This window comes from Tympanuchus pallidicinctus, unplaced genomic scaffold (genome assembly GCF_026119805.1).
Source record: "Tympanuchus pallidicinctus isolate F22 unplaced genomic scaffold, pur_lepc_1.0 scaffold26, whole genome shotgun sequence".
Lineage (NCBI taxonomy): Eukaryota > Metazoa > Chordata > Aves > Galliformes > Phasianidae > Tympanuchus > Tympanuchus pallidicinctus.
This window is the reverse complement of record NW_026294743.1, coordinates 1,468,936-2,622,368: the sequence shown is the minus strand read 5'-3', so window position 1 is coordinate 2,622,368 and position 1,153,433 is coordinate 1,468,936. Positions and strand designations below refer to the sequence as shown.

Here is a 1,153,433-nt window from a genome sequence, read left to right as displayed (position 1 = left end):
ATTTTCACCTCTGTGCGCAGCATATGACCCACACTTGAAACAAGATGTCTCCATTTTTCTGCATGGAGGCAGAGAGATGCCTACTCTAAGTGATCAGAATGACCTCCACAGTGGTGACAGAACACAAGGTAAAACAAAAGCCTAAAGCCAGTTTGAGAGAGGCAGTGCCATTTCTTACATCTCTAATTGCTAGGAAAGTATGAAACAGGAAAGAAATAGTTTTAGTGTGCCTTTCTGGTGTGGAATTCTGCATAGCCAAATCAGAACATAGTTTATGACACTGTAACGTGAGACAGAGACAACAAAAATGAAACATGAACCCACATCTTATTAACACTGCTGATACAGCTGCAATAGTGCAAGATTTTAATGCTGAAAGATAAAAGAAAATGATCAAGGTATCAATCAGCATAAACACACACCCATCCCAAATTAATCAAACTCCTTGAATATTAACAAAAGAAGACTGTATGCTGATTTTTGTATTTTGCAAACATAGAAGAGCTACATCATTTAAAAGTCAAGGGGATGAGTCACATTGCTTTAGAATGCCAGTATTCCTATTGTTTAACAAAAAAGTTACAGTATGAAGACATACCTTAGCTTTGCTTTCTCACAGTCTAAACGCAGAATACCAGTGATGAAATTAAGTTGCACTTACTAGCTCTTATTGTCTTACGTGTCTGAATATCCCAAAGCATTTTCTATACTGTAAGGGTCAGAAAGTTTGGGGACACCAGCAAGAGTCAATGTGAAGCTGCATGATCCGATGCTAAGCTGCTCAGGACAAGCAGCAAGAATGCCATAGCCAACTGACACTGAAATTTATGCAGACAGAATTTAATTATCTAAAAAGGCCTGGGAAGGGGCAGTACTGCTACTCTTATGAAGAACCTGACCTGCCCCATACCACTTTCAGCACAGCACACTTGACAGCTAGATACTTGTTAACTTCTTTTTATCTGTTGTGCTTCTGTGCGTATGATAGATCATCACAATAGAACTTCTTCAGTGTAAAGAAGCCCAGATTAGTCATAGAATCAAGGTGGTACCAGCTGATAAATATGCTTTTCTTTAAGCGCATTTTAATTCATCTTTTCATTAATTAATAATTTCTAAATTACATACTTCCTGGTTCAAGTAGTGGATAGACTGAGCAGAGGGGAACTGTTGCTGGATCTAGCGCTCACCAAGGCAGAGGACATCATTAAAGGTGTTAAGATCGCAGGCAGCCTAGGCTGCAGCAATCACATCCTGGTTGAGTCTGCAATCCTGATGAACATGGGTCTAACAAAGATTGGGGTCAGGGCCCTGAACTTCAGCCTAAGGAACTGTTGGAGGCAATCTCCTGGGAAGCTGTCCTTACAGACAAAGGAGTGGAAGAAAGCCGGCTGCTCTTTAAGGATGCCTTTCTGAAAACGTAAGGGCTCTCTGTCCCTCAGAATAAGAAAGCAGGCAGAGGAGGCAGGAAGCCCACATGGCTTGGCAAGGACCTGCTCTAAGAGACTGTACCAGCTGTGGAAACAAAGTCATGTCACCTGGGGAAAATACAGGGATGCTGTCAGGACTTGCAGAGAGGACATTAGGAAAGCCAAGGCGCAGGTAGAACTGAATTGGGCAAGGGATGTTAAAAACAACAAGAAAGGATTCTATAGGTATGGGCCCAGAACAGGCAGGCCAAAGAGATCGTACCTCCTTTGGTAAATGAGAAAGAAGAACTGGTTAGAGCAGATTTGGAGAAGGCTGTGGTACTAAAGGAGTTGGTTTTTTTTTTTCCCCCTCAGTCTTCACTGACAGCCAGGATTCTTGTATTTCGCTCATCCAGAGGAGGGCCACAGAGATGATCGAAGGGCTGAAGCACCTCCCCTATAGGGACAGGCTGAGGGATCTGGGCTTGTTCAGCCTGGAGGAGAGAAGGCTCTGAGCAGACCTCATTCCACCTTTCAGTATTTAAAGGGGATTATAAAAAGGACGGGAATCAACTTTTTACTCAAGTAGAGAGTGACAGGACAGAGGCAAATGACTTTAAGCTCAAGGAGAGAAGGTTTAAACTGGATGTCAGAGTGAAGTTCTTCAGAGGGAGAGTGAGGTGCTAGAACAGGCTGCCCAGATTTGTGGATGCTCTGTCCCTAGAGATGTTTAAGGCCCCCATCCAAACAGGTTGGATGGGGCCCTGGGCAACCTGGTCTACCACCAAACCTGGAGGTTGGTGGCCGTGCCTGTGGCATGGGCATTGGAACTTGATGATCCTTGGAGTTCCTTCCAACCCAAGCCATTCTGTAACTATCAACAGAAGTACAGGATGAAAGAAGACAGAAATGGGGAGAATTAATGGGGGAGAAGGAACTGCAAAAAGAAGATAAATCAATTTTAATAATAGCTTGACAACTACAATTAAACAATCCAAAGCTCAAGCTGAGCATTTTTGTTACACCCTGCATGAATGATGTTTGTACTTTGGAACCTTTAAAATATTTAAGCAGAGAAGAAATGAAATGAACTGCAACCAGTTAAGGTCATCCATTTAGGATAAAATTGATAAAATATTAAAATGAAAGAAATAAATTTTCAAACAGATACTAAGGCTTCGTACAGATTTATTATTCAAAGCAGAGGAACACGCATGACCTCTAGGCCATTACATAATGGAGAAAGTGGATAGAGAAGTTCAAACGAGCAGGAACGGCAGGCTGCAAAGGCAAAAAGGGAAGATGGATTGAATATTCTGCAAGCCAGGGCTTTGCTTCCTGGGTACTCTGGCTGGGTCCCAGAATTAAAGCACGGCATTCTCACAGCTAGCTATCAGACCCAACTACTACATTGGGCTTGAAAACTTTGGAGCAATCACGTATTTTTAATCACAAGGCTGATTTTGTGTCTAGCTGAGTTTGTTTGTTCCCAGTGGCTAGCGTTTAAAACAGGGGTGCTCTCAGACTGCTGTGTTCCAGAGCAGGGCCTTCTTTGGAATAGTGACTTCACCCTCACATTTTGTGGAACGGCCTGAGGTCAGGACAGCACAGGCTGGCCAAGGCACAACGCATTATACTTCTCTCTTCCAGTGGGCAGCTCTGCTGGCTGACAGCCAGTCTCCTCCTTGCTCACCTCTGCCTTACCAGAGCTTGAAGACGCCCAGTTCAGACTTCGGGCACCTGCAATGGAAATGGTCTTAACTCTCACAATTTTTCTTAAAAGAGTTCAGACCAGAGTTGGTATTTATTACACAGGGTTTACTATACAATGCTGTTCTACAGAGTTCTCAGCTTTTCTGCGTATGAAGTATTTGGGATCAATCTTCCCTAGATGAAGAAGCAGCTCCCTGAAACAAGGATTATCTTCAAATATTTTTCAAATCTATTGAAGAGTACAGATTTTGTTCCTTGGAAAAACTGATATCCAACCTGAAGGCCCTTGCCTCTGAACCCAGAGTTCCGATGCAACTCCATCACTCTCCTGATGGCAAAAGACACTCAAAATTCATATATCCAGAAGTGCTGCACCTAATATTAGTCTCTGAGAGGGATAGGCATTACAAAGGTGCCTATCACTTGCTACCATTAGGTGACATGATAGCAAAGCTTTTTCTGTGGATTAGCCTCCCTAAAGGATATGCAGAAGCACCTAAAATATCAAGAAAATAAGTGTCACTGTTTGTGACCTTAAGTCCTCCTCTAATGTATTTGATCATCTTCCCATTCCTACTCAGCTGTAATTACTCCACATGGAAAATATATCTTTGCATTTGCAGAGCAAGCACTTGTTTCAAAACCTCTAAGCTCCTTCCAAAATTAAGTATAAACATTATTAGCTTCATTTTACAGATTGTCCAAGTGGAAAGACAGGGACAGTTTAAAAATGAGGTAGAATCAAGGATGTCGACAGAAACTGTGGTGCTGCTCCTCTGTTCGTGGCACTGCAGCAGGCTTCTCTAATGACTTCTGGCAAGATGCTTACTTACCTCAGTGGAAAATGGGGATAATGAAATGGGTCTGACCTTTTGGAAACGGTACGAACGCAGTCTTCATACAGCCTACTGAGGATGGAGATTTCACTGGAAGAACTGCGACAAGTTCTCAGCCGGGGCCTGTATCTCAGGAGACAATGGATCCTAGAGGTCTCTCTCAATTTTCACAGGAACTAAGACGATTCTTTGGGGGAAAAGGGATCAACTGAGTTCAAAATCTCAATTAAAAGAAACCTACCTTATCCCCCCCCCCGATTAGCTTGCACAACTGAAAGAATCGCTACAAATAACCACAATTTCTTTAAATAACTGCTACTCTTGCCCTTCATAGACGGCTTACATTTAACATTTTAGTAGTATAACTCATTTTCAGGAATACAAAGAAATATGAGGCACTTAGGAAAAAGTAGTACAATAATGTTCTTCAGGCTCTTAATCTTACTCCCTCTAATAACATGCAAGTTTCTCAATGCATTCTAGTTTTCAGTTCTGTCAGAACAGAACTGTTCTGTGTCCTGAACTAAAAAAGACAGACTGCATTTCTAGTCCAGCTGATAAGAAACCTGTTATTCTAGTTCTAAAATAATGCTTCTTCACTTGAGTAAAAATGAATTTTTGCTGACACAGCTACGCTAGCCATGCTGATTAAAACACGGGGGTCTACGTTACCAAGTACCTTTCCTCCAGAATAAGCCAGCAGCAAATGCCTAAAGCAGTGAATAACAAGGGGAAATGTAAGGTAACACATTCTCAGTACAGCCCTGTAGTTTCTAGCGATTCAGGAATTTTCTTGAGATAGAAACAGTAGCTGCATACTTGAAAGTCTCCAGCAGGTTTCCCTTTCTTAAGTTGTTAAATTACATTTTTGCTATACTAACAAGTGACATTCAGAAAATCTGAACATTTATCTTCCTCAAAAGTCTGGGAAAAGAGTTTTACATGGTAAGGCTGAAAAAGCAGCAAGCTACCCTTTTCAAGTAAGGCAGTAAGAAAACCCAACTAGCCTAGAACCAGATAATCTGAAAAACTTGCACTAAATTCCTTGAAATTCTGCAGAAGCAATCTGCTATGCCTTCAGTGCAGACAAAGATATGTTATAGCCAACATCATTTTGAAAAAATGAGATAAGTGTGTGTGTGTTGGGAAAGGGGATAATAGAGCTTTCTATTAATGGAAGGCAGTCTGGCTGCAGTCTGAACTGTGGTGTCTTCCCTCCCCATAATCATGGCATTAATTACTTCATAGGTCAAATTATGTTTCTGTTTGAAGAGTTTGGCCGTCTACGTGAACCAGGGCACGCATACTTAGACCGCTATATCCTCCAGCGAGGGCTTTTATTCTTGCTTGATGCATGTGGGCTAACAACTCAGATTTTCAGCAAAGACTAGCCTCTTTTCTCTCTCCTGCACAACGACCGTCTGCTTCCATAATACACAGAACAAGCATACATTAATTGAATCTGAGGGCAAGTACACTTCCTTCTCCAACCATATGGACAGGATTTTTCTTTAAAATAAAAAGGCCAAAAAGGGACTGGAACAATGCCCGAAGGGGAGAATAAAGACAGACATTTAATGGTGAGCTCACTAGATTTATAATAGCAGGGGACACTATCATCCTTTCCAGCCAGCTATCCAGTTAGCAGTAATGCTTATATCACAGGAAAGGCCCAGGAGATTCTTCTTCAGAAAATAATGGATACAGCTATTAATATACTGGGGTTGCCGCAGCCATCCACTCCAGATATTGATCATAAATTATATTGTTCAGATACAAAATTACATAATCCAGGCAGGCAATCAGAAAGGCTTTTTGTGTGTGCATCTACCGCTGTTATTCAGAAAAGTTGCACGGCAAAGTCTGAACAAATTAGTCTCCAAACAGCCATGAGATTTGAATAAAAATATTAATTACTTAAGCATAAGAAGAGCCTGCTTGAGAGAGAGGCTAAGGGCTCGTCACGAGAAACACGCTGGTTCTTCCATTGATCCAACCCTACAGTTTCCAGAAACAGCTCGTGAAATAATGATGATTGTAATGGAAGACTTGTAAATTGGGAAGAAGCAGAGAACATCAACACGTGGTAGCAAACAGCAAGGTGAAAGCCCTTTCACAGTAAGTCCAGCAGCCTAGAAGCAAACTATTTTAAGATGAACAGTCTTGGTCTCGAATATTTACAGCCTTAACTTATTACTGTGCACGTAGATGTAGGAATTTGGTTCTCCAAAGCTTAACACGGGAAACACGACAGGGGAACAGAAAAGAAACCTGAAAATATCTAAGCTGCTAACTCTAAATGCATTACAAATACCGCAAAGTTGTCTTAATGATTATAGCACTTCAGAGACTAGTGATACTGCAGTCATCCCATTTGCCTGCTGGTGTTGAGACAAACAGTTCTAACGCTATTACATTTTTATCAATCACAAAGGTTAGGAATTTTTTTGTAAAATGACAACTAATACCCTCGTATGGGCACCGCTAAGGGAGCCGAGTTGCAGAAGGCCTTAAAATCAGGCCTTGTGATAAGGTTGTGACTGAACTCCAGCAACATTCCTGAACCCTCTATAAGCTCCTGTCTTATGATCTCTAAATGAGCACATAGCACAAGAATCCCCACTGAAGTTAAGAGTCCTTTACCACAGGTGCCTGGTGCTCTGGAGGATCAGACCATAAGCAAAGCTTACATATTAATAGAATAAGAACACTGTACCCTTTTAACCGTATAAGAATCTTTAACACCACCTGTTAAAAAAAGAAGTCAAAGAGGATAAACATAATACAGCAACTTTGAAAAATTCCCTTACTTTCTGGCACACAGATTCGAGTCGCAGGGTCACCAAACCCTTTCACCTTTCTCAGATAGAGAAGATGACTACTGCAATATTTAACACAAGATAAGCCACACAAGCATTTGACTGGATTTGACCTCTTGGACCGCTTACAAATCCAAGAGCTTGCGTAACCTCAACCGCTGCAGAGAAAAGGATATTTTTGCATTATCCCTAACTGCAAGAACCAGAACTTCACAATCAAATACCACAAAGTGTTCTAAAACCGCTAGCCAGTGATCCTCCTGAAAACATTTCTTTAGCTTTAGCTTCTAGTGCCAATGGCTAAATGGCAAATGGCGCAAATGCCAGTCTGAGCATCAAGCATCCACGCGTGCGCAGAACTCCATCTCCACATTACATACCAGAGAACACATCAGAATGCCCAATAGTTCTGCTAGGTCACACCAAGGCACATCTAGCCCAGATTCCTGTCTGCCACAGTAGCCAACAGCAGATGCTCATTGAAGAGCAGTAACAGAACCAAGCCGTACTTGCTGCAGCCACATGTACTAACAGGAGCTGCTGTACCCTGTGATGAACCACTCTCACAGAGCCCAGTGTGGTTTCTGGGTGTTTAGTAACACTAGTCACTCTCCTGAGCAATTTTGAACTTCCTTTACCCACCACAGCTGTGCCACCTGGTGCTGCAGAACTTGTATTGGAGGATGAATTGATGCCCACCACGTTCCTTTCCTCAGATAGACAGCTCTTCTCTATCACGTCTTACATTTGATGCCACCTCGGTTGCTCAGGTGCCTCCGCAGGAAGGAGTCAGCAGACAGCACTCAGGTCACTGGCACTCGGTTGGCACCAGGGTGACCAACCAGCCCTCCAGCAGCCGTAATGGCTGGGTAGCCACACCTCACACAGCCCTCCCACACAGCAGCACGCGCTCCCCACAGCCAATAGGAGAGGCTACGCTGGAGACGGGGGCCAATCCTGGCACAGAAGGAGCTGCTGCAGCCAATGGGAGGCCAGAGCAGCAACGCCAGGCAAGGCAGCAAGGTAGAGCAGTGGCGAGACGGCGGCCCTGATCTCCCAGTTGCAGTGGGCAGCCACGCAGCAGGAGCGTGTAGGCTACTGCTAAGGGCAATGAGGAATGCAGTTGAGTATCAAGCATTTTTACTGCTAGGGGTATGCCATCAGAAAGAGTCTGTAAACCACTGCTGTAAGGATCAGTACCTAAACAACCAAAGTGCAACTTCCATTAACTGATTATTTTTCTATGAAAAAACACAACTGGCAAATGCCTCTCAGGGCTCTGTGCAAAGACCACTGAACTAAGTGACAGCCTCCTCTACAATGTCAAGCGTGCTTGCATCAGGCCCAGAGTGGGCACGAGGCCTTCCTGGCACTGTGCAAAGAAGCATCATGCAGCTAAAGACCGTCCCGTGGTGATCACACAGTTGAACGTACAAATCAAGTATTAGCGCCGAGCAAGATGAACACTCTCCAGACCACAGTAAAAGAGTTCGTAAAGTCTAAATTTAACTGTCAGCAAGGTACATTTCCCAGTGTCATACAGCACAATTATTAGAGCACAACACTTGACACCGCTCTTTTAAAATAACCAAATGCACAAAACACAAGTTTTAACAAATAACTGCCTTCTCTTACCCTAACAATGCATACCACCTTATTGCCCACTGAGACATCCACTCAGGAGGAGCGCAGCATCGCTGCTAACAAGAGGCACTTTGTGGTATGAGACAACAACCTTTTCCTGTCGTGGATTTCTTCTATTATTGATGGTTGTGCTTGGGTGGCATTGATCAGAACTAGTTTCTCACTGACCACAGGGGCTCTGCTAGCAGGAGCCCTGCTTATATCGATGCCAGTCACGCCATCTCTCAACAGGTTCAAAGGCACAGTCTTTCCTTAGATCTGAATGATTAAGAAGGGCACCTGAAATATTGCTATCATTGCCACTGCACTCCAGAGGTGTTTCAGTGTAACGCAACACTTTTATGCACCAGAAACTATTGCAATAAAAAAGGTAAGTGCATTTATTCAAACACCTAAAAATCAATCATCAGCTACTAGAAATAGATCATGTCTGAAAAGCCATTGCTTAGCCTGCTCAGCTCCAACAGTAACTTCACTGTCATTCTGTCTCTAACTGTACCACAAACAGGAGGGTCAAAGAAGAAAGCTTAGAGCATCAACATAGATTTTCTTGATGCTGGACCCCCCTCCTCCACTCAGTGGAACTTGAAAATCTCTCATCTGGCTTCCTGTGCTCTTTGTGGAGCTACTGCAGCACTTCCCAAACAAAATTTGGTAGATGCAAAAAGATGCCTGATGCTTCCAGAATGCCTTTAATTGAATAAAACACATGATTATTAATGATATTTAATTATAGAGGATATCACTGAAATTACATTAACTCTAGAAGAACGTACAAATATAAAACCAGGGCTGCATTTCAGCACTGACACACTACTACACCACTTTTGTTAATATGATCAATAGGACACTGATGGATGGGTCAGCACTGGACCGTACTCTAGGTACTGGCACACTTGTGTTGCAGTGGCTGCTGCTGTCATTTCTATCTGTACACAAGGGAGGGACTTGGATCATTTCAGAGGGTACAGAGGGGCTCATTCATTAGCCCGGTCTCACAAAAGCTTACTCTACTGCAAAATGGAACTGGCTACACCTACCCTAACATAATCAGAAGACTCTATCAACCAAAGTCACAACAAGTAACATCTTCCAGATACCCAAAAATCATCTTAGACCTTAGGAAAAAATCTTTCTTTAGTGTAAGGTCACAACAGCTGGTTAGCCTTCCAGCACTGCAGGCAGCACGAGCAACAGCCAGGATGGTTTAGTGGCTGGAAGGGCACTCTGGCACCACCAAGCTCCTGGCTGCTGCTCAGACTTGCTCTTCTCTGCGCTCCTGGCAGAACAGGCAATGCTCATGTACCTGCACCTCTCTGCTGTCCTGCCTCAAAGACCACTGCTATCCTTAGCACAAAGAGTCTCTCTCACTGCCTCCAGGCGCTGCACAATGACAATATATTTTCTTAGAGTAAGTACCACGATGCCCTTTTTAGAAAAGGGGATAACTGACTCACAACTGTATAGGTGGCTTACCCAACACTACAAAGCTACATCAAAGTGGTAATTCTTATGTAACTCCTGGGGAGAGCAGCATATTTCACTGAATCATACTGCTTCCCAACCATAAATAATGATACTTGGATTCGGCACATTCAGATCTGAGCTATTTTGTCCCAGACTGATGGCTAATGAAATCAACTGTTTCTGTCCTCAAAAACCTGCAGAAAAATAGGGTGTACTTCAAGCTTATTTTATGAGAGAGAACATTGTGAAACAGAATACAAGGTGGTGGTTCCCAGGAAACTGTTCATTACATACTTAAATTGGTAAGAATAGGCAAGAATAAAATCACTTAAAGCCTAATTTTACTGAAGGCATGCTTACAATATTTAAAAATAGAAATTCCAAGGAAGCACAGACTGGCAAAAGCACACCATGTGCTAGGTAGGTCAAAGTCGCATATCCCCATTCACAAGCAACACCCCCCAAAAGCCTAGGGCCGGCACACCAGGAGGTGCACTGCTGCAGAGGCTTTTGGAGGTGTTCTGTCAGACTCAGGGCCCCAAAGCACGACACACTCTGTACCAAGGTCCAGCTACTGTTTCTTCACCTCCAGCACTCCTTACTGCCATTCACACAGGTGAAAAAAGGGGAAGGGCACAAAGCCTGCCGCACACCTTCAGAAGGCTTTTATCTCAACATTTTTATTATTACTATTGTGTTACAGCCTGGAACACGTCAACAAGAGACAAAGAGGAAAGATGGCCGAGGAATTAAATTATATAGAGTGCTGAACAAGCCTATTTCAGTCCACTGTGATTTAAATTTGCCACCTGACATGGTAAGTTAAGAAAGGTTATGTTACTCTTCAGCTCAAAACGCACCTGTCCAGGAAGCCCTAACATCCCTCATTAAAAAGGATAGTGCATGACCTAGCATTGAGGTTAATACTAATATGTTCCCCTGGAGCCATGACTGTGGTCCCTCATTACCGTTACCCTCTGAATGTTGATCTAAATGCTGGCACCCTAATAGATAAACAGAATCTGCCAGTTTTCATACCTTGGAGACAAGAGGCTAGAATTTAAGATGGCTATCCTTTGAATCAGGCGAGAAGAGTTCTGTTGTGTTCTGTTTTGGTTTTAAGTGTCTACAGATCTTGAATTAGTCTTCACATGATGCCAGCAACTCACAGATAAAGCTGCAGTGCTCAAAGGAAATCGGTTATCTTCTCCCACTGTAAGCTTCTATTTCCAAGAAGTCCTCTGAAGTAACCATGCAGTTTGAATTTGAAAGAGCCATTAACCAGGAAATATTAACAAAACAAAGAGAAATGACTGAGCTCACGTGACCAGTTTTCCAGCTATGACCTTAAATTCACCATAAGGAGAAGGTGTTTTAACAACTCAGATATTGCAGTTAAGAGTCACCAATGTAGTTACTTGAACTGAATAATGAGCGATGCTGCTTCAGTGGAAAGAACCCAAGAGCAGGCACACAGATACGCAATAAGAACCCAGCCTTATTTCAAGAAAAAATTTTAATATTCAAGCACGTGGTGCTTCTGCTATTTTGTGATTCGTATAGTGTGAGACCAGGGTAAATAAGCAATAGTTCAATAGCTCTAAGCACGTAACTTAATACAAAGAAACTATGAATGAAATCTATTGTTATCAAAACACATTTGACAGAATACTCAACAATCACATGTGCGCGTATTTTTAGGGACAGAGTGTAAGCATCAAGTATGATCTCAAAGAACGTGTAAGACATACTAGAAGACTTACAGGAGACTCAAACATTTAAAGCTCCACTGAATTCTGACCTTTCTGTTACTGATGCATGAAGTCCTAACTGGTTAGTTCACTTCAGACTCCTGAACTAGGGACACGCATGCTCACAGAATGCATGCTCACTGACACTGAATGTTTGCCTGAATCATGGCCAGAGTGAACAGATGAGCTGAACGTCATGCCCCAAATAGCAATGAACCAGTACTTCAATTCATAGATAAATACAATCCAGCCAAACAGCAAATGGTTATTAAATGCACAGAGACATCATACTCATTTAAGGGTTCAGAACTCATTCTCATAAAGCCATTGCATGTCTGCTTAACAGGTGAGCAACAAAACCTTATGAGTTTACTGAAAAAGGAAGCCAATATCAGCAAAGTTACAGAAGACTCAGACACAGATTTAAGCTCAAAGCTTTCGAAAGCAGGTGTATATGAGTTCCTAGTTCAACACGCATTTATTTGAACATTGCATTACCATAGCACCTAATGAACCCAGTCATAGGCCATGATACTCTTGCATTTTGCATGCATACTCAGAAGAAAAGCACATTCCCCAGATAGTTTCCAATTCAGTTAAAAACAAAAGATTCAATAGGGGAATACAACATAATAAGTACAAGCAATGAAATGGGTTGATGTAACGCACTAGCTTAAAAAATGCTGATGTGATAGAGCTCTTCTTTCTTATTTCTACCTTCCAATTGCCATTAAAAATAGCTATGGAGTCCCTTCATTTTTGCCCGACAATACTTCCCAGGTAACTATATACCATGGGGATGCTGCACTGTAGAGTCAATAAATATAAAGATGTTATAATTACAAAATAAACAAGAGAGTTTGGCAAAGCAGATTACAACAACCAGAAAAGAACAGATAAAAAACTCACCCACACCCTGGGCTCACAACAAAACTCCAGAAAAGGGATCTCCAGAAGAGCTCCTTCCCCACTGGCAGTCAGCCCTTAAATGGCTCTAGGAGAGGTGCAGCCAGGCTCCACCCCTTGCAGCACACAGGTGAATTGCCTTCACCTGTGCTCCCAGGGCTGACTCAGTGCTCGCCTCAGGTGATCAATCAAAGGTTCAGGCCGTGATGCATGCATGATCACAAACAGGAAAACTACCAAAGATCAGAAGGAAATGAGGCATGAAATGGTAAAGCACGGTCTAGAAATATTTACAAGTTCTTTTGTTAGCAAAGGAAGGGGCTTTTGCAAATGACCCTTCTGTAGCAACAGGATTCTCTGTGGGTACAACAACACGGGACTTAACAACTGGTAAGCTTTCCATGTAACACCAATTTTCAAAGAGCTTATCAATGTCTCTCTCCTGAATGTCTTCCTTATTTTTTGTTTAAACTATCCTAGTTTTACATATGGAGAAAGAACAAGCTTAATCGGGGCAAATATAATAAGCCTTTCATCAATTCAATTATCCATTTAAGCACTCACTCATTGAACTTAGCCATAAAATGTTAGTTGCAGTGCTGCTCCTGTCTATCAGCATGTGTCCCTGCATCCTTTGTACCCTCAGGGATGTTTTATCTTTTGAGCGGTGTGACAGTAAGCCTTTGGAGACTGGCCTTGGCAGAACTGTGTAACCAATATATTGACAAATAGAAGATAGCATGGAAAGTGAAGCCGTTCACAACTTACTTAGGTCTGTCAAGCAGCTTTTCATCACCAGACACAGGATCCCTTAAAGCTATTAGGGGATGTTTCAAGTCACTAGCTTACATTAACTGCATCTGAATTTTTTCCCCCAGGAATCCATGGATCCGCAGCAAAATCACTTCCTATATCATTTGCCGATGTTTTTACTTTTTGGAAAATACAATTATCATATCTCTGAGCGCACGCAGGGCTGGCCAAAATGATACAGGGTTAGCTGTGGAATATCACAGGGATCTCCAAGATCCCAGCCAACCATCATTTCAGATTGTGTAGAGAGCAGATGCACGGCTACATTGACATCAGTGCCTTCTTTTGGGGACAGTACTACACAGATTGGCCAAGGCTGGTTTCCTCCTTGTTTTGCCTTGCCTGAATATTACTGTTTCAGTGCCCCAGTACCTCAGCTAGGAGAACAAGAGGGTTCTGATTCCTGCTGAGAAGCAGGAATTAAAATTACAATTTCTGCAAGAAATCTCGAGCTACTTTTTATGTTGTCAGCATTCTTCTCATCCTTCAGTATGCTTTTCCGGAACAAACTGCCAAAATACCAAATTACTCAAAGTTGATTTTCTCAAATCTTAGTTTAAAGGAACCGACTCTCTTGAGGGTATGTATGTATGCCCACATACCTTACTTTCCTGTCTTCAACTGCATTCACCACACAAATGCTAACACAAGATACTAACACAGCTGCTAACACTGGACCTTAAGACTTCTTGCATTGTTATGGTCTTTTCAGCATATATTCTTGCATACATGGTTTAAGAACAGCACAGCTTCTGAATTCCAAAATCTTTCACTTAGGAGCCGGAAGCATATTTAAGAAGGGACTTAAGAACATTTTAAATTAGCCTTCAAACTCACTGCCAAATATTTCCTAGACAAAGCATTGTGTTTGTTGGTCTAATGTAGAATAGAAGAGTAAGTTTTGAAACTGGAGTGCTGTGCTATGCTAGTGGAACAATCGTGTGCCCAGCTAATGGCAGGCTACATGGCTGTCAATATCACTTTCAAGTTATTAGGTCCAATCAATGTTAAATAAAAGGAAAAAAGGTGGTCAACAGGCAATCTAGCTTTCAGCTTAACACTCCCTGGAGGATTTTCATTATCCTTTCCTTTGCTGCTCTCAAGGTTAGCTCTAGCCAGACTATTTCTAGCTTCAACTTCCTGGAGATAATGCACGCTCACAATAGCCCTGCTCCTCCGTCAGTGTGCCCTTCCACCTGAGGAAGCAGAGTCCCTTCTCTTTTCTATTATTTGTGACCTTTTCCTGGGTTAAAAGGTCACTCCTGAAGCAGACAGGTTTCACTTCTTATGGTGATTGCAGTGCAAAAAGCAGGCTTCTACCTTGTTAGAAGTGACATCACTGTACATTAAAGACATCATATCTCCTTTCATATTAAAATGCCTGTCAGTTCTGCTGCTCACAGGCTGTAAATCTGCCACAGTGTCTTGTGCTTGGGAGCTTTCATTATGAAAATATGAAGATAAGCACTCTGCTTTACAGTCAGAAGGAAAAAATAGTCTGGGAGTAATAAGGTTGCTTTAAAAATAAATATACCATTTCTTAAACATGGATTATTAAACATAGGGCAATTTTAAAAAGGAATCCTTTCTATTTCAAATCCTCAAGAATTTCAAGCTCAAAAACTGGCACGAGTAAATTCCTGCAGAATTTATTAATGCATGGGCTGTGCACTTGCTCATGCAGTAAATCATTAGATTTTCCCTTTGACTTTGGCCCTCCAGCCTTGAGAGAAATTACATATCGGAATCTAACCTGTTTTTCATCTTCATATCATATAAGCACCAAAAGATCTGTATGTTCTGCACGAAAGTAACAACATCCCGCTGTTACATTTAAACTTCAGAAATACGTAGCAAAGAAATACCTCACAAACAGCAAAGAAAAACATAAGTAGTTGCTGATCATTTTCTCTCTTGGTGTCATTAGGATATTATTAATAGCTTGCCATTCGGTAATGTTTTCATCCATTGATCTGAAAGCACTTTAGAGATATCATTCTTGTTTTACAGAGGGGAAACTGAGTCACAAAGAGGTGAGATGACTTGTCTTTGAGAGAAGCTCAGCAACAGAAGTGAGAAGAGACCCTACACCTCTAAACTCGCCTGCCCAATACTCAACTTGCTTATTTCACACTGGCAGTTTGTATCGTTTGCGGTCGTATCCCTGAATTGTTCACACAGATTGTGACTCTTCATTTGCTATTCACTAATGGAACCAAATTACCAGATATTTTCTTATTATATAAGAAGCTACTCTGACTTCTTGGAGAATACTAAGCAACTGCTATTCTCCATTTGCTTGTTCCTGAAATATTTAGAATTACCTCCAACTGAGGAAACACGGGAGCATAGCATACGCATTTTCAAATCTCATCTTCCAGTTCACATACTCAGTTGCTGATTCTCCATTTGGGGAGCTGAAACGAATGGCTCAGGAGTTATTTATAGACAGTGAAACCTTCCAAGTCGGAAGCATTGATTTTAATGTCTGAACCCCACATACATGTATTTAGACGGTGCTGTGTGCATTATGTGAAATCAATTGGCAGTGTCAGTTCTGAGCAGACAACAGGTGAAAAACATGAAGAAAAAAAAAAATTGCTTGAGGAAAGAGAACACATAAGATAAGAAGAATTTAGTAGCTGAGGAGATGACGTGCTTGGGCCTTGGTCTCAAGAGACAAGACCAGAGTATTCCACATGTGTGTTGGAGGAAGCCAGAGCATGTGTCAAGTCGGTGGAGCTGGAAGTGAAATGAAACAAGAAACCAAAGAACACAGCAAAAACACAGTTTGCTTCTTCACCTCCCAATTTCTCCTGAATGCAGAGGGGATTTTCTTCCTCCTCTTTGTAGAGGTCCTCAGTTCATGTAGAGCAAATCAAAATAGCGAGAGATACAGTTCTTTAATGACCCAAGTCATAAGGATTTATAACCCTTTTTAGAGCAATACTGCCAACACCTTCCCAGCCACAAAAGCCTGCAAGGACTACTGATCAGTCTTTCATGTCATCTCCTCTCCTCAGAAGAACTTTTCAAATGTTTTCAACTCCACAGTTCCAAGCCATGCCTACGCTGAGTGGTTTCTCAGCATTCCCTGCATTCCCAACCCCTATGTAGGTCTCCTGGCAGCGGTCAGGGTGCTAATGTTAATACCTGGTGGTCTGGATGGCTACAGGGACCTGACGCTACTACCATCTACGTTACAATTAGGAAAGTGGGAAAACATGGGTGTTATTTTCATCCTAACTATTTTCCTACAGTTCCTAGGACTGGCGGAGTATCACAGAAGGCAGTTTTTGCTGAGAGATAAAAATGCACCACAGAGGAGCGTGTTGATTTCCTTGTATCAGCCACCTCTCCTCAAGGGTAACACTCAGAAGTGTTATCACACATTTGGAAGACTTAACACGTAACCTTCCATGTTGCTTTTATATAATTTTCCCCTTTTTATCAAAATAGTCACGAGTAAAATACATAGGACTATTTTCTTGCATCTATGTGAACACCATGCAGTCAGATCTGAAGATAGTTTTTGAGGATTTTGCTACCTCAGCAGTTGCACCACATTGGCAGATCCGTATTTATAGACAGCATCCTTATTTTCAGTACTGCACGCAGAACAGGAAAATAAACATTAAAAAGACAAGAGATACATGAAGTACTCAGTTAAAAAATTAACTTTTGACTTAATACGAAACTATATGCCTTTGTTGTACTCAGAACACAGTTGTTTATCTTGCATATTTACTGAGTTTCTAGTCCTCCCTTTTGCTTTTACTTCTTTTTGTTCTTGTTACATTGCAAAGTTTTACAAAATTTTACATCAATTTTGTTATGGAAGTGGTGACTTCGTACTCAGTGGTCAGGAATTAAGGGCACTGGCAAATATCAGCTCACAAATGCCCTAGGAGCAACCTAACACTGATATTAAATCACATTTTATTTCTAAAGAAAATGCGCTCTCCAGCTCTGCAGCTACTAAAGATACAGAACAGAGTGATTATACCACAGTCTCCATTATTTTAAATACTTAAATGTTTGGTTTCCTGAATTAACAGTAGACTAAATATTTATTTTTAAAATCATTGAAACCAGAAATAGTTCAGATTTTTTGTATATCTCTTTCCTATTTTCCCTCCACTTCAAAAAGTATTTATACTAATAAAAATAGCTTCTCACATCTATCTAATCAAGCTTCTGTTAATTAAACGAATGTGGCCACTGAGGAGGTAAGTGATTCACCCAAGGTCACCTTGGAAGCCTCAGGCAGAGGCACATGTGAACCCAGGCAGTCTGAACACCATCATTTTTGCTTCTTTCCAGCGCTCTCACAAGAGGAATCCGTATCTGCACTGAACACCAACTCTGTAGCTCCACTTGTGGCTTTCAGTCTGGATAATATTCAGTAAGACATTCCTCGCATTGACAAACCAAATAATCTTTGTATACTTACTTTCTAACATTTGATTAATCTTCTTGCATTTCAGTAATATCTAATGAGTTCTGCATACTGTACAAGCAACTAAGACAAAAGCTTTACAGCTCCAGAGCTTGAAACCAAACCTCCCTTTTCTCTGCAGGGTAAATGCTTCAGATTTCTCAGTTACCTACACTTTTTTTTTATTTTTTTAAATATGTAATGTTGTGGTCTGTGTCAATAAAACCCAATTTACTACTATTACAACGATTAAATAAATTGTGCTAGCTGCCCCCTCCCATGAAGTAGCACTTCTGGGCTCAAGATTATGTCTCATATTTTCTGTGTTGATAGAAAAACAAAATAAAACAAAAAACCTCTCAACTTATTTTGGGCTCAATCCACCGCTTGCTAAAATGCACAGAAAATCTTAAAGGATCTCTCTGAGGAGAGGTCAACACATATTTTCCTTCTATATGAAATACCTGAGAAGGTTCAGATAAGTGGAAAAATTGCACTGGGAGGCTGGAAGAAGTCAGGGAATGGCAGATACAGACAGCTCCCCAAAGAGACTCAGTCTTCCCAATTTGTGTCCTAGAGCATCAGCTGAATCCTCAGGTACAAAGGATCAGGGGGGCAGCAAGGTGGCTGAACACTTGCCAGTCTTCCTGCTACACTGAATTTTGAGACGAGGTCTTTACCAGGCTACCAATTAGAGCAGCCCCATGTTTACTTCATATTCTCAGGTGGGTGTCAGAAGCAGTTTTGGGGAGCTGGGCACTAATGATGCTTTACGCTAGCAGGTCAATTTAAAGCATTCACTTTAGCCTGTGTCTGGGCTTCAATTTGACACCAGGATTATCAACCTGAAATGATGAATTGCACCATCAAACCAGCTTTGGGCAAATTTACACTGAAATATCATCTGGAATTGATAATGTACAATGGGAAAAAAAAAGAAAAAAAAAAAGAGAGAACTTGTATTTCTTTAGTGTCAATATTTTACCAAGCTTAAATGTAGAAGGCTGGCTCCACTAGGATCATAATTTGGATACAGCCTAGCTAACTGCCCTCCCCCAAAGAAACAAATCAACAAAAGCAAGTGTAGCTTCTAGCCTTTACTGAGTGCAACAGAGAGCATCGTTTTCATGTGATCTGTTAAACTGTGCTTGAACCAAATAGAAAGCTGGAGACAAAAACATACGACAAAAGGTAATCGTGTCACTTAATACATATTGGATGACATGAACATCCTGGAGCGGGAGCACAAAGTAAGGAACTGAAGACAATAGAATTTTATTAGGCTCTTTGACTTAAATCTGTAGCACAGAACCAATATGTTTTGAGTAAGTTCCAATTTTAAAATACATTAACTTTTTAATGGAGAATATAGCTGGGAATCTGCGGTTCTGATGTTCCTGGAAATAATGCTGGATATGTAAGCCTCCTTTTAAGGAAAAAAAAACCCAAAACTTTGATCTTTCATTGTATGAGCAAAGATACAGCATCATTCACATGCTGAAAGGCTTGAATTCTCCCATCAAAACGCATGCAAAGAGAATTGAAAACCTCTCAAGGCTCATGAAAATTCTCATCCCTTAGGGGAAGCCAAGAACACTGCTAGGTACTCTGACGGAGGTGAGCTCTGAAAGCTTCTGGAGATCCTCTCTTTCCAACAGACCTGAAATTCTGGGAAGGGAGAGAGAAAGCCTTGGGATGCGTTCTCACATTGTTAATCCCAACACCCACAAGACCTGTGAACAGCTGTCTGCTTACCAGAAAGTTTACTGAAAGGGTGAGCAGTCCTTACGTTTCCTTTCTGTTGCCTTTTCCTGCATTCTCCAATTCTTTAATGCCCCATTTCTCACCCCCCCAGGATATCGGAAGAATACTTGCAAGAAGCACAAATTATGGCAAAGAACATGGCTCCAGAAGGAATAAGACAGGGATGAAGAGCAAGGATGTCATGCCAACTTCAAGAGAGTGGCCTGCCAGGAAGTGCAGTGTAGTAAGGTCAGCTTCAGTGGTCCTCCGCCTCAAATCTGGCACCAAGTCATATTTGTGCAATCTGGCACCAATTTATCTTTGTGTGCAGCTTCTTAACAGAGCCAAGAGCGAATCTGACCCATGAGCTTGCTATCAGACAACAGCCTGGGCATCCACAGCAATGAGAGAAAAGCCAAGCCCCATTCTTTAGGCAGAGGAGTTATGTCAGGACTTAAAAGCAGACATGCCACTTGGGTTGAAATAGCTTTCATATCATGATGATGAGCAGCACACGGTATCCTGTGGGATAGCTTTGGAGAAAGCAAGGAGTGTGGAAAGGATCTGAACTAGAACCCACTGCAGGAGTTTTGGATCAGGCCAGCGGACAAAGGGATTTTTCAGCAGCCAGGATACGCTGCTGAAACTTCAGTTTCTACCAACAAGCCATGACAACTGTAAGCCAAGGTACCTTTTTGGTACCTGCTCTTTGAGATGGATTCGTTTTGAAATTTCCTGTGTATTTCAAAGATTTTTTTGTGAGGTCCTGAGTACTGAGAAACCACTGCCTTCAGCGGGAGCAGAATTTCCCCTTGCTTCTCTCAGACTCCGAAAATGTCATACAGTGTTTAATTCAGGAAAGCATGCACTTAACAGTGTTAATCCTGAACTGCAAAGCTTCTCCGCTTTCACGTTATTTCATGGAGGTTAACTTCTGCCCCATGCTCTCAGAGGCTCTGAAAAAGAAGCTCCCTTGCATTTGGAACTAGTACTCAAGCCCTTTAATTTACTGCACATTTTTCAGATGCTTTTTTGCTTTCTAATCCAAGTAGGCACCAAAGTTGATTGTTAAAATCATGAGGTATGCTATGATTTTGGCCCAAATAAGGCTCAGCCTCCACGATACAATTTTCTGGTGAGGACTGCTGGACAAATCCTTTTCCATCCATCGATTGTGGCCAGGGATTACTTAGGCTGAATTCAAAGTCTTTCCATAGACATTCCTTTGTCATCCGGCTTGATGTTCTCCTGCACTTACCTTATGTAAACAGTATTCTTTTCAGAAGAGCTGGAGGAATTGAAGAATCTTTTTTAACACATTCTGGGTTACACAGCCATCTCGCTTTATGGAAATGCCTTTATTTCGAGTGGCTGGGAAAGAAAAACCTTTCTAACTTTAAAGAGATTTTTAGTGTATTAAATTAAAAAAAAAAAAAAAAAGAGAGAGACTGTCAAATCTCATCTCAGTTTCTTAAAGTTAACTGCAAATTGTAATGAGGTCCTCTGAACAAAGATTCTGAGATGCTTCATATTTAAGACTTAGTACACGAGCTACCAACTTCCATCATTAAGTTCAGCTGGCAAAGGCCAAGGCAACTCTTCTCGTTAGAACTTTGTTACCATTTATGTTTGAGGTGAAGAAGCTATTATGGAAATTATGTGAGCTGGGGAGGACTGAAAACTACCATTGTAATTTATGACCTTTCATCTGAGGCCAAATGTAAAGGCAATCACAACTGTTCTATATCTCAAGGCCAGCACATAGCAGATGTATGAAATTTGGAAGTGTTAGACATAAACTTTTATTACCAAATTATAAATAATTTCTACCACTTACAATGTTCACCTTTCAAGTTCATCTTGATTAAAACACACGGGCAGAATCTCCCTGATTTCAATGAGTTGTACACTGGAAAATGCACAGGTACAGTTGGAAAAATTCTGCTTCATGGAACGATAAAGCAACACCATATTTTAAAGAATGCAGTAACAGCAATGCATGCAAAGTTTTAGACCAAAATCCTATATCACCTGGATGACTGAATCAAAAAGAATCATCATTAAACAGCGTGTCTCATTTTTTCATACCCGAAGCTTTGAAACCTGCAAGGAGTCTACCGAATGGATTACACAGTTCCTTTGACAACCACTTACCTGAGCACTGGGATTTAGTGACACGGGAAATAACACATTCTTTAGGCTGTGTATTTACAGTTGTGATTACATTACATAATCTTTCTGAATGAGCAAGAGAGAAATTTTCTTTCCAGGTGCAAAACCCACTAAACCAGAGTGTTCATCAATGTGCGTCTTATTGCACGCATGCTAACTTATTCCAAACAGCACAGAAAATTGTTTCAAGGTTTATAGCAAACCAGGAAAAATTTACTAAGATGTGGGTTCATAACTCGGCCTCAAACCATAGAAGAGGCGAGCTAAGGATACAGAACTGTTGTTCATCTCTGTCTTTCAGAATGCACACGTTCGTAAGCTTAGCATTAAAAAGGAAATTAGAAGGATTTTGTTGACTGGCATCAATGAACCAAGAGACCAACAGCAGCAAACTGAGACACAGCCAGGACAGGCACCACGTGCTGCTCTGTGCCGCTCCCTGCAAGAACCGCCTCAGCTGCCCACTGCTCTGCATGCTGCGACCAGGCTTCCCTGGCCATGCAGCCTTTAAAGCCTTCGACGTTCAGCTTTTGGGGAAAAAAGTGCCACTGAAGTAGTGTTTGGGAAGGTAAACGCCTCGGCATGGAAGAGCGAACGCGAACCCACACGCTGTGCATTTTCCCCGTGTTACAAAGACGAATACCAAGGTACAAAACCGATCATGGAAATACAGAAAGAAAAATACATCCAGTCCAGAAGATTTCACAGATTATCAACGCTCGTCAAGGTACTACGTCCCTAAAAGACAAGTTCAAAACCGACACACACATGCGTTTTCCAGACGGCAGGCCGCAGCAGGGTGCGGACGCAGAACGCCGAGGCCCCGTCCTTTCGGAGCACGTGACCCCAGCCCGCTACCCGCGCACGGCGGCTCCTCCCCGAAGCGCGAAGGCGGCGCGGCTCGGGGCGACCGGAACCCGCTGCGCTTTAACGAGCGCGCCCTGCGCGCCGTGTCCCTGCCGCCGTGCCGTAGCGGCCGCCGCTGATTGGCCGCCTGCGCAGGGCCGGGCGCGCGTAGCGGCGGGTGAGTGCGAGCGGCGGCGGGCGTCGGCCGGGCAGCGATGGGGCGCCGAGCCGCCGAGAGCGGGCCGGGCGATGCACCGGGTGGGGGGCGCGGTGCGGCGGGAGCTGGGGTCGATCGCTTGTCCGCACCGGGCACCGCTTCTGCCCGGCGGGAGCTGACGGCCGCGTGGGCGCCGGGGCGCCTGCGTGGGACGGGGCCGTAGGGACAGGTTTTGTGCCGCTTTGGAGCGCGGAGCGTTACGAGTGCAATGCTGAGCGCTGAGTCTTGTCCCGCATTTACCCATAAGGGTTTGTTTTCGTCCCATTCAGATTTTCTCATGCCTTAACCGGGGCCCTGTCTGTACTGAGTGTCTGAAAGTCCGTGTTTGCGTGTTATAAAATCACAGAATGGTTTGGGTTGGAAGGGACCTATAAGACCACGTAGTTCCAACCCCTGCCCTAGGCAGGGACACCTCCCTCTGGGCCAGGCTGCTCGCAGCCCCATCCAGCCTGGCCTTGGATGCCTCCAGGTGGGGCACTTCCTTATCCAAATGTCTAATTTCACTGCTCTTCCCAGCTTACCAAGAAAAACCAAGATGAGTCTACGAAAACAAACTCCTAGTGACTTCCTGAAACAGATCATTGGAAGGCCAGTTGTTGTAAAATTGAATTCCGGTGTCGATTACCGAGGTAAGATCTCCACATGTCTGTGATTTCCTTGTTTGGAGAGGCTGGCACAGATGCACTGCTCTTAAAAAGCAAAACAGTGTGATCTGGCAGCTTGGAGTATGTGAATATAGACCTGAAAATGGTGACACTAAGGAAAAACCAAAACAACTGGAGAGGCTGATGAAGAAGAGCTAACAGATGTAGAGATTAAGGTTACCGAGACCACTGCTGTCTCCAGTCACAGTGATTAGAGTGGAAGCTCAGTTTTCTAACTGGAGGTTTGTAAAGCCAGGCTTGGATCACGCCTCCCAAAACGGCCAGGCAGTCCCCTTTTCAGTGCGCCGATAGAACACCTCATTTAAAGCTGTTCCTTTTTTGTCTTCTTCCTATTTTCCAACTCCTGGCACAGACCTCAGTCCGGTACAGCTTCAGACAATGACCTGTGCTGCCAGCAATAAGCCCACTCTTACAAGAGAGAAGAAACAGTGGTTTGTGTTCTTGGTTAAACAATTGCCTAGCCTTCTGTTGGATCAAGATTCATAGGGATACAGGAGAAAGCTCTGTGTGGTTTTTGCTCCTCTATGCCCAGCGTTGGGTTGTTTGTTTGTTTGTTTGTTTTTGTCTAGTTCTGAACACAGACCATCAGTTTTATTGTGGAACTGATCTGTTTATCTTCATGCAGTGTATGCAGGATTGTAGGGTGTTTTGGGAGCAATAAATGAAACTTGTCTGTTCAGTGAGATGTCCTTCTCCTACTCCATTTAGAGTAAGAGTATCAGCCTATACAGTTTTTTCTTTTAGTTAAGTTTGGATGCTCTTATCACACATCTCCTGTGAGCACAAACTGGGTGTTTTACTGTGGAATGATTTAAGCATTCCAACCATGCCAGAGATTGCTTCAGATAAGTTTAATTCAGCTGGCTCATCTTAGTGCTTCTTTATCCTTTGACAAGGAATCCTGGCGTTTTGACACCAGCCCAATGTGGTACAGGAGTTTTTTTCCTTTCTTTATTTCCTTCTGTTCTCTCTTCTTCCCTCGCTTGATGATGGTCCTGCAACTGGAAACCTCCACAGTGATTCCATTTGGGAAATGCACACTTCCTTTCTGTACAGAAATTTGATCATCTGTACAAACCAAACATCAGAAAACCCAGCATCTCAGGCTTTTGTTGCAGATCTATCTAGATTCTGCCTGTAGGCTACACTGCTCATCCCATGCCTGCCCCTCCACCCTCCCAGGCACTGTGCACACAGCAGTTGCCTGGTACACATGTTGGTGTGCTGTTGTAAGATGTCTTGGTTCACTGCCAAGTGCTGTATGCATCTAAGGGAAGAAATCCTGGGAAAGCACACGTGCGATCAGTTGCACACATGGATATGAACGTACAACATTGCTACATACAGATGAAAAGAACAGGTAAAATATGAGCCAGGCTGGGCAGCAACAGCGCGTAATGCTACAAGTGTCCTGAGTGTAAATACAAAGAAAAGGAAGACTTGTTTCCACAAGTGAAAATGCACCCCAGGCAGTTGAATGATAGCTTACAAAAAACCCTCAGCCCAATTTTTGTTTTGGACAGACATTTGTTTTCTATCCATCTTGAAGCACTCAGCCTTACTGGAAAGAAATGTTGTCACTTACTTGGTTTGGAAGTTCTGGTGCATTTAAAACACTTCGTTACCAGTCAGATTTTCCCCATTTATGTGGAAACGGGGGGATGAAAAACACATAGAGGAAAATAACAATCCTCCAGCCATTACAAGTTGGCAAGAAAACTTAAATTCCTCATTATTTAGTGGAAGATATTACAGTAATACTTCTGGAAAATGAGAACATACCCTAGAGGAAGATTCTCAGACTGGAGTTCTCCCCCTCCTCAAATGCAGCCAATGTAATGCACTTCTTCAGTTTTAATGCCAATTAGATTGTAAATTAGATTGTTTTTCATTTTAGTAGTTGTATTTTTAGTAGCGGTGTCTGTGTGCAAGGAAGAAGTCAGGAAAACACAGGCAAGATGGAGATGAGCAGCTTGTTAGAGATTGTTTTATATACACAACTGGCAAAACACATCGCATCTTCTGAGCAGTTCCTTACGTCCATTAATCCCCACGTTTAGTTCACTACGCGCATGTTCTGTTTGCTCATTAGTTGGAAAAAATGTGGCTGAAGATTTCAGTGTCATTTGAAAACTCTTTCCCTGTTGAAGACGATGCAGAATTTTATTTCCACAAAAATCGTACTGGCAGCCCATGTTACTCTGAGTCCATAAGAATGAAAAAAAAAACCACCAAAACAGCAGAAAAAGGTGTGTGGTGTCCTGTATCAGAAGGGTTATTTCTCACACGTCCTTGATGAGCTTTGGTCAGAATTCAACTTGTAGCCTTGTTCTTAGGTTGCCCAGTTACACTTTATGTCACAGGTTTTTCTCAGGAGCAGGGCATAAAGCAAAAGCAAGAAGGAACAACTGAACTCTCAGAATGGAAGACGTCATCTTTCAGAAGTCACGTCTCAGTGAGTTCTCCCCATCCAGTCATACGTAGAACCTGAGGTTCCCTACTCTCAGTTTAATTCTTTTAGTGCTCTCTGGGCCACCGACTGACTCACCTGACCACACTGGGGACTTTTGTTGGTTATGAATACATTTTTTTTTCTTGCACTTGCAAAGCCTTTTTGTTTAATTTAAAGATAAGCCGAAGTTGATTCACTTTTCAACTGTCACTCTCTTCAGGTGTCCTGGCTTGCCTGGATGGGTATATGAACATAGCTCTGGAACAGACAGAAGAATACGTAAATGGACAATTAAAGAACAAGTATGGGGATGCGTTTATCCGAGGAAATAATGGTAACTCCTCCTTCCTGTGCTGTGTTTACTTTTTACAACACTTCTTTTCAGTGCCTGTGCTTTTCCTCAGACCTGGATGAATGCTGTTCATTAATGAGGGAGGTTACTTTTTACTAAAGATTCTACTAGCAAAAATCACTTGCGCTTCACTGTTGAGCCTTGGAACATCCCAGTGCAGCAGGTGGACTGCAGCACACTATAAAGACGATGAGCATCCTTCCCCACCACAAGAGAGACTTGCTTTTATCCATAGGCTGATGAATATCCCAGGCTCCTGAAATGCTGCTGCGGTATCAGTTAAGTTAGGTTAAAACAGTGGGACATGCCAGGGAGAAGAATATCTAAGCATGGAAAAGGTTCACAAGTCAGATGTGAGGAGGCTTGTAGAGAAGGTAAAGGAAGCAGAGTTTGACAAAGTTACTAGGAAAGAGGGAACAAAAAGAAACAAGACCTGAACCCCATGTTACGTAGTCATGTTTTGTTCTGGAGAGAAACAATCCTCGAATGAGTTCAACTTGTTGTTTTTTCTGAAAAGTTTAGCTTGGTCCGGTAAGGTGCACCTTGCAGCCAGGCTGTCGATTCTGGGAATTAGGATTTGTTACAAAAGTTAAAAACAAATGGATGAGAGGCATGAGAACGAAGCACAGGCTAAGCGAAGAACTTAAGACATTCCACATCTAGGAGCATGATGCAATTTCAAAATATGGGCACTCAGAACACAGTCTGCACAGTTCCACTGCAAGGCAAAAGCGTTCCTACAAAGTGCATGGGAAGCACTGCATGACGTGATGTTCTGCTAGCAGCAGCCAAGTAGGTGAAAGATGTCTGCTGATTCATAGGTGCTTGTTAGCGTTGTAGGGAGTGCTTGGGATTTCCAGCTTTTGTTGACAGATCATAATGTGGATGTCCAACACCCTTGATTTCACTGCTTGAAAGGGAAATCATGCTCTCCTTGTTAATGCTGCAGGGTAGCTAGGTTTATTCTCCATCTGTGCAGTCTGCATCACCTGGAGCATACTGTTTGACTATGGATGCAATACTGAATCAAGTTAGTACGTAACATCTAAATCTGATAGCATTTCTTGGAGCCTGGACTGAAACGTTTTTGACTTTACTCACACTAAAAGGGATTAATTTCACTTATTTTTAAAAGCCGCGGAAGTAATAAGTTTTAAATAAACAGGCTTTGCACATTACTTACTGAAACTTTAACTGTACTGCTTTCTTCTTTTCACAGTATTGTACATAAGCACACAGAAAAGAAGGATGTGAAGATGCCAGAAGGAGGCTCTTCTGTATTTGTGACTCTCTCCAAATGGATGAGACCTATTTCATTTGTAGTTTATCATTCACAGGTGGCATATTCAAGTGCTTATTTTTTTTTTTTAAATAAATGTAAACCAATGTAAGCTTCCTGAATATTTTTGTTTGAAAATATGGTTTTGTTCCGCTGCACAGAAATAAAAATGAAGCATGCAAGAACGTCACAAGACTAATTCAAAGCACCAGCTCGTTTGGTGACACTAACAGTCACAGCAAAACTAATCGGTAGGTAAGCAGGTGTACAAGAACTGCATGCTGCAGCTGTGTAGCCGTGGCAAAAGAAGGGTTTAAGTAATGCTGGGAAGGGAGAAGCATTTGGTGACAGTGACCTGGCCCTGTCAGAAAACACAGTTAGTTTCAAATACCAAACTGCAGTAAGAGTCACTGGGAAGAAAAGTCAGCTGCTGCCTGTTGAATTACCCAAAACGTCTTGAACGGTGGGACTGCCATGAAGGGATGGAACAGTGACACTTCAACAGTGAGGGGTGGGGAATGAAATGGAAGAAAAGCCCTGAGGGGCAGCACTGCCTCGCTGTGGAAGTCAGTCACCAGTGAAAAGCTCTCCGCCGGTGCCCCGGCACAGCTTGCAGCCGCATCAGCACCTGCCTCAGTTCCCCACCCCTGCTTGCAGTACCTTTGTTTCTACATCTCTTCTCCACGCACAAAGGATTTATTCAATATAAAAACATTTTAACTCATACCTAAAGCTACTCTTTAAAACAGACCGGAAATCCAAAAGCTTTGATAAACGTGTATCCTCCTCAAACTGCTCACTCCTGTTCCCCTATCTGCTTACCCCCAGCCTGGTACCATCCGTATTTGTTCATTTTTAGCCAAAAAAGTGGAAGAAAAAAAAAGTCGAGTTCATAGAGTGGGGTATGTGTGAGAGGAAGGGAAATCTCTTGTAGGCAGTCAAGTTGGAACTTGTTTACATTCTGCAGCAACGCTCCCAGTTAATCAAAGAGCAGTGAGAAAAGCCAGCTCAGTTTTAGATGGATACTTGCATCAGTTTATAAAATAGCTTCTCATTTTATTTGCAGTCAGCCAAGAAATAAACCATGAGTGTTCAGGTAGTCTGATGTTACTGCACATAACACACAGATTTTTCAGGATGTTTTCTTGTTCCTCAAGACAAGGATAAAGTTTGTGATAAGGCTGTTTAGGTTTTTTTGTTTTTAAACGAGTTTTTTGAAGCTCTGCTTTATTCTGTGAGCCATCAATAGTGCCCTCTTGAATAAAGGAAATGAAATACTTCTAGTTGTGGGTGGATAAACAAGACAGCACTTATTCCCAAGTACCAGTAGCTCCAGTGCAAGTAGGGAACAGCAACTTTTCAATTATCCATGGGAGAGAATGTGGATTGCTTTTTTTTGGTGAAAAATGATTAGGGAATAATTCCAAATCATTTTGCAATTAATAGTTAACCTTTAACATTAAACACTTCAGAAGCCACTAAAGGACACATAAATAGAGATGATACTTTATAATACCCTGCAGTAATTTATCATTCTTTGACAAGGGCTTGAAAAGGGTCCAGAATGCAAGTACAAATCACCAACTTGCTCTTTTGTAAGGGACTTCTTAAAAAAGAAAGCTGTGGCTCCAAGTAAAGTGTGCAGTTTCTCATTTACTTTGTCATTTAGATACAGCTGTCAGGTTACTGCGTTCTTCCAGTCAGGGACTTTTTTTTTTTAATTTTAATGTTTATTTTTCATTTCTCTTCCTCCTGCACCTACCCACCTGTAACAACAAATTCAGCACAGCCTTTGCTTTGTCCACAAGAGATTGCATCTCTAACTTTCTAACTGCATCTCTGTTTCTACAAGGCTAGTTATGGAACAACTTCCAGTTGGGATCTGCTACTTCAAAAATCAGAGCATGGTCTAATCACATATTAAACACGAACTTGGAAAATATTGTTTGGTTTAAAATGCTGAGATTTTTGTTAATGTATTCCAGATCACGAGGTCACTATTTGCTATGCAAGGTAGGTAAGAAAATTTGCATTAAAGAAGAGCTGTTGCAATCTGTATTCGAGTTTCAAAAGTAACTAAAATTACATGTTTAATTCCCACAGTCACTGACCTTCACGTACACTTTGTAAGACTTTTGCTCTTAATGCAGACTTCAGCCCTCATGTTCAAGACAGTTCAACATTGAAGCCTTACTTCAATAGGCATTCCAACATTTGGATTGTCTGAGTTGGATACAACATCCACCTTGGATTTACTTATCGTTTAGTAGCTGTTTTAACTTACTGTGTTGTGTGTGACATAGCAATCAGGAATAAATCAGCCCACTTTCAGAGCAGCGTATGGAATGCTACTCAAAGTTGAACGCACTCTATCCCATCACCAATGCGTATGAACATCAAAGTGTGTATTTCACAAACCCCTGATGCTTACAAATCACTCAACCAAATTTAGCTCCTTATCTCATAGGGAGAATGGCTACCAATGGCAATACCATACATTTTTCTTTCTCTTACAATGCATCTTCACACAAAGACTGTATCAGATACTAACACTTATGTCCTTCATTTATTTCTTCTCCCATGTCCTAATGCTCTCTGCCCAATAGCTGTGCTTTTACCTGTAGATCAAGCACATCTAGGTCAGGACTGAAAGTAAAGTTTCCCTTAAGCAGCTTACATATGCCGGTCCATAACAGCAACTACTTCTTTAGAAGAATGCATCCGCAATTAAACAATAAAAATTAACCAACAAATGAATTGAATTTCGAAGGACAAAGATGCATTTGTGTATATGCATACTGTCTTAATGTGAAGAGATCACTTCAAGAAACTACGGCCATCCAGTCTCTGCCCCTTTCCACACTCTCAGTTCCCAAGCAGAGCAGAAACTCCAAAGTGTCTCATTGAAATGCAGTACTACAGCACATCCCCTTGCACGGCATCCTGACCAGATGTAGCAAGGCCTCACGCTCCGTGGGAGCAAAAGAAAGCATGACAGGAAGAAGGAGCCATATACTCACCATCAACAATGGAACAGCCAGAGACAAGGCTAACACTCAGGCCCCCTGTACCCTGCAGTGCCCCCATATAAAGCAAGCAAGGAATGCTGGGAGAGGATTCCTTTAAAGGTGGGTGAGCTGGGTATGGCAGGCTTTCAATTTTTCTTCTGACTTCTCATCTCAAAGGAAATCTAACGCAAAAGCATTCTGAACATTATTTATTTGAGCTATGACCATCTTTTTCGTATCATTTCAGTGACAAAACAGCCACCCAGAATCCTTCTGGGCACTACTTGCCCATTAGATCACAAGGTTCGCGCCCTTAAGCGGGGATTAAACAGTGCTGCTGTAGGTTTCAGCTGCATTGTTCATGGGAATCAAGAATGTGTGGAAGTGTTTGCAAAGCGACTCCTTAGAGCATCTGACTGATGGTACCAACGCCTGAGCTTTAATATGCCAACCCACGCCTGCAGCCAGCTCCAGCTCATTGTCATTTTTGAAAGCAAACAAACAGTAGAACCAGTGCTGTGAGTCTGAGGTTCCTGTGCCAACCTTCTCCAAAGCAGAGAAGGGGCACAGCAGCCAGCTCTCCCTGAGAGGTACCGATCTCACCCGAGGGGCTGCTGCACACAGGGTTCAGTGGTGCCAAGCGGCTGCCTGGGGCGCAGCTCTCAAGGACGGCGGAGGCTGCTTGCTGTGGGATCACCAGAGCCAGTTCTGTGTAACAGGAGCCCACGGGCAGCTCCCGCTGCCTGCGCCACCTGCCTGGCCTTGCCCTCATTGTGCAGCACGGCAAGGTGCTCTTATGAGAGCAGCCTCCAGGAGCAGAGATGTTTTCTTGTAAGAAAATCGCGCAATAGTTCAAGTGGCCAAAAGAGAGAGCTTCTCTCCTCAGGCAGGGTCAGATCTGCTTTGTGCAGCAGAACGTGGGAAAAATCCATCCAGGCTCTAATGCTATCTGAACATGTTGTACACAGCATCTGAAGGGAGACGCTATTTACTCACTGTCTGTATCCCTCTTCTTTTTCTGCCTAAAGCAGCTACCCATTTGCTGTCAGGCCTTTCTTACTGGGAGCCAGAAAAAACCCTGAATCACCCTTCTCCTCATCCCCACCCACACCCCACACACCCTCAAGTAGTTACCAAGTAAAGTGCCGGGGCAAGGGTAAGCAGAACAACGACACACAGGAGGCCAAGCCTTATCCTGTACTTGTGTTATATTAGTTCGTTCCCAACAACACCTGAACGCACCACCAAACCTCACTAAGTTTGACAGAGGAACAGCAAAAACAGCTGACTAGGGAGAAGCAGGAGGTCCTGCTAGAACTTCTACTGACCCTCCTTCCAACTACATGTCAGAGAAGTATCCCCTTTTCCCCGATCTCCCCAAACACAGAGCCACACATGTGCACAGGTCAACCCTGAGATGCAAGTTCGTAAGCACTGTTGTTCATTCTACCCAACGGAGGATTTTTCTTTTCTAGAAATCTGCGACAGAACTGTCGCTGAGAAAACAATGATCAGGGAGTAAGTTGCCATACATCCCCTTCTCCGTGTCAGCTTCCTAACAACAAAGAAATTTATGACAGGAAAAAGCCCACACTCTCTCCAGTGACAGCAGTGCCAATTGTCTGTGTCTGGGCCCCGTCATGAGAGACATGTGCAGAGCATGGCTGAGCAAAAACGACTCCAGGTCACAGCTCTGGCCAGAAAAGACTGAGGCAATGCTGTCCTGTTGGGTGATGCAACCAAAGGCTACGGGGAGGACTGTATTTCTTACTGGGAGCAAATGCCTGTCACTTGGCGTTAGAACTTGCAGCTGGGGGCTGCTGGTAGGTGCTCATGTCGTGGTGGTGACTATGATGGGATTTTTCCATCTCTAAGCAGGAAGCGATGCTGACATTTGGTTTGACTGCCACTGTGAAGCCCTTGAGTTCTCTGCTTGAGTGCAGACAGCAAGGATGAACTCAGTGTAAGGCTGTATTTCAGCCTCACTGAAATAAGTCCTGAATACCTCCTGCCTAGTCCGTGCAGTTCTCTGACTTGCTACTGAGCTGAGCAGGGCTACCTGCAGGCCTGCAGCCTGCAACCCCATGGTGCTTCTGACAGCCATGTGAGCCCTGGAGCTTGCTGGAGTGCACAATGAAGTGCGTGCCTAAGGCACAGCAGCAGCTGAAGAAGGCTGCGTGATGCTTCAGTACCACACTATAACTCGAAGACGCACATTTACCTGCAATGCTGCTTTTGAGTCTTGTCACTCCATGTCAGAATGGCTCCAATGCATTTGGTGGGTTTAGATGTTTCCCTCTGGATTGGCAGAGGTCTGGATCTGGAATTACAGGAGAGGAATTGTTAAAGTAGAGAACATGCAGGTGAGGAACATGCGAAAGAGACTGGCTCATTTCAAGAAAGGATTAGGTACTAAAATAGAATGACTTAAATATACTCTTTCTAAACACATGTAAACATGGGCGATTGCAAACTGAAATAGAAGCACTAATACAAAGTCTTTCTCTCATTCTTTGAATTATTACACCTAAAACTCACTTCTTCCACTGACAGAAAGAAGGAAAACCGAAAGCCTTGTGTCATATACTGCAATCCAGTGAATTTAAGGCCTTTTTCGGATACAGAGGAGAGCAGTCTGCTAACAGTCCAGCACCACCAGTTTCCACACTTTCAGAACAGTTAAACAGATGTTTTAACTTCACCAAAGCATGCACCAGTCTCCTCCAGAGCAGAGTGTTGCAGTGTCCTGCAGAGGCCACACCACCAGCAAGAACTCGTTCCATCTCCAGACACATTTGTCAGCAGAGAAGGACTTGAAGGCACCAAGCCTTCCACCATCACCCCTCCTATCCATAAGTGATGGAGCTGGGTGCATTCACTGCTAGAAGGCCTAGCCTCAGCCCTGAGGCAGCTCCAGCTCCAGCAAGAACCCTGACCCACTGGCCTGGTGCTGGTGGCCAGGGCTGGCCTAGGGTCTGGGCCACCAGAACAGCCTGAAGGGACAGGGGCCAGGACCAGCTCCAATAGCTCAGGCAGGGGCCAGGAGTGTCCGAGGACCTGCTGAGGGATACTCCTACAGCTGGAACCGCTTTGCCAGAACCTGCCACGCAACCTCCTGAAGTACAGCAAAGCCCATTACAGGCAAGGTGACAATGGGCATTAGCAGCGTTTTTACGGCTACGTCAATTTTGTGCTGGCATGTAGATGGGTTGTTTACGAAAACCTGTACATGACTCATGCACACCAAAGCCCATTTTGCTTTCTGCCACCCCCCGTCCTCCTTTGCTATTTGCTTTGTTTTCATTGCCAAAGCATGGAGATTTAAATGAATTTAAAAAAAAAAAAAAAAGAGGTGACTGGGATGTGAAGACGAAAACTAATGTGATTACGGCTGAATTTGGGCACTGCCAGCACGTTCCCGTGGTCAGCGGGTGCTAGCAGTAACAGCTGCTGCGCTTCCCATTAGAGGAGAAAGTAAAGAAAGACCTTCCCTGATGGGATGCATTGCCGGCAGGCTGGGGACACAGCAGCAGCAGGCGGCAGGGAGGTAAGTGAGGGGCCAGCACTGACACGGGCCCAAACCCGCACCCACTCCCAATCGTGGGTGGCTGCAGCCCTGGGGGTGACATTCCCACTGCTTGTGAGTGCGTGGGGAAGGGCACGGGAGGCAGCGTGGGCAGGACGGGAAGGGGGAAACTGTAGCCTGGGAACCTCGGGAGGAGCAGAGCTGCTGCTCAGAAGTACTTGTGTGAGCTGCCACGAGAAACCTCATCTGGCAAAGATTTGGATGTCTCTGCAGCTGGCTCCACCAGCACGAGGGCATCCCACCACTAGAGCAGGGGCAGGGGGTCTGGCCAAGGCTCCTGCGAACCCCAGAACATCTCTGGCACGCAGCTGATGGGAGCGTGAAGGTGCCCTGCTGCAGAAGGTTGAACTGCATCCTTCTGCTCCTGGCTTCAGGCTGGGCACGAGGTGTTTCGTGGGAGAGGTTTTAATCAGCCGGCAAGTTTGAAAGTGATGTAAACGGAGGTGTGCACTGGATCTCTGATTCTCTTTCATGTCTTTACATCTATTTACTGACTGAACATAACAAAATCTCAGCCAGGAAAAGCTGCACGTTGAAAAGATTAGGAAGAGCTACATTAAAAGCCGGACAGTAGGCATCAAATGTAATGCGCTCACTCTTCATCCTCATTTTCAAAAGGGTATTTTCAAAACCGGAATAAGAAAATACCCTGTCTAATCTGGAGATGTGCTTTTTGCCAGCCACCCAGCCTGGGTGATAACCAGCAGCACAGAGCGCCAAGCACAGAACTTGTGGAGTTCAGCAAGGGTAGAAGGAGTTGAGCTGAGTCATCAGCATGCCCACACAGGGCCTTATCCTCCTGCTAAATATGAATTACTGGAGCAAGCCTCTGCCAGACATTTACCCCTTCGGATGACTTCACTAGAAACATGTCCTCTGGCAGTGTCTTTTCCTTCCCAACCTCAACAATGAGCATCCAAATGTGGAAACCTGTGGATTCCCAAAAAGGATCCACGTGCCATGGGGACCATTTATTCCTCTTCTTTTAGAGGCTGTGGGAAAGGTCGCTCAGCTGACTGGGAGCGACGGACACCGTTCTGCAGTGGGTGCACCGGCCACGTCCCCGCGCATCATGGAGGAGAGGCAGAAGATCTGCCCGGCGGTGGCTGCCTGTGTGAGCACCGTGCTCTGCCTGGTCTCGTCCACATCTGCCTTCTCGCACGGCGCCGGCCCCTCTGCCTGCACTGACATGATGCCCAGGCACCTGCGGGCTCAGCTGCACAGCCCCACCAACAACTACGTTACCGTCCACACCAACGTGTCCTTCTACGTCCCGGGAGACAAAGTCCCAGGTGAGGACAGCTGCTGGCTCTGTCTCGGCCCAGTCCCACAGAAATCCCTAAAGCAGTTATTGGTCTTTGCTGGTGGCAGTTTCGCAGGCAGTCTTTCAAATCATATCCGTTTGTGACTCAAAACCCAGTGTACTGAGCAGAGCAGCTTTCTGCTCCATGCTCCTGACTCGGAGGAGCAATTATTTAAGAAACATCCGTGAATCTGAAAAATCCACACTATCTAATCGTGAGTGATGACATTAATCTTAGAGAGGGATGGGAAGAGGGACACCATCCTCACGGCACAGCTCCAGGTGCGTTATGCCATATCTCATCACTAGAAAATGAATGTATTCACAGAGAGATCCCGTCTGCAGTGCTTTGCCTCAAGCTTTCTCAGGTGGTGCCTGGCCCCAGATCCCCACCGTGCTACACATCAGAGACAGCTGGCAGGTTCGTGTGCTTTGGGTGGGATTTATCTATGTGCCTCTCACCCGTACAGAACCCCCATGCAGTGGCACGTGAGGCGCCTGCAGAGGGCGAGCCACCCCCTCTGCTGTCACCCTGTGAGCGATGGGCTCTCCTGAGGGCACGAGGGCTGATTGCCTAGGCTGCAGACAGAGCTGAGAGGCACCATCCTCCAGCCCAGCCAATTTCCCTTTCCATCCCCATCCAAAATAACTCTCCTTCAAGGGCAGCATGCAATCATCTGTGTGTGTGCAGTGTGGTACCCAAATCTCTCCTTAAAGGTGGCTGCATACTGCCTAGTGCAACGTGGTTAGCATTACAATCTAGGAGGAAGAAGTCTCAAACCAACTGCCTGTGCAATTTCATACTACAAAGCGATAGTCTGGCACCCCGTATCCAGCACATCCAACACAGATTGTAAGGGCAAAGGTTGTAGGATGCTGTGGTTTTGGGTTTTTTTGTGACAAGGTTTTCTTTTGATTTCACAAGTGCCGATGGGAATTCCATCACAAAAAGTTCACCTGAGAACTGCAACACAAATCCCTTTGTGTCCCATGTTCTGCCTTGCAGTGACAGTGAGGAGCAGCCGGGATTTCATGGGCTTTTTGCTTCAAGCTCGCAAAGTGTCTAACGATGAAACTGCTGGCACATTTGTCTTCATTCCTCCTGGCTCCAAGCTGCTGTCTTGCTTTGAAGACGGTGATACTGTCACCCACTCGGACAAGTCCCTGAAGAGAAACCTGTCCTTTGTATGGAAAGCGCCGGACCAACCCATTGGAGACATCAGATTTTTGTAAGAACACGTCAGTCCCTGACAGAGTTGCTGTCCTCGCACTTTCAGTCTTTCTCGTCTTTCAGCTTTCACAAATTTGGTTGCATTTTTCCATTGTACTTTCCTAGCATGGTGGTGGGAAGTCTCTTGAATCCTCTAGAGCTGAACGCTTATGAAATCCTGCAACAGCATCCCAGCTGATATATAAATCTCCTTTTGTATCTGCTGGGCACTTTTTTTTATTTACACTGTTTGCTCAGAATAAACGCGCTGGGAGATGACAGCCTAAGCAGTTAGGAAACAGAAACATTAAGGCCTAAGGAGAGAACCGTGATCAGTCTGCCTGCTTTTCTAAATAACGCGCCCTGTAGGACTTCCCTGCCTACAGGACAATGTCACGTGCCATTGCTGTGTTGAACTTTTTTTTTTTTAGCTTACTGTTTGTTTGTTTTTCACGTTAAAGGTAAAGAGAGTTATTCCCAGGAGGACTAGGTGGGGAGCACTGGGTCAAAACCTTACATCGCTGACTTGCACCAAAGTCCAAGTGTTTTGGTTCTGATCCGGAATTAAAAACAAATAAATACATAAATCTAACTGGCTGCCTTAGAGGGAGTACAGGGATTTTTTCATTTTGGAATAGATTAAATGGTTTTGACTTTACAAAATTGCTTAGAAGCTCCTTGGCCAGATCTCTGGCTGCTCCCCTAAACGCAAGCCTCCTGCTGAGTGCTGTGGCTCGCACATCTCATCGTGATTCAACACAAAGTAATTGAAACAAAAATATTTCTGCTCAGCATTTCCATTTTGCCCACTGTTACAGACTGGGAAACACTATTAAAAACATGTGAAAAGCAAACAGATAAAAATAGCCCAAATGCTGCCATGCTCGTTCCTAGCCGCCCACTCTGAATCCCCCTGCACCCTGCAGCTGCTGCCCTCCAAGCCAGCCCCACAGCCCTTCTCTTCTCTCCCCAAGGCCGTGCCGTGCCACCAGCCACAGGCCATGTCTCCAGAAGAAACTCCGACTGCTCCCTCCTCCCTGTCCTCTCCTTGTTTCCCACGTCTGCCGCTGCTTCTGCTCACGGATTCCCACCCCTCCCGCCCCCAAATTACTTATAAATCAGTAAGCCTTGCCATAAACTTTGGGCAGATTTAACGCAGAAAGCAAACAGCGTGCGCTGTAAAGGTGATCCCCAGCCGTGTTGTAAATCCACGTTTCATAACTTGTGTTACAACATCCGAGAAAGGTACTTGTTCCATTTAAAAGTGTCTCACAAGAACCATTCAGCACACGAAAGGCAAGGTCGTTCCCCCTTTATCTCATCTTCGCAGGCATCTGAGTGATGTGAGCTGAAATCCTCCCCCAGGACGAAGTTTCCCCACGCTTGGGGACGTGCCTAAAGGTTGGCACCTGATGAAAAGCAGAGTGTGAGGCAGGTGCAAATATTGAAGGGCTCAGAAGAAACTGCCTGTGGCTTTTTCTACCTATTCTGCTGTTTGTACAAGTTACACTGACCTGTTTTAATTAGTAAATACCTCTGTTGTCTCCCTGCCTACGGAAGATTATACGCAGAGCTATTCAAAGTTTTCCAAATCTACTTCTACCAACACGGTGAATATAATAGCTTTTTTTTTCTTCATTCCAGCTCCCACACATTTTTGACTGATTGTAATTATGAGTGATCCTTCACTCACTATCTTTCATGTGGGACCTGGTATCTTTTATTTGTAATATGAAAACGTGTGACGGGCTAATCCTTTAAAATATTTTCACGCTGCCTTTGGATTAAAGCACTCCTTCTGATTAGCTGAGCATTCTGATCTTTTATTAATAACTCTGAGAGAGTAAATTCCTGCATAATTATCTTTTAACAGCATCTCTGTAGTCCAGTCATACTTTGTTTACTGGGCAAGGATCGAATCGGCCACCGTGGCTCAGCGAGGGCACAACGACACGTCTGCTGGAGGCGGCAGGAAGGCCGGCCCTGCAGCACCTGCACCCACGCAGGAACCTGCAGGCCCCCACGTAGCTGGCACAGCAAGCACAGGTACGTGGTTTGTTGCTGACAGTTTCCAGCTGGGTGTTTTTACGGCTAATTCCTTGTAACCGTTGAAGACAGAAGAGATAAACGAGCTAAAGAGGCTCATTTAACTTTTTCAGCTGCTGGTGAGATCAGTGATGGCCACGAAGAACTCCCTGATGAGAAGGCACAAATGGGCATCCTAGGTAACAGTCAGACCAAGGAGGGTACCAACAGGATAAACACTGTTGCCGGATCCTACGATTTGAATGAAAACCCGACAACGCTGCTGAAAATCCCCACATATATTTAACCTAAAATCCTAGGTCCTAAAGACAGGCAAATGCAGTTGGCAAAGCTGCCCACATACTCCAGTCATACTTTTGTCTCTAAATGTGACTGCTACCCTTCAGGCATGTAGTTGTCTGTATTTATGCTGCCTCTGGTTTGTAAAAGGCTCAAAGAATTTACTTACATTTCAGTCCGATCTGTTTCTCAGCCTTTATGGCATAGCATCAAGTCTGAGCTTTAATCATTTTACCCAAACGCCATCAGGCAGCAGGCTTTGCTTCTTTACTCCCTGTCTGGGTTCCTACTTAAAACCAAGCGCCTTAAAAATAAAATCACTGCTGTGATCCTTACTGGTAAATGCTAGCACCAAGTGCCATTTGAAAGAAACAAAGCTAAGGAAGTCGACTTCCGCTCCTCTCTTGCTTTTTGCTCTCTCTGTCTCTTTGTCTCTCTGTCTTGCTAGGCTCTGGCTCGTCTACTGCCATCCCCAGCTCTCTCCAGTACACCAGCCCAGCTCTGGTCAGCCTGACCGGCATCCCTCCAACACCAGCACAGGGTTCAAGCATTGCTGTCCACTCAGATACGCAGCCCACCACAGAGCCAACGCTGTGGTCCCAAACCTTGAGGGGTGCCTCCAGCAGGAATGGAGGGAGCAGCCCCACGAGCAGCTCAAGGCTGGAGCCATCGCTTGCCTTCCAAGAGCCAGGCCTGGCTGATGATCTGCAAAGCTTCCTCTTCCAGGACTACGCCTCCAGGCAGAGCCTCTCTGGCAGGTACTGCACCACGTGATAGCCAGGTAGTGGGAACGACTGTTTCTCCAGCAGTCCAGGGGAAGGAAATCAATGCTGGTTTTACTGCGGATAAATAAGGGTGTTTGTAAGGTGTGTGTGGCTGCGGGGGCAGGTGGGAGGATGCTTGCTTGCTGAATTTTTGAAAAATAATCCTTCAGTGACAGACGGTGGCAGTGAGACAGTCAGAGCGCAGGCCTTGCGCTGATCAGCCCAGCAGAGCTGCCCAGCCAGGTGATTGAAAAATGTGATAAAAGCTATTGACCAGGGTTGATTGCTGCAATATTTTTCTACAAGCGTGTGCAAATATCCAAAGAAATGGCGAGCTTAACAGAGCTATTTCTCCACCTGCAGGGAAAAGGAAGAAAGGATTTAAAGCAATTATGACATGTTGCCTTGAGGAGGTCTGCTCATGAAAGGCCACAGGATCTTTAATGCAACGTATTACACTGTGGTGTAAATGATGAGGCTATGACTAAATGATCAGACGTTATGGAACGCCTGGCCTACATGGCCTGTGCTGACTGTGTGTACCACGAGGCTGCTCCAGCAAGTGGCACTCTTCACAAATCATGCACACTGCAGAGCTCAGGAGTTCTGTGTTCTGAAATGGCAGGTATCGCATATTAATTCTGTCTCTTCTGTTTCAGAGCACAAAGTAGTGCCAGCACTACCAACCCACACCTGTGTGTGACGTGTAAAGATGAGCAGGTAAGCAATGAGGATGGGGAAGATTCTTTTCTGCTTTCTCCAAAAACACCAACTGCTAGAAGCTGGTGAAAATTCTTACAGAAGACGAGGATAAAACCTCTCTGCTGCTTCACAGCACCAAGAAGCAAGTGCATGTCTCATGAGTGACTAAAATTACTTTGAGGTTATTGAGCTGTTTGTTGTTGGGTTTTTTTTTAACCTTAACTGGGAATTGGTTTTTATCTCTCTCTCTTCTCTTTTCTTCTTTCCTGACGCCTGGGTTGCTAAGAGTTCCACTGCAAAAACAACCCAAAGTAACTTTTTCTGTATGCAGCCACGGCCACGGCTTCATGCTGCTGGATGTTACTGGGCTGGAAATATGCATTTTAGTCCAGTGGAAGGCTGAGACGCTCCTTTCTAGATGTGCCTGGCAGGTATTGCTCTTCACATTCACTTGGGTGAAATACTTATCCATTTTGGTGCAGGCCAAGGACGCTGTGTGCTTTTGGAGGGCAGATCCACACCACTCTGTGGACACAATAATACCAAATCCTCCTCAGCATCCTAGAAGTGGGAAGAAATTGGAAGCCTCTGTTTCTTTGCTTTTTTACAGAGCTGAGCTTTACTTCCTAATACTACTTCTTGGAGCGGCATCCAAACTTAGTCCATTTCCCCATCAGGAGTTGGCATCTCTCTCTGCCCAAAGCTCCTTGACGTCACCACCTCCTTGTGGTGTCACCGAAGGCCTGCTCTGTATATCCAACATAAACACATAGAGCTTCTATGGCACCTCTGTATTTCTCTGAGCGCTGACATGCATACAAAGAAAACAAGGTCCCTCATGTGCTCACACAAGCACACATCAGGTGAAAACAAAAGAGGAAGGGCCCATTCAACAGATAACGAAACATATTTAGAAAGGGCATAGAACAAATTAAGGAGAGACATGTAATGCGAGCATCTGGCATAGCAGTAGGGAGAAGAGAGGAAATGGCTGAAGATGGGAACTAATGGAAAGGAAGACTGATCGTGCAAGGCAAGACCAGAGAGCGTAATGAAATAAAAATACGGAAAAATTAAGCAAGAAAGGACAGAAGCAGTACAGAGAGGAGAAAAAAGGTGAGGCAGAGCAAGTTCTCTTTCTACAGCAATGCCCCAAATTCTGCACTGTATCCCTACATGTGATTACATGATGAGGTCCAGCGAGCCACACACACGCAATATTAATCTTGCCAGTCAGCTACAGTTCGCAGTTCAGTTACAGAATTTTTTTTAATCTACTACCTGTCTTTTACTAGCATCTTTCTTTCTTTGGACATTGTCTCATCCTCTGCAAAGGATGCTCTGTGACTCCCCCTTACTTTTGTTCACAGCTTGCCAGGGTTCCTACCGCAGCTTTGTGGTCCTGTCACACTGTCTTTCCAGCAAGCTTTCAAATTCACTAGTGAAAGCAGAGGGTGAGATTTTCTCTGGTGTAATTAACTGATGTGTGGAAGAGCCTGCTGGGCTGGACAGGCTGGAGAGTAGCCAGCCACTAAGGGTCAGATCCAAATCTCAGCAAAGCCAAAGAAAAGACTCCAGTACATTTCTCAGGGTTTGGATTGGGCCTCAGGTGAACAGTGGGAATAGAAAAATTCTGTGGGGGCCTCCTAAATTGTAGGATTGTTTCACAGTTAGTCTTGGATGGTATCTGCAGAAAAACCTGGACTGCAGACCTGGCTGTCATTTTGTGACTGATAAAATAAAGTGCTTGGCACTAAGGAGAGCCCCTAGAAAAGCACAGGAGCAAGCAAGAACAGTAATGTGAGCTATCACGTGTGGCTAAACAACAATGAGAGGTAGCAGATTTCAAATGGGCTGTGGAGACTGAGAAGACAAGACAGACTCTAGGGAGAAACTGTAGGTTTTATGTGACTGGTCCAAAAATGCTGATGCCAAAATGGCCTTCTGGGTCCTTCAGTTCCAAGTTTGACCCACGGCCTTTGAAGGGCTATGCTGAATTTCAGTGGACCCAGTGCGAACTTAAAGACAAATCATGGCTGGGAAGATACATCCATCCATTCAGAACGACGCTGGCACCACTAAAGGCAGGAACTGTTCATTAAGTGGTTCTTCTGTTATAGCAATGACTGTGCAAAATACCACAGCAACAGTGAGAGTCGCAGACTTGTGCAAAGCAGTGAGTGACCCGCTGCTCCTTCCTCTCTGCTCCTTCACACGCTCCCCTTTGCCCCACGGCACCAACTGCCTCATCTCCCCCAACAACTGTGATACAGACAGAGCAGTGCTGAATCTAGCTCATATCCCAAATGCTACTGAGTAACCAGAGGATGAAATAGGGTTATTCTAAGGCTGAGGGACACTTTAATCAGAAACAGAGCTGAATGACAGAGTGAAGTCAGCAGCGGATGAGAGCCTAATCAACCTCCTTTCTATTCCCTCACTGGATTTCTTGTCACGTTTTTGCTTTCAAAGGCAAGTACTGAGAACGGGGCCGCCCTGGAAACTTCCCTGCCTGCAGCAGCCTCTTGGTCTGCCCTACACGTAAGTGCTCACCTGAGTGAAGCTGCCGTGACAACAGCCTGGTTTGGCAATGAGGACACCGTCAGCAATTTGTCATCGGCCTGGAGGCAAATGGCAGAAAGCAAACCATCCCAGTGGCCAGAGGAGGGCGAGGAGGAGGTCAGTGAGGAGGTGGGTGGGCACACGCTGCCGTGGGTGACCAGAGCAGGTCCCAAACCCGCCGTCCCAGGGAGGGGGGACGGCTCTCGCAGAGGGACACGTCTGATAGCGGCCCAACTTGGCATCCTCCTCGTCTGCACGGCGGTGCTGGGGCTGGCCGCGGCGGCTGGCCTGCGCTACGTCTGTGCCCGGTACTGCCACAAGAGGACAGAAGTGTCCTTCAGCGAGCCAGGCAACAACGTCATCGCTGTGAAGGAAAGCGGGGAGATGATGCACTTCCGCAAGATCCGCGAGAACAGCTTTGTGCTGGTTCAAGCTGAGTACAACTGGATCGGCCCATCAAGCAGCGGCACGAGGAGACTAACGTAAACAGGGGCAGTACCCACAATCGTGCCACGGGGGTGAGCCAGCCACCCCGTAGATGCAGACGGCTGAGATACACGTAACACAGCCTCTAGAAAGCAGTAGTGTCCTTGCTGCCTATAGGCAGACAGACAGGTGTACAAACTCGATGCAGCTGGCTCAGCTATATGTGTTAGCCCAAGTATCCGAGCTACGGCTGCTAAGAGAACTAAAGTAACGACTGTTCTGCGTGTTACACCTACCACAACTGATATTGTACATCTGCTCATTAACTGTCACTGCAACCATTACTCTTCCTCTGTTGCTTTAAGGCTGTAGCAAAAACCTCTGAAATTCTTCCTCTGCACTGTGCTGTTGTCTCCTCTTTTATCTCTGAAAAAGCTTGTAGAGTTAAAATCCCCTTTCCTTACTAGGAGCTAGAAACCCTTGGTTTAAACCCCCATTCCCATTTAGAAGCTTACAGGTTCAGGTCTGTGCACTTGCTATGCTTCAGATGACAAAATACTTGCCAGTAGATTCAAAGTTTCAACGGGAAAATAAAACGCAGTAACTGACGAGTACAGAACATCGATCCACAGAATGCTGAATTGATCTAAGGGAAAGAAACACAAGGTGGTAGAAACCAGTTTTTGGGGAAGAAACATGCCTCCTCATCAGGTGCAAATGGAATAAAACCTTTCGTATCCATTTGCACCTGATGAAGAAGCTTGTTTAAGCCTGACAGCCAACATTTACTTTGTCTTTTACTTTGAGTCAGGCCAGTTGACACTCAAGTGTGGAAACACACACTGAGAAACACCCTTCCCAGGTCACTTTGGAGGTCCCCGGCAAAGGCCGCCTGGTAAGTTAACAGCATCCTTGTGCTCTGACTTTGTGCAAACTCTCCTCCAACTGCATGGTTTTCAGCAGGAGGCCACAAAAACAGCCCTTGGAAAACATGAAAACCTTGATGCATTCTAAGAAGGGAAGGTGATGAAAGCAAGGGCAAAGGTTTGTTTTACTGAAACTTCGAAAGAGCAAGAAATAGTTCTGACGATGATGCTCCTGAGCTGTAAACTTAAGAGTCTTTCAGAAAGCAGTGATTCCCCTCTCTGCTATCCTTTCCTATGGCGAAGGGGCTCACGTTGTCTTCCGCGCAGCCACGTGCAGAACAGACTTAAACTCTGGTGCTGCAACTTATTCCACAGGCCACAGTGCTCCCATCCCGCCAAGCTAAGCGCACACCTGCACGTGGAACAGGATCCCACTTCCTTCCTGGTGATGGGGACACCAGGCAACTCCCTGCTCTGGCAGCAGGGCTCTGCAGTTATCCCCAGCCAGCTGGCCATCTCCATGCTTCATAATCAGAGAAAGCCCCGCTCTCACCTCCTCCCTTACATTGCCATGACTTCAGTGGATACACGAGATGCTATTCTCCTGTTCAGCTTCCTGCAGTGTGAGTAGCATAGCATGCCCTTTGCTAAAAGAGTCTTCCACACTCAGAGTTCATTTCTGGCCACGCTACTGTACAGAGACTGGCGACATGAAACCTTGTAGTCCACACAGCCAATTTTCTATCAAGTAATAATAAAATAAACAAGTAAAAAAAATAAGCGTACTCACAAATGCAGACTGCAGAAATGAGGCAGTTTTAACCATTGCATTTGCTGAGAAGAGCAGCTGCACCAGGGCCCTTCCACTGCAGGGTGGCCAGGGTTTGGCGTGCTGTAATAGAAAATTTGCTTCAGGACTCAAGGGACTTAAAGTTTTCCTAGTCAGTAAGTTGAGCTAAAACATTACCTGCTAGGAAGTCTGTAGGTTTTAAGCACAGGTCCGGATGCACGCAATGGAGTTCCCCTTTTAATGTCCCTTGTAGAAAAAAGAATGCTTCCCTAACTCAGTGTAGCTGAACCTTCTAGTGACTCAAGTAGACCGCATTTAATTCATTGTTAATGCAGCCCCGAAATTCCTAATTAACTGAGAAAATAGGTCAACAAACTCTGAAATATTTAAAGAACTATCACATATTATTTCAGAAAACTTCTCATGATGGCATAATTGTTTATGAATAAATTACAAATACCTATGTCCTTTTCCACCCTCTCTCCAGCTTTAATCTTATCAGAATGGCACAGCTTGAAAAAATGCCCCTCTCCTCTCCCCAGCACTTTCCCCATTGCCCAGTACTGTTCTTGCCAGGCTGGCTGCAGAAAACAAAGGCTCTGGTGTAAAAGAAGATGTCTGATCAGGAGAGGAGCACTTCAGTGGTACTCTTGCCTTCTGCCAAACTTTACCTTCTGTTAAATTCATGCAGCTCTGGTCTTATTAGTAGGAAAAACAGTAATGGTGAGCTCCAAGGGACTCTCTCCTCTGAATTAGTAATGAGTGCTGCTACTTTGTGGACTTGGCTGAGACCGAAAGTGCTTGTGTTTCTCTCTTGCCTTCTGCATGATGCTTCGTTTATTGTCATTGCCACGACAAGAAGGATTGGGGTTTTCTCTCTTCTTAATGCTGTGAAAAACCCAAGCACTGATTAATTCATTAAGAGGCAAATCATTCAAGTGCCCCACGTTCTCGAGTGACCTGCCTTTTATTGAAATTAATCTCTGCTCGCGTTTGTAGCACATTTAGAAGAAAAAATGACAGAGCACAAAAAGAAAAGACACAAACCATTCCAAGAGAAATCAGAGCGAGAAGGGCAAGAACTTCCCTTGCAGGGTGGATGACTGTGTTGGTCACAAACGTAGACAGTGGGGGATCTTAGTTCCTCCATGCAGGTCGGCCTGGAGCAGTCTGCACCCACGTGAGGCTGCCATCCCTCAGCCAAGTGCTTGGTGCCTGAGCTGCTGGCAGAAGGTACCAAAAGGAGCTCCCACCTATCCCTAATTCACACCCATCTATGTCTGCCTCCCACCAGTCAAACAGGCGTCAGGTACAGCTTTGGCAGTGCAAACTCCTATGGCTGCAATTCTTTGGTGACGTTATGATGCTTGAGGTTCCTAACTTAAAAAAAAAACAACAAACAGCCATAATTTAGAAGCAACTAACTACTGCACGGAAATGCTCACTTATCTCTCCTTTACCTGCACGCTCATTTTCCCATCTCACGTAACTGTGATTGCTACTTTCCTCCCCTCCATATAAAGAAAAACCCACTGCCCTCATATCGTCAATCCTGGGTGCCAAACGTCTACTTCCATCACCGATTCTATCTGCTTTTCCACGGTATCAACAACAGCTTGGTTTTGCCTTTCCTTAGTGTGTCCCCTCTGACTGGGAGCTGATGCTTCCTCATACTATGCTGCAGATGCCTTATTAAAAGATTCCTAACCCAACTCCAGTTAACAGAGGATGGCAGCCCTCTGCGCTATCAGTGGCATTAAATGTAAGGCAGAGGGGTTGCATTAAGCAAAGCATTTGGCCCAAAGCTCGCTTAAATCATCATGGACATTTCCCATATTGGCTGAATTGTCACTATCAAGCAAATATCAAACACGCACTGATTTTGCCTGCTTCAAAATGTGTGACAAGACTCACAGGAGAAGTCCAAAGCTGGAAGCTTTCACCGCTGAGGTCACGAGGAACATTTCCATTGATTTCTGAAGGCCAGGATCACATCCCTGCCCCACGCGTGTAACCTAACGCCAGCTGGAGCGGTTGCCCAGGATGCGCAGAGTGGGGCAAACCCCGGCCAGCTTTGTTCTCAGCACTCCTCTCCGAGCAGAGCTGGACGAGATCCTGGGCAGCACGGGGATCTGTCACGACGGCTCGGCCAGATCTTTGGCATAGTTTCTGCAGCTACTGGAGACGACACAAACCAAGGGAAGCAAAGCAGCTGCGCCAGACTGAAACGCTCACCAAGGCCCTGCAACAAACTGAGCACTGGAGAGGCCGTGTGGGCCGTCCTGCTGAGGAGTGAGGTTCGGTCCTCTCCCTCGCCCCTGCTGACCCACTTGTGCCTCAGCCAGCTCCTTACTGTGCCGATGTACGCACTGTTTCGTAAACTAGCCATGAAAAATGCCTGTGAAGAGGAGATGCTAAAACGATTCCTGCAGTGTTCAGCTGCAGAAAGACAACTGTTTGCCAGCCAAAACCAACAGCAAAGTAATGACCTGACCCGCTCAGCAGGTGAACAGCAGAGCAGCCCTTTCATTCCTCCTGATAAGCCAGAGCCTCTCCACTGCCTCTGCCACAGTCTCAAGGCTGAGAATGAAAGCCAGCAGGTCTGGGCAGCTCAGCAGTGCCTCCTTCCTACCTTCTCCCTCCCCTTTCCCTGCCGTTTCCCCCAAGACACCACACTGTGTACAGCAGGGAAACGAAGCACCTTCCCATCAGCTATCCAGCAGGATTTGGGGGTCGCAACCACCCTGGGACCGTGCACTTATCTGTAGCCTCTCCTTAGCCTCCCTCTCACCACAGATCCATTTTCCCCCCTTCACGTCTCATTGCAGAAGCACTCTTCTCTCATTAGCATGTCTCTCATTAGCGTGACTCTCCCAGTAAGGCATTTTGTTATATGATGTATGAAGGATCATGTCTCACACCACATTTTACTGTATATTTAAGTGCATGTTTTGCTGATTTACTGCTGTTCTAGGGAACGTCTCCTTCTCTTAGCAGGGCAGGTCCTCAACGGATGTACCAGCTCTGACTAATGATTATTAGCACATCCCAAGGTTATGTACTACAATCAAATAATGTGCAGGAGGGAAAAGAGACTCCAGCTTACTGGGCTAAGGACAAAGATCACAGCTAGTCTCTGAATCTTCAGATTGCAATATCCATTACAGATTGCCACCTTCTAATGTCAAAGAATAATTTGCTGTTCAGAAAATGTGTTGCTATTTCAAAGGCAAGTCAAAGATCAGACTCGCTGTATATCAGTGTGCCGATGTACATTAGGAAGTGATGTCCAGGTACCAAGGACATTATGCTGTTGGTATAGAGGAAAAGACAGAAGACGTGACTCGCTGATCTACATTATGCAAACACATGGCCCAAAGTGGAGAAGTATTTAACCCAGTCAAGTAAAATGTCACCAGTAATTCCCAGTGCTTAATGTCACACAAACACTACATGTCAGATAATGTGGTCCACTACATGTGGTCCTCTGTGCTAGCCGCAGACAGGAAGCAGATCAACCCTCCATGCTGGAAATTGATGGGAAGAGTTAAAGCTCCAGTAACCACAAGCAAGAGAAACTCCCCTATGGGAATGCAAAGCACATTTCTCTCACAATCCTGGACAGGTAAGCGGGCAGTGCTGCACGTGGGAACTCTGCCACAACACTCCAGCTATCGGCCAAGTGAGGAGCAGGCTTTTTCCTCACAGCCTTTACCTAGATGCAGTTGGCTGCAAGTCAAAGGTGTCCAGAGCACTAAAGGAACAAAAGACGCTCACAAGTTAATTTCTAGCCTTTCATAAACTGTTTTACGAAAGCTTCTTGTTCATGCCTTCCCAAATTAGAAAGAAACTAAAATAAAATGGTGATTACCACCTGAAATGTTTCCTATTTATTTCCGACAGAGATAAAAGCGACCCAGACCAATGCTTTTGCAGGTTTTCACATTGATACCATTTTACCACCTCTAGCACCTCACCAGCAGGGCCCTGGTCTCATCCTAACTCCTAACCGTAACTAATGTAACAAACATGCAGAAGCCTATTTGACTTTTGCTATATTCAGACATTGGATCCAGTCTGAATAAAGGCAAGTCACAGCCTTTCTGTCACCCGAAACAAACCTGAAACTAGATGCTTGTATCCGAATGAGGGATGAACCCTAATGAACTGCCAAAAGAATTAAAGGACAACAGAATCATAAAGGTTGGAAAAGATCTCTATGATTATGAAGTCCAGTCACCAACCCGTCCCCATCATGCCCGCTAACCACGTCCTTCAGAGCCACATCCGCACACTTCTTGAGCACCTGCAGGGACGGTGACTCCACCACCTCCCCGGGCAGCCTGTGCCAATGCTTGACCACCCTTTCGGATAAGAAATGTTTCCTAATATCCAACCTGAACCTCTGAATCGGCAAATTAAGGCCATTTCCTCTCTCCCAATCGCTATTAAGCGGGAGAAGAGGCCAAGCCCCACCTCGGCACCTCAGGTCACTGCCGAGGGCAATGAGATCCCCCCTGAGCTTCCTCTTCTCCAGACTGAACCCCATCAGCTTTCGTCAGCCCTCCTCACCAGCTTTGTGCTCCACTGCCCTCCTCCGGAGGCGCTCCAGGACCTCAATGTTTCTCACGCTGAGGGGCCCAAAATGGACGCGGTACTCGAGGTGCGGCCTCACCAGAGCCGATCACCTCAGCCGCGGCGGCCTCGCAGAACACCTGTGCACGCTGCTGCTTCTCGTCCAGCCGAGCGCTGCCCCAAGCCGCCAGACCCTTTTCCACACAGAAAAGCACACGCAGAGCGTATCTTACCCCGCCGCACGCCTTTCTGCCGATGTTTAGGGACTTATCGCAACGCAGAGTGCGAAACTTCCTTACGCCAGCCCACCCGCGGCGGCTGAGGGCCACGCGGTGCCCGCTCAAGGCCCGAGTCGCGGTCCCGCTCCCGCCCCGCCGCAGGGCCCGGCCTGCACGGCCTCGCGGCGCCGCCAGAGGGCAGCGTTGCTCCTGCAGCTCCGCAGCCCGGCGGGACGGTGCTGGGAGAGGCGCCGCGCGCGCGGCGGAACCGAGGCAGCGCGAAGCAAAGCGGGGACGCGGGAAACGGAACCGCTCTGCAACGCCGGGCTGTGCGGGCTGCTCCCGGCACCGAGCTTCGCTCTTTAACACGGGGATCGGGAAAGGGCTGATGTGCTGGCTAGCGTTCACCGGCTCCTTCCAGTCTGCATGAGAGGTTCAGCTGCAGAATCCCCCTTAAAATAACGCAGAGAGAACAAGGAGTGGAAGGAAGAAATTAGTTTCTGCAAACAAAGAGTGCACGCTGAAACTCCCTCCGTAATTTCCTGTACTGCAGCCCCAGGACGACCATCAGTCCCCATCCATCAGCTCAGCGTCCCGATTCGACTTCTGATAGCACAACTGTCCCAGTTCCTAAGCACAGAAGGGATGAACAGAACCGCACACGCGGTCATCTGCACGATTTATCTGGCAAAGCCCATTACTTCTGTCTGGAAGCAAATTAATAATAATTCCCATCTCTTTTGTCAGTGTGAACTTAATGTAGGCCAAAAAGTCATGGGAAGTTTTCTTCAGAGGGAAGTCCATTCAAAACGGAACAAGAAAAAAGCTTAATTAAATCTTTTTTAAATGAAAACCACTCAAGGCTTGACTGTTAATCAAAAGAACATTACTTACCTTACTCAGCATAGCTGGAACCAGGAGCTGGCAGCGGCTCTTAAAAAGGATCTCTTTTGTCTTTCTTCGGTCAGCACGTACAAAAGCCTCCAGCTGAACTTTGGCTCTAAATGCTCCTTTCCCTCTGCTAGCACATTGTGCTTCTGGGATTTTGTTCAGAGCAAACATTTTGTTACTGAGACAGTGTACTCCAAAATTTGGGCTTCTGAAAAAGCTGCAAATGAGCTCCAAGCAGCGGCTCTTCCAACAATACTGTTATGCCGTCTTAAGAAACCATATAGTTGGGATTGTTTCCACTAATGCTGGAAATCGAATTGAAATTTCTCACCAAATTTAATTTTCACACATAGAAGAGTACTGCTTGCTGCACACCGGAGCATATTTATGTATAAACCAAAGCTAAAAATGCAAATGGGGTGAATTAGCAGGGAGACGGCTGTGGAAAATGAATAGCCAGACCAGCAAAGCAACCTATTAAATACACGTGAGATCTTAAACCACAGAACACAGAAGATAACTCAACGCAAACACTGTTACTCAAGGAGAGCATTTTTTCCATGTGTAATACGCACCTTACTTAAAAACAAAAATAAACAAACAAAAAAAAAAACAGCTACCTAAAAATCTGCCCCCCCAAACCGTAAGATCTTACTGTTTTTGAACACTGCCCTGAAAGACACTGTAGCTGAGATTTGGGCACACGTTCATGTGATTGCATGTAACATTATGCAGCTCCTTAGTGCCTTTACAATTAGACAGGCCCTGTGTTAGCCATGTTACCAGAGGAACTACCAGACCCCACAGGCTGCAGCACCTTTACTCTGTTGCCAACTCACAGAACCTCACACTTCTCAACCCAGCAGTCCTTTTTTTTTCCATTTGGAGGGACCAGAAAGAGAGGAATTTGTAAGCAGCCGAGGCACAAATACAGGCACGCTGGGGAGGCTCTGCTCCCGCGCTCCGTTAATGGGCTGTGGGATTTGAGTCGGGTGAGGAGAGCTGTGCCTGGTGCTCACAGCAGGCTGAGCTGGAAAGACGGGGCTCCCCACATTAACACTCCGTGAGCTGCATCAAATGGAGTTATCATATTAGCTGCCTGAAACTGTGTCACAGCTTTATTTTTAGTACACGTCTGTGCCCCTGGGATGTATTTTATTTACCAAGGAATTGGACCTAAACAGAGATGTTAACATCAGCGCACTAAAGGGCACTTCAGACAACTCTTTTTGAGGGCTGTACGTGCATTTGGGGAAGGAAAGGCAGAGCGAGTGGACGAGCCAAATGCCGTGCACGCATCTTCCTGCGCCACTCATTGGAATCACAGTTTGTTGTTCAGTTGCTCTGAAAAAGAACTGTAATAAAAATATCTCACTGAAAAGAAAAAAAGATGTAATTTTAATAAAGAACAACATTAAGAATATGGAAGAACCTTATTTAAAGCAATACTGCAGAACAGAGCAGGCAAGAACTTGCTGAAGATCTTGGCAAAAGATATCACACAATTATTGCTCCATATGTTTCACAGGCTGCCACTGGCACCAACAGCGGGTGCAAGCATTGGCTCAGGGCTGCTGATCCCGACTCGAATGTTGCTCATTGTGCAGCAGCGCTGCTTTGCACTGTTTGGCTAAGGACAGTTAAGATTCTGCTCTTTCAAAGGTGTTATCCTGACTCCAGCTTTACTTCCTCGAGAATCCTTTGATCCTCAACTGACAGCCACAACAGTGACCTATGGGCCCACGTGAGAGCTGGCAGCGCACACAGGGAGGCTCGAGTCCCAGTGAAGCATGTGTCAGGTTGAAGATAGGGGGGGGAAAAAAGACATTTTATAGCAGATTTCATCAAAAGTTCCAGGTGAAAACTGGCGGAACTGCATAGAGAAGACACCAAAAAATGGGATACAATTTTCTAACTTCTCAAGCATGAGCTGTGCAGCAGACAAAGGACACTGATCGGGAAGGACTGCTGTTCTGATGCTAAGAAATAGAGCACAGAATTGTAAAACGCTTTTGTCAATAGAATTTCATACCCAATTATTGTCACAGGACTCTCAAATTTTATTTTCCGCAATTCCTCTGGCAAAAGGCCAGATCTCACATGACCTCCATAATTTTCTTAATCGCATCAATGAAATCATCTTTCCTTCAAGGCAACCCTTTTTTTTTTTTTTTCCCCTGTTAAGAGACCTGATTCCTCTTAGAATGTGGAACCATTTCATAACTGAACAGTAATTTTTCTCTTACGGAGAGGAACATCAGCAAACCTTTGGTTTTATTACAGTCATACTTGACGGTACCCACCCACACGGGACGCTCCAGAGAGGGCTTTTTCTTGTTCATTTCATGGAAAATGCATATGTCAAGTGGCAACTCTGAACACAAGTAAGGAGTGGACAATACACACCCGCACAGGATCATCAGGAGATGGCCTCTTCTGCATGCTGCAGCGTTGAAGGATTGGCTGCCTCGCTGAGCAGGGATCGCAGCCTGTTCCTAGTCTCATTCCTGCGTTCAGTCTGGGCGCGCAACACAGAGCCAGAGCTGGTCTGGACCTACCAGGTACACTAACAATTAACATGTTATTCTAGGAGCTCTGTAGTTCTTCATTATTCCCCTTTTCAGTAAAAGCTTGCACTGATCTTCTTTGTATTTTTTTTTCCTTAGGTGATCCGAGCCCCAGCTTCAGGAAAAATACTGAAACCTAAGAAAAGTGATTAACTGAGCAAATGCTGGTGATGGGATCAACTCAGCAGAGTACTTTCCTGCAGGACACCAGTCTACCTGCCTTCTCTGCCCAAACTGTGCTCAGTAAGGCAGGCGGCAGAGAGCACTGCAATTCAAGAGCGACTGCTCACTTCTTTGTCGCTCTATAGGTCACTGGCTACAAATCTCTGCAGAAATGCATCTGAAGATATTTTGAAAATTGGGCCTCCACTGATGAGAAAATTAAGTGGTGACTCATGCTCCCATCAGCTCCACGCTTGATTACTGCAATTTGATGGCCTGAGAAGCTGATATTCCACCGAGATGGCAATTTGCTTAGGGGAGCAGCTGAGAGGCCTCATTGGCACCAATTGCTTCCAACACATCTCTCTTATCCTTTTAATCACTAGGAAATTTAATTTCACTTCTCACTGAAGATCTCACTCTCTGCTTTTCCAGCAAGAGAACAATTCAGAGGCTGATTTTGTTACCTCTGCTACAGCTCTAGATTCCAGCATGAAGCAAGCTTGCTTGTACCAGTATCTCAGAACTGTATTTTTCCTGGCATTTGATTTTCTGGTCCCTCCAATCTAAAGCACCACTACTCATGATTAGTTACCATCCTGCTGGGTGTTCTCTATTGAATGAGAATGGTAGAGGAACTGTGCACACAAGCTTCAAATAACTGAATTCAAAATGCCTCCTTATACAAGAGCTCACAATCTAACAACCACAAGTGATATATAGATATGGTTCACAAAAGCAAACTGCAAAGAGACAATTTTCTTCAGACACTGCTCCAAACGGGTGTTGTAATTCTAATCTGAGAGACCGGGGCTACCACTGGAAACAGGGGCAAGAGAGATTTGGTTCTTACATGCCAGAAAGGGCTAGCCATCTGAAATGAAGTATAGAATACTCTTCATTTGCTCTCTTCAGATGCAACATTATCATGGAGTGTTGTTAGAACAACTGCAGAGCTTTTCAAACAGATTCCTTTGGGAAAGTGCTCCGCAGCTTATCAGCCTTTTCACTGGAGATACACACGTGTAGCCCAGGGCAGAATTCAGTCTCCCATCTACTTCAGGTGTCTGAAAAGGATGGTATGCATTTCTGGCAACCTCATAATAATAATAATAGTAATACAAATGCTTTTGGATTATAACAAAATGGAGAAAGTGTCATTTAGCTCTGACTGTGTTGCAATTCCCAAATGCATCAACATCTACTTAAGTGCAAAATAACCTACAGTTTACAAATACAATGCTGCAATAGTCTGCTATAAAGGCTCTGTATGAGATCACGACTCAATGCAAAACACAATTCAGTGACTGTAATTTCATTTTTAATGTCAGAATAACATAAAAAAGTAGCTCTTTCTCCATATAAAGACCTGCAAAAAACGTATACGAGAGGCTTGGTCCTTCCTAGCATTTCTACACGTGTAACTGCTCATATCTTACGCACATACGTACACACACATAGATAAATGTGCTTGCAGACAGACAGTATTTCATCTTAACTTCTGACCTCCTGCTGGCAAGGTATTTTCACAGAAAACCGTACACAGAACTAAAAGCTGCTCTCTCTCTGACTGCCAGAGTAATTGAGAGGACTACAGTAAAACCAAATTAGCAGATTACTCCTCTTTGGTCTGTGAACAAACACAACTGCCCAGCTCCTGCTGAGACTGCGGTCCTTGTGTTGCACAACCCATTCACACTAGCTAGAAGTTACACGAGAAAAAAATGCAACCACAAAATAAAGATCCACATTTTTAAATACATAAAAAATTATTTTCTTGGACCTTACTGGCACCATCATAAGCTTCTCAAGTACTGGAAAAAAGGGGAAATGCCATTTTTGAGAGACTCAACACAACTTACAAAGACTCCCTGTGAGCTCTCAAGTATCGCTTTATTGTCTTGGTGGGTTTTTTTCCCTCTGATATAATTAAATGGGATTATAGATATGTGGAAGCTAAGAAACATCTACGATTAAGAAAATCCTAATGTTTTATATACAGAGTTCTCACTTGCCATCAGTTCTGCCTGACAACATTAATCACCAACTCTCAGTTAAATCTAAGGCTAAAAAAAACTACTTTAAACCTCTACTGAAGCATTGTTGTATTGAATGAATTAACTTCCATTTGATTATAATTTGCAGTATTCCTTATTTCTCCAAATTTAGTTCATTAGATATTTTTAAACAGCTCAGATTGTTTTTTAAAAAAAGGACAAGCAAAAAATTTTAAAAACTTGCAAAAGAACAAGAAGTAGGTAATGGGTAAAAAGTTGATCCAAAGGATGAGTCATCTTGTTTTCCTGTTAGCCAAATGAAATTCAGAACCATCCTGTTTATTAAGGGCATTAAGCACAACAAAAAGCCATAAAACAAACAACAGACTTTAAACCAAACAGGATAGATATGCACAATTAAGTTTCATGAAGTATGGTTTTAAAAAGCGCACTGCAGTTTTGCTTTGTGTTCCCTTTAGATGAACATCTCCAATGCTGATACACAATATTATGCTGCCCCAAGCAATCAACAGTGACAGGAAAAAAAGGATGTTCTCAGTGGAATCCAAGCAAGTCGTCGGTTGTACTGAAGATAGGAGACTCAGTACAGAGGTAGCTCAGTAAGGGTAGCTGCAGTGTTCTACATAGCATCAACACAACCGTGCTCATCGTATGCTTGAACCCTTCCTTCAGATTACAACAATAACAACAAGACTATCACTTGTTGGAAATGTTGTTTTGCCATTCAAAACTAACAGAAGGAGACACTGACGCTTAATTCCTTACATATTCTGGAAGTTTGGGTTGATAGAAATAGAATAAAAAGAAGCCATCCTGAGTCTGGACTCTGCTGCAAGCACAGACAAAGGGAATTTTAGTGCTCAAGGAGCCCATTTCTGATTAGCGTGTTAAAGAAATGGCCCAAGAACACGCATGTTACTCTCTCCAGTTAAGCACCCAGGTTGGCCTGTTGGTGGATCAGACTATGGCATCAAGAGATTCAATGATCACAGCTGTGAGCTCGCTGGCCTTTGTATCTCTGGCTACGGAGAAGAGAGCACAGCCCTGGAGGATGCTGGGAGCGGACAGAGGGCAGAGTTTGACTCCTGTCCAAGGAATGAAAAGAAATCAGCTTGTGACCACATCACATACCTTCGTTATGTGGTTTCTTTATTGCTGACAACAACTTTGAATGAAGGTGACGCTGCCGGCTCCTAACAGTTTCTCAGAGAAACGGTAACAGAACAGTCTTGCACTAACTGACCGTCAGGAAAAGCACCCAGGACGGGTGTCCGATTGCTTTCCTGCTGTTCACAGCAGTGACAGGCTGGATAAAACAGTAGATAGATCAACCACTTCTTTTTCCACTAAGGAAAAAAGGTACGTATTTAACGTACCTATCCTAATAAAAAAAGACCTTTCGCTTGTGCAAATGTCTACAGCCTTATCAGAGCTACATCTGCTCAAGATCTGCTCAGCTGCACCATTAACTGCGATGTTAACCCTGACACACGTGACGCTTCTGCACTCACATCGATCTCCGTTTGACCTATTTCTTCCCTTCCTTTTAATGTTGTAATGTACAATTGCCAGCACAGTTTTTGCAGATGGGTACCCCTCAGAGCCCAGTGTAGACAGTCTTCTGAAATCTTAATCTCCCAGACAAGATGCAGAGCTGGCCAGGTGCTTAAAATACATGCCCACGTTCCTTTCTCTTCAATTTTCCTCTTAGAAGTGATATTTAGTATGCGTTTTAAGCAGCTTTTTTAATAAAGTAACATTTTATTCTGAAAAAACTTGTGATGGATTGTCAAATTAGCTACGATCCTGTTCCTGTTACAGTAAGGATTCTTCTGATTAGAAAAAAAAAAAGTAATTGTCAACTCTTGTCCTCACAAGCTATTGTTCATTACCTATGCAGCAAAGAAGAAAACAAAGCTCAGCTTACTACAATAGAGACTCTGCTTCAATATTAGCATCCTAAATTCTGTCACTGCAGATCCCCGTGCATTGCACCAAGGGAAGGAAAAAAAAAATAGAAAAAGAAAAATCTGCGTTCTTTAGGGCTAAATTATAGAAAAAAAATCTAGCTGCAAGCACAAATACTTCACTCATAACCCAAGCACCAGATCAGTTCTTTGAAGAAGCTTATGAGGCATTTAAGATATACAATGGCACAATATCATACAATGGAATTGAAAGAATTTTCTTGAGAAACCATTAACTTTGAAGGAATGTCTAGACAACTGTGTCAACAAATGCAAATAATTCATGCTTCTCAGCTTCTATCCAATGGATGGCCCCATGCTGAGTATACACAAACTCAGAAGAAAAAGGCATGTCACAGTCATATGACTAGAGAGTGTAACAGAATCACACAGAAATTCAAGTCAGCCTTGAAAAAACCCTTCAGAAAGCTCTTCTCCAGGCTAAGCCAGCAGTGGGATAGGCTACCGGTCATTTTGGCTACTTACAGCTGGTGCACCCTGGCTTCAAAGCAGGGGCAATGGAAAAAACACAGCTGTTATTCATGACCTCTTCATTTCATTCTATTAGAAAAATAAAAACTAAAGGACTTCAAAATACTGTACAAACCTTTTGCAGTAGCCAACAAAGGGGCTTCTGGAATCAATGCTTTTGCCAAAAATGCATTGTAAGGCACTTAAAGGGTATCTTTTTTTTTTTTATATATATATGTATATATAAAAATAAAATATGCACTGTTGCAACATTCACAAATACCCAGTTGTCTCAATCATCTGTGTGTACAGTATGGTACATATATACATTCACTGTGACACCGGCCGTCTCCATCTCCATCATTATACTTTCACGGGTACTTTGGGTTGCCTGGTTAACTTCAGTGCCTGTGAACACAAAAAACAAAAGCAGTCACTTTCTTACATTCTCAAAAGACTGACAGCACAAGACAAACTTTTTATTAAGGGGTGACAAAATGCTCTGGGTTCTTCTGGGATGCTGAGTGAGGTATCAGCACGCAACTGACAAGCCACTGGCTTTCATGTTATCTTCGCATCTCTGGTAGCCCATCACAACAGACAGCCTTAAGAAAGGAAACGACAGAATCCGGCCAGACAGCCAGCAAAGGAAGCTGGCATGGATTTCAGATGTCTTTTACAAAGCAACTGCTGGGGTCGCATTGAAGAAATCACCCGTGGCACAGATTAAAAAATGCTTCTGAGTTACTCAGGGAAAGACAGTGAAGAAAACTTCTGCAAACACCTTTGTATTCTCAGGTCTTCTTTTCACATGGCTCAAAGCACACCCATAGCCTAGTCACTGCTGCAGTGATGGATGTCACGCATTTTGGACGTTACCTTCACTTATGAGGAAAGGTAACAACAAGCCATGCCCATCCTCCCAGAGATGGAGACCTTATCCCAAGTGATACCTGACATCACATTTGTTTGCAGTGGCTGCAGCATTAGTGTGCTTTTACCAAACATCTTTACAAGGAGAGAAAATCCACGGAGAAACCTTTAAGCGCAGAAGGGTCAGTCAGTTTCAGCAGGTAAACTATGCAGGGTGAGGTTCAACTGGAATGACAGGTGGTCATCCTCCCACTGTGGCAGGATGCCCCCCCACTGACTTAGAAGGTAAGTGTGACAGGCTTAAAAGACATGAGGTTTTCAGCTGCTCCTGTATACACTTGTGGGCACAGTGAAGGATACGCCTGCTTTTGGTGTGCTGCACAATAAAATAAAGCTCGGTGCTTTTCTGTGGCCTGAGCAAGAAGGAAGTTCATGAAATTTGGAACCAGTGTTTTCCGTGCCCTCCTGGGGGAAGTGCCCTGACAGACTGGCATTTGCTTGAAAGACTTACCATTTCTGAGAGCTGGCTAAACAAGCAAAATTCAGTCTGAGAGATAAGTGTGACGGGTCTTCCTATTGCAAATATTAACCTTTAATATTGTACATTTAAAGCTTGTTTGCACTGCTCAAAAATCATTCTAGCACAAATATAAACCCTTCAAAAAAACCCAATCCTTTAAAAATGAATAGGCTTTATTCCCCTCAGAAACACCAGCTTTCAGGAACACCAGCATTTAACTATTGTTAAATCTAGCCATTTGAGATTAGTGTTTTGGATATTACTCATCAAGAGACTCGGGAGAGATATCAGTTCACATTTTCTTTGGGAAAACAATTTTAAACTTTGTAGTTTGGCAGATTCTGCTGCCATATTTACAAACTAGAAATACTTCAGTGTAGATGAACCTCTAAATATTTAAATTCAATTTCATACAACCAGATCACATGTACTATCATAATTAAGTAAGAATGTCACTGCAGTTGAGTACTGTGACTGGATAACCACCTCCCCCTGCAAGAGATGCCAAAATGAAGCCAAGGTGTTTATAGAAAATAAACATCAAGGGTGATGATGACATGTTTATTTTCAAAGCAGAAGACCATTATCCAGTCACAATATTCGCTTCTATTATTGCACCCGTACCAGACCCAAACCTCATTGATTTTCTTATGAGAGTAATTAAAATAACATTTGTGAATAATAGAGAAGGCCAACTGAAGGAACTGCTGCAAGAGAACAACAATTCCCCAAAGTGGTTCTATGGTAGCATTGCAGTCTGATTAGCACAGAAGGTTTATTTGAAGCTTAATGAATAAGAAACTAGTGCTGGTGAACTGTAAATCTCGGCTGTACTGGTTGACTTTTCTGATGCCCTGTTTAAAGGCTGTGTTAACTTGCAACAACTGACAGCAGCCCCTACAGGCCCTCACCACCCCGAGTGTCGGGGAGGTCTGGATGAGCTCCAGCCAACTGCAGGTCTTGGCAGCAGGGAGCAGTCAGACAACGAAGAGAAACCTGCATTGCAGGGATTGTTTCCGTCACTGGCAGTGTGTGACTATCAGTTCTAACAGGCTATCGTTCTTCAGGTGAGGCACACTGTTTTCTTTATGCAATCTGACCCATGATTATTTCTGATAATTAAAAACGAATATCATTGCTGTAGACAGCTGGAATTTCTGAAATTATGTATGATTTGCAAATTTCCATTTGTGAACGCTAAGGTAAATGCAGCTTCATGAGACCTGATTTCTGGACTCACTGCTGGAGAACTGGGAGCTTTCCTTCTTTTTATAGTTCAGATAATCATAAACGGAGCAACACGAAGTGACTACGTTAGTATCTAGCATGCAAATTATCAAAGTAATTTTGCTGAAGTAGTAAAAAGCTGGTCTGTTGAATTGTGCTGAAAATTGGTAACACTGAAGATAAAAATAACCTCCACTGCAGAAGTGAAGAATGAGGAGTACTGGTGGAGCTGAGCCTTGGACAGTATGACTCAACCTTCACCTAGCACGACCCTCTAAAACTACTTCAGTTGTCACAGCTTCTTGATCCTTATCATCTCGGAACATTAGAGACAGAACTACAATCAGTGGCAAAGAATAGCCAGCTGTGCGGTGGTTATTACTGTTCTGAGAACATGACCGAAACCACTGCAATTCCATGTACGTCACAGAACGGCTCTCATATGTGAACAGCTTCAATCAGCACTGAAATAAATGCAACTCGAATCGCAGAATCATAGAATTGTTCTGGTTGGAGAAGATCTTAAAGATCATCAAGTCCAACCACAACCTAACCATACTACCCTAACTCTAACAACCCTCTGCTAAGTCGTGTCCTCAAGCACGACATCCAAACGGCTTTTCAGCACATTCGGGGATGGTGGCTCAGTGATGCCAATCCAAAAATGTCTAGGTTAGTCTACAATCCTGTGGCTATTCCACATTTTTTACATGAAACGCAATGCACCAAACTTCTGTAGACTTCTGTCTACTATAAAGAGTGACCTAGGTAAAAAACTACACAAACAACACAAAGAAACAACCTGCCCCCCCAAAAAACCCACAACCAATACAAAACATTTTCATGTTTTTTCAACACAGTTCCCAAAGGGCCTTCATTTCAGCTGATTCCTGAAGCTCTCATGCCAGTAGAGTTCACACCTCCACAAGAGGGATGCAAGGCAGTCATTACTATCCAAAGACTAAACCATTTTTACTGGCTGAAATTTCAGTTCATAGTTTGAATTCTCACTGCAGTGAAATGTACAAGCTGTGGAGGTCTAACTTCTGCATTCGGACTTTTATGAAGATAAGGAGCATCAAGTTCAACCTTTTTAACATGTTCCTAATGTGACTATCACTGTCGAAAATCCCTTCCATGAGATCCACAAGAATGAACCCGAGAAGTTTAAGACTTGCGTTCAGGTATTTTTTCCTCATAGCTGACTTTCCCTTATAAATTTGAAGGGAAAAAAAAAAAAAAAAAAAAAAAGGGGCAATTCTTACCTTTTGCCTAGAAACCATCCAAGATTTTATTGTTGGTACCAAAAGACTGCCAAGAAGAATCTGAGCAGGATGATAGATGAGTAAGGGGACAGAAATTAAGGATAAGTGCTCATAACCTGCAAATACTATCTTCAGCATTGGAATTCCTGCAAGCAGAAAAACAGGAGATGGACTCTTAAAAGAATCAAAGAGAAAAGCAAAGGATTTTATGTTGCACTGTAACTTAACTCCCCCTCCCCCCCAAAAGAAAAAAAATACATAAAAGAACCCCAAAGCCAAAATGAAGTTTTACATAGAAAATTAAAAACAAAAACAAAAAACAAAAAAAAGAACCATTGAAAACGAACCTGGAAGAAAATGAACAACACCACCACATAAATGGCTGCATAAGTTCTGTGCCAGAAAGGAAGTAGGGGAATGCCACAAAATATTTTCCCTAATGATGCTGACAGCTGCAAACTCCTGCTGATGTGAAATATTTGTGTCACAGTGTGAACGTTCAGTTCCTGGGCATATCTCCGCACTGTTTATTTACTCCTTCCCCTTGCTATGCTGTTTTACATTTTTGTGATTGTCCCCCATCCAGAGGATCGCCCAGCTCCTGCTTCTTCACTCCACTCACTACCAGAGGAGGGATTCCTGGTATAGTCTTCGCCATTAAGTGCTCAAATTACTGACTTCCTTGCTTAAACTGATTTTCACAAAGTGGAGTCAGGAACCGTGCAGGTAAGTGCTCACGTGTTAGAGAACAAACCTCTGCTCTAAGCTTATGTTTCAGAAAAGAGAGCGCGAGAAAGAAAAGATTCAGTGAACTGAGTGAGCAATATGAATAGTCATTCCTACGAGCAATCAGGGAGCAGGTGGAGTTACAGAAGTTGTTAGCTGCTGGAGGAGGTGAGTTTTAAGAGCTAGACATCGGCCATTTTCCCAAAGAGATTGAATTTGTACTCAATTGCGCTAATTCTATGAGACATCCACATGTAACCTTCCCACTTGATGAATTAATATGTAAGATTACATTTGATTTAGTTTTGTGGTAATGAAACTGATTATACTGACTTTGAACATGTTATTATTGAAAACGATCTGCTGAAATCCTGCGGTTTTGTTACCATGCTCCAGAAAGCATGGGTGCAGGCAATACTTGCAGCCATCTCATCTCATTTGACCAGACATTCAGATAGATGCAGGCAAGATCGGCTGCTATTCCTTGGGAACCCCCTTTCTCCCTGGTTAAAAACGTCACTCTAGGAATCTTCTACCAGCATCAACTTTGCAACAAACAAGTCTAAGCAAGAGTTTTGACAGAGCTTACTTAAGAGTCCTCTTTCTTAGCAGTGACAACAAGCTGAGCTTTGTGGCGCATGCCCCTCCATTCCCTCACTAGTAGAAGACTTCTATCAACCACAGTTGCCATATTTACATACATCTCTACCTATCTTGAACAAATTCTTGTTTTCAAGACCCTTCCAGACTTCCCTTAATAAAAGCAGGCTCCTTCCTCTATGAGCAAACATAGTTTGTTGATAATGAGCCACCAGTGGCCCATTACTGTTCACATACATCTAGGCTTGCTCAAACCTGCACAGTTTCCACAGCACAATTTCTTGTATATATTTTAACTAGTTCCATCATATTAAGCTATTAACAACTTCATCCCCATACTAGTAGATTTGTCCTAGGGGGCTATTTCCAGCAAAAGACTGAATCAAATTAAGGCTTGCACGCTTAACTCAGTATTAATAAGTTATTACCCTTAAAACAGTATTGTGGACCTACCACCAACGCAACAGAACTGCTTAGTATTAACACTGATCTCTAGTGTTTGGGATTAGACAGTATTTGGACAGAAACTAAATGGGCATTTGCACTGTATTATGGAGCGTAATTTGCTTCAAATGCCCACCACAGTGTTTTTGTAAACAGATAATGATTTTATTACATGTTTCCAAGTCTCTATTACACCTTCGTGGCTCTTTTTCTCTTCTCTAACAGCAGAAAAAAATAAACTATGTTGCTATATTTATGTTCATATGACAGCACCTGGTGTTTTGGTAGTGCAGTTTCATCCGCGGATCTCACAACACTTCAGTAAGCTGAACAGGACTCCTACAGAGAATCTGAGAGCTCGAAGATGACTAACCTGGGATTGCACAGAAAACTAACGGTGGAGACACGAACAGAATGGGTCCAAAGTGACTGAGATTCTTTATATTACTGTATGCTTTCTGAATGGAAAATAAGAGAAATTCTAGACCAAAAGGTAAACTCTCTACAGGAAAGCTGTTTCAGTAAACTATGAAAAGAAAATTGAAGCAATCAAATAGAGATACAAGATACCGTAGTTAGCGTGACAATGTAATTAGACTGCAGGGTGGAAAGAGATGCTTAATTCACAGCTCATTTCAATACACGTCAAAACAATAGCCTCATGCAAGCCAGTAACGTGCAATTAAAGTTCCTGCTATTTACTAGGAAAAACTAACAGGTGAAAAGAGAAAGCAATTACTTTCACACGCACACCCTTGTTTAAAACAAAGAAAAAGCCCTGCTGCCTTTTTACAAACTTCCTGACTTTCGCAATTCCAACCATGCCAGTATGCAGCTCTCTCCAAAAGTGTTTGATGACAGAGATCCATAGACTACAGTCACAGATGATTACATCAGGAGCAGTGCCACAAAGCTAGACAAAACAGCACGGGATTTTACTTGTTTTTAAAAATGTTCTTTAAACTTCTGTATCCCACTGCATAGCAACGGCAAGCATCGGTACGACAGCTGTTTCCCAAAGGCATAAAACTGATACAAGGCTCTACATAAGAAAATATATTTTACAAGCTATTACTCCCTCTCTTAAGAAGAGAAGAAATTGGGTGTGGGAGTTTGTTTTTCTAAAATAAACCATCTGCTCCCCAAAACAAAAGCAACAACAAAATGAAAAACAAATCTCAGCCGAAGGAAAAAAAGAGACATTGCAATAACCGGGCTGATGCTGTATGCTAAATCCCTGCACAGAATGCTTTTTCAAGATGAGGTTATGAACTAGTGTTAAGAGAAGCTATAACAGAAACACTGAAACAGTAGTGACATAAACAGATGCTGCTATAAGAAAACTAATAAAATGAGTTTAAATCTTTCAGATGGATAGCAAGGAATAAAGGTGCTAAGCAAAATAAAACTTCTATTTATTTTGTCCATTCTTCTTTTCCTCACCATTTATAGCCTATTGTTCCTAATGTTAATGAAGTATGATGGCTCTGCTTAGTAGACCATATGAAAATTTTGCACAGGATCAAATCACTTGTAGTAATGAAGCCACTAGCACAGTTGTAATTCTCTTCAGTTTCCTCAAAGAACACAGCAGCTGCACCCTGTGAGCCCCTAACGTTACCGGGGCATTTTTTCACAGAATTGATTGCTAAGGCTACATTCAGTTGTGTGAAGAACGATATGTGAAAGGATTTGTTGTTCTGCTTTCACAGAGCCATTACAATCACGCTTACCAGCAGTTCAAGACTGGCTTCGATTCAAGTGCAAAGTCTTCCACCTGGGTTGTGACAACCCCTGCTATCAGAATAAACTGGGGGACGTAAGAATAGAGCAAAGCCCTGCTGAAAAAGATCTGGGGATACTGGTGGATGGCAAGCCGGACTTGACCAACAACGTGCCCTTACAGCCCAGAAAGCCAACTGTACCTTGGGCTGCATCAAAAGCAGCATGGCCAGTAGGTGGAGGGAAGGTGATCCTGCCCCTCTACGTTGTGCTGGTGAGGCTGCACCTGGAGCACTGCATCCAGACGTGGAGTCCTCAGCACAGGAGAGACGTGGACCTGTTTGAGTGCGTCCAGAGGAGAACCACAAAAATGATGCAAGGGGTGAACCACCCTCCCTACGAGGACAGACCGAGACAGCTGGGGCTGTTCAGCCTGGAGAAGAGAAAGCTTAGGAAAGACCTGAGAGAGGCCCGTTATTATCTGAAGAGGAGCTACAAAATGGAAAGGTACAAATTATTTAGCAGGGTGTTGTGACAGGACAACGGGAAAGGGTTTCGAAGCAAAAGAGGGTCGATTTAGGCTGGACATAAGACTTTTTCTTTACTACAAGGGCAATGAAGCACTAAAACAGGTTTTCCAGAGACGTGGTGGAACCCCTGTCCTCGGAGACATTCTAGGTAAGGCTGGATGGGGCTCTAAGCAACCTGGTCTAGATGCAAATACCTCTGTTCATTGCAGGGGAGCTGGACTAAATGGCCTTCAACGGTCTCTTCCAACTCAAAAGAGAGTATGATTCATCCTGACTGACAATGAAGGAAGAACATGGGAATTGACAGAAAGATTCTATTACAAGCTGAGAAATTTTTAAATTGCTGTGGCAGTCCGAAGGTTCTGACATAAACATCAACTCACGTCGCTGCAGTTTATGATGTTTCAGGCTCCTAGCAGCTAGGTTCGGCTCCTCAGCTAAAGATCAACACTCACTACAGATGACACAAGGAAAAAGTGGAAATATGGTACTCAGCTGAGTGCGGAAACAGTACTTCACCTGACCAGGAGCACAAAGAGGAACAGCAGCAGTGGAATGCACTGAGATCATTCCATAGACATCCCTTACAAGTAAGATGACAAATATTCTTAGCATTTTATTCTGAACTTGCCTCTTCTCCTTCGCTCAGCTTTGTTCTCCTATCACTCAATGTTCTCCCATCTTCCTCCTTGCTTTTGGGGTTCCAGTACTCAAAGGATACACTTTTTCTTCTCCATGCTAATTTTTTTCTTCTCTTCTTACTTCTCCACTTCCATGCTTCTGGGCATTTTTTGTTTGCTTCCCAATGCCTTCAATACTGCTCTCACTTGCAGCACCACAAAATGTGCCACAAAACGTACATCCGCTCATATCATTGAACTGCCAGCAGGGCCACAGCGACAAAGAGAAGGAAATCTGCCTGAGGTACGGAGTGCTATTCACTTCTCTTCCTGTTTGCACCCTCATCCAGCCCATTCCACGCAAGAACTACACGTGAACCTGAAGAACTGCTAACAAAGAGAAGCTGCTGAACTTTCATCTATGACCTTCCACAGCAACAAGGAGTGAGAAAACCACTCTGGTCTTCCGGTATGGGAAAGCCCTGGTTGCTCTCCATTGCTCTAGGGTATTCCAGTCTTGCTCCAAGGCTGTGGTTTATCAGCCCCAGCTTAAGGCCCCTGTTTCTCTAGCAGCCTACACAGCCGAAAGCTATTTAGCCTTCCTCCAGCTCTGTACCCAACATAACCTCCCACATGCTCCCCTTTCCCCACTTTCAAAGTCAGTCACCACCTCCGTAAAAGCTCCGTGAAAATGGTTTCCTGCACCTCTCTGTGTTCAGTTAACTGTAAAATAACAATAATAAAAATCCTAAAAGATCTGAAAATATTTTTAAGAGAATTTAAACATGGCACTCTTTTCATCTAGCTATCACAGCAGTAATATAAATGAAGCAAATTAATTTTAATGCTCCAAGGTACTGATTCTGTGTCACTGTCACTGATGGGATCCAGCCAGATTTTATGAGATGGCATTTGACTTTATGGAAGTGAGCACTATGCACGCATTTACAATTTTACAGGGACTTTAAGCTGTCATGCTGAAAAATGTTTATAAAACATTAATCAAAAAATGCCTCTTTAATACAATGCATTGTCTGAAAGATGTTAGGAGGCACACATTGTAAATGGATTCTTTTTCTGACTAAAGTAATTTCTACCAAAAGCCTTTCCCCGCTGCTATACAAGTACACAGTGTGGAAAGATAAAGAGCACTTTCTCAGCACATTACTACCTGATTCAAACACTTGGGAAATCACTAATGTACAGCATGCCATATTTCCATGTCACACATGACACATTTGTCTAAAATTACCCAACAGAGTTTGACATTGCAGCATATTCCATAGCAGAGCTTTCAACTGACATCTGCCAAGTAAGAACTTCAAGTAAGAGCTTTCTTCTTCCAACAAGCAAGTAAGAGTTTTCTTTTATCGCATACCCATGATGGAAGTGATAAAACAATAAGTACTGAAAATCAGGGTTTTTTTTCTGTATTAATATGTTTATTTTATGCTCACTAAACGTGAAAGCTCCCCTCAAAAGCAGTGTTTCATCATTTGTTTTCTATCTCATTGCAGTGGGTTCAGAGAACTTAATAGAACATTTTTATTACCACCGAAGCGTAGGCCATTATCTCTCACACCCAGAGCAGAATTATTGCTACATGCTCTACTTACAAACTTCACTGTATGGATTTTTTCTCTTAAACGTCCTCACAACAAACAATTTTTCCTAAAACTTTATTGCTTATATTACTGAAGCACATTGCAAATCACAAAACACTCCAGCATTTCTTCTTAGGAAAAGAGGTTTGGTGCCAAACAAAGAAGTCACCACCAAGGCTATGGAAGCACAAGAAATCAGAGCATCAAATAACTGTTATAGAGAAATAGTGGAAGTACTTAGAAGAAAATTCTTAATCTTTAGATTTACAATTCTCTTTTCTACTCATTTCAGAATTCTCAGTTGCCGTAACGGTTCAATTGCAATACACAAAGTGAAGCAGCTGTATAATGGCAGCTTCTCTGACACTCTCTGTGCTCTGATATCTTTCTCAAGAACCTTTTCAGGGGTTGATATGAAGGGAGCATCTCTAGGCCAAGTAATATCCTTTTTTTTTTTTTTTTTTTAAATCAAGAAAAAGCCTTCAAAGAGAAGCACATACTGCATTTAAGCTCTCTTCAAGTACCAAAGCAGGGATTTTCTAAGCTTAGTCTTGCAAAGACAGCGACAAATGAGCACCTGAAATTTTAGTACATAGTTTCAGAATAGCATCACATGTGGCCCAGTGACTGCATAACGGGGATGCGTGGTGAGATCAGGATTATAAAGAGGTCGTGCATGCACATAGCTACCAGAACACAGCAAGAACAAAGATACCAGATTGGCAATATATACCATTAATCTCTCATCAGCCAACTTCCTTGTGGATTTCCCTTCTTTTTTTTCCAGGCAAATCACATTGCAATGGTTAGTTTTGAGGAGACAGAGGTTTATACGCTGTGCCTGTCCTCAGCGAAGGCTAGACAGGAGTAGAAGTTCACTGGGCTTGCTGAGATTCTGCTATTATATGCTGATATCAAAATAGGAGAAGATGTTTCTGACAAAATAACCACTTAGGGATGATATCTACTTAACCCCATCTTTTCCACAACATGCACTGAACTGAAATTTAATGCTCTTCCCCTAAAACAAGCTTCTTTCAGGTGTGGAAATAGGTGAATGACAGACATCTGAATTCCAATAACCATACAAATACTTGGTCACTCTCAAACGTAGCCATTTTAGCTGAAGAACGAACCAATGTAATAGAAAAATCACATTAAGTTGGAGGGAGAGTAAATTAATGGAAGATGAACCTAAAACAGGCGGCCAAACTCTTCCACAGGTGAAGACTTCTTCAGAGTACAGTCCGGTCATTATTTTCCAGCACAACTCCACCTGCAACTCTAGGATTGCTTTTTTGCTCTTAGCTCACCAAGAGGTTGTGGAGCTTAGCATTCTGTACTCTGCAGAAGGATCGAGACTGAGGAGATAATACATGACATTCACTACTCTCTTGTCTAGAAGGAAATAACCTTACCAAAGTCAGATCCAAATCCACTACGGCGAGACAGGCCTGCACAATGGTTTGCAGCACTTTTGGTAAATTACACTTGGATGATGCAATCTAACACTCTCACAGAAAACTAACTTGTGCTGGAAGGGATAAGGACACCATCCCTCAGCACAACCACAACTGCCAGCAGATATGACACGCAGTATCTGAGTAGGAAGAACCTGCAATGGAAGTAGTATTTGAGACCATACTCCCCTTGCCTTTCTACGCACAACTACGTATGCTCTACACAGAACTGTGCTTAAAATATTATCAGGTGAAAAAAAAGTTACCTTTATCTGCACATTTTCATATTTCAGCTCAGAGAGGAGTGTAACGGGGAGCAAAAACAAACAAAAAACAAAACGAAACAACAGCCAGACTCGTGAAGAGGTAAAAACAAACATCTGTTCAGGAGCTTTTACAAGGGACTGGTGAGATTAGAGGAGTCTGGAATGGCTGCAAATGAAAACTGCAATATGAGTGGACCCAGTTCAGTTGAAGGTGTACAGACCCCAATCTTCAAACACTTTCACTTTTACCCTCCTCCCTGCGAAAGAAATGTATTACCAAAATATTCAATAGGTCATAGCACTACACTACATGATTCACTTCTTCTGGAGGACTAGAATTACTGGGAAGGCTCTGTAGTGAATCAGAGTGCTGTGGTCACACAGTGCAACCCATACCACTGTGCTAGGACGCAAGAATTTCACTGACAAGCATGCTATGTTGTAGGAGACTGGGCCAACCTAACACTCAGATAAAGGAGAAAAAATATGGAATCAGGTATTTCTTTTCTCAAAGCTAGAAAAGATTAAAAAAAAAAAAAGAAAAGAAAATCTGGCATGCCTTGAATGCTCTTAATAATTATTAGTCGTCAGTGAAGTGGATCACTACACTCATCATACAGCAGCAACTTGAGTTATATGTAAGTACGGTTAGCAGGGAGCAGCACATTTTGATCCAGTTAAGCTTTTAAGTAAATAAATGTAAAGGATAGAAGAGAGTTTGTCTATTTCTGGGGTTTCAACATGTGTTCAGATTGGAAGTGATGTTTAATGAACAACATAGGCAATCTTACCAGCTGCTTACAATGAAACATTTAACACCAACAACAGCAGACTAGATCCTCAGGCTCCAAAACATCTCCACCCACCTGACAGCATGGTAGTAATCATTAGTTAGCAGGGAACACAAGAAGGAATTGAAGCATCACAAGTCATACTTTAGATGTGTCTTATCTTTAATTTGGGACCACAGTGCAGTCACTTCAATGTTGTAAGCTGATCCTAGCTCTTCAGTGCTTTTCATTACTTCAATTTCAATTCACTCTTCATATACAAGGCACAGGGTAAAATTTTCCTTGCAATTCACTGAAAATACCTAAGGTACGAAGTTTAAATAAACAGAATTTAAGCAGTTCCTTCCTTTCTCTACAATTCTTCTGATCAATAGCTTTTGAAGCTTAAACATGTTAGATCCACTAACGAAACAGTTTCTGGACAGCGTTTGACAGCTGAGGCTAATTTCTGTCTGAGCACTGAAGCTCTGATTACATGGATTCTGTTCACATATTTAAAAAAAAAAACTATTATTGCCACTGCTACAATTCCATTAAGACCTATAAAATATCCCTGATTAATTGCTCTCAGTTTACTTCTTCAAGTGAGTGGTGTTTTATAGCCACTGCTATTATTTTTGTCAATGTAAGAAGGAAAGGATTACACTCCAAACTATCTTCTAACTAGTTTGGGTTTTTTTTGTTTGTTTGTTTGTTTTTAAAAAAGTCTTTTTCTCCAGCAGCCTTGATGCAAAGAAAAATACGACGCCACAAATTCATTATAGACCGTAAAAGAAAGCATTTCTTTCAATACAGAGAAAAATATTTCTTAGGAATACTAGCATGATTTTTCCTTCCATTTTCTCTTTACTTGATTTCTGTAGCCAAAAAGAGATGCTGTGACATGAGACCAGAAAAGCTTTCATGTTCCAGACATCGCAGAAGACTTCTGGAGAAGACAGCACAGTACCTAGAAATACTGAGGGATGCTATTTCTCATCCTAAAATGGCAGCATTTAGGGTTGCGTCCCTGCAGTGGTCAAAGCAGTTTTCAGAGGATAACCCCTCTTCTATATAGTATATACCTTCTACTTCTATATAATATATACTATACCATACTAAGAATGCAAAATTCCTAAGTTGCGCTGCTGTTGTTGTGACTTTTTTTTTTTAAATAGATCTTCGCACCCACCGATTCCTAAATGTCTCAAGTCAACAGCTCAGACTGGCTGCCAGGTACACAGAGAGTGGCAAATGGAGATGCAAGTCTCTCAGGGAGACTCAACATCAGCTTCAATACTTGGCAGTTTTAGTGTGGGTGACACTTGTAGCCTCTGCCAGCTTGAGGTAAAAAAAAAAAAAAAAGAAAAAAGAAAAAAAGAAAAAAAATATCTTGAGTCATGTCCAAACGTGGATCTTCCCAGGGGTAACCTGTCAGCTGTCTGCATGGTATAATGTAGTTTTTAAAAGTAGATAAATTAACTGTTTTTGGTGGGGAGGGAGGGTTGAGAGGGCTCCAGTGTCATTACCATTTTACAGATGGGTATGTGCTTCTATTTTTTTTTATTATTATTATAAAGAGGTACGAAGTATGCTGTCATTAAAAACCTGCAATCTGGTTTTTAGTGTCTGATCCAATTATGTGCACATCTGGGAAGACACACAACCAAATAAATAATTGGAGAGGTGCAACTCTGAAACGACAATTGTTATTCATCGATCTTTTTCTGTAAGTCAAGATTGAGAGATGTAAACTTCAAGTGAATGAGATCTCCTGGGTGAGATTCTGCAGTTCAAACACAGTAAACAACTGTTGTCCTCTGATGCACATTTTAGTACTGCTGGAGGCAAACTTTCTAAATATTAATAAAAAACCTACTACTGGCAGAGTACACAGATGAAAAGGAAGCCTGGGAGCCAGCGCAGAATTTCTGGCCACATCTGAAGTCTCATCAAAGAAACATACATTTCAGGTCAGAACAGAAAGGAGATTCCCTAATTTTCGCCAGTATTTCCCCTTCTGAAATCTCAGAGAGAAAAATCGAGTAAACTGCAAAATATTAAACATGCTATATTGCAAGTCTGGTGAAAAAAAAGGAACAGAATCAGCTACTCTGTGTCCAAAAGCCACTAGAAGTCATCGGACTAAACCATTTCTGACACTAACGTTGGCCTGCTTGGCATTTTCTTCCTGAAAGCGTAGCTTTGGGATGCCCTGGAACGAAGGAGACAAGCAGCACGTACTTGCCCAGCTGTGCACACAAGCAGCAAGGGAACGCGCAAGAGCTGCTCTGATGCAGGCTATCCGAGCAACCACATGCTGCTCAGAACTGTCACTTTGACTTGTCACGGAGAGACTCTTCAAGTGAGTGGTGGGCTCTGGGTTAGGGAAATGCTTGCACGTGAAAATGACATCCCACCTCGGGTGGATTAGGCAGCGTGTGCTAGCAGAAAACATTTATACTGTTCTGATTTCATAAATCTCAGAGACGAGAACAACTTCTCAGTTTGGCCCGAGGAGTCGCAGTACCAAAAACTGTGGGAGCTTCTAGCAATCACCAAATCTCCCGAGATCTCAGGAGTAGGTTTGGGATCAACAGGGCCCTCCTGTTTCTAATTCTCTGACAAAAGTAAAGGGTACGTACTGGCCCAGACACGGCCTGCACAAAGCACTCACTCTTTCCACCAGTATTCCCCCCATTGACATCCCTTCATCTGCAGGGGTCAGCATCCCACCAATTACAGGCAGATCCGTAGGCAGACCATTTTCATTTACAACACTCTATTAGATCCCTGGGTAAAAAATCTGGCACAGGTAAGCAAACGTGCCCTAACAACACAAAGAATTGTGGTAGGCTACCAGCAGAAATGCCTCTTGTTCAACACTCAAACAAAAATAATCTAAGTCAAAAAGACAGCATCACAAGTCTTACTCTTGAAAACTTCCCGAGAGCACTTAATCAGGAGTATTCTGTAGATCTCTCTGGAATTATTGCTATACTTAAAGCTAGTCACACTTGGTACCCTGCATGAATAGAGGACAACTCTCAGCCAAGAGCAGATAAAAGCCAATCCGTTTCAAGAATATCACAGAGTTTGGTTTGAATATTCACATAAGGCAACGCATCTGATATCATCATCTCACTGTCCTTTTACAGCACGCCTATAATCTCCGCTGAATTTCATGCTGGTAGTAATTGGCTGCTGCTTATAGGCAATTGAACGGCCTGTGAATCAACCTGTGCACCACACAGTGCCATTAAGAGTTGTTCAGGGATAGACTATCAATGCTTCACTCACGGAGAAATAAGCTGAGTACTTCCAAAGCAAATTTGATTGAAATTAAAACATGCCAAGTAAAGTCAAGGCTTTACCTTTTATTTCCAAAATTAATTCTATTATTTCCTGGAAGCATTAGGTACTCTAGAAACTCTGACTGCATTACTTTAAGAATTCCACGACAAAAGAACTGGTATATTGAGAAATACAGATGAGGGAAAAATGCTCTACGCATCACAACCAATACCCCAGTTTCATTTTAAGGGATACTTTAAAAAAAAAAACAACAACAAAATCAATCTGTTGTTCATCATACGTACCACACTGACATTTACACTTGTGGTTGCCTGAAAATGTAGCAGCATTACACGTCCTGCTCATAAAACAATTTTACAGAGTAAATGGAAGTATTAAACAAAAATATTTATTGACAATTTCAGTTCTTAATTTTGGAGTTGAAACTTCTGTCTAGCACTTAATTGTGAAAAAAACAAAGTTCTGTACTCAGTTGCAACTTCTGTGCAAGTCCAAGCAACAACTGCAGTATTTTTTAGATGAGCCTCACTGATAGCTTTTCACTTCCTTGAGGCCTCTTCTCTTCTTACTGAATGAACTCCAGGGAATGGCATTATGTCGGGCTCTCCAGATGGATTATGTGAAGCCATAGCTCAATGTCATTTTCAATAGCAAGGCTCATAATTAAAGGTCAAATAGTCACTTCATCTGCAATCAATCAATAGAAGAAGTACTAATAGTAAGTACTAATCAATCAATGGCAAATGCACTAATAAAAGCCATGCATCAAATGTCTGCGTATGCGTGCACTCACATGTACTGTGCATATATGTGAGCAGGGAGAAGGAGAGAGAGAGAACAAAGTGCGGGTGAATGTGCCAGAAGGCACTGTGAGGACTGTGTTTATCTTCACTACTTTTAAGTTCCTATCTTGTTTCACTCACTACATGACATCTTTTTTCTCTGCACATAACGCACTATATAAAAAAAAATAACATGCCAAAGCACCCACCGCAATTCAGAAAAATCATCTCGTGCTTCTAACTACGAAACACAAAGGCACCTACCCTGCGTAATTTGTCCTTACACAAACATGCCACGCACTCTGATCCTTGAGACAAAAAGTGTGTCAGCTGTTCTGTCTACAAAATAAAACCCAGCATATGGGAACAGCACTCATCTCTGTGCAAAGCGAGCACTTACTCGTGGATTCAACAGCAGAAGTGGCAGTTGGCCTCATGAACACGCGCTGCATGGGAATTTGTTGGTTTCATAATATGGTGTGGGAGAAAGTGACTTAGAAAAGTCTTCTCATGCCTTTCCCATTACCACTTCTAAAGCTTTAAAGCTGTCAGCTCTTCTCCCACTTTTGTTGGTACCACTGGAAACTCCCCAGGGAAGGGACCACACATACCTATCTGGAACTTCACCTGCCAAGCTGAGAGAAATCACTTTCAAAGTGAAAGAACAAGTCTTGGGGGGCCATTTATACACTACCACTGGAATCTCGAAGACAAACAAAGCAGCGTTCCGCAATGGATGGGAAACCAGACCCTGAGATGCAGTTGTACTTTCAGGTACTGTAATGAAAAGGAGAGGGAAAAACTCTTCCTGCCACAGAAGAACAGAAGGTTCCTCACTCAGTGGTCTATAATAAACACCTCTGGACACCGAGAACGTGACAGAACAGCAAAGCAAAAAAGCTATGTCTGATCTTGTTTCTGTAAAGATCAGGGCAGACAAGGCTGTGCTATAGATTTTACTGTCACTCACATACTGCTGATCCTGAAGAACAAACTATATCCTCTCTGCTGTCACCTTCACTGAAGGAAAAAATGCTAGTTGCTCTGGTTAACAAATCTAGTTTACAGCATCAGCACAGAACCGTACCTCATCTTATTACAGCTTTATAGAACCTGATCCTTTTTATTCACACAGAAATGCATATTTAAACAGCTCTGTCTTACCAGGACCTGGTACTAGTAACAAACAAAGTAGGATACCAGTCGTCTCAGAGCCAGCCAGCTTCTGCACAGTATGCAGGCCTATGTCATGAGAACGCTGTGCAAAGTACACAGGAGAGTGACGGAGCCTTTGGCCTTACCAGAGATGGGCTCTCAGAGACTACCAGGGCTCGTGCTCGGTTCAGCACTGAAGTAATACTAACAAAACAATTTGCAGTTATTCTCTTAGAGACATGGCAAGCAGCAGCAGTATTGACAGAATGCATACAAAACTGATTTCACTGGGAAGGAAAGGACGGAATTACACATTTGTGCTATCAAATACAATCAACTTCTCCTGTGTATTATCACAGCCGTGTCCTAAGTTCGTATGCATCTCTATGTAACAGCCAGAACAGCAGGGCGTTAGGATTTTGGTGTGGGGTTGTTTTCTCTAAGTGCAGTTATAACTGTCCTGCCCATTGCAGTCTCATTTGCAAGTTGAAGCTTCAGTTTCACAGGACATTTGGCTGGAAAGAACCTCAAATGTCATTTATCTTCTGCTTTCAGTCAGAATCAGCTCCAGTTTATCTAGTTCCCAACTGAGGCTTGCCTACAATGATAAGGGATTCCAAGACATCAACAGGTAATACATCCCATGGTTAAAAAGCTTTTACATTAGAGTGGTTTCCTTGACTGTTACCTTAAATCTTCTTCACTGTAACAAAGCTTTTTTCCTTTTGTAAGTCCACTGTGAAAGAGGAGCTTCTTTTTCCTACTTGGCATCAACCATTCACACATTTCAAGACCACTACTTTACTTCCGTTGTCACCTCTAAAGAATTTTGGTTATTTCAACCTTCCTGAAGGGTCGTGTTTACGAGACCTAGGATCACTTATGGTAAGCTCCTCCCATCTCTTTTCAGTTGGTTCACATCATGTTTGAATCCCAAAGACCGCACCATCCTGTCAGAAGCCATAACACTCTCAACCCTTGTAACTTTTTCTACCACTCTGCAATGCATAGCACCAAGGAAATTTATTTTGTTTGATCTGGTATGCACTGGACAAAATCTATGGGGCTGCTACTCATATTCTAGTTTCCTCCTAGGCTGTTAGAATTATTTAAACATTTCAGTAGTTTTCTATGAAGTTTAACTCACTGTAAGTCCTCAGCCCCTCCCCAGTTCCCTTTTGAAAGGAGGCATTATATTTGCCTTTTTCTTGTCTTCTAGGAACTCACCTCCCACAGCCTACCAAGGACCCTTGCTAACCACTCTGCAGCATAAGTCTGGCTGAAGCAAAGAATCCAGAGCTTACTTTGTCACATCAAACTGAACTGAGAAGACCTCAGCTCTCTAAGTCCAAACTTGTTCTTTCCTTACTCCAGGCTTAACTCTTCTCTTTCATATTCACATGAGCTGCCTTTATCTTTGAAAGACAGAACTCAGTCGCATACACATCTTCACGTTTTATATTTTCAAAAACAGTACAAATATATTCAAGTACTAGCCATTTCACTGCCTGAATGTAATGGATGAAGCAGTGTCAGGAAGCTTTAAGTGGGACTCCAATTTAGCAGTATTTTCTGATTTACACCAGAACATCTTATCATCACAAAGGGATTTTAAATGACAAATATCTGAGTCGTCTTTCGATAAATTAATTCTAATAATTAAAACAATGTCACACAAAAAAAAAAATCTGCAGACTTAAAATCCCTATTTTTTGCTCATGTTAAACAGAAGACAGATATCCTCTACTTGTGATTTCTGAATGCACTCCATGCTTTGATTTTTCACTTACGCATCCTAGTTTTGAAGTAAATGATCTTTACTGTGAGGCTGGGAAGATATATCTTAGAATGTTTTCTGAAACAAAGTTGAAATGTTATCAAAACTGGCAACAGAACAGCAGCACAAGAAAAGAGAAATCCAACTTTCTGGAAATGAGAAGGTCTTACCGTACAGCCACTGAAATCTCAGAAAACTCCGTTTCCTGCCCTGTAGTAAGCATGTATCATACCTGCACAAAACTATTATCCTACTATTAACACCGTACAGACAGCATTACTTTTCACAATAAAAACAAAACCTTTAAGCAGAGAAGTCAGTAATCAACAACAACTTCTTTTCCTTCAAGAAAGCAAGGCACGAACATTACTGCTGTTTTGCTTAGAAGCTTATCTCCTGACTTACCCAGGGTGAGAGATTTGTGTGTGGAACAGAAAACGATAGCCACTGTGTCTGCTGGGGTGAAACCAGAGTCATCCCTAGAAAAAGAAGTTTTAAAAACCTCCATTAGAAAAAAAAACCTCTTAAAACGTCATTGATCAAACGCATTACTTTGAGGATCCGTATGCATATTCACATCCTTTTGATCAGTACTAGTGACAAATAATTCACAAAGCAGAACTGTTTCTCAGTTGTGGCAAACTCTCTAATGGATATAGTCTCTTGTGAAGGGAAAGAGTTCTGAAAGCACAGTATATAGGACAACTTAATTCCAGCTGGGGCTACTTTTGCAAACATGCTATACCACAGCAGTGGCCAGTTCACCTCTGTAAAGAAAGAGAATTAAGTAGGACTTCTTTTCCTAGCCTGTAAGGATAATAAAACAGTCAGTTTAGATAGTTTATTGATGCCACGCTATAAGCATTGCTTAGAATATGTAGTTTTCTTCCACTTCACAGAAAAACTCTGTCTGAGGGTTTAGGCATCGTAAGAAATTTCAGTAAGGGTGAAAAAATGACACGCAGAGGTATACGATTGGCTCACAGCTTTCATCTGAATTTGGAACCATCTTCTGAGCTTTTAAATACGTATCATAGCGTCCAAGCTGGTTACAACTTAAAACATTTTAGATTTCAGGGACAGATTTCTGCTGGGACAGATTTTTTTCCCCAGCTCAGATACAGCCATCCAAAAGTTATTTAGAATTGCCTTCCAAGGTCAGAGTATGACCTTGTCACAGAATTTTCTCGTGGCACTAAAAAAAAAAAAATATATATAAGTAGCTGTAAGACATGGCACCTTTCTTTATGATTTTCCCTTACAGATATTGTGTGATTAATATAAAGCATATGTCTGTTGTCTGCTGTATTATGGCCCTTTGCATTCAGCAGAGTGCTGCTAAGGAAAATGCTCCAGAAAGCACCAAAGGACAACGGTGGACATTCTAACTAGCTCAAGTAAAGCCTTTGGATCACTGAGCCCCTTGATAACACCATTCTGACTGTTCTATTTTTGAGAAGTGAACGTACAACTTTTCTTCCTAGTCGATATTTCAAAAGAAAAGAAAAATATCTCTACCAAACGTCAGTTGAGGACAACTGTCTGTTAAGAATCTCCGTATAAATGTAACACATTTGACAAGTACAAAGAAGACGGGACTGCCAGCCCAGCAAATGTGTCTTGAGATGTAAGAAGTCAAACCGAGTTCTCTCTCTCATATGTCATCAGCATGTCTGCAGGGCAAATTATACCTTCAGTGACATCTGTGCAAATCCATTTTTTTTCAGTGGATGAGGTATAGCAGTGATTGATTGAGATTTAACAACTCTGTAATTAACACACAAGAAAGGACTGAATTCAGGTCCCGTTCTCTTAGCTTAGGAAATCCTAACAGAGAAAACGCAGCAAGGACAATATGAGATAACAAAACGAGGTCACCCCTATTCAGAAATCTGCTCTTCAGACATTTCTGTATCACTAAAAACCAGAGCCATCACACACGCTTCTGTTTCCGGACACTCAATTACCTTGTAGAGAAGAGGAAAGTCAAAAACATGAAGCTCATCTGCACAGAAAATACTGAAAGAGAAACAGGTTCAAATTAGACTTACATCACAGCAGTAAACGTCCCCTAAATCTCTGGGAGTGCTGTGCACCTGCCTTTTGTACCTACACAAGAAGCCAGGCTGGACCAAGGCAATCCAGGGAAACCCAGCAACAGACAACCCTTAAAGCTGATGATTAGGAAAACCATGTCTGGAACAACAACAGGCATCAACACATCTGAGAAAGCTAGCGCTAGTGTTCTGCCTACACGGGTTCTTCTTGAGGTCGTGTCTGAATCAAGTATTTATTCAAACAATTCATGACAGAGGGTCACTGTTGCATGCTGCTCATCTGTTTTCACTACTTTTACTTATTGGGTCAACAACATGAGATTTGTTGGATGGGCTCTGATTGCCAAGTACTTAAACGAAGTCCCATTCTATTTAACAGAAAAAAGTACAATGTGTAAGCACAATTGCAATTAAGTATTCTCACACATTACTCTCCAGATGAATGATAATAATTAACAGAAGATAATTACACACGTTTAATTCCCTGTGAGACAAAGGCTAATTCCTGAACTGGGCAGTGCACATCAGACAAAGCAGCTGTTCATTCAAGCTCAGTCAACTTTGCAAGCGTGGCTGTTTTGCACACGCTGAGGGGAGATCTCCTCTCTGCCAGCTCACACGATACCTGCAGGGGTTCTGGGCCATGCAGAGCCCACACTCGATCTGTGGCGATGTCGGGAATGAGCTCAGGGAAGCAGTCTGCTCCCCAGCTGTGCCACGAGTAGCTGCTGGGGCTGCAGAGACCAGCTCTGCACCGGAGGGCGGGAACTCCCTGCAGAGCTGGAGGAGAAGCCCTATGACCTATACAGACCTTTTCGGGGCCTGGGTGCGCTATGGAGGGAGGGCTTTTACTTTCAGCAGAACCTAGGGCGAGTTCTCTCCCTTTTCCTTGCAAAACTTGTGAGTGCAATAAGGCTAATGTGCCCCTGAGGGTACTGCAAGCCAAGACAATGCATCCGATTGCAACCTGAGATTATAACTGGGCAGCGTGGCAGGGATATTAGCTATTATCAGTGACATTTTCCATTCTCTTACGTACATTTCCTAGGATATTTAAATGTCACCTCAGCATGCACTTAATACTTCTTCATGAACTACAGAATCAATCCATTGTTCCTGAACTACAGTTTTCCTGCAACTAAGTACATTAATTTAATATGCGCAGAAAAAAAATCACTTAACACGTATGATTCTGTATTGCAATATGCAGGTGCTGCTACCAATTATCCCTTGTGCACGGTTTGCTGTGGCTGGAATATTAACATAAAAACTACATGAAAACATTAATCAGCAGAATAATAAATATGGTTTCATCTCAGAATCTTTGTGCTAATTTCCCTCTGCGGTATAGCAACACAGACATCCAGCCAACACACCCAATGAAGGTACAGAAACTTTTATCTGAATTACAACGTACATATATTCACTCCAGAATTCCTTACTCTTCAGCTTCATAAATATTTTACAAAAAACAGACATCTAGTATCTTCGCAGCAGCTTCAAGGCTTATAGTTAATATTTGTCTGAAGTAACTCCAATTGCACACGCTGGAAATTAAAAGCACAGGTCGTGTATATAATTACACACAGCACAAGAGCCAAGCACTCTCTGCAAAAAGAAATTTTAAGAAAGGCAATGGAAGCAACCACTTCACAACTGATCAAGAAAGCGCCTTCTTAGAATCATAGAATCACCAAGGTTGGAAAAGACCTAAAAGATCACCCAGTCCAACCGTTCACCTATTCCCAATAGCTCCTACTAAACCATGTCCCTCAACACAACATCCAGTCTTTCCTTGAACACCCCCAGGGTCGGTGACTCCACCACCTCCCTGGGCAGTCCGTTCCAGTGCCTGACCGCCCTTTCAGAAAAGTAATACTTCCTCATGTCCAGCCTGAATCTCCCCTGCCGGAGCTTGAAACCATTCCCTCTGGTCCTATCACTAATGACACGAGAGAAGAGGCCGACCCCCAGCTCACTGCAACCTCCCTTCAGGAAGTTACAGAGAGCAATGAGAGCAATGAGGTCTCCCCTGAGCCTCCTCTTCTCCAGGCTGAACGTTCCCAGCTCCTTCAGCCTCTCCTCATACGGCCTGTGTTCCAGACCCCTCAGCAGCTTTGTTGCCCTCCTTTGAACACGTTCCAGGGCCTCAATATCTTTCTTGCAGTGAGGGGCTCAAAACTGGACACAGTACTCGAGGTGCGGCCTCACCAGTGCTGAATACAGGGGAACGATCACCTCTCTGCTCCTGCTTGCAACGCTGTTTCTGATGCAAGCCAGGATGCCATTGGCCTTCTTGGCCACCTGGGCACACTGCCGGCTCATGTTCAGCCGAGCATCAATCAATACCCCCAGGTCCATTTCCTTTACGCAGTCTTTCAGCCACTCTGCCCCAAGCCTGTAGCGTCACCTGGGGTTGTTGCGGCCGAAGTGCAGGACCCGGCATTTGGCCTTGTTGAAACTCATCCTATTGGCTTCAGCCCAGCTCTCCAGCCTGTCCAGATCCCTCTGTAGGGCCTCACTACCCCCAGGCAGATCCACACTTCCAGCCAATTTGGTGTCATCTGCGAATTTACTGAGGGTGCACTCGATGCCCTCATCGAGGTCATCAATAAAGATATTGAAGAGGACAGGCCCCAGCACCGACCCCTGGGGAACACCACTCACGACCGGTCGCCAGCTGGATTTGACTCCGTTCACCACCACTCTCTGTGCCCGGCCCTCCAACCAGCTCCTTACCCAGCCAAGAGTGCACCCATCCAAGCCTCGGGCTGCCAGCTTCTGCAGGAGAATGCTGTGGGAGACAGTGTCAAAGGCTTTGCTGAAGTCTAGGTAGACCACATCAACAGCCTTTCCCTCATCCACCAGATGGGTCACTAGATCATAGAAGGAGATCAGGTTGGTCAAACAGGACCTGCCCTTCATGAACCCATGCTGGCTAGGCCTGATCCCCCACTCACCCTGCACATGCCGCATGATCTCCCTCAAGACAATCTGCTCCATAACCTTCCCTGGGACCGAGGTCAGGCTAACAGGCCTGTAGTTCCCCAGATCCTCCTTACGACCTTTCTTATAAATGGGAGTCACACTGGCAAGCCTCCAGTCTTCTGGGACCTCACCAGTCAACAAGGAGCGCTGACAGATGATGGAAAGCGGCTTGGCTCTCGCCTCCGCCAGTTCCCTCAGCACTCTCGGGTGGATCCCATCTGGCCCCATCGACTTGAGGCAGTCCAGTTGGAGCAGTAGGTCTCTGACTGTTTCCTCCAGAATCACGGGGGGGTTAGTGTGCTCCCCAGCCGAGATTACCAGGTCAGAGAGAGGAGTGTCCTGAGGATAACTGGTCTGACTTTTAAAGACAGATGTAAAGAAGGCATTCAGAACCTCTGCCTCTTCCTTATCCTCAGTGGTCACATTCCCAGCCTCACCCAGCAAAGAGTGGATATTCTCCTTGTATTTATCTACTTTGTATCTAAGTATGTATCTTTATTTTATGTACTTTGTATCTAAGTATTGTATCCACTTTGTTTTTAGCAGAAAGGCAACTTCTTCTGAAGTGGTCATCACAGTAACTAAATTACTTCTCAGTTTTTCTGTAAGTTAAGGCAGAGATAGAGATTTCTATATGCTTCTTCCCCTGGCAACTCCACTCTTACACTCTCAGGTGCCTGCGCCAATAACTATTTAGTCCGTTCTGAAAAAGCTCATTAGAATGGCTTCTTTCACTCGTCTCAGAGTAAAGTATTTGCACAGTACCGATTATTGTTTCATGTGATATTTTATACACACATACTGTTTCACAACCCCCCAAAAGCTGCCACAATTAGAACGTGTGAGACAGAAAAACTGACCCACAAAGGACGGGGCAAATTTCCCGGTAACTTCAGTGACAGTTGAATTTGTACAGGATACATTATTTGTGTTAGACAGAAACATGCACATACACATATTTGAGGAAGGTGATGCACTGATTTCTTAAAATAACAGTTTCAGGGAATTTGAGATGTGTTTTGCACTGCAATACGCTGCAGTTACTTCGCCTCTAAGTGAACTGAAACTGCCTCTGCACAGCCTGAAACGAGACAAGAATTACCTACTGGGAGAAGAGACAGCGCCTGTACACCACTGCCCTTCCCTGGGAGGTAGTGATCTGCAAGTGTATTTTTAACTGATGGCAAAGATACCAGCAGTCTATTCTCATGTGTGCATTACTTAAGGCTGAATGAATAGAGTGCTTCTAAAACAAACTCTGTACCAAATGCGTTCATCCACAGGAATGTATTAACACCTTCAAACTCCCAACTACTTCTTAGGTTTCCACAACAGTAAGGAACTATTTAAAAGCAAAGCAATATTTTGAGTAACAGCTCAATTGCAAATATTTTCTTTTTGTTCGGAACACTCCTATGCAAACATGGCTGTTAAATAATCAAGCAGCCAAAATCTGAAGTCATGAACACTTGGCAAGTGAAATCACACCCCGTTAGAAAGGATCACCAAGCTATCTCAGGGCTCACCCCTCTCAAAACGCTTACTCAACCTCCTAAAAGCATCCAGTGCCTGAGAAGTAGTCTATTTAGTTTACTGGATACATTCCAAGTGCAAGCTCTAAACCCATGCCAGTATTCCCTCAGCCCCACTCCTTCCAGTATGTATAAGCTCACTGCACACAAGAATTGCTGGTGAATTAGATGTTTTAAGGTTATACTTACTTATAAACACTATTACAATCAAGCTGAACTTATCAAGGTCAATATTTGGATTGGCAAAAGTATCACAGAACGTAGTGTAGATGATCATCAGGAGCACGCAGCTGCTGATAGTGCCAAATGGAGGCTTCTTCCTTTCAAGCCAGTCCTTGATGTATCTTCGGACAATCTGAAACACAGAAATCAACAGGTTGCCTCTTTTCAAAGATGCAGGGAGCCAACTTGGGCATCACAAAGTGAATCTGACAGCAGAAAGACACAAAGAGAAGAGAGTAATTTGGATGACGGCCACAGTGGATTTCAAAGCTTCCCTGCCACACAACTCTTCTTCTGGGGAATTTAACATTTGTAGTGCAACTTCCACTGGGCGTCCATAATGAGAGTATATTTTCAAGTACATTCAAATCCATCCTTAATCATGCCAAATGTTCTTTGCTAGCTGTCACTGAGACATGCCCATTAAGCCTCCCCAAAGTTTATCTCCTCTGCTGATACTAATGGAGGTATGTAATTATCACAGTCCCCTTTGCATCAACAGACAATTCCAAGCGCAACTCTGGGAATCTTAAAAATCTGACATCTTCAGGAATTTTAGGACAGTAGATAATCGAAAGTGATCCATGGAACATTTTAATATTTAAACAGCCAGCGATGCACCAGAAGTTTTTAATTAAATTATAACTCAAGCTTGAAAAGCAAAAGTGCATGTGTTGTGGGAGCTTAAATAATTCAAACTCCGAATATCTAGAGTTTTTGTAAATCCAGAGACAAATGCCATTTGCACGCTTTCAGAATAGCAGAATTAACACATGAAAACAAGCAAACCGACTGTACTTAGCCCAACTTCCACACTTTCAGAAAATTGAATCCGAAATTGTTTCTTAATGTATTTTTTTCCTCTTTCACAAACACCTAAAATTTTTTTAAGTAAATTCTACTTACAAATTATGCCAAGTACTACAGAACAGTGCATCACCAGATACAATATGTCTACTTCAGCCTTGCCTAGGGAATTGCTTTTAGTTTTTCCTCTTCATTTTATATGGTTTGAAAAACCTTTTTAAAGTTTTTCCTCATACAGCTGTGATTTGTGTTAATTCTGAAGTGATCACATCATCTTGCCTAATTTTTCCTGAGGCTCTGAACATTCTCTGTTACCTTATTCTTTCAGAAATAATAGCATAAGACCCAAAAACAATTATAGCAGAATGCTCCAAAGGAGTTTCATTACCCTCTACAGTAATACCATTAATAAATACCACCATTATCGGTTTGTATTTTACAAGTATTTGAGATTAACATTAACATTAACATCACCATCACAGAACATTTTCGCACACCAACTGCCCAAGCCGCTGGATTGACCTCAGAGCTGTCGGCTTCCTCACTCCCTTCCCTGCCTGTTTGCAGAAGTCTCGAGAGGAAAGTATTCCAAGTAGCTATCCCACTAACCAAAGAAAATAGACCTGACAAACCACAGAGCAGGTCTTCTGCTAACAACCCTGCACGTGGAGTTAGAGGGCACCTGAGGAGTGGCTGAGGTCCCTCGGTTTGTTCAGCCCCGAGCAGAGGAGGCTGAAGGGTGGCCTGAGGGCAGACTGCAGCTCCTCACGGGGAGCGGAAGGGCAGCGCTGAGCTCTGCTCTCTGGTGACAGCGACAGGGCTCAAGGGAACAGCACGGAGCTGTGCCAGGGGAGTATTAGGAAAAGGTTCTCCACCACGGCGTGGTCAGCACTGGAACATCCTCCCCAGGTAGTGGTCACAGCCCCAAGCTGATGGAGTTCAAGTCGCATTTGGACAATACGGTTTCAATCTCAGGTGGTTCCTTGTGGATCCAGGAGTTGGACTCAAAGATCTACATGGGTCTTTCCCAGCTGAGGATGCTCCATCATTCCATGGGGTTCACAAAAACCTCAGCAGGCTGAAGACCGTTGCTCACCCGACAGTACTTCTAAGCTTCCCACTGCTGAAGAACAACAGGTTTACAGGAAACCACAATAGGAAACATTGAATGTTTCCTCTGGAGCACTGAACTTTAACCTTCCATACTTGCCAGATGTTAAAGAGAGAACACACAGCCTGTAACACCACGGAAAGCATGGCAAAGACAACAGAGTAGCCAAGTCCTAAGCTGCAACAAGTCAGGACTTGCTCAAATGCAACTGCTGTGAGCACAGAAACAAAGGAAAGAAACCTCTTACTTTAAGGCCTCGGGTACACAGGGATCTCCAGAGAGATACCCTCACCTCGACTGCCAAGCCTTACATGAGCTCTGGGAAGGGGTGGATCCTGGCTTCCTTCCTTCTCCTCACTCAGGAACATTGCACGCACCTGAGCTCCCCTGGGTTGGCCCTGCCATCCCACCAGGTGCTCCATCACTGCTTCAGGCCATGACTTAGCATTTCTACTACACCAACGCAGCTGCAAGCAAGAGTTCAGAGTGCAGCATGACAGAGACGGAAAGCCAAGTTAGCTTAAACTGAGCAGATCTGGGACTTGGTAAGCAAAAAGCAAAAAAATTTCACCAGTACAGTAACTGTTTTCTAAGGAAGTTAAAAAACAAAAACCCAAAACCCTAATATTCCCTAAATTGAGGATACACTGGGAGAAAGGAAAAGCTACTGACAAAGAAAAGTCCACTCATGCACGGCCCTTTTGCAAGGCTCGTACTAAAAGTAACCTGACACTGAAAATCCAAAGTTACAGATAATTATGCCACAGTGCAATTTAAATGGTGCAATAAGTGCAATCTGAATGTGTCTGTACAAGGCATAACTATAACACGTATGACAATACTGACTCTGTACATGTATTCAACACACACTGATGCTTAAGGGAAAACATTTTAAAGCTGAAAGAAGTATTTAATTGAAACCTTCAATCAGCTGGTACCTTCTTTAGATATCCGTCTCTACTGAGTCTGCAATTATTGTGAATAAGTGTGCACAAACGTCAGCTTCCTACTGCACTTACTATAACAAAAAGGGAAATAACAAGACGTAATCAGACCATGTAGAACTAAACTGTGGCTTTAGAAATTCATCAGCTTAACTCCGTGTCACGTGACATATATACTGTAAAAGCACAGATGAGTACGTCCTCTGTAACACAGAATCTGATATATTTTGATCTTCTCTCAAGGCTCAAAAATATGTAAAATTTCAGAGACCAATTTAGCATATAATCACTGATTTCAAGCAAACCGAATTCTTACATAATTTCAGAGAGGAAAAAGCCAACCCAACAGGTATTCATAACATTTTTCACAAGGAAGATCACATCAGCTGATTATTTTGACTGACAAACAATCTATTTGTTACTTATTCATGCTCTGCAGAGTTGTTTCAGGACTAGGATGCTTTGAGAGCCTTTTAATTCTTAACCCAATTTTATAACTTTGCAGTGTTTAAGAAAAAAAGAAAAAGAAAAGAAAAAAATCACAGCTTGCCAAGTTCCATAGTGAAATAATGATAAATCCCACAAATACAATAGAGTCAACACATGCGAGAGGTACAGAATTAGGCAGCGAACCTGCTGGTTCTGTGGTGATGGCAGACTCTGACAGCCAGCCCAACAGAGGTTGAAAAGCCACAAGCAGCACAGACTGAAATGATTAAATAAAGAATCCACTAGGAAAAATCAGAGCCCGAAGAGGGACATTAAGCTTCATTTGTCTACAAATACAGAGAGCTAACACAATGATTTTTGTGTGTTATGCGCTGAACCAAAGATGCCAGACTCAAGCACTGTACTGATGTGCTGCTTCTTTGTCCATTATCTCCAGCCTGGTATTTTCAAGTACACACCACTACGAGGGGGCACAAGCACCAGAGAGACAAGCAGTTGCAAAAATGTCCAAGTTGATATTTCTGTGAACAGATGAACTCACAGCCTGGAGCAGAAACATGAAGAACTGACATCCAAAAGAGATGCACTGCTCTGACACACTGATGAAAAAGAGCAAAAAGGACAACGCTCTTTAGATGCAATAATTCCACAGACCCCAGTGAAAGGGAATTCCTTATGTTTAAAAACAAAAAACAAAAAACAAAAAACAAACAAACAAAAAAAACAATTATAAATAACACTTCTAAAGTAGGGGAAAAAAAGGCAGAGATATAGAAATAACCAGAGTGAACCTTAAAAGCAGTTAAAAGCATACCTTACACGAGGAAACACTGCAGGATGCTACCTCATCACGGAGAAACCACACACAATTTAAGGCACAAAGGCCTTGCAACCCCTAGCCCTGCCGAGACCTCCTGCAGAATTACATCTACAAGGAGAGCTTGTGGCCTGTGGTAGTGATCCCATCAAGCACAAAGAACCGCAAGGTTTTTCGTGCAGATACAAATGCCAGCCGAAGTGCGGGGGAATTCCTGACAGCTTACCTGAGGTTGCACATATAACAACAAGGCTCAAACTGGCTTAGTGGAGAAAACCAAGCAGAAGTAAAAATTTGCATAAGATGATATTTTTAACTAAACTGTGTGATGAGAAATGCCGAATAAAAGGAAGACAAGTTAAGTGTTAACCAAACAAAAACACGTCCTTCAGGCAGCTACCATCTAGCGCCTAGGACCTGGCCACATCCAAAGGCACTTCTCCAAAATCACTTCAAAAACATTTCCAGGCTCAAACTTCCTTCTAGGCCAGAATTTAACGTTTAGCAACGGTGCAATGTAATCACATATCAATTAACAGAATTGAGCCCATTTCAAATTAGTTCTTCTGCCAGAATAGTTACATGCCATGTACTTATCCTCCAGTCTGCTCAGCATCCTGCTGTAACCTTCTTGTTGACACAACAGTTTCCCCAAGCAAATGGGCTGTTTATCTTCTTAATTCACTTAGCATGCCCTGTGCAAAGAAACACGACCCGCTCTTCCAGGAAAGCAGGTAAATACTGCTCATCTGTTATAAGATCATACATGAAAATAGTAGGAGATGCATTATAGAAAAACAATTATCTTATTATACCTTCATAACAGTCAAACTATATATCCAGAGAAATCCATCAGTAAAATACAGTTAGACTGTTTCCACCTGCCTGCTCAAGTGCTGGACACACATGATAAAAAATGCAATAAACAACGTGATTCATTAATGATCATTATTATTTGATCTAAATAGGACAAGGAGCTTTTTTTTCCTCCTTGTGTACATGGAATGGAGCCATCTCTGACATACGTAATAAACTACACCTTTTAAAAATTACCACAATTTTTAACTTAAATTATTTTAAGCTCTTGAAGTTAAAAACAGGAGGAAATGGTTGTGAAGCCATTTTTCTCTTTCCACAAGAATATCTGCTGGTATTTGCATCATTATGCAAAGTAGATTTTTTTCTAAATCTATCAAAGTTTTGGGAGTGATGTAAACATTTAAGGGAATTGAGGCTTTTACTGCACTTTTGCTCCTGTTGCTTTTTAGCTGTTGTTATGGATTTCAAAACACCCAGACAAAACACCTGAGCTTTAACATTTCAACGAAGAAATACAAGCTACTTTTAACTTGAGTTCAAACACATGAGGAAGCAAGCTGAAACAAGGCTGCATTTGCCATTACCCCTAAATGCAGTAGTTATCTTACTTTGCACCTTAAGGTAGGATTCCTAGCTATTTCTTTACTACTATTTTCACTACCGTATCTTTGCAACACAAAATTTTCTTTTGAAAAGCTATCAGCCAGGCTAGAAAGATATCTGGAGTAGTTCAATGACTTCTCAATATCCCTTCCTATACAGTGACAAACCAACAAGGAAGTCTGCATGGAATACAGGGTACAATTATCAGTGAAACTTGGAAAACAGGACAGGAGAGAATATACTAAAAAAACAAAAACAAAACAAAAAAAAAAACCATAATGAAAGTGAACTAAGAAAATCACTAGAAAGAAGGAGATATCAGGAAGGAAGGGAGGTTACATCGGTTGCAGTTTTTAACATATGATGCAGATAAGACACAACTTCTTTCTCAGATCTGTGTAACACCACAACCCTCCACACAACCAGGGTCCATAGTGCAGTTCAGACGCACTGACCTTTCCAGAGAGGAGCTTCTACCACTGCACCAGACCCTGTCCTGATCACCTGACAGGGACAGCATCCATTCTTACTCACTCCTGGATGCTGTCATAGAGACCCAGATACTTTCCAGGTTTCCGGGACATCAACAAACATCAAATCTGTCCTTATTCTACAATCTAATTAACTAGTTCTGAAGATGGGACTGGGGAGAAAAAAAAAAACACACAACTGTTTCTGAAATCTGGGGAAAAAAAAAGATTTATAAGCCACTTGTTTCTTTTCCTCAGTTTACCAAAATCCTCTAAAAGCTGCTTTACTTCATTCTTTCCATCAATTCGCTCCTAGGCGATAGCTCCTGACACACACGTCTTCAAACCAAACGTAACCAAGTCCATGTAAGGCCACTTTGAAAATTCATTTTCACATCTTGGAGCAATTTACAACTGTTGCTTTAAAATACTACAAACAGGTGCAACATGGCAAAGACTGTCAAGTCACTCTGTGACAGCAGTACAAATATTTTCTTTATATTTTATCTTTCTTCGGGGACAAAGTTTTGTTTCCTGTTGAGTCAAGTGCTAGGAGGGAGCGAACCGTGGTCCAAGTGATGATCTGACAACTCAGTTTTCTGCAACAAGGTTCTAGAAGCACTCCTGTCTCAGGACAGCACTCTTCCTGCTCCCTGCAGCTCCGTGGAGCCTGAAGAGGCAGGACTGCTTCTGCGTGGGTTTCGGTTACAAGACGGAAAGCGTTTGACACCGCTCCCTTTTTATAGCAGTTGCTTTGAGCATCGTTCCCAACCCCCTCCCCACAACAAATGAGCACTACGTTAAGACAAACCGTTCCTTCTGCTCATTAGCAACTGCCACGTATCTTTTCCTTCCAATTTCTTACTCTTCCAAAATAAATACATCGCTAAGCCTTTTAGCTTCAGTTTCACTGACAACTTGTATTGCAACACAGCGCTCCTTTTAAGTTGTGTTTATAAACACACCTCCAAAGTGCTGATGAGGTTCCTCTGGAACATTTTGGGCAACGATGCAGAAGGCACTTAAAATCCTTTACCTGTAGAACACCGAGATTTTTGGTGTGACTACGTTCTGTTCAACGACCTTCATTTTATAGATTAGGGAAGAACCACCACTGGAATGATAACATTAATTTTAGCTTTAGTTAAGGTCTGTTTAATATGAAGTGCCCACTTTACACTGGCAGACAAATTACCAATGGGGCAACTAGAGAATGCATGAATGATAATGTACAGACAAGCTTTTTATTATTTATTCATAGAAAACAGTGGGTTTTGGTGTGCTGCTTTGAAAAATGTTCAAACTAGTAGAATAGAATGAAAGCACAGTGAAAATTCTATTTCATTAACATTTAATCATAAATTGCTCTTTAATATAAAACATAAAATAAAAGTCTGTCATAAGCACTTAGGTGCAGAGAATAGAGAAAGTCTTCAAAATGAGAAAGGAACTGCTGCAGTGGCTTTCACTAGTCCTGTTATCTGCCACTTCAGAAGAGAAAAAATAAGTACAGAAACAACAGTCTTCAGCCAAATGCTCAAGAGCTGGTCAGGAAGAAGCCATTTAGATTTTTCTACTATTTAGACATTGCTAACGCCTACAAACAATTAGTTTAGCAAAATGACAACAGCTCAGGAGCAGCAGTCTTCCTCAGACGTTATCGAACTCTGCCACCCAATAAAAAAGCTATCAGAAGTTCAAGGTGTCAGAACCATTTGCAAAAATATTTCCTATGACATATCTGTTACCATGTTTACTGTGTAACAAGTATTCTCAAATTCCCCCTAGAGGTGTACAAGAGCGATGTACAAATAAGCTGTTACAATCTACAGACCATCAAGCCTAATAGAAAAACTTATCTTTATAAAACACTATAGATTCTACCTCCCCAAGACCACTTGTCAGAGAAACGTTAACTTTTGCTCTTTAAATACAAGCGCACTATCATAGTATTCACATCGATTTGAATGGTATCGTGCTATCGATTAGCAAAATGCATCTACAGCCATGGAGGATGCAGGCCACTGCAGACAGCCAAAACATCTGTGACAAAGAAAAGAGTAATTATCCTTATTGAAGGTCATCCATCAGCAACTGCTATCTGTAAGCCTCAGTGGCTCCCAGATAACAGAACGTCTTACCTCCTCCTTTACCGGTTATTTCTTTAACAACTGACAGCCACCACCTGAGCAGAGGACATAGATGCAGCCTTTTTGACTTTTCATTGCCTGTGACTAAAAAACTATCTTCACATCAACAGCAGTCTAGGCACACACTAGAAAATTCTTTAATGAAGTTCTTTAGGCAAGAATAGAAAATAAATATCAGTGACACTATTGTGAAGTCCTTCTACCAGTTACCCTTAAAAAAAAAAAAAACAAATCTAACATGTCATCCAACCAACTCAAACACTGCCATAAAGCAAGAAACAGCACAAAACAAAAAATGTCATCTGCTTTGCTCTTTTTCCCAAAGGCTACTGAAGCAGCCAGCTTTGCAGCCTGCTCAGGAAACCAGCATCTAGGCAGCAAAGGTTTTCTCAGGCGAGATTTTTTTTCAAAGGAATATAACCCCCTTAGAGAATGCTTCCTTAAAGCAGCCTCCTCCGTTTTACACGGATGAGGTTCAAACACAAAACCTGTGTTGATCACAGATGAATTAAGAAGACGAGCAACTCTCCAAGCAAACAGTTTCCAAGGGCAGTTTTTCCCAATCAAGCTTTTTGCTACCAGGGAACCTTAACAGGCGTTCTTGCACCGACTGTGCGTAGTAAGGAATTGACATTGCAGGCAGGAAATGATAAATTAGAAGTAATTGCTGAGGCTGTCATTCATGAATTGTGGGCCATTATCTGTTAATGCATCTGGAATCTCAGAGTGAGCAGCTTGCAATTCACAAAGCACTGCTACGTTGCTGCGCCACACATTGGGCAGCAGTCCAGTAATGAGTCGATAGAGGTCCACAAATGAAACGCACAGCTTCCCATTTAACTCAAAGATGAACCAAGCCACCTCTGGCTGAGGCACAGTAAGACGTGTCACTGCATCTCCTGATGTCACCGCTTTTCTTGCTTAATGTTTTTCCTTGAGTTACTTGCTTTTTACGTTTGGACACCTGCCTTCCAAAAAATGGCTTTTATTCCTCCCTAAGCAAGTCGGTTTATCTTGGTATACAGTTCTACTTAATCACAACAATGAATGTAAATCATCCTTGCGATTTGTGATCTGAAGCTATCTTTAGCAATTCCTCTCTTCCATAACCTCTGAACAGATAGTACAGTATCTCTAGAAATAAAGCCTTTACACTTACAGGAAACAAGAGCTACTCCATTTGGTCATTCACTTCCAGCCATCACTTTAAACATTTCTAAAGGAGAGAATCATCCTTTGTATTCATGCAAAACAAACTCTTACGTAAATTCAGGATCGAGTTACACAAACTTGCTATTGACTTTTCCTTCAGCTCCTAAATCACATCTGTTGTCACTTAAATCTCATCACATTTTTCATTTGTACTTATTCAGAGCACTTATTATGCACGCTCACTGCTCAGTCCCCATTAATTAGCCTTGCTATTTGTTGTAGTCAATAAAAAGCCACGGTCACTCACCTCACATAATTTCTTATAGCAATTTTCCAAGGCAGATGAAAACCCTATTGGAATTTTGTACGTATCTGCTATCATCAGACTGACCATACCGCGGTACATACTGTTGCTACTCCACCTATCACTGTAAGTTACTTTATTTCTAGATCTGCTGTCACACTGTTTTTTTTCCTAGAAATTTGCAAATAAGGCAAGAACTTCAACTTTTGGGACCTCCTAGGACTAGAGGACTCAAGATACTCCTTAAGTCAAGGACTCTTTGATTGTTAATCTCTGGATTCCAGAGACAGAAACATTTCTCCTCTGAAGTGAGGGGGAACCCACCTGCCGATATTCCCTCAATGCATTATTTATGCCTGAGAAAAACTGCTGCTAAGAAGTATAAAAGAATTAGGCTCCAGGTGCTCTGGTGTACAAAACAAAAAAAAAAAGCGGGCATCGTGAAGCAAAGAAAAAAACAGTATTTGTGAAAAACAGATACCACAGGCACAAGTGTCAGAGGAAATATTTCAGCGAAATATTTCAATGATACTCTGTGGAAAAAAAAGGCCTCGTGTTTCAGTGTGAACAATGAGTATAAGATGAAATAAGGACCGACTGCTTATTCCATGAATCCCTCCCATCCAACATTACAGATGATGGAGGAGTCACAAAGAAAAAGAACTGTAACTGCATGATTGCAGTTGTATGCAAAATTGATCAAGCATGTTAACTTCACTATTTCTTAACTTGTGAGCGCTCAGCCTTCACATATCTTTCAGGACAGAATTCTTTAATTTCGTAATTAGAAGCAGATACGACACAAGAACTTCCTTCATCATCTGGGCAAAGGACACGTGACAAAAGGCCAGCATAGTGTTCTCAAAGCTCATTTGTATGGAGCTGCAATTTCTCACAGGCTGGGCTGCCATTTTTCCCACTTCATGCTCACCAACTCCCTTCTCGATATGCAATAACGTATGTTTGCGGTAGGGAGGGACAGATGCTCCATCTCAACAAAGATCAATGTGGCTCCAGGGAGCACTGTAGCATCCTTTCTCTGATATTAGACTTCACTATCCTGAGGCTGTTTCCTATGCGGTAGCTTGACACGTTGCTGGTCTGTCTTTGAGATAGCTGTCTTTAACTTATTTCTTTTTAAAATGAGGATGTATATATAAAAGACATACCTGTCCAATAATAAGGGGGACTACAACAGTCATAAACAGCTGCGAGAATATAGACGTAAAAGGCACAGACGAGGATGATCCAAGCTGCAAAATAAAAATATGCCATTAATATTCAACTTTCTCTTAGCATCTGCAAATATATAGTTACCGCGCATTCATATACTTTTATTATATGCATAAAAACTTGGAAGCATGTGCATGCATACTTAATTATCAAGTCCTACTAAGGCATTTGGTATTCCACAGTAACAAAAGTAAAACAATCCCCGGTTGATCATGTGGCAACGTAAAAAAAAAAAAAAATAGTCCCATCAATATTCATTTTATTGAAACCCCAGTACATGCATCTGCAACATAAATCATATTAGCGTTTGTACAATGGCAGTCTAAAAAGACAGAGAGTGAACATCTTCCTAACCAAGCCGTTAGCTCAGCAAACCTTACTATTTTTATACACGTAGCAAGCAACAAAAAGATAGCGGTTATTTTTTATTGCTACTATTTCTATTCTGAACACAACAGTAAAGAAATTTAGCCTTTACTTCAATAACATTACCAATGAGCTATCTACTGAAAGCATATAGCTATCCTTTCACCACAACAGGCTTTCTCTTCAAATACGTGATCTCTTCATTACTATTTTATTCTTTAAGATGCAAACAGAGAAGGTGAACCAAACGAAGTTCAACCAATTTCTACATCTGCAGAACACTTAGGAAAATATTCTCTCCTTTTTCTCTCATTTCATACTACGTCATTTAAAAGTTTCAAGCAACTTAATTTAACATTCTTTTAACAGAAATGGAATATACATTAAGAAAGACATGGTAAGACAACCGAAAATAGCATTGTCAGAGTTTCCACAGGCAACTGTTTGCTTCAGAAGTAGAGCAAATGACATCGAACAGTGGATTTCACAGACTCACATCATTCTGTATCTCGCACATCACTTTAACAAACGTCAAAATTATGGCAGAATTCAGATTTTTTTCTAAATGATGTTGACCTCCTAAAACATTCTCACATACGTCACTCTTATAAACTGCATTCTGACTGCATTACACTTTTCACACATCCACCATTGAAAGCTACCTGCAGGCAAGATAGACAAGGTGATCGTAGAGAGGGACCAAATGAAGTCTACTGTAAGCATATTACATCACTTTCTTTCGTATGTCCCTTTCTGAATATACTTCAGGTAGAGAACTTTGGACAAAGCATAGGTGATACAGCTACATGTTTCCTATGTGTTACTTTAACAGGCAACATCAGGTGAGATTCAGTTTGGCCATTTAATAAATGAGAGCATCTCACTTACTTTGTTTGCAACCTCATCATCTCCAATTCTAACAACAGGTCTGCAAGCAGAGTGGCAAGCGAGATCACTGAAGATTACAGTCCGAATTTCCCACGGTGGCAAGAGGGAGAAATGAGTGCCTACTGGAGAGGATTCCACACAGGTACCTAAATCTATACAGCATGGTTATCCCGTCCCCAAAGGAAACGCGGGGCTTTCTGCATGAACCTTTGCAGAGAGCAGGGCTTCAAAACAGCATCACACCACACTTAGGGTCGTCTCCTTGTTTTAATCCTTGTAAGGAGCTTCTGAAATTTTAAAAGGTTGATAGTTTTTCAAACTGTAGACTTTCACTTTCTTGCTATGAGCTGAGGAGTTAAAAGCATTACTTACTCTGTATTCAAAGAAGCTTTTTCAAGTGAAAGTGAAGATTTTTAAACTTGAAAATCTGCCTGAGTCACAGAGGAGAGAATCTATCTAAGCCATCCACATGCCAGGCCCGTCTGCACAGCTTCATGAAACCGTGATGCTTTGACAGTGGCTCTTCTGTATTTCTATCAAAACACAGATTGCACTCCTCTGACTGTTTTAAAGTTTTATGCTCCGTGGGTGTATAGTCAAGAAAGAAAAGCTGTTTAACAATACAACACATTGCTGAAAAAGGTAACTAGCCAAACCACAATGGCCTCGCCAATTACTATTTTTAATATTACTTCAAATACAGCATTTTCAAGTCGTTGTAGATTCACAAGCACTTAATGCATAGAGGGATTTACTCAGTTATTTTCCTTACAGCTAGAAATTGAACTACAGATACTGAAGTGGGATACTGGAGGAAATCACTCACATTACAGCAGATCAATTTTTCTAGGAGAAATACAATTATTCAGAGAAACAATCTTCTACATCAAGGTGTGATTTAGCACCTTCTCAACTTCAGCCCACCAACTTGGGCTCATCTTGCTGTCACCTGGACAAGCAAAAGATTGCCACAGATATTTCAGCTAACTGTCGTGTCTTCACTACATTTTAAATAACGCAAATATTCACCAATCGGTCCATAACGTCAAAGCAAATAAGTGATTCATTAATTCTTGTTTCTCCCAGAGGAGGTGAGTTCCTCAGGCACACCTGGTTTGTAGGAACAACTCCCCTCCTCAAGAAAAAGCCAAATTTTTTTGCTTCTAACGTGACTGCTTCCTCTCCAGGACAATCCTACGACCATATTATTTTTGATCCTACTTCAAGCAAATAACTGAGAATCACGTTACTCTGCATCTCCAACTCCTTCATGAGTTTCTATAGAACTGAACGGAGTACCTCCTTTCCCGGGTCCTTCAGAGGTTCTGATACTCAGAAGAAAAAGACTTCATTACTCAGACTCCAGGCAAACAGAAGATAACCACAAGGAACCACACACACACAGGGATCTGCAGGTAACGGATGCATAACTTGAGCGCAACTGCCTCAACGTCTGCAGTAAGCAGACTCCTCAGCTCACCTATGTGAATGTCCCACAAATTCATGCACTGCTCATGTTTCAAACTAACCTCAAACCCAGCCAGTTAGGAATTCAGCATTTCAGGAATAGAGGAAACAAAAAAGTTCATAATTATTCTGATCCAACCAGAAAGGTTTGATCCACAAGCGTACATACATACAGCCACAAGTGTAAATATTCTGTCTGAATAACTCTATTTTACTTACGCTTTGGTCGGATCAAGGTAAATTCTGTAGTCTGTCTGCCATCATGAAACAAGTACAAAAAAAACCACCAACCTTAAACATATAGATCTGCACTGCACTAAGATCAGCACTTGGTTAGAGATCTGACTTGGTTGCCCTCCTTCTTACAGTGACATCCATGTCTAAATATCAAATTGTCTTCATACAGAAAAAAAAATATGGAAGCCCTGTAGGAACAGATGTAGAAGCAGCATAGATTCAAGCTGCTGATTTATAGCTCTACAGAGAAGAATCTGCTTGCAATCTTCTCTCAAGGAAATAAAATGTATTATCTTATCAAAAAATGATCAAAAATTTTCATGCCAGCACGTTGTAAAAAGCGCTTCTCTATGTTTAAATGTTTTATGTTTTATGTTGCAAAAACATTTTTCAAAAGAAGTCTGATGCTGTAAAGCAAAGGTCACGTTCTATACCGCACAGCAGCATGTCAGTGAAAGGTTTATTAATGAATGAGGGCTGACTGAATAAATACTCAAAAACGTTAAAAAAAATTCACTGAAAATTCCTTCTTAAGGAAAGGAACAGGTGCTTTTCCCTCTAATCATCTCAGTGATTTCAGAAGGCTAACTCACATGAGCAGGGACTGCACCTTCTGCAAGAGTTTGCTGGATATGGCTGTAATAAGAGACTTCCAGGCAGATCCTTCTAAACAATTCTGTCACCATGCAGCATGTCAAATCTGACCTGCAGCGTTCTCACTAATTCAGTCCTAGACCTCTCTTCTCAAGAGACCGTCTGTTTAAAAAAAAAAAAAAAACAAATTATTTAGTGGATTTGTTTATGAGTTTGCAGTAGAAACACTGGCTTATCCTTAATTGATAGGATGTACTTCACTGGTTGCAGTAAAAACAAAACAAGCAAAACAAACAAACTAAAACCTTGGTTACATAACACTAATACAATTAATTCCACTCTCAGGCCTAGCCTGCTCCACAAGCCAGATGCTCCCTCCAACCAGCCTTCTGGCTGACCGGGGAGGGATCACAGTGGGTGTTCCCAGACCTACAACTGCCACTGATTGAGAAGACACACTCCTCCTACCAGACATACTAAATTACAATCCGGTGTCACATGTGTTGCACATATTGAGTCCACTGCAGAGGCAGCTGTCCTTTGGGACCTTGCTTTTCCAATGTTCTCCTCCAATTGGCACGTTTCCTCAGGTTGGGTCATCATACTCTATCATACCACATCACCAGCCAACTTCAGCCTTGCCATTTGTTAAGCACAGACAAGGGAGAGAGGTGAAGTGAAAACAGGAAAGAACCGAGGGGAGGCTCACGGCCTGCTCTCTTACATGAGACGTTTAATTTAAGCTTCTCGTTTCCACCTTCAGTTCAGGCTACTCTGATACCTGTCTTTTTAAATTGCCTTCAGCACTGTGACGCCACTGCTTCTAGCCACTCTCATCCAGGCCAGACCCAGCTGCCCCTGGACCATGCTCCAGCCCCTTCATGGCCTGCTGCTGAAAGGAGGCGTTAGGTGATATGATTTCAGGAGAACTTGGATGGGATACTCTTCAGTAACAAAGAGCAGCAAACAGGAGTGACCAACTGAATGTCTGAAGATGCTTCAGCAAGGCAAGCTATTTACATTACCTTCCAAACAGACAAAAAAAAAAAAAAAAAAAAAAGCATAGGTCATCTTTCTACCATCCTGTGAATATAACCTTGCCCAGCTGCCAGATTCCAATTTACTCAAATCACAGGAACTGCAGAAGCTAAAAGAGATGAAATGGCCCTTTTTGCCTAACATCTCACAGTAGTCTAAACAGAGCTGCCTGGTCACTAGGATGTTTTTTTTGTTTGTTTGTTTGTTTTAAACTCTGTTGCTTTAAGAGCATTCCCAAGCAGTGGTTAAAACAGAATCCTTCAAGTTGGAAGGGACTTCTGAAGGCCACCTAGTCCAACTCCTCTGCAACGAACAGGGGCATTCACAGCTAGATCAGGTTGCCCAAGGCTTGATCCAGTCTCCAGAAACAGTGCATCAACCACATCACTGGTTCCAGTAACTCTGTTCCAGTAATTCACCACTGTCACTGTAAAAGATCTTTTTGCTTACATCTAACCTAAATCTACCCTCTTTGAGCTTGAAACCATTTCCCCTTGTTCTACCACCACAGACCCCACTAAAGAGTCACTTCCCTTCTGTCCTGTAGCTCCCCTTTAGATACTGAAAGGCCACAATAAGGTCACCTTACAGCCTTCTCTTCTCCAGGATGAGCAGCCCCAGCTCCCAGCCTGTCCCATAGGAGAGGTGTTCCGTTCCATGGATGATTTCCTCAGCCTTCCTCTGTACACACTCCAACAGATTGATTTCTCTCCTGTACTGAGGACTCCAGGTGAGGTCTCAGCAGGGCAGAGCAAGGGGGGGAAGGATCACCTCCCTCACCCTGCTGGCCATGCTTCTTTTGATGCAGCCTAGTTGATTCAATTGACTTTCTAGGCTGCAAAGGCACACTGCTGACTCACGTCCAGCTTCCCATCCACCAGTACTCTCAGGTCTTTTTTGGCAGTGTTGCACTCAATCCTTTCACCCCTCAGCTTTTATTGGTAACGGGGGCTGCCTCAACCCAGGTGCAAGATCCTGCATTTGAATTTGATGAACCTCATAAGATTCACCTGGGCCCACTGCTCAAGCCTGTGGAGGTCCCTCCCTGTAGAGACCTAGATACCTCCAAGTGGGGTAGAGCAGCTGTGTGAGGGACACCAGCTGCCAGAGACAGACCAAATGCCATCGGTTCTGAACCCGTCTGCTTCCAGAGGGAGCTGACAGTGGGAGAGATTTGCCACTGAGGATGGAGCTTCTATATCAAAAAAAGAAACAAGAATGTGACATTCAAAGCAAATAAATTCCAGTTTCCTAGCATTAGAAGAATAACAAGCATCAGAAATAACAGATTGAAATTTTAAAATAAAGCTTTTAATTCTGCCTATCAAACCCAGCAAATTAGAGAAAGGTACTAGATGTACAGCAGAGCTCATGTTCAGTGGTTTGGCAATCACGTATTTTAACAAATATATCTTTTATTGTTACCCTTAAACATTAAATACGAACATAGATCTCTCCAGTTCTCCTAAGGAAAAGAAAAAATATGTTCTGGTCTCTGGAATCTTGGAATCTCTGCAAGTTGATTTGGCACAAGCAGGGAAGACCCCACAAGCCTAACTGTTGGCACATCTCCTGTGCTGTTAAAAAAAAGTTCAAGTTTCATAATCAGGTATGCAGAACAAGAGAAGTTGACAAACTCAACTTTAAAAATAGGGTTTTTTTTGTTTTGATTTTTTTTTTTTGTCTTTCTTGATTGGAGGAAGAGCCTGGATATACTGAGTATCTCTTTGTTGAAGTAGTTTCTAATGTTATGCTGGGTTTCTCTAAGGCACATGAAATATTATACCAAGCCAAATGCAGTTGTCAATCTCGAAGCCTTTCATGCAGCTCTAACAGTAACTGTAGGTATTATCTCACTGTATCGGGGCTCTCCCACTTACAAACAGGACAGTGATCTTCAGGACCCGTGTAACAACATGAGATCAAACCTATAGAGACACCTAAGCGGGAGGAAGATGGTTAATACCCCAGCAGAGCTGCGACTTCAGGACTAGCACCCAAAGATTCTGCTACGAGCATGGGGTAACTAACTGGAAACAAGTGGATCAGTACAATTTAGAATCTGTAGTATTATGCTCCCATGGAAAAGGCAGTGGTGACATACCAGAAGAAATAAATCGTTTGAAGTAGTTTGTACAAGACCTGGATAAGCCCTTGTGAAGAACACCGTGCAACTGTGCACAATTGGTTTTACTTGAGTTGAAGAAAGAATTTCAAGTGGAACAGATGCAGGAAACATCTGAGAACGATGGGTCTACTTGATGAGCAATGCCTACTTGATGTTAGAAGTGTGTGGTTTGTTTAGCCTAGCTGAACGAAGTCTGGGAAAGCAGATAGGATGCACATCCAGTCTGAGTCAGAAAGATAAATCTCACAGATGTACTGTTCAACTGTGCGTTAACTCTGACAACAAAGACAAATGGGTAAAAAAAAAAACCTGTAACAGTAACAACTTGAAATAAAAAGGCTTCTACTTATCAGACAGTGCAAAGAGCAAAAATCTTCACTTTCAATATGCTCCATGTTGACAAACTGCACAGCATGGAAACGAAGAGGACCGGTCCCGTCCAGCTCCCTGGTTCTATGCATCCTATGTGTGTTCAGAGCCTGCTGTGTGGAACCAGGATGCACACATAAGATTCCCTTAGCACTGTATACGTGTGAAACTCAAAGAGCAAACAGAAGCCCAAAAGAAAGTTCTCTACAGAAGTGTCACACACTTTAGAGCCTTCTGCCTATACAAATTCACAATAATTTGTACATATATGCAAGGAGAAGGACCCTCTATTATTCTCTGACTGTTATGTGTATACAACTTCACGTTATAATGAAGTCTTAAAAGCTGAATTTTAAAAAGAAATCCAGTGTTTGTGCTAGTGTGTCACAACAGTCATAAAAAAGATCTTGTTACACATAATGGGTCTGGATCAGATCAGAGTATTTTGTCCTGTCAATGATTAAAAAGATAGCAAATAGCCAGGTAAATAACCAGGTGGAAACAACGATGCACTTCAAATCTTTCACATGAATGACCTGATCTGTTAACAGCTAATGCACAGTGCTGCTTCTCCCCCACTGCTGTAATCAGCCTTTTGTCACAGTGAAATCCATTATCCACAATCTCCTTATCAACTTCCAACACTTTCCAGCTATTAAATATTTGCATTTTTAACAATGCATTTGACTGGCATCTACTCTCATTTACAAAGTGTGTGAGAGAAAAAACAGAGTGATGTGTAGAATTCCTGGGTTGGCCCTTTTTTTTTTTTTTTTTTTTAAAAGAAATGACAGCTACTTTTAATAAAAAGATTGATCTGAAATACCGTAGCATTTGGTGAAAGCTTGAGAATCACCAACAACTTCCAAGAATGTCTTTTAATTCAAGGATGGTGAACACAGAGGAACACTTGAAAAACTGCAATATTTCAATCAACGAGTTTCACCGGTGTCATTATTAACCAGTCATTTTGTTTTTTATCCAATACTTGCTCAGGATTTTCTTCACTGACTACTTGCTCCTGAATTTCTAGTACTTACAGCTTAACCACTGCAATGCATCATAAAAATAACTACTATAAAATCCAGACACTTAAGAAATTACCAGAAAACAAAACATCGCTGAATAAATCCAGTAACGAAGCAAGATGATAAAGCCTCAGGAAGATTGCATCTTGACACAGATGTCACAGCAACCCCCTTTGGTGAAATAGCAGACATGGGAGCAGTGTATGACAGTTACATGGAGGTTTTTGCCAAACCTATTTTTGAAAACATGCATGAATTTTGCATTGGCTTTTTAACATTCCACGCTAACTGGTTTGCAGGCACACTTCTGAAGTGCCTAAGATGCATAAACATCTATAACACATATTTTCTTTCATGGCTTTCAATAACAATTCACAGATTCACACACCTGACTTTGGTTACTTGGATAGATTTCTGACCGTGCTTCCAGAAGCTGAAGAAATCATTTCTGTCAAGGCACCGAATCTCAATAGCAACAGTGACAAGACAACAGCAGAGCTGAAATCCCATGCCACAAAATGCACAGCGTCACATTTGGCTCCAACACACGTGCAGATTTTCTTTTACATACTTTGACAGAAAATACAATCAGTGAAGTCATAACACTTGGTAGAGTTGCAAGCCCATGTGCTCAACCACGTCTCAGGACAGAGAGGAGAACCCTGTTTCAGAGCAACTGGAAAGAACTGGACCGATGCTCAGAAGAGAATTATCACTACATTCACTACAGTATCTATGTTCACTCTGATTCCAGGGCAAATCCAATAAACACAGACCTTTGTGAGGAATTAGGGCTGCCCTCGACCTGCATAAATCAAAAACATGGAACCTCTGAATGAAAATAAACGTGCTTTTATACCTATTTCTTCATGTCTAAAGTTACCATCTAAGGACATGCGTGGGTGTGATGATCGCTACAACTGCTGCAGAGTGCAGTGCTTCTAAAATTCTATTATTACAATTATACATTACAACGAAGTTTTGACAGCTTGAGGTTATCAGAGAGATCACAGCAGTATTACCTCCACAGCATGATGACATCTCTCATTTAACTGTTTTTTAGTAATGCAAATGTGCCCAAACGCAGTATACTTATGCATTCAAGTCACAAATGCTCGCAGGTGGATAGGAGTCAGTCTGTCTCAATCGTGCTTCAGCGTGGATTGCAATTTCTTTAACCTGTATTCATGTAGGGTTAAGTCAGTAAGTCTGAGTGAAGAAATGCAGTGTTGAGAAGTGAAAGCTGGAGTGTAAGATTCAGGTGAGGTTCTCTTAGCTCAACTTGCTGCCACGCTCTGCTTAGTTTTTCACCTCCTAGAACAAACACTGCTCTCAACATTCACATAGAGATGTGTCACGACAGGTGGCTGTTTAAGCCACAGTCCCATTAAGGTTCCAAGCCAATGAGTAAACATTTTTTCTTGAGATTACATGAAAAGGGAGAATGTTATTACACTCACAAAAAGACAGAACAAGTCATATACTAACTGAAGATGGACATTCCTGTTCATGTCCAAATGATTACATTCCTCAGGAATTCCTTGATCAAATCACAAGCATCATTTATTGATTTATTTATTTCCAAAAGCAAAACTTCTCCTGCATTACCATTCTACTTTTCCAGGGGTGCTTGTTGTCTGTCCGTCTGTCTCCAGAACATTCAATTCTGTTACCTCTGGTTTCTGCAGAAGATCTAAGCTGGACAAGAGGAAGCAACCTTCCCTCAGTGCTTTGTTACACAGACTCCTAACCATCACTAACGAAACACTGCAGAACATTGCAAAGAAAAGCGAACAGCGTAAACCTATGTAAACTTGAAACTGATGTACCTTACAGTAGTTGGTTTCAGCACTTCTCACCGTATATAGGAACCTTATCCAATTATATATCGTTTGTGGGACGCTGTCCATTCATAACACCACTACTGAGAACGTAATATATTAATTGTTAGTAATAAGAGTTAATGTGAAGATGATGATATTGCAGATTAATGCATCTCCATGCTGAGATTCAACAGCTCATTAGGCGAAATGTGAATCAGAGGTACCCATGGAGAACGCCATGATTCTTTCAAGTCCAGCTAAGCATTCTCAAAAGGATAATTGTCTGATAATTGCATGCACAACACTTAAGGTTTCATTAAATCAATCATCACCTCTTAGAACGCTTTGTTTGAGAAAGCTTTCTAACCAAAGTTCACAGCAGACAGTACACTTTTCAGTAACGTAACTGACAACCTTACGTTTGACGCCATTCGTTTCAGATAAATTATTTGCATTTAATGCATTATTTACGGTAAGTCTCAGGCCTTTATCAATGCTATTTGGACAACTTATATTTTCATTACCAGGCAATTAGGAACTGAAACGGCGGTGCAGATCAATATATTGTCTGATGCACAAGGCAAAATTTAAATCATTATCATGACCAGAGCTTAAGCTATATAAATAATAACAAACTAATGGTCAACAATTTATTTTATTTCTGGCAACACGGAGCGCATTCGAGGCACTACATATGGGGAGCCTTAGAAATAGAACCACTAATTCAATTACAGCATTCAGATTATCATAGTATGACTCTATGGAAGAATTTGTGCCAAACAGCACCAGATTCATGAATCATCTCTCGCTGAAGGCACTGAGTTCAAAGAACCCTCAGAGTTATTCACCAGAAGCCCAATTCAGTTACCTTGGAGGTAAACAGGAGTTCTGTTCTGAAATTTGAAAATTCCACTCTGTATTAACTAAGCACTAAAACTTTGTTGTTTCTGACTGCATGTGAAATGACAGGCTCGAAACATACAAACTATGTGCGTGATGCCACTACACATTAAGATCACATGTACCAAGGAAATTCAAAGGACAACTGGAGCAGTTCACAACAGCTAAAGGGTTTGACAGTCCAAACCACAGGGTGCCAAGGCACAGGAAGAGTATAGCGGGGCATGCGCATGCCGGCCCCGGCACCTGCCGCTGGATGACTGAACACTCACAGAGAACCTCATCTCGGCAAGGTACGCACACAGTGGGACCCGGATGGCTGCTCTTCACGGGTCAATTCCTCAGCAAAGACATCGAGGAGTCTTAAGTGTTTACACACTCTAAAAAGAGTCCTTAAGTTTTGGCCTTTCTGACAAAAAGGCTGCAGCTTCTGCAGCTCTCCCATCCCCAGACTAGTTCACTACTCTGACAAAAAAGTAATTGATGTATTTTACCTTCCCCAAAAAGAACAGATCCAAGTTCTGTTACGAACAGCAGAAAAATTAACGTGCATTTTACAAACTTCTTATACAGTCATCCGCAGGGCTAGTGGGAAGAACAGAAGCATATGCTTTGCCTTCTGGTCCTTGCACACACCCAGATTTTTATTACCTCTACTAGAAGTATCAGTGACACCTGCAAGTTATGGGACAGAATGTTTTGCTATCTGTCCATAAAGTCACAGAAGAAAAAATTTTGTCTTGCTTGAAAAGTTAGGCAGATCACTCATTAACATTTCCATTTCCACAAGAAATATAGCCCAAGGTTAGGCTACATGGAGTACCATAACTCCGGGGGGTACACCAGGGGGAAAGCTGAAGAAAAAAAAAAAAGCTGAAATCTCAGTCACTTAGAAACTAAGTCATAGGTTTCCACGACTGTGCTTGCCTAGCAATTACACATTCCATTCAGGAGGGAAGAAGAGAGGAAAATATGAGAGGTAGTTAGTCTGAAATCAATTTACTTGGAGCAAGAACAAAGCAGCCATTTTTCTTGGAACAATTATATTTCTCAATGTAAAGTAAGTATATGGTTGTACGTGTGAGGAAAGCTCTGCTAGCACATAATATTGATACACAGCACATTGATATACATGATACAGACAAAGCTGTCCTCATATAACCATAGCTATGCCAGTTAAATGACCATTTACTACAGTAAATTTAACTACTGTACAATAGCAATCTTCCTGTGCAGCTTTACTGAGACAGTAGCTGATGTTGCTATAAGCACTCACACACTACTAGTTATTCCAGTCCAGTATTACACACTACCACAAATGCATATGATACATCAGCAGCTTAAGCATCCCTACTAAAAACAATATGCTGTTTACAAATTGGTTCAGACTATGTCCACACTTAGTCCTCTTTCCAGAGTGCCGCGTTACACATTGTATCATTAGTAACATAAACTGAAAAGACAAGTTCTACTTCTGAAATCCTTGAATTGCTGCAGGCTGTTTCCCTGCTCTTCACAAAGCCAAAACTAGCACCAAAATAGCAAGTTCTCCACAAGCTCCAGGACTTAGGGATATGGGTGTCACCGAAGAACCCTCACCTGCCTGTTCAAGTTCCTTTGTTCTGTTCTTACGAATCCCATTACCGTTCTGAAGATAAAACTTCATCTTCACCCTTTTCTTCAGCTACACACTGTGAAGAACCAAGGCCCTGACTGAAGACAACTAACAACTGAGAAGGCCTTAAACTAACAAGAATGAAGTGGCATCGCCTTACCAACGTACAGAGACTCCGGTCATTTATCTTTCTGATTTTGACATCATTTACATTTACCACAAAAACGCCCATGAGCACAGTTGCCCAAGAGCACAGCTTCACCTCAACAGTGCTCTCTGCAATGGGCCTGTCATCCACTCTGTACCATTACAAGGTTTTCCAGCTTCTGCACGTGAAAGCTCTCCAAGCGATTTCCTAGCTGGATGACCACCTTATGCAGGCAGCCTTTACTCAAGACTCAGCTTGACCAGAAACGTATGATTTTGCGATGCTGCAACAACAACACGTTTTGTTCCCTCCAGAATGAAGTGCAACAAGGACTTGCACTCATTGTGACACTTCTACAGTCCTAATGAAAGCCAGTTCATTTCAAACATCAACCAGAATAATCTCCAGTTATTTAAGCACTGTTATGTATCACTCAAGTTTTTACCTTAAGTATACGGATTATACGTTAAAATAACATCTTAAGATCAAAATACTTACAAAAAGCAGAAGCAGAAGTGGAGTTATAACAATGCCCTGGAAGAAAAAGAATAGATTTGTTTATTAGTCAGGGAAGCAGAATACACGTCGTACTTTGATACATGGAAGTGCATAATTGTCATTCAGCATCATAGAAATTACGTGACAATGAATTTAACTTCACCCTTCAGAGACCTTTTTTTTAAGAACTGTACATCAACCATTTCGGGAACCACGCTCATTACAAAGTCATTAATTTTATTTTTTTATGTCTAGCCTTCCCCGTTTTGGACCTAAGCCCCTCCAATCCAGGAAGCCTGATAGATAAAAAAAAAAAAAATACAACTATCTCTATAACTTCATATCTTCCTAACAAATACCGTTCTGTACAAATAAAGTTACCTTCAAAAACATAATAAAGCCCTCCCCTGACTGTACTGCATCTTGACTCCAGTTCGCCACCCGTCCTTGTGATCGATTCCCATGCTACCCAATCGCAGGTCTTCATCTGAGCAGAAGCCACAAATCAACCGTGATGAGTTTGGTGTCGTGACTGCATAATGTAAGCTGATATTCCCCACGGAAATTAGCTGAGATCTCAAAACTCACTTCACTTGATTAGACTTCATGTATCACTGGTAGAAGACAAGTCTTTCATCTAATTTAATCACACAGGACCACCTCAGCTTTCCACAGCCCCCTGGCAGATGCAAGCAAAAGGATTTTTTGTCTTCACTGACAAGGAACAAGTTTAAAGCTGATGATTGGACAAAACAGAGGGTTTTAAGTTTCATGAGACCAATTCTTAAAGTGAGTTGTTTGGGTTGGGAGTTAACATGACATGCTTCAGTTTCATGGCTGCAAAAAGCAATTCCCCATCATCCTTCCATCTCACTTCAATATTTTATTATTGCTCAATAAAATTATTTTATCATTTAATGCATGCTAATTCGCAGAGGTTGCTCAGAACTTCTCTAAGACAAGAGTGTTCTTCATCCTAACATTTCTCAAGAATAATTCCTTCAGCTATCCACAAACTTGACAGTTTCAAGTCCAAAACTTTCATACGCGCATCTACAGGGATGCTTATTTTCTGTTTTGTTGTTTGCTTTTTCTTGCCCCATATTAAGAACAATCAAACAAAAAGGCACTTTTTCATCTGTAACAGCCCTCTACTTAAATATTTTCGAAGCTAATGTAAAGGAAAACCTCACACGATTAGCATTCTATTTGTTTTTTGAAAGCTTGTCAAGACACTGCTCCAAAAAAAAAAAACCACAGAAAATACACACCACAAGGATAGAGCAGGCAACAGGTAAGCTGCGCAACTTGAAAGCACAGCAGAATTTTAGAGTGTATTTTGAAATAAATACTATATGCCACATCTGGCTGCCCCACAGTCCAGCGATCCATAATCATTTACCTTTTTGCAAGTGTCACAGCTGAGACGGATCACAAAAGACAAGATAGATCAAGAAAGACAAGCAGCAGTAAGAATTGCTTTAGGGAGTCACTTACTGCCTACAGGGAGACCTATGCTAACATACAGATACAGTTATAAATAAACATAGGTGTTCAAGCACATTACTTGAAAACGGGGAAAAATATTGAGATAAGGGTGGAGGCAGTAAGAGTTGAATTTGTGCACAGCATCATCTGCAACACTAAGATGAAAGAAAGGATAGCAAAATTCGTACGAAGTGGATGCGGCTGTCACTCCATAGAATGAGCAGTTACTATGAAGAACTGCTCAGAACACCAGAGCCAGACCTCCCTTTTCTTCCTCTTTTCCCCACGGGCAATTATATTGCATAGCTCAGAAAGTACCAAGTGTCTGAGTAGTTCCTAAGCACCCTGAAATTTTGGGATAACGGAACACCATAACAACAGGTTTCCAAGTTCAGACACTTCTGGGCATGTGCAAAAAGAAGCACAAATCATAGAACATAGAATCACTAAGGTTGGAAAAGACTTCCAAGATCATCTAGTCCAACCACCCACCTATCACCAATATTTCCCACTAAACCACGTCCCTCAGTACAACACCTAAACTTTTTTTGAACACCTCCGGGGACAGGGACTTTCCGGGCAGCCCATTCCAGCACCCGACCACCCTTTCAGAGAAAAAGTTCTTGTTAACTTCCAACCAGAATCTTCCCTGATGCAAATTGAGGCCATTCCCTCCAGTATTCTCACGAGTTGAACTGGAGAAGATAACCACTTCACCCAAAGCTTCCTTCAGGCAGCTGAAAAGAGCAATAAGGTCTCCCCTGAGCCTCCTCTTCTCCAGACTAAATAGTCCCAGCTCCCTCAGTCACTTCTCATAAGGCTTGTGTTGCAGACCCCCCACCAGTCTCGTTGCCTTTCTCTGAACACGCTTCAGGGACTCAAGGTCTGTCTTTTCTAAATCTGATGGAACCTCACTGATGCAGCACAATCAGCCACTGCATGCTTCGTGCCTCAGCACATCGCAGAAAAACGCAGAGGTAAAAGCAAAACAAGCTTTTTGTTTTCTGTTTTAAAGCTCCACTTTATCCATCTGACTGACAAAGACAGCATCCTTTCTCCTTTAGATGGGATCTGTGACTTGGTATTTATTGAGGTTTGAGATATTTGCACAACGGACAACAACCACTGCAAGTTCAAAGTCTGTAATGTCATAAACAAAACGTTACCTCTGAGAGAGCAATGCTTCCTCATAACTCTGTAAGTGGAGAGGAAGAGAATATCTATCCATATTTACTGCACTTGTTGAGAATTCAGCCTTCAAAAAGTCAGTTCTTGCAATGTTTGGCAAAGTTCTGCTAATGAAACCTGGAGTTCTGAACAAGCAGGAGCAAGTTTCCTGTTGTCTCATCACAGAAAGGGTGTACAATTTGAACTTGTCCATTTGCAACACACGCAATTCTCTGAACAAAAAAGATGAACAATTGCATGGCAGAGGAGACACATTCTTTTTTAAAAATAGATGCTGTTGTTGAATCAAATTAATTTTACGTTGATGTTTCATTTTGATATGGAGAGCTAGTTGGAAAAAACAAGGACTACATTAACACCAAGGATTTTTTCCACTCAGCAGCACTGCATTGACTGTGATGGCTTCTGGGTGCGAGACTCGTTAGCGAAGCAAGGGCTTCCAGACTGACCAGGAGATAGAAGAGAACAGACTAACTTTGTGTACATAGAGCTCCTCAAGGTGGGCTATGAAAACATTTGATGCACTTCTATGTGCAAAAGCCAGCCTCTTCAGGTTTCTATTCCGGATTTGAAGGAGGGTTTACACGACTAAGGCATATCTAACAGATGATATTACCTTACCCTGCGCACAATGCCTCACTCCAACTCACTGCCTTTCCATCAGAAGTGCCCGTGTACATACGGAGTAAATTCACCTTAAAGCCAACCAACACAAGTTAATGATGACTACTTTCATTTCTAAGGCAAAAACAAACAGTAATTCCCTATGAAAGAACAGAGGATCGCGGTTATCTGATCCCTTTCTGCTCGTGGGAGCAAACAAGGACAATGCGTTCTGCAGCGTGTGCTGCAATTACCTGCGAAGGAAAAAAAGGAAAACAAAAAAAGAGGCAAAAAAGAAACTGAAAAAGGGAAAATAAATCTAGGGCTTTTAAAATATTTTGACTGTTAACACCATCAGAGAGAAAAGGTATCTGAACTGGACTACTACTTTCCCTGATTTGATTTCCAGGCAAGTGCTGTCAGATAGCGTATAAACAGATTGGAGATTAGCACTTCCAGCAGACGCTGAGCATCTGCCCTTGAGAATGAAAGGTCATTGCACAGTTTTAGCATCTTCAGAGTTCGGGTGGAGCGTTAAGTTTTCTGACTGCTGCCCACAATGGAGTCGAAGTTGTAAAGTGACTGCTGTTTGCTATCAGCAGAAAACTTTCAAGAAATCCATTTACACCTCTGATGTGAAAGACTGACTGAATGTATTTCAACGACTTCAGTGGAAGAGAAAAAAAAAAATAAATCTCAACCTGACCAGAGACACTGATACAAAATAGGAGTCGGAACAGCCATAGTAGATACCTGTAAATACACTTTATAGCACGTATCATGAAACACGTCTTGATGTTGAACTCTCTTAAGAGACTTTGAATACACACGTGTCTGTGTGCGTGCACGTGTCCTTTAACAGAAAAGAGAGACCCAGAGATGCGTTTAATCACTATTTGCCCTATATAGATAAAACATGCTAAGAAGTTGCTTAGAGGTTTCATTCACTACAGAACTGCTACAGAATAGATACTAAGAAGTGCTCTCTTTCTCCCAGAGAATATGTAGAATCGATAGATGTAATCGGCTGCCTAATGGGAAAGCAAAAGGAAATAACATGATGGATTGGCATCTATGATGGCAAATCATTGAAAAAGAAATTATGCAAATAATAAGACCAAGGTGGGCATAGGTCCAACGGGACACATGGCAGAAGACGAGCAAGGATTACTGTAATGAGGCATAAAATAAACGTCAACTTTCCTTCCTCTCCTTTACTCACACGCTTCCGTGCAATTTTTCTTCATTCTCCCAGGTCAGCAGTGTGACACATGTGGCAATTAGGAAGTCAGAAAACAAACAGAAAAGCAACTTCTAACCAAAGCAGCCTCTGACTCGTCTTAAGAAATACAACTAGAAAGCACAGAAATGTCTATTTTCAGAAATCAAGTTCCATATCCTAAAAGGCACCTCAGAGCCGGGCACAAAAGGAGCAGAAGTGTAAGCAGCATCCAGTTATAAGCTGAATAAAGGCTAGTAAAAACCGTCTGCACAGCACTTGGATTACTACTGATTAAGTAACACGAGCCAACTGGCTATGAACTCTGAAAATTTCTTCATAGAACAGGAATAAATGACAACTGAAACTACCTACATCTGCGTACAACAGTTTCTTGTTTGTTCCACTCCCACCCCAAGTCAGCAGCAATTTTTGGAAAAGAAAGATGAGGACCCGCCTACCTGCTGCCCAACAGTAGACCATCTTTGTAGCTTTGCTGTTCACAGAATGAAATACAGGCTTTACCCTGAAATATCATTTCCGTTATTCCTGTTTCTTGTTGTCCCATTTGCTCTCTCTGTTCTGTGCTTGAAAATGGCACTCCAAGCCAATTCCATCGATCCGAACGAAGCAGCGCACGCCTTCCCTTCCCCGCACCGCTTACGGAAGGCACAGCTCCACAGTCCCACATTGTGAGCCCAAGTCCACTTAAGACACCACTCATTGGACAGGATATTATGTTGTGTACCCTCTGCACTCTACTGTTTTAAAACGTAGCTGATCTATTCTGCACTCATCACAGTTTCAGACCTTATATAAATGTTGACTCCTACTGCTGGAACAGGGCTTTCACATACCTGGATAAGCAGCAAAAAGTTTCAGGAAGAATTTGCCCTTACCAAACTCCCACTTAGATGGAATGACACAGAGCCTCTACACAAACACCACAGAATAAGTTCAAAACCTTCCTGCTGAATAAAATTCCTTGGTTGCAAATCAGAAGAGCAACAACAGCAGCAGCTAGAAGTCAGGTCGAGATGGCCAGTACAAGTCCTCGTGAAACAACCATTTTGTGCTGAATGGAGCTGCAACAGCAAGATGCTGCGCGGGCAACCGTGTATTTTGCACATCAATTTCTGAGTATTAAACCGTTTTAATATGATTTCAATCCTGTTACTGAAGTAAATTGGAAAATATTTCAGTGCGTTATTACACGAATCAAGTGACTGCAAGAGCCTACACAAGATAATCTTTTTCCGGGTTCTTGAAACAGCTTTTAATATTTATCTAAGCACGGCCATAAAAAAAAACTATGCCGCTCGTTTGTTTTTACTTGAAGACAATATTGAAGATGACAAATTTTTGTTGAATTAGACGTTGAGCTAGGACTCTTAATTTCCATGCTAACACACACTTCCCCCCTTTTCAAACTAAACGTCCACATAAATGACATACTTATTAGTTTTTATCTCTTGCCGTTTCAGAGCTCGAGTTAGAACCGCACTATCTGCGGTGCTTACCATTTCAGTCACTGTCCTCCCATGCAACTCCAATGCTCTCGCGCTCATCCCCCACGGGCATCACAGAGGCTTCTGATGCCAAATAATCAGTTGTCTTACATTCTCTAACTTTATTATTATCAAAGTTAAGTTGCAGAAAGCAGTCTTTTAGAAGTCCCCTACTGCACATCCCTTCCTTTGTCAGCTACTCCGAGGATATTGGATCTGAGAAGGCTTATAAAATAACAGGACTTTGGAGTGAATTTTTTAATTTAGTTCTTTATTGTACTGTTTTATAAGAAATGATTGATCTGAATGCAGGGTGGGAAGAACAAAGGCTTTATGAATTGATGTTTTTTAGGACACAGATACACTCATTGTCCTCACAATGAATAATACGAAAATAAAGAAGCATATTGAAACAAAGCATGAAGCATAAAAAAAAAGCATCAAGTCAAACTCACACATTTTGTTAATTCCACACACTATAGCACTAAGGCAGTGGATTTTAAGACAGAATTAAAAATAGTTTCGCACAATCCTAATCCAAGCATAATTACGAAAATGTACCTCAACAATAGCTGCAGCTCATTCAATCAGCATATTATGGACTTCAAGAACAAAACCGTAACGTTACAAATGCTGTGTCAAATGGCTTTTCTTTTATCGAGGCGACAAAATAAACCGCATTTCATATCACATGAGATTATGCACAGCGCTTTGTGAATTGTTTCAAACGTTGCACCATCACTGTTCTGCTGTGACAGTACTGAAAAGCACACCAACAACGGTCAATGCAGAATATAAAAGCACTTTCACAATTAATGCAATTACTAATTGCAAATATTCCCTTTACACACATTTTACGCAAGTAGAAAATCTAAATGGAATCAAAAGGCATTAAAGCAGCAAGAGCTCAGTACTTCCAGAGCAATAAAACCTGGAAAGAAACAGTGATCCCAAATACCAGCATAGCATCACTACAGCTGGCGCAAATTAAGTTTAATGAATAAAATCAAAAGGAAAAGTTTTTCTTTTTTCTCCAGTAAGTTCGAAGGGACGGGTTCCAGTACAGGGTTAAGAGTTAAGCAAAAAGTATGAGGAATATTTCACAAAGGTAAAACTCCACACAGTTATAGTTTGCCTGGCTTCCCAGCAGAGGGCATCTTCAACACGTGAGAAATTTTCTTCTTAGCCAGCAGTAATTCAGTAAAGACCTTCCAAAGTAAATATGAAAACTTCCTTGGGCTTTAAAAGCATTACTGGAATAGAATCCAGAATGATGCACAAAACACAAAGACATTCGAACTCGGGCTGGAACTGAGTGCTTCCATAAAATACCATTACGTCTCACAGCCTATGCTACAACAGCAACGCTGCAACAGTAACAGAATAGAACTGAGTTAGGCAGGAGCTGTCTAGCAAGCTGCATCTGTAGCTGGGAAAACTGCTCCTGCCTGCACTTGCCTTCAGCTGTAGCATTCCCCCTGCTGCTGCACGTGACCAAGGGAGGTTGTGGAGGGCCACCGAGAAGAGAGCCAGTTGCCTGCTCAAACAGCTAGCACCTTCCCTCAAGCTCCCTGCTGGTGCTCTCCTGCACGAGGCATCAAGGCAGGCGTCCCGCTGACATCTTCAATACATTCAGTGACACTGCCAAGCCTGCAGCTCCAGCTGCTTCCCACTGCCTCTTCACTCACTCTAGCTAACTGTCAACCTTGGCCTCAACACTTCCTCCCTCTCCTTTTACATCCCACCCACCAAGATTCTCTCCTCACATGGACAATACTTTTCCCTAATTCCATCTCAGTAGCTGCTATCTGTTCCTACTCACACATTTCTTACGCAATGTCACCGCTTAGTGAAGACCACTAATCCTATACATTAGCATGGGAACTGAACTCATGTTTTCACTAAGTAGGCCTTCCCTAGAGGAGTCATGAGAGAACGAAAAGGGGCTCTTCCCAGCCAGCCACACCTGTGCATTTTCTGACCTACCTCCTTGCCTTTGCAAAAATCATTTTGACACTGCTCTGCTCTCTCTCCTATGCAAGAAGGTTCTCAGCTCCCCTAGCACAGTCTCGGCGGGACTGAGGAAGAACGCAACACAGTCCGGAGAATTCAGGTGCCTGGATGTATAAGCATGCAAAGTGAAGACAGAAGAAACTTAACTTTTCTTCTGCACTACATGCAGTGTACACTTGTGCCATGTTGAGGTCATGTCACAATTTCTCTTTTGCTTTGTGCATAGAAAACAAACGCACTAACACACACATTTGTAACGAAACCTATTTTTCCATTTAATTTTAAGGTACGTTTTCTGAAAGATGACAGACGACCCAGATTTCTCCTGCATTTGGATCTATCTAGATTAAGCATCAGATCTTAATTTTAGTTAATAAGACAACATTAACAGCAAAACACGCCAGACAGCATCCAACCCTCTTCCACCAAACCATTTAACAACATAAAGGAAGGCACGCTAGATGGTGCTGTGGGACCTTCCAGAGAAAAGAACTTCCTCCTCACAGAGAAGTTACACTATCAAATCAGCCATCTAATCGATTCCATGTTTTGAAACACATTGAGGAGTATTAAGCGACAACCACGCGAAAAAACAGATCTGCAGAAAGCAAAGGAACATGCTACCTAAACCTTGTTCTGGTTGATATTACTTTTTGGAATAGTGAAGTGTCCCTCCGCCACTGCAAAGATTTTTCACCTGTTTCCAAAACAAGAGAAAGCAGGTTTATTATGTTCTGCACCAGGGGTAGTTACAGAAACCTGTAAGGTAAGCTGTGACAGAAGCTGACAAGTACCACAGAAAGAAGCACTCATCCACGATTCTATTTCTTTTCTCCCGTAGCCTCTCTTGTAACCGAAAGCTATTTAAACAGCACAGTGCCTGCACGAACACCACTGATACTCGAACTGGAGCGCACTTTATGATAGCTGACATACATGCTTTGTTGAAATAAACTCCTATCTCCCTAATTTTTCTTAAAGCCAAGAACCTCAAACAGTGCAAGTATAGAACACTGAACAACTCCTCTATATGACATCCAGAAGAAAAACTTGATATAACGAATAGGAACATCATGCCAATAAAAGCCTATAAGCATTCACTCACTAATCAGTCGCAGTGAAACAACTGGAATTGTAAAGGTCTCTTAGGAACTTGAAATTCAGAAATACCTCTTAAAAACCTACAGATGAAGCGCTGGATTAATACTTGCTCACCCACACGGTGGGTTTGTTCTGTGGTAGCAAACAAGCAAGACATCAGTCCTCCTCCACAATCCAGCCAACAGTACAGTTTGTCTGGAAATACAGATAAATTAGACAGCTCATTTTTGCTTTGTCAGGAAAATTTCCCATCAGCAAAGGCACTACATTCTAAGATGAGAAACGCACTCCGAATTCCCTTGGGATAGATGTGCATGGGACCCTGTAGGGTCCTTTCCAAGTCTGCTGCAAAGTTCAGCTAATAATAATTAGCGCATGACCAAGCTCACTCATGTATTCTTCTTGTTTTTTTCTTTAGTACCCCAAATTGTTTTATTAAAATATACAACGAAGCTCATTCAATCTCTTTTCTCTTATCATTCCTGGATACGATTCCCTTTCAGAACAGAACATTTCGAAAGCATTAAGCCAAAGCTAAGAAAAACACAAACACGTGTGCATGCGCACACGTATACACAAACACAAAAACCCAGCCCCCAATATGGTAATCTGTATCGCTTGTGTTCTTGTGCTGCCTGCCTGGCCCCAAGTCATCAATAATGAATAGAAATGTACAGCTACAGCAGTAGCCTGTGTCATGGGCTTGTCAAGGATTTTTGAAAAGGAACAAAAACACAGGTTTGCCATCTGATTGCATCTTCTTTTGCAAACACGGGACAGCGAAAAAGGGCTATTTCAAAAAGGGGGGTGTGATTAAGCCTTTACATTGTAATTGGTTTATTCTACCGTACAGAACTGAAAATGATTTCTTTGTAATGCAACCAGTAGTCTTCCAGGCCTGTTAATTCAATAATTATGTTCATTTTGAGCACAGGGAGGAGAGTTTCTTCCTATTTTAAGGTAACGAATAGCACTGCAGAGGAGTAAAATAGCACGGTTTGCATTGAGGGCGGCTTTATTTTCCAAGAGCCCGGCAAGTTCAGCCTCAGATGAAATCCTTACTGAAGGAAGTTAATACACATAAACACATACCCACAGAGTCACTAAGAGCAACAGCCTTACTGAAGACATGCAGATCTTAAAGAATTAATTAGATCAAACTTAAAAAGGATATGGTTGCTTTATCTACTAGTTCTTTTATATTCTCACATACATTTCTACAGACAGTGCAAGCGTAGTCTTGCAGACATGGTTATGGGACCGTGCACGACCACTGCCATGGGCTGGGTGCACGGCACACAATAAATGGCTTTAGGACACGCACAAAGCAAACCCAGTAGCAACCCCAAATCTTTCTTGCTTTCTACACCCGCACTGTATTTTCAAACACTGACTTCCATAGTAACTTCCATAGCAGGTGAGTCATTAGTCTGCACTAGAAGAAGAGACCGAGGATGCTTTTTTTCAAGAAGCCTAGAGCTAAATTATTTGTATAAGAAATGGAAGTATATAAGCACGTGCTTTCACGTGCCGACCAACACCAAGACAACTCAATTCAAATAATGCTGTCATGCCAAAGCTAACAGCAAACAAAAGCACGACTTAAAAACAAGCAAAGATTTGCAAAGCAGCCATCAGTAAAGCACTGCTCCACAAACTGACCCAGCGTTACACTGTGACAACTGTTTTTAATGCATAGAACGGGCTACTATAGTATTCAGCAGAACTGTGCATAAATTGCTTAACATGCAAGGGTTGAATATGTTATCAGTGACTGAGTATGAAAAAAGGAACATAAAGTACCTTTTTGGCAGATAATAAAATAACTGCCTCGAACATCACAAACCGCTGAAGCATGCTAAGGATAAAAAGCCACAAACTACAGAGAAATGGTTGCTCAGGTTAACTGAGTGCAAGCAAAGACTATTTAGTTGCAAACAAAATTTCATTCTGTCTCAACAGTTACCAAACTATTTCATAGCGGTTGTTTCTCAGTTTTAAATCTAAACGTGCCTCAGCACGACTAGATGGATTATCTTCCATTTCACCAACTCCATACAAGCTTTAAAAAAAAAAAAAAAAAAAAAAAATACTGTTCTCCTGGTGACAGGTTTGTATAATTCTTCATATGCTCAGCTCCTCTCAACCAAGGCTCATGAAACTTCTGTTCTCTTGCATCCCTCGTGCAGAGTTTTGGACATCCTCAGAGAGGTGACAATCTACGTAATCTGCATTTTTAAATGCTCAATATGCACACTGGCAACTAGAAAACAGCTTTTTGCTCATCTGCAGTAGGGCGAGTCAAAATCCACACTTGTTATTAGTGCCACATGGCCTCAGGATATCTCACATTGTTATTTTCAACCGATTGCTCCAAAGATGTCTAGTTCTTGAATCTATTCACCGGATACGGATCTCCCGGTCAAGTCAAAAATCAAAGGATTTGTTTGTTCAATTACACGCTACCTCAGAAGTCACAGATGACCCATTTGGATGAGGTGTTGCTCACAGCAGCCTGCCCCTCAACCCAACACTCCAAATTTCTCATCTCACTTCCTTAAAAAGCGACACTGCTTTGAAGCACGCAGGAAAACGGTTGAACGTACAGCTCCATCGCTTTCAAAGAGCCCTGTCTACAGTGACCTCGCCTTGACAGGACCCGAGCAAATTCATCTCCCCAGGTCCATATAGGGTGGCTCTGGTGCCATCTCCCTTACAAGCACAGAGGAGCGCCGCACAGGCAGGCTCCAGGCTGCCCAGTGCCCACCTCACGCTAGTTCAGACTGAGTACCAGTGTGAGGCTGAGCAAGGCAACAAGCAAGAGGCCCACACATGTGCAACGAGGGTTTTGTGGGTGTCCTTAGCCAAAGGTGGCACATCACTGTTCACCTAGGAATGGTGACATCTGCATACACTGAGTGTATGGGAACAGGTAAGATGTAGAAAGCTAAGAACTCAGGCACAGGCAGCCCAAAGAACTGAAACACAGGAAAAATGACAGGAGAGGAAGATAGAAACGGGGGGTGGGGGGTAAGGGGCACTGTATTTCCAATTCCTCTATGGGTTCCACTGCTGAAACTTGCCGTTAGAAGGAGCCTGCTTTTCCCATCCGACAAAAACACTGGCTTTGCATTTAAATCATCTGCGCTGAAATGAAGATCTTTGATAACGTAACATAACAGTACTTCCAGAGGGGAAAAATTGTTTCTGAAAACAAAAAAATCCTCATCTAGCAGAGGCTGCACAGGCAGGGAACGGAGATGGCATGGGAGAGCTGAACCAAATAAAGACAAACTATTTCCTTCACAGCCCCCACAAAGAAGGATTTTTGATTTGTGCTCCCAAGGGCTCAAATGGCAAGACACTACAAACTGGGAAGGTGTTTATTGCGTTAGAAGAGGTAAAATGAGGGAAAAGTGGAAAGAAGTTATCGAAGAGCTCTACTTTCTCCTTCTAAGGGCAAGAATCCTCAGCCTACATTGTCGTTCTCTGCTCTTTGCCAGAGGCTTTGCCCAGACTCTTCCCAAAGCATGACTGCAAGGCTGGAAATTCACGCTATGGGGTTAGATCACCTGTGGAGTTGAACTTCCAAAGACCTCAGTTCTCTGTATCCAGGATAATTCTCCTTCTGCAAGCAGAATGCATGCCCTGAAAGAGTGAAATCCCTTACAACGTGCCACACACATTCAGAGAACCTCATTAGCTGGAGGGACAACACACGTCCTCAAGGCTTTCAATTTTTTACTGAGCATTTCCTGTCTTTTCTAAGCAACTAGAGATTCGCTTTTGCCTACTCTCGTGATTAACAGCTTTCATCAAGTGCCTCATCTTGCAGACGCTCCTTGCCACAGAGTTCATGGAATGTGTAATTCCCCACTATCTGCGCCCCAAATAAGTTAATTTGAATATGTGAATTACTGAGAGTTGCAACTCTTAACACATCCTAAGGCTTGCATAGTCCCACAGTAGAAAATTAAGGTCCTGTTACTAAAAAGCAGCAGTGCTGACAGCATTCTCATTTCCAGATCCAACACCAAGGAAACTACCCTCTCATCCCAACAACAAGAACAACCATCCTGTAGGTTCGAAGCAGCAATAAGTTGCCCTGGGTGTTCCAGTACCAGTGCTGTAAATGAGCTGCCAGCCGTCCAACATCTCCAGAAGTTTTTAACCTCCCTGTTCTGCAAAGGTACAGCAAGGGAAGAGCTTCAGGATTCCCAAATGCTCAAGCATTCCCAGGGAGCAGCTTGCCAGATCCTTGACAGCGCATTCTACACACACACACACACACACACACACACAGTACGCAACAAAACTGCTGAGTTACTTTTGATGCACCTTCTACAGGAGAGTTTTTTAAAACTAAATATTATATTTAAATTAGCATTTCTGCATTGCTACAATCAAAAGCCTCCGACATCACAAACCACAGCAACCAGGTGGCCTAGCAACCTAGACAGACAGAGGGAGTTCAGTCAGTCAGTAATAAAAAGCTGTGGCTGTCTGGCTTCAGGGAGAAAAAAAATTGCTTGGATGATCACTTCAGCACTCTAGTAGGTGATGCACTATTTTATTCTTTCTGATAGTTGCAGTTTAAAAGAAGTCAAAACAGGAAAACATACATGTAAAGGCTGAGCAAAGATGTGGACTGAAGCTTGATTTTGTTTGGTTTCAAATTCACACTTTTGATAGAGCCTAGGGAGCCAGAGACAGAAAAAAGGAAACTGTCCCCGAGGGCCTGACAGTATCAAAAGTGAAAATAGTTACCTGCTACTCATAGAGTGGGTTTCAGAGCAAAGCCCTATGCTGCGGGGGGTGGCCTTGGTAATAGAAGCAGGTGTCACTGCAGCGTACCTGCCAGCAAAGCAAGACCTGTTTATTAACTGCAACACATGGTCACAATTAAGCTTAAGGTGATTCACCACTAAACAGGAAAACACAGTTTCATTCTCATCGCCTGCAACTTCACAGCAATCTTACTTGCCTGCTTACTATAGACTCAAGCCTAAAGGCGCCGAGCATTTAGAGCTGCTCTGGAAAAAGAGACATTCTGCTTTTTGCTCTCAAGGGAAAAAAAAAAAATAATAATTTAAGGGACTTTTTTCCCTTCTTAAAATTAGGCAGCACGGGGGCTGATAATTCCCCACACTTTTCTTTTTTATATTTAAGCAGTTACAGTGCTAAATTCCACGCTATTGAAAAGTTTCAAATTTTGCTGTCAATGTGACCGTCCTTCCTCTTCCCCTAGCTCTCTCCTTACCATCCCTTACTTTCATCTTTTTTGTCTCCAAATCATGTCCAAAAAGACTAATTATAACCCTCCAGAGTGCTTACTTCCTAGCACACCTCACCATGGTATCTATAGCCAGCAGGAAGCTGAGGTCTCCCCCCCTTTTTTTTTTTTGTCATAGGTATTTCTTCACATAAAATTCTTCTTATTACTGATAAGATCAGGCAATGCCTTCTAGCTTCCTTACCAGTTGAAAGAACTCCCAGTGTTATCCTGCCTTCAGTTTCTGGCAACTCCAGACTACTTACTCAGACCCTGAGCTGGGATGGCAATCAGTAAATAAATCTGATTTGGTGATTTATCCGGAGAGCACAGAGCATCGAGAGGAACACTTCCAGATTTGACAAGTAATTGCTGTCTTCAATAGTGCACATGCACATTCCTCTGAAGTTGATGGCCCATCAGTAGAATACTTATGACTAGCAGCAATAACCACTCTGGCTAAGTGACTATTCTCTTCCCAGGGTAATCGCTTACATAAAGGGATATTTTTGGCACAGCCTCAAGGTCTTCCTTGTTCTGCCATGCCGCCAGAACTCTGATCAGGTATGCAGGGCACCTACAGCACTCCCGCACAGTCCAGGTCATTAGCCCTTCCACTGGAAGGAGAGCATCTCGCCGAGCTGCAGATGGACAGGGTGCTGCTCCTTCCTCAACCCTCTGGTTTCCTTTGCACGTCTCTTAAGAAATTGACTCACCTTAAACTACTCTTTCAATGCGCACCATTTAGAGCTTTCTAAACAAAATCATTTCTGAGCATTTTGCTGGGAGCTGAGTTTAAAGCCATGAATTATCGATGTTTCAGCTAAAACGTATCCCTGATATTTCCTTCTTCTTCCAGCAGTTAAGAAAATAAAACATTCCTAAAGTGTTTCCCTGTGACCATCTTCACACGCCTCTCTGCTTGATAAATTGATCACCTCAGATAAAAACTAATTTACGCCCATGGTTTATTAAGACAAGAAACTCTGGTTTGAAGAGAAAAAAGCTGCAGCGAGTGTCTATGCTCTGACAAATGGCAAAAAGCACAGCTGATTTAACAAATGAGTGCTCAATCAATGGTGCACTGAGGCACATGACAAAGGGAAGTCAAAACCCATTACATTCAAGAACCTCCTTTAAATTCCACTTCAGTGCACTGACCCTGTTGCTCAATGCTAAAGACTTTACAAGGTTTGCGGAAACATTTAGAAGAGCTTTTGTTTTGGCATTCACTCAGCTGCACCTCACAATTAACACTGCCAGACTCCTTTCTAATCAATTATTCATTACGATTACTAGCATATCTTTTGAGCGCCTTAACTTCACATCAGAAGTGTGCGAGGGATGACACATGCATGTGTACTTTACAGAATAAAAGGCAGACTCTAAGCAGGCTTTAACGCTAAATGAGTACAAGGCTAAAAGAAGCGAAATCAACACTTTTAGTCAAAGTTGAGCTTCAGGCGAGCTGCAGGCAGTGCACAGCATGAGAGAATTTGGCTCCAGAAAGTGCCCATGTGTTGACAGCTGAATAAGAGTTTGAAGGCTTAATGGTAAGAAATGTTCCGTCAACGATAATGTTACACGTTACTTACTCACTTAGCTACTCATCTTCTGCTGCCTTGACAGCTAATGACGCAAAGCCCATTCCACAGAAGTTCTGCTACTACCTATACTAGCATGCTTTATTGCGGTAACCAAGGCTAATACTTTTCCCAGTCCAACAAAACAGAAGAAAATTTTCCAAGAATAACCGTAAGACACAACAGTACTGAGAAATTAAGGCAGAAAAATCCGGAAACCTGCTCAAACTGAAGCAAAAAGTACAAATGAACTCGAGCTTATTTCCACAAATCTGTTAGTACACACGCAGGATAAATTTATGTCACAGTACAACCTTCTCTATTCAATACCGCGCGTTCACAGGGGAAGGATATCTGTACCATTTAGTATTAAGCACGTAACTCAATCACATAGGCTAAGATCCTGGGCCTTCCATTAAAGCTCCATCAGAAATCTAACGCGGGCAAAAGTGAAAGAGTTGAAATGCTTCTCCCGGCACTCTACTGATGATCTCTATTACGAAGGTTGCAATCCTAGTTTCTATACAGCTGTTTTACCTGGGTCGTAACAAGCAGTCAAGCAGAACCCTAAACAGTAGTTGGAAGGAACTAGAGAGCAGCTTACAGGAGCACCAATTCTGCAAGACCTAGATACTGCCGGCTGGGACTCACGCATGGTCAGTGGCATCACTGGCAGCTTTATGCAACATACACACACGCACAGACCTTGGGAGAAATATCTATCTGGTCTAACTGCTTATTATTTCTGCTTTTTCTTATCACAGCATGGGAAACATCCAACGAAAATACAAAAGAAAAGGAGAAAGAATAAAGTTACCTGAAGGAATCCAAAGGTAGAGCCATCACTATTCAAGTACCAACAATACAATTTGAGTAGAACTCAGGTGCCTGAATCTAAATGAACGCTATAAAAACCTCGAAGCCTCTAGGTGCAAGCAAGTCTGTGGCAACCTAACCATGTGTTAGTAGAATGAAAGAGGTGGCCAATGTCCTCCTGTTCTGCATGCCCTCAGCTGTTGCCACCTGAGTTCAGATGAGCACCTTCATGTTTATTTTCCACGCACAGAGATGAGCAATTTCTGATCAGGACATTTACCAAAGGATGGATACTGTGTTCTGGTACCTGTTTAAACAAGACAGAACCAATAAATACACTTCTGCAGCTGCTGAAGCAAGAGCCAGGAACGCCTGGGAACAGCAGCCACAGGTCCAAGCACTCCGAAGTTCAGTGAAGTGATACCCAACACATCCAGCTGCTACTACTTCGATTATCAAGGATTATCAAACCACTCAGATTTCGCGTGTAAAAACTGTTAGTCGGTGCGCTACAGGACAGAGAGAGGTGCCCAGAAGCATTTAGAAAGGAAAAAATTAAGTGGCTTCGGAGTGAAACTCCCATTGAAACTACATTAGGGATCTTTACATGTTTTGCTTGCAGCAACTTCGTAAAGCATACAGAAAGTTACTAATGGTTGCTTGAAGTGACAACTATATTTCAAAGCTACTATTCATTATTTCACAGGCTGTAAGTACAAAAAGCATTTCAATTCTGGTATATGCTCAAGTACGCTCAAAATCTTGGGAGCTAAAGAACACAGAGTTATCAGAGCAGTATTACTGCCCTCATACCAACCAGGAAGGGATTTAAATAACCCCTGTGAAAGCCAAAACACAAAAGAATCATTAACCTGTTTGATAGGTCAGAAACAGAGGTAAACAATTAAAAGACAAAGCCAACCCTTGAATTACCACTCAGGACTCTCATCATTCACATACAGCTACGGGCAAAGCAAACTAACACACGTCACCACTGGGATGCTTCAGTCTTGAATTATTATTCTAAGGACCGCGGTTTAGCGGGCAACATTGGTGGTAGGTGAATGGTTTACTAGATGATCTCAGAGGTCTTTTCCAACATTAATGATTCCACGATTTTAAATCTACAGATTCCAGTTGATTCAGAATGGGCCAAAACGTGAAGACAGAGTGATGAGATGAGCCCCGTCAGATTGTTTTCAGTCACCAACCGCATCGTGACTGGAGCAGTTCTTAAGACATCCCTTGTTGCTGTTAAACTTGCAATGATTTCATAGGGTTTGATTACGGAGAAATGACTATTTCAAGCAGGAACAGAATATTTGGCTATATCCCAGCAAACAGGCTGCCACTGCAGCCAAAGTACAGTCTGCATCCAGAGGGCACTTCCTTTACTATCCAGATTTGTTCAAATCACTCAGAAGTAACGCTGAGCAATAGCATTACCTTTGTGTGAATTGGCTCACTTTTTACCCCAAGAGACTTACATGCAAATTCCACATTCCTTTACAAATCTTCACAGCAATACATGAAATCACAGGTAACTTACACGTAACTTACTGCACTGCAATTAACATATGTTATTGCAGGTGAGTATATGATGACTTAGAGAATAAAAGAGAACAAGACAAAAATCCTTATCCAAGCACTACCTATACTCTCTGCAGTGTCCAAGGCCTGAACACAAACCCAGCCTCTGCAACCGTGAGCAGCAAACCGAAAGCAATTCTGAACTGCAGTGAACCACTTTTTACTGCTGGAACACACTGGTCTGTTCCAATTACCAGTTGTACAAATTTTCATTGCCAAGTTCAACATCATCTGTGAAACAGATCAAGTGACACCAACTCAACACACAGCCCTGAGTTTATAGCTGTGTGTAGCCCTGTCCTCGGGGTGCATACAAGCAACGGGCAAAAAAAAACAATAAGCACAGCTGATCAGACCAGCAGCTGATCAGTATTTAATCACCAAATCCAATAAGGAAACAAATGAGGCAGAACACAGAGGTGGAAAACAAAGATAGGTGGAAGACATTAAACGAGCCTCCAATTTATGAAAGATAAAAACACTCTCGGAAACAATTTACAAAACAATTTTCTTTTTACACATCTAATAAACATTCTGTCAGAGTAAACGAAATCTCGGAAGCTGGAAGTTGAAAAAAATCAATTAAAATGAAGTCACTGGAAATGGTGGGGAATTGTTTCTGGCAGTTATTTGATATAGTATAGTTAATATTCCTAGTCAGGCAAATTAACAGTTTGGCTGCTGTAGACTCGTACTCACACGACGCATAACCTCACAGGGTTTGTTCCTGAAGTTAAAGAAATCTATGCATAAGTATTTTTAGATAGTTACATTTTATACATACAGCAACCCACATTAACTTACATACTGAGGAATTCTACACTGCTAAACAAAGCTGAAAAGAACACCCGCATCGAAAAAGTAACAGAGCACGCAATTCCACGGGGTCCCATTCCACTTAAAGTGTAACCTGAAAGCTCTTCGATAAAAAAAACCTACTTCTCTATCCATCTGTATCAATGGATGAGCTTTTCTTAAATACGATTCTACTGTATAATTTGTACTGTGCCACACTCGTATTGATTCACGAAAATTCAAGCAAGGCAGTGTCAGCTTCTATTTCTACAGGGAAACCACTGAGCTGAACAGCCAGGCAGTAAGGTCAAATCAGGATCCAACCTGCTGGGTTACCTTAAAATTATACAGCAGACAGGATGAAAATATTGGTATGTTTTGCCAATACACAAACACCAGGAGTTCGGCTTTTTCTTTTCGTTATCCAATACCTGTATTTTGTATAAAATTACTTAATTGATTTGGTTTTTTTTGCTTTGGGGGGTTTTTTGTTGTTTTTTTTTGTTTGTTTTGGTTTGGTTTTTGTTTTTTACTTTCTTCACCCTTTTGATGGATTAAGTCATTTAAATTTGCAAGCAGAAGCTGTACATTCGTACATTTCAAACCTTTCTTTCTTCTCTGTGCTGCCTAATGTGGCAGAAATCAGTTCACGTTCGGTCAGTTTACCATCTTACCTGCAGATCTCGCTTAAGAGGAGCTGCTGCTCCTCAACTGAAGCAGCTCCTGCTTTCGTTACAGACTGACCCACAAGGATTTCACAAGCAAGAAAGAAGCAGCACATCTTTATCGTGGTACAGTTACACAAAGACATACGGATGGCGACAGTAAGAGTAGGTGAACTGATCCAACCTTTCTTTGTTCAGAGGAACGCTCAGGGAGCAAAATGCAGGGCTGCACATACAGAGTTCACTTTCATGTACATCCGACCTGTTTAAGCTGAACAACTCATTGCGGGCTGCCACGGTGCTCCCCCTGCAGCCACCGCAGAGTGTGAAACAAAGTACCCTACAGCATTCGGGTACCGACACCTGAATCACTCAGCCAAACCACAAGACTTCTAGCCTTGCTCAAGATTCAGAAAACCAGGCTTCCCCTGCGGTGAATCCAAGGCCCATAACACTGCAGCTCTGCTTTAATAACCTGACATCCCTCCAGCCCAGCTCTTTGCCTAACTGGACACGTGCCACTTATGGACACACCCTGATAAAAATGCTGTGATAATACCATAATGTAGCGTCGCATATTTCCTGAGCTTATCCTGCCTATCAGTAGCAGTAGTCCCCAAATCTGCCACAAATCGCGGCGTTGGACAAGTTCATTAGTGCACAACTCAGAGTCAATCCAAACTGCAAGCAGTGCACCAGCTTCCTTTCTCAGTGCATCAGAAGTAGCAGCAGAACTGTTCACTTACACTCAGGCATTCAAGCTCCAATGCAACGTCACCAATACTGAGCTGACAACACAACAATACGAGGGAAACATATCGATGAGGAGAGCGGCATCCGAACCAAGGAACACGCAAACTAAAGGCAGGCTTTGATAGCAGTTCTAAGTATTTCCTGGAAGCCAGCCCCCTGTTGTCCTGTACAGATCACACAAGCTATTGGTCCAAGCTGTGAGTAATGCACACGTGCTCGGAACAGCGACCATATATTGAAAGGATCACCAATATTTTGTAGTGAGCACTGTGCTTTATTATTTTTTTTTCAGTGACCACAAGAAAACTATTGTCTCAGCTTCCTTACGCTGTTCACGAAAGAACAAATGACCATCCAACAGACCTCTCTCACACCGACATCAGCAAGAAGCGGATCAGAAGCAAGGCAACTAAGAGAGGATCTATGGAATTAATACCACAGAATCACAGAATCTTTTGAGTTGGAAGGGACCCGTAAAGGACACCTACTCCATCTCTCCTGCAAGGAACAGGGACATACGCAGCTAGATCCTGCATATATATAATCCAGTCCAGCCTGACCTTTAATACCTCCAAGGACAGAGTACACACCACCTCTCTGGGCTATCTGTTCTACTGCCTCACCACCTAAGTATTAAAAAAAAAAAAAAAGCCAAAAAAACTCTTGAAATTGAGTTCAGATTTCCCCTCTTTTGGCTTTTAACCATTTCTCCTTATCCTATCAAAACAGACCCAGCTAAAGATTTGCCCCCTTCTTTCTTATAACTCCCCCCTTTAGATACTGAAAGGCTGCTCTCTCAGGCCTCCTTTTCTCATCTTCCTCAAGGCTGAACAGTCCCAGCTCTCTCAGCCTGTACTCACAGAGAAGGTGCTCCATATCCCTTGGATCATTTTTGTGGCCCTCCAATAGACGAGCTCTAACAGGTCCATGTCTGCTCTTCTCAGAGCTCCTCATCTGGACACAGTACTCCAGGTGAGGTCACAGCAGAGCAGGATCTCAGAGGGGCAGGATCATTTCCTTTGACTTGCTGGTCATGCTTCTTTTGAAGCAGCCCAAGATACGGTTGGCCGAAAGGGGACAAGGCTGGCATACATTTAGTTTACCATCCACCAAAACCTCCACAAGCTTTTCAGCAGGGCTGTGTTCCATCCTTACATCTCCCAACTTACAATGGTAATGGGGGTTGCCACGACCCAGCTGCATAACCTCACACTGGGACTTGTTCTATCTCACGAGGCTCTCCTGGGCCCACTGCTCAAGCCTGTCTAGGTCTCTCTGGACAGCATACTGCCCCTTGGGTGTCATCAACTCCACCACAGAGCTTGGTGTCTTCTGCAAATTTGCTGAGCATGCACTCAATCCTGCTGTTGACGTCACTGATGCAGATGTTAAAAAGCACTGGCCCCCATTACTAAACCCTGAGGAGCACCATTTATCACTGATTTCCATACAGACGTTGAGCCATTGAGCATCACCCTCCATCACACCTGGCTGGTTAACTGTTTCAAAAGAGCCATATGATATAGTAGAGAAGAATGTACACTTGCTCAGATTTCATGCCATGTTAACACCTGGCAGTGCTACTTTCTTTTTTTTTTACATGAAATTCAAAGAGTTCATTCATTTATTTTTTGTTACATTTGTTTCTTTCTCTTCCATCAATAGCTACATCGGGAAGCAAAAGAAACCCTCCGCACATATATTCCTAATTTCATGAGAGAAGCCTGTCAACTAGCACATACAGGCATCTCTGCAAGGGCACACTCGGAACTTTATTTGAAGCTGTAATTCTAACTACAAGCATTTGACTGCTAAAATAGACTATTTTGCACAGAAGCTTTGTCTGCAGAATCAAGATACACAGCTGCAATTATGAAATCAGATGAAAATAAAAACACGAGGTTAATTTGAGCTAATACCACATCCTAAAATCCTCAAAGCTCATCCCCAACCATGCAAAGACTCATTTGTAAGAGGCTGGGAGCAGCTCTTGTTCCCCCATGCAACACCACGCACCACAACGCCGTTGCGCTTGCTGATGCTGCAACCACCAGGTTGCATCTTTCACTCTCATTATCGTCACCCATGTCACACGTCTGCCAGGAGCATCTCCTCTAGCTGCTCCGAGGTACTAAGCAGTTAGGCACATTTACATCTACATTTGTTTCCGCAAAGCAAGACAACACTGATTCAGAATGCCAAACATAACCCGGAAATGAGCTCAACTCTTTGTAATGTGTTACTAACAGTGAAAAAACTCCCTGCGAGTTTGCACAAAAATGGTTCTCAAGTTACATCATCAAAACCAAAACTGAAAAAAAAGCAGAGGGAATGGTCGCAGATAGACATCTCCGCCCTAACAGTTGCACTCTGTTCCTTACCCCAGAAATTACGTGGCAGACAAGTCTAGTGAAGAAAAGAATCTCCTTCGCAAAAGACAGTCCTAACCAAGCTGCAAAGAGGAGTCTGTTTTTCTGATGCCCATAACCAAGGTGTTAAATCTCTGCCTTGTCCTGCAGGTTGTTGCTCCCCCCCCCAAGGGTTGCATTCAAAAGAGTATCTGGTTTTGTTCAGTGTGTCAGCTACTGAGATAACAATGCCTTTATTTCAATAAAAAAGATGAAGTAACAGCAAGTAAGAGCCAACAACATAAGGATAAATGGCAGAACCTTCTGTTTCAACCTATGGGACAAACACTGACTGTTCCACTTATTACTTCCTTCAAACTGTTCATCTTTTACAACCAGATACATGCACATGGGCTGAAGAGGAAATAGAACAAGTCCATAGACAGTAAACCTGCTGAAAAGTACTGAACGTGCAGAAACTGTAACTAACTTGGGATACGTATCAGAGAGCTGGAGAGTATAAGAATCATGCTTTCATTCTGAATTTTACATGAAGCATTCCTTAGGTATCTGTTTTTGGGAAAAGAAGGAATATATACCTTTGGTCAGACCTAGAATGGATAGTTTCAGGTTTCCTGCAATATAGCTTCCACAATCCACGTATAAACTTTCTTCCACGTGTGTCCATGCACGTACAAACCATCAGAAAACTATTTTCTTCACTTCCGCCCAGAGTCACTGTACCACCTAGCGACCACATGTCTCACTGTTATTACCTACACACTAGATCAACTTCAGAAATTAAGATGATAGTTAAATTACACCATGTAATTAATCTAAGTAAGCCACTGATGAATAATGGATCCAACAGAAAGCTCCTTGATAATCTGCAGGTAGAACTATGAAAGAACAGAGTTTAAACAACAGGCGAAGCGATCAAAAAGACACAAGAACTCCTTTTTCAGTAAAGGTAGCTTTTGTGCAGTGCAGGCGAAGACGCTAGAAACAAGTACTCAACAGCACAAGATCAGTGATCGCATCTGCACCCAAAACCCCCCCCACTGCTTGGTCAGCCTTCGTCCAGAAATGCCACTTCTGCCAGCAATTAGACACTCCGCCAATCAGCTGCCTGAGCGCAGGGCACGTGCCTCACATACTTGTAGCTTCAAATTCCTAACAGAGGACACTTACTTTTGATTGAACACTTCTTGGCTACAGAGGAAACAAAGCCTACCCACTCACATTCTTCTCATGAATCATGACGTACTGCTGGTGGCTGAGGGATGCAAAATGTCCAAGAGCTAGGAGGATAGCCTCAAGCTCTTCCCAAATTATGCATTTCAGTATTACAGACCTATTAGCAAAATGTATTTGGTATGATATGTATTAGCATGATATTTATTTCTTTGGACAAAGAAGACAGATAAAAATAAATTGTTCAACAAGATCTGACGCCTGATGAAGAACAGCATGCAAGAGAGAGAGGTTTCAAGCACAACTGAATACAGGACAATCTCAGATGACCAGGACAAGCTCTACACAAATGTACTCACAAACATAAAGAACTACAGAAAACTCAGAGAAATAAAGTTCATTCAAATGAACAAGATTTAATACTATTAGCGAGTCTGCCTGCAAAGCTAACCATTCAGCTAACGGGCATATAGATAAGACAAAAAAAAAACAAACAACTGCCACCATTTTTAAGAATATGCATGGTGACTCAGTGAACATGATTAGAAGAGAATTATCTTAGTGAACTTGTGCAGTCACCAAAATACAGCACAGTCATCTATATACTCGTTTAACTCCGTTTGGGATATGCTCCATCTTAAAAAGACGAACAACAACAACTGGCAAAAAAACAACAATGGCAATAAATAAATAAATCAGCACCCAATACATGAACTGCCCTGCCAGCCAGCTCAACCTCAGTGTGTGTGCACGAGGGAAAATTTCCCAGATACGTGGTTGCGCATCTGAGTTACAAACATCAACGCATTTCCATCCAAGAACAGGATTTCAGTACTCACATACTTGCAATTTGAAGGAAAAAACTGCAATCTGACTAGTCCTCTCTCACCAATACAGCGAAAGTAGCAGTACTGCTTTCAGCCTCGTGAACAAAGTACATTAAAAAGGTTTGATTAAGTCCTCTTTATTCAACACGTCACAGTCAGTGAAAACAAATCGATGACCCTGCCCTTTGCCCTGGCAAACTGTCTTTGTCTTCCTTTCATGAAACGGCATCTCTGAACACAGTGATTTTCTTTTTAAATGTTGCCTTGAGTGCATACAGAGAGAACAGAGGCAGGTAAACGTGAATTAGAAGACTAAACAGGGTTTCTGAAATGTTTCTGTGCACAGTGCTAACACCCCATTTCACACCATCATGAATATTATTTGTTTCATTCAAACATAATATATAGTATATCTGCATAGGTTAAAAAGAAGTTACATAACCTCAAATTATTTAATAGCATACTACAAACATAAATGTTCCTTTTTGTACCGGAACACCAAAATATTACCTTTAAAGGGAATATCAAGAAGTCTTCAAAATAATTTAATAATTCACATGCTATAGAGAAGTCATCAGAATGCTGGGACTGAAACATACTGAAAAGCCACATTCCTGTGTGCTCACCTTACCGGGCAAGTGGTTGCCAAACAGCCAAAGAGCCGCTTTCACTGATCCTTCTGCACTGCCAGTTACTCATTTTCTTATTTCACCTGTACACAACTTTCATTCACTATCAGTAGAGAAATAAAAACATAAAAAGGAAAACACCAGTACTTACCTATAAATTATCAGGGGAACTTGAGCATTGAGTTACTTGCATTGTTTGTTTTACAGCAGCATTAACTGGTTAGATAACACAAGGTGTAAAAAAATAAAAACCAACAAAAACAAACTGTGAGTTAAATTTATTAGGCAGTCTTATTCCTCCCAAGTATACAACCGGGCTTATGAAACACACATTAGAAAAATCCCAGAGGACAGAACAAAAGACGAAGAGAGCTAGATATTTAGATATTTGAGGGGCTTTGCTTGTTTGTTCTGCTCTTTTTTGCCTTTCTTTTAACTGGATTTTTAACTGAAATCCCTGAAGAGTGGAGGAAGTTAGCAGTAATGGCAAGAAGTGAACAAGCACGCCTATCAGTTTACGTGCTGCAAAATGGAAAGGATTCCGTAGATACATACGGTGAGCTCAAGAACAAGGCACTGAGATACGGCACAAGATGAGACCTAGCTATGTGCACACCCAGAGCCCCCAAAGCATGTAAAAGTTGAAACTGTTCCTAAACAAAAAAAAAACAAAAAAACAAGATAGGTGCAAGTGCTAACTGCACGTTATTTTTGTCCTTACTGCTCTTGCTTGCACTAGGAAACTAAGAGTTAGTATTTAATAAAGGTCTGGACACCAGCAGAAGCAAAGAACGCTGTGCCAACACGGATCGCACAATATTAACAATGAACAGTACAAAAATGAGATTCTTTTAGGATATGGGGAAAAGCAGATCTAACCATATATAAATCAAGACTGAAAACTCTACTGCTTTGCTTCACCAAGCTGTAGATAAGACTGCTAAGAGGATCGCTCCGGAACAGCACGGTTCACACCCCGCTGATACAATACTGGTGCTCACAAAGGGCATTTCTCCTGATTTCTTGCACAAAAGCCAGACGAGTCCAGGCTCCATCAGACTTCCGTACTCCTTACAGGTACCTCTGGACTCTCTCCTGCAATATCCAAGCCTCCCAAAATCACTACACCTTGTGATACACCACTAGTGATGTCTGAACATCACTACTCAATGGCATCATTTGGGCACAATCTCCATCTCAGAGATGCTCAAAAAAGCAACTGGACGATCTGAGACGTCTAAATAAAAAGTACTTGTAACATATTAGAAATGTTTTTTGCATTTACATACCCATCTTGTACTACTTCATATCTCAGCTCTTAATAGTAGTATAAGAAATCCAAGCCATTTCACACAGCATTATCCTTTATTTGCTGGCGTTCTATTCCAAAGGAGTTCGAGTACCAGTTCTCTAGCTGGGAAGACATTCAGCCTCGTTAAGGAAAGAAAGAATGCTCCATGCACGACTTGTCATGTAATCCAGGGAGGGGATGCAGTAGAGCCACGATAAGGACACTGCCAGAAAGGCTGCGAAAAAGGTATCTATATGGGCGTACAGTAAACATCAAGTAGAGTTCCTTCCTGGAAGTAATTAGGAGCTCTGCAACACTTGACAAAAGTAACTTCAAATTCACTACAAAAACAACAATATCTAACCTTCCTGTCTCTTAGCAAAACATTTAATTAAAGGAACCCTGCACGTCTACACCAGAACAGATTTTTCCATTGATCTTTTAACAGGGCAGAAATTCTACCTCTTAAGTTTACACGAGGAACTGCTTCACATCAGTTTTCTCTAGCAAAACTGACTAATGAATTGTTATCCTGAGCCTCCTTTCCTTTGCCCACAGTTAACCAGCTCCTCTTACTCAGGCCATTTTCAAAATGGTTACAGACACATTCCAAGCAGGGGGAAATCAAAAAAACAGAGGTTTGTTGATTTCACTGTGCTGGCTTGAAACACAAACCAGAAAACCAATGTATTATCACCTCCTGAACTAGCTTTGTCACCAGAGAAGTCAATGAGAAATCGCACCTCAGATTGAAATTTGTATTAAATAAAATCTTATTAAATATATATTAAATATATATATATATGTATATAGATATATCTCCCATTTTACTTGACCACACTTCTCTCTTGAAGGTGCTAAGGTTGGCTTGTTAAAAAAAGAAAAAAGCCTCTGACATATTGCTAGATAGGAGCATTTGGCATTGGGAGCACCTGCAGAGCAAAACAGGGTAACTCGAAATAAACGCACAAATAAATTTCGAAAAAGCTATCCCTTATTTCAAGAAAGCATTATGACCTCACATGCCTGCAGCATCTGAAGCTCCTTGCTCGCTGTGCTGCTTTGATACAGCAAGCAAGCAAGTTTCACACACTTCAAAGTTGCCAGGTATTGGCAATGAACTGTGAACAGCTGCGATGCCATCACTGAAGTACTGAAGCCTCCCTCGTGCCCGTTTTAAATCTCTTCGGAATCCATTTTCCAGCCCCTATTTTTTTTTTTTTTTTTTCCCCAAACCAGATCAGTGCAGTATTTCTTTTAAAAGGCCATTTTCAGTTGTTCTGATAGCTTTCCTAGTTTCATGCACCTAGGCAGCCTGTTTAAACTAAGGAATTGCTAATGATCCCTAATTGGTGGCAAAGCGACTGCTGTGACTTACTGCATAAACTCTGCCCATAGCATCCCATAAAATGCCTTTTAGCCAGCCATTTCAATTGCACCGTTGTTTAGGGCTTTTTTTAAAAAAAAAAAAAAAAAAGCCATCAAGACTTGAAGTCCTCTGCAGGACCCCACATAAACATCTCACTGAGGCAGCTACCACCACCACAAAAAAAAAAAAACAAAAAAAAAACCACACAACAAAAACACACAACAATTCCTGACCGAAAGGTTTGGGTTTTTTCACACTGCTAAGTTTGGGAAAATGATATCGCTTCCTACCTGATCACCAACTTGTTTCCCAAAAAGGCCATCATATCTTTGTTAGATTGAAGCAACTCTTTAAGACTCCACGGTTGCAGTGAAAGACTTGACAGTTCAACTAAAGAGGACACGAGATAGCCCAGATGCCATTTCCAGCACCCCAGTTTACTAATCTCATTTGTGACTTACTTGGAGATGCTTCTCTCTAAGCTCCTGCCTGCTTTTCACACTTAACTCTGCCCTTTCAGACACATTTTAATTTCTCATTAAAAAGAAAACATACCTGTTAACTCAGAATAATTCAAGAACATAAATCTCCAGAATACAATTTCTTCCAAAGGCATTCCTGCATAGATTCATAGGATTGCTCAGGTTGGAGAAGACCTCAAAGATCATCGAGACCAACCACAACCTGAGCATGCTACCCTAACTCTGATAACCCACCACTAAATCCTGTCCCTGATCCACATCCACACAGCACCACATTCAAATGGTTTTTAAACACATGCAAGGATGGTGACTCAACCACCTCCCCGGGGAGCCTATTCCAGTTCTTCACAACCCTTTCTGTAAACACGTGTTTCCCAATATCCAACCTAAACCTCCCTCGGTGCAACTTAAGGCCATTTCCTCACTGGTGATAGGTGACAGGATGAAGGAAGAGACCAACCTCACTCTCACTGCAAACACCCTTCAGGTATTTGAAGAGATCGATAAGGTCTGCCCTCAGCCTCCTTTTCCCCAGACTAAACAGCCCCACTTCCTTCAGCCTCTCCTCACAGGCCATATTTTGCAAGTCCTTCCCAAGCCTCGTTGCCCTTCTTTGGTCCTGCTCCAGCACTTCTGCGTCTTTTTTGTACTGAGGTGCCCGAAACTGAACACAGTAAAGAGTATGCAATGACTTGCACTGGTTTCTGTAGCCCTTGCGAGGATTTTTTTTTTTGGCCTGTACATCAAGGATGAATATTAAGAGAATTTCAGCTCTTAAACCACAGTGCTACCACAACTATGCTGGCCAACAAAACTAGAACCCTCAGTGAAGCCCCAGAACGGGTCACGCCAGTGGAGAAGAGCCCCTCTCCAGTGTCACAGTCTATTTTCTACTCATTTTGGCACGGACCTGGAACGGTTCCGGAGAGAAGGCCAGAAATTAAGACATGGGCTAGGACCTGAAGGCACCCCCCAATCTGCAGCACCGGGAGAGACTTGGGAAACAGCCAGCTTTGAAAGAGCTTCTGTAAGCCAAAAAAAATTTTTTTTTTAAATGCAAAAAAAAAAAAAAAAAAAAAAAAAAAAAAGTCCACTTGTGAATAAGAATCTTGTTCTCTCAAGTCCATCATTCTTTCCTTTTCTGGCAAGCAGTTCCTGCTAGGAGTAATAAGAAAATTAAAGCCTCAACTCATCGCTAGATGACACAGTTTGTATAAGGTAGACTAGAAGTAATCAACAGAAAGAACAGGTTGGCAAAGACTAGGATAAAACCCATCTAACAGTGTTCTCTCAGGCTGTATTTCTGCTTCTCAAACGGAGACTAAGCCTACCTGTGGAGATGCAAGCCTGTTCAGCAACTCAGCAGCTCAGACCTGATGCTTTCCAAAATGAACACATACTGTCTCTGTGTGAGGTTTCTACTCATGGCAGAGCCGTACTAAAACACAGAAACTGAGTCACCATTTTCCACAGACAGCTGTTAAGGTGCTGTGCCCCCCAGTACCTGCCCTTGCACGTGTCACTACTGCTCTTCTTTGTCACCTTCCTCAGCACCGTGGCACGTGTTGCTGATCTCTGATCTAAGATCCTGGAATTCTGTTTCCAAGGCGTGCGGGCCACATTTCCTCTGCTGAAGAAGAAGATCGAGCATAACTTAACGTAAAACTTAGAAATCCCCTGTGGGGTGTGCGAGCCTGTGGCATTAGGAGAATGAATCCAATCAAGTCAGGCCGGTATCTGTGACCGCAAACCAGACAGCTCTGTTTGAGTAACAGAAGCGGCTCAATCAGCCTGTACAGCGAGACACAACGCACGCAGCGTGCCAGTCACACAAATATTTGGGATCCAGTGCCAGAAGAGTTAAGCATGCCAGAGCAAATGAGACCCTTGCTTTCTGTTACCGATTGTAGGCGCAGACTGTTGTCTTGCATTCCACAGCTAACTGCATTAGAACAGCAGACCGCATGGCAAGCTGGAAGGTATGAGTGAGAACACACTGCTGTGTGGCTCGCTCAGGAGAAGAGGAAATCTTCATGTTCTGTTCTTTTGCTTCCCTAGAATCAATCGTAAGGCTACAGCTGCAGTACCAACACAAGGCTGCCAGCAGCAGGAACCAAAGCAACGTAAGATACCTTAGCCCAGCCCTCCGCTGCAGCCCACTTCCCCAAACTGTGGGTGAAAGCCAAGAAACAAAATCTTTGAAACTGTCTCTTCTTCACAAGGGTTAAGCTGATCCTTCCATTATTGACAGCTCACTTTCTCAAGTGACCTCTAAACTGGAAGCTGTCCAAATCCGGATTTATATCAACAGATAGCGGTCAATGAGAAGTACACTGACAGCCATATTAAAAAAGAGACACGAAAAGGATGCAAAGAATCTCCGCAATCTAGAAGCGTACTCATTGCTTTCTGCTATGACTATTCTAATTGCAAACTGCAAAGATTATATCGACTTCTATTTAAAAACTGAAACCTTGTCTTAAGTTGTCCTTTATACCAATATATTAAGACTGAAAATGAAGCTTTCGCTTAACGTGGCAGTGACATACTCAATGTAAATTTGAGTTTTAACCTGCCGTACGAAATGATTGACGCTTGTACAACACTACTCGTTATCCTGCTAACAAAAATAACACATGCATGCACAGGTTTGAAATCAGACATTTTAAGAAGTAAAAAAACTATGTCAAATTAACAGAAGGACAATTCTCTGTGGCAACTCGTTAATCAGTTTCACCACTCAGCCTCCTGCTTGCGAATGCAAGGAGGGGAAAGGAGAGATACTGCATGAAGCAAAAAGAAGAGTCTTCTCTTGTGATAGCCAATACATCTTCTTAAGACAGAAAAAATGGTCCCATAACATCCGTAACAGCAATCAGTAATTGTCATTAAAAGCTCTCATTATATAGAGCAAGCGTCATTAGAGCATCTTGCCTGCACAGGATGCAGCACACAGAGAATGCTAGAAGGATTCATAAATTAGCGCCAAATCAGTCTCACTCCCATCTCCTACGTAATCTGCGGCAAGAGAAAAATTGTATTTACACGCATTAAGGCAAAGCCCACCGCCCTCTACAGAATTAGCCTAAACATGAAATGCAGTTATTTGAGGGACTCCCTATTTCATTACGTGTCTGAGAAATAAAGGGATAAAGTTTGCCATCAATAACACTGAACATATCTGCTGAACCCCGCAGATTCCAGGGCATTAATAATTTAAACTCTTATGGGAATTTTGTCATGGTGGAGATAGGACTTGTCTGCAAACGGAGCTCAGGGGATGTTCAATATGATCTATTCTTGTATACACACACAATTGCTACATTTATCATGATGCAGAGGAAAACAACGGTTCCCTCTTAAGCACTTCAGAAGCGTTGTTTTTCTGTCATTTACACAATAAAACCTTCTAAGAAAAATTCAAAGAAAAAAAAAAACCAGCTTCTAAGATGATTCTCTGAAAAATTATTATACCGAGAACGTTTCTTCTCACTCCAATCTCTATCGCTCAAGCACATTCAGTGATGTTCAATACATTATAAAATGGGATGGAAAGGCAGCAATCCAGCTGCCTGACAATAGCACTGCCATGTCACTGTAAGATGCTACTGCAAGCACAGATACCCTTTGAAATTTCAGCCCAAGCTACAACGTAAATCAAGCTTCATGTTTGACCTAAATATTTATCCTTTAAAATGCAAATCTAAGGGCTAGGTACGTAACGTCACGTATGGGCACAGCCGTGAGACCTCTGTGCAAAAACCCTTTCTGCACAGGCCAATAGAAAGCGCAGCAAGTACAGACCCTTTGCAGACACTTGCACTGCTTTCGTAAAACACACTGAACTCAGGCTTTTGTGCCACAGCTGGCAACTCCAGATACAGACACATCCATGCTGGAACAAACGCTTTTGTGTTCTAATCCAGCATATTTTTCAGATTTCTGATCTGCGACGGGCGTACGCTCAGAGCTTAAAACAATCAGGTAAGGAAAAATCTTCCTTGTACAAACAACCCCTAATGCTTACAGTAATTTCTTCAGGAAAAAAAAAGTATAAAACTTCAGAACCAATTGTGTCCACACGCTTCAAACACCCTCACTGCACCTTTGCCATGCCAGACACGCGTAACTCAGTGCACACCGCAGCAGTTGCACGGCAGAGGACTGACATACTCTCACAAAGCTCGAGCACTAGAGAAGCTAACGCGGCACACATAAATCCTGGAAGTACATCAAAATATTTAATTCACCCGATGTCCATTTAAACATTTTAGTCAATAGCTTTATAAGCCATACGAAAGAACCTTAACAGCACAAAGCAAGCATCTCAGTCCCGCCGATCGGCTTCCCACCGTGACTTCAAGTAATCCCTACAAACCTGGAGAACAGTATCCCAAGGCTTTCCAAGACTACTGCATGATAACCTATAAACAGCAATCGCTGTGAGTTCAGTGTAAGAACCTGATCCCGTAATTTCGTAAAGCAATGATTTTTCCATCGGGATATTTTTCTAGGAGAATCTGTCTGAAAAAATCTAATTCAAAAGTTTATCGCTATAGCAGCTAGTTGATGCCAGCACCCTGAAGAGCCACGTTCTCATCTCAGCTGGAACACATTATGTTTGTGCAGGCTCTCAAATGATAACAGGAACGAGGCCTGCGTACGTCTGGCAAGGAGAAGCTGCAGGAGCAAGAACAACAGACAGGCAGAGGCTGTGCGGCAACCAGGTAGAGGGAAGGAGCTGGAAAGGGGCTGCTGATACAAGGTGACCCCCACCCATCGGTATCACACTGAGTTAGAGGGCTCGAGCAGCTGTTGTGAATCCCGATGCTAAGTCTGTAAGTGTTCCCATCCCATAGTCACGATGGCCTCTTCTGCCTCTAAAAGAAAGCACAGTAATTATTCGGAAGAGACGGTAGAGGATCTTTAAGGTCAGTTAAAATAATTTCAACAGAAAAGAACACATTTCATCATTTTCCATGTATTACAGACGACAAATTTTCTAACAATCGGTTGAAAAGACTGCCTTGAAGTCCTCCCAGACAAGTTCAGCTGGCAGGGGAACTGCGCTGCTGTCTGCGTTAGCATAGTAATTTTTATTCCAACGGTTAAAAGGCACGAGACGCAAAAGAAAAAAGCCAACATAATACCTTGTAAGCATTTACGGTGCAGTAATTATAGCCCAGTTTGACATAAGTAGGACTTTGATAATTTATTTTTCCCAACGTCTTCGCAGTGACATATCCCATTTTGACAGTCCTTTACGAATGAGGGAAGCATCAGTGTGCCATTAACTCTTTGCTTCCGGGTAAGCAAACAGAGAAAGCAATGATGAAATTCTGCTTTCATTCCCTGGCTTGAATACATAAACCAACAGATGAGATTTTAGAACTGGAATACAGAACAGCTGGGACCCAGAGCACGCAGGCTGGGAAGCCCGCATTGGAACCAGAAGGGGAGCAAAAGAACAACAAAAAAGCAGCAGTAAAACCATCCTCGTGCTCTGATCCAGCGAGCAAAGCACTAAAACTGTACTGCATATTAAGCTGCAACTATATTTTATTATTTTGCAAACGGCTCACGTTGCAGCGTTTCTCTTAGATTGTCTTTTACTTACCCTCCAAAAATACGAAAATGAATAGTAGAAATACATTTTACATCATTTCACATCAAATTTCTTCATTGGGGATCAACAGCCTAAAAAACAAAGTGTTTTGCTCTGCTTTAATTGGCCTGCAAAATAGGAATGAACGATTGATAGAAGCTGTTTCTCAAAGAGAACAACCAGAAAGTGTTGACGGAACGCCCCACACGAACCAAGGCTAAAATAAAGTTTGCATCATTACTCTGCCAGTTGCTTCGTTACGGAGCATTACGCCGATTAGCAAAGCAATCCTTCCGAGGACTCCATGTAATTTCACACCCATTTCAGGGAGCTCGTTTCTGTACTTCATGCAGAGATGCAAGTATCACTGATGGAACAGAAATTCATGCCTCGGAGCACCAGTTAAGAGAAACAGGAGGAACAAAGTTTAGGTGCCTATGGGCTTAGGTGCATGAAAAACAGTGAAAAGGACTGAACATTCTGGATTTATTCTTTGTTCCTACGGGGAAAAAAAGATGATCAACGCAAAACGCTTATAACTATTTAAAGCATTCTCTAATTTCAAATGACTGGTTCGCCCACCGGATGCTATCAATCCAAAACGAGGTACTGGAGAGACACTCGGACAGCAGTTCCTCCCATCAGAAGCAAGTTCTCAGCTACTGACAAGATATTTACAGACACGGAGCAGCTCCTGTAGCCTGAATAGAACCGCTGCCAGTCCAATTGCCACACTCCGTGAGCTGGCAGACGAAACAATGCTGCCTATTTAAAAATAAAACATCAACTCTTTAGTGACAACTTAATTGTATAACTAGCAGATCTAGTAACGACATAGCAGCAACGAACACTGCACAAGCTGCCTGTTTCTTGCAGCCATTCGAAGCGACAGAGGCCTGCTCTGTAGCCTCCCCTGCCAGCCAAACGTTGCTCAGGCTGACCGACGCCAGGATCCTGCCTCTCGCTTCTCCCCTGACAGTCAAGAGCGAGCAGAAAATAGACTGTCCCCTGTGAGCTGATGTGCGAGGACCTCAGCACTTTTCCTCTTCCTTTAGGAGGTACTCTCTCTCAATCCACTTGCAATTCCCGAGAACTGGGCCTCCTACGGATGGATTACTAGCTCCAGGCACCTGATAACAGCACAATAAAATTAAATTCACAGGCTAGTACAGTTTATTAGCAGGTCACTGAGTTCCTAGAAGAAAGCACGCTCATCCCCTTCCCAGTGCCCTCCTATCCAAACACTAAGCAGCTTCACACCACTAGGGCACCAACAGGGCCACGCTGTCCACACAAAGCCTGTGAAGTCCATGAAGAACGACTCCCGCATTAACACCTCGCACCACTCTCACAGAAGCACACTTAAGAATCACGTGTTTTTGTATTTCCTCTCGCTGTGGATTTGTTCACCACTGACACCGTCTCCTTCACTCACAGAGTCTTTATCCATCGTGGTTCACATGCGTTACAGGTTCCTGTAAAACACCCAGTCGGCAAATAAGCTAGCATTACAAACATGTCTAGCTGCATTATATACTCCCTTCCTACAGGGAAACTTAAACAACGAAGCAAATTCTCTTAGCTGCTCATCACGGACTGTTAAAAGAAGACAGGAAAAAAAAGAAGCACATCTGAAACGCACAAGGACCTTCTCCCTAAGAGCTGCACTGTTTCACACAATAAGATGAATAATTTAACTACCTGCAACTTCGCATGTGCAGGGCACTGCAAGCAGACCAGCGGCATTTTCACTTCAAATTTATATAGCCTTTAGTCAGTACACTTCATCTGCATTTCTAACACCTGCTTCAGTCAGCTGTGAAGCGCTCTGTTATCTGTAAAACCTTCTTTCATCTTTGTACTGTGCATCTAACAAAAAATTAAATGATGCTGGATAATTATATGACTTTAAAAAGGATACGAAACTTTTCACGTTTTTGATCATCTCTTGAAAGACGTGCTCATATATTTGACATTCCATTTTATTAAAAGGTAGAGGTTTTTTCAAAATGGTTTTCACATTATTTATGTTACCTAATGCTACGTAATACACGTCTCCTTTGAATAGCTAACATTCACCCTCCGTGCAGTGGTAAAAACGCAGGATATTAACCACACAACAAGGAAGCACAAGGCACGATAAGGCATGCATCTTCGAGGCATTAGCACACGCCTGAGAGACACCGGGAGGAAGAAGTCGCAGCGAATTTTCCACTCAGGTGGGCATCAAGGCCAGCACCTTGAAGCACAGCACATCGCAGTACAAAGAAATGAATAGAGGATACAGGCAGGGTGAAACCACAGGCAGAATTCGTCCAGCGGGTTTACGTTGGGCACAACAAGAGGTTCCTAGTCAAGCAGACACACACCATCTCAGTCAGGTTCAGTACTAGCAGAACAAAGCTATCTAATGAAAGCATTCATTGCTGGGCTTCATTGCTAATTGAGAAATAGAAGATAGTATGGAATACGGTTTACAAATATAAGCTTCCACCTTCACAGACACAGAAAATTAACACTGAATGTAAAAAACAAAAAGCAAATTTTCAAATGCTTAACATAGTCAGAACTTGCATACCATTGTCTTTTGGTGGTTTCTTTTTTTCCAGTACAATCCTCTTTTGGAGTGAAGTTTCAGAGATAAATTTATATTATTTTCTAGCCTCCGGGAAGATCACCACATAACCATTTAGCAACAGGCCCTCAAGTTGAAATTGACCAAGAAAATAACTTCCAAAAAGCTTTTTAGAAAAGGAGCTTTACGGTAGTGTCTTGTTTTTGTTTGTTTGTTTGTTTTGTTTTGGTACAAATGAACCATTTGCTTCTCATTACTCCGAGGGTGGTGACGCAGTGGAACGGGTTGCCCAAGGAGGTTGCAGATGCCCCATCCCTGAAGGCGCTCAAGGCCAGGCTGATTGCGGCTCTGGGCAGGCTGGTGTGCTGGTTTGCGACCCTGCACATCGCAGGGGGTTGAAACTAGATGATCACTGCGATCCTTCTCAACTCTGACCACTCCGTGACTCTCTGATTACAGGAAAGCAACCAGAGAGCGGGTAGGACAGAGTACTGGTATAAAAGAAGAGGCATGAGGATGGTAGAACACAGAAAGGGGGCAGATCTGCGTACATCTCATCCCAGAGAGGTGATACACTCCACGAGCAAGCCTGAGTCTCAGAAGGGGTGGAGAATGAATCCGCAGGACAGCACGTACTTTCATTTGAAAACTCAAAATCAAAACTGTGTTCTACCCACAGACCAATGGTAAAAGATAACAGATAATGACAGAACTTGAATTAAAATATTTTTCTCCTTTCGTCATAGTAACTGACATTCCCAAACACACACCGTCAAGAAGAGATGCTATAGGTTGTTCTGACAGTTCGAAAGACCTTTAGGAGAAATAACAGCCAAAGAAGCTTCCCAGCAAGGCAAGCGGAGCCCTACAAGAAAAAGAATCATGAACTACTGCTGTCTCATACTGAAGGGTCAGAATAGTTTCCCCAAACAGATTTCAAAAAGGTCGGCAATAGAAAATAAGCAAGCACATATTTCCAAGAGAAGCTCCAGTTTTACAATAAATGCGCCTGCCTCGCTTAAAGGCTTCGTGAAAGCTGTCGACCTGACCTCCAGCAGTTCCAGTAAGACAGCGTTTGCACCCTGGTGGCAAGGAGAACAGTTTCCACCCAGCCAGAGGTTGGCTCACAGCAGCAACGGCGTCCCTCTTGTATGCACTCCAAGAGACTGAGGATTGGCAACACATGGACTGCAGAGCTTTGAAGAGACACTGTTTGGTCAAATAAAGAACCACCATAGGAAAAAGAAATTGAAAAACCTGGCAGAGCTCTAACTTGTTCTAGGTCAAAATCGATAGGTTTAATAAATAAATCCATTAGGGAATTTTTTCCCTCCCCAAAGGCTTAACTTAGGGGAAGAGAAGGTACACATCCAATGACACAGCACTAGCATGGCTCTTCATAAGTGGATGTCATGAAACATGCCTACCGCTTCCTAAGATTTAACTCTAGCTAACTGCTGAATGCCTATTTGAAGAATACAGCAGGGTAAAGAGCTCCGTGCACCATTACCGGTTAGTGCACCCACACAGGTGACTCTCCAAAATAACACACCGTATTTTAGAATAAAAACGAACTCAAGAAACGCTTCCTCTACGCGGCGTCATCAGTTCTATGTGCTGACGGATTAGCAAAAGACAAGCTTTTAAATACCTCTGCCCCAAATTAAGGGGCCACGTCTCTCCATCTCCCCGCAACCCCAACTCACTCCTCGCTTGCGCAAGAGACTAAATGCTGCAGGACAGCGGAAGGTTCATTTTTCCTTTTCAACCAGAAGCTAAAACTTTCAGGGAAAAACATGAACTGCAGATTCTCACGAGATTTTCATTTCCTTTTAATAAATCTTTTAAAAGGGGGTGGCAAATCACACATTTTGTGTATTTCCAGATCTTCCTGCAGGGAACGTTTAGCCTTACATCAGGCCAAATGCTCGTGAACAAGCACAGTCCTAGAGGAACAGAGCTCGTGCATCGTCTAGTACAGAAAGATACTAGAGAAAGGGCCAAAGTGAGAAACTAATTGTCCTTAACACAACTTCTCAGTTTCTCCCTTGTACACCAACCTAAAGCAAAGAGACCCGGTTGTCAAAAACGCAGCCAACCTTAGCAAGAATTTAACATCCTGTTTTACAAACAAACCGTTCAAAATCTTCCAGAGTAAATTCTCACCTTATTAAACAAAGCACGCAAACAGAGCAGCAAATGCTTGTTGGAAACCTCGTAAGGAAATCTATCAACACAATCTTCTTTTGCAAACCAGTTCTGAACACGTGATACGAATGACATCGCCCCACGACTCAAACTCTAGTCAGCCCCGTGACACCCACTTGACTAAAAGCTGAACACCTTCATCATAATTCCTAACAGAACTGCTGATATTTCTTCCCGACAGTTTTATTTTCTTTGTCTCGGAGGAAAGAGACAAGAAACCCTACCAAAAGAGAAGGCAAGAAAACATCGCCAGAAGTACCAGGGCCTTTTCAGCATTGTGATCCACACAGAAGATACACTGCAGCGCAACAGCGTAGCTTCTTCGAGTCCTGGCCGTTAAGGAAAAGCGAGCAGAACCAGGAAAAAAACAAACAAGAATTCTTCCATGAAAACACTTGCTTTTGTTTTTATTTTACCCTGAAGACGGCATTGCCGGATTCCACAAATTGTGAGAGAAGTAACGTTAGACAACAAACTGATGTTACGCTAAAATACTGCCTAGGCACAGATGCGATTTACATACTAATCCAACAAACTGGCTGATTACATAATAATATTAAACACATACACTTCCTCCTCCAGATGTTCCCCAAATGACAGTTACCAAAGACACCTATTCTTACGACTGTGACTCATTAGCATTCATTTAAAATGGAACGAAGCTTTTTATGTTTTCAGTATTCGGCTTCCATTAACAAGACAGAGAACTGCACCACCGTGAGTCCGAGGGCACTTTCATCTCCAGTTTGCACGTACTACGTGATCAGAAGAAATACGCCCGATCATGAGATTTAAGGTACTTTGAATGGCCTGTTTGAGCTCCTGAAACCTCACACTCTCTACTTTGTAATTCATAAATGACATTTGGACGGGAAGAATAAAGCAGCTCCGACTCTCACGCTATCTTTCTGATTTACAACAAACACACGGAGCACTCTCGAGCAACTCCCACTTTTACTGCTTCTTCACTAAGTCAGAAAATGCTACTACACAAATATTCCCAGAACTTTCCCTGAAAGTCTGTTTAGCAATGCGCCTAGCAAAGGCGGTGGGGAAGAGGCAGGGAAATCATTGCGCGGTCTCAAAAAAGGCCACAAATTACCACGGCAAGCAAGAGCACTACATGGTGACGCTGATCAAAACAGTAGGTACAAGAAGAAAATCCCGTCCACTGTTAGGCATTGTGAGGAAGCAGAAAAAGGAGATCGCACAAACGTGTTTACCTTCCAAGTGACAGCGGTTAATGACCTCAGGCTACAAACAACACTGAGAGATTTAATGGTCTTGTTCTTGCTACCTCTAAATAATTTTTGAGGGGAAAAAAACCTGCCTGCTTGAAACCCGTAAGACCAAGGGAGATAAATTAATTAAATATTCAGTACCTAAACCTAATGGGAAAACTAGGAAAGCAGACAGACCAGCTACAGCCCATACCCTTCGTAAACAGTTGACAGCTAATAAATTCATTTTTTCTTCCTACTTAAGATTTCAACGTGCTGTCCTCTAGGCAGATGAAATAAACACAGGAACTGATCATCTGTATCATATAAGATACCCTTTTCTCCAGACTGGATAGCGTATCATCTTTCCTCTTGGTTACTGATATCTGTTCCTTCTCTTCAAGACTTAGAAAGGCAACTCAAAGCAAGATTGCTATCTGAGAACTGGTTCTCAGACAGTCAGTGCCTCTCAGCTGTGCAAATCCCAACTGACTTGAGGGGTCTTTTCAGATCGATCAAACAGACCACACAGCATCTAGGTATTAATACTCCGATTTCCAGTTATTCCCCCTCCAGGGTTGCTCGCAGTCCCTCTGCAGCAGGATCTTATCTGCTTATTCTTATCTTCCTGAACCTCAGACCTTCGTACTCATTCCTTTCCTATTTTAAAGGAGTCCAGCACCGCTCACAGAAGAGCAGACTTCTTTGTAAACAATTCTGCGCCTGTTCCCACCGCTCCCATTCCGCCAGAGCACACAAGGATCAGTGCCCTCGCCCAGCCAGCCCCGGCATTAGGTACGTGCGTCAAGGACTCTTTTCTTCAGCCCACGCTAGCAGGTTCACGGGTCACTATCACAGCAAGCTTTGCGACTCTGTATCTATGGCCCGAAAATAGCATATGCTAACTCAAGCAGGAGTATAAGACTAATCGTGCTATACACAGAAAGTACAAATACACAGCAAGAGTGGAGACCTATAGACTTAAAAGCTGCTTGGAAGGCCTGCAAATAGCCGACGATGCCCAACTTGCACCTAGACTGTAGATCAACCTAGCAGAAATCAAAACAAGGATGTCAAATAGCAGTAAGGAATTGAAGCAGTAACCGAAAATAAGGGAAGCCGTAAGTAAGGCAATATAAGCGACTCGCAGGACAATTCGAATTCCCAGCTCTTCCTGTCTGGTTCAGCGTACGTGGCACAAAGACTCACTGCAGCTGGGGTCTGCCACCACCTTCCACTCAAGTAAAAACCCATCCTTCAAGGCTGAGGTGGCTTCGCAAGCGGCCGATTAACAGGTGAAAGTTGCTCAGGGTTTGCAAGAACAACGTGAGACAAATTCAGAGCGCAGCCTAGCAGCGTCACCGCAGCGCTTCAGAGAGGAAGAGGAGACAAGTGCAAGCAAGGCAGTGGCACGAGGCCGCTCCGCTTTGAAATTTAACAGGACCGAATCCTGCACCTCTTGTGAACAGGCTTCTTTGGAAAGTTTTTCTCGTCAATGACTAATGCAGTAAAAAGGGAACCTCGGGATACTGCTCTGCCCCTTTTCATGTTGCGAAGACCCAATTAGAAAGGAACAAACGGGCACGTACATCGGCCCAATTTAAGAAAATACCTACAGTTTGATAGAAATGATTCAGATAGAGCAGGTCATTCATGCCAGAAATTTCATGCCAGAAATAACGAAGATAAAACAGCAACAACAAAACAACAACAAAACCAAACCAAAACGTTCAACTCCCAGGAAGGTAAAATAAAGCAAATAAATTCAGCCAATTGGTTATTTCCATAAGAGTGGATTTCTTTAAATAGTAATGAAATCATTGCAAAAAAATCCATTGTTATTAAAATAAAAAAAGTTAGCTCAGCCTACCAAAATTAGATTTGTAAGTTGCCGGTCATTCCCATAATTAAATCTGTGTCACAAATTTGCAAGAAAAATGGACACTATGACTAATGCATTTACTGGCTGCACTAGCGCTGTCAGGCTGCGTAAATCATTATGCCTGCTAAAACAGAGCAGATAAGAATTCCATACATTTTCATTAACTGACCGGGCTTTGCGTGTGTGTGAGAAGCCAACTTCCACACTCCCTTATTGATTTAGGTGCGGTTTGGAAGACAAAGTAAATAAAAACAGTAGCCTTGTTTTGGTTAGCTAAGCGTCTGCTCCAAGAAGTGGAACATTAATCTTTTGGAACAGTCCGAACCAGCTCTGTCACGTTAGAAAGGCATCAGAGGAAACAACAAAGCTGTATCCACACACACACCTAATTTGGACAAAGAAGATTATTGAAATGATGCATACCTTGAAAGGGTTCCTTCCTTCGGGAGGACATACACATGCCGGACACTGACCTCGTGTCATTACGTAGGTTTCGATACAGAAGGCCAAGCTAACCTACGTCAGCGTCGCAAGAAGCCTCCACCAGCACTTGCATTTTCTGGTGCCCTTGGCTTTTTTTCTTTCAGGAGTGCAACAGTTACCAGAGCACCGCTCTCTGAATTCTCTCTTCTCTACTTGACTTCTTATCATTACAGACCTTGAGATTTTGGTTACAATTCCCCATTTAAGGTGAAGCCGATGGCTGTCGCGAGGACATCCTCAAGGTTTTCAGCCTTCTTCTTCCACACATACGGCATTATAGCGCGATCGGAAACCAACTCAGCAGGCATCCTGCCACTGGGAAGGCAAGGACTACCCAAGCCAACTCAGGTGAATGCAACGTACGTGAGCGACCAGAAGGGGAGGAGCCAGGATCCACCCCTTCGCAGACCTAATTTAAGGGTTGGCAGCTGAGGCGAGGGTCTCTCTTCGGAGATCTGCGCATACCTGAGGCCTCCCGAAGGAGAGCAGCTTCTTTCTCTTGTTTCTGTGCCCGCTGCCGTTGAGTTTGAGTAAATACTCACTCACTGTAGCCTGGGATCTTACGACTCCGCTACCATTGCTATGCTTCGCATCGTGTTACAGTTCAGCACAGGAATGCATACGACGTCAAGATCCTCGGCAGACCCCTACGTAACGTTTCAGTCAATTTCTTCAAGCTTTAGGGATAAATCTACTCTCTTTCGCAAGGGAAAGCAGCTTCTCCTCAGTGCTTTTCAACCCAGCAGATCCCGTCACACATTTGAACGCTCTCCATCTACAGCAGCAACCTTACCGATAACCAACCGATCGCCCAGTATTTGTCAACCACTATCCGATTTTATTAAAATCTCATTAAGAGGAAAAACTGAAGTCACTTATTAAGTTCCACAATTATTGTAAACCGAACTGCTTAAGTGAAGGGAGGAGATAATAATATGAACTACCCAACTCCAAGCAATCCTCTGTGGTATGATTTTAAATATTCTCTTGGCTGAAATTTATGTAAATTGAATTCATCTATCATTAGTTATTACCAACCCAGCGACATAAAAACACTTTTCTTTAACAATTAGTTCTTTAAAATACCGTGTTTTAATTAGATCTGGGACATAATTAAGCCAAATGTAAATATGTGCAATATCATTCCATGCATTTTTTTGACTGCGTATTTACAGGAAAGCAGGTTTCAGATTTGTTCAACGGGAATTACTTCGCTGTAGTTTGGTACTTGCTTTCACGCCTCCTTACCAGTGACAACACCTCCAGCTCCTTAATCTCAGACTATTTCTGCCCATCAAGACCCGTTCTGATATGCAAGATGCGGAACTGCCAAACGTGTTCTTTTACATCCACATAGGCTCACCTTGGAATCACATTAAGCTGAGACTTTTCCTGGCGACATTGCGATTCACCGTTTATTTTAACCTCACTTCTCAAGGATCATTTACTAGTTCAAAAGAAAGCACAGCCCATCTTCCAGCCCGTTGAAATCAGCTCACTGTACACCATCATACCTTGGCTCTGAGCCCACAGGGCGTAGTCTGAGGACAGGAAACAACACACCATCCTCCCGACTTTCTCAGAGCTACATGCAAGCCATCTGCCAAGGTGCTACAGACAGCAACAGTAACGAGGGACAGGAGGAGAAAAAAAAAAAAAAAAAAAAAAAAAAAGCAATCTTGCTAGCAGTCAGGCACTTCAAAACCACCTCTGGGACCTGTGGTTACGGTCACATCAAGGTATTTAAAGGCAGTTATCTATGCACATGATGTGAAGAACGCAAATCACAGATCACAGATCACAGAATCACAGAATCACCTGGGTTGGAAGGGACCTCAAGGATCATGTAGTTCCAACCCCCCTGCCTAGCAGGGCCACCAAACATCCACATTCAGATCAGGTTGCCCAGGACCCCGTCCAACCTGGCCTTGAACACGTCCAAGGACGGGGCATCCACAACCTCCCTGGGCAGCCCGTTCCAGGGCCTAACCACTCTCCTTGTGAAGAACTTCCCCCTAACATCCAACCTAAATCTTTCCTCCTTCAACTTGGATCCATTTCCCCTAGTCCTGCTGTCGTCAGCCCTTCTGAAGAGTTTACTCCCCTCCTGGGTGTAGGTTCCCTTCAGGTATTGATAGGCTGCAATGAGGTCACCCCGCAGCCTTCTCTTCTCCAGGCTGAACAAGCCCAACTCCCTCAGCCTGTCCTCATAGGGGAGGTGCTCCAGCCCCCTGATCATCTTAGTCGCCCTCCTCTGGACCCTTTCCAAGATCTCTCTGTCTTTCTTGTACTGAGGGCTCCACACCTGGACACAAATAATGTACATCTTTGCTTCATAATGCATGTGAATTGCGAGAGAGGATCTCCACTTACAGGCACGCCCAACAGATAGGCACCGATATCAACTGGGCGATTTCCAAATAATTCTACCGCGAGCTTCCGCCATCTTCTCAGAAACACGCCGCTTGCTTTCATGACTGACACCAGAGTTTCCACTTCAGAAAATAGTTCCACATTCAATGAATCTCAGGTGGTTCATACTTACCAAGAAAGTATTTAATTACACCTGCTGACATTCAGGAGCCACTCAATTAAAGGCCAAGTAGACTCCAGCACTGTGAAAACAGTGAGCAACTCTGGCATACTATAACAGTCCGATTAGCACTCCTGTATTTTCAGTCGCAAGTGTCATCCTATCACTGTCGGGGAAAAGTTAGTCAGACCAAAGCGATTTGTTTTCTCTCCTTTATATACACACATGTATGACCTTACATAATTGTTATTTACAGTAACTACCTAAAGGTAGGTATTTGTGACTTAGTAGTGGCCCCTTCCTTTAACGTTACTTAACGTAATTTTAAAGATGAGCGAGCAAAAAACAAAGCTAGCTGGTACTGAGGCTCGATTCTTGCTCATCTTTACTGTTTGCGCAAAAGCCTTTCCAGGGAGTATTTCAAATAAAGTTACCACGCGTACACGCAACGTCTGAAGCGAGTAAAATTGACAAATACAGGTATTACGTAGAGGTAAAAACAACTTCCTAGAGACGAGTTTACAGGACTAAGCTCAAAATCAGGATATCACACGAACGCCTCAACTAGCCACGCTTCTTTAAGGCGCGTCTCTTCTAAGAGCGACAAGCCGAATTTCTAGAAATTAAAATACACATATGTTGCTGCACTAAGATCCAGCATCACAGTCAGATGCTCTGAGGCCTAAATTCTTATTTGAAGTCAAAAGCCATTCTCTTAATGACAGCTGAACCGATGCCTTCGGGTATTCTAGGAAACCTCCTGAACTGAAGCCCAGGGATAGCGAAGAAAGTGGAGCTCGTGCCAAGCCACTAGAGAAGATGCCAGGTGCACACAAAGACTTGAAACACCAGGACTCCGCAATCTGAGGCAGAAAGTACTTTCTTGTCATTAGACGAAGACATGACAGGAAAAACAATTATTTGGGAACTGCCAACCCACCCACCCACAACCCCCAGCAAAAAAAAAAAAACACAAAAAAACCAGCAACCAGGAGCACAGCTTCCTCTGTCGGCAGTATTTCTTTGCACATCTGAACTCCTTAACTCTGGCCTTCCAGAATAAAGATCCGCACTAAGCGAATTATTTTGTTCCAGAAGCTTTGACTTTCATTTTCTAATTTGAACTGAATCCTCTTTCTCGTAACAGAAAATTGTAAATGCTATCACTCGCTTCAAACGCGCACAAGTGTTCGTAAAAAGGAACCAATTCCAGTACAAGCTGCCCAAATCAACGAAGCAGCTATAGTAGCTGTTCTACACGTAAAATCGTTTCCAGTTACTATTCTTTAATGTCTGCTAAGCAACATATCCATAAAAGAAATCTATTATTCTTGTCTTCATAATCACGCCCATGTAGAGCTCTTCACAGGGTTGCCCGAACCTTGGCAGACCATCGCGCCCACAAATCCCGCTTTGGCTTTGTACAGAAACGACCGTATTTCCAGCGGGACCAACTGATCGCTTTTCCAAAGCTAGCTATTTTAGCGTGCTCCTCAGAGACACAGAGCAGCTTCACTGACAGTGAAATATGCTAAACAAATGACATGTCACAGAGTAAATTAGCATCCACTTTCTGATCAGCTGGGTCATGTTTTCTTTTCAAAATCCATGGTCTCTCGATAGAAAATAATGAGTATTTGATGGGTCTTATTAGAAAAATCAATATATTGACGCCCACGTGCAAAACATCCGCATAATTATAGATTCAGTTAAGGCATTAAGCAGAAAATTAAGATGTGTTTACACATTATTAATTTACCACAAATAGAGATAACTTAGCCACTCCTTTTCTCGAGAGTTTAACAAGACTAAAAGAAATTGTAGTATTCGTATGGAATAACGTGAAGAACCAAAGTGAGTTATTGCATTTTTTCCTACACAAAGCACACGGTACCATCAGCGCTAACGTGACAATGCAATTTAACAATGCATTTAACAGCGCAAACACTTCACCGGCATTGTTAAAAAGAAGATGAGTCAAGCAGTTATCAATGCCGCGTTACTTACCAAAAAGCTTCCGAAAGCAGAATTAAATATAGCAGCTGCCTGAAAAGAGAAAAAAAAAAAATATATCACCAATGGTAAAGCAACCGTAGTACAGGAATGAGGTGTTTTTCCCTCTCAATCAGCAGTTTGATTCTCCAAGCAACTACCGAGAGACCACGAAGTGCATAACCACCACCTCAAATAAGCCAATGGCCTACAACTTTTCAAGTCTGAAAAGGTTCTAGTCCACACATTCATAAAAATGCGTCACGATGACAAAAGTAGGAGGAGAATAAAAAATAATCTTTGCAGGTCAACTTACGTGGAATATCCGTAAGAACTAAGGATGTCACACAGAAGATTAGCATTACCGATTTGGCACCGATTTGCCAGGCATATTTTTGCATATTGACCTGTTACTTAAGATAAATATAATCCGTTTCACCTTCAAGGCTACTTACATAGACATTTAACAGTTTTTAAAGTAGAACATTAATGAGGTAATTGCTCATCCTAATAAAGTATTGACAGATGTTGATCAAACTACAGAAACAGCCTTCAAATAGGAACGACAACAACAAAAAGCAAACCAAAGGAGGAAATAAAAAAAAAAAAAAAACCAAGAAAATCAAAACCACCCCCTATACCTGAGGCCAAACCATCAAACCATTCCTTTTTACTCCGCACCCTCTGGAATGAAAAGAAGCTATTTTGAGATGACTTTTGAAGCCTTTGTGCTTACCAAAAGATCCAGGAAACGTAAGGTAGCAGTGTTATTTCTTAACATTAACTCAAAAAATTCCAGGAAGTTCAAAGTTGAATCTTGAAAAGGTTCCCCCAGTTACCAAGAAAGAACAAACTCCCGTATGGCAGCCAGTCCGACGACGAAAAGCCACACAGCAAAGTTACGAGGCAAAGGAGGAGGGAAACGTACCGTTTACACAAAGATTTAGAGCAGAGTCAAATTAATCAGCCTGGACGTTGTCAGACAAAGATTAATCACAAGGGCACGCTAGTGAGTTTAGCGAGTTTGAATAAAGTCCAAATTCAGGGTAGGAGCTGTAGCCGAACCTGCCTTCTGCTCCATAAGAGGATGCAATGAAAACGAATGGGTAATGAGATCCCTGGCTCTAGAGAGCTCAGCTTTCTTATTCAAGTTCATAATTAATTCAAAGCTTTGATAATTTCATTAGATTCCTCCTCTGCCGGCCCTATCAATAAAAGATGGCACTGGACCGCAGCTCCTCAGCGGCCCGAACACAAAAACAAACGCAGCCTGGGAAACCTTCGCCGACTCGCTTACTAACGGGGACAACGGCATACGGCACCTCGTGCTGCGCAGGGAGCACCTGAATAGATCCAGCTAAATAAAACATTAAAGTTGACAGTCGTAAACTACGCTAACATATTTTAACACCTTGTCCTCATCAGCATTCCTTTTTTTTTGAACGTAAAAAAGAGGCACAAGTCCAAACGGCTTCTGTTGCCGGAGATGGCGGCTGAAAGCGGGACTATTACTTAAAACAGTTCTTCAACAAGTGCGAATTAAACCCGGAGTATCACCTCGCATTTGAAGCCGTACAGCTGATGTTTTCAACTGGCAAGAGGGAACTGTCACACCTTGCACACGACCCCATCACACGGCATCATTTTCAGTATCTCAGACGTCTGCGGTAATACACTGAACATAGGAACAGCAAGAGGGCTGTGATTGATAACAAAAGAAATCCAGTCTGATAAAACCCAGCTGTATAAAGCTACATTAAAATCAACCGCCGCATCTGAAAGAGGAGCATCCGGGCTCCCGGTCAGCAGCAGAAAGCTGGGAGGAAACGCGCCGATCCCCACCTCCGCACGAGCACAAGGAGCGCAGAGCAGCAGCTACCTTGCCGCTGAGCACAAAGAGCTGCATCAGTCACCCTCTGCGAGACACCCGGAGAAGTCCACCTAACACTGACGGAGACCCAGGAAAGTAGTCCTTCCTCTCTACTTCGCTAAGTTCAGCTTTGCATCTCAGCCTAACCAGTAAGACCTAACCAGTAACCTCTCGCTACTCTCAAGCATGTCAGAGGTATCGAGGCAACAATCTTAGGCATATGTAACGCTTCAAGTATTCACCCGGTCATATGCAGAAGTCATAATTTGCGACTCGCCCAGGGCGAGTCGATTTTTAATTTTTAATTCCTTTCTCTAAAGCGTCAGGAGCCGTCCACAGCCGATGATTAAACACTCATCACAGGCAAATGGAAGAAAACAAAAAAAAAAAACCACACAGTAAGAGCACAAATGAAGCTACGTTCAGATGAGTCGCCTCAGGGAGCCAGGGCTTGCAAATGCCAACTACTATATTTGCCATTCTCTTTCGAAACTTTTTTCTTGCAGATTAAACACAGAAGTAGATTTTTCTCATACCCACAAACCCAGGGTTCATATTTGCTATTCCAGTTTAGCATTAAGCCAACTGCTAGTACACCCAATCAGCGCTCCAATTTGTAATTAAGCGTACCAAGCAGCACAACCGTGTAGAATTTAAACACGCTTGCGCTTCCAACTCCTTCCTATCAATAGGGATAATATTGCCTACATACCTCACAGGGCATTGTCAAAATTAATTCACTCCTTAAAAAGCACTCTGAGATCCTTAGAGGCACGGTACAAACAAACATCAGCGCTGATACATGATACCGAGTGTCTTCATTTTTTATTCAGAACATTTATTAGTCACTATCACCGCACTTTTTTTTTTTTTTTTTTTATACTTGCTCCTCATGTGCCGTAACAAATACCAGGTAACAGTCAGCTCAAATGAGACAATAATACAGAGAAACTTCTAGACGCCCTTATAACACTCCAAGTTCAGATCCGCACGTGTTTGCAGACCATACGCTGCACGCACCTATAACAGGAGGTCAGAGACGCGTATAAAATCCACGTTAAGATCCTTTCAAGAGGTAAAGCCATAGCCACAGAATTGAAACGCAAGGTCCGATCACAGTCAAAGGCCCGGTAAGAACCAGACCAGTTAGTCAAGCTTACGCCAACTCGGAAACCGCAGGTTGAAAGTCACCGTCGGTGCCTTTAAAACCGGTACAGAAGAATACGTTTAAAACAGTAAACCCTAGCCCCGCTCAACAACAAATTCACGTAACATGTAACAGGCGCAATTGCAGGCAACAGTACGGCACCAGGCTGGAGGGAACGCTCCGGGGAACGGCTCGCATTTCCAGCCAAGGTGACCGGCCAGCAGCATTTCCAAAGAAGACGGAACTAGCCTGCCTCTGAAGGACAACCGTTAACACTCTTTGGCAGAAGCTTCCTTCTCCCCGTTTGCGACTGCAGCGCAAAGCGTCACCCCTTCAACTCCCACCGCATCCTGAAACTTACGTACGGAAAACACCAAAGTTTGTAACAGTGAGAGACAACACAGTCCACGCAGCTACAAAGGTTAGGGAAAAAAACAAATGAAACGGTTATGCACAACTCAACCATGAGGTTTTTTTTTTTTGGGAACTGAATGCACACAAATACGTGCATTTGAGTCCCGAGCGTCGTCTAACAGCTTTCAGGGACGTGACCTTCCCAACCGGTTTTGACTGGAAGGCAGCGCCCAGGCGGCCCAAGGCGCACGGCAGGCACGCCAGGACCGGCGTGGCCCCAAACCGTCTCCTGTCGATGGAGAGGTCACTTCAGGGCACACGCAAAGGAGCGAAACTGAAAGGCCTCAAAATATCTCCGTAGGAAATAGTCCGGCCATCCTACGGCACAGCTCCACGCAGGTCAGCAGTTACCCGTACCTAAAGCTTATTTTTTCAGCCCCGCACTAAAGAGATATACAGTTCAAGTACCGAGCGTAAGGCTCAGTATCTTACGTAACAGGCACGGCACAATGAAAGCACAAAAAAGCACGAGAGCAGAAAAGGTTTGGAGAAGAAAAAAGCGAAGAATTGAGTAGCGCTACTGCAGGATTACCAAGTGGAAGGCAGAAAGCGTGTCATGTTAGCGTAACACAGTGCCAAGGGTATTAACGCCAAACGTAATAGATCCACGTCTCGTATTTGGTAGAGGAAAGCAATAAGGAAAAAAAGGGTTGAAGACAGTCACGGAAATTATTTGAGCAAACGGGAGACAAAAGGAAATGGCATCTACCCAAAGAGATCAGTATAGTTCGAGAAGGCGGAGGAAGAAGGCAGCACATCCGAGGTAGCTTGAATGAGACGGCAGAGTCCCTTTAAACGACTCCTTCAATCTCCTCTTTAAAAATAACATCTCACGTGAGCGTTACCGCAGTTCACCTCTTAACTGCTGTTCCCATCAATAAGATGCTACAGCTCTGCAGGAAGGTATTCGCCACAACGCTGTTACCGCAAACGGAATATAAATAGACCTAATAAGGTTTAATCTGCGTTGCCGTTCATAACTATTCATCTGAGCTCAGATGGGAAAAAATACATATATTCAAGTTTGCGATTTTGAGCACTAAATTGAATCAGGTGTCCTCTTCTCTTAAGAAAATTAAGTTGCTTTTGTGCACGAGTGTTTTAATGAGAGCAGAGCCTGCCGACAGTGATAAATGGGAACGACACCAGAGAGAGCACGTAAGCAGGACAATACGCGCATGTTACAGTCTTACAGGCTATTTTTCACTGACTATCCTGAATGACTTTGCTGTTTCTTAAGGGGCCTATTAATCTCAAATTTAGTTATTACACAACGTTTATTCGAACATATATTCTGCGGATGATGACAGTTAATAAAGGAAATCTTTTACAAGCGGTATTTTTACATGTTGTTCCGACCGCAGCTCCCAGTCATTCTACCGCATTGACGGAATAACCTCGTTACGATGCAGCTTTACAAAAGGCACATATATTCAGATTCTTTTCTAAGCACGCGGGGACTTTAAATAACTGTTAAAACGCGTATAAAAATCCTACCAGCGGCAGGCAAAAATACGAGAGGTAGCGTTAACCGTCCAACCAGATCTCCGCCCGCACAGCTGCCCGCTCGCAGGCAAGGCGCGAGCCTTTCTAACAATGCCGCATAACCTTCCGGAAGCATACGGAGCCCTGGAGACGTACGCGCGCTTCACGTTGAACTCAACAGAAGCGTCAGCACGCACGTCACACGTGAGTTTGGTTCGTGTGCCGTACGCACAGCACACGGTGCGACCGCACCGAGGGGGGGAAAAAGCAATACAGGCAATGATAACTAAATCACAAAAACACGAACTCAGGTTTGAGAAGCGTCTCTGAAAGCACCGCATTACCTGCGTATTCCGGTGGAGGAGTGGAACCGCCCAGACAACGCGATCCCCTAGAGGCAGAAACGCCCAACCAAAAAATACTCCAAACAAATAACAAAAACTGAGAGAAACCCACAAAGATGAGGAGGGCATTATGTTTTTTTCCCCCCGCCACGTTCCCTACGGTCCAAAGCATTTCTTTTCTGTGAAGATATCCCCTATTCCCACGCTGCCTTTAGAGCCGCGCTGACTATATGAATGCATTTCTCTATTTCCACAGTATTCGATAACCATCAGTGTTACAGAAACGATGCTGCGACGGCACCCGAAAATGAATAAGAATGACCAGCGTGCTGTTTGTTCTCTTTTCAGCAGGGAAATACCATCCAGAGGTCGACAGCCCCTAAAATACCTCGCTGAGCTTCGGACAAGAAGCCGCGCCCTCTGCCGGATTGCTCCGTGCTGGCAGAGGTTGTCACCACCCGAACGCGAGTTCGTGCTGCTCCAGCCAGGCTCACGCAGCACCAGGAAACCAAACGGGGGCCGTGCCGGCCGGGCCTTATTGCCTGCCGCCTGCTCCTAGTCCAGTTCTTTCTGTCCAAAATCCGCCTTTCGTTCCCTCGCTCCTGCAGTCCCTCATAGCCATCACAGCCTGCTGGTAATAATACTTATAAATACAAAGCCATCCATCAAAAGGATGTCAAAAGGCCAGCCCTTAGACACACTCGGCAGCGTATCTCCCGCTCCACTGAAGATTTCTGTTTCACCGATAGCTTCAGCAATACGGACAGAATGAAAGAAAGCCGCCCCGCATTGTTTTTTTACACCAACAAACGGTAACTTCTCTCTCTCGCGAGCTACTTGCACACCACGAGGGAGCTCCAGACAAGCCGTGCGCTATTTATTGTTTGGAGGTAACAACTGAGCATTCAGACCGCAGGAACACTCACACGTCGGTCTCCAAATTTCCATCGATACCTAACACCGTCCATAGATTCGCAACAGGAAATCCACGTTGAGCAACAGTTAGAAAGCAATGCTGCCCTAAATGGCCAGATCATTTTGCTTCCGCTGGTTCAAGTATTCCAAATAAAATTAACGTGACGGCCTTCAGAATCAGCACGAGATAGATCCCGCAGGCAAAGGCAGGAGAGCAACCCCGTCACAAGTCAGAACGTCCGCCTGCCAGGTGAAAGGACCAAGCCACGGTCTCCTCAGGTACAGAAGAGACGCATCCAAAGCAAGAATCGCACTCCGCCCGACCAGCCCACGCTACCTGCCATACAGCACCGCACTTCGTCCCACGGTCTCCGCATTCTTCTCCTACGCCACAGCTCCATTCGCACCAGATGCTTAGACGGCCGCGCAGCACCCCAAACCGGCACGCTGTTTACAACATCTGCCAGGAAAACAGGTCTCTCCAGGCCCTATTTCTGGATATACAGCCCTTTTCACGCACGTTCATTAAGGAGGTGAAGGCAGATTTCATCTACCAACCACGGCCATTTCCTTTTGGCAACGAGAAGGCCCGCCAGCAGAGACCACCGCCGGTACTCTTCCTTTGCTGTTGTCTAAGAGCGTCTTCGACCGGCAGTCCAGCCCTTCAAGCTACCCAGCAGCTCAGCCTTCTCCCCAGCCGCAGCACGCTCCGCATCAACACGCTCATAAGATAGAGCACCTCCCACTACGGAGACCTACATTCCTAGCACCTCAACATGAAGCGAGATGAATATCTACAGGGAATGAATAAACAGAGGAGGTTTTGTGGCTTTTTTCCTCCCGTACTTTAGAAATGTCAAGGCAAATACTAGGTTTGTCGCCCAGCGCCAAAATAAACATTTACACGAGCAGTAGTTTAAAGCCGTCGACCATTAACAACGCACGCTTTCTCACCCCAAATCTCCACGTAGCTACGTGCAACCTCCACGCTCCAGCGTCCGACTTCCTCCCCCGTCAACTTCACGCAGGCCTGCCACGACAGTCAGATAGCCAAGCCTGTCGCACTAATCTGTACCCAAACGGAAAGCCCACTTCCACGATTCTCTTCGACACCAAGACACAGAAGGCAGCTTCTTCTTTCCACCAAGGTACCATAAAGTACTAGCCTTAGCAGCCGCACATTTGACGTCTGAGCGAGGACCAGAACGTACCACACCAGACACTTCGGCACAAAAAGCTATCCGTAAACCTTATTAACACCCTGAATTTGTAGCGACTGGAGGCATACTATCTTAGCAGCACACAGAGCAAACGGTCTGCTCAACAACGATTTAATATCGGAAGCTCAGATCAACCATGGCTTACGGCTAACTCCGCCAATCTGATCCTTTCTTCTGGTCAAGCCTTCCATAACTGTAAGCATCCCTAAGATAAAAAGGAATACTGCACAAGGTATCCTCAAAAGGATACAGAGCAATAACAACCTCCCAAACATACTTCTATTTAAGTTCACGTGTTCCGAGATCCCGAGCCGTGATAAAAACACTTCAAGGTCCTGTCCCCCGACTCTCCTAGAGACACGTCATCCTTAACACGATCAGAGGTCTAGTTAAACAACGCACCCCGCAACTCCACGGAGCGTTACTTCCCTGTGGAAGCGAAATGAAAGCACAAGGCCACTTTTTAAAAGGTGCCCTTTGCATTAACTGCAAGGCCGTGCCTGCGCCAGTCGCTTTCTATAAATATCCCACTGTCATACTGCTTTCCGGGCAGTTCGAAACAGAACCAGTCGTTTTAACCGTTCCGCCACGCAAACCACCTCAGAAAGGCATCATTATTCCAATCCGCGCCACCGCAGCCACCGGAGCAGCTTCGCAATTACTGGCGCAACGCCAGGGGCTGGGAAATAAAGCACTGAACTACAGAAGGTACACCGCGTCAGGCGGCCCAGTTAAAAGATTCACAGATTTTCATCTCAGCGACGCAGATCTGGCCATATCACAAGGAAGTTTATTTATTTAAGGTTAGCGCAAGGTTAGGCTTTCCTGCAAACTAGTATTACGCGGCGTAGGAAATTCCCCTTCTCTGAGGCCAGCCAAAGCCACACGTCCAACAATATTGCCGCAGAGGTTAAAGAGATGGGGAAAAAAAAGCGGAACGCAGTGCAAAAGAAATCAGCTACTACCTATAGGTCACAACCAAAAAAAAAAAAAAACGTCCGTACAAAGGCAACAGCACTGTTCAAAAGGGTGCGGAGATACATCCGTCATGTAAATACACAGATCACACAAATCTAACCAGAAACAGTTCTACGCTGCAGATACGCCGAACGACCAATGAGGGGAGAAGCGTATCTATAGCAGTTGTTTATCTCACAATATCGCCCAAAGAGTTCAGCAGTACATCAGCACTAACCGAAGCTCCAAAGCTGTTTTCCGTGAAAAAAAGCTAACTGCACTATGGCTATTTACCACTGCTCTCCTTTTGAAGCACACCCAAAACTATATTCTAATCAGCGAGTCGGTCCCATTTTCCACAAGACTGGCTAACGCCCTTTAATCCAAAGGGCCAGGGGGGCAGTCGGTCTTCTCGAAGGGCAAGGAAAAACACTCCGGCATCCATCAAGTCTCTGGGTCACGGGCTCGATTTCACAACCGCTCAGCCAGCAGCGGCAGTACGTCATGAGCTACAAAAACACAATTTTTATTCTCATTTCTATAACGTACATATTTTTATTGTGCATTAAACAAATAAGATACGTGGCGACTCGGCTAAATTTTTACAGCTTCCTGTAACTTCGGAACCCTAGCCCTACCATTAACTTGATTCTCTGAGAGGACAGAGGATTCACAGACAGAATTTCATTCACAGTCCGCAAAGAGCAGAGGCTCACCTAGAGCTGTGCCGGGTGCTACCGAAAGAAAAGCAAAGGCCGGTCTTACCGCAAGAGGTCACAAAGCTGCCAGGCGCGCTAAAGGCGCTCTTAGCCGCAGCGCTCACTGAACTTCCACATCCCACACTTACATCCCGAAGTCGGCTTACAACCGGACTATCGCCGCTAGGGATATTCCAGCCGTTAAGCCTTTTCTTTAAGCTCAAGCTCACCTCTCTTCAATCACCAGGGCCCACGCAACGTTCGGAGAAAAACAAACAAAACCCCTAGCACTTGAACTACTTCTTTATTTCATTCCGGTATTCTACCGCTTCCGGATCAAACGCTCAGGTAGCCAATAGAAGACGGCCTTCACCCCTATTTGTCTTCGCACAAAGCTTTTACGGTAGACCGCATCCCTCCGAATGCTCTTACTAAATGCTTACGGGGCACTATAAAGGCGCAGCCGAGCAGATCAGCTTCTCACCAGAAGCGTAGGCCCAAAGTATCCGAATCAGAGTGAGAAACGCCAAAGAATTGACACCATTTGCAGAACCGTATGATCGACTTCCGACCTGAAACAGAACTGCACACGCATTTTCCTGAAAGAGGACACACTTTTCACAGTCTGAATCAGACACGCTCACATGGAAAACAAGATAAAAACGGGTAAGTTCTTACTGAACGTGGCTCGCATTCAGCGCTAGGGCTCCAGGAGCACGCAAGCACCGCTTCTATCCGCTCGGCGGCAGTTATTCATCATAGGCGCTGACCGAGGCGAAGGGCAAGGAAGCAAAACGGCATTCCATCACGGCATTTAAGGCCAGAACATAACGCATCCGCAAAGTCAGACCAAAGATTCTTTGCAGAAGCAGTCTAGAGTTAGATCGCTTTCGCACCTTTTAGCGCTTCAGTAACATGACACACCTCTGCGACACGTAAACAGATGATATTGGGCCAAAAACACAGTCAAGACCACCAGATCGTAAGCGCAAGAGCTGCTCACTCCCCCGTACGGCAGGAGGCCCAGCTTCCAAGACAGTCAGACCGCCCTCATAGCAACTTACACATCGCTTCCTTACAGCAACACAGCTTGTCAACATACGTGAGCACAGAACCGAGTAACACAAATCGCACAAACCAACGTAAGCAGTGGAAAAAGTCACCTTCTATGCCCCACGCAATGGAAAACGGCACGGCACGCAAACACCGAACACCAGCCAAAGACAGCAGGTCACTCGGCCAACAGCTTCGTATCCGGCGAAGCGGCAGTACAGGAAACACTGCTAGAAAGTTTAATTTAGGTTAAGAGCTATTTCTTGGAGTAGCCTATCATCAGCCCGTTTGAGGTGAAGCAGACAATTAAAGGCTTTAAAAAGGCGACCCGAGAGTATTCCGGGTCACGCGTCGCCACTAAGAGAAGCTTGTTCACAGGCAGAGAAAGCCTCCGCATACCAGGCGATATCATCAAAGCGGGGTGGGAGAGGGAAAGGGGAAAAGAAGCTGCTCTCACAAACCACCTTTTTGTCACGAACATTCATTCTGAATCCGAGTCGCAGCTTCGTCGAGTCGATGGGAAAAGAGGTCTCAGAGAAACATTACAGCACAGACGTCATCCAGTCTATTTCAAGCTCAATTTGCTCGGGTGCAACGACAAATGTATTTCTACAATCTGTGTGGATATACTTATCTATAATATATAAAAGAATCAAATCAATCCCGTAAGCCACGGCGTCGTAATATAGTTGCAGATCATGAAACGGTAATCAAAGCCCTGAAAAATACACCACTGTCAGCATTGCGCACCGGCACCATCGCGTTCCAGCACCTCAGCTTTAAATAAATCAACCTAAGCGCCTGCTTTGGTAAGCACTTCAAATTCAGTGTACATCAGCACCGGGGGAGGGGTAACGCGCAGAGAAACAAATCAGAAACCGGGACTCGTAAATAACCATTCAATTAGCGGATTTATATTACTCATTCCCCGGCAAACTTCCTCTCCTCACCTACCTACAGGAAGCCCTCCTCCAGGCTTCCCCCCTCATTTGCACGGCCGCACAAGCCCGCTCTTTCTGCAGCGCGCCCCTTTGCCCTTTCAATCACGAAGTATATTACTCCGCTGTCAGAGCAAAGCAGTTCCTAACAACGGGGAACCCAGCTGGGATAGGCAGAGGGCAGCAGGCTCACGCATTACCATAATAATCCAACTCCGCTCCCCGGGCCCTCGGGGCAGACAGCATATTAGGCAGGCCTCCTGCCCAGGCCGCATCACCTGCCCGTCAACCTGCGGCAGCCACCTCGAGGGCCCGCTGCCCGACGCCTGGCTCCGCGGCTGCTCACCGCAGCTAGCTCGCATCCTCGCCCACTGCTCGGCTGTCCTCTTCCAAGGGGCGACCACCGAGACGTCAGGCGTTCACAAGGACCCAGCAGGGAGCGAGATGGCTCCGCCGCTTCCTGACCGCGAAGCGCTGCTCTACGGATGGGGCTGGGCCGCCCTGTCGCACGGAACCAGAGCATGGAGAAGCCAAACGGCAAAAGCAGGCCGCCGGTATTTGAGCGCCTTGCCACCCACCGACCGCCGGTTCGGGGCCAGCTCCGTTGACCTTTTTGGTTTTGGCAACACCCGAGAGCGATGAGCAGCGAAGCCACCTCTCAGATTCTGGCGCAAGGCTCACCACCTTAAGGACGGAGCTCCTGCGTTTGCCCGCAGCTGTGCAGATCCGCATGCCTCACGCTACTAAGCCCTTTACGGAAAGGAAGTATTTTCATTTACTACGCAGCGTGTTTCAATACCGACCTGTCCCAAACCACTTGATTTATGGTCTGCACGCAGCTTCCGCGTAGCACAAGTTCAGGTACCCAATGCACGTCCCAGTAAGAGATGCAGTTTTCTTATATTACGGAACAATCCCAAAGAACACTAGGAAAAAAAGACCCGGGCTCTAATAGAAACTCGAATTTCATTTGGAAACACGCAGGCTATTCCCCTTATCAGAGGAAGGCACAACAGAAACGTAATAGTCTTATTAAAATAACGTTTCACAGAGCTTGCAAAGCCAGATTTACACGATCGCTTGCGAAGCAAAATTCCCCTAACGTCATTAATTTTCATTTCTCTCGCCCTCTCAAAGAAGGAAATATTCAGAAGCAATTTTGTCATTGATTTTAATTGCCGGGTTGTTACATTATCAGTGCAAAGAACTGTAATACGCAGTAATGCACATCCCTGCCCTCTGCCAGAGCGAGACCGTAGAACTGTCGCCAACGTCAGTTAAATATTTCCGAAAGCACCCGTTACTGAAGTTCTGCCTCCTACTATTCCTCTGCTCCGTAAAGGCAACAAAACCTACACATCATCCTAACCGCAAGCCCTTATGACAACGCTCCGCTTTACAAGCAACTCATTGCCATAACACAGCCATTCACGCTCCTCAGCACAGCCGGGACGACTCGTCAGCAGCATTTTTCCCGTCCGGTAGGGGGGCAGCTGTAGCGAGCTGTCTGCATTGCATTTATTCTAGGTGACAAGGGTCACAGATAAAACACCAGGAAAACGTAAGGGTTTCTAATGTACTTTCATACAGTCAAGAGACTTTTCTTATACAGTCACCGACTCACACGCCTACCGCAGTTAGTTTCAGACTGTCAGCGCTTGCAATCTGGGGAAGAAAGGCCTCGCCAAACCGCGTCCCTCGCCTCAGGGAGGAATTCCCATCACAGCGACGGTATAAAAGTTAACAACACCGGGAAGATTAACTACAGGCCTTGTCCTTCACCACTCCCAGCTCTCGGCGGCTCGGGTTAGCTGCGAACCGAACACGGAACTGATGTTTTTTTAATTACAAGACGGGAGAAAAAGCTTCCCTTCCACACACGTTGCTTTGTAGAGCTTCGCTTTAATTAGCTCCCTTCTTCCTTCTCCAGGACACAGGTCAAAAACTCCGTAAACCAAACATTAAAGTAACATTCAGTGGTACACGATGTGCCAGAAAACTAGAAATTCAACAGCAAGAATTCTGTCGCACGACTCCGAGCACGATCTCGTCCTCAAGCAGCTTCTGCTGTTCGCGCCGAGCGTCCCACGGTTACAGACGCCGGACCAGCGCCAACTCCAAAGCATATATTTCTCGCCGTTTACGCGTACTGCAGTGCTGTGAACGGAACCTGTCACCGGATGTACATTTGCCAATGGAAAGGCAGGTCTTCCATTTATATCGTGCCTGTACAGGTCAGACTCGTACCTCAAGGAAGGTCGTCGGAGATTAGTTATTAGATGGTACAGAGCCGAGGGTCAGAACACATCAACGGCTGAGAAATAAACAGGGGAAGTTTCTGATACAGGATAATACGTTTGCACCAGGACGGAGTATTTGAAATGGTAAACGAACTAGAAACTACTTGATGTACAAGTTGCAGTACAGAGAAAAATATACATACGTTCCATTTACGTCAATAATTCCCACGCCAATACCGCTATAAAACCCACATTTCCCCGCAGCGTCAAACGATTAGCTAAGAGCTTTATTTTCTTGCACAATTTATACCTGACTTCAGGCACGCTTCTTTCCATCTGTCCGACCGAGCAACTGGCACAACCCCTGCTCTCTCTACCCACTGTGCCGGGGTTTGACTCTTACATAGCAGCTGATGACATTAACCCAACAGACAGACGTTTTTTTCCACGCATAGCTCTGCCAGCAGAACAAATACCACTCTCTAGCCCAACGGCTCCAACAGATACGCAGAGGTCAGCCTCTTCGGTTTCTACTTTTTCTCTTAACAAAATCTACTTCCAATTCATAAAGACAGTCTCGCAATGGAAGCGTCCGGAAGCAAGCAGCATTCGTAAGGCACTAGGAGACGTTACACAAACACGACGTGAATCAGCTCGTACAAGGTATGTACACCTAATTCTCAGTCTACTCAAGCTACCGAAGACTACAAGACTAGCCTTCGTCTTTAGAAGACCGAAGCCTCTTTTTCTCAAGCGCAAATGTAAAATTGCTTTACAGTACCGAGACATTTCTTCACGCGTACGTAGCTGAAGCACGCTACCCGAGCAAGAAAGCGGGTCTTTCTTGAATCTAACTGTAGAAAATAGGAACAGCTGCACCAGTCGCACACTCCAATTCCCAGTGGAAGAGCCACTAGCCCGTCACCACCTCACTCTCCGCTTAAGTAGGCAGCGAAAAAAATAAAAATGGAAAAATTGAGATCAGGAAACGAAAGGTGTTTTTGTCTCGGGCACGCTGCAAATCCACTCAGTAGCACTTTGCCAAAATCTCAGCAACAAAAGCAACGCTGCCACCCGCATAAAAAGATAGCAGCGCACCTTCAGGCAAGCCAGCTTTTGGGGCTTCATGCTTGAGTAACACGTTTTCTAAAAAAAAAAAAAATTTTTAAACTGAAATACACCAGCCAATTCAATGCTTTAAATCACACCGAGGTTCTTTTCTCACTCGCGACTCATTCAAAAATGCCTTCCGGAACCGTGAGGCACACGCAACACCGGCAACAAGCTGCCAACCCGCCATCACCGGGTTGATTAGAAACTCATACCCTCTGACTCAAGTGTGTACGTATACACATACACAGTATTTACCACACGCGAACATCACGTGCGTAGATATAGCAGTCACAACACCGACGTCAGATCATACCTGATCAGTGCAGCTTGTTACGCAAAAGCTAACAGAGGACGTTCCAAGCCTTCGAACCTACTAAAGGCATCGATGCTGCTTAGCTAAACAGCCATTCCATTCGTTACATCCATAATTTGCTCTGGAGGATGAGAAACAAAGAAGGCCGCAATCAAATTTCTCCCCCTCTCACTCCGGTAGCCACACATTCCAAAAGCATTCCAAGCTTTCAGAGAGCGCTTACAACGTTAGCCCATTGTTTTAGAGTACACAGCACAAACAGCACCAAAGTTATTGAATAGCATCAATTTGGGCTAAACACAGCAATGCGCACACAAGCTGCCTCTGGGATTAGATTTGAATTCATTTCAGGGGAGGAGGCAACGATCTGAAACCTTAGCGTTAGACAAGTTAACTCTCTTTACTGAGACGACCCTGGATGGGAATAACATCAGCCCAAAGTACGGCACAGTAAGCCGTCACGGTTCTATGTTTTTTTGTTTTTTGTTTTGTGTGGTTTCGGTTTTCAGTATTCCACATCAAAACATCATGTAGCGTACGGGGCATTAAAGCGTCACCGCCCCAGTTCCAAGTACCTATCCCTGTACAGTACAGAAGTCACGGGATCTGGCCCTTCCGGGTGGGGGGGCCGGAAGGGGGCGCTCTCTTGCTGCCTTGCAGGGGGTGCCGGAGGGTGCTTTCCTAGCCGTTCCAAGCTTTTCAGGTTTGACTCGGTCCCGGGAACTCTCTCTCTCATCTCGTCTGTTTTATTCATCTCAATTTCAATTACATTGTATATAGATCGCGTTATCTTGTATTCCAATATTATAGTAAAGTAAGTTTTCCTCTGTAGATTGTTGCCGCTGCTCTTTTTCCTCCCTTCCTTCCTTCCCATTTTTTGCGGGACTGGGGTGGGGGGTAGGGGGGGAGGGCAGAGGCCTGTCGCCTCTGTCACGGACATAGATTGATCTGGTCAACTCCGTGACATTAGCACAAAGAAATCACGCTAACTTTCAGCAATCAGAAACGTGTTCGGAACGGGCAACTCAAATTCGTTTCTATAAGATCCTCCCAATTTCTAGCGGTTTTGTTTTCAAACCAGCATCGACTTACGTGACAGTATCAGAACGAGCGCATAGTTGTCACAGGCAGAACCGCACCAGCAATGAAATTTAACCAACAAAAGGGTTAATTAGGGATACAAATTTTCGCAGACTGTTAATAATGGGAAGAACACATAGTACGGGCCCATAAGTAATTCTCAGGTATCTTTGATCTCCGGCCCCAAGCGATCGCCGGCGCCTACCACAGCCCGGCCTCCGGGACGCTCTCAGAACCAGACATCTGGCTACTTTGTTGTTTTAGACTAATCTCATCCCTGGGGAGCTCAAGAAACGACGCCAGGCAAGGAGGGTCCTGGCAAGGGAAAAGACATCGCAGTATCAGCCGATTTCTAAGCGAACCCGAGCATCAAAACAGTCTTCAAATTTCTACGGGGAACCTCTCGCCTCCGCGCTCTCCTGCTCAGCTCTCACGCAGCACACATGATCCCATTTTAAGGAACCGCTAATCTCTTTAAGGAAGGTAATGAATGATAATCCTGGAGCGAATACGCCACAAAGGCAATCCTAAGTACTAAACCGCAAGGAAAGGGGGGGATTTAAAATAAAGATTTTATTGACAGGTCAACACACCGCATAATCAAATCACATTTCCAAAGCCCCACAAAAATAACTCCGGCACCCAAACACCCTTCGTGACAAATTCACCGTCAAAGATTCGAGCCGCCAGCAACGTTATCGGTCAAGTACGACCCCGCAATAACCGCAGCAGCATCCACGCCTGACCGGCTGTTCCGGGCTCAGGAAAAGTACGGCTCTCGGAGAGCAAAGCCCGCAGGAGTAACGTCACCTGCTGACGTGAAGGAATAAAGGTTCCATTTTAAGTCTAGAGATACTATTGCTATCATCAGAGACTAACGGGGATCCTTCTGTCAGGTCTCATCCTCCGCAAAGCACCGGTGACATTAGACGCGACACTCGGAGCAGCTGGACAAGAACTGCCGTAGGCACCACGCCGAGCCCTCCGCACTAACGCCCCGTGCCCCGGGAACACCCAGGGCACGCTGACAGCTCGCGTCTGGCAAGAGAAGGAACCAAGGCGCTTAGAGCCAGCAGAAAGAATACCCTCCCACACCTTCTCCTAAGGCAGAAACGCTACGAACATCACTCCAGCTGCATACTTCCAAAAGGTGCCATTTTTTTAACACAGGGGCGGTACGTCACGGTAATAAGCAAGGGACGAGTTCCTCGTCAGCGTCTCCCGCTTCAAAAGCGCCGCTCTTTCCTCTTCTTCCATTCCGTCGGCAAGCACAAGTTTAAAGGAAGGGACGCCAGACGCAGACCACAATCTCCTCCTAAGAACAGGTCTGCGCGAAATAACTTTGCCTCGTTTCAGGGTGTTTTTTCAAAGCATTCAGAACCGAGCTTTGCAGAAAACTCCAAATAATCTGTCGTACTGCATCAGCTTTCAAAGCAGAGAAACCGCTGTCCGAGCCTCAACTGAGCGCTACGTCCAGAAGTAGCTTGAAAATCGTGCGCTAAGCTTGACTAGGGCTGACGTTCTCATAGAGCAGCCTCCCTTTCTTTTCTCCTCGTATTCTCAGAACGCAGACGCCCACTTCCCTTCAGCTCCAACATCCCCCTCCGCAGGAAAACAATACTAAAAAGTCACCGTAATACAATTGCGGTTTCTTCATGCACTCCAACATTCGGCTCAGAGATAAAACCCGAGCTTCACTAGCTGTAGTTACACAGCGTGAACAGCTAGAAACCAAACCCAGAAAGCCACCGAACACCTGAACAGGGATATCTACTGCAGTACGTCATTTGTTTTTCTGAAATACTGCCAAAGCAAATCCCTCATCGCTTCCCGTCATCCAACAACCACGCCGTTGAAGCGAACCCAGGTTAGCCGAAGCAATGTCATTTTCAGAAAGGAGCAGCAGCAAGACACCTGCTTTGCATGCCCCGTACGCGTAACGCTCGCTCAAGAAAGGCATCTCCTGAAAACTCGGCTCAGTCAGCCTGCCCCAGTGTCATCGATAACTTCCACCACCCCTGTAGCTCGCAGGTAGCCGCGCAGCTCTTCGCAACGGACGCCAGGTAGAAATCGTCACAAACCGACCCCCGCTACCACACTCATGCCTCATCCCGCATTCAGTAGTACATTACCTACTGCTGAAAAATCAGGAGTACAGTATCATGAGATAAGCCTCGAGGTAAGAACTGGTTAAACTTACTCATTTGAAATGTAGCACCAGACCACGTCAACAGGAAAATCAAGTAGTAAACGCTACGTGGAAAGTTAGTACTTCATCCTCTGTAATCGCTGACCCACCGGCTGCGTTCACGTGCCACAAAGCCCTTAAAGACGCGCCCCACACGCTTACCTTCTCCGACACCTTTTATCAAGCCAAACTCTGCACACGCATACCATCTACTTCACAGAGCACATAGACAGTCAGTAAGGCAAAAGAGCCCCTCGCTAATCCTATACATTAAACACAGATCAATACAGAGAACGGAGGTGCAGCTCCTCAAAATGACGCCTCAGCGTCTAAAAGAACTCCACGTGCCTTTTACAGGCTCGCTTTCGAAGCTACGCACCAACAGCGCGACGCTAACAGCAAACGACAAACCGCCTCAGACAGTCAACGCTCTCAGCTCTTACGTACGCTTCAAGGGTAACCAAACGCCGGGAACTAATGCTGCCTCCCACTATCTATTAGGGAACCGCAGTCAACCACTAGTAAATAAAAATCCCCAGAGCTTTTCTCAAAAAAAGTCAGCATTTGGAACAAACGCGCACCGTGGGACGATAGAAATGCCAAGTCATCCATACAACAGCAAATCAAACCAAAAAGACGACTCCAGAGAGAAGAAAAAAAGCTTGAAACAAAAACCATTTTGACACTTTTTCTAGAGACAGAACCGGAGAGAAACATCTTCCTCCTGTCGGATGTCGCAGCCAAACAGAGAGAGGAGAAAACAATCCGGACATTCGCAGCACCTGGAAAACATGACCAACTGCAACAGACCAGCCAGTTTCTGTAAAAACAGAGAACAAACAGTATTTTAAAGAGCTTACCACTCTAGAAACTATTACACTACAGAACCAAATCCCAATTTCTAACCCGGCGTCCTGCTTTCAACATACACATGAAAGAGCACACATTTTACTGCAACAGTCAGTTGCAGTAAAATTGTCAGACTATCTTAAGTGGAACACGTTACCTTCTTCGCTTTAAAGTTCACCGCTCATCACGCAGACGCCGCATCACATTTCTTGACTTAAACGTGTCTTTTTCAGTATCCCCTATAAACAGATAGGAGTAACTTCACATCCAAAAAACACCAATCCCTGCGGGGACTTCAACCACCGCAACACCCATCGAAGGGACAACACTGCAAGCTTCTAGCACTCATTGAGAATACTAGAACACGCTGACATTTTCTTCAGTAACTGAGTACAAGAAGAGTCCATGTAAAAAGGTAAAAAAGTACTATTCGGGACCTCACCTTCGCCAGTCAGAAGAAGCAGGTGAGTAGCAAAACACCTAAGAGCAGCCTTACCTGCAGAGACCACAAACAGGCAAAGCCGAAGATCCTAAAAATGTCACAGAGCACGCCAAGCAAGCTCGATACACCGGACTTCGAGAAAGCACATCACTAACTTCTCTGGAAAGCCCAAGAGAACCTAGAGAAAGATAGCAAAGGACCATCTTCTCCAAGTCCAGAAGCAGTACACACGAAGCAAGCAGAAGCAAGCAGAAGCAAGCAGAAGCAAGCAGAAGCAAGCAGAAGCAAGCAGAAGCAAGCAGAAGCAAGCAGAAGCAAGCAGAAGCAAGCAGAAGCAAGCAGAAGCAAGCAGAAGCAAGCAGAAGCAAGCAGAAGCAAGCAGAAGCAAGCAGAAGCAAGCAGAAGCAAGCAGAAGCAAGCAGAAGCAAGCAGAAGCAAGCAGAAGCAAGCAGAAGCAAGCAGAAGCAAGCAGAAGCAAGCAGAAGCAAGCAGAAGCAAGCAGAAGCAAGCAGAAGCAAGCAGAAGCAAGCAGAAGCAAGCAGAAGCAAGCAGAAGCAAGCAGAAGCAAGCAGAAGCAAGCAGAAGCAAGCAACCACCAGCTAAACTCCCAGAACAGGAAAAAAAGCCCACCCAAAGGCTGGGAAGGGCCTTTTTATAAGAGCAGGTGTAGCAGAAAGGCGGAGTCACCGCCCGAAGCAATGATTGAGCACCTGGCGGGAAGGCAGGGCCAATTCAGGGCAGCTCAGGTGCACGCAATGTTCCTGAGCGAGCAGAAAGGGTGCAGCCAGGATCCACCCCTTCTCCGATCTCATTTAAAGGTTGGCAGAGGAGGGAAAGGTATCGTGTTGCTTATACCTGAGTTTTTGAGGTCTTGTTATGGTAAGGTTTTTGGTTGTTTTTTTTTTTTTTTTTTTTTTTTTTTTTGTTTGCTATTTTTATATTTGACTATGTTCTGAGGTGTTCTCGGTCAGGATTGTTGTTGTAATTGCTGTATGTTTTGTCTCATTGTGTTTTAACAGTCCTATTTTATCCTTTGGCTTTTTCATTCAGAGTTTGTACAGGCGTCAATGAAACAGATGCCTAGCAGTTTAATCCTCTCTAGCATTGTATTGTGAGAAATCGGTTGCTAGCCTAATGTTTTTTTCTCTTTTAGGTGTGGAGGCAGTCGGAGGAAAATCAAATTGTCTCAAAGAAAGCAAGGAAGGGAGCAAATCTCAGGTAACAAAAGGTGAGCGATGAGAATCTGGGAAGCTTACTCTAGCAGACCCCTTGGTTTAAGTTTAGCTAGGGAAGCAGGGTAAAGAGGTTGATTTTGCGGCAGACGGAGGCGCTCGTTACTCCACGGTACGTCAAGAGTCGTTTTCTGTAGGTAACGACTTCCTGTCGTTAGGAGCCAACAGTAAAGAAGCTGATTGTTATGGAAGACCCATGAAAACAGTCTCCTGCAAACGCAGGTTAGGAGAACAAGTAGGAACGTGCACCTTCTTGAATGAGCTGGGTTCTTCAAAGCCGTTACTCCGGTTACAGTTACGAATGCAATTGGATGCAGAGAATTGAAGCGAACGATGAAAAACAGGGATAGGTCCAGCGAGACCAACGGATGGGAAGCATCGCTTCAATGTAAACTGGAGTACGACTACATTGTATCCCCTGAAGTTTCAGAAATCCTGACTGGGGTGTACTCAGGCGTGCGAGCATCGGGTGTGCCAGGCAGGACCACAGTCGCAACCCCGATAGGCGTTGAAAGCAGGAGCCAGCCGAGTCGGGGTAAAACCGTGGCTTCTGAGCGTACGAGATCGTAGAAGATAAAAAGAAGTATCAGCTGACTTCCTGGAGTTCACGTGACTGACTGCATGCGACTACGATATCACGATATTGCTGGCGACAAATCGGACGGCGAGAGCTACTGTTAGGTACAAGAGTTGATGATAAATAGCCTTCTTGAAGTTTTACACCTATGGGTGGCAAATAGATTCGCTTGATAAAGCAAGGTAAGGAATGAGTAGGCGGGGTTTATTGCTGTGGATTTTAAGGAGGCGCTTTCTGTCCGGTTTTGCCAAAAACAAGTCGGAAGTTAATTCCTTTTGAGTAGGAAAATAAAAACCTCAGTGCAGGGGGGGAAGACCCAGTTAACTTCGACAGCGTTACCTGGGGTTGCGAGTACTGCCCAATTCCCTCTGGGAAATGGTCAGCTAGGGAGCCTGAGACCGGAGCCCTCCATCCTCGGGGGGAACTTTTCTGCAGCGTGCGAACGCCGCAGTAACAGTAGAGAACTGTGTAATGCAGTACGTGTCTGCTGTATTTTCTCGGTTTAAGTGACTGTCAAGTTTATCGACAGAAAGTGTACCTGACTCAAGAGAAAGAAGGAAGCAATTTTCCAGACGGCGAACGCGGACGGAGAACGACCTCCGTGCTAGCGGCGCCCGACTGCAGGCCGGTCTTCCAGGAGCGAGCACCGGACGGTGCCGAGGCTTCCTGCGCTCACGACAGAAGCAGGCTTTTGAGTCAAAGAAACAGCGAGGTAGGCTACGCTGTAACTGCTACCGACTCGGTGTTCAAAGCAAAACCATTACTTTTGGGGGGGACTTCTCTGAAGGCCAAAATATTGTCCTTGACAAAAGCTTTAAATGCAGGGACGGATAGCTTTCTTATGTTTTGGGGTGACAGACGCTCACGGTACCGTTCGGAAAGACCGAGGGTCGCTGTCGAGAGCATCGCCGTTACCCACGGTAAAGGGCACGAGAGAAGTAGCACTGCACAGGAAATCGGCAAGGAGAGGGTGGATCTGGAGGCCGAACGCGCAGCCGAAAGCGAAGAAATTGGCGATCTGGCTTTCTTCTCAGAGGATAACTGTGAAGTATTCGAACCGGAGGTAGAACCTGTGAAGTATTCCAGAGAGGAGAGGAGTCTAAGGAACGATGCAGATAGGGTGAGAGCACGCTGACCGACGTTGTGCTGCCCCTTCTTATGTTATTGAAACCGGTTCTAAGGGTACATAATGAAAGCTAACGGAGGGGAAAGACGCAGTATGTATTTGAAGATAAGGAACGTACTATCCTAGTACCGGGATCGGGGTACAAGCGGAGCCGATTAGAATACTGAACTTTCCAGGACAACATTGTTAAATAAAGTTTTTTTGAGCTGACTGGAGAAGGGGGTTTCTGTCACATGTTAGTTGTACCCCACACCTTTTCAGGGCGGCCGGAACCAATCCCTTGCAGGACCGATAAAGCCGCAGAAGCGGTCTCGGTATTGCCGCAGGAAGTATGTCTGAGGTTTCGGGGTCCTGTGACAGCGTTCTCTGGCCAGGGAACTCGTTTGATTGTGAAGTAGGTCCAACAGGTCAGCAAGCTATTGGGGATACGCTGGCATTGCACGCATCACACGGAGCACGGGCGTGCGGTCAGGTAGAGAAGACGAATCGCTTAAAGATCAGATTGTATATCGGGGCTAGGAAGCTGGACCGTCCCGGCCACGGTCATTGCCTTTGGCGCTTCTGAGGACGAGGACAGAACTTAGAGCCAAAGAGGGGTTAAGCCCTGTCCAAATATTGTAGGAAAGGCCTTCCGTACCGCTTAGGGGACGAGGAGCGAAATACTAACTCGGCGTGTAATAAGCCTACGGTAGCAGCTTTGGGAAATACGAAATCCAGTTTTTGGATCTAGGGTCCGAGGCCTCGATGGACTCGTAGGCGATATTTAACCGGGACGTTGTGTGTTTCAGGCCTGTTTCAGATCTGCCCGGGGGCCCGAGCGGGAAGGACCGTTCCGAGTACTTCTAACGCGGCGATCGGAAAGAAGGAGGCGTCTTTGTGGATTCATCGCTGCAGGGCGAAGAAAGCTCCCCGCCCCGGCGGACCGCCGCCTTAACGGACCTCTGAAACTTGCGATGCAAAAATGATGTTTAAGAACTATGTAACCTGTACAATGTTACCTCTCGTTTCTGCTTGATTAGAAAATTCTCAGATAAAGCTTTCCGAAGGTTTGAGCGTTTCAGAGTCGTTGCTATGCGCAATCTTTTCCAGAGGTGAAGGAAGAGGTGCTAGCGTACGTAGCGCTCGCACTGAATAGATTAATATGAGATTGTCAGCCTCACCACATTTGTGGAACGTGTAGTCAAGAGGGTGGGATGGCGTGCTAAGTCTTTATTGCAATTCTGCTGTGTTTTTATTTTCTCGGAGTGTAATAAACATATGTACTTACGTCTGTAACCGTGTCATCGCCGCTTTTGTGAGCGAGCGAGGGGGAGCACCTGCACGCCTGTATGCAGGTACACTAATAAACATACCTGTTTCCCAACCTTAATCGGATTGCGGAGTCTGATTCCGCACGTCACGTACCGCTGGGAAGAACCCAGCCTCATCCGTTTGCCTCTCAGTTCCCTGTAGGTTTTTGTGAACAGTGATCAGATCCTTTCTCAAATTTGTTTTTCGCCGGCTGAGCAGACCGGAGTTTCTGAGGCGTTCCTCGAGCAGGAGCCGCTCCGGGCCCTTAATGGTCTCAGCAGCACTCCGTTAGACTCTCGCAACGCGAGGGGTACCTGCTGATATCCCCCCATTGTTTAGGAGCAGCTGCACAGCAATGCTTAATGAGACTAGCTTGACCCAATCTTGCTTGCCGGAATCCACCGTCCGGGAATCGTACGGACCCAATTTTCGTTTGAGACTCTGTCCCTGGCTTATGCAGCGCCTCGCTTTGATTTGAGCAGACGTCAAGCTGATTTACACGAGGATGACAGAGAAGAATCAGGCCCGACTTTGTAGGTACCCTAGTAGCAGCACAGGTGTTCTTTGGCCGGTAGCAGCCGGCGCACGCTAATTGGCAGGAACGCCAAATTCGAGTCGCAAATAGCCTCTAAGAAGGGAGACGGCTCAAAATGAAGTCTCAGCATATTACAATGTGCTCCACGGGCACGACGAACCTGACAAGATTTAATTTTTCGTTACCTTGCGCCGTGCGATTCAGGAGCTTGAAGTCTGAAAGGCGGGAGACGGCCTCAAAATACGCTTGTACGACAGATCTGCATTAGTTTGCAGAGAAATTATTAGGGAATGTGAAAAGTCTCGCTCGCTCCCTCCCGCTCTGAAAGCAGCCGAAAGAGACAACCTAACAGCAAGCCACCGCAATAATTAATAAGTAAGCTCCACGCACTGCGCCCTGAAAAGGTTGCTAAAGGAGCCATCTACTACATAGGATCGCAGCATCACAGAATCGGGAGGTTGGAAACGACCTGCAAGATCATGCAGTCCAATCACCCTCTCATTCCTGTCATTACCTGTCACGGTTCTATGTGGTTTTGTTTTTGGGTTTCTGTATTCCACAGCAAAACATCACGTAGCGTACGGGGTATTAAAGCGTTAATGCCCCGATTCCAGGTACCTATCCCTGTACGTTACAGAAGGAACGGGATCTGGCGCTCCGGCCCTTCCGGGTGGAGGCGGCGCTCTCTTGCCGCCCTCCCCGGCCAGGGGAGGGGGGGGGGGATTGAGGATGGGGGAGGATGGAGGGGAGGGGATCCGAGGGGGTCTTGTCTGGGTGCCGGAGGGTGCTTTCCTAGCCGTTCCAAGCTTTTCAGGTTTGGCTCGGTCCCGGGAACTCTCTCTCTCATCTCGTCTGATGTATTCATCTCAACGTCATTTGAATTGTATATGTATTGTGCGTGTTATCTTGCATTCCGATATTCTAGTAAAATAAGTTGTCTTCCTGAGATTGCTGCCGCTGTTCTTTTCCTCCCTTCCTTCCTTCCCATGTTTGGGGGACTGGGGGGGGGGGGGAGGGCAGAGGTCTGTCGCCCCTGTCACGGACATAGGTCGATCCAGTCCAGTCTGCGACAGTACCGCAAGCTACTAACACACTCCTACGTACGATGCTGTACGATAAGGTACCGTAACAAGCAATTTGCCCCAGGAAAATAGTCTCTGGAAGCAACCGCTGACTGCTACTCCGACCGAATGATCTGGGCAGCCGGGAAATAGTCGGCTGCCGGTCTCGGTGCGGTCGCGTATTAGTCGGGAAAAAGGCAAACCGCACGATGGAGCTGACCGGTGACGTGAAAGGGGAGGGATGTGACAGTCGACAGTCGGCTAAAGACGTAAGGAAAGGCTTCTGTGGGGTACGGTGCCTCATAGCGGGAGAAAGTGTTGAGGCAGGGGAGATTTGGGAGACCGTTCAGCGTAAGTAGACGGACCAAGACAATGTGAAAGAAAGGTTCTGCGCTTAAAGAAAGAATACGCGAGTACATGTCGGAGCCCTGTTTACGGCAGGAGAGTTCAGCTCTCGGACTCGTCCGTGTCAAGAACAGAATGGCAAAATACATCCGCAGACCGAGATATCCCGTTCTGATCTAGCTGTAACGCTGACTTTTCTGGAATGCCAGGTGACCTATCTATGTGGCGTGCGCTTCCCCTTCTCCGAGGATTTATGGGAAATCATCTGTACTGAACCTATGAAAAGTTGTCCTAAGAGCACAGTACTTTTGAACCCAAGTGCTGCGGTTGAGCCAAATGAACCCTGACAGCCTCGCCTGTTTCAAGCGGACTGGGTGTCGTTCCAGTTATAAGAGCTTCTTCCCGTAGCACGAGTTTACATTTCCAGGTGCCATTGACATGTCACTGGCCATAGATTTTGCTACATGTCATTTACGGTTGTAAATCAGGGTACAAACAAAGCGTTGTACGATCACCTCTTCTTACGTAGCCGAAAGGATGTGCAAAGTGGAATACTGAACTCTGTCATTTTACCCGGCAGTAAAATGGCACGGGAACCGCAGACAGTTCCGAATGACATTGCCGCAGGCGAAGCCTCGCTGGAATTTCAGCAGCTCCAGGACAACGAGCGTATAGGGGGGGCACGGTTTTGAATACGGCGCAAGCGGCGCAACACGGACGAATTCCGACACTGTCGCGAGCAGACGCACGGAGGCCCGCGGACTCCAGGCACAAGCCACGTTGTCGCTGTCGGGAACATTTGCTCCGCGGTTCCGGACACGTGGAAGCATAGCTTCCGAGGAGATCGCTATCGCTCACCGCTCTCACAGGAAAACGTGCGTGCACACATGCGCTGTCTAGAAATACGGTGAAAGTCTGCTGAGGAAACCGGCCCATGAGTACCTCTTCCCTGTGACGAGACGGCAGTCCGAATCGCGGTTATCCTTAGCCTCGCTCGCCTTGCTTTTCTGTCCTGGTTTACTTCAAAGCGTCTCTTTTTAGGAGGACTATCAGCTGCTTCGGACCGGGCTACCCTATCGGCGCGCGCAAGAGCGTTCCGATTCATTCCTTGGCGACTGATCGTTGCTCATCTTTACTTTGTTCTATCTGTTCGGAAGGAAAGAATTACTGTTGGGAAGTAACGAAAGTATTTGCCTCGACGCCGTCACAAAGATGAACGTAGCTCAAAAGCAACGAAACCTTCCTCGAGTCTGTGTAACACAGCAACAAACAGCAGCGTTGGTTTTTTTTTCCCCCGCGTTTAAAAAGGTGGGAACGTAATCAGAATGGGAAGCAAAGAATTGAACTGCTTGGGATCTGCGGCGTCTGGATTAGACGCCGTCCATTCCCCTGAGAAAACGTGTCCGACTCTGAGCGTCTCACGCACCGGCATTATATCTCATAAGGATCTGTTCAAGCTGCGCAAAGTCCGAACGGTCCGGCTATGCGAAGCCTCACATAGGTTTGGGGTAGCTGTCAGGGCTCCGGGAGGGCCATCAGGCGGCCCAGCCGCGCTCAGGAACCCATCACCTCCACCTGCCGCAGGGCTGCCGGGCACAGCTGCGCCCACTTAGGAGCCCAGGGCAGGGCCCTCCCTCCAAGCCTCTTAAACCCTGTCGGAGGCCACCGGGAGCTACAGGGGGTTCTTCCTGCTCCCTGTACCAGGAGGCTGCCTCGCTCGCACGCTGCCTTTTTGGAAGGCTGCTCCTGGCCTGCTCTTTTTTTTTGGGGGGGTCTCCCTGCTCTTTTTTTTTGGAGCTGCTCTAGGGCTCCTTCGCCCTGCTCTTTTTTTTGGAGCTGCTGTAGGGCTCCTTCGCCCTGCTCTTTTTTTTGGAGCTGCTCTAGGGCTCCTTCGCCCTGCTCTTTTTTTTTGGAGGTGCTCTAGGGCTCCTTCGCCCTGCTCTTTTTTTTGGAGCTGCTGCTGAGGGCTCCTTTGCCCTGTTTTGTTTTTTTTTTTTTTTTTGGAGCTGCTGCTGAGGGCTCCTTTGCCCTGTTTTTTTTTTTTTTTTTTTTTTTGGAGCTGCTGCTGAGGGCTCCTTTGCCCTGCTTTTTTTTTTTTTTTTTTTTTTGGAGCTGCTGCTGAGGGCTCCTTTGCCCTGTTTTTTTTTTTTTTTTTTTTTGGAGCTGCTGCTGAGGGCTCCTGCTTTTAGGCTCGGGTCTTTTTTGTTCTTTTTGGGGCTAGTGTGAGTTTGCCGGGCTCCCCTTTTTTTACAGCCAGTCCAGGGTGCCTACTGCCAGGCTCTCGCCGCCTGCTTTGGGGCAGCACCTGCCTGGCTTTTTTGCACCCACGTGGTGCTTTTTTTAGTCTGGTTCTCGCTCTACCTTCTTTGCGAGGCTTTTTGGTTTGGGGGTGCTGCTGGCGCTCGAGTAAGTATGTGGAGACCGTGGTCCTTAGTCTGGTGCTGCTGGGTGTGAGAAACAGCACGAGGCTTTTTTTTTTTTTTTTTTTTCCTTAAGGTCAAAATATGGTTGACTTGTTTAACTTGGTGTTTTCTCTTGTGTTTCAGACTGAGGACAACAGCGGGGCCTCCTGCAGCGAGGATTGTTTCTGGCACCGACCGCGGGAGTACGCAGGCTGTGCTCCCTGGGGCCCATCCCGTGGCGTGAGGACTACCGCCCGGGGGGGTCGCTAGGGGCTCCCTGCCCGCGGCACGAGACTGCTGAGCTCCCATTCCGGTTCTGAAGAGGGCTTTGGGTGCTTTCTGCCCCTCTCGCTGCCACGGCAGCGAGCGGGGCGGATTTGTTGGTCCTGCCCCTCTGTGACCTACTGCTGCTGCGGGGGTTAATAAACAAAGCCTGAGATCAAGAGTTCCTTTTTTTGTTGTTAGTTTGTTTTTTTTTTTTTTTTTTTTCTCCTGCAGTGGAGTGAGCGAGAGCCGCTTCGATGAGGTGTTGAGGATCAAGGCTCAGCTTAAACAGGTGAGCAGTTCTGGCACTGGTGAGATGGAGGAGGTGGGGAGTACAAGGAAGGGGCACCGGTGGCAGGTAGCTTCTGGATTCTCTCCCAGCTCTTTGCGGAGCCGGTACAGGGCTGCTGCCGGGCTCCCCTTGCCGTTAGGGAACGTCGCGGTGCCGTTTTGGAGCTCGCTAGGCTCCCGAGGGCTTTTTTGTTTTTCCTCGCGGTGGGGGGTTGGCGCTCAGCTCCCTGAGCGGCTATCGGCTCACCCGTGGTTGTTTTGCAGGCGCTGCGGTTGCCGGGATGAGTAGAAGGCGGCGACGCCCTGTGCTCCCCCGGGTGCCCTACTGCCCCTGTTGCTGTGGGTGAGAAGCAGATTGAAGGGCTTAAAATGGAAGCGACGGCAGGTTTTTTTTTTTTTTTTTTTTTGTCGTCTTCTCTATTGTTTTTTTCCTTCTAGGTGAACTGCTGAATCGCAGCCTGAGCCTCTGATTGACCACCTGAGGAGGTGAGGAATGGGTGAGCTCTGGGAGCACAGGTGAAGGCGATTCACGTAAGCTGCCGCAAAGGGCGGAGCTCGGCTCCGTGTCTCCCGGACTCCATTTAAGAGCTGAATCCTGGTGGGGATGAATCTCTTCCCTGGGATTGCTTCTCTTGGAGTTTGACGGTGAGCCTGGGTCGAGGGTAAGTCCTGTATGCATTTTGTGCTGTTGTAATAACCTGCTTAGGCAAAAAGTTCAGACCTTAGTGTAATATCTGTGTATTCACAGGTGCGGCAGTTCTGGTGCAGGGTAATGGCCTCAGCGGTGCGTTTTTCCTGCGAGGACGAGCCTGAGCGGTGCTGCGAGTCGGTAACGGGAGAAGAGGCGAGTGCCGGCGGGCCGGGGATCTGACCGCTTTTCTGTGCTTTTTTGTCTCTCTGCAGGAGCTCTTCTTCCTGCGTGTCCAGGCCGAGGATCCTGCCGCTGCGCAGTTGTCGGCGGTCCTTCAGACAGAGGTGAGCTGTGTTCTTGCGTCTCTCTGTCGGAATGGGGCTTACGGCTCTAGCAGGGTGCCGGGAATCGAAGCGCCGCGGTTTGGGGGGGTGCCTGGGCTTTTTCTGGAGGCCGGGCTCCATCCTGCCTCGTTTTGCTTCCATTTCAGCCTTGAAGGTGCGTGGCGGCTGAATAGGGTTAGTTCAAGCAGAGGTAAGTGATGCGCAAGTGCTTGGTGTGGGGTTACAAGGGTGTATTAATGTTTTTTTTTCTTTTTTTGCAGTCCACCTCCCGGAGGAAGGCTTCGAATCCTGCCATCTTCTTTGTCTTGTTGGGGGAGCTGCGCCGAAGGATACATTGCGAGCCGAGGGAAGCTCAGATGAGCCGAGGTGCAGGCTTTTTCGTTTTCTGGTGAGTGGTGCACAACGGCGGTGTTTTGGTTGCGTCGGAATGTTGAGCGCTCTATAGTTTTTTGGTTTTTTTTTCCTTTGCTGTCGGTGTTTTGGTTGCGTCGGAATGTTGAGCGCTCTATAGTTTTTTGGTTTTTTTTTCCTTTGCTGTCGGTGTTTTGGTTGCGTCGGAATGTTGAGCGCTCTATAGTTTTTTGGTTTTTTTTTCCTTTGCTGTCGGTGTTTTGGTTGCGTCGGAATGTTGAGCGCTCTATAGTTTTTTGGGTTTTTTTTCCTTTGCTGTCGGTGTTTTGGTTGCGTCGGAATGTTGAGCACTCTGTAGTTTTTTGGTTTTTTTTTCCTTTGCTGTCGGTGTTTTGGTTGCGTCGGAATGTTGAGCGCTCTATAGTTTTTTGGTTTTTTTTTTCCTTTGCTGTCGGTGTTTTGGTTGCGTCGGAATGTTGAGCGCTCTATAGTTTTTTGGTTTTTTTTTTCCTTTGCTGTCGGTGTTTTGGTTGCGTCGGAATGTTGAGCGCTCTATAGTTTTTTGGTTTTTTTTTTCCTTTGCTGTCGGTGTTTTGGTTGCGTCGGAATGTTGAGCGCTCTATAGTTTTTTGGTTTTTTTTTCCTTTGCTGTCGGTGTTTTGGTTGCGTCGGAATGTTGAGCGCTCTATAGTTTTTTGGTTTTTTTTTCCTTTGCTGTCGGTGTTTTGGTTGCGTCGGAATGTTGAGCGCTCTATAGTTTTTTGGTTTTTTTTTTCCTTTGCTGTCGGTGTTTTGGGTGCGGCAGAATCTTGTCTTTAGCTTTTGAGCTGTTGGTGTTTTGGGTGCGGCAGAGCTTTTAGCACTTTATTGTCTCTTTGTGTTTTTTTACTTAGCTGTCGGTGTTTTGGTTGTCAGAATGTGGAGCACTCTAGTTTCTTTGTTGCTTTTCTTTGTTCAGCTGTTGGTGGTTTCCCATGGTGGCTGTAGAAGCACGTTTTCGACTTGGTGAGTTTCTCTTTTTTTTTTTTTTAGCTTATTTAATATTGTTCGGACTTATATAATATTATATTAACAAGGGGGGCGGGGGGGGGTTTTTTTTTTTAATTTTTTGAATGCTAGACCGCGAAATGTGCACTATCTCTAAAGAGATATTTTTTTTTTTTTTGGAGGGTGGGTGGGTTCGGCTTCGTGAGCGTCTCGGCTTCGTGAGCGTCTCGCCTTGGGGCCCCTCCTGTACGGAGGGGGCCTGAGGGATGAGAGCTCACGCACTCGGGTAGTGGGGTTAGCCCGGTGCTGGGGATTGGTGCTGGGCCTCTCCTCGGTGGTGGGGGCTTTTCGGTGGTGATCCTATTGCCCAGACCGGGGTTGAGGAGGCAAGGCTGGAAGGGTGTGTGATGTGAGTAGTGCCTGATGGCAAGGTTGCACTTGGAAGCTTTGCAATATGCTTGGAAATAGGTACTGCCTGTTACAAGCCGGGTCTTGCACTACAAGCTGCTAGTGGGTACTAACTCTGCCCCGAGAGGTGAGTCAAGATTTCCTTTGGAAGGACTTAAGGGAATGCAGTCGAAGACGGAACTTCATACGCGTACTACGCTGGATGGTCTGGAAAGCCCGTAACAGTTTAGGTGACTGCAACAAGAAAAGAGTCGGGCCGAAGGATCCACCCTCAAGCTGCAGTGGACTAGGACTTTGACTGTCGGAGTAGATGATAAGAGTTACAGCAAGAAGACTGACTTCACACGAGTGAGAAGGAAACTTGCACACTTTATTAGCTTCGGGTTGCTTTGGTTGATAAGTACAATGCTGTCTTTGCAGATCGGCTTCTTGCGCGTGCACGACCATTTCCAGAAAGGCCCCAACTCTGCACGAGGGCTCCCCGTGCAAGAGCAGGAGCGTGCGCTTCGGCAGCAGTTGCTCTCCCAGTACCTGAACAGGAAAGCGCCTGGCTCCGGGGGCCTGAGCTGTGGAAAAAGAATGCCGAGGAGGCGAGTAGCTTTGCGAAAAGCTGGCAGCTTGCTGTCTTCAGATTCCTAAGAAAGCCAAGATGTTCCACCCGGTTATGCCTGAAGAAATGCTTCCGAATGACAGGACGCCGGCTGCTCTGTCGCTCTCCGTGCTCTTCGGCCAAAGAGTCCTTCTAAGACAAAAGCCCCGAGATGACAAAAACCCTCTGGAAAAGAAGATGAGAAAAAACCTTGCCGAGGATCCTGTCTTCAGGGTGGAGTTCCATTAACAGTAAGTTGGTCTGCTCTGCTTTTGTAAGTCAAGACGAAGATATTACCTGCTGATATCCTTACATAGATAAGGTTGTTCTCCTACCATTTCGGTTACTGAATTTTTAAATATTCTGGAAAAGGATAGGACTGTATACGCTCCAAAGGAATATGTTGCTATGAGAGAAGCAAGACCTTCGCTGTCACTAAAGGGACGTTACATTTACCTGATTGGAAAAATACATAGACATATCGAAGACAACAACTATTTGGATAACATCTTGCTTAACTTTCTGTTGCTGTGATTGAATACAAGAAAGCAATAAAGTCGTACGTCGGACCAGGAAGCTGAAAAAGGTAAATACCTGAAAAGCTCAGTGGGCGAGCTTGAACGCAGCTGAAGTACTTTCTTCTCCGTAGGTTGGAGCGAGTCACTGCGTGACATAGACTAATCCTAGATGAAAATACTTGCGCGACAGAAAAATAGCCGGAAGCTTTTTGACTTTTGGCTGAGCAAGTGACAAATAGAAGACGGGAGAAGCAATGTTATCTCAACAGATGTCTTAGAATTATACTGATCTGCAGTGAGCTGCCGATGATCTCTAAATGAGAGGAATTTCTCAAAGCCTTATACTTAGCAATCTTCGACGGGATTTCTAATGCTCTTTTTAGAGAGACTTAGAAAATGCCCTTTCTGACAACTGAAGCTGCAGTGCATTAGCATTGCGGATTTTCAATTAGAAACACAAAGACCTTTTTTTATTCAGTGACAGACACAGGGATACTGCCGGCTAAGCTCGCGAGGAAGACCAGCGCCCCCCCCCCCCCCCCCCCCCGAGGCAAGCAGCCGCGTGCATCTATGAAAGTCACAGTAAATATTTTCTGCCGTGAGCGATTGACACAAACTGCCTAGGGAAGAAACAGCACTAACAGGTTTTTCTTCCACTGTATAGCTAAATGAACAGCACTGTTAATATATGGGATGAAAACACTTATTCACCTACTGCTAAACACAAGCTAACGTTGATCTTTTGTGGTTTGTCTTCTAAGGCAGCCGGCGAAGGACAGCAGAACCGAAATGGGCCTTGCACTGCAGCTCGGGTCGCAGTCACCTGCTGTACGCGACTTCAAGGTAACTGTCGGAAAATGACCCCTGTGCTACACCCGCGGACGTTGTGCAAAGACATCTGTGTGAGAAGCCACTGCCACAAAGAAATCACTCTTACTTTCTGATGGCTGTCACCTTTGGCATATGCCGCAAGATCGCACAACTGCACGGCTCGGAAGGGACCCCCACAGATCGTAGAGTCCTACCCCCCTGGTCTTTGCTGCTCTTTTAGTCTTTTGCTTCAAGCTCTGTGGAAAGTCCAGTGACGTTCTTATACCTCACAGGAAACAGACTTAAAATTTCATCCGACAGCCACGACTAACAAACGGCTAAGGGTACAGAAGCGTGCTTTGAGCGGGCAGCAGACCTCAGTCACAAAGTATTTCAATACAAGTTTTGCCGATTGAATCACATAACACCTATGCTTGCTTTCTCTAGGCGATGCGTTTCATGGCGCGCGCTCCGTGCTCGAAAAGGTAAGCTTTTGCACTCTCTCACAAGTCTGTCTCTCGAGTAACCCACAGGGTGATATGGAAGATTTTTGGTTTTTTTGGTTTGTTTTTTTTTTTTTTTTTTTAGCAAGCGTGAGAACAAGTCCCCTTTCCTGTCCCGATTTCCTTATGTCACAAGCGCCTTCCTGCTTTGCAGCTTGTTGCAGAACAGACAGATTTAAAAAAAACCTTAATTCTGGCCGTGCCCTGCGACAGAGTGAGGGCGAGGCCTCTGAAAACACTTACCTAGTCAGACTTAGGGTGGTTGGCTGTGCCAGTATAATCCCGAACAGATGAGGCTGGGATGGCTCAAAAAGGTTGCCGGACGGGGCCCGGGTGCTCGGCTGTCATTCCAAGGACTCGAGATTTCGCGACTGCGAAAAACTGTCCTGCACGCTTTCAGGTGAGCGGGAGACGATATTTTACCACGAGATGCTTTAGGAGCTGTGAGAAGAGAACCTGAGCTAAAAGCTTTAGTAACCAGACGCAAGTTAAAGCCTTGTGTCATAAAACTACTTTGCTGGCTATGTTACTGTGAAAAGTCAGCTGCTCTGCCAATGCCTTGGGAGAACCTGAAGCTTGAAAAACATGCCAGCCAAGAATTAGAGAAGAAATGCTCCGTCGCAGGGATTTCAAAAATCCCTCCGTAAACCTGAGCTCGTTTCTGGTACACTGTGAGCAGGGATGAATGCTCTCACAAACTGCTGCTTTCAAATGTAAATCTGTTTCAGAGCTACGGCTGACAAATGAGGGCTGAGGAAAAACAACAGCTCGGGGTTCCTGAGGACCTGAGAAGACGAGGAAGAACTCCACAGATTTCTACACAGATTTCTACCGGAGGCGTGTTACCGAAGCTCGTAGCGATGACGACTGCTTTGTAAGTAATAATCCGGACTTTTCCCAGGCGCTGATGGATACTAAATGCCCTCCCTGTTCACGGAAGAATGTGAAGTGACGACAGAAGGTCAAATGAAAACCGTCTGCTCGCAGCACGGTTACGACACAAAGAAAACTCTCAGGATAAATAGAAGATTAGACGAATGACAATGAGACGGGCTTAATTGCATAGCGAAACGGCTCCAACGTGCGTAAAATGGTTATGCTTGTATAGTTAGGTCTGCATAATGGAACATGTGCAGTAAAGATACTTTAGCTTAAACAGTCCTCTGACACCTATGTAAGTTTATTGGAGACGTGCGTTTATATCTGACGGCAGACTTAATTATGCTTTCAGCTAGAAGTATTCGGGCTGTGAGTAGGCGATTTAGACCTTGGAAAACCATTTTTAAAGCTCACGTTACAGTTTAAGGCAAGTAACGGAGTCAATTTAAAAAGGAGAGGGAAAGAGGACACTTGTTAAACAAACAGATAGTGCTGGATACTTTTAGGTGAAGCACCGTGTGAGAATGACACTTGATATACTGTGACAGGGAGTACTGATGTATTTTAACAAGAACGCAGATCTTCAAAGACACCTAAACCCCAACCCACGGCTGATTTGAATATCTTGAGCGTTCCGAAACGACTGCTTTGTGTTACCTTCCACAGGCGACCTCTCTACAAGGATCTACGAGGATGCGCCGGTGTGTGACTCCGACTGCCGCAGCTTGAACGACTGATTTTCTTCCTTCGCTTTGAAAAGGTTACTGTGCACAAAGACACAGTTCAAAGAGCTTAAGCTATTTTTAGAGAACTCAGTCTTTGCCGTGACTTTGCACAAAAGGCTTGCCTTTCGGTGACGTATTTCACTTAAAGAGGTGGAAAAAGCCGCTCCCAAGAATGGTGTTTTTCCAGGGCTTACTTTCCAGTAATACTACTGTGTGCTTAATTTTAAACCCTTAAATTTCTGTTTTGGACAACGAGAAGTAAGCAGAAATAGTGACGTGCTCCTATTCTCCCCCGGTCTGTTGCAGGAAACTTTGCTCGGGGCTTGTCCACGCTTGCCGACAGTTGTAGCTGCTCTATTGTCTTTAAACGCCATCCAAATGACACGGACAATAAAATTTTTTTTTCCTACTGCTATTTTTTCACTTATATTCCTGAGCAACGCAGCCATCACGTGGAAAAAATCAGAGAGCGAGTCAAGAGGACGCGTACCTGGAAGACTTTTCCCGTGTATCAGGCGTCGGAGGGATCGGAGAGACAAATACCAGTAACCCGCATCGCTGCCCCTATTCTGAGATACAACGTGCCACTTGATTCAAGCACGGCCAACGACAATCTCGGAGCTGTACCTTCTGCAACAGTAACAATATAGAGTGATAAACTTAAGAGACAGCTCTGCTCGCTGGACCTATTTTAGCCAGTAAAACTGCAGCAATTTATTTTGTACTGTCAAATGAAATAAACGGATCTTGAAACATTAGCGATCTAATTGTCTGCCTACAGTACAATCTCACTATAAAGAAACCACATAGATACTTCTTAAGCACTCAAACAAATACCCTATCACCCTGCCCCCAAAAGTCACTGCAGCTTGCATAATGCTTTTCAGTCCCGAACTTCTAAAGCTGCAGAAATAACCGGCCTCGATCTGTCCCAGCTAAACCCACTGATGTGCTCCTCGACTCCGTTTTTCCCAAAGAGTGAGTGACAGAGGAAGCCGTAAAACGCAGACCAGCCCCCCCGAGTGCGACTCCTACCGTGGCACGGGCGCTTGGACAGTCCCGGGCTTGATACTTTCCTCAGAATTTCCAAGCATCCACACGAACAAACAGCAGTCGCTGCGACCGAAAAACAGCCTACGAGCGTCGGTGCTGCTGTAGCAGTCAACCGGCATCGCTCCCACCCACTGCATTTCAATAAGTCTGTTGAGCCGTTAACGTGTCGGTACTCTGCGAGGGTGGGACGGCTGACAAAGTAACTAGCTCAAAAGATGCTTCTTCATTACGCTGATTGTGAGCTAACCTTCTGTCTTCGCTTAACATTACACACCGTTAGGAAAGTCAATCTGCAGGTAAAGGGAACGCCTGATGAAGCAAAAGCAGTTTGAAAGACGTTGTCGTGAACGATCATTCGGACAGCCCGATCGCCTCTTTCTGTAGTTGACTCCCACACTTAAATTCCGGTTCATCTCTACAAACAAATTGGAATCTGAAAAACAAACAAAAAACCAGCGCCATTCTGCTCACATCAGCATAAGAAAGACGGCAGCGAAGGCTAAGGCGAGAACTGGCAAAGAACGTTAACGGGCTCTCCTCGCTTAGTACAAAGAAGAAAACGGACGATCGCCCTATTTCCTAAATCGGCTAGCACTGGAAAGCCCCTCCGCTTCAGAAAAAACTGGCCTCAGACTTCACGTACAAGAAGCGCATTTCCAAGCTGTTTCTCTTCCACATACCTCGATCTCATAACCCGAGAAGGAAAAGACACGCCAAGATGGGAGTCCGTTTAATGTCCTGTATCCCTAGAGGCTGACTGAGAACTCCCGGTTCCCGAGGCCCAGCTTCTGATTCACTCTCTTGTTCACAACTACCTGTAAAAACTTAACAAGTAAGTATGGTTTTTTTTAAATTTAAGAAACACCAGTTTAGCACAGAACTACAGGTTGGAGCTTACTCCGGCAGTCACATACACAAATACTACCCAAACGTCACATGACATCACCGGACAGCTGGGCTGAAGCCAATGGGATGAGTTTCAACAAGGCCAAATGCCCGGTCCTGCACTTCGGCCGCAACAACCCCAGGCGACGCTACAGGCTTGGGCCGCTGTGCCTGGAGGACTGCGTACAGGAAATGGACCTGGGAGTATCGATCGATGCCCGGCTGAACATGAGCCGGCAGTGTGCCCAGGTGGCCAAGAAGGCCAACGGCTTCCTGGCTTGCATCAGAAACAGTGTAGCAAGCAGGAGCAGAGAGGTGATCGTTCCCCCGTAGTCAGCGCTGGTGAGGCCGCACCTCCAGTACTGTGTCCGGTTTTGGGCCCCTCACTGCAAAAAAGATATTGAGGCCCTGGAACGTGTTCAAAGGAGGGCGACAAAGCTGGAGAGGGGTCCGGAACGCAGGCCGAATGAGGAGAGGCTGAAGGAGCTGGGAACGTTCAGCCTGGAGAAGAGGAGGCTCAGGGGAGACCTCATTGCTCTCATTGCTCTCTGTAACTTCCTGAAGGGAGGTTGTAGGGAGCTGGGGGTCGCCCTCTTCTCTCGTGTCATTAGTGATAGCACCAGGGGGAATGGTTTCGAGCTCCGGCAGGGGAGATTCAGGCTGGACTTGAACAAGTATTACTTGTCTGAAAGGGTGGTCAGGCACGGCAATGGATGCCCAGGGAGGTGGAGGAGTCACCGAGCCTGGGGGTGTTCGAGGAAAGAGACTGGATGTTGTGTTGAGGGACATAGTTTATTGGGAGTTATTGGGAATAGGTGAACGGTTGGACTGGGTGAGCTTTTAGGTCTTTTCCAACCTTGGAGATTCTATGATTCTATGACATAATGTCCAGTTTGCAGCTGCTGAAAATTAGGCACGTGTACCCCACACCAAAAGAATACTACGGCATCACAGCAAACGCTAATCACCCAGACGTTACTTCCCTCACCCCCGCACACAGATGCTTTTTCAGATTGCCTCCTACCGACACATCGCTCCTTCTTTTTCCCCCCAGAGCACTTCCTCTTTGTTGCAAGGACAGAAAAGACGCCGCTAACGCTGCACCGCAGCTCGTTCCGTAGCTCGTTCCATCCACGCCGGTCGCTCAGTAGCATTTCGGTACCGCCTACGGCACAATCCATCTAGAATCATAACTAAGCAACACTTACTTCTCTTTGGCTCAAACATTACTATTTCCCTGTTGTCCAATAACATTTCCGTACGCTAACTGATCCGCTCGATAACATCTACATCAGGATTTCTTACCGCACGGGATATCAGGTAGCACGCGCACAGCGCTATGCATCAGGGTACCCGGAATTAGAGATGCTTGAGTCTCTCTTCAGAGAACAGATGAATTACGCAGCGCTTCGTCAGTACAAAATACAACTTCGATCTATTTCAGTCCTATCGTGTGTTTTCAAAGCTGACGTCCATCGGTCCCGAGTGCCTGAACTCAAAAAATGATACCCGTGCAACCAATGGCCGTAATTTCAACATGTGATTCACCCGACCTCGTGCAGAGGAACTAACTCCCTAGCTGAATCGAAAATCAGCTCTCGTTGCCTAGGAGAGCACCTCGAAACGCTCGGTGTTACGATCAGCCACCCGAGTGCTGTACTCCCCCTTGCTCACCCGTTACCTTTCGGCCGGCTTCTGCAGGTATCAGGACGCAGAGCTAAAAAGGAAGAACCACGTTAAGACACCTGTGGTTGTTTCCTACACCTTAACCGCCTGGTGCTCCTCAGAATGGCGTGCTGTAGAGTAAGACAAAGCTTTGCACAGACAACCACGATATCGGCGTTTCCGTCCCGCTGACGTCTCTGTCCTACAACACTGACCAAAACTCACAGTTCCCAAGCTTTATTATCACGCTCTCTAACAACGTGTTAAGACCTCATTAACTTCAGGTGTCTCTCATCATGCTACATTTGTGCCTCGAGAAACTTTTGCGATAGGACCCCTGAATCGGAACCACCGTTCAGACAACCCCCACGAGGGTAGCTCTTACCCACTAAATTCACAGTCCGTGAAAGAACCGATACATAGCACTGAATTATTAGACGAGTAGGAAATAGAGTGCGGTAACAAGCACGAAGACTCCAATCGGTTGTAAAAGCTAACGAAACCCTTTCGGTCATCTCAGCTAGCTGAGTTTTTCACAACGAATCGCTTGTGTGACACAAACGTGAAACGATACCCGAGCTTCATTTTCAGAGGTTTTACGTTCGGCTTTCTGCCCCGCAATTTCATTGGAAAAAAACACTTCCTTGAACTTCTGTGCTTCGCCGGTGTTTTCTTATTTGGAGAAAGAAAACATTTCAGAAATGAAAACAGAAAACGCTCACCTCATTTCCACCGACAGCTTTGGTTAAAATGACTGCGGATGACACAGGAGGTGGCATACAGCCTACTGTCTGCAACCTGAAAACAAGAAAAAAAAATATATTATATTCCTTACAAGACAAGCAGAAACACAAAGTCGCAAACAGAGACTGAGTACCTGCTGGAAAGGCAAGGCTGACCTACAGGAGCTCAGCTGCATGCGATGTATTTAAGTGATCGGAAGGGGCGGAGCCAGAACCCACCCCTTCCCACATCGCATAAAAAGGGGCAGCAGGGGAGGCGAGAGCATTTCTCTCAAGACCTCTACGTGCCTGAGATCTTTGCGAGGTAAGTGGATTTCCTCTTTCTATATCTATGGTTATTGTGTTTGAATGAGTTCTTTTGTGCTCCGGCCTAGGAGTTTGCTACGCTCCCGTTATTGCTGTGCTTTGAAAAGCGTACGGTGTATTGACGGCATAATGTTAGGTAAGCTAGGTGGGTGGGGCAGCAATACACTTGTTTAAGAAGGATTTTCTTAGAAAGCTGGTGTGTTCGATGATTACGGGGCTCCTCGTGGTTATGAGCTACGCAAAAAGATTGAAAAAGAGGAACCTGGAAGAAACAATGATTCCGTTATTAGAAGCCCCTCGACAAAGGCTGACTACTTGCATAATTGAAATCGAACATTTTTGACAGCTGAGAAAAGAGTAACAACAACGCCTGCTGTAGCGTAGCAGCCACCACCAACTTTTAATGTGTACTACTGCTTCCAAAAAGATGTAAATCAGATTTGCCATGGCTCATAACAGACAACTGGAAAATGAAACTATGTCTCTGATGGGGGAAACTGCCTTATCCTCAAATGGCACTTTCTCTCCAAAATTAAGATAATGAAGAAGATATCATTAGAAGGGAAACAAGAGTTAGATCCAGGGAATCCACAGATCTCGGTTCAATCGAGAATAAGAAGAAAGTCGAGCAGATTGAAATTCAACTGGAGGATTTGGAAGCCTCGGATCCTGGTTTTTTTTTGTTTGTTTTTTTTTTTTTTGTGACTTACTGTATGATTCACAGGGGAAGTCCAATACGCACCAGCAGACTTGTTCCCTAAGGAGTGGCGCCCTGCCCGCAGCACGTTACGTGTGACGACGGGCCTATACGCGGCTGCCGAACTCGTGGATTGCTGAAATGCAAAGGGCTTACCGGTACTGCACTCAATCGCTGCTTCGTGCCGCGAAGGGGTGCGGTGCAGCAAAAATGCAAGTCACGGCCTGAACCGGTGACGGAGCGTCTGGTGTGAAGGCAGGGCAGACACGGGGGAGCTCAGGTGCGTGCGACGTACCTGACTGAGTGGAAGGGGTGAAACCTGGATCCGCCCCCTCCCAGACCTCGCGTGAGGGCAGGCGGCAGAACCGAGGGTATCTCACTGCAGGCCCCTGTGTATGTGAGGAGTTATGCAGCTAAGTTGACTGTTCCCTTTATTTCTGCGGCTGCTGCACTTGAACGTGTCCTCACCTGTTGCTGCCTAGGATGTCGCTACGCTGCTTTCATTGCAAGGTTTTCCCCTGCACTATAGCATCGCCGCTGCTAAAATACTATGCAAACTTCGAGTAATACATAGACGGCCGGTTTGCATTGCGGTTACTGCCCTGTACGAGCCACCGGAATGTCCGCGCTGTTTCTTCGAGACCCTGACGCTCCGTGGTTCTGCGAACACCGCATTGAATAGTCACTGTTGAATAGTCACATTGAATAGTAGCTGTTTACCAAAAACTTTAAGTTGTCTGTGACTCTGTTTCCCCATCTGCAACACAGTATCTAGCATTAACCAAGATAGCTACGCGCCTGACTCAAAGACAATTATTACATTGTGAGTCCTGATGGACATAGCTCGATAGCATCCTGACACGTGGGCGTTGGAAAAATAAAAAAATAATAATAAAAAAAAAAATGAAAGAAATGATGACAATGCTGCATTTCTTTAGAAACACAGCTCGCCAATGCAAACGCTGACTGCTAAGAGAGGTGCGAAGAACTGTGCCTTTCTAGGTTCCTGGCACCTTGTTTTCCATCAGCTACTACAAAAAGAAGAAATAAGCAAATAAAGACATTTAGACTTCCCGTATTCCTACTTTCACCCACATGACTGCTCTGTACGTGCGCGCTAGCTCATGTTTAAAAAACTAAGAGTCCAAAAACAATGGCAAACACAAGTGTTAAATCCAGGGAGAAACAAAGAACGACTGACGGGGCAATGCATATGCTGTGAATACACGAACAGCTTACATAGAAGAAAGAAGTAAATGACCACGAAAGGGTTCGGTTGCTCAGTTAGACACTGTGGAAAAGAAAGGCAACGGTGTAACCGTTACGTGCATCCGATGCCATGAAGCACCTAGCATCGCCTCGGTAATACTTGGCACGTTGAGCTTTGCGTGAAGCCTAAAGAAACAGGGAGTGGTCAATGCTTAGGCGGGGTAACTTCCCACTGCACGGGAGAGAAACACGGGAAAAAAAAATGGTCTGCGAAGTTTAATGTGTCTCTCCGAGTATAACTAGGCAAATGGCGATTCCTGCAGCCACCCCTTATACTGCCTGCGATAACAAAATCTCTCTTCTATGTGGTCATTTGGCAGTCGGCTCCTTGAACTTTTCACCTGCGCTAATAAGGACAGATAAAGTTCAAAGTTACTCAGAGAGATATGAAAGGGGTGCAAGTGTATTCGAGTCAGCTGATGGGAATTTTCCACACTGAAAGAGGAGAAAGTTTGAATAGCGCAAACAGCTGTAAATGCTCTCACGCTAGAAAAAATGCATTAAGACATTTATTAAAAAAAAAAAAAACAAAACAAAAAAAAAACACCAAAAAACCAGCATCAGCAAGCTATGATTCCAAATGTGTTTTAAAAAAAAAAAAAAAAAAAAAAAAAAAAAAAAAAAAAAAATTTGGTCCAGCAGCCCAGTAAATGGCAATGTTTTTAATTGCACGCATAAAATAAATGTGCAAATAGCCTGACTGTTTTTTTTCCTTGCTTTACAACAACTAAATGCAATGCCAGCAACACATAAACGCTGCTAATGGCCACTCCGTGAGGAAATGTTGCAAGCTCTAACATCAGGGGCGTAAGCCCTTGTTAAAGGGTCATAAAAAATAACTTTTACAGAATCGCAGAGTCACCGAATCACAGAATCACAGAATTGTAGGGGTTGGAAGGGACCTCCGGAGATCATCGAGTCCAACCCCCCTGCCAAAGCAGGTTCCCTGCAGCAGGACTCACGGGTAGGCATCCAGACAGGTCTTGAACATCTCCAGAGAAGGAGACTCCACCACCTCCCCGGGCAGCCTGTTCCAGTGCTCCGTCACCTCGCTGCAAAGAAGTTCTTGCGCGCGTTTGTGCGGCACTTCCTATGCTGCAGTTTCCTGCCGTTTCTCCTTGTCCTGTCTCCACTCACCGCTGAAAACAGTCTGGCTTCGCCATTCTGCCCCCCGCACCTTAGATATTTATAGACCTGGATCAGGTCTCCTCTCGGTCTCCTTTTCTCAAGGCTGAACAGACCCGGTTTGCTCAGCCTTTCCTCGTAGCAGAGATGCTCCAGGCCCTTCACCATCTTCGTGGCCCTCCGCTGGACTCTTACCGAGAGATCCTTGTCTTTTTTGTACTGGGGTGCCCAGAACTGGACGCAGTGCTCCAGATGAGGTCTTACCAGGGCAGAGTAGAGGGGGAAGATCACCTCCTTCGACCTGCTGGACACGCTCCTTATAATGCACCCCAGTAAGCCATTGGCCTTTTCGGCCACGAGGGCGCACTGCTGGCTCGTGGCCGACCTGTCGTCCGCCAGGACGCCCAGGTCCCTTGCCGCAGGGCTCCCCTCCGGCAGGTCATCCCCCAGCCTGTACTGGTGCCTGGAATTATTCCTCCCCGGATGCAAGACTCTACGCTTGCTTCTGTTAAACTTCATCTGGTTTTTTCCTGCCCAGCTCTCCACGCTGGGCAGACAACTGAGTGGTGAACTCCAAGTTCCCCTATTTCAGATGTGCGCCTACCAAATTGAATCCCGTATGAGATTCTTGCGTCTCCTGCCTTAAGTGCTATACGCTAAGAACGACGACGAGAGGTGAACCTGCGCGACCGTTAATAAGCTGCATCGCATTTTTTTCCAAAGAGATCCTGTCGATGCAAAATCCAGACTGTTTACAAAGTGAACGGCAAAGATGTGCGCAGCGATGTCGGTTCCTATTCTTTTGAATATTTTTAAAGGTAACCGCAGAACTGACCTTCTAATATCACCCCACGTGTAGAGAAAAGGAAAAAGAACAGTAGAAACAGAGAAGAAAAGCTGTTAACTCCAAAGTGGCCTCTCAACAAGCACTGCAAACAGACTGCCGGGAAGGATGAAAGAATCTACCGTACGCGCTGAATTCGGACAGGGAACAAAGTAGCTGCGGCCTTGACTGCGCCGGCCTGCCAAAAGGGAGCTGAACGCCTTAAGGAGCGTACGTCTGATTTTCCAGGCCTCTGGGAGACGATCGGCCGCTACCCGCTACGGAATGCGATACGCGTATGCGGTGAGGACGTACCTTTGCCAAAATGCCTGTCTTTGTTTGGACTCTGCAATATTTGTAGGGAGTAAAAACTGCAGCTGTGCACTGTTAGGACCAAGATAATGCTACATGGAATTTCACAAGCGCCCGTCTATCCCCGTACGGACATAGTCGCGCACGTGAAAGAACGCATCCCTAAAACATTAGAAACAAAAGTGAGGAAAGAGATACAGGACAGACAGAATAAGAAGGAGCGCGCAGAAGAAAAAGCACGAGAACTTCTGGTAGCTCACACTTCGGCAATTGAAGCCGGTGCTCTGCAAATTCCTGCCTTCATTCTACCTGAGCAAGATCCACGATTGTTCTTTAAACAATAATCTTTAGTTACCGAAAGAAAAGGATCTTTAATGCGCTACCTTGTTATAACCCTAATGCAGTAATGCTGTTAAGCAGGCTGGTACTAACTCGAAAAACAATTGCTCTCAGATTTGGCCTCCTCAGCGCACGTGGTTTACACGCCAAAGTAGCGTCTCCTACAGCTACTGGATTCCATCTGTCTTCCCCTGTTACGAGGCTGTAGGCTGTTAACGAGCCCAAAATCGGCCCGGGTACGAGAGCTGCTCGACGCAGACTATGTAGAAACACCACAGAACACCTATTTTTCATCAGCTTTTTTTCCTCTCTTTCTCTCCTGGTCTTTCTTGAGACCCGGTACAGCGCTTCAAACGTGTTTTGTGACGACCTAACTCGGTGCAAGGTCCCTACGCACAAATTCTAAAAATGAGTCCTGGTTCCTGAAAGGGCAGTCTTCTGCACGCTCCGTTTTCAAGAGGAAAGCGCTGAAGCACAGAACGAACGGCGTGATCGGCTCACAGAATTTCTTCAAACGCTCCCTGCAGGATAAGCAGCCTTTGAAGAAGAGAGCTAAGAATATATTTCGCTCTATTATGCTTAAACATACCCTTTTAAAAGCCATTCATTTATAGGTGTGATTGATAATAGCTGAAGAAAGAGCCATATTGCTGTTGGGAAGAACACAAGTGTAAAAATCTGGACAAAAAGGTGGAGTTTCACGTGCATCAAAGCACTTGTCAGCTCCTGCAAAAGAAAAAGAAGAGAGCAAGTTGCAGTCACAACAGCCGAAGTAAAACCACATTCATGCTTTTAAAACTAGCGAGATCTTTAGAACACAAAGGCAGCGCATGTCAAAAAGGCTCCTTTAGGGATCATCCCATCGCCACTTTAACAACAAACTGCACCCAGACAACATAAAAGCTCTGTCTGCTGCTGGGCGTTTCTCCGGAAGAACCGTCCAGCACTTCGGTAACAGCGTAGCTCGTAACCGCAGCTTTTACAGCAGGCCCTTAGCGCCGGGCTTCAAAAACCCACGTTAACTACACCGATGGCCTGTTTGCGTCATTGACTGCAGACCTCGAGAGGAAAGGGGACCTTGCAGCGCTGAGTGATTTCGAGCTTCCCTGGCCTAAAGAGAGCCCCGGAGAAAGGGATCGTGACATTAAAAGGATTCATCATTCGTACGTGGGGGAAGGCTTTCAAAGGAAAAGCAAACAAACGTAAACGGCAAATGATTGTTCCGTGGCATATTCGGATGATCTGGTAGATCGTAGGTAGGAAACGCGCAAGCGGAATTAGGCTGAGGAAGAAAAGCAAAGAGAATACCAAGACCGTAAAACGTTGACAACAGCGAAGACAAAAAGAAAAGCTGCAAAAGGCATGACAAGACAGACAAAATAAATACATTTGGGCCGTTACGCGGCGTCGTTCTTAGCACGAAGAGCGCTCCGGAGAGAAGATCAAGGACCCTTGCACGATAGGCTCTTCTGTCGGTGACGTCTCTGTTACTGTCTTCTGGGACAGCCCGGGAGCCTTCTATATAGTTTTCCTAGGGAAAAATCTTCCCCGTTTCAACTCTCGTAGTACTAGAAGAAAAATTGCTTTTCTTCTGCCTTAAGCTACCTCGTACCTTTCATTAAGCGATGCAACTCTAAAGAACCGAAAGCGTTTCTATTCAAAACCTTATTTTCTAGGATTCTCCGTCTACCTTGCGGTCTGATAGTCGAGATGCACTGATAAATAAACAAAAGGTTGCAGGGTAATACAGCAACTGATATGCACGTGCCACCTCTCAGCTTCCGGACAGATGAATTTTGGTAACAGGCAAACAAGCTTTGGGATCCGAAACCTGCGTACTGATGTCATTACACATCTGGAAGTATCGGCACTTCACGCCGCATCCTTCTCACCGTTTCCTTCTACCTTTTTAAAATAAATCCACTACTCTTCCAAATTTGGATGTGAGAGAAAACAACCTCCTGCTACAAACTGCACGTCTGTTCAGACCCCGAAGTTATATCCGGTACCGACTCAAAATGCACGTCTTGATGCAGTTTTAGCACTGACAAATGACTGCATTTGGCGCTTGGTTCAGTGAGTGACACAACTACTGCTTTTCTATAATTAATAAAGCTCTCGGGCAGTATCGCTCCGAGAGAAGACACTGGGCCTTCTTCCCTCAGCCATCGCAGCGCTTACTGTACTACAGACGGCTTCACTGTAGCTCCAGTTCATCTTTTCTCAACAAGAAAGCAAAAATCAAACATCTACTTTTCTCCCTTACGCGAGATGAAAAGATACCTAGAAATGTCAACACTAAAGTGCATCTTCAAGTGTAAATAATACCGTGGAGAAAAATAAAATCCGGTGTCTTATTTCAGCAAAGGTGCTTATTTCTCCCCCTTTCCTGCCACGACGCTGCCAGCCCCCAACTTCCTAGCGCATGAATCTCTGCTGGTAAACGCAGCACAGTCACGTCACAGGCGCAGAACTGCAACGCCGGAACCCGAGGCATCATGCAAAATACTCCGCTCTTTCACCGCTGCACAAGTGCTGCTGCCTTTCCCTTCTTACTACTCTTACAACTGAAAAATGCCTTAAGAACACCAGATCTGCAGAAAATCGTGCGAGGCTTTCCAAAGCAAAGGCTAAGACAAAACGAGAAAGGCAACTGCAATGCAGCCAGCCTACTACCTGAAGAAATGCTGTGCTGGCAGAACAGGCGCTTGGGAATCCAAATGCGATCAAAACGTCTCTAGTAGTCTCATTTGATCCTCGGATCGCAGCGCCATAGAACAAGCACCCTTCCTCCTCTTAATCTATAAGGGCTTGTCCCAAATACCTCCGTCGCTGCACTCGTCGTCTCTCAGAAAAGCAGAAATCTCCGCCGTGGCACGAGGAGCTGTCAGTGATGGCTCCGTTCTTGAACGACAGGAAGAAGTTCCTTTCCCACTAGTTGCGACCTTCAGAGAGCTTCCCCAGGCTTTCCTCCGGTCGGTGCCCGTTGCCACCTAGTCACGCTAAAGCGCTCTGGGCGAACTCTTCCGGGCGAGCGATCAAAGCGAATGCTGTTTCCAGTGGCCTTTCAAGCTCCTCGTTGTAACGGATAACTCGAGTATGCGATGTAACGTGTGGGGCCCCACGGGAGGCACTCTCAAGCACTAACTATCCAGTCGCTGAAAAGTGAAACGGCGTTAGAGGAAGGTGTTTTTGTCACTGGTGGACGGAAAGTACATCCGTACACCTGACAGAACACCTCCGCATTTGAAAAAGTAACGAGGCCATGCACAAACAGGCTCTCTCTGCCGCTGGCAATTACTTTCTAAACTGCTTTCTGAATCCGAGCTAACAATTACATTATAATTGCTACTTTAACCTTAACAGCAGATAAAACCAGAAATGCAACCTTAGAAGAGTGTCGGTTAGTACTAATTCCTTTAGATTTATCAGGAGGCCTCAGTTAAAACACGCACAGCTCTACATCATTTCAGAATGCACACGGAATGCTGTTTCGTTCTCACTGACGTACTATCTGAGGAGAAACAGCCAGAGTACAAGGCGAACGGTTAAACGGGACGGAAACAAAACCAGCTTCTTTGCCCAACGCAAAGGCACATTAACAGACTAGTACTAACTTTCGGACACGCCATTAAAGCTTAACACATGCCCCAAAGTATTTTAGAAATGCAATGATTTGGCCTCAGTAGCAAAAGGTAAAGCGAGCAAACCGGTTTTCTTCCTCTTTTTCTTCTACCTCCGTGACAGAAACTCAAGCAGGCTTAGGGTCAGGAATGCGGTGCGAGACAGTATTGAGACTGGAACGCAGCGGGACGCTGGTTGAGGACCACCCCTAACTGATGGCTCTAAAACAACTGATTGGGGATGCGCTACCTGGACGTAAGCACCAGCTTCGCTGCCATCGACGTATTAGTCCGACAACCACGGACTGAAGAAAGTAACGCAAGTGCAGAGTGGGTCGTGATACGTCGCCAAGGGACCCGCCAGTTCACATCACGTACCTGGAGAAACTTTGTGAAGTATAGCAGCACGCTGAATCGAACCGAGGCTGCCTATGCTATCGATCCCGCTCCTATTCGCAAATACAACTTCCCAAATAGCTGCTTCACAGAGAGAAAGAATCCAAGCATTCAAGTTACTGAAACAGAAATAAGTTTCACGTTTGCTTGTTTCTTTTTTTCTTCTGCATGCAAGGATTCCTAAGCCCGGAAGCAAAACAATTCACTGAGCTTCTGTACCTTTCGGTCTTGTCTGCGACAGAAAGTACCTCTCTGCAGTATGTTTACATTAGGATGAATTACTGTTCCGGGCAAATAGATCACGTGGCTCTGTCTGCTTCCACGTAAGACTAAAAGGCTCTAAACAGCCGCTACAGAATGGACTAAAGTTATTTGCTTCACTTCTGCTGTATCCAGGCCGAACGCAAAATCTTTTCATTGTAAGCATGAAATAGGGACAGATACGTATTTTTCCTGCTTTACGTATGCCGTTCGACCAAACCCCACGTTGCCCAGAAAACAACGCAACAGCAGACGGTACAGCCACGTTTCCGGACTCACTGATATCACGCAACATCTGAACGGCATCACCAATTACATCAGCACAGCCAAAGCAGTGAAAGGAACCGGGAAACCGCACTAACAGAAACGTGCCGCTGCCGTTCAGCCCTGCTTACTCCTCTTCTTGGCGCGCAGCCGTCGTTTCCCTCCTCCTTCCCCCCTTTACACGTCACTAAGAGGTTTTCCCCTCCATCTTCCTTTTGAAAAATGAGCAACATAAATATTGAAACGAGTCTCAGTGCTCGTGATACACGGCAGAGCCCGGGCATTTCAAGGTTCCCTGTCCAGAGATAAACCCCAAAGGAAAACGTTGCCGAGGCCTCGAACCCGTACGCCAGCCTCGCATCTGCAGAGGAGCACTTGCTATCGATACCAGCCGTCGCCCTGTTGTTACACGGCGGGGGTAGCCTACAGCCCCTGTATCCTCGCTTGCGTCAATCCCGTAGTAACTAGCCACCTCCGGTCCGACTCTGAGAACGCGCTGACAGATGAGGTGGACAAGAAAGGCAGAGAGCTCATACCTCTTCTTCACATCTAGAGGCACGGAGACTTCGCAAAGGCCCTCTCTACCCCGATCCCTATAAATCTACTCCGGCATTCACATCGTTCTCTGGGTCGTATCTAAACTGAGCGATGAGAAAACAGATGCAGAGTGAGACCGAAAAGCCTGATGTCGGTGTGCCTCCGGGTCTCGCCCCGATATGAGTTGACACGTGCGCGGGATGCAGGTCCGGTCTTCTGCACTCAAAATCTCTCAGCGCTTCGATTTAGTCAAAGCTCTGCAAAATTAAGCCAAGCCTCTACGGATGGATGGAGTTCACTCATGCTCACTACCGTGTGAAGACTCTTCCAAAATCCAGGAATCGTTTTAGAAAGGTCTAATTTTGATCTCCTCTGGTTGGCCCTTCACACAGCATTGACAAAAACAGCACAGAAAGTAATTAAGCGTTTCAATTACGTTCAAACATGAGCAAAAGCAACACGGAACTTTGAAAGCGAAACAAAGATGAAGCAATGAGAAATTACAATACCTCTGTTTTTAATGAGAGTCCGCTGTTAAAGAATATAGCTGAAACAGCAATGTAAGTAACGGTAATTTCGGGTTTCAAGGGTCCTAAAAAATACAGAGAGAGAACAGAGTGAACCGCGGTCAAAAAGACAACGAGACGCATATAAGTACGTCAATGTAAACAAGAATCTTTAGAAAAATATCTGCAAAACAATGTCGTAAGTTTCTTTGTCGTAAGAGCGATGTTTCTCTTAAGTTATAGAAAGGGTGCTGTTCGATCAGTGAGTGAAAAGCGAGGTACGATGTCACACGCATTTGGCTTCCTCGATCGCAGGCCCCTGGGAACTAATGGGCAAACTCGGAAAATGTGGAAAAGAAGGGGGCAGTTTTCACGCTTTGTCTTTCTCGTCGGACCTCACCCATAGCATCACAAAATATACACGTTGCACTCAAATGCAAACATCAGCTGCCTCCCCCGCAGGAACGTATCGTTCGCAAATCTGCCTTTCGCTTCTTCTCCCGTGACACACGCATCTGGGCAGCGGTCTGCGCGAAGGAAACCGAGCCTGACCGGCGATGAGCTCCTTGGGGCAAAGCAATTCCACGTGACTCCCTCGCAACAAGTGGAAAAAAAAACTATTTCAGACACGCCGCTGCAGTGAGATCAGCCAGGACAGGTGCCTACGCCTCTGAGGGCTCTGCGACTTTTGCATATGTATATATATACAATTCTTTTCCTGGGAAATAAAAATACTTTTTGCGCTCCCATAAAAATGATGAATTACCTTAAAATACCCTTTGCCTTTGGATGCCACCGAGAGCAAAAAGCATACGCTCTTTTTCCACAAGCATTCGTGCGGACGTTTCAATACAAATAAGATACGAGCAGTCTACTAAAGACCGAACTCACGTCCTAACTCTGCACGAGACGGTAAGTCATCGTGAGCAAAACCGCAGCGGCAAACAAGCAAGCCTTGACTCCACGCACCAAATAAGATCTTTTCTGCTCTCTTGCATGAATGATCCATTGACGTGAGCGACGTCAGCAGCCCTCCAAATAGAGGGTTCTGATGGAACGCTGAGCCGACTCACGTGTGCATCTCAAGTCATTAAAACCCAAATCCTGCTCTCGGACGGACCTCTGTGGAAGAGACACTTGAAGTATGTGTGTTACATTTAAAAATAATCGACACTAAAAATTAAAACACCTATATTAAGTGCAACGTAAAAATGAGCTGGGAAATGCAAAAGCTAAAGACGCAGCTAAGCACGTGGCTAGTGACAAAATTAAGGCAAGATAACTGAATAGCCAGAAAAAAAAAATATACATATATATATATTTCCACATGACCGTAGATATCATTTATACCCTTACGCACAACGATATAAATGCTCTAACCCTGTAAAAGGCTAGAGTACAATACATGTGTACGCATACACACCGGGCAGACAGACAGACAGCTGCTCTGGCTAAGAGAAAAATTGCTCCAGGACCCAGTTTTTCTTTCGTGGGACTTTTCATGGCACTACACGCATGCCATTACACAGGAGCAGTTTGTACCCCTAGACAACACGCAGCACAGCACAGCCATCCCACAGCACAGCTAACTGATCAGAACAGCTCCTCTTTATCTTGCATGCGGTACACTGATCGGAAAAGCCCTTTTCGTGGAAAAAAAAAATAAAATAAAATAAAATAAACAAGCACATTCACTCAGTAGGAAATCGTAGTGAAAAGGGCTCGCTTTATGCCCTGAAGGTGAGAACAACGTCCCACTGGCACGCGTGCCGGATCGCCCGTATTACTGAGTCAGGCAGAGCACGGTTTTGTCACCTGAAAGATGCTAAACAAAGTTTTTTTTTTCCACACGCTGATATTTTGCACCGCTTTTTTTTTTCTCCAGGTTTTGAAATGACCACTGAGACACCCAGGCTTTAGAAAATGTATATATACTGCTACTGAGAACAGGTCTGATGGTTTCTACTAATGCTTAAAAGTTTTATTTTTAAAGCTATTTGTCCCAGAAGCGATACCTTGCGAATGTTTTTACAGTAGAAAAAAAGGACACTGAAGTCCTCCGGCCGAAAATACGGGAAGTAAACGGAGGAAAAATCACCTCGCGTTCTAGTTTAAAGGCTCGCCCGCGTGGCTGCGAGGAAGCAGTGTGACAGCCACACCAGAAAGGCACGAACCACCTGACGCTACAAATCCCAATTTGTCTTTAATACCGGCTGAGGACACAGCGCGGATCCTGCCAGAAGCTCCACGTGGGCCCCGGCCAGCTGCGCAGAACAGCAGCCGACGGCGGGAAGGCTCCGTGCACAGCAGGCAGTGCCCGCGCTCAACTCCGCGCATTGCCGGAGCTTCGGCCGGCACGGCAACAGCTCGGAGCCCTTTTTAAATCGCTTCCAATCACCGCGCCGGCTCCTCAGTGAGAAAGCCGTGCGTCTTCAAACTTCAGATCTACTTAGGAAAAATAGAATCCAAGCAGAGCTAGACTCTCGCCACGCGGAACTGCTGCCGGAATCCCGACGAAATATTCTACTTTCCTACAGGCTTTGCAAACCCGCTGGGGGAACGGGACGTATAATCGAGCGGGCCCCTCCGCCAACTCGCCGCCCGAGTTCCCCCGCCCCGGGGCCGCCCGCCTCCTCCCGCCCGCGGACGCAGCCGGCCTCCCCCGCCCCACCGGCAGCACCCCCACCCGGGGCCGCGGGCGAACTCACCGCCTTTCACGCCGACGGCGGGCTCCAGCCTGGCGGCCGCGATGACCAACGCTATCCCCGCGATGAACCACTCCTTTCTCAGCCGCTCCAAGAGACCCATGGCGTCCGTGCGGCGGCCCGGCCGGCGCGCCTCAGCGCAGCGCCGGGGCGGGGTGCGACCCGCCGCCCGCCCGCCGGCAGGGCCAGCCGGATCCGCCGACAGGAAAAGTCTCACCCACCGCCGCCATCGCTACCACGCACCTCCGAGTAGATCCGCCGCGCCGCGCGGCGCCGCGAGCAGAGAGCGGACGTGGCTGAGCGGAGCCCTCCCCGCGAGCGTCCGCGAGGGCGAGGGGCGGGTGGCGCGTCCCCGCAGACGCGAGGCCGGGAGGCTGGGGGCGGCGGGCGAGGCCGTGCGCGCTCTTTCGGAACATTACAACGGCCGCGTGACGCCCGGCCGCTGACGCGCGGGAGGGCGGGCGCGAGGCGGCGGGCGCGGCCGTTGGGCGCCTTCGGGGTCGGGCCGCGGCTGGCGGCGCGGTGCCGGCCGCTTCGCAGCGCCTGCGGGTGGTCGCGTCGCGTGGGCGCCGTGCTCCCGAGCGCGCACGCCGGAGCTCACGCGTCTCCACGTGCGTCCTGTGAGCCTGTCGCTGCGTTACCCCGACACTCGGCCCCCTGCCCCGTCTCCCGGGGGGAAACGCCTCTCGTAATAACGCGCGGACAGCTTGTTCATCTCCCATTATCCCCCTGCGTTATACACGAGTCCAAAGTAACCGGCTCAGGTTATTCAGGAAATTCCTGATGCGAAAAACGTCGGGTTTATTTCAAAGCCGAGTACCTCGACCTCACACCGCAGCACGGTAACGATCCAATTCCAGTGCTCAGCCTACGCTTCTGACGTGCCGTTCCTCTCTTGTCCGGCGTCCCTAACGGATTCATTAGCCCGGGCTCTGCCCTACCCTGACCCTTCGCTCTAAATCACATTAACAAGAAAATGATAACGTATAAAACATTCCATCATCGCGGATCCTCACGCCGGCACTGCCGCAGCTCCCTTGTTTCCAGGCGCCTCAAGCGCACCTCGGTCCTATCAGGCCATTTCGAAGCATTTTGTTCGTACCTCCCTGTCTCCATACACACACACACACACACACACTTGGATTTCAAAGAACAACCGTGCAGCCACGCCAGATTTTTGGACGAAATAAATGCATAATGGCTGTTTTTTCCACACAAAGCTGGGGTTACAATGAGCTTAGGACTCAACTGCTGCACAAGAAGAATAAGGTGAATTGGCTAAGTTGTAAAGCCAAGGTGTGTTATTTAAATTGGATGAAACCTTTGTGCAGCCACTCAGTCTCAGGTGAGGTGGCTCTTCCTGCCCAGCCCATATGCTGCACAAAGGCCTTAGCTCTACAGCCAGGGGGCACAAAGGGGCACAAAGGGGCACAAAGGGGCACAAAGGGGCACAAAGGGGCACAAAGGGGCACAAAGGGGCACAAAGGGGCACAAAGGGGCACAAAGGGGCACAAAAGAACGTCAGGGTGACTCAGGAAAGAATTGTAACTGTCTATCGAGCCTAAAAAGTTTGAAGCGGCCATGTTTTGGAATGGGTAAAGCCACTGCAACACCGCTTGCTGCAGGCTGATGTACAGGGCGAGTGGGCACTGGAAGCTCTCAGACTGTCAATGAAATCCTACGCTTTGGAAAAGATAGCAAGTCTCTCTACATGGTTTTTGCACGGTCCTTATCCCGCTTCCCGCTTTGTATACAAATGCCAATTGCGAGTTTCTGATCTTGCCTACCTCCCAAGTTGACATGAGGTTCTTTCCGGAATGAAACGCTGGATTCCTACTTGTAGCTGAAACTAGTCGGAACCAGGACTTGAATACGAGGGCTAAAGCTGCTGAGAACTCTGAACAATCATTTTTACCTACCTCAGGATTGGCATCCCAGTTAAAAAGGTATCCTTCACTTTTTCTCTTTTTGAAGTGTATCTCCACACACTAAGGAGAACGTCCTTTAGATCCAGCTTAGCTCTTGGTTCACGCCTTGTCCAATTGGTAAAAGTGTGGAACCTCGGATTCTTCTCACTTCCATCTGCAAAGATTGCTCCTTCCCTAGAAAAGAATGAACTGCGTCATTGAGGTCCAGAGTTAGAACAGTAAAGAATAAAAAAGCTACCGGGCTGCTGACAGCCACCAGAAATCGTGGGAAAAGGTTCGGTTTTGCTTACAATTGCTGAAGAAAAAGATTTAGCGCTGCTCCATAGCTTTCAGCACATTCTTTACCTAGAAATTTTTCCAAGAGATCGGAGGTTCGTAATGATCACCTTTCTCCAACCGATCTGAAAAATTCATGGATTCGCAGGGTCGTCATCTTTTATAATCTTTAAGGTCCTCTGCGGGTATTACAAGCTGCATATTATTTTTTTTTAACAGAGGTAGCTTAGACGTTTTGGATTAAAAGCTGTTCTTCAGTTTTCTTGATAGGCACATATATATATATATATATATATATATATATATATATTTAACTTAATGGAAATTGTGACCTCTTTTAATAGTGAGGCTCTGTAAGCCCTGTCCTAACCCACCACCACCAAACAGGAAGGAAGAAACCGCCACGGACATATGTGCAACTGACAGGACTCACGTGTGTTTGCCAGACAGTGTTGCTGTTTTTATAAGCAATTTGTCATCCGTACTGAGGATCTGTTTAGTGTCTACCACCTAAAAACACATCGTGTAACGTGGCGCTTTCCTCATCAAGTTCCCATACAGATACTGTACCTATCCTGCTTAACCACTGGGACGCCGTCGGGTCCCACTGTCATCTGGCACCTGTATGAGTGCCTTCCCCATTGAGCTATAAAAAACAATTTCAGGATGCGTTTTGCTGTGACTTCAACAATATAAAAGGACAAATTCAATGGACAAAATTTCCATTTTTGATCGATAGATTTCATGAACAGAATGCAAACATACCTCAGGGCTTCCAGATGCTGTCTTGCCTCTGAAGGCCCCGCTGCTTCCTTTTGCATAAAAAATAAAAGCGCTGTATGACACCAAATCTTCCTCGCTCACGGATGAACTGCTAAAACCGGCAGGACTCTGTGTGTGAGCAGCGATCAGCTGTCACATTTCCCAAGTTGCAGAAATGGGCTGCGCTTTTCCGGACTTCACCTTAGGAAGGATCAGCCCAGTGTAGTTTCAAACTCGTGTCGAGATGTTGGCTTTCGTTTGTGCCGCGTGCAGCCTGTTTCTAATGTGTCCTCAGCCTCTTTTCTGCCCAACGTACTTGGCTGCCTAATTACTACGCAATTTTATTTTAGGGAACGTGGTGGAATTAAAAAGTTCTTCAGTAGAAGGTGTCGTTGTGTTATGCATTTAGACAGGAGAGATTTCAGTATAAAGGAGAGGGGATCGTGAGATAAAGGGCGCTTAAACGAATGGGAGAGTTAGTATTAAATAATTCAACTTGAAAAGAACAAAGATATTCAGACTGAACAAGATAAAGAGAAATGTTAATTATAAATAGGAAAGCTGAAGAGAAAAAGTGAAAATGTACGGAAAACAGTTTACGACACATTTACATTTCTCACAGGCACTTAGTCACGTCACCTCAGCTTTTCACAACAGCCACGAGAGACGGCTCTGCTGATCCCATTAGCTGCTTTCTCTCGTGGAAATGGAACTCGCAACGATTACTCTGTCCTGGTCTGGGTGCTTGTGCTTTTATCGGTAAGGAATCTTTTGCTTGCTGCTACTGAAAATGATACACAGTGAGTGCCTACCTGTTGCCAGTGCAGGACGGACTGCCGTGAGCACGAAGCTGCAGTAAGAATGACGTGAAAGTTCAACTTAGAACAGCGCTTAATGGGACTTAAACACATAAATAGGCATGCTTTTCTAAATAAAAACTAGGAGACTATAAAAGCTCCTTATTTCTACAACTGTATGACTTCTCAGCCCTCCCTCCCTCCCGAAGCCATACATGTATAACGCTTTTTGTCTAGGGTTCACTATTCAGATGATGTTTGGCATAGATAACGTAAATACTTGCTGCAGTAAATCAAACGGCATGACGAAGCTGTGTTTGAAACCCCTCATCGGCTTCTTTAACTGCAATGTTCAGAACAAAATTTTCAGTTTACTTTCATTGCTAGTGTGAAACCTGAGAAATGAAAAAAAAAAAAGAAAAAAAAAAAGAAAACATAGCTTCTCTGTATTATTTCACAGTTAGCAACAATTGCATTACACTTGCCAAACAAGACACTTGAGACTGAGCGCTGCAGCACTTCTGTACCTTCTTCTCCTTGAACTTGCCAAAGTTACTTTTTAGCATTGCAGTAATACGGAACCTCCTGAAACGTGACCAGTTTCGGCATAAAAACCTTTACTATCTTTACTTAGGAAAGAAGCAGATGATCTGTTTCTGGGTGTGTGCACATGTGTGCAGATGCCAGCTTTTTACTACAGTAACAGTGCAATTAGCTGCTCCCGGAGTGGGCAGAGCATACGAGTGACAGGAAGAGAGAGCGATCGTCCCAGCCTGCAGTACTTGTCACAAAGGTCAGGTTTGGAAAGAGCAACCCTCAGAGAAACCGCAAACGCGTGGGACAGCTGCTAGAGGAGCAGTTTGAATTACAGTTGCTGAAAAGAGGCTTTTAGAAATTTAAGGCTTATTCTCGGTGAACGAATGTCCATGAGGAGGGCTCGTCCACGAAGTAGGCCAGCCCGTGCTCGAAACTTTCAGATGGAGCCACTTTGGATTGTGCCCATCCCTCCGGATTTTAACAGGTTCAAAGAGTTAAATGGTTCAGATTAATGGGACAGATTCTCTAGTTTCCCCGAGAGGAGATGTCACGGAGCCTCCTTAGTTTTTCCCAGATCTACCGGTCTGACTTCAGACTAAGGCACCTGTTCCTTCATGTTTCTTTGATCCGCGCTTGTCGCTGCCGTACCCTGCCTAGCCCTCCATTGGCCCGGATAAGAGCCAAGTGCAGGGCTGTGCTGAGCTCTGATCACAACCGTTTTGGATATTTGAGAAAATAAAGTCTCAAGACCAATGTGATATATAATAAAAAAATGCAGGTATAGCCACATCCTTTGTGCTTAGCAAATTCACTTCTGTTGACCTACTTTTAACATCAAATCGCATTGGCAAACTACAGATTGACCGTTCACTCCGTGCCAACCAGCGTGAATTTCCCTCTGCAGGACAGAAACCAATAACTTCATAATAGATTTGAAGGTATAGATTAACAAAAGAGTGTTTTACCTGCCTTCCTCTTAATCAAGCGAGCTGTTCCAAGTGCCGGGAAACACGGGAGCTTGTGGTCATCCGCCCTGATCGTGCAGCTATTTCCCTACACCAAAGTAAATTCAACAAGGACTGTGAGAAAAAGAAAAAAATAAAAAGTCTGATAAGCACCCCCACGGGAAGATCTGTACGTGTGCCACGTCATTCCTGAGAGCCGTTGTTCCCTCTCATCCCTGTGGCACCGGGCTCCTCTGAGGCGGTGCAGCTGAGAAACTCCTTCCTTTTTTTCTAAACTTGTGCGTATACCAAGGTGGAGAACTCTGACTGCAAGGCTTTTTCACACCGTCAGCTGTGCAAGCATAAACCCAAACGCGCTTGCCCTGCAAACAAGCAACTGCGGTACGTGCGCAAAGAAAGGGCCTCGCTTCAGTAGAGCGTCCATGAGAGGCCAGCGGATTCATACCACTGAAAATTCAGACTTCAGTACACATGAGGACAACTGGGCACAAGCTGTCAGGTGTTTGTCCCTTGGCAGCGCACCGAATCGAATCAAAACCCTAACTCCTCTGCCGCTTCCAGCAGACATCGTCACCAGCCCTGTCATAGACGTACACGAGAGACCGCCTGGATGTACCAGACCGGGATGATCCAGGGGGATCAGGTCCGCTCCTGCATCGCCCTTGAAAGTTTCCGACTTAAGCGGAAAACTTATCTCAAACAGAAGAGCAGGTCGAAAAAAAAACAAGTAACAAGTGAAGTCAGGAAGGGAAATTAATACGCTAATTAATGAGGAAAAAAATATAAACAGAAAGGAGGAGATTCTTTACAAATTATTTAATAACAAACCAGCTTCTGTGCAGACACTGTATGCCCCAATACAACAACAACAAAAAAACCACAATGCTGACAACCCTTCATCCCACAATCTGCGGCATTAATAAATGATGAAGCGTTAAAAAACTGGGACGCTTTGTGCCTATAACAATATCGCATAAGGACAAGGGAATCAAGCTGAAACAAAACAAAGGGCATGATGGTGTGTTGCTGGCAAATAATTATATAAATGAAAAACAAAACCTCAGAAACAAATACGATATGCCCCCCCAGTCGTCAAACGGAAGAAAAACGTGACTGCCTCTTCTTCTTCTTAACCGCAATCGGATCCGGATTGAAAAGTCAGCAGTGTGTGATGAAAGTCTTGGGTGCAGTCATTATTCCAGCAGCGTCCAGCCCAAGCTGCTGATTTAAACGAAGACGGAGGGGAGATGGGATGGAAGTGGAGACTTCAGGTAAAGTTGAGGTAGAGTTTTAGGGAACACCGAAGACGCAACCTGAAGGGAAAGCCTTTTAAATCTCTAATTCCTGCTGTGTTGCAACGTGGCGGTCAGATTTCACGAAGGTTTCGGAGCAGCGTCCCTGCTGCTGGCCATCTATGAAGCTTGTGCCACGCGAGTCATCCGAGGGGAATTTCAAGTTGCTCTTCCAATGCCTCTCATCCAAGCTCCCCGGTTTTGTACCACGCGAGCAGCTTAAATGCCAAAGCCTCGTGCTGTAGCAACACGGGAAGGGACTCTTCTTTCTAAGTGCAAGCAAGTCATAAAAGACATAAAAGAAATTAGAAAGGAGAAGAGCAGATCAACGCGGGGAGGGATCCTCTTGTTATGTAGGCTGGGCCGAAAAATTGAAGCCTGAGGAGGTTGTATTAGGTAGGCCCTCCGTTTCTTTTATAGAACGTGCATTAAGAAGAGTTCTGCCTTGATCCCTTTAGGAAGCGGGAGAGTTACAACAGTGCTTTTTCCCTGGGAGCGTTTCTTAGCTTTCCTCACAGGAAGCTTTCCTTGTGAATTCTCAAGTAGATCAAATGTAAAGGCAAATCCCAAGTCAGAATTAATTGGCACTTTTTTTTTTTTCTTTCTCCAGGAGCAGGAGGGATATCAAATTCCTTCTGTGTAGATGAACTCACGCCGTTCTTGCAAACTCAAATTTGAGGAACCTGTACCTGACTTCGGAAGAACGTGCAAGAATGCAAGCGCTAAGCCTGAAGCAAAACACACCTTCCTGGTTTTGCCGCTCCGCTCTGCTATTCAGATGCTTTCCAGTCTGGTGCCCGCAACCCCCATTTACTCCAGAATTTTCCTGCGGCCTCAGCTTCCTTCGGCTTTGTCGTAGTTGTGGGTGCGGTGCCACGGAGCAAGCTGTGCCCGGCGTTAAGCGGTCCCTATACCCCTGCGTACTCAGAGCCAGATGATCAACGATGTAACGAACCTCGCTGTTCTAGAAGTCAAGAGTAACACCTCACTTGGGAGCACTTAGCACATTTAGCCCCGAGTTCATCAACACCTCATTCTCATCTTACATTACTTTATGAAATAAAGTGAAAGTGTTCCTCCTGTGGCCGACCACCACCCCCTCATGCCACGATTCTGCTCTGACAAAGGGACTTCTTGTAAGAATGGAGGGGGGGGGAAGGGGGAAAGAAAAAAAAAAAAAAAAAAAGCATTGCAGCACATCCGCTGTGTGAGTACCAGCGCTTACTTATCCAGACAGGTATTCACTTCTCATCTGCCATCCAGCAGCTATCTATGCATATAGCAAGCTTCATCTGAGTCACACAGTAATAATCACCGCTTATATACAGGATCCCTTGTGTACGGTATATTAATGTCTGGCTGGTAATTTAATGGCACCTCTAGGCATAAACAAAAGTTTATTAAAACAGTAAGTAAAATGTTCCCGAAGACTGGCCTGCGTTTCTAATTTTGTACTCGGCATTCCTAAGTACAGAGCAGCCTTGTTTAGCAAAGAAAAGGCTACTGAGTTAACACCGAGTAGCAGCATTTTGCACAAGTTAGACGCAGCATGGCCCAGAGCAATAGCTTCCTTCATTTATATTAACAACCCTTTCTTTCCTTATCATCTTAAACAACCACCACCAAACAAAACCTTGGATTACTAGAAAACACGCGCAACGCAAGAAAGAAGCAGCAAGTCGATTACCGCGCAGAACCCAGGCGCTTGGCAGTCCTTGGCCAGGCGGCTGAGGCCTGGAGTCCCTGCCGGCATCTGGCAGTGCCCTCTGTAGTTAAGAGCAGGCTGTGCTTGGAGCGTGGTATCTGAACGCACTGCAGAGCCTTCTGCACGCACACCTCCTCTTTCACACGAGATGCGCCTGCCACAGATTTCATTGTTTCAAAGACCAGGAAGTTTTCGGCTTTGTTAATGATGAAAGCTTGAGCTCGATAAAAGGCACATATCACGCGCTTCAGCTTTACTGCACGATGACGTGCTAATCTGAAACTGCTCGTGCTAAGGCTACAGCGCTGCTCTGCTCCCAGATGCTGACACGTCCCATTCCCACACCAAAATACCACGCACTGGTGCTCCATCTCCCTGAACGCTTCGCTTTCTACAGGCCTCAGCCGCCTGGCCGAGGACCGCCGAGTCCTTGCAAGGAATCTCAAACGCTCGAGCAACACAGAAGGCAGCCAGATGTGCTCCCATGCCCTTCACCTACAGGACCAGGGCACATACAGATGTTGCCAAGTCATTGCTTAGAACCCCGAAGCATTTGGCATAACCTAGATCACTCGCCTGCTTCTCAAACCGAGTCACACAGGCATCTGAGAAGTTTCTTGCAAACAGCACCAAAGTAAGAGAGACACTGGAGGTACTGCAGAGGAAAATCTCCTATATAAGTCATTTAACGCCTGTGTAGTATAGAAATCTGCTTTTTTGTTGTTGATGGTGCACTCCTCTGCACTGAGCACAAACCCGCTTTTTATCTTTAAAACACGATATCCTCATTCTTGAGAAATCGTAATGAAAACATTTGCTACTGCCCCGCTAGCTATAACCTGCACAGCTTGGCGTCCCAGTTTATTTGCAATGCTTTAACTCGTAACAGATAGATTCTTGCACCTTTCACCATCTTCTTAAAGATTAGATGACGAAGCACACAACGCTATGCGTAGCAACATAAAGTGCAGACACGTACCTGATTTCTTCTGTTTGTCATAAACCGCTGGCGCCTCTCGTGCAAAAGGAGGCAGAAGACCAGATGCCAGTGATCATCATAGCCCAGGTGCACGTTCTCCGCTATTTCACACTTCCCGTTAAAGACCAGGCAATATATCAGTCTTCCTTAAAATGGCTGGCTGATATTGACCTAAGATAAAACAACGCCACAAAACGTTCAGGCACGATGGAGTACTAGTAGGAATAGGAGGATCTAGCCCAGAAAAGAACGCAAGGCAAATTCATGCTGCTGTCAGTGGCGTCAGACTCGCCATGGCAGCACGTCCCCCAAATCCTCAAAGAGATCGAGCAGCCTTCTGCGCAGGAGCAGAATTGGCATTCAAACTGTTCCTTCGTGAAGGATATTGAGCTCTACTTTCTAGGTCTTATATCTCCTACAGAGGAGGACGGCAGCTTAGGACCCTCACCCTTCAAGGGGAGTCTTCCTGACCCCTTTAGTCTCCTTAGTGTGATTTAATGCCTCAGTTCCACGCTACGCTTGGACGCATTTTTAAGGTGCTGTGGCTTACCCTGACTTGGAAGACCTATGACCTTAAATCGAGTGTGACAGCCTCATATGAATAGCAGATAAACAAACCGTGCCGTGGCAGCAACCCACTGGCTGCTTCTGTTCTGTTCCTCGAGTGAAGAAGAACGATGTTGGTCAGAGCCTGGAAGCTTTGCATATTCATACTTACCACAGTTGTTAAATGTTTGAAAATTCAGGTAATGAGCAGGCAATACTCCTGCTGCCTTTGTACTGCTTGGGGGTTTGCTATTCTCATAATATCTCTACAGAAACCATTCTATCAAGTCAGGGTTTTTTTTCCCCCTCAAATTGAATTAACACTTGTACATTGAAGTTTTCAACATCACCCATAAGATTTTTCTACTTGTCAAAAGAATCTGCACGGTCTCTAACCATGAATAAAAATGATTTTAGATATCATCTTCATTTCAAGTTTTACTTCTTGGGATTAATTTAATTGATTGTGCTGGTGGCTTGTTAAGCAGCTGCTGAATAAACAGGCCGTTCGTCTTTCTGTGTAAACATATCCTATCCTTGATTTTCCTTCTATGTATCTATTGAACTTTTTTTCTGCGTGCATCCAGAGGAAAAAGACGTTCGTGTTTTATCCTTTCCCGACATAACTCTGAGTAGCCCCATCAATCTCTCCTTCAATACAATTCTCATTTTATGCTGTGCAGACCTAATCTCGATTTGTGTCTATTAAAACCACATTAACCTTGTTTTATGGCTGTATAACAGATCAGTCTAACCTGAGAACTTCAGATGAAATCAAAGGAGGTGGATTTTGCTGGATTTTAAACACGTTTTTCCTTTTCCCACATGATTCTAATGAAGAAAATTGCCAACATGAAAAATATTCATTTAAAAATCAACAAACCCATGGTTGCAAATAATTCTTTCTATACTCTTTTCTTTCTTGCAAGGGTTATTTAGTTTCTTAAAAATCTTTAGACATCCAGATTTTCTTAGTGATACACGTTCTGCAAGCAGTAACTCACGGACTAAAGTGAGATGAGAAAAGGAGAAGTGATTGGAGACCGCAGCGCTGAAGATAAAGCGGGCAAGAAAAAGTCGCCGCTGTAATAAGACACAGGAAATGCAGAGACCCATAAAATCAGTTATCGGTAACATTTTAATGCTCAGGTAAGCGCCATCCGTAGCAGTAAACAATTGCGATGCAAATGAAAAAGTAATAAACAGCACATAGCTTCGTTTGAACACTGGGAGTCTACATCAACAAGACCTACGGTACCCACGGCCTCCGCTTTTTCCTCTACGCTTTCCCTCTCTGACCAGTCCATTACAGCAGATTTCTGTCACAAGCTATACAAGTACCAACGGCAGGGGGTGTCAGCAGAGGTCAAGGTAAGAAGGCTCCTGGACTGGTTCATTCGGAGGCCAACGGAAGACAGTGGAAAGAGAAGAATAAGCTTTATTTCACAGGAAACGTTTGGCCACAGGCAGCCACCGCGAGCTTGAACCTAACCGATACTCCCTTATTCCCCCATCTCTTGATGCACCATTGCTTCTAAAAACCAAGGTGTGCCACAGCAGCCATACAGCTGTGTACCTGCCTAAACACGTGCGGGTGACCAGACTTCAACGTTCCTAAGTGAGCTTGGACTCTGGTCCTCCGAAGGGCTGCAGGGCAGGATAGCCACACGTTCTACTTCTCTGCTGCCCAGTGACACGCCAGGTTTGGAAGACAAACCGAAGGTCTCCTTTTAAACGGTATATGGCTGAAAACCCTACTTTGAGTAAATAGAATTTGACATTAGTTAATTTGTCACTAAACTGCTAAAAATTCAGATAAACAACTAAGATGAGACGGTAACCCCACCATTGGCGCAGCTTGCTGAAGGCAGCTATTCATCTAATAGCACACAAACTACTCTGATTTTCTCGTGTCGGTTCATAATTTGGGGGCTATCTTGGGATATCCTATTTTTACTCTTCACGAAGGAACGTACGAATTCTAATCAGTCTGGAAATCTCCAGAGTCCGAAGGGAATTTGCATTTCTGCATAAAGAATGGCTAGATACAGAGGAATAAGATGGGGACGGTTCGGATTGTACAGAAACAGGCGGGATACGCCGTGGTCAGTCGCGCCACAAGATTTAGCCCACTTACCTTTTCCTCCTCTTCCGGAACAAGGCCAGTCATAATTAGACGTTACAATGAGCAAGCGAGCAAGATGTTTGAATCCACGGCAGAGCGGTGGACTTGTTTTTCCTCACCTTCAGTGGCATATTTCTGCCCTCCTTCTTCATCATTTAGCTGTTTTGTAGTTTGTGTCAAACGAGCCTCGTTCTCCTCGTTACAGACAAAGATCTTTGCTTGTCAAAGTGCTGAGAGAGCTAATTCTCATGGTTCTCACTTGTTACAGAGGCCTCCTGCCAAAGAAGCCGTTTGGCTTAAAACACAGCAAACAGCCTCTCCTCCTCTCTCCCACAGCTCACTTCAAGAAGCCTGTTTTCATAAACACTGCATCTTGTCGGCGCTGAACAGCGCAACTTGAAGTTGCCATATCAAATACACTTATGGAAGGCAGCAACAAAGAGATACCTCGACAGACTAATGATGACCTCCCACAAGCAAGGCACTTAGGAGGCTCACTCGCTTCCCTGCTTTGCATCTTAAAAAGTAGCAGCTGAGTGATGCACTTGCCAGGCATACCTGTCCTGCTCGTCACAATGGAAATAAAAAATCAGATGCCATGGGCAGTACAAACGGAGATGTCATCGACAAACTGTGAACCAGGCAGCTTGGGGACAAATACAACTTACAGGCAGCTAAGAAATAGCCTCTTAACAAGTTCAAGCGAGCAAGGGAGCTATTCAGAAATAACTAATGCCTATTTTGTAGGTCCCTACAATTCTTAGTGCAAGAAGAGGGGGCAGAAAATGCCTCGTGGCAGTACCTCAGAAGTTCACAGGCATGTTTTCTTGCAGCGAGGTCATCAGGATCATCACTGCTCAGCCCAAACGCTAGGCAAAGTGAAGATCCCTCATTGAATTTGATCTGTTCTTACAAGCCCTGAATCTGAGCACAAAGCCCCAGTAGGAAAAGTGAGGAGTGAAGTGTAGGCTCTGTTCAAGTTCACAGGTAAAAAAAAAAACCACAAAGTCCTGACCTTGAGGAAATCCCACTAACACCTCTGGAAGTAGCAAAGCCCAACACATCTCTGCAGAGGAACCTCTGTGTTTGAATGACGGAATGTCCCACGGTTACGCACCCCCACTGAACGAACAACTGATGGTTCCTTCTGTCCAGGCAAAAATGCGCCGTTGGATGAAACTGATGCTGACACCCCTTGGGCTCCTCCACAGCCAGGGAATGAGCAAAGACATTCAAAACAGATGCAAATCAGGCTTTTGCTCAGAGATCAGGATTCACGCTTAGAAAAGGAAGACGGTAAGGATCACCCTAAACACCAAACAGCCACCCTGCATTAACAAGGAACAAAACAAGCAGAATGCTGCTGAACCAAGCCATGATTTAAAACAGCTGTGTTCCCAGTAACCAAGGCATTTTTAATAACAGAAAATATATCTGGAAGCCAACGTTAGGAAGATTTTAGTAGGTGCCTGTTAACAAACCAAACTTCAACACTTTCTTTGGAGCTGATTACAGGGATATGCCCTTGCGTCTTCTCACTGGGGTCTTCCAAAAGTCCAAGCTTTGGGTTTTTTTTGTTTGTTTTTTTTTTTTTTTTTTGTTTGTTTTTTTAAGTTATTATTTTTAATTTTCCCTGCCTAGATTTCCCTCTACCTTACAAAGCAGCATAGACCGCTACTTACTCATTGCTTCGCTTTATTAAGATGCAGTTCATGTTTTCACCTGTGTTGTATGGTTTGCAACCATAAAATATGGATCTAAAATCCAGAAGACATGAGAGCGTAAGGAGTCTTTCAGACGCGCATGCTTTTGGAGAAAAACACACCGGGCGTGCGAGCAGAGCCGCACTGTTGTCTGTGACCTACAATAGCTTCTCATATAACAAATTGTTTCAGGAGTTACGTTAGAACGAGTAGAGAGCTCTTTCAGCATTTTCATCGCGTTCGGCTAAAATCCCAGGTCTGACAGTGTATCTTGACAAGCGAGTCCACATGAAATATGTTGCTAATTATTTATACACCTCTTCAAAGGCTCGGCGCTTCTACTTGCACTTCTTGCTACTCCTACCTACCCAGGCCCTACAGCTGTTTTTCCCATCACTGAGCTGAAACCCCTTAGAGTAACAAGTCCATAATGGAGGTTCATAAACTCGGCAGTGATTAACAGCATGGGTTAATCAAATGAGTGTAGAACAGGCTTTCCCCCCTTTTCTTTAAAGAGAACTGGCCCCAAGTGTTTTTTCGCTTATTACCACACAGAAATAATTTTGCAATTAACTTTTACTTACTGGTGTCACAGCAGGCTCTGCAGAGCTCCGGCAGAAGCAAGAGCCGCTGTGCTTGGCGGCCCCTGGGCACGCAGGAGCCATCTCCCTGCAGAGGTGACCCTACAGCACAGCCGTGGCAGTTCAGTGATGGCCAGGCATCGCTGGGCATTACTTGGTTCCTTATGAGAATCAGCGGTGCCGGGCTTGCCCGCAGCCAAACCTGCTATGACAAACCTCCAGCGAGCTCTGCTCAGCAGTTGTGACTGAGTTCAGCTACTTAGGAGAAGTGCCCTGCTACCTCTATGGCAGACACCCCTAACTCTCAAAAGCTTGGAGCCAGGAAAACATCGCAACCATAAAACTGTCTTTTAATGGCTCTTTCCTAGACCCTGAGTATACCTTGCTTGTCTGCCACTAACCACGGCACTTCTGTTGAAAGCTTTCTGCATGGGGATGTTGAAACGAATCAGCCTGAAATTGCAATGCAATTCAGTTCTGATGAAGAAAAAAAGAGCAGAAAAAATGAGTTCAGTTAAGAACAGGGATACACAAGACTTAACTTCTGAGCCAGAAATGAAATGCTTGCCATTTTGTCTCACCCAGTCAGCAGTGTTTTCTTGCAATACTCGCTCCTGGAAATAACTAGCAGCTGTCAACCGATTCAGTCAGTTTTTCTTGCTGCAATCCTTATCGCTGCACACACCTGCTTTTTGCTGTTATTTAGGCAAATCTACAGGTTCTTCTCAGAAGCACATACTTTCTGCTAGCATCCTGCAATGTGATACCACCTTCTTTCACCCACTACTGTTCTACACAGATTATGATAACGTAGGGGTAGGAAAACAAGCTCATTTGCACATAGACTGTGAGTAGACCTTAAGCATGTTCTGAACAGTAGAGTTTTGGCATTCTGAAGTAGACGTAGACAATTCAGGCCAAAAACTCTTCTCCTTCGGAGAATCTTCATGCTTGGACACATTTCAGAAACATAGTGTGAAAACAACTAAGTGAGAGAAGACAGACTAAATTTCTCATTTTTGTCCTCTCCAGAACTGGGGGGGTGGTTCACTCACAAACTGGTGCTTCCCCTTCCCTGCTTGCACTTGTAGGACCCACACCAAACAGGGGAGGCAAGCAAACTTTCTGCTTTCACACCAGAAAAAGAAACCACCTACTTTATCACAAAACCTGGATATAACACAAGACATACAACACCAGGAACGCAGAACAACACAAACAGCCGCAAAGACAGAGTGTAAAACTGAAGCCAGGAAGCACCAAGCCTATGCCTCTGTGAAGGAGCAGCTCCTGCCTGCCTCTAAACCCTCACCTCATCGGGCACAGCAGTGTTCTCCCTATACCCCACGGAACTGTAGGCAGAGGCAGCTCACTGGCAGCAAGCTGCCAGCAACATGGCTTCTGCAGGGCAGGAAGCAGTGCCTCCCTGGGCCCTAATTAAGCCATCACACAGCTGTGGGCACTCACAGCAGACGAGGTGTAATGCTTGTAAAAAAAAAATAATGTAAACATTACAATTAAAATGTCAGATACTCATAAAAACAAAACAAAATAAGAAGATAAAAATAATAAAAACATTTTGTCTTCCTTTAGACTGGACTGTATGGGCCCAGTGACCAGTTTGCAGAAGCAGGCAAGCACCCTAGCAACTCAAATCATTGTGCCAGAAGTACTGGCATGTTTTGGAGAGCACTGCTAGTGACGTGCAGTAACAAATAGGCACAGTTCTGGAAAATGTGCTGGACTGCACCAGAAAAACAGACATTTTGTTCAGGCAAGTGCTGTTGAGATGAGCAATCTGTAATTTGATGCTGCATTTGCTATATGCATATTTATAAACATGCGCAGACATAAGCAGGTGAATGATGTAATCTTAAGAGTCTTTGTACTTTTTCTGGCCGAAACAGGCAGTGAAACAGTTCGGCACTAATTTAGCTTGTCCCACTTCAGCAAAACATTTGAAGGTGGTTGTGCGTATACGGGCTTTTCTGGACGAGTGCCTCCAAGTATATTTACATGGAACCATTTCATTGTGGCCGGTGTTACCGGTAAAAACAGAGTATAACAGAGTATAACAGCTCTCGTGGAGCTGCCTGGTTGCTCTCTGCAAGGGACTGAGTGCTGGAATCATGGTGCTGTCTCAGCACTGTGGGAGAGACGTAGCCGTCTCCTACCTGGTGATTCCAATGAGAGACCTTGGTGAGAACTACAGTGGTGTCACACAGAACGTCTCAGCCACAGAAAAGGTCTAGGGGAGCAAGCATAACCAAGCAAGATTCGAGAGAACAAAGTTTCACCCCCCAAAAAACCAACAAAAAATCACTAGCAAACCAAAAAAAACCAACACAACCACTGCTACCAAAACAAACCGGGGTAGTCTGACCAGCTGAGCCAACACCCAGCACGGTGGAAAGGAGAGAAGAGGATATCAAATTCACTTTGAAAACAGGGCAGAGGAAGATGGAGGACGTTTAGAAATTGGAAGACATGACCCTGTCAGCTGAGGACACGTCATTGTTTAATGGCCAAACAAACAAACAAACCAACAAATAAATAAAAATACAATACAATACAATACAATACAATACAATAAAAAGGAAGATTTTTTTGAACTATTACTAGTCCTGAAAGAGAGCTGCAGTGCAAGAAGCATCTCTGGATGCATCAGGTGTGCACTCGCTTTTGCTTTGCTCCACTGACATTGCATACACAGAGACAGGGAGGACTTTTGTGCTTCTCTAAACGGATGTGTTTGGAATATGATTTATGATAACTCATCTGCATCAAGTGAAAAGAACAAAAGTAATTGACGACAGGTATTCTAAGGTACCGTGGTTTTGTGTAGATCTGCAAAAATAGAGTCCTGACGTCTATCTGCCTTGAATTATGGAATTTGCTTTTCATGATCCGTGAGATGTTAACATTTTCAGTACACGGAGCGACTTGGGAGGAGGCTGAAATGGCTATTTGTAAGGTAAGTAGGTTCCCTGAGAGACTTGAATTTGAGTTTCTTTTCTGTTTTCATAGCCCAGTACAACCTTTCCCTCTGGAAGCTACTTTAAGTCTGTGGATTCTCTTCTCTACAGTTTTGCCTTTATCCAAAAGGAGAAGCAGGGAAGTTTGCCCCAGGTTTGGTGGCTCTGATTTCGCACAGTGCTTGGGAAGCCGAAGTGTCTCAAAAACCTCAAACTGAAAGGCAGACGAAGCCATGGGATTGCAACATGCCGAGGACCTTGAGCTACGAAGCATGCAATGGAAGGCAGAATCACAGTGGATGTGTAAAGAGGACTGGTGTGCGGCCATGCGGGAAGCCGAACGGTGATGGGTGACGTTGGCACCAGCTGCCACCGAACGGCACGGGGTGGCTGGGGCGGGAGGGCAGTGGTGCTGTCGGGTTGGGTCAGGGGTGGAAAAGGGCTCGAAGGGGCCCTGCAGGAGTGCTGGAAGAGCCCGGGGGTTGGGGGGGGGTGACATTCCTGGTTTCCTGCTGGGCGGTCTCGGCTGGGCCCTGCTCAGCAGTCTGCTCACATCCGCTCGCGCGGAGAATACCCAGCTTCCTTTGTCTAAAGTGTTGAGTGGTTATGAATAGTAAGGATAGACTATCTGTAATTATTTTTAAATAATTAATGGTTTTGTTAGATCCCTTCACTTTTACATTAGGTTTCTGTTAATGTAAGTTAAATCAAAATGTACTTCAGTTTCCAGGCAGCTCCCAAATGTATTTTTCATTCTTTCATAACATTACTTCAAGCACTCGATGAGGTGTCTGTGACCAAGTCGGCTCCCGAGCCGGCAGCCTCCCGTCCTCAGCATCTCGGAGAGAGCCCCGTCGGGCGGCCGTTCCTCGGGGGGCGATAAGGCGAAGCGGCGGATTCCCTCGTGGCTGCCGGGTGCCACCCCTCGGCGCGACGAGGACCTCGGCGGCCCCGGGGCTGCCCCTAAAGGCGAGGGGCGAGCTAACCCGGAGCCCCCCGCCCGTCCCGCCCCCTGCCCGTGCGGAGCTAAACGCGCTCGTTCAACACAAACGTCGCTAAAACTGCCGGGATAAATTATGCAGAGGGATTTCAGGATTTCTTTCAAGTAATTAAGTTTCGATTTCTTGCGTTTATTTCAGTGCCAGGAAGCACGGGCCGCCGCGGATGGCGAAAAGTCTCCATTGATCGTTCCGGGCTGGAAGTTTGATTTCGTGACCAGACCCGGAGCGGGGCGGGGAGGCCGCGGGGACCCCCGCCGGGTGTGAGGGCAGCGGGTAGGGAGGGGCGGCGGCGGCGGGGCCGAGGCTGTCCGCACGGCGCGGCCCCGCGGGGGCGGCCGGGCCGGGCGCTGCCCCGCGCCGAGATGGGGCGCGCTGCGAGCGGAGCCCGCATCCGAACGAATGAAAAATTGATGGGGCGCATTAGGTTCGGTAAAATATGAATGCGCGGCTTTAAATTTTAATCGTAAATCAGAACGCGGATACGTGAGAGGCGACAGGGATTTTTCTTCAGGTGTCCGCGCGGGTCAGGCTGGGGGCGTGGGCTGGGGGAGGATCTCCCTTCCTTTAGAGCCCTCGGCTCCGGGGGCTGCCGGCCGGCTCCTGCTTCCACCCTCTGGCTCCGTCCTCCCTCTGGGCGGGGGGGCAGCGGGCACCGCTGTGCGTCTCTCCCTGAAAAAAAAAAAAAAAAAAAAAAAAAAAAAAGGATAAAAAGAAAAATCACAGTTGAAAGCCACAAAAACAATCGTTCCAAAAATGCGACCGCGGTGCCGCGGGCAGAGAGAGACCCGCGCTGAGCGGCGGGCGGGGACCGCGCGCTGTGACCGGGACGCGGGCGGGGAGGGGATGGAGCGGGGCGGTACCCCCACGGGGGCCGCGCGGGCTCTCCGCGCTGCGGTGGCAGGCGGGGGGGGGGGGGGTTGCGCGGGGAGAGCCGCTCCGTGCGCCCCGAGCCCGTTCGACCCCGTCCCGACCGCGTGGGGCGGCGGCTGTGCGCGGCGGTTTGCGGAGAGCTGTCAGATGTGATTACTATCCAGATTAATTCATATTAACGATATGCATCCTCCGCGCTCCCATGTGACGGCATACATTAGAACAACTATTGCAAGTAATTAAACTCAATGCGGGAGGGGTTAAAGATACGTCGTGGGGAGATTTTATTGCGATGGAACTCCTCGTCAATGTTGAGCCGGAGCGCGAGACGCGCAGAGAGCCCTTTCCTCGAGGCCGCCTTCCCCCGGACCGCCCGGCGGAGCGAGGTACTTCTGCCTCTTTCTTTGCTTCTTCCCGGCGAGCGGGGGGTCCTCGCCTCGGGGCTCGGGGCACGGCGAGGGCCGGGCTGAGGCCGGGGCTCCTGCGCGGCTCTGCGCGGCTCTGCGCGGGCCCTGGGTGGCAGCGCCCGGAGCCCCGCGGAGCCCGAACGATTCTCGGCGGAGTTTTGTCGGGCGTCGGAACGGCTCGGCGGTTTGGGCTGATGAGCCGAGCAGAAAGGCTTCTGAAGATTAAGCAAATTGGACAACCCTCGTTAATTAGAACATAATTTAAAGTTTGAAATGATATCACTCACGAAGTCGCCTAATTAGCATGGCGGCGTGTTAATGGCCTGCTGAGACGCGGGGCTGCGGCGTGAGCTCCTCGAAGGCTCCCAAGAAAATCCTCTTTCCTGTGTTGTCATTAATAAAAGATTTCTATAGACTTCAGCCTTTCAACGGTGACACACAATTTATAGTACACACAATGCGTTAGCCCATAGTGCCGCTCGATTTTTTTACTATTATGAAAACTAATAAATTCGTCAAGCTGAATTAAGCATACAAATCAGATGAGGCATAACAGATTACATATTGAAGCGCGGTGTCTCCCGAGCCTAAATGAAATTTCAATCTAATAATTCCTTCCTGGCCCGGCCGTAATTTGTTTAGAGATGTTGTTCTACTTCTTTCCAAGCGCTATTCGCACCATAATTAAATGATACTCAAGCTTTTAACTTTGATTTATTTCATTTCTCCGAGCCGGCGACAGTGAGAGCTGATACAATGCAATTTTTTTTCTATTTCCCTTAAAATTACCAACTCTGCTGTTTAGGTGAGAAATTAAACACCTAAGCACTTATGTAAACCTTCCCTCTGCAAAGTAAAATTCATGGAAGAACACCCGGCCGCCTCGCGGACCTCCTCGCTCCTTTCCCTCCCTCTTTCCCTTTCGCTTTCGGACACGGAGTCCTGTGGGACCCCATTCGGCCCCGGGCCAGACCCGGCCGCCGCCCCGCGCCTCCCCCTGAGCCCTCGTGAGCAGAGCCCGGCCGGGCGGCTCCGGACCCGCGGGCTCGTTTGGAGCCCGGACGGCACTTTTCCTTCCGTTTCCTTTTATTTTATCCTTTTCCTTTCTTTTTTTCCTTTATTTATTTATTTAGTTAGTTGAGGTCTAATTTGGGACGAGGGGGGAGCGCTTTTCCTTTTCCTTTTTTTTTTTTTTTGCTTTTTTCTTTTTCCTTTTTTTTTCGTTTTTCCTTTTTTTTTTTTTTTTTTTTTTTCCCCTCTCGTTTTTCGTTTTTTTTCCCTCCCTCCTCTCGGAGGGAGGCGGCGGGGCGCGGCGTGGGGGTGGGCGCGGGGGCTGCGGGGGGCGGGCGGGGAGCGGCGGAGGAGGGGGCCGGGGCGAGCGGGCGGGCGCGTAGGGCCCTTGGCGGAGCCGGGCCGTAGTGACAGGCGGGAGGGGAGGGACGGAGGGGAGAGAGTAAAACCCAGCGGCGCGGCGGCGGGGAGGGCACTCGGCGAGCGGCGAGGGCCGGCGCCGGAGAGGAGACAGCGGCGGACGGCGGCGAGCGCGCGGGCGGAGGGCGGGAGGCACCCGCGCAACCCCCGCGCAACCCCGGCGCAACTCCCGCGCGCCGCCGGCTTCCCGGAGCCGCCGATCCCGGCCGCGTGCTGCCCGGCGGGGCTCGAGCGGGAGGCCGGGGGCCGAGCGGGGCTTTTCGCATTTTTCCTTCCGCCGGGGGAGGGGGGGGGAGGAAGGCGGGGGGGCTCTCGCGGCTGTTCCGGGGGGTCCGGGCCCCCCGGCCCCGCGCCGCCGCCCTCCTCCCGCGGGCGGCGCGATGATGTCCCTGAGCAGCAAGCAGCCCTTCGGCCTCCCCCACGGCGGCGGCGGCGGCGGCGGCGGCGGCGGCGGCGGCGGTGGCGGCCTCCACGAAACCAAGTACTCGGCCCTGCACAGCGCCTCGCCCTGCCCCTCGGCCGCCGCCCCCGCCGCCAGCTCCCCCGGCGGCACCGGCACCGGCGGCACGGCCGGACGCAGCTCCGGCTCCGGCTCCGGCTCCGGCCCCGGCCCCGGCGGCGGAGGCTCGGGCTCGGGCTCCGGCTCCGGCGGCGGCGGCGCGGAGGCGATGCGGCGGGGCTGTCTGCCCGCCCCTCCGGTAGGTGCCCGCCGCCCGCTTTAAGGGAACCCCCGGCGGCCCCGCGCCCGCTGATGATTTTTTCATGGCCGCGCAGCGAATCGCCCGGCCCGAGCGGTGCGTGCGCGGCTCCCGCCGCCCGTATGAATTTTGATGACCCGGGTGCGGCGTGGCCGGGCGCTGCAGCGCGTCCGTGTGCAAGCTCCTCGCGTTCCTCTCTCCCCTTTGCTCTCTCCCTCTCTCTCTCTGTCCTTTTTTTTTTTTTTTTTTTTTTTTTTTCGCCGGGATTTCTCTCTTAACATGCGGGGAAGGTCGTAGCGGCGCGGCGGAGCGCGCGGGGAGGCGAATTCCCCGCTGAGCGTTATGTGCGCCTTCTATTTGCAATTGCAGAGCAATATATTCGGCGGTCTGGACGAGAGCCTGCTGGCCCGCGCCGAAGCCCTGGCAGCCGTGGACATCGTCTCTCCCGGCAAGAGCCACCATCCGCACCCGCCGCACCACAGCCCCTTCAAGCCGGACGCCACGTACCACACCATGAACGCCATCCCCTGCACGTCGGCCGCCTCCTCCTCGTCGGTGCCCATCTCGCACCCGTCCGCGCTGGCGGGCGCCCACCACCACCACCATCACCACCACCACCACCACCACCCGCAGCCGCACCAGGCGCTGGAGGGGGAACTCTTGGAGCACCTGACGCCGGGGCTGGCGCTGGGCGCCATGGCGGCCCCCGACGGCGCCGTCGTCTCCTCGGCGCCGGGCCACGCTCCGCACATGGCGGGGATGGCACCCATGCACCCCGCGGCGCTGGGCATGGCCCACGCGCACGGGCTGCCGGCCCACATGGGCTGCGTGAGCGACGTGGACGCCGACCCGCGCGACCTGGAGGCGTTCGCCGAGCGCTTCAAGCAGCGCCGCATCAAGCTGGGGGTCACCCAGGCCGACGTGGGCTCGGCGCTGGCCAACCTGAAGATCCCGGGCGTGGGCTCGCTCAGCCAGAGCACCATCTGCCGCTTCGAGTCGCTGACGCTGTCGCACAACAACATGATCGCCCTCAAGCCCATCCTGCAGGCCTGGCTGGAGGAGGCCGAGAAGTCGCACCGCGAGAAGCTGGCCAAGCCCGAGCTCTTCAGCGGCGCCGAGAAGAAGCGCAAGCGGACCTCCATCGCCGCCCCCGAGAAGCGCTCGCTCGAGGCCTATTTCGCGCTGCAGCCGCGACCCTCCTCCGAGAAGATCGCCGCCATCGCCGAGAAGCTCGACCTCAAGAAGAACGTGGTGCGCGTCTGGTTCTGCAACCAGCGCCAGAAGCAGAAGCGCATGAAGTACTCCGCGGGCATCTGAGCGCGCCCCTGCTCTGCGGCTCCGCGGGACGAGGAGAGGAGGAGAGGGGGAGGCGGCCGCCGGGCCGCAGCCGGAGGTACCGCGGGTTCGCCCCGCCGCGCCCGGGGCCTCGGGACGGGGACTGCCGGCGGGAGCCGCGAGAGACGTCTCTAAAGTATTTTCATTTAGATAAGAATAATAATGACAAAAAGAAAAAAAAAAAAAAAAACAAAAACACAAAGGCAGGCTTTTCTGCGTTTACACTGCGAATTATAAATATATATATATATTTTTACTGTGGTTCCTGCCCCCGCCTGCCCCGAAGTTGTGACGCTGAGAGAAGAGCCGCTCCGCCGCTCCTCGGAGCCGCCGGTAGATTGCCGCCCGACAACCCCTGTAAATTATTGATTTCTCTCGCTGGCAACTTCATTCCGTCCTCATTCCAATTAATTACACCTCCTCCATCTAAGTCTTGAGAACAGTGGAAAAAAAAAAAAAAAAAAAAAAAAAGGAAAAAAAAGAAAAAAAATTTGCTTAGTGAGAATCAAATATTTTGTGTTGGTAGCATCGATGAACGTGAGCTTTCCTCCCCCGCCCTCCCCTCTGTAAATTCCCACCCGAGGTTCCGCTTTGGTTCTCCGCGGGCGGCCGTCCCCGCAGTGCCGTGCGGGCTCGGTCCCGTCCGAGTGCCCGCGGAGCTCTGCTCCGCGCATCGCATTGCATCGCGGCGGTGCTCGCCCGGCTCGCTCCCACGTATCGATTTCCCTCTTTCTTTGCTCCGCCGGTCGGTTCGGTATTTGTTTATTTACCTATCGCCTTTCATCGCAATGCTTTTACACGGAGGAAAGCCCCCTTTTTTTCCGGAGGTCTCTTTGGAGCAAAGCCGCGGTTCCGTTGGCGCGGAGGGCAGCGAGCAGCGCCCTCTCACCCTGCCCCGGCCCCGCACCGCCTGCGGGGAGCGCCCGTGGATCGGGGCCGCTCGGAGCCCCGCGTTGTGTACACTCCCCGCTTTCGTTGGCTGTTTATTTTGATTTATTTATTTATTTATTTGTTAATAGGAGGTTTATTTATTCTAGTAATGTACCGAGTTATTTTTCAATGGTGTTGGATCGTCTTTCATTAAAAAACAAACAAAAAAAAGACGCCCGCGTTTTGTTCCTTGGAGCGAAGCGGGCGCTGCTCGGCTTCTTCCCCCGTCACCGTTCGGCCCGGCAGCACCGCGGACAGCTCCGCACCGAGGGGGAGAGCGGGGAGAGGGAGCGCTTTCTGGCGGCTCGGTAAGAAAGAGAAAAAAAAACAAAACAACAAAATGATAAAAAAAAAAAAAGGAAAAAAAAAAAGAAAAAAAGGAAAAAAAAAAAAAGAAAACGGAACGGAAAAGAAAGGAAACAAACAAACAAACAAAAAAAATGGAGAGAAACAGAAAGGAAAGAAAAAAAGAAAGAAAAAGAAACAAAGTGGTTTCGCCCCGCGGTGCTCACGAGAGCCGGGAGATCAGGCACAAACCGCCATGAAATATTCATCTCTCCGCTCCCCGCCGGCTCCTGCTGCACGGCCACGGGCACTGCCAGGGGGCCCCGAGCCCCCGCCCCGCCCCGCTCCCTCCAGTGCCCGCCCGCCCCGAGGGTTCCCGGGGTCGGGGGGCGGAGGCGGAGGTCCTGGGGCTGCCCCCGCCGGACGACGAGCCCCGGAGGGCCTGGGGTGGGGTGACCGGAACCGCGCCTTAGGAGTCGGCAGAAAGCCCCCGGATTGTCTCCAAATTGTCCCCAAAATCGTTCGCAAAGCTTCCGCACGGCGCGGACCACGCAGCCCCCGAACATCCGCCTCGCCCTCCTAAATGAGCCATTCACTTAAAGGCTATTAGGGGCGAATTAATAAATTACACAGCGAATTATTAAATCCAGATAATTACAAGGAATAAGTAAGTAATCATTAGTTATCTCAGCTAATTACTGTGGGTCAGAGCGAGCGGGAGTGTGAAATCCTCCTCGGGAATTGAAATTAACTCTGCGCAGCGCGTCCCTGCGTGAGAGCCCGGCTGCGGGCACAGCTCCCGCAGTTCCTGCTCCCCGACTCGGAGAGAAGGGAAACGCCGTAAGGCGGCGGTGCGCTGGCGGGGCACCGCTCGGAGAGCGGCCGCGGTGGGTTTGGGTTTTACCTTTCGCTGCCCGGGGATGAGCTCTGCGCTCTCCCACGTGAAAACCGGGGCGCGGGGCTCCGTCCCGCGCAGGCTGGGGAGATGTGGGAGGAGGGGAGGAGGAGGGCAGCGAGGCTGAGGGCCGCGGGCGCTTTGTTTTGGGAGACAATGCCCCCGACGAGCCCCTGCCCTCCCTCCGGGCTTCCACCAGCTCTCTCCGCGGCCGCCCCCTCCTCCCTCCTCTGCCCCCGTTTCCTCCGGGTGCAGCTTTGGTGGCGGCTGGGGCTGCCCCCTGCGGGGCCTCTGCGTGCGCGGGGTGGGAGAGAACCGCGCTCCTCCGCCTTTATCCGCTGCGCGGAGGCGGGCAGCCTCCCCGGTCCCCTCGCCCCAGCCCGGGATGGTGATTAAACATTAATGACGCCGGGGAGTAGCGAGGCTCAGGCTGGGGACGGCGGCACGGAATATTTAAACTGTACGCTCACACCGAGTGTCTGTCTTCAAAGACGTGACTGCTTTTAATCTCGAATTAGAAAACCACGGACCCGAAATTAAATAGCGGCCCCCTCCCACTCCACCCCCCCCCCCCCCCTCCCTGCCCTGCACCGCTCGCACTCCACGCGCCTCTCGGGGCTCCAGTTACACCGCTGTCAATATCGGATGGCTGCGATAGGGTGCGGGATTGCGGGGCTCGGGGATTTTTTCTTTTTCCTTTTTTTTTTTTTTTTTTTTGTTAATAGGGTTAATGCAATATTAATTGCTCGGAGCTGCTATAAGAACGCGCCGCGTTTTTCCAGGAACAAATCGATGGAGCACGGCGCGCCGCGGCGGGAGGAGGCGGAGGCGCGGCCCCGGGGCCGCCCGGGTGAGTACCGACCCCGTCGGGGCTGAGCGCGGAGCGGGGCGTTGCGGAGGAGGCCGGGGAGCGGGGCTGTGGGACGGGGCTGCTTGTGTGCGCGAAGGTTTTGCTCTCTAAATCCCCGCCCCGGCGGGTGCGGGAGACGGGGTGGAGGTGCGACGCCCCCCCTTTGTTGTCGCTGTTGTTCTGCCAGGTGACCCCCCGCGGTGCTCGCAGCGCAGCGCAGGAGGGAGCCGGCCCTGTCTCGGCGCGCCCCGCAAAGGTAACGCTGCTCGGGAGGCCGGGCTGGGGGGGGGGGGATCCCCGAGGAAGCCCCGCGTGGTTGTGGTCGGGTCCCCCTCCCGGACGGGTGTGGGCTGGAGTCGAGCCCCGCCGTCACTGGTTGCAAAAAAAACAAAAAACAAAAACCAAAAAACCCACAACCCAAATAACGAAAAAAGAAAAAAAAAGAAAAAAGAAGAAAAAAAAGGATCCCATTCCCAACTCAATCCCAGCTCCGGGCGGAAAGCGGCGCGCTCCGAAAAGGCGCTGGGAGGGCTGCACGGCTCCATCCCGCAGCTCCTGCCCTGAGCATATCCTAGCTCGCAGCTGTGCCCGGCCCGGCTGCTGCCTCCCTCCTCCTCCTCCTCCTCTTCCTCGTCCCGCAGCCCCGCTGTGACGCCGGGCGCGCTCGGGAAGGAAGCGGGCGCGGGGCGCGGGACACGCGCAGTCTGCGCGCTCCGTCCGGCGGCCTCGGCGTTCGGCACCGCCTCGCCTCCCCGTTTGTGCAGAGCGGGATCATTTACATAAAGTCCTTAAGGCAAATAACTGTTGGGGCTCTAATTTATATCTGATCGAAAATTAGCCGTCATTATGCGCTCCATTAGCAGCGTCTTTAATGTGCTTCTAAGCACCATTTGTCAAGCGGCTTGTTAATATCCTTCAAGTCTTTAAAGTCGAGAGCTCATTAAAGAGTGCGCTCTGTTATTGATGTAATTTAGATGAGTTCGGAGGAGCAGCGCCGCGGACAACCTGGGGGAGCGGCAGCAGCAGGGCCCCCCCCCACCCCCCCGCGGCTGCGCCCCTCACGGCGCGGGGCGGAGCGGGGACTCTCCCGGCCCGGGCGCGGCGACCTCTCTCCGGTACGGATGGGCACGGTCGCGATCCTCCCCCCCCGCCCCGCGCCGTCGCCCTCGGGCGGGAACCGTACAGCGGTAATGAGAGCGCCAGGGGCGGGCGTCATTAACGGGGAGGCGGCGGGAAGCCACCCGCGGCCACCGGGTGCCGATCCCAGCGTGCTGCCGCGGGGCGGGGGCACCCGGCTCCGGCCCCTTCCTCCCCGCGGTGACCCCGTGCTGCAGACGGTCACACCGCCGACCCGCGGAGCGGCCCCGGGCGGACACTGCGGGGCCGGGGCCGGCGCCAGCCGCGCTCGCTGGGATGTGGGGATTGGGATTCACCCGGAGACAACTGTTCGGATGTTCTCATGGAATACGCAGGTCTGTGTTAGGCGCAGTTCGACGGCTGGAGGTGTAAAATCCGATCCTTGCCTCCCTGTTTCAGAGACGCTTAGTCTCGAGCGCTTTGATCCAAAAGCTCAACTTGTTGTGGCATATTTAAGTGTCTGACATTTTCCTTCGCTTCTTTTTTTCTTTATTTTTGCAAAACACAGTCATTATGAGGTTCTGGGAAAGAAAACGTGCCGTGTGCAGTAATGGGCCCTCAAGTTGCAGGCTCCAAGAGCAGGGGCAGCGCACGGGAAAGGGACTGATTCGTTGAAGCGTGTGTGTGTGTTTGATACAGTGTGCCAAGGGCTCTCAGTGGTACCAGAGTGCCACTCGGTGTGGCTGCACACAAAGCAGCCAAGAGGCAGGCCCACGCTGCTGGCCACCTTCCAGCAATTGAATTGCTGCTGCTGGGTTGGATGAGGAGCTGGAGCGAAGCACCAGCCGAGCAACTGGAGCAGGGGTCCACTCTGCCATCAGCACCTGCAGAAAGCTGAGCCTCGTGGTGTGCTTGAATCTTCCTCCCAGGACACAGGCAGTTGGATATGCTCAGCACACACCGCCTCGTCCCAACCTGCCCCAAGGAAGGGCAGTTCTCCCAGCCGTAGCACATCCTGCCCAGGTGGCTGCAGCATGAAGGCTGAGCAGCGGTGGGTTCATGGCTTTTAGCTGGGTTCTGTGGTGTCAAATCAGGCACAAAGTCTGACTGATGCTTTTCCCGAGGATGGAGCATTAATAAAACCTCTTGCCTGAGGCAGGTGTGCATGTGATTTTCTGCCTTGTCCCTTGTGTGGGATGCACATGGAGTCTGCCCCTCTGTCAGCTGCCTTGCTGCACACGATCTACGGGGATGTCCTCCTGTTTAAGCCCTTTCCCGCTCTGCTCCATTGGTTTCATGGAGCTGGGTTTCAAATGCGTGCTGGGGAGGCACAGAGATGCATGGCCACAGCCCCCAGTGTGTCTCCCGGGCCCATCACAAGGCCCCGAGCAAGAAGCACTAACACTGACCGCTCCATCCTGTCCCCGGCCTCCCTTCTTCCTTCCTCACCTTCCATATAGCCCCCCTTTGCCTGTGGGCTCTGCCTTTGCCCACAAGACCGAGCTGCTGGTGTCAGCTGCTGGGCCTCGCTGGGAAGTAGCCTGACCAGAGGAAAAGGCACTGACTCTGTGCTTTGTGCTGGCGGGTCCTTAAACTGCCAAAGAATCTAAAAAAAATCATCAAGGTTGGAAAAGACCACTATGACCCCCTAGTCCAACCACCAACCCATCCCCATCATGCCATGACCATGTCCCTCAGTACCACATCCACATGTTTCTTAAGTCTCTCCAGGGACAGTGACTCCACCACCTCCCTGGGCAGCCTGTTCCAATGCTTTACCACTTTTTCTGTCAGTAAATGTTTCCTAATATCCAGCTGGATCCTCCCCTCGTGCAGCACGAAAACGTTGCCTCTCATCCTATTGCCGTACCCTGGGAGAAGAGGCCGACCCCCACTTCACCACAACCTTTTTTCAGGCAGTTGTAGAGTGATAAGGCCTCCCCTCAGCCTCCTTTTCTCCAGACTGAATAATCCCAGCTCTCTCAGTCACTTCTCATAAGGCTTGTGCTTAAGATGCTTCACAACTTCATTGCCCTCCTCCGGGTAAGCTCCAGGGCCTCAATATCTTTCTTGTAGTGTCCCAGGTTGGGTAAAGAAAGAAGGAAGCCCTTTAGCACATAACGGTGTGCTGCACTGAAGGAGGAAACCCACCTGCAAGGACAAGAAGAAGGAGCAATACAACGATTTGAGTGGTGTGTTGCCAACTCCAGCTTCCACGAAGAAGGTGCTGCTCCGTCTTTCCTCACATCACTCAAAGACCACATCAGCTGCAATTACCCATCTAAACTAAATACATGGGATTGTGGCCTTTTCCATATCGCATCTGTGTGGCGAGTTTTTCCGCTGTGCATCATTCAGTCATGTTGGGACAATTTGCTCAATAATGTAGAAGCACTTCATCACAGAACAGCATTTACGGTTTGGTCTTTCAGCAGCGCACCTGTAAATTGCTATAAATAACGCTAACCCCTATTAAAGAGACATCAGGGTGCCCTCCAGTTAATGGGGAGGCAGTTGTGCATGATCTTGGATGAGAGCATCACTGGTTTATGGCTGATATTCAGCTCTGTGAGCGTGCCCCTTAAGCAGACCTGGCGGTGAAGGTCCTGGTTTCTGAAGGGCAGAACCTGCAGGCGTTCAGCTGCACCCTGCTATACAGGGATCGATGGCATCCTGGGCTCCGTGCCTTCATTTGTCTGAGGGCATAATGTAACTTGAACTAATCAGTTGCCTGCAGCAAAGCTTAATTACAAGTAGCTCAGCACAGATGATCTTCTCAGCTCTACCAAGTCTTCATTCAGCACCATGCGAGATTACAGCGAAGGAAGGATACAAAGATATGCAGGTAGACCAAAATCCCACGTAATGCAGAGCAAATTCATCCCCAAAGGCTTTCTACAACTGAAAGCCAGTGGGCAAACAGCTAGGAAAATCAGCACAGCTAAACAGAGCAGGTCCACCTCTCATATGCATGCAGCCAGCGAGTTGTGTCCCTTCTCAGCAGTATGGAACAGTTTCACCTTTCCTAGCAACACAACAGCCCAAATGTCTTTTTTTAAATGCAGCAGTAGCAGATGTGAGTAAGTGTGAAGAGAGGATTGGGCTCCTGACCAGCCATGACAAAACAGAAAAAAAGTGTGGGAGGGACTTGGTCCAGAAATAGGTGATCGCTATGCAGGGATGCAAAAGGACAGCCAGAGATGGCAGAACCACTTTAAACTAAAAACAAACTTACTTGGCTCACAGAACGCTTATGAATACTTGCATGCTGTAGGTGTCGAATATAACTGAGAGGGAGAAATTCAGAATCCCTGAATACAAACATCTAGTCTGTGACAGGGAGGCTGAATTTGTGACGGGGAACACGGCATGCAGTGAGTCCAGGCCTCTTCCACCCTGCCACGGCTGCCACTTGGGGGTGGAAGCCCACTTCAGTCCCGACAGGCTCATTGCATGCAGCTCAGGAGCCTGCCCTTGCTTTCACTGCTCCCCCAGCTGATGAAGACCACGACATATTTCCAGCATCTTTTTCCTTTGAAAACAAAGAGTCAACTCAGCTCCCACTCCCAGTCCTGAAGATATTTCACTCCTGTCTGATATTAAGAAATGTGCAACAGGGACTGCAGAAATGAATCACATCATCTGATGGTGAGATTAAACCCAGCAGCTTTCGGGGGAAATGCATCGTCTCACTGATGGAAACACAGCAGCTCCCTACAGCAGGATGAAGGACTTGGGAAGAACGCAGGCGGTGACTAAAGAAAGCATGCTTTTTGCAAATATGTTTGTTTAGCTTTCTATTCTTTTATTTCAGACACACTCTCAGCTTAGTTTTTATCTCCTTTGGCAGAGATGGATTCGGAAAGCAATTCTCTAGGCAGGTTCCACAGTCCTGTGATTCTAAGCGCAGGAAGAAAGAGGAAAAAACCTACGAACTGAATCAGGTGAGTGGCTACAACCAGCAGCACCTACAGCAGCAGCAGCTGGATGCTGCTGTTAGTGCTGCATTTCAGAAAGACAGGAAGGATTCAAGGTGCCATAAATCCTGGCATCTTTCTGCACGACTGTCCCCATCTCAGGCAGTTGTCCAACCGTTTCTGCCAAACGCACTGCAAGATGCAAATGCTCTGGTGACAGTGCTCTGCCACAACAGAGGCTGGAAGGGGCGATGGAAATGCAAAAGCTCTCATTCATCAAATATCTAATACAGAGCTCCACTGAGAGCATGGTGGCTTGGTGGATGTAAAAGCTCTCCGCAGTTCAGAACGTTAAAGTTGAAGGGGCTGTTGTGATAGAGCAGGAGTCAGAAGTCAGGTGATCCTGAACTTCCCTTATCACAAACACTTTTCATCTGCACTGTAAGCACGGCACCAGCTGACCTGCCCAGAGAGCACACAGTGATGTCGTGTGGAAAGAGAGCAGCTGATTTACTGATTCGGCCGTGCCGAGGAGCAGGGAGGCAGAGAGCTCTTAGGAAAGAGAACGGGAGAAAATAACAGCAGACACTGTGCTTTGGGGAGAGCTCCTGCAGGATGTTTTTAGAAACATAGCTAAGTCTAAATTCAAGTAATCCAATTGCCAACAGAGATCCTGCGGCCAGATGGAGCAATGCGTCCTCAAGTCCCTCAGGAAGACGGGCCTGCAATGCTCTTGCGACAGAATAGGTCAGTGCTGGGGGTAGCAGCCTTTCAGAGGTGCTGTACCTCTCCAGATGAGATTCTTCAGTCATGAAGGCTAGTATTTCAAGAAGCTACCTCCCAGGGACAAGGCCTACCTCTCAGTTCAAAGCTGAGCGGGAGCCAGGAGCTGTTGTTGCTCTCCTCCGAAGAGCGGCAAGTCCCCAGGCCAGATTCTGGGTCTTCCACATGCTGCGGAAGATCTGTTTTTTGCCGTCTTTCTGTCTCCCCGTACTGCAGATGGCCCAGCTACAGAGCTGTCATGGAGACTGGATGGCTGCTAGAACTTCGCACTTTTTCCCCTCTGTCTGACTACAAAGAATGGAGCGATTCTTCCAGGGCTGCACACTCACACCACCTACCAGAGTCTTCAGGTAGGGACTTGCTGTGCTTAGGTCTCACCCGGATCAGCCGTGCCTGGAAACTGCTCTAGTCTCAAGGCTGTCTGACACATCTGTGTCAAAAGAGGACTCAGACATGGAAATATTCATTAACATGTTTTATTTGCCTTCAAGAAGCAGCACATAAATTCTATTCACGCATAAGTGTGAAAAACATAGAGGTATTATAGAGATACACTATCAAACAAGACACTGTTTTAGAAAAAGAATACTTCAAGACATACCTTATTAATGGTTAGAAAACACGCTTTTCATAATTATTAACACAATCCTTCCTGAGGACAACCTTTCCCTCTGCTAGGAATCACTAGCCAATGCCATCAGATACACGCGCAGTGAAACCTACCAAAATCTAAATCCAAAAGCAGCCTTCATTTCCAGGTCTCAGAAACCATACCTCATTACACGGATTTTAAATGCATCAGCATTACCGCTTCAGAACAGTTCAGAGACTGATCTGCTACAATACGTTTGGCAAGTCTTCGTTTCGATTCAGTCTGCAAGGAGCAGAACGGCCACGTGCTGCCCAGACAGCTACTTGTCAGACAAAGTTCCTGGGAAGGGTTCCTAAGCAGGGTTATACAGCTCAATAAACATTTCTGCTGGAGCATCCTGGCTCAGGAGAACAAGCTTGCCGTTGCATCACTACAGGATGGTAGATGTCCCCTTACTTTAATTAAAAGCTTTATGACTAACAGGACTTCTTATGAAGTATGGGAGAGCTAATGCTTTAGAATTTAGAGGATGAATTCTGTGACCATTTCCTCACAAGTGTATACAAGTTATCACTGAGCAGTGAGTTGAGATTAGAGAAGTTCAGTGACGATTAGATGCTGTTTAACAGAGCTGCATAACAAGTGTCTGGGACATGTAGAAACAACGTTCAGTTGTAAAAATGTACATGAGGTCTGAAACATAAGAATTTAGAAACTTGTCCTTCAAAAACTGATAAGCAGCTTTTCTAGAATGTCAACTTTTCTTAAGAGAATTTATATGTATATTTTTTTCCACTATCAATGATAAATTCACATACCTCATTTTTTTCTAGCAACTTCATCATAAAAGAAATTTCTAATTTCTAAAATTAGTAGCCTCTTAAAGCAGCCCTTTTACGACTAGAAAAGTTTACAGATTGATGTGACTCTCAGATGTTATTTCCAGTCTCTGTGTGGGTTCTTTTTTTTTTTTTTTTGTATCAATAGGATTAAAATATAATGACTAAACTGTATACTGCTACTGTTTATGTTTATTTCATGGTCCTGTTTTCCTTCCTTGCCTCAACTGTTTCAGTTTTTTAAACACTGACTAAGCATATTTGTATGTTTATACATGTGCGTAGGTATGTAGGAAAATTCCTATACAAATTCTCAGTCTTCTGAAAACATTCTAAATGAAAACTGGTAATAAGCCTGGTATTTAGGCAATGAAGACCTCTAAGTAAAAGAATAAAATTATAATTAGGTATTTATGCTTTCATCGATCAAAAATGGTCAAATGTGAGCTAAATAATGGTATATTTTTCCCCACTCCTTTAGAGGCAAAACCCTTTTGTCACATGTCAACCAGTTACTCAGATTGCAACGCTGAAGAAAACCAATGAATTGAGTTATTACTATGACAAAAGCTATTGCTTACTTAAAGACCATCACAGAAAATGACTAAAATCCAATAGTGCTTGCTTCAAACTCTGGCTCTGGAAACCTCTGCTTACAGATAGGAGAGGTCAATTATTCATATTTATGAAGTTTCAAAGAACAGGTTTTCTAATATGTGAAATTACAAAAGCTTGAACCAGTTTTCCTAAATAAAATCTGCAAGTTCCTAAGTCTGCTTTGCCATGAACTTTGCAAGGCAATAGCCACCACCTTCTGTCCCTTCACTGCTCTTGTGGTTAACAGTGACAGCAGCTGAGAAATACCTCTGACACCTGTGAAGACCATGGGAGTCAGACTTCTGTGGGTCACTAGTGGAACCTGTTGCCTATTCTACTCAGGTCATGGTTGAGCCACAGTCGTTAAGCACAGATACTAAAAATTATGGGAAGCTCCACTGATAAGGCATCAAGGTTCGAGTCTATTTCATCGGAATGGGGCAATAATTTGTGATTAAAAGAAGATATCCAGACATCTAGAAAGTGATCTTCCGGCATACTGAGAACCTTGGGTTCTCAGGCATATAGGATGCCTGGTCTCTTAACACTCTGAAAGACAGTAAGTGACACAAACAATAAGCACACTGCTCTACGTTACTCTTTCCTTACGCATTTATTTCAGTGACAGTAGCTATTTTTTATATAGACACGGAGCCACACATATGACATCGGTCGTTTAGGGACTTAGAGCTAACATGTATTTATACAACGTGCTTTTACTTAAACAACAAAACTTCCACCAATGTTCTTACTTTGTTGCCCGAGTTTCCAGAGATCTTCCTGAACTCACGACGTTCATCTATCAGCTTCGCTGTAAGTAAGCAGGTGTTTTCTACAATGAAAAACAAGAAATAACAAAGAGAAAGTGTTGTAAGTTTATGCATGCTTCTTGATACCTACCTATTTTATATCTGACCTCAGCATCTAGTTAACAGATTTTCTTCTGTCTCAAAGATTTATTTCTGCAAATTAAAAGCAACTACATGGTCAAAAGCAATTGAATTCCAAAACCGGGGAAAACAGTAAAAAATAAGAAAAACAAAGTGAAGGAAACACGAATTTGTTTACTTACAAGCAGGAAAAATATTGTTACTTAGTCACAGTACAACAGTTAATGTGCAGTTACTGCCAAAATCCAGTTAAATGTTGGTACCAATGACATTTTGTTAAAAATCACAATATTGTCATAAAGAACATGGATTAAGAGCAAATACTGTACCAGGAATGATCTGGAATTTGGGTCTCTGGAAGAGATTCACCGGGGCTAGTTTCTGGAGGAGGCTCACATGGGCTTGTTTCTGTATCGAGCTCTGTTACTAAAAACAAAGAAACGAAAGTATGTTAGTGTTTCAGGCTCACAACATTCCTATTAACAGTAGTTGCTTAGAAAGTTTATTTCAAAAATATGTAACTGAGTACAAAGTCACAGGAGAGGGTAATCCTAGACAGCAAGTGAGGAGAGCCACGTAAAATACAGACTTTGAATCGCATAACTGATGGGAACTTCTTTTCTTCCAGCACTCCAGAGAATTGGCTTTCAGAGAAGGGCTGGTTTTGTGGAACACGTCCAGGTGGGAACACCTGGAGAGCCAACAACCAAGATGTATCTGGGGGGTGACATCAAGGACAGCACTGAAAGGAGGCATGGCAGCCAGAGGACTGTCTAGGGCAAAAGTGAACAGTGCAGAAGGCAGAACAGGGAGAGGAGTTTGGATAAGAAAGGCTGCCATATCTAAGCAGTGTACTCCTAATGGGACGTGGTGAAAACAGCAGCTGGCTGCAAGGCAATTGCTTGACTCCACTATTACTGCCAGCCAGATGCTTCCCTTGATCCCACGGCCTGTGATCCTCAGCCCTTGCTCCATTTCTGCACCAAACTCCACCTCTGGGCTGAGCTTTCTGCCTTGTTCCCAGAGACTCCCAGCAACATGCCTCCCTCTGCTTAGTTACAGCCACGCCGTCCCAGGGGGACTGGTTCCTGTTTGGGGAACTACTGATGGGTTCACATCCTGAAACAAAGACAGTGCACGTATATCTAGTCCATAACTGACACGTATTCATCGAATTTGTGCAAGAAAGCCTACGGATGAAGGCCCTTTCACAACGTTTTGAATCTCTCTGTTTCAGTGCTTCACAGTGTTATAGCTCAGTTTCTTCCCTAATACTGATGAGAAATATTTATTGCAAATAAAGCTGATCTCTCTTCTTGTTCTACTTTTGATAGACGTGAAGGAAAAAGAAACGCTGTTCTCTTTCACAACACCTTATTATTGATTTAAGGACTATTTTCCTTCCTCTAATAATAATAACAATATATTTATTTTCTTTTTAAGGGATAAGCAAATGCAGTCTCCTGAATATTTGCCTTCTAACCTCTGTACTATCCTTAGCTGGATCCTTTGTATTTGTCACTACCTTTCTGCAGTGTGGTGTCTAAAACTGGACTCTGCCTTAACAGCCACTGGTTCCTACATAGCAGCCCAAATTAATTCATTTCCAAAATACTTACACTGTCGCAGTGGAGATAAAAAGCAACGTTCAATGCAAAGATTGGAACAGATGTAAACTATGCCTCAAAACTCAACAAAGTTTCTATTTCATCATATCATGGGCTTTTATTATGCATAATTTTTAACTCGAACTTCACCCATACTTGTATGCAAATAAGAATGGGATAAATACATGTATGAAGAACATCTGAGAATTAGCGAAAGTTATCAAACGAAATCTCATTTTGTACCAGGGCAATACCTTAGAGGTTCACTCAGTATTTAACCACGTAGTTATTTAGGTAACATTTTCTGAAACCACTCCTGAAGTACATCAGTGGAAATACTTTCGCCAGCGTAATATGTGGAAAACAAAATCCAACAAAACACCAAAATCCAATCCAACTGCGTCAAATTCATCAACCAAACAACTCTAACTGAATTCAAGGATCTCTGTATCTCAACCATGAAAGACTGGTGCAAGAGTGATGGGTTACTTAAACCAAAAATGTGATTACATGTGTACAGGATAGACGTATTCATAATGAAATACACATGAAAGTGCGTCTCTAACAGTGATGCACCTTCCATAAATGGACACATACAAACAGTGGAGAGGTGCACGTGATAGACGGGGAATTATAGCATAAATTGCTGTTTTCACTCACCCTTTGGCCTTTTGCCTTTGCGCTTGGACCCCAAACTGTTATTGCCTGATTAACAGTTCTACCCTCTCAGCAAATACGAAGCATATCAAGGATAACTGACGGAATACTGAGACATAAATTTTTTCTTTGCAGTTTTCTGCTATTTGGGGACAATAAAAACATCCCATATTCATAATGGTAATACATGTATACCACCACGTCACACCATCAAGCATTCTCCTTCTATCTCTTTGTGCTGGGAAAAATGCAGAGATAAACATTAATATGTATTAATAGTACGTAGATATAATTAATCATAATGGGATGTTCTTGATACACTATCAGTGCTGTTGATAAAACAGAATTAAAATTATCTGGCCAAATCTTTAGTGCAGCCAGAATTGGCATCTCTGTTGTTTTTGCTGTTTACATGTGTCCATGTAGAGACTGCTATACTTCTGAAACCCTTGTTATTTCATTACGTTCCTAGGAGAACAGCTAAGCAGAACCGTAAGTCCTTTTCAGAATATAATTAGTGAGAAGTCACAGACAATAATAAAAGCCACAGCTACAAAGGCTTAAGCTACAATGATCAATGACTTAGAGGACAGGACGTTATAGGCAACGTAATCTCAAAAGCTTATAAGGAAAATGGACAACACCTGCATTGCTCATGAGATGAGAAAATACTCAAAACCAGAACTCCTCTGAAAAGCTCCACAAACTGATGATGTGAGCTGAAAATTCTTTGAAAAAAGAGAAAAGCAACATTGTGAGGAGACGACAAGAAAAGCAAGAATGAGAGTAACATGCAGAAGGTGATGCGGAAACCATTTTTCATCACCTCTTCCAAAAAAAGAATGAAGTAAGATAGGACAAAAACAGCAGCTGGTGGGCTTGGAGACAGAGTAAGAGTTCCTTGAGCATGGTCGACACATTGATGGAACTCCTTGCTGCAGTGTGCCAAGGGTTCCTAATGGCTGTGAGCACAAGTGACGTTGCATACAAACAGGAGGAAGTCTATGTCCTGCCCTGCTTATCCCCTGTAGCTCAAGTAACATAAAATATTAAAATGCAATGCCTCAAAACTCAGCAATGTGTTTTTTACATATATATTTAGGTAGGTATGCATGCAACAAAACATTTGCAGATGCTGTTGATGTGAGAGAACTTTTACTATTTTGTATAAGCAAGAGAAGTCATTTGAAGCAATACAGTGTTTTTGTTACATCTCTTTTGCTTTGATACAGTGGATGTCACGTATTCAGGGTCACGATTACCTAACCCTGTATTTTTGTCCCAGAAGGGAGAGAGAGAAAGAAAATTTCACCATACCCTTTATACCTTAGTTGTGATTTGATGGGTATGGTACATTATCATGCCAGCGCAATGCAAGTGATGAGCAACGATCCATTATTGTCATTAAAAAATTACTTGCATTTTTAAAGGTCATGCAGCTGTTTTCAGTTACATAATCTGTAGTATGATGTAATGAGGTAGGAATAAAGCTGCAGGAGCAAATAATATGACAGCCAACAACACAGGCATGTCCCAGCCTTGTGGAAGGTTTTCCTATTTTTTCTGTCTCGATAAGCCGAGAGTGATGCAATGGTTGTTTTAAGAGCTGTCTGGGCCCACATGTTTAGCCACTCATGCTGACTAGGTTAACTTGAAAGGAAGGCAGTTGTTCTCGGAGGTTTTATGAATATAAAGATTAATGAATTTGTACAATTTGGGCATGCAAAGCATATTTATCAGGCATATTCCATTTAGCATGAGCAGTAAACCATATATAAGGGTTGTGTCAAAGTTTACTGAATAGGGCCCTTGGTAGCTAATGCTACATTTCTCCAACAAATCAAAGGTATTGTTCTATGCTCACATGAATATACAGTAGCCATTACCTTAAATTTAAAACTCACTGTGAGCAGCAAACACACTGTGGGGATATGAAGGCCATATTGTATCAGTGGAGTCTGCAGAGATTTTCTTCATATGGCCTCGCCTGGTTGAATTATATGTTGCAGTTGAAAGCTAAAGGGATTACTTTTGAATAGTCATCACAAAGGTTGATTATATTCGTATATCATTTAGCTGGACCCTGCAGGCTATTATTCCATTAGCTGTGCTGGCCCTGCACTGTCAAAAAGTTGATCATATAATGCAAAAAGGTTACATGCTCTGTTAAGGTATGTGAAGCAACTTGAAATAGTAATCTTTAAAGAGCACTGCAGCTTTGTACTTGAAAGTAGATTGCATTTAAAATAAAAATGTGCAAAATGGAATACATACAATAATTCGACCTCCGTTTCCTTTTTTTTTCCCCCTATTTTGAATAGGCCGTGTGTGATTCGAGTAAGCTAATTGTGCAAATAAGATGTTGGCTGTAAAGTGTTTTTCAGCCTCAGATGCAAAGAACTTCACCTCCATATAGCTGTGTCTTTAAGTGAAACATCTACTGAAATTACATTTCTGATGAAAAAGATTTGCTGATGATGTTTTCCTTGCACATACAAACGCACACACACATTCTCTTTCACTGCTTAATAAAATGAATCTTCAGACAGTTCCATTATGTGGATGCCTTAATATTATTTTATGCTAAAACATGGACAGCGCATTAGATTGAAAGCATCTTACTGTTCCACAAGGCAGAGTAATCATGGGCTATCCCTAGACAGTAAATGCTCCCACCGGGGAAACAACGCAAACAGCACAGGCTAATGAATCACAGTCATTATTAATCACAGGCATTTGTAAGAGCCACGTGTAAGAGAGATGAGCTCTCTGGATTAGAAAGGTTAGAAGGTGGGACTGAGAAAAGGACAGATCATCCAATTGCTGCTTAGATTAAGTTCAGGGATGGGCTTTTGCTTCAGTACAATTGTGCCTGTGCTAGCATCAGCCTTTGCGAGTAGGCACATAGAGAGAAAAAATGTAGTCAGCTTGGTTCATTTGGCTTTCAGATCCTTGCAGGACAGCTTGGCAAAGATAAATACAGGCATGCAAACAAGACCCTTAGGGCTTATGACCCAGCTAGGAATGAGACCGCTTCTTTTATCAGACAAAGTTGTTTAATTGAGATTGTAAAAGCTAGAGTTGGTCCTCTTTTAGTATACCATATGCATTATTTACAGCAACGAATGAATCTTCATGAGTACAAATGAGAGCTTTGAATGAGCTACAGGAAGCATATTGAACAGGTGGGTTTTTCTGGAAAAAAAAAAGGCTTTATAGATGGGTAGTTTAAGAATGAGAAGCAGAATTTATTGTAGGCTATTTTAAAGAGTCTACTTAGACTATGGCAACCTAAGGGAGGGATTTTTATGGTTTAGATAAGAAATTTAAGTGGGAATGTGATTTTTTTTCCCCCACCCAATACATTCTGTCATTTACTTCCTTATATTCAGTCATCCTCAGACAGGTTACGCTTTCTCCTATGTGGAAATACAACATAGCGTCATCTTCTTCACAAACCATCTGTTGAGTATAAACTTTAAATAACAACTCTAGCATGTCAGATTTTTTACTTGTAGGCCATCAGAAATGTATTTTCTTAAAGCCAAAATAAGACAGCATATTTTTCCTAAATGGATGTTAGAGGTAAGTAGAAATTAGGATGACAGAGAAAAATCATCTTTGGAAAAGTGCCAGCGAGATGATCATTTGAAATGAAGAACTCTCAGAAAAATAGCTGCCAATCTCTAGTTAGTAGTCTTTACCAAATTTTCAGATTTTATATGAAATCCAAAGTATGAGCTTAAATTTCAATACAGCATCTCGCCTCTGGCTACATTCCAGACCAAACTTGGGAGAAATTAAGGAAGCTGTTTCAGATTTACAATGTTTAAGCCTTCTCAGTCCAAGGCAAAGTTTTCAAAGCAGGGTGAAAGTCTGTCCAGCTGGTTAAACAAAGTTTCCACAGTGCCAAGGAGATTTTCCGGAAGACCAAGAGAAGGACTTCTTTTCTTTCACCCCTCACCCAGAAGTAGAATCAAGATCACAGTTGGAACCCACTTGCTCTCTCCTAAAGACAGGATAAGCCCTAGGAGAACTCCCTGAGACAACAAAGCTCTGATGCCAACCGAGCCATGCCTGTGCTGAGGAGCTGGCGAGGGAAGAACATAAAGGTAGCATAAAAACACTGCCACTACTTCGATCTCTGCTGAGAATAGTGAGCCACCACCAAAGCGAGAGTCCAAAAGCCGCTCAGAACTCCTTATGAAACTCAATCCTTATCTTGCTTGCAGAAGCGGTATTTTACATTCTTGTAGAATTTCTGCCTTTTTTTTTTTTTTTTTGGAAGATATTCCTTTTTACAAAAATGCGCACATCTTAATGATATACACACAGACATTGTAACACACATCTTCAGAGTTATGAATTAAATCTAATCTCACTGCAAAAGGCAAAGAAAAGGTTAGCGGATTGATGTTTTAGACAATATAACAGTTATAACGAAGGAAGTCTATTTGTGTTCAGTATTTATGCAGAATTACCACTGCAAAGTTCATTTTAAAGAAAAGCAACGTTCAACAGGTACTCCTTAAATGAGTAAAATACAATTCAGCATAGATTTCAGACACAGAAATGACTCTAAGATGAAGTCACCCAAGTTCAGTACACTGAGAAATTCTCACTGCCTTCCCTCACACACTCGTTTCAAAGGCCAATTAAAACTGCAAGACAAGGTAGCAGGACGGTTCATGGCTGTGCATTTTGTAAACACCATCTTCTATCCACTGAGCGAAACAGGCTCAGTGTTTAAATCACTGGTAGTGTGTGATATTTATTTCTGAATATGCAGCCTGATGCATCTTCAAAGGATCTGGCTATCAGAGAGCACCGAGCACCCCTTTCTCTGAAATTCACGCTCCCAAAGGGAGGCAAAAGATTGCTTAAACACTTCCTCCTGCTTAATTATGTGTCATTAGCATACTGAAGTTCAAATACAGTTCTGAATGTCTCTGATTAGAGCTATCTAAGATTTCCGTTCTTTTTCCCCTTACCTCTGTATTTTGACATGAGTGCTGCATGTAATCTTGCTGAGGATCTCTTGTTCTGCAGATCTCTTTCCTTACGTTCTAGTTTGGTGCTGCCTCTGAAGGATTACCTGCTCTTCTACAACTATATGTAAGAGTACTTTTTAATGGTTGAGACTTCATTTCAGCACACCAGTGACTGCTCTGCCTAGTGGCTCATGAACTCTTTACCATTTGAGGCCTCAATAAAACACGTTTTTTTTTTTCCCCCTCTCTATCTCCATGAGAAACTGTCCTCCAAGAGCTTAACCAAAGATATCTTTTGGGTACAGAAACATGAAGCCAGAGAAGCAGAGAAAATCTAGCAATGCATCTGCTACAGAAAAAGTGGGGATGCCAGGGACACTTTTTTTCTCCCTATTTGGTTTCAGCTTTACATACACTAACTCATCTTAGGCATGAGCACATCCTCTCAGTAGAAAAGTAGGGGAAGCATCCGGACGGGTATGTTTTTTAAAAGAAGATACAAATTCCCTTATGGAAGTAACAAGTATTTTCTTGTTACTGGAGTTTTCTGGAGATAACATCATTCCCTGCAACACCTTAAGTCCTCCTCTAAGACACAAAGTGCTCCTACTTCTCTCTTAAAAAAGTGTCTCTCTACCTTAAAGTGAGCAGAAACCCCCACGCAGGTGAAGGTAACCACTAAGCGTACAATGTTCTTGGTGCAGATCAATGCATGCAAGGGTAGAAATAATTGAATTGAATTGCTTTTCCACGAATTCTCCATTATTCTGAGGATGCCCTCAGAAAGGTGTACAACAGCTACTTGTTGTGGAAGCCTTGGCTACCGCCCAGGCAGAAATGTGCTGCTAGGAAGCTACTGAGAAGACAAGGCCCCTCTCCCTTCCTTCTACTCCAGCCCACTGCTTTGCCTACTTTCTGAATTTTTCTGGAGGCACTCTTCAGACTGCTTCCCATGCTGCCCATAAATATCCATCAAACTAACACATTACCCTCATACGCTCTTTTGCAAAAGGCTCCTACTACATAGATATTTTTTAATGTTAATCACACAGCTGTCATCAAGGCAACAGCTTTCTCTGCACCTGAGCATTGTCATAGTTTCATGCTGCCCTTTGTTTGCAGCATTACTGCAGAATATCCAGCTCAAATGAAGTCCAACTGGTATCCAGGTCTACAGTACCACTGTACAGTACCATAAATAAGAAATAATGAAGCCGCTCTATAACTTAAAGAAGTTATGGTCTAGATTTATGCCGAGTCCTTGCATTTATATGTGGCAACGTGGATATAACGTATGTGAGATATCTTTCACGTCTGTTTGCACAAAGTGTCCCGTGGACAAAAAACTTTCCTCACCAGCTTTCTTTGCTGATTTTACCAGCAGAGTGAGATCAGGTCTAATTCTCTTTCCCAGGTGTTGGGAACAGCTGGACCAACAAATTGTTGGTCAAAGCAATGTTGAGTGGTGTTTGGTTTCTCTCTCTTAGTTTTTGGATTTATGGCCGTGTTCTTCCAGATAGCACGGGACAACTTGAAAGGCTTGTCTTCTTATCTGCTTACAGACAAGTAGACATCTTCAGCCTTCAGACCAGTCATCTGGTTCTTTTGATGAGAAATAGATTCACATGAAAAAAAGATTATGCTGAAAAATGGAAATGGATTTTTCTGCTTTATTAGCAGTCAGTATAAGACTTGTGAGCTACTCCGGAAAGTTATACAACCACAGAGATTTTTAAGAATTTGTAAGTAGAAACTAGAAGTTAAAAATAAATGCTCTGGCTACTCTGGGCCTGATACTCAAGTCAAACAACCCCTGAAGTCAGCACAGTTAGGCCAGCAATGCCAGATTGTTTCAAAACAGATCTTTTTTTAAAAAATATTTTACTTCAGTAACTTCAAATTCACTCTGAATTATGTCAGTACAGAGCTTAGAAACATCCACCATACAAACTCAAGTCCTCCTAAAGTAAAAGATATCACCCTGCCCCTCCAATCTTCGACTTACAAGTGGTGAGACCAGGATGAGAAGCACTGAGTGACGCTGGCTGCATGGCAGAGACTTAGAGCTGCTGTGGGGAAAAATGGGTGGAGGGAGAACAGAGACAGATAAACAAATTTCATCCAGACCTTTCCCCCAAAATCACAGTGCAAAGGGAGAAGAGGAAATCAGTTATTTCTCTTTTGCTGCCATAGTCAGATTGTTAAGAGAAAGGTTTCACTGACAGCCCGATTGCTCTCTAAGGCATTGGTGGAAGTAGTGGCAGACACCACTTCATTTGCCATTCCTGCCAGTTTGAAGTGCCTTCCTAGAGTGTGTCATACAAATCATAAAAGGCCACCAGCTCAGGTTTAAGAAAGGAATTTTTCCCCATGGAACAGATCTGAGATGGACTCTCATGGAATTTTTTCTCATTTATTTATTTATTTCTCCTGGTAACTGCTCTCAGAATGAAATGAAATTTTGTAATAGATCATTTCTGCAACACTAAATAAAGTGAACGTGGTACTTGAGATGATCCCAACCTACTATAGTTCTGGGAATCCCCTGCCTGTGCCACCATACCCTTCCTGGGGCAGAGTGAGGCGCCTCCAGAGATCACCACTTCAGCATACACAGAAGAGCGAGGAGGTCACAACAAGGCTGCAAAGCAGGCAGCAGTGGGTTGGCAGCTTTGGAGAAGGTTTCTTGCCTGACTGCAAAGCTCTCTGGCAAGGTGCTTGCCGTGGCACTACTTAATTCTTAATCTTTGCTTCTCTGTTTAATTTCTAGCTGCTTGGAAGGCCTGTTGTAACAAAGCAACTAAAAAAACATCTGTGTGTACTGCTGGGCCTCCCCAAAGAGCACTAACTTGACACGTGGGCCATGACAGCTGGGCTTGGACTACTAAGAAACCTAATCCAGGGTTTCCATCATCTCAGTTGTTGCCTTTCTTTCATTAGTGTTTGACTCAGCCCCTAATGGATTCAGCTTTATAAGATCAGAAAAGAGGAAAGAAAGCAATTTATTCATGTTTCACTAGAGCTCACAAAAGACATGAAATTTCTCTAAAAATGCAAATTATTTTGTGCCACACAAGTGAGACTGGGCAGCTAAAGCTCTTAGAGGAAGGCTCTTTCCCAGGGCTAATGTTTTTATACCCTGTGATTGAACAAATCAATTTCTTTATTATCACATCTCTCTCTTTTTTTTTTTTTCCCCCCCTCACAAGAATGTAAGGAAAGGTATACAAGCATCCTTTTTAATTCTAAGACAATTGATTATGCGTGTTAATTTTGTTTTCAATCCCAGACATACCAAAACAAACACTATAAACATATGTAGCAGAAATCAATCTCTCTTAAGCATCAAGATGGTAAAAACAAGGATTTAGTAAGAATCCAAGATGTAAAAGACTAATGTACAAACTAAGCCCTTATTTATGTAATGTGCCTTCATACAAGCTCAGTATAAACCTGAAAGAAACTATTTCACGAGAGCAAAAACGGTTTACTTGCACTGCATCAAAAATGACCCCATAAGACCTCCTTTACTGAGATAGCCCAGATATTTAATGTGAACATATGATTTTAAAGGATTTCCTGTCTTATGTCCAGTCATTCTTGTTAATTCATGGGACAGCATACTGCAGATGTGCTCTTTTTTTATGTTACATAAAGCAAAAATTACATTTAACAAGTGTAAGGTTGGTCATAAAAAATAAATAAAAATATACTCTTAAAAGCTGGGAAATCACAAAGTGAGGCTATCAGTCATTATTATTGAGAAGGGCGAGGACAATGTGAAATAAAACTTGCACATCTATGAACAGACATTCCTAAAATGCCAGCACTTGGCTGTTATTTCACATTTTCTATAGGTTGCTTTCATCAGCCCAATATTTCTTTCTTTAGGGGAAGCTGCAGTACACTTTTACACAGGGTGTCCTTTTTAGTCACTGACTTATATTTCAATAGTAATTAAATTAAACATTTTTGAACCAACTCACAAGTTTGTGCAATCGAAAAAGCAGAAAACAAAGTCAATACTGTTTTTCGAGTGTTGTAGTTCCAGTTAAGATCTCTAACTATGTATTTGTTTTAACAGGAGTATTCTTCATTAATAATTGTTTGAAACACAACTGCTATATTTTACAGTAATCAGTTGCCTAATAAAAATCCAAATCTGCATACACATCTGTGCATCTGAGTGGTATGTATGCCAATTTAACCATGATTACTGGTATTTATTCTGCATGGCATTAAGCCCTCCTGACGGCAAAGGAAATAAGAAATATTCTTTAAAAAAAAAAAAAAAAAAAGAATGCTCTCTTGTATTTTTTGACTGATACTAAAGATGCCCATCATACATATATATAGGTATGTACGTATGTATGTACGCATACTTTTCAACCCAACCTCTAATCTCCACCAAGCCTCTTCTTAAATTTGCATAAGATGGCATAGTCAAATGCTTACCGGAAGGGATTTCTAGTCAGAGTTACTCTTAGAAAAGTAGAACAGTTTAAATGCAAGGCACAGAATCCGAATGGCTTTTGAGGCAGCAAGGTTCGATTTCCTTTGACCAGCGCACAGAAGACAGGCAGACAAGTTGCTCGTTAGACTACTCCTCACCGTTTGACACTGTCCAACAGTATGGTCTCACCTCAACAAGATGGATGAAGTTCACAGTAACATGTAAGCCAACAGTAAAACTTGAACAATCTGAATCTTTCCCAAAAGCACCATCCCAGCAACAGCCCTGTTATTTGCAATGTTCCTCAGGGATTAATTCTGCTTTTACTCTTCCGTAACATCTGGGTGCGGCCACAAAGAAGGGTCAGATTAGATAGTATCAAATACTGGCAATGTGCGAGTGACTCGCACTGACCAAGAGACTCTGAGGCATTCTAAAGGCCCTCTTTTGATGCATTATTTATAACGTTATTGGTAATTTTACCTGATTCAGGCCAGAACAACTACAACCATTGAGACACATCTTCACATCAGCTACAACACTTCTAAATTTTGGGCAGTCTTTCTTACTATTCATTATTCGAGATACCTATGGGAAACTCAGAAAGGAGAAGATTTCTGCTTTCTTCCAGGACAGTGACAGCTTAAAGAACACTAACTAAATTCAGCTTTTTAATAAGGATAGACTTCTCATGCACATCTTTTTATATATATTTACATTCACATTACTGTTAGCAATGGCAAAAACAAACAACACAAAACAAACAAAACAAAACAAAACAAACCCAATAAAGAACAACTTCACTATTAGTTATTATATGGAAAGGTTTTGTATGAAATTGATTTTCCTGTCTCACAGGGAAAACATGTTACAGAGAACAATATTTAAAGCTCAGTTCCCTGGGAGTTTTTAAGTAATGCTGTAACAAAACAGAGGATTTTATTATAACTTACTCTGAAGTTTAATTCCAAAAACAAAGAAAAGATTTACAAATATGGACTGCGGGTACTGGCATTTCAAAAATAACATTAATAGAGAAGCTTGAATTATGAGATATGGGAGATTTATATTTATCGATCAGAATCTGTTTATGGTCAATCACACAATTAAGACAATATTAATTATTTTAGAAGTAATATGTTTTCTAAGGAAATACCTATCCAACCAAATCAAAGAAACAAACAAATTAGTGTGTGCCACATCTCTGCCAAACAGTCATTGAGATGTGGGCTCAATCTTGACTACAGAATTTTGCAAGTTACTTCATTAATCACTGGATGGCCAATTAGCGGTATCTCTGACACAGTAAATTCAACAAAATGTTGTCTCTACATCTGGATAGTCTCTATGAAAATTTGGGTCAAGATTTTTACAATGCACTCACCACTAAGGGTTCTGTCTCTCCCCATCTATACTAATATTACAGCTAAACTTCACTCCTAAAGATGTTATTTAAAAAACAAACTAACAAACAAGGAAGAAAAAGAAAAAAACACACCAAGAACCTCAGTTGGCTTAAAACAGACTATAGAGTGCAAAGAACTTCCATTGCAATTTCTTCAAAGATGAAGCGTCATCCTATTTCACAGTGAGAATAATGTGAGAAATCTTTTGAAAAACCACTGCTACTGTATACTATCTATACGGTTTGGGGATATTTGAAACAAGAATTCCATCCAATCTGAAAGACCAGTGTCATATGAAAAGACCTTACCCCAGAAGGTTAATGAGGACAATGCTGTTAAGAGAGAAGAAGTCAGTATCTTGAATAAAAGGGAGTGATGAAGGGAGTAATAAGCTTATCTCCCAAAACTGAATTAGGCATCAAGAAATGCTTGAGATATTATTTTAAAGTTTGTGAACTTAAATTTGTATCCAAGTATCCAAGTATGTTTTATTTCAGAAGTTTCTTTAAGATGTTACTACCCGGCCTACATCTGCCAGTGACCAGCTCACAAACATCTATTCACATCATCATAATCCTTTAATTTGAAAAGGCCTTCTAACTTGGCCTTTATTCATTAGTGTGTCCGGAGGTGCTCACAATCACACGTGTATACACACAATCATTTCTACTAATCACCGTGTGATTTGGAAGGGACACTATATTTCTTCGCGTGCAGAACTTACAGCAGCAAGCTTAAATGGATGTCGCTCTGGTCGGTTCACTTCTTTATTTTTATATTTGTAATTATTGCATTATAGTGCTACTTAACCAACTTGAGAGCAAAGATACCTTATAGCTTCAGACCCAGCCTTAACCAACACAAAAGGTTATGTAATATCATCCAAAGTTACGTCTCAACATGCCGCAGAGGATGTGACACATCTGAAGTTTTCAAAAAACACCAGGGGTATTCTGAGACTCCTTTACAAACAGCAGATCACACAACCAACCAAAAAAAGTGACTGAAGGATCACGAACTGAATTTGTAATTTCTTTCAAAATCTTCCTTGCCTCTTTTTGGGTGACCAAGGAGAACACCCAAATCTTTCCTTCTTTGATCACTGATGGTTTCCATGGTTTCACTACACTACACTCCTCTTCGAGGATAGCGCCTCTGAACAATTTTCTCTATTCGTTTTCTCAAAGAGGTTCAAATTTTTCCTCCACTGGCTAATCAATAACTAATGCAATAGTACTTGCCTAAGTTGGCAGACAACATAAAGCAACATTTCTTGAAGAGCAACCTGCTGCTTCCTATCCTAATTTGATTAGGACGTTATCTCTGTATCCAAAGGACAACATTTTGTTATCAGGACTAACTTTGACTCTGATTATTTAGCTGCAGCTGTGAGAAAAGGACAGGGAATGAAGACTCAAGTCCCTCTGAGGAAAGTCATGCAGAAAAACGATGGAAGAAAATCCTGAAGGCGGCAAAAATGTGAACAAAAGAATGAAGGAAAAAAGTGTGGAAATGGTAATGAAGAACAGAGCATTTTTTTCTTCCAAACAAGAAATGAATAAAGCCAAATAATGAAGAAACAAGAAGTCACAATATATTTTAGTTACCACGTAAGGATGTACTACGCCACTTATTACCGTGAAGGCTTCCCCTGGACTTCCAACGCTTAAGAAGCCACAGAAGTCTCCAACATACAGCTCTTAATTGAAAGCAGAAATGGAGCCTCTGTATTCTCACTTGCTTGTCAGAAATCCCCTTGGATAGCACAGACAAACACGGCTGTTGAGCAATTGCTCTCTATCCTCATTTGCCACTGATACAGAAGCCTGTTCCCTGTTACAGTCTAAGAACATCAGTGTGACTCTATCACTGTGCCTACAAATACCCAATGACTACCCTGTTCTAACCTTAACTTTAAAGTTAACTTTCACATTACCCAGATACTGGAGACAATTTTCCAAAATATAAAAGCTGAACGATATCAGGATGTTGGCATAATGACTTGATCCATTGCCTCATTTTATGAAGACAAAAAAGAGCAGATTTCAGGCATCACATCTCCACAGCCTGCATTTATTCCCATTGCTATTTGTGTTCTTACAATGCAATGGGTGGAATAAGTATATCTGCATGCTTCTTTTAAATATTTTTTCTGGTAAAAAAAAAAAAAAAGACGGAAGGAGTACTTAAATAATGAAAGATAACAGCAGAAAGGCTAAATGCATTCTTAGGATTGTATTTATTAAGAAAGATCTCCAGCAGAGATCTCTATCAGCATCACTGTTTTCTAGATAAGCATGAGAGAAACAGTTTCAGACTGACATCCCAGTGGAAGTGTGTGAGAGCAAACTGAGAAATTAATCTGGAAATAAAATGGCATTTGCTTAAAAGGTTTAAAGGACACAAACATAGGTATTACTTATATTAGGCTCTATACCAGCATAATACAAAGTGCTGAACTAAATGTCAATGAAAATCAAGAATATTCTGTGGGAGGAGGGACCAGTCAAAATCAAAAACCCATACGAGACATATTAGCTTCATCTATAGTAACGTATTTAAGGATAGATAGGTGATTTTAAGGATAGATAGGTGATTTAAAATGTTATAAGACATCAAGATTAGTTTTGTAGAGGTCTCATGAGGTTATTTTTCTTCTGAGGAACAAATGATGATTTGGCTGAATATTATCTGGCCAATTACATTTCCAAAATGCATCAGATATTTACTCTGGGTTAATAATCGGTTAAAAGTAGTAAATAAAGGTAAGAATAGATGGACTGATATTTCACCCTGAAGACAAATCAGTAGCAAATTCTAGAGTGATCTCTAGCAAACAGCCAAGTGACAGAATCTACTGCTGATAAATGATTACACGGGGAAATAACAATCACAAAGAACTTCAAAAAGATTTCAGAACTGGGCAATAATGCACCACATAAAATTTGGTGTTGATAAATGCAGATTAATGCACACGTGAAAAACAGTCTTTTATGCACAGGGAGATAGCAAGCGTTAGCTTGACAGAAAGATGACTAACAGGACATAAAGAGATGCACATGTTCTCCTACGTTTTCACATGAAGAAAGGGGAAATTGTAACTTGCTGTTTCTCGTGGAACAAAAAAGTAGCAAGAACTGAAACCACGTAACAATGAGCTTAGAAGAGACTCAAGAAAGCTTTTTTTTCTTACTAACATCAAATAGTAGAGTTGGGCCTTGAAATTCATTGCAATGAGATGCCTTAGCTGCCAAAGTTATGCAGTAGTTCAAAACACACAGGAGAAATTCATGGACAATACAATAATGCCTACTAAACAGTGGTATCTAAATTCAAGCTCTGTGTCAGGAAGTCCCTAACCTGCACATTGTCAAAAATGTCTTTTCCTCCCTTTTCCTCATCTGTTACCCACTGTTAGACAGATGCTAGACTACATGGAGCTTTGGTTTACGTTACTACTATATTATTTCTTCCTGCTTTACTGGCAAAGCAGGATCATTCGTGGAGACTAGAGAAGGGTTAACATAAGAAAACATAAGAAGACCTAAACAGGGTCCTTCCAATTGTTCACTGTTTGAAGCCAGACTTAATTTACCCTTGCTGTACATGATCCCAAGGTTTTCCTTACTCTCTAAACACGGTATTTTTAGCCATTAAAACTCATTATATTATTATTTACATTTTCTGAGCATTAACGTCTCTTTGGCTTTCATTTAAAAGCTAATAACAAATGATGGCGCACAACTGCTGATCTTTCCAAGATATCAATGACTCTTTTAACTTGCAAAAATAACTCTAATTCTTTCTGCTATGCTAATGTAAAGAGACAGAGAACATTTTCTTTCAGAGAAGATCCCTCGCTACATACACTGAAATTGGGAATTCAGTAATTTGTTACCAAAAAGTCCCAACCCAAGCACAGATGTTCAAAGCCAGGAGTACCATTTCTTAGAGCAAGCGAAGTTTGCAGGCTAGTCTTCAGCTTGCAGATCATCTGCAGCAGCCCTGTGGGAGGATAGCTTTCATAAATAAAATATTTGTGAACAGCGGTAGACACAGTACTATTACCAAGTCCAAAAAAAGATATCAAAGGCCACTGTTGCATGAGTTGAGCAACAAGCCTGTGTTTCCCCCAAACAGTTGTACACTTCTGTGGTATGCCCAGAAAAAAAGAATTTTTAAGGTAGTTTAGAATACAGTGCAGGACACATTTTAAAAAACCAGTGATATTATTTTGTGCATATGTGAAATATTGTCCACCAAATTAACTACAATTGTTCCTGTTGTTACATATTTTTTGACTGGAGATGCATTCTGAAATCACTGCTTAGGCTCTAACTCACTTCCCCATTGGGAGAGTGAAAGGCTAGGGGAAAGGCTGAGAAATGCTTTTTAAAATAAGGAAAAATGGCTCAAATTTGGCAAGCTCCTGTGTGCAAGACTCAATGCACACAAAGGCTCTAGCTCAAGCTCCTGGTAGGGACCTGAAGCAACTGTGGAAGGACCATGGAGAATAGTAATAGGCAGAAAGAAGTCCACAGGAAAACAAATTAAGCTCTAGACTGGCTGGAAACTTGGTGATGTACATCTTTGTGATTTCAAGCTCTATATATCTATCCGCAGTCCTATTTCGTGAGGGACTTGGATCCATTAAGGAAGCACTGGTCTATGAGGCCATGAGAAATGGTGCACAGGAAAAAATTTTAATTACAATACACTGAAGATTGTGCAGTAGTTTGCTGCTAGTTTGAAGCTAAGCAATGCTAGCACTGTCTAAATGACTTGGGAATCACCATGCCATTTCCCATTTTTGTGGTTTAAGCCTGGTCCCTAAGCATTCACTGCAGAAGTGGGGAAGAATTAGGTAGGTATAGCTTTCATGTTTTCTCTAGTCATGCAAAATGCTAAAGACTTCAAGATTTGGGTTGTAATAAGGCATTGAAAAGTCTTTTTTCCCTGGTATTCTCTCTACTATCAAACAATGTATTGAAATTGGTGTTTGAATAAAGTGCTAAGTATCTCTTGGGTTGGAAAAAAAATATTGATACACTAGAAACATGAAATGTAGAAATGCAGAAAAGTATAAAAGCAAGCTTGTCAAAAATGTCATCCAGTGTGAAGGATATGCCAGCAACGAGTCCAAAAAACAAGCAGTAAAACAATTTGAAAATTGCAAAACAAAAAGACAATTACACTGAGTTGATTAATGTGAAAAGCATGGATGACCCAAGAGCATGCCTTGAGATTAAACGTTACTACCAGACCCATACATTTTTTGGTAAAATCTGGCAGGATCTTTTAAAGTACTGTTACTGCATCACAGCCCAGACCTTCAGAGATGCTATCCTGGTGATAAATACACCCACCTTTATAGATCTTGTTTCCTTCCACATAATTACATTAGCTTAAAATAAATACAACAAAATATAATTGGACCTTGATTTTGCACATATTAAACGTAGGTTTAGAAGAAGCAATTTACAACAAAATTCTACGGCAATCTCTTGGATTTGTATAACCCCCCGTGTAAATAGAGATCATTGATACCAATGCATTTGCATGCAGACTTGGGCCAGAGTTCTCAAAGAATCTCCATATCTCATGAATTTATCAATGTCAGTATTAAAAAAAAATTCTGTAAAGTTTTTTTTGCTGGACTTCAGGGACAGGTGCTCAGATTACTTCCCTACAGCTATTGTCCACAACTTGAACATGACAGAACTGTGTGAGAAGGACTGGACGTGAGTCTCCCATAAGGATGTGATTTTTAAATTACTTATTTGAGGAAACTGCCTACCTTATGCTCTCCAGAAAAGAGTTCCCACCTATTCCAGCGCATAAAGTGTATGCTGACAAGGCCATCTCTATTCATTGTGGCTTCGATGGATACATTTCTCTCAAACAGGCTCTGCTCATTCTCTAGTAATGAACATTTTTAGAACAACTCTATTTAAGCAAGCTTCCAATGCTGATTTTGTTCCCCACGTATAATTCACTGTTGAAATGGCAGCTACATAGAATATTCCTGGATTATATTATTCAAGCTGGGGGTCGAAGCCGCCTTGTATTCCTTTGGGTAGGTTATGAGATTTGGAGAAGACTTTAGCTTAGCATCAACCCTAAACATTTTTTTAATTTTTTTTAATAAACAGATCTGTGTCTGTTGTTCCCCTTTCACTTACTCTACCTATGGCGTAGTGTAGTATACATAATTTAAATAACCAGGGAATCTCTCTGGGCTCAAAACCACTTGCTGGCTTATATTAGCTAATTAATGGTGATTTATCCAAGTTACTAATTCGAGTGGAGCTGATTGCCTTCAGGAATTTTGTGAACGTTGTAAGAATTCTGATTATAATTATGCTTATTTGATGGGCAGTCTACTTAAAATACTTTAACTGATTTTTAACTATGCCAAATAAACGTTTTGGTGCCGTTTCTTACTTGAGAGCATGCATTTAAGTAGTTTGTTAACTATGCTATTCAATTTTATCTATGTCTTCCTCCTTGCAATATTCTCTTTTATATTAAGGTTTATTTGCCTAGCTCTGAAACAATGACTGTTTGAAAAATAGCACTGATCTTGAACCTGCAGAACTTAATCATTTTCACAAAAACTAATATAGCAGATTCATTTTAGCCAAACTTCGCTGTCATGCTGGCCTGATTCCCAGGGCCTGAAAGTGTGAATTTAATGGTGGAATGATGTCTAAAGTAAGAATATAATAGAAACCTCTCAGCAGTACATCTATTGCATCAGTGCAATTTCTTTTTCTCTACTGGTCTCAATGTCTCTTATGGCAATTTACTCTGCAGACAGTAAAGGAGGCTACTCTTCTCTTTTACTGTGATCCCAGTGCTACTTGTACTAAACAAAGAATTAACTCCCTCGATAAGGTATACAGTAGACATTTGTTAAACACATAATCCTAGAGGAAAGTTATTAACAAATTTATTCTTTAGCTATGAATTTAACAGGATAATACTACAGGGCCTATTCTGAAGGCCAGAAAACAAAGTTATTACACTCTGTTCATATGATTATTGTTTTATAATATTTGGGGCGAAGGTGGTTTTTTCCTCAATCATTGTCAGGTGCCAAAAATGAGAATGAATGTTCTACATTCTCTAGGAAGTAAGGAAAGCCTGGTGACAGACATGTCAGCTTCCAGCACATATTTGCAGGTGAAAATTTAATAGAATAAAATAATTCACCAAACTGAAGCACTTGTTTCCAATGCAACTCACGGATGAGAAGTTCTATCAATTTGCACTCTGTGTGTGACCCAATGTAAACATGCTCTTACAATTTCTTCTTTACACAAACCCTTCCAACAAAGCCTTACAACTTATGATGATATGAAAGAAATTGTAAACAAGCCTCATTGAATAAAGCCACAGTTAATTTCCTTCGAAAAAAAGTATTTAAGAGTTATAATTTATAGTATCTGTAGAAATGGAGTACTACATTTGGGCATTTAATGCCACACCTTTGACCAAAACCCAGGAAGTATAAGATCATTTAAAAAAAACCAAAAAACAAAAAACAAACAAAAACAAAAAACAACCACCAAAACAAAAAAAACCCAACAGTCTTGGAACTTTTGATTAGAATTGCCTGTACAAGTATCATTTTTGACAGATAATTTTCTTATTTACCCTTTCAAAACCTTCAAAAAAAAAAACAACCCTTTTCTCTTCCCCTTGGTGGTCTGGTCTCTCTGATGGCTGCTCATAGCTATCATATAGGACTGTATAACCTCCCATTCACAAAAGCTATAGGACAAACCAGACCTCGTTCTTCATTTCTGGAAGGACTGCATTTCTTTGAAAACCAAAAGCTAAGCAACTCCGTGGTCTTCTTTTAGACCAGTTCATCAACGATGCTCTGCAGGACTTGCACTATGACCGTACAAATTCAATGACAATATCAGTTAATCATGCCTGGCAACACTTCATCTACAAGATTTTGTAACCAAGAAGCACTTGTAAAATACATTGGCTGCTTCAAAAATAATGCCTCCTACTTTATTATGTTGGCCCGCAGCGTCAGAGGCGACTATTGGTGGTATGGCAGTAGAGGTTGAACCTTTCCACCAATATCCCATTCCACGCTGTTGCTGTGTAGCAGGTGGCAGTCTGGCAAAAGGCTGGCTGACATGCAAGTGGGTATGAAGCAAAGGAGAAGAATTGTATTCCTCCATATGAGAAAGTAGCACCTACTGACATTCCCTGAAGCTTGCTAATGTTTATGGCGACTGAATAGTGGATGTAAAAAGAGAGGCATTGGGTGGTGCATTTCAGCAGTGGCAACAGCAGTGTGAAAGACAAACTGGGTTTCAGACAGCTGTGCCGGTTTTGTCGGGAGCAGCGTGCAGGCTTTTGCTCAGCACTGGTGAAAATGCACAGCTAATGGTGGTTACTATGCTGAAAAACAGTACTTTGTAGCAGAGAATTTGCTCTACTAGATAGAGTTATTGTGCTGTTTGCATACGCCACAATTTCCAAGTAAATAAATAGGAGGCGTTACTTGTGGAGTAACCTACATAAAATACAAAGTATTCTTTGTCACATTATGTCATACATAAAGCACTGCATAATTTATTCTACTCAATTGCTAGCATCTGAATTTTTCGTACATATGACAACATCATGCTCAGTTTTACTGCCTGATAAAAAGGTCTAACTTTTCAGCAGCCAATTGACAAAAGCATAAGCAGCTAAACTTTGGAAAACACAAGATAGATGATGTACCCGTATTTTGACCACCATCACTAAGAACGAAAGCAGGAAACGAAAGCACAAGTTGCACACAATAACCTCAAAGTTTGCAGCCTTACACATTCTGAACATGTTACTGCAACATATGTGGCATTGTGAGATACGGAAAATTCTTATTGATAGTCTCAATCATTTTATCCTTCTCTCAGATCCTACCCCACAAAAACCAATGTTTTGATTTATTAGGTAAAATATTTTGCTGACAATCTACTGTAGAATGGGATGAAATTATCCCCATATCTCTAACTCCACTGCAACCACTAAAACTAAATGGAGCTAGAATTAAAATCCCCGAGTATGGGATGAACCAAACCGATCTGCTGTAGGATATGTTTTATTTAGGCTCTATTCACATTTAAAACATCTATAACAGTTTGGTGTTTTGAACACAGACTACACTTCAGAAATTAACAACACAGCTCTGGACATATAAATTATTGTCAAAAATACTTTCTTGAGAGAAAGCACACGGACTCATAGCTACCGTCTTGTGCAATGTACTTATTAAAAACAGCACATTCTTGTAGCCCAGAGGGCTGACAGCTTCCTCCAAAGTCGCACTGCTGCTCCAAGCTAACCTCCGGGGGCTACTCGAGAGCAATGCAATCTTCATCCTCTCCTACTGCGTCTGAACATATCGCATCCACTACAGCCTCAACCTCAGCTATCCTGAGAAGTGCTATTCCTAAGGTGGCTTCTGAAGTCCACTTCGTGTGGAGGCACTCTGACTAAGCAACGAATTAAAAACTATCACTTCAAAACATTTCAAACAATGTAAAGATAAATAAGAACATGGATTCAGTACAGCTGAGGGCTTTTTTCCCTCCTGTTCAGACACAGGTAACATTTGTTCTCATTACATTCGTGACTTTTTAATCTCACGTGATGAAAATATAACAAAGAAATAGAACTGCCAAACTCTGAGCCTCATGACATGGAATGCTTGCAGGCAGCGCTGAAGAACAAAAAAGCACTGAACAAATTCAGTTCAAAAGGACGGATCATGTCCTGAGGTACAGCTAGCTTGTTGTTGTCTGTTAAAAGTGGCATAAAAATCTTTGGGGAATTTTTCCTCCAAAGAAAGTATTTCTCTAGTTTGCTAGATACACTGTTGTACTGTGCAGGAACACCTTCTTTGACTTTAAGTTCAGCCTTGGGCTGGCGTCACTTATCTTTGTTTACAAAAAGCCTTCATATTTGATTGTTGCATTTATTAAGTCAAACTCTGAACCAACTTTCATCTTTCTGTAGCCCTTTTCCTCCTCTCTTCTTCCCCCAGAACGTAAGCATGCACACACAGATAAAATGCTTGTAGGACAATGGTGAAACTACAAATACATTTTAACCATAAAGGGGCATAAAGGTGCAAAAATGCATTGAGAGGTGCACTCTCAATGCATTTTTCAAATACTGCTCTGAATTTCAAATCTATAAAAATTTCTTCAGACCAAAAGATGCTCAAGATTTTTAAAACAATATTTTGAAACATAAATTACATTTTATACTTGCTTACTTTACCTTCAAGTTTACGAAAGTTTCTTTGCTTATAGACCCTCTAATAGCCAGCAAAGGGAGAAAAGATAGAATCATAGGATTATAGAATTGCTCAGGTTGGAAAAGACCTTAAAGTTCATCAAGTCCAACCACAACCAAACCATACTACCTCTAACAACCCTCTGCTAAGTCATGTCTCTGAGCAAAGAGATTGCAGACCAAAAGAATTTCTGTTAAATTCATCTTATTACCCACGACTGAAGATCAAAAATGGGTTACAGTAAAATAGAAACATTTTTAATGAGAATAATATGATATCAAAAGTCATAAGGACATTTTCTTGCGTAGAAAAGGTTTAACAAGAAAATACATTGCTTGGTCAATTTTCCTGAAATATACTAAGAACAAGAAAGTGGGAAATAACATCCAGCCCAAATTCTTACTTCTAAGCTATTCATGATACTCACATCACTACTGGAAGTTCATTTAGACACACTTTAAGTAGGATTTGTGATAAATGGGGGATGCTGCATTCAGATCTTAAGAAATAACTTCTACAAAAGAGTTAGCAGTTTTAGTGCTCCTCACAACATCTGGACAGGGCATAAAGATGTTGTAGAAAGCATTCAGTAGTTGCACCTCTCTCAGAGAGTTTTTTTTTCCTACTGTTTGCAGAAAAAAACCCAAACACATTCACCAGTGTATGCACACACACACACACAACTATCTGTTGCTCAAATTTTGCTTGTAATGAAACCTCTCATGAAAAACCCTGAGGAATATACTGATTTGCTACCAGACACTCTACCTCGCACCCTTTCTGGCCAAAGCTGTCCATACTATCCTTTAGATTCTATACAAAAATGATGTTGAAGACACCGTGTTCTGCCAGTCCCTTAAGACTGGCTTTTTACTTTTTGTATGTGTCCCAAGGAACAGCAAAAAGGGAAGTTGCCTATTTAGAATACATAAGTTCCCTTGAGGATTTGCATTGGAAAATGTACCCGTGGGTAAAAAAGAAGAAAAGCAAAACAACAAGTCAACCCCCCAAAACTTGCCTAGTCAGTATGTTCAGGAAAGTGCCATTAACAGCAAGAGAACATGAGGTCATGTATATGGCTTAAGCCCCAAGGAGCTGCTGCTTTGGAAGAAAACACAGATAGAAGCTCAACATGACTATATTTACTCCCTGTAGTCCCAGCAACCCAGAGCCTGATACAGCAAAAATAAAAAATGGGTTGGGCAGCAAAGTGAGCAAAGGATGTACGGCAGTTCAAGCAGGCTGACAAGGTGGGTTAGCTGCTCTAGTCAGAGAGAAGGCATGGGCAGTGGTAGGAGGAAAGAGCATAAACTGCAGCTCTGAACTGTAATCCCAGAAGGTGAAAGCGGATTTCACTCTTCAGGCCTTTGTAGCCTTCTTTCACATTAAACCTGAATGTGAAGTTGATTCCAGGCTCTTCAACAACAGGTCAAACTGAATATTTCTGCTCTAAGAATCTGCAGGATGACAAAATTCAGTATTTTGGTAGCTTCAGAATGGTTTCTGCAGTGGACAAGAAGAGGGATGAGAAGAAAGAACTGGGGAGTCTCCAAGGTGGAAAGGATAGGAAATGAAAGGAGGTGGGAGAGGAATATCCATCCCTTAGTAACACTCATTCTCCTTAAGTTAAGGCATGAATGAATAAAAATTAGAAAGAATAAAACAATCACACATCATCTTAATGGCAACCCATAAGGAATTGAAATGTGGCTTAGGCAGACATCACACAGTCAATTCCCCAAACGATTACAAACTGCTTCCCCTTGGTTAATCAGAATCTTTCTTCTAGTTGATTGCACTTTTTTTCTGGCCCACTACTTTTACTTCAACCTACCATGGAAAAAGAGTAAGGATGATGATTTATTTTCTCCCCTTCTTTAAATTCTGCGTTTCTGAAACATGCTGTTTGGTCTTCCCTTGGTGTCTTCTGTAGATACAGAAGCCTGAAATCTACCATTTATCTTTTAGTCATTCGTAACTTTCAGTTTTTGTTCAGTCTTACTGAATTCTTCGTACAGCTTGTCTGCATACTTTATAGAGCACGATAACCAGAAATGCTGCAATAATAAGTTGAGACCTTTCATACCCTCGTAAGAGATTTGCAGTTGTTAAAACAAACTGACATTTGGTTCTGGTTCAGCTTGGGATTTAGTGCAAGACTATTTCCGTTGTTTGTTTCTTTCCTCCACATCAAAATTGGCTCTCACTCCCTTTTTCTAACTATGTACTAGATTTTGCTTGTTTATATACAGACACACACGTTAAGAACATTACAACTTGTCTCTCAGTTTGTCAAGATCCTTTTGAACTGCAATCCATGAACGTGAACGCTTGTGTTCCTTCCCTGATTTGTGTGATCCGCAAAGGTAATAAGCATACTCTCAATTCCGGTCTCCAGATAAGGAATGAAAATTCTGTATAGCACAGATTTGGATCCCTGTGAAAACACATGCTAAACAGACTTATATTTTAACACCAATTACTGAGAGATTTTTATAGTCTGTTTGCTTGTGAAAAAAAAAAAAGATATTATTCACCTTCTTGATAGTATTTGTGTAGCCCACATTTTCTTACTTATTTATGAGCATGGCTTATTTTAGGTGAAAAATTTCAGACAGGCAGTGGCTTTATATATACTTCTGCTTTTTAATTTCTTTGCCCAGAAGCCTTGTTAATTGTTCTGGATTGACAAGATTTGTTTTTGAGAAATCCATTTTGGTTGCCACAACTTTCCTTGTATTCTCTTAGCTATCTATAAGACATGGGATTGCATGCTCCAGTGTTTTTCCAAGGCAGGACTTAAAGTTGACCTGTCTAAAATGCCTTTGCTCCTCCTTTTTCCCTTGCTGAAAACACACTTCACTTTGGTCTTTTTCCATTACTCTGGAACCTGACTTAACCTCCATGAGTTTTCAAAAATGGAAAAATGGCCTTAAGAATGTTCCTGCCAGCTATTTAAGTGTAGGATGAAGTTTCTCGGGGCCATCTGATTTGAGGATTCAGCTCCTCCAGGTACTCCCCAGCCTACTTTCTCCTGTTCAAGCCCCAGATCTCTCTTTTGTGGCTGAGATAAACTCTGGTTGCGACATGATCCCAGCTGACCCTTTCAGCAAAGATTAAAGAAAAAAAAAAAAAAAAAAAAAAGCATTAAAGCACATTGAACTCCTCTAGGTCACCTATTAAGAGTTTCTCCCTCTGTTGTAAAGCAAACTAATACTCTTCCCGATCTTCCTCTGGCTAATAACGCTTTAACAGTTTGCTATCCTTGATGTCCCTTGCTAACTGCATCTCAGAACACAAGTCTTTTATTCTCTGCTACATGTCTTACTTTTTCCATCACGCTGCAGTCCATGTGAATTTAAAGAAAGCCCAACACGGGTATTCTGGTACATGAAAGGAGATTTTCCTCTTAGCTGCAATAACATATGCACTTCTGCATGAAAAATGTCATACCGTTATCAATTTTTCAGTATTAGCAGAAACAGAGGTATCATATAAACAATGCTTTAATCATTTATTGATTGGTGCTTTAACATTATCTGACTCTGCAAAAATCACAACCAGATGACTAGAACGTCTCCTGAATATCGCTGTTTTATTTATATTAGACGTTGCAACGCTGCTGATTTCGTAGACTTGAGTTTAGGGATGAAAATAGGTGTTAAGAAGCAAATCAACTGGAAAGAAAACATTATCAAAATTGAATATGTCAGCACTGGGCTTCTGGTGTGTTTCTTAGTGGAGCTATTGAGAGGTGGGTGTAACTGAAACAGTTCCCCCAGGGCCTGGCAACAGCGAGGGCACTGTCTGGGCTCTATGGTTTCAGAAAGCACAAGGGAGAAAGGGGAGGGAAGACTCAGGAAGGGGGATAAGAGGAAAATGTTATGAAAGGAGATGACTGCCATGGCAAGTGAGAATAAGAGAGAGGGAGAGGACGACAAATATTTTGCTACCTGCAGGGCCTGACAGAGCTCCTGGTACCTCTGTCCTTCCAATGTGAAATTTATTACTTAAGACCCAGAAATTATTTTTTTTCTTCTCCAAAATGCGTGTGAAAGAAGTCAATAAGCAGGAATGAAGCAGAAAAAAAAAAAAAAAAGAAAAAGAAAAACACAAAAAAACCCCCATCACAACCCAGCAACTACAAAACAATAGGCTGTAGCCCTATAAAGCTTATTTAAATCTTTCAGCTGGACTGCTTCTGGTATTGGAGTCTACTACTAATCCTTACCAGAGTGGAACTATTCCTATAGTCAGGGGCAAAAATTGCAAATGCGTTTCCTATTTATGCCCGTATCAAAATAAACTGGATCAATTTTTCTGCACTTTTCATGGATGTAATATGAAATGATGAAGAAAAGGTTTCAAAAGAGATTATTTCTTTTTATCTCAAGTTGGAAAGAAAACAAATTAATAATTTGCAAACCAGCCAGAAAGCAACCTTGAAATGCCTCTGGTCATCAATTGTCGCAAGAAAGGAAAAAGAAAACGCAAAGAGAAAACCAGGGGTTACATTTTACAATCAAGAAGAGAACAGCTTCTGTATAGGAGTAATGTTTGTTTTATACTCTGCGTAGATGCTGTTCAAGCAAAATTCTGAGTATATTAATATAAACTGTCTGAAAATATTCAACATGATTTTATAAGCCCAGCAAAAAAACAAAACAAAGGGAAGTGTGACGTTTGTGGGCTTTTTCCTCCAGCACAGCCATGCAAGCTGAGCTGGGAAACCGTGATGGAAATATTAGAGCTGTTGTGCCTGAAAAAACGCAGTGATCATTTCATTCTTTCTGTCTTTTAATGCTCCAGGGTTTTGGAGACGAATAGGAGCAATAAGTTCACTTTGCAGAATTAATGCTGTAATTCTTTATCATAAGAGCAGAGCATTACCTCAATCTGATTTTTCTACAAAATGGTTCAAAGTCTATTTTTAATGATGGCCCTAATTTGTTAACACCTTTTAAATTATTAATCCCCTTTATATTCAAGTAGTTATTGCATGTCATAACAATGTATCTATGCAGGGAAATTTAATAGTATTTTCTGCATGTCAAGAAAAGGCTTGTTCTGCAAAATGCTATTAAAACTGATAATGAGCTAAATATTTGCCATAGCAAACAGTGAAATTACTATATCAATCAACTTTGGGTTCTCTTATTCAATAAACAAAATTTAACCTATTAACTTTGCCTAATTTTAGGCAGCAAAATGCTTGTTTTCAGGCATATCTTGCCTTTGACTTCATATCTTTATCATCTGATAACTACATTTTCCTGGCCAATTAAGCCATTGCTCTGAATCAGATGCAGTAATATAAGCATTCTATTCTGTCTTGAATGCAACCGTATTCCTAAGCCCTGAATACGATTTCCACTGAGCAACCTTGGACCAGATTTTAAGGCACACATCTATCACAGTGAAATGATAAACTGTGCTCCCAAAGACTCCTTTCACAACACAGAAAAAGAAAAAATAAAAAATTCAAGGGATTTTTAAGAAAGCCAAAGAATAAAATAAAACCTTATGTTACACATCTCCAACTCTTCAAATTTCAGTCTGTGTGGCACGATGTTTGCGTTAATATTTTAAGAAAATAACTTCAAAACTATAAAAACTACATGCTAACATCACGACTGCAAGCACAGGGGGAAAAACATCCTCTCTCACGAGCATCCGAGAGACACACCTGCATGCTGAGTGAATGCCTTAACGTCCGATTCAGAGAGAAAAGAGGCTGCGTCTCTGCAGAGAACACGAGCTGAACCGGTTTAGGGCGTATAAGGAACCTTGCCTCAGCAGTCTGCTGTTGTGCGATGCTCCTGCTCACGCCAAAGTAGCTATATACTCCTGCTCCCCTGCTTTTGTCAGAGCGAATTGCTGTGCGACCAAGAGGGAGCAAAGCGCACCCTCTAGAGGCTGAAGGAAACCCCGGGCACGGCTGCAAGTCACCAGCACCTCGGCCTCCCACCCCGGGCTGCACGGGGCCGCAGACCAGCTCTAGCAAACAAAATGTCGAGCGACAGTCACGAGACGTGTGAAAAACACCAGTTTTGCACTGGGGTCTCGATGGTGGAACACCAGCAAGGAATGCTCCCTTCTTATATTTTATGTCCTGCTGCTAAAACATCCGACAAAGAATCCTCATTTAATCTGAGGGCAAGAATACTAATAGGCTATTTTTCGTCTGCAAAAATTGCGTGAAGAGTTGACTTAGAAGTACCAAAATTACTCACAGAACAATACTGTCACGAGTTAATTCTCTTACACTTGGCTCTCCAATAAAGTACTCTGTTAATTAAGAAATATTTCTCTATTAAAGATCTTACTATTCCTGATGATTAATAAAACTGGTGATTTTAAAAAGTGTACTAAGGAGTGGTCATAACTGTACGCCTAAGCTCCTTCATGAGTTTCTCTGATTCTCAAGGCAGATCTCATTTTCATGCACAAGTCTGCAATTGCTATTCACATAAAAAACTGTGGTTGGTGTAACCAAGGCTGAGTACACAGCAGGAACTTGTGTGTAAAAACAATTAAATGATAGCAGCAATTACTCCACCAGGGAACATAGCAGAACCGGGAAATTCTGAATTACCTTAAGGTTAAATGAAAAAGAATCTCATTTACAGGAGGATTGCTGTTGAAAGTTCAGAAACAGTCCCACTGGCGCTGCGGTGACATGCAACATGTAAAAAACTACCATTAGAGCCAACCCAACCCTTTGAGGCAGCTGTAATGAACGAGACAGTGGCAACCACTGTGGACTGTTCTTTGGGCCAACGTTATACGTGATTTTTATTTGCTAACAATGATTTGACAATCGCACTTTCAGCATATAAAAGCATATAAAAGCATTTTTGTAGTCTGAGATCTTAACAATACGGTGTACAGCAAAGCAAACATGAAAGAACCTGATGGGTCTCAAGTAGATATTAGAACTGGGCAATTGGCACATACATGCTTTTTTTGTGTGTGTATGTGCAGCCTGAATAACTGCACTGAAATCGATCAATGAAGGCAGCCTTGGAATAAGGAAAGAACTATGAAGAGCCAGAAAGAATCCAGAGAATGAAGTCTGTGGAAAAGAAAAAAAAACCCAACAACATAAAAAACCCCCAGCCAACCAAGACCCTGATTACCCTCAACCATCAGTTATCCATTCTGAAAACCTGACCTGTAATTTAGTACATGGTATTAAAACCAAAAGTTTCACCTAATTCTTGCAGCAGATGTTTCAACTCCTCAATGTGGTAGAATCACAATTACAACATCACTGCTGGATGGAAGGAAGGAAACTATTTCCATTTATTTATTTATTTTAAACCACAAAACTGCAGAGCACAGTCCTTCAGACTGCTAAATAATGATCCCTTCAGAAGCTCCTAAACTCCCATCTTATTCAGAGACTGACTCTCAGGTGTATAGGAAACCTCTGCTTAGTTTAAGTAAAGGGAAACACTCTTCTTGATCAGACCATGAAGTTTTGAGTAGTTACAAGGTCAGGAAAAAAAAACACAACATTTTCCCCTTAACTAAATGCAAGTGTTTATGTCTGATATTTAGCAGATCCCATACCTTGATCCTTGGATACAATCATTTGAAAATGCGTGAGTGTTCAGAGCCTCTCTAGCCATAATGTTTATGAGAACTTAACCACAAAGGTCAGGTTTTCAGAAATCAGAGTACACACATTGTCCATTACAGAGTGACAATTGGCAAAGTTTATAAACAATTTTCTTTTCATCAGGAACATCCTTCTCCAAACACACACAGTAGCATCTCACAGTAAACATAATCAGTGCAACAGCGCGCATCTCTGCAGTTCCTGGTGTATGTATAAGGGAGGGGAAAACAACCCATCATTTTCTCAAGAGAGAGACCATCCATCAGTCTGGAGCAGAGTGAGGTGACTGAGATTGGCTGAAGAAAATCAAGCAGACATCTATCTCATGTGGAGTGAAAGAACATGTTAAAGATCAACTAACTGCCTGGCTGCAGTTACTTCCACAGAATACTCCTTCTGCTCAACTGTGATTTCATTTTCCTAAAGTAGTGTCTTCTCGAAAGGAATGCTTGCTGGGTGCAGTTTCATTGGGTTTTATTAATGATTTCATATATCTGAAGCCCGATGCTTTTTATACTCTAACATCATCCCTTAGTTATAACTTCTTCAGAGGACACAAATATGGATAAGCTGAGAAATTATTCACAGAAGAGTTTTATGCAAATAGTAGCCTTGCCAGCTTCTAGAAGCTTCTCTGTAGGATGCAGTAGTTTACTAGGCGGGGCATTCATGGTTAAATCTCAGCATAGAAAATGGAATCGACTTTTAGAAAAGAATTTGACTTGATAACCTGCAGCTAGGGAACTGTTGTAGAAGAGACTACTAGTAGGGCTCCAAGGCCAGAAGAAAAGCCAAAAACCTCTAAATTGCCATAAGAATAAAAAAAAAACCAACACAGGTTGATGAGAAGGAAGTAAAAGCATGTGATAAGGGCTCAAAAGACAACCCATTTAGCTTGCAAATATGTTCTGTTTTCTCTTTACAAAAGAGGCAAAATGGGACACAGTAAAGTCTTAAAAGAGCCAAGAGCTGTGAAGGCACACCGCAGTACTGCAATTTTATTTAATTAAGGATATGGATTTAATTACTGAACTCTGAACCTGGACAAAATCAGTATCATGATTCTGAGGTATCTTAACACAGGCTAGGATAAAGAAAAGACCGTTCAGATCTCATATCCGGGGCTTTAGAAGAGACGTCTTCAATCATAAGAAAGTATCTAAAGCATTTCTTTTTAGTTCAGTTACATCTCTGGCAAGAGATGAAATATGAGTGGATTAACTCAACAAGATGAATTCAGAAATTTGGCCGCTTTCCTGCTTTAGGAACTTCTTTAAAAGAAAGAGTCCTGAATTATGTAAGAGACGTTGAATAACCAAGTTTCTCAGCACTTAGTGAGACCATTTGAGAATAAGCAGGATCCATTCCCTCTGCATCCGTTTATTTCTTGCTGGTGAAACCCCTCTTCTTCCCATTCTTTTGGAATGGACAGCTGTCTACTGATTACTGTGCTCAGATGACAGATATGGACTAGTCCTGTTGGGTAATACGACTGGAAAATACATAAAAATAAAACAGGATCCTCGCATCTGCCTTCCCCCAAAAGCCACACTTGTAAAAAGGAACTGCGTTCTTTCATATCTAATCAAATATCTTGAGTATGTAACCCTAATAGACTTTTCAGAAATCACTGCTTTTTTTTTTCTTTCTAATCCCCAGCACATCAGAAAACTCCTTTTTTCAAGGTAACTGCAAAACTAGAGGGAATAAATTTAATGTTCTTACTGAATAGACCAGATACTGAGTTTGAAACATAGAAAAAAAATATAGATGTGCAGAAGCATCCTACTTTTTTTCCTTTTCCTGTATCATTTTACCCTTTATAACCGATTGCTCATGAATGCTTTGGAAAGTTCGTCACCAGATATTTTCTAATGCAAGACAAACTTCTCTTGGATATGAAAAATATAGTTCCTCCTGCCTTGGGGCTGGAGTAGATGACTGCTTAACATCCCTTCCATTACTGTTTTCTATGATCCTGTGTTCATTGTTCTGGCTCATTAAATTCCACAGTTCTGGAAGTGACTAGAAGTGATACTGCCAAGGTGATTTGGGTATCCTCAAATTAACCCCACAGGCTTTGGCACTGAGAAATGGAAAGACAGCCAACTGCTCTTTGCATTTTCCCTAGCCTGCCTCTTGATCCTACCAATTGGCATCCTGTCAAAGTAAGACTGAACTTGTAAATCTCTGTATTTAAATGAATCAAAGTCCCATCATTATGTTAGAACCAGATAATATAATGAAGATTACGTAGAAATTGAGTGCAGCTTTGATTGTCCTATCCAAATACGTCTAGAGTAACTAAAAACCATTGTCCCATCACTTCATCATGTTCAACCCTTATGTTCTGGGTATTTGCATCTTCACATGAGGTTTAGATTATAGCTTTCTCCATCCAAAGATTATTTTTTCCACTGTGTGGATCCTACTGAGGACAAATGTTTTGCTAAAATTGTCATTAATGTGCACTAAAAGAAAGGTAGAGAGCATACACAAAGAGGTAGTTGGAAGACGGTTTATAATATATGATAACAAAATAACTGAGTGAAAATTAATGGCAATTATATTAATAAGCGTAAATGAAAATATAACACAGCTGGAATCAGACAACAAAGTCACAGGCTCCTTTCTTGGCTTACAGTTCCAACGGAAGCAACATATTTGCTTCTGTATCAGCCTTACCACCTGAACTCAGCTTTAGCTGTCCTTACTCGGCTACAGATAAACTGTTAGAAGGTAAGAGCTCCAAACAGTAGGCTAAGGCCACACTATGTACTACCGTGGACCTACTGAGTCAGTGCAAACTGCGTGTTTTAAAATAAAATCATTAGAAAATTAAAAAATATGTATACGTATAGCCTTAGGACATGTAGCCTACAAAATAAAATAAAATAAAAACAAAAAAAATCCCACTCACTAGTAAAAAAAAACCACCACCACCAACAACCAAAAACATCACACAAAACAAACCAACCGATCAAACAACAACAAAAAACCTTTTAAACGCTGATCAAAGCTTAGGGCTGCCTCAGAACCTCCCAGAAAACAGAACCCGGTGAGAGGAATTGATGCTGGCACATTTTGTTGCAGTCCACAACGATGTACACCTATCTATCTATACATCCACAGAACATATACATACATACACACATGCGTGTATATACACACAGCAGATTTCTTACTTAAACGGGGGAAAATAATCTGAGAATAACACTTATTCTCTCTTCAATCAAAGGCTAAAAGGCATTCATCGCTGACTTCATCCACTTGCCAATTGTTGACAGCTGTCAATACAGGGATTTGATTTCTTTATCCAAGCATCACAAACACTACATTAGGATCTTCAGAGAGAGATCGTGACTGTGAGAGCTGCAGTTTCACTGCCCCAACTCAATTACTGCATTCTTGAACTGCAATGTATTCATTTGCGGGCACTGGGGCAGCCAGTGGGAGGGTATTGATTGGAGTATAATGTCATGTGTAGCAGGGAGAGTAAGATGAAAAGTGTTTTCTGCTTAATGGCTGGTATTAAGTAGGTGGGAACGGCTTCTAATTAGCCAACAATTGCCGTGTTTCCCAGTTTCCCTCCTTTCCCTCCTCCTGTCGGTCACCAGCTGCCAATCTCCCTCTCCTTTTCCCTTTTTGTGTGGAGTTCATTGCACACTGCAGTGAAAGCCTTTGTTTAAAAAAGAGGGCTCCCAGGGTCTCATCTGCCAGGGTACAGCTTGCTGCCTGCGATGAGTAGCAACTGTCAGTTTATTTTATCTCAACCTTTTCATCATTCTGCTGAAACTGGTCGAGTGAAACCACCTGAGAGACCTGAGGATTCAGTACCTACAAGTCATTAGCCAGGACTGCTCAGTCTCTCCCCACACAGCAAGTCAACTGAACACTGCTTAAAATGTAGTCCACTTTAACCCCGTATTTTCCTGCTCTGTGCAGCTTCCTGATTTTGAAGTCGAAGATCATTCCTTAAATGTGATACAAGCATGACCAGCAAGTAATTTAATTTTCTGTGCTTCTCAACAAAAATGCTCAAGGATCACTCTTCAGGATCACAAAATGTAATACACTAAATGCCACTAATTAGAAGACCTTTAATCTGAATCTCCTTCTTACCCAAATCGAGTTATAACCCCTAGTATTCATGTCATACCCAGCAACTCTCTCAATTATTTCAACCCCTGCTTACCTAAAAGTGTTGATAATGTATCAGATGAAAGGGACAGATTCCTCTCTCAGTTACATCTGATAGTTATATTGTGTAAATTCCAAAAAGTCACCAAGATTTTTTGGAGGTAATAAGTTTTACTGTATCGGTAGTATTTCCTTCTCTTTGCCACCTAGATTCTCTCTTCACGGACATACATATGCACACATACACATTCACCTTCCAAAGACATAATGGAATCGCAACATAATCATTAAAAGAAAAGTACACAACAGAACTATTTTGTTTTGGATCAAAACCAAATAAAATTTACATAAATGAATTTCCAAAGTTATTAGCCTGAACAATCTTTCTCTGTGATTTTGGCTAACTTGTTCCAGTCGTTACTAGCAATTTTAGTATAGCAGCCAAAAAATTGCTTTTCCCATGTAAACGCTGAACCCTTTCAAAGCGTGAAAGAGATTATAAGAACATACAATGAATTATTTTCTAATATTTCAGTTGATTTCCTAATGCTCAAAATAATCAGTGTTTCATCTGAATTCTTTTCTGGCTTCAGCATAATCATACATACTTGAATGGATAGCAACAACATAAAATATGGTTGTCTTTATTCTTCTCTCAAAACTAAGACTACCAGTGAGGGTAAGATCACTTCTGGGGAATGATGAATATCCACACTGAAACACTCTGGAATCAAAGAACAAGGCTCCACACGATCCTAAAGTGACATTTTCCAAAGACACAGGGAAAAGAGAAGATTACAAGTGCTGCACTCAGCATAAGAAATCAATGGATAGTGCACAACTACCAACACTGTGCAGCAGGCATTCCTCTTCCCCCTTGGTTTTCATCAAGTAAAACTTCAATTTTCATTGGCAGTAACTACTGGGGAGCTTCTGTGCCTCAGACTCCTTGGGTATACAAAAGTATCACAGCAAAACTACTATACAAAATATTACTCCAACATTTTTCAGGTTCCATTTTATATCAGCGATGGGTTGAATGCATAGTACTGTTACTTAGAAGCTCCAGTGAGATGTGTAGACATAGATGGCCATATGTCTAAGCAGAACTCACTGTGTTCATAGGATTTCTAAATAGCAGGCAGCATAAATTGCACCTTCAAAAAAAAAAAAAAAAAAAAAGAGATGGTTGGAGTACCTCCCTTCATAGATACTACATACCTCCCTTCATAGATACTACATTTAGCATATAAATAAGCACAAGGTTTAGAAGACAGGTGATGGTCACTTCAAAACCTATTGCAGAAGATTAATTCCCCATATGAGGTGATACTGGTTACGTTATGTTGGACTAACACCCATAGCAACTACACTTCTAAATTATGCTAGAATTTTTAGGAAAAATGAATTGTATTAAAACATTGTAGCAACCATGTAAAAATATGAAAAAAAAAAAAAAAGGTTGATTCAAAACCATTTCGCATAGGCTTACCGTAATTTATTACTCCCATACTTAGTCATATCAGTATTATAAAATAGTAGACAACTATTGTGTCCTAAGTGATGTACTTCAGTGACATACTACAGAAAAAACGGTACATTTACTTTACTCTGTTGCTAGACTTCCATGAACCCTTAAATGGGAATATTCTGTGTTACAGATATTATTGAATGCTTAACTGAGTGAACAGAAACAGGAGGATGGGCCTGGGGGAACGGTCATCTACTTCAGCATTTATTTGGATCTTTAAGCTAATTAATCACTTAGTTGTACACTTAAATGTTGCCAATCCATTTGCACAGGAGATTAAGATCTCTTTATGGGCTATTTTGATACTTTGCTGTTTTCTATTAACCAACTTAAGAGTTGCTCAATACAAAGTGTGACCATTTCCAGAGCATTCTCAGATCATACAGTAATAAAAATGCAAAGCATGAAGAACAGTGCCAAAACATTAAGTATGGGAAAACTGACACACCACTCTTGAACAAATCTATTGATTCTGCAGGAAGCTCAAGAGAGATACCTTCTAAGGTACAGAATGAGATGCTGGCTACTGAGTATAGAGCTAACTGACTCATGTTCCTTAAACATTGACTGCAAACACACACAAAATTGGGGTTCAGAATGAAGGTGAGGAGCCAAAAAGGGAGAAAGATTTACAATACAGAAGTAGAGAATAGGAGAGAAAATAAAGCAGAAATATGTCACAGAACTGACAGGGAAGGAGGACAGATGAAAGAACTGCTTCAGAAACTATTCACCAAAAATATATATATATATATATTCACAAAACACTCCTGATGATTACAGAAAAGAAAAAGTAGAGGTGGATTTGTAGGCAAAAAGATGTACAGCTTCATAAATCTATTAATTGTGGAAGTACAGTGTTTTGCTTTATTGAATAGATAGGCTTATTCTAAAAGCAAATAATTTTCAATCCTATCTTCAGATCACAGTCTGACTGAAAAAAGCAGTTTGTTACTTAAATATATGATGAACATGAGAGGATATGCCTAAGCAGGAAAAGCCATCTTAACAAACAAATAAACAAACAAAAAACCCCCACCAAAATAAAACATAAATAAATAGATGCAGAAAAGAAAAGAAAGCTGTCTTTAGAGACCAAGGAGAAAGAAGGTGTTTGATACACTAACTGTGACACCTGAGATGACCTAAGGTTTCTGTTGCAGAAAATCTGCACTGAGTAGTTTCTTTGTCTTGGCTTTAATTCTGTGTCCAGAGATTGTTGGCAGTTTTAGATAAGGATGGGTTTGCAGCAGAGAACCTTTCTCATGTTGGCCTCAGGTCAGTCTCTCTCAGTTGGTCTGTTTGCAGATAGCACCAATAAAAGGTTCTTAATGAAGCCTAAATGACAACTATCTTCTCAGTAATAAACAAAAAATGTGAAAGTCTCCTCTTCGGTTCTTTCTGAGGATCCATTTTCCATTTTTAGAACAAGAACATGAAGTCAGCAGAGACATCTCTGTTCACAAGTACTATAAAGGACTGGGGCCAGTGACAGCCCATGTGGAGAAGCAGAAGCCCCAGGGCCACATCAAAGTATGCCAATCAGTTATTCCTCCTTGGTCCTGCAGCTAGCTGGGGACTGCCAGAGCACTGCAGCTGCCATCTATTCTGCTTCAAGATTCTTCTCTTTGTAGGTAAATTTCTTACTTTCTGGACTGCAAGCAAATCTAAAAGTTCTAGGTATATTGAAAAAAAGGATATCTCCAGAAGTGATTTTGTGTGGCTGGGTAAGAGCTGCCACTTCTTTTGCACCGCTGAAGTGTTCCACAGGATCAAAAAGGAACTGAGCTCCTGCCCTGAGGATTTTCACTTTTTAAATTGGTAAGGAATTAAATTTTTGATAGGAGTACTGTGCAGCTGCCCTAGTTCAGTGCATAAATCTACTCTAAAGGGTCTGACAATATACACTAGTTTCAATACCACTTTCAGCATTTTTTTTCCATAGGAAATAACAATCCACCTTATTTAGAGAACCATTTTCTGCGGATCTAGAGAGCTCGCCTTAGAAAACACAGCTGGATGCCAAAAACATTTAACACAAGGATGCCTCTAACCTAAATGCATGGTGAGATTTAGATGCTTCCATAGAAAGTATCAGAAGGCAGAAAAATTCAGAAGAGACATCCAACTTCTGCTCTGATTGAGACGCTCTTATGTAAGCATAGAAGACAAGGACATGCAGAGTCACATCAGACAGAATGACAGCGAATTTTTCAAGTTATAACACCACTCAGATGTGCAAGAACTGCCGACTCTTGGCAAAGACCATGAAGACATTTCTCCAAACACAAACATATTCTGCAAATCCTCTTCTGAAATCTGGTACTGCTCATTCACAGACCTGGCCTAGGGCCAATCCTCTGTGGAAATTACCAGTTATTGTTTATAAAGAAATCACAGGACAAAAAACATACACTGCCTAAGTATGAAACACGACAACACTGACTTGCAGTGTTACTCTGCATTTCTAACTGCAGTATTTTTCCAGAAGTGAGTAAATTATTTTAGTTGCTACCTTGCACAAAAGCATGCAGAAGGAATCCTCTGAATTCCTATAGGGAACAATAACGAGCCACTTCTGAAGCACACTTACTACAATCTGAGCCTTTGTGTCTCTTGCACAAGGACAGTTTTGGAGCCTGTGCTTGGTCACACACTTCCTTTCCATTATTTAAAAATCACAATTCTAATTCAAAAATGTGAACAAGTGTAACTCCCCTCATTCACATTCAGAAGTAGTTTCTGAGGAAATATCAAAACCTGTCCCTAAAATCCCGTTTTTCTCTATTTTTGGTCATGCTAACAGTACGTGCTGAACAACCAAATAAACTCTATTCCTGCAACTCTGTATTGACATAAATCATAAGCACATGGGCCACGAAGCAGAGCCCACTAGGGATTCTAGTTCCAGGGTCTTGCACCTCAAGTGCATGACTGAGAGGACAGAGGGACCTAGAAAGTCATCAAAAGGCACAGGGATCTTCACCATGTTCAAAAAAAGAGGATCTGAATCAATTCTGCCTTGTTCATGGCAGTGAATAAGCACAAAATTGTGGTTTGATCTGCCCAAATTCAGTCCAGCTTCTTCACTGACAGTGTGTATATTTAATTACCTTTACTCAACAAGTTACCTACAAAACCCACTAACATACTACCAAGTGGAAACACTGAACGCTCTATAAGAACTCATTCAATGTGCAGGTTAATTCAGTCAGTGCACAAGCTTATATATCTGTCTTCTGCAAATGCAAACTACAGAACTGCACATATAAGTGCTTATATAGTTAGCAATAAATGAGCCAAGGGACAAAAAAGCAAAGGAAAAGTGATACTGAGGGAGTGCAGGCATGTGCACAATTCTGTGAATCCTACTGCTGTACCAGGATATACCATAGTCCATGACAGAGCTTCAGATTTGGAATACGCGGTGAGAGGAATCTCCTATCACAAGCCCCTACCCTTTCATTGACATCATATAAGAACGGTTTACAGGACGCATGTCTGTGTAAGGTATAAAGACTTGTTACTTTTGAAGTTTTGAAAAGACAGGGTAGAATTCCCTTTCTCTTAAGTGCTCTCATATCAACAAACCTGCTGCCACTAACGAACATGCACTAGATAAAGTACAATTTATTATGCACGCTAATTTAGGAAATCAAAACCATTTTTCATTAGGAAATACAAGTACTAACTAACATCATTTACTGATGGAGGGAAGCCAGGATTTGCAACGTCGGAGGTATTCCTGGAATTAGTGTACTTTAGAAAGAAGAGACAGTAAAAAAAAAAAAAAAAAAAGCAGTTTTTTACATCACGCAGCAGACTTTTCTACTGCTGGACAGTATTACCACAATGGCCCATAAATTACATAGACGTGGTATAAGTTACAATAGAGAAATTTTAACAGAATTTGTTTAGTACAATCTTTCATCTTACATCTCACTTCTGATTTTACGACCCTTTAGGGATAATCTTTTATTAATGATGGTTGAAGTCACAGATAAGCGCAATCTGAAATTAATCTGGCAAGGTCTCCATTCTTCACCATGTTAATTTTATTTCAGCCACATCTTTTAAGAACGTGAATAGATGGGATGACAACTTGACTTTCTACATGACAAAAAAAGGACCTGTGCTTATTATAGAATGTGTATTTCTTACATCTGTGAAAGCAGGAGAAAGAATATTAAGGGACTACCTATTTGGACTACGGAAGAAAGCTCATTTCACTGCATTTTCTAAGCTATAGTTTAAGCTGTGCATGCATTTTAAAATACAGTGAAGGCTGCTCAGGTGCGGAATGCTAGAAATAGTTCAAATCATGTTGAAAAATGGAAGCGCTAATGGGACAAGATATCTCTATTGATCACAAGACTTCACAACTGATGGTGGTGGTGAAACAATCTGTTGTGCTGTGCATGTGCTATTATAAAACAAACAAAGAAAAAAAACAGAAAATCCTACAGTAAAATGTTAATTTTGTGAAGCTACATTTTCTAAAAATCAATACATGTAAATACAAATTTTGGTTGAAAGCACATAACGTTTCTCAAGGAAACAGCAGAAGAATTTCTAGTAGGAGGTAAATAAAATATCTGAACTTTAACCCTACTCTTAAAAATGCCTATGTGATTTTGGGCTTCTAAAGTCTCTTGCTCAAGTATAGCCCTGCCAGATACAATGACCTGGATCAGGTGTTGTCATACTCACAGAAAACACAATTCCTGAGCAGCATTACATGCAATCAATATCCAAAATTTGATCCAAAATTTTCCTGCCTTCAAATTCTTTAGGTATTGAACTCCCTTTCAGAAGGCAACAAGTCAGGAGATTAGTTATCAAGAGGCCTGAGAAACACTTTCTCCTCAGACAATACCGTGGTTTCCTTTTTTAGGCTTTAACATGGAGAATTTTTACCTCCTGATTCTGCTGATAATTATTTTGCATACTTTTGACAAAACAAAGACTAAAAAAACCCCACATTTGTTCTTGCAGTGGCATCCCGCAATGGCATAAACTCTTACAAGTGAGGTCAGCTGACGGAATCAAATACAGCAGATAGAAACACATTTACCTTTGCATTTATGAACATGGTTTTCTGACAATCGTGTCCCTTTTTTCCACTACAGCTTTGATCAAAACATCCATTTTATTAAAGTACTCAATTTACCTCAACCTTTGTTACGGTTTCTTCCTGCTTGGTTATTGAAACAAACAAATTGATTCAGAAAATATACCTTTGCTGAAAGACATAAAGTATCGTATCTGGCAGTACTTGGATTTAAATGTTATCGTTCCTCCACCAGCCTAATTATTTTTTTTGCTAAGACTACAGAAACTACTTTATTTTTTTATTTATTTATTTATTTTTGTCATAGGAAAATATATCCAGTCAGATCAGTTAGAAATGAAAACTTATTACCTTCCTTCTTCCTTTCACTAAATTCTCCTGCGGATTAAGAGCTACTACTGTGTCTTGTCTTGAGCAGTTTTATCCTCAAAAAGACTGAGAAAAATCTGGCGGATTATCAATGCTGATCTGCTTGAAAGAGCAAGAAATACTGCTCTGTTATCGCAGCAGGAATTTCCAAAGCGGTAAGTTCATCATAGGATGCACAGACATTCTGCTGGATGATAGAATAAAGGCTGTACCTGGAACTCAAAGCTGGTGAATCCTAATGCTGAAAAGGTGCCAGCTCGTGTTTTGCCAGAGAAAAATATTAACAGTGCAATGCCAGCTCTAACTAGAGATTTGGCACACAAAGCATGAAGAGTGTTACAGATTGTGCTGACAGTGTGACACTATGTTTTCCTGGATGTAATCTGGGTATCTTGAGAGTAAGCTTGGAGCACTAATGAGAAAAATGATATTGAACTGGAAGAGCTGTTAAATATGCAGTAGCCACAGGGTTCCTAGAGTTTACTGGAACTAAAATGAAAATTGTAATGCCATCAATAACACTGTAAACTAGGTAGAAATGCTGAAGGTAAAGAATCTCAGCAGGCAAAGCTTGTTTCTGCTACCATGCTTGCCAGGACATAAAGAGCTTCACTAATAACTCTCTTTTTATCCCTGAAGTCTTATTAAAGAGAAGCAAGAAACTTGAGCTTAAAGGAACACACACATTTCAGGATACAAATGAACATCACAACTGGCTAGAGAAAACTGTAAAAGCTGAATGGAAAACCATGTAAGGGCAAGAAGTACAGCACATACTGAAGATACGAAGATTATTCTATTTCTTCGTGTCTCCATGTTTGATTTTTTGCTGTTGATATTGCTGACTTCTGTTGGCGGTCTCTCTCTCTTTACTTCAAATACAACTAATGATTCTCATATGAAACACATGCAAAGTTGCTTGACATTGAGTTCTTTCACCATCTCTGCTGATATTCTTGTCATCTTCACTACATTCTGCACTGAAGGTCTAAAAATTCACCTCTTTGCAGGAGACATGAACAAGCTAACTCTGCCAGCTAACAAAATTTGTTTCTGATAACGATGCTGGATATTCACTTACCGAGGAAAGAAAATCATAAATATACATAAATGGACATTGACAAAGAAATGCATTCTCATTAAAGAGAAACTGCCTTATTAGCATCACTAGAAAACTAAACAGTTCTTAACTCATCCACATGCTGATGAATGTCCTTGTCTCATAGCTCTCCCTTATCTCCAGCATCTTATGTCCTGACACATCTGAAACCACGAATTACCAGGCTACTATTTATTCTCTATATGCAATTAATTACCAAAGCTATTCTTAACATTTCCTATTTTATGAAAGAAAAAAATTACAGAAGAAAGACAGAGAAAAAAGATAGAGAAGCAGTTCTTTGTTTTTGAGAATATGAGAATGGGGGGAATTCTGGACGCAGTACCTATAAACAGTAACTCTGGATCTCCAAACTTCCATTGCGAGTACTATAAATTTGCCCTGGCAGATCTCTCTTTCCACTTTCCTCAAGATTCACAAGTATACAGGGAAGAAAATTTCAAACGAGTAGATTTCTGTATTTCTTCCTCACTGCAATACCGTTTACTTGTGTCAGTACACTGATAATGGATAATTCATTTTGTCTTGTATTTACATATAAAAAAAAAAGACAATGAAAAAAAAAAAAAAAGACAATGAAAACTTTGCCAGTGAAGAAAGAAGTCTACTCCACACCAAGTTCTTCCCCCTTCTGTATCAGACAATGAAACAAGGTGGACAAATGACAGACTTTTTCCTCCTCTCCACAGTGTTGCTTACATATTAGGATAGCAAAAATAAAACAAAAAGCTTTTCTGAATTCATTACAATGTGAACGACGCAAAGCAGAACACACTTCTTACTTAGAATAACGAGAAAATTATTTTTGGTTGTACCTAAAGAATTGACTGCAAATTAAGATTTTTTTCTTCTTAAGTTTAAAACCACGGCTTTTGACTAGACTTAGAGACCCGCTTACCCAAAGCTTACTGTGATGCTTTGGAAAAAACAGCACAGAAAAAGTTATCTTCCGTAGCAACTACTGCTATCTGTTTTTCTCTGCTATATTGTCTTCAAACATATTTAATTCTGTCTTTAAAATAAGCACACAAAGGAGAAAATCTAACCTTCATTCAACACAAGGGTAATCCAATAGGGTTAAACACAAGAAATAATTTAATAAAACTCTACAAGAAAAATGACTTAACCACTGAGGACAATACAGCACTAATGTGCTTCATAACCAATGTCTTACCGACTGTGAGAGGGTCAGTGCACATGTCGCTTCTGTTCTCCTTCCATGCCAGCAAGTACTTGAGGCTGATGGGATCCTCTGCTTCTATACGGCTGTTAAATGCCACCATCAGTTTATGAGCCTTTGCAATGCCACAATAAGTCCTTGTTTCATTAGCTAAGAACAAATCATTTAAAGTGTTTGCTGCCTCGAAAGCCTGAGTGAAATATTCAAGAGCTTTGTCGTAATTCCCCTAGAGAAGAAAAAAAAAAAAAAAGAATAAAAACAATTGTAAAAACCACTTGCAGTCACCTGTATATTACCTTGTTATTAGAACCTGCTCCTCTTGCACCTGGGAGATTTTGCAGCTCAGAGTCCAACTCATAGAATGACTCATGGCACAGTATTAAGAAAAGCACTCTCCCTTGCAGCTTGATTTTTAAAATACAGAAAAGAATGCTCATTTCTTTATCAGGAACTGGATCATTTTCGGTTGCCTGGATAGTATTTTGAACATGCAAATCACCGTTCGAGCGTGAAGTATTAATACCAATTTCAGCCAGGCCAATTAGGAATTATCACCATTGTTTCACTGTCATACCTGCAGGAGGAAAAGTCCTAATTTACCACTGGGATAATAAATTTTAGAAAAGAAATATTTTAAATGGAAAAAACAAAAAACAAAAAACAAACGAGGCTAATGAAGTGGTGAACACAAAACAAGGGAAAGAACAGAAATGAAAGCCTACAGATTTATGGGAGGAAAAGTTTGTATGCTCAAAGACATTACTCCTAATTAAACAAAAAGAGAAATAGTAGGAAGGAAAAATACATCAGCCATTCCTAAACAGAGAAAATCCAAAGATTTCATCTATTTATCTGAACCGTACAGAAACCCAAAATTCATTAATCCAGTAAAAAAGATTATAAACTATAGCAGATAACACAAGGGCTGCTCCAAAAATAATGCCTCCTATTTTATTATATTGGCTCACAACATCAGAGGCAGCTGTGGTGGGATGGTAGTAGAGGCTACATCCTACCAATATTTGACTACGTTGTTGCCATGGGACAGATGGCAGCAGAGGGGCAGTCTAACAAAATGGTGTCTGACACGGAAATGCTTATGAAGCAAAGGTGTGTCACTGAATTCCTGCATGTGGAAATATATGGCACCCACTAACATTCATCTACATTTGCTCAACATTGTTAGAGACCAAACAGCAGAAGTTTGCACAGTGAAGCGGTGGGTGATGTGTTTCAACAGAGGTGACAGAGATTTGAAAGATGGCCATACATATTTTGGTGAGAGTGGGATGCAGGCTTCTTGTTCACTGGTGAAAACACCATTTTGACTATTTTGAAAAATAGTGTTTTGTAGCTAAAAATCTGCTCTATCCAGTAGTGCTATTTTGCTCTTCATATCTGTTGCCGTTTCCGTAGAAATAAACAGGAGGCATTACTTTCAGAATGACCTACGTACCTTGAGAAGAGTTAGAAAAGCATAAAAGCTACTTTTTAAAATATCAAGTTCAGGAAGAAAACTGAGCTTGCTGACCAAGAAGGAATGAAGAAAATAGTAAATGAACGTAATTATATAGAAAAACATAAGTTATTTCTACTGATAGCTCTCTCCCCTCAGTGGATCTCTTGTGGTGGAAATCCTGACCCCAGGCCTACAAAGAAGAAAGTTTGATGTTTTTCTGAGCAAAACAAACCAAAAAAGAAGTCATCAAGCAAGTCAAAGGGAAAAAAAATCTTGTGAGCAAATCATTATGTTCATCTCTTACCTGATTTTGAAAAAACTAGTTCTTGCTGTTGCCAGATAGACAAATTATGTCCATTATTCAAATTAATTATAGCTGGGCTGGAAAGTGCCTCCCAGCTCTCCAGTTTGTGAAGAATTCTGCTGCCCTGATGCTACAAACTGACCTGACTGAAACTATGTTCAGAGATGTCTGATCCTGTCACTCTCTACTTGTCATAGTAAGATTGGAATTCCCTTCTGCATTGTGGAGACCAGAAGTACAGCCTACTTTCATATTTGTTGATCTTGATTAACTGCTTTTGCAGATCAAAATTTGTATGACTGCTAAAGGCTGTCTGAAATGTTAAAAAAAGAAAGGGAAGAAGGAAAATAAATTCCTGCTTAAATACAACATGACAGCAAAATTAGGCATATCAGCACTCAGTAATGAATAAAGAACAACCAACCTGTTTAAAGAATTTCTGCCAAAAGTTTGGCAACAGAAACATGTAAGAGCTAGAAGGCACGAGGTTTACTGCATATGCCTGTATACCTACATATATACAAGCTGAAAACTTCAGCATTTCACCAGTAACATGTAAGGTGCAGTTCAGAAATATCCAGCATGATTTAGAAAGGGTGTTCCTATATTTAGTATAACTGTTTCCTTATTTCTGCATTGCCCAGCCTGCTAAGCAAATTCAGAGACTGGCACATGGCTCAGAAATAAGGCACCTTAAAAGACCTTAGTGACGCTAGTAAAGGGAATTCTTTGTTGCCCTTAGCTTAGCACTGTCTGTCACTGCCCATCCTCTGATTTAAACAGGCCAAATTGGAGTCATCAGGTTGGATGGAACATAAAGAATTGAAAGCCCTTGTACTATCGATACTAACCTTTGACAAAATCTTTGCTGCACCCATTTCATAAATTTGGCTGAGAGAATGTAAAGAAGTCAAGCTAAGATTAAAAACTGCATATTAATATGCAATATAATATATATTCATATTTTAAAAGCACGACTTTTAATGTATAATAAAATTTCAGTTGAGTTAACTGATGGCTCTTTAAGAGCATGCATGGCCCCAGCTGTGATTTGGGTCTGTAATTTTCACAACACTGAAAGGTTCTTCTGATCTGAATTTGGACTTTCCATTTACCTATTGTAGAACAATACCCCATGTATTAAGTAAGATGTGAAAGGTTCATCCCAAAACTTAAGGCATATTTTACTTACTCTTTCATTGTAAATGTTCCCGATCAACACACATGCATCCACCACACTTTGGCTTAGATGAGCATTCTCAGCAACCTTCTTAAACTCTTCCAAGCGCGCAAGACTTTCAGCCACCTTTCCCTGACTGAAGCAAAGGACAAGGGACAGAATTAAACATTTACCCAGATGGTGCCTCCAAATGCTGAGGATCTATGCCCCTGTTCCTCTTCGAGTTTATGTTACGATGACTCATCTGCTTTGGGGTAAAACTTAGACTGTAAATGGTTGCTTCGAAGCTTCCTGTACCCAGACCAGTTCACACAGAACATCTGAAGGCAGAATCAGATTTTCTTGAGTGAAATTTAAAAAACCCTAAACTTCTTTAGAAAACTGTGCCCTATTTTAAGGACAGTAGTTAAAATGCTGGTGACAATTTTGCAGGGTTTTCAGAATTTCCACTTATTAAACCTCTATTTTTTTTTCCATCTGAGCAGCTGATAATATTTTCAAAACAATTGGACCTCACATCCTGACAAGAGGAGAAAGCAGGAATGCTAGCTTGCCTAGCTTGGCTTTTCCTCACCACTTTTTGCTACGCAACCCTGGCAATACAGCAGCAGCTCTATAACGGTGCTGTCTCTTAATGCTAGCGATGACTTTTTGTGAGCATAACACTGCACTTTGGCTGGGTGGATCAAAGGTTGCCGGAGACACACAGGCAAACCTATAAACTGTGAATTGCAGGTGTCACCTCCAAATCCCAGTGAGATCAGAGCAACCTGAGGTCACAGCTGAATCTAAGTTGAAAACTGGCTAATGTAGATTGGCAATAACACTTGCAGATTTCTATGGCTTTTTTTTTTTTTTTTTTTAATATAGCCGGTCTTATTAACAATGTCAGATCTCTACCATATGGTTACAAGATATAATAGACGTCTAGGTTTTCTTGTGAGTAAGGCATTATGCTCTTTTTCCCTTTAAGGCTGAAGTGCTACTGCAGCTGACCTCAATATGAGCCATGAACTTGAGCCACTAATCTAGGAGTACAGCATGTTAAATGTCAAGCTACCAAGCAAGAAAGAAAATGCCGTCTCTTAATTAAGAAACTCACAGAAACAGAAATTTCTGTATGTGATAAAGAACTATGATTTATTTTCTATTTTAAAACACCTTCGAGTTATATTCCCGCCGTAAGTGACTGACTAGGTTTCATCTATATTTTGGCTTTTACTGCAAACCACATTAGTGATCTGTGCTTTCAAAAGCCAGCATGAGTCTGCAATTTTCTGCCTTATAAAATGAAGTAATTATAATAGGGTAGAGTCTTCCACTGGAGAGGGAACACAGTAAAGCATCACAGCAAATTTACAATTTTTCAGTGATCTCTATGTGACTGAAAAGGGCCAGACTTCCATAAAAGGATGCTAAAACAATAGAAACTAACATGTTTGAAATGTTCATGTATATACTTCAAAGTAAGGCTTAGTTGTCAGTCAGCAGGGCTGAATTTAATACAATTTCCTAATTTAAGTATTTTAATGAGCGTATTAAACGTACTAAAAACATATGCCAAATGTCAAAAGATTACTAAATTTTAGCTTAGAAACCTCTTTTTTAACCTATGTTTTTTCCAAAGAAGAGAAAATTGAGTATATCCCAACAGAAATCCAGCATATGATTTATATAAGTTAAAGGACAAGGTTAAAATGTTAGACAAATATTAATTCCAGTTTTTCTAGTTTTCTATATGCAGTGCACAGGTGCAACTTGAAGAGCATATTATATGATACAATCATTAAATCCATTCAACCAGACCTTTGAGAGTTAAAAACATATATTCTGAGGAAAAGGACTCCTCGGTCCAAGGAATGAGAATGAAACAGTGCAGAATATTTGTGTATCAAGGTGATTCCAGTTTCCAATTGGGAAAACAGGACTGTTAACACCCACATCCCCTGACAACTGTCCAATTATGTATATCACACTTGGCCTACTGTTTGCAGTAGAAGTAATCAATAAAGGATGTGGTTGAGTGAACATAGATTTTGGTTGAACCAATGCATGAAAACTTAATCATTTACTCAGAGTGGAGAAATCAAATAGAGCAGGGATGAAACAGCCACTGAGGGGTTTGTTGATTGTGCCACGAAGTTTGTGGGGTAGAGGCTGAAAGTAATAAAGCAAATGGAATCAGTGACAGGAGAAAATGTAAAAAGGGTTTCTTAATTTCATGAATTGATAGAAATGTTTTGATGTATTTTTGGTCATTTTTTGTATTTCATATAAAAATCTATGTTCCGTGCACAGAAAATGTAAAAATTGTTAGGGCATATAATATCTTGCAAGCAAGCAGAAAACAATTTGACACATACTAGAAACATGGTTCTCAGCGTTAGGACTTTACTTACCAACTAGCAGCCAGTTGGTACAGTCAACAATTTTTTCAAGTAAGTACTTTTCAAAGCGCTACAGCTTGAGGTATACAAAGTATGGTAGAAGGATTACTGAAACACTTCATCCTGCACATGACCTGATAACATGATAAACAGTCTTTCTTGCTCAAAGATCCAATACTTTATAGTTCCTTCAAACATCGGCATGTTATTTTTCACAGCCATATACTTTCTCTCTCCTTAGACATCACCTTCCTAAATGCATAAAATGCAATTTCCTAAAGATATAGTCATTCATGATCCCACAGAACAGTTATGATGACTTCAGCAGAAGAGATTACACATCTATAGCAACTCATTTTCCAGTTTCATGCTAAAATGCCCTATGAGATTTTTACTCCTATTAGACTTTTATGAAAATATGCACCTTTTATAGGATTGCTCATGTGATTGAATTGGATGTATAAATCATGCGTCCACAAGAAGTCATTACCATGGTGGACACTGGCAGAATAAGTCAAGAACATGATGCTATTATGTCAGATATTTCCCTGGAAAATGACATGCCTAAATGCAGATGATAAAGATTTTCTGTTTCCTGTGGTCTGTGGAAACATCTGTAGCAAAGATTTCAAAAAAATTTCCAAAGCTATAGACAATTTCTGAGCCATAAGGGAGGGCTCTGCCACTTTCTCCAATATGTCACAAGGCTTTCAGTACAGACTCTCACAGACATTAAGATTATAATGCACTATTTCAGAAGCTAGAGAAATACAATCATCTCTCTTTTTTTTTTTTAAGGCATTATCCATCAAGTTTAAAATGACTTGCACAAGTCTAGTCTAGGTAAGGCTAAAAAAAACCCCACAAAACAGATAGTGATCAAGCTGAGTCTCAAGACTGCTACCAACAGTAATTATTCATGCAATCATCCAATATTTTCTAAATTTACCAGACATTGACTCCTTTGCTATATCAAGCAAATATCCAAAAGTATAGTATGAAAGTAAACAGAAACTTGTATTTTTTCTAAATTAAAAATTTAATAGCCTCTCTTTACATTAGCTTTTTCTATATAACATTGCACTGTTATTTCATGCCTTTTCCTCCAAGTACCAAGGAAGAACAAGCAGAACTGGAGCAGTCCAAACTTTTTAATGAAAAGTACTGCTGCGGAGTTTTGAAAAGTAAGTTTGTCTGAAATATCATCTGTCATCCTGGTTTACAGAATGTTTTCTATTAGGGAGCAACACACAGCAAAAATGCATTTAAACAGAAGGACTTGCTTAAGACAAAGATCACAGAGACGCAGAATAGTTAAGAGGTTGGAAGAAATGGATGTCAAGTCCATCTGCCTGGCTCAGAACAGGGTCAAATAGAAGAAGACTGCGTCCTGGGGGTTTTGAATAATTTTTGAAGGTTGTTTTGATCCAACAACCTTTCTAGACTACCTGTTTCAGCATTCACCCTCACAATAATTTTTTTGTGTGTGTATTTAAGTGGACTCTTATGTATTTCAATTTGTGATCATTGCCTTCTGTCCTGTCAGCGAGTACCACTGAGAAGAGCCTGGCTCTGTCTTCTTTACTGCCGTTTGAGAGATACTGATTAGATCCCCTCTGAGCCTTCTCTTCCACGGGCTGATAGATGCTCCAGTCTATCATCTTTACAGCCCTTTGCTGGTCTTGGCCCACTGTGCTCAAGTCTCTCTTGCACTGAGAGGCGGAGCATATACAGTGCTCCTGAGGCGACCTCACCAGTGCTGAGCAGAGGTGCAGGATCATGTCCCTTGACCTACTGGCAATGCTCTCAGTAATGCAGGTTGTTTTTGCCATGACTTGGCATTGCTGGCTAGTTGGGATACTTGGCTCATGATCTCTTGTTCACTAGAAAACCCAGGCTCTTCTCTGTCAAGCTCCTTTCACTCCAGTCAGTCCACAGCCTGTATTGGTGGTGCCTGGGGATATTCCTTCAGGGTACAGGACTTGGCTTTTTCCTCTCCTGAGCTTCATAAGACTCCCATTAGCCCTTTTCTGCAGAGAGGCTAGATCCATTTGAATGGTAACACAACCATGTGGTATATCATATACCTCTCCTCAGTTTTACATTAATCACAAATATGCTGATGGTGAACTTGGTCACATCATCCAGGTTGTTAACAAAGGTACTAATCAGTATTGGGTCTACTGCTTGTGACTGGCCTCCCACTGGGCTTCATACTAAATACATGTAGGTGGTTTTATTCCAGAGTATCTAAAACAGAGAAAGGAAATTCAATATGCATTTTCTAGGTATGCCCTGTTGGCTGTCATAGGCCACTTTTTACCCAGACTACTGCTTTTTGTAAATTCAAGGAACTCATGAATGTTCTTGAGAGCTCAGACACCTCACTTCTACTGTCTCACTGTGTCATGGTAGCCAAGTATGTAAAAGTCAGCTATAGCAATAGCTAGCGTACCAGCACCATCTTTTGCAGTTAAGCTTACACAAATTTTGCAAATGGGACCTGATCTTTTAAGTCTGTTTCATGGCTTTTTGAATGTCTTATCCTGTGTGCTCCTTCAGAATGTTCAGAATATGAACAACAAACTGTATCAAAGTGATGAACCATACTATATTCTTACTACGCCTGGATTTCAGTTCTTCAGCAAGACCTTTCCCAATTTTGTGGAAAAAAAAAAAAAAGAAAGAAAAAAAAAAGAAGGAAAAAGCCCTCAAGTTATGGGGGTGGGAGGGATGGGGGGAAGCATAAATTCTGTTTATAGGTACAGAAAAGCTTTGGATCATACATTAAAAAAAAATTGTAAGAGTCTAAAATAACTTTCAATGAAAGGGTCACTTACTGCAAGAAGGGCGCTGCTTAAAATTTAAGCAGTCAGTAATGGGAAGCGACAGACCTCTAACAATTTAAGTCTTTCACAGTTGAATGAATGTGCACTGACAGCCAGACAAGGATGTGCTAACCTACCTTACCAGGATCTTGTCTATAGCTTCATATGCTCTTCTTAGGCCTGCAGAATCACACAGCGCTGTAAAGATTTTTATAGAGGTGTTCAAAATCTGTGAAACAGAAAAATAAAACCCAATAAATACAATGCTATGGGTTTCTTTCTTTCTTTTTTTTTGGGTGTGTGTTTGTGCGTGTGCATGCAATTCTTGTGCTCATATAAAATGCAAAATTAAAGTTTTCCCATATTTGCATTTCTTTTTTAATTAGTTGCAATAGAAACAAGTTTTTGATCATCACTCATAGTTGTTTGATACTACATAATAACTGCAAACTAAAAAGATCAAACTTGTATTTAAATGTCTCCGCTTTGCAGCTTTGCAAAAAATGAAGAGATGTTCCAGATTCACAATTTAAATTTCCTTATTCATAATTTAAAATATTTCAAAAAGCTGAGCTTTCATGAATTTCTATGAATCAATACAGTAAGACAGTGCCCTTTGTATTCATACAGTTTTAGAAAATACATTCAAATACAATTTATTTATTTTTCTTTCTTCAAAATATCACTACGAGAACTTTTTTAGTACAATTCAAGTGCATGAGAGCTGAATAAACTACAGCTTACATGTTTAAGCAAGGATTGACTTAAAATACCATAGGTAATTTTGTTACATTTATGACTAATTATTCATGCACGCTAGCAACCTGTTACTATTGGGATATACTCTTTCATTGTGACCTCTCCCACAACTGAGGGCTTACAGCCACTACACAAAAACATATGATCTTAATTTAATTTAACACTGACATCACCTGTATTGCGTAATTTCTCTTTTCAACCTTTTTATTTCCAACGGTGGCGAAGGGAGAATGCATATGAAATTAAATCCTGTTCTTTCCTTCTTCCCTCTCTGTTGCTTGACCCAACCTATTACACACATGAGAACACAGGAAATCTCCAAAGACTATCTATGGAAATCCTTTTTGCACATTTCCAAGAAAGGAGTAGTGAATGTCATTTACTAGCTTTGAAGGGGGATGGGAGATGCACAGGGACATGTGACAGTAGCCTGCGTGCCCCAAGATGCCTATTTATGGTAAAGTAAAAGATAGGGCACTCCCTATTAAGATGCATCCCCTGTCACTGGCAAAGTCCGTGCTTCAAAAGAATACAACTTGTGTGTGCTAACGCTATGGATGGTCACCATTTCTACTGTTGTTTCTACTGCACAGCTTTCCTGGCTCTTGAAGAATCTTTGCTACACATAGATGTATTGCTAGATAAGGCTCCTATTTCTCAGTTACTGCAGCTCTGTGTGTACCAAATGTGCAGCTTACTAATGTACAACATGCTCCTTATCTTTCCTCACGTACTTATCAAAGTTGTGTTCTGATGTTGTACATCAGCACTGCATCCTATACGTGAAGGTCATTCTCAATTGAGTTAGTGATGCATATGATATGACAAAAAAAAGTGAAGGCACTACTGTTACGAACTTGTCACATCAGTTCAGAACTCACCCTAAACTGGATGCATAAGCATAGCTGTGAAGGCCTGCAGTCTGTCCTTCTGATAATCCAGGCTGGGAACAGTAATGTGCAGGTGTCCAAGAAAGAATTCTTGGTTCTACATTTAGCTCAGAGGACCTGCAACATTTGTTGAAGTAACAATGCCCATGTCAATAAGCCTGCCATGATAGCATCAGGTTTCTAAAACTTTATGTACTGGACTGAAAATCACCACCACTTCAAACTAACCTCTGTATTATTAAACTAGGACACAGGGCCTCCAGTGGTTCCTATCTAGCACTGAAAGGTTACTTACGTGCCCAAGGCTTAGGCTGCTATGCTGTTTTTTCAAAAATATCACAAAACCTAAAAAGTACAGATGAAAACCAAGAAAAAGCCACAGCCAGAGCAGCTCAAATAAAAGGTCAGTTCACTACATCTCTGCAACATCTGCTAAAAAGAGGCAAGTAAGTAAATAAATGAAGTCTTTTTTCTTTTTTTAACTAGGAACATTCATTTAAAATCCAAGATCTTCAAAAATGGTACGTTTCATTCTAAACAGAGATGAAATAAAATTAATTAATTAAAAAAATTAATCTTGGGGAAAGAAATATTTACAGATTATGATAGAAAATATATGAAAAAAATACTCTATGTCTGCATTTCAAGTAACTCCTCCAGCTTCAGGTACTTGGTGGGGACACAGAAAGGGACACATTTATGATGGTAAGAAGCTATTCCCCTCTATGCCAGGATCCATTTAAGTGGGTTATGTAAAAAAGGGCTTCCTCACCTACGATTTGTGCTTCATTTTCAACATTCACAGGAAAGGAAAAGGAAAAGCAGAATAAAACACTGGATTAATACGTTAACATTAGAGGATTTCACTCAGAGACTCTTGTAATTATAGTACAGCTTTAATTATCGTTTGAAATGAAGAAAATTACAGATCATTGATGATGATGAATCAAATGGAATTGACATAGTGATTGCTACCAGAATTTGTAAACGCCCTGAAAACACTAAGTGGACAGTAAAATGTCCAGGTTTATTTTCAAGGGGTATTAACAACCAGTTAATCTATGTGTATTCCTATGAATACCATATAAGAAAAGACATGCTCATGGTAAGAGTTCAGACTGAGTGGGCATGGCTGGGCCATTCACCTGCTAGTACTCTCATAAGTGGATAAATATTGGGAAGACTGACCATCCAGACTGCATGGAATTTACATGCTCCCTTGAATGCTGTTCTCTGTTTAAATACACGTGTAGGTCAGAAACAGGTCTTTCATTTTGGCCTACCTGTGCAGAAGACAGCATCATTCATGGAAGAGGTGGAAGATGTCAATAACTAGTGCTGGAAACATAAATATGCATAATGAATGTGCAGTTTTATTGTGTTTGTGATCTTACGGAATACAACTACCATTACACAAAGGAAGGAGAAATTGATTTAGACTGCAGAACAAATATCTGCTTGTTAAGGGAACACACTTCTGCTCCAGTATTTAATGGTAAATACTGTACATTAAAATTTCATTTTGGTAATTTTTCTCCTGGTAAGGAAATGCAAATAAAAATTGTGTAAAGAAATACTGAATGGGACTACACAAGAATCTGTATTATTAATATACATTTAAAATAGTGGGCTTGGCATTATACAAATCTAGCTGATTTGCCTTTTCAAAACATCAGAGTTTGCAGAGATTTAAAGTTACCGAAGGAGCAATACATAGTTACTTATTTAATTTTCTATGTACCAAGAGTTTTGATAAAAGATGCTCTTGCAACAGTTTTATCCTGATGATGCTAGGTTCAAGCATAGTTGTAAAATTCCTGTGTTGTTTCAAGGAGTACTTCATATTCCAACCAACACGTGGGAAAGTTTCATGGTATATGAACTTGAACCAATTAAAATAATGCATGGTTTGACTTAAAAGAAAAAATAAGGTAAGACTAACAAAACAAAGACTATTAAAGCTGCAATGATTATGTTCACAAATTAGGTTTTTGGCCCTCTGTGAGCATGCACAAGGACTGTTTCAAAAAATAAAAACTGCCTCTTAAAAAAATAAAGTGAAAATAAAAATCCGATACAGAAATGAAGACTGAGTTTCAGTAACTTGTTCTCTAGGGTTTGGAGAAGTGGTAGAGTGAAGACTTCAAATTTATCTTCCACATTACAGATCACTGTTCAAAGCACCATCTGCTATTATCTTGTTGTATATTGGGAAAAAAAAGGGATGAAAAATTATTTTTTATCACTCCAGAATGGAAATCAAAATATCTGAAGTAGCGTTGTATGATTGTTTTGTTTTCTTTTTTCATACCAGCTGCATATGGGTACATCTGGAAGGAGGATAGCTACTGTGGAAACAGCAGTTTGATTACAGAAAAAGCAATTCCTGTTTCTTCGCAAGTCTACCGTGGCTACAATTTTTACAGCACAGAAATAAAGCAAAATAACAAGGGTAAATTCCCAAAGTAGATCCTATTTGTGGCATAGCTCTAGCACTAATTCTGTATATAGTGATGAATTACACGTTTGCCTCCTTAGCCAAGAAAAACATCTGTCAGATCTCAGACCTAGATCTGCTTTTCCGTTATTTCAGCATTCTGCCATGTGACCCTCCTGAGGTTATGCCACTAACACCATCCACTCTCCCAAAAATCTCACCTTTTAAAATTTTGTCGTTGCTGATTTCACACCTGCATTCCTTTCGTATATACAGAGACACATTACACATTGCTACACACTGTATACTAACAAAATACGACATAGGCTTCGCTAAAACTCAATATGTACATCTGGGGATAACGGATGAAAGAGTAACAATTGAAGGTATGAATTTATGTTGAATAAAGAATGCCTACCCAAGTCAACATAAGATTAATGTTACTGGCAGTACTTTATCATTTTGGTAAAAAACATTACTCTGACAAAAACATGATGGGATAACACTGATTTATAATACTGTAACTTTAAAAAACACAAAACCACAGTTCTGCTCTCAGCTTTGGCACTTGATATTATTGTCAAACTTTATTGGAAACACATTTATTTTGATTTCTGAAAATCTAACAGTGTTTAGCCATTTCACAGCTGGTGAACAGTAAAGATGCTTCTGCCTCATTTACAGATCCTGAACATGAATCAGACAATCAGCCGCAACATTAGTCAAAGAGAACACTAGCTAATGATTTCTGACAGGCACTGCAGTAGCAGGCCAGGGCCCAGCCTGGGTAGCAGCATCTGACAATATTTTTTTCTAGAGCCAACAATAGATGTGGAAGACAGAAAATGCAATCAAGCAATGCTGGCCTTGTACCACTTAGTATCCCATATATTTTCAGAAAGAAAACACACTACGCTAACAGTCAACAAATAATCTTTTCCATTCCATTCAGTGAAAATAAAAAAAACAATACTGTCATACGCACAGGCATTTTCCAGTTCAGTAAACTCTGTCCCACAGCTCCCCAATAAATGCATATTTAAAAATAAAACGGATACTTTTTAGTAGCTCACGCTTTAACTCTGATAATTCATTTGCTGTAGATCATGAGAAAAATCAGTCAGAGGTTCTGTCACGGATTTACCTTTCCCATCTTCTGCATTATGCTGAATTCACCACAGGGGCCAAACTGCAAAGCTTTTGGAGCTTGAAGTGTGCACAACAGAAAGGAACCTATGCATCCATTCCACTGCAACTGCTTTCACTAACCCCACTTATGAGGAGAATGCATAGACACACAGGTATTCTACAGGAAAATTAGAGCAGTTTTAATTTATTCATGTTTTTGAGGTTGAGAATGCAAATTTCCTCTTGAAACTGCCATTTTTCCTATACAAGTGCCATCTACTGTACATGAGGTGGACAACATTTTAATAAAAGAAAAACAATCTAATTTAAAAGAATCGTTTTCCCCAATTTTCTGTTTTTTGTTTGTTTGTTTTTTGGCTTTTTTTCTAGATCAGTGTTTACCCCTTAACCAGTAACATACTGAATTAGATTACATTTTGATAACATTTCAATACCAGTGCAGCCCTTATTACCATAATTCAAGTGGGTACATGCCTGTGGCAATTCTGAGTAAGAACAAAGAAGATTTCCACCCTGCAAATTTGGATGTATTCTTAGTTTGGACAAAACACTGTGTGCAAGAGTTTGAACAGCAGGAAGAAAATTATATTGCTCATTTAATGTATTGATTATAGCAGAGCTTATTGATCCCAGGAAAACAATACACAAACATCAACTGAATGGCAGGCATTGCCTTGTTAAGTGCTGACTGTACTTGGGCATAACGAGCATCTAGAAGTAGTATAATATTCAGGTCATATACTCACAGTTAAGACATACCAATACTGGGTGCCAAGCTGAGGAATGAGGGAGTAGTCCCTGAACTGCTAGGATTGCTCTCCCTAGAGCACAGGCTTGTGATAAGAGGTGGCTATTATTAAGATGCTACTTGGATGACACTGCTGGAAAAGTAGTCGCCCCTTCCTCTCCTCTCCTGTTATACCTGGCAAGCAAGCGTAATATTTACCTCGATGCTCTATAAACTTGCACAGCAATGCTAACTTCAAGTTATTCCTGTCTATATTTGTTTGAAGCTCTAAAGCCCTGGGGAGATAGATTAATGTTTCACTTATTTCTTAAGAGTCTATCAGGACAGAATCTAGATTCTTTCTTTTCTGGTCTAAAGCGTTTCTCGTGTACTTTATATAGCATTCAGAACATAGGTGCTTTGCTTCAATCCAGAATGGAAGATATGCAAATAAAAACAACTCATTAAAAAACTTCATTTCCATAGAAAAATTTCTACTTTCTATTGGATTTCATGAGGTCAGGAGTTTACTCTCAAAGCTTGGTTTTTCTGCATAGCAAACTTCAAAACCAGGAAATGCAGAAATGATTGAATAAACGCTAACTTCTGTCCTTATCCTTATTTCTTTGTTATTAGCTTCTGTATTACTGCTGTTAATTCTGGCCTTCTGCACTACTAACAGTGAAATTCTCATTCTCTGTTATTACAACTTCTGTAGAAATGCAGTCATCATTCTGTTATTTAGCACACCACAAAAGGATTTTGTTAAAATTAAAATAATAATAACAATTAAAAAAATAAGCCAGTTCAGAGCAAAAACCTATGCAAATGTCAAAGCCAGGTATTTAAATTTCTAATTATTGTACAATTCAAAATCTTTACTGCAAAAGACATTACCCTAGTAAAGGTTGCTGTAATCTTCGTTTAGTACAGGAACTTAACGTTTTTCCAAACCAGCCACTTTTGGCATATTTTTTCAAAGTAAAGCATGGCTTAACAGTCTGGAGTGAAGAAGCTTCATCTGTTACCCTTTAACAGCAATAAAAGAGGAAAATACAGTTTATGTACCCTTTCCATCCTGACAGATGTGACAATAGCTGGAAACACTACGCCTGCCAAGAGCTTTTATCAAGTATGTTATAACAACTAGTAATAAGTGTAAATAATAAATGGCCACGATCTTATGGGAAACGGTGGCAATACTAAACAATTTTGGGTACTTGCTGATGGGAGTCTGCTAGTCTTGGAATTCCCTGGCTTCCCAGTAGAGTTTTGGCTTGACAATAAACAACAGTTTAATACTTGATCTAATCCCAGCCAGGAGGTAAGTTCAACAGCAAGCTTTTGCAGATGTTCACATCCAATAATCTATCCATAATTGATGAAACAGGGAGGTCAGATGTAATGGTTGCTACTATTCCAGCAACAAATAAATGGTTATTGACAAAACAAGCCAGTGTGGCGCTGAGTGCCGAGCAGTGACAAGCATGAAACAGTGCTGAGACAGAAGTAGTGATGTGAACACAGCCCTTCATCTTGAGAATTCCTCAATATGATGTGTGGTATGAGGGCCACTCTGACACATAAGCAGATGGAGTTGACTCATAAAGGAAAAATGAGATTCTGCAACAACATAAAAGACAAAGGCGGAGGCAGAGAAAGAATCAAGGAGAAAGGGGAGGACAAGATTGGAAATTTGGGTAAGTGCAACTATGTGAATTGTTCAGAAATGTTTTTGTATAGTATCACTGCGATCCAGATGTCTGGATTGCTTTTATCACACTGTTGTGTCTACATGAATGTACCACGCTGTCAGATTGCTGTAGCCTCCTAAGACCTTACTAACCATACTGTATGCATGGGCACGCTTCGATGCTCATTACTTTTTAGACAGAGGATCTATAAATGTTCTCCTTCATGCTCCATAATATATTTAATCTACTCATTAAAGGATATTTTTAACTACAAAAGTTCTCCTAGCCAAAAGCAAACACACAAATCCTTAGATTTGCATAACACAATGGAAAAAATTGCAGTGATAAACAAGAAGGTATTAAAAAATGTCTGTCACTTAAAGACTTATTTTTCTGTATAAATACGTGGAAGTAAGGGAAAAGTTCTCAATCAGATGAAAACCTGATATTTTTTTTGAATTTTAACCCATGTGAGAAATGTAGTAAAAGGATTAACGGACTGTTTTTATTGACTGAATAAAATTTGAATCATTTAAATGCAGACATTCACTTGAAATCTTTTGCATCCATTTCAGTGCTAAAAGATAGTATTTTTACAATTTTTACTATGCAATATTCTAATATGAAAAACGGCAGAATGAAATGGTGGCCATTATTGCTATACGTAGTCATAAAAAGATTTCAGGCAGAAATATTTTAAATATTAATATCACTAAAATCACTTAAAGCACAAAGGAATGTTAAATCGATTTATTTAGAAGTACAATTTATTTCACACTTTGCTACCAATTCTTTTGATCAGTTCTGCAATAATACATAAGCTGAAAGAAAAACAACAAACAAATTGCTTCTAATAATGAAGCAGCAAGCTCTAGGTTTCACACAGGGAAATTTCGGTGTTTTAACTTCTTGGGTTATTTATCTATCAAAGAGTAAGTTTTAATTTCTGTAAGGTGACTGAATCAAGACCTCAATTGGATGGTTCTGATCATGCAAAGTTGTTAAGCATTTGCTACACCTGAATATTTGAGTCTGAAGTCAATGGGAATAATCACATTGAAATTTAAACAAGTATTTATTAAGTAAATTGCTGTAACTTGATCTATACCAACATGAAAAACCAATTTAATTTTAAAAGCCTTACTTTATAGAATTTTTTAAAGCCTGTTCATTTCAGCTAAACCATACGAAGGAAAACAAAGCCTTGTACATTATGAATATACTTGCATTTATGTATTGAAATTCCCAAGTTTGTACAACATGGGTACAAATGCTTCATTTCTCAAAACATATAAGAAGCCTGACTTCCGTAAGTCTATTATCTAATAGAATTAAAAATTTCTTATAGATTTTTTTCATCCATTTGCTGCAGCCCTGGCTGTATATATATGTAAATACATCAACAGACACACTACTGAGAAGTTCTTGTTCCTCAGACATTATAAGCTACAAACTTAGATGTGATGCAATTATCCCTTGATTATAATAGTTTTCAGGTTCCTAAGTTTAGCACACCCAGAAATTCAATATTGTCTAAAATAGACGAAGTAAAGAACCTCTGTAACATCTTTTTAACATAGAATTTTAGTGCTTTGTCTTTTTTGTTCCTATTCTCTGGGAATAAACAGATGAAAATGTGTATATCAACAGTTATATATATATATATATATTTAGCTAACTTATATACTTATATATATTTATATATATATATATATATTTAGCTAACTTAGAGAAAAGTTTCAACATAGTAAATAGAAAATGCCTGCATAAATCCCATCTTTTAAGTTACAGTAGACAAGCAGTTAGATTTTTAGAAAAACCTCAGCCAGGGCAAATGGTCTAGTTTTTAATGGTTCTATGTCCACGTGGAGGCCAAACACAAGTGGTCATTCCCCAGGGTTCAAACTGGTCCTCTCCAACACTTTTATCAGAGGGACTGAAAGCACCCTCAGCAAGTCTGCGCCAAGCTGAGTTGTGCAGTTCACACAATAGAAAGGAAGGCTGCCATCCAGAGGGACCTGGACAGGCTCAAAAAGTGGGTGCATGCGAGCCCCATGAGGTTCGCCAAGGTGTTGCCCTTGGGTCAATGCAACCCCAGATAAGAATACAATCTGGGAGAAGAACTTATTGAGACCAGCCCTGTAGAGAAGGACTTGAGGGTCCTGATGGATGAAAAGCTGGACATGAGCCAGCAGTATGCTCTTGCAGCCCAGAAGGCCAACTGGGAAGAAATTTTTTACTCAGGGGATATTGAGGTGCTGGAAAAAGTTGCCAGAACAAGTTGCCAGAGAGGTTGTGGATGCCCCATCTCAGGAGGCATTCAAGGCCAGATAGGATGGATTCAGCCTGATCTGGTTGGTGGCAACCCTGCCCATGGCACATAGGTTGGAACTGGATGTTCTCTGAGATCCTCTCCGAACTAAGCCATTCTATGATTCTATGATTTGTAGCCTGATACTCATATCTGGCTCGTACCTTGCCTGGGAAATCAAAAGGATAAGCCATCTCCACAGGCGATATCCAGCACAGCTATCCCAAAGTAGTACAGTCAGAGCAAAGCCTCCACTTGTTCCCCATAACTACCAACTGCTCTGCTCTCAATGTCTTGGTTAAAAATGGATGCAAAGACATTCATTTGCAGAGAAATTCAAGGAGTTTTTATAGTTTTGTCCTCAACATTTGAACGTGCTCACCATGTCAGAGCCAAGTGAACCCCCAGTAAGTGAATTTTGCTACTTTTGAGTTACTAGTTTACTAGTAACTACAGCTAGTTACACAGTTACTAGCTATAAGTTTTTGAAGACATTTGGAGTCTTATGAATACTTCTCTTGATATTATGGCAATATCTGTTATTATTATTTACATGCTTCAGCATGTCAAGTCTTACTGATGCCGCACTCTAGCCCCTTCCAGTTCTTCTGCAAACTCACATGGTGTTTGGTGTGTGCATGCATGTACACAGGTGCATGTGTGTAGAACACAGTAATAAAATTAGCCATTTCATAATGGATATCCTGTTGCAAAATCTTACAAAAAAATAGAGCTGTAAGTTTGGAGAATGCTATGATTTTTAAATTCAGGATTTTTAATATGCATATTTTGGACAAGGCTACACAAACCTTATAAATATACATAAATTCAGCAACTTTCATACCATTTTGGAATTGAAAACAAACCCAAAAATTGATGTCCTCCACATATAGCTCCCAAAATTGGAGTTTTAAACTGCTACTCAGATTCCTGAGAGCAGCGGAGGAAACAGTCTTAAAATTTGGAAAATGTCTTACAGATTTATTTAATGGAATGTGCAGTCTAATCTTCAGCTCACTGTCTTCTTGCTCTTTTGGGGTGTATGCATGACTACATTTGAAATCATAGCAGCTGACAAAAATCCACACTTTTATGGCATTTTGGTAGTCAGTCTTAGAGAATGTGAGACTTCTGAAGAATCAGGTTAACATCAATAACTCATTATTGCATTCACTGTTGCTATGGCAAAACTTGGAAAACATGGAAATAATCCGAAAATCTTCTGATTGGCTTGTAATGCATGAGGTAACAGATTTTTTTGTTTGTTTCTTTTTTCTTTGTCTTTTTAAAACACACTTCATTTTTTCTTGTTCCTTATGCTCTATGATTGCTGTGTAACTCAACTGTTGTAATTCCGCAGCAGCACTGCATTTAAGACTGCTTTCTCACAAAGTGTGTTCTTACAGCACATCTATCTCGACAGAAATCCAGTTTACTGAGGGGAGCTATTCTGATGCCACTAACCAAGCAAAATGTAATTTGAAGAACAGGCTCAGAAGGAAAATAATACCATGTTCCAAGGCAATTATGGTGGACATCATATAACCAAGGTGCCAATTTGCGTGGTATACAGAAAGGTACTGAAGGAAAACAATGTTATTACATCTCAGAACTATTGGGTATATTTTTTATTCAAGTTTTCAAGAAACTGGCTCAGATAAGAAAATGATTATCTAGGATAAACCAATGGAAGAAGTCCTTCCTTGACTAAGAGACTAACTTTCATAACCAAAACAATGTTAGGTCTTTCGTCCTCATTAAAAATTAAGCACGGAATTAACAGTAAAGAATTAATTGAACGATCAGACATCCCTGAAGTTTCCCTTTAGTATTCTCAGCTCAGATTGTTATTTCTTACTTCTATAAGCATTTGAGGCAAAGTATTTTGTCAGGGTAACTTTTAGTACCAGTACTAACTGTTCTCATAGAATTGTGTTTGTCAGAGAATCACACACATAATTGCAGGGGTTGGAAGGGAACTCAAGAGATCACTGAATTCAACCCGTGGCTAAAGCAGGCTCCTTGCAATAGGTTGCACAGGTAGGTGTCCAGACAGGTCTTGAACATCTCCATAGAAGGAGATTCCGTAGCCTCTCTGGGCAGCCTGATCTGGTGCTCCATCACCCTTACCATAAACAAGTTCTTCCTTGTGTGAGCACAGAGCTTCCTAAGTTAAAGTTTTGGCCCATTGCTCCTTGTCCTATTGCTACACACCACTGAGAAGAGCGTGGCCTCATTCATTTGCCTCCCACCTCCCTTTGATATTTATAAACATTGATTAGACCCCCTCTCAGTCTTCTTTTCCCCAGGCTGAAAAGACCCAGGTTATTCAGCCCTTTATCATCTTAGTGGTCCCCTTCTAGGAGATCCCTGTCTTTTTTCAACTGGGGAGCCCAGAACCTGGACACAGTACTCTAAATGTGTCCTCATCAGGGCAGGGATGTTCATCCCACCAATGTCTGGCAGCAGTGGGACCTCCCAGAAACAATAAATTAATTTAGTTGCAAAATTGGCTCACTAACCCCACACCTTCCATAAGAAAACCTTTTTCAGCATATAATCTGTCGTCAGAGTCAAGATCAGTCAGAAGTGCTTACAGTCAAGGTTGACTCAGGTTTTTGTCTGGTCTTCTATTCCTTAACTAAGAAAAATACAGATTTTCTATTTGAGCACAGTTTTAATAAAAATTTAAAACCTGCTCCAATAAAAGTGAAGCCTCTAGGAATTATGAGTTTCTTATTCTAGCATTTCTTAAACTTGTACATGACCCTATTTTCTATGCTGAGAAAGTTATGCACCATCAAAATGGCTAAATATCAATTACAAACGAATAAACTTGATGAAAAAAAAAAAAAAAAAAAAAAAAAAAGGAAGTTTGAAATCATTTCCATTCAATACTATCTTTTGATGTGTTTTGTGAGCCCCACTTAAGCGTTTCTGCAGTGAAAACAGTGAAAGCTTAAATCTCAACTTGGATTTCTATCCTGACGCTGCTTGCAGAAGCGTGTCTTGAAGTTCAGTCTCCCACTAATGCTATAGGTTAGTAAACAAACCTCAGAGAAATTATGCTCACTCTTCTAAATCATCTTTTACAACACATGGGAAAAAAAAGAGTATAATGTAGTCTACTTTTTTAACTTTCTTACTAGTTAGGATCCTCCTTGAGTTGTAAACTCACATAAAAATATGGCCATTATTTATATAATTAAGAACAATAGATACAATTAGATAAAATATACAGTGTACACTAATTTTAGCATATCTGCCTTCCAAGTACATTTACTTACATTTTCTCTACTTGCATGAGTTAAAATTTTCAGGTTTTTTAGATAGAGATTTTTTCAGAAATTAAAATTATGGTCATAAATCACCTCTGATTACTTTAATAGGGTCATTTTGAATGTGAAGATGCCTTTATAAGTTCATAAATTTTCTTGATAATTTTATGCCTGTGGCTTGTATACCATAATTCTGACAATTGATGCACATGGCATTATGTCATAAATTACCACATTTATTTTGGCATGAGTTGCAGCTCAAGAACCCTGCTCCTATTATTTAAATGTGTAACATAACTGAGGCACAGATATCCAAGATAAAGGAACATTTGAAAGAAACAAATGCTCGGAAAGGTATAGGAGCTGGAATTTTTCTGATACCTGGGATGCAAGTAATTGAAAGAGAAAAAGGCCCTGATGTCCAAGATTTGAAGCATTCTTAAAAGTCCAGTATATTAAAAAACCCCACATTGCAAATTAGATTACAATGCCCTATGTAAGATTTTGAATGACATACAGCTGTATCAGTTAATATTTCGCCTGTTACGTAAGTCTTAAGAAAAAACAAGCAGCAACTTTCACTTCACAATTAGTTTAGATGGAGAAATTTCTCTGAAAAAAAAATCTATAATGCTTGAGATAAAATGTGTGTATTAGGAACTATTAATATTTCCTGTCATATTTGGGGGAAATCTAATAATCTTGGTTATAATCTGGATGATATGAAAAATATTATGAACCTACTATGCTGATGCTTAACATAATTAGTTTTCAGGCTTTTAAACTTGCACATCTTTATGTTTTTACACTGAAGTAGGTTCAGCAAAATCCATCAAAGGTATCAAATAAAATTAAATCAACTTATACAGATTATGCGCCAGATGAAATTCTGTTAGATTATTCACCAAATGCCTAGCAAACAAAAAATCCTTCTCCAACAAACACAGCCCATTCAATACAAAGTGACTGCACATTTTTGATCTAATAGGCTGCAGCTCAATCATTTCAACCTTTAATTACTGCATCAGATAATGAATATTTTGAACATATGCTTCTCCACTCTAGAAGACACGAATGAAAGAGAAACAAGTTTATATGCATGCTACTGTGTGTCTGTTGGGGGAGGGAGTAGCACGCTCAGCAGCAAAAGGAACCAAGTGGCAACAATTGGAGGAAATGGTATCTGTAACAGCTGCTCCTTTCAGATTCCCCTAGAAGGAGACTGCCTGAGGTGAACCACAGCACAAAAGGATAAAGAAGATGAAAACTGATGCAAAGCAGGAAAATAACTGCTGAGACCCCTGAGCCTACACCCGAGTAGTCCCAAGCTGTGTGGCAAGACCTCTTTAGCATGCTACAGAAGCTGGTGATGAACTACATATTACCATGAGGCAAACTGGCTCCTAGCAGTATTGTCTGCATGTTATGTGTAATGATAACCAGTGGTCCTCTGGGAATGGGATGCAATGATTTCATCTCTGTAAGCATCTGAGCTCCCCTTGGATACAGAGACCATTAAACTGAGAACAGAAGGGTAAATTTTAGGCAATGATTTCTAATTGGAGAGTGAAGACAACTTGTGTTCAACACCACTGAAAACCACTGATATTTTACTGCTCTCTGTACTGATGATTACTAAGGACAAAAGGAAAAAAGGAACTAAAATGTTACCACTTTTTCTCAATTCCATAACGCACAATATATTTTCAGAATGAAAGTTCTTCATAGGTTTGTTATGCAATCTCATTAGAGATGTCATTATTTTAGGTATCTTTATTTATTCTGTAAAGTATTAATATTAATAAAATACCATCTTATGCTCTAAAAGAATTTATCCATTTATGTTTTATATTACAGAGAATTTATTTCCCCTTTAATTAAAATATATACTGCTTTCCATGCCTGTCAGGTGTTTTTGTAAATTAAAGGCAGAACATCCCATGTACACATTTTAAATTAATAGTAGTACACTACAAAATTGAAGGTACTAGAACCTTCCTCAAAAACAAAACAAAGCAAAACAAAAAAAAAACCCCAACCATACTGCACGTAACAAAAAGAAATGAAACTTGCAAATGATTTCTGTAACTTTTTGGCAGGAGACATGGGGGAGCAATACTGGGAAACAAGTAACTATAAAATTTAAGCAAAATGGACCCTGAGGAAACAATGCCAGAATATCTAATATTTCTGATGCTTTCAAGGGTAGTTTGATCCTTTCTATAATACAGACACTATATAGTCTTGTTCATTAGTAAGTTTTTACTCTGATGGAGAGGATCAAAGGAACATGCAGGCTTTGTCTAGCTGATTTATTTGTCTTAGTGCTCTTCATCATCCACACAACTTATTCTGACTCTCAGAAACTTAACAAGAAAAGTTGCTCAGGTGAAAATGTCTTCATACTTGTAGGTCAAGAAACCAACGCAGATGAAACATCAGCACAAAACAACTATAGCCTAATCTGTTATACTGAACATTATCATGTTCAGCTGCAGAATACAGCTGAGTAAGAGCAGGCTTTTTGGCTTCTGACTAGAAGTGCACTGTCTACAACATACACATCCTACTTTCCAGAATGAGTTTGATTTAGACAGAAGAAAAGCCAATCAGCATTGAAGGATTATTTATAAAGGTGGTCCAAAGCTTTTGGAAAAGTCGTGTCATGCATCACTGAAAACATACGAAAGTATATTTCAAAAAAAAGCTAGAACACATCCTAAACCACAGGAGCAAAGCAAACAACGGGAAAATTCATAATCAGTTCACTCCATGACTTCTATTGGCCTTTCTGAGAAAGATGAACTACCACAACCAAAACCACAAAGAATGCTCTCTATAACATTTGCTCATTAATAAAATTCTGAGTAACTCCACAGATAAAGGAAGAAACTAAAACAGAAACAGTAATTTTCCAAGTGAGTAACAGCAATAATCATAGACAAAACAAATACGTTTTTCCCACATTTTTAGAGGGTCACTGAAGACTGTAACCTCTCTGATGACAGATAAATCAAGCTGTTTCTTATCTTTCTTTTCCCGCTGACCTATGAAGAAGTGGAGAAACACTCCTTCCCCACTTGTCACACGTAGAATTTGCACTGTCTTTGAATGATCATGTGCGGGAGGCGCAAGGGAAACACAAAAAGTGGAGCCTGAACTCATGCATCATCAGAAGAGATTACAAGTAAAAAGCACTATAGCTTTTCACATCAAAAGCAATTCACATTTCTTCCACGTATTCTGAGTAGCTTAACATTTGGACTGACAGTTTAATTGTTGCTCACAAATACACTGTAATCCAACAAATTCCAAAAATAGTTTGCTTTTTTAAAAAAATAAAAAATCATAACCAAATAAAACCTAAATAAAACTAGGCAAAGTTGTTTTATGTGCACATAAAGAGAAAGGCTCTGAGAAAGCTAAAGCAACGTTAAAATAAACTTACTGATAATGCTGTCTTCTCTTCTCCAGCAAAATGATACACTAAACTTAAGCAATATGCAGCTTCTCCTTCCATCTTCTTATCACCTCCTACAGAAAGGATTACAGCTACAGTTACCAGTCTAGTCTTAACAAAATGACATAAGCAGAGACAAACCTTGCAGGTTATTAAACAACATGTAGATGCTTATATACTGCTGTTTTTCTTTTCCCTTACCTTTTCATTTACCTTTTTTTCCAAAAAACATCTGCTTCTATTTAAATAGGTAATTAAACTTAGAGGCTAGGGGTTTAAACAAAGTTCAACAAGAATGTTCCACATAGTCAGAGAAAATGTCTTACAGTAAGTAATGCAGAACAATCACCTTAATGTGCTGTAACGTTCTCTGTCATGAATTGTTTAATAGAACTCTGTTCTCACATTAGAACATACAAGCACCCTTTCTTTGTCTCTACAAAATAAAATATGTAATGCATCTTAAGATACAAACAAACTATATTGACCTGCATATTTGGACATCAAGAGATAACTGCCAGTGGGCCACGCTGAGAGATCTGGGACATTTCAGCCGATGGAAGAGAAAGTTCAGGCAAAGGATCTCATTAATGTGTTCAGAAGTCTAACGGAAATGTACAAAGAAGGTGGAGTCAGGCTCTTCTAAGAGGTTGTCAGTGACAGGACAAGGGGCAGTTGGCACAGGCTGTAATTCCATGTGAACGCAACAATACTTTCCTACTGAGAGGGTGGTCAAACAGTGGAAAACTCGGGGTGGTTGTGGTGTCTCCACCTGCAGAGCTGGTCAAAAATCAACTGGATGCTGTCCTAGACAATCTGCTCTAGCTGACTGTGAAAGGGATGGGACTTGATCTCCAGAGGCCTCTACCTCAACTGTTCTGCAATTCTGTAATTTTCTTCCTTCAAGTTTCAAAATATTTATACAAACTAAGATATAAAGATGAAATCTTACTTGCTTATGATAGAAAATTGTTTTTTGCAAGTGCTAAGTAAGTACGTAAAATGAAAAACAGTCATCCAGCAGACAGTATCATTCAAAAATTGCCAAATCAACAATCACTTGCTAACCAAAATCTCACTTGCTGGTTACGGGTTTCCGGTTCTATACCATTACTTCCAGTAGGGTGTTTTGGTTTTGGAGATGAAGCTTTCAGAAATCTAAGATTCTTTGTTGTCAGCAAGAAGGCCTTACTGTTTTAGCGAGGTCTGGAAGTGTACGAATAGCGATTCTCTTGACCATAGAAAATAATCACTCAGTTTAACACTTCACAATTTCTACTTTACTCTTCAGAAAATCGTAGTATGCCCATCAAATAAAAGTACATGAAGAAGTTATTTTATACGTACCGTTTTTTGCCATTCTGATAGCTTTTATTAATGTTCTGATGGCCTGCTGTCGTTCTTTGTTTTCTAGCATTTTGTCTGCTTGTAATATATAAATTCTCCAAAGATGCTCACATGCCAGTGAATAGTAAGTGTGGCCTGTCTCATCCTTCCACGTTGAACCTTCTGTTAGCTGGTAAAATTCTTCATAATGCTCAGCAGCCTTCATGACATGACCTGAAAAATTTCATTCATAATTGCAATCAGTGTAATCAACAACATTTTGATAAGTTATTAGCGTGTCATTTTCTTACTAGGAAGCCAATTGCATCTCAATCCATTCACAGATTTTTAAACAATCTTCAGTATGTAACTTAGAAATCATCGGAAAAATTACCAGAAATACTGCATGTTCAACTTTTTGCATCTTAGCTTTCTTTGTGGATTCAGTGTTGGGGTCATATGCTCTAAAAGATACTACCTTAAAATTTTCTAGAAAATAACCTGTTGTAGGTTCATTAAAATGACCTGTATGGATCTTATATTAAAAAAACAACCAACCAACCAACCAAAAAAATGGGCATGCATGGATAAACAATCACAGTTTAAACTGTTCATCTTTTTTTTTTTTTCCCCATAATGAAAATGCCAAGATAGTAGGTGAGTAGAATGGAGAATAAATGTATCAAAACTACAGAAAAAAGTCGTTACTCAAAGAAAAGAATTGATGAAAATAATCGTTATGGAAAGAAATAATTCAAGAATTACTAGATCAGTTCTGGAGAGTAGATGCGGTGAGATTACTGGAAGAGCAAGAACCACTAATACAGTGAGTATTGAGCCTGATTTTCAAACCTAAGCTACTCGAACGTCTTTCAGTGAAAAATTCACTTGAAGATGCAAGTAGTTCCTCCTTCACCCCCTAGCTTCAGCTAGCTTTTTACACATAGTACATCTAGGCTTTCTGGACAACTGAAATTCAAAGCCCCGTGAAGGAACTGAAAAATTTTCTGTATACATAGTGAGTTACAGAAAAACTACTAGGAAGCAGGTAAGCTAAGACTCAATATATGAAACATATCCTGTACCCAGTACATTGTTTTTGCAAAGAATATTCTACAGCAAAGTAGAAACGCAGAGGTGACATTTATTTAACCAGTTTGTATGTTTGTGATAGAGGAGTTCCGTCCTACAGATCATTAACATATCAATTATTACTATTGCAATTAAAAACTGCAATGAATGATGAAGTTACACGTGTTTGCACTTAACACCGCTTCAGGAACGTGATCTCTAAGAAACAAATACTGTTTGACAGACTTTTTAAAGTGCTGCATTCAGATTACTAAAAGAACTAAAAAGAATTAAGAAGAAAGGAAAGAGAAAGTTATTTTCCATTGGTAAGGAAGGAAAAGAGAGAAGGTTAGAGAATGGCCTGCCTTAAGCACTGTAAGGCGAAATGGAAGCTAACTTCCTGGAACCACAGCCAACCAAAGGTAGTATAACAGTTCTGATAGATTCCTCTTATTAAGCTTAATTTACATTTCTCTTTGCATATGTTACCCTTTTATAACAATGCTTCTGATTTTGTAACATAAAACATAACCTTCAGCTTTAATAAAATTAAACTTATTTTCATATTAAGCTTTTCTGTTGATTGAAGTGAACTCAACTAAGATTGACGAGCACAAGAAAGTTGACTTTCATAAAAGCAACTTTAATTCAGTTTAACATAACTGTCATAGAAAAATCATTTTAAGACTCTGCAAGTTATGATGCATGTAAGAGTCCCAGAGGACACAAGAAAAACACTGAAGACTGAAATGCAAATGAAAACGTGGACATCCTACAGCAAGCATTATTTGATTCCACCATTGCTGAGGACAGGTATTGGAGAGATGGCCCAAAACATGGGTGTCTTTTATTGCCACAGTAGCTAAAAGACCCCTTAAGCAGATAGGAAAACACGTACATATTCTTAACAAAATAACAAATGCTTGACATAAGACTGCACAAACAGAAATGCAAAGTGAAATCATCATCATCAAAAACTTAAAGGATTCATTGACAGTATATGTAGCAGGAAATAGACATGCAGACTTACTAAACCCAAATCAAAACACTTTTCCATTTTAAAGAGATTTCCAAATTTTGTTTGGGTTTCTGCCTATCCAGCTAACTTCTTCAGGCAAATAAAACTCAGAAATCAATAGAATTGGAGTTATCCAAGTTGCTAAACACAGATTTTAGATACTAATTGTAAAAGCGAGTGTTGTTCTTTTAACAAAGCATGGAAAGATGGACTTAAGTTTAATTTTAATAGCTAGATCTGGCATTTTATCCACCTGGATACTCACAAGAACAGAGTTCTCATTGGAACTCTTCCAAGTCTACACACAAATGGATTGTCCTTTTTAAAGGATAATGCCATGCATTTGTGCTCCAGTTTTACTACATGTGTAATTGATTCTCTAGAATAAGAGAGTTTGATTCACGTATAACTCAAAAACTTCTAATAGGAATGGGAAGCAGAAAACTCATGATGAAGAGAAGACACCTTGGCCTGTAATCTGAAACTGAACACAGTAGCATTCTTGTAAGACTCTTAAATATAATCTTCTTAGATGGATGCAACATTATTGTTAACTATACACATATTCCTCGGACATCCCTCAGAACTATTATTTAGATTATGAGAACTATAAGATACGTTAATTTCTTCCCATGCTCCCCCACTTGCATCCCCTTGAGAAAGTTTCTGTCAGACTGGAAATTGGACTCATATATTCCATATATACCACAGTTCTTAAGAGCTGATCTAACCATAAGAGCTTTGACCTGGCATTCTTTTTGCCAGATTTAAGCAAAACCTCTTTAGAGAACAATCCATCTACGTCAAGCTTCAAAAAAGCAGTATTTTCTTTTATGGTAGTATGCAAATGGAACAACAATAAAACACATTTAGTTTCACTGAACTAACCAGAGAGACTGTAAAGAAAAAAGTAACTCAATTTGGTTACAGAAATGCCAAAAAGTAGATGCTGAGAGAAAGCAAAACAAAACCACAACACAAATAATTTTAAAAATAGATGCCAAAACTTCCTAAGCAAGAGAGGGATGGAGCCTGAAAGCCCTTACATGGCTGGAAAATTCCTAACTGAAGACTCTTTCAAGCAATACTACTAATTTTCAACCCGCAGACTTCTCAAATTTATGGAAGGTAAAACTTTTAAAAATTTTAGACTTTGAAATGTGTTCCTCAGTCAAAATTACCTGAAATCCCTCCTACTTACTAGAAAATGACATATCAGACTATTTCTTTAATCTGTAATTTTCATGCAAACTTCAAAGGCTTGTGGGAAAATATTGTCTTCAGGAGGATGGCGGGTTCATTCACTCCGATGAGTTGGAATTGCATTCAACAGTGAATTCTGATTTTTAAACACATAATTACTGTAATTTTTAGACAAACAAAGAAGTAGATGCTATTTAAAAATCTTGAAAAGCACTGGGAAAATAAGACAATTACAGATCATTGCTGACTATTGCTGACTATTTAAGAATATTTTAGTGGAAAGGCAGAGTTTTAAATGGTTTTTGTTGCTAAATGAAAAAAAGAGCAAAATTAGAAAAAAAAAGGAGTAGGGAAATAATTTCAAATAATTTGTAAAGGTATTTAATTTATATCTCCAAGAGAACTTCTTTATCCCTCTCTTCACTTCTTCTATGAAAAGTTCAAAGAGAACTTCTAGAAGGTGTTTCTAATACGATCACAGTTGAAAAATCTACTTGCAAAATGTTACACAAAAGGAGTGTACCTATTTTCAGTTAACAACGTTAACAGCAATTACATATTTCTTCTTCCCAGTGCCATACAGTATGGACTAAATGGATATAAAAAATCTCTGATAACTCTTCCTCTTTTGTAAAAGGAATAAAAAATCAGAGATGAAATCCCTACAACATATCTACTATCGCTGCTAAAGTTTTACAGTTCAGTGGAACTTAGGACATAACAAAAAGTAACTATCAGCAATAGTCTAATCGTTTTATTTTGCCACATTATAATATGGCTAGTAAAGAATCAGTTTTAAACAATTACATGAGTAAAAAAGACATTACTCTGCCACTATCAAATTTTGGAAATAATGCAACAACTACGCATGTTTGAACAAAAATTCGCGGTAGAGTTTTTACTGAACTGAGTTACTTAGAAGTAATAAAAAAATAGATCTCTTCATTCAAGCAAAAGAACTCGATGTAATTTTGTAAATTCTGAAGGGAAATGTTTTCATGTTATCTAAAATTTCCTCTATAATTCCCTTTTCTAATACCCACTCAGGAAGCATACATTCGTTATGTCAAAATAGATATTTTGGACAAATTTCAACCAAAATGTTGACTACTACTTTGCATGTTGGGATTTTTTATTTTTTATTTTTTTATTTTTTGAGTAGAAAGATTGACTAGATATTAACACAAATGGGTTTAAATGTGAAGCTGCCATAAAAGCAGGCACATAAATGTAATTCTCCCAGCCGCTATTTTGATGCACATTTTTGATTCCATGAATATTTTATGAAATGGCCCAAACTAAAGCCATATAACATTCCTGCATTACTGATGCTTGCGCCCGTAAGCTACAAACATTAGAGGTATGATTGAGTGCATTAAAATGAACTCATTCAGCAGTGCATTGATTACTTGAGAGAGAAAGGAAAAAAAGAGAAGTTACTCTCACTTAAGAAAACAGCATACAAACATGAAGTTTTCAACACAGAAATTAAAGATAGCAGATTTGAATAATATTGCATTTAATAAATGAATGCAGTACAAAACCATCTGGAATTCCTTACATACAATGTTGACATTAATTAGGTGAGATGTTAATTAGGTCAGATTGCTTCCAGTAGTGTACAGGTAATTTAAAATGCCACAATCTGGTAAATGCACTGGCTGACCTGTTCTAGCACCATGCCTCAGCACTACTCAGAGATCACCCAATGATTTCCTTTTCTACCTACCTTCTTGTACATTTACCGATAAAAATCATGCCATGGAATCTGTTGCCAAAAAAGTCACGGGGCTGTTAGGTGCACTAGTATACATTCAGACAGCACATTTATCCTAAATTGTAAACATTTGTTGAAGACTTTAGAAAATAGTCCACTTCAGCTTTAAACAAGAACTGAAAAGAACAATAAAGTTCACAATAAAATTCTGGCATGCTTTAGTCTAAAATTAGGACATATTTCACCATATCATGTGGACTTACAATCTACTACCAGTAACAATTAATGATAGCAAAAAGGAAAAAAAGTCATTACCATTTTAAAGATATAGGTCTACATTTCACTTTAGCTGCCTGAACTATTTGTATTATTTTTATTACCTACATTCAGTTACAATAATTATGCACTATTCAGGCTGAAGTAGTTAAAAATCTTGCATTGTGGCCTTCCAGCACTTGAAGGGAGTGCATAAACAGGAGGGGGAACAATTATTTACATGAGTGGATAGTGATAGGAGAGGGCAGAACTAAGACAGGACAGGTTTACCTTCAATACTAGGAGGAAGTTTCTCACACAGAGGGTGATGACGCACTGGAACAGGTTGCCCAAGGAGGTTGTGGATGCCCCATCCCTGGAGGCATTCAAGGCCAGGCTGGATGTGGCTCTGGGCAGCCGGTCTAGTGGTTGGTGACCCTGCATGAAACTACATGATCATTGTCCTTTGCAACCTATTGATATGATTCCAATTGAGCCACAATGTACAGAACTTAGAAGCCTTCGACAGAAATAAACAGGGAGGTGGAAGAAAAAGCTCACATGAATTATTAGAAAAAAACACTTACTCAGTAAATAGTTGCATCACCCTGTACATCTGAGGTAAAATAAATTGTACAGAAGTCACTGGGAACCCAAGCTTACAGAGTAGTCTGCAAAAGCGAGGCAAAAATATATGATGATTTAAGATGATTTTGCTCTTCATCACTTGTACAAGGTCTCTCTAAAACACATCTGATCATCAGATACAGGGCAAGCAGTTTTAAGGTAAACAGTTGTTTGCATCTACAGCTATTTACATCCACAGGAGCTTTATAACATTTGTCAGAAAGAAGGCACAGGAAATTTGAGCAATTCAAAAGAATATTGTTACAGACACGTTGGCTCATCAAGGTATGTTCTGACCACTTTTCCAGTTTGAAAATACACCAGAAGATCTCTCCCAAGAGTATAAGAAGCTCAAGATAACTGAAAGGCTGCCAGAGCTGTATAACAATTGAAGCTTGGTAGTAAGGAGATGTAAGGAAAGTTAAGCATCACATAGCCTCGATACAGCCTTGGTGTACTGCAATGCAAAAACAGTATTTTATGCTTCCTTGCCTCCACTAAAAACTACAAGGCATTGGTATTGCAATTGAAAGAATGATATATTGCTTCTCCAATATTAGCTAAGTGAGTATCTGTTGTCCAAAAAGAAAAATAAAATCACAGAAGTTCAATGAGATCTAGATTACTGTATCTACAGTGTATATACACTCTAGTCCCCCAAAGCTCTAAATCACTTGACTTTAAAGGTTATATATCTATACCTATACGAAGTAGAAGGCAGTGCATATTATCATATTCACACTTAGGCTGGCCACAATATCATAAACTGAAGAATGGTTTGAGTTGAAAGGAACCTTTTTAAAGACCAGTGAGTTCCAGCCCTCCAGTCATGAGGAAGAGATATGTTCCACTAAACCAAGCTGCCCAGGGCCCCATATTATCTGGCCTTGACCACTTGCAGGGATGGGGCATTTACAGCTCCTCCGGTCAGTCTGTTCTAGTTCTAGTGCCTCTCCACCCTCATAGTAAAAGAATTCTAATATATTACCTAAATCTACATTATCTTAGATTAAGATGGTAACCCCTTGTCCTACCCCTACATTTCCTGATAAAGAGAACCTCCCCAGCTTTCCTGAAGGCCCCCTTTAGGTGATGGATGGCCACAATAACATCTCCCACGAGCCTTCTCTTCTTCACACTGAACAACCACAACTCTCTCAGTCTGTCTTCAAAGGAGAGGTGCTCCAGCCCTCTGATCATCCTTATGGCCCTTCTCTGGAACACCTCTAAGAGGTCCACATCTTTCTTATGCTGGGGATCCCAGAACTGAATTCAGTACTGCTAACAGGGTCTTAGAGTAGTGGAATAGAAGTGGATAGTCATCTCCCTAGAGGTGCTAGCTATACTTTTATTGTATAATATTATAGCACATTATTATATTATGATATTAAAAATACTTTAAAAACTTGATGCTTAAAGGGCTGAGACACCTCACAAGCTACGGACAACACTAGTATCCCGTGGTTGCTTGAATGTTTGCCCCCTAATCCCTTCCCCTGCTGCTGCTACGAAAGCTGCTAAGAAGAAAAGGTCTCCCCCAGGCAGCTGAAATGACAGCCGCTTTGAGGATAGTTTACTGTGGACCAGCAAGATAAAAGCCTGGAATTAACTGAAGGCTGCATTACCGGAAGAAGAGCTGTTCTGAAAAAACTTCTTGTTCTCAAAGGAAAGCATAAGAAGTACAAGAGGAACAGGTACTGTTGTAGAGGTGCCAGGAACGAGTATTTTCTTGACTTTCTTTCAACTCGTACATCAGCCACTGTACCCACAAAATTCTCAGTTGGCTCCAGGCCTTCTTAAGTTGCCTCTGGCTCTACATAAAACCTTTCTCAGATTTTCTCTGAGATACATGGCTTCTCTCTGGATCTATTGCCACAGCTCACAGTAACTCTAAAAAGAAAATTTGGTGTCAAACATAAGATTTCTCCCATGCACTCAAATGCTTTTCTCAGTTTAAATAATTTTTTTAGTGATTAGCTTTTGTTCAGATTCTACCCTTTTATTTTCCACAGCTTCCAATAATAATATCGGGTGCAATGTTCAGTTCTCTATTGTGGAGATTTCTACATCAAAATGATGCTCTGAGTTGGTTGGGCTAACGACCTCCTACAGTCCTACAGTCTCCTCAAACTTGAAGGTTATCATGCTCTGGAGTGCAAGGTATTTGTTTATTAATAGTTTTGAATGTTTGTTTTACACATGAATTCTACATATTAATGTAATGGCTGTGGAAATGCAGTCCCATTGACAACAGCTTTAATCTCAGAAGCTTTTTGTCCCAGAGAAGGGACGTTTCCTCTCACCATTTCCTCTAACGATTATTAAAAGGTAACACTGCCTCCAGGAAAGTTTATCTAATATGATGGCAATTGCTGGTTTCAGCTGCAGTAATCCAAGACCTTGCAAAGCTTTAAAGTAAAAAAATTCTGTTAGTGAGTGGGCAGCTTTGAATGAACCTTCATCTCAGTACTGCTCATTAAGCAGTAAATAATTAAAATACTCTGGAAAAGACAGGTAAAATACAAGCAGCAATGTCAGTAATAGACATGAAAGGGAAGAGAGGGAAAAAGAATTTAAAAAAGCAAAGAAATAATTCATTTGAAGTTTTAATAAAGTTTCATTTGCAGTCTTGTTTAAAGATATATCAGACTTTAGGGAAGTAACCTAATTACATTTTTATTCTAAGTTCTATTCAAAGACCCTAGACTTTGAATCTTTAACACAGATCAAACATAGTATAAATTACTCATGGCTATCAATACTTTAAAATGATCTCTTCATTAAAGGCCATAATCATCTGGGTATGCACATAAAGCAAACAGCAACATTTGACACACACACAAAAAAAACATAAATAAAGAGTGTGATTCTAAATGTGTGTACATACACGGATTATGAGTTACACATTATATTCAAGTGCACTTTAAAATGTTTATCTTGAACCGGGTTCAAGATAAACAACAGCAACACTTAAGTAATTTTAAGAATCATTTGAAATTGAACTTTACAATCACCAAATACCTTCGAACAGAAATGAACAACATTTTTTATTTATTTTTTGCTATATGTCACAAATCTTCTGTGGTAAGCACAAGTTACAGAGATTAGAATTTGCAGTATAGCAGTGCAGTGAATATTCTGAAGAGCTTCTCATTAGAAAGAAAGAATACAGATTTGTCCCTAGGTGTTATATGAAAAATAAAATTCCTCACTCAAAGAATTTGCAAGGGGAAGTTGTAATGCTGCTGAAAGAGTTAAGGAGGTTTTTAACAAATGTGCTCATTTTTTTCCTAAGGTAAATAATATTACTTCTTCCTAGTGTTTAATAATAAGCCTTGATTTAAATCAACTGAAGGAATAGGATGAAGATATTTTCACAGTAGGTTTTTTTCTGAAGTGAAAATAAGAGCTCTACAGAACTTACCCTGAGTTTTCTTATTTAAAACATCTTCATTGCCTGACAACACTTCTTTAGAAAAGGAAAAAAATTAAGTATACAAGAAATATTTTTTTTATCAATTCAACAGGTCTCTTTTTTTGCTTTCCAGTTGCATCTTCAGAAGCTTCTTTCAGACTTTCTTAATAGTATACCAATTTGAACTGAAGACATATGTAATATCTGTAACAGTCATACAATACAGTACATGCCAGTTAAATACTAGCAATGATCTCATACTAAAATATTATTCATATGGGAACTCCATCTGCACTTGCATGAGGATGAGCTCCATTATTTAACAAAGCTTTTAAATCTGCACTTCCCAGGAATCTATCTGGAGTTATGGCTGCTTCTCTCTACCACCGACTGACAGAGAAAAGTGTCTTATCTGAAGGCTTTATCTCCTAGCAATTCGCTACTTCAACCTTTTAAATTATGCTCTACAATCAACTTTTTCCTGGCTAACTCATGTGTTGAATTCTTAAGCAATCACACAATAAAATAACTTTGTGAAATACTGTAAATGCAGAATAACAAAAGTTTTGTTCAGTTCATTTGATGAAAAATAGATGATGGAAATTATTAAAATGGATATGATTAAAGTCAGTCAAATTTGATCATTTAATCAAATGATTACAATCAAATTGGATATGCAGAATTCTATTTCCATCAAGGAAACATTTCTTTCTGTCTCATTTTCCCTGATGTAAATATTCTTTTAACATGTATGTTTCTATGAACTTCAATATAAAAGTTGGCAATGGGTATACAAAGCCAAAGATATAGGATTTGGAGATATGCATAAGTTTTCAGAACTGAAGTATTTCTAAATTCCTGTTGTGAAAAAGCTATTGGAATAAACAATCGCAACCAGAAATAAACCATGCAAGTAAGCAATTTGGGAAGTGCAAATAGAGCGGGGGTATCATGATAGATCAATGGTATTCAACTACTATTTGATACGGCTTCTTACATAAAGAGAAATTAAAATAATCAGCTGAAACATCCTATTGGATTTCTATGAACAATCAACACTCCAAAAGACATTTTTAGGTTGGTCTACAAACACACCAATGTGATCTTTTAGTCCCCCCAGTAGATTTGGGGTAAATTTGACCTTAATTTGGTAAAAATGTACACTAAATTCTTTCCAGATTTTGGAAAATGATTAGTTTGAGACCAGAGATTAATCCAAACTAAACCGACAAAAGACAGGCAGAAATCTGCTGTATATGTTCCAGAGGGAAGCCTACTTTTTGGCCAGTTGGCAGCCAAGCACTGGCCAAGCAACAGTATGGTGACATATATCTTTCAATTTTATCACAATGCACAGTGGATTTTACCAAGGGCAGGTGCTTTAGAAGCAAAAAGCAAGTCGAGAGTAGACTACCCTGTATAAACGTAGATCAAAGTGGTGATTTCTAACTCAAAGGATATATAGTCTACATTTCTAGGCCTACCATTATTTTGTCCACTGTCCTTTTTTGACCAACATTCAACACAGACAGACTTCAACACAGATAGAGGTAGGCAGTCTTATTAATGTAGAAAAAGCATGTAGATTACCCATCCCATAGTTGAATTTTATTCTGGATATTCTTAAGAATATACTAGCCAGAGACACTACATCATAGTATAATTAATGTCACAAAATGGGCTCAAAAAAATCATAAGACATATCGTAAGATTTCTTTTTAGTTTTGCCTTCAGTTAACTTTTTTAGTGCTTCACTTAGCAATATTAATATTCTTTTTATATTTTTAAAAATCTGAATATAAATCATTTCTGCCTAAGGAAAAACCAATTGAGGAAATTTTGCTTAAACTTGTATATTTCCTCTGAGTAGATACTCATGAATGTATGCTGAATTTCTATCAATTATTTACACACTACGTTTTTTAATTGAAAAACATTTGCCATAAACAATTCAAAACACAAAATAAACAATTAGTTAGCAATGGATTAAATATGACCTACTACGAACAAGAAAACAATCAGATTAGACATTCCGTGTTCCAAAGAAAAAGATGCTAGGAATTCAATACACTATTACCCAAATATACCCAGTAATTAATGCTTGAACTTGAGAAATTTGACTCAAATATCATTTAAGCTCAATAGAAGCTTCCCACAACTTTTACAATGTCTTGATTAAACCTTTTATTTTCAATAGTGTGGTGAAATGATAGGTAGAATCTTACTCCTTGGTTTTCGTCTAGAATGTGACAGTCCACAAGAATGCCGTTTGTTCCCCTTACAACAAATTAATTACATTTCTTTATCAATTCTCCTGTGTTAAGTAGGCCTTTCAATCAGAAAAGTCTATGTTAAGTTCTAATATTCAAAACAGGCTGCATTTTATCCTTGATTACATGTAGAAAAATTATACCTGTCTCATAAATTTGATACAATTTATTATTTTATGGGGAGGTGGGTGTAGCAGGAGATGAGAAGTATTCAACTCCAGCAAAACACTGCCCTGACTGGAAAGCAGCAGGGGCTTAGCATAGCTTATAATCAAGGCAGAACTAGATCAAGACTGAACACTTAAAAAAGCCCCGTCATTAATTTGTAGAAGATGGTAGATATTTTAAATGTCCAAACTTATTTTAGAAAGGACCAAGGAGACCTTGATCAGGAATTCTTTAAGATTTGCAATCTAAAACATAAAGAAAAAGTAAGGTTTATGGATTAGCTGAATGCTATAGGAATCAGCACTGAGATATCATCTAACAGCTTTGCACGCTGTGCCTTTCTTTCAGTAGTTCTGTCCATCTTTAGTCTTCCTGACCTTTCAGTATTTCAGAAAAAGTTCTACCTCCACTTTTGTTGATCCTTACGTGCTAGCAGAACATAAATCTGATGATTAATTCAGTCACCAGTGCACCAAGATTAAAAGCACAATTTTCACACATCTCACAGTTCTTGTACCAGGGGATAGGCAGTTTCTGGCATGGCACTGATTTACATTTGGAATTTGCTGGGGCAGTTCTATTCATTGGACTCCACTGTGAAACTTACCATGCTCCCTTGAAACTAGTGATCAAATGTATTCAGAAATATCTCCTCATACTTCAAAGAACGGGTATGGGAAGGTGAGTCTATTCTAGTAAATGGTCTTATTCTTGAAATCAGCATGGCTGAGTGAAAGCTGCCTGTTAGGAAACCCTTGCAACACTTCTAACTGCCCAGCTGTGCCTATGAATAATTGCAGGGGAGGGAAGTTCAAAATTGAATGAGCTAAAAGCATGTGCAGGACCACTTCAGCAGTATCCTGTGCTCCTGTGCCCATAGACACCTCTGGACACTGTTTGATTTACTAACACAGGAAATGACCCGTGACCTCTGAAAGACTGCTTTCACTGGTAAAGTCTGAAGAGCAAATGTTGAAACCCATGCACAATTTCAGGGTGGGAGAATAGATATTCATAATAAGAATATAGAAGTAATTTTTCTTTGTTTCCTCCAAAATTCTGGATTCTTCCTACTCCACTTTCTCACAGAGTGTATACCCCTAATTAACCTCTTTGCAAAGGTGCTCTTTAAGAAAGAGCACTTATGCATCTGTATTAGAAAAACACCATCAGATATGCTCATTAGTTTTCTTCAAGCTTGTCTCACAAAGTATGTACATATACATATACACATTGGTATGCACCTATGTACACTGAAATACACAAACACTTGCAGTGGCCTTGATGGCTGCTTTTGAAACAAGCACTTGTTCAGACGTCTGTTTTCATTACGTTTTTAAATATAGACACATTCCAATTTTGTTACAAACTATTTGAATAGCTCCTACAAGTACAAATACCTTGTTTCCTTTGGCTTGCATTTGTCACTCATGTAAATTATCCGAAACTTTTGAAAGCACGTATTCAAGTTCTGCATCATTTCATACATGATAGAGTAATCATTAAATGCAAAACAAAAAACACTCAAATAGTGTAATGATGAGTACTGGTAAGACAAGATGCATGTAAATTAGCCATGATATTTATCAATACACTTACTCTGTGTTTCTTCTGTAAGACACAACAGTAAAAACTGTAGTAAATGCAGTTTGTAATTAACTTAGCAGAATTTACGCTAATATGGCAGAACTATCACAGTTGGGTCCTCAGACTATAATAATCTCATTCTCTGTTATGTGGAAAAAAAGAAACAGTTACAATGATTCTGCTTATTGCTTCTAAAAACACATTCAAAACAGAGGAATATATATATATACATAAAATTTATTTTGCCTGAGATTCTGCTACAGTGCCTATTTGAATGACAAATAATGCTGGATTTAATGAGACAAAACGTACGAATATGAATTGCCTCTTCAATGTGTATGAAGTGACATCATGATGTTTAATTCCTATATGAGAAAATGACTACTAACCAAAGTAATAAAACAATGAAATATCAGCTCCCTGAGGAAAGACAAACTGCGGGGTGAGTACAGCTGATTGAACAGTATCATAATGCGAACTCTTCTACAGCAGTCTCTCATTTTGGTAGCTCATAAACAGAGAGAACTTACTCTACAAATGCAGTTTTTTCAAGAACTAAAAATCTCGTTCTGCAAAGAACAACCACTGAAATCAAATGTGCTCCAAAGACAGTTTTCTATTTGTATCTGTAGCAGATCACTCATATATTACTGTTTTTATACTTTTAAGCATATATGCATAGCTTCCTTTCACAAGTAATAAAAGCAGACATTCATGTGTTCATGCTTCTAGATATAAAATCCTGTACCAGTTCCCTTACCCAACTGGGCCAGACTACCATCTCATTCTTATAAAATTTTCCTATTTTCACAACTGCAGTATTAATAAATACAGTTAAAATAGATATGATGAATTAAATTGGTTGAAAATATTGTGCAAATATTAGGAATCATTCACACAGATATACACACAAACAAGCATTCTCATAGACTTTCAATACTTACAAATATCTAAAGTACAGAAGCCACATCTATATATGTATACATAGACATTCCTGTATACATATATTCATGTACACATACACCTCTACAAATATGTATCTGTTCTTGTATATATCGCCATAGATAGCAGGCATCTCACTCACTCAGTTCACAGTCAAATCAGATTACACCACTATAAATAACTGAAGAAAAAAAAAAGTCATATAATTTACAAGCAATATCTATTCGTTTTAATATAAAAAGCAACACGTTCAGAATTTTACTTCTAAACCATTAATACTCATGTAATTTTATTCAATCCTGTACAAACCCCAACTCAGCATCTGCTCTTACACTTTTTCAGCAGTCCAAACTTAAGATTTAATTTTTCACTCTTCACAAATATGAAGTGCAAGGAAAACATCTGCTGTCTTTTTCTCTGGGATTCCTCAAAGCAAATTCTATGCCTACTCCATGCTTCTTCATTTTTTTTTCACCTGTCTCTAAGGAAATAAAATATTTGCAAAGGACAGACCCTACAGATTCACTGGAGCTTTACCCCACCCAGAGAAGAATGCAACTCGTTTTCTTCCTCCTTACCACTGTTAATACGAAGCCTCTCTTCCAGAAGTTTCTAATATTTTACAGCAGGAAAATGAAATTTCTCCTCCACTGAACATCTCAAAGCATACTGCATAACTTTACTTATTACGCTTTTGCAATGGAACTGAAGGCTTAAAGATATTTAAGTATTCAACAACTTTTGCTTAACACATAATAAAAGTAGGAAGTAGTGAAAAAAATGTTGGCAGTGTGTGCCAGTCACAATCAGTATGATTCTTTGAAGATAGATAGGAATGTTTGCTTTTATGTTTCTTCTTAACATTTTATTTTTCAGTAACTGAAGGACGGGATGAAAAGGTTACCAATAAATCCAGCAACTTCAATCGTTTTATTCTATTGAGGATCAGATAACCTAATTAAGCATTTTTCACTCAAAATGAAAATGACTTGGTCATGACTGGCTGGGTTTTAAGCAAGTGTTATCTGCTGGGACGCCAGATTCCTGGAATAAAGCTAGAATGAATAATCAAACAGAGTATTCCCAAAATTTTAGGAAAAAAAAAACCACCATGAAAATGTACAATAACTAAAACCAATACATGAAGAGTAAATGTCAACAGAACAAACTTATATTTAAGTTAGTGAAGTTTTTCTCACTGCCATAACTTGCTTGTAAAGCATTAAGGAAGCACAGTTCACCTGTAATTACTGTTATGTGAGGACAAATTGGTTGGGAAGTCCTATGTAAACATGAGTTATCATTAGTTCAGTGTCAGAATAAAACATCATACTCGGAAACACAAATATTCATACAATAGTAATAATATTTGTAAGAAAAGAAATGCTACTTTATCTGTTACTGGTGCATGAATTCAAATTTTAAAACTCAGTTGAGCTCTGGTTGTGGCAGGCAAAAAAAATATTACAGGTTCAAAAGAAAACAGTGCGAATGACACAAGGAAATACTGAGTAAGGTGGGATTTTTTAGCTTTAAGGGAAAATGGGGGAAAAAGTCATGTCAAAGGCTTTCCAACAACAACAAAGAGGTTGCAGTTCATGCTTCATGTCCAGGCTTTTGCTGGAAAATGAGGCCATTGTTCAAAATGTAACCATTTTGTCAGGTTTTATTTTTATTTTTATTTTTCTATCAAGTTAATAGAGTCGCCTTATTTTCACACAACATTTCAGTTTCTCTTAATCTATGTTTTTTTCCCTGAGAAAAGCCATTCTAGCTGAGAAGTCAACCACAAAAGGTAAAACTTATAAACAAGAACATAATGGCCATGTAAGTCACATATTTGAATAAGTGGTCAGCAGTTCAGTACACTGAGGAACTAGAACTGGAACATTTTATTCAGCTACTTGGGGCTCACTCACTGATTCGCTTCCCACAAAATGAGAAGATTTGATAGAAATGTAGGAAAATCTTTCTCATGTATACCCTGCTGTACACAACCAAAGCTGTCTGCCACGAAAGGTAATCTATTTTTAAAAAAGCATGTAAAATAAGGCAAACAGTTACATCAATTAATATCTAATATTATATATAAACAAATTATTTATAGGACAGAGACATATGGGGAAATGGAATTTAAGGGGAACCAAACAACACTATGGCAATGATTTGTGGTTTGAAGCAGCATTATCGGTCTCCTGACAAAAGCTAGCAAAAAGACACAAGGTTGAACAAAAAGAACCTTTGTGGAAAAAGAATGCTTCCTTTAAAGTTACATTTTGCTTTTCTACTGGCTGTAGATGGAAAGTTAGCAAAGGAAACAGGTCTATGAATAATCATAGACTTTATTATCTTTGTATTTGCTGCTCCAGAAACTACAATTGCAAAAGCTTTGAAACTTCTTATAAATTACAGCTCCAAACAAATTTACACTGAGATTAAGTGCCCTGTAACAAAATATTGGTTACAAAATATGACTGTCTCAATGCTGATGCAATGTAGCATTATGACCACAGTGACTCACCTTGTTCCTCATTGATAAGGCCCATATACGCATGTGCTTGCGCTTGTCTTTTCCCACCATCAGTTTTTATTAGTTGAGCAGTGTTAAAGCATTGTTCATAAAAGTAATTCCTTAACTGTTTCTCCTCAGAGTCGTCGAAGCAGTAGGCCACGTTAAGCTGGTTATCATAAACTTCCTCAGAGTTCCCTTTAAAAACAAATAATAGTGAAAATGCTAATTTTCATCAGCTTTCACAAATCTTACAGCAATAGCCATATAATGAAAATGAAGGGCTATTAATTTACCCAGAAGCCAAACACTATCAAGTTCTCCTACATATTCAAGGAAATGTAAGGAGAAAATGATAACCTACAAATCAGGCATAAATGAAAACTTGATCTATATAAACAATTTGCTATTATTTTTGTGTACAAAACCAAAACTTCAATCAATAAAACACAAAGAGCCTCTATAAGATATCAACAGGTTGAAAGACAGAAGCAGAGCGAGCAAAAACCCTTACGCATTCAGTCTCTACTGGAGAAGTATTTGAACCAGTGAGACCTCAAAGACACCGGGAGCTTTCAAAACAGATCTAAGGTAGCAACTTATGATGGAGACAAAGAACCAAAGAGAACACCCTGCAAGCACCACCCATTAATTTTACATCATTGAAAACATTTAAAGTAACGCTAATAAGAAATGCTTTCAGTTTTCCATCTACGTTATTGTTTTTTAATACCTTAACACTCTTACATATTAAGGATCAACTGAAATTTTAACTTTTGGCATAAAAAGCCCACCAAGGTACTGAGCTCAGAACAAACCTGGGAAGCAGGGGGGCTTAAAGTCTTAGATCTCCTTTAGGATCTGAAGAAAAAACATATTCAGTTGGCACTTTGTATGTCTCATCAGCTAGCTAAATGAGTACACACCATCCCTAATATTTATAGAAACACTGCAAATCCCAATTCTAAGTAGCATTACGAAATGCATTATTCACAATTCAAAATTACTGAATGAGATTGTCTATATAAATTGCCTCTGTCACAAGAGCACATTAAAAAAAGAACATGCACAAAAACACAAGAGGTTATTAAAAAACCCTATTAATTTGGATTAGAGATCTAAAACTCGCCTAACTACTTGTCATACTGCTTCTCTCTAGGGTTGTTTGAAAAATATATTCCCTACACGATGACAAAGAACCTATGAGATAAAAAAAGTGCACCAAGAATCTATAGATTTGGAAGCTAAATTTACCACTGGCAAAACTAAATTAATTTTATTTCCAAACTCTGCTTATGTTAGTTGAGAATACAAATAATTATGATTTCCTACTTTGTTTGTGGCTGTGAAATGAGAATAAGCCAAATAGCATGCTCTTAAAACAATTTTCATATAGTTGGGTAAAGAAGGAGTTAAGAACTGAAGTGCTGCAGCAGGTAAAAGAATGTTTGGATAAGCCAGATGTGTGAACAGAGCAGCTCTGCTTTCAGTAGTTCTGCAATTTCTAAGCTTTGCTCAACAAAAGAGAAAAAAGAGAAAAGAAAGGAAAAAAGCTCTCTTACACATGATATGGAACAACACAGAAATCAACACAGAAAAAGGCACCTAATTTCAACACAGCTCTCACTCGAAGCTCAGATCTTTTCTAAGTATTTTATAACTGTGATACTGTATCAAAACACTTTGATAAAAGGATGCCATTAAATTTCCTTACTTTCTTCCTTTCTTCCCTTCTTTCTTTCTTTCTTATTTTATCTCTGAGAAGATTTGGGGAAAATCCAACTTCCAAACAGGACTAATTTCTGACTATAAATTATGTCATTTATGAGTCACTAGCATTGTTTAGAATAAAAAGCAGCAATTACTCAAAAAAGTACTTCGCTTGCATCTCTAAACCACACATCTCTGCTCCAGTGTGTTCTATCTCAAAATTTTGAATTATACATATTCTTAGGGAAAGTAATATAAATCCCTCATTAGTCTGCCCAATACAACCAATTCAGATATAGCCACTGTTTATCTAGGCAGTATCAAGCAGATATGCTTGGCTATGATTTATTTCAGCCCAACTTAAACATCTGTTGCAGCATAAAAGAACACTTTTGAAGATTATCTCAAATGTAGAAAGCAGAGGTTCCCACCACGATTACAAGCAATGAATCAAATAACCACACAAAAAAAGAAATATGAAAACAAAATTTGTTCAATAACTGAATCTAAGGTAATAATACACATTAGGTGTTGTTTACAGCTGAGTGAACATGAACTTAGAAGTTAGCAGGTATACGCAAATAGTTGCAACAGGGCAGTAAGAGGAAAGAGAATGGGATTGTCATTGGGAAAGAAGCTTTGTTGCCTTTGAAATATTTGCTACAAAGTATCAAGGCACTAATGCTACAGGACATTATGCAGATCACTTCTGGTAGCGCCCTACAAATCTCAAGAGATGGTACCGACCTGAGGCGGGCTATTGCTACAGCCACGGCTTGATTGAATGAACTGTAACGTGACCCTCCGATGACTACCCTGCTGGTGAATAACAATGAGAGGTGCACAGAGACAACCATTTCTCCGTATTAGTCCTGGACAGTGGCTGACCAGGTACGCTGGAGTCACAATAAAACAAACCCCAAAGACAGATGTTTAAAAGTCATATTCTCTTTGGGATTCAAAGTCTCTCTGACTTACAAATCAAGAAATCCATTGATATTATTCTGACAGAGGTATAGCCAGCATGTCAGATTTAGTGAAAGTGAACTTTCATCTCCTCCGGAGAAGAAAAATATTAGAATAGATAAACACAATCTTCTATAAAGTCTCCCATAGGTACTCCTGTCAATAAAGTTTTGACCTCTCTGATTTTTTACAGAAAATTCTCTACATCTGTTAATAGAATACATGTGGAGAAATCTTTAAGTATCTTCCAATGATATGTTAAAAAATTATATACACATATATATATAAAATATCACCTATCACAGAGAGAATGACACCACTGGAATACAATACCAAATGAATAGAAAGAAAAGTCTGAGACGCACACAACTGTGAAGCAGCTCCTGCAAGAGAAATTCTTGTTTTAAAATGAGAAAAATAAAAGAAAGCATAGAGATAGAAGTTCAAATGCTGTTCCTAGTAATATTTCAAAAAGTACTTTTACTCCAAAACCAATGGAAGCTGAATTCAGATTTCCCAGAATATTTAGGATACAGGATTAAAATAATGCTGCAAAGATGAGCATAATGGCTACCCAAAATGGCAGCTAAGTAGAACAAACAGAACTCAATGGAGCAGATGACAGTGAAGCTTGATACTCTGTGGTTGAAATGGGACAGGGAACACATCTTATGTGCAATTATCCAATATAAAATGCGGGTTTTTTCAATGTCAAATTACCAAATTTAAGGCAGCAATATTTCATATGAATTCTGTTCACTTAAGCATTTGTTTGTGCTTTTTTTCTTAGTTTTTAATAAACAAGAATTGCCATGTTATATTGTAGTACTTATTTTGCACTTTCAAAAATGTTTTTACAACAAAACATAAAATACAGAAAATTGGCTTATTTTGTTTTATTTGATTTGGACTTTTCAAAATATTTTACTTTCATCATCCTGTACAGTGGAAAAATGGGTATGTACTTAAGGAAAGTATTTCTATCAAGTTTTACTGAGGTCTTTCTGCTGAAAAGATTTAAGAAAATCCCTTCCACTTGAGTTTAAGCATAACACCCCATATGTTACGCACATATAGGGTTTCCTGCTCTGCATCAGAATCTCTTCATGTGCATCTCAACAGTCACATAGACTCTCTCCATGTTATGCTAAAGCCATAGGCCTTGGATCAGTGCACTGAGTAAAACACTGGTTTGTACTTGGACTGTCATCAGGAACATCTGGCAAGCAAAGGCATGCATGGAGCAGAGGGTAATTCAGGTTTGTGGCCTGCACACTGGTGTTCAGCTATTCATCAACTGAATAGTGCAAAGCTCAGGGACAGAGAGGCGGAGGCTGGGTATGCCAATCCCAAATGATTTAGGAGTTAAGTACTACTGCTGCCACGGCTGTATCATCTGCTTTTTGACAGAATGTAGTAAAAGAAAGGAAAAGAAGTACCAGAGTGAGTATTAGAGAGGAGATGAAAACAACATCCTGAAGAGATCCTGGTTTGGTATTTTCCCTGAAGAAAAAAACACTGTTCTTGTTAACAGAAAACAAAACTTGCACTTCAGAACCTCACCTTTAAAATACAGGTATCAGAAAGAAATTTTTCAACATCTATCTCTGTCCAAATATTTTCTACTGAAGGGATTACCAGTCAGTCCTTTGTTCCTGCCAGGCAAAGGCCATGTGGAAACTTTTCAACAGCTGGTAACACTCATCTTCCAGTTCAGTTACTTGTTTTTAGCGAGTATGGCTGAATTATAGCTGACCACTCATCCTTGAAGACATATCAAGGAGTGCCTTAAGATCACTGGAGTCACTAGGAGTCATTTTTTATGTCAGAATGAGACACCATTAGTACTGGAAGTTTCATTTTTCTCTTGCCTGAGAGATCAATACCGGGGGCTCAGTAGCAAGAAGACAGCTGATGTCATGAAGAGTTCACATTCAGAAACATACAGGATGAAGGCTGTTGAGCCAATAAGGAGCATCAACAGGAAAAGAATCACGCTGCAGTCAGTTTATTTCTACCTCAATTCATACACAGCAAAGAGTCAGTCCCATCTGCTTGCTAAGGACAACCACTTGCAGCTAGGAACCTTTTCCCAAAAAGCTTAGCCATAAGCTGCACTCACTGAGCTAATATACACAAATGCAAATGAAGAAAGTGCACTATGGAGTAGCATGGACACAATCAAATTATTAGGTAGCAGGGCAAACAGGGTGAACAACTTACCTCCATCGCTAAGCACACAAACAGAATATATTCAAAGTACAATCTATGCAAAGGTGCTAAGAAATTAGCTGGATACACATTTGCCATATATGGATAAACTTCTCTAGTAACAGTAACGCAAGGCAATTCAACTGGTCACTTGTGACACCAATGGGGAACTCCAAGCCCAAAATAAGAACATACTACTTCTGTTAGAGGCAATGAGGCACAATTTAAAACACAGAAATGCAACTTCTGTTGAAGCCAGCTGGCTACATTTTGAGAAGTCTTGGCATCATTCCAGGGAAGAATCCTTTCACTTCTAAAAGTTAATAATAATAAATTATAGCTAGTCACTCCATTGTTCTCTAGCAACTACTACATTTTTTTTTCCTGTGAACAGCATAAAGTAGAGAAGAACAAGCCCGCTTCAGAAAACAAAAGCATTCCTTCGCCTGTTCCCTCAAAACCAAACAAAAATTAGCTCCTCCTAGAAAATATTGAATGAACTTTTGGTATGTTTACCTTTCCTTCTTTCTTTTCTTTCCCCCTCAACATAACATGGGCAATAAGGTTATCACATTTTTTTCTAGTCGAGCCTAAGGCATAAGTGAAATCTTATAGAAAAGTTTTTCCCCATAAAATGCTAAATTCATTTTTTGACCTTCAGTACCTCAAACACAGAAAGATTTTCTAGTGTTAACGCACCAAATGTTCTCACCAAATGTGATTCATGCTTCTTCATGTAGTTTATAAAGTACCTTTTGCAATGAGAACAAATACTAATTCACACTGACAAAAGTTTGCTCTGTACTGAAGAAAAAAAAAGCTAAGTTAGCACTTCCTTCTAATTCTTTGTCTCTGATATTCTCTAGAAAAAGGGTCAGCAGCCTGTAGCACTTGCACAGATTTAGCATTTGGCATATCACAAAGGTTGCACAGGGTCTAAGAAAAGCAACAGCTCCTGGGTCATAATGCCAACTCTCCACCAGCTGCCCCAGTGATCAGCTAACAAGCTGTGTCTTGCCCCTTGGAAAGCATGTTCACTGAATATTAGCTCAATGCACTGGTTCTGACACAGGGAACAGAGTCACCTGCTACTGACTGACTCACTGCAGCTACTGAACAGCGTGACTTCCCCTGGTTTGTCTCCCCTGCTCCAGCAAAGTAAAGTCAGTGGCTGAGAGGTATTTTCCTTAAAGAATTCTTGAGTTGTACCTCGACTTGCGTTGTCTGGAAGGAGAATGCAATACAGGTAACCAACCACTCTAGCAAGCACTGATCACAGGGTCTTTGTGGTTTACATTACAGCACAGGTAAGGATTCAGTTTGGGTTCACATCTCCATTCAATAAGCAATTCAGATGCAATCCAAGGAACTGACCTCCCTCTGAAATACCAGATTGATGCTTTATGGTACAATCCATGTACTGCTGTTCTTCTTGTAGGCTCAGTGCTAACCAACTTACAAAACTAGAGCTATACAATAATTTGAGGAGATAATTCAAAGAACTGGCTTCACCCAATGAGCATATAGATCCAAAAACCAAATTAGCAATGCATTTTAAAACAATAAGGCAGACAGTAGCAGCCAGGTAACAATTTAAAGAATCAGTTATACTCTCATGGTAAAATGCATGCAAAGAACACATAAAAGCTATTGTAAGTATTTTTGTCTGAGGAACAGCAACATCCATCATTATAATAAGCTGTTCTCCCAGGCATACATTAATCTGGGTGTTAAAAAATTCCAAAAGGTAAGCAAAGGACTTGGGTATTTTTCCTTTGTTACTACTTTTCCCTATGACCCACCCAAATGCACACAGATAAAGAGCCAAATTTTATCTGGGGTCTTAGACAAACAAAATAGACGCAAAATTAACCCTATTTAGCTGTGCCTATGCAGGGTATGGACATCGTTTGTTCTAAGGATGTCAGCAGCCAAAGATTTTCAGTCAGCAGTTCTCACTGTCAGTCTGGAATGGGACTGTGGTTTCCAACACTTCCTCTTGCTAACACACAGAAAAGTACTGAATGGGTGCTAGGGAGCTCTGCTTCTTCAAAGGGATTACAACATCAATCCCAAGGACAATTATACCTTTCGGTGAAATTAGTCTGGCAACAGGGCATTCAATTCAACAGCCTCAAGATATATATTTTTCTTATTGAAAAAGGCAACATTTATCAAGGTATACAACATTATCATATTATACAACTAATGCCAAGCTATGTAGACTACTTTGGCATATATCCTGAGTTCTTTAAAACATCCTAAAAGTATACTTACTTACACTTATTTAAACAGGTATATCATTTTTTAATTTTTAAGCTACTGATATCAAAACTACTAGAAAGAAAGACTAGTGCATGATAGTGAAGGAAGTTCAAAGAATAATTGGAAACAACTGTATTCTGATGTCCAAAACATTTACATTGCTTGCATCAAGGAAGACCAAAGAAGAATGCATTCAACAAGTATCATCAATATTTCTGCCAAATACTTTCCATTTTTTTTTTCTTTTTTAAAATAATGCTGTACTTAAGGCAGAACAACCATCAGCTTTTTGACTTTTTTATTTTTTTTGAGAAGATGCAGAGATTACTGTTAGCTTTTTATTTTTAAATACTTGGAAAGTATTCAAATGCAATGGCAATGAGATGAAGTTAGAAAAACAGATTTTGCAAGCAGTATAATACCAGCCTAAAAGAAGGACTGCTGTATGATTCGAAGTTCCATTGAAATGTTCCATTAGAAACAAGAACTGAGAGAATGCTCAATGGTATATTTGAAGGTAAACAGTTTGTATAAAAAAACACTGGTAAACAATCGCGATTTTCAAATGTAGAAGTAATTAAATTAATTGCTCTTTGATATTAGCCTCCACATCATAATGGGCTGCTTTGATTAATTCAGTCCAAGCAAACAATTTACTTGCAACATCGTAGCATCAATAATTGCAATCAGTCAGGAAAAGAAAACATAAACATATTCCACCAATAAGTATGTAAAGTGGATGAATGAATGCCTAACTTTCTATCTGCACTTTGCTAAGAGCTCTAAAATGCTGAACTTAAGGGCAGCAGATCTAATTGAAATTCACACTGAGACAGCTACACTGTGAGGCATCAAAATATCAGGTGAAAAAACTAAAGAACAAATGGGAAAACTTTTTACTAAGATAAGCTATGTTTCATTTTTGTTTTGCCACTTCCACTTCAAAAACAATCCTCCCATGAAGTTTAAATTAATAAAAAAATTACAAATCATAAAGTTTTTTGTCATACTTGCTGTTCTTTTTCACCACAACTGTAGCTTGGGATGCTGTATCTGAGACAGGTAAATTTTCAGTATAATGTTACTGCAGAAGTCTCACACCTCACTGCCACAAATATTACTTAAAGCATTTTAAGCCATATTTGGCTTGAATTGTGGTGGCTGAGGAGCAAACACAGGTCAGCTGCTGTTGCAACTGCTACACTGCAGTAAATTCCAGCTGAAGGATGAACTGAACTGTGGTACAGTTTTAAAATGTTTTCAACTGGAGTTGTCGTAAGATCATAAGCCAGAGCTCCGAGCAATTTGATTAGAATCAGAGAGAAACAGGATTAGTGGAACTCCAGAATTAGTATTTGATGAGCTGTGTAATTCATACGTTATATTTGCATCACTACTAGCTGTAACATCTGCAGTATGAATCAACATCCATCCCCTCATGTGCCATAGCTCTGGCCTCACATGAAATGCAGATTTGTGCCAAGGTATATACTGAAAAAAATCAGAACTCTCACCATTCCACAATCAAAGAATTCATTAATGATTTGCTGCTTAAACATTTGTCAGGTCTGCTGGCAGGTTCTCATTACTTAGCCTTCATTTTAACCAACGTCAGCAGGTAAAATTTGGAGATACTCCCTTCTAGAGGCAAGACTCCATCAGTCAGTCAATTGGCAGCATCCTGTCTCTCATGGAACCCAGCATGCAATGAATGCCAAGTTCACTGAGAGAAAGGCCTCTGCCTTTCACTGGGCAGAACCTGAATTTACTTCTCTGGGAGGATACTTGCCAAATCTATTGGCATGTACCAGTTAGCAACGCTAGAGAAAATCTTGCACAGAAGGAGAGCAAAGTATTCTCCCCTCAAGCAGCTTCAGGAAGCATGCTCATCCAGATATTCCATACCCACTACTTTTGAACACTAGCACAAAGGCAGAATGCTTATGTGTATCAAGGTAGTCTCAGTGTAAAATGTCTCTTTCATACTTCTGCAAACTACAGAGGTGCCTGTTCAGGCTTTAATCATACTCAGAAAAATCTGAAGATACTTTTCCATAATGGACTGGTTAGACTTCCTGCCTAGGATTACAGCCAATTAAATAAATATATATTTTGGCTTTAAAGTAAACATAAACATTTTAAATGAACAGGATTTTTTGTTTGTTTGTTTGTTTGTTTTTGGTTTTTTTTTGTTTTGTTTTTTAGTGCTGAAAGTTTTTGTTATTGCTGTTCCCTTTTAAAACGAAGCGTTCAAAGTTTCAGTAAGAAAGCTTGAGTCTCAAACTCTCAAGCTTTATTTTAGATTTTTCTCTTTGTAATGATGAAAACACTACTTGAAACAAGCAAGATATAATGAAATCAGCTCTGCTGTGAGACAGGACTGTAGTTTTACCTGCTTCCTTCCCTTCAATTATTCCAAAGGAGAAAGACAAAGTAAGTTATATCACTATTTATAGTCAAACAAAATGATAAAGAAGAGTGCTTAGTAAACAGTAGGCAATAGAGAAAATACAGTAATTTGGAGTTACGTCTTCACTAATATCTAGTAATTCACAGGTGACATGTTACAGCTACGTGATGTATTTTATTTGACACGTTCACAGTCTTTTTAAGGTCAGTCACAAATCCAAACAGTTAGCAGACAGATTATTTAATAAAATCAAATTTATACAACTATTACTGTGAGAAGCAGCGTTTCACCTATTAATTTTTTTTCTAATACAAAACCGGCTAGTCAAATCAACACAGAAAGAAAAACAATAAATAATGAAGTTACGAGAAAATGTTTGAGATGTTATCAAAGCTATAAATACACAAAACATTTCTAATGATATTATAACGCACTCCACACGTTTTCGCTTTTTTTTTCCCCCCCTCTCCCGATATCTGCAGCTCCTAATCATTTATTCTATAAATACAGCTTAGTCGACTAAGGCTGAAATGTGCTAAGATGCAGTAACGTTTCAAATTCATACATGAAACAATTTGGAAGCTTCCCCCAGGCATTCGCGGCTGCGGCTCCCGCTGCTCTGCTACCCACAATCCCCCCATTTACCTGCTCGCTGGGCTGCCTCAGCCCTGGTCAGGAAGTGGTAAAGCTGATCCAGCTTATCAGGCTGCTCCTCCAGGGACTGCCGCTGCCATATGGCTGACCCAGGCCCTGCAGCCTCCCTCAAGGCATTCCACTTCTGTATCAGAGTGAAGAGCTCGGAGAAGGACTTGTGATAACCCTGTCGCAGCATGTCTATGCAGATGTTCTTCTTGTATGAATTCCTGTTACTGGGAATAAGAAGGACGGATTTTAAGCCTTTAAACCCATATTCTCTTCTCCACCTTACCAAATAAGTACAGATACAGCTTTCAAGACCAGATCTCTGCAGATCACCAGCAGGGAACGTTTTTTTCTTTCCTCTTCTCAAAAAGCATTCTGCCAAAACACAATTACAAATATCCCCCCCTCGGGAAGTGAACTTGGTATTAAAGAAACACCCAATTATACTTTGCAAACATGCTCAAAATGTACTGGTATCCTTCAGCTGGTACTGGTAAAAAAAAATAAGAATAATTAAAAAAAAATTAAAAAAATGCTGACTGATGGGAAAAATACATGTTTTCATTAGTTTATGAAAACACAATAAACTCTTAGTTTGCTTTAAAACAGCGCACAGGGAAAAATGTAGCAGATTCCACACGTTAAAAAGAAAAAAAAAAAGTGTATGTTAAATAGTTTTGCTGTAGGATATAATGCCTTGGTTTAAAATGTCAAACAAATGCTATGCCAGAAACATAATCATTAGATATTATTTTTCTTTTTAGCATAGAATTTCGGCTGGGACTGGTTTACTCCCTAATTTTAAAATCAAAGGATGCAATGATGAATTTATATCCAAGTTATCCCATTCATAAATTCTGATAAAATATACATATCAAAAAATTGCATAATGAAATAGTCTCAAGAGGTAATACGTCTTTTTAGGTATTATTTATGGAAATAATCCAAACATTTCTTTTATGTGGCATGAAACAATTACTGTGTCCCATCCTGGAGAAAGCTATGAGTCCAATGGGACCACCTGCATCACTGAAGTACAGATCTAAATGTCTGCAGAAGTAGGTCTCCAGTTTGAGAAAACAAATCCTTGTCCCAGTGAAATGACAGGGGCCTAGATATGGTAATTTTATTTCGCAGATTCCATTCAAGTTTTCAATATGTTTCCCAAACTGTCTTTTTAGATGAGATTCTATTTAAGTACAAATTCTCAGCGGCTATAAAATAAATATGGAATTTTGAAAACTGAGATTTACACAGTATGCAAGAAATTCAGATGATCTCACACTGAACAATACCCCAATGAGACCAATTGTCCTAGCCTACAAAGAGCTACTGTAGCTTTTTAAAATGGAATTCATATAAAAATGTCTTAACTAGATATCAATAAAGGAAAGAGTAACATGAGACATGATAAGTAAATACTCTGCATTATTTCATGTTCAGTACCATTAAAAGAAATCTACTAATTACTATGTAGATTCACATTAATCCAGCATATGTATTTCTTACACTCCTGTAGCAGAACTCAAAACAAAAACATTACACAACTCTAAAAGATACGTGAGTACTTAAAATACAGTTCTCAGTTCTGAATTTATTTGTGTGTATGTTTTGTTAAGATTAAAAACACATACTATTCATACATATAAAAGAAAACACATAACTGTTCCTTACCAGAAAACATTTGCAACATTTATCTTCAAAAACTGAGAAGAGAAATATATTAACATCCATACTTCAGTGGGCCAAAATATTTCTGGTACATCCCACGTTCACAGTATGCAGCCTCAAAATACTGTGTAGTTATATTCATATGGTGCAATTTATTCTTTACTTTTTATATGTAAGATTTATTCTTTTTAAATTTCTATTTAACCATTTATAGAAATGAAGACGACTTTTAAGCAAAAAATTTCCACCACCTTTCAAAGGATGAGAACCAAATCTTCCAGTAATAGGATTTCACAACAATGGAATAAAGACTGTATACAGATCTGCACATCTGTATTTATCTACCTACTGTGGTCTGTACATTACATATGTGTACATGTCTTAGATGACTGTATGTGCTAGAAGTAAAGAAGTAATTAGCTGCTTAAATATATTAATAAATTATTATTCATATATATATATTAATGTATTAATATTCATTCATATATTAAAAATATACATATACGTAATAAATAAAATATTGGTATGCTCATTTTTAGCTCTTAATACCCAGTACCAATATTTTGAATCAACAGAAAATCTGTGCATTTTACCTGATATCAAAGCACATTTTCTGTAAAAGACAGTGTTATCATCAAATGAATAGAAGAAAACAAACAAACAAAAATGCTGGAATATAAGTCTGTCCTAAAAATTAGTTTTACTATTCTTTTAATACAAGCCCATGCCAATTAATAAAGAGATTCAGATAGTAGTTAAGATGCCAAATGTATGGAATGCATTTATTCTTAGATAATGAGGACTGGATTGGCAACACACAAGCAATGAGACTATCTACTACTGTATAACCACTCAGATTTTGGAGGCACAAGGATGTAAGCTGTTTCCCAAAGTTATAGAATCATAGAATTGCTCAGATTAGAAAAGACCTTAAAGATTATCAAGTCCAATAACAACCTGACCATGCTACCTCTAACCCAGCACTAAATCCTGTCCCTGAGCACCACATCCAAACAGTTTTTAAACACATCCAGGGATGGTGACTCAACCACCTCCCTGGGGAGACCATTCCAGTGCTTAACAACCTTTTCAGTAAAGGAGCGTTTCCTGATATCCAAAAAGCAAAATAGTACATTTGTTTCCTTTAAGAAGTTTAGGACATAAGATGTGACTGATAATACAGAAAGTATAGAGAAAGGGCAGAAACGAATGATATGGGGATGAATGTTACGGGTGAAACCTCCTAAATGAGAGTTTGGCACAGTAACCAATTCTGAATTTGTTTCAGTTCTCTCAGTGATTCCAGACAAAAATCCTCTCCAGAAAGCAGCGCTTTTAGCCAGAGTGGTGCAGGTGACAGAAGCAAAGGTCAAGAAGAACTTTTCATGGTACCTTGAAATAAACCATGCATTGTCAATAATCAACATGCTTTTCATATCTTTTCCTATAATATCACACAGCATGTGAAGTGAGATACATTGCTGCAGATAACTTTATTCTTGATATCAATATCAAAAACAGATACCTAATTAGATGTCCATGATTTATTTTATAAAGTCCAGCTGTTAGCTTTACGTTTCCTCTGCATTAATAAACCAGGTTATGCTAAACCTTTTGGCTTTCTATTTTTTACACTAATTACGATATATTAAGAAATAGAGAAGTTTACTTTATCGCACCCACCCGATTTTAGGCTTCTTTCGAACAATTATGTTACTCGGAGAAGGAAAATGAAAGAAGACTGCCCTTTTATTTGGTTGAAGCGGAGACGTTCAAGGGGTTTAATGGTCTCTGGGGGCATCTACTGGAAATGTGGAAAACTGCAGTCACGACGCGTTAATCACGCCGCTGTCAAAGCGACGAGGCACGGCCGCAGAACAAAGGGAAGAGCCGCCCCGCTAGCAGCCGGAGCAGCGACTTTATGTTTAAAGCTGAGAGCAATGGTTCTGTTTCTAATCTAAATCACACACATTTCTTTTTTTCCTGAATCCATTTCGATCGACAGATGATACTTAACACACAGAAGATGCTGGGAACCCACTGCTCACCTGCCCACACGCTGGTCTCCGTTGATGCTATCAGATGTTTATTTATGCAGGTCGGGTCACACAGTGACGTGAGGTCCGCTTAGCGATCTGGTTGGGTACTATACATTTGGCATACGTGCAGTTACTGTGATGCAGTATTTTATAGCTACTTAGATAATTTCCTTTTATGGACTTGTTTTATTTTTGTTGTTGCTATTCTAAAACTATCCGGAGCCACCCTGAGGAAACTGATTTGAGCATAGAAGCCTGACTCTAATCTGTACTTGCTTATGCAAAAATCATAAACGCCCATGTTCACTGAAGCTAATGAAACAACACTGCTGCTGCAATCTCAGGCATCTGCTGGTACCGTACTGTTACAGGACTCTTAAGTAATGCTTGGAGACTGGGAGTGCCATCCCTTAACTGCTAGTCCTATGGCATTCTGCCCTTCACAGAGAGAAAAGGAGACAGAAATTAAGAGGCCACGAGACAGGTGCTGGTAATAATCAGAACACTCAACATGTCATGTCACAACAGAATTTGTTACCGTGAGCTTACATCTCCAGGCCTCCCACCTGGAGTGGTCAATGGCAACATGCAAAATAGATACAGAAGGCTACGGTTGGGTCACCATCCCTGGATGTGTTTAAAAACTGTTTGGATGTGGTGCTCAGGGACATGACTTAGCGGAGGGTTGTTAGAGTTAGGGTAGCATGGTCAGGTTGTGATTGGTCTTGATAATCTTTAAGGTCTTTTCCAACCTGAGCAATTCTATGAGTCTATTTTTTTTTAAACAAGGATTGTTTCTTTAAATTTGCTAGGATTTAACAAGTACTGTAGGTTCATGTCAGATGCTGACTACAGTACAAGTACTGTAACAATTTCATTTTCTAAAGCAGAAAATGGGATAGATTAAACAATGAGAGTATGTAAAATTGAAAAGCATTAACAGTTTCAAATAATTACTACACCAATTATTGTAATGTTTAGAAACTGTATTCAAAGACATTTCATTAACTTGTTTTTTTTTTGCGAGCCAAGCCCTCAGTGCTTAACAAACTTTCCCCACACACTGCTAACAATACAGAGCTGTTTAACTGAAACAGGACACAACCCTCTTTAATCCTAGTTTAAGGACTGCCTGCTTAAATACTTTTAATGAAATAAGGTAATCTCATTTAAGAAAAATACGAAAGTACGGTAAATGCTGTTAAGCAGTAATAGACAGTAACATGAGCATTTTTTATTATTAAATCTGAGATATACATGATATTGGGGTCAGGTGCACGTTTTTAATTCCCAAACTATGAAGACAAAATAGCTGATGTCCTACAATTAAAAGCAACAAATTAAACAAGTGTTATAAGCAGAGGTCTCTACTCTGATGAGTAAATAAGAAACATACCATGACAAATTATGCATACCAGGATAGATACTATTTTCTTGGAACTGACTCACGCAAAAATTCCAGTATATAAATGTTTTTTCAACAGGATAAGGTTTATGGAGGTATGTATTCACGACTGTTAATGGAAAGCAGAAAATGAAGTGTATAAAAAAATAAAGTACATAGCCACTCTGTACCTTATATACATATAAGCATAATAACTTTCAGCACATGTAGTGCAGTATTTTTCATCTGTTGGCTCACAGTGTGACTGCTGTCAAACTACACTTTAAACTAAGTCATGCAATCAGAAGTGGATGCATAACCTGTCAGTAAGATCCCGCAAAGAACACAGATTGGACTCGCTTCCTTTTGTTCAAAGCTACGCTGCCACTTTAATACTACATAAAATGAAAAATTAATCAATTATAAACATCAAAGGATGACACAGAAGAAGTATTTTAAGATGAATGTAAGTACTGTAATAATTAAGAATTCTAATTAGCACAGAAAATGGAAATACAAATTTTAGCACTGAAATTTTGGGACATCGTGTTCCTAAACATAAATGCAGTGAAAGCCACTAAAAGAAATAAAGCATCACCCTCATCAAAATATTTTTCATACAACAGCATACACACCTGTAATCATTAGCTTTCATTTAAAACATAATTTAAAAAAGCACATTATACTCATTAATCTCTCTGCTTATCTTTCTAAATTAATTATGTTCGTTAACAAAAAGTAATTCCAACCATATTTTATGGACTATTATTTATCAAAGTGAAGTATTCCTTAACTTTCCCTTTTATTCCAGAGATGATCTAAGGGACAGAAAGCCAGGAACTTCTGCAGATTTCTTTCGTAGTGTGTAAAATTACCTTTGAAAGAGATAATGATAACTATTTTCTTGCTAGAGCTGATGCACTGAATTATCATAAAGTGGTATACAAGGCTATTCATTTATTATCATACTACTGCTATCAACAATTCCCAGAGCATTTTTGCATCTGCTTAAGATAACCCACTCAAGCATCCATCAGAACATACTTGGTAATCTAAAGACAAATAAATAAAGATGAAGAAAGAGGGAAAGAAAATGAAGGATTTTAGAAATTCAGAACGATTCACTGAGAGAATTATTAGGAAGTCATCTCTGCACCAAGGCAAATGAGACTGACTTTCATTATTTCAAATTCTTTGTATGTTAGAGATGCCTTTCCACCTTTGTGGAATGCTTTAAAAATAGACATCAGTTGTGTATAGTTTGTACATTATCTTCACTACTAAATATTGTTGAACTATGGAGAAATGAAAGCACCAGAAAACCGTGAGACCAAACTTAGTAAAAACAACAAGTTACATAAAAAAGAAATACTTCAGCTCACTGTGTTCTTCTTTATTAAAGTATGTCATGTATTTTATCTTTGCAAGAGTTTGATGAGTTTTTGCAAGTAAAATTCTGTTTCCTCTATACTTGCTAATAGTCATGAGAATCTGTAGTTTGCACCTTCCCATTAAAAATGTATTGTATTTTTTGAAATTATTCACCCCGCCTTTTATCCAGATCATGTCTTTGAAAGGAGGAAGTAGATAATAAATGGAATAATTCATGATTTCCCATTAAATATGAAACTTTCTTTTGCAGAGTTTAGAAAATGAAGTTCTACATAATGTACAGAAGTTGATTAGAACTTTTTTTTAACCTTTTCAAGAAAAATCTTTCACATTACACAAATGTACAAAGAAGTTTCTTTACGAAAGGCAAACCATTCACTTTCCACACTGTTCTGTAGATCGGTACCTAATTACACTAAATCATGTTTATCAGGCCTGAAATTCAGAGAGATCATTCATCTGACCAAAACAATGTGTCTCTAAGTACTAAAATCTCTTTTTGAAAGTTGTTCAATAAACACTGAATCCTGGTCATGACAAGTAAGATTGTTAGAAATTATTCAGATAGAAAAAAAATACATATTTAAATAATATTGTGAAAGCAATGGCAAAGAAATTTAAAATTTATCATCTAGCTCAATAAGTAACTTGTGCCATCTCCCTTTCCACAAGCAGCATTTCAGCAGGGAGTTTGGGGTAGAGAGCCTTAATTTAAAATTTCTTTTAGTGTGAAAAGCTACGTCTGTGGTTTTGATTTATATTTTCCCATAGTTTTTAAGTGTTTAAAAGTGAAGAATTACTCTTGTAAAATGTAAATGAGTTGACACAACATTTGACCAGTTCTCATCCTGACTAATATGACCAAAGAAGTTCAAAAGGTGGGGTCCATCCAAAGATTGATATCAGCAAGAACGGTGAAAACTTCCTAGGTTCTGAATATGAAAGGTGCTTTTTGCTGCTTTTTTAGCTGCTTGGAGCTCTCCCTCCATATTCATAGCATTGTACACAGAAAGAATCCAATGTGTGCATCACGATAGCCAAATATTGTACAACTTAGGACTGAAATAAAAGGGGAAAGCAGAATCTGAGGCTATGTTAGCTGATCTGTATAAAATCTCCCTTTGCAGGCTTTTTAGTAATAAAATGTGCCTCTCCTCCCTCCTTGGTTAGCCTCCCACTAACAAAATATTTTCACTAGCCCTTATTCTTAGTATTGTCCCTATCCACTGAGATCTTTATTCCTCATCGTGTTTTTCAGGGGAATCCATAACAAAATTGCCAAACCTAAATTATGTGTGCCCCTGTCTGGAAGCCCCTGTAAATATCTCAGGTTGGTTTTTTTTTTTTTTTTTAATATTAAAAAAAGAACATCACAATACAACAAAACAAAAAAGAGTCCCAAATCTATTTGTTTAGGAAAAGATAAAATGGGTGAACTACAATGACTTTCATGCAAGCGACAGCAACTAAAAAAATTTGGATTAAGTGAAGACCCAATCAGTTATTCGTATTAATTTTCCTTAAAGAACTGGTTCATTAACATGTACACAAAATGGAATAAAGACAAATACAGATGCAAAGCTAAAATTCAATACAGCGGTCAAGATCAGGACAAGCCCAGTCTGACAGAGGAGCTGAGTAGATTATGATGAAAATAACAAAATAATCTTCAAACTAGGCCTTCTCGTCCCCAACAGCCCACAGCAACTCCTCTCTTAGCAGACTCTCTGAATCATTCTGGCCTCTAATCAGGTGATAAAGTTCCATCCTCTTTAGTCTTGTGGATAGATGGGGCTAAATATCCACAGACCAACTGGTAGGGACATAGGAAAGAAATCTTTTATTTCCTCAAATTTACTTTGAACACTTGAAAATAATCACATCTTTCTTCACTCAGCCTAGCTGAGACTGATACTGACAACAGCAGGAACTTGGGACAGGGAAAGGATAGTTAATATTTTTTCCCTTCTAATTCCCTCAATGAAAAATAGAATAATGTTACACTATGTGGCACTAATCTAAGTTTTAAGATGGATGCCAGGTCATTTTTGTTTAGAACTTCTGTCAACTTCTTGTTGAATCACTGCCTCAGAAATTAATGAATGCACATTCCCAAGTCTTCTTCTTTCTGATCTATTTTACAGTTTTCAAAATGCAATCATCCTTTAGTGTGGGGTTCAGTTGATAAAATGCATGCATCTGCAACTGAGCTGGTCAGCCAGAGCTCACTATATAGGCAGTGGAGAGAAACGGATACTTCAAAAGTAGAATTCACTTTATTCTAGAGCAGTTGTCTGAAGACTCAAAGATGGGGTTCAACTAAGTAAATGATTTATTCTTACTTATTTCCATTGATTATATGGGGTGATTAACCTAGTCAGTTGAATTAAATTTATGTGAAATCCCCTTTGCACTTCTTTGCAGAGGAGGACAAAGGTTTGTAGAAGAAAAGAGTTACTATATTCACTATTCATCATTCCTACAGGAAAAAAAAGTATATATATAAATATATATTTCAGGTTTCTTAAACTGAGAAGCTGTCCTCCTCAAGAAACACCACTTTGTGGTAGTGGCTGGAAGAAGTAAAAAAACCAACCAACCAAACAAACAAAAAAACAGTAAAAAAGTCTGACTAATAGTAGCTCACTCCTTGAAGCCCAATGCAGGAGATAGAAATCATCTGATTGGAAAAATCACAAATCCCATAATTTAAGAGGAATGTTTACTACTCTTCTCCTTTGAAATTATCACAGATCTTTCTGATAAAATATGAAATTGCTGAGGAATAATTCCAAAGTTTTAAGGACCCATACAGCCTTGTGGAAAATTCCACTGTCACATCTCATCAGAAAAAGAGAAGCAAAGTACTGTCTTTTACTTTTAACTCTGTGAACCTCAGCTTCTTAGGAAGAAATCCAAGAACTTGGAGGATTCTAAGCGTCCTGCTCTTGATACAAAAGGTGTCAAATATGAAAATGCTCTCACTTTCATAGGGAAAATCTTGCAGAAATCTATGAGGAATGAGATATTCATCTGTATACAATCTGCAGTGCTCTTCCCAACTACTGAATTGGCTGGCTCACAATTGCGCTGGCAACAGCTTATCAGAGAATGAATGCCTTTTCCTTCCGTTGTTTCAGTTCATCTTTAAACTGGCCAGTCTTTGGTGAATTCCTAGCTTAACAATTCACTATATCTCAAAAACATCTGACCCAATGTATACATGATAATCCTATCTCCCCTCTGAGTAAGTCATATCAGAGCACATCTTCACTGAAGTAGATTTATCACAGTAAGCTCAACCACTCACATGACAGAAAATAGATACTACAATTTTTGCTCAATTAAGCTACTCAGTACCTTCTCCGTATAATTTAGCTGTCTTCTAACTACCAATGAGTCTCAAGTGAGGACATGAGAAGTCTAATCCCATCAGCTGATTCACAGAAATATACCTAGTGAAATCAGTAATGTGACATTTTTTGTTACTACTAAGCAAAGCTATTTCTCTCATCAGAAAGATTTAAGAGTATCTCTTTCTAGTCTTTAACTCTTTTTAACTCTTTTTTTTTTTTGTTAAAATGGTTTTCTCTGGATGGTTTCATTTGTATGAAAAGGAGAGAGCTGTTACTTGATCTTTCTGGCCCTGACAAAAAAGATTAGGAAACAGCAATGACGTTATCAAATTCTGGACCATTCTACGCTCCAACTTCATTTGAACATTCAGTCCTGGAATCAATCTTGTGATAGAAAATGGCTTACTTCATAGTTCGTTATGAACTTTTCAGTCATAAGGACATATTTTAATTTTTACTGCAATCTAATTTTGAGCCATTAATGATTTGGTGATTTGAGACAAGGAACAGTATCAGGGGAAGCACCATAAAGGCCAGTGGTCAGCCAACCTCATAAGCTCACAAAAATCCTATGGCAAGAAATCAGTCACATTCTGCTTTAAAGGGAACCTTCCTTCTCTCCCCCCGCTCCTTCCCTTCTATTTCCATCTTCTCACACCATGCTATGATTTCAGGTTACTGTCTTAGGGAAGGAAACAAAACAAAATTAAGGAAAAAAAAAAATCAATATCTTGTTTGGATATAAATAAAGAACTGCTTTCCTTTAGCACTGTCTATCACATCACTGTGGGACTAAAAATATTTATACAAATCTCTGCGTTTTTACAAAAAAAAAAAAGTAAATTATAACAATAGCAGATTTCAGGAATTTTTCTTACTTGCCAACTTTGGAACAGAGTATACAGAAAAATGTATAACAAAAAAGACTGCAACCTTTTTTTTCTCTTCAGCTACACAGAAAGCAGGTTGTCTTATTTTAAAAGAATAATGTGTAGGATACAATTTTAGGAAATAATTTTGAAGAATATTGCTTCTCATAAATGTGACACTACCCTTAAACTCGTGTATTTAAGAGGTGATAAATTTCATCTAATAGTCAGTGGAAAAAAAAAAAAAAGATGTTTAATATTAAGCAGGATAGTCACTGAAGTAATGTTTTGTTAAATAATAACTAGCAATATGGAGGCTAATTTAATTAATCATTAGTAAACAATAATTATTAAATTACATAGGAACAACAGATTACCTGTAAATATCATCCTCTGAAAGCTACAGTAAAGAAAGTAATCTTGGTAGGAGTGTTATTAGTAGTACACTGGCTGATTGCTTTCAGCTACAAATTGCAAAGATGATTCCCATCCTTGTACCCTAGTAATTGTCAGTAGAGTGAATGCCAGACTCAAAATGTGTGATTTGAGAATCCATTGATCAGCCTGCACGAATGAATACATATTTAAACACATAGTATCAGTATCTACATGTGCATAATTGCTGCTAGCACAGCTGCAAATCATTGTAAAAATATTTGTTTTAGTCCAAAGAAAGTAAATTTCATTTTAAAATCTTGGTATTTTGTTGATCCAATTACATGACACCATTGCAATGGCTAAAACTGGGGGCTTTCTGCTCTGATTTTGAAACACTTCCAGTGTTAATTCTTCTGGAGAAAACAAACCAAGCCAAAAAGCCAAACAGAAGTAAGAAAACCATCTTTGTTATACATAATTCAAAATTTAAACAAGATTTATTTAGGGAATAGATTTTAAGTATCTCAACAAATGCATGGATATTCAGCCAGTAAGAGAAAGCTATTCTGTCCTTACAGAAGTGGTGCTTTACTTTTGGAATGAAAGAAACATTTTGATATCACACAACATATTATAAGCCATTTCTCACACTTTCAAAATAAAAAACGTCTTGTCTGCTGAGGCATACAAAGCCTAGCATTGATTTCAGTAACATCACTTATAGATATTGCATGGCTTTTCTTTCAAATTTGCTTAAAATTAAGTTTGATGCACTTGCTGTTCCTACAATTACATTATCCCAGTAGTAATGTAACTGTATAGCTGCTAGGTTGTTAACTTACCTGATTGTACTATGTTTATGGACATTACTCAAGAATTATATACCACAGAAATTTTGTAACTACAGTTTAAAAACCTGAAATTCTCAGATTAGCTAAAAATACAGAGTATGAATACAAATATTTTCAAAAAAGGTACATCTATAAAATCTGCCTATGAATAAAGCAGAAAATATATGATATTTCAGCTTTAATCTTTGAGAGGCTTTTCTAACTTTGAAAAAAAGCACATTACAAAATGCTGAGGAAACTGTTATAAAGGCAGACCTCTTTGCCTAGGTAATGCAGAACAGATGTTAAAATTCTCATTGCTGTTTCCCTTTTCTACAAACTCCTTCAGAGTTTGTGTGTGAAAAGAGAAATATAATAGGATTTTTTTTTTAAAGTTACATTTACTTGTAATTTTAGCACCAGTAAAAGGCTGATGTGATCAAATCAACGCTGTAACATGCACTTTGAAGCCCAAAGGACTTCCTTCCTAAAGCATCAGTAACTGTTCCACATCAGCCACAAGTACTCAGAGCACTAACATGGTCCTTTTCTGCATAAATATGCTTCTAAATAATTTTCCTGTCACTCCCTCACTGCTGGATCTCACAGACTGTGACAGCATCTCTTTAAGAGAGAGGAAGGAAAAATCTGAACTTTGCAGTCTTTCAGATGATGACCTGCTAATAAGGTCCTGCACAGACCCATCACTGAACCAACTTCATGTTTATCATCTTTCAACCTGATCCTGATGCAAATAAAAGAAGTGAGGCTTGAGTTTGCTTTAAAAAGATTGTTCTCCTACATCACCTGACCAGATAAATGGCATTTTTTACACTGTCAGTCAGAATACTTACTAGCTGGATTATGTTATCGTAAAAAAATGAAGGTGACCCATGGGTGTTGTAGAAAAAGAAAGCAAGTCCACTGGCTGAGTATTACATGATAGGGGTTTAGGATGCCGCTAAAGTTATTGCCCCTAAACTTAAACCTGGTAATTTTCTAGATTTTCATTTGAAAGTGTCTTACAGAAGTTTTGCATGTTCATTCTTAGGCTAGAAAGAAGAGAAACAATTTGCCTGGTTGGTCAAATTCCAATCTGGTTAATAGAATGGTTTTTTTTTTTCCATGCTGCTAGCGTGATCTTGCAATATTAATTGTTAAGGTGCCTAGAGCCCTTATATATGCATCTTTTTATTATTTAAATATTGAAATAAATAAATCATCTCACTTAAGCAACTAGCAATTCAGATTTGTAAGAATTCTTTCATTAATTTTGATAGTGCTGAACCCTAGATATGTTCTAAGTCTCCAGAAAAATAATTCAGTGAGTAGTCTCTCGTAATGTCTAAATATAAATACCTCAGCTGTAAGAAATCAAAAGTTATCTAGATATTTTTCATTCACTGGGTTTTTAAATATCTAATGATGTTTCAAATGCTACACCATAGAAGTCAGCAGTTGAGCGTGGCTAAATAATAATTCAAAATTACAAGAACATATACGTATATATACTAAGCTTGCACCCCAGAGGAAATATTTCACAGAGGTTCAGGAAAAAAATAAAGGGGGGGGGGGTGGTGTGAAAAAGCAAAATTTCAAATATAATTACTGACACAATCTTAACTATAATGTTGCAAACATGATGTAATACCTTGGTAAATACACAAATTAATAAAGCCAAGGAGTTAAATGCTTTGATACGCTTAAGATCAGGAGAAATGATCCATCACTATTTAATATCAGCTTCAATTTTTAAATGCCAAGTTCCACTAAAAAGGGTAGGGCCTAGGGAACTTTAAATTTATATGATTATGACGACTAGAAACAAAGGAAACAATAAACTTATGGATGTTAAAATGCCTTGAAAAAGCCAACTTACGCCGCAGCTTCTTGTTTTGACAACCCTTTGATATTCTTCGCCAAATAATCATCTATGCCATCTTTGTCTTTGATCAAGTGAATCCTAAATTTAAATGAAAAAATTAAAAGAAACACTGTGAGCTGCTAACACAGACTTCCGTGGCATGTATAATATATTAGCATTGCCAAGTAGAGCTAAATACTGAAATATTGACAAAGTAATGTTTTCTATAAAAACATACAAATATCTTTTTAATTTTTTGGTCTACAGTCATTTCAAATCCTTATTTCTGCAAGAAACTAGAATTGGCTTAGCTTTCAAGCACTGAGTTACACGGTATTTCTGTCTAAACCTGAAGAAGTTGTATATTAGCTGAATAAGTAATAACTGATGCTGTATATTAGCTGAATAAGTAATAACGGATAAAGCCACCAATATTTGAACTGCTTTCTAAATCATCACATTTTTTGCATTATTGCTATGGACCAACGTGGTCTAAGCAATTGTGCATCTAAAATTTCCAAAAAATAAAATAAAATAAGTAATCCCAAACCCAGCTCAAACATATTTACTTAGTGCAATGCACACGTTTAAGCCTTTTCTCTGCTGCCCACAATTTGAGCAGCACGTTACAAAAAGAGGTCCAACAAAGTGGCACAAGGCACTGAAAGAAATGGGAATATTCCTATACATTTATTAGTGCAAAGATCTGATTTTGAAATTTGAACCATACTTCACATTTTATTTAAGCCAGCATTGCTACTCTGAGACACAAGAGATGTCTTGAATTTTAAAGGATATGCACTTCCTGATCATAAAGTCTACTCAAACAGATTCTTATAACCCAGGCACAGACGACATTATCTTCATAAAAATAATGTGATTTTTTTTTTTTTCTTTAAAAAACCATAAAGATTGTCTGGTTATCACTCAAAGATAAAAGAAATTCACTATCAGTGTTCCACATAAATCTGTAACTTTTTCTCTGCCTGTATGATAGTGCTGACTTTCGTTACAGGTATGAGAGTCAATTCTTTTCATAATGTTAGCTAATACAAGCAATGTACCCTTCACTGCTCTGAGAATACCACAGACACTTTCTGAAATTCATTTAAATGAAAACAAAATAGCTAAGCAATCTAGAGATATTTTGACGTGTCTGAATTTCAAATAATAAAATAGTGTAAACCTGTGGCACGAACAGGGCATTTAAATTTGTTCCCGAGTTTACTGTTACTGATATACACTGACAGAAGCTTGTGCTTTCCCACAGCATGTAACAGAATTGCTGCTGACCACCAAAGATATACACCTTATGGATATTACCATAAGAATTCAGTGAAAATTAACGCCAATGTTTCATCAGTATCAAAATTTTCACAGAAAAACAGTCACAATTTAGGAAGATGAGTAGTGTTGTTAGGAAAAAATAAGATAAGGCACTTATTTTAGATTTTAAACTAATGTAAACTGCATTTCAAGACAGAATATGTTTATATCATTTAAGAAAATATATTTAAAAAGCAGTATCTTTGGATCATTAAATGTGAGAGATTCAGAAAACACACCCACACGAAAGGCAGATCTTTGTACCTTCAGGCTGCAAAAATGAGTCTTCTTTGCCTCATAAGCATCCAAAGAAAACAGCAGATATAGATGGGAAAAAAATAAAAGGTCCAGACCCCCAGACTGAAACAATCATCTACATGATACAAATTTCTAGGCATCACTGTCACCTCTCTGCAATATAATCAACACTGCAGTTAAAAACAAGTTCAAACAGGAATAAAGGAAAGTCTGATGCCTTCTTACTGTCTCAAATTAATAAACAATATCTGCATACGGAAAAATTGGGAAGAAAGCCCCACAAAATCATACACAATTTAAACTATCACCTGCCATGGAGTCAATATATAAAGTTCTGAATTCTGACAGGGAATAACTTTCACACTTAGAAAACAAACAAAAAGAGAACAGGAGAAAACAAACACCTGCAGCCAAGGGAAAAAAAGAACAGAAGCAACAACTTGCAAACCAATTAGTTTGCAGAAGCCCTGAAGTATCCAGAGTATTGAACTGATGGAATTACACTGGAAGAAATGTAAGGTACTGAAAATAACAAATAATTAGCTCATTTTGGCTGCTATTGTCAATGATATTAATACAGGAACAACACAAACAAGACAAGCAGACAATATACATAGAAACAAAAAAAAGCAGAAATTTCCATTATCTCAAACAATCATTACTTAAAACATTGTTATATGTGTTACGTGCAATGGAGATTAAAAAGAAATATAATTGATAACAACTGACACTGTGACTAAGAATGGATGTTATTTCTAACAGAGAAGTAAGCTAAGAATGGTACTGGCTAAGAAGCATCATTTTTATTCTTCCAGAAGTTGTCGCTTGCTTTTTCCAAACAGTTGTAGCCTTATTTTCCCAGCATTTCAATGATGACTCACGATATTCCATAAATAGTTTATATGAGGTGTTCTTCCTCTATAAATTGAATCCTATTTAATTTTAAATCATTCCCTTATTAAAAAACAAATATATTTTAATCTGATTGACAGTTACCCCACAGTTGGCTTTTTGTATCATTTATTTCTAATAACTATTTTTGTTACCAGTTCACACAGCAAAATAGCTACAGATTTTGATCAGAAACAGACTTCAAGATAAATACAACTGGCTTTTTAATCAAAGAGCAGTACAAAGTCGCATAAAGCATGAAGGACCAAACAGGTTCTCACATAACTCTCTATCCTCACTGCATATTCTGTTCAGTTTTTTCAGCATTTTCTATCAAAGAAAATGGCAGAGTTTGTCTTGCTTTCATCACTAGGCACCCGCAGCATCATCCACACCATCACAGAATCACACATTTCTTCTTTGCAGACAGACGCAACATCATGCAGGAGTGAAGGAGGATGCCCTTTTAGAACGTGACACTCCCCAAATAAAGGAGAGAAGCAATCCTATCTTAGGTAAGTTCTCCCACAATGGACCAAATGTTGCTCCAAAAGTAATGCCTCCTATTTATTTCCACAGAAACTACAACAATTAAAAAGAGCATAACAGCACTACTTGATGGACCAACTTCTCAGCCACAAGCCACTGTTTTTCAACACTGTCACCACCATTAGTTATGCCAGTGATGAACAAGAGCCTGCACGCTGTGCTCATAAAAATCTGTACCTGCAGAGATGACCAACTGCTGCTGTCACCACTGCTCAAGTGCACCACCCAACACTGTTTGGTCTCCATAAACATTCAGCAAGCATCAATAAATGTCAGTGGGTTGCCTCAGATAGGAATTCAGTGACACACCTTTGCTTCACACACACTTCCATGTCAGATGCCATTATGTCAGACTGCTCTCTGCTGCCATTCTCACATGGCAACAACACAGAATGGGATACTGGTGGGAAGGTTCAGCCTCTACCACCATCTGCCTCTGACGTCATGGGCCAACTCAAGAAAACTGAAGGCAAAACTGAAGGCAGAGCAACCCTCATAATTAATGGAAAAATTGGTGGCTGCAGAACATTGCTCCAGCTGTATCAATTTAATTTGATTTTTAAAAATATTTTAAGGCACAGATCACTGCATCTTCTTATTCTATCAGTCTGCTGGTATGCCCCCCCCCCCCTCCCCCCAAAAGCCTGATTAAAGTAGTCAAAATTCTATTTCAAATAAATGGAATAGTGGAAAAATAACCTAAGTTTCTAGGACTACAATTAGTAACGAGCAACTATTAAACAGACTTGTTCTATAAAATTATGGGGCTGGATAGCAACTAGGAGTATTCACTGTAGGAGACAAAAAAGCATAGATAACTAATAACTGGAAGGAGAAATGGAAACTGACTGTAAAATCATGAAGGCACATGTAGGAATATAGCTTGAAAGGATTATGATACTGTATTTTATACAGGTACTAACTACAAGATAATATTGTTGTTTTCAGGCATTATATTTTCTATTAGATATTCATTCATTATATTTTGAGAGATGCCAAACTGTTTTTTGTTGGAATGAAAAAAAGGACCATTTTTAAAAATCCAAATAGGTACATTTTTATTAACTTCCATTTTAACAATGCAAGACAATACCCACTATTCAGAAATAACTTCCTACAGTTTCTGAAGATGCTTTGAAAAAACAGGATGAAACATCTACCTTAAACAGAATGCATTTCCATTTTTTCTTCCTTTTAACAACAAAACTTTCCTAGGATAAAATTTAATTCTTTCTTATTTTTGCATTTTTAAACACTGCAACAAATTGAAAAGAATTCATCAAATTTGCACATCAAATTGAAGCTATTCACAGTAAAAATAATCATACTCTGAAAGAAAAAAAGGCACGTACCTGGCAAAACCTAGTGGTGGACAAATCGTTGGTTCTTCAAACCTGGGGTGCCATGGTGGGCTTTGAATGATTTCTTGAGGCAACACTTTCATTTCAACTAAAACAAGTAAACAAAACCCCAATTATTTGAAATAATATTTTCACAATGATCTAGTTTCCTTTTTACCACTTTTCAATTAAATCTTTCATTTTCACTGCATCACATATAATACTGCCGTCCAGTTCCACGCCAATCTGTTTGGGCCTCAGCATGGCTTCATGAGGACGCAATGCTTAAGAATAGATATAACCTTAAGGTCAGTAGTTTTCTTTCTTTCATTGGAGTGCTTTTAATCTACATAGAAACAACCAGTGCAGGCATCTTACTTGCATGTAATTCCCTGTGCTTCCTCAAGCTAGGTATGCCCAAATGTTAACAAGCTATGCTGGTACATAAGGTGAAGAAATGACTGAACATGCAACGTGCAATGCAACAAAAGGCAGTGAATTAATGTTCAAAATAATACATAACTGTCCCAATAACAAGCATGTGAGTAGAAAAATCCAAGTAATTCTATACACGCAACATAGGATTTTACTTAAAACAAAAGCAGAAAGCCCCAGTTATGTAGAATTGTCTAGCTTGTCATTCTGAAGTACATAAATGCTAATAGGACTTCTTTGTCATAGAGAGCTACTGTGTTTTTTCCCCAAGTATTCAGCCTCCACTTCCTACCATTAAAGTTTCAGCTGCCAGTTCCTTCATTTTGCATGTCTGTGATCTGAGGACGTTAGCAGCAGGAGCACCCTCACTTTTAAATTTGGTTTAATGTAGGTATTGCATGTCCTGCTGGTAGGCCCCAAGGCAGAAACTTTTAATAGGGACGGGAAAATAGAATATGAGGGGGGGGAGGAGGAGAGGAAAGAAGAGGAAGAAGTTAACTATTTGCTGCATTTAGAGGAAGAAAATTCCTTTTGTAGGAATGGAATGATAGATACAAGTCAACTTAATCAGTATCAGAGTAGAAGAATATTTTATTTATCAGCCTTTCTGTGAATGAAAGCCATTTCACTGATGAAATATTTTGCTACGTTTATTATGACGCTTTTTTTTCCTTTTAATTTTTTAAGTTGTTACTTAGAACGGAATAGCAATAAACTACGGGTTGAAAAGATGTCAGAATATAGTTAATTCCTCTGAGTCGCACTTTTAGGGCTTGTAGTCCTAAATTTGTTACAGAAAAAAAACCAAAACATTATACAACTTACAATTGGAGGCAGCATCATTTTACAAAAGTGTGTCATTGGGGAAAAAAAATGATTACAAAAATGAAAACAAAGTCTACAAAAAGCACTGGTATCTCATCACTGCACAAAATTACACTTGTTACAGAAAGTGCAGATTTGCATCCACACACAACACAGAAAGGGAGATCTCTGCTAAGGAAAGTGCTATTCATTGAGGAACGACAAGTAAACTTTATACCAACACCATAGCCCAGAGAAAAAGCAAAGCCTGCTGCAAGCCCCTTACTTTTGGAGCACGCCTCAATCGCAGCCGCACAGTCTGGCAAGCAAGAGAACTGACTGCAGGCAGCGGTGGGACAGGGCAGGCAGGGGGCTCAGAAGCACCGAGCCAGGAGCGGCTGCACCCCCACAGGCTACCGGCTGGCTTGACTGGCTACGAGACAGGTGCGTTCATCTTTCTCCCTAGCTCATTAACCACCTGCGGACCCGAAGCGTTTTCCTGCAACGCTGCTTCAGCCCCTCCGAAAAAAAAAAACAACCCAGAACTTTCTAAAGACACGAACGTCCACTGCAGCACGGCCAACAGCGGCCGTTTGGCCCCGGCCCCCCCGGCGAAATAGCGGACCGCCCCGCGAGGACGGCGGGGGAGGAGAAGGGGTCGCGGACGGCGCGTCCCCTCGCGTCGAACCTGAAAAGCAGCGGCGCGGAGCCTCCATCCCGAGCAGAGCGCGGCGGCCCTGCAGCCTTACGGTGCCGACGCTCCCGGCCCAGCCATGGCAACGGGGGCGGGCGGTGCCGAGGGTGGAAGCGAGCGGTGAGAGGCTGCCGAGAGAGCGACTAAGCCTGAGTTAGACCTTATGAGCTCCGGAAGATGTGAGAACCCAGCGCAGCTGACGGTTTTTAACATTAACTCGTCTCGGACTAGAGGTTCACAGCTGTGAATGACTTGTATTTTGTTTCAGGACCTTTTCAGACGGTCCTTCAGGCCTATCGAGTAATAGGAAACAAAAAGCATATAAGCCCAGATTTAATCTAAGCAAATGGCGTGAAGATTTTGGGTTTGTGGAAAACCCTGTCACTGTCTATGGTGAGAGCCTGCTGTCTGCAACAGAAGAACTCTTCTACTGATCAGCTAAGGAGTCTGACAGCTTACAGGAAATAGAACTAGCAAGAAGGAACCAATGAAGATTTGGTAAATGTGGATGAAAAAGAGAAACCATAATCAGGACACCAAAGAATACAAAGAGCAGAGATTTTTCAGTCACTTATCACCAGTGGAAGAGGTCATTTAGTAGCACAGATCTGACCCAGTTTTTATTGCTAAAACTGGAAAACTGGCATGTCAAAATCAATTGTTATAATCTACTTTGGAAGGATCGAGTGGATAAAAAGCTCTTCAGAGATGGCATTACCTGTTTCTGAGTTGATGTCAATCGGAAGCACCTGATCTTGAATGTTTATGGGTCAGTGTTCTAATGGATAAGCCAGAAATTGACAGGGTACTTAGCCATTAAATCACACTAGAGAACAGCAGGAACTATGCCTTACCTGTCTACAGCATATAGGGAAAACATTCCTGTACCATGATGAATTTCACGTGCTAGAGATCTCATACTGCTGGTGTTAAAAAGTACTTGGAATTTCAAAATATTTTAAGAGTCATTTCCTAACTTAAGAAGTGTTGCACTCACCAGAAGGAAATTCTATATTAGACCTCATATAGACACATAAAAAGGAATTGAACACAGAGCTAGAAATTAGTCATGGCTTAGATATAACTGATAATTATTTGATCACATTTGTTACACGCAAACAGAATTAAGTCCAAACCAATAATATACATGCTTCATGCGTTGGAAGGCATAATTTTATAAAGGTGAAGACCGCTGTAAAATAAGTCTTTGGGAGAAAGAACTGAACCTGAGATGGGAGAATATTAATTGTAAACTGTAAGGATGTTAGCCAAGATACTCCTAAAGTCATCGTCCTGTGATGAAGGAAAACATTTGCCAAACAGATAGGGTTTGATTACAAAGAAAACATCTCAAAACAGAAGCTGTCTAGTATAACAGATGTACATTGTAAGTTAGAAATTGTAGAGAATGACTGAGTTGTAAAAGGTTTAAAAGGAATAAATAAATAAATACAAAACAATTAAACTGAAGAAAATCTGAGGGTTTTCTTCTGTGTTTTTTTTCTTCTTTTTTTCTTTTCTCAGGAGTAGAAGATAGAAAACGGTCTAAATGATGAAACATCCCTATGAAGTGATGAAGATGTTGACTTTAACCATGACAGACTTGGGAAGTTAAAACACAGGAATGAGGAATGTGAGGGTGGCAGCCCTGAGCATGCTACCAGGCACCAATCAGTGTACAAAGAAGTGCAAAGTACACAAAAAGTACAAAACAGTGCCGGCTGCTCTGGGCTGCAGGTGGAGATCTGACCTGAGGATGATGGAACAGGGATAATCTCTAAAATATCCAGGTTTTCTTCCATCAATATTCCTCTTACTCCCATTCCTCTTTTTATCCCTTCTCCTGGGATAAAAAGAGGTCAACAGGGAGATTCTTCAACTCTGTGAGACCTTGCATGGCATATTGAGCTAGGTACTGATTGGATTGATCTTTAAACAAAAGTTAGCTGTGGGACCAGTGTTATTTTTCATACCAAATAAAATACACAAAATCTTCAAAAAAACAGACGATTTCTGCAGGCAAATCCTGTAAGGTTTTACAATCAATATTTCTAGACAAAATTTTATTTTTTGTGTGTGAGCTCTCTCAAAACCAAATAGCCAGAAACCTACTGCCTCTCAAAACAGATAATCTTTCCAAAAATAATTACTTCCTATGCATTTTTTCCTTACACATGAGATGTAAACTGCATTTCTACCTTTCTGATAATCACATGCAAGAGAAATACGTATGTAGTACTACCTGTAGGTAGCAATCATAGGCCCAAACCATAAATGGTTTTCTCTTGCACACAAAAGGAGCCATTTCCTGAAGTACGTTATAAGGTTTTTCTTTCATAGTAGATTCTTCAAGACTCTTTATATGTTTTACTCACTCTGTAAGTGATACCCTTCTTGTTTCTTTAGAGATGAGCATGAGGAACTTTTGGACCAAATCGCTAACATGGAGCCCAGTTCTGCTGTGTGTTGATCAGCTTCCTGGTCAGCAGGCAATAGTGCTGCCGCAACACTTGATAGTTAGATGCTAGCATAAAGCTAGCATTTGAATACACAAGCAGGGTAACCACATCATAAATAGGGGCCCTAATAAGATCCTTTACACAAGTCTTGCCTTTCATTGCAAGGAAGGCTGTCTCAGACAAGACCCAGTTGCTTTCTTTGACAGCAACGAATGACTTTTGAATATAAAAGTTATGTTTCCCATTAGAGCCATCAATTTTAATTTTGGAGTTGTCTTGTGTGGCTAGTCTGGATTATCTAGCTCTGATTTTTCTCTTCATGGTAAATACACATTTAGATCTGGATAAGTAGAATCACACTGACTAGAGATTTCCAGTGTTCTTAACAGAGCATACAGTTACAGCATACGTACAATTTAAGCAGCCTCAGTAATGTCTCTACATCACATATCTCCTTTTTTCAGCTTTCTATTTGAGTGATGAGATGGAGACAGCAGTAATGATAAAGATCAAACAAACTTACAGTGTAAAAGTTATTGTAAGGATCACTAGTCTTGCTGTTCATTATATACACTTTATGCATCAATATACTAGATCACTGCCAAGTTCCACTGCTGGCACAATAGGCTTAGGAAAGATCCAAATATTTCTAAGAAAATGCACATCTCCAAAATCTTTGTTTCACATTCCTAGTCATGTTTCATCTCACTGTAGCTTGTAGCTGGACCTTAAACAGAAGTCTTCCAAGGTAATATTAGAGCTAAAGGATTAGATATCATAAGCCATTTCTTTATCAGGCTTTCAATTTCTCTCTGTTTATATAATTTAAATACTACAGTGGAAAACTAAAAAAAAAAAAAAAAAAAATAGAACTGTATTAACACTGCTCTAACACATTGGTGACCATTTATTTATATGTTGTGTATTTATATGTTTATTCACTTAAAAGAAAAGCATTCATATTGCTAACAACTTGCTAACATAAGTAGCAACCCTCCAAAGGTTAGCTCTAAAGAAACAGGTCTGAGGACTGATACAGTTAAGAGGAAGATAAATAAAAATATGATTATGTTTTGCTAACAAGCAATGGTTATTTCAGGAACAATCCTGTGTAAATACTTATGAAAGTATGGAATGTATCTGGGTGGGAATTAGGAGTGCAGATGCACATCAAAAACTGAGCAGACATATACACACTTTATATATATACAAGTAGCATTTCCTCAGCCTTGAAGACTAGAATGGGCAAAAGTTTCTCTTAAGGTGTTGTTATTCTGCATGTCTAGAAGTGTGTGTTTTCCATGATTCCAAAGTGGGTAGTAACATTTATTTGTATTCATGGAAGTACCAGAGATACTGCCCTTCAGTTCTATGACTGTTACAAATGAGGATAGAATTCACAGCAGCCTGATAAATCTCTGAAGTATCTAAACCAGTATTTCCTTAACCTGAGACACATGTAGGAAAATCAGAGTTGGCACTATACAAAGATTTTGTCATTTGTTTGAGATCATTCAATATACTTATTCACAAATGGTGGAACAGCAAGTATCGCTGTTTTCTAAAACTCATGCTGTTAAGTCTTCCATGCCATGCCATTGTTGGTCCTATATTCTACCTGTGATAGAGTGAAAACTGTTCCAGCATGCTGTTCTGTTCTCTCTTTCCCCCTCCCATTCACCCCCTCCAACACTTTGTGTACCTGTAAGATATCCCATTAACATCTGATCCTGGTTCTGTAATTGTGTTTACCTATTTCAGATATTCTTATTCATACCCTTTTAGGTAAGCCTCAGATGGACTTTTACCTACTTAAATATTTGTAGGATTACCAATTGAATTTGCTTTACCAATCTAGAAATACCTGTGAGAAGTTGATCAAACCACATCACCAACTTGGCTCAAAAGTACAACTTTTTTCATCAGCATAACAGTATCTATGTGGCATGCAGCTTATCATCACGAATTATGGGGGAGAAGGATAAACAACCCATTAAGAAATTAAAGGCCCACAAAGGTGCAGTTTGATAAAGGATAAAAAAAACCCCACAGGGTACATATAATAAGATCTCTCCCCTGAAGAGTGATTGTTATCTTTCTTTCATGAACGTCAAAGACCTGGAGCTTCTCAGTGCCTCAGGCAAGCGAGTTTGAAGGTCTCCTTCATGACTGAATAGAAAATAGTAATCAGAATTTACTTCAAGACTATTTATTCTGTAGAGCACTTAAAAAAATGTTTTATGTGTAGAACTTTTGATATTAACAACCGACAGAAACAGCCACCTTATTATGAAACTCTACTGCATTTATTGCATTCAGTGTGTCATCATCTATTTAATCTAGCATATGTGTTTTTTTTCCATGGAACATGAAAAAAACAGAGCTAAACAGCTCTGCTTGATACTGTTATTCCCATTTAATTTGTGCAGTCTTCAGTCTGTAGTAAATGAAAGCCTCCGCAAAAGGAGAGTGACTTACAGATGAAGATATCTTCGCAACCCCAAGAGAAATAAGTTGTTATTAAATGTTTTCATTCCTTAAGACAAAATATACAGACAATATCCTTAATGTATTACAGCTAATAAAATACACCCTTTTTATACTAATAAAAGGGAGTATTATTTACAGTCTTTCAGCTTCCTCTGAGTGCATTTCTTGATTGTACCCATGGTATGACTGGTCGCTGAGCCAGGGCCTAACCAAATAAAAGGAGAAGCAGTCAAAAAGAATGACTTAAGTGATGACAATAGAAACATCCTGCAGTTACTTTCCTTCTGATAGATCACACTAAAATTGGTGGAAAAAAATTATTTGACATCACCTTAATTGTGCTGAATATACACATATATTTCCCAATAAGTTGCATATCTGAAGTTTTGCATTTATTTGTATTGCTACTGAGCTCCTTCCATTATTGTTTTCTAGTTCTAATCGCAACCATTGATCATCTCTCATCTTAAACTAGATTGTAAGCAGTGACACAGACAAGTAATAGCATATTATTCATAGATAATGCTTTATAATCCAGCCTAGCCCAGAGACATTTGGGCACTACTGTAGTGGAAATGATAAATGACAATACGTTAGCTGCATACAACAAATGTCTATGGAGATCTGAAATTCTCCTTTTAGCTGATTTCAGCAGTGTGCTCTTGTGGCCAAGAGGGCCAATGGCATCCTGGGATGCATTAAAAAGAGCGTGGCCAGCAGGTCGAGGGAGGTGATCCTCCCCCTCTACTCTGCCCTGGTGAGGCCTCATCTGGAGTACTGCGTCCAGATCTGGGCTCCTCAGTACAAAAAAGACAGGGATCTCTTGGAAAGAGTTCAGCGGAGGGCCACAAAGATGGTGAAGGGCCTGGAGCATCTCTCCTATGAGGAAAGGCTGAGTGAACTGGGTCTGTTCAGCCTTGAGAAAAGAAGACTGAGAGGGGACCTGATCCAGGTCTATAAATATCTAAGGTGTGGGGGGCAGAATGGCGAGGCCAGACTCGTTTCAGTGGTGAGTGGAGACAGGAAGAGGGGAAATGGCCGCAAACTGCAGCATAGGAAGTTCTGCACAAATGTGCGCAAGAACTTCTTTGCAGTGAGGTGACGGAGCACTGGAACAGGCTGCCCAGGGAGGTGGTGGAGTTTCCTTCTCTGGAGATGTTCAAGACCTGCCTGGATGCCCACCTGTGTGACCTGCTGTAGGGAACCTGCTTTGGCAGGGGGGTTGGACTCCGTGATTCAGGAATGCCGTCAGTGACAGCCTGCATTGTCTTTGGCCTCCTCCCTCTCGACCGGTTATTTATGTAACGTGTTGAGGTGGAAAAGCACCCAGTGGAGGCTTACCTACATTTTCAATGCTTGCCTACAGAGATTCATAACGTTAGAGTAGCTGAAGCAAAAAAGACATGTCAAGTTAGCATCCAGGATAAAAATCTGGTGGTGTTGTTACATAGTCCTAAGACTTTAAGTGTATCATGCTAGAGATAGTTGAAATCCTTGGGGGCAGGAGGTCTGTGGATTAATGGATGTTTTCCTCCCCTGTAAATTCCTTTGTATCTGTAAGGCTAAGAGGTGTTGCTCTGTAGGCAAAGCAGAACTTGAAGCTGAAATTTGGGAACTGCTTCAGAGATGAAAAGCGCTATGAGAACATATACTTCCACTCCAGGTACTTATGGGTACTTACGTTCAAATGGAAATTGAAGTTATACAATGTGATAAAAGCATTGCATGATATAAATGTAATTTCATATCTGTACCAAATTTGTTTTGTGAAAGTTTCTCATGTACTAGATGGTTATCAACCAGCCACAAAAGTGATACTGAAATTCTAATGGAATTTTAACATTCCCTCTAAGTGGCATGAATATAGGCTTCATTTATTAATTGTAGCTGATTAGCCACAAGGCAAACATTTAATTAAACCTTGGGAGACAATAACATTGCACATAAATTATCTATTTAAGAGCACATAGGTCTTTATATTTCATTAAAAATTGTTTAACCAATAACTACACATCTTAAGCTCAATCTGTGTTTGTGCAGATTTAAAACCAGAAAATCCCCTAGTGCATTGCTGGTTTTTTTCCAGACATTTATTTCTTGATGCTTTCTGATTTGTATTTACTTACCACTTGTTCGTGCTGCTTTCCCGATTAGTGAGACTGTCACTCAAGTTGTGGATTAACTATTGATTAAAGAAGTCCAACCACATTATTTACTTTCTAAATAACTTCAGAACACTCTAAAAAGTACAAATAGGTGTTCACGGGATGGTTAAAAGTAAAAAAAAAAGAAACAGAAGAAATACAGTGCAATGCAGCCATACATTGAAGAATTCTGATTTGAATTATTTTTGTCAGTTGATCAGAAAATCAGTTGATTTTCAGAAATTTAAATTATTTAATAAATTAGTACTATTAGGCATTAAAACAAAATACTCACTCCTGTAACAGATGTTCTTGACAGAAATTGCCCAGCTTAAGAAAATGAAGTCCACCAAGGAAGCCAATACGAGGCCCTCCACTATCCCAAGCCAGCCTCCTAGTCTTCAAGTGTTCTGTTTTGTTTCTGGAAAAGAGTTTTATTTCAGGTTCAGAAAGCAGAGGAAACACCAGCTAGAAATCAATTATCAAATAAAAGTAGGCAGACAAAAAAAAAAAAAAATCCGAAATACAGTAGATTTGCAAACTGCCTGTATGTCTGTGAAGTTAAATGTAGGTTACTCTGTTCATGTACAAAGATATTTAGATGGCAAATGGAAACTAGCTGCTGTGAAGCATACCACATTCATATATAATTAAAGCACCCAAGAGTAAAATAGTGATGCACAATAGGTGACAACTGATAAAAACAAGGGAAGAAGTATAAAAAAGGATACAAAACCCTGGGGATTATAGAGAATATCTAATACAAGCTGAAGATCTTATGACTGTGTCCAAATTACCAGATAATATAAAAATATTAACAGAACTACTGGAGCCTGCAAATGCAGTGAGACCCTGCCAACATACAGAGCTTCTCAAGCAAATCAGGTTGCAGCATTTCTTGGAAGAATAGTTTCACTCACCTGCTATGGATCTGCCTAAAAACAACAACAACAACAACAACAACAAAAAACCCACAAAAAAACAACAACCATTCAGATTTGGACAAACCCTGCAGTTTTTCTGAGAGCTTATCTAATCAAATAACACCTTGTGGAGTAAGAAATTGAAGACAGTGGCTGGCAGAGGCAGTTTAGGAGTATAAACCCTAGAAAAGACATATTGATGCTTAAACACGTGAACTTGGATATGTGTGTAGTTGCAGCAGGCTTTAACATAAATGCCTTTGTTTTGTAGTGATCTCGTAGCCAAAACCATTAAGTTCTTTCCTGAATGCAAAACAGGAGTTTGTATGAGAGAATTTGTTATGATTTAGGCTCTGGGAGAGCATCTTTATTGAGAAAAAGTTTTCTTGCCATGGATTCTTCTTACACACATACAGCATTTTCACACCAGAATTTCCTCAGATTTGAACAGATTGGGTATACTCTATTCCTTGCTATATCTAGAAAATCAATTGCCTTCAAATATACAGGCTTTCTGAATTTTATGTGCCTCAACCCCAGAAAGAAGACAGGACAATGCTAATAGCTCCTCTCTCGGGCCACCCTAATCTTTGCTACAGTTACGTCATAACATTGTTACTCTTCAACTTCATCCTAGATGTTGCTAGATATTCACAATTAATGATTCTTTGTTTCAACAATGTCATTTAACAGTTTCAGCTGAATACACTGCATCTCTGTCTGATAACAAGGTGAACTAAAATTTCAGTTCAGTGCTAGTGCTCAGCTGGGAGGAGGATTGAGGCAGTTTCCAAGATAATTTGAGTTTACTACAAGCAAGATTAACCTGCAATAAAATTCAACATTATCTCCTGCTGGATGATGTGCTGTAATGTTAGCATCCACGTGCTTTTGATTTTGAAATTGTTAAGAGGCACTTCTGGTCCCCACAACCCAGCATTCAGCCAGAGTGTACCTGTGCCTCTGATTGATGAAGCAGCTGAGAAAGCCACAGGACAACATCCCAAAATAAGGCATGTCTCACTGCCAGAGGTGCTCAGTCTGATGGATTTGGGTGCTTCTTTGAGCTTTCAGGGTATTAGTACATCTTAATTTCCTGTAGATTAATTTGCATAGGTTCTTAAAATATGGCAGCAGAGAAACTTGATGACTGAAGAGTGTGAAAGACACCACACATCCTAAAACTGATAATACCTAATTTTAACACCATGAAGAGCCAAACAAAAAAAGTGACACTCAGATAACTGGATTGTTTTCAAGCAGATATGTTTCTAAATACCAGCTCCTTTACAGCTAATTTGTTATTATTCATCAGACAGGGATCTCTTGGAAAGAGTCCAGCAGAGGGCCACGAAGATGGTGAAGGGCCTGGAGCATCTCTCCTATGAGGAAAGGCTGAGTGAACTGGGTCTGTTCAGCCTTGAGAAAAGAAGACTGAGAGGGGACCTGATCCAGGTCTATAAATATCTAAGGTGTGGGGGGCAGAATGGCGAGGCCAGACTCGTTTCAGTGGTGAGTGGAGACAGGAAGAGGGGAAATGGCCGCAAACTGCAGCATAGGAAGTTCTGCACAAATGTGCGCAAGAACTTCTTTGCAGTGAGGTGACGGAGCACTGGAACAGGCTGCCCAGGGAGGTGGTGGAGTCTCCTTCTCTGGAGATGTTCAAGACCTGCCTGGATGCCCACCTGTGTGACCTGCTGTAGGGAACCTGCTTTGGCAGGGGGGTTGGACTCGATGATCTCTGGAGGTCCCTTCCAACCCCTACAAATCTGTGATTCTCTGACTCATAGCTCAGTGAGCCTTTTTCCTATAGGAGCAGGTCTCCCTTTCCCTCCCCCCCCCCCCCCCTTTTTTTTTTTTTTTTTTTTTTTCCTTTTTCCATTCCTTCTTTATCTTAGTAAATTTTTCTCAGTAACTTTATATCATCTTTTGAACAGGGGCAAAATTCTGTATCCACAGAGAGAGGGCGAAAACCAGGAGGATTGCAGGGACACACAGAGACTTTGGAAATTTAGTACACAGCACATTTTACTGCTTTATGGCACAGCCATGCACATAGGGAAGTGTGAGATCAACACTTATGTGGTGCTCCTATGAACACCTGACTTTTGCTTTGGTTTTGGAAGTAATAATCACTAAAATAATTAACTAGGGATGACTTTTTTTCCATTCTGGATAAGATGTACTTAAGGTCCATTTGTCTCAAATTACTTTTTTATGCACATCACTTGCTTTCCCACATAAGTTTTGTACCTTAAATAGTTCTGCATCTTTCCTGCACACATCCACGGTGTTTGGTCAGTATTTTCTTTCAGGCATCTTAAGAGGTACAAAGAGCTGACATCAGGTGTCAGTTTGCATATCCTTTTTTGATTCCAGCCTTGTGCTCTGATTCAGGCATTCCCACTGCTTATTCCAGTTACATCTTTTGAACTTCCTGCTGCTGTATAAATAATTGGATACCTTGCTCTGTCTTTTTCTATACGGAGTAAATGTGCTGCTCCTGGGTTGTAAGTACAGTCTACAGTCAGACCTTATGCAGTATTTATGCGTGTCTTTCCAGAAAGATTATTCTGATGTTAATTTAGGCCACTTAAGAGCAGTCAGCCATCACTAGTAAATTAAAACCTGTAAACGTATCAGATCTATTATGGCATATTTTTCAAAACGGTGACAACTAACAACTAAATGATGTGTGACTAACACGTCAGCCCCCACCCAGCCCATCACAAACACTTCTCAAATCCTGTCAGTGACATTCAAGTTTGCAATTTTTATGGTTTCATTTCTGTGAACTTTCCCAGGGTTCTGCTATTTATGAAATGGAAATACCTCAGGAAGGTTGGGGTTGATGTAAAATGTAACAGTAAGAAAAAAAGATCGTTAGACACACAACTTTTTCTACTTTGTTAGCCAAAAATTTGCAGGCACAACTAGTAGATAATCTGAAATTTGATTCGATATATTATTTCGTGAAGACCACCGAGTTTAACATTTCAAAGCAGTTTCAGAATTATGGACTGAAATGCCATTTGTAATTGCCCCAGTGGAATAATCAGAAGTTGTACGTTACACTGTTGCTGCAGCATTAGTAAAAGGAAGCAAAGAATGACCGTGTAATAAAAAGTTAAAGTTCTGTGTTTATTTTCCAGTGACATCATTAATACAGCCATGCAAATAACTCTAGTAACGTGGACATGCAAACCTCTCAGTTTGTTTTACTTTTTTTCCACAGTTATGTATTATTCATGTTGTATTAGTGCACGCACTGTTTATTTCCCTAATTGTAACAAGCACTTAATTAATTACACTATAACCTCTTGAATCTACAGGCCAACTGTTGCATCTTTAGTTAATATTTTAAAGTCTCATCTTTTTCCACTTTTTCTCACGTCTTTGATGTTTTGTTTCTTACCCTTCTTGTTTGGGTTCTCTGTGGAATAGTCTTAGAATAATCCTGCAGTTCTCTTTTATGACCGAAACTTTGCATTTTAACAGTTATCTGGAGATACTTTCTTCCTTGTGAAATATCAGTTTTAATAACAAGAAAAGAAAAATGCCATAAATCCGCACTAACCACATAAAGCTGAAGTCTCTGAGAGACTGATTAACATTGAGACTCTACACAGGTTTTTCAATAATTAGAGGATGTGCTTGCATGGAGCCATGACTACGCTGGCCTTGATGCCATTTCCCAGGGCAGACAGCAATTATTATAGCCCACAGTAAATTTCCTACATTCTCTGCCTCCAGCCACTGAAGATCTTTTTGGAGTAAAGGTCTCTTAACTTTCCACACTCTTGTCATCAGCTTGGATTACCAATGTGTTCTGCTTATTTTCATCAGCTGGCTTAGAAACAACTCACAACTGCTTTTCTACTGCAGTGTTTTCTCTACATTTGAAGAGATCAGGATCATAGCTTTAATTACATTAACACAGCAAATAACAGTCCTAGCGTTTTCAGCAGGGTGTCCAGAACCAAACTGTTTCCACTATATTTGGACTCAAGTGAGTAGTCCCCACTCAGCACTGACCACTTTTCTGATGTAGATTATATTTATTTATTGTTCTTAGATTTTATCACTTCCATGTTTCACAGATAAATTATTAATTGTGGTGGAGATCTCCTTCTTCTACAATATAGTCACGCCTGTGTTGACACATATTCAGTAGTTATTTCAACACTGAATTTTATCGTGATAAAACAACACAAAAAAACTTCACCTAATGTAACATTAATTACCAATAACCTATAATTAGGGCTAGTCAAATAAACAACAGCTTTTTAAAATTAAGTGTTTCTACTACTCTTTAATTATACAAGCGTACAATCAATAGGTGCACAAAGGTTAGGATTAGTAAGATTATTACGACGAAAAGATAATCAAAACAAATGGAAATACTCACCAGTGTCATAGGCTCACAGTAAACCCCACAAAGAGCAATCTCCACAAAAAAATCTTTCCTCTATAGTAGTCAGCACTTACATGGAGTCTAGGAGAGGGGGAGCCAGGTTCCACGCCTTCAGGTAGCACAGATGAATTGCCTTCACCAGTGCTACTGCAGCAGACTCATTGCTTGCCTCAGGTGGTCAAAGGTTCAGGCTATAATCAACAGTTTCCATACAACAAGCAAGAACCTGCCAGAGATGTTAGTAGAGAGTAGGCTTTTTGTAAAAAAACATTGGGCTGAGCAGCGTAATTATAGGAGCCATTGCTATTTCCTGTGGAGCTCAAATCCCTCTCGAAGAACTGGTAGATTTACAGTGTGTTTCACGCTGCTTGGACAGTTGGTTTCACTCCTTGTCACCTGGCATGCTTTATCATTTGCCTTTACGTGTGATGTTATCAGTTCACACTAAAATTCTCCATTATGTCTTACTTAGATGTAGTAAAGAAACTTTTAAACAAGAGACTTCAAACACTCGCAGGCTCTGTTGTAATGGACTGTGGGCACTTTCAGTGCAGTACTCTAGCTCTGCCTGAGCCTACTCTTGCAACCGCAGAATTTGAACCTTGGCTTATGCCAGTTAGACTTCAGCTTTAGCAAATGTTAAAGTGCCTATGAGTGGATGCAGTGTGTCTGGGTCCTTACTGTGCCTTGGATGTCATATCAACACATATGCATAAGTTTGCCCTCAGCAACTAACAGCCACCACAAACACCTTACTAGGGAGTTATGCAGGCTGGGCAAAATGCAGGCAGACAGTAAGAGCTGAATAACTAAAAGTGATTTCCAGAAATCACTAAGATTGAAAAAATACCCCTGAGATCTTGTCCAACCTTCAGCCTGTCACCACCATAGCCATTAAATTAGTAACAAGAGAGGGATGATCACCTTCCTAGTCCTGCTGGTTACACTATTTCTAATACTAGCCAGGATGCCATTGGCCTTCTTGGTCCCCTGAGCACACTGCTGGCCCATCATCAGCTAGCTGTTAACTAACACCCTCAGATCCTTTTACTTTGTGCACCTTTCCAGCCACTATGTCCCATCCCTTAGCAATTTATGAACTTGTTGGGACTACTGTGTAAGACTGGCATCCTCAGAAGAGTGGAATATAACACTATTGATTAGAAACATGATTATAAAATCTTTAGAAGAAGAAGTGTGTGGAAGCTGAGGAAAACTTTTCAGGAAAAAAAAAGGAGAGGGAGAGAAAGATTGAAATAGGAGAGGTATAAAACATGTAACTCAGAGAAATATATTACAAAAAAGAGATTGGGAATTAGGAAATGAGGAAAGTAAAAAAAAAAAAAGAAGATAATATAATGTGAAGAAAAGAAGGCATAACCAACAACAGTGGAACAAAGTGATTGAAAACCGTTGAGTATTCTGAACAGATCGAAAACATTGTCAGGTCAGGTATTGGCTGAGAAAAAAAAAGAAAAAAAAAAAGAATTAAAGTGCAGGTAAATACAACTGAATATCTGGTGGACTGATACCAGTGTTGGCAAGGATAGCATCTGGCAGTTTTGAAGAAATGGTGAGATATTTAGCACAGATCTGACATGTAAACAGACTTTTCACTCTCAGCTAGATCCAGTAGGATAAGTTTGAGTTACAAGGTGGGAGTATCCTGATGAAGGGAATGTCTTCTTACTGCTGTACCTATTCCACATGCTGAAGAGATTCTCAGTCACACAACATTTAGAAAGAGTAACAATTTATTCTGACATTTCTCTTATGAAAACCTAAAGTATCCTATTACTGTGTCTTCTCAGCTGCAAAATACATTAATAGCAATGACTGTGGTTTGTGAGTTTGGTACTGGAGAAATTGTGCCCTATTAGAAAAACCCACTGATGTTTCTGTTTCATCCTTGTCTAGATTAAACTTGAGGAAGGGGAAGCAGACTGAAATGGAGAAGAGTGCTCTTCCCAAGCTGCCTCAAAAAGAGAAACTTACAATACTGCATCCAGCAGAGGTGAGAAAAGAGATACAATACTAGGTGAAGAGAAGGCCCTAGGGCTGTATGACTTGGAGCTGAAGTTTCCCATATTGCATTGTGAGAGTTCAGATGAAGGAGTGGCAGATGCTGGCAGAAGAAATTCCATCAGAGAAGTAAATTCCAGCAGGTAGACAGACTTAAGAGATGAAGAGAGGATTTCTGTTTGAGTCCCTGTGTAAGATACTGGTGTGATAAATATTTTTGTAAGAAAACTCATGACATTGTATGTTTCTTGTAGGTCATTTGCTGTAGAATACGATCAGTAAAGCCTATTTAGCATAGCATTAAGCAGAAAAAAATAAATGGTGTTATTGATAAGGAGCATCCCAGCAAGTTGTCAAACCCGATAGCCAGATTAGTAGCTTCTAAGCAGTGGCAGCTCAGCCCAGGTCTTCAAACCTGTTTCGACAGGGTTAAAGAGAATTCAAAGGAGGCCCTATAAATCTCACGTCTTAGCATGATGATCAGCGGAAATCCAGCAAATGCAGATGTAGCCTATTTGTTCCTGCAAGAGATGGGACAGGCTGAGCTGCAGGTGACTTGGTAAGGTGGCACAGATAGATCCCGCTTTGCCCAAGGTTGCAAATGGGATTCCACACAGAATCCTGTTCCAGGTGGAAGAAACTTGTTCTCTGGCACCATATCACCCCAGACTTTATGCCTCCAAAGCTGTCACTGTTGCTCTACTGCAACTTCTTTCCTCAGGTTTAAAACGTTTACATCACTACAGTTTCAAAAATTGAACCCACGCAGGAATTAAGTCCACATTGCATAAACATTCTCCTCATTTAGTCCATAAAAGTGTTAGTTGGTATTCTGTACTTTTAAATTTCATGCCACTGAAATCAGTCCAGCCTTCACCTTCTCCTTTAGGACACTGAGATCCTTCTCTGTACTTAAACCTTAATCTTTGCTCTGAATCATTTATTCCTAATAGAAAAGACCATTTCTGAGTATCTTAAATATTGTTTCTTCCCTCATCACTATATTACGAACATTACATACAGCCTCTTTGTAGCTTAGCTATTTCTCCTTCAGTACAGTATATCCCCATCATTCACTTTCAGTGAATTCCCTTCGCACTTTGCAATAAGCTACACCATGTAGCACTACATTTGGCTGGGTACCGAAGTGCAGATAGGAAATCATTAGCATTTCATTTGTCTAGAAAGAGCATTGGTCATCTTACCAAAGACAAATATTAGGCATTAACCTGACACACATTTCTGTAATTACAGGCAGTATGCTTCACAGCTTTCTGTATATGTATTCCAAATTCCAGTGGCTCATAACCTTTAAACTAAAAATACTTTTAAAAATAGCAAATTAGTAATGTTTGGAAATGGGGGCTACATTCTCAGCTAGCATAAATCATTGCTTTGTTAGCTATGCCATTTTTTTTTGCCAGCTGAAAACATGGCCTACGACTTCCTTTTATTTATTTCATGATTTGGTAAAAATATAAACATTTTAAGTTAATGAGATTTTTAGATTTAATCACTAAATACAATAAATGAGGAAAAGAAATGTTTCTGAGTTTAGAGTATTACAAAACAATTTTAGAAAATACAAGATTTTAATTTCAGAATAGTTCAGAGTTCATTGCTTTTTAATTCAATTTTGTAATTGTTGAGATCATAATTAATAATACAATACTTAAGAAAGAGGTGTTCTAAACAGATCAGCATAGATATATGCATGTTTTACATGGATGTAATAAGTCTAGCAGTTTATCACCATTCTGCATTGTAGATTTTAATAGAATTTTTTAAAAGAATAAACATTTTCATTTGGGAAAAACAAATAGAAAGAACCCCCACAAATGGCTTAATATTCAATCATAGACATGTATTTTACTTTGGACAGGGGCAAAACTTCACATAAGTGCTTTGGTGCATAAGCTCACCGTAACTGGAAGTGTGTGAAAGAAATCTCCGATGAGTGAGACTCATAATTCTGCACTTTGAGATGTCATCTGCTCTTTTAGAGGTCAGAGACAAGTTACCACAAAGAGAAGATAGCAGTTTCTGCCTGATTTGGCAGTGGTTGTGACATTTGTGTGAGGCTAAATAAGTGATACTACACAAACTGTGCGGAAAATGTTTCAGTCAAGAATTTTGATATTACAATTCAGTATTTTGGGTTAAAAATAATTATGAACAAATTATTCGACCATACTTAGAACTCCTTCAGAATACTGAATGAGACTGTCACAAAAGAGTTCCTCTCTTGTATGCGGTAGGATAAAGAAATGTGCTCACTGTAGACAACGAAAATACAATTGCTCCAAAGATCCTGGGAAAAGAACCATGAGGATTCCTGCCTTGTGAAGCCTGTGCTGCACCCTCCCTTCTGAGCTATTATTCCCACTGCTAGCTGGGTTTAGCTAACCAGGGATGCTGGCACGTAGTGATGAAGTTATGTCTTTATTATACTGCATAGACAGCTGCTCTGAAGTTAGCATGATATGGGATTCCAGGAAGTTTATTTATTTTAAAGCAAAACAGGTAATGATAGAGTTTGATGTCAGAACTGATAAAACAGACTATCTAAATAGACTCTTTCAAAAATATGGGCAGGAAAGAAAACAATACACCAGGGTAAAGCAGCACTCAAGACAGATTGATCAGAAGGAGCAGAGAAGGATAGAGCTGAGGAATGAATAAATTCTCAATCTGTTTAGTATTATTCTGGAAAAGTATTGTTGTCAGTACCAAGATTGCTCTGAACACTTGTAGAAAATGAGGTGATCAAGGTCATATTTGAGACACTAAAGAAGCATCCAGATGAAAATAGCTGAGTATTTGTCAACAGGAGAAACAGACAAAATGTCAGAAAGATAGAGGTGGGGAGGAGATAGCCTATCACATATTTGAGCTGGTTACATTTTTCAAATCAGACATGAATTTTAAGTTCACCCCCAAAAATACATGCAGAAGACTTAAAAACTCCAAATAAAACTTGATGGAAAAGCATGTTACATTTCTCGTGTTACAAGATGTACTCCTTCAAAAATTTCCTATCTAAAACATACTTTCTGTAGATGTTTTCAGTATTACTTCCACGTTTTGTTTCCTCGGTTTACCAGCCACAATCATTTCAACACTGTAGGTACTGTCTAATGGAAACACAGTTATATTCTTTTGGTTTCAGACATCATTTCAACAACAGGAAGCAAAATTTAGATCCAAGAATGCTTTTTGTTAGTGATGTTGCCATCACTAGAATGCTGTCAGTCTCTCCCAGGGCACTGCAAGTCAACACTTTATAGCATTCTCTTGTGCACAGTCTCAGACACTGGGACTGGCTATCTGCTACCCACTGACATTATGCTGGAGTAAAGGAGCTACAGTGAGTGTGCACCACAAGCATTTGGACTTTGGATAAATACATACAAGCAGCTCGTGGTACCTTCTGCTTTATTTGTTTTTATGAGTAAAGTCTCCCCTCACAATTACAACAAAGCACTTGTGCTGCTGTTTTCATCAGAGATAACTCTTTATGTCAGACTGACATAGTCTCTGTAGAACACAGACATTTGGACTGCTTTTATGAGCTGTTTAAAAAGATCTGGGCATGTTGCCCATGGTTTTGTTCATGAGAAGTTTTCATTCCAATTCGTACTTTTTTTAAAACAAAAGTGATTAATTTTATAAATACCTGCAAGTCATTTCCAACTTTCAGCACACCAACAAATTAAAAAGAAACGAGTAACAATTTAATATTACTTATACAATGACCTCTCTAAAGTCCTTAGTGTCGAGCTAGAATAAAAGCACTCCTAAGATGCTCAAGAAAGATGTTGAGAAGTGCCTTGAAAGTACAAACCCACTTTAAAATAAATGCTATGTCCTCACAATGCTACAGTCAAATCTGACAAACACAGAAGAAACACGGATAAAGAAGGGACCTTTAGGAAGGTGGATAAGAAAGTCTTGTTATTTGACTCTTCCCAGCCATAGCATTTAAAATCCTTCAAATTTTTAAAATTAAAAATGTAGTTCATTGTTTATAGCAAGTTAGAGAGCTTGCTTTTTATTCTTTACAGATGCTCTAGAGTGCTAAATTTGTTACTAACTCCTGTAATTGTATTGAAAGCCTTGTTTATGTCTATTTTTCTCAGGTACTAAGGATTAAATGCACGATGACGTGTAGTTTATATATTTTATTAATTTAATCAATTTTAGCAATTTAATTTAAAATTCTGGGCTGTATAATTATTATTATTATTATTATTATTATTTTTCCAACGCTTCTTTTTTAGCATTTTATGAACTCTATGAATTTAGGAACAACTTTAATTAAGAAAAGGTCTCCATGTTTAAAAAAAAAAATCACCTCACTCTTGAAAATTTTATTGACAACTTGCTAAAGAAACAAAAACAAATAGCAAGAGGCTGTACATTGTGTGCATATTAATATTTTTGCATACATAATAATAATATAACTAATAATATTTTAACTGAGTTCCCTACTGCTTGGATTTCTATTGTTGTGTTTTTAACAGAAAGGGACTTCTAAAGGAAGATCAGACAGACAGAAGAGACAACAATATTACTGGATCCAGTGAGGCTCATTTTTAGTGTTGCTTGTACTCATTGACGTGTGTATGTGTGTGGGTCTTCAATTCTTTTTTTTTTTTTTTTTTTTTGAGTCCCACAATTTTAAGGGTAACAGTTATTGACGAGATAATTAAAAGATTTCCTTAATAGCTGCTGCCATTCACATGAAGCTCCGTTCTGCTTCAGGATATGACAGCCTCCAATGTTTAGGTAAATGCCTCTTGGCCACACACAGGTATGGTCTAATTCATATTAAGTGACTTACAAAAAACCTCCTGGTAATGTTTTGTCAACACTTGCATCTATTTATTTTTTTTCTAGTTTTAAAACTGTAACAACTCTTACCTCTAAGTGACTGTTCAGGTCATACATCTTTTTTTTTGCCTGAGTGAAGGGGCATAATCTTTGAACTGTATCTTTGACTCTGTTCTGTGCTCTCAGTTTAAATGAGATTATGCTTAGGACAATTAAAAAGAATGCTACCTACATTCTGAACCTTTCTTGTTAAAATAATATCTGAAAAAAATCTGTTTAATATATTACAGCAATCTGTCTTGCTGATGAAAATCACTCAAAGACTCCGTAATGTGTCACACCATGTTTTAATTTCTAGACCAGCACGCCTTATGGTTTTATATTACTGAGAGCATGATGGACTGGACATACATACTGGGCAGTCAGGATTTGTCAGGGCACTAGTGCTGTGTATGTAGTCCTCCGGTTGTCTCTGACATTCCCCCCACAAATCTATCCTTGGATCTGTGCATAATTATCTCATTGGCCAAGGGCAGGGAACAGCTTCTGGAATAGAAAGGGTTAATAAGCTCGAAAGAGTGGACTAAAAGAAGAAAAGTTGGAGGCCACTGTGACCATTGCTAGCATAAAAAACTGCCCAGGTAAGGATTGCTCATTTTCTCTTTTAAGGCAAAAATGGGAAAGAAGAATTTCTTACAAGCATTAATGTAATCTTCTTTGTTTTTCATAGCCTTTGGGCCCAAACAAACAAATTGCATTTGTGATGTTTTTCACAATGCACACCTTACAATAAATTTTCCTTAATGCATTAGCTCGTGTATTCAAGTCTCAGTGTTATGAAAGATGGAAATACTAAAAACAAACAAAACAAATTTCTAAAAAACTGACTGAGGGTAGTTTAGTGTACAAAGTTTATCATTGTTTAAAAAGATTAAGAAATAAAATTAATTCTTTTAAAAATCTCATCAATTGGAGGATATTTTCTGCAACATTCATGCTTTTGACCCTGCTGCAGTTCCCAGACAGAAATTTATTTTGAAAGGATTAATAAAGATGACCTCTGGCATATTCTATTATTGTCATCACTGTATGCTGCTACATAGCACAGTGCCACCTTAATTTATTTATTTCTATGTTGTTTTTTTTTACTGATAAGAATGTGGAGTGTGCATAAGATCAGCACCCCACCTTTCTTAAGGAAAACATATATATATATGAAGTAGTGTATGCAGTTTATCTCTGCTATTTCTGGAGCGGCCCAACTTTATACAAGCTTAATTGCTTTATTTTATTATTTGCATTCTATTTTGTTATTTAGTAAGCTCCTAGTTGGCATGAGAAATAATGAGAAGGCTTTCTGTATGCACATTAATGCAGGATTTTTTTTGCTGGCTGACATTTCCTATAGACCCACTGTACAAGTGTCATCTGGGAAAATAATATTTGTCACATATGTATTAGCAGGAGGAGTAAAGTAAAAAAAAAATAATTAAACAAACCCAATCGTGTATTTTTTCTGTTTTCTTTTTTAAATGGAGGAGCTACATTTCTTACACTATTGCTAATATTGCACAAGTGACAGTAGAAGCCACTTCATTACTGACCTCTTTGGCAGTATGTGGTCAGAGCTTTGACAGAACAATCAGTGCAAAAGGTCATCTAATAGTAAGCAATTCTGTTTGAGCCTGGAGGCTTGAAAGGAGGACCAGCTATGAAATTTTAGGCCTTTTCCAATGCTCCATCATCTCACTGAGATTTAAATAAAAGGCTGGGAAGTGAAACAAGTTGAGAGTTCTTCGGATTATTTGAGTGACAAACCAAGTAAGCAAAGAATTACTGCTTTGGGCCCAGCAGGGCACTTGCCTGCCAGTCTTCCTGTGCACAGCAAAGCAACTGGTAGATGGTATAATCATCACTACAGCAAAATGTTCTTAAGAAGTGATTTTTTAAAAAGCTTAGTTTTATATCTGCCAGTTTATATATCTCATTGTTTTGCCACAAGTCTGTTAAGCACAAAATCCACCAACTGCAATCTCTTCAAATCCTCTCCTTAGTCATCAGCTGCTGTACTATCATTAGTGGAAGAAAACTGCCCAGGAATTAAGTCGATATCACCCATCCATCTCTTCCGATGGAAACTATCTGAGACAAGGACTATCCCTAAATCTGATTCATTTTGTGGTGAATTTGAGAGAATTTTTCAGCTTAACATGAAATACAAACATTCCTGCATTATAGCAGAATTAAGATTTAACAGCAATTAAGATTTCTACAGCCAGAAAAAAAACAACTTCTGAGCATCTTCCTAGTGTAAATGACCGATATTCAAAGTGAATGTGAATTATTTTACTTTGAACAGAGATGATCCAAATTGTGTACAAGTAACCCTACTTTCAAAATATCCAAATAAGACATGACTGAGTCAGCTTTGTTGCCAGGAAAATACCTTTCTTCTCTCTTTTCCCCGTCTCTTGCTTCCCAGGCTGTGCTTTTAATCTCAGAAATCTCTCGTCTCAAAGGAACTAGCCTTCAGTTTGATGTTTCAAAACCTTCCCAGATCTCAGCCAAACAGATCCAATAGCTTGGACACCACTGAGGGTTAGAGATGAAACAATGTCCGGTGGAGACCATGTTTCCTCCTGTCCTTCTTTATCCAAACAGAGTGCTTAACCTATACAGTCACCTGGATGATGAGGCTGCTTCATGCTGAGCACTTTCTCTGGATAGTTTACTAGACAGTAATTCTACTAAAGTTTCATTCTTTTGTTTCAGTGATTTTTTGAAAGAGTGATTCATTATTAAATATTCAGTACCTTCTCTCTATAAGCAATTCAATCAAGGTACAGGAGGTACATTCACAAAGGTATTCTCCAACAAAACCAGAATTAACATCTAATATTTGGAAGATTAGGCCAGCTAGCAAAACCATTAATACAAAAGGTTTTCAAATTTCTCATATGTACTATACACCAAGGGAAAAGAAGTGCAAGTGCTATTCCTCTTACTAAAGAAAATTGTTTCATCTTGTTGCAACTATATATTGGTCTATGCAAATGGAACATACACTTCTCTGTTTAAAACAGTTCATTGGACTAGCAGAAAAGCCCACATCAGATCAGTGTGATAGGTCTTTTCTCAAGGACCTTTCTCAAGGACCACTGCCCCCCCCTTAAAACTATGTCTCTAATCTTCAAGCACCTTCTCTCATCACCTCTCAATGCCCTTCTCTCTCTCCTTCTTGTCAGTTTTCTTTGTTCCCTTCATATTTCCATCTAATTACATCTAAGTTCCCATATTGCTACCTGATTGTTCCATTTCAGTCATTTTAAATGCTGATTACTACCACTATTTATTTACTGAAGACATCCTGTGACTGACTCGTTTGCATAACGAGTGTTTCAAAGTAACATTATTTCTATTTCTATTTATTTTTAGGCTTTTTTTACATTATACAGTCCACTGTACTCACTGTAACTTTAGAGTCACATGATGAATGAACAGCCCATTTCAGCAAAATAATGTACTTCTCTGTATTTCTGTAAAATAAGACTACTGCATATGGAAGTTGTGATAGATCCAGATTTGTCAAGATCCCTACATTGGGTTGCAGAGAGACTTAAACTGGGATGTAACAGCAAATAGAAGCTCTCCTCCAGCACTTAAATAAAAGCAAGGTTCATGCAAAAGCCAGTTTCTCTAAGTCTTACTACATATAATGCAGCTGGGCAGTGGCACCAACTGACTGACAGTCTCCCAGAGGCCATGCGTGGACTGAATAATTCTGTCCCAATAAACCCTCCCATCAGCCTCCCATGCAGATAACTTAACTTGGGATTGTGCCATCTACGACCTTTCAGCACAGCTTGAAAGCAGGTTGTCAGAGTTCCCCGGAATGATTCCTTCTTGTTTGTGCAGGGACTCCAGAAACCTCAAATCCTTTTCAGCTTTCCCCACTTCCCTGAACATTATGCATGGTTCTTTTCTTTCTCATTTCTTACTCCTATATAGTGCAAGCAAAGATGTAGAGTGTTTGGTGGTTGTATTTTTTTAATATGCTGTGCCTAATGAGAACATAAATTCCTGTGTGTATGTTAGAGTGTTTTGTGTAATGCCAATCATTCCTTTGACTTTACTGCCATACTTGGGGGAAAAAAAGTTTCTGATTAATGAGACTTTTCACCCATGTGAGCAAAAACTAAAGAGATGGCATTTAAACCCAGCGTGTTGAAGAGGCAGGCAGAGGAAAGAATCACAGAATCACAGAATCACAGGATTGTAGGGGTTGGAAGAGAATATAGCATTAATGTGTTACATGTATAGATTAATATGTAAGAGAGACAGTGTAGGAATATTCTTGCTTTACTCCTTAGTTTTTGTGCAGCATTTACTGAAAATAATTTTACAAGTATGGATAAAGCAGGTATATTTAAAATTAAAAAAAAAATCCATGTGCACAGGCATGTGTGTCAATGACACAATGAGAAGCACTTTATGAAATCATATTTTAACTTCGCAAAATACAAATGAAAACTGTATATTAATTCTCTATGCTCTCCTGTACTCATGTTTTATTAACTTTTTAATATTACTGTGTATCATGCTAGCATGTAATACTCTTCCAAATAAGGTACTGCTTTTAGTTAGTTTATGAAAATAAATGAGCATTGCAGATTGGCAGTTTGTTTTTTTTAATGGAAGCACACAATGTTTTTTTCTGGTACTTGCCCATTGTTTCAAGGGTATTGCATTGCACCATGAAACTGAAGACTCTTTCAGCTTTCTTCTGATGAAGTTGTGGATTACTTTTAATTTAACTTGATATCTAAAGAGTTTTAAATATATTTTTTACACTCGCTCCCAAATTCTAACCTCATTTGGAGTAATAAGATTCTCAGTAATTTTTTTGAATGCTTCTGTTACAAAGTATAGGATGACATATCCCTCCTCCGCCTCATTCCCTTCCTGACTAGAATTTTATCAGAGTACAAATGTTAGGAAACTCAATGAAAATACAGTTTAATGCAGCCAGTTAAATTGCCTGGGAGGAAACAGTGAATACAGCTTTCTTAAAGCCTTTCCCCTCAGGCCATTAACTAAGAAACTGGTCAGTAACTGCTGGTAACAAACCATTTTGGAGGGATTATTGCTATTACCAGTATTCAGTGGTTTATGGCTACATTTTGTTAAAGACATTAGGAACTGTTACACAGATGGGCCCACAGTATTGGAAAAATCATTCTTTTCCCTTGTGATTAACAACAGTTTTTTTTCCCAGTCAAGAAAGATGTCTTGAGTGTGCACAGTGGATTCATTACTTGTCATATCTCTCTATGCTGTAAAATAGGCTTTTCATTTACGGCCAGGATTCAAATGAAAAGAGTGAAAATATAACACTGATTTCTGGGAAAGTGTGATTAATGTAGAAACTAGATTTTAACCATTTCAAAGAATTTTAGCTGGTGGAGAAATACACTTTCTCTTGCGGTGAATAACTGTTTCTTGGTGAAGGAATCAGTGCTACTGCAACAATAAACAAGGGGACAGATTTCATTTTATATAACTACGCAGTGCAAATTTAGGTGTAAGAAAGCAGTTTTGATCAGTATGTTTCCAGCACTCCACAGTTAGCTTGCTATCCTAATTATTACAATTTGCATAATCCAAAGTATTTGCAAGGATGGGTCAGGTCAGCCTTATCATAATGGAAAGCGCAGAATCGTAGGAAGTTCAGCGTGGTAATTAGGAAAAGTTCTGTGGAGCTCCAAAAATCTTTCTTTTGTTCTTCTTTTTAAGGAACTCCATCTAAGAAGATATTTTGACAGCTTAGTTGTATAAATGATACTGTTGAGTTAGAATACAGATTGCAAACGCGTTATTTGCATGAAAAATGTGTTTTTCACTCTATCCTATCCCCATATCTTTTAATTTTTTTAAAAAAACATAGATCAGAACATATCATTAGCTATGCTTCTTAGTGAACCTGACTTTTCTCAAGAAATTTACATCTTTCTCTCATTTTCTGTTAAGGTTTCTTACCCTGTTTTCTCACCTAAAGAATTATAATGAGGTAGAGTGAATGAGATCTATGGGGAAAGCAGTGGACCTAGAGACTAAAGGTAAAAGGATGATTGATGGTATGAAATTACCATAAAAGTACAATCAGGATCAGATTTTAAAATGAATTTTTAAGCAGCCTAAGAGATACTCTTTGATTTGTAGTCTGGTGGAATGGATAATGTCTCATTCAGTGGATAAAGTTTCTCACTGTGTGACTTGAGCTTTTTCTGATCTTTCTGACTGGGAGTAAAATGGAACCAAAGCCTAAAGTGGTTTTTAATGCTGAAAATATCAAACACAATATTCTTAATGTCAAAACCTAGGCATAGCAGGTGAAAAAAGAAAAATAAATATAAGAAAATTATAGTGTTGGTATTATTGTGTTAGATAAAGAAGCTATCTTCTAAAGTACCCTCTTGATCTATAAAGCATTTTAAGTGCAAGAAGGGAAGGGTCAGGTCTTTATGTTGATCTTTATGTTGATTTTTAAATAGCTTAATATTATTTTAAAAAAAATTTAAAGGCAGTAAATCCTATCATATAAAAATATGAGAAAAATACTATAGGTTATTTGTATTATAAGCCTATTTGAGCACCACAAAAATCTTGTGAGCTTTCTATAACAAATAATTTACTTTGCTTTTGCTCTCAGTGGGTCAGTTAAAACTTTTCCTACGTAACTGCATCACGTATTAGAATAAATTTAGAAAAGTTTTAAATTGAAATTAAGACATATTTATTCTTCTAATTTAATATGTTCCCATGAAGCAACTCATTGGCTCTGAAGGACTGATATTAGAAAGTAATATGCTGTTAACATTCTTCTTTTAACAAAATTTTTGCAATTGTGAATTCTTGTTGTTTTTTTTTTTCTCCCATTAGTCTCTGGTTTTATTTTATTCAGTTGAGAGGGTTTAGATATGATGTTAACATTTTTAAATTGGATTTTTTTGTATGCTAATTCACTCTTCCTTGAAGTAAATATATATAAAATTTACTTTCTATTATATACTTAATAAGGAAGGATGTATATACCACTTATCATATAACCTGAAAGGTTTCCATTTATTACATGCATACATTATTTTATGGCTATGTATCATGATATTAAAATTAGAGACAATATTTTTAAATAGTTTAGCATTATAAAATAACCTAAGATTTCCAACAGTTGCTTCTTATGACAGTTTCCATTTTTTTCCCTCCTACTGACAGTTCCCATAATGACTTTAATCATATAGTCTGGAAATGGAGCAGGTTACTGAACAGCAACAAACTCACTGGTCAATGTCGGTGTCACTTTTCTGGGAGCAGGACTTTTTGAGCATCAAGGAACTAATTTTAACAGCCTGCTGGAAAAGTGTTAAGTGCATTAACTCCCTGTCAATCACATTTTTAGCATGCTGGCCAAATTATTATTATTTGGCTCGAGACATTCTATTGAAACTTATTTGTATGGTATTCTTATCTGTGTACCTTATGTGACTAATGATGATTGTTTATGGAGAGCTGCCTGTCCAATTATTTTTGAAGGAACACAAGAATGCAGAATGACTGGAAGCATCAGGTTTTTGCCAGAGAATGCCTCAGGTAAGAGGAGAATGGCTAGAGGCTATAAGGAATCACAAGAGACAAGTCAGAGTCGTAAACTGGGAAACTGACATATCTCATCTAATATACTTGCTAACTAGGCCTTTAAAAACCTTGACATTTAACTAAGTTTGTGGAAAAGTTATAGATTTTGTCCTTTTCTATTGGCTATAACTCATTAGTACGATGAACGGAGGTGTTTACAATCACTACCAGCATTAGCAGATTATTGTACAGGATCATTTAGAGATCCAGTTAAGCGCCTAACAACTGTTCAGTTGTTTATGTAGGTTGTGCCTTTTTCAAAGCCAAGTCAGTCAAAAATGATATTGCAAGTTATTTACCCTTTTGGTACTTCAGTGTATGAAATGGGATGAAAGAATGCTGGTATTCAGCTGAGGCATTTAAATAATGCTTTGGAAGTCCTGGCCTGCTTAGAACAGACTGCAATCTTTACTGTAAAACAGAAATTTCTGATGGTTTTGAGAGAAAAAAAGGTACCATAAAACCAAACTTTGCAGATAATGGTGACTATTAACTAAAATTGATTTAAAGACATTAGGAAATTAACAGCAAAGTAAACTTTGTCTTTACCCAGAAATGTTTCAAGAAATTTTTTTTTTGTAATTAAATACTCTGCCCTGAGTCTGATACTCAAGTTCAGTTTATACAGACCCTTACGTAGGTGAAAATATCTGATTTCTGTGTAAAAAAAAGAAAATGAAAATCAAGCCGCTGTATTCTATGAACTGAACAAGAACAGCAACTCATTGCAGTAGGAAAAGAGATCACAAAGAGGCAGGAGGAGGCACTGTAGCACAATGTCTATCACATGGTAAATGCTATTTTTTTTCCTATTTTGCTTAGCTAAAGACTAATTTAAAAGCAATATACTTAGCAAGCATTTCTATGCTTAGAAATTGTTATAATTATTCAAAAAACAGGGAACACGTGAAGGGAGTCAATGAGGGTGGGGGAGAGCTGGCAGGAGCTGTTAGGGATTGTTTTCCCAGGGCAGGAAACTGAAATTCAGTAGGAAATGGCATTTTGACAAGCACTTTGTATTTCCATCCCAAATGGAATCTTGCTCATTTAGTGGAACTGGAAATCAGTTATTTGAGACAAAAGGCCTATTTTAATCTTACATATGAGCAAATGTATTGACTATTTCAGGATTCAAGTTAACTCCTCCTGCACTAAAAAATCATTACTTTTACCTAATATTCTTTGGAACATGAATAAATTATACTGTAACATATTACAGTAGGAGAGAAAATGACTACTGCTGTTGAGGTTGTGTGACGTTTTCCATGCTACCCCCAGTTTCAACAGCTCTCAACTTTCTGAAAACTTCTGGCTGCCAGGTAAAATTTTCTTTGCTTATGTCTCTGCTGGATGAAAATTTGGTTTTGAAAGTTTGAGGTGCTGCTTCCATTATTTCTGAATATGCATGAATGAGAACACATAGGCCATTATGCAAGTGTTTTTTGTTCCCTCTGCAGTGTTCTGTTGTAAAAAGGGAGGGCAAAAAAGGGATCATTTTACATGAACTTGCAGACAGCAAATAAATAGTTGCACTTCTACATTTGAATAGCTTAGTTATTTTTGAAAACAGTGAAAATCTTAGAGAAATTTCCATTTTTGTCCAGCGTGCTGCTGTATTCCTTTAGCTCTTTGTCCTCAGGAAAGTTTCTTTAGTACACCTCTAGCCTGTTTTTCATGTGATAATCACATGAAAACATTAATATAATGTTATTTAATTGGTGGTTTACGATCTACAGTTACTTGGTAATATTTTCACTGGTCTGACCTTGCTCAGGACCGTAGTTTGGGTTAGAACACTTATAAGAGTTTGGATGTAGTAGAATGAAATCACATACATAGTTTCGGCTCCATTAGATGTTAAAGATGTACCAAGTAATCCCATCACAAATCTAATCTGTAGAGGAAAATGTTCAGATAGCACGTTGGTTTTCTCCCAGTTTGTAGAATGCATTATCCAATTAGTAAAAGAAATAACCATGTCGAACCTTGAAAATACATTTACCTTGGGAAGAAAAAAAAAGAAAACCTGACTTTTAAAATGGTGGTCCCACTATCTTCAATTTCACAATTGTGGCAGGCACGTTCACAGAGGTAGCAGACTCCTAAATGTTAGGATTTACACTAGAAATGTGGCTTCAAATTATTCCCAGCCAGTGTGGAAATTGCAAGCATATAATATCACTCATTTTCTCCTGAAGAACAGTAAAATATTTTAACAAACTGTCCATGCAGGACCAGAATGACTGTAAAAGTTATTTGGCATATAAACGTTTAGGTAAGAAAGTTAATAATTCCTGTCTCAAGATACTGCAAATTAGACAAAAAAACAGGCAGAACAGGCATGAATGGATGTAGAAGTGTCTGCGCATGCTACTGGTCCCTTTAAAATTCCCTTACTTTTTGTGAACAGAGCACAAGAATTAAGTGAATACAACTGTGAAACTTCCAGGCACTGTGTTCCCCAGTCTACAGATAGACCATAGACAGTATCATAATTTTACTATGAAAAGAAATGTACAGCAGTAAATACACAATAGATGAGTCTGTTGCTTCTATCAGTAGTACTCTGAAAAGATTTCAGCAGATTTTGCAACTTGCTCTCAATTCATTCTGTTAGAGGATACTTCTCCTATTACAGGAGCCTCAACACTAAGGGCCCTTAGTTCTTGGTCAGTGTAATTTCTCCATCTTCTCCTACATCATGGGCAGAAGAATAAAGGAAATGATATCCCAGACATATTTTTCTCCCCTGCTTTTGTCATTATAGTAACATATCATAGAATCATAGAATCCTTAGAGTTGGGTGAGACCTCAGAAGACCATTTAATCCAATTCCCCTGCAATGAACAAGGTAACCTGCAGCTAGATCATGCTGTCCAGGGCCTGATCCAGCCTGGCCTTAAAAGTTTCCAGGGATGGGGCATCAGTCACACCACTGGAAAACCTCTCCTGGTGCTTCACCACTCTCACTGTAAAAGATCTTTTCCTTACATCTAGCCTAAATCTACCCTCTTTGAACTTAAAACCATTTCCCCTTGTTCAGTCACCACAGACCCTGCTCAACAGTTTGTCCCTTTCTTGCCTGTAGCTCCCCTTTAGATACTAAAAGACCACTATCAGATCAGTTCAAAGCCTTTTCTTCTCAAGGCTGAAGAGCCTCAGCTCTTCATCCTCATGTTTCATAGACATACCACAAGTCACGGTTGGACCTTCACCACACATCATTGTCTTTCACTAGCCTGAAATGAATGTTATTATTTTATTTTGCTGTCATTCAGTTGGTGTTTTATTTCTGTTTAGTCATAGCTTCTGGTATCATTATAAATCAGCATGTATTAAGAGGTATTCTTTGGTAGACATTCAGTCTAAAATTATGTGGAAACAAAAGGTCTGGGCATGATTTCTACTTATTACGATTCTTCTTTTCTCATTGATAAAATTGTCTTATTTGAGTAGAGGCACAGCTGTCTTAATTAGCCACTACCTGAGGATTTACTAAATATATCTTGTTCCAGAATTATTTTGTAGCACTTGTATCCTGCTTCCTATTGGTTAATTGATAGGAATAAGTGAGTAGAAGTGAACTATAGCAGTAGTAAGTAGTAGAAGTGAATAGCAGTAGCAAGTTAGAAAGGAGATACAAAATATTTTTGCTTCAGTATGAGGTGTGGTATGTTATTGTGAAATCAGCAAAGAAAGTTACTATGAGATACATACTGCACACGAGCTAAATTTTAAAAGAGCTTTTTCTGGAAAGGTGTTTGTACAAATCCTCCAGTAGAAAGCACAGTTAATAGAACAGTTCAGTACATTCAAATATGGATCCAGCAGCCAGCAGCTGCCTGTGTTTCCAACATCCACACATACAGAAGCAGAGCTGATGGGTTGATGTGGAATGGGTAAATGGAGTGAAAATGCTGAAAGCTGGATTAGGCTCTGTGCCACCCATTTTCTTCCCCAACAGTGCCACTGTGCTATTTTTAATTATTTTGGGCAAGGAGATTCAAGGACCAAAATCATTTTTCCTTTCATTCTGTGGTGGTCAGAACTGTGAACCTGGTGCAAGGAGAAATATATGAGGGGTATAGACAGAAGGTTCAAGATTGGAATTACAACTGAAATGGAAAATAAGAAAGGAAGTCATCTAAGGAAGTGAAGACAAAGCCTTTTGGACATGCCAGCAACAAGTAAGGATCCTCCTTTGTAGTAAAGGATCATGACTAGGCAGGAGGCAATAGATAACCTACCAAATCTATCCCCATAGCAATTTCTGTTATTTAATGTTCTGGATAGTTTGTTTTAATGCATGACACACATGATATTTGTTACGATAAGTCTTGATCCTGACCCACTTGAGACAGGGAACAATTTTGCTGAAATCAAACAATGTATTCGAAACTATATATGTGTTATTATTGGACCAGAGGATCTTAAATATACCTTCCAACACAAATCATTCTGTAACTGTCAACTGAATTACCTTTAGTTAGTTCTTTATGTTTCCTTGCAGTTTCAGGACCATTTCAGTCTGTATTGCTAGAACATATTAAGCTGATCAATGAAAAAGTTGAAGTTGCAGTGACAAATTCCTTCTAAATACATACATTCTGTTCTGCATTTCGGTGTAGCATATAAGGTCTTTGACCTTAGGTCTTTCACAGCATTTTTTTTATTTTCTGCATATCCAGAACGTAATTCAGTATTTCTGATATGCAGCTAATACCATATGTTAAAAAAAAATATGGTATTCGATCTATTTTACAAAGAGAATAATCTATCTTACACAGAGAATAAGGGATAGCAACGTCAAGCTTGGTCTACTTTCCTGACACTGTCACCAGCTTGCAGGACAATTCTAGTTACATAACATTTGGTGTCTTAGTTTTCTTATCTGTTGGTCTTGGGTAATATCTTTCAATTTATTTGTAAATAAATAAGAATATTTACAGAAATAAATGTGATTTCTAATGGAATCAATTATGCTTGAAACCCAGAGTGTTTAAGTCTGGGCAAGATCTTTCACTGTATGAACAAGGACATCAGGCTAAATACAATACTTAAGTTCACTAGTGGATGAAATCATTAATTTGTGGATTGATAAATCTAGGCTTGATCATCTAAAGTAACAATGTTGAACGTAATATTTTTTGAATAACACACAAATACTATCATAATACTGAAGACAAGAAACGTTCAATTCTCCTCATTGTGTTTGACTTATCCCACTGTACCCTTGGTACATGTACAAATAATCTGTCAGGTTTACAAATGGAGATATTCCTGATTTTACTGGTGAAAAAAACCCTTTTAATAGCCTTTCTTTTTGAAAATAATTCTGGCATCTCTGACATTTCCATTAGATTCATGTCTGTTTTACTGAGCTGATGTTCTTCCAACAGCCTGTTATTTTATCTTTCCCATTTATTGCTATATGTATTCCCATTAATTGCTAACGTAGCCCCAAGATCCACTGCAATTGTGTCCCAAATTATCCTTAGTTGCATTATTTAGACTAGAATAGCACTTACTAATTTGTGCAGTTTTACTTCTAGCAACATTTCTTTGGTTCTTAAAAAAGCAGTTGTGTCTTTAAAACTCTCCTTCAAGTGGTTCTGCCAGCTGAATATGTGATGCCTAATATTCAGTATACCTGGCTCTAGAAGATAGCATTTATTTTCTTTGCTGATTAAGAAGAGATGATCTCTCATAAAAAGAACTGCAAGGAACAAACATCACTTTTTTTTTGTTTCCCTAGCAAGTGTTGCTTGCCATTATATCAGGAAGAAATCGCTCATTCATTGTAGGTTTAATTACAACATTCTTCTGGCAACTGAAACTTTTTATATCTAACCTGAGCTAACCTGAATTCTGGTATGCTAGCATAAGCTACTCACAGAACAGTGTGCATTTGAAGAGCACACATTAACTCTCAGAAAGCAGTTGGTGTCAGTTTTCCTTCACGCAGCTATATTTACCATTCACTTTTTCAAAATTAATATTTTCCTAATCTTGTCTGGAGCTTAAAACTCCTTCCTGCCAACCCTCAATTTACATTTTTCTACAGCTCCTCCCTCAGAAACAACAACAAAAATATTACTAACCCACTACTATCAAGAAACCACGTGTTACCTGTTCCTCAGAATCATCAACACTAGCAAAGAATGGAAACTACTTTAAAACACAAGTTTTGAGCCTGTGAATATCAGGTTCAACATCTGTCTTTTTTAAGCAAAAATGCCGCATTTATCCACATTTATCAACAGGAACTGAAGAACAAGAAAATTATTTACTCTGGCTCCTACAGACAGGTTATGATAGAACTAGAAAAGAGCCTGAATTCCCTGGTCTTGCTACAAAACTTTAACCATACGTCAGACACATTTGCTAACTGAAGGTATATAGAGTTAGTAATGCCTCTTTTCTTTCATTACTCGATACGGAAAAGAACAATTTGTCTTACATTATACTTCTTATTTTACTTGTCTATAAAAGTCTCTCTTAAATGGTATAGATTTTGGGGCGTCTGATAGTATTGAGGTTGATTTTCTAGAGGACAGGCAATTTTTTGAATGGAAGGATGCCACTCAGTTTTAGCAATGGCAGGTGTCAGTGTGTCTCTGCTTTGCACAGTCTGCTTGCAACTCTCACTAAGCTTCTATAAGATCTATCAGAAGAACAGAGCTGGAGAGGTAGCGTTGACAGTTGCAAACCTCCTTCTGTTGCATTACTTGTGAGTAGAAAATGTTTTCTCCTGCCAAGTATTGCTAGTGCCCTTCATTGGATTCTGGACTAATTAAAATAAGAAACAGTCATTTTTCAAAACAATTGGTGAGTCTATAAATAAAACATAACCTAACTGCAAAGTTATTACAGTAGGGAATTACCACGTTGCCATACTCATTACAGCACGCAATAAGACCCACACATTTGTAAATTTATTTTACTAGTTCATTGGTTTGGTTGCTCTCTCAGGCAACTCTTCAGACTCTAAAAGTATCGTGCTTGGGACCTAAATCTTCAAGTTATAATCCAGAGTTTTAGTACTGACTATGAAACTTCTGATCATATGCATTGTCTCTGCTAAATACAAACTGACTTCTTGGAAAATTCTTCAATTTCAAAAATTGGAAGACTTCAACTGTCTGAGCAGAAAGAAGTACATAAAAGTGAAACCTAAAGAAGGGAGGAAAGATGAAAGAGCTTTTAAGCTCTCTCACTAAAGGGGCTGGAGCTGAATGACTTTTAAGATCCCTTTCAACCCAATCACACGATTCTGTAACAAAGCAAAGCTGATAGGTTTGTTGGGGCTAGATGTTATCTTAAACATCCTTGGGAGTTTTGATATGGTCAGCACTGGTGAGTATATACAGCATTAGTGCATGCATGATGTCCTGCAGAAACAGGGAGGATCTTGTAGCTCACCAGTACATTTATTTAAGGCACTGGCAGATTAATGGAATATCACTATTATTATCTACGTGGAGGAAAGGACACAACTCAATATTCTGTGAAGCCTCTTATGCTAAATTCTCTTGTGTCACTACCAACAGGCAGATGAGCACTGTAACACACTTCTGATCAAGGCCAACCCATCATCTTTTGGTGGTACGGATTTTAGGCTGTGCTATCATGAGATGCTGTGATTGTTATCCAGGGTCACTTGAGACAGATCTTCTGTCTGATTCTTAGAAATATCTCACCTAAAGTATTTTTGGTACCTGAGTTCAGCTCTTTTGTGTCTTTCTGACTACGGTTCTTATCATGAGTACAGTTTATGAGAGTAGTTGAGAAAAGTCACTGACAACAACAGATTCTTTAATGTTGTTGGTCTTGCTATCTTCTACCAAGGCTGGCAATTAGCAACTGAATCTACGATGGCAATAGCTCCTATGAAATGATGAGCTGAAGGGTAGCTGAAGGGTATCATCATTCATATTCTCCTAAAGACTGAGAAGTGGTCTTGAGTTGCCCCAAGTGAAATAGGATATTTTGCAAATGTGCAGAGAGCATTCTGGTACCTGTGTCATTCTACACATCTGTAGGCCTGAACCTACTGAAAGCATAACTGAAGAACACAAAAAGTCAGAAAATAAAAATATCACCTTTATGACAAATGCTAATTAAAAATAGAGAAAAATGTAAGCTGCACCTCTTCTCTATTGCTTTCTTCCCGATCTAAATGCTTTTTTTTTTTCTTTCTCTTTCTTCTTTTTCTTTTTCTGGTCTTTGTAATATCAGATTATTAAAAAGCTGCAGCAAGTTTTATTTCTTTCTCACTGAAATAGAGCAGTTATCTTTAGCATTCGGTAACTACAGTGAAAATATACATTATCCTTAACATAAACTTTACAGTTAGAAGGAAACAGTAAATGCTAAAAGCTGCATGCAAAACCAGACAGCTATGGTGCTTTAACTGTTTCCCTTTTCTGTATCTCTTCTGAAGTATTTAAAACATTTCACTGGTTCTTGTTGCCATGAAACTAAGCGCACTGAAAATTTTCTATGCATAATCAGTATTTAATGTTTTACTGTTAAACAGCAACATCAAGTCGGCCCTTCTGGCTTCTGTACGTGAAAGCCATAATAACAAACAACTTTAGAGTTAGACTCTTCAGAATAGATTTTTGTCACTGTACCAATCACATGAATTACTGTCTGAGAATTCTTCTTCCTTTTCTTTGTAGAATTTTAGTAAAGCAGGAGGCAAAAACTGGAACTTCAGTTGAGCCAATCTGCAGACATACTAGTGATTAATCATGTTAGTAACCAATGCATCGACTGCAACTCTAGAAAACACCTTTGTGATGACTCGTTGCAGTGAGGAGGTTCTCACACAAAATATACAACTATAAAATATAAGAATTTGTGCTGGAACTGTATTTAACAACGTGACTGTAACTTTTTAATGAAAACACACCAAATGGATTTAAAATAAGTGATTTGATATCCACAGAGGTTGTAGATGCCCCATCCCTGGAAGCATTCAAGGCCAGGCTGGATGTGGCTCTGGGCAGCCTGGTCTAGTGGTTGATGACCTTGCCCATGGCATGGGGTTGAAACTAGATGATTGTTACTGTCCTTTTCAACCTAGCCCATTCTATGATTCATTCTATGATTCCATATTATTTTTTCTGGGTTACTTGTCACATTCACATCAATTCAATCTGAGGAAAGAGAAGGTAAATTGTAAAAAGAGATGGTGTAAAGAGCCTAACACAGTGAGAGCTCTGACGGCCCTATGATTATTAAGCTCACTGTCCTGTGGGGCTGCTGGGACCTGGGACTGCATGTGCCATTTAAAATCACCAGGCACAGTTATGTGGGTGCCACTAGGCCACATTCATTCAAGGAATCACTTTCCCACAGGCAGTGAACAAATATGGATGAATGTTGATAATTAACTGTAGTTTACACCTCAATGCAATTAACACTTTTTCATTTGAATGAGTAATATTTTTAATGTGAAGAGGTTACTGTGCAATCATATTTTTATTTCATACTTACTGCCATATGTTCTATGTTTTGTTCTTTTAAATACTGTTAATATTCTCTTTGACTATATCATATACAATAGCACATCTGCCTTTTGATTTATAAAATATGCTTATGAGACCAAAAACATGTATGGTATTAAAATACATTAGACAAACTGAGCCAATGTCAATTATAAGAATTCTCAAAAAATTCCATTTATGGGCTCAACAAAGTCTCTTCAAAAAGATCAACCCTGAAGCTTCTCGGGGAACAATCTGGTGCTTTTTTGGTCAGCAGGGAGCTGAACTCTGAGCTCCCACTGCTCACTGCAATTCATAGCTGCCTAAATAGCTTTAAAATTCAAGAATTTCATCTCATCTGAAGCGTCAAAGTAGAATACAAATAGAGAAGTGACCTTTAATCAGTAACTCAAACCATGAAACCCATGTATTTGGAAACAATCTGAGAGTCATTGCAAGCCTTCTTGTGAACAAGCAAGCAACTACATTCTGTATTACCTGAAGAGACACCAAATTTAGCTCGGCTTGAGTGCATTACAGGGTGGAGATAGATCTCCAAAAGGAAAATATATACCTTTCTTTCCAAATACATGTCTGAGGAAAACACCACTGGGTCCTCATATTACTGTCTGTCCACTAAAAATTATAGTTTTCACACATTTCCAGAAAAAAAAGAAAAAAAGTATTTTTCATCATGTATATTTTATCAGGAATCCTTTCCCTTTGGTTAAGGGAAAAACTCCGGCAACCATTAGAATGTTTGTTGGCTCTCTAAACTGCACTTCATAGTAGTAATAGTTTCAACACAGTATTTAATGATTGTCACTTAAATAAAAGTTTCAATTAGTTTTCAGTGAAGATTTTTATGAAGAAAAAGGAATTTCTGCTACTTGTAAGTTTGAAAAAGAGATACCATTTAACTAAGGCAACATAGGGTACTTCATAATCACAATAATGAGAATTGCTCACTTCTATTCAAATCTATTCGATTTTCAGGCACATTTCTTATAGAACTGCTAATACATAGACAACAACCCTTTGTTGCTGTCAGTTGATGATACCTCTAGCTCCAAGGATTCTCTGTATACTACCAAAGTCTGCATACAGTGTACAATAGCCTTATTATACTGAAAAAGAAGGAAAACTACAGAAGGATATGCAGTGCATTATGAATAGGAAAAAAGAGATTTTTATATTTTTCTGCATTTTCTTTGTGAGTAGTGTTCACGTTAACTTAATTTTGTCATTCTGCTTCTTTAGTAAATATTCAGTCCTGCTGCAAAAGATGATTAGGGGCTGTGTTGGCAGAAAAAGCTTCAGCATTCTTTTTTTACATTTACATTCTGCTGTTAGACAATTCAGATAGCATTTAAGGAATGTGCACTTTAAAAGAAATGCACTTCAAGCACAGAGCTGCTCTAGCTTCTTACTGCTGTAGGAGCAGTGCCTTCACTTACATCACTGGAATGTACAACTAGCTTCTGATGATGAAGATGAGAATCATGAAACCTGATTCCTTGCAGGCTCACATTCACTTATTCATCAGCATTAAAAGGTCCTGCATACAAAGAAAGGATATGCTTCCATCATATTCTATATTTTACCCACGTAAAAGACAGCTAAACAAGACGACCTATATAGGGTCAGCCAATGGTACAAGAAAAAGAGCCAAATTATAACGTAAATCTTCATTCAAATATTTCTAAGTATTTTCATCCAGCATCTTTTGTGAATATGTGTGTTTCAAGAAAGACATCGCGAAAGCAAATGCTGATTGCCATACTGCTACAGATCCTGCCTCCTGTCTGCAACTATCACAAATGTTTACCAAACACAGGCACTGTCCACAAGATTCCAGAGTCACAAAAACGTACTTGAAAAGAATATATAACCTGAGTATAGGTTAATCTAAACATTTGGATGAATTAGAAGATAGAATATTTGCCCAAGAGAAAATTTTGACATACGAGAACTTATGTTCCTTAAGCTAGAATGACAAGATACCATTTCAGTTCTACTACTAAATTCCCCCAAACCTAGGGGAGAAAAGATTTTGAACAATTAAACATAATATAACAAAACAATATAAAAACAGACTGCAAAAATAGAATATTGAAGTTTTAAATGAAACATGATACTTAAGGTTACTAAAATTTCTAAACATACGCTAAAAGAATAACTTGGTTTAATTTGTTTTCATTGGAAAAAATAAATAATACGTTCCTACAAAATACTTCATATGTCTTTTGTTATCTTTTCCAAAAGAAGTTTGTTGAAGTTTTCTGTTACTGTACGCTGGCCTTTGTGGTGTTCACAGTAAAAAAAACCAAACCTGAAACGTCTATCTTATCTTTGTTTCTGTAATCTGTTATCCTAGGAGCTCTTTGTGCAAGAGCTAGCATGAAGTGATCTTGGCCTACAGCTGCTGCTTGTGCACAGCATAACAATGCAAGTAACAAATTTAAGAGATTTTTATTTTTAAGTATCAACAATTTGAAGATAGTCCCTGGAAGTGTGAATACACTGACACCCAGAAGGGCTCTGCAAGGGAGTCTTGGAAAAGGAAAGCAGGGATAGATCAGATTAACATTCAAAATGATGCCTTGTTACTCACAGCTGTTCTCATAGAATCATATAACTGTTTTGAACTGGAAAAGACACTTAAAGCCCAGGTGGCCGAACCCCCCTGCAATGAACAGGGACATTTACAGACAGATCAGGATGCTCAGAACCCTATCCAGCTTGACCTTGAATGTCTCCAGGAAAGAGGCATCCACCATTTCTCTGGGCTCCAGTACTGCTCCAGTACTTTGCTACCCTGGAAGTAGTAACAAAGCAGAACTGATCTTTTCCCTTGTCATTTAAGGAGACTCCAAAGTTTCTCACTGGAATTTCTTATGCCAACATACACATGCATACACAATATCTAAATTAAAAACCATAAAATTAAAAAGAGAAGAATTGATCAAAAAGACTTCTACAGAAAGGGTAGATGTTCCCCAATTCTTTGCATAGTAAACTGCTTCTAGAGTTCCTTAGGAAGAATCATCAATATAACCCCAAGAGACCAAATGACATCTTTGTGACTGGCTATTTATCTCTATCACACTTTTGTCAGGAAAATTTGTACTCAAAGCATAACAAATGGCTCTTGAATTTGTAATATCTAATTCATGTGATATAACTAACTGCTCAGTGATATATTAATGTCAATCTCAGTTAAACTGGTCTAATTTTGTTCCAGTTGCTACCAGAAATGAATGTCACCCATACAAAGTCTACTCATTTTGAATGCATTGAATATAATGCAGTTACCTTCCAAAACCAATTTAAGGTGGTTTTAATATACATAAATGTTACTGTTTTAACTTCCACCAGCCCTTTAGCTAGTGAAGAATTATACCATTAAGATTAACAAAAGCACATTTTAAAAGCTTTTCTCTTCAGATCTATCAGTGTAAGAACACAGGATAAAGGTTTTTAGATAAATCTTTAAGTGAGGGCAGCTTCTAATACAATGCAGTAAAATGGAGAAGGATGCTGCAGTTTGAGGGAAGGAGAGAGAAAATGGTCAAAGCGAATTTTATTGAAGAAGACTAAGCAAAAAAATGGCCCGCAATGGCCTGCTTGCTGACTTTTGTAACAGATTCTGGTCATATCTGTTTACAGACTTGTGTCATAAACTGAATAAAGAACACACGTTTGGGAAAGTAAACTTAATTTCTGAAGAAAAGGACCGGGAAATATATCCCATGCAGGGGAAATTTATATAGGCAAGGAATGAGGAACACCTGCAGAGAAGAAAGTGGGAGTCATGAAGAAGAACTCAAAGGCTTAAAAAGAGACAGTAAGATATGTCGCATGAAAGGGAAAAGAGAACTCTTAGGGGACAGGACAGACCAAGGACCGAGAGTGAAGGACACGATTGAGAAGGAGAAATGAAGCGTAGCCAAAGGTTGTTTTTCAGTTGAATGTAAAAAGGTGGCAAATGTTAAAAAATATGAACATTCAAAGGTTCCCACGATTGTTTTTTAATCAAGATTCTTATGTAGGACATGGTTCTAAAAGCAAGTGTGAACTATGGGCTGCCTGCAGGATGCCAAGTTACATGTAATTGCCCTATCACACAGAGGCTCCCTTAAGAAGATTCTGTGTGATCTGGTTTAGAAATGAAATTTCTACCTAAAAGAATTTCCCAGTCTTGAGGTTGTTAAGTGAAATTAGAGATATAAATGAAGCAAAAGGTTCTCTTTTTTGTAAGATTTAAAAGTGGCAGGCCAATTTCTCTCAGTGCTGTTGGCATTTAGATAAGCTCAAATCATGTTCACAGTCATTGAGATTTTGGGTTTTTTCTGGCTTGCAAATAGATGGAAATTGTTGAAGAGAAGTCTTAATTTTGAAAAATAGGACTTATATAGATATATATTTTTTAAGTGACTTGAAATAATAGTTCTGAGATACCTGATTTTTTCTGCCTTGGGCAAATATTACTTCTGAGCCTTATTTAATGCTCTAAATACATGCATAATGTTTCAGAATTGACCTTTTAGCTTAAAGATCAGGTTAATACACATATCCACAACTGTGCAGCCTCCTGACAAGTTTAGGACTACAGAGTGTCATTATGATTTTCTAAAGACTGTGAAGAAAATTTAATCTCTTCTTTAACCTTAAAATCATCCCTTCCACAAAAGGAAAGATTTCCCAAGGAATTATGTTACAACTTCCTATGACTCATGCCCTAATTCATGGGGTCTACTAATATATAATGAGCTCACTATGGCTTGTAGGATATGAGAAACTGGCCCCCTATGAAAAGGTCAGGCCCTGTTTCACTATGTGAAAGAAAATAAATTGACTGCAGCTAGAACACTGAGATGTGAAAGTAAATTCTTAGAATCTTTGTTTTAACATGAAGAAACTCAACAATGACACCCAAATTCCTGTCAGTGTGATTTCAGGAATCACGATACCACTTCAGAAATGCTCTCTGCAGCCTTCATTTCTCTGCAGTTACCATCCCTACTGTTTCATGAAACAATCTCCAAGGCTTTTCTGCATAACTCATTTGCATGCTTGCTGGCCTAATGTGTTACCTGTTATGTATGTATATTCCATCAATATCTCAGTTTGTGAATGATTACTCACTGAAAGGAGTTTCACAGATTGTTGAACACAGTTTGTAAATGCTGTTTACAATCATTGAGGGCACAGAGATTACAAGAATTGCCACCATGTATTAAGTGAAGCACAGAATCGCATTACGCTCATTCTACTATGAACACGATGCAGCTCTAAGCAGCTTCCCTGCCCCACCACTTGAAGACAAGTTAATTTTGTTTTCACTTTATATTACATTTCAGGGAACACATAATGTCTTTCACAGCACACAATATGTTTATCTCACAAAGATTTACAGAGTAAGAGCCAAGCAGTTATGTGGCTGCTCCTGCAAATGTGTCAGGGTAGGTAAAGAAAATTTACATTGTCTCTCTAACTAAATTTGGATTTTTGCAGGCATGTGAACAGGTCCCACTGGACCACACATTTACCACTAAACTTTACGTGCCAGCCTTAGATGTTTGCATTCTGGGTTCATGTCCACACAGAAGAATCATTTAGACAAGCGAGTTTTTCCCAATTTGGAGCGGGAAGGAATTGTGCATGGTGCTGCCAGGCAGAAGATTATATCTTCTTTTTGGTGGAGGTTTCAGGCTCTTCAGAGAGCCTGTGGTTGTGGCTGTCACTCTTTGCCACACTCAGAGGCTTTTTTTATTGTCCCTGTCAGTTAGCAGCCCAAGGTTACTGCCAGCTCTCTGTCAGTGCTTTGATTTTTGTCAGCTATGGCCAGGTCCTTTTAGTTATCTGCTATCTTTTCAGCTTTGTTCAGCCTGAGCTCTACTTGTCTACTAATTAGCTCTTTGGAGATTTCCCTTTTAAAACTCACTATCACAGAGGACAGGAACCGTTCAAAAGTTTTGTGCTTCATAGAAATTCCATATTCATCCACATCCCATACAGCCATCTTTTTAAAATTAAAAGTGGCAGGTCAGGCCAATTTAAGGTATATAAGCAGCACAGCCAGTAAAAAGATACCTTTAGGTTCTTGATCAGGTATGTAGATGAATGACAGAAAAAGAAAAAAGGTTTCCACTGAAAGGACCAAGGTGTACAAATAAAAAAGAAACTATCATTCTGTGTAACATATTCTCATTTTCTTTATCTTCTGGTGTGCAAATATTGTGCTAGCTGAATATAAAAGTAGCACAACTTTAGGGTACAAAAAAAAAACCACACTGTAACAACATCAAGAGTGGTCTTACATCAAGGAGGGCCCTGAGGATGTCTTTGTTGTCAACTTCAGAAGAAAAGAGAGGAACAGAAGAGGAAACTGGCAGAAGGAATAGATGCCAAAGAGAACTCAAAGGATTAGGTCCGGGTGAGGTGATCGGTATTCGAAAACAGTCTGCCTTCTGGCTCTGATCTAAGGGAATAGGCTGGCAGCAAAGCCAGAGGGCATAACAGCACAAACACACCTTCAGCACACTGCTGGAGGCTTGCCTCAGTGCCTTAAAAATTGTGGTAGCAATTAGAAATAAAGGTATATAGGAGCAATAGGCGAAAGCGTTCTATTTATGAATAAAAGTCCTCTTTTTACATAATACTCAGTCTACTCATCTTTTTTTTTTTTACTTCTTTTTTGCCACTTAGTACGTTTTTCTTGTGGTATCTCATCGATGCTGTAAGTTGCGCCTACATTGCACTTACACAGTGTTAATGCCTGGAAGATGAAAGTAAAAACCTTTGAATATATTAATGTTATAACACAGATGTCTTACTTTTTATACTCTTTTTTTAGAAATATGGTGTGGTTAATAATGATGCAGATTGTGCTGGATGGATGAGCAGATGAAACAGGGGAATACAGATTAAATAAAAATTTCTTCAAAGCTTACGTTTGCTTCATAATTTAACTTCTGTACTTGTCATGATAGCAGTAGTGAGGTGCAACCATGCATAATCACATTGTTCTAAAATATCCTGGTGAAACAGAACAAACCTAATCTAAACAGCACTGCCACACTTGTTCAGCTAACTGGAAAAAGAGTAATTAGGAATTGTCAGCTCAGTTTCGTGGTTGATGATAATTAGAAATCTAAAGTTTCAATATGAAGTATACAAAACAGCTCTGCAGTTGAGAACCAAACATTTCCTACTGAAGTCAAAGCTGCACAGATGCCATTGACTAACATGTCCAGACCTCCTTTTCTGACCTACCACCTCATGCAATTTTTTTCCTGAGCTCATATTTTTCTATTGCTCCAAATACTATAAGGAAATGTGGAATGACAACTTCAGTTTTAATGGGAAAGCTCCCTCATTCTCAGGCAACTGCTGCTAGCCTGAGTGATGCTTGGCCACTGTGTGCTAACTCTGCCTCTTCCAAGTAACCAGGCTTGCAGCTGGGAGTTGCTCATGCTCTTCAGAGCTCAGTTTTTCAGTGAACCAGGCACTCCAACAACTAATGGCTAGAGGTCCTTGTTCCACAAACTTATCACATGGGGTCCTCTCCCTGACTGACAAGATAACAAATATTCAGTTGTTTCTTGTGGTATACATCTTTAGACGTTTTTGTCTCTATTAAAACCATACCAGAATTTTTCTGCTTAACTGATTCTGAGAACTTTAAGCATTTTTATATTCTTTGCAGGCTGAAAAGTTCACATATTCTATAACAATGTTATAATCGTACAGCTCTCAGTGTTGGATATATACTGTAATGCTTCTGCTGTTGGATTAATCCAAATTAGGGCATATTAGTGGCATAAATGTAACAGTCATTTTCGTTGCATGCATTGAAAGTATTTTGAAGACATTTCTATTAGCTTTAGGATAAGTTCCGTCTTTTCTTAAAAATATCATTCTCATTCAGGTTGGATATTTGGAAAAAATTCTTTGACAGACAGTCGTGTGTTGGAATGGGCTGCCAAGAAAGATGGTTGAGTCACCATCCCTGCAAATGTTCAAGAAAAGTGTAGATGGGGTGTAGTGGCATTATATTCATGGTAGGTGGACAGTTGGAATGAATGATCTTGGAAGTCTTTTCCAACCGTGGTGATTCTACGATTCTTTGGTTTTTAAATTGATTCTCAATCTTAGAAGTGTAATATTTAATTGGTTGAATTCTGGTTTAGAAATGATTTCCTTAACTTAATTCCAGCAGGTTTGGTATAGAATATCTGGTGCATTTTCTGTAGAAACAAGAGCCTAGACACTTCCTCATTTACACTGAGTTATTTGTTCATGCCTACTTTCAGAATCCAGCATTTGCACATTTAACAGCTGGTCACTTGCTCCAAGATTTACATACTGGTCACATTGAGCTGAAGCACTCATATCTGCATTGCACCTCTGTTCAACTGACACCTTGAATGCTTCAAGACAATTTGATTCAGATAATCTACAGATATTTGTCATTTCTTATTCTCTCTTTACTCGATAGGAAGATGACTTACTTGGGGTTTGGACAGCTGCTGCATTGCCTTATGTTTTCCAGGTAAAGCCTATATTCACAACAGACAACAACTGATCACCATATTTCAAGGTTGCCAGTCCTCACTCCTTTTGTTCTTCCCTTTATTTATACTTCCGCTTTCTCCCTGAAGTAGAAGAATTTTGTAGACAAAATCTTCCTCAATTTTCTGCTAACCTCAAATTAACATACCTGAACATGCAGATCACTCAGGTATTTATCCCAGGGAGTCCTCTTAGTATATTTGGCTGATAGCATTAATACTCTTTTCCAGTAAATTTAATCCAAATTGTCTGCCTCGCCTACCCATTTCTAGTCTATGCTGTGAAGAGTAGGATAAGTAATTGCTTGCTTAATACAAACTGCAGGGTTGTGAGACAACCTGTACTTTTGCCAACTTGAATATTATTTCCTCAATTGCAGGAACATGTTACTGAGCTCATTTCAGTAGCATCCTGAATGAATGAACTGCTCTATGCAAATGCACTTAGTCACTTTATCACCAGCTATCATATTGCTTACCCAGCTGAAGAGATGTCTCTTAACTATCTTCTCTCACTTGCTTATACTAGAGGCATTTTATGCATCTGTTGAATCATTTTATCTAGTTTCAGTACTGACAGATACTACAGTTCTTAAATCGCTCTAATCTCTTAATAGCTTTGTTCTAAGATGCATATTTTGCACTTTGAATTTATTTCTTCTGTTTACTTTGTCCTAGATAGTTTGTCCTATTACAATAAATTAGTTGAGCAGTATTTTAGCTGGTCAAAAATTGGGTGAGGATTCACATAGTATCACGATTGCCAATGCATTTGTAGTATACTTGGGAATTTTCTGAGAAATGCTTTATTAGTTTGGCACCTGCAGATTGGCTGTCCAGGACAGTTATGGAAAGAAGAGATTCTTTCTATTTTTTCCCCAAGAATGTACGCTAGAAGCACACTATTGTAGCCATCAAAGCAATCATTTCATCCTGAAACTGCTCCTGGGCTCCTAGGAAAGAAGGCTGCTAATGGAGAGTTCTGGAGAATCCTATATATCTCTGCACAGAGGTACACCATGTTTCATGTCTGTGTATGAAATAATAGGCCTGAATATGCCACTCAAGGTTCCTGAAGCCTATGACTTCAGCACAATCACGGCTTTTGTTGAAATAAAATTCTAATGCTTTTGGCCATCAAGAAAATTTTCACCATATAATCTACATTAAATAAAATCAGTGATGCTTGCCCGAGTTTGCAGAGAACCATGTTAATACTTGTTTGAGAGAAAAGTGGGTTAATTCATCTATTGTTTCAAGCAGCAGGCAAACCCCATCCCAGCAGGAGAAAACAGAGCTGCTCTCAGAAGGAGAGAGGACCCAGATTATTGTTCTTTACTCCTGGAAACAATGCTGCTCTTTGGGAAATGGAAATTGCAGGCATCTGCTCCAGAAGCTGTGGTCGTCTTCACCCCAAGCATGTGCAAACACAGGACCACGTGGCCAGGGCCTGCTTCCCAAGAACTGTATTAAGCAGAAGAGAGAGTATTTCTCAGGGCTTCAACAAATATTGAAATTTCCCAAATCCATTTTTTTGAGGGATGTAACCATTAACATCCTTAATTTTACAGAGAGGCAAAGTCAAGACAGAAATTTTGACTAAACATTTGAATGTGGCCCCCAGCGCAGGTCCCTTGCATTCTGGATGGCCACGTTTCTATTTTATCCTGCTGCGTTTCATCCAAAAGATGCTACAGCTACAGCTCAGATTGAACTGTGACAACGCTCAGTGTCACAGAAAATTGAATTCAAATTATTTCAGGTAGAAGTCCAAGTGTTAAAGATTCTAGTACAAGAAACTGGACTCTAAGCACCTTAACTAGGTCACTGAGTTTTGATTTCCTCTAGCTCAGCAATCCTACACCAGGAATTCACAGCACTGCTACAATGCATCTATGTGAGTGCAAAAAATCTACAGGAAAGGCCAAAGGGCAAACAGTCACTGCATAAATGCTTTGAAAGCCAGTCTCTGAAGTGATAAATGGCCATGGGGACATCTACAGTCTTTCAGACAGATAAGAGTCTGCTTTGCTCACTCTGTGAGCCGATCAGGCATGGATTACTGCATGTTGAAATCCTGCAGCAATGGCTGGTGCTGTGATGAACCTAGAGGCAGCAAGCCCTGCAGTGTGGATCACTATTACACTAATGCTTTTATTTGGCTTCAACTACTCTAGACTGCAGGCAGACCTTCTCATCCTGTTGCAAAGGCTTCACAGACATATTCTAAACAGCAGCTGTTGCAGTGCTCCCTCACAAACTCAGAAATATAACACTACAGAAGTCTATCTTCCTCCTCTCGTTGTGTGTTTCGCACATTTTTGTCTGCACCGAATCATTTTTATTTTCTGTTCATCTTTTTAAAAATGAATATTTTATTTTATTTTTTGAAGAATGAAGCCACTCTGCAAGGTGAAAAAAGCGCAGCAGGAGTTTAGGAAGCCTGGGACTTTTTCACGTCACCATTTTTTCCCAGCTGTGAGTGTAGCAAAATAATTGAGATTCTTATAATTAATAAAATATGAAATCTGTGTAACTTCTTACTTGGTGTACACAATGATGGATTAAAAATGGTGCTTTCCCTGGTTTGTACTACAAAAAAGGAATGGCATATTTTCCCTTTTTAAAGCAGTTAAAAACTGTCCCTCCGTAAATCCAGTATGTTCAATTAACAGGTTTTATTTCCTAAGTCAGTCAGGTGCTATTCATTGGCACTGTGCAGCATATCATGCTTTCAGAGTTTTGTCTTGGCTGATTTGCTAAGTAAGGGAAGGAGTCTTTCCACATTTTTAAATGGTAGAATTTAAAGAATTTAAAAGCTCAACAGTGGCATAAGGAAGCCCCTACACCAGACCAAAGGACGCAATGTAACTTGAAACTAAGTTTTCTAGACCTGCTTCATTTTGGACTTGCTTTAGAAGTCAGTTGTGTTTTAACATTTACAGAAAGCTTACAAAGATGGCTGTGAGATTAGTGGAGCATTGCAGCTGCATTTACCAGTTCTCTATGTCTGCTCAAGGGTGGTCCTAGTGTTTTTTTTCCCACCTTGCCATATATGTCTTTCTTCCCTTCTGTTTTATTTCTTGTCTCAGCCAGTGAAGCTGAGGAGAAGCCCAACTGTTCTAGCTGGGCAGTGATTTTGTATGTTTTTCTCTAGAGCAAAGAAATCGTCGTCTGGGAAAGAATAAGACATCAGTTAAACCCCCTGACTGCTGCTGCTCTCTCACTTCACCAATGGAGATAAACACAATTGTTTGCAATGAAGCTCCTGTGGCTGTGGTAGTTGTAATGAAATTGACATTACAGTTTATAACTCCAGATGTAGTTTTCTGTTTAAATCTTTCAGCAGCACTTGTGACTAGTAGAGAACTAGCAGATCCCTAGCAAATAGTACTCCTATTCTGTAACAACTATAGCACGATTTCTGTCCTCACAGGACAACTGTCCTGGTGATATCTAGCAGTCAGAGATGAAAACAAAGATGATCAGAGATGGTTATATAGAAGACTTTGAATTGCAGTGGAAATGAGGGAAGAAGAAAGGAATACAAGCAAATAGAACATAATCCCAAGCTAGTTGCAAATAACTCACAGAAGATATGCAGGTGGAAAACACACGGAAAAGTGAAAAAATAGACAAGTAAAACCTAAGAAAAGCAATGTGATTTAAGCATGTTATGCCTGGATTATACTCTTGTCCTAAAAAGGCAGGAGCTGGTTTCAAGTTCCAAGGGACTGATATACTTGTCTGACAGCTGGCAGGAGGTAGCAGAGTGGCCGTGGAGAGCAGGGTTGCTGGCATGACAGCATCCCAAAAGCAAGCTGTGCACTGCAACGAAACTGGCCCTGGTCTGGCCTCTAGCTCTTGGGTGTTGTTTTACACTCGGAGAACACCAGTGGTCAGAACAAATTTGCACATGTATCTGGAAGTGACCCTTACTTCAGGAACAAATAACTAATTGTCAGAAGTACTCCATGCTGCAGTGAAGAAAAGAGAATAATGCCTTATTTTACTATTTGTTAGCAAAACATGCCAAGACCTCATGATCCAGAGCACATTAAGGCATCATGACCACCTGCAGATCTGAGCAGAGATGGGAGGGATCTCCAAAAGTACAGGAATTAAAAGTATTGTTCCACAACCAGTCATTCGAGATGAGCAAAATGAAATACCAACTATCAACTCTCTGCAGCTCTCATTTGGGCAGGCAGACTGGTGGTTGTTTATATTCTGGCAATTGCTAAATTTTGTAAAGCCAGTAAGACTTGAGGTCACCACAATTCTTATGAAGTTAGATATTGTCTAGAGCTCATTTGCAGAAAGAAAACTCATGTACCATCTTGTTTTTGTTAGAAATACCATGACCACCTCTAGAACAACCTCATAGCAAGCTGTGGTTTCAGAGAGGAAGGGCTGCCACACATTTTCCCTCTTGCATCATCACTGAACCCATCTGCACTGCAGCCTTCTGCCAGCGCAGGTGTGTCAGGGAGAACGTGGTGAGTGCAAGCTTTGATTACATCAAACAGTGAGTTGGCAGCACAAGCCATTTGTGTAGCCAAAATCTCTTCTAGCTCTGCTTGTATCAGCCAGGAAAAAAGTGTTAAAACTAAGAGGGGGTGTATTTTGATTGCTTTTATGGTTTTGTTTGGTTTTTCCACAGGCAAAGCATCCTCACTTAGAGGATGCTTTCAATATAGGCTTAATTTTTTCTTAGCTTAGAAGCAACCTGGAAGAATGTATGTGGAAGCCTACTTTATTTGTTGTGCATTCCTTCTGTAGGAAGCACTGTTTGCATGGTTGTGAACTGCCTGACCTTAATCACCAAGGTGAGGTGCTTTCAGCTTGGAAAATTTGTAAGCAGCAGAGTTAGGCACCTCTCTGATGAACTGAATGTTCTATCCATCATCGTTTAAATCAATTCTGTTTTCATAGTTTGTTTCACAGGTCTATATTAGTCCCCTAGTTCTCCAGCTGCTCTCACATTCTAGCAAGCATTTTACATGCACCAGTGCAAACTTAGCGAAGGAACATGTCTACATTGACAAGTACTGTATACCACAGTCCAACACCATGCGATTGTTCCCTTTCCAAATCCCAGAATACATACACAGTTGCCATGTCCAAAGGCACCTTTTTAGAATTTCATTACAATTCATTCCCAGCTTCTCAAATGACTTCAGTTCTGTTTTTATTTTTACTTTTTAATGGCACTGGAAACACTTCATTTCCTACTCTGTGATTTAACCTGCTTCCAGATCAACTGATAAATGGAATATAGAACACAGCCTACCATTAATTCTGAATTAAACACGGTCCATCCTATGGCTCTAACAGAGAACTTGTACTTACATTTGATAAGAGGACTGACCTTTTCTGTCAAGCAGAAAAGCATGAAAGCATTTACATGTATAGTTGCCTGAGACAATTAACTCATGAAGAGGAAAAAAAAAAAAGAGCATAATCAAAGCACACAGTTTTTTCATTATTCAGTACAAAATTACAGTCAACATGACTTGTCATTGCACTTTTGCCCCTTCTCAATGGTTTCCTAATCATCACGATACCCAGGGAGAAAGGGATTTCTGAGAGAGGAAAGGATTGAATCACTTTCAAACTAGAAAAACAAACAAACACGAAAGAACTCAAACACTCTTCAATGAATGTAGAAAAGGAAAAGAGACCTTGCTGTCTTCCATCTGCATATCTTCCTGATGACAATATATATTTTCCTGGACATCACAGCAATGTGCTAAGGATGGCAATAGAGTTCTCTTCTTACATGTACAGATATCAAGGTTTTACTATCTTCCATGTTCACTTCTACTAGATTACTACTATAAAAAACATTTTTGTCTTGCAAACAATGGAATGGAATATGAGAAGAGTGAAAAGTATAATTAATACCAAGTAGGATGTGAAAAAACACCACTTCCCCGTGCCAGAGAAGTGATGAGATCCTACCTGGTCCCTTTTGGGCTAAGCTGTTTGATCAGCTTTCCTCAGTCTCTGTGGATGTCCTTATACCAGTCTAATTGAAGGACCCCTGTTCTCTTTTTATTTTTGCTCTATGAAAAATGCATTGGAGATGTCTTATAATGAACTTTGATATGGTGAAATGATAATAATGTCCTAATTATATATAAAAATGTAATTACACTTGCTACTATTATAGAAAAACTCCCTTTATAATGAAGTGTTATGTTAGAAAAAAAGATTTCATTATAGGCAGATTCCCTTACTTGTTAATTTGGCCTGTGATTCATCGCTTTAATATTAAAAAAAAATTCTCTCTAAGTTACTTTTGATGTTTCTCATTTATGGTTCATTTCTCTGCTCTGGCACCTTAAGATGCCAAAATTACAAACTTATTTAAGATATGCTTTAAAATGTACTAGTTTTTAAAAATGAAGGTGGGAAAAGAAAGGACAAGAGTATTTTTTTCTGGTAAAAACTACTTGGTAATAGAACAGAGCCAGGTTAAATAGCCATGGCTTTGTTCTCGCTGACCAATCACATTTACTGTTAAAACCCTTTTTCTCAACATACCATTAATGAAAGGTAGTATCAAATACTTAAAATTGCTAGTAAAAGTAGCCCATGTGCAATGGACAGTTTGATGAGAGAAGCATCCAGCCACTGGGGAAATTTGCAACAAAGTGACTCAAACAAAAGCTGAGCAAAAAAGAAATTTCTTAATGGGAAACAGCATTTCCCAATCCCAAATATTACATTAAGGTGACAGCCCAATCAGCTCTACTAAACTACAGTGTCACTGCAAAGAAACATAGAAACATTTCCTATGACTTTTTTTCCCACTGAAAAAAACCAACAAACTTTCAATAAAGCAAACAACGCAGCTGATAACATCTTTCCAAGTGCAGAGCTTCATTTTTCCATTTTTACAGAAGTCCCTGCCCCTGTACATTCTCACTTTCCTCCTCTTCAATATATCCAAGGTGCCAACACTGAAAAGAACCGTCCCCACTAACCAGCAGCTTGTAGAGCTCCAGCCCATGCTTGACTGGGAAATAGATCTGCTCTTGCTCCCTTAACATAGAGATGTGGAGAACTAGCTTGTAGCTCTCATCATAGTTCACATCCACATCTGCCTTTTCTAGCCTATGTATATATATACATTCTGAAGATTCATCTTTTTGTGGGCTCGGTAGTGCCTTGCAATCTAGTTTTATCTGTGTTAATCACAAGTTCTGTATGATATTTTCCTGGCCCATGATAATTAGATAGATTGGATGGTTCAAATAATTGGAACAAAGTTTAAATCTCTAATGTTAAGAAAAAAAAAAAAACAACAACAAACTAACAAAGGACACATGGAGCAAAAATCACGGCATTATAATTAAAAAAAAAAATCAGATGTTTTATCTGCTAATTTGATAAGCTCTTACAAAAAAAAAAAAAAAAGTATACTGATAAAACTTGCAACAAAAAGACACCATCTTGTCCTAAGAGAAGTTAGTGTGGCATAGGAATGGGCAGTTGTTTAAACAGTGTCCCTGAAGATGGGATGACTCTTCTGAATGCTGATTGACATCACTGACTCCTACTCCAAAGGAGGCTGGACCCTTCCATTACAGGACTGCAGTGCTAAACAAGATTGTTTCTTTGTTCTTTGATTGTGGTTAGAAAATTCACATTTTACAAAATATTCCCACATGCAAAATGAAAAGTATATTTAATAGAAGAAAGAAAAGCATTATGTTTAAAACTGGCTGTGACTGGTATGGTAATGCATTTTTGTCTACAATGTATTAAAAAGTCCTGACCATGATATGAAAACATTTGGCACCTCTAGCACATTCTATATTCAAAACAATGCTCCTAATGAATTCTTACAGCAGCCTTTTGTAATACAACTTACTGAGCAGTTTCTTCACAGTCAGTGAGATTCTTAACTTAGTGTGAATTTAAGCTAATGTAACTGATTTCATGAAATAACCTAAATGACACTCTTCACCTGGACATCTGAGAAAGGAATATGTCATAGAACAAGTCACCAGTAGGACTAGAAAGAGATAACAACAGGGTGGGCTGGAATTCCAGGTGTCCCAAGAGAATAGCAGGCTCTTCTTCCATTTAGAAAAACAAATAAATGTGAGTAACCTACTTTCAAAATCAGCGCAAGTATTTGCATATCTAACGGCCTAAGTTTTGAGGATATTTCAATTTTTGTAGTAAGAAGGTTGGGATATGTATAATTAAAGAAAATGGGGATCATCTTGAGAGGTGGTACTGACTGTAAGCATTCCTAATCTATTGCACTGTATAGCACTATTCTCTCTTCAGAGGAGAAAAACAAACAGGTGAGACATAAGGAGGGACAAAAAAATAGAGCAAGAGATGTAGCCTGCAGTAGAGCAGCAAGTGTGTGTTGCAGGAGATGCAATCCACTGCACTACCACAGTACAGAAATCCCCCATTTTTCTTCTCCTTTGTCAGAGGACCACTTGTGAATAATTGCACGTGAAGCACAAAGTGGCATCAAAACTGATTTTACATCAGAAAACTACTTACATATTTAATTACAGAAAAAAAAAAAAAAAGAATTAATACAAAGACATACTTTATTCTATCCCCTTTCAGCACTGGAAAGATATACGTGGATTCCTCTGATGTTTTGATGGAGAGGACATTTCTGGAGTGTTATTTGTGATCACACTGAAATCATTCGCAGATGAGTGCTGCGTTTTCTGCTCGGTTAAAAACATGGTGAACGACTTTGTTAAACTTGATTATGTCCCTGCTACTTCTGGTGGCGCAATTTCTGACCCGGGGCAGATATCCAGAGGTGGGGAAGTCCTCACTGACAGTCATGTTACCCAGACCCTTGCAGAGATCATCCCACCTCAACACGTTCACCTGGTAGCTGACCTGCTGGGGCCGTAGCAGTTCTACTGGGCCAGTGGCTACAGAGATCCATGAGCTTTAAAAACTAATTTACTGACGCTACCTCTGGCAGTCTAAGATGCTGATGTCGACACACAAGGCATGTATTCTCTCCTGTATTTCTCTTAGCAAAGCTTCCCTCACACAGCAGAATAACCACTGTGATTTCTGACAGAAGGCACACCTTTGAAGGCTTTAAGATCCTTGCAGCCTTTAAAAATTTCATTCTAAGCTAGCCAGTTGCAAGATATTTCAAAAGCTTAAGCTTCCCATGATCAAAGGCACTCCTGAATAACACTATTATGTTCTCCTCCTTAAATCCTGTCTACTTGGAAATGTTGGTGAGGAATTCAGCAATTTCTTACTTCCTCTAGTGAAGCATATTGAAACATGCAAACTGCATGCATTTAACTCCTCAACACTGTCATGTTCTGTTGACGTACATCTAAAGATCTGACAATGCACAGCAATATTTTTAGAAAAACCAACTGCTGTTTATTCCATAATCATCTAACTTAGCAGAAAAATTATCAGTGTTAGTAATACTTCTGTAAGCTAGAAAAACACATTGTTGCCACTTAGACTTCACACACCTCCAAAGGAGTACCTATCCGAAAATAAATCTGGGGACAATACTTTCAGCCTTTGATAACATTTGCTAATTCAGTTTTTCTTGCTGTCCTGCCTGTTAAGAAAGGCTGTACTCAGACAGCTATTTATAGGTGCCAGTTGATTCACATTATACGTTACAGAAACCAGTTGTACATTCACATTGCTCACATACTAAGTTTTGTCAAAAATTAATGCTATTAGTGATGAGTCTGTGGTAAACCATACAGCTTCCCCCAAGCTTTATCCATACAGTGTTCTAACTACTTTATTTTTTTTATTTTTATTGTTTTATTTGGGGAGGCTTAAATAAATTAGCAAAGACTTAGAAACGCAAGAATCAAGAGCAAGTTTCTCTGCATCCTCATGTCCTTCATATCATAGGCACAAGCAAACACAGAAATACAGCAAAAGCAGAGATGTTTCAAAAAAATCTTATCAGCATAACTCAGTTCTGTTCCACAGTTTGTTCTCAACAAGACTTCTCCTTTGAACATTGGTAAGAACCTTGCTATTTGCAATAAAAACGTTTATGTATTAATAGGAAAGCCAACCAGATACATACAGTCCCTATCATTCAAAAGCTTTTCAGTCAGTCTGTGCCGGATCAGACTTATGCTCTATGAAGTTCAGATTTTAAAAACATACTCCAAAATATTTAGCCAGTTGATTTATCACACTTCAAAGTATGCACTTGCTGTAACATTCTTAAATTACTCTCAACTAAATACCCTTTTCTACTTACTATGTACTACAGGTTAAATACATTTGTGCTGAAATTTGGTTTAGCTGAGATCAATGAGATTTCTGCCATAGATGTCAGTGGATCTTAACTTACATTTTATACTTATGCAACAGGTGGGATTTACATGGATTTATTTCTGCATCTAATAACAGGATCAAAATAAATGGAGGAGTTTTTAACATCCTGAAACAGGCTGAAATTGCTGAAGTGCATTCTCTGTACTTCCAATAGAGACTGTATTTTTAATACAGTGAAAGCGAGAAACAATTTATCCTTCCTAACCAAATCATGGAAGCATTATGAGACTAAGTCCTAAGGACTACAGGATTGTTCTGTTACCCAGCCACAATTCTTGGAAAAGCTATCAGGAATAAATGCAGGGTAGAACAAGACATTTGGCATTCTGAAGAAAAACTTCTATTTCAGATGTAGAATGAAGTAAAAAATTAATTTAAAAAAATAAATCAGTGGCATAATTGTATAACTTATCCAATATGCTGTCTCTTACTGCAACAGAGCTGATCCAAGGACATAATGATTGGCTGTTTTTGTGCCAGTGTTCTCTGGGGCCTTTTCTGTCACTACCAGACTATCTCAAGCAGACAATCTTTGTCTCACTCTTCCCCTTTTTATTTAACATAATTTATGTCATATAAACTATTTTCTCCCTCTTTTTCACATAAAACGTTGCTGAACATGACTAATGATGCAATTTGTCTGCAAAATCTACATGATTACATAATCCTTGTTGTAAGAGAAATACAAATTCTCCTCTTATATGAAAAAGAGAAAAGGAATGGGAGAAAAAAACATTACACTACATCCTACTGTTTTGCTGTAATTCCTACCTGTTGGCTTGAGTTTGAAGAACAGCAAGCACATGAAAGCAGCTGTTCTCTCGAAGGAAATGAGCTAGTGGGAAAGCAACCAGCCAGACCCAGCTTTCCTTCTTACACTGGTCTATAACCTACTGCTAGCTATTTACATTTTGCTGTAGTCCAAGTCCTGATCCTGGCTTTTAACTCCTTTGTTTCCCCAAGAACAATTTTAACATTAGCAATTATAAGCTGCTGTTGCCAGCTAAGAAATCAAACTTGAAAAAACACACCTTCTTTTGAGAGGATGAGGGAGCCAAAAGTTTAATATTTGCCTGAGTATCAGTGCTGTTTTCTTAACCTTAATTCCACTTCAAATAAATCCCACATACTCCATTCTGAATAAAAATTAGAAGAAAATTCCTATCCTGTTGGCCTCCTCAAGAAATAATACACAACACCTGGGAGAAGACAGCTCAGTTCGTTTTTTAAGTCCTTGCAAATCTAAACACTGCCAATGAATAGAAATGACCCAGCTGTGCCAGATCTAAGTCAGCTTTTACTTTCACAGTGTGTCAAAATTTGCAAGAAATATGTCAGACCATGTCTGCTAGGGCATGCAGAAGATGCCTCATGAACCGCATGCTTGAGGTTGTTAAAGTGAAAAAAAAAACTTGGGAGGTTGTAAGCAGAAGCAACAGTGCAGCAGGCAGTCACACACAGCTCCAAAAATAAAGTGTGGTGGTCAGTACTGGCAAGTCACAGATGCTTTCACACACCGCAGCACTGAAGTAGTACCCTCTTCAAAGCAGCACTAATGAACTCCCCCTCTCTCCTTGACTTTTATGTCACAACCACAAGAGTCCCCTGGCCTGTGGGTATATAATGATTGTGATACTCATTTCAGAGAATCACTTGTTTTACAAAAAGTCTATTAAGCTACACTTGGAGTTATTAAAACTGCTCACAAAGTGATGTCCTTGTCAGCTTGATTAGGGGCAACAAAACACACTAAGAAGTTTGCAAATAATTCAGGTATGATTTATATCTCAACAGACAGCTGGGAAAATCATGCAAAAAAACCAACCAAACCAAAAAAAGCACCTAAACAGAACATTACTTAACCATTTGAAAACAAATGAGAAATTATGTGTTTGAGGAAGAAAAATACAGAAAAAAAAAAATGGAAACTAGTGGAAAAGTTGCCATACAGTCACATCTTGAAAGAGAAATAACAGCAAGAATCATTAGGATAGACACGGCTAATACAGCAGCTCCTGCATTTGATCATAAATCTGCAGTGTCTAAGCAAGGCAAACTGCTTCTGTTGGCAGTCAATAAAGTCTGCATAGTTTTGCTGACTTCTGAAGGGCTTTGCATTGGTTATTTAATTTTAATTGCTTCAGTGGAAGAGAATTCATTCTGAAATGCTGACTTCATGATGAAGGTGGAGATTGGGGAAGAGGAGATGTCCCAGGTACACACTATTCTCCAAACTAAGATTTTTATTAGTGAGGTGATCTCTTGCTGACTTTCACAGAACTCTTTTTCTTTTTGTAAAATAAAAAAAAAAAAAGAAAAAATCTATTAACATGTCTGTAATAGACCGGAATGTCAACTAATTTTAGCAAGAGAAATGTTACAAAAGACATGCATTCCACCCCACTAACTGTACTGACCACAAAGTCACTCCACAGCAATGTGTCACAAAGAGCAACATTCAGCTAATACACTGATCCAGGCTTTTTCAAATTTTCTTGATTTTGTGTACTACTTAGTAAAATTACAGCAGCTTCAGTCCTAGTCTTTGGGGAATGTCTGCAAGACATTCTAGTGTCTGATTCTTCAAGTACCTCATTAGGGTGATGAAAAGCCCCGTGATGAAGGGACAGTGCCATGCTTGAAGAACTAGGGGTTCCTGCTGTCTTGAATAATTAACAAGTCAATATTTAGTGGACTGTTCCTGCCTGCCTACACCAGGTGGTACCCCACCGCCTTTCACTTGGAAAACATCTGCTTGCTCTGAGCCTCCCCAGAGCTTGCTACAGTCATTTGTTCGATTTAAGACAAACACTGTCATTATTCCATGCAGCACTTCACAGAAATACTTCCTACTAAACGCTTGAACCATCTGAGCTGCACTAGGCAGGCTGCAGGCCTCATTAATAATGCATCCATGCTTATCAATAGATTTAGACAACTGGTATTTAGAAGCTTCTTCAGAAGGAGTGGTTTCTTTTCTCACCAGTTAGCTGCCAGCTCCTTGATGTAGACATTACATCCAACTGAGTTCTGAAAGGCAGAGGTGCTAAAATCGTATTTGAGCTGCTCCTTTGCTTTGGAGCATCACTTGACTGACGAAACTCTTAAGATCAATACTTGAGTTGCCTTAGTTCTTGTTGATTTCTGAGTCCTGGAGGAAGCAAGATTACATTTGTAGAAAAACTGGTTTAAATTTGTGGAAGCTCTGGGTTTACATTCTCAACAAATCAAGTTTCCAGAAGCACTTTTCTGGACTTGGCTTACATATGAGAGCAGGTTCAGCATGAGTTACTTTAAAATTTGTTGGGGAGTGCTAACCACTTTTATCAAAGCAGTCATGATACTAAGAACAAAGTGAAAGATATCAAGCTCTGATCAAACAGCAGGGTGGACAAAGTAGCTATTTGTCAGTTTAATGTAGAGGCAAGAAAAACAAAGGTAAAATCCCACTGGTGTGTGGGTGGTTGAGCAGGTTTAAATACCTGTGCTGCGATTATAATAAAAGAGATGCTTAAATCCCTTCTGGTTCTTCCTTCCTTTAAATCAGGGTTGTCCTGCACCACATTATAAATGAGCTCCACAATCTTCACATGGGTTTCTGGAGGACAGTTTTCGTGTTTGCTGGGACAATTTTATTTGTTTCCTTTCCTTTCCTTTTTTTTTTTTTTTTAATTTTATTTTTAAATGAAGCAGCCAAGTGTTAGAAAAGCTTATGGTATTCAGATCTCATCTACACTGTCACCCTTCTTAAAAGTTTACTGAAGTTGCTTTCAGCTTTGTTACTCCTATTACTGCCATGAGAAGGGAACATTGCCGCAATTTCTGCATATTCCTCTTGAGATTCTCATCTCTACCTGCTGTGAGCAATCCACTCAGCAGGCTCATCTGGAGACCTGGAATCCTTCCTGGTTTCAGTCCTCCATTGTCCCCAGTCTCCAGCCAGAACAGGGAAGTCAATCTACCTAATTTTCTTAGAGTTGGGCATTTGCTAATTAATGGCTCCGAGATTAGGAAGATAAGGAGCCTTGTCACTGACTGTCTTTTGCTTGTCCTAATTCCTTCGTTCTTCGTGATAGTACATTTTAAAATTTATTTTCCCCCTCTCAACGACAGTAACGAAATAAATCAGAATTTAGCAGAAAGCATGGAGATATTGATATACAAAGGCAATGGACAAAGTTTGTTGTCAGGTTAATTGCAGACTGTTTATACTACAGGTTGGTTTCAGTGTAGAATTGCTGGCTAATAAAATAATTGCAAATCACTTTGTGTTTCTGGGTCAGTAAGATTCACTGTGCATGCAGAGATTAATCACAGAATCGCAAGGTTGGAAACGACCTGCAAGATCATCTAGTCCAACCACCCTCCCATTCCTATTAGTACCACAAGCTACTAAACTTGTGGTGTACTAATCTCACACACACAGATTGGACTGAATATTCCTTGAACCTAACAGAGTTACTGCGCACACAGAGCAGAACTGAGCGTGAGCAGCTCTCAGTTGCCCCTGGTATACTTTCTTTAATTGTCTGGGATGCTGAAAATTTAGGACCAAGTCCTACACATAGCAATGTGAGAAATGCCCAGCTGGCACCAGAATTAGATATTATTTGAACACTGTACTGTGTGTCCAAACAGTCACTTACTGAAGTGTTGACACTGGCTTTCAACTGGAGGCTGCTGCAGTCAGGCTTGGCATTAGATCAAGTCTGTGGGAAACTAGTGTTTGCCCAAAGAAGGCAGAATTAGGCTTTAATGAATAGGGTAACTTTCACACTACAAACAGTGGAAGCTCAGCTGCATCTGTACTTGTAAAAGAGGTTCCCCTCTCAATTATCTGTCAAAAACTGAACATGAAAAACAGTTCAGTAATGCTCCATGGACAAAATTCTGAAATGGGAAATAACAGTTTTTACAAACCATATTTTCTTCAATAGATTTATGAAAAAAAATCCATGAGAAATGAAATTATTTCATTTACAACCCTTCTAGCTCATTTGCCTTCCACAACGGATGCTTTTCATAGTAACACAAACTAGAGGAGATGGACTGAACACCCATGACAAAGAAAATAGGCACACGTAGAAGCTAAGAAGAGGCAAAAAGCAAGAAATCATGTATGGGCTTCTATTTTCACAAAATCAGTGCCTCCAAACTGTCAGGAAAAAAGGACAACTCTGCTGCAGCAGCCGCATGGGAATAGCGCCGATCTTCATACTTGAGCTTGAAGATGGAGAACATCTTCAAAATGAGTCTGGTTTTCATTAGGACAACACAATTACTGTCCAACCACAGGAAATTATTTCACCCTCAGGTGATTACTTGGATTTTTCTGTCTGCCACCAAATCAGAATCGAAGCGCTAATCTTTCACAGTTTCTTACTTTCTTGTTTCATGCACAGTTTATATGTATAAATATAAAAGAAGAAAACGAAAGAAAAGAAACCAATAAAATAAAGATGGTTTAATAATTTTTAAGGAGATTTTAAATGATACTCACTTTATCAAGGCTGATGAAAATGACAGTAGTGTCAGAGGGTAACAGGTTGCTAATAAATACAATAGTTTAGCAAAGTGCTATTCTTGTCATGGAAAAATATATTTTGAGAAAAATAATAGTACTGTAATTCATTTCTGAAAGCTACAGAGACTTCTCAGATGAGGAATGCAGTTATTAAAGGCAAAGGCACACAATATGTTGTAATGAAATGGTTGTACTACACACTTCATTAAACGTCTTGTGAGCCACCTGGGAAATTCCAGCTCTCTCCTCTCAGAAAGAAGGTTTTAAACGCTTGGATCGCTAGAGGGAGCACACGGAGCAATAGTGGCACACAGCGCCACACCGCTCCGGTGGCTCCAGCCTGCAAACAAAGTTGAGCATGGCAAAAATTAACCAGGGGAACACTGGAACGTGTGCTTATTCTTCTTTTGCAAGAAGCGTGCGTAAAGGATTCGTTGAGTAAGACCTGAATGCTTGCAGCTATCAAACATCCATTGACACAGCAATGCTCGGGTCCTCTCTGAGAGATGGAGTTGAGAGAAGCTGACAGACTGTGTTGCGTGTGTCCATTGCAAGAAAAATTGCTGTCATACACAATGCTGAAAAGCTTAAAAATTCAGAGAGCACAGCAGGGAGTCTTCCAGAAAGATTCAAAGAACTGATATGTTTTGGATGTGTTGACTGTTTGATTTACAGTATTTAAAGGAAGAAAATTGGATTGTTCTTTTTTTCTGACTGAAGTCAGAAAATAAAAGGGAAGAAACAGACAAATTTTATATAAACCTCAGAGAAGCGGGAGCTAAGAAAAGGATGAACTGCAGATGTACTGGAATAACTATATTTGCACGCTCATGTCAAAAGCTCGTTCTTGGTGTAAAAAAGCTAAAGAAAAACATTAACAATATGAGAAGCACTGCGAGAAATAGCATTTACAGTGCACATTTTACAGCTTTAGTTCCCTTCAATCCACTATTCCTTCTAGATGAGCCACAGAAGCTACGCTATACTGCAGAGAGAAGAAACAAAGCAGAAGCTGCCCTGATATCACAGAAGCAAGCCAGTGAACTGCTGAAGAGTCACATCTTCAATTGAACTAAGAGCCATGCAGCCAGCATGAGGTACACACCCAGCAGTACATGAAGCAAACACAAACATATTGTTGTATAAGTTGTAAGAAGTAATGTTTTATATTATTAGTGAAAAAAATCCACGTTCAATTTACATCAGAGCCTGCAGCCTATTAACTTCAATGCACTCCCTCAAATAGAATTACAGTATGCTAACTTGAATAACCATAGCATAAGAGACACAGACTGAAATTTTAAATGAATCCTTTTACTGGCATTTATAAAGCTTGCTTCTTAGAGTAATTGCAATAGCAGTTACCTCTGGCCACATCCATGGCCATACTCGAAAAGCCCCTGTGGGCATCCATAGCACCCGGCACCAGAAGTGCACCATCTGGCACCCCCAGGCATCGCTCAAACAATTCTGCATCGAGCGCAGGGAAACTTTGAGCAAAGCCTGACTACAGCTTGAGTGAATCCTGCTATCTGCTTCTTGGGGGGTGCAACAGTGCTGTCGCATGCTGACACTCCACACCCAGCACTACACATATGCACATAAAACGTGCAAAACACGTCATAAAAATGTGCACATACATATATACATATATAGTAAAACTTCCCATCTCTTTCTCTCTGTGTGCATAATATGTAATTAAATATATATATGCAATACCAATCTTGAAGTACATAAAAACTGCTAAACCATTCAGTCACAAATCCGCAGTAAGACAAAGGAAACACAACTTCATGGAGAAAACTTCATTTTATCCATGAAATGACAGTTTGCTACAATCCTAAATGTCATGATCATCTCTCTTTTCCCTATAAAATCATTGCCTAATTTAGCAAACGTTTACATATTAAATGCTATTCACTGAATGGATCATTCCAAACCTTATATTCACATGCTCTACATTCCTGCACTGGGAGTAAAATTACTGATTTTTATGTCTCCAGGTCTGCAGTGTTTTACAGTGAGATTGCATGTACTTTCACATACAAAGCCTCCACCAGCTGAAACAACATTATTATTATTCTTCCTTTATAGACAACTAAAAGTTAGACAGATTAAAGTCAAATGACCACTAAATTTCTGAGCAACACTGAGACTGAAATAAATCCTGTGGCAGTAAATTCACCTTGGTTAACTCTGAGACCATTTACTATCTCTTTTATGCTTTTTCTTTTTGTCATTCTGTAACTTTCTCCTAATTTTGTGAAATATCTTCCAAATGAGACAGTAAGAGAGGTAGAAGTTCTACATACACAAGTCTTGCCCCTTTTTCCTGAACACTGCTCTTCTTGGCTATGGCTGAGAGTCCAGTCCACACAAAGTCCAATTTATTCCACATCTGTAGCTAGTAGCCAAACTATTTAGGTTCCTCCCAGTTGCAAGTGCAAATAAGCATCCTGCTCAAACAAAATTAGCTTAGTTTCAAGCAGGTTATTGCTCTCAGAGATGAGAACAAATGAAAGCCATACTGCAGAGAAATCTCTAAATGATGAGCCAGAGAGCTTATGGGTCAGCGTTTTTATTGATATTCCACTAGCAAATTAAACAAGCCCCCTCAGGGGTTAATTACTATCCGTCAGCTTAGATTTTGGAGTAGGGAGAAAGCGCAAGGAAGTACTGGTATTACACCTCCTATTGGAGCACTTCTCAGTACTTATGGGGTGGGTTTGCCTGTTCAGCTGCTTTGCAATGCCATCACACATCCCTCTGCTTAATGTGTATGCGCTCCTCAGAAAAGACTGAGCAGAACTTTGCCGCCCCCGTTCAATTTCTGTTTGTGAAGCTAAAAAACTCTGTATACAATCAAACGGCAAAATCAAGTTTAGCACAGCTTTTGGCCACTCTTTCTTCAGTTCACTATTTCCACAGCATACTTCTTCCTTCTAACCTATTCCCTATGGACTACATTCTCTCTTTCAACGTACACTTGATGATGTCTCTCCTTCTTAGGAGATTTACATTCATCCCTACCAGTGCCATGTTGCTTGTTGATACAACTTGGATTCCAAGTTACTACATGCCTCCTCCGTGTTCAAATTTGCTAGCCTACTAGCACCAGGGTGTTGTTGCTGTTTTTATGTCCAGCCCCTTTAGATCTTGCTGCTCAGTGAATCTACACATAAATCATCTTTTGCTGGTTCTCTGTTTTTTTGGTTAAAAAGCACACACACACACACACACACACACACACACACACATATGTACTAGGAAACCATAAAATCAGAGAAGTGCAAAACAGAGCAACAGCACCCAGGGAGAACCCACACCAGGGAGAATAATTATTATTATTCTCAGCCTATTTGAAAATTTTAAGTTTTCTGACAGCAATTAAATGCAGTTAATACCAATACTGCCTGATGGCACTATGTGTTAAGAAAGACAAATCTCAATCAACATAGCATCAACCCCTTTGCTCCCACACCCATGACTAAACTTCTGCTCTTCCCAGGAATATATTTCAATGAGATAAGAAAATAATACTAATTGATGTAATGCTTAAAGTCATGAGGATATAATCCAAGTGTACAAGGGAAGAAATTTTTCTTCAATCTAAGGAACACTAAAGCATTTTTTTTAAGCATTACTAAGAAGAAAAAATCCTCTTAACATGTGAAATCCACATTTCAAGCTTCTGAAACAAGAAAATACCTGCAGTTTTTGCAAAACCTAGAAGCTCTTTGTGGCATTTTCCACCCTTGTTCCTCTTGTCCTAAAAGCCCTTGCTTTGACATCCCCTACTGCAGTTGCCACCACACACACTCACAGGCAGGAGGGCACAGCCCGGGCCTTCTTATGCTGAGATGTGAAAAATCAATTGAATCCCAGTAGATGGAATCACTGGTGCAGAAAGTGACTAAACACCAGCAGTTATTCTGTAATACCAAAGCCTTGGAAGAGGAAATTGCAAATATATGCTATGATTTAAAGAAAAAGAAAAAGGTGATTATGTTTACAATAACTCTCTGAATGGTATTTTTTTTTCTGGATCTCTGTCCTTCTACAGAAATGCTAGTATTCACTGGTAAATTAAGAATTTCTCTCCGAATATTTTTCTATTCACCAGTAACACGCAGATACAGGATTTGATGTGATTTGATAAGCACCAGTACATGGCACTATCATATCACAACAGTGGAACATTCAGAATATTTCCATTCTCTTACCATTATGATTTTAAAATAGGCAGAAGTGAGAACAGAGTCCATGCATACTGCGACAGGAAACACCTTCTGTATTTTTACTCCAAACTTTTGTGATTCTAGATACTGTACATTTATTTTACTAAATATTGTCTAATTATTACATTGTGCATAGTACTTCTGCACAGCTTAATCCTGGATATGCATAAATCCAATCTGTCTCCTCTTTCTCCCTATTTTTTCCTATCATTCTCTGTATTTTATGCTGGTTCTGTCAGCATCTCCTCACCTTTCTCTACCATTCTTTGTTTCTCTCTTTCAGTTCACATATTTCCTTATACATTTGTGCTAACATCCAGCTGAGCTTCAGAGAAGAATTTTTTAGCGTACTCTCTGTTTGTGTCAGTCCTATTATAACGTACTCAGGATGATATATTATACTTGAAAGCTTCTGGTATAGAAATAAAGAAGTCATATTAGCTATTCCCAAAAGAATGTTAATCACAATCCTTCAATCACAATGATAATCATATTCGTATATGGAAAAAAAAATCTTTCTATGGTTGAGCATAGCAATAGATGTCAGAAGATGCATGTTCTCTTCTTAGCTTTCACACAAACATCTTGTGGTCGTAAGGAAACTGATTTTGTTTTCTAGTTTAACTGCCAAAATACATGAATAATACCAGCCTACTTGATTGGGTGACACTTGATTCAGCTAATGTTTGTAAAGGCTTTGAAAACATCAACTATGCCAGGCTAAAGAGGTGCAGAATATTATTAGCTGTCAATTATGTTTTATAGAAAATGCTGTGGGTGATCATTCATCCTACTAGTAAATTCGCAGGAAGAAGAAAATCAGAAAAATGGAAGAAAGAGGAAGAAAAGCAAACACTGCTTTGAAACAGAATATACTGGAGCCTGTGCACGACTAACTTTCACATAAAATCTTCTGAGCCTGCACAAACACTGCTCACCCAAAGCCAAAATTTATGTGCACAGACAGACTAGTAAAAATGAAACTTTACGGTTTTGAATTCTCTGGCTCTTTGCGTAAACTCCGTGCCTTAAGTATGCTGATGCTAATGGTATGAGGTCAATTAACTTTGATCTACAATGACAAGAGCACAAGCTCCCTAATTTACTGGAAAGAATAAACTTCCAGCAATCTGAGCACTCCCCATGCTCCACTGTGTGCGCTTCCTACCAGGCTTATAATTGAGCACACTCTAGCGGTCTCTAGCATGCTCAGAAAACTGCATAGGAAAGTACAGGCAAACAAGACAAACGAGTTTGTGCATTTAATTCCGCAATGTGACATTGTGGACAGCTCACCTTGCTTTGAGAATTACTGGCCTAAAGACTGATGACAGATATTTGCAAATTCTACTATATTCTGTAGCCTGCTTGGCAATGAGATTGTATACTGCTTTAAAGATCAGCCATGGCAATTTATGGAAAAAAGTGCATGTCACTCGATTAACCGATTTGAGATCATAATTTCCTCTCTAACGGCCTTTCCTTGGCAACAGGAAAACAAAAGAGAATTAAAGCTGATAGGGTTGTTCTAATAATGTCAAAAGTTGGCATTCTTTATCAGTCTTTAACTTGAAAGCAGTCCTTGTCAGAATACTGATAAAGGCATCATAGGAATATTGCTTTTCATCTGTGTGGCATATAAATCAATGATTGAAAAAAAATCATTATATACGATTGTTTTCTTTTCTTTTTAAAGCGAATACAAAAGAAGCCATCTTGTGTACGTTTTATATTCATCTCTGAAGAGTTAGTTACACCATTCATCTGAGTGCTCACTCATGGCTGAAACTGCTCTCTCCTACCCGTTATAACACTGACCCCGTTTAGAGGGCACATCACAAACAGATGCACTGAAATCAGTAGCCTTTTCCAGGGTGTGAGCTGACATAATGGGCAGCTTTCCCTTCTCTTGGGAACAACCACTCTCTTTACCACTAGGACAAATGACCTGTAGGAGAGGCAGCCAGGGCTAGACACTCTATTTCTTTATAAATGCCAGATCAGATCATAACACATTACCGTGATTTACTGCGTTAATGACCACGCGCTTCGATTTGCAGGGAAAGCATGAAAATGTATCAGACTGGAGTCAAGCTCCCTGCATGTCACAGTACACTTTCTAGGCAGGCATGTCACTTTTAAAACTTCACTTTCTCCTGGTAAACAGCTCTAAATTTCACAGTTGTAGACACACTAAGCCACTTACATTATCAATAAACAAGGCTTACCTTGGAGCAATTGGGATCTGTTGAAATGGTGTAAACTACTATTTTTTTTTCCACCTCAGGGAAAGTCAGTTTTCAGCTCCTCTGAGATTCTCCATTTTGTTTTTTTGGTTTTTTTTTTTCCTGTGAGCAGGTCCTTGTTCCTTATGATGGGCAAACGCCAGCAGCTTTATATCCTTTCTCAGAAGTACAACGCTCCACCTTGCTCCTCCACAGTTCTGAGAGGGGAGAAGGATTACTGAACCTAAGAAGAAAAAAAGAAAAACAAATCTTTTTCAGGCTTCAATGAATCAGAAAAAGGGAAATCAAACAGAAATACTTCAGAGAAAGAAGACAAAATCATCTGTGGGAACAATTAAAAGGAAATTCAGAAAGACAAAAAGTGAAGGAGGAAAATAAAGATCAAATGATAAAATAGGGGACAGAGAAAAGACAATGGAATCAAAATTCAAGAGATTAGAAACAAGAAAAACAGAAGTGGATTTTAGTAATAAGAGAGTACTGGAAGTAAAAGTATTTTGATGCATTTGTTAAGATTACCAGAAGCCAGAGGAAAAAAAAATGTTGAATATTCACTGTAATTAGAAAAGCTTCCTAAAGGAGAAAAGAAGAAAAAGAAGAAATGAAGAAAATCAAAAAAAGAATACATGTGAAGGGGGGGGAGACAAATATAGAGACAAACATTAAATAACATAAAGACATGAACTTTCACACTGGATAGCAATTCAACCACTGTGTAATCATGAAAGCTGAGAACTGCCTTCTAAATGCTCAGTTTACATCAGGCCACAAAGCACTTAAAAGTACACTGAAGTAAGCAAAACATTCCCCACCACAAAACAAACTGTTAGGAGCAGAGAGCAAAGGGGAACAGTAGTTCAGGTCCCCACAAAAATAGATTTTCTGAGTTGAAATTCTCAGAAAGTCTATGGAGGTGTATCCTCATGCCACAAGGAAAGCAAGAAAAGTGCTATCATCAGATTAAATGTTTTCCCTAGTGCAGCATTTAAACACATTCTTCAATCTAGAAAAACAAGCAAATGCTTTGCTAAGTAGGGAGTAAAATTGTAACAGTTCATTTTTGTTAATGGATATTTATCCACGAGTCTAAGATTCTTCTGATCAGAGGCCATGATTCTTCGAAATCATAGCCTTTGACTGTTTCCAGTAACTCTCCTCACCTGAAATATTCTAACAGTATCTGAACTCAAGTTACTCATTGCAAAGAACTAGGAGAAGGGCTGCCAGGGCAGCAGACCAAGCTGATCTGCTTCCTGCGCCAAGGCTATTAGTCTCCTGTTTACTGTGCTTTTATCTGTGCTTGTCCTCTCAACTAGATGAATTTAAATCACATTTTTATCTTTTGCTACTTGAAAGTCCTTCAGTTAGTTTCCATCTTAAGAAAACATTCTAATGAAATTCATTGTATTTTATATAAAAGTGCTGTAAGTAAGAGCAGATGGAGAAATAGAATAACTTTGGTAAAGCTAGATATAGTTAGCTCAGTTTAGCTGGCTAAGCCTCAGATTTTCCAGCGCAGAAACAAGGAGTAAAAACAAAACTTTTCCAGATGTTACTTTTTTAATTAGCAAAGTAAAAAAAAGTCAATAATGCTCTCCATGGGCAGTGCATTATATAAAAGGCAAAGCAAGAGCAAGCTCTGAAAATAAATTCTTATCTGATCTAAGCAGCTTTTCATGCAATATCTCACAAGAGCTTTTCAAAATGATGTACGCAATTACCAGATAACAACTTATCAAATCCTTGTGGTTTTGTCTCATTTTCACTGTGAATAGTTGCACTTACTTCCTTTTCTTCCTATTACTTTCATATGTTTGCATGGAAAATTCCTTTTAATCACATTTATACAGACCAATAAGTTACCTTCAATTTTTAGGAATTCTATAATAAAGTTCCTTGTAAACAAACAAACAAACAAAGAAAAAAGTCACAGGTAGGTTTGGAAACACCAAACAAGAGAAGCTTCAATTTACATTAAATTCCAAGTTAATTTAATGTAAAAATTGCAGATGCTTGGGATTATTAGTTCTGCTATGTTTACTTTCAAATAAATGTTCCTTTCTTTCCTTTAGAAGTTCTCACTTCTCAAAAAGGAACATCGCACCAGAAATCAGTTCATATATCTCAGGAGAAGGATGCCAAAATGCATATGTCTGTACATCTATGTCAGAAGAGTTCAAAGCTAGAGTATATATAAAGGTGTACTCATACATATACACTTAAGTGTACGGGCATTTGGGTCCTGCAATCAAAATTAGGGTACTGGATCAAACACTTTCCCTTTTCCACACAATACCCTGTGTCTGGTTTTGAGCAACACAATTGCTCTCCCCTAGAGGCTGCAGGAAAGAGATCAGGAGCAATGCGTGAGGAGGAGTGCAGAAAACGGATCATTCTTTGCTAAGTTTATGTTTGATATGAGTGGCATGTTAGACAATTTGAAGAAGTACATATTTTCCAGACAACAGATTGGCATCATCTGCTTCCCAAGCATCTCCACAACAACTGCTTTCAGGCATCCTGATGGATAAGAAATACCTTCAAACACAGGTAGGTCAGGGGAAGAGAAAGATCTACAGATCTACAGGTTGGATATTTCAGCACTATGCAAAAGAAAGAAAACCTATGCTTACTCACATTCTTGGTAAATTACCAGGTCTCACATTGTTTTGCAAGGTTTGTTCCATTCTAACCATTTGCATCTAATCTAGCGTGCCATCTTTGATACTCCTTATATGAAAGTAATTGCCATTTACCATCTTACAGTGATGTTACATCTGATTGAGCACAGCTAGTGTTGTTTATATCGGTAATAGCTCAGTATTTTGCAAGAGCTTTTCAGCTTGAATTGTTTACTGATATTTTAAGAAGAATAAATGCAAATGTTTTATTCCAGTTTCGGAGGCATTCACGTTGATAGCGTTTAAACAAAAGTATAAAAAATAGCCAAGTAACAAAATAGAGTAATTAAAAGGAAATTTTTTTCCAAGCCAAAGATACATCTACTAAGCTTGTTATATGAGTATTTTAAACATTCATGCTAATCATGTCAGTCTTATTTATTTTATTTTTTAAAGACTTTGTCTTTTGTTGAAGCAATATTCATGCAGGTAAGCTGTGAAAAATAAGTCTAAAACTATGGATGATTTGCTTATGTAATCTAGTACAAATAGGTTTCCCTTGCATTTTTTTCCACTGTTTCTGTACACATTTGGTAGTATGCAAAACTTCATACTGGTGATTTCCACTTGCAAGGCTGCATATACATAAACACATTGACAAGAATGAGTTGTTTGAGAAAATTAGACTTCCAGTGTTTTCTTTTCACAACAGAGAGAGCTCTGAGGTACATAGGCTGGAGACCCATTATAAAGAGACAGTTTCTCAACTATTGAACCACATATCTTTTGTTCACTCTACAACATGATATAAAGGTGATCCTTTAAATTAAACATGTATAAAGCAGCAGAGATAGTAGCTGAGCTGAATTAGGCTAAGTATCCACATGAACCTATGGAAATGCATGTTTCATAGCTGTGGACAAAGATAATGGCATGCAAGGAACTGCTATTCCAGAAAATGATGTAGCCTTTCATCCTTAATAACCAAATAAAAAATGGGAAGTCAGTACTTGGGAGCTAGTCTTGCAAGCAGATCCCCAGGAAACAAGGTTCCCTACAGACTTGTCCTTGATCTTAAAGCTTAACGTGAAACATTTATATGCACGTAGAACCTGACCAGAAGACGTGGGAAGGCACTTTTATCACACTGGCTGTATTTCTGTCTTAAATAATAGATTTCCTCTTCCTCCCACCCCCCTTCTGGAAACAGAATACAAGCTCAATAATGTTTCTGTGCCTTTTTATTATTATTATTTTAATAGTCTAAGAACAACCAGACAGTTTTGAAAGCTGTTAATACCCCTCAAATGGATGCTCAGTTGCACTGCAGTTTTTAGAAGACATAAATAGGTAGTCAAAGTAAGGTAGATGTTAGTTGAACGAATAATTTGAATACAAAGTAAAGTAAGAAAGAAAGATTTCTAATATTAATTGCATGCTCATCTACTTCCCGCCTTTCTTTGACATACAGGCATGTGGACAAGTGATGCACAGACTACTTAACAGTCAGTTCGACTATACACAACTACATGAGCTATTGCCAGCTTCACAGTGGCCAACTCACCTCAGTATTAGGCAGGAGTTAATGTGTCAAACATACAATATGAAGTAAATCTGTACAGACTATATCATTTATATCTTTGCGAGCATACTTCAAACTAGTCTCGGTTTTGTCTAAATCCTCAAGTATCATTAAATACACGAACCTCCATAACAGCAGCAGAAAGCAAACTCTAAGCACCTTTTCTCCAGTGAAGCTAATGGGAAAACACACACTGACAAATGACAAACAGCTTAGTGAAATGCTTATTCACCTTGGATATAAATGAAAAACATGAAAGAGGACTTCCACTTGGCTTTTATTTTTTTTCAGTATTTTTATATATATATTACTAAAAATAAATCCCCAGATATATTCTTCATTAAGATTAACATCTGTTGAATGCATAGGATATGAAAATAAAGACTTTTTTTTTAAACACAAAATAACCCTTTACTTTTTTTTTTTTTTTTTACAAGAAAAAATGCTCTGTTTTCACCTCAGCTTTGGAAATAAGCCCAGCCTTCCACTGAGAGCAAATCAGAAAAAAAAATTCATAGCCAGATAATTCATAACTTAAAACTCTAATTTGAGGATTAGTTCATTCGAACTTCTGACTGTGGCTCTATTGCTACAGCGTTGCTAAGGCTTTTTTTCTGTAGTTTAAATGTGCAAGAACACACATTTAAAGACATACTATGAAAGAGGTTAGGATCTTGCTATCTGCACCTCAACATTCATCCCTGTTTCAGGATTTCCAGGGATTTAAGAACTTTAAAAGAATCACAAGAACAGGAAAAACAGCTGGAGAGACTGCAGACTGCATACAAACCAGGCAGTAACAAATGCACTTTGGTCCAAAGGAATCAAATAAGGAAACATTAGAACGTTCCAGTGTCATTTTCACTTCGTGCTACATCAAAATCTTAGCTGTAAGGTGTAACATGAGGACTTGAAATGAGAAAAAGGAGCAGCGCTCTTCCTCTGCAAAAGAAATAGAACATGAAAAACCTAAAAACATTTGGGGCCATCACAGCTGATATAACAGCACTCATACCTCTAGTTGATTTTTCTACATTTGCACATGTGTAGAAGAATAACAAATATTCTTCTTTTTCACCTTCCCCTGTGTGAGGGTGCATTGTTTCCAGTTAACAATTTGGAACCTGAGGCACGGTAAATCTGCACAAACTAGTGGGAAATCAGAACTCCCCTTTGTGCTCTCTCTGATGCTTTGAAAGTCTTTAGGAGCTCTTGTCTTCACTGCTCAGGAAGAAATTTCAGAAAAAAATCAGTGAAAGTGCAGTGACTTGTTTTGACTTAAACAGCTCTGACATCAGGCAGATTAAACTACCAATATGAGCACGGCAACTGTGAGCAAGTCACTGCAACTGTAGGTACTGCTTCACCTGATCAGCCTGCTCATGCTGCTACATTCCTTATGGAAGCAAATGAAGAAATGCTTGGGAATTAAATTCAGAAAAGCCCAGCATAACGAGCAGGGAAGCCACTGCATTTTATACCAAATAAAGGGAAGCAAGCATAGCTCCAGCTCAGAGCACTACAGCTTAAGGACCAGGGCACTCTTCTGATCCACAGATCTAAATCCATTCAAGCACACTGTACAAATACTCTAATCACCAGACAGCTGAACAGACAGCAGCACTCGTATTCCTCACTCACTTACTTTGCAGAGCCTAAGGATGGCACAAGAAGGAGCACAGAACTTGGGACAGGCATGGAAAACTCCACTGTTATGACTTTTGAGATGCATCTTCCCTTTGATGTTTCACTTAAAGCAGTTCAGATCTTAGTCGGATACAGAGCTTTAAATGCCCGGGGCACACGCACAGAAACTGGGCAAGTGCAGCACCTTCAGAACAGCAGGATTACTTACTCCAAAGCAGCTGAAGAGCAACTGGCCATGGTATCCTGCCTCTGCACCCAGCAGCCTGTTAACCACAAGGGACTACAGAACATAGGCAACTTCTGACCAAATCGTTCATTTGGGGCTCATTCTAACTCCTGGGCTAACTCAACCTCTTTGTGACCCTCAGCAAGTTGCACATCAGTTCCTCAATCATTCAGCCATAAAGTGGGAATTAAGAGTGCTCCCATGTTTCCTTACCATCTGCCATATCTATTTTCATGGTAAACACTGGGCAGCAGATGTCTACTATTATTCAGAGACCTAGGCTAGATAGGATCAGAACACCTTCTCGTACGACCTCCTGCATACCAGAGGCTATTATGTGCAGTGAAAACACACGATGGGAACAACTGGGGTTTCCAGGTGCTTTTTCAGCAGAAGAGAAATGACAATGTTAGCTCATTCAGACACAGCCTGCCTTCCTCTGCATGGCCAAAACACTGGACCATTTAGAATTTAAGTAATTCACTCTTACTTTAGTAAAGCTAGCAGATTTCTGTGTTTCTTCCTAATTTTGAAAGTTGATTCATAAAATGGCTTTTTAAAATGAATAAGTTACTGAAAGATCTCAAAATCATTAGGATATTTCAAAGACAAATCACACTTGGACACCTCAGCTCCTAATCTGCTACTGGTATGTTTTAGTGCACATATTTTTAGTGAAATTATTTCTAAATTAAGCATGATACAGCTTTAAGAGAAAACTAATTCAGAAAATCAATTAGACTGTCTGGTCATGAAGCATAAAAACACATAAATCAGGCTTCCTTAGAATAGCTTACCCCACTTATCAATGTCGAAATACTGTACAACTTATCCAAGTAAAGTACAAATAATTTCACTGTTGTTGTAAGTGAAGAAACAATGAGGAACTCAAGCTTAACCAAATCAGTCCTCGACTTCCATGCCATTTCTTTCCTCAGGTACTATTTTTGCATTCTGTAGGTTTATAATTGCATATTTAAATGGCACTCGTATAAGGAGGAGAGGATAAAATTCAGCTTAATGGGACTTAACTTTACTCCTAATTTCTGCTCATAAGAAAAAGAAAACTGCTCAACCCTAAGTAGTAGCAAAATTTTCACATCTTATGTCTTGGAGTAGAAGAAAATACTGCAAAAGAAAACAGCGCAGCAAGAAATGCATATAAATATAAATACTCTGACATCAGCTCTTTATTCAGTTTGTAATTGCATTACCCATGGTCATCATAACAGCTCTCAGAAAAACACTGTGATATTGAAAAATGAAGTGATTCACATCATTTCTCACCCAAGTGTGTGTGTGTGTGTGTGCATGTGCGTGCATTTCCTCAGGCTTTCCAACCCTTGTTTAGAAGCTATGACCATCTCAGTGTCAAAATTCAATTTATCAAATCCAATATATATGAAAGGAATGAAACATAAGGGCTTGCAGCATGTAAGTGTTCAAACAAGATGATTTGATCAACCCCTCTGGAGTTCAAATCCATGATTCTATTACATCTAGTACTGAGGTGAATGAGCTAGAAGATATGCTGTCCACTTTTTGTCTCAAAGTAATTCAGCCATGCTGATTCGGCCACAAAATTCAACACAGACTTGAACACTCCCTTCTCATTCAACAGCAGTCTATCTTCTCCAAGAACCTGTACGAACTGAAAACTTCTTCCAAGCATACTAATAAAAGCAGGTAAAGATGATCTGATCTGAAAATAAGACCTACCTAATATAAATACAGACAGGAAAATAACTCTGCCTGGGGGAAGATTACATTCTGGAAAATACCCCCCAATTAAAGGCTGAAAGACTAGAAAAGACCCTGTTAACACAGGCTGAGAGGAAGGAAACTGGTATTGGAAGTGGAAGAAATCAAGAGTGGGAGCAGAGGAACAGCATGCCATTACCCAATCTAGGAGCCTGACATCAGAAACAATCAGGAGGTTAACAGGAAACTTGCAGGTTTTTAATTGGTATCAGCTCATGTAAACTCACTCTGGAGAGCACTGGTTTCACAGGACAGCAAATTAAGCAAAACTGAACCAAGAATGAGCTGGGAGATTGGACAGGGAGAGAAGGCAGCTACAAACAACGAAGGCAGAAAAAATGAGAGATTCAAAGGATGTTGGACGGGGTGGAACAGTGGCAGAAAAGAGGTTAAGACAGAATACTGAAGAAGGGAAATGAGGAGGAAAAAAAAGGACAGAAAGGTTGGGTCTTTGGTGATCTGATCAATCAGCCAAGACTCCTCTCCCTGGGAGCTGGGAAAGTTTCTCTATTTCCAACAACAAGTTGTGCAATCCAGAGAATTCACATCCATTCTTCCTTTCTACTGACAACCAGTATAAAAAAGTAAGTTTGTGCTAGCACTGTCAATTACACAGCTCAAGTAGCAGATGTTGGGTGATTCCAGAAATTGCTGTCTTGCTGATGACCCCTGTGGGTGTTATTATTCCATAAAACACGTAGTTTAGTGTGTTTTTAGTTTGTTTTTCTAAAAACCTAGGAAATTGCACAAAATATTAAAAAATTAATCTCTTTATTGCAAACATAATAAGTTAAAAAGTATCACGATTATAAATGCCTGTCCTGTCTTAACATGCTCTCTGCTGTGCTTAGTCCCTGTGATGTACATTACAGTGATCTCAGCTGTACGGCCAAGAGAACTACTGCCCTTATAATCTGTCTCTTTTTTTTTTTTTTAATAACTCATAAGACAGGTGGCAGATTAATGAGAGCACTGTAGGGAGGAAAAATAGATATTCCTAGGGCCAAGGCCGCTGAATGCTGCCTGAAGAATGAGGTCCTCTGTCTGCTTCTGTGCATAATGCAATGCTGGACTCTGAACAGAAACCTTTGCTAATGGGATGATGACCAAATCTCTCACATTTTACACGTCCCATTTGAAATGTCTGGCCAAGTTTACTGAGTGCTCACAGTTGCAGCCAAAGTTCAATGTATTATAACGTTTTTCTGAAAACCTAATATGGTATAAAAATGCTTTGAGATGCATTTTCAAGACATCTCAGTGTGACCACCAAAATTAGGGCCGCGTTTGGGCCTTTGTATTACAACACTTCCTTTGTTTCACAGTAACATTGCTTGATTTTTTTATGGGTACTGTAAAGTATTGCAAAAGTGTCCAGAAAGATTACCAACTCAGTCATCATAAGAGAATACAAACAATACAGAGAGACTATATCTCTGATTAAGTAAAGAGGATGAAAGCCACAGTAGAAACAAGTAGCATGTGTTTGAATACATAAACACTATGCCTTTCTATGCCTGTAGAAAGGAAAAAACACAGCATGTACAGATGATGTTAAACATAATGTGTGCTTGAGCTTTGTTGGCCCAGATTTTTGAGTGCAACACGCAATAGAAAATCTCAGATATATAGTTTCCACAAACGCATAGCGAAGAGCCCAAACCAAACGACGCTGTGTCACCATTCACATAACAGTTTGGAAAAAGATAGAACCCGATGTTGCTTTACAGCCAGCTGCAGCGTGAAGCTCTGCCAAGGCTTGGGGCTGGACTCCCGGGCAGGGCGGCACAGAAAGCGGTGACACGGAGCCGCGGTGCCATCTAGCGGGCGACGGAGCGGAGCGAGACGTTCGTTCCGCCGGGGAAAGCGTCCTGCTGGCGCACTGCTTGCTCTCGCACCCCGATCAGATCAAGATAACGACCGGTCCCGTGTGCTTTAGGAGACGGATACAGAGCCGATTTTAAAGCATCCTCAATTCTGGCCATGGACGCCGATTTAAGGCGGCATACTAACAGTTCTCCAACCAGCATACTTATGTATAGAATCACAGAATTGCTCAGGTTGGAAAAGATCTTAAAGCTCATCAAGTCCAACCACAACCTAACCATGCTACCCTAACTCTAACAACCTTCCAGCAAATCTTGTCCCTGAGCACCACATCCAAACGGTTTTTAAACACGTCCAGGGATGGTGACTCAACCACCTCCCTGGGGAGCCTATTCCAGTGCTTAACAGCTCTTTCAGTAAAGAAGTTTTTCTTGATATTTAACCTAAATTTACCTTTGAACATCATTTTCAGTGTTTCTGGGAAGTTTCATTCAGCCAGGGAACCCTGCCACAAAAGTGCCAAGGCCAAACAGTTTGAACCTGGTAAGTATTTATGAGTAGAAAAAAGTGCCTTGCAAGTGAGAGTGCTGAGCAAACACGCACAGATCATGCTGCCTCTTCTTTACTGTAGCTCTCCAGAACTTACATAAGCTATACAAGGAGATCAAAAACAAAAATACTCTGCTTTGCAGCCCAAATGTTTTATTATACCCATTCAATCTGAAGTTTCAAGAAAAATAATATTTTCCTAAAGCTAAGTCCTACTTGAAACACCTTTAAAAAAAAGGAAAGTGTAAGTGCATGCCAAGAACCTTCTGAGAATTCACTGACCCCATTAGTACGTGAGATCAAGTCCTCAGGAAATACTACATACAAAATTTCTTTAGCTGCAACCAAACTTCTACTTTGTGAGCAAAAGACACTTATGTTTATTTGACATCCACAAAGCCGGTAAAGGTTCTCTTGCTTTTATTTTTCTGACATTTATGCTGTCACATGAATCAGTAAAAGGCAAATGTGGCTGTGGTGGTTCAAGTCATAACCACACACAGCTACTAGCCCTGCTTTGCATCTTGCCAAACCTATTGTTCCCAAATCTGACTTTTGTGAAGTGGATACACTTTATACCATCAGTGCTTGAAGCTAAAACCCTGGGCTTCAGACTGCAGCAACTGAGACCCAAGCACTTCCTTCCTGCAGCTATGGAGGTGGAAACCTCCCACAGAGAAGCAGCACAGATGACTGGAGCCTGAGGACAGGGCCAAGAACAGCATCAGCATTTACTGGGAGTTGCCTCTGAAAGCCCCATGTCAGAGAAGTTCAGTGAGATTCTTACAGACACCCACATGATTGCTCTATTCTAGCAGATGGCAGAGAGAGAGGAAGGGGTTTAAGAAAATTGCATAATGTGCTTGGAAAACAAACACTGCAAATTCTATTACAAGGCCTCTCTATAACCACCTCAAATTGATCAGGTTTAACATCTACATTGCAAGTACTATCACTTTCTGACTACACACCTGTTTTTCTTAAAAGCACTCAAGGGGGCCCAAGTGTAAGATTTTCAAATATTGCTGAGTTGCTTATATGACACAACTAGCAGATTTCTTAAACACAGATTACAGTAAGCGCTCATAGACACAGAGCTGTGCATACCTGGTGACGGAACTGTGGAAAAAAACATAGCAACATGAAAACCAGAAGATACCATAACAGTAAAACTTTTCCTTCTCCTCCTAAAAACTAATAGCAATACTAAAGCACATGTTGAGTAGCAGCAGTTTGTCCACATGCCAGAGGAAAATCGCACAAGCCAAGCCTTCCGAGAGAAAAAACAGCCCTTTGGATAACTGAACACTTTGTCCTGGCATTAGCGTTGAGAGTTGTTATTCTTCTCCTGTGTGACTGCAGTAATCTTGAATGTCTGCTCACCCTTCTGAGGTCCATGCAAGAATCTATTTTTAATGGTGGGATAGCAGTGCTAGTGCATCATGACACATGGCCTCTTACTGGAAATGTTCCTTGATTTACTAGCAACAGAATGAGTAGATGACATATCCTCTGAGAATAAGAAATACATTTCTTACAGAGGAACTAGAAAAAAGAAAAAGTGAAGTCTTGAGATGCCTACAAGAGTGCAAAACAACAACAACAACAACAACAAAAAAGACTAAATCTGTTTTGAATGCGATTATCCTCAATTACAGAGAAGTATTGGAGTAAAGAGCAAGCTAAAGATCACAAGCATCTATCAACTCTGTTGCATCAGCTCTTGGATACTCTAATTGAGATAAAAAGGGTAGACTTTTCAAAGTGAAAACTATTTGTAGCTACAAAAAATCAAAGCCAAGGCAACAAATGTAGTAGGTATTCTACAAAAAGCTCAATCAAAAGATGCCCACTATCACGTAAGAAGTTCTCAGAAATGTTAGTATAAATTCATAAAGAAAATTTAATTGCAAGTTGGAGCGTTTTCCTCCCTGCAATCCATCAGGAAGATATCTTCACAGAACTAAAATAATAATAACCCTGCACGGATATCAGCTGACAGATTTTTGTATCTTCCACAACTTTCTCTTCTCCATTCCCTTGAGTGCTGTATCAGTCAACGTGTCTCAAAGTCCACATATTCCCTTATCAACTAACGTACATGGCATCGCCTTGCCAGTAGATCATCTACTTTCAAGCATGTATTATTTATTTTGGAAATTTGATAAACTGTGTTTTTTGGCTCTCAGTATTTCTAAGTTTGGGAACAGCTTTATTTACCATGAGCTGTGAGTAAAACTTCTATGAAAATGCGTAGAAGGTCTCTTGAAAGAGAGCTGCACAACGCTGCTAGTGAAATGGTTGTAGACAATTTCTAATAATAAGAACAACTTGAGCTAACATACTTAACAGTAAGCTGCACCAGTGCTGATACGACTGGAGTGTTTGTCATGCCCACTGATAACTGAAATCTATTTATACACTTCAGTGTAAAGATCATACACTCTGTGCTGAACCTCAGAGAGAGAATAAAAATACACAGCTATAAGTAGTCTTGTCCTTTTAAGATGTTACTGTCAGGTCACACAATCACTTACAAGGTGCTTTTCCTGGAGTTTAAGCAAGTCAAAGGAGATTCACGTCATTCCCATGACAGAGAATGCTTCTGGGCATTCACATCTCACCCAACGGAAAAGTTACATTAAACTGCAAGGTCAGCAGGAAACTCTTACTGTGGCTTCTTAAGGGCTATGTCACAGCAATGACACAAGTGTAGTTATTCCTGTGTGGTATTCCCTTCTGAAACATCTCAGTATGGGTTATCGACTGCATTTGGAGCTGGCTGTCAGAGGCAACTGCTATTCAAATAGTAGCAATAAGTGAAATGCTTTGCAGAGGCCTGCATCTCATGACAAAGGAGGCTACTGCTTAGAAAGAGCAGACTATCATTAGAGATAGCAGGTTCTTACAGTCATTGCTATAAGGTGTGCCAAATTAAAGAACGAGAGTAGTAACTACACCCTATATTGTAAAGTGCAGAAGTTAACAAGTCTTCATTTGTCTTTTGTCTAAAGCAGAGCATATGTTTCCTTGTCTTCAGTGGAAGACATTTATCTGGGGAGTTCACATTGTAACAGTCACTACTAGTATGGAAAGTATTTTGCCTCAGTTTGAAGATGATGTTTCCATCAGAGAACCATTTTTCTAAGGAAAACTAGAAAAAAATTTCTGCTAAACTCAGCGTAGGCAGCTCCAAAGACAGTACCAATGGTTTCTGCATGCAAAGTATTTAGGCTACATGAGACCACCCAGCAGGACATTCAAGATTTTTCAGGCTAAGAACTTGAAGCTCCTTGGGATTTGCTGCAGCTTTTATTTCACCAGTTATTCAGTGCTGTTTGTTTGGGTTCTGCTGTTTTCTTGCACTGTTGTTCAAAGCTATCAAATGTAGATCACTTTAAGCAACCTCTTGCCTGCAACATTTTTTGCCCCCGCATTAATTTGATAATCTTTATTTTGGAATAAGGACTGTAACTCTGAAAGGTGGAACATGACCAAAACCATGGAAGGCCTTGATCTTGGATGACACTTGGATTTTATCTACTAGGAGCAATCACAGTGAATGCCTATCCATACAGCTAAGAGTTCAGTCAGAAAATACTCAGCTCTCTACTTCAGCTTTAATTCTGCCCACACCTTCAAAGAACTGTTCACAAGAAAGTGGAAGAACAAGATTCAAATGAACATGGAAAGACTAAGGGCAGGAAAAGTTTTAGAATGATATAATCTTTCAGCACACAGTGATGGGATTCAGGATAGCTGATGCTTTGCTGGAGGATCAGCACTGTACTTATCTGCATGTTAGAGGCTGTTGAACTTTAGGCTTTTCCAAAGAAGACAGGAGAGAAGCTCGTGGGGGTGGTGGACTGGGAATTCCCAAGCTAGTCTGTTGGTATCTCTGCATTCCTGACTAGGGGCATATGCCTATATCGCTAGAATTAAGTTGCTGCTTATCTTTTAACCCTTACTTTCTGGTGTTAGCACTAATTCATTAATGACTTTTCAGGTATCACTCTGGTTTTCCTTTAGCTGGTTTGAAAAGATTTGTCTTTCACAGATTTCTTCCTTTTACTTATCAATTTATGATTGCCCTCAGTTAATCATCGTGACTAAACAAACATTTTAAATGTCATTGTTACTGTTAATACTTTTCTGTTTATCAAAATGTTAACAAAACGATAACTGTCACTGTCACCAGAATTTATAAATGGGTCATGGCGTCATATTTTTCTCTGAACTGGCCCAGAGAACACTTGGTATATCTGTCCTCCTCTTTTTTTTTAAACTCAGAACAACTTTTTCCAATCATCCAAAAGAATCTCCAGTAAAAACAGGCAAGTCATGAGTTGATGTTATTTATATTTTTGAACATTTTAATTTTTATTTATTACAAATAAAGGGCCAGTTCCTCAGCTAAAGCAAATCAGCGTAGTTTCTACAGATTGTAATGGAGCTTGGTGACTGCACCTAAACTTTGTCTCATATGCTTTAAGAGGCTGCGTGTACATCCCGATGAAAAAAAGAAGGGCTTAAGACATATTTATTTTAAATTACAGAAATAGTTCACTTTTAGTCAGCTATGTTTTCCTTCTTCCACATCCCAATTTACGTCAGGATTTCACCCCCTTGTTTAAGAAGTCCCCAGACTATTGCAGTTTCTTATAAACTTGCAAGTCTTAAAATACACAGACACTGACAGTGAAGTGAACGTGGATATTACTAGGAAAGGGTAACATATGAGAAGACAATGGTTAACAGTAACTTCACAGATTAATATGTGGCCAGTTGTAAGGAATCAGTTTCCACTTGGACTCACTTGCAAGTGAAGCAAAGTGGATTTAATGTTTACTACTGCAGTGCTTCTATTAATTTATTTTTACTTAAGTTTTGTGTAATATTTTTTTTAAGGAAACAATTCCTTCTACCTGATGTCTGCTCAGAATGAACCCTCATGTAATTTATTTTCCAGATCAAACTTTACGTAAGCATTAAAATAATTTAATTGGACTGCTACTGCAGTTCTGCTGAAATAAGATCAGGCAATAATATAAGAAGGAAGCCTAAATCAAGGATTCCAGGAAAAGAAAAGATTAATTTTCCATATGAGCATAAAAATCTTAGGAGAAAGTAGAAGCATTCTACAGGAAAACATCACTTCTTCCACTATTCCCCTCACATTAGGAGGAAATTCTTAGCAATAGCAGCTGTATACCATTTACTAAAAAATGCCCCTTTCCAAGGCCAGTGGTTTTGTTTGTTTTCAACAAATGCTTAATCCCTTTCCAATAAAGTTTCAGAGAGCTTAAATCAAGATAGGATCATGAAAGCATTTTGTACAAATTTACGACATTCAAGGATTTGCCCCCTAGTATCAAGTAGCTGGCCAGACTTATTCATTGTTTGCCAGTGAGCGCTCTGGATGTTACTGTATTCTGGCCTAATAATCCTATTTCATCCATACTACCAACATGAGCACAGTGAAGAAGATAAATTTGTTTATCCAGGATAACAGAATACAATTTCTAGAAGTTGTAGGAACAGGGAAGAACTGCATGTGCAAAAAGGCAAAGGTGGCACAAGAACAAACTATTGAAAGAGAGATGAAAGCTGGAAATTTTAAAAAGTTTCTGACAATTAAAACAATGATGAACTGATACAAAAAGCCCTAATCTCTTTAAGGAGACAGCTTGGGGAGATAATGAAAGGACAAAATCACAATGTATTCTTCACATGAAAAATGTGGGCAAGAGAGTAAAAGCTAAGAATTTTCTGTGAGTATTTTTCAATTCTTCAAAAGAACCATGAAGGCAAGACAAAAAAGCAAGATCAAACAACAACTCAAGGGCCATACGTATGGACAAAACCCAACCTCTTCCAGCCTGTTGGCCCCCTTCCAGAGCATAGAAACCATTTCTAGCACCTAGGTCACTATCTGAGATGCAAGTTATCCAGACCTGCATATTTAAAAACATGCCTTTATATGTCAGATCAAATTTTCTCCCATGTAACAAGTAATAGAACTAGAGGGAATAGCCTCAAGCTGAGTCAAGAGAAATTCAGGTTGGACATTAGGAAGTTAGGTGCTGGAATGGGCTGCCCAGTAAGGTGGTGGAGTTACTGTCCCCAGAGGCATTCAAGAAATGTTTAGATGTTGTGCTGTGAGTCATGGTTTAGTGGGAAATATTGGTGATAGGTGGACAGTTGGACTGGATGATCTTGAAGGTCTTGTCCAACCTTGGTGATTCCATAATTCCATAATTCTAATGAACCTCCAAATTCAGTTAATTTCCAAGTAGACTGAAGTGCCAAGAACCATACTGTTGGCTTGATCCTGTATTAATTTTTACAATACAATTCCACAGAAACCAACTACGCTTGCAGTGGATTTCTTTAAAGCACACAGCCCATACCCTGTTGTATTAACTTTACTTCAATTGGTCACAAGATTGGAATTAATTGCTTCAGTATCTTGCCAGATAAACAAGGGAAGGCTTACCATTCCAAAGAACTCAAGTCTAAGAATTCATATAAAGTCAACTGGAATTAATGGTTTTTGCCACTGCATGGTTACACGTACATTTCTTTAGCTGCTTACAGGGCTTTGCCAGAGATTTCAAGGTGCTCTATTAGTTTGTACATTTTGAGTTCTCTACTACTATCCTATCTGACAAGAGAAATGGGAACCATTTAAAACTAAAAATGGGGTAGTTACAGATTAGAAATAAGGAAGAAATTCTTCATGATGAGGATGGTGAGACACTCAAATAAGTTACCTAGTGAAGCTGTGGTTGCCCCATCCATGGGATCAGGGATTCCAGGGCGAAGCTGGGTGAGGCTTTCAGCAATCTAGTGGGAGTTGTTCCTGCACACGGCAGAAGGCTTGGAACTAAACAATCCTTATGGTCCCTTCCAACCCAAATGATTTTATGACTCTACTACACAGGGAAATAAAACACAACATACTTCACATGTTTTACTTTTTTTTTTACTTTATTTTTCTAAAATAAGCAGCTACAATTGCTAAATCTTCTATAAGTACAATTCTATTTAACTGACATTGTCTATCTAGATTTTATTTTTGCTCTCTAAGGCCTTCTTAGTGCTTTTCTAGCAACTAATCCTAGAGTGAGGCCCTGGCATTAATTCCCTGGCATATCTGGCTGCTAGCTGACACACATAACTTTTTGGATGGCAGGCATCTTTTTAGATTGCTCTACTCTGTGGTTGAAAGCTTGTTTTGATTTATTTCCTGCATTTACTTACTTGGAAGAAAGCCATCATCCTTCCTGAAAAAAGAACTAAAGATGGAAGAAGAGATCCTAAAACCAGAAAACACTGAATATAATGCCTGGAAAAATCTTTCAGAATGGAGCACTGTTTTTTGTTTAGAATAAGTGCATTCTGGTTGTCACTTATCTGGCCAGAATTTATGTGTTGAACCTGAGAATGCTATAAAGTCAGTGGAACTACCTGTGCCTTATAAGGTAAGAATGATTATATTTTTTTAATGATTGTGAGAAACTGGGAAAATGTTTTGTAAGTGGTATGGAATTTATCAGAAATGCCACAGGGACTAAATTAATAGCCACAGAATGTGCTGGATGAAACTAACCTGACTAAAGGGCACTTTAGTTAAAAGGATGTTCAGTAAATAATGAACTACAAGAATTTGTACTTCCCATTAGGATATATGAGCAATACAAGTGAAACTTGCAAAACAAAACTATTTCTGCTCTCTCAGCATAGTTGAGACCTCATTTCTGGGCGCACGTACCAGCTGGTGACATTTCAGATGATAATCAATGATTAAAAAAGAAAACAATTTAGTAAATGTAACTCTGGAAAAAAGCACCCTGTAAAACACGGAAAAGAGAGCTGAGAAAAGACAAGATAATTTTCCACAACGCAGAAAAGCTGCAGCAAATGAGATTAATTTGTTCGCTGTGCCGATGGCAGAAAGGACAAGAAATATAGCAGGCTTACACTGACGTAAAACAGAGTTTCTGGCATCAGAATAGACAACAAAAGAGTTGTCAGAAACAATGTAGGCACAGCAGAGAGCCTTGACTGTGATTTCATGAGGTCTGCTCCTAAACTATTTTCAGAAGAACTGATGGAGTTTTTACCATATCTTTAGATGAGTGAAAAGCCTTAAGAAAACAAGATTGGCTGGCTGCCTGACCTAACCTACAGTGAGCTTTGTATCAAAATTCTTCCAATCTGCAATTCAGTAAATATCACCAAAATGTTTAAGTGTCTTCTGAGTGTCAGACACACATTCTTGCACAAGAACTTGACAAGTAAGGAAGGATCAGTTTAGGCATGTAATTCCTACAAAGGCAGCATATTTCATAATATATTTTCTGAGGGGAAAAATCCAACCCTGAAACTAACATAAGATCCTAGCAAACAATGCTGTTTTAACTTTTTTCCCCCCTCCTTATTGCAGTCTCTGCCTCCACATACTGGGAAAGGAAATGAAAACTGTATCAAATAAAGATAATTACAGCTCTTCCTTAATTCCTCACACACATGCATAAAAAGAGGGTGTGTGTGGGAGGAACGTAAACATGCTAAATCCTTTACATTCCCCTTTGCTCCGTATGCTCCATCAAAAAATCAAACCGAGTTCAAAGGAAACACGAGAACCTTTAACGCAAATAGAGGAAATCTCAAGAAGTGTCAGAGATCGCTGTGGGAAAGAAGACAGGGTGAGTTTAAAAGGCCTTCCTGCGTGCATCAGCTATGTTAACATCCACAGATTAATTACAATACCTGCCCTGGGCTTTAAGAACATATACGCTAGTGACCTATACCTGTCTTTTAAAGAAATACGAGTGGTTTTAATCTATGACACTTAAAATGTCGCACAGTTTTGTCACTATTTATTTGTGAAATCAGGACTGAATTGCTCTGTATGAGCTGGCTACCAATTCTCAGACAAAAATGAGCATACTTGGACTACAGAATGCTTCCAGAAATCATGTTGAAGGTCAGTGGAAGGTGAAACAGGTTGTTTGATACTTCCATTGGAAAAAATGTGTCAGAAAACAGGAGAAAAAGCTGAATTTATCAACTGCATAGTATTGCTCCTTAAAACTCAGTTACATAAAACATTGTGAGAAAACCAAAGCAAAACCTCCTCCTTATAGCAAAGTTCCTGATTCTAATAACATAGAATACAAGTTCATATTCAACATTATAGAAGAAGCCATGGTTCAAAGAAAAATTCAAATTATTCTCTGGAATCACAACAGATAGAGAAGTCATCCAGGAAAATAAGTGTGGACTCCAGTCTGTGGTGAAATCAAATTCTAGCAAAGATCTTTGAGGTTGAGTTGACCACCAAAATAGCTTACTGGAAAAACAATGCCTTTTTTCAAGTTCATCTTCAACTATGTGTTATGAAATTGAGTACTACATTATGCTTACAGATTGAACAAATCTTTAATGGAGTTACTTTAAAAAATGTTAAGTAAATTACACTTTCCCTTTCACATTAATTTTTCTCAGTTTCTTTTTAAAATAAAATGCTTTCGGACTATGACAGTTGGAACAGAAATATCTTTGACAGAAACTTGGCTTTCTTGCCTGCGGGCAAAATATAAAATTGCTAAAGTGGAATGGACCAGAGAATGGATGGTAAAACTCATCTGTGAAACTTCTGCTAATAACAAACATTTGTCCTGTGACACATATTTTAAGTAACAGTACATGACAAGGCGTTACAGTGCTATTGTGGGGTTCACGAGCATTCTGCTGACTGAGTCTGAAGACCAAATACTTCTGCTATCCAATATCATAGTTCTATATCATATATAGAATCAATATATGTGATGACACAATGATTAAAACTCAGCAGTTTTGTAAGCTTCTTAATGTTCATTTAATCTTTCTATTCATTCAAGTGTAACTGATGGAACAATCCCTTTAACATTCATATTGTTTGTCTCTAAAGAGTATTGGTTGTTTGAATCTAAACTGGTCACATTATTTTTGGAAGTGCATGGCAATATAACAAGATAGCTTACAATGGTGCTACAGGCAAAAAGTCTGAAAATTTTACTCCCAGCAACAGAAAATCTATCAAGAAATCTAAGCTCACAATAAAATCAAAAAGAAGTCAGCATGGCAATGAAAATATTTAAGCAAACTCTTTTATTTCATGTCAGGACACTCTCACTCCTTTTCTCGTTTTTCACTGCTATTTGTCTCAGTGTTATGACTGTATGACCTTGTTATAAGACATAAAGGAATGGAACCATCTTATTCCAGCTCCCTAAAAGACTGGGTTGAATCCAAGTCACATCAAATACCATCCCAAAACATGAACTAAACAGGAACTTGAAATAAGTTCAGAAAGTTATCAAATCCCTATACTTACTGATTTTTACTATGACCAAAGATTCCTATAACGTGGAAAATGTTGTGTATTTCCAGTTAAGCTGAGATTGATATGGATTCCTTGAGCACAGAAGATCTATCCATTTATAAAAATATCACCTTGGAACTAGAGCCGGGAGAGACATGCTACTAAATATGGGCTAAAATACAGGGCTAGAGATTTAAGTATGCTGGATTAATTTCAGGTTTCTTTAAAAATGAGAAGCTACCAACTCTCATTCTTGTGAGGAGTCAATCTTTTCCTCACTAGGAACAATAGCAGAGAGTTATAATACTTGCAGTTACATATGCTACTGCATATGTAATTCTGAGGTGCGTCACTACAGCTTATAAAATCATTTACTATCCGTTTCTTGGCATCTTGAAGTATACTAAGCAAATTCATTGCACAAATGTCAAAACACTCATCAGATGATGCAATATTGAACTGTTTTCATTATCCCCAGTTGCTCTCAAACTCCAATTATTGTACGCCTTTACATTTTAATTATTTTAATAATATAATTTTGTTTTTAATAAAACCAATTCTGCTAATATACAGCACAGTTACAGCCGTGATGGCTTGAAGATGCATCACAGCAAAGGGAATGAGAGCATTTTCAACCTAAGGGCAATCAATACATTTGGAAAGAAAAGTATTCAAAGTTTTGGGCACTGAAGCCCATTGTCCAATAACAGCTTTTTTCTAACTGTAGTAGTTGTTGTAATTACCAATATTTGTACACAAAAGCCTTGCCTCAGCTTTTCTGGAAGTTACATTAAAAAGCCACAACCTAGCCACTAGTGGAGAAAGGCTGATAACTTTGTTACACAGGTAAAAAACAAACAAACAAAAACAATAAAAATCACCACTGATTTGAACACCACTGATTTTACATGTTTGTGCTAAATTCACTAGCAGTCCCAAATCACTGCTCCCAAATCACTATTGCTCAGAATGAAGAATTTTTCTTTGAGCCACGACTTCTTCTATAATGTTAAGTAAGAACTCAATGTTATTAGAATCAGAAACTCTGTTATAGGGAGATGGTTTTGCTTCGGTTTTCTCACAGTGTTTTATGTAACTGAGTTTTCATGCAGTTGATAAATTCAGCTCCTGTTGTAAAGTCAGTAAATTTTACTCCTGTTTTCTGACACATTTTTCCAACAGAAATAACAGACCTGTTTCACCTACCACCAACCTTCACCTTGATTCCTGGAAGCATTCTGTAGTCTAAGTGTGTATGATCATTGCCCATCTTTGTCTGATCCATGGCAGCCAGCTCATACAGAACAATGCAGAGCTCCACAACCAACTGTTGTTTCTGGAGCTGTTTACTCAACACAGTTGAAAATTTCTTCAGCTTTGGCTCGTTCTGCAATTTCTCTCTTGAGCCATAAACACTGTGATCTTTGGGGGCTTACAAAGCATAAGTAGCCTTAAAAAATCTGGGCAACGTGCCAAAAATTTTTAGCTTTGTTGAACTGTGGCAGAAGGTTAAGCATTTCACACAGTTTTGTTTCTCCCTTCCCCCAGCTTGTCTTGCACTTAAAGGGCTCTGTCAAGAAAAGAACTAACTTCATAATGGGATGGATGGAACAATTTCCAGCCATTTCAGTAATGATTTTGCTTGAAATCTGAAACAAATGCTAACTTCAATCTTTCTCTGCTTAAAAGAAATAAGTGTATTTAACGCACATGTTGAAGTGTCTTAATAACACATGGTGTCAATTTTTTTTTTTTTTTTTTTTTTTTGGTATGGCCCACTAAAAGAAGTCTAAGATCAGCTTTATACCCTCTGAGAACTGAAGAGCAGGAAGTGGGCTGCTCATGCTGAGGGGCGGGATTTGCAGATTTTACTTGTATGAAGGATGAATTGTTTCCAAAAAGTACTAATGCACATATCATATGATACAAGCATATTTCCAGATAAGCATTCAAATATGCTCAAATTTACTTTTTTTTAAAAAAAAAAAAACACAAAAAAGCTTTGTGAAAGCTAAAGTCCACCACTTAAGAACCTAGAGAAAGAAAAAAAAAAAAAAGCAAACTAATGAAAATTATTGTTTGAAAGCCCTGGGCTATACTGTCCCGTTGATTTTAAAGAAAAAAAAAAATAACATCTTTCTGAAGCACTCCAAATGAAATCTTCCTTCAGTGAACCCTCTAGGTGGACATAGTGACTTTAAGTCCTATTGCGATTCACAGAAATTTTGCTAAGCAGTCTGAAAATGAGCAGACACATTAGGAAAAAAGGCAGAGTAATATGTAATAATGTTGATTTGTTTTGACCACTGTTATTTTATTTATGATTAGACTTTAATATGCTCTCATATATGTGGTCTGGTGTGTTTTGTAGTGGAAAAAAGGCATTTCTACTGAGAGGCCTTTTGCTAGTTCCCTCGGTTAAGGATACTTTCTTAAGAGACGTGAACAGTTGACTGCACTTCTTCAAGACACAGAATTCCTGAATTAGCCAAACATTAATTTATATGGTCCCTTTAAGTTCTAAAAAGTTCAGCTACCAAATTCCTACACATACTTATGTTGATATTTTGAATGAGAAAATTATGTACTCATCAGTGAAAAAAATCAAATATGCAAGTTCTTGCTTTGAAAACGCATGCAGAGAAAGGGAACATTAGATGTGTTCTGTCAAAGTAAAGAAAGAACCAAAATGTAAGGCCAGGAACACAATTTTTTCACCCCTTCACATTTGGAAGGGTTTGTTTCTTTCTAATCTTTCAGGCTCACAAGCAGCCTGCAGCAGAGCTAGGAATGGTTGCATTAGTAGGAATTCATTTTTCATATGTTTTTTAAAGAATAAGAATAAATGCAGCACCAAGATTATGCAGATTGAACCATCACCATTTCTAGCATAAGCTAGGATGGATGAGAATGACCTACTGGGTTCTGCTGCCAGAAAAACACTATGTGAAAGAACAGATGCGTGCTTTCTTGCCAGGGAGTTTGTGGGACAGAAGTGGGTGGTTGGAGGATGCTCATATTCACAGACTCATTGGCAACTTTAGAGTAGGGAACCTGCTACAGAAGGAGGGTTGGACTAGTTGATCTCCAGAGGTCCCTTCTGACCCCTACAATTCTGTGATTCTGCATGCCAGTGAAGCTGCAGCTCAACCTGCCTTTAACCAACATGTTCAAATCTGCTGGCCACGCTTTGTGCGTTTCCTACTTCCTCAATCTTACATCTTTTCACTTTCCCCTGCTGGCAGCTCTCAGTAAAATGTAATATGTTCTTTTCTGGGCTGAGAGCCCAGTCAGCATATTAATATTTTTACCCCTGTGTGCAGCCCCTCTGAAGTCCCATATGGTATGTTTTTCAAACCGATGCCAAATTTCAAACCACAGTGCTGAAAATTCCTCCAGAAGTGTTTTTATTTCTTCATTTCTCAATTTCACCTTTCCATAAATATTCAGTAAGCAAGGGCATGTTTTGGTGCTTTGGCTCGAAGGGAATATTTTCATTTATATCAGTAAGAGGACACATGATTGTATGCAGAACATTTACTATGAACTGTTAGCTCTGGGCAGTGGAAGTTAGAGGCAAAAATATTTCTATTAAGTAAGTCATTTAGTGGTGTAACAGCCTCTAGCTTTAATGGAGCTGAGCAATATTCCCTACTTCATGTATCTCCTTCTACAGTATTATTTCTAACACCACATTTCTTTTCATTGACTCTCAATTTATCTCTGGCTACAATGTCTCTGAAAGTGCCAGTCTTTCGTTCACCATGTACAGTATAGTGGAGTAACTGTTTTGTGTTCCAGTTTCAACACTAATATTCAATACAAAGGCATGGATCAGTGCCATGTCCTCACTGGCAGCCTCTGCAGAGTAGGTTACTCAATTACACGTCACAAAAGATGCTTGTGTCTTCCTCAGGCCAATTCCTAAAACTCCATGAAAAATATTTAAATACCCTGGAGATGAGCTATTCCTAATAACTGAGGAACTAAGTACAGGTCAGACCCTGAAAACAATTATACAAAACAAATATATCATTTATAGCAACAGAGCCATGTAGTAGCTATATAAAATATAATATGAAATGAACAATAAAACTGTGCAGTGCTCCCTCACTCCATCCCTTTTATTTTTAATAAACATTGGCACATTTGATCTTAATATAGCTTTGGACTATACAGAAAATTCTGATGTTCCCATTTCCTTGAGGCTCACTTCTTCAGTTTTATCAAAGCAAAAATGACTATAATTGTGGCATTTCAAAAATTAAAGCCATTGATGAGGAAATCAGAGCAAATATCTTAATGCAACTGCTTTAAAAGTATTTTGGAGAGGTAGAAAAAGGAATGAGTCATTTATGAGAAAGGCTGAACTACCATATTAGTTGTCCCAAAGCAGCTGGAGATTCTCTGACGCAAATGCAAAAAGCTGAGTGTTCACGCTAATGAAAACCAGTCATTAGACAGTTACTAGACACTAAAATCTAACAAACTGTGTTACAGCCAGTTAATACTATTGAGTAAGCTAAGAAATTCACATAACATACATAAGCAATTAACCTTAATTAATGCATGGCCTTAAGTACATTGTGCACATGCAACGTTTGTACATTCCTGATGCCTCCACTAAAGCAGCAAAAATTGCAGCAGCATAAAATAGGAGGACACTGCTTATTTTCACTAGAAGAGTTTGCCATAAGCAAATTCTATTCTGACTTGCATATGTATGATTCCAGTGATGTCCAACAAAAAAAAGTTAAGTACACATAACAGACAACAAATAGGTGAAGCAAATAAAGTCTTTCTCAATATCACTGTTAATAAAGATCAGCAGATAGCACAGGGATGCAGAACTTGGGCAAATGCTGGACACCAGACTGAAGTTTCCTGCTGAGGTCTGTCCTGTGCTTGCTAGGCAGTGTTCTCACTAACTCAATTGCTCCTGGGGTGCCATGCAGATGCTCTGTGCACGTGCTCAGGTGCAGAGACTAGGCAGAGTGCTACCTAAACAGAGCCTCTACCATTTCTTATGCAAAAAAAAAAAAAAAAAAAAAAAAAAAAAAAAACAAACAAACAAACAAAAAAATCTAAATTATAAATCAGCATGATCTGGTCCTTCACAGAATTAGGGTGATTGTCACATACAGAACAGAATAACAGTGAGAAAACTCACTCAAGAAGTTGGAAATGCAGAACCAGAGCTGCCCTTAGTCTCAGGGTGCACAAATACAGACCTCCTACATCCCAGCCATATAGTTGAAGAGGACTCTCAAAGTATATGAGTTGTGCAGCTCACCTACAGTCTTGTGCTCTTGCTGGCATGGATGTCAGGGAAGCATTATCCCATGCTATGTGTAACCATGACGTTAACCTGATGAGCAAAGGGAATCCATCAGCTCTATTTTCCCTGTCCATCCTAAATCCAGTCCAGCTCGTTGATTTCACCTCTCACCTTGTCTGCTATCAAATATTTTTATTTTGACAAGTCATAGACTTTTATTAAAAAGAAACCTAACCACAGAAATGAGTAAAAAACTAAGTTATCATCACACCTTATCTTTTTTTGTTGTTGTTATTATTTTAGAGGATGAGCCCAAATAGAATGAAGTCTTTTGACACACAGTTAAATATGCCTTTCATTCAGACTGTGCAGTCACACCAAAGCTATTAGGTCACTTATCCTGACCAGAAAGCCCCCAGGGAATGATCACTGTGTTAAATATATAAGGATTCTACCCCAGTTTTCAAGTTCCTATTTTTGTCATGGTACTGTCTAATTTTAACATAATGGCGGAAGGAAAAGCAGCATCAAGTCTTTTTGGATAGAGAAAGCAACCAAATACCATAAATTGTACAGAGATGTTTATCCAAATAGTGTTTCAAAGTAAAAAAATAAAATAAAATAAAATTAAACCTCATAAAAGGAATAAGCAACACACAACAAACAGATCAAACAAAGCAGAAAATCCCAAGCACGTATATTCTGTATATCATTATGCAGTTTATCATGCAGGACATACAGCCTGCCTCATCACTTTGGTAGTTCACCTATCCTGGTTCTACTGAAGAGGAAGCTTTGGAGACAAGGATTTTCTTATCTTTTCAGCTTTCTTTTTGTTTGACACTCCTCTTAGTGATGTAGACATGGAATGTTTATCTTATATTCAATCATGTGAATGGATATATTAGGAGAAAAGGGTTACTGAAACACTTCTATATAGATTGAAAAAAACTTGAATTTAAATGTTAAAAGTCTTCTTTGGAAGTAACATTTCTTGATGGCTAGCATAATTTAAGAGGAAAAGGTCTGCTAACTCCAATAAGAACCTCCTTCTCCCACTGTTCCTCACCCCCAGAAGAAAAATGAGAGAAAAAGATCACACACAAAAGACAAACAAACAAAAAAAAAACCCAAATGAAACCAACCAAACAACCCACGACCCACAAAGAAAACGCATGAAAACTCCATCATTTTTCATTCATCTTGCAATAGAGGTAATTCTTAATGCATTTTTGTACTCTTTCGCAGAAAGCACAAGAAGAGATCATAACCTTACAGCCTGTTTTCTCTCTATATCTGTTCGGAACTAAACTTGAAGATTATCTGTATGCAAGGGACATCTCGTTGGAGTGATTACAAAGAAATTACTGCTAAAACATTTATTTAAAAGCTATTTTGGCTTATTCTATGTGAATATCCATTTCTTCAGACAGTCTAGACCTATACAAGGCAAACATTCTTCAAGAGCCAGCCAGCAAATTGTTTTGTGACACCAGAGGCTCATCACCAGATTGCAGCATTCAGTATTCACCCGTGAAGTGTGTCTTCTCTCATGGCACTTCTTTCTGGACTCTGCAGAATTGCTGAGTCTTCTCCTTCAAAAGCATGTCATTGTTTCTGTTAAGGGGACAATTAACTGGAACTATTACACAGCAACTGGTAAGCTGAGGTGTTTTGTCCTGACACAATCAGATGCTGTATATCACAGTATTTTTCTTATTTCTATGTGACTGTTCTGCATTCTGACACACATATTTGTCTTGGACATCTGCTATGTCTCATTCCTTCCTTATCCTAAGGGCAGGAACATACTTTCATGTGTCTAATATGAGTTGTCTCTAGGCCTTATCACAACATAAACAGCCCACAAGGGCAGTGAACACTGCTGAAAGAAGTGTTCCTATAAGTCACAGCTCTCTCAGTGTTAATGTATCATTTCCATCTAATCATTCCTCTGACAATACTTTTTACTAAGAAAAGGAAATCAGTCTATTCAGTGGAGGTCTCAGTGGTCTTTTAAACCTCTGAGATCTACTTCTGAGTAAAATAATCTACTTTTTTTTTTTTTTTTAATTAAAAATGCTAATATTTTCTTGAAAATTATCCTGAATGCTGCAGACTATTAATAATTGCAAAGATAATTTTATTTTTAAAGAATAATTAACTACATTTTTTCTGAGATTTTGGAATTTTTACCAACTATTATACAAAGGTAACCAGCCCTTTACAGATGGCTACTAAAAGCCTTCAAACGTTCAAAACTTGCGCTAAAAATACTAAAACATGCAATTATTCTGGGGGTTTTCCAGGTTAACAGTTAGGTATTTATGTGTCCTTCAGTAACCTGATATTTCCACACTGTCTACCAGTACAAACTTGGGATAACATTGCACACACATTTGTACAAACTTCCAAGGTTGGAAATCTGTCTCTCAACTTGTGCTATTACAGAAAGCAGAATAAAATGATCAAATTGCACTGGTGAAGTAAAGCACTACTAGTTGTCCTCTTTAGATTTTTTAAGACTTCAAGCTATAACCTTACTAGGAATTCTGCCTGAGAAAACTGAAGCTCCAAGTCAATGCCATTAGTCACTGCTTTTATTTTCTCGGAGCTGAGGAGTGAATCCCCATCAGTATTGTTAAGGCTTTAAAACCGTTTTCTTTACAAGTAGCTGGCTACAAAATTTGCAGGGAAGTCAATCAACTTTCCATAGCTGGCAGACAAAATTAGTTAAAAACCAGTGAAAGCAAATACTTCAAGGTTTTACTTAGACTATAAGTCAGAACTGCCTAATGTCCTCAAAGCACAAGGAAGAATAACCATCCCCACCTCATATCTTGTCTGTTACATGAAGGGAGGCTTTACTGATCCTTCCTCAGAAGCAACAGCGCCTGGATCTGTGAGTCACCAACTCATTCAACTATTCCGAGTCACCTTTAGAAGAACTGTTATTGCTATAAATATAAGGCACTTACTGAAATCCATTTCCAAGCACGTTTCAGATCTACTTGCACTGCTTAGTGCCTGCATACAGCTTAGTAATCAGTGTAAGACCAGGTAAGCAAATCCATGTATTTATTTTCAGAGCAATGAGCTAAGACTGACAGCTCTAGTTTTCTTGACACCAGTGAACCACACCAATGCCTACTGCTAGTATCAGGCAAAGAGCAGGTCAAGGGTTTTCCAGGTATTAATATATAGGTAGAAAGGCAAGAAGAGCTTTCATGTTCCACAAACATCTGGTTCTGTACAGAAAGCAGCAACACAAGCTGCTTTCTCATGCCCATGAAAAACAAAATAAAATAACTTCACCTCACCCCCGCAGTATATATGCATGCAACTTCTGCTTTGACGTCAGACTACATCACGTACCTACAAATCAGTCTGTCAGATGAGAAGCTGTCTCTGTAATCTCATACACACAGTTTCCACTTAAAACAGATACATTACCCTTAGAGCACTGAACTGCAAACAAAAAGACTGTTTATGTTCACAGTCAAATCAACAGTCTGAACACCAACCATGCAAAAACTTCCTCATCTTTCGAATTTGATCCGTTTGATCCGTTTTCCTTCTATTCCATGACAGAACAACAGTTTTTTGACTGATGAAAACAACTTGAAAATTAATCAGTCATGCACAGGACATTCAGTATTTAACTGTATGGTTTTCTTTAGACATGCTTCCCTGCCTCAGCTAACAGGTCAAAGTGGTCAGCTTAGATTAAGACACAGAATTTGATGTTACTTTCTGATATAAAACAATAAACTGAGGTGTTCAAACATGGATTTACAACTTCTACACTACAAACTATACAATTACAGGGCAATTGACAAGGCTTTCTGGAATAGGAATGGCCACAGGACTTATTTGACAGTAAGGACTGTGATATTCACTACACAGAACAAAAGATTTACGTTATACCACTTCCAGATGAATGACTGGATGATGTGGATGCATGGGATTGGAAAAGAAATTCAAAATTATTTACAGAGAATAACAAGACCAATAATTTCAAATTTTTATAGTTCATCCAGAGCCCTCAAAATCTTGTTCCTGCTGTGCAATTCTTTTTGTGGCTAGTGACCTGTAAGACTACTTTGTCTTCAGCAGTCTGCACTTCCTACAACAGCACTGTCCTTGGATGGCTTCTCTCTGTCATCCACAAAGTTATCAAGGAACTAGTCACTTGTCTTTCAGGCAGAATGAAAGTGATTTAATTTGCATGAGATTCTGAATTCATTTTATGCCATCAGATTAAAAATCCAAATATTCCAGCTATAGAAGAGAGAAGAATTGAGCAATGCCACAAACGCATTTCTTCAGGGAAGGATTAAGAAGCACAATAAATATAAACCTGGCTATCGGTGTCTTTATCAATCACCTGAAATGGTCCAGGCCAAGAATCAGAACTCCATTACAAACATATGAGGAAATAGAATCCCCTGGTAATTTAGACTTGGAGAGAAATTTAGCAATTGGCTGATTGGCTCCAAGCATCTCAGAGCAGGATCCACTTCAAAGTTAAAGTAAGTTGCCAAAAGTTATCATGTGGTAAACTCAGAGTACCTCCAAGGATGCAGACTCTACAACCTCTCTGGCAAGCTTTCCAGTATTTGGCCACTTTCTCTGTAAAAGTATTCATTGAGTTGTTAATCAGAATTTCTCCTGATGCAACTTACTTTCATTACACTTGGTCTTTCACTGTGATCATCAAGAGCCTTGCTCTGCCTTCGCTATCCTCTCCCATTAGATAGCTGAAGACAGCAACATCCTTCCTTATCCTTACATTCTAAGAACAAGATGTTTCTTCTAGAAATATAAAGACTTCATCGTAACATATTCAAAAGAGAAACAAAAATACAGAGCTTAAAAAATACAACTAACTTGGTTTGGGGTGTTCTTTTTTTGGTTAATTAAGAAGGATAGAAATTTTGACTGGTTATCATACAACAGTAATAGAAGTATATACCACAGTATATGAGAACCAGTAAGCTGTTATGCAGTGCATTGGATTTGCCCACAGACATAGATTATATCAATTTGATGAAGTGACTGCACTCATTAACTGGGTTTATCATGAGCATTCTCTTAGTACTATTTCAGTATTACATTCCTTACCTTGACAGAGCTTTGATGTTCATGTCTAGCCAGGTCAGATAAGAGATGATGCTACCTTATCTCAAAAATCACAGACTCTTTAAAGCCTTCTTTAATAAGCAGGATTTAAAAGCAGTTCATTTGGCTCTCAAAAGTATTCTGCTACAGGAAGAAGAATGTTATTGAGTTATACACACCCATAATAAGAGACAACAGCTGGAATATGTTTTACTAGAGATATAATCCAGCAAGAATACTTAAAGTCCAGTGCTTGACCTAAGTAAGGGAGTGTCCTTGTAAAGGAAAAAGATTTAGCTCAAATGTTTGAGACAGGCAAACATTTCAAGTGTTCCATTAAGACTTCAAGACTTGCACTTCTTTGTCTAAGTTCCAAGTAAACTTCATTGGACTCAAATAATAGTCTTTTTTTTTTTTCTTTCTAATTTTAAAAGAGTCTTCTGTGGAAATGAGACTCAATCAGCATAAAGCAACAGCATATGCAAATGTGTACTTTAATGTGTGTAAATATATTCACTGAAATATAAGGGAAAGTTTCGGAATCTTGTTCCCATCACAGCTATTACTTCAGACAGTTATTACTATACAAGGTAGCAACAGGAGAGACATACAGGAAGCATCCTCTAATATAAGTTGGTGTTATCTAAGAATTTTGACACCTTTGCCAGAAAAAATATTTTTAAGAACTACAGAACTCACTCAATCTTCGATACATGACACATTAATCCACAACACTTGTGTATTTCTAAGCTAGAGTAAAATACAACAATCCCATCTGTATATACTCATTGCTTTTCTGATGCAGAAATGCTGGAAGAGTGCTGAAGATTAAACTTTCCTGACTGGAAGCAGCAACAAAATAGTCTCCACAAATCACAGAATTATTGCTTATCTTTTGCCAAACCTTACTATGGATCTACACAGCACAATTCTCCACAACCAAGACCAAACTCTATTTTCAATTTTACATTTTTTAATGAACATTAAGTATTTCAAAAATAATAATTAAAAAAACCCGTAGCCAAAATCAACAATAGAGAACTTCACACTATGTCTATAAAGGTTATTACAGTTTCTGGCATGAACAAGGCTATCTAAACAGCTTTCCTTCCCTACTCTTTTTCAGATTTTTAAGATGTTATGCTTTCAAAACAGATTCTCTTGATTGCTTTAATTTCTATTGATTTTTATAAAATTCAACAGAGGTAGTAGCAGCACAGTGTCATTCTTACTATAATACAAGAGAAATCTCAAACTTGTTCATATAAATATTGATCTTGACTACGTGATTTTGTCGAAGTTCTCTCACTTTTATCTAGGTCTCTAGATCAAATTCCACCTTTCCACTTGCACTGCTTCTTAAAACTCTTTGATCATTTCGTTCCTTATCTTTAATTTATGTTTTTCTTGCAGAGTCATGGCTGAGACCCAAGAGCTTGATATCCACTGAGCTACTGCTTTCAAGCAATCACTTGCATAAATTTTTGCCAATGTATGTAACCTCCTCCAGCTGAACTCCAGATCAGCCGTCATCAACCAAATCAACTAAATTCAAGCAGCAAAGACTAGAACTAATGGTTGGAACGTCTAATATTCAGGCTTTTTTTCTTTACACCATCACTGGAATTCAAACCTTATGCCTAAAAAGATCACCTGTAATTTATGATATGACACTCAAATATCTACAGCCTCCCAAGGTGGGGGGAAACCACAGCATTTGTTTTGCTGTATCTGCATTCTGGTTGAATGCTAACATTTCCAATGCTAAAAGCCATAGAAATGCACACAACTACATTAAGATTACTTATTACACCCCTTTCACTTCAAAGCCTTGCTCTGTCTTCCAGCTAAACTAATTCATACTCAAACACTGCTTAACTTTAACTCAAGTATGAACTCTTAATGAGGATTTCAAACCCTCCTGTAATAATGAACAGACACATTAAAACAGCCCTTTCATTTGGAAAGATGCCCCTTCCAACTAGCGCTCAGGTCACCTACTGAAGTATTACATCAGAACATGATCTATTAGAGTACATATGATCTTTCAGTTTCATTTGAGAAATGTGTTCTCACACACCTTGCTAACTTGCTGTTTGGAGTATTTTAAGTACTGAAGCATGCACAACAGTTTTAGCATTTATTGTTTAGTCAGGTTTTCTCTAAGACATGCATGTCACTCTCTTTCCAGTTCCTCCCAAAGGAGTGCCTTAGTATGAAAATAAATAATCCAAGAAAAAAAAAAGAGGAAAAAAATATACATAATATATGTATACACACACACACACACACACAAAACCCCACACTGTTTAAACTACAGCCTCAAATACATGAGTTTACACATAAATCTAGCAAAACTAAGGCAGTTATAGACTGGAAGTAACTGCATGAGTCTTCAAACATCCGGAAAGCTTTTACAAAACATCCTTACAGCATTTTCTTCACAAAGCACTATATGTTTTGTCAGGTATCTGTTCACTTATGGTAATAGGCAAGCAAACATCCCCAAACAAGAGCACTGCAGGGACTCTAAGGAAATACTGCTGACACATAAAAATAGAATAAAGTAGAAAAGTGAGAAACAGAACATTCAGTCTTCTTTCCTTGCACTTCTATCAACTTTTAATCTAGGACATCTACGGAAGGGATGATGTATGGTCACAAAATCACACAAAACCAACCTTCCAACCAGCCAAATCAACTTCTCTAATTTAAACCTTCTCTAATTTATCTGTGTGATGATGTTAAATGAATGCCAGGGTATGCTTAAAGGAAAGATGGTAATAGAGAATCCTCGCTGAGGATTTCTTGTGGACTCTTGAACTCAATTTATAGTTTTGGATATTAAAAGTATATTTATATAAAAGAACTAATTTGGCATTAAACATGTCAGTCAGCCTGAACAGGCAGTAAAATCTAGGTTTAGCTGCTAGCAAACAGATATCATTCAAGTCAGGACAGCTACCTTTAAATAAAAAACCACAATGTTTTACTTCTGAAGTTCACAACCGTATTTCAGAAGAAAGACCTTGCGTGTTTACTTCCAGCTCACATCTCTGGAAACAATGTATTTTCCAGACAGACACAAACTTGCTTCCAGCTCAAGTAATTTTACTCCACCCTTGGATTTATTTGTCAGGCCTCAACAACACGCTAACTTCACCCACATCATTTTTGCTTAGCTCAAAAGACAGAGCTTCTTCCCCTGCACCAGTGAGCATTACGCCCCAGCTCAGTATTTGAAGAGTTTAAATTCGGTAGAGGCCTGTTTAAGAAACAGCACCTCAAACCCATGTTCTTACTTTATCTTAATTGAAAATACGAAGATGAAGTTCAGTCTGGGCTTATACAGGTATAGAAAACTGGGAATACCCAAGGCAAATAACTCTAATCCGGCTAGTAGACAAAACATGTTTTAAGTTCTGTATTTCAGCTATCTACTCATGAAGAAGGCTCAGAGCATTCTTATGGTTTGGGGCCCCTCCATAGAAATATTTACTGCGCTCGCTCATTTTCAGAGTCTTCTAAACCTTGACAAATGAATGGAAAAAACAACAGTTTTGGTAATTACAATGAACCAATAGATTTCTTCACAAGGCAGAAACAAACTGAGAAAGGATTAAAAAAATTCTCTTGAATCCCGAGATCAAAGTGAGTCTTAGGGACAAAAAAAAATGGCAAACTACATTATTTTACAGTTCTTGTTTCCTAGTTAGAAAAATTAACTTCCTTTCCTTCTTTACCCCGCAGGAAGAGAACATCAAGGCTCCACTATCACCAACAAGCCTGTCACAGGAGATTCATTCCCACCATTCACATCAGGGATATTGGTCCATTTTCTGGACTGATACTGGCCTAAGTCCTTATGGAGGCGGTGGGTTTCTTTTTTTTTATGTTGGTTTGCTTTATTATTATTATTATTATTATTATTATTATTCTTAATTTTGGTTGGTTACCAATAAGAAGTGCTAGGTAAACAATACATCATAGCTGACATTCAGATAAATCAGCAGCCATAGGCTTGGAGAATTGTATAAATTTCATGCTTCAGAGATTTTTTGCTTTTTCTGTTCTGTCTAGAGACAATCCTTTTTTCATAGATCTGATTATATTTCAGATCTTTTATATTCATTAGTATAAATCAGCACACAGGAGTAGAGATGAGAATTATCTCTCATTTATTAGTTTAAACAGCGTTTTAATTTTTGAAGGCACATTGATATACTATTCAAAACAGTTAAGTCAAATCTGCATGTTAATCTCATGAAGTCTTTTTTCCAACATCTGATGCAGTCATAAACTGATACAGAAAGCATGTTCTTGAGTCATCTTAGCAGCTGTAGTCCACACTGCCACTGGCTCTCATCTATACCACAGATTTCACTTCATACTTCTTCCTCTTCAGGGCTCCCTCTGTGATAATCTTTATGATACCGGCATAACAAGAAATGACTGATCTAACTGGGGAGACTTCAGTGAGATGGGTAACCTCAATTTATGCTATTTTTTTTCCTGTAATTCTTTCTCCATCTCTTTAGGTACATTCATAGTGCACACATGGCCCTCCTGGTTGAGCAAGACATATCAGGTAGAAGTCAGTTTTTTAAATGTTAGTTGTCATAAGGGTAGATGTATGCGAGCTGTGTCACAGAGATGTTCCTATCTTTTTCCAGTGTGTAGAAATAATTTAATATTTAATAATAAAAATAATAATTTTACTGAATGGTTCTGTTCTTTTTTCAATCAGTTCCATCTGTTCAGAGTGGATCTACAAAACCACCTATTGTTGGTGGAATGACAGGGATGGTCTGGGGGTAGGAATGATACCTGGGACTAGAACGGGCAAATGCTTGTTAAGCTACTCTTGTAAGTAAAGAAAAATATTTGAGTTGAGTTTGAGGTTTGTGAGATTTTCTTGCCAGCAACATCAGCTCATGAGTTTCTTTTCCTGTCTATCCCACTTGGTCCTTTTCTTAGTGTTCTCCTCCAAACCACTTATCACCATCACACCACTATTTGGGAGGCCATTTTATAAACCAGGTTGGAGAGGTAGTCTGGCTTGAAGAACCATACATATCATTTCATCCATCCCATTCCCCATATACGTAACTCTAAAATGAGTTCTGTTCTCTGACATGGTTCACGCTGCAGCCATAGTGGCAGAACTGGTAGAATTATTTTCCCTCCCACCTCTCCTAGAACTTCCCTTAAATTTCATTATTTCCAGTTCCAAATGGCATATCCAAAAAACCCTCTCTTTTTCTAGTTGCTCAGTCCTGCCAAATGGCAGGAAGCAAAACAATTTGCTACCTTTATCTACAAGTCTTTCCTCACATAGAGAAAAAAGGCACCAAAATAATAATAATAAAAAAATCAATGATTACAAACACACAGATACCCTACAACAAAACAACCACAGAATAAATTCCTCAAAAGCACCTCATCCAAACATAAAGTCTCTCTAGAGCTTTACTTGCAGTGCAAAGTCATCCTCTAAATGCCAACTAGAAGATGTTTACTTTTCTCCATGTTTTATAACACGGGGAGGCACCTTATCAGCTGTCAGTAATGGCTGACTGAAAAACATGCACATTACTCCCCATATGCACCCTTTTTCTCTAGTCACAGCAGGTTATATACATATATTCACACTGGGTACCTATGGATATTGCTAACCAAATGTGGTGATGTGGCTGCAGGCCAGAATGTTAGGTATGCTTTGCATGGGACTTGGGTCATTTGAGCCATTCCAGAGATATCAACGGGCCAATTTCACTATTGAACTAGTCATCTTGATTTCCTTTGGAGTGAACTAATGAAACAGGCACAGCTAACATACAGCTCATTTCATCCCATAGGAGATATCCGCCCTATACTAATACACTTACTTTGTTCATAGAGTTTGCATTTATAGAACGGGCCCACACTTTAAGGGGTGGACATGGTCAGACAAGAACATGAAGTTAGGCTGCTATTCTCCATATTCAGAGCGCAAGTGGCAATCACCTGATCTTAGATGATCAAGTACCACTATCAAGATCTCTGGAATCCTACAAGCATACAAAAATTAATCTGTCTACCTTGCTGCACTCACTCTCATTTCTCCTTTCTGATTTCTTCTGAATTATTTGCTCCCCTACAATACATTTTTCATCCACTCTCAAACCTTGGTACCAATGGCTTTTTAAGAGCACACAGCATTCCATGATCTTACTCTCTCAACAAAAGCATATAAAAATTCATGAAATACTAAACGTACATATAGGCTTTTGTTTCTTTCTCTCTCCTATCCTAACCAAAAAACAACACTCTCTGCAACTTAGTTTCAGATTCGCATTTATGGTCTGGTCTAGAACAACTAAAGACTTCATATTCTACTGCGAGACCTAGAAACGGTTTCATTCCCTCTTTGACAACGGTGTTCACATTGCAATACAACAGATGGATAGTTGTCCTTCTATTGCTTCTCTTTCCCACCCTTTGCCCTCTCTGAACTCTCATTTGAAGATGGCTTGTCAACATCCTGCTTGCCTGGACCATTGATCTTGCCCCAGGATGTGTACTCCATTTCCCCATCTGTCAGATTTCTCAATTTCTAGCCATTTCCTCTCCAGTATTCCCATAACAACCCATTTTTGCCTTTGGCCTTACACTGCCTCCTCTCCTTTGAGTACTTCTTTATTTTTCTTCTCAGGCTATGTTTTCTTTTTTCCATTTCAAGCCAGAGGGCAAATGAGCAGTGACCTCTGTAGCTGGCACCAGAACCTCTCCTGTGGCTACAGAGGAGCCAGCTTCTTTGCAAGAGGCAGCCAAGTCTCCTTCCCAAGGGAGAATATTCACCTCCCCACCCAGCAGCAGTTCTCTCCACTGAGATGCTGAACCAAGTTAAATTTAGATATTGATTGATCCTCTGTTTTTTCTCTTTTCTTATGGGGAAACCTATGGCCTTTTTCTGTGAAGTGTCAGTTTCTTCAGAGGACAAAATGGTTCTTTCTCCACATTTTTATCCCTGAAGTACAAACAACATCTAGAACAATCCCATAAAAATTTCTGTTTCTCAGACTAAATAAATTGAACAGCAATGTGAGTTAAAAACTCAAGTGCCTAAGTTGCAGCAGAGATGTACCAGAAAAGCCACAACAGGTAATGCCTATCAATTAGTTTTTTGCATATCTTGCAGCAAATACCTGCATTAGTTTCATTAATTGTATGTTTGAAAACTTATGTTTCTGCTTTTCAGCTATGCTGCCCTTGCACTGTTTACAACCCCAGGAAGATCAAAGCACCCAACACAATCAATCACATGGCCAAATTTTCCTTTCTCATTACGATCCAAGATTAAAATTGAAAGTGGTCTGGCCTGACTTGTGCAGCTTGTATTCAAATCCATCTGTGAAATTGCTGTCATAATCCTGCATTTACTCCGCTGCCCTACAAAGTTATATAACACTACCCTACACCAAGTTGCTCAGCGTTCTTTAAGGCAGTTCTTTACATCTGAATCCTTCCTGCTGTGCTGTACTGGCCCTGGCGGGAACTCGGTACATGCTCCACGCAACAGTGACCATTACTCCCTACAACGAATTGCAACAAAGATTCAGAAGTTGATTGTGCCCAAAATTGCCAATGCTAGAAAAGCATGCACCAATATTCTAGTAAGGGTTTTTGTTAGACATTCTAACTCCATACCAAGCACAGGAAGATGCTGATTCTGTTGTGGTAGTTAGCTTGAAAGACTTTTTTGACTTAAATAGAAAATTGAGACAACCATATTTCAAGGCCTTTGGCTCTCTCCAGGTTTGCTGTTGTTTTCTTGCGTGGCAAGATCTTTCATTTCAAGGTTACTTTTGACTTCACCAAGCAAACACAGGTCACAGTGACATGCAGCGTTAGAGGCAGCCAAATTCACGTGAACAGTTCTATGAATTGTCTGCCTTATTCTCTCCCCGATTTGCCTCTTTCTCTGCAGTGTTATAATCTAACTGATCAGGACGTGATAAATTCAGCAGCTACCGGGCAAACAATTACAAGGACTTTGCATGGCAGATCATTTTTGAGAGTAGGTTATATCTGATAAACATAAAAACGTCAGCTCAATCCTTGTAAAAGAGAGTGATGAATGGCATATCTGCAGTGCATGGTGCTGGCTTTCTGTCACAGGAATGTCATACTTCCCTTTGCTGGTATTGTGATAAGCCTGCCTGTGTTTAGTAGCTTTTGCCAGCAGGCTGTGAGCAACCAAAGCTGCTATTTGATGTATCGAGTGTCCTGTCAGCACAAAATGTGTTTAATTGGCCTTAAATGTCCATTAATGTTAGAGCCACAAGTGAATAGAGATAATTTCTGGGAAATGGTGTGATGGGAGGTTAAAGAGAAATAAAATACTGTAAGTTAAATGATGAATTGGATTGAAGAAGCTCACACACGGATCTCACTGTAGTACTTTAAAAATGAGAAACAGAGTCCACGCTTTTACTGATGTTGTTAAAGAATCCTGTGGGATTTATAGTTTCCAAGTTGTGGAAAATGAAGTTTACCAGAACAGGGAGCCTTAGAAACCAAGTTTAAAAGACAAAACAAGACAGACACTAGTTTTCTCTACAGAAAAGCTGTCCTAGAAAAAAAACAGAAAATTCTGCACAGTTAGCCAAAGAATTGCAAAGAAGTTATTTGAAACAAAAGCACCCTGAGATGTTTGATGAAACATTTTCTTTAAAGCTGCTAAGTGTAGCTTAAAGGCATAGCAGGGGGGGTAAGATCTGAATACGATCTGAATGTGATTTGCAGTCTGAAGTGTTCATTCCTCTGGAATTGTCAGCTATTGACATCTTATTACCAAGGTCAATACCTCAAAACAAAACAACCTGCCCACACCCTCCGCCCCTAAATCAACTACAGCAATATGAACGAAGATATAAGATAAAACAATTTGCTGCAGTTCTCCCCTGTTGGTTAGATGTAAAGAGATACCAGAAAATTTTAAAAGAATTAGTAACTCTGCTTAGTATTTTCTGTCTGAATCAAGTAAAGCTTTCCAAAGAAATTAATCAATTCAAATGAAAATCTATTTTTGATGATCAAAATGGATTTTTACAGTGCCTTATTTTGATATTCACAGAGCACAGGTTGTCTATTTTTGAAATGAACCCTATTTTATGTTTATTAAAATAAAATGTTCTTTGGCAAATATTTAAGAGCATCAAGTGGCTCAAATCCTTCTTTCTCCAGATTCTGGTTCCAGCATATTAGAAAACTCTACCTCCATCACAATTCAGGCATTAAAGCAAAACTGCAAAGTGCTCAGTGTTTTGTTTGTTTGTTTGTTTTTGTTTTGTTTCATTGTTTTTTTCTTTTTGTTTAAGAAAAAAGAATTCCTGCCAATTGCAATTTGTGGTCAGTAACTTATAAGCATGGGGAAATAAGAAAGGGGCCTATGAACTTGAGAATTTCTCCTAAGGGAAATGATAAGGAACAATAATCAGAGGGACAACAAAAATGCACAATGTAATATTCCCTGCTGTACTTAAAAAAACAAAGCAACAACTACAAAACATTAAACATGGTGCCAGATTGTGCCGATTGCTACTTGCATACAAATTCAAAATGTTAGCACTAAAAGTAAAACACACAATAAATTAAATAGAGCCGTTCAGAGCCAAATGAGTGTTATAACTGAAGTTATATGATTGAAACCATTTCCCCTTGTGCTACCATCATAGACTCTGCTAAAAAGTCTGTCTCTTTCTTTCTTATCATCCCTCTGTAGGTACCAAAAGGTCACTCTCAGGTCTCCCTGGATCCTTCTCTTCTCTAGGCTGAACAGCCCCAGCTCTCAGCCTATCTTTGGAGAGGATGGTGTTCCATCCTTTGGATCATTTTTGTGGGCCTCCTCTAGACATACTCCAACAGGTCCACATCTCTCCTGTACTAAGAACTCAACATCTGCATGCAGTACTCCAGGTGAGGTCTCACCAGTACAGTGTTGATGGGCAGGATCACCTCCCTGGACTTCCAGCCCACACTTCTTTTGATGCAGCCCAGGATAGGATTGATTTTATATATTGACTATATTGTGTATTTTGCAAGCTCAGAAAGTAATGACTCTTGTTTTTTTAGGTTCCATAAGATCACAGGTGGATACTGATGTTATAGCAGTAGAGGCTGAACATTCCCGCCAATATCCCTTTACATGCTGTTGCTGTGTGACAGATGGCAGCAGAAGGGCAGTCTGACAAAAATGGCTTCTGACATGGATGTGCATATGAAGCAAAGGCACGTCACAGAAAATAGCACCCACTGATATTCACTGATGCTTACTGAAAGTTTCTGGAGACTAAACAGTGGATGCAAGCACAGCGAAGCAATCGGTGGTGTGTTTCAACACTGGTGGCACCAGGTCACCTTTGCTGGTGCAGATTGTTATGAGCCTAGCAGCAATCATTAAGTTGAATACTATTGTTATGTGGCTGAGAATTTTCTCTATCAAGAACTGTTACTGTGTTCTTTGTATCTGTCACTGTTTCCATGAAAATAAACAGGAGGCATTACTTTTGGAGCAACCTATATATATATATATATATATGTGGCCTATATATGTATATGTGGCCTAAGACAATTTCTCTTCATTAAATGCAACCCAGACAAGCCATGGGAACACACTATAGTTAAGTCATGCTCTTTCACTTAGATGGTTTACCTTCTTATTATATATGGCAGTCCCAGATCTCACAGCCTTTCCTCGTAAGATGAAATATAGGGCCCCTAGAGCCATCTTTGTTGCCCTCTACTGGACTCTCTAGAAGTTTCCTATCTTTCATGAACTGAGAAGCCCAGAACTGGACACAATGCTCCAGATGTGGCCTCACCAGGGCAGAGTAGAGCAGGAGCATCACTGCCTCAGCCTGCTGGCTGCACTCTTTGATTCAGCCCAGGATACTGTTGGTCATCTTGGTCACAAGGGCACACTGCTGGCTTGCACTCTCCACCTGGACACCCAGGTCCTTCTCCACAGATCTCTTTTCCATCAGGGCAGCCCCTAACCTGAGGCATTTATTCTTTCCCAAGTGCAGGACTCTACACTTACTCCTGTTCAACCTCATAATATTCCCCCCCACTCAACTCTCCTGCCCGCCCAGTCTCACTGAAGGGCAGCACATCCTTTTGATGCATCAGCCACCCCTCCAAGGTTTCTGTCATCAGCAAACTTGCTGAAGGTGCTCCCTATCCCATCCCATCAAATTTTTGGACCAAAGTTTTTATCACTTTTAGATGCTCCAAGGATAGAGAGACGTGCATTTGAAGCATGTGGACACTGTGTCTATAAAATCCAATTTTACCAACTTTAATGCTATTTGACAACTTCCCTCTTCCTCTAACCAGTGTGTTTTTCTACACAAATATTTCTGCAAAGGCTTTAAAATAAATCCACAGCTCTGCATTCCGACCCTCTGGAATCTGCTGAGTGTCTTAGCAAAAAAAAAAACAAAAAAAAACCAAACAAACCAACAAAAAAATCATCAATGCAGCTGCATGACAACTATAGAGTGCTGATCTGTTTCTTCTTTAACTGAAGCTTTTTGATTTTTGGCCAATCAAATGGAATAGGACTGCTTAGCTGTTTGGTTTCTGAACAGGCTACCATACCAATTGCCATCATCTCCTTAATACCAGTGTAAGCGATCAATCTCCTTCTTTAATCAGCACTAGATATTGCCCTTAAATTAGAAATAAGACTAAGTTCTTGCAACTACTATGTTCTTCCTCTGAAAACAAAAGATCTAGAGTTTGCTTTGTTTCATTTTTTTTTTTCTTTCCTCAATCTGTTTCTTCCATGCCCCCAAACCAACAAGCTGAGTTTTCCCCATGGGCAACTGATGGTTTTAAGTGGACTGTTCAGCAGCTGTGCCCTGCTGACTGCCCTATTGATTGGTTTCTCACATGTCTCTTAATAGGTTTATTGATATTTTGGATTCATTTTGTTCCAATTTTTGTCAATCTCCACATTTTCACAGTCAGGTTCCCTTTTGTTTGAGGAATGGATGCAATTAGTCCAGCTCTTAAAAGTCATGTTGTTGTTTTTTTTCACTAATGGCTTAGCCATCAGCTTTATCCACCCAGACTCTTTCCTAATTCTTCTGTTTCTTTGTGTGTGTTTGTATTTAGAAAAATAGTTCCAGTCAGGTAGGTTCACATTAAAGGCAAGATCTGCAAAATACCAAATAGGTTCTGAATGTAAGCAACTTTTCTCTAAACCAGTTGTTTAGGTTTTGTTTGTTTTCCCCAAATCTCTTATTTTGCTAAGGTGATAATGCCACGTCCCACACCTGCCTGAAGAACGTGGAGCACACTGCTGATCTTGGCTCAATTATCCTACCACAACCACTGAATAGTTTGCATTTGACACCTTCTGACTTCCATCTGTTCAGGCCAATTAAATACAATGTGGATAAAATTCCAAGCAACCACACCATCATACCAGCTGTGAAACTGTGGGTCACCTCCACTGGTGTGGATTTTTACTACCACAGCATGCAGGCTCTTGTTCTTCACTGACAAAAATACATAGTTAATGGTGGTGGCTACGCTGAAAAATAGTGTTTTGTAGCTGAGAATTTGCTGCATCAACTAGTGTCACAGTGCTCTTATTTTTAGTTTCCAAGGTAATAAATAGGTTGCTCCAAAAATATTGCCTCCTAGGTACAGCTGCCTTTGTGCCCAGTCACTCAGCAAGAATTAATGCAGGGATGCCTCTTAGCGTAGACCACAACAAAAATCAGAAAGCTACTAGTAGCAAATCTTTTCCTATGTGTTCCCCTTCCCCAGATCTTACAGCTTTTACAAACACGGCTTTTACAATTACCAATAAATACTCATGACCATTAGTACAAATCATATTCTTTCTACTAGTATCCCTCATGCTTCTCAGACAACTTTCAGTCTGCTTTTAAAGTAAAAGTGAAGTAAACTCTTCAGCACAGGCACTGCTTAACTCTAAGGCCTTTTGTTTCTATAGCAAAATTAAAATATATCTGAAAACACTATTTCTTCAGGTGTTCCAAAAAGTTGAGGATGCTATTACTTTTCTTTTTTAAAATAAATACCTAGAAAATTGGTCTATTTACGTATTAAGATTATATGTTAAGATTTTTCAACTTCTAGCTGAGTTGGAATAAAGGTCACGTCTGCCTTTTGTTTACACAGCAGGAGGATAAATGAAGGGTTCTTGGCTGGCTGAGGATTACAGAAATAACGGAAAGACCTCGTAAAAACAGATATCATTCTGTCTCATACTTGCAGCTCTGCAAACCTGAAGTTTGGCAGCACATGCTGTGGTTAAAGCTTCCTTATTTGGGAGAAAAAGAAACAACAATAAAAAAAAGCTGAGAGAGAAGCAGCGTTCTGTAAAAAGACTTCAGATAAGCTAAATGAGGCATGTATTAACTGGGCAAGAACTAAACTGATGATTTACTAACCGCTCCTTCCAACAGAAGAGTTTGCACCCTCTGAAATGTATTTAGACATCTAGAGTACCTGAACAGAGTGCTCAGACTTCCTTCTGCTTGGATGTCTGGAATTTTAGGTCTGCACAGGCAGGGACCCTCCTGCTCCAGCTCATCTGCAGCTCTTCTCTTGCAAGCCAGGAAGAAGGAAATAGCAGTTACCAGTCAGCATGGATCTGCATTTTCCTGAAAGACTCCATGTCCCAAACTGCACCAGATGTGCAAATAAATAAGACCCAGTGTTCAATTTGTGTCATGCTGGAAAAATACCTATCATTTCACAAAGTTCTTCCTCAGAAGAATCATGGGATTAAAAAGGGCCTCCAGAAGTCTCCTGGGCTGTTTCTATGCCATGAGGCAAAGATGGGTTACACCCATGCCATTTCTGGGCAACGACTGCTTAACCTGTTTTCACGACAGTCTGCGTCTTGGATATTAAAACGCAAACTCCAGTAGAAAGCTGACATAAAGATACACCTAATAAAAATAAATAAATTAAAAAAAAGAACAAAAAATCCACAAACCTGCAGCTATCATGAGAATCTCTAAATCGAGGAAGCTTGGAAGAGAAAGCATACAATTGAGTACCTTCTGTTGCAGTGAAGAGGACCCACAATGATACCAACACCTTACATTCTTGAATACATGGCAAAAATACCACACTCTTCACAATATAAGCCTTAACTGTAGATAAGAAAGCTTCAGGAAATTGTATTGAGCAGCTGCACTACTTAATCTACACGCATACTAAGATAGGAAGAAATTTACTACAACCCTTCTCCTTGTTTTTTATTCTCGTCAACACAGATTGTTTGAGGGCTTAATTTCAGGATATATGAATGGTATATAGAGTTTGAGGTGCAAGTTTCATACATGAAACTATATTATCCCAAAAGCAGTGTAAGTGCAACGGTACCATGCAACAATTATACAGTGTGGTTGGGTTTTTTTTGTTCTCATTAAGAGACAAGAACAGATTCTTTTGTTCTGTCCAAGGCTGTTTCAAATCATTTATCTTTGCATAGTACACGTTTGACACGGGTCCAAAATAAGCCATAAAATCTAGCTAGAAAAATAATGCAAGAAGAGAAAGTTTCTGCACTCAAAAAGTGGTAAAAAATTTAAGCTGATACATTGCTAACTAAAAATTCCAAGAGTCAGAGCATAGACTTTTCACTTTGCTGGAACAAATAACGAGAGAGCAATCAACTGCAACATCTGCAAGAGATAATTCCACATGAATTCTGTTTTGACATCTCAGTTAGAAGTTAATTTGCAGTTCTGTAATCTTTATGAAGTGAAAACTTGTCCTGAGAAATTTTCCAAAGTTCTGCTAAAAATGTTTTGAAACTAGACTCAGTCATACAGGATACATGATATTTGAAAATTGAGAGTGAAACATGAAATAAGTGAGTTAGGAATAATTTTGTATTCCTTCTTGTTCACAGCATAATTTCTGAATTTGAATTATTTCTCACAATTTATGTTTTTTAGTATATTGATGAATTGTTATGTGGAAAATTACCTTTCTTTAGTGACATTCGTACTGATATTGAAGTAATTGTCAAGAAAATAACCTACCCTATCTCACTCTCCTTTCTCCCTCAACAGTCAAACCAAAACAGAAAAAAACACTAAGATAAAATCATAAGACAAATCTGTTGCTTCAGGTCACACTTGTTAAGTACATGAAATATGTTTTAAATGCATGACATCAGCATAAGGGCAGCTTGCAGCTGGCAGCCTTGTTGAATCAAAAAAAAAAAATTCAGCAGGTATCTGAATCCTAAACTATATTGCTTTGGATGCACATATCACTATTATCACACAAAGATTGACTGTCTCTAGGAACGGATTTGAGCAACAAAACTATCAGGTTTTTAAAAAACTCACCTATAGGAAAAAAAACACAAAAGTTTTCAATATTCTTGCAGAACAAAAACTTGGTATGAAGTTGCATATACTCCCAAGCAGTTTCATTCAGTGCCTCTAGGAAATAAAACAGCATGGTACCTTGCTTCAGCAGGTGAGGTTGGGGCATTAGGAAAGATTCTAATCTCTCCACCTGTGCTTGTCCCATTCCTACCCTGTGAAGTTTTTTTTTAGGACTGAAACTGCCTCAGGCAAGCCTGGCTTGCCCCATTTGAAGCTCCTCGTCAAATTTGGCTTCTTATCTCCACATTTTATTGCTGCTGCCCTGTGATCTTAGTTTGGTATCTTCAGGAGATACAGAGAGGCTGAAAATAGTTAGAAAAACTCTGGAAAATCACTGAAGAAGGAGCCTGGGTAAAACAGACACAGGGTTCTTGAAGTGATTTATTTATGCACATTCGCCTGCAGCAATCAGCTTTTACACAAACCAAGCATGACCAGAAGTGACTTAAGGACTGAATACTTTTTATATTCACACAGGATAGAATAGAGCTAGAGCATCTACTTTTATTGTTATTACTATTAAGAGCAAAAGATCTTTTGAAAAGGCAACTAACTCCTAGTGTGTTCATTTTTGAGTCCTTTTGGTTAAACTGAACACACTGAAACAGAAGCAGCAGTTCAGCCTGTCCCCCAATCCCAGTTAGCTACACTTCTGGCTTTTGTTACGCAAGAATACTAAATGCTATTGCAGCATCAAAAGAGAAGTTTGGAACAGATTTTCTCAAGTGTTTCTAATGCATCTAATGTTTTCTCTGATAAAACAGGAATGGTTATTTCTTAAACACACAGAAGTGAACAGATGCACACAAATGTTTACACGCAACTTAAAGGAGAAAAAAATTACATCATTCCCTAATTGCTCTCAAAACCCACAAATTACCCTAAGTGTCTTTGTAAACCGATCTGATTCTGAATGCCTTCATAAGGTCAAAGTTCAGTTGCGTACTCTAATTAATTCACTGTGACATATAACTTGAGATCAAACACTATGTAGAATGATAGAAGCAAGAGCCAAGAAAGAAAACTGGATTACAACTCATGATAAAGGATATAGTAATGAATCAAATGGAAGAGTCCACCATATATTTATTTCTGAAGAGCCTGGAAGCAATTATGAAAGCTGAAAAGCTGTGGTTTTAACAAATGGGGGAAATTACTACATATCAAAAATATCCAAATCCATGATTTAAGGATATTAAGTAAACCACATATTTGATTACAATTGCTCTACACAAAAGATTGTCAAGAGTATTTGAGAAAAGCAAATGTAGAAACCGAATAGGAAAAAAAAAAGTTGCATGCCTTACTAATAAACAAATAAAATAGTAGAGGTCTGGAGAGGCTCCTAGCAATGAGTTACACCATTTACTGCAATGTTTGACTAAAATTCAGATGGACCACAGTCCATCTGAGTGCAGAATGTTCTTTGTAAAAAATTAGCAACTCAATAGTGGGCTCCAAATGAAAAGAAAGGGTTCATCATTAGCCATCCCTTCTGTTCTTCTCTTTTCATTACAACAAAAGGCTGTTTCAATTAGAGCCATGCAGAGTCTCTGTACTGAGTTTGGTTCCAAGTCTTTTATACAATGCCAGCATCTCCAGGGATTAGCTTCCCTGCAGGCCAAGGCGCTCCCACTGGTGGGACTGAAGCTTGCTTGGGTCACGCTGTGCTTGCCATTACACCCTTTGGCTCTTTCTCGAGTACTGCTCTCAGTGATGAGCCCGATCTGATCTCTTTGCAGTGAGTTAGGCTCTGCAGCCTACATCCCTTTAACAGTGGACTCCGAGGTTACTGCAATACAGCAGAAATGCATCCCCTTGGCAGCCCTTTTTCTGACTTATGAGGGGGCTCTGCAATTTGAGCACATATGTAATATTCCATGGTTCACCTCATCCTTCTGCCTCCCACCTCCTGTCTGTCAGACATTTTAAAAACAGAATATCCAAATACAATTGTCACCATTCAAGAGCTCAATAAGGAAGCTAAAGGGAACCTAACTCTTCATTGTTAATAGATGCATTGACTTAAAGATATCAAGCCTGTTTAAAGAAGACTATTTAATCCACCAAAGCTCTGCATACTTAATTATTTTATACAGCACAGACAAATCAGCTAACTCATAGGCATAAAACGGATTGGAAGGGGCGTATGGTGTAGAAGCAAAAAATACATGAGATTCAAAATCATGACTGTGCAGTGTTAGCAATCTTCATTCTTGGAATTAATTCCAAACTCTTCATCTAGGTGCCAAGACATGACACCAAAAATCGACTACATTTTCTAACAGCCATATATAAAATATTATCTGCGAATTGATTTGATTCTAGTCTCATCTGCAATGAAGTGCAGTATTCTATATGTGGCTGGCAAAAAATAAAGAGGATCCAAGCTAAATAGCAAATATCTTAAAACTGCTGAGTGCTTATAAAGCAACAGATACTGTCATTCCATCCATTGCTGTCTAATTACAATAAACCTGGCTGATGAAAATCCACAAGGCAATAAACGTTAGTATGTAGACACCAGTATCTCCTGCTCAGTGTCGTGATTAATGCGCACACCCTTAGACAACAGTTTCAAACAATACACTACTTTGACATAACTATGTTGGTCTGTAAATTTTACTGCACTAAATATTATGATATTTATTAGTATACATGAAGCTCTGACAATTGGATTTATCAGGCTGGAAGACCTAACATTATTTCTGTTCTTACATATATTTTTTTGCTAAAACCAAACGTCTGCTTTTCCTTTTTAGACCTAGCATTAAAGCTCAAACTAAAACATTCAAAACTACATTTTGTTTTATTGAAACTGTTGAGACGATTTTTTTTTCCCCTCTTACTCTGGAAAATAAGCAAGCCCTAAGTCTTCCAGGCTTAAAAGCTTCCCTTGACCTTTGCCTGAGAAGCTCCAATGTTATTTTCATTATACACTGGAAATTTTTAGGCACATCACTCATCTTCAAAAATGGTGTCTTTTACTTGCCCCTTGTAAGCCTCTTTGCAAACAACAATTTCCCCTTCTACATGCATTCCACAGAAAGATCCTGGCAGTGTCTCAGATGAAGAAGCTGGACCTAATTAAGGTAAGGAGCTGGACCCGCATGACTGCTGGGACAACAGCTGAAGCATGCCATACTAGAGAGCATGGAGATGTTGGAGCAGTGGAATCCACTTCTGACCACATCCACAGACTTAATCTAAGATCTGTAAAGTCTGCTTCCCCCTCAGAAATAAAACTCAGCTAGATAGGGTTATTTATCTAGCATACCTAACACACCTACTTCAGTTCATACAAAGAGGACCTTGTTTTTTGCTCTTTAAAAAAAACCTAACAGCTTTTCTATCTGCAGACAACTGCTAAAATAATTTTTGCTGCTCCAAGGTTAAGCCAAAAGCCAGAAAACAGTTTATTTTACAGTTACACAGTAATATAATTTCATTAACATTACTGCTGCTTATTAAGGCAAAAAAGTCCATGCCAAAGAAAGCATAACATTATGTACATACACAATATATAACTCAAAGCCTACTGACATGTATTCGGAGATCTCAGTCATAAGATCTTATGTCTAGTACCTGCTAAACATATAGTTTAATATCTTCTTCCTATTTGGGAGCTCAGGACTAGAGACAAATAAATTGATTCATCCCAGGCCACACAGGATGACTGTACCAAAGCTGCACACTGAATCCAATACTTACAATATCTTATTTTCTATACATCTGTTGTGAACCTAATGAGGTTCAATAAGGCAAAGCAACAGGTGTTGCACATAGGTTGGGGCAATCCCAAGTATTTACACAGACTGGGGAAAGAACCTCTTGAGAGCAACCCTGCAGAGAAGGACTTGGGGGATCTGGTGATGAGAAGCTGGACACAAGCCAGCAGTGCATGCCTGCAGCCCAGAAGGCCAACTGTGTACTGGGCTGCATTAAAACAGGGATGGCAAGCAGAGAGAGGGAGGCGATTGTCTCCCTCTATTCGGCTCTTGTGAGGCCCCATGTGGAATACTGTATCCATGCCTGGGGCCACCAGGACAAGAAAGATGCAGAGCTCTTGGAACGTGTCCAAAGGAAGGCCACTAAGATGATCAGAAGGCTGGAGCACCTCTCTTATGAAGAAAGGTTGAGGGAACTGGGCTTGTTTAGCTTAGAGATGAGAAGGCTCTGGGGAGACCTCATTGTGGCATTCCAATACTTGAAGAGGGCTTAGAAACAGGAGGGGGAATGGCTATTTACGAGGGTGGATAGTGACAGGACAAGGGGAAACGGTCTCAAGCTGAGATTTAGGTTAGATGTTAGGAGGAAGTTTTTCACTCAGAGGGTGGTGACACATCGGAACAGGTTGACCAGAAATGTTGTGGATGCCGCGTCCCTGAAGGTACTCAAGATCAGGCTGGACATGATTCTTGGCAGCCTGGTGTGGTGGTTGGCGGCCCTGCACATAGCAGGGGGTTGAAATGTTGAGGTCCTTTTCAACCCAGGCTATTCTATAATTCTACATTATATCTAACACGTTGCGCGCAACTTTTTTTCCGAAAACAGACTTCAATAAAAATAATAATAATTCTCAAAGAAACTTCAAAAATGCAAAGCCCTTGAAAAAGTTTTCGTGTTATTCACAGAATTCTGGATATAGTTGCGCTGTTTGTCATTGAGGATTAGTACGATCAAACAAGTAAACATACCACCAGCAGCAGAACTAGTAGTGTCATTTAAGAAATAATGACCTTGGAACTCAAATTTCTAGTTCTGCAAAATAATACACATCCCCAATTCTAGTTCACTTTGCCCTCCAAGAATCAAATAGTTGTTTCAACTCAATTGAATTTGTATCTAGGGATGTTACACTAGAACATCTTCCTTTCTGTTTTACTGTATGCAAGAACAACTATAAATGAACTCATGCTTTCTGCAGGAGCAACTTGGAGATTCATGCAGCGTTCCTCTGATTTAATTATCATTTTCTCCCCAAATCCACAGTACTTATTACTTAAAGAAAGGGATGGTGATGCTTACAGACTGACAGCAAAGGGTATCTTTGTTAAGAATTCTTGCAAAATTGCATGAGGAGGACATGAGAAATAACAATGACTAAGATTTCTATATCTTGTATAGATATGAAAATATGCTAGTTCATTATTCTTGCTTGTTCTGCTTTGTTTGTAGCAGAAATAGGCTATAGGATGGATCTAAGGGTAAACTGTGATGGAGCTGCTGGAGAGGTCCCAGTGACCCTATTCCTGCTAAAAGCAGCACTTTACTCTATCCATAGCTAGCAGAGACAAAGGAATACATTGCCGAGCACGTGAGCACACACACAACGAAAAAATCATTCCTTTTTTTTTTTAATTTTAGAGAAAGTTATTATAATAAGAAAGGAACAGGGTAACTGCAAACTCTAAAAACTAAGCTACAAGCACTTTAAGACACACAATGAAATACATTAATCCACAGAAACTTATTCCTATTCCAGCAAAATAATGTAAGCAAAACTATGAAATACATATACTAAAATTTAAAGCAAAGCAGTGATTGAAACACAGAGGGAAAACATGCCACAGTTTTGCAACAGCTATTATATTCCGAAGAAAACAAAGAGAGATGAAATGAAAGAAAAATGAATAATTAAAAAAATGGTTCTTAATTTGCCTCATCCTGACTTTTCTCAATTATATTCATACTTGAGAGAGGATTACAATTCATACTCCTCTATCCTAAAGACCAATCAAAATATGACACCTCCCCACTTCTGGTAAGTTACCAAAGCTTTCCCTTTAAAGGAGTAAAGATGTTTTTGAAAAACAGTCTTCCTTACACTAAAGACCTAATTGAAAGCATATGGCATGACCTGAAGCACAGTGTTAATTAAAACCACTCTACATTTATTTTCCAAGCAAAGTTTCTTTTGTTTGCCTTTTATAGATTAATTTGACACACTCTATTCCTCTGCCTGGAAAGTTCTAGGGTTTTTTTTTGTTTGTTTGCTTGTTTATACTGTACAAAGCATGAAATTATTTTACTTTTTGCTTAGTTCTTTCGAACTGCATGAAATTGAGTAACATTCTGAGACATATTTGCAATATGATAAAGGCCAGAACTGACAAATGAAAAACATATGGGTATTTCTATTTGCCTGCACAAAAAGAAACATACTGAATAAACATGGAAACCACCATTCCAATAGCTAATTGATATTTCTTTCTCAACGCCCCTGTACTATTATGCATATAGTATATGCATTATAGTACAGCACTATTACAGCATATGTATAATTATACAGCACATACACATGTTTCTGATGGCAAATCAGACACTATTAACTCATCAAATCACCACCAACAGAAACGATCCTCTTCTTCTAACACACGAGAAAGTAAGCTATACCTTCCAAGGCTTTAAAGAAAATCCACTCCAAATTCAGCAGACTAAAGCTACTAGTCTTAGGCCACACGGCCTTTTTTTCTCTCCTTTTTAATTGAAAAACCAAGAATCTGGGAGGATGTCATATCCTAACAGTGATGCCACTGAGAATCAGATCTATTCTTATCATGTATTCTTCTAAACTCTTATGCTTAAACAGAATATTACCAACATCAAATGTACAGAACATTATCTTTTTACTGTTTGACATCCAGAAAGATTTCCTTTTACCTAATTTCAGAAGCACTCAAAAATCAGCAACAACATTATCCAAGACAGAGTAACTCCAAACATTCCTACCTTCTGGAGAGTAATAGATGGTGAAACTTGAACAGACCATTTTTATTTTCACTGCTTACTTTTTTCTAATGCATTACACACCAAAGGAAACATAATTTGAGAAGACCAAATTAGGCAGGAACGTAGTAAAAGCAACAATAAAAAAATCAAAAAATATTGCAGGGGAATCATCCACACAAAATAACTATTCACACCACACAGACTTATTAAACTATCAAGATATTTCTAACCATACATTACATACCATTGAGAAAAATCTGCTGGCTGTAGAACCCTCGCTGCACCAAGCTGTTTCCCTTCCTCTGGAGAAGGAAGAAAGGGCTTCTCCCACACTGCACTCTGAGCACAGGTGGGAGCAATGCACCTCAGATGCAAGCCATCAGCTGATAGGGGCAGTGTAGGAGACTACAAGGGAAAGTAGTGTCTGCTGAAATGTCTTCGTAAAGGAAAAATTGGGCTGGGTAAAGATCATGGGACTGCCTTCTAGGAAAATCTTTGCTTAGAGATTTAGACTTTGTCAAGTGGAGTATTTTTAAACACCTTTAGTGGTGTATGGATATACATAAAAAATAAACCAGATGAAAGCATTTTCACAGGCTATCCCTTCCTTCAAATTTTGGTTCAGAAAAATGAATGAACACTAATTGAAAATGTCCTTTTCAAGTCCTCCTTTCATGTTAATTTCAAACCAAATAGCACCTCAAAGTGCAGCTATATAATCAAATAATTAAGCTGAAAGTTAAGACTGTAAACATTTTAAATTTTACAAATTATATAAAGGAATTAATAAGAAGTACAGTTTTTTCTAGACACTGAATGATTAAAAGCTAGGGTGGCTATCATAATTTTGTAATTTGTAATATTTTTTTTCTCTTCAGATAGACTAATTTCCAAGATCCAAATAAAATTTCTTATGTTAGCTTCCATGGCTCCTTACCTGGTGTAAGGAACCTGCTTTGGCAGGGGGGGTTGGATGATCTCTGGAGGTCCCTTCCAACCCCTACAATTCTGTGATTCTGTGATTTCCTTCAATCTTCTCTGAGGGCTGCTCTGAAATGTATGCTTCTATTTTGTTATATTGGTCCTTGATGTCAGAGGTGTGTGTTGGTGCTATGGCAGTAGAGGTTGAATCTTCCCACCAATATCCCATTGCCTTTTGTTGCCATGCAAGAAAAGGCAGCAGAGGGACAGTCTGACAAAATGGTATTTGACATGGAAGTGCAAATGAAGCAAAGGTGTGTCACTAAATTCCTCCATGTGGAAAAAATGGCATCCGTTGACATTCATCAACAATTGCTGAACATTTCAGTGAATGTTAGCACAGTAAGGTTGTAGGTGGTATATTTCAGCAGTGGTGGCCCCAATATAAAAGTTAAACCATGTTACAGATGGCCATAAACAGCTGTCACACCATGAAATTAAAAGCATCTCCCTCAGCTCATCCGTGTGTATCAGCAGTTTACAACCAGAGAACTGTGTACTGAACTGAACATCAGCATTGGAATATTGCAAACTTGAACCAACAGAAGGCTAAGGTAACAGTTTCCTGAATCATATGGTTACCAGTGACAAGATGTGATGTTACTACTACAAATCAGAGTCAAAAAAGTAGTTCATGGAGCGGTGACATGACTTCTCCATCAAAGAAAACGTTCAAGACATAGCCCTCAGCAGGCACAGTGATGCACACTGTCTTTTGTGATAGGAAAGGATGATCTTTCTGGATTTCCTGAACCCCAGACAAACCATCAACTCAGACTGCTACATCATGACACTGACTAAGCTGAAGGCTCGAACTTCCAGAGTCAGGCCAAAGAAGAAGATACTTCTCATTGTACACAACAATGCCAGGCCCCATACCAGTTTGAAGACTGTGGAGAGCACTGCCAATCTTGGCTGGACTGTCGCACCACATCCATTGTATAGTCCAGATTTGGTAACTTCTGATTTCCTTTTGCTTAGCCTGAGAAAAGGTGAGGTGTGTGCACTTCACTAGTTTTCCTAACAAGGATGCTGTCATAGCAGCAATGAAACAGTGGGCCACCTTCACTGGTGCAGATTTTTACAAGCATGGCATGTATCACTGGCAAAAATTCATAGCTACTGGTAGTGTCTATGTTGAAAAATTGTTGAACAATTTTGTAACTGAGAATTCGCTTTGTCAATCATTTTTATTCTGCTCTTCGTATTTGCTGTAGTTCCAATGGAAAAAATAGGAGATATTACTTTTCGAGCAACCTACTTGCAAGCTCAGTTCTTTGTCAGCCTGCCATATTCCTTAAAAGAATAAAGCAAACTGGAGAGACTGTCTTCTAGTGTTGTCCTACAGTTGATCTCTTTCTCATTCTGCCACTCCAAGAAGTGAAACATGAGAAAGTATGGATTTCCTTCAAAAGAAGATACTATACAGAAATGTGTAATAAATACAAATTATTTCTTAAACTATTCCTGTTTCTATATAACATAAGTTTTCAAATTACGACAGACTCTTCAGAAAACAAATCTGCAAATTGTGAAATCCTTTCCATCATTTATTTGCAACTGATCATTTCTAAACAATAAGAAATTTTCTGTTCTTGGCCTTAAATTTTCATAAAGAAAACCTTACCTTATAGAGTTAAAATGTTAAAGTATGATTTGGGGCATGAACTGAGACAGCACTGTGTAAGGAAATACATATGGAAGAATATCTGCTACTAGAAACAAGTAACCCAACCAGGTGTTCAACAGGGAGAAGACAGACCAAACAGGAAGGCAACATAAGAGTCAGCAAACGACTCCCTGAAAGATCTTTAAATCTCTGTTAAATATCCCAACTGAGCTGTGTGCAGCTCTGGAAACTAAAATGGTCTTCTTCCCTTGTATTAAAATTCCTGAGCCTTATCCTGTGCTCTAAAAATTTAAACACCATCCGTGACATCTTAGAATATCTGAGTGGCCATCCTATTTCAGATGAAGAGCATACCTTGCCAAGTATAATCTTGCAGCTTCCAAGCAGAAGGATCTCAGGGCATTTTCTGAGCTTGTTTTGTTCCTTCTTCTTCTTTCCTTTTTATACCAAATCCTATATTCAGAATGTTTCCAAATTCTGATGTTTTCTCCTTCAAAATCCTCCAGACTTGTTTATAAAGCTTGATGTCCACCATGCTGATCCTGTTTCATTGATACAAAATCCTCTTGCCTCTCTTTCTTATCAACAGTATTGCTTGGTACAGCGCAACTAAAATAGTGCCACAAAGATACTAGGAAGGAGAAAAAACTAACAGTAGCCACAGGTAGATGCTGAGATCAAATAGCAGGAGAACTCCTGTTCAGCTCAGACACCCTGGGCTCCAGCGTATGGCTGGCACAGATTGAGCCTTCAGGAACCACTACTGCCAAACTCCCGTAGAGACTGTGTAATAGGAAATTCTCAGAGGATTGTGATACAGCCAAATTTAAACAGATATCTGACCCCAGGCTCTCAATCAGATGACTATAAGATTTTTTTCCAACCATTGGCTAAACAATATGTTTTGCCTTAACCTTGTTCTTTGAATACTGAAACCATCCCAAAGTAATCAGCCTAAGGCTGATGCTAGATATTAAGAATTCAGGTCCAAATTTTGCAGTTTTCCAAGTTGTATTCTACTACGAAAGAGGTCTCCTGAAGGAAGGCATTAGGCAGCTTTAATGACAGGCAGCTCTGTCAGCTTCACCCATAACAACTTTTAGCAATAATAAGAATCTTATCTTTTGTTTTCTTAGATAAAGACCACCTTGTTTTGTTTTGTGTTACGTGAAATTGCAAATAGTTTATGCAGGCACTTCTAGATTAACTGCAATCCAAGATTTCAAATCAAATCTTTTCTGATCTAAATTAAAATAAAACCACTAGGTTTGTTATAAGTGCATTTTTAACTCAGCCTAGTTGGTTGCAGCAGCTCCTGAGTGCCTTAGGATGGTATACTGCAATAGTATCTGTTTCCATCCAATTTCCATAAGGAATTAGGAACTCAAGAAATTTTAACCATTGAGAAAAGTATGGAAGATATTTTGTTTAGGTTTCTTTCTCTCTCTTCGTAACAGATTCAAGGAGAGTGAAGCATTTCTCTTGGACACTTAGTAGAATTACAACTACCATTTCCTTCTTTCTCCTTAGAGCAACACACATTGACTTCTCTTCATTTTAAGGTAGTTGGCTGACACAATTCAAATTTAATTACTCTTTCTGCATGATAAGCTCCAGTCTTGTGAGCAAATATGTCTTGCTTTTAAGTTTGGCTAGACAGCAGCTGAGTAATAAAGACCTTTCAATCCCTGGTGCAGCCTGTAGCTTTTGAATCTTTTTCTAAATGACAAAAACAGCCTTTTCTATCACAGAACTTTCTCATAACATCATTATTAAATAGACACCTAATCCCTACAAACCTACAAACCTAATCAACTGGCTGCCTATTATAATGACTTCTGCTGTCAGAACAGCACGATGTGAAACCCCAGCAAGTAAATGGCAACGTTGATGGCTTTCAAATTAAGATTTACTAGGGAAGGATGTGAATTGTCACAGACATTCTAAATACACTGTAGTTTCTCTCCCACTGACTAAGATTTTCCTATCTCTGAATGGTTGTAGTAATCTAATTTATGTAAGTAGTGGATACAAATTCCAGACAGCAAATTCTGACAGGGTAATTTGTGCTGTATATGTATATACATATATATATAGTACATAGTACATATAGTATAGTATAGTACATAGTACACATATATATATATGTGCATAGTACAAGTACATTGTACTATGCACCACTTCAGATTCTAATTAATGCAGTAGTATTTAAGAAGATGAGAATTCTTTTAGTTTTTACTTCTCAACAGCACCTAAAAATGTGATTTTCTATACTTTGAATTGCCTTTGGGTAACTCTCCACTGCTGAGCAAAATACAGAGCTTTGAAGTGTGGAGGAGTATCTTTCAGTACTCTTCAAAAATAATCAGACCTTTCTAGAGGGAGAAAGGCCAGGCAAAGACAAGGGACATCTCTAGTCAGTCATATTTTCAAGCTGTTAGAATATGATTAGAGTATTCTGCTGCTAAAGCATAAGCACTAACAGTTGCTTTCTCTTAGGAAAGTACAACAGAAGCAGAAGGTTTCTCAGACAAGTGACCAAGAGCAGCATTTGACAGATATGCTCAGTCTGCAAGAGTCAGAGGGAAATACAAAGAAAAGTTTGGACCCTGTGAAACCAATGCCTTAGCCATGCTTCTCCTTCCAGGAGCCTTAATCATGAACTTCAGTAGCTCTTCAGCTCTTTCTTGCTAAATTGAGAGGGGTCTCAGGCAGGTAACAGACATGTGCGAGCTGCAGTATCTTTCAATAATGACTACAGCTGATCATCCCCATTTGAGTTAAAATACCAAAATAAAAAGGAGATGTGGTGATAAAAGGGGAAAAAAACAAAACAAAACAAAACAAAAAAAACCAAACCAAGTCAAACCAAAAAAAAAACCAACAAACCCAGAACATTTTGATGATAAATAAATTAACATGTCAATACATTGAAAGTAATAAAACTGGTAACATATTTTAAATAAAGTTAGCAAGATAAAGCAAATATTGCATTTTAAATTCATTGTGCAGGAAACTGCTCGGTTTTGAGCTGAACCTATTTTATCCATCCTCTTTATTTATTAAGCAAGCAAACTTTGCATCCATGCTTCTAGGCAGCAGAGCAATAGAATTTACCTGCACAGACTGGTAAAAGATCAGTCATGCTCAAGGCCAGTTCCATCAGTGAAGGGTACTGCTATTAGCACTGGTTAGTTCAGCTTTCACATACTGTGTACCTTTTGAAAGAATCATATTCAACATGAAAAAAAAACCAAAATCCTTAGTGAGACACTGTCAAGGAAAAATCAGACACCAGGGATGCCGCTGTTACAATGTGCTTACAGAGACAGATAATCCATTGTTATTTAATTATCATGATTCGAATCAAGGCTGACTGTGAGAATATAAGCTGAATCCAAAAACATCACAGACACAGTTGGCTGACAGCATTCAGGGCTCTTATTTGGTTAGTTAGTTTAAGTAACCTGAACAACATATCAGAGAATTCTCCAGTTATCCATTTTAACAGGCAAGCCTTAGAAGAATTTATACAAAAACAAGGCAAAAAACTCTCCTTCATTGATTATTTAAACTGGGCACTAATAAGAAACTGCACATTGCTTTTTATCAGTGAAGATGCAGCTCTGAGAGAGCACCGCAGAAATAGAAAAAGGCAAAATAGAGCATATTTGCATACAGCACATGAAATTAGGTCCTGTTGCAGTGGTATACACACATACTTTAACTCAGCTGAGTTACATTCTCAGGGTGGCATAGGTGCTTGTCTTACCAAATCTGATACAACTGACAAGTGTTAGCATGTAAAGGGTATATCCCATCACTTTGTCAAGCTGAGCGAAGGCAAACTCCAGTGTATTCCTTCCTCCAGTGACAAAGTGGTTTTGAGTCATTAGAAGTTGCACAGACGCAGCAGCAAAGCACCATGCACATCAGATGAACTCAGCCAAAGCTCAGCTGAGTGAAGGCCCAAGCTCCCAGCCCTCGAAGGTCCCAGTCTGACCCAGTCTCAGAGCATGGTTACGCTCTGCACTTGTCTGGTTTTCAATATATCTCCAACATTTTCACGACAACTGTAAATACCACTTTGGCCACTCTCACTGCTTCCTTTCTCATTAGAAAAACATCTATCAGCTCCTTTTACACAGAGTATTCCCAAACACATGACAGTGGTCAATGTTACCTTGGTGTCAGCTTTCCCTGCAGCTCTTTTCATAATGACATTGTCTTTCCTAGTGACAGTGGTTAACAATTTAAAAGGAAAAACAAACTTCTCATGGAACACCTTATCTATCTTAGGTTTTAATCTTTCACAGCAGAAGGCTGACAGTTTCATGAGTATGACTACAGAGTTCAACCATAGATATGAAAGCAAAATGACTGTAAAACAATTTTATAGAAGAAAAACAATCCAAAAATGAAATCCACTTTAGAAGAGGTCTGGAGAGCCACTATTAGTGGTCTTTGCTTCAGTTAAATAATTTTATTGGGCTGAAACTTTCGGCTAAGTTAAGTTAATGTTACATGCTGATGGTAAACGTCTTTGAGAATTCCAGCTAGATAATATCATGCTGTTTACTGTTTCCAGTGGGATTACCTAATTGGATTATGCTGGACAGAGCAGATGCTAAAATAAAGGAGCAAATTTATTTCCCTTAATACTTGATTTGTCTTTAAATAGCTATTTGATTAACAACTTTGTTTGATTTTAGGTTAGGTCTAGCAGCTTAAGTCTACACAACAATAACATTTAACGAGGGACTTTTAAGAGAAGAACTGCTTTCTGTAAAGCATTAAATTGAAATTTAGTTAATCTACATCCCTTTCACAATGTCAAGAGACATGAAGGGAGATACAGGACATCATCCTTCTATGACCATTTCCCATTCACAAACTGAAGATTACACTATCTCCACTCTTCTTCCTTTTGTCTGTGTTAATTGTACTAGATTACTGAGGCTGCTAGACTGCATTGCATTTTACTGTGACCTCGGATGGAACAAATTAAAGTACTGATCATCAACAGAACCTGTTATAATAATAAATGCAATATTTTAAATGTACCCCTAACAAAACATTAAAGCCAAGCAAAGTATCAAAAAGTGGACTCAAGAGGGATACTGAATGCTGCACTATCTCTATTTCATGGAAGAGAGGAAAACAGACATTACCACATCTCATATTCTATTTTTATTTTTCCATATTTATATATATATATTTATATATTCTATATATGTTTATATATATTTTTTAAATTCTATTCTGTATTTTTACTATTAATGCTCTAAAATAGCTAAGGCTCAGATTGTTTTAGATTTCAGTGTTATTATCTGTTGGTTCTATCTTGGAAAATCCGTAGTTCTAAAAATGATAATCTCTAGACTTTAGAAAGAAAAAATACACAAAATGTCCTGGTCTTGCTAAACTGAGCAATAAAACCTAAACACACATAAGCAATGTGCATCCTACCTGTAATAAAACATAAGGCCCTTTTTCTTTCTTTGCATAGTATGTACTTGGGTCCCTTTCTCATTTTTCTAATTTTAGGAATATTCTCCTCTGCTGATGAGGGGATGATTTGCACTGCCAAGAAAAACCGAAGAGGTATACTCAAGAGCAGAGATATCAATTAAACCTCACTTGTTACCACATAGGGACAACAAAGCAAATGCAAGAAAGCTTAATTGCTCTATGTGGTTATCTGATTTCTTTCAAATGAAGGTATTTTTGAATATATATGCCCTGGAAAATAATCTCAATAAACTTCTCAAATGAATCTGTAGTATCACATTAAACTTCTCTGCAAATACATGCCGATCCTAATTAATTGTCCTAATAAATTACCATAAGCTGAATGAAGCTATTTTAATTCTAAATTAAAATTTTTACACTGTAGTTGGACATCATTTCATTAATCCTCTTTATCTCATCTCATTTTCTTGAGCTTTCACTTAAGAAAGACATTTTATTAAAAAATTTGTAAAATATAAAGCAATTGATTTTTTAAATGAACTGGCCTCTGAATAAAATATTTTCAAGTAATATACCCTAAACCAAAGCACACTTTAAGCTGTACTTGAATTTTCCTGTATACTTCATGTGGTTTTAGTTAATATGCTATTTGTTGTGCGAAACGTTAAATTGTTCTGTTAACCAGAAAAACAAAAAAAGACATTCTATTGTGTATTTGCAAATGTCAACTTTCAAAATCACGGGCACACACTTCTGAAGTTCAGCTTGTTTTTCATTCCCATCTGAGGACAATGAAACAATCCTAGCTCAAGATTTCTAACATCAACTGCGTGTATTGCGAAAGCACAGAAATGTCACTTGAACCACACAAAGATAATAGCTTTGTTCCACTCTAGCTTCAAAACAGCTGAGCATATTTTGCTTAAATTTCCTGAAAATTGGACATGGTAGGTGAGACCATGCAGAGTCAGGCAAAAACTTATTTCAGAAACTTAAGACTAAATATATCACTTGGAAAGAATAAGTTAGCAAGACTTCACTGTTCAAGACAAGCTGATAATGCAGCTAGATTTTAATGGAAATTTCAAAGGCAAAAATCACATATTATCTCTTACACCGCAACTCCATCATCTGGAAGTATTTATGTTACACCAGCTTCTCCTGTCTCTTTTTTCATCAGAGCAATAGCAAACCATTTTGGCATGTATAAAATCTTAACAAAAGCTAAGTGCCATGTCCAAGGACCAATACAACTGGGCTATTCCTTATACATCATTTAAATTCTGTGAACCATTAACAATGTTGAAATGAAATGGGCTAAAATATATTCGGGCACTGAAATCCTTGCAGACTGATTATAATGAAACTTACACATTTTTTTTCCAGAAAAGGCAAAAAATCTCCAAGGAACAGGGCAAGGATACAGATGGCACAATATATGTAATCTGACTGAATACAGGATCTTCATAATCTTGACAATACATAGCATTATTAAACCTCTGATCCTTTCATACAGTTTGCTAATGTGGACTAATGCTGACTTCTGCAAATACATGCAGGTCCACTGGAGTCATCAAACTCTCTAGTTCTGTTTTGGAGCACACTATATCACAGGATGAGATCCTACTGTGAAAACAGATGGCATATCTGGCCTTCACTAACTCAGTCTTGAAATATTTGTAAAAACTGACTGTTCTGTACTGTAGAGCACACACAGTGCCAAATCTGTATGTATGTTGCATAACACCAACAGCTGTGCGACTGCTTTCTCCAACAGGCAGCAGGTGAAGCTGTTCTATTTAGTAGAGACACCAAGTCCTACACCCTGTTGGTAAGACATCTAAATGCTTACATAAAGCTGGATGGAAGATGGAAGAGTCAATCAGTCAGCAAACTCTACTGGAATTTTTTACATTTACAGCATTACAGGATTGTAATAATATCTCTTATAATTTTATCAATATTTGAGTACAGGCCACAAGCATAAAATGATGAAAATTTCATTGGAATATGGAAGCCTTTAGAAAACACCTGCAAGATCCATTATCTTATGAGAGAACAGATGCTTTTTCTAAGAATTTACTGCATTCTCTCACTCAACAACGGGTAGTTTCACGAAGTATAGCTTAGTGTGTTTGATTAGACTGGATATTCATGAAGATCCATAACCTTCAGCAGTTATACCCAATCCTTTCTGCATTGTTCCATACAACACCTTTGTTCTCCCACATCAAGGTACCATGTTTTAAGAGCAAGATTATTTGATACCAGTTAAGAATCAATTCCTGACAGTACCTAAATGCATACGACTAAAGAAAGAACCACCACTGCCAAAGAACAGCGTGAAAGGGTGGCAGAAAAGGAATCACAAAGGTTAGTGCAGGGGTATGGACCAGGAGGTAGGATGAGAACAAAAAGTACAGGGTGTCCAAGGTTCACATGAATCAAAACAGGTCTAAAAGGAATCGAAGATAAAGCACAATCATCCATCATGAAAGTGGACACTTCTCTGCATTCTATTATCCAATTAATACTTGGAAGCGCAAAATTCCTGACAAATACACAAGCATGTTCTGGCTTTGCATCTATCTAGCTTTGTTAATGGTAACAAAGTAAACTTGGCAATTGAACATACATGTTTTTGTTGTATAAAACATCTGTTTTTGAAATACTTTAATAAAAGAGAATAACAAATGTCATACAGGAAAATCAATCATTCGTGCAGGTTCTCGTCCCATCAGTAGCTTAAACTATAATGGATTTTCTGCATTCTATAGCAATTATTCACATAATGTCTACTAAATCTTGATTTATTAATTATCAATAGCTAAATAAGTGGCATTTAAACCTGCATTGTATTGCTTAGATTAGATGCAAACCACACAATAGAGTTATTATTTACTTATGAAATGATTCTTACAGTCAGGTTTCTTACATAAATACTTGTTACTAATGAATTTCAAATTCATTTTCCACAATAATTTGCTGAACTTAATTTTCATTTGTTCCATGACTATTCCTGCCACTAAATGTCTAGGCAATTTTGGAAAAGCAAATGAAAAGAGAAGGGAGTGCAGACACAGCTAACCAACCAAACTTGGTTCTTCAGAGAGATTTTCAGATACACTTTTTTCCTGTAAGTAGCTGCCAACTCTCACGTTTCTATCAAGATTTTAAAAATTTCCCCTACAAACACCACAGCTCCTGAAGTAAAATGTATACCTGGGAATATCCACTTTCGTTTACAATGAAAGTTCCTAATTAATTTCAGCAAGCTGAAATTCAAAACTAGAAGTTAAACAACAATAAAACAAATACCTTCTGACGTTAAGCCAAACTAATGATTCGACTGAGGAGAGTTAAAGATGTTATCCTTCTGCAAGATTGTGGTGACAACTGTGATTCAGCTAGTCATACATAAATATTTGGGTAAGCCAAAAGTATATAGGCACAGCTTAAAACCAACTGCAGCTGCAGCACAGGATAAAATTGTTGAATTTCGAAGGTCATGAGTGATAAATTGAAAAGACACAAGATAAAGAAAAATAAAGGAATAAGATGTATGAAATGAATGAACTGCGTGGATTTAAGAGAACAAAGATACTGTTTACCAGAACTTAAATGTTCAGTCTAGAGCAGATCACAGTTATCTTCAGTAACTGGCACAAGTAGCAAAAAATATCCAAATCTTCTGTCTTAGCTGTAAGATGGACACTCTTTACCTAAGAAATAATTAACTAAATACAGGAAACACAGTTGTATTTTTCCTCTGCATAAGCCAGGCCTGCTATTGTTTGGGACTATTTCAAGTACCTTCTCTCTTCCATTTCCTGGGTTCTGAAGTTGGTATTTGCCTTTGACTTGTCCCAATTCTACTTTCATTTAACAGAAGATTAATTAACATCAGGATCAGAATTTGCTATACTATCTGGATTGAGTTCCTATCTTAGACAGCAAATTCAGAATTGTGCATAATGTGTAAAGATTTTGCACAATGTTTTCTTTTTTTTTTTTTTCCTGTAATCAAAATATTTCCATTCTTGCCAAGTAAGACTGGAGGTTGCTACATGGCTGAACCCCTGTGAGTCCGTATCAGTGTGTTTGCTTGCAGGGCATGAATGAATGTTGCATACTGACATGTAAAAATGTGGAGACCTTCAAAGTATGAAGCTGCTTTATGAATACTGTGATACTTTGGCCCAGACTCCAGCCCTCACTTAGAAAGGTGCAGCTTGTCTCATGGGTTTTAAATTCTTCTGTGGGAAAAAGTTGCCATTCCAAGTGGAAGAAGTCCCTGCCAATTTCAGTTTAGCTGTGGCCTGTAGGCAGAACACTATTCTAGAATGAAGATTTCAGAAGGGATATGAACCCATTAGGTAAGAAAGATGGGGCTGCGGTGTTTTATTTGCATTATATACAAGTACTACATGTGTAAGCAAATTTAGTCTTCAGGAGTGCCCCTGAAAGAGGCAAAATATTAATCTCAACTCAATGAGGATGCTTCTCAGTATTTCCAGAAATAAACGCTGTTTTTAACCGTGTACCAAACTGAAAATAATAGACAATAATTATAGAATAGAAAACCATACTGTGACTTCAGGCCTTGAGGCAGTATTAATCTCCACCAACTGAACTGTTTGCTCCTCAAAATCAGGAGAAACATCAAACTCTGTATTTACATACGACACCTCAAGAAAAAAAAAAAAAAAAAGAGAAACAAGGTCATTATCTGAGTCTTATATGAAGTTCAAAAATGAGGTATATCTCATGAGGTATCCAAAATGAGATCAAGGGCAAGGTTGGAATCAAGTTAATCTGTCAGTTGTGAATCTAAATAAAAAGCTAGGTACTTAAATAAACTCTAAAGGAAGAACAGCATTGCTTTGCATACAGTGTTATGATTCCACTGTTGGAAAAAAAGTCTTGAACAAAAAAAAAACAGTGTGAATGTAAGCATCCATGTATTTATTGAATAGATAACTATCACTGTAAATAGAGCTGAATGTCATCTCAGGCAAATAATTCAAGACTACTTTCACGGAACCATGTTTTTCTTTCCTAATTACAGATTCTCGTTACTCAGAAACACATGGGCTTACATCAGAGCACTTACAGGCCAGAGTGATATTCCCAATTGCGTCTGCTGGAAACTCAACAAATTGCTTTCCACATTACCACTTCTTTTTTTTTTTTTCATTATCTTATTCCACCTTGTGATCTCTTATATGCAGTGACTCCCTGAGCAGCAGCACAGTAAGGCCTATACCCAATGTGAGAACTTTAACAAGCTAAATATGTTTTAAAAGCACTTCAAATAAATCCATCTTAAAGCAGCCCAAAATTCAGAAAAGACAAATATTTATAATAAATACTTGTTCATTTCAAAGGGCCCAGAGAAAGCTGATATTATTCACAGTTTCAAATTGTTAGCTCTTGCAGCTACTCATTAGTCTAGCTTTGTACTGGAAAGTCAGAACTCTACTGGTAGAAATATGTGCATGAGCCCAAAAGAAAAACACTGGACCATTTTAGGAAGTTGGATGAGAATTTCTGAAGTACAGAAAGCCTTCTGGAAACAAAACAAAATCTTAGAACTTCACCACAATGAAGACGTCATAGCAGTTTGGTAAACAATACTTCAGAACTTGATAAAAAATATACTTGTTTTTTTTAAACGTTTCAGGCACTGTAAAAATGCATAACCTATATTTTGCTGCTATTACCTTCTCAGCTATCCATCAATACATGTATCCTCACAAAGACAGAAAATGACACATTGAAGAGTACTTTCATAATTCCCAGCTTTCAGCCAAGGCTTAAAATCCTTACGCCTCTATTGTCTGCACGGACCTAAACGGCATGAAATCATATCCTAAGAGAAATCATTACAAGTATATGTTATACTTCAGCTGCTAGCATGACTAATTTAGTTACTGGACTACATAGTAGCACTGGATGAAGCTGTTTACAGGTGCTGTAAGATCAGCCACTAAGATGTAATGTTTTTTCTGTGTAGTATCTGAAATGGAAAGGTCATGAATTGATGAAACCAGTGGTGAATTAGTGGACATGAAAAATACTTACAAAGAGCCTCAAATAGTTGTAAAGCTACTTTTTAAGTTTTATAGCAAATCTCTAACCACAATACCTGTTAGTAGCAATTACTAAAAAAGTTTTACAAGAAATTCTATGACATTAAGACTGTCCTGTTGTCTTCTGCGGTATCACCAGCAAGAATCAGAAATTATTAGTTCATATTTATTACAGTACGGATTTTTCGAAACAGATTTCTAAAATCACTATTTTTGTCTTCTATTGCACTGCTATGATCTCAAAAATATTCAAAGAAAGATTCAGATATCATGGATATAATTTTTTGTACTCTTTAAACATCATTTTCAAAAATAAACTTGGCCCACATTGTTAGAAGAATTAATGGAAAATACCAGATATCTTTACAGATCTGGCCCTTAATTCTTTCAGAATCTCAGTCTCATTGCTAGTCCTTAAGACTTTCAGGTACTTCTTTCTAACATTCGCCCCTAGAAAAATCTGATTAGGTTTGGATGAGATTCTCAGAAATATACTAGTAAAGAAATGCTGATTTTAAAGCATGAGATCCAAACCACTTCAGTCATCAAAACTATTCTGTCTATATTAGCAATCTTTTAATATTCATTTTAGCTAAATGTTTTAATAGTTAAAAAAAAATTGGTGAAAACTCTTATGAATGCATATAGGCATGAAGACATACAGCAGGGGAAGCTTATACTTATAAATAATCAATAGTAAAATATGAGGGAGTAAAGTCTTTCCTCATTCCTTCTCTTGGTAAATCTTCACCAGTAAAATGGTTCAACATTTCAGATACAAGTTCTTCATCCTAACCTTTTTGACAAAGATTACATGAACTAGGATATTACTTACAGGCTATGAACACACACAGTTTTGTAATATACAGAGTTACAACAAATCTAATCTAATTTCCATCATTCTGAGGTTTTTGTTTTGTTTTGTTTTCCATATTCTTGTGTACAGAGGAGGAGCTGAAAGCTAGGAAAAGAAATTCCCGGATACAGAAATAGTAACAAAATTCAGTTTTGTCAACAGTGCATTAGTCATTTGAATGGAGAAACTAAGAGCTTGAAAAGAGTAAAAAACTGACCTTCTTACATGATAAAAAGGTGGCCATGTTCTGGAAGTAGGGCACACTGCTCTGCACAGCAAGATGGTACTTTTTCTTCCCCCAATCACAAGCCTCTTTAGACCTGCAGCAAAATGCTTCTTGTAGTTCGTTTCTTGCTGAACTAGGCGCAAGTTAATAAGCTCATAAGTTAAATGTGCTTTGTTCTCTGTGTAGTTATAAAGTTGCTGGTCTTACTGTCAATAAAACAAAATGTATTGAAAGCTCTCTGGAAGCGTTGGAAAGCTAGGGGCACAAGAGAGAGAAGTAGGAACCATGGTCACTCTTTTACAGAAAGAGCATAGAGAATGAAGCGACTTCTCGAAGAGCACTTGGGAGTAATTCCAGGAAAAGAATGAAGTAAATACCCAAGTAGATCAAATGTAGAAGAGTAAAATAGAGACAAGAATAATCAGCCTTTGGCTCAATCATTTAAGAAAATCTTTACTCGAATGGTAGCGCTGCCAGTTCAGCTCTCTCTTAACTTACTAGATTCCTACCATGATGCTGAACTGGCTATTGTAATAGTCTAAACAAAACATTCCTCCAGTCTCCTTGCTTGGCTTACAGCCCTACCATTTATTATGCTATAGCTAGCAGTATTTATTAGGAAGGCAAAACAGATCAACTTAATTCTGTCATGTTTAAATTGGCCTTGAAATGGGCAAAATGAAAATATTCAGCACTTAGTACTTCATGAAATATTTTATTCTATGCCCTTACCTCTAAAAAATTCTCAATTTATAGAGAAAGCTACAAACTTATAGGTGAGAACAGATTTCCTAAGAGCTAATACAATTCTTGCTGAATGACAGCAATAAGTTTGGCTGACAAATCAGTGACTGGTAGGTCTGACACGTCAGACAGACTTCCTGAATGGGGCCACAAAATTACCTGTTAGCTGACTCCCGGAGGGCCTTCTCAGGAAGAAGTGGCTCAGCCATTCAGCACATTGCATTCTCAGTTCCCAGGCACTATGTCCCAGGTGTTTAGAATCAATAGTTCAATTTTTGGTACAGTAAAGACTCATCATACATCTGTTTGCAAGCTGAAGCAGACAACTGTTTTGTCTTCTCCATGCCCAAAGGGGTTAGTTAGTTCACCACAGCAAAGGCTCGTCTAGCCTGGAGATGTCTGGGACAAGGAGGAAATTCAGAAAACAAGGGGGGAAATGTTGAGGCAGAAAAGAGTGGGAAGACTAGTTTGTGAATGTCAGCTTCTTGCAGGGTTTATGGTTGCACTTGGCTGACTTCAGCTCTCAAGAGAAGATGGTCTGGTGACACTAGTGATGAAAGCTGTATTCCAGGAAGAGGAATATAATTTACCTCCCATCTAGACTGGATAGTAGCCAACGCAGTGCTGCATCAGTCTTTCATGTTGAGAAGATCATGGGAAAATAATCCTGAAGTTTGTATTTTAAACTTGAACTGAAGCCAGAGAGATTTTCTGTGTTTCCTTCCACACTGTTTCCCAGAGTCAATACATTATCATAGAATAATATAGGTTGGAATGGAACACTAAATGTTGAATGGTAAAACTCACGTCAAGTCCCATATGAAGTTCTTGCAAGAGAACTTTTTTCCAGTTTGCTCCTTCCTTTAACAGCCCCCATGTAGCCTTGATCCAACCACAGCTCTAGATTCTGTCTTTATACCAACTTCTATCCAAACTGAACTCTACGTATAGACTTCTGGTTTCCTTGGCAGCCCCTTTACATCCTCACTTAATCTATAGTTCTACATTCGGTCTCTCAACCAACCCTAATTCCATCCGAAAAAGTCCTTCTGAAAACAATGTTGTTTTTTTTTTTTTTGGCAGCATCACTCTTCCTCTGGCTATAAATCTCAGAGCACAACTATAGATATATATACTTTCCACATGCGCACAGATTGCTTGAAATTTACTTCAGCAACTATGTGAAATGACCTTCATGTGATGTTTTAGGAAATTCCAACAAATTCTACGTAACCATTCATAATATGTCAGGATATTATTCAGTATTTGCTCATTAGATTTACATTCAAAGCTCTGAAGAGCTTGCTATACCCTTACCAGCTTTTTCTTAAGCTTAAACAGTCATGAAATAAAATAGATAGCTGCTCTTTTGTAAAACCAGCTCAGTTCTATTGAAATCAATGAAATTATTAACATACGCCAGCTAAGAAACTAGCATATTGTGGAAATTCTGTGGAGCATTTGATGAAATGTAGGTAAAAATCTGATGTGAAAGTTCTTTGAAATTCATTTAATTAAACTAATTGCTCTAAAGTCTGCATTTGATAGTAATCTATAAGAATAGTCACAAAAGGAGGATTCAGGGATCTACAGGCCTGTCAGCCTGATCTCAATGCCAGGAAAGTTATGGAGCAGATCACTTTGAGTGAGATCACACATCATGCACAGCACAACTGGAGGATCAGGTCCAGCCAGCATGGATTCATGAAAGGCAGGTCCTGCTTGATGAACCTGATCTCCTTCTATGAGAAAATCAGGCCTGGTGGATAAAGGAAAGGCTGCTGACATACTCAGACTTCAGCAAAGCCTTTGACACTTTTCACTTTGCTCAGTGATTCAGAAAGTTAGCCTTAGCAGGTTAAATGCTGACTTTGTGAATGGCTTGGGAAATCACAATTAAGCAGTTACCTACATTACTAGTAGAAACTGTAGGGTCTACAGCAGGACAATGTCACATCATACAACCTTACATCCTTTCCCAGAGCAGGTTACAGCACTGACCTATGTACAACGGTTTGTACGTCTGCTTTCCGTCCAGGCATACTGGCACGCAGCTCATAAAATCAGGCCTGGTACTGCGTCTAACATGTAGGTTCCCATGGAAGGATAAGGGCATAATCTTATAATGGGAATGGGGGATTTGTTTATCTCTATTGCCGGTAGGATGATGAGCTAAAATCCAGGCAGCCTTACTCTTGCTTGGATTGCATTGTTTGATTCCATTTTTCCTACTTTTCACATTCCAGGTTTTCCCTAAATGATTGCTTTTATTCTGCTCTGATCCTGAGGTAGTTCCAAGACAACAGGTTTCATGATCACAAGTTACATTTTTTACAGTCAAGCTGTCAAGAGTGAGCAGAGAGAAACACCACTACAAAAAAAAAAAAAAAAAAAAAAAAGAAAAAGAAAAGAGAGGAAAAGAAAAAAGACGACAGTCATGTAGAAAGACCAAAGTCATCAACTCATCTTCATCTCAGGTCTTTTAAAAGATGTCTTTGGTTTTGAATACTACTGGGATCGGATCACTGAATGCTGCGTGAAGTGAGCAGCCTCTCTTTATACTTTGTTCATCAATACGGCATTGAAAGCCACTTGAGAGAACAAAGAAGAACTGGATGTGCCTATGCAGATGCAGTAGCCTATGCTGATGGGCTACAGGACCCTGTAGAGTCCTCTAAGTTTATTATCAGAGTTAATAACTCACATTAAAGATTCCATGCCCAGATACAAATTGCTGTTATGTTGTTATGCTGTTCATTACTTGTAATGAATACACATAAAGTTGATTCTAGGCCAAGACCATCTACAGTGGGAAGCATAACTCAAAGCAGCTGGAGAGATTAAAAACTGTTAGCCATGGATACTGCTCCGTGAGAGTTCAAATTGAGGTCTTAATCAGTCTTAATCTACTACATTCTGTATAAACTATCTGCAAGAGAAGCTCTAAGGGCTTTGTGAGTTAAGTGAAAGAGAAATGGAAAGAAATTTTGGGCCAGAAAGAAGACAATGACAGATTCTGGAATGGAAGCAAGTTTTTCTCACTCCTACCTTAAAGCCTTTGTCAGTGAACATATCTGGCTGTGGACACAACTCTCTATGTTACTAGGACATCACAGCACTGAGGGGAAAACGTTATATCGCAGAATATGAACACCTGCAATATCTTCATAAGATAGTAGCCACTCTGCAAGCATTTTCTTTAGGGTCACAAAAACTTTGTGGAGGCAAAAGGCATTGAAACATTGCTCACTTTTTTCAATAATTTTACACAAACATAAAATACTTTCTGAATGGAAAAGCATCCCCTTATTTAGCAGATGAACAAGTGATGCTTTGAGACCTAGATTTTTCAGCATTTTTTTGTAAACAGCTTTATAGTCTTTGGATAAAAGAAGCTTTCTACGTGCCAAGTATTTTGTTTACTTCTGCATTGCTTGTATAATTTTTAAGTAAATGTTATTAGGTCACAGGTGGCAGGCAACAGAAATTAGATAAATGTTTTGCACGTTAGCACAAATGTCATATTTTAGGCTTTTATTCTTAAAAAGATATCCCCACAAAATGCTCGCATCCATTTAAAAATGCATGCGGTTACTGACCATGTATTTAAAAATCATGCCGCCTCAAGATTACCAAGTAGCAAACAAACATTCTTTACCACAGGAGAATGGATAAATCTCACATAAATAACACACATGCATAGAAAAATATTTGACTTGTTTTTAGAGCTTAGTCCAAACTGAAAATTTGCAGTGTACAATAAAGGTAATCCAACACAAATGTAACCATATATGCAAACCGTCAAAACAGACCCTCTCTAACTTTAAACAAACAAACAAAAAAACCCTCTTTAATTTAAACATCTTTCTCAATATTTTGCAATTAAAATATTGTTTTAGATCCCATAGTTTCAACATTTATAATGTGACAAAGTCAAAGCATCTGAGTACATCATAGTTTTCTAGACTTAAACTGAAAAACTAACAGCTGGGCCTTGAAGAATTCTGCTGTTCCCTAGACAAAGGCCTATTAAACATTAGATAAACAACACCTCTTCCATTGCCCAAAAGAATATACATGACTACTCCTAAATACAGTCACTGTGCCATATTGTGGTTTATGATTCAAAAAATTAGTGTGAAATTTGGCTGAAACCGTTCACCATTATGTGCCATCACAGAAGACTAAAGAACTACAAAAAATAAATCCTGTTACGTTTTATTTTGCCAAGAACTGTCACCTAAACTTAGCACTGGTCCTTGAAGAATAAAACTTTCCAAGCATTTCTCAGGAAGAAGTTAAAAGTTGAATTATTTTCTCAGATCTAACAGGAGTTTAATTAACTACTTACACTGAATTAACATGTCGAAAAACTCATTGCAACACATTCCACTTTGGACAAACTTTTAGTCAAGTAACTCTTTCTCAAGAGAATATCACACTGAAATGACACATGATACTAATATAAGTGTAAAAGAAATAACAAAAAGGACATTTGACATTTAGAAATTTTTCAAAATAACCAGTAAGTCCATTTGGGAAAAGCAGCTGATGATGGCAGCTTCATAAGATGTTTTAGTTGATTTTATTAATTCCACTGAAGCAAAAGCAAAAGGAAGTAAATCTAAGAACAGACTATTCATGAATGATCCATGTGCCAACACCTAGCCCAGAATACTTGTCCAAAACTTTTTATAATGAATGCATTTGAAAAATTAATGATCCACTCCAAAACATCTTCTGCCTACAAAAATAGCCAAATTCAGGGAAATGCTTACTGTAATTAACTTGACTAATTCTATTAAAGAGTAAGGTATCAGTGATGGAAAAAAAAAACAACAAAACACATCATGTCCAGAGCCTTTAATTTCTACAGCAAATTATATTTTATACTACGTTTATCTCTTCCAATCAAAACTGGTCTTCTAGTCACTGAAACCTCACAGCGTGCATCAAATTCACTGCTATTACACATGGGTTTTCATATTGCTGAGTTCAAAAACTCATCCAGCTCTCAATCATGCCGCTTACAATTTTTTAGCAATATTTTGCTAATTACTTTCAGGCTAATTAATACTGTGGATTGGCCTCTCTCTGTGTGCCCTGAAGCCATTTGTTATGATATTTTAGTACAGAGAGTGTTTTGCTACACATTTGGCTCCCCACCTGGCTCCACGATGGATGCTGGGAGAAAATCTTGAGCCTCTGGTGTTTCCCTGCAGGGTTTGAGTCCCTACTGCAAACTTTAGTCTGCAACCCAGTTTGAATTTAGAAAAACATGCTGAATCACTGTCAGGTTAGGTGCAGCTTGCTTCTGTCACACAGTAAGAGACTGTTTTTGTTGAATCTTAAAAGAAAAACTTTTCTGTTCCCAGTAGTTTCCCTTGCTACAGAATACTGGGAGCTTATGTCAGGACACTCGTTTTTCAACATTTTCAAACTGTAAATTATATCTGAAAACGCAGAACGCAATTAAGTGAATATTGCAGAGTCTCTCGCTGCTGCTAGTCACTGTTTCTGGAAATTGTCATCATTTGTGACATAAAAAACAGCATGGGAGCCCAGTGTCAGAGGTTGCATATCAGCTTCTATGCTGTCAGAAGAAATTTATTATTCAAACATGTAGTCAGAATACTGATACTAGTGCAGCGCAATGAAGGATCTGGCCCTTAATATTTAATCTAGTAGTCCACATAAGCCTCTTATTTTTACAAGATCAGAACAGATAATCTCTAGGTGTGGAATCTTAGAAAGCTGGAATTTCAGATGTCACTCAGATATCGCTTTTTTCTTCTTTGTTAATCTGAGTAGCAGACTCAGCAGACATCAACAATCACCTCAGACTAGGTTCTTGGGCAAGACACCAGCAATGACAGTGCAATGTAATCCTCCTGGCACCCTCATCAAAGCAGGGACACAGATGTCTGGTATCACACACCACGCTTACAAGGACAGACTTCACTAAGGAAAGCACAGAACTAGCAGCAGGTGGACAACATTTAATGGACACCTCTGGGAGTCACTCGTGGGCTGCCCACATGGAATTCTTTGGGTCAAGCTGGCATTGACAGAGTTGTCTACGTGCTCAAATTCAGTTATGCATACACTCATACTGCTTCTCCTACTAATTAGCGATTAACAATTAAAAAGGCCCTTTAGCTAGAAGATTGTTAAATGGTGCAGATGAGTTCTGGTGCATGCTAATGTCAAGAGGCATTGTTCAACTTCGGACATTACCTCAGATCTTAATCAAAATTTTCCATTTAATGGCTCCAGGAGCAAGTATAAAATGGAGATGATACATTCTCCCTCTCTTCTCTTGCCACAACCTTCCAGGCAACATGAGGAGCTGGCTTATTTAGAATGGACACTCCCCTGGTGTACATTCCTTTCATGGGTGCACAGGAGCTGGGGTTTGGCAACCAGCATGGCAAAAGCCACTCCTCCTCTGCTTTCACTCGTGTCTCGTATTTTCTGTGTTGTTTGAAATGATTTCTCCATTGCTATGTATCTAGGCACGGCCCCGCAACCTGCTCTCACTCACTGATAACAACTTCTGAAACTTCCAGTCTCTGCACTTTTAACCTTTCTTAGTCATCAGTTATGGAAAACACAACAAAAACATTCAAAATAGCAAATAATGAATGTTCACTACTGCCTATTTTCTCTGAATTTTAGAAAACTTCATTCTTTTGTATGAAAAATTTACAGTAAAAAAACAAAAAATACCAAATTAGAATCTACATTCATGGGAGATACCACGTATGTGTTCAGATACCACAACACTAAGCTCTGCAGTTTCTGTTACTGTTTTAAATGGTACACATCAATAGATATATATCTCACTGCTCGTAGACGGCAGAACTATTTTAAATCTACCAAATAATTTTAATTTTACCAGAAACCAGTTGGATAACATGATTTCATGTTATATTTCATAAGTAAGTGACTAAATAAATAAATAGGAGAGGAAAAGAAGAGAGGAAGTGGCAACATAATTTAAGGAAAGGATCTTCTGAGATTAGGAATAGAGAAAAGATGACCAAATTCACTTTTATAGCATCGTTACCTCTAACATTCACGGATCTATTACTATTTTACATCCCACAGTCTGTGGCTAGTAGAATAACAGCAGACATGAATCCTATTATGGCACTGCAGGTGCTAAAACAATGAGCCTTAAGTCTTTAGAAAGCATTTGGCTTGAGCAGGGAAGAAAAAAATATATATATATATAAATATATATATTGGTACTGAGGAAGGATGTTTTATTTTCATCTCATAGAGATGGGTCTCCCATAGAGCAGACAAGAAGGGAATATTTATTATCATTTCATGTAGACTTGAAGGGTAAAAGCAAAGCAAGCAAAAAGAGGGTTTGTATTATAAAAGTAGAGGAATAGAAGTAAGAAAATAAGACACAGGAAAGGGCAGAACTATTCAAATCATTTTGAACATGGAGTTCAGCCTGGAAACACAAATTAACTTCTCTCAAACTGAAGACATTCTTCAACAATAGGAAAGCAGCAATTTGTTTGGCAGTCTACTGTGAGCAAGAGAGTTACCATAACAGTGAATTGACTTTCCTATTGATAAGGCAGTTCTTAGCACTTTTCTGTGTGTGTGAAAAAATAAAATCTACTTTCTGAGTTTTCTCTAGATAAGCATTTAGAATCACAGAAATAGTCTTTTAGTGGATGTATTTTGCAAGACTTACTACATCATTCCATTCTAACTTTTTTTGAACAACTGCAGGCTTGTAACTTCATTTATTACACCTGGGAATTTCCTGCTCAATCTATAGTTAATAATACCAATGGGATTATTTTTTTCTCCTAATGACATAGTCTGAAGCTTTATTTTCCTTTAGGTCATATATTTGTTTCTTATCTGAAATGAATTATAATTAATCACAGCTACTGGCATTTCTGTTCAGCATTTGGCTTGGGATTTCTTTTTTCTGCTGGACAGGCTGCAGGAACAGTTGTATTTGGATAGAATTTATTAAAATTGTATAATGGAAGTAATTTGTGTTCCTGTTACCTGTCTACCATTGGTCTGATCCAGAAATGAACCATCTAGGAATGGGTGAATTCTTCAAATGTTCCCTACGCTGATGTGGATTTGCAGAAACCCTGTGCCTCACACAATAGAAAAGCCAGTTGGTTTTTGAACGTCTTCTCACCCCCTAAAATAATGAAAACATAACCTGTAACCTGCTTGATGAATTCATATTAGTGCAAGGGGGAATGTTGCAGACAGTTATAATTTAGTTTCTTTTCAAAAATATGCAAAAAACATCAGCCAAACAGAAGTAGATGTGCCACAGAGATGTAGACAGCACTTGCTGTTTACCATGGTATAGGTCAACAGAACTAAAAATACTCAACAATTAAAAAAAAACATCGACTGCCACATTTCTAACATGATAATCCTATTAAGAATTCTAATCCTAACAAGGATAGTCTCCAAAAAGTGTAAACAGAAGTTTCAAAAACCTTGCACTCAGTTTCAAGCTGTGTGCCTTGTTTAAGACATGATATACTTTCGCTGCTTCCTTACCGCCTATATGTTACTGCTTTACCTGAAGCGGAGTGTTGGCCTGAAGTGGTTGCTCTCCTCACAGCTCTATAATATTTAGAGGAGAGAGTACTAATTAAACTTAAACACTCGGGTCAAGTACTAATGTTAATTGAGTTTTAAATCATGAGATTAGGCACAATAAGATGGTCAAAAGTTTCAGACATTCTGTACGTTCTGCCTGAGCCATTCCAACAGAGGCACTGTGTGTAAACCCAATTAAGAGAGTCTTGCCAGCAGTCTCACCTCAAAGAGCTGGGAGTCAGCAGAACTGTGAACAAAATGTAGGCTGCTGGTATCCCTTTACTGTCCAGTAGTTTCTGACTACATCCTCAATGCCTGCAACAGTGCCAATATGCTTTACACAGTCTTGTGATAAACTCTCTTAACTTTTCTTTCCTGTTTATGTTATCTACTCATCTCAACCCATAATTTTTTCTCACTAATCTTCTGAATTTATGCTTCCTAGTATATTCTAGCAATTTAGCTGTCATCCTGGAAAAAGAGGAAAAAATGAATAGAAAGGAGGAATTGATTTGGCCAAGGCACTGGACAACTTTAGAAAGAACTAGAAAATAGATGAAATAATCATTCTGTCCCTATTTGAAATCTAAAAATGGAATTTGGTGAAGGTCAAATTTTCCATAAAGACTTTTTTAAAGGACAATTTAATAGAATCTCTTCAGATCTCTTCAAATCTTTCAACAATCTGCCTTCGGAATACTGAGCTCAAAACAAACCCTGCTCCTTACTAAATATGCAAAAGCAACATGCTTAAAAAGATAACTGAAAAGAAAAAAGGAAGTATTTCATAGCTCAGTGTCCTTTTCCAAGAAATATTTATGTAGAGCAAACCCTTATGGGGTAAACCTTTCTTATAACTATGACATTCATTCCTGTTTCAGAGGAAAGAAAATATTGCAGTGTTTATGTTAGTGAGAGCAAAATTGCTGAAACTATAGTTGAAAACAGCTTTGTTATGAATAAGCAATAAAAATTCCCAGGTGGGGATTATGGACATCATTATGGATGACATAACATCATTATGGAAGGAAACACTGGATCTGTTACTGATGAAGTGCAGTGTATTAAAAAACGTGCAGTGAAAATGCACAGCGGTTGCTGGAAATTCATAGTATGTAGAAAACTAATGATCAAAAGCTGATTAATTTTATTAATGAGGAAAATTAATATTAATTGATAATTAGCTAATTGAAATATATAGATTAAATTATAGATAATAGTTTAAATTAAATAATTGAATAGTTAAAGAATATGTAATAGGTTAATTATAAATTAGTGAATTAATTCAGAAGTGTTTTAAAGCAGGGAACAAAATAAATAAATATCAATATGTATTGAATTTAAGAAGCATCAAGTAGTTCATTTGATTTGCCCACTTATTTAGAGATACAGTTAAATTTCAGGTGTAATGGATGGATTTTTAAGTCTTTTTAATGCAAATATTCTCTCTAAAGCAAGCTGCAGAGTGATGCTAAGATTAATTCTGTGGGAGACACTAAGCTAACAACATGAAAATTATGAAGATTAATGCAGGAATTTAACAGCTATTTGTCCAAAGCCTTTTGCGACATCTAAAACAATTTATAAACTGGATTTTTAAGAAGAAAATGGGAGTTGCTGCAACAGAGAAAAATATTCTAGCAGCATGTTGGTTTAATTTCTGCCTCAAATTTCATATTTAACTGCCTGTTAACTCCAAATGGAAATGTTAATTCTAAAGAATAAGATGCATTACAGCATTCATATTCACGCGTTTATTATTATAAGAATACTTATTCATGGTGAACTATTTATTTCTTCCGTCTGCTTTTCAGAGATTAATTCAAAAAATATTGAATATACCTACTGATGTAAAACTGGCAGCAGCTTCTTACAAAGTCATTATTAATGTCTTTTTATCCCCAGAATAAAGACAAAAAGGAAGGTAAGTTGCATCACATTCGCAACAGAGTGCAATCGCACAAGGCAGAAAATCTGATATGCTACCACAGTTTATCTACCCTATGATAACTACCTGTATGCATGTTTTCTCTGTTGAACATCAGATGGATTGAAGTTGCTTACCTGGAACTGATTATTTATCTTATTACTATTTGAAAAGATCCTTCATTGCTCACAGTACCGTTTCTCCTCAAAAGAGAGGACGAAATGCCATTTAAATAAGTCATCTGTTGTGGTTATAATACAGCACATGCAAGTAACTGTTTTGATTTATTTTAGTTAGGTTGCTGGGGACAGAACTCTTTAACAATTATAAAAAAAAAAAAAAAAAATGTTTGTCTTATTTAAAGAGAAAAATACTGAAGCAGTACTCTCAAATGAAATCACTATGTCATAAGCTTTCATCCTGTCCTTAGTCTGCTTACTGTTTTAGAATATGCACTTTTGGTTCATCTCAAGAATTAAAGGAAATACTATCAATACATCAGACTAGAAATACTTCAGAAAAAAAAAAAATTCCTGCACCCTACTACTTCAATATAATACAACACAGTGCATTGAATTCTCTCAGATTAAAGTAAATGGAATACATATACATAGCTCAGGTCTTTCAGAACTGGAAATTACTTGCTAGGCCATATAGTTGGTTTTATCCTCTACTGGTGCTACAATGTTGAATTATCTCACTAAGACAAATCAGCAAATTTTAGCACCAAGAATCTTGTTAGTCAAATGAGTGGTCTTCAATAAGAAGCTTTTGCTAACAAAAAGGAAATTCTGATGTTTAGACTGCTAACCGTTAAAAGGAGGCATGCCCACTTCAGCAAGAAGCTGGGAGGGCAGATAGATTACAGTAATTTTCTCACTACGTAGAGCACAGCTAAAAAGGTCTCTTCCATGAAAAACAGCAAGACCCAGAAGCAAAGCCTAGGGATGCAAAATAAAAATGATGGAAGAGGATTCTTTCTTTATTTGTGTAGGAGAGAGATAGTTCAAGATTTAAGCTTCATTGTAGAAGTCTCATTTCTCTCTCTCCAGCATAGAAAAAGTACAACTAAATAAGCTATAACACATTCAGAAAAACAAATAGAAAAGCAGAAGTTTGTTAAAATACTAAACTACTATAAAATAAACCACAAGGCAGGGCTTTGTTTTTCAGAAAAGAACCAAGAAGATATCACGTAAGCGAGTTCTTTAGCTTCAAAACTCATACTTTCAATTACGCCTAGCAATTCAGAAAAATAATCCTTCATAATTGAACTGTAGATACTAAAAAAAAATAGGAGTGTTCATTGCAAGAGCCTCTTTTTGACTTCTTTGCAGCTCTCCTGCAGCTCTCCTTAACAGCTTTGTTTTATTTTGCTGTTCACCGTTGCTCAATTGCAGAAAATAGTCACAGCCTGCTGAATTCACAGGATATTGACTCATTGTGAATATCTCCATGAACATCTACAGCTAATCACATCAATATGTCAACAAGATGTTTAAATCAAAACAGCAAGTAAGTCTAGTCAATCTAAGCCGTGAGGAAAATTATTTTAAAATACTTGATGATCTGAAAAGAAGCTTTTTGCAATTTTTTTTAATAGAAATTAGAGGTAATTTTTTCCCATTAAGTTATTGAAATCTTCATGCTAGTAGCCAAAATTAGCAACTACTTAATAATTAAAATACAACATATAGATGGATCTAACTGAAGTGGCAGAGATGAGCCTAATTCTAGTTCTAATTCTAGAATTAATAATTTCTTAATTCGTGACTGCTTAGAAAGCAAAGATTTTGAAAATTGTCTTTTACTGTATTGTTTGTATGTTTGAATTTCGCACGTATATATAATAGTGCTAAAGCCTTCTGCATTGCCAAAAGATAGTTTCTCCCTAGTAACAATGTCAATACAGCCTAAGCTTGTAAACACTGCAAAAAACAAACTGAGGGGAATGCAGACAGATTTCCCATTACAGACCACAAGAGTCCCAAAATATTTCAAAAAGCCAAAGTAAACAAATGGATCCAATGGGGAGAAAAAAAAATAATTAATTCTAGCCACTTGTTTCTACATCTTAGCTTAATAAATACTGAGGATGCTTGCTGAAGGATCCAGAAAGGTAGTACTGTCCTACTGTCAGACACAACAAAATAAGGAACAGTCTTCAGTAGAGTCTAGTATTTCCTGTCTGGCTTTCTGTTGCTTTTGCACATTTTCCTGCCATTTCAATGCATGTAACAACAGAATTCAAACTGTCTACAAAGAAAGTAATCTGGTTTGTATTAAATTACAGCACTTATTTTGAGTCTGGGCTAAATTAGGAGTACGTGTCATTAATGCTCACAAAAGCCCTCTTTCTGGAACTCCTGTTATTTTGCACAATAGTCATGATTGTACGACTTTGTTCCCCTCCAAGTTACACAGTACTGTGATAGAACCAATTCTATTTTCTCTCTGTGAAGAAGAAAAATCATGACATGCATCATCTGTGGATGAGAAACCCCCTGAGCAGTCAGGCCTGCCTCCATCTGCTTGGAATTTAAGAACAGTCTATGCCTGCTCCTGTATGTTCAAAATTGTCTACTTCCTCCTTAGTGTCTAACAGTCATGTCAAGATTAGTGGGCCAAAATATTTGGTTTTCAGTTACCTTCAGAGACATTTTCCCCATTTGGAAAACAGGACACATGCAAATTCTGTTTGTGTATGTGCGCACACAGGCGTGTGCAAACACTAATATTAGCACTTACACATACATACTTAGTACAGAGTTGTGCTGTTCCACAGCCAAAAACTGCTCTATATTTTCCAATCAACGTTAATGCTCAGGAACTCTTAAGAAAGTTTGTTATACAAAAGTTCTATAAAATTGCATTTGACCTCTGAATTGAGGAAGGGATTATAGTGAGTCCAGAACATGTAAAACTGTTCTGCCGGGTATATACAGAGTCACTCCTAAATATTCTTCTACAAATGTTACTTTCTAAACAAAACATCATAGAGTTTCAAACCGTGCCATTATATAGAAGTCATTTTGTCCTGTAAGAGAAGTAGTAAATCATCTTTTTCACACCTTTCCCCAGCAGTTTGTGATAATAAAATATGAGTGATTCAAACCCTAACACTTACAGGCACCAACAGGTTAATTATTTAACAGTTCTTGGACTGTTGATATTTCCAGCCTGTGGAACCAGCGCAGACCTAGGGAGTTCTGTTACAGAAAACAGATTATTAAATAATGAAATACAGCCTTTCAAAAGCCTCTGAGATGTTTACCTTTAGGAATAAGACCAGCATTAAGAGATTTCTAATAAAATATTGAATGAATTAAGGGACTTCTTTTCTCTGTATGCAGAGGTTACATTTAAATCCCTTCGCTATGTAGCAGCCTTAGGCAACACAACCCGACTTCATGTCCTGTTGCCTTTAAAACATGAAGAAGTCAGGTTTTTCCACATGAAAGGCAGGCAGGACTCTTCCTTCTACTCTGTTCTTGTTCTGTAAGCTCCCTAAGTGACTAGGGCTGTAGTGATTGAACTGAAAACCCCAGAAAAACTTTGCCTGACTTTCAGTGGATTTTAAGCATATCTGAGTTTATTTTCTGACACTGAAGCTATAGCAAAGCCTACTTTTGTTTGTGAAGCTCATAACATTGTCAGTTTTATGCCACGTCAAGCTGGACAAAAGCAAAAGGCCCTGGCCACCAGAGAGCACAAAAAAAGATTAAAGACCAGGGGACTTTTTTTTTTTTTTTTTTTTTTTTTTTTTAAAGACAGCATTGATTGCTACTCTGAGTCTTTAAAAGTTCTCTTCAAGAAATGAAGAGAAAAATAACAGAAATTTTTGCAGGCATGCTCCTATAATATTCCCTCTTCAAATGATGCTTTCCAGAGATCTTTTTAATAATAAGAAACTCTACCATCTAGGCTTTATAAAACAACAGCATCACAAAGGGCAATAGTTTCTTCATCACAGCCATCTTAAATATCAGACTCTAGGGTATGCATCTTTTAGTGTCACAGCTTCAACCAAATACCTGATTCTCTCCCTGATTCACTCTCACCAAATACTGGCAGCCAGCTCCTGTCACTGCACCTTTTCCCAACAGACAAGAAAGTATTTGGCTGGTATGACTGTGTGATAAGGCCTTCAAGAGTATATGTACACTTCCAGGTGCATGCTGTCAAACACCAACTCTGCTCTCCCTGCCTCCTCCCTGGGTCCTGAAAAGCAAGCTAAGTTTGGCTGGGAAGCTGGTAAGTGCCTGAGTGATAATGATTGTGATAGCAGTGGGTGACACCACTGGAATCTTCTGTGATGCTGACACAAAATACTATGCCTCACAATAATGCAACTACTGCAGTATTTGAAAGAAAATATTAAGTGCAAAAGGGTTTTGGTATCTGCAGACAAGTATGCAGCTTTTCCTTCTCCTCACATGTCTCCCATCAGAGAGAATTTCAGCTGACTGTGAAGCGTTGGAAAGCGACTTGTGTTCTCTACAGAAGGACTCTGCTGCAGAGATTACATGAAATGTCACTGGGACACAGAGTCCCACTCCATTTCATCTTCTCCCATAGTGTCAGATCCTACACCAGCAAAACATACAGGCTTCAGGAGGAGAAAGCAGCTTCCCTGAGAACTCAGTGTAATGTATAAACTGCTCACAATAATTTTCTCTTCTCTTAAGTTACTCAGAGAGCAGAAAACATAGCAAAAGGATGACTGACTATCAAAGGCAAAACAGACTGCTTAGTGTAACAACTTGAACAGTTTCACATCCGGCAACTTGTAAAGAAATAAACTCCATGCTCTCAAGCCTGACAGTTACACACTACTCTGAGGAAGTAGGGAGTTATTTCACTCCTAGGTATTTTACTTGGCTAGCAAAGACATTCTGCAGCACTAGTTGTTCTCATTCAAGGGCTTAGATTGGCCTGACCCATACAGTTTTGTTATAAGGCCTGATACAACAAATTCCATAGTTAAGGATTCAGGTATGGGATTTTGATCTGGTCCTACTCTTCTGTAGAGTCAAAAATAAAAGAGTTTTTAATTATTTCTGGCATGGACCATGAAGTGCTTAAACACAGCTTAAAAGAGTTTTACAAACCAAAACAGGGCTTAATACCTCTCCCCTGTGGTGATTCCATCTACCATTGTTCACACATTCTTAGTCTGTCTGCATGCTGCAACTGGATGCAACTCCCATTGCTCCTAACAAGGCTAAATTGAATTTGACACTGACTGAATATTAACTTAAAATGGCTACCCAAGAGACAGTGTTATTTTCCTTAAAGGTTTATAGCACATACAAAAAAAGTTAAGACAAAGAACTCACTACATTCTTTTAAAGGAATCTCAGTCTTGGCTAGCACTTAGAGGATAATTCCACTCATCCTAGCTAATCCTCATCTGTGATAGAGAATCATATCCAAAGGACTGAATGCTTCACTGTGATTAAAAGACAGATAATTAGGAAAACGTCAAGGGAATTTCATGTGATGATATCTTTGTTTTCATCTGAACAAAGGAAAGCCAAGAAGACTGTAAGAAAAAAATTCAGTACCACTAGAGCCTAGATGTACATACAACAAGTCTTTAAAATCCAAGACTTGTCAGACCAGTCAACTTGCATTTCTGTGGACATTTTGTCACTGGTCTTTTTTTGAATCTCTAGTCTATTGTTTTCCCTGTAAGAAGTCATTCCCAACACTTGTTCCCAGTGTCAGAACATACAGTTGCTATTCCCATGACATATTCACTCTCAGAGTTTGTCTGCATACTCATCACCTCAGCTGGGGAGAAGATTGTTTGGCATGGGATGTGCTACTTACACAAGGGTTGTTAATTCTTATTGTCTACAGAACTCTTGATCTTTGTCTTAGTCTTTTAAACAAACTTTTTTTTTTTCTTTCAAAAAAGGAAAAGGAAAAGTGGGTTGCAACATCAATTTGCTTTTTTGATGGCTAACAACGAAGTAACTGACAGACAACACTCAGTCCTACCCCTACATGCCTGTGCAAATGAAGCAGAGATCAATGAAACACTCCTCAATTCTGTTTCCAAGAGCTGCAAAAGTTGCAGTCATCATGGCTGGAGAGTGCAAAGGCTGTTTCACAATCAGTGTAATTTCTTATTCAACTGTTTTCAAAGAAGACATTGTCTTTTCTGAATCTTAGATAATGCTAAGATACCTAAATACATTTATCTGGAAAAAGTGACGCGACATGGATAACTCCTTTGGACTATGCATGCTATTAGTTTTTCAGATACATTCTTTGATGCACTGAACAGAATTAAGCCAGTCTCAAAAGAAAAGGGGACAGAACAAAAATTGGCTGAATTTTCCTTGCAGCTTACTACAGATAGGCATTGAAGTAAAGTTTTACTGGAAGGTCTGTTTAAACTAAATAAACTAAATTGAAACTGTTAACTCTTCATAGTTATAAACATGAGTAAAAGAGTACTCTCATAGACCAAATTCAATATAACTGTAATCATTTGTGTTTTCTGAGGATTCAGTCCAATCATTTCCAGAAGGTCACAGGATACATCTCGGTATAAACACATAGCCTTCGCTGTCATCAGATCAGCAAACTTTCATCTAACACAGGAGGGTGCAGAATGTAGTGGGCCACCAAGGTACATCAAAACATTACTTTCTTTCCCAGCATACCAGCATACTAGGTCCATATTGTAATTATCAGAGATGAATCCACAAAGATAAAGCATAACAGAAACCTCACCTAATTATGTAGAAAACACAATTTGTCCATTCATTTGCGGTACCTGGAAAAAGAGTTTTGATTTAGAAAATAGTAATTGATTTTCTGAAAGCGTAGATGGTATTAATATATTTTGCCATCATTATATCCCCATTTCAGTTGCTCACGCACAACCTTTTAGTTGGTCAGCTTTTTTGATGAAAAGGCATGATTTCCCTCTTTTCTTTTCTATGCAACTCCTATATCTTAAATACTGGTATGTCTTCTGTAATTAATTTAAAATGCAAGAGGCACTATGCCATACTTCACAGCATTTATCTCCAGGAACTGCATAAGCAAAGAGAATAAATATACAACTTTATTTTCATTAATAATCTAGGCAGATATTTCTCATATGTCAGAATCACAATTATGTGCAGTGAACTTTTGAACAAGCTTCAGTGGATCCAGATATGTCTGATAGCTGGCTGAGACAGTCTAGTCCTCTTCAGTATTTATTTCGGACTATAATTGATTGGTTGAAGTTTTTGTCAAATGTTTTCAGAGCTCAGTCTTTATCAATACAAATTAAATTTGTCTAACGCATACAAGTGGTAACATGACAGATTTTCAGGACTTTGTCCAGTCAACTTTTGAATATCTCCAAGGATGGAGTTCCCACAACCTCCTTCCCAGAGGGGCAACCTCTGCCAGTGCTCAAACAAACCCACAGGAAAAAGTTTCCTGATGCTTAGAGGGAACCTCTTCTGTTCCAGTTTGTGTGCATTGCTTCTTGTTCTGTCACTGGGCCAAAAAAGAGCCCGGATCTGTTTTTATCAGCCTTTGAGTATTTATAGACACTGATGAGAGACCTCCTGAGCCTCCTCTTCTCCAGGCTGACCAGTCCCAACTCTCCCAAACTCTACCCTGAGATGTAGATATAGGAGATAGGATAGGTGTGCCAGTCTCTTCGCCGTCTTGCCCCTATTTTGGATTGTCTGTAGCAATGCCCATGTCTCTTTTGTACTGGGGAGCTCAGGACTGGACACAGCAATCTGGGTGGATCCACTCCAGTGCTCAGTTGAGGGAAAGCATCATCTCTCTTGTCCAGAATCATTTGAGTTGGAAGTGACCTTTAAAGGTGATCTAGTCCAATCCCCCTGAACGAACCACAATATTTACCGCAAGATAAGGCTGCTCAGAACCCCGTCCAGCCTGACCTGCAGTGTCTCCCGGGTCTGGGCATCCATCATCTCTGAGCAGCCTGTTCCAGTGCTTCCCTACCCTCACTGTAAAAAACTTTTTCCTTATACCCTAAATCTCCCCTCTTCTAGTTTGAAACCATCTCCCTTTGTCCTACCACAATAGACCCCGCAAAAGACTCCACACCCTTCTTTCTTTCTTACAGTCCCTGCTTAGATACAGAAAGGCCATTCCAAGGTCTCCCCAGAATCTTCTCTTTTCCAGGCTGAACAGCCCCAGCTCTCTCAATCTGTCCTCGCAGGGAAGGTGTTCCATCCCTTGGATCATTATTGTGGCCCTCCTTTGGACCCACTCTAATAGATCTAACACCTTCCAATCAAATCAATAAATACTATGCACCAAATAAATCAGGCAGAAAAATGTAGAAAAAACATAACTTTACTGGCAAAATGTGCATTGCTTTCCTCTTCGTAATACAAGCTTGGGCTTCAGTTTTTTTGCTGACAACTTACATAGCCTACTTTGATTACAACTGATACCAGATGTAGAGCCAGAATGCAACACCAACGACAATCCATATAAAGTCTACTTAGGGACCAAGCTCTTGCACAAATGGTTAACATTCTATATCCGCTTAAGTGGCACAGCTTTGGGCAGCTACTATGCAGAGAGTTCTTTTGTACTTAAGGTAAAATTTCCTTGAGCTACCCAGGGGCTGAGATGGCACTGCTCTAGGCTGAATTCAGGCTCTAAATAATATGCCTAAATAATATACGCATTAAAACTTCATTAATGTTTAATTTATTTTAAAAAGTTAATACCTTGAAACATTTCTTTTCCATTTTCATAATAGTTTTAATAACAGTCACCTTTAACATAGTACCTTTCCAATTTTTTAATGTATAAAAAGATGGTACAAAGTAGTCAGCTTGTTTCTTTTAAATAAATGAATTTCCGTCCCTTCTAACTGATTTTTAAGCTGTTCTTATTTTTAAATAGCACAGGGCTTTTTGTTCACTCATTTTCTATTCAAGTTTTTAGGAAGTATTAGGTAAAATAATTGTAGATTTCTTAGCAGACATTTGTTCCATAAATAAGACTTGCCCCCTGCTGTTCATTTTGTTTTATTAGCTAGAAATAATTGCTCTCAGACTTTTATGGGTCATTATGTTTATACGCTCTTAAGACCTCCCCTTGGCGTGACTTACAAAGAGCAAGGAATTAGCCCCTGCACAGGCTGCCATGTGGCTGGTCAAATCTATAGAGAAGTCATGTAGTGATGAAGAGCACACTAATCAAAGATGATAGCAAAATTCAACAGTCCTATATTATAAGGACAGCTGATCAATTCATGCTGAGTTTCAGGCAGAGTGGGTTCTCCTGCTTTTATCACAGAAAGTAAACAGACTTGATTACAAATATAAATGCAAATGTTCGGGGACTGCTTTCAAAAAAGTTTAAATCAGGTGAGATTTTGTTCAAGTCAAAGCTGACAACCTGGTATATCGGAAGGAAAACCCACTAGGAAATTATCTGCAGGCAATGAACAAGACAATCAACTCTTATTCCTGTTTCCCGCAAGCATGAAGAAATTTTCATTTTCCTAGCCTTACAGAAATTAGTTGTTAACACGCTAAAACACTAAAAAGCTAGTAAAAGCTACAAAGAAGTTTCTTGAGTACTTGAGAGTAATCTATAGCACTCCGACCTCTGTATTTGCTCCAGTTAAACTATTTAGAATTGAACCAAGTCCAAGCAAAGGCAAAGGCAAAATACCACAGGACATTAATTACCAGAGAATAAAACATAAAATGATTCCATGAACTCACTGAAGTGTTCCTACAACAGAATAAACTGTTCCAACTGCTCTTTGAGTTGCCCAGCTGTCCCAGTTTTATTTATTTTTACTTCCGCATAACTTTAGTTCTGGAAGGAAGGACGACGGGAAGAGAAGAAAGTGGTAACTTGTTGTTCACTTGCTGTAACCAGACTATCAAACATCTCAGTCTTTATTCCGTTATTTTCCTCCCCAGAAGGAAAATGGATAGTTGTTCCCACAGAAAGCAAGCTCTGACCGCATAACCATCTCACCCTGAAGATACCCTCAGAAGCAGTTTGGGATCAGCTGGAAGCCTCAAATTCAGGCTGACCACAGAAATTCACAAAAACCACATCAGCCCTCCTTTTGTTACCTTTCTAAGCAGATTTTCCAACTTTAGGGGTTCTCTGTCATCAGGGATACACAGAACTTCATTTGTGTGAGATCCTCAGCCTAGATTACTGGCAGTGTTTAACTACTTTGCCTTTGGTTTTTTTTTTTTTTTTTTTTTTTTTTTTTGACCTCCATTGTTTTCCTGACAGAAAATGCAGGCTTTTAAAAAGCACTGAGAGATTTAGACGATAATCAATGTAGAGAGGGACACATGATGTACATATATTGCTTACATACTAGTAAAAACCAATATAAATATTGAAAATGTTTCAAAAACTATAAAAGAATAGAAGTTATTTCCGATCATTCAATACTGTTTGATTTCCTATTGCATATAGGTTCTAAATGCAACCACACGTATCATTTTGTTACTATACATTATAAATCTCTATGAATCTTTTTCCCAGACTGATGGACTTAAAGCCAGTAATGCCGCCAAGAAAAACATTTCACATCCACTGCAGTAAACAAGAGCTTGACAAATGTAGAACTAAGTCATTTACCAGATGTTACTATTTGTCTTAAAAATCTGTCTTTGACTTGTTCTTATTTTCTCTTGACCTTGTAGGCTTCTCCCATACATACTTAATGCAAAAAAACAAATGCAAAACCTTTGAAAGCCAGTTGTTATCCAGCTAAAAAGTTCTTTTAGACCTAATACTTACACCTTCTTAGTGTGTCAACAAGACTGCTCATAGTTTAAACACCAGGAAGGAATTGATGTATCATGTTTCTGCCTTTTCTGAAGCAACGCCACATAGTTTAATACTTCAAGCTTTTGCAAGATGCTTCCAGGTACTGAATAAATAAACCAAATAAAACCTCAACTAAGAAATGCAGCTAAATTACCTCATTCACAATCACAGATAAAGGAAGATTAGATGATCCGTGTTTACATAAAAAATAATACACTCTTGCTGTTATTAGTGAAAGAGGCTGGAACAACACATTTAAATGAATGTAGGCATTGCCATTCCAGACTTTTAAAACCACATTCTCTCCATCTAGATAAACAGGACACTGCTGGTGGTCACAAAGCTATAAAGCATTCAAAAAGCGTATGGTTGCTTCCTATTTGTTCACATACATATAAACATTCAACACAAATTCCTATTGCATCAGCTAAACCTGGCTGTCGTATGTAGATCACAGTTTCTGTAATTGTTTCAGTGAATTAAGATGTTTTATCCATACCATCATAGATGGAACTAACACATACCCCCACTGAAGATATTTAGCTTCCAGAACCACTGAAAAATTTCTAAAAGATTTAAAGTTAGGGTTCAGACATCAGATGTATTTTCTTCTCTTGTTTATTCCATGTTAAGCAAGTCATAATAAGCACTTTTTTTTTTTTTTTTTTTTTTTTTTTTACACCATTACTTCAAGTTCGCCTGGGAGCTGCTTTCGCCGGTTGTGCTTTAGCAACTCCATGAAAAACATGAGATTTAGCTATGTACAGCTTGCACTTTTTCCATTATTACACCACTTTATTTCTCCCAAACATCTGCAGTGAATATTCTATAATATAGGAGAACTGAAACAGAAAGCAGGAAGCACCTGGACTCCAGCTATATATATGCAACATTATTAAAAGAACAACCTTTCCTTTCACAGCAAGTGATCCAAAGTTGTGTTTTGAGGTGGATAGTGGGAAATCTAGCTGAAGACTTTTACGAGTGGTTGAGTGGAAAGCAATCTCTCTCAGGAGAAACTCTACCATGCTCAGATTTAGTGGAGGGATAATCTCAGCCCCTCAGTTTCAGGCAATCTTAACAGGAAGGTGGAAATGAAAATAAAGCAAAAAAATCTGAGCCAGAGTTTGAAATTGACTTGGGCAACAAACAGGATGCAGCTGTACAGAAGGAATAGCCTAAATAAGCAAAAATGCATTGACCAGGACTGTAACCATGGAACCATTCAAGGAACAAAGCAGAGATTCACATGTATTGCATCCAAGAATGACAGGCTACAATCAGAAATGAAAACATCCTAGATGTCACCAATAAAGTGAATCAGCTGGGGCTAGCAATCATATGGAGGGAATTAAATCTGTAGGTATTTGAGGCTCAGTAAATATGTTTTATTTATAGCAGAGAATTCAGAATGGTCCTGCTAGTCATGCTAGTTTTTGTGTTTGCTCAAAAAAACCTGTATTCCTTGTTTTTAATCTTAGTGGAATATAGATTTGCGATGCTACCTTTCCTCAGAACTTACGGAAAAGATCCAAGGCATCTAAATGTAGAGTGGCATGGCATAAAGAATTAAGGACAATATTCCTTAGGATATTGAAAATGAGATTAATAGTACTAATTCGGGTAAGTCAAAGAACAAACAAGTGTCTACAGCAAGGATAAATAGTTCAATTTTGATTGAACCAGCTATGTGATTCAATGACATCTTCGGTCTGATTGTGAAGATCTTACGCCACTCTTACTGCACTTAGGAAATATTCTGCTAAGGCAAACAAATTATTTTTAAATATTGTAACACTTAAATCAGTGCTGCTCAGTCTGCCTGACAACCTAAATAATTATTTTAACTGAAGTAAAATTTTAAACACTTAAAAGGAAGACTTCAAAGTGTACCACAGAGTCAAATGACAGTTTGTATTTTAAAAATATGAAATAATGCACTCTCTTCCTTAGTAATTAAATTTCTCAAGTTTATATAAATAGTGATATATTGCTGTTTCCAAATGATATATTACAAACCAAAGAAAAATAACCATAAAGCCACATGGAAGGGATCACCATAACTGAATTTGTCTCAGATACGGTTAAGAAAAAAAATCAGAATCCATTTTACATGTGCACATGCATAGTTTTGCTCACCTTTAGATTTTCAAAAGTCTGTTTGACATTTATCTTACTATTCAGAAACAAATAATGCAATTAAATTTTGCAAAATGCAGAGCTGTAAGTAGATGAGAGACACAAATACTAAGAAAACAAACAAACAAACAAAAAAGAATAGTTGCTATATGACTACCACAAACAAACAAAGGCAAAACAAACTCACTGATAACACAGAACTGAGCTGAGTATTTTCCCCTGTCCTGGGAACAGATTTTAGAAGCATGCGCATGAGCAGCTTGAATGCATATGCTACATGGATGTTTAGCAAAATAATCTTTCATTGCTTTGCCTGCTGAACTTTCTCTTACTTTGAGCTTCCACAGCATCACATACAGCAAGCTTGAAATCAATGCTTGTTAGGGCAAAAAAGGCAAGGTACCCTTATGTGAGAAAAACAGGAAAGACGTGTAGAATGGCTGACAAATAAAGGTTTTATTTTGCTTCTTGGAAAATACAGAAGATGGAATGCTCAAGAATTGTTTTGTACTAAGTCTTAGTTTTTGAAGTATTTTGGTAGATCTGGATTCTGAAATGGGTATAGTTGAGAAGGAAATTTAAAAAGCAATTAAAAGCAAAATTTCTGTAATGGTAAACCTATGTTGGAGCAATATTTTGCTTCTTCTGCACTCCTTCTAAAGACATCAGAAATATAAAGTCTGCTTCTCCAATCATATCTTCCCATAGATGAGTTATGTACATTCTGCTTCTGCTGCCATTTAAAAGCTCTAACTCCAACAGAAGTTAAGACTGAGTTCTTGTTGCAGTGGCTTGATTAATAAACCAATGGATAAAGAAGAAACAAACCATAGAAACACAAAGTGCGAGGTCTTGTTTTTTTCTATCATATGAAAAAGATCTTGCTTTCCTCTGTCAATAAAATAATAGAAGGAAGATTTGCCTTCATACAATGATAAACAGACACTGAGATCCTTAGCAGTTCACTTAATTCATTTGTGTAAAAGCAGCAATGTCTTTACAAAAGGGACTACAAGAAACAAGTTACAACACCGAGAATGATGCTGTAGTAGTGTGGTAGCACATGAAGAGTTCAGCAAAGCATTTTGTAGTAAATTATTTGCAGGTGAGTATGGAAGATTGTTTCTTAATGTCTTGGTTAGATTTTCGCCTCTTTGTTCTAACGAAATAATGGCCAGAGAGCACAGTTACATGGTTAGGGAGAAAAAAAAAAAAAAAACAACATATGATTTTACAGATTTCTTATGTATTTATTTGCAGGAAACCATCCTGTTCAGACTCCAACCTGCGCTCACTATTTTACCAACTAAGTCCTTACTATTGAGTGCTGCCCAATATCAGAGTAAATCAGAGATTAATATAGACCTAGGAAAGCTGGATACTGGTAAAGTTGGAGAGAAACAAGCTTCAGACTCTTTGGGGAGTAACACAGCAAATTAAGCTCAGTGAGAATTTATCCATTTTTTATTTAGAAAACAGAAAATTAAGTAAAAAACACAACGTATATTTAAATGACTCAAAATACTTGATATCACTGCCAAGATAAAACTAAATCCTAACTGAACAGGAACATTTCCAGGGACTCTCCTACACCGTCCATAATTATATGGCCAGTGAGATTCAGAATTCATTGTACGGTCCTTTTCTTGCACTACAGTAGGAAGTGGCCCAGATAGTACCACAGAGTCCTCAGCATTCATACCACTTTTACACAAACTGTGGGCAGAAAGATATGGTGCATGCTGTGAGGTAAAGATGTGGCTGCAGCTTGCACATCATCAGTGGTTTATGGGCTGATTTGGCCTGGTTTCATGACTAGCGGGGCAGAGGCACCCATGAATCCGTGCCTCAGAAAGGGATAAGGGAAAAAGGGTAGAGAGATAGGCCACAAAACGGAACAGCAGCAAGCAATCTGAGGAGAAACAAACTAATTTACTAAATAACATATAGGACAATGCAAGACAACACACTATAAAGCAGCATAATTAGAATTGGAGCAAATAAATCAAATGTGTCCAAAAAAACTGAAGGCCTTACACTAATTCTGAGGTCAGGATGAGCAGCAGGGAGAAGAGCCTGACAATTGAAAATGGAAGAAAAACGGACATCAGGTGACCTTGCAAGGGGTTATATCTCCTCTCTGAATTTGAAGTCCTCTGGGTGGATGCAGTTCTTCTTCTCTTCTGGGAGAGGTACTCAGAACTGGAGCATTAACTCCTTAAATCCCAGTGCACTACGTGACACTGTGATGTGGAATTCCAATAACCCAAAATCACAAAGCCATGACACACATATACCTATTTTTCCAGAGCATGCACAGAATCCTGAAGCCATTATTTGATACTGTGCAATTAATTTATCAATCCTATTGCTAATTAGGGTGGATACATCAAATCATTAAGTATTTTTGTGTATAGGAGGATTGGTACAGAGGAGTGTGCTTTCTAAGTCCTCAGGACCACTTGCTACTCTTTTTTTAAAGTCCTAGCTAAAAGCATAAATCTAAGAAAAAAATCAAGGAGAAATACAGAAAACATAACACCATCTTGGAAAAAAATGATCCACTGATTAGGACTAGAAAGTTTTAGTTGATAACGTGTTAGCTAGGAAGTGCCTGGAAGTGTAATGGCAGGACAAAAAGGCAAAAGTAACCAGCAAGCACCTAAGCAAATCTGGAGCATCAACAGACAACATGTAGCTTGATATCTGTTAGAGGTGTCACGCCAACTGAGTGGTATGTCTAGTTCTGATACTCAGACTGTAACTATGGTCCTAATAACATGAAAACAGCTTTGAGAAAGGGGAAAGGCAACTAATGACAAATATAACTATGGACAACCATGTTAAAGCCAAAGAATGTCTAACTGAAACTAGTTAAAGGGACAGCTCAGTCCATCCTATGAATTTGGCCAGAAAACAGAAATATGATAGAAAATACTGCAACCTTATAAACTTATAAGGCTATGACAATGACTCAAAACCACCTTCAAACCTGAAATAAATCATCTATTGTTTGATCAGTTGTGTCTTAAAATGCTGGAGATATAAATCTGTTGAAACAGGGTTTTTTTTTTTTTTGTATCAGACACAGACGGCTGTCTAAAAGACATTCTCTATTTAAGCAAAGAATTAGTTTTTATTAATCTGAAGCACCTGGAAATGTGAAACGCACCAGAGGAAAACAAACTCCTTAAAAGCAGCAGACAGCAATGAGGAGTCTTAACTTACTGGAAAACGGGGAAATTTTCCCTTCTGAAAAAATGATTGCTATCACTTCACAGATGTGCCCAGGCCTCAGTGTTGGCAGCCAGACTCTATTTCTGTACCAGAGAAGCAAAACCGTAAACAGCAATCTTTTTCCCCACTGATCTCAGAAGCTTGTAAAGGAATGGCATCACTGTTTTCATAAATTACAACTATAAGAACAAGTGTTTATTTCCACTGGTCACCATCTAAATAAATGAATAATGGAAAAGACAATTTTAAGGGGGTGCCTCTAAAAATTGTCAGAGCAGGTGATTGCGCCTTTCTGCATGGAGCAGCAGGTACAAACTGGACTGCGTGGTACTGCTACTGCTTTTGTGGAATTGCCCAGAGTGGTTCCCATAAAAATTTCACCATTATTTCAAGAATTAAGAGAGTTTAGAGAGCAGGACTAAATTTGAATTCTGATGAGAATCCAAAATGAGTTGGGAACAATATGGAATAAAAAAAAAACATGACTTGGGTTTGGAAGAACTGTGTTAAAGTGAAGTCTGTTCTACCTCCCAGGGCATTTCCAGCCAACAGAAAGTTTTCCTATCATTTCTTCCTTCTTTTCCAAAGATAAACTGCTCATTGCTTTAAAATTACTTACTCAGTGACAAGTATCACTTCATTCCTTATGGAGTTACAGAGAGGGACATACTTAAATTCAGCCATGAGATTGAGTCTTCCAGTACCTTGAATGATGATACAGAATAAAACCATTCCAGGGTTTTTACCCATCCTGCTTTGCATTATACTGTAAGAAAATATTATAGATCAAGAGAGGAGAAAAAAAGCCTTAGTTCTATCAAAACATGCTGGTAAATCAGAGGGGAAGACAGCCTCAGTAATAAAAAAAGCCATCAAAAATTAAGTAAGTGATAACCCACTGAGCACAGCACTTCTGTATTTGCTACAGTGTTGCTTCAGAAAATTATCTTCTCCAGGCTTAACTACAAACATAGAAAAGGATAACAGGACTGATCTTAAGTGCTCTTTTGCAATCATAAAGCTAGAGTTAGTTAACGGAACGTTAATGGAAGGGTTGAAAGAAAAAAAAGAAAAAAGAGAAAGGAAAGAGATAACATGGGCAGAAAAGGATCAAGAGGGATGGCCAGCAGGTAGATGGCACGCTCTAGGCAGCTGCTACTGTGAAAGCTAGCCAAGCAGGGAGCTGGAGGGTGGCCAGAGCAACATTCTGCCAAAACATCAAGGAACAGGGACTCCAAAGTGGTAGACCGGAGGCTAAAGAAGCCAGATGAGCTTGCTGAAAGGTGCATGGATAGCTGCCTCTGAATGAGCAAAGGGTTTTCAATCTTCTGGAAGCAATAAAGCTTTTTGATCTGAACCCAAATCAGATCAGATTACTGAAGGGTCACTGATGCAAACCATTAGGTGTAGGTGTTATCTTGGGCACCAATTAAAACTCATGGCATTCAAGCTGGAATGGACCACTTAAAAGCAAATGCTTGAGAAAGATGAACAATATCTTTCTGTAAGTGTTTTATAAAAGTATGTGGTTTTCCTGTCTAATTTTTTTTCAGGAATTTCCAGGGTTTAAACTGGATTTCCTGATGACTATATTTTCCCACAAAACTCTCCCCTCCGACTTTTATTTTGAAGGCAATTCTAATTACAATATTCAGGAAAAAGCACAGTTGAACATGATTTTTCCTACAGTTACATAAGATAAAAATATGAAGATTCCACCTGCAGGTGTACTTGCTGCAGATACTCTCTTAGACTAAATTTATAACTAAGTTTTTTGACTGCTTGCACATGAATACAGCATATACTAATTACAAAGCTGGTTTTCCTACTGGGCGTTTGGCCAACCCTTAAACAAGCTGTCATGGGTTCCCAGTAAAGTTCAGAGCTTCTCCTGAGAATAGAGGTCTGTCCTTCATGAACTCATATGCATTTTATGTTCCAGTTCTCAGAAAAGCATTTTGCTTTCCCTGCACATTGCCAGTATATTTACAACAGCAGAGCAAAATTGCATTGTTTTATACACTATCCAACCTTGGATTTAAGAGAAACATTTTGTTTCAACTGAAGTTTGCATTAAGTACATTTCTGAAATAGAGCGAGTAACAGGGAGAAAAACAAAGAAACAAAGAATTAAAATAACACATACTGATATCCATATAGTAAATACAAGCCATTGCCTTCTTACTATTTGCATCTGCTTTTCAGATACAACAACCACACTGTACTTGCTATTCACACTTCCTTGTGACCTAAAAACAAGCCCAAACGATGGCTCTAAACACACGAGACTGATCAGTTTTGCTTTTAATCATATTCTTTTTTTTTTTTTTTTTTTTTTTTTTTTACTCAAAAGAAACAAAATCATTTGAACTACATCATATTGCTTCCTGAGTGGGACAAACTTGGGAAGTGATTCTCTTCTGCAAGTCACTGGGGAAAGTGTTGCTTAAGTGCTAATTGTTTCCTGGAATGTTTGGTCTGATAAAAAACTTCAGTGTGTTTGAACCCATTTCCTATGCTAAATGATACAGTAGTCTCCAGAAACAATGTTTTCTGAAAAGACTTGCACTGACCATGCTGAAAGAAATACAATTTTTCTTGTTACAATTTGGTAGTATTATATACGCAAGAAGTATTTTCAGTATCACACATACACCTTCCGTAGTTATTGACCAGATTCTTCATGCTAAAGTCCCATCTGTCCTCACACAAAATGGAGTTATTGACCTTATAATCAGCTGTCCACGTATTTGTCTTACTATACTATACTATTAAAAAAAACACTAATGAACCTGTATAAAGAGTGACTGTTTCCACTGACAAGATGAAGTAAAAACGGTTAACTGATAGATTCAAAGACAAGATGGCTAAAACTGCTCTTCAGAGACTGCCAAATTTAGACATCTAATTTGATGTCAATCTACAGAAAGCATGCCTTATCATTTAAAGATTTAAGCATTGTTAAACACCTGTGCTCTGCTGATAATCTTATTAGGTACTTATTAATAGCCACTAACATCTTGAAACAGCTTTTATATTTAATTTGCTCTGTCAGACATCAATATGTTCAAGTCTGCAGTCTTTACAACCATAGAATGGTTTCGGTTTGAAGGGACATTTAAGATCACCTAGTGAAAAGAGAAGCAAGCTGGAGCCACTTACATAAGAAATGCCATAGTCCTTAATGATGGCTTGATGTATCTTCTGATCTCTACAACTATTTATCACTGTGGAAGCTACTTAATTGTTGAAGCAAAGAAAGGAAAGCTTGCACAACACAGACAAACACATTCACAGCTTTGTGAATTGAATTATCATTCTCCTTAAAGTGTAAATCAAGAATAAAAGTTAATGGTAAGGGCTGCACACAAGTGTAAAACTGGCATGAATTAAGAACTACAGCAATAATATTGATTTATAAAAAATTCACAAGTGACAATTTACCTTTTGAATCTGCGTTTCGTTCATTACACCTGGTCAATCATCACTTTGTAAAGTGGAGATAAGTTAGAATCAAACTTTGGGCTAAATGCAAAGAAATTAGAAAATAATTAAGTCATAAAAGCATGTGTCTATCAGGTGCAAAGTCTGGAATATTATTCATGAGGCAATCAAAGTTTGCCCATATACAACATAATGTGACGCAAAGCACTGTAATAACAGCAGAGTGGGACAATCCTAGGCTGCATCAAACAAGAATAAGATAAAATGCAGCAGCCAAGGACACAAAAACAAAGGAAGAAAAACTGCTTACTTTTGGAAGGCTTCAGGTAGGTAGGAATCTCCATAAAGAAATACTCACCTCATCTGCCAACACTTAAATGAGACCTGGGAAAGGGTGAATCCTGCCTCCACCCCTTCCAATCACTTGGGTGCACTGCATGCATCTGAGCTCCCTTGGGTTGGCCCTACCTTCCTACCAGATGCTTAATCACTGCTTCAGGCTGTGACTTAGCATTTCCACTATAGTCCATTACAAAGTAAGGCAGCAATAACCTATGCATAATGTGGAAGTATCACACAATGTTCTTTAAAAAAACCTCAGATATCATTAATGAATGGCAATCTTTTGTGAGGAAAATTGTCTCATCTAAGAGTAGACAGATATAAGTGGGAAGAGATCTGTGTGATACACTTCTGGGTACTTGGTCACATGTCAGAGACTTCTGTGATAAGTAACAGCTCCTTTTCTACTACTTGACAAATTGCATCTGCTAAATATAGAGTTAAACAAAAGGATGATCCATCAGAGAAAAAAGATAAGATGGTAAAGCTATAACTGCTCTCTTTCAAAACCCATGTTCTGAAATGTACTTTCTAACTGAACACAGTATCTCTCTTCTCTTCCAGAAAATTAACTACATGTAGAAATTAATTTTTGTATTCAAATTGTTCTCCATTCCTTTTTCCATCATTTTTTTTTTCTTGATATACTTTCTGAAGTTCTCTTTCTCCACCCAGGCTGATCCCCTTTCCTGCTCTGCTGTAAAAGAGGTCAATTTCAGCTTGCTGCTGAGACACAGAGAGGAGAAAGGGACAGAGAGTGAAGGAGATGTAAGAAAAATCTCAAATTTCAAGGATTTCTATCCATGGAAAACAGGGGAGAATACAGATGTGTGATTGTATGTAAGAGAGGCTGTTTGCGCAGCCATAACTCATGCATTCCACATTTCCATCAGCAGCAACAGCAAGGACAAGAGGCCTAGGTTAGATTTTCAGTAAAGAAGATTTGTTTCTTCACCCTTAGGTAAACTGGATTGTTTTCTAGCCCTTGTCTTGTTTTCAAGGCTTTAGCCAAAAGCATTCTCGTCTGATCCACTGTGAGATCAGCCATTTACTTGGACTGCTACCCATTTTGATTTTCCAGATACTACTCTATTCTCTTGAGCCAATGCACCAAAAAGCCCAGTTAAGTCCCCCAAGCCAAGCAGCCTGGAGAAACTCCCAGAATGAGAAAACAGAGCTGAAATACAGGGCTGAATGTTAGTTTGGACTTAGACTGAGTACTGATGTCAGATAATTAGGGAATGGGTAGTAAAATCAAAAAAACAGGGTAGGACCTCCACAGGTTCTGCATTCATTTCTCTGCTATTTCTCTGCAAGGGACGGGAGGAATGCTCCTTTTACAGTTACGGTTCTGTTAAGTTCCCAGGAACATCATCTCTGGTATTGAGATTAATCCAGGAGACAAGGTCTTGTCTACCATCTCTACTCTGCATAGTCAGGCATGTTTTGTTTTCAGCAATCTATATCCAAACCGAGAAGTTACATACATTATCAGCTGCTAGATACCTAAACGCAGCTTTTACTTTACTCCGAACTGTAGCGTTATGAATATTGCCGTCTCTAAAACTAAGATTTTCAAAATTAACACCTCTGTTCTACACAGAAAAGAGATATTCCTGACCTGAAAAGCAAAAAGAAAGTGCATATAAAGTGAAAAAAAAAAAAAAAAAAAAAAAAAAATGAAGAAAGAAAAAGAAAGCCAGAGGGGACATAATAATTCTTTTATGCTTTTATTCCTAACACTTAAAACATGTTTTTCTGGACTTTTTATTACATTTTAGGTTAAAAAGAGATGTCAGGAGAGGAGTGATAATTAAGAAGAATGGTCACCAGCAAGAAGCTCTAAAAACAGATTTTTTTCAACTCAATGGCATGAACTGATCAAAGGATAAGATCAAATCGGTTCAATCAATGACATGGTATCACTACACTCAAGCTTTGATCCAGTAGACCAAGAAAAAGAGTGACAAATTGGGAATACTTTCTTGCCTCTATGTATGCAATGATGCAACCTTAATAATGAGATAATAAAAGAAATGCTTTGCTCTAAGGAGCTGTTCCTTTAGCTTATGTTTGATCTGAGGTTTCTCAGTTGTGGGTGCAAGATATTCCTGCCCCTTGCAACATAGTAAATTAAGCTAGAGCAACATTTATATTTAAAACACTGTGCGCCATTTCTTAATGCTAGAAAAGTTCATAAAAATTTCAGTGTTAAACATCTGGGGGGCAAGAGGAGAGCATTGAAAATCATCCTAAAAATAATATTGCATGAAAGCAAAACATACTTCTCTGACACTTTCCCTAATCACTACTTTCAGCCAACTATTAAAAATGATACCTTTTGAGTACTTTGTTTACCTGGACACAGCTCTTTGAACTTGTTTCTTAGATTATGTCTGCCAGTCACAGAAAGTATTCCATGCCACTGATAGACCTATAATTAGCTCTCTGTCCTTCAGATCCTCAATTTGAGAATGTAGTCCTCAGATAATTCATTTCAGAAATAGTTTGTGAAGTGAGGAGCAAAATTTTCAGAAGAGCATAGCTGCAATGTTAGTCTTGCTCCATGCATAAATTAAATCTCATCATACCCAAATGACAGTAGTAAAGAAGAAATCTGATGATCAGTTTTGAAAGTAGCTATTGAGTTTCAACTCACATTAAGCCATATTATCTGATTTTCATATGAGATACATGTATGCTGCAGCAGAAATCCAGTCAGCCAGACACAATCCTCAAAACTTGTCTCTCAGGAAACAATATTCTTACTTAAGAATGATTATTCATGGTGCACTCCTTAGTGACACAGCAAGTCACAATAAAAACCATTCCTGCAGCAGCATTAACTAGCACTTTCTCCCTGCAAATTCATTTTATGTTACCTATACATAGGAAGATCATAATGAAGAACATGAAAAGCAGGGGGTCCTTTGATCCTTGAGGTCCCCTCCAACCCAAACCGTTTTATGACTCTATGAATTTACAAAATGCAAGAAGAGCTTATTTTGGGGGGTGAGGGCAAAGAATTTCTTGACACAAACATGATTATCATAAAACCCTGCTTTAAATTTTTGCACGAGAGTTAACCTGAATTATCTCTGTTGATCCTCTTCCCAGAATTTGTATGTAAAAAATAAAAGAAACCTCATCAGTATTTACTCCCATGCAAGCAGGCTTGGCGATAACATTCCAGCTAGTTAGGCAGCCAAAATCTCACTGCAGTGAGAAGAGATGATCACACACACATTCAAGGACAAATCTCATGAAACTCATGTTTGACAGGAAATTGTACAGGAAGCTAATTCAGAGAGATCAAAATAAGGGTGGTATGTTCCCAGGACCCAGGGCAAGTCAGAAATCTTACAGCTGAATTTTGTACATATGGTAATTTGATCAGAGTGTACGTAACAGAGAAGGGAAGAACCAGTTGACTGAAAATAAAGTTCTAACTTTAAAAGAAAGAAAGAAAGAAAAAAATAACAACAGCATGGGAACTTGAATTTTTGTTGTCTTTAATGTCTTAAATAAACCAAATCACAAAACTCCCAAACTGAAACATATTGTAGTGAATCTAAATTACCAGGATTTCGGATGCATGCATTAATGCACATTTTCATTTATTTTCTAGATAATGTACTAAATTTGTTCCTGCCATAACGTTGCAAAATTAGGGAAAAAAAGTGGGGGGGAGGGGGGGTTGGGGAGAAATGTTAGAGTCAAATAAAAGGATAAAACAACAGATTTGAAGGTTAGTGTGCACTTCAAAGCCTACTTCATTTTTATGTATTCAGCATTAAATGGTTACAAAACACTTAACCCTTATATATGTATTAGAAACAGGGAATGTGATTCTCTTTGGAACCTCCTCTGCATTTCCAGAACATGATAGAGAGGAATTTCAAAAGTCAGTAGGAAATGTATCTGGGCTGCAGCCTGCAAATCCCACAACCACTGTACACGTCCTTTCAGCCAATCTTCTGGTGATTTGTGGTAACATGAACTTTGATTATAAATGGAAACTGTTTAATAACATGAAGTACAGCACTGGCCAAGTAATTCAAGTAAAAACAGAGAGCAAAGCATTAATTTCAGCCATAATACTGACTTTCTCTGGGAAAATTCACAACTTGTAATGCCCCTCCATATGACTATAGGAATAAAACCCAGTATTTAGTTTCTTGGTTTATATAAAAAAAGCACATCAACTTACTTTTGATCTTTTAACATACTGAAAATTGTAGTACCTACATCATAATCCATTTGAACGACTTTATTAAACATAAGCATAGGCAACTCAGCTAGTACCAATAAGTAAACTGGAAGTAGTTTGAACCCATTCATTCTTTTAAGAGCCCAAAATCCAACACTGTGTCTATACTTCTGTATGCTTGTAAGTGACATAACTTGGGTTTATATGAGTAGAAGCCCAGAAACCAGGAAAGAGAAATCGATCAATGGGAAAACACTAGAGAAAGTCAGAAAAAAAAAAAAAAAAAAAAGCTATACAATTTCACTGAGGTTTTCCATAATTGAGGTCGAATTCTAGAGTCAGTTGCACTTGTAACACCTGACTGATTTTCTGGGAGATTTAAATTTGCTACCTTGTTTTCACCAAAGGCAAGAAAAAGAAAGGTAATTCTAAAAAAAACAATTGAAAAGCCAGATTCTTCTAAAAGTGCCCACGATAAGTCTTGCAAGACACTTTAAAAACTTCCTGATACAAAACCATGAGGAATCTATTGAAAATCCTATTGGAATCTGAATTCAAAGTGAAGCAAATGAAGAGAAAAATCTGAAGGAGAAAACAGACATTGGACAGGATAGCTTAAAAAAATTTATCAGGTCATAGACCAATGAAGAATAGAACATTTCATTGTGTACTTCCAGGCTCAGACACACAGCGTGAAAGTCTACCAAGCACTGACCACACAAGAAAGTACCACCACTAGGAGTGATTGGTGAGAGGTATGGAGGTCAGGAGTTTTCTTGGGCACAACGTCCACAAAACGGTGGGAGTTATGTATTCCTAAAGTTAGGGGGGTGAGGGAGGGAGGGTCAGCAAAACTGCTAAGTTGGACTTCTGGAAGGCAGACTTTGAAATATACTGGACAATGATAGGGTTTCAGGGTTTCTTGGGAGTCAGCCATGAAGGATAAGAAGGTCCAGGAATGCTGGACTCTCCTTAAGAAGGAAGTCTTAGAAGCACAAGAGAAGGCAGTTCCCCTGTGCCATAAGATGAACCAGCAGGGAAGCAAACCTGCATGGATGAACAGGGAACATTTTCTGAGGCTCCAGGACAAAAAGAGAGTCTACCTCATGCGGAAGAAGGGCCAATTCAAAGAGACCAGAAAGTTGTTAGGATATGCAGGGAGGAAATTAGAAAAGCAGAAGCCCACCTTGGAATCAGCATGGACACTGCAGTTAAGCAGAACAAAAAACTTTTTTACAAATATATTAACAGTAAGAAGAAGACTAAGGAGGCTCTCCGTCCTTTACTGGGTACAGCAGGGAACATGACACTGAAGATAAGGAAAAGGCTGAGGTTCTTAATGTCTTTTTTACATCTGACTTCAAAAATCAGACCAGTTATTTTCAGGGTACTCTACCCCCTAACCTGGAAGTTAAAGCTTGGGAGCAGAATAAATCCCCCAAGATTCAGGTGGACAGCTACTCCACCTGGACTGTCTCAAGTCCATGGGGCCAGATGAGATCTATCAGAGGATGCTGAGGGAGCTGATTTCCAGACTGCTTTCCACCATCTGGTGAAACTGCATTCTGGTGAACTGGAGAGGTCCTAGAGAACTGGAATCTTGTAGATGGGAGTCACAATGGCAAGAACAGTTTTAAGGTAGATCTGAGGAACTACAGGTCTGTGAGCCTGACCTCCATGCCAGTAAAGGTTATGGAGCAGATCATCCTGAGTGAGATAACACAGCATGTGCAGAATAACTGGGGGATCAGATCCAGACAGCATGGGTACATGAAAGGCAGGCCCTGCTTGACCAACCTGATGTCTTTCTATGATTAAGTGAATGATCCACCCAGTGGATGAAGGAAAGTCTGCTGACACAGCCTACTTAGCCTCCAGCAAAGCTTTCAATGCTGTCTCCCACAGTATTCTCCAAGCTGGTAGCCCAAAGCTTGGACAGGTACACTCTTTACCAGGTAAAGAACTGGCTGGATGGCCAGGCCAAGTGAGTGGTGGTGAACAGAGTTAAATCCAGCTGGCAACAAGTCACAAGTAGTGATCCCAGGGACACGGATCGGTACTGGGGCCTGCCTTGTTGAGTATCGTTATTGATGAGCTGGATGAGGGCATTGAGTGCACCCACAGTACATTTGCAGATGACACCAAGTTGGGAGGAAGTGTCAATCTGCCTGGAAGTAGGAATGCCCCACAAAGGGATCTGGACAGGCTGGATCACTACACTGAGGCCAGCAGGACAAAGTTCAACAAGACCAAGTGCTTGCTCCTACGCACTGGCTCACAACAAGCCCAGTCAATGCTACAGGTTTGGAGCAAAGTGGCAGGAAGACTTGCCGAAGAAACAGACCTGGGAGTGTTGATCGACATTTGGCTGAACAGGAGCCAGCAGTGTGCTCAGGTAGCCAAGAAAGCCAGTGGCACCATGGCTTGTATCAGAATCAGTGCTATCAGCAGGAGCAGGGTGGTGGTCCTCCCTCTGAACTCAACTCTGGTGAGGCTGCACCTTGACTATTGTGTTCATTGTACAGATCCTCACTACAAGAAAGACACTGAGGCCTTGGAGTGTATCCAAGTGAAAGATCTGGAGCACAAGACTTAAGGAGAGCAGCTGGGGGAAATGGCATTATTTAGTCTGGAGAAGAAGAAGAGGCTTGGGGGGAGACGACATATCTCTCTTCTACCTGAAAGGAGGTCATGGTACGGTGGCAATCAGCCTCTTCTTGCAAGTAGCTAATGATATGACTATATCACTACTATACAACTTGAGGGAATGGCCTCAACTTGCACCAGTAGAGGTTTAGGTTGGATATTAGGAAGAATTTCTTCTCAGACTGAGTGGTCAGTGCTGGAATGGGTTGCCCAAGGAGGTATTTGAACCCAGAGATGTTCAAGAAACATTTAGATGTTGTACAAAAGGACATGGCTTAATAGGTAAATACTGGTAGTAGGTGGATGGTTGGACTTGATGATTTAGGTGGTCTTCTCCAACCTTGGCAAATCTATGATTCCATGATTCAGTGAGACTGAAGGGTGTTCCAGATTTCATTGAGATGTACAAAAGGGAAGACTCAGATGACAAGACAAAAATATGAGAAGAGGCAGGTTGGAGTCACTCCCTTCTTCTCTCCTGGTTGATTTCCTCATTAATGCATTCCAGTAAACTGTGTGAAATAAATATTTGCCACAAAAGAGCTGATTTCAGAAAGAACACTTTTTTCCTAAAAAAGTAACAAACATTGTAAACATTCTTTCAGCTTCACTTTTTTCAAGTTTGTAGTTTTAAGGAAACAATTCCTCTTTTCTTTAATTCCTACACTGTTCTGTAGCTCCATCTTTCACAATACAAACGTTCTTTACACCTAAACACTTTAAAAGCAAATTTAAAAGACCACATCCTCACTTGTCTTCCAATAATGTGTATATATCCCTTCTCCATTTCACCACTGTGCTATTGCCTCTAGTTTACCATTGAATCCATAGTCATTAAAACTCTTGGACTCTTTCTGTCCAAATCTTGGAAAATCTTAAGGGTGATACAGTCCTTAATGTTCACTAACCCTCAGATTCCTCATTTTTTGTGGCTCTACTTTCTGTGACCTCTTACACAAACATTTTTCAAATGTCAGTTTCCACTTTCAATCAGCCATGTCTATATTCTGATAACTAACTCTTCCACTTAAAAACATCAGTGTACTTCTTCTCAAACTGCCCTGACACACGCGGATAGAACTCTACATGGACACAAAGGTATTTCCACAAAGATATTTCACAAACATTTCCAAAGATGTTTTGCTATGTTATCCACAATAAACCTGCAAATTATTAAGCTCTCTTGCCTTCCTTTCACTGTCAGTAGCAAATACAGTTTTATAAGTTTCTTTGGCTCCTTATTGACCGATTTCCTCTTACGTGTACTGATATTACAAACTTAAATAAGCTTTCCTTATTCCGTATACCACCTAGCACAAGTTGGTCATAGTTTCTGACTACAGTTCATAATAATATAGTACTGTGAAGCTAAGGCTGATTAAAAAAAGGAGCTGCAAGGAAACACTGAGTTCAGTTTTCAGAAAGGAAAAACAGGCGAGATACCTACAATCTACTGGAATTCAGACACCTACACGTTTCCATAAATGACAATAGGAATCTGTCATCATCTTTAACAGACCAAAGAACCTTCTGCAACAGTAAGTTTCTCAAGATATGACTTCTCAAGGATGACACAAAAGATCAGTTACTCAATTTTGGCTCAAGCCTACCTTGGGACAGCAGAAAAAAAAATATTTTATAAACAGGAAAATTACTGTTTACAAGCTCTCCATGAGAATGAAAACCAAATTTATACATTATACACGTTTTTACATAATATATTGTTCTCTCTAAATCTTTCCCTTCAAGGAATATGCAAAAGATGAAGCGAAAGAAACATGAGAAGAAAAGCATATGAGACAGAAAGATCGTGAGAGAGGTTATTCTCATAGTACTTTTGATCTGGCTGACATGAAGAGGTAATAAAAATTCATAAGAAGTCTGTTCTTGCTCAATTTCCAGGACAAAGACATCTGGATATCTATCCAAGGCTGATTCAACATTAACATCTTTTGATCCCAAGTGCCCTATTTCTCTGTAACTGAAGGTACTGTGAAGCAGTCACAGAAATGCACGTATTTCTCAGTGAGTTTTGATGTAGTCTAATCAGAGCAGGATGGGACTGAAAACAAAAGTTAGAACAATTCTAGATACAAAACCAAAACAAAACCTCTACAGGGTAAGATAAACTGTTGCCATTTGTTATAAGACTGTATTTTATTATTTATGGAGCTCTGCATGCGCAATGTAGACAGTGTTTGCCTTTGCAGTCTCAATATTAGAACTTTCAGATAGTGCTATCAATACACATAAGTAATCTAAGAAATTGGATTTTTGCTGTACAAACGAAAACAAGGAATGCTCTCTGTCTAACAAACTATGGCAAAATAATGAATATCATAGAAGAGAAAGAAGGAGGTAAAGGTTTAAGAAAAATCTAGGCAAAGCAAAGCTAGTAACACATCTAAGCTGGCCAATTATGTGTTACACATTCCAAGCCTCTTTAGATTATATAATGAATTTATAATGAATTAGGGAAGATAAACACATTTTCCACATACACATTTTTAAAGTTGAGAAGATTTGGAGCTAAGGAGTGTCTTAGCAACAGCTGAGGTACACAATTCCATCACTGTAAAACTTAACAGCTTTTTTCCCCTACTTAAAGGGAGGTAACAAACAGTAGGAAGACTATGTTTTACATGGCCTGACAGTGACAAGATGAAGGTCTTAAACTAAAAGACGAGAGATTTAGGAAAGACATTCGGAGGAATTTTTTTATACTCAGAAGGTATTGAAACACAGGGACAAGTTCCCCAGAAAAGCTGCAGATTCCCCATCCCTGAAGGTGCTTGGGGTCAGGTTGGATAGAACTCTGGGCAACCTGATCTAGAGGGTAACAACACTACTCACGGCAAGGGGGATGGAACTGAATGATCTTTAATTTCCTTCCCAACCCAAGCAATGCTTTGATGTTCTACTGATTCTACTACAGAAGAAAAAAAAAAAAAAAAAACAACAAAAAAGCCAACATTCTGCTACATCAGTACAAAATAAAAAGAGATGAGCAAAACAAAACATGACTTAGATGGAACTGCTACAGAAACCCTATTGTATTTGAAGTTAATGAACTTATCTTGATTCTATGCTACTAATATGCTGTTCCTTTTTTTGTGCAGATACTTAAATTGATGAAGCTAAGAATTTCACAGTTATTTTACCTCACACCACATTCCCCAGACTCGTATAAGAATAGGTGCACAATCAATAGGTACACAGAGATGAGTTTTAGTAAGATTACCACAGCGGAAAGATAATCAAAACAAATCAAAATGCTCACCGGTATCATAAGCTCACAATAAAAACTCCACAAAGAGCAATCTCCAAAAAGAGATCCTGCCTCAGTGGTAGTCAGCCCTTAAATGGGATCTAGGAGAGGTGGAGCCAGGCTCCCTCCCTTCTGGTCACACAGCTGAATTGCCTTCACCTGTGCTCCCATGGCTGACTCATTGCTTGCCTCAAGCTGTCCATCAGAGGTTCAGGCAGTGATCAACAGTTCCCATACAGTTTATGTTGCAACAAAACTTTTCGGACAAGCAGACATTGGGTTTCCCTCTGGCTTATACATAAGCACACTTGTTAACTACATTTAGGTTGCCAAATTTAAAATTGATGAAATCAGAAAGAGCACAACTTTGGGAACAGATGCCCATTTGAGTTCACAAAGCATTTTTCTTTTTCTCCTGTGTGCATGTTTTACTCATATATTTATCTAAAAAGAGAAGTCACAGAGAAAACCCATACAAAAGTTCACAATGTCCCTTTCTAACTTATTGCTCCTGTCATGTAAGTGTAATTACACTCGAATGCAATCCCTTTTTCAGAGAATACGTGAAATGTTTGTTAACAGAGCTGCGGCCTCAAAACGATGTCCTGGATCTGGAATATTTCCACAGGATAGCTTCCAGCTGACAGTGGTCTGATTTCTGAAGGAAGTGGTAAAATCCAAGTCATAGCAGTTGTTTAAACTTGCACTGGCAGCATCTTACAGAAATGATTACTAATGCTGGTAGAAAGATGGAATTGATTATTTAATAAGTATATCCAGCTGTTTTTTCAGCTAACATGTTTGAAAATGGAATACTACAAAAAGATTTGCTCTAGATCTTATAAATCAAAATCCAGGAAATAAGTAAGAATAAGAGATCTTGAATATTCCCAAGTATGGTTGTGTGCTTCAGTCACAGACACAGATTCAGAATAGAAAGCTTTCACAATGGTAAATTACTGTTTAAAGTTCCAAACAACAAATATACTTTCAAATATAAATGCAACTAACTGTAAAGAAATGCACCTGATAAGCAGTTTTTGTCCTATGCTTATATCTGGACATAGATCTGGACACCCTGCTTTAGGTGGTCCTGCTGGTGTAAGGTGTTGGACTGGACGACTACCAGGAGACCCTTTCAAGCTCAGACATTCTGTGAATTTATGTGCACAGAAGTGGACTTCCACCTACCTATTGTATCTGGAAATGTAACTCTTGTCAACAAGTTCCTCTTTGATGGTACAAATACTAAAGAAATGAAGAGACTTCTCAATCACTTACATACATCAAGATCATAGACAGAATTTGAAAATCATGTGTCAATTAAACAGTACATGAGGAAAGGTAAAGTGAAAATTATAGCTTTTGTGCAGAGAGATGAAAATTATTGCTAATAAAATCTCTCATACATATATTTATAGATACATGCTTCTCCAAGAAACCGTGGCAAAATAAGTTAGTTTTATCACACTACCCATTTTCTCTATACTGAGACTTCTCTCTCTGTAGAACTCTCATTCTCACATCAGGACGCAGTTGTAACATGGTATGTATGCAACAATTATTCTCATAAGCTAAAGCCTGGCAAACGTTAATCTATGCATATTTCTTTGCTAATAGCTGCATGCATTTAATTTCATCTACCCAACCATAAGGACTTTAAAGGCCAGATTTCAACCATAGCAATACCGAGGTAGATTTAAAACTGACAGTGCCTATAAGTAGACAATATCATTCGTCATTTTGCATCCCTCTTTCCCACTCCTTGAAGGTTGTAAGTTATGGAGCTAGAATCAGGACTTTTTATGAGTTAGTAGACGCACCTAGCAAAATGCTTTTTCACAATAAGTTGGACACTGAACAAATACATTCTTATACAAAGTAGGAACATGTTAATAAAGATGGCTGAAGGCAGAAAGGAGGGTATTCAAATCATCACCTCTTGGTGCTTGTGCTAGGAAGCTGGTTTTGCCTTTACTGTAGATGATGAGATCTCTTCCCAGGATAAGATTCTAGATGGATGGCCCTTCCATCTTAGATGCAGCAAGTAGATTAAATGAATTCTGACATCTACATTCACTCATTGTCTACATTTAAATGCTGTGAAAATACATTCCTCAGTCACACAAACGAGGATGTTATCTAACAACTGCCACCATGAAGAAGAGAATATCTCATGAAGAGAATAGTTAATCTTTAGATACTGATTGAAATAACAGCAAGGACATACATTTTGAAATCAAGCACAGACACTCATTAGTGCTTTGTGCAAAGACATTAGATTTTCCCTGTATCCTTTAGATATATGCCTATCCACTGCTGCATCTCAACACTGCATTTGTCTCATTTGTCTCAGATGGCTTGGTCTAATGTTCACTAAATACTGCTTTTTTTCCTCCTTTTCTTTTGGTCCTTCCTTTCTAAACAACAGTGAAGAAGAAAAATGACCTAGATTAAATAAAATGTTGGCACAAGAGTAATTTTGTTCAATGAAACCCTAAATAAATTTAGGCCAAAAATTGTAAGAATTTGTTTTGGAATATTTTTTTTATTAGGAAGTATGAGGAGCAAGAAACCTGTTTTCAAGCAGTGCCACTGATAAATTCTTGTAATGCAACAAAAAATAGTTTTTTTTTTTTGTGACAGCAAAGCCTGACTGTAGTCATAAAGAGAAGATTCTGGATTCTCTCCTAAGATAAACAAAAGCTATGTAAATGAGAAAAAAGTATATAACTCACATTAATAAGAACAACAAATTCACAACAAAACTTAGGAGCAAAAATCAATTTCTGCTGGCAACTGGAACTACAGGAATTGAAGTTGAGGCCCAAATAATCCATCACAAACTATGATATTCCTCATTCACGAAGCACAGAATAAAGATTTATTTTATTTTAATTATGTTTAGGCAATAAATAAACAGGCAATGATTGTAATAAATCATTGCTTTAATAAGAAAACCTAAAGGACGAGAATAGAAAAAGATGCGTTAAGTTCCACATATCCAAGGTGAATAAGCAGTATTTTTCAGAGAAAAGCATGATTATTGAGCTTTATGAGTGAATTTGGCATTTGCTAAAACAAACAAACAAACAAAAAAGCCCCACAAAAACTGGACATGTAGAAAAAAAAATTACACACAGCAGCTAAATCAGGGATTTACTAAAACCTATTAATTTACAGCCACAACAAAGTCTATGCTCTGGATTCATCAATGCCGTGCTCTGGAAAATATATTTAAATAGTATTGCTGGGAATAGAAAGCAACTCCATACAAATTAAGCCAATTTCACTGGCTGTCAACATTGGCTCACTCCTAAAACTTCATAATCCACACATTTTTTAATCCAAGAAGCTGCTTTAGACAAAGCTAAGCCTAGTAATGCCAGAATGCTGTAGGAATAGCCATCCCTGTGGCACTTCCATCAAAGACAGAACATACAAGTGCCAAAAAACTCTTAAGACTGATTTGAGGCTTGCAGACCCAAGGCTGGCCCCAAGACTGTCTGCTCTCAAGTGCAGACTTGGGTAGACTTTATTTAGAAAATGTGCAGTGAGACTAATGAACTCTACAATTTAGAAATAAATCTGGATGGCAGCATGCACACATGTACACGTGTGTGCGCACTATGTTTAGTAAAGATGCTCTCAATACAAGATAGGAGCTAGAAACAGTAAAGCATGCCAACTCAAAGAGCAAATAGGCAAACATGCAAACTGATGCTTTCAAAGGATGCAATGTTTACATTTTCTGTAAATCTGTTCTCATGTTGAAAGATTTTCACTTGGCTGCATATAACATCATTTTTATAATTTTGAATCAGAAAAGAATTAAGATTTTCAATTAACATCAATTCTTTACAGATTTTCATTAGGATGACTTTACATTCTGTTTTTCATAATTTCAGATATTTAATTTATTGATTGCACAAACAACTCATAATTCATATTAATGCATATACCGATACATTGATGAGATTCTGGCTTTTGTATGAAGCTTTCGAGTTCTGGAGAACAGTCTGAACAAGAATATCTGCAAGCTTCATTCAATGAGAGCAAATTATATTCAGCCACCCTTTTCCCTCATTCCTAATCAAAATGATGCAGTCTCAGATAAAAAATGGTGACAGCTAAAAAGAAAATAAAATATTGAAATGGAGATATTCATATTCCTCTGTAATTACCTTTGTGGATCTCCCTCAGACTCACTACAGATGATTTAGTCTCCTTATGGCACCATGCACAACTATTTCTATAAACATCATTGAAAAAAATCCTTCGAATAAAGTACTGTCACTCAAGTTGCATTCCACTTGTCATAATTACTCTTGTATTTTTTAGTAAGTCTCACAATATCACCTTTTCTCTGCATCTAGGTCAATGCCATCACAAGATGTACAAACGTGAAATATGAATCTAGGTAGGGAAACTGCACACGTGAGATATGCGTAGTGTTACAGACATTACACATGTTATCAATAACGTAGTAAGGTAGTATTTCAAAACACAGTGGAGATGTGAGACACTATCCTGTTATGAGGGCATGGAGCAGTTAGACCAAATTCTTTTGTGCTGGTCTCATAAATAGCAACAACAAAAAAGGGAATATTTGCCCAAAATGTACAGTGCACATAACATCTCCATAAAAATAAATCAATAATTAAATGCAACTTACAATAACAATAATTGAATAAGCACTCAGAAGTGGAATTAAAAAAAAAATTCCTACAGGTCCAGATATTTTTGAGACAACGGGTATCTGAAATCATAACTTTGATAGTCCTTTCAAAATGGTGCTCATTATGCCTGTAGAGCTGGTGTCAGCTTCCACTTACCTTAAATGCTGTGAATGGTCATCACCAGAAGACAAGCACATTTCTTTAATTAAACTGAATTGATAGCAAAGGAATGGAGGCAATCTAATCAGCACTGGAAGTGCACAAAGAAATGCTATCAGTGTGCCTCATCCCCGCTCTGCAATAGGGCTGCAACCAGTAAAGAGAAAGCTTCATGGTTCTGATTTAATGTCAGAAAAATAGGCACTATGACTATAGAAGTTATGACTGTTAGACTTCCTGTTTCTTTGTTAATGCAGACAGCAACTTTAGTACCTCTTCACAGGTAAACTACTTCTGTATACAGCATTCTGGTACAGTCACAGGATCACAGACTCTTACATGGCTGTTTTTGACTGAAAATTTTGCAACTTAGGATTGGCTTTCAGGCCCCCTTGTGACTAGGTAAAGAAGCTAGAAAGAATAATCCATCTTCAACAGGTTCAATCAAGATGCTGGTTTGAATTTAAACTTAAGTCTAAATCAGGATAACAATGTAACATACCAATCTGACTTCCTCTAAAAAGCAATTTTGGAATAGTGTGAGATTTAAATCACTCTAGGTGAAATCCTAGGTTCACTGAGAGACAATTTTCCAAGACACTTCAAAGCATCAGTCAGGTTTTCATTCCCTATATGCTTCAGGTATTTTATTCAGAGGAGGAGTAGGCCTTTAAAGTTTAAAAAAGGCTTCCTTTACTTAAATCTAAAGCAAAAAAAATGCTAAAAGTAAACCAAATTTTCACTCATAAATAGGGAAGAAAACATTTGGAATGTCACTTTAAAGAGAATAAACAGACTTCATATTAATGGGTCATATTTGGCAACAACAAATTGCAGCATGCCTTCCCATTCCTCTTTCTTCTTTTATAACTATTATTTATTGCCATTACTGGGATGTGTTCTATAATTGGATTCTGGCACAGATCAATGGAAAGAGAAAAATCTTTCCAATCTGATTCAAAATAGGATATAGTTTGTAAAATACACATGTAAAGAGTAGAAGATTACTTCCTTGCTCCGCAGCACTTATTCAAAACATCGAGACATTTTAGTCCAGACTGATTTGAAGCCTGCAGTTTCTGAAGCTGTTTTTATGAACTGTGTGATTTGGGGTTGGGGTAATTTATTTCCTGTTTGTTGACTTGTTCTAATTGATTTTAGTCTAGAAAGTGGCAGGTTCCTTTCAAGAAACACTTTGAACTAAACTTTCTTCTAATCAAAGAGTCAGACGTCAAATGAATGTGCTGTTCTACAGCCAGAGTTAACAGATGAAAATCAGTTGAGGGCTAATTAGGCATGAAACAGTGATTCTGTTTCAGTGTCTGTTCAGAAAGTATACTGAAACAATTATGAAAAGATGAGAAAAGCATAAGAAAAAAAGCATAATAGCCTAACATAATAACAAACAAAAATAAATAAAAAATAGCATAAAGAAAGGCTAAAGCTTTGCCTTCTGTTTTGAATACGGTCTTTCAGAGTTGAAGGACTTTTCCAACTGATTCCAATACAGCTAGTGAAGCTGAGAAATAGCAGCACATTCAGATATTCTTTGATAAAAGTAGTTGCTGTTTAGACCTAAGGCTAACCGGGACATGAGATAATTTCGCAGCAGGGAATTTGGAATTAGATGATCTTTAAGGTCCCTTCCAATCCAAGCCGTTCTATGATTGTGATAATGGAATAAGGAAGAAAAGTATGAGGAAAAGTTAAACCGTTCAGAACAGAAACCTGGAAATTTTTATTTAAAGCATCAAGTAGTTTCAGTGTTTTTCCCTTTATATACAGCTTAAATTATAGCAAACGCCTGCACAGGTTCACTAGTATTATCAGTCACTTAACAAATCAGAAGCGCAAATCTGTAGTTTTGATGTAAAGATCATTCATAAATTCTCTGAGGGTTGTAGTACTCTTATAGCAACAGACTGATGCCTGCTTTGGAAGAAACTCTTCCTCTGAAGACTACTCCACCCCTCAGCTGTTTGTCACTACCAACTTGTCTCTTCAAAAGAGGCCTACCCAAGCAGCTCTTTATTTGCTTCAGGAACCCAGCTGTCCTAGTTTAATATGCAGGAACAGGCTCCTAATAGAGCTATGGGGAGGTGACATGTCCTACTTCTGATTGTAGACAAGCAATGGAAGGGTAGCAGCATCTTAAATAAGGACAACTAAATTCAGAAGATCTGCTTAGCACCTATTTGAACTAAGAGAAAAGTGCCATTTTACTTCAAAGTAATCAAAAAGCAGATTCTGTATTCAAGTCCCTCCAAATGAGCGCCCAAAAGAATACCACAAAATTCAAAAAATGTTCCAGTTTCTGTGCATGGATTTTTTTTTCTAGTGCCAGACATTTTTAGTCTTATTTTAAAAGCTTAGTACCAGATTGTTTTCATTAAGTGGTTGCAAACATTTGTCAACCATTTTAATAAAAAAAAAAAATCTGAAATCTTTATTGAAAAAAGCCACAGCACTGCCACTGAGAATTTCATATGCCTCTACAGTAATGTTACATACAAAAGAGTATATTTTTAAAAAATACTGATAGTTTAAATTTCTCTGCGTGTTTGTAATTGCGTTTGTTCCAGGCCTGCTTCTCATTAAGGAATGTTGTGATTTCTGTAAGAAATATAAGTCTTCCACTAGCTCTATGGTTTCCATCTGAGTGATCTGACAGTAGTTAAATCAGAGACCAAAAAGTGGTGTGCTCTAACAGAAGTCGAAAACTTCTTAGTTAATATCACTTCATATCCAGTGTCCTAAATGTAAACTGTCGTCTCTAAAAGTATTACTTATTCACCTTCCTGACCACCTTCCTGTCCACTTGAGATGCTTCATCAAGTACTGTGGCAGTTGATAGTACCACAAGGTGACAATTGAGGATAAGATGTACAGACTTATACAAGAAAATAGTCTGAATCTGAGTCTCAACACTTAGGTATAAGTTGCCAAACATATCTGTTCAAACTAGCATTTCTTAATATACCGTCATACCAGCCCTTCAAGGCAAAAGGAATTAAAATATCAGCTCCTATTCACCTTTAAAAAGAACCCTAAAACTTCATTTCATGTTAAGACACCTCCATAAGGGTGGGTACTTATATCTACAGACAGTATTATAATGAGAGTAATAATTAATTAAAATTTTTAAAAAACACAACAATTGAAAATTTGAACTCTTTAGAAAATTGCAAACTAGGTTTGTGACTATCTGGAGGCAACAATTATTGTTACTATCTCTAGAGAGTACTTGGCCCAGACATGTCTATTAATACCAGACTTATTAGGTCTTGACAGTTTATAGGACATCTGTTTGTTTCATTTCCCTTTAGTCTCGCCAAATGCTAGCAGCCAAAATCATAAAGACTTTTTTCCTACTTTTGCATAACTTGAAAGACTTTTTAGCATGTATGCATTTCGACAACAAACAAAATCTTTTAGTGTTCTGTATCTGATATATGTGTACAGGCATGTGTATTCAAAGAACTGCAAAGGTGAGTAAACTTATTTAATCGGAAGGTGCAGCTAGAGGAGCTAATAAACACTCAATAACTTGAACTAAGAAAGGTTGCAGATACCAAAATATCTCAGTAGCAGCTCATCTAAAGCAACCTTCCTCCTCAGTTCAATATACTGCAAAATAAGAAGAAGAAAGCAAAACAAAACAAAAAGCATTATTAAATTTCAGGAAAAAATTGTTTTCGGTATGGCCTTCCCAATTTTTTCACTTACTAATATAAATTGAAAAGAGAAAGCCAAAACACAGATCCTGAGTCAAATAAAGCTCAGCCAATGGTATAAAGTACAGGTTCCAAGTTAAACTGGAAGCAGTCTTTTAGTCCATCTTGTGTTTTGCCAGACCACTGCAGTATGGTAAATCTAAATTTAAAAAAAAAAAAAAACCTCATTTTTTTCCCATATTGTTACTGTTTTTCTAAAGCTTTTGTTGTTCTTGGCCATTATTTCAAAAGTAATAGTGCAGATGAGATTTGAATTGCACCAACTGAAAAAACAGTAGATAGCTACTTGGATCTTATAAATCAATTACGGGCACTTGCTGATGCTTTCATTCAGATATTTTTCTGTGAATATTTGTCAAATACCTAAACTATTTAACTTAAAATCCAGCCTTATCCATTTGTTTGATCTTCATACAACTGTATAATTAATTGTTCAGATGTTTCAAACAACCTTATCTTTGATTATAAATTACACATGAACAATGTAATTTTGTACAAATGTTCACATTACTTGCAATTATTAAATAGAAAGAAAATGAAATATACTTGAAGTGAGCTCATTCACAGACTCAATACTTAAGTGCATTATTACAGTTTAAGGCCTGTTTAGAAACAGATTTCTTCAAATATTGTCATTCCCTGGGAACTCATTTTCAAAAAAATATTTCAGAATACAGATTATTTCAAAATTTAAATTTGATTTTCAACTAACTTCCAAAAGTTATTGAAAATGTACTGTCAAAATTATTGTAGCCACTAGTTAACTAATATATAAACAATCAGGACATATTAGAAAATGTGAAAATGGCAGAATTAAAAACCTGAGGAAGTATGAACAGCTTTGTAGAAAATTGCAGCAATTGTCCTGTTTTAGATATATTTTGACATATATATGTACATAACAGCTTGGTTCCCTACAGAGTATATTAATGACTCTGAAATAATTACATAATTTATGATCATTCTCTGATTATACAAATAGTTGTATTTCCAGGTCCATCAAGAAATATACTGGCTCATTAAATATAAGCTGGCTCACTCATGCCAGCTGAAAATCAGGTACAACAATATTATAACAGAGTCCCACGAGTATCTCTGATTTCAGTGGTTCAAAGAATCACAGAATGGCCTGGGTTGGAAGGAACCTCAAGGACCATGAATCTCCAACCCCCCGCCACATGCAGGGCTACCAATCTCTACATTTAATACTAGACCAGGCTGCCCAGGGCCCCATCCGACCTGGCCTTAGAACACCTCCAGGAATGGGGCATCCACAACCTCTCTGGGCACCCTGTTCCAGCACTTCACTACTCCCATAGAGAAGAACTTCCCCCTGACATCAAATTTAAATCTTCCCCTCCTTCACCATAGAAGCAGTTCCCCTTGTCCTATCCTTTCCAAGAGTTGCCCCCCCTCCTGTTTGTAGGCTCCCTTCAGGAACAGAGAGGCTGCATTGAGGTCACCCTGCAGCCTTCTTTTCTCCAGATTGAACAAGCCCAGCTCTCTCAGTCTCTCTTCATAGAAGAGGTGCTCCAGCTCTCCGATCATCTTTGTGGCTCTCCTCTGGACCCTCTCCAACAGATCCCTGTCTTTCTTGTACTGGGGGCCCTAGACCTGGACACAGTACTCCAGATGGGTCTGAAGTAACTAGGTGATATTTGATCACGATAGTGGTGCATGTTTCCAATCTTTGTTTCATGAACATTTGCATGTTTTTTCAGTATGTTCATAATCTATTCTAAATAACTACAAAACTTTCCTCTGATAAAAGAGAACCTCGCATTTCTACTGTCTTAGATCTGAAGTAGTTAACATTTAGCATTATATTTGCTTATGGATTAGAACATATGAGTTTGATGTTTTTAAAGCACTGAAAAGTGTCTTTTTGAGATATTCTTCCTTTGGAAAGCATGATGCAAATTATAAACTCCGTGGTTCAAGGAATACATATGAATATATTTGCATATATTTATTGTTGGTATTTTTTAACCTACTTCCTAAATATTTAAATTGAATAGCATATTAAATCAACAAGAGTTGATGAAAGTTTGTGACAAGGAAAAGTAATAGTTGAACATTTTAAAAATGTATTAGTTGTTGTTACCCACAATACATTATTATATGTATTAGCAACAGAAATAGTACTTTTGCTATATTCATAAGAATTATCAGAGAAAGTCATTAGCTACACTATCGAGCCCGGAAATGGCATAACCTTGAACTTCTATATTTTTCAGTTTATACAGATGAATAGTCTTGTGTTACAGGTTGATACAAATACCTTGCTGTAGGAGTTTTCCTGTACATTATTTCTCTCTTATCACACTGAGTAGAACCACAACAGTAGCTTGGTACACAGAGAGCAGCTCAGCTACATAATACGAGGGCTGCTCTGAACATAATGCCTCCTATTTTATTATACTGGCCCAGAAAATCAAAGGCAGATGTTAGTGGTAGAAGTTGAATCTTCCCACCAATATTCCATAATGTTTTGTTACTGTACAACAGATGACAGCAGAGGGGCAGTCTGATAAAAAGGCATTTGACAAAGAAGCACATATGAAGCAAAGGTGTGTCACTGAATTCTCCCATGCTGAAGAAACTGCATCCACTGACATTTATCACTACCTGCTGAACATTCATAAAGACCAAGAAGTGCATGGTTAGCATGGTGGGGTGGTGATGACTGGTGCACTTCAGCAGTGGTGACAGCAACAGCAGGTCACTTCTGCTGGTGCAAATTTTTACAAGCATGGTATGCAGGCTCTTGTTCATCTCCTGTGGAAATGCATAGCTAATGGTGGTAACTATGTTGAAAAATACTGTTCTGCAGCTGAGAATTTACTCTTTTAAATAGTGCTATTGTTTTCTTTGTATCTGCTGCAGGTTGCATAGAAATAAAGTTTGAGACATTGTATTCAGAGTGAGAAATTTGATTAGAAAACACATGGTTGCAGTTACCAGTGGAAAAAAATAAAAGGTGTCTGTCCGAAGACATTGTAACTGAGTTAGATCTTTTGTCTAGGATACTTGGACTGAGACACTGGAGTTCACTCCTTTGTTTTTCATTCCAGCATGCCTTCTTTTTGGGAGCAGCCAAGGCCAGCCATTCCTACAGGGCTGGGGAGTCAGCACCCAAGGAGGATATCACAGGTGGGCATAACATTTTCTCAATTTGCTTGTCCATCTTTACTTATCACACCAAACTACAGCACTATAAGATTAAGGGTAAGCTAGAAAATGTTTAGTGTATGAACAAATAACGCACACTACCACCTGTGCGAGAAACTACAGTAGATCATCAACACTGGGTAGGACAAGAATCAGTAGAAAAAAGAGCAGGTGAGTGCTGTTGTTAAGGTTTCATGTCTAAATATATATATATATATGTGTGTATATATATATATATATATATGTGTGTGTGTATATATATATATATATATATATATATACTTGGAAGATAAGTTCTTAGAAAGAATATAGCAAAAGAAGACAGATAAGGCTCTTACAAGTTCAGATGGAAGAGAAATGAAATGAGCCAAGGTTAGTTTCCTCCCAACCTCTCAGTGGAGGGCCACAAAGATGATAAAGGACCTGGAGCATCTTCCGTATGAGAGTAACCTGGATCTGCTCAGCCTGGGGAAAAGACAAGGAGCAATCTGATGAATGTTTATAAATATCTAAAGGAAATTGAAGGCAAATGAATGAGACCAGGTAGTGTGTAGCAATAGAACAAGAAGCAACGGCCTAAAACTTGAACACACGAAGTTCCATACAAACATGCAGAACTTCTTTACGGTAAAGATGATGGAGCACTAGAGCAGGTTGCCCAGAGAGGTTATGGAGTCTCCTTCTATGGAGATACTCGAGACCCATCTGGATGCCTGCCGTTGCAACCTATTGCAGAGAGCCTGCTTCAGCAGCAGGTTTGACTCAATGATCTCTTGAGGTCTCCTTCAGCCCCTGCAATTATGTGATTATCTAATACTACGTTAAGGTAACCACTGCACACTGAATAATACAAAAAGAGTAACTTGCTGTATCAAAATAAATGAACACATTGCTTATTTTAATTAATAGTTATGCTAATAAAAAAGTTAGATAACTTGGAATTAAGAATTAAGTGAGATGAGTCAGGGTTTTCCACAAAAAACATCTTCACTGCAGAGTGGTCAAAAGAAATAGCTCTAATCTTATTTAGATAAAGATAAAATGGCATTCTAATATCTCACTATCTTCTCTAGATAATTTTAGAAGTGATTAATATAATAACAGAAGGATCTGGCAGTAGAATAGCATTCCTCTAACACAGAAAGTGTGTGGTTTGGAGCTTGCTTATGTGAAATAAAGATTAAAAAAAAAAAGCTAATCTGATCGATTCTCTTAATCTTAGTGTTCTTTAAAACAAACTTTGCTTTGTCTTTGTCTTTACTCCTAATTTTTCTTTTAATTTTTCTTTTTCGGTAGTGACATAGTCACTCATTCCATAGTTTCACTCATTGCAAAACTACAGAACAGGCATCCTGTATGATTTTGTATTTCACAGGTCTTTCTTTCTTTCTTTATTTATTTTTTTACTTCATATTTAGGATGTCATGTGAAATTCTCTTATCCATTATCATTAAAGTCCAGCCTTTTTGAGCAGGTTCCTTGAATCCCTTAGCTTGTAGCTAATTTCAGGGTCTTAGCACATTAACATTCCTCTCACTTTTTATACATTCTATTCATAGACATTCCACTTCAGGATATATTTGAAAACATTAATAAAATCATCTTTAGTGATTAGAGTAAGGTAAAGGTGGAAGTACTTTAATCACTGGTCTTAAGACAATTGCTTTCAACTACTAATAAGGAGAAATGGATCTAATGTATCAATGGATTGGGTTTGAGTCTAAATAGCACAGGATCTATTAAGGTGTCAACATTTCTAAACACAGGGACACCTTTGGCCACGGATCTTTCACCAGGGACTAAGAGAGTAAGTAATTTGGTAAAATAGTGCTGTTCTGCTATTCTGACACTTAACTAGTTAATGGTCAACAGAGGCAGGAAGGCTGGGAGGCAAATGATGCCCCACTACAGATGAAAAAGCTCTTTCAATAAAGCAAGAAATTATATTAATTTCAGAAATTATTTTTCATATTTAATAATTTTAGTTTTCCCCATCTGCATGAAATCTAAATAGATATAGATTATGGCTAACAGGAACAGGATGAAGGACTTAGATTCAAGAAGCGCTGGTATGAATTATTATTATATATTTTTTTTCCACAGCTTTCCAAATGCAGAAATATTTAAGCAGTTCTCTAACATTTAACTTTTCCAATGCTATAATAAACTAATATTAAAGGAACACTCACTATAATTCACTTTGTGTTATGAATTCATATCAAGTGGAAGAAAGCAAAACAACTAGATATTTACATACTTTGCCATAAATAACTCTTTTGACTTTCTGGAAATGCTACAAATTAAAGACGTGGCAAACTGAAACTTTATGAAATGCCAATGGTAGACCAATATCTATTTGCTATTTTGGCCTTTTGAGTCCTATGAATGGGATTTTAGACTTCATGAACTCATGAACATGGTTTCTACTTCACTCTAATTCAGAGGAGATGCATTTCAATCCAAACTAGCTCATCCAAATGTAGCTAAAGATCCTTTTGTATTTTCTGTTGTATATAAAACCTGTATAAAAGTCACTTCAGGTATATATGTCTAATAACCTTGTAACAAAGCACACTTTTGTAATTCCTGAATTCTTCAGGAAAACCAACAGCTTTCAAAAACATTGAGTCTTCTTGAAGAATGACTCTAGCTGCAAAATTCAGATACCCTTGAAATTAAATAAAATGAGATTCTGTGTCATAAGACGAGTATGTTACCCTTACTCTGAATCTCTGCAGTTATGCAAGTCAAACTAAGTAGTCTGTTGAAGACAGAAAGCTGAGGTCAAAGGAAACGCTTTCATTACACTGATTCTGAAATACTGAGATCTTAGTCAAGAGCTCTTCCATAAAAGAACGCGTGCACAGAGTAGTCCTACAACAGCGGTGAAAGCTTCTACTGTACTTAAAAAGATACTGGTGTGATAAACTGCACATAGTCACTTTTCGTAGTAGCTGAGGTCAACTGCGTTTGAAAACCCAATTTAAGAATAGTTCATACATGATTACTTTTTTAAAACACTTCCTGAAAAAGTGGAAAAAAAAAAAAAAAGAAAAGAAAAGAAAAGAAAAAGAAAACCACAACCAAAACAATCAGGAATGATTAAGAACAACTTCTGAGTTTAAGATGCAAATTGAAAATTAAATACAGAAAAAAGGCCCAATTAATTAATAGTACAGTAATAATAATTATAATATTAATAATAATAATAATCCAAACAAATAAACAAAAACCAAAATGAAGAACACAGAATTGCTATGAGCAATTCAGTAATTTCTAATAATTAATACTACTTATGTGGGTTGGCAATAACAGAAGAAAGCAAAATGGTAATAAATACCTCTCCTTCTTCTGTATTTTAAAATTTAATGGCATTAGCAGATCTATTCATTCCATTTAATAGAAAATATAGTTAGGCACGTCGGTGTATGAACATATGATATAAACCCTCCAAATTAATGAAATTATTAATTGAAAGGAAAACATGTTTTTGAATAAGAGCAGATACCAAAATTTCATCGAGTTGATCACGCAATTCTAGTTTTTTGGATAATAGCAAAGGATCAGGTTGTTAAGAATGTCTAGAGAACATAAAAAAGATTCAATAATTGCATTAGGGAAAGCACTCCATAATGCATGTGTGAACTTTAAGTACAGACTTCCTAGCACTTCAAGAGGTATTCCAGCACGTTATCATACAGATGATTCTTGACAAAGCACAACATTAATACTAAGCATCTCTGATCAAACTGTAAAGAATTTTAAAATTATTTTTACTAATATCATATGGACAATTTAGTGGCTAGGCAGCCTTTTTTCAGCTTCAAGGCAACACAAGATTTTGAATTAAGCTTTCATATCTGATTTGCAAGCAGGCTTCTTGTGGTTCTCAGTCTGAACCAAGGAACTTACATTCCTTGAACCATCTTGAACTCTGACACATTTAATACAGATGGCTTTCTAGAAGAAATGAAGCATTGCTGTTCTAGTTGAACCAGACACCCAGATTTTGTAGGATTTTTTGTTCAAGCTTTATCAGGTGATTTAAGAGTGTCTACAGAAACATTCTTTTAACTGTGTAGTACTCATAAAGTTTTAAGCAACTTCTTACATGATTTACTACCAGGTATCTTAACTCTGCAGGTTACTGGACATTGCATTTTTTTGTTGTTCTTTTCAGATTGTTCTCATCTCTTTAGGACCACGCAGTTTTATATTATATTTAGGAAGACTGCCTCAAAAGAAGAAAATAATTTCTGTGCTAAAGCCAGATGGAAACTTGCCATGAAATTAGGACCTTGGAATGATTCAACAAGGGATTCGACGTTTCTTAAACTTGCTAGCATGAAGGGAACTTGAAACTGTTTCCATTTCAAGCTGCACTCTCTCTTTTTTTCTTCATACTGAGAGAAGGTTGTTAACTGTAAGAGAGCTTCCCAACTTTCTGCTTAAGTCCTTTTGTGCCACTACCTTGTCAGAAGAGCAGTATTATGAAATACGTGAATGCCAGAAAATCCTACGATTTTATTATCTTTGTAGATGTGGTTTTGGCCTTGAAAAATAAAAGGTATTAACAAGGTACGTCCTGGATGGACCACAGAAAATTTCACCCAAGAGCAATTTACAGATCCTGAGTTTTTGAAACTTTTGCACGTCCAGTTTTACTGATTGCCTTGCAAACATAATCCTGACTAAGTCAGGGAAAAATGCAAACAAAAGCTGTGCATTTAATCATATTTTTTTCCCCCAGTCTGGTTGCGGCTCTAAGTCGTCTGATTGAATCAGACACACAACCTTTGCGTGAACCCAACGCGCTATTAGGAGGCAGCTACAGGAACGGATGGATTCCCAAAGGCCGTTGCTTAAATGAGTCCAGTCAAGTAGTTTACCTCCATGTCAGAGAGGAAACAGTTAAAGAGCTCTCAGTGTTCCCCCGTGCCCGGGAGGCAGCCTTTGTGTTTAACGTTGGCAGGGGCTCGGTTCGGGCTGCAGACTTGTTTTAATTGGGGGAGGGGGCAGAACGGAGAGGACGCTCAGCATTCTCCTTCAGTCTGCCTTTCCGTTACTGATTCAGCGGAGGTGGAGATTGTCTATCCCACCCAGTCAGCGGCAGGCGGGAGGATCCGCCGAGACCATCCCAGGAAAAGCTCTCGGAGGAAATCGCGGCAGCGGGGGCAGCAGCCGCAGCATGAGCGCGGAGCCGGGGCCGGCCGCACGGCTGGGCTGAGTGCGCGGAGCCGGCCGCGGGGCAGCAGCCCGCAGGTAATGGCGAGGCACGGCGTGACCGGCGGGTGGGGGCGAGGGTGGATCCCCGTAGTGGTGCGGGTGGAGGGAGAGCCTTTTGTGCCAGCGGGAGAACTGCGAGGCAGTCATCCTGGCAGCGAGGAGACCTCGCTGTGCCGCGGTGGGAGACAGCCCAGAGGAACTCACGTTCTCGGCGCTGCTTCTTTCACAGCTTTCGAGCCCTGGTTTAATCAGATCTTGTTCTGATCTGTACCTCAGCCGCTTTTAGGGCAGATAAAGCGTTGTTCACGTTTTAGCTGCTCTTTAATGCTCGGGACGCTTTCACTTACAACAGTACGCTTTCCTTGCGATTCGAGGCGCGTAGAGCTTTGGGCTTGCTACCCCAGCACGGGATGTTCCCGAGCCCGGACTCTGTAAGCACAGGGACAGCACACGCACGTGGCCTGCAGGTCTGCCCCATCGCCTCACACCGTGCGGAAGAAGAAAATTAGAGTACATTATTGCTGAAAGTTAGTAAGGGTACCGCCGAGTTACCTACGTGAGGAGGGTCGCAGGTCGTTATCATATGCTGTAATAATACACACACTGTGGATTTGACAGGAATCCACAGGAAAAGATCATTAAAAATTATTTTATAAAAACACAATTTAATTTTGCTTCTTATGGGAAAGTTTCTGCTGAAAGAGGGAAGAGATGGCAACCGGCAGTTCTGTTCCCAGCTTTGCTTGCTGCCTGTGTGATTACCATGCCATATGGCACGTGCATATTAAGCTGTCACAGGAAAACGTCATTAAATAAGGAGTACACTATATTGTGACTAAGAGAGTCTGTGGGAGCTGTAGTCACTGTAAAAGATGTAAGTATAAATATTTGTCTGAAAAGAGTTGTGGTAAAAAAAAGTTGCCTGCTATTTCCGATGCGATTTAGAATCGTAAAGCAAAAGCACTTCCATCCTGCTGACTGTTGCTGACCATCCATTGTAACAGGCATTTAACAAAGAAGGATTTGCTGTTCAGCATATAAAACTTTAAAAGCACACAGGTACTCACACTTGGTCAGCTGGCCATCTCAGATGCACCACGATAGAAGACTCAGTTTGGATCGCTGGTCTGCATACGCTCTGCATAATAGACAGAAATAGCCATTAGCTTTACAGAAGCTGCATACAGCCATGCACACACTTTTACAGATCACATAATAAATATTTATAGTGTGGCTGCGCAGAGCTCCTATCAGTAACTTGTCTGCCACATTTTTTCTGTTGTAAATTGTTTTCTTGTTATAAACCGAATTAATAGCTCTATAGGGAATGAAATAAGGACTCATTTAAAGGCTCCCTTCATACAAGTCTCTAGAAATCAGAAAGTTATAAATACTTGACTTTCTATTCTTCTTTTGGCAACACTGCCACAAGCCACCTAAAGAAACTTCATCCTACATTAGACTAAGATTTGAAGGAAACGGATTTTAGAGTGTCCTCCTTGGCTTATACCTCCAGCAGGTTTCACAGAAGGTGCTATCTGCCCCCTGCAGCAGGAGCCAACAACTCTGGAGACACAAACAGGCAGCTATACCAGGACAGAATGCTATGATGCTTCCTTTCCTATCTAAAAATGTCATGTTATCACTTAGAATACTAAACCAAGTTGTTCTATTTTTTTTTTTATCTGTGGAAGAGAGTGATTTTTTTTCATAATTAACTGAACCCTGGATAAGGACTGCAACATGAGCTACAATTACATGATTCAGAACCAAAGACTTATCTTTATCTCAGCAAATTGACACAAGCAGTTTTAAGGACTTGTCCTGGTCAAACGTCCTGAGATTATCAAAGTCTTCCCCCCAATATCTTTGGACTTCAGATCCAGTCCAAATTTTGATTTGAAATACATGTATTTTCACACTTCTTCTGAAATCTGGATAATTATAAAGTTAAGAAAAATAACATAAATCCTAATTATTGCAAAATATAAAAAACACAAAAAAAAAAAACAACCAAATATAGTGCCTGTAATTATTAATGCAGAATTGGTACCTTACCTTTAAATAGCCAAAATAATAACCTTTCATTTAGTTTAAAATACCACAGAACAGTCTCCAAGGGCTCCCTTTAATGGTATACTTTTCTTGCAAGACTACTTTTTAAAACAAAGCTTCACCCACCATATTTTGTCCTTTCATATACAAATTCTGTCTCCAACTAAAAGGATCCTGCAGGATCTCATCTGTCTTTGTGTCTTGTTAGTGAATTAATGAATGGGGGCAATCTAGATTTCAGAGTAACACGATAATGATGAACAAGTGTTTACATACATGCACTACAGAAAGTGCACAAATGCCCTTCTTTCTACCTGATAAATAGGATGTGTTACCCTACTTGGTGTACTGATGTTCCATTTCTTTTCTTTTCTTTTTTTCTTTTTTTCTTCTTTTTTTTTTTAATTGTTTTTCTCTGCAGGTGAAAAACTGCTCAGTATTTCACTGAGATACTGAAAAAACCTGCCTCGCTGACTTTGCCCATTTGGGACTTCGTGATGGAAGCCTTGTATTTACGAGTTTCTTTGCTGCTGCTGCTTTTGGGATTTGTCTTCTGTGACAGCTCTGACAGATACGCTACCAATCGGAGCGATGTGGGAATCTACCTTTCCACTTCCTCAGGGATTGAATCCAGCCTACTCCCCGCCACTAGACGGCCCCTGGTATCCAACCAAACTGTCAAATGCTCCCAGCAGACTAAGATTGCTGAAACTTTTAAATACATTAACACGGTGGTATCTTGTGCTATTTTCATCGTTGGAATGGTTGGGAATGCAACTCTGCTGAGGATCATTTACCAGAACAAGTGTATGAGGAATGGCCCAAATGCACTGATAGCCAGTCTGGCACTAGGAGACCTTATCTATATTGTCATTGATATTCCTATCATTGTGTACAAGGTAGGATGCGACAACATCACCTTTTAACTGCAGTTTCCTTACAAGTACACTAGTTCTCTTTGGTTACTTCTCTAAGTAATACTTCTTTGTCAATGAATAGTTCACTTAAGAAAAAAACACAACTTGCTTTCATTCTATAACAATGTTCTTGCTCTCAGGTCTAACCTCTTCATTTAAAGATGTAGCTCCAACCTACATTAGTGCTATATCAAGTAGCTTTTCATTTATCCTAACTGCTATAGCTAACAAAACAAATTGTGAGAGTAGACTTTTTATAAGTTGTTCTCCCACTTTATGGGCAGCATATATATAGTATAGGGCTAGTTGCTATTTTTGGAATATTTTATCCTTACTTTATGTTTTTACAGAAAATACTCTGTGATCAGCAAGATTCATGTTATGACTGCAGAGAGACATTGTGTCAGTCACGCTGTGAATTAAGGTTTTAATTCAACACTCATAAAAAACAGATTTCCGAAGTTATTTCAGGGCTAGTAATTATTAATTATATCACAGAACACTTTTGAAGAATCAAATTTCGTCTGGTTTTCTCAATGTATAAAAGGGGTCTTCAGCACTTCTGTCCCACTTGTTCTTTCTCTTTTTAAATTTTATCTTTCATTTTAATCAAACAAAGCCATAAAATGGTGCTTTTTTTCTAACGCAATATATGTTTACTAACATAACATCCCAAAGAGTGGTCAAGCACTGGAACAGGCTGCCCACGGAGGTGGTGGAATCACTGTCCCTGGAAGTATTCAAAAAACATGTAGATGTGTTACTAAGGAACATGGGTTTACTGGGTGATATTGGTGGTAGGTGGGCAGTTGGACTAGATGATCTTAGAGGCCTTTCCCAACCTTAATGATTCTATGATTCCAGGACAGGCTTGAAGGAATGGAATGAAGTCCTTTTTGAATATATGTATCTCAGTGATGTTAACTTGTTTTAGAAAGTCTTCAAATAATTTTGTAATCCTTGTGGATTATACAAATCCAGAGCTGACAGGATATCAGTAAAAACTTGAGGCATTTCTGACAGTAAACGTTAACATTAAGTAGCATAATGAATTGACCATTCCTCACATTTTGGCCTTTAGAGATCATAGAAACTTAACTTTTAGGTACATGAATTTTAAACAAAGCAAATTAATTCATGCATAAATTTAGATTAAGTAGTGTTCCATGGTTTCCAGTTGGATTTTTAAATTATAAAAAAAAAAACCACCGGTGAGCTGAATAAAGAAGTATGTTCTATCTATTGCATAGTGACTTGGCCTGCATTATAACACAGGCGTTGATACAGCAAGATCATAACAGCCTGAAATCATTAATGAATTAAAAATATGTGTATGTGCATACATTTAGTTTCTGTAGAGCCATATAACCAACAGTAACATGCATGACCTGATTCTGATCTTACGGTAGTATAAATTACAGATAAATCTTTAAACTTGGCTTAAACATAGTATGAATTTGAAAACAGGAAAAAGGCTGTTAATCACAATGAACATGATTTAATGGAAATGCTCCTTTCCACTTTCCTGTATCCCATCTGGAAAATACAATGTTCAATTTAATAATAAGATAGCAGAAGAAAATATTTTATATTCTCAAGGTAATGCATATGATTAGCCTTTGCCTGACTTGAGATTACCCTTTGTCTTCCATACCTATGGGATGCTTAATGAGACATGAGATTAGGGTTTTGCATATTTTCATTCTCATTACTAAATTGGATTTATAGCCTGGACTACATCTCCCATAATGCACTGCTGTCTTTATAGATATTTGCTAGGGTACTGTTCTTATTTCTTTGGAATGTTTGATAAGAAAATTGAAGGAAAATATGGCATGTGTTTTTTCCAAGCTAAGTTTGGGAAAGAATAGGTATTCCTACTACAAAATCTTTTCTAATCTTTCAAGAGCTGTGCTGTACCTTCACATTGAAAGGGAACTGGAAATATGAAATTAATTTTGCCTTTCAGAACTGCCTTTTGATAGTCTTCTGAAAATTCTTAAGGAGTTTAGTTAAAAGCAACAAGCTACATTTTTAAACTCCTTTTATTATTTTTAAATACATTTTTACAGTTAATCTTCTGACACACTGTCTGTTCTGAAAGTTCACTAGCCTCACTATAACTTGTATGATGAACTGTGCTATTGAACATGACCATAGACTATATCAAAATATCTTTCTGGACTGCAGAGAAGTATTTGATAATTAAAGGCTGCAAATGAAACTGCAAACCCCTGACATCAATGTATGTCAACTCTTACATGCTACAACTCAGAATTAAAATCGTGATGACAAGCATAACCTAGCTTTTAGTAGTTTTCTGAATGCTAGAACATCCAAAATTATTTACTTAAAAATTCTCATATGCAGCCACCTTGTTGGTTAGCTGCATGTGTTCTGAAACATGGGTGTGCATGTAGCATTTATAGTGAGTGCTATCACTTTTGCTAAGAAATTATTAGTTACAGGACAATTTTCAAGTTACCCATTCAGTAATATGTCATTAGATTATCATTAGATGTCATTCCTATTTGTATCTCAAGAGATCCTCAAATCTGTGGCACCATTTAATTCCCCTAGCTGAGTGATAACATCAAGGATGGTGACTGGAAGTACAACCATCTGAAGACAGTAGTGACAGGAGGAAAGAGTCAATGATTCTGTTATGCACTTAACAATGATGTGGCAATTAAAAAAAAAAAAAGGAAAAAGAAAATAAGAAAAAACCAAAGAAATTACATAATTGATGTCAGATACAGATACGGTCACAGATTTTTGCCATTTTTATCCTCTGTACTATATGGTAGACTCAAGAATTACTACTTTCTTTCTCCAATTACTGTAATTATATGGTGGATTCCCCTTAGCAATTTGTTAAATGGTCTGAGATGTTAGTAATATTCACTAGCCTCCTTTGAAGATATTCTGAATATATTTAAGTCCCATCAGGCTTAATTACCTCTAGTATATTCACTTATAGGATCAAATCAATATTAAAATTTGTAACAAATGAGCTTTACTAGAAGGATACCAATTATAAATCCAACCTAATGGACTGAGCAACTCATTCTAACACAATTTGATTTTCAATCACACTTACAGAACCTGGACCCAAATTGTTTTCTCTTAATGCAAAACATACAAATCTCAGATATTCACGATATCAAACCATGATGCCTCCAAATCAGTGGCAATTACTTATTTTCAGTGAAAAGGAGACTGGGAACTATAATGCTCTGTGGTGCTATAGAGGCAAGGTTAAGGCACTGAAGAAGAGAGAGTTTCATATCTCCTTTTCAGGTGACACAGCACAACCCTGAAAGCTGCTGCGTCACCCACATTACCCATCACTGCCACTTGCAGAAATAAGTTAAGTTTGGACTTCATGTATGCTGGTTTATTTAGGGGACTACCTTCTATGAAGAATCTAGCCAGATTACTAAGGCAGGAAGAGCAGAACATGTCCATCCTGGTTGTACTAGACCTTTGGAAAGCCCTTACAGCTGCTGCTGCTGCTGTCACTGGCTAGTTTAGCTAGCTTCTCTCCATAGAAAAATCTCTTGCTTCTGAAAGAGAAAGTTTCCTGAGCTCATGAAGCTAGTAACATTCTAGGTCCAGGTTCTCATCTTCACAATGTCAAAGTTCAGCATTAAAGAAGTTACTGAGAAGCTTTGAGCAGTCTCCACTTACATTTTTATGAAGAAAAAAAACCAAAAAAAAAAAAAAAAAAAAAACAAGAACCCCAAAACAAAAAACAAACAAACAAAAAACCAAAACTTTCTAAATGAATTCTACTTATTGAAAAGGAACCTACATCAGGTTTATGTTAATTTTATCATCTTAAATCTTAATATTCTTAACTCTTTAAATCATCATATTATAGAAAAGTAAATGAAACAAATAAGCCAGTTTTTAACCTGTTTGATTTTTACATACTTTTCCTTAATTATTTTACCAGTACAACATAAAAGACATCTACCCAGAAAAAAGCTTGAGTGTCCACTTTTCAAACAGCTCATCACAGTATTGCTTTCTTTAACAAACTACATTGTCTTATTCATGTTTATGTTTACACTACAGTATCAATGGCTTCTAAAACTGAGTGGATCACCTAGAACTCTATAAAGTTAAATGTAAAAGTTAGCTATCAGTAAGCAGATATTTTCAGTCATAAAGGAAGTCTTAGCTCAGGCATTCTTAGTCATGAACACTTTTCAACATCAGAGCAAATGCAGGAGCATTAGAATCATCTCTTCTAGATCACAAGTTATTTGGCTTATCTGATTGCTTTCACTGACAGAATATTATACACAAACAATGCTGATAACCAAGTGTTATGGTTTTATGATTTTTGGTTACTGATATTCCACATCATAAACCATTCCAACCCATAAATCGTTGACACCAAAGATAGCAGGAGGGATTCTGTATACTAACTGAGCAAGTGACATCCACAGTAGTTATAGTTTTGTGCTGAAGTAGTGCAAGGACAAGCCCATAGCAAATCACTATGCACATAAGCACATCTTGCAGTACATATTTCTGAAGAAGAGGAGCACAGCTTGAGAAACAGTCTTAATTAAAAGGATGGGAAGTTAGCCATCAGCACTAAACAACCAGAAAAAAAGAACAAATTCTACTCCGTAAGCAGCACAACATCACAGGGAAGATGTCTAGAGTTTTCTGGAATGCTTTGCTGCTAAGTAGATTTTTGTAATAAATATAAAAATCTTAAAGAGAATGCAAAAACTAGGATTTATGGTTTTCACCTGTTAAGTGAGACAGAAAAATCTCCTTCAAAATCAAGGCTTTTTTTCCAGGGCTCTTCAAGCATCATTTATTTTCCCTTGTATAAAAACTATACATTCCTTTCCCCAGATGCCTAAGTGAGAGAAAATGATTGCTCATTTTCACTCAGCTGAGTAAAGTGGCAGAATAAGCTATAATAGAACAATAGAGGAAAAAATGTCTTTGAAGTTACTCCTGCACCCCCACAAAACCTTTCTTCCTTCCAGAAGAAACAGTCCATCTTGAAACCCCCTAGAAATTGGAAAGATGACCGCTATTGATTTTACCAAAACTAAGAATATATTTCCTGCAAAGAACAGCAGAAGAGATAAAGTTTGTATTCATGCTTTTAGGTGTAAGCAAAATGCTAATAGATAACAAAGACAGTAGAAGCCTGAACTATTGAGTCACCTCGATATTCTCAATGTTAGTCTTGTGTCCTGCACTACCAAAATTTGTCCTGTTCTCCTCTAATTTTCCCATACTCAATGCCCTTCCAAAGTTGAGGACTTTTCACCCCAGCAGTGTCAAGAGCAAACAGTGGGAATACTTAGAGGCAGACAGTATTCTCTCTCCTTCCCCCTTATAGCTCTCCTCACGTGCAAAGTGGTAGAACAGAGCTGAGGCATATATCTGGAGTGTGAAGCAGTCCTAAGGTAGAAATGGATGAGTGTCCTGCAGTGCAATTCTCTTCAGGGTACAGGGTTCGTAGAAAGAAGAGAAAGACTTAAAAGGATGAATTTTTGTGCTGTGAAGTTTCATAGGAACATGAAGGGTCCTGGCTGAGTCATTAAATCAAAATATTGCAACCAAAATACTACAAGCAGAAACACTTCTTTTGAATCAATGAGTCTTACACACTGGAGACAGGAACACTTCAGCCAGAATTAACATCTTTTGTCACTTAATGTCGTTAAGTCAGTATCCTCTTGGATGTTTCTATGTGCAGTCAGATTCCACCTGAATTCCAGCTGAAACAGCAGATACAATATTTGGCCCATGCCTTGAAACTGACATACCTAACTGTAGATGACCATTTAAGACAGAGCTGCACTTGCACAGCTCAACATTTCCTACAGGAAACATGACAAAATCCCATGTGATATGACTCATATTTCATTCTGTGCTATGTTGCAAAGGAAGGACATCACCCAGGAGTACACTAATTTTGTAACTCCTACTGCACAGTTAGAAGATGATGGCAGCTTATACAACTAAAAGTCATGTAAACAGCCAGAAATCTGCTGTTCTGGACCCTGTACCCATCACTGCACAAGCTGAACAGAAGTCAGGGATTAAAAAAGAATAATTCAATTTGTCCTTCTGAAGACACAGCTGAAACTTGACTGCCAGAGTTGTGCCATCAGAATCACCGAGCACCTGCAGCTCATGAAAGTCAGGAGAGTATCCAACACAGGAAAAAGATCTGGGAAACAGATCTTGTCTATCTGCACAGCAATGATGCCAAGCAGATGCAGGAAGAAAAGGAAGATGGTAGAGCACTAGTGTGTAATTACAGCAGAAAGAGGTGGATATACTAAAACTTTTGCTTTCAACCTCAGTGCCATGAAGAAGAGAAAGAGGACATCTTAAAACACAGTTGTTGAACGAAAGCAGGTTTTAGAGAGTCATTTCACAACCAGCATCCAACCCAGTCCATCTATTTTGGGCTGAGTTTCAGGGTTACCAACTGCCTTTGAACACACATTATCAGCCTAGAATTAGATAAACATTGGATGCATATGAGCATGTGCTGATAAATGCTCACGTGGTTAGATTATAACGTTCTCTCTTTTAGACTATATATAAGTTGCTAAGGATGCACAGTGGGACTTAATCTGTGTTTTGTACATCATCTAGCATGCTAACGGGGGTTAGAAAATAGCAACAGCAGTAGAATAAAATCAGCTGAGTGACATTTAAAAATCACTGCAAAGGAATGTTCTCAGCACTGCTGTCTTGTTTGTTTCAAGCTGCAGCATTGGGGCAGAGAGGCCACATAAAGGAGCAGAAAAGAGGGGAAACTGCAGCTTTCTGGTCACTTTACTGAGGGTTGTGGGTTTTTTTTTTTTTTTTTTTTTTTTTTTTTTTTTTTTAAGACTATTGAACCTTGAAATTTTGGTTCTGATTCCAGTGTAAAAATATGCTGTGCACTATACTCTTTTCTGGTACAGGAATTGCTCCACAGTTGAACCTTATGAAATACTCTTAGGCTGCAAATACACAAGGGGAAAAGTGTACTTCCTTTGCCTCAAGTCTTATTTTCAAAACTCCGAGATTTTTTGAGCAGGGTTGCAAAAGCAGAATCCATTTGACCAATTCATGGGGAACTAGGATACAAGTTAGGATAATTCCTCCTATCCTTACGGCTTAAGAGAAAATGTAATCTGCTAGAATTTTTCCTCCATTTTGTTTGGAGATTAAAACATGCAAAAGCACTGGAAGAGCAAAGCAAGCAGGCCCAGTACTGTATCTTAGTGAATCAGAACTGATTCAGTTAAATTTCTGTGTCTAAGTTTTCGTTCAAAAGGAACATGCTACTTCCCTCTGAAGTTTCTACATTCTGCTTGAGTAGAAGAGAGGGCAGTGGACTTGTGTTGATGCAAAAATTAGGAAAGCACTGACTAAAAATATCTAGAGAAGAAAAAAGCTGGCACCTGATCCAAAGGGAAGATGCATAGCCGATGGGGAATGATAATGCAGGATATGTATGGAAATGATCGCAAAGTTTATCTCAAAAATCAAGCAACTTGATCCTGATCCTAGTGATTTTGATTAAAATCAACTTGAAAAGAATGTCTAATGATTTGGTACTGGTGGTACTTCAATTACTGGAAAAGTGTAAGAAACAAAAGGAATAAAATACTTTTCATCTTAAAAAAGGAGAGCTTCCTGGGGTTCAGGGAAGATGTGTACATGCTGAAGCTGTCATAAAGCTTCCCAGTGAGGAGTAATAGCTAAGTGAACCTTTTTCAAGTACAACACTTCTCTTTTTGAAGATAATATTTGCTTTGTAGTACCAGTTTCATGGTCAGTACAAAGTTTTGTTCATTTCTATTGCTGATGATAAGCTACAGACACAGTCAGTGCACACAAATTCAGGGCTGTTTTCCTGTTGTCACTTGAAGTGTGATTTATAATGATAAATCAGTTTTGGGGCTCTTTATGACAACTGTTAAAGATCAATAAAAGTCTGCTAGAACCTCTTTCCTTGGCAGTGACACTTACTTAGTTTTCATTCAATGGTTCCTGAAAACCATTCACATTTTAACCAAACCCAGATACCAGATGATCACTAACTATTGAGAAAGTGAAGCTGGAATTCCATGTGACTAAAACTGGTGGAAATCCACTTGGGGTTCAGTTTGGTCTTTCTTTCTCTAACAGTCTTTCTGCAGCCCCTGACATTAAACATAGATTCATGCAAGATTTTCTGGCAAAAAGCAAAAATATGCTTTGAAAACATTTGTTCTATAGTTGCCAATCCATCCAGAAGATAATTCTACTGGAACTTTCAATGTGTTTCACTCAGTCTGTACAGATAAAACCAAAAGAACAGTTCAACAGCTTGCAAACAATCTCATTACATTCATTACTAAAGGTACTGACAGTAGTGAAATCTTCAATTCTACTGATCTATTAACTATCCTCTGGTACAAGGGGATTTGCTTTTGTTAAATACGATTGGCCTAAACTGGAAGACCACCGCAAAGATGGTCCCATTCTGTCTGCAGTGGTACTGATGTCAAATAAGATTCTCAGCTCTCCTTGAGAAAGGAGAGTTCTCAGTATGCAAGAAAAAAACCATACTGATCTAAACTCTAGTCACCCATTCACATCCTTCCAATAGATGCCTTTCTGTTACCACATGTCTGATGCTAGTCCTTTAGAACGTAATACGGAACTAATTGTGTATGTACACTACTTCCTCCACACACAGTTAAGAAACTGGCAGCGAATACTGACATGACTTACGCAGAAGTACATTTACTATGACAAGAATCTACTTGCATGTAAACATGGGAATTTGGCTCTGAGGTATTTTATTATGAACTATGGATTATGCTTTGAATGCCTGGTTCTAGAATGTGCTAACTGCAACCACTTCTGATGGGGTTGAGTTAGGTTTTCACTATTAAATGCTGGTGGATGAAGCACATCAACAAAACATCTTTTATCAATACAAGCATAGAAGGTCAACACTTAAGCTTACATTTTCACAGCATTCATTTCGTTTTCTACAGCAGCAGTTACTTCCCAGACTCATTCAGCACTAAAGATATCTCAAGATTACAATGATTAGGTTTAAGACAAGAAAGAATTATACTTGTTACATACTTGCTAAAGTATTGTTCAAATATTCTGATTATTTTTTATCTTTCCTTTAGCTCCTGGCTCAGAAGTGGCCTTTTGGAGATTCTGAATTTGGGCAGTTTCTTTGCAAATTCCTTCCCTTTATACAGAAGGCATCAGTGGGAATCACAGTCCTTAATCTCTGTGCACTTAGTGTGGACAGGTATGGTATATTTGACACTTTGGACAGACAGTGTAATTGGGATTTCAGTCAGTATTCCATCTTTTTTGCTTTCATATGACACTGTTTCATATTTGAACAGGATCATAAGCTTTAGACTTAAAAATAGTTTTTCAAATCATTAGCACTATACTACAATCACAGCGTTTATTTTTATAACTCATAAAGCCAATTGAATTTATTGAAAAATATACCAGAAATCTGCTCTGATATATTGATGTTGGTAGTTTGAAAATTCATGTTTCATTTAAAAGGGTCTTAGAAGGTACATAAATATTATGGGAGGAAAACAGCTCATTATTACTTTGTGCTTTTTTTTTATGTATTCATGTTAAGCAGTAGTAGAATGAAAATTCACTTCTCTTAAATCTCTTCGTTTTTATTGATCTTGAGTTAACTTGATAAAATTCTAGTCTACAGCAATTCTGAAACACTGATAAATTCCCTCTGCACAGTAACACAGAGATGCAAAGAGAATTGAAAAATATTAGTTTGATTGTATATGAAAATTCCATATACAAGGTTTACAATGAATGAGAACTTAGTAGTATCTATGCCCAAAATACATTTTACACAAATAAATACAAATTACATTACATGTAATAAATTCCTTATTACATTAGTAACTCATTAAATGAGCTCATTAGCTCAGCAGAAACAAACTCCTCAAGTAAGCACTCTGTTTCTTTAGTAAGTCTGAAAATTGTAAAAATAATTCTACTTCTCAAACAGTGTCTGCTCAGTATAAAATACAACACCAAAGACTACTCTAGATCAAACACATATGAAACTTACAGTTTGTTCACACAATTCTCACCAATGCAGCTCACCAACATTTCACTAGCTATAGTCCTATGACTACACACATTTTTAATAATTGGAACTCAGCTGAAGCTGTCTTTTTCTATATGAATCTATTTCTATAAGCAATCTTTAGCTAATCCTTACAAGAATCAAGTGCTATTTCTATTTGAGTATAAAATCTTGTATGTGATCAGACTCAGACTGCTTTATTTCATCTAAACTGCATACTTCACCAAAGACTTTATCTGCTCATACTACTGTAATACACACCTACAAGAACGTGTATTAGAAAACATGTATGCATAGCCAGTGTCTTGTCATGGCTAACACAAAGTGAATCTGGGTTAAATTGACATTAGAGTAGGATCTGAAAGCACCTTAAGCAAATTATGTTAGGCAGTGGAGCATCAGTCATAGTCACAACACAAAATTCTAGATCAGCTATTACATACCTATTAATAAAGAAAATGAGTAAATACAGACTTATGAGCTGCTACAGCAGGACTGTTCCTGGTCTATGGACTACTTTTACATTTTGTTTTTATTTTTTTTGCCATAGAAAAGCTCCTGAAAATGACATCATTTACAGCTAGTTTGAGTGCCAATGTACGGGATTGCATTCCGCAGTATAGAAATAGATGGAATCAGTTGCTATAATGAACTCAGAGCTTTATAGCTTTGATAATTGTTGACTCCCTAGCTCTCATTGGTAGACCACAGCCTTGATTTAGAACATTTGCTCTTTCCTAAAGGGACTGGTCCCCTTGTTAACTGCATGCTACTGAAACTCTACTCACTATTAGTTCCCCCTTACACAGAACAGCATGCTCTAACAGTGTGGTAAAATTAACTGTATATTCCCAAGGGAAACAATGTCCACTTACACATGATCTCAAGAGGATGACAAAAAACACCAAAAAAGAGTCATCATCTTTCAGAGGAAGTTCACATTTATTTCAGATGCCTCTCAGGCATTTTTAAACTCCGGGTCATGAGGATGATGATAGTTTGACTTATTTCTAAACAGTCCCTGACTGCGATGAGGAGAAAGCATATTATCTTTCCTGAACTTTTACTTTTGCTTATATCTTAGACATAACAATTTTGATGAGAAGATGGTTTTAAGAAGAGTCAAGATAAGGATATCACATCATAAAAAGACACTCTCACTTCTTCTGCACACAAAATGCATAGGACACTCAGCTTAGTTGCTTTCATCTGGACCAACTTCCAGTGAGTGTAGTAGATACTCAAGATTGCAATACCAAAGAAAAGCAACATAAGCCCTATGATATTAAGAGATATTAGATTAATATCAATATATTAACGATTTGTAATTTTAACTTCTTTTTAATTATTAACTTATATTGCAGTCAACACACAGTGAGCTATCTTCAGAATGAGGAACTGCTGTAATCTCTAGGAGCAAAGAGGAATAGATCAGTATCATCAGAGGCATAAAATGCTAACCTCGAGAGTAACCACCACTCATGTACTTGATCAAATATTGAATGACTTTTCTACTGCTTTTCTCCTTTTATAAAGGCCTGGTACAACTTGCAGAACCGAAATACATTGTACTAGTGGGTCACTAGAACATCTAATTTTAATGCAGTCAAAAGAAATGAGGAAACAAAGTCACTTTCTCCAAAAGACAACAAGCTTGAGAAATGATTGGCTACGGAAAACTTACAGGCCATGATTTAATTTTCATATGCTCCTTGATATCACTTCACAAGGCCCACAGCACATTCACTTTCTCAATTGTGATTAGATTCCACTATGGCAAAAAGAACTTCCAAAATATTCCAGAAACAAATCTAAGTCACAGCTGAAAACATAAACTTACAGCTTTAATGAGGCTAACACTGAAAGGCTAATTAGAGTTCAGGAACTATTTTTTGTCAAAGAATGGTGAAATCATGGAGAGGGTGTAAAAAAAAAAAACAACAACAAAATAAAAAAACAAATCAGAAATTATTCAGAGGCTTTTCTGATCTCAGAAATGATACTGAAGAAGCCTCTTCAATATTATGTCCAAGTTCTGAAATACAGATGATGTATCAGTTATTCGTGAGCTCTTTAGCTTTGCAAAGAAAAGATATAATGTGAACCTATTAATCAAAGTTTCAGCCAGACATACCCAATGAAAATAAATTACACATGAGGGAATTGACTATAAGAAATCACAAAGAAAAGGTGAAGGTGTGTTGCTTTTAATTTTGTCAGGTCAAGACAAGATGCCATCTGTAAGACACGCTTTAAAGAAGTTATAGCTGGGTAGGAGTGTAAAGTATTTAGTTTTATGTAGTGTAGATACTTCATGATGCAATAATCCCTTGTCCTCAAATACTGTGCATCTTCGAATACAAGTAGCAGGATAGCCTGCAGGATCCATGAAAAGCAAGCTGGAATAAATAGATAAGAATAGAAGAAAAGAAAAGAAAAGAGAAGAAACAGAGAGGAGAGAGCAACTGAAGGGCACAATATACTCAAGTTGACAGCATATGCATGAGTAGTAAAAAACAAAACAAAAAAAGAAGCCACAGCACTAAACATGGAAAAGGAAATGACATGGAAAAGAGCTGAACACTTTAGACAAAGTTGGAAAGAAAAAGCAAACAAACTAAAAAGATAAGATAAAATAAATTTTAGATTGAGGAATTAAATTTATTTCAGTTCTATGGCAGACATCCTATATTATTATTTTTTTAAATGGGAGGGAAATAAACCCAGCAGTATTTTCCCATTCTTAATTATGGGATCTTTGTGCCTATACAAAGATTATGCAAATAATAAAACCTACAGAACACCCACTTGAAACATTTTACTACCAGAGTTTTTGAAATCACTGTTACAGCAATAAGCAGTGACCAAGTAATTGCAGGTTAGTACATCTCAGGAAATTCTGATCTAATTAGTAAGCTGCTTATCCTTTAGCTGAAACCATTCATAACATTTTTCAGTCAGCGGTTCCTCATTTGCTGGTTATTTGAAATGTGAACTAAAAAAAAAAAGACAAGATGTATGATCCAAACCCTTGCTGTTGTGCACGCTGATCTTCTCCTGTTCAAAGCAGACATAACTTGAACAGAACAGGTACAAAAAAAATTCAAGAATGAAAAGAATTAGATTCACGATTTACAACTTCTTTGAATTCATTTACATAGCTCACAGGCAACACAGCACAAAAAATTATTTCTTATTTGAAAAAAATGTAGTCCACAGTCTCGTATTTAAGAATATCATTCAAGGATGATGGGACAGTACCATGCACTGCAGCTGACTGAACTGATTGCAAGGTTGCCAGTTAGCAAAGAATAAACTGCACATTTGCTGCTCTATTTTCAAAGTTTACTTAGTACAAATACTGAGTATTTTTGGGAATACTCCATAGAATACTGCATTTAGTAATTAAAGTTAAAATTTGATATTTGATGAAGTGAAATATAAAAAGATTACTAATTATTCCCAATTTAATTTGTATTTTAATATAAATATGTGAGAAGATCTGATGATAAAAATTATTCTCTCAATTATTTTAGCATAGCTTGTTTCAATAATCTCAGAATACCGTTCTCATAGACTTCCTCTATGTGAGTAAATTATTGTCTCCCTCCTGAGATCTTTTAGGAGATAAAACCAAAAACCTCTAAATGTATTCTTAATTTGCAAATCCACAATACATTAATTTGCTTTGGTGTGTTCAAAATCTTTGTAAATACCCTTCAATTAAAATGTTGCACTAAGAATCTGTTTCTAGTGCACCTGTGACTGTGCTGTGTATGATCTTACCATAACTCTCAAAGTCAAGGATTCAAATCTGTTTACTGCAACCATTTTAACATACACTTCCAGTGACGTTCTGTAATAATGCCTTCTGAAGACTTTACGAGGGCCTGATCTTGCATTTCTGCATTTTTTTCCTTCTCATGTAAAGGATACGTGGGATTTAATTAATGTGTTTCATCCTGATAATGAGCACAATTACAAAGAAAAAAAAGGGGGAGAAGGGGGTGGTGACATGGGAAATCAGAAGAAATGCTGTGTATGTGAATCTACAATGTTAATCTAGTATTTTGATTAGAGAAGAGGTGTGGTTGCCGTTAATAACAATAGCCTATGCCCTACACCCTTCACCAGTTTTATCCCATCAGAAGGTCTTCACTGCTTCATTTCAGAAATTCAAACTCCAGCCATTCTCAGTACAAAGCGTCTTAATCCAGAGTTCTCAGCTACTCTTTTCCTTAAACTCCTGCCATCCTTAAGCCCATATCAACACTTTGACTTCCTGCAATCATAATTCTCTCTCCTCAGCTAAAGACTAGTTCTACTACAAGCCCATGTAGCATTGTAATTCAAAATGAGAAAGTGCTATTACTTTGTGAAAATAAACACAGTTTAGAAATTGTGATATTGCCAATGACAGAAGGCTCTCCAAAACGCTTTTCAGATTATTACAAAAACAAAACTGGTGTTTGTTCTTTCCATGACTTTTAGATGGTTATCTTTGCTAAATTTCTGGAAAGGCTAAGTAACTTGTTTGCTGCAGCTATGAGTAGATAACAATCAAATCCGCTACTGAAAATTTAATTTATGGACTGATATGTCCATAAATTAAAGACTTTACTACATTCCTATCAGTCTTCTCTCAATAATTTTTGAACCTTTTGATCAAAGCTGACAGAGAGGTTGAAGTTTCAAAGCTTATAAATTCCTACAAGATCCTTGAAATCTGGCAGAAAAGTAGAAGTGAAAGACCTGCTCAGTTCCCTTAATAGGGGAAAAGCTGCAGCCTGTAACAAGAATCCAGCATGTGAGGGACAGGGAAGGGAAAAAGGGGAAGAGGAAAAGGGAGAATGTTGCAAGTGCACTTGCTATATTTGAAACTTTTTAGAATTTTTACTTTTTATGCGAGTTACAAGCTGTTGCATTCATACAGCAAAGCTGGTTTCAGTAATTCTAGACTTTTTGTGCTGTTGTGTTTTGCTTTTTTTTAAAAAAAAAAAAAACAAAACAAACAAACAGAAACTTAGTACCTAGATAAAGTTGTGGAGAAAACTGCTACTTTTGGCATGAACACCCTTCTTAGCCACACTCTTCATTTTCTCATAAGAAAGGTAATGCAGGGACTGAGATTACTGCCAGAAGGATATAACTCTGTTGTAGTCTAAGGCCAATATAGAACGTGCCTCATAAAAACAGTATTTTAGCACTGCGTAAATAAATACATTTTCACATGATGAACACTATTTTAACAATATTTTACTGGATGCCAAGCTGACCACTTTACACAGCACTGCTGTTAGGTTGAGGTAGCCAAAGATTATAGTTGTCTCCCATTTTTATAACAGCTACTGCATTAGAAATTGTTTTCTGCTGTAACATCACCTGAGCTAGCATAAAATACAGTCTGCCCTCACAGACCTTGCCTACTTTAATTAGTAACCATAAGAACAGTCCATACAGTAGAATGCCATACAATCATGTGTCTTAGCCTAACAATTGCATCCAACTCTTTACTATCCACTCCCTGATGTGCTCTACTGGGTATCCTGGATGGCTGGACAGCAGAGTTCTTGGAGTAGGCAAGCAATATAGAACAAGCAATTAAGAACAAGCAATATAAAGTTACAATGCCAGCTTTGGGATTTTACTTCATATATCAAAGTGATGCAAAATGTTTGAATTTGGGGAAGGAAAAAGATTAGAAATTAATGCCTGTCTCTTGCAGGTATAGAGCAGTTGCCTCCTGGAGCCGCGTTCAGGGAATTGGAATCCCTATGATCACTGCTATTGAAATTTTCTCCATTTGGCTTCTGTCTTTTATACTGGCTATTCCAGAAGCCATTGGTTTTGCTGTGGTACCTTTCAGATACAAAGATGAAAGTTATGTTACCTGCATGCTCAACCCTACAAATAAATTTATGTTGGTAAGTAACATCCTTTCCTCTCTTTATGAATTAGACACTTAACATGCACTTTGTTAATCTGTTAAGGTACAAAATATATTCTGATATGTATTGGTACAAAGAGGGTCTTCAGTCTACAGGTATCAGCCCTCTGCTTTCATTCAGAAAATATCAAATGTGACTTTACAATATCATTCACTGCTAAGGATTCTTAATAAAGAAATCTGCAATGAGGGCCTAATTATAGAACAACCAAGAGTGTCACAGCCCTAGGAGGCATTGTGTTTCCAGGTATAACACATCAAAGCTCTAACTTCATTTTTCCTATTAAAACACTTGTCCAAAATCAGAGAATAATCCCTTCATTTATCAGAAATTACAGTTATGAAATTGACATATGTCCAACCTAGGTAGCTGTGGCACTGTTAGCTGTCACCCAAGCACTGCTACTCAAGAGCAAGAGAAATACTCAACTACATACCAGGATTCTTAGGCAAATTTCATAACCCTCCGCCTCTGTACTACTGCACTTTTCCAGTCGCAAATATCCACATTAGCTTGTTCAAGGCACGTCAGATGAGCAGTCACTACAGAGTTAACCTATCTACTGCATAGAGGGATAGTGAGTTTCTGCTTGGTCTTACCCTCAGGAAAGAAACATGTTCTTCCCTGTAAACCCAAGGAAGGGCCATTCTCCATTCACAAATTAATTTTTTTTAGAAGTAGCAAAAAAAAGATTTGTTATGTTTTGTTGCAGGTAACGCAAGATCTTGAAGGAAACTCCACAGTTTTCTTGACCCAGAATTTTTCATGACAAAACTGTTTTCCGTTTTCAAATGCCACATACTCGTACTTTTACTGGATCTTAGGCTAGATCCAATGTAACCTCGCGTGGCTTGGGTTAGAACTGAGAAGGGTGAGGCAAATGAAATGAGGACATGTATAAAAATAAATAATTAGCATATAACATGTATAAAATAAATAATAAATAAAAAGGGTGCAGGAATTGTGTTTGTCAGTAGAATATCATCAACTTTGGCAGGGTTCCACAGGCTGCAGGGATGTCAGAAGCAAGAGAAAACTAAAGCAAATCTCTAGTGGAAATAATACAGGTGAAGAGGAAGTGAAACTGTTCAGAACTTGTACTATATTTCTTAACTGCACAGACAACATGGCTTGCAGATAGTTAAAAGTATGCTTTACTGCAGTGAGTGCAAGTCTGTGCATTTTTAATAGCAACTTTTCTCCACAATTGTGGTTGGACAATCCGTACTTCCTCTCTCCCTGAGAAAAATGTTTTACGTTTTTCTCATCCTGTTTCTCCAAAGCACAGTAGTTCAGGTCCCACATAGGCACAGTAATGATTATTTTTCTGTTCCTAATGGACTTAGTAGAACGGTTTGGCTTGTTCTGCATATTGGCAGGAATTAGTATCTTTTATTTGCTCAAAATAATTCAAATATCTAAATCACTCCATGCCAGTTTGATTTTTAAGGATATAAATCAGCATTTAGGTTCAAGCTGAGAATAAATGTTGGATGCATCAGTCAAAAAAAGTGTTGTGTTTCAATGTAATCCAAGCAAGTAGAAACAAGAGATTAAAATGGAAATATTTTAACCTTAAATATATTCACTAACACAAACATCAAATAAGCAATTACTGAGCTTAGGGGAAGGTTTATGATTAACTTTTTTTTTTTAATAGGTTAATTTATTCAATTTTAAAACTATTCTTGAAGGACTATAAAGGTTCATGCTAGACCATGATTCCCTAGAGGCTGAGTGCACTAGGAAACTTGTTTAAAATGCACATTTCCTGTAGAAAACTAGTTCCATGTGGGCTTTCAAGACAAACAAAAGAATGCCTAGTTCTCTTAAATCAACCCAGTTTTGTGCTTTGATGTAAGCTTCGACAAAGTCAGATTCCATAATTAACCATTTGCAGACGTTTTTGTGTACGATTTGTTACTTCATAGTCAGGTTTTTGTACAGAATTTGTGTATTGGTCAGGGTTGTGAAACAGGACTGTGAATGCATTGGCTGACATGCAATACTCATGAAAGCTGGTTAACAAATGACAAAACTTATTCCTTTTAAACATAGTGTGGATTCACACAGTATGCATTTTACTGTACTGCCCAACTAATATGCTTCTAGTCTAACCCGTAGGAATTTCCCACAGAACGGGCAATTGCTCCATGTATTTGTAATCCTTTTCTCTGCAGGAGGAGTGGTAATTAGATTTCCCCTCAGTACAAACTCTTAAAATACAAGGCATTTTGCTTTCTGCTTTTCTGCTGGCAGAAACTCAGGTCTCAGCTGGGAAAATGCAGCCCTAGAGGAGTGTGTAACTATGCATTAGACTGCAGCCCCTCCTCGTGCAGGGATGAGGTTACAATAAGGAGGAGGAAAGAAGCTAATGAGCACAGTTCAAGATGCCTCTAGAGCAGGGCTGTGGCCTAGATACCACAGCATACTCTAAATTAACAAGCTTAGTAAGCAGATAACTGTTGGGTTTAGATGGAGACAAATAAAAGCCATTTCCTTTTTCCTCAATAAATCAAGTCTCTGATGCAACTACAGCAGACTAAGAAACGAACACTACTAAATACTAAAGATTATTGCATTGCATTTGTTTCCTTCATCTTTCAAAGTTTAGTGCCTTTCAGTTTTAAATGTAAACAAGATGTCAAAGTTTGATTTCTTCAAACAGGATCTGTATAATCCTCAGTTATTAGCATTTTGACATTTGGTGTGGGAACCATCATGTTACAAGAGCACATCCGCTAGGAATAAACAAGCTTGAGGAAAGATCAGGAGAAAGAAGGTTCCCTTTTACACATAGTCATCTCAGTGACTAATAATGTAGAGACAGGAAGTCTTTAAAGAGCCGTATGTCAGAGCACAATTTTGGCTGTGCATGAAGTTTAAGAATTAAGATACAATAATGTTTTTAGCCTGAAAATAGCCTACAGAAAATAATAATTTTAAATATTGTTTCAAATATGCTGTTTCCCATAGTGCATAAATTGTTAACTTAAAACACAACTAGCATTTAAATTACACAGGCAAATATGGATACTCTATCAGTTCCTTCTTCAGGGTCCTGTCACAAAAGTCAAATGGTATGCAAGGCACATGAAGGGTTAAAAGTAACTGCACCAATAGAAGACACCAGTCCTAAGCTTTGCATATATCAAACACCTACAGAGAGGCTTCTATCAGCCCTACATATGAACAACCAACTACCAGCGCTTTCACTGATAAGGAAAGGTGGCTAAAGTTACAAAGCACTTTGAATTTTCCTTTTTTGGAATAAGAGCAGAAGCTGCAGAGGTAAATGGCATTTGCTGAGACAGGCATTTAGAGGTATTTGCTATCTCACACTCAGTGTCTACATTTTGGCTTGTACATCATACTGAAGTAGGAGCTGAACTCCTTTTCTCGAATAAGTATAAAGCTTCAGAAAACACAATCAAAATTAATTTCTTCGCATACAAGACAGATTGCAACAAGGGTATAGGCAGATTGTCACTGAGGTAAAATGAATGTTTACAATGCCACAATTCATACGTTGATGTTGGTCCGAAGTATACCCAACTGATAAAGTTTACATAATTTAGGGCCGTTCGCAAATAGACGCATACAAGCATACTAACTTTCCGTTTCCTGTACTTTTGTGGTACTTTCTATTGAATCACATAAAAATACTTTCTCTTTTCTTTACCTTATCTAGTTTTACAAAGACGCAAAGGATTGGTGGCTGTTTGGCTTCTATTTCTGCATGCCACTGGCGTGTACTGCCATCTTCTATACGCTAATGACTTGTGAAATGTTAAACAGAAGGAACAGCAACTTGAGAATTGCTCTCAGTGAACACCTTAAGCAGGTAAATATTAGGACCACCAGTGTTTGAAAATACTATTCTTCTGTCTTTGGGTTAATTTAGAAATGTTTCTATGTTTGAATAAGTTACAGAAATAGGAGGTGAGGATGTTGACTATTTCTGATGTTAAGGTATTCAGTCCATCCTGGAACACAAGACTAAATCGTAACATAAGGAGATACTAAAGGCAGCTCAAGAAAGTAGTGCAATTGCTGTATTTCCTCTCTTAAGAAAGTGTGATGGTTGTGTTCTCCCGTTCATTAATCTTTGTAACTACAAAGGTTTTAAAATAAAATTTTTCTTGCCTCTTTATTACTACATGAGTCCTTCCTACTTTGGCACACTTTGATACGCAATTTTAGGTTCATATGAAAAGCCGCTCTAGAATAACTTAGTTTAGAATAGAGATTTTTTTCAGTCTTACTGCACTGTGGCAGTTACTATTGCTGTAGCTTCACTGCTTTGAAAAGTGCAGTAAGACTAGGACAAACAAATGATCACAAAGTCACCCACAGAACCATCAGTTCTCACTATGATGTTTTTGTAGCACTGTCTGATTTTTCATTCCTAACTGAAATTTAAAAAACAATCTGTAGTTTTTTCTCTGCAGTTAGTCAGACAAGAGGGTATAATATTAATTTCAGCCCTTCAAATTTGACTTTGTTCCAAACTTCACATTTACAGGTATGAATCTCTAGAGCAGTTCTCTCTAGCTGAGCGAGCTCTTTCAGAGATTCCTTCTCTGCTGCCACATTTCAGAACAGGGCAGATTAGAGGGATCGTTGCCTTTCTCAGATTTTCCACCTTCTTCCCCTTATCAGACCCCAGGACTCACAATTCAGCCCATCCTAGGGCCACACAAGACTACTCTACCCATTAGAAGGGCAACGGTATGCTCAGGGGAATCTGCCCCCCAGCTTTCACAACTGGATAAGCAGTGCCAGCACACTAGTTGGACTGGATTCTGGAGGATGAATTTATGCCTCTGTTTACCAGTACTCGTCCCTTTGTCGCTTTTTGTCCTTCTTTCTTTCTTCAGTCTTGTCCACATTATTTTCCAGTTACGTTTCTTCTATTTTGATAACAACTGCTTTATAAGAAAGAGGAAACACTAATTGTGCCTAATGAGACTTGCTCATACGTTCAAGATTCTTAATAACAGCCTCGAAATGCTTACTCCTGTCACATTACAAAGACAGTTCTAGAAGTGGTATTCTTATCCCCACTTAATCCACTTTATCAAATCCACACCTGCCAAAGAACGCTGGTAGACATCGCCCAAAATCCACTAATACATCAGTAAATCTTGAAAGTTGTGTAAAAAATCCATTAAATATAATTTTTTTCCTAAGCATTGAGATTAAGCTGTAATATAGACAATTCTGTAATTTTGCTTGTAGAAAGAATCCGTAAGAACATCAAGATCACATTGCAAGGATAACAAAATTATAATACTGTGCAGTACCCTTCTATGCAACAGGATGTGTACCAAATATAAGATATCATGGAGAACGATATCCTGACTAAATACGTTGTACAACAGAATTGTTATTGCCAATTGATTTGGGTGCCTTGAGTTTACAAATTACTTCACATAAAGGGTTACCTGAAAGTGTTTTTATCAAATAGGAGTTATCTCAGTTTCCATCATACACGAAAAAAATTTCCTAGAGAGTACGTATGTTTTTAAAGAAAGCGATTTATCTGATAAACTGCCAGAAAAGTAGTCCACTAGAGAAGAATAAGAAAGACTGGGAAAGCTGTCAGGTTTTAGAATGCTCAGCAGTGGATATTGTTAGCCTAACAACTACTAAGTCCTGACAGCTGTATGCTCCAGCTGTGCCAGTTTCAGTGATGAGCAGGTAATGTAGAGGACTGCCAGAGTTAAATACAGAGCAAGACTCATTAAAAACAGTTCAGAGGCATCAGGTGGTCTGGAAGCTGCACTTTCCTTGCATGGTTATCTAAACAATTTAACTTTACTGCTAACATCACTACAATCTCTTATCAGTATGAACTAGACACTAAATCATTATTATCTTATTTTTCTAGCGCCGAGAAGTCGCAAAGACAGTTTTCTGTTTAGTAGTGATATTTGCTCTTTGCTGGTTCCCCCTGCATTTGAGCCGAATTTTGAAGAAAATGGTATACAATGAAAGAGATCCCGGCAGATGTGAACTGCTCAGGTACTTCATTTTCCATATCAATAACTTATTTATACTCAAAAAATACATCATGCCATGCATTTGAATATTATGTGAGAAATGTCACTGTACATGCAACTTCATTTTATGATTTTTCAACTACACCCATTTTCAGGTGGATGTTCTTACGGCGTAGCACAATTACAGTAAATACTATATATATTGCCATTGTAATCTCTTTCCTGGGGCTCTTGAATTTCTGCGAGACTGCCCGCTATAGGTATCTCATGGTAAAAGATAGCAGAGGTGAGAAAGAATTTGTTTCTGTGACAAAAGAGATTGCAAACAGGAAAACATGTATGCTTCCACAGCATATGAAGAACAAATTTTGATTTCTTTTTTTGTCATCCAGTTTCTTGCTGCCATTGGATTATATCAGCATCAACCTGGCAACTATGAACTCCTGCATAAACCCAATAGCACTCTATTTTGTGAGCAAGAAGTTTAAAAACTGTTTTCAGGTAAGATCTTTCTGATACTATGTCCAGCTGATAAACAGTATTCAATCACTCAGCTGTTATCTTTCTTCCTCACCTAGGAGGAGAGGCATGCAAATGAATAAGTTGTCTCCAGCTAGCAGGTCACATTGCAGACATATAAAACTCAAAGAGGAAACTGTCCACTTTATCTGAAATGCTAGATCAGTAAATAAGTCTGACACAGTCTTCACATGTAAACAATCAGCAAGATAGACACGCTCTTGTAAGTGGTGCTTATAAGAATGTGACCTGTATATTAAATAGAATTCAGTTGATATCCTAATTCACTGCTCTAGAAGAGCAAAAAAGACATTTACGTAGGGCACTAGATCTGACAGCAGTTAAACAATCCCAACTAAAGTTTTCAGACTTTTATATCAAAGCAGGCACTTCAGTTGACCTTGGTAAGTAAATAAACATTATGGCTTCTGCCTGCATTCTTCCAGTTCCTACACTGGAAAACATATTTTAAGGCTAAAATAACTGCGACACCATGCCTCTGCAAGGCCATAATGACAGAAGGAAAATGAGAGCAAATAGTGTTATAGGGTGGTGAGAGGGAAAAGGAAGACATAGTTAATGTGCAAAGAAAAACAAAGACAGAGCTGTACTACAACACTTTCCGAATTCAAATAGGCGACACAGAATATCGAAAATAATGTAATAAATGATCAAAGTAGGGAAAGTTTGTCAGGGGAGTATTTCCACATGGCTAACATGAAATCAGCTTTGGTTTTGATGGTCTCCTACTTTCTTTGGGAACAGTGGAGAAGATAACATGTTGACCTGACATCAAGTAAAAGTAACATGGAGGTTCTTCATATCATTACTACATTTTTTTTCCCTTTGCTCTTCCAAAAGAAAACACCACCCAACAATTCTGAGTAATTTTCAGATATGATTTGATCCTTTCCAGCTTCTTATTATAGCTTCCCTTTTCCTTTCTAGTACAACATGATCATTTCAGCCAATCTCTCAATTTTATAATTGAGCTTAATATTCTTCCTCTGCTGATATTTTACATCCCCACCCACACATAGATAGTACATGTATCATAAGACTGGCCACATCCTTCTCCAACACTTCCTGCTAATTTTGCTCAGAGAAGTTTTGGATTTACTGCTATTACTGCCACTAAGGAGCTAACTCTTCTTCCCCTAAAGCAAAGCTTCCATCTTCATAGAGTTAAGCATTAGTTTCTGCAAAAGGACAGGAGAAAAGCTGAAGAGTAATTCCTCATCCTTTCAGGTGAGAAAAGGGGACGTCTCAGCCAGTGATTACCTTCTTTTTGTTTACTTTCTGTTCTTAAAGGTGAAAAATGATACAGAGCTCAACATACTCACCATCCCTTTTCCTAAACTATTTTGCCTTCTTCTAAGATGCGAGAAGAGACCTAAGTCCCTTTTCTCTCTTACATTTTATTTGAAGTGCAGAGGGAAAAACCACCACCCAACTTCTACAATGTTTCCTGTGAAAGCCGTTTTCAAGTCAAAGGCAAAGGACAGGCCTACGTGTAACTTTGTGCCTATAAACCATTTGCAGTCATAGGGCAAAAATTTTGCTCACATGCGCCTATCACTCACTTCAGTGAGAATCCTCTGTTCATTTCAAAATAAAAAGTATTGTTGGCAGCGTTTACAGAGCTGACAGATTTGTGATAACTTTTTTTTTTTCTCCCAAATTTTCAGTCATGTCTTTGTTGTTGCTGCTCCCAGTCAAAAAGTTTAGCGACTTCAGTGCCCATGAATGGAACAAGCATCCAGTGGAAAAACCAAGAATTAAACAATCACAACACAGATCGAAGCAGTCATAAAGACAGCATAAACTGAATACTAAGGACTCTGACACCACTTGGAATCAATCAGAAAAATAACTATCACAACAAAGTTGTTTCTACAAGAAGCCTAATGAGCGTTCCATCATCAATTCAGAAGTGTACGTCCTCGTAGCTATCTCTAGAGTTGACAGACTATAGCTGTGATGCTTTGTGAACTGAGATCTACTGGATGGTAATTCTGTCTCTGAGAGTTGTGACGAGTATGAAACCTAAAAAATGACATGACCCATACAGGTGGTTTGCTCTTCTGAACCAAGCAGAAACTATCCAGCGTTTAACTGGTACATCAGTCTTCTTACCTGATTGTCACTGAGAATTATCACTACGGAATTCTTCCGAAAATATCTAAGTGGAACCTGTGTATATTTCCTCTCTGCCCATTTGTCTTTCAACTTCTGTTTTTGTGGTGGATATATTCCATGCACCACTACATTTTTTGTATTGTTGTCAGTATTTTTACTCAGATTTATTTTGGAAAATGTTTTGTTCCACATCAGTATGTTATTTACTTATTGTAACAAGTCATGATATCAGCTGGGCAGCTCACACTTATAGCACTTGAGTACCCAAAAATAGAAAGATCCATACAAAAGAGCAACAACATTTGGCACTTAAGCACAGATTAATACCAAAAAAGAGGTACTAATAATGCAGTACTGCGCTGTGTTATTTATTTTAAAGCTTTGTACAAAATAAACAATTTATATCAGAAAAATGAATAAAAGATGTCCTCAGACAGGCATCTTACAATGTGTTTTCAATTAACCTGTCATGTTAATTCGTAAACTATATTAACATATTAATCTACTTAGACTATAGCTGCTTTAAATCTGTTTCAAAATGAGTCACTGGAACACGGTGAAATATTAATAAACCTGTTCAAAGAGATCTGAGAATATGATTACTTCCATAGCAACTGTGCATAACACTACTTACACATGGTGAACAAGAAGCTACTACAGTCATAGCCAACACAGAACTGTGGAAGTCCATAAGAGTTGGATATGCACACAGGTATTTTGCGCCATTTGCTTACAGAGGTTTTTTTGCCTTACTCTCACCACGTTCAAAGATTTTAACGAGGTTTGACAGAATTGTTAACCAAAAAATGCTGTTAATAACATATAGAAAAATTTGCTTGCATACATATAAACCAGTATTTTACTTATTTATTTCCACCTATTGTGGTTTCATGGCAAGAGATTCATTGTTTGGTGTAAAAAAATTAATGGCATGCTTATTCAGTAGTGGAATTACACAGCACGATGTCAGAAATGCACACAAACCTGCCAGGAAATCTATAACTCTTTTGTGCCATATTAAGAAACAGTAACTGAATTTCCACAATTTTTTGGAAGTGTTACTTTTCAAGTAAAAAATATGCAGGGTTCTACCGTTATTTACAAGATCAAAATGCTAGTGCCTACAGTGAAGCCTACTGCACAAATTTCCCAAATGTTTACATTCACAAATATCTTCTCAAGTATATTAAAAAAAAACTTTTTAACTTATTTGTTTGCTTTTGTCTCCATGCTCCATGTGTTTATAAATACATACAAAACTTTGTCATGTTATTAGCATAAATACGTTCAGCTGACAGTGCTCTGTAGCAATGCTACTGAATGCAACTCGGCTGAACTTCACTCAAAACTGTTAATCCTCAAACTGTATCAAAAATCAGAGCAAATTAGTAACAATGCTTTCAATATGGAAGGCATAATTATACTGAGTCTTTAATATCCTCACACCCTCGTTGCTGAATGTATTGAGCAGATATTAAATGAAAGAGGAAAACAGACATGGGGAGTGACCTTAAATAAATTGGCACTTCATTTTCTGTAAAAGAGCCAAACCAGAAATTCAACTGCATTTAGTAATAAGTTTTTTTTTTGTTTTTTTGGCCAAGTTCATAAAATGGCTTGTATTGGAAGGGACCTCAAGGATCATGAATCTCCAACCCCCCTGCCACATGCAGGGCTACCAACCTCCATACTTAATACCAGACCAGGCTGCCTAGGGCCCCATCCAACTTGGCCTTGAACACCTCCAGGAATGGGGCATCCACAGCCTCTTGGGGCACCCTGTTCCAGCACCTCATCACTCTCATAGAGAAGAAATTCCCCCGATATCCAACCTAAATCTTCCCTCCTTCAACTTTAAACCCTATCCCCGTGTTTAGCAAAAAAAGTGCTCTGACATTTACCCTTGTGCACCAAAACTACTGTCGGTTTAGTTTTGCTCTGCTGTTGCACAGAAGCTGTTTTCTTCCTTGCATCCTAATAACCTTCCACAAGAACTACCCTTCCTTACTCATCTGATTTTACAGATGTGTTTACATCCCCAGTTTGCAGTTCTTGCTCAACCAAGCCCAACTTTTTCTATACAGAAATCTCTATTCCGCAATTCTATTTTCTGGAATCTTACAGGATTCACCTCTCAGCTCATCTTTACCTGCTATCCATACTTCATGCAGTGTTTACATTTAATACCTCCCTCATATTCATACTTGTTCCCCCTACTCCTGCTTAAAGTTGTCTCCTTCCTATTTAAAGGTTCACTATTCTTTTCTGTTGGGCAGGAGAAGTTATTACCATGTTTTCAGTACAATTCTTGAAATTAATATTTTTACCTCTTGTTCTCCACATGTCCAGATTAATTTCTTTCACTTTTTGTCCAGATTAATTTCTTTCACTTTTTGTAATATCTGTACATCATAATTAAAATCCATTTAACTATCATCATCATATTTTTTTTAATGGACTTCAAAATTGCCAATTCTTGTCAGCATAAAATTTTACTGTTTTCTCCTACGTACAACCTCACTTGTTAAAAATCAGGCACTTCCCAGACATTTGTTTAAATTTAGAACCCAATTACTCTTGTTTACAATATGTTTTATTTGAAACTACCTCACTAAACATTTCCCCTTTGTGTACCTTATCGTTACTTCACAGATACAGCATACATGTGTTTAGTTACATTTAAGTTGCATGTGTTCATTTATATATGAAACTGTGCTTTAGACCTGACCTAGGTACTCTTGCTAAATTGCCTATGTAAGAGTTTGTCCTAAATTTTACTTGATAAAACCGTTATTCGGCTTTCCTGAAAGCAGGTATATGCAGCCATCATGTTTGAATACATTTATTTTGCTTTTAATGCAGTCAGTTTTAGGTCTTTACCTGTCTATACCTACATCTCTCAACAACAATTATGACTCCCTGGCTTAAAAGACAATTTAAAGCAAATCTGATAGAGTTTCAAAGTTACAGCAGATTTTGTGAAAATGGACAGATGGAAGAACGAAAGCCCATGCTTTACAAAAAAGATTGCTGAAATTGAATACATATGCATTCCATGAGTTCACATAATACAGCAGGTTTTGAGAACATGACAGCTGAAAAGTTACTTTGATTAGAGGTCACAACTTGTAAGGCATTTGAGAATAAAACCAACAAACACTCTTGGAAACCAGTATTCATAAGTTCGAGTGCTTGTGGAATTACTGATTTTGCTCTCCCTCTCATCATTTGCATATTTATCACAACCTTGTTACTATATCATACGATTCTTAGAAGCACTACGAGTTTCAGTTTGAAAGGAGGATGGTACAAATTCCATGCATTTCTACACTTAGATCTCTGTCAAATGTCCCTGAGTCAAAGTAAGCCTTTTTTTAAAAAGAAACACACTTGAACTGCATGGCAACACTGCCTGGCAAAATCTCTTTCAAACTATCAGTTGTGGAAAGCTTGGCTTAGTAATGGATGCACACAAGCTCCCCTGAGTTTTGTCCTGCTTCCCACCAGGTGCTTAATCACCGGTTCAAGCCACAACTTAGCATTTCCACAAGGGAAGATAATTACATATTTACAGAACAGAAGTAATCACAAAGTTGCATAGGAAAAAAAGAAAAAGAACACAAAAAAAAAACAATAAAGCAAATGAACAAAAAACAGGTTTGTCTTAACTAAGAAACACACTCCAAATGTGGGGAAAGAAGATAATAGAAAACTGTAGGTCATGTTCACTTTCTCTAAATGCAAACGAAATGAAAAGACCTCCAGTATTCCACCTAGAATCAACTTTTTGTCCTGTACATATATATACACCTGCTTCTGAAATGAACTCTTGCTGGAGTCACAGCTTCGCACTGTCATAGGCTACCATTGCTTTTGTTACTCTTCATCTTTTTAAAAACAATGCTAAATTCTTAATTATTTTGGAACCTTAAGAATACAGGACTGTGGCTCTTTTCTGCCAACCATTCACTAGCAAGCACTCAAACAAGGCGGGAGTCACAATAGAATGCAGGAGTTTGGAAGGAAACTTGAGCTTTAGGCTTTCCCCGGAAAGACCATCAGCCCCCAACCACTGCCAACTTGACACAGCCAAATTCACTGTCTACAGAGCACTTTCTTTGTAACTACCCAAAAAGCCTATCCATATCCTAACTTTACATGTCCTTTACATGCCTGCTGCAGTTACACAGACCAGTTTTACTGCAACAACTTCACGCTGAAATCAATGGGGGTACATACCTCAGAAATACAGAAATGTTATACAGAGGAATCACAGAATCAATATTTACTAATGCAGGTACATAGCATGCTGTATTTCTGGAGCATTGACATATATAAGAGCAAAACACCTCTTTGGGGGTGCGCCCTGCTGACTTCAAGTGAAAACCCTTGCTATTCTCCTGCTACACAGACCTCTGGAATGTGCCTTTCAGAAGAATTTTATCTTCTGTAGCTGATTTCACACTTAGCTGTTCTAAGGATGTATTTTGCGGCTTTGGGAAAACAGTTTACACCAAATAAATGCTGCATGAAGACATCACATACTTCCATTCCCGCTCAGAAGTTTTTGTCACAAGTATAAGCATTTTTAAAGCTTGTTTTGTATGCAAATAAAGTTAACAAGTGAAATAATAAGAACAGCTTATAACACACGTGCAAAGAAAAGAGTTAAATGTCAAAAGAAAAGGAGCTTCTATAGCTAAACCAAGATGAAAATACTTATTATCAAGCTTTGTTTAATAACAGTATATTACTTTTTTTAGTTAATCTGCAGGTAAAATGTAATACTCTCTCCCTTGAATGTCAGATAAGAGTAACAAGATATGCTTAATTTATAGGATAACCTGCTAACTCTTTCACTGTTGAGTTTCTATGTTAATACAGATAATTAATTTAATGAACACTTTACATCTATGGCACTACTCTGTACCCCAAATTACCATACTTTAATGTGTGGCAGTGGAAAACAGTGACAGCGCCTCCTACTAGGATTTAAGTGCTATGAAGTAATAGAAGGTAACAAAGAAGAAAAAACATTTGCCCACCCCTTCCAACAAACAGTGACAACTCAAAAGCAGTGCAGTCTATCTGGAGAGATACTGCTCCCTTGGCTGCTAACCCTTACATGAGGGTGAGGAGAAGAGGATCCGGTCCCCACACTTACCAGTCACTCAAGAGCAAAGCTTGCACCTGAGCTCCCGGGTCAGCCCTGCCTTCTCACCTGGTGCTCAACCACTGGTTTAGGCTGTGACCTGGCCATTCCAGAGGTATTAACAACAATTTATTACAGTCGGTGCCAGGACAGAAAATGCAAAGGATTAACTATCCCAAATAAACAAACAGTGCAACTCAGGAACAATTCCAATCTCATCAGGGAGCTGAAAATCTATTTCAAATACACGTTGTACAAATACCCTAAAAATTTTTCCGAGACTATACTTCACAAGCCACAGCAATGTAGCCTGCACTGCAACCATAAAAAGCATTAAAAATGAAAGCCAATAATATTTAATGCTAATATTTTATGATGACTAAGTGATCTACAAGAAATTCTGAGCATTACCTGTTTTAATTATCCAAACTGTGCAGTATCCTTAGAACTCTGCAGATTCAAAAGACAGAAACTTTCTCTCAGTCTGTAGATCAGTTAGAGAAATGAGAAGCTGCATATTGAATTCTAAATTCTGAGTTCCCCTACTCAGTGCTTAGAGTTTGCCCTTGATATTTCTTTGCTGTTACCTTGTCCTCTTCCCTGAGATCTAATTCTTGACATACCACTGCCAACAAGTAGGACGAATTAACTTATACTGAACTCTTCACTACATCCAATACTCCAAAAGTTTACACGACGCAGGCCTAAAGCTGGCCTTTGATTTTACTATCCTGTTCCAAAAATTCTAGTGCAAACATACCTTATATTGTTAGGGTAGTTACTGAAAATAAAGCTAAATAAAATAAGACAATTTTAGGGTAAGTGAACATAGGAAACAGAGTAAAATTAAAGGGAAAAAGAGCAATTTAGCATTGGTATTGAAATTAGCTTTTATCTCTAGGAAAGGCTTCCTATCAATTCTTTCTTCAAAGCCACTTCAGGCTCACAGTGAATAAGATGATGAATGGGTCTGACTCACATCGTGAAAGTAAATGATTTATACAGTCCTTATACTAAGCTAAAAGTCATAAAATTGGTAATGCTTATAAAAAGATAGGCAATTTTGAATTTCCATTTGCGATGGATTAACATTTACACTGCAAACAGTTCCAGAGTTATGAACTACAGATAAAACCAGATAAAATAATTTTAATCTAGATTTGGTGTTTGTACTCTCAGTACAGAGGCAAAAAGCTCAGATTAGACAGACCAAACACCTCAGCAGCGTAGTAAATACAACTTGACATTTCACTGCAATTAATGGTTACTGGCATCCAAATGAATTCATTTAGAACTAGGTCAAACACATTTGTGGAAGACATGATTTTTATTACGAATCTCTGCAAACAAAGGCCTGAAAGAGCAAATCTCTTCAAGACTCAGATTAAAGTACTTATTTTATAAAGGAAACTAATATAAACTAGCACCTTGTCCCAAAAGAGCATTTTCCAAGAAAAAGGAAAAAAAAAATTGCTTTTATTTGTGGAGTTGTAGGAGTGCTGCATTAGACATTTCATCAATGTAAACAGTGACTAAAAAAAGCCCTTCAATTCATACTTAAAGTTGATTAACACAGCAATGTGTGCAACATTACAGTGTGGGAGATTTAGCTTTTGCTATATTGCTCGTGATCTCAGAATAGCTAGAGAATTTGCATTTTAAGATGAACAACCTGACATTCACAAATATTACTCGAAAAAGAAAAAGAATCTAGAAGGTTTTACTATAAGCAAGGAAGTAAATCAATTTAATTTTATAATAACATCATAGAATGGATGACACCCTAAAACGAGAAAAGCATGGGCAGAAGATAAATTGTATTAATTGGCAGAAAAAGAAAGGAATGCATCTAAAGATGATCAAAAGATACTACCTACTGGGAAGACTGAATTGTGGAAACAGACCTCCAGGTGACAGCGATAACCAAGTGATATGTCTGCAATTGGAATATAGCAGGGGAAAAAAAAAGAGAAATGTAGTCTGGGGCAAACACAAAGAGATTAAGTGTCACAGGACAGGGATTTAATATGTGACTGTAGTGTGATTTCAAGTGAAATTATTGCATTCAGAATACACAATCATTACTTATAACTTTTTTTAGGGAGTGAATAAACCAATTTCTTGAGATGCCCTTCAAAAGTAAAACTACTAATTAAAAAAATGGTTCAAGAATAAGTTAGTGCTATACAAATAGTTTAGAACTCCCTATGCGAAATGAACACATTCCTGACCAACATAAGAGTCAACTTCATTTTTTATTTGCGTAAGAATACTAATATATTAAAGATTGAAAGAATCTAAAGAGCTAAAAGCAATTATACTGAGTCAGACCTTCCTACAACCTGTTATGATGAAAAGCAGATACCTAGGGAAGGGTAAAAGGGCATTATAAGCACAGAGAAACTTCCCTGATCACTTAAAGCTTGCACCAATTTGAGGGGAGAATCAGTATATTTGGGATAAATTAGAAGTATTTCTCTGCATTCCCCTTTCTGATTGTGTTCAATCTTTTGATACCCACTTCAAAACGCATCAGAAGAATTATGTTAGCAATCAACTAGTTCAAACACAGAGAACAAGCAGTATTACTATCAGGAACACGAAATAAGATTACGTCAAACTCAAGGAAGCACAGGATGTAAGGCAAGAGATGGAAAACAAAAGAAATTATATATAAAAGCACCATTTTCAATGACATTTGATACTTCTTGTTTCTAAGTGAAGTTGGAGAATGCTAAAACTTGGTAAGGTCTGGCAATGGATAAGAATCCACACTCACCCCCCCAAAAAATAAATACAAAATTCTTGAGACTTGCTTGGATTTGCTTCTTCTAGCCATGGTAACTAAGATCTGAATTTGGCCCATGCATGGCTCCCTCAGTATATTTCTTCTGCATAATCTGAGATGAAATACTTTGTAGTTCTAAAATATTTGGATGTGGTTGTAATTAAACGCAAGTATGGTACAATGTTTGGCAAAATCAAAGCATCCTTACATTAGGAAAAGCACAAATAATTTACAGAGCAATACTAGGAATCATACTGCTGGTAATACAGAACTATTTCTTAAATAGGAAAAAAAAAAAATCAAAGCGTTAAAACAATTTAAGACATAGAAATGAACTTATTATATTTGTAACAAAACAGAAGAAAAATATTGCAGATTTGATTCAGAAAATCATTTCTATACTGTATTTTCAAATTCTGTACTGCTCTTCCATCCAGCACTCAAAGATTACTGAAGTTTGTGGGAAAAGAGCTGTTTGGCAGCATCCCAGTCCATAAGGGTCTGAGAATGATGTGTCAGAAACACTCAGGAGGCCTGAAAAGCTGCTTTAAAACATCGAAGAGCTTTTTTTTTTTTTTTTTTTTTTTTAATTGAGGCCCAGTTAGGGGGTTTCAGACTGTTCCAGCTAAGCTGCAGTAGGAAAGTAAGCAATTCATTACGGGCTCCCATAAAGCCTCTAATACTACAATACTTAAACTCCACCATTGCTTTTGAAAAATACCTTTTGGCTTTAGGCAATTTTACAGCTATTAATAAACATTTTTGCTCTCCATTAACAGCTAGTAGCCATCTATTTGAAATGGTTTTAATGCAAAGATTAACCCCCAGCCACATTTGTATGTTGACAAGAATCAAAATCTATTTTCATCTTCAACGTTCTTCCCACATCTCTGTACCAACATTCCCTAGAACAGAAGACTTAGTCTTTATAATTTCATTCTGTAATGACTGATTATCCATACACACAAGCTGTTACAAACAAATACATGCAAAGATAAAAGCAAAATCAAACATATACAAAGGAAGGGAGAAAAAAGCCTACTTTTCTTACCCTCATTTTAACAGTACTTTTAGCCACTTAACAGCTCACACCTCAGAATATTTGAATTTGAATTGCTGTAAAGCTCATTTTAATTTTATAGAGTACTGGAACGGCAGCAGGACCAACCTGGGATATGCACAATGAGGTGTTACAAAAAAGGATGCTCACTCACACCCAAAGACCAAGACTTGCAGGAAGACTCCACCAAGGAGTGATCTCCAGCAAGAGATTCTTCCTCAGTGGCAGCCAGCCTCAAAATGAGATCTAAAAGGGGTGCAGCCAGGCTCCACCCACTTTAGACACAAGTGAATTGCCTTCACCTGTGCTTCCAGGGCTGATCAGATCTTGTTCCAGGTGCTCAATCAGTGCTTCTGTCTGCTACTCAGCAGTTCCCATACAAGTGCTTTAAAAGGCATCAGCAGAAACAGTTTGAACAAATCCCAGTAGAAATGTATAGGTAATAGGTACAATTGATACTACGTACAGGAAGCTTCTTAAGAAGTTTCTTCTTCTATTAATACTCAGAACCGAATTCTGATTTCATTGCCATCATAAGAATTTTCACCTTTGACTTATGGTGAAAAAGATCAGGCATAGGCATAGAGAGAAAGAAACAAAGAGAGAAGAGAGATGGTGTTCATTCTATCCTATCTTACAGATCTCTCTTACTGAATCTACGGCAAATCCAGAAGACGACAAAGCACTGCACTCCTAAGTATCACAGCATCTGATTTTCATCTTCCTGGCCTGCATATCTGAACCCAGAATCCTCTACTAAGAATCTTTTTACTGTGCATACAGGAAAGTGCGTTAAGAAAAACCATCATGTTCTGTGGGGAGGCAACTAATGTAAGCAGGCAGTAACTGAAGAGAACACTACTTTGGATTCCAGTCCCAACACTTACAGTTACTTTCTACCGATTCAGGACTGACTATTTTTCTACTTTCTGTAAAACAAAAACAAAAAACAAACAAAAAGACAAGCTACTCTTTCTCACCAACGTGTCATAACTGCAAGACTTAAATTCCTGAACAAGGAATATATATTTTGGAAAGAGAAATGAAGATTGGAGAATCTTTGCTACATTCTGAAGAGTCTGCTGCCCATTGGCTTAATCCAAAGCAAGGGCTGAGACCTCTCAGACAGAGAAAGGGATTGAACCTGGATCTCATCCACACTTCTGTCAGTTCTAAGCGCTTAGTTCCAGTCTGAAAGGAAACAGATTTTTCCACTATGGGGCCAGTTGCTGCAGGGTCCTGGCTCACTAGGCATATTCACAGCACACCTACTGGACAGACCGCTCCAGGGAGACTTACAGAGGAATGCTTCATTTCTGGACACCTATTGCACATTAGCTTGAGTTAATTACCAGGCTGCTTAGTCTTATAAGGGCTTAAATACCTTAGAGACTGAAATAGCACTGCTGGAGTACTCTTTTTATTACACATCTCTTAACAAAAGCTGCTTAAGCCTCCAATCAAGTGTACCACAAGCGTTACAGAGCAGATGTGTAATTCCACCTGACTTAAACATTAAGTGTTCATGTCTTTTTCTGGGTCTCATCCTACGACAGAATCAACTGCTCAGAAATAATTATGGTATCTGCATAATACTGTATTTCATAATGATTTATAATTATTAAGTAGTTAATAATTAAGAATCTCTGGCTCCCAGATTAGAAACCAACTCATGCCTCTCAAAAGTTAAGAGAGAAAACATACTCTTCAGAAGAAACAGTTGTTACGCTGGCACGTTTCAATTTGATTGAGATTTTCTCATTTAAAACACTTTATCTCATGGATTTTTTGCTGTTGTCTGTTTGTTTTCCAAAGAATATCAACATCTGCTGTGTTGCCTTCCACTTCTGGCAAACCATTAGCAAGATCAATAGGTAAATAACTGAGAAGGCATGACCCAAGCATATCTTTCGTAAACTTCATTTTTGGAGTGGATTTAGAGGAAGTGACTGGAAATACTATATTTAATATTATGCAAGCATGATGCAGAAGTTAGAAAAATCACAGAAATTAAAAATAGGCCTACTAGATCACTTAATCACAACTAGTAGTGAAAAGTGCTGTCTGTACCACATGAACATAAAGGTATGTTAGGAATCTGTAACATTTTATGCTCCAGCTTTACTTTTAAAATGGAAAATCCAGAAGAAAAAACTTAAATAGAATTTTTTCTCCCTTCATTGCTGAAGGATTCTGTAATTCTGGATGTCTGTAAGAACAGTTAGTAGTTTGAAAGGATTGCCAACTACCAGCCCCTTCAGAGCATATTTTTGGTTTTCACCGCTATAATACTTTCGCTGCTCTAAAAGTAATGCCTCCTACTTATTTCCATGAAAATGGCAACAGATACAAAGACCACAGTAGCACTATGATAGAGCAAATTCTCAGCTATGAAATGCTATTTTTCAACTTTGTTACCACCATTATCCAATTTGTGCACCACTTCATGGTGCAAAACCTTTGCACGGCCATCTGGAAAGAGGCTTGTCTTTCACATTGCCATCACCACTGCTGCAATGCACTACCCACCACCTTGCTGTGCTCACATTCGATCTCTAAAAACGTTCAGCAAGCATCAACTATTGTCAGTAGTTGATGCAGTCAGTTCTGCACGGAGGAGTTCAATGACAGTTCTGCTTTACAGGCTCATCCACGTCAGGCACCATTTTGTCAGACTGCCCCACCGCTGTCATCTGTTGCACAGGGAACACTGGTAGGAAAGCTGAATCTCTACTTCCAAACTACCAACACCTGCTTCTGACTTCATGAGTCAACACTACAAAACATTAGAACAAAACATTAGAACTTTCTGAACATTATTTTCAGAGCAGCCCTCATAGAATTTCCTGTAAGTTCTGTTGCAGGGCTTACCAGACTGCTTTCTAAACAAACTTGGAATATGTTAGCTACAAAGTAACAAATTCTCAAAAATCCTGGCAAATGAAACAATTTCCAGGTTTAAGTGTCAAAAAGCATGAGTACAGAGGATGATAGGAAAAAAAAAAAACCAAAAAACACCATCATTCAAACTCAGCATTCCTCTTCTTACAAAACGATGTATTTTGTACTTTTATTCTGAGAACTCCAAGTGAGAATACTGACATCACAGCTGATAGTTTTGAAATTCAGTTTGTTAAATACAAGAGCCTCAATATTAGACCAACAGCACAACCTAGTGGTAATTCATTCCGTCCTCTTATACTCAGTTTGCCTCACTAGAATCTGCACAAATAACCATCAGGCATCCTTCAGCGCACGCGCTTCTTGCTTTATGGAACAACAAAGAACAAAGTTGGGATTTTAAAAGAAAATGAAACTTAAAACTGAGATAATTCAGGAAAATAGAAGACTTTAAAATTGCTTCTATATATAAAGCAAGAATGTAATTCCCAATATGTATATTTTAGCTATACTTAGAACATGCAATTAAGAGCAGTGCAGTTTGCCCTTTTATTTTCATTTCGAACAGAAAATAACCATCTGTATTCACCTTCGTCTGAGAAACTTTACCTGGGTAACATGACTAAAGGACTATACAAATTACTTGGTACTTAGTCAAAAAAGCTAAAAATGCAGGCAACAAAAACAAACCCATAAAAAAGTTCTGAAGTTGTTTTTTTTGCCAGTCAGGTATATACTACAATCAAGAGACAGCTGTCTCTCGAAGGAGCAGGCAATCAAAATAAAAGAAATACAAGATAAACAAACAAAATACTATTTGTGTTAAAATAGCATTCTATAAAAATCCTATTTAGAGAGTTTCAAGTGACTTCTTACAATGATGTCTATGAGTAATTATTATATTCATATGGACATGCATAGAGAAAATCTTGAAGATACTCCTCCCTGGGTGAATTCAGTTTTGTACAGCTGCAAAGTCATTGAGCATATTTCTCACTCTCTGATCACTGAGATATTATCATATTTATCACGTCTGTCTTCTCAGTTGGAAATAGCAGATCAAGTTTGTCCCTTAAAGGAACAGAACTGTAAATGCAGTACTACATCCCTGAACAGCTGAATTACTGTTTGCTTGCTGAGCACCTGCATCATGCTGTAGCAGTCCTCCCTCAGGCCAATACGAATCAGATAAAAGCAGAGTTTCACAGCAGAAGCTGATACTGTGAAGGTCAGATGTAGGTGATGGTGGAGATGACCTTTCCATTTTACTCCTTCCTCATGTTTAAGTTCATATTATTCTTTTCCCTTCCTGAATCACTTCCAGTTGGTGTAGAAAAATTTTATTGCCCATATATTTTTGGTATTTTGCTCATGGTCAAAGTGCTTAAAGCCATATTAGTACGGAATAAATATTTTCTACTAATACTACTCACGGATTTAAGAGAATACGTTTTTCAAACATGATGTCAGGACAGACAATACCTATTCCAAAGACTCAAAAAATCAGAACTTACTTAAGAGAATCACTAGTTTCAGCTTCATGATCTTCTGCTGTTTGACTCATGCTCAAGATATAAACCTGGCAATGCTACCATCTCAGTCCAGTTGAGATAAAAACTAGGTGGAAAGGGAAGAAGGGAAGTCCACTCATTTCTCCACTGCTGAGGAACATAGGCAGGTCCCACATATTTTGTCGTATAAGAGCAATGAACAAAGAGAGATGTACAAGAAATAAAAACTGTTCTCAATCGCAAATGGGTGCGTATATTGTACTTCAATGCTGTAATTACAAAACAAGAGATAACAATCTTCTGATCACAAGTCACAAACTTACGTTCTGAATTGGTATTATGTGGCTGTAAGGACAAGTACTACCTGAGCTACACTGGAGACTGCCTCTCTACTAATCTACTGGATTTGTTTAATTCTGAATGCAATACGTTTATATGGTAATATGTTACCATACCTGGTAACAGTTTGAAAAGATTTTTTTGTTACTGAATTTGACAGAGCTGGAAGGCTATTCTTTTGAGAACCAAATGGCAAGACGACTTCGTAATCATCTTGCTGAATTTCCAAACACTCTGCATGCATTCCCTCTATACAAAACACAGGAATGATAGATAAGCCCTTCTGAGGATTTGTTTATCAGGGTTATTTATACTTGATCATTTCATGTTCATCCCCTCCTTTTACAAAGCCCCTGCTAGTTACATTGCTTAGTATATTTTGAGACATCTCACACAAATGAATAAAACTCTGGCAGAACTTGGCTAAGCAAATACACTTCTACTCACTGAAACAGAAGCTTGTGCTATAAAATGCCAAACAGCCCAGCAATAGTAAGTGGCTAACAAGTCCCCAGGTAGCTAACATTAAAAAAATAAAAATCTGTGTGATCTCGAAAACAAAGAAGCCACATCGTAAATCATCACCCAAACTGATGGCTACAAATGCTTCTGGAGCTGAACAACAGCTTCAGTGATCATCCACAAAAGAGGCAACGAAGTAATCAGAATGCTATGGCAGCACTTCCACAAGGAATATCAATTTCTTAGAACTGATGACAGTTCTGTGATAGAAATGTGACAGACATTTGATTACAAAAAGAAAAAAGCCTAGTACTGGTAACACTCAAGAAACCACACTGAGTTTTTAACTCTCATTAAGTTTTAATGAAATGAAATAAAAATGCATTAGTAATGTTGCTGCTGTGAGTGAAGGTTGAACTAATCAGCAGCGCTCTAATGGAGGCACACCTTCTTAAAGGCCGGCAGTAATGCTACCACAGTACAAGAAGGGAAATCCAAATTTGACTACACGAGAATTTGAATTTAATCCTGGCCACCCAACACTGAAATCCTGAGTACACCAAGCAGGCAGCCTAATTCTCACTGAGGGTAAACACTTGTATAAAACAAAGTAAAGAAAAATGAGGAAACCTAGGAAATTATTGGCATATAAATAAAAATCTAATTCATGAATAAAATATGCCTCAAAGTTTTCCAGCTCTAATTATAAAACAGTCTATTTTCTTTTCTGTTTTAACTTAACAAATTATTTATAGGTTTCCCTACTGAAGAATAATCCTCATTTATTATATTCCAACATAACTCTCTTTTAAATAAATTTGAAATTCATGAAAGCAGAATGTACACATGATTGACATCAGCAGTAATACACCTCAGTCTCTTCGATAGTGGAGAATGGTACTAAAACAGCTGTTAACTTCAAGCTCTGGAGTGTAGCTTTGTTGCTCATTTCTCTAGTGCTAGAAGTCTTAATAGTGAAGATGAACTCTGTCAGTTTGTTTCTCTGAGTAGTATCTCACTCATATCTCCTTGCTGAAAACAAGGGGCTCTGTGGATACTCTGGAGATAGCACTACTCTCAAACAAGGGTGCTAGTTCACAGTAAACCTATCCAACACTTGTGAAAGGGATCTCTTATGCATCAGCACAACGCTCAAAAAACATATATTCATGTGCAACAATATGAATTCAATCAGCCTGTATTTCCTGCACTGCTGAATCAGAACCAAGAGACAACTACCACCTCACCTTAAAACTACATTTTCAGAGCTGTAACACAATGTAATGCACAACAATGATAGCAGAGCAGCGAAGTCCTAGGCTGCAGCGAGGACTTGCTCAAATGTAGCAGCCGTAAACACAGAAACAAAACAAAATCTGCTTACCTTCAGAAGACCTCAGGTACACAAGGATCTCAGGCAAAACACCCTTGCCTCCACACTGCTGCCTTTGCATGAGCTCTGGGAAGGGGTGGATCCTGGCTCCACCCCCTCTGCTCACTCAGGTACATTGCATGCACATGAGCTCCCCTGGGTTGACCCTGCTTTCCCACCAGGTGCTCAATCACTGGATCAAGATGTGACTTAGCATTTATGCTACAGAGGACCGTATTATTAATTCATGTTCACTTCTGTTTCAGTCACTTTGGTCTATGAAGTTATTTCAGAGTAGAATTGGTTCTTGACAGTGGAAGCTTGGCACAATAAAGACAGAACATCCTCAGTTCTGTTAAGAGACGGTAGTGAAAAAAGTATTGCCTAAAACTACAACAGAAGAAGAGAACCTCATAAGTTGGAGAAATTCCTATTTTTGATCAAAATAGGATCATTTCTGGGACATGAAGTTAAAGGAGATTTTCAAAAAAAAAAACATCAAGAGTGGAAATCACAGTAATGAACCTGATCCAGTGCTTAAATATCCTAATTTCCCTTGCTGCAATTTCAGCATGCTTGTGCCATTCCATCAAAAATAATGAAACTTATTTTTTTCTTGGCGGCAAATGTTTTCTCATTTACTAAACATAAGTATTTTAAACACAAATATTTTAGTCTTTCCTGATAGAACTTGTATGTTTGTATTTTTAACCTCTGATCATCCTAGTTGCTTCTCAGTACATACATTTTTTCCTTTTATTGGTCTTGCACACTATTCCAGTTAAGCAAAACAGAACGATTGTCTCACCTCTCATTTCTGTTCACATGCCCTTGTAAAGTGCTGGCATTTTCAAAGTTGTTTGAGTACTACTCACTTATTTGTGGTTTAAAAAAAAAAAAAAAGAACAAAACGTATCTACTTCTGATTCACTTTGTACAAAAGCTTTCTCAAAGACAGCAAGATTGAAAATATTTATTAGGTTTTCTAGTCTAATGTTTGATGCTCTTCTAATATGAGATTAATTGGAACTAGCCTATAGTGACTGATGTGTGTTATGCTTGTGATAAGTGTGTATCTACAGCAAGGCTTGAGTCCTGAACAAAGGTAACCACAGCTTGGGTTGGAAGGGACCTTTAAGTCCATCCAGCTCCACCCCATGCCGTGGGCAGGGCTGCCACCCAGCAGCTCAGACTGCCCAGAACCCCATCCAACCTGGCCTTGAGTCCAGGGATGGGGCACTCACAGTCTCTCTGGGCAGCCGTGCCACTGCCTTGTCACCCTCTGAGTTAAATATTTCTGTCTAACGTCTGACCTAAATCCCCTGTACATAATATTAGAATCATAGAATGGCCTGGGTTGAAAAGGACCACAATGGTCATCAAGTTTCAACCCCTCTGCCCTGCGCAGGGTTGCCAACCACCAGACGAGGCTGCCCAGAGCCACATCCAGCCTGGCCTGGACTGCCTCCACGGATGGGGCACCCACAGCCTCCTTGGGCAATCTGTTTCAATGCGTCACCACCCTCTGTGTGAAAAACTTTCTCCTAAAATACTAATGCTGAAGAAACCCTGAGTGCTACAAACGATATGAGAACTTGTCAGGAAGAGACCAAGTCTCAGCCTCATATTCTTAGGAAAACTGAAAACAAAAGAAAACAACATAACGACACCGAAAATAACAACAGCAACAACCCAAAGTCCTTAGCCTTCAAAGAACCAAATTACTGGGAAAATAAGAAAAAATCCAAAGTTCTTTGTAAACAATGCATACATTCATTAATAATGTAAATTGGTTTTTGCCATTTTAAATATATTAATTATAGATAAGTACTCATATTTATTTCTAGTACTTCAGTGGTTGCATTATCTGCTTTTCTGAAAACTCTTGGTTTTATATTTGCTACATGTTTAAGAAAAACATTTGTACCTAGACACTCATTCTGTTTGACTTGTGGGAATACAAGAAAAACTGTTCAGAGCAGAAGCTGTGGAGCAAGATAAACAGCACGAGAACCAAGGACACCTCTAGAAGAAGAACGTCTCATGGCTCTGACTTGATAAGCACCTGTGTGAATGGTTAAAGAGAGTTTGTAGAATGCTCTGTTGGCATGTAAAGGTGGATGGGAAAGTTGTAGGAGCAGATAGGAAAGCTAGAAAAAGAAAACTTGTGAACCTATATAAGTGATGTGAGAACTTGTGATAAATGATTTGGATCATTCTCATCTGAGTCCGTGCATCAGACGCTGCATGACTGAACAGGTTAGCTTCTTACTGACATCTCGTACCATTTTACCAACAGTTCGCGAGGCACAAGAGGTGAGCAGAACAGGCTCCTTAATACTAATGTGGTAATACAATACAGAAACGTAGTATTTCACCTCAAAGCAATGTGGGAAGTACTGTTTGTTAGCGCCATTATCAGTGAAAAAGTTTCTGCTGACGAGTCTGCCATAACCTTAAGCAAATTCCACTGAATTTTTATTTCGTCCATAACACAGGGATGACCTTCCAGTTCTCTTGCCACATTTTTTAATCCATAAATTTAAATTTGTAGCTCATTCACTGACTAATAGAAAAACCAATGGCGTTTGGCATATCGGACTTCTTAATGTAGGCAGGGCTGCCACCAGGGTAACTAACTCAGAACATGCTTTTGAACTCGAGGTAAGGAAAGGAAGCTAAAGGAAATAGGCAAAAGAAAAGGGCCACACAACTCCACACTCACTTGCAAGGGAACCTACCAGTGACTAAGAATATCAATGTCGACTTAGTTCTAGCTTTGCTTCCTCAGACGTTGGATGGAGAAGGAACATGTAGCAGCCTGACAGCACAGTCTCAGCTTCTTGGTAAGCAAACATCGTTTAACTGCTGGTTTGTGGGCTGAATTGTCATCAACTGTGGGAGCCGCTGGCTACCACTACCAGCTGCTACATCAATGCAACCCATTTCAAAAGAGAGCTGTGCTATTTGAGTCCTCCCAGCTTCGGTAACGTAACACCAGAAAGCCTGGGCAAACAACGGAGATGAGTTTGAACGGTCTGGAATTTACAGAGGAGAGCCAAGTCACCGTTCTTTAGCACCTCGTGCGGTTCCTTCCAGCACACGCTTCTCAAACACACAGAAAAATGCCTCCGACTGTGCCAGCACAGCCCGGCACCTCAGCTCTTGTGCTTCACCAGGCACAGCCGCGGAATTGTGCTTCAGCATTTTGCACTCAGTCTGAAACGCGCGTTCCACAGATTGTGGAAACGTAATACAGACTTTGCGCCATCCATATTGCTCTTCTGGAGCATTCTGAGCAAAAATGAAAGGAAAAAAGAAAAAAAAAAAAAAAAAAAGAAAAAAGAAAGGGAAAAACAAAAAAAAAACCCCCTCAAACACCAGCAGCGGCGACCCGCCCGCGCAGCGCCGCGGGCACGCGCACAGCCGTCACCGCGATGAAGTAACGGTCGCTGCGCGTGCAGCGTCTCGAGGAGAAACATCGGGCGCCGGCCCACGTGCGGTTCGGAGGGAAGGGGCCAGCGATGGGCAGAACGAGCAGCCAATAGGAGGAAGTGGGGGAGCCGGAAGCGACGCGCGGCGGAAGTGCCGCGGGGGCGGGGTGGCGGTGAGCAGAGTGGGCTGTTGCGTCGCTTGGCGGGGGCGGCGTGGAGTCGCCTGCCGCGGGGCGGGGCGGCGGATGAGGCCTGGCAGGCTGCGCGGGTGATGCGCGCCCCGCGGGGGCTGCCGGGCCCGGCGCCGAGCCGCTGAGGCGCCGCGGGGCCCGAGCGGAGCGACCATGCCGTGCACCTGCGGCAATTGGAGGCGATGGATCCGGCCGCTGGTGGTGCTGCTGTACATCGTGGGGCTGCTGGTGGTCGTGCCTCTCTGCGTGTGGGAGCTGCAGAAACTGGAGGTGAGAGGCTCGGGGTGGGGGGGAAGCGGCCTCCGCGGCAGAACAGAGGCGCTGAGCCTCAGAGCGGCCCGGGGGTTCGGCTGCGCCCCGGGCCGGCCCGTGTGTGTATGCTTTGTCGGCCAGGGCAGGAGCGGGGCGGAACGGGACAGCGGGCGGCCGTTCCCTCCTTCCCCTTCTTTCAGTACCTGCAGAGCAGACGCCGAGCTGGTGGAACGAGCACGGGATCCACAGATAGCGACGGAGACTTGGTGGTTCTATGCGTTTCAAAAGCAGAAAACTCAGTGTTGGAATACACGCTGAGCATCCTTCTTGAAACATAATTCACAGGCAAAAGAAAAAAAAAAAACAAAACAAAACCAAAACCAATCTCTTGTTCTACCTGTCTTAAAGAATTGATTCCAGAACTTAGATCTTGCACTCTTCTTTCTCTTTGCAAGGTTGGAATCCATACCAAGGCATGGTTTATTGCAGGGATATTTCTACTGATGACCATACCCATCTCCCTCTGGGGAATACTACAACACTTAGTCCATTATACTCAACCTGAATTGCAGAAACCAATAATAAGGTAACATCTCACCTTTTATCTCTGCTGCAAATATTGAATTTAATTCGAATGAAAGATATCTCTAGTAACATTAAGTGTTCTTTTGTTCTTGTAACAGGATTCTGTGGATGGTGCCGATTTACAGTTTAGACAGTGTAAGTGTTTTCTTACTGTTAACAGCTCAATAAAACTGTTTGCTATGGGAGCTAGGGAAAATGGTGTCACAGCAGAAACAGTGCTGCACACCAAGTTGTAGTCCTAGAAGCTTCTATTTATGTGTTATGGAGTACATCAGAAGTGTTCTAACAGTATTACATGCTAGTTGGGAATCCTGTAAAATCACTTTTGCAGCCTCTTAACCCTCTCAGTCCTTGAATATTCTTTCAGTGCTTTGGAAATGGAGTTAAGTGCTTACTTCTGGTTCTTCCATTTTCAATAACAGCTGAAATGGAAACCCGTTGACCAGCCTGATACAAATGCAGTGTCAAAATTCAGAGCCTTACCTTTCTTCCCTGCATTAGGCTTAGCACTAAAATTCTTTACCAAGAAAAGTTTAGTGCTAATGTTCCTTCTTGGGGAGAAAGAACAAGGCTTCACAACAAGCCACTTCTGAGTATTTTTATATGACAAGTAGCCTTGCAAGTTGTTTGTGTATGTGTCATCTGTTGCTGCTTGCATAGATGATTTTGGATAGAGCTAAGCAGCACAACAATTCCATGGATTGTATGTACAGGGTGTGTGTTTACATATTATTGCCACCTCTTGACATTGTTGTTACTTACATTGACTCCATAGAAGACAGGTTTCCAGGAACCTATCCTTTGAGCTTTTTCCCCTTCTCATGTCCTCAGATTACATGAAGTGTCACCTTCATGTACTTTTTTAAAGGAAGCAGCATTATCTGTTTCCTGTAGGAGATATCAAGTACCTCAGACTGATATTTCAGTTATTTTCATTTAGAAGCAAAATGCATGCTAATTACATGAGCTCTATCCAGGTATTCCCCAGTGCTTCTGACGGGTATTAAAATCTTTCCCCAAGCTCTTGGATCTTACAGCCTTTACTGTATGCATGATATTTTAGAGCTGAATATAAAGCTCAGTTATCAAATTCAACTAGATGTCCACAAAGACGTGGCAGGAGATGTTACTTCTAGCAGTTCATAATGAGAATGAGCATGTTAAGCATCTTCCTGAAGTTCTAATAAGAAGGTTGGTCTAAAAGGCACAGTATTCACTCTGCTACGCTTCTGGAAGCATCGTAAACTCAAAATACTTCCTTCTGTTTGGGAAGCAAAACAAAACAAAAAAATAAACCTCAGTTTTTTTCTGTTAGAAATGCTAGCTTGGAGTGATGACCAACTACCTCTTAGAGGCTAATTAACTGCTGTCATGTATTGTGCTGTAATGCAATGGGAAGTGCAGCAATGACAGCAGAGCAGCAAGATACGAGGCTGCAGAGAGTAAGAATTTGCTCAAATGCAGCAGCCATGAATACACAAATAAAGAAAAGAAGCTGCTTACCTTCAGCTAGCCAGATACACAGGAATGAGCAGCAGAAGATGCTCTTGCCTCCCCTGCCAGTCCTTAAATGAGTTCTGCAAAGGGGTGGATCCTGGCTCCACCCCTTCTGCTCACTCAGGTACATTGCATGCACCTGAGCTCTCATGGGTTGGCCCTGCCTTCCCACCAGGTGCTCAATCACTGCTACATACCATGACTTAGTATTTCTGCTACAGCTACAAACACACTAGAATATTTATGCATTAGACATGAACTTTGTACCAAAGGACTAAAAAGTTATTTTTGAAATCAATATTCATAGAATGGCTTAGATTGTAAGGAACCTTAAAGATATCTAGTTCCAACCTCACAAACTTTGACTGTGAACGTGTGAATTTGAGGAAGCTGTTCTACCTTGTCTCTTTTTAATAGGAGTAGGTCAGCTATAGGAAACCATCTCCATAGTTACCTTTAATTTAAAAGATTGAATTGTGTTGAGAGATGCAGAGCTCCCCTTGTGCAGTGCTATAAGCTTGCTTTCATTTGAAGAAGCAGAGATGCCATCTAAAGTTCCACTTGTACTTTTAGAAAATGTAATTTTCTGTCAGTAGCATCACACTCTTGCCAGACAAATTACTTTGAGTTCTGTTTAATTAGTGCTTCCTGTCTATTGTAGCATTGCTTATTGAAGTAGCCTGCCAGCATTGTCATTGGAATCACTTCTGCCTTTCTAGTGTGTAACTTCTTGTGTACCTTTCTTCTTGCAGTGGATAGCTTTGAAATACCCCAACATTGCAATATATGTGGATACATGTCGAGAATGCTATGAAGCTTATGTCATCTATAATTTTATGGTTTTTCTTTCAAATTACCTAACCAACCGATATCCAAACCTCGTATTAATAATAGAAGCGAAAGATCAGCAGAGACACCTGCCTCCCCTGTGCTGTTGTCCATCGTGGGCTATGGGAGAGTGAGTATTTGATGACATACTGGATGTTAAGCTGTGTAGTCAGAGACAGATCTTTTTGCATTTAGTAGTGTACTGTTGCTGCTTGGCAATAGTCTGTTTATGGTTTGCACACCTCGTTCCTCAGATGAACTCTGACTGAAAGCAGCTGGGACGAGCGTGTTTCCATCTAGCAGTAAAAGATGCTAGAAATGACACTTACTAATGTTGACTCCAGTGCTGCTGAGGAACACTTCCTTATTTTTGAAAAATGTTGAAGTCTTTCTAAGTTTCCTTCCGTTGCTATCATAGAATGTTTGCCAAAGCCTCATTTTGATTCAGTGACACCACACAGCATAGTGTTTGTATTTCCATAGCTGAGAAAAGAGAGGCCATATGCCCATGAGCTGCTCATTTCTGTATACTTACTCAGATGAGCAGAGTCAATTTTCCTCCTCTCAAGAGATTTCATTAAAGCTGTTTAAAAATGTTAAACACAAACTATGAACGCAACTCCTAAACATACCCAAATGCAGGGACAATTTCATTCTCTTTGTTTAGCCCAGCCAGAATCTTTTTGTGGCTGGAAGTGAATTACCAGGTATTTAATGTTATGCATCTGTAAAGTCCAGGTCTATTTGATTGTCTGTATGCACAAAATACGTTTACAATTGAAGTTCTGGAAATAAGCTAAGTTCAAGTCACCGTGAAATAAAAATGCAGTTTAGTGAAACAACTGAGAAAAGGAATTTTCCATGAGTCAACTGTCTTTAAATTCTTGTACAATTAATTTTCCATTTGTTTTGCAGAGTTCTGTTATTTAGGTGTAAACTCGGTGTTTTGCAGTACACTGTTGTCAGACCGTTTACTACTATTATTGCTTTGTAAGTACACCCATAAATAATGTATATTGGTCTTTAGGACATAATTTTGAGTTACACTGGCAATGATTTTCATGCCCTTTGTATTGAATCAATGCAGTTTGAAAGCAAAGTCGTTGTGTTGCGTTCTAAATGGGTCCTTGCAATTTGCAACAGCCTCTGATTTCTTTATGGCTTCTCTACAGCAAATGCCTTTTTGCAGAATTGAAATAATAAATACTTAATGCCCACAGCTGAAAGAAGTGGAAAAGGATGTAAAATACTGTTTACGTGGGAAGGACATTTTAGAATACAATTGTCTCAATTTTAGAGTTCTCTTTTCTTCCTCCTTCCTTCCTGGTTTTAACAACCATGTATTTCTAATGTCAGGTTTCATGTAATTTTGTAGGTTGTATTAAACTTTACATGTGATAAGCCTGACTTTCTGCCCTTATATCATAGAACTGTTGTTGTAAAGGAGTAGCAGGCAGTTAAGCCAACTGATGTTGAAAGCTTAAATTCATAAACTTGGTATTGTTGATCCGTTGATCAATTCTGTAGGCCTGTGAAAAAGCTGTTATTCACAAAGAATATCCAGTAAATATTTGTATTAATGATGTGTTCTAACAGTTAGAAGCAAAGCAGCTAAAAATGTGAGGTTTATTTTTTTTGATCTATTCAGCAATGGCATCTGCTAACTTTGCATTTTCCCTTCTCATTTGCTGTGCCAGAAAGCAAAATTTCATGTACCTATATGCATTATGGTATGCAAACACAATTTCTTCTGTGGAAATACAGTACCTACTTAATTTATTTGTTGAAAAATGATTGTGCAGACCTTCACTGTCTGCGTTTGACAACCAGAACAGTTCTAATAGTTGTTTAATGTGATGTGGGCTTAACAGTTTAAGAAACTGTTAATGTATTACTTGGTCACTAATTCTAAAAACTCTCTCAGAATTTGTGAACTAGTAGGTGTGTATGATGAAGGAAACTTCAGCTTTGACAACGCTTGGACTTACTTGGTTATACTGAACAACATGTCACAGCTAGTGAGTATCAAAAGTGCATCCTTCTACTCTTTTAAGTCATCATATTAATAATATGTGATTCTTTTTATGTGAGCTATTGAGAGTAATTGCATGAATGTCAAATCATTATTATAGCTAGAATATCTCACTGTAATTCTATTCTTATTATCTTTTTCAATACTGTTTGTGCAAAATGTTTCAACTCCTAAACTCCATGAAACAGTAAGGTGTCCCACCTCTCTACCCCAAACTGTTTGATGATCTGGTCTGACCCACGCATCCTAGCTTCCTCCCAGCACCCATACAAAGATTCTGCAGTGACTTTGTTAAAAATACTGTTACAAAGGTGGGGGGAACAACCTTTGAAAACTGGAAACAGAGCATGCAACCTTTAAAGAAAAAAAAAAAAAACAAGATTTTTTTAAAACCCTCTAAGCAAATATTAGCCTTTCAAGGGAAAAGGATACTCACTTCTGCAGCAGGTTTAGAAAAAGCACGACATTCCACCTGAAAAGGGTTTCGTCCTGATGCTGTGTCTGTGTGTGCTGGGTGACTGTTGGTTAACTCATGAGCTGCAGCTGCTTTCTGCTGCAACAACAGTCCCAGCAGCTGCACTGACTTCTGCACGTTCAGGTTGACATGATGGCTTAAGGAAACTTAGCAGTAATAGGCTGGGAGAATTATCAGTGAAAAGAGATCAATTTAGTTTGGCTATATATTAGCTTGGTTGCTTGCAGTCTAGATTGTTCAAATCTGCAGCAAAGACTGCAGTCATTTACCTTTTCTTATAAAGAGACAACCTCTCAGATGTTCTTAACAGATGTCTGAAAGAACACCTGCTTTTTGTGGCAATTGCTGTAGAGCTGCACTTGGTTTTGGAGAGACATGGCAGCTTCCTACACTTTCTTTTAGCTTCTGTATTTAAAATGGCTTTTGTAGGTAGATGACCTCAGTCTTTGATGATATAATTCTAAAACAAAATTTCAGAAAGGAAAAAACAAGCCTGCTTTAATGCAGTAAGGACACATTCCCTAAATACAGACTTTCTTTTCAAAAGACAACTTCTGTTCCACACTGTGATGTGTTTTATTACTGAAAAAGTCGTAAACAAATCAAGTAAATATTTAAAAGCTTTTTTTTTTTTTATTTCCTTGTTAGTTTGCTATGTATTGTTTAGTGCTGTTTTATAAGGTACTACGTGAAGAACTGAACCCTATCCAACCTGTTGGAAAGTTCCTGTGTGTGAAGATGGTAGTTTTTGTTTCTTTCTGGTAAGTTAATTACTTACTAGTTAGTTCCTGCTCTCAGAGTGGTGCAGTAACACTCTGTTAAAAAAGCATGTTGTTCTAATAACGAACTGGAAAAAACAAGCTCTTAAGTTGTCTTCTCTTTGGGTCTTAAGGGCTATGAGTAAATACTGTACTGCATTCAGGTTTAAGCACCTCACTAGAACAAAGACATTGAGGGAATATTGGTGGTAGGTGGAGGGTTGGACTGGAGGTCTTATCCCCATTTTGGTGATTCTATTATTTTAACATTAGCCTGTTCTCTTTCCCTTCATTTAAAACCTAAACAAACAGCAAGGTTTTTTTTTTTAAATAAGATTCTTAGTATATACATACACAAGTATACTTCAAAGTAGGCCTTGCTTACCAGATTTGCTTGGAGGTTTGTAGGCAACACTATTATAACAATAATTAATAACTTTTATAGGCAAGCTGTGCTTATTGCATTGCTGGTGAAAGTTGGTGTTATTTCTGAGAAACACACCTGGGAATGGCAGAGCGTGGAAGCTGTGGCTACAGGCCTACAGGTAGGAGCAAAGACCATGACTTTATAGGAGAAATCACTCTATGTAAGATGATTTCAAGCAAATACTAACATATCTTACCTAGCATAGGCTCGATTACTACTGAATTTATAGTAAGTTGGACTACGTCTCAGCCAGTCACCCCAAGTGAGTTTTATGCTCAACACTTCCCTATCCACGTTATCCCTGCTCGTGTTATTTGGAAGGAACAACTTCCACCAAGACAGTAGATTCAGCAAGGACTGGTTCCTGCATTTAAATCAAAAGGATTGCACTCTGATGTCTGCCAAGAATGTCCTATCCCTGGTTTAAGAGTAGATGCCAACATCCCAGTGCAATTACTGTCAGTCATTTAATGAAGAACTCTTTTCTCCAGATACGAGTGATCAAGTTTTAGTTAATACCTCTTTCCTTGTTGCAGGATTTCATCATTTGTGTTGAAATGTTTCTAGCTGCTATCGCACATCACTACAGTTTTTCCTATAAACCTTATGTTCAAGAAGCTGAAGAAGGGTCATGCTTCGACTCCTTTCTAGCAATGTGGGATATTTCTGATATAAGGGCAGATATATCAGAACAAGTTCGAAATGTTGGTAAGTAACAGACATATCTTCATTATCTGTAAAACAGCCTATGTATTTCCAGCTTCATTTTGCATTGTTAGCCATCTCTACAGTTCCTTGAGAACATCCCATACCAAATTAGTGGCAGCTGAATCCTTAGAGCATTTCATCAGGTATCTTGCACTACATTGTCCCAGTAATCCTGTGAGTTAACTGTCTAGTTCTGAATTTTTCTTTCACATAGATCCAAGGGATTCAGGTATTTAGCTGGAATAGAGAGGAATGTCTTTTACTTATGCCCCCTTCTTTCCCTTACTGGAAGGATATCCTTTCATTAACTGAAGATAACATTACCCACATAGAACTGTTCTGAATTGAAGACTAGACTTCTAATTCCAACTTGCCTAGGCTAGTGTCTGTTTGAAGACCTTGATGTACTGTTCTAAGCATTAAGGTGTTATTTTTGTTTGATATAACTCCAGGAAGGACGGTTCTGGGCCAGCCAAGAAAAATGTTTTTTGCTGAGGATCATGAGCAAAATGAGCATACAAGTTTACTATCCTCCTCTACTCAAGACCCAATTTCTGATGCTTCTTCGATGCCATCATCACCTATGGGTCATTACCAGGGGTTTGGACACACTGTGACACCTCTCACAACACCAACAACAGTCCCTGCAGTTGATGGTATTTATAACACTTCAGCTACCCGGGACACTGCGGAATCGCCTGAACTAATGCACAATTCATCAGAGAAAGCTTTGGATAGAAGTTAGACTCACCTTTTTTGAACGTGTCAAGGAGCCTGTTATATTCTCGCCTCATACGTTCGGTTAGCACATACTGTTAGCCCTGGAAGTTGGATAGCATGGAGTAGCTACTGTGCAGGCAGGAGGAGGATACGGCTGTAACTGACAGTTACATATGTAACTGTAACCAACCTGAGTACCCAACGAATATAAAACGCACACTGTAAAAGTTTCTGCAGAAATTCAGGAATCACATCCTTGAACTGCCAGACATTGATACATCTGTCCTCCTTTCTACTAAGACAAGAGAAACGCTTGAAACATGCTGTGCTCTTCAAAACACAAAACGTAAATGCTACTAGCAGTGGGAAGGGTTAATTTTGAGAATGTAATTTAAGGAGGGCAGTGAAAAAAACTCTTTATATTGATTTTGGTTTTCTTATTGATGATATTAACTACATACCCCAAGGCTTGAACGGTGTGTGGATGACATATAACTTCTGTGCACATGCCATCTTCTTCCCATGCTAGCATAGTTAAATAAAATCCCCTCAATTAAGATAATTATTGCAAAGCATCAGTTAAAAAAAAAAAAAAAGTCTAGTTAAAAAAAGAAAAAGCATTCCCTGTTGGTTCTCACCATAAAATACAGTTGGCCTAACTATTGTTCTTGTACCTCTTAATTTGTCAGTCTTTTGCATTCAGAGTGTACAGCCAGGTAGGTAAGCTTTGGATTAGTACCTTCGTATTTGGCTTTTTTTCCTATCCTAGAATAACAGTAAGGAGAGGGGAATAAAGGATGTCAAAAATTACACCGAAAACAAAACTGACTTCTTTGGTTTTGGCTGCAATAAATCCTTTTAACACCTAAATTTTTAAGCCGTTAACATATCGTGCTTTAACAAGATGCCTGTGGTAGTTTGTATTCATAAATTTGTATCTGTGATTATTGTATTATGCTTCTAGTATAGCCTATTCAAACGTAATAATTCATTTGTGCGTGTGTCCCAGAGAAGAGACCTTTGCTAAGGTAAAATTAAGTAGCTAGTCTAATACTGGAGTTACTCAAGCATTATATTTTAGACCAAGGAAGAGTAAATTTGTATCAAAACAGTTTGCAAAACTGACAAAAGCAGCTGCTTTTTTAAAAATCCCATTACTGGGTTTTTAGTACTATTGCATGTTTGCAGTCTTACAAATTGAGAACACTAAGTGACACATCATTGTTTTTTTTCCCAGCATTGTTGGCGTTTACAGGATAAATGTTTAACTTCTGTCTGTCACAGTGGGATTCATCTTAAGTGCTTATGTTGCAGTACTAGTGTGATGTAAATACTGCGCCTTACTCACTAGGCTGCCTATTTTATAGCTGACTGTATTTGCTCTATCTGAAGCTAGGGGGAAAGTGCAAATCGTACTTTCCACTTTGCCAAGTCATTGCCTTTGTTGTAAATAAGCAATTAAATATTTTATTTAAACTGTTTGCCTTTTTTTCCATTTGATTTATTGCTACTGTCATTTAGAATGTAAATGACAGATGATGGCAACTGTTCTCTTCGTGAAGGAAGGGATCTTGTGCATAACGAGTACAAGTGCTTGTAATTTCTTCCAGTGTTTTGAGTATAATGAAAGAATACTTCCAGAAGCTTACCAGGCATCAGACTTATGCTTGACTCAATCTTTTCCTTGTTAACAGCCATGGTTTAAAAAGAGAAAATAACTTGTAAGAGCTTGCAATGGGTGGGGACTTCCTGTTTGCTCTAGCATGTGCACAGGTAAAAACAGGGGAAAAAACAACGCTGAAGAGCCTCTGTCCTACTCTTAGATTTTCTTATGCATTGTAACCTTTGAATATGGGATGGTATCTGGTTAATTTTAAGAGATCTTAATCACCACTTCTGTTTTCAAAATAAACTGGAGACCTGTCCTTCCCTGTTCTAGAAGGAGATTTATTACAGCAATCCAAGAGCTGCAGGCTGAGACACCTGTGGCCGCAACAGAACTACTCAGTCCCTGAAGGTGATCCCAGCTAGCCTGCCTAAAACATTCACCTAAGGGAGAGTACACAATGATTTTGCATACAATGAGACTAGAAAAGCTGTTTGTGAATGCCTCTTCTACAGGCTTTTGTTAAGGACACATTGCAGAAGTGTGCTGTATAGGGAATGGACAGCAACAATATTAAAAAGAAGCTTAATGCTTCACTACGGAAATACCTTGTTCCTCTCTTCCCTGTAGCTAGAGGGATAGAATCAATGCTGAGAAATAGAATCAATGCTGAGTCTTTCATCTGAATAGAAGATTTAAGAAAGATAAAGAAATGCTGTTATAACTGCATGGAAGAACAGTATACAAATGCTTGTGGTGGCTGCTGTAATTAATTGTATCAGCTTTCTTAAGAGGAAAAAGTTTATATTACCAGAAATATGACTCTGTAAGAAACTCCAAAAGGCTTACTGGCTTTACCTTGTACTACATAGCTAGACTTAGTTTACAGCACTCATTTATAGCCTTTTATAATTACATGCAACATGACCACGTGATGCTGCAGTTGGAATGCTATTACAGTCCTTTTTACTAGGATAACATCTCCATGCACTTACGTAGGATGCTTTGACTACCAAGAAGCAGAACCAAAGCTTGTGAAACAAGGACTACACAGTCACAGCTATTTACTTCTGACATAAAGCATCTAAAATGCCTTTCTTTCACAACAGATGATGGGGCACCAATAGAAATCTGTCCCACTTCTACTATTGCTGCAGTAGCTAGCCCTGAGATTTTTAGATGCAGCCCCAGCAATACTTAACCAAAACTGCTTGGTAAGATACCCTTGCAGTGCCCATTTTAGTCTGTCCGTTGGATGGACAAGTCTACCAACTCTTAAAACAGTAAAATAGCCTTTTTGATCAGTACATAAAAATTAGACTTTAATATAAATTATTATCAGTGATGTTACGAACAGTTGGTGTATGTGTAGTTTACACTGGACGTTCTTCACTGTTTAACCGTAATGCTAATATTGCTTTTATGGTGCTGAACATCAAGCACAAGTTCATCTCCGACCTGCACTTGGAGAGGCTCATCAAGAACAACTGCAGCTTGTTTCCAATGCGAGAACTCATCAGATGTATTCAAACTATGCTCTTCATCTAGATGTATGTGATACCAGAAGGGAATTGCAGTGACTTGGCCAGACTTACAAATTTGTACCTAAAAAACATTTAAAATATTAGTTTGACCTTCATTCATGATTAGTTTGAACTTCATTTCAATCAGAGACATTTGCAGAGAAGTAAATTCTGCAATGAAATTTTCAGCCCAGATGAACAATAACTGGGCAGTTCTAGAGAATGACAGCTAAGTGCACTTAAAATTGTATGTAATTATATACACACATACACACAACTCACCTTCACCTCTCTGCTTCCACTGTTTAACAGAGGATTCATGAGGTCTAGCCTTAATAGCTCTGCTGGCTTACTCAGAGGTACACACGGTAATGTAGAGAGATCCAAATAAACACGAACTGGTACCTAAGAGTACAGACCATACCTTTAGACATCAACAGTCATTCAGAAGTGGTAAGTTTGGGATAATTATAATGCAAAAGTTTCTAAAAATTATTGTAGTGTCTGTAAGAAACAGCCGAAACGCCAAATGCACCATTTTAACCCCTTCTGAAATGTCACCGTTGAAATACAAGGTGACGAAGGAGACAGAACACCTAGGAGCACAGTCATTCTTCTGTACATTCCCATTACATCTCCCATTACTCAGACAAATTCTCACTCTATTTCCAGGAAAAAAAAAAAAAAACCATAAGCTTTTCTGTGTAGCTTCATCTCAAAGCTCCTTCCTGATCACAGAAATCTCTCTAGATATCAAAACATGAAGTTTCAGCTTTTTAGTTTTCTTCCATTTTATACCGAAGCTAAACAATTAAACAGCTGCATGCTTTGGAACTGTACTTGGAAGACATCCAACAACTTCATACCTTGAACTGGTTGATAAAAGGAGCTATATTAAACCCAAGAGTTGGTTCTGTGCCTTGAACAGCACTCTCCAGCAACAAAGACTGCGATTCTACAAGCATCCCATATACCAACACATACTGTGGAAATATCTTCCCTCCGCTCTGAAGTAAACATCTGTAAAATGAAAGAGATTTCACCTCTAAAGCTTATTATTCAACAGTAAGGAAAGAACACCTACATTTAATACATAAATAAAAACACATTAGTTCCTCCTATGAAGTCAAGTGCTCAAAAGCATTTGAGTTTGATCCATCTGACCAGACAGCTGTATTGTACAGAAATCAGAATTCCTCCAGTAATTCTGTACTAAGCAACATTTTCTCCATGTCAGTATTGGAAACAATGATATTTCAAGACGAAGGTAGCAGGACTTACTCAAAGCACCAATATCTAGTAGCTCTTTTGGTGCCTCCCTGGCTGTTCTAATCCTCTGTATCTGTCTCTTAGCAATACCACTTTATGCCAACAATAGCTCCATGTACACATGATGGAGCTTTTTTTTTTTAAAAAAAAAAAAAAAATAACAACTTTGCTACCTCAGTTATTAGCAAGATAGTGGCTATTCTAGGACTTCCTAGCAAACCAAGCAGCACGATCTTTCACTTGTATTATTGCATGCAAAAAAATAAAGCACCCTATGGAAGTGAGATCTTGACACTTCTAGTTACATCAGACATTCCAGATGCTCTGGGAAATTTACTCCTGAAGTGCAAGTTCAATCTGTTCAGAAAACAACCTTTTTCAACGCTCTATAGAAGAGACATTAGTTCTGTTGCTAGAAGGAATGCTTTCAAAAAATTTCAGATAATTACAGATACCCCAAATTCCTTTTGTCCATTTGTACTGTACCTGGATATTGCAGCCTTTTCCATCACCTCCTGCTGGATTAAACCAGATGTCTCTATAACATCCAAAATAATAATACTCCATAATTTATCGGATTTGGGTCTCTGTAGCACCACATTTTCATCTTCTAAATGGCTGAGCCAAAATTCTACAGTTTCCTTAGGGAAATTATTAGCTTCTGAAATTACATTAAGGACTGCCTGATGCTGTTCTTTCTCAATAGAGCTGTAGGCTTTAACTGGCCCAAGTTTGCCAGCTATAATTGGTAGGATGGAGAAGCCTTCAGATACATCTAGTACGTACAAAGGATCAGGAACCACATCTAAAGAGCTCGTGTTCTGGCTTTCTTGGAGGTTCACCCCACTGCCATATCTGTCAATATCCATGGACTCCAAGTCCTTACTTGGATTTAATGATGACAGAACTTTGCCCATGGCAGCTCTGAAGCATTCGTGGTATGGTACATTGTTCAGCAGGGCTATTTCTGTGGATTCCAACACACATACTTGACCTTTCTCATCCTGTTTGCTAGTTGTCTGAAGACTAGCCAGAGCATTACATAATTCAGCCTCGTTGCCCAAACTCAGTGTGTCATCTTTGTCACTGCAGTCCATCCCACACTCCGAAGTTAAAAAAGAAATCTTCTGGATCTTCAGGTAGCAGTCTTGGCAGCAAACTTCCATCATCACAGTATCTCCAGCCTTCACAGAATAATCTTAGAAATAACAGCACAAAATCATGTCCATTACAGCAAATACTACCACTGCAGCATATGTACAGTACTCTATAAAAATAAAAAAGCAAAGATTATCTCACTGCTTCAGCAGTTTGGTTCTTTTTTTTATTGTGTATGAAAGATTTGTTCTAGTCATGTTTCTTAACCCACAGGAGAGAACAAGACAGAACAGATGAAGAGGCTTGGGTACACAACACATAATAGGCTGGAACCAGAACAGCCTCTTCAAGAGGAGGCTCCTCCAATTTTCAGTACTAAGCTCCAAGCCCACTACTGAAATCTGCTACCATGTTCACATCTGCCTTATCTGTCCTACACTAGGCAAATCCATTTAATCTCAAAACAAGCTTAAAATAAATACATACTTCTCTAAGTGTCCTGTCAACAGCAGAGCTGAACAAAAACATACTTAGGAAGAAATTGCTACCAAGTTAAAATGTTCCATATTTAATATTTACATTTTAATACTTCCTGTAGACAAAGCTGAATTTGTATTTATACGGAAAACAATGGCTACAGTTTTATCTAAAACAAACACAGTTCAAGTTGGCCTGCATCTATCAATACAGACAAAAATCCGAAACAAAATGGCTATAGTCTGACAAACACTTCTTTCAGCGGCAACGCAAGCTACAAGCGTCTCCCCTCTGCCCTATGCTTTAAATTAAACTGGTCCGTGGCACAGATGCCCCTACTGTCTATCTAGACAGGCAAGTGAATAGGAAACAGGTGAACAGAGCAGAAGCTGCTGCAAATGACACTGGCACTGAGGAACAGCTGTGGCCAATGAAGTTGTAATCCGAAACGGATGCAAGGGGATAGGTGAGAGATTTTAGTTTTGTTTTTATGGCAGCAACAGCCAGCAACTACCACCTCACCTCCCTTTCAAATGTCACATCCTGATTACACAGAGCCAGTGGCCTCACATTTCGGAAGTACTCCAAAAAGTATTTGATTTGGTACAGGAAAAAAAAACTGTTCTCAAAATTCTTATCTGTCTCACAGCAGAGTCCAACAAACAAGACTTGCTGCACCAACTTTCCAGTACAGTCCATAAACTCGATCAGGAACCACCTCACAGCTACATGTTACTGAACTTCTCCTAATCCAATTACTGCCATTTCTTAGTCTCTGTGATTAACTTGGTTTCATTTTGTTCTTGGGCTACTCAGTTTATGTAGTGCACCAAGAAAATCCACAGTACTCACCAGGGAGGCCTTGCACAGGATAGACTGCCTGTTCCCAGCAAGTTTCTTCACTGGGACTCGTAGATAGAGCGTGCTCATCATCAAGCTGCAGTACAAACCATACCACAATAGCATCTAGCACTCCTCCTTTAGTGACTGGCTGGCTGAGCTTCCAGGGCTTTCTGTGCGCAAGGCTCTTCAGCTCCTGAGCAGAGTGGAAAGAAAAAACAAGTGTGAGAAAGCTCCTTTCTATACATCCAAAATGGTTTCACAGTAGTCACTATCAAGTCACTCACATTGCTGTACCACTCCATGAGGGCACCTGGCAGAAACCTGGAGTTAGGAAACTGCTACAGTGCCAGCTATCAGCATTACTCTCATCAGAACAGGGCTCTCTTCCCTCACTGAAGCACAGTCACGCATACAAAACTACCTCTGAAAGTATGTATTTAAAAACTAGTAACTGTAACAAAGGAGTTCATCTGGCAAAGCATGCCTTATGAGAAGTTACTCTTTTGTATCAAACTCAAACCAACACTCAGACACATGCTTCAGTTAAAACCTGTGTTCAAATTCAATCAGCTCTAGAAATACTATATGCTAGCACTGAGTTCACTACAGCCAAAGTTCAGCACAATCACCACAAAAACACCAAATCAAACATCTTGGAGGCTACATTCTCTGCAACCTACACTATCAACTTTGTGTAAAATTTTACTACTGAATATTTCCTAAAGAGTCTTCAATAGGTAATAGGAATGAAGTCATTTTTCACACACACTTCCCCCAGTAATTACCTTCTGCAGTAACATTCAAAAACACAAAAGGCACAGCTCTGATGTCTTTATACAGCTCTGGCACAGGCCAGTAAGAGGATATCAATCACAAGGGACCAAGGTTCTCTTAGTTACAATCAATTACACTAGTAACAGCCTTGCCTAAGAATCCATTTGTTTACAGAAGAGCTCACGTCAGCATCTGTTCCCTCTAAATTTAAATCTTAACAAAATGCAGAAGGCAAAAGAAAGTTCCCTGCCAGAACATAACTAGTTCTCTCAAGCTGCATTTTTTCTTCTCATTTTATTCTTGGCCTGTGCTCTCCAGAAGCTGATCTACCTCACAACCGAGCTGAACAAAGCATGCGTCAAAATTACAGGATGTCAATAAAGTTCATAATGAAAAAAAACTCTGCAGGCAATGGCTCAGTTCCTTCAGAGCCTGAAGGGAGTAATCAGCTGTAATTACCAGCTGTGAAGGTAAACAGTTACTTCCACTCCCAGTGACACCAATGTGCTGCCAGCAAACAGGCACACAGGTAGTTGTTACCTGGGTAGGTACAAATGTCTACAGCCTGCAATTACAGCCACATCCCATTCCCCTGCTGGGAAGAAACTGTGCTGCTGCTGCTAATAACAGCAGTAAAATAGTCAGCACAAGTCAGAGGCCTTTTTTTATTATTATTATTTTGACTGGCTATAATTACTTTTCTGATCTTTACTTTGAAAGCAACATGCTAGCCCTATAACAAAAGTAACAGTAAATTTGCAACCAACTATTCCAAATTATTTAACTGTGTTTCTTCCCTCCACTTCTACTCATGATATCTCCACCTTTCATAACCAGAGTACTTAACACAAAGCTTCAAAGTTAGAGATCTTCACTCAAGATAATCTTTACATGTCTGTCAGTGTCAGACACTCAGAAGTAGACATCTTTCAGGTGTAGCAGTTTCTTATTTATGCTAGAAGCAGAAGCAACATCAGGTCACAGAAATTGCTCCCAGCAACGTTCCAAAGACCCTTTGTCTTTTCTCATCTTTAACCTCAAGACGTCAGACATGCTAACTAGAAAAAGCTATTGATTCAGAACACTGCAATTCCCGGCCAAGCAGTAGCCAAGAATAATTTCATTTATATAACAGAATCTATTTTAAGCTCTGACTCACCACTTTGATGTTAACTCCTCACCATGGGTCACTGAACAAGAAACAACTCACCAGAGACCAGATGCAGAATCTTTTCAGCATGCTCAGCTGTGAGCAGGTGATGTTCTTGCCTTACAGCCCAGGCCTATTTGATATAGGCATACAAATACATTCTGTGCAAAATGCACAAAATAATCCTACTGTATTTTACAAAGCTGGACAACAAATATCATAGGAGCTGAAGGGTGGAATCAACATGGTTGAATAGGATATGGTATTTTAACTCTCTTCTCTTTTACACGTCCCCAAACACTTACGTACCCTTTATGCCAAGTGTGAAACATACCCTCACTATTATCTCCACAACTTCTCTGAAGATTCCCTGTAACTTTACAGGAATTAACTTAGTCAGCTCCTTGATGCATAAAGGAGTAAAGATGGATCTATTGCATTCTTCCTCCATTTCCTGTACTGATGCTAGCAGTTGTTTGGTCCTACGGTGAACTCATCTGGGGAACCAAACGACGTCAAACAAACAACAAAAAAAACCTTTACCTTCAAAAACCCAAGGACTGTCACCTGATGAATCAGATCACTACAGAATCAGATAAGTATGAAAACCAGCACAGGATTAAGGCAGCACTGCCAACCTTACGCACGCAAACTGTTGCGGAACTGAACGTGCCAAACATGATGTGGGCCTCTTTTGATATACAGATTAGTTCTAAAGGACATAAAGAAGAAGAAGAAAAAAAAAAAGTATGTATGTTTACCTGCAGATTGTTGAAATCCACTGTCATTACTTGAAAGGGTTCTGTCAAAGGTACATAACCTCCAGGAATTCGACTGAGCTTTTCAGTGGTGTAAGGTTCGACAGTTTCCTCTGAACCAGCAAAGGCATACATTGGACTAAAGAACTTCACAGAATGTGGCAAGTGTACACCAGCAACTTCGTGTGCTCCCACTCTGGGGGGAAAGTAAGAAGAAGAAAAATAAACTTCATGATCCTTTCAAGAATGGCTAAGCCTTTCAAATGCAATGCACAAGAATTAGAAGACCCTATGCTCTTCCAGAATACTGCCTTATTGTCACGTGACGTGACCCTTTCAAGTTACCTAGCTCAAACTGAGAAACAGCATGTAGCAAACTCCGGTATCTTAAAGGTTTTGTGACAAACAAAATGTATCTTTAGCAGAAGGTCAGTCTTGTCACAAATTTGTCAGTTCATCTGTTCTTCTGAAGTAAGTGTATCTCACTTAGATTGGAAACAACTGCTTTAAAGAAAGAGCAACAACTTCAAAAGAAAATGAAAGCTTATTGGAAAAAAACAAACAAAACCACTGTTAGGCTCTAGAGTGATTCTGGAAAATAAGCAATGGATGCAGACATACACTTTGATGTATTAAGTACATCTGCTACACTTAATATCAAAATTACCATTTGAAGATCAAGTAATAAAGCTACAGAGAGAGGTAAACCAGTAGGAAACTTTTTGTTAGGTTGACTTAAGGGCACCAGAAACAGAATTACAAGAAAATGGGTTTATCCTGCATTTCAGTACATCCTAGGAGAAAATGGAAAAAAAACACAACTCCCTTCCCCTCCCCCCAAAAATAAATATCAGAGCACAAGAAATCCAGCCTAACTTCAATAAAATTTAAAAAATAAATCATTGAATGACAGAATTGCTGATCAGTGGAACACAGAGCAAACAATCAGCATCAGACAAAGATGCAAGACTATAAACACTTAAGAATGAAAGCTGATTTCCTACCAGATATAGGCTCAGTGTCTGCTGCTAGATGAAATATACTCTTAAGTGTACTTCAGGAAAAAAAGAAAGAAAAACCTCAAGTATTCACAGACTTCTGGGCTATTCACCTACTTTAAACCATTTGGGCAAAGAAGTGATGAGGAAAAGCTGAAAAGCCGTATGAACTGTACAACAACAAAACAAAAAAAATAGCACCAGTTAATATAAAAAGCACGAGAAAGAAGATATTTTTATACTGCTATTCCAAGCATCTTCAAGCAAGTTGCTCAAAAATAACAGTTAAAAATCAGTTTTGATGTAGATCATGAAAACACCCAGGGAAACACAGAGATGTATGTCACAAGAATCCAAAGAGACATGGACAACTCAAACTTGAGATCAGACAAAGCTTTCCAGAAAGCTACAGCCCTTGTTATGAGTATTAGCTTCCAACAGCTATGTCCATTAGAGGGAAAAAAAAGGATCTCAAGGTAGAAAACAGAAAACTTACAAGTGACTTTTTTCTTACCATATGATTAACTGGTGGAAACTCTTTCAACCCTGCTAATTACTTGACCTTAAACTATACTGTTAGAATGGACTGTTAATTACACAATCTAAGTTTCATCCTGTTTAAAATCTTTAAGAAATACTCATTGCCATCTTTCAAGGCCGTGATTACTCCTAAAAAGTTCTTCCAAAGGGAAAGTTCTTCTGTGACCAATTACTATGAGAACTTCCGTCTCTTTGACTACTCTTAGGGGCTAACACATTAGGAAAGTCAGTGATACGGCACAAGTATTTTTCTGCTCCAGTACATGAAAGTATCTGTGTAAGTCAGTGTTTTCTTTAATCTGCAACAAGATTAATCCTAAACAAAGTAAGATTAAACCTCTTAGACAGTCTCCATACAATGATATTGTCTTAGAAGACGAAAATGAAAGCAACTACGAAAGTAACTGATACAGTCACAAGTGGTATCAACAAAGAAACCTGAGAGTCTGCTAGCTCAAAATGAGGTAAGGCACATATTGAGAAGGATAATGCAAAGTGGGATTATTAACATTTAGGCTTTACAAAATCCTGTCCGCATCTGAAAGACGAAGGATCTAACAGTGAGGTATGAAGCAGATTATAAAGAAGGTAAAATGAGGATAAAGGGCAACTGCTAATCCAAGAATCTCCAATACAGAAATTAGGAAGTAATTTTACTGTTGAGGAATAGCATGTCTTTAATATGCACTAATATTATTTCGGCAATACTGAAAATCAAGTGATTTAGAAGAAGGAAAATGAAAAAAAGCATCCTGAGAAAGGAGCGGAAAGAATTGGAGCAGTAATCTGCTTAGTGAGACATATGCAGTCATTTCAAAAAATAAAGAGAATAACAATTGAAAACTTTTAATTAATAAGTCACAAAGTCTTCTCCCAAGTAACAAATGCATGTCCAAACCATGCCAGAGTTTAAACATACCTGTGATGTCTACGTATCTCTTTGCATTCCACTGCTATTCCAAATACTGTAGCACTTGCAGGAATAACTTGCCCGTAGTCGTTACTATGGACATCTTGATTTATTGGCTGTAACATTAATAGGAACATTCACTTACACCTACTTCTATAATTACTTCAAAGCCTACTTTAAGTCAGGATTACAAAGTTCACAGTATATAGGAGAAATCTCCAAGTCTTTGTCTTTGCTGCAGATCAAACTTCCTCCTGACAGCGTATGTCAATATATCTGCACATCAGTTTTTACTTTTTCAGTTTACTACTTCCATAATTCTAAATCTATGCTTTAAATTGTATCCCACTATATTTGATGAAACATCTGAGGACCTTTTCCATAGGCATAATTCCTGTACTTAACACCAGAGGTCATCAGTTCCAGCTAGACAAAATATATTTTCTGCCAGTTAAGACTTGATTTGAATCCTTATTACTTGGAATCAAGGCAGAACACAGAAAGTGTATTTGTGTATATATATATGTATGTGTATTTATATAAAAATAACCCAAACAGAAATCACATTTACACTTACCTACATCACCTACCTTTGGCTGTAAAAGAAGATGTTCCCAAGCATGTATCAAGCTCTCCACGATCCCTTCACCAAATAAACCAGCATCAACAGTTTCTGTGACAACTAAGGAAACTCTACATAAAGGAAAAAAAAGACAGCATGAAACGCAATTCATATCAGGCCTATCTGTTAAGTTATTCTTTTAAAGAAAAATACTAACAAGAAAGCAGATTCCAATATGAGATCAAAGCACAACTTCTCCCAGCTTTCTGAAGTTTCAACACTGATAGGCAACTAAATTCTTCTAAAAAATTATTCAAGATACAAATAAGATGTGACACTGAGCAGGAATTTACCATACATTTTATTGGTCAGTATCTAAAAATACATTGTAGGGAAAGAATCTAACCCAAATAAGAAGTTATTTCAGCCTGAGACACAGCATGCATTTTATCTGTACCTCATGCAAGTGCCCACGTGTTACAGATCTTTCCAATATTCCATTTTAACCAAGGCACAATAAAATTACTAATTAGACAAATGGATCCTGAAATCCTAAATCCTTTTAACTTCTTAAACCAAGTATATAGCAGAAGACTAGAGTTTCCAGAACAGTAACAATTTATTCCTGACAAGTGAAACCCAGTAACTCAGGACAGAAACTGAGAGGATGCACATGCTCAGTTAGTACAGCCCAGCTGACACAGACAAAGCTTGACAGGTGTGCTTAAGCACGGCAGCTTTGCTTTTCCATATTATCGAGTCTGTACCATCATCAACACAGATATTTTATCCCACATTAGTAATGTGTAATAAAACATTTCCCTCTCATCTGAAGTGGTAAATCAGCACTTTGAGCATACTAAAAAAAACTACCATCCCCTTACATCTATATCTGCTAAAAATATGCCTGAAGAGCACCTTCTGAAAGGGATACAGAGCAAAAAAACACTAAGGTAGCCTAAAAACTTTGAATTGCACATAGTGAAAGCTATAATAATGGATCCAATTCTTATTTGCCAAAAGGAATTCCCAGTTGCTGACTTGCCCCAGTGGCTCTTATTTTGCTTTAAAAGCCATTACTTAATACTGAAAATATAAGCTACTTAGTTTTCCATAACACATGAATCTCTGCTACAGAAGGCAAATACGTGTAAGTATCATATGAGTTCATCCTAGGTGATGCTCAACACTGAAATCTGTTCTCGGACGAAAAGTTACAACACTCTTCCATTGAATTTTACTCCTGCACCTATCGCTACTCTCATCGCCCTTTGGATCCATGGCACAAAGAAAACAGGAGGGACTCCTCCTTCACTCTGAAAACAGTATGAGGCTCTGATGTGACAAGAGGGAAGAGGAAGCTTCACCTCTCTTCTTGATAAGAGGTAGACAACCGCATTTCTAATCTCTCTGGCCAAACACAAAACGTCACATAGAGTCGCAGGAGTATAATATATCTCAGACCCAGTCTTTTGCAGGTCCTATTGTATGCCTCCATCCTATCCACCAGTTGCAGAAATGAGCCCAAAGTTGTTACGTGTGCACACACAGTGTAGTAACCCTACTACTTCTTTCCTGTTGATGCAACATAATTGGACATGCCTCTTAGGTACCACCCAAGAACTAAAATACTTCATTTGTAGCATCACTGATTTACCATAGAACATGATCTCAAAAACAATGTCTGCAATGCTCCATAAAAACCTTCTCAACTTTCCCTGCGGTAATTAACCACATTTATGGTATTTCCTGCTTAGGCCACATCATATCTTAAAATGAAAAGAAAAATTATAATGTTATCACAAAAGAATACAACAACTCACCTTTCCGGGATGTGCTTTGGAATTTCTATATCAAATGACTTCAAATGTAGAAGCTTGATTTCTCTGTCCATGTTATTTGCTGCCACTACATCACAGGCAAGTTCATACATGGTTTTTGACAATTCACAGGCAAAGACAGAAGATGCTCCTGCCTTCTTTGCAAACATACTGAAATACAAGAATCAGAGCTTTCTCCCTCCTATTTGTATCATTTTAGGTAAAGTATGTGTCATAGTTCTATGACTTTTTGGTTATTAGTATTCCACATCATAACATGATACTGAATCTTTTGAAGTTCTGTTTATGCATCTGCTTTTTATTTCTAAGAAACTGCCTAAAATTTGCCACTGAATAAACCATTAACTTTCTTGCATGAACACTAATGCCACACAAACTGACATCCTGCTGACACGCTACGTCCAACATGGACAGCAGGAGATTCCCCAGATATACTAAATCCACTCTTTACAGCATCTTCATTTACTAACTTTTTCCACATAAATGAAGCGATTATTAAATACTACACAATAGCTTGGGATGGAATATTTGACATTACGACTCCAATCTATACAGTAGTTCTTGGCACAAAAAGAAAACCTGCAATACAAAGAAAATTGCTCCCACAAACACAACTGGAATTGGGCACTAACCTCAAGACTCATCGACTACAGAAAACTTTGTTTCCTTTCTTAAGTTTTGCCTCAACAAGGTACAAATGTAAAACAATTTTTTAAGTAGCAAAGACATTCTGTCAGACAAGTGTTTCTAATAATTACATGTTAAACATATGCTTATGACACACCTCAATATTCCTGTTCCTGTTCCGATATCAAGGACAGACTTGCACCCTGAGCAGACAGCATTCTCTATTGCTTTTAGGTAAGTAAGATTCCTCTTGGCATCATTAAGCATGATGAAGTGCCAACGTTCCACAAGCCAGTTTGCAACACGATAGAAATTCTCCTTTGCATCAGCAAAATCTGGGTTAAGCTTCACTGCTTTGTGAAAATATCCAGCTGCTTCATCTCTAAAGCCCATTCTAATGGTAAAAACAACAAATAGAAAGCATATGTTCAGATGCGAATTGTAAGACTGTGGATTTACAGGCATCAGACAAAAGATTACAGAAATATTTTATGTGAGAAAGATGCTCTATAAAAATACTGATACTAGCTTATTAAAAAAATATACATGTTACTTAGAAAAGCAAATCATTTCAAAATGCAAAGGCAGTAAAAAAACACCACCGTGTGTACAGCCTTCATTTGCTATGGGACCCTTTTATGAACTAGGGTCATTTTCTATATTCATATTCTAACTAGGGTTAGAATAGGTTTTACAAGAACATGCTGTAATTGTATGATGATAGCAAACCTGCAGTCTCACAGATTTTTCAAACTGCAAGGGAATGCTACAAAATCCAAGTTTATCTCACCATATTTAACTCAAATATACTACACAGCAATGAAAATTTGAGTTATCAGTGCTTCTGTTAAGAGACAATTTTAAAGTGAAATGGACAACTGAAGCAAACTTCTCTGATAGCAGACGGCATTGAAAAATAAAAGCTATGAAATATATTAAAGGGTACAACTCTCTTGCCATGCAAGAAGGGTGCTTCTTAGAGCAAGCACATGAAACAGACAGAAGGCACTCATAACCAAAACTGCTCGGATCCATGACTGATGTTTTAAAGTCCAGTCTCGAAAGACTTTAAAATTCAGAAGAATAGCAAGCACCATATGTTGCAAATTTTGGGGAAAGCTGTAAAATATTGTTTTTTTTGATATTAAATAATTGCAGAAGCTTGAACTGTTTAAGAAAAATCAGTCCTACAAATACACATGACTAGCTTCCTCATTTGAAAGGTCCAATCCTACGTGATCTAAAGAAAAAACAAAATTTAAAGACTGTGCAAAAGCAGTGGTGTTCAGAGATCTCAGAAGGGAAAAAAAAAAAAAAAATCCTATATTAACAACAACAACACTTAACATGATGAATTTGAACAGTTACAATCTTGTTTTTGTTTAATAATTACTTAATAAATGAGTTTAAAAATACTTAAATGCAGTGTTTTTACTTAAAGTTTTTACTTCAGTAGAAGTGCTCTTTCAAACACAATGTAATTTTTGCTGTATTAACACATTTTAGCACTGTTACTCAACTTTTTAAGCTGACAAGCACACAGCACTCAACCGCACGCATTATATAAAATCAAGCATAAACTATGCTTAAAAGAAATAAATACAATCTCAACTGACTACTGTTTCTTAACATACAATATCAAAAATCAAACCTCATAAAAACTGAGTATAGACTACTACAAACCTGAAAAGATGTTCTCCCATACTGTTACATATCACTTCATCATTTGGATACAGCTCAAGTGCCTGTTCATAACAGTTAAATAGATCTTGAATTCGTGCTAGAGAATCCAGTTCTTCTGCCCATTTAAAGAGAGTAAATTGGAATGTTTCCTAGAAAACAAAACGTACAGCACTGAGGTTGAAAACAGTTACCAGAAGTGAGGAACTGAGACATGAAAACATCAGATTTGGCCACACAAGCTTCCCTTCAGGAGCAGCAGCGCTCATTATCGTCCCAAATCTGTTAGCTCACTTGAAGTAACAGAAGTAAACTTTCAAATATCCACACAAAGTATCATCACCCAGAAATGGATACTAAGGGCCTATCCACGTACTACTGTACATTATTCTACAGAACAAGTCAATATCAACACAGCCCATTTTTATTAAACTTAGTAGACGCATACAGCACGAAGAAAAAAGAGCATCAATTTCCTTCTATAGACACATGCAATTCATTAAACAGGTTGCTATCTCAATTACTTTTCTTCTTTTATTTTCAAAACTGAATGGGAAGATTAGCTACAGACAAAGAACCAAAGGCACAGACCACATCACACAGACTCAAGAAGAAATCCAAGGGCACTTACTTTCACACTGGTTTTCAGCTCGGGAGCTAGATTTAGTACCAGGAGATAGTGAGCATATGCAGTTCCATAATCCTGGTCCTCCAAGCAATGCTGAGCACTCTGCAAAGATCTAGAAATCAGCTCCCGCCTGCCAGCTTCCTGAGCACCTCGGTGACTACGACGGAACGTTGCATTTGAGTGGGACATTCTGAAGGCTGTAAGCACTGCTCTTCCTAAAAGAAACAAGTAACACATGCTGTAGGACAAGGTTACACAGAGCAAACAGACTAAACAACATTAAAGTTTTCATAAGCATTGAAGACCCTCCTCCCAAATCCTAAGCATTCAAAAAGTCAGTGGTCTATCTTTAGACCACTGATAATTCCATCAACTTTAAAACGAACTTCCACTATCCAAAAGTTAGGCATGCATCACTTTTGTGTCACATGAGGTCCTGCAAACAGCTTAGGTTTCTGAGCTTTTAAAAAATAATTCTGGCATTGCATATTTTAGCATGTCTTTAGGCAAGTAGTTCTGCACAAAAAAAGCTCATGCACTGAGTTTCCAGTCAACTGAAGAATTTGAGGCTAACCTTCTTCCACTTCAACAGCAGTAACCCCATAAAGCCATGTCTCCTGCACAGACAACAAGCTCAAAAGACAACATGGTTATCTCTCCTCAAGAAAATGTTTGTTATGAGAAACAGCATGCATATTTTTGTACCCGTGTCAGTTACCACTTACATTTTTAAGGCTTACCTACACACAAGGGCGTAGCAGCGTGTCCGGGATTTTCAGGTATATCCTAAAGCTGAAGAGAGCAAACATTACATAAGGAGTGACTGCAAGGAACACAAAATCACAATAACTGCTTGCCTATTTGTTTAAGAAAGCAGCAGCCATCTATGAAGCAGACATCGATAAATTGCACAGGAATATGCAAGAGCACCCAGGCGCCTGAAGAACCGGTGTGAGTACTCGGGCCAGCGACGCCAAGCAGGCCGGCGCGGAGCCTCACAAGGCCCCACAGGCCGCAACCCGCCCAGCAAGAAAGAGAGTACACAACGAGGCTCAAGACCGCTGCAAGCACAAAGGGCAGAGATTAACCAGGGAGCCCGTTCTCTGCGGGCGACCCGGGAGCTCCCAGAATCATCACCTGCACTGCGCGGGCCGAAGCCCCCGAACACCCACCTCAGGCACCACAGGCCGCCGCCATCTTAGGACCCAGAGCGACTCGGCGGCGCATGCGCGAAGCGAAGGGCGCGGACCGTAGGCCGGCGTGCGCCGTTGCCTAGCAACAGGCGCCGCGAGAGCGGTGCCGCCTCCTGAGATGGCGGCGGGAGCGGTGCTCCTCCTCGTCAGAGGCTGCAGCTTCTTCTCCTGCCTCGGGTTGGGGTGAAACGTGCTGCATTGGTTAGAAAACCGTCTTAAAATTTCCCTCTTGCTCCTGTACTGCTCCTCCCACTCCCTCTGCCGTATATATATATATATATACAAGTATATATATGCACTCATATATATGTAGTATAAAGGTGCTTCTAATTGCTCAAGTTACTTTGCCGCCCACATCCGACGTTTCAAACTGGTAATTCAGGGCATAAGAACGCAGGGCTTGCTAAAAATGGCCTAAATCCACTGCCAATCTAGTCCCCAGCTGCTCAGTGCTGCTCAGACCTGCTCTACGTGTAAGAACTCCCATCACCTTAAATGATACAGGATGTGATATAAGAACAGCACGTTGCGCAGGCACTGCCTATAACTGGACTGTAGTTGTGGTGTTTGTAATATTTAATATGAATTACATTGCTGATAAGCCTGGACAATGACATCTGAGGAGGAAATTCATACCACTTTGTTTTAAGATACAAACTTGAGTTGCCTCAGCCTTTGACTCTGCTCTGTATCAACACAGATCACGAGAAGCAAAATCCAGACCTTTGTTCCCACTCCTCAGTGCCTCACCTTGCCTCCTCCCATGCCAATGACGCCACTTATCTTCTTCCACCACAGAACATGGCAGGCTGCCTCCTCCTGGGATTAACCCTGGAGTGCAGCTCTCTTCCAAAAAAAGGCAGCGTTCATTCAGTCTTGTCCTACTTTTGAGACAAGAACAGGCTATGCCATTGTTCAGTAATTACAAAGCGTTTAGAAGCTGTTCATTATTGCTTTGCTTCTGAAAAGCACGAATGTAGCTCACCCAGGGTTTTACAGCTGTGGCTGCTGCAGATGCATTCATTTTGGAGAAAAAAATAATCGCCATACAAAAATGCAAAGCCAGCATTTTGAACAAGGTGAAAAATGGTACAAATGGAGAAAAAAGTTACTCTGAAAGAAACACAGAAACAGTTAAAACCATAATCCATAGTGAACATACTACTGTTCTGCAATATCACAGGGGAGGAGGAGGTGAGTCAATGAACTTTCAGAGTGAAGGGACCCAAAGGAAAGCACTGAGAACAGGTTACCTGAATGACACTGCCACCAGCTTCCCACAGAGAACAAACATGCCAGAAAACCCCAAAAAAACTGCTTAGGGTGAACAAATTCCAAGAATTGATAAAGTGCTTAGGGTAAATGAATTCCAAGAGGATGTGCACATATTAGCGTCAGAGGATAATAAAATATATCTAAACTGAGCTGTAAAGCAGGACCTAATATCTAAGTCAACTGATATAAACAGGCACTCAGCTCATCCTTCCATTTTGAAGGGAAAAGAACAAAAAGCAACAAAACTATGAACTTCAAATGAATTGCAGATGGAGAACAAGCTTCTCTGAACTTAGCTTAATTATGCTTCCCAATGAAGGAAATCATTAATGTCTGCAGAACATGGCAGGAAAGAGAAAACAGGAAGCACTGTTAATTATCACCCATGGACAATGAAGTGTTACAAGAGTGGGACTCTCCCAAATGCTGTAATGGGCAGCTCCATCAACCTCTAAAACCATATTTCTAGATCAGAGAAAATGCCAGATGGACAGTATATTTTACAGCACTTATTTCTAAAAGTAAATTAAGTACTGCTGTGTGCTAATTTGACCCAATATAAATTGATATTTCATGCAGTTACATTAATGGGTGAAGATTACCAAAAACTGGCAGTGTAAAATCTTTGCAATGGGAAAAAGTCAGTTCAGTTCAAAGGCTAGGTAGGGTTTTCCTAAGTTCATACCCATATTGTACTTTTTAAGGAAAAAAAAAATGGTCACAGAATGTGTTTGCATAAAGCTAAGATAACAAAAAAAAAAAGGGTGGAGCTGAAATGAAACTAAATTCTAACCCATGTAAAGATTTTTCTCCTGAGGTAGAAGCACGTAGGCAGGAGACAAAACTACAATACCTTTGAAGGATGCTGCTGCTAATAATGTTTTCTTCAGTGTTTTCAACAACTAAGCACAGCTGCACGTTGCAAATAAAATGCCAGTAAGACTGAGTTAAGCTTCTAACCTGTAATCCATCCTTCCATTGCAGATTAGAAGCATGACTAGTTGGAGGAAAACACATCAGAACACTGACTTACATGAAAATCAGGATATCTAACAACAGGTATCTATATGCAAGAACATAAGGTGAAGTGAAACCAGATACCTTGCTAGCATAAGCCTGTTGTGTAAAATAACTTGAAGTATGAAACCATGCTTGCAATGGTTAACAACAGAAAATAACCAAAGCAAAGATTGTACAGTATATAGACAGGATGTTGCTAAAGGTTCACATACTCAAGCTACACTAGTCTTTTAAACGAGCCTACAACAAAGCTGCAAAATTTGATGACATTGAGTAGAGAATGGCAGAAAAGAGAATTTTCTAAAACACCAATACAAAAACTTCATTAGCAAAGAAGGTGTAGCTACTTTTCTTGCTCAAACATGTCATTTTTGTCTGTTTAATTTAATAAGTTATTATTTCTACCCCCACAATTTGACCATTTCAGGATCAGATTGCGTTTGAACCGGTGGGTTAGGTTTTGCAAAATACAATCTCTCCCAGTAGTCGCTAAGAACACAGGGTGTTGTCAGGACAACAATGCTGGGTGAACAGTGTAGAATACCAGTGTAACAGTGAATTGGCTCTATGTAAATATAAAGATTACTCTTTCGTCTTTTTCTGAGTTTGAATTCAAGCAACTCCATAATTGCTTTACAGCATTACAATGGAACGATAATAGGAAAATTGCAGTAACTATAAACAACCATGAAAAATATTCTAATTTTCTTCCTGAAGATGAGTACAGGACAAAGTAAACAATCTTCTCAAAGAAATATTTGCTCTTCAAACACTGCTCCAATAATTCAAACAGAGATAAGGATTGTTTGTTATTTAAGGTTGATTCTTAGTGTCCATCTTAGCCCAGTTTTTAGTAGCATACTGACTTGGCAGTTCAATGATTTCAGAAAGCAGTCTGAGCACACGCTGTGACGTAGCAGCTGGAACACCTGGCTGAAGGGGTTGAGTGCACTCTGCACCTCCTGGCCTGCCTTCAGCTCAGCACTGAGGTACATAGAACAGTCTTCTCGAAGGTCTTACTCTTAATACAGGTTTTGTAGGAGTTTATTAAACGAAGACATAATGGTGAGGCTTAGCTACCTCCCCGAATTAATTTCACACTCAGGTACGTGAGCAGGATAGGGTCAGACCCTAGGTGAGGGGCACTAGCTGGCTCTAACAGCAGACGCAGTTGGCACTAAACGGGTCGCCCTAAAACCGCAGGTTTCGGTTAAGAGCCTGTGTCCCCCTTCAAGCCTCCTTGCCCTAAAACCCGAAGAAGTGTACCGCGTGCCCAGTCACCTGCAGCCGACAGCCTCCGTTCCAAAGCATAACCCCGAAGCGCTGCTGCGAGGAGCTCGCGGCTCGCTCTTCCTCACCACCCTCCTGGCGCGGCCCCGCCGCCCGGCGCTAAGAGGCGGTCCGCCAGTTCGGCCGGGCGGGGCTCGGCGGCGGGGCTGCCGGGAGCGGGCCGCCTCCCCTGCCCAGCCCTGAGCTCTTTGTGGCCGCCGTGCAGCGGGGCGCGCGCTGATCGCTGCGGAGGTCGCCGCGAGGAGGAACGCAGCCATGGGGCTGCAGCCTCTGGAGTTCAGCGACTGCTACCTGGATAGCCCCTGGTTCAGGGAGCGGGTGCGAGCCCACGAAGCCGAGCTGGAGAAGACCAATAAGTTTATCAAGGATTTGCTCAAGGATGGGAAAAACCTGATCGCCGCCACCAAAAGTGAGTGAGGAGGGCGGGGGAACGCCGGCGCCGAGCTGTCTTGGCCGGGCCCTGGTTTATGTGTTTGTCGGAGCGGGGCCCGGAGTGAGCTAAGGTGTTAATCTGCCGGGAGGAGTGCATTGGCGTTGTACCGGTGCGTTGCCGAGCCGAGCGGCTTGGGAACTGCCTCTGAAAATAAAGAAAGGTGTCACGTGTGCGCCTGGCGTCGGTGGGGAAGCTGCTGAAACGACGCTTTAGTAACAGTTTTCAGTTTGCTCTGGAATCACAGGGCTTACGGTTCTGTGGGGACTGCGCTGCTACCAGCTCTGTGCTTGGCCTCTGGAAACGTGACAATTTTTTTTCCTTTTGCCCTTCTTGAATGTGTTCATGTATTTTATATGTTTGTATATACTATGCATGAATAGTAGCTGTGCTGTGGTTTGGTGCCCACGTTAATGCATGTTCTTACTGTAGTCCAGTAGTAATGTAATTTCTTCCATTTGAGATACAGCGCTATAGTTTCCTTTTAAATATCTACTAGGATGACTGTCTGTAGCCATTATTCAAATGAACAACTAACACAGCAGTGTGACACTGCGTTTTCAAAAGTGTTCTGCGTCTCCAACGTCACAGAAAACATCTGAAAGCAGAGAAGCACAACTTCCAAGATGTTTTCTCATAGTAAGCTGTGAAGGATTAGCCCAGTGGAGGGGGCAGTTCAGCTGTCCGGATATAATGGGGGTCCTCAAAACTGGGGTAACCTGTCAGATGCAAATAAAGGAATTTCCTTCTCTGTCTTTCTCTGTTTGTGCTCCAGCAAAAAGAAAAGGTAGAAAATGCTTTATCATGTTTCACTTTGTAACTCCTGTTTGCTGTCCAGTTAATGTTCAGTTCTTGCAGATCAGGTGTTCCTTAAGGATGGTTTTTAACCTGCCATTTGAACGTGATTCAAATGTGTAAGAATCCGTGCTTCTTCACATGCAGTACAAAGTAAAAAAAAAAAAAAGAAAAGTGTCTAAACTTGACCAAGAAAGGTAGGGTGGAATCATTCTCCTTTGCTTGTACTTCTCAGATGCTCTAGGAATTGCCCCACAACCTCAGTTTCACACATACACAAGGGAAAGCTCTAACTTTTGAGTCCCCTGACTCTTGCACAGTTCTGTACTGATAACAGCAGCACAATGTCCTGTGCAGGAGGGACTTAGCTTTGTGTGCTAAACTTGCTTATGCATTTCAGTAAGTCTCCCCTCTTAGAAAGCCTTGTTTGACAGTTTGAAACTAAGTCATCTTCCTCTCCTGCTGATAATGCAGTCTCAGGTGTTCAATGGATACTGAAGACAAACAACCAATTAAAACACTGGTGGTTTGTGTGGTGGTTCTCCTTGTGCTTTCAGAAGAAAGGATCAGCATCTAACTATGCTGAGGAACCCAATTCTTTCATTGTCAGGAAACTGAATGAGATATTCTCTCTGAAAAAACAGCTCAAGAAGTGGTCTGGATACACCCATTGTACATTAACTATGTTTTCTAAACTAAGTCTGGCTTGCTATGATGTGGAGAATGTGAAAATAAAGTAGGGAACTTAAGACTGCATCTTAGGCAACAGTTGAGTGTGATTTATTTTGTAAAGTTTAGTCTTTTCAAGCATATTGATTACCAAAAGCAAACATAATAAACTTACCTGATTGGGCTGCAATATACAGAATGTATTAGCCCAGCATTCTTAAGTTTGTGTGAAATGAACTGACTGCATAGAGAACATCTGCACTTCCTTCTCTTAGTTTTATTCAGAACCACGCTTTCCCTGTTTCTCTTGAAAAGCAGCAGCTTACCAGAAACGTTGTGAGGATCTTTAGGTGTGAGTAACTTCAGTGACTGAGTACATCACATTTCCTGTCTGACAGTCAGCACTGCCAATGGCTTTGATGCTGCTCACTCTGGGTTACATCTTGCAAGATAAGCAGATACTGCCACCGCTCCCTCTGACCATAGGCACTGTCAGTACCTCCTGGGACAACAATAACAGCACTGCACATCCCCTCTTTGTGACCTTCCTGTTTGTCTCCATGGTTGTAAGGAAGCGTGTATTCCACAGAAACTTATAAGAACTGATTTTGTCAGTACAGGACTACAGTAGAAAAATACAAGTCGGTATCTTCTGTGTCATTTGGTGAGCTTCCAGTCATCAGTATGAGGCACATATCAAATGTATCTTTGCAGCATTAAATCTTTCAAGAATCTGATAGAAAGATAAACAAGACAGGCTCATAGCTGTCTTATTTCCTGTGTCATGGTTTGAATTGCCAAGTTCAAACTAAATACTAGAAGAATGAGTAAACAATAGATGTCCCTTTCATTTCTTATGACAGTTAGATATCATCTAAAGGGAGCACAGGTAAACTACTTTTCCAGTGATCAGTAAGCACAAGCAATATACACACAAGCCTTTCAGAATAAAAATCTAATACACCTCAAGGGATTTCAGTTCAGTCAAACAAGTGAGGATCACAATAACTTAAAAACAACTTCTGGATGGAGCTAGTAATTCTTCTGTTGAAACAAACTGTATTGAAAGGTGCATGATCAGAGAACACTTATTCTGAAATAAAATAAGAACTTAGAGGATTGGTTCTGAATTATCAAGATCTGTGAGGCAAATTATTGGAAGCTGCAGAATGTGCTGGATAAATGCTACATGCTTACTTTCTCATTCTTGGTTTGTCTAACTCTTAACACGAGCACGAAATTTGAAGATTCTTCTGAAGCTCTTTTCTGTAAGTGTACGAAATCAGGAGCTGCCTCTTCATATATTATGGAATTCCCCTCTCAGGTTAGAGTAGAATGAGTCATAGGAGGGCTTTGGGAAAGATGCCTGTGTGCCCACAGTTATTTCCCATGCCTGCAAGCCTGGCCTCACTCTTCCTGGATGTAAGCTCAAATCAGAGGAGAACTCAGCATGGGTTCAACTGCATCAATTTTGTGAAAGGCTAATAAGAGGAAAAGAAAGAAGCTGGGAAAATAGAGACGTGTTCCCAGGAGCCTTTCAAGTCATGGTCCTTAGGCAATACCTGTTCAGGGGAAGCCCAGGCAAAACTGGGTAGGGATGAGGCCACCTGTGAGCTCTCAGTCTCACCTGAAATGTCTCATAAAGCCTTTTGTAAGGTCAGGACCATCTAGAGCTGCTACCACAAGGTTCAAGTACTCCAATCAATCACTCTAGAATCCAGAGCAGCCTGGGAAACTTGCCTGACTGCCCAGTTCTCATTCATCTCTCTGTGCAACTATTTTGACAGAGAGCAGGATGGATCCTACTGTACCTTGAGATTTTCTGACTTGCTGGCTGCTCTATTTGGTGCAACAGAGAAAGAAAGCAGTCATCCTTACTAGTTTAGTGCTAGTCTCTGCAGGCAGCTGAACTTACTCAGAACTCTAGTGACTGTTTCTTACTGTTGTTTTTTTTTTTTTTTTTTTTTTTTGTTTTGTTTTTGTTTTTTTTTCCTTCATGTTTTTTAAAGAAGGGTTTTTTCTTATACTCTTGACAGAATGCTAAACAATAAACAACTTTTATCTGTAGAAAGAGTTTTTTGGAATACAAAGAGTTACTAGCAGCCGTTACTGAAGAATGCTGGCTTGCTCTAGGGAATATTTCATAAGAAAAAAGCCAGGGGATTCTTTTTCCACTGAGATATTCTCAGTTATTAGTCACTAGTTTTTTTACAAGCTTGCTGTACAGAAGATAAGCAGAGTGGAAATGTTGGCAGTGGGAATAAAGCCATTCCCAATCCCACCCTTCACCTACTGGAATAGGCTAAATCTTTTGACAAAGTTGAATGGAGAAAAATTTTCAATCCAAACCCTGGACCCCATTTGATGTCTGTGTTCACCAAACACTGTTGTCTTTTCACATGTTCTCTTAGCACATAGTTTTGGTTGAACTTCCAGATGCTGGTCTTGGAGAGATTTTTTGGTTTGACAATGGACATCGTTTACATTACAGGAGAGGCTGTTGTAATCTGCATCATAACACAGCATGACAGCTACTCAGATTACTTTGAATCACAATGCTTTTTTTCTCCAAGCACTAAATATATATATATATATATATATATTGTAAAGCTTTCCAAAGTATAATCTGCATTTATGAAATGACTTAGCTGAGTGCATTATGGATGCCAGCTCTCGAAATCTTAGTAATTTTCTGTGACAGTAACATTGTTCTTTTGGCACTCCAGCGCACTTCAAAGAAGTAAGGTAAAAAACTATTAATATAAGGCTCATTAATAGCTTCTTTCAAAGAAACGGACATTTATTACAGATTTTTAAGCAGCCAAAGATTGAGCAAAAACTGAAGTCCTTTATCAAGGATGAAGGGGGGGGAAAGACTGCAAAAGGGTCTTAGTAGAACTGGTGTGCAAAGATACCTAAATCTTCAGTGACGAGCTGTGTCTGTCTTTCCATCCTCTACCTTGAATTCAGTGGGAGGTATGAATTTATTTCCATGCCTTGTGTTTTAGATGCCATGTTAGTTTTCTATTTGTACCTCAGAAATGGCATTTATTTCTGTTATAAGGTGTGCTTTATATGTGATGACAGTAAGCAACTAAATGCTCTTAAACTAACATCTTTGTCTTTGAAATTAATTTGAAAAATACTCCAGTAGGGCAGACTTGGATAAAAACCACAGGTGAGGTAGTGCTAAAGCATCAGGGCCTGAGCAACTAACATAGTACCTGATGGCTTTTTTTTCCTGATTTTAAAAACGGTTTTGTTTGAAGGATTAGGGAAAGACTTTCTTAAAAAAGAAAGAAAAGAACTCCTCCCCCACCCCCCCAACAAAACTCTAAGTAGAACATTGCATTGAGCTCCACCCAAAGTAAATCATTCATTACTGTGTCAGTAGCTATAAAAAGCGTCAAGCTCATTCTGTGGAGGATGCCAGTTTGTCATCTTGAATCATCTTTCCAGCTTGCATTACTAACTCCTTTACTTTCTTTGTCTCACACGTGTTCCACTGTTTTTTCCACTCTATTCCAAGTACAGCACTGTGCTAGTGAACTCAAACATGTTTTGTAAAACACAGGAATTTTATCAATATAAGAGATACAACAGGTTGTTCTTGACTGAAGTGATTCTGTCTTGTGAAAATTTCGTGGAAATGTCAGTCTCCAGCTTTAGATAAACTGTGGGTGGTCATTAGATAATACTGGTGTCTACTGTAATTTCTAGTCTTCACAAGACACAAAGAAGGAAGTGGAGCAGTTTAGAATTCTTACAAAAGCTGTTTGGTAGATCAAGTTCATTTCCTGAATTTAATGATAAGCCTTTTGGAAATGGAATATACTGAATTCTAGGGATTTCTTTTTTTCATTTCAAGGAGACTTTACTGTTCTAAGTTTGTAAACTCAGAACACCTGCTTGCAATTAGTGAAAAAACAGATTCACTGCAAAGGCTGCACACCTGCTAAGGCTGCCATTGTTTTCCATTCCTGAAATGGTATTGTACTTGTTAGCTCTGTAGTGCAAATATACTGTGCAGTTAGATAAGCAAAAACTGTGACACTCAAATCAATCCAGAATGAACCTCAGAGCTTCCAGAGAGGCAGATCTCCTTTTGTGATGCATGCTGAAGTTTGATACAGAGGCAGGGAGAGATGATGCCCTGATTTGTAGTGCTCTTTCTTTGGGACTTGCAGAGCAGGAGTGGCATGCTGGATGCTGCACTCTCACTCTCAAGAGCAGCATTTGGAAACCTGTTTTGCAGTGTCATAGAAGAACTACATCTCAGTGCTTCCCTTTTCCTCTCCTTCCTGGCTGGTTTTTGACACTGCATTAATTACCTACTCTGATCACTTTGACTTCTGTGCTCTGTTTTACATTCAGGGGGATTTTTATGACTTCCGGATGTTTGATGGAGTTCCCCTTCACATCTGAGGCTTAGAGAGTCTCTAATGCTACTTCTGAGTTTGCAGGTCTGACATGCTTTTTTTCCTTATGACAGCTGTTACAGACATGCTATCACACACTGTGTTGATCATTCTTGTCAACTTTGTACAGAGGCAAGGAATAGAGATATTTTGAGCAATTGAGTGCTTTCCTGAAATCTTGAATGAATATAAAATATCCAATCAGACTGGCACAGGCACATTATGTACAGAAGAGCTGAAAATACTACTGTTTAGAGACCATTAACATAGGTCAGCTTTGGTACCCAAAAAATCTATCCTGTTGCTAAACCAAACCCATCTTCTCTGACAGCATAAAACAAAACCTCGATACTTTGCAGTGTGAGAACAAAGGTTGGCACAGGCTCTCTATCCCAGCAGCCTCATGAAGGTTGTGCTACGTGTGACTGTGCTGGATGAGAAAACAGCTGCAGGTGCTGCAAGTGAAACACCCCATCCTACATACTAGGGATAGCCAAAGTGCCTGGAAAAGCATCCCTCCAGCAAAGAGGATATTCAAACTGAATAGAAAGTGTGGTTGGGTTTATGCCGTTCTCAAATTATTTTTCTAGACAGATATTTTCCATAATTCCTGGCAGACAAAAATTAATGCTGCGTGTTTTTACTTCCCCCATAGCTACTTGCAGCTATGGACTGAGTTTCCCACCACTGTCCTGTTCTTGCGTGAATGCCTTCTACTCTGTTTTTTGTTTCCTCCTGCGTCATCTTTTGCCTCCTGCATATTTGCTCACCTTTCATGAGCAAAAACTGAGAGAAAATAGCCAGACACTCAAAAGCAGCATGACCATAACAAGCCAAGACTAGGTAGGAAGTTCGTAATCCTCAGGTTGTCATCTATTAGAAAGAAGCAAAGGCAGGGAAGAACAGCATTGCAGAGATGGAAAAAAAAAAAAAGTTTTCTTAAACTGATGTAGCTTTACTACTGCCTGCATCTTCAATTAAATTTATTGTTGTTCCTTGCAGCTGTCTTTCTAGCTTACAGGGTTGGGCAGTAGAAGTTATCAGGTCATTAGGTAGGTCAGGGGGTTTTTGACTGTACTGTCTCAGCTCATCTGACTGTTGCTGTATCCCTTAATTCTCTTCAGCTTTTGTATGTTCACCTGTTGCTTGGGACTCTGTGTCCTTGAAGAGGGAAAAGAATGTTCTGTTTAACTTGGCAAGAAGGCTTAAGCAACCAGGACAAAACTGAGCAGAGCTGTGTAACAGAGCTTGGCCTTGGAGAAGGTTGTACAGCTTGTGATGTGGTGCTCTCAGTCAGCCTGTTGCTATTAAGAGCTTTATTATGGTGAAATTTCTCCCTTTCCCCATTAGGCTAAATTAGGGCTCAGAAGTGGCAAATGAGCACATGGAGTGATTGAAGCCTGTAGCATTTCAGCCTTTAAAAATAAAAAAAAGCTGTAATATGTCAAGTCTCAAAGCAGAGAGAGATCACCTTATTGTTGTTTGTTGTAACCTGTAGCTTTGCCAGCTGATATAATAGCTTGCATGCTTTAAAAACATTAAAAATAATGGAATACAGGTACAATGGAAAAAAGAAATACTTTTAAAATCAATGAAGAAAAAGCATCAGCTTGCAAACAGGAGAAGGCAACAGCTTGCCAGGTCACCAGGGACTAGAGAAAAAACTTGTTGAAATACAAGTTTGGAACACATCAGTGGTTTGAGAACAAGGTAGTATAATTTGTGTTGTCAGTGTTGCTTTCCTGTTAAAATACCAGGTTGTATGCTCTCTGTAGAAGAGACCTATTATAATTAACAAGCTCAGTTACTTTCCTAAAGCTTTGTCAGTTCAACTGCTTGGTTGTCTTTTTTCCTGTGTGGAAGCTTTTCTGTAACAAAACAAAACACTTTTCTTCAACTTGCTCTTTAAGAGCTTTTGCTGTGTGGCGTAACTCTGTAACACAATGAAAAGTGCCATGATAATAGCAGGGTGGCAAAATCTTTGGCTACAGCAAATGAGGACAAGCCCAAAGGAAAACAGCTAAAGATACAGAAATGAAGGAAAACAGCTGCTTACCTTTGGAAGTCTACAAAGAGAAAGAGATCTCCAGGAAGCCAGCCATACGTTCGCTGCCAACCTTTAAATGATGTCTGGGAAGGAGTGGATCCTGGTTCCACCCCTTCTTCTCACTCAGGAACATTACATGCACCTGTGCTCCCCAGGGTTGGCTCTGCCTTCCCACCAGGTGCTCAATCAGTGGTTCAGGCTGTGACTTAGCATTTCTGCTAGATATGATGATATTACTGTTCTTCTGTTATGCCTTTTTTTTTTTTAATCGCTCTACTTAGAGTAGTTTTAAATTTCTGTGTCACCTCTTGGCTAGCTGTTCCAGTGTTATAACACATTCTGCACTTTTGACAAAAGACATTAAACAACCTGTCTCTTTCATAGCTTCTTTTACTACTAATAATGTAAGTAGAAGAATGTAATGCTAAAAAGAATCTGCAAGCACTCCTCTGTCCCTTGGCCAAAGTTCATTACAAAACATGTCTGTGTCAACCAACACCATTTGTTCTCTCTGGACATGCACCAAGGCTTCGATGTATGTCTTGCAGTGAGGGGTCCAAAACTGAACACAGTACCTGAGCTGTGGCCTCAACAGTGCTGAGTTCCCTGCTTCTGCTAGCAGCACTATTTCTGATACAAGCCAGGATGCCATCGACCTTCTTGGCCCCTTGGGCATTCTGCTGGCTCATGTTCAGCGAAGCTTTGACTAATATCCCCAGGTCTGTTTCCTCTACACAGTCTTTCAGCCACTCCACCCCAACCCTGTAATGTTGCCTGGGATTTCTGTGGCCAAAGTGCAGGACCTGGCACTTGGTCTTGTTGAACCTCATCCCCTTGGCTTGAGCCCAGTGATGCAGCCTGTCCAGATCCCTCTGTAGGGCCTCGCTGCCCCCAGGCAGGTTGACACTTCCAGCCAGCTTGGTGTCATCTGCAAACTTACTGAGGGGGCACTCAGTGCCCTCATTCAGGTCATCAGTAAAGACATTGAAAAGGACAGGCTCCAGTTCCAATCTCTGGATAACACCTATTGTTACTGGATTTAGCTCAATTCACCACCACTCTCTGATCCCATCTCTCCAGCCAGTTCTTTACCCAGAAAGGAGTGTTCCTGTCCGAGCCACGAGCTGCCAGCTTCTGCAGGAGAATACTGTAGGAGACCGTGTTGAAGGCTTTGCTGAAGTCTAGGCAGACTACATCAAATGCTTTTCCCTCATCCACCAGACAGGTCACTAGATCATACAAGGAGATCAGGTTGGTCATGCAGGACCTGCCCTTTGCGAACTGACGCTGACTAGACCTGATCCCCCACTTGTCCCACACGTGCTGTGTGATTTCTCCCGAGACAATCTGCTCCATAACCTTCCCTGGCACCAAGGTCAGGCTGTAGTTCCCCAGATCCTCTTTATGACCCTTCTTGTAGATGGGAGTCCCGTTGGCAATTCTCCAGTCTTCTGGGACCTCTCTTGTTGACCAGGAACACTGATAGATAATGAAAAGCGGCTTGGCTATCGCCTCCACCAGTTCTCTCAGCACACTTGGATAACTCTCATCTGTTCCCATGGACGTTTTATAGAATGTTACCACACTGATGTGATAGTTCTCATTTAGTGAGTGCTACTGGGCGAATTTCAGTGTTGCTTCCCTCACACATTCTTTGCTTAAATCTGTTGGTCTTGTTTTCTGTCAGTTACTTCACAAATTTTGATAACTTCAGGACTATTGCTCCTCTTTGGATTAAGGCATACAGGAACACTCCTGTTGTACTTTATGCTATAGGGAGTTGAAAACTTGGTGGTGTCAGCAAATGTTCTTACATAGGATATCCACAAAAATAAAATGAAAAACAACACAAAACAAAACAGTGGAAGGAGCTTTGTGTAGGAAATGTCATCGGGAAAATTATTGTTTGCTTAGGATCAGCCTAATCATAACCTGTTTGAAATTCTTGCTAGTGTTTTCCTGTGTTTATTTGTAACATTGTTTCTTTTGTCATGTAAAATATGTACAGTTCAAAATGAGCAAGTATGGGATTAACCTTAAATAAACAAACAAATCTCTCAGCCTACAAAGTGTTTTGAAAAAGTCTGAAGTGTGTACAGCATTTTAGATGCTTCTATTTCAACATCCTGCAAAGTATGTTGGGCTGGATGAGTGAGATGAGAGACCAAGTTGTCAGATAAGACTGCACATCAAGTCTTTATTGGAGTTGGAGTTAGTAATTAGGAGGCCCAGGCATTTAACCTTCTAAGCAGGGCATTTGAATAAAAATTCTGTTTACTAAAACAGATTGCCATTCCATCACAGCACAGTCACTGTGTCTGCAATTTCAGGCTACCGATTCAGTTCCCACGTGATGATCAGAGATGTTTTGGTACAGGCACTCACAGATAGAAGAAGGGATGCCGAACTGTAAATGCTTGGTTTTAGCACACGGTCACATTAAACATTCGGGCAAGGTGGTGATTACCTCTACTTGGTTCTTTGTGCTTTTTGGAACAGCAAACAAAAACTCAAGATTGTGTTTAGCTTGGTGACTGGGCAGTGTTTGCATTTGTTCTGGCTTGAGATGTATCCCAAATCTACTGCTCAGTTCCTGAACTAACTCTAAACTGGCATTAATTTTTCAGATGCTGGTTAAGTCTCAGCATGTTAATTTTGACTTATCCAAACCTGGTCTTGTGCCTTATGGTCCTTTCTGTCCCAGGTTGCTGTTCTTCCCTGCACACATGTTAATACTGGCTGCAGTTCACTGAGGTGGGCCTGCCGCACTGCTGCACCTTGCTTGTATCTGCGATGCAGCAGAGGTAGCCAGCTACATCTGGATATCCACATCTGTGGATATCCTATGTAAGAACATTTGCTGACACCACCAAGTTTTCAACTCCCTATAGCATCAGTGCCAGTTGGAGCTCGCTTTCCTCTTTTTTCCTATCTTGGTAACCGTACCAACTCAGCCTCTGTCCTAGCAGATGGTTGCTGGTAAGAGGAGTCCTAAATTTAGCCCCCGATTGTTCCTTCTGGATCCATCTTTAATCCCAATTTGGTGACTGCAACCTTCAGCAAATAGAAGCCAAGAAAGGCAGTTTTCCCTGCTCACGCTAACATCATTTGGCAAACCTTCGCTGAACCCGGCAACAACTATTTCTGCTGGCTGCTACTCAGCCCTAGAAGTAATTGGCTGAACTTTTGGATTCTTCTCTTCTTGTGTCTTGACAGTGGTAACTAATAACAAAAACCATCTGAAAATCCTGCAAGTGAATCCTGATCTGTCTTGCTTTAACATGAAATAAGCGGCTCCCACTGAGCTGAAATCTAAGTCTCAGTCTGTGTTGGTTTACACTGAGTAATTATGGACAAATGTCTTAAATTAAAGTAGCCTGAAACTTAGTTTACTAAGAGTAAAGGTTATAAATCGTGTGTAAAACCCTTGTGGCTTCTGTTTATGCCACTGGGAAAGAAGATGAAAATCAGAAATGTGTTGGGGTTTTCGTGGACAACAGTTAGCCATCAGCTGCATTGTGAGCTACCAATAGGCACATTGCTTTGTGTTTTTAAGTAGTTCGGTATTTGTAATATTGGTTGCCTTATTTTTTTTAGTACAGAGAAGATGATTGTGCTCTGAGCTGGCTTCAGACCAAGAACTGCTTATGCAGTGATTACTGTTTGCAGACGCCCGCTTTGGAATTTGGTCTCTGAACTAAGCTTGCTAGGAGGTGTGTTTTTTCAGGTAGTAGGTTTCCTGCAACCTGATCTGAGAAATAAAACACCTGAATGCTTTTCCTTTCCATAGCCAATGGTGTGTGAGTAGTTTGTCTTACTCTGTCCAGATTGCACTTTGTTTAAAGTTTTATACAAAGGAATAAACTAGAACTTTCATGCTGTATACGTTTGAATTTTAGTATTTCCATGCTACTGGTACATCAGCTGTCCCAAATTGGTTGAGCTCTTAAACTTGGGATGCAACACTGTACATCACTGCAGATTCCGGAGCTGCACTTCTCAGTGTCTGTGCTCCTGTGTCCTATGAGAATGTTTGCTTTGCCTGTCTGCTCTGCATCTTCCAGGAGATGTAGTTGTCATTTCTATTCAAACAACTGTTTCTATATAATCTCTACTTTCTGCTTGCTGAAGTGAGAAAAAAATGGAGTATAATTTATAGCAGACCTTTTATTTAGAGATCTCTGGGAAAAGTATGTTGTGCTTTTCTGTCTTGCACGTACAAGGCTACATCGTATATTCACTGTGTAGGATGCCTGCTTAGTCAGACATGCTAATATGCCTCCCTTTGAATCACTTTTCCTGCACTTTAAGTTAGCTACTAATGCTCGAAACATTGCCTAAAGGTTTAAGCATTTTGGATGGATGTTTGTAAACATTTTGGATGGGTGTTTGAAAAGCAGGGTAGTATGAGTAATGTTGATGTTGTGATTCTATGGTCTCCCAGTGGTATTTGTGTATGAGCTTATATATTGTATGGTCATGTCTGTGTACTGCTTATCTGTGATGAGGAATGAAGGGAACTAAAATTTACTAATCAGAAAAACTTCTTTGGTACGGCGTCCTTTCCTAAGCAGGGTTATTAATTGAGTTAGAGGACTTTAAGTTGATGATAGGATAGCCTGAAACACACTTTCTCAAACTAACAAGGGCCTTCATGATTGGTACAAGTATCACTTCTGTAGCTATTGCCAGTTAAGAAGAGAATGTCATCCATTTGATGGTAAATGTCATAGGTGGTATTTGTTGCACCTTGTGGTTTCCTGATGGTTCTCTGAGCAGCTTGCTGGCCGCAGATTATGTAGACTAATTTATGGAGGAAAAGCTGTCAGCAAAACCACAATGAGTTGGGTGAGATTTGTTATTCAGTGTGTGCTCTGTGTGTTTTGGATAATGTAAAAGACTGCGTCAAGTGGTCTTTGCTAATTAGTTCTGACATAGCTAATACCTGAAATACGGGCAGGATGGTCATGTGGCCAACTCATGGATTGTCAGCAGTGAATATGTTTGTGTTGGGTCGACTGGGTTGATTTAGGGAAAGGGGTATTGCATAACAAGCATGTTAAAATGTTTTGTACATACTTGGATTTTTCTATGCTGAAGTAAAAGATTATGGTGTTTGTACAGTCACCTGTAGTGTGTGTTCCTCATCTGAAAATGAGAGCGCACTGTAATTTGACTGTCTGCCCATCTACCAAACAGGCCGATGTTGAGAATCTAAGAATCACAGGAGGTGTCTGTATTGTCAATCATTATCAGGCACTGAAAGACCAAACTGTGTATCTCCATTTCACCAGTGGCCTTTGGTGTTTCCCCCACCACTTCTTCTTAATGGATTATAGTGGTGGAACGGACATTTGGATGCAGCATATTAGATGCTGCTTTTGCTTTATGCAATGGCAAGGGAAGCAATTTATTTGGGAGGAGGAAGCAACTAAAGCATATGTGTGCACAAATATTCATGTGCTCGATAGGTGAAACTGCAGATATTGTGACCAAAATAATTTCCTGTTGCAGTAGAAAACAAATCCTCTGTGTACCTGAGATTTTCACTGGTGTCATTTCTGCAGAAGGAATATGGAATGTGTAAATGTTGGCTTTTAAGTTTAAGAAAAAATGCAAGGGGTATTTTCTATTCCCTGATTGCCTTCCTGTGTCACTGTATATCAAAGTTTTCGTATTGATAGTAAGAAAGAACAGTGCACTCAGCTTGTTAATAAATGAAAGACAGCTGCTTTAAGGACATTCAAATGGTCATTATTCATATTATAAACAAATTCCTGAAAGAGATGTTGGGACGTTAAGTATGTGATGCAGTCTGGAGAAAATAGTCTTTCTCCTTTCCTTTAAAAGATCCTAGCACGGGTTTGTTTCTTGCTTTCTAGTTGTAAAACTTCCTTTGTTTTAATAACTCACAAATAGAAGAAAACTCTTTGTGCATTATTGCAAAAAAGTGTAAGTGGATACAGTCAGAAAAAGCTGTGCTTGCTCTCAAGCTGAGCCATTTGCTCGGTTGTCTGTATGACTCCTCACTTCTTAATCTGTGTGGCCGTGGATTCTTTTTGCTTTTAGCTCAAAACAAGAAGTTTACGATTCAAAGCAAGAGGGGAAAGGAACCCTCTTTGGCATTTTTCTGAATTACACATTCTACTGGCTAGCCGGAATCACACAAGTTGAGAAAACAATTCTGCTTGCAAGAGTTTTGCTTGGCATTAGGGAATGGATTATGAAAGTACTGAACTCAAATAAAACCTCAGAAAGAGAAAACACAAATTAGAAAAAGATGTGGTGAGCTTGTGACTTGTGTTACGTGCAGCTTCCTTCTTCTCTTTTGCATTTCCGATTTTCTTAAACTCTTTTCTGCCTTGGACATAAGGAGAACTGAAATGTCTGCGACTGAAACCTCTTTGAAAGCACAAAAAATGCCAAAATGAAAGCTTGGTTTGCAGCTCTCTAAAGCAGCTTTTAACAGTTAACCTGGATCTCACATACCTGAATCTTTGTTATACAAATCTACTGCCAGACTGCTTTGGTACAGGGCTGTGCTATGAGCAGTCAGAAGTTCCTTTGGTCCAGCCTGTAGTGGGTTAGTTGAGAAATGTTGATTGAGTCATCACACCCATTGCTGTTTCAAATAAATAGAAGATAAACTGGAACTAGTGTTTGCATCTTATTCCATTTGGTCTGTTTGGCTGCATCACAGCATAGTATTTAGCTGCATCACAGTAATGGGAACTGTGATTTTTTTATTTTTTCCCTGGTGCATTGCTAATTCTTTTGTTTTCTCCTTTTATCTTTTTGCTTTGTTTCATCCTGATTTTTGTGGTAGTTTGCCTTTCTTTTTTCTCCTTTCCCCCCAGATCTAAATCTGATTTCTCAGGGAAAGGCAGTTTCTCATTAATGCATAAATACTAGGTGCAAATTTGAAGAAACGATTCTTGAGAGACCATTATATAAAAGCGTTAGAATATTATTTTTAGAAGCATCACATGCCTATTTTCCCCAAGGTTGCTTCCTAGATATCCTGGAAACTGTTATAATGCCATCTGTTTTTGCCAGTTAATCTGTGTGCTGTGAGGAGGATGAGCAGAATGGGTAGGGAAGTGTGCTGCCTAATGCCTTGTGGCATTTCTCTCCCTCCAGTTAGTTGACTCATATCAACACTGTAAAAGGGAATAACCATCGTTTGTACAAGATTCACGTGTGGTTTACTGTCAAAGTGGTTTTAGTGTACCAGTGGCACAGTATTGACTGCAAGAGTAGAAACTTTGTCAATGGCTTCTTTTCTACTTAAAGGCTATTACTTACAAAATGCTAGAGGAAATTTAAGTGCAGTTATGAATAAATTAAGCCATTTCCAGGTTTTTTTTTGAGTTTGACACTACAGAAATTGTTCCCTTAAGTGCTTCCTCCTAGAAGTTTGTAGTAAATCCTGTCTCACATACTTGCACAATGTGAATGTTACTTGATGCCTTCACAGCATGACAAAGAATGTGGCAGCTGGAGGACTAAGCATCTGCTTAGTTGCTCACGATCTAGGTCAGATAAATGTGGTGATCTGGGTAATAAATAATCCCCCAGACTGTTTCCAGTATCATACAACTTAGTGCATTTGTCTAACACTATGTAGAAATGATGGTAGTTTTATCATTATCCATTTTCCTTCTGTTGCAGTATTGAAGAGAACATGCTAAGACAAATCTGGAAAAATATCAGTGTGGAAGTCAGCCAGGAAGGAAAATGAAATTACGCATTAAGACACTTGCATTAATACGTGGTTATATTATGTTTGGCTCACTTGACCACTTGCCATTTAAAATGAGAGAAAAGATGAGTAGTGATGAGGGTACTAATTCTTTTATGTGTAGCTGAAGATGCTGCTTCTTTAAGCTTGCTTTTTTGAATCATCATGGTTAAGATTTATAGTGGCTATCTAATTCTTACAATGGAAGATCTGTTTAAATACTTGCTATGGTTCTGTGTCCAGGTTGCTTTTGTGATCATGCCAGTGCCTGTAAACTGATTGCCTGAAAAGATAGATCCCTCAGTCCTGAAAGTTCTGTTTTTTTTTTTTTAATATAGATCATTTTCAAAGATTTAGTTACGGTTTTGTGTGTCTTTTTTTTTTCTTTATCTTTTTTTTCTTCTGAAAGATCAGCTGTTACTCCATGTAAAATATAAGCATTGGAAGTTCTACCCATTGTTGCAAGAACCGGATGTTTAAGGTGATGAGTATCTATCTGTAACAAATGTGTTGGGAGTGAGACTTAGGTGAACAGCTGAGCCTCTTGTCCAGTGATGCCTTTACTGCTGCTGACCCTCTCAAGGTGGAGGTGCCTGCCCTCGTAAGGACTGGGACCTGGGGCACAGGGTGAGCAGCTTATCCAAGTGTGTGCCTGGGCTGAAATGTAAAGAAATCTCAAGTCTTGCACTTTCATTCTGTGTACAAGTCAGCTTTCCTAATTGCATGTATTTCTACTTTTAAATATGACATATGCCACAGTACTTGAGTACTGGTAGAAATATAGTTACTGTCTGTGTTTTTTTCTCAGACCCTTACCTTAGCATGAAATTACTATTCCCTGCTTCTTCCAAGCTCATGCATAGCCACAGCTGTCTTAAGCACTTAATGCTCACAGTGCCAGGCAGATGGAAGCTGGAGAGCTAGCTTGCATCTAGGTATATGCTGAGGCCCTTGTCATGTGTAAGGTTTGAGTGCCACTTAGATGTGGGGATTTCATGTAGCACAGGGCTGTGATGAGACCACGTCCAAGCAGGAGGCTCAGCCCTGCTATGTGCATGCAGGACACTGACATGCCTGGCTTTGCCAACTTCTGAGCTGCTATGAATTGTGATATCAGCATACTCCTTTGTGTGTTTCTCACAGTAGGTTCAAGACATGTCTTGAACAGCTGGTTAGACACGCTTCATATTTGAATCCTGTTTTTCTTGCATTACTGCTGCATTGTTTTGCTTTCGTGACTTTTAAAAGAATGTACACGATGAGTTGCTTCCTCTTTGGGTGGTGGGTTTCCTGAACAATATTCTCCCATGGTTGCAGAATTCACACAGCCCTGAAGTGACTGTTCACATCTTGGTCCTGTGTTTAACTGTGCTATTATTGTCAAATTACCAGCTCACTGTTTCTAATAAGCAGGCTTTCTTGAAAAATAAATGCTGTTGGTGTCATACACCAATAGTGTATGTAATATGGTATAAAAATGTGTATGTAATAATACACAAAATAGTGTCTCAGTTCAGTCTATGGTGTCTTTTTTTTTTTCTTTTTCTGAAAAATGTATTTTTTGATAATCTGCATTCATAGAATCACAGAATCATAAAATAGCTTAGATGAGAGGGAACCTTGAAGATCATCTTGTTCCAACCCCTTGCCACAGACAGGTTGCCAACCACTACTAGATCAAGCTGCTCAGGATCCCATCCAACCTGGCCTTGAACACCGTCAGGGTGGGGTATACACACCCCCTCTGCACAGCCTATTCCAGTGCCTCATTAGTGTCTGAATAAAAAATTTCTTCCTAACATCTAATCTAAATCTTCCCTCTTTTAGTTAAAGTTATCCCCACTATCAGTAAAGTTTAGTTAAAGCCAGACTTTAGTGTTGCTGTGTTTAGGCACTACCCGAATGCCAGCTTTTCTGCATTTACTTGTTGTAGTAATATGTCCTTTAAGGTATGAATTCTATGTTTGAAACTTTTTTTCTTTATTGTACTATCTCCTAATTTATTTTTGATCTGCCTTTGGAGACATTTGGTGAACTTGAACAGTCAGGTTATCCTCCTGTGTGCATGTGGGCCTTTCCATGACTTGGATATTGTACAGTATTTATGCCTGCAGGGATTATCATCTTGAGTGTGTATGTGTTAAGTGCTCTGGGAAGAAGAAGATAGCAGTTAATGAAAGCATAAATTGCCTGTGTTTCCCTTTTGAAGTGGAAACTAGCTGTGCTGTAGAGGCAACATTTTGCATTACTTCATAATATGGTAGCAAAAAATGAATGAATTGATGAGGGAAGTGTTTGGGGGAGAGCCACTGGGACTTGTCACTGCAGTAAGAACACTTATATTGCATAAGACAACCGACATCCTGTTCAGCAAGGCGCTGTGTGCCGTTCCTCTCAAAATGCCATATGCCAGTAATTCTTATCTTGGAATAATCATGAAAATAAAATGTAAAAAAAGAAAAAAATTCAGTTCTTGTTTGGACCACGTGTTTGTGACTGAAATATCATGGTGTGATGTTAACATAAATTGTAACTCATGCTGGTGCTCCAGAGTACATAATAAAACAGATGTGTTTTAACTATCCCTCTGACTATTTGTAGTATATAACTGCAGGTATTGTCTTTAGTGGGATGAATTTTGAAGGGAAAAAAAAAGTAATTATAGTTTTCCCTTGCTTCAGGGGAATTGCAGTGCTTGTTCGGAGAGTTTTATTATCAACCAGCAGAGATCCTTGTTGCCCGTTCTCCAGCAGTCATGTGTTGACTGAGAGCAGGATGAGAAAATACACAAGTGAGAGCAAAGGTAAATGAGAGTCAGCAAGTCTCTGTACAACCTGGGTTGTCGCGTTTCTTTTAGTTTGCAACCCTGCACTTAGAGTGACATTGCGAAACCCTGGTCACAAGATGAGCTAAGTGGCAGTTACAGGTCTGTGCATACATTTTTTTCCCTATGGACTTTGTACCATAAGCAACCACTCAAAAAAAAAAAACCCAAAAAAACAAAAAAACAACTCACATTTGTTTTGGCTAGTGTCAGCCCTCAAAATTTCTCACGGACCTTGGTCTTTTGGCTTGAAAAGTAGAGACGGTTGTGATTTAGTGCAATCTCAATGAGCCACATCTAACAGATCTTAGAGGTCTAGTGGGCTGCAGTTGGGGAATCAGTAGCCTAAGGTTTGCAAAGAGCTCTAAAGCTTTTCTGCAGGGTGAATCCTGACCTAAAGCACCAATTCAAAAGTAAAGCAGCCCTAGATGCGGAAGCTAATCATCATTAGAGGCTTACTATTCTTTGTTATGTACCTTCTGACTGTGATAGTGCTTGAGATACTCAAGCAAACATGGCCTTCATCTGTGCAGGACAGTGAGAAACCATACTCCCATAATGTAGCAGTTTTTTTTTTTAATGCAGATAACCCAAAATTGTTGTGATATTAGTAAAGGCTGGAACGAACCTCAAGTGGTAGCCTGTCTTGTGCTGCTGGGCTCGACTGAGCTGCTTCCTCCACCTTTTGCTGCCTTCTCCAGTCTTCTTTCTCATGGCCAGATAGAGAAGGTCCTCTTTTGCTTGCCTGCAAAACTTCTAAGACAAGCCAAGGTGTTGCTTGTAGAAGTTCTGTGAGGCAGGCAAGGGGCTGTGTTCTTCAAGGCTCTGTCTTAAGCTGGACGTGTTCAGAACTGTGATGGAACTGGTTGGAACAACTTAAACCTTAAAAGCAGGGCTTTTCCTTGAGTTGTGTTTGGAGGTGTGTGAATATCTTACTCTTGTAAGTCATGGATAAATGCCAACTCAAATGGACCAAGGAGAAAATCTGCGAGTTTGACTGAAAAGTGCCAAGCCCAGTGCTGATTAAGAATCCTGTTTGTTTTAGGATCTCACAGCTGATATGTTAACATGGCATTTCTCCAACTTCAGGAGTATTTTTGGTATGTAATCTCATGTCAAGAAACATTAGTAAATGAAGGAAGGAATGGATTGAGAAAATTACTGTTAAAAATATTTTATATATGTATATTTGATCCTTAATTTTCCAGTGCTCACTGGTTCTAGAAAACGACATTGTACAGCAACTGTGGTGTAAGATACAACATTCATGAAGAGTTTTTGGTTGGGAAGAGCAGAAGGAAAAGCAAAAAGCCGTAACTGTCTTGTTGTCTTCAGTTTTTATTTCAGAGCTAGTTCTTGTTCTTTCACAACTTACCCACCTGATGAAAATGACTAGTAAATGGATTAAGAAACAAATGAAAGATCTTGAATGTCAGCCATCTTTAGCGTTTTCAAACTGCTTGAAAATAAGAAGTGGAAAGTGTGGATTGTGCTTAGTGGTGGTGCAGGAGAGCATCCATTTCATGTTTCAGAAACTGGTGGTGCAGTTTTAATCCTTAGATGGTTCCACTGAAGTCAGGAGACTAATATAGGTAAATGTTGCAGGATTGTAAAATTGATAATTCCTTTACAATCATTGATAATATTGTATTGCTCTTCTCTAAAGAATTGCAAGATAGAGTTTCCATGCAACAACTCTTCAATGTTTACCTTATTTTGTTTGAAAGAGAATGACAAGGAAGACGATGAGAAATCCTTCTGAGATTTAATTTGGATACATGCTGCTTATGCTTTCAAGTTCTATTAGCATAAATACTTTCTTCCTAAAATACAGTATTTCATCATGTTCTGAAGAGTAGTAGTTACTTGTTATGTGAACACTGAAGTTGCTTGCTGGTAGCATCTTTAATATTGCCATTAAAGGGATGTGTCACATTTATTTAACCTGGTTCCTTAAGCTGTACATCCATACATGATTATGCTGTCTCTCTGTGTGCCTTGTAATAAGTTCTGTACTCGCTGAATTTCCATTGTATCTGATGGGGAACTAGAAGGTTCAAATATAGGAGAGTCTTGTGTGTTCCAGGAGCAGCAATATTTGTGAAAGGAGAGGAGAGACCTGGCTTAGGAAGGATGAATGGAAGAATGGAAGAGATGAATCCGAGCAAAGTTGGGTTTGCTGCTGTTCAACAGCACTACAGTACATGAAGGGAGCATATGAACAGGACAGGCAACAGCTGTTTATGAGGGTAGGTAGCGATAGGACAAGGGGGAATGGTCTTAAACTGAGACACGGGAGGTTTAGGCTAGATATTAGGAGGAAGTTTTTCCCACAGAGGGTGGTGAAGTACTGGAAGAAGGAGGCTGTGGATGCCCCATCCCTGGAGGCATTCAAGGCCAGGCTGGATGTGGCTCTGGGCAGCCTGGTCCGGTGGTTGGCGACCCTGCACATAGCAGGGGAGTTGAAACTCGGTGATCATTGTGGTCCTTTTCAACCCAGGCCATTGTGTGATTTAATGATTCTATGTTTCTTTGATTCTATGGTTCTATGATTCTGCGACACAACAAATGGTATGATTTTTTTCAGGGGAGCTGAGCACATTTGACATTTGCGACCATCTCTCTTTCACTTACCCTAAAGTAAAAACGTGTTTACTTGAAATGCTGTGACTGAGCAGGACTGTTGTTTGTGCAGTACAGTAGGAAGTCCTGTGTGGTTCTGAGGAGTCAGTATGGAGAGAGTGCTTTGTGTCCTTGCATTGTTCCAGGAGCTCACAGAGCAGCTGGTGCCATTTTCTGATGGCATCTCTAGGACTCCAGCTTCCTGCAGAAATAGAAACACATCCTTTCCAGCTATCATTACCAAATGCATCACTGAAGACTTTGGTTTTTACTTGATCTGTTGCCATTTTCAACATATATGGCATGTTAAATGAAGCAGAACTCTATTTATTACGGTTGGTTTTGGTTTCAATGTGTGCCTGTGAATAGTGCTGTGCTGTTGTTGGAGGACTGGGCTTGACAGAGCAACATCCGCCTATTCTGTCCCAGCCTGTAAGCTGGCTGGGAAAGGTGGGGCTCAAAGCTGAAAAATGCTTTCCATATGCTCTCCACTTAGTGGTCCACAATTGCATGTGAGAAGTAACAGCAGAATGTCAGGAACACACTTTTCAGTTGGCAAATAAAGGCTGACTGGATCGGCTGGATCAAGGATACTGCATTTGATCACAGCTATTCTTCAGGGAAAAGAAGAGGCATTTCAACAATGTTTATGGATGCTGATCGTTAGTGTGAAACATTTGCAGAATTCTATCTGGTGGATGTTCAAAAACTTTCTCTTTTTTTTTTCAAAGCAAAAAGCATAGCATGATGTCCAGCTAGATTAATTGCACCTTTTGCATGAACGTATTTAACACTCAGGTGGTTAAATTACAAACACCATAGAGATGGTTACAAGGGCGAGTTGGGATTAACCCCTAGACTGTGTTCTGTGTCCCAGAGGGTCACTGTGACAGCTGCAGAGTACATTGGGTTTGGCTGGTGGTCAGGCAAAAGGCCAAGCTGGGAGGGAGTGCTTCTATGCTGGCATCACAGTTGCTGTTTCTCTCACTGCAGAACTTCAGTTCGTGTGGTTCTAGTAGTGCTTTCTGCTGTCTTATCTTTCTGACAGAGGAGAGCAGAATACTGTTTTATTATGTAGGACAAGAAATGCATTTTTCAAAAAGAAAAGTAGCTTTTGATATTGCATCTTCTTTAATCCTGTGTTAATCACTAAATGAAGGGGGCAAACACTGCTGCACAAGAACTTACACCGTCTTGTGACTTGAGCCAGTGAGTAATTACTTCATAGCAGTCAGTCTTCTGCTCTGTGGCTTTCAGCTTATGACTTTGATTACATGGAAAGTCTGAAGGAAGCGGATCCTTCATGTTGGTTTGAGTTGTGGGTTTTTCTTCTTTCTTGAGTGTGAGACAGAACAGGTTTCCGGAGGAGCCAGACTGAAAGACTTGAATTAGGAAAACCAGACTATCTATCTTAGATTGTCAAACAATGCTGCCACTCCCATCTCTGTTGAAATGTTGTGGCTGGCTTTATTAACCAGGTTAATTTGAGGCTTTTCTTCCATGCTGAGATTACTCTTAATTTCTGTGTTTTGATAAGGAACTTGGATAAGTATTTGATAATGGTTTTGCTTTTACAGTTGTATCTACATAACAAAGTCTTTGACAAATTGAGAAGTGCTACAAAATTACTGCTTTGTTTTCATTTAAATAACAAAATTGAAGAAGTAGAGATGACTTCTTATCTCTGTTTTTGGAGTGGTTTAAAAAGGGAAAACTGCTTGCTTGTCCTTTCCAGTCTAACTTATGGTTGATTTTAAATTGTGTTCCCACATCTCACTTCATACTTCTTAAAAGAAATCAGTAAAGATAGAAGAACAGAATGTGTCTCCTTAAAATAGAAAGGCTGTAAATTGTTACAGACACATACAGTAATGTCTGTTACAGCATGGGTGTTGTCATTGAGCTCACTGAAGTATGTCTTAGATGTGGCTTTACTGGGTTAGGGTTACCTGTTTCTCTTTTGCACTCCAGGGTCCTCCTGCTGTTACATTGTGATTTCTGTATTGTAGGTTGCTTGTATAGTCAATTTATTCTGCCTTTTTCCTCTAGAGATTTCAGATTCAGTGACTTAAAACAAGTTCACTTTCAAAAATGAAGTGCTTATTGCTCTTAAAGTCTGTGATACACTGGGAAGGAGTTTTAGAAAAGAAACCAACAAACTTTGTGTGTGCTTTTTTTCCCTTCTGAACTATCTGAGCATAAATCAATAGTTCTTTTCTAGCGGTCTTGGTCACCCATGTTCTTGTTTCCAAACAGTAGCTGGTCACTTAAGGCTGAAACTCCGCGCATTTGCCTCAAGCCATACATTCTGGAGTGTATAAGCACCACATTTTTAGTTGAGCCTACAGAAAACTAATTGCTAAAATCTTTTTTTTATTTTTGTCAGCTCACAAAAGAGCCATTTTTACTGAACTACCTGCCAAAAATTTTTTTTCCTGTAGCTTTTACAGTCCAAATGGATAAATGGAGGTAAGCCACATGCCATTTGTAGAAGTTAACTGATTTCAAATGATAATAGTTTACAATGTTTTTTTGTGATATACGATGAGCAGATGGTAGATGACAACTCTGTCATTTGCATTAGCTAAACTCAGGCTTAGGCAGTTATAACCTACAGTCTCCATTATGGTTCATGTTTGGTGCTTTTTTTTTTTTTTTTCATAAAGATTGTTCATTCTTCACTTGGTATCAGGTCATGTCAGTTATTCAATTCCCTTTTTCCATCATCTTGCTTGTTTTACATTTGCCTCTAATACTCTAGCACTCCACTGGGGTATGAATAACCTGGTTTAAAAGGTAAGCATATTTCTAGTGTTGTAAGCAGCCAGTACGCTTTGTGCCAGTGAGAGCTAAAGCTTGAGCTATAAGGCCAGTACAGCTGAAGTGCAGAACGATAGATATGCAGTGTTTATCCTACAGTCTTAAGTTAAGTAATTAGTGTGCAATGCTGATGAATTCCAGTGGCTGTCCTGCACTTAAATGACCAACCCCTTCACTCTGGTGTTATCCAACTGTGCTCAGAAAACAACTGCATACATTTTCCTAAGATGTAAGAATTGTGAATTCTTCTATTTTTCCATTGTTAGACCTCCCAGATGGATTCTACTTTAAGAGCCCTGTTGGTTGGTTATTTCACTCTTTGGTTGATAACAAAAATAATTGCTATATTTGATGTAGTGTAGCATATACTGCTAGCTCTGTCATATGGAGCAACCTTTGTCTTTTAAAAGATAACTTCATCAAACAATTACATGTGTACAAATTTGCATACTGTGCATAGCTGTCTTCCTGTGTGAGGTAGATTCTGCATATTTATTCCCCGGTGAAAGATGAAACATTTATTTGACACTGTTGTTTATTTTCACATTTAGTAGTTTGAGCCAACATCCTTGAAATCTGGTGTTCTACTCTGAGCAGTGTATATTTAACATGCACTGTCAATGAATACTCAGATGCTACAGTATAGCAGAGCACTTAGCTACACATTTGTTACACCAAAACAGAAAAGACAAGGACACTCACCTGTATGGTGGGCTTGCATAAGCAACTCCAGGAGAACAGATGTCCAAAAGAGCTCCTTCCCCACTGCCAGTCAGCCCTTAAATAGCTCTAGGAGAGGTGCTCTACCCCTTCCTGCAGCACAGCTGAATTGCCTTCAGCTGTGCTCCTCTGGCTGTCTCAGTGCTCACCTCAGGTGATCAATCAGAGGTTCAGGCAGTGACTTAGCAGTTCCCATACATACTGTCAAACAGTTCCTTCTTTTAGCTACTGGACTAAGAATGCATTTATTCTCGTGTTATTGTGTTTTAGAAGAGAGAATTCATGCATGGTTTTTTTTTTTTAAATTAATCATTTATGAATAGCCATAGGTCAGTTCCTCCTTTTTATTTATTTATTTATTTATTTATTTATTTATTTTTAAGCACTTATTTTCTCTGGCATATGTGGTTAAAGCTCTTTGAGTATGTTGAATATGTCCAGACAGGCAAAGCAAAAGTAAGCTGTGAGTCTGTAGGCTGCTGAGAAGTGTGCTAAGCGGGGACAGTGCTTGAATATAAACTGTTGGTGCTGGGTCCAAAGCAAAAATCAAAAGTTCTCGTTTTATAAACCAGTTGCCTAGAGCATACTCATGCACTTGCCCCAGAAATGGTAATAGAAACAAATCTAAACATTTTATATATTAAAAAAACCAACACCAACAAATCACCTTTTCTTCCTCTTCCAAAAATGCCGGCTTATTTTTGTTTTCATTAGTTGCCATCAGTGAAATGCAAAGACAACTGAACAACAGCAACTGACTTCTATAGCTCTGTGCATTGCCTTTCACACTATCACTCAGCTGATAAGAGAAACTGCATTATTTTCTGTGTCTTGAGAACACCTTGTGTCAGAATGGTGCACAGCAGTGCAGCTGAAGCAGCTAGAGGAAAATAAACAAGAGTTATGTCCTTTCACTCTTAAATTATACATGCTGTGCTCATTTAGGAACAAAAGTAGCATGTATGATAGTAAACCAACCAATTTTTGTTAAAGCATAATGGATATAAGAAATCTTTAAAAAGTACCTTACTGCATGATATGTTGCCAGTCTTTTTGTTTGGAAATAGCATGAAGAATGAAAGTTGCATTAGAAGACTGAGTAAATGGCTCACTTTCTCGCTTGTAGGATGTGTTGCTGTGGCTATGTAGAATTACAAGTTTTTAATACTTTGTGCTTCTCATGGTGATGTAGTTATTGCTATTCTAAATTGCTTTTGTTTATTTTTTTTAGTGTTCATTTAGTAATCTTTGATTTGGGAACCAGATGCCACTGATGCTGTGATTGGAAACTCATTTTGGAAAAATCCCAAGGCGAGGCTTTCACTTGCTTGTGTGCCAATAAATTTAAAGTCAAATATTTTTCTCCTAATTGAAGTTGTGTGCAAAATTACATAGTGATATTGTATGACTGGTTCATCGGGTTCATGTGAAGTTTGTAATCCAAAACTGACAGAAGGATTAAGAAGTTCCTGCGCATTTACAGTTCACATATTGTACAGCTACAGACACCAGAGTTGAGTCATGTTCTTCTTTTGGTGTACATCATACAACGTAGTTCAATATTTAAATAAATACTTCCTGGCGAGTTGGTTACTATACATTCATATATTGAGCAATAACTTTATTCTGCTCTCCAGGCAAATAAACTGGAATAATAAGAGGAACTTCCAGCTGAAATGATGCTGGAATGTCAGGATCCTCCTCTAGTGGCTGTTTAAGAAAGAAGGCCATTAAGAGCACTTCCACATTTCATGTGTTTTGGTGCTTTCAGTTGTTGTTCCTGCTTTAATGGAATCCTGTATTCAGTATACAGAAATTGGGATACTTTGTGGTATATGTGTATGGCCTTGGTCTGATCAATTAGAAGCTTCAGTTTTGTGGTTCAGCCAGATACAACTGCTATCAGATATGATCTATGGGATTAAAACAAAATTCTTTTGACACAAAAGTGTTAGGATACTTTACGCTTAAGGTCTGTATGTTACAGTTTTGGAAATGAACTCAGCAAAATCCTTTTTCACTTGGGCATCTTGTTTAGCTGTCTGATGTTATGCTTCTTCTGAAAGCTCTCTATGACGTAAGTACAGTCTGTTCTCTGCACCACAGTGCTGCCTGCTGTTTCTCTGTCAAAATTTAGATTCATTTCCCTTGTTTCTAGATACAGAGATTATTTCTGAACTTTTTCCTCTGTGGGAGCCTGCTGAGACCATCCCAACTTCCTTGATGTTGATGGTTCCCCCTGGGCTTTCCCAGGCTGGAAGAAAAATAAAGGGAGTGCGATGCAAATCTTGCCAGAATTCTTAGCCTCTGCCTTTTGAATTTAGGTTTTAAGTTTTTAGTGTAGAAATGCACTGAATTGTCAAATATTTTTCCAAAGCATGTTCTTTCTTCACCTTTTAATAAATAAATAGTCTGAAGGTTGGGCACTTGCCCAGCACTTCTTGAATAATAGATCATATCTGCTCCTTTGTCTGATTCCTTACTTTGTTTTCCTCCATCTTCATCCACTTAGAGTTTCAATGTACTTGGTAAGATGAAGTCTTTCTCAGCTTACTACAAGAATTCTATGTTGTTTTCATGGCCAATTTGAGCAGAGGAACTGCATGAAAATGTGAAAATGTGACTTTCTTTTTGAGTCTTGTAAAGTCCTACTAATCGGTAAGTAATTGCTGGCATGCCTGCTGTGATGTGATCTTCCCACCTCAGGCTGGGCTGTGTTCCCTCCACAACTTCCCCAGCTACATCAGTCAGGTTTTGGTCTGCTTCCGTGCTTTCTAGGATGAGAATTCTGTTGTGAAATAATGAAGTCAGCACTGTTTCTTGGGATGGAGGGAGGTCTTAGCTCCACTGATGGGTCATGTCTTGCTGCTGTGTTCGTGTAAAACTCAGCTGCCATGAGTGAAGTTTGGTGAGCTAAGGAATTAGGTAGATATGCCCTGCCAGTTATGAGAATTTTTGAAAGTAAATGCTCTGAATTCAGAGGCTGTTTCACTTCATATTTGTGAGAGATTCTCTATTCTATGTGTAGGCTTGATTAATGTGAGAATACTCCACATCAACAAAACTTTTGTTAAGTTAGAGTATATAGTGCCAAAATTGAGTGTCCACCTACCAGTAAATTATTTCTTTTGTAATGAAAATAATATTTCAACAAAATATTTTCTTCTATGTAAACATTACAGTTATTGTTTGGGAAATAGTTCTGGGAAAGAAAGCTATTCTCTAGGGTCAAAACACTCCTGATGCTGATGTTGGGTAAGTATCTGCATAATAAACACATTTTTTCCCTTCACTACTTTATTTCTTTGACAGACTTTTGCAGTTGAGGAATGTGTTCTCAGTTAACTGGCATAGCTCCTCATCTTTAAAAGTTTAACTGTGTGATCTCATTTTCTTCTTACTGAACATCCTTGTTTGCAAATTGTACTTGTGACACTTGTAGCTTCAGTGGAACATAAATAGTTTGAGAAATGGGAGCATAGCCATCCTACAGAACAAATAAGAGTAAAAGAAGCTATGAGTAAATGCAAAAGGACCTTGAAATTTATGGTATTTGACAAAAGGTCACATGGAAGAATACAGAGTACTTAAATTCCTCTTCCACATAACAGCTGAAGTTGACTTTTAAAAGATGAAGTCTGCTAGAAAATCCTGATCTTTGAAAACAGAATCACAGAATCACAGAATCACAGAACTGTAGGGGTTGGAAGGGACCTCCAGAGATCATCGAGTCCAACTCCCCTGCCAAAGCAGGTTCCCTACAGCAGGTCACACAGGTGGGCATCCAGGCAGGTCTTGAACATCTCCAGAGAAGGAGACTCCACCACCTCCCTGGGCAGCCTGTTCCAGTGCTCCGTCACCTCACTGTAAAGAAGTTCTTGCACACATTTGTGCAGAACTTCCTATGCAAACAAACGTTTTTTCACGTTTTCCAACTCAGTCACTCTTGGAAGACAGTTTGCAGATCTGCACACTGATGTCCATCCTGCTACTACTTTGTGCGCTGTGATGCAGGGGAACTTGTCCAAAAGTTTCTGAAATGCTCGTATTTCCCTGAGTACTGTTGCAATTTGATTGAATAATCTCATAGTTCCCTGCATTGCAAATTAGTTTTTCTTGGTCCTTGGTTTTCAGTCATTTCTTCTTTTAGTCTGTTTTGATGTCAGAGAAATGGAGGTTTAGAGAGTGGGGAGGAAGGTGGTTATGATTCCCTTGAAAAAAGATTATTGTGGAATAATAAAGATGATTTCCATCATAGTTGACAGACCCTTCAGCAGAGTCTTTTACGGTGCAGGTTTTATGTCAGGGTGCTGAAGAAGTGGCTTCATGGGCGGGGTTGTAGTGCCAGGGACAGAGCTTATCTTTTTTTTTTTCCCCTTCATGAGTGGTATTTCAGGCTGTGCTCCTGAAAATCTGAACCAAAAGATCACATCAGTGCCTGAGAAGTCACAGGAGTGCACTTTTCTTGTGAGAGCTGGTATAGATGCTCTGGGAGAACACTTCACAGAATCACAAAATCACAAGGTTGGAAACGACCTGCAAGATCATCTAGTCCAACCACCCTCCCATTCCTATTAGTACCACCACTTGTGTCCCCTGAGCCTTTGAAGGTGCCCATTTACAAAATGCCCGTGATGCAAAATGGCCTTGGCAGGGTGGAGTAGGGCTGCCTTTCTGATTTCAGAGATCCAGATTAAAAAAGCAAACAACCAGAGCCCAGGAAGGTGTGGTACAGCTGGGTGACACTAAGATAGGACTTGGCAGCTTCCCTACAGCCACACAAGGTGCTACTTCGTGATATTGCACGCATGGTAATTGGCAACTTAATTGGTGGTTTCTTGATGCTGAGGAATGTGAAGTTTGTACCCCTGTACTTGCGAGAACATAAAGAAGAGAAATGAGTTAGATGTTTCCATGGCTGAATGTAGGACAGTGAAAGAAGGTAGAAAAGATAATGCATGTTTTATTTTAGTATGCTGTACACTTTCTTTAGGAGAAAATAATGGATTGAGATTCTGGATTTTTTTGGTATGCATTCTGCATGTCTGTGAACATAGATATCTACTCAAAAGTAGATATCTATCTAAAAGTAGATCTAAAGTCTGTAACTATTCTGTTTTAATTAACATGAAGAATGGTGGCAATTGTAATGTTGGATTATGCATTTCACAGAAGGAAAACCTTAAAATAGTAACCTAACAAATGGAGATCTAACAAAGACTGTGTAGTTCTCTCCCTTTAGAAATGGGAAGGAGGTTAGAATGAGGCTGTCACAGTGCTCAGTTGTGGCTTGCTCTGACATGAGAAGTTGTGTTCACTCAGGGAATCCATCCACCTTATCAGCCCCTGTTTCTTTGTGGCATATTTAAGCCACAGTTAGAGATCCCAGGATGGACTAAAATGCTCGTCAGCAATGACAAGTCCTGTGGAAGAAGAACTGAAGACTGATTGGTTCCTGACAGAGGCAATATTCTGATTAATATTAATGTCTCCATTATTCATTTTTCTCTATTTCTCTTATTTAGTAAATAATAAACACTTCGTAACTTTGATGTAATTATTTTTTGTATTCTTCGGAGGCCAGTGGGAAAGTATTTGGTTTTTGTCCTGAAAACTTGCTGCTCATGGTAAACAGTATTGTTTTTTTTAATCATCCATAGCTTTTTTTGTGTACTAGGTACTGCTGGTGGAATGAGACATGAAGTCAGAGAAGGCTGCAGCAAGGCAGGGGCTGCAATGTGGGGGCATTGGTGTGATCTCAACAGGAGTGCCGAGGGCTGCCCACTGAAATGGGGAAGATGTCACTGAAAGGAAACTTTTAATTGGGTGGTGCTGATGGACTTATCTCTGACCTGAGCTTGTAAACGCAGAGGGTGTGAAGCATCAGCTGCTGAGTGCTTGGGGTTGTGGATGGAAAACGTGGTTTTGTCGGGCCAGTAGCAGTACGCTATTGCTAATTGAATTAGAATGAAATGTTCTGGTTTTTCTCATTTGTTTTAAGGGTGTGGGATATTCCAAAAAAGCCAACGCTGTATTGTGCTGGAAAAAAAAAAAGCTGCTTGACAAGTCAGTGATTAATGACACTTCATTTTTAATCCTCACACTTGGATTTGCTAAGCTTTCACAAACTCTTTGGTAATGTGACAATATTAAGTGAAGGTAGTAGCAAAATTTGTGAAGAAGGAAGCAGCAGGATGACTGGTGAGAAGGCTAATGTTGGTGCTTCATACTGAAGATGAGTTTGGTAGCTGTCTGCTAACCTTAGTTGTTGAAGGAGAGCAATTTGAACCCATGTTAAACAAAGCTGCTGTCAGTCTGTCGTTCCTGGAGGATGTCTGTTAGAATAAAGAAGACTACAGTTAGTGATGAGGAATGGAGAAGCAATGCAGCTCTTCTTAGAGAAATGTTTTGATACTGTAGAAGAGAAGCTTGAGGTAGAAATTGCATTTTACTTTAGAAAACATTAATAAAAGGACTGTTGCAAGTAACTAATTCTCCTGCCATGCAAAAGGGATCTAGCATAGCCCTAGTACTGTCTTGCTTTGTGCAAGAATTCTAGATGAGATGAGTAGCACTGAAGCACTCACTTTTGACCTCCGAGCAAGCAGAGAACTGATGTTGAGGAGGGCTGGCCGTGCCTAGCTCCTCATGACGTCGTCGTGGCTTGACTCAGATAAGAAACAAAAATATTTTTTACCAAACCTAAATGGAAAGTATTCATGTGGGGGTGCCAGCAGCGCAATTGGTGCAGGATGCTTGGCTGAGCACAGGTGCCTGGTATGGAAGTGCTCCAAAGGAGGGCAAGGGAGAGAGGAGCTTCTTGTTCCTGATGGTGCGTTTCTAAGTAGCTGCATTTAAGCATGAAAAGAAAAGTGCACTGGCTGGGACAGTAACAGGGGGAAAATTAATTCATGTTCTCTTAAGAATGTGAGTATTTTGAAGTGAATCTGCCTTATAGATTTGCTAGGAGTTACAGTTTATTCAGTGTTTGGTTGATATTTAAACACTGTTTAATCTTGGATGCCCTGTTCCTTTAGACTACCAGCACCAGCTTTCAACAACCGACCTTTACCAGCTCAGTAGCTTTCAGTCTGTGTTACTATGTTGAATGAGGAAACTAAAAAGAAGGAAATTGCTTTTTGGCCTCCTAAATTCTCACTGTGTTTTTTTTCCTTAGTAGACCTGAGTATTATTCTGATAAAGACCAATGACACTGCTATTTGATAAATATTTTGTACTCACATACTGTGTTGCTCTGTTATGTAGCTGGCACCCACATGGTTCTGTTTCTGCTTTTTGTAACATACTGCTCTTGCAGCCTCTGCTGCTGGTGGGGAACAATTCTGAGGTGCATCTGTGAGCATCAGCTGAGCAGTTTTGCTGCAGTAAAGTCTTCTAACAGAATGGAAGAGAGCCAGACTATGCCTATGAAACGTCTACACTAAGCAACAATGCTGAGCATTTCAATCATAAAGCAGTAGCAATGGAGTCTATAGTGCTTACAGTGGCATCAACAGGCAGATTTTTGTCTCACCTTTATAAATACTTGTGTATGTTTATGTATGTATTATAGACTATGCAGAATTAATAAGGGCAAAGGCTGTGGAGCTGTTTCTTGCTTTTTGCCCCATAACTGAAATTTTGACTGCAGATGGTGTCAAGCTTCTACCTCCCTGGCTATGGTTTGTCAAGGGTCGAGAAAATCCAGCACAACACTATGCTATCTTTTTTGAGTCTAGATGTCATCCTCATCTTCCTGTGCTGTAGAAGAGCAAACTGTATTCTCATTCTACGTTTCTCACATGTTTTCCTCTATCTCTACTTGCTACCTAGCTTTGTTGCTTTTATCTTAACAGGAGGCAGAGCAGAGATTTTTCAATTTATGTGAATAGAGAGGCAGCAGTGCTTCTGCCCAGCAGAGTGTTTGCTTTATGTTAGACCAGTGCTATTTTGGCCCAAGGAATGAAAGCAGAATGTGAACTTGAAAGTAAATTCAGACAAAAATAAAAAAAGATGAATGATATTTTAAACATCAGTAATGAATCTTGCAGTTCACATGTGCAGACTAAGCAGGATTAAATATCTCTTCAGTCTGGCAGCAGTTGGGAGTCCGATTGTTGCACCAAATGGCAGAGTTGTCCTTACCTGGTCAGAAGGTTCACTTCTTTGCAGTTGCATCTCAGAATGTCTGACTGATTTTTGTTTTGTTCGAATGACTTCTTATGTGTTCTTATCCTATTTCACTGTCTTTTCTTCCTGCTTTTGTTTTGATAAATAATTATCTGTGACTTTTCTGGCTGCGTGAGATCATTCTTCCATGTTCTAAAACTCCCAACCTCCTCCCACTCTCACATGCTTCTTAAAATTTGGTGAAACAGTTCTTAAACATTTCACAGAGATATGTAGAAATACTTACAAAACTTTAATGCATCTTCATGACTTCTGTACATGAACTCTGCAAATCTAGCTGTAGAATGTTAAAACATTACTGCTTCCAACCCTTGTGTAGGAATTTCCAATCTGTTAGCAAATGTGGTAAGGAAAAGTGTGTGAATGTCATTTTTGAGCCTGTGAGAAGCACAAATTGTTGGGTTTCCCACTGAAAGCATTGGAGTGCAGGCACAGGTTCTGCCTGCAGTCACTGTCACCAGAGAGGTGGGATAAGCCGCCCTGTAGGGGATGGGCTCACACTGCTCTGGTAGGATTTGGCAGTGGGGAAGGTTTGGAAAGGGGTGTGGGATTGTTGTATGGCTGCATGCAGTGCTGTGTGCCACCTTATGCCATGTGCCATGGTCAGTTATCCAAGTACTTCACCTCTAAAAGTAGGGGATATGGAATTAACAGTTCTTTCCTCCAGTGAGGAGTTAGCTTTCATGTGACAGGGCTTTGGCAAGAGATTATCGGATTCAAAAAAATTAAATAGTTTCGAAGAGTGTGGGTTGATAGGCCCATTCTCCCACAAATAAACTCTTTTCAGCCTCATGTTGTGACTTGGCTCACAAACCAGCATAACATTAAATATTTGAGAAACTTGTTTTTTTGAACTTCCAATTCTTTCAGAATTCTGGCAGAACATTTACCTTTAGTTGTCTGCTTTAGAAGCCTCTTAACCCACAAGATATCCTGCTGCTCACGGGCTGAAGAGTACATGTGCAGGCTTCAGAAGCAGCTGCAAAAGGAAGGCAAATATCTGACAGTGTGACGTTGATGGGAATAGCACTTGTAAACAATAGGTGAGAAAAGACCTTAGGAGAAATTGATGAGAAGGATCAGAAAGCATTTTGTTGTTGTCTTGCTGTTGGTAGAGTATTTGGGACTTAACCTTTGATGTGGTTGAACTTGTATGCCAAAATTGTACTTGACGGTGAGAGGTGACAACACAGAATGTATTGCATGTAGGACCTGACATGGTTTTAGTGTTTTTTGTGTTTTTTTTTTTTTTTTTTTTTTAAAAGGCTTTTTGTATGTTATTTAAGAGTTTTGAGTTCCTTTAGTTCCTGTTCAGTATTTAAAAATGAAACGCTTAGCCAACGTGCTAAAGGTTTGTTCTTAGCCCTTTCAGAACTGCACGTGATATGAAAAAAGTTACAGATTAACCAAACATATCACACCGTCCTTAGCCTTGGCTGACACCGAAAATCTGAATAAAACCTCTACTACTAAGAGTGTACCAAGATGCACATCCTTTCTTAATTTCCTCCATTGAGCAATTCCTCCCCTCCAGAACCCGTGACATTACCAAATACGCACACGTCAGCACAACAGAAAAGCGTGTGTACACTGTGTATTTCTGGTGTTATAAATCCTAGTAAGGGCTTTGCTGCTGAGTATAGAATCTAATTACTTCCTGAGGGATGTAGCATGTAGACCTCTGACCCCAAATTGTCAAACGCTAATAGATAAAAACTTCCTGTAGAAAATTAGGTTAGTAATATATATATATAAAAAAGTAATAATATAAAATTAATACTGTGAACTTAGCTTTTAGCCTGGTTTTAAATCCTTAGAATTGCTAGTTCCAATGCAACAATTCTTTTCAGTTTGGCTTATGTCTCCTAGTCAAATATTTATACATATCTACAAAACATGTACAGGAAATGCTAAAATGCGTTTGCACTAGCAAATATGCTGGGTGAGTTTAGGTTAGCAGAAAACCCTTTTGCTGTCACAGCTTAATCAGAGTGTTGTGGCTTAAACTCCTGTAGTTACAAATATGTTTGTATGGCTTGTGACCATATGGTGAAGTGTAAGAATAGGTCTGATACTGTACAGATGATTGCACTTGCTTTGTACTGCATAGCCTCATATGAAGCAATCTGTGCGACGGATTCCCAGATGAGAGCAGAAGAAGCTTAGACAACATTTGTTATCTTGTAATGTCTTTAGGCAGACCTGTGTTAAGGGTTTATTGTAAAAGTTGATCAGGGGTAGGAGGATTTTACAGCTTTCTTACAATAATTCTCTAACCTTCCATCCTTGCTTTTTTCTTTGCAGACCTTTCAGCAGCCCAGAGAAAATTTGCCCATTCTCTGAGAGACTTTAAATTTGAATTCATTGGTGATGCAGAGACAGATGATGAAAGATACATAGGTAGGTAAGAAGTGATTATAAATGACTATGTCTTTTGCTGTGCCATCCTGCAACATGGTGACAATTTTTTCTGTTTTTTATTTTTATTTTTTATTTTTTTTTTTAATTGTAGATGCTTCTCTTCATGAGTTTTCAAACTTCCTAAAAAATTTGGAAGAGCAAAGAGAAATTTTGGTGAGTTCCAATAAAAATTTTAAAAAGCTGGACATATGCCAAAGATAAGATCAAAGTTAAAGTTGCTGGCTGCTTTTTTAACCTCTAGGGTATTATTGGTTGCTTAACAGTGAAAGCTCTCATTGTACAGTCTTTGAATCTGGACTCTAGAGTTAGAGACAATAGCTACTTCTCATTAAAGAAGAAAGCTATTGTGATAAAGATGCAGAGGTAGAAGTTGGCTTAGTAGTGTCCCAATAGCTTATGGCTAGAATGTGGAGTAAAAACCACTTTCACATTTTTTTACCCATTAGAGTGAAAAGCAAGATGATAGACATAATTCTGCAGGACACACGGCATTGGGAAGTCAGCCACATTTGGATCCAGGTTCTTTATGGCATCAGCTTCAGGGTTTATGTGGGTTTGGGATGCAATCTGTTGGCTGGATACAGTAACAGACTTACAAACTTTTTCTTTGTGGGTGAGCGATCTGGGGTATGATTGCATAGGCAAACATTTAGTTAATTAATTGTATAGATGGGGAGGGCTCTTCGTTCAAATATCTGTGGTTGCTAAAGGTTTTGGTATAATCTGGATCAGGTTGGCTGTTCACAGATCATGAGCTGAGAGCTCTACTATATGCATTTGCAGTCTTGATTTCCTAATGGAAACTTCACCTACACTGTAGGATATGTACATAAGCAAGAATAATCACGAATAATTTTCATACACTTTTCTCTCTGGCAGTCCTAAATCCAACAATGGTCACAACTCCTTCAGTGTGCTATTATGTCCTTGTTCTGATATGGAACCCAAGTTAGCTTAAAGATCTGTGAAGCTCCTTGCAAATTACTGAATGAAGTGTTACTTTGCCAATTATAGGATTTGCTCCACTGTGTAATAATGCTTTTGTTTGATTTGTAATTCTTAAGTGGCATTTACTTTGTTTATTCCTGCCAACCATTGCTGTATTTTATTTTAGTGAAGTTGAATACATCTGGGTAGTGAAATTCTTTGGTAGATTTTTCACAATGAAAAGTACTTCATAGCCTCTCATTCTGTTTTCCACTCCATTTGGGAGACTTTCAGAGTTATATAGCATGTTCCACTGACTGTGTCAATAGATCTTCAACAGTGACAGATTGCCTGTGTGGTAGGCTGTGCAGAAACCAATGTTCTGTACAGTGAAACACTTCTGTTTCTCAGACTGAATGCTATAAAAGAGTGCTACTTAATTTTTTGGTAGGCTGTTCATGATTACACTGATTACCCAAAACTAATTCATATCAGTTTCTCGGTGAGAAAAGCATGAAAAGCTCTATCATTTTAGAACAGTCACAACTGTGGAGTATACTGTGGTGCAAATATTTGATTCCAGCTAGAAAGGGGATACTCTCGGAGTTAACAGATGACCATATCACTGCACCTGTAGTCCTCCAAATGTTATGTATCATTTTTAGAGTGAGCTAATATAACAGTGGGCATAAATCTCTGAGAAAATAGTTGCGTGGTGCTTGGTAATGATAGTTTTCAGCAGCTGCTGCTCTGACTTCTCAGACTGTGCTTTAACAGTGGTACAAGCTGTTGTCCGCACTGAGAATGTGGGGTTACTGCACTCAGATGTTTGGAATCAGGTCAGAGATTCAGAGTTTCCATTAAGATATGATGTTACAGCAGGATTATTTTCAAGAGCATCCACTCATCCTCATGTGTATAATCAATGAATTTACAGATATTATAATTTGAAAATGAAATAAACAAGAGTATTTGGCTAAACAGGTTATTATACCAAAAAGAGAATAAATTGAATACTTACCCTTGTCTTGGGCTCACTGCAAAACGCCAGAGGAGGGAACTCCAGAAGAGACCCTTCCCCACTGGCAGTCAGCTCTTAAATGGCTCTAGGAGAGGTGCAGCCAGGCTCCACCCCTTCCAGCAGCACAGGTGAGTTGCCTTCACCTGTGCTCCTATGGCTGACTCAGTGCTCACCTCAGGTGATCAATCAGAGGTTCAGGCCATGATACAGCAGTTCCCATACACTCACGTTAACGGCTTATTGAGCATTTTACCTTTCATCATTTTGAAGGTCAAGATTTGATTGTTTCAGTGCTGAATGTTGCACACAAGAAATTTCAGTCATCTAAAATAAGCTTAATGAAATGCATTATTAATTATAGAACTTAAGGCAGTTCGTAAATTGCTATGCAATTAATGCTTGTGCATTTGAGAAGAAGGCTAAATTGTTCTTAACCATACAGTATATTTAACGAATTCATGTTTAAAATACATCCTGAGCTGAAGTGAGATGCTCATCACCTATACTTATGCTTTTCTGTAAGAGTACTGTATATGATGGATCAAGAACGTAATTTTTTCCCTTTTTGTTTACCACAAATTCACTTGTTTGATAATCATCAGGTGAATATTCACATGGTGGATATTTAATAATTTAATTCAGATGTCTAAGTCCCGTATTTTGTGTTTTTTTCCCCTCCACTTTCCCCTTCAAAGACTGCCAAGCCATATCCCAGCTGTCAAAGGATTTAGTGGATGGTGGAAGGAGAAGTCATTGTTAATCCAAACATTCCCTGAACTATTGTGGAGTAGACAAGACAAAAACAACTTACGCTTTTTCATAGTACTGTAGCTCAGTGACATTCTCCAAGGCAGATAAGAAACAGGTCATTTTTCCCCGAGGATGTCCTGGAAGTGCTTGTTATGTGTTAGGAATGAGTCCTAGGACTTACATTCTGCCCTTTTGACAGTACCAAATTGTCATGCAAGTGCAGGGATGGAAGCAAACTTCACAAGGTTATTAGGAAAAAGTTGGGGACAAACAGGCACCAGTATGGTGATGCTAAGATGTGCAGTCCCTGCATCCAGTTATTCCTGCTCACCAAGGAGAGCACCAAACCTTCCTCCCACCTCGATTTTCCCAACTGCAGAATTCAGTTTGATTCTTGTGATGTGGCAAGAAAACAGGTTTTGTTTGCTACCCTGATTTAAGCTGATGAGCTGTACAGGGCTGCCTGGTAGGTCCACCACTGACATAATGTATCACATCACTTGCTTGAGATTATTATCCTTTTTCCTTTCTTTTGAGATCCCTTTTTAACACCTTTATACTTCCCTTTCTCTATCCTGTTCTTCCATTTGAACAACCTGTCCCAACCAATTTTCCATATTGTTTCTAACGTTACTAACTGATGCCCAAGTGTGATACTGCCGTTAACATTCCTTCAGTCACCTCAGCAGTGTATGGTACTTCTGGTGCTGTCATCTGCTCACATTCTGATGTGCTGGGTTTGCATGTTTCCACTCCCTCAGAGAACTACAGAGCTCCCATAGAGTTGCCTCGAGTTCAGCTGTTTCTCCCCGAAGTCCCCTTAACCACAATGATAAAATCCAGCAAGCCCTCAAGGCACATCTGTAACTTCAGTCAGCTTCTCTCACTGTTGTGTGCAGCGTCCAGCAATATCTCAGGTCTGTCCGGTAGTTTCTCCTGTCCTGTCTGGTTACCTTTTTTCTATGCAAGACCTGAGTTAGTTGGATGGGTTTTGTCTGCAGCCCTACCAGAGGTGTGATTCGTAGCAGGGTCTTGTGTACCTGGGCCATCCCTGATGACTGCTTTGCTAACCATTCTTTAGAAAAAAATTCAGGGCTAGGAATCTCTCTAGTTTTACTCCAACATCTAGTTGTTATTCTTTTTCCTTTTTCTTTTTTTTTTTTTTCTGATATCCATCTAAGTCTCCCTTTGCTTCAACTTTAACAGAATTTATTTACTTATTTTACCTCTTCTGCAGTGGTCATGGAGTAAAACTCATCCCTTTTCCATCACAGAAGAATTTTCACTGTTATGCTTTCAGAGGCTAGAGGACTGCTATCCTTTCAAAGCGGTATTTTACTTCTGTGTTTTTCCTGATTCAATTTAGTTGCACAGTGTTTAGAACATCTCTCTTTTATATCAAAATTGTTCTTAATCCCACTCAGTTCTTAATTCAGATAATTCTCTTTTGAAAATTAAAATCTGCAGTTCTTAGAGGCTACTGTCTTGTTTTCCCTTTCTTTAAACTTTTTTTTTCCCAGTTAAATAATGGATAGATAGCTTCTCTGCATTCTGAAGTACCTATTAAAAAGACTCATTTCTATATGTTCTTCTCTGCCCCCTGCCATATAGAGAATGTTTTTGTCTCAGTCCTTCTAACTGTATCCCAAGTACTTGAGTATTTCCTTTTTTACTTCCTTATATTTCGTTTTCTGTAAGATTTCTGATGCAGTTAAATTCACCTCACTATGTTTCTTGTCAATTTCTCCTAGGCAATATGAACTCATTGCTTTACTTTGTTTTGGTCTCTTCTATTTCTGCGACAGTTTTAGCACGCTTTTAATCCTTTTGATACCTCCCTAGGAAAGATGGTAAATTCTAAGATTTTGAGCATAACGTCTTTCTTTTAGTCTCTTGTTCTTATTCCATAGGACTCTTTTATGTTTCTTAAAACTGCTTGCAGTCCTGCCTCTCAAGAATCATTTTATGTTTTTAATGTTTCACCAGTTTGTCAGAATCAAGTTCAGAATTCTTCTCTAATTCATTGTTCTCAGTGTGTGTCAGAAACAAGAGAAACTGATTCTGTGTGGAATTTTAAAGAGAATAACAGCGAAGTCTCTTCTGTCTTTTTGTCTTTTCCATCCTTCATTGGCTTAAGAAAAAAAAAAAAAAAGTGGAAGCAGAGGGGTTTCCAAGTTAAAAGATGTTCTTAAGGTTCAAACATTTACACTCAGAAAGTTAAAGGTAAAATTGAAATCATCTGTGTGTACTTACATGCATTTATACTTACCTCTTATGATTGAAGTACTTAAATACATGAGTTTCACAGTTTAAGTGCTCACTTAACATTTAATGTTCGTGGATAGCTTACTATTATTTTTCAAGTATAGTTTAATATACTTTAAAATAGTTTAAACATGTTTAGTTTATACTTTTCCTACCCTGCTGTGAAGGTATTATTTTTTCTGAGCTTTTCCTTGTTCCTCAGCGTGCAGATATTTAATGGTTCACAAATCTTAACCAATTTTCTCATTTATCTGAAGAAATCTATATGAAGGAACAATCATTTTACCTACTGATCTAGGTTAAAATTATCCAGTAGTTTTGGATGGTCCAGTGTAAGATATCTAAGATCTGTGCAATAAGAGTTGATGGCATAATATGTTATCCTGATTGCGTTAAATGCAGTGGCAATACAGACTGCTAAATATAACTGCCAAGACATTTGTCAGTGATCACTTCTGAAAAATTAGGTTGCTGACAGCACACTGAACATCTCAGATACAGAGATAAAAGCTTAGATAAAAGCTTGGTTTCTCAGGACCTAGACTGTATTTCTTCACCTTCCTGTGAACTGTTCAATTTGATCAAAATCTATTTCCACTTTTAGGAACATGCAAAACAATTGCAGCTGTACCTCATTACCTAACCTTCATTTATCCTCTGCATGGCATGAAACCAGATGGAAATCATAGAATTATTGGAATAAACAAACGTATGCTGATGAAAACTGTTCAGGCAAATCTTTTGTGTTTTGGTGATGCCTGACATTGGGTGTTTGAATAATCAGTTTTTGAATGTTAAGCACAATCTTCTGAAATAGTTTCCTGAGTTGAGTGTGAACTCATGCACTTCATCTAGAAATCAGTGTTGTTTGTATGAGGGGATAAAAAAGGGCAAAACCAATTTGGGATGTATTTCCTCAGCCTCTGAGTGAATATGACTTAAAAGCTGCATTATCCCCAGCTTCCTCTTTTAGATAATTGTGGTCTTACATGCATCAACATACAACTCAGTAGAGAATTTTCATTCTGTTATTTCATCAACAGGAAATGTTTGGAATTTGCATTGAAAACCTTCCAACAGTTTGGATTTTGCTGGTTGTTAATAACACCACTGTTTCTTGTGGAGGACTCCCCTCACAATAATTGGGCAGTTCATTCTTGACTAAACACTGATGCTGTTGTTCACTGCCAGATTCCTTGCCTTTCAGTTATGTCTTTTTGTTCAATTATGAGCTTAGCCATGAACAAAGCAAACGAGTATTATGCTATTTCCTTTCCAGAGAAGCCATTCTTCTTTGTCAAAGTCTTTATACGTCTGAAGCGTGGACAGGGAGTGGTTCTCTGTTCTTCTGTGAATGTAGCTCTTGCATATTCAGTTTAGGAGAGGCTCTTTCTTTGGAAGGGCTATCCATAGCTTGCCTCTGCTTCGGATGGAGAAAAAATGATCTGTTGCTAACATGAAGCTGTCTGTCTGTTTGTTTCTCTTCCTATTTGTTACATTTATTGTTTCGTAGTAGTTCTCCTTCTAGTGGAATCTACTTAAGAATAAATTTATTCAAAAGTCAGGACCATATAGTGTTAATCTTTTTCTAGGCAGTTTTTGCTAAAACTTAATTTGTTACTTTTCTTTCTTCCTTTCCTTCTTTCCTTCTCTCTTTCTCTCTTTCTCTCCCTTCCGTCCTTTCCTTTCCTTATTTTTTTCTTCCCTTCTTTCTTTCCTTCTTTCTCTTTCTTTCTTTCATTTTTTCCTTCTCCCTTTCTTTTTTTGTTCTTCTTTTGATAAGGGATTTTTTATTTTTTGTATTGTCTATTTATTATACCAATTTAACTTTTCCAGGCCACCTGTCTCATAGCAAGCACATCAGTGCAAACATTCTTTCAGAGTAGAGCACAGCATACAGATAAAAGGAGGCATTTTAAACTGTTTTTCCTTTAGATCATTCATAATCTTCCACTCAATGGAAAATAAGGTACTCCTGTGTCTACAAGAGGAGACACAGGAGTCCTGCTGCTGCATCATCTGTAAGCCAAGACTGCTGCATTTAAGAAAACCAGAAAGTGCTGAGAATAGGAGTCTGCCTGTACCATGGCTTGGGGGCAGGGCTTAGCATATGGAATTCTGTGATTTACAAGGTCATGATCTTAAACCACATTGGTGGTTTTCAAGAACTTTGGGGTGTTGGCTGTGTGATTGTCAGTGCTCCATTTAAATACAAAACTAGTACTGAAGAGTAGAGAGATGTACTGCTGTATTAGGAGGGCAGTGGAGTTGGTGAATGCAGTTCACTGGGAGCATGCTGTTGTAAGAGAAAATTACTCCTGTGGAGAATGAAAGAGAAAATACTAAACGCTATTGAAAGAAATCAATTGCAAGTAAGATACAAAATCCTTGAGAATGGAATTGTCTACTGCAAAGTTACACGGTGCTGACTTTCAGGAATAGATCTTCATGTTTCAAGACATTTCACTACCAAGTTGAGATACGTAGCACAAGAATTTCTTGGAGGAAAAGGCTTTTTTTTAATTTTTACTTTTTTTCCATACTCTCCAAATACTGGGATTATCAGAAAATCACCTTTTGTGTTAGGCTGAATTCTCCTGTTCTTTAGGAAAAACATAAAAGAGCTATGTTTGCTGTAAGCAGAAGTGAAATTGTAAGTAGTAAATTTCTTTATTAGAAAGTGAATTTCTTTATTTAGCAGCAGCGTTACTGAATTTGTTATTGAATCACTGTTAGCTACATCATCCTTCCTGCATTCTGTTAAGCTGAGAAGAGCAGTACTTCCTTCCCAGCTCTAGTTTCATTGACACCTGCTCAGCTTCATGAGCTCTGCCCTGCTGGCTTTGGCCTCCTTTGCTTTGTCAAGAAAGACAACCCTGCCCCTGTCTACAAATAAATCTTCCCAGTCAGTGCGCTGGGAAACCTCAAACGGCTGTCTTACTGTTTGGCATACAGTCTGCATTCCACTGCCTATAATGAGGATTTGAAACTCAGCACCCTTGTGTCACTGGGCAGTCCGTAGCAAGATATATATATATGAAACATGACCTTCTAATACATATGTATGTTATACATGAATATATATATTCATTTCCAGTAAACCTCTCTTGTATGGGAGGGAGCTTAGGTTTGGAGTGGAGCAGTCAGTGCATGTTTTTCTCACACCAGGATTTATTTACCAGCAACGTGTAATTGCTGTTCCTGTTCCTCCAGTAAAGACTGGAATCTAAGGATACTTTTAGTATTAATGCTGGGGGCCCACTGTTGCGTTTTTCTAATTAGTAAACCAAATTTTGATAAACTTTTGCCTACCTTTTGTAGCCACAGAGGCCAGACTGAAGTTCTGGAAATTGTGCGTGGGTTGATATTTCCTCAAAGCCCACACGAATAACCTTCCTCTCCTGCAATACAGCCTGCTTATGCCTGCAGGAACTGATTGGTGCTGCATTTCGTAGTCAAAGCGCTCCTGTCTGCTGAAGGAGAACAAGAAAGCATGAGGAGCTTGGAGGGCTGGAGGATGGCGCTGTCTGCTGGGTTCCAATGCTCAGGAGGAGGTCTTTGGGGAAAGCAGTTTCTCCCTCAACAGCCATTCTCCCACTTCTCCAAGAAGAGAAAAAAATTACAGGCTAAATGGAGTTGTTGTGAACTGGCACTGACTGGTAGGTTACCTGTTGGATCTTGTTGACTCAGCTGACTAATAGGCAAGTTGCTGGAAATGTAAACGTACTTGCTAATGGATTTAATCTGTGCCTTTGTGGTCTCTTTGTAGAAAATGTTAGCTTGGGCCTCTTAATCTTAAAGTCCGTAATTTATTACTTCTGACATAATGAGCAACTGTGAAAGTCAGAATAATCTCCCTTCTGTGAAACGTTTCTGTCTGAGCAGGTGAAGTTTTCTAAGGGCATCTAAAATTAGGAGATACCCAAAGCTTCTGTAAGATACTCTTGAAAACGCTGGATACAGTGAATTCCTTAAGTGATGTTAACAGTGAGGCTTTGTTGTTTTTTTTTTTTTTCTGTTGTTCTGAGGGTTATGTTAAAACTAATTCTTCGTCATTTCAATAGATGAAGCAAACATAACAGAAGTGGCAAAAGCAGTTTCAAATATACAGACTGAAGCATGTGTGCATATGGCACTAGAATTTTTTCTTTTAAAAAAGCATTCCTGAGATATTGAGATTCAAAAAAAACAAGCTAAGATATCATTGCAGAAGACGTGACCTCTTCATATTGATTCTCTTATGGTTTATGCCTACTGTAGTTGGTTTGCTGGGTTTCAAAAGAGAATATATAATCCCTTCAAGGTAGGTTTGGATGGCTTAGGGATATCAAGAGAAGAATTTCCTTGTACCCTTTAAATAGCAGGCATTCCTAACATCATACTCTGACTATAGCATAAATAATATTTTTGTTCCACTAGTGAGAACACAATTTTTTGTAGTTTTTTTTATGATATAGTACTGGAAAACACTTGGAATTCCTCCTTGTAATAATGTGCATATTGTAATTATGAACATAGTTTTCATTTCTCTGAGTCAGAAGAACAGCTCTGTTATTCACTATTAAATTTAGCAGTCATGTCTTCCTTGGTGGTTTCTGTACATAAAAACTCCCGCACACTTATTTTCAGAAAAGAAGTGTTCATCCTATATTTTTATCTGTAGGTTTGGTGTGAAGATCCATGAATTACCAGGGATCCACAAAATCCCACTTGACCAATACCCAATAGCACTGTTGTTTAATGCGTATAGAGAAAGCACAGGGGGTGACAAATCATAAACACCTGTAGGGCAGGCAGAATTGTGCTTCAAAGCCATCTGTTATAAAAGTTTGCTTTTGGTTATGCAAAATGAGAAGATTTGTTTTTCTTAGTGAAAGAATTACTGGCATATCATACCGCTGCCAATACTGCAATCTTTATTTGTTGGCTGTCTTGGAGGGAACATCCCATTTTGATTTTGCTATTTGTCGTATTTCCTGCTTCAGACAAACACTGTTAGTATTTCCCATGGTTAATGCTACACAGCAGTATAGCAGGGGAATCGATCTGTAACCAGCTCTCTGGTGTATAAACCAGAGCCTTTTCTGTCTGTGTTGTTTCTGGTTTTTGTTTTGCTCTGTTTTCCACTGCACCAAATTGCTGTGTTTTTCTTTGGCTTAGACTTGATGCTAGCTTATGTTCATTACCTATTGATCTTACATTTCACTTTTTGTTGTGTATAAGTTAAAAAAAGATAAGCAATTTGTAGTTCTGCACTGTGAGGTGCTCTTACCAGTTGGGCTCTGGCCTCTGCTGGCTTTGTCTGTCCTCATCCACTCGAGCTCTTCTCCGAGGAAGCCTCACAGCTTTCTCCCTCACAATGTCAGTAAAGAGGAAACTGTCAAAAACGACAAAACCAAACCTCTTAACATTTTCCAGTATAGAAGGATTATTCTGTCATTCTGCAAGCAGTTCTCCACTCAGATTTGGGTGAATCCTTTTGTCTAGAAAAGAGATTTCTCAGTCCTCAGATGCTGCTGCAGTGTCCCAGGAAACTGCTGCTTGGGGTTGATTCTGTTAGAAATACACATTGCCCTTGCCTTCCAGCCCTAGAGTTTCCAGGAAATTTCTGGGGTATTCACAACCTAAAACTGTCCTTGGAGACTCCCGCTGACTGCTCGACTAGTTAGGATATATGTGCCTAGAGTGCCAAAAGGGCTAAGTAAACCCTTGCACATTGCTCAGCTCCTGCCTGAGACAGCTGATTTCTCTAGCTGTCTTTTGACAGGAGCTGAAGCAGCATGGGGAACTAACGGTTATCCATGTGTCAGAGTATTCAAAGTATTGCAATAAACACTGCAGTAAATACCTAGGTTGGGTCTGACACACAGCAGGAGTTGCTCTGTTGCCTGTCCTCCTCCCCAGCTCTGCACCAAGGCTCTCCTGTGTCATAGTTACTCCAGCACCCCTGCACGCTTCTGAAACGAAGACTTATCAGATTGTCAGTCCTCCTTCCTTCCTTCCCCCCTTGAGAGTGTGCTGAAGTGTTTCTGACAAAATTGGGAAGTGAATGTCCAAAGAGTTTGGGCCACAAGATCAGCAGTTCTGAAGTTAGGAAATGTCTGCTCTGAGGATGACTGTACAACACTTGGTTTGGCCCAGACTTGCCAGATATTTGGTTTCCAGTTAGATATTTAGATTAGAGTGCTGTTGAAAAATCAGAGTTGCTGTGGTTACCATGAATTGGCAGGCTGACTCCCACAGTAAATCCCCTACGTGGCCCCAGGGCTGGGTGGGAGTAGACAGTGCTATTTAGATTCATGTTGTGCCAGATCTCTAATGTATCCCTCACGTTTTACGATAAGAGCTTTTCAGAAGGCCAAGTTAAGCCTGCAGTGTTTGCTTCTCCTTGACTCTTAGAAGCTCAGCCCTGGTCTGTGCTGGCCGCAGTCTTGGAACTGAGTTACCCTGTGGCTCTGCCTCAGAACTAAGATTGCAAGGAATCTGCTTTGCCACACTACCCATCTTGTCACTCTTTCAATTCTGCTGTTGCGTTCAAGGAATTCCAGCTTTGCTGAAATTTCAAGTGTACTTAAGATTCTAAATCTTGTTTCCACCACGACCAATCCCAACGCCACTTCATATCCTGTAAAGCTTCGTATGAAATAGAAACCCTGTTTGCTGGCCAGGACTAAATAAGCTACTTTTCAGTCTTACAGTGGCTTTTTTTTTTTAATTCCCCTTTTAATGAGGCAGTGAGGCCATTTAGCAAGAGAGCACCGATGAATGCTCCAAAAAAGATGGATTAAACTTATACTCTGTCAACTAACTTTCTCATTTATTACCACCATACCTCTCGATTTTGTTACTTAGGTTAACTTAATGCTTTCTTCATGTAACCAAATGTAAATACTTGAAAATATATATTTCAGTGCCTAACCACTTTAACTGCATGTTGAAAACTTATCATTTACTCTTTGTTGTCCGTTCTACAGCTGTTTACAGAGTTTTGCATTGTTGCAGGAAGTTGTGTGCTCCCCAGTGAAAACAGTTACTTTTCCTGTGTCACATTCCAGTGTTCAGTTGTTGAAGCTGTTGACCTGATCAAGTAAATCAATTGCTGTTTAGATGCAGCCTCTAAACTTCTGAAGTTTCTGCATTTGTTCATTTACTTCAGATTTACTTGAACTTTCCTGAAACTGAAATTAAAAGTGACGACAAATTCCAAGATCTTAAAACAACTCAGAGGTTTTTTGTTTTTTTTCAGTTATAACTCAGTATCCTCTTTTTTTTTTTTTTTGTGTGTGTTTGATTATTTGTTTTCTAAAAAGATCTGAAAGTGACTTGTCTGGCAACAGAAACTTAACCCATGCTCTTTTTTCTTTAGGCACTCAGTGTTACTGAAACTCTGATCAAACCTTTGGAACGATTTAGGAAAGAGCAGCTAGGAGCTGTAAAGGTTTGCCCCTCATTTGCTTTTATGATAAGCTTGTTTAATTTCTTTACTTGGATTGCAGTGCAGCAATAACATGTATTTGGCAGAGGGAAACTGCTGTTTATATTTCATATATTCACACATTTTTCTACTTGGAGAACTTGCTTCAGAAACCAATGGAAAGTATGCCTCAAGAAGACAAGAACGTGTCCTTCTGCTTCCTTCTTTCCTCCCCCACCGCATCTTCGCTGCCTAGAATAGCAGAAATACTGCTTGCAGCCTTTTCTCCTTCCTAATGGGTAACCCTTTTCTGCTTTATGTTTGCAGTTGCACAATCAATAGCTGAAACTTACTAACTACCCAAAGTAGCTTACCCATGTGCTTGTAATCTTTTTATTCTTTTTCCAGCCCATAAAGTGAAAACAGTTTTTGTTTTACTTTCAGTTTTAAATACATCACTAATAGCTCAGTATGAGTGGGGAAGAGGTTGAAGACAAGATTTCATTTAAAGAAACTTGGTTTTGATAGAAATATCAGTGTTTTTTTTTTTTTTTTTAAAGGTTGTCACTACATTGTGTTTATAAAACAAAGTAAATTTACTAAGTTAAATACAGACTCATTTTTCATAGTAAGGAAAATATTTACCCCACTGTACCTGTGGGAACAGATTTAAATGATTACTTGAGAGAGGGGTGGGGGGGAGGAAGTACAGCTATTTAACATTGTTTTCTCTTCTAGAAGTCAACTATTACACTTTTTTGACCTACCAGTCTGCAGCTGTTTGGTTTTATAATTTAATGACATCAACAGCAATGATACCTAAGAGCTAAGATGACCTTTTAATTACAGGAGAGTTATACTTCATGTTAGCAGGAATTATTAATATATTCCCAACTCAAGTTCAGTGTTCATGCATGCAAAATGCTCTGCCTAAGTCATTGCATTTTAGTGGTGCAGTGGCTTTTACAATTTTGTGGTTGTTTGAGAAGTGCATTAGAGATCTGGACCAACAACTCACCCAACAACAAAATCCTTGGTTTTTAATCTAGAGAGTCACCAAAGGAAAGTTGTTTTTTTCTAAATGTAACCTGTTTTCATAGAAACAGTTGTGTTAGTGGATCGTTTCAACTGAGTTCTTTTTGCATGAAAGGATGTTGCCATTTTGGGGGCAATACTTATTTTTAAATTATCTCATGTTCTTCTCTTACTTCATAGTTTTCTAGAATTTTGTCTCTGATGTTCTTAACATGAGATGTTACATGCTCACAAGCCTACATTGCACATTTTGTTCGGATGCACGACTCTTCCCTTAACTTCCTACTGTAAGGTCAATAAGTATACAGATGTTGTAAAGTATTGTGTGATCAATGAGTATACAGAAAAATTAGGCTAGTAAGATTATCAGATTGGAAAAGATAATCAGAGATAAATGAAAAGTACTCACTGGTGGTGTAGACTTGCAAAAAACTCCACAAGGAGTAATCTCCTGAGAAAAATCCTTCCTCAGTGACAGTCAGCCCCTAAATGGGGTCTAGGAGAGGTGCAGCCAGGCTCCACCCCTTCTGATCACACAGGTGAATTGCCTTCACCTGTGCTCCCATGGCTGACTCGGTGTTTGCCTCAGGTGATCAATCCGAGGTTCAAGCCATGATTCAGCAGTTCCCATACATCTGCATACAATTTCTGTGAAGTTGAAGCTCTTAAATGTGATTTAGACATTTTCTGGACAGAACTCTCAGTTACTTTAAATAGAACAGTCTTGCTTGATTGTAGAACACATAAAGAAAAAATCCATACAAATATTTAATGTTTATTCCAGATTTCTCACATGCTATCACATTATGTCTAATCCTGTTAGTCCCATATGCATATCATATTGTTCCTCAATTGATAATGAAACAAAAACATATGTAATGTATTAAAAATTCCTGCCTGCTTGGGAAGAATATATGAATGTTCTCAGGGCCTGTGGGGATGCAGTAAGGAAGGCTAAGGCCCACTTGGAATTTAATCTGGCAAAGGAGATAAAGAATAATAAAGAATCATAATAAAGTTTATTCTTTTTTGAAGTCAGCAGTAAAAGGAATACTAGGGAAACTGAGGGTTCCCCACTAAATGAGATGGGTGCCCTGGTAACAGAAGATACTGAGAAGGTGGAGATACTGAACACTTTCTTTGCTTCTGTCACTACAAAGATTACGTCTTGGGAATCCCAGACCTGGAGATAGAGAGTCTGGGCAATGGAAGACTTCCATTTGGTTGATTAGGATATCGTTAGAGACCACCTAGCCAAATTCAGTGTGCAAAAATCCATGAGCCCGTACAGAATGCACCCAAGTGTGCTGAGGGAGCCATCAGAGGTGATTGCTGAACTGGTCTCATCGTCTCATCATCTTTGAAAGGTTTTGTCCAACAGAAGAGATGCCTGAGTACTGGAGGATAGCCAGTGTCACTTCAGTCTTCAGAAAGGGCAGGGAGGATGGTTCAGGAAACTATAGGCTAGTCAGCCTCACCCTCATTCCTGGAAAGGTGATGAAACAACTTGTTCTGGATGCCGAGGAATTGGAGGAGAAGAAGGTTATCAGTAGTAGTCAGCATGGATTCATCAAGGGAAAATCATACTTCACCAATATGGTAGACTACTACGTTGTGTAGATGCGGGGAGAGCAGTTAATGTTAACTTGACTTCAGCAAGCTGTTTGACACAGTCTCCCATAGTATCCTTGCAATGAAGCTTAGAAAGTGTAGGACAGATGAGTGGACAGTGAGGTAGGTTGAGAACTGGCTGACTGGAAGAGCTCAAAGAGTTGTAATTGGTGGCGTAGTGTCTAGTCACAGATGGAATGGTGGTAGATTGTTTTTCTTTGTTTCTGATTAAGTACTATTTTGAAAGATAAGGAAGGAGGTTTTACTAAAGTTTTTATTTGTAAATGAATGTTACTTTGTTCCTTTGTCTAGGAGGAAAAGAAGAAATTTGATAAAGAGACTGAGAAGAACTACAGTTTGCTAGAAAAGCATTTAAATTTATCAGCTAAGAAGAAGGAGGTACAATTACAAGAGGTATTGTTGCTGCTCTTGTTCCTTCAATTTACTGTCTTTTGAATAGATAAATGGATTTTATACAAATGCAAAAGCAGCATTCATAGAGATAAAATAAAAAATTCTGTCAAACTGAAAGGTTGCTGACAAAATCAGTATTTGCTCAACTTGATGGTGTAACCGTACAGTTTTCTGATTGTTTTCTGTTTCAACTGCTTCACCTGAAACATATATGAAACATAGTTATGAGAATAGTAAAATGCAAGAATATTGTCAAAAACTCCATGTTTCTTTGATGACTTTACCATATATGTAACTTCTGTTACATGTAATGTATTGACTAAGCATTCTGTGTTGATTCTTCATGCAGAGTGCAGCAACACTGATGATCCTGAAAGTGGTGGCTTCGTACTGCTTTTTTTCTTGTCATGCTTTGCAGGACCATTTTTCTCCCCCCAATAATGCTACATTGTAATGCTACAGATCATTTTTAACTACAAAATAAATCTGTTTTCCCTGATATTCCTTCTGTTCCTGTCGGTTCATTATCATAATCATCTTTATTTGTAATAGTATTTATTTTCTTTCTGGAGCAACAGCAAATAGTATGTGAGAAAAGAGCTGAGAGATTTTCCTCTTGTTGACTGCTTCCCTACCTCATTTTATATGTATAAAATATACACACATATGCAGTCTTTCACAAATAACAAGGGGTTCATGTAACTGATAAATTACCCAGGAACATGAAAGCTCAGATTTCGTTTCATTTCAAAACTGCTCAAGTTTCATTAGTAGGCTGTATCTCCATAATGTACTTGCAGCATCAGCCCTTGTATGGATAAACAAGTTTCTGTTGTGGAGTTGACAACTCTCACTGAAGTTCATGGGCATTACTTGTGTGTAAGAGCCTGTAGTTTTGCATATAAATTTTCCAAAAATTTGATGGAAATAATATCACAGTGGAATGTGTCTTTGACTCTGTTAGTAGAGGGATATTCTTGAAATTTCACTGAAGTGTGGTCTTTGTGATAGTTCTGTATTTCTTTGGCAGCGTAATAGTAAAGTAGTTGTATTTGGTATTATGTTCTTGGGGAACTGGGAGGGTGCAGACACCCAAAACAATAAAAACAACAAAAGAAATGGGGAAAAAAAACAACAAACAGGCTTTGTAGTGGCTTTGGTGTATTTAGAGCAGTCTTACCCCTGATTAGCCAAGTGTCCTTGTAGACCAGCTGTGTAGTCTGTCTATACTTTTGCATATCACTGTAAGCTTTGCAGACGACTCAGAGCACTCAAACAATTCATATGTTGCATCATTTAGAGAATTCATCAAAATGGCTTTGCTTTTTGAAACACTTTTACTTAATGATGTGCGGATAATTGCTTTCTTTCTTTTATGGTGTTTGCTGTTATACCTCTTTAGCCACTGACAGATTTGTAGCAGACTACCAAAGCACATCTTAAGGCAAAACTGTCTCAGCTTATTGGACTTATCCTCTTAAAGAATAGTAGTCAGTGCTTGAAGCATATAACCTTAGTATTTAAGACAAAGTCTATGAAGGTAAATGTGACCCTTTCGTCTAGACTTTTCCCTATTTCCTTCTGTAGTTTTGTGCAGAAGCTTTAGTAGACCTTACAACAGCGTTTGCTGTTATAGCATATGCAAAAGTTAATCACTCAAAGTATCTTTCTGTCCTTTCTTTAATGTATTTTAATGAAGGTCCCATTAGTCAGTTTTTGAAGTTTCATAGTTGAATGAAAATACTTACAGTGCAAAAAATAACGTAAAGAAATAATTTATATATTCTATGCAGTTAAATATTTATGTGGGAATGAACTGCAGCTGAAATACAGCTGATCAATGTGATGTTGGCATTTTACCAAAGTGGAGAGAAAAATCAGCTGCAGCAAATAAGGCCGCATTTTTAAATATTTAATGATCTAAATAAAGTTGTGAAATGTGTGCCAATAATTGAATGTTATTTTTTTCTTATTTTACTGTCAATCAGAGTCAGCATGGGTGTGAGGCGGATCTGATAGCATCCTGGCTGTGAACAGCAGTTCTTTCCAGTACTAGCAATGTGTTTTCAGCAATTTTTTCTAGCTTATTCTGACTAGAGATGATCTCCCCTGTTTCTGACACTTTCAGCCCTCCCTCTCTGTTCAGGCATGCACCTTTTCAGCATTAGTACATCAGTGCTCAAGTACTTGCACTGATTTATTTGGTTAGGTTCCATCAAAAAGCAGCTGGAAGAAGTGTTATCAAAACATTTCTAAAAATGTAGCTTCATGAATCAAAGCATGATACGTTATCTAATAAAAGGGAATAGCTGTTTCCCTTTGAAAGTAAAAGAACGAGCTCTGTTGTAAATGAGTCTTGGTCTGGACCAAATTATCTTGTTGCTTGCAACTTGTATGCTATACACGTGTCAGTTTGAAGCTGTCTGAAAAATATTTGTGAAACTTCATAAGCTATATTTCGTTTTTAGGCGGACAACCAGGTAGAGCAGAATAGAAAACACTTCTATGAACTCTCCCTTGAATATGTGTGCAAGTTGCAAGAGATTCAGGAACGGAAGAAATTTGAGTGCGTGGAACCTGTAAGTACCAGTGAATTAATACACTCTACCCCATCACTCATAAAGGACTGAGAAAGAATGCAATTGGAAAAAGCCACGGAGCTCTGTTTTTTGTGAAGATGCATGCAATTGTGTGACTTAACAGAGCTTAACGCAGTTTCTCTGTGTAAGTTCTTAATCCAGACAAACTTAGCCAAGCAGCTCAAAGCTTATTTTAATAATTAGAATTAGATCTGCTGATGCCGATTTTCAGAAAATATGGGAAATTTTGTGCTGTACTGCAAAAAGGAAACAACCTTGATCTGTGGTGTGAGTTAGAATTGAGGATTCCAAAAAAAGATGATAAGGCCAGCCTTTTTTACCTTTTGAAAAACATCTTTTAACCAGTGAAATGCTATCCTTGTCCAATGTGAGGAGTTATTTTTCAATTAGAAGGTGACACTTAGAAGTCTATTAGTTAACTTGTATCTACACTCATATGCTAAAAGCATGCTTCTAGCTAAAAACTCAGTGTCAGGTAGTTTTAAATGTTTCGTTTGAGGTGGAATTGAATCTGTTCAAATGGTATTTTCAAAACATGTCCCTTTCTCTTTTTTTGAACAAGCTAAACATTTTTGCTTGATTTGTATTTGAAATTTTCACTAGTAAACTGAAATTGTTTAATACCAGATTCTTATCACTGTTTTCCTGTTTCCACTGTTTCCACTGTTTTAAGCACTTAATGCTTAAAAATATGCACAACAGAGGTGCATTTTTGAAAATGTATTTTTGTATGCATCTTAAAACTTCATTAAATATACTCTTTGATTTGTTCTGTTTAATAAAGACAGTTGTTCTTTCCTGTGTCACTTCTTTCCAACCAACTGAGCTAAACATTAGAAGCAGGCGCTACTGCAGCCTCACCCAGCTTGCAATGTGATCAAATCATTCTTTTTTTATTCAAAACACTGAAGTCACAAACTGCAATACAGGTAATTTTATAGCTCTGAGAGAGAGTCATATCCACATTCAAAAGGCTGTTAAAAGGAAAGCTGCTGGAGGGGGAGAGTGTCTGCTTTCAATCACACCAGTTAACTGTATGATGAAACATCGTCATTAGAAGGCAGGGAAATGACTAGGGAAATAGTGACTAAAAAGTTTGTTATATCCTCATGTCCACATTTATTCCAAACATCTCTGGTATCAAAGCAGTGGTGGAAAACATCACATAGGGAAGTTTTGGAGATAGGCAATATACACTGTTTAGGGTCAGATTTAAAATAAAGGTCAACCATGAAATTCCAGGGACAGAACCACCCCAAAATGTTTGTAGCTGACAACTTGGATGCAAGTAGGTGCTCAGAAGTTTACTATGGCATTACTAGAAATTTGTTTAAAAAATAATCATATTGTCATCTTTGATCTGTATGGAAAAGATTACATGCAGCAATCATATTTGGATAAATTAAATTTCACTTTCTGACAAATCTCTTGTTTGCGTTTCAGGTGCTATCATTTTTTCAGGGTTTGTTCACTTTCTATCATCAGGGATATGAACTCGCTAAAGACTTCAGTCATTACAAAATGGCCCTGCAGATAAATATACAAAATGTAAGTTGTGATTGATATTTATGCCTCTTAAATTTTTTGTCAAAAAGAATTTGTATTGTCAAGGCTTTCCTCGTGGTTAGTACGCTGCTTCTGAACTCTAGAGTTGTATTGCCATCTTCTGGCTAACAAAGCACATCGCTCAGCAAATCATTGCTGACTCCAGTGGATTCTTATTCTCCTCTTAAAGCAACAACAACAAAAAGAAACAAACAAGCAAAACAAAAAAACAGTCCTAATAACCAACTCATCCCTGCTGGTTTGCAACCTGGGACTTGCACTAGTTACTGTACCCTCGCACCAAACTGTCCAGTATGATCAGCTTGGGTTTGAGAATGCAAGAAGACAGGTTGAAGCAGTGCGATGGACAGAGCCACTAGTCAGGTGATCTGTTCTCCTTGAAGTTTATTAAAAAATAAAACTGATTTGAAATTAACTTAGATGTGCCTCAGGGCTTTTGTTAGCAAACAGACCATTTACCCTCCTGCAAACAATGTATTATAGTGCATCTGTTTTGTTAATCTGTAAGGGCAACTGGAATTAACACACATAAAGTACTTCCAGGTGGCTGCAGTTTATTTTTAGGAATGCCTTAATGAGCAGATAGCAGTAGGGAGGCAATAAAGCAGAAGAGAAGATTAGGGTTATTGTAATACACAGTGACATGATTTAATATTTCAGGATACCTTTCTTTTAACTCTATTTCCATATGCCTGAGTTTTATTCTCTAGAGATGTTTTGTTTTTGTTTGTTTTTTTTTTTTAGCTGAGTAGGGGCACTCAATGCTAGTACTTTCATAAGCAGAAATCAGATGAATTTTTGTGAAAAAATAGAACAAACTGGATTTCAAATCGCTGCAGAGAAAAAGGAAGCAGGGCTTAACAGCTCTCTTAGCTAAGAGGGAAATAAAAGGATAAATCTAAAAAGATCGTGAGGATGTAACACGTGTTCTGCAGTGTTGAAGATGAATGAAACATCCCAAAAGAAGAATGAGCTAGGACTGTAGTATTGCTGAGCTGCCAGAGGAAGTCGCATGTTAGAAGGGCACAAGATTGAGTACAGAAAGCCTAGCTGTTCATGGAGAATGATTTGAGACTTGTCAGCAAAGTTGTAGTAATTCAGAGGAGTGATCACAGATGAAAGAGGAAGAATTTCACTCAAATCTGAGGATGCTGATAAGGATACTGATTGTTCGTCTGTACTAGAACATTTACCACTGAAATACTGATCTAGCTGCACATGTCTCTGCTGATTAAAGGAGGATGAGATTAGATGAACTTAAAGGTCCCTTTTACACTACAACAATTCTATGCTTCTGACATTCAGTGCTAGTAGGTGTGTTCAGAGCACTCAGTGTAAAACTTTTGGTCAGGAGGTAGCTGTGAAAGAGAGATAGTGAAGAAGAAATAGGATGAAGGGAAAAGGTAAAGGGAAGCACCAGCTGGGAGTTTTGGTGGTTTTTTTTTTTTTTTTTTTTTTGGTATTTTTTTTGTATTTTTTTTGTTTTTTGAAGTTTTGAGAACCTGTTCATTCCTTCCTGCCATTCCCAAGACACATCTTGTGGGCTTGGATTTGTGATCACAACTCATACAAGGTCCTGGCAGAATCATTTAAAACATCTAGAAGCAATCAGTGCTCTGAAAGGATGATGTGCATATGAGACCTTTATCACTATTTCTGTCTTTGCCTTGGATACAGAGTATAGTTTTTAATACAGTTCTTCCAGGTAATTGTGAAAAAGAACTTCGGAAATTGTTTGGAGTTTTGGAAATGAGTTGTTGTGGGTTCTGACTCCTAATTTGTGAGCAGACATTATCTGGGAGTCAGACGATGGATGTGGGATGGGTTCACAGCAGTTGCTTTACATAAAGGTGACAAGGCAGTTGTTTTTAGTCATCATCTAAACAGTATATTTAGCTTTCCTCTCTAAAACACATGGGTATGGGTGGCTGCTCTGACCAGCTTGCATGGATTCTCTTTGTGCCTGTGAATAAAATCCTTCTCAGCATAAATCTAGAGTATGCATGTACAGATCGCCAGTCAGGCACATACTGTTGGCTGTCTAGGGACAGGATGGATACTTGTTTATATGTATGAGGCATTTGTTTATGCATACAACTGCACACTTTTCCTGCAAATCGAGGTAAGGCATCGTGTTCAGAAGCTTCTGCTACTGCTTGCAAATATTGAAATGGGTGGCACCCAGGAATAATAACAAACTGGACTTTAATTTCTTTTTTATTTCCTTTAAATATAAGTGTATTTGATTCAACTTTCATGTAACCAAAACATTTCGTACATGAATGGTTTGTCCGTTTAATTATTGTATATATATTGTATTGTATATATATTGCTTATATGTGTATATATATTGTTTAATTATATAATATATTATATAATTAATGTTTAATTATTGGTAAGCTTCCTGTCATATTTTTCCAATAACCACAGAGAGTCCTCTCCTTCCTGATAAAATAGCAAGGATCTCATGTGCTAAGCCAACATTTTAGTAGTACTTTTCTTAGGAAACTTAAATTTTCAAATCCAAGGTCATTTTAAAAGTCAGGATTTCAATTCTCTCTGAACAAATCAGCGTATTATTTTGGAAAATGCTTTAATTTTGAATGTCAGAAAACTTGCACTAATATTCCTAAAATGGTCTTTAATTGTCCTCACATTTTATAAATAATTGTTTTAATAGCTGCCAGGAGGAGTAAATCTTTCTTCCACTCCCTTTACTGATGTTATTTAGCTATCCTGTTTTAGACACGAAATCGTTTTGAAGGAACAAGATCAGAGGTAGAGGAACTCATGAACAAGATCAGAAGAAACCCTCAGGAACATAAAAGAGCAAATCACAACACAATGGAAGGCTATCTCTATGTACAGGAAAAAAGTAAGATATATTTTTGTATTCCTGTAATGCCCATAATATGCAGGTAGTCAAAGGTTATTTATACAAGCAGTGTAAAGACAATAAGAATTTACAGGTTATTAAACAAAGTCATCTGAATAAATGTTCAAAGTCAAATTTTAGAGGGATGAATATGTACTTTATAGGGGAAAAATGGTTTTGTCTGTAGTAGTGAGATAAATATTGATTAATAATTCTTTCAACTTGTCAGTGAGCATGAAATGAAGCATGTCTCTCTCTTTTTTTTTTTTTAGAATACTAAGCATTGTTTAGAATTTGTTTGACTTTGCAAAACATTTTTTTTTAAAACTACATTCTTAGGAATCAGTTAGGACTTCCAAGTGTCATTTCAGAAAGCAGTAGAGGGAAATACACAAGTTTGAAACAGTACAAACTAGTCAATGCTTCCATTTTATGTAGGGCCTGCTCCTTTTGGTTCCAGTTGGGTGAAACACTATTGCACATATAGGAAGGAGACAAAGAAGTTCACCATGATTCCATTTGAACATAGATCAGGAGGGAAAGCTGTAAGTATATTCTTGTATTCTACTCTCATTGGTGCCCTCTATGAAGATGCAAGGTAGTATCAGTTGAGATGTGTGAAGTCTTTTTTATCTCCACCTCTCTGCCCTTTTGTTTTCTTTCTTCATGCAGTTCAATCTGTCATTTTGGGAAATTAGCCTAAGGCAATTCAATGAATTAATAAAAAAGCCTTCTGCAAACTTTTCAGTTGCTTGTTTTCAGGAGTCCAGAGAAAAAGAGACAGTTACTGCGCAGTGTTGTGCCATTTAGGTAGAATCTAGTTTATTCGTGAGGTGTGTGGATTGTTGAAATATAAATGGGGAAAATGTGATAGTTTGAAAAATTTTTTTCTTATGCACTCCAGCCAGATTTTTTTTTTCATAGTTGTAAGTACTTAAAGAAGAACTAGAAAAGAGGATATTAGTAGATAAACAAATTGTATGAACAACTGAATATAATTTCAGATGTCTTTCATGGAATCTGAAGTACTCAAGACCCTGTTATCTTTGAATTGCTTTTATTCCTGTTGAAATACTTGGGAGTTGAAGGTGCTCAGCACCTTCAGAGATGAAACAGTAAATGAATGTAAGAAAAGCATCCTGTTGCAAGGAACAAAGATACCCAAAAATGGAAAATAACACTCAAGTCAGTCTTCCTGTAAATGCAGCACTGCTCTGTCTTCAAATTTGGTTAGAAATCACATTGGGATTTTTTCTGAGAAATACGTCCCGTTTGTGGAAGATGACACTCGTAATTAGAGGGCTGTGTATATTTACAAATATGTTGAATTGGGAATAGTATTTCAAAAGCTCAAGAAGTTTGGCTTCCTTAATCATTTTAATACTTTCGTGATTTTTTTTTTCTACTGATTTGTTCTAACTGCAATAATCCACTTTAGTTAATAAAGTGTATGTGTAAGTATTTGGCATTCTAAAATATTTATGAAGCCAGTTTTGCTACGTTAAAAGATCACTTGTCTTGAAACGTTCAGTGCAATTTTTCTTTCATAAATCTGCCTCTGGAGATGTTGAACAAGACAAAAATAATTCAAATGTACAATTAATTCTGATTGAAACTGTTACAAGTCATGTGGCATTCACAGATAAATTTGTGTATTTCTCAATTGTTAAGGGAAAAACATGATCTAGTGTTGGTTGGGCTTGAAGAAAGGACTGGCTCTGTAAGACAGAGTCCAGAGCGTAAAAAAGTGTTTAAGTTAGTTAGCAGTAGCCTTTAATATGGAGATTGCTGTGTCTTACATAAAATAGAAGAATGAAGCTTTGAGTTACTGGGTCAAACATATAAAAACTCTATTTTCACAGGGTGATGGGGAACTCTTCATCCTTACATATTGCACCAAAAGAAACGTAGATACTATCGACAGGCGATTCTGTTTTGACTTAGAATCTTCAGACAGGTAAGCTTACGAAATACTAGAAAGGACTGTTTCTAACCAGTAGTTAATATTGCTGCTGCATTACTGTTCTCTTCTTTCAGTGCTTATTCGAGCTGCCAATGGAAATAGTCATTGGAGCAGCCTGCAAGCACTGTCATAGTTTACTGTATTTTACCTCAGTTTTGTGTAGCAGAACTGCTGAAGATCTAAATTGAAATGTAGACATTGTCTGAGGTATCACATACAAATGCAGATGAAAATAAGGAAACCTATGAATTGCTGTTATTGCGGGTAAAGTATTATGGTTTAAATAAAAGTATGTGTAGCTATCATGAAAAAATTGGATAATTCATACAATCATGGCCATTTTGTATCAAAAGCCTGCTTTCTGAAAACGTCATGTTGCTGTTGGATTATGCTAGATTTTCAGACTAGAAATAAATCTTGCAATTTTTCTGGCTCACCTCTTCCCTCCTCTTTCTGGTGGGATATGACAAGTGTAATACAATACAATAATGTTATATGTTTTGAACACTGTTGCTGCTGCCTTTTCAGAATGCTACCATTCTACTGCTTTATTTCAAAAAAGAAGAATTGCTTATTTATATGTTTTGCTTAGAGGATCTTCAAATATAACAAATAGTGCTTTTCATCAGCATTTTTGACTTCCTTTGTTTATGAAGATGAGAAAATCCAATCTAGTAAGGTATTGCAGTAAAGTAAGGGTGTGCTAATGCCATGTTCTCCTGATGCATTAAATGCTAAGTAGAAATTCCTGAAATGTTACTGAGTTTTCTCATTCACACCTTTTGAGCTCATTCGTTCTACCAATTAGTTGTGTTCTATTCTGTGGTGTGTGAGCTCATGTGGCAGATACTATTTACAACACAGGTGGCTTTTCTCATAAATCTACAGCAGGGGTCTGAACTTGCATTTTAGATTTGATAGAGATGTGGTATAACTGTTACAACACTGCCATGACGATGATTATTACAGTAAACATTTAAGCTCTTGAAAGCAACTCTTCTAAGATCAGACTATTGATCAGTACAAAAACCAGATTCCCAACTGAAAAAGTACCATGAGACATGTCAGTTGATCCCCCTCGGAGTGTCTGGAGTTCTGTTATCTGGAGCTAAACAGAAATGGATGGATAGCAGTATTTGCTTGATCCCGCAGAACAATTTTTCATTCTCACAGAAGTGGGGAAAAATACAATCTGTCTTTCTGTCTAGGTATAATAGGCACAACTGGTCCAATGTGACCTTGATATCACACATTTTTCTTTTAATAATATATGTGTGTAGTACTGAGACGTTCCCATGGAGATTAGTTCTATGCTGCAGGCCATTAACTCATTTCCTTTGGTATCAGTTCAGGACACACTTAGCCTTCAACTTGTCCCACTTATAAAATAATGAACAAACTGGTGGCTGGCCATAGGATGTTCTTTATTCCTGTGCTTCGGAAGGAGAGAAAACCACAGTTTTAGGAAGGGCTTTTCTGTAGCAGATGTTTGGCCTTGTAAGCGACCTGAGTACAGTTTGTTTGAATCTCCTAGCTGAATGTTTACAGATTTATTTCTAAAAGAAAGCCAGAGTTATTTTTTTTTTCCTCTAAAGAAGCAAATGTAGAAAACTTTATATTTTATAAAAGAGACAGCAGAAGTCTCCTGGTGTAGGAAAAAGCTTTCCTATAGACACAGATCATGAGACTAATAAAAGAAAAGGAAGAGAGAAGGCTTTGTCTCTTTCAACTTTAGTTTGATTGTCTAATAAATAATATTCTATTCAGCATATGCTGATTTTAACTATTGCCTCAAGGTGAAAAAGTTTAATAGCTTGACAGTTAAAATTTGGTTGAAAAGTCTGCCTTGCGCAAATGTAACTTGACATCATTTTGATAATTTTTTTTCTAAGGTAAAATCAAATTAGAAATGTCTCCAGGTGTGCAAATTTAAACTCTGCAAACGGTTACAGTTCTGAAGTAAAAGTAGAATGTATTTTATCAGCGTTACAGTTAATAGAAAACATTTTTCCCTGCAGCCATTTTACTACTTGAAGAGATTAGATGTGGAAAAACAGAGAGGAAATGGAGAGAATGCTATTAATTATTTATTTCTGTGTGTCTGTCCACCTATAGTGAAATCTGCGTATTTGCCAAACTTAGCAAGGGGGGTGAATAAAGTTTTTTTTTTTTTTTTAAATTGGCACAATTAATTTATCCAATTAATATTTATCCAAACAATGTATTGTGCTGTGAATTTTCCTTATTTTGTGTGCTATGCTGAACTATACAATTGTTCTTTTTCCTACTACATGAATACATGGATTTACGTTCATCTCTGATCATCGAGGCCTTTGTTCCATGGTTGTTCATCTTTGCTTGTTAGGAACATTATAAATAGCGGAGTTCTGTGATGACATACTGCATTAAAACTTGATTATTTTTATAAAATACTTATGAGATAACTATGATCATTTATGTCACTGCTTTAAGGTTGAGTTTATTACTTTTTTTCCCCTGTGTAATAGCACACTAACACAAGACCAAGTCTGTTTAGAATTCAGAAGGCTCGGTAACTCTCAGCAAGAATTGCAATCAATATGATATCAACAATTGACTGTTAAAAATAAATAGCTTGGAGATTACATGCGCTTTCATTTTTCCATTCCATCCTGTTTCCTACTGTGTGCATAATTTCTATTCCCTCTGTTTCAAAGAGAAGCAGTGTTCAGTAATTTAGCAAAACCCCTTTAAGACAGTGGGCTTTTGACTATACGTGGAAGTAGAGTTTGACAAAGCCATATTTTAGTTGCCAATGTTACTCTGTGTGGTTGCAGGCCTGGAGCTCCTGTGACCATGCAAGCCTTTTCTGAGGAGGACAGGAAGTTGTGGATGGAAGCCTTGGATGGAAAAGAAGCTGTAAGTGGCATTTTTGTAATGTTCATTTGTACTGTAATGGAGAAATCTCTCCTCCCCTTACAACTGCATTTGTACTTGAATAAACTGGATTCACGTAGTTTACAAAATGATGAATTCAACTAAGAAAGAATAAAAGTGAAATAAAAGGTGAAATGAGTAAGCTGCTAAAGCTCAGTGTCAGTGTACACTAATGCTGATACGAAGTGTATTTTTCTTTATAACAGTGCTATTATTATGAGTGATTTCACATCACAGTGGTGATATTGGTATTGTATAAAATATCTAATGTAAGCATATTCAATGATGCACTGTATCCTAGTAGCAAGACTTGCACTAGTTAGTTGTGGTATTATTTAAAAAAAACTAGATGAAAAAAATAAAACCTGCGTCCTTGATTAGATTGCTCAAATTTGCTTAATATCTTGTTCACACCAAGAAATGAGTGTGAGGAGCAGAACTGAAACACAGCAACAGATTTTTCTTACAGTTGTAAATGTTACATTGATATTGTAAGGACAAAAATAATGAGGCTTTCCAGTCAGTGATACAGACGTATCGCTGTCACATTAGTTGGCTTCTCAGGATTTTAACAGTACATTTCATTGATGTTGTTGCAGAGATTTTTTAAAGTTATCTACTGCCATCATATATTGTCTGTAAGCTGTCCAGTAAACTTACAACTTCTGAAAATGCTGAAGTGGGACATAACTCCCAGGAATCAGCAAAAGAATTCATTGAACTCTGAGAAATTAATCTGCAGAAAAACATAGGAATCTGGAGCACTCAAATCACAGCTCATTTTACTAACTACCAACTAGACTTGAATCACTAAGGAACTGCAGTCCTTTTCAACCCAGACCATTCTGTTATTCTGCGAGAATTTTTGAAAAACTTACTTCATTAAAAACTCCAGGTCTCTAATTTCTGAGGCAATGGGGGGCTTTTGTCCTACAGCTTGGTGATGTTTCTTAGCTATAAACAGCTATAGCTGTGCCTACTGGGCATTAACGTAGGGATTGTTTTGTTTCTAGTTTAATAAAACTCTCTGATTTATCTTTCTACTCTTTCTTTGTTAGCTCTTCATCAATTTGAATAAAGCAAACGCAAAACAAGAGGGAAGTAAGTATCTGAATTACTACTTAGTGACCTTTTGTTATAACTGATTACTGAGAAGTGTGTGCAAAGGCAAAATTCATCTGCCATTCTAACTTAGTTAAATATTGTATTTTTAATCTCAAGTTCTGAATATTGTTTTTGGATTTTGTAGTTAATGAGCTTTCTCAGTAACACGGTTTAGTACTTATGTAGGAATTGGGAGATTGGACATAAGCTAGACTGTCTGTGCCAATTTAAGTTCATTGTGTGAGTGGGTTAGATGGGTTAATTTGTGAGTTTATCACATTCTCTTTGTCCAGATTGTATACACACATATGTTTGAATGCATAAGTATGACTTTAAAAGAAATTGGAGCTGAAAATAAAGATTGGCTTAAAAAGTACTGAATGCATGTATTTAAACTGCAAACTATGTAATGTGGAAGTAGAAGAGAGAGCTTTCTTTAAATAATATTAGCTTTCTTCAGTTAGCAAAGTAAATAATTGAAAATAACTATCCTTTTTGCATTATCAGAGTATTTATGCTTTCGTTTAATTGTTATTGTTGGATAAAGCTGTATTCTGGTATTTATTAATACAAGTTTTTCCCCGGATTTTCATGATAGTAGTATAAGACCAGGTTACCAGAAGCAAGAAGGCCAGATGTTTGCAGGAAGGGCTGCATTGCAATAAAAGCTTTTAAATGAAGTTTTTATGTGAACAAAACATATAAGATAGAAACAACAAAGTAATGCTGGACCTCAGCTGTTCTGTTAATGCAGCTGCTTCTATGTAGTCAGATCCAGAACTGCTGTGAAATGATATACATGTGTCTTGTATCTTTAGAGTGGGAATTCCTTTGGCTTTGGAAAGGCCTTTGTAAAAAAATGTGCTGTTGATTATGTTTTTTTTTATCATAAGTGCTTCCTTGTCCCATTTGGTTAACTCTCTCAGATGTTGTCAGTGTTGCAGTAACTATTGTTAAGTTCCATTTTGTTGCATGTGCCAACAGATGTACCTAATTAGAGATCTCTTTTTTTTAAAAGGCTGCTACTTCGTATAGATTCAGTGTAGCCACTACCACCAGGACATGCTTTTACTTGGGCTAGCTGGGAATGTGAGAGAAAAAGGGGTATTAAAAGAGTATTTCTCTAGAAAAAGGAATGAGGTAGTTCTGTTTGAGAATATTTACAGTTTTGCCTGAGAAGTACTACTCATTAAGTTCTGTCTTATTTTTCAGCGAAAGACGTATTTATAATGGCATTTTAAAACTTTTCAAACTCTTTTTCTTTTAGGCGCACAGTTGGATAAGATAGGGTTCACAGTCATCAAAAAGTGCATCAGTGCTGTTGAAACACGAGGTAATGATAAACCCAACCAAATGTTTTTGTTCAGGGAAGTAGTGGAACAGTTGGTCTGCTTTTAGACTGCGTGATATAGTTTCCTTGCAAGTTTCTGTGAAGCACTGCATGGGAGAGGTCACAGTGACCAGTGCAGGAACTCTCTTCTGTGCTGTTCTAGCCTTTTAAGTATGATTCTCCTTCAATAAATGGGTTTTCAAGAAGTGATTCAAATGGATACTATCAGTAACATTCTATTAACAATACTGGTGTACAACTAAGAAAATACCCTAAATCTTGAAGGGAGTTCATGTACCTTTCTTTTCTTCGTTCTGGAATAGACAAATTAATTGAAGTATTCTGCTTGTTGACTTTGAATTAAAGCTTATCTATTTGAACACTGAAGAAAGAAGGATAAAAGCTAAGGAGACAAGTGAAGAACGAAAGTATTAAAGTACTTTTCCTGGAGTTAGAATCTTACACCAGAGGCAAGGATGCTGTTAGGCTTACTGTTACATGCACTTCAAAATTGGAGACAAAGAAAATAGATCTCTGTGCAGACAGTATTCAAGAAGTATTGTACTGTGGAGAATATTTAAGGAAAAGGAAGTCAGTATTCAATAAGTATTTCAGTACGCAGGGTTCCAAGAATGGATTTAGGTGAACTACTGCTATCTTGCAGGGATTCAGCAGTCCATGCATCTTTGCTTGAATGAAGCCGATTCATCCATAGAATTTCAAGGACTATCAAAGATTTTCAGTTTATAGATTCTAAACGTAACATCAACTACATTTAAAAGCAAACAAACAAAACAAAGCTCAGCAAACAAAATATTGGCGTCATATGCAGATTGCTCTGGAAGTAATGCCTCCTATTTATTTCCATGGAAAGTACGACAAATGCAAGAACAGAATAATACTAATTGACAGAGCAAATTCTCAGATACAAAACAGTATTTCTCAGCATAGTCAGCAAAAGTAGTTAAGCATTTTTGCCGTTGATTAACAGGAGCTTGCATGCCATACTTGTAAAAATCTGCCCTAGTGGAGGCGAGCCACTGTCTCTTTGCCACTGCTAAACTGCACTACAAACTACCGCACTGTGCGCACATCCGCTGTTTGTTCCCCATGAATATTCAGTAAGTGTCAATGAATGTCAGTGGTGCCATTTCTTTTCTCATAGAGGAATTCATTTCCACACCTTAGTTTCATACCCCCTTCCCTGTTAGACTGCCCTACTGCTACCATCTGCTGCACAGCAGCAAAATGTAACAATATTGGTGGGACAGTACAACCTCTATTGCCGTGCCACCAGCATCTGCCTCCAATGTTGTGGGCCAACAAAATAAAATAGGAGGTATTACTTTCAGAGCAGCCCTTGAGACCAAATGAAGCAAGCTCAGAGGATCAGTTTATGGTTTCTTCAGGACCTTTTCTGGATATTTGCTGAGCTAAACACAAAGAAGGTCAGGAAAACACTGTCGTTTACCTCCAAAGAGTTCAACTGAACAGTCGTAAAGAAAGACTGTCTTTCAGATCTGCAGATTTTGTACTCTGTTTGTTTTAAAAACAATTTTTACTTGACTATGTTACTTTAATGATAGCACATCAAAGGCAAGTTATGTTCGACAGAAGAAAGCAGGACAGATGCCTTTTCAGAGATTGTACTTGTGTGCCATGTTTTTATCTCTTTTAATCAGAATGGGTGTGAGGTTGGTGTGGGTGGAAAGAGAGGACAGTCTAGTGTGGGAGGAAACTGAGAATAGTCTTGTCATGTCATAGCAGAAAGTCTGGTATTCAGAGAAAGAAGAGCATAACAGCGATATTGAACATAAACTTGTCAATGGCTGGTTAATTTTTTTTCAGTTACATTCACTTTTATAAAGCCAAGAACAAAATGATTGCCTTTGAATGAAGAGAAAAATCAAAGATAGTGTCTTGATTAAAATATGTATTTGCTTTTGACTGAGAGTTTTTTTTTTTCTTTTGCTTCGCTGGGTAATAACACTGGCTGTGCCTTACCTAATAGGAGATGCTGAGCTATCAAGGCAGTGTTACGCTGAGCTTGTCTGTCACATACAGAGCACAGTTCTGGATGGATATGAATGCATGTTTTGTGTCTGACGTTGGGATTCTGTTTTGATTATTCCGTTTTGTGTGTAATTCTGAAGTTAGAATAATCGAACAGCAGTAAAATTTTAGAGAAGCACAGAAAAGCTATTTGTTCCAGTATTAAAGACTGCACATATTTTTGTGCACAAGTAGTTGGTTGTGCATTTTGTGAGCATATGCTAGGTAAGTGTGAGAGTAGTACCTTTTGCCTCGATTTTAACCCTACAGGAGCTGCCAATCTGAACAGTGGAGACAGATGGCAGCATTGAGCTATCTTTGTTTTCTCTTCACAAGAAAGAAAGAAGATGGTCAGGAGGAAGTAGAAAGCCTTTTGCAAGTAAACAGAGAAATCTGATATTACCTGAAGTTGAGAGTATCACTTGTATGACTGTTTCTGCACTGCGGAATCTGATAATAAACAGTTAAATTTGCACCTATGTTAACAGCCTGTGTCAGGCACAAGTGACATAGGCAGCCATCCAGTAAACATGCCTGCAGACATATTCTCCTTAGAATAGTGAAAATACTTTTTTACTTAAAATATCTTAATTTTCTAAGCGTGTTTCACGAATCATGCACCTAAACTCAATTCTGGTAACAGAGAGCCAAACATGTTTATGTTGTGTAAATATGAAGAAAAGTGTACTGCAGGGCTTTACTGATCAGAACTGCTAATAGCGACAAGTTGAGCCAGTGGACAGAGCATCAGCATTTTAATCAGTGGTAAGCTGTTCCTTGAAATGAGTCACCTTGTCAATTGCGTTCTGTAAATGCCAAGCATTATCAATCTTTGGCATGCTGAATATCTAAAATGTACAGATAAAATTGGAAATAGTACTGTTTCAATAGTACTTTTTTTGTTAGTATTTTAAATAAAACATCGTTTAATGGTATGTTTAAAGATATCATTTAAGACTATGTTGAAATATTAATTTATCTTTGCACTTCTTCATGTCAGTTAGTAATTAGCTGTGCTTCTTCAGGTTGATGAACCTGAAACTGATCAGTTACCTGATAATGATTACCACAGATTCATGCTTATTGCTGGAGGACTGTCTACATTTCAGTCTGCCATAATTTCAGAGACTTATGCATATCATGTCTGTTTTAGTATTGAACAGTAGTTTCTGTGGTTTGATCTTAAGTATTTTTAAGCTAATAAATGTATGTTGTGGATGTTTGTGGTCAACACAGTTTGGTTTTTTTAATGTTAGTAACACAGGAAATGATGAAACAGCTTCTGAATTAAGTTACAGCAGAGGTGTATTTGACTAAGACAGTATCTCCAGCTTTTTAATTTCTTGCATATGATGCAGAAGGTGTGTTTCGAGGAAAGTAACGGTGGGCATCATTAATAAAAGTGTGATGCATTTTTTTTTTTTTTCAAAGAATTAAAAGGCTTACTGTTACTTTTTTACCAGAACTTTCCTGGACATACTTGCTGTTCACAGAACGGATACTACTGCATCCTTGTTCAAAATGGACCAGTCTGTGCTCATTTTCCCTTTGTGTTGGCAGCGTGCTAGACTTGTATAGGATCCCATCACAGAGTTATTCTGGAGATAGAAGGAAAACTTACTTGTCTGAATAGATAACTTAATATTCTGAGAAGAGTAGTATATGGCCACCACTATTTTTTGTGGTTCTTTCTTTGTACACAGTTAAACAATGAGCATACTCTAGAGCTATAGTTTTGATGACCAAAGATGAAATGCTGAAGATCTGACTCACTTGGTTAATTTGAACCAGCTCTGAGATCTAGCCAAAGGTTCGGCATTATTACAACAGTGCTGGCATCCTGGAGAAATTAAAAGGCTGATTTGCCCAGATGGAACAACTGTGAGAAGTAGCAGCTACTGTCATAGCACATCAGGTAACCTCTGTCATCTGGGACAGAGATTTGTGCAGTGCTGAACATGAGGAGCCCATCAAGATCTCAGAGATGTGACGTGGTTTGGGAAGATGAAGGATGTGTGAGGAAGAGGAGCGAGAGGGAGAAGAGAGAAAAAAAAACATATCAAGACTAGGCAGGAGAAGAACACAGATTGCTTGACACCATAATTTTGCTTTGTATTGTGGTTGTGTCTGATAATAGCTTATTAAAGAACTAGTGATTTTTTACTTCATCTAATACTTATTCAGGAAGAAATTTTTTCCTCAAATGTCTGGATTTAATTTTCCTTGTCTAGGTTGAAGAAGTTTGATGTTTCAAGTGGGAATTCTCTGCAAGCCTTCCTTTGTTGAAATATATTTTGAATAAGAATGGCGTGTAAACTGTTATTTGAAAAGATTTCCTTGCAGTAGAAGTACAGGGATTTTGTGTCATTTCTACTCTTCTAGGCCAATCTAAATGTAGAAGTACAGTATGGTGGTAATTGTAGATTGCTGCTTGTTATGTGGCCTCATAAACATCTTGTCAGCTTCAGAACATTATGTTTTACCTTCCAATATACAAGTTATGAAAATACGCAACAGATATAAAGATGTGGTATTATGCCATTTTCATTCTCTTACTCTTCTAATCCTCTCTTATGTCTTCAATTTATATTTGATTTTTTATTTCCCCGGGATAAAACCAAGCATGATGAAAAAAAAGGAAAAGTAGATGAAGATATATGATAGAGAAGGGAATGTATTTGATAGGGAAGAAAGAAATGAAAAAGAGGTGATCCATTGTTTACATAGAATGATGGCAAAGGACTGAAAACATAGTACTGCTTATGGCTATTGTATTCATCCCTAACAAAACCAGAGGTACTCGTCTCAGTAACCTGAGGTGGTGCTTCTGAACTTGACTCTATCTTAACCCCAGAGGATTGGAATGAGATATCAAATCTTAAATCAAAAGCTTTTACAAACTTGAAAAGCCTTGGTTTTGGGGACTGGTAATAGCCAGTCTATAATAGCCTCAAGTCTATTTTATCCCAACTCTGTCATGCAGGTGTTTCAGGAAAAGAGCAAAATGGTCCTTATTAAATAAAACTTAATTTATCATTTGATGGGCTAGTTCTTGCTTTATTAGAATGTGGACATTGACGCATCTAAAGTGCCATTTATAAATCTGAGAACAACCATTGATTTTTCAAGGAAAGATTAGCTCTTGTTTGCTGCTATTCCTAGTATAGGAAGTAGAATCTTTATAAAAAAAACTCTGCGAGTGCACCTCAAAAACACAGAAGAGTGAAAGGATTCTTGCAGGGCTTAATTTATAAAGTTATTCTCACAACTGCATGAATAGTGTTTAGTCTTTCATACTTATTAGTGTTTGTTGCCTGGGGAGAAAAAAAAATGCTAGATTTGACTGTTATTGCTATTTGATCTGCTTTTTTTTTTTTTCCCCCCCCTCTCTTTTTACATAATAGGTATAAATGACCAAGGATTGTACAGAGTTGTGGGGGTGAGTTCAAAGGTCCAGAGACTTCTCAGTCTGTTGATGGGTATGCCTCTACTTTATGTTTTTTTTCATATTTTATTTCATGTTTGTTTTACTGTCTGTGTTTAAAATTGAAAGCATCTTCCTGTAACTGTTCTTTACATGGGCCAACTCTAGTTTGCTTTACTCCATGAAAATTATCCTTATAGCACTGTAAGGTCACCCCTGGTTGAGTGCAGAGTGCAAGATTAGTTGGTAGGCATACACTAAGAGAACTACTAAGGAATATGTAGGACAAATCACCGGCTTTTTGCAAGTCAGGATGCACTTATTTACTGTGCAGGTGACTGAGCACTGGCACAGGTTTCCCAGAGAATATGGAGACTCTTCCTTGGAGATCTTCAGGAGCCACCTGGATATGGCCCTGAGCAGCCTGCTCTAGGTGCCCCTAATGGTGCAGGGCTTGCAGTAAGTTATTTCAGAAGGTCCTTTCCAACCCCATCATTCTATGATTCCGTAAAACCCATTTAACACTGCCTGAGTTTAATGGCTTCATCAGATAACTCAAAACACCAAGTTTAAGAATATTTGAAGCTTATTACTTCCTTGTTTGATGTTTTCAACCCTCTCCCTTGTCTAAGATGTGCAGATGGTTGCTCATGTGTGCCTTTAGTTGATCATTGCGCAAAATAAAGCTTTTAGGTTAAGCCTGCTGATGAGAAGCTGTTTGGTTGAAGAGCAGGAATATAGTATACATTTTAATAATAATTATATCTGTGCCAAGATGGAAGGCAGATGGAGAAAGGATTTGCTTTAAAAAAGTTTAGTAGTGTAACTCTTACTTGTGGCTAACGTCTGTATAATCAATGAATATCAAGATGCTATAATTAAAAAATAAACAAGAGAACTTGGTAAAGCAGATTATAACAACAAAAAGAAAATAGATAGAATGCTTACCTGTATCCCGGGCTCATTGCAAAACTCCAGAGGAGGGAACTCCAGAAGAGACTCTTCCCTATTGGTAGCCAGCTCTTAAATGGCTCTAGGAGAGGTGCAGTCAGGCTCCACCCCTTCCGCAGCACAGGTGAATTGCCTTCAGCTGTGCTCCTGTGGCTGACTCATGGCTCGCCTCAGGTGATCAATCAGAGGTTCAGGCTGTGATTCAGCAGTTCCCATACAACATCTTAGACTGTATTATATCTACTTGCTGTGATTAGCTTTTAATGTTTTTGATTCATAAAGTTATTCTCAAAACTTTTTTCCTTCTGGAAATTTTGATGCATCGTTAATCCCAGTGACTGCAGTTCTTTTGCTACTCTGCTGTCCCTAAGGGGGGAAAGAAATAGTGTTGGCTATGCATGAAATCCCTCATCTGCCTGGTATCTCTCACCAGAGTAGTAGCCATGACTGCAAGATGTGCAGTGTTTCCCAATTTCTTGTCCTGAGCACTGACAGTACATGCAGTTAGACAAGACTACTGGGATTAGTTCATTTTTATAGAGCTTCCAAACCTGTCACTTGACAGCAAAGGTCTGATTCTCAGGAATTCATTGGTATGCAAAGAAGCTTGTTTGCAGTTTGCACCAGGCTCTTCTCCAGAACCATGCATGCTCCATCTGTGCTGATAACACAGTGTTCTTTGGCACTGCAAACTGGAGGAAGCCAGAAAGTGAATTCATTTCATTACCCCAGACATTATGTGAATGACAAAGCGCTTTTATATTGTATGCTGCTGTCAGTTCAGTGCCACCTGTAAGACTTTCTCTTTTCCTTTTTTTTTTCCCTCAAACAGGCTGTCTCTTCAGAAATGATAAGACATCAGGCTTGAGGGCCTGTATATTATATCAATCTGTCATAATGACCTTGCTAAATATTAATTCTTCGTATCTTACTTTAATCAATATTAACAGCACCCAAAAGTTCTTCATTTGTGCACACAAACCTGCCCAAATCTTTACAGTATTCAGCATAACATTGTTTTACAAAAAATACAAACTGATTAGTAATAATGACTGATATATAGCAGATTCTCACGGTTGTTTATCTGTGTTCAAGTTAAGCTCAATAAACAGTAACCATTTTTGTCCGTTGACCATAGGAAAAAAGACTAGCTGTCATTCAAAGAGTACCAATAAGATGCGTTTAATATCATGACATGTTTTTCATTTTTGCACTTACTGGCTCTCTTTGGGCGCGCAGGTCTGGCAGACAATTTTTCCTCTCTGCCATTAGTTGCATCCAAATTAAATAGACTTAGGTTGCCAGTGGTTCAGTAGCAGCTGGAAGAGTTTAGTGGGGATTCCAGCATCTGTTTTTAGTTATTTTTTAAATTAGAAACATTTTTTTCTCATTCCCAAGTTTCCTATAGTTATTTGAAGTGGGAAGAATACAGCGGTATCAAGACAAGACAAAATACTGAACAGAAAAAAAGTTAGGGTGCAAGCAGGTGCTCTTTTTCTGATGATTTGTTGAAAGCGATCCTATCTGTGCTCTTTATCTGACTGTCCTCACGGAAGAATAAAGAGGGTTTCTTTTTGATATACAGTAGTACAGAGAATTTAAAATGAGTGATTAATCTTTAATCCTTTGTCTCCGGGTATACTCTTAGACACCCTTTTATATGAAAGCTCTGTTCAGAATCATAAAAGCCTCATATTAACTTTTTGTATTTTAAAATATTTGATAATATTTCAAAGTATTTTAAGATACCTGTCAGTGACCATGAGTTTCACAGTCTGAAAAGCCTGAAGTGCTAAAAAGTCTTCCTAGTGGTAACCAAGGGCATTAATAGCATATAGGTTCTGTCTCTTTCTCTATTTTCTATATAATTTGGTAAAGTACACTGAAATTCAAGTGAGTACAAAGTCAACCAGTATGTTTAGAGGTCTGTTCTTCTAGTTCTGTGAATGCACAGATTTTCATTTTCAATGTGTAATTTAGTGCAACAATGTCCTGTGTAAAATGAGGCTCAATGAGGTTCAGCAATTAAAAATACAATTCTGCTTTAAAACAAACAAAAAAACCCCAAAAAACAAACCAAACAAACAACAAAAAGCATCCACAAAGACTTGATTTTGCAGTTAACTTAGTCTTTGAAGTTGCATGTAAACAGCATTCTGCTGTGTTATTCTATAAAGGCTGCTCTAAAAGTAGTGCCTCCTATTTCATTATGTTGACTCACGACATCAGAGGCAGATGTTGGTGATACAGAAGTAGAGGCTGAACCTTCCTGCCAATATTCTGTAGCATTTTGTTGCTGTGTGATAGAGGGGCAGAGAGGCAGGCTGATAAAATGATGTCTGACATGGAAGCTTGTATGAAGCTGTCTTAGTTTCAGCTGGGGTGGGATTGATTTTAGTGTGTCACTGAATTCCCCCATGAAGAAAAAATGGCACCCACTCACCTTCATCAGCAACTACGGAAAGTTTATAGAGACCAAACAGTAGATGTGAGCGCAGTGACACAGAGGGAAGTGTATTTCAGCAGTGATGACAGTGGCATGAAAGACAAGCCATGTTCTGGATGGCCATGCACAGCTGTCACACTGAAATGAAGAGCATCTCAATCGGTTCTGACTGCTACATCACAATGCTGACTAAGCTGGAGGTTTAAACTTCTACACCCTGTAGCAATTTGAAGACTGTGGAGCACATTGCCAATCTTGGCTGGAACTGTCCTACCACATGCAGTGTATAGTCCAGATTTGGCATCTTCTGTCTTCCATGCTGAGGAAAGGTGGATTGCATTGGCAAAAATTTCCTAGCAATGCTACCATCATAGCAGCTGTGAAACAGTGGGTCACCTGCACTGGTGAAGATTTTTATAAACACAACATTCTGGCTTTTGTTTATTGCTGGTGAAAATGCTTAGCTAATGGTGGTTACTATGTTGAAAATTAGTGCTTTGTACTGGAGAATTTGCTCAACTAGTGCTGTTGTGCTCTTTGTCTCTGTTATAGTTTCCATGGAAACAAACAGCAGGCACTACTTTCAGAGCAACATGCATTTTTTGCCACAATAATCTTGTGTAAATTTGAATGACTAAGACATTTGATAAATAAAGCACTCAGTACATTTCCAAGTAAAAGATACTTTCATCTGTTGCCTTCTTGGAAACAGGGATACAGAGTTACTACAAAGTTACAGAACCATTGAGAAGCTCTGTTTTTGGAAAGCACTGGGGACAAATCCTGTTTCGCCTATGAGCTATGTAATGGATCTGATGGTTAATTTCACACAAAATGTCTACATGTGTTTTGTACAGACTGCTAAGGTAGATTGGTTTTCATACAGACCCTTGCTCACAGTGAGGTGACTAAGAATTTGAAATTTCTATTGATAAGTTCAGTTTTGATTTCTGATACTGCCTTGTGTGGAAAATGCTGGACATTGCACTTTGTGGAAGAAAACCTTACAGTTCCTCTGCTCTTTCAAAACAATTACACTGAATTCCTTATTATTTTGTATACAGTATGCATATATACCTACAGTGGGCATACCACAAACAAAGGTAGAGAGTCTACTTCTAACCTTAGTTTAGTGAACTATCGTTATGAAATCAAGCTCCCTTACTCTCAGGAAGACATGCATGAAATTTAGAGTTGGTCTGTCAAAATCAGTTCCATAAATATACTCACTTGTATTTATAGGTGTACAGTTCCCTTTAATTGCACAGTGGCTGCTATGCAAACAAATAGCATGGAAAACAGTTGAATAAGTTTTGAAATCTTGGTTGAAGTTCCAGATTGTACAGTAGTCTTGGATGTTTAGGGGGGAAACAGAACAGAAGCAGTCGGATTATATATAGTACATATATGGGGTAGTGGGTAGGGAGCTTTGTAGGGTTTGTAGAGTTTGTAGTCAAACTAAAAGTATCAAAAGAAAGTCTTTAATGAGTTTTGATCAGTTTCTGCAGTGAAACTAAGGTTTGTTTGGAGTTAGTAGCATAGCCAAATTAGATTTTATTGCCCAAGAGATAATGAAGTACTTCAGCAATACCTTATATTTTTTTAGTATGTTTGTTTTGGAAGTGAAGCACTTGAGGTGGGTTTTTTTCTTTTTTTTTTCCCTTCCTCATTATCATCATCGCCAAGTTTTATGTAATTGAAAATTTCCTTTGACTGGAAAGGAGAGCTGATGATTATGAAACAGTTATTCAAAAACATTGGATAGGATATTACATAGTGGTTTACTAATAAAATCACTGTAGATTTTTCTAGTTTCTGATGTTATGGCAGTTTTTATTTAAGGAGTTTGGTAGAAAGATTTTCTTCTCCAAAAATAGAATTAGAAATCAGGAGAAGCTAGCATGTGAAAAATTAAAAATAACTGTTTTCCTAAGACAGTTGTGACGATTTTGGGTGGTGGCTAGCAGACTAGTAACAGTATTGGTTGGAAATGTAGTTTGATTTGTATTTTATATGGGATTTAAATAATTGATATAATGAGGGAGAATATTCAGTTACAGAAATAATTGATTGGCACAGCTTTCAGAACGGAATTATTTAGTCCAGTAAAAGGAATACCCCTTTAATCAAGACTCCTAATGTGATTTTTTTTTAAAATGTGTCTGCCATTTGCCTGGCAAGCCAAGTAACAAATGAATTCTGAGTTGTATGAATGGTTCAACACATAATCTATGTCATTCGCTCTTGCTGTAGCTTACTGTAACAACTGACAGGAACATGTAATAATAAGAATGCTTGAGGACTTGAAATTACAAAACATATCGGGCTAATTTGGCTACATACCTGAGGTCTTGACTGTCAAATAACTATTATTTCCTGTTTTGAGACTTACAGTTTTTTTTGTTTGTTTAAAATGGCAAAACATTGCAAAAAAACAATGCCTCAAAAAATCTTCAGCTGATCGATTCCAGTTCTGGACTTCCCAGCAAAAGACAGACAAGGGAGAGGCCACTTGAGAGCTGCAAAGATATTAGGGGCCCAGAGCATCTCCTGTATGAGGAAAAAGCTGAGAGAACTGGGAATGTTGACTCAAGAGAAGACTGGAAGGAGATTATATCAATTTAAATAAATGTCTAAAGGGTGGGAAGGAAGAGAATGGGGCCAGGCTCTTTTCAGTGGTGATCAGCAGCAGAGCAATGAACAGTGGGCACAAACTGGAGCATAGGAAGTTGCATACAAACGTGAGGAAAAACTTCACTGTGCAGCTTACAGAGCACTGGAATAGACTGCCCAGACAGGTTCCCGGAGTTTCCTTCTCTGAAGATGTTCAAAACCCACAGGGAAGCTTCCCTACGTAACCTGCTCTAGAGAACCTGCTTTAGTAGGGGGGTTGTGATAGATAACCTCCAGAGGTCCTTTCCAACCCCTAAGTTTCTGTGATTATTCAGACATATGTCAGTTCAGTTTGATCAGTCTTGTTATGAGACTCTACCAACTAGACTTACAAAAAACAGGAGAAATGGACAAATTGACATTTGTTAGAACTGTTCAAGTTAAGGCAACGCTCAAGCCATCTTGTAGAGGAAACTTGCTCCCTTTTTATTTTGGAATATCTCTTAGAGATTTTCATGCAGTAAAGATCATCATATTGCAGTTGGTTGGCTATTCTCATCATCAGTTCAAAATAACTGTTTCTAATGCATTACGTATTTTTGCTTCTAAAGAATTCTCAATCTATTTGTATTTTATATAACGAGAAGATAAATTGTAGTTTATCTTTTTGTAAACTTCTTATGTACATCTTTCTGTTTTGGTAAATGTGTGAAAATTGCAATTGCTATATAGATCTCTCCACGTGAAAGGGATTTTTAATCCTTCATTAAATAACAAAGCAGCAGTAAAGTGCTTTTTAAAACAGAACACATAAATAAAATTTGTAAGGAAGTTTGGACATTGTCACATTGTATTAATTACAGCAAAAAAAGTACTTGAGCAAATATACAAGTTTAAAATGTTCCTTTAGAACATTTTGTTCTTTTAGAACATATTGATTTAGCATCAGTTTTTTCACATCTTTCTTCAATTTCTGAATATTTTCTAGATGCAAAAACCTGCAATGAAGTTGACCTGGAAAACTCTGTAGACTGGGAAGTGAAGACAATTACTAGTGCTATGAAGCAATATCTGCGGTGAGCCTCTCTTCTTTGATTTTTTTCATACCATCAGTTTTTTATTTCAATTCTCATATGCTGTGTGTTAAGAAAAGCAAGTAATGTAGCATATGTTCTTTTTTCTTTAATGAACAGAGGTGCATTTTCTGCAAATACCATGTTTGCTGCTTGTTTTGGGGCAAACAGAATAATTAGCAAAACTAATATTTATGTTAACAGGAAATGTTACGTTAGATGGAACTTCAGTGGTGGTTCAGAGATCTGAATTGTTAGTAAACTTGCTGAAAACTGAGGTTATTGCAAGTATTTTCTGCCTTTTTGCATTTGAATGTAATAGAACTAAAAAGGGGAAGGGTTAAGAAATTTTGAGTATTTCTCTTTTTTTTTTTTCCCCTCAACCTTGCTCCTGTATTCTAGATGAAATGTTAACAATATTCTAAGTATTAAAAGTAAGAATTTTAGTTGTTCTCTGTTCAAATGGCTTTGCTGATTCTTGATCAAGAAATTTTACTAAACTGCCCAAGAGCTTTATTGTATTTTTTCCTAAGTGTCAAAAATGTAGTATTTTTAGTTTTTTGGTTTTAATACCAAAACCACTATCAAAGAACGCTGAAGAAATATTTTGAAGATAAGGGCTTTTGGAAATGTAAAAAAGAATCAGGAAAAAACGTGCATTTGATGAAGTGTTTTCTGCCTACGGTATTTCCTGCTGGAGTGTTTATTCCAATATTTCATAAGCATCATTGAAGTTAACTCAAGGAATCAAGGTTTTAACTCTCATGTTTGAACTTCAAATTGCATTATTCAATACATTTTAAATTGATGACTAAAGTTTTCAACTTCAGTTTTTCCATTTGCAAAATGGATTCTTTGTATTTTAAAAATCCTAACTGAAGTTGAATCAGAATCACAAGGTTTGAAAGGACCTACAAGGTCATCTAGTCCAATGATTCCACCACCATTACTACCACAAGCTACTAAACCATATCTGGCAGCTCCTCATCCAGGCACCTCTTGAACACTGCCAGGGATGGCATCTTCATCATATGACATATGTAACTCAGTGAAATGGTCTCAATATTGTACTTTGGAGGTGTGCTTACAATAGGTGGGAGGCTTCACTTCAGCTCGTGAAATATGAGTGCAAATGTTTAGTCTTAAGTTCTTCATCCCTTCCTGATTTTTGTGTTTTCTGTGTGTACTAGGAATTGAAAACATGAGCCACCATAACAATGTCTCTTCCAGTGCAATGACTATACTACTGAAAATTTCAAAATATTTCCTGCTTAGAATTAATACAGGTAGAATGGAATGTAAATACATCTTTTATGCTACCCTTGTTTTACAGAAGCCTTCCAGAGCCACTGATGACGTATGAGCTGCATGGAGAATTCATCATTCCTGCCAGTAAGTATTAACAGTAGTTCAAATAGAAATCTTTTCTTATAGTACTGTTGTAGACTTCGGAGCATGTGCAAAATCTATTTCCGAAAAAAATTCTTCAACCTAGTAAAAATAGAGGAATAAGAAATAAAAGAATTTTTAACAAAATAAAAACTTTAATGTGTTCAGATCTACTGTGCGTCACATATGATATATGTAGTAACAAACATTTGTGACAGATGTAACATAGTTTTTCACTTTTAAATAAAAGTTTTTTCAGTCATGCATTAAAATTATTCTAATTACCTTAATTACATAGTGATGAACATCTACTTGGACTGGGATATTTTTTTCCTTCCATTTTATGATGCTTAGTTAAAGAAAGGACACTAACAGAGGCTCATTTAAATCTTCAATGCATGGTTGCCTGACCCTTGCTTCTACTGCCTTGTTAGGTCTGTATCCAGGCTGCCTTGAATGCTCCTCATCTATTAGTGAAAGAAAGGAATGAACAGGACAGATCACACTATTAGCAGTTCAAACACAGTCTGTAGTTCATCTGTGTGATATCTAGTATATATGGACTTTTTTGGAAGAGGACTGACAGACACAGTATAAGAAATTTTTGGCAAAGTATCAAACATATCTAGATGATTTTCTTTCCAGCCCATAGCACTTCTGGCAAACCATAAAAAGCAAAATTAAAATAAACTTTGAGACAATTGTTTTTATCTTCCTCGGTTTGCTTTAATGACTTTTAAAGACTGCAGAATGTGTTTGTTTGTAGTCCCTAATTCATAATAAGAATTAGCCCATGCAATTAATTGCCAAAACACATCTCAGAAGCCAAGTGCTTAAACAAAACTCAAGATTGTATTACCTAAATGGCAAGTCTGCCCAGTAGGATTAGAAAGGATTAAGTAAGTAATTTCTTGATCTATGAAGTTTCACCAGCAGTTTCTCACTGTATTTTCCCTTCTCTATTTTGTAGTCACCTTCATTGAAGAAATCATACAAAGTAACATGTTCTAAATAGTAGTATGTTCTTAAATACTAAAGTTTTCTTCAGAGGCTGAGTACGTGTAGTGGGGAGGTAAATCTAATCAACATTGCAGATCTGTGTTAAAGTGTAGTTAAAAATAGGTATTCAGTGTTGTTTCCTATGTTGGCTATAAAAAAACCAAACAAAGAATCCACAGGAATAGAAAGGAATATCCTTTTCTCTGAAACTATTTTATATATATAGTTATATATATATAAATATAATAATATATTAATATTATATTATTAATATAGTATTAGTATTTATAGTATTATATTATTAATATAGTATAGTATAATACTATTAATATAGTATTATATATATTTTTTAAAAAAAGCCAAAATAAAAAGGTTCTTTCAGTTTTCCTTTCTTTATTATGCATCACAATATACTGTAATTATATAAGATTTGACTGAATCTTGTGATTAAGTTGCATAGCTATCCCTTAATTAAGGCTTGCATTTCCATATGTATAGAAAGCATTATTGTTTTAAAGAAGGCTTAAGTTTTTATGGCTGTCTAAACTTTGATTAGCTGACCAAGAACTAAACATTGTGTGTTTTGGTAACCTTTTATCTGGAAATGTACACAGGAATGTTCACTGCAAAAGAATAATAAAGCATCTTTAAAATGCATAGCAGCACACAAACAATAATGGCAAAAAATCTTCAGCAATATGCACTGAAGAAATACATTGGCTATTTTATATATGTAATACACTTAGCAAATAGCACTGCCTTAGATTAAAATGGGACCTGATGAGCAATCAGAACTCCTTGCCTTCTCAATAGGAGCTAAATTTTTCTGTTTATACACCTTTTGCTAAGTATATTGTATGCAACAGAAATACTTACATCCTTCTCACAAGCCACTCTTTAGGCATAATTTTCTGATTTAATACGACCTTGTTGAATGGATATATGGTCTGTTTCCTCTTATTATAAGCTCTTACTTTCACCTGTATACTAGTGGAAACCCGTAGAAGCAAAAGTCACTTAATTATACAGAACAAGAAAATAAAAGGCCAGCAAAATAGTACCAATGAAATTGAATGCTCGTGATGAGGGCAATCAGTTAGTAATGCCAAAATGTTAAGCGGAATATAACTTCAATGTAAGTTGAAGCTAAGTGTGTGCAGTGTATTTCCATGCAGGAGTGGAAGTAGCTGTGTTTTTCTGTTTGTTTTTGTGTTTGTTTTGAGCTGTTTATTTGTTTCTATGCCCTGTAGAAAGTGGGAGTCCTGAATCTCGAGTTAATGCTGTTCACTTCTTGGTCCATAAACTCCCAGAAAAGAACAAAGAGATGCTGGACATCTTGGTGAAACATTTAGCTAAGTAAGTGTTATGACCTCCTTCCTGCCTTGGCAGAACCCTTGTCCTTATCTTTCTTTAACTGCACGGAGCCTAGTTGGTGCAGCTGGAGCTGAAGCCCATCTCAGTGCTGTCGTACACAATACCGAGAACCAAACGTGCAAAAGCAGACAAGACGTTTGACTCATACTGTGTATATTTTGGAGGGTAAGGCAGAAATCTAATCCATTAATGAAGCCGTGTAAGTATTTACTTTAGCAGTCCCGCCAGCAGTTGAGGGTTTGATTGAAGTGAGAAGGCGAACATTATACTTTCTCTTTGCAAATTCTGGCAAAGTGAATAGTGGAGATCTGTTAGCAAATTTAAGTTGGTTTCACACTTGCCCTGGTCCAAGGCTAAGAGTATTTTATATAGTTAGGTTCAGAAAGAGGCTGCTTTTGTTTTTAAATTGCCAGTAGAAGAACGGCTTTTCTGTTTTCCAGTATTCAGTATGACTTTATTTGAAGAAATTTTGCAGAAAACAAACTCCTAAAAAAAAAAAAAACGGATTAAGGAAACGTAATGTTTTCATTTGTAAAGTAGACTGCATTTTCTAACAGTAATGGAAATTTATCATAATCTATTTCCTGTTTTTTCCTTCAATTCTTTACTGAAAGTGTTTCAAAGCACGCCAAGAAGAATCTAATGACTGTAGCAAATCTGGGGGTGGTATTTGGACCAACCTTAATGAGGCCTCAAGAAGAAACCGTAGCAGCTATCATGGACCTGAAGTTTCAGAATATTGTTGTTGAGATCCTTATAGAAAACCATGAGAAGGTAAGTTTCGATATACCTCCGTATTTCTAAACAGAGTTTAAAATGATCTGTTTGGCTTAATGTTTAGCACGGAGTTAAAAATCAATGTTACAAATGAACTCTGAAGAATATCCCCTGGATACTGTAAGCTTTTGGCAATTTACACTCAATAAGTGTATAAATATCCTGTTTCATAGGTGAAATGACTTTTCTGAAAGCTTGTTTTCTGACAGGAGCTGTGCTTCTGCGTGTGTATTATGCAAATAGATTTTCATTACCGTATTTGTGTATGTTTTTTTTGTGAGCAGAAGTGATAAAAGACTGGAAAAGAAGAAAATGAGCTGAGGCTCATCTTTTAGCTCTTACTTCAAGTACTTAGACTAAGGTTTCTCCGAATTAATTGTTCTGTGTCTTAATTTCTCCCAGTGTTCACACAGTAAAAGACGACTTCACTGTACTGAGAGTTTTGGAGGTAAAAAGCATTATGAGGGAGCCAGATATTAAAAGTTCTTTTGTTTTCAGCTGAATATGTGTTACTTTAAGTCTTTGTGTTTGAGGTAATACTGAACACAGGAATTGTTGCTGCTGTGGTAGCTGCCAGTTACTTAGATGACTTATCTATGCAAGATATGGTCTAGAATATTCGTATGCAATCTCAGCCCTGGAATTTAGAGTAAGTAAATACATCTTTTACTAGTGCCTCCTTGTTTGGGTGATCCTTCAGGAGTCCTTCCATGACTTAACTAATTTCTCCAACTGGGTGTTTAAGACTTGAGATCCTCTGAGCTAGCAAAATATGCAGTATTTCCTTCATTCTTATTTGAAAGAAAAAAAAAAATAAAAAATGAAGCGCTATGGAAAAATTCTATCACCTTCTATTCTTTCTGTCTTAAGCACTCTGAGCAGTGAAATCATTATTTGTTTTAAAGGTTAGCAGTGTTGAAGTTGGCTGCCTAAGTCAAGTCTTATCTGCCGTAAGTTTTTCTTACAATACAGTTGTGCTGCCTCTCTTCATGGTACAGGCTTGGCAAAACTTATTTTGGCATAGCTTTATCTATATGGTGCATTTTGTTGGCTTATTTGACTTCGGATATGAAGCTGCCCACACATACACCTTGAGCAGATACACTTCTTTTCTATTGGGAAGTGATTCAGCAGCAGATGTGGCTTAAGTCCTAAGAGAGAAACATCTAAGAAGACGTAAACCCTTTTTAACCTTATAAGTGAAGCTAAGTAAGCTCATGATTTTGTAGTTACTGCAGTGACTACACAAATCAAGAAAAAATGAAGAGAGAGAAAGTACATCAAAATTGTTTTAATGGCATATAGAAACTGGTTCAGTTCTGTCTTTTAAAAACACTAGATCACCACAGATCAGCACCAGCTTACTAGTACACCTAGCCAGTCACATGCCTTTCAGAAACAGAGATGAATTTCTGTATAGTCAATAAATGTAAAGACATTATAATTACAAAATAAACAAGAGAGTTTGGCAAAACAGATTATAGCAACAAAAAGAGAATAAATAGAAAGCTTACCTGCACCCTAGGCTTAACACGAAACTCCCAAAGAGGGATCTCTTGAAGAGATCCTTCTGCATTCTGTAGCCAGCTCTTAAATGGCTCTAGGAGAGGTGCAGCCAGGCTCCACCCCTTCCAACAGCACAGGTGAATTGCCTTCACCTGTGCTCCCGTGGCTGACTCAGTGCTCGCCTCAGGTGATCAATCAGAGGTTCAGGCTGTGATTCAGCAGTTCCCATACAATTTCACATTTGAAGCATTAGTTGTGCTGGTATTTCTGGCTCTTCTGAAAATGTGGAGAAGCAAAGAACTGAAAATACATCAAAATGATACTGTATCATTTTCCATAACTCATTGTCTTGGTGTCTTCTTTAAAACTGGAAGGCTATAACTTTTTGAGAATGTTTCTGTTCACCATTATTTCTAACAACGAACTTGCCATCAGTGGTCTACCTGCAGCAACTTCTCTCCCACACTAGATCTGCTTCCATAAGGGAAGGAGGCCTATGTGACCTCTGTGTATTTATACTTTAGGTATTTATATTTTATTGCAAAGGCAGGAGTGTTATATTTTAGAACCTGATGAGAAATGCGGTGGAAAAGTAATCTTAATCCAGCTCCCCTGCAATGAACGGGGATGCCTACAGCTACAACAGGTTGTTCAGAACCCCATCCAGCCCCTGAACTTGACAGCCTCCACCTATGAGGTATCTTCCATATCTCTGCGCAACCTGCTCCAGTATCCCACCATCCTCAGTGTAAATTCTTCTTATATCCAATCTAAATCTCCCCTCTTTTAGTTTGAAACCGTTTCTCCTTGTCCTGTCACAAAAGTCTCTATCTGCTTCTTTCTTATAACCCCTGTTAGATAGTGAAAGGCCGCTCCCAGAAACTTCTCTACACTGAATAGCCCCAAATCTCTCAGCTTGTCCTCGTAGGACCGGTGTTCCATCCCTTGGATCATTTTTGTGGCTCTCCTCTGGATGCACTCCAACAGATCCATGTCTCTACTGTGCCAAGGATTCTCCTGTACTGAGGACTGTATCATATGTATGCAGTATTCCATCTAGGAGAAGTCTTGCCAGTGTAGAATAGAGGGCAGGATCACCTCCTACCACATGCTGACTAATGCAGTCTAAGATTTGGTTGGCTTTCGGGGTTGTGAGGGCATTTCTAGGAGCATCTACTAATATAAGCCAAGTCTGGAACTATAGAAATGTGATGGAGTCAAGATGGAGGCACACTGACAGAAACTTAAAGCAACACCTCAAGCTTCATGTCTGTATAATATATATCTCAGGCAAACTGCAGACAGCATCTCTTTTCCCATGTAGCAAATGAAATGGTTAATAAAATTCCAAAATGTAGAAGCAAAAGCCATTGTTATTTACCATTTAAAAGAGTAACTTGGTATGCCAAGTGATAAAAATGGTTGTGATTTCTCAAACATTTAGTCAACTCATTTGGTCTTGCTCTATGTACGGCTTTACTGAAGGAACTCTACAATTCTTTTCTGGTAGGAGACATGATTGTGCTATTGGCTTTGAAATCCTGTGCAGTCATTGCACTGTCGTCACTCTTTGAATCCTAATCAGAGAATTTCAATGCAGTTTATATATGGGAACCTGGATATGGAGATTCACTCTGAGATAAGAATATCTTGCTTAGTGCATAAGCTGTTTTTAGTGGTTGTTTTTTTTTTTTAAAAAAAATTATTTTTTAGCTCTTTTCCTGCTACTTAGAAACCAACAAATGCAATTTTCACTTTGTTTAAAGTCTGCATACATACATCCAAACCTTGCCTATGAGCCAATTATGGTAGATTGAGGACAGGATATTTTGCAAAGTCAAAGAGTGCTGAGATTTGAATACTGGACACTAGGTTGTACAGCAGATGTATCACTTGAGGGGCACTAGAATTGCACAGTCATTAAGACTACAAGGAAAACAGAATAGCATTATGGAAATAATTGTTTAGCTTTTGTTCTTGTCAGCTGTGGATAAATCTCTTCTTGGCAGAGTATTTCTCAGTCTCCAGGCAGAAGATGAGCTTCAGAAAGACATTTCTACTGCGAAGGAAAAAGCAAAATATAATTCCAAGCTGAAATTTTATCCAGGATGCTCAGAATCACTAGTTGTGGAAAAGAGGCTGGTACCGAAGACAGTAAGACTTACAAATTGTCTTGCTTGCATCTGCCATATAGCTCTAGGGGGAGGTCTGCCAGATATGCCAGACCAAATAGAAAGTTGTTCGGCTTTGATATTGAATGGACTGTTGTTTTGCTTGGAATTGTGATGTTTTTTGCTGACTGGCCGTACACACTCTTAATTGCCTTTGCTTTGCAGGTACTTAATGGCAGTGTAATTTCATATTTGGCTGTCTTGTCCTCTTCTCCTTAGCCGTATTTGTCTGGCCTTTTTTTGATGTCTGTGACCCATGTCCTTTCCTTAGCTAAAAAAGCATCAAGAAATTCATGTTTGTGTCTCATCATCATGGTCATTTTACTTTGAAGCTAAACTTTCCCTTGATTTTCACTTTCTGAGCTAATGAACTCAGGCTTACTGCAGCTGTGTTTGTACAGTGCCTGGAACAATCCTTGCTTGGTCTTTAGGTAATCCTGCAATGAATCGTGATAGGCAATTTGAACCAAAACATTTTTTGCTTGCTTTTTCTCTCTTCTCCTAAATTAATTTCATGGGTATGAATTAGTTTTTCTCGCCAATGGTTTCACAGACTGGAAATCTTGGTTTTCTCAGGTCTTGCAATTTTGCTTTCTGACTTGCACTGAGGAAGAATAGCAGTACGCTCACAATTGCCTGAATAGCATGCATGTGTTCTTGCTGTTCATTGTAATATTTTGGGATCTCATTGGAATGAATGCCAGTTAGTATTCAGAGGAGTTATTTGCCATTGAGAAATGCCTCAGTGGTAATATGAGCCATTTTGGTTTCTCAGTTCCCTGAATATTATTTAAAAAAACAGAAAAAGGCTAAGAAATGAAAGAAGATGAGGGAGGAGGTTGGAATAAAAAATCTCAGTGGGACTGGAATATGTAATCTGATGTATGGGGGAGGAAAGAATAGTGAATACAAATACCGGGATTGAAAAAACAGGAAGAAGATGAAAATTACAGGGGAAGTAAATTAGAAAAAAGAAAAGAGGTGAGCTTGACATAAGTCTGTTAAGTGAGATTGGAAAACCTGTCTTCTGAAAGGGAATAGGCGCAGCAAATCGTAACTTTTTTTTTTTTTTTTTTTTTTTTTTAATTCTAGCAACATAAAAGTAAGATAGCTGAAAGATGTTAGTTTTGAAAAACTGTACTTCCAGCACAAATATTGTTTACTGTATTCATCTCCATAGAAATGGCAGAAGTTTTACATACATTGGACAAAATATGTCTTTATTACAGTGTTGTGTTTTGCTTAAGTTTAAGTAAGCCCATTTATAATTTTCTTTTTAAACTAAATGGAAGAAATGCTACTGAGCTCTTAAGCCAACATCAACTTCATTCAGTAGTATTTGGAAAATTCTTAAAACACAGTACATAATACTTTCAGTGTTCATCAGGTGGGAGAAATAAAAGCAAGTGAAGTCAGATGTTCATCTCAGAGCAGGAAGCAGCACTGAAGTGTGTCCGTGTGTCTCCGCAGTGCAACCTTTGCATGTTTAAAGTGGTTCTGTTACAGGTAAATGTTTAAGAGCTTGCAGGCATAATGTGAGATTAAATAAATGCTTTTTAATAGGAGCAAAGACCAGAAAAAAACTGAACAGTATAGAGAAGATATAAATCCTTGTAGTGGCAACAGGTTAATTATCTGACAAATAATGACGGTTGTGTAGTACGGTTGGAACTGTGTCATTTCCAGGTAGCTTGACATTTCAATGACATTGTAGTACAGTGTCAAATGCAAGTTTTTATTGTTGATGTGTACTCATTAGTATTATTGTGTAAAAAATTTGGAGAAAACTATATTTCACCAGAAATATTTATTTGCATTTGTATTTATTTATTATAAAGAAAGAAGAGATCATGTTTGTGTTTGGCTGTGGTTATTGCTTTTGCTAACTCTTAACTTAGGTTTCTAAGAGCCACATTTAACTTCTCAAGACATCTAATGCTCTTTGCAAGGGCAAATATTTGCAAATATTCACATTCTACGTTATTTTTCATTTAGTAACTACGTAAGAGTATGTAATATTTTAGAAAGCTAGATCAGTGGATTGAGTATTAATCTTTTCCTTTAAAGGCTTTTGTTTGTTTGTTTATTTGCTTGTTGTTTCTTTCTGGTATTTCCTGTAGCTAAATAAGATATACACAAAGCTAGTGTGTGTAGCTGTAATAGACAAGGATAACCTTATTTAAAATACTCTCCTTGATGTAAGTAACAGTAGGTGAGTGTAGAAGAGAAGGTGCATATGCTGTTTCTGCCACTGCAATGGACAAATGAGTAGCTGCATCAAGCTTGGAGTATTGTTAACTCTGTCATTTCCTTCAGACCTTCAATGAATAAAATAACAGCAGTGAATGGGCTGCTATCAGGAGCATTCTTCTCATGAATTGTTAAAAGGTGGAGAGATGTGATACAGTGGATGCTGCAGTTGTTGTATCAGTAACACTACTTTTAGAAAGGCTGAGTCAACAAATTCATAATTTACAAGCGACCAGAGGACACATGTTTCTAACCTTGGTATGATTCTTTTCTTTCATCCTTTCACATCTGTCCTCCAGACTGCAATGTCATGTTTTGTAGGCTATATTTAGTTTCTTCACTAACAGTCCAACTTGAACTATAGGGTTCAAAACAGTCAGGCCAAATGAGTGGCTGTTGGAATCTACATGTCTATACATCTGATCTATCCAAAACTTCCATCAGTTCTTCTGTCACTCTAGTAGTTTGCAGTTTGTCTGGAGCACTAGATCCTATCGGATCCTAGATCCTATCTGCAGACAGCAGATACTCCAGTTTTAGTACAAGGTTGAGACTCATGGTGCCCACAGATCCTTAAAATAAGTGTTTCATCTGGTTATAGGTAACCGAGCTGCTATACAGATTGTCTCAGCAAATGATATCTTTGCAGTGAAGGAAAAGTTTCTTGTTGTTGTTATTTATTTTGGAGCTTAGTGGGCTGTCTCTTGTCTCCCAACCAAGGGTGTTTCCTGTTTTTTACTTTTTGATATTTACTCCTGTTCTTTTCAAGCTGCATACTCTGTTGCACTGTAACTGGAATGCACTAGGAAACTTTAGGAGCATTAATTGACACTTTCTGGGAAGTGGCCCTCTAGATGTTTAACTTCAGGCATCTCTCAACTCTTGATCTGAGTTTATTTTTTTTCCAAATACGATGACAGTGAATACTATATAAAGGTGTCTTGTGGTTGGTAGTGACATTCCACCCTCAAAATCCAAACTTCAGAAAATCTGCATCCTTTGTGGCCTCATAGAAGACAGTGTACAGTAGATCATGTTGTGTAGTGTATTGCTGATAGAGCACGAAAGTTGGAATATTTACTTCAAGGCAGGCATACTGAAGTCGACTCAGTGATAACCTTGGGAAGTTAAGGTACTTAAAGATTCTAATCAAGTCGTCGATTTTTTAAATTGAATTTTATTTTTCAAAGATATTTAATGTGATTTTGAGAAATAATGAGCTTCATTTTATATATACTGAACAAAGATCCCATGTAAACATCAATAATTTCTAGTGCATATATTTTTATATTTGTTGACTTTTTTGAGAACCAGAAGGAAAAGATCAAGTTGACCAATACCAAAAATGAAACAGATTGATCTAACACTCTTTATACTTCTTTTTTTGCATTTAAATTTACACTCTTTTTTTGCATTTTGCATTTACACTTTTTTTTGCATTTAAATATGCAAAAAACCCCACTTTATTTAAACATGTTTATATTTCCAATAATGTCTCAATTTAGAAATTTTATTAAACTGTTAGAATTGATGCAATCAGTTTAGATACAATCATGTATTTCCAGAAGTCTACTATGAATAAAGTTAATTTTAGTAGCTCCAATTACCTTCTGTAATCTCTTCAAATTAAAAAAAAATGCAAAAACACAACAAAACAAAAAGAACCTGTAGAACTGTACAGTTTACTGAATATGGATTTTACTGTTCAAAATATGAACCTGAATTGGGTTCACATTACATTGAAAAGAAGCTAAGTCTAGAAAAGAGCATGGTGGTGATAAGTTTATCTTGCCCTATCCTGTAGCTGATTCTGATTGTTTTCCATGTATTCAGAGAAAATAGATGCATGTTCTGTGTAGCAGGTGTTATGAGAGTGAATAGGGGATTTGTCTTGCAGGAAAATTATGGTGCAACTTTAAGCTGTTAATGATTTTTGTAAGTTTATCCTCATTAGCTCTATTACTATGCTTCCATTTTTTTTTTCTCCCCTTTTTCATCTCACTCTGTCTTTGCTGTTTGCCTCCCACTTATTTTTAGAGGTAATTTTAATTACCCCAGCGATACAAAGCAGACAGAGATGACCTGATGTCTGGGTCTTTTCCTAAAGTGATTCCTGGCAAATGTACTGAAATTCATTAATTAGTTCTGCTTAAGACCTGAAAGAACAGATCAGTATTCTCTTATAGCAGCAGAATCTAATCTACATTTCTATGTACAACTATACACATGGTCAGAAACTTGTGGAATAGGCCTAGTTAGATATTCCTAACCATGGGTTTTTTGTATTTCTAAAATCAGCTCTAGCAAGAACTTAGGATCTAGAGGCCAACACTGTTGTTGCAGATTAAGAGGAATCTGGCACAATTCCTTGGGCTGCTGCCACATGGATGTGCTGGTGGAATAGAGTGTGATAGTATGTTGAATTTGGCTCATTGCTCTCAAGAAATGCTTCCACAGACTTTGTGGGACAGTTTTAGGAACCGGAATGGTTGTGTGCAGGGATGGCCTTGGGCTCACTGCTATAGAGAGGGCTGTTATTAGCGGGACATATCCAAGACGGTTTGTGGTTTGTTTAGCCCTGTGAAGTACTCATTTTGTACTATTGCGTAGAGCAAAATAGGTCAAACATGCCACTGTTTTAAGTAGCTCAACAAGAGTCTCATCTTTTTTTTTTTTTTGTAACTTCTACACTGTGAGCTTGAAGACTGATCTACCACTTAACTCAGTGTGCATCTTTAAATTCTGCTTTTCATATAAGATCAAACCTAAATAGCCATTTAAAATAATGAGTTAATTAGGATAGGAGTGATTAACAGTCAGATTTGTTTTTGGGTAAAATTTTTGTTTTCTTCCTGTGCGCTTTGAGTGCTACATGGTAGTCCGTATGTAAATTATTTTATTTAACTTCCAGGTTTGCAGTCAAGTAGTTGAAGAGAAAGATGCTTTTAACAATTAAAATGCAGATAAATCATTTTCTATAAATCTAGTGCTGTTTGACCCCTGTCACAAAAACTATGTAACACTGTATGTGACTGAAAGTCCTTAACCTTTGAGTCTGGTTTAGTACATTTTTACTGCTTCTTGAATGAGGTAATGCAAAGACCAAACTTTATTCTTGTCTTTGTGTAAGCTATGGTAACTTCTGCAATCCAAATACCTGATGATGACAGGTCTGATTTTTTTATGTTTATTTTTTCACTTGAAAGGAGGCTTTATCTGAAGTGGCAAACGTATCTTCCATTAAATAATTTGTTCCAGGCCTGTTCCTCCAATGGGAGGAATTCTACCCTATTGGATATGTGCAGTTTCCTTATGATGTTTCTGATAGCCATGGTTTGCAGTGCAAAAAGATATTTAGTCAGATGTATTCACATACTGTTGTGCAAGTGGATCAAAATGCTGAAATGTTAGTAGCATTTTTGTATATGTTGATAATACATTGATTGTATGTGATTTTGAATTTTGTCTTCTGTGCATAGGCAGCATTCTTCTAGTAACAATCCCTCACAGTAGGCATCTTTTATTAGCTGTGAAACATTTATACTGAAATATTATTTAAATAAGTAATAAGACTAGGAGCAAATTAGAATTAAAACAAACAAAACCCTAACTTTTCCCCCCACAACTGAACTAAAGCATGCTTCCATCTCCCTGTTATCAGTGAGACATTGCAACTTCTGTCTGAGCAGTAGAAAATGTCCATTAAGGCACTTGTCTATTTAAGTGAATTTAAAGCAAGAAAGAGAAGCTGAATGCTGTATGTGCATATTTTATGGCAAGGGTGGACCTTTTACCTGCTTTTCAGATGCTTACCTTTGCAAAACTGTGTTACAATGTGTAGCTTTGGGTCTGCAGCAGAAAGAAATGTTGGCTGCTGAACATGCAGCTCGAGTTATGGATGAGCTGTATTGGATTTTATTTTCCTACTGAGAAAGCAGATAGGAAATAAGAGATTAGGTACGAGTTCAAATAATGGGCAACTTCAAAGGGCAGTAATGATCCCCAAACTTTAATGCAAAATGTTAGCATATTTCCTAATTCTTTCGTATAAAAACATACAAGCAAACAATAAAAAAAACAAACAAACACTCTAATGATCTTTCTAATGGTGGTGGTAGGGGTTTTTGTTTGCTTGTTGTAGAATCCTAAAGGGCAACTCATGATACTTGGAGATTTCAGTTAGCTTTGCTGGTAGTCAAGAGGCTACATTACCTATTTTATACCTAAATGCTGCTTTGAGGAGACCCTTTCTTCTCCATGGAGACAGGTAGTGAAGAAGCAGAAGCAAAGAAGTGCTGGAGCTAACAGCATTGCGTCAGAGGAATGCGTGAGGAAGAGGATGGATTTTGTGTATGCTTGACCTGGTCTCACTGAGTGCGAGTGCAGGTGGCCTTGTGTTGTCCTGGAGCAATCTGGAGGTAGTCCTTGCTCCCTGGAAAACAGTACCTCACCTGCTGAATTTAGCCCAGAGATGAAACTTCCGTAGCGCTCCGTCATGCTAAGAAGTTGAGAGAGGACTAAGGACTGGTGCCCACTTGGGTGTCTGTATATGGAAGGGAACTCAGCCTGCCTGGTTCTGTATAGTGCTGGGTTTCAATGAGCATTGCTATTGGGAACACCGATGCACAACCGCTGTTGACAAGTCCAAAATATTAACAGTAAAGGTGATATACTGGTGGTGCTCTTTCACATCACCCAAGTTTTAGCTGTGACCATTTCAGGAAGGATCTGGGAATTGTAAGGCTTTCTCAGAAGAGGTAGAACAATCTTCTGAGAAACTCCTGGCAGTAAAGGAGAAGACTCAGTGTCATTAAATTTTATGTTAGTAGAGGAGGGGTAAGTATTCTGAGGAGCTCCTGATACCTGGCACGAGCACTGTTGCCAAGTTAGTAGCTAGCATGTGCCAAATGGCGTACTGCTGTTTGAAATGGGACTTTCTGGCTGCCTTGTTATTTCTCCTGTTTGTTTTGTGAGGTTTTTTTCCCTATAAAACACAACAAACCACTAACTATTTTTTCACATCACAGAGCTACTTACTGTTATTAATCTGCTCGGATTCATTTTCTGCCTCCACCTCAATGCCATATTGCCTTACTCATTAAGTAAGGATCAGCTTTACAGCTGTCTTGATTGTGTTTTGCTTTTTTTGACTCTTGCTATTAATTTTATTTGAAGCAAATACTTGTGAGTTGCTTAAGAAATTAACTGCAAACTATGTATGTCACCTAAATGCATATAAGAAAGCTCATCTCTTATGAAGCACTCGTGGGGAATGCTTGTTCTTCTCACCATCATTAGTTTCAGTAGAGATATATAGTTAAGGTAGTACAAATAAACACAGCTGGGAAACGTAACATAGTAAACAATGTGCTGCAACTTCTTGGCAGTAGGCTGTTTGCCTGAGGGTCCAGACTCAACATCTAGTCCATGGAAAAGATGGCATTTAAAGTTTTTGGTGCTTCTGACTTTTTCAGAAGCAGATATTTATTCTTGACACGGCTCAGTCTAGTCTCATGTTTCCACATACGGGGGCAGTGTGGTACCACTAGCCACGTGCCATGTAGGTACATGCTAGATTTCATTATTATAAATTGAATCACGGCTTAAAAATGGCTTTAACACTCTAAATGCAATTAGAGCTTCGTCACTGTCTGAGAGCCATGCTGTCTGTGCAGGGGAGAACCAGGTTGGGCTGGTATCCTTTCTTCTTCATAAATATTTTGTTTATAGGTATGTTGTTGCGTTATTTTGGTTCTCTCTCATATTCGCCGTTCATAGGCATGTGAAGAAGTGGGACCAGTTTTCTTAGAGCTGGTTTGGGGCTCCAATGTTATCATTTTGTCTTCCCCTCCAGCACATTCCCCCGCTGGGAAGTAAGGTAATATTTCCACTGGAGCTTCCTGCTTGCTGCTGCCTAGTTTTGGTGATCTGATCCTTCTTCCACACTTTTCAGAATGGTGTTTCTGATGATTTTGCACCATCATCATTTTGTCAGTGTGAGAGTGATCATTAAGTGGTTATAAGGCAGTGTGTGTATGTGTTCCTGGCTCACTTCCTTTCTACATGTGTAGTATTTGGGATTAACAAATCTAGCATATGGAATTTCTTATAATTTTGACATGATGTCTTAACTGCCTTACCACGAGATGATTATGGCATTTTTCTTATGCTTAAAATAGCTTGGTCAGCTTTTAGCTTCGTACTGGATCTGAGAGGTGCTGCAATAATACAAAAATGTGTTATCTGCCATATCTGTATGGATTTCTGCTTCATAAAAAGCTGTTTCTTTGCAGATTCAGTACACGCCTACTCTTCATAATATGTCCTGTATGGATACCTGACTTCTAAAAACTTCAGGGTAAAAGAACACCACATATTGTTACATTGCATCTTGTTATATATTGTGTTGTGTTGGTGTAAGGTGCCCTACACACAGGGTATTTTTGTTCAGCTGTTGTTTGTGCTTTTCTTTATCAGCTGGTTTCCATTTGATAAAAAAAAAATTGACCTAATTTCATGAGAATCTGCCACAATCAGTTGTAAAAGGCTGCTGTTATATTGTACACTGACATACTGGTAATTTTCTAAGAAGTAAAACGACATCATTAGACTGTGCCTTATACATGTCAGTTAAAATACTATCAGTTTGAGCAAGTTTACATTGCTGGTTAACCCAGAGAGAAGTGGCATGATATTTTCTATGAAGTGGTGTTATGCTAATAGTCATAACCCAAAGGATAAAATGGTGATCAGAATTGCAGTCCTTTTTGTATGCATCTTTGAGCATATCATCATTTAATATAAATACGACTCAATGTATAATAGTTGACTGAAAAAAACCTCACATGGTATGTTACTATGGTATCTCTCACTAAAAATCCCTCCCCTCAGAATTTTCCCTTTGCTTTGCTGTCTTAGAATACGATATATATTTAATCTGGCAGATATTATAGTGACATCATAAGTTTTGAAAATTAAAATGGGTGTTCTGGCAACGTTATAGGCCCTAGCTGAAACTTGAAAACTTTTTGGAGGCTGGTTCATCTCCCTCTTTTCCTTTCCTTTCTATCCTAGCTGGCAAGCATATTCACACACGTATTACCTTTGGATTAATTGATTTGTAGCTTGGTTAAAGCGTAGGCAGTGCTCTTGCATGTTTCCATTTTATATCTATTTATATATTTATTTTAAAAATGCTCATTAACGATCTGTGGCATACTCTCAGACTTGAAGGAATGGATTTTTTGCTTCTGCCTGCTTTGAATGAAGTCCAAAACAAAGGTTGTTTGATAATGGCTTACAGTGGCATTAAACAGGTTGCTTTTCATGATAAATAATTAACACCCTTTGTGTTCTTGATTGCAGATTTTTAAAACCCTGCCTGATGTCACTTTTCCTGAGTCAATCTCTATGTCAGTATCTCCTCCAAATGCCCCACCAAGGCAATCCAGAAGACAAGGGCAACGTATTAAGAGGCCTCTGGCTGTATACAATCTTTGTCTTGAGCTGGATGATGGTAAGATGTTAATAATACTTTCAGTCTTTGCAGCAGATTGATGTTAGCGTGCATTCTGACTTCATTAGATTTTTCATTTCCTGTTTCATTTGTATACTTGCATGCATGCACATACATGCTTGTTTAATTGCTTTGGAACGTGTAAAGAAGTAGTGTACAGAGAAAGGAAAGTATAGACAAGTATGTCTAAAGTATAGACAAGTGTCTTGCAACACGTGGTTAAAAGTAGGTTGAACTGTCCTAAATATACTTTTTGATTCTGAAGAAGAGGCAAGTTTCTTTGAGGGAAATCTCTTTGGCCTCTCTACTGAAGATTACACAGCCGTAAGACAAAGGGAGAGAGAACTAAAATTAAAGCAAATCTTTTGTGAGAACTAATGCACTGTACTGTAAATTCAAGTGGATTAAAGTCTCAGGTCACCGCTGCACTATAGAATTCTGCTAGTTCATTTGAATCTGGAATACCGTGGTGTTACTAGCATTAAATACTCACAAACTTATCTGACTGTTGAAAAGCCAAAGAAATAAAACAGTCTTGTTTCTGCATGCAGTTTGTGACAGCTGCACGTAGAGAGTATACAACTCAATTCTGACTGTTGGCCAGAAAAGTAATCCTTTTCCTGAAATTTTATTGCTTGGGGGTACATACAGTACCAAGAAGGCAAGTCAGTACTCATTTTGTGTTACAGATTGTCTCCATCCTATTCCCTTTCCCTCTACTAATGTTGTTAGTCAATTATCTTCTCACATGGAGAATCACGAGATCAGGGCATAAAGGCCAGTTGTCATACAGTAGTATGAGATTCACCGGTGAACTGTCTTGAAATCAGTGATCAACAGTAATTAATTTGTGAAGGAGCAAGGGCACGTACCTACAGCAGCTGTAAATGCAAGTTTTAGAAATAAAGTCAGGACTACTTACAGTCTCAAAACCAGATTTTTAAAGAGTTTGCAAGAAATTCAGCATGCCTGTCCTCCGATTACATTCACTAGAGATGTGTAATTCTTGTATGTTTCCTTACATCAAATATGAAACTAAATGGATTGACTAAGAAGTATTTAAAGTGCATCTGCTGAGAAAGCTTAAGCTGTGTTGGTTTGAACAGTATGCTACCAAAGTTAAGGAAAGCTCTTCAGCTGTATCTGCAACAATGATGTTATCCTTACTGAAAAGAAAGCAAAACAAAACCAAAATCGAATGCACTCACAGTTGTTTACATCTAAATTTGAATGTGAATCCCTGTGTATCACAAGTACTACAATACTTCTCTAAATCAGTACCTCAAAACGTGCACTGAGGACCTGACTTGATCCTAACATGGTAGACAGAAACTATTCGACGGTTTATTTTTATTGTAAGATCCCAAAATGCAGCATTATTATTTAAAACTATATCCTAAGCATTCAGTTTCTCCTAAATACGGTCAGGTTTTTTTTTTTTTCTAGTTTAGGCATCCGAACAAAGAGAAGAGCTGGGATTTTTGAGACTGCAGTTGTTGCAGAGAAATTCAATGTTTGTCTGTTAACTGTGGTGAGCTGCAGAACAACCTAATAAGCCATTACTCATGCTAGAACTATGATGGAGGCTGAATTGCTGCAGCTGAAATCATAGTACCAGAACATGCAGCACTGAGTTTCTGAAAATTTTTCTGCTTTTGAATTCTAAAGAATATTCTCTGTGATGTCTTCAGCTACCACCAAGTGTAGCAGTGTTGTCAATGTGTTGTAGCTAGAAATTGGCTATAGACAGTCCAGGTTACCTGCTAATACAGACAGGTAGCTCTGTCAGGAAGGTAGTTGGGAGTTGGTACAACTGGTGTTTGACAGGTGTGCAGTACTCATCGCATGCAGTACCTTCAGCCCAATTGCATCTTTGCATTACCTGAGAAACTGCCCCTGTGGATTGGCTATATGGTATAGGAATCAGCTAGGCTGATTAATATATAGTTGCTCAGTGCCTCCAAATATGTGCCATGGCCTTCAGTTACTTTGTTCTTAGGATAGGGGGGAAAGGAAGAAAAGTAAGCCTGGGCTTTGTTCCATATTTACCTTGTTTCTTGGCTAACAAATGCATGTTTTATAACTGCTCTTTGGAAGATTTTATCCTGTGTGTGTTTTTAACAGGAAATTAAACATTAAACCCCTTCCCTCTTTATTCACAATGGCATGAGTTAAGCACCAGGCATAAGCCAGTGTTTTGTATTTCCTGGATATGACAAAATTATCATAATCTTGTTTTAAACCAAGTAACGAATACATATTTGTCTGTAAATATATTTGTAAAGAAATATACCTCTAAAATCATTGTAATTATATACAAACATTTTCTGTGCCTTGAAACTAAAAGTATATTAGAGACAAAATCTCTGTACTGGAAAACTTCTTGAGTGTGTTTCTCTTAGGATTGTTATGCAAACCAGGAAATTGTTAGAAAAGCGGAAACAAGTCTTTAACTATAGGCTGCTCCAGAGAGCTGCTTCAGAATCCACTGCTTGAATTGGAAATGCAGGGTTCAGGCCAACTTTTCTTTTTAAAAGCACTTTTTCAGCCTTGACTGCACAAAAACTGTATCTAGCAACCACACAGAAAGTGCTGTAAGTAACAAACACTGATAGATACATTAGTGGAGGAACACACACTAAGTTTGATAAAAATCATTATTTTGTCCTCTTGTAATTAGCCGTGCTGGCTTCTGACAGGGCATTGATTTTCCTTGTACTTGGCAATTAGATGCTGTATTTGCAAACAATTTGAGTACTTTATGTACTACCTTAAGGATCTTCATTTCTGCAGTCAAATTTACATCAGAGACTATACCGTCCACTTTCCTTTTGACCTCTTTTCTCAGTGGTAAGCCAGTTATTAAATTCTCATTCTGATGGTTTTCAGCATCCAAATGTGAACTGCTCTTAATGGAGAACGTTGAGCTACTTTCATACATGGCCTACTCCCAGAGTTCTTGTTTAAGTAAAATACAGATTTGTCTGAGATTCACACTGGGATAATTTCCAGAGTTTCAAGACTTCTAAGATGAAGATGCTTTGGTTTGGGTGTTCTTTCTTGTCTTTTTTTTTTTCCCCCCTACTTTTAATATCTGAATGAATTTTAAAGTGAATTAAGCAGCGTTGCAGAAACTCCCTGGAGTTATAGTCCCAGCTATGTACAAATGTGGACAACTTTGCATTCTCTCTTTTTCCTCTATGGGGAGAAGGACTTAGCTAAAACAGGAAGATGTTTATGCTGTTCTTCTAAAAACATCATTATGACTGTATTTTCCATTTGCACAATCAGTACTTATCAGAAGAGTGCTCTACTTATGTATCTTCTGAAGAGTAAAGCAAAGTCACTGTTTTGTCCCCTCATGGTTTTATTTTAATTTTATTTAATTTTATTTTGTAGCATTATAGTATTGAACTGTTTTGCAGTCAGATGAGCAATACAGCAAGACATGCTCTGTGTAAAGAAGTGTAATTCAGTCCATCTAGATGACCCTACAGTTAATGTGGGTTGCATAATCCACACTTGCAGTCAAGAAATTGGTTTTGTGTGGCAATTCACCCAATTACAGTCCACCTTGCTTTCCAAACAAACCATAGTATAGATAGAAGTCTTAAGCCACAGTGCCTGCTGATTCCTTATTCTCTTTGAATACTCTGTATCAGAATTCGTCATAGGCAGATAACACATGTGTGTCATATGGTGGGGCTTGTTTGTTTTGTTTTTAAGGTGTTTGTCTCCCACTCTCAACACAGGAACTTGGAGACATATTGAGTGTTTGGAACAGCTTTCTGCTGCTGCTGCAAGCTAAAAAATTTATTTATTTTACTTTAGAAAACAGGTTCTCATGTAGAATTCTCAAATTAATAAAAATGAGTGTTGATGTTTAACCCTTTAAAACATGATGCTAATTAGTATTATTTTCTGAATGATCTAGGGAAGGTTAAGTATGACTGCTATGTTAAGTGTCAAGCAGAAATGGCCCTTCTGGAGGGAAATGGAGTGATACAGTGTCTTAAATTGAGTGATAAATTAGTTTGCATGAAGTACTGTGGCATTTTTTGAACTACTTAATCGAAGTAAAATGTGATGTGTAATTGTTATACAGCTCCCAAGCATTATTTTTTCTCCCTCCTCCTCTATGCCTTCCTGCCCCAAACAAGCAAGTAAAAAAATGTAGACTTTATTTGGAATTACTGAGCATAAAACTGGGATGTTAGAGGAAGCTTTGAATTTATAATAACGAGATTGGTCTTCAGGGCTGGAACAGCCCAGAGCTGCAAGGTTGCAGGTGTGAAACCTGGCCTTGAACTCTTTCTATTTCTGAATCTGCTGCTTGGAAGTGTTTCTGTAACCTGGCACATGGTAGGGGAAATGGAAAGAAAAGCAGCTACATCGGCATATAAAAAAGCCGTAAGGGCTTGCAACGCTTGCTTACAAAGCTATTGTTAACAGCTGAGCAGAACACACAGTTATGCTGTTCTAAAATAGGTACACCAATATCAGTTGCAAGGGGAAGATCAGGATGATTGCTGTTTGCCATGTAGAACTTAAGATAGTTCATATTTCACCTTGCTGCAAGAATAGTTCTTGCAATTCAACAGGATCTATCACAGCTTTTTCTACCTGATGGCTCTGAATAGGATGAGAGCAGAAAAATTTTTACTTTGTATAGCATTTGCCAGTGAAGACGAAGCTTTTCCCTAGGTAATAACAGATATGTATAGGGCTCCCTTTCCCTATTGGATAAACAGCTTCTTCCCAGAAAGCTTTGGGTCAGTAGAAGGTACCTATTTTCTTAGAAGCATGGAATAATTTTAGCCCGTTTTTTTTTATACAGGATCAGAACTGTAGTGAAGGAAAATATAAATAAACTAGAAATAAAAACTGAGTTTAAAGGAGGAGTGGGGAATTTACAATAGAGGCTTGACACTGGACATTAATGAACATACGTGATCTCCTGTAATAATAGTTTATTTCTTTAATTCTCTACCGTCCGTGCACAGTCACACAGGGGCACGTGGTAAGGGGGCCAATTTGACATACTAAAAGCCATTAATGCCAGACATGGAAGTCACTGATATGTCTTTGCTGCAAGCCAGCTGTGCCCTGTCCAACCTCTGCTGACTAAAGCTAAATGCTCTAAGTCAGCACATAAGAATGAAGGCAGAAGAAAGACTTGATGCTTTTCAGCTCTTCAGTCAGTTTCCTATGGATGAGCGTGCATTTCCTGAACAAGGTGTTCCCTCACATGGTTTTACTCTTGCTTCCCTTCACTGATGACAAGGATAGGAAATAAGATCTTGGAGAGAAGAAACTTTCTGAAAAACTGACACAAGAATTAGAGAATATTCCTCCTCTTTCTAATTTGCTCACAGTCTGTGCCAGTCTTAACTACTCTGTGAAAAAACCCACCAATTGTATTCTTGTTCTATTAGCTTTTGGAAGTCTTGGCCCTATTTCGTCTTCTCTTTCCCTTTTCTTATGGGTGTATAATAGCAAAGTGCTAATAATAGGGACAGCAAGAATTGCTGACTTATCTAAGAGACTTGACTGAAACCAAGGAAAAGAGTCTCAGAGACCATGGTAGTTGGAATCTATAAGCTTCATGCCTGGCAAGTTTGATTATCTCCCAGAGCTAGCGTGCTGTAATGGATAAAAATTCACTGATGATGAATACGTTCACTTCTGTTTCAGCTATTAGCGGTGTTTGCTGTTACCTCTGCGCTGCACAGCTTCCTTGGTCCCTCTCCACCCTGTCCCTTCTACAGTGCAGCCTCTCCAAATGTGCAAAAAAGTATTGCATTTGCATTTAACTAATGCTAACAGAATCAGAGGCATGAGCAATGGCAGAAGAATCCAGGCATGAAAGAAAAGGTTGATCTAAATGCTTGCCTCATTTGGATCTGGTTAGATCTACTGTTTTTGAAAACACTGCCTTTTGGCAGCAGACATATCTTTACAGTGACATCTTCCAGCTAGTCAGTAGCTGAATTGCAAAGACAGAGAAGAAAAAGAAAAGTAATGATGGAAGAGTATTTTCATGAACTTTAGATTTTGTGATGCCTTTTAAGACTTTCATACTGCTGCATGAAAGAACTTTCAGTATTAGTTACGATATTAGGCAACCTTTTTTGATCTGCTTTTGTTCAAAGCTCTCATTGTCATTGGTTACACTACAGATGTTCTGTTGATAGCCTTTGAAATAGATCTGGGCCATAGGTGTATGTTGCCTGAACTTGAGGAAAGTCAAGACATTTGATGATACCATGAAAGCTTTAGAACAATCCACTTAGTTTATGTTTTACCTGAGTTTACAGGAAGTAGTTGCAGCTCATGAATGTGTTTTACAAGCATGAAATTAATGTGTGGCATTTGGCCAGCTTAGGAGAGCTAGAGGTCCTGTGTGCTTTCCTGCCAAGCAAGCTCTAGTAAAAAGTGAGTAATCTTTGAGTTCAGTATTGCTCTTGTAATCACAATATAACCAAATCAAAAGAGGAGTCCCTCCGCATACTTGTGTCTGATTGCTGTTGTGTTTTGAATTTGCATTATTTGATACAAATTAGCACCCCTAGCCTTGTATACATGATTATGTCTTCAATGTTTTCACTACTGCTTGAGGAGTAACTTCAAATACTTAATTTAGTTTTAGCTTGTTCAACAAAAGGCTTACCTGCAATTCTTCAGAGTTTTCTTGGAGTAAAGTAGTAACCGTAAGCAACGCTTCTCAGGAATTTCAGGAGATGAGCTGAAATGAAATTCATCTTATTGAAATAACCGCTTGCTATTACAAGTTCAGTGTATGTCTAGAATTATACCTGTTTACAGTTGAACCTTGTATTTAAAGAAATAAGATAATACCAGAAAGGAATAGGGCAGAGGAATGGCCCCAAAATTCCCTGATCCATAAGAAACTTGCAGATGAGTACATTTCTCTCTCTTCACTAGACCCAACTCAAACACCCACTTTCTGGCTGTAATTCTTCAGTTGCATCAGCCTGTCTGGAGGCAAATTCTGTCTAGTGCAGCTTCCTCCTTGTTCTAACATTTCTGAATCATGATGGAGTAGGGAAAAAATAATCCTTCTGTGGGAAGTTCAATTTGTACATAAGATGCACGTGCTTGTACATGCACACAGTTGAAAAATGTATCAAAGTTGGTCTTTAGGGAAAAAAAGTATTCGACTTTAATGATTGTCTTAATTATTTTGTCTGAGAGGAAAAACAGCTTGCATAGAGATCTCATTCTTACTGCATGAAAGCATGAAACTGCTGGATATGCCGATTGTGTCTTCTCTGTTTTCTCAATGAAAGCTATGTCAATTCTAGAGTGTACAAAGTCTACTGATGTCTAAACTTCCGTAGAAGCTCATGACATTTTTCTTATATAGCATCTGCATACTGGGGCAGTACTGCAGTGTGCAGTATTTGCTATACAGTGAGGACAATGAACAGTTTTTAGTGATGAAATATGTCTATTTTCCTGAGTGTTTTAAGGAGTCTGACATCTGAAACGCTCATTATTCAAAAAAATCTCAGCAATTCTCTATTTTAGTTTTATTTTAGTGTTTGCTTTGATATTTTAACCAAATAATAGGTCATTATTAGCACATTTTCGTTTGATTTTAATTTTTAACATTTAATGTATGTTTAAATAGCAGTTTCTAATGTCTGAAGGCGAGTGATTAACTGTTGATCCTGTGATCCAGCGATCCTGCTGATCTGTTTAAGTGATATGTTCGGCAAAAATGCACAACTTCTTACTTTACTCAGAAATAGATGACTTAATTAAAAAAATGGGAAGAAGTTAAATCATGTCTAAGTTGACTGGGTGCTTGGCATGATTAACACAGAATGATTTGTGTTGAGAGTGATGAGCAAAGTATCACAACTCTGCATCTAGAGAAAGGCTTTTTTTGCTAATGTAGCTTTGTTAGTACTTTGACTGCAAAGTCCTCTTATCAGTATCACGAAGAGTTTTTTCCAGTAGAGTTACTTCTGGCTTTCTAGAGTAAGGATACTCATGTTACTGCACAGCAAGGTACAAATGCTTGGTTAGCATGAACTAATGGCACATTTTGCATGGATTTTGCTGATAAAGTAGGTTAATCGCATACTTTTAGCTTTAGACACGCTGCTTCAGAATGAAATCCCTTTTGATTTCTGTTATGATTCTGATGTGAATGTTCTGGTTCCTAGTACCAAGTAATTTGTTATGAGTTCTGTTGATACTATAACCTAACTGAATTCTTTCTGATAGTAACATACATACTGAAGGAATTCTCAGAGCACATTCTGAAGACAGCTACTGATGTCATAATCATAGAATCATAGAATCACAAGGTTGGAAACGACCTAGAGGATCATCTAGTCCAACCGTCTCCTTATCACCATTGCCACCACAAGCACTAAACCATATCACACAGCACATCATCCAGACGCCTCTTGAACACTGCCAGGGACAGCGACTCCACCACCTCTCTGGGCAGCCATTCCAGAGCCTGACCACTCTCTGAGAGAAAAAGTTCTTCCTTATGTCTAATCTAAACCTCCTCAGATACAACTTGCGGCCATTGCCCCGTGTCCTGCTCGTTGCCTGGGAGAAGAGGCCAAATCCCTCTTCATCACAACCTCCCTTCAGGAGGTTGTAGAGTGCAAATGTAACTCTGTACATGTAATGTAACGCTGATCAGCTGCTTTTGACTTTCTGTATGTGACTGTTATTTTATATTAGGGAATCACTTCGGGTTTGCACTATTTGTAAAGCAACTAATCTGAATTTCTTCATACCTCTTTTCTGTTATGTTGAAGCTCTAACACACAGAACAAAATTCTTTGATAGGAAGTACTTATGATACTCATACTTTTTTCTATCCCTAATATGAGATTCCTATGAAATGAAAACAGAATACACATCCTCAAATGAATGAAAGAGCAAAGCTACTGTATTATTGTGGAAAGTCAGCTGTTTATGGTGAGTGTCTGTTATCACTTAGCTGGATGCAGCTGTGATGCTCATGGGAAGAATGGGTGGCTGCACAGCAATGCAGCTGCTGCTTCCCTGTCTCATGATGCAGAAAATATCAGAGCTGAAGGCAGTAATAGGGACTTTGCAGCATCTGTAATTTACTTCTGTCAATTCTTCCCATTTCCTCTTGTCTATGATTAGATCTATGTGACTTTATCAAAGTAGAATAAGTCATGTCACAATTTGTACGTCTGATAAACATTTACAGCATACACAGTTCTTAACAGAACTGTTCAGCTCGCTCTCTTTGTATCTTAACAGAAACTGTTTTAACAGTTAAACTGTGTTTAACTGTGGTAAATTCCTCTTCTATTTCAGAAACATTTAGTTTCATAAACCGCTTTCTTTCTCTGGCTGCTCTTAAGCTATAAACATTGGTTGTCATGTTAATGTTAAAGATTAGTCTTTCTTTTAATAATAAAGTAAGTAATTCTTCAGTTTACTTAGGCTAAGATTAGAAGAAAACTGTCATTCAAACAAGTAACTAGTAGTGTTAGTTGATTTTTTTTTAATTATTATTTTTAGTTTTTATTACATGCTTTTTCTTATTTAGAATTCTTGGAACAAAATAAGATCTGATTTTTGACATTGCCAAAGTATTTCAGTTACCCTTAACTTTAGATGCCAACAAAAAATATATTCTTAGACTAGCCAGATGGAAAAAGTCAAAAGGAGGCAATTGGAAGGTATGTCACATTGAGTTAGGGGGAAGATAAGTTCACATTTTTGATACAGAGGGTCTGAAAGCCTGTATTAACTGAGCCTTATCCAGTCAAAAGAAAAGTTGTTATGTATCTATTGTAAAGAGTCTGAATAAGGTCTTAGTCCATATAAGAATTTTCTTATCTGACGCAGTTTTTTCATCATGAGAAAGAGTGAAACATAGTAAGTTAAAAAAGGCTATTTGGGTTAGAAACTCAAGTGGCAAGTAGCACCAGTTAAACACAAACAGTTAGTGGTGAGGACCAGCATAAAACTATTTCATTTTCCACATCATAACACCTTTAATTAAGAGCAGTCAAAAACACAGGTAGGTATATGCTGCAGAGGTGCAGTGAAAGCTCTAAAGCTGGATAAGGGTTGTGATTAGAACAGTAAAACAGTAAGATAATTTAGACAACAGTTTAAAAGAATATGAGCGGCCAAAAAAATTTGCATGGTGTGCAAAAAGTGATGGATTGTATATAATCAATGAATATACAGATATCATAATTAAGAAATATACAGGAAAGTTAGGCTAAACAAGTTACCACACCAAAAAAGAATGACTGGAAAGCTTACCTTTGTCCTGGGCTCACTAGAAATACTCAAAGAGAAGCAATATTCGGAAAAGAACCTTTCCTACTTGTAGTCAGCTCTTAAATGGGTCTAGGAGAGGTGCAGCCAGGCTCCACCCCTGTCAGCATCACAGGTGAGTTGCCTTCACCTGTGCTCTCAGGGCTAACTCAGTGCTTGCCTCAGGTGGTCAATCAGAGGTTCAGGCTGTGATTCAGAAGCTCCCATACAGGTTGTGAATAACTGCTGAGAATGCAGTTGGATCCTATACCTATTTTGTATACAATGAGAGCTTCTCAGTGCAGTTGTGTGGGAACTCTAGGGATGGCCAAGCTCAAGGCTGAAGGAAGTCAGAAGCTTCCTTCTGAATATGAATATGAAGAGTTGATGTTTAGAGTATTGACAAAAATTTGGTATATCACACAGGCTATTGATTTTATACTGAGAATCCTCACATCCTTCATCTGGTCTGGCACTCTGGTACCTGAAAATAAAGGTCTAACAGGAGAGAATAGAGAGGGGAACTGAAATTTCTAGAAAGAAGAGATGATAAACACACCAAAATGTGTTCAAAGAACAATGTAAATAAGCTTTAAAAAAAAATCCTGTCTTCGCTTTTTTGTGATGTAAAAACTCAATAGAATTCAAGTGTTAGGAAACAAAAATGAGAAATTTCAAGTTCTTCTTTTCGAAAGGACCTGTCAGTCTGATGTGGCAGTCAATCTTTTAATAGAAACTGGAAATCTGACAGTGCTGCTCCTTGTAGAACAAAGTTGGAGATAAGGAAGATTCAGAGGAGAGAAACAGTGAAAAATATTAGACTATTAATATTAGGAAGCCCATGAATTCAGAAATAAAGTAAAACCATAGACCTGATTCAATTCCAGCCATGTATTTTAACATGCACTAGACAAAACAGCTATGGCAAGACTTTAAAGATATTTTTAAATCTCCAGCTAATTAGGATCTTTAATGTCTCCACAGAGCAGCATACAATAAAAGAGTAGAGAAAAAAGAAAAGAGGAAATACCAATGTACATTATAAGTTTTGAAAAATGTTAAATAAAACTAAGAAAATCAGTGTGGAATTTACAATTAGAAGGGTCAAGCAGAAATCTTCGCAAATAGGCCTGTTGCAAAGCAGATACTTTGAATACTGCTCAACCATCTAACTTGTCCTAAAAATAAATAAATCAATAAAATGTCTAGTAATTGGGTTGTATGGTTTGGCAGCGTGAGCTTTTAAAACATGGAATGGCTTAGGTTGGAGGAGACCTCAAAGGTCATGTGGTTTCAAACATCTTGTAACATGCTGAAGAAGAAGTTCAAAGACACAGAGAGAATGCAAACATACTAGCAATATTTAGAATGGTAAATACAGATCCTTGATACTACATTTACACGTAGTTACAATAATGACAGTAGTGGCTACTTTGGAATTGTTGCCATGTGCTACACTGCCCTTGTTCAGACAAAATAAGGTTGATTGCACTGAGGAAATAAATCTGCAGATCTTAGAAGGAAGATGTAATCCACAGCTACAGAATGGAAAATTCTGAACTGAAAAAAGAGACTCTCCTGAGTCTCTTACTCATAATTGGCAATCAACTCATTATAAACTACTAATATCATCCTGTGGCAAAAAAATGGAGACCTCACACATATGAACAGGAGATGGATAAGTGATGGAATTTGATGCTCATTGTGGGACTTGTGGGGTGAGAAGAAAACATATGGAATTCTGATCTGCTGTACAGTGTTTAGAAAGAACTCTGGATTGTTGGAATAGGTTCATACAGCAGGAGCTCGATCGTCAAACTGCAACATCCCATTTAGTAAGAAGTTTAGTTAAACTTAAAAAATGATTGTTTCTTCTTCATAAAGAACAAAAGTCTGATGTGAATGAAACTAATAATCTTGTCATGTGTAACATGGGTCATGCCCGGAAATTAAAGCCCAACAAATTGAAAGTACATGCATTAATTGGTGAGTCTGTTCCCTCGGGCCCTGTCGCTGTCATGGAGAGCAGAGCTCCAGAGCTCAGCGCTGCCTTTCTGCTCCCTGTGAGGAACTGCAGCTGCCAGTAGTCCTTCTCTCAGCCTGTGCTCTAGGCTGAACGAACTTAGGAGCTTCAACTGCTCCTCATACATCTTGCCATCTAGACCATGCACCATCTTTGTAAACCAGCTCTCGACACTTAATAGTTTTATGTCCTCTTTATATTGTGGTGCCCAAAACTGCACACAGTGCTCTAGGTGAAGCAGCAGCAGCACAGATCAGAGTGAGACACTGTGCTTCATGCCCATCTTTGTACTATTGAAATCAAAGCAGTGATGCTGTGAAGACTTAATGTTTGTGCATATATTGGTTTTAATCATTAAAGTATGCTAGATGATTGTTAGTTTTTGCAGTTACATGAACTAGCTTTTAAATGAATAAAGTTATTGTTTTACTTTCCTGATGTAAAAAGCAGAGTTATCTGCTTCTGTAATTTAAAATATCATTTAACATGTTTTTAGAAGTTGTTTGCTTAATCCCACTGAATTTAGAAGGTACTTTTCTGTTTAAGTACCTTTCCTTTTTTTGTTTCTTCAAACTAAGTTCTTACTCTCGAGAATGCAAGGCAGTGTTGACCATGCCAAAGTGCTGATTTAGGAAAGCAAAGAAAGGAAGAAGTTTGAAGAAAGATGTAACATTCGGTTTTATTTATGGTTAGGTCAAATGCGATTGCTTGCATGTTTCAGTCTTTCATTGTAGAGACTACTGTGGGCAGGGATTGAAGCATGTAGCATTTCCTGTTTCTCTGCGTGCTCTAAGAAATGATTCAACAGAGAAACCTCCCTTTTCTTTAGGGGATGATGACCTGCTCATACACAGTGCAGAATAGGGTAGCACTCGTGTTTTAGTGAAGTGGATAGTTTAGGTAAACATGGCTGTGCAATATGGCGCATGTAGTTTTATAATCTGATGTGCATTAATAGTAATATTTTGAAAATCAATTTTGATCAGGTAAAGGGTCTTAGATCTGTTTAGTTTAAAGGAATTTGGTTTCTTAATAAAGTAAAGCTGCAGTATTAGTGTCTAATCTCTCAGCTGTTTATCACTGTGTCACGCACGTCTGCTAATGAGATGTAATAGATTACTTTTTATCTTTGAGTCCTGCAGCTCTCATGTCACATCATGCTGCACGCAGACTTGCTCACAGAGGGATGGGGCAGGAGAGCAGGAGTGACTCATCTGTGAGGTTAACTTCTCCTCCTCATATTGTACTTTGTTACAGCAGGCTAATTTAGAGCCTTGAATTAGCAGCTACTTTAAGGACAAATTTTAGATAATCTCTTTTATCATATGAATGTTTTTAGTCGCATCTCATTTGACTGTCTAGGGAAGTTGTTCTCAGAGAGCGGGTGCAGATGAGGTGGCTGGGGAAGCAGCTGAGCAATTGCTAGCTTTCTGTATTTTAGGCAGAAAGGATCAGACTGGTTGAAGCAGTAATAAAACTGTGAGGGTGAATTTATCCAGGGAAAGTAGCCTCGCATTGTTCACATTTAATTCTCATTGCCTTTTCTTTAATTTATTCAAGAAGAAAAATAATCATTGCCCCTGGTGAAACAGTGTGCCGTGGCAGGTAGCAGGCCAGAGGGCAAGAAGAGACAGGGAAGGCGTACAGCACCCTCCATCTCCTGAAGAGGAACTGAAGGAATGGACAGAAATGTGAAATGGTGGCACCCCGAGGGCTGTGCTCAAGATCACTGCACACACTGAAGCTTTTGCTTCCCTTCCTGGCCAGGCTGGATCAGGCATAGAGCAATCTGGTCTAGACACAGGTGTCCCTACCTATAGCAGGAGGTTTGAACTAGATGATCTGAGTCATCCCTTCCAACCCAAACCTGTCTGTGATTCTACGATTCTATGATTGCAATAGTGCTGCTCAGCTTGAGGGATTTGAATTGAACTTAGTTGTTCTCTGTGTAGAGAACATTTAGAATTAGAAAGTAATATTACATAGAACTAAGTCTTATATAGTGCTGCTTACATACTGATTTTCAGACTGGTTCAATACTTTAACAGCTTTTGATCCAGCAACTGTAGTGGCATGTTAGGCTTTGGTTGTTCATTTTTTCTCCAATTGTTCTGATCCTGAAGAAGCAGAACTTTTTTCCGTGGTTATGAGATCACTAGAATAGAATTAATTCTGAAAGAACATGTGTGATATTATTTATCAGAGCTATGTCACGTGTTTGAATGGGAGCAGAAAGCAGAGGAGGGAAGGAAAGGATGAAGGCAGCCATGTAAAGGATGGCTGGAAACGACCCTTGTTACTGTTAAGTATTAATATTCTGAAAACAGCTACAGGCCCTGTTTGAAACTGTGGGCTTGACAGTGCTGGACAATGTAATGTTTGCGATTGTCCTAATTTCCTAAGACTCCTCTAGAACTTATAAAATGTTCAATTGATGTTTAATTAAAAGAGTAAAAAGGGAAGGTGTTGGTGGATGTTAGCTTTTCAGTGAAAAGCGTGGCTAGATGTATCAGCATGGTCTCCAGTGTGTACTGCAGCTTTTCCTTACTGTTTGTGAGATAGGAGTGATGTTCTTCTTTTTCCTAAGCAGTCATTTCTGAATGTCGTCTCTTGAGCGATGTTGTAAAAATAACCTGTATAAACAAATAGTAGACCAAAGTATGAGCTCTCTTAAAAGTGACTGCCCTAAAAAGGAGTAACGAAAGTAACATTCTTAGGTATCATGTGTTAGTTAATGGCCTGCTGTTAGAGATCTGCTTATTTGGTCTTTTCTAAATTTTGTTGTTCCATATTTTATAAGATTTTAAGTGTGGTTCTTGAGAGCAATCATTTACTCAAATGTGTTTTGTATTTAGAGACTATCTTTTTAGGGAGATCTACAAATCTGCAGATTATAAAATGAAATCAGTTTATCTGATATGATTCATTTGTCTAAAAAGCAACCACATCCCTCCCTCCTACCCCCCTCCCCCCGCCCAGTCATTTCAACTACAGAAAATACTTGTTATAAAGGAGACTGGGAATACATTGTTTTGAGAAGATAGTGTCGTGATAATGATGGGGGAAATGGTGCTATGGTAACTTGGGAGAGGTGCTGGTGAATTGTGTGTCCTCCAAAATACTCTGTGAAAATAGGATCCTAAGATTTTTCCTTGTATGTATTTCAGGACGCAGTGACCAAAGCAGTTTCTTTGGCTCTTTTTAGTATAATTTTGACTCATGCTGTGTTCTGTTTTGTTTTTGTTTTTGTTTTTTTTCTAGCTGACAGTCACAGCTCTCCAAAAGAAGACACTCCAAGTGGCAGCATGGATTCTCTTTCTTCCCAGTCTCCTACTCCTGTGTTATCCAGTAGCCCCCCTGGGCTATTGGATAGAAATCACCTTATTACGGACAGCGGAGATCTTTCAGACTGGACAACAAATCTGTAAGTATACTGAATATTGGATAATAGCTTTCCACTAGCACAATCATGCATATGAAACACATTTATCTTCAGCTTGGTAGAAAATGAATCACTTTTTAAATTGCATATAGTTTTCATTTTTTTTTGTTATAAAACAGTATGTGCTTACACACTGTGGTGCAGCTTAAAGGCTGACTGAATGTGGCAGTTTTTTTCCTTCTGAAATCTAGTGTGCTTCACTATAACCCATTATAAAATTTTAAATGATTTTTATTTAGGCAATAAATATGTAAGCTGTTTTTTATATGATGTATTACACTGGTTTTATGTCAGGACAGTGTTAAGCTACACTTAAATGCAGGGCCGTAAAGATTTAAGACCAAATTTTGGTTTTGGATAAATGCACTTAAATGCACACTAATGAGTGTTGTTGTCTATGAATATTATTGTCGTTAATCCCATGTTGCTAACAAGTTAACTGCCTGCTTTACAACTAAAGTGCAGTATATCACTTTCAGTGGACACTGTACATGTTCAGTTTTGAGTAAGATGTTGGTTCAGCAAAAAAGGATATTATGGTTTTAGTATTACCTCTGTAGTACATGCTTGAATGTGATACACAGAGCTACACATGCCTTTTTTTTAAATTAGAAGTTGAACTTGAATTCTGTTTGGCTATTTATACAAACTTTATCATATCAATACAGTTTTCTAGCTTAGTGCCAAGAAGCTGGAAGAAGCATGTCTGGAGAAAAGATTTGTTACAGATATTTTCCATAATGGCATTTTGTGTAGCCTGTTCTGCAGATGAAGCGAGAGTGTAAAATACATGTGTAGATGTACGTAACACATGAGAATATGTGGACAGCCATACACTGGGTTTATATTTCTACAGCTAGAAACAAATAAGTAACTCCTTATTAGGGTACTTACTAGTTATAACAATCTTTTCTCATCCAAATTGAAAGATGTTCAGATACTTCTAGATACTTTGCATATGCATTGCTTATTTAGAGTACTGAAAGACACTTTTCCTTCTCCTCTTGTACACTCCAGTAGTAACATGTAGGACTGACAGTAAGCTGTATTTGATGAAATGAGATGTGTGTATGGAAAACGAGTGCTGTGGGTGACATATAACTGATATGTCTGAGAAAGAAGGCATAGCTGAATAGGTAACATACGCTTACAAGAGCATTGATAATATCACAGAAAAAAAGAAGGAAGCGTTGTTTCAATACAGAGATTCAGGATCTTCAGATGTTGATGAAACTTAGTGTTTTTTGTTTGATTTTTTTTTTTTTTCATGAAAAATTATACTGTACTGCTGTTTTGGAAACTTTTTTTCACAGCTTGAGGGTTTATTTTTTTGGAAACAGTTCTGTTTGGAAGGAAAGAAAAGTAACTTGTTACAGGCATCTAGCTGATTTGTCAAAAAGGGTTCCTTCCACTAACCTGTAAGAGAAATTTGCTTAAAAACTACTTCAGTGACAAGCCTGGACAGTGACAGAGTAGGCAGTGCATAGTAGGCATAGTAGGCAGTGCACATGCTTTCATTCCTCTGCTTTCTCACACTGAGTTGGGCTTATCTTCCCCTTTTAGTTCTGATGACACAGAGGGCCTTGCCTTAACAAAAGAACAAAAGAGAACCAAAACAATTCCACTGTATTAATGGCAGAGGTAGTTGTCAGATTGGCAAATATACTTTGTGGACTTTGGCAGTCAGTTTGCATGGTGGAGTCCTGTGGACAGGCAAAGGTAGTGGTTGACTTGGCATGGTGTAGCTGTGGTACCTCTCACAAGTCCACAAAAGGAGGCATTCATTGGCTGTTGAATGCTGTGGTTGTACTTAGGTTATTCTCATAAATTGTACTATTCCAGAATTAGCTGGAGAACAGTCCACCTCTTTCTATTTTAGCAGGATTTCAAAATGTTTAGCGTTTTGTGCCAAATTGGAACAAAAGCAATTCTCAAAGTCTCAGTGTCCTCTGTAAAATGGTATTACAGATCTTCACTGAGTTACAGTAAATACATTTACTGAATCTAAGGAAGATGGAAATATAACAGGATCTGTTTTCTGAAGTTTCTAGTGATATTTATAACACATGGGTGTTACTTGTAAGAGATCAGTCACTATGGAGTTATGTAGTCAACAAGGTGGTGGTGACTTCTTAGCAGTAGAAAAGTTGCATGCTCTGTTTCCTGGGGGAGGGACTGTGGGCCAAGATATGTCAGATATTCAAAGGTTAGTTTATATCAGTAACTTACTCTAAGTAGTAACACATGATTTGTGGTATTTCTTTTCAAGGAAAAAGATTTTTTTCTTCTTCCACTGAATGATCTTTTTTTTTAATGCATGCACTTTTCTTGTCCTGTCTTTAAAAATGAAAGCAGCTACAGCTTCTGGCATGGCGAAAGCAGCAGCAAATGAAAGTGAATACATCCTCCACCTCCTGGCTTTCTCTAGGAGGGGACATTCCTTCCTCTAGGAGAGTGCATTCCTTCCTTTTTTCTCTGTGTTTTCTTTAAGTGGCCACATACACTCGCACTTTAGCTAAAGAATTAACATTGTACAGCTATCTGTCTTCTTCAGGTCAATCACCAGTACCACGTCAGAGTTCATGTTGCTCTGACAGAACTCAAGATGGTTACTGCTTGTGCAAGCAAAGCATATTTCAGGCATTTTTTGACAGATAATTTTGAGACTGGTGTTGATATAGTTTCACCAGCAGGATATTCTCAGGATGTTCATGTTTTTCCTCAGAACCACAGTTGGCTCTGGGGCAAAACAGCAACAATGGAGTTTCCATGTTCAGATGCATGCAGTTCCTTGCACATTCCTTCTGATTCAGATGGCCAGCTTAGGCAGGTGTTCCAAAGGTAAACAGCATCCTCTAATGAAATGTGGCTATCCACAGAGGCATTCTTTAATAGCTTTCTTTGATCTGTTCCTTCAGTTATTGTAGACACTGTAAAACAAACAATATTCCCCTCTTCAAGAGTGTGTCAATATACTTAAAAGAAAAAGTAAAGTAGAATGTGCAAATACAGTGATAGGTACTATGTTGTACCTTAAGTTTAACAAATAGGTGATGTATTGTAATCTTTTATTCCCTCAATGCAGAACAGATGCATTTTGTGAGTTATGCATAGTATTATTCTGACCTGGATATAAACAAAAAAACTAACAAACCAAATCACCAAACATCTTTTTTATCCATAGCCATCAGTTTTCCCCAAATTGTTGTCTACTCTACAAATTATCTGGGAAGTTTAGACCTGAAAATCCACCTTTCGCTCCTTCTTTCAGAGTTGCTTCAATTGCTGGTTGATCAGAGGATGAGTTATGGCTCATCTCTCTTGGCAAGTTTGTTTTCTTCCTTTTCCTCCCTTCCTAGTAGTGTTCTTTCTGTTCTCTTTTTCTGGTAGCTGCTGCAGATTGCCACTCCCTGCAGACTGCTGCAGCAGGCGGCGATCAGGAAGTCAGTTGACAGCGTTGGTAGGAAAAGATATTTGTATATAGATGGCACAAGAGGAACCAGAGATCTACTAACAATAGGTGAGGGGAAGACATAGACTGTTCAGAAGGAGTGCTGAATAGAGAAAAACACTGTGATGGAAATCCAGGAAATAAAGTGAACTAACATGCAGAATTGCTTTTTCGGTCGTCCGAATTTGTGTAAGGCTTGGGTATGCCCCACTTTCATCTATTCCTTCCACTTTCTGCATCTCCTGTGATTGTTCTGACAGTTTGATCCTCTACAATCTTGTGTGCTCATATCACTACTGATTCATTTTCTGAGGTGCTGCTTTGATACAAGTTTCCTTTTCTACAACTGGAGAGCCTGCATCCTCTAATCCTCGAAGGAAAGCTCATAAAGCAGCTACTTCCTAATAGCTTAGAAGGAAGGAAGATTGTGACTAATATTGGTCTTGAGAATATTGACTTGCCTTAATTCAGAAACCCAGTGTAACTGCAGTAATTCCAGTGGCAGAAGAAGTAATCCAGTCTTTTTATTTATTTGTTTATTGTGTTATAACCCTAACAATATTATCTTGACATTTTAATATTCTCTTACGAAGCCCAGCGATGTGCTGTGGGCATCGTTTATGTCTTCACTGTCCATGGAAGCTTTCCGAACAGTGATGAGAGCTGTGCTGTGCAGCATCTTCTGTGCTTCCAGGGCCTTTGTGACCAAGAAAGAAGCTGATCTGTGCATTCTTCGCGAAATCTCAGGCTTGCTCAAATTCCCAGTGAGCAAACCTATGTTGAAAGAACCATTGGATAGCAAGGGAGGGCAGAAAAAGTGGTGTTCTGAACATAACAAGAGTCTTGGAGACAGTTTTTTTTTTGGCTCACTGCTGAATGAACTCCCATCCCTTATTATATCTACACCTGTAGATTGCATATCTGGTCTCCTTCAAATTGAAATAGCTTATTTCTGTATTTTCTGGCAGCAGTGTACATTTGCAATTTAGATAGATGATGAGTGACATCAGTTTTGGTGTCCTGAAAACTTTCTATATCTGATTTAATCATCTCTTTTTAGTAAGGGAAGATGCTTAAACAGCTGTAGAAGGCCCAATCCAGGTATGCAGCAGTGATTCTCACTGTGCTTATTTTGCAGTTTGGTCTTGGTTCAGCTGCCACCTCTTCAGTGACTCAGCAGTTTGAGGACAGATTTAAATGAAGCAGGCACTTCTTTTTGTATTCCTGTGTTATGCAAGCAGAACAGTAGCTCTTGTTTTGCAGCTTCATTGAAACAATCAAAATATAACTTCATCATGTGGGTCTTACAAAATAGGTTTTGCCATGTCCCTGTCTTCCAGTGACAGCTCAGTTGGACAGCAGCACCGCTGGGTGAGTGCCAGGTGAGCTGTACATGTGCTCAGAGCAGAGAGGGACGTGGACGCAACCATTTTGAGCTCAAGTCTCTTTTGTTTTTCCCCCTTCTCTTTTTCTTTTCTTTGCATGATTCCAGGAAACACAGTCCCCACATTTATTTCCTAAAAGGAATAGCAGTCTGCTATAATTGTACGTATGTACATAAGTTCTGCTTGATCTGAATTATCATTTAAAAATGCTGCAGCCTAGGACGGCTGCTATAGAGACATAAACTTCAGATTTACCAGAGCGGTGTGAAATACCATTTCACTAATACGTTGGCTGCTTCACTGAGGCTTCACAATCCAACTTTAACAAACATCTTTAACAAAGCATCTATTTCAGCGTTGGCTGATGTGTATAAACGAGGAATCTGGAATGCTGAGTGCAAATTACAGACTTTATATTTGGGGGTGGAGTTTCTTTTCAGTGGACACGGATCAGGAAATTCTGTCCTTTTGTTCTGTCTCCAGCTTTGCTGCTGCTATGACAATTTCTACAATTTCATCCGTATATTTTTCTGCTCCTGGCTCTCATCAAGGCATAGAGTTTTTACATGCAGGAAGATTGTTGTCTGATGATGGAGAGTATTGAATTGCATATTGAGTCAGAAACAGCTGATACCTTCTGATATACTGTGTCATCTTATAACGAAACCTTTTAAGAACACTTCCACTGAGTTGACGTCATCCAGACACTGTGATACCACAGCCATGGGGCTGCCAAGCCCTTCTATGAAACACCTCCTTTTTTCTTACGAGTTGCAGGGCAGATTCTTTTCACCGTATCTTCCTAACTCTCAAGATAAGAGGCTGCTCTTTAGTAGTGTTACCTTAGGAACCAGACAGATAAACATCCAATAAAATCTTGTTTTCAGGAGTTTGTTTCTGAATATCAGTACAAAATCTCTAGCTTGTTTTCAGTAAGACCATTTTCTTGCTCCTTCCTTCTCCCACCTTTTTTTTTTTCCTCAGAGCGAGATGGTTATGTCAGGATTTTTTTTCCTTTCTCGACAAGAAATGCATTGCTTTCATTTTAGCCCTTACAAGACTGCATTTCTTCAACATACCTTCTCAAAGTTGAGGTACTGTAAGACAACAGGGTACTTTCTAATTAAGCATGATCTTCATAAACAAGGCTTGCAAACCTTCATAGCAAAGTAGCTTTGCTATCTCAAGAATCTGTTGAAGGAAAAAATAAGTTGTTGTGTATTGCTTGCACAGCACAACATTGGAAAAGATTTTTGCTGTTGAGCAAAAGCTTCTGCTTTGATAATAAAATTAAGTGATCCCTGAGATAGCCAAGTACAGTAAATAAAAAAAGAGCTGAAATTCTAGAATTTAGAATGTGCTTAATATTTAAAGCCATTTAAGTCGTGGGTTTTTTTTTTTTTTTTTTAACTTCTTTTTATCATTATGGTAAAATTATTGCTGAGAAAAACTTTTTTTTTTTTTTTTTGCATGCTGGATCCTAGACAATGATCTGTTGATCTGTAACCATGAACTGAAAGTGACAAGCAAATTGAGGAGCTGTACTGCAGCGCTTTAGCTATAGCTGAAATGTATTAAGTGAATCCATCAAAAGGGGAGGAGGGAGCAGACCAGGGCGCCACATACCCTCACTTCTGGATGGCTTTTTCTCAGCTGGAGTTGCTCAGAATTTGTAGAAAATCTGTTCATCTTTACATACTTCCACCTAATGCTACCTGATAAAGGACAGTGTAATCTTACTAGTTGATTGGTTACTGTTCTTGTTGAATCTGTGTTACTAGAGAAATAAATGTGCCCTAAGAGGGACTGAACGCATGACTTCATCCTCTGTTCCTTTCTTTGCACACCTACTCTGTTGTTGATGTGTTGATTTATTTATTAAATCTCCTCTGTTGAGTCTCAAAGAGAAACCAGCTGCAATAATCTAAGTATTCTTATGAATTACTGCTCCTTTCCTGTGTCAGAGAGTTTGTTCTGAGCATCATTTTGAGATGATGAATCTCGTGTCTTCAACAAAGGGGAGTATGTGTTGTCCTAGAACTGATTGTGCAAGTTGCACAGATAAATAAGATGCATATTTCAAAGAAATATCAAGTGAATGGAAGCTTTTAGCACTGACTTGTTGTGAAGCAAACAATGCCAAACATTGAGATATGCAGTAGAGAAGACTATTTTGGCAGAAAGATATTCTTCACTTGGGATTAGTTTGAACAAGCAACACTTTCATATTCTGGCTGTGTACTTGGAATGTTACTTTTCAATTTTCTGTAGTTTACAGGCTTAAGAAATGAGCTTTACCTAGTCTTAATTTTGAAGTTGGGATCAATAATTGAAAGCCAAAGGGAAATTATTTTTTCTTTGAGTACCAGGATTGCTTTAACTCTAATAGTTCAGTCATTCAAGTATGATAATTTTTTTTTGTGTTTCTGAAAATCGTTTTTTGTCATAGGCCCATCTATGCTATTGAGTTAAAATTTTACACATATACCTTGTGTGCAGAACAATGGACAGATGTTCTGTGTTCTAGCAAGCTTTATAAACTTTCAAGTATTATTAAGCACTTTTCTATCCTCAGTATTAGAAACAAGTAAAACACAAAAAGTGAACATTGGTATTTGCATTATCTTTAAATGGATTCACAGCCAAAAATTAGGGAAACTTTTAAAACAACACATACGAACGGTAAGAAGAGAACAAGTTCAAGTGGAAGTAAGCCACAACATTATTAGGTGCTGGTCTTCAGAAGTATGTAATTACAGGAAGTGTAAATTACTATGTAGTGGTAGATTCAGAAATGGCTAAGCAGACTAGATGCCCTATTCCCAAAGCATGGAGTGATTTATTTTTCTGATCAGCACAGTCCAGCTTTTATTCAGTTTACTACATGCAATTTCTACCTTTCTTTGGTAAATCTGATCATTTTAAAAGCAGAACATGTTTTGATAAACTCTTCTCACTATGATGCCAGCACATTTAAGTTTCATTTTTATTAGTGGAATTAACTACAAAATACTGGTTTTGTACGCTTAGAATTCCCATTCTCATCCAAATGCAGTCTGACAGATCCAAATTTAAAATTGTCTTAATGACTGAAGAATGGGCCACTCACCATTTTATAACACAGTAAATTAAAAAGTTAATAGTCAAAATAAATGTCTATATAAGTATTTAATTGCTGGAATGAAAACGCAATATATTGGCTGGCACAATTGGTCTGTAAAAGTTGTACTTGTTTGTAAGTATTGTTATCAACACAACAGAATAGTGATTATTTCTTCTGGAAATTAAATATCCCCTTGAACAAGAAGATGAAAATCAAATTAATAACTTAGGTTTCCTGCATCCCTTTATTCATTTGCAATTAAGTGAAGGGTCTGTGGATTTTGCTATTGGCCAATCCACCTTGCTTAGGTGGAAATTCACATATCCAGATAATCCTTCTTGACTAGATTCAGAGATTTTGATGGTGCTTTGTGGATATATAGCATCTAAAAGGTTAGTACCAGAATAAGTTTAACTGATAAATGAGAGCAGGTTGACACTTAAACACCACTTACTCCAAGCTCAATATCTGTGCACCTCTAAGAATAAGAAATCCGGCAAAGATAGGAGGAGGCCTGTGTGAATGAGCAAGAACTCATGGATAAACTACAAGGAAAGATGATGATCCATGAAAAGTGGAAAAAGGGCCCATCCACCTGGGAAGAATGTAACAATGTTGTCAAGGCCTGTAGAGATGCAATGAGGAAGGCTAAAGCACTCCTGGAATTAAACTTTGAAACTTTGTAAAGGACATAAAGCATAACCAGAAAGGCTTTTTTAAGTACGTCAACAATAAAATGAAGACTAGGGAAACAGTGGGTCCCCTACTAAATGATGTGGGTGCCCTACTAACAGGTGCTGCTGAGAAGATGGAGATTCTGAATGCCTTCTATGCTTCCCTCTTCAATGCTAAGACTAGCCCTCAGGCATCCCAGACCCAGCTGCGTTACTTCCAAGTGATGTTTCCTGTGTCAAAGATGTGTGTGAACCATTTAAATTCTGTTTCTGCTTGGAAACTGCTTGAAGTTCAGTTCTTTGTTCCAAAGACACAATGACATGAAATGTTTGGATTTTTGGTTGCTCTGCCCATGAAGAAAAGCTTCCAGTGTTGAAACACTTCAGTTCCTCAAACTGTAGAGCAAATTTATGTCCAGAATGACTTTGTATATGTTTTTCAGTGTTTCAGCTTTGTCCGCTGTTCTTGTAGCAACTATGTTTTCAGCCATTAATTTAATATGTACTTGAACAGTGTGCTCATGAGGGCAGCCACTGAAGCAGTGTCTGCGCAGTTACACAAAAGAGATCTCAATCCAGAGGCAGCATCGTGATCTGCTGCTGTAATAGCTGTAGCCTTTCGAAATCTTCCCATCATACATCATGCCTCAGTTCAGTGCTGAGAAGATTTTTAAATAGATTCATCAAAACTTGTAAAGGCGAAGTGGCAGCTCAAATAATAACCTGCTGTATGCAGTTTCATTGTATCTGTCTTTATTAGATAAGGAACGTGGAATTTTTTCTTGTTATTGGCTATGTCACACATCTTAGGTAATTCATCCTGGCTTAGGATATAGGGCATGTAGGAGAAATGCTTTCCAGGAAGAAATGGCAAAAACAGGATATCTGGAAAATTAGTTTGACTCTGTTATTGACTTTCAGTTTAGAGCATCTAAGTAGTTAGTCTAGCTTTGAAGATACAAACGTTTTTGGTATTCATCTTGTTAATTCTGCCTTCTTGAAAATAATTCCCTTAGTTCTGGTCAAAGCCACTCATCGATGGTTTCGTGGATGAACACCCCGTGCACCAACCCAGTTGCTACCAACACCGTACCATCTGCTTTCTCCTTCCCTAATCCTTCCACTGGAAGTGACAGAGCAGTGGAGAGGTATGATGTACTCTTAGACTTTTGCTGGTTATTTATTTGCTCCCTTTAGTCTGTATCTTTTTTTTAACGACTAATTCACGTCTTCTGCTGTAAATAAGTGGTTTTCTCATACCAAGAAACGCAACCTTTGCAAGTTTCACAGAACAAAATTTCAGACACTTGGTCTAATTTTTCCTTTAAATATCTTCCCCACAGAAGATACATAGACTGAGCCAGAATTATTATTGAACATCCTGAGAGCACCTCCAAAAGACTGCCTGAAGTTCTATGAACCTTATTGCATATAGGACAAAATAGCATGTTCATTGGTCTACCAATGTTGTATTGTAATAAATAAAAAAAAAAAAGATTCAGAAAAGCAGTGTTAGTGAAAAGCTGTATTGCAAGGTTCATGAGGGAACATTTTGGAAGATAAAATGACTAGTCTATAAACAAGATAAGGTACGCTTCGCTTATTACTGATTTTACTGCTGATTAGAACTTGGCAACATTATAGCAGTGGTTGAAGCTGCATTTCACTGGCATAGAAATAAGTGTGCACAAAAACAGGAGTATGATATTCATAAGTGCCAACAGTAAGCTGTGAAACTTCAGCTTTGACATTTGTGCATATGAATTAGAAGCCTGTGATAATGCATATGAGACTGCATAGAAAATTTTAGCCACCTCCCAATGAGAATGGAGAGAGAATGGTTGAGAAAAAGAATATTTTCTTTAGCAGTCAAAAGTAACTGCATCTCATAATTTCATTTTTTCAGCATTGCCCACAGAAAAGCAAGAGCAGTTTATCCATGTGAAGCAGAACATAGCTCTGAATTATCATTTCAGACAGGAGCAATTTTTGAAGATGGTAAGTACTTATTGAGTGAATGTAAAGCAATGAAAAACAAACTGACAAAACTGTTCAAATGGCTTCGGATAAAAATACAAGCATAACTGCTATTCTGTCAACATCACTTGTGGCAGTCAGTGACGTAGAAGATTTCCGGTACATAGAAACTGCATTAGCATAAATGAAAGCATTATGAGGTAATGCTTTTGCTTTGGGTGAGCAGATTCTTGTTGCTTTTAACATTTCAGCAGCGTTGAAACATGTGTCACAGTAAAAACAAAATTCAGCAATTGAGAAAGGCCTATGAAACTGTTTTTTAATAAAGACTACATTAGTAAAATATTTGAAAGACTCACTTAAAATAAATCCACTTAAGGATTTTCAAGCAGAGTTCTAGGTGAATTAGATTGTTATTGTAGAGAGAAGCATTTAGTCTTCTGACCAAGCTTAATGTGCATTTGTACATGTAGAAAGAGGCATAGTCACAGGATGAAAGCCTATGTTTAAAAATTTCTGTCTAAAAGTAATATTGCATATAAACACCCAGAACGTGATTCTGTGCTCAAGAATGCTGAAGCTCCTCAGTATAATTTTGTGACTCTACTCTTCAGCATCTGTACAGGGGTTTTGAATTGTCAAGAATGTCTTCTAAAATCTTACACCACTAACAACTGTAACACAAATTCTGAAAAAACAGAAGATATCAGAGCTCAGTTTTTTCATACTGTTGCAGAAAGGGATGGTATGCTATGGATCAACAGGGCCTGGACAAATTCAGCAAATCTTGTTACTTGAGTGCATTTAATAACAACTGTTAAGGACAAATTAATTCATAGCAGGAGCTGTTTAAGACTGTTTCTTACAAGGCCTTGATAAATTGCATTTGTTATCAAAAACAAGACTTCCAGCCAAATCCTCATCCAAGCATTGTGCAGATTGAGGGATTCAAAGTAATTTGTGAATTAGGTTCTCAAGATTCTTGGTGAAATTGAGATCAGTACTTTATCCTTTTGATCTGCCTAGAGGCAGGTGAGTAGTAAGGGGCACATGGGCTCCTAAAGAAACCAGGAACTCTGCAGTGATGCCTGTTTTTTCTTATCCATTTTTATCTTGCTACTTGACCAGAAGACTGATAAGTACTTTCCAGAGATAAAGTACTATTTAATTCTGAATGACTAAATACACTTCAGATATACACTGCCCAGTCACACAGATACTGCATGTGAGAATCTTAGTTTGGATATCCAATAAAGGAGAAGTATTCCAAATTACCTGTTTACATCCAGCAAGAAAAAAAGTACAGTCTGAAACCACTGGAGGAAAATAAAAAAAATCAACCTGCAAGTGTTGAAAGGTTCTCTAACTGTGCATTGCATTTCCCAAAATGCACCCTGTTAACTCTGTTAGTACTGAATCAAAAGTACATGTGTGAAAGTTGTTCACATAAAGCTGAAACAAATTGGGGGAGCAGCAGAATCCTTTTTCTCCTTTCTCTTTTTTCTCAGTCATAACAACAACAAAATAGCACAGACATAAACATATACTTCCCCTTCTTTGTGAAGCCTAATTTTAAGCAGCAGATTGTAAGGAAATTGCTGTACTCTCTCCTCCCAAATAAATAAAGAGTAGGCCTAGTCCAGAATACAGTTATGTTGATTTTTTTCTTGTTGTTCTAGGTTTTTTTTTTTTTTTTTTTTTTTTTTTTTTTTTTAAGTGTAATCTGGTTTGAGGTCCCCGCAGTCTTCTTCCCCCTAGCACCACTTTACAAAATCATACTTGGTGTTTCCTATTAGATAAGTGCCTTGCAGGCAATTCACGTCTGAATCAAGTTAGATGGGAAATCTTTTAAAGATGGATTAGGTAAATGATTGCTCTTTTTAAAATCTCTCACAGCAGTTATTTTAATTGAAGTTTTTTAAAATATGACTGATAGGAATCTTCCACAGATGTAAAATTTGTGTAAGGGAAAAAAATCTGGTACGTGGAAGATCTGGTGCATAAGAGACAGGCATTTCTAACGCACAGTACCACAGCTTGCACACCTGTTGTGTTGCCACTGGGGAAGTCAGCCTTACAAGAGTTAGTTTCTTCTGTATAATGTGTTTGCGTGACAGCAGTGTTGAGATTCTTCTCCTTTGTGAAGAGGTCACTAGTTGTTACAGCAAAGCTACCATGCTTTTGGTGCATTACAGCCTCAATACTTTTTCATCTAGACAGCTGGACTGTCCAAGAACAAGAACGAATATGTATTTTATTCTTCAGCAGCACATGGAGAGTCGTTTCAACTATAGGAATATTTTTTTTCCATAATCAACATCTCCAGTATATTTGGAAGCTTGGAAAACATCATTGAAAATCCCTGCATTTTAAAAACCTAATTGTGATCTCTCCATTGGAGATCTACATCTCCTTAAGTACATTTGTTTTCATTTATTCCACTGTATCTTGCTTATTTGGTAGATGTTATTCTTCATCTCATAGTACTTTCAGCCTAGGGGAGGATGTGGACTAATCCCAGAAAGGAGGAGACCATGCAAGTATTAAGACAGTAACTGGATATAATTAACAACTTAACAGCCATTCCATAACAACTTGTAGTAGGATATGTCATAAGTAGGCTCTATCAATGTGGAAAGCTATCCTCACTCACCCTTCAGACTAGTTCTTATGTTTGAAATCACTGAAATGCCTTCACACAGGCCTTCTCTTCTTGCATTAGGCACCCTGTGCCTAAGCTAGAGTCAAATTCCAGTGAATCAATTCAGGTTCTTCAGTTACTCAATTTAAATTCCCATATGCCCTAATAAAGCCCCCAGATGAAGAATTAAAGTAATAATACATCATTTCTGCAGCTCTACCAATAACCTTAACTATCAAAGTGACAACGCATCAATCAAGTTGACATACAGCTAGTATCAACCATTAAAGTAACTGTTAAATTAATGTCTACTAAGGAGTACTGCTTCCATTAGCGAGGGTTTTATCCGTCTCTCCTTTCTCCACCCTGCCTGTCTCAATTTCTAATCCTGTCTCACTCATCTCACTGTTTGCATGCTGAGTTTTCTCCTTTCTCTTTGGTCTGTTCTTCTGCCATGTTTCCTTCACTTTTTCACTTCCCTTCCCTGTTCTTCTTCTGCTTTATCTCTCTTGGTCTGTAGATGGTGATTGCAGTAGCTCTCTCTTGTCTGTTATTATCCTCTAAAAATCTTTCTGGCTGCTCTATTCTGAGACAGAATAATGGCATTTAGTGAGGTACAGTTTTGCACCTGTCATAGCTGCTAAATGTAATATTGCGCAAGCAGGTAAAAGTTTAACCATTACTGCTCTCTCCAGTTCCTTAATCTAAATGGGGAAAAGGAGAGGTTTCTCAGGATGACAAAGTTAGATTTACTAATATTTTAAATTAAGCTTTACATCACAAGATAGGAGAACGTATGGAATCTGACCATTCGCATATTCAGGTGTTTTCATTTTTGTATGCTCTCCCAAGTGCTAGTCTTTTTTATTAAAGTGCCACAGAACATAAATATTAAAGCACCAACTGGTAAGTTAAAAATCAAAAGCAAACATTTCAATTTAAATGAATTGTCTAAGAAAATGAATAATATAACCTGAACAATATCCACTTTTTTTTTTTAATACTTTTTTTTCATCTTCAATTCAATTTACCTTAGGCTGTGCCAGTGTTTTTCTTTCCCAGTTGCTACAGGCTGTATTATTGACAGCACATATCACTATAATTCAGTTAATTAGAGACAAAGCATAAAGACTCCGCAGCTGGGTAAAGGCATATGCAGGAAGAAACAGTATGACCTGAGATCATGAGAGACATACGCTGGTCGTATTGGGTATTTTTGGTCACAGCAGTTATTCCAAATAATCATGAAAGGAACAATCACACTGCCTGGCACTGAAATCTTGCCAGCCTTGCCTCGAACTGCTGCTTCCAAAGAGACTCCTTTGAAGTGAGAAAATAGGAATTACACTAGAGAGAAGTGTTTGGGTAAGGTAGATGTTGTGCACAACAAAATTCCTTGTCATTACTCTTATCAGCTCTACAGTGAAGTTGCCCAAAGTTTTGTCAAAATGGCTCTCAACAAAACTTTCCACAATTTTCAAAATAACAATTTAGGAGAAAACTGAGGAAGCTTTTTGACACAGGGATTTTCCTTAGCAAAAGTGTAGTAGCCATTGTCCCTACCTGTATAACCAATGCATATAAAGATGCTATAATTACAAAATAAACCAGATAGTTTGGCACAGCAGATTATAAAAACAAAAAAATAAATAAATAAAGAAAACACTTACCTGCATCCTGGGATCACTACAAAACTCCAAAAGAGGGATCTCCAAAAGAAATCTTTTCCCCCTGCCGGTCAGCTCTTAAATGGCTCTAGGAGAGGTGCAGCCAGGCTCCACCCCTTCCAGCAGCACAGGTGAATTGCCTTCACCTGTGCTCCCAGAGCTGATTCATTGCTTGCCTCAGGTGATTTAGCAGTTCCATACACAACCAAGCACAGCAAAAACACAAAAAGCCATTCAAAGAGCCATGGTCATCCCCCTCTGCTTTTTGCAGAATAACTGAGCGCCATTTTCAGTTATCGGCCTCGTTTTGGCCCCAAGGCATTCTCTTCCCTGTTATTCGTGTTGAGATTTCTGGACTGACTTTCTTTATGGTATTGATAAATGAACGATTTACATCAAAGAAAAGTAGTACTTCCAAAATGCTATATTGCATTGTATGTGCAAATAATTATTTTGTTGAGCTGAAAATGAGAACGAAGAGACTTCTCTGTGTTCCTTTCATCTGTGGTTTTCAAAACGTTCATGTACGTTAACTGTCTCAGTGTTACCCCTAGAGAAACTGAGTGTACAGGCGGTGGGCAGATATTTTTCTTTTCAGATCTCTCTATACCATTAAGGATAAGTTACCTCAAACTGCTGCTGAAAGTTGCTGTCACACCTTTACCAGTAAAAAGTTCTAGATATGCGCTCATAATTTCTGCCTACTTTGTTAGAAGTCTTAAAAAGCCACAGAAGGTAGCTTGATTTTAACTGGCCTGACTTTGCTGCATACAGAATAGGGAAGACATTATCTTGCTAACGGTGTTGTGGAAACAGTAAACCCCCAAAAAAAGAGTTAATGGGAAGCTAAGAAGTGGAAGATGTTCACATAGATGTGTTTGAACAGATGTGTAGTACCTCTTGTTGTGCATGCAGCACTGTCATGGATGCTCAGCTGGCGGATGGGATGAATTCAGCTCAGGACTGAGACTCCAAGTCTCAATGTCTGCATTTAGGACATAGGACTTGGAAGCACATCTGGGTGCTTTAATTTAATTTCCTGATGAAGAATTGGCCATGATTTCTATGATTCATGATTGGCAATGATTTCTATGGAAGTGTGTTTTGGTGTTGTAGTGAGCTTTTTGTTGCCCACAGAATGTAGCTTTTGGTCCATTACTTTTGCTTGGTAGAAACAGAGGCCATCTGGTCAGGCACCACGCATGTCAGATTTCCTCCCAAAACAGCTGGTTTCCACAAGGGTTTTGCCTGATTCAGTCTTTCTGCAGCTATTGGCACCTAGGCAGTGAAATAATACCACTGTGGAAATGAATCTTGATCTCGTTTGTAGTGCGAATCCCTGTAACTTTTGATTTGCTGAAACAAGCATGATGTCTGCTATAGGAGAGTACGTCAGGACTTGGTGTCTCATAGAAGAAATGCTTTCAAATTTTTATGTATTTGCAGTTAGACAGTCATAACATGGGCAATATTAATGGTATTTCCTATAGAGAATACAGAAAACTAAGAAAGAATGCTGCAACTACCAAGCTAACCTCACTGTGCTTCTTGATTCAGTGAAATTGGAAAAGCTGTTACTTGGAGATCTCATTACAGATAGCAAATCTATTTATTTTGTTTGTCCACCTGAGTTTGGGATAATTGTGTAGCATTCACAGCCATACTCATGGTCAAAAATCCTCCCTGTGTACAGTTTGCCTTCACTAGAGCGAGACCACTCCAATGGCCCTGCAGGAGGTGTTCAGAAGGCTGCCATCCCCTCAGGGCTCTGAAGATTGCTGCTATTTCCACTGTCCTCAGAGTGGGAGGGCTTTTGATGGCCAGTTTTGATTGTACAGCTGCTATACCCTCATCAAATCTTTCTGTGCCATATGTAATTGTCAGTTCTCTGCTCCCTGTCTTTCACACTGCAGGTGTTTTCCCTAGCTAGCATAAGACTTAGTCCTAGAGGTCCGATAATAGTTGTTGTTTTATGGCCAAATGTGTAGTTTCTGCAGCATTATTTTTAAATGATGCAGGCCTGAGAAAGTGCTAAGAATTGTGATGTCTGTTGATTGAGAATAAAAGGCAGGAAGGGGACAGTAAAGAGCATCTCTTCAACAGGCTGTTTTTTTAGAAACAGCCTATGGCCTGGGTTTGGGAAGACATGTGATAACAGAATGTCTTTTGTGTGGTGCGGGTTTTTAAAATGAATGCTGTTGTACACCATGCTTCGGAATTGGTTAGCAGACAGGCTTACTGGGGTTTCAAACAACTTTACATTTGGGCAGCTTCTGCATTTACATCATTTGCCCACAAAAGTCAGTGATGTATGTGGCTACCTTGATGCATGAGGAGATCTGTTTACTCAAGATGAGAGTTGCCATTGCTGTTGAATACTAAGAATTCTTGATGTTTTTTTTGTGTTTTTTTTTTAAAGGTTTCCCACCAGAAATGGTGAGTTTAGTTGTAGTCTGAGTGCTTATCCTTTCTTCAGTGCTCACAGAGTCCGTAAGAAAATTGTACCAAGGAAATAGTGAGGTTCTGAGCTGTGTGTAAAGTGTGGTATTCAGTTCCCCAAGTGCAGAGCTCAGCCTTGTAGGTAACAATGGGATAAAATCATATTATCACAGAATGGCTTGGGTTGGAAGGGATCTTGAGGATCATCCAGTTCCAGCCCTGCTGCTCAGCCTCGTGTGTTGTATCGGAACATTTTGCAGTACTCAGAGTTCACTATTCTATTATCAAACTTGTTCGGAAAACATTTCTTCTGAAATTTGCTGCTGTGTCAAGCCAAGGGATTCCATACTGTTTGACCATTTCCTCCTACGGGTAAATTTTAGGGCCCTGTCCAGTGTGATCACCTCAGACAAGGGCTGCCCTTGTTCTTAACAGGCTTTTGGTTTATAGACACTGACATGCCAGTAATCACTGTCTTCTCTGTCACATAAATTGACCCAAACGTATTTTTGGGTTTAGCTCCAGAGGACAAGCAGAAATTTCTTACTTGCAGCTCTTCTGGTTGCTTTACTTTCTTGTCTACTGTTCTAGGGGAGTTTCCTTCCCATAATATAGCTGTGCCCCATAGACATGGATACTTCAGGCAGAGGGTGAGCTACTCCTAGAGCTGGCACGATGGCTCATTGGGTGCAATGGCAGCTGTTGCAGCAGAGCTTCTGGAGGTGGGCTTGTGCTGGTTTCAGCATCGCAGTTCTAAATGCATGTATACACTGTAATTGTGTTTTAAAAATGACAAAGAAAGAGGAGGGCCTGTTAATTACTAATAGTAATGTAAGTTACTGTGAGTTGCAGTGTGTACAGAGATTCTAAAAGAGAATTTTCTGTGTTTTTTTTTCCTTTGGAATCTTTCCACTGCACACATTCATTTTAATTATGTGCTCATATTGGTTCTGAATATGGACTATCGGCATCATTTGGAAACAGTCTGGTTTTCTAAATGCTTAAGTGTCTTGGAGAAAGAGTTGTTATTTAAGCCATGGTTTCTGAGCACAGCTTCTAGCTATGGCCTGCCAGCGTTAGGACACAGAGCAGAAGGGTAGGGGAAATTTTAAGTGCTCATTTTGAGAACCTTACCGTGCTTTTAAAGTGAGACTTAACTTTTACTTCCTTGATTTCGTGAAAGCTACCAGTATCACATTCCTCAATGTGTTAATGTGTTTTGAATAAAGCATTGTTATGGCCAGCAGCATAACTCAGCATTTCTCTGATGATTTCTTTAAATAATGTCCATCTTAAAAGCACTAAGAGGATAAATTAACATGGTGGAGAACATCATAGGTCACTAGAAGTGTGGGTTTTACAATTAAATAGGTAAAGTTGCTACAAGTACTGTGTTCTCCTAAGAAATCTGGTAGGGGGATTTTGAGCATTTTTTACTGTATTCCAAATGAATGAGGCTTATGCTTCTTTTATTAACTTCTGTCAAATGTGGTTTAAAAATACATAGGAAGCCAGAGTTCATTTATTCTGTTGCTCACGGAATTACTTGGGGGCATTTAGAGTCTGAGCAGAACTTTTTCTTATTTTAGATCTACAGATACTTTTGCATTAACTTCAGTATCAGTAATGGCAAGTACTTAGGATGGTGATAAGGAACAAGGTTTACCTTCCAAACTGTTCCTTTGTGTTTTGTGAATAGCATGATGTGTTTGATAATTTAAATATTGTCCATTGGTCTCTTGTAGTAGAAGCTCTACTCTGTGAACAGATGGTACCTGGAATGAGATCTGGACTCTTTTCTGTGGCCCTGAGCTTCCAGGTTCATTGCCTCTGCTGAAGTCAGGAGTTTGGTTATACTTTGCCCTCAGCTACTGAAATTGTTTCCTACTATTTGACAGGAATTTTGACTTCTCACCAGAAAGCTTCTGAATTTTCTGTTTTATGAACCTGTCCTTTATAAGTCCTTTTATCTAATTGTTCCCTTCATGTTATCTCCTGCACCCAAAAGCAGAAGACAGTTCAAGCACTTATATTACGCAAGCATTTACTTAACTATCCTAATCGTTTTCCCTAGTGAGACTGTCAAGTCAACTTGGTGTTTGCAAGAGACTGCATATTTTCATGGATATTTTGCACGGTGCCATGGAGCTAAATCTAAAAGGACTATTTTGAGCATAAAAAGATGATGTATTTTTTCTTTTCTTTTGCAGTGCAATTTTCCAGGGAACCAGGATGGCTAGAAGGCACATTAAATGGCAAGAGAGGACTGATTCCACAAAATTATGTTCAGTTTTTATAGCTTTATGCATTGAACGCCAAGGTGTACATGGTATCCATGGATTTTTGTTATAGTCACTTCTCTTCACTTTCGTGACCGTTTTTAATCAACGACGAGCCAGCCTGATTGTGGGTTGAAGATCCCAGTATGTTCAAGCACATTAAGTGTTGCCAAATACGAGTTAGAAATGAAAGATTCTTCAAGGTTTGGAATTGATGGGGACAGAACAGTTGGATGGCGAGAAGGTTTAATTTTTTTAATAGTTTGTTCAATTGTAGCAATATGTTTGCACAGTAACTAGCATTTGAAGTAAAATCTTTGGTTGATCTGTGGCTCAGCTCTCAGTTGAAGATGATTTTTAAAAATTAGTGTCCAGAAGATTATGCATCCATATCAGCCATTTTAACAGACTGTTATTTGAGTGTGGAAAGTACTGTTGGATAAAAAAAACGATCATGCTGACACCTAAATTATATTTCAAAAAGTGGAATAGATGATGTGGAACAGATATATTGGTAAGTAAAATTATAGGTATCAAGACATGACATTTTTCAAATGTCTTCAAAGATTATGCTCATTTATGTTGTGTGTGTGACTTCATTTATTTTATTAAGGGAAGACACGTGAGCTTTTATTACAGGCTCCTATCTGCTGTGGTTCCTTTGTTACTCAAAAATATCACTGTAAATGAAATAAAATGATGTTTGGTTTTGACTTTAGTCTTTCTTTAGCTGGAGAATATTTTGTCTGGTTGTGTAAGTTATGACATTAAATAATTATTGGCAGCTTTATTAAGTCAGTCACAAAGAGACTTTAAAATGGATGGGGAACTCAAAACAGGCAACTTGGAAAACTCAAGCCAAAGGAAAAGAAAATCTCTGTGATTCTTGTATATCCTGGAAAAATCTTTCATTTTATCTGCTGGCTGGCTCTTGAGCTTCCCTTTCTTCCTCTCCCATAATTGTAGATTGTAAGATCTTAACGATACTTCATAGTATCACAGTCCTCAAGTAGCTGCCTCAGAATTTGCAGAACTATTTGTGTAGAAAGTGAGTTATCTTTATCACAGAAAAAGCTTCGAGAAACCCTGTGGTGTATAAATGTGTGCCTTGTGATAAAAATGTGACATGCAGTCTATCGTTTATCTTTGTATTTCTTCTCTCCTTCAAGAAAGACCCTTTGGGAGGCAGTGGAGAGGATGCAGGAAAATCTGACAGGATGGCGTGTTAGCACAGGCTCATTTATTTGTTAAATTGGACTCTATGGATTGAGAGTAATTTACTACAGACATACTTTGCTTGCAGGTTTTTCTAACCAATGTGATTAGTAAACCAGTTAATGGTTAACGCTGCCTTCAGGTTGAGGTGTTTCTTATCCCCTTCAGATTTAACTCCATACTGCTTTTTTGTTCCTTTGCCTAGACTGTGGAGGCTCCACTGGAGTATGCCCAAATCATTTCCAGATGGAGCAGTGGTGGCCAAGTCAGTATGGCTCTCCAGCACTAAACCTCACAGCTTGGAGGAGTTTCATTTGGTGAATTCTTCTCGTATGTGAGCGGTGACTCTGCCATAGGCAGTCCTTATCTTGGCACAGCAGCTGAGTGACCAAGCACAGAAAATTACTTCTGGACTTCTGTAAAAAAAATCCAGTTCTCAGATTTGCTCCTTGATACGCTTTTAAGGAAATAGTCATACCAATAAATACAGCAAGAGGTGGCAGGTTTTCTTGCTCAGATCTGTTCACGTGGCAAAGTGCTGTTCTGGCTGGATGTTGTGTCACCTGGACCATAGCTGTAGGAATTCGTTTGTGACCTTCAAGAGTCATTCTGAATGCAGGATGTTGTCTGTGTGGCCAAGTTCAGATTCCATTGCTATTAGCTGAGAATCTTGGACAGAACTGGAAGAATGTAAATCCCTGTTATTCACCTAGGAGGTGTGGCTGCAAGGCATCCTCAGTTAGCCAAGCTGTGATAACTTGAAGCTTACAAGCTTTCTTTGTCACTTCCAGTTGTTTTGTTGCTGTTTTAAATGTGCAGTGCATGCTAGATCTTGTTCTGGTTGCTTTCTTCCAAAATTCCCAGCCCTAGCTCTGATCTTTCTGCATTTCTTGTTTCTTTTGACTGAGATGGTTAAAAAAGGTGGATGCAAAGAGTAGAAGACAGTATGCTGCCCTTTCAGTCCAGTCCTGTGACTCTTTTTGTCTTTAGGTGAGGTGTTTTGAGATTCCTACTATTGTTGGGGCCATGCAGAACCCACAGATGAAAACTTTGCCACTGGGAAGTGGTGCACTGAGCAGAAGTAATGCTAATTCAAACTTTCTCAAGTCCCAGACCTTGTCCAAAAGCAGTGGTGTGAGTAGAGCCAGATCTGATCTGGCTTTCAGGTTAACCACACTGCCTCCTAGGAATGTAGCAGTGATAGCTGCCCCCCAGATTTTGATTTTCCACATCAGTCTGGTCATACCAATGTTGACTATGGATTTGTGCAGCTGAGCAGCTGTGGCACCTCTTGTGCTTCACTCTTACTGTTGAATAGCTCTGTAAGTGATGCCCTCACAGCGACTGTCTGGAAGTAGAGATTAAAGGATGCTAAAGAATAAAAACGTTACCAAGAAACTCAGGCTCCTTTTCCAGCCTTTGAGGATCTAGTTTTCTTTCCTAAAGACAGGTCTCAGAGTAGGTCTCCCATCTTTCTTTTCCACGGTTTGGGAAGTGTAGTGTTAACTTGACGCAAGATGGGAGACAGGAAATCAGCTATGAGGAAAGCCAGCTGAAGGACTGGCAGGCTGTATCCTGGCAGCAGGAGCAGCGCTGCTCAGCACTTCTGGGCTCAGTCCTCTCCCAGGGAGCCGTTCTCACATCCCAGCTGTGGGTACGGTTTGAGCTTAATCCACAGGCAGGGTTTCCCCGCCCTTGCAATGCGCTGCGCACAGTGGCATGTATGACTCTGTTTTCAAAATCTGAGACTCCCTGAAGCAAACGCCTGACGCAGGCTGCAAATGGGGGAGGGCGATTTAGGAATCAGCTGATGTGCGCTTTTTATGCAGAGTGACGTTTTCCCTTGCTTTGGGAACAGAGATTGAACCCCCTCCACGGGGACTGAAGCCTAACATGTGCTTGCAGAATGATGGAAAAGCTGAGCCTCCAGCCCACTCGGGCTCAGTAGGAATGTGCAGTATGTATTACTCACTGGCCGGCATTCGGCTCTACTCCTTGCTGAGCGGCACTTTCACTTTGCTGTTCTCCCTGGGGCTTTCAGGCTGCTGAGTGTTGTTAACCATTGTCCTCCCTGATGGTCACGGCAGGTTTCCTGCTGGTGCCCAGTCCTTCACTGCGTTGAGAGAAAAATCTCACGACTGATTTATCTGCCCTGTAATGAAAACAAGCAGTTGTGCTACATTGCTTACAACTTTTGCTAGCTGAGCCTTTGTAATTAATTGCATCATAGAAAAGTCTCGGGGAGAAATCTGCAATTTCATTCTTCTGTTCCTTCATTTCTTTCTTTTAACAATTTCACAATTCTTACCTGGTTTTAAATTTAATGAGCAAATTCCATCCACTGCTCACAGAGGGTTTGTGCAGCCTGTAAATGCACCAAAGCTATAAACAGGGTAATTGGGAAGCCTTCCTTGGAGTCGCATCTTGTTGGTTCAATATGCCTCAGGCAAAGTTCTCTCCAGCAGAATTCATCCACATGCCTTCATCTGCACTTGCAGTAACCACAGGTAAGCGCTAAATAATAAATCTAATTCTATTGATATCTGTAGTTAAAATGTAGTTTTAACACTTTGCCGGCTGGCATGTTTTACCTATCAAACATCTTTGAAATGAAAGGGTATTTTTCACTACTTTCTACCTTAGCAATACTATTGTACTTAACATGAAGTCCTGTTCCCTGTAGATCCCTCAGAGAAAGCAGTGTCCCAGCTTGAGGTCAGAGAAAAAGTTTTGTTTTGTTTTTAAGTAGCGATAGCATTTTCTTATTTCTAGAACAGCATATGACAGATACATCTGCTTCCAAGCAGATGGGCAATTTTTCTGACAATTCAGCAAACAGAAGGCAGGTGCAAGGATTTTTGGCAATGGAAAGTTTGCGGGACTTGTTACTATTAAAAGAAACAACAAGCAAAGTGCAGTTAAATGGTGGTCTTGCATCGCAGCCCGAGCTTCGTGCTGAACTCTGTAATAAATATTTAGGGGAGCACAGAACAAACCAGCATAGCAAGAGCTGTGTTTCCCCTTCTGAATTTCTTAGCATAATTGGAAGAGGCTCAGCTCTTGAGAAGGCTGTTTATTAACTTGAGAAAGCTTATGTGTACAGAACAGTGACTCCCTATTTCCACAAAGGAAAAAAACAACTGGTCTGTGGGGCAGCAGCCTTAGGATAGCTCAAGCTGGACGCCAGGCACACCCAGCTATTGAAGGTTGCGGGGCCTGCTTTGTTGAGCAGGATGTGGTTGGTGTCAGTGTCACCACTTCTTCCTCGGGAAACACAAAGACCCCAATTAATTAAAGGAATCAAACTCCTCAGAGTTGAGCATTTCTTATTACACCCTAAGCACAGCCACTGTCTGGCTGAAATAGAGCTAGATAAATGTAAATCTCTAGGTGGATGAAGACAGATGTTAGGTTGCACTGTTAGTTACTGTGGTGTTGGATATTGTTTCCAAATGCGCAGAAGCTTCTTTCTAAGGTTATCAGTGCACCAGCAGCTATCTGAGATTAAAATGCAAGAAGTACTTGCAATCAAACCAGTTTAATTCATGTACATTTGTACAATTTGTATATAAAAAAAAAAAATAGGTACTTGCAGACATTAACATAAAGACCAAACAATATTTTCTATTTATTTAAAAAGCTTTAAACATACAGAAGCAAACCCCTAATTATAAATGCATCATTATGCATAGATGTTACTGTTTACACCATACTGCTGGCTGCTTGTATTTTTCCATCCAGGAATCTAGTTAAATTCCAAGAGTGCTTAAACATTCCTCTGAGCTTCCTGGCCTCAGAACTGCTTGCTGTCTATCTTATCAAGTCATTGACCTCCAGCTGAAAACATTGCTCTAAAAAAAGAAAGTCAAATCTTTAATAAACAATTAAAAGTGCATTAACTGTAGAATTGTTTAATCTCATAAATGCTTAAACAAGTCAGTGAAAAACACCACCCTGTGAATTAGCTTTTTGCATTATTGATTGTAAAGTATCGTTTTAATAAGATTTTGCTACTGCAAACTTTAGTCTATTTTATTTTGTGCAACCTATTGGTTGCACGGCGCATAGTATTCCTGAAATACCCACTGCAGTACATCGACACTATGTTACATTTTAAACTGGTATACAATGCTCTTGCTGTATATCCCCGTCCTTTCTTACAACAAAATAATTTAGCTCAGTGAACAGAAGCCCACTCTTAAAGGATGTTTTCGTTTGTCTTGTATTTTGCAGGAGACAAATGCCTATTTCATTCTAAACAAATTCAAAATACCATAACTTCGTGGTAGCTAAAAACCAAAGCTTTTGTTTTCTGCTGTACGCAGGTTTAGGTAAGAAAAAAAAGTGATGGCTATTCTGCTTGTGTCCTTGATAAGAGAATACTGCCTCTTACAACATCTATATCCAATTTCAATGAGCTCTAGCAAAAAATAATAATCAATGAATGGTTTCATAAACAACAGGTGATTAAAGTAAAGGATTTATTATAATCTGCTTACAGTTGTTTGCAAAGACAGACATACGTTTTTGCATAAAGATATAAATTGCTCTTTAAAACTAATTTAGTGTGTTTAATTATATGAAGTTTCTGTGAATTATGAATTGTACCAAACCAAGATTAAAAGTAATAAGGTACAAAAATAGGAGCAAACAGACAACAATTTGGACTGGGACAGGCATTTAACAGTGAAGTGTAGAATATGGCTTTGCTATTTTAATCAAGCAAAGTTACTCTGAGACAGAAAAGGAGGCAGTAACTTTGTTAATATAAAAAGCTGCTGCAGACTGTATTCACCCAGAACCTGGCTTTGAAATTGTCTATTTTAGACTCAAAAAATTAATTAAAAAAAAAAAGAAAAAGGTGAAAAGATGGATGTATGACTGTTTCTTTACTGTAAACAACCAGTCTGCATGCTGTGTATCTCACACTGGAAGTTTGGCTTTCATATTGCTGTGCAGGTCAGTATTTAAAGATCTGCCTATGAATTAGACTTCCAAAATGCAAATAATATATGTATGTATATATTTATATATAAAAAACCTCTCTGAATACAGTCTTTACAGGTTACCCATTGCATAAGGCAGGTGTCATTTAAAAAGACAAGTAGCACTGACTGTCTTCAGTGCACCAAAGCACACCTCAAAATTTGGAATCAGAAAGGGTACGTAACTCCTATTGGACCACTGTTTCAAAGAAATGCTACATTCTGACTGGTCAAGGGACAAATCATAGCTCAAAAACATCAGTGTCACCCAGAAAAAACACTACAGATTAGGACTCAGAAAAAACTATTCTATTTAAATTAGCATATGGTAGCAACAGTTGAGCCTCAGAAAAGTTCATCTGTCCTCTATTCTACACCAAAATTTGTATTCGTTTACAAATTGTGAAATATAGTGTAAATCACCTCAAAAAGGTTTTGTTCACAGTCTCGTTCTAGAGAAAATGTTTTGAGACAAAATCAGACCGAGCTGAACTTGTAGCGTCAACAGTTTTCCGTGTGTTCTGATTATTACAAAAATTCATACAAAATTAAACGCGCTTTGAGTTTACCACTAAAAATTCTACTCTGCTAATCTGCCCATATCGGTACCTTGCCATCCATCTTGCTGGTTTTTACTGTCGTGATCTGCATGTTCCCTTCCTCATAATCAGAAATCGTTCTCCTCAATCTGAAATAATAATCTGACCTTCAAAGATGTTCCATGTATCCAGTATTCGAAGGAAAAAAAACAAACAAACAAACAAAAAAAAAACACAATTTGGGAAACATTAATTAAAAATAGCAAAATCATTCAACGGCTTATCTGCCTCTCCTCTCCTGGGAGACAAAGGGAGTCGAGGGCAGGAACTCACGCTATCATTATGCTGGCAAAAGCTTTGGAGAGACTGTAATTTGTCTTGTTAAATGAAACCTTCGTAAGTGGCAAACACAAAAAAGTGTCGTTTCCTACAGAAACATGGAGCAGGATTTCCAAGATGTGCTCATCACGTACACTTGCAAGCGAGACAAAAGAGAGAAAAATATGGAGGAGAATAGAAAGGCTTAAATACAACTGAAAAGGTTAAGTGTAGTTATTTACAACAGATACTATAGGATGGTAAATTAGATATGATGCTAAAAAAGGCACAGCTTTCCCTTTCTTAAATACACTGTAAACGGTTCATTATGCATGCAGAACATTTCACTTTACAAAAAAATTACCTTGTTTGTTTAGACAAAGATAGTACTTAAATAGTCTCCAGCAAAATAGAGTTCTTTCAAAAATACTTTCCCATTCATCCTATTAACCATTAAAGATTTGTTTGTCTCATTTACAAAAGTTCCTTACACCTTATTTCAGGTCCTTCACAATTTATACATACAGCAATGTACAGTACAGCAAAAGACTGCAAAAAATTATTTGTAAAGCCAGCACAATAGATACTATAAATTGATACCAGGGCATTTGTTTTCACATCTTATCCTTCTTAATTAAATAGTAAATGGACACTTAACACAGTGTATATCATCTAGGGCGGGATAACATGGGATAACAAATGCCACAGGTGGGGATAACAGAGTATTCCACACCAAATGTTCTGTTATTACTTTACACAGTAGGGTTGGTTTTTTTTTTTTGTGTGTGTATATATGTGTATATATAGAGTTTTTGTTTGTTTTTATTTTTTTTTTACAAGAAAAGAATATTAATGCCCCATATTGACTTTACGTTTTATGTGCAAACCAAGGGTAAGCTTTAAAAAGTTCTCATTAGTTCTTGAACCCTTTTAAAACAAGCAAACGATACCAGAAACTACATGGCATATTTAAAACTCCATCTGTTAAAATATCAAAATCAAAGAGTTATTGACTAGATATGGCTTTTCATCCAGAGGAACAGGAACATTTTCTAAGTGTTTTAGGGTTATGGGGTAATTTCCAAACATCTAGGTCTTGCCAAATCCAAGTCAACTGTTTTCCATTCCCCAAACCCTTCATATGATTTTAGACTATTCAGAGACTGCAGAACGAGTGTAAATAGCATGTTTAAAATATGGTTTCTTGGGTCCTTCATGGGTGTGGAATAACACAGGGAAACTTAAGGCAAAGTTCTTCCGTTTAAGACATTTTCTATCACTTCCTGTGAAAGTACAGGGGCTTGGCATTCCCAGATTCCACCTTTGGTAGCTGGTCACTGATGATTTCCACCAGCATGGCTGGAAACTCTACTTTCAGTGCCTGAGACTCTCGGAAGGTGTAGAAACAGAATTCCAACAAGTCACTAACAAGCTGAAACACAGAAAGAAACATTTTTTAGGAAGAGTGCGGAGAATTTTGTATTCAAACAAGAGCTTGTTGACAATGAGAGATTATTACTAAGAAAATGGTATCTTACTCTGACTTGGACAGCCCATTTGCAAGCAACGAAGCGACAGGCAAACAAAAGCTCTCAAATCTCAAAGTGCTTCTTCGCTGTTCAAAAATCAGCTAATGAAGGGAAACCGTATTACCACCGTCGAACTCATTTTTCAACGCTATTACACTTTTCATTTCACTAAGAGCTAACTGGCCACTATGAAAACAGTTGGTGCTCCACACGTCCATGAAAGTAAAGGCTTCTGCCCCCAGAGAAAAGATCAGCCATAACCTACGGTATCTTTACATCCCAGCTGAATGTGGAGCTGTTGAGCAGATAAAACATTTGTGTTCATGTGTCAATACCTTTGTGATACACGCACACACCAGCCACACTTTTTGTTTTCTTCTTATTAAGCTTCCAGAGGCACTATTTAGCTATTTATTAGTTCTTTTCAAAAATAAAGTTCTCTATTTTTGATAACAGCCCACTAAGCACGATGTGTAGAATGTGAAAGATGAGATAAAAATTTCTAAGGAGTCTCAGGAGTTCCCAGAAAAGGAAACTTATATGATACCTCAAGTACTGAGTTGCTCAATATAGGACAGACTATATACCACAGATCCCATGCACACCTTATGCTCAGCAGCAGCAATCCTTTAGCTGGCAAAAGTTTTCATCGATGAAATCCTACCACAGTTCTCCCATCTGACAAAGAGTTGCAAGTTAAAATCCTAAACGGCATACAGATACCATCAGCTTTCTGATTTGTAGAGAAAAAAACAGTGCATGTCTTAAAAGCACAGATAAATTTAGTCTGGATTCTACCTTGTCTCAAGTTCTGTTCTTCTCATTTGTCAGCTGCAGAGCTTCATTTTTGCTATATACCTTATAGGAAATGGACCACACTACATGAATTATATCTTTTTTATCTGTCTCCACACAAAACTGCAGACTGTTTTACAAAGTCAAAAATTACGCACATTCAACATTGGTGTCTTCTGTCCTTACAAAAGATTTATACATTTGTCCTCGTACCCTTATTAAATACAAGTTTGCTGTTTCAGTTCTCAACACAGAGTTGTACTCTGCAGTAAAGTTCAGTTAAAGAGGCAGGAAATAGAAGTGTACTCTAGCAAGACTGAAAAATAACCTCATACAGGCAATGTTGGACAGCCCTCCTGCAGCACGATACCATACCAGACATTTTCAGGATTTTCACAGCTGTTCTTGCAAACATACAAGCAGTTTATGAACATTGAGGAAACGCTGGGATCACTGAGACACGTAACTTGCTGCTGTTGAGCAAGCAAGTTGTGTCTTTTTGCCATTGCTTAGTTCATTCCTGATCATCTGGCATGTCGTGAGGTCATGCTATTTAATTAAAACAGACGCATGCTAAAGAAGCAGTGTAGACAGAATTTGGTTTTCAAGGAAAAAATGCTGATGTTCCAAAGTTCAACTTCGGCCATTAGGAGGAGATTGTTCCTGCCTACACCATACGCAGAAAATATATCACTATGCTGGCTCTTGGCACACAGCCACCATCCTATTGCCCCTGCCATCAAACAGCAACACCTCAGCAAACCAACCCTTACAAACCAAGCCCTGCCTGGACACTGAACACAAGTACTCTCACACTGCTGAATAGAAGAGCGGGTTGGGGCATCTCTGCCAGCCCTTGCCACCCAACCAACCATGTGGCTCACCTGCTGCAAAATTTAAGCTAATTCCTGCCTCATTATGACAATCTTACAGTATTACTGCTTTGCTATTTTTTTTAAAGTAATGACAAACGCAGTGAACCAGAAAAATATACTAAAATTATTAATTCTGCCTTTACAGCTAGCTGTTAGTCATATTAAGTATACATGAGCATGTGGACATGTAGAATAAAGGGGAACTGAAAAATGTGAGTATTCATGAAAAGAGCATAATCTGTTCTATACAATAAATGAGGTAACAGTCCAGTAGGAAAAACAGGAGGTGATCACAGCTGCTGTCATAAGAGCACATCATGAGAGCCACCACTCATGCCAAGGGAGAAGAAAAGTTAAGTTTACCCAGCAAGTGAAAAAATATCATCCAGAACTCTAAAACTACTTGGTTTTGGAGCCTTAATATGTTCTGTACCAAGTCAGTCCTCTCAAATGTTTGGCCCTCTTATTCCTTTCTTAAGCCAAGTTACCAACTTCAACATATTCAACAACAATCAGTCAGTGTAATACAGCAACAGCATTCAGAGCTTAGAGTTGAAGCGCACGTAGCTGATGTGAAACAAGGACCACTGCACTATCATTAAGTAACTAGCTTTAAAAGCTGCATTCTTTGGGGCCCTAGTACTAGTATTTTTTATACATTTATATATAAATATATATATTTTTAACAAACGACATAGGAGAATCAGAAGCTCTAAAATGAGAACAATATGGTAAGGTCAGCTAGCAAAGGCTGCAGAAATAACTGACGGAAGGGAGAAGGAAGGCTGAGAACTAAGCAGTGAGCAGTGCTCATTCTACACATGGTTCACTCCTGCTCAAATGCTGCCCAGCGGCCTTGGCACAAAGGAATGAGAAATGCAGGCTCCATTGGCACTGTTAGTTTTGAAATGAGGCCTGCTTCTGCAACCCAAGCAGCATTCATCTGATATTAAGGCACACCAATTCACTTGATTTATAAGTGGTAAGTAATTTAGCTAGACCTTTGCATTAGAAGAGAAACTCCCTCTCCAGTAAGGAAATTAAAAGCTTGTTTTCTTTTTGAAGATACAAGCTCTGTCCTTGTGGTGACAGTGTCTGATACACCACAGGCTACAAGTGATCTCTAAATGAGAAAGATAACACACCTCCATGTTTGCCTCATGATTTTTCTTCACCAAACAGACTGCTGCATAGAATTCTGCAGGCAGGGATGACCTGTGGTCTGGAACCCTTCACTGCATCAGTCCCTAACTGCTCGTCCTTTTGTCATCACTGCCTGCAGAACTGCATTTAAACATTCTCAAGGCTACAGCCCTCCTAGTAGTCCTCAGATTTTTTCTTAATCAATCTTTACATCTGTATGCTGTATTAAATGCCTCTGGGAAAGAGGACGAATAATCAAACTTCATTTTCTGTTATTAGGGTGGGTTTTTTCATTAAATGGACTTTTTCCACCCATTCTGCTCTTCATAATTAGAAAAATGAAATCTCTTAATGAAGTTTCTGAAGTTAATACATTTACCATGACCTCTGAGCACTGATAATTTTTTTGACAGCAAAAAGCATCGCTTTCAGTTTGGCACTCACAGCACGCCTGGTGCTGCCAGAAGTGCCTGGAGCAGTCTCTCTCGTGCAGGGCTGCATGCTCCTGTGCCAAGCTGGTTATCTCACGTGGGAATCTTCCATGATCTGTGTGCGTGGTGTGGAAGTCCACGGACACTGCCCTGTCAGAAGCAAGTCTGTAACGAAGCCTCCTTACCAGTTGGGTAACAATGCAACACCAAGTAACATTTTGTTACTGTTGCAGCTATCACCGACAAAACCTCAGCATTCTCACTCCACAATGACAGTCCAAAAACTTTTTTTTTTTAACTTATAGGAATGAGTCTGTGCCTGTTTCTTATGGAGCTGGAGCGGTGTGAGTTGGCAGGAGGCAGCTCCCTTACATGCAGTGCATACTCTGCCTCAGAACCACCAAGAAAAACAATTGCCAACCAAGTCTCAGCTATTCCTTTACAACTGTAGCCCCTTTTGCTTCTAGTTCTATGAAATTCCTAGGATGCAACTCAGCGATTCCCCTGAGGCTTCAGCAGCTGAACACAGCACTCCAGGATGGCTCAGGCACTTTCTCAGAGGTTCGTGTGGCCTCAGTGGCTATCTCCTGGATGCTCTGTTCCTTCCCTATGAAATCTGGGACTGTAAATTGAAAGACTGACATTTCCCACAAAACACAGGGGAAAAGAGGCAAGGAAAGAAGCTTCTGAATCCAGCCATGCTGTGCATTTACCTCATGGCAGCATGGAGTGAAAGACACATAAAAAGCGAATGGATTAGGCACAAGAAGTATCTAACCAGAGCAGATAGGGAACCTAGTTCTGCCTGGACAGGTGCATTTATCTCACTTAGGAACTGCACTCATTCCACTCCTCCTTCCATAAACATATGCACACAGAAACCACAGCACTGCAGGTAGCTTAGATCTTGACAGCTGGACGTGCCACAGAGGAACCTGAGCTGAACTCTGTACACTCAGAGGATGCATGCAAACTCAGAGGCACACACTAATGAAGCATCCTCAGCCCTTGGCCAGGGTAAGCATTGGGCAAGGCCTGCCTTGTTCTGTTGGGAATGGAGAGCTCTGCTGTCCTCCAACAAACACCTTGAAACAGAGGATGCCCAACCACAAAGGGAGCAAGATGAGATTTAAAGCAGCCCACTGTCTGCGTCAGGGAGCTGGGATCTCTTTTCTCACTTCACAGACACGCATTAACTACTACAACATGCACATGGCTGTAGTTTCTGCAGTGGCTGCAGAGGGTTGAGGGGTTAATATTGCCTCTCAGTGCACACAGAAACGCCTCCCCACAGAATTCGGCGCTGGGACTACACAGCTCATCAGCAGTGGGATACAGCCTTGGCGCATCAAGATCAGCAGTGAGTGCACCCAGAGGTGCTGGCAACAGCTGAGGGGCCCATCTGCTGCTCTGCATTTGTAGAATCGAGTGCAGAAGAACATTTGCATCCACTGCAGCGTGCCTTGCAGATCTGCCCCTGGAGGAGTTGTGCCTTCTTCCCACTGTCAGCTTTTTCAGCGAGTGTAATCCTGGCTCTCTCAGCCTACGGAAAGATCCACCTCAGCTATAAAGTATTCCCTTCAGGAACCATAAAAAATTAATTATTCAGCAGCATGAGCCTTAAAGAATTTATTTTTGTTTGGCAGAAAATATCAACAAGCAAATGACAGAGCAGCGCACTGCCTTGCCAAGACAAGGGGAAGGTTCACATTAGGGTTTAATGTCATGGCATCAAAACAAAAGCCCTCTTAACTCAAAATCTGTTTAGTATCAGCCAGATTGAAACCAAACTCAGCTTTTGTTGTGCAAAGCGCCTAACCATACCCTAAGCTCTGTATATGAAATGAGGCTTGCCATACGAGATACAGCGCTTCCTGCCAAAGCCAACAGGAGATGCTGAGGAGGCTCCAAATGAAGCTTTTGATACCATGTGCAGTACATCTGTTTCTAATGTTCCCGTGTGCCGTTCGCCGATCACACAGCGCTGTTCACCTATGACCGGGCACCACGTGTACCTGTCACTGACATGCCCAGGCCCATCTCTGGGCATGAGGCTGAACCATTTCCCTCCCGGGCACACATGGGCTGTCCCTGTGATGTGGTGGCTCTCAGCACGTAATGCTGTCGTAAGACAAGGAAAGCAGGCTAGACTTGAGAGAAAAAATACTGTCCCTATACCAAGGGAAATCTGTGGATCATATTGCTTCCCAGAATTGCTCCTAGAAGCTACCCATGCTGCCATGCAAAGACATGGCAACCAGCTCACCTCCACCATCTCACTGAGGCAGAGGAGGGGCACACCACGTGACTGTGCTGACACAGCCTCCAAGCACCTGCTGCTGCTGCTGCTGCTGCTGCTGCTGCTGCTGCTGCTGCTGCAGCCACCACTTCCATGCAGCACCACGCAGACACAGAGCGCTGCTGCAGCGCACGGTGACGCATGGGCACGGACCCGTGTTTGCTTTGTCTGCTAAGGGTGGATTTCCATCTCAGCTTTCTGGGTTTTGCTTTGGTGCTCAGAGGCTTTATGGACTGTTAAGTAAAGTTGCTGATTTTTCCAAATATTTCAGCGCCTACCTGGCCTTCTTGAAAATTCTCCTTTTTCCCCATCTCGGCACTTCCTTACCTGCACATATGTTGTTCACTGTGGCTGAATGATTTAGAACACACAGTGATGTAAAAGCATATTGGTTTTTGTGTTTTTTTTTTCTTTTTCCTTCCTCACATTATGTAAGCCAAGCAGCCTGTAACCTGATATTCCCACACTGTTTATTTCATGTAGCCCTCAGAAAGCCTATTTAAAAATCAGGTCGATAAAAGGAAGCATGAAGGTGCAAAGCAGCAGTATTCCTTTATTCCTGGCTGCCATGCTCAGGTAAAGCGAACTCCACAGTGGCGAGAAGCTGCTCTGCTCTGATGCAAAAGCTGGAGGCAGCACAGGGACTGAATAATCATCAACTGTACACAAATCCCTTTGGGCTTGTGCTGTAAATGCCATTGCTGTAGCTACGGCAGCATACAAAACAGGGAACTTCAGCTCCAGTTAGACTGCTCAGCACCAAATATATTCTGATCCTCTAAAATTATAATGGAGTAAGTTAAAAATACACAGGTGGCAGCTGAAAAAGTGTTCCTCACAAGGAAAGAACTGAGCAGAAAACTTGCATTTCCGTGGATAGAGCAGAGAAATCCTGCACTACCTGAGTGTGGGGGTAGAGGAGCAGCTCTCACGTCTCATTAATATTATCACTGTCCTGCATTTGTTCCGATGGGTTTCAAAAACTGAAAACCGAAAATAATCCATTTTAAAGCAGAAAAATAAGTGAAGTGTCTTTGCTGAACACCTCAGATAACACCTCTGAAAGGAAGTGCTGTACAAGTGGTCTTTGTGGAGGGAATGCCGGCAATATAACTTTCTTTATGAAGTCCTTTTGTAATAAATGGCTCTATTAAATGAAAAGTGACATAAAAACAGCTTCATTAAAAATGAAATAAAACATAAGAGCAGTCTGAGGGAGCTCTTCCTCTGGTTAGCTCAGCTTCCAGTGGTTAGTGCTGTGTGTTGGAAAATGTTTGTAGGATACTGTGGCATTCCTAGCAAGTGTGATCCTGCTACCCAGCCAGTCGAACCATGCAAACACATCCACTTAAACACCGAGATAGCGTTGGTTCTCCAAAGGATCAGAAAACCATCTAAACACAGGGGTTTGTGAGCTGTCCTGAGGTTCAGAAGTGAACATCTTGCGAATGATTTTATCGCCCACCCCCTTTTTTTCCACTAAAACACTACAACTTCCTTTGCTGGCACGCAGCAAGTGAAACCTGATCTCCAAAGAATGAGCTGTTACTGCAGTACTAATAATACTCTCCCTGCCTCCCACTAAGATTTTCAATGTTTTAATGAACAACAGAACAATATTTGAAAAATAATTCCATATGTACATTCTGTAAACAGACCTCGGGCTCTTATACAGATTTGACCTGAAGTGCACTGTACTGTACTGTCTCTACAAAACTGAAATTTAAATCAAGTACAAAGAAGTACATTTAAATTCAGGCTCTGAAAGCAAGAGTTACAGTTTCTTTGTGCAGCACATTTACCTTCCTGCCCGCCTGGGGTGAAATAGGACAGTTTTTCTTTTCGTTTACCAGTTGTTACTGGGATGTCATCCCTGAGCATTACAGGGTTCCAGCCCTGCCTCTGGGATGACGCCTCCATAGCACCCAAACCTGGCTAAACTCACTCTTTGACCTTAGGAGCCCTCACTCATTTGCTAACCATGACAGCTTCAGAGAGAAGGGGTGCCAGCCCAGCAAGACACAGTGCCCTGAAACCCCCAGGCTGCGGAGAGCATCATGGCTGGTCCACCTGTATCCTCACAGGGGGTCCCACCTGAAAGAGAGCGTGGAATGTGAGAGCTGCGATCAGCAGTGAAGGCTATGAGTTTGCCCATGGAGCTGTATCCCTGCCTTGGGATTCTGCTACAGAGGGCGTACGGGTACAGCCCTACTGCTGCTCAGAGGGCCAAAACTGCTGTGCTTACCACTCCATCAGCCAGAACCAGCTTATTTATTCCCAGCCCAATGTTACAGACACCTGCTCTGAAATCATGAGCTGCTCCTGCGCACCAGGCACTCACCACAACCCTTCCGAGTTGTAAGGAGTTGAGGCACCCACAGCCGGGGCATTTTGGGACTAAACTTTTACTTTCCTATTGTCATCCATGACATCTCGCCCCTGAAGCATGGAAAACAAACACCTAGCACTGGAGTGAAAGAGGACAGAAAGAACAACCTAACAACACAGCGAATTTTATACTTGAAAAAAAAACAGTTAAAGCTTCAAATAACCAAATTGGTTCCAAAGTCTTAAAAAGTCAACAATATTTAAAAATGTAAAAAAAAAAAAAAAAAACCACCAAAAAAAAACACCTGTAAAAGATCAGCAAATCAACTCATCATTTATCAGCAGAGGTCCTGCATGGTGTATGTGCACTGCAACTAACCGAGGACCACAGCTAACATCATTTTTGCAGTTGAAGAGCCTCTGATCTTAAAGGAACCACTGGAGAACATACCACCATTTAGAAGAGGAGAAGGCAGCAGAACCCAGCCCTTAATGACTTGTGCTCTCACATTTTACTTGGCAACTGACCTTGAATTTGTCTGTTAACAACTTTTCCCAGACATTTCTTTAAGAATGTGCTTTTTTTTCTCCCTGTGAATTAGCACAATTAAAAACTACAAGTTTACCTTAACGGAGAGAATTTTACTCAACTTGTCTGCACTCCTTGAGGAGTTATACTTACATCATGCATGGAGTCAAGAAGTTTAGTCAGTTGGTAGAATCTCTGCCAGCTTTGCCCAGAGTTACTTGGACATTTAGTTACCATCTTCTTTAGTTCTTTAATGTAATTTGCCCTCATTTCTTCAAATGCAGCTTGGCTTTTGAGACCATCCTTGGGAACTGTCATTAAAAAGACAGTCTTACATTAATATTAACTGCATTGCTTAATTCTTCTGCTGTGCATACTTAAAAAGTTACACTTTTTAGTCAATGGATGAAAGAATTAAAACTATTAAGTAACATCCACAATTTTACAGACACTGCTATAGAATCAATCAGCACACAGATTTTCAAGTGATTCAAGCGGCCTCTCTTCCTCTCCAGATCCATGAGTGCAGACCACATGGCTGAGGCAGAGGACAAAATAACATCTCACAAATACGACACATACTACCCTCGTGCTGAAACTGTTTTTAATACAAACCCAACCACACACACACACACCAAGAAAGGCAGATGTATCATGAATACTTCTTTAGAATCTGAAGATGTGATTTACCATTCTTGAATGATTTCCCACACTTCAGAGAGGAGGGGAAGACATATAGAATTACAGCTGTGATGTGCAGAAATGCTAAAAAGTGGCATCAAGTAACATCTAACATTTCTTTGAACGATAGTGAGCATCTGCATAACACCTACAACAGAGGGTCTTTATTCCATGTGTAACAAGACTCTTTTCCAAATAGGCATCCTGACCAGAGTTTGACCAAAGCACAGTTGCAGCCTTTAATGAAAGCGTTTCTACTGTCCTATCAAAGTTGTCAACTGCCAAAGGAATCATTTCACAAATGGGCTATAAGTAGAGTTTTGACACGTTCTGCTGCAGCTGACTTCAGCAATGCTAATTACAAAAGCAAATACAAAGTTTCTTTACAGGCTGTAAGTACTTCTGCACTCTAGTGGGCTCTGCAAAGGAACAGGAATTACTTATTGATCAGGTCTCTGGGAAACTCCTGAAGAGGTTATTAACAACATCACACAAAATGTTTTCATGTTTTAATATCTGGATTGATTGACTATTGCTTAACCGTCAGATATTTCTATACTCTAGATGTTAGTCTACAGAAGAAAAACAAAATACTACACTGTACTGGATTGAGCTTATTTTCTAAGCAAGTTGGAAAGCTATGTCAGTAAGCTGAATGTGAAGTTACTTATTAAAAAAGAAAAAGGGTGATCTTCCAATTTAGCTTATTCTGATTTAACATCTTGACAGAGATTGTCTTGTTCATCCATCCCCTTCTCTTTGAAATCCTGTAAACTGCCTTCTATCTCAGTGTAATCACATAATAAGCACATAACAACCACCCAAAGTGCTCAAGCAGAGGCCTTAAGAAAAAGCACTTGTTATCTTCTATCACCTGTATCAACCAGAGCAATTTCGTAATGGAAAACAAGGAGGAGTTCTGCCACCATGCGAGCAGCAAGAACTTGGGACCACCAAGTGCTCCAAGGGGGCACGAGGAGGAATCTTGGGAAGCAGACTAGGAGGTAAGAGCTCCAATTTGCTTACCACTTGGTAAATACTGCTCTTTTCTGTTTAAATTTTAAATTGTAGATGCCAAATATTTCCATCACTCAGCTGACAGAAAAAATAAACTGTCTGAAACAGATGTGCCAATTCAGTTAAAGCCAAGTGAATATAGAGACATCAGTCAAGATGAGTAAAGCCATTAGAGCATACTGTGGCCCCTGTGCAAAATGCACAGGCTTTATAGTTCCTTTACCCCAGTTCTGTCTTCCTAAGCTCTGCTTAAGCCACATTCTTTTTGTGTACTAGTATGTATTTTAGTGTTCTGTCTGAAAATTATTATACCGTCAGCCCAGCCAGATTATTAAGACAGAAAGAGAGACCACAAATAAAAAGAACTGAAGCAAAACATGAAATTCTGGAGGTTTGCCCAGTGTTTCTGATTCTACTTATTACATGCAGCAATGCTTTTGGCAAGTTCCCAAAATCTATGGTCTGTGGAAAGCAAAAAAACAATTGAGTTGTAATGTGTGGTTTCTTCCACATGTAAATGGAGTGAAACTTCCTTGATGTGGTCATCACGAAAGTTTCAAAATAACTTGCACTCCGCTCATTACAGGGTTCAATAAAGAACTTAAATGAAAATGAACCTGGTGTTTTCTGCCATAATGTTGTATCAAGGTACAATCACTGGAAACTAAGTTTGCTGCTCATCCAATGAGACTTTCTGAGTTTTATCACTGTCTTCATTTCCATTTTCTTCTTCTCTCTTTCTCTCAACGTAAGTATCTTGATTCTCCCAAAACACATTATTTTTAGTAGGTGTTCTAGTGATCATGGTGTGCATTTCAAAGGGACCCAGCTAGCTGGAGTTAACTGGTGAGGCTGATCTCACCTAGCAGAGATATAATACCCAGATAATATTAAAAATACCTATCTTAAAGAAAGGATGCTACATTTTTAGAATGTCTTTACGCTCTTTTTCTAAATATTCTCCCTTTATGAAATGTAGGACCACCTTGCCAATCTAGACATGCTCTCAAGAACAGTCTGGGAGCTAAGTCCTCCAAGCACATAAATGCTACTAGCTGCTTCCTGAAAGACTGTCAGGTCCTTACGGTCCCACTTTCCCCAGCAGAGCATCCCCTCAACTCCTCAGCGGAGCTGGAGGCCAGACCCTGTCTCTCTCATGCAGGCACTGCCCCACTCCTGAGAGCTGGACGGCTTCAGCAGGAGGGAAGGAGGAAGCGAGACAGCCAAGCCCAAAAACTTACAGCCATGGGAAGTTTCTGTTAGCAGATCCAAATCCCTTCCAGCAGGGATGAGAACTGCAGCTTCATGTTTTCTATCATAGGCAAGCACATTAATGTGCTACCGGCTGGGCGGGGTGGTGAGGTCAGAAGGAAAGGCACCGCAGACAACGTGAAAGTGTCCGTCCCACCACTGCACCTGGAGGGGCTGCCAATGGCCTTGACTGGATGCTGCAAATCCCTTTGTAGGCACCTTACTTTGCCTGCAGCAACCATGCCTATGCCACTGCTGGGGATTCAGCAAACTCCTGGGAGTCCTAACCAGCTCCTGACAGCACTCCCTGGGGCAGGCCTCCTGCTGCTAGCAACTGAAAGCAAGGAGCAGCCCCTTGGATCTCCTGCTCCTTCTCTCCCCAGTCAGGGCCACATCCAACCCCTTTCTGCCAGGGAATTCCTGTCTGGTGAGTTCACTGAAGTGACATCACGAGTGCTCATTAATCAGACTGATTCATTATCTCATTGAGAGGTCACCGAGTGAATCTCACAAAAAAGAGCATGAACATACACAGAAAGGTTTGTTTACAGGTATTTGGCTTTTTCATCAAGATTGATGGGAAAGTACAAACTGCCTCTGTATTTATACAATTGTACCGGGACTGGAAAATTTTCAGAAGTTTTAGCAGAAGAATATCAACTGATCTGCTAATTAGTACGTAGTGCTATAATGAACACCGAGGTTTCCTATCTTAAAAAAACCACTAAGATGACATGAGAGAAAAATAAAGCTTGCAATGTCAATTATTAAACTTTCAGAGTACTGCAAAAGGGCTTATCGTGCTCAGTGCGGTACATCTTTTGATCTTGGAGGTACTGTTAAGTCACCCAAACCACTGCCTTTAAGCATCAAGTCAGGGTTTATCTCATATCCCCAGAGTGCAAGACAATGCAGTAGTTGCATTTTCTTGGCATGCCTGACTGACTCCAGTCGTTACTAAACTGAGAGAGGGACCAAAGCCCCTTGCCCTACCACTTACTCTGAAGTATCAAGACAACTCCCATGGTAATGGAAAGCGAGACCTACTGAAAAATCCTGTAACATACAAACAGGCTTTTCAGGTCCACTGGAAATAGTTGGGCTCTTTTGTTTTACCAATTCAAATCACTGCACCTATTTGCAATTTAGAATTTTTTCCACGTCCCCATGAATTTAACTTACCTGTACTCAGCAGCAGCAGAACTTTCATGATGGTGTACTCCTCAAAGCTGAGCTGCAAGCGAACGAACTGCAGACTGATCTGATGCATCCCCTGGCACAGTTCAAACATTGCAGACTGGCGCATCCGTTCCCTGGAGCGAGAAAAAAAAACACACCAGAGGATAAACACATGAGGACACAAAGGGTACAAGGCAGTCTGAGCAGTAGGAAAGTGAGACACAACCTGGAAATCAAGCATGGAGGTCAGTGAGACAAACTGCAGTTGCCAAGCTCAGGTCGGGTGAGGGAGCTGGGGATGTGGCTGGGATTCTACCAGCCCCAGCCTTGTCTCCCTGCTCTCCACTGGCAGAAAAGCCACCACGTGCGGCTAAAAGGTGTCTGAATCATCTGTGTTTATTCAGCTCTACCATGGCAGCTAACATCGTGACTCTCATCATCCCAAATAATGCAGCCCTGCAAAGACACAGTTGGCAGGTCTGGAGAGTGAGAAAGTGCTTTAACAAAAAGCATAGCACAATGTTTGACTTCCATGTCACTGCCTTTACGTGCACTGAGGAGTTTGAAGTCAAAAATCAATGGGGACAGACAGTACATCGGGTATCTGCACTCACACAATCTTTCCCAAGTAATCTCCATTTCCCAATCTCCGAATCTTTTCCTGAAAATACACAAGGTCTAGCTTTAAGGACACGTAGGAAGAACGAGGGAAAACGATTTTCCAGCCACTGAAGATCTTGTTAATGTGCAACACTGGACCTCCTAGTGGGAACTATTAGACAAAATTATTGCTGTGGTTTCATGTTCAAACTCTAAAGTGTATTAAAAATTGTGTATGATTTCCCCAAAATAATCATCTGAGATAGCCCACAGTGAAGGAGTGCATAATAAGATTGTTCGTTAATACAGATTTTTGAATGTCACTTGTAAAATACTAAAAATGCATGAGTTGTTCTCAGTTTACTTGTCTTTCTTTCCATACACTTTAATACATTTAGCTTCAGATTCTCTGTTCTCACAGGCAGCCCCAGGCTAACCTATCCAGAACAAGTTGCAGGCAGAATTTGTGGGGGTTTTTTTTGCTGCTCTTTTAAACATGCTATCCCAAACCACAGAAGTTAAAGCAGAGTCGCTGAGAATTGCCTGTCTCATCCTGAAAGTAAGATATATATGTGGGTATTTAGATGAGGTGCTATAATTGCTCAGAGACCACTACTTTTTTTTTTTATTATTTTAAATGCTCAACAACAATTGTCTGTATTTCTTCAAATACTTTTTCACATAACTGAGGAACTGGATGAAGTTCAGCTAATTATTTTAACCAAGCAACAGGCTTTTCAAATATACAAATTGGCTGGTGAATGAGAAGAATCATACTGTGTGCAAACAAAGACTTACGTAATCTTCTTGGTGTTCTATTTCACCACTGCCAGAGCAGATTTTATTTTCCTCCTCCATACCAATAAAACGGACTCCCCATTGTTATATGGGCTCTACACTTTTCCCCTGCTCCACCCTTGTCTTGGGACTAAGAACTTCCAGATTTTTTTTTTCTGCAATAGTAGTAGTAAATGCCTTGTTTATTTATTTTTATTATCCATCATGGACTGCAGGGAAATAAACAAATAGAAGAAAATAACCTTTGAATGTTGACTAAAATACCACTCGCCTGGGCCTTTCAGCAGAGCAGTGACTGCTGCTACTTGCACAGAGCACTGGAGGCACGATGGGTTGCCTGTTCCACGGGCAATACTTGCACTCTTAACACTACTGCTTGCTCTGAAAGCAGGTGAGACTCCGAGAGATCCCAGAGGATAATTTATCTCCTCTTTCTCCCCTCACTCAGCTCGAAATAACCAAATCCTGCTCTAGGATGGAGATGCTGTGCCTCTTGACTGATGCTGAAGTTGAAAGGCAAAAACTAGAGGGACTGTATTTTATGCATACATAAAAATTTACACCTCAGAAGTCTATCAAATAGCAGGACTCAAAGCAAGATCAGTGCAGTATGCTCATTATTACCTCCCTGGGGCACAGAAGACAGTCTCCTCAGGCTGAGAACATCGTTCAGTTTTCAGCACCACTGCCTGCGTTTGACCTCCACAGACACAGGAAGTGCCAGAGCTTTCATCTGATACCACAAGCCACACAGCAAATAAAATGAAACATTTTGAGGTTTTGTCTCAGGTTTCATATGCTTTCACTAAACAGTGTGGCAAAACACTCTGTGGAAGCTAACCTAGAAGTCTCCTGACTCAAGACCTTCTTTTCTCCTGCTCTGTAGATTTCGTGACATTTTACATTTGATCACTGAAGTTTTTCTGTGTGATCGTTTTGCTCTCATGGATGATGACTAGCTAAATAGAAGAATTTTACTATACGTTAGTGTTTTGATTGTATTTTAACTATTTATTCCTTTATCTACTTGAAATACCTGATGATATTTTATATTTTGATGTCATCATATATACAAAATGATATACAGTACTAATTACAAAGCAGGCTGATTTATTGTACCACAAAGCAGTAATTTTAAATTAGTTTCCTTCCTGAAAATCAGTTGATTTATTATTTATTTAGAAGTTATTGCTAACTACAAATTAAACCAGTTTATGACAGTTTAACGTAAGATAAGCACTTTGTGCGAGTTTACAGTATTCATCTTTGCACTCAATTTTAATCCCCACAGTGAAAAATAAGAGAGCGCAGAGCTGTTGGAAAATTCAGATGCTAACATCAAGTGTCCTAACAAAGTGAAAATAACAACAGAAGCCATAGAAACAGCTCATTTATTGAGATTGGTAGGTAACACTCAATTCAGGGCTTGCTGATATAAAATGAGCCAAGCTATTTCTTCCTTACTGAATGTCTTATCTAAGAATGAAGACCATCATGTCATCACCAATGCCATTGTAGCCATTGGGAAAAAGTGAGGTAAGAGTTCCATGCTGCCCGATTTTAATATATACATATATTGAAATATATATACACATATACATATATGCACACATTTACTTATCTAAGAAAAAAAATCAGATCTATGTGAAAACCAGATCTATGTCTTACACAGAATATTCAGTCCTTGACATAGAAAACGAAGAGTGTGAAGATCTGGAATTATAAGGGCATGTATCTTTATGGGGATATTTAAGAAGGTAAGTACATTTAAGTAATAAAAGGCACAGAACCAAAGCTCTGAACCTGCTGTGTGGCTACTTATTCAGAAGTGGTGTCATTAGCTCAGTTTAGCTTAATCCTCCTTCATAATAATATGATTTAAACTTTACACCTTAAGTTAATCTATCTTAAGTTCCCTGAGTGTCTCCTTACAGGCTTAATGTAATGCTGGGATCACATCCTGCCTGACCCCTCCTGAGAACTCAGCAGTGGGGGCAGCAAGAGTGGCCAAGCACAACCACAGCAATTCCCCTCATCTACTGCAATTTCAATCTGCCTGCGTAGCGCTTCTTTCACCATCAATCTCCTTCACTAACTGGTCACTAAATAACTTGCTACATCCCTGCTGGAACCAGGGGACAGCATCCTTCCCTTCCTTTCCACTGGAGGAAGACAGTGCAGTTGCCCCAACTGCTGAAATCCCAACAGCAAGCGCCTTGGCAGAAGAGCAGGGTGCTGCTGTTGTTGGGTTTCTCTCGGTGAACTGCAGTAAATATATTTGTATCTAAACAAAAAAGTCCCAGGTACTTGCCTCAATATCTTTCCACTCTATCCTGTCTTAAGCCTACGCCGTTACGGTACCACCTCAACACGTAAGTCTGTTTCATCCTCAGCATCTATTCAGAAAGAGCTGAACATGTGAAGGAGAATGTAGCAAACCAACCCAGCACTCCTTCTGTTCCCCTATTCCATGCAAGCAGCTGCACTTTCACACAGAAGCAAATGAGCAGGTAAATGACTCAAACAGCTGGCACACTAACAGGATAGGTGTCCCAAATCACCACAGGATGAGCCACTCAGCTTCAGCAGAGACACAGGCTTTGAGCAGTCACACTGGAGGAACTCACGGGTTTACTCAAGGCATCCTGTATACCGAGCTAGCCACGTCTCATACATATCTTCATGTGATCTTCACAGAAACCCAACAGCCACAGCAAGACTTGTGTAACTACCGGCATGCTGTACAGACAGAACTTGTCATGAATAAATACATTTTAATTTATGAAATCATAAAGTTGAGTACTGTAAAGCTCATTAGGTACGGAGACTGTAACTCTGCAACCAAACAGAGAAACCCGCACATCAAAAAATATTCACTCAAAGGCAAAACACAGCCCCAAACCAAACCATGTTTTATAGACTTTCTCACCGACACTATTCAAAGCCACTGCACGTCTTCCCAGTCAGGGAAAGAAGAAAGGGGAACCTGTGATGCATTTTGAAGATTCATCAGTACTCAAGTGGCATGCTGATAAAGCTGAGAAAACCTGGACAAAGACAGCTTCTTCCACAGCACCTCAAAGAACACACAGGCAGCTGAGCTAGTCCCTTGGCCTTTGCAGCTCAGAAAAGACTTAGGAAAAGACCCAGTAATGCTTGTAGCAAAGAAACACTTTTGTGTCAAAGACACACTTTGCACTTCCTGATTTTACTTTTATTCCTGTAACAACTGTTTCCAATTTTTATAATCAACAGGCTTTTCTTGCTAGCCTAAAATCTACTCATTTCAAAGTCGTACATCACCCAAAATGGATTCACACACAAAAGCAAGCAAACAAACAAACAAAAGAAATCCAAGAAGAAAACCTGCCAAATCTCAGAAGTCGAAACAAGTTTGGAAACATCAGAAAGCAAGGTATGCTTTCCACTATGCCAGAAGGGGTTTGGCAGAGAGGAGTGAAACATCATCAGACATCCTTCTGGCAAGGCAGCCAAACTGCAGATAACAGGGAAAAAGACCAGGGATATGATATCACAGAGTCGCTCGTGCAGCTGCTCAAGATATCTGATCAGAAATGCCTGTGGTCTGAATCATCTCACCTGCTCTAGAAGGGGTTCACTTTTCTGGAAAAAGTTTTGAGATTCTTGGGTTAAGATGAAAAGAAGCTTATTATTGTAACAGTAACTTACTCTTTCTTGATGGAGAATTTTACTTCAACTTCATCATGAGATATAGTGGAAGAACATGACACTACATAGCAAAACCTGAACCTATTCTTCAATGTAAAAGGGGATATCACTGCACTGCTTTGTGCAGACAAAAAACAACAACTGTGCATCACTGTGCTCGATGGACTGTGCCCAGACACCTGTTTCCCATCCCATTATAAATGCAACCAAAGTCAGCAATGCTGGAACAGCATCATTAAGTTATTGCACTGATCAAAATCCAAGACAAAACACATGCAGAATTCAGACAAAATTCAATCATGAATTTTCATTCGGAACTTATTCAGCATTTTCCAGCCTCTGCTCATTCTGCAAGCCCCAGCAGGAAGGGAAGAAAACACATTTCCTTCAAGATACTGCCTTCAACCCTTAAAGCTTTAGAGCTTTCCTTTCAGGAAGGAAAAAGTACGTTACCTTGCATCAATGGCAAACGCAGGCACCAACCCCCTCAAAATCAATGGTATTTCTGCCATCAGTTTTAACCACAGAGAAATTTGGGGTATGCCCATTTTCCCTCTAATTTGGCAGTTAACCAAAAAAAAAAGTAACCTCACAAACACTGAGCACCCCAACTTTGGCACCACCATGAGAAAGTCACTCTCACCTGAACAGTAAGGGATGGGAAATTCAACTATTCCCCTGCAGGTGGCTAAACTGGCTATGGATAAATGCAGGCTGGGAATTGGGTGGTTCAACCAGGGAAGCACTAGCCTACAGGCAGCATAAAGGTGACTTAGTCAGCCAACCGTCCTTCCTACTGCCTTACACAAGCTGAGGTGAATCCTGGCCAGGTTACAACATCACAGCCCCTGGCTGATGGCTCTGTTTTGCTGCTGGAAACCACTATCTCCTGCCAGGTCCGTGGGAAAAAATGGAAAACAGAAAGTGCCATTACCTCAGCCCCTAGTGACAACAGCCTGTGTTCTCAGCACGCTCCTCTACCTTCCCAGGTACTTCGACTGATACCACTGAAGTGTCCCATGCAGCTTTTGCCCATGTACACATTTCTTCACACAGAGGTAGGCAGATGCTCCCTCATCGCTCCTGCCACATGTATCTGAGGAGAACCATTATACTGAACGCTGGTGGACAAGGAAGCTTACCTTGAGTTAAAACAGCTCTAAAGACAGGGCTAGCCAGGCACTTTAACTTGCCATTTTTTAAATTGAACTTAACAGATCTGAAGTTTTCTGCCAAGAATGCCTTCCTGACATTCCTGGAGAATGAGACCCCATGTAACTGACACTAAGAAATTTACAGATGCTTCAAACTTTCCAGCTAAGCCTTCCCTTGCTATATGCCTAACTTGCAAAGGAACTGGCAACAGCTTCATTTGCAATGATTACTGCAAAGGAAGAGCTTCAACCTCCAGACAGTAACAGAAAACTCGTGTTAAAATATAACCTAATAATCACCATACAATCCAAGCACATTAACAAGCAAAAGAAGCCCCAAGTATCTGCTGCAATTAACAGTTAATTATGTAGTTAATAGAACACTGATACCAAATACTCTCTTTTGGTTTGCATCTGCATTCTGAAAGATGCAAATCACAATTTAAATGAGCAAATACATAATTATGCCTTTACCAAAATTCTTTTTAAATACTTCATTCAATAATAAATGATGATAATGTACACGACAATAAATATTCTTGTAAAGTTCATCAGAGAAAGTTATCGTTAGGCAGAAATCGTACTAATTGGGTATCATTTTATACACATTATGCAAAGGATCGTTGTCACTTGCAGCAGTTCATCAGCAAAATTGCTACTATACTCCACATGCTGCAACAGTTCTCCTCTCGTACCAAAAATGCCTCAGAAATCAAGACTTTGCTCAAGATGTCATGCAAAGCCTAGCACTCAGAAGAAGTCAGCCAAGTCATGTCTTCCTCTCGTACCAGTTTATATAATCTACTTCCGAAGTTTCCCTTTCATCTGGAAGATAAATATTTAACTCTACTGGGAAAGTGATGAAGGGAAGTACTATGAATGTGAAAGGCATTCAGAGATACCACAGAACAACTCACCAACTCACAGAAAGATTAAAGCAGCATCACGTACAAACATAAATTTGAAAGGGACAAACCTCCTCTCTATCCTAACCCTTCGTGCCAAGGACCTCGAGGGAAGTGGAAAAAGACATCCTCCCAAAAGCCCTCTGGATGTGATGGAGTCATGCAGAGACAAGACTGAGAGAGAGCATAATTATGCCAAGTTAAATGTAAAATCATTGGGCAAATCTTTGTGCTAAAGTCATAAAAACTAATAATCAAATCCTTTCATATGCATCACAAGCTGGAAACCAGCCAGAACATTCACTGGGCCATGAGATGATCAGATGAAAATGAAGTATTTGAGAAAGATCAGGCCATAGCAGAAAAGTTAAATAAAACCTTTGCATCAGTGCTCTCCATAAAGGAGTCCAGGGAGGCTCTGCACTTGCCTCCTTTTTCAGCAAGTGAGAGAATTAGTTTCAGACTGAAGCGTGCATAGAACAAAGGTTAGGAAAAAAATACAGTAAAATGAATAGTAATAAATCATGAAGACCAGATGGCATCCATCCACAAGTTGTAAAGTAACTTCAATAGAGAACTGCTGTAAAACTAACTGTGATGCACAGCTTATTGCTTAAATTGCCCTTATAAAAAGCTTGCAAGGTGACAAATGTGATTGATTTTTTAAAATGGGCCTTGGAGTAGGGAGAGGGCACTCAACAGAGCAGAGGCGAGAATCTCAGAATCACAAAATGGCTTGGGTTGGAAGGGACCTCAAGGAACATCAAGCTACAACCCCCCTGCCACAGGCAGGGCTGCCAACCCTAGTCATCTAGTACCAGACCAGGCTGCCCAGGGCCCCATCCAACCTAACTATGAAGACCTTCAGGGACGGGGCATCCACAACCTTCCTGGGCAGCCTGCTCCAGCATCTCACCATTTTCTCTGTGAAGAACTTACCCATTATCTAATCTAAATCTTCCCTCCTTCAACTTAAAGCCATTTCCCTTGTCCTGCCATTTTCTACCCTTGTGAAGAGTTGACTCCCCTCCTGTTTGTAGGCTCCCTTTAAAGTACTAGAAGGCTGCAACGAGGTCACCCCACTGCCTTCTCTTCTTCAGTCTAAACAAGCCCAGCTCCCTCAGCATGTCTTCATAGGAGGGGCTCTTTAGCCTTCTGATCATCTCTGTGGATCTCCTCTGGACCCTGTCCAACAGCTCCCAGTCTTTCTTATATTGAGAATCCCAGGCCTGGATGCAGTACTCCAGATGGGGGCTCAGGAAGGCAGAGTAGAGAGGAACAATCACCTTTCTTGTCCCTGCTGGAAATGGAAAGGCTAAGAAGTATTATTCCTGTATCTAGCAAAACGACCAAAGGGGGAACATTAGCAAGTAATATATATGCTATAGTGGAAGCACATCAGTGCAGCTTTGATAAAGAGAGGTCATGTCGTACTCATCTGCATGAGCAACAACAGCACAAAGGTGCCCTGCTTGGTGCAGGCAACGCCTGCTTGATGGGAATGCTTTGCACCAGGTCTAGCGGCATCCCACATCCATATGGGATAAGAACAAAGCATGAACCGGCCCTCTCCTCCCTTCTCTCCTTTTCTCTGGTTTCCACAGAAAGGAAACTGGGGCATGCAGCTTAGGCACAAGCTTCAGTACCTACTGTGTGCCAGTGTGCCGGCACAAGGAATGACCGGTCCAGGACCTCCTGCACATTGTGCTCTGCAGCAGGAGGTAACTGGGATGCAGACAGGGCAGAGCTGGATTTTAAAGCTATTAAAGAGATCTCCTGAAAGCTCTTAAAGAGGGCTTAGGGGTAAGGAGGACGGCTCTTCATGGATTATTGGCAGCTTAAAAATAGAAGTCAGAAGATAATAACAAATGGATGTTTTTCAAAAGTACTGGAGGCTACCAGGCAAGTATTGCAGAGCTCTGCACTGAAGCTTGTGCTGTGAACTGTACTCATACATCATATGAAAAAAAAATCAGACCTGTGCAAGTGACAGAGTTTGCTGATGACTCCAGACAATGAAATCAGGAACTGCCCATGAAAGACTGCAGAAAAATCTTGCAAAACTGTGAGGCTGGCTGACAAAATTGAAGGTGAAAATCATTAATTCCAAGACAATGCAGACAGTATAATCATCTCTCACTATACATATAATAATTGGCTCTAATTAACAAGCATCACACAATAAAGAAACCTAGGTGTAATTTGGAGCAGGTTTTTTTAGTTTCTGTCCTTTGAAAATACTTGCTTGGTGTTTATTAGTGGTCAAAATGAAAGCAGTGGGTGAGAGAAGGAGAACTGAAAGCAAGACAGAAATCATAATTTTGCCACCACATAAATCCAATGCATTCTGAATACAGTGTGTCATTCTGGTCTGTTCCCAAAATTAACACAGGTGCTAAGCAAAAGCACCGCAGGGGAAGATGAGTATGGCCAGGAGTAGCAAGCAACTGATACACAAAGGGAGACTAAACTGACTAGTTGATTCTTCTACTTGTAGAATAACCAACAGGATCTGACAGAGATCTATAAATGATAAATGGCGTACGCAGTATGAAAGGGAATATATCCATATTTCCACAAACACAAGAATGAAGTGGTACTCCATTAAATTATCAAGTATCTGCTTTAAAAACATCTCTAACAAATAAATACGTGTAAGTAAATTGCAGAAGTGATTGTCACAGAACACTTCATGTGCTGGAGTTATAAATGAAAGATATCAGAGAAATTCACAGAAGATACAGAAGGCTTATGAAGCACAACTGAATGCAGTCTCTCATTCAGAAAGTACCTAAGCCAGTAACTGCTGGAACGGGCAAATGAAAAAATATTTTATCCCTGTCCTGATGCCACACCTTCTTTGCAACTGGCCTGTTAAAAACATGAGAAACTGCTAGAAGGACCTTCTTTCTCACTGTTTTTTCATTCCCACGGATCTCCTTAAAATCACCTGACAGATTAGATTGTATGAGTGAAGCATTTTTGTTCTAAATAATATAATGTAAGCAACAAACATACAATGAGTACTATCATGGATGTGTTTGCTGACCTTTTAACAAGACCTGCAAGCACACACTTACTTTACCAGCAAAGAACGAACACAGACAACTCATACCAACAATCGCTGCAGCAATACTAATTAAAAATGAGGGATTTGGAGACTGCTAGATCAAAAAGATTACACAAATTGACCTAAATTTAGACAGGATTAACAGGAGTGCAAAAAAGACCAAAATCAGTACCATTAGAGTTAACAGCCATCATCCTGCAAAATGGGAAAATGTATCTTTCACATAATAACAAAAGTTATTGGCTCTCTCACTATACACAGATGACCTGAAGAATCATCCCCCTGGAGGTATGCAGGGTTAAAAACCTCTGTAGCTCTGAGACATCCAGGTTATTTTATTAGATTTCTCTTCCTGGTGTGACTACAGAAATCGGAACACCTGAAAGATTTAAGGGCTTTGGCCCTGAAAGGTCACAGAGAGACAGCTGTATCCTTGCTCTGCGTTACGCAACACCAAATCCTAGCGGTCAGCTTCCACAAGTATATTACGAGAGGAATCTAATGAGAAGACAATGAACATGCTATTTACTAATGAAATAGCTATTCAGCCAAGCTACATCTGCGTTTCCAATTTAAGTCTACGACTTCCCTCAACCTTACAAAATCCTCTGCCCATCCACATCCCAAGACAACAGCAGCGCCAGATCTTTACAGAATCCCCATATCCTAAAGCTGTTTTTCTGCCCCTCTCCCTCATCTGCTATACATCAATGGTCTCATTTGAAATATATATTCTCTATTTTTTCCTCTGCTGCTAGCGTCAACCTCTCTGCTTTTAAATTTTTAAACTTCACAGTTGGGGGAATTACCAAAGGCATGACATGAAAGAGCCCTCCAATATCACATTTTTATTTTATTGAAAGTTACATTTCCTGCATTAAAAGAAGGATTTATATTGTTTTGTAATAGGCTTTGTTAGTTTGGTAAAGTGCAATACATACACAGCTCTCGGTTACATAAACCGGGTTATTTAAAGCATCTGGAGTTGATGTTTTAATTTTACAATTAAAATAGCCATTAGTAACACAATTGCCCCAAATGGCAATAATAAAAGAAATTACAGTCATTTATCAGCTTAAAATCCATAACATGAAATTTTTCCTTATTTTTTACAAGCACTGGCCAATATATCAACCAGTGTACTTTGCTCCTAATATTTTTAATTATTATTCACTTGGCTGCTGGCTCTACTAATTTTATTTTTTTTATTAAGGAATGAGACATGTCTCAATAACATATCATTTCAGAGAGGAACTGGGGGGAAAGACAGAGCTGATCTAAATGCTCATAAAAACTGCCTTCAATTTTTAGATTTGATTTTTTCAAGATCGATTTAATAATTTTGGGTACTTCATGCAGTGCCTGGCACTATTTTTAATTAGGAAAGGATTGAAGTCCTTGAGAAACGTAAAAATCTCTGTAAAAATCTTATCATGGTTACAACAAAGTAAAACGGCTTCAGAACCTGCGCACTTATGCGCTTGTGAGTTATTCCTGAGCTGCAAATGAGAAACCAAGAAAAATCAAAGGAGGAAGAAAACACACAACATTACTCATTTGGTGCATTTGCAAAATACTGTAGAAATATTGATGCTGCACTTCAAGGTACTAAACTGTTTCCTCATGGTATTTCAGTGTTACTGTACTCTTTTGATTACAACTACTGAGCTATGAAGGAAATGGGTTAAAAGCCTACATACTGTAACTTACACAGAATCACAGAATTGCAGGGGTTGGAAAGGACCTCAAGAGGTCATTGAGTCCAACCCCCCCTGCAGGTACCCTACAACAGGTAGCACAGGTAGGTGTCCAGACAGGTCTTGGAATATTTCCACTGGAGATACTACAACCTTTCTGGGCAACCTGTTCCAGCGCTCCATCACCCTTACCATTAAGAAGTACTTTCACATCTTTGTACGGACCATCCTATGCTCCAGTTTTAGGCCATTCTCCATTCTCCTATTCCTACATTGCACTGAGAAGAACCTGGCCTCATCCATTTGCCTCCCACTTCCCTTTAGATATTTACAAACACTGGTCAGATTCCCCCTCAGTCTTCTTTTCCCCAAGCTGAAAAGACCCAGGTTATATAGCCTTTCCTCACAGCGGAGATGCTCCAGGCCCTTTATCATCTTTCTGGCCCTCCACTGGACTCCTTCTAGGAGATCCCTCTCTTTTGAACTGGGGAGCGTAGAACTGGATACAGTGTTCTAAATGTGGCCTCACCAAGGCAGGGAAGAGGTGGACGATCACCTCCCTCAACCTGCTGGCCACGCTCCTGTTAATTCACCCCAAGGTACCACTGGCTTTTTTGGCCACAAAGGCACACTGCTGGCTCACGGCCACCCTGCTGTCCACAAGAACACCCAGGTCCTTCTCCGCACATACAACACACACATATTTTGTCATTTCTGCAACATGCAGAGTGACTGAGTGGTTGTGTGGCCATTTTCTTATCCTCGGTTCACATCTTGGCATATAATTAAGCTCAGTTAAAGCAATGGAACACATGCTTGATCCACGAAGACCAAGAGTACACTTAATTAGAATATAAACGTGAGTGGCCAAGTATTCCCAGCCTTGCATACTCCTAGATGAAAGACAAACTATGTATTTACTAGAGGATATTTTACACCATATTTACACAATCAGAGATGCTTTAATGCCTATGAGCAGCACACAGGTCTTCATTTCGTCTTGTTTACAGGCCTTCAGAATAAGAAATAAAACAATGTCATATATCATGGCCTTCCAGAAACATTACGACTTCCTCTTATTCACAGTAGTTAAGAGTAAACGGAAAATTCATTTAATGCAAAACAAAGCAGCATAATTCTGCTAATGCCAACCTCTACTTTCACTCTTTCTTAATGGCTCATTGAAGAAAAATGTTGAACCTTCTGGGCAGCATACTGGCAAGGGCCCCTACTAATTACTTCTTGCCCAAGGACAGGAAACGACCTCTCCAGACAAAATATGAAGAAATATCAAGAAAATCTTGGCCTGGTGTTAATAGTACACGACTTTTTCAAGCCAGCAAAAGGAAAAGTCATTTTCAAGCATCTCCTTTTTATTCTATATGGACTAATCTATCTCTTAAAGTGCCAAACGGAACAAAAAAATTTTAAAAGCTACATCAAATGAACCTTTGTGAAGTTTGATAAACCTCATCCCACAGAAATGAAAGCCTGTGTTTTTAAGTACAACATTTCCCAGTTCGCAGTACTCTAAAAATAAAGGCAGAATCAGGATTCAGCGATTCTGGAGCAAAGTTTCAAACCAGTACAGTTTCATAAACAGGAATAGATGTAAAATGAAGCATTAAGGTTAAGGTTAAACTCTATCACAGACAATCACACAAGGCAAATGCTATGAGAAAAATGAGGCAATCTGCTTTCTGATGTAGTGATACTGAAGATGCAACAAAACTAAATGAAGCAAGGGCACTGAAAAATCTATTGCCCTAGAACTGCAGTGGAATAACATCATTAACTGCTTATGGTTTTGGTCCTGCTTGTTTGAGTAACTTCTTAGATTTGATTGTGTTTTACAGTTTGCTTGATTCAATCTCAATTTTTTTCACTTGAGATATTAACCAGACAAACTGACCTTGGTTTCCATACATAAACATACATATATATAGTATACATAGTTTAATACTACATCAGACTTTTGTTCTGAATCTTCACTGTTGCACAACTGTTTACTATGTTTTGTACTTATCCAAATGTTTTTTATGCTGTATTGTATTGGTTGACTTGTACAATTTGAGTAATTCACCTCTGAGATCTTAAGTCAAACTTGGGAAAGAGTTGCTTTTATTAAACAAGAATCACAAAATAATTTATGTTGAGACCTTTGGAGATCTCCACGAAAGGTTACAGCAGGGCTAACACCAAAGCTAGAGCTTACTGCTCAGGGCCCAGTCAAGGTTTGTATATCTCCAGAACTGGAGATTCCAGAGTCTGTGAGCACCTGCTCTGCTATCTCAACATTCCATTACAAAATCTCTTTCTTTGTGTCCTTTTCCAACTAGATCCTCGGCCTCAGAATAATTTCTGCGTGCGCTGGCTTCCATACTTGCAGCACAAAACTCACGAGTAGTCTTGAATTCTGGAAGCTGCTTCTAACTGCAGTATCAAGACTGCTAGCAATTCATGTATACTTACATCTGCCAGTAAGACTGATTGCCTTGTCCAATAGATTTTGACCCCCTTGACTGACTTACTTCAGATGAGGGAAAATTAATTCTGTGTTCAAACGTATAGGTCTGCATTTTCTGCAGGAGAATTATATTCATTAAAGTTCACATTTTCAGTTAGCTTTAGCAACAGATGCTTTTTTGGTGATAACTCTTTAACATCCCGAGTCATAGTGGAGGTACTTTCAACAAGGAAAATGGCCAACAGTTCACTTTCAATCACATGCAGTGAATCACCAGATTCTTCTCTCAGAGGGAAGAAAAAAACAGCTCACAAATGATCCTCCTTTGATACTGCTCACTGCTTTAGGACCAGATCTCATATGAATTATTTAGGAATCCTTAAATCAAGTTAAAAATACTAAGATGACAGTGAAAAACCATCTTTTCGAAGAAAAAAGTTTTTAAGCATTTCAGAAGATTTCAGGAGATTGGGTACTAAGTTACTTTTTGTTAATTCTTCTCCCGTTTTTGTTTTTTTTTCCCCTCTGTTTTTATTCCACCTTCAGAAGCATCCATATCCTACTGATTACCTCTCATTTTCACCTGGAGAAAAAAAATACTTTCTGGGATAAGTACATTACATGACCACAGTTTGCATGTGTACTCAACTTTTGACTTTACTGGCTTGGAATAAACACCAGGCAAATGGAACAGAAATCAAATTATACTCCTCAAAAGCAAAGCACTACAACACAAATTTAAAACATGAAGGAATATACATATGCAGAAGGAATGGTTCCTTGGTTGATGCTTTTTCTTCTCTAAATGCATCATAAAAAAAGTTATGTTTCATTACTGAAAAAACATTTTTGCTTCTTTCATGATTGCAAAGAAGGGTAATTAAAGACTGTCAAGAAAACTCATTGAAGAGCTGTATACTCTTAACAAAAGCACTATTATATGACTGCTCTGAAGAAAAAAAACAAACCAACAACAACAAAAAAATCTGGCAATTTAAATGTTCACATTTCCTAGAAGTCATATACTTCTCTAAGCTCCAGTAGATAACAAAAAAATGTTTCTTTATAAATCTCAGTTTTGTATCAGTTATATTTCAAGCCAGCAGCTTGTTCCCAGTTTGTGAACACATCCACATATGCAAGGAGAAATGGATGGCAGTAGCAAGGCTTCACTAATTGAAAACTGAGGCACAGAAAAATGTTTCTAGCTACTTCTCAAACTGGGATTAGCTGAAATTTTCTTAGACTGAAAACCAAATAAAGACAGAGTAATCCTTCCAGCTTGAACTGAAAAGGACCATTAAGGAATACTTACTCATCAAAAATCAAGTCTGGAGCAAAGTAGAGGAACTGGCTGTTTGTATGTTTGTATGATCTCCAACTCAAGGCAAACGATGACAGACACATCCACGAATACTGAATTAAAGTAATTTGGTCCTCGAGAGGCAAGTTTCTAAATCCTAGAGAACAAAACAGAAAATGCACATGAACTATGTTGTGCCCTTCAAGGGTTGGCAAATACATCACTCATTATTTTTCTAGTATTATAGTCGAGAACAAGAGCAACACTCCCACAAAGTACATTTCTGAAGAAGCAAAACCATAATTTTTCATTCTAGTGACAAAACATGTTTTCTTCTACAGAGCCTATTATTCAAAATGAAAGCTTGTTAAATACCTATCACAAACATATGAAACAAACATGACACAAATTAAAAAAACAATCTTCTATCAGGCTGCTCCCCTTATGAGGATTTTCAACCCAGCCCATAGACGAAAGATGCAATGAATCAGGCAAATAGTTGATAAATCTAGAAGGCTGACCAGAAATTTCACCAAATGCCTCATGATCCTACCTGGAAGTATCTTTGCCCACTTTACCACCTGAATCATCTGCTTGCCGGCCAGGCGGTTTAAGGTGGAAAGCAGGTACTCGGCTGTGTCTGGTTTTGAGCTGTCGTATCCTGCATACACGATCTCTGGTTCAATGCTTTCAAGGATCTTAACAGGAGAGGGAGTAAGTGCTGGTGAGATGGCAGACATGTGGGGGACAAGTGCTGTGTTTACAGGGGGCTCAGTTACTGGAGCAATGTACGTCGTCCCTTCCTCAGGGCTTTGGGGTGGTGGCTGCTGCCGCTGCTGTGGCTGTTCCTCATGCATCCCTTTCAACTTGCCCAGTTTTTTGGACTTCCGGGCTGTGAAGACAAAAAGCACAAAAACGAAGTCAGTAGAGAAAACTGTGAAATGCTGGCATAAGCTTGGTTTTACAGAAAATCAAAGCAGAAGCAGCACTGTAAAACTTTGAAAGTGAAACAAACACTGAAATCACCAGGACCTAAGAAATACTTTGCCTGCAGCACTGTTAGAATGGGAAAAGGAACAAAAGAAACATTTAAGTTCAATTTTTATTGCTTTAGTACGCATCTACAAGCATCAGCGTCCAGTAATTTGCATTTCTATGTCTCTATATAGACCTGCATAAAACATCCTAGTTAAAGCAGCAGGTACCCTAAGCATTTCAGTTTATTTGTACTATAGTTTAGATGGATGTCCACTGGCTGTGGACATTGCCTACAGATTTGTAATTCATATTCTGCGCTGCATTTTGTAATCAAAAGAAGCCTCCCTGGCAATGCCTAAAATTAGCAGACCTGAAGCCTTCCTAAGCTTGGGAGCCCTTGTACACACCCTGACTGTGCCTCAACTCGAAAGGCAATCAATCCACTCTGAACAGCCTAATCTAGTCAAATCCCCTTGGGTTTGCAACTTTGATCCTTCCTTAAGAGCCTCCTCCTCTCTCAGTGAGTTCTGAAAAAACACTGTGAATAGGTACCCAGTTAGGCAAAAAACACTAAGCCTCACATAACACTTCTCCCTCATGTCTATCAGCTCTCGGTGATCAGCTTTCCTCTATTCTATTTATTTTTTGCTTTAATGCTAACCTTCTTACTTTCTTTTACTAAATGTTCTTGGAAGACAAGAACACTAGAGTGCTTTCACTCCTCGCAGAGAAGCCAGCCGTACTCTGTGGGATTCATTTCCAACATTGCCATGTGAAGGATGGATATTTAAGTAGGTAGTAAGCCCTGCTCACACAGCAAAATTAGCCTACAGTGTGCTGAAAGAATGAGAAATAGAAAGCAAGAAGATTAAGCAAACAAACACACAAAACATCAAGGAGCACAAAACAAGCCCACCCCCCCTTCTTCTAGTAGCTCATTACTATTCTCAATTTTTGAGCTCTAAGCAGTGTTTTCCACTGATACCTGAATATGGAGAAATAAACTATTTATTCATTTTGTGTTCCAAACTCAATTTTTAAGGATAAACATACAAGTAAAGTTGTATTTCAACACAATGTTCCTCTCCTGTTCAGTGTACAATATATCCAGAGGAGGCAGTGCAGGCTTGTTTCCTGTCATCTACTCTGTTCCAGTTACTCCTTCTATCTGCAATTCATGTCAATTGCAGGGTCTAAGCACACTTTAGTGGCATTGCATTACACTGGAACAAAGTCCCTTTTTGACTTAGGCTAGTTTTGCATGCCCGGACTTCACCTGTGGAGAAACTAAAGCTGGTAGTGGAGTTACATGCTGAGGAACAGGAGTCTTTTTTATCTCTGCTCCCATGTCAACTGGGAGAAAACAGAGATGGTGCCAGTGTGGAGCACAGCCCAGGGTCCTGTGATTGTGTGATGTGCCTTAAAATCAAGCATGGGCCAGATACATCATTTCCACGCTAAACACAGTGCAAAGTGGAGGCAAAATAGCAGTCTCAAATTTAAAACTCTACATAAAGCACTAGTTAGCTGAAAGTTTCCCCTGTACTCTGCTACACATACAGGTGGACTGAATATGAAGCAATGGCTGGAAAAAGTAAAATAATCTTCAGAAACAATAATATAAATATTCACAGCTCTTTCAGAGCAGCTTCTCTCAAATCTATTCTTTTCTAATATGTCTGTACACATCTAAAACTCCTGTCTTGACTCGTATCTCCTTCCAGTTATAACATCCCTTTTTCTGTCATCAGTAACTTCATCTGTAAGTGTACAAGAGATCCACAGAACTGCCTCAGTATTCTTTTAAAAACTCTTAAAATCTAGAACTTGAGAAAAATCTCCTGAACAGATGTGCTGCCTTTGTCCTGAGACTACTGCTGGCGATGGGGCCAAGTAGTGCTTGTCTGCTTCCTTAAAAATAGGGCTGCCTGCCCAGACCCACAGGCTGTGGACACACTGCAAGGCAGGATACAGCTGCCAGCACTCAGAACAACATGTGTCCCAATGCAACAACAGCCTGCTGCTGCCAGCACTTCCTTACGGCACAGTACCTTGACCCCTAAGGATCTAGGGATAAGCTGGCTCCAGGAGCAAACTTGTTTGTTAGGGAAATCCCAGGAGGTTGTGACATAAAATAGCAGTGGTACCACTCACATGCAAGATCTCAAAGGTCAAATAGGCACTCTTGGACTATCGTCTTAAAAACTCATAATTCATTGCTATCACAGAGCATATTGAACCTCGCAGGAAGGGCAAAATCTGAGCATCAGATTGGTGCCATTTCCATCAGCCACAAAATAAAGCTTCTCCTGACATTGCCAGGAGATCTGCAAAGAATGTCAGAGATCTTTGTGCAACACTTCTAACTTCCTCTTTGGAGAGTCAAACACCATTTCATTAATTAATTTGCAGCATGAATTTCTGTTTTCAATCATCTCATTTCTCTGTGCCTGCAAATATCCAGACCGACTGATGCAGGTTGAATTTTTTAATAAAAGGACGAGATAGGCAAATAAAAAATGTGCTGGCACGAATAAGCTAAAATTTGAAATTATGTATCAGTATCTACAGATACTGTACAAAAACTTCCTAATTACCTGAAGTGTTAGCATGGATTACATAGAGAAACACTGACGTTGCCATAATTGAAGGTGATACAGGTGTGAGACAAATGTTAGTCAGGAGAATCCACTGCAATGGATTCTGTTCCGAGAGCAGACAAATAAGCTGACTCTTCAACCTCCCTTCTAATACTATTTCTTACTTTTCTATTACTAAGCAAAAATGCTCATTCACACAACGAAGCACAACTGAAGGATTTTTCATCCTCTGGTGCCCCAAGTTACATGGATGCTGGCACCCATTCTTCAAGATGCAATTTTTGTTCTTAGTATCCAAAAAGCCATTTTACAAAGCTGCAGCTGATCAGACATTTTGTTAAAAAAGATTTCTCCTTACTCTGCAAAATAAAGTGGAGGGCGTTACGGAAAGGCAGTGCAGACAACTGTTAAATTTAATTCTGAAAAGTAAGTGAAAATGCTGCTTTTCCCTATTTGGAGCAGTTGCACCTACAGGATGACGTACTGGTGAGATCACTGTGAGCATTAAATATAGTTCACATTTATCTCAGAAAGGCAAAGCTGAGCTTCCGCATTTTTCAAAAAAAAAAGAAGAAAAAGAAAAAAAAGAAAAAGAAAAAAAAGAAAAAACATCCCCAAAGCAAAGCAAGAACGGCCAAGTTCAGCAGAACATTGGATGATGAGTTGCCAGAGCTATCAGTCACTGAAAAGAGAGTTGGAAAATAAGCCTGGAGGAATGGATAGAGATTAATGCTTGCTGCTGTTATTCATTAAATTTTATCAGGCATTGGTTTTTTTCTGTCATCAAAATAGAACTAAAAATAAAGAACTTTACATATCTTCCATGTTTGCAGAGACCAAAAATGCATTCTTACCATAACACTACCAGAATAAGAAATCTATTGGAGTTTAACAAGTCCATCAGGTACCTAGAGATAGAGATACCTGATCACATATTTTTGTAAAGTAATTCTGCACGTTCTATTCACTGAAATCCTCATGAAGAGAATAGAGAAATAGCATTCTTCCACGTATAATACTGGCATAAAAATATGTTTTAGTTTCATTTTGTTCCGTTATAATGCCTTTAAAATGAAGCTGAGAAAAACATGACTGCTTGACAGTCATGTTTACAGTGAAGAAAACTGTATTTTTCATTTGGCTTCATGCCAGCTCTCTAGCTCAACTGGTTTGGTAACTCCCACAGAAACCAACAACTAACGATTAAATACAACGCAGAGAAGTACATCTTTGGAGCCTGTCTTTTGGAAGTGTTTTGCACGTTTGCTCTCTAATTGGAAAACCAACCACAAAACCACCTCCGAATCTGTGAGAACAAGCTGAACTTATCAGAATACCCATGTGGAAATCTTGGCAAAGCTACAGGGTCAGCAGACAGACCAGGGGGCAAGGCACGTATGAGGCTTTCAGGCCTCAGATGAAGCCTAACAAGCAGTAAGGATTAGGATAGGTCCATCACCAAGATGGTAGCACTGTCACGAGTTTCTTACCCCTCCTGCTCTGTGCTATTGTAGCCAAGATATCATATTATAATCCCTGTATTTTTACATAACTGAAGATTAGGTAAGAGCTGAAGAATAGTGAAAGATGCACTGCAGGTATACCTGAAGTTAACACTTAAAACATCTACTATGATTTTTGTTAAGTATTTTAGGAGGTCTTGCACACTGCAATAAAAACAAATATTGAAATAAGGTGAAGTAGCTGAAAAGTTGTAAAGCTGCACTTTGAACAGGCATGCCCAACAGACCTCCCCCATAGCTCTAGCAATAAATCATACAACAGAGAAATAAATAAACAACACGTCTGACTAAATATAGCAGACTGTTTCCCTGGAAGAGACAGACAAAAGTTGGGCAGACCTTTACCCAACAAGTTCAAAGGACAGCCTTCAAGTCTATGAAACTGTGTATCATTCCACGTGCTTGAAGATCTCAGCAAGAGCAACCTTCACAAACAAGCACAATTGCTCATAGCCCTCAGCAAGAAGACTGGACTTAACTGCTAGAGAGCAGCTACTGACGGGAGAATAGGGTGGACTCACATTTGCACAACGGGCTCCTCAGAACTGATGCCTCATCTGTTAGACAGGTGGCAGAAAATCACAACTGGGAGCCCTCTGGTTTTATGATTGCAAGTTTTCACGCGATCTGCTACACAAGCTGGATCTAGAGGGGACTGATCTATATTCCACCCGTTCCCAAGGAGTAAACACGAAGTAAACACAGCCTCAAAACTGGGAACTATTTTTCACAGGCTCAAAATCAGTAATTTTCATCAGCATTATTGTTAAAAAAATGGGGTCCAAAAAGCCAAAGAACAAAATGCTATCAATAGTAGACAAAAGAGCACATAAATATTATGATTCAGTTCAGCAATTTTGTAACAGTAATATCTAATTTGCAGAATTGTATTTATGTTTAACTTCAGCATACAAACAATCTAAAAAGATCCTGCAGTTAATTCAAACAGGCATTCAGTGCTCCGAAGAAAATCAGAACTTCATAAAAAATCTAAACTTTATCTAAACTTTTGCGTAGGTACATGTGAGTCGCAATGCTTGCAATTGATAATGTCCAGAAATACGAATTCTTCTTTAAAATATGATGTTCAGAGCTTGCTTGGTGCCTACCAAAATCAATAATTTATATTCGCATAGGTCTATCAGAGCCAGGATCAAACTGATCTTGATTCAACAGATCTTAACTTCATCCATGTGCCACAGAATATATTTGACTAAGTGATATCAAGTGCACATTATACAAACATATGCTACCTCTGGTAGAAAGCAGAGAACTCTAGCAAAAGAAAATGAGAAACCGAATGGACATGAAAGAACATAGCACAGGAAAAGATTTTGGTTTAAAAAAAAAAAAAAAAAAAAAAAAAAAAAGGCAGTAGAAAAGGCAGAGAAGAAAAAAAAGCCACTTCAGTAAATAGATTCAAAAGACAACTGGGAAAAAAAAAAAGCCACATGCACTTCAAACAATGTAAGAGATGCTGCAATACAAACACACTTTGAATACAATCAAAAAACCTCCTCCCCACTCAAGCTCATCTATGATGGCCTTTGAGCCTACACTGCATTCCTTGCCAGCAGTACCTGCATTTCAAACACCTGAGCTCCTCCCCCCAGGTCCCATCCTCACTTGCTAAAGCTCTGCACCTGAACTACAACCACTGCCTCCTTCCAGCCTTAAAACTTGTTAGCTTTGCCCCTTAGATCCTCCACAAAGAGCCCCAGAGCTTTCCTGCACTTCCCTCCCCTGCTGCCTACAGATGTGACCTGGGGCACTTTACTGTACCAGCCACTGAAGGACTGAGCTGCTGAGTCTCCCCTTGATGCAACCACAATAGCCTTCAGGTAGACCTTCCTAAGCCCTCACCAATCAGATATGTTTTCTCACTTGCTTCCAATTTTGCATAGATAAATGCTCCATCATAATGCCATTTTTTTCTCCTTCGAATCTGTCCATCATGTTTGCCTGGTGTCTCCATCTCACTTGCTTCAGTGAGCTGACATCTGTTCTCATTAGCTATTTTACTGCTACCACAAACAGTGCATCCCTTCCCCCAGTCTGTTCTTGACATACAAGAAAATTTTGAGCTATCTTGGTACAGACACTTTCACTTAAGTGTCTAGCACAATGGGAATAAGATTTTGCTGAAAAATTTCTAGATAACAATATAGACATTTTACATATATATACACACACAGAATAAAGTGAAAAGCAATAAAGCAAGTGAGATATTACAGCATTAGTCCTACAAAGTGCTTTCAGGCATGCATCTTTTACTTTTCAGGAAGTGCAGAAGGAGACAGGAAAGACAGGATCCTAATGCTCCGTTAAACTCGTTATCGACTTTGGGAAGTGTACTGCAACTATCCAATTAGACCTGTGGTAGATGAAGAACCTCCAAACATGAACCAGGGTGTTGTCCTAAACATAAGCAGAAGTCCTGGGTACAAATCTTTGAGATGCATACGCCAGAGCAGAATCACCAGTTCAACTGGACAGATCAAGAAGAGAAAGTAAATGGAAAACAACAACATTGGCAAGGGACAAGTTTTACAGGAACTTAAAAGAACATAAAATTACTTAAATTTATCATGTGTGACAGTGCCACAAGGACATTACACTTGCAAAGCAGCGGCCCTCCAAGAGTGGTTTCTGCAATGGCATTTGGGATGCACTGTACAGACCATACAGTTTATCTAAATACACAAAGAAAGACAACAGCTGGAGAGAAAGAAAATAATCATCCCACCTTTTATCTTTTAAAAATTATTACTGTCAGCTCTGTCCCCAGGGAGACAGAAAGTGATACAAAATTTTATCACTTGATGTGAGCCTGAGGTATACAGGCAGAAATTTTAATTTAATTAAGAAAGCAAGGAAAATTTCCCCCCCCCTTTTTTTTTTTTTACTCTCCATCAGTAAAGCAAACTTTTAGCAGAGAATAAGATTAGAGCTGATGACTAAATTCAGCAGAATGAAGTGGTAAGCATAATGGAAATAGTGACATAGTTTGGCACTGCCAACATCATTAGCAACTGCTTACTAATTAATAAGTAACACTTAAATCTGTCAGGATTGGACAGCTTAAAGACAAGGAATAAACACGCATGAAGTCTGATCTATGGACATGTCATGTTTTCTCTTCTTTTGGCCAGACCAGGCAAACATCCAAGCACATCCACAAATGCCAGTCTTGCTCTCATACACCCAAAGGAAAGCATAGCAAAGGACAAAGAAGAAGTTCCTACGGTATGTTTTAATCTACATAAATGCACACTTTTATAATTGTGTTCATTAAACATACTCTGAGTGTTTATTCTAGTTTGATCTAAACTACAAATCAAACTGATTGTAGCTTAATGAAAATGTATGCCACCCCAAAAGTAATACTTCCTATTTACTGCCATGGAAACTACAATAAATACAAACAGCACAATAACACTAACTGATAGAGCAAATTCTAACTTACAAAATACTATTTTCCAACACAAGTCAGGACCATTAGCTAGGCATTTTTTCCAGTGATGAACAAGAGTCTGCACGCTGTGTTTGTAAAAATCCGCACCAGCAGAGTGACCCACTGTTTCACAGTTGCTATGATGGTATCATTGTTAGGAAAACATTGTCCATGCAGCCCATTTTTCACTGCCCTGAACAGATGGAAATCAGATGGTGCCAAATCAGGACTATACACTGGGTGTGGCAGCTCAGCCAAGACTGGCAAAATGCTTGGTCTTCAAACTGGTATGGGGGTTTGGTATAGCCATATTTTAAGAGAAAGGTTGTCTTGTTCGACCTGACTCTCGAAGTTTCAGCCTTCAGTTTAGTCCGTGTTACGATGCGGCAGTCAGAGTCGAGGTTTCTCTGGGTTCCAGGAAATGCAGACAGATCACTCCATTCCTATCCCAAATCACACTGCACATCACTTTACTCACTGAGGGCTGCATCTTGAACTTTTTCTTTGATGGGAAATTCACGTGTTGCCACTCCAGGAACTGCCCTTTTGACTTCAGCTCATAGTGGTGACACCGTGTCTTGTTACTGATAACAATGTAATCCAGGAAACTGTCACCTTCCGCCTCATATTCAATCCGACCTGACAAACACGCATGCAGTACTCTTTCTGTTCCTGTGTGGGCTTTTGTGGGACCAGGAGCAAACTTTGTGGTATTCCAGTGCAGTCACCATAGTTTATAATGCATTAAATCCGATATTCAGCTCCTTACAGAGATCTCTGGTCATAATCTGCTGATGAGCCGATCAGGACACTCTGCATTTTGCAGTTGTCCATGGCCATCCAGAACATGGCTTGTCTTTCACACTGCTCTCGCCACTGCTGAAATGCACCACTCACCACCTCCCTGTGCTCACATCCACTCTTTCATCTCCGTAAACATTCAGCAAGCGTTAACAACTGTCAATGAGTGCAATTTTTTTCTTTTCTACATGAAGGAATGCACTGACACATCTTTGACAAAATGGTATCTGAAGAGCATTTGAAGCAGACTGCCCCACGGCTGACATCTGCTATAGCAGTAAAACGTAGTGGAATAGTGGCTGGAAGATTCAACTTCTACTGCCATGCCACCACCATCCACTCTGTTGTTGTGGGCCCATGTAATAAAATAGGAGTCATTGCTTTTGGACAAGCTCTTGTATTTACTGCTTTTTACCTTGCTCTCTTATAAGACAATTTCAGAAATGTTTGCATTTTGCTTTGTATGGAACAGATTCCAATATACATTGCAGTGCAATGCTTGCTCCAGTACAGCACTGCAGAGCACAGAGACAAAGTTTGTGAAGCATTTCATCCACTTGCTACTTGCTTTGAGCAGCATCAACTACACTTTGCTGATGCACCATGCTATTAATCTCCAACAGTGGGAATTTCACAGTATCCTCCATCTTTCTCCAATATAATTACTCTTGGATCATACTTTTCTTAGCAAAGTTGATTTCTCTTCATCGTTCCCACAGTAGCCATAAAGAGCAACTTATCTTTCCTGTCTTCCCTTTTATACCATTTTTTTTGAACTGCAAAACCAGTATCACATCTTTTCTAAAATGTTTCTGTCTTCTACTCTAAAAAAAATGGAGCTTTTTCAACTCTTCCTTACAGATCCACATAAGCTTCTTATTATCCTTGTTCTTTCTTGGCTTAGGAGAAGCAGCTCACTCCCCTGAGAATGCAGAAGCCCTGTGGAAATATCTTGACAGACAAGACAGTTGGGCAATCACCAAGCCCAAGAAATTTAGCAAGCATTGCCTGTTGCATTTGGGATGGGGCAACACTGGATATACATATAGATTGAGGAACGAGACCTTGGAGAGCAGACACATGGAAAGATACCTGGAAGATCTGGTTGACAGCAAGTTGAATGTGAATCAGCAGTGTGCCATGACAGCCAGAAAAGCCAACCCCACCCTCTGGAGTGCACCAGGCCAGGCATTCTGCCCTGTGCAGCCTCGCCTCGAGCACCGTGCCGTTCTGGGCACCACAAAATCAGGACATAAACCTATTAGAGAGCATCCAAAGGAAGACTATGAGTAAGGTAAAGGGTCTAGAGAGCACACTGTATGAGGAACAGCTGAGGTCCCTTGGTTTGTACAGCCCCAGGAAGAGGCTGAGAGGCAGCCTGATGGCAGCCTAAAGATCCTCAGAGGGAGCAAAGAGCCAGTGATGGGCTCTGCTCTGGTGACAGCGATGGAGCCGGAGGGAACGTGCTGTGTCAGGAGAGGGTTCGGTTAAAGTTAGGAGAAAGTTCTTCAGAGGGTGGTGGGCATGGAATGGGCTCCCCAGTCTCAAGCTGTCCAAGTACAAGGAGCATTTGCACAACACTCTTAGAGACATGGGTTTGAATACTGAGTGGGCCCGTGTGGAGCCAGGAGTTGGACTCGATGATACTTTCAAGTCCCTTTCATCACTTGATACTACGTAATCGTATGATTCTAAGTTTTGATGGAAGTGAAACCTTTTAATTATAAAGCTTCATAAAAAATATCAAGCAGACTATTAATGGAAACAGAAGAGACTCCCAAACTGGAAATCTCAAAAAGAGATGAGATGCCCATCGGGAAGAACACAAGTGCCACTAATCCCATCAAATGGAACAGGAATGAAGGTGGTTCATGAAGCTGTCCCAGCCAACACCACCTTGACCAGCAGTACTGAAAGTTATCAAGCCCACACTTGCCAGGTTTGATGAAAATGGAGCAATACCTTCGTATCAAATTAGATTTGCCTACTTTTGCAATAATTTAACTTTATAGGCTCATATTTAATGTCATTCAACCACAGCTCTTTCTTTTCAGCAGTTCCCAAAACAGCTGCTTTGAGGTATTTGATAACTACACACCTGAGATTTCCATTCTCAGTGTAACCCTCTGAACTTTACTGAAAATGATATCATGTTGATTTCAGTGGAATTGAAAATACTTTCAAATTCTGACTCTGTTTACAGAGGAGAAACTCCAAATCTGCTGTTTCATGTTTACTTTGTATTTTGTTATCCAAGTAATTAGGAAAACCGTAGACCCAGAACTGACCCTCAGTAAGACCTTACTTTAGATGCACTCCCAGCATGACAGTAAATCATTCACAGTTGCTTTCAGAGAACACTATTTCAAATAATTATGTGCCTACAAATGAGAATTCTTCTCAAATTTTAATGAGAATTCTGCATTTCCTCTAGAAATGCAGAGAAAATGAAGAGAAATGCAGGCTAGAGAAACTGAGCAGTGACATACAAATATCTACAAGGAGCTGGCACTTTGTTACAGCATTTGCATGCATCCTGTGGAAGAGAGACACACTCCTCTGTGGCTCAATGGTTTCTGCACGCTGGATTCAGGATTGTGGATCCACAGCCACAGAGAAGTACTCGCAGGGTTGGCCTTTGGAGCACTGATGAAAGAAGCAGCTTTGCAAAGACAGCACAGAAGCTATCATAGGTTCCTCTTAGAAAAAATAAAGTGAAAGCCCAGATCAAATCTTCCAAGTTTCAAGATTTGACTTAATGATGAAGCTAAGGTTATGCACTTGTCTGATGAGCGGGACAGTGATGTTGCTCCCAGCCATCAAGAAGGGAAAGCACAAGGGAAGCTTTAGGAAGAGACAGAGGAATTAATCCCTTCTTAAGACATGCTGAGCTACAGGGTATGCATTCACGAAGAGATAATGGAGGAAAGTGACAAAAGAAAGCTGAGTTCCAAAGTGCATGTTACAGGAATATTTAGGTTGTCAGGGAAAATGTCTAACACGTTTGCTTGTTTCGCAGCAATCCTCAAAGTGATAATTAATTGAAAAATAACAGTTTCATGGGGGTACTCCTCCCCGTGTGGGAACAACTTTTACCAAATGCCAATTAGTGGTTTCCTGTTAAAATCAAATCAAGCTGGTTTTGATAAAGCTTTTTAATGAGAAATGGCTGAAGTATGAAAATTTCCCCCACGTACATTTCAGATAAAATCCCACACTGACATAATACAGTCACACAGCCAATACTTTGGTATATGAAACTCCTTTTTGTGCTTCTTCATTAATTTCAAAAGAAATGTATATACTAAGTATTTAAATCAACCAATAAACAAAGCCTTAAAAAAAGCTTACAAAAGAAAACTATAATTTTGATTAAAGCCAGTCTTAATCAGTCCTTTTCAAATGCTCCAATAACTCATATTTTATTATTATTCTCTCTCAAATGGATGGCAAATTCAATGATTTTTCAGCTATGCAGTGTCTACTAAATGCATCACTAGTTTTGACAACTCATCAAATGTATTTACAGACTAGCAGCAGAACGCCAACAAGGAATGCAAAGAGCAGGTCACCTACAATTCCAGCACTTGACATCTCCAGCTCTAAAATACCTGCAGCAACAATACAGTAGCAGCATGTGCTGCTGGCATTCCTAATAATTTGGTTAAAAAGTAAGTTAGGGAAACTTTGAAGAACAGATTTTGAAACCTTCCACTGTACCAGACTGAATGCTCTTGGCTATGAACGCTGGTTTCTGCCTTGTGCCAAGTGACAACCCCTCTCCCAAGACACCCATTCTCATCCAACCTTCTGCAAGAGTTCCTTGTCTAAGTCTTCTCTCCTGCTTTTTACTTGGGTTAATACCCAATGCTAAGCCTGTTCTGTGATGCATGTGTTCTTCGTTCTGATCGTAACACTAAGCCATCTTGACTGCCTCTGATAAAATCATAAAGACATTTACTGTGTGTCAAATACCCTCTCTGCATCTACACTGGAAACACAGCTATTCAACATCTACAGTTTTTCAAAATCATCTATAAGTAAATGCTTCCACAGTACCTCTCCATCCTGTATTTGAGTGCTCATGCTTCACTTCTCGCTCAAGAGCAAGTCATATTTTGAATTTTTCACTTCTGTTCTTACACTATTATTAATGGAATCCAATTTGTTAAGTGCCACACTTCCCTTTGTGCTCATTACTTTGCTAACAACCACACCATCACTAGTATTTTTCCCAAGTAACAAAACTTTCGAGATGCATCTCCTCATCTGCTTAATTTCTGTATCTTTTGTTTTCATCACCTCTGATTTCTCTCAAGTGACTTTAATTCTAATACATTCTACTGCAGTTAGTCTGTCCTTCATCCTCTAGAAATCATTTGCCCTGCTTACCAGAACAGCAACAGTATTTCTGAAATATAAGCTGGCTGTTTATCTTCTGCAGTTTTTCATCATCCATTTCATGATTAGTAATTAAAAAAAAAAAAAAAGTAATAATAGTAATAATAACCATGCTAATCTCCTGCTTTGATAAATCAACCTGACCATCAGTAAAATATCCCATATGTACTACTTTGTGATATAAACCATCTGTCAGAGAAAATGCAACTCTGTAATATTAACTATATATGCGATCTGGATTGCAAGACCTGAATATCACTTCAACACTGACAGCGTTTCTAAATTCCCCTGAAGCAGAAGTAGTCATGCATGAAATGTCAATAACAACTAAAAATGATACATGTATCTCCAAGGACATATGTAAATGACCTCCCTGAATGTGCCTGGTCCACCTGCAGACCCAGAAATCAAAAAGAATTTTCCTCAGATTACTCTCCTTCCAGTATGACAAAGGCATGGCTTTGAAAGCACAAGAATCACAATCAGCATCTCCTTGTTTCTACTGATAGATCCCCTTACCAAGGGTGGACTGTTCTCCTGAACTCGTGTCCCAGGATGTCTTCCTTTTCTTGCACCTCTTGCTGGGATGTTACTCAGGGAAGCTTTTTATTACTAAAACATTATTGCATTAGAAGAAGGTGGAGAACTGATAGCAAAGAGCTACCAAAGCTTACACCATGAGCACACAAATCACCCACACCAGTTTGCAGGAAGCTGGGTGGTACTGGGTTCACAAACACACTGGCTGATGCTGCTACTTGGCTTTCCTTTGTTAAACTCCACTTTCTTGCCACCTGTGTACTGCTAAGTCTTAAATTTGCTCAATTGTTCCTTCAAAACCTGCTGTGCATTGTTCTTTCTATTAATACTAAATCCAACGTCCTCTTTTTGAGACAGGTAGCCTTGTCACTTTTCACACTTACTTTAGCAAAACACAGACACTAAAAACTGAAAGACACGCACTTGGGAAAAAAAAGAAGGCAATATGATTCAAAACAAAATACAGGCCACTAAGGTAGTTCTGAAGCAAAGTACACATGTGAGAACAAGGAGAAAGAACAACAAGTTCACGTGCTAAGGCACAATATGCAACTGAATAAATTTTCCTTGTGACATTACCAGAGTAAACACAGCTCTAGAGTCAAGTTAAAACCTGTGAAGTGCCAAAGTAGCAGATAAGCAAAAAAAAAAACCCAACACAACATCAGAAGAAAAGAGCACGTGATATGCAGAGTTGCATCACTGCTTCTTCAAAATGTCCTGTCACACAGAAGACAGGGATACAGGATATACAGGATTGCTCATTCAGTTAAGATCACTGATATCAAAATCCTAAATGTCTTTCTGTCACATGGAAGTAACATTTTCATATTTCTTTGATTTGTAGACAAATTAGCTAACTTATATGCCCTTACCTAGTATTAAACACAGTCTGGAAGAAAACAGACGAGGGGACAAACGTACATCCATTTTCTTGCTCAGACCAGAACCAACTGCAGCTACATCACTTCTGACAAATGCTAACCTCAACTAATCTCTAAGATGCCCAGTGATAGACCTCACATCTCCCCCAGATCAACTATTCTAGGTTTCAATTTCCTCACTTCAGTCTTTCTTGCCGTTTACCACTTCTTGCACTGCTGCTCACAGACACAGAAAGCCAATCTCCTCCTCTTCAGAAATGCATCACGTTTTTGAAGATACCTCTATCCTCCAGAACTCCCTTCAGCTCTTCCTCCAGTCTTTCTTTGAACTAAGCATTACCAAGCAACATTCAACCTGTCTCCAGTCAGGTTTGTAAGACTGGTAACTACTCTCATTGCTTTACTCTAGGCTCTTCCAAACCAGCCTACAACATTCCTGCAGGCAATTAGTGAGGGTTTTAACAAAAACTGCTGATCAGCACATAAAGCCTACTATAACTTGTCCAAAGTCGTGTCAGAAATGGCAAGTCAAACCTTTGTATACTGTTACTCAGGTGGAAACTCTCTGAAGCAATAGCTAAGCCAAAGCTAAAAGGACAAGTTCCTCTTGCTTCTACAGCTTTCTGCACTAAAGGGGAAGTGAGTAACGGAAATACAACACCACAGACCACAGAGAGAGGTTTCAGAAGGGCTCTGGTGATAACCAGCAGCTCTGGAAAGAGGAAGGGGAGACATGGGCATACTTCATAGCCTGGACTACTGTTTCACTGTGGGGAACAGTGAAAAGGAAATGGACTCAGAACGCTGTGGAAGGAAACACAGTAATTTGGTGATTCAGGAAAAAACAAAACGTCAAAAGCTGAGCGTAAAGAACTTTGGAAACACTAAGTGATTCTGGCCTGCTATGGCATGATGAGAGAAAGCAGTGAACAAAGGTGTAATGGGCCTGCTTGTTTTTGTGCATCTTCATGAGTAAAAAAGCCACCAACAACCCAGCAACTCACTTCAGGATCTTCGGGAGAGTCGCTTCTTAAATTTACGTGCCCCACAAGGCAGAGAAATGCTGCACAGACATAAAAAGGGAGTAAACTTCAGTCCTGGGGTTGGGAGGCCACATAAGTCATCTACTCTGGGATTGTCCCAGAGGTGAATGATGAAGCCCTAACAACAGATAGAAAAGTTTAAGAGCTCAAGGGCACTACAGATAGGATCCACATAAAAGAGTCAGCCATTGCATAGCACAAGTTTGCAGTTCATAACCAAATCCAAAGCATACAGTATGGTCAGCAAGGGACAGAGCACCCTCTGAGTGCAGACAGCAAGAGCTGCATGCTACTGAAACCAGACAAAACATTGGAGAGCCTGCATGCACAGTGTCGCCACATGATGCTGGGCAGGCTGGGGCACGTAATCCCAGCAGGAGATTTGAAAAGTTGCAACTCCTTTGCAAAGCTGGCAACCCAAGCTGTTGTGCCATGAATGGAAGGATAGAACATCCAGCAGATGAAATGGGCAAGTCTGGAGTTCAGCTGGTCCTTGCCAAAAGCCTGAAAGGCTGTTCCTGGAGAAAAGACAAACGAAGCTGGCAGCTGGACGTGAGTCAGAAGGCAGAGCTGAAACTAGCAAAACTTGAAAAAACAAAGAACCTGAATTATGAATCTGATTAAGGATCACTGCGTATGAGTGGCGGTGTTTTTGGAGTGCTGCAGTGTGCCTTCTTGAGCTGACGTCATATTAGAAACAAAATTGTCAGCAAAACGTGAAGTACAAGGACAGAATTTCAATACCAGTTTTTAACCAATACCCGGGAGATTACTAGTCCTCTTCAAAATTCTGCACTTTCTTCATCATTCCCAAATACTTTCTTAATAGCTTTTTCAAGTGACTGTTCAGATAGTTATCTAAACTATTCTGTGGATGGCTCAGATGAAACGTTAGTGCGTCACAGCAGGAGCACAGCAAGAGCACTGTTTTGTACCATGGATGAGAACAGACACAGAAGTAGGAAAAGTTAATTCCCAAACAAATTAGTTCCTAGAGAAACCCGAAGAAGACAACTGAATTTATTCTGTTCTTATTTTTGTTTAGTAACTTCACCAAGCGCAGAGTGGAGAGGTGATGCAGCCCAGCACTGCCTTGAATAGAACTGGCAGTTGGTCAAAATGAAGGATTCCTCTTCTGAGGAGACTCTAACATGGGCTCCCTGCAGCAAGTTGGTTTTCCCTATTAATCCATCTCATAAGCGCAGCAAGAATTTACAAAACCTAACAAAATTACAGCGCAAGGCAAGCACGGTTCCTCCCATGTTCTGCTATTGACTTGGCCTTGATACACTGTACACTGCAAATAAAAGTAGGCGTAAATGGCACGTCATAACTCGATGGATTTGTATCCGACACAAATGCTTCCTTAAATTCTAACACCTAAAAAAAAAGAATGTTCTTTGAAGCAACACTAATGATATCTGAAACAATAGTAGGTACCGCAACTAGGCTGTCCAGCTACAATCAAAGCAAAACTGACAGTAGGTTTTGCTTTACTAAAACCACAGAAAACTTCATTACACTGCTGTATATGGTATATTGGTGAAACTTTCAAAGAAGAACTGACACACACAAAAAAATTGCCGTGTTTCCCTAAAAGGAAAATGCTACGTAATAAACACAAATAAAAATGTAGTTGAAGTTAACTGGCATTTAAAAGTGGTTAAAATGAAATATGAAAGTAAACCATAGATGTACCCAAAATTGCTTTGCAGTTTCTTACGCACATTATGTTTTCCTTTCAAATTTTTGAAATCTTGGTTAGTAATAAATTGCTAGACATTTTTAAATAAAACCTCTGTTTTCCACATCACCAAGAGGTGCTGTATTTTTAAGTTTCTTCGTTTCCAGATTTTTTTTTTAATACTTCTGTTCTTTTCCTTTTTTTGATTTCTTTCTTTTTCTTGAGAAGATACAAAACATTACAATACGTACACATAAGCTAAAGTAACCAAAAATAGTACCACAATTTTAAATCATTACTAGTATGAGTTATTAAACAGAAAATGGAAAACTGGGCAAAAAGGTGAAGTGCTGTCTCTTAGTACCAATTCATTTAATCTATTTTTCAGATTACTGAAATACTTTAATGTATAAAAAAAGGAGATGTGCAAGCACACACAGCATCTTGTACATGAAGTGTCTTACATATGTAAATGTATGCAAAACCAAAACTCACATTTCACAAGCAGCTTCTGCATTCTGAGTGATGAACTATGCAATTTGCAAGGTGAAATCTATTTTATTTCCCTACAATATCTGAAGAGTACTTCAGCAAGCTGCTTCTTACTGTTGTGGGAAAGAACAGCTGATAAGTCTCAGAACTGCTCTATACAGGAGCTGAAGCAGGAAAGGATCACAACCCTACACCCATACGACACATCATATAGCATAAGAGGGACCTTCAGTACTCACACAGCAGCAAGCCAGAAGCTTGGTCACAGGAGCAACGACTAACCTGCCAGTGAGATATCGTAGTGGCACAAGTCCCCTCAAGCCGCCCCAAACCAAACATGTCCTTTATCTAGGATTCAGCACAGAGCACGGCATGCAGCACGAGTGAGACTTGCAAGGTCTGAGCCACCCTGAGGCACTGCTGCAAGCCTCCAGCTGCCTAGCTGCATGCAGCTGATGGTGTATGGGGAGCCACACTGAGCACCTGCGTGTGGCTAAGGGTACCAAGTGTGACCCCCCTGCTTCTGCCATGAACGGGTACAACAAAAGAACAGCAGCATGAGGTGGGAGGAGAATGAAAATGTCTTGTGCGAAGTGAGAGACTCAACAAATCTAATCGCAGTGTATGCTGGAAGAAACTTCACAACTCATGAAGTCATTCTGGTCCATAATTAACTGAAAATTAATTAAGAATCTTCAAAAGAGCATAAACCAAAAATGGGCCAGCATACCTTCATAGTGCAGTTGCTCACTCTGAATCTCTTCCAATAATTAAGTCTAGCATATGGTACTGGAAGTTTTTTGTTCTTTTTTTTGTTCTTTTTCTTTTTTCTTTCTTTTAAACACAACAAACAAACTGTGATTCCCAAAAAAGTTGTAGAGTCCTGCTTGCTGAAGAGCTACGTCTGTCTGCAGTGCACAGACATACTTTGTAGAAACAAGGAGGATGAGTTAATTTGATATTTGGCAACTTGAGCTTTGCAGAAATTACAGGTTGCAGATGCTTCTTGTAAAATCAAAATAAGAATGGAGAAAAGAACATAATTAGGTAAATTAGTTACTGGCTTGATGAATAATTCTCTGAAGTCTGTTAGAGGATGAGAGCAATGAGAACTCTACAATTTTTCAACAAACAAAAGAAGAAGGTAAACAATAAAACTGCAACATTAATTTTGTTGAGCATTCAGGAGAAAGTGTAGATGTATTCCTGAATTACAAGCATTTTTGTAAAAGGTGCTTAAAGTGTGGCATGCTGCCACACATGAAAATATTTTTTTTTTTTCCAAGAAAAAACTGTCAGCATTCTGGGAAGTTAAAGATAATTGATCAAAACAAATGAGTACTTTGACACAGCCAATGGAAGAAAGAGTATTTTAAAAAAATATATGAAAAAGAATATAATAACAAAAAAAAACAAACCCAAAACACAAAGAACAGTAGATTAATCATGGACTGAGCAAAAATGTGCTGTGGGAAGCATGGAAAAATCCTTCTGATCTCCCATTTCCACTACAGAAATCAGTATCTTCACAGTAGCAGTATAAAGACAATCAGAAATGTTCACATTACAAATGTGAGGTCCAGAGGTGCAGCCTCCTCATGGAAAGGGAGGGATTAAAAAAAAAGAAAGTCAACTTCTTTTCCAGCCCCGTGGGAGACAGAATCTTGTTATCTACAGCAACATTTCTTCCACATCAACTGTTGTGCCTTCTTTCTTGTTCTTTTCAAGTGAGTGGATAAGTTGTTATAATTAAGTTCAAGTAGAAAAGAAACATCCATACCTTCAGCAACTTGCCCAGTTTTCAGCCCTGAGCCCGTCTGCATGTCTTGCTATCTTTCCCATGAACTAAACACATAAGCAACTTCAATGCAATTTGGTTTTTGTGTTTATCTTTGCTTCCATGTGGAAGGTGAGAGCTTAAATTACATCTACAGCATGAAGAGCACAGAACCGTGCAGTGTGACTCAGCTATGAAGAGTATTACGCTGCAAGTGGGATTTAAAGTAAAATGCATTTATAAATTAATTTTCCTCCAGCTCTTTACTGCTCACAATGCCTAACAAAACACTTGAGCATTTTGCTTGTAATTCCAAGGTAGAAAAAGGTAGAAGTCTAAAAGCATATATATTTCCATTTTCCTTTTTCACGATGAACTCCATCATCTCAGAAATCCCTATAACATGACACAGAAGTTCCCAAAATTAAGTTTGAGACGCTACATTGATCTTCTGAAGATGCCCAATGCAAAGTTTGCTACTGGGAAAGCTTAAAGCCATTTGCTGCTGAGGCTGCTATGATTTCCTGCAAGACTTGGGACATCTCAAAGTCTGAAAGCTCTGTTAGTATAGTTTGGCAGCCACTGGGATCTTCTGAATGGTAAATACAGTCTCCAGGCTGCAGGCACCTTAATTGTATCTGTTAGTCTTCCCCACTGTCTCCAAATTGGCCTTTCTCTACTGGATGATGCACAAGGCACTATACTGTATGCACATCCACAGCTGTTTCCATACCATATGCTGCAGTGATGGAAAGACTGTTTTATATCTTTCAGTTTCTTTGTGTGGCATAAAGGAATTGAATCAGGAACAAGAATTTCATCAAGAAGGACTTATGGGTCCTGATGAACAAAAAACTGGACACGAGCCACCTCATGCAGCCTGAAAGGCCAGTGGTATCTTGGGCTGCATCAAAAAAAGGCTGGGTAGCAGGGAAAAGCAGGTGATTGTACCCCTCTTCTCTGCCCTTGTGAGGCGCCACCTAGAGTGTTGCATCCAGGCCTGGGGCCTCAGTGCAAGAAGGACGTAGAGCTGTTGGAACACGTTTAGAAGAGAGCCACAAAGATCATCAAAGGTCAGGAGCACCTCACCTACTGATGAAATATTGAGGGAGTTGGGACTGTTTAACTTGGATAAGTGAAGGTTCCAGGGAGACCTCACTGTGATCTTCCCATTCTTGAAAGGAGCTTACAAGCAGGAGGAGGGCTGACTTCTTATAAAGGTAGACAGTGATAGGACTAAGGTGAATGGACATAACCAAAAAGAAGGGAGGCTTAGGTTATATGTTAGGAATGACTTCTTCACTCAGAGGGTGGTGAAGCCATGGAAGAGGCTGCCCAGAGAAGCTGTTGATGCCCCATCCCTGTAGGTGTTTCATGCCAGGCTTCAGAGGTTCCTGATCAGCCTGATCTAGTGGTTGGCATTTCTGCTCATGATCTTTCAACACAAGCCATTCTGCGATCTTACTTTTTCTAAGAGAGGAAAATCACCAGAACAGCTCAACTGCATGCCTCTGCAACTGCATTGTAGATGTAGGCTCTGCCTTCTAGGTCATTAAACAAAGATCACTATTTGCAAGCAAATTCCAGAAGATTACACAAGAAGACTTTTCAGTGCATTCCGTAAGTACAGTACTCTGCTGAGCGGAAACAGGAATCCTAGCTAAGCTTACTCCCAATCTTGTTGGTTTTTTTTTTGTAGATGACTTTGTGTGAACACAGTTTGAAGCACATCAGGAAAAGTCAGAGATGAACTAGACACAAATCACAAGTTCCTACAGAAGATTATCAAGAAGGATGGTAGTCCTATACTTTGCCAGAATATGACGCACATATGCTTGTCAAAGAAGGCATGCTTGAAGAAGCTGTGCGCTGAGCAGGATGAAGCAATAGAAAAGCCCATGAACTGCATGAGTACTGCAGCAAAATTTTTATCAATCCAGAAATCTAGGCTACCCGCTCCACATACATTTTCAGACTCCTAGGAGCTCCTTTCTTCGAAGAAAAGAAGCTGCTGCTACCAGTGAGCCCCTGATTCATCAAACAAAGCTGATGGTCTGCTTCCCTTGCTAGATTCAACAGAGTAGACCAAAATCAGGGGAGATGCCAGCTCCCAGAATACCATGATTTGTTCCTGTTTTCTTCAGGGGAAGAGAAACAAGGAGCGTAGGAGTTAATGCAGCCTGTCAAATTGCAAGATGTGAAAAAGGTCCTAATGCAGGAAAAAAAGTGAGGTCACTCTCCCAGAAAAGTGAGGAATGTTTTCCTTGAGCATTCTGCCAGGTGGTTGGGCAGAAAAGGATGGGGAGATAGAAAATGTACCAGGCAGCAGACAGGAGCCTGGAGTTTGCACAGATCTTATTAACGGCAAGCAGCTAAATGTGTCCATAGAACTAAACTACCAGGAGAAGGAGTCCAGGTAGATAAAAAAACAAATTGAGATAGAGGAAATAATTTGTAGGAAGCATGTGACCATGTTACCATTTTATGGAACAGTGAAAACATTGTAAGGAAAGAGTCACTCCCTGCATCAGGGAAAGGACCTGTAGCAGTAACAAAAGCCCCAGTCGTAGACACTATGATAAACCTGAGAGCTGGGGGGAAGAAGTGATTTATAATACAATTTGCTCAGGGAGATGACTCGTAACATGATACTTACTGAAGCACAGCCAGAATTATGTAGATGTTGTAATTGAAGAATTAAAACAATGAAAAAGCTATTAAAGTTGTGTTAAAATACAGTTTTTAAAATATTTTGATAATTATTAAGAAAAGTTTTTGCCTTTTTGTTATGAGTATATAACAGAGTATCATCATCAAAATAACTGCATATACGTACAGTTGCAGAAATAAATCAATATAAATGTTAAATAAGCAACAACAAAAAAGCTAAGAGATTTCACTGTGTGTACATTTGCTTTTCATCATGGCATAGAAACATTTTTCAGTAGTCTACAGAATGCTTATCACAAAAACATTATGCAAGCTTTGAAGCCTTAACACTTTTACCTATATGAGAATCCAGAAAAATTACTGTCATCATAAAACACCCACTTTTCTTTTTTCTGAGCCATAAAATACATATCTCCAAAAGCTGATTTAGAATGACAATAGAGTTTATTAGCTATTAAGCGCTTCTTCAGGATAATTCCACCTTCAACTTTTGAGATTGTGCAGCTGCCAGAACTATAAAAAGGCTGCACATTTCCAATATTTTTGCCTAATCAAATTAAGAGACCAAACTATTAATATTCTACTTACCTCCTAGATTCATTCCAGCTTGCAGACATTTCTGTAATCGACAGGCTGGGCAGTTCTTCCTCCGAATCTTATCAATTATGCAGTCATTCCTTCCCGCACACAGATAATTATGCTGTCCTGAATGAACCAAAACCAAAATGCATTATTAGACTATGTATTTAAATAATTCCAATTTCTTTTCCTCTCATTTTGCAGTCATTTTGGGTTTTTATTAATGCAAAAATTCCCAATCCCATTCTTCAACCTTCCCAATAACCTTGGTAATTTGCCTTGCCTAACAGGCCTTACTAGGAGCTTTTCTTCTTTTTAGTTTAGGAAAACAGGATTTCACCTGCTTTTGTTGGGCTTTTTTTCCCCCTTCTTTTTGTCCAGGCCACAAATGATTGATATGAGATTTTTTTCAAATATCCTTACATGCACATGTATCACAAATCAGCCAAACAACTCTTAGTTTTGGTACAAAACCAAAGGCTATAGTCTCAATGCTAAAGAAGCTCATAACCTAAGGCAGGAATGAAAAGTAGAGGTAAAGTTTCTAAACATATTCCATTTTCTTTAAACAGCTCAATGAGTAGTTGATTTCTGATTTAATACCTTCCATACTGCAGAATTCTGAAGGTTTATCACAGCAAGCTTAAATCCTAACAGGTTGCTTCAATTCTGTAAAGCCCCCAGAAGCACTCATAAAGAGACAGCAGGTATACAACACAAAACATTTAGAAGAAAGGAAATACATGGGCAAGAAGGAAAATAGGCTGGCATTTAATAAACTTGAAGATTCCAGTTTTTCTTTGTGGGAAGAATGTAGGTAGAGCCATTGGATGCGGTTTGTTAGACAAGGGCACTACCATGTAGACTTCTCAAATAAGGTGCTTGAACTGGGTGTGGGAGAAAGGAAGCCTCACGGGTTAGTTCAGCATGACAGAGAATGGGAAAGATTTCTTGAGCTGCCTGAATCCAGGGGTGGTTGCCAGGATCTAGAGTGGCCACAACCAGTCTGTAGGAGACAGGGCAAAAAGCCATACAAAGGATTTCCAAAGGAAGGACAAAAGGAAAGGACACAGCTCACAGAAGCACAATGCCACAGGGTTTGCCAGCATCCAAAATTTGAGAAAATGGTGCAGTGTAAAATATAACAGTGTGCTGCAGCTTTACATAGATGGCACTGTAAGAACTACCAAGCCTCAGGGAGAGGCACTTAAGAAGAAAGCAAGAAACTCAGTACTCTGTAAACTAAATGCAAGTTACAATGCTATCTGAAACAAAAGAGAAAGGAAAAAAAAAAATTAGGACTGCAACTGCAATAACACCAACAGACAGCTAAGCAGAGAGACTCCTGAGCTGACTGCCAATGAAGGAGATGAGACACAAAGAAAACCAATAACTGGACAACCAACATTAGTGTTGATACCAAAAACTGGTGCAAGCGATGGAAGCTGGGAGAGTAAGAAACACCTGGCAAGGCCCAAAAGCGGAGCCATGATTTGATGTTTAGGCAGCTGGAGAGTGCAATGGGAGCAAAAGTACAGGCTCAAGAAGGGGACAGAGCTGCAGCAGAACAAGAGGTCTAAGATATTCTGCCAAGATATTTTTCACAATGCACAAATGCCTCCTCAGGAAAAGTCAAAGAGAATATTCATGAGACACAGGAGACCTGGCTTCTATTTTGAGCTCTTCCAGAAGTTTGCCTTAAATCTTTAGATAAGTCACTCTGTATCTCCATATCTGACTTTCTTTCACCCTCGGCCAATGTTATCCATTCAGACATAGAACTGAAGTTTGGGCTGTTTCTTGCATCTGCACTGAGCATGTCGCATGATTGCTTTGATCCTATTTGAGTAAGCAGCGTGTTACTGCTACATCACAAAGATACTGTCATCTAGTTATTGCTGTGGAGGTCTAATCACTAAGCAGAGTGGCAAATGACAGTTTTTATTGAGGGATTTTACATACCATCGTGATCCTGCAGAGTAAGAACAGAAGTTGAGCAAGAGAATTTGTGAAGTTCATAAAGTTATGCCAGACAAGGTCAAGATGAACAATATCATCGTGACAACAACGTGATCTTTAGTAAGGCCTTCTAAAAACAATAAGAAGATTAAATTCTCAGCTAATCACAGAATGAAATCACACAATTTATCACATAATGTTAAATGTATAGAGTGATCTGTACAAAAACCAGATTCATCTCTTGTGTATGTTCTTAATTCCTTTTCGCATTTTTGCTCTGTATTGAACAATCTAAAGAAACAGCAGCGTGAAAGTGAAATTGAAGTGGAAAACAGCAGTGTTTAAATAATGACGTACTGACTGGAGATGCTTTATATGCCTTTACAAACATTGGTTTCTGGACTTTTATGCCTTTTTTGTGGAGAGAAGGGAAGAATTGGTATTTTCTGCAGTGAACCCAAGTACGATTGTTCAGTGCTCATACAATGTCCTTTGTACATCACAGTACTGCAGTACCATTTTTAGTCTTTCACAGGCGGGTGCAGGCTATTAATAAAAGTCAGCTTTAATGCTGTGAAATGAACCCCATTGCGGAATATCCCTGAAAGTAGTTTGTTCTATGAAACTGTACACGTGTTAAGTCAATATTTTTCAGTACCGCTTTCAGAAGCAAATGACTTTAATAGAAAGAGGCTAACATTTATGTACTCCAGAATAATTACTTGGGCCACATTTGTAAATAATGTAGAAACTTTTTTTTTTATTCAATCACTGTCAAACAGTGACCCCATAAGAAATTCTCCTACTGCAGCAGAGTACTTCCATGTCACCCCTCAAATGGTTTAGGTAGCTTGAAATTATTACTTTATAGCCTATCATAGAATCACAGAACTGCTCAGGTTAGAAAAGACTTTAGAGATCATTGAGTCCAACCACAACCTAACCATACTACCCTAACTCTAACAACTCTTCACTAAATCACATCCCTAAGCACCGCATCCAAACAGTTTTTAAACACATCCAGGGTTGGTGACTCAACCACCTCCCTGGGAAGCCTATTCCAGTGCTTAACAACCCTTTCTGTAAAGAAGTAAAGAACAATCAAATAGTTTCAGAAAGCATAACTTAGTGAAGGTTCATCATTTTTTCAATCGTGCATCTTCGAATACTAACATATGGTACAAAATCTGTAAGCAGTTCCAGTAAGCAAGGGAGAAGTTTTCCATTTAGCAAATGTCTTCTGTAAATCAAAGAGACTGTCAAGTTTTTCGTTCTTTAAATAAATAAATAAATAAACAAATCAAATAACCATGGCCATCTTAAAACTTACATTAATTAAAATAACTGGAAAACTTACACAACAGAAGAAATCAGCACTTGGGTAGATTTTCTATATATACTGTAGCTATCAAAGAAGAAACGTTCAGTTGCAAATCTGCTGTATCATCTATTACGAGACGAATGACACATTTGAAATAAAATTGATTTTGTAGAATAAGTTAGTAATGCAAAGACTCCCATAATGAATCAGACTCTTCCATTAGTGTAGCATGATCCTGACTCATGCCCCTGAAAAAATTCAAGATCAACCCAAAAACCTATACATCTGAAACTGATGTGACTCTCAGCACCTCTGGGGCACTTCAGATCTCAATGAGGTGATGCAGATAACCCTGCAAGGAAGCCTGCAGTGGCTAGACCTCTAACATTTTCAAGAAGAGTATCTCTGCTTAGCTTAACCCAGTTTTTATCCAGTTTAATCACCTGCAAGTGGGCTGGAAAATGACAGAGTGGATATCAGATACTCATCTCATATGTGCTAATGCATTAAGATGAAAGTAATTTTTATATATGCCCTTATATAGTGCATTTATACAAGGTAATTCCTGTTCCATCTATAATACAGAATAACAAAGCATGCCAGGAAAGTTTTCTGCTCAAAATAAATAATTAATACATACTACAATGCTACATACCAAGAGGCTATAAAACTCTGTCATAGCTACGGCTGAGCTAAAAGAATATTTGAGGTTGCACTTTTCATGCATCACAAAATGACACAAATGACACAAAAATACTTAATAAGGGAGAGAACTGAAAAGCGGTTAAAAACTCTTTAATCCTCTAACTTTATGAGATTGTGAAATAAAACAAAACGGATGCGCTCATAAAATCTTTCTTCTTATTTTCTTGAGCAAGCAAAGTTCAGCAGGAAAAGCGGGAGGGAAAAAAAGCATTTCTTATCTGGCCAATGAATTACTGCCCAAATAAGGTTGCAGCAGAAATCTGCAGCATCACTTGTGCCATTCCCCATTCCAAAACTCCAGCACGACTGCCCGACCAGCCCCAGAGCCTGACACGCTCAGCCGTGCTCGTGTCCATGGGCCTTGTCAAGTCAAGGCACTCAAGTCTGCAGTAGGAAGGAGTCTAGATACTTCTTGCCAGTTATATTTCTGCTACTGCCTAAGGCAAAAGTAGAAAATTACAGAACTCTGTGAAATATTCCACATTCTCTCTCCATTTTATTTTATTTTTATAATTTTTTTTGTAAAGTCTAAGTCAGGAGCTCGCTTGTTGAAGAAGCGATTACTATGATCAAGTGTCAAACATTGTAAAAAAAAAAAATAAAAAAAAAAAGAAAGAAAGAAAGAAAAGAAGAGGAAAGAAAGATGAAAGAAAACAGTGCTGGAAGAGGATCCAAAGCCTGTTTAATTCAGGGCCATTCATGGAAGCAAGATAAGGCTAGCTTTATAGTTCAGGCAGATTTTTTTTCCATCCATCTAAACTTGCCAACAAACCTTCTGAGGAAAGGTTTCCTGCAGCTTCCCTACACAGCGCTTGATCAGGCCAGTGCCTGGCTACACTTTAGGGTGTAATTTTTTTCCCTTCACATTTTACACGATGAGGAATATTTTGCAACAGAAAGAGATTTTAGCACTCCCCACAAGATACACGGTGTAATAGTCTGCCACCTTCCTTACAACAATCTTATGCTTATCGAAAAATGCATGTTCCACATCTCTTTGCTAGACTAAACAAATTCAGTTCTCTCAATCTTCCCTCACAGGTCATGTTTCCTAAATCTGTCACCATTTCTCTTATTCTTCCCTGCTTTCTTTCGTACATGCAGCACCCAAAACAGGACACATTTTTCTTGCTGAGTTCCACCGCTGCTAAGCACAATGAAATGGTTACTTCCCGCACCTTGCACACAGCACTCTGCTAACACAATCCTGCACCCAATCTGTCTTCTGGCAATTGCCTGGCATTGTTGACTCATGCTTGTGGTGCTCTGCTCTGTGCTTTCCTGCAGCCCCACTGTGTGCTTCTGGAGCTGGAGCTGGCACTCCCCGTCCCCGAATGGGGCCACACAGCCATGCAAGCATCCCCTTGGGCAAGGTGAGGGAAAAGTCCGCAAAGTCTCACCGGCACAGCCTCTGAGCCAGCAGTGAGCTCTAGGGTCCAAAACAAAGACGTGATTGAGAAAGCCTCGCAAAAGCAGAGGAAAGTGAGAAAACAAGAGCTGCAGCTAAGGAGCAAATAAAGCAGAACAAGCTTTAAAAAAAACCTCAACTTTTAAAATAGCATCTCACTGGAGCATATCAAAATGCATGTGAAATTCACAAACTTTCCTTCCCTCTGCAAAAAGAGAATTAATATGTTAATTCATCAAACTGTGGGAGGAGCTGCCTGCTCCTACAGACAATAACCCAGCCGAGCCCCCTTGGATGCTGGAGGGGCTAGCATTCACCCACAGCCTCGCTGGCTGGAGCTGCATGCCAGTGCTCTGACCCCTTCAGAGTCCCTAGGCGAGCAGCAGGGCCTACTTCTCCCCACATTCCCCATGTGGGAATTGCATCACCAAAACAGTGATGCACATCAAAGTCCCATGGCTGAGTGCTGACCAGCACCTGCTGAGTAGCTGCAGGGATGTTGTTACCTGTCCTCAGCACAAGGGAAGGGAGAAGAAAAAATAATTTGGTTTTTATGGCTCTACACCACAACCTTTATAGAATCAGGGGACCTACTTCTTGTTCAGTTCTGACCCTCCCCTCCGCCCACCAGCTCCCTGATGGCACAAGAATGGGCCACTGCAGCCACTGCCAGGGGCTGCAGTTTTCCCCTACTGCAGGAAACACAAGTAAAACCTGCTGCAGAAGATCAGAAGGAGGAAGAGATGCCTCTCACCTCAGCCAGAGTTGTCCACAGTACACAGAACTCTGGGCTGGGATTTCTTCTTGCTGCTGTAGCCCTAATGAAGGGAGCTGCCTCCTATAACATATTCTGCTCACCCTTCTGTACTTCCTGAGGTACATGACAGACTCCTTTCACCCAGTTCTGGGACCCTCACATATTTTATGAAACTGATGTTACCAATTAATACAAATTAATTAATTTTTATTAATACAAATTGACATTAATGTTAATTAATACAAATAATTAATACAAATAAACATTTTCTATCTTTTTATAGACCAGAATATAAATAGAACTATTACTAAAACAATCGTTTCCCACATGCAAAAAAAGGATTTTCTATTTCACAGAAGTTATGTTGCACCTTCAGGAAACAAACTGTATGTAATATCTAACGATTTTATTTCACAATCTGACATACAAACTCTCAAATCAGCATGTTCAGTAAGAGAAGATGAATCTCTTTCAAAATCTCAGTTTTCACAGAGCCTCTATTCCTTGCAATTAAAAAAAAAAAAAAAAGCCAAACACTTGCTAGTCAACAGAAATCAGAACTGCATTCTCATTTAAAAGGTCCATTTGTTACACAGTTGAGGGATTGGTTTTTTTTTTTGTTTCTTTTTTTTTTTTTTTAGCAGTTGACAACTGCCCAGCAACAGCAGCCTATGTTTGCAGTCACTATTTTAGGCTGCATCACATGTCAATTACATAACCTTGTTTTACTGCTCTTGAACTGGTTCGAACAACCTGGGAAGCAGATCAGGGCCGTCGCTCCTGAGCTGCAGGCCTGGAGCAAATGCATCCCTCTCCCCACTGCAGCCATGGCACTGCCCTGGTGCTAGCTGGTCTGCAGTGCAGGGACACACTGCCCATTAACCAGCCCACCCCAACTATCATAAACTAACAAGGCTGGGTTATTATGCTTTATGAGTAATGTGGAATCAGCTTACAAATGCCACAAATGAGGTGCAGAGCTTAGATATGAATATTGCCTCTTCGTTTTATACAACAAACACTCAGTTTGTATTTTAGATAATCAATCTAAGGGTTTGAAAAACGTAGACCCAGTTTCACATCATCTCCTCTGCCACTCCACAGCCCTACTCACCTGGCCCTACCAATCCCAGACCACGTGATTTCCAGCTGCAGGTAAAGGTCCTATCTGCCAAGCACTCAAGACAATACTCATCTAGTATTATAATTATTACAGAGAGCGTCTATTACATAGATATAGCCTAATCTTTCTCTGAAGCAAGAATTTCTAGGCTTCCTTCCATTAAAGACTTAGTTTGTTCTAACGTTTGGAAAACTATTCTCCACATTTAGGGTATTTCTGGCTTGCTTCTCATCCTTGAACACCTCCAGCTAGTTCCAGATCCCAAGGCATTGTTTGATTTCTTTAGTATTTTACATTAATGGATCAACTCATCTAATCTCATCAGGCACTTTTATACCTCTTTCCAAGGTTGCAACTCATTCTGTACACCCAAACAAAGCACTATAACACCAGCTGGCATGTGGATAAAAGCACAGTCTCAACAGCATTGTTCTCTGTAGGGTCTACAGAGCCCAGCTAGGGTTCTTAACAGCACAGGCACACCACTTGTGTGATGCTCTAATAGTGAGCACAGCCTATGAACTTCCACAACGCAGTATTTTTCCAAAATTTCCACAAGCATTAGACTTTGTGTTTAACTGTTATTTCTCATTAACGCATCATATGTGCTACCAACTGAAATACATGCTAGTAATTCTTCCCAGATATCCCAGAGAAAGAGCTACAGTTTGTTCTTAGATGGGGATTGCATTACGATCGAACACTCTGTGTGCATGAACTACTACATTTCCTCCCAAAAACTGAAGTTTGAATGTAGAGATGAAGTACCAGTGCCTCCACCACTGGTGACTGCGCATTTAAAGCCAATTCCCTTTCTTTCTGAAAGCAGAGCAGGAAGTGCTGCGTCCCCTCTAGCTCTTATACAGCATCACATTTGCCTACCGTTCATAACTACATACAAATGCCTACTTTAAATTTCTTTGCTCAGGATTAGCCATCAGCAAATAGCTAATGCAACAGCTCAGGAAATACAATACGTGAAAGTTTTCACACTGCCATATGACTGCTCTCACTGTACACATCAAAGAGCGCAGATCGCAGTCATCTACCCACTTCAGTATAGCCACAGCCTGATGCTGGAAACCTGCTTTCAACATGGGCTGAGACCAGGTTAACAAAAACAACTGGTGCAGTCTGGTGATCCTGGCAAAGGATATGAGAAGATAAAAAAATTGTTCTCACTCACTATTTTAAGCAGAGCGAAAGGGCACCAATGAGAGGGATCAAGGAGAGAGGAAATTTGGCAAGGGAGCATGGGATGTAGCCTAAAAGAGGCCACTGTGCTCTACAGCAGAAACCATCCAGCAGGGATGAAACCGATTAAGAACAGTGAGACAAGGAAGCAAGAAAATATACATAAATATTTAATATTTGAGACATGTGCCTTTTTTTCCATCGTGCTCCAAACATGCTGCACAACTCTGAAAAGCTTCTCAAAGACTACCTGGGGGATCCAGCTGTCCTATTACCCAGGGCACTGAACCACCAGTACAAGATACACCCCAAACTGGAACCATCCCTGGTGCTTCAGCTGCAGTGTCCCACTTTCATCTCCACAAGAGGCAGAACTTGCACCAAGCAAACGGTCAGGAAGGGCAGCTGGGGCCTCCTGAAGCTTGGAGCAGCTAACAAAGCTCTTGGTTCAGTATGCTGGAAGTTTAAATCCAGCCTTGACTATGTGGTAGTTCTCATGTAGTCAAAGGAATGTTGAATCATACTAAATTGCACAGAAAAGGAAGAGGAGAAAATACATTTCAGGGGACAAGGATCTGATTTTTGCAAAGCATTTCAGATTCAGTGAAATCACACTGAATTGGAAATATGGTTAGGATGAAAACCAAAGAAAAACATCTACAAACACCTAAATAATCTGTTAGAGAGCTAAATGATTTTTTCTGTTTTGAAGTCAGTTTTCTGCTCAATTGTTTATGATTTTAGCTTACATTGAACACAGTAAGACTGAGAGTAAGAATTAGAGCTCTGAATGATATTGTGATATCTAATGTTTTACAGCATTTTCTTCTGCAGCAACTTCCAAATTTTTCTTTTTGGTTTAAATTTTAAATGCAGGCCAATTTTGAAGTCTATGAGTTCTGTTATCTACAGAGCAGTATGCACGATAGATTTACAAGAGATCATGTTGCATGCATGATGCTTACTTCTGCTTTCCCATGCTAAAAATCTGATAAGGCATTCTTAACATAGTACGAAATGTAAAGCACTTTACTGGAAAATTTCAATATACAAGACATGTTCCAAAAGGACTGCAAATACTTGTTGCATTATGCTTAGTTAAAAATATTTGTGATATAAGCATATATATGGCAGAAGCTTGTTAGACAAATGGAGAGTCTACTTCAAACTATTTAGCCTGCCCTGCCATCCAGCTGATACACTCAGGCACATGTCCAACCATAGTCATAGTTATCATTTGAAGCAGGCAAACTAAGAAAGAAATTGTATTCCTGCAGGAAGGAGGGGAAATCAAGGTACAGCGTTAATACTGAGTTTGTCAATTCCATTTTCTAATTTCCAGTGCTAGGCAGACACTCAGTATGATTCATGGTGTTTTTATAAGGTACAGAAAAACAAATATCTTGTTTTGCACAGTTGAACTTTTGTCCAACTCTTAATGTCAATAAAATTACTGTTAACTTTTTATTTATTTCATTAGTGACTCTTTGTTTTTTGTTTTTTTTTTTTCCAAATAATTTGAACTTCAAGCCTGTATGTTCTTACACATTCAGCAGATTATAAATTTTATTCTGTGTGAATGACACATTATCTTCAAAGCATATTTTCCTCTTCCCTTTTTCATTTCTCTCTTACAGTTTACTACAGCTCAGATTGAAAATATGCTAAATCCATAAAACTGAATATTATTAGGAATAATAGCATCAATTTAAAAATATGGTTGGCACATATGTTGACATATTTTCCTGTGGAATTCTGGTCACTAGTAACTTTTTTTTTTTTTGAAGGATGCAAAAAATACAATCACAACAGAAGCTTTTAGCAGAATCTCAAGATCCTGCTGAAGTGAACTTAGTCAATTTTTCACTTCTGAAATAAGTAAATGTGTATCTGTATAGGTTCTTCATTTATCTATGAGTGTATTTATTACAACCAGGAACCTCAGCTCAGTGTTCTTCTAGGTAAATCTGAACAAACAATCGGAAGGAAGAAGATGAGGGAACATCACAAGATCTCTCGATTTTAATAAGATTCCCAAACACACTGGCTGTTAAAATACTGTAATAAAGTAGGTTAAAAGGATTTTACACTGATCACAATACCTGTTTTAATCTCAACATACATGACTAGGTCTCTGCAAGCCCCTCCTGAAAACACTGCAGGATTTCTGTGGTACTGTACTGGACAGCCATGAGTCCAATGCCTCTTTCCTCTGAATTTAGGTCAAGCTTGCCGAGCAGCCTTGTCTATAGTCATCATTCACAACTCCTGAAAAGCAGCTTCTGAATGAAGCATGGCAATCCTCCATGCCCCTGGAAACTGCTGCTTCACCCTCTGCTTATTCATCCCAATGCAAGAGGCTGAGCAAGAATAATTCATCAGCAAACAAACAGACAAAGCTTTGCTTTGCAGTTATCCCAAACTTCAGCACAGCTGCCTTCATCTTGCTGGTGATGTTCTCAGTCTCATTCAGCCAGGCATGCTGGATTTGAGCCCCTCAGCCAGGGCAACCACAGACATTTCACTCAGGAATCATCCCAGGACTTAAACAGCTCACACCACAGATAGCTCAATTCTCATGCTGTGTCGTTTTCAGTGCCTACAAAGTCATCGTTGGGTGTTAATGAAAAAAGTCATCTATTAAAGCATACCAAATTTTTCAGACAAATTGCATACCTCGTAGCACAGGACTTAAAAAGGGATCATGCCTTTCCCACACAGTAAGAAAATTGATATTTAGCTAAAAACAAGTACAGCATTTCAGCCTGAAAGACAGTGGCCACTGAAAACAAAACTGACAAAAGAGACCTAGAATAACCAGGGAAGAGTCATCCCAGGGCATAATTACAGCATCACCAAGGCATAAACTGAATTATTTCATTCTACTTTCAAAGATCATTCTGCCTAATTGACATAATTACTGTTGCGAAATTTGTTTTGCCTAGTAAAAACTGAAGACCAATTACGATTTAATTTATATCCAAGAATTCACCCCTGAATTAGGGTAGCTGCTCCTTCGTAGTATATATTCTCATTCCTTGCATTCATATTCAAGAAAAATAACATAAAAAACTCCTCAGTATATTCACATTTAACCTCACACAGAACATGTTTAAACGCAGACTTCTTCAGTCCTAATTCAATTTCCATAATTAAAATTCTGGGAGTACTGAGCAGATTGAATTAATTTTAGTTTCTTGTAAGCAGATATTTAATAAAAACTCACGTGAACCAAAATGTCATTGCTTACAAGAAGAGTATGAATGGCATGAACATCCTCTGGGTTAATCTTAATGAAATACAGCAATTTTCTTATTACAATGAGATAAAGGTTCGATTTTGCTAAAATCAAATCTCTTTTCAGCAATAACCATATTATCAAGCCCATTAGTGAGGCCAACAGAGCAAATGGATGATATAGGGTGGTGGTCACTTAATACAAAGCCTGTGTGCAGGCTTTTCTCAGTTTCACTTTTCTGACAATGTATTTTTATATGTACTAAGTGTTAGATTTCACTACTGGCATCAAAAGTATTTGTTGAATCTTTGAAAAATGATAATAACTGAAGGCAAAACTCCACTTGTCCAGAGCATGCATTAAAAGCAAAGGTGATAAAATTTGAATTTAAAACAAAATTGGAAGTTTTGAAAAGGTCACTATCATCAAAAATCTGATCAACTTTCTACTCATGTGAGATTTCAGTGTAATGTAGTCCACCCCAGTTTCTAGTTCCAAGAGCACAGTCCAGTCCTCTGCATTTTCTAGCACATCCTGAGTTTCCTAGCTCCATTTTGCCATCTTTAGAAGTAACTGTGAAACTGACAAGAAGCAGTGCAGGCAGTCTTTCTGAAATGAGGAGGTATGCTTGCGTCTGAAAACACACAAAGATGGAAATAAAAAATTAAAAGCAGATGCACTTCATATACTAAAAGGTTTTTCCACTTTGATAAATGGAATAATGAAGTACGGCACCATGTTTCATACAATTTATTTATCCTGCCTTGTTTATTTTCACTCCAAAGCAGCGCTATGATTTCAAATTTGGAGCACAGACAAAAGTCACAGGCAGAAATAATTAAGGAATTACATTGAGAGATTGGTCACTGTCAGGTTTTGGGGTTTCCCAAGAGGAAAACTGACTTTTGGCCTGACTTTTAACTCAGAAGACCTGAGTTAAAGCAGTTCTAATAAAAGATCAAGTACAGAAGTGAACTAGTTTTTGAAACGGAATAGATGCCAAAAAAAAAAGATAATTTGAGGATCACTTAATCCTGCCATGACTACCCTTCTAAGTCTGGAGAAGTTGGTAGAGAAAACTTCTCTTCAACAAATGTTACCAGGGAACACTCATTTTTACAGAAAGCATCTATGCCTTGGTCTTGATTCTATCTCACAAGGTACATAACTCAACAAACATGGTGAGAGAATAAAACTGGTATTGTCTTAGAAGCATGGGAAGCATGAGTTCAAGGAAGACACAGGAAAGTGTATGCTCCTATACAGTGGAGCATGTTGGCAATGTTTAGGAGAGCCCGTAACTAGCTGATGCCTCCACTACAGTTCTCCAGCCACAGAAAGAGGTTCACCATCAGCCCCATGGCTTTCTTGGACTGCTTGAAGGTCCATGCTTTCTTCTATGTTAAGAGCTTTTGGTAACGCAGAGCTGAAATTATCCCAAGAACACAAAATCATTTGTAAAAGTAAAATACAAGCTTAAGGCTCTGAAGGATAGGAATGACAGCACTTAATCTCTAATTTGCTCAAGTGTAACTGTCTGCACAAAGAAAAAGGGGAGACAGGGCCACAAGTGTAAAAAAATCTGCTATTTCTCTGCAGAAAAAAAACAGTGCTAGTTGGCAGTTCCCTCTGTGCACAGCTCCTTCTTTCTGCTCCTAGAAGCACTGGCACCCCGTTCCTTCCAAGGTAATAGTCCCTGAAGATGTTGAGCCAGCCAGCAGATCGGGAATGCTTACTTTAGAGGGTGATATACACAGATATGGAAATACTGTTGGTGATGCAAACAGTCGTGCAAAAAATGTATTTTATTTATTCACCAATGAACAACTCCCCGTTCATTTTATGCCCTGCATTTCTCATCCACTATACCCTAATTCCTCACCTGAAAAAAAATATTCATATATTAAGCAAGAAATTGAAAATCCAGTTAATTGTTATTACTTGGCAAGATTTACTTGATGAGAAGACTCTATATCAGATCTGCCATTAGAAATTTCTGCTGCCATTTCTTCCTGAGGATAAGACACCACCAAATGCTAATAGTTTATCATGCTGAGAAGATATTCTGTGGAGTATCAGAGGGACTAATGCTTATTTTGATCTCTTCACTGCAAGCAGGATGAAAGGAGGAGGAATTATCAATGTAAGCACGGATAAAGAAATAATACAAAAGGATACAGAGAAACTAGAAGCAAAGACAGGAAATTAGCAATAAAATTGCAGTTAGAAATATGTTACTGCACATACACAGGGAATAATTTAAAATAAACAGTAAAGCAGAATTTGGAAAGCAGTAATGTCAAGAGATGTCTTGACAACAGGACAATTGAGATGTGAGAAGTAACGTAGCAGAGGAGGATCTAAACACCAGTAACGTCTGTGGTTCCTTCTATATGAGCATTACACAACAGGCTAGGTTGGCACAGCAGAGCTGCCTTTACGTATTTCTTCAGCAGCCACACCTGGAATCTTGTATGCAGTTCAGGCACTTCATTACTGGAAGATATAAACAAACTGGAGGAAGTCCAGAGAAGTGGAACGGAAATGATTAGAAGCTGGAGGGAGTGATTTACTGAGAAAATCTGAAGTAGTCCTTTACCCATCTGTAACTTTTCTGATAATTAAAGTTGGGAAATGATAACGGCCTAGTTCAAGTTTTCAGTCACATGCCTTAGACACTATGCCTTCGGCGCTCAAGCATGTGCCTAGTTTTAAGAATAAAGAGCACGTGAAGATTTTGACCTCTTGTAGAGAATAAGATTAAGCAAAGGAAAAGAAAAAAAGAAGAAAAAAAACCATGGTTACATCCTCCCAAGAATGAATTATGCCTAGCAACTAGCATAAAAGAAGGAGGTTGTATTACTTTTGATTTTATGTTTTACTGCTAATAATGGAAAGACTTGTACAAAGTTTATTTTTCTGTGAGACGACAAGACTTTGCCAAATGAACAGAGTTATTCACGTATGTCTTAGCAGCCTTTGTCCCCAGTGTGTAGGTAGTGTCAAGTCATCCTGTCAAGGATCAAGGTAAAGGACATAACAAGTAAGCAAATCCTTTCTCCCTACACCATGTAAATGACTTGGAACGGTTCCGGAAAATGAAGAATGATATCCCAGCAGGAAATAAACTGGATTCTCCTAGTTCTTCACACACTGACATTGCTGGGAAGTGATTTTTAGAAAGGCAACATTTTATATAACTGTAGAGCTGTCAGCAGGGCTCTACTAAAAGACACTTTAAAAGTCATGTAGACACTGTCAGAGGCTGATCGAGGGAACGGTGATTACCATCCACAAAGGTTTTGCATGCTATCTCAACAAAAACACTCCAGGCCCCAGCTGCAGGAAGCCTGAAAACAAGCTCTATTAGATGCAGCTTGCTATCTAATCCCCAGACAACACGCTAGGTCAACAGGAATGCCTGGGCACATAGGATTCCCCAGCCCCTGGATTTACAGGCTCAACCTCCCACAAGTGGGATCTCAAGAGAACCATGAGCCATCCCAAATACAGTTCTCTTCATCCTGATTGTGCTTAACATCATTTCTTGCTGGTGCCTCAAATAATCAAATGCTAGGGTTCCAGTTCAGACAAATACTCCTGACAGATTTTACCTCATAGCTGGGAGAAAAACGATGGAAGAGGGAGACCTGGAACAAGACAGAAGTCTACACTGTTTACTGGGAAGTCTACATTTATTACTAAAATTATTAGATATGCAAATCCAAATGGAATGCTGTCCGAGGCTTTTGTTGATGCAAGCTTTGTTACAATTTCTGCAATATTTTTGTAATTCAACATTTACCTGGAACCTACATTTAGATTTATGAGAATGAGATAAGAACTGGCACAAAGTCAACGGCTCTCAGCCTCAGTGCCTTCATTTTATATTACTATTTTTATGGACTTTCTGCAGTACAGTTTTAAAGGTTTGGCAGAAGGTAAAATGACTGCATGGTTGAACATTGCTTTCACCACTTGTAAGGTGGTATCCATGAGCCTGAGAGCTCTACTCCAGGGACTTCTTTTTTCTTCTTTTCTTTGTGTAGTATATGTCAAAATGAATCTGCAAATTGGATGAAATCTGCCAAAAAAACAGATTATCATCAGTGGGTCTTGTAGGACTACATATAGTTAAGGTTGCCTGACACTTTTCATTTTAAGACCTCATTTTCTGTTGCTTATAACTTTACCACACAGTAACAGTTAGGGCTGAGATTTTCAATGCTGGATGTCTGCCTCGGGCTGAATTTTATTTTGTGAGTGTAAGAAAGTATCAGCTAGAAGTACCAAGCTTAGTGCAAACTAAGTTCGTGAATAAGGGTAGAGAGAAACATGTTGGTTTTTCCCCAGTGTTACATTTGTCAAAGACATATTTAAGAAGCTCAAGAGCCTTCACACTTTGAGACAGGCCCTTTGAAGCATCACTGCTCTGATACCACAGATGTGCCTTTTGCCATCTCATACATTATCACTTAAAATTAAAACGGATCACAGTATAAAGCACTGAAAAGTTGCAGTTTGTACGTGATATGATTCTCAAAGGTTCTGGCGAAGACAGTCTGCCAAACCTCCAAAGTTTCCTTCTGCAAAGAGCACAATCAGGGCAGAAGGTCTGAGCAGAGCTCATGCTCCAGCTCTCTCTACTAGGCAATGCCTTGGCACGGGGTCTCCGCACAGAAAACCTCCGTCATGCTCCGGGGTACATGTCAAACAAAGGTAGAGGGAAGGGGAACAAGGCATAGGTTGGAAAAGCAAAGAGTCACCAGGAGCTTGAAGAGCAATGAGGACAAGAGTTCAGGGAGTTAGTAGACTTAGGAGGAGAGAGGCTCCTCAAAAACTGGCCAGCAGAAGGATGGAAGGAGGCGTAGGCAGTGGGACAGGTGAGAATGGCCAGGGAAAGGTACAGAGGCATGTGCTGGCCAGAAACCAAAGGGGCAGGGAACACAGATGGTTGGTAACCAGACACGGAGACGCAGGGGAGAAGAAAATTACTTGGAGGCAGAAAGTCAAGCGTATCTCTCCCCTCTACACTGTTAAAGAAAAACCCAGAAATGCCTAGCCTCCTTGTGCAAGGGGCAGCTTCTACGGCATGGGTGCCCAGTGGCCAACCAGGCCACCATGCTGGCCGCTAGCATGATTTCCTCGTGTGGAGCTCACAATTCTCAGAAAGGACAGGGACTCCTGAATCATTACAGAAATGTTTTGTCTGGGATGCTCCAGTAAGGCAGCCATACATCACAGCTCCCTTATGTCTGTAACTACACGCTCCTAAAACAGACTGTGCTAAACCCAACAATGCCCTCCCACACATTCAATTAGATTGACTTAATTAGCTGACTGGCTCAGTGGTTTTGGCTGTTTCGGCTGGGTACACCTGTGACACACACTGATCTACGCAGATGAACGTTAAGATAAGTATTCATGCTCTATGGTAGAAAGGACTTACGTTGCTGCCCAAGAACTGGGGGCAGACAGACATGCTTCTGAACCAGTGGTGAGTTTCAGACAAGCTGCAAGAGAGGTTCTCACTGCTTGACCTGGAATTGCTGACCTCTGCCTCTCCTTGCTAGTAGGAAGTGGTCAGTTCACCCTATAATTGAGCCATAAAGCATGACAGAGAGCTGGGATTAATGCACTGCTCACAAATACAGTCAGGCACGAAGAGAAAACCACAGCAGCAGGCTTCTGGCACTTGTAAGTGGCCATTAGTTTTAGTTGTGCAAAATGAAATTAACCCAGCTAATCAAGCACTGAGAAACCATAGTTCTGCTGAGGGCGAAGGGTTCCCAGCAAACAGAAGGTACAATATTGCTTACATGCCATTAAAAAAAAAGGGAAAGGAGAAAGAAAATAATAAACCTGACCAGTGAATAAACACAGTATCTGCAGTGCATATATTAAGAGAGAAAAAGTTCATATCTTAAAGAAAGGGAAACAACAGATTGACTTCAGTCATCACCAAGTTTATGAGCAGTCTACTAAAACATACCGCAAAATAGCTGTTGCACTGCTGCAGATGACACTATCCCCCAAATTCTTTTTGACTGCCCTCTTTTGGAGACAGGTTTGCTATTTTTACCCCTTCGCAGATCCAGCCACATGGCTCCTTATGTCCCTCAGACTGAATTTTGGCAGTGCCTGGCTTATCACACATATTCCTCACATTCTCAGATGGGTTTGCTATTTGTAAACCTTTCTCCTACTAGACCCTTCAAGCCAGAAAGCTGAGGAAACGTGCAGAGAAAATGGTAAAAAGCACAAGAGAAAAACACAAGCAAAACACACAATGCCAGCACCTTCTGTGATGGGTTCAAACACAAGGAGCTTCTCTGAACAGGAATTCTCCACTTACTTTAAACCTAATCTTCCTTTATTGGCCTCATCAAGGCACACTTTAATAAGCCAAGCCACCTCTGTCTCCAGGAGAAACATAGGAGACTGGAGAAACATTTTCCTGCAGCCTGCTCTGTGCCCCTTTCTGGATTACAAGAGGCCCATCTCCTTTCTCTAGCTTTAGTTCACATCTTAGTTTGTTCCACATCTGGGTGGAAATAGCTCAATATTAAGTATAGCCCTCACTTCTTCAGTTGACAAACAAACCTTAATTTTAAGTGGTGCCTCCTTGGTATTCACATATGTACTGATTTTAGATTATGGATTTAAGATTTCTACTGCACTGTAAAACAATACTTCAGCTCTGTCTTTACCTGCTGAATTCTAAGCAGGCACTTTTCCTTGTAAAAACACACAACATCTTCTTTCTTGGTGGCTTACTGTTCTTGCATGATAAATATTTTATCAAAGACTTCAAGTATGGAAAGAATGGTGGCAGTAACAAAAATTACCATCAATTCTCAGTAGAATGGGCAATTAAAAATATAATAAGTGAGAGAACAGCAATAGCAAGAGCTGAAATAAAAGTCAAACCATAACCGTACTACTATCCCTTGGTTCTCTATTTCTTCATTTTCTAACTCCATGGAAAAGAGGATGCTGAAGTAAGCATCTCCTAAAGCTGTTCAAAAACCATCTTCTGTCTTATCACAAAACTATTTGTGCATACACTAGTACATAGATTTTGCTTGCGCTTTTATGTCCTTCACTTTTTCTTACCGTTTCCATGAATGATATTATTACAGAGTCAGAGATCTCCTTGCCATATTTCCTTGTCCGGGTGTGAATGAATTATTAACATGGAATAATCAGTGGGCATTCTTTCTAGACTTCTTCCATGGGAGTGGATTTTTTTTTTTTTGGTGCAAAATAGAAGTGCAAGAAGGAGAGATGCAGCTCAGAATTATCAGTATCTTCCAACGTCCTTGTTTATATTATAAAGCTGTATGCAATGCTGCTGCATGAAAATATTTTCAGAATTGTATGTGCCACACATATCTACCATATTTGACAGATTGTCTGCTGCCCTACATTCAGCACAGAGTACCTCTGCATGATGACACTGCAGAAGTAGGAGAATATTAAATACCATTTCCAGTTCCCAAGGCTCTATAAAACACTTGAATATCTGGAATTCAGCTACCTGACAGTATGTACCTTGTATACAGACAAATCAATCTGCAGTGTTGGATAGTTTCATTCAGGAATATGATGCCATCATGGCAGGGATAATGCCTTACTGTTACCTGGAAAACTGTAATAAAAAAAATTATCTTAAAATAGGGTAGTATCTTTTTAAAGTTTTATAAATAGATAAGCAAGCTAACGCACACAACATAAGGAGCACTTATTCATATCATTATCATTCTGTTGTATCAGAGAAAATTAGCACCTATCACATAATTTCAATCAGTATTGTTAAGGATGGAATTTGCATGCATGATATGGTGTATAGGCTAACGTAAGTCCATTTCTTATGTCCATGTGATAAAATGGATGAATAAATAATTGGATGCTCAGCACCAAATACATAATTACTTGTAGGAAAAAGAAAATAGAGCACAAGTCTGTGAAAATGAATATAATAATACTCATCTACAGCTAAACACCACAGACAAAAAAATCCCCTTTCTGAAATGGAATAATACAGTTAGGTTCCTAAAACATTTATAGAAAACTTTCATAAAAGCCTGAGTTTTGAAAGGACAGGACCATTGCAATTCTTCCTGATAGTCATCAGCTTTAAATTACAACGGTTGTCCCAGCTCAATGAAGAAACAGCTTAGCTGAGCACTTAGCAGAGCATACAAAAGGTCTGTAAACCTTCAAACTGCTGTTTAAATTGTTCCTGTTAGAAGAAGTTACAGCTCTGTTCCTCTGATCTGTTCCCCCACACCATATCATACAGCAACATTATCGTTTTTAATATCATCCATCACCCTGCTCTGTAATAAGCAGTGCTGTTCTGATGTTGCAAGAGCTGTTAGCCATATGTCTACTTCTAGCACAGCTTTCCATCCCAATACATGAGTTGCATTATTTATTTGTTACATGTAAAGAAATAAGGGAGTGGGTTTTGCAACACATAAATACAAAACATCAAGTCCAGTTCTTTTTTGTACTAAATATGCAACATAAATCAATTTCGAGATGAAGTGAAACAAATAGCTAGATACAAATGAGAAAACTACACTCTTGTTCTTGTGCCTGGTAATAGACTGACTGCAAATGATTGGAAATAAGTGGGTATGGATTTCAGGAAGAATCAGAAAGAACTGCAGGCAAATGAAAACATAGAAATACGAGTCAAGTGCATTAATGCTGATTATATATATATATATATATATATACACATATATATATATGTATGATTTTATATATACATATATATATATATATACACACACATTTTACATTATAAGAATCCACAATATTCCGTTTCTAAAAGCAACCATAAATTCACAAACAACTACTCTTGTTGCAAGAACAGTACCAAATGTTTCAAAGAATGGTAATTTTTCCTCTAATCCAATCTTATACTCTTTTTCAGCTTTGTGGACATGGGGCTATGTTTTAAACCAATGCATCTGCCTTCATATTGCAGAGGTTATTTCCATTTTGGTGTTTTTTCTCCCCCTGTGGCTTTAAAATTAGCCTACATTCTACTTGCAAAATAAATTTCCAGAATATAACCTTCCCACGTTTATTTTCTAAGGCATTTATTTAGTACTCAATTACTTTAGATACTCTTCTACAGGCCAGAGTTATTGAACAGCTTCAATAAACACAAAAACCTACCGCCTAAATCAGTAATTTCATTATACTTTTCTGCACTTATTACTCATCAGCTGGCACACCATTGAAGAAAATCTGTATATGGATTTTTTATTTTTTTATTATTTTATTTTTTTAAATCTGAAAAAGATAATCTGTTAGGAGACATGAGTTACTCTTGAGACTCAGAATATCACTCAAACTTGATAAAGCCATTGGTTATTTTCTCCCTTTTCCATGCGCTTAATAATCAGCAGCATGAACCAGTTCATCCGGTCCATCCAGAAGTCTCAGCTCCTATTACAGTTATCCAGGGTAACACTGCTCTCATGCACTCTTTTCTTCTGGGTTGAGATTACTTACTTTTCCACTACTAGAATGCAATGCCCAACAACCAAAAAGCAAAACAATTTGGCACCGCAGAAAACCTTCAGAGTCCAGGATATTTTCTAGATGAGAATCAACTAATTCCAAAGCAGATTCTTTCACTTTGAAAAGCAAAGCAGAGGGAAAGTCTAGAACAAGGTAGGCTTACTCTGCAAGGACTATGATCATCCTAAGGAACATTTTAACAATTCGGACATCACAGGCTGCACGCACAACTGTCAAGAAAATTTGCTGATATCATTAAGAGGTGATACTGGATTAAATTTGACTGATGATGGCAACCAAATGATGCTCCCAAGGGAAGGGTACAAATATCGTTTTTGTCTTCTACAGCTCTTTTTTTTATGGTGAGGGTGATCAAAGAGTATACAGGTTGTCCAGAAGGATTATGGAGTCTTAATCCTGAGAGATGCACAAGATCCAACTGGACACAAAGCAGAGCAACCTGCCCTGAGCAGCAGATTTGGACCCAAGAGTCTCCAGTGGTACTGTCCAAACTTAGCAATTCCACGATTATTTAACAGTGCTCTCTAATCTGTGAAATGTTAATCCACACAAAACACTGCTCATTTCATAAACCGTAGCACAGACTGTGATAGTTCCAACAGCATGAAGCGATCGAGGACCACCTTCTATATCCAGCATTTAAGGATAACTTACACCAGAACAAGAGGATACCCCATACAGCTTCTAAAAGGAAAAACGATTCTGTGAAGCATCTGCAACATATTCAGAAAAGATCATACACTGACCACATCATACTACCATGTTTCAGTAATCTGTGCAAGCAGCTTATGCAATGTCAAGGTTCGAACTAAAATACTAAGCATGGCAGGATATACTGTGTGAACAAAGATAAGGAAGGATTAATCTTGAGGAACCCTAACAATCTCCCTCTAATGAAAGTTTCAGTATGTACCAGAGAACCTGGACTATATCTTCCCAAAATCACTTCCTTTAAGCAGTTTTGCACAGTTCCTAAAAGCCTGAGGCAACTTGCCACTATTAAGCTGCACACAGCTTTCCCTAGAAAGAACCACCATCACTGACCCTTCTTGCACAAGACTGCCATATAAGAACCTCACTCAGGCCATAGTGCTAAAAGGAAAGTGCAAGAAATTCCAGGCTTCTGAACTCTGCAGAACATGAATTCCAATTGCCAGAATAAATTAATAGAAGCTTCTAAGTAGATTATACCTTATGTTAACATCATTAAGTCCCCCTCCCTTATAAGACCTCCAGCTTATCCTGTGAACAATGTGAATGAAGATTTAGGATGACTATGAACCACTAAGTTAAAAGGCCTGCTGCACTTAGACTTAGTTCATTTGCTACCAAAAGGAAAACAAAGTACATACACGATTACAAGAGAGAGACGAGACAAAGTCGATACTTCAGGCAGTTGAATGGTGCCCTGGAGAACTGGATTGCATCTCCTTTTATGCCATAGATTTTATAATAATAAGCAAGAAAACCATTAATTATATCATCCTTGTTTCCTGAATATCCAACTTGAGTTCCAGAGTCTGATTTGCAATAGTTTAAGCAATCATAGCTGCAAATAAAATCAATGGGAATTGCACTTTGGACATATTAAGTGCTATAAAATGCCAAGTACCTCTGCTCCCTGCGGTCCTAGATATCATAAATCAGGAACGCCAGATCAGCGGTTACGTATGGGCTTAATCTGTATCTCAACTCCTTGACTGTGAAACAGGAGTAATAACCATATATCTTATCTGGCATTGCAAGGACAAATTAAACAATGTTTGTGAAGCACCTGGATATGGAAGCACTTTCTATGGTGATGAGCACCGGAGAAAAGCTCTGTAAGAAATGAGTAATTAGGTCTTCTCAGCGAGGGACGAATACCAATCAGCAGTGAAGGCACAAGACTATACATTGAGCAATGAGAAGAATACAAAATATTGAAAAGCTGCTCATTAATTGAATGCTATCCAATCTGTTCAATAAGCAAAGCACAGGTCTCGTTGAAAACGCTGTATGTGATCATGTCATTAAGGCTGACTTAGAAAGCATTACATATGGTGCAGACGAACAAAGACGAACAAAGACCACGCATGCTACCAGTATTCATTATTCTCACATTTAGTTGCAATTTTGTAACCTTGGTTATTGCTTTTTTTTTTTTTTTTTTCTCCCAACACATTTTTTAAAAGACTATTAAAAAAAATGAAGTAGCTCAAAATGCAGAAATCCACCATTAGACTTCAAATAAAAACCCACACAGAGCAGAAGGAAGGGGTGGTAGAGGACAGAGCAACCTCTTGGAACTCTGGCATGCCTAGACCTGACACAGGAGGAGAAAGGGTCTGCCCTTAGCTCCCAGCCTCATTCAATCAGCAACTAAAGAACAGAAGAGACAGGGGAACTCCTATCAAATCCTGTGTATACAAAACACCTTCAGTAATTCAGCTCATGCACCACATTTACTAATACACACGTCACAACTGAAAGAGAATACACAGGAACTACTAGTCCAGAATTTCAAAGTTCTACTTATTTTCATTCTTTGTAACATGGACTTTAGGCTTTAACTACACCTACTCTGCAGACACAAGCATAATAGCAGGTGATGCATACACTAGGTCACACACCAGCTACTTCAAAGGTTGCGCAAAGCTCTGCAACTCTGCAGCAAGTTCAGAGCTTCCTATTACAGAGCAGGCAGCTCTTGGCATTCCTTCTCAAGAAGACTGAATGCAAGCCTGCTTATTTATGCCTGCTCTTCTAGCAGGGAACAAGGTGATGCAAAAGCCTCACCTCGTCATCTCCCCCTGGTTCCCACCTTTCCTAGGTGGAAGCATCTGCCCCACATTCTCTTTCTAGAGTGCTGGGTTTGGCAACTCAGTCATGAAAGACAGGACCAAACAATTGCACAGGTTAAAGCCAGCTAATAATTCTGTCTTACAGAATTCTGTCTCAAACCATAAACAGCCATGGACTTCAAAGCCGACCATGAGCCATTATAGTTTCTAAAAATCTGACAAAACTGCCTCAGACTAAGTCCACACTTCAAACTCAGGAGAAGCACTCCTGATCTTCAACAGACTAAAACTGTGCTGTAAAAAAAAAAAAAAAAAAAAAAAAAGGCTGAAATGCTGGCTTCTTTTAAGGCAGTGGGAGACTTGCCATTACCTTTTCCCACTCTATTTATATCCAAGATGCTAGCAGATGCCTTGTTCCCTCTGTCTATATCAGACAGATCTGTACGTACATTTTATTTCATTTTTGGTCTGGAAATTGTTTCCTCACCCTCTTACTTAGAATGAGATCAGGACATACGAAGAGATACTTTCTCTCACTATATACATATATAAATCTATTTTGTGGTTTTATTTGTTTAGAATTTCTTCTAGCCACAAGACTGCCTAATTCCTTATTTCTAAGATTGTTTTGCTGAAGGTACACTTTGCAGAATTATCCCTCCTTTTGACTCTTATCTACTAAAAGTGATCCTGGTAGACTTTCTTCTTGCTCTAAAAAATCTCTGAATCTCGAGGGTTGCAGAAGAAAAGTAGTACTTGCTACTGAAAGTGCAAATTTTAACATTGCTTTGATGGCCTGACAGGTATCCCTTAAGAAGCACTACTGAAGCTGCAAGGAGCTAACACATCTGATTTATGACATTTTATATGCTTTATGGTGTTTGACACAGAGAATCCTATATGCTTATTTACATCCCATTGCAAATTCCAATTTGACCACTTTGTTATCCATTCACAGTTGTATTGTATTTGAGGTTGCAAGAACCAGCAGTACAATATTGAAGTCAGACCAATCATAGTTCAATGACAGATTTCCCAAGAGTCAGATTCTCACAGGAGGGAATTATGAGCAAATATCATCCAGCACAAGGGCACTTGATGAGGTCCACAGGTACCTGCAGCAGCCAATGTGGATAGCACAGCTAGTTCAGAAGAACTTGTGAGCTTGTTTGTAAACCAAAAATGAGAAATACCATCTCAGGAGACATATGTTCATCTGCTGCTACAACTAGGAACCAACTGTCTCATGCAGGATCTGAGCAACTCATGCCAGTTCTTATAAACTGGAGTCCTGTATGCCAGTTAGAATGTGGGTATCCATTGTCATTACAAGTAGAATATCCTAAAATATATTAATTGGCTCAACCTTTCCTTTACTATTCCCATTTCCTTAAGTTGGATGAACTCTAGCCTTATCGGGACACAACAGAAACTAGAAGAGGCTTGTAGGTCTTCGGCTTATCTTTGGCTTACCCAGACTACCAAAGATCATATTATACTATCAGAGTTACTTCTCTTACATACCATTTTAAATTAAATCCCACCATCTCCAATAAGGACAACATCCCTAAATGTCCCTCTTCTTGATGGTTTGCAGCCTTCACAAAATACCAAACCAGACAATGTCAATTTTACCCATTTGCTGTTATTTCAGTACAGATCTTGGTTCAAAATAAATTCTTCTCCCTCTGACTTGCCTGTTCCTCCACTGTGAAATATTTATAGACAGCAATCATGTCCCAACTCAGACTCTTCTTGGGTAAGCTAAAATAAGCTAGAAGCATTTAGCCACCTGACATAAGATAAATTTTTATTCTCCAGATCATTTCAGAAACTCTCCTGATGTGTTTTAACTGACTCTGAAGCAAACTGTTTAATGTGCTGCTGACCAGAAGGATACACAGTGCTCCATCATTCATACCATGATGACGTGAATACTACAAAACAGAGATTTTGAAAAAATGTGCTACAGAAATGGCTCAGCCATCTTGAGACTACTACCTGAGTGACTATTTCCAAGCAGAACTCTGTCTACCTTCCCCATATGATACACATAGAAATCAACATTTTAAATTTTTAAGAAAAGGAAGCTGAAGTATTCAAGAAGGCAAAAAATGCATTGAAGTATTCAGGCTAATGGCTATGACATTTGATCTTTTGTTAGTCAAAATATTTCTGGTTAACTTAAGTCAACATGCCTTCACAGAACTGTCCCACCTCACTCTTAGGAAAGACTCTGATCTGTGAGAATGTTACCTTCTGATATGTTAAAATAAACAATAAATAATTAATACTGTAACGCAGTTCCTTATTACATGGTAAGAATGCAAAAATCCCCTCTCTCCTATGAAAACACAGAAATTAAGTGTTTGAAAGACTTCCTGATGTTTGTATTTGTCATAGAAGGCCATTACCTAAGATAAATCAGTCTTGCCATGCCAAATGTTTTCTGTATATTGAAGATTCTGCCCATGGAGGCTTGTCATAACCTCCTGAATGTTACCTTATAGATGAAACAGGCTAGAGATCAGTATTCATAAAACAAAGAATACAAGACAAATGAAATAGTGGAGGGGTAGAAAAGTTGCAAGCAGATTTCCTTGCATTGTGCAAGCATTTTTCAATGCTAGACAGCAGCTGATATTTAAAATTTTCATCCTTCTCCTTGTTTCTCCTTCTCTACAGCAAAAAAGAATTTTTGGAAAAGAGTTCAGTGCAGATTTTTTAGCATTCCTTGTTGTAAAATATTTTTTCAAAACATTTAAGAAGCCATTAACCATCTTGCAGTTCTTTGAGGCACTACACCTGTTAACCTCATTGTTTTAAAACCAGGACGCTGTATCACCTAGATGGATCCCAAACCTCTTATCTTCCTGAAATGCTACTGGAATGTGCTTGCTCTCTTGGCATAATGCTCCCCATTCAACATACCTCCTGCACTTATTTTTCAGCTCCAAACTCAATTTTTCAGTCTGTCACACAGCCTGCAAATTCTGAGAACCAAAAGGAAAGCATTTCTTCCCATTCTGCCTCTCCCTGATTTTCAAATATTCGATTATTACACATGCTCCATCCTAAATTAATCTTCCCTTTTTTTTTTTTTTTTTTTTTTTTTTTTCTTTTCTGGTCTCACTTCCCGCTGCTTGCTTTTTGCCCCTTTTTGGGGTCCCAATGCTAAAATTTCTACTTCTTTCCTTCCAACAACATTCTTAACTCTAAGTTTTTAGTTACTAAAGCCAACCAAAGGAGCAGAAAATCAGATTCCACTTCACTGAGCAATACTGCCTGCCAGAGTGAAAAACAGGAAGAGTCCTTCAGAAACCTACGAAAGGATGGAAGGCTAGTGGCAGCTTCAAACCTACAACAATTACTGAAATTTTGTTTTACACCTATTAAGCATAGTATATCAAGTAGAGAAGTAGCTGCTACATGAATCTGACCAGCTCCACTTGCCCTCAGCAGATCACCCATCTGCTTGCTCTTCACCTAATAGTTCTGTTTGATAGGTTGTAAAATAGATTCTTGCAACAGGTCAGGAACAGAGTCAACTTCAAATCCCACTTAGAAATTACTATGAAAACATATGGACATCTATACTGAGTGATGTTGTATTTAGAAAGGTCATTGACCTTATGAAAGTGGATAAAAAGGAAAATTGCAGGCTGTGATGGAAAAACACTGACTTCATTACAGTGAATGAACAGAAGAGTGGAGAGTAAAGAACAGTATGTATAATTAATTCTAGTGACACAAACCTACAAAATTCATGAGAGCGCTGTAAAATACTGTAAAAAGATATTTTCCCCAATGCATCAAATTCAGCCTCTACAGAATAAAAATATTCTTCTTCTTATGATCAATAGGAAACCCTTTCCTATTCACCAGAAATATTACATACATCTTCAAGTTCTGCTAATTGAGCAAGTTATTGGAGATCTATGCATTCTCATAGCTTGACATTTTCTCCACCTTGATTCAAATCAGAAATTTTAGAAGATGCACAGAGTGTGTTCCAGGGTCTTCTACTTGGAAACATAGAGGTTTGGGAAGTTCTTTCATGCACAGTGAATGGAAGAAACAAAGGAAGACTACCTGTTTTTGTTAAAAACACATTAAGCATAACCTATCTTTCTTTCTTGTGTGGCCCTCTGGAAACAGAAACTACAGAGTATTCCCCAAACAAACAAACATACTATATATATATATATAAATACTTGGGATATTACACATCTGGCCCACTGCTAAATGGCCGCACAGTCCCTTTGCTTGCCAAAGAACAAAAATGATCTACCACTGAATCTTTAGGCTAGTAACAGCTAAGATGAGTCTGTATAAGCTGTTGGATCACCATGATTGTGGAAGAAAAGACCAGACTCAGTGAATGGTACAGCACTACGAGCTACCTCAGGGGACCACCGGGCTGCACCCTGGATCCTGTGGCCCCTGTTGTTTTGTTCTTGGATTTCCAAAGCAGCTTGGCAGGAAGGGAGATGAATGCCACTTCCTTTTCTGTAACTCTAGCTTTGAGGCTATGTCAGTTTCCACAGCTGTGCAGAGTTTTTACAGATTGCTGCATACAAAATTTCATCCCTCCCCCTGTGGAAGCAAAGTCTTGCCTAACCTGCTGTTCAAACACAGGTTGAAGGGAGGGTCTCCGGAGTTGCTACACTGCTTGCTGAGATGCACAGTGCTCACTGTAGTCAGCTGGCATTCAAGTAAGATAGTACCAGATTAGACTTGAAAAAAAATGCCTTCAGCCAATTTTCTCTCTCCTTTAAATAGACAAATGATAAGTGATCAAGTGAAATGCAAATGGAATCCTAGAAAATTCTGTTGCTGTGATTATGTTTCTCCCTCACAGGTGGGAAGAGATCTACTTTTCTGACCTAGAATAGCTAGGTTCAAGGCAAACCCGCTGGACAAGAAAATTTGAAGATGACTGAGGATTGTATCACTGTATTTAAAAATAAGACAAGCTTCCCCAGTTGATATAATAATTAATATGATTTAATTTGTTAATTTTTCCACTTTATTTTAAATAGCCAAAAGTCTCACAGCAAATATGCAAAGAAACTGGAAGAGAGCAGTCCTTCTTTGTTGTAGCCTTCATCACTATTAGGAGTTGAAAAACGCCTTCCTTTTTTTTTTATACCCAAGCCAAAAGAAGAATGTAAGATTAACCTTAGCAACTTAGGAAGCAATATAATTTTGATTTAGGACAGATTACCTCATACTTGTCTGGAACTTGAACAAATGAAGACTGAAAACTGCGTGAGCAGCTATGATTTCTGACATCAAGCCTTTTACACTCCTTAGAGAAAGCTGGTTCAGGAAAAAATTAGAAGAGAAGACCAGCTTTAGGTTCCCTCACAGTAGAGTGTATATTCAGCAAATAACTCCAATAATGAATATAAATTCAAGCTTAACTAACTATGATAGCCCATAATTTAATGTAGAAAATCACACAATATAGTTACCCCATATATAAAAATGTACTGTAAGTACAAAAGTCTCAACTTTCACAGCAACAAAATTTGTATTTTTATTATAATTAAGGGGTTTTACTATTTGTAAAGCAGATCAAATTTATGTTAATGACACAGTCACATTTCTTCACACCAGACTCCTGTTCATCAAGTCAGTCAGCAAAAAAATCCATGCTTAAGTGATACCAAAAGTTTGTTCTTCCATAATTTACATCCCCCTAATGAATTCCATCTGAAATTACTTTGGAATCTTAACCAACAGTCCTTTTTTTCTTTTTTTTTTTTTTTGTCTACAGATTTTCTTCTCTTATATTGATTGAGCATTTTCTCCACATCTTTCCAAATAAGATCCTCTGGGAATATGACTACCAGACTTACAACTGGAAATGTGAACTCTGGTCTTTTTGTTGCTGTGGACTTCTTTGTTTTATATTTCAAGGCAGTTGTTTTTGTTTTGTTTTTCCTTTTTTTCTGTCACAACCCCTCTCTTTCATAGTATTTCCACAGAGCACAAAGCAATTGGTACTCAAAAGCTGTTCAAGGCAAGCTCAAAACACTCTAGCAATTCCAGCTGAAACCAGAAGAACTGGATGGTTTTCCACAACCGCTTTCTCCAAAGCCTCCTTCTCTCTGTTTCCATACTTTTTTTTTGGACACTTTTTGTCTCCCAACTTACTCTTCCACTTCAACTCCAGTTGGTCACCACCATGATTTCCAACCCATTATATCATTTGAATGCAACTTTTAGATCAAATCTAGATAATTAGAAAAAAAAAAAAAAAGTGCCTTTTTGTACACACATTTGAATGTAAAATCTGTAGAAAAGTACTCAAAAGTTTTAATATGATTTTAGGGAAATGACGAATGAAACTTGAGGGATCTCTTCCGTTAAATCTCTTAGAGAAGGAACAATTCATTTTTACTCAAGTAAATTAGCCACTGTATTCGTAAATCCGACCCCAAAATTGTTTCTATGTTCAGAATGGGAGCATTACTGTTTTCTTTGTAATTAAGCCAAGGATACAGACACTTCAGTAAAGAATATACATGCAGCCCAGAGCTGAGATAGGTATGCCCAAGATGTACTCTTCAGGTAGCGTTCCCACCTTGAATTATACTGTGCACTGAATTAATACTGTTTTAAACATCTGATGCAACACAGGAATTATCATAAATACTTCAATTGCACTAAGAACCCTCAAGACGAGTGATTTCATCGGTTGTGCACTCAACCAAAGAATTTAGGATGACTACCAACCATTTGCTTTGCTATGAACCTACCCACACAAATTTGTATTCACACTGATAGTTTCAGGATGTTTACAGCCAAAATACATACTGTGTTTTTTGCTGTGACCTACTCTGGCTATTACTGTACTATGTACTTTTATATAAACAAATAAAGTACAAGCCAAACTTTCACTGTTTGCATAACATTACTAGTAGCAGTAAGAGCTCACAATCATGTGCATATCAAGCAGGAGCCTAGACAATGTTCCGACACCACATGTAAGAACCCGTATGTTAATGTAATCACTTTAAAAATAGATCTCATGCTTATTCAAAAACCACCATCTTTACTGTTCAGAACAACCCTATTGTCTTTGGTTTTTAAGCTCTTTTTGCTAACTGGCAAACTTTCAGTTATTACTGGTAACGACATTTTTAAAATATGTTTTACGCCTGTTTCCAGATCAATTATTTCCTAATAATCTCGGCTTTTTCGTCTTGAAGATGAAAAGCGCACTGCTTTGTTGACTCCTAAAGAAAATCCTCCATAATTTTTCATAAATTTCTGTGAAACAGGATCTAATCATGACAGAAAAGACATCAAAAGTGAAGGTATGGTAAATGCAGATACACAGTATCTATAAATTACAATGACTTAAGACTGGGAAAGAAGTTTCCTCGGAAGGCAGGAAAGGAGAAGGAAGATAATAAAAGGTGCTACCGGTTCACACAGTAGATGTGTGCACATGCTAAAAAAAGCCACCACCACCTCAACAATAACAACAACAAAAAGCCCTCACTGTTTAGATTTCACCAACAAGGACAGCTCAGACAGCTCATGGATGTACAAACATCTATGCATGATGTCATGTGTAAGTACAGGGGGGGGTGTGCTTAAGTGCTACATAAAGGAACTGAAACCTCAAAGTCAGGGAATGAAGACAACTACTGCACAACAATAAGAGAAAATTTTTGCAGAAGTGAGGATATCTTTTCCAGGTTGTTATAGCTTTGGGAAGCTTAATTCAATTAAACTGGCAGTTTTTGATGATAGATAGATAAATAGATTGATAGAGAGATATTACATGAGATATTGACTTCAATGACGCACAAGCTCTCAAGGTCAACTTGAGAAGCTGTATCTTTATAGCTACCAGTAGCAGACAGAGTGGCCACAGGAGATATTAATCACATAACACACTGCCTCACTCTGCTCAGGGTACAAACTGGATGCCCAATTAAGGGATTATTTTCTTTCAAGTTTTTCTTCACCAAAATAAATGCAGCTTGTTTCATTAGGGGTTTTAAGAACACCTTACTGGTAATGATTTCCTTTGCATGCCATGAATCAGGTAGTAAAAACTTAATTCACATTGCTTGAGGCAGTTGCTTACTAAGCCTTTAAAGATCAAACATACCCTAACTGTACAAGACACTGAGACGCGGCACCTACCAAAGATCCTGCAGCAATCTGAATGGTACTAACTTCTTTCTAACAAGATATACAGGAAAGATGAGCTATACCATAAACAGTATAAAATAAGGAAATGTTGGCTAAACACTCCTACGATGGCAAAACTATCAGAACACAGACCTCATGAAAATGCTAGTCCTTAATGAATAAAAAGAGCATTGCAATACCAAAGAAATGCACAGTGATCAATTTATGCACCCTCATCAATCTTTCACAGAACTGTAAAGCCTTTTTCTTTTGCTAAAACACAGATGGCGCACTACTGTGCCCAAAGACCTGCAGGTAGCCGCAAGCAGACAACTGACCTAAGTGAGTTGTACTGTCATATAAGATGTCAAAATGATGAGACAACCTTACTCAACCTCCAGTACAGGAGAAGCAGAGCTATGCTTACACCAACTGTATTCACATCCAATTGAAATTACTAACAGCAAATTGGAGGGCTGGAGGAGCTCAAGTCTAATTCAGTAGCAGCATAAGGTACAGCAATGCATTCTTTAAAAAAAAAAAAAAAAAAAAAAAAAAAAAGTTCAGAAAAGAATTACAACCTGGCATATTCTACTTGAATTTTACAATGCGTAATTGGAAGCCATTCAACAAAGGTGTTCTCACTTTTTTTCCAGATTAACACAGAACTTTACCAACAGAAGAAAACAGATGAAAAACATGTGTGCATGTACCTATTACTGCATTTAAAAAAAATGCACAAATTCCACCTTGTCTTTTTTGCTGATTTTTTTTTGTTTTGTTTTGTATTGTATTCTTACCTTCTACTGCTCTCTTGAAGAAAACTTTACAGCTGCCGCATGTAACTACCCCGTAATGACATCCAGATGCCTCATCTCCACATACCAAACACACTTTGGAAGGCCTCGAAGAACCAGATGATACACTTCTCAATGAAGAGCTAGAGAAGAACAAAGCAAAAGGAAAGTTATGAATATTTCAAATCACACTGGCCACAATACAAAGTTCAATTAAGAATTTATAACAGGTATATTGCTCAAGGCACCTAACAATTAGGAAACCACAACTCTTTCTGGCAGTGCCTTCTTCAACACATGCGTTGCTTTAATTACTAGAAGAAATATTTTATTGTCTTCTTTAAAACACTCATAATATATCAATGTTAATGCGAGAAATTACCACAGGGGCAGTGGAATTTATTAGTAGCAGATGACTAAAATTGAAAATAAACAAACAAACCACTCTGGCAGTGTCCAGAAAACTATAAATTTTCTGGGTTTTTCTGACTTTTTTTTTAATTTTTTATTTTCGTCTCAAGCCCTTACAGGCAAAGTACATCTGTAATAAAGCTGCTAAGACCATTTCACGAAACCGTACAGCACAGTGGTAACTTCTCTTCCCTTATTCATGGGCCTGCCTATCACTACAATGGCCCTTGAGTTTATAAGTTATATTTCTGTAATTGAACAGCTTGCTTCCAAGAATAGTGAATTGGAAGCCTTTTTGCATACAGCAAGTGTAGAATATTCTTCTTTATTACACTAAGTGCCAGGAGAACAGCCCTAATATTTCAGAAAACGTTCCATTCTGAAGTTCTGCAGACTGATGCATCTTGCAAACTCAACCTCAACTTAAAACATGGGGTATTTTATGTTGCTGTTTTGTAGTTGTTCTTGTTTTGGGTTGTTTTTCTTTGAACTGTGACTTTCAGGAGATCTCTTTAATTAGTATTTTCTATTGACAGCTTTAAAAGACAGTGCTCTTCAAAAACCAACCCCATTTCATAACGCAGCGAGTCTCCTCCCTCCCTTCTTCCCTGGGGAAGGAACTGGAAATGCCTCCCTTTAATTGGCACATTCAGTGAAATGCGTCAGATACCAAAGGAGAAGAGAGCTTTGGATCCCACCCACACCTGCAAAGGACTGGGGAGGATCTTCCCCTTGATACTGTCTCCCTTCTCCAGGTAAACATGACCTCTTGCATATCTTCACACCTTATCTCTCTGAATCCTGTCAAGCAACTACAAAAACAACTCTGGAAAATTTTACACTGGTGGTGAAACAATCTGATAGTTCAAACTGCAAATCAGAAGCTATTTGTCAGCCAGGTATTGGGCAACAAAGTTCACAGGTAGGCTTAATTCAAATGCAAGATAAGCAGCTGATTAAGAAATTCCAGGGATGCACTCTTTGCCTTTTTCATTCTGTATCTTCCTTTAAAGAGATACACACAGGCCAAATGATTTATCCAGGGGCACGGCAGGAATGTCACTCCAGATCAAGGACCACGAGTCCCCTCGCCTGCAGGTTCGCTGCAACATTCAAACTAAACATCTTTTTAAAAGGCAACATTCAGAAGTTAACCAAAAATGTTCCTGATAATATTCCTGTTCTTGTCTACTTGCTAGTCTGTTCGATTTAATAGTTTTATTCCCTGTGCTATTTATACTTTCATTACATAACATAACACCACTTGATAATTGCTGGGTGATGGCATTAGCTCATCTGCCAGTGAGACAAAGGAAAGCCTCTCCAGACCTACAGTAAGAAAGTTTGATTTGCTCAAGTCACTGGCACAGTTATGCACACTGGGTGAGCAGAGCTGTAAGGCAGCTACTTTGGGATTTACCAAGACTATGCTGCTGTTCAGCACTGCATTTCAGCTCTGCATTTCGATATGTTCAGGAAATGAATGCAAGTAGGGTAAAAACCCCTTTTTTCCCTGCAGCACATTACATACCGTGTGAAAAAAAATTAAAAAATAAAATCAAGCTTCTCATTAAACAAATTTCTTCAGAAGGTGTCTGCTTTCTAGAGAAAATGTCAGCAACCTGAAAAACTACCGAGTTGAAAATTCATGTTTTGCTTTCTCACTGCAAACTGCAGTATTTTGTCTGAAAAAGGAAACATTTCAGTTCTGACACACCACCAAAAATGTCTCAGGGCATTTGTAATTTCGGTGCCGCATGTCCCCATTTCTTCATAAGACACAGAAATTCTCCTACTGTACAACTACTGCAGCCTTTCTGCCCCAAGAAAGGTCAGTACACTTTTTTAATATCTAAAAAGGTAATTCTGGTAGAGAACTCTTACTGTGCTGAAATAGAGGATCTCACAGCAGTGTGTACATACAGACACGGCTGTGTATATACAGAGATATGCTCTTTTTAGTTGAAAATAAATTGTCATGCAGCATTTGCAGAAGGTAGGAGAGCCTTTTTTAGGTATTAACTACCCCTTAAAATTCCACTTACATGAATTAGTGGGTTAAAAAAAAGCCAGTAACGACATATAGAGACACTGTTTGATCCATAACTATTATTAAATGCCCACCTAAACCATTATCTTTAGCATATTTTATACAGTGCTTATCGAGATAAAGGGCTTGAACAAAGCTAAATGGCAAAAGTAGAGCTTGAATGCAAAGCATGCATTTAGCTTTTCAGCCACAGCAGCACAGGTGGAAGCGTAACATTCCGGAATAAAATTTAATTAATTCCCATATATCCTTTTAATCAGATTAAAAGTGGAACAGGTTAAAACACAAATGAGATATTTTCATTTTTAATAGCAGTATCCAACAGGGTACAATTCTCAAATACTCTACTCCAAAGAAACACTGATATTAGCTGTTGGTACTTAAATCTCCTCCAATATGTGTCAGTTTAAGCTGTGATTGCCTTTTAATGTTTTGCTTGTTTGGTTTTAAGATTACCTATGTTCTCTTTCACCTACACTACACCTAAGTACTTTCTAATTTAAAACGCTGTTACATTACTTCATACAGGAGTTACAGTGGTTCTCGTCCACACCTGCAAATAATAAAATGCCAAGTTCCAAAAATATGCTCAAATCACATTGCTAAGCTTCAAATTAAGCCATTCCCTCCATTGAAGCTATTCTGCTCTCAACAAGGGATGAATGGATGGTTACATCTTTTCTTCATAAATCTTATTTACTTTCACACCATTATTCCTTTCTTAGAGACTTGACCGTGGTAAGATTTGCATCAAGGCCAGTCTGATGAACAAACTTCTTCTCTGTTCTCAATTCAAGGCCAGATATCCAGCTTGTATGACACAAACACACTTGATCTCTTCACTACTTGCAGTAAACCAACTACTTACTTCATTAGTATAACCACATAACCTATACGTACAGGAGGAAACACCACAGTAAAAATACCCCCCCTCTTCGAAAATGCTTCTTTCATGTGTGCTGTTCTCAGATGAACATTTCCCTATTCATTATTTTTGCCACTGAAACATCCCATAAATTTTTATGAAATAATCCTAACCTGAATTGGTATTTGGGAAAAATACTGTTACTGGGAATAACAATAAAATCTACATGTTGATTATAACAAATACACAAATTAATTCAGTTCTAATTTTTTTTAGTGTGCTCAGTCTGATTCGCAGCACCATATGAAAAGCTTAGTTACAACAATACGATCACTCCGGTAGTATATCATTCTGTTGTTTAAACATTACAATAGTTGGTCCCAATAAGAAAAGATGCTAAAAATTCAGTGGACCTCATTAAACCTCACTCCCTAGACAGCCAATCGCCCAGTGCCAAACATCTATTTCAAAGACACCCTAAGCCTAACAATATCCGTAGGCAACAGCAGCAGGACAGAGTCTTAAAATGCTTAGCACAAGTGAAAACACTGCTTTTACACATTTGCACAAGTCCAAACTAGAGCAACAAGTACTGCTCTGTTATACACAGACAGTGTATTACAGTGGTTACTGCTGATCTGGAATTTTTTTGTGGACAGCAATTTGCTTTTAATACAACCTTCTAACTGAAAGTACAAGAAAGACAGCATGAGATGCCACAGAGATTGGCTACTCATAGTTGCTTTTATAAGCCAGTGGTTTCCAGTCTTACTAAGGGTTATCATTTTCATGCCTCTGTCACATTTCCAACGTAAAGAAAAATAAATAAACAGGAAAACATCCATACTACAGGATGCAAAGAGAAATTATCTAACACAGCATACATATTTTATCACAGCAACATCACAGCCAGGGACAGCATGGAGCAATTTAACAATGTCAAATGTATCTTCTAAATGATTCGTAACATGGTCGCTTAGATGGCTCCACTCACATTTGTCACATTGTAGGGTGCGTGACAAGGAATAAGCCTGATTTATTAACCTCAATAGTGCAAATGTTGGCAGTTAAATACTGACCTTGACCAGCCGTTGCCATCAAATTCATTTGTGCTTCCACAAGTTGGTTTTAGTAATAGTTATACGGAGAATTAATTAGAAATAACAGATTTTGTAAAGAAGAGTCAATAAACCCACAGATAATCCAGCATTTTAAAAGCTGATTACACAGGTTATTATGCTTCTCAAACCAGATGTCATACAGGAGCACCTTTCTGATGATAAAACAACACACTTCAAGGAAGCACAAGGCACAGTAGGAATCCTAAAGTCATTCGTTCTAAATACTTTCATTAATATAAGAGCTGGATGAGTCCTGTTTAAATTCCACATAATTGACTTTTTCATGCAGAAGTTTCCCCATAGTCAAATGATCAGAAGGAATCCGGTTTCCTCAATAAATATGTTATGAAAAAACAAAGTCAAAAAGTTGAGATTAGCAACAGGGTTTATTTGGTTTGGTAAAAATGTGGGAGGAAGAATAACCAGGAGCTGCCACAAGATGCACAAACTGTCATGACCTCCAGCAGTAGCAGGCACCATTTCCCTGATCTCGCTCCACACCACTAGTTTTATTGTCAGTGCTGAGGTCTTACTCATGTAAGTTCTGCCTTGTGCAGCCTGACTTTCTTAAAAAGTTTCACTGCAGGAATGTACTCTGGTTCTCTGCTCCAACTACACGCATAAAGCAGATTAGCAGACTGGAAAATGGTATTTCTTAAATGTCAGTCTACATAAACCAATCTTCTTGTCAGCAGACCAAGAAGGCATAGAGATATGAAAAGGTAGAGAGATGAAGTGATTGGATTTCAGGAGGGGAAGGCAGTCACATGAGACTCCTGAATGCAGAGTTAAAGAAGCAATGCTGAAACAAAAAAAAAGCCTCAGAAACAAAACTCAGAGCAACATTTACCCTCTAACGCGTGGCACAGGGGCACACGAATTGCCAAATAACCTAGCAGCACATTCTATCAAGTGAGTTTCCTGGGGCTTTATCCCACTCCTGCAAAGATGAAGACAGACATCGCTGAAGCGGTTATGTTTCCTCGACTAAAACACTCGGACCTGCACTATGACCTCTACCAACCCCAACACCTAAAGGCTTAAAATTAAGCTTAAAGCCTTAGCTTTTAAAACAAAAACAAATATCCTTTGAGAGCCAGAGATCTAGAAATTTCAGGAAAGCTAACTGTACTTCAGTTACTTCAGTGTGTTTTAGGGATGACAGAGGCACCAAGTCAGTATCTGAGCCAGTCTATGCTTTTTCTGCCATGTGAAGTACTCTACCAGTCCATAATTAATATGAGCAACTAGGGAAAGACTTTTCTTTAAATGTTTTCTCTTTACTAGAATAACAGAACGTAACAAAAATATTTCTCCACTCCAGTGAAGTATTCAGGAAATGCAATTAATGAAAAAACAAACAAACAAACAAAAAAACCAACCTGTAATCTAGTACATTCTAGTCCCATAAATCTGTTGAACTTTGAATCCCAGAATTCAGAATCTTGAGCTCTTGTATGGATTATCATATATTCACATTTGTTTTGGTTTAGTTAATGACAAAGAACTCATGCTATCCTTCAAAGAATCACAGAACTGTAGGGGTTGGAAGGGACTTCCAGATATCACTAAGTCCAACCCCCCTGCCAAAGCAGGTTCCCTACACCAGGTTGCACAGGTAGGCATCCAGGCAGGTCTTGAACATCTCCAGAGAAGGAGACTCCACCACCTCCCTGGGCAGCTGTTTGCTGTTAGCAATAAATAAAAAAAAAAAAAAGTAATCAGTATCTTACCAAAATAAATTCATTTTGTCACTTATGGACTGAAAGATGTCTTTTTAAGAAACATTTTTTAAAATACCTTCAGCAGATAAATGCAGTAGTTGTTAGGCTACATCTAATTTAATAGTTATTTTCAATCTCCTTTCCCTCCACTATTTCAATTTTCAACTGCTTGAAATTCAAATGCTGCAGCACGAACACCGAAGTATAGATCTAAAAAAAATTAAGCCAGTATTTATAATTTTATTCCCCATTCACTTACTATGATGAAACACATAGAGGAAAGCAAAGAGGAAAGCACATACTGTTAAGAAAGATGTAGGAGATCATGTGGTTTCTTTCCTCAGCAGCTCCAGCTTTCACATCAAGTTACTTTACTTAGCAATGATTAAGGGTCATACACAGCACTTTCATACCTGAATATTAATTACACTAAGAAGTGAGTTCTGATGTACAGTGACAGAAGAAAAGGCTCCACCCTCAATCTCCGCAAGTCTAAGAAAAGTTAGTTATTATTTAAAAAGAAACATTTAAATTGCAGTATTTATTCTGAAGATAGAAGCTGATGGGCTTTCTATGCAGTAGCCACCAGTGAATAGGTTCCTGTATTTATTTTAACCTTGAGGCATGTGTTGATTTTACAGAATGAAGCAAGTGTACTAAGCTCCTTCAACTTCCATTCCCTCAGTGGAAGTTGATAGCAGAATCCAGCACTTTTCAGAATCCAGCTGTAAGCCTTGACTTTTCCTTGACCTTCTCCACCAGAACCTTTTGGTAGTGGCTACAATCTGCTGTCACATTTTTACTTTAAAGTTATCCATTGTCTACAGAAAAATAAAAAAAACTTAAGCATAAATAAAGCTGTGTTATGATGGCCTGAAACTGGTAGCCCTTATCTCCTAGGGGAATAAATGGGCTTCCAGCCCACTGACCCAGAGAAGCATCATGTCCTGCATGTAGCCTTCTAAAAGGCACTTCTCCACAACTACTGCCGCAATGTAACAAAATCTTATGTCCCAAAGAGAATTTAGATTCACTAGTTCTGCAGGTTTTTTTTTATTATATAAGCATAGTTATCAGTTGAAAATGAATGGTTGACTTATGTAGGAAGTTTACTACTACAGTAAGCTTAGCAACACATTTGCTTTAACTTATCATATTAGGCCCACTTATAGAATTAGTGCAGTTTAAATGCATGCAATGTTGGTTATTTTTCTGTTGATAATAAACTGCAATGTGCTGTATGGAAAGATAAGGCAGAAATACTTTATCTGGAACATAATCTAGTTAATTATTGCAAATCTAGGGGGAGAAGGGTGGAGGAGGGAGCATGTAGGGGATATTTAACTCTCTCTTTTCCTCCACCAGCTCACCTGTTGTGACTGAAGAGAAAAGGGCAGCTTCAAGAAGCCCATTTTTCCTAGCACCACTGAAAAAAAATGTTCGAGTTCATTATGCATCCTGATCACTCCTGTAGGAGAGCACAGTAGTGTTTACTTGGTGAGGCACTGCTGCCTTCTTGGCTCAACAGTTTGTGAACTGCACAAAATGCAATGATTTGAGGGAGTTCCTCCTGCTCTTGGTCACACCACTGGAAGAACGTTGCTGTAAAGCATTACAGGTAAGACATGACAGTTAAGCTCTGCTGCTGAGGACTCTAAGACAAAGAATGCAGAATACTCCTATGAGCCAAATGCAGGGAGATGCTACCAGTAACAAGAACATCTCCCTCTTTGTGAAGTCTCCCATTTACAAAATGAAGCTCACTTCTTTTTTCGCACATTCTTCCTTCAGTGTCTAACCAAGCAATTCCCACAAACGCTGTCCTTGGCCTGGAAACCTTATTAAATGAAATCCTTATTAAAGCAATCTGACATGGCATCAAAGAGCACAGTACTGACCATTTTCAACCTAAAGAAATGTCATTCTGTCGCCAAGCCAGAAATCTGACTGATGTGCCTGCCAAGGGCTTGGCATCATAAGTACTAAAAGAACACAAGTTCTAAAAAATTTTATCAGAAAAATTAGTCTAAAACAAAAACAGCTTGGTCCAATCAGACCAACTTTCCTATTAGAAACTATGTGCTTTACCTTCTAAGTGCAAGCTACATTTACCGAGAGAGCCACCACAGCATTAATGCCCCAGCCAGACAATAAAAATAAAGTTTATAAGAGTTTCATATTGAAATAAAAAATTGAAATACTTCAGAATAGCAAAACGTAAACTGAACTGCCATCCCAGACTAATAGGGATTAAAATACCACAAGAGAAAAACCTCCAGAGCAACCATGAAGCCATAGGGAAAAAATGCACCAAAGCACAAAAAGGGTTACCATGGGAACAAAGGCTATTTTCCAACTTGTCAAATAAAAGCCCCAGTATGGCAGACCTTTACTCATAAGAGCAATTCCGCAGGCTTCTAAAGGCAACATGTATAATTATTACACGAGCTGAAAGACATTAACGGGGGGTGGGAGGATTTTGCCCTTTCAACTCCCTTTTGCCCCCACATCCAACAAGACAAAATTAGTACGTATGTCAAAGGCGTATTGGCATTCAGTGCCTGTGTGTGTTATAGCGTAATTCCACACAGGAACAGAAAACAAAGGTAAGAAATCCTGCACAGTAATCTAAATTTTATAACATGACCTGGGGGAAATGAAAGGCACCAGACAGCTCACAGCAATGTTTATTATGAATTAACACACAGAACCAAGTAAAAGGACTGAAGCCCAAAATCGTACCAGAGGACTTCCTGAGACGACCGGCCTTCAGGTGCCCTATGTGGATTTGCCAAAGGAAGGCTGGGAAAAGATAAAGCCCTCTGAAGACGATCTTACTAATTGAAAGGTAATAATTCTCAATAAGGTTCAGCTCGATGCTTTATGTTTTACTGGAAGCAGCCAGCATGGCACCTGCTTCAGGCACTAGAGTATAAAGCAGAACTCCAACTTTACCACTGCCTCTGATTAACAGGTGCTTTAAGTCATATTATTTTGAAATAGATTCTGCCGTATCTAAAAACACTGTTTGAAATAATGAAGGCTTCATTTTATCAAATTATTTTTCTATTTTAAGAAATTCAAGCTGTTCAATGCTTGAATGCATATAATTCTTATTTGATAAAAGAAATGGCTTGCAGTTAGGAAACGACACAGCTGTAGGGGTAGTTTCTACCTTCCTAGTCCCATAACCCCAATAAAGCATCTTCTCTTGCTACGTAAAGGAGGAAAAGCCAGGGTGATTTCGTCTTCTGCCTCCTCTACTATGCCCCCCTTGACACTTCTGCAGGCTTTCGCTACCTTTTCACAGTGTGAGGAATTTGGAGGAAAGAACAATCATGATGGGGAGAAGAACATGCCTGCATCATAGGCAGTACAAGGCAGGCATGTAGGGGACTCACACCTGTCAGCTTCTTTCCTTTCTTCTTCCCAACTCGAAAGGTAAGTCAAACAACTTCAAGAGAAAAAGAAGCTGTGAGCCACTCATCTTTCTACGACCATCCACTCTTCACTGTGCTCAGTTGCATATGAGCATGTTTTGAAATGGATGTACAGAAAAAGATGTTTTAAACTTATCACCATCACCAGCTGGAAAGGCATCCAGGAGGACAGTAAGCCAAAGCACCTGACATTATATTCCAGCATGCATGTAACCTGCCTGCAAATGCACAAACTGTGCTCGTGCTGTACAGCCTTAAAGTGATTCAGTTTTTAACTTTACATACCTCGGATTCACATGGACTTGTACCTTTTTTAGACACAGGAATGGCTCAGGTCAAGAAACGACATCAGGGCTCCGACTTTTGAGCAGAAGTACTACTCGATATTGGAAGATACAGGTTACAGTTACTAAGTACACAGCTAACTTTCAAGAATCCTTTTAATATCCTCAATAATTACACAACAGGAAATCTCTGCTCCCATTAAACCGAGTAAGAATTCTATTGATAGTAGAGGCAGTAGAAAAAAAAATAATCAATTCCAAGCGTAGTTTTAAAATATTCCCCAGTAGAAGTGCTTTCAATTCCCCATTTTCACAGCAAGTGTAACTGCTGACATGTAATACAGTTAGACTGTATTAAATAACTGTAGTTTTTACTTTTAAATCAATTAAAATATCCCTCCATTATATGTCAAAGTGACAAGTAATAGCCTGCTGAGTGCCATGGAAAATTTTGGTCAAATAGCAGATGAGGGTTGCAATCACTGACTGATACCTAAAGCAAAGACTCTTGGTAATTCTCCCACAAGCAATCGCAAACGCTGACAAAGTTCAAATTTGTCTTGACAGGATTGTCAAGGCAAACTAGAAATGTTCCCAATTGCAAGTCAAAGAATTCATTTTTATTCAACTGAAATTCATTCCACTGCTCCCATACTAATGATACGCAACACTGTACCCACCTACCTCTCTGGCTGAAAAGCTGAAACTCATACAGCAAAGATTAAAAGAAAATGGGAGTATTAAACAAACCAGAGACTAAGGAAGTTATGCTCTGCAACAAACACAAGCGCAGTTTGTTTCTTAAATCCTCTGCTGTACATTGCCAAAGCTCTCTACTAGTTCATAGTAGGTCTTGATTTTAGAAGGCAGCTTACATTTAACTTCAGTGGGAATTACAGCTTCTACAATAATTAAAAATACCACCAGTCCTCCCTTCTGAAGAAAACTATGTTTAACTGTTTATGTACAGAGGCACATTACTGCAGAGGCAAACTGACAGTTGAGTGCACGTAATCATGTGTTTATGCATGAATTTACAGAATTTACATAGTAATCGAGGTGTATAGCAGATGGAGCAGTGTTACTCGCTAAGCCATCTCCCCTCAGATCCTACTCACAGAGCCTACCTGTGACACAGGCTTTCCATTTTCTTAAGCAAGGACTGCACTATTAAATTCATTGCTAAACTACAGCATCACACAGACACAACAGGTTCCACACAGAGTGCAATTAAAACCAAAAAGAAAGAACCTGACAACACACATTCTTTGCTTCATCAAGCATTTTTTGCCGGTTCTCAAACAATCATATTTTTTTCTTTTCCTCCTTCCCCTGCAGCCACTGAAATAATTTCTGCTATGAACAGGTGTACAATGTGCAGAATAAGCACATAGGAAAGAAAGAAGACGAGTCAACAAAGAGCTTCACAGTTTCAAACACAGCAGCAATCGCAATACAGAACTTCGTAACATTGCTGAAGGAGCCCAAAATCCCCTACTGCAACCCCTCTGCACCCCCTTCCCATCCACGCAGTTCCTGGTGCAAGAGCCCACAGCTCTGCAGTGCTCGCAAAGCGTTACAAGAGTTAAAATGCTTCCTTGCTTACATATCTGCTTTCCATATTCCCAATTACCAGACATGAAAGACAGCCAGCGCTAAGCTACGAAGTGTACAAAAAAGGTTATACTATGTGTTTTTAACAAAAGATTAGCTGTTATTTGCAAAATCAGTGAGTAGCGAAACAGTTTCCTAAAACTTCCTTCTTCACACATAGTATCTATAATGCTTAGTAGGAAAAAAATGCACGTAGTACGTTTTTATTTTTTTAGCAAGGACTCTAACTGGACACTTAATGCAATGGAAGACATAAAAGACAACCACCCCAACTTGGAACAGGTAGTAGCTATCCACTGTCAAATTTGGATTAACTTGGATGGCAGTCCAAGCTTTTTAGGTGGTGAATGTGTAGACAGCCCAGTTACATAAAACTGGATTTCCTTAGGAAGCTAACTTCTGCCTCAGGTTCTGCTGGACCCACTATTGTGACCAACAACTCTTGCAAGAAAAAAGTGCCAAAAAAGCTATAATCCCTTTTAAGCTTTGGTCCCTCACACATACTTGTTTATTCAAAAAGCGTTATCTCCCCGTAGCATTTGCCCTCCATGCATCCATACAGGCAGAGACCCAAAGCCTGAAGTTCCTCAAGCCTCTCATCCTTTAGAGCTGCCCATGCAGGCATTGGTGCTCCTCTCTTCAAAGCCAGCAGAAGACTGCGGTCCAAATGGATGAGTTACAAAGCCAAACACTGCTTAGTTTCAAATATATATTTCAAATTAAAATAGCTGAAGCAAATTAGCTATTTCCTCTAAAATGAGCATCCACAAGAGAGCAGGCCAGTCACACTGTACATTAGAAGTGGCATTATCAATTACTTCTGCACATCTTAGAAAGTCTTTTGTGTACCTCTGGCAAGAGGAGTTCCCATTTCAATGACAAATTAAGTCATATTATTCAGTGTAGGAAGAGTTAGCATTTTATGACTTCAGTTGGCAAGATGTTAATCCCATTTTTGCAGCACATTAACAGCTACAGATAGCCCATCTGATTTCACTTATTTTTTATTTGGTTGTTTTCCCTGGGTAATTCATTTTGGTTTTGCGTATACCTATAGAAGTCTGACTACTGAATCTGCAAAACTTCACCACAGTGAACGGCATATCCTCCTACAGCTGTCTTCTTTCGTGTGGTTTTAGACTCCACATGTGGATGGTCACTAAGGACACATTTGCAGCGTCTCCTGAGCTTGCATCAGGAAATGAATCCATGCAAAGTGGCATTAGGCATCACATTGTCCACCCTGTGAAAATCTGCATCAGTGCTTCTGCACCTACAGAAACTACATTTCTAACCTGAGTATTTTTTTCACCTGTACGAATGCCATAAACCTAAAACCTTTTCCAGGCCTTTTATACTAGCAAGAGAACACTCTAAGGCTGCCGAAGAGGAACTGAGTAATGTTTGGAAGAAACAAAGCTGTCACCCAAATTTCATAGTCACACAGAAGAATGTTAATAGAAGTAAATGCACACCAAGCATTTGTTTGAAGTTCAGCATTTTTTTTTCATTCCACAAACTGCTTTAATCTCAGAAACGCTGCTTTGCCTTTTGTTATCCCTTTTCATGACTGACTTGTCAAGCACAGCATTTAGACAACTTCATGCAGAAGTAGCAGAAACGATCTACAAACAGCAAGCTCGTGCCGCTCACATTCACGTTTTCCTCAAAGAGGCTGAAGTAGAGCCTCAGTTTTCCTTACAGAAGTGTTCAGGTCAAGCCGCTTAGCAGAACGATGAGGGGAGTGGATCCCCTCTTGGCTCTCAGGCAATGGTATATCAACACACAGGCCCTGGGCGAGAGCAAGTTGCAGGTTATCAGATCTTGGATTTCATGCAAAAACTGCTGAAAGATGAAAGTTTCACCAATCTCACATCACAGGCAGTTTCCCCTGTAACAGACTCTAGACATGACATGAAGCAACTCTGGCTACATGATACCAAGGCTGATCAAGGCGGAGATGAAGCCCTGCTCTGTGGCCTTCTGACCACCAAAAGCTCTGATGTTCTCCCTCAATTGAAAACACCTGCCAGAGATGCCAATTCCTGAGTCTACCTAAACAGCTCTTTTTTTTTTTTTAAGCTTAAAGAAACCCTTAATATTATGGTATTACAGGCTTTGGTTTACTTAACAAAAATGATACACAGGCCTTTCTTCAGATTTCCTTCGCCATAAGATTGCATTAACTGTTCCTCAAACAAAACAACCCACTGGGTCTTCTGGCCCCGTGTACAAAGATAGAAGAATTCCTTTTCCCCTAAAAAAAGCAACAGATGACTTCCAAAGTGTGAGCTGCAACCTTCCTGTAGAATTGAAAGTGTGAATCCTTCAATTTCTTGATGTCCATAAGCAGCTGTGCCTTTGTAAGGCCAGGTAGTGTTCTCTGCCAGCACAAGCACCACAAGTGCCTACTGCCCCTCTCTGTGGTAGTTACAGCACAGACACAAGTTTTCATGCCAGATGCTCTTGTACAGGCAGCTGTGGAACTTCATTTAATGCTTGGGCAGAGATGCCAGATGGGCATTTTAATAAACTGGAGAGATGTGTAAGCTAATGATTTAGGATTTCCATGTGGTTGGCTCTCAATGTTTCACCATCTTGACTGTGGATCCCTGCAACACTACCATAGAATTTAAAGCAACAGACTGGTACTAAGCTGTCACAGAAGCCTGAGTAAGTTCTTGTGCCTTTTCTGCCATCAGAGACAGTTTAAACCGATGGCACATTCTCCACATTTCTGCCTGAACTGGTCTTGCAGTCACAGCACGCTCATTGTGGCCACAGCCAAAGCACAACTGACGAGCTCCTACCACGCAGCCACAAACATCAGCCCAAAGGGCTGCACGTAGCCACTGGGACAATTCCCAGAACCACCAGTCCCAAGTGGCAGCAGGGGGTGTAACAGCTAAATAAAAATGCAGGAAAAGTATCGTATAAAAAGGGCTATCACAAACACTGTAAATACTAGTTAGTATCTCCCCAAATAAATAATGCCACTGGCTAAGGCTCAGCTTTTCACAGAACCACAGAATGGCCCAGGTTGGAAGGGACCTCAAGGATCATGAATCTCCAACTCCCCTGCCACATTCAGGGTCACCAACCTTCCCTTTGAATACTAGACCAGGCTGCCCAGGGCTCCATCCAATCAGGCCTTGAACACTTCCAGGGATGGGGCATCCACAACCTCTCTGGACAGGCTGTTCCTTCTTAAGGCATTCACTAGCTACCTTTAAGTTGCATGAAAAAAAATAAATCATGATATGAAAAAAGCCTAAGAAGTTTATGAATGAATATTGATAAACTGCTGGTGGTGATGTGCCATAGTTATTCTTAGAGCATGAGGTCACAATTCAAAATTACGAAATTGCTGAAATAATATTTTTCATGTTTCATCTTTCCCTTATGCATAAAAATCTCTGCAAGGCCTGCAAAATATTAACCTCAAATGTAAGGACATTACGCTACTTGAATAAATTATATAGAAGGCTTGACTTGTGATCAAGAAAATATTAAGGATCAGACTATTGTACTTCACGTTATTTCTTTACTAAACCTTAAGAGTCTTAATTAAAAACAGAGTAATTCAATTCACTACCACATAATTGACAGAACACAATAAACGTATTTCAGTTCCAATGCTGCGGAAGAGATGACCAGGATAAACTATAAACTGAACAGCTGAAATACAAACAAGGCAAAAGCAACATACAAATCAAAGGCTTCAACACAGTAATTTAAAACAACATTTATTTTAATCGTTATCACGTCCTACAGAAATCTGGATTACTTCAGATACTTCTGTTTTAAGCAAATAAGCCTTAGATTTATACTTAATCAGAGTAAGATTGGAAAGCCTGTAGGTAACTCCCATCCCTCTTCAAAACATGTTGTTCCTAATAAAGCTGCCATGCACCTGTGGGCACGATTGAGAAGCTCTCCATGAAGACTGTTACTCAAGTGCACAAGTATGGTTATCCTTCTCGTTAACTATTTATGAACTGTTCCACTGCTACAGGAAAAGTACACTGCTATCAGAAAAGAACTGCTCATTAGAAACCAGCCCGTTACGGTATTTTTAAATTTAACAGTGCAATTTCAGTAGACAGACATTATTTTTTAAGCAGAAAATGAACAGAAGCGTTTCACTCTGGAGTTGAGCATTCTAAATTTTTAACGAAGAAAGTATTTAAGACTGTATTATAGGAAACAAAGCCTTATTGACAGAAATGAAGCTAGAACAGTCCTGTAGATCTCTTCAATCTCTTATTGCTGTGATTAAGCACCCAACACGTGCATATCCTTTCCACTTGATTTTCCTACAGTAACAGGGTGCAATCTGAAGGCTGGGAGAAAAACACGACTGGATACTGCACATCAAGGGGCCAGAACATCTGCCAAAACTCTCCTTTACATCCAGAATACTGTGGGGAATAACTTGGAACTTCAAATTTGAATTTCACCTCCCCTCTTCCTTTTTTCCCCCTTTTCCTGAATGAAGGAAAAATCACATTATTTAAGACAAAATGATTTTTCACTGATTACACCAAGTGGATTGCTAAGTAAGGGGGGGGGGGGGTGATGAGGGCAGGTTGCAAACCTATTCTGAACCATCTTTATTAGCGAGTCAGTGCTCTGATGTTCTTGGCTATTTACTGATGGTATAAAAATTACAGAGACTAATTTTCTATTACTTGCAGCCCTCAAATATTTCAGTAAATTTCCATCTGTGAGTTAAACAATCACTTTTCCTTGAAGCAGTTTTGCACAAGTTCTCTATGAGAGGCACCTAAGAAACCATCTGATGCTGTGCTCAGTGACATTTCAGACAAAGCGTAAAAACATTTCATAACAAAATTATCAGATTGATGAGAAACAACAAAGCACTACCTGTCAAATGGTCACTGAACCTCACCTTATAAATTCTTGTTTCAGATGCATACAGTTCTGTTAGTCCAAATGAGCCTGTTGCTTAAAATACTACTGCATCCCACACACTTGTTCCTGGAAGACAGCGCAACGGAGCCCATCTGAAACACCGTCTGGCATGCTTACCTGTCTCAAGCCCTCACTTCACTCCGCAGCATTCTCCCCTGCTGGGTGCTCATCAGAACAACGTTTCCTTACAACAGAGCACGTGATTAATTATGATCTACATGAGAATTGATTAACCAAGAACCTTATAAGCACAAAACCTTATTATAAAATCACTAATAGTCAGATATTCGTGTTTATCAGTCACACTTGACCTTTACATTTTCCCACTCACATGTCCACCTCTTTGAATATGACTCCAATTCTTCTCCTGTCTTTCACATATTCAGGCAGTCCTGCAGCCCTTCTTTCTCTCTTTACCTGCCTCATTTTCTCAATGCCCTCACATAGAACGCCACCTAAAATTGAATCAATATGCAACAATCACCAAGATTCTGCCCAGTATAAGAACAAATGTATAACATTTTTAGCAGATGCCTGTTGCTCATTCCTATCCAGTTGGGGCCAATGTCACCTGCTTCAAATTTATCTCTGATTAGATGCACAAACACAGCTCTGAGCTGCTCTGGGGTTTCATGGAAGGCTGCTGCCAACCTGTGAAGGGAAGGTAACTGATGAGAGGACAGCTGAGCTGTGTAAAGAAGGAAAAGCCTCCTCCATCTCCCATCACAAACCACACTAATTCAGGAGGAGTGCCTACGAAATACAGGAACAATGAAATAGAGACTTCTACTAAAAGAAAATTCACTCTCTTACAGTTTTCTCAATACAACAAAACTAGTGCTAAGATGTGCCATAAACTCCCTAACATGTTACCAGATGGTTTATTTATATTGTTATTGTCTCCGTTTATTTTCCAATAACTTCTCCCCTTCTAACTTTTTGCCTTTCAGATGAAGGCAATTGCCTTCAATCTGCCACAAAGGCAGAATGAGTATCAGTGTTTAACAATGACTCCCTCCAAACTCTTGAGAAAGGGGAACAGTAGAACGGGGAAGACAGGAACATATTTACTCCCAGCTTGTCACTTCACAAAAACATGGAGGGGAAAGGGAAAAAGAGAAAGTCTAATTTAGCGGTCTGAATGCTATACTGGAAGCTCTACATGCTTCCAAGGCAACTTCTAATGAAAGTTTTGTGCATATGCAAGTCTGTTCATGGAAAGGTAACATATGCTTATACTCATTTACCCTTTATACAATGAGTACTTCACAAAATTTGTACGGTCTCTCTTTTTCTTTTTCTTTTTTTTTTTCCCTCCTTAACAGTGAGATTCACAGATCTGCAAGGATGCTAAATACTGAATCTGTAAAAGTTCGTAACAGTTTATGGCAAAACTCCTATTGAGTTTGGACTAAATTTATTTGGTGCAATTCCAAATGCATGTTGGAAGTGCACAGATGGGGCTGTTGGCTTCATAGTCTACAGGAAGTGGGAGAGACCACCGGTGCCCTACTGAGACCCCTGTGTACAGATCAGCAATGGTGCTACCCTGACACACACAGTGTTTCTGCAAGTGCTAAAACCTGAACGTCTCTGCTCAGCTGAGAAAGGGACCAAATGTCCCACACAAAAGTTGAGAAGCAGTTCAATTGCTGCTTGCAAATTTTATTGTAAATCTGTGTACAAATTGGAAGACATAAAAAAGCCATTCTCTTTACTGTACTTTTACTAGTTTTATAACTAATTTTTAGACCATTTGAGCAGAATTCAGACTGCATATTATCTTTTGCTCTCTTTCCTTCTCCCTGTCTTCGTAGCTAAGAATGAATACACCAAGTCTTTTAAGCGTCTTCTCTCTGTACTTTTCAGTCAACATTCATTAATTACTTTATATTGAGCTGTCCCTTCTGCAATGCTGTACCATAATGCAAGTTTTCTACTTCACCATTTTAAAGAGAGTAGAAGAATTGCACACAGTTTTTACTTCTAAGCTTTTACTTCAAGAAGTTTTCCCTTGTGACTGCCTTAGTTTGTATTCCCTTCCTTATTTCCTCAAGCTTTTATCTTAAGATTCAGAGGTTTTTCTCCCACTTTTCTGCATGCTAAACACATCCTTCGGATTCAAACGGCTCAGATGTCAGGTATGCAAACTATTTTTCCTTTAAGACCAGAATTGGCGCATTAGTCTATTCCAAAAATAAATGTAAGATTTGTAGTGGAGACTCACCTTCAAGTTTTCTTCCCCTCCATTAGCAATGGCAATGTGATCATGTCAGATATGGTGAAATTAAAACTACTGTTTTAATTGATTCAATGGATTAAAAAAAATGCCTTGCTATAGTTAGTGTGTCATCTAGAAGTCTGAATATCCTACATTCTCACACATTCTTTTCTGAAGAATTCCACACATTTAATCTAGAATTCTTCCTAGTGTAATATGCGCAACAGGTAACCTGGCACCAATTCTTCCCATCAGTCAGAAATTATACACAATACTTGCACCTAAGTGGGGAAAAAAAAAAAAAAAAAAAAAAAAAAAAAAAAAAAAAAAAGTCTTGGGTATATGTGGTACCCAAAAAATAACATGAAGCATTTTATCCTGGACCTTTATTCTAACTAAAGTGACTGTGTAATCTGTAATCATCCATAATTGAGAACTAGCACCTGTTGAGCTACAGTTTATAACTTGATACTTAAGTAAAAAGAACTCTTCACAGCTAGAGCTGGCAAAAGTGTCCTGTACTTGCGAAGTGCTACACTGATGGAACTCAAACTGGTTTCAGTCAATTATGCCAATACTTTTGTTTTCAATTTAAAAAAAAAAAAAAAAAAAAAAAAAAAAAAAAAAAAAAAAGATTCTCGAGGCAGACTAACAAAAAGTTGAAGATGAAAGATAGGCACAGAAAAGTTAGGACACCAGTTTTCTGAAAAGTGAGAATGAACTCCTACCCTCTACAGTTTTTTCCTTTTTCTAAATACGTATCTTTTTAAATTCCTAACAGAGTACCCCAAAGACTCATCTGCTCACCACGGTGGGCACTGTTTGTCATGAAATCAGGCAGCAGTATTTCTGTGGATACACAATATTCAACACAGTGTCAGTTCTTCTCCACTCACATCTTTAAATGTTAAAAGCAAATGTGCTGATGTATGCATGCCTCAAAAGAGCAGCTTGGATAGTCAGCCATTGTTTTATTTGGGAATGAAGGATGACAGCTCAGTTTTTTGACACAAATCAAGGTCAGAATTTTGCACACTCGTATACCAAAAAACAGTACTCAGATTCAGAAAGCTAGATAAATGAGTTCTGATGTCACCACGACAACCTTGTTTTCATCATACAAAAATACAGCTTATTGGCTACAGAGCACTTAGAATAATTACCACACATTGCAGCGAAGACTGAACATTCTGCAGAATTGTTAGACAAATTTTCCAAGTGCCTTTCATATGTAATGAGGAAGGCAAGGTAAGTTTTGATGTAATCTCTCATCACAAATTGAAGTAATCTCAAGCCTGCCGTGAAATACAGCAATTAATAACGCTGTCCCAGAAGTACAGGAGCCCAGGTTGGAAGGAGGCACCAGGATGGCTTTGTATTATCAGCCATATGGGTTGTGAAATGGTTCTAGTGACTGGGCTACTCTGGGTACTCTGGTCATATGCTCAAGAATCATGCTCAGACTTAAAAATGCATGATTGAAATAAATACCATTATGATTATTAACACAATACATATGTACAGAAAAGATATATAACTATACAGCACTGTTTTATTTCTAGGTTCTGAGTTAGAAAAATATATTAAAAAAAAAGGACTTATGGAGACAGTTGGGACACAGCAATATTTCCTTTCTAGTACTCATTTCCTTGGAGACAGATAACAGATGCAATCAACTAGAGCATAATTCTACTCTATTTATAAATTTAATTATTCTCTTTCAGAATAATATAAAAAAAATCATCACATTAATTGACTATAAAATATATGTCTGCTTCCTTCCTCTATTTCTTAAGCCTACGTCTTGAGCTGGAATGCCGTGACATCCAACACAGAGATAGCACCAAAATGTTACTTCATGACAGGAGACATCTATTTGCATCGAAACAACTATGCCCAGAAGAATTAATCTTCCCAAGACACAAGACAGGGAGGTGTAGTACCTCAACAGATATTAAAACAAGAAGAATTAAAAAAATAATATTTGGTAAAAAATCAATAGGGTCTCGCATTGGCTGTTTCAAAGATGATGGCATTAAGAGAAGAATCAACAAGGAAGAATGTTGCAGGAGTCAAAGAAGATTTCCTATTCAAGAGGAGATCCCACAGGGTCAGCCCTCAACTCTCAGGACCAACGCATTCAAAACAAGTAGAAAAAAAGACAGAAAGCATACACTTACTCTCTACCACCTATTATTCTGCCCCAGTCAACGTATTTCTTGAAAAATCTGAAACAAAGAACACATACAACCCAGGTGCTGAAAGAAAGCCACCTCATTTGGCCCCTCCCTGACAAGTTCCTGGACAGACAGAAAGAAAAACCAGAAAAACCAAAGCAATTGCAGGTTGGAGAACGGTTCTGCCTCATTAAGTACTTGTGAATTCTGAAGGAAGTATGCTCCTCTGTGTCAAAACAGGCATCATTCTTGCCTTTGAGATGTGAGAAGTCATTGGTCAGAAAAGTCATTAAAAAGAGAAAGAGAATCCCAAGTCATTTACTCTATAACCATACTAGAAATTATTTACAAGGACTCTTATTTCTAAGCAGAAGCTAAAGGAGATAACAGATAAGGCAATCTGATATGTATCCACTAACATTTGCAACTTGTAATAATTCATAAAAGATAATTCAATAAAACTTTGGTTACAACTAAGCTGAATATTTCATACAGCATAAAACACTGAAGATCTCACATTTGTGGAACCATTGGCACAAACAAGCCCAAAGCCTGATTACGACAAGAGGAAAGCAAGCAGATGATGAAAAGCTAACAATTTATACAAAAAACTTTTGATACAAGAAAAAGTACAACAAGAATATGAAAAATCAGTTTCATTGAATTTGGCAAGCAGTGAGCATTAAGATCTTGCTCTGATAGTCTTAAGTAAGATCTGAGTCTCATTGAGATCAATTATAAAGTTTCTACTGATTTTAACACGGGCTGGAAATTCACTTCAAATTCCTCTAGTAAGCCAGACCAGCTATTGACCTGAGTTACAAAGAATCCTATAATATAAGGCAACTCACAGAACATTTAGCTGCAAAGCCAGAGAACGAGCCTCAGCAGGTGTTCAGTCAAGCAGTTAGGAGGTACGTGAACTACAGACAGAAGTTTTCTGTGTGACCCAAGCATGGAGCTTCCCCTACACCTTCTGGCTATCTAGGAAAGCCATCTCCACCAAATACAGGGCTGCTTCTTCACCCCTTTGCACAATCTCAACTGCAGGGTGTCCACACAAAACAACGTTTTTGCAATAAAAAAGAACCCAACAAATTAAGCTTCAAAACATTAAATGTTACTGAACTACGCAAAGCTGTCAAGATAAAGGGAAGACGAGAAAAGATTAATATGATGTGGTTAGAGTTTTTTCTTGCTTTGGTTTGTTTTAATTGAAATTTCAGTTTCCCTCTTCCATGCGATCTTTTTTTCTGTTCTAGACTTGGAGAATGAAAATGAAAAAAAAACAAAACAAAACAAATCAAGCCTGAATCAGCTTCAGGATACAAGTTTCTCCAAAGCACAAAATTCAATGCAACTTGAAGCTAGAGAATAGTTAAGCTGTGATAAGAACTTAAGTATAAAGAGTGGTAATAACTGTACATCTAGACAGTGAATGAATAAAGGCCAGGAGATGTTTTATGCTATCTATTCCATACCCCTCAAGGGCATAGCAGCTTGCATTAGAGGACAGTGGCAACGCAAGCACTTGCAGCATGACAAAGTTTGGAACATGAACTGCATGTAAACAGTTGTATGTTTTTATACCTATGTATGTATCCACACAGAGATGCATCACCAAATAAATAGTCACTGAACATAAAGGCTGCTATCATTGAAAGGCAAAGGCAATTGGTGCTCAGATGCCACCAACAACTCACAAAGGAAGCCCTACTGCCTGTGAATTAGGTAATGCTAATTTGGAACAACACAGATTGCATTAGTCACCCCTGCAGAATAAGTAGTTGCCCTGTGCAGCTGACTGCCCTCCTGCGGCCAATGTACGATACACCACAGTCAACTGAAAAGGTTGCAAAGGGAAAGAAACAACCTCCAGGAAAACTAACATCTGGTATGTGTTCAGGATGGATACTGCTGCAACTGCAGAATACCACTGGCCTTTGAGCCAAAGGTGGTGCTTCTTCAGCCTGGGGAAAATCCATCTAACCAACTCCCTAGCAGTTCTGTTTGTGTGCCCTCACTACAGGTTTGTGGTATTCACAGCAGCATTCTTCTTCACATTTTATCTACACTGTTCAAACTGTAGATGGGAGTTGAACAAAGTTCATACTTCTCCCTTCCTCCCTCTGTACAGTTGCTCATTCTTCTGTTGTGAACTTTTGCACCTGATTATAGACCGAGAACATGTGTCGCTGCTGCAAGTAATAGAAAGGAAGGGCAGGTCCCAACCCAAACACAAAGGGATCAGGATGCAAGGAGTGCTACTCAAAAGTAGTGCTGCAAGGACAAGGTGAGAATATGCCAGCTGAGGCAAAGGCCAGAGACAGAAGGGCTGCAGCAATTTGGGAAAAAGTACAGGGTTACCTAGACGCGAATATGGAATTAGACACAGAGGTGGACTCCAGGACAGCTTGCATGTCTTCTTGTGCTTTACTGCTTCAAACTTCTTTCTACAGTGAGTCATTTAAAAACAGACCTTGCTCCTTTTGCTAAGGTTCAACAAGCTACATGCATGTCAACATCGTTCTGTGAAATGGAATTTATTTCTACCACCCTTTTAAGAGATCCCAGAAGCATTTGTGACTGTATATGTTTTGTAACTGTGCGCATCTTTCTTTACTACAACTCTGCCTCCTGCGCAGGAGGAGCAAAATATTGGAATAGAACCATTGCAGTTGGAGGGGACTTAAAAGATCATCGAGTCCAACTGTAGCAGCAAAAGAGGAATAGCAAATTCAAGTCTATTCTACAACTGAGATATTTGTAATTATGGAGGGGACCATGCCTTCCTCACTTCAGGAACCTGAACAGAGCCACTTAGTTTGGATAGAAAAACACTGATTTGAGTTGAAAAAGCAGTGTCAGTATGTAGAACTGAATTTAACCTATTGCAAGCTATATATCAGATTTTTTTTTTTTTTTCATAAAAACCCACACTTTTGCCAAAGCTTTCTCAAACTACGTGGAGTTTAAAAGGATTTACAGCTTACTCGCAACACCCCACGTGGTTGAAATTATCCTGGGCTGCAGTTTCTTTAGTTCTTACTCATATGTTAAAGGAGGGGCAAAAACAGAACAGGCCAAAATAAATATGCTGCCTACCATGGAGGCAGAGCTAGGCCCCTGAACATCACAGTGCACAAACTCTGCATCCATACAATCTGCCCTCAAACAGGCATGCTTACAAGGTGGTTGTTCATTTCCACAAATGAGGCAACATTCCCTACAAAGAAATACAGAAGGGCGATGGAAGTGGGAGGAGAAAGACTGCTACTGCCTTCCAAAGAAAATTCAGCTTGTTCATTTCCCCTATCCTCTTTAAAGTTCAAAAGCACACTTAGTGCTTTGTAAGGACAAGGCGGCCTCTTCTATCTGTTAAATCCATCAATACAGATCTTGTAAAAAAGACTCTTATGCATTAATGCCAAGACTTTATACATATAGAATTTTAAAAATCTTTTAAATACTTACAAGATTCTCCACTGGACCTCTGGATCTGTACCTTAAGTATTATGAAATATAAAATTAAGTTCACAATCTAGTATTTTTGTCATGGGAATGATTCTCAAGTTCCTAGGCTTAGCAGATGGTTGATAACAGATTTCACTATTTCCTGTTTTTCCCCCATTTTCTTGGATTTCAGCAACAGAATAGATCTTTTCCTGAGCAATCTGTTCAGTTTGATTGCGTGCCTTTTCTGAATCATATCCAGTACTTATTTGTCTTTTGTAGTCTCCCCCCCATCACGTCCCTTATCTGAACACTGAAAGTTTTCTCTTTCGTTTGTAGTTGCTGGACAAAAATAAAAGCAAATGATGTGAGATGATGTGAGCAAAATGCATGTTAGCAGCTCTGCTGCTTTTCTCAATTTGTTTTTATTACGTAAATAACTCCCAACAAGTCACAGACACACACTCTTCAACCTGTAGTTTTGATTCTGCATTATCATAGTTCACTTCTTTTGGTCTTGGCTCCACCACGTTTTCCAGCTTTAGGATTCCTCTGCAGAGTCACTACTAATGATCTCCATATGCACACGTGCACTGCAGACAAGTGCCCTGTTCCAATGTAACTAATTTCTGAAGTCTTTAATTCAGAACAAACCTACCCACTTGTCTTGAAACCACCTCCACCCCCTAGACAGAGGACTGACATGTTTTTCCCCATCTTTCACAATTCTCACTTAACGTCAAGTATGTCTCCACTCCAAGGTTCACTTCTGCTGTTCTGTACTACACAATCTAAACGCGGTAGAGCAGAATACATTCAGCAGATTTATAAAAGGTCTGAATTGCTCTCAAGAACAGAGTCATATGCTGGCCTCCCTGCTGCCATAAAGGGAAATGCTTGGAGTGAAGCTACAGGAGAGGAAAATCCCAGGTTTGCTAGCTCTTTAAGCCAGTGCCATAAATCAAGAGTTACATAAGTTTTTTTCCTCCTAAAAATACATCCTTAGCTTGAAATATAATTATTAAGACTGAAAAATTGAAGTGATGTTTCCATGGCTCTACCAGCTCTCAGGATAAAACATGGAGGCTCTCACAAGAAAGCTGCTCTTGGGAAGCAGGAAGGGAACACAAGCAGCAGTGTACCACCATGAAGAGCCAACAAGCATAGAAACCAGTACTCTGACCTCTACATGAAATCCTGCTAGGATAGAAGTCACCCCGTGGGAGGTTTTAGCCTCCCTGGGTTGGCGTGAGCAGCGCACACAGCCCCAGATAAAGTGCAAGAAGGTGACGATGCCAATCCAGCAGTCAGGTTTCTTCCAGTTGCCCTCCAAGGAAGGCATCATCTCATAAATGCCAGTGGCTGATGACAGCTGGTGGCAGCCCATGTGCAGAAGGCACTTTATGGCTTGTTCAGGCTGCTGGCGGACCACCTGGGAAATGGTGCGGCTCCAAACGACAGGGGGCACCATGCTGCTTCATGCCCAACCCAGCCACCGTAAGACCCAACTCTGCCAGGTCACACAAGAGCCTGAGTACTCTGCCTAGAACTAGAAAGGCCAGCCTCCAGCAGCACAAAGCTGGACCTTGTTCATCTATGGCACGCAGAAATCTTGAGGGTCTGTTTCTTGGATCAGAGGAGCTGTAATCTTTTTATAACTAGTTAAATGATGTCATACGCTCATTAGCTTTCCAGACTCTATTTGGAAGGTAATTTTTTTTTCTTCTCTTGATCTCCTTTTTTTTTTTTTTTTTTTTTTTTCTCCTTGACTGCTTAGTTTTTATTCAGCACAAGTGCTCTGTTCTGAAAATTCTGCCAAAGGTTTTCTACATTCTCTCTCTGTATAGCCCTTCAAATGCACTGCAGAAAAATAGGACTCATATACTACGCATTCAACCTTACTCCTCAAATATCTTTAGAAGTTTCCTCTTTATAATTCAAGTTGCTACTGGAAAAAATAAGTTGATAATCTACCCAGAAATACAATTCTGCATGTTCCTGCACTCAGCCAAAACCACAGAATTTACTGCTACAGCAAATAGAAGTAAAATGTATGAAAAGAATCCATCATTTTTTCCTCTATCTATGCTAGGTCATCGCAGCAATCCAGGAAAAGAACTCTGAAGCACTGGTTCACTTGAAAACTCTATTTAACGTTTTTTTGGGGGATGGCTGTCCAGTATGGCCATGTGAAATGCTTTGTTCTATAGTCTCCAAGTTGCATTTAAACATAACAGGACACAAACAAACTCTGGTTGTTTTTTTTTTTTGTTTGTTTTGGTTTTTTTTTTTACAATTAACTGAATTGTCCAAACAGTCTTAAAATAGGTCTCTCTGAAGTTTTTTGTTTTGTTTTTGTTTTTGTTTTTTTTAATAAACAAAGCAGCTATATCTCTCACTGAGAAGTAAGAGATTCAATGAGAAGTCTGAGCTTCATCTTTTCCCTTTTTTGTATTATAACTAAAGGAAACACTGACCGCCTTTTTGGGACAGCACTGAAGTTCTTTCACACTCAGCAGTCCTGGCCGTAAGACTGGATGAGACTCCACGGTTTGACTGGTCCTCTGGCCTATATGGCAACCCCCCATCTACACTGAGGAACCCTGCTTTGACAATGATGTATTTGTATGGTGTAATAGCATCCCAAGTCTTTGTTTTTCACATGTTCATTAAGATAGTAATAACCCTCTAAAACATGCTTCTTTAGTGCAGCGTAGAGGATTATCCTCTCCATACAAAAGGCTCAGAATTGTGCGTAGGCACTAGATATCTAATTACAGAAGTGGGACGATGCCTAACTGTGCTGTCAGAAAAATAAGATCATGCATTTAGATGTTTTTGACTTCTAGCTGTTGCCCTAAGCTTGGGCAGTTAACTGCTAACAAGCATCCTCTAGCACAACTGATTTGTGTCCCCCTTGAGACAGTGTTAATTCAACACCTTTACTTGTTCTTTCCTCTCTACTTCAGCGTCGTATTTTCTGCTTGCCATTCTACCAGTGGCTTCTCTGAAATTTAACTGTAGTCTGGTAGAGTTTACAGGCAAACATTTTATTTTAGTTGCTTCGCATTTACTTTCTTTTCTGACAAACATGATTCTCAAAATGTACTATTTCTCAGGTTTTAATATTTCCCAGTAAAGGTTACCTCTATTTGTAAGTGAAATAAGCTTCCAAAGAAACATGAAGCCTCTGTCCTCACTCTGGGACTGAATCAAAGAACCACATATACAGATTTTGGCACAAAGGCCAGCCACAACTCCTCAAGCTCTGTCAGTAATGAGAGAACAGTCCTACGAATTACCACAGTTAATATTTTGTTACTTCTTCATATTGAAGTTCTATCCCCTAGAACTTCTGCTTCCAAAGCAGCTTAGCAGGAAAGACTTTTTTTTTTTTTTTTTTTCTGAGATTACCTAAAAGCATACATTTGCAACTGTTTCACTCTTAACCGTTACTGACCCAAGCAAGGATTTTTTTGATTCCCTTCTCCACTGAATAAAAAAAAAACATATCTGTGAATCACACAGGAATTACTTCCACAGCTAGATGCATTTTTTTCCTCTTGCCTCCCCCCGCCAGATGCAAATATATAACGTACCAGGATTTGAAATCAGAATGAAAAACCATTGCAGGAAACAAGTTTTCAGACAGTGAATTCTGAACAGATGGTTTTCTAGCTCATACAAATAACTGTGCTCATATGTCTTAAGAGATATGCAGCAATATACATTATGCTCAGGAAAAGATGCAGTAAAAAATCCTATCACTTGACTGACTAAATTAACTCATGTCTGAGATTTGTTTACAAGCACTCAAACATTATTAACAATTGAAAATTAACAATGCCAGTATATGAGCAGCGCTATCTGAATTTTTAGTTTTCCCACACAGGATGGAACTCTCAGCAGCAGAAACACCTCTTTGCTTCAAACATAAGTACTCTCACTTCCTATTTGGCAGATACTTTTATTCTTCAAGTTATGTTCATGTTAAAAATATACTTGCAATTGGATAAAACAATTGTAAGAAATGAACAGGAACACAAGATACGAAGAAAAAAAAATGTGGAAGCAGTAACATACTGCAAAAGCCTTGCCAAAATAATTCAATTCTCCATCAAAACTAAGAAAGCCCATAGATCTGCTGTGTATAAAAAGCTGCATTACCTCATTCAGAAGCAATGAAAGCAAGAATAAATTTGAGAGAAAGCATGTCTCCTTGCTTAGCAAAGTTAATGAACTTCCACCATGGACATCCATCACCAGCTGCATGGATGTGAACCAGCCAGGTCTGCCTGGTCAAACAGCATGGGATGCAGGCTGCTTCATCTTTGCAGTAGGTTTTAAGAGAAGAGCAGCAAGGAAGTTCCTTTCTGAACAAGGGAAAGGACCATAGCCAATAATACATTTCAAGGCAAACAGCTCATACAGCAGACTAATTATATACATGTGACCTCTGTATCTTGGAAGTGTCAGGATATCTGCTAGATGCAGACAAGCAATATTATACCCTGCTTTGTAAAAGTCAGAAGCTATTTCCTGAACTATTAAAAGCAAGTATTTATGCTTCTTTGGGAAAGTCTCTGCAATAATCTGGAAAAAAAAAAAAAAAAAAAAAAGTAATAACCAAAACTGAATTCATAAATAAACTACTGTTCCTGAAGAAGCTCATTCCTCTTCCCTTCTTCAACTAGTTTTTATGACCAGATTTGTAACAGGATGATCTGGCATTTTTTAGTATAAAATATTATAATCATCTCCTTCTTTCTATCATCCACCACTACCACCTTGATAGTGATGACAGACTATCACTTTGGGGACTACTCTATCATCGCAGTCACAATATTACCATTTGAAAATCTGTACCAGATAAAATGAAGGTCATCCAAACAGGGACAATGTCATTTAGACTTCTGAATCTTTACAGAGAGCACATAAATTGTGTCTTAAGTGTAAGAAAAATGTATTGAAAACCAAGATTGCATGAGAAGTGCTTTAAGTCGGTGTGATTTGGGATAAAATTAGTAAGAATAGTATCTCTGCCAACTGCTATAAAATGCTGATGCAATAACTTTACCCTTTCAAGTTTGCACATGCATGGAAGTGATTAACATGTTTCTTTTTTAAAAATTACAAATGAAAACTGCAACAGAGGATATCAAATAACTTTAAGTGTAGGCATGGAAAAAAGCAGTACAAATGTTTACTTATAGCTCATCAATTAAGAGAACAAGAGAGGTTTACTGCCTTTTTTTTTTACTGAAATCCATGGCCAAACAGTTCATGTTGAAGTTCAACATACATTTTCTACCTGCACCTCCAATATCACCAAGTCTCTCAAGTACACAGTAAGTTGCCTAGCTGGAAGGACAACATCCTGAAGACAACAACTGAGGTACCACCAACGCAAGTGACATACCAAACAACACTGCAAGCAGTGTCAGAACTCACCCTTCCCCATACCTTCCCCAGTCATTTACACACCATACACAAGAACGTGACTAAAAGAGAAAACCAAATGAAAATCCTTGCTTTAGAGAAGTTTTGATACAAACAACATTACTGTCACACAGTGGGACAACTCACATGCTCAAAGAACTTACGAAGCTGCTGGTTCTATCTTTCCTGAACAGATAATGAGATTCGTGCAATATTTGATGTGAAACTTGAATTTCTGTTTAACAGATGTGAATGAGTCAATTGCTTGATTTCACACTTATACAGATCAGCCTGCTAACTAACTTCATGCAGCAAAGAGGGGGTACTGAGAGTGAAATTACACTCATCTGACTGACAACTTGGTAGTCTCCCATATAAAGATACTACAGGGAGAGGTAAGTTGGGGAGAGGCTGCCAAAAAGCTCACTGGTGATAACATCCCTTCAGTACTTGTAGTTCTGCAGCTACACATGCATACACAATCTTCTCCTAAAACATATTTCCCCCTTTAATGCAGCTGTAATGCTTAGCCTAGGAAAATCCTCCAGAACTTGAGGCTTGCTCCAGCAAGCACCATGGTCATGGCAGCAGTGCCAGGGCTCAAGTGAGAGATGAAGAACCAGCTTGAAATTAGCTACACAGGGACTCCAACCTACATCTCTGCTCTGCAAAATAAAGCTGCTAGACTTTGGGTAAAAGCCCATCATCATCTGGAAATAAACAACAGGCCATGCAGAAAAATGAAGGATATCCAGGATAATGAATTGGAAATTCATTAGGAAAAATAAAGACGCCGGCCAATTTTCCCACATGATATGGTTTACGACCAATACAGGCAACAAGATTAAGCCCAAGAAAATCTTAAAAGCAGGGAACCAAAGTTATCTGCTCAATAACTTTATTAACAGCCTCGCACAGAAGAAATGCTCAACAAAAAGCAGCAGATTACTTAGATTCAAAATGAGAGGCTTGCTTCATGGGAGGGTGATTAATAATTTCCAGCCGATTGGTTGTTTAAACATCCTTCTAATTTACATCTATTAGGGATATGCATATTTAGATTAGCAAGTCTGAGTAGGCTGTAACAAGCTCATTTTCAGGAATTTGACTGAATGAGAGATTTTTAAAAACTATGTTCTTCAGGCCAGAAGTTCTGGAAAAAGCCATTCAAAGCAAAGAAATGTATTGAAACCCTTTCAGACTGTTGGGAAGACAAGCCTCAAAATACACACACACCATTACCAACACAGGCTGAGCTGTACTGACAAAAGGTCACGTGCAACACAGAGGTGAAATTTCTGTTCATTTTTTTCTCTTATTCTTGAAGATATTAAGTTAGACTACATGTATATAAACCACTAGAAAACAGACTACAAAGACTCTGCCATCTCAGCAAGATGCTGCAGGTGAAGAAGTGGTGTTGCATCTGGCTCTGCACCAGTCAACTCCATGCCTGAAATACTTTATTTACTTTCAAATCACTAATAGTCTTCTGAAGACCTCATTAGCAATGAATTTCAAGACTGGCAAAGGGTTGAGCAGTAGTATGGCAGTGCTTCGTACTGGTAAGCCCATTCAACAAATACCTTTCAAAAAAACTAAGTGTCTTTTGAAGCCTATCTGGAAGAGGTTTCAAACCCATGGCACAATCTCTCCTGCAGTGCTATTACTGTTTTTTCCAGAGTGGCTACGCTGGGATGAAGCACACGTGCAGATTAATGAGAGCATACCACAAACTGCAGGAGTAACACAGACCAAGATGACCCTAAATGAATTCATTTTCAGTACTGTGTTATGAAGTGACTGAAAGCAAACTAACCTTCAATACACACATGGAAGATACCTCAGATAAGTAAGTTATGTTTCACACAAACACGCAGCACTGAGTTCAGTTAAGACCTACTGTCCTGCTTCCAAATGCCTTCCACTGGCAACTTGAAGTTCACCATCTTGCTTCAGAAAGTTTAATTCTGATAGGCTTATAGCTCTGAGGCAGTGGATATCTTTAAAAGTTCACACTGTACTGCTGTCTCCTCATGACTTTTTCTTGATTCCCCAAACTGTCACAACTATGCTTTACAGCAACTGCTGAAGCAATTGTTTCATTGAAAAATGTTTGGTGTACGTGCAACAGCTCTTCTTGCTGAACAACAGGCATTTCATGCAGTTGTGCTCAGAACAGTCACCAGCTTGCAGGCATGCCTGTCAGCACTCATATCCACATGCAGATCCTCACTTTGTAAGCACCTTACAGAAAAGGCAACCAATAGACAAATATTATTCCATTAGGGATAGATCGTTAAGCAGGAGTCCCCAAGCTTTTCACAACAGCTTTTCCTTTCCTCCATAGTCTGTCAATAGCTGCTGCAAAATGCAGTGGGTTAATATCCTTCACTGCCTGCTTGAGATCTGCTCATGTTAGCGAATCAGTAAGGTACTTGCAGCCAGTGCATAGCTGTTGCTGTAGATGGAATATTCAACTGTTAACCTTCAATTTAAAACTAACACTTTCTCAAAATAAAGCACATTCATATGCATTCAAATGAAATACAGTCTCAAAAGTTTCACTTAAGGAAAAAAACATTTGAACTCGGTTTCCTGATTGCAGCACAAATGACATCACTCAACTCTACATGGGTGTTCAGCCTTTTGACCTGACTCAGCTGCAAGGAGTAAAGAGGAATTGCCTTGAGCTGCATACAAGTAGGTTGCTCCAAAAGAATTGCCTCCTGCTATTTTCATAGAAAATACAGCCACCACAAAGAGCACAATAACACTATATAATCTAGCAAATCCTCAGCTACAAAACACTACTTTTGAACACAGTCACCACCATTAGCTATGCATTTTTACTACTGATGAACAAGAGCCTCATGCCCTGCAGGTAAAAATGTGCACAAGTGGAGGTAACCACTGTCATCACTAATGAAACGCACCAGCCACCACCTCACCCTGCACACATTCAGTTTGGTCTCCATAAACATTCTGAAAGTCTCAATGAATGTTAATGGGTGCTTTTTTTCCCCACATGAAGGAATTCAGTGACAGTAGTGAGATATTTGACTTTGTTTTTGTGAAACCAATGCATCAGTCTGGTCTGACAGCAAGTTGCAATTCTTAGTGAGTTCTCAAGGTGATCAGAGATTTTTCACAAAGCTTTTCTATTCCTGTACTTCACCCGTAAAAATGCTTGTTCACCAATGTACGCACTGCCAAAAAGTGAAGGCATATCTTTCTCAGGTAAAAAAAGGTTTTATAAAAATCTCATTAAGAGACACAATCAAATTTTGAGTTGAATATCTGATTGATACACATTCCATTGAAAATTCACAGGTAACTTATTTTATTTGACAGAAAATGGAGTCGCAAATATACAAAAAAAAAATATTGATGATTTTTCTCGCAATCTTGAAAACTCTCCTCAAACTCCCTCATGAAAACAGAAAGCCTGGCTGCTTATTTTTCACTCTTCATGACTGCATTTAGCCAGTGTATCAAAACGCATACAATTCATTGTCACTACTTCTTTTGGCATGGCACTGCACTTACCTCATGTCCCACAGACAGCTTTACTAGTACACTGACATTTGGTTGTTGCTGACTGATGGGTGAGCACCTTGAGCTGGGCCAGCCTGCTTGGCAGAGCTGAGCTGCCACCACGATGTGTGGGACTACGTTATGAGCTGTGCTGGGCCACATGCAGCCTGCAAGTTAGACACGCCTGCACATGAGAAAAATAACACCCCCGGATACACCTTATCTTGTCTCCTGGTTGGCCAATGCCAGTCCAGGACACTGAAAGACTTTCACACAAATAAATTTGTTAATCTTGTCCCAGCTACTGGTCAAATGCAAAGAAATCTAGTAGCAGGGAAGCACACCTGGGCTTGGTCAGTATGACAAAAGAGCAGACGGCTACACAGACGTGGTTCCGGACAAGGTTCATCTCCAGAACCTGCATTTCCAATGAAGAAGCACAAATGGCAGGAAAGAAACCTGGCTTTCTGACCTCCAAATCAGATCACAGCAAGTGAAAAAATGAAATAGGGGAAAATAATTTAAAAAAATCAACCAACTAGCTTAAGTCAGTGGAAGCAAAATGAAAGAAACAACAAACATTGTGTAGTTTTTCTGGTAATTTCAGAAGATGGATTACACTGGATTTTATGAAATCAAAGTAAGACTTTAAAAAAAAAAACAACAAAACCAACAACAAAAAACACAACCCTTAGGTGTTAAAGGTAGCCTAAGACACAACAACGAAGCTGCTGGAGAGCACAAAGCTCTCAATGATCAACAGTTGGCACTGCACCAGAAAAGGCATAGGGTGGGAGGCTCAGGCCACGAACAAGCAGCCAGCCATGCCATTGAGGGCTGAGCAGGGCAATGGCCTCTGTTTTGATCTTGTGCAGTGCAGAGGAGAATGTCCCCATGAGTTTAAAATGCTAAAAATTCTGGTTTGAAACAGTGAGAATCCCTGGTCTTCACCTTAAATTACATCTTTGCTCAATAATCTGCGAGTTACATCACCACTGAGCTCCGAGTCATGATGCTGACAGGTCATCTCAGGTAACAGCAGCAACAGAAAAAGAAGACAGGCCTGTTTCTTTTTTTGTGTGCGAGTCTTTGTTTGTTATTTTAGAGGAAAACGCATAAACCTTCACAAAATGGTTTCAGTTTGGACACTTTGTTTGAAGGTGGTCTTTCATACAGTAAGCATTCCCACTGTTTCAAATTAAAAAAGTTTTTTAAAAGTTACTAGTTGTGCTTTTCCGTTTGTCATCTTCATCCAGTGAGTCTGGGAAAGGAGAAATATGTCACTTAGGTATGTCTTAATGGCTTAAGGAGAACTTACTGTAGGAAAGGTCAGAACGATGAAAATGCCTCTCAAAAATACAGAGGCATTTAAGGAGATCAATCATTAAATGAGAGAATTATTACTTTGAAATATACTGTAAATAATTTACATTCAAATCCTCCTGTTGAGATCTGGACTAAACTTTATACTGCTTCAAGCCTAAGTTATTCCTTATTGCACAATATGAGCAGTCTCAAACATTTACTGTAGGTATACATTTTGTTATTTATGAGAAATGCAATTGATTGATATTCTGCCTAAGCACTGTACGCATGAGATATATTGACACAGCACCTTGGGAAGCTGAGAAAGCTCAGGACACCAGTGACACTCTCCTCAGAGCCATAAAAATCTTCTAAGTAAAACAAGTCTAAGTTTCAGCTGTGCCAGCAAATATGCTCCAGAGATGCATGGTTAGCAGAAGCAGACATGTCCCAAAGCACCACCCTAAAACTTCAGAGGTTGCAGCTGCCCGCCTGCTTGCAGAAATGGCCTGCTTAGCAGGGTGGTTACACAGCTCTTATGCCAGCCAGATATGGGAAATAAATCCTCACTGTTAACTACGATAATTAATATATTATCTACTCCTTCAGTATACTTAACATTAGCATTAACCAAGATTGCAAAAGACACTTCCCCAGTCTTACAGCATTTCTCAATCAGCTTTCACCAGCACTTCAACCTTTCCCCAGAGCACCTACTCCTTGCACAGCCCTTCAACCCCAATGGTACGGGTCCCACTACTGCCTTTCACCTGAAGCAGGTAGTTTATACGGAAAACCTTGCTCAGATTTCAGAACAGAGACCTTGCAAATAATGGATGACAAACAAGACATTGCACAATGTCAGCCTTTGCTCTGTGGCACCCTCTTGGATTTTTGCTGTAGTTTAGTGGCAGAATTGCAGCAGCTTACAAGGGTTTGTCAGAACCTGGATTGCAACTGACTGCACCACTATGAATGGCACCCAACAGACACACAACAGCTATGTCTGCAACTCACTGGAATTCTCCATTAGGTTATCCATTTGGAATTAGGAATTCTTCATTTTCAAACCTAATTAAAAAGCATCAAATGAGGGCATCAATCAATTTCCAACCTACTTCAAAGTTCTGTTTTTAGTAGTATAAAAATTCACAAGTTTGAGAGCTGTTAAGGATCATTTACAACATCTATTTCCACATACAGATAGACAACAATATCTATAAAAAAATATTATCCAGGGATTTACTGCTTTCTACACTTAAAGAAAATGACCTATGAACCCATGAAAAAAATAAAGGCACCAGAATATACATACACAACCAAAATTCTTTACTAACCAGGTTGTCAAGTCTACTAACCAGGATGTCCTAAGTCTTAATTCTTAGGTATTCTAAAGAAGTGCACAATTATACCTTGCCAGTTCCAGTTCTGTAAATCTTAGAATCCTTCTGAGACAAACCAATTGAAAAAATAAACAAAGATGCAGATGATAACTTGGGTAAAAAAGAAAAAATATTAACTCAGCATAACAAGAAAAGCAGCTCCAAATTACATGCCTCAAGCCCATCTGCCCTGGCAAATCTATGGGAAAAATTGAAGGAAATAAAGTTTGATTAATTAGAAGTGGTAAAAGATAAGAAAGGCAAAGTACTGATCATCATTGCTATAAACAAAGTAACAAAAAGGTATGTTAAATTGTATTGGAACAAGAAAAAATGTACCAATTATCATTAAAATAATGAAATTGCTGCTAATAATGAAAAAAAAAACCAAAAAACTGAGAAACACTGCAGAAATTTGTGTTCTGTATATGAAAAGTCAGATAACACTAACATTTGACTACTTAAGATTGCTAGGTCCAAATCACTTCCACTGAAAGTAACAAAAAGCACTGAAGAGCTTTAATTAAGTTAATAAAATTCCTTTTCCCTAAGTCCTGTAGGAAGCTCCAAAATCCTGGAAATAGAACTGGGATGTGACAATACATAAAATGTGTAATTGGGGAGATTAATTTTATGATAGCCTGTCACCTAGATACCGAGCCCATACAACTAATGAGAAGTAGGTTTTAGAATTTTATTAATAAAGACTTCAACTAATAAGCATCAAATAATTTAAAGCAATTAATATCAAACAAGCTTCGTGGAAAGTAAGTCTGTCAAACTAATTAGCTTTTTTGACAGAGCTTTGGTTTTTTATTTGTTTTTAGCTGCTAAGATAAGCATTGATGAGATCTGCTACTTCTGCACAGAGTTTGACTCAGTTCTGCACAGTATCTTGATTAAGAAACTAGAAAGAAACATTAGCAAACAGAGCGGGGTGGGAAGCAGACTGGAAGATGATGGGTGAGCCTGAGCCTGCCAAAGAGGCCAGCTTTGAGTGGGCCTATTTCTAGAGGCTATAGAACTGGTCATTGGCCTAATCTTAAAGCAAGAAATCAAAAGAGGAATAATAAAAAAAAGAAAAACAATTAATTCCTAAACTAGTAGTTTAGCAAGGAAATGGGAGGCATTACCTGTTAAGAAACTGAATCAGTACATGTGACCTGAAACTTTTATTCAGACAGATCCAGGAATTTCTTGGAGCTTCCCATTTGGATATAATGAAATAAACAACTTTAGGAACAGGAAAAGAGAGAAACCAGAAGACCAGGACAAAGGAAACAACAGTATGAGACAGCAGAGAACTCTCACTTGCCCTGAGAACTAGAACAACTGGAATCACAGCCAAAATACCTAGCCTTGGTATGGCATTTACAGTTGAACAAGATATTACAAAGGAAAGAACTGTAATTCGGAAAGAGGCCACAAGCACAATGAATAACAGGGATGAGGCTCTTCACCCAGTGCTCAGTCTACCTCAGCACCAGAGTAGCTTTGTCTTTCCCCATGTACCCATGAGAGGAGGCAAACTTTGATTACATAGGTTTTCTGCTTTTACATGTGAAGCAAAAATCAGTGTCTTGAGAGATTAAACCAATTCTTGCTTTCTTTCAAAACGCTTGTGACAAGATGCCTCTTGTATGCTCGTATCATCGTAACCAAGTAGAGCATAGCTACCAGAGCCTTTTCTCTGCAGGTTTTTTGTTGTTGTTCTCCATATTCTTGACTGCAACGCTCAAGTTTTGCCTAAAAAACTCAATTTACAAAAAAAGCTAAATATGAAACCAAAGACAAGAAAATTCTTCTTTGCTTCTGCAATCTCATGCAACTGCAATTCTCATTTTCATAATATCCTCCCAGCATACCTCAAAAGAAAGCAGTGCCTGAATTTAATATTAAACACCCAACTGGATCATCAGAAAAATACCTTACAGAAAATTCTTCTTCCTCTGTTCATTTTATCTTGACTTTCACATCTCCCTAACTGAGAAGTAATTTTCCTAATAGATAAAAGTTGCTTACAGTTTAGTATCCACTATGGCAAAAAGTACCATCCTACAATCTTGCTCTTGCAATGATTTGAAGGCCTCTCTCCCTCAGGAAGCATTTGAAATAGAAATACAATTTCTTCAGTTGTAAAGCTTCCATCTCTTCTCTGCCCTTTTCCTCAATAATTAAAATCAAAGCCCAAACGGAACAACTTGGAGGATAGGGGAGCTAGACCTAAAAACCAAGCCAAAAATGGACTTTCACAGTCTACCTAACTCGTGATTTTCAAGCAGCAAGATGGTGACGTTAAACCAAGAAGATTAAACACTGAAGCAAAACTAACAGAAACTGAAAAGAAGAAGTGGTCAGAACTAAGGCACAAATTATATGGCAAAGATTCAAAAGAAGATCAAGGAAACTGTATTTAAATTAATATATGGAGATTAAAACAAAGTACATGAGTCCCTCTGGTTTTTTAACTCTAAGCCCACTACCTTGTACATAAGTGTATGTCTGTCTTTCTGCATTTTTTGAGTGCCAAAAGCGTAACTAAATACCAACACAAATAGTAGCAAATTATACACTGTCAGGGTTTCTAAGCAGTATAATAGAGCCCCCACTAACACACAACCTCCTCAGACTTTGCTTTATTATTCTTCCTCATTATGCATATTTTTGAAGTTAAAAATCTCAAATAACAACAGAAGTGGTTTCAATACATTAAAAAAAACATGCATCATAGATATGCTCATGACACTTACAGTAATCCCGTGTATAACACTTTTCCACCACAAAATGATACCTTGGAAAAAGAGGTCTAAGTACTCTTAAGTCATCTTGTGAACTACTGCAGGAAGTAGAAATATAAAAGATTTCTTTCTTTCCTGCACAGTGAATAGCATACAGTAAAGCCCACTCAACCTTCTCACACTTTTATTTCAAGGCGGAAGTGAAACTAAATCATAATGCCAAAAATAATTATAACTTCACATCCTTAGGCTAAACCTACAGGTGCTATAGAAAGATATTGACATTACCACTTCAACAAGCACTTGCTTTTTGCACAGGCAATTATTTTTGAAGGAGAGCAAGCTGAAAAGTTAAATGAGAGGAGCAAATCATCAATGGCTACCCCAAGTTACTGCCTTTTTTCAAGATCTCACAAGCTATGTTCTTCCACGTGTTACTACGCCATTTAAGATCCTCTTATTTATACCTTCCATTAATTTGCAAAGAAGCTAAATGGAGCTGGACATACAAAGGTCAGCCCTTGGAAACAACTTATCTAACTTATAGAAAGTAGAATTCCGGCACTGGTAATTATAAGAGAATAAATACAGGGATAACAAGCACAGAAAGCAGAAACTTTCTGAAGATACAAAAGCTGACAGTAATTAATAAATAATTATTTAAATTAATAATAAAATGCCAAGCACAAACTGGAGATAAGCTGTAGAATAATTATTTGCGAAGGCAACCTTCCCCCCTTTTTTTGGTATCAATAAGGCAACAGGGGAGATTCAGAATGGCTGTTAGGAATCCAAAAGAGTGGTCAGGCACCAGAATGGGCTGAAGGAGGTAGTGCAGCCACCAAACCCTGGAGGTGTTCAAGGAACCTTTAGATGCTGTGTTGAGAGACACGGGTTAGTGAGAACTACTGGTGATATGACTGGATGATCTCATAGGTCTTTTCCAACCTTGGTGATTCTGTAATGCTAAGGAACACAGACTTTCCGTCAAATGAAACAAAAGCTTGAATAAAGTATCTGTGACTTCAGAGATGTCACAACAAAAATAACTTCCAATGTGGCAATAAAAGGAATTACACATTTTGTTTTCATTTTTACCCCTCCTCTTTGTTTTGGCTTTGATGAAGACTGCTGCACTGCTGCTGGCCTATTAAGTAAATTAAAAAAGTCAGTCCTGAATTCATTACTCAAAAATTCATGCTTTTTTTTCTTCAAAACTTCCTTTGCAACATGGAACAAATGCAAACGCTTTCCAACTTCAGCCAGTATTAAGCGATAAGCCTTATTAGTACTGAATTACCACCTCAGTTATCCTACCTCTATTCTCATGGTCAGAAAGCCATGGAGATACACTCTCTGCAGGGACAAAAGTATCACTTCTAATTGCTATCCCACTTGGCCTCCTAACCATAATTACACCTTGCAGCTGGCAGGACAAAGCACAAAGAGTCATAGGTGGAAACATGGGTTGAACCCGGCCAGGTCCCACCTGTGGTTCCACTGAGCCCAGGCAGCAGCAGGGGATGCAGCAGGAGGTCCAGAGGGGACTGAAAGACTGCAAGGAACTGCAGAAGCATGGGGAAGTAGTGACACTATACTTTGATTCATCATCTTTAGAGATGACCTTCCTGCAATATCCAAAAGTTTAATGCCTAACTCTGGTCCTCAGCACTGTATAAACATCCCTATGCAACACGTTTCTACACCCTGCATGCATAATAATGCACTCCTATTACACAATTGTAATAACAAAATTTCACTTCTCGTGCCAGGCTGTTGTATGTGGTGTTGGGCTTTTTTTTTTTTTTTTTTTTTTTTTTTTTTTTGCGCTGATACCGCTACTGGAATCCCCTAAGGATGGTAAAAACACAGACAAAGACTTTATGTGTTACTCCAGCTTTCACTTAACCTTTTCCAATTCAATGACTCAGCAGCAAGATGAACTTCCCCCAGCAGAAAGGCGGGGTCCTTCAGAAATTTCAGCCACCCCACACCAAGGGAGTTGTGGTGCTGGTAAGCCAGAGAAAGAAGCAAAAAATTAATGCTGTTTCTTGGCAAGCCCTGCCAAGGTCACTGTCTGTGAAGCAGAACAGCAAAGCAGTGTAGGCTCACAATATCCTGACAGCTCTCAAGAGCAGGACAGTCCCCACAGGTTAATCAAGATATGGAGAACAGGAGGCTCAGTGCCTCCAAATGCAGGCACATCTGCCTGGCTTTGCACACACTGGCAGCAGCATCAAACAAGTCTGCCCAGGAGGCAGCACCATGGCATCCCAGCTCTGCTCTTCCCCTGCACCCACACTGAATCCATGCCGCCACTGTGTCCCACAACAGGAGTGCACCAATGACATTCTGGCAGCCTTCAACCCCCATGCTGACACAGCAGACCTGGCTTGTCCAACAGAGCTCCACTGCTCCCACTTAGGAGCAGCAGCAAAAACCTTAGGCCCTGGCTTTGGCATTATAACATCCACTTAAAGCAACGACTCAAATCTAAATTTTTAGAAAGCCTTAGAGCTCCAAATGAAAGTTTAATTTACTTTCACCTGCAGTTTCTCCTATTGGACTTGAAGTCCTATTGGATTTAAAATGCCAGGTATAAAACAAAAAGTAATCAAGAAGCCCAGGAGCTCTGCACCAGACACCTCAAACCATTCAGACGCAGTTCGCCAGACACGAACATGAAAGACATTTTTCCAAACTTTGAGCAGAAAAATGATATAAGTGGTTGTAATCCAGAAACACATCCAAGAAAGCTGGTCTCATCCTGGATGCTCTCACATCTCCAGCAGATATAAACCCATCCCTGCAGGTTAACATAAGGAGCGAGCAATATTTGATTAGTTTCCAGTAGCCCAAAAATAGATACAGTGATCAGATCTTTTTTAGCCATGCTCCTTCTGCAGCATTATGGACTTTTCTGCTCAAAATCATTTTGCAGGATGTAGGCAGCAGATGAGAATACAACTCCTTGCCCAAACCCCAGTTCAGCACCCACGTAGGGCCAGGTTTCCTAAGGATTACAACTGTCCAAAGACACCGAGCTCATAATTTTAACATACCATTGCCTCTGCTGAAAATCAAGAAAGAAAAAAAGAAGAAAAAAGGAAAAAAAAAAGGAAAATTACTTAAGATACTGTGAGTCAACTGACAAACACGGTAATTGTACATGCAAACTCTTTAACTTAAGTGACCCTGCTTTTGCCAGGGGCTAATAACGCACATACAATTACCACAAATAGCTGATGAACTGTAACTTGTTTGTGCCTCTGAAACAGTGGGTGTTTCTGGAAATCCTATCATATGTGGAATTACATGCTCAGGCACTTTAATTACTTTTTCAACCCTAGTAATACTCGCCGGTTTCCCCCCACTCTTGGACAGCAGTGATAAGGTCCTGTGACCTATATTACTTCCACGTGCTCCATCAGCCAGAGAAGTCCACAAGCACTACCATGAAGCGACAGCAGCTGCAGCTGAATCTCATGAGCCAAGCAGCCCCCAAATGCCCTCATCATAATCGATTTGTCAGAATGAGGAGCATGCTTCTGAAAAGAACACTGTATCCTCGTGGTACAGGCTCCTGCAGACCCTTACAAGAAATACGTTTGTTTCTCCTGGTCAGGCTACAAGACTAAAAGCTCCTGGAAGTCCCATGCTCTTGTATTAGCAACCGGCTTTCTCATCTAATTACACTTACGAACATTCCTCCCTCTGCTTTCATACCAGTTTCTGGCTGGCTGGCAGCTTTCCAGAGCACACCAAGTTTTGTTTCAGCAAAGTCAAGGCAGGATTCCCACTACAAGGTTAGACACTTACCCATTAGCTCTATGCCACTATGAGAAGCAAGGCTAGGACCACAAATCCAGGAAAAATAGATGGAAGATACTACACATTATATATGCTAACAGACCCCAAAGTGTTCCTGTACATTTACACATGATTTTTTCCACTATTAAATCTAAAAATACTGCAATGAGAAAAAAAAAATCTTTTGCCATTTTAAGAACTGACCTCTAGCCAGGAGGACAGGACTAAACACTCACCCAGACGTAAGACATATCACATGCAACACCACCAGTTCTAGCCAAGTTGCCTTTGGAAGTTTTCACAGTGATTTAAAGCCCTGAATAGGTGTCACGCACTTTTTAAGCCCTTTATTATCAACTGCGTCAAGAGGCAAATGTTCCTTCATGACTCCAGTTCTATCTAGACTGTCTACTGAGATGCTCTGCAATAGCTGCAACGACACGTCAGCTGTCGCAGGATGGACTCACGGACAACAACTGGATGGGTTGACTTACAATTTATTGAACTGAATTGATAACAAACAGTTATCAATTTATACCCATGAGAAGCAGCACCATCCTTCAAACAAGAAAAGCAACTATCAACCAAGTTCCTGGTGTAAAAATCTCTCAAGCTAGCATGCTGCTTTCAATGTAATATTGCAAATGATGAGGATTATTAACTGCTTTGATGAGTCAAAAAACCTGCATATGCCAACAGGTTCTTCACTTTTGGCTTAGGGAGAACTTTTTGGATCTCTTGCAACATAGTATAAATCATATTTACAAACTGAAAGATGGGAGTAGTCTAACATGTCACACCGTAATGATTTACAGATACTTAACATATTTGTGTTTTTTAAAGTATGTCATTAAGTGTCTCAGCTCTCAGTAAGAAATTCAAAGAGACAGATAACATTCCAAAGAGCATATTTCTCTTTATTTCCATTTTAAGTGCTGGACATACAGAGCAGATATTCGCATTCATCTCCACATTAGTAGCTTTTCCTAGGTTTCAATCTCCCTTTTTTCAACATGCCAGGATACAGTTAAAAAAACCAACAAACACTAAATTCACAGCTGCCTCAAACACTGAAGTAGTGGTATTGTAGGAGGGATGCTACACACAGATGTTAGCAGCCTGAGCAGAGTGAGATTAATTTCCTTGCATAAAAATCATGCTTTTTGATTCACACATTCTTTGCGTAAGGATGCATGCAAGGTACATGTGAATAAAAAAAAAACCAAACAAACAAACAAAAAAAAAAACCCAAAAAACCAACAAGATATCAAATGGCACCTCCAAACCGTCATCACCAACGGAAAGAGGAAAGAAGATACAAAGTTACTCTGTGCAGATCACAAAGCAATAGTAGCTTCAGTGAAAATTCTGGCTTGAAAAAGAATTTGCACTCTCTGCTGGTACTGCCCTGAGGCCACCTGCACTCCCCTGGCAGCTCAGCTTGCAGTGACCTGCTCTAAGCCAAGCCAGACCCACATTTCTTGCCCAGTATCAGCTCACTGCGGTAGATCCAGCTAGAGAATGTCTCTTGCCAGCAAGGCACATATGATTACTGAGCTGCTCCCCACCGGCATGCAAAACAGGTAAAAGGAAGAAATTGAGAAGGAAAATTTAAGACGCAGATAATGAGCAGTGTTTAACATTTTAGCACTGGGGATGTAGCAAATCAAAATTCACCAAGCTGAGTGGCACAGATGAAACGTTAGAGGGAAGGGATGCCATCCAGATGGACCTAGACAGGCTTGAGAGGTGGGCCCATGCCAACCTCATGAAGTTCATCAAGGCCAAGTGCAAGGTACTGCACCTGGGTCAGGGCAATCTCAAGCACAAATACAGGCTAGGAGGAAAATGGCTTGACCACAGTCATGAGGAGAAGGACATGAGGATATCGATCATTGAAAGACTCAACGTGAGCCAGCAATGCGCACTTGCAGCCCAGAAGACCAACCGTATCCTGGTTTTCAGCAAGAGAAGTGTGGCCAGCAGACTGAGGGAGGTGATTCTGCCCCTCTACTCTGCCCTCATGAGACCCCACCTGGAGTACCGTGATCAGTTCTGGAGCCCCCAATACAAGGAGGACATGGAGCTGTTGGAGCCAGTCCAGAAAGGGCTACAAAAATGATCAGAAGGCTGGAGCACCTCCCCTATAGAGACAGGCTGAAAAAGTCAAGGCTCTTCAGTCTGGAGCAAAGAAAGCTCTAGTAGTACCTTTCAGTAGCCTTCCAGATCCTGAAGGGAGGAAAGCTGGGGAGGGACTTTTTGTAAGAGCACATAGTGACAGGACAAAGGGAAATGTCTTTAAACTGGAAGAAGGTAGATTTACACTCGGTGCTAGGAAGAAATTCTCTACTGTGAAGGTGGTGAGATACTGGAATAGGTTGCAGATGCTCCCTCCCTGGAAGCATTCAAGGACAGACTTTGAACAACTTGGTCCAGTGGGAGGTGTCTCTGCCTGTAGCAGTGGGGCTAATGAGATAACCTTAAAGGTGTCTTCTGACTCAAACCATTCTGTGAAATACAAAGACTAACAGGTGTGGGGGATGACGGATGCATCTCACTAATGGTCATACACAGCTGCAGAGGATTGAAAATTAAAGGGACGCAGAAGCACACATACGTGGTATGAAAGCTGGGAAAAAAAAAAGACACCATCATAGAGGTGTCACAGAGGCCCCAATATCACAATTCAAGCATCTTGTCTTCTGAAACATCAGTAACCAAGAACTTCTCCCAGTACACCTGTGAGTGAACCAGGAGGACCAGGACTGTTCTTAGCCCAAACCCACTGCCCTCAGGCAGCCTGGGGCTGATGTAATGGCGAGAACGACACAAAATGGAGGAAAGAACACAGCAGCACAGACAGAACGCAATAGCTGCAGCTGTTTCCACTATTTAATCACAGCTTGAAAAACCTGAAGTGATTTGGAAAAGTTTTACACAGATAGATGAAAGTTTTTTTGCTACATGAAGTGTCCATGCTAACAATTAAGTATGCTTATGTCTCATCAGGTAAAACTTTCAACAGATTTTAACAGAAATTCATAAGGTATCTCTAATTCAAAAAAATACAAGTTAAAAATTTAGTTATTGAAAAAGCTGGTAGAGAATAATAAAGGTTTTTTTTGTTTTGTTTTGTTTTTTTCTGTCAAGTTACCAGAATACACTGGCTTTCAAGTGCTATTTGTAATACAGTACAGCCTGAGGCCCCCAAGTGAATTCAATGCTATATTATGCCACATTTGATTTTGATTTTCTATCTAAGAGCTTATTTGTAAAAAAAAGTTCTCTTACCACTCTGTATCTTGAACTCCCAACCAAAATAAAATCTTAGCATAAAAGAAAGTACAGAAGTACAAAGCAGTTCAGCAGGCAGGGAGCAAGCCTCACACTAGCACTGCAGACCCAGGGGCACTTTTGCTTAGCTTCCCCATAGCATTCACTAGATTGATCAATGCATGAATGTACTCATTTCTTAAAGTGCTAAAAACCAAAAAATAACATAAAGGCAATGTAATGCTGGAAGTTCCCTTCCGAAAGGAGACCACACTACCTGCCACCTCAGGGGAACAACAGCCACCCCAGCGATGGTGGGCTTGCTGTTATTCTCCCTCCACACAGACCAGGTGCTTCAACAACTGTGCTCAGCATGCCAAACTCTGACTAAAAATCTCAAATCATCTCAACGTTTTCTTTCAGAAATCAAGCCACTAACCTGATTCCCAGCTCTCCATCACTCAGCAACTCCACAGATACCTGTTTCACTCCAAGGCCCTGGGAACGCTGCTCCTTCCTCAGGAGCTCAAATAACAGACCTCATGGCCATCCTCCTCTCAGCTGCAGTGGGCAATCAGGCAGTGTCCGCCCATCCCCCCCAGGGCACACAGGCACTGCAGGATTGCATTGAGGACGTGCCTGCAGTGCCTTCAGGTTGAAGGAAAAGCCCACTGTGGAGAACTGAAGGATACCCATGAACATGGTCCAGGAAAAAGTTATCCGATGGAGAATGTAAGCTAAAATCACAAAATATTACAGTTAAGCGGTTTCATTAGTTGCACAATGTTGCATATAAATGGAAAAAGACAGTAATTAAAAGCCTAAATTAGGCTTAATTTCTAATTATGAGTATGTATTTACCACCTGATCATTAGACATCACATTTTTCAACCAGCAGTCATCTGTTATTTTGAGACCTTTTTCTTTTTTTCTTTTCCACTTAATCAATACAAAGATTGAAGCACATTAACCCTGAAGTTGTCCAACCACTGAAATACAATTTCTCATCATAAAGCTGTCTGGGGATGTAAAATACATTCACATCAGAGAATCTGAATGATAGTTTTTAAAAATGAATTAACAAACGTTGAGATAACCCAGTTAAGTTAGCAGAAAGGCTGAAAATGAGTTACTGACTATGATGATCTTAAAAAAAACAAACAAAAAAAACAAAACAAACAAACAAACAAAAAAACATCTTCAGCTTTGTTTTCAAGAAAAAAATAGACAGGTAAAAATTTATTTTGGAATGTTTCCAAATTATTCTAAGTTTAAAACTAAATAAGTACAGCTGAATTTACTTTCTCTCTGCCTTCATCAGCGCTGAGGCTTTTTTATCTCCTGCCTCCATTCATACAATTTATTTCTTTCAGTTTGTCCCTCAGCCCCAGTGACTTAAAACCTTAAGGACTGAGCTTTCATCCTTCCAGAGAATAATACAATGTAACTACCATAATTATGTCACTTTGACACAGTAAATGTCTGAATCCCATTTATATTTAGCATCCTGTTTTTTCAAAAACTGCTCTTGGCCCCACTCCACCCTGACTCTAATCTCGTGTCCATCATCCAATTACTGCCCACTCATGCATTCCTCACCATCCCATCCTCATGATCACGCAGCTGGGGTTGCCCTTCAGCCTGTGCTGCCTCATCTGTCTGGAATTCCCTTTCTCCAGCCTGCTTCTCTTTTCAATTCTTACTTCTATGTGTGAGTTTACAGTAACCCCTAAATTCCATGAACCTTTTCTTTTTCCATTATCTACTAGTTTTATTATCTATTGGTTTCTATCGCGCACATAATGAAATTATCACTGACTACAATGAACTTTCTCACTTTTGCTTTTCATTTCTATTTTCCTTTATCCCTTTATGCTGGTTTATTTATTTATTTATTTTTGCCTCCAAGGTAGTTTTTGCACATCTCTCTATATTATACTTACATTAACCTGATGTCCACATTTTGCAAGACTGTCTACCATATCAAATTCAGTAATTTCAAACATATTCCCCTAACACTAAATCAGACACTCTGATATCATACAACAATGGTAAGACAATGATACTCTTAATAATACAACTGTATTGCTCCATTCTCACTCTAATTCTTCTGCTGCTGAACCCAAATGAGAAGAGTACTGAATGCTGCTAAATTGTCCTTGCTACTTAGCTCTCTACTTTTACAAAAACAAAAAAAAAAAAAAGGAAAAAAGAAAAAAAAAAACTCACCAACCTAAAGGATTTGCCAAAACCACTTTCACACTTTTTTTTTTTTCCCCCCCAAGAACTACTACATTCTGCAAAACACTGCGACTCCATAGTAAGCAGACAAGGGCAGCTAGATACAAAGCAGAACAAAGAAAAGCCTGCAGTCACTCTCAGAGGCATACAAGGTGAATCTCTGACTGGAAGAGAAAGGAAGCTGTTCTTTGCTTGAATTTTCTTCACTACACAACTTACTTAGAATTTAATGTTTACAGTTTTCTATAGAGTGCTTGTGACAGGAGATGAACCTTCCCTGGCTTCTTATATGCTTATTATAAATTCTTTTCACATATACCTCATTGAACTCTACACTCAAAAGAAAGAACCATTCCTTTAGCTATTGCCCCTTCTGTTTCTTAAAACCAAGACTGAAGCAACTTAGTGTCCTCTTTTTATTACTGTTACAATATAATCAATTTTGGTATTTGTCTTTACAAGACTGAATAACCTTTCAAAATCAAGCTGCAGCTTTTCATTAGTGCATATTGAATAGGCACATTAGTGAAGAAAATGAAAAATGTTGAATTCATTTCTTCTATACCTCCTAAACCTTCAGCACACTCTGTGCTTTTTTTGGTCATTTTCCACTCTTTTTATTTGAAGTGACTCCTGTAGCTGTGAGCTTAATTGGCATCACTTAAAGTACTCAGGGAAATTTCATACAGCTAAAGCGAACATGTTACTATTGTACCTGATTGAGATCTAAATAAATCCCACCTTCAGCCCAATGAAGTAAGGGAGGCAAGATTTGAACATGTAATAGGAGAGGAAGGAAAACAGTATTCTACATACTATTGAAGTAATAGACAAAAACAGATTCCCTTTCCTGTGACCCCTTGCTATACTTCATACAACAGTAACTTTCCTTAGGCAAATTAAGCCTTAGATAGCTACCAGATAAATACAACTTACTCCTCCATGGAATATTATCTTAATTTATAAGATGTATAAGAGAAACAGTTACATGACGTGCAAACACTGAAGTCAAAGAGCATAGTTGTGTAATAAAATCAGCAATATTTCTTCATACTTGCTCATTAGTGTTTTGTTCTGTTTATTTTAATCAATATATCATTTGCCTTCTGTATGCCCTCATAATGTAAAGAAAATAAAAAATATTCATTAAGTGTCTTCCACAAATTACACATGACTATAGAGATATATGAAAATTATCATTATGGTTTCACTGACAGAATTCTTCAAAATACCCTCTTACAATCCGGGACCCCCTCTCAGGGTCTATCAAATGCTTACATGATTTCCTGTGCACTGCTATGTCTGCACTAAAATCACACTAAGTGAAGGCATTCGCATGCTACGAAAGGCCTCTATTGTAACTTGGGACAAATGTACAAACCCACCAGCCTGTAAGGCACATTGAGCCTAGAAGGATGGGGATGACCAGATACCGATGACATCTCCCAAGCATCTCCTTAGCTGGAGCATGGTAAACTTGAGAAAAAGGCAGGGAAAATACATGGCTGGCATCTGTCCTAAGGGTGTAATTGCTGTATTTTAATCAAACCAGGAACTTTAATCTTTCAAACACTACATATCTTTCATTACTGCATTATTACCAAATTTAAGGAAGCCACAAAACTACAGAATGAGTACAATGAATTTGAAATCCTAAATAACTGCATTGTTTGCTAAGTCCCAAAATCACTGCATGCTTTAAGTGTAAATACACTGCTTCCAGCTATACATGTATCTTCATACTAAAAATCAAAATGTTTCATCTACCTTAAATATCCTTAACTTTGAATTTGCTCCTTGTATTACAAGAAATACTAGTTGCATACAGAAAATTCATCACAGCCTATTTATCAAAGTTCTCCAACGAGTCTAAGCTACCGTCCATTTGTACACACTATTTCTAACTTATAACATATAAGGAAATGAGAACTCATGTAGAAATAATCCTTTTATTCAATTTGCACAGACGCTCTCTTTTTCCAATGGAAGACTGCAGGAAAGTTTTGTTCACCCTAATTTCAATTCAAGTAACTGGTCAAGTTTTGAAAACACTTCAGGTTCTTGAACAGACAAAGAGACTGCTGCAAAAAGAATATAAACTGTAATGGGTAACAGAAAAAAACTGCGACCTAACACCTTGCAATACAGTTTATGTGGCTTGAACTCCTCTATTGTGTAACAGCTAAATGAATTATCAGGAACATTATTCTACATTACACTATGCTACTTACTGTGCTCTTTCTCCCTGTCTGAGCCACACTTTCAACATTACATTGAACACAGTGCCTCCAGGACTGTCAAATGCTGGGGAAGGATGGCATAGCCTAGAGGAATCTAGAGGAGCAGGCAAGAACTGGGAACACAACTCACATCTCCTGACCCCAGACTTCCTTGGAACTTTTATTACCTCATTTTCTCTCTTCACCCTGTCTCCGTTTCTCCATTGACAGCATTCTTTTATTGTACACTGTAAAATATCCTGATGATAATTATTATATTGCTAGACTACTTACATCATCATTCCTTTTACTAACCTACCTCATTTTCAGATATATTAAAGTGGACTGGAAGAATCTGCTTTCTGCTTGCATTCATAACAGTAGTTTACAGGACCTAACGAGGTTGCAAGAATATATGCAAGGACAGAATCAATCCAAAATGTTTAACTTGCGCCTGTGAGATATCATTAAAATTACCATTTGCATTTTTTCTGGTATGGAGCTTAACCTGAGCCGAAAAGTTGCATAAGCTTGATTACTCTATTAACCTAGCCAGTCCTCCTTAAATTGCTTCTTCAATTCATCTGATGTTAGCAGGTTTTTTGGGTTGGTTTTTCTTTTTTTTTTGTTTCTTACATGTACCTAATCCCCAGCAATTAGATAAGGAATGTTAGATTAGGGACACTATGAAGTAAAAGCCATTAACAAGGTCTTTGTTTTCAGACAGAAAAGGTAAAAGCATTCCTTGATGCAATAAAAAGTGAGTATTTACATACTACACCCTAATTAAGATTTTTTTTTCTTTATTTCTATTGGCTGCCCTGGAAGAGCCATAAACATTTAGTAAAATAATCTCAATTTATACTGCTTTGTTCTATGCCTTCAAGTACCGTACATGGCTGTACTCCAGATCAAGTAGTTGTCCTCAAATGACTTCCAATGAGTCCTGCCAGATTCTGTGGTTCAGAAGTAATTTAAAGGCAGAAAGCTGTAGCAAATGAGACCTAATGGAAAACAGAGAATGCTTTAGTTCATCTTAACTGTTTGCAGAAGAGAAATGGAAAACCACAAAGAAAGAAAGGAAAAAGAAAAGGAAGTGCCAAAAAGTTGTATTTTTCCCTACCAATGAAGCTAATGAATCACCAACATCATTATATGGCATGTATTTGCATTTTATTAGTTTGAAAAATTTACGATACAAACTTGAAATAGAAAAATACTGCCATGATGGAACCAAAACTTCATTTTTTAAACAGCTTTTTTCCCCACTTTCCTTTTTCCTCTTCCTTTAACAATAGCGTGCTTTTTTTTTTTTTTTTTTTTTTTCAGTTTCAATCACCTGCACTGAATAAACTAATTCCTCCTGTTGGAACAGAAACCATCAACCACTGGTTGTTAAACGTAGCCAATTGTTTGCAGCCCCAGCAGATGGTTCTCCTCTGTTGGCCAACAGAAACTTCATGGTCCTTTTCCTGACTTTTCTCAAGAGATACAGAAATTCTTTATTTAGAAAGCAATCACTCCTGCAATACAGTGCCTCCCCTGTGCGGTCTATTTTCAGTTAGCCACGCTTTTTTTCCCCCTCCTTTTCTAAGTACACTGACAGCATCAAATAAAAATAGCCTGACATCAGACCTGATCTAAAGCCATCAGATGTAACAACAAGTCCTTTCATTACTGTGTGTATCCTCAACTTCCTTTTCTTTAGCCTAATTAACCCCAAAACATGCACTCCCGGCTGTCTGGGTAAAGAGTGGAGTCACTGTACCCACAGGTGTTTCTGAGATGCGTGGATGCAGCACTAAGTGACATGGCTTACTGAAGGGATTTAGTAGGTCAGGTTGATGGTTGCACTGATGACCTTGCAGGTCTTTTCCAGCCTAGACGGTTCCATGATTCTATTCATATTCTGTCCATTACTAGGGGCACTGATGTGGTGTGGCTAGGCCTGGGGGAACTATCAAAAACATCTGTTTTCCAAAGAGACTAAGTCCCATGGAAATTAACGGCACTCTTCTTGATCACAGAGGGTCTTAAAACCAAGTCCTAAAACCTAAAGCTGGTTCACACAAACTCAGGAACAAACAACAACAAAACACAGAAAGCAAAACAACAAAACATGTGTATTCATGTCCAATAAATTATTTCCCTTAGGTTCCTGTAAGTTTTCCTGCATTCTCTCACGGCAGCACACAAAAAAAGAAATACTCATAGTGAATGGTCTTCCCTCGCTACACTCAGGCCAAATAAGGTGGGATAAGTTCATTTTAAATCCACGCTAGGCAAAATGCTATATCCAATTCTGGCCTGTTCTAAAGACTGGAAATGGAATGGGATGATCGTTTTTCCTAAAACAGCTTCCAGAGAGCCTCCATAGTGTATAACGAAACACCACTACCGTGCTCCATCTCCATCCCAGCTTTTCCCTTGAAGTTTTCACTAACATTGTTAGAAAATAAAATCGATTACTTACTTACAGAATGCTTAAACACATTTTTTTTAACCTTCCCCAAATAATTATTTCTTGGGATGAATGCAAGCATAACAGTTTTCAAACTGAAAAGAATTCATCTGGCAAAGTATAAAGAAAAACAGTTACGCAGCTATTAAAAACACAGTTGAACTACAGCATATGCCTCAAACACACAAATACACATGCATTTTAATAACAACTTAAAGCAAAACAATCTAGCTGAGCTACTTCTGCTTGCCAAATTTAACTTTTGTAGGATACCTTCTATGACTTCTTGTGACGCAGTTTTTAAGGATAACTGTGAATTATGACCTATTCAAGGTTCTGGTGTAACATGCACAATTTGGGAGCATGTACAGTTTTAATAGAAGACCATTTTTATATATTGCATTTAAGTTACTGATGCACTCTTCAAAACAGCAGCTTTATGCTCAGCTAAAGCAGATGAACAGAAGTGTAATGTTTCCAGTTATCCATCCTGCTGTTTAATTTTTGATAGTTTATTAAACCCTCTGTAAGATTTTAGGCAGCTAAGTATCTCTTATGTTATTTATGTTTGACCAACCAGGGAAAACTTATGCAATCCCTGTGGACAAACAAAGGAACCAAATGATGACAGAATAATTTTCTGCAATATGATAAAGATCTTAGGGCTAATGATTTAAAGGCTACTAGTAGCCAAGAACAGTAGCCTGATGAACTCCTGCAGCTCAAAGAGACACAATAACTCAGTCAGTACTGGCTGTTCCAGTAATTCTCAGTACTAAGCTTAGAGCATGATTTAGTTACAATGATCCTTAACATACAGGAAGGGTTCTGTTCAGAAGACAGTAAGTCCTACTTTCAAGAGGCTCAGTCTTTAAGAAGATACCTACAATAGCTATAATTTGGTTAACTGAACTATGAGAAGTAGAAAGGAAAATAATGTCTTTTCAAGAAAGCAAGCTACATAGCTCTTCTCCTCAACCTTAATGAGAATGCAGTTCTCAAATCTTCTGGGGAAAGGGAAAAAAGCCACCTTCCCTTGTATTCCACAACAAACTGGGGCTCCTCTTCTGTCCAGCTGCTGCCTCAAAGTGGATGGACACATATGCTCTGAGCTTCTGAGAAGAAAGGCTCCCAATTCCAAATACCCTTCATTAATGGTTCCATTTGAAAGTCCTTGTTAATGCTTTCAAGGCTATTTGCTGATACCGCTCTGTGGGTTCCCTAAGTTGGGATGTTCTTCAGAGAACGGGAAGCATAACTGAGAGTGGAACAAGAAAGGATCCTCAGCACTATAAAAAGGAAGGTGTGCAAGCAGGAAGTTACTGAGGGAGTCGATGGTGCAGAAAAGGAGGAAAGCTAAAACATCTAGGAACATATCTCAAACTTCCTCAGGAACTGCAGAATCATGCATTTTCGAAAGTAAATAACAAAAAAGCATTTCATTCAAATACAACTTTCTTCCATATTAGTATATGAAAGCAATTGGTAATTCCAAACAATGCGACAGAGATCAAAACAACAGACAACAAGAAATATGTTGTAGGCAGCAAAACTGAGTCTCCCTGCTGACACTGAGACCAAAAATCAACTGTTAAAATGTATTTCTGTATAGTAGCATGATGCCAACAGCCCTCTCACTCCGTCACAACAAAGACTTCTGCAAAAAGGCACATATAGGTGCTCACCTTTACATAGATATACACACAAATACATTCATTTCTGTATAAAACTAACATCAAAGAAAAGCAAAACAACAGTCATACCACAAAACCGGCAACAATTCTTGGCTGCATGGCTGTTGTTGGAATTCATCTGTTAAAGAGAGGAGTCAGATAAAATCAGAAGGCTGAGCTTCTCTCACAGTTCAAGCCTGGTGGTTTAATTGTGCCAAGGTCATTTTCTCTTAATAGATTTTATTTTTTTAAGTATGCATCAACTGTTCCATAAATAGACTTCTAGTAATCGATATAAAACACAAAAACACCACTGTAAGTGTTAGAGCTGCTAATGAAATCCATTCAGGTTCTGTGGTGTTACAGGTGCTTACTGCAGTTCAGGCTCTGATTTGCTGGCATGGGACTGATGGGTGCACAGCTCCCTCCCTGCTCTAGCACTACGTGCAGCAGTGTGACCCCAGCCCTGAAGCTGGTCACACACCCCACCATCCCTCTTGCCCTGTCACAGGACACAGACATCACGATCCAGAAACATGTGGTAAAAGGTAATCTTCTGAAGAGACACACTCTTTTATACAAATGAAGCATAAATTTCCATTTTTCCACCAGCTGGATACTTCTAGTTGGATACTTAGGCTTTATCTTAAAAATGTTGGTAAAAATACAGTAGCTCTCCGTCAAAAGTAGTGGGCAAAGACATGAAGATATTTGGTCTCACTAGAAGGAGTCATTTTTACAGCTTTTGAAATGAATTTAATTCAGTTTAGCCCTTTAAAAATATATATCTCTGCAAATATTGTCAACTCAGTGACCTATCTGCAAAACAGTAAAGCTGAAATTCTAAATTCCACCAAATGTGTGATTAACAGTACTATGCAACTGCTATAGAGACTCGAGGATTTTATACAGTTGTCACAAAAAAAGAAAACAAGAAAGAAAGAAAGAAAAACAAACACAGCACACACTTGAAATATTTACCAAACTGATCACCTTCACTCTAACATATTTGGTCAGACAACATCACTAACAAGAAGCATCCCAACAACAAAATCCTATTAGCTGTGAGTTATATTTGGATGCTGCAAATATAATACCAATAACAGCCACCTTACTGTTGCTTCTTCCTACTGTGATGTATCAAACAAAGAGAAAATAGAGAAAATATTGTTTTTGTTTGATGAAATCTTGCACACTGCCATAATATGTAGGGAAATTCCATTAAATTAGTTTGCCATAAACTCGTTGACACTCAAGCAAGATTTTATCAGCAGTGAAAGCAGTGTTTATAGATGTCAATCTCAAATTTACGCAGCTGGTTGAAATGGAGGAAAGATGAAGGTCATAATAAGCTCATTCATTTATCTTGAACTCTTACTTTCTCTTTACAGATTATCATTCAATAAATGGAGAAGCTCTAACTAAGCAACATGATATTTATCTGAAATACTGTCATAATAATGAACACTAATATATCACAAAGTTATTCTACTTTTATCAATAGCTTAACTGCCTAATTCTCTACATTCTAATCTGTATTTACCAAATTTATTTACACAAACACAAATATTATTTGTCTCAAGGGCTCCTAATGTAATCAGCCTTCCAATCACTCAGTACAGATGTTAACAATAAAATTTGAATGGATTAGCACATCAGCATAAAACCTATGAGGCTTTTAGCAAACATACTTTCTACTTTTATTTTCATTGTGTGATTGATAAAACATTGCTATCTGTACAGCAGATCTACTTTGAAATCCAATGAAAATAACTCCACAGATTTTTTAAGCTACTTCTGAAGTTCACTAAGATTAATAATAGTTGAAGTTAACACTGAATGTTTATTTATATTTGTATGCTGCCAGAAAAATGCATTTAAATACTGCCTCAGAATAGGTTACAGCATTCAGCGTCTACTGCAAACCAAATTCACTTGGAAACACTGATGTGGCAGACTTGAAACCACAAAAATACATGTGTTATGACTCAGCAGGGCTGTTTTCCTAAATGTTTATAAAAACAAATAGGTAAAAGCCCTCCAAAATTAAAACAAGCTTGTATTTATCTGTTTCTAAAACATCAATATTAACTAATTCTAAGATGTTACCAGTGGTTAACGCTTCCAATAAGGACACAGATGAAGTTGGGCATTCTGTGAAGCATAATCTTTACATTAAAGTCCTAATCCTATAGTTCATTTCAGACAGGCAACTGCACTTAGACCCCATTAAGTGAATAAGAATTATTCACATGCTTAAAGTTAACAAATGTGTTTAATTACATATCGAATTAAGTTCAGATTGAGGTAAACTATGCTTCAAATTCAACAGCAACTCATGGTTTCCCAACTAAACTAATGTTGATATGAAAACACCTATTGCATACAGAGATTTATCTAGCCATCCTTGTAAACAAAGCCACAGGCACACAGACTGATGCAGCTCCTCATGGGAAATGAACAATCAAATACATATTGGTTAGACGGTTAAACGTCGTCCTACAATGCAAGGCCTCTTAGGCTGTATTTTCAGGCTTTATGTTATATATAGCATTAGCTAGTTTAATAACAACTTTTAAACAGATCAGATGACTAGTTATTAATAAGCCCATCTACTCTGCATATGTACTTATAAACAGTTTGACCAGGAGATTACTGTCATCTGCAGGTGCTGACCTTGAAAATCTAGATGCTGTGGTTTCATCCTGAATACAGTGGTGATGAAGATGTCTGCAGAAGCAACATGGAATGGCAAAGTGAAGAAGTTCAGCTGCCTGAACTGGGCACATACTGAGCAACACACTCCAGAAAAAAAAAATTGTTATAGTCTTAACTTTCTCCTTCTCATGTGAAAAAAAATTTGCTTAATCACATTAACAAAAATAGTTAGCATGCCCACATCAAAACATATTTCACAGCTAATGCTTTAAAAGTTCTTAACTGATACTTTCTAATACGTGGTGCAGCAGAGGGAACTGTCCTACCTGTGATTAACTCATCAGACACTCCCAGGACAGTCTGCGAATGTGACTCATCTTTTGCTCTATGACACTTGGCTCACACTGAAACTTGCACTGTGTCTTCCTCCTGGTCCAAGAACACACCAGGACAAAACCACTCTACATGCCTGTAAGTCGCTTTCCTCTGGTGTGGGTATATACAACTAGGAATAGAGCAGCTACTTATTCCCTCATCCTGGCACAGAGGAGCTGCCCCATCCATTACTGCTTGAATTGTGCAACCACCATGTAATAGCAGATTATCTCATTTATTGGTTTGCCTAACTCTCTGTATTTTGCAATGTAGCTATCACTTTTTCTGGCCCCAGAAAAAGCAAAGGAAGAATTATGACCAATGTGAGGCAGATCACAGTGTTTTCTGGGAGCCTGCGTACAGCACCTTCCTGAAGGCTGCCATGAGCCCAAAACTGCAGTCCTTAATTTCAAAGTTAAGAGGTTCCTACTAAATGCATCATGGCAGTGGCATACTTCGAATGAAGGAAAACACCTTCTCACGGTGACTTGCCATTTTGTGTTCCCTACATCTGCTGTACTAGAGGCTTGTAATGGAATATACTGTCAAGATATTGAAGAGAAAAGAATCCTTGTTTCAGTATACAATGTTAGTAGTGGAGTTTTGGGAACACTGCTATGAATATGCATGTTCTGTTACTCTTATAAATGCAAATTTTTGTCTAAATATAAAAGAACTACTCTGAAAGTCAGCAACTTGACCTACTATAACAAGTCCTCTTTCTCGTTATTATTAATAGATTGCTTTGTAATTCTGATTTATGGTATTAAAAAACAAAACTTTCATACAATTAATTTATTAATCAACAATTTGTTCCATTATCTACTTAAGCCATGAAAATAAATTCAGGATTGTGATCTTCATATTCAAACACAAGTCTTTATTGGTGAGGTATGTGCTTTACAAATAGATTTACTATAATTTTTGGTGTGTGCATTCTCACATACTCGCTGTTGAAGGTGGTGGTATTATATTCTGCCACTAACCTTAATTATGAGTTGGAATTTCTTGGCCCATTTTCAATATTTAAACACATGGTGAACGGTGTCTAAGAAAATGTGGATGCCCCCACCTGCCTCCCATCAAGCCTTGAAAAACAAACAAACTTTACTAGCAATTCTACGTCACATCTCAAGGGATTAGGCAGAGGAAACAGCACAAAAAAATGAAAATACTTCAGGAGTATTTGAATCACGTTTTAAAAATCAAATTAGCAACAGTAGTCAGAGTAGAACTATCCGTATGCCTATCAAATGTCATACTAATTCTGCACTTTATCTCCATGATCATATTTTTGAATTAAGAATTTAACACAGCATAAACAAAAGCACATTAAGTGTCTTTCTTTCTACACATTTCTATTGATAAATACACATGAAGAGCATATCTTAAGCTCACCCTCCCAAAACGCGTGCCTCCTTTGAAAAGATTAAAATAAAACAGCTAAAAACTAAGCTAACACATGTTGGTTTTGTTTTTGGGGGTTGTTGTTTCAGATTTTGAAGACTGACATCAAAATTTCTCCCTACTATGAGTTTGCATAGAACTTAACAGCTGGAACTCAGCTTTAGCCAAAGAGCATTACTACTTTGCCAGCACCTTCTCCTGCGAAGGTATATTGAACTTTTATGGCTTTCATCACAGCTACTAAGTAACACTGAATATGATTTAGAAGAGGTGAAGACTCAACTATAGCAAAACCTGAACTACAAATAAGCGGACATACGCTGAAATAACTCATATGAAACCTAAAAATGGTGGTTGGTCCTTTATTTGTCAAAACATTTTTTCAACTTAAGCTTCTGCCATGAAAAGATCAGTCTCCGAGTAAATCTTATATACCCTCTGCTATATGGAGAAGAAAAAAAAAAAAAGGTCAGATTCTATTGAAAAGGCTTATACTGAAGTCAGAAAGAGTAAAGCTGCATTCTTCTTCACATTAAGTTCAAGATGGGCTCTTTTCATTATTTTTTTCTCATTGTCAAAGGATATCTGAGATCATATAATGTAAAAACAACCCATGAACCAACATGTTATATCCTCAAGCACAAAAAAAATTAACGACTGAATTCAATAACTTCACTAATCATTACTTGCTGTTCTTTTTCTTCAACAGTTCTTACATTCACAGTTCTTATTGTCATTTTAGTTGAAAATTTGTTAATTTGGCAACTAAAATACAACAGCTAAAATAATAGTTTTCGATATTTTGTTGTAAAAAGGTGATAGTTCACAACTGAAGAACAAAATACTTATGTTACTCAAAACAGCAGTATTTCTGTAATTTTGACTGTACGCCATTTTTATGCATTTTTATTTTGTAATTTTAATGTTTAACAGGATAAAGAACAAATACGATAAGCTAATGCAAAATGAATTCATTATTCAGATCAACATTTTTGTCAATGTTATGGACTTTTAAAACTTAATTCTGATTCCACTGAAACAAAAAATTGTGCCAATGTTGCTTAAAAGTCTTAAGATACCTATTTCTTGTGCATGGCAGTTATTACATCATATATTTCTCCCTTTATTTGATGAACCTAGATTGTTTATTCTTCACTGTGAAATGCATTACTGTCCAGACACACAGAGATGGGATTAGGAAAGCCAAGGCACAGATGAGACTGAACTCTGCAAGGGATGCTAAAAACAAGAAAGGATTCATAGGTACCTGAGTTGGAAGAGACAGGCCAAAGAGAGTGCATCTCCTCTGCTAAATGAGAAAGGAGAACTGGCTACAACAGTTCTGGAGAAGGCTAAGGTACTCAATGAGTTCATTGTGTACTGTGCTTCTTCGCTTTACTCTTCGCTGGCAGCCAGGATTCTCCTATTTTTCACATCCTTGAACCTCCTGGTGAGAACTAGGGGAGCAAACTCCCCCTCGCTCTAATTGCAGAGCAAGTTTGAGACCGCCTCAAGAGTCTGAACGTATACAAAAGTGTTGGGCCGAACAATATAGAACCCAAGGTCCCTAGGGAGATGGCTAACATGATTGTTGAGCTGCTCTCCATCATATTTGAAAAGTCATGGCTGTCAAAGTCCCTGGGGAATGGAAAAGAGAAACAGCACTCTCATTTACAAGAAAGGGAGGGGAAAGGGCCCAGGGACAGCGAGCCTTAACCTCTGCACGTGGGAAGATTGCAGAACAGATCTTCTTGAAAGACATGAGGGATGAGCAAGTGATCCAAGACAAACAGCAAGATCACCAAGGGTCAGGCCAGACCAATCTGGTGGCCTTCTATGATGGAGTGACAGTATCAAAGACAAAGGGAAGGCAAATGATGTCATCTACCTGGACTTCTGCCAAGGCCTTCGATATGTTCTCCACCACATCCTTACCTCCAAATTGCAGAAAGATGGATTTGAAGGATACACTACCCAGTAGATAAGGAATTGCTTGAAAGGTCACAGTCAAAGCCACTGCAGTTCATGGCTCTGTGTCCAGGTGCAGGCTTATGATGACTGGTGTCCCACAAGGGTCCATCTTGGGACTGGAACTCTTTAACATCCTAATCAGTTGCATAGATGACGAGATTTAATAGACTCTCAGCAAGTTTGTGGATAACATCAAGGTGAGTGTTGCAGTTGATGCAGCAGAAGGAAGGGATGACATCCAGCGGGACTTGATAAACTGAAAAGGTGAGCCTAACGAGGTTCAACAAAGCAAAGTGCAAGATTTTTTACTTGAGTCAGGGAAATCGCAGGTATGCACACAAACTGGGAGAACTCCTTGAGAGAAGCCTTGTTGAAAACGACTTAGGGCTCCCAGAAGATGAAAAACTTAACACAAGCCAGCAGTGTGCTTCTGCAGCCTGGAAGGCCAAAGCATCCTGGCTGCAATATAAGAGAGGTGGCCAACAGAGCAAGGGAGGTGATCGTCCCTCTTTACTCTCCCCTTGTGAGATCCCACCTGGAATATTGTGTCCAGATCTGGAGCCTTTCAATACAGGAAAGATGTTGAACTTTTGGATGGGGTTCCAGAAAAGGACCACAAAGATGCTCAGAGGGCTGGAGCACTGCTCCTGTGAAGACAGGAAGAACTGTGCTTGTTCAATCTGTAGAACAGGCTGAGGAAAGACCTGATTACTGCCTTAAAGTATTTTAAGCGAGATTATCAACAGGAGGAAAAACAACTTTTTATGTGGGTAGACAACAACAAGACAAGGGGGGAGTAGTTCTAAACTGAAAAAAGGAAAATTTAGATTAGATGACAAAAAAAGTTTTTCACTGAGAGAGCGGTGAAGTGTTGGAACAGGCTGCTCTGAAAGACTGTGGATGCTGTCCCCAGAAGCGTTCAAGTTCGCATGGGCCCCTGGGCAACTCAGTGTAGTACGACTTAGTGGTTGGCAACTCCAACTGCAGCAGGGGGGCTGGAACTTGATGATCCTTAATGTCCCTTCCAACTCAAGCCACCCTATGATTCCATGCTTACATCATTTAAAATGTGCATTATGCCTTATCGCAGAAATTATCAAAAAAGCAACAAAAATACGTAGGAATATATTAAGAATATGAATCACACTAAAAAAAAAGTTTAAGAGCAGCATAAAAAACCTCCCACCTAGAGCATTTAAAATATTTTTTTTGTGTTTTTTTTTTGTCTGTTTGTTTGTTTGTTTTTTTGAAAACTTCGAGGCAAACCACAGCTCCTCACTGCTCTCCATAAACGAAATGAAAAATGAATGTGTGAAGATAAAAGTCAAAGTCCCTAAGGTAAAAAAACAAAACTTGTATTTATGGGAAGTACCACTTTTATAGCAGAAGTTTCATTTTTCTCTTTGAAATTTACATCTTGAAGTACAGCATACCTAACAGAAACACATCCAACAAACTTTCAGAGTTCTGTGCATCTTGTCTTCCGCTGACCCATCAAAGAATAAAATATAGAAACAAATACACATTCCTGGAAAATGAGTAGAATAGAAAACCATATTTTAAAAGTTTCAAACCTCTTACTGTGTAATGTAAGGTGCAATGAAGCTTTGTTTCTACTGGCTGTTATCTAATTTAAAACTCTTTTCTAATCTTTTAATTCACCCTTCTCTCACTGGCAAGTCTTTATCAGATATTTACTGGGACAGTGAGTTTCAAACTAACGTGGGCAGAATATTTGGACAAACAGATGAAAAATGGCCTTCCTAAATATTTGAAAATATCATTTTTCCAATCAAGTCATGAAAATTCTTTCACTAATGCCAAGTGTACACCAGCAGGGTGGCAGATAGGTAATAGTCCCAAAACTCTGCTATTTTCCTTTCCAAATCAAAACCCTTCTGATGTCCTTTCCCCAGTTATAACACTTGCTACTGGCAACACAAACTTGCTTCACAAAGGTGGGCTACCTTTCTCCCCTAGCTAGGAACAATAAGACTGGATGAGACCTTTCAGGTTATCAACCCTGACCTGTCAGTCCTTCTATAAAACCAGATAAAACTCTACCATCAAAAGCATAAAGTCTTCTGCCTCCTTGCCTACCAAGAGGCTACATTAAAGCCTTAACAGTTACAAGACAACTGACAAACTTCTGTTCTTCCATTATGCAACAGCCCTTTCCACCCTTAGCATCGATCTTAAGAAGTCATATGAGAAACTACAGACTTCTGCCCAATAGCTTTGTAGTTTATCATATAACAGGCTCCACTGCTCAGTTGTCAAACTGCATCACCTGTGAACAGCCCCCTCTTGCTGCTTCCTTTGATCAAATTGTAAGTAATTACAGAAATGTAGTCCGATAGAAGCCTGGGTATTGTAGTCAGATAGAGACCTGGGTACTGAGACTGCTACAATATAGAACAGGCAGCATAAGGAGAGCATTACTTACAGACTCTTGTAAAACACGTTACAAAAAGAACACTGAAAAACAGTATTCATTTTCAGAAAGAGTAGCATAATTGCAGTAGTCATATTACCAGTTTCATACGGTCAGGTTAGTAGAGTACATTGCCAACAAAGCAACTGGGAGAGACATTATTCCTAAAAGCCACTATTTCCAAACTAACACTAAACTGTTTGGAAGCTAACATCTCACCTTATATCGGCATCTGCCAATGCATTGGCATCTTTCTGAAGAGAAATCCTACCGGTCTTATAAACTGTGTGGAGGAAGACTGGACAGTAAGAAAATGGATCACAATCAAATCTTTACATCAGTTGCCTAAGAGCAGCAAAATATAGTCTGCACAAAATGTATACTAGCACATCTGAATCTACTTCACATCTTGAGTGAAGAAGCTCTGTGTGGAAACAAATTTGGCACTTAGTTTTCAAGAAGCAGCAGCAGAACTCCAAACTCAGTTCATTAGTACATGACAAGGATGCACAAGTGAAGCTGTGCTGGTTGCAGATACAAAACAGAGCAAGATGCCAACCTGACAGTCACACCATTAAAGCGCTAAGGAAAAACAACAGGATGAGAACCACATCCTACACAGACCAGGCAGTGACTGAACAAACCTCTCTGGAGGTAGGATGCCAAGCTCCGCTGCTGAGGAGATTATGGCACTTAGAAACTAAAAAGAAAGAGAAGCAATTTGCTCTTGATAATGCCTGCACTGAAAAGAGAAACAGAGGCACCAGCAAAGTATCCTCCGGCAGCACCTCTCTACTTCTGTATGTTATAGATAGTGTCCACAACAGCTGACTGCTAACTTGCATGCCTTTAGTTCAAAACCCCATCGGTGCAACGAACACTAACCTTCAGCATATCAACATGAACATATATGTGTTATACACAGGGTTAAACCAATCTGTCTATTCTGTACCATTCTGGTATGGGGACAAGACCAAGCAAATCCCTCCCGCCCCAAACAAAAAGCTCATGGGTACCTGAAAATGCCTCTGAGTCTGTCAACATTCAATCCACAAATCTGTACTTTGTGATTCACTTTTTGCTAAGCTCAGACTCAAACAAGTATTACTGTATCTCAGCAGTGATGGAAAACAGTGTCATGCAAGATCTTCTTTTACTAGAATGCTACTTTCATGAAACATACAACAGTTACAGTGCACCGTTTGTATCTGATTATGCAGAACATCTATCACTCTTAAACTTTTTTCCCCCCTTTGACTAAATGCTGTGCCTGAGCTTCGCTGCTCAGAGAATGCCTGAAGTTAGGAAATGAACAATGAACGTATAATCACAGTGAAATTTAAAAATTCAATTCCCTTAGAAAAAGCAAATTTTTTCAAATAAACGAAGGTCTCATTTGGTTAATTATCAAATTCACTCTGTGTTTGATACTAAAAATTTTGCTGTACCAAGAAACATTCTAGGTGAGTATTCATCTGTAAGCAGCGATTACCTAAGAGTTTCAAACAGGCTGCTGGGCTGAAAGATGATAACATCAACTTCAGTTCCTCAGCTCATTACCTTTGCCACTATTCAAACCATTAAGTCCCAACTGGAAATATATACCATTCGTAATATAAAGGAGCTGCACTTGAGATTACTTGAAAATGACAGAAGACAGAAAAAGAATGGATCTACGGATCATTTGCTCACTGCTGAGTTATGAATATGAGACAATTTAAAAAAAAAATAGTAATAATCCCATCACAATTTAAGTACCCCAGCCACCAAAAATATCACATACAGAATTAACAAAATATTAAGACTGAAGGTAGCATGGAACAGTTTAGAATCATTCAAAGTGCTGCAGTCTTGCATGCTTTGGCTTCATTTCATGTCCGATTTTTTTCCATGACTAATAGTAAATTCTACACAGCACAACAGCCAGCGCCAAACATATCACACCATGGCCACAGTCTCATTTTGCCTTTCTAATGAAACATACAAGTAATCAACAATTAATATCGATACAGTGCAGAAATTACAAGTACCTACTAACTAAACAAAATATAAAACATTCAATTAGTCTCTGAGACTTCAAATAGCTGTGCAGACCTGCAAGCATCTCCTTAAAGACCAGCACTACTCTTGTGAAGGCTGGTAAATATGTTCATTCATGTGCAGCGCACAAATACCCTCCCTTAGATCCACTGATGAGAAATGTACTGTCCTATGGCAAATGACCTCAGCAGTGTAACAGATAACTTCAGTTTCTGGAACAGCTGTATCTTGAGTCCAGTCCTCATCCTTTCCCAGGTTGGGTGCCTATTGTTCCCCCAACTGCCCTTCATGTCAAAGAACTTCTCCACTGCTCCTTTATTCATCAGGAAGATCATACCAGGAACAGTGTCAACTCCTTTTCACTATTCCCACTAATAATTTTACAGATAATGATGCACTTACCATCCTCTTCCACTCAGGGCGCTTGAAAATTCTAAAACCTTAACAGCTCTTCTCTTTCACTCTAAATGCCACATTTATGGAGTTTATCAGATACAATGGAGAACCACTGTTTCCATAGGCTCCCTGCTCTTTTATTGAGACATCTAATTCCCTGTGACTCATGGCAGCTCCACGCAGTGCCTATCTCCACGCACACTGATTGGGAACAGATGGCGTTGCCTGACAAATTCTAGTGGCTTTTCTGAAGTTCACTCTATGTCTTGCCTAGTCCTTTCACTGAGATTTTAATTTAGAAAACTTCTGCTACACTCTTCTGATGTAGGTTGGTCACAAACCTCCCTCTTTTTCAGCTCACAGTTTCCTCAGTAGCCTCCTCTACCTGAACTAATAAGCGCTTCAAAGTCATTTATTTTCCCTACCTTTCTGTCCACATCCATTGCTTTAACATAAAGGACACATTAGGACTGCAGTTCTGCAAGGGCTTGCCCCAGGCTCCCATAAGACATTCCCCCTTGCCTTTCTGCTGGTACCTGTTATTTGGAGATGACTCAGAGCCAAGGACTTTGACTGCATCCTGCTTTCCTGCAGTTTATGGTCACTAACTTAGCAGCAGTGTGTGCAATTACGGTACATAACACGACAACTCATTTTACCTCATCCCTTTGAGAAACAACGCTTGCAGATATCTATAAATCAGCTGCTGTCTCCTTACAGACAACACAACCTTATCCTTCAACCATGACCTTCACCAATTCACCTTCAGACAGGGGAGTTCACAATATCCCCCTCTTCCTGCAACTTCTAGGACTCTTCCTTGGATGGACATTCACAACCCAAGCACCCTTACTCTCCTCTTAATTCACCACTGCTTACAGGGAGGTCTATTACCAAGTCTCTCAGCAAAGGGCACATTAGCAATATTATAGAAAATAAGAGATGTGTTAACACTGAAAATAGGACTAAGACAGCCCGAGTTCATTTCCAAACTTGGTAAGCTTCATATACAAAATGGAACAAGTCATTGCAACTTCTTGCACCACAATTCTTAGCCTACAAAGCCTAGGGTTTTTTCCTCCATTTCCAAGGAATATACAATAATTTAAAAATAAAAAAAAAATCACTTTTTTGGCCAGGTCACTCAGATATTAACGTAGGTCACAAAATACGTAAATAAGAATTGATTATGAAAAGCAGGAAGTGAAAACAGTCCATATGTAGCTAATATTGCTACTGAAGCCTATACTTCTGCACTTCCTGCCATTGTGACTATAATTATGAAATGCTAATGTTACAGTAAGATAACTGCCATGTTTAGTTTCCTAGTTGTCTTTAAAGGAAATATTAAGGAGACTACAAAACAACACGCACATACAAAATAGCTACAGCAATAAAAACAATAATGATCAGAACACGCAATTCAGGTTTTGCATGTTCCTTCAACTCATCAGTGACTTCTGAAAGGAGGTTCACTCGCAGACTTCCCAGAAGTCCCTCTTGATCCTTCTTGCTACCTGGGGTTCAATAGCACAGAAAGTTGATCAAACGACCCGAAGTAGCCAAGTCCATCCAGTTTTTCCTGGAATAAACCAATCTGTTCTGTTTGAAAAGAAAATATGGCAGAGAATTCTGGCCCAGAATTTGTGGAGAGCAGAAAAGTTGTTGCAGGGAATAAGTAATAAATAAATAAATAAATAAATAAATAAATAAATAAATAAATAAAAAGGGGGGGGGGAAACCACCACAAACAAAACAAAAAAACGTATCAATAACGACAATAAATAAATCAATTCCCACCTACACGTATATTTTTTGCTTATGCACTTGCCATGGGAAAGGTTAGGTAGGTGATCCTCTGGCTGGAAAAATCAGTGACAGGTCACAGGAGATAAACAGGCAAAATGAAAGGTAATTGCAAGTATGCGATGGTGTTCCCTCAAGCTCTGCAGAAACTCACGTACACATAGATGAGCTATTACAGTTCATGTTAATCCTATTTAAACCAATCTCTGCAGCAGGAAAAATGAGAGATAGCAAACAATATCAATTTCTTAATAAGTCTCCCAGGGGGATCCAGAGAACTACACAACAATTAATTTGGTGTACATGTTGAGCAAATTGATAGGAATTGATAGCTAAGAAGAACTGAATTCTTTAAACAATGAGCAAGACGTTACATGAGCCGGAGTCAAAGCGGCATTTGTAGAATTGCCTCATAAATCTATCAGCATAGCTGGCTAATCAATGTATGTGAGGACAAGCATGATCAATAAACAAGTCTGGTCATCAAACAAGCAAATAACAGAGCAGAAATAAAAGACAGTATCATGCATTCAAGTTTCTTAATCAAAGTTGGTCAACGTTGGTGTTCTGCAGCAGTTTTGATGGCACACAGTTGAATAAATTGGAAATGATGGAAGAACGCTGGACAGAAAAAATCTGCTGCTGACATTAAAGTTACTCAGAGTAATATAAACAAAAGCTGATGGAGATAACCGTGAACAATCTCAGATAAGAAGGGACTAGATAGTAAAAGTAGAAGACAAATCAGTGTTGACAGGTAACAGAACTGCAGGGAGTGGTGGTCAGGATGGGTGGGAAGGAAAACAAATCTAATGCTCTGTTTACAATACAGGCTGTGAATGAGCTTTCACCACTAGAGAACTGTATGCGCTTTGAAGGGCCATATTTGTGAAAACATCAGTGTTTCAACAGAAGTGGAAATATCAAAAACTGTTCAAAATCATCAGGACCACAGAACAACACAAAACACAGTGCAGTGATAGCATGTAACCAACAGACATTGTATGCTACATTATTTATTTTGCACGTAGTACTCTGGACTCAAACTAAGATATTACAGAACTAGGAATGGCAGAGAGGAGCAAGGATGATCAAAGGCATGAAACGGCTCCTGCACGACGAACTAAGTAGACATGGATATTTCAAACCTGGAAGACAAGTGATCAAGGTTGTATCAAAGCAGTCTGTGATAAACAGAACAGTGTTAACAGCAGTGGATAAGGAATCATTTGTCTCATACAAGAACAAAGAAGCATCAAATGAAATTATCAGGTAGCAAGTTCAAAACAAAAGCAAGCACTTCTAACACATACATTGTTCTGCTGCAGAACTTGCTGCACAGGATATTGAATGATAGTGAATGATAAAAGCACATATGGATTTTAAAGCAATCAGACAAACTAATGGAAGAAAAAAAATCTATCAAGGGCTATAAAACCCAAGATACCATCTCTGTTTCCGGAAGTCTGTGAAATGCAGACTGCTGAAAGCTGGGAAAATATACTGGGAAAGCACTACCAAGTGCATGCTTTTTACATATTTCCCTAGACATATGCTGCTGGTCACTGGCAGAGATTGGATGGGCTGGGACAACAGCAGCATGGTGCTCTAGGAGACAATGCTGAGGGCAAAACAAGGTCTTGGGGGGCAGGCCCAGAATCCGCATTTCGCTGAGATATTTTCACCTTCAGTTCAAGCCAGTATGGGTATTACCAAGGTGAAAGCATCTTTTGTTGTAGCATCACCCCAGAAGCAGTCTGTTTCTGCACTGAGAGTTCACTCTGCAAGGCATGCACATCAGCAGGAAGCTGTGGCAATGAGCAGGCCTGCTGCAGCAGAGTTATATTAGAAACTTCACTGAAATTCTCCCATCACAACAGCATGATTTTTAGAACATACTTAGTCAGTATTATAGTTAAATAGCAGTATTAACATAGCATATTTTCTTCATGGCAAATGCTACTTCCTTGACAGCATACTCTAATATAAAGGCACCTTATAAATAAGATGATAAACTGATTTTGCAGGCTTGATACCTGCTCAAAGCACATTCTCCTGGAATGAACAACACACAAAGCAAACAAACAAGTAAAAAAAGCCACCAAGAGCCATCAAAATGCAGCTGATCCTGACTTTTGTTACTTATTTTTCCACGTCGAATTATGTAACATGGAAAACCTCAACATAGAATGAAATGCCTTCACATGTATGAAAAGCCTTTTGATTTACCGTGAATTCGTAATTCCACCACCCAAAGTAGACCACTATTTCCTTAAACGAAAGGTTATGAGTTTGTTTTTGAAGTTCAGTGGCACTTTTGACCTTGACAGAGAATGCAAAATCGAAAGCAAAAGTCACTACAGAAGCTTCCAAAAGATTAACATGAAAGAGCTGAATACCTGCAACCTAATTCAAAAGAGGGACTCCCATCCCAAAAAACAGGGTGCTTATTACGATGTAGTAAGTAAAGTTTTGCATAACAGGACCCAATGGCAGGAGAACTGTTCTTTTTTTTTTTTTTTCCCTGTGTCAGAAACTAACAATACACGACCAGAATTTTCCCTTCAGAAAACCAAACAACTCTTAAGGTACTTTAAAAAAGACCTGTAAATACAGATCAGTCTTGCTTCATTTAAACTGAATCTGGGAAAGAAAGAAAATTTTTCCTCATCTTGGTCTGTCTTGTACAGACTAAAATAAAATCAACTACCCCATAGAAAAGCCTTGTAAAGAAAACACATAGATCCTATTTATTCATCCATTTTTCATCATGCTAGAGAAAGAAAAGAACAGGTAATTTCGTCAGTGTCAGACAGTAAAAGAAATGTAACAATCACCATTCTTCAACCCTGTTGACTATATTTACTGAAGATGAAACAATAAATACTAATTCAGAATTAGTTGACTTTTGGATTACTGCAATTAAAAAACATTACATTCCATCAACAATCATCCATAGTGCAAAGCCATGTGTGTAGTCTTCCAAAACAACAGAAGGAAAATGAAAACTTCACTGTAAGATCCACCCCAAGTTTACCAAGCTAAGTGGAAAGAGTTTTATGTTTGCCAATAGAAAAACGCTGAGAATGGATCTTGTGTTTCCTGTATCTGGCAATAAAGCTCATCTTGACAGTACATCCTTCCACTTAGGGTCCACATTTTATCCAACAGCTAATGCCTGTCAAATATACGAATGGTCTTTAGAACAGGAACTGGAATTCATGAGTCACCCTCCTCACAGCACGGATGGAGTGAGCTCTGTCTTTGCCTGAGATAAACAAAAGTTGACCAGGCCCAAAAGGATTCATATAAAGTGTACTGAGTGTACACTTGCTTTAGTATTGACTCTGGACACTCACCTATGAAAACATGTTTGAATACTGTAAAGTAAAAGCTTGACTGTATAACTGGACCTTGGGTCCCAATTACTCTGCAACAGTTCTTACCGTATTGCAGATAAGTAACATATTGACATCCAACCACTCCTGCATGTTTGTGAGGAATCCAACCCAACGGACACAATAATTGGACACAAGCAACTCTCAGAAAAACAAAAAATAACCATTAGCAGACAGAAGGAACATGGATTTACACAGTGACAACAAAAGCCCAGAAAACAGAACTACCTCTGCGTATTGGGTCATCTAGAATCTGCCAGGAAACTAACCCATCATTTTAGATGTCATTTTCATCCTTCTGCCCTCAAGTCCTACCCACGTTCCACATGAAACTCCCATTCTGTTTATATGTTTTCCACCTAGGCTTGGAGTCTTCACTCTTTTTCCATGACATTTATACACAGTTTCAGAGCTAGGACATAAAGGACAGCAAAGACTCCCTGACATTTATTATGAGCTCACCTGCTCTGAAGGCAGCTCATGCACAACCAGTACCTGTGCTCGATGCATACACTTGAAGAGCGTTAGTATACTACAAAAAAGAGGGTTTTACACATATTTAAACATAGCCACACCTATAATAAACATAATAATCAACTAATATCTTTGCCACTTAAGTGTCAGAAAGTGAACATCACATTGAAGAGAAGAACTCCTAAATTATTTAAAGATTTCTAGCCGTTCCAACCATACATGCTGCTCCTTTTTGCAAGGAAAAAAATTGTTGTTTGCATCACAAGCAAACATCACTGAGCTTTGATAGACTTCTTTAGTCGATGTATCTGGCAGCATTTTATTAAATAAATTTTGTGATTATCCTCCAAAAGTAATAATATTACTTGGCACTAAAAACACTGAAGCATTTTTTACGAACCACATTACAAGCAACAACACATTTCTGTTTCTGTGCAAAAGTCAGAAAAATGTTCACCCTTATATGATTTAAATAAACTTAGTTAATGGTATTTGATACCAATTGTCAGATGGATGTTTCCCAATCCTGGCAAAACGATGCAGAAACTAGCAGGTTTCCTCACTCAGAATTAAGCACAGAATAGCACTTAGCGTACTCAAAAGTCTCCCTGGGATGGCTCTAGTAGTTCAAAATAACTCAACCCAAACCAAATTCTTCATAGCCAGGGAAGGATTTGTTAAGACACTAGGTCATCAGAGGCTAACAGCACTGCAGCACACCTACTAAACCTTAATGCAATAAAGAAAATCCCTCAGCCACCGTTACGCCACAGGTGTGGTGGCAGGGCCAAGGAGAGAGAAGTGAAGGAGCTGAAGAGGTCCTCAACTCATCTCTGCCCAAGGCAGAGCCAAGCTCAGGAAAGGGAAGAAGGAGCCATCTAGAACTGTGGCTGTTCTGAGTCTTGTTACAAAGGAGAAAAGCGGATGTGACCTGGCAAAAGAAGCAAAAGAGTGAATGCAATGCTACGCGGCCTTGCCAGGGGGATAAAACAGGCAGCAGCTTATGCTGTGACTAGTGGAGAGAAAGAAAGAAAGGGACATGCCTTGTCAGGCCAAGGAGCTGCGGAACAACGGGGGAAGACCTGCTGAGAAGGACAAATGCGTTCATACTGAAGGGAACAAAGAAGCACCTTTTTTCTCCACTCTTCCTTCAACATAACTTGGTTTTATGAATCAGAAATAATCCTTGCTAGGATGAGAGAAAGAGCAAGATACCAGCAGTGCTTTTTCTTTTCACGAGAGGCAGACACTTAAATGGTCAGTCTTGCTACCAATCTGGACACAAGCCATTGCTGGGGATTTTACTAGTAATTCTCACTGACATTAATTCACAGACTGGCTCCCTGATCAGAAAAGGTCCTGCTCTGGTCTGACCCATAACGAGGATCCTCGGGTAGAGGGTTCATCTGACTCATGATAATTGCCTTACTGGCATATCGGATAAAGGGCAGCCTCTGAGGCACTGGGGCTGCATTCAGGCACAGAACCTGCAAGCTCCTGGCACACACTGCAAGAGCAAAGGAAAGTTGTTACTGGAAGGACTGAGACTGTCAGTAAGAAGCAACTGATAAAGCCATCCTCTGCTTCTTCCAAATATGTATTTAAAGCAACTAAGAAATCTAGCTTTTCAGATCCGCATAAGAAATCCCTGCATGCGCTAAGAGTGCAACACACTGTTCTTTGTTAAACAAGTCACTGTAATATTTATATCAAGCACTTATTCCTGGGTTTAAAAATGCATACTGAAACTCGCTAACTAATTAAGATAATCTGCTCAAAGTATCGAAGAAGAAAATGTTCTTAGGTGACACAGCCACACTGTAACTCAAACTCTATAGAGATATTCCTTTATTTTCTCCCAAAAAAGAATGAAATTATTGTCACTTCCACTTAAAATAAACAATCACATTTACCAAAGACAAAATCAGCTTGTAAAACATGAGTGAAAACAAAATCATCAGAAAGTTGTTCTCCTTCTAATGTCAGAGATGCTCAAAGGATGAATTCTTTGAATAGTTTCCCATGCAGGACGCTCCACTGAAAGGGCAGCAAATCCAAAGCAATACTCTGGATAATCGTGCGTCTCATCCAGCAATCTTCAAATGGCAGCAAATTTGTGATAGTTTTACAGGTCTAAGACTGTAGTTAAAGACTAAAATAACAAGTCAGCATGAGGGGAAGATCTCTGGTGGCTAACACTGAGATAGGGGGCTATTTTCTGACCCATGCTTTTGCAAGGGAGCCTTTTACGTTATTGTACATACAAATAATACTCAATTGCTGAGAAAAAAAAATGCTTCTACTATTTGGATCATCTCTCAAATTTAGTAATCTTGAAACATTTCCATTATTCATTTTTTTTTTTTTATTTACAAGTTACCTTTGCAAATACCTATAAAAACGTGTCATTGCTTTCATATTTGTAAAGAACTTACTTCAGGAATCAAGACTTGTCCCACAGAGTCTGAGAAAAACAATCATAACTAAAGAAAGGAAGGAACTAAAGGAAGGAAACTTTGTAAACTACTAAATTTCCTGCATAAATACTTTCTGTATCCCTCATTTGGGCATTGCTAACTGGGAATTAAGCCTCAGATGTGTTCTGCTTCCACCAGAACACGTTCCAAACATTCAAGTTAATTTTTAGTTTTTCAATCTTTCTTTCACATGAATCGTTAATGTGAATAATTGTACCAAAACCATTAAGGATCACTGCACTGTCTCTCAAACATTCACAAATTTATCCTTACCATACTGCCATCTTTTAAGGGAACAAGCTTATCTCCATTTTATGGATGAGGAACTCAGGAAAATAAAAATAACAACTTAAGCAAATTATTTCAAGAAACCTGGCAGATCTCGAAACCAAATCCGGATTTTTCCAGTCACAATTGTTCACTTGAAAAACAAAAATATTCCTTTTAATTTCCAGAAGCCTTAACTTCCAATTAGCCATAAACTATAGAAGGTAAAAAACATAAATCCATGTTTTCTTTCCAAAAATGCGTCGAGCAGAGCTGTGCATATGTGACCTAGATGGTACGCTCTAGACTTCATCAAGTCAGAAACAGATGTATGTTGAAATTACCAAACATTTGATAGATTTTAAGGAAGATAGACAGACTTTTGAATGAACCACTGTACATTTGGGGGTTTAAAACAATCCACAACAGGCTGCATTTTCACATTTAATCTGTATTTAACAACAGCAGTAACTTGTAAGTTTCATTTGAGCTGTGTATCATTAATGTAGAAGAGTATTTTTCCCCATATAAGTCATTAAAATGTGCACAATCTATACATCTCCATAACTAATCTTAAGCAAGGATAACTTTGCCAATAATTTAGCAACACGATTGTCAGAAAAGCAATAACGTTAATTCTCTTTCCAACAAGAAAGCAAAGCAGCTTTTAAGTCACATCTTGCATTTGAAAAGCAGCAGAAGGAACTCCACACTCCTCTACCACTTTTACACATAAGAGCAAAACAAAAAACTCAGCAGCTACTTCAAGAAGCTTAGTTATATGAATAAGAAAATACTTACAAGCAGAGGCTGGGGTGCAATTTACAAAAAAGTATTTTCTAGAGACAAAGTACTCATTATTAACAGGAGTTTGGAAGAAATGGGGAGGAAGTACATCTAAGGATCAAATCAGCAGCAGCCCTGTGGATTATTTTAAACTGCGCATGATGGATGCATTCTGCTCTGTCCTCATTTCAAACTCTGCACAGACTTTTCACTGCTATAATCTGTTCCAGATGAAGCAACTAATATTTCTAGTTCCACCAAAAAGAAATGGGAAAAGGAGGCAAAAGAAAAACAAGCTGATAACTCTTTGTTATTCAACGATTAATCAATACGAAACCTTCACTCAACATTTAACTTTCTCTTATTTACTGAACTCTTTAGCACAGAAGGGAAAGTAAATAAAGGGAAGAACAGCAATTCTTGATTTCTTGCCAGTTTACAGTATTAAAAAAAGAATCTGCGCCGCGGCTTGGCAGCCGGCCATATTTACAGTAAGCTATCTACTGTTTCACCCGGCAGGAAGGACAAAGGATTCAGTGTGGGGCTGCTGCTTTTCTCTGTGTCAAGCGTACCCTTCAAAACAGAGCACAGGAATATTAAACTGCGTGCAATTAAGACGGTATTTCTCATGGTTTCTTTCCGTGGATGTTTTTAAAAGCCCTTGAGCGTGTTCAGAAAGAAGGCACAAAGAGGAAATGGACGTGTTAGAGTCACAGCGTTAACATTTTAACTTATTAAATCAAGTTGCTCCAGCAGAAATATAAGGTATTAGGTTAAGTACTTCAGTTCATATTTCTATTTGCTCATGACACGACTGCACACACCCTGTTTCTCACTGGTTAGAGCTGTAGGGAAGCCAGCACCCACTTATACAGGAAGGCTTCAACAAGAGCGTGGGGATTTGTGGTCCTCGCCCCATGTCTTCCGGGGGGTCATTTTAAGGCTTAATACTATATGGAGGCAGTGCTATGTCAGCAAATTGCAATGAGAAAATCTGAAATCTATACTGACTAAGGCTACGTTTCTTTGTGCATTTCTGCACTGCACACTACAGATGGGTGTTGTGCAAAATTCCCACACCTTCATCGCTCGAAGCCATCTAACTCAGCGGTAGGAGGCAGGAAGGAAGGAGGAGCAGGAGGAGGGGGGAATTAAGCACTAGGGAGAAAAGGAAGGGCAGAGTAAAAGAAAGCAACAAGAGAGAAACAGAATAAGCTGGAGTTAACATAGAGCCAAAAGGAAGTGAAAGAAAGCATGAATGAAGAGGAAACAAGTTGTTAAAGGGCAAAGAAAATAGCACGCATATTTAAATAGAGAATATGGAGAAGAGTCAGGGATCAGCAACTAAGTTCTGCCTGAGTGATTCTTCCATAATTGAAAGAAAACAAAATGAAAATAAATAAAAGCAACACTAAAATAAAAACAAAAATAAAAGGAATGCCAACATATCAACATAAAACAAACATCCAGATGCTGGGCTTTCATTTTATTATGTGGTCATGCAGCATACTGTGGACTTTTGACTGTTTCTACCCTGCCTAGGTTACGTTGCAAGCTAGCTATTAACTGCAGAGGCTTCAGAAGATCTTCTCAAATAATTATTCTTTCAGAAAAGGCTTTTCTTTTTATTTTTTTTTTCCCCCCGAACTACTGTGCTCTTGGACGTCTTATACTTTACATCCAATTTCCAAAAATTCAACACTTTCAGTTTTATATTTGACAGCATTCAAGCAGTTAGACTTTGATACAAAGCAGCCACTCGAGTCTAAAACTGTATTTTCAACTTACACGGAAGACAACAGTGGGATCAGTATCTTTCCACTAAACAGGCAGCTTTTGCTTCCAGTCCTGGAAGTACTTGAAACATCAATTTTCCCTCCCTTAAGTAAGTAAAATTGTCCAGAGTAACTACCACAAGTCAGTAACAGCCATGTTTAAATGACCTTCGCATCTGTCTGAACTTTTCATGCTGGATCTCAGTTTTGAGTGAAACCAGTGAAGGCTGTGCTTACACACGCAGCTTGACTAGACTCAACAAGATTCTAAGATCACTGACATGCATCTTGCTTTACGAAGTACTTCACTTTAGCAAATCTAGCACACTTCCTTTTCACACAAAAAAATAAATTAGGAAACTAACAGGAAAACTGCTTTAATACGGAGCATATCATATGCCCAATTCCCTCCCGGACCGCACAGGCAGACAATAATTCAGAAATATTCCAGAACAAACAATCCCTGGCAAGGGTGAAGTCCAAGCACCGCTTTCCCCAAAAGGATTTCTGAGCAGAGAACCAGACCCGCCTGGCTCTGCATTGTCCTGGGGCAGATGCAGTGAGATCAGACGCGGGTGCGCATGAGCTGCGGGTTCATTTCTGCCTCTAGTCTGCAGCTCAGCCCAGCAAAACCATTCCCGTCTCCATGTCTGTGTTCACTAAACGGGAAAAAACAATATCGCTTCCTTCCTGGAAGTATCACGTAAACAAAATACCTGAGGTACATTTTTCAGATGTCCCATACCAATTTACAAGCACAGCTTTCAGAGGAAGGCAGTTATCGCCTTTCTGATCATCATCTATTCCATAGCTTACAGCACAAATTTGGGCTCGTTCACACACTCTTGGGAGAATTTCTCTTCAAAACAAAGTTAGACACTATGATAATCAGTTTATTGAAAATAAAAATCAAGATGTAGTAATTACTTTAAAAAGCATTACTCCCTAAATCCGTCTCATGTTTTCCTAAGGTCCCACAAATATTTTAACTTCGGGTACAAAATGCAGCAAGCCATGGTTGCTTTCACAAGATATGAGAGGAAAAAAAATTGTCAACCTATGAAGAGAATTAACTAATTGTTAAGCTCAGCGGAAGCACTCCTGTATTTATTTTTTAAATGAGATAATGGAGCGTAGGAGATAAAGAAAAATCAAAAGTAAAAGTTGCACTTACTACTTCAATTCTAAACATAACGGAAGCTTCTGATTAGAAGCTCTGATTATTCCTAAAAAAAGTGAAAATATCAAAAATAAAAAGCACACACATTAAGAGTTTGCAACAGCTAGTTCCAACTGCAAAACTCTCAAGCACCCACCAGCTTGAAGGAATGCAGATACATGGCTACCATTTGCAAAAAAAGTGTTAACTTCAGCATTGGAAATATTTATCTTTCCTAATCTGATTCTCCTCCCTAACAATTATAAAGCAATTACAGGAAATTGGAACATATTTCTAGGCAGAATTTTTACATATTTTGATTATCGTATCCAATTACAAATTTCCTTCACTGCTGAAATGACAAATAAAATAAATCTTGCAGAGACTTCTTTTTAAAAATTAATTACTCTTACACAGCACTTCAGCATCTTCAACAAAGAAAGGAATTCACTGGAGCTCTGATTCAAAATGCAGCAGAAGTTAACAATCTACTTCCAGTTAGCTTCAGTGCACTTCTGACCAGGCTGTCAGAAAGCTGCCCTGCGTAGCCTTGAGAACTGTGCACTAATTCATGGAAACACGTGGAACTGGGATTTTTTTTAGTTTTTATTTTCACTCTTGCTAGTCTTTTCAAGGACAACATTCTTTAAAGTGCCACCAGCTGGAGTAACACATTATTGTTTAAACCAACAAATGACCTATAAAACGCATGCCTAATCTTGAAAACCTGCAATTTTCATTAACGTGCAACAGGTTAAGCACCTCTCTTTTTGCCAAAGTCTTTTGCCAATTAAGTAAAAGCAAAACATTATTTTAACAGACAAAGCACCTGAAGATTTTTGTTCTACCAGCACTCTATTCTCTATGAAAGCAGACTTCAATTTCTTAAGCTTTCCGTCAATACTTTGAAACATTAAAAAAAAAAACAAACCTGTGTTACAAAAGCTGTTTTTTAACAAAGTTCCTCTAACCTGATAATCTTTGTTCACAGCATTCCAAAAAGAAATGTTTGAATTCATTTCAAAAATAGGATCTGGAAAACCTACAAAATTTGCACACTATCACAAAACTGCTACTCCACAGCACAGTTGCTACCATAGAGCAGCTGAATTATTCTACAGACAACTTTTAAACAACAAAAAATACACTCCTTAAAACATTGCATCTTTTACTACATCACCAAATATTTCCATTCATTAGGAAATCTTTGAAACGCCATTTATTTCATTTTAGGTAATGAATTGCTGTCAGTAGAATTTTCCACATTTTTAGTTAAACATACTCATCAGGTTCTCAATCTAATTTAAGTCCGTGAACATGTTGCACAGTATCTGCAGCAACTACTTGAAGTATTTCTGTTATTTAAAAACTCTTACATATATAATCGGTGAATTATCAACATTTTAATTCAATAGTTGCCACATGTTCTCATCACTGAAGCCACCAAAGCAAACTGCCCTTGCCAAATGGAGGTCAACCTCCAGCCAGGTCTGTGGAGAAAAGCAAGCCTGCCCAAAGCCACCCATCTCCCAGTGGGAAAGGAGAGAGCTCCTGCTCTCACCTGGACCTTGCTCCACTGCTATGAAAAAAAAAAACAACAATTCAAATATCTCTTGCAGCCATTTATTCTCAGAGATCCTTGCAACTCGTCTCCTCCTCACTATCCCCTTTCCAAGGAGTATCCTCCTGGACCTGACACTGCTCCCCACATCTGCAAAGCTCACGCAGACTGTGAAGCTCTTCTGGGCCAGCAGCCATGTGCTGCATTTCTCTGTCTGGAAAGCCCTAAGAAAATACTGACCCCAACTATATTCCTCACTGATCGTCTCTGGCACGGAAAGCGAAACATGTTGGAAACGCGTTGCCAATCGAGCAGAACATACTTCCATCCTGAGGAGAGGTCGAGGCGCTGACACCAGGACACCCAGCTGGCTGGGCATGGGGCTCAGCGGTGTGGGAGACTGCAGAACTGGGGGACCCCACAGGACGCCAACCAGAGTCGGCATCTCAAAGCCAGCAGGCGCCATTTCCAGCAGGAGCAACTTCTGACAACAGGAAGTTCTGTGTGGTCTCCTCACCAGGCCGGCTCCTCCTGGAGCATGTGGGCATTGTTCCAGCCATGGGAGGCAAATGGTCCTGAAGGCAGAGACACTGCCGTCCCCCTGCACGTCTCTTCTGCAATGGTGGTGAAGATGCTCAGGGACCTGTGGCCAAAGCATGGGATGCAGGCCTGACCACTGCCCAGCTAAAGGAGGTCAGTCAAGGTAGGAATGAGCCCAACCGATTAAAAAAAAATAAGCTATCCCATATCACAGGGCTCTCTCAAGCACCCCTGCTGCCAAGAGAGATGTATTTCATCTTGGCATCGAGCCAGCCTTCAGACATCCCATTTCAATTCCTGATACTTAGGGCATTTGCTCTACCTACAAACACTTCACCACTACAAGCAAGGCGGGGGGGGGGGGGGGGGAGAAACCAAAAAAAAAAAACATTCAATCATTCACCTTGTGCAAACACCCTAGGTTCAAAAAAAAAAAAGAAAAAAAAAAAGAGGGAATGGGGAATCGGCAATTTCGTGAAGAATTTGCTGTGCAGGCTACTTGCACACTGGAGAAATTCAAGTACGTGCTCTGCGCTCCAGAGAAGCAGAGGTTCCTTCCCTTGTCATGCTGCATTTTGTCTTTATTAGATGAAAGCACTATTGGATTACACAAACAAGGAACAAATACATACTGAAAAAAGTTTAAAATGCTACAGTTCATAGACACACACAGACACTGGATATATATATATATATATACGTATACACATGTCTGCACGTATGTATTTAAGTAAACACTGAGATAGTTAATTCCACTTAACAAGCACAAGAAATAAACTGTTTGCAAAAACCAGTAAAAGGGGATTATGGCTACATCCTCCCTAAATTTCTATTCCCTTGCTAGATTGCAACCACAAATTAAGCTAATTCCTCATTAAGGGAACGTGGGGACAGAGCTCCAAGGGTGGGTGGTAAGGAAGCGCAAAGCTTTCAAGACAAATACAAGGGACAACTGTCCTACAATGCCACTGGCAGAGAACATTTTCTAAATTACATTTAGTAAACCAGATAGTGTGTAACAGGCCCAACTGACAAATTTCTTCCCTTTATATGAATACTTTAATGCAAAGTAATTGTACTGAGCTAAATCACAGTTCTAATTTAGCAATATTTTTTGCAGCGCTTGAGAAATAAATGCAAAACAGAAGAGAATGTCAATGCAATAACCGTGAACAATTACACATGTAAAGGGCATATTGTGCATGTCAGTAGGACATATTTGCAATTGTTAACTACTTCCTGAATTTGTCTCAGATCTCATTTATTGTATTTTGGGCTTAATTTTTTAAGTTTTTTTTTTTTTTAAATAATCATTTCACTTTTGCTTCTGAATAAATTCAGCAACATGGAATTTCATAGCTATAAAGTGTGCTTGAAGTTAAGCAACCATTAGAGCCATCCAAGTTCTCTACTACATAAGAACTCATAATGAATTATTATCTTTATGCTGCTGGATTGTTTCAGTAATATATTTCCTGCAAGTAATAAAGTATCTGGCAGTGTATTCCCTGTTCTAGTACAATTTGATTAACAGCACTTCCTCTTAAGGAGTTAATACTATTTTTAATCCAACGATAGTTTCGATAATTATTATCATTAGTTCTAATCTACTGTTTTGCAGGGAATATAACATGGTAAGACAATGCCTAATTTTCCCCACGCTCTGAAACCACATTCCTGATGATTCCTTCAGTTCATCATTGTTACGGATGCTGTGCAATGCAGTATCTTTCTCACTTGATTTGAGAAAGTACGTTTCCAGAATACATTATTCAAACATATGATTAATTGGTGTTCAAAGTCACAAGTTTCTTCGAAGTCAGCATTTGGCTTCTTTTAATGTAAATGCTCTTAAAAGAGCATTTTTGATGGACTCAGACATCCTTGTTTGAGCATAACAACCAATAACAGATAGAGCATATCGATAGCATCACCAGTGTTAATCCCTCCTTTGTCAAAGACCCCATTAATTAACTGCGCTCATTTTGATAAGCATTATTTCCTCTTCAAATCCTGTCAATAATTTTGATTGTCCAAAGCATTCTAGTTTTCCTTCTGGACAGAAAAAAGTTCAAAATGTCTATTTAACCTTTCTGACATACACCTAAGTGAGAAATAACTAAACAAAAGGCAGCTTAATAAAATGTTGATGTTCAGACCAATTTCTTTTACTGCTACACTGGAAAACTCCAGCTCCGATTCTCACCTGTGGCCCATGCCCCATACACTCACTCAAACACTGCTTGCTCCAACAAGATTTAAAAAGGGACAGGGCAGGAGTAGCTACTCCGTCTTTGGGTAAGCAGAGAGGCCCACCACTGCCACGGGAATCACTGGCTAGCTTGAGTGTTTATTTTCTCCATGTTCATGCTGCTGAATACACATCTGTGGAGCAACAGCCACAATGACAGACCACTCTAGGTCCCCCTGAAGAACACTACGCCACCAAGCTCCATTTTTCCCTCAGTCACCTCAGAGGCTTTCATTATTATTCCAAAGATAACAAACTAATGTTAAAACATATGTGATGGGTACCATCACAAGGCTTTTGGATTGGTCTGAAGTAATATTTGAGGGAAAAAGTTATAACTTTTCTTTCACTCAGACCAGGGCAAGCTGGAGAGCTGGGCAGAAAAGAACATTACGAGGTTAATGGAGTGCAAGTGTAGTCTTACACTAGGGAGGAATAACCGCATACATCAGTACAGGTTAGGGAATGACCTGCTGGAAAGGAACTCTGTGAAAACAACGGTGTCCTGGTGGATTACAAGTTGAGTCAGCAATATGCTCTCATGGCAAATAAGGCCAATTGTATTCTGGGAAGCATTAAAAAGAGTGTAGCCATAAGGTAGAGGGAGGATCCTCCACCTGTACTGTGCCCCGGGGAGGCCACATTTAGAATACCGCGTCCAGTTCTGGGCTCCTCAGTCATAAAAAGACAGGGAACAGTACTATAAGGAATCCAGCAGAGGGTGACAAAGATGATTAGGGGCCTGGAGCATCCCTTGCCAGGAAAGGGAGAGATCTGGAATTGCTCAGCTTAAAGAAAAGATGGCTGAAAGGGGATCTTTTATCAACACTTACAAATATCTAAAGGACAGGAGTCAAGTGAATGTTGCCAGGCACTTTTCAACAATATTCAGTGACAGAACAAAGGGCAATGGAAACAAGCTAGAACACAGAAAGTGACATACGGACAAAAGAAAAAAAGGTATTTTACTGTGAGAGTTACATCACACTGGAACAAGCTGCCCAGCGAGGTTATGGAATTTCTTTGTCTGGAGATACTAAAAAAACCACCTGGATGCTTTCTTATATAATCTACTGCTCTGTCATATATCGACTTGGGAACAGGGAACTCCCCACAGAATGCAGCACTCACTCACAAGCATGAGTGACAGATTTGATGCTGGTATCTCTCTGCAAGGAAGCAGAAATGACAGGCTGGATTTTCAATCATAGAAGAGTAAAAGAAAAATATTTTTTAGTGAAAATTATTGGATCTACAGATTAATCAAGGACAAATGAATGTAATTCAAAGAAATGACTTCTTTTTTTTTTAATATCAGTTCCACAAACTAGAGCTGTCCAAGCAGCTCAATAAGAGGACACACCAGACCCTAACAAATTGGATCAGCTGGGCCAGCACACTCTGCTCCTACCAGGGCTCTTCCCTGAGGCGCAGTAGCCCAAACACAAGCACGTGCCTAGTGAAGGCCCACCAAGGGAAACATTGCCCAGAGTCCACGATGCATCTTCTGCAGCTGCCTCTCCATCCTGCAGCCCTCTCTCTCCCTCCTCTGCTAGCTTCTGGCTCTCATCCCTCTTATCTGTCCATCAGAGTACACGCTCTGCTCATGGCCCTTCCTCATCTCCTTCCACCCTTTCCTTAGGAACTTGCTGGCCAGATCCGGGAGTCACTTTGCAGACTGCTAGCAGAGAGGTGAGCTGCATCTCGGAGCCTCTACTCTGCATCCACGCATCTGCAGGCTTTTCTCTTTGGATTGTAAGCAGTGCAAGGTAGAATTTACCCTAAGAATTATTTATAGACTTCCTGTGAGTGACTGCCTATAGCAGAGATTAGCACAAGACAATAGCTTTGCTCATCTCCCGTAAGCAACCATGTGAGCAATAAACATTTCTATCAGCAATTTGTACAAACAACTGATCACATGCATCTTAAACCAGACAAATAACAATGGCAAGTAAGCTTAAGGGAAAGAAGCAGTACTCTGGCTTGCTCCTCTGCACCACTGTTCAAATCTGAGCAGGCATATCTACTGTCTGACAAAAAGCTGAATAATAATACATCCACCTGGAGAAAATATCAACTAAGACTTCCAAACTTAAATCCTAACCGTATTTGCTATTTGCCCAATATATATTTTTAGTGCCTTCCTATGCAAACACTAGAATATTACAACAGAGTTACAATATAAAACCAGCAAAATTTAGTAACACTTAATGCCTCGAATAGAGGTCCCAGAGCCTCAGACATGACAGAGGTTCCCTTCAGCAGGGGGGAAGCCTACAGGCTCCTATGTAGATGTTTTCATGAACTGAATGAACGAGAAAAGCCACTGTTTGTTCTTGGTATATACAAATATTACCATGAGCCAAAAAACCATACCAAGACTTCACAGTAATACTCTTTTTTTTTTTAATTACAAATCAAAACCTGCCACAAACATCTCACAGAAAAAACAGCTGACATTTGCTACTGTACTACCTATGGCACTGTCTGCAAGATTACAGAATTGCTCTTTAAAGATACAATCTAAAAATAATAATAATCACTAAATACAGAGAACAAATTCCTAAGAAAACAAACTCTTACTACATCAGCATTCTATAATATTAGGAAACTATTTGCATCATGTGGCTTGTGCTAAAATGCTTAATGATCTCATCCTTACCATAACAAATTATCTGCCAGAAAAAGACCTTGAAGGTCAACACTGGCAACAATTAAAAAGTAATGAAAAACATTCATCCCTTAGGCAGAGTTACAATTTCTAAGTTTGAAGCAATGTGTTGTATATTTTATTAGACATCACTTGTTAAATTATTCATGGGAGCTCCTCTTATGCTCCATACAGGCAACTCACATTGTTAGGATTTCCATTTGAATGCTATTATCAACTCAAGGAGAAATCTCATCTAAACTTGGACTTTTGTTTGTGTTTTCCAAAATACAAATTATGTTCATGAACTAGTGGCTCTGTCATACGTATTATTTTCAATTCTGTTCATGCCATCTTCATCCTGGGACGCCACCCACCATCTCTCTCTACATTCATCTGCTCCAGCACACTCAAGATTTTGACCCACTGCATTCCCTTCTTAGCCAACCAGAGTAATTTTTATTCCCACCACCTCATTTGCAGTAGCGATTCACTCAAGCAGAGTATTTCCTTAAATAAACTCACAGAGTTCAATTAAGGAGATAGCACCATGAAATAACTTCTATGCTGTAAATGGCATTTAATTACACTTCCTGAATCCCTAACAAGTAAATAAAATCATTCCTGAGGTTTAACGGAGAAGCATGGAGTCATAAAGACAAGCTTAGATGGTATTATCTACAGTTCTTAATTTATCCTTCTATAGGATCACATGCATTTATGTCTTGCTGTGTACTTGCAGCAAACACAAGAGAAGTTACCTAGCATAATTCATTTAGGCTCCTTTATTATCTTCGGTCAACAACTTGAGATAGATTCCACATTTAAAATTTCCCTAGTGGAAGTATGTATGTGAACCGTACTGAAATGGTGGAAAAGAAAAGGAATAACACAGAACAACAGATCTAAAAACATCTAATTTTTGTTCTATATAAAGCCATTTTGGAAGAGTAAAAATGGAAAATGTCATGGAAATTGAAGTTAACTTATCTTTCCACCTTTGTCCTCCATCTTTCAAAAACACACTCTAGTTATCAATAACAGTGTGTTACCCACAATGCCAAGACTTAGACAAAAAAACAGAAAAAAATAGAAGACTTTATGGCAGCAATGAGACAAGGAGGAAAAGACTATATATTGAAAATCCATGTTAATTTTCATGTACTTTGAGTTTACAATACAAAGCAACTTAGAAAAAATATAATCAAAATGAACGTGCATATTCGTATCATGAATAGTCAAACTCTTTTACTTTCAGTAGTTATGATTTGGCTAAATCAAATCTAGCAACTCTCAAAAGACAACACAGCTCTCTAACAGACCTTGATAGGAGAGAAAACACACTTTGACCACCAAGGAAAAGATCACAATTATCATGCAAAAAACTTTCTACTATCACTTCAGCTTCATTTCGTGACACTTTCACTATTGCCAGGAAAGGCCCAAGTAGAACTGTTTATATAATGGAAAAAATTATTTGCAAATGTTACTAGACTATCTTCATGTAAATAAAGCTGGACGTGAAAACAAATTTATCCAATTCTAAGTTGCAACTAAGTCTTAAGATTAAACAAATTTTGGTTTTCTGATCTAAGTCTCCTTATTTGGACACTGAGGTTATTCTCACCACCTTAAAACTTCCATTTGCCACGTCTGGGAGAACGCCAGGCTGACAGGGACAGAAATGGAGCGCTAACCCCGGAGCTCCTCTGCAGAAAGGGATATTGAGGGGATGAACTCCCAGACCAATCCTGCCAAGAAGATAGATAGGAATGTCTCTCAAAGACATACACACATTTCAGAGTGGAACCTCTCACTAAATAATCACGTTTGCACACAGAACCTCTTGTTGACTATAAAGGCTTGGAGAAACTTCAGATTTAAGGCTGGTGGGAGACTTTTGTACACTTAGTTTGCTTTACCGCTAGAAAACATGCTAGGTCTGAAACACACTGCAGAAGCGTGCAGAAATCAGCTGCAGTTTGATCATGCCAAAACTACTTAATAGCATTTCATCCTCCTTTCTAAAGGGTGACAGTAGATGGGACACTGAGAACACTGAGGACACAAAATCCAGCAAATGCCCCAAGGAGATCACATAGACTTTTTGTTGAATTGGTGTGCTCTGCACATGCTGCTGCTAAAACAATTAAATGTACAGAAGCTTTCCTGCAGAGAAAGTATCTCAAAGCCTTCCTGATGAGACCAGAAAATCCGGACAGACCTGTTCTTCGTTGGTTTTATTAAAAGGCCATCAGGATGTTAATCCAACAGTAAAACTTGAAGAAACGCATGCAGGAACACATACAATCTTAACTGGAGATGACAACACGGGGACAGCATTCACAAAGATTGTACTTGATCAAGAGTCCCTTAGCATTTCTCCTTCACACAGTAGAAGACGCAGGCTCTTCCTGAGAGCAATTCTCATCACAATTAAAATTCTGCTCCAAACAGCCCTCTTCTTCTCCTTTCCTCTACTGTTCTGAAAGAGACCAGCTCCCCTATATTAGAAATAATTTTTTAAGTAGTTCCTGCTGGCTTATTTCAGGTGCACTTCTCATTCAAGATGCCTGATAGAGCCCACACAGAGTCCCTCCAGCAAATGCTCTTCTTCCAAATACAGAGGCAGTGAATGGCTCCTTGCCCAAACAGCACAAAATGGCAGCAGAGTTGGCACTCAAGGGCTGCCCAATTTCTGAAATTCTGATCCCCCCCCCATCCCCCCGGGTTGAAGAATGCAAGAACACCTGGGCACAGGAACTATACAGCAGTGTCAAAAATCAAATGGCAGTCAAGTCACAATTGCTTTTAATACAGGGGAGGAAGAGCGAAACCCACACAAAGAGACAGGAATGAAAAGTAGATTTCCAGGGTATAGATTATGAACTTGCTAGTGAGAATGCACCATCTACTTCTAAATTTCCTGCAGGACTGCTAAGTGGTAGGCATTTGAAAATGGAACCAGGAAACAGACTTCCATTACAGTGCAATTTTAACACCTCTTCCTCATTTCCCCAGAAGGAAGACTTTTACTTCTTTGAAGCAAACTTCAATTATTCGCACCTTATCTTTTAGCTTCCGCTCTGCAAGTGACTTTGTGGCAAACCTCACGTAACTGCTAAGCTGGATCTTCAGGACTCATACAAGCAGCGACAGCTCTCCAAGCTCCCAAGATAAACTGAAAATTGACAGCCATACAGAACTTGCTTTTTTGCAGTCTACCAAACTTGCCTTACATGTATGTTGGTGTTTAAAGCCATTTAACACTCCAGAATAGGTCACTGAAAGCAGGAAAATATTTACTGAATTAGGTACAGGGCTAATGCCAATGCTAAAAATACCACTGACAGTACACTTATTTTTGTTGTTAATCACTAACCACCAGGCTTTTAATTTCTTGTCAGGCTTAGCTGCTGAAGAGGTAGATACACGAGACCTTTAATATCTGCATTACAGGTGGCCGGACTTCGTGAGAAATGAAATCTTTCTGCATATCCACCTAACTGCTGCAACAGTTTTAAATGAACAAATGCTGAAAAACAACAAACAAGCTATATAAGCTACAGTATCTTAAAACTGCTTTAAAACTTTCTGTTAACATTCACAAAATCATATAAATACAGACAAAAATACTGTTACTCACAGAAGCCAGTAGTAGGAGTTTTTCATAATGTAGCTTTCACAAGTGAAGTAAAGAGCTGATTTGATCTGGTACACCACAGTAATTTGCTGCGCAGCTTCAGGAAACTGCTACAAATAGCATTACAGCCAAAACTCAATTGTTGCTGAAATGCATTCAGTAAAATGGAAAATATAGAGACATAAAATATAGTAATTGTCTCTCAACCTACATTATATATTATGTTTCCAAATTATATAGTATTATATTTTCTAGTTTTTAATATAGTCTCCCATTGAGGAATTGACAACACAAGAGACTTCTCTGACCTTTTTTCTCTGGATATCTAAATAATATACCGCACAGACTTATTTGGTTTTTAAGTCACTAGCCTTTTATTACATCCCAAGGGACAAAATCTGTTTAAAAAAAAAAAAAACAACAAAAAACACTGCACGTAGCTATGCATAAAACAGCTAATGCAAAGTGCTTTCCTTGCTATGCTATTTCTCCCCTGAATCACAATTTTCTCCTATATAGCAACACTTGTACTTTATGAATTTACATGCATCTCAAAGACAAAAATTGGACTTCCAGCAATAGAAAACCCATATGGAACACCCTAATATAATAACAGACAATATAAGCTATGATCCTGCACACCCACTGATTTGTACTTAATGGATTCAACACAGAGCCGCTGCCTCTTGAAATGTTTGACCCGAGCAACGGACAAAATAACTTATCAAGCTTTCTATTCCCCAGACAGTGCAGAAAGTATTTCATGGATTTGTTCCAAATTTAGGAGGATGTTAAAAACCACACAGCCACCAGATAAGTAATTTGTGGGGCAGCTAAATCAAAAGCTAGGCAGATCCTTTAAAAGAGGCCTTTCGGGGATTTTGATTTGATAATGTTTGTATCTCTACAATTAATCACATAATAACGAAGGATTCAAGCCATCACAGTCAGCATTTGGAAGTGTGAAAAGATGCATGCTCTGCATGACACAAATCAAAGTGTCAGAACAAGACAGGAAAGAGAATGTAATATAAAACAGCTGATGTTGATGCACGTTAGAAAAATTGAAAACTTCCAACCTGCAGAGGTTTAAGCAAAACATTTCTATATCGCCAGTCCCACTGACCCCAACAGGACCGCTATCAAAAAGCCATCAGGGCTCCGACTGATGGAAGATGAAATCCTCAGACTAAAAGGTACAATTCTGAAACTTTCAGCAGATGCTACTTCAGATTATGGATTATAAAGCTGTTCGATTCAGAGCCAGTGCTTTTGAGAAGGCTAGGGCAGGTAGTGGTATATGACATATTTTGTATGTACTACTTTGAAAAGAAGCAAAACATCCATTGCCATGGAACTTAGTTACAATCATCATTTTCGAACCACTTTAGAACTCTGTTCTGAGCTCACTCAAGACCCAATTAACAAATGGCTTTGCATAATCTAAGTCATAAAGTGGCACAGTGAACATTTAACATGAATTTTTAGCTGCGCCCTCAAACAAAACCAGTATTTCAGTAATGATCTGAAATATAAAATGATCTGAAAAAATAAAATACTAACAAGTTGCTTATCTTCCTTTTCCAATACTTTGTGTTTCAACAAATGGATTTGTTGAAATATTCCTGAAGCCTTACTGACACACATAGTTGATACTGTTTTGAAGCCTTTTTTACTGTTTTGGTTTTTTTTTTTTCTCCCCCAAACTTGGTGCATTGTTCCAAGTTAAATCTACCTAGGCTGTAGATAAGTTTATTTTCCCCTCTTCCTGCTACAGATGAGCTGATCCTCACCATTTCTCCAAGGCAACATACACAGCCAGAATGAATTACAATTTTAGATCTCACAGCCATCCTCTGGTGAAATGCCTAGTGAAATGATGGCCCATGGAAAGCAAGTAGAGAATGGTCATCAACTCTAATGGAGGTAAATTTCAACCCTATGACAAATTTTTCTCCTTTTTAATTCAAATGCTTCTTTTTTGTTTTCTTCTTGTTGGTGTTTTTTTTTTTTTTTTTTTTTTTTTTGGATGGGGGGGTGGGTGGGGAGTGGAGGGAAGATGTTTTCCCACATGTTAATGAGATAAAATAGATGGCTTTTTTCACAGAAAGACAGTGATAGGACAACGGGAAATGGTTTTCAAACTAAAGGAGGTGATATTAAAATCAGGCATTAGGAAAGAATTCTTTACTCAGAGGGTGGTGAGATGATTGAACAGACTGCTCAGAGAGGCTGTGAATTTCCCATCCCTAGAGGGGCTCAAAGCCAGGTTGGATGGGGTCCTGAGCAGCCTGATCTGATGAGGGGCAACCCTGTCCACAGCAGGAGGTTGTAACTAGGTGATCTTAAAGGTCCTTTCCAACGCAAACCATCCTATCAGCCTAATATTCTCCAACATTTCACCCAGTTGTCTTCAAGGACTGTTAATAACAAGATATTTTTTAGTATTCGCTTAAAAACAAAATGCTTCTTTTGTTGTGTCTGAAAAAAGTTCTACCTGTTGCTTACTCATTTAACTCACGAATGTCTGAAATTATTCTACTGTTATTAATATTTAATCAATAAAAAAATTGGACAGCTGAGGACATCAGTTACAGCAAGATCCTATTCCTAAAACAAACAAAACATTAACACTAGTTTGATTTTTTTTTAATCAAATATTTATGGAAATCTCATAGAAGCAATTAAGCAACTCTCTGGTACGCCATGTCTACAGACAGCTGGAAAGCCTAGCAAGTGCTGACAATATTCTATCCCTTCTTCTCTTGACATCAACATTCAATAGAACCACTTTTTACAGTATCTGAAAAATGATGAACTAAATCTGAGTTGCCAGGAAAGCCTAAAAGTTGTCATAAATGCATTTACTTCCAAGTTATTTTCTTCTGGTGTTAGGTCAGTACTAAAAAAGCTCACTTAACACAGTTTCAGCTCCCATGAACTCTGACATGAATAGATGCTCATCTGAGTACTCTGGTTCAATTCACATGCACAAAGCTATTCATTTGACTACTTACAGTATGAAGAATCATCCTTCTGTAGTTATTGGGTGGGGAAAGAAGAAAAAGTTCTGCTGAAAAGTCTTTTTTTTTTTTTTCCTGTAAAAGCAAGATCTTTCTAAAATACAAAACTTACTAGTTATTTATTCTCTAGTCATACAATTTAACCTCAATTCAGAGCATTTTTCAAGTATATAATTTATGTTTCCCAGAAAATGCCTTAAGTGTTTGAAAAGCTCATCATGACTCCCTTAAACACCTATTTCTGGTATCATAATGTATTTAATTAGTTTGCACATAAAATTATCAGCAAGACATTTCTTTTATTACTTAAAAAAAAAAAAAAGTCACAACTGACATTATAACCTTATTAACTTAAAATTCAACTTTTGCTTGCATTTCACTGTTTCCCTTGATGCAACTCTGGACTTTAATTGGCCTTGTTGAGCTTGGAGAACAGAAGGCTCTGGTGAGACCTCATTGTGGCCTTCCAGTACTTGAAGGAAGCGTATAAACAGGAGGGGGAAGGGCTGTTCACACGGGTGAATAATGATAGGACAAGGGGGAATGATCTTAAACTGAGACAGGGGAAATTTAGATTCAATATTAAGAGGAAGTTTTTCACACTGAATATGGTGACGCGCTGGAACAGGTTGCCCAAGGAGATTGTGGATGCCCCATCCCTGGAGGCATTCAAGGCCAGGCTGGATGTGGCTCTGGGCAGCCTGGTCTCATGGCTGGTAACCCTACACATAGCAGGAGGTTGAAACCACATCGTGGTCACTTTCAACCCATTGTGCTCCCTTTCAACCCAGGCCATTCTATGATTCTGTGAACAAACCTAACACAATCAGAGGACTGCCCAGGTCAACCAGCACAGCACAAGGGCCAAGTCTAACATACCACCTACTACTGAGATCTCGGCTCCTGCACCCCAGACCCCACTTGGCTGCATGAGGTGCAGACCCTCTGCATTCCCTTGGCCAGTGGCTATGGGCAAGGAGGTGAGCTGGTTACAAACAGGCTGACCCTGGCCAAAAAAACAAACAAACAAAAAAAAGCCTGAAGCCTAAATGTGGGAGTCTTCCAATTTCTTGATTTCACTGCTGTCAGTTGGTAGATTTTCAATAGGCCTCCTATCATACTTTTTTTTTCCCCTCCTTATTCTGGGAGCACAGCCAATCCCCAGCACAGCAGCTGACTTTCCCCAGAACTAACTAGAAATATTCTGATAGACTCTATTTATAGACTCAAAAACTTAGGACTGGAAGCAGCCAACCAAATTTTTCCATTCCTTGCTCCCCTCTGCTATCTATCTATCTGTCCTGGGCTAACCTAAATTCCAGGCCTGCATGCATCTCCAGGGGAAATTATTCTATCCAGAATAGGTCTACCTTAGGTGAATACACATCTTAAAAACTGAAAGCACCTCTAGAGATCCTTGCATGCAATTTACTGAACAGGCTGAAAGAATGTGAATCCTCCACTACGACGTCACATGAGGAAGCATTCATGCTGACCTTCTCTCTTGTCATTTTAACTCCAGTTTGGGCCTGTACATCGTGTGTTTACTTTGACAAAGCCCACGACAAATGACTTTTTTCAGTTAACTTGAGCAGTGCAAGTGGCATTTATTTATACTATTTTATTTATACATGCATATACACAGCTAATACTTGCAGAATTCATGTCAGTTTAATCCCTATTAGTTAGGGAACAGTACAAATAGACAACAAAAGAAAATCTATGTCCCAAATTAATAACAATACTTCTAATTACTTATGTCTCTGTGAAATTCTTCACAATGTTTTCAGATTTTGTTGAGCACTTCATATTGCAGGTAAGGTATTAAAAGTATAAATTTTGAAACAAAATTCAGAAGAGAGCTCTAGAAGCAATACCTGGCAAATTTGATTTTTACTTAACCTTACAATTGTTGCTAGGAAACTCCACTCAATATTTACCTCAATTCATAGTGCTACCGGTGGAAGCACTGAGGACTTGGCGGAGAATTCCCAACCTAAATTTACTCTTGCCATCTCACTTACCTAATCCACAGCCCTAACATAATATAGTACATAATTAAGATGAGGATATGTAGTTACCTTGCATTTGCAGAACCTGTATTTTGGAGATGTTCCATGCAGTACAGACAAGGAATCAGAGAAAAACAAAAAGTTCTGCTCTGCTGTTCATTGTTGTGCATACTTAATGGAAAAAAAAAAAACAACAACCCACAAACATTAATATGAAGTTTTCTACAAATAACAGAAGACTGTTACATTTCTGTCCTTTGAACACCGGGTATTTTAATGTGTTCCATCATCAACCTCATATCTAGTGCAGGGGCACTCAACCAATCCATGTGAAATGTCAGACAAAGGCTAGATGGTTCTCAGTGTGCAATATTTCTGTATTTACAACTGTTCTTCAACTTAATTACATGAAATACATCTGTAAAAATGATCAAATTCATTTAGGCTGAAGCAGAGAGATGTTGAATATTCTCCATTTTTAGTGCTGGTGGACAAAACCACAACCTCTACCAGGATCTGGTGCACTGCATTAAGTTTACATCATCCAATACCAATGCCTGCTCTTTTCCTAGCTGCTATAATCTCACTCTTTCATCAAATCCTATTTCTTACAATCCCGCATTCGTGATCTCAAGTTCATTCCTGTTCTGTCCCAAATACCTTCTGCTCAGCATGAAAAATGCATTCATTTCTACTGACTTACTGATTTAAGCTACGCTAAACCCGTTGTCACCTGAGAGCCTGGGGTACCCGTGTGATGTAAAAAAGCTAATACCTGTCCCGGACAGCAGAAAGCCTGACCTGCAACAGAGACTGATAGGGCTGGTGTGGAGAAGTCTCCAGGAACACCCACCAACTCTATCTCACCACCTGAGTGGCCTTATTAGGAGTTTCTCTTAATAAGCATAACAGCAGGTGTAAGTGCCGAAGCAATCAGAACCTGAAATATCTTTAGATCAAGGGAAGGGCTAAGACCAGAGGATGGAAGACAGGGATCAGCACTGAAGGACATGAAGGAATTGGTCACAGTAAAAAGTATGAAAATAAGAAAAAGAAAAAAAAAAAAAACAAAAACAAAAAAACCAGGAGGAAGATCCACTTAGTAGTCAGTGAATTAGCTCAGAACTCATCTAGGTCCTGGAGTTATGGTAGTGGGTCATTAAAAAACACAGACTAAGGCTTAAAACACATTTTCTTAGGTCTGTCTTCATAAATAGAGTTAATGGCTGTAGGCCATTTACAAGCCATTAATACATCACCTATCTGACTCGGTTAGCATCTTATTAAAATAAATGCATCAGGTATTTGCAACATATAATTAGCTGCAAAGCAACAGGTTTGATTTACAAAAATGCAGTTTTGATGTATTTTTATCTGACACCATAATTTTAAGTCATTAAATCAGTTCACAAAAGTTACAGCTGTTTGGAAACATTTCTTTAAGCTGCCTGCAATAAAAAACAATCCAGTTTTTCTCTTTGCAGATCAGTATTATTGTAAATGAGAATATTGGCAAACATTATCTAGATTTTCCAACTAGTTCAAAAGAAGTGAAGTTCATTAACAAAAAAAAAAAAAAAAAAAAAAAAAAAAAAACAGGATACAGCCTATTTGTCACTTCAGTCTCATTTCCTGCTTCCAGGGTTTCTCTCGTTTGTTTTCAAGAATTCTGGAGTGCTGTGAAGGAAGAGTAAGTAGGTACTCTTATAGCTTAAAAACACAAATACGTGTGCACAAAGTCATGCCTCCAGTTCTTCTCAGGAATCATTTCTTCTGCCTGTAATTCCTTTTTTTTTTTTTTTTTTTTTTTTCCCCTTTTTTCAATTACAAATGTTTGAGCTAACAGCTGAAAACTACAATAAACACACTGCCAGCACTGGCATTAGCAGGCAATACAGTGCAGAGATGTAAAGAGAGAGATGGCTGGGGACTGTCCACCCACACTACTCGTGTCCCAGGGACTGGGCCTTAGGGCAGCTCTGAAGAGCTCCCATGGACCAAAACCATTAGAGGCTGGAGTACTGCAGGTACTCCTAAAGCACTTCTGTCATGCTCTGCTTTCTAAGAAGCATCTCCTTTTTCACTCCACAGGCACCCCACAGTAAACAGAGGCAGCGGGAAGACTCACTCCAAAAGCACATTACTGATGCAAGCAGAAATGCTAACACAAACTTAGCAAAGAAGTTAGCAGCCTTCAGCACACAATTCACTCTTCTTTACGTCAGGAAGAAAACACAGGACTGTTTGCAGACCTACAATGGCTGCAGCTTTGGTCCCAGAAAGCAAGAAAAAAAACACAATAAATGAGCAATTCAGTCTTTTCACTTCATACTTACGTATAATTCAGGCCCCCTTCAATTTTTTCCCTCTTTTTAGAATTGTACATCCATCCAAAGCACTCGACCCTCTTGCTTCTTCCCCCCGTGGGTTTAATGTGAAATGAGTAACAGACTTTTATCTTATGATCTGCTTGTTCAGTTTGAAGTTGTCATTACCGCAGATCAGTCAAAAAATTCAATACCTTACCTACTTCTTACTGTAAAATCTTAAAAAACCTGAATTCCAAAGTCTCAAAAAACATAAAGGATAGTTGGGAAACAAATGCAAATCAAGTACATTGTTTCATTGCAACATTATCTTATGTCATTAGTTGGCAGCAGCCATAAAGCTCTGGATCTTTTCCAATATTTACTTCCATACACTGAGTAGAAGTTGACACATCTAACCTCTACTTTATTCATCCTCCAGTAGTTTACACAAATTCAGATTAAAATAAGAACTTAAAAATTCTAATCGAGTCCACTTAGATGAATCAGTTTCCCTACTATGAATCAGAAGTAAGAGTATGGTAACTTCATTAGGGCTTGCAGAGCTCATCCTGCAGAAATGCTGTTCTACTCGGTGAGTTTTACAAAGGATGGGCTATTATTAAGGTTTGGTGATGAATTTTGACAAGCTAGTAATGTTTAGGAACTCCATACAACCCTTAAGGAATGCTTATTGGACAATATTTGCTTTTAAATATTAACTTAAGAAAGACTTAGTGCCTAGAGATAAACAAACTTAAAGCAAAAGCAGAAAAGCAAAACATGCCACAAAGCTTCCTCCACCCTAAAGCCAAGCAGACAGGCAAGCAACAAAGGAGCAGGCCTCAACAACCAAAGGATGATCGTCATAGAACCAGGGGCACCCCTCCATGTGCTCTGGTACCCATGCATCCATACAGGCAGCTTCAGAGGGCAGATAAGCTGCCAAAACTTTCTCACACGTAACATAGGGCCATGCCCAGCTCTGGGACATCGTCTTCTGCCAGTTACAGAGACATCTGCACTGACCCAGAAGCACGCATTCCCAGCCCAATGGGCCAGGACTGGTGACGTGTGTTTATTTTCTATTCGTAATTTAAAAAAAAAAAAAAAAAAAAAAAAAAAAAAAGACCTTGATCTTTAAGCATGGCAAACATAAGGTTATATTTGTTGTCTTCAAATGGGACTTATTTTCCTGAAAGTTTTCACACATCCTAGGATGAACAGCTGAGTAAGTCTTTGTAATTCAGGATTTGTTCTGTTTTGTGGTGTTTGGAGAAATTATTAAAAAAAAAAAAAAAAAAAAAAAAACCACTTTGGAAAGTAACGAAGTCTGAGCCAGTGAAGAGGATCTGAACATACCACTGGACAAGCAGCCCTCTGACCGATCTCATCTACTGTACACAAATTGCATTTACTTTAAAATACTGTACCAAAGCAGACAAGTCAAACAGCCTTACTGGAAGCATTCCAAGTTTCCCCCCAGCCTTCATAAGCAAAGTCCTTGGAATACAGGCTTCAGAACTCCTGAACAGAACAGAAGTGCATGACAGTTTTCCCGGAGACCAGCCCTCTGCAGTTCTGAATGCGGCACCTTTGGTCATTTGGAGCAACTGCCTGAACCCACACCCCTCATCCCAATGGGCCACCCCCTAAACAATGCTTCCAGAAGCAACACTTGATTTAAGGGCAGTAGTTTGAGGACCTCCTTGAGACCTTCCTTCTCCAGACAAGAAGCCACTCTGACAGAAAGAGCGTAGCTAAGCCAAGAGCCCCTTCCCCACTCCTTGACCTGCAGCCGTACCAGCAGAGAGCCACGTACACGAACAATCGATTTTCCTCAACCAGACGCTGCCAGAGTAAACCGGGACACACGGGTTGTGAAACTTGAGCTCCCCAAGGGCTCTGGGAGCACAGGTCTGGGTAAGGACAGACAGCAGGGTGACGCAGTCATGCAGGTACACGGACACGGCCAGATTGCACAAGCGCTAGGGGATGCACCGGAACATGCAGCTGCCTGCTGAGGCGGGGCAGCGCTTAACCTGCCACCAGGGAGCAAGGCACAGCCTAAAGGTTATCAGCAGGGCAATGCTCTGCCTGCTCACACTCATCAGGGGACTGCGGCTTCACCTTGAGCGTCACGTGCAATTCTGAGCATCGCAACCTAAGAAGGACATAAAGCTGTAGGAGAGCAGCCAAAGCAGGGCTGTGAAGATGCTGAAGGGTCTGGAGGACAAGCTGTATGAAGACAGCTGAGGTCCCTTGGTTTGCTCAGCCCAGAGAGGACGCTGAGGGGGGGGGAGCCTCATGGCAGCCCTACAGCTCCACACAGCTGGTGGGGGAAGTGATTTATATAGCCATCACTTTTTCTAAACTAGGGATAGCAGCAAAAAAGCAAAAAGAAGAACAGAATAGAATAGATCAATTTGAGTCTGAAAGTCCATTCAAATAAATCATTACACCTCCAGATGCAAAATAAAAAGCACTGTTTAGCAGGGAGGATGTAATTGAGTGAAACGATATAAGAATCATCAGAAACATTCAGCAATTAGTCTGAAATTTACTTTTCAACCTCAGGCCTAAAAATCTTTGATATATTATTAATTATCACTAACCACAATCAGTAGGGTTCCCATGCATCCTCAGAGAGCATACAAAGTCCTATAAGGCATTTTACAGACAATGGACTCAGTTTCTGTTCAGATGTTCCAACCGAGTATACTTTTTTTTTTTTAGGAAGTATCTTTCTATATTAGCAGTGTCATCCCACTTCAAAATATAAGATTCAATCTACTTTTTTTTCCCCTGAAATAATTCACAGCACTCTGCTTACAAACAACAGATTTATAAAGATTTAATGTAGCAAGCAGCTAACAACACTTTCTAATGTAATTGCAGAAGCTTAATTCACAGTTTAAGACCAAGAAATAAAATTCAAGTCATTCTCTTGTGACCTAACTACAGTTTGGGAGCTTCCGTCACAGCAAAATTCACTCAAGAAACACTGCCTGCAAAATGTTCATGTACTGAGTAGATAGAACTGATGTTAGATATCCTTTTAAGAATCCAGAATCATTTATCTTATTTGACATCCTGCAGCAACCATTTCAATAAAGCCAGAGGGAGAATACCGAGATCATGTCCTTTCAGAAGACATGTTAGTTTTTGTTAATAAACTTCAGGTACAAAAATAAATGAACAAGTAAAAATAAAGAAAGTAGAAGCTCTTTTTAATTTAAAAAGACAAGCTACTCAAAATCCTCACCCAGAAAGTAAATTAACTTTTAAAATTTTCTAAAAACGCAGGCGTTCCTGAACAGAAGCATACATATTATTACTGGTGTGCACACACTGCTTAAAAGCATTACAAGAAACCCTCAAACAACTCATAAGCACGTGCAGAGCCCAACACAAAGACAAGAGGTGCTGCAGTTACTTGTGACAGTAGTAGTCCTGGAGCAGACCATGCTGGGATATGCTAGCAGAGATAAGCAGGGACTTCCTGGCCAACACACCATCTCCCTGTAGCATAAATAAATAACAACAAAAAAAATACACCTTCCATCAAGGTCATTGTGTCTCCTCCAGCAGCAAAAGCAAGGTATCTCCAGCAGGAAAAGGAAGAAGGAAACTATAATGCAGCTCAAGTGAGCAGTGACTCCAGGCACCATGCACTACTAAGGCATGCAAGGGACTGTTTAAGCACTCAAACATGCCCAGCAACTGCTGCAGCCACTTGGGCAGCTGCACACAATTGTAGTAGGTCTCATTTTTTCTCCACAGATCTCTTTCACCTGGAAGAGACTGCAGCTGAAGTAAATTAATTCATATGCTGAGCACCAAGCACTGATTAGCAACTGGCTGCATGTGAGTGCAGGGATAAAATTACTAAACTTAGACATACTTAATACTTGCTTTTCACACACCCTTTTATCACTCTTATACAGACCATGTTGTCAAAGGTATTTGTCAGAGAACAAGTCAAGGTCTTATGTTCATCATAAACCACAGTATTTTCTGACCTCTCAGAGCTTAAATCTGAAATCACAGCACTCCACTGTTCCCTGAGGGATTTTGATTGAAATCAGTCCATTATTAACTGCAGCTTCCACAACTATGTTCAAACATGTTAATACATACAGACACCTACAGTTAGAAAATTGAAGCTGTCTTTGGAAAGTATACCCTGAAAATACAGCTGCTGAGACTACGGCTTGATGATACATTGAGCAGCAACACACACTTGTGATATTTCAGAGGCACTTTTACCTCTCCATCCCTTCAGTTTGCTCTCGTGCCCACAGTGCTCACACAGTAGCACTGGTGGACAGTTAAAAACTAAAAAGACCTTCGGAGTGAACTGGATCAGGAAGCCGATCTAGCTCTTGCATGTAACACCTACAACACACCCAAACCAAAGGCAGAAACAGTGTCAAACCAGGCTCCAGGGCATTGCCCAACAGCACATTTCATCACTGAAAACAATATATTGGTCAACTGCAGACGGCATCCAACAGCAATCTCTACACAAGCTGCAGCTCAATAAAGCACCAATACAATCTGAGTCAACCGGGCAGAGCACTTGAGAGCACGTTTAGGTTCCATTAATGCTAAGTGTTTGTTGAATAAGGACAAGTTATCAAATCAGAACTTAACAATTTACTCCCTGTGCAGATAACAGGAGTACTGCATGATCACTGATACACCTGCAACAATCCATATGGACGCTCACTTGCATAACCCGTATGTATGCACATCCCATAAAATAGAATGGGAACATTTCTGCACAGTACATATTTCAGACACCAGTCTCTTCCTGTCCTCATTAAGGGGGATGAATCCATACTGTCAAAATATGGATAATCAAAATTTCTTCTGTTTGCTAATTTTCACATCCGTGCACTAAGATGAGCCTGACTTCCCTATTCCAGAGAACAGTCAGACAAAGGTATCACAGTGAGATTCTGTATCACCACATGATACAAAAGCTAGAAAACAGTTACTGGCTATTATCAAAATAAACTATGGCAAGCCAATTTGTAACAGCCAAGTTTCATACAGTTTAACAATACAACTGGCCACATAAATGCTTCAGTGCCACACAACATGATTTACCCTTCTACACAAAGAAAAAAACAATCCCCAGATACAGGTACAGGGATTGAGAAAGGAGCGCTTATTTCCACAGATTCCAAAGCTCCACTTATTCATGGAATGCGTTTTCCAGCAAGGCGGACTTCTCCCTCTCACAGGAGTCAATTTTCACATGTAATTTAAATGGAAAAAATTAAGCATCCCTAGGAGCCTTAAAAGGCTTTTTCTTTATAAAAAGATACTTAATAGAGATTTTCAATGGCCCAATCAAATTAGCAGAACAAAACAGAGCACCCTCAACAAAATAACATTAAGCAAAACTAGCAAGTACAAGGCTGTGAAATGAATACTGGTATGCCAAGGAGAACCCTTGGACCTTCTAGCTCCATGCAGGCTGATAAACTTCAAAGTGAGAAATAAAGACACATGTTGAGGATCCTGTTACATATCAAGATTATATCCAGAAATATTAAGAAGTACATTTGTTTTTTGTAGTTCCATGTGTAATTTCACACACTAACTTCCAAATTGAGAAGAAAAAAAGTACAAATTTAAGGCTATAGTGTACAACATAGGAGAATTGCTGTCCAGCCTTTTCAACAGTGAACTTATGGGAAACTAATGGGGAAAACAATCCCACCAAAGCATGGAGACTATTTTGAACAACTTGGCCTTCTTCATATGAAGTCCATAAAAAAACAAACAGAGGTGAAGGTCAATCATAAATTCTAAAAATAATATTTACCAGACCTTTATCTCCCTGGCAGGTATCATTCAGATAACTGACTATTTAGATAATTTTTAACACAACGTTATTGACAGAAAATAATTGCCAATAGCCTGAAATCAGATCATCTATTCACTTCAGGGAGGGTTACCCATAAATGAAGCCCACATTGTTATTATCAGCATTTTTTGGAGGGGGGTCAGAAGGATGACAATGAGCAATGAGCAGGGTCAGAAGGATGGACAGGGACATCCTGCATGCACCTGGTGCTCTGGGAAGCTGAGATATACCACCCAGATCAGGCTCTGGGCTGCTCATCAAAGCACTGTCCTGACTTACGCAAACTGCTCAGGTATAAAAAGTCCCTAAACACTGTCAGCTTGATCGTAAATCCTAAGAAGTGAATGACAGCCTTTCAGGCAATTTTAGCATATCTACATTAGACTCTAAAACCTGATGACGAAATGTTTTGAAATTTCCCCAGCCGGTAAACAATTAAAATGTAATTACTAGTAGGTAGAAATAACTCCAGTTGAAATAGTGAACTTATTTAATGATAGCAACACACTGTAACTTTGTGAATTCATCCCACGCAGCCAGGGAAACTTTGTTGAAACAATACTGCTTCACAACTCACCTCCATACACAGGCTAGCGCACAGAAAGAACTTCAGGAACCTGTATCATTTTGTACCTTAAATTCCTTTAAGGCTACCCACGCTCCGAAAGAACAGATATTCACATGCTTAAATTTGTACATTCAATCCAACTCTTTGATGTGTTTACAATCTAAGACATGCAGTTACACATCATCATCATAGAAAAACAGGTTTGAGGGTACTGTTTAGTTTCTAAACCAAAATCAAGGGGGAGATTTTTTTTTTAACATTAAAAATAATAAATGCACAAGCAAACCATGCACCAGCTCACCAGTTGGTATGACACTCCTTACAGTCACTGGGAAAAAACAAAACAAAAAACAAAACAAAAAAAACAAAACAAAACAAAAAAACCCAACAACCTGAAAGTTTGAAAAAGTTTGGAGCAAAACTGCTCCCGAATCATGGGAAACTGAAACTGCATCTGAGTCCTTTTTTTCCATCACCTGTCACAGCAAGCAACACCTGCACCTATTCATCATCATCCACACAGGGAAAAACTCTGCACATGGATCTTTACCCCAGAGCTCTATGGCATGGAAATGTGCCATCCTCAGGGGTCTTCTCTCCCTTTGGGAGCAACTTTGCACCTGTTCCCAGCCTGGGAAGAAAGCAGCTTTGGGGGAAACACTTGGCAAGGCAACGCAAGGAGGTGTTACCAGGTAATGGAACCAAACAGTCTGACTTTTAGCCAAATCTGAAAACTATCCAATTGCAACTGTTTGGAAGAACGCACAGTAGGCACATCAGCCCTTTGTTTCTTCCACAACTGCTGAGAACAGCGAGTATGCACATGCATATACAAGAGTTAACATGGAAATTAGAGGGAAAAGGCACATTTGCAGAAAAAGCTTTAGGTAAGAGCTAACACAGCAGAAAGGTCATCCTCCTCAATTTTTACTGTTGTTTCAAGCAACCCTGACATTTTCCTAGGCCATTTTGGAAATTACGTAATTGGCATGATCATAAGTCTTAGGCTCATACCCTGATTCAGATGAGCAACCACCTTAAAGCAGATTTCCGTCAATGACATCACTCCACCTCACATACCTTATTTTCTAAGCCCACTTTGCTATTATTTGTTTAAAATCCGCTATTTCTTATTAATGTCATTCATTGAAGGGGGTGGGGGGGGAGAGGTCTACACACACGATTCACCCTCTATTAAAAATAATGCATGCTCAATCTTTCAAAGGTATGTTCTGCATGCATATTAACAGAAACAGCATTTCAAAGGCAACAGGCAAACATGCTTCTTCACTTAAGCTCTCCTTCCCCAAATCCTGCTGATTGTAATCTTGTAAACAAAGTTCCCACCATCCACCTTAAAGATAACCATAACCATCCTTTATCAAACAAAAATAACTAAAAAAACAAAAGAGAATGTTGCAGTTGACAGTGGGCACTTGGTCAATAAGACAGCAAAGTATTTCACATGCCTAGGCTGTGCTTATTTGATACTGTCAGCAATTGTAACTGACTCAAGAAAGAACCAATTTAATAAAAGGTGATATTTGAATAGGAAAGGAAAATCATTTTTAAGAACATTCTAAACATTCCCAACACGAAAAGCCTTCTTCATTCCTGGTCACCCAGTCCTTTCCACAATGTAAGCTGCATATCAAAGAGGACACAGTATTGAGGTTCAGATCATAACACTGTCAAAACAAGATCTACTCAATGCAGATCATCTACCAACTTCAAAGAATCATGTAGCCTCTTTTTTACCTTCATTTTAGTCTTTTCTTATGGCACTTATAATGCAAAATAAATATACTTCAGAAAGAAATAAAGACGATATGGAAGACTTAAAACATCAGGAACTTGGTACTGCAAGCTACAAAGGATTAATCACATGTTTAAACAACGTGAACGAAGAGAGGTTTTGTCATTTTAATACCCTCTTGACATAGGAAAGATGAAATGCCCTTTGGGACACAGCTTTAAAATATGTTTTATTACAGTGCTTTGGGGGATGAACAAACTTAATCATGATTTTCTCTGCTTTAGCTGGAATGTGGCACAGGAATTGAGGATAAAGGTGAAGATGGATTTGAGGCTCATTAGGAAGAGTGAGCTTTTGCAAGTCTTTGATTTGTTTCGTCAGCAGACAAATATCTGTATGGGCACCTATGCATTCAAACTTGTACTGCTAAGATAACCTCTACATTAATTTATTTTGAAACCTGAAAGGCATTCGCACAGGTCCCCTGCTGCATCTGTTAGCACAAAGTCATTGCCAGACAGATTAACAGTAACATTTAGTTAAATAATGAGGCTGAGATAGAGATTTGAAATGATGACATGTATCCTAATCTGAAACACAGATCAGGATGTCTGAAGTGTTGCAACCTTGCAGATCGCTACCACCTAAACAGAATTTCGCACGTGCATAATTGCTCTGAGAGGTAAAAACGTCAGAATTTCAATCATGTAAAGCCACGGCTACACTCAGATGCATACCTTACTAAGATATCAGCTTAGAAAACAAAGGAAAGCACAGTCACATCTCCCCTGATGACAGATGATTCGTTTATGGGTCTAGAGGCACAGGTGAGAAGAGCTACCATGGAATAACGTCAGATTAGAAGATACTCCTTCAAAAGCCTTAAGCAAAACTGTCAAAAAAACATAACTATGGATGACCACACTCTTGAACAGCATTTCCCTGTTTACTGCTCAGTGGATCACATCCTGCAGCAGATGACAACCTTGGATCAACGTGAGCAGCACTTCCTCACACAAGAAGTCTCACGGACCAGCTCCCAAGTAACAGCTCTCAAACACAAAGGCAAGTAAGTATTGGGTCTTTGTTTGCAGACTGCCTATCACTCTTCTGGTGAACTTTTCCCAATGTGTAAATAATGCATTTTATGAACATTTATCTGGCAAAATAACTAGGAGACAGTAACTTCATCTCCTTTGATCCAGGAAGTACGTTTGATCCAAGCACAGATGATGACAAACATACAGCTATGTGCAAAGTTCAGCAAGAAGGTGGGGTACAGACTTTTCAATTTGAACAAGATGTATTAAAAAAAGTGTGCTCTCTACAAACAATATTTGAATTAGACAAAGAAAAAGTCAAGTATGGAGTCTGAACTATTCAAGTAGACCGCAGAGGTACTGGACAGGCCAGAGAATAAAATGCAAATATTTCAAGTGTTTCCTCCCCCTGCCCCCTTGCCCACCCCAAACTCTAGGTCCACAGATTGTCTTCCCTTCCCAAAAGCACAGTTAGTTTAGCCACTATGTCCTTCATTGGAAGATCATTGTTTTCCAGAAATATTTTGAGTCATACAAGTATTGAGAAAAGTACACATTCTCTTCACTCCAATCAAAGGATACGGTAGAAGCTGTGCATCTTTTGATGAGGAGAAGCACAGCTTTAGACAAGTAAATGCAAATTCTGTTATCAGCTATTTTGCTGATAGCACAAACCTGGGGTCAGCCAGTTTGACAGATGAGGAGGCTTTGTAGCTACTCTAACTCAGTCACATTGCCAGATGCATTTAATAATTTGTAAAACTGACTATGCAAGTAGACAGCTTATGTAAGTAAGCGTCCTTCACAAAACACATGAACACCCGTTCGTGGAAGAAGTATGGACTTCCATGGATTGGCCAGTACAAACGCTTAGGACGGTTGCATATTTCTCTCACCAAAAGTTAGGAGATCAGTTCATCCATTTTTCCCTTTCAAATGCATCAAGTTTTAACAGCCCTCCTCCTTCTGGAGGCATTTTTCTATATATACAAACCAAATGTTCCTACAGTTACAATACAGAAATAATATGTTGCCACAGGCTTGTAAGGTTTAGTTTTCAAATTTAACCAGTTGTAGCCCAGTGCAAAATTAGAGCCACGCATCTCTACAGAAATGGATTCCTAACATTACCGTCTTACCCTCATCTCAACATTTCACTCGAGTTACAACACATTTGAGCACCAGCTAAGGAACAATACCCTTTATCAGACACACAACAGCAATTTTACTAACCTTTCATTATGGGAAAGACAACGTTTGCAGTAGTAAGAGCTCACGAACGTAACAAAGCGACACTTCCAAATCTAATACCGATAGAAAATAATACGCTCTTTTTAAATATTAAAGCGAGCACTTGGTTTTATTAAATCCATAGCAAACTAAAGCAAACAACCAGCAAGTCTAGCAGCAAGAACTGAAATGCAAGCACAGAATTACACATCAACTTGAGAAATACCACCCCAGACCTCATTTTAATCCACATCTTGTGGAAAAGGGAGGGAAAAACAAGTAGCAGTTTGCTCGCTTACCTGGACACGTTTTCTGGAATGTACTCTAGAACTGGATACCCATCACTTCTTCTGGACGCCAGCTCCGAATGTGATTTCCAGGTCTCCACTAGCGTGCTGACGGGAGGGAAGGAGCTCAAGTGCTGAAATGCTTGCTCTCTAGCAACGGGCCGTGACAGAGATATCGTGCCCTGGGCACCGATCCTGTAGTGAAATGACTGTCCACCTGAATTTACACCAACAATGGCAGAGGATGGTATGCTACTGTCTTGGTAATAGCTGCCATCATCAGGCTCCTGCTTAATCCCCACAGGGAGGCCTGGATTTGGAAAACCGCTACCTTCACAACTGCTATCAAAGGAAGAAACAGGTGGTCCTAAAATCCCAGAAAGAGAGTAGTAGTCTTTGTCATCCATGAAAGAAAAATATGAGCCATCTGTAAATGGAAAAGGATTTACTGTTTGATTCCCTTTAAAAGAGGCACCGGAACAAGGATGTTTAGCTGACTCTTGCTTCACCGGTACCGAAAAGGGGCAATCAGAACTTATTTTACTGTTTTCACCAATGCACGCACTACCGAATGAACCGTCTGGTTCGGGCTTTATGAACTGAACGAGGTTCATCTGGCTGTTGTTTGAGATGGCATTCTCCATTTCCTCCATTTTGGGAAATGGGATTTCTTGAGCACCCTTGTCTTTCGTTTCTGGACTGGGAACAGTATCTTGGCTTCTGCTAGGTCCAGCCGGCGTGCTGGAAGCAGGGAATCCTAGCGAGCTGTTGACGGGGCTACAGATCGAAGATCCCCCCACAGTGCTAACCGCTGGGCTGGAGCGAGTGGACCTGTTGTTGGCATTGGAAGGGCTGGCAATAGAGCTTCTTGAGTTCAGGTTTGCAGGGCTGGAGACAGAAGACCGCATAGTGATATTGTTAGGACTGGAGACGGGAGATTTCACGCTGCAGTGACTAGGAGGACTAGAAATTGGTGATTTCATGCTACTTATAAGGCTAGAAAGTGGAGACCCTACGTTGCTAATGTGAGCGGGGCTGTGCAACATGGACCCCCGGCTCTCAACGTTGGGTGATCGTGACAAGGGAGTTCCCTGCCCGATGGGGCTGTGCATAGCAAAGTTCCCAAAGTTAGCAGTAGTTGAGGACACTGAGTTAACACCAGCAGGACTACACACCGAGGAAGCCATGTTCTGAGGACTGCAGCCTGAGGGACTTTTCTCTTGACACACAATGGGGCTTTTGACAACAGCATGCATGGCACCGCCATTCATGGCGCTTCCTGAGTCCGCCATCAGGGACCGCAGGGGCCTGCTGGGGCTGTGCAGGGGAGAGGAACAGTGGCCGTTCTCCTTGTAGAGCTTCACCAGCTGCTCCACGTTCTGGTAGATCTTACCCGGGCTTCCCTGGTTCTGCTGATCATACGGGTAGTCGGCGTCTCGGATCGAATCCATATACAAACCCATGGATTCGGCCACTGTCGCTGACAGTTCTTTCGACTCGGTTTCAGTTTTGATGTCAGAGGGCAGAACAGTGGGATGGCTGCTGTCCTGCTGCAGGCAGGAGAGAAGCTCAGGTTTTTCCTTGTTTCCTGGAGCGCTGCTGTTCGCAAAGGTGCCGGCAGCACAGCTCACATTCACAATCTCCATATAGTTACTGGCATCAGCCTGCTCTCCAGGACCTAGGGAAGAATACTCCACAGACTGAGGAACTTGACCCCACCGTCTCTCCATATCTATGCCTTCAGGGTAGCTGTGGTATCCTTTTGTCTCCATAACTAGTAAAGACATACACACACACAAAGAAGTGAAATTAATAAGTGGCAGGACAGTGCAATTTACTAAGGAAATTTCCTAATTTCCTAGGGAAACAAGGCATATCCGCTCACTCTGTCTATCCCTGTCTGTCCGCTTGCCAGCCTCGCTTCCCACCCCATCAGTCTCTTCTCAACCATGCCACGGGAAAAGGTCTCACAGATAAGACAGTCTGACAGACTCTCAGACAGAGATGACCAGTCATCAAAAAACACCCAAATTCTTGCCTGAAAGCTTATGCTGGACAGTGCCAGCCCAACCCTGCAGCACCACCAAAGACCTCATGCTACCGTGCTATAGGGACAGCAAAGCAGCAGGGGCTGGTGCTCTGCAAAGGTTTCTCTTGATTTTCCAGTGCTGTAAGCGATGCTTTGAAGGAAAGCTGCAGTTCTATGGGGCTGGGAGCCAAGCTTTCAGAGCCCCACTGCAGGATATGGGAGGACAAGCTGAACGAGGAGAGAAGCCCCACAGAAGTTCCTGCACAGATGGAGGGGATGATGAAAGGCTGTAGGGTCTGCAACCCCACCGACTTCCACGGTACGCAGTAAGAGGAATGCATAAAGGAAAGTGAGCCTCCTTCTAAGAAGTGACCCTACAAAGCCTTTCACCCAGCGTGGCACTCTCCCTAAGCATGGCTGCTTTCTGAGTGGTCACACATGCATTATTCTGGAAGAATTCTGTTATTCTGAAAATCACGTATAGGTAGCAGCAACATTCTGAAGAACAGGCTCATCATCTTGTCAGAACTGTAGAAAGTCGAGTGCCAATACTTATAATATCAGTATTACATAAAGATCTTTTTTCCCCTTTCAAAATGCACTAGTTTTGCAGTGTTTAACACCGTGCTTAACCGCCTCATTTAGCACTGCTTAAGAACTATCATTTTTTTTAAGCAACACCGTAAAAAAAAGAATAAAACAAAAAAGCAAAAAACCTTCAAGAGAAAGGCTCGAATACTACTTTGCCCTTCCTTAGGGCTACGGCCTTACGCCTGCATTCCTGTCAGGCACAAACGCTGTGAGAATATCATTCTGTGGACCCAAACCCACTCCTACAGTCGAAAATCTCCATCCAGAAGTGCTCGCTTTCACACAAAGTCACTTCTAGATCATCACTTAGCCCTCACGTTAAGTGCTGGGCAAGCCTAATTCCAACAGAAATCAATGGCGGCCGCCAGTGACCGCCACTTCGGAACCCCGGGGGCTTAGGGAGGGTCAGCACCGGGATGGCAGAGCCCCGCAGCCCCCGCAGGCAGCGGCACGGTGCGGGGCCGCTCCGACACAGGCCCGGAGCTGCGGGAGCGCTGTGGCGCTGGCTCAAGCTAACCTTCGCAGCAGCAAACCTCAAAACTTCGTACAGAATCAATAGGCGAGCGTGCTTCAGAACTTTAACGGATAGAAATCTGGGTCACTCCACGGGAGAAAAATAAATAAATAAATAAATAAAATTTCACCCCCTCCCCCCCCCCCCCCTCCCCGGTCCTGCGCTACCGGAGGGAGAGGAGAGATCCTGCGCGGCTCGGGGAGCAGCAAGGAGCCGGGCTCCAAGCAGCACGGCGGATCGCGGCGGGGGAGGCGGCAGGCGGCGCGGTGTTGGCGGCGGGACCACCTCGCGGCGCGGCCCCTCTCCCTCAGCGCCGGCCTCTCCTCGCCGGCCCGTGCGCGGCCATTTGCGATCCCCCCCCCTCCCCCCCCCTCCTCCCGCGCACCGCGACCCGCCGGCGTGAAACGGAGCTCGCGGCAACTGCGAAACAGAAGGACCTTCTCACCAGTCAAAGAACCGAAAGCCGCCGCATGGAGGTCCCGCTCCCCTCGAGGGTCACCCAGCCCTAAGCGGGACCCGCACTAAGTTTGGCACCCGGCTCCCCGCAGCCGTCGCCTTTCACGGCGCTCGTTTCGCCGCCGCCCGCCCGGCGGAGCATCCCTGCATCCCCCCACGCCCGCTGCTCCCGGGGGCCCCGGGGCCGCGCCCCCGCCCGCGGTACCTGTTGCCGCCGAGGGAGGGAAAAGGAGGAGGAGGAGGAGGAGGGAAAAGGAGGGAGGGAGGGCGGGCGGAGTGGCGCGGGGCGGCCCCCCGGCCCCTGCCCGCCCGCCCGAGGCGCGCCGCGCCGCCCGGTGTCACGGCGCGGCACCCGGGAGGGGACGGGAAAAGGTGCCAAGTCCTTTAAAAACATGTCACATGCCCGCAAGTTCAAGTTTACGTCCCGGCGCCGCGTGCTCCCATTGGCCGAGAGGCGCGCGGTGGGGGCCAGGCCGGCGCCCCATTGGCCGAGCGGCGCCGTCACTCAGCCGCCGGGCGACATGACTGATACAAAGTTGCTGCGACACAGGCGGCAGCCGCAGCTCCTTAAAGCCGCAGGGCGCCGCGCCCCGGGACGGCGCGGGGCCGGGCCGGGCCGCGGGGGGCGGTTCGGGGTATGGGGGGAGACGGGAGGTGCGTTCGCCCGGGGCTCGGGGACCGCGGCGGGGCGGCGAGGCCGAGCGTCACCCCCGCGCCAGCCCCGGTTTTCCGCGTTTCGGCTGCGCGTGGATCCGAGCGGCGCCGGTGCAAGGATGGGTTAAAAAAAAACAGAATAAAATGATAAATAAATAAAAAACGGGGAAGAGGGGAAAAAAAATAAAAAATTTAAAAAACCGGCGGTGGCGGCAGAGCGCGCCGAGCCTCAAGGACTCGTCCTCTGCTCACCGCTGCCGCGCGCATCCCGCCCGGCGCTGCTTTTTCCCAGGGAGACGCGAGGAGAGCAAAGTTTGAGCCCCGCGCTGCCCCCCGCCCCGCGTCCGACGTCCCCCACCCGTCCTTCCCCAGCGCTCGCCGCCCCCCGCCCCGCGTCCCGCCTGGGAGAGGCCGTCGGGGCGCCGCGCACCTCCCGCCCGCAGCCGTGTCCTCCGCGCTGCGCCCATCCGCGCGCGCTGCCCGGAGCCGCCGCCGTCACACGGCTGTGTCCCTCCTCCCCGCGAAGTTTTCAGGCTGCGGCCGTGACCTGGATACCGCGCGGGGTCCGCGCTGCACTCACCTCTCTACGACATGGTGGTGGTGGTGGTGGTGGCGGCGGCAGGAGGAGGCGCGGCCCCCGGCTGCTGCCAGCGAACCATCCGACAGCGAGCGCGCACCGGCTCCGGGAGGGGAAGGAAAAAAAAAACAGAGGGGATTTGGGGAGTGCGCGGCGGAGCGGGCGCGGAGGGGCTGCGGCGCGGCGGGCGGACAGCTCCCACCATGGACGCCTGAGGTGGGTGGGTGTTCCCGCGGGTCACACCCTCGGCCGGCGGCGGAGGGGAGCGGGGGGTGGATCCAGGAGCGGGGAGGAGGTGAAGAGGGAGAAAGCGGGGGGGAGGGGGGGAGAAAGGGAGACACCCTCAAAAAAAAAAAAAAAAAAGCCACGGGAATAATAATAATAATATTAATTGAAAAAAATAAATGCAACAAACTTATGTCATTCCAGGTAAAACTCCCATCTGCGCCACCAAGGAGCGGGAGGGAGGGGAGCGCTGAGGGTGTAAACTTTTTCCTCCCCCCGGTGCCGCCCGGCCCCTCGCAGCGCCCCGCGGCCGCGCCGCCTCCTCCCGCGCCGCCCCGGCGCTCCCGGCGGCACCCGGCGGCGCGGCGCCGCGGGGTTCCTCACGCACGGAGCCGCCGCCGCCGCGGTTCCTGGTTCGCGGAGCCGCCGGAGGAAGGGAAGGAGGGCGGGAGGCAGGGCGGGCGGCACCGGGGGAGGAGTGTCTCCGCGCCCTTCCCCCGGCGGAGCGGCTCTCCCGGCCCTGGCGGCGGCACGGAGCCCCCCGGCGGGCTGCGGGTTGCGGGCGCAGCGCTCCGCGGGGCCGGGAAGTGCGGGAGACGGCACCGCACACAGCACCGCTCCGCACCGCGGAGTCGAGCGGGAGCGGGGCTCAGCGCTCACATCGCTGCGGGCTTTGCATTCATATTCCCGTCGTGGCTGAGATGTTTCCACGCGGATTATTGGGAAGTTCGGGGCGTTGCACGTTTCTTCCTTTAATCATCCTAAAAAAAAATAAAAGGAAGCGGCGGAGGGAGGGAGGGAGGCGGCCGCGCTGTGCTCCCGGGCGGAGGGCTGCTCGCCCCTACCTGCGGCACAGGGCCTGGGCCGGCAGCGCTCCATCCGCTGCCGTCCGCAGCCGTCAAACTTTGCGGGAACTTGATCGATGCGGAACGGGGCGGCACGCGGTGCTGCCGGAGCTGGGCTGCAAGATATCAGCGCGCTCGGGAGCTTAATTTCACAATTAGTTTGCCGTATTATTGGAAGCAAATCATATTTCACTGTGCCTACACCAGCGTGCTATTTTTAGCCAGAATGTCGCTAAAAAGGAGGAACCTAGCGAGATGTATTATCGCGCAGAACGCGAACAATTCCCTCTCCCTTACCTCGCTCAGTGCCACGCAGCTGCTAGGGAGCTCGGATCTCTCCCAGCCCGTCGCCGGTGCTCTCCAGGACAGAGGGCAGCGCCTGCCCGCAGGGACCCCCGGCAGAGCCGGCCCGCTTCGTGCCGCGCACAGCAGCGTAGTGCTGGGCCGAGGGTCGCGCTGCTTTGTCTCACTCTTCCTGCCATTCTTGTGGGGTTTATTTTTATTATTCAGGGCAAAGGTGTAAATACAAACAGCAGCTGGAATGCTTGGAGGTAGTCTCAACCTTCGTGGTGTATAACTATGATTATTACTGTTGAGCAAATAGAGTTGAGGTAACGTTCCTAATGCCTTGGTAGCAAATGGTTATTGGTTGTTTTTTTTTTCCCCCTTTTTTCCTCATCCCAGCAGAGAGATGGCAGCTGGAGGGGCAGAGTGCCTGCCTGGCGCGCGCAGGATGCTTGCAGACTTCGTGCAGATTCAGTGCAAACCTCATTTGTTTTCTGCCCGCAGTTCGCAGGAGCACTCCGCTTTTTAGTGGTTGACATGGCAGCTATTTTTAGCGGCATTTTAACAGCTGTCACTAACAACCAAGATCTCATCTTCAGCAGGGAAGGGAGATTATCTGTTTTATTTAAAAAATAAATAAATAAATAAAAATCAAACGACATAATTGCCAGATTATAAAATGAAATTTAGATCTTTGTCTGTAAAGAGAAAAGGCTATCTGTTCCCATTATGCCAATCCCATAAAAAAAGTTCCTACAGTGGGCTTGATAAAATAATGACTAGGGTCTACCAGACTGGGAAATACTGCTATTCTGTAGATACACATACAGATGTATAAATAGAGCTTGCAATTTCTACTTGGAGTGGCCCTGTGGCCGCTCCTGCTGTTGTGTCACAGCTTGGGGAGGGGCACTGTTCTCCAGGTGGTCCGGGGAGCAGCGAACTCTTGCAGGAGAGCTCCCTACCCTGGCTCTGGATGGAGGTCAGCCTATGTCAGACACATAGCATGGAGCAGCGGGCACAATGGAATAAGCCACACTGTGGCAGATGTCATCCCTGCTCCAAAGATAGTGGCAAATTTGCCCTGGATAATGCGATGCTGAACAAGATAACTCGGCGAGCGCCAAGCATTACCTCCTCCCCTGCTCACAAAGCCAGCGACTTTGCACTGTGAAAGCAGCCTACTGTACTGCCTTGCTTAGAGGTCATGTGCCCTATTTTGAGAACTGAACCAAAGCGGATGAAGTTTTGAGCCGTGTCCAAGTGAGGCAGCTGGGCATTTCCCACTGCTCCCGGCCCCAGCGAGGCAGGCAGTCACATGCTGTGATGGACAAGTCCTTCAGCTCAGAGTTAACTTTGATGCTGCTCACCTTACCCGTGAGTGCAGGAGATGCGTAGCTGGCTGGGGATCGCTTTTCAGAAGGACTGCAGCCAACTTTGGGAGGATGCGGTAGAGCGGAGGTTGCTTTCCCAGTACCAGTGGTGTCGGTGTCCCGAGAGCACCCCGCAGCCTGCCGGTTCCCCAGCTCTCTGCACTGAACACCTGGCTTCCCAGGCACACTGAAAGCCTTACAAACCTGACACAAACCCTGGAAAATTGTAGGTAAAGATGTTTCTGCATGGCGCGCTCTTGCGCTCCTGGATATCAATATTTTATCTGTTTCGTCCAGTTTTGAGCAATTTTATTTTCTAATTATGGCTAAGTCTTTTAGCTGAGCAACAGAACATGTTCCCTTTTAACCTGCTTATTTCTTTCCTTTTTTTTCCTTTTTTTTTTTTTTTTTTTTTTAATGCTTCTTAATGGCCCATGTTATAACTGCGGTTGAACCACATCTAAGTATAGTACAATTGCATTTCTAATGCATATTGGCATTAGAGACTACTTGCTTGTGTGAAGGGCCAAGACATGCATTTGAAAGCATGAGTTTCCAATATGTTTTAAATCACGTTTTTTATTGATGATCAGTGCTGATAGTTTCATCTGGTTCAAAATGAAAATGTCTCACAAGGAATTGCATGTTTTGAATTACAGATCTTGTTGACAAGGGTAGGGTAAATGAAGCACAAGTAATAACGTGCAGGCGGTACTCCGTATATTTTGTAGCTTTAATATTGCTGTTTCTACCTGTGTTGTTTATATTCATCCTCCAGCTTGTTTATTACTTGTGCTATTACTTGTGAGAAAATGTAACCTGATAAAAGCACCACGCTACAAAAATTGTCACTACCACAGAACTCAGGCTTATCTCAATATTAATGAATTCCCAGCAATAAAAGGCAGTGGTGGCTAATTGTATCTTAATATTTATCTACTTCCTACTGGCATTTTTACAGTATCAAATGGTAACTCATACTGTAATCTGATTAAAATTTTGAAGTAACCATAATAGCACTGTACCTATGCCAAAGATCCAGATATAGTCTTTAACAGCAGAAAAAATAAGAGAGTGAAGAACACCCTCCAGCACTTAATAAACATATCAAATGCAAATTGAAGGAAATTATTTAATCACTCTATAGGCTAGTTAATTTTGATGATTATTCACGGTTCTAGTAGAAATATGTACAAAGAACAAGTTACTACCAAAACTGTCATGGCACCAAGGCCATAAGTAGAATTTGAAGCTTGCTGCACTGCGGAAATTACATTTCTGATTAAATGAAAGTGCAGATTTAAATCTCCAACAGCAAAAGGGGAATTCTTCTGCAGTTTTCCCAATTCTTCCATAATCCTGAAATTTCCTGCTCTTCTCATGCAGGCTGTGCTCCAGCTGGAGGATCTCATTCAGTGTGCCACCAAATATCCTTGGGCCCAAGCTGGGCAGCTGATCTCACATGGCAGGGAGGATTGTTCTGTGTTGGATGCATGTTGATGTATACAGGTTGGACTGAAAATGAATACATTTTCCCCAAGGATCTGTAATTTGATGTTCTAAGAAAGTACTATGCCTTTGAAGATGAAGGTCCTGTCACGATTCCTGGCTTGTGTCAGGAATGATGTGGTGAGCAGGACTAGGGAAGTAATCCTGCCCCTGTATTTGGCACTGGTGAGGCCTCACCTTGAGTACTGTGTTCAGCTTTGGGCACCTTAGTACAGAAAGGACATTGCAGTGCTGGAGCAGGCACAAAGAGGAGCAGCGAGGCTTGTGAAGGACTTGAAGAATATGCCTACAAGGAGAAATTGAAGGAACTGGGACTGTTGAGTCTAGGGAAAAGGAGGCTGAGGGAAGACCTATTGCTCTCTTCAAATACCTGAAAGGTGCTTGCAGCAAGAGCGGTGTTGATCTCTTCTTACTGGTGACAGGTAACAGGACGAGGAGAAATGGCCCCAGGTTGTGCCAGGGGAAGTTTAGGTTGGATATCAGGAAACACTTCTTTACAGAAAGGGTGGCTAAGAACTGGAATAAGTTCCCCAGGGAGGTAGTTGAGTCACCATCCCTGGATGTGTTCAAAAGCTGTTCAGATGTGGTGCTCAGGGACATGATTTAGTGGTGGCTTGTTAGAGTTAGGGTAGCATGGTTAGGTTGTGGTTGGACTCGATGATCTTTAATGTCTTTTCCAACTTGAGCAATTCTATGATTCTATGATTCTTTGGGCCTAGACTAGTGTTCTGGCAATCCAGGGTGATGCACTGCAGAGTTTTCTCACTGTCCTCTCTGATACTTGACCCACAAGTCAGAGAGAGTTCCAGCATGGCACAAATTTTGACATGTTCAGCAGGTTAGCCTCTACCAGTTCCTAGCATTAGCAAATAAACTAAGTGATCTCCTGTGAGAAGAAGCACCCTTACCAACACAGCTGCATGGCTATGGCTTATTCTCTTTTGTGAGCCTGACAGTTGCCCAGGTTGGTTTCAAGAAGCAATGCTGCCAATGCATCTGTGCTTATACATTGCTGGCTTCTGCAGCAGCAATGCAGAAGCCTGAGCTCAGGAGAGCTCATTTTATAGGCAGGAGTGGAGTAATGAAGGATCTGTCTGAGATCACCTCAGGAGGCTATGGCAAAGCCATACTGGGTATTTCCCAAATCCCAGCCCACTGCCTTTTGTCACAGGAGCAGGTTTCCTCTTCAGCCATTGCCTTCCCAAGCTGGTTACATGAGCACAAATGACGTATGGATAAAAAACACATTTGGTTGTTGTCTGGGCAAGAGAAACACACCAGGATCTGTTTGAATGCATTCAGTATTGAAATGAATGTAGAAAACTCACGTCGTTAGGGCATTCTGCCTTTCAGATTAGCAGCAGTCACCAAAAGCTGACGTTACCTTGCCTGCTCAAGCCTGGTCAGAAGAAGCGCATTCCACGAACGTGCAAGAATTTTTGGCATGAATTCTTGTACATGCACATTTACATTTTGGCTTCTGCGCATGCTGTTCTTGAGATTGCCATTTTGAACTCTGCTTTTTGTGAGTAATTCCAACAACAAAATTCAGACCTTAATATACACACGGAAAGCAAGCACAGAAGAGGCAGGAACAGAGCCAAATGAAAGTAGTTTTAAATGTTTTTCTTTATTTTGCATCGCACTCATAGCTCTGGCTAGACTGTGATAGAGTCAAAATTATGCACCCCACTCAAGACTTCTAAAAGAAGATCAGCCAAGACTCAGAGGAAATCTTGTTTATTTAAGAATCAAAGTTGGTCCATGGCAGGAATGACAAAGAGTTTAGCCAACCAGCATGTTTCAGTTTTGTCTTTATGCATGACTTAAAATTGAAAAAGGAAGCCTATCTGAATTTTTTTTGTGTAGTGAAGACATCACTACTTTCTAATATAAGATGAGGTACTGATTTTTTTTCCATCGAGTTTCTTTAGTTCTCTTCTTGGCAAAGGACAGCTGCTATTGTGATATGAGTCCTGCAGATGAGCTTCACTTTTCAGGCCCTGAGCATTGCTCTTTCCTGGAAGAAAAATGTATAAAACATATAAATGAAAAGAAACATGTAAAAATATACTCACGTGTTTAGTCATACTGAGTAGCATTTGTAGCGTTTACACTACTTCAATATTATTGCAGCAATGGTGATTGTAATATGGTTTACACTGTTAGGACAGAAGGGAAGAGACCTTCTTTGCTGACAGTCAGAGAAAGTGAATAAATAAAGCAAACACTTTTACTGCAGAGGCTGTGCTGAAGGGTGTCTAGTTCTAAGCTTCCTTGCAAACCTAGTGTGGAGAGTAAATGAGTCCCAGAGATTGTCACTCCTTGTTGATCATCAGTGGGCGTAGATGCAGTCGATGTAAAGGTCTATGACTCACTGAGCTTGTCGAGGTGAAACCAGAAAGGAGTAGATAATTGTACCATTGTGAAAAAAGATTATCACAGTTTGATTACAGAAAAAAAAAAACCTCTAATGGTGCCACGACTCTTGGGAAGTTGAATAAGTAAGGGGACCAAAAGTGAGGAGTTTATGTCACGGAATGGCAAAGTGTCTTCTTTAATTGATCCATTTAAATCAAATGTGCCAGAAAGATTTGCAGGACTGAAGACGTAATAGGTCAAAACATGCTAAGGTACTTCCCCACGCCAGTTCTGATTAAAATAAAGAAGACAGATCCAAGAGATTAAGTGAGATAGGCAAGACATTTCTGAATCCATAAATTACTGGAATACTTCATCAAAGAGGTTATGTGACCTCCTGTTGTATATACAAAAAAGTTACTGAGTTCAAGTTTACCCAGTCTGGTTTCATACTCTGTAAAATGAAAATGAGGAAGAAGGGATTACAGGTAATTCAAATTGATAGGAACACAGCAATACGAAGAGGGCATCTATGTTTGAGGGTTAATGAAAATTCATTTGCTGCTACATAATCCAGAAAATGTGTATATAAAATACAGAAAATATATAAGCAATTGAGAGTTGAAGTAGCAATAGTATAAAACAGTATGCACCTTTACAGAGTGCATGAAACTTGGCAGGATGGTTTCCATGCTGGTAAAGACAATATAAGGAGGTCCCAGCCCCTCCAGGGATGAAGCCTCCACAGCTTCTCTGGGCAGCCTGTGCTGGTGTCTCACCTCTCTACACTGATGTGAAAGGACTCAGCATCCTGGCCAAGAGGGCAGGAATATATTTGGTTTCCAGCTTGTCCCTCTCCCTGTGAGGCCTCCTCATGTACAGCACCTAGAAAGTCAGCTGTGAGACAAAGCTTTGTATCTGGGGTGGGTGAAGTTTTTATGGGGTGTAAGCTAGGACCAAACCTCCAGGGATACAAGAGGGTTGAGAACAGCAGTCGTCAAAATAGGATAGAAGATTGGAAGCTCTTCCAAACTGCGTCCCAGTGACCTTGGTAAGGAATAAGACATGACACTCTTATTGTAGACCAATCCAAAGAGCTGTTCAAAGAAACCTTAGTTTGAGGTGAAATGTAAAACAGTCAGTCAAAACCAGAGCAACGTATCTCCTCTATCCTCCTTTGCCTCTTTCTCCAGCTCTTTGCACTTCTGTAAAACTGAAAAAGAAGAGGAAGGCTACAGATGCGCATCATAAATCTTTGCCAAAGATCATCTGTAAATGACAGTGTATGGCTTCAAGTGTGTTCAGTGGTTATTCCTTGTTTGATGCAGCAGTGGCCACATAATTATGTTGCTTCAGGGCTTGCAAGAACATAATATTAAGTCTGATTCCACTTATTGCTGTGCATCCCTGCTATTTTTACTTGTTGGATTTAAATTTAATAATATTTTGACATTATCTTCAGGTTCAGGTGAATGAGTATCTTCTTTTCAGAGACTGTGGGTTTTCCATGAGAAAAAAAATAAGAGATCTGTCCTATAGCTATAACATGAAATAGATACCGTTCAAAGCGTTGCACATCACAAGAAAAGCTTAATACCAGAAATGCTTTTGATAAAAGCAATGGAAGACACAGTGAAAGTCACTGTAAAGCGACAGCGCAGGGTCACAGAGCACCTAAGTTTGGGCACGGATCCCATTAGGGTGCCTTGTGCTATCAGGGCTGCAGACACATCTGGAGACAAGAAGCTTCACTTCATCAGGATGGTAAAAAGTGAAGAAAAAAAAAAAAAAAAAAAAAAACCACATTTTAGGAGCGTGAAACAGCAGGCTGAAAGTCTTCCAGTTAGGCTTGAAAGTTTATCAAAGTATTGGGTAAATCCTACAGCTCTGGTGGATTAGATTTTGCAGTGTGTTGGACAGTGACCAGAAAAATGAGAGATCCAGAGAACTGGGAGATACCACTTCTCTGAATTTTCCTCTTAGTATTAGCCTAAGTCAGCTGGCACTGTCACATGTGAGCATTCATTTCTCTGAGTGACGGTGGTACAGATGGCTGTATCACTAGTATTTGACTGCAATTTGGGCTTGACGTACCTCAAGGTCTCTCACTGTTTACCTGCAGAGGCTGACAAGTTAGTCAGTGACCAGCAGCATGTCTGCTGAGCTCCGCCATCCAGAGGGAAGCAGCCAAAATCCCTGGGAAGGAGGAGTCAGCATGCTTTCTCTCTCACAGGTGGTAGGACAGCATCTCTGATGCATGGCTCATCAGACAGGTTGCCAGCATCTCTGGGCCCTTTGCAGCAGATGAGCAGGATTTCCTGCCTATTGCAGGAGATTTCTGCTGATGAAACTCTCAAGCTGACAGTGTACGTGCATCTTCTATGGGAATGCCCCCTGAAGCGAGCTGCTCAAGCCCGTGTGGCCACAAAGCTTACTCTGTCCCAGTGCCTGGCAGGCTTTCCTTGTGGCTTTCTGTGTTATCTTTAAAAATATGGTTGACTGAAGCTGCGCAGCCCTTGGAAGCCATGTGCAAATACAAATTCTTTGTGCGCAACTGGACTATAGCCACTATAAAAGCAAGTAAAACAAGTCGCAGTACCTAGATTACAGATATGCCCATTAATTTAATTTACATGATAATTTAACTCAAGAGGTACCATACTTTTGGTCCCTTACCTGGTTTCTGGAGATAGATCAGCTGCCTCTGCACTGCTTGCAAAGTGCGTTATCTTTCTTGTAAAGATACTCTTTCAGGAGCAAGAAGAGAAGAAAATTGAGTTGAACTTCTGTCAATTGCATTCTAAAATGAAGCTCAAGAAGTTCCTCAGAAGGAGGCAAACAAATTGTTTGGGCTTTCCCACAACTTTAAGACTCAAGGCTGAAATAAGTGAATAAAGGAAATAAGTTGGCTGAGGAGATAAATAACGGCTTGCTGAAAGCTTCAGATTGCAAGAAAGAAGAATTTCATAAAATTCAAAACCCAAGATCCTGGAGATATATACTGACCAATAGACAACCATTTTTCTATCAAATATATAGCTGATCAGCAAGGGCACAACCACATACTCATAACCAAGCAGAAAATAAACATCCAAACACGGCCAGCTGTATACTGAACATATGTACAAATTCTATACGTTTTTACGTAATACAGTGCACAGATGAGGATATATACATGGACAGAAGATCAGACCAGAGATGAAGAAAACATTTTATTTTGGGTCAAAGAGGACATGAATTGTGGTAGTGCTTTGGCATAGGATATATTAACAATAGAAAAAGAAAAAAAAAAGAATTGAATTGCACTCTTCTGCTACTAACTTCAGTTTTTACTTTGTTGCCCATCATTCTGTGATGGATAAAAGCTTAGTAAATCTGCACATACATAACTCTAGCTGCTTTGCTGTTACAATAGTTTCAGCAGTATGTTTACTCAGTGAATCCTCTTTGAAACGTGTTGCTTTGAGAGATGGTTTAGGAAGTATGTGACAGATTATTTTAATAAAGTAAACATAAGTAGATATAATGAGAGCAAGATTAAATACCTTTAAGAAGGTGCTTGTATCCTAACCCTTTGTGTAATTTTCAGTTTTGAAGTGGCAAAATCAGATAATGAGTCACAGAACACAATTCCCAGATTCACTTGGGTTTGGAAAGGGAAAGTTTGCTTCAAGTAAGTATGATGGAGCTGGCTTCCTCACAAGATATAGTGGAAGAAATTACTCCTTGAGCCCAAGGAAACAACCTTTATGAAGGAGACAACCAAGAGGTTGCAAGCGATGTGAACAGATAAAATTTCTTGGAGATTAAAGTGAGCTTTTTGACATTTGAGAGACCCTAATAAAAACTGGATCGTGCTTACCGTCATCTGTGGACAACGTTGGTTACTGATCTGTTTACTGGTAAAAGGAATTCTTGCTTCAAATCAAATGGTCAAATGAGGTGGTTTTAGGAAAGGGAATGACCCCTGCAGGATGGGGGTGAGTACTGTCATAAATCATACCAAATGTGATTGAGACTCTCCCATAGGCAAGACAGAAAATCAAATTAAAGTGAACATTGTATTAAAGGAGTTTCAGTGGATGCCTTGGAGAGCTCTGATTTTCATGTAAATGCTCATTTAGACTGAGGTTTACTGCCTCCACAGAATAATGGAAAAGAAAAGAAAAGCATATTTAATTGAAAAGGGAGGGAATGCCAAGGAAATAGATGAACTGCATTTCACTTCCTGACTTTGCTTCCAGATCATGGGACTATGGTAGCTCATTGTCTTAAATTGTACAGAGAAAAACAGTAATTGAACTTTGAACCACGTAATTTGGGAAGTATTGCTTTTTTTCCTTTAGCAAGCCTTATAGATTATTGCAGCTTCAGATAATTTCCCAGCCAGGTCCTTCTGCATGTCCTTGTGGGAATTGCCTAGTGATTGACAGCTTTGATCTGGAAATTTTTTCAGCTAAACTTCTACAATTCATATGGAGAGAGCTGCCAAATAATTTGACAGATACACGCCAAGAAGTGACGTATCCGAATCTGTGAGCTGTCATGCAAACTTTTCACAGGAACTGACATCGGAGTTGTGTTCTGTGGGTACAGTGAGCACTGGGGACAGCTCTGGGTGGTCTGCAAGGGGCTGACCCTACCGGCAACAGACAACGGCTGCTGACACTTAATCCCAGCAAAATGTTTGTCAAAAGTGATGGATTTTGTGGTCTTGGTACCATTGTTCAGGCAAATAGTTTTGTGCCTTGAAGAGTGAGAAATTAACAAAATGTTTCCTGAAAGCAAATTCTTAATAAGAAGCCCAAGAGTAAATAAAATCATTTTAACTGAGCTCAAAATGAACATAGGAGAATACAAAGAAATACTGCTTTTGCATCTGTTTTCTCCACCTCCCCCTTTTGCATTTGCACACATTTGCTCCACCTGAAAGAGAGGATACTAAGATTTATCTTAGCAGTAAGAATCAACAAAATTGTAAATGTCATGGTATCGTGTAGGCTATCAGGCGATTGACGCTGGACATGTTCAAACCAAACTGAGCAAACACATTTTGTTTGCATTCAAGCTAATGCCTGAACACTGGAGTTAACCTACACACAGAGCAGGTGCAAGGTAGTTTGCCTCACCTAACAAACTAAGATGCTGACTGTGTAGTCTGAACTATCTCATTCTAAACCCTTGTGTTGCATTTGTCTACTGAAACTTCACTCAGTGGAGTAAAAAAAAAAATCATCAAGCTTAACAAAATAAACCTTAAAAACAGCTTTCACCATTAAATGCTTTTATACTCTACCATGTGCAAAGTTACATAACTATTTTAAGGAGGGTTTAAGCTGGAGAAAGTGACCTGAAGCCAAAAGCTGGCAACATGCTCATTAGGATACACAGGGGAAATGTTAAGGCAGTAACTGTAAAGAGGGAGGGAAGGAGGGGTGCCATCCCAAGCAGCAATACGTGACACTTCAGCCAGCGAGCCCATTCACAGGGGAGGAGGAACGCATAAACAGGAAGAAACAGCAAAGAAGAAGTCATTTAATTGTGGGCTAGAGAAGAAAACATCTCTTGGGAGATTTATTCTGGACAGCTCAATGTCTGTGCTGGGGGGAGCAGGGCAGATGCAGTTAAGAGCTCTTGGGTCCCGCCTGTCCTGGAGAAAGTTAGAAATGCCACTGAGCTGAAATGGTGAGATACCATAGCAGTGGGGGAAGCTGAGGACACTCAGCAACATACTAATAGTATTTCCTGCTGTCTCATCCTTCTCACACCTTTCTAAATTACTCTTCTTTCTTGAGAAATTTCTTCTAAACCACCTCCTGGAAGATTTTTCTAGGATATCAAACTGGAAGGGAATGTGCAGTAAAAAGTTTTGGGTGCTGCAAGCCTCAGCTAAGTCAGCTCTGACAGGACACTGGCTGGTTGATTAAACCACTTTTTTTTTCCCCACACATTCTTTGTAGTTTGGCGTTCCTCATTTTAAAGATACTTTACCATGGTCTGCAGACATACAAAGCAGACACATCCCCAATGAACTTCGAATGCATAACATGATATGTAGTTGTTAACACTTTAAGCAAATCAAAAACATGATTCAGATACGAAAAGTAGTAGAAACTCTGGACCTTTTTTTTCCTCCTTAATTTATACTGCCATGTTTAAGTGTTGTTAGCATCAACACAGAGTCGTGTAAATGAAGTCACTAATAACTTCCCAATCACTTAAAAACTGCGATGGTGAGCACTGTAGAGAAGCTGCCGAGCAGATAACTCTGCCTTCTTTATCTTTTCCTAGTTTGTTTCTCTTTTCGTGTTTGCTCTCCTCATGATCTTCCCAGTTAGCCAGGCCACGACTCCTCATTCATTTCATCCTTTCCACCCCCTCCAGCTTCCAAATGTGCTGTTTACCCATTTCTAATCCCAACAGCAACAGTCCCTGGACTCCTGCCCTAGACTCCTCCCTTTCTTTCCACAGCCATATGCTAATCCCCAGCTCATTGCATTGCCTCCGTTTATGTGTCCATGACCTGCCATCTAACAGTGTAGTCAATGAATATAACAAAGTTATAACCACGAAACAAACAAAAGAATTTGGCTAAGCATATTATAATAACAGAAAGAGAATAGAGAAAAATCCTACCTATGCCTCTAGGATCCCTGCAAAACTCCAGAGGAGTAATCTCCAGAAGAGATCCCCACTGGTAGTCAGCTCTTAAATGGCTCTAGGAGAGGTGGAGCCAGGCTTCAACCCTTCCGGCAGCACGGGTGAATTGCCTTCACCTGTGCTCCCAGGGCTGACTCTTTGGTTGTCTCAGGCGATCAATCAGAGGTTTAGGCAGTGATTCAGCAGTTCCCATGCAGACAGCAACTTCTCAGTTGCTCCCTATACTTAGTCCTTCTTCCACTCGTTACCAGGGCTAGGCACCCAGGCTCAGGTCCTGATCTAGCACACAGCTGAAGCTTGTTCTCAGTGGACACCCTGATGGAGTATGCACAGTAGTTAGCAGCTCTAGGTCCTTGTGAGGGCAGCTTATTTTTATCAAAAAGTTCATTTTTGTTGGGCTGGTATACTTATAGATGGGATCTTTTAAGGGATCGCAAGTCTATGCCGAGCACGTTTAGTAACAGTTTTTATGAAGTTCACCTTCTAATAAAACATTAGTGGTCCTGCACAGAAACTGGACAGGGTTCTTTGACGCAGCTTCTTGTTCTGACAGCAAAGTTCTGGAAGGATGCTAGGATTTTCACCAGAAAGACTATTCCTGTGTTTGCTTTTAGAAACATCTGAGCTAATTCAGCAGAAGTTAGTATTTTAAAACAAAAGTGAAGAAACCACTTGGTGTGGAAATATTTTATAGTTTCTCTAGATGTTATGAGCAATTGGAATTAGGATCTGCAAAGTGGTTAGCAATAAATAAAAACTACTGCTTGTGCTGATACTAACAGTGTGGGTAGGAATTATAAATCTAAATGCATCCATATTGAGGGGGTGTTGTAGATGCAAGCTGCATTTTATCATTTGAAGCTTCAGAAATTTTAGTGAGTAAGCTCAGTTTGATCATAGAGATCCTGAGATGCCTCGTCCAGCTTTGAAGTTGATTCTGCTTTGAGAAGGATGTTGGACAAGATCAGCTCCCAAGATTCCTTCCAACCCATTTTTTTCCATAGTTCATTTTTATCATATGAACTTCCAAGTATTTTATACTCTAGTTTTCATTATGGTCATATTTTCAAATAATGAACCATTACTGCCTATTGAAAATACTGCTTTTGAAGACTAAATATGACACAAATTTTTAATCTGTTGTCTTTGGCATAGAGGGTAGAGAAACTGGAGTAAAGAAGTATATCTGTAAAGCTTAAATGCAAGTAAGCTATGATTATTTGTGGGCTACCACGTTGTTTAACTGCATTGTGAATTCTTTCTGTGATTTAATCTGCTCTGTATGACGAGCAAATGCCATCATGATTCTCACTCTTCTCACTAGAGAAGAGCAATCACAATAGCAACATTGTGCTGTTTCTAAGAACTACAGAGTGAACCCTAATAAATAACAAGCTTAGTCTCAGAGCAAAACGTGTCAGGATATGAAAATCATCTTTTTCATAGAAATGAATGTGAAGTTTGATTTAATGTTTCATATCTTAGGTGTATCAGTAATACCCTAGCAGCAATCATCGGCAGTAAACCATTACTTTATTTCAAACTGCACATAATATTTAGAGCTGAGGGAGCAATGCATTTGAGAACGCTAAGGCTGAAAATGTGTTCAGAGCAGAGATTTTTCAAATATCCCCATTCTTCATACATGCATATTGATTTTCGTTTCATGTTTGGAATCACTTAGCTGGAGAAGTCATGTGCTAACACGTCCCAGCTTTGCCTGCAAAATAGGAGTGAAATGAAGGCTGTGGGTATGTTGTGACTCCCACTGGAGGAGTATGTGGTAAAAGTAAGAGAATGCAGACTGTAACTGTCTCCTGCAAATCTCTGAATACACCCTGAGAAACTAAAGCACGCAAGAAATGTCTGGTTGCCAGTACAACTGGTTGCACAACATCGACTCCCCTTTGGTCTAGCAGATCTCAGATCTGTTGACCTGGACAATCTCTCTTAGTCAAAATGAAGAAGTTACAAAAAACACCTCGCAGTAAACCCTGAGCATAAGAGATTCATTTAGCATGATTCTCTATGCTTTTATAAACTTGTATTTGGAGATCCTGCACCAGGTAGTCTCTCGGGAGCACATGACGGCCTGAGCAAAGTGTCTTGTGATCAGCATTCGGAGCTGATCACAAGAGCCCAAACCTGAGCCAGCCAGGTGATACATGCTTTCCTGATTAGCCCAGTGACAAGAATACTCCTTTCCTTTCCCACTGCTTCTGTGTGCTTCGAGCGGGGGTTAAGGTGCAGCAGACTTTGCACCACAGTGTTAGCACTTGCAGAGCAGAATCATCAGCAGCAAAACATACATGGCATTTCCTAACTACTTCCTCAGTTAAGCAGTAATGAGGCTTCTTAGTGTGCAACAATTAGGCCTGATTTTGTTGGGAATCAGAGCAGATAAGTTATTAGCAAAACAGTCAAATTAGGAGAGTCAAATGATCTTTTTTAAATCACAATACTCTGTTTTCCAGAGTAGCATGTTTCATTCTCTTTATAAGCAGTGGATAAAGAAGCAACATGGTTTCCTGTGTGCTCATAAAGATATACTATAGGGTAATAAACCTGAATAATATTCATTTCCATTTGTTATAATGATTGTAATAAATCTACAAGGCATAGATGAAAGCAGTTGTATTAGCCTTACATCTCGCAGAAGATAAAAAAGCTTCTAAAAAAGACAGAATGGAGTGTTTATTATGCCTTCTTAACTTTAAGTACATTTAAAAGAATTGTCGTTTCCTTCTGTTGCAGCATTTACAAGCACCAAGATAGGTGGTAATTATAAGATAATTCAGTAACACTCTAAAATAATGATTCAGCTAATTAATGCTGAATTACAGAGGCAGTCCTACACAGATACTTATAACACCCCCATTAGCACTGACAGAGTTCATGATTATTCCAGCAAGCACTGAAAGAACTGAATGTGATTAAGCCATTTCTTGAAAATGTTTGCTGGGTTATTTTTTTTTTTAATAAAATGGTGGTCTTTGATGAAGTTCTCCATAGTGCAGGTGTCTTAGTAAGGAAATGGGCCACAAGAACCCTCCTCCCGCATGCAACATCAGTGCTTGATTTTCACAAGAGCCTAAATTGAGATATCATGTTGCCCAGTGAAATCATGACCACAAAAGGGTGTAGTCTTTGGGTTATGAGCTGTGGCCAGGGCGTATGTTGCCATCTGTGGTATTGTTGGCTGGGGCTGATGGTGATGTAGGGCAGGGGAAGGGAAAAGCTTCTCACTCGTGGCCAGCAGAGAGGTTTTGTTGCCTCAGCATGCCAGGACCCAAGCACTCCTATTTGTATTTCTCCCAGTTGCTTTGGAAAGTCAAAGTAGACTACTGTATTTGATGAAGCTCTGAATTCTGGAAGGGCTATAGTATTTGTATGTGTTGTATTTAGGCTTCATTGTGGAAAGGGGCAATATGAAATTTCTTTCAGCTACTTTTTTATTAATTATTTTAAATGGGCAAAAAGATTAGTAAAAATAAGTAGATTTTGTGTTTTTATTTACATGGAGAGGAACACAGTTCAAAGTAATACAGTGTCTCTGATGGATTTGAATACAGCTCAATCGGAAATCTCAAGTGAACTTTCTTGTCTTCCCTTCCTGCAAGTTGATGTCACAATTCTCTATAAAGCATTGCTCATTACTGGCAGTGATGGCATTGACAATGGCGTTGACCTGCCCAGTAACAGCAGCTGCCCAGACATCACTAGTCCACGTTCTGCCTGACACTTGCACTACTTACAAGATTTTTATAAAATCACAGTCCTTTTCTTCCATAAAGATCTACACAACCAAATGTCTGAGGGGAGAAAAGTTAGAAATTGAATATAGAAGTGCAGCCACTGGGAAACCGAACACAAAGCCATCCAATTAAGATGTGTTGGTGAATACTTTTTTTCTGCCCCAATCTTAAGATTTTAATTCGTGCGTGGGAGTTGTGCAGAGGCTAACGTGTGAAAACCCCCATGGAGAAGCAGGCAGGGCCCTGTGCATCACTGCTGAGCTCAGCCCCAGTTTCCGCTCCTGGAGCTGGAGAGCAGACTCTTAACGGAGGCAAGCAGAAGCAGCACAGCATGAGACGGCAGCAGAGCTGCCTCAGCCCCACAGTTCTGGCTGCAAGATGGGAATAGTCTGGCGATGGTCCTTATGTCCCTGCAGGGGGCAGTGGGTGTTGGATCTGCATGCTGGCACCGTGTCTACAGCCCAACTATCTCCAGCTGTCAAAGATGACATCCGGCTGAGCTACAGCCAGTGTGGAACTGGGCTTTATGGTTTCTTTGGGTTACCAAAGCTCCCTTCATTCTGCCCAGAAGAACTCCAAAAATGTGGTGCTATGGATACGCAGGCAATTTCAGACTTGGCAAAACAGAGTTGCTTTCACTTATGTAAGGCTGAAGCTGCCTTTCAGTGCTTAACGGGCCGATGACTTCCTCACTCTTCATTGTGAAAGCACTGCTGATGCTGTCCTTGTCAGCTAGAGGTACTGCTGAAATGTGTCCATCCGGCCCTTCACACAATCAGTAATTGCTTTAAGACCTTCAGATGTAGATATGGAGGATTCCAGTCGTGGTGCTGAACTTGGACCTGAGCTCTGCTTCCAACTGTGCTACAGACTTTGGGGGAATAACCCAATTTTTCCACTCTCTCTCTTGCCTATCTGTGCAAAGGGATGATAATCTCTTTTCTTTCATCTATCTTACCTATTCATAGTATTTCAGTATACTGAAATCTAAGTACCGGTAACAGAACATTAAGCAAATGGGCCTGGGATTATAGAAGCTACAGAAGTGGTTAGATGGAATCAAAACAAATATAATGACAAAGAAATCACAACCACTGCTGGCTCAGTGAAAATCCCTACTTAGAAACATGGCTGAAGAAACATGGCTGAGGGCAGGATTCGGGTGCTGCTTCTTTTTTTTTTTCATTTCCCTTTCCTCCTAAAATGGAGGTAGGGGGGTGGAGTTCACTCTGTTTCAAGAGCCAGAGGTGTAGCAATTCCATGGGCCTTTTTGCTAAAGGAGGAAAGTATGGGTGCACATTGGGTGATGCTCATCTGACTTTAGGACATTCAAGGTGGGTGAGGCCTTAGAAAAGCCCCTGGAAATTCACTGAGTGCTTACTGAGTGCCCAGGAAAGGATAAATTTATTCTCTGATGAATGAATTGTGGTCAGCCAAGCAAGAATTTCAGAGATCATATATCTGTTGTAGAGACTAGTGAAAGAGAGGAAGAAATAGGCCAATCTGGCCCGTGTAAAGATAAACAGTGATTAGAGAAAGGAAACAATCCAAGGAACAAGCTGGATTTGGCAAGAATACATCAGCACAGTGTTTTCCAACCCTGCAAGTGTACAGCCCCTAGGCAAGACCAACAACTCCAGTGGAACACTTCAGCCAGCAAACTGCAAACACTTGAAAAAACTGATGATAGGCTCTTTGGGAGCTTCTCTGGGAGGAGGATTCTTGTCTGGCAAAGTGACTTGCATACTTCTGGCACAAAATAAACCATGTCTAACTATGGTGCTTCTGTGGTCATCCATCGCCACACTATTTTTATGCCTCACTGCATTAACCCACTCCATGCGTACAGTCCCTGTGGCAGGGAAGGCAGCTCTCTCCAGCTTGCCAACAGATGGCAGAGGCTTAATTTTGGACCTGAGGATGGACTTCTGATGAAATCCAGGATCATAAACCATTCTCTGGCATTAATTATGCAAGTCAGAACCGCTCGTCGTCACTGCAGCTGCGAGGGTTGGACGTGCTTTCGGGACTCTGGCAGCAGCTCACACCACAGGAGCAGCACCCCTTCTCTCCCTCTTTGGGTGGCCCTTCAGTGGTCAGAACACTTGCTGAGGAAGGCTTGGGCACAAAGCATCCCATGTTCTATGGGGACCAGGTCCCCAGTGTTGCCTGGCCAGCAGGATCCAGTGGAGGCTGTATTTCCCATGGCATTTGCCAAAGCAAGGGTGTGCAAAACCAAAGATTTCCAACATCTGTGAGGTCGCTTCTGAAGGCTTGTGTTTGTTGGCATACTTAGGTGGGAAGCAAACGCTCATTCTCTCTCTGCAGAGAACTTTTATATTGTGAAATGTATGTAACTGGGTTGCCAGAGCAGCCTGAGGCAGGGCAGCGTGTATCATGACTGCTGTGAAACAAGACCCCTCTCCTTCCAGCAGTTTCTTATCTTTCCATTGTTGAGTAAGGCTTTTCTCTGTCTTTGCTATATCTCCTCTGTAGAATAGCCTCTTTGAAGAACAAGTCACTGCTGTTGAGCCAAGGCTGGGTTTTGGCTGGGGTCAGACTGAGTGTGTTTGAAAATTATTAAATGTGTGACAATCTTATCAAAATGACCCCTTGCATGAGTACTCCTTAGAACAACACGCGTGCTCGATGGGCACTGCCCGCTTTTGTCCTGTTTCAAGACTTTGTGCTGTAATGCTATTACATACTTTGCTTTAACTCTAAAGTGGCTAAAAACTCTAAAGTGGTGACTCCTAGCTTAGTGTGATTTACCCTGTTGTTTTCTGCTGTGCAAAGCTTTTTCAGTGGAGCTGTGAATTCAGGAGGATGTTTGCACAGAAACATAATGAGCCTTGGCTGGTCCTCAGGAGCAGGAGCTAGGCTGAATGGCTGATGACCTCACAGAGAATCTGGGCTATGCTCAGGCAGAAACCACTGAGCCAGAAACAAAAACCTGGAGGAGCTAAAGTAGGCTCTCCATCCCTGCTCCATGCTAGTAAAGGGGCTTTGTCCAGAAGTCTGTGGCAAATGCTAGAAGACTCATTCATACTTTTTTTTTTTTATTTTAAAAAGTTATATATATATATATATATATATATATATATAAATGGATCTGTGCTTTTCAGTGTGTTCGTATAAACTACTCACTTGCAAATGTGTTGTCCTCCTTCCTTGCTCTGTTCTTATGACTAGCTTTTAGCTTGGTCTTCCTTATGGGCATGGGACCAGCCAGCTAAGTCCTTACATAGGCTCTGTGAAAACAGGAGTTTCTTTTACACTGTTGAAACCACACAGAGCAAGATTGGTTTGCTTTGTTGTCATGTTTATCTGTTCCCATTTTGTAAACAACTGTATAGCAGTATCTTTCTGATTTTCACCGTCATACAATACACAGCATTGGAGGAAAAAGGAGTTGTTTGAATAAGGAGCAGGACAAAGCCAGAATTTTTGTACAATAGCACTCTTCTGGCCTCTTTTAGCAATTAACTATCTTACAGCAATAAATCATGTTTTGCACTACAGGGATGTAAAGTCTTGAACAGTAAGGCTGTGGGTTATAGAACTGCTCCTCACAATGCTGTTCTGACCTCTTTCCAAAATCTGTTCTGCTTTCAAAAACTGAGAGCTTACTTATACTTAAAAGAAAAGAAAAAAAGGAAAAAAGATGAGTTGCCTTTGGCCAGAGATCAATCATGGAAAATTTCAGCCTCATCAGAGGATGTTTTGGAAACATATGAGGCCGTAAGCAGATGATCTGATCCTGATCCCACTTAGCTCACAGCTGTTTTACTCCTGCAGTAATGCCAGTGACTGTGGTGGTTTTACCCATGATGTGCCACTGTAAGCTGAAATCAGTTTTGGGCTGTGGGTTACAATGACATCTGCACCACAGCCGCTGCAAGAGCAGTTGCTGATGGGCGATAAAGATGTCTATATTGGGATTATTCATCTGATTAAGGGCTACAAGACCATGCCCCATGGAACTATAAATGTTGAGATATAAACCTCAGAATATACAGAACTTTAATTGACATGGAAATCCTTACTTTCAGGTGTTTATCTTGACCAAGTGCCTCTGGCCTGCAACACGCATTTTGTTTTGGTACTTCAACCTTCCGGTGCTGGGCTGCATCACCCATGAAGTGCAAATATCAATTACAATTACACAAAGCTGATTGGACTAAATCATCTGTCCCTTATAAGGAGAAGGTATTTATAACCATTCAAGGTTTTTGCAGGAGGTGGTATTTGAGCAGCACGGAGTACACGAGACCATTAGGACAACAGTGTTGGATGTGCAAACACCTCTAAGACTGTGGGGTTTTTTGTGTGCCTTGTGTTATTGTATCCATCACCACCACTGCGGGTAACAACACCGGTTTTCTCTCATTTTCCAAACAGACTGGTGGAGAGAACTGCAGTTGCCCATCTCTCACACGAGAGACAAGGGGAAATGGCTTTTAAATGAAAAGAAAGGAGATTTAGATTGGACATAAGGAAGAAGTTTTACAGTGAGGGTGGTGAGGCATCAGCACAGGTTGCTCAGAGAGGTGGTGGAAGCCCCGTTCTTTGAGACACTCAAGATTAGGCTGCACGGAGCTCTGAGAACCCTAATCTAGCTGTAGGTGTCCCTATTCATTGCAGGGGAGTTGGACTAGCTGACCTTTAAGGATGCCTTTCAACTCAAGTGATTCTATGATTATATGCTATCATGATCTTATCCTCTGGAAGTGAAGAAAATAAGAGAAATGGTATAGCAAAGCTGTATGATTTCTTTTAATAATCATGTGTCCTCTTCAACCACCGATACAGCTGTACTCATTTTAAATTATGTGGATTACAGCATTGAAAATGGCATTTCTGCCTGTATATCTACTTCTCATGAATATTTCTGAGGGAAGAAGTGTCCTCAAACGTGCTGCTCCAATACTTTGAAGTATAGAAATTTAGCAGCTGGTCGTGTAAAATGAAGTAGCTCATCTATACACTTGAGCTGTTGCTTATCTTGTTCTTCCCTGGGTTTTTCCAAGAGTAGCAGTTAGAGGCAGGATGTTGGGTGAGATGAGCCTTTGGTCTCACCTGCAAAAACTCTTATAAAGCCCACATTTTTATAAATACAATACCTCGTTCAGATATGCAACATAATCTTGTCCTCTTCTTCCTCAGGCTGCATTGTACAGTTTCAATCACAAAATTAAATTATATTCTGGTACTTCGTATACTCTACTCTGAAGAGAACTCCCGGGCAACAACTCTGGTGCTGCAATTGCAGATACTGGCTGCACCTGTTGATGCACCTTCCCCACTGGTTATCTAAATGCACGCAGTCTTTGAGGTAGCTCCTTCTGTTATAAATAAAACTTGAAATGAAAGACAAATGTGTAACTGTAAATCACCCTCAATTTTTATCATTCCAGGTCTTGGAGAGCTGAATTGGACAAATTTGTAAGTGATCTCCGACTTACTTCCATAATCATAGAATCATAGAGTGGTCTGGGTTGGAAGGGACCTTAAGATCACCTAGTTCCATCCTTATGCTAGAGGCAGGGACACCTCCCACTAAAACAGTTTTCTCAAAGTCCCATCCAGCCTGGCCTTGAATGCCTCCACAGAGGAGACATCCACAACATCTCTGGGAAACCTGCTCCAGTGTCTCACCACCTTCACAGTAAATAATTTCTTCCTAGTATGTAGTGTAAATCTACCCTCTTCCAGTTTGAAGCCATTTCCCCTAGTCCTGTCACATGCCCTTATAAAAAGTCCCTCTTGAAATGTTGCAATTATACATGGCTGAATGCATCTATAAAAAAGCATGGCAAAACATTGCAAGTAACAAATGAATCTGGACTACTTACCTAAGTTATATTCAGTTTTTCTTTGAAAAATGTTGAGCTGACAGGAGATCTTATTTGTTTCAGTGTGAATTTTGTGAAAACTCTCAAAGTGGTTATTAGACTGATTTGGTAAACACCAAAGTCAATGGAAAAATGCAGGCTGTAATGGAAATGAAAACACAGAACTTCTTATGATTTTATAGCTAATAAATGTCTAAAATTATTAATCTCCTTAAATAATTCTTAAATTCTTAATTAAATGGAGGGAAAGGCTATATTTAACAGAAGTTGAGCTAGAGATGTAAATTTGTAAATCTGCAATCTACTTTCTTTTGGCAGATGGAAAAACTGAAGCAGAATAGTTGCAACTGGTTTGCTCACAGTTGAAGGATGGGGCCCCAGATGTAAGGAGATGCAGCGACCTTTTGGGGGCTGGCTGCTGGTGATTATTTAACAACCTATCTCTTGTTCTGCATCATCTTACAATTTTTTTTCTCTTCTTGTCAGAGTTATCCAGACAGATCAGTGAATCAGAAACATCCTTGTAAATAATATGCAGTGTATAGCTTTCCTAATGGGAGGATTCAAAAAAGCCATTATAAAAATAAGAAAACAAAGACTGAGAAATCTTCCTCTTGTTGCATAAGGTTTGAATAATTTTTTTTTTCTAAAATGAATGAAAATAGATATTAGGGTATACACAAAACAAGCTTACATTTTAAAGTAAACATATGCTACTTTAGGCCACTTATGTAAAGCTGGATCTGACAGTTTCAATTCAAGTAAATATTGATAAGCATTCAGAAAAATCCCTTCTTTCAAAGTTTGGACACCGAATCTGGGTGTCGCCATTTTGATGATAGTGGGCTGATATCTCAGCATACTCTCATAGATAAGTTTGACATACAAATAGGATAAGTAAAAGTGATAGGATCTGGCCCATGATCAAAATGCTTTATGAATTCTACTTTTTTGTTTTCAGAATAACTCTGTCTTACAAGATGATGACATGACAGTCACACAGGAAAAAAAAATCAGACAGACACTTCTTTTCTGGATAGATTAAACTCTCTAGAGGCTGGTAAAAATGAAGCAAATCAAGTACATTATCTTTCATATTCACATCAATCCATCTATTGTTGAAAACATCAGAAGTCAGCATGTTCTCATTCAGCTGAAATATTATTTCTGTGCTATTTCTAGAGCAAAGAGACAAGTATCTGAGGAGAACACATTTAATAATCAGCAATGGGAAAGAGAAAAACAATGAAAAAGCCAGAGCACAATGTCCTTCTCTGTCAACAAATCCTGCCATGTTCATAGAAAGCCATTTGGAAGAGTAAACACCAGTTCCCATAAGTAAAAGAGCTTTGGTGTTTTACCAGGAGTGGTTTCCTATCTGTTTCTCTCATTTTTTTTCCCTTCCTTTGTTTGGAAGAGGTTGATATCTGCTTCTTTTATGATAACCCACGAATAGGGAAGGACTAGTCAGCTGACTGGAGGAACTGGGTGCCAGGAGATCAACACCTGTCCCATTCATGTCATTTAATAAGAAGCAGACTGACCACCAGGTAAACACAAGTGACAGAAAGAGTAGGTGAGATGTTGCCTATCCTGACAGGTAGTTCATTGCCAGTGTATGGTCTTGAGGCCTGAAGGCTTTCCACAATTGTCTTTCCTTCAGTGGGCCACAAGCCATTTAGTGCAGCTGGGCATTAGCAGTCTAGAGCACGTTTAGTGATGTACTTGTGCAAAGCAGCATGCAAAGATAGAAGGTGCAAAATACTTTTGCTTAGTAATTATATCTTTACGCATACTCAGTGATGATCTAGCAGTTCCTGAGTCAACACCAGCACTTCAAAGAATGTGTGTGTTAATTTGGTTTTTGAAGTGAGAAGACAAGTAGGTGGAATGCGTGACCTCTAATAAAGAATCTTCTGATGCTACATATTATTACTAGTTTTGATGGCTGCTCATTTTAATTTCTCAAAGGGTATCATCAGTAACATCTTATTCTGCCCGCCCGTGGGCTCTGTTTCTCACTTGGGCTGGTGACTGTCCAATAGTATGCAGTAGGAAGTGAAGCTCAGCCACTCTTTGTAGTAACTTGAATGGGACAGGTTAAGAAGTTCAAGATGTACAGGATGAATCCTTTGTGTGTTTACAGATATCGTACGTGCTGGAAAAACACGAGCATGTCTTCCTGAGAAGTCTAGGTTAACTTAGCTAAGACGACTCATCTACATTTCTCCTTTGCACATCTCCATTTATCAGGGGTGTACTGGTGTGTGTGCCTATAGTAGAAAGAATCAGTACATTACAAATCTCAGTCTTGCAGGTCATTCACAGCCAGCAATGGTGGTATCTTACCAGCTTTTTAGTATATATTAGTAGTATACAGTGAAATACTGTTTGGATAGCATGCATTGAGTTTTCTCTCTGACACTATATCTAATTATGAGACAGCACTGCAACAAGAATGCCCATATCCTGTTCATATATGGTGAATCATACTCTATTTTTCCTCTTAATGACTCAGCAACTCACAAACTGGGGGTGACCACCTATTGTCTTCTTGATCTGCAAAATGGCATCTGGCAACAGCCATTGTTGTGCAACATATTTGGCCAGAGTGGGCTTACTGATGACAGGAAGTCAAGGATGTGTCTGGATGGTCACACAGTCATGCCTCATTAGTGTGACCACATATGAAGTGCTATTATTTGCATACTGATGGAAGCATGATGCGGACTTACAACAGAGAGGACTGCCACTCTGATGATTATATCACGTTGCAAGAGCTCATGCAGATGTCTGACCATGGCTGCTGTACTAATGTGACACCATTTTGTGGCCATTTTCCTGTACAAAACAAAGAATCATGTGGACTGTGCCAATTGTCCTGTTTGATGTAACTTCTTGTAGTCTACCCTGTGATACCACCGGTAACTGGGATGCATTTTGCTCCTTTGAATATTTCAGTCTTCAGCTCTCCAGCTTCTGTGACTGCCTCTTCTTCCCATGCAAGGTCTGTCCCTTTTTCTACTGAAGGTAAACGGCTGTGTGGGTGAGCTGCTGATTGATTGTTTAATGCTCTCTCAGACAGAATTAAGTAGGCAGATCTTTGTGCAGCTCTGTGCAGCGAGAGCTGCATTTCCAAGAACACCTCAACTTCTCATCTTTTCGTGCTCATGCACTTTGCTTAATCATGCTTATCCTTACCCTGACTTGTGAGAAGTTGTTGAATTTGGCTTTTCCCATGTATTTTTGTGCTGGATCTTGGTCCCTGCTGCAAATCAAACAGCTTGAAGTCAATCACAACACAGTCATAGAATGCATGACGTGAGAGACTGCCCGTGTTTGGGGAGAAGTCTGTGTCCTGGATCTTGAGCAGAGAGAAAGTACCCAGCAGACAATCCTTGCTGCATTAGCAAGCACATGTAGGACCAACTGTAGGACTGGAGAGCAGCTGTATCCTTGTTTCTTCACCCTGACATTCCCCAACACAGTTGATAGGGAAGGCTGGAAATCAGAATGACACAAAAAGTTACTGAATGCATTTACAGTCTCAACAGTCTTCTGCTAGTGTACCTTTGATTGGGCACAGTGGTATGCATACAGAGATGAAATATGATGAGTGAATATACCTTTTGGAGTTTCAAATTTTGTTTAACTAAATTAACTTCTACCCGGGGAAAGATTTCTAAAGAAAGGAATAGCTACCTAAAAAAATAACTACCTACTACCTCTTCATAAGGTGTTTTCCAAGGCTGCACAGAAAAAGGATTTTAGAAATGGAAAATATTGCATTAGATCCATTATTAATAAGATTCCCACAGCTTTTGCATTGCAGAGATTAAAAGTGTAACTCCAGAAATTGAAACGAAGGGAAGCTCTCTGTAAACACAGCGGATATACAGAGTACTTTGGGCTCTGATAAGAGGATGCCTGATCTTATTTTTTAGCCAGTAAAGGTCGTAGTGTACATCTCAGTATTCCTGTGCTGGAGGATCCACCACAGGACTCCCGTGATCTTCTTGCTATGAAACAATTTCATTCTTTGCATTGCTTGAGACATCCTGTAAGGCCTCAGGGAAGTCATTTAGCTTCTCTGTACCTCAGTTCTTCTTCTGTAAAATGGAGATAAGATTTCCACTCTTCATTACGGCATTATGCAAAAGAAGAAGCCAGAGATATTCACGCAGCACAATTGTAGGATTGCAGATAAAATGTATTGTTCACTCAAAACTATTTCTGCATTAAAATATCTGCATAAAACTTGCAAGATGTAGATATGTATGCCGACAAACAAAAAATTCATGTTAGAAATATCAACCAGTCACAGCAACAATACTACAGTTGCTATTATAATGGTTCAGAGCATTATCCTGACACCAGCACAGCCTTGTCAGAAGACCCCAGACTCTACGGAAGAAGCTTGAGAATAAGTAATCAAGAGACAGACATGCCATAGCAGAGTAAGACTATGCCAACAACTATGAGGGTTCTATCACATTTACTTGGCAGTTTTTCCCTCTCTCCCCTTCTCCACTGTGCCCTGCTGTGTTTCCCACCTCTCTGTCCTTCCTGACCTGCACATTCCCCTCTGCTGCCTGACCCAGTGCTCTCACAGGCCCACGTTTGGCGCCTGCCTGCAATCCTTCTGCTGCTCCTCGGCAAAGAACCTGCACTGCAGGTTTCTGCTCAAAACAAACATTCATGGCTGAGTTATGAACCCCCAGAGGGATAGATGCTGAAGTGGATTAAAGAACTGACTCTTTGCCTTTGGCTCCAAGCCATGCTAGGACAAAAGTTAGGGCAAGTTTCAGAGTTAACTTCCTTTTTTGTCTGTGCAGCTTGGGTCTGGGCACAGTGAAAAAAGGACAGGGATAAAGCACTGCTGGTTAAGACACAACGGCAAGGCTTCAGAATGAGCCTACACAGTGCTCCAGCCAGTCTGACCTATTTAACAATGACAAGTTTTGACAGCATTTCAGGAAATGTTTCAGCTTCTGATGCAAAACCCAACAGCTGTGGACAGCCATCTTCCTGCCTATGGGAGGAGGAGGTACCCAGTACAGTGCAGCTGTGTAGGTGGAAAAGACCCTGTCTAGGAAACACTTAAGGTCCTCTTACACAAGGTCATCTGTGACAGTGGCACAGGAACATTGGGGCAGGCCCAGTGCCTTCTCAGGGGCTAGACTGTGTCCTTCATGAGTGACTGTTGCAGTCCTGTACCTTCAAGATGGTGTCCCCTCAGGGTTCTTGGTGCCTCTGTGATTCACAGCGTCCTCTGCTGAAGAGCTAGTTCTCTCACACCTCACTGACCCTATGAAGACTGCCTAGAAAAGTCTCCCATCATAGTTTTTGGGCTTCTCCCCTCGAACGCTTGAGTTAGAGAAGCTCCTGGGCTGTCTGGAAGGCTTTCTGCCCTCCCCACATCCCTGGTAGAGAAGAAGGAGCAGTGCAATGATCAGAGACTTTAGATCAAGTCGTCAACTTACGAAGACTGAATAACCGAAGATTGTTTTTATAAACAAAGAGACAGGTCCTTATGTACTTACAAGTCAGTGTTTGCTCTTCCTCTCTCTCACTGACAGCCATCATGAGGGTTTAATTCAGTTTGCTGTTTTGTGAAGTGGCAAACAGAAGCACAACAACATTAAGGAAGTCTTACCTGAATAATAACAACAATAAATATTTTCCTTAGGATAAACAAAACTTCTCAGTATACCAGATAGCCTAAGAATGTTTTGCAGCCATTCACTCATGCATAGCCCCCAGGACTTAGTGCAGGGAGGGTGAGTGGCTGGGAAGGGGATGAGGCAGCAAACTGGAGTACATGAGCAAACTCTGTAAATAAGAGCATATCTAGGCAGATATCATTCTAATATCATAAAGCAAAGGACAGAATGCTGGATAGAAGAGGTGTTGTAGCTGTCCTGCACTAAACTGGCTTCCCCTGGACTTATTCAGTCCTCTCCAGGCACTCCAGGTCCTGCAGGCTCAGTGATGGCTGTGGTTCTGAAATGGCCCCACCTTTAGAAATTCTGCTGAGGAAGTGCCATGGCATGTGTGCTTGTTATTGCTTTCTGGAGCCAAATAAGTTTATTCTAAATAAAGAAAAGTCTCTTGCTGTATAAAAAGATGCTGCAGCTTTGAAAGAAGCTGTTTGAATGCAGTGTTGTGGCTCAGAATACTTACAAGGACTTATTCCTTTCTGATCAGGAAGGGTCTCAAGTAGAGGTTTTGAAAGAAACAGGAGGATTGTGGCTGCTTTCACTCATCTCTCCTCTGCATGCTCTCATCCAGAGCACTGAGAATCCTGACAATGAAACAGTCAGTCAATGACTTGAAGGTCTTTGAATAAAGCACCGTGACCTCTTCCTTGATTCTTCAATTGAAAAGAAAGCCAGTGGGGAAGAATATGAGCTGAGACCATATCCAACCATTGCTTTCCTTACGTATCTGCACAGGTTGCACCAGTTGGGATGGTGCTCATGGGTCTTCTGCACCCTCCAGATTTCCTTTAAGCACTTCCTCCTATCTCCTCCTTCGCTCATTTATGCCAATGTCATGGGCACTGCTTCTTGTTAATAGCCTATTATAACACCTACAAGAGGGAACAATACAGAAATGAAAGGACAACATCCTTTTACTGTTGTTGTTAAACGCTGAAGTTTTCAACCTGTTCCAACTTCAGTTAGGCTTCTGGAAACACCCAACAGATACTGAGGTAGAGGCTAGCAAAAACCTTAGATTTGCAAACTGACTCTTGTAATAGATGAACAAGTCTCGCAGACATACTTGGAATCGTTAATAACAAGCTGCCGCTATTTCCCTCAGAATTGGTTAAAAGAAAGTAACTGAGCTGTACCACATCTAAATTCATTGATTATGCAGGTATTGCAATTAAGAAATACAGAAGAAAATTTGGCTAAGCAAGTTATTGCATGAAAAAAGAACAGATACAGAACTTACCCATATCATGAACTTGCCAGAAAGCTCCAAAAAAAAAGGACCAACAGAAAAACATCCTTCCCTCCTGGCAGTCAGCTCTTAAATGGCTCTAGGAGAGGTGCAGCCAAGCTTCACCCCTTCCGGCAGCACGGGTGAATTGCCTTCACCTGTGCTCCCAGGGCTGACTCAGTGCTCGCCTCAGGTGATCAATCAGAGGTTCAGGCCGTGATTCAGCAATTCCCATACAGTCATATTTAAGCTTTGAGCTCTTAAAACACATCATGAATAAATTTGTCTACAGGTATATCTAGATTTATATCACCATGTTTTCCTCTTTGGTATCCTCTACAGCAAATTCAGTCTACAGAAAAGAGCAAAAAATGTACACTTATTTTTAACAGTTAAATTCCATTAAATTAATTGTTACTTAATGAGTAATAACATGGAAGTCTGTGGATTTAGACCAGAAACTAGTGTGGTTTCACCGATGAGCAAAACCTAACAGTGATAGAATACACCATGTGAGAGGTAGCAATACATTCTTATTGTTACTTCATTATTTTTTGGAAGGATTGTGTTTTACAGTAATAGCTTACCCGTTTGCTTTTACTGCGTGGCATAAGAAGCATGAACAACTGGATCCTGCCTGGCTGGGCATATGGGGATGGGAAGCAGTTGCCTGACATTCTCTGCATTAAAGACGTCTTTGTCACAGCGCTGCAACCTGTGCTGCTTTGTTGTAGAAAACAAGCTCTGGAAGGAAATAGGCGTAGCTCCTGATTACAGCCGGTTGGGAATTTTACAAGAAAACATCTTTCCACCGGAAAGAATGCGTGTTTCTCAAAACAGAGATGTTTGGGGAAGCTGACAGGCTCTGCCCTTGCTGGGCTCCAGGCTGAGATTCAGCGGGTGGATGCCACCACTCAGGGATGGCAGGTGCTGTCTGCCCTGGGGGCAGAGCTGATGCTTGCTCCCCTCATTTAAAATGGCCCTACATTCCCAGAGTTACTTTTTCAGATTTTATTATGTTATTTTTTTAAGAAGTACAGTCTTCAAAATACGCGATTTTCTGTGGTGATTTTCTTCACCAAATAATCCCAAATTTCTCAGAGTACGTATTCTGCATATCTAAAGTAATTGTTGTTGTGAAAACTTTCTCAAGTACCAAATGAAATTGCTTTATAGACAGAGGGAACGTACATACTTTCATTTAATTAAATAACTCAGAATATGATTTATTTCTTGAAATTGGAAGTGCTCTGCATTCTGAGTTCATTATTTACACACACGTTCACAGCTCGGTGATCATTCTATTACCAGCGAGTTTCTAATAAAATATAACTGTTTTCAGTAGCAGAACACTGACCATGTTTCAGTGACACAAATATTCCAGTTTACATGCCACAGCGACGAATGATTCTTTCAGCATTAAATAGTGCAGTAAAAGCTGTGTCTGTTTCAACATTTTTTGAAAGCTTCATTGAAGTAGCTGCTATCTTGCAGAGAAATGCAGCATGAAGTACATTGTTCTGAACTTTTTTTTTGCACTATGTATCAAATACCCATTTTCCTCCTTTTGTATTTTGGGCATATGCTAAACTCAAAATGTCTAACTTCTTTTCCCAACACCATGGCAGTGCATTGGTTACCCTGTAGTATATCGTGTTTTAAGTGTCCGTAGGTCTCTGTCTTCTGAGTTTGCAATTATTTTTTAAAGCTTAAATGCTTTTTTCACTCTTAAAATTGCTCAATTCTTTTGTAAACTTTCTCACTCCATATATGTACATTGAAATATGGGCTACACAGCGATACCTTCTTAATTCTGCAGACTGCTGGGCGTTATAGAAAGAGCTACTCACACCCATTGTTGTTTATTGTAGGTGTTTCTAGGGAATCACTTAGTTTGTAATCCAGCAGAGATTTCACTGTGCTGTACAAACACGTTTCTCACAGCTTTATTATCCTTGGCTCTTTATACTCAGCATTATGTCTTTCTGAAGTTGCTTAAAAGGTGCTGTTATTAGGAGGATATTTAGAGGAAAATAAAACACTGGCTAAATCTGCCCAGTGAACATCCTCTTATTTGTGATATATAGCCAGACTGAAAGGACTTTCCCTGTGCCAGACCAGGCGATGTTTTTTCTGCGGCTATCAATGTTTACACATCAATAGAGAAGTCTTGTGCAACACAACTCTTCTCTATTGCTAAATAAAAAGCAATAGAAAGCCATGTGGAACACTCAGGGTGCATTGAGAAATCCTTCAGGATACAATCAGAAAGGTTGGTGGCAGCCGACACGGTGAGGGAAACTAGAAGAACAAGAGGCCTTGCATGAGCACACAAAAGAGTGCCGGTCCATGCGCAACTCAAATTATCCCTAGAAAGGCACGGTCATGAAGGTTAAAGTTCTGATGCCACTGAAATAATTCCCATTTATGTGCTGCTTGTTGACAAGAGCTGCTGACTTCTTTTATGCAGTATATTCCAGGATTTTAGGATTTACCTGTGTCAAAACTTTGAGATGAAGTCTTCTGAAGACATTTAATGTTGATCTTTTCAAAAGCAGCTTGCTTTGAATTGATTGTTTTGACTTGTTCTCTCTTCTCTTTTCACTTTCTATTTTCATCTGTGGAGTTCAACCATTATAACTTTTGAAGCTGTCTGAGAGCTCAAATAATCCAGATATGGGTAGCTTATGCCTCAGATGTGAGAAAGCCCATTACTGCTGAGGGACACAAAGCAGGGATTTTAATTAAAACTACAAGGAGGTCTTTATAGAACCATTGCTTTACTGTTTAATAACTTGACTCTAGAATTTTTTCTCAACACTTTCTCTTCAGGTATTTTAGGTTTCTAGATGCTGACTTTAGATTTCCTCATTTGATTTCTTGATCTAGAGCTGATATGAACAGAATAAGATCTACTTATGGGCAGGAAAAGAAGGCATAACCTTTCAATTTTTTGCTTTTACTGAAATAACATTTCTTGAGACAATTGTGAAGAAGATGCTTCCATTTCCATTTCCATTTCCATTTCCATTTCCATTTCCATTTCCATTTCCATTATTTCCTTGTCCATTTCCATTTCCCTGTACTGTTACATAGCTAATTACTGTCACAGCAGCATCAGACTGAAAACAGCACCAAGCCTCCTTTATTTTTGTAGCATTTATCTCCCTACCTCCAGTGCAGGATGGTGCCTGGCAATATTAATAGCCTTTTGCTTCACTAGTTCTTTTATATAGGGACATTAAAATTGATTTTCTGCATCTTGGCATATGAGGATTCAAAGGTGTGTTACATGCCCTATTGCCCAAAAATGTGCAGTCAGAGAGCAAAGGTTCTGGTGACAGACACTTTTATGGTATCAGGAGACCTGAGCTACTTGAACTGGAGGAGCAGAGCATGACAGGAGTATTTATAGTGCTGCTGAGGAATTAGCCTACATTTGAACTGGCTGCCCAGATATTCTGATTTAAAAATCTTCGTTCTGGACATGAGGGGAGCAAGGCTGAAAAGGAGAGTTAAACTTTGCAAGGAACACTTTGTCAGAAAGTAAGGACATCGTTCCTTACAGCAGCAACTTGCCGTGGGAACTACTGGAAATGTATTTTCAGTTTTGAAAGTACAAATTAATGGAGATACAATTCTCAAAAGAGTGTATACATAGGGAAATTAAAAAATAACGTGCCACCAGAAAGTGAAAGCATTCTGAGCATGAAATAACCAAGCTACTGCCAAAGTTTTCCAGTCTTAATTAAAACCAGTTTCCTTTTTTAACAGAAATTGTGGGGATCATCTGCAGACACTCAGGCCGGTAAGCATGAGTTTGGGAAAAAGACAGCTGGATGGAGCATAGATGTAAGATAATATTTTGAAAGCCCAAGAGGAAGATTATGTACTAGGAACAATCTGAGATCACTTCAAAGGAAATAACCTCTCCTCTTACCTAACAGACTTCTTCAAGTTTAGCCACAAAATGACCAGCCTAGTTGAGGCATTCTACCAAGGTCATGTTATGTATGTGCCCATGGCCCCTTGTTCTGCCACTGGACACCAGTGAAAAGAGCCTGGCCCCACCCACTTGACTCCCACCCTTTAGATATGTATAAGCATTGATAAGAACCCCTCTCAGTCTCCTCTCCTCCAGGCTCAACAGTCCTAGGTCTCTCAGCCTTGAAGAATGAAGATCTAGAGTACTCCAATCCCTACTGAACAGCCCTTTTTTAACACATGGAAGCCAGGTTTGGGGGCTTGCTGTATTTATGGATTGGTTTGGTGTTAACATTGACCTTTAAACAGAAAAACAGTGAGTGTGGTATCACTTATGACCAAGTAGATAACTGCAAGAAAGTCCTTCATCTCTCTTCTTGTCCAGTTTTCAGGCAGTGGGAAAGAGCTCTTGTTTCAATCCAAAGTCAAGGGGAATCTTTCTATTGACCACAGGGTGCTTTGGGTGAGGCCTTTAATGATCATGGTTATCCTGAAGTTATTAGAAAGGAAACAAAGAAAAGAAGAAAAACATTTTTCTGTCACTAAATTCATGATCTTATTATTGTGTACAGCTATCATCCTTCTCTTAGAAAGCATAAAGCAGAACTAGAAAAGAAACAGAGAAGGATAGCAACAGCGATCAAAAGAATGGGACCTGCTCTGTAAGATATATTTCATTGGGCAAAGATCTGGAGAAAAATATGGTAGAGATCTGTGTAATTATGCATGGCAATGGAGAAAGTGAATTGGGAACAACTGGTCATTGTTCTGCATTTGATAAGAATTAGAGTAGGCCAGATAGGATTATTATCCAGCAAGTTCAAAAGAAACAAAAGGAAGTACTTTGTCATGTAAAATGTAGCTGAAATATGCTTGTCATAGGATGCTGCTGATGCTAAATGTTTCAATGTGCTCAAGAAATGATCTGATAAATTCGTGAAGGAAAAGACCTATCGTGTACAGGAATATTATATTTGGCTCAGGATGGGCAGAAATCTCAGAAACAGAGGAGATTTCATGGGAAAAAAAACACTGTGGTCTCACTCTGCTCTTATCTGTTTTCCAGGCAATCTTTGTCAGCTACTATTGGAGACAAGAGACCTTTGGACCAGCACAGCCAAAGTGTTATGGTGTTAAAACAACATTAATTTTCTCACTCAGCCTCACTCAATCCAGACAATTTTCCTTGGAGACAATCAGGACATAATCAAGAGCAGTCAGGCTCCTGGGTAGGAGGAGGTGGTGATAGGAATGGCTATTACAAATCAATTTGCAGAAGATCTGTTTCTAACATATGTGACAAAGCGCACAGATTTGGAGGTCTAGTTTAGATTTTTTTCAGTTAAATAGTTATAGTACCAAATATATTTATTTCTGCCCTTGCCTATAGCTAGAGAAACAACATTTCACACAGACTCAGCTTAACCATTCCATGGTTGCACCATCTGAGCAACAGACCTGGCTAAACACAGAAACGACAGAAGGATTTTTTCTTACAAGTGGGGAGGCTTAATGCAGATGAAGTGGCCATATGGAGTGAAAAACATAACCATTAAGAAGATGGAAAGATACTATTAGCACAAGGATTCCCAAAGTTTGTTTATGGAAAGCTGGCACAAAAGCAGGGCATCAAGCCACAGCACCTAAAATAATAAACCTGTAATTCACAGATCGTCTCCATTCTCAGCACCCTAAATCTTTCAGTGGCCTCTTTCTTGCTGCTCCCCAAAGCAGAAGGGTGAGCTACAGGTTCTTGCTGCTTTCAGAGAAATGAAAGCAGCTGAGTGGTGCAATTTGTTGATATTATGACACATTCAGTTCTATGGACTCTCTGGGTCCCAGAAGTCTCAGCAAACACTTTGCATGTATGTAGAAGACTTTATAGCTGTAATAGCCTGAGACATCACCTGAATTTATCCAGGATGGCTGCAGCTAATGTCAGCTTGTGGGTCTTACCCAATGGTGTCCCAGGTTGCCCTTCGGGGACTTTGCACCTGAAGAGGCAAACGAGTAGTCCTGGTGAGGGAATGATGTCCAGAAGTGAAAAACTGGATGGAACTCTGGATAGATAAGGAGAAGCTGGGTAAAATAACAAAGGTGTTGTCAAAAAAAAACAACAACAGTATAGCAGACAAAGAAACAAAACCAAATGACCTAGGATTTGAAAGAGCTTACAAGTTAAGATTTCATTCAGAGTGTAAGGAAGTGACCAGTAATACTCCTCCACTGATCACAAGTGGTGTTTCATAACAGTCCTACAGCAGATATACTCTCATGCAAAAGATACTCCCAGTCTGATAAGAGACAGTTTTTCATTAATCTCAGTAATAATCACAGCAGATATGGAACTGTAGGCAGCTAAAATGGACTGATCAGTAGCTGTCAAAAGCATTTTTTGGGACCAAAAAACAGAAAAACTTGAATGGCACCTGCAAACTGTTCAACGGCACTTAAGTAACTGGGTGGACAAACAGAGTTGTACATTCACAGCATGGATAACAGACCACAGAGACAGAAACTCAGAAACAGACAAACCTTTTGGCATGAGTATGCAATATGAAATCACTTTAAAAAGAACACAGAAAACATTAAGCCTTCTGGTCATTTATTTTGCAGTATGCAGCAGTACTGTGTCTCAAGGTGATTAACGCAGAATACTGCTAAATCTCTACCTGTTACAGAGAGTACCCTTAAAATTCCTCTCAGTTATCTTCCCATGCCAGAATAGTCAGATCTTTCTGTGTTTTTAATCGGTATTACTGTTAAGAATTCTCATGTTTATTTTTCGCAATTTGAATATAAAGATTTTGTTGGAATAGTGCTCTTTGATACAAATAATTTAAAGAATGTGTGCCAGCAAAGCAAAGTTAATTATTTTGTCTGAATGCTTGGCAGATGAAAATTATGATAGACCTGGGACATGTCTACACTGGGAATGAAGGCGTGGTGCAGAAATCCCCAGAGGAGTGAATGAGCTAGCTCCAAACGTTGAGCTGGAACAACTGTGTTTGCATGGAGTTACTGACAGGCATTTTCAGTAAGCCTCTATCCAACCGTGGGCAAATGTTGATGGACCATTAGCTTTCCAGCTGGCTGCAATGTGATGCTGCGCTACTTGGGTGATATCTGAACCCATGTCTAACTTAAAGCACAGCTCAGATGAGATTGGTGAAGTATCTAGTTGTAGCTGACTCTGACTGGACATCAAAGTTTGGATGACTGTTTTGTTGCCTCATTTTTTTTTTTTTCCACTCGGAGTTTTTATAGTTTCAGTCTTTAAGAGGAAGATGATCAAAGCTAGTCCAAGTCAATTTAATAAACACTACACGTCCTTGCTATTCCACAGGAGAAGGCATGGTAAAGCTGGTTGAACTTCATTCCTTGCATCAAATGTCAGAAATGTTGTTAAATGGAAGGTTAGTTAATCATTTCAGATTCCATTTATCTTATCACATGCATTTACATAAAGGTAATTATTTATATGGTACACTAATTTGTTTGTATTCCCTATGGAAAAAATTCTAGTTTAATAGAATGAAACCAGCGGTCACCCAGAAGGTGAATTAATGCTCCAGTGCTACCTTGTGGTATAGTTTCCAGTGGGATGGGGAGATGCCCTCTGACCTGTCCTTGCTTGCAGGTAGGAATCAAAGTGATGAGGAATTCAGGGAAAAAAAAGAAGGAGAGAGCGAGGAAGAAAGAATGCACTCACAAGCATCCTCAATGTAGGCTTGTAACCTAAAAGCAGAGTTCAATCTCTTTGTGAGTCCTTTGCTATGGAAACCACAATTGAGCTGCTTTCTGTATTTCCCATTCTTGATGGAAAGCCTAATTCTTGTAAGTTACTTTACAAACTGACCTGTCTCTTTGAAGCAGAACCAATGAAGACTACTAGCACATGGTAAGTTAAAAAAAAAAAAAAAAAAAAAAAAAAGAATTTGCTTGATCTGGGACTTAAGTCCATAATGCAAAGATAGAATGTTCTTCATTGTGCAGGCAGGTAAGACGAACAAGTACCCTGGCAGAGCAAGCCTGCTGGGCTGTGATAGTTGAAAAGCCAGGTCTCACTCCAGTGGAATCAGACCATACTCTCAGGAGTGTGGTGATGAGACTTTAATAGCTTGATAAATATTTGAACTATCATTATTAGTAGTTGTTTATACAGCAATAGTCTGCAAGCAACCACCGGTGATTTGGTTACAGATGTTTCAGGTAGCATTTAAAGACTGCTGCTGCCCACTGCCCACATTTCTGAAGGGCATTACCTGCTGCATCTGTGATCAGGTGCCACAGGCAGATGCAACCAGCATCCCTAGGAAGCACCAAGGATATGATTAACATTATCAAAATTAGTCGTCAAGGCTGCTTAATCATACATGTATTTGGCAGGAATCTTCATGGCTTCTCTCACTTCCGCACACCCCACGTGCCCTAGGCTAGATGTCTAGATAGACACTGAGCTTACATCTGCAGGAGAGAAGCACTCTGGTGTTCAAACACACAGAGAGCCTAGCTGCTTCTCTTATGTGTGTGCCAAACAGCTATGGCTGCTTCATCATCTACACAGCAGCCAGGTCCTAAGGCAATCCATCTCCTGTTTCACAGCCTTTATTCCTTGGTCGCAATCTACTCGTACTTACACATGTGAGGTCTGGGACAAATCCAGCTGCACACCTCTGGGATGAGGCTCCCCGGGTGTCCCTGTGGAATGCAGGAGCAATGAGAAGCTGCAGTGGGGTACAATTGCCTTTCTTTTTCTTGCTGGCATGATCACGTGTGTTTTGTGTTGCTTCAGGGAGAATGAGGCACGTTCAGGCCTACTGGCTGTACGGTAAGCAACAAACCAGACCCATGAGCCGGCAGGCAGCCAGAGCTATAGCTGCATGAGCCGATGCTCATGTGCTGTGAGAACAAACGCTGCCACAGGCTGCCTACCTGACCTCTCGGGTAGATCAACGAGCACATTTCCCTAGAGATATGACAGGAACAGATAAGGTTCTAAAGAACTACCTCTACTGCAAGGGACTTAGCATGTTCTAAACCTGGAACTGTTTGGCAGGACTGCCCTGTCTTTTCCCCAAGACTTTTCTTCATGAAGTTTCTATGACTCCTTTGTCCTTGGCATGGATGTAACACTTAGGATTGTTCTTGGTCAAGAGCTGCTGGACAGACTTGCCCTTCTGAGATGGATGGGCTAAGGAGAGGTGGGGGCAGGCAGACATTGCACACTGACTAGAACAGGATAGGCTGGTGGCAGGAAACCTGTATTTTGGTAAGCTGCTGGAAGCTCCCAGCTGTTCTTCCTTCCAGCTTTACTCTTTTTTTCTCCCTTTCTGCACTGTGTTGGAGGATGCCCCCCTGAACCAGGCTGTTGTTGTTGGTGGTGTGTGCCTGTGGTGAAAGCCTGCAACATGTCTGAAGAGTGATGGTGAAGTGGGGATCCGGTGCTGGCCAAGTAGCATGTCCTGGGTGAAGACTTTCTGTTAGGACAAAGGTGCACAAGCACACTCACCCTCTAGGTAAGCAGGAGAAGGGGATTAATATGCTTGTGCATTCCCTTTGAGCTCAGGATGGTGCCCTCTTTTCTGCAAGCAGGGGAGTTTGCAACCAGACTGAAAATGGTTGAAATGCAACCAGTGCCTTGATACCTTGTTTGGGAACAATGTCTGGCTGGACTTCAGTGCTTCAGATGAGATTAATTATGTCCAAGCTGACAATGAGAAGACAAGAGATTAACAAATCTCATGGTAATGGTAACTGCCAATAGCATCAAGCTACAACGTGTCACTTGTCATTAAAAACACTTTGCAGGCTGTAAGGAGTGTTTCCACTCAGGCAGTACTGTGTGATCCAAAGCAGAAGCCAAAGTATCCTGAGGTACCTTGGAGCATCACATAGTGCCACCTGAAAGCAGGTCACGGTGAGGGCTGTTTGCTGTTGGACTTTCCATTAAGCAACTGGTGTGTCTTCTAGCCAGGCAGCAGAGCAGCCTGGCGGGAGGCAGGAGAGAAACTGGCTCACACAACTGAATGGGAAATTTACCGTGCTCACTCCCGACTACTGCTTTTCAATGGAGGGGCAAATCACAACTTGCCTCTGCCACCTGCAACTCCTTAGACTAGTCCTGGCACACTGCTGGAAATTCAGTCTGAATTCCAGGGATGTGTCTTTCTTCCTAAAGGCTCCACCTGGCACGTGACAGCTCGTTGGAGCACAAGCAGAATCGCTGTGAAAGTGACCCTGGAGAAGCTGTCAGCATAGGAAAGCTCATAGTTCCTGTGCAGAGCTGAAAAACAGTTGTCAGATGGGAAGGATGGGTGCAAAGTCCTTCTGGGTTCAGCTAGGTGAAGAGGCAGAAGCAGGCTATGACTTCCTAGCCAGGTGAGGCGGTCATCATCACAGACTGTTTGCAATGTGACTACAATCTCTGCTGGGTGACAGAGTGGCTAGCAAGAGGTGACCAATGGTAGGACAGAGGAAGAACTCAGCCACTCTTGCACAGTCACAGAACTGGGTGGATAATGGCATAGATATAAAAGCCTCTCCTCCAAGGTCTTTTCTTCATGTGCAGTTATCAGAAGAGGTGTGATAAGGTGCTCTTTTGCAGCCAAATACAATAAATATGAAATATTGCTGTATGTTTGTTTCTAGGAGCACTCAAGTGAAAGCACAGCTCAACCACTAGAGAATTTAACTGAAACACTATGTATTTCCCTAAAACTTCCTCAAAAACCAAATGAACCACCATGAGAACAGCTCAGACTGCAGCTCACGTGGGGAAGCCCAGGTTATTCCAGTGACTGTGTCCCTGCAACCCTCAGCTTCCCCTCCTCTCACCCCACCCTGCAGGAATGAGCGATCAGCTAACTGGAAGCAGACACTTATACAATCTCTGCAGCAGAGGTTGGACGAGGCTGTAACGTACTACTCTTAATGAGGTACTTTGATCTTGCCTCTCCCTCTTTTATTTGTTTTACAGTCCTCTGCCTCACTTTCATCCTTTAGCAGACAGCCATCATGGCCCAGAGATCCTCCTTTCGCAAATAACTTTACAAGGAAGGAACCTGTGAAACCAAGTTACATTTCAGGAAACTCAAACTCATGTAAGAAAATAGATGTGAAACATCTATAAACTGACAATTCATAGGATTCACGAGAAGCCATTCAGACATTAGACTGCAATAGTACTAAACAACACAACTAACTAAAGAAAAAAGTAGTTTTGCCCTGATTTTTCAGAGTAACTGAAGTGTATAATCACAGCTTTACGTAGCCCAAAGATTCCAATTTGAGTGATAATTCTACCATGCAATAAGGACTGAATATAGCCCATTACCTTCTTCATGTGTGATTGAAGATATTGATGTTCAATACTAATAACATTAAAAGCTTGACTGTCCTTTAGCAATTTGTGTTAAATTAAATGTCTCTCATGGGAGCTATAGCCAAATCTGAGGTACTATAAATTTAATCTGTCTTAACATCCCTTCCTACACATTTTTATTTACACCTTTATGATCAAAAGATAATTTTAAGAGAAGGACTAAGCCATCTTCTTGGATATCAGCAGGTCTCCAATAGGAGCATTTGCACTCACCATATTGCTGGAACAGATTCTATATCTTCAGAAATTGTTAAAAAAAAAAAAAAAAAGGAAAAAAAAGCCAGATCTTGTGAAAAAGACCTCATCAACTACTTAACAGCTCTAGCAGATGCAAAGGCATTGGGCAGTTGCCTATAGCAATTTCATACACATAGAAGTTTGGGAAAATTGAGATGAGACTGAAATGCTAAGTTATCAACTTACTAGGAGGGGGGACGACGAAGCATCACTTCTCTTTCCAGACATCTCAGAATCACGGTTTTATAAAGATGTAATGCTGTGTCCATGTGCTTTCCCTGATTGGTGATGCACACAGGTGTCTGCCACCAGCACCAATAAACACCCACTCCTTTGTCAGCATTGGGACACACGCACGCGCCATCTAAGTGATCCTGGATTTGTCTTTCAGTCATACCTAACTGAGCAGCCACATGAGATCTGCGGCCCGTGAGTCACTGTCAGACATCAGATATCACATGTGGGAGAATGGCAAAGTATGACAGATACTGTTACCATTATGTAAACTTCCTGTCATAATCGTTCTTGGATGTTCATATTAATCAGTTACCTTCTGTACGCTCCAACATGGAGGTTTGCTTTCTATGGAAGCACAAGCGAACACAATTGTTCCTGGTCAGGAGCTAACAGCTGTCTTTTCCTACCGCTTGGAGTCCCAGCTTTACTTTTACCAAACAAGAAATGCTCTATACACTTAGTTATTGCATGTTATGTTTCTAACGCTAGGATTGTCAAAAGGCTCAATTATTAATTTGCACCTGCTAGTATGGAGACTACATGTGCAGACTGGATATTCAGACTTGAAATCTGCTTGACATGCAAGTGGTTGAGGGGAGTTGTCCTTCATTTTGTGATATTTGTCTGACTTCATCATATTGTGCAAGTTTTTTCCCCTGCTGAATGAAAAGATCTGTAATGCCCTTTGGCACTATTATTTTCTCACATTAATAAGGAGAGCATCTGTGTGTCTCAGTTCGGAAGATAATCTATACACATTCCGCCTGGTAAACAGAAAAGGAAATTGAGAAAGCCCTGTTTATCTGAAAGACTGTGTTGTATAAGCAACACACGCTCTGAGGCTGAAATGATATTTTGGGGCAGAGACGGATTGATCTGTTACACGGACTGAATGGGGCCAAAATGAGAAACTCTGGATGGCCTTCCACCCTGCAAAGTGTGTACCTATCCAGTCACGCACCATCAGGGACAACCACAGAATGCTCCTGGACCTTAGCAGGCAGACCAGGTAATGCTGAATGAGCTTTGCAAGCTGGCAGCTTAGGACTATAGAGTCTGTCGAAAGGTTTTGCTCTTAGAAATAAAGTGAAAGGTGTTATCCAATGCCACCAAATGGCATGGAGAAAGGCAAAAAAAGCTTTGTTCCTGCAGACAGTCTGAACAACATGTTAATCCTTACCTTTGAGATTCACCTCTGGAAAAACAGAGGAGGCTTCCAATCTCTCTGTCGATGTGAGCCAGTTTTTCTACTATTGGAGCCAAAAAAGGTGCCAAACGATGACAAAATAGGTGTAGTTTTGTGATGAATAGGCTTGGGCAAACCTTGGCATTGTGCATCTCAACAAAATCAGAGAGATGGAAGCAAAACATTGTTTCTCAAGTGAAGGTGGAAGAAAAATGTATATGGAAAAAAGTATGGAAAAAAGCTATTATTGGTTCGCTGCTAATGGATGGCACTCCAATGCAGTTATACCAGAATTAATGATGCAGAAGAGGATTCTGCAGCCCTGCCTTTGTATTGGCACCCAATTTGGTGCAGGCAAACAAAAGCTGCCTTAGGAAGCCCACCAGAGGCAGGGAGCTGGTCACCAAGGGTCTGCAAAGTCAGAGAAGGTAAGCTCCTTGCCCCAGAGGAATGGGAAAGTGTTAGGTATCACCTGCAATGTTTTTGATATGGAGGCACTCAACACCCTGCCCACGTTCCTCTCAGGATATGTGGAAACCTGCACTGCTGGAGTGTTCACGCATTTTTATTCCAAAGTTCTTATCCCTAAGGAAGGTATTGGAGGAAAATAGTTTTTTTTTTTTTTTTTTTTTTAAAACACAGAAATGTTTTGAAACAGAAAGAAAAAAAATCTTTTTGAAATGTTTCTGTCCCATTTAAATATAAGTGTCAAAGAATCTGCTGTTAATTATCCATCCAAGATGATGGCATCTGTTATTTCTTTCTAAATGCTCCATTTACTCTAACTTTATAATGAAATGCAGTAAGTGCATTTGCAGTGGTTAACTCTTTGAATTATTGTTCCAAATATTTTGTTTGGTGCAATACTTTTTTTGTATACTTTTGCCTCATATTGACCTGTTAATGAGTTGCCAAAATGATAATTTTTAACATTTCACAGAGGTTTAATTCTGACCTGTTATGAAATTTCTCCTGATGCTTCCCAGCAAAAGAAGAGCTTCAGAAGTTTTGAATCAAACAAACTATGCGATTCCTCTCAACGGCTTATTTTTTGAATTGCCAACATTTCATACAAATTTGCAGTCCAAAATCTTTCTCTTGGAAGCTATTCACATCAGAAAGAAAGAATGGTGACGCTGGGGGCAGAAAAACAGAATTTACACTTTTTTTCCCTAGCATTTCACACATATTTAGTGTTTCTTTTTTTTTTTCTTTTTTTTTCCAGGTCTTTGTAACACTCCGTGTTTCAGATCTCAAGCTGGATAGATCAGTGGCATGCCCTCTATCTGACATGTCAAATTTCTGTTACTGCTGCCTGCAATACATGGGAGCAAATGGCACTAGTATTTCTTGAACATATGCAACAAATTTCAACCTAGAAGTCAGCTCCTGGGTGTCTGCTTTTTTTTTTTTTCTTTCCAATCTAGCAATGCCAAAAGGCCTTAGAGCCAATCTAAATGTAGCTGACATCAGGTCTGTGGTTCCTTACTCAGAGCATTTGCAAGGGAACTTCAGTAAGAAAGAATTTTTCTCTATGGTGTGATTCTCTTAGCATATGCAGCCCAAGAGAGCTCAAAAGCTGGGAGAGCTTTGTATGTCTGCTTAAGTAGGCTGACAAAAATTGAAAATCTTACCCTTTGTAAGAATGCATATTAGGTCCCAGCTCTGCAAGCTGGGTAACCTGGTCAAATTCAGCAAAGCTGTTGAAAGAAGCAGGGCTGCTTTTCCCCCCTTGAATGCCTCTTACTTAACATGCCCACTGATGTGCAGGACCGTGCAATGGGAGATGGTTTCTGAGGGGTTAATATGAAATGAATGCCTGCCTGGAGCAGAGCCTGGGAAGCAAGAACTGGGACATGGACAGGAGCACTGGTTTGAAGGGTTCACAGTCCCCTCTCTTACGGTTAATGATGAATGACTCCTGAGAATGTATATGCTTTCATTACTTCTCTTGATCTAACAATTTGTTTTGTTCTCTTGCAATAGCTTGTGTTTTATTTTAACTTCACAGGGCTATTCTAAAAAATATCTCAAAGATATGAATGCTATTGCAAAATCTTGCCATCCTTTTAAATTGGTACCATAAGTTATTTCCTTCTCAAAGCCTGTTGTTATATGTAGGCTGCAATTAATCAAGGAAATAGGTTATCCTTTCTAATGCCAAACCAGTTTAAAAATCCTTCTCATGGGTTTAAAAAAGGATAGCACAAAAAATATCAGTATGGTCTAAGAGGCAACAATTGTGCAGCAATTCTTCTACTTTCTGACTACTGTGAACTGATAACATTGTCATAGTGTTTTGCAGAAGTTCAAAATACACAGGAGGAAAAAGTCTATACTGGAAGGAAAGAAAAGAAAAATAAAATCAATTTTTAAGTTCATTTTTCATAAGAATATTTAACTTGACAATAAATAATTTGTTGAAGTGCCATAAGTGGTTGACATTCACTATGTACTGTTGCATTTTTGCAGTACTGTATAAATTTGAAGAAGAAAGTAAACCTAGCAAAGAGGGTTTTTTCTTTCTAAGCAAGTATAAACGATAATTGTATACCATTTCATAAATAATTTGGAAATTCTCTCCTCACTATGAAGGAGTGTTTTGTCTGGAAAGACGTAGTAGATTGGAGATACTTATGAATGCCTTATCTCCTGCAGGAACAAACCGAACCTGTATTTATGATTACTGGGTGACCAGTTCCTTTGAAATTTCCTCTAGGGCGATGGAAGAACTTTCAGATGTTCTCTCAGTTTTGCTGCTTAGCTTCCAGAGCAGGTGGAGGATGGAGGCTTCCTTTTTTCCCCAGTACTTTCAATTTTCTCCTCCAAAGATTCCTGTTGCACAAAAACTGCAAAGCCAGGAAGATTATTTATTTAAATATGAAAGCTAATCCTACTCAAAGTGGAATTAACTGCTGTGAAAGCCTCTGATTAGCAGCCTGGTGTCTATGCAAAGACAGAAAAATCTCTGATAATTAAAAAAAAAACTTTATCTCTCTTAGCTTAAAGCAATAGAATCTCTCCTAGCACACTGAGCTGTTCTTTAAGGCTTTCCCTTTTCAATTCTCTCTCACTCTCCCACCACTCCCCTGGCAGAAGAAGAAAAAAAATTGTTTTAGCAGACATAAACATTGCATTTCATACAATTTGAACCATGCTATTCAATGGAGGAACTCTTATTTCCTCAGCCCCAGCATGCTGCCTGCCTGTACTCTGGTTACCCTTGGCTTTCTGCTCAAAGTTTAAGTACACATTTAGTATCTTTTTAATATTTCACGTGCCTCCCATCTGGTGGGCTATGTTCTAGTGTCACAGGAAATGGGCTTAATGATCTAAAGTTAGGTGGCCATTTTTCACTACATTTTGGGCTTTATAACCTGGTCTATTAACATACTGAGCGACTTTTTGTTAATAACTACCTGGCTTTCTTCTTTCTCAGGGTACTGTATGATCACTCGAGTGATGCTACAACCCACGTTTGGATTATTTTTCTTGCAGTAATTATTCTATATTTAGCTGCACTTAAGCGTATTTTTAGCCCATATCTTTCATCAGTTAGAGGATCCATGTCCCTTTAGACCTATTACATTCCTCCCCGCCATTTGCCATATTTAGATAACTGGCATCTCTATGCTACGACTTTTTATTTCAGAAATTGTTACGCTAGTGCTAATTTTTTGCCGATGAACTGTAGCATAAATTCCCTTGCTCATTAATTAATATCAAGAATTATATTCCACGTCCAGTTCAGGATGAAAAAGGATTTCCCCTTCCTACAAAATACGTCAAGGATATATGGATTTTAGAAATTACAGACAGGCATGCATGCACTCCGCATAAAAAATGTATTCCCAGGAACCAATTTCCTGGTGGCAAATTATTGGCTGAATATATCAGTACAGATGGCTGTCTAAAATGCAATAATGCTAGGCATGTGTCACCATGATGTGGGAACTCATTCAGAAATGGAATGCTGCAGCATTGGAATAAATAGATATGTAGCTGAAATTACAGATTGTGAAATACAGCATGGGCACAGGCTGCTGCTGCTGCTGCTTGGTACTGAAGCTGTGAGTTTGCTTCCCAAGAAGTGTAGCTCTCTGTCACGGGCATTTTACCATACGTTTGCTGCGATGCCTATTAATTATCTATTATAAAGAGGAAGAAAATAAAAAAATCAAACAACAAAACATTATAGTTTGGGATATACAGAAGCTGATGCTCAAGAACAGTCTTCGTAATTATCAAATGAAATATTTACACAGGTAGATAATGATAGAGCAGTGGGGAACGATTTTAAACTAAAAGAGCATCAATTTAGCTTAAATGTCAGGGAGGTTTTTTTACTAAGAGTGTAATGAGGTAAAGGAAGAGGTTGCCCAGAAAGGTTGTGGGCGCCCCATCCCTGGAGGTGCTTAAGGCCAGGTTGGACAGGGCTCTGATCAGGTCGGCCTGTTCAGCTGGGTTGCAGCCCAGCCCAGGGCACATAGGCTGGAACTAGATGATCTTTGATGTCCCTTCCAATTCCAACTATTCCATGATTCTATTAACTTAGTATGAGCAACACAGAACCAAGCCACGTGACCTGGGATAAGAAGCCAGAGCATGGCATGCCTTGTGATTGGAAAGAGATAGCCTGCTGTCCTGTGGACACATGACACCCACTGTGGTATAAGGCAAGTTTCTGTTGGTGATGTTTTCTATTGTGAAACCGTCTTGAGACGGACAATTCAAATATCCTAAATGCTGATGTAAATGAGGTGGAGCGGTAAGTAATCATACAACATCAAACATTTGCCAAAAATGTCCTTAAAAACTATTGTAAGAGGGCATGCACAATAAAAAGTAAAAGAACTGTCAGGTGTTGAGAAAGTATTCTAAGATGCCCGTGTTCATGTGTTACCTCAGTATGAAACTAGAAGAGCATTAAGTAGTCATAAGTCGAAGTGCGAACTACATTCCTGTCTGGAGAGCAGTCAGAACTCTAAGACAAAAATAAGTAAGTGTCATGCACATTTGTGTGCATGTGCAACCATAGCACAGTGGGGGCACAAGTTTTTGCAGAGCAACTTCTCTCTATGCACATAACACGGGAGAAGGCAAAAACTGCATCTCACATAACTGAAAGAATGCAAAAATCCCATCATTATTCCTGGCCCCAGTACTCACCTGGGACCCTTTTTAAAAAAACATTCGTAACCATGTGCAAACAGAAAAAAGTGGGATACTCTCCACAGTGCCATGTCTTATAATTTCTAAAAAAATGTATACATGCAACACTGGTTTTATTTTGAAAGAAAATTAGCTGGTGTTTCTAGCAGCTTAAGCTACCTATGCAAATATATTCCATATATCCCTAGCACAGGAGCGAGAGTGTGGGTGGATGAGGGCTAGTTTGATGAGCACTGTTCAAAATAGGACTTAGCTGAGGAAAAGGTGCTTGGGACACGAACTTCTGTAAACTACTGTTGTATGGCCTCCGAAGGTTTCAGATGATCAGATAGTTCAGCAGTCAGGGATAACATCTGATATGCTTCTTGCATGGGCAAGATGCTACTGGCAGCCTCCACATTCAAAATTGAGGATTATGGTAAGTGTTACTGCCTTCCAACGTCTTCTCAAGCAATGACCAGTCAGTAGCCATGAAGGCAGATTTGGTAACTGTTTCCTTTGCCATTGACGTCTTTCACTTTAGACAACAACAAGCCTGAAAGTATTGTGGATGTCCTGCATTTTGAAGAAACCCTTCAATTAGGCTGAGTGTTTTTGGCTTAGAAATACAATACTTTCAAAGGCAAATACACAAAATCCTTTAAATGGCAGTGTTTTAAATAGAAAGGGAAAACAATTATTTTCTCAATCTCCAGGTGCTTATACTTTGAACACTGGCTTTAATTTTATGCTAGTAGCCAAAGAGATCAAGTCCTCAAGTTGTATTTTTGCTCCTTAACACAGCACTGTAAGCATCTATAAATGCTGTGAACCCTATAAACACAGAAATAATTCCTTGTTCTGAAGGTCAGTAATGAAGCAACTGTTTGTAATCTTGAAAGGCATGCTTTAACAGCTGCAAGACAAATTTTGAGTTTACAAGAAACCCTCTTACAACTTCAGTAAGAACGATTAATGGGGCTCTTACAGCTTTTAGACTTTACTGCACTTCATGCTCCTCAATGACACCACACAATTGGTCATCATCTGCTGTATGAAATGTGATGATTTTACTTTAATTCTTTTCTATTGAATTTTTGTACTCATTCTGTGCTACAATAGAATTAAAAAAAAGACAGATCAGACCTTGACAGCTGTGCCACACTAGTACACGCATAAAATTTCTTTCTTGCTTTTTCAAGATGTATAACAGTTAATTTATAAAAAGAGGGTAGCAATTCTGATTAACAATAACTTTTTTTCTGTCTACCTTCACCACATCCAAAAACAACGGGCAAAACAAGCAAGGAAGGCACAAAGCATGTACATTGTCCTCAAAGAGTAAATTGGTGATAGTTACTTTGTAAGCGTACACGGTAAAGGATCTAGTTCGTCTATGAAGTAGAAGTTAAACACCTAAAGACAGGATTTGCTTCAATAACTTTTGAACTAGTGATCAGAGGAAATCAATTGTGTCTCCTTAGTATGTGCAACTCACTGTAATATCCTTCTAGTAAGCTATCTTTCTTAATACTGTTCAAATACAAAAAGCTCTCTAATGTTCAAAGATCAGACTATTCACTCTGTATTGGACTATTTAGATATGTTGCTTGTAGATCCATAAATGGAAGGTGAAAATACAAATGTGTCATCAGATTCAACTTCCATTGACAGATTTATGCTGTACACAGGCATCCAAAGTGTTCTGTCAAGAGCAAAATTTTGCTGTCCATCTTTGCTTAGAATAAAATTTGCTTTTTTGAATTACTATACATTTTTGAAAGATCACAAGCTAACTGCAATTCAATAAAGAAGTTCTAAAGTACTTTAACATTTAAACAAGCAAAATGTCCTGTTGGAAGCAGAAACTTTTTCTTTTTTTTTTTCCCCCCCTCTCTCTACATCCTATGAAAGTTTGTTCTTGAAATGTAGAAGTATAATATGAAAATTTGAGAATTCATGATATATATTGGGGAAACAGCAATTATAATTGCTTTTCTCTTCTTGTATGGGTATACTTGTACGTGCATCTGCTAAATAGGGTACATATATTTCACTCAGATTAGAAACAAGCTTGACCTTCATAATCATGTGTACTGCCTAAGGATAAATACATTTTCCTTGAGAACTCTTGGAAGACTTCTAGTTAGTTAGGTAAAGACAATTCATGCTGTGAGAAATGTGCAATTTTATACTCATCTGTAACTCTTTCCACATGAAATGAAAAGAGATTAATCCATTCAGAAACTCTACAGTTTATTTCCTGTCTTAAACATAAGAATTTGTTTTACTGTTGTTTTTTTTTTCCCCTCCATTTTGCAAGTTAAAAGTACTTCTAAGTATTAAACCAGCAGATGAAATATTACTTTCATTTATTACATCATCAAAAAGGTGTTTCACTAGACCTTTACTTTGTAAGCTGAAAGCTAATTCAGTTTTTTTAAGTCTAAGGGTGGGATTTATGGGTTATGAGACACCCTGAACTGAGTGAAAGCAGCCTTAGTAATAAGGACTAAATAACAGAAAGGCTTTAATATATGGGTTAGGGGGTCAAAAGACATTCACTACTATTATGAAACTGCTACTCTTCCTCATCCTAGAACATTCCTGATTTTCTAGAGCTGTCGCTAGAACAATTAATTTCTGAGTTGGTCTCCAAGTTGGTTTACATTTTATTAGACTGTGGGTTACTTCGGAATTAGTCAAATCTCTTTTATGGGGCATAGGCATCTTAAAGGTTATTTGCAAACCTTTCAAGTGTCTCTCCAAAAGGTTAAACTTTTCAAGAGAGCTTTGAAAGAGCTTTCACTTCACATGGGTTGGAATAAGAAATTTCTACAAATAAACAAGTGGATAAAACCAGAAATCTGTGCTTGCACATGCACTGTCCTTCTCCCATCCCCACACAGGAGCACACACTGCAGGGTGCACCTTCATCTGCTATAAAGTTAAAAAATTTAAAGTTACATTTTAAGTGTCTCTGGTGCTTTGTTGCTACATCTATAATGATCATTTGGAAAAGCTTCATAACTCCCTTTGTATATCACAGTATACAGCACGATGAATAAAGGAAAAGGAATTTAAGGTTGCTGCATCTGGTCCAAGGCAAACTTCCTCCCCTTTCTTAATTGCAGAATGAAAAGGTTATCAGTCAGATATAGCTCCATATTTCTGGGAGCAGTGGCTACTTTTAAGTAGGAAGCGTATAATTCAACTGAAGAATGAATTTGTAGGAAGAAGGGAATAACCTCCTCTGCATTTTTTCTGAGCTTGGCAGAGGTATTTATGGGCTTATTAAAAACAAAAAAACAAACTGCATTCGCCACCTTACGCTAAAGAGCTTGATGCTTTCCTCTTAGCTTTTGTAGGCATTTTGCCCAACTACAGAGCGCTGAGGTACTTACTCATGAATGAAATCTAATTAAGTTGTTGCATGTTGACATACCAGAGATTCCGGTTCCAAACTATCCTCTAACGCTTATTGTATTATTGATTTCCTTCTGTGCTCAACTCTTACTGCTTTGGAAGCCATTGGTGTGTGAGGCAACTGGTGACCATTTTGATAGAGCTGATGGAGTATCCTGCTATACCCTATCCCTCTGCTGGAGCAACTTACTGCATGTCAGGATCTGTTACATCAATTCTTACTTTTGTCAAATTATCACAGTTACTCAGGTTGGTGGACTTACAGAAAATTTTTTGCATGGCATATTTCTGGATGAAAACATGCTTAGTTAGCACATAAGAGACTGCAGAGCTCTTGACCCAGGTACAAAAACACAAGCAATTAATAATGAGAAGAAATACCTTGCTCTCAAACATTATCTAAAAATTGTAATAACCATCAAATATGAAATAATTGTAATAAATATGAAAAAATGTAATAACCATCAAATTTCTGTGCTCGTATGACAGCAATTATATATTGCATATTATAACCCACCCACAACATGTTCTCATTCTCGTTGGTGTGCACCCATCATCTCTCATTAATTCTGTAGTCATTATTTCTGTAGGAATCTTTATCCAACACAACAGCGACTGGTCAAATCTCTTACCTTGATATTACAGGTCTTTCAGCAGAAGGCAAAATTACTCTTTGGTGCCTTTTCAAATCTTCCATCCTCAGGGAATTTTTTTTTCTGACTTCATTTTTTTTGCCCTGAAGTGCAAGGATTGACAGTCATTGTCATTTGAAAGTAACAGGTGTAAGTGAAAAAAACCCTGTTTTAATTCACACCCAGTGCGGCTGTTCCCTGAAAATGTAATTTATGTCAGTAGTATGCTGAAGCAGTGAAGATTTTTTCTGGTTATCTAGTGCAGCAGGAAATTTTTCCTTGGATGTACATCTTTGCCTTTAATACTTACATTTTCAGAAGCTGTGGGGGTAGTCCACGCAGCTGGGTCAGATCAGACCGGCCCCATTTAGACTTGGCTCACATTTGACCAACTGACCTCAGTGCTCATTGGACCATGTTGTAGAGGACTGTTGCCTGCAGAAAGTCATTTCATGTAGAGGTGTTAGCAGGTGGCTTTCACTTAGCTCAAACATACTTTAATCTGTTCTCAGTCTCTGGGCATTCAAAGGTAAGCTTCCCATCTCTAAACAGATGCCCCAAGCAATGAGCAATAAACATTTTAAATGAAGAGGTACCACACTCTACATCATTTCTTGAAATCCTTCAGTGGTGGCAAAGGGTTCGGCATATACTGATCTTCATTGATCCTGACTATAGGCCCCCAGATACACTTTATTTGTGTTCAATTTGTAGGTGTCACTGTGGCCCAGTATGCGTGCTATATTCACAAACAGATTATCAGTCTACCTTAGAAGTAGATGGGCTTCCTGTGAGGCCAGGCACCTGGGATGTGCTCAGGATCAACCTTCTGCTGCTCTGCCAGCCCTACAACAACTCAGGATGTGGCCCTAACTCATCACTTCCTCCTTTTCCAAGTAAACAGGAGCCAGGGAATTACAAATCGGATGATGTGACTGCAGACTTAAGTAAACCGAGCTGAAAATTTGGACCAATTTCCAGAAAAGAAGGAATGAGGAAAAGGATTTTTGATTTTGAATTCCATCAAAGGTGTTTTTTTTTTTTTTTTTTTGGGGGGGGGGGGGGGGTGGGAAGCTTGGGCCAAAGCATTTTAAGATCTCCACTGTGAGAGGAAACTAAGATTGCTGACATAAGTTGTGCATGTGAAATTCCATCTCCAGGTTTGCAGAACATTTCAGACAGTGCTACATACATGTTTAGTTTTAGTCACTGGATGGTACACAGAGACAAGGCATTTGTTTTTAGACAGCTTCTTTGAAAAGAAGAGGAAAAGTGCGTGCAGGCAAATTTTATTCTGGCAGCACAACATAACAATAGTTTGCTTTCAGTATGCAAACAAATTTTAAACCCTATTTTGCAGTATTAAAAATAATGTAAATGAACAGTTAGCACAAACAAATAGCCTTAACGGTCCGTGGGACTCTAGGTTACATCTGATAAAGAATGTAGATGCCCATATGTTTAGATGCTGCAAAGTGAGTATTTAGCCAACTGGTCCCCAAAATAGAAGCAAAAATCTGAAGTTCTTGGCCCATTCAGGCAGCACATAGGCACATCAAAAGAGCTTGTAAAAAAAAAACCTCAAAACCACCTCACATCTAGCCGAGTAGAGAGATGTGTCCTGAGATAGCAAGCTAAAATGCTAAATATAGGGCTTGGCTGTAAAATTAGTGTTCTGTATTTCACATATATGGGTGCTGGGCGTGATGCTGTGGTGCTTTGCTGCAACCACGGAAGCACGTGGCCGCAGCAGCAGTTTCTAAGTTTCCATTCTCCTGTGGTCAGAGCTTGCTAAAACATTCCCCCAGCTTATGGGAGCACAAGTAGGCAGGTTTGGAAAGGAAGCCTGTGTGGTTTCGCAGGATCTTAAAGCTAATAAGATGATAATAAAGAAATCAAGAGAGAAAGATGACTACAGATGTGACATGACTAATCTGATCACTGTGGGAAGACGAGCATGATTTGTGGTTTAAGGTCAGAGGTAATCTTTGTTTATGATAACTGAAAACAAGACTAAATTGACCATATTTTTTTCAGAATGAGAAAGCGGGTACTTTGCTGGTGGCATTCAGGAATCATGAAATACAGCACAGAAATATATTAATAACGTTCTGGCCATACTGTGATCAAAGAAGGAAGTACCTGAGTCTCACATCTTAGCACAAATGCCATGAATGAAAGAAAACATATATTTACTACGTGCAAAACAACAGCAGCATCCATAGCTACTCAACATTTCCTTGAGTCCAAAAATTTTTCTCAGCTATAATCACTGAATTACCACTTTCTGGTAAATAGGAAACACATTCTGTTTGGTATTAAAGACTCAGTTCTCCGCGTTACAAAAATAAGTATTTTTGATGAAGAATTGGAATATTTCACATTTCCTGAAAGTAGAGCTTGAAGCATCTACGAAAAAAAAAAAATCAATATGGCTTGAAGAAATCCCCAAGAAATAATCAATTTACACTGAACTGCCAAGCTATATCTGGTACTACACTGTTTGCTTCAAACAAAAGGATATTCTAGAGAGCATAGAGGCTAGATTTTTGAAGTTTTTTAGATGTATACTTCCCACTGATTTCATAAGAAACATCTGAAAGTCTTGATTTCAAAGGGAGATCAACACCTTCCTGCTTCAACCAGTATGGTTCTAAATTTCCTGCACATGAAAGCTTTGGCAGAGTTGGGAAACAAAGAAAACTTCAACCTTCCTGAAAAATCCTTTTGAAACATTCATTTTTGGTCTTTTAATAAATAATTACAGAGAAGTAGCAAGCCAGAACCCAATAACCTGCAGATGTGATGGTATCAGAAGTATCCTGCTGAATCTCCAGGCATTCGCCACATATTTGAACAGCCTAGAAATAATCACAATGTGCTACTTTCTTTCATAGAATTCATGCCACATTTTTCTCAGATTGAGAAAATTCTGTTTATTAACAGAAATATTTACTACTATTGTAAACATATTAATGGCATTCTTTCTTATGAAGAAGCTATGCATCTTCTTGTAACCCATCTATTAGTGGCACTGGGTTACACATTAAACAAAATATTTAAAGGCCAGATTTTTGGGGATGAATTTGAAGTACAGAAACATGTATTCATCCTTAAATACTTGTGCTTTCAATGAGGCAAACGTTGCTAAAACTCATTTCTGTTTCTCTGTTCAGCAAAACCAGTTTTTAATTCCAGAGAAGTTCAACTGTTCTCAATCAAATGCATCTATAAGCAATTTGCATCTCACATCTCCATGCATTGGGAAGAAAATCCCTAGCTACTACTTATTCAAGACTTAGTAAGCTGAGGTAATTTAGGGCAAGAAGGAAATATAAGGGACTTACACAAATATTCCAGGCACGTGGTAATTAGATTTATACTCTCAGACATGGGGAGAACGATAAGCTGTAGGCATTTTGAAGTCAATCTGTAGGGGTCAACATCCTACTACTTAGATGCATATGCATGCATGGAGCAGACGAGCAATGCAGTGACACACCACAGAAAAATGTTACGCTAGACCTCTTTTTAATTACATACTGAAAAATAGTTACGTGAGCCTCTGCAGGGATTTTTTTTTTCCCCCCTCATAAATTATTGAGAAATCAGTTTGTTTAAACGTTAAGCTGTTCATGGGAAAGTAAGACCCTGGAGGTTAGAGAAAGTGTTGTCACTCAAATCTGTTCTCCCAAAGAGCAATTACTGTAGTCATTAATGTGCCTTGCTCCAAAATCTAGTTTGACACTAAATACCGCTTGAAATGTTCGACAGGCAGTTTAAAAGGTGGGGATGGATCCTTTTCTCATGTAACATGCTGAAAAGCTTCCCTGTGCATTCAGTAATCTGGCTCCACAAATCTTACTGGTACTCTTATGAAACTGTTGTGGAACATATTGGTTGCATATTTCACTTGTTTCTGGCAAGAATAATTAGATGAATGTTTAATTAGCCGTGATTTTCTTTCATGAATCGCAGCCAGCTGACTGAAGGGCTGATGACAGTCTGTAATAACCAATAGTGTGAGTATCAGAATAACTCTAACTTGCTAGTGTAACAAAAATATAGGCACTTTAGAAACACCTCCAGCAACAGCATAAATCCCTAGGTGGCATAAATCAAAGATTCACTGAAGTTGACAGGACTATTGTACTAGAAATGTCTCAAAAATCTAGGCAAAGTTAATGAAACAAACTTCTAAAATCTTTCTGCCTCACTGCACTTCCCAGTATGGATAAAAACCCATGGAAGTCACCAGGTATCTTTCCCCCTTGTGTCACCAGCCTCTCCCTGTGCACAGCTGACTTGGACTAGCTGTGCCTGCTCCATTAGTCTTGCTCACCTTTCCCACATTGGACTGCGTTCCCTTCATCCACTGGGGATGAAGCACATCAAGACATCATACATCAAAGAGCAGACACCTCCACCTTCCTCCTCTATATCTACATATGCCCATAGAGCAGCATGGCCTGGCCGAACTCTCCCTCTAAACACCTTCTGCCCATTTGCTGTCACTACTTGCAATTGTGCCTGAAGAATGGCCAAGAAGCTGCATAATGCAAGGGTATGAGGGATCCGCAGGCAGCTAAACCTCTCCTGCCTCCCCACGCAGAGGTATTCATACCCTTTTTAATACATTACATGTGGAAGATGGCCAACTTGTTAAAACTGGTTTTGTCTTACTTCAATGCATTAACTTGTTGATTCAGATGTTATGTCCGTATCTTTTAGAGATCTTCCAAAACCTGTTACTTTTTATTTCTACATTTGTACTACGTAGAACATGTATATGTGTTCTTGTAAGCTGGTAAATTCATATTCTTTCACCAAGAAATGGGAAGTTTTTCACTCCATACTTTTTCTTATTTTTTCTATTAAATTTATTAGTTGGTAGCACTGATTTCTACAGGCTTTTATCCAGCCATTACCAATTATTTTGGACCACGGAAAACTTGCTTGTTCTGGGGGTACCAGCAAGGAAACAGTAATTACTGAGATAGTTGCTACTTCCCCTTGAAAGCTAAATAATAGGATTACGCTCTTTTGATAAACTAATAAGTCTGAATCAATTTAATATACTTCATAGGAACCCTTGATAACAGGAAGACACCTCAAAGCTTATGCTGTGAACTTTTCCCATTACTTCAAAACTGCAGACAATGAAGATAAATGAAATTGCACTTGATCAGTTTTAGTAGAAAGGGTAGAGGAGGAAATCTGCCTAGAATCAAAGCATAAGCTGAATTGTGATTTTCTAATTAATGACCATTATAATTCTTCTGACATCTGCAAAACGCTTCGCAAACGTCAGGTCTCCCATGAGTTACTAAGTGGTATTATCCCACTTTTACACGTTAAGTGCAAGCCACATTAGTCTTTAACCTGCTCTTTTCCTCATTTTCTTTTTTCTTTTACCTGAAGCATTTAATTCCAGATCCAATGAAAGCAATAGGGGTGGCAAATGTGAGGTATTGGCCCTTTTTGCAGAACACGGTACAGAAATAGATTCATAGTTTCTGATGAAGCTTGACTGATGTTTGCAGGCTTAAGGCATTGACACATTTGGCTGAATAGGATCAGTTGTGAAATCTATGTCTTGACCAAGACCTTAGTGCTCGCAGCAGGATTAATTCTAACTGTAAACATTACTATCCAAAACCGTCTTTTATTTTTAGTGTTCACCTGAAAGTGGAACCAACTTAAGGCTTTATGTACACGTGGTTTCCTATTGTTAAGACAGCCAAGATACCTGCATTTACTCCTCCTGCAAACCCACAGTGGACTTGGTCTGAGCAGCTTCTGCCTATGTCGTGTCCAAGAGCAGTCAGTATCAGGGAGTGGCATTTATTTGACATTTTCTAAGGGCGTGCCTCAAACACTGAAGCAACAGGCACCTCACAAATAAAAACCAAAACAAACAAAAAATTCAAACCAACATAATACAACCAAAAATCCCATAAGGCAAAACAAAAACCCCAAAGCAGTAGCTGCTAGTGCTCTCTCTAGCCTCCTTCATTAGTCAATCAACTATGAAGAGCGGTGAATTTAGTGCCCTTCAGTGAGAATCCCTCAGTCTGCCTCCAGCAGGCAAAAACATGGGAGATTCTGGATGACTCACTAGCAAGTCTCCTCTTGCAATGACCGAGACTTCAAGAGTGAGTGGTCCTCCTCGGGTAGCTCGTGTTCTTTATGGCTGGCCTCTCCCCAAGACTCTGAATCCTGCTCAGAGCCCATTAAGAATCTGCTCAATTAATGTGGGGCTACATTACACATGGACCTTTCTTTTACTACGTACTTATTAACTATGGACATAAATCTTCAGATTTCTGTAGGAGCCGGAAGTGGAACTCATATCTCTAATATCCTGAATAAGTTGTCTGATATTCAGAAATACTAGGTACTCACTTCACTCAGTAATTCTCTGTATCGTCTTTTATTCAGTTGCACGTCTTTGTTTGTTGTTATACCTTTATGGTAAGAGCTTCCCCCTCCTTCCTTTTATTTGCCTACTGACTGCCTGTATTTCAGTCTTGCTAATAGTTGGCCAAATCCCATCTGACCATTCCAAATCATTTTAATCAGTATGCAATACTGGCAGAATCTGGAAATTCACTCAATTCTCCATAATACTCTAATAATGTAGTGCCTTGTTTCTCACAAGTTAAATCGAAGTAGGAACAGTTTGTTACTTCAGAGAAATTTTGTGAAGGTCAATCAGCAAGCGGTCCGAGAATCTACAAGCTGGTGGGACAACACTGATGAGACTGAAAGAACTGAAAACCTAGTACAATAGTCTGAATGCTGGGACAAAGCCAGGGAGAAGAGCTATATGACCCTGTGATCAGGGAGAAATACAGAGCAGTATTTAAACATTTTTGGAAGGATATTTTATCCCTCATGAATAAGCAACAGTGTTGCCATGTGAATATGGGCGGAAAACGCATTTGCTAGGTTTTGCACTTTGTCATCTGCAGAAGGGATGGGTTAGATAGCTCAACACAGTGAATTATAGCTTCTGCTTAATTTTGCTGATCATGAATGGGATGAGGAAGAGAAATGATCTAAAAGACAAACAATCAGAACAATTACATAGCTTTACAAGGTTAAGCTAAATGCCTTCAGACAGGAGGGAGAAAAAAACCAACTTATTTATTGCCTTGGATTGCTTCTGTCTACAAATCTCAAGCACAGTAAAACTCCACCCTGTCTTCTGGGCGAAAAGTAACTGGCATTAGGTACATAAATTTAAAGCTTATGTCAAGGTAAACCTAGAAGTCACTCACTGGTGGGGGTTAATTTCTACTAGGAAGAGGACTTTCTCCCTTAAGAAGTGTAAAGGTCTTTCTTTTTTCAGTTCGTGTTTGTTTACTTGTTTTTATTTATTTTACTTTTACTAATATGTAGTATTTCTTGCACACTATAACCTGGGAAAAAGCAGTTCTACATGGTGAGCTTTAACCTGCCATGACACATGACCATGTCACTGGTGTTTCTTCAGTCTGCTAATGAAATATTGTTTTAAATTCTCCAAAAGAAGATGCTTTAGCTTATAGTGTCTGAGTGTTTATTAATATTGTTATGGCCTCCTTTTGCCCACACTATCAGAAACACAACTATCTGTAAGTGAAGTTGGCTTGAGTGGAAAGGAATGGTTGCTAGGTAGCCACTGTCATGATAGTTAAGGTACCACTAACTCACAGAGAGATGAGTCCTTCATAATTGCAAATATCCATTTTTCACTCTCCTTGAAAAAGAGCCTTTTTTTCCCCCTATACTGATGACAAGATGACCAGATCAGCAAGAAGTCGTCCGCAGAAAAGCACAAGTCTTTACTGCATCTCCTCACAGAAACATGAAGGTTTTCAGATGCTTCCTAGATGTGGGTGGGGAAATGAGGGAAAGAGTCCCTGCATTTCAATTATGATAAGATATAATACCAGTGAGTGACAAACAAGAGCTGCATCTAACTGCTAGCAATGCATGATTATCAGTATTAACTGCTAGACCATGAAAAAAAAAAAAAGATAGCTAGAAACTTCAAGAGCAACAAAAGCAGCTTCAGTCTGTGGCCCTCAAGCAAATCCCAGCTTTGAGGTTCTCATTTGGCCGTTTGGACAGTGATGGCTTTAAAGGACAGCGAGTTACCTAACTAGGAAAGATGAGAGGAAATGGCCTTAAGTCATGCCAGAGGAGGTTCAGTTAGGACATTAGGAAAAATTTGTTACCTAAAAGAGCAGTGTGGCATTGAAACGTGCTGCCCAGGGAGCTGATGATGTCACTTTCCCTGGAAACATTCAAGAAACGTGTAGATGCAGCACCAAGGAAAATCAGTTAGTGGGCAATATTGGTCTTAGGTGGACAGTTGGACTAGGTGATCTTAGAAGTCTTTCCCAACCTTAATGGCTCTATGATTCTGTGAAATGAAATGCTGCTAACCAAGGCATGCCTCAACTTGAGCCTCTGGGCTCTCTGGTGTAAATGGGTAACAGTTCAATCATAGGTTGGCTGGAAATCCTCTCTCTTTCTTTAAATATTGCATTAAGTCACACTAGGCTGGCAACCTGTGAAATCACTGCTGGCTATTTACTTTGGTCCTGCTCAAGTCCTCCTTGGAGCAGGGGTTACTATGCCGGGGATTTCAGAGCTACTCAGCTCATACTCTGAAAAGGGGCATTTGGTTCTGCTGATTGTTCTTAAAGAGAAATGAGCTACAGAGAAGATTAGTTCATTCGCCCACATGCGGACAGAAAGTCTGCAACTAAACAAGGAACTGATACCTGCCTAGGACTGGATCTACTAGTACAAGCTATTATTTCTATCTATTTACAGTTCATGTGCATATGTCACATTTTATGTTATGTTTTTAAGAGACAGCTGCTTTTTTAAACATTCACTAACTGAAACAATAAACCATAACTGCACTGTCTGGGAACTCCTTACAATGAAATTTGCCATCACACTTGGAGTTTGAAAGATTCAGTCAGATTTCAGCCTTGTAGAAGATAAAAGCCATATATTGATAGCAAATGCAAGGACTCAGGATCGCCTGTGCAGTGTGCATTTTGTAAAGGTAAATACTATGTAGCCCAAGGGCAAGATGTTGATTACTCAACAAGACAAATTTATCAAATAACTTCACTTTGCAGTGAATGCCTTAAGGTTGTGGGGCTTACTGCAGATCCAAGACTATACTATATTAGAAAAGAAAGCAAAAGCCCCACATTTTCCTTTTCGTGCACAGAAGGAGCAATCTTCAGAACTTGCAGGACTCAGCTGGGCAGGGATATCCATGTCTTTCCTCCCTCAGCACTCAGTTCATATCATGACTGATATGTTTTTCTTACTTGAAAGAAGAGAAACCAAGAAGCGCAAGACAATAATACATTCACACAAAGCTGACTGCAAGGCTTCTTCAAAAGGCCAGGCAACAACAGTGCCTGAAGTGACAAAGCTATGGGGAGGATTAGGTTGCATATGCCTGCACAGCTCACAAGGATAGGCAAACGTAGGGCTTTAAGGCTGATGCAGTGTGCATAACGCTGGCAAGAATTTTACTCAATAACCATTCAGAAACAGCTGGAAAGGTGTGTATTTGAGGTGGACATAGGACGTTGTTCACTTGTAAGTATTCCAGGTTGATTGGCACATAAAGAGTTAATTAAGTTATCAATCAGTTAGCTTAGTGGCTTTATCAGTTTTATACTGAACTTTAGTTAAGACAATGGTTAACCACTTATCTCACTACGAAGTGTGAGGTGTGGCCTCATGAGCAGTTATTTTCACTGGAAATAGTGTCTAGAGCAAATACATTGATTGCACATTTCCAGCAGACAATTCAACAAACAGAGTTAGAACTCTCGCTCTGGCCATGTCACAAAAAAAAGAGGAGAACTTGGAGCTCTCCAGGTGGCATGCTAAGCCATGTGCCAGTCCAACATATAACTTAATAGTAAGGTAAAACTGTTTATCAATGTCATTGATCTGTAGCACAGCATTGGAACAGTAATGCAGAGAATATAGTTTTCAAGACACTGTAACGCTCTCATAAACAGTACTCACAACATGACTAAGAGGAGCTAAATAAGCACCATCCATGTTTTATGGTAGATGAACATAAATAGGAGCGGAAGGGAGATACGCAGCACAACACTTCAGGGTCAGAGCTAGGACTGAGGAAGAGAAGAAATTGGCTCCCGCCTTACTGCTTGCCATTTGTAGTGCTATAACATGATAGAAAGTACAATAATAATAGGAGGATGGCAAAGTCTATAGCTTTGGCAAGTACAAACATAAGAGCATTGGGAGAAAAAAGCAGCTTACCTTTGGTAAATCTCAGTTACACAGGAATCTCCTGCAAAATACTTTTGCCTCCACTGCCAACCCTTAAATGAGGTCTGGGAACAGGTGGATCCTGTTGAATCCATTGCATGCACCTGAGCTCCCCTGGGTTGGCCCTGCCTTCCCACCAGGTGCTCAATCACTGCTTCAGGCTATTACTTAGCATTTCTGCCACGCCATTCATATCTGCACAGGACTACCCTCTGCTATCTGTGTTTTGTTGCTTCAGAAGAGATAAGATACAAGTGGGAATAGAGGAAGAAACCTCTTGGTGTGACTCCCAGTGTCATCACCATCAGCAGTAAGGGTAGATGGGCTATCTACTATTCCCTGCTTGCTGTGGCTGTGTGTTTCAGCCCACATGGTAGAGAGAAGCTGGGGAGCTGGGGGACACTTACACCACTGGGTATACTGTGCGTGCTGTGCTGTCCTAGTGTCTTTATGTGGTAATGGGAAAATTCACTCTTCTGACATTGCAAAAACTGACTGAAACATCTTACAGTGGGATGCCAGCCTTTTCCCCCTTGTTCTCACATTCCCAGTAGATGAATCTAATTTCCAGAACTCTGTGAAGTATGATATGAGTGTTTGAGGAAAGCGCAAGCAGATGCTGATAGCTGAGGATCCCACAAGTAGCAACTTCATGTTTGTCTCTTGGGTAAGAGGAGGCATGATTTCTGGTGAGATCAGCTTTTGCACATTTGTGTTGAGTGCCTGCAAGCAGCAATGGCCCAGCTGCTGAGGCAGAGCCTCCCTTTTATGTCATGTACCCGCTGTGAAGCAATGGGTTACATCATGACATCTGTCCAACTCTCTCCACCTAACCACGTATTTTGAAGAAGGCATCCTTTTGATCAAACAGAACCTCCTTGGATTACTGTTGATCCATGTGTGTTTCCTATGAATGAGACTGATGCTATCCAACACAGAGAGATCAAACTTCTCTCAGGGTTGGACAAAGCAAAAAGCATTGTACAACTGGCCAGCAGCATGAGTGCCAAAAGGCACATTTTATAGTGACTTGTTAGCCATGCTGAGTCCTTGCTGAATGGAATCATACGTGACTGATTCTAGCCACACTCCCAGCAGTCTTTGTAGCTGAGGTATGGAGATTTCTGCTTAAGAAACAGCATACATTATGGATATTTGACTGTTTAATCTTCAGAAACAATTATAAAATGTAACAGCAACATTTGTCTGTGCTTACTGATGGATGACTAAATAAAACTGAATAACTTCTGTGAGTCTGGGTAGGAAGAACCATAGAAAAATAGTACTGTTAATTAGGACAAAAAAATTAGTCTGCAGTCATCACAACATCAATGATTCCGAAAGCTAAAATCTGAAGCTGCTGAAATCTAGTCACACTCTCCTTTAGGAGTGTATATAACCGAAACGTTTGTTTTTTTTCCCCGCTGCTTCTGTCACAACACTGGGAAATGCACTAAGGTACTGAAACTTTCAATCAAAATAGGATGTCTGTGAATATCACAGACATGTTCCTCAGCAGCTGGACTCAGAGCAAGAAACTCACTTCTCAACAGAAAAGAGTGATTATCAGAGAATACTAAAGGGTTATAAGTACAGACTTTCGAGATGACACCCCTCAACATGAAACTTTGTGATAGACAATCTTGGGCACTAGAAATTCATGGAATTAGAGATGAACAAACCTTCCGCAGATGTTGAGCAAGGAAGGTCGTGATCCTGCAGTTATAAAATTTGTTGATTTTCTTGCAGAAAACATGCATACCCCATTATAAAATTGAGGCAGCCAGTAGTGACTGGTGGTGACAAAACATGGAGAGCTCTGAGGGAGTGCCTGCCAAATTTTTTCCCATTGATGTTATCACTTTGAAATAAATGATAGTTTAAAAAAAAAAAATCACAGGTTTTGAAGAACTGAGTTGCTGGGAGATGCTTAAATTACAAATTGAAAAAAAAAAAGCCTTAGCAGCTGAAGGATAGAGGAGTTCCCTGCCCCCGAATACTAATTTAACATTATTATGTGTGAAGTGTGAAGGTCAACAGCTTAAGAGAAGTCAGTGAGCAAGTGGAGCAGGCAAGTTTTGCCTTCCAACAACAGGGAAACTCTAAAGAGGCAGTAAATGATTGTGAAAGCGTTTCATGCACTCCAAAATCTGAACATGTAATAAACCAAATGCATGAAAACGGCTTCTGTACTTTCAATATTAGTGCTATACTCTTAGATATGAATGTGGAAATGAGTCATCATACTTGAGCATGTTTCCCCCTCTTAAAGCATTTTACGTACATTGATAAAAGAAGCCTATTTTTATTAGCAGAAAGGCGTGTAAGTTCTTTTTAACATAGCTGGCACTTCCAGGCTGCAGGTGGCCGTGCCCAGTGGCCTCACAGGGGCTGCAGCCACTGGCAACTTTGCCTTGGCTTCTTTGTGCCCTTCCCTGGGGCATCTCTCTGATGCAACAGCATGGTGACAGCGTTAGTTCTTAGATCTGTTTAAGCTGCCAGACCTTCAAGCAGTGCAGTTTGGTAGTACAGCCTTCTTTATAATGATACACAGCAGCAGCAAGGCTAAAGAATGCCATTTGCCCACTTTTCAACAGTAGCAACTTCAGCAGAATACAGTGCCTTAAGAATAAATGCTGCACACGGTGCAACTGGGATGGTTATGCTCCTCCTGAAGTTAGCTGTCATTACTAGTTCCTTCTTTGTCTTGAAACTTTGTAAAGAGGCAGGTGGAGATTGTCTAGGACATTCTGTCACATTTTGGACAGAATGTGTATGCATATAGGCTTCCCTATGACTTTGGCAGCAATTCCAGCACTGAATTGCTGTGACTAAGTTCAGCACCTAACATCTACTGTGCTAAGGCTTGGAAATCTGCTCCTGGTTACAGTGTGGCTTTTACTGTTTTATCTTTTTCTTTGACATTCCCTAGAGAGAATTATATCTTAGGGAGATTACTGCATAGCATGGAGTACAATAGGCTGAATGCAATCCTTTTTTAGGAAAAGGGGGTCCACTCTGCTGTCCCTGGCAAGCTCTCAGGAAACTGTACTTAGATGCATGCAAAGAAGTGGATTTCCAGAACTGTTCAGCATCAGCAAGGCCAGTTTTTCAAATGACCTTGCATTTCTTTTGAAAAATGAGGACCTAACAAAAATCATAACTGGAACTACATGTTGAGGGCTCTGCAGAGAATTGCCCGCAGAGTATTGAAACAAGAGGTGAGCTCATCTGAAAGCTCAACTCCAGATGTGGGGCTGAATGCTTGAAAATTTAACCCGGATCTCCTTTGAAAATCTGGTTCTGTGTTGGAACATCTGTCACTGAAATGGTAATCAGACTATTATTTATGTACAATTTTACCACTTACATATTCTAATTTGTCTTGACTCTTTCAAGCAACTTTGAGAATGTATTTTCTTCAGGCGCAATGGATGCATTTCCAAAGGCAAACCCAGGTCAGACATTCAGGCTTCCATCTTCCCCATGGACTTCTGCAAACCAACAAGGGGATATTGCTGGGCACTCTCTGGTTTGCTGATAAGGCATGTGGAGATGAGAAGGCCATATGGGATGTCTTGATATCATCCCTACTCCCTCCATGCCAAATCCCCACCCCGTGGGGATCAGTGGCAGAGCTGTGCCCAGGCCCACCAGGGACATTCCCAGCTTCCTCAGGCTGTCATGGAAAGAGACTGATTCTTGCTTGGTGCTGAGGAGGAGTGACTGCAGAAGGAGTAGGAGAGATTAACCTCATTTACTCCTCCCAGATGAGGTTTTTGTGGATCTCTCCCATCCCCACATGTGTCAGCAAGCAGAATATCAGGCAGCAAAGAGAATAAACTGATTCCTGGAAACTCCTCCCTGTGCATTTCTCTGTATGGGCTTTATATCCTAGAGGCAATCTGGGCCCTGTGTTGGCAACAAATGAGGAAAGTCATCACATCACCTTCCTGAGATATCTGATAGAAACCACAGGCAGGGCTGCCTTTTTTGGAATGATCTATAAAGCACTGACAAACCCGAATGCTTTCGGCTGTGTGAAGAAGATTTGCAAAACACGTGTTTGTTTGTTTAGTTGATGATGCAAAAAAACCAAAATTTGCATAAACAATTCACTTGTTAAATGCACAACTTTATCCAAAAACGGTGTGCGAATTCCATCACAGCAGGGGATAGGGACATATGGAACAACTTCCATTACTGGCCAGGTCGGACATGGAGACGTCCAATTCTCAGAGGCCAGCTGGTGGGTTCTGAGCTGACGGTTCATAAATAGCGGCTTTTTATTTATAAATTCAAAAGCATATTATATCTGGAAGTCATTGAAATATAAACATTAGAACACTAATGCCATTTTTACAATCACTTTTAACCACACTTGAGAGTAAATGATGGATGACTTGCTTCTGCCTAGCTATAAAACAAAAACAAAATGTGAACATATGCCAGTTCTATGTGTTTGTTATTGCCCTACTCAGTCAGTGTATTAACTTCTTCAAATGTGCAATTTCATTTATTTTAATGCTTCTTTCATAGTTTATGTTCAAACCAACAGCAAAATTCCCATCAGTATAAATTTGTTTCTTGCATTCACGTGTATTTACCTACATCTGATAACCAGCCAGGTGCCCAAATTTTCCCTCAGCACTGGTGTGAAGCCCCATTGCCTTTAGTAGGGCACTGAGCCACGGCATCAACATCTCCTGCAAATGGGTGTCCAGAGAGCATTTGTGAGAGATGATAACCCAGATTGTTGCCAGCTCCATTATTGATGGCTATTGCCCTGATGTAGGCAAGGTGCCAGTCCTTGCTCCAGAAGCTGTTTCCCTGTTTTAAATGAAGTCTTCACCATATCTCCTCCCTGACTTGAGCCTGAAATCCTAGCTTACTTTTGCGCACCTCAGTATATTTCCAGCTGAATTGTGAATGGGCTAGAACTTCTTAGAAACAGGTTTTTCTGTGTGTTTCTTCAGCTTTCAATGGAAGAAAATAAGTTAAAATAACAATATACTTGTGTAGTACAGCAGAAGACAATGGAAGACAATAATGAAATGAAGCTCTGCATGAGGGAGTACAAAAGAAAAAGGAACTTGTAGACAGTCTTCAGAATGTGTTAACAGCAAAGAGCTCATTAATTTCAAGTTATCACAGGTCCAAATAGCTGAAAGCTAATATTCATATTTGCACTGCTTTCTCTGAAGTGGTAATATTATTCCTTGATGGCTATTGTTAATAAACAAGCAAAGCCTGGTATTTGTTATGCAATCAGCATGTGGCTGCTTCAGAAACCAAAGCCTCCCAAGTACATTACGTGCAGTAAAAAGAACCTAGGGCATTTTTCTTTTGTGGAAGGAAACCCTAACATCCCTGTTTTGGTTTTGTCATACATGACCTGCCACTTGCCTGACATTTCTACTTGAGCGGCATTTACTGCGTAGTCAAAATAACATGACTTGGTCAGCTGAGATGACAGGCTGTCAGAAAATACTGTGAAAAACTAATGCCATTTGATAGGGTTTTATGGAGGGACCTGACCAACACAGGTGCAGAGGCTGAAGAAATATTTTGATCTTAATGAGACAGTATAAGATAAAAGAGTTACAATTCAAGTGCATTTTACAGGAGGAAACACAAAGGTTGCTGGATGCTTAAAAGGTTTCCCTAACACAAGCAAATCTTGTGCTAACACAAGTTTTTCATAAATTACAACGTTTCTATAAATGTCAGCCTCTTGTTATTGATGAGCAATTCAGAGAACAAATTGGCATGAAGCAGAAGCCACGAAGAAAGCCATCAGTACAAAGTACAGTGCAGATCAGCACAGAGAAACCAGGCTGAAAATCTGTTGCTGGTAAACATGCGAAGGAGGTCTCCCATCTCAGCAAAACCTTGGAAGTTCAATGCAGTAGGAAAAGATGCAGCAGACTAAGAGAGTAGCGATAGAATGATGAAGCACAAAAATCACGCGACCAGCAAAGAGTTAGAGGCAAGACTCCATGAGGGCAGACACGTATTGATTACAAGAAAAATATCTGTGCTTTCTCTGAATGTAGACTTGGAGACAATTAAAATAGAACGAGAGCTCAGGCACTACTTTCTTTGATGAAAAGAAAGAGCCAAAAAAGGAGTACACCTGAGAGGAAAATGAGAACAAAAAGAGAACACTTGCAAGGAAAGATACAAATGATACTGGAATTGGCTGACAACTTTTCAGTCAAACAATTTTTTTAAAAATGTATTTTTCTAATTATGTTATATATTACCCTGTGCACATTTTCCTAGAAAAGTTTATTTTAAAAGCACTTCCTTAATTAAAAACATGCTCTGTCTTCTCCCAGCCAAAATGAAACACATTTTTTAGCAACTAATTATTCCTTTGTGGTTGAGTGAGTAGGAATAGGGAAAGTCCGTGAGAAGCATGGCATGAGAGAAAATACCTTTGTTGAAATTTTTCCTGCATTGTTGATTCTCCATGGTCAAACATAATCGAAAGTTAAGAGAAATCTTTTCCTCACTGAAGAAAGCAAAAGCTATTTATAAATTTCAAGATCTTTTAGTATTTAAGAAATGTTTTTAAGCTGAAAACAAAGTGACTGAAGCTTTTCAAAGGCAGCTTTTTTTTTTGTGTCAATCACACGGTTGAAGACAGACATACTTCCATACCTTTTCCCTGCTACACACACAACATTGTGTATCTTATGTGAGGTGGGCAAGAACAATTTTATATCCATTTTTCTTAAGTCTAAGTGCACGGACTAGAGGATAAGCAGAGGAGAGAGAATCAGACTCACAGTATTACACATCCATCCTTCTCATTTGTGTTAGTAAGCCTGTAATGGTGAGTATGTGCTATTGCTAAAACTGTGTAATGGCAGAATAATTTCTGTTTGACTGGTGACGGAGAACACCACAATAACTTATTTATCTGCTCTCTGCACAAGTGAGAAGCAAAGCATATCTATCTGAAGCCGTAAATGGTTCTCAGACTTCAGCAAATTTGACACTCTGTTAAGGTGCTTCAGTACCTCTTGCTGCTCAACAGCTACACAAATAGCCTAAATGCAAACATGTTACATAATCAGGTATCTGTGTACTCAGAGATATCAGAGCCTACAAATATATGCTTTGATAAAGGAGGGTTCATGGTCCAGATATTCATTCTTATAGAAGTGCATTAAATGCAATTGGAAATGAAGAAATAAGCATGTGACCATGGCAGCAAATAGACACAAACAAACGTGGCCTTGAATATACAAAGATGTGTGGACGTGCATGTCTTCCAAAACAGGTCTCTGCTTGTGCTTCAAAAAGGAAACAGCCCCCAGAGGGCAAGGAAGAGATATCCAAAGACTCACAAACAGCTTTTAACACTGGTAAAATCTTCTGGCTGATGGAGAAGCACAGCAGAAATGACAAGGCCATGCATATGATAGAGGAAAACAAAAAGGATTCTTTAGGAATGGATGGAAATTTCAGGAAAAGCAGGAGACTGATACTGAGAGCCACACAGCAACTTCTGCTGTGTTTCAAAGCTCTCCTTCGGACAGTATCTGATCAATTAGGGGCACGTCAGTCTTTATTAATCATTTTCTATCTTCAGCTGATACTTAAACAGAAATGGAGGCCTACAGTATATTGCTCTTTGAACAAATAAATGTTTGTACCAGCAGAAATGCACATGAATTTCCGCACATCCTTGGATATCAATATTATTCACATTAGATTATTAAAGTGTCTCCTACAGATAAGCAGACAGAATATTAAAAGATTGCAAGCTAAATACAAATATAAATGAAGACTGTAACTGCATACAAGGTGAATCTTTTTAGAAGTGTTGTGGATCAAGGGCATTCTATTGATGTTTAAGAAGCACAGAGATTGTAAGAGAAACAGAAGAGCTATTCATGTTGTATCCACTTGCACACAGGACACTGCAGCCATCATCAGGATGTAGGAAGTTCTGTCATTCCTGAATAACATGGCTACAGTACAGACAGCCTTTACCCAAATGCAGCATGTCAGAAAGCGGCCACTAACAATGTAATCTGAAATAACTATTTCTCCATCACCAACTAGCATGTGACTGCTAGCTTAAGCAGTTTCCATTTTCTAGCTCCTCATATAGGAATCTATTGACTATCCCTTTCCCAAGATGGATTATTGAACAACATAAAATAAGCACAAATATATTTTTTTCCTTCCACATACACAGACGAGAAATCTTTCTCGGTTCATTGTAACGCATATTTCTTCTCTCTTAAATAGCAGTGAGCTGAAGAGAACAAGAAAGTGTGTTTTTTCCTTGTTCTGCTTGGCTTTTCTCTGGACCCAGTAAATCCATTTAATCCTTTTCTGGGCTCAAAGGCTTCTTTGGCTTTTTTATCCAGGCTTCTGGCTCCAAGACATTTAGCCTCAGGGCCCTGGATGAGGGTTTTCCACGTTATATGACCCTTGGCTTCCTGTTCTTTGCAGCAAAAGGCATCCCAATTCCAGGGGAGTGCTGCCAGCTTGCTCTGTGAGCCCAGCAGGAGCTGCACTGAGGAAAGGGCTGGGTCAGACACCTCCAGTCTGCTGCCCCTGGGACTGCCCACGTGGTATTCATGGGTCAGGGAGTTCTGGCAAAGCCTTGAGCATCCATGGGTCTCAGATGACTAGGATGCATAGGTGGATAAAAGGCACTGCTGTTTCTCTGCCTGTTCAGGCTACTTCTACTGTCCATAGTGCAAGTGAGGAAAATGTTCTCTGATCAGACTGCTAGAGCTCTTCTAATATTTTTGTTGTTAAAACCATTTTTATTTTTGTGATTCAAGCTAATTTTATCTTTTGAAATGGAAGTCTGAATGATGAATGAAGAATAGAAAGAATTTTATTTAAATTTAATAATTCCCAAAAGTTACAGTTCTAGAAGTTAGTAGCCTAAGGATAAATCTGATGGCTGCAAGCCTTGCTGATGTGTATACAAGTTGATCCAATCAGCCTGTGGCATTAGATGAGTTGTAATGGAAAGAAAGAATCAATGTTAAATAGATTCTACATTAATATACATTATCTTGTCTAAATATTTATTTTTAATAAAGTATTTGTGATACTATTGGGAAAATTTTAGTTACAGAAGATTAAACACACTGGAGTCTGAAGTACTCTGTTAACGTACAAATTGAGGGCTTGATCCTGGAGGACTGAATCTTGCTAGCTTCACTGGGGATAATTCCTACGCATATGAAATGTGTGGGAAAGTACAGAGTTTTCATACACCATTGTGAGATACAGGCATCTTTTATTTCCTGATCAGTTCCTGTAAAATTATAGGACCACACGTGTATGGAACAGCTATTTCACTGTAAATAATTTTTACATTCATCTGTTTTATTTTCTGAAGTACATATGTGTTTTGGATTTGCCCAATGACTACATACCCATACAAATGCATAACGAACAGCCAACTGTCCATTCTATTTACATTTTTGATACTGTGCAAAACGCCTTTCAGCTGGCTGATTTTACTAGACAGCATTATTTTGAAAGCGCTTTGTTGGATTCTGGCATGGCACATGGAAATATTCCTGGTACAAATCATCTCTTCAGTGAACTCCACTGCTGCTGTCAAACTGCCTAGTGGAGGGCGAGTCAAACTGCAGCACCAGGTATGAAGGAGGTACAGAGAAAACAAGGCCACAGCATGCTCGTGTCACCTGGTGTGGGGACATCTGTGGCCACAGCTCCCCCTGCCTAAGCCAAGCAGACCCTGGGTACAGGTCAGGGATGGTCTGTGCAGAGGAACAGAGGTGTGGAGCTATGAGACCTCTGATTATGTGCACCTGGAAAAGATGCTCTTTGTTACCCTGCCTTGCTGCTTTCCTTCCCTGTCTTCAAGGGATTTGTGCCAAAAACTTCTGCAGAGTGCAGACAAGAGCTATCCTCAGCTGGGATGCAAGTCTGCAAAAGCAAATTAGGCAATGTTTCACATTTGTACTATTTCAAATACAGCTGGTCAAGGTGCCTAAAAATTTTGAATCTGTGTTTTTACAACATAACTGTGGTTATCTGTCCCCATTTGGATTAAAACTAACTTTTAGATAAAGAACTATATCTGACAGCTTGATTTTACTCCAAATGCAACAGCGTCCAAGTGGAACTGCCATCACAACAATTTTCTGGTAAGCAGAATGTATGTTTGTAACTATCTCCCTGACAAAGTGATATCCTATACCACAGATCACAGAAGCTGCTCATATCTCTGAATACACAGGATGATGGTATCCCCTTACCCAGGCTCTGTGTCCCAAAATTTCCATTTGTATTAGTGGTAGGTGATGGCACTTCACTGCAGCTTTGACGCAGCAAGGTCTAGTTGAGAGACAAAGGAGCTGAGAACAGCCAGTCAAGAAGACGGGCATGCCTGAAAAAGGGAGATATGCATTATATAGTCTTGTTTAGTGAGCCTAACTGAGACATAGTGTTTACAATGACTGTTTCTCATAATGCAGATATTTTCACTGCTATTCTTTCTACAAGTTGACAAGAACTTCATTATTAGCTTCCCTAAGAGGAGCTAGATTCATGTAACATTTAGCTTCATCTCAAATCAGTCTGTGTCCTTTCAGATGAAAACCCTAACTTTTTAGCCAAATTCCAGACGTACAACTAGTAGGAATATTTCTGAAAAACAGAAGAAAAATGTAATGCTTGTTCACACATCAGTAGCTTCTGGGTCTATATAAAATAAATTTAATTAGGATAAATTCTGAAAATATAATTAAGACGATGCTTAAAGCCCATCTGACCTCAAATTCAGCTTTATATGACTGTCCGTTGGAGGACAGAGTTACAAGACTTTGGATGAGTGAACAGTCCTGGCTAATAACACTTTGCTAACTATGCAACAGCAGGAAGGGGGCAGCATCCTTTGGTGTTTTCATTGATGAAGGTGCTGCCTACAGTCAAATGACATTTTACATGTCTTTAAACTTGCTGATAATTCTCTGATTAGTTTCTATAGGTCTAATACTAATAGGATTGGATAACAATATCTTTTTTTTTTTTTTTGTAATTAAGATTTTAAAAGTCTCTATGATTTTTTAAAAGTCCTTATATGTGTTTCACTTATTTACCACTGTCAGCAATTAGGGTCATATGCAAAGACATGATGTAAATAATTAATCATAAGATTCTATTAGTCTATTATTCATTCACTTAAGTAAAGCTTTAGTGTAACAACTTCTTTTGTTATGTTTATGGGAGGGGACCTCTCTTAGGTCCTATTGAAAACAGTGAAAAATATTTGAAGGACTCCCTATACAAAAATTTCAGATATGCCACACTACCTCTTGGTTCTGCTACTGGGGAAAGGGAGTGCGTGCAATAGCCAAAGTAAGCAATTCATTTCATATCCTCTTCTACAAGGAGTAAGACTGTGTCAGCCCTTTTTGAGAAACCCTTTTGAAATCCTTCACAATATTACACAGATGTTGTTTCCATACTTAATTCCTGTAGACAGCAGGGAACTTAAAGAATTAAGAAAAAGGTCTTAATATATTTTCCAAATTCTGTACTAACCTTTTTTTGTCTTAAGCCCTACCCAGAGGAAAACTCTTTGGTAGATATTTGAATATGCAAATCAGATGTTAAACTTAAGTAAATTGCATAAATATACTTTCATTCAACTTAAATACAGTACCTGCAGAAAGAACAAATCAGTACAACAACAAAAGGGAAACAGAAATGGCTCACTATGGTTGCATGCCATTGCAGTGCTTGTAACTTGGGTGCTGGACATCATGTTTTCTCTAGATGTGAGACAAGTGCACAGTGAGTCCATCTATGTGAAGGTGAGCAGTAGCTCAGCTCTGTACCTATCTGGAAAATCCCTTTGCTCTTCTCAAAAGAAAGGCCAAGTGACCTTTGTTAATGGCCACTGCATTTCTTCCTAAGCAGAAAGTGCTCTATTAGCTCTCTCGGCTGTCTGACACATGCATGAATGTGCTGACTCTTCTGTTGGATGAAATCTCAAAAAGACCAATGTCTATTCCTGTCATTTGTATGTGAAGAACCAGGCAGCATGTTCCCTGCAAGCCTGCAGGTCTGCTCTGGGCTTCCTATATGGATCTATGATTGAGGGAAGCCAGTGCAACTGCCTTTGCAGACTGAGCTGAGCCCCAGTTCAAGTCCCACCTCCCCAAGGCTGAATTTGCAGCAGAGCTACAGGAAAGAAAGAAAAAAGAATCAATCAATCATATTTGCAGCATGAATGTTACTTGCCTGCTTCTGGCTATACTCTCCTGCTAACACAGCCTTGCTGGCAACTGCTGAGTTACTCTTTGTAGTTTCACCCCCATAAAAATGTTATCAAGATGGAGTTTTGGCTGCAGTCTCTCACAATACCTCCTTCAGCTCCTGGGTTGTGGGAGAAAAAAAAAAAATACCCAAGCAAACATTAGAAAACCAGGAAGCGCTCAGTTAAGATCTCCCCACAAAACCACAGGGTGACTGAGAGCGGGTGCTGCTCAGGTTGGTTTCCCCTCCTAGCTGCAGACATGTTCTGATATACCTTCAGTGAGCTGTAGGATCCCTGGGGAGAGATAGCATGGGCAATGATCTTCTGTCAGTGGGGCTGAAAGCTGGCGTAGGCCATGCTCTGACTGCAGCCAGCAGCGAACAGGGCAGGAATGGGGCACAGCCTAGCCCAGAAATTAACACATTGCTTTTTATGGTAATAGCACCAAGGAAAAAGACCTGAACAAACTGTTTAGTGATGGTTTTGCATCCAGCAATCATTAGCTCTATTCTAGCAGGTGAAAGCCCAAGGGTGTTTGGATGGAAAAGTCCCATTCCTGAGGTCTTGCTCTGTTTGCTTTTGTTTCAAGCTTGTGTGAAGTTTATAGGAGAAACTGTCTTGATGTTTCCTTTCCTTCTGCAGCCTGACTAAGGATAGTGTAATAGACAACAAATGGACAAATGTATATCAAACACCATCAGGAGATGACCTGGAAGTATCTTCAAAAGGATGTTCTGCTGTTCAGCTACTTGCCTGCTTTTTCTTGACACAAGGCAAAGGTAAAAACATGACAATCCAAGAACATTAAGAACAGCTTTGGGCATACTCATGCTATCCCACAGAGCCCAGCTGGGGACAGAGGGGGAGGCCAGGGGCCTTTGCCAGGTCACCAAGTAGGTCAACAGTGAGGACCGAGGGAGAACGAGCTCTCAATCTTCTGGTGAGCCGCTGCTGTTGGAGTGATTTCAGACCTTGTCTACAAAAGCCAGTCCTATGGCTGGTTTAGGATCCAATGAAGTCATAGAATCATTAAGGTTGGAAAGACCAATAAGATCACCTAGCCTAGTCATCTCACTCATACCTATGAATGTTCCAAACCACATCACTCAGTGCCACATGTACATGGTTACCGAACACCTCCAGGGACAGCAATTCCACCAGCTCCCTGGGCAGCCTGTTTCAATGCTTCATCACTGTTTCTGAGAAGACATTTTTTCTAATATCCAACCTGAACCCCTACTGGTGCAACTTGAGGTCATTACCTCTCATCCTATCACTTTTACCTGGGAGAAGAGGCTGATTCCCACCACACCCTCCCTTCAGGTAGTTGTAGAGAACAATAAGGGCTCCCCTGAGCTTCCTCTATTCCAGAGGGAGCAAACAGTTAGCCACTCCCCATAAGATGTGTACTCCAGATTCTTCTCATCTTCATTGCTATTCTCTGAACACACTCCAGTATTTCAATGTCTTTCTTGCAGTGAGTGGTCCAAAATTGAGCGCAGTCACATCATGGTACTGCAGACTAGGCAAATCGAGGGAAAGATAAACTTTCCATCCTGTGCCTGCTGCAGAGAGGTGACAGGGAAGCAGTATGAGTGGAAATGTCTGAGTCCAACACCAGTAATGCTGGAAAAGTTCAGACAAGCCATTCCTCAAGTGAAGGCAAAAGAACGTGCAGATTAGCAATTGGAAGAAGAGCAGGTGAAAAATGTTCTCCCTGGCAGGCACAACTGTAGTGTAAACACTGACCTCCCACAGGAAGAAAAAAAAGAATATGGTATGTTCTACTATCTGAAAAGGCATGTATTCTGGTCCTCAGCAATGGTTACATCATTCAGCACTTCCCGTATTTCTGCAGTTTTGCAGTCTCTCGTACCCAGACCTCTACTGATTGCTTGGGGGGAAAAACATCAGGCACACTTTCTCTGGTGTACGACTGTGCTTCTAGAAGATGCTTTGCCATGGAACAGGAGTTGCCCAAAATGTAGGAGGAACTGTAGGAGGAACAGGAGTTGCCCAAATGGTTTATCTTCATCCATTTTAAAATGAAAACCACTTTGGCTTTTTGCACTTTGTGGATGCAAAAACCTATTTATTTTTTTTTCCCAAAATTATGGAAGAAAACTTATTTTGCCTTCAAGACACTGAAAAGTAAATATCTACTGTAATTTTGCCTTCTATTGTAATAGTGTGAACAACAGTGAAAAGATATGCAAATCTATATTTGAATTCCCCTATCAAATGCCATATAAACAGAGAAATTTCAGAGAAGTCCAGCTGTGTTATTTCAGAGAAAAATTGCACTAAGTAATAAGAAAATCAAGTCTGATGGAGTCTGCTTACCATCTTTGTTTACTCCAGTAGCAACGCGAGTCATATTTGTACTGATTATTACACTTCTTGCATTGATCAGTCCTTCTTATTTTAAAATTTCTTGGAAAATGTACTAAAACCATAGCCTTAATTCCAATACTGTGATATAAGAGCAGCTGAAAATTTTAGACTGTGCTCATTGTCACAGATATTTGTATCTCAGGCTGAAAAGCTAATGCTAATTTATTCTTCTTCACAGAAATCACTCCACGACCTCAAATTATTTTTCTTTGTAGCTTCTCTTCCTTTACAAATGCATTTCAAAATCAAGAAATGTCACACTCCCACATGCTTCAGGTCTGCTCCACGTCTCAGTCAAGTAGCTTATACTGTGATGGCAGTACAGAATGGAGAGTTCTCAGGAACCGGGAGCTGTTACAACACTGAGAGAGAGGACCATCACCATGGAAGCACTAATATTACTGACTTAACTGGGGCCAGCATCAGGGTGTGAATGAGAAGCCCTGAACCTGGGGCACAGGGCATCCTGAGTTCAGAAGTTCTTCAGGGGTTTGCTGCTCCAAAACCGAGTAGCATGCCACTGGAAGTTAATGCTTTGGAATGCGGTAACTCGGAATCATGGATTCAAGAAGATTTTCTGTGTGTGAGTACAAATACCTACTGATTTACAACACTGTTCACTGTGTTCATTCAAAGTGAATGAAAAAGAGACAATATTTTGCGCTGAAAACATCCTACTCATACACAAAAATGTAGGTTAGGTCTTCATACTAATTACAAATACTAGGATGAAAAATAAAGGAAAGGGTTAGGTTTTGGGGTTTTTTTTTTTGCAAGATTTTTTTAAAAGAAGTTATTTGTAGATCCACAGAAATTTGTACTAATATTTGTGTCTGAAGAGACAACAATTTCTGTACAAATTACAACGCAGTTAGCATAATGACCTCTGCTTCAGAAACCTCAACGGCTGTGGATCAGACACTCTCACCAGGGAAAATGGATTCTCATTGTAACAGATCATGCAACCTCTTCAGAGTGGCAAAAAATTATCGATATAAAGTATGGGATGTAACCTCATCGTGGCCGGATTTCACCACAGTTGAGAAAGTCTGTGTAGGTCACCAAGAAACAGACAATCCAATTTATACAACTTATTAGTTTATAACTACAGTCTAACGGATATAAAGCCAGGTTTTCACATGAGTTAGGCTTTTTCTTTCATGTGATTACATTCACGAAAATATTTAGTCTGAAATATATATATATAGGCATATCTAATATTTTAGGAATCTTTTGGATCATCTCACATGATCTTGGCTGTTTGCAGCTGAACTGAAATTGCCAGAAAGCTGTCTGAGCTTGATGTGGCTTGGAAAGAAACTGACCCATTACTGAAGTCAGCAATCCAGAGAGAGATAATTTTTTTTTTTCTCTGTTCTATGATTTTCCTTCGACAAAATAGGAATTGGGAAGCCATGCAAAAGTTAAAGCTAACGAAAAAAATAAAAGAGAAGAAATTGAACATAAGGCCCGTCCTTCAAATCCTGCTATCAGAAGATTAAAACATTCTATAGAGTACTATGCTTAAGATGTGTATACATAAAGTTGTGCAGTGATTGCATAAAAAAGAAAAACTTGCATTAAAAAATATATTTTTCTTAAAGTTTACAACAATTTTCTGTTGTAAACAGCATGAGGCCATGCATTTCTGCCTGCTCTCTGTCCCATTTTTTCCCAACTAAATACATTTATGAGTAATAAAACTATTAGTCTATACAGGCAGAGAATCTAGTCTGTTTCTAGTAGAACTGCCACATGGATGGTGTGTTTCAGTTCCACAGTAAATCCACTTGATGGAACAGTAATTGCTTACACAAGTTAGGAACTCGGATTTATGTATTTTATGGTATATTAAGATGGTGAATGCAGCTGTGCAACTCTTCCACTTAAGTGAAATCTTCCATCATATAAAATCTGCCTGCTCTTTTCTGTGCTTGCTGTTATCCAAAACTGTCATTACCAAGGATTTTATGTCATTCAGGTCCTACATGAGCAATTCTTGGCCCTAATTTTTCATATATTTATTTCATATATTTCATATATTTGTATTTATGGTTTTACTTTGAAAGCCATGAGAACCTGGAACTACATAGTTTCATGGGGCTAGCTTGTCAGGCAAAGAAAACTGATGCTAGAGATTACTTCAGCTACACGGAACTAGGAAACTTGATGCTTATCTCAGGATTTTCCAACCAACTGCAGAAAAGGAGGAGCAGATCCTTTGCACTGCTAGCAGTGGATAGCATTGCTCCATCAGTGGCACAGTATCTTCTCTCAACAGTGAGAATGGGGCTTCCTTTCTCCTGTGTCTAGAGTCTGTTCTCCAGAGCAAAGGGACAGATGCTCAGTGCAGCTCTCATTGCTGAAAAACTTTGCTTGTAGCTTACCAGAGCCTACTGCCCATTACCTGAGGCAGCCTTTCTCTGTATCAGCCTGACCATCATCTCAACAGAATCCAGGATGCAGCTCAGACAATAACCTATACATTCTTATTTCCTGGCTGATTTCCCTCTGCTGCATGGAAGTTATTTAGCAGGAAAAAACACTACTTTCTCATTTTGTCTCATCTGACCAAAATTTAAAATGATGCGCTGCTAGTATATGTGCTTTTAAGCATTCAGCAACAGAAATTCAATTTAAGCTAGTTTTGATCTTGCAGATCACATTCATTCCTCTCTTGAATGGACGAGGATACCTGTTTGGAATAAATTTCTGGAGCCAGCACCCATATTTCCAAATTAAAAATTCATTTCCCACATACATTCTCTAATACTTGCTTAAAATTTGCTGTTTCTACAAACATTCTTGCCAGAAAATGCAAAAGCTAGAACATGCACAGTAAGCAATCACAAAGAGGGCATTGAAACAGTTGAAGAGAATATGTTTATAAACTGAAATGAATATTCATTGGAAACTTTTTTAACAGTGCTCACCAGTTCTATATTGGAATACTGTGTAAAGTTTGCACTCCATATAAAGAGTTGCACTGTTCCCTTGTGAAATCCATCTTCTCTACTACCTCCATATTGGATATTTGCATTTTTAGAAATACCATCTGCCAAACCCCACACAGACTGCAAGTGATTTCCTGGTTATATATTTTGGATATTCTGTGGTTAGAAAACTATGGAGCCATATTACATGTCCTACCCTCCAGAACATCTGTGAGACTAAAACCACATGAATGTAAGCAAGTCAGCATGATAAAAATGATGAAGAATTTCAATTACATTGCATAGGAATACTTGAAATTTTTTTCTTTTTCTTTTTTTAATTTATCTTTATGTGTTGCTTTTTACTTGTGTGTACAAAATAGCTTTTCCATATTATTTTCTGGTATCGCACCAAAACAGCTTCAAAACTTTTCTCTCCTAATTCTTCTGCACCCCATACCTTTCCGGCAGCATCAGCAAAGGAGAGTACTATTAACGTAGGACTTGGGCTTTTCATTGCCCCATAATTGATCTGACTTTCAATTTTTCTTTTTACTTTTCTACAGATGCAAATAAAAAATAGAAAGCTTACACGTGTGAAACTGAGCTTCTAGTAGATCTGTTTTACTATGAAAAGTGATGTGACACAGCGTTTCAACACACTCTTCAACCAGAACGTTTGCTTTTGCATGAACTGGGTGAGCAGCTGAATGGTGTATATGGGCAGCTAATAGAATAACTATGATGCTTCAGATTCAGTAAAACCAGAGATGAACTTGTATGCTATGCCATTTCCTCCTTAAAAGATTGAGAAATTAGACCTAGTTCCAGTTCTATCGTGACATTGTTGGGTATTCTTGTCAAGTACTTCACTTGTCAAGCATTTTTTTTTCTTCAACTTCCTCATTTACAGGACTTGGATAATATTTATCCTTTTCATAAAATTGCTGGGCTCAATCATCTAATATTTCTCAGTCACTTCTGTGAAAAGATTTGCTATGTTTCTTTGTCAGTTGAACACATTATGCAGTGTCTTGAAGATAGCAAATCGCTAAGGCATAAATAAAATGGTAACTGCAAGAGACCCCATCCTGATGCAAAAATCCCTATTAAAATCAAGTAAACATATGCCTGTTTAAAGATCAAAGGAGCAATACGGTAAAAGTAGCAAAACACAAGAGCTGCTCTGAAAGTAATGCCTCCTTTTCATTATTTTGGCTCACAACATCAAAGGTGGATGTTAGTGGTATGGCATGCAGGCTCTTGTCCATTGCTGGGGAAAATGCATAGCTAATGATGGTGACTATGTGGAAAAAAATAGTGTTTCATAGTGAAAAATTGGCTCCATCAAATTAGCATTATTGTGTTCTTTGTGTCTGTGTAACTTCCACGGAAATAAATGGGAGACATCAATTCTGGAGCAACCTACAGATTAAATAAAGGGTTGCTTCTCTCATTTGCTTCTGGGAACATGGTCAAAAAATACCATTGAAAGGTAGGTCATGAAGGCTTTGCAGAAGGCTATGGTAATTCATTATAACAAAAGATCTCCACCTACAAACATGAATATTACTCATTTCACTAATGTGATGAGTCTCTCTGGAATTTATGGTGCTTTTACCAGGGCCTTAAGCTATAATTTTTGTCATGACTGGTTTGTATGATTGAGCCTGCAACCACAGAATAGTTCCTAAAGCTATCGATTGCCATTGTGGTCTCTCCTTGCTTCATTAGAACTTTTCCAAAGAAGTTGCGGTACTCAGTGATTATTTTTTTTCTTTGTATTTTACTATCATACACATACTTATGTTTATATGTTAGAAAAAGTCAGAGACATCAGGAATTCCCGCTACTATTTATGTACAAACATTGTAAACAATACATGTCCTCACTTTTTAACTAATTTATCCTTAACTGCTGTGGGAAAAAAAATCCCTTTTATTAAAAAAAAAAAAAAAAAAAAAAAAAGTTCAACCATAAATGGAAAGGCTATGCCCACATGCCTAGATTTCTGTTAAATGTAGTTAAGATGAGAAATATATTTAGTACACACATTATTTTTGCATATTTTATATTTACATACATGTCTGTTTATAAATACAGCGAAATAATAGAAAGCTAGTTGCCTGCAACAGGAGTGAAATAGCAAAGAAAGTCAAACCTAGCTCTAGTTAAGAAAGAAAACACCTTCATTTTGACAGACTTTAAAAAACAGTTATTGTTAATAATTTGCTACCCTTATCAAATGGAAGTGCATAAATTACTGCCCTACTGAAGGCCATGGAAAGGCTCCCACTGTCTTCAAAGGGATCGGGATATCACCCGGTGTATTTTCTCAAAGAGAGCTGCCAGTAACATCTGCCAGCTGGAGAACCAGTTAGATGTGGGTTAAGACAAAAGAAACGCATGTCAGCATTTCATTGTATGACAAAGGATAGAGGCTTTGAAAGTCTGCTGTGGTAGATTATCACAGAAAAAGTACTTTTCCCTTCAAATGGGAAGCATCTTCCCATTTGATCTTCCTGGTTTTGTCTATCTTTGTAAGTGTATTCATAGAAGGCACAACTGTGAATTGACTGAACCTCATCAGAGCTACCACGTTTCAGACTATTCAGTCTGGTTTCAAGCACAATCTCTATCTGCCAACAATCTTTCCTTTGTTGTGCTCTTCCTTTTCCAGGGCAGCATCCTGTACCCTGCCTCTTACTATCTAGATTCTCAGTGAGTAAGGGTGTTTGTTCTCCCTCATTTTTCCAAGACCACTGGGTGTCCTTAAAGATAATGCTTATTTCCTATCTCCTAGCTGCATTATACCTACTATTCCGCCCATCTCCATTGCTGTGCGTTAAGTAAGCAACATATAAACTTCAGTTGGACAGTGCTGGAACTGCAGCAGATGTGCTCTTGAAAGGGCAATCAGCGATACCCATATTGGGGATTTGGATTTTTCAAGATTATTCCTGTGTGCTCACGGACAAGGCTTATGATGGCTTTTGTATATTTTCCGTTCATTCTCTTTTAAATTCTACACATGGGTAGGAATAGCTTTAAAATATTATTTTTTTTCTGATTAAGAGGCTACATATGGGTAGGAAAAATTGGAAAGTGTAAAGTCTCTATTCCTATGGGCCATGAATTAAAAATGAAAACCACAGGTGGTTTGGGTTTTCTCCTTCTAAATCAAAACATGATGATTGAGGCTTAGCCAAAACCGAAGTATGGCTGCCCATTGCCATTTTTCAATAAAAGTCTCCCAGATTTGTTATACATTCCAGTGAAAAATCTGTTTTGTTAGTGTGCTTGTGTCTTGCCCAGAAAGGAATTCCTCATTTAAATGTTTGTATACTTCTTTCTGCGTAGCATTACTAGCATTTTGCAAGCACAGTACTTTTTATTTAAATAGAGTGTACCTATCAGATTGCTCTCTGTATTACATTCTGATATTTCTTTAAGAAAGAGATCCTTGTTTTGGCTTTTAATAAGCGTTATATTATGATAGCCTAAGAACCCTGAAGTCATGCAGCTAAAGCATTACAAAGATAAGAATTCGTTCTTTTATCTTCTCTTTGTAATATCAAAAGATGTTTTGCTTAGTTTATTGTGTCAAACATTTAATAAGATTAATCATTTTCTGACCTTGGAAATTCAAACACTTCAGTACATTGGAAAAATGATCAGGCTTATAAATGGAAAAGATCCACACTGTTTGTGGTGTCCAAGAAGATATAGATCTGTGCAGCAACGAATATCCAAGCTATTTCTCATCATTATGAACAGTAAACTGTAGGCTTTAGAGGGTCAGGAAAAGGTGAGTGTTTACTTATTAAATCCTGCTCCACTGTAAAAAAAAAAAAAAAAAAAAAAAAAAAAAGTAATCAAGAATTAACTAAGTAATAATCCTGCCTAAGCTAATGAAAAGAAAGAAAGAAAAAAACGCTACAGACATTGGAAAAAAGGCATTGTATATATTCCCCTTCTTTTTTTTTTTTTTCTTATTTATTTTAATAGCCCTGAAGGTTTATTTATTTCAAAAGGCCTAGAAACAGAATTACAGTTTTCTGAAGTTTCTCTGTAAAGACTGTAGAAAAATCTGTCAAGTATCTAATAACTGTCCAAGAACGTCAGTGGCAACGAAATAATAAATGAATGAAGAGCCTGAAAGATAGAACTGGCAGTATTTACAAACTGACTGCCTCATTTGGGTTTCTGCAGTAATATTTGGACACAAAAATAGAAGTGTCCTATTTCAGAGAAGTGCCAAACATTGCTCAGTGCAACGCAAATGAGATGCGAGAGTGCTCAGACAACTTATCCATCAGCCATGAATTAGGGTCTGTAATCTTAGATGCATGGACACGGTGAGTTTTTTCTTTATTTATTTATTTAGTTTTCAATCAAATTCCTTAGCTAAAGAAAGCAGGTATTAAATGCAAATTTAACCGGGAGAAGTAAAAAATTTTTTGTTTCTTTGAATCCTTTTCAAAGTCAGAGGCTCTCTTGAAACTTGAATTACTGATTTTGTGATCCTGTGTGATCACACTAAGTCTTTATTCCAGAAATCATAATCAGTGTTACACTTTGATACTGATTAAGTAACCAGCCTGTGTTTGCAAAACCTCAGATAGATCACCAAAAATACGAAAGAACTTGTATATGCCCCTTTTTAAAGGTTTCACCCGCATTCTGTATCCCTTAGGATCGGAGTCTGAGCTACTTTGCAAGCAGCTGCCAAGATCTATTCACACAACTTTGTCTGAAATTAATTTCTTGGTACAGGGTCAGCTCAAAAACACGCACAGAGTATTGGTTTTGTTCCACTGCCTGACAGCAAATCTAACTTTTTACAGACTTTTAAAACCTTTTTGAAAATTTATCTCTCTGATTTTAGTATGGAGTTTAAGAACCGATTTTTGCACACAGGCACTCTTTTTGACCTTACTTCTTGCAGGGAGAACTGCACATATAGCATGATGGAAAGTTTCTAGCTGGTGAAATGGGAGAAAATATTTTGACAAAGCACAACTAAAAAATCTGTTACCATGTCAGTGTCATACAGCTCACTTTGATTGCAAGTGACCACTATACTCAGTCTCCGTATTCTGAATAAATGAAAGTAATTAAAGCCAACAGTTAGTAGAGGAATAAGGAATATCAAAGGGCTTGCAAGAAACCATTTTTAGGTTGGACACTGCTAAGATTTGAGGGGGCATGAGCGTCCATCATTGTTAATTGTTATATCTTCTTAACACACTGCATAAAAGATGGCAGTCTTTTGCAAGCATTTTGCTTGTACTGTGATCTCTGACCCCACTGTCACTGAAGAAGGTGCATGATTTGCAGATAAAATAAAGTATTTCACCTGTGGTTGGAGCAATAACAAAACACTTTTTTTTTTTCCATTTTATTTTCAGGGTTTAAAAATCAATAAACATACCAAGCTTGAGCCATCAAGTCTCCTCTGCTTTTTAAAAATTAAAGGAACTTTCAGCTAGGAAAAGGTAGGTTTAGAAAACTGACTTTTTTTTCTAATAAATAATTTAAAATCAGCCAAAATACCCTGATGTTTTTCAGATTTTATTTCAAACCACAGTAATTTGGAAGACAGTGTGCCCAACAATGTATTAGCAGATTTGGGTGGATTAATGATAACCTCTCTTGCTAGATAAATAAATAATATTTTCTAAACACTGAGTGAAGTTCTTTTTATTTGTCTCTGGTAACTGAATTTATATGTGTTAATACTGATACCAACTCTTCCTCTGTAATATGAGGACAAATTCATCCTATTTTTAAAAAGCTGAAGTTGGAATTTCAGGAGTAGAAACTTCAGAAAACAGCAAATTGAGAGACCTCAATGAAATCCTGGGAGTTGGCAACACCATAGACTTTGATTTAAAAAAGCCTTCTATTTATGAATGTAATGAAATTTTCAAGAAGGATGTAGCTGAAAGTTCTGTATCTTTTTGTCTGGTGTCTGGTAAAAAATAAGAAAATATTTTTATATATAGGATTTGATTGGTTGTGTTGATAGATTATGTTGTTGCAGGTTTATACAAGTATATGTAGATAGTATAATCTTGTGTTTTAACTATACTGTATATCTACTAACATATGTATTTTTATGTAGTGAGTAATACTGCAGCATATGTTCATGTTTTAATACTTTGGAGACAGTTCAACTGAAAAGGAAATGGGATTTTATATCTCCTGGTTGTTTACTTTGACCTTTATATGTACTTCTGCAAATCTGGGGGGATAAAATTAAAGTTAGATGGGCAGTAGCAGTTGTCTGAGTCACGAGCATCGCCTGAGAGTTAAGAGCAGCCTGTGTCTTGTTTCCATATCTTAGAGTGATTAGGTTTTAGTTTCTTGCATAATATTTTTAAAGCCAATTATCATTTGCAGAATGTTTTAAGGTTGGCTGGACATGGTTAACCTGGCATGCACGCATCCCTATATTCTCCTTGGCTGCAGAGCAGGCTGCTGGAACTGCTCCTGGGGCAGGACCCCACACAGCCTTTTCAGAGCCACAAGGACTGCATACAACATCCCACTGCGGCTGAAGTCAGCCACATCCTTATGAAATAGACTTCATATTCGATGTATTACTTACATGGAAATGCTGACCAGGAAGACTGCATTTTTATTAGTCACTCAAATGATTTACATTTAGTTGCCTGACATAAGGCCCAGTAAGAGAGAACTATGCAATGCTTAGCTACCTGCTGAAATAAACCAGAACAATATTCTGAGCGCAACACCTATATATACTTTGATGTTGTAATGCTATAATGTGAAGGAAAGCACAGTTATAGTAGTGGGGTAGCACAATCCCAGGTGCAGCAACTGAAAACAAACCCAAACGTAGCACCAAAACAACAAAGAAAAAAAAAATCTACTTACCTTTGGAAGAAATCCAGTAAATAAGTAGGGATCTCCAACAAGAAACATGTGTAACTACTGCCAACCCTTAAATGAGGTCTGGGAAGGGGTGGACTCTGGCTTCACCCCTTCCTGTCTCTCAGGTAAATTGCATGCACCTGAATACCCCTGGGGTGGCCCTGTCTTCCCACCAGGTTTTCAATCACTGTTTTAGTTCAGGCTGTGAGTTAGCATTTCCATTACAAATGCACACATGAAATTTATGTAGAAATAGTATCCTGGTTACGTAGAGAAGACCTACAACTTTTTCCAGTTCAACTGTCATAAGTAGGAGCCAATACATTTTAAATTTTTTCAGCAATCCTGAACACATCAAATTATAGATGAAACCTTTTACACCTATTTCTGCTCTGAACTCATAGCTTCACAGCTGAAGAAATTTGCCATCCCTGGTTTATCAAGAGAACCAACATCATAAGTCAAATGAGATATGACTTTGGTTAGCCTCTTTTCCTGGGAATTTTTACAGCAGTGATTTAAAGATTTTCCTTGAGAATGAAAAAGTTGGTTACTAAAAGGCAAGGTAAGGACTATGGTTAAAACCAAGGCAACCTATATCCCTTTTAAGAACACCTAAATCTTGCATTTCCATCAGTGGTGAGTTCCACTGTCAGGATGTCTTTGTTTTAGGATAGAGAAAGAAAATGCTTTCTATGATCAATCTCGCTCCTGCTAGCAACCTCCATATTCTTTTTTCCAACACCTCAAAGCTTGTATTTTGAGAAGTAAAAGTTTCCAAGATGCTTGGGGCCAGGCAGGGGAGTCCACTAGCAATGTTGTTCTTCCTTGTTGTTTTTCTGGCAATCCATGATATGCCCATCATGTTCCCTTCATCCTAATTTTCTTTTCTTTTAGCCCTCCTTTTTTTTTTTTTTTTTTTTTTTTTTTGACTGAATGTAATTTACATATGCACATACTCATAATGATACAATGCAGAATGGTCATAGTTAAAATGAGATAAATTGAGATGCATAATAGTGATAAAAATACAGGTATTCTTTTAACATACTGCAGTATTCAGTATGTGAGTTGATTGGCATTCAGTGTTACAGTCAGGCTGTACTGGTTTCTATTGGCAGAGCAAACATCTGCTATTGTTATCTAATTCAGACTTTGGACAATCATTCTTGCACATAAATCATTTTTTGATTAATTTTTTACTTTAGCTTTCATTTTTAATTAATGTCACCACATATTTTACAAGAAAGACAATCGCCTTCAGGAAAAGTCGAAACCTAGTGAAAAACTTAGTTATTGATCTTGTTAAACAAATTTATATAAATGTTCAAATCTAATCAGTGTGACTTTTATATTTCCTGTTCTGATCATTAATGACATTGCTAATACTCTCCAGACAGCAGAAGCAATAATTAAAATCACTTTCTTGATTTGATAGTATGAAGGGGATGTAGTGGAAAATGTCTGAGATAGCGAAATGGAAAATGCATTAATCACAAGAAAACAGAATACTTACTGTTCCCTCACTGTGCAGATCACACTATTTAATCTTTTGCTACATGTTGGAAGGGAAGGAGGAGCTGGAATAGAAATTAATCTATTAATTGCTGCCCATGTTCCTATCTGACAGGAGTACTGCTATCCGATTTGGATTTATACAGCTGAGTCCCCTTGTATAATTAAGACTGACAGCACTTGGAGGGGGGGGCTTCTCTCTGTCTATGGAAATCCTTTTTTGATGCACATTTGGAGCTGCAGTTTAACATGTGCATCAATATTCTTGCTTATGGCCAGTAATATTCTGTATTTCTATCACCTCATAGTAGGACTGAGTCTTCCTTAAGTTAGTGTACCTCTCTGGCTTCCTTTCACCCAGTTTTGTAAGACCTTCCTACTTAACACTGTTGTGATTGGTAGTGAAGAAATTACTGACAAGGAAAAATGTAACCAGGCCTACACTACCGATGTTTTACTCCATGTAATAGTAACAGGAGTGACTGACTGACATACCTGTGTCTGTAAAAGCCCTACCACAATTGTATTTGTCACAGAGAATCTGCATTTCAGCTGCAAGCAATTACCTTGTTCAGGGTGGGCAGGAAAAGAAAGTTTTGCTACTACAAGAAATTTTGATCTTGTATCATGTGGTAATAAGCACCTAGACCTGGCCTTGGGGGAGAAAAGAAACCAGATGAGAAGTTAACAAGTAGTTGTTGTGACAGACTGGAAAAAAAAAAATAATGAAGTGAATAGCTAATTGAACTAATCCTTATTTCAAATTGTTTTTTTCTTTCTTCCCAAATATCATCTATGACTTAAAACTGCTCAACACTATAAGCATCATTTTTTTTCTTTTGTTGAAAGAAACTGCTTTATGATCTGAAAGCTGTGCAGTTTGTTCACTGCCAAAATATAGAAAACAACAAACTGAGATTAAAAAAGGCCAAAGCAGACTGATTTTCTTTTGATGTTATGCTCAAAATGGTGCTGCACGATGGGATGCTAGCCCTGAAAACAAATCCACTATTCAGAAAAATCAACAGGACTTCCAATGTTGGTTAATTCTTTCCTTCTTTGAAATAAAGGGGATTCCATTTATACATTTCAGTACTGAATATCATGAAACAATGGAATGTGTGTACTCCCTGTGCTACTGTGGGAACTACAATTTAAATAGTATAAGCCAAGAGAAGGCTCACTTGAGTAGAGACCATTTGTAAGAACAGTCATTTTGGTTGGAAGAGACCCCTAAGATCACCTGGTCTAACCAACAGCCTGTCCCCATCCTGCCCACTAATGCATGTCCCTCAGTGCCACATCTGCACATTTCTGGAGTATCTCCAGGGATGACTCCATCACCTCCCTGGGCAGCCCGCTCCAGCACCTCACCAAAAGAGGTACCAAGAGAGAACTTCTTAAGTACAAAACCCTTTGAAGAGGTTTGCCTTTGCAGAGTTCTGCTGCAGAGGAGCTCTCTCTGCAGGCCAGGCCCCTTGAACTGTGCCCTGCACAGATCTTGAGTCTTCACCTCTCCTCGTCCAGCTCATTTCCTAATGCAGTCTGGACTGATTTCTGTTTCCAGGGCAACCACAAATACCTTTGTCATTCCTTCATCTTTGTCATCTAGGTGCACAATTCTTTAAGGATCTGCGCAGGGGATGACTTGAGACCTAGTAAGACTCCAGACAGCAGCAATGAGGTGGAGCATCTCACTCCAAGGTTAAAAGGAGGCCCAGGAGTGGCAGAATTTCTACATAAAGCTCTCAAGCTTCAGTGGCTCTCAGCTGAGCAATAATGGGGTCACTGCATAATTACGGACAGGAGTTGTTATTTGTGCCTTCATGGTGACTGGGAAAAAAACAACAAGAAAAACAAAGAAAAAACAAAACCAACATAGAATCATAGAATTGTTTGAATTGGAAGGGACCATTAAAGGTCACCTAGTCCAACTCCCCTGGAATGAAAACCTACCCAAAGCCATAACCTATACTGAGTGCTTTAGGACTATCAGAGAAAGGAGGGATAAAGCTTTCCTATGGCAGCATCCATAACAGGCAATGAAAAAGTACCTTGAGTTTGTCAGCACATCTGAGCACCTATGATACTTACTGCTAAGAAAGCAGCATCAGCAATGGGGTAAGCACAGGGTGGAGACAACCCCAGTGATATCTCTGCAGTGTCAGTATTTACTTAAATGCTGTTCTAACACTGTCCTCATAGCACACTTTGAAGGACAAGAGAAGACAGCACTAAACTAACAATATTAAACATAGTATTTTGAGACATCAAATGCATCACTAAAGCTTTCAGATGTGTGCAGCATTTCAGACCTGTTTTTAACTCCTTGTCTGCCCTCTCACATATGTGGTTGTTTCTTACTGATCTGGCCTGAAATATATCACACAGCTATCCTCAGAGCCAAATTGAGTAATAGAGAAACAAACAGTTTCTCTCCTTTCAACATGAAGTATGTATTTTCTCATGCTTGAATGTACAACCGATATTACCACTACCAACTACCAAGTAGTTGGGATAACAATCAGACAAATCTGGGAAAGTAATTCTGTACTGCTGAGGTATATGAACTCTTTCACAAAGGAAGAACGGGGAAAGAGAAGAGGAAAAAAAAAAAAAAAAAGACTCCTAAATTTTAACATTAGTGGTATGCAGCCCAGTGCTGAGATACAGCCTCCATACATGAGCTCCCCACATGTTCCCTCTACAGAAGTAAGCTTTAGCAGATGCGTAACTAAGGAACAACATCAACAACATTCATCGCTAATACCAAAGCTCACCATAAATTACTTTGGAACTTATTGGAACTTATACTAATCTGGAACTCTATTAGAAAACAGGCAAGGTTTGCTTGCCTCTGCAGGACGTGGCAGAAGCACCAGAGCCTTGCGTGAGCTCCCAGCAGACTGACTGTGACAATGACTGCAATTAGCGGGCAGGGCACTGCAGGTGACGCTGCATTGTAATGCTGTGTGGGAGGATGCTCCCACCGCTCTAACTGTTGCCTGTAGAAATTGAAAGCAACGCTGAGGAAAGCTAAATAACAAGGTCAAAGATCACTGTAGCACTAGGGTTGGTTGTTGTTTTTTTTTCTTTTTTTTTTATAAAAAAGATCTTTTTCTAACTAGTCACCTAGCACTGGGACTTTGAACTGTTCACTTCCGTGGTTAGCTGCCTTTCTAAGAATTTCTGCTAGGAGGAATAAGTGGTGGAAGGGCAGGAGAAGCACTGGGGGCTGACAGAGCAGCTCAGGGGGCTGTGGTGCTCCTGCACCTGGAGGCATTTGGGGCAGGTGGGCTAAGTGCTGCTTCCAATACTGGTAGCCTTCTTTGGAAGCACTCACACTGCTTGAAGCACAGCCTTGGGTGATCTCAGGCAACTTCAGAGGCGAATTTGCTTTAAAAGGATTAAGGATGTTAACTAATAGAATTATCCATTTTCTCACTGACCATCTTGGATCCAGACTCTTCTCAACCAAAAGCATCACTGTGCAAGCAGTTGCCTTCCTCACCGGTGGATTTTGATGTGACATTCACTTTCCCAGCAACCTCACTCTTAGTGCAATGACCACGTTCCTCAGGCTATGAGGGTCAGTAGTGCAAAGGGAGCAGGAATCTGCAAGACTGTTTTATTGTTTTATTGTTACCAAGAACTTTGCTTCTCACAGATCTGGGATTCACCCCTATGACTTTCTGACAGGCTTCCAACTCCTGAAACATTTGAGAAAGGTTTTATTATTAACTTTTATTCCTTTAATGAGTTCCTTTAATAAGTTGCTCCTCAATAAATTGACATGTCTTCCTGAGGTTTAACATTTAACTTGTCAGAATTTATGTGCCTCTCCTTTTTTGGACATGATTTGTCACTTCTGAAATCATTTTCCCTATGTCTACCTTTCCTCTGCCTCCTAAACTCTCTTCAAGCCTTCATGCAGGCGGTCACATTGACAGCAGACACAGATTCTGTGCCATCGTTAAGCACATCTCCTGATTGCAGGCATTTCACTCTTTTTTTCACTGCTCCTTTCGCTTTCTACCTACTTTCACTATTGTATGTAATACTGAGATACTGGATTAGGGAGTGTTTCTCATTTCCTGTGACAATGCTGAACTTGAACTCAGTGTGGTCATTGCAGATACTGGAGTGTATCTTGGCACTTCACCTTCAGCATGGATCTGAGCACTGTTCAAGGCCTAAATCAGGAGAGGCTGCTTCTGTGCTAAGAGATCAGACAAATATCTCCAAACACACAGATTGTGTCTGAGAGTTGTGTGGATACTGGGGATCTTTCCTTCGCTAGGTACAAAATGGTACCCATATTTTGGCTGCAGCCTGGGATGGCCACCCCTACTATCAGATGGGTGGCTTTTGTGAAAGTGGATTATGCTCAGCCTCCTGTCCTTATGTGCAGCTTTGGTTCTGGAGAAACAGAGCTCATCTCCCTGCTTTGTGCAGATTAAACACCTAGAGAGCATTGCCAACCTGGTGTGGTGGCACGTAAGGCTAATCCCTGCATGACATGAACATCCCTAAATGACAAGGCCCAGTGCTTGTGCTGAGGTTCTGCCGTTCTCCATCCCTCTAGTGCCAGCAAGCAGCATCTTCAGAAGACAGCTTCTCCTCCTCGCTCCAACCGAAAATTGTTCCCATTTTATATGTCATTCAGAAAATTGAAAAACAGCCAAACTTTTTTTTTGAACTGTTGGTGATAAAAATCTGTTCCAGGTTGGGATTTCATGCGCCAAGTTTCAGCATAGAGTGAGTTTTTATGGTTGAGTTATAAACCCCCTAAAATATGGTTTTATAATGGAAATGCTGACACAACCTTTATACACACCCGGCCATAATTTTAAATGATGTAAAATACCTTAAATAGAAAGCCAAGATAAGTGAATTTTTGCTATAAAGAGCAACTAGGAGATGAAAAGTATACCTTTTAGCTAAGTATTTTCATTCTTTGTTTTAATTTTGACAAGAGAACAAACCATACATCTAGAAAAGTATTTTTTTTAAAGTCATACTTTATGTTTGTAGAAGACTAAATTATGTTTTTAATCTTTCTAGCTACATAAAGTAATTCTTCCAGGAAGTTTGCTATTTCCCAAGGCAAAAGCAGGTTCGTGTCTGTTTCTGATAAATAGGCATTTTCAAAGGAATTTTATTAAAAATCAGGAGGATATCACGGCAGAAGTAAAGTAACGCTTTCAAATACTAGATACAGCGCTCAGAGGAAAGTGTGTTACAAGTAACAGACTGGATATAATTGAAACTGACCTCATAAAGTCTACAATGTATTTTTGTGATGCCGCTTTTCCAGGTCACTTCAGGATAAGCGAGTGCCTGGGAAGTAACAATACCCAACACAGATCAACACTGAGATTAACTCAGCCATAGCATCCAAAACTTGGGTTTTTTGCTTAATGGCTATGTGCATTACCAAAGTTCCTTCAGTTGGAAAATAAACCTAGTAAAGAAATAATAAATTAGAAAAGGATATGCAATATTCTGTTCTACATTTTTGAAATCAAATTTTCTCAGTACTGTATTCTATTTTAATATTTAGGTCTGCATATTTCTTCTTTAAATTCAGAAGGTAGGAAATGGGTGTTTTCTCAGTTTTCAACAACTTGTGATGCATAGTTTAGAATTTCACATTTTGAGTTCCCTTGTACCGCATGTAACATCTCTGTTTTTCAGCTGTTCAAGTTCATACTGAGAAAATACTTTCACTATAAAATCATGCATTCATACTTATGTAGATATGTTTTAATAGAAAGTCATAAATTGATTTAGTTCATCACATTTGGATGTCAGTAATATTTCCAAGGCTTCACATTTTCATCTTTGAGAGAAGACTCAATTGTGAAAAACTGATTATTCTCAGCTTTCTGACATGCAAGTTTCTGCCATCAGCTTGGTGGAATTACATATCCTCTGCACAGCAGACAAAGAGGTTGAGCTGCTGATCAAGCTACCAGTTTTTTGTTTGACAGGAGGTGAGCAGAGCAGTTTACGCTATGACTCCTCATGTGTCTCTGCCAAAATTAAAAGGGCATTTTGAACTCAAAGCAGCTGAACATTTGATTGCTTGGTGCCTCAAGCAGGTTGTCCCCAGCTGTAATGATTTAGACTACTGTACAACCTTTACAGAGGAGGAAACAGGAGATATCATTTGCCTCAGACTGTACAGGAAGTATGCAGTGGGGCCAAGAATAGGTCTGAGGTACTTGAATTCTGTGCCTAGATTTCTGTGTCTCAACCACAACGCCTGTTTTTATTTCCTCTCAATGCAATGAGCAATGAGAATGCTGCAAAGCTAACAGAGAAAGTGTTGCACTATGCTAAGCAGTTACTTGATCTCTGGATCTTGCAGTATGTAGATCAAATATCTCTGCACATGTTCACCAAATCTTCATAAAATGAACTGAAGGCTGAAAATGTTGAATACAGCCATGATTTTTTTTTTTTTAAAAGAAGATACCTAGAAGAAAATATTTATTCAAATTAAAACAAAATATTTTCATCTTTACATGAAGTTTCATTTCTTTGTTTTTGAAGAAAACAGATGCTAACACTGAAAGTAGTATCTTTTTTTCCTGGTTTCAGTAAACATTCCTAAATGCTAGTTTATTGTCTCTTTGAGTTAGTCATTATTCACAACAAACAAGGGCTCCTATCTGAATGCTACAGGCATAGCAGAGCCACGGATGAAGTTTGGGGATGCAACTGCAATGGGCATCAGTGGAGAAATAACATTGAAGCAGTGCAAGCTGGGGCAAAATCCAAAGGCTGTTGGACCTACTTTTGGGCAATTCTATGTGAGACAGGAAAGCCAACTGTAACTTTTTTATTCCACTGAAGAAGAAGAGAGCTGGCAGGTTGCTGCTCATGAAATGCCTGGGTGTGAAGTGAGATTTACTGTCAAAGTGTTTACGAAGCGCCTCAAGATAATGAGCTACTGCGAAGGACAGGAGAAGCTACTTTTTAAACTGCACCCCTTAGAAATAATTCAAGTTCATAAGCAAACCAAAGTGTTTGCTTATACTTTGAGATACTAAAAAGAAATGTGCAGTTGGATGACACTATGCATGCAGGGAAGTCATATTCAAAAACGTTACAGAAAATGATGAATCTATTAAATGAGAAAAGTTCTGGGCTGTGTGATAACAGTGCAGGTTTTACAGAAGGCAGACTATAGATATTTCTGACAAATCCAGATAATTTTTCCACCGATGAACATGCCTTCATTTGTTGAAGCAGTGGACCAGAGAATTATAGCTACCTGTTAAACAGAGTCCCACGCTTTGCTCTGCTGAGGCTGCGTGCTTCACTGAAGCCAGCAGTGATGAACATGCTGTTGCATTGGCACAATACTGAAACTGCGTAATTCTTTGGTTTACAAGAGAAATTTTTCTTTATCTATCATTCACAGAAGCTAAGGGGAAAGAGTTTAACTGAAACCATTACCTTCTGTTCTAACTCGTACGCAGTAATTCAGTTTATTCTGGGGTCAGCACAGACCCCTACTCAATGAAATAGCAGAAGTGTATGTCAGAGCGAGCAATGGTGAAAAGAAGAAGAAAAAGTCTTCCTCTTACATTTCTGTATTTCCTCACTTTTCATGGCACAACATGACTCGTACTGCAGGTGACAGAATCAACCTCAGAAGGAGCTGAGATTTGTTGCCATCTATCCTGGAAATGAAAGAAGATGCAAGCTCTAAATACAATAATAATGCTTGTTCATTTTAATTATCGTTTGGGGGTTTTTTTTTGTTTGTTTTTCATGTGAGGCTTTTTCTCAGTCCTGAAGACTTCAATTCTGATCTAAATATGGTGAGAGTAGGCAGGGACAAAAACCTATAGAGTCTCATCTTCTATTGTTTACTCCATTTATCAGTCAGAAGAGAAGCAGATTTAGGGATATTGAAGGTCTACATGCAGTGCAATCAAAGTCTTGCCAACAGTATTTCAGCTTCTTGGTGACCAGAAAAATGGTGTATTTTCTTCCTGAGTTATAGAAAACCATAAGGGATTTGTATCTGTTTTCTTCTATTGGCTAACTTACACTTAAAACCAATAAAATTATAAATATATTTTATAGAATAATGAAACAAAATAAAATAGATGTTTTGCAGTCTTTGGTGCTGTTCAGAAGACAGCTAAGATTCGGGCAGATTCTTGGATGCTGCCGATTTTGTTCCAGGACTGCTAGAAATGAAGAGTGTTCAGCACCTCCTGGGAACAGACTTGATCCTGAAGTCACTATTTATGCAACACTCCTATTCCAATCTGTGGGAGTTTTGCATGAGTTAAGTGTCAGTCACTTTGACATTTAGCCCAGCTGGTAGAATGATATACCATGAGTATCTGGTGCATTTTCATCTGAATTTCCTTTTCCACACAGTACTTTTTCTCCTGCTTTGCTACCCATCCTCTAGCTATTCTGTGAATGCTAAAGGCACCATGTGGATTCTAATTGTACCAAGTAGTGTATCTGGTTTAGAAAGCAGCCTTACAGGGAGCTTTCCTGCAATAACAGAAAGGTGGATAATGTCAGGAACGGAGAGGAAATGAGTGCAAAGAAGAGCCAGGAATTTCTGAATGTAACTTTACCACTAAAGCTCACGTGAGTACATCCCAACATGACATGACAAAGGGTCTGGGACAGCAATGTTTACTGTTGCTTCTGACTCAGAGGAGCATACCAGTTTTACTGCAGAACCCATGAGAAACTGTATCAGTAGCAACAGCTATAAGCTGAAGGAAGTCTTTGTTGGTAAATGTTGCTATATACATTTCTATGGTAAAGTGGTTATTTAGCTAGTTTGAAGTATCTTGGGTTTTTTTGGACTCCACAGATCCCATGGTATTGCACCATACTGGTTCAAGTACATACAGCAAGATACCTCAAAGAAAACCTGACAATATTTAAAACAGAATTAGTGTTCAGCAAACACTGTCTTCAAATTTTCTTAAAACTATCATCACTGGAAAATTCACATAGAACAGTAAACACTGACAAATAACCAAAGAGACTTTGATTTTTCTTTCCCAGCAAGTATTTCCAGGTTCTTCCACTTGCCAGTCTCACTGCCACAGACTGGCCCAATTTATTTACTTTTACCTTCTGATTTCCCCTCTCAATCTCAATGTTTTTTGTAATTTCTATATGTAATTTCTGCTCTATATGTAATTTCTTTGGCTTCAGATTAACGTAGCACTCAAGAATGCTTTTCTTGGAATGCACAAGTCCTATTTGTCTATGGTGGGATTGGTTATACACCCAAGCAATTTGTTTAGCCAGATTTTTGCTTCCACAAAACTATTTCACATAATAATTTATCCATGTGAAAAAGTGTGGTAATTTTCACCCAAATTACATCATCATCTTATTTCCTATATTGAAGAGGGAGAAGCTTACCATACATTAAATTTTTTAGTGCCCAAGCCTCACAATTTTTGCTTAATTCTAGACCATTCATTAGTTCTGCCACATTTCTTACAGGGAAATTCATGTATATGCACTTTAGAAAAAAAAAAAGAAAAAGAAAAAGGGGAAATGAGCTTTCAGGTGACCTGGAGAATTGCTCAGGAGCCTAGAAATATCTTCCATCATTTTCAACACAATCTGTGTTTGAAGTATCTATTAAAAGCTGGCAGACACCATAAAAGACCCAAGGGTGGCCCATTCCATAAATTACCTTGCTGGACATTTCAAATAGCTCTAAACAGATGTACTTGGGCATTTACATTCCACCCCAGGTCCATGTTTTAGCTCTCTGAGATCAGTTTTTGTAAAAGAGATAATGCTCATTTAGAGCAAATAGTTAGCATCCTTAATCATAAGGATCATGGAATGCTAGCAGTCTCTGACAAAAGGATAAAAATGGCCACCAAATTAAAGACACATAAGCATAACAATAATAAGCATCCCTTTGTTGTAGATTTGCCTGAACATTTTTTTGGCACAACTGCAACGCTTCACCCCAAATCACAGAGAATACTTTAAATTTCTGAGTCACACCTTGACTACAAGCTTTTATTAAAGGTGCTGAAACGCTCTGTTCAAGGGTGTCAAATATGATGATTTAACCCCCTAAAATGTGTTCAACATCTTGTATTTGTGTATGATTTAGTGAAGGCTTTAAAGTCCTACAATCTTCCTGGTTTGCAGGAGTTTATGAAGGCTACTTTGGAACTCTGTATCAATCTATTCATCAGCAGACTCCAGTGCATTTTAATGCTCAAGTTGATTATGTCTCTTGCACAGCAGGGCTATAAGATACATGTCTTTAAACTTTAGGATCAGATGCCATTGCAAAAAAGTTGATGTGAAAACTCTGATAGTCAGTCCCTAAAATTAAAACCACACATTTGATTCAGTTGTGCATAATCAATGAATATTAAGATATAACAATTACAAAATAAACAAGAGAGTTTGGCAAAACAGATTAAGACAACAAAAACAGAATAGATAGAAACCTTACCTGTATCCTGGGCTCACTTACAAAACTCCAGCAGAGTAGATCTCCAGAAAAGAACCTACCCCAGTCCCGGTCAGCTCTTAAATAGGTCTAGGAGAGGTGCAGCCAGGCTTCACCCCCTTCCAGCAGCCCAGGTGAATTGCCTTCACCTGTGCTCCTCTGGCTAACACATTGCTTGCCTCAGGTGGTCAATCAGAGGTTCAGGCCGTGACTCAGCAGTTCCCATACAAGTTGACTTAACTTTGTTGCTGCGGTAAAATATCCCATGACCAAAAGTAAAAAAGAAATACAGTGTAACCTTCCATCCATTAAGCAATTTATTAGTAAAATAGATGCTTTAAACAGGCCTATGTTAAAAGATGAATGCTTATTAAATAGAAGGTTATCTGAAGCACTGTACTAGAACTGATAGTTGCATGGAAAAAGGAAAAAAATAATGTATGAGAATTCAGAAGATTAATGAGAAAATGTGCCATTTAAAAACTTTTTCCTTCTCAGACACTTGCAGGAGCACTATCTATTTGTATTCCAGTAGTAAAAAGGATGAAATATAGTAATCAGATTGCAAAATCTTATTGATTAAGTGAGTCTTCAAACGCTACAAGAAGTGAGAAATACAAGCAACTGCTGCAATATGTCACCTGTATCAAACCTCCTTTTTTCATCTTTCCTTTCTGTGTCGTTTCCCATCAGTCTTATAAAACTGTACAACTGCATCCTTGTGTAAAGCTCACTTTACGTATATTGTAGAATCATAGTATTGTTTGAGTTGGGAGTAACCCTTGAAGGCCATCTAGTCCAATTTCCCTGCAATGAACAGGGATGCCTACAGGTAGATCAGGTTGCTCAGAGCCCTGTCCAGGCTGACATTGGATGACTCCAGTGATGAGGTATCCACCACCTCTTGGGGCAACCTGTTCCAGTGCCTCAACATCCTTACTGTAAAAAACCCCTTCCTTATATCCAATCTAAAGCTTCCTCTTTTAGTTTGAAACCATTTCTCCTTGTCTCATGTATCTATGTCACCAAAAAGATAAATCACAAAAGAATTAACACTTGTGTTTTAAAATAACTATATGGCAGAGAACTAAACTGGGTAGCCAATTTCTGCTGTTTCACAAAAATCTCACAGGCTGCCCTGCTCTGTCCTGCTTCATGCACCCAAGCAGGATGATAACCTGCCAGGTGGAAAAGAGAGTGGCATCCAGAATATGCATCTGTACCGTCTGTTCAGGCCTCTTCAGAAGAGAACTCCTGCTGATACACAGCAATTATATTTTAAACAAAGATATTCTGCAGACCACAAATTCCTGTAAATCTCCATTATAATTCACACAAACAAAATAGAGATGGAGGGTTATACAGATGGCTAGGTACTGCAACGACTTTCTTTAGCATATAAACATTCTCATACTGTTTGAGAAGACCAATTAGGAGCTGAAGTCTCATTTTAAGAGACTTTAAGCTTTTCTCCCCTACCACTTAAACTCTATTAAATATAAATACTTTATTCTCATTAGTGGCTGAAGAAAGGCTTTATTTTCCAATAAAACGACCCAGAAGTCATGAAATCTCAAAATTATGTAGTGTTCTTATCTCTAGTAGATATTGCCTTTTTTTTTTTTTTTTTTTTTTTTTTTAACTTTTCCAGAAATCTATCCTTGAAAGAACTCTGAGCCATAAGTGGAGGAATGCATTTAATACTCTGATACTCATCACTCACGTAGTTCTCCATTCTTGTTTATAGGATAATAACCAGTAATCCGCCATGCAGCATGGAAGTTCTGTGTGAGTCAGTTTCCTCAAGTCAAAGCTATTGGATGACTGATGCCCTGACTAATTAAACAACTAGCCAAGGTTTATAATTCTTGGACAAAACCTGTCCCACCCAGAAGGCTACACTGCCTCACCCATTGTGAGCAAAGTGAGTAGATTGGATCAGCAAAATATGCAGCTCTGAATTATAGGAGTATCTTTGGCTCAAATTGAAACTAATTCAAGAGACCTGCACATCATGGCACCTCATTTGTCCCCCAAAATAGAAGCTAATGTGAAATATGAATTTCAATATACAGACCTATGAAGATCTATGGAAAGCTTCCTCCCCTTCCTTAGATGAGGGATTTAACATACGTATCATGTATGCATTTGTCTTTATTCTTCCTCTTCTCTGCCACATCTTCAGGCACAGCAAACGTAAGGTTTACAGCACTGTCTACCTGTCATGGTTATGGGGAGCCACTCAGCTGCAGGAAGAGTCCACAGAACTGAACACTTGACCACAGTAGGTTTAAACAATTCCTACCAAAAAGTGAGCTTCAAACTTAACACAGAAATGTGCCAGAAAGTACAATTTACATCCTGAAGGGAAGAAGGAGTTGAAACAAAACCAATTTAGATCATTTAGGGATTTATTCTGACCTCTATTGACTTAATTTATAAGGTTTCTGCCTTTTTGCTTCCTCAACTACTGCGAAGTTCCTGCAAAGTATATTCAAGCTATCCAGAATTCTGTCTTTCACTAAGTATTTACATTCATAATCGACATGATGAAACATAAATTTGTTTAAAGTGCCACCATAACTCAGAGGCACTACAGTTTAAAATATTAAAATACCGCGTTGAAGATTTTTAAGCCTAAATTTGGATTTTAAAAATCTCAGGCTCACAATTCCCAATTAGACACATCAGGAAAGAGCCCAGTTTTCAGTAATTGGAAATGCTAATTTTTTTGTGAGTTTCAGAAATGGACCACAAAAGATTATTAGCTGGATAAGGAAGCATAGGGAGGACACTGCAGACATGTCTATTCCAATAAATAAAGAATGGAGGAGAGCTCAACAATTAATGGGTAAAGTGGTCAGAGTACTTTTAGGAAACAAATTTTCCATCACCTGGAACTAGAAGAAGAAACCTGTTCAAAACATGGAACATGATCTCCTAGCTGCATTCAGTTTTAAAATGGATGACCTGGGAATCCATCTGACATGACCCATGCAGGATAGGGAAATATTTTTCTGCTCAAATTTTCTTTCTTGCCAACTGAACAACTGAATGATGCTCCCCTGGAAATCAAACCAAACCAAAAGAAAACAAAAACCTGTGAGCAGTCCTTACAAGCATTTTTCTGTATTTTAAAAACTTTGCAAAAACTTTATCACTGAAATAGTCTGAGAAAATGTGTAAAACACAATAGAAGAAAATGGAGAAAATGCTTTCAGTTTCTCATGATGTAACAGCTTCCTCATGTGCTTGTCATTGCTCCTATTGTCAGCTATGCATGGCCACTCCTCTCTTTCTGTTAGTCATATATGTGTCAGCTCCAGATGACAGCATTCCAGCCTTAATGGAAAATCATAAATAGGTTTTCATTCTTCATCGCAAAAATGTAATCATTATTAACCACACTGGCAGTCATGTGAGTGTAATAAGCATTTTTTTGTAAGAATCTGACGATAATTTTATATTGCATGAATCTCTCTTGGTATAGAACTTTGGTGACAGCTTTGAGAGAATAGATGTTAAAGGTTATTTCCATTGTCTTAGATAATGTTCTGAGCCTTAAATGAAAATTGAGGACTTAATCCTACAGAAGCAGAATTTGTGTCAAAATAACTGGATCTCCCTTCAGTTGTAAGTGGAATCAAGTTCTTTGCTATAATTAATCAAAAAGTTTTCTTAGTGAAAGTTAAGTTTGCTTCAAGAAATCCTAGACAGGATGTTAGAATAATCAAAAGTTCATTGACTACCTCAGAAGAGTGCACAACTAATTACATAATGAGAGCTCACCTCATTTTACCATGCCTAATACTGTAGTGAGGACCATTCATTTTCATGAGATTAAAGTCATGAACAGCTCTGGAAACAATGAGAAGTGGCTTTGTTGCTACCACCTCTAAAATGGGGGATCCTGGGTAATCTTTGTTATATATGTAAGTGAAATTATGTCCACATTCACTTCCTTTTTTTCTTTCTTTTAAGAAAACTCCTTGATGTGAGGAAATGGAGAGAATGAAACAGCATTTGTTTGAAAAAGTGAAGGCAAAAAGCAACGTCAGGATGATGCCTATCTGCTTTGACTCTTCTGAAGGGTAGAGTAGCCCTTACAAATGCACGCATCTGACATTCCAGGGCTACTGAAGGGTTATTCAACAGACTCTAACAAGAATACAAGTGTCAGTGCCAGTAACAGTAACGATCTGGTGGAGACTTCACCAGGAGCTATGCTTTACCCAGTCTTGAGATAATAGACATGCCACCTGCATGTACTACTTCCTTGCATTCTGCCACCATGTCACCAATCTGTGACAACATCATTAGCTCTCTCATTAGCTGACTTCAGATTTATTTCTTTGTGATATCAAAATCCAAATTGCTTGAGAAATACCTGAGTATATACTGTTTAACATAGTATCAAGATTTGTTTAAGTGCTAATAAACATGGATGTAAACACATCGTAAGAGTCTCTTTCAGCACACTTTCTGTGCTCTGGTGAAACTTCCCACCATCTGCTGGAAGCTTGCCTATCTCTTAGAGATAACTGTGAGCAGGGGGAAGGTGCCATACTGAGGGTGTACAGGACGGTGAACTGATGGAAGCCCACAGCCAGTATTGGGTTGCCTGCCGTCAGCCACCAAAGGTGACATTTACTCTACAAGAAAAAATTATGAATGCTGACTAACACCATCCTGACCTTTCTTCAGGATCTCACAGACAGAAATTTAGAGGTTTATTTCAAACATTCAGCTTAAGTAATTGCATATCTTATTTTTTAATTCCAGAGGTCTTGGGAGCAGTGCCAGAGCTGAGCTAGAGGGGATATCATTCATTATCAGTAGTCTAATCTGTGCTGAGAGACAGAGAGTCCTCTAGCACCAGCGTGTCCAAGTTTCAGAGGATGGTATGGCACTTTCAGCTCCTCCATAACTCTAGCAGTATGAGTTTCTTTCATGAAAAAATAAAGCACAATCTGTGGTGTTATATGAACAAAAACTTTAAATTGTGGTGCTTTTGCCGTCCATGTTTGACTGTTGAGTTGCTGTCAGATGGTGCTTCTGCCAGCCATCAATACAAAGAAATCACCAGTTTATCATTAATTTTTATGCTGTATTTTATGATGTCATTGCTGTCATTACCTAGATCTGTGATGTATCCAAATCTCTTTTGAAAAAAAGAAGAAGAAGAAGAAGCAGCAGCAGCCAGTAATTCTATCTTAGGCATTCCATTACTTTGTTCTTTAAGGATATATATGTAGTCAGTGAATAGATCCAACTGCCATGAGCAAAGAGTAGATGCATGCCCTGCCCTGGCCCATTACCCTCTTATTCGTTTCAATACACTGCTTGATTTGTAACTATTACTCCTTGCTCAGCTATTTATTTTATGGTAGCTCATTGCAATTCCTGTCATTGCTTCCTCCTTTTTTTTTTTTTTTCCACTTTACCTGATGCAGCTTGGCATGTTTGATAAGCGTAAGTGGGCCCAACTCAGTCTAGGCATCTGCAAGCACAATGCAACTGACATCAGTCAGAGCCACTAATAACAGGATGGACTTGGCACCACGGATGCATTGCAGGTATCAGTGCAAACCGATGACTTCATTACTGCCTTTATCAGTTTCACCCACCATCACGGTCTCAAAATCCAAAATGTAAAAGTCTTCTTAGTTTCAAGAAACATGAGAATTTCCTTCAGTGTTTTCTACCAGGCTCCACTGCCACTCTAGCTACAGATTTCCATTTCTCTTTGTGTTTTCTGCTCTCATCATGGGACCATATTTGTTCCCATCATCTATGGTCTCAGCACCAGGACTCGAAAAGATGAGGCAGTTTGAGCTGTGCTGTATTATTTATCTCACCTACTTTCCCTTCAGCAAGAAATGACTCTGAACTCTTCCTCCTTCCACTCTCCCCCGAATTTCTTCTCTCCTCTGCTCAGTATTAAGAGTCAGCAGAAATAGAAATTCTAGGTATTCAAGTGGTGGCAGAGATATTTTTTTGTTGTTGTTTTAATTTTGCATTACATATATACGTCTATCTCTGGTAAAACTAAGTTGTTTTTCTAACTGAAAATATGCCCAATATGCTTATCTGTTAATTTTGTATTCGCAAGAAGAATGAAACAAAATGCTACAACTGTTGCCATCATCTAGAAGGAATAAAATTTCAGACTCTGGTCCCAGCTTTATGTATTTGAAATGTAGATTTGAGTATTTCAGTGCTAGCTGGTTTATAGGAAACTCATAGGTAATGCTTCTTGAAAGTGGTGAGGTACATCTATTTGCTTAGTCTCAGAAGAGAGGAAAAATAATTGTAACGCTTACATTTTCAGAGTAGTGGATATACCTTGCTTTTTTTAAAGAATCTTTAAATATTCGATTAATCAGAGTCATCACATAAAAAGTATGAGATTGCCAGTTGTGACTTCCTCTTTTCTCGACAACCTACTCTGCAGCATCCAGAAGAATAAGCTATGTGAAATAATTAAATTGCAGCAATAAATGTTAGGCATCTAACATTGCTTTGTGAAATTAAAATATAAAAGCAGGCATAGGAAATGTAGAAAATGGAGAAAAATCTGCAGATTTTACAAGAGGTGTGGACAGAGAAGGGAGAACAAGGAAATGGTACAGACTTAACAGAACTACTTACGGCTTTTTCTGGGGGTTGTATTTCTTTGTAGTCTTCCTCTACCCTTCTTGACTCTCCCTATAAAGTATTTTATGAGACATGTTAAGTATTTTATGTAAAAAAAAAGTTGTATCATATTGCACTGTAGGTCAAGGCAGGAAGGACACATTGCCTGAATAGCCAGTTAATCTCTTTCATCTTTCTCATGCTGTCATTAATGCTTATCTGTTCCCATAGCTATTGCAAAGTCATCTGTTTTCTCCAGTGGCATAGTGCAATAATAAAATCTTTTGATTTGACATACTAGTTGTTTGTAATGCTAGTTTTATTCATGTTCATTTTGAGATCACATTTGTGCTTTCTTGGTTTTATCATGTTCTCTTGATTCTAGTGTCCGGGAATTCAGGAGCTTAACCTCACTTTTCTGTTATCTTGAGTGAGAGTGGTTTGATGTTGATGTATATATCGTTAAGGGGACTTGTTTTTGATGTTACTGATAAGGGTCCTATGAATTAGTTGGTGTTTCTCTGTGGGGCTTTTTACCCCAGTGATTATCTAATAGTCTGTCTTTTGCGTGTAAAATCTGTTTAGGGTTTCCCTGCTTGTTTTATGTTGAAAGGGGGGTACATCATCAGCTTCCATGTCCTAGTCTGATGGCAGAAGAGACCGTACCTAATTCAGAGTCTTTGACCAGCTCTGTCAGCTTTCTGAACCTGTGCAGGGAATGTATTTCGTCTGTGATGGTAAAAGGTTCATCCAAACATGATTTAAGGCAAACAAAATGGCTAAGGTTATTAGCAGCCACTCTGTTTACACAACTCTCAAATCTCTCTCATTTCAGGATGTCTAAAATTCCTGTCTCACGAAAAACCATGCATTTTATTGCTTTTGAAAAATGTTTCTAATATTGTTTGTTATGTATAAACGAGAAGCAGAACGTATATAAGTGAATTACCCTAAAAGAAACAATACTGCAGCTCTCTATATATCCTTGGGACTTTTTTCATTTCTTCTGAGCCATTGTGAGATGTTACATTTTTGGGGGGGCATCAACGAATTGAGAAACACGACCTGCACCTCATCTATTACTGCTCACTTATTTCTCAGCAGTTATTCCTCAAAGATTCAGGACTGTGTGTGGCACATGTGTGTGTTTATCAATTCACATGTAACTGGAGAAATGCAAAAGAACTGGAGGGTGGGGAGATAAATGCTGACCACACCTCTGCTGAAGGACCTGGAAATGGCCAATGTCTGTCATTGCCAAGGAGTCCAAAGAGAAAAATATCCTCTTTAGTGTATGAATTAAAAAAATTTACACAGAAATAATCTGTTTCCTATTCAAAGTCTTGGAGAGGTCCAGCTGCCAGCAAGGTTATATGAACTGTGCTACAGAGAAATAACATCTGTTTACAGAGAATATTTACGGTTTGCCGCTTCAGGAGTTAGAGACATTGCTACAAGGAGCAGCTTTGTGCATGTGAGATTCACGTAAATTCATGTGAAAGTAATTTGATCGTAAGATTCAAGCCTGAGCTTTAATAGATCCAGCCATTCTAAGCAAACAGAACAAATTAAGGTAAATGAAAATTAATTTTGTATTAGAGGACAAATGTCTGTCAGAGGGAACTTTTGCCACCGTCTTGTTTCTTGACTTGAAAAAGGACTGAAGTTGAATATTTTAAAACAATTTAGTAAAATTCATAAATTTAAAGTGCAAGAGAACTTATTTTTACTTTCTCGGGACTTTGATACTTTTGTTTATCATGACAAACTTAACATGATGTTCATATGGAATTCACTGCAAGCATCAAGTGGATATTTTTCCAGTCTGTGCAGTGGCACTTACCTATCTTATTTTTTAGAATATTATAGAAGATATTCTCTCTGAATGACCAAGAAGAACATTTCTGTACTTTTTTTCCACCTTTCCAGCATCAGAGAAGCATAGCAGCATCAATCATTGCTCCTGTTTTTGATTATATTTTTGGTTGTTCAATTTTAGTATGCAACAAAACAGTAGATGTGGGACTGACTTTTTTCTTTAAGCAAGAATGATTGTGAGAACTTAAGTCAGAGCCCACAGCACATCAAGAGCATCAAAATGAGTTTTACTGCTTTCATTAGGCTTTTACACAGTAGTTTTCTTTGAAGTGACTTAGTGCATAAATGGAGGAGACACTGCCTAGGGTGCCGGGAACTTATGGCATAACAACACACAAGTATGTAATAAGCAAGTCTACCAGAACAGTACTGGATTTGTTTAATACACTATATAATTGCCCACTTGTTCTGTATAGGCCAATATTTTCAGCCTGTCATATGAAGAGAGGGAGACAACAGCCCCTCCAAAAGTCAGTATGTACATCTGAGAGTAATTTCATGCCCATGCTGTTTCTGAAACTGAGCCCATGGGTTGTGTTAGATGGTGACAGAGAGGTGCAAAGCATAAGACTCTAGCCTGTTTCCCTTCCCTTTTCCCCATAACATTCTTTGGCCAATGACTTAGAGGCATCTTTGCTAGGTCTTTGTTGCTGCAAGCATAGCATCTGATAGACTGAGTGGTACTTAAAACATGTCCATCTCTTTGATTTGGAAAAAGAGAAGGAAATTGGCCTCAGCTACATCATGTTATTTGTGGTAGTTATGCTAAGTTTTGTGCTCTTATCGCTGCTTAAAGGGACTAATAAAAGTGTCTTGTTCCACTGCAACATAGCAGCAACCCTATAGGCTTGAGAGTTTGCATTCTTTTTTTTTATGATCATTTAACATAAGGTGAAACTACAAATTAGTGAACTTAGTCTAAAGATTATAATAATATTTTTTATCTTCAGCACTGTTTGGGTGTTTCAATTCTCGTGCCAGTATAACTTACTGCAGCATATCTTCTTTTTAATCCTTTTCTACAGATTATAGTGATGTCAGCCCAACAGCACTAGGTTTTCCTTTGTGATAATGAAAATGACTTACTAATACGCAATATATTATATTCTTTGTGTAAACTCTGCTAGGTTTTACTTTTGACATTTTCTATATGAAGTCTGATTTCTTTTTTTACTCCAGTTTAATTTCTCTTTCTCTTCTTAAGTATCTTGCTATTTTAAGAGAAGTTCTGTATCTGCAATGTGCTTTAAGAAATAGCTGGCTTCAAAAATGCTTCATGCTGATTTGCCATAAACAAGTTACAGAAAGTAGTAGCATAGTTACTCATGGCTACATTTTCAGAGTTTTGCAATCAAGCAACTATAGTATTGCTTTCAGGAGCCAGTGACCTCAATGAATCATTTATTTCTCTGAAGAATAAATGGATTTGAGCCTGATGTTTACATCAATAATGATTTTGATTTTCTATGAAAGCCTAATAGTCAAATTAAAAGTAATACTCTGTCCTATTTATGTAGAATGTTGTTATCACGAAGTGAAAACCCTGCATATTTAAGCCTGCTTTCTTCATGCAGCTATGTCAACTGTGGATGCAAAATTAATTCATGCAGTTATTCATTACAGTTTCTATGTATTTTAATACTTATGAACTGTGTTCCCCAGAAGCTGGAAGAATAATTGCAAAAGACTGATAATTGACCCTTATGGAACAACGAGTAGATACTCATATAGATGATCTATACTTAAAGAAAAAGACTTTTAAAATAACTAGAAATCCACTGAGTTATCACACATTATGAATTCTCTCCTTGGCTAAAAACTCCTTGGCTGTTATTACAGCAGCAGGTTCATAACAATGAATCATGGTTGGCAAAGGCTATTTAATCTTTGACTTCAGGACTGTGTTCAACCTTGAACACTTTCATGACTGTCAGTTATATTTATAATTTGCTTTCTTAAATACTGTTATATCTGATGCAATTAGGCAACAACAAGTGCTTCCCATTAACTACTTAATCCTGTTCCTATGCTTGCTCATGGCCATTTGAAGTGACTGCCTGGTACCGAACACTGAAGAAAACAGCCTGAAATACATAAGGAAGAACAACACTCAGGAATTATGCTCAAAGAGTCTTAGGTACCTTTTGACTGTGACTGAAACAGGGTCTCCAAGGAAAATCTCTTTGCATCACAAAAGCATCTTGTGGTTTTACTTCCTTCTACTTGACTTACAGTTTCAACCTCATAAACTAGCAGGAGCTTTATTATTGGTAAGGCAGAGGTTCTGTAGGAGAGCTGTGTACTTAAAAGCTTGCACAAACTTACCCACAACTACTCCTTGGTTCCTGTTAGCGGTGTTAACCTCTTCCTTTCTAAAGCAACAAAATAAGAGAAGTTGGAAGCATTTATGATGCATGAAGAACCTTTTTGAAGGTGAGGGAAAAAGGCAATCTAATGGGTGGGGATGAAATGTGGGGAGAGCATTAAATGAGTTCTTTAAGTCAACCCTTATGTCGGTGGTTTCTATATGTTCTATACAGTTCCTCTTACTGCTTTACCTCTTCCTCTGTGTATTTGCAACTTTTATGATCAAATTCAGATCCTTTCCTCCCTGACATCCTTCCATTTTTCACTTCAAATCTTGCTTTTCATACTGAGGCTTCCCGAGGGCAGAAACGCATACAATTGTGCATATATGTAAATCCAACAAGGATGAAATACTTAGCATTTTGGATGGAAAATGTACACCAGGACTTAGTACACTATTCAAATTCAGCTGTGGGCACCTAAGGTGAGAATACGCTTCTAGCCTTTTTTTTTTTTTTTTTTTAATATTCAGTCATTAAAGTGAACTATTGTACTGTAAATAAGACTGTTACAGTAGTGTAAACAGAGCAGTAAAAGTGTACCACTTGATGAGTCAGTTTGTTTCAAGCAACAGACCAACCACAAAGTTGCAGAGTATGTTGCAAAATTACAGCAGGTCAGGAAAAAAACTGCAGAGTAAGAAATTTAAATCAGAGGGTGATATTTGCTATTTGTTTGATAGAAACTTTTTTTTGTAAAGGGTAATACCTGTCCCTCTTGCAAATGCTTGGTGGCGTCTTTTCCTCCAGCACACAGAAAACACCTTGGATACACTGTGGTCTTTGCAGTCCATTTCATTCACTCCTGGTTTGAATTGAGATTTTCGTGCTTTAATACTTTGCTCCAGTTCTTCCCTATATGCAGCATGTGGCCATTATTGTTCCTCATCCCCACTCCCATTTCTCTTGTTATATAGATCTTTCATTTTGCTAGTTAGGTTGAATGTGAACCTGGGGTCAAGAACAGACAAGTCAGGTGATTGGACTGAGGTATAACTGCCTTTTCCAGTTTTTGTCCACCACATTGTCTTGGTGTTTGGGAGCATAGACTCACACACTGTGCTAAAAACAAAGTTCACATTTCAGCTGTCAGCTGTGAAATAGGCTCACGAATTCCTTACAGAAGCCAGGACTTAAAAGCTACCTGACGTTATCTTTCTTTAAGGTGCTCTTTTCAAGGTATGAAGCCTCCTTTTGGAAAGTGTGTTATTGCCCCTCCGTAAAATCTATCTTTCGGAGATCTTTCAGAAGCCTGCTATGAGTCCATCTTGCATGTTGACGTTTGTTTGTTTGTTTGTTTTTTGTCAGTTCTCCACATTCTTTGGAAATTCTTTAGAAATCTTCTCGGTATGTATGAAGTAAGGCTGCAATTCATACTTCTTCAAAGGTGTGGTATGCATAGAAAAATGAACCAAACACCAGACCTGATCAGTTAATGAAGTGTTGTGCACTGCAGTCCGAGCTATCTACATGAACTTGCCTCAGTACAAATATCTCCATAAGTAAGACTTTTTTTCTTAGGCTAGCTTGCTATTGTGCTGCCACTGTGCCCTTAATAAATAGTGGGTCACTTTACCGTTCAGCTTCAGGGAACTAAATATATTTTGAATGCAAGAGCAGTTATTAAAGGCTGGTAAATATGTAACGGAGCATTTACTTAAATGACAGAATTATGGCTGACAACATGAATGGCAATGACATTTAAGTTTTCCTGAGACATTTCTCATTCAAATTATGTCACTAGTTCTGAGGATCCTTTTTATTAGTCTTGCTGGCATGTATCTCTATAGTGATGATTCCTTGCTGTCAATATAGCCAGTCATTTCTTCTCCACATCAGTTTTGACTGAGTTCTTTCAGTTTTCCCACACAGCTATGCGTATATAAACCTGTGTGAATGATTGATACGGATTCATACTTCTATTCTGAATTATCTTCTTTCTTTTTTTTTTTTTTTCCTGAAGCAACTACCGAAGTTTTGTCTGTATAGCATGCAAACCCAGCCAAACCTGGAATAAAAAAACCGTAAGCTGAATATGGTTTTAGTACACTGTTGTCATGTATTCTTATACAGTGGCAATGCACTTGTGAGGGATGTTGCAGGAGACTGTCAGTCAGGTATCCTCACTTCTGAAATTTACATGACCTTGGCTGGAGTAAATTATTTGCTAAAGCAGAAATGGGAGGAGCAGCCTTCCAAAACAAAATATTGTACCATAAATCACTCTGAGGATGTTGCACAATTTAGCAAGGCTTCACGGTATCTCTCCAGCACGGAGGGCATTGCTGAAGAACAAGTGATACAAGCCATACAAGGAGGCAAAAGATCTTGAGGAAAGAAGTATGTCTTTGTTCAGGCAGTTTACCCAGGGGGCAAATACAGTACATGATGTACCACATGATAAATCCATCATAAAATCAAGGTTTTATTTACTGAAGAACTGTCTTCATTTTGAGAGGAATTCCTGCCTAGGCAGAGTGCTTGGAAAAGGCCAGCGTACCGCATAGTCTCACTGAAACTGCATTTTGGCATGTAAGGCACAGCCTTGTGCAATTCTCTTGCACATGGGTGAATTTCACCTTTGCTGAACTACCAGCTTAACACTCATCAGGTCTAAAAAAGGGCAGGAGATTTATAAAGACATTGTGCTCTGTTTAGGTTTTTGGAAAGCAAATCAGTCAGGCCATCATCCCAAACTCCACCTGTGCTGAAAATAAGTGATGTTGTAGTATTAGACCATTCTGCAGAACTGACATTTCTCCTCCCACACTGGACACTGCACATCTAGCTGAAGATGTCTCTGTTCATTGCAGGATGATCCGTAAGGGTTTTTTTCCAACTCAAATGATTCTATGAATCTATGATCATCCCGTGGGCTGCTCCCCAGCTGGTTGGTCCCACCACACACGACTGTGGAGCTCAGAGAAGTCGTGCACAGCTAACAGATGTTGAAAAATATCTGTGGTGTTGTCAGCCATGCAATAAGATGTAGCAGCACACCAAGCTGTAAGACTGAAGGAGAAGTATGCCTGTGTGCTCCAGCATGCTTTACACAGAATGGCTGTTGACCAGCTGAGTGGATGGCCACAGCAGTGCGAGTGGGGTACTGTGTCTTGCAGGAAGCCCATTATGTCCATTTTAGGCTACACTGAAGATCTGTTTTTCTGCATTTGGGTTAAAAATCACAGATCTTCTCTGGTCTCCTCTGCAAATAAGCCCTTGGTTCCTCTGCAGATACACAGTGTTAAATCCATCCTGACAGGGAGGAAGCACCTTCTACATATGTGTAGTATATATGCATATATATATACTACTAAGTATAGCACCTTCTATTTATGTGTAGAGTGATTTCCATTGCACAGATTAAAAGATAGACAGACTTGGTCCACAAGTAACTTCACACAGTAGCCATTGCAATTAGTTTTATTGTTCTGTTTTCAAGCCACAGGTCAGACATACTGCTTGACTTGGCTTGCTAAAATTGTCTATGGCTGGTATAGTTATTCAGATATTAGCCACGACTATTCTAGATAAATACTATTAATGCTTTACCAGGCTCAGCCTATACAACTGGCTTGCACCATCCCTTTAAAGGTACTTATTTTCCTAAGTAGCTATATCTGCTAGCTTTTGTTCCCAGTTATATTTGCTGTTTAGATAGCTTAGAAGAGTTGATGATAGGGCTGAGGCAGAATCATACAAACTACTATAGGGGCATTCCTACTTGCAGCATCTCTTGAAAGGTGAAGAAATTAAAGTATTAATATATAAAAACCTACTTTCTCACCTCAGTTCAAAGAGTATCTAAGAAAACATAAGTGCTGCTCTGCAGCCAGAGCCCCTCTTTCCTCTCTTCTTCTGACGTGAGGAGAGGATGACAGTGTCTCATTGTTAGGAGGATGAAACCTAATGCTGTCTGTGGCTCTTTGTCCAGGATTTTTAAAGCTGCCTTTGTTTTAGCATGTTCCAGTGAGGCTATGACCACTTACATGGCAGATCTAGATCGTCTGCCATAACCCCATTGTCTTTGTCTCTTTGAACAGAGACAGTTCATACTCTGTTCTTCTACATCAACTTTAAATGATCCATAACATATAAATGTAACTTAAAAGTAAGTTATTGAGCTGAATTCCTGATGCACCGATTGAAATACACACAAATGGAATACCAAATTAATATGCTACTGCACCTAGTTGCCTTAGTTACTAAATCTTTAATTCATCAGACCCATCGTGCACTTGACTGGACTCATTGCTTTAGCAATGGCTTCGGAAAAAACTATGGTAAGATGTGAAAAGTTAGAACGTATTTGTTGGGAGATGCATCTGGAAGAGGAAGGAGAGACTTTAGACTGTGCAAAGATGCATACTTCTACCTAGAGCTCTGTAGTGCAGCCCCCATACAATGGCTGATATGTATGCTCATCAGACTCATGTGTTGGAGTATTAAGAGTATGCGCTGCATGGCATCCTGTTCAGGTCTTAGATCCCAATTTCGAGGATATTGAGTGCATTTTCAGCCTCCTTACTGGGAGAAGACAAGAGGCAGAAAATCCCAGATTTATGCAGTAACTCAGTTCTCAGTGAGCAGATGGGGCTGTTCCACACACCGATCAGCAGGAACAAGGAGAGCAGCCACCATGACACAGGGACAGCAAACACAGCAAGGCATCTGAAACATGGCCCAGGACATGTCAAAAGATCTTTAGTTAGGCTGAGAAACATGAGCTCCCCCAGGCTCGTAATCGGTTCACTGGATAAAGAAGCTTTTGTTGATTATTATGAAATGTCAGTGCAGCTTCACCTTCAGCATATATTTGGACCAAATGCTGCTAGAGTAATCATGCCAGAGTGATCTTCTGATCCACTCAGAAGGTTAAAAGGCTGGCATTTATAAATGACAGATCAAGCCCAGTGGGTTGACCATGGATTCTCCCTTGCATGGGGATTTAGCCAAGGATGAGTACAAGACAGCACCAGAACAGATTTCAGTTCAGGTACTTAGGTCTGCTTCACACTGTGCATGGTGCAAGCAAAAGACCTGTTGCCTTTTCATTTCTGAACGGCCCATCTAAAATTTCCTATTTCAAGGGGAAAGAGTATTTTTCAAGCTCTCTAGCCGCTTTTTCAGACTTTTTCTATAGCATGTCATCATTACTTTTTAGTCGGACAGAAAATTTGCTCTATTATTGTTATTGGAGGTTTAGGTCTTTTTTTTTTTTTTTGTTTTTTTTTTTACTTTTTTTTAACAAGAGCAGGATTGTCCACATGAGTGGATAGAAGCTGACCTGTTTATTGACTTTTATTTTATTGTCTACTGGTTGTTCCCAATTAAAAAAAAAAGAAAGAGAGCAAAGATCAATTGTAGAAAAAGACTGTTGGCTAGGAAGAACTTCTTTCTTTCACCTTTGAGAGTTTGCAACAATCATGAAAAGCAAGTTAAACAGTGAAAATACTGAGAGAGAGGTTTTCTTTTTGTATCTATGAATCAGTATTGGCAATAACTTGATTTTTTTTTTTTTAATTCATCTGTCTTCATGTTACTTCCTATCTGTTTGCTGCTTTGTTTATTATTATTAGTAGTAGTAGTAGTATACATTTCTTCTTAGAACTCAATTAATAAGAAATAAACAAAGGAAGCCTCGTGAGCACTTATGTCTCCCAGGGTATGTAACAATTTCAATTATAGCTAGGATCATTTTCCAGAAGGTTAATGCACAATTTCTGTAAGCGAGGTCAATAGGTAAGCATTTTTGTACACGCACATCATCCAGGTCATCAACAGAATTCAGGTTTCTTAGTGTCCCCTTTGACTCATGCCTCATGTCTTTCAAACATGTTCACATTTTTTCCTGTCTGTACATGTGTATTGCATTCTCACTTTTATGCATTTTATTGAACTAGGTCTTTATTTCAATGTTTCTTTATCATTTTAATTACAAGCAAACATCTTGCCTGACTCGTTTCTGTGGCATATGTATTGGTTCACAGGATCTGATAACTAATAAAAAAGAAGTTAAGAATATATATTTTTTTTAAATCATGTTTAGAATTTGATCATACTCCATTTGCTTTTTCTTTTCTATTCCTGTGGGTGAAAAATGACTTCAAGTCCCTCTCCTTCACCATCACCTGCAGTATGAATTGATATCAATTCATTCAGTATTTTCATCATTCTGCCTTTTGTAGGAGAGGAAGAAATCCACAGCAGTCTTTATTAAACTGCAAGTCAAACCTTGTTATCTAGATTACTCATGCTGTATACATGTGCCTGGTTAAAAAGGAAAAAAGACCTAATAAACAATTCAGTTTTGTGGCAAGAAGCCTGGATCCTGTGGGGTTTGCTCATGTAAGTCCTGTCTTTTTTTTTCAGGGGACTAGTTTACACTTAACAACTTGACCTCTGTGACTTTTAAAACATAAAATCATTGTTAAGGTTAAATGATTAATCATATGACTAAGAAATACACTATTAATTGGAAAATGGTTGTGCTTACTGTAAAAATAAAGTCTGAAGTGAATATGTACAGTGCTGGAAATTAGTGCAGCTTGTACAACTCTGTGAGAAGGTTTTATGGAAGTTGTCTTCTAGCATGTCCTCCTTGGAAGTATCTGGAAAAACTGAGCTTCCTTAAGGTTCCTGGATTGATGGGACCAGATACAAGATCTGCTGAATTGGGTTACAACAATCATCATAAGTTGGCCCCTTAATATTTCCTGTCTAAAAGAAAAAAAGATCTTATAATAAAAAAAAAATGAAACTTTAAAACCAAAATCTACTGTATGTTGAAATGGTTTAAAACCATATCTACTGTATGAAAGTTTGCAAACTTTCTAAATTAAAACCAAAATAATGAAAAAACAAAACCAAACAAACAAAACCAATAAACACCACCAAACGAAGCAAAGCCACTGTCATTTTTTTTAAAGATCAGGTACACTGTGTTGCTTTAATTCCAAACTCAGACAGCTGCAGACATACCTAAAGAACATTTTTTCTTTAGGAGTGTAAGTCAAGTCCTTAATGCTAATGTAGGAGGATTCTTTTTTTTGTGTGTGTGTGTGTATTTAATTTAACATACATTTTGTTATCACTTGGCTCAGTGCCTCAGGAGTCTGAGCCAAAGCTGTTACTCTGTAATATCCATGAGGTTCAGTTTTCTCTTTCACCTGCAATACTGTACTCTTCAGTGTAATGCTAATGTGACTCCTGCAGTATAACAAAGAACCCATAATGACAGCAGCAGAAGGGTCTGACTGTCATTTATACCAATTTGCTATATTCAAGGTCAGCAAGAATGCATCTGCAAAACACACTCAATGCACCCAGACTGGCTACAGGAAGAAGACCCACTGAAATGAGATTATTTTGAATAACAGACTTTTATATTCTTTTCTCTTAAAATCTTGAAGGTCTTTGTATGAAAGGTCATAATGAGAAGTTCAAGAGCAGCACATGCATTTCCGTGGTAACAGTGAAGGAGACACCTTTTGGGACAACGTTAAAGAATAGGAAAAAAAGAATCATTTAAAAAAAGTGTGTAGTGTATTTGTAAGTGCAGAGGTAGAAACCTTGTTTCCTGATAGCACATTTTTTGGACTCTGTTTGGTAAAGGAACAAATTCTTGACTGAATAATAAAAACATCACACAGTTACGCCGCAGCAGAAGTAGAAAGACTAATCACTGCCTTTGTCGCAAAGAGTACAGAAGATTCTGTGTCTTATAAAAGGAATGAAAAGCAAATGGTGGTGTTCTGATGTGATATTTGTTATTACTGAAATCAACACCATAAACACTGACTTATAAAAAAATTGATACGTTGCATTCCCCAATTTCCATTCTCCATAGCAGTCCAGAAGAACAGCCCGTCTGACTGGCAGAAACAAGGAAGGAGCAGCTTACTTCTAAAAGGAAAAGTCCCACAGCAGGGAGCTGTTTCTCAGCTAACATTCAGCTAAGCACAACTGACAGAGCTACACTGGTGCCAGTGACAACACTGGTAGCGATTTCACTGCGCCTTCCCCCTACCTGTGACCTCTCTTCTCCCCACTTCCAACAGAGGGTCCAAATTATCACAGATTCAGGAGCTCAGGGCTGGCTTCAGAGAGCAGATCCTCTTGAATTTACAGTTCAGACAGGTTTTAGACAGTGCTCTGTTAATATGTCACCATACTACACTTTACCTTTCAATAGGAACATATAATGTCAATTTCAGAGCAAATATTCATATATTCAAGCCTTCAGGTGGCTTTAGAGTACAAGCAACACAAAGTGATAACAGAGCTTTCCTCTGCTTTTTCATTTCTCTTGTGGATTGAAAACAAAAAAATTTGAGTCAAATCTTATTTGATCTGAAGACAAAGATTAGTGAAAGACAATCTGAAGCAGGTGGATTCAAATGAACTTGTAATTTAAATCTGATTTGTATTCATCCATGATCGTTAAGTGAACATAGAACCAACCAATCTTTCATCTGTGCAGATAAATTTGTTATCCATCCTTCCTCTGTTTAGGACCAGCACAGATTTGAGACAACAGTCCCATGTGAAAATGCAATGTACACAAACATTTTTTTAATTCATACCTGAAGAAAATATCTAGAAAGTCACAACTCGTGATCTGGTTTAGATTAAACCCTTAGTTATATCATGTAATACACCCTTTTATTATACTAAATTCAATGCCTACCTCAAGTGCTTCTTCTGTATTATTATGCTCTTCCATGGTCTGTTTCAGGTGCCAGCAGCTGGCATATCTGTCCCTGAATCTTTGATTCTCTCCATTGCTGTTATCTCCGTTGCACTATTTCCATAAACATATCATCATTCTCAGGAGACCGGACATTACTCTGCCAAATTTAATGAAATTTTATTTAAAATCCAGGCATAATTTACTGATGAAAGGACAGCAGAAATATCCTGGCATACTTCTATCGTACAGCATGCTTTCACGAGAATTAGAAGTCTGTTTGTATCAACTGCTGACTGCCCTCTTGGACCCATTTTGTAGAATCACAGAATCATTTGAGTTGGAAGGGACCCTTAAAGGTCACCTAGTCCAACTCTCCTGCAATGAACAGAGACACCTACAGCTAGATCAGATTGCTTAGAGTCCTGTCCATTCCCCTTATGTAGATGAATTCTCTATTAATCTGTATTTTTAAAACATATACTTTTGGTCCGGGATTTCAATTACTTGCAGGCATGATCCTTCTGCAGGAGCTTCACGGAGGTGATGATGACTAGTACTGTAAGATAGGGCTCAGCTTGGCCTTGTAAATAATATGATAGATCTAAAAGCTCAATCTGATTAGAATATCATAAAGGAAAACAGTGAATGTGTACAAGTATGGATCTGTGGAAAAATAGGAGTACTGAATGGTGCTGTCACCTGATGAAGGAACGTGAGCTAGCTAGAGCAATGGTGTTGGGGTCCAGCATAAGTGGCAGCATTGCCATGAATGTCTCTAGGACATGATGTCCTTGGGAAAGTTCAGGCAAAGAAAAAATAGAATGTAGACCAACAATAAGATTTAAGAATTTAATACACTGAGTACCAAAATAGAGCTATACTTAGATGCTTCGACTTCAATATTTAGTAGAACTTACACTGCATATATGAATGTATATACAATCTGATACAGCCATATAATATTTTTGCTCAAAGACCATTTTCAGATATCATGAACTTACACGTAGCTACAGCTCTCTTGTGCATTCCTTTTTCTATATTTAGCATGGAGCTTTTGTCTGTTTTTTAGTCTCAAGCAGTATTGCTAGTCAATCTGACTTAGTGCAAGAGGAGTATTTCATAGTGATCATAGTGGAGGATTCACTTTAATCTTATATCCCCCAGGAAACTGCTGGGCTTTATGAAATGAATCTGTATGCTTCCATTATATCTTCTGGCTTAATGCATGCTGGTAGCTCTGGAAGTCAGATGGTTCCCAGTCTTAATATCTACACGATCAATTTAAGACTCAGGCATGGTTTGAAAGCAAGCTGCAGTGGAACTTTGTATCTGCAATTTAGAATTGTAAATATTTTATCTTCTTTAATGCACATGCACATCTTGCACATTTGTGACTAAGCTGCAAAAGGAGGCCAGCTTTCAGACAATGAATGTGATAAGCTTGAATAGCTTCACCTGTTCAAATATTTTTATGGATATTAAAATAATATGTGCACTAAATATCAACTAATATTTATCCCAGTGTCATTTCTACCTAGTAACTTTTGTAAACACAGAGTGCATTTTAGCTGAACCTAATAATATTTCTATTCATGCAGCATCATACATCCACTGCATCATTCCTTCTGTACTGTGACCCTGAGCCCATCATATTGACTCTCTGAGGTCTGCAGATTTACATCTTCTCAGACTTTTTAGGCATTCATCTGTGTTTTGTCATTTCACATACTTTCTAGTGCTTCTTCCTTTTGCTCCTAGCTTCATTGTCTGTTAGCTTTTGGCATTAGATTATTTTTTTTTTGTAATCTACATGAAGACTCAGTGAAGTGTTTTCTTCTGTTTAGACATTTATTTGGAGTGAAGTTGTGTGCCATTCTGTGTGTTTTAACTGGTTTATTTAAATCTACTTCATTTGAACCTCGATTAAATTCAAATGGAATTTTTACATGACTGACTCATAAACTTTCATGGAATGTGTCCCCCATGCCCAGCATTTCACATGTATCAGTAAAAGGACAAAGCTCACCCAGTAATATCAGTTCTTTTCCAAACCATTGTGTAAGTACATTCAGATGTTACACTCTTAAAGACTGGTTTGCTTTTGAAAACTAAGATTACCTATGGGATGACAAGAATAGTAGGTCTATTAATAGTAATACCAGAATGAAACAACCTATTAATAATCTGTAATCAGCTATTCTTTCTCTTCAACTAATATATGCTTCCAAATATCCTCCTGTACTTCACCCGAGATCAGACAGTACTATTTCCCTTTTTACCCTTGATTCCACTCACTTGACAAGTGAAAGACATAAATCCTTCACTTGTAGAGCCATTCCTTCCATGGAGGACAGTACCCTACATGCTGCCAGGTGATTGTACAGCTGTGCTCACTGCTAGGTTTTGCTTTGTTTGTGCTGGTACGTGTAAGAGCAGTTAACCCTAAGCAGCCATACTGCGCAATCGAGGAAGAGGCACAGAACTGCTTAGAACCAGAATTTTCTGATCACATCTTGTTAAGCTTCCTGGTTGGTGTAAGTAGCTCATGTCACCTAAAAGAAATGAACATGACTAAGAGAAAGAATGTTGTAATGAAGATCTTGACGGGCAGGAAAAAGGGAGTGGAACAAGACAGATGAGAAAGCATGTCATGAAATCACTGCAGAGGCCCAGACAACCGCAAACACCAAAATGCAGTACATTTTTCCTAAAAAAAAAAGCACAGCACAGCAATGTGGGGCTATGTTGGCAACAACAAATCATTGCAGTCAAAATGCAAGATCTTTTGGTTCACTTAAATGATCAGTTAAGTCTGTACGAGCAGCGTGTATTTACATAAATTTTTAGAGAATGTTCATATTCAAGGAAGAATGACAAAATACCATAATGTCCACACCGCTTCCCCAGAGAAATCAAGTTGTGACTCAAAACTGAGGTGAGAGGACCTTTGAGTATGTTACATTTGTCAGCCTACAAAGGCAGGCAGCTGCTTATTGTTATTCTTTGCACCTTCTTGGAAGAAATAAAATGCAGACTGGAAGTTCAGCACAGTGCTGCATCTCCTAAAATCCACAAGGAAAAGAAACCTCTGAAAGTTTCATTACAATTTTTATTTTATATTTTATAAGATGCTGCAAGGTATGGAAAAAAAATCACAAATAAAGGTTAAAAATGGAAGAGGAACACAGATCATATCTGAAATTGAAAAATAAGTATAGTGATGTGCATTACTGTAAAGGATAAAAAATTGAAAATCCATTTAAATGATTAGTTGGGAAGAACATTGTTTGCCTATAAAGAGTAATTATATTGGATATTTAAGGAATAAAGATAACAATGGGACCAATTTACTATATGGGAAACTGAAGGAAAGACCTGAAAATCTCACAGCTGAACAGAGCAGAAAGTTGGCCTTCTTGCCAAAGAACAGTTTTGAGGTATGAGAGAATGGTGGAATCATCATTGCTGGACGTGTTCAAGTAAAGCATAAATGTGGCTCTGGGGACATACTTGGTCTAGAATGGTCACGTGCATGGGCTGATGGTTGGACTAGGTGATCTTAGTAGCCTATCCAACCTTAAGGATTCTATGATTCTATAATTCAATCTAGTGTTTGGTGTCTCGTGTAGGCTACATGTCTAAATTCTTTACATTTCTCTGTGTGGACATACTCATTTATAAGCAACATAAACAAAGAGAAACAAAAAACAAAAAAACACATTATCATAAAACAAAAAAGATCAGCTGTGTGCTGATTCTTTGACTTTTTCTCTATTTCCTGAATTTCCACATGTGTTTACTTCTCAAGCCCCCATTCCGCTGTGAAACAAGTGCTCCATTACCTGAAGGAATGATCCCCTGGCAGGAACACGGAGGAATCAGCAACATTTTCCTGTGGAGCTGAGAGCTGGGCTTGGCCCCATATTGCTTCAGCAATAGAGGAGAAAGCAGCTCCTCCATCTGCATCAGCCCCATACCGGTCTCCTCAGGAACAGGGCCCTGTGTGCTGTTCCTGTCACTGGAAACAAGGAGAATGAGATGTTGCATACTGTTGGCATAGTAATGCCTCTGTCAGCAAAAGCTACATCCCACTGTCCTTCTCTAACCTTTATAATCCAAACTATTTCTCCACACCAAGGCACAGATCCTCCAGCATGCAGAGGGCTGCCCTGAGCAGCCATACAATACCCTGAGCAGCCTCTCTGCTCGGCCTGTTTTGCTCATTTCAGTACATCTGTCTCCAGTCCAGTAGAAACTGTATTAAAAGCAGCTTTTCATAGTAGGAACATTTCACATCTAACTGTCTTTAACATAAATCTTTCTTTTTTTTTTTTTTTCATACATTTTCATAATGCTGGCAGACGTGGAAGTCTCCAGCATAATGTCTGTTCCATGGGGCTCTCCCACCTCGCACCCCATCAGCTGGCATGAACGTGGGACTGCTCCTTCAACTTGCCTGAGGGGATGGAGTGCTGCCAGTAATAAAGGAGCAGGAGCATGGACGTGACCATGGACATGCCAGGACCCTAAAGCAAAAGGCTTCTGCGAGGTACCCAAAGCACCAATATGCTGCTAAACCTAACCCCAGCTTATTTCTGGAGTTCATGGTTCTTAGGACATCACAAGCGAAAAGTGAAAACTTGATTTTCCTATTAGGAAATGCTTGTTAGCGATGGGGTGTTTGCATTCTTTTAAGTCTAAGTGTCTTGGGCTGAGTGAATGGGAGTACAGCTTGGGATGGGAGCAGTACTGAAGAGAAAGGAAGGAGACTACATCTTCCTCTACCATTCAGTAAACCCATCTTTATGCTAAAATGAATATCATGATTAATAAAAATAGCAGCTTTTGACTGTTTTGAAAAATTGCAATGCTAGAAAATGAATGTTTCTAAGTTTCTCAGAAGAAGGAAGATTTAAGGGGAAAATAATATACTCAGAACTGAATTTGAAACTATGTATTTACAACTATCAGTGCTGACTGTAATCAGGAATTTTCAAGCAATTTTCTACACTGACCTTGTAGTCATAGAATCATGGAGTCATAGAATGATTTGGGTTGGACGGGACCTGTAAGATTATCTAATTACAACTCCGCTGCTATAGGTAGGGAAGCCCTCCTCTAAACCAGGTTGCTCACAGCCCCATCTATCCTGGCCTTGAATGCTTCCAGGGAGGAGGCATCCACAACTCCACTGAGCAACCTGTTCCAGAGTCTCACTACACTGACTGCAAATAATTTCTTCCTAGTATCTAGTATAAATCTACCCTCCTCCAGTCCCAAAACTCACATGAGCAAAGTAGAGGGGCAGAACCACCTTCCTTGTCCTGCTGGTCACACTTCCCTTGATTCAACTCAGGATACAGTTGGCCTTCTGGGCTGCAAGCGCACATTGCTGGCTCATGCTGAATCTTAGAGTAGTACTTTCCCCTGGCTCCTACTCTTCTAGGTAGAGTATGTTTTCTATCTTAGAATCACAGAATCATAGAATCCTTAGAGTTGGAAGAGACCTCTGAAGGCCATTTAGTCCAAATCCCCTGCGACGAACAGGGACACCACAGCTAGATCAGGTTGCCCAAGGCCTTATCCAGCCTTGCCTTGGAAGTCTCCAGGGACAAGGCATCAACCACAACACGACATATCTTGGTCCTTGAAAATTTAAAAATTTATATATGGTGACTATTATATGCACAATTGAAAGGGGACCAACTAAGAAATCAATATTCCCACACTATTCCTCTCACAGATACTGGTATGGTGAAGAACTCTTCACACATGTTTTCTTTAACTTATTTTATCTAATTTGAGAATTACAGAACTATAAGAGGTCATGTTGCTTTTGCAAAATCAACTTTTACAGGGAAAATCTCTTTTTCACACAGTGACTCTGAACAGAGGAACCATTGAAATTTCAGAGAAAAGAGAATCTGCCTGACAAATGATGTCTTAATGTTTGATCAAATTCAAGGCATTAATGGTATCAGGCAGCATAATTTCTGCTTTCTTGAAAAACAGTGCAGTTCATTTAGAAATTGGAATTCCCCGGAGATTGCCAGGGGAGTACAGATTATTAATTACAGTGTTCTCTCATTATCTTTCGTTCAGAACAATAGTGCTCCGGAGGTCCTGTGGAATCCTTCTCCTCTACAAGGTGTCGGGTTTTGATTAAGCATCATTTCATGCAGTTCATTAACAATGTATCTTAAAATGAGCTTTTGATTGAACATTTTTATTGGGCATTTAATATAATTTATGGTTTCTGTTGAAATTTTACATACAACATTTGCCAAGTTAGTTATTCTATATTTTTCATTAAACAATGGCATTTTAAGTTTTCTGAAAGGTTCTTTTTCTTAAGAAGAGAAACAGATTATGTAAAAATTGATTATGAATGCAGTATATCATGAAAATAGCCCTCCTGGCTATATTTTATTCCAATGGAGCTACAGTACATAGGTATACGAGCAGGTTCATTTGCAAGCATCGTCATTACACACTGCCAATATGAAAGCCAACCTTTAAAGTGCTAGCAATGAGGCGGTTTTGAAAGTACTGCCTCCTATTTCATTATGTTGGCCCACAGTGTAGATGTATGTTGGCCACAGTGTAGGGTAGATGTTGGTGGTACGGCAGTAGGGGTTGAACCCTCCCACCAATATTCCACTACAAGTTGTTGCCATGTGATGGATGGCAGCAGAGGGGCATTCTGACAAAATGGTGTTTGACATGGAGGTGCGCATGAAGCAAAGGTGTGTCAGTGAATTCTTCAGCACCTGGAGGGGATTTTTTGCCACAGGTCAGCTTTGTAAAGTTTGTAAATATTCTTGGGAGTGCTGGCCTCAAGCCCAGTTGAACACTTTGATGCAAACACAGGGGAAAAGATCTTTCAGCAGACTTACTGGGAAGTTCAGGTTTTGGTCTCAAGTACTTTGGGGGAAATCGAGATCTGGGGACTATGAGTGGTAAGGTAGAATTACTCTACATCTTGCACAGCTGCCACATTAGGAGCAAATCATGCATTGAATGCTGAGTGAGGCTTCAGATCAACCAAGTAGAGAGATGTATTTATATCCTGGAGGTAGAGAGCATTGTTCCAGATGGGAATCCTGACTGAAATGTCTTCTTATTCTGTCTGTGAGAAGATTAAAAAATATGTGTATTTTTCATGCTGAAATAGCATGTATGGGATGTTCAGAGAGAGATACATTATAGTTAGAAACAAACTATTAGTTGGAATTAGTGTCCAGGGAAATTATTGGAATTATTTACATACACATGCAAATATTCAGGGAAGCAATCCAACACTGACTGACTGCTACAAATCTGCTGGGATGAAACAAGAAGTCAAGTTTTCATTCAAAATGCTCAAAACATGCAAAACTCATCAGGACCTTTTGCTGAGTCTTCAGACAGTTTAGGGAAAATCTTTCATAATTTTTGTTTTTTACTTGGACCCTGGACTTTGTGGTTGCTTGTTGGATGGCAATACTAAAATATTCAGCACACATTTTCCTTGACCCATAAAGTATTAGAAAGCACCAGGAAATATTGTTATAAATATTTCCCATTTAATTGTGTGTTTCCAGAGTTTGCGATCTTTCAGGATCTGGATGCTGCCTGTCCAAGCCAAACCAGAATCTTTTTAAGAGATATGGGGCCCAATCACATCATGCGGGTTCAGTTTAATGCTCCTACCACAACTGAGGGGAAAAATGAAGCCAAAACATTCTGCTGTGCTTGTCTCAGAGCTGGATCCCTGCTTTATTTTCAATGGACTCCACATTTCCTATGCTGAGCTGCCGGATAGGAGTCCATCTCTACTGCTGTGAATGGCTCCATCAGTGGCAACCCCAACTAAGGACTTGTACTTTATTGGACAGCCACAGTTTTATTTTGTGCCCATAGCTGCAGTGATAGTTATCACTCTGGGAACACTCATGTAGTCTTGCTCTTGAATCTGGCAACCCACAGCATGCTTATTCAATCAAACTGGCAACATTTCAGAGAGTTCTTCAGAAAAACGACCTTTCTCACATGGTCTGGTTGCATCATGCCACATTTGAGTCAACTCCCTTTCCCAGGGTCACTACGATACTGAAAATGTTTTTTTTTTTCTGATTTTTGTTAGCTACTGGTAATGCTGTTAATACTGCTGTAATTGACAGAGATGTGGAAATATGTATACTTATTCTAGGGTTTAGTGCTGTGTACTTGATAGCACTTTATAATTCAATTTCTTTCTAATTAATAGTGCAGTCAGCTTTCTCTGCTCTTTTCAGATGATTCATTGCATAAAAGAAAAAGAGATGAAATCACTTAAAAATAGGAAAACATAACTCCACAAAATGGATTATATTTCAAGCTGACAGTGCTCTTTTTCCTTCCTCAGTCTTCCATTAATAGATGCAATAGATACATATATTCTGTATTATTCTTCTCTGCCGGATTTTCTGTCTCATTTCTCTATCATAAATTTCCCCATGTTTCTCAATCCATTCACAGTTTTGGGTGCAGCAGCCTATTTCTCATTTTTTACATAAATTCCAGTTTCTTGCTTCCCAGAGCTGGGAATCACTTCCTTCTTGAACACCTTTTCCTTGAGTGGTACTATGAGTCAACCATTGCACTAATCCCATTAAAACAAGCTTAGTTACTTTGTCTTTAATTGAGATGCTAAGATAAGAACATTCCATAGCTAATCAGTGGCATCATCTTACTTGGTAACCTTTGCCTCTCCTCACCCTGCCTGCTCCCAGCAATACTCCTTACTGTCAGTTAGGTTTAAGTTTAAATTTCAGACAGTTCATGACAGGGACAATATCTTCATGTGCTCCACAAAGCGACTGGCATGCTAAAGACTATAAATAGTTGTTAAGCAGCTCCTACACTTGTGTTACTTACTATGTCAGCAAGTTTCTGTTTAAAAAATGGCTGACTTACAAAGAAACAAATTAAACTGGCAGGTTCCCCTGACTAGAAAGCTCATTACTGACCAACACCCTCCTATGTCATGTGGGTGTGCCTCTGTGTTTGTGAAGCACTGAAAAATCCAAGGCAAGGTAAAGCAAAACAGTTCAAGGAGACACTTCAGTCTCAAATGGTAGGTCTTGATGGGTGCAAGGCTAAAAGCAAGCTGGGGCTGAGGATTCTGTTCTTTAAAGAAAGCAGTGCAAACAAAACATGAAAAAAAATGCGCTATTTCAAAAAGTGGAAAAGCGGTATTCCTTATTCCGGCTGGGAAAAACTGAGGCACATAACTCAGAATCTGCTCCATGTGCCCTTGGCTCGCTGAGGGAGTATCTCTCCTGTGCACCATTCCTGCTCTCCCATCCCATTTCCAGCTGGGGAAGGGACACATCTTTGCAACTTCCCACGTGCCTGCCTAGTAGAGGTTTTTTTTCCTGTGGACACAGAGTACCTGGGGAAGGGGCACACCTGAGCATCAGCATCTCCTGGGGCTGAGCAGGCTGTGGAGCAGCAGCTCAGATGGCCCCTTCTTGCACACCCATGTCACCCTTGTTCCCCCAAAGGTAAGTATAGCACGAGTTTTTGGCACGTCCCTAAGGCAAGGAACAGATGGAAAGGTCAGAAAGGAGTTTTCTGCTTCCATCCCAGAGTAAAGTTTGTTTTTCCTGGTTTGACCTTCAACTCCCAGAAGACCTGAGTTTAAGTGCTTTGATTTACTTCCATAATAAAGTGATCGATTAATGTTAAAGGCAGGCTTTATGAGGCCTGTCCTCAGACAGTCTCAGAGCTTGCCACAGCAAGGATGTTATATTGCCATGATCCACAAAAGGTCACACGGAGGGAATCAAAGACAAGATAAGTGATGGTTTACATATCAGAAAAGCTGTCTGTAGTACAGGCAGGCAGCGTGGAACATGATGTCTCCCAGGGCTCTGTGCAGATGGTATGTAGTAAATATAGCCTGAGCTGCCTCCCCAGGACCTAGCAGCATTGCTGCTGTGGTTGTTCAGGGTTTTACTTTTGAACAAATTTGTGCCCTGGAAGCACAAGGTACATGGACAGCCCTGTTTAAATTTAGTAAATGATAAGGTCTGATAAGCAGTCCCAACAGGATCCTGCACTCAGGAGCTACGATTTTGATTTCTTAAGGTGTTGTGTACTCAGTTAAAAGTCTTAGTTTGCTTTTGCTTTCTAGCTAGGTTTCACTGCAGGTATTTTTCCTTAAAACAGGCAAGAAAACTCAGTAAGCAAAACAAGAATCAATATAAAACTTCCGTGTCAGTCTGTGTCTGTATGTCCTAAAGGGAATGTTGCATGATATCAAATGAAAAAGCAAACGTTTCTGTGTTTCCTACCATACTTACATGAGAAATTGTTTAATCTTGCTCCTTTTTTGCTATTTTGGCTTCCCAGGGGGTGCAGAACTTGGGTGGCTATGCTGGAAAATCCCCCAGAGCCAGCCATTCTGATATCCTCAGGAGAAGGAGAAGACAGGGGACAGGGTGATGATGTACCCCTGAAACCAACTTGCACAGCCTGACCAGCACCAGTCTGGCTTTCTTACTTGGCTTAAGACAAACAGATAGGAGAGCTTCTTGTCTCCTGCAAGATGGTTGTCCCAGATTGGCTGCTCTAGATTATAAGAGTGAAAGAGTACATACAATGGAAGATTTTGCTTTCATTACAGTCAGCGACAATGTTAAAATTTCCACACCATTTTACTGGCTTTCAAGCCCCTGTGCAACATCAGCCATTAAATCTGAACATGAATAGCTGGTGCTGTTCACTCAGGAGAAAGCGGTAACATTAAAATTTTTTCAAGAATGCACTGACTGCTGCTGGTGTTCAGTGATGGGAAACTGAGGTGCTGACATGCTGGAGGTGATCTGCTTGTAGTGCCCTCTGCTTCTACTGCGCTCTGTCTAGAGGCACTTCAGACTGAGGCAGGTAGTGCTGCCACCTATGAAAATAAATTTCCCACGCATCCATGTAAGGTACTTGTCTGTTATGATCGTGTAAGCCTGTGATAAAACTTGCCACGGTAGAAAGAAACCAGCCGAGTAAGAAGCTTGTTACTAAAGGTTTATCACTTACAGGACTTTTCACATGGCAGTGAAGTGGTAAAACCAAACATGGCAAAAGTATCTGTATTTCCAGTTGGGTGGTATCCTTGGGAGAGGAGAAGGGATAAAAGGAGAGAGATCTAGGAGGAAAGATTAACCTCAGAACACACAGAATAAAGCAGTCTATAGCTAAGCACTGACTGATGCAGTCTGTTTAGAAAAAAATAGTTGGCAAAATATACATAATGAGTTCTTCACGCTCCTAATATTTCCTTTTTATTATTTAGAGGACAAGTAGAATTTAGAGAAAAAAAATAATCTGCCTTTACAACATTCTAATCGCTTATAAGAGGCAAACTACAATTAAAACCACCTCATAAAATTGCAGGAAGAAGTGATGAAAAAACTCACATCATTCACTAAATCCAATCCTTGCCAGTACAGAGCTGCAGCATATATTATACTAGCATTTCCATTCAGACAAGTTTTAGAGCCGACTTGATATATTCTCTTTACATCAGGGCTTTTTATCTATTGCCACTCCAGTTCTGTGGAGTTGCAACCCGCTAATATTCTATTTGTTCCATGGGAAACAATATGCATATTAAGGATCCAAATACAAAGCACATTTCTCTCTGCGTTCAGTGTAACCTGGCTAGACAGTACAGTTGGCAGACACCAGATGGTTGATTGGAGTCTCTAGCCAATCTCTGCAATTGCTGAAGCCTTAAGGACAAAACAACACCAGGGAGATGGATTTGATATGATCATGAATCACTTCTGGGACCACAGCAGATAAGTTAAGACAAGAGTCATGCGGGTCACCTTCTCAAAGCTCCTTCTGGTACCAAGTGCAAACAGAGACAAGAGAAGATTTATATCAGAGGGAAAACGATGATAGATGGTGTTAGCAGAGTAGTAAGGCGTATTTGGGATTTACTGAACATCTTCACACAATGCTTTGAAAAGATCGACTAGCAGAAGTGTATGAGCTTTTCAGAATCAAAATAGGCAAATCTTGAGGTGGAAATAAGGAATATGAATGGTTCTGCTTCATTTAAATGATATAGCAAGTACTTGTAACAGAGTATCAAATGGATGTTCAGAAATACAGAATGAGGAATGAGAATGATGAAAATGTCCCCATGAAAACTAGGTGGTTATTATTAAAAAAATCTCCTCGAGCAGCCATTCAAATTATAAAACGAATTTCGTGCAGCTGTATTTGCATCACTTCTTCCACTTTTCATAAATTCTTGAGCAACTGATTTTTTTATATTTAAGATAGGAGCAAGCATTAAGCCTGCAAACTCTAGAACCTTATGATTTTCCACTAGAAAGCATATTACTTGTGCAAGAAACAGTTTGTGCGAACAGAAGGAAAAAGTTTCTGAAGAACCTTGGTTAGCAATCACAGCAGATTTCAGTGGGTATTTTATGACCCAAAACTCCGACTCCTGAATCTACAAGTATTCTTGTACACAATCATTTTTTGTCATTAGGACAAAAGGAAAATTAAATTTATATTGCAGATTCTGCCAAGAAATTTATAGTAACATTTTTTGTCTGTTTGATGCCTTGGACCAGGTTTTTAAATCTCAGAGAACGTTTACTTTCTTCCTTTCTTTTTTTAACTATCTACTTATTAGGCACAAAAGTGCTCCTGCCCTTATTACAGAACATGTACTTCAAATTAAAATTACAGCTAATATTCTGGGGTTTGCCTTACTGAAAGAATACACAGTTCATGTACAGTCTATCTGATAGAATACTTAATGTCAGACAACAGAGCAGAGCTTTATTTACAAAGTAAAAAGACTGACCTTGACTGAAGAGCAAGTGATTTGTTCTGCTTTGCTGGACAAATGAACTCTAGAATTAAGGAGATCATAAAATGATCACTGCACAGAAACAAATGTCAGAAGGAAAGTAGATGCTGGATGCTCCTACATTTTCTTTTGCTCTAATTTTGGTACTTCCTCTGTGTGACAGCTTGAAGGGGTTTGCTACAGAGGGCTGATAGAATTGCTGGGGGCACAGCTGTTTTGTGCTTATTGTACTGTATCCGGAATTTCCTCCTTCACTGCTTCCTATTGTGTACATACTCAAGCAAAAAATGCACCTTTCACTTTCAGAACATAACATTTTTTCCACTTAATTCCTTACTGAATCACCATAGATGGAGTGTACCACTCCTCCTAGAAGTTAGTGCCTTCATAGTTGCTGCCTACCATGCTCGATTTCCAAATGCTGCAAAACTGTGAAACTGTGCCTGGTCCATACAGACTTGGAGGAGTCCTGGCAACAGGCTACCTGAAAGAACAACCACCTTCTCCTTAAAAGCACCCAAAAAATAATGATCCTCAAGCCAAGTTGGTTGCAAGTCAGGCACAAACAGTTCTACCTTTGGATGTTGCAAGCCTTGTATGTTTATCTGAGATGGGTGTTAAAAAGGGCTCTTGAGAGAAGAGCGGGGTAATGATCCGTGGAACAATATCGTCACTTCCTGGCACTGAAATACTAACCATAGTACTTCTTACCTGCAGTTCATGATATTTTGCTTGATTCAGACTGAAAGATGATACACACCCAGCTCAAACTCTCCGATCATTGCAAGTCTTAGTGGTCCTACTGAAGGGGTGCCACAAGTAAAGGGGAATTTCCTGACAGTGAGAAAAGCTTCCTTAGACCATGTGCAATTTATTGGTCTAGTCGAGTCAATTATAGCCATGACTCACCTTCCAAAATATGCAACTTGGCTTTCATTATTTGCACTCACACAGAGCCAAGCAGTTGGACCCATCCTTAAGTTTCAGTCATCTCCTTGTGCTGTACTTGAGCAAGTGATAGTTCAGTGATTGCAGAATGGAAAGGAGGAAGATTTCTTAAATTACTTTTCTGTACCTCAGTGCCTTGGATTCTGTGTTGAGTTGAAAACGTTTCCCATAAACTGTGCAAATATGTATCTTTTTGCAGCTACTCTTTGACATTTGCGAAGATAGTTCCTTTTTCCCATCTCTAACTTGACAGTCAATCAAGAGTAAAGTAACAAGGGAGAACAAAATGAAGGATCAGGGTATGCAGACAGAAAAGGAATCCAGGAAAAAAAGAAAGAAAGAAAGAAATGAAAATGAAGGGAAGGATGAAACAAATACTTCTGGAAAAAGGAGATAATACAATATTGTTCACAAAGAAAGAGAGGAAGGGAAAGGAAAGAGGGGAAGGAAGGTGGAAAGAAGGATAATAAAAAAAGAAAGAGCTGTTTTCTACCAACTTTTTTTTTTCCCCCATTGTAGTCAATCTCCATCTCTTCTATTGCTACGCCACCCTGACTTGCAGATGATCAGCTTCCTGACCCATTGGCTTCAGTTGCCCCTTTCTATTGAATAAAAATTCGTAAAAGGAGTTCAAGATGCATATGCGCATGCTCACCGTGCAAAGCATGGTTAAAACAAGCTGCAGTGTGACAGTTTACATGAAGCACAGGAGACCTTCAGGAAATGTCTGCTGATCTCTCCCGCAGCTCCCCCATGGAGACTTTGCCATGGTTACTTACTGCTTGCAGGTGTCAGCAGGCTCCCTTGCTCTGCACTCTCACTGAAGTCAAGGAGATCTGGATCCAAGAGCAGAAGTTGGCCTTTAAGATTCACTTCCATGTAGCATATGTTGCAACACGGTACACCAAGAAATGTAACCAAGAAGAACCTTGTTATTTACAGTATGCTAAAATTTAACTATTGCTGTGGCCCTCAGAAGCCTGTGGGACACATCCATGAAGACTGCCCACTTCATCTGACACAAGGTAAGACTACTGTTGCTGAAGAACAAATGGCACAGTATGAATTCGGATTCAGGTTCTGGTCTAGTGCCCACCTTCAAGCTGAGATGGCCAACAGTGACTAATTTCCTTAATGAGCAGGGCAGAAGAAGTAAAATTGAGTGGAGTGAGGGATAGTTATCTATTTTTTAACTTAATCTTATTGGTAGCAATATCAGAGAATAGGCTGTTATTTTAAGAGGCATTTAGCAATTGTCAACGAGTTTTCTTTCAGCCATCCAGAGGGATGAAGTTGAAGGTGATGCAGTGAATACAGGAGATTGCTACAAAAACATGTGGGTCTGTCACACTTTCAAAAATACACTGCCTATAAAATTACTTAAGCAGCAAACAACATAAAGCACATCTGATGAATTTTAAATGACAGCAATATACTGTGAGGTATCTCCTTCGTTCCTCTTTTAGGAGGCTGACACTCCCAAAAGAGTGAGGTAATCTTCATCACAGAGAGGAGATGTGAGAGTCTGCTCAAATCTGGATGTGTGTCAATCTCTGTATTTCCAGGTGAGTGATAATACCCACAGGCCTGTGTCCACACATTCCCGTGCCTGTAATGCAATTTTGCAGTAGCAGGATTAGAACAGATTGCTGGCATTATGGCAGCAAGGATATTGTTGGGAGTAGCTTGGCAACACTTGTAGGTGTTGTGACGCTGGCTCTTTGCTCAAGGGCAAGGACAGGGAGGGGGTGCTGGATACAGAACGGTAAGAAAAATGACGTCAGGAAAGTTCAGAAGATGAAAGTAGTGACAGTAAATAAGTCTGAAATTATTTTAGGTTTACATACTTTAAGTCCTCTGTGACTGAAAACACAGCCAAGAATTGCTTCAGCAATATTCCTTCATAAATCTGCATAATAATCTCTCAGAGGGGCTTTGGTGAAATTACAAGTATTCATTTACTAAATTGGGTTCAGTGTCTGTATCATACGCTGTATGAATATTCAGTGCCATGAATTCACTCAAACTACACTGAAGTTAGCATGGTCCTCAAACTATCTCAGATGATAACCCAGGTAGAAAAATCTTTCTTTAAAACAATATATATGTTTATATCTCCACTAGAATCTGATAAAGAAACTTTTAGCAACTAAGAACGATGGCAATAAAAACAGGTCTTTTCATTTTCTTCTGATCTTGTATCTCTAAATTCAACAACAACATGCTCTTGCTAGAAAGGGACCAAATATAATGATAACTGCCATTCAGATACAAGAAAACTGTTACAGGGATGCGCTAATAATAGAAATACTGGATACTGTGACCTTCATACAGAAAAAACTGTCTCTTCTTACAGTGCTGATAAAACTTTACAGAGAGTCGGAGAGTCAAATTTTGTGCTGTGAGCTGAAATAAACTTAATCTTGTACAACTCTCCTGTGCTTCATAAGCTCAAATACATGAAAAAAACACATAAAGTAAATCCAGGATAGCAAGCATCTACAGGGTAAAAAATTTTCACCATAGTGTGGAATGGATTGAACATAGATTACCTGTGTTATTGCTGAGCCTTCTCAACCCAATCTATTTACTCTCAGTCCGGTCTTGCCTGAATAACCCAAGCTGTCCGTCCCTTCCCACCAAGGCAGTTACTTTGAACGTAAGATGCTGTAGCAATTATACCAAAAAGTACTAATTCACATCCTGGATATTTCTGAAGTTGTCTGTAGCAAACAGAGACAGAACCAAGAAGTCACTCATCATACATCGAAGCAAGGAGTCATGACTATTTCCTTTGAAGGTGTAACTATCCAACACAGTTTTTTTTTGTCCACAGCTATTGCAAACAGAGCAGTAGATTTTCTTTTTTTCCCCACTTGGCTGCTTTTCAGGTTTCATTTATTTCCCCATCTCACATGACACTGTGTTACTCATAATCCCAATTCACCTAGAGTTAAAAGGGAGGTGAATTCAATGTTCAGTTCACAATTCTGCACTACTTCTAGGAATTGTGCCTGCATCTTTTCCAAGCTAACTTCTGATTTATACTGAAATTGTGCCTTTCTCCCTGGATATTTCTCCTGGTTATTCTTTGCCTTCATTCATTTCATGGCTTGCATTCTCACTAAAGGTCCAACTTTCGATATCAAATGGAAGGATGTTTTGAAGCAGCATATACTTCATTATTACAGGATATTTAATCTTTGTATCACTTTCTCCATGAGGGGATTCTGAAGCCATGACTGCCATTCTTTCCAACTTTTCTAGCAATAAATTCATTTCTATGAAGTCAAGTTATAACTGTGACACGTACATATTTGCTCAATGCATTCTGCTAGCAGAATGGACAACCCCCACAAAAAAGGGTGCCAAAGTCACATTGATGAAGGATGAGGAAGTTGCTCTAAATAATAATAATAATAAAAAAAAAAGTGCCTGATGGCATCAAAGTCCTGTATTGGTCTCAAAGGATTTTGTGAATCATGCAAGGAAATAATCTTCCAGCTGTGTTTATAGTGCTCCAGGAATGAGCATCAGGAAGAGCTGGAAAGCAGGACCAGCTCAGAGCTCTGATTTGGAGCACGTAACTATTCTGAAGACTAGGTGAGTTTGTTCTTCCACCGAGCAAGGTTGAAATGGTTGGAATTTGGGCTCCAAGTCTGCTACGGAAAAGGAATTAAGTAAAAAACCAAAAAAAAAAAAAATGGAGTTTATTACCTGGAAGTTTTCTTAAACTGTTGCCAGCCACACTCACGCACAAAGAACAAAGTCATGCAGTACGGGTGATTTCTTCCGTCACTAAAAAACAATCACTGCTTGCTAGGAGAATTAAGTTGAGCCAATGACCAAACCTTTAGAGAGAAGCAGTCACATGGGAAAATGTTAATTAGTTAAGAAAGCACATACTGATGACTTGGATTTTGAATAATCATCCCTTCAGCTTTTTTCACTGAATGTCATCCCCACAACTGCTCATCTATTGTTGCACTATGTCAGAAGAATCCTTTAAATTCAAGTTGTTTGTAAAGATGCTGAACAGCTAATGGAGATTTTAGCATCCAGAAGTTGTTTCAGAGAAGGACGGAGTCCAGTGCTTCTTTGCAGGATCCTGATTGCCAAATCACCTTATGCTACCTTCTGCTTCCTCCCACTACCTCTTCTCTTTCTCCTTTTTTTTTTTTTTTGTTTTGTTTTGTTTGTTTGTTTTCTTTGTAAAGATATGCAAGGACTTTAAATGGGATAAATCAAGTTGGTCATCCCACTATTCTATCACATAATTTGGGAGTTTTGTTACAATTTAAGAAGATGTCAAGCTTCCAGGTTCTTTCCTCTGAATGTCCTCTTCCCAGGTCACTTTCCTCAGTGGCTTTACTTGAGAGGTTAGTACTAAAAAATCTTGATGAACAGAGATCCTTTGCACTGGTTGCTCTTCATTCATAGATAAACCCACCATCTTTTATCAAAGTGATGCCATATCATCATGGGGTATAAAACACATTCTTGTATTTAAGAATCAGAAACTGTAAGATTTAGATTATACATCGTGATACTACACTGTTGCCTAGCAAGGGCACTGATTATGCTCAAGAGAAGTTTGAGGAACAGCTTTCTTTAGTCTCAAATTTGCGACAGTTCCCCTTTGAGTTGGCAGTACATTAATGGAAATGGAAACTTGCCTCATTCTAAATGTCAGAATAATAGAGCACCAAAAACAATTCAGTCATGTCTTTCAAACCACGCACATATGGTTCAGCACCAAATGTCACTATTCTTCCTCACTTCCTTTCCATTTGTCACCATCTCTGTTGATTATCACTGTTTGGGTTAAAACTTTGATGAAAGCTCAGTGGGAAGCTCACCTTTACGGTAATTAGAAAGCTTTTGTCAGATGTTTTATTGCTTGATGCATGCCTAACACAGTATTTTCAGATGCAATAGATTTGAAATACTTACAGACTCCAGAGAAGTTTGATCAGATTCTTCCCTTTGAGTTTCTTTCTGTCACCATGCCTACTCCTGTAGGACAAGTTACACCAGCAATAGCCAGAGAAGTGGAAGGAACTTATTTCCTGCATTTTCTCTTGCCAAATACAGACAATCTGTAAAATAGCTAGCAATTACTCAGCTGTAAGATCAGCTTCTTGAAATAATAAAACTGCTCAGGTTGGAAACAACCTTGAAGAACAGCAAGTCCAATTGCAACTTAGCTATACTCTAACAACCCACATCAAAATCATACCCCTGCGTACCACATCCAAACAGCTTTTAAACACATCCAGGGAAAAATGTTTTGCACCATTATAAATGCTGAGATGTTTAATACCAAAAGAGTTTTCCTTAAGAACGTACCTTCTTATGTCTCCTGTCTCCTTAAGCAGTGACCTTTTGTGACTTAAAATGGTAACTCAGGTTATTGTTATTACAACAGTTATGATATTGTCAAATGCTAGTTGCTTTTCATACTTATAGGAAGATAATTTTCATATCCTGAGAGCTTTCAGTCTTAATCTAGATGTAAAGCAACATCTAAGACAGACACAAGGTAGGGGAAACAAAGAACATGCACAAGCTAGAGTTATAAATACAGCATGTAAAAACTATCTTAAAGACTGATAAATCATGACAAAAAAGTCAAATATTCTAGAACTGCAAAACACCCCAAATATGCAGTATCTGACCACAGGATTACATGTTGTTTTTTGTTTTCCCTATTTCTTCCCAAAGGATTTGGTCCTCATTCAATCAGCAGAATGCATCAATTTGATGATTTTTTTGCAGCAAAGTGCTGGAACACACTAAAACGATTGCCTCAATACTCAGTGATTTTTTTTTAATATAGGGTAAAGGAAATCTTCTTCTGTCTTCTTCCTGATAAACAAATACATTGAATGAATTAAACTAGAAACATATATTTGCATTTAGAGGTTTCTAAATGATTTAAGCTTCACCCATAGGTAAGGGAGAGAAAAAAGTTGTTTGGTAGTAAATATCATTCTTTCCTCTGAACACTATTCTCCCCTTCCCCCATGCTTCAGAGCAGAATGGAGGATATCACTAGAGATTATTTTACTAACCCTTGCTTTTTCTTAGCTGCTACTATGAGCGCGTTGCTGTAAGATTCAGAAAAGACAGCTGATTTAAACAGGAATGAGCAAGTGCAGCAAAACTGCTTAGTATGAGCTGCAGCTCTGCTCAAAATTGGTCTTTTCTGGATATCAGACGCTTCACTTTAAACTTCTATTAGGAGAGTTCATTTTCATTTTCCCTTTCATTTAGCTGTTCCCTTCTTTATCCGAGTCATGGCCTGAAAAAACTGCATTGAAGAGCATACCAACAATTGTATAAAAAAACCTCTTGAATTCTTTCCTTTTTCACTGTTCTCACATATATAAGGATCAGAGAATTTTATGCACATCCATACCATGCGCAAATCCTTTCAATGGATGAGGAGAATGATAAAGCATTGTCTGCTGTTGTTCCAACCATGGCACGACAATATGGAGGGAGTGGGATGACAGTGGAAGTCTCATTCTTAAGAGGGGAGTAAGAGTTTGAGAATGGATAGGATAGGTGAGGGTAGGTAGGAATGGATCAGCCAGCTGCCGTGCTGCAATGTGATGTGCATGTGTTGAGGTGGCCAGGAAGTTTCCTTCTGTGAAAGAAAGGCAGAGAAAGCAGTTATGATTAATATCTGCAGAGATATTTTGTGAATACAACCAACCAGTATAAGGTCATTTGAGTGAGGTAATTTATAATTAAGTAACATACAGCCTCATTGCATTTCCATCTTTCAGTATGAAGAATTTAGAACAGCTGAGAAGTCAAGCTATTGTTCTCAAAACAAAACATGGAAAGCAGCACTATAGAAATATTCTTATCATATATTTCTGTTAATGTGGCTAATTGAACAGAGATTGTGTGTGATCTAATTATGTTAATCCATTATTAAAAACAGCAATTTCTTCCATTTTAAAACATTTGTGAAGAATATGGTTCCCAACAACCAGTTTAATGACTATTCCCTTTCATAAGCTAAAGCGTGTTAATTTGTTTCTTTGTTTCAAATATTAAAAGAACTATAAATGCAATAAAAAACACAGTTCTCCTCTCAGAATTCAGTAGATAACCATTCTTTCCAAGCCTAAGACTCCCTTTATACAGAGAGAGGTCTTTTATGTAATTTGAACCTACATATTCCTTCAGCAATACAAGAGTCTCTGTTAGAAATAAAAATAAAGCTGAAATAGTACATATTAAGTTCCTTAAAATTCAGTGAGAGGTCTATTACACTCTGCTGAGAAGAACTGTCAGAAGCTACAGTACATGCATCATAAAGCTTTTAAACAAAACATCTTTCACTTCTCCAGGAAAAAAATATCAGATGTACTCGGAAAATTATTTAACAAAGCTGAGCCGTGGCCACTGCATGTAAGCACTTATTGCTATGTAAATTAAAATAGCTAATCAATTAATACAGAAGTAATTTTATTTCTAAATGGATAGAGGAGGTACAAAAAGCCCTAATTAAAAGCATTGTCTGCTCTGCTTCACACTAATGATTCTCTAAGAACCAATGTTATTTTTGAATTAGCTTAATCACAAAGGAATTTAAGAGAACAAAATTATTTGTATGAAAATAGTTCTTTAAAGGCACAGAGGCTAGACAGAAAAAAAATCCAGAATCATTTCTATCTCTGATCAACTGGCTTGTCTAATCCATTTTACTGTGGATAGTTGGCCTGACATGACTCCAGATTAGTTTAATAGGGATTAAAGTGGCATGAAGTGTATAAATCTATGAATTTGCAAGTACAAACATGTTTAGGAATTCATTTATCTTTAAGGGCAGGAGAAAGGAATAAAGTTCAAAGTAAAATCTGGATACATTTGTAAACACAGATAATTCTGTGGGAAATTTGGAAAACAACTGAAAACCATGCAATTTCCACAGTGAATCCTGATGACTTTAGTCAGTTTCTTTGCACAAAAAAGCAATTACTCAAGTCAAACAAGAAAGACCCCAAGATGCAATACATGGAGAATTGATGTAGAAGTCCTTAGGTAAACCTACAAGTCCTGTTGATTACTGCCCAAAAAAAGCAGACCTCTGGCATTCAGCTTCCTGAGCTGGCATGTCAAACGCATAATGTCTTTAGAGCTAGAGCTGCCAAGAGAAAGGGACCAGAGACGGCCAAATTATGATATCACACCAATAAAACCTCATCGTAGTGACATACATAAAACACTCTGTAAATTGCTTTTTGTAACTTTTAATTTATTAAGAGCTTCTGAACTATGTTTTCATTCTGTGACATGTTTTCATTTACCTCTCATATCCTTCATTAATTTGTTTCCTGTTTGAAAAATAATACCACATTTTTGGCAGTTTGAAACTGCTGAAAAAATATATCATACCCTACACGAGGTAGCTTGCCAGAGAATCAGAACCGTGTGATATTTTAAATTGCTAGGCTGAATTACAGTGAATTATTTGACTATTTGGTTTGCCTATTATCAAGGTTGAGTCATGAGTGCTGTCTGTCATGCTGCTGTTTGCTTGTTCCTACACACATATTCAAAACATCTGCAGCTGAAACATGGGGCCTTGGAGAGTTTAGAGATTCTGAATTTATGTTCAGGAGGGTTGTGCATGGATCTATTTGCTGGGTGTCTGGCAGTGCTAAATAAAAGAGATCAGACAGTTTTCTCCAGCATTTCTGGGAATGGTGGGGATGTACTTTAAGCAGATATTATTGTCCTGCTCCCTTCCCAGTCACTGTGTTTCTTTGCCATAAGTTTATAAAGGTGACTCAGTCATTCTGGGAATGGGACCAAATGCATAAACGGACAGAGTAAAGCATGAAAATGACTATAATATAGCGTCATGTAGCGCTGACCCCGCAGGTAACCATTCGTAAGTCAATTACAGAAGCATTTATCCTTCTTTAAAGCCTGCTTGGCACATTTATCCAGCAATGCCTGCACAAATTTTGGTTCAGCCACAAGCTGCAAAGTTCCTGAAATAAGCCTGAACTCCCTTCCCAATACCCATTTTTACTCTCATCCCTCAAAACTTCCTTTGCATATACTGTGACTGACTTTATGATCCACAAACTAAAAGGCAGTCCTGTATCAAAGCAGTAGGTCTATAACTTTGAAGAGCAGAGCAGTGAAATCTTATTACAGGTGGAGCATGCAACTATTGAAAATATATAGCACATAAGGAACCCTACAGTTATTGTACCCTTTCACATCTTTACTAATACAATATCTTAGTATTATCTGTGACCTAAGTCATAAAGTTTCTTTGAATATTTTCAAGAAATTGAAACGATAAAGAAATGCTTTTAAAAGTAAGGAAATCAAGTACAAAGCTGTCTGCAGTTTCATTTTCTTTCCCTTCTGCCAACACAGAGTAATGGTCAAGAAGAGTGTTACTACACTTTTGAAGATGACCTCTCAAGGCCAGGCAATTCAGGTGATATTAATATTTCTGAGCTAAAACCCACAGGAGCAGAAGGGAGTGTTTGAATTGAAAGTAAAGCAACTTTTGGAACGGATTGATGGGAAGGGCTTAAATGCACTTGGGAAAGATTTCCCACAGTTCGTGTGGCAGACAGGGAGGAAAGATCTTACAAAAGCAACAGGGGCCAAAGGTTTTGTGATGAAAACTGGGGCACAGAAGAAAAAGCTTATTTTTGTTTCCTTCTGAGATATGGCACGATTTTGACATGAAAAAAATAGCCGTTTCCTGCTGCGTAGGAAGCTCATACCATAAGATCAAAGAATACTGCATGTGTAACCGCTGGCTCATATAGATTCTAAAGGACAAGCATCTGGAATCAAGAAAGTCAGACTCTGGTACAAGCAAGAAATGAACAAATGCACAATGCTAAGAATACCTTACCTAACAGGAAGAGCTGGAGCCTGACCTCCACATGTTCAAGAGTAACCCTAGGGAATCCTGAGGGCTGTGCTTTCACCGAGATGGAATTTATCCTGGGATGTGCCACACTTCTGCTGAAATCCAGTGATGAGAGTCACTACAATTCTGTGGTTTTGTGCTTCTGTTGACTACAGGGTACAGTAAAACACATTTGAGTCAATCTTTTTCACCTTTCTTGTGCACGGGTGATGCTCACTTTTATACTAAAAGTAAAGAGTATCTTCTAATTTCTTTTTGGGATAAGCTGTTGTACACTGAAAGAATTTTATTATTAAGTCCATCTCCAACAATCTACCCGAGAAAGGCAGTGCTTGCATGCTGTTCACTGGAGGACCAAAGCAGTCACTGGAAATGAAACCAAAAGAGAATTTGTGACCCTAAGACTAGTTTCACCTCTAAACACAAACTAGCTTGCCACGCACTGAGAACTACTCCTATAAAGCACACTGAATTTCATGCATATTAACTGTGCTGTGCAGGTACAGGGAGATTATGGTCTATAAAGGATTTATCTATTAGACAGACATTCAAGAATCAATCCTCTGGGACCCAGTGAATTTTCTAGCAAATACTTGGAACTTTCTATGCACTGTTGCCCTGGGATCTGGAGCAGTTATTTTGCACAGTGCTGCGTGACACCACTGAGAGTTGAGGCTGAAATTCGCATGGGTTTCTCACCTTCTGGACCACCTGCCTTTTCATCTCTGAGTCCCTATGGGCGTTGCCAGGTGTTCTGGGAAAGGGTGTGAGAAAAAAAAACAAGGTAATTCACTCCCCCTCTTTCCTCTTATTTTAGACTTCCAGTAATAAGGAGATTTACACACACCTCCTAAGAGACTTTTATTGCTAGTGGTTAGGTGAACTGCATGAATGTATTTTCTTTTCTGAGTGCCTTTCATATATCAACAGATCTCTCTCTATGTGTATTTTACCACCTTTAAATCTGCATTTTGTTAATTAATTTCTGCTGTCAGAATAAGTAACAAAATGACATTATGTTGCTATCTTGGAAGTTGTTCTCTTCCAGATACGGATACAAATTCTTGTTAGTGATTATTAACACCATCAAGATCACATTAAATTTTCTCTAGTTGAGCTGACTGCATTTAGTGATAGGCGTTCCATACATGATTCCTGAAGGCTGAATCTGGGTCTCTCTCACGTTCTCTCTTTTCATATTTTCTCCTGACACTTGAACTCATGTAGATACTCATTCCATAGCTTAGAGTATGAAATACATTTCCTTTTTTCACTGCTAGAGTTATTCTCTTCTCTATGTATATAGTTATTTTTCACCAAGAAGTCAATGTGCATTTGTTGACCATGGTATGATTGTTCTGATTTTTATTTGTTCTGTGTGAATGATCACGGGAGTCATGTGATTCTTTAAGCTCAATGGGACAAGTAAAATAGCTGTGTAAGTAATCACATCTACGATTTTCGTATTATTTACATACATTTGTGCTGTGGTACTTTGTGGCTAATAAAACCCTTTTTCTTTATAAAACAGTCAGTTACTGCAAAATATTTCCAAATATTCTGTCACATATCTCATATGCATGGGTAGCCACAGGATTGGATTTTGAAGTAGCCTCAATAAGGATGACTTCTAATCACAGAGATAGCAGTCTCCGTTTTACTCCAACCACTTGAAAATGTCATTGCATTTACCTCACTGAAATGCAAAGCAGCATTAATTACGGTAACAAAGCATTGTAAGCACAAGAACTAGTGGAAGAAAAATGATGCATAGCATGCTAGATTTTTTTTGAAACTAAGTTTTCAGAATACTTCCTAGAAACACTGCCCGTTTCCTAAAATTTTCTTATCACTCGTCTCTGTGGAAGCTGCCGTTTTACTTACAATCCACAGTATGAAGTCTGGATTTATTATGCAGAACAGGACAGCGAGAAGGCAGAAACCTATTCACATGCACAGGAAACAAGGGACTTTGAAAGGTAAAGCTCTGCTTTGAAAAGTCACAATGTAAAATGACACTTTTGTCCCCAGTTTTTCTGCTATATCTGCATTCAAAGTTACATCTGCTGCCATTGGTGCTAAAAAGAATTTTTATTAACCTTTAAACTTACCAACCCTGAAGAGCAACACAGACCAAGAGGCTGAGCTGCACCCTACTCCTCCCAGTTCACTACCTTGAGGATAACTCCCTATACTTATCACTCAAAAGGACAGCTGACCACATCTGTGCATACCAACAAATGGCAACTGGAATGTTCAGAGTCTGCTGAGGGTATACTCTGAAGAAAACAGCTGCTCAAAAACAACTGAAAAAAATAATCTAAAACTTTGGGTCCTTGGTAAAGGTGATAATGGGCAGGAAGGAATGAGGTGCTGTATGACTGAAGTTTTAACTGGAGCTTGTCAGATTCAGAATTGAAAACAAAGGTGTTCTCTCTTTTTCTTTCCTTTTTTTCCCCTCTCTGCAAAATTGAACAGATTTATTATGAATTTTCCTCAACTTATTCTTCTATATACATACAACATAGGTTGCTCCAAAAGTAGTGCCTCCCATTTATTTCCATGGAAACTACACTGCTCACTTCTGCTGTTCGGTCTACATCAGTGTAGAGCAAGCATCAGTGAATGTGAATGGGTGTAATTTCTTTTGCAGGGAGGAATTCAGCAATGCACCTTCATTCTATACACACTTCTCTGTCAGATGTCATTTTGTCAAACTGCCTCACTGCTGCCAACTGTTGCACACTAACAAAATGTAATGAAATACTGGTGTGAAGGTTCAGCCTCTATTATACTGCAACATCAGCCTGCTGACACTGTGGGTCAATTTAACAACATGGAAGGCATTACTTCCATAGTAGACCTGACATATAGCCTCCTCTCCTATCCCCAGCATAACTCTTTTCTACTTTCCAGTATTTAAGTTATAAAGGTTTGCTGTGCTTCAAGGTAAGGGCAGATACTGACAAGTGTCACGGATGAGACAATGCTTTGGGCAGAACAAAGCTTTCAGATAAGACCTCAGAAAAAGGGAAAGAAAAGAATCACCCTTATTTTTTCTCTTTTCAATTTTAACTGTATTAGAAAAAGCCATGAAAACTAGTTATCATGCAAGGACAAAGATACTTTATGACAGAAAATATTTGCCATACTGTTAATCTATCTATATTTGGCTATACGTATGCAATAACAGAAAAGTAAGCTAAGCCCAGCTAATCATCTCAGTGAGGGGATTTTGTAATAGCTTACAACAAGAAAACTTACAACTTCTCACATTTCCAGCATAGAGAGCATGATTAACTTATTGCAACTTCATATGCCTTCTTGATGTAATTGAAGACAGCTGGTGGTTGCCCTAAATTGTATCAAAGGACCATAGAAAAGCTCTGTGCTTTGCTGTGAGAGCCTCTACCACTGTCAAAGCATTGTCATCCTGACTCATGAGTCATTCTTTCTTCCATCTTCCTGGGGAGGAGAGGTCTCACTGTGTGAATATTTGCCCTAGAACTCAAAGGCTGAACAAAAATCAATATAGTCTTCAGAACTGGGTGAGATATGAAACTGAGATGCTTTGCTGCCCTTTTCCCTCAGATGAGGGGGTGGGTTTGTACTTGCAACCATCTTGCCAAGCCTCAGGCTCCCAGATGGCTAATGCTGCTGCTTGTTGTGGCACTGACTACAACCTTAGCTCAAACAGCCTCCACTGACTCGTCAGCAATTGAATTGTTATGGAGCATTGGCTTTCTCTTGGCTGTGCCTTTTTTTTTTTTTGGTTTGTTTAGGGCTTTTGTTGTTGCTGTAGCCCTCTCTATTTTCACTCTTCTGTTATGCTTTCTGCACTTTGATCATTGTGATTGGAGTTCTCCATCATAACATAACATGATGAAGTAGTAGCCCAATGTATGTACTGTATGCGTCTATCTTCTACACCTGGCAAATATATGCAATTATTTATTTTTCTGTTTCTTGTAACTTTCTAGATAAAGGTACTAGAAGAGTAAAGAAGAATCAAGAAGATCAAGACGAACGTGAAAGAAGCCACGGTACATCGTGTACAGAGCTCCTAAGCAGATAGGGCTACTTTATCTTCTTAGGGCACACTATCTCTTAAAAAGTAACTGCAAAAAAATAACAGATTCCTTCAGTGATCCTTAGAAATTTTGTTTCCTACACATTATCACCACTAAAAAAAAAAAAAAAACAACCGATTCTGCTCTGGCTGAACATGACTACTGTATTTGTTATTAGAAGAATGGAAAAGACAGACCAAAAGTTTAACTACAAGCCTAGTGCATTAAAGATGCATCTGTGACTTTTATGAGCAAATTGGCCATGTACGTCTTCAGGAGACAGGCCACAAGGAAGTATGACTAATTTATACATCAGCTTTTTCTTCATGACTCTTTAAGTAGGATTTTTTTGTAACAAATAAATGATTGTTTGTAGAAGTGAACATGCAGGATATTGCACAAAATACAATAATTAAAAAAAAAAAAAAAGGAAGAAAATTTGCTTACCTTTAGAAAACCTCAAGTATGGACAGACCTCCAGCAAAATATCCCTGCCTTCCCTGCCAAACATAACTGAGATCTGGAATGATGGATCCTCACTCCACCCTTTTGCTCACTTAGCTACATTGCATGCACCTGAGCTTCCCTAGGTTGGCCCCGTCTTCCCAGCAGGTGCTCCATCACTGTTTCAAGCTGTGACTTAGTATTTACTCTATATGCTGTCTTATAGATTGCCTTTTACAGACAGTTAAAATAGTTGGTGTTACCAGCATTTCAGTCTGAAGAGATTAGGGCTAACGTTTGTAAAATGAACCAGAAACCTTGCAGAATTAAATAAATAGGTTTTCTTTTATAGAAACTAGCGATCATAGTAGGAACAGCAAATAGTCCATTTGTGGAAAACCACAGAAGGATATTGCTTACAAATACTAAAGCGTCCTATCTTACGTTGGAAAATTCCTTCTTCTTTCCTATTCCTTCTTCAAATCTTGAGACCATTGCTTTAATTGCTGGATATAATTGAAATGAATATAACTGATACAGTGATGTTATTGAAGGTAGTTTAGCCCAGTCAGGTTTGGTTATCCATATCCTCCTCTGGTTAAGGCAGACAGAGTAAACTGTCTTTGCAGCCAACATGGAGAAGATGGTGTTTTTTTGGTTACATGCATCTCATTTACTTTAGGTGGCTGCTTTGAGATGAGATGAATAGTGCTCTAGACTTGCCTATATGCCATTCAATTGAAAGGGGAGACTAGCTCTTCTATAGCTATGCAGATGAGTCTCTCTTCTTTTTATTCTAAGTAGCATATTTATTTGATGCTTGTCGGATCCTTTCAACCTGAAAATGCTGTGTATGGGCTTGTTCTACTCCTCCCCTGTGAGGATGCATGCAAAATATGTATGGATTTAACAATTATTTGTTTTGAGGGAACAATTAAGAAAAAATGCATGGGATGTCCAATGCACTGGAAGAAGCTGAGTTAAAGAAGTTTTAGAATATTTTGTATATCCAATCTCCATATATGCATCGTCAACAGCTTATTACAGTTTTTCCATACCGTGAAATCTAGGCTTTCTGCCAGAGTACTCTTTGGTATGTTTAATAAGCAGCACCTGGAAGTACTTCCAAGATCACAGATTGAGTTGTGTAGCCCAGTGCCACCATCATTTTGGGGGTCAGATCTGTATACATACACTTCTCCCTACCTCAGTTCCTCATTTCTTGGGGGGAAGGAAAACAGCCACATAGAGCAGATGGAAGTCATGACAGTTTGGCTAGGGATGCATTGAGATCTGGGCTATTTGGAATGGTACACTTATCAAACGATTCACAAAATCCCTGTCTACCACTATTATTAAGCCAAGGGTTGCAAAAAAAGAATTGTATGTATCCCATTCATGGTATAGTACACATGGTACACTTATCAAACGATTCAGACGTATGCTATGTGCCAACTGGTATTTAAAGAGTACACCTCATTGAGACAGACCAAGTTTTATTTCTTACTTACCTATCTCATATTGTTAAGACCAATAATAGGGATCAAATACAACCTGCATCCCTTTTTTGTGGATGATGAGTAACAGGGATATTTCTTCAGTAAACTGTTTCCTCACTAAACCATTTTAGGCATCCCTTCCATTGCTGCTTGTCGAGCACACGTGAAGCTATCATTAGGTCACAAGGAATGATAAATACGCTGTAAACAGTCACATTTTTTTCTGTGCTTTCCAGAGCGTGCATTTCACAGGCTGTGCTGCTTTCCAATCTGTGATTGAAAAAACAGTGGTAAATGCACCCTTGCTCACCCCTAGTTGAGGTGTGGTAGAAATCACAAGTGAGAGACACTGGATGCAGCACCAAAAGGAGAAAGAACTCTGGAATCAGGCTGGTCAAGACTGAAGTCACTGAGAGCCTTTCAATTTGTTTTAAATTGAACTGTCATAGTCTTTGAGGTAATAGAATACATTATGTCTCCCTTATTCTCCTACATGTGACACAACTGCAATTGGAGGGAACTGTGTGCATTTGTTTTCAGCTGGCAAGGATTATACCATACTTAGTCGGAATATTACAGAAGATTTCAAGGAAAACAAAGTGCTCTAGATTGACTCTTGTTGTAATCTGGTGGAATCTATGCTCACTTTGCAATTCAGATGCAGAATTCAACATCCACAGCTTATTTCCTTGTCGTGCCTTTGTCTTCCTTTCTTTTCTTGCAGTTTTTCTGAGTTAACTGCAGTTCTGGGGCTGGTGCCTAAAGCTCTCTACAAAGGCTCTGTTGTCTGTTGAGGCCTGAGAGATTATCACCTTAAAAACTTACTTTTTATGGTGGTCAGTCTTAAGATGACGCTAAGAGGATGTGTGCAAAAGTGCAAGTTGACTTCATAGGCTGTGGATAATATATGGTGAACATTGTGTGCTGAAACAGTTTTCCCAACTGTTCTCAGAGCAAGGCTCATTGCACAAAATTCAGAAGGAATCACATTACTTTTAAGTTATATGACATCTCATTGTAAAATGCTATGCACAAAATCCCTGTCTACCACTATTATTAAGCCAAGGGTTGCAAAAAAAGAATTGTATGTATCCCATTCATGGTATAGTATGTAAGTAACATACTATATTAAACGTGTTTCTTAGATGCACCTATGTTGTTCTTACTTAGAGATAGCCACTATTCAATCTTAATCCATCATTATGCAACATTTACTTCTGCATTATTTGTATGTGATATATTAACCCTCTGCCTCTTGCTTTCTTTCCTTACTTAGTCCTGTGGTTTTGTTGTTGTTGTTGTTGTATGTTTTGTTTTTCTCTTGATGGCCATTCCTAGAACTGCAAATCTGGAATTAAAAAGAGATCAGATGCTTAGTAGAATTTGGTTTTTATTTAACACTGCAGTCTGATCTACCAACAGACAAGGAAGTCCAGAGTTCTCGCTCAAGATACTATTAGAAAGATCAGTGGTATGGAAGTAATTTAGCCATATTCAGTACCCACATGCTCCTGTCTTGCAGAAGTTCTCTGGGACGATTTATATCCCATAGAACCAGGCACAAGATGCATGGACGCTGCTGACTCCCACAAACAGTGGCAAAGATCAGTATGATAAAGCTGAAGAATGTAGGTGGGTGTTGGACCTAGCACAGCCTTTTGCACATTGTGTCTTTCACACTTGCAGTTTTATTAAAAAACAGTAGAACAAGTATTGCCTGTCAGCTGAAAACCCTCATGAGCTGCATTTGCAGGAACTAAGAATCTATGTTAGCGTATCTTAAAACTTTTAGTTTTGAAGTCCGTGGGCAATTAATGCATAGTGGCACCTGTACCTTCTACCCAAAGCTGAACAAAGAAATCTATGCAAGTTGTCTGCATAGATCAGTAGTGAGCCAGTCAGACCCATAACAAATTTAGGCAGTGCTATCTGATGCACAATCAAGAGCAGCCCCATACTGGCTGGTCAGTGCTCTTACTGGAGCTCAGGTATCTAGGATAACTGTCTCTGTTATTTTTTTACCCATATCTCTCATCACGCAGTAGGGATATCAGCCATTATATGCAGATACCAAAGTGGAAGTGGACTGTTTTCTGAAATACCATTTTCTTTAACTGAAATCTCTGATCATTACAATTATTACTATTTTTTTTTTTTTCTGGATCACAACAGAATTACCATGTCATTGCAATGGATTTAAAGATATTGGCAAGATATGAGTGAGTCAAGTTTAACTACTAACAAGACTTTTTGCTTTTTCTTTTTTAAGGATCTGACAGCTGTGCAAGAGTTTTCCATCCTCGGAACTTACCATATTGGAGTTTCTACTCATTCTCATCATAGTGAGCCATCAAGTGCATCACTGGGCAGCATGCGGAGGCGCAGGTCACATCAGAAGAAGATGGGTAATAGGTGGGATTACTCCTGTTTTGAAGAAGGCCATTTGGCTAGGTGGAGAGGAAAATGACAGATGATTTAACACCAGATGCCTATCATTTTCCAGGGACTCTAAATCTCTTATATATTGTGTCTTGCAAATCCTGTCATGTGTAGTGTCTGTTGCTCTCTCCTTAGAAACAGTGTAGAGGAGAAGCTACATGACAGTTTACTGTTTCTAAGTGGGATAAAATACAAATGTATAAACCGAAGCATTTTAAAAAGTTTCTATAGCAGGTCATGACCTACGTCTCCCAGCAACAGGTGAAGAGATACACCCAGACTGCTGCTTTTTAGCCTCCTGCACTTCCCTGGAAATTACTGCTTTTACTACACATTTTTCCCCACTGTCTATACCATCTATAGCTTCCAATTTCCTGGCTTGTTTTTCTTTAGTGAAGTGCAGTCACTGGACACCTCCATGACATGCCAGGCTTCAGATGAAGCTGCTATTGGGATGAGGGGCACGTGGCCAGAAACGTGGTAGCTGGGAGTGGCATGAGTCCAGGGAGCATTACAAGGGAATACTGCTATAATCAGTGGGGAAACCAGCGGCTGATACCAGACATGGGCATTGCTGTCAGCTTTAGGTGGAACTGCAGGTGCTCTTTCACTGAACAGAATTTTAATCATCTTCAGTGATATTTTATTTCTAATGAGAATCTTGTAGAGCATGTTTTATTCAGACTCCATCCTCTCTTTTTCTTAGTTGGGCTACTCTTTTTTTTTAGGTACATGAGACAATATAGAAACTGCTTTGTAGCTCATTTGCATTTGGTAGCTGCTTCCAGAGTACACTTTTACACTTTTCGTCTAACTCTAACTGCATTCACAGAGAAGTTAGAGTTTCCAGTACAATTGATGCTCCGTTGTGAACATCTGTGTCTATGTAAATGAAGCAATTAGACAACTATGCTTTGCTGAATCCTCATCACTCTGTTATGTTCTCAGAGGTGCATTCTCTTTGTGATTTATATCTATAGTTGTTCCTCACGCAAATGCTATTTTCTATTAATATATACAAATATCCAAATGACAAAGTGAAGCAAGCACAAATATAAACCTTGCAGTGCTGGTCGTGTAATTTTTTTTTTAAGCCACAGGAAAGAGTACAGATGAATGTATGCTGTAATTGTAAAACAGATAACACATTATGTGTTAACACATAATATGTTAATGTTTCCCTCTTATTAAATGCTGACTTTAATTAAATGAACTCTTTACCTAATAGAAGCAAAATCGATTTTGTGATTTGGATACTGTCAATAAAATCATTATGACTAGTGAGATCAGGTGTTAATGATTCAGAACAAATGTACAATTATAAGTTCAAGGCCATTAGTTGTCATCTAATGGAGAATCAAAAGAGCAAGGTTTACCAAGATATTAATTCACAAATTACCCATTTTTCTGACAATTGCATTACTATGATTGTTGTTATAATTATTATTACCAGTACTAAGACACACTACTTAATGAAGAAGTCATTATCATCAGGCTGGTCAACTCATTGCTAATAATACCTAAAATTGGTGTTCAGAGCTAACAAACTAAAGTGACAGTTTATGATCACATAAATCCAAACATATGGGAGACTTGTTTCTCCTTTCTGAACTACATACAGATACTCTGGTTTTCCTCTTTGTCTGTCAGTCAAAATGAAATGTATATGAGAATAAAAAAACGGCGTAGGGTCACCAGCAAAGAGCTTGGCACTTCCTGAGATGTGGCTATTGTTTTTGGGACATAGTTTGAAATAAATTGAAGAGGCTTCCTTTCCAACAAGATCTAAGGACTGAAAAACATGCACAACAGCTGACAGCTGAAGGTTGGCCTTCAAAGTTTCTTCCAGAAGATTTTCTTCCATATGTTATTAATCTATTATAATCTATTAGTAAATGACATTACGTACATAAGCTAAAAAAAGAATCAGAAATTTGTATTGCACATTACTTCAGTACAGATATGACACAGCCTGCTGAAGGAAATTAAACAATCTCTTGCCCTTCCATTTTAATTTAGAAACTTAGATCTGTCAGGTTTTATATGTCTGGAATTCTGGCTGTCCCTTTTCAGAACTGCTCCTGTCTCAGCTTCTGACTGGGTAAACTCAAACACTGCACTGCCAAACATAGAGCCGTGGTTACCATTCATCCTGTCAGACTTCATTAGTCTTGTTGTACAATTGTCTGGGAAAATATCTACCTATCTGTTTTGATTTACTACTGAAAAATGAATGGTTTCATTTTAAGTCTATAATTATTTTATGACCTCTGTTCAGAAAAGGTGCCAGCCTTTTCTTTCTTTTTATTTTCTTTTTCTTTTAAGAGCTCCTCTCTGACTTCAATGCTTATATTAGCATGGCCTTCTTAAAAATTAGACATAGTTGACATAGATCAGCCTGTTATATTAAAAAGAACACACACATTTTGATATTGTTTAGTTTGCTTGCAGTAGAGCATAGAACACAGAGAATATTCAAAAGGGATGTCTTTCAGTGTCAGAGTTCTTGTTTTGATTTCTAGCCAAGCAGTTACATGTCCTTCTCAACAGAGAACACCTGCACGAAGATGAGTATGAAGAAAACCTCTCTGAAAAGTGCCTTTGAAAGTTCCTTGGTTTTGTTAGTAAGTAGCAATTTAAATTTGTTTCTTCTGGAACCTGAAGATCCTTTGGAATGGTGCAAGAAATTTAAATAAATAAATAAATAAGAAAAGAAAGAAGTAGAAAAGGATTTGTCTATGAAGTTCTGTAGTTCAATCCAGCATGGTATCTTCCAACATAATTCACAATGTGGAAATCTTTGAGGTTTGATTGTATTGAGGTAGCTGGAGTTCTGTTGGATAATTTGGTTTTCAGCATCCTCCTCAGATTCTCTTCAAAACTCTGTTTCATACTAGATATTTTTCACTGTCTGTCCTACACTAATGGCAGTAATTAAAAGGCTTCTTAGAGCATTTCAACTGCACCCAATATACCCTCACATTTATATGCTTTGGTTGACCTTCAAAAGGTATCAATCACAACAGTAACTATAACAAGGAATCCACAATAGGAAAAAGAGCATTTTTATGCTGATTGATTCCAGACAGTGCAACAGCTCCTGCTGTGAATGAGAAGCAGTGAATTCACTGACAAACACTGGTTTCAATGGAGGAAGCTCAGTTAGTCCAGGAAGCACAGGACTAGGAAAGGCAGTGGGAATTCTGTGATTTTTTCTGCCTTCCAGGTCCTCCCCCAGTGCCTGACAATTACATAGCTGTCCTTATTGCTGTGTTGTCTGAAGGCCTTGATAAAGTTGGCATCTGTTGTTGCCTCTTCCTGAGCAGCTTGTGCAGAGATCCCTAGGCTAGTCACTGACACCTGCTGCGCTTATTCCCCAGACAGCTTCCTTGAAGATGCCAAGGAGCATCCCCTAGGTTGCTGGAGAGCAAAGGGGCACTCCTTAGTGTTCCCAGCTTCATACAATTGTTCTAGAAATTTCTTGCAACAGAGGGTATTGATGATACTGTGGGAAGAGATTAGAAAAAGATTGAGATGCAGCAAATCTGTCGCACTACACATCGATCATATTTATGGAGCAGAACGAATCTTTCAACTTATTCAAGGGCAAGAAAGACTTGCCTAGGGGGAGCCACTTTGTTGACAAAGCACCTGGAAAGTAATTTCAGTGCAAGGAGACACCTTGTGCAGCTGCCTGTTTCTGCAGGTGTAAGGGCAGACTGTTGCTCTGAAAAATGTGATGAAGAAGCTGATCAAATGCTGTGATATTAATAATTCAGCTATGTTTTTAACATAATCTGCATGAACTGATTTTGCATCTGTCTGTGTTTGTATTATAGAAATATTTCATCAACCGAATTAAGTGAAAGAAGCTTTTGCTGGAGTACTAAATTTTAGGTAAAAAGATCATTTTTAAATTTAAGTGCAGTGATTTTTTTGCTGGGACTTTATTCTGAATTTTTAAGTCATTGCAAACAGAATGGGCCACTTTGAGAAGGAAAACAACCTGTTTAGATGATATGAATGCTACCCTCCCCATATGAACCCTCCTAACGTGATTCTCTGTGTTTTTTAATTCTGAAGCTCTTCATATGAAAATATAAATGTATATATTAAGATTGTTCTAAACCTAATGGTGTTTTAAATAGTAGGCATTTTTAAGAATAATATTTAGAAAACTGACAAGAAAAATTCAGAAAACTCATCAAAGATACTTGTTTAAATTAATGGCTACATTTTTTTTGAATTATCAGCAGCAGGGTTTGGAGCTAGCCAGATTTCTTTACAGGGTGGTGTTTATGGTGGTTTTTGCTTATATGTTGTTAGCTTTTTTCACATCCCTTTATTGTGAATTTCAATTAATCACTGTTCCCAAGGGAAGCTGAACAGTGTCTTGTTTTCTAGAGAACATTTCTTTCACCAGTGGTTCTAGCGCAGTTCTTGGTTCCATCTCCAATTATTATAGCTGTAACTTAATTTACAGGTACAAATAAACAGCTTGTAATCCACTGGTATACTTATTGATTCATAGCTTGTTTTTTAGATAAATTTGCTGGACTTCAAATTAGGATTGAATTATGCACTTCTATGACTGGATTTGGAGTGATTATTGCCACATCTGGTTACCATATTTTTGAAAAAGAAAAGGAGTCTGTCATGTTCAAAAACCAATATTAAGTCTTTACATCTGTGACTGAACTCAGGACATACTCTCCAGCTAGCTTCATCGGGAATTATATTTTTAGAAATACCATATATCCTTACAGAAGTAGATGGATGAGCTCCGTGTCTTAAATTGAAACTCAAGTACTAAATCATGCCTTGAAGTGTGGCTGTTAATATGTGTCAATTGAAACTTTTTCACTCCTTGTCATCCTTCTCCAGATCTTTTCTCCTGCACAGTTGAGGCTGTGTTTAAGTTTATGCTGGCTTACAGTTTAAAAGAAGAGGTTGAAGATGGGAAAACAACCTAATGGTCTTCTAGTGATAAGGTAGAAGATAGCCTGAATAGCACAACGCCCTCTCTGTTGCTGTACTCCTTAGTTGTGTTCACTTACTCTGGTTCACCTCATCTGAGGGACATTGCAGTGATACAGTAATAGCAGTTGCCTCTTGCGGTGGAAATGGACCTTCAGATAATGCCTTTCATGGTGCAAAAACATGGGATCAGCTTTTAAAGGCATTTATGCATGCCAAGATTTGGATAGGCAGAAATGTGATTTTAAAAATTCATAGGAACCTCATTTAGATGTTTAGAAGCATTTGAAAATTCCATTTATGGTCTGCCTGCCCACATACACCTTAAAAGTCAGGTCCTTAGGGCAGGATAGACTACTATTTGCAAACAATTGGTTTCCCAAATGTAATTTTTTTTCCCTCCCGTTTATAAGTCATCCAGAAATATAGCCTTATTTTATAACAACAAAAAAGCAACAGAATTATTTAAAATAGGTTGGCAAGAGATTTTGTAGACATTTTTTGAGCTATAAATTCCATTCGTCAGCTGTTTGTAGTAAATACTTAGTAGACTCTTTCATACAGGATTGGTCTTCCTAAATCACAATGTCTGCATTATTTTCCTGGAATGGATGATGTAACTTTATTAATGACTTCTGTTGCTTTCCATAATGAAATCTCATCATATAATACATTTTGTTTGCTTTGTTTGAAAGGATTTCAGTAAGTGGGGCTTAAATTAGCTGCTTGAGATCAGTTGCACAGACAACTCCTCAATCGTTCAAACGCTTGTGTCACTTCATCTGCAAAGCGATAGGGACAAAACAACTCAAACCTCTTGTCCTTCTTCTGGCAAATGCTTTACATTGTATAGTTTATGGCTACATTTATCAGTTCTGTGCAAATATTAACTAATCAGTCTCCAGAGACTGCTGTGAAACAGGTAAGCCCAGTGTTGTCATACAGTTTTACAGAAGGAAACACCTCTGGTAAAGACACGTCTTGCGCTGGGTGAAGTACAAGGACAGATTGAGTCTGTAGTGACAAGTGCCACCCCTGCCTGGGATGGTCTGCCCTGCTGTTGTGTGGTGTGTGAAGTGCCATGGGTAGGTCTCTGATAATGTGCCAACATGGACACGTCGAAATGTTCTGCTGAGAGTCCCTAAGTTTTCTTCTCAGTGTGCTAACTTCCCACATTTTGGAAGCTGGTCAGAAGACAGCAATTCTCATCCTTGAAAACTAAAGAAATCTTATTATTTTAAAAATAGGGTTTCAACAGATCAGAAAACGTAACCTCTTTTCACATTGCACGTAGAGAGAATAAATCATCGGATGCCTTAATTTATAAGTACCCATTATATTCCAGTTTCATTGCCAGTATCTATTTACACATTTCCCACAAAGAAATTAAAATAGAAGAACATATTGTTCCCCAGACTTGTTGATTGACTTACTGATTTATGGGCTTGGTTTCTGAGACTCAACCAAAGATTTTCCCATTGCACCACACTAAGAGTCATGAAAATAGTGGAACAGAAATACCACACCACCAAGCCATGCATGCCTTCTGCTCAAGCAAATTCAGGCTGACCTTGAAATGTTTAGATCTTCAAACTCTAAAATCTCCAGCTAGCCACAGGAGAAATAGTTGCTCTACACCAACCAAAACATAGAGGAAAATTGGTATTACAAAGAATCATTCATTTATTTTTCTTTCTTTCAACACTAGCAATTAAATTAAATTAAACCCAGCAGAGAATTGATAAAACCTACAATGACACTGAATGTTTTGAATTTGAATTTCCTGGTAAAGCAATCTTCAGGTCCTACACTATGTTTACTCCAGTGTATCTAAAAGCAGGGTAGATAGCATTCACAATCTATTCTATTCCCTTTGCAAGCAGCATAAACACCATTCCTGGCCTATGTTTTTCTTCATGTGTTGTTTTTGTTTTGTTTTGTTTGTTTTGTTTTAGGTTTTTTTTGTCATTTTTTAGGTACTTCCCAGTGTGTGCTTTGACTACATAGGTTTTCATACAGGTAATGCTTGTTTATTTTTAGCACAGCTAGTGGTGTGCTAACTTACAACATAACAGTCTTGCCTACTGAATATGGGTAGTGACTCACATTCATTAAAATTAATCTTGATACATTTGGCTACTCACATAACACAGAGGTGCATAATGTGGGGGAATTAGAGGACACGGAATTCATTAATCCATGAGGTGGCAGTGATGCCAAGCAGAGACAGGAATAAATTTTTCATATGTGTCTTGGTGATAAAGTGATTGTTTTGGGGAAAATGAAAAGAAGGTTGGAATTCATCAACATTTCAGCCTGGGAGGATGTTGTTCCACAGATTGAAAAGAAAAATGGATCGTGGAAATCAGAAATCAGAACATTCATATGATGCCATTGTATTTTTCTTTTCATTCTGAATTTTGGTGGTCTGAAGGGCTGAAGGACTTAGTAATTTCTTTCGTTTGGAATTATTTAGACTAGTAAATTTTGTACTGGTGCACAGACCGAAAACAAAATCCATTATGTGATTAGCAGCAAAAGGTGACATCAGCTTTGTGCTACGTGGTGATTGTGATTATATGTGGGCTGTATGTAAGTCAGCCCCTTCTGTTTAACATAATGGTGTGGCCAATACAAATAATTGCTGATGTGGATTCTTGGGGGAAGCAGAGAAAGGGACAGAGAGAGCAATAACTCTGAGTAACTTTTATCTAAGAAAAACACAGCTCTCAGTCCAGCATTTCTTTTAGGACCAGCCACCCACTGACTTCAAGAGGAATTTGCAGTGAGTAAGCGAGATGAAAGCAGTTCAGCATTTTGAAACCAGGATACTTTTCATAATGCCAGTCCTTCAGTGCTGTCCTAATGTGGGAGAGGGTCATCCCCCCCATACTCTGGTGGCTGTATGACATCTACTGAAACAGAACATTTGCCTCAATTAACTTTCATGCCAAACACATGGTATTTTATAAAGAAAAATCGCCTGTGTAGCCCCACCACATCCTCCAGCATCTATGACAATATGTTCAGTGTTGATGTATTTTAATACTGACAAAATAATACATAATCACTAATAATTTGCATCTAAGTAGCACATTTTATGCAGTGTCTGGTAGGCATATTACTGATTTGAATTTACTGGGTTTCCCAAGTCTTTTTTGAGTCAAGTAAATGAAAGCTGTCATTTTCAAAGTTGGAGGGTTAAAGTGAGACAACGGAACCTGAGCTGAAGTCTCAAAACACAACAGTCTCACATTCAAAATCTTTGAGTCCTTGCAGTTTTGAATACCTCCAGTATTATGCAAGTCATTCAGCAAGTCAATGATGCAGAAGGAAAAGCTGTGAGGGAAAAAGCCCTCATGCCCAGATCCAAGTCACTCACATATCCATCAGGCAATTGCCATGTGTCAAAATAATTATATTTCAAGAGCAAGATAGCTTACAGATCCCACTTATTTCCATTTGGGCTTTCCTGCTGCCATTTCAAAACTGCTACGGGTATCACAAGCATCAAGTCCTAAAGCATTTGAGTAACTTGTGGAAGATCTTTTCCAGCTTGAGAATTAGGGACATGGTAATGATATTGAGGATTTCCATTTGATCTCTGTATCCCAATACATCCAAAGATAAATCCTTAATGGGATGTCCAGGGGAAAAAATGACATCCATTGTGGATGAACATCACCCCTTCTCGTCATTTTTGTGCGTCATAAAGGGAGGCAAAAATCAAAAAGGGAAGAACAAGCTGAATCTGAACTATGTTGATGCCAAGCTTGGAGATGAGGAAGTTGATTTTGTTGTGGATAACGCTGAACCCAACTCTTGTGGCTTTCCTTTTCCTGTCAAAAATTTATCACTTGAGCTTACATTTTATTTAATTTCTAAAGGCTTTGCCAAGATGCTCCCTGCCTAACAAATTCATAAGCAGTGACATATACCTCAGCGTGTTCAAAGTCCTCTTTATTCCAAAGGATAATTGTTTTTATTATTTTAAATTATGTAATAATGCCAAGACACTGAAGTAATGGATCCCCTAAAACACACACGTTACAATAATGATCTCCCTTTTATTATGTTTCTCTAGAATGCTTGAACTAATAATCTCTGGAAAGTTTCCCTGCACCAGATGCAGCAAGTGAACAATTTTATTGTTATTCCCCACGCTACCAGCATCTAATCCATGAAGACAGGAAAGAATGTCCAGAGAAGAAGCAAATCAGCATTGATCACCAAGGGACTAGTTTCCAACAGAGTGGATAAATCTCCTATCTCTTTCTCTTCTAATGTTCTTCCTGGCCCAAGGCACCCTGATGAACCACTGGCCTCTATCCAACTCACAGTGAAAGGAAGTCAGATTCACAGTGAGATGATTCAATGGAATAGTCTCATCAATTGCACCCAGAATGCTTAATTTTATTACAAATACCAACACCAACTCCCACTGCCAAACCTGTCTTGCTGAGATATACATGAGCTGAAGTTGAGTCTGATCATGTGTCAAGGACAACAGAAAATCTGTTTCAGCAAAAGCCATGAAATATCAGGAAGTATTGGCTGGGAGTAGAGTTAGGCCCATCTTCCCTCTTTCACTGCACTCACACCAAAAGCAGGTCCTTTATTTCAGTATTAGATTCTGTGGCAGACTTAATGTCTTCACTACAATGGCAGAGAAATTGAGAAAAAGGAGCTGTACACGTCAGTCTGCCTCCAAAACATGAGGAGGTGATGGCTACAAGTTGAGAACAATTCTGTTTTTCCAGCTCTGACATTAGGGGCTCTGCTGGCATCAAATGCTGTGGAAGTAGACTCTGTGAGCACGTGCGCATGCTTGCGGATGCATGCTTTCCAGAATGATGCTGAAGCGGTGCTTCAAAACAGCGCACTACATCATCTCCTCAAAAGTATGCACCAGCATTCTGCATAGAAAGACAGCACTGTGATAGCTTTTATCACAGAGAGACCATTTCTCTGTTTTGTCTCTAGAATCTCTATCACATGTGTGATTTACAAACTAGACCTTCCTGGAAATTACACGCCAGAAGCCCTTCACCTTTGCATGTGAAACCAAGAAAAAGCTATTAAGGACAGGACAAAGCATTTTTAAAGTACTAGAGCAGGAATGGAAGCTGCAGGAATTACTGCAGCTGTAATTCACTTAATTTCAATTAATTTATGGTTTTTTTTTTGTTGTTTTTTTTTTTTTTTAACTTTATCTACCCTTTCTACTTTTTCTTGGGTTCAGCTCAGAGTATGCAGAATTTTTTGGAGTCCAATTTTTTTTTTTTTTCCTGAGCAGCACACAAGAATCTATTTCTCGGTTTGAAAATAAAATATGGATGGATTTTCTGACCATTATGAGTATATTGGAAAGTAAAGAGCCCTCTGAACATTGTGGTATGACTAAAAAACTGATATTTTAGTAAAGCTCAAAGAGAGTGAGATGCCTATGAATAAAACAGCATCTGTAGTCATAGCAAGACTGAATTACAAGGTCATTGGTCTCCAGGCTATGAGGCCTTGCCAGAAGATTCCACTATTCCTTATTCTCCTACCACAAAAACCACATCATATAATATGATCTAATGTAATGTTATACAATATATGATATAATATTTATATTACAGTGCACATATATGGTAGAATACATAAAAACATGGGGAGAGAACTCTGAATAGGCCTGCACCCTTTATAAGACATGCTGCCTTTTGAATCTTGCTCACTGAGAAAATGATATTTATGTTACGACACACTGAGATTTTCTAATTATGGAAGCACGGGAAAAACACATAAACAAGAAACACAAGGGGGCAGAACCTTTTTAAATTGCTCTAGTGTGTGTCAGGGAATACGATATTAGCCTTTCAGTATCAAAACTGTGGGGGGTCTCGAGAAAATTCTATAAACTGCCTCCTGGATGTTAACAGCTGCAACCAAGCAAAGCTAGGCACACACAGAGGAACCTTCATAAGAGAAAGCTCACATACACTAGGCTCTCTAGCTAGTTATTCCCACTATGTCTTAAAGCATGCATATGTTTTCCTCCAACAGACACGATTACATTGTTGGAAATATTTGTTTAGCTCAGTTACTGATGGTAATTTTCTCTTCCTAGCCATTGTGGACCAGTAGTTTTGTCTCATAATTGACAATTTTTGCTCTTCCACGCTCAGAAGTAGCAAGGGCTAACTGGGGAAATGTGTTTAAGCATCCCCATTATGTTCACTCTGTTGTGACTCTTTCATGACATTACACTTCTGTTTTGAGCTGTGTTTGAGCTCCAGAGGGCTTGACACCCAATGATAGATGTTGCCCATCCCCGGACAGCAAGACAGCACTGTTTTTATTTGCAGCAAGCTTCCCTAAAACAATGGCTCATCCATTGTTCAGGGGGATTGCAGCTCGTGTACAAACAGGATGGCACGACAGCGAGAGGCCAAAGGGACAGCCTGCTCTCTATAAGTTCATCAGGGGTGGTAAACACAAGAGAGGGAGAAAAGCTATTTAAGCTACAGAACAATGTTGGCACAAGAACAAATGGGTCTGAATTGGCCATGAATAAATGTGAGCTGGAAATTAGAAGAATACTTCTAACCCTCAGCACAGTGAGGCTTGGGAACAGCCTTCCCATTGGGGGCAAGAAACCTAACTGGGTTCAAGATGGAACTTGATAAATTTATGAAAAGGATTGTATGTTGTGGTTGCCTAAGACAGCAGGGGACTGGACACAATGACGCAGGATGCAGTTTCCAGGCCTATGCTCTTCACAACAAAAACAACAATTACTCCTTCATATGTACATTTTTCAGGGCTTCTTTTCTAATCCAGGGCTGCACTTCTATTCATAACTGTATTGGAAGAATTTAGGTTCAAACACTGGCTCAACCTGGCAGCTCTCTTGCTGTGCTGTGACCATGCTGAACTACCTTCAGTGAATGAATCTCAGCCTTGATTTTGTGGGAAATTATATTATTTGTTGCAACTGGAAAATGACAGGTGCTTAATTTTTACAGTGCTCTTACCGATGCAGAGACTGCTGTGCAATTTGGCACAACATGCCATTTCTCATCAAGAAAAGCCTGAGACTAGAATAATAAGGAAGTTACAAATCAGGGTGAAGGTGCACTGGCAAAATTGTTTTGGGAAATTCAAAAAGCTTGTCGCACCCTGTATACCTGGAGGACTTGATAAAAATAGTCGATCATGCTCAGAAATTTAAAGTGTTGTATAGCAATGCTGAAGAATTCTGTATTAACTGAAACTTCATTTTTAGTTTATTATTTAAAAATATTGTTTGATAAACGGTACTTCACATTAAGATTTCATTAGGACACGTGAAACAATCATAATGTTTTTGCAGTAGGAAACGGTGGTGATATCATTCCAATATCTCTATTAATTCATTTCAGGAAATACAGTTATCACATTGTTTCAGTGCTAACTCATGGGCTAGGGACAGAAAAGACACTTCCTTAATCCTATCAGACTTCCTCCAAATTACCACTATGGTCTATCCAGTCAAAGTCGTGTTACCTGAATTGTCAGGAATTGTGTAAGGTGGCGTTCCAATAAACACTCAAGCTTCTAGGGGGAGATTCAATTCACAAAGAAGGAAGATGATCACTCCTTAAAGGAACTTCCAGTGACACATTTGTTATTGTCAGAACAAGCTACTTAAAATTTCAGAAGGGTCACTTCAGCCTCCTTAGGCACTAGCATTTCTGCACTCCCACAGCATTAAGCAGCTGTAACTTACTTCAAATCTATTTCATGTGGTCCAACTCTGGACAAGAATTAGAAACTATTTTCCACAATAGCAGAGGTCTCTCTCTTTCTGGTGACTAACCCCAAGAGTAATGCAGAACAACAAACCTATGTCACATATGGTACCTTATTAACTCCTCTAGAAGTATGAGATGCTTGCATATTATAGTTATCTGTCATCCTCCTATTGAACTGTGTTTGATGTAAATTTCTTGGCTGGTATGTGTGATCTCAGTTTTGGAAAGTCTATAATAGCTTGATGAAAAAGTTGGAAAGTACTTGGTCATACTTCTCTGTTTGCCAGTTGGGCCATTCATAAATTAAGCATAATGATATTTACCTCCTTTGTAAAGTACTTTGAGGTACAGTAAATGAGCAATTGTGATTAGTTGCTACTTTATGTTATAAATACAACTGCTTGTTTCAGAGCCACATTAACTTGAGTCTGGAAATCTATAAAACTTCATTAAATCAAGAAGGTGAATAATCATTTTAGAAGCACTATCTTCTACATGTCTATACTTACTCTTTACACAGATGAATTCCAGACGCTTCTCCAAAAGATCTTCACTGTGCTTTATCTCACAGAACTTGTTATTCAAAATGCCAAGGAAAAAATGACTTTCAAGTACTAAAGGGAAAGCAAATAAAGACATTTGTTAGATAGGGCAGTCTACAGGGGCATCTCCAAAGTAAATGTCTCAAAAAAATTAATGGACTATGCCAGGACCTCACATTGTTTTTACACAAAACAAAAAACAAAACAAAACAAACAAAAAAAAACCAACCAGCACTGCTTATAGCAAGAGAAAAAGCATCATACTTTACAAGATAGTTAGCACATTAGAAAAAAATTCACCAGAGAATCATTCTATTAGGAATGTGTGTTTTTCACTTGAGGAAAATAACAGCAAGGTAAGTTGCAATATACAGATGTTTTAGGGTGATATCAGAAGTAGTTCTGTATCACCAATTTCCATACAAAAGCACAAATACTCTCTTGTTGTGTTTGGAGACAATGATTATTAGTTCAAGACATTAACAAAACCTGATTGGCTCTGACTGAGTTGTGCAAGGTGGGTACTTGGATCTTTTAATCCAAAGTGAATTTTAAAGCAATGATTTTTCTATAAATTGTTCCTGTATTTACATTCAGTTGAGTTTCTGCTTGCAGGTTGTCTGCAGCTGTTGTATACATAAGTGAATAAGACACATATAGGTCACAAAAGTGTTGGATTTTATACGGTGAGAGTAACTCCATGGGTTTCAGTAAGACAATGCAATCACACCGGCAGGCACTAACACCTTTGTCAGCTTTTGTAAAAATGATGTATTTCTCAACAATTACAAAAAACATACCAATGCAGCATGATCATGGGATTCACCATAACAGACTGGATCATCAAGTGCATGACAAACACTGGCAGATATAGAAGACTACCCTAACTATTTAGAAGAAGACAAGGTTTGATCCTACTCTTGTTGGAGTCAGTGGTGAAGTGTCATGTAATGAAGAATAATTTACTCTGTGATCTATGTAATATGTCATAAAATCATTCAGTTAGTGGTTTTTTTTTGGAGGAGAGAGGGGTGTTATTTTATTATTTTATTCTAGCAATTGTGTTTTGGTTTTTATATTTTGATTTGAGGTCATCATCAGATTTCTACATCTGTGGCAGGAGGCTTAAATGCAGAACTTAAAAACAAGTAAAGGGACATATGTGAAGTACTTCCATGCTGGCTGTTGACTTCATATAAAATCTCTTTTGCATCTGACATCTAACACAGAATTTCTAGGAAGTTATTTTCTTGGCAGAAGAAAGAGATGAAATCAATGTCACATACAAAAGTACTTGAACAAGCTCTACCAGCATGGTGTATTTATGATACGTCAGCAGTCAGTAGCCATAGGCCATTACCTTTAAATCCTACAATATGCTATCTACAACTCACAGAAAGTACTAGACTGTCTAACAAGGAGAAATGATATTATACAACATACTGATTATGATATTATACAACATATTGATTATTGAACCAAAGCTTTTTTATTAATTTTTCTTTACTCCTCATCATCCTGTATTTATTAGTAAGGACATTGCCTAGTGACGGATCTCCGCTGCAGATTTCCTGAGGTGATACTTTTGCTTGTTTTCAAAACAGCAAATGAATGGACAAGAGAACAAATGCTTTCCCTGTACTTTAAATTATGCCATTCCCCGTCTTCCCCCCCCCCCCCCGGCCTTAAAAAATAATTCACAGGAGCATCATTTCTATCTGCATTCCTGCTAAGAAGAAGCAGCACGCTCTATAATACAGCTTAACAGTTGTCACTTGGCTGATAATTTGCATTCTTAATGTTTCAACTCGCAGTCATCATTGTTGAGCTGGCCCTTCACCATCTCAGGGCACTGATGTGATTTGAAGTATTTAACCTTCTGGATCAAGGGAGCTGAAGCTCTGAATTTAAAACAGGAAAATGGAGCTTTGCTAAGCAGAACATGGGTGCATACTCTGAAGCATTTAGTGCTAACTTCCTTCTATTAAAGAGGCATGTTGGGAATGGCTTTCTCAGCTGGAAGCATTGTTGTTTGTGCATAGCAAACATCCCTAGGGAGATAAGCTACGTATGACTTAGTTTCTGATTTGCAGTCAGATTTCCTTATTGTAGGTTTGGAAACTGCTCTCATCTTTAGTGCCACCAAACACTGGGGCCGTGCCACTGACTGGGGCAGAGAGGTGCGAGGCAGGTCCTGCTGTGTGATCCCATAAACCTCACAGAATGCAGGCAAATAGTGTGCTCCTGCCCAAAGTGCAGTCCCTCTTAGGGCTGTGTTCTAGGCAAGTGTAATCTTTGTGACTCCTCTATTTAAAGTAAAATATGTTAGCCAAGATTAACTCATAGGGGATGCATTTACATACACCTAATTAAGTACCTTATTAAATACTATGCACATTGGCAGTAGATGAAATAGCGAGCGTTTGTTTTTGTTTAGAAAAGTTGCCTATTGGAAAGACGTTTGAGCAGCATCTGCATGGAGAGCCATGACCTCTTTTAACCTTTACAGAACGGTGTCAGCCTGCATTATGCTTTGTCACAGTGATAGCACAACACAAGAGGAGACACCTTCCCCATCCCTGTCACACCTGTCCTGTCAGGCTTTGCTGCCCTGTGCTGACGCCTCCGAGGCATTTGGAATTCTTCCCTTTAGCAAGTACCAGGTCCTATGCCAGGAAACCAATGCAGGAAAGCTCATGCTCCAGATGTACATTCAAAAAACCCCATCGGTACTACAGAATCATCAGAGCCCAGAGGCTACCCTCATTGACATGCAATTAGCTGTGCTTTTCCTGCTTTGTTGAAGAGCTCAGGCACTGCGTGCCAGGCAAGGGCAGCAGGCACAGGTCTGTCCCTCCTTGCTGGGGATGCTCCTTACAGCCCCCTGAAAAATGCTGGAATAAATCTTTCACTATTGGTGAGATTTCCCCATGGTCTACAAACTCTGGAAGGTCACCCTGAGAAAACTGGAGTACTGCAAGACTCAGATGCTCCTGAGAGAGCATCCCTCCCCTTGGATGAAGCTTTCTGCTCCCAAGCAGTGCTCTCACTCAGAGGTGATTTCTCTGGATGACCTTCTAGCTCCTGGCAAAGGAAGAAGTGGTGAATGCCATTTTTTCAAGCTGGATGTTACTAATTATTCCCTCAGTGAAGTACTGCTACAGGTATCATCAATCTTTTCCATCTCTAAGTGACTGCTCTTCAAGATCCCAAAGGCCTGGAGAAAAGTTTTGATAATCCACTTCAAAAACGGCACGGAAAATATTTATTAGCACTCAAAATGCACTTCAAATCCCAAATTATGCTTTACAGCTTCAAAGAATTTGAGAAAACCCACACTAATCTACATGCCATGCCTCCTAGACGTGACTCCCACTGTTCAATAAAGAGTGAAAGGAGCAGAGGAGCCCAGGCTGGCTTTGTGTCTGGAATTCTGAGAGGCGTCTGCTCCCTAGCAGCCTCCACCAGAGCCCTCCAACATTGGCTTTTGGGAGGAATGTGTGTCTTTGCTGCAAAAATCCAGTCTACATAGCATGTAGTTTCATAGACACTAATTCCGCAACTGCTACTACATTTTGTTTAAGCATTGACTGCTTATAACGTGTCTTTTCTCTACTTCAATTTCCGATCACATTAACAAATGGAAATAAAAATTTGTATTCCCATCCCAGTATGGAAAAGAGGAAAACATTCCAGCAAGCTATTTAACATCATCCCATCAATTAGTGGGAAAGTACTTTGGACAGAAGTCTCCAGTTCTGTACTGATTCTGCTAAGCCTCTTCATGAATGGACTTAGTGGGCTTAGGCTTTGATTTGGTCCTCACTGGATGTCTCCTGACTTCACAATCTAGAAATAGCTATTAAAAAACAAACAAGGAGCCCTAAGTATGCTTTTCAGAAAAACACCACGAAGTGTCATCTCTGCCACAGGACATTCACAAAGAATAAGAAGCTCTCAAAATGGGTTTATTTCTGACAAAGCAACATTGAGTCACAGCAGAGAGGAAACCAAATGGTATTTCAATATCATTTGCGCGGAGCGACTTTTATGAAATGTAATCTAAAATGTCAGAATGTTTTCTTATGGCATAAACAGAGAGTGCTTGCCGGTATGAAATTGCTCCTGCTGTCCTCTTAAATATAGTAAAGGGGAAGTTCAAAAGCTGGTTTCGTAGCCTCTTGGCTGATGATGCTAACATCCATAAAAGAGACATGGTGGGACAAAGGACTGCTGCCTCTTAAATCAGCAGTTCTCAGGCAGACCACCAACGATTCATAAGGCTTGTACTGTTAGTCAGAACTGATCCGATCAGGATGTAAGGTGATAGATGAGATGCTGTTAAACACAGGCACAGGAATACCATCTCCGCACCTCCCGCATCTTCCTGTCTGTCTGTCTATGACTTGTTACTTAAGAATTGGAAAAACATCTCTATTCCTCTCTGTCTTCTCAATCTGGAATTTAGCAAAGGGTACTTCAAATGACACATGAGGTGTCTGACTTTCCTACTCTGCACACCCACAGCCTCAACAATTCTGGTCATGTCTTACTGCCAGTGAGGAAAGCTACCTCTGTGATTAGTTACACACACATAATGTAATGTCTAATTGCAAGTCCCAGTCCTCCTTTGCATCTCTGAGGGCTTGTTTTGACTTTTAAAGTCTCATAAATTATTTTCTCTGTAAGATCATCAGAGAGTGCAAGAGACAGAGGGAAAAGTCCCACTTAAGGTGACATAATTGCTTTCTCTGCAGATTGAGCTTTAATAGAGCCGCATAGTTTCGGGCATGATTTAAAACTTAGTGCAAGAGTTCCCACTGTCAACAAAGGAAGAGGAAAAATTATTATCTGTGAACTTCAATACTCTAAAATAAAGGAAGCTAAAAAAATAGCTGACAAGATGGTAAAAGCCTATTGGCCTTTTTGATGGATCACCAAGAATTTGCTGAAGCACCAATTGACAGACATTTAAAATCCAAAATCATCATATAAGTAAAGAACAAGTCAAGAATCTGTAACATCAAAATCAGCAGAAAAGCCCTGTGAACTTGAGTGGAAAGGAAACCTGGCCATTAAACATCAGATAACCAGAATTATAAGGAAAAACCCAATTATGAAATCACAAGGCCCTTTACCTTTTATTGCTCCTACATTGCTTTCTCTTTCACTGACTGACAAATGTGACAACAGAATAATCCCATCTGCACCCCCCTTCAGAACGAATTAGTAGGAGACGTTCAGCAAGTATGAGAAAAAAGTTAACTAAAATGTTTGATTCCTGAACCACTCCTTCTAATCCACTTTTCTGGGTAGTTTTCAGAGATATCTGAAGACATTTTTAAGCAGATGATCATTAACTGCCTGTTAATTTCATTTTTGTCATGTGACAGAGAAGAGACAGAAGGGAGAGGAGTCATTATGTCACCAACACAAAGCTTTACAAAGTATCCTTTGAAGAGTGCCTGGGCTCAAAAGAAAGTGAAAAACACCGTTCTATGAAGTAAGCAATCCTCATGGCCTTTACTGAGGCTGTGCAAAGCAGCATACAGCAGCCAGAGGGGATCTACACTTTCTGCTCTCTGCTTCTCCAAAGTTCACTTTGGCTAATGCTCACACCTCATCTTTCCTACTCAGAAGAAGGAATGGGCCACATCAGAATGTTTCCTTCCAGAGGAACACCAGTGCCATTGAAAAAACACTGAAAATACTTCAAGCTCAAGGAGGGAAGGTTTAGATTGCATGTCAGGGGGAAGTTCTTTACAGAAAGGTGAGGTGCTGGAACAGGCTGCCCAAAGAGGCTGCAGATGCCCCATCCCTGGAGGTGTTCAGTGCCAGGTTGTATGGGGCCATGGGCAGTCTGGTCTAGACCAGATCCAGAGGTTGGTGGCCCTGCCTGTGGCAGGGGGGTTGGAACTTGATGTTCCTTGGGATCCCTTCCAAACCAAGCCATTCTATAATTCTTGTTTCCAATTTTACTACTATTAATAAGTGAGAAGAGTAGGGGGGTTTTTGTTTGTTTGTTTGCATTATTTTCTTGAGTAGATATATGATGCAAATGATAGTTAGGAAAGAAGAAGATGATACAGTGACTTCAGGATTTATTCCTGAATCATTACTGACATTGCTACTTGTAACTTTGGAAGCTACTTAGGGAGCAGCTGCCTCTTATTTAATTTCACACACAGTCTTTCAATATTAAATTTATGATCGCTTATCTTTTCAAATTTCATAAGTACATCATCAGTAAAAACACAGTATTTCTACCCAAGAGATAAGGATAATGTTCCCACTCCAAAAAACATGACTGTCAATTGTGACAGTAACAGGAAGGTTTATTGTATGTAACGTCAACTGCTCTTGCTCTTGCTATCTTTCACTGAGAGAGCATGCCAATGCCCTGAGTCAGGCAGGATTTTCTTCTTCTAGTTCAGCTCTATAAAACAATAATCTCAAGTACTAATCACATCCTGTATATAGCTCAATCCACTCACACATTCAGCTGGCAACGGGAGAAAACTAGATGTTCTACTATATGTGTATCCATGAAAGTATTTCCATAATTTTGGAACATCTAATGACGTCTAAAAGAAGACTGGTTTTTAGCCTTTCTGAACCACGAAAAGATTATTATTACAGATTTTAATACCCTGAAAAAAATTAGTATTCTACAGAATATTAAAAATTGGTGTGGTAAAAAAAAACATTTAGATGAAAATAAGTATAATCTTACTTAACTTTGTTATAGCTTCAAAGAAAAGTATCTAATTCCCATCAAACTGAATGTCAAAGAAGCTGCTGAAGATAGTATCTCTTTCAGAGCATTAAAACAAATAATCAAGCAGGAATATCTTAGTTATTTACTTATTAAATCTGTTTTCTGTTACATTGAGATAGAGGGGTGAACAAGCACAAACACACAAACACACACACGTATGCATTTTGTTGTTGTTGTAGTCTCGTAAATCCCACAAAAGAAGGGTGAAACAATTTGAAGGTAACTCTGCCAATACATTCACATATGGAGCAGGGCTCTAGTTTAATCCAGAGTAACTGCCTGCTACAAGTTGTGATACTTCAGCTATTCTGTTCCTGTTAAATTTGTCAGGTAGATGAGTTGTCTTGTGAACTATCTTTACACTTCCCTCAGGTAGATGTATCAGCTGTATCAGAGTGTTTTATTTGCTGCTGCTTTGCCTTGTGTTGCAATTTCCCTCATGACAACAGAAAGCAAAATGGCTGATGAATTAAGTGGAATTTTATAACTCTATTTAATGCCCTCCACCCACTAGCAGATGTTCTAAATGCAGCAAAGAATATACTAATTTACAATAAGTAGATAACTTGAAATTGAATATATATTATTAAATCAATGAGCTTGTACATCTAGCAATTCCCTGGCAGAAGGAGGTGTCTTGCCTTCAATATTTCCCTCATTCTCCTTCAATTTGTTCCTGTCAAAACTTACAAGACATATTGCAAAGATTTCTGGAAGAGCCAGCCCCTTTGCAAGTGCCCTGCATGCCTATTTGCAAAGTCAATTTAGAAGAGTCAGGAAATTCTCCACATTAGAAAAAATATATCTTTTCTAAAAGAGTGAGGAGTAACTGTCACAGGATTCCCAGGGAGGTGATGGAGTCACCGCCCCTGCAGGTGTTCAAGAACCATGGAGATGTGTCACTGAGGGACATGGTTAATGGGCATAGTGGGAATGGGTTGAAGGTTGGACTAGACCTTGCTGGCCTCTTCCAACCTGAAAGATTCTATGATTCTATGATTTGAGAAATTGGGGATTAGTTACGTGCAGGTAACATTAAATTAATGCAATGGTGTTCTTCCTACTTAGAAGCTGATTGCTAATATAGATTTCCCACTGATTATCAGAAATGGGCCATCTGAGACCATTCTTCTCCACCATTTATTTTGCATTTCATTTTTTCCCATTTTTCTTCATTTACTCCTGTCTTTTCACCACATCTTCTACTTATACAGCCAGTGAGATAATCATTTACACACATGATCTTTTATCTTTGTAATCATATTGAATCAGGATGTTCTTTTACTCATGCTCAGGCATACTGAATCAGTCACTCAGTCACCTCACATCACATCCAGGTGGGCAGCAAGGCATATTTACCTCCAGACTTCCTCACAGCTATATTTCCTGACCTGTTCGCTTGCACTCGTTCATTACTGACAACCTTTAAGCAGAAGAAGCAGCAGCTCAGAAGAATGTGAATTCACAGAATTACTTCATGAAACTCTTTTACAGACATTCATAAACTACAGGTAGTTTTATTTTTATCTCTTTGCAGGAAACAAAGGGAACATGTGTTCTGGATGCTTCATGTGCTTGTAAATTGGGCACATTAATGTTCCCATTGAGATTGCAGGATTTTTTTTTTAGTGGCTATATCTAGTTCTGTGTTAGCTTTCTAGAGTGTACAGCTGGGACCCATCTGATTGCAGCTTTGCAGGTGAGATATACTATGATTCCATATGTGTGTAAAAATTCTTATATACACATAAATAATTAATAGTGCCCAAATATGAAGTCCTGTTCTTTTCCTTTATTTCTCAAAGATAAGCAAAATAGCTGTAATTTATTTAGAGGTAATGTACTTGATTTCACTAACTGGTATAACTGGGGAAAAAAAACCCAATACTTTCTGAGCCACTGAAGGCCATTTGGAATTCCCTCAAGTTGACACTTCTTCCTGTGCTTTTCCTCATAAATTTCTCATTAATCATATGTGGGTTTATACCAACAAACTCTGACTACTTGTACAGCAAACAACAGTGCAGAGAGAACAGCATCTGCCTCGTTTTCTGAAGAGTATGGAGATCCAGAGCTGACAACTGCTGCCTATTTCTGTTCTTTGTGCAAACAAGGTCCATGTTTTATGAGTGATCCCGTGGAGAATATTTTCAAAACATGAATTAATTCACCAATTCCATGCTCTGCTCCAACGGCAGCAGCACAGAAGCAACCTCTGCACAATGCTCTGCCACAGCGCAGTCCCAGCAACCCTAATGAGTGCACATTTCTCTTTTAAACAGAAGCTCTGTCTTATGCTGAAAACCAACTGAAAATATAAAACTTTGATTGTATATGACACAGATAACATCATATTAGTAGTAGCAGCTGCTGGTACCAAGTGACTGATGGAGTAAGAGAGCACCTGCCATTTTTCTCTGCCTTGTACTTTGCTCGTCTGTCTTGTCTGGGAAGATTCTGTGATCACATCCATTTGCCATTTCTTGGCAACATTCATTTCTCATGTATATCTGCAACTGGTATTCTGCGACTTAATTTTGTCCATTCTATGTTTTGTTTTTGAGCTATCTGTCCAACTTAGTTGCAATTATTCTCCATGTATCACTGATGAATAATTTCCTAGATGGATGTTCGCTGTAAGACCATTCATTGATCTTCCTGACTTGCCCCAAAAATTTTAACACCTTATGTATTTCTCTGTGCTAAATATATATATGTATATACATGTATGTTTCATAGAGACCTTTTATTCCGGCTCTGTACATCATTGTTAGCAGGACACATTTTTTGAATTCTTGAAGAGAAAGTTGCAGAGACACTACAATCTGGTCCTGTTCTCTGATTCCCCTTCTCTTGGGACCTACGCTCTTTAAAAAGCCAGGGTAAACCCTGGTTTTGCAGGAATTTATCTCTTCTCAGAAATCAGCATTTCTAACAAGATCTATCTACATTCTCTTTGTTTGCTTTGTGCTCAGACCTCACTCTTCAATTTTATTTCATCAGTTTCCTTACCACAAACTCAGAACTCCTCAGCTTTATCTTGTCTGGTATAAACATAGTGGGAGAAGTAAATGTTAAATACTCAACCACTGCCATGCTTATGGAAAGCTTTTTTGAGGCAGGATGTAACCAAGCAAGAGGAATTAATATTTCTCAAATGCTCATTTTTCTTGTTGTGCCATCTTGACTGCTCTTGCCTTCTTTTGCTGCCATTGCTAGGACAATTCATATCTGACATGTGGCCAGGAACTAACTTTCTAACTTCTAACCAAGATGCTTCAAATGCGAATGCTATGAGGACAGCAAGGAACGTTGTCCAGTATCCAGACAGAGAAGCTGCAGTTAAACAGCGCGTTATTGGCATATTTGGCCCCTTGAATAAGTACAGGACACAAATCACAAGGACTCCTCAGACATCCTGCCACCACTTGTAATGGGAATATAAACCATGGGTAATTTTTGTGCAGCTCATCTCCTGAGGGAAGGGGAAAAGGTGAGGTTGAATGAAAGACCTTGCATACAGCTCTTCTCACCAGTACACACACAACAATACTTGTCATGTTGGTAGCAAATCTGAAAATGGGACATTGGTAATGCCTAAGCATCAAGGTCAATTATCAATTACTCCTGCGATTCCCATCCTCCAAATTCTATTCCACTCTACAGAAACTGTGGGCTTTTAACAGACAGCTGGTTTCAAGAGTATCATTGAATCCTTTATCAGATAATTTCAAGAGGTTCATTCAAGTCAGGGTCATGATTTATGTAGTTGAATTTAAGATTTTTTTTACTCTTTTGCAGTAAAGTGTTTAATTCTTTTTCCAATTTCCAGTGAAGATATGTTAGGATATTCCTAAAGTGACTAAAGTGTAAGAATGAAGTCAGAATGGCTCAAGACCTGGAGGGCCGATTTACAATTTATCTGATAGGAAAATAATGTTTTCCTTAACTAGCACTGACTGCTGTTCCATGTCTGGAAGAGCAGAAACTCAAGGCTAGAACTGCACAGATTTTTCTCCCTTTTACTCCTGTTTATTCTGCAAAAGCCAATCTCCCTTTAATCTTAGTTAAGAGCAATTCTCCATATTTTACAACAGTACGAGTATAATGGTTAAAAACTACCCTCGCTTGTGTGAAACCTTGGGAAACACTGCAATAGAGATTACTGTGACTGCAGATAGAAGGGGATAGACTCTTTAGCGGGGTCCGTTGAGATAGGACAGGGGGAAATGATCTCAAACTAAAAGAAGAAAGGTTTAGGTAGGATATAAGGAATAAGTATTCTTACAGTGAGGGTAGTGAGACACTGGAACAGGTTGCCCAAAGAGATGATGAGTACCCTATCCTTGCAGGCATTCAAGGACAGACCGGAGGGGGCTCTAAGCAACCTGATCTAGCTGTAGGTGTCCCTGGGAGGAGTTGGACCCCCTGTTCACTGGGAGGAGTTGGACCAGATGGCCTGTATGAGTCCCCTCCAACTCAAAGAATTCTATAATTCTATGATATTATCAAGAGCAACAGTAGTTCTTACTGTTATACTCCATGTTCAACTTAGAAAGGATACATACAGATCATCAAGAAATGGAGATAAACATGAACAGTTAATAGGAAATTTTTCTTAGTTCCAAAATCATAGATTGAATATTGAGTAAAGAATTTGAATCACTTCATTCTTAAACCATGGCTATTTTGGACAAAGAACAAAATTTGGCCTCCTATGCATTAATGTTTTCTTAATTCTCCTGGGCTATGCGTTGCTCAGGATGGAGACCTGCTATTCCTCTTTGTTCTCTGAAATCCCAAGCACACTCCTGGGTCTTGTAATAAATAATAAAAACAGTCCTAAAAACAAAGCAATAGAACTGTTTTCAAGCAAGCATTTTTACTGTTTACATAGCTCAGACTTCCATACGTTTCTCAAAGTTTTCCTTGTGAATTATGTTGCCTCTGATAATTACATTGCAGGAAAAGGGAAAGGTCTTCAGCTGGCTACTGCACAAATGTAAGCTAACCTGTAATAAATGCATTCTTTCTCTGCTACACATATCTTTTTTACAGCATTTTTCTTCACAGTTTGTATGCAGTTGCTGCTCTTCTATGCTCAGGTAAATTACCATTGAATAATTGCAGTGCAAGGTCAAAAATCAATTAAATGAAAATTATAGTTATTTGTTTTAAAAGCTCAAGCAATATTTTACATTACAAGTCTCTTAGGTGGCAGGCCAAGCAGTTTAATCATTGCAACCATCTTCCTTCTCTGCTCTTGACTCTAATCTGCCTTTAGCAGGAGTGCTAGAAAAGGAGTCCCACATGCTTACTCATGGTCTGTAGCAAAGATGTGGGGGCTTTGAGGAAAATGCAGAAGTTATTGCCATGTATCACTCCTGTGATACTAATATGTCTTACAGCACCTTCATAGCACGGATTTCAAAATAACTTAGCAGAGAACTGTATATCACTGAATGAATGAATTTGTTTTTCAGTTCATTCAAGCATTTGAAGTGTCTCAGGTCAAGTGCTGTATTACACAATATTTAGGGTTCCAGATTTTTACACCTACACGTAGATTTTCCAAATGGTCCTTACCTGTCAACATGAAGATAATTCTCAATTTCTTTATTCGTCTCCTTCCACGTTAATTTTTTTTTCCAATTTCTCCTCATTTCTTGTGTCATAATTGTAAAGAAAATATTGAAATACCAGAAGCAAACATCTGCATCTTTAATTGTAAAAAATGGTATCTATGTATCCATGATTCCTGAGCTGGAAAAGTAATGAGGATATTGCAAAATCAGTTGCTTGGCTTCAGCAGTGATTTTAACTACTCCAGAGCTGGTTAAGAAAATTTAAGAAGGAGGCGGACAAAACTCAAGAGTGCATCTGCATGTGAGCTTAAGACCATAAAGAGCATCTGACATATCCCTTATAATATGTCCATATCATCTACTTAGGTTGCTCTAAAAGTAATGTATTCTATTTATTTTCATGGAAATGAAAACAGATACAAAGATCACAATAACACTATTTGATACAGCACATTCTCAGCTACAAAAATAACTATTTTTCAACGAAATCACCACCATTAGCTATGCATTTTTGTCAGTGATGAACAAGAGCCTACATGCTGCATGCATCAAAACCTGCACCAGTGGAGGTAACTCACTGTCACTGCCATTACTGCTGAAATGCACCACCCACCACCTCACTGTGCTCACATTCACCGTTTGGTCTCTATAAAGATTCATAAAGAATCAATGAATGGGTGCAATCTGTCCCACATTAAGCAATTCAGTCACACACCTCTGCTTCATCCACACTTCCATGTCAAACACTATTTTGTCAGACTGCCCCTCTACTGCCATCTGTTACACAGCAACAAAACGTAATGGAATATTGGTAGAAAGATTCAACCTTAACTGCCCTACCACCAACATCCACCTCTGATACTGTGGGCCAACATAATAAAATAAGAGCAGCCCTCAAAGATCTATATCTTTGTCTTGATTGAAATGTCCAGCATGTTTTATCCTCACCTGTAATTAAGCCTTACAGTAAAAACACAGCTGAAGTAACTTGAATTTCCAAGATGATCCATGCCTGTCACATATCATCGTATCCTGGCGCAGTACAAGATACCCCTGGTTGAGTGCTGTGCCAATCTCCTGAATCTGAGCCCCTTGTACTCCCCTGCCCCCCTCCCTTCTCCATTGAGACAAGGTAAGGAGAGAGAAAGAGTCAAGCACCTGTAGGCAATTTACTTGATAGGAACCCCAGGGAGGAACCTTACTGTCAGAAGCTGAAACAGAAAATTCAAAGTAAAATGTTGCCTAGACAGGAAATCACCATTTTCCATGTGATTCTTGGGAAGAGGTGGTGTTAGGTTGTCTGGATGTTTAGTTATATATTATCTTTTATTTACTTATTTGTTGCTTATGTGTTTGTGTGTGTGCATATATATATATATGTGCACACACTACTTGTGGTAAATGTTGAAACGTAACTTTCATCTTCAGATCTAGAAATAAAAGCTTTAATATCTAGTTGTCTTTCTCTAAATAAATATATAAAGCATGAAGTTATTTTGTGCACTGTAATTAATGTCATGGTGACCTCAGTTAGGTTCATCACAAGATTGTTTCCTCTTGATTTAAAACACAGATAAATATTTAAGATATTCATGTGGATTAGATCTCACATGAATCACGTGGATCAGCAAGTCTTGGATAACTATTCTCTAAAATACCAGCTCCATCTGAAAGCAGAGATCTTAATCGCCTTAGATAAGTTGCAACATCAGTGACATGTTGTGTAGTGTTGCATCTAGTAGCCTTATTTTAGGATGTCAAACAGGATGATTTTTCTCCCTGTAATAATATCAATAGGTAAAGCAGGGTAGAATAAAATATGTACTGTATAACCTTTGAGAATAAATTTTCAGTGCACCAGACCGTAGTGAAAAGAACAATGAGACATTTTTACATGAATACTCAACAAAATAATAGACTTAGTGAAGTAAGTTATTCTGAGGACATTAACAGGTGAAATGCAATACAAGAATGAGCCCACTTGAAGGAAAACCTGAAAAATAAATTCTGTATTGTAGAACAATATAAATTTCACATACCAGCAGGGTACTTCAATGAAAATTAGTTTTGTGTAACATGCTTATATGTGTAAAATGGGCTTCTACTGTACTTTGGCTTTAAAAACATTATTCACTGTTTCCTAGTACAAAGCCCCAGCAGGCATGCACTTGGCTAGCTAGTGAAGAACTCTGCCCCAGTTTTCCATAATGCATTCATGAAGGGATTTGTAACAACCAGTGGTTACTGCAACAGAACGACTAAAATGTTGTACTGTGGCACTTTTGAAACAAATACAAAAGTTCAATTGCTGCAGCTCTTACAGGCTAATGATGTGCTGTAAACACTGGCATATTGCTAGCAGTGTATAATCCATACTCAAAGCAGCCATTCATTAAGACTTATAATTTATTTTTTATAGGCTCCTCTCTTCAGGTTAACTATAGAATTCAGAAACTCTACTGATGACTTGGCCTCATAGTGGTAAGTACTTGCACCCCATGGGGCTGAATTTAACAAGAGCTTTGCAGAGAATCCCCAGCATGTATACCTCTCTCCTACCTACATCTCAGCTCTCTTTTGTGCAGCACAGCCATTGTTTGAGCATCTGCAATGATGCTGGGAAGGTCAAAAGGTCTCATTGGAGTGTTGTCAAAATGCAGAGCCTCAGGCTGCAACAAACGTGCTGTAGAGCGAGCATGAGACTGCCTTCAACACAAGGCTGAGGGCTGAGATGGAGAGCTGTGGTTGTTAAGCAAAAATAATTAGGTTGTTAAATACAAGCTGGGCTTAGCTGAAGATGAAGAACAGCTCCTCTTCAGCCAAGAAAACTTGGCTTGCTGGAAGTGGTGTCCTCCCTAAACCTTATTTCTTTCTCCTCCACTTTAACACTACTGAGAGCTTGCTTTTCTTCTTTCCTTGCTGTTTTCTTTGTTTCTAGCAGTTCTCAAGCCTCTGTACCTTAGTTTCACATTCATCTCCTTTGTTCTTGGATTTTCTTTCTGCTTTTCATAAGCTCTTGTTAATTAATAAAGACATATATTCAAACTGCATGAGGAACAGCATGTAAAAAATTGGAAGGAAACTTGATCATATGGCAGATTTTGTATCTCCTCTATCAGAGGAGATACACAGATACAAAGAAATAGATGCCATGTATTGGCCTCTCTCTTAAACCTCCCCTTGAACTTGACTCCATCAAAAAATTGAGCTCACAAGCCTGTTGAGATGGCACGGTACTCAATTACAAGAGAATGTGCCTTGGGAGTGACAGCACTGACTAGCTAGGCTATTGCAAATTCAAGCAGTCAGGAAATGCAAAAACAGATGGATGGCCACTGTTTTGGATCTTCTTCCCATGTGCCCCTGAGGAAGATTAAGAGTAACATTAGCCCTGGGAGGAGTCTGGCCACTGTTCAGAAGCTCGATCTGGGCAATGCAGTGCTGGGAAGAATCACCCCATTAAAAGCCGTGGTCAAGTTGTGCTACACAGATGGCATTTCATTCTCCATACCAGAAGAAAGACACTTAATGGCACTGAATGAGCTTCAATGCTAAAATGAGAACAATAAGCGTTGTCCAATGCTACTATTCTGGCATAAGTACGTAATGACAGACAATGCAGTTTTACACAGTCCACCCTGAAAAAATGCAAATTCCATAAATTTTGCATTTTCAAAGTTGGATTTAATCTACAGTGATTGTACTTGAATTTGATTTAAACCCATGCAGATAGCTTTCATCTGTGCTGTTTGCTGGAACTGATCCATTCTACTCTTCTGGAGTATCCAGTATCTAGATGAAGAACAAAATGTACTGGAATTTATAAAGCAACCAAAAATTTCCAGGAGTGTTTTAACATTGGCATTAGTGTAGACAATCCTTCTGGAAACTTGCAGTACATGTGTATCCCTGGAGGAAGAAGGCTTGAATTAGAAAAGTGACTATGAGAAAGTGTTTTCCTCTCCTATCTCTAGAAGGAGAATTTTTCAATCTGAAATGAAACCAAGCATCTTAACGTGACTAAGGAGTCCATAAGTTTCTCATGAGTCAACCTGAAATGAATCACTTCATGAACTGCCATTCATATAGAAAACGTAGTCTTCATGCTGTTTCTGCAAAAGCTTTATTTTTATGGCAGAATGAGAACAGTGCCACCATGTAAGGGGATAACAATGCACTGCATGCTCAAGTCAGAATCATATTGTATATGAAGCAGAAGAATCAGGGAGAAGGGTGGGGACTGAGGGAGTTCATTCTGGGAGCCTCAGCTGGGCCTCCCAATACAACTGTTATGTCAATAAATCCTAATAATAGCAAAAAATGAAGCAGTTGGGAAGGCATTATTATCCTTTTCTTTTTGCTGCAGGCCAAGGAAGTTATTAGTTTGATTTGCAGTCAGATCTCAAGTAGAGCTGGATGGTTGCCTGGATCCAAAAGCATTCACCAAGCACACAGTGAGGAACATGGGGCCTAGAAATGTGGAGGCCAAACCATGTGCACACCTTGTGGGGACATGGGGCTACAGCAGCAGCAATGTTTAAAAGTCACCTCGCACAAATATCCAGCCTCTCTAACCAGAGTCACCGTGCCATTCATTTTTCCTTCCCTGATGATAACAAATTCACTTTAAAGTAAAAACAGATGAGGGTGAAGTCCATCTCCGAGGTTTAGAGATGTGTGTTAATACTTAAGAAAATAATTCTGCAAAAAGAGAGTTTGCAAAAGCTGAAGTTTGCAAAACCTTTTTTTTCCAAGTGATTTTCTGTTTGTTTAATTACGCATTTCTTTTCCTCCCCCAGTGGATCTGAACTCTGCTGACTGAATCCAGAATTTCCCCTCCCAAGTGGAGGAATGAACCCCCGCATTCTGGAGCTCAACAAAAACAGCCAAAGCCTACAACTGGATTTTCTTTCCCTAAAATTACTCCTTACCTTTTATAACTCCCACACAAATAGCTGTGATATTGTAAATACGACAAAACCCTCTACGTGAGCTGAATAAATTGATGAGAAGCAAAATAATCATGTGGGTTGGACTGGATTGGGTTATTATGGATTCAATAGCTAATTGCTTGTACAGTGGGATAAAAAAGAAGAAACAAATAGAGAAAGAAATGTATGTTTGTTTGTGGAACAGCTGATGGGCTGCTGGCCAAGGCAGACTGAAAAAGACTGCAGGAGTTTTGGATACTGCAAGAACCTATTACCGCTGGCTCACATGGAACAAAATTCAAAGGGAGAAGTCTACAGACTGCGGTGCCTGGAACAATATAGCTGTGGTTCAAGGGTTTCTCTTTTATGGCCTGATTACAAATGCAATATAATTAACTACACCATATACTAGCACAGCTCTTTTAAACTTTATAGAGCATAATTAAGCAAGGAAAGAGATATGACCTAGGAGCAAAACTTGGAGATGGATCTCCCAGCTTCCCACCCTTTCCTGTCTTCTTCGTTATATATATCTTTGTTTACTTGATTGTGAATAGTAGGGCTGGAAGGCAAGTATAATTAATAGTAGAACTTGTTTGTGTGAGGTAGAAAGAGCAGGAGCATGTGCATTTAAGTGGCAATCTGGAAGAATCAGATGAGTAAGGCAAAAAAGGAACAGAACAAATCTGAGCTGCTAAAAGCACCTAGGAAAAATGTGGCAGCATGGACAGTGCTTCATCTCAAGCTGGAGAGTGTGATATCCTTTGTCTGCAGCTGCTCAGAAGTCTTGTCCCCCCTAATAGTAAACATTGTCAGCCTTTCTTCCTTCTGAACAAGGGTGGGGATGCAACTCTAATTGATCTTTAGCAGCCAATGCAAGACACACATCTACAGGTTCAAGGATAAAGAAAAAACATCCTTAAGTCCCCTCCTTTCCATTCATTTTTCAGAAGTTTTTCAGCAACAGTGAAAAGACCAGATACACAGATTACTTATCCCCCAGCAGATCTGTCTAACTCCAGCCAAGCACAGTCTCCTGGTGCAAAGAAGCACCTGGTCATTCTCCTAACCTAAGTGGGCAGAAAATTGAGCAGCTTAACATCATTCACATCTCAGGCAAAAAAGGATCAAACAGAAGAGAGCCGGACTCTTAAAAAAGAGAGGTAGGAATTGAGGAATATTTTAAAAATTAGTGAACAGTTTTCACCAGGTGAAACAATCCTAGAGCTGTGGATGTCTTAGATTTTATGTAGAAGGAGAATTCGCTATTGCTGCAGTAGAGCTGAAGAAACTTTGAGAAATCCCAAGCATTTGATCATTAGCTGATCTGACAAGATGGGCCATAGCCCTCTGGGGTCTTTGACCACCAAAGATCCACTAAAAATATGCAAAGAAGCATTTTTCTAAATTTGAGGACTACAGGTTGCTTGGCATCTGAAACAAACAGTCCCAGTGAAGCAAAGTGGAATTTGAGCAGTATAAACACAGGTAAGAACATGGAATAAGAAACAGGATAAAGGTACTAAAAACCTGAAAGCAGTAGATACATGTAATTAATTTTTAAAAATAAAAATGGAATAACAAAAAACAGTCCTAACACACAGCATTATACCTTAGGCAATTGCTAACTATAATCACAGATTCATAAAATTGTTAGGTTTGTGGAAAGACCACTAAGATCTTCTAGGCCACCCACCAACTCATCACCACCGTACCACCAATACCACTAGACCATGTTCCTCAGCGTTACATCTCCACAGTTCTTGAACACCTCCAAGGGCAGTGACTCAACCACCTTCCAGGGCAGCCTTTTCCAGAGCCCAACCATTCTTTTGGAGAATACATTTTTCCTGGCATCCAACCTGAACCTCCCCTGGTGTAGCTGAAGTCCTACAGCTGTTACCTGGAAGACAAGGCTGACTCCCACCTCCCTACAACATCCTTTCAGGTTGTTGTAGAGAGCAATAAAGTCTACCCTGAGCCTTCTCTTCTCCAGGCTGAACAATGCCAATTCCATCAGCTGCTCCTCATAAGACTAAATGCCTCAAGGTACCAAAACGAAAGGGTATATATAGCCTGCCCACCCAGAGCTCCTGCAGGACCCTGTGTTGAGATATCTCCCAGGAGGGGGTGTCATCAGCAACAGGAAGAGGAGAGCATCTCTATCAAGGTGGATGGCGATGTTCCACTCCGGAGTGCTCATAACGTGCTTGGAGATCTTTGACAAAAGGAGCAATGCAATATAGATGTGAAGTGTTATTATTCCTATCACACAAGTTTATTAAATTTAATGAGGGTACTGAGGGATTCCATTAATCCTAACCACAATATCAGAGTCTCTCAACACTTTCTTGATGCCATTGAAAATATAACAGCTCTGAGTGCCTTGCATTTTTATGCTGTGAGATTGTTAAGTGCACTCTACATGCAACTGCATCTACTCATTTCACCCAACATCTATTCAGGCTCATGCTTTATCTGCTTGGCCTCTTTCACAGTAGAAGAATAGGATCCTCCATGAAGTCCACAAATATATTTTTCCCATAACACTTTGCAACAAATGAATGTTAATTCAGGCTAAATTATAATGGAGCTTCCATAGAATTATATACTACATCTACATGAGTATCCAGGGAGCAGTTTGATTAATATCATTATCACAATGAATAGTACAGAAATTAATGTGATTTTCTGCTAATGATAACAGAGAAGCATTTAGATTTTACTTTTGGAAGACATCTTCCTTATTTTCCCATACAAAGTACTTCCAACTTGCAGATGGGAAGCATAAAAGTGACAGTCAGTTCTGTAAGGTCTTTTTGGGAGTGAAGCTGTTTGATTTTCACTTGCTCTTAGGCCTTTCTTTTTCAAAGTCCTGCTCAAACACATGCATGCATCTTGTCTACAATTTTTTTCCCTTTCATAATTTGAAAAATATTCTGTAACAAAATTTGTGTTTGTTCATAGTGAATTTGAAAAAGTTTCACCGGTGAATTGCAAGTACTGCTAATGATTTCTTTCTATGTTATTAAAGTTATAAAAACCAAAAAGAAAAATAATTATGAGATATAATCCTGAAGTTAAAAATAACAAATAAACACAATACAAAATTTCCATAGCAACCAGACAGCAGATGCAGTCCCAGTAAACTACACAATTGTTTGTATCATTTGCCACTGAATGTTTCTGTTACAGTACTGAGTACAGAGCTCAGTGAAATACACTCAAAGAAACACCTTTGTAAACTACATAGATGAGTACCATAAAAAGTCAGGAGAACCTCTTAAGTGCTTAGGATTAACAAGCATTCATTGATGTATTCAAGATGAATAAAATTAACTATGAGGTTTACAACTGTAACCTGTTCACTACAAACACTACCGAAGCTGACAACTACTTAGGCATATGTTAGTCATGTACTCCTTTACTTCCAAAATAGTATCCAAACAGAAGACATCACAATTTCCTTTTGTATCACAGTCACAGATAAAGCTGCGAAAATAAGCTAGAAGTTTTCAAAGAGATGTAGAGGTGTAGCATATTGAAAATCAGTCCCCTGCTTACTAGTTCAGGGCTTACTCAGAACACCTAGTACCTAGCATTGTATTTAGATGAAAGGTCATTGCACATTTAAAGGTAGATACTGCAGGGAAAGGAGCAGGTGCGGAGCAGGGGCCCGTTTTGAGTGGAAGAAGTCACAGGTACGTGGAATCATAGAATCATAGAATCACAGAATGTCTTGGGTTGAAAGGGACATCAAAGATCATTTTGTTCCAACCCCTCTCCTCGGGCAGAGTTGCCACTTGCTAGATCAGGCTGCCAGGACCCCATACTTCCTGACCTTGAACACCTCTAGGAACGGGGCATCCACAGCTTCTCTGGGTTACCTCCTGCACGCTGTTCCTTCTTCCAATACTCATGTTTTTGTTAAAGCTCTGCTGCCCTGAGCTGCACTCTCAGGCTCTGGTTTTGGTCTGTTGCAAGGCTCAATTGGGCATATAGAGTTGGCAATCAAAACTGGAACAGCTAGGATGGAGGACAACAGGGCACTGGAGTCATTAGGAGCCACTCTCTGGAGCACTGCTTGGCCTGTTGAGCTGCATGAGCCACTTTTTGTGGGTAGGACAAAAGTAAAGAAAGACTCGCAGAGTGTAACTGTTCAAACTACAAATAGGAAGAACAAATACCAAATGCTTTCAGAATTTATGGCCATAAAAATTCACAGCCTGCAAGTACAACGTGCAGAAAGCCTATGAGCTGTGCTTCTAT

The 1,153,433-nt window shown here is 39.8% G+C and overlaps 10 protein-coding genes and 8 long non-coding RNA genes across 34 annotated transcripts; 8 read left to right on the top strand and 10 right to left on the bottom strand.

Annotated features, from left to right (window-relative positions):
• The first annotated feature begins 22,596 nt into the window (after positions 1 to 22,596).
• LSM6 (LSM6 homolog, U6 small nuclear RNA and mRNA degradation associated) lies at positions 22,597 to 27,644 on the top strand. Its single transcript, XM_052690233.1, has 4 exons — positions 22,597 to 22,735; positions 23,291 to 23,403; positions 26,112 to 26,225; positions 27,463 to 27,644. The coding sequence occupies exons 2-4, from the start codon at positions 23,310 to 23,312 to the stop codon at positions 27,495 to 27,497; spliced, it is 243 nt and encodes an 80-aa protein (XP_052546193.1). The 5' UTR covers positions 22,597 to 22,735; positions 23,291 to 23,309; the 3' UTR covers positions 27,498 to 27,644.
• A 7,544-nt stretch (positions 27,645 to 35,188) lies between these two features.
• Positions 35,189 to 45,298, top strand: REELD1 (reeler domain containing 1). The gene is made up of 7 exons (XM_052690098.1): positions 35,189 to 35,408; positions 36,426 to 36,648; positions 38,503 to 38,675; positions 38,744 to 38,854; positions 39,403 to 39,712; positions 40,378 to 40,438; positions 43,016 to 45,298. Exons 1-7 carry the CDS (start codon positions 35,189 to 35,191, stop codon positions 43,466 to 43,468), a joined length of 1,551 nt encoding a protein of 516 aa, XP_052546058.1. The 3' UTR covers positions 43,469 to 45,298.
• Positions 45,299 to 54,776: 9,478 nt separating this feature from the next.
• On the bottom strand, positions 54,777 to 208,423 carry SLC10A7 (solute carrier family 10 member 7). 4 transcript variants are annotated; one of them, XM_052690130.1, is made up of 12 exons: positions 208,226 to 208,421; positions 205,521 to 205,603; positions 200,520 to 200,656; positions 195,039 to 195,114; positions 155,595 to 155,633; positions 108,348 to 108,383; positions 95,185 to 95,268; positions 84,356 to 84,521; positions 79,557 to 79,608; positions 77,995 to 78,068; positions 61,819 to 61,964; positions 54,777 to 58,341 (listed from the first exon to the last, which is right to left on the bottom strand). In XM_052690130.1, exons 1-12 carry the CDS (start codon positions 208,323 to 208,325, stop codon positions 58,297 to 58,299), a joined length of 1,038 nt encoding a protein of 345 aa, XP_052546090.1. In that variant the 5' UTR covers positions 208,326 to 208,421; the 3' UTR covers positions 54,777 to 58,296. The 4 variants fall into 4 exon arrangements, with proteins under 4 accessions (XP_052546090.1, XP_052546092.1, XP_052546091.1 ...); XM_052690132.1 differs by lacking the exon at positions 95,185 to 95,268 and having other exon boundaries at positions 208,226 to 208,422; XM_052690131.1 differs by lacking the exon at positions 155,595 to 155,633 and having other exon boundaries at positions 208,226 to 208,422.
• On the top strand, positions 175,989 to 178,819 carry LOC128084237 (uncharacterized). Of its 2 annotated transcripts, XR_008208399.1 has the most exons (4): positions 175,991 to 176,063; positions 176,938 to 177,005; positions 177,188 to 177,366; positions 178,569 to 178,819. It is a non-coding gene; the product is annotated as an uncharacterized LOC128084237 (long non-coding RNA). The 2 variants fall into 2 exon arrangements; XR_008208400.1 differs by lacking the exon at positions 176,938 to 177,005 and having other exon boundaries at positions 175,989 to 176,063; positions 177,184 to 177,366.
• A 5,896-nt stretch (positions 208,424 to 214,319) lies between the features above and the next one.
• On the bottom strand, positions 214,320 to 218,102 carry LOC128084297 (uncharacterized). The gene is made up of 3 exons (XR_008208446.1): positions 218,014 to 218,102; positions 217,464 to 217,634; positions 214,320 to 215,743 (listed from the first exon to the last, which is right to left on the bottom strand). It is a non-coding gene; the product is annotated as an uncharacterized LOC128084297 (long non-coding RNA).
• Positions 218,103 to 218,769: 667 nt separating this feature from the next.
• On the bottom strand, positions 218,770 to 223,810 carry LOC128084358 (uncharacterized). The gene is made up of 3 exons (XR_008208496.1): positions 223,731 to 223,810; positions 222,800 to 222,895; positions 218,770 to 218,840 (listed from the first exon to the last, which is right to left on the bottom strand). It is a non-coding gene; the product is annotated as an uncharacterized LOC128084358 (long non-coding RNA).
• A 6,332-nt stretch (positions 223,811 to 230,142) lies between these two features.
• On the top strand, positions 230,143 to 231,117 carry POU4F2 (POU class 4 homeobox 2). Its single transcript, XM_052690204.1, has one exon. The coding sequence runs from the start codon at positions 230,143 to 230,145 to the stop codon at positions 231,115 to 231,117; it is 975 nt and encodes a 324-aa protein (XP_052546164.1).
• A 10,305-nt stretch (positions 231,118 to 241,422) lies between these two features.
• Positions 241,423 to 598,338, bottom strand: TTC29 (tetratricopeptide repeat domain 29). 4 transcript variants are annotated; one of them, XM_052690222.1, is made up of 16 exons: positions 597,970 to 598,338; positions 555,722 to 555,792; positions 514,332 to 514,374; positions 427,885 to 428,125; positions 367,898 to 368,023; positions 358,589 to 358,685; positions 354,228 to 354,311; positions 340,433 to 340,656; positions 330,238 to 330,423; positions 313,465 to 313,677; positions 312,106 to 312,191; positions 295,550 to 295,641; positions 290,210 to 290,333; positions 287,249 to 287,480; positions 243,120 to 243,210; positions 241,423 to 242,732 (listed from the first exon to the last, which is right to left on the bottom strand). In XM_052690222.1, coding segments are annotated over exons 6-16 (1,425 nt in total). In that variant the 5' UTR covers positions 358,681 to 358,685; positions 367,898 to 368,023; positions 427,885 to 428,125; positions 514,332 to 514,374; positions 555,722 to 555,792; positions 597,970 to 598,338; the 3' UTR covers positions 241,423 to 242,731. The 4 variants fall into 4 exon arrangements, with proteins under 4 accessions (XP_052546182.1, XP_052546183.1, XP_052546185.1 ...); XM_052690223.1 differs by lacking the exon at positions 597,970 to 598,338 and adding an exon at positions 587,936 to 588,037; XM_052690225.1 differs by lacking the exons at positions 514,332 to 514,374; positions 555,722 to 555,792; positions 597,970 to 598,338 and adding an exon at positions 458,890 to 459,008.
• Positions 554,429 to 582,958, top strand: EDNRA (endothelin receptor type A). Its single transcript, XM_052690227.1, has 8 exons — positions 554,429 to 554,690; positions 557,131 to 557,608; positions 566,803 to 566,930; positions 573,487 to 573,685; positions 577,401 to 577,553; positions 579,603 to 579,736; positions 580,107 to 580,215; positions 581,922 to 582,958. The coding sequence occupies exons 2-8, from the start codon at positions 557,207 to 557,209 to the stop codon at positions 582,060 to 582,062; spliced, it is 1,266 nt and encodes a 421-aa protein (XP_052546187.1). The 5' UTR covers positions 554,429 to 554,690; positions 557,131 to 557,206; the 3' UTR covers positions 582,063 to 582,958.
• A 3,244-nt stretch (positions 598,339 to 601,582) lies between the features above and the next one.
• TMEM184C (transmembrane protein 184C) lies at positions 601,583 to 610,147 on the top strand. Its single transcript, XM_052690226.1, has 10 exons — positions 601,583 to 601,852; positions 602,290 to 602,420; positions 602,518 to 602,554; positions 604,669 to 604,874; positions 605,660 to 605,734; positions 606,669 to 606,762; positions 607,900 to 608,012; positions 608,455 to 608,554; positions 608,973 to 609,144; positions 609,597 to 610,147. Exons 1-10 carry the CDS (start codon positions 601,736 to 601,738, stop codon positions 609,887 to 609,889), a joined length of 1,338 nt encoding a protein of 445 aa, XP_052546186.1. The 5' UTR covers positions 601,583 to 601,735; the 3' UTR covers positions 609,890 to 610,147.
• Positions 610,148 to 612,764: 2,617 nt separating this feature from the next.
• Positions 612,765 to 631,997, bottom strand: PRMT9 (protein arginine methyltransferase 9). Of its 4 annotated transcripts, none has more exons than XM_052690215.1 (14): positions 631,918 to 631,997; positions 627,889 to 627,940; positions 627,152 to 627,363; positions 626,524 to 626,672; positions 624,998 to 625,234; positions 624,196 to 624,363; positions 622,401 to 622,503; positions 621,820 to 621,926; positions 619,366 to 619,558; positions 616,690 to 616,873; positions 614,749 to 615,460; positions 613,860 to 614,013; positions 613,276 to 613,398; positions 612,765 to 613,075 (listed from the first exon to the last, which is right to left on the bottom strand). In XM_052690215.1, the coding sequence occupies exons 3-14, from the start codon at positions 627,335 to 627,337 to the stop codon at positions 612,860 to 612,862; spliced, it is 2,532 nt and encodes an 843-aa protein (XP_052546175.1). In that variant the 5' UTR covers positions 627,338 to 627,363; positions 627,889 to 627,940; positions 631,918 to 631,997; the 3' UTR covers positions 612,765 to 612,859. The 4 variants fall into 4 exon arrangements, with proteins under 4 accessions (XP_052546175.1, XP_052546172.1, XP_052546176.1 ...); XM_052690212.1 differs by lacking the exon at positions 631,918 to 631,997 and adding an exon at positions 628,321 to 628,398; XM_052690216.1 differs by lacking the exon at positions 631,918 to 631,997 and adding an exon at positions 628,321 to 628,386 and having other exon boundaries at positions 627,874 to 627,940.
• A 104-nt stretch (positions 631,998 to 632,101) lies between these two features.
• Positions 632,102 to 764,046, top strand: ARHGAP10 (Rho GTPase activating protein 10). 4 transcript variants are annotated; one of them, XM_052690217.1, is made up of 23 exons: positions 632,103 to 632,335; positions 667,507 to 667,602; positions 667,715 to 667,776; positions 679,953 to 680,024; positions 682,959 to 683,060; positions 685,529 to 685,639; positions 687,104 to 687,208; positions 689,972 to 690,101; positions 690,540 to 690,646; positions 691,964 to 692,058; positions 694,881 to 694,962; positions 696,039 to 696,081; positions 697,352 to 697,417; positions 702,871 to 702,945; positions 709,889 to 709,976; positions 711,307 to 711,365; positions 713,612 to 713,717; positions 714,350 to 714,509; positions 727,805 to 727,955; positions 743,539 to 743,701; positions 753,349 to 753,480; positions 754,239 to 754,330; positions 763,267 to 764,046. In XM_052690217.1, the coding sequence occupies exons 1-23, from the start codon at positions 632,182 to 632,184 to the stop codon at positions 763,353 to 763,355; spliced, it is 2,340 nt and encodes a 779-aa protein (XP_052546177.1). In that variant the 5' UTR covers positions 632,103 to 632,181; the 3' UTR covers positions 763,356 to 764,046. The 4 variants fall into 4 exon arrangements, with proteins under 4 accessions (XP_052546178.1, XP_052546179.1, XP_052546180.1 ...); XM_052690218.1 differs by lacking the exon at positions 679,953 to 680,024 and having other exon boundaries at positions 632,102 to 632,335; XM_052690219.1 differs by lacking the exon at positions 702,871 to 702,945 and having other exon boundaries at positions 632,102 to 632,335.
• On the bottom strand, positions 654,274 to 657,026 carry LOC128084319 (uncharacterized). Its single transcript, XR_008208461.1, has 2 exons — positions 656,995 to 657,026; positions 654,274 to 654,994 (listed from the first exon to the last, which is right to left on the bottom strand). It is a non-coding gene; the product is annotated as an uncharacterized LOC128084319 (long non-coding RNA).
• LOC128084315 (uncharacterized) lies at positions 663,232 to 669,631 on the bottom strand. Its single transcript, XR_008208457.1, has 4 exons — positions 669,572 to 669,631; positions 666,093 to 666,181; positions 665,429 to 665,479; positions 663,232 to 663,347 (listed from the first exon to the last, which is right to left on the bottom strand). It is a non-coding gene; the product is annotated as an uncharacterized LOC128084315 (long non-coding RNA).
• A 4,108-nt stretch (positions 764,047 to 768,154) lies between the features above and the next one.
• NR3C2 (nuclear receptor subfamily 3 group C member 2) lies at positions 768,155 to 968,210 on the bottom strand. 4 transcript variants are annotated; one of them, XM_052690209.1, is made up of 9 exons: positions 967,937 to 968,210; positions 963,125 to 964,886; positions 856,569 to 856,708; positions 823,569 to 823,685; positions 800,687 to 801,025; positions 800,146 to 800,290; positions 784,453 to 784,583; positions 780,475 to 780,632; positions 768,155 to 771,824 (listed from the first exon to the last, which is right to left on the bottom strand). In XM_052690209.1, the coding sequence occupies exons 2-9, from the start codon at positions 964,882 to 964,884 to the stop codon at positions 771,669 to 771,671; spliced, it is 2,946 nt and encodes a 981-aa protein (XP_052546169.1). In that variant the 5' UTR covers positions 964,885 to 964,886; positions 967,937 to 968,210; the 3' UTR covers positions 768,155 to 771,668. The 4 variants fall into 4 exon arrangements, with proteins under 4 accessions (XP_052546169.1, XP_052546170.1, XP_052546168.1 ...); XM_052690210.1 differs by lacking the exon at positions 967,937 to 968,210 and adding an exon at positions 966,908 to 967,022; XM_052690208.1 differs by lacking the exon at positions 967,937 to 968,210 and having other exon boundaries at positions 963,125 to 964,903.
• A 5,684-nt stretch (positions 968,211 to 973,894) lies between these two features.
• LOC128084314 (uncharacterized) lies at positions 973,895 to 981,222 on the bottom strand. The gene is made up of 3 exons (XR_008208456.1): positions 981,168 to 981,222; positions 977,208 to 977,409; positions 973,895 to 974,190 (listed from the first exon to the last, which is right to left on the bottom strand). It is a non-coding gene; the product is annotated as an uncharacterized LOC128084314 (long non-coding RNA).
• Positions 981,223 to 1,068,571: 87,349 nt separating this feature from the next.
• LOC128084317 (uncharacterized) lies at positions 1,068,572 to 1,071,275 on the top strand. Its single transcript, XR_008208459.1, has 2 exons — positions 1,068,572 to 1,068,744; positions 1,070,802 to 1,071,275. It is a non-coding gene; the product is annotated as an uncharacterized LOC128084317 (long non-coding RNA).
• Positions 1,071,276 to 1,105,921: 34,646 nt separating this feature from the next.
• Positions 1,105,922 to 1,114,687, bottom strand: LOC128084318 (uncharacterized). The gene is made up of 3 exons (XR_008208460.1): positions 1,114,639 to 1,114,687; positions 1,110,104 to 1,110,270; positions 1,105,922 to 1,106,848 (listed from the first exon to the last, which is right to left on the bottom strand). It is a non-coding gene; the product is annotated as an uncharacterized LOC128084318 (long non-coding RNA).
• Positions 1,114,688 to 1,153,433: the final 38,746 nt, after the last annotated feature.

Excerpts from the sequence above, each read along its gene's own strand:
- LSM6 (XM_052690233.1), top strand. The coding sequence starts at position 23,310 with ATGAGTCTACGAAAACAAACTCCTAGTGACTTCCTGAAACAGATCATT. Across the intron at positions 23,404-26,111 it reads TTCCGGTGTCGATTACCGAG|GTGTCCTGGCTTGCCTGGAT; the intron begins GTAAGATCTCCA and ends CACTCTCTTCAG. Across the intron at positions 26,226-27,462 it reads GTTTATCCGAGGAAATAATG|TATTGTACATAAGCACACAG; the intron begins GTAACTCCTCCT and ends TTCTTTTCACAG.
- REELD1 (XM_052690098.1), top strand. The coding sequence starts at position 35,189 with ATGGAGGAGAGGCAGAAGATCTGCCCGGCGGTGGCTGCCTGTGTGAGC. Across the intron at positions 36,649-38,502 it reads ATTGGAGACATCAGATTTTT|CATCTCTGTAGTCCAGTCAT; the intron begins GTAAGAACACGT and ends ATCTTTTAACAG. Across the intron at positions 40,439-43,015 it reads TGACGTGTAAAGATGAGCAG|GACACCGTCAGCAATTTGTC; the intron begins GTAAGCAATGAG and ends TTTGGCAATGAG.
- SLC10A7 (XM_052690130.1), bottom strand. The coding sequence starts at position 208,325 with ATGGGTCTCTTGGAGCGGCTGAGAAAGGAGTGGTTCATCGCGGGGATA. Across the intron at positions 195,115-200,519 it reads AATGAATGGCTTTTAAAAGG|GTTGCAGACAGTAGGCTGTA; the intron begins GTATGTTTAAGC and ends TCTTGTTTTCAG. Across the intron at positions 58,342-61,818 it reads GGATGGTTTCTAGGCAAAAG|GCACTGAAGTTAACCAGGCA; the intron begins GTAAGAATTGCC and ends TTGTGTTCACAG.
- POU4F2 (XM_052690204.1), top strand. The coding sequence starts at position 230,143 with ATGTGCGCCTTCTATTTGCAATTGCAGAGCAATATATTCGGCGGTCTG.
- TTC29 (XM_052690221.1), bottom strand. The coding sequence starts at position 360,531 with ATGGAGGCTCCGCGCCGCTGCTTTTCAG. Across the intron at positions 358,686-360,503 it reads TCCGCGCCGCTGCTTTTCAG|TTGAAATGAAAGTGTTGCCT; the intron begins GTTCGACGCGAG and ends TACTTGTTTTAG. Across the intron at positions 295,642-312,105 it reads AAGAGAAGACAGCATTATCA|ATTTTGAACACCTCTATAAA; the intron begins GTAAGTTTATTT and ends TCTGTTTCACAG.
- EDNRA (XM_052690227.1), top strand. The coding sequence starts at position 557,207 with ATGGAAGCCTTGTATTTACGAGTTTCTTTGCTGCTGCTGCTTTTGGGA. Across the intron at positions 566,931-573,486 it reads TGTGCACTTAGTGTGGACAG|GTATAGAGCAGTTGCCTCCT; the intron begins GTATGGTATATT and ends TGTCTCTTGCAG. Across the intron at positions 579,737-580,106 it reads GGCAGATGTGAACTGCTCAG|TTTCTTGCTGCCATTGGATT; the intron begins GTACTTCATTTT and ends TTTGTCATCCAG.
- TMEM184C (XM_052690226.1), top strand. The coding sequence starts at position 601,736 with ATGCCGTGCACCTGCGGCAATTGGAGGCGATGGATCCGGCCGCTGGTG. Across the intron at positions 608,013-608,454 it reads GTAGTTTTTGTTTCTTTCTG|GCAAGCTGTGCTTATTGCAT; the intron begins GTAAGTTAATTA and ends TAACTTTTATAG. Across the intron at positions 609,145-609,596 it reads AGAACAAGTTCGAAATGTTG|GAAGGACGGTTCTGGGCCAG; the intron begins GTAAGTAACAGA and ends ATATAACTCCAG.
- PRMT9 (XM_052690215.1), bottom strand. The coding sequence starts at position 627,337 with ATGTCCCACTCAAATGCAACGTTCCGTCGTAGTCACCGAGGTGCTCAG. Across the intron at positions 626,673-627,151 it reads AGCTGAAAACCAGTGTGAAA|GAAACATTCCAATTTACTCT; the intron begins GTAAGTGCCCTT and ends TTTGTTTTCTAG. Across the intron at positions 622,504-624,195 it reads CCAAAGCACATCCCGGAAAG|AGTTTCCTTAGTTGTCACAG; the intron begins GTGAGTTGTTGT and ends TCCTTTATGTAG.
- ARHGAP10 (XM_052690217.1), top strand. The coding sequence starts at position 632,182 with ATGGGGCTGCAGCCTCTGGAGTTCAGCGACTGCTACCTGGATAGCCCC. Across the intron at positions 685,640-687,103 it reads AATTTGAGTGCGTGGAACCT|GTGCTATCATTTTTTCAGGG; the intron begins GTAAGTACCAGT and ends TTTGCGTTTCAG. Across the intron at positions 690,647-691,963 it reads ATAGATCAGGAGGGAAAGCT|GGTGATGGGGAACTCTTCAT; the intron begins GTAAGTATATTC and ends CTATTTTCACAG.
- NR3C2 (XM_052690208.1), bottom strand. The coding sequence starts at position 964,899 with ATGTCTTTACTAGTTATGGAGACAAAAGGATACCACAGCTACCCTGAA. Across the intron at positions 800,291-800,686 it reads GTGGGCAAAGATACTTCCAG|GATTTAGAAACTTGCCTCTC; the intron begins GTAGGATCATGA and ends TTTGTTCTCTAG. Across the intron at positions 784,584-800,145 it reads CCAGACTTGATTTTTGATGA|GGAACGGATGCGCCAGTCTG; the intron begins GTAAGTATTCCT and ends TTCTCGCTCCAG.